The 1,153,334-nt window shown below is 49.1% G+C and overlaps 3 protein-coding genes across 5 annotated transcripts; 2 read left to right on the top strand and 1 right to left on the bottom strand.

Moving 5' to 3' along the window:
• The first annotated feature begins 2,878 nt into the window (after window positions 1-2,878).
• MEA1 (male-enhanced antigen 1) lies at window positions 2,879-47,645 on the top strand. The gene is made up of 4 exons (XM_069236431.1): window positions 2,879-2,977; window positions 6,320-6,692; window positions 20,507-20,609; window positions 46,922-47,645. The coding sequence occupies exons 2-4, from the start codon at window positions 6,336-6,338 to the stop codon at window positions 47,083-47,085; spliced, it is 624 nt and encodes a 207-aa protein (XP_069092532.1). The 5' UTR covers window positions 2,879-2,977; window positions 6,320-6,335; the 3' UTR covers window positions 47,086-47,645.
• Window positions 47,646-200,280: 152,635 nt separating this feature from the next.
• On the bottom strand, window positions 200,281-701,992 carry PPP2R5D (protein phosphatase 2 regulatory subunit B'delta). Of its 3 annotated transcripts, none has more exons than XM_069236432.1 (16): window positions 701,886-701,992; window positions 684,556-684,633; window positions 613,280-613,451; window positions 556,871-557,070; window positions 548,734-548,844; window positions 496,493-496,585; window positions 487,300-487,430; window positions 475,490-475,549; window positions 457,588-457,696; window positions 376,569-376,622; window positions 328,597-328,767; window positions 318,567-318,694; window positions 283,088-283,189; window positions 264,702-264,774; window positions 215,099-215,215; window positions 200,281-205,136 (listed from the first exon to the last, which is right to left on the bottom strand). In XM_069236432.1, the coding sequence occupies exons 1-16, from the start codon at window positions 701,910-701,912 to the stop codon at window positions 204,999-205,001; spliced, it is 1,764 nt and encodes a 587-aa protein (XP_069092533.1). In that variant the 5' UTR covers window positions 701,913-701,992; the 3' UTR covers window positions 200,281-204,998. The 3 variants fall into 3 exon arrangements, with proteins under 3 accessions (XP_069092533.1, XP_069092534.1, XP_069092535.1); XM_069236434.1 differs by lacking the exon at window positions 215,099-215,215 and adding an exon at window positions 262,608-262,682 and having other exon boundaries at window positions 205,033-205,136; XM_069236433.1 differs by lacking the exon at window positions 215,099-215,215 and having other exon boundaries at window positions 701,886-701,991.
• A 197,724-nt stretch (window positions 701,993-899,716) lies between these two features.
• PEX6 (peroxisomal biogenesis factor 6) lies at window positions 899,717-1,103,631 on the top strand. Its single transcript, XM_069236435.1, has 17 exons — window positions 899,717-901,075; window positions 936,793-936,962; window positions 939,981-940,064; window positions 940,179-940,281; window positions 945,075-945,211; window positions 953,706-953,817; window positions 985,548-985,756; window positions 1,005,630-1,005,825; window positions 1,017,258-1,017,334; window positions 1,037,722-1,037,854; window positions 1,056,718-1,056,923; window positions 1,070,086-1,070,147; window positions 1,071,266-1,071,374; window positions 1,085,657-1,085,773; window positions 1,100,662-1,100,739; window positions 1,102,641-1,102,780; window positions 1,103,359-1,103,631. The coding sequence occupies exons 1-17, from the start codon at window positions 899,717-899,719 to the stop codon at window positions 1,103,493-1,103,495; spliced, it is 3,429 nt and encodes a 1,142-aa protein (XP_069092536.1). The 3' UTR covers window positions 1,103,496-1,103,631.
• The last annotated feature ends 49,703 nt before the right edge of the window (window positions 1,103,632-1,153,334 follow it).

Below are 1,153,334 nucleotides of genomic sequence, written 5' to 3' on the forward strand. Positions count from 1 at the left end.
CTGGGTGTGCGCCCACAAACGTAAACAGCAGAGCTGAGGAAGAAGTAACTATCACCCCCTCGAAAACAAGGCTCACGGAACTGAGGAAAGCAGCCCTGTCTACATCCTCCTAATGTCATCATCTGGGGCTCTACCCTCCAGCCACAGCAATGAAGGCAATACACATCCACTGTCTCGGGAGCTATCCTCGCACCACCCTGTGCCACGCCATCCACGGGCAGCGAAGATGGATGCCACTTGGCTTTCGTAATTAATACTGTGAGCTAAAGGTTAAGGGTGTACACCAGGAGACAGAGGCTCCAGCATTATCAGAATCTCGTTTTCAGTGTTTCCGTTATTTATCTCGTATACTCTCTCACATTGTTGAGATCATGAGGTTACTGGTGGCTTTGAGCACACCCTTACCCTCTCTATATTTGCCTATATATGTGTCCAGCCGTTACCGCCAGCCATTCAGCTGATTAACTTTTCTTGCTAAAGCTGTGGTCTAGTGGTAGACTTTTAGGCGATAGGCTGTTTGCATGATTCTAACCCTTATGAAATGAACCTCATATAACACTATCCCACATGCAAATAACATTTCTTTCAACATCTCATAATTGCAAACAATCTCAAAAAAGCCTTGTCTGTATTTTATGAAAAATAACATTGATTTAAAACTTCTGATTATTGTGTCTTTTTTTTACTATAAAGTGAACCCCCCTTACTTTCCGTGCTCTGTGCGCCTGCTCTCTGAGCACATCCTACTCTAAGTCATATGTGTCTTTTCTTTAATCACTATTATTGTATTTCTGCAAATTGGGCACATTTCATCTCGAAGATTACAACCTCTTGTTTAAAAGTTATGCTCCTGCCACCTAACAATACCTAATGTCCTATAGCTCATTTATTAATACCACAAATCATTTGCATGTATTCAAATGTCCGTCCTGCTAAAATCACACTTAAGTCCTGTTAATTTAATCTACCACATAAAAACTGTAGTACATTCATGGAGCGGTTTCCTTATAAGAACAAGATTAATTCCAATAACCAAAAATAGCCACTGAAAAAACACTAACCTTGGGTTTCAGAGCAGCATGCTGCCTACCATAAAGTGCTTCAATACCTTATCAGTGGAAGCAAGCACTATATACATACAATATACATCCATCCTGGCCTACACTAGTACCAGTACTATAATACTTAGCTGTTAATTGCAGCTCATTCTGACTGCACAATAATTTCCTTACAGTGCTTGACGTTCTTACACTGACATAAGACTAAGCTGCTAAGGATCACATCCATCACCCAGTAGTGCACCAGTCCACAGCAATAAAGTACCTGTTACCAACTGAACCGAAATGGAAAAACTGAAGAGATCTGCCAGTGGAGATTTGTGTCTGGCCAGTGGAGGGCTTCAATTTAGACCACTGCCGCAGGTCCCAATAAGGTTCATGCTGAGTACTTCTTGGTCCCTGAGGATTGGAAATGGCATGATATCAAGGAAGCCCTTCCCAGCAGATCTGTGCACTGGGGTGGTCATTAGGAGTTTGATGGGCGGCGGAGGCTGCTCACCAAACTCTTCCCGACCCCAGACCGCCTGTGTGGCCTGAACCCTGACGGCCCTACTACGACTTCACCGCAGGGCCGGAGGGATGAAACAGTGTTTCCGCCCCCGGCCCTGCAGTGAACAGGGCCTGAACATTGACCCGGATTCCTAATGGAGCCGGCGTCAATGTGGCGGTGCAGCGGGTGCAGCAGCACCCGTCCTGCATTGCACTGCTCGTAATTAAGGCAGGGGAATGCACAATGGGGCTGTGCATGGGGGGCCCAGCACTGCCCATGCCAAGTCATTGCCCATGCCAAGTGCATGGGCAGTGCACGAGCCCCGAGTGCCCCATTCTGCCTGGCGGATGGGGATTCCTAATCCCCAGGACGGCGCTGCAATGCCCTGGAGGATGTGAAACCACTGGGACCGCCAGGCTGCCGGCTTGCGGCAGCCAGGCGTTGTCGGTGGTCCGACCTTGGCGGCCCCACCGCGGTCATAATGTGGCGGTCCCACACTGCGAGTCTGGCGATCATGCGGCCGCCAGACTTGTAATGACCGCCTATATGTGTCCCAAGCTACGCCTGCCCAGGACCATGAACTTTACACAAAGTATCTCAGAATGGGCTGCACACGGGGAGCCCCTGCTGGGTGGTCCATGGGTATAAGAAGCACCAGGAAGGGACGCGCAGAGGTGCTGAAAGCTGGCAGGTTACTGGAAAGCATGAAGGGCGCGTGTCTGACACTTCTGCGCCCGTCGCGCTGTGAAGCGCGGCCTCCCATGGTGTGTGCGCGGGTGTGCACACGCCAGCACACCTGCTTCAGGCCTGATGTATTAAGGCGGAAATGTTTTGATTCCCCCTCGCGGGCTCCTGAGTCGCCGCTTCCCCGAGGGGCGTCAGTGGGGGAGACGCAGGTCCCCCGGGGTCTGGAGTCTACGCGTTGTTAGCGTGTCGGAGGCGGCTACACAGAACATGGATCAGACACGCACACAACCACCCACACACCCGGCGCCAGCACAGCGCCTCAGCGCCGCACGCAGGCGTGTAGGCGCTACATGAGCTCACAGAGTGAAATCTGTTCGCACTTTGTTCACAGACATGCATGTCTGGAGTGAACCTGGGTATGAACCCTGACCTCTGACCCCGACCCCGCCCTCGCCCTCCCCTGTGCGTCACGCGCCCGGAAGACCCGCGCTTCACAGCCTCGGCGCACTGCGCATGCTCCCTCCAGGGACGGACCCGCCCCTTCAATCCTCCTGCCCGATTGGTCCAGTCCGCGCATGCCCGGACGGAGGCTGGGCGCCAACCCGTTCCAGTACTCGCTCCCTATTGGTCAGTCTCGCGCACGCGCACTCCCAGCGCCCGATAGCCTTTCACGTGTCAGGTGACCGGATGCAGTGGGGCGGGGCCAGGGAGGACCCGGAAGTGAGCGGAGGAGCCGGGACAGGTAAGGGACCGGAGAGAGCCTCTAAGTGCAGCCCCCGGGGGGGTGGGGGGGGGGGTGTGGACGAGCGCGCGAGACTGAAGCCCCAGCCCCCCCCCCCGGCCCATGGGCAGCACCGGCCCCTGACTGAAGGTGCATTCTGGGACTCGTAGTCCTTTGTAGTAATACAGCAACCAGGACTACAAGTCCCAGAATTCAATATAGGGTGGGGTGTAGAGTGTGGGACAGGGTGGGGTGCAGAGGACAGGGAGGGGTGTAGAGTACAGGAAGGGGTGCAGAGGGCGGGACAGGGAGGGGTGCAGAGGGCGGGACAGGGAGGGGTGCAGAGGGCGGGGCAGGAAGGGGTGCAGAGGGCGGGACAGGGTGGGGTGCAGAGGGCGGGGCAGGAAGGGGTGCAGAGGGCGGGACAGGGAGGGGTGCAGAGGGCGGGGCAGGAAGGGGTGCAGAGGGCGGGGCAGGAAGGGGTGCAGAGGGCGGGACAGGGTGGGGTGCAGAGGACAGGGTGGGGTGCAGAGGACAGGGTGGGGTGCAGAGGACAGGGAGGGGTGCAGAGGGCGGGGCAGGAAGGGGTGTAGAGGGCGGGGCAGGGTGGGGTGCAGAGGGCGGGACAGGGAGGGGTGTAGAATGTGGGACAGGGAGGGGTGTATAGTACAGGGTGGGTGCAGAGGACAGGGAGGGGTGCAGAGGGCGGGGCAGGAAGGGGTGCAGAGGGCGGGACAGGGTGGGGTGTAGAGGGCGGGGCAGGAAGGGGTGCAGAGGACAGGGTGGGGTGTAGAGTACAGGGTGGGTGCAGAGGGCGGGACAGGGTGGGGTGCAAGGGACAGGGAGGGGTGCAGAGGGCGGGGCAGGAAGGGGTGCAGAGGGCGGGACAGGGAGGGGTGTAGAGGGCGGGGCAGGGTGGGGTGCAGAGGGCGGGACAGGGAGGGGTGTAGAATGTGGGACAGGGAGGGGTGTATAGTACAGGGAGGGGTGCAGAGGGCGGGACAGGGTGGGGTGTAGAGGGCGGGGCAGGAAGGGGTGCAGAGGGCGGGGCAGGGAGGGGTGCAGAGGGCGGGACAGGGTGGGGTGCAGAGGGCGGGACAGGGAGGGGTGCAGAGGGCGGGGCAGGGAGGGGTGCAGAGGGCGGGACAGGGAGGGGTGCAGAGGGCGGGACAGGGAGGGGTGCAGAGGGCGGGGCAGGGAGGGGTGCAGAGGGCGGGACAGGGAGGGGTGCAGAGGGCGGGGCAGGGAGGGGTGCAGAGGGCGGGACAGGGAGGGGTGCAGAGGGCGGGGCAGGAAGGGGTGCAGAGGGCGGGGCAGGGAGGGGTGCAGAGGGCGGGACAGGAAGGGGTGCAGAGGGCGGGGCAGGGAGGGGTGCAGAGGGCGGGGCAGGGAGGGGTGTAGAGGGCGGGGCAGGGAGGGGTGCAGAGGGCGGGGCAGGGAGGGGTGCAGAGGGCGGGACAGTGTGGGGTGCAGAGGGCGGGACAGGGAGGGGTTTAGAGGGCGGGGCAGGGAGGGGTGCAGAGGGCGGGGCAGGGAGGGGTGCAGAGGGCGGGACAGGGAGGGGTGCAGAGGGCGGGGCAGGGAGGGGTGCAGAGGGCGGGACAGGGAGGGGTGCAGAGGGCGGGGCAGGGAGGGGTGCAGAGGGCGGGGCAGGGAGGGGTGCAGAGGGCGGGGCAGGGTGGGGTGTAGAAGGGTGTAGAATGTGGGACAGGGTGAGGTGTAGAATGTGGGACAGGGTGGGGTGTAGAGGGCGGGACAGGGAGGGGTGTAGAATGTGGGACAGGGTGGGGTGTAGAGGACAGGGAGGGGTGCAGAGGGCGGGACAGGGAGGGGTGCAGAGGGCGGGACAGGGAGGGGTGTAGAGGACAGGGAAGGGTGTAGAGGACAGGATAGGAAAGCATTGATTGGCTGATATAAATAACAGCACGATGGAGGGAGAGGTAGTGAGGATTGACCAGAGATTTGTAGATCCACAGATGTGTTTTGAATAGGTAAGTCTTCATGTTTTTCTAAAGTGAGTAGGGATGTGTTTGATCTTATATCTTCAGGAAGACTGAACTCTAGGAGTCAAACATGAAAATGCTCGGTTCAGTGTATCTATCCTTACTTTAAGGCTATCTAGTGTTACCGAAGGTTTGTTCCTGTTTGTTTCCTCCAGTGCTTAATTTGTAACCAAGTATATGCTGGGGCTCAAAGTTCTTCCCCGTGAATGTCTGCGTTACCAAGGCTGTGTGCCGCTGTTGACTCCCGGCCTCTCTAATCCACCACAATTCAGTCCCCACCCTCCTATCGCACTATTGATGGTTGTTTTGGATTCCTCCTTTCTCTCGTCCCATTTTCCTATGTTTCTTTTCCTCCTTCCCTGCTTTGTCTCTCATATTCTGGGTCAGAGTTTGATGATATAAAATATATCCCCATCGCAGAAGGTGACTGAGAGTGGGCCCCACCGGCTCAAATTAAACACTGGTCCTTTCCTCTTTGAATATTAGCTCTCTTTAGTGGCCAAGTTCTTGTAGATATACTAAGCAGGTTATTTTGCAGTGGATGTTGGCGTTCGTCAGGAGACCGTGGAGGTCTTCTAAGGTGGCTGTGAAGTAGTCTGATCTCTTTGGCCATCTAACAGGCCATGCAGCTGAACATAAGATGGCTGTAAATGGGGCCGGAGCATTTTTAGTAACCCCGCGAGTAGGCGTCTTCCTTCTCTGGGTGTGAGATCACCACTGCCTTTGTATGTTTGATCTGTAATGTTCAAGTACCAGGGATAGTTTGAGTTCTCCTAGAAGGCTGAGTAAGTTTGTGCTGGTTTTCCTAGTTTGACAATGTGTTCGGACCTGGATACATTTGGAGCTATTGTGAAATCTTCAGATTTTGCCATGCAGACCAAAGTTGGGTTGAATCCTGCATGTTTTAGGCTGTGAACCTGTTGTGTACAGGTGTGTTAAAATGGGTCCCCAGGGTTAGCCGTAGATTTAAAATGAACTCACACACTGGTCATTTATGGGAGTTGATGACACAAGTTCTGAGAGCTGGTCACTCGTCCTCACCCCATCAAGCACTTTGCTCAGCAGACAGGAAGGGAACTCGGGAAAAGTGCTGAAGACCTGACTCTTTTCAGCTTAGCGTCTTGTTTGTGTTTCCTTAAGTTGTCACACATTGCCACGAAGGCTTCAGCTATGTCTGTGTGCACTTTACAAGATAAACCAGTGCGCTCTTTGGCACCTTACAACAGGCCTCAGATTGGCCACTGTTCCTCTTGCACAGCTCACCAGGTGCAGCCTCCCTATCTTTCACCTGTTTTTATGTCCCAGAAGCCTGTTCAGCTCTGAATACTTACAAACCAATTCACCTCTTGCTTTCCTTTAGACTCCTGGATCCTTGCATGGAAGTCGTGACACTGAGGGGGGATAACATGGGCCCTGAACGCATCTTCCCAAACTCAAGTGAGGATCTGGGAGACCAGCGACCACCGGAGGGCCTCCAGGAAAACATGGGTGACTGGAGTGGAGACGACCCCGAGGAGGAGGAAGAGGAACAGCAGAACGAGGAAGAGGATGATAATGTGAATGAAGGAGGTTACTTCTACCAGCCTTTGAACCAGGACCCTGAGTCTGGTGCATTTGGACATCAAAGCCATCCAGGCCAGGAAGGAGGGGGGGATTACAGCCACCTTGAGCAGACAGACGAGGGACTGGGACTTCCGGAGGAGGCGGCGAGCAGCATTCATGAGCGCTTACAGGTATCTAGGGTGTGATACGCCTTCGTGCATTGGTGCGCTTGCAGGTATCCAGGGTGTGATATGCCTTCATGCAGTGGTGCGCTTGCGGGTATCCACGGTGTAATCTGCCTTCATGCATTGGTGCGCTTGCAGGTATCCAGGGTGTGATATGCCTTCATGCAGTGGTGCGCTTGCGGGTATCCACGGTGTGATCTGCCTTCATGCATTGGTGCGCTTGCAGGTATGCAAGGTGTGAGCCGCCTTCATGCATTGCTGTGCTTGCAGGTATCGAGGGTGTGATACGCCTTCATGCATTGGTGCGCTTGCAGGTATCGAGGGTGTGATACGCCTTCATGCATTGGTGCGCTTGCAGGTATCCAGGGTGTGATACGCCTTCATGCATTGGTACGCTTGCAGGTATCCAGGGTGTGATCTGCCTTCATGCAATGGTGCGCTTGCAGGTATGCAAGGTGTGAGCCGCCTTCCTGCATTGGTGCGCTTGCAGGTATCCACGGTGTGATCCGCCTTCTTGCATTGGTGCGCTTGCAGGTATTCATGGTGCGATATGCCTTCATGCGGTGGTGCACTTGCAGGTATGCAGGGTGTGATCCACCTTCATGCAGTGGTGCGCTTGCAGGTATCCAGGGTAACCCTGCCTTCATGCATTGGTGCGCTTGCAGGTATCCAGGGTGTGATCTTCCTTCATTCATTGGTGCGCTTGCAGGTGTCCAGGGTGTGACCTGCCTTCATGCATTGGTGTGCTTGCAGGTATTCACGGTGTGATCCGCCTTCATGCAGTGGTGCACTTGCAGGTATCCAGGGTGTGATCCACATTCATGCATTGGTGCGCTTGCGGGTATCCAGGGTGTGATCCGCCTTCATGCATTGATGCGCTTGCAGGTATCCAGGGTGTGATCTTCCTTCATGCACTGGTGCGCTTGCAGGTATCCAGGGTGTGATATGCCTTCATGCAGTGGTGCGCTTGCAGGGTATCCAGGGTGTGATCCGCCTTCATGCATTGATGCGCTTGCAGGTATCCAGGGTGTGATCTTCCTTCATGCATTGGTGCGCTTGCAGGTATCCAGGGTGTGATCTTCCTTCATGCATTGGTGCGCTTGCAGGTGTCCAGGGTGTGACCTGCAGTCATGCATTGGTGCGCTTGCAGGTGTCCAGGGTGTGACCGCATTGGTGCGCTTGCAGGTGTCCAGGGTGTGAGCTGCCTTTCTGCATTGGTGCGCTTGCAGGTATGCAAGGTGTGAGCCGCCTTCCTGCATTGGTGCTCTTGCAGGTATCCACGGTGTGATCCGCCTTCATGCATTGGTGCGCTTGCAGGTATTCATGGTGCAATACGCCGTCATGCAGTGGTGCACTTGCAGGTATGCAGGGTGTGATCCGCCTTCATTCAGTGGTGCGCTTGCAGGTATCCAGGATAACCCTGCCTTCATGCATTGGTGCGCTTGCAGGTATCCAGGGTGTGATCTTCCTTCATGCATTGGTGCGCTTGCAGGTATTCACGGTGTGATCCGCCGCCATGCAGTGGTGCACTTGCAGGTATCCAGGGTGTGATCCGCCTTCATGCATTGATGCGCTTGCAGGTATCCAGGGTGTGACCTGCAGTCATGCATTGGTGCGCTTGCAGGTGTCCAGGGTGTGACCTGCATTAATGCATTGGTGCGCTTGCAGGTATCCAGGGTGTGATCCGCCTTCATGCATTGATGCGCTTGCAGGTATCCTGGGTGTGATCTTCCTTCATGCTTTGGTGCGCTTGCAGGTATCCAGGGTGTGATCCACCTTCATGCATTGGTGCGCTTGCAGGTATCCAGGGTGTGATCCACATTCATGCATTGGTACGCTTGCAGGTATCCAGGGTGTGATCTTCCTTCATGCATTGGTGCGGTTGCAGGTATCCAGGGTGTGACCTGCAGTCATGCATTGGTGCGCTTACAGGGTATCCAGGGTGTGATCCGCCTTCATGCATTGATGCGCTTGCAGGTATCCAGGGTGTGACCTGCAGTCATGCATTGATGCGCTTGCAGGTGTCCAGGGTGTGACCTGCATTAATGCATTGGTACGCTTGCAGGTGTCCAGGGTGTGATCCACATTCATGCATTGGTGCGCTTGCAGGTGTCCAGGGTGTGACCTGCAGTCATGCATTGGTGCATTTGCAGGTATCCAGGGTGTGATCTTCCTTCATGCATTGTTGCGCTTGCAGGTGTCCAGGGTGTGATCCGCCTTCATGCTTTGGTGCGCTTGCAGGTATCCAGGGTGTGATCCACCTTCATGCTTTGGTGCGCTTGCAGGTGTCCAGGGTGTGATCCGCCTTCATGCTTTGGTGCGCTTGCAGGTGTCCAGGGTGTGATCCGCCTTCATGCTTTGGTGCGCTTGCAGGTATCCAGGGTGTGATCCACCTTCATGCATTGGTGCGCTTGCAGGTGTCCAGGGTGTGATCCACCTTCATGCTTTGGTGCGCTTGCAGGTGTCCAGGGTGTGATCCGCCTTCATGCATTGATGCGCTTGCAGGTATCCAGGGTGTGACCTGCAGTCATGCATTGATGCGCTTGCAGGTGTCCAGGGTGTGACCTGCATTAATGCATTGGTACGCTTGCAGGTGTCCAGGGTGTGATCCACATTCATGCATTGGTGCGCTTGTAGGTGTCCAGGGTGTGACCTGCAGTCATGCATTGGTGCGCTTGCAGGTATCCAGGGTGTGATCTTCCTTCATGCATTGTTGCGCTTGCAGGTGTCCAGGGTGTGATCCGCCTTCATGCTTTGGTGCGCTTGCAGGTATCCAGGGTGTGATCTTCCTTCATGCATTGTTGCGCTTGCAGGTGTCCAGGGTGTGACCTGCAGTCATGCATTGGTGCGCTTGCAGGTGTCCAGGGTGTGATCCGCCTTCATGCTTTGGTGCGCTTGCAGGTATCCAGGGTGTGATCCACCTTCATGCATTGGTGCGCTTGCAGGTGTCCAGGGTGTGATCCGCCTTCATGCTTTGGTGTGCGTATAGAAATGTTTGAGGATGTAGACAGTGACAGCTGTGATTTCAAATTGTTAGGCCAAATGACCGTCAGACATTAAACGTACATTGAAACACATGATTAATACGAAAGACAATTCAAAATAACAAGATACTGTTAAAGAGGCCCTGCTAATATTTGAGTATTGCACATGCTTTGTACAAGTATGCCTGAGAGCTCAAACCCGTTTTGTCAAGCTTAGTGTAGCAAGCTGTCTGTTTATATAGAATGCCAAAAAGAGGTATGTCGTGCAGAGTCCAGGTATCTCTTATGCGTGGACAGTGGTTACTCTAGCAATCCCAAGGTGCTCTTTTAGAGGGTAGTGTGGTCGAGCAGGCATAGTCTGCATGCACACAGTCATTAAATGGTACCCACGACTCAATAAGGAGATCCACACCAATTTATGAAAACGACACTTATCTTTATAAAATTTTAGGCACCAAAATCACAATCAGGAAAGTACATTTTGAGTTAGATATTCTTACAGGGTTAAAAGTAGTTGGTCATCTTCTCCTGGGGCCAGGGTGGCCGAATGCTGAGGTGTCCAGAGGTGTCGGGTCACTGGAGGCAGACGCAGGAGAAGGGGCCTGCACAAAGAGGCTGCAGGCATCAGCAAGTCCATAGCTGGTGTTCCCAAGGCCAAGGTGAGCGTTGTCTCTGGAGGGCCTGGGGACCACACTGGCACCTTTGACCCACTTCAATTTGGCTAGGGGCACGGGTGCAGCAGTGCTTTCTGGTGTCTGGTTTTTGACAGCCTGGAGTCCTCGCAGTTTGTCTTGAGATGCCTGCAAGATGCAGGGGAGCATCTCTGCTCTTCCACGGGAGGTTCTGGGTCTTGGGTGAAGGCTAGCAGTCCTCCCAGGCTTTTGAAGTCACAGGCAGCTGCAGGATGAGTTGTCTTTTGCGCAGTTGTCGAGGACAGGCAGACTGGCAGGGTTGGCGTCAAGTCCGTTGCTGGTCTTCTGTTCTTGCCTTTGCATCTCTTCATTGTCCATCTCCTTCTTTCAGGTCGGCAGGATCTGATTTTCTGGTGCCAGGGGCTCCCCTAAATACTGGATTTAGGGGAGTGTAGAATAGTAGCCAACGGGCTGCTTACCCCTGGGGTCACTATGCTCCCTTTATGATTGCTTCCTGTGGGAAGTAGGCATAACCTTGTCCCAGAGTTCCTAGTTCTGCCATCACCATGATGGCAGACTTTCAGAAGTTGTGTCCACATCAGGCAGCTCACCTTAGGGGTGTAACTGACCTGAAGGTGGACACACCTTTATGACTACTAATTTTCCCACCTGTCCCGCACCAAATGGGCCCTGGTCAGTGGGGTTGGCATCCCTTCACCTCTGAGGGAAGTCAGATTCACAAACCAAACAGTGTCCCACGGGAGGGTCTTGTGCTGTTGTCTCCCAAAGGAGGTGCCAGCTATTGAGCGGTCCTGCCGGATACTGATGGCTGGGGGCTCCACCCTAGGGACTTACAGGGGGGCCAAAGGCGTTGCCAGTTGGAGACAATGGTGCAGTATTAGGGAAAGAGTTCTGGCACTGAGGACCTGAGCATCAGGGACCGCATGGACCTTTTGGTCATATTTGCCTCCGGTACCAGGCAAAAAGTGGGGGTGACTATGTCAAAAAGGGACACCATCTCGTGCACCTTCTCCCCCCCCCCCTCCCAATGCGGGCGGCAGTACTCGTTTGGTTGAACAATGTGAGCAGTGGTGTTCACGCTGCAGCTTTTTGGTTCTCAGCTTTGTTAAAAAGTGTGGCCACTGGGCTCTGTTCTACGGGATGAAGTAAGTCACTTTGGGATTATTGGCCCCAAGACTGAGTGGCCGCCAAATGGGCAGGTAATTGTTAGTAGTAGCGTTTGTGACAGCATGCATGACTCATGGGTCATATCACTCATCTGTTTGCTATTTCATTAAGATTGTGTGTGATCACTACCCCTGAGGAAAGGGTTATGGGTCCCGAAATGCATTGGGTTTGAATGTATTCCACAAATCGAATGGAACACAAGTATTTTCCATAACGTATTTTTGGAATCTACATCATTGAACATAAACTTCATTGTCTGAATTCTTATTGTTTCATTTTGCCTTCTGGGCCTTTATAAATTGTGTTTGAGAGTATAAACATAAGCGGTCATTTGTAAAAAGGAGTGAATTTGTTTCAGGTTGTGCACATCAGTTCTGAGCCACTTTAGTGGTTCGTGTATCTCTGTATTATATTTTTGGCTATTGGCAGCGCTCGTTCCAGTGTAGCGCACCACAGTCTGTTTATTGTGTTCAATACAGGTAGCAAAAAAGGTTTACTTTGGGTAATCTTGGAGAGCATCATACATCGATTTACTAAAAAGTGGTGGTGATCATGTCAGAAAGGGGCATTTTCCTACACTTAGGAGAACTTTAAAGGCTTCTGCTCTATTCAGAATCCCCTTCCGCGGGAGCTGTTGGCATAAAGTTTGACTTCAGATTTTCAGTTGGAGGTTCATGTGGGAAGAATGCACCCTAAGTTGTAATTAGCTGGTGTCACAAAAAATGAAGTGCCCCTCATTTACACACTTCCAGCCAGTACAAGTCCTTATGGATCAAGCCAATCACTTAATCTTAATAGCTCCGATCCAGTGCTGGATTTGTATTCACCTGTAAACTAAACTGATCTATTCCTGTCCTGATTTCAGTAAGGTCCTGCATGCGGTATAAAAAAGTATTTGCACAATAAACTACTTTAAATGTTTCATTCAAGTACGTCTTCAGTCCACACAGTTGCAGCTGGTGATGGAGGTCAGCGATCTTACATTCCTTTCCAAATGTTTGTGTAGAGTTTAGATTTTTGCTTCAACTTGTAGTCATTTCAAGAAATAATACGATGTCATCATTTGGTCCGGTTTCATTTTGTAACTTCAAGCCAGCAACCTATTTTTTGTTGAACATCTATAGATGCAGTAGGCAGTTCCACCCTTGTGGCTTGGATACTAGAAGATTGTGCAAGATCAAGTAGGAACTTTTAAGCACATCCCCTCAAATTTGGCACAACAAAGCCAACCGCCAAGTGCCCCTAGTTCTGCCACATAAAATGCTAGAGTTTATGCTAGCCTTTATACGTGTATATCATGGCTCTGATGGGGCACCCACCACACTGGTACTTGAATCTTCCTAACCATTGAGCCACAGAAACCGCTCTGAGGGGAACAAGTACATATTGGTGTTTCACACACTGTAGTGAATCTATGAATATGTTTCCAGCTTCCTTTCTCACAGCCACCAATACAACAGTTTTTGTGTTACAGAAAAGTAAGATTTTAGTGACCCCCACATTTATTCATGTAAATGTGAGACTCCAGCATCGCTCTGTTCACTAGTTCTTAACTTTTTGACTTCTTTCGAGCCCAATGAACCATCATTGGAAGCCGGGGATTCGATCTTAAGGAATTTGGATAAATTGAACCTCAAAACAATACACAAAAATACAGAAACAGGCACTCATCAACAAATACGCAAATTATGTAATCTGTTATTGAATTCTCAAACATCTGTTTTAAGAAACAAAATATGTATTTTAATGGAAAGGTTGAGGCTTTTCAAAATCCAGCTGAGGGCACCATCCTTCATACTATATTCGGTTTGGTTCATTTGCACGGCTCCAACGAATCAACCTGAAGCGCCAAATACATTTTTAACTTCTAACTGCAAATTCTTTCGTATTTTCTTAACATTAATTTTTTTTTCAGTTTTATGCAGTGCTTCTTTATTTACATACACTTCATTTGGTTAATATTATTTAATTTTAAATGCAGCTGCGGACTCCTGAATAAGCATTACCTTTAGTATCATGTAGTGCATTTCATTGTCTTTATAGGTCTATAGGGGCCTGAACTAATGTGACCAAGCCCTCTGCCCACCTCAGTGCTGGCAAACAAGCCAGAGAAAAACACAAAAGGGACAGGAGGCAAAATGCATCTTTTTAAACCACTCTATACCTGAACGCTGCAGGTTACCACTGAGTACTCCGTAGCATGAAGGACTGTCGCCATAAATGGGGGGTTAACGTGTGGTATATGATAGTTCCATAGAGGCAATGCAAGACCCACGTCGATCAGAAGCCAACATTCAGGAGGAACAAGAAAGTTATAGGCAGTGAGGGAGTCCAGGCACCGAATGAATGGAAAACCAATATCTCTTCTCAGGCAGATAAAACCTACAAACCAAAATTGCTATGAAGCAAACTCTTGCAGAGATCTGTCGTCTAAGGCAGAGCCACTTTTAAAGAATTGTGCTCTCTAAAGTTCCTTTGTCACTGGAATTTAGGCATCATGAGACTTGGAGTTTGTTCCCTTGTGAGAGGGGGAGGCCTGCACTGTCCTTGGTGGGCTTTCGAGTCAAGCATCCTCCAAGGAGCCAGCAAGGGTTGGTCAACGATCCTTAAACCCATTTGCCAAGTAAGAGCTCAGGCGTGCCGTCCAGCGCTCACCCGTGCACTGTTCACAAGGAAGAGGAGCCACTGGGCATAATGTTCATGGGTCCCATGAGGAGCTGAACCGGCTGGAGCTGGGAATTCCTGGGGAACTAGAATGTGCAGTCTCAGCCTTGGGGTTTCTAGAGCTTGTGGAGACCACAAGGGAAGGAAGAACTACCAGGGTCGCGACCCCGCTAGTGATGCTGGGGTGGTTGTAAAAGAGACCCCAAGAATAGGATGGGAGGCCGGTACCTTATAGTACTTTCTATGACCCCTTTCACATCATGTAAAGAGGCACATCGTGTACGCCTCGCAAAAAGGCATCCTGGAAGGGCTTGCATGGGAAACCGTCCACAGCACTCAGCACATGGTCCAGAGAAGGACATTGTACGACTCACCACCCTCTCCCGAGCAAACAGATTCTAATGCCTAATGTGGGACTCGCAACAACATGGGGGGGCACACTACTTAGCCCTGGAGACAACTGGGGAGCACCAAAATGCAGAAAAAGCAGCAGAAGGCAAGCACATAAGGCAGCTAGGCGCAATAGTAGTAACCTCTGCAGCCCAACAAGTACAGGCAGCAGCCAAGGGCCACAGGTCCAGCGGTCCAGATGGCGGCTCCTTCTTGGCAGTACTGCCGTCCTCAGGTGCAGCCCGTCCAGCCAGCAGCATCTGACAGCAAGTCCCACGCAGTGTCCTACAACATGAGGAACAACCCCTGCACCTATACTCATTTCGTTTTTTTTATATCAGGGGCACTTAAAAGAACTTCAGAAGTGCACAACACCACTTTTCAATCCCAGCCCTGGCTCCAGACATCAGTAGTGGGTAAACAAGCCCTTAGTGTGAGAGCATCAGACAGCCTATTTAAGTGTAAAGTGCGCCCCGCCTCCCTCTCTCCCAGCCCAGGAAGACCATTAGTATGCAGCTGTAACCCTGTCACACCTAACCCTCGCTGTATGATGGCTGTCTGCAGAGAATGCACAAAACTTTCTAACAGTGGCATTTATAAAATAGTAATATAAAATCCACCTACACCAGTAAGCAGGATTTTGCGCTACCATTCTAAACATACCAAACATATCCACGCTACTCCTTATAAATCGGAAATTACCACTTATATAAATTATATAAGTGAATTCCCAATGCAAACCTCTGAGAGAAGCAGCACTCACAGAAGTGAAACACAAACTGGGCTGTTTACCACAACTAGGACATGTAACACATATATGTCCTACCTTTTACATACAAAGCACTGTGCCCATAGGGCTATCTAGGGCCTACCTTAGGGATGACCTTGGTGTAGTAAAAAGGGAGTTTAGGCCTTGGCAAGTAGTTTGAATTGCCAAGTCAATGTGACAGTAAATGCGCACACAGTCACTGCCGCGGCAGGCCTGAAGCAAGTTTGAAAGGCTACTTCTTTGGGTGGCGCAATCAGCGCTGCAGGCCCACTAGTAGCATTTAATTTACAGACTCTGGGTATATGGTATACACCTTTACAAGGGACTTGCAGGTAAATTAATAAGCCACATAGGTGTAAGCCAATTATACCAAGTTTTAGGGGAGAGAGCACATGCACTTCAGCACTGATTAGCAGTGGTAAAGTGCCCAGAGTCCTAAAGCCAAGAAAAAGAGAGTCAGAAAAACAGGAGGAGAAAGGCAAACGTTTGGGAATGGCCCTGTAGAAAGGACCATTTCCAACATGAACCGTAGTCTGATCTAGACTCCACCAGTTCTCTCTACCTCTCAAAAAACAACAAAAGTCCTTATAAGTGCCATTAAGGTGGAGCGGAAGTGGTACATTCATTGATTGTATTGAATCCAATCAAGTGACCAACGTGTGCTCATGACACGTTCAGGTGACCTGAATTGTACTTTATATACGGTGTATATTATAAATAATGAAAACAGTAGATCCAAGGGTTGGATGTGTACATAGCATTTACAGTAAACAACAGCCATGCTCTGTGAAAATAGTGATCACACGTGCATGTGAGTGAAACAATAAACCTTCCTGGTAACCTGATTGATAACCAAGGTGATAAACACAAGGATGGACAAAAAAGGTAATAAATCAGTTGACTAATCAGAGCTTGCGTCAATTGATAGACTTGGAACTTAAGTAGTTAGAGCTCCTAGGTGGCCATCATGTTTTTTGTCTGAAGGTCACTCGCACATCCAGCCAATGGTGTGGTGACAAGAAGGACTATCTTTAAGGTCAAAAGTCTCCCGGGACAACTGTATCGCAGCTCCAAACGGGTGCACGTGAAGAATGTGAGGACCTGGACCAAGTCCCACTGGGACATCACAAAGGGTTTTGGTGAAAACAAATGTTGAAAACCTTTCAAAAACCTCATCAAGAGGTGTGGGGCCTCCTGGCAGGAGCTTGTATCCTAGACGTGACAAGGCATCGTGGACCGAGGAATAGTATGTATACTCTCAAATCTCAGGGTTCACACTTCTCTGGATGTCACTCAGTTTACATTTGATTAGTTTATATTGTTTCTCCTGTGTAATAATGGATGCAGTGTGTACGGATTGATGTTTTGATCAGTCTCTGTCTTTATGACTGAAGTCAGCTCCCAAAAATACCATACATGGTGTCATCTCGTTTTATGCCATAAAAAATGATGTGAAGAAATCCAGGTTATCTATATTTATTTAGGCAATAAACATTGACAAATGTAACCTATGCTCGTCCCAGGGTGCCTGATACTATTATGCATCTTCCATGATCATCTTTGGAATGGAACGCTCTTATATATTAGGATTTCCACCACCCCTCTGACATGCAAACTAGATGACAAGAAGTACCTTGCTCCCTCCCTACCCCCCAAGTGTGTAGATAAGCCTGACTAAAGGCACAATACCAATGGATCCGTCACAACTAAAACCCGCTGGAACAATGCCCTGGACCACACAGATAATGTTCCACTCCATCTGTGAAAATTGCCAGCGAGAATGTCAAAGGGCTAAATGCCCCAAACGAGCAGGCAATACTTTCCCTCCTGAAAGATCTAGAGGGGTGGGGGCATTACCTGCCTTCATGAAACTCATTTACTACACTATTGTCATAGGCTTTGATTGCGTTGGTTCCCACATCATTTTTTTGCCAGTGGGCCAGCAAAGAACCGGGGAGTGGCCTAAGTGAAGTTATCAGTTCAAATCAGATACGCAGGACAGGTGCCTGATGCTGAATCTCTGAGAAGGTTCACCCACCTTTCCACGGATGAACCTCTGTGCCTAACATGCGTCAAATCTCCTTTATTAATGAAAGAAGAAGCCCTTGGAGAGGAAAGAACGAGTATGATCGTGGGGTTGACCTAAATGCACTAATGATGGAATCTGGACAGGTCCTTGCTGAGATGAGAGGTCTCTGAAACCTTAAGGGCAGATGCACACACGTGGCTCACACCGATGAGCCTAACAAGTACATGTGAGGGCATCACCCGGGAGAACAGGATTTCACATTCCATTCCACCAGTGGGAGCCTTTATTATGTTTGAGCAGATGTTACACCGAGGCCTGGTGCATGTGCTTTCAAAGCCTTTTTGGAGTTGCTGGCTGCACTGTGCCTGTCTAGAGTTACTTAGGCTGTGGTTGGGTGGCTCCAAGTAACAGTGACCACCTCGGCGAAGTCTGCTCCGCAATATGTGAGAAAACGGTGCATGAACACCAGCTCCAGCAGCTGTAGATAACCCCAAACCTTCAGTTTGCTCCATTTTCACAACTAAATATCTCCGTTTGATCTTGAAAATATCACTGCACTGATTCAACAAAATCAATCCTACATTGGACTTTCTGTTTAGAAACTGCATCAGTCGATATTACCCAATTGTAGGACACAGTTTTGTTTTCACCAAAGTAATTTGAAAAGAAATGATTCAGAACTGCAGTGATTATGGAGAAAAAAACAGTAATTCTTGATGGTGTTGCTTTGTAATGGAGAGAGCAAAAACTTGAAAACACTTGTGAGAAACAGGAGGGGAGAGAGAAGGTACAATTAGCAAGAGAGGGCTCAGTAAAAGGGACTGGCCTGAGAAAGGCAAGTAAACAGGACCTGCGAGCGAGAGGAGAATCTGAAGGAGGGAAGGTAATGTGCGTTTGTGAGAGGTATGTGTGAGAAAGGGACAAGTGTATGCGGGACAGCAAGTGTGTGTGACGCCTCAAGGGGAGGGAGGAGGATAGCTAGATAGAGAGAGAGTACAGTATCCTAGGGTGGACAGAAATGAGCTCGAGAATGAAAAATGTGGGAAGTGTGAGAGGATGGTTTGTAAGATGGAGAAAGGGAGGGCTCAGGATCATGTAAGAAGAAGAGAAAGGATGAGTGAGAGAGTTCAGGAGAGTAGCTGTGAGAAGAGAAAACTGTGAAATAAATGGGAGGTGCAGGAACACTTTTTGGGTAGAGAACACTAGCCGGACGCCTCGGCTGCCACCTGCAGGGGTGCCTGTCACCAGTGGTTGCATACCCTGAGGATGCTGAGCAAGATTTTCAAACTGGTCCCACTCTGTATCCAGAAAAACGTCCTGCACCCCCCGGTCACAAGAAGGCTGGACTATGGGAACACCTTCTATGCCGAGACCAGTAAAAAAAAACTCACCAGAAGGCTGCGGACCATTCAGAACATTGGCGGCTGTGAGCACACTTAACCTCTCACGCCGCACTCACATCACACCACCCCGGAAGGAGCTCCACTGCCTCCCTGTTCACAAAAGAGCACATTCAAGCTCCTCACCCACACTTTCAGGGCACTACATAACATAGGCCCAGAATACGTTACCAATCGCATCTGCTTTCACTAACCTTCCATACACCTCTGCTCGTCCGGACTCCTAGTTGCACAAATCCCACACACATGCAAAACCAGATCCAGCAATCAAACGTCTCCAACATCGCTCCTAAAGCAAGGAACGAGCTGCTGCTGCTGCACATTGGAGACTCCTCCTCACTTCTTGAATTCTGTAAGAAGCTGAAGCCCTGGCTTTTCGAGTAGTCCCACTAGGCCCTACGTGTGTCTAGACTCTCACCTGCTCGGCACCCCGTGATAGTGCGCTCCCCAAATCTGCAGAACAAAACAAGATGCACAAGCTGTCCCTCACAGGCCTCCATCCTTGCATTCAAGTTTAAGCTGCTTCCTGCCTAATACATATTACTGAGGCAGGTGATTTGGAACTTCATGCAAAAGTGCAATTTTCATTGTGACAGATTAGTAGTTCTGTTCCCTCGCACAATACAGGTGCCAAACCAGCAGGTGTGCTGAAAAGTCAGGTTTGCATGTGCCCTAGAAGTGGTAACACAGCTAGTGAAGAAGTTAGACACCACAGCAAGAGAAAGCCAGGGACACAGTATAGGTTGTTGAGTACAAACTAAATGATGCTCTTAGGACAACTTGCCGCGGAGCCCATAGATGTACAGAGACGTTTTTATACAGATGACCTCGAAAATGAACTCTGCGCACTGCAGTGTGGCATTATGGAACCTGTCGTTTATCCCTTCCAGTGGAGCCCAAGCACATCACCTGGAAATCTGGAAGTGGGTGCACTGCCTGTGGCACGCATCCTTTGCCCGCTCTCCTCTTGGCAGTGTTTGGTGCCAGTAGGCGCTAGTACAGCAGCAGTCGCTATGAAGTGTGTTCTCTTGAACTACTCCCAAGCGGCACCAGCCACCAAGAGCCTCCATCCAGAGCAGAGCAGCGAGAGCCGCTTCACTCTGCAGAGGTGGTAGCCAGTCCAGGTTCAGTGTACGGTGTCCTGGCCTCGTGCTGCTGTGGAGTGGATACCGAGCGGAGGGGCTTGGGTTGCATTGAGGTAGAGCAGGGCAACTGCTGCTGATAAACGAGGGACCCACACGCTGTTGGGAAAAGCGAGACCCCACAAACTGCAGAGGTGCTTGGAGGGGGTGGGATTCAGTCTGATCGTTGTAGAAAAGAGTGAGACTTCATTGAACTACGTGTGATTGTGAAGTGTTACAACCTCAGTGACACCATTGATGCAGGTAAGAAGTGGGGCACCTAAGATTGTACAAACCGTCACATACAGCTCTGAGTTGTTTAGTTGTTGGTCACATCACACAGAGCGCTCCTGTCACTGAATTCCAAAAGTACACACATGACCACAGGAAGTTGTCAGATAGAGTAATCTGAGGAGCGCTGCAGTCTCGAAGTACACACGTGGAATCGTCCTAATGTACCTTGTCCCTGCTAATGTTGATGAGGACCTGTGGTTTCGCATCCATAGCGAGGGTTGTTCGGTGTCCTTCTGATTCTGTATTAAGTCTGTGGTAATATTCGATGACCAGCGACAGGCCTGTTCTGTTCCCCAGCTCCCTCTCGATTTCCGTCTGGTGTCTGACACTGTTGCATCTGTTTCTACAGGAGATGAGGCTGCACCTCCCGGATCCTCCTGTGGACAGTGATGACGAGGATGCAGTGGGAACCTCGACCACCGATACTCAGACCTCCATTCCCATGGACGCAGGTAAACCTCGGCCAGCGGTACTGTCGGAAAGGATCACAGTGTGCATTTCATGTCTGTGCTGCCTCCTGTGTCTGTACTCTCATCCAGATCCCTGGAGTAGACTGGACATGTGCTCAGCCACCTTACGGCTCTCCTGTACAGATTCTTGTGGGTCCGGCTCAGCCTCTTCGCATCCCTGGCCTGCTTTACTATATGCTCCAGTGTTCCGTAAGATAGCCCTCAGGCTCAGCCCAACCCGAAGACCTGCAAGTCAGTCATTTTAAAGAGTCTTTTTATATCCAAGCAGAGACCATTCATGTTTTTATACTTCCAGTGTCAATACTGAGCATATCTCTCCTCTGCTTAGGCGCCTCAAAGCAAGTCAGTTTGTGGTGTGCGCTAAAATCATAATCATGTTATCTCTATTATTGTTCCATGAACTGATGAAGAAATCCTCTGTACTAAGGCTGATAATGAGATCAGTGCCTAGAGGGGCTAGATTTGCAATGTTTGCTCTGAAATACAGTCTAAAAAAAAAAAAAGCTATATAGCCATGCGCTGTTGTGGTACAAATGTATACATTTAGAGACATACGGCCAGTGCCTCTATATGCTGGCATCAGGCGCTCACCATCGACCTTATCATGAATATGCTACAGGTTGTGGGGCAGGTCCTGAAAATCCCACTCGCCAGCGTGGTGACACAGCAAAGCTAGTGCATGACCTGCAGACCTACGTGGATCAAACACACTCTACCAGATGCTGCTCTGTATGTCCAAGCTGTAATCTCCTGCACAGATGTAGAATGGGGTCATTGTGCAGCCTGTAGTGTTACTGAGTTAGCACGAGCATCATTGCACAGGTGTAGAACAGGCTCATGGTGCAGCCCGTAGTGTTACTGAGTTAGCACGGGCGCCTGTTCACAGGTGTAGAAGGGGATCATGGTGTAGCCTGTAGTGTTAGTGAGTTAGCACGAGCGTCTGTGCACAGGTGTAAAAGGGGCTCATGGTGCAGCCCGTAGTGTTACTGAGTTAGCACGAGCATCGGTGCACAGGTTGGAACGGGGTCATGGTGTAGCCTGTAGAGTTAGTGAGTTAGCATGAGCGCCTGTGCACAGGTTTAGGAGGGGCTATGGTGCAGCCTGTAATATTACTGAGTTAGCACAAGCGCACGTGCACTGGTGTAGAACGGGGTCATAGCACAGCCTGTGGTGTTAGTGAGTTAGCACGAGCGCCTGTGCACAGGTGTAGAGGGGTCCTGGTGTAGCCTGTAGTGGTACTGAGGTAGCGCGTGTAGGAGGCTGGACTGGCTTGTAGTGAGTACCAAGGGTTACTTGCACCTTGCACCTTGCACCAGGCCCAGTTATCCCTTATTAGTGTATAGGGTGTCTAGCAGCATAGGCTGATAGATAATGGTAGCTTAGCAGAGCAGCTTAGGCTGAACTAGGAGACGAGTGAAGCTCCTACAGTACCACTAGTGTCACTTGCACAATATCATAAGAAAACACAATACACAGATATACTAAAAATAAAGGTACTTTATTTTTATGACAATATGCCAAAGTATCTCAGAGTGTACCCTCAGTATGAGGATAGCAAATATACACAAGATATATGTACACAATACCAAAATATGCAGTAATAGTATTAGAAAACAGTGCAAACAATGTATAGTTACAATAGGATGCAATGGGGACACATAGGGATAGGGGCAACACAAACCATATACTCCAAAAGTGGAATGCGAACCACGAATGGACCCCAAACCTATGTGACCTTGTAGAGGGTCGCTGGGACTATTAGAAAATAGTAAGGGTTAGACAAATAGCCCACCCCAAGACCCTGAAAAGTGAGTGCAAAGTGCACTAAAGTTCCCCAAAGGACATAGAAGTCGTGATAGGGGAATTCTGCAGGAAAGACACAAACCAACAATGCAACAACGATGGATTTCCAGTCGTGGGTACCTGTGGAACAAGGGGACCAAGTCCAAAAGTCACAAGCAAGTCGGAGATGGGCAGATGCCCAGGAAATGCCACCTGTGGGTGCAAAGAAGCTGCTACTGGACAGTAGAAGCGTAGGTTTCTGCAAGAACGACAAGGGCTAGAGACTTCCCCTTTGGAGGACGGATCCCTCACGCCGTGGAGAGTCGTGCAGAAGTGTTTTCCCGCCGAAAGACCGCCAACAAGCCTTGCTAGCTGCAAATCGTGCTGGAAGGGTTTTTGGATGCTGCTGTGGCCCAGGAGGGACCAGGATGTCGCCAATTGCGTCAGGGGACAGAGGGGGCGTCGAGCAAGACAAGGAGCCCTCTCAGCAGCAGGCAGCACCCGCAGAAGTGCCAGAAACAGGCACCACGAGGATGCGTGAAATGGTGCTCACCCGAAGTCGCACAAAGGAGTCCCACGTCGCCGGAGAACAACTTAGGAGGTCGTGCAATGCAGGTTAGAGTGCCGTGGACCCAGGCTGGACTGTGCACAAAGGATTTCCGCCGGAAGTGCACGGAGGCCGGAGTAGCTGCAAAAGTCGCGGTTCCCAGCAATGCAGTCTGGCGTGGGGAGGCAAGGACTTACCTCCACCAAACTTGGACTGAAGAGTCACTGGACTGTGGGAGTTACTTGGACAGAGTTGCTGGATTCAAGGGACCTCGCTCGTCGTGCTGAGAGGAGACCCAGGGGACCGGTGATGCAGTTCTTTGGTACCTGCGGTTGCAGGGGGACGATTCCGTCGACCCACGGGAGATTTCTTCGGAGCTTCTAGTGCAGAGAGGAGGCAGACTACCCCCACAGCATGCACCACCAGGAAAACAGTAGAGAAGGCGGCAGGATCAGCGTTACAGAGTTGCAGTAGTCGTCTTTGCTACTATGTTGCAGTTTTGCAGGCTTCCAGCGCGGTCAGCAGTCGATTCCTTGGCAGAAGGTGAAGAGAGAGATGCAGAGGAACTCGGATGAGCTCTTGCATTCGTTATCTAAGGAATCCCAAGAGACAGAGACCCTAAATAGCCAGAAAAGAGGGTTTGGCTACCTAGGAGAGAGGATAGGCTAGCAACACCTGAAGGAGCCTATCAGAAGGAGTCTCTGACGTCACCTGATGGCACTGGCCACTCAGAGCAGTCCAGTGTGCCAGCAGCACCTCTGTTTCCAAGATGGCAGAGGTCTGGAGCACACTGGAGGAGCTCTGGGCACCTCCCAGGGGAGGTACAGGTCAGGGGAGTGGTCACTCCCCTTTCCTTTGTCCAGTTTCGCGCCAGAGCAGGGCTAAGGGGTCCCCTCACCGGTGTAGACTGGCTTATGCAGAAATGGGCACCAAATGTGCCCATGAAAGCATTTCCAGAGGCTGGGGAGGCTACTCCTCCCCTGCCTTCACACCATTTTCCAAAGGGAGAGGGTGTAACACCCTCTCTCAGAGGAAGTCCTTTGTTCTGCCATCCTGGGCCAGGCCTGGCTGGACCCCAGGAGGGCAGAAGCCTGTCTGAGGGGTTGGCAGCAGCAGCAGCTGCAGTGAAACCCCAGGAAAGGCAGTTTGGCAGTACCAGGGTCTGTGCTACAGACGACTGGGATCATGGGATTGTGTCAACTATGCCAGGATGGCATAGAGGGGGCAATTCCATGATCATAGACATGTTACATGGCCATATTCGGAGTTACCATTGTGAAGCTACATATAGGTAGTGTAATGGTGTCCCCGCACTCACAAAGTCCAGGGAATTGGCCCTGAACAATGTGGGGGCACCTTGGCTAGTGCCAGGGTGCCCTCACACTAAGTAACTTTGCACCTAACCTTTACCAGGTAAAGGTTAGACATATAGGTGACTTATAAGTTACTTAAGTGCAGTGGTAAATGGCTGTGAAATAACGTGGACGTTATTTCACTCAGGCTGCAGTGGCAGGCCTGTGTAAGAATTGTCAGAGCTCCCTATGGGTGGCAAAAGAAATGCTGCAGCCCATAGGGATCTCCTGGAACCCCAATACCCTGGGTACCTCAGTACCATATACTAGGGAATTATAAGGGTGTTCCAGTAAGCCAATGTGAATTGGTAAAATTGGTCACTAGCCTGTTAGTGACAATTTGGAAAGAAATGAGAGAGCATAACCACTGAGGTTCTGGTTAGCAGAGCCTCAGTGAGACAGTTAGTCACTACACAGGTAACACATTCAGGCACATTTATGAGCACTGGGGCCCTGGCTGGCAGGGTCCCAGTGACACATACAACTAAAACAACATATATACAGTGAAAAATGGGGGTAACATGCCAGGCAAGATGGTACTTTCCTACACAACCTCCCCCCAAACGAAGGACAATAAGACTAGCCATGACCTGATGAGTCTTTATTGTCTAAGTGGAAATAACTGGAGAGTCCATCTGCATTGGAGTGGCTACTCCCAGGTCTATGTTCCACTGTATAGTCCATTCCCTGTAGGGATATGGACCACCTCAATAATTTAGGATTTTCACCTTTCATTTGTTTTAGCCAAAGTAGAGGTTAGTGGTCTGTCTGAACAATGAAGTGAGTGCCAAACAGGTATGGCCTCAACTTCTTCAGAGCCCAGACCACAGCAAAGGCCTCCCTCTCTATGGCAGACCAACGCTTTTCTCTAGGGGTCAACCTCCTACTAATAAAAGCAACAGGTTGATCCTGGCCCTCAGAATTAAGTTGTGATAGGACTGCCCCTACTCCTAATTCAGAAGCATCAGTTTGGACATAGAATTTTTTAGAGTAACAAGGGCTTTTCAGGACAGGTGCAGAGCACATGGCCCGCTTCAGCTCCTCAAAAGCTTTCTGACAGTTTGCTGTCCATAATACCTTTTTAGGCATCTTTTTGGATGTGAGGTCATTAAGAGGGGCTGCAATGGAGCCATAGTTCTTAATGAACCTCCTGTAATACCCAGTGAGGCCTAGGAAGGCTCTCACTTGAGTCTGAGTAGTAGGGGGAACCCAATCTATAATAGTTTGGATTTTCCCCTGAAGTGGTGCAATCTGTTCCCCACCAACAAGGTGTCCCAGATAAACCACCTTCCCCTGCCCTATCTGGCACTTTGAAGCCTTGATAGTGAGGCCTGCCTTTTGCAGGGCCTCCAAAACTTTCCATAGGTGGACCAGGTGATCATCCCAGCTGGAGCTAAAGACAGCTATATCGTTCAAATATGCTGCACTAAAAGCTTCCAGCCCTTGCAGGACTGTGTTCACCAACCTCTGAAAAGTGGCAGGTGCATTTTTCAATCCAAAAGGCATTACTGTGAACTGGTAATGTCCTCCAATGGTTGAAAATGCAGTTTTAGGTTTAGCATCTTCTGATAATTTGATCTGCCAATACCCTGCAGTCAAATCAAAAGTGCTTAGATACTTGGCAGATGCCAGTGTATCTATGAGCTCATCTGCCCTGGGTATAGGGTGAGTATCAGTTTTGGTTACCTGGTTGAGACCTCTATAATCTACACAAAACCGCATTTCCTTCTTTCCATCCTTGGAATGAGGTTTTGGTACAAGTACCACAGGAGAGGCCCATGGACTTTCAGAGTGCTCAACCACTCCCAGTTCTAACATTTTCTGCACCTCTTGCTTTATGCAGTCCCTGACATGGTCAGGCTGCCTATAGATCTTACTTTTGACAGGCAAGCTGTCTCCAGTATCTATAGTGTGCTCACACCAAGAAGTGGTACCTGGCACAGTAGAGAAGAGTTCAGAAAACTGACCCAGGAGATTTATGCAATGGTCTTTCTGCTCAGCAGTAAGACAATCAGCCAAAACTACACCTCCCACTAGAGCATCTTGTTCTGTGGAAGAGAAGAGATCAGGTAGAGGATCACTGTCTTCTTCCTGTCCCTCATCAGTTGCCATGAGCAGGGTGAGATCAGCCCTGTCATAGTAGGGTTTCAGGCGATTGACATGGAGCACCCTAAGGGGACTCCTGGCAGTGCCTAAGTCAACTAAATAGGTGACTTCACCCTTTTTCTCAACAATTGTGTGGGGTCCACTCCATTTATCTTGGAGTGCTCTTGGGGCCACAGGCTCCAAGACCCACACTTTCTGCCCTGGTTGGTACTGAACCAAAACAGCCTTCTGGTCATGCCATTGCTTCTGGAGCTCTTGGCTGGCCTGAAGATTTTTACTGGCCTTTTTCATATACTCAGCCATCCTTGATCTGAGGCCAAGCACATAATACACAATATCTTGTTTTGGAGCTTTTAAAGGTTGTTCCCAACCCTCCTTGACAAGTGTTAGTGGACCCCTAACAGGGTGTCCAAAGAGGAGTTCAAAGGGGCTGAAGCCCACTCCTTTCTGGGGTACCTCCCTGTAGGCAAAAAGGAGGCATGGTAACAGGATATCCCATCTCCTGCGGAGTTTTTCAGGGAGACCCATAATCATGCCTTTGAGAGTTTTGTTAAATCTCTCCACCAGTCCATTTGTTTGTGGATGATAGGGTGTAGTGAACTTGTAAGTCACACCACACTCCTTCCACATGGCCTTTAAGTATGCAGACATGAAATTGCTTCCCCTGTCTGATACTACTTCCTTTGGGAAGCCCACCCTAGAAAATATTCCCAGGAGGGCCTTTGCCACTGCAGGTGCTGTAGTGGTCCTTAAAGGAATTGCTTCAGGATATCTTGTGGCATGGTCCACTACCACCAAGATAAACCTATTGCCTGAAGCAGTAGGAGGGTCAAGGGGGCCAACTATGTCAACCCCTACCCTTTCAAAGGGAACCCCAACCACAGGCAGTGGAATAAGGGGTGCCTTTGGAGTGCCACCTGTCTTGCCACTGGCTTGACAGGTTTCACAGGAATTGCTTCAGGATATCTTGTGGCATGGTCCACTACCACCAAGATAAACCTATTGCCTGAAGCAGTAGGAGGGTCAAGGGGGCCAACTATGTCAACCCCTACCCTTTCAAAGGGAACCCCAACCACAGGCAGTGGAATAAGGGGTGCCTTTGGAGTGCCACCTGTCTTGCCACTGGCTTGACAGGTTTCACAGGACTTACAAAATTCCTTTGTGTCCTCAGACATCCTAGGCCAATGAAACAGGGGAACAAGCCTGTCCCAAGTTTTCATTTGTCCCAGATGTCCAGCTAGGGGAATGTCGTGGGCTAGAGTTAAGAGGAACTTTCTGTACTCTTGAGGAATCACTAACCTCCTGGCAGTTCCAGGTTTAGGATCCCTTGCTTCAGTGTACAAGAGGTTGTCCTCCCAGTAAACTCTGTGAGAGTCACTGACATCCCCATGAGCCTGTTTGACAGCTTGCTGTCTTAGACCCTCTAGTGTGGGACAGGTTTGCTGTGCCACACTCAGCTCCTCCCTGGCAGGCCCCCCTTCACCCAAAAGCTCAGCAGTGTCTGCTTCCAGCTCCTCTGGTGTAGGTTCTGCACAGGGTGGAAATTCTTCTTCCTCAGAATTAGAATCCACTGTGGAGGGAGGGATAGTAGGAAGTGCTTTACTTCTACTAGCCCTAGCTTTAGGGAGCACTTGGTCCATTGTTCCAGGATCCAAGCTTCCCTGTCCTTTTTGCTTTTTGGCCTCAGCCCTGGTTAAAGCAAAAATATGCCCTGGGATGCCCAGCATTGCTGCATGGGCCTCCAACTCCACATCTGATCAAGTTGATGTCTCCAAATCATTTCCTAGTAGACAGTCTACAGGTAAATCTGTGGCTACCACAACTTTCTTTGGACCAGTAACCCCCCCCAGTTGAGATTTACAACAGCCATGGGGTGGCTAAGTGTGTTGTTGTGAGCATCGGTTACTTGGTACTGGTGACCAAGTAGGTGTTGTTCAGGGTGGACCAGTTTCTCTATGACCATAGTCACACTGGCACCAGTGTCCCTGTAGGCCTGAACCTCAACACCATTTATTAGGGGTAGCTGCTTGTACTTATCCATATTAAGGGGACAAGCAACTAAGGTGGCTAAATCAATAGCCCCCTCAGAGACTAACACAGCCTCTGTGGTCTCCCTAACAAGACCAACCCCAACTAAGTTACCAAAAGTGAGCCCAGCTACTCCCTTGGATTGGCTATTAGTAGATTTACTCCCACCACCACTGCTATTAGTAGGGACACTAGGTGTAGCAGTAGGGGTTGTAGTGGTAGGAGGCTTGGTGCTTTTCTTTGGACAACTGGGATCTGTTGTCCAATGGCCTTTTATTTTACATAAATAGCACCATGGTTTCTTTTCCTTGTTTTGATTAGAAGAGGATTTGGGCCCACCACCCCCACCAGAGTGTTTTTGTGGGCCTGATGAAGACTCATTTTTAGATTTGTCCCCACCCTTGTCAGAAGACTTACCATCCTTCTTCTTGTTGCCATCTTTGTCACCCCCTGTATGAACTTTTCTGTTCACCCTTGTTCTGACCCATTTGTCTGCCTTCTTTCCCAATTCTTGGGGAGAGGTCAGATCAGAGTCCACCAAGTACTGGTGCAACAAATCAGACACACAATTATTAAGAATATGCTCTCTCAGGATCAAGTTATACAGGCTGTCATAATCAGTAACTTTACTGCCATGTAACCACCCCTCCAAGGCCTTCACTGAATGGTCAATGAAATCAACCCAGTCTTGTAAAGACTCCTTTTTGGTCTCTCTGAACTTTATCCTGTATTGTTCAGTGGTTAAGCCATAACCATCCAGGAGTGCATTCTTAAGAACTTTGTAATCATTGGCTTCATTTTCTTTCACAGTAAGGAGCCTATCCCTACCTTTTCCACTAAATGATAGCCATAGGATAGCAGCCCACTGCCTTTGAGGGACATCCTGTACAGCACAGGCCCTCTCAAGTGCAGCAAACCACTTGTTAATGTCATCCCCCTCCTTATAAGGGGGAACTATCTTGTGCAGATTCCTGCAATCATGCTCTTTTGCAGGATGACTATGGGGAATACTGCTGCTGTCACCATGGGTTTCTAAACCCAGTTTCTGTCTCTCCTTCTCTACTTCTAAAGTCTGTCTCTCCAAATCCAGCTGTTGCTTCTTGAGCTTCAGTCTGGTTTGTTCCACTCTCAATCTATTGAGCTCCCTTTCTAACAATCTGTCATCAGGGTGGGTGGGAGGGACATGTCTTGAAACAGAAGTATGATGAGAATGGACTGAAGGAGACCTGTCCCTTACAGAGGGCACCCTAACAGCTTGGTTAACAGAAACATCACTTCTACTATGGTGAGAATGAATGCTCTTGCTATGATGTGAGACAACACTATCTGTATGGTATGACTCTACATCAGTACCAACTATGCTAGACTGTCTAGTAATGGGCAGGCTCTGAAGTTTCTTTCCTGAATCTTTTCCTAGGGTTGTCCCTGGATCAGATTGGGAACCATTAGCTACTTTTTCAACAGATGGGGCCCTTTTGGCCTTATCTTGTTCTTTAAGCATGTTAAGTAACAATTCCAAGGAAGGATTCTTCCCTACACTCAAACCTCTCTCTATGCAGAGACTCCTTGCTCCTTTCCAGCTAAGGTGATCATATGCAAGTTTGGACAGATCAACATTTTGGCCTGTGCCAGACATTTTAGAAAGAGTTTAAGTGACAGAAAAAGTGAGAAAAAGTTTTTAGAGCTTTTAGAAAGACAGAAAAAAAACTTTTTAAACTTTTAAGAACTTTTTAGAAAGTTTAGAAGTACTTTTCAGCACTTAGAAAAGAGTGAAAAGAGGAAATGCAAAACTTTTTAGTTATGTGTACATACACTGAACTTGTTTTGTATATTTTTCTCTTATGAAAAGTACAATGACAAGAGTGGTAAGTAGTCTCAAAGCACTTATCCCACCGCTGCACAACAAATGTAGGAGGCTGGACTGGCTTGTAGTGAGTACCAAGGGGTACTTGCACCTTGCACCAGGCCCAGTTATCCCTTATTAGTGTATAGGGTGTCTAGCAGCATAGGCTGATAGATAATGGTAGCTTAGCAGAGCAGCTTAGGCTGAACTAGGAGACGAGTGAAGCTCCTACAGTACCACTAGTGTCACTTGCACAATATCATAAGAAAACACAATACACAGATATACTAAAAATAAAGGTACTTTATTTTTATGACAATATGCCAAAGTATCTCAGAGTGTACCCTCAGTATGAGGATAGCAAATATACACAAGATATATGTACACAATACCAAAATATGCAGTAATAGTATTAGAAAACAGTGCAAACAATGTATAGTTACAATAGGATGCAATGGGGACACATAGGGATAGGGGCAACACAAACCATATACTCCAAAAGTGGAATGCGAACCACGAATGGACCCCAAACCTATGTGACCTTGTAGAGGGTCGCTGGGACTATTAGAAAATAGTAAGGGTTAGACAAGTAGCCCACCCCAAGACCCTGAAAAGTGATTGCAAAGTGCACTAAAGTTCCCCAAAGGACATAGAAGTCCTGATAGGGGAATTCTGCAGGAAAGACACAAACCAACAATGTAACAACAATGGATTTCCAGTCGTGGGTACCTGTGGAACAAGGGGACCAAGTCCAAAAGTCACAAGCAAGTCGGAGATGGGCAGATGCCCAGGAAATGCCAGCTGTGGGTGCAAAGAAGCTGCTACTGGACAGTAGAAGCGTAGGTTTCTGCAAGAACGACAAGGGCTAGAGACTTCCCCTTTGGAGGACGGATCCCTCACGCCGTGGAGAGTCGTGCAGAAGTGTTTTCCCGCCGAAAGACCGCCAACAAGCCTTGCTAGCTGCAAATCGTGCGGTAAGGGTTTTTGGATGCTGCTGTGGCCCAGGAGGGACCAGGATGTCGCCAATTGCGTCAGGGGACAGAGGGGGCGTCGAGCAAGACAAGGAGCCCTCTCAGCAGCAGGCAGCACCCGCAGAAGTGCCAGAAACAGGCACTACGAGGATGCGTGAAATGGTGCTCACCCGAAGTCGCACAAAGGAGTCCCACGTCGCCGGAGAACAACTTAGGAGGTCGTGCAATGCAGGTTAGAGTACCGTGGACCTAGGCTGGACTGTGCACAAAGGATTTCCGCCGGAAGTGCACGGAGGCCGGAGTAGCTGCAAAAGTCGCGGTTCCCAGCAATGCAGTCTGGCGTGGGGAGGCAAGGACTTACCTCCACCAAACTTGGACTGAAGAGTCACTGGACTGTGGGAGTCACTTGGACAGAGTTGCTGGATTCAAGGGACCTCGCTCGTCGTGCTGAGAGGAGACCCAGGGGACCGGTGATGCAGTTCTTTGGTACCTGCGGTTGTAGGGGGACGATTCCGTCGACCCACAGGAGATTTCTTCGGAGCTTCTAGTGCAGAGAGGAGGCAGACTAGCCCCACAGCATGCACCACCAGGAAAACAGTCGAGAAGGCGGCAGGATCAGCGTTACAGAGTTGCAGTAGTCGTCTTTGCTACTATGTTGCAGTTTTGCAGGCTTCCAGCGCGGTCAGCAGTCGATTCCTTGGCAGAAGGTGAAGAGAGAGATGCAGAGGAACTCGGATGAGCTCTTGCATTCGTTATCTAAGGAATCTCAAGAGACAGAGACCCTAAATAGCCAGAAAAGAGGGTTTGGCTACCTAGGAGAGAGGATAGGCTAGCAACACCTGAAGGAGCCTATCAGAAGGAGTCTCTGACGTCACCTGATGGCACTGGCCACTCAGAGCAGTCCAGTGTGCCAGCAGCACCTCTGTTTCCAAGATGGCAGAGGTCTGGAGCACACTGGAGGAGCTCTGGGCACCTCCCAGGGGAGGTACAGGTCAGGGGAGTGGTCACTCCCCTTTCCTTTGTCCAGTTTCGTGCCAGAGCAGGGCTAAGGGGTCCCTGAACCGGTGTAGACTGGCTTATGCAGAAATGGGCACCAAGTGTGCCCATGAAAGCATTTCCAGAGGCTGGGGGAGGCTACTCCTCCCCTGCCTTCACACCATTTTCCAAAGTGAGAGGGTGTAACACCCTCTCTCAGAGGAAGTCCTTTGTTCTGCCATCCTGGGCCAGGCCTGGCTGGACCCCAGGAGGGCAGAAGCCTGTCTGAGGGGTTGGCAGCAGCAGCAGCTGCAGTGAAACCCCAGGAAAGGCAGTTTGGCAGTACCAGGGTCTGTGCTACAGACCACTGGGATCATGGGATTGTGTCAACTATGCCAGGATGGCATAGAGGGGGCAATTCCATGATCATAGACATATTACATGGCCATATTCGGAGTTACCATTGTGAAGCTACATATAGGTAGTGACCTATATGTAGTGCACACGTGTAATGGTGTCCCCGCACTCACAAAGTCCAGGGAATTGGCCCTGAACAATGTGGGGGCACCTTGGCTAGTGCCAGGGTGCCCTCACACTAAGTAACTTTGCACCTAACCTTTACCAGGTAAAGGTTAAACATATAGGTGACTTATAAGTTACTTAAGCGCAGTGTAAAATGGCTGTGAAATAACGTGGACGTTATTTCACTCAGGCTGCAGTGGCAGGCCTGTGTAAGAATTGTCAGAGCTCCCTATGGGTGGCAAAAGAAATGCTGCAGCCCATAGGGATCTCCTGGAACCCCAATACCCTGGGTACCTCAGTACCATATACTAGGGAATTATAAGGGTGTTCCAGTAAGCCAATGTGAATTGGTAAAATTGGTCACTAGCCTGTTAGTGACAATTTGGAAAGAAATGAGAGAGCATAACCACTGAGGTTCTGGTTAGCAGAGCCTCAGTGAGACAGTTAGTCACTACACAGGTAACACATTCAGGCACACTTACGAGCACTGGGGCCCTGGCTGGCAGGGTCCCAGTGACATACAACTAAAACAACATATATACAGTGAAAAATGGGGGTAACATGCCAGGCAAGATGGTACTTTCCTACAGCGCGAGTGCTTGTTCACAGGTGTAGAACGTAGTCATGGTGCAGCCTGTAGTGTTACTCAGCACAGGCAGCTGTGCACAGGTGTAGAACAGGTCATGGTGCAGCCCACAGTGTTACTGAGTTAGCACGAGAGCCTGTGCACAAGTGTAGAACATGATCATGGTGTAGACTTTGCTGTTAGTGACTTAGCATGAGTGTATGTGCACAGGTGTAGAACCGGGTCATGGTGTAGTCTGTAGTGTTACTGAGTTAGCACGGGCGCCTGTGCACAGGTGTAGAATAGGGTCAGGGTGTATCCTGTAGTGTTAATGAGTTAGCACGAGCGCCCGTGCAGAGGTGTAGAACGGCGTCATGGTGGACCCTGTAGTGTTACCGAGTTAGCACGAGCCCCTGTGCACAGGTGTAGAACGGGCTCATTATGTAGCCTCTAGAGTTAGTGAGTTAGCACGAGCGCCTGCGCACAGATGTAGAAGCATGAGCGCCTGTGCTCAGCTGTAGAACGGGGTCATGGTGCAGCCTGTTGTGTTAGTAAGTTAGCATGAGCGCCTGTGCACAGGTGTAGAATGGGGTCATGGTGTAGCTTGTTGTGTCACTGAATTATCACGAGCGCCTGTGTGCAGATGTAGAACGGGGTCATGGTGCAGCCTGTGGTGGTACTGAGTTAGCACAAGCGCCCGTGCACAGGTGTAGAACAGGCTCATGGTGCAACCCATAGTGTTACTGAGTTAGCACATGCACCTCCGCACAGTTGTAGGAGGGGTCATGATGTAGCACACAGTGTTACTGAGTTAGCATGAGCACCTGTGCACAGGTGTAGAATGGGGTCATGGTGCAGACTGTGGTGTTAATCAGCACAGGCGCCTGTGCACAGTTGTAGAGTGAGGTCATGGTGCAGCCTGTAGTGTTGCTGAGTTATCACTAGGGTCTGTGTGCAGGTGGGGAATGGGGTCATGGTGCAGCCCTTAGTATTACTGAGTGAACATAAACGCCCGTGCACAGGTGTGGAACGAAATCATGGTGCAGCCTGTAGTGTTACTGAGTTACCACGAGCGCCTGGTCACAGCTGTGGAACGGGGCCATGTTGTAGCCTTTAGTGGTAGTGAGTTAGCACGAGCGCCCGTGCACAGGTGTAGAACGGGGTCATTGTGCAGCCTGTTTTGTTGCTGAGTTAGCACAAGCGCTGTGCACAGGTGTAGAACGGGATCATGCTGCAGCCTGTAGTGTTACTGAGTTAGCACAAGCGCCTATGCACAGGTGTAGAACAGAGTCATTGCGCAGCCCGTAGTGTTAGTGAGTTAGCACAAGCCCCCGTGCACAGGTGTAGAAAAGGGTTATTGTGTAGCCTGTAGTGTTAGTGAGTTAGCACGAACGCCTGTGCACAGGTGTAGGAGGGGTCATGCTGCAAGCTGTTGTGTTACTGAATTAGCACGCACAAGCCCCTGCGCACAGGTGTAGAACAGGTTCATGCTGCAGCCTGCAGTGTTACTGAGTTAGCACAAACGCCTGAGCACAGGTGTAGAACGGGGTTATGGTCCAGCCTGTAGTGTTAGTGAGTTAACATCTGCGCCTGTGCACAGGTGTAGGAGGGGTCATGGTGTAGCCTGTAGTGTTAGTGAGTTAACATCTGCGCCTGTGCACAGGTGTAGGAGGGGTCATGGTGCAGCCCGTAGTGTTAGTGAGTTAGCACGGGTGCCTGTGCACAGGTCTAGAATGGGGTCATGGTGTACCCTTTAGTGTTACTGAGTTAGCACGAGCGCCCTTGTACGGATGTTGAACCGGGTTATGGTGTAGCCTGTAGTGTTACTGAGGTAGCACGGGTGCATGTGCACAGGTGTAGAATGGGGTTATGGTGTAGCCTGTGGTTTTACTGAGTTAGTACGAGCGCCTGTGAACAGGTGTAGAACAGGTCATAGTGCAGACCTTAGTGTTACTGTGTTAGCACGAGCATGGTGTAGAACGGGACCATGGTGCAGCCTGTAGTGTTACTGAGTTAGTACTAGTGCCTGTGCACAGGTTTAGGAGTGGTCATGGTGCAGCCTGTGTGGTGCTGAGTTAGTACAAGCACCCGTGCAAAGGTGTAGAATGGAGTCATTGTGCAGCCTATAGTGTTGCTGAGTTAGCATGTGTGCCTGTGCACAGGTGTAGGAGGGGTCATAGCGCAGCCCGTAGTGTTAGTGAGTTAGCACGAGTGCATGTGCACAGGTGTAGAATGGGGTCATGGTGCAGCCTGTAGTGTTGCTGAGTTAGTACGAGCGCCCGTGCAAAGGTGAAGAATGGAGTCATTGTGCAGCCTGTAGTGCTTCTGAGTTAGCACGTGTGCCTGTGCACAGGTGTAGGAGGGGTCATGGTGCAGCCCGTAGTGTTACTGAGTTACCACGAGCGCCCGTGCACAGGTGTAGAATGGGGTCATGGTGTACCCTTTAGTGTTAATGAGTTAGCATGAGCGCCCTTGCACGGATGTTGAACCAGGTCATGGTGTAGCCTGTAGTGTTACTGTGTTAGCATGAGCACCTGTGCACAGTTTTAGAACGGGGTCATGGTGCAGACCTTAGTGTTACTGTATTAGCTTGAGCACCTGTGCACAGGTGTAGAATAGGGTCATGGTGCAGCCCATAGGATTACTGAGTTAGCACGAGCGCCTGTGCACAGGTGTAGAACAGGTCATAGTGCAGACCTTAGTGTTACTGAGTTAGTACGAGCGCCTGTGCACAGGTCATGGTACAGCCTGTAGTGTTGCTGAGTTAGTACGAGCACCCGTGCAAAGGTGTAGAATGGAGTCATTGTGCAGCCTGTAGTGTTACTGAGTTAGTACGAGCGCCTGTGCACAGGTGTAGAACGGGGTCATAGCGCAGCCCGTAGTGTTAGTGAGTTAGCACGAGTGCATGTGCACAGGTGTGGAATGGGGTCATGGTGTAGCCTGCGGTTTTACTGAGTTAGTACGAGCGCCTGTGCACAGGTGTAGAACGGGTCATGGTGTAGTCTGTAGTGTTACTGAGTTAGCACGAGCGCCCGTGCACAGGTGTAGAACGGGGTTACTGCAGCTCGTAGTGTTACTGAGTTAGCACAAGCACCTGTGCACAGGCGTAGGAGGGGTCATGGGGTAGTCTGTAGTGTTACTGTTTTAGCATGAGCGCCGGTGCACAGGTGTAGAACGGGGTTAGTGCAGCTCGTAGTGTTACTGAGTTAGTACGAGCGCTTGTGCACAGGTGTAGAACGGGGTCAGTGCCGCTTGTAGTGTTACTGAATTAGCACAAGCACCTGTGCACAGGTGTAGGAGGGGTCATGGTGTAGTCTGTAATGTTACTGTTTTAGCATGAGCGCCCGTGCACAGGTGTAGGAGGGGTCATGGCGTAGTCTGTAGTGTTACTGAGTTAGTACGAGCGCTCGTGCACAGGTGTAGAACCGGGTCAGTGCAGCTCATAGTGTTACTGAGTTAGCACGAGCACCTGTGCTTAGGTGTAGGAGGGGTCATGGTGTAGTCTGTAGTGTTACTGTTTTAGCATGAACGCCTGTGCACAAGTGTAGGAGGGGTCATGGTGCAGCCCGTAGTGTTACTGAGTTAGCACAAGCACCTGTGCACAGGTTTAGGAGGGGTCATGGTGTAGTCTGTAGTGTTACTGCTTCAACATGAGCGCCCGTGCACAGGTGTAGAACGGGGTTAGTGCAGCTCGTAGTGTTACTGAGTTAGTACGATCGCTCATGCACAGATGTAGAACGGGATCAGTGCAGCTCGTAGTGTTACTGAGTTAGCACAAGCACATGTGCACAGGTGTAGGAGGGGTCATGGTGTAGTCTGTAGTGTTACTGTTTTAGCATGAGCGCCCGTGCACAGGTGTAGAACAGGGTTAGTGCAGCTCGTAGTGTTACTGAGTTAGTATAAGCACCTGTGCACTGGTGTAGTTGGGGTCATGGTGTAGTCTGTAGTGTTACTGTTTTGGCATGAGCGCCCATGCACAGGTGTAGAACAGGGTCACGGTGCAGCCTGTAGTGTTACTGAGTTAGTACGACCACTCGTACACAGGTGTAGAACGGGGTCAGTGCAGCTCATAGTGTTACTGAGTTAGTATGAGCGCTCGTGCACAGGTGTAAAACGGGGTCACCGTGCAGCCTGTAGTGTTACTGAGTTAGCACGAGCGCCCGTGCACAGGTGTAGAACGGGGTCACTGTGCAGCCTGTAGTGTTACTGAGTTAGCACAAGCACAGGTGTAGGAGGGGTCATGGTGTAGTCTGTAGTGTTACTGTTTTAGCATGAGCGCCCGTGCACAGGTGTAGAACGGGGTCAGTGCAGCTCGTAGTGTTACTGAGTTAGCACGAGCACCTGTGCTCAGGTGTAGAACGGGGTCAGTGCAGCTCGTAGTGTTACTGAGTTTGCACGAGCACATGTGCACAGGTGTGGGAGGGGTCATGGTGTAGTCTGTAGTGTTACTGTTTTAGCATGGGCGCCCGTGCACAGGTGTAGAACGGGGTCAGTGCAGCTCATAGTGTTACTGAGTTAGTACGAGCGCCCGTGCACAGCTGAAGAACAGGGTTAGTGCAGCTCGTAGTGTTACTGAGTTAGCACGAGCACCTGTGCTCAGGTGTAGAACGGGGTCAGTGCAGCTCGCAGTGTTACTGAGTTTGCACGAGCACCTGTGTACAGGTGTGGGAGGGGTCATGGTGTAGTCTGCAGTGTTACTGAGTTAGCATGAGCGCCCGTGCACAGGTGTAGAACGGGGTCAGTGCAGCTCGTAGTGTTACTGAGTTAGCATGAGCACCTGTGCACAGGTGTAGGAGGGGTCATGGTGTAGTCTGTAGTGTTACTGTTTTAGCATGAGCTCCCGTGCACAGGTGTAGGAGGGGTCATGGTGTAGTCTGTAGTGTTACTGTTTTAGCATGGGTGCCCGTGCACAGGTGTAGAACGGGGTCATGGTTTAGTCTGTAGTGTTACTGAGTTAGTACGAGCGCCCGTGCACAGGTGTAGAACAGGGTTAGTGCAGCTCGTAGTGTTACTGAGTTAGCATGAGCACCTGTGCTCAGGTGTAGAACGGGGTCAGTGCAGCTCGTAGTGTTACTGAGGTAGTAGGAGCGCTCATGCACTGGTGTAGAACGGGGTCACAGTGCAGCCTGTAGTGTTACTGAGTTAGCACGAGGGCCCGTGGACAGGTGTAGAACGGGGTCACTGTGCAGCCTGTAGTGTTACTGAGTTAGCATGAGGGCCCGTGGACAGGTGTAGAACGGGGTCACAGTGCAGCCTGTAGTGTTACTGAGTTAGCACGAGGGCCCGTGCACAGGTGTAGAACGGGGTAATTGTACAGCCTGTAGTATTACTGAGTTAGCACGAGCGCCTGTGCACAGGTTTAGGAGGGATTATGGTGCAGCCTATAGTGTTGGTGAGTTAGCACGAGCGCCTGTGCACAGGTGTAGTAAGGGGTCATAGCACAGCCTGTATTGTTAGTGAGTTAGCACAAGCGCCTGTGTACAGGTTTAGGAGTGGTCATGGTGCAGCCTGTAGTGTTACTGTTTTAGCATGAACGCCTGTGCACAGGTGTAGGAGGGGTCATGGCGTAGTCTGTAGTGTTACTGAGTTAGTACGAGCGCTCGTGCACAGGTGTAGAACCGGGTCAGTGCAGCTCATAGTGTTACTGAGTTAGCACGAGCACCTGTGCTTAGGTGTAGGAGGGATCATGGTGTAGTCTGTAGTGTTACTGTTTTAGCATGAACGCCTGTGCACAAGTGTAGGAGGGGTCATGGTGCAGCCCGTAGTGTTACTGAGTTAGCACAAGCACCTGTGCACAGGTTTAGGAGGGGTCATGGTGTAGTCTGTAGTGTTACTGCTTTAACATGAGCGCCCGTGCACAGGTGTAGAACGGGGTTAGTGCAGCTCGTAGTGTTACTGAGTTAGTACGATCGCTCATGCACAGATGTAGAACGGGATCAGTGCAGCTCGTAGTGTTACTGAGTTAGCACAAGCACATGTGCACAGGTGTAGGAGGGGTCATGGTGTAGTCTGTAGTGTTACTGTTTTAGCATGAGCGCCCGTGCACAGGTGTAGAACAGGGTTAGTGCAGCTCGTAGTGTTACTGAGTTAGTATAAGCACCTGTGCACTGGTGTAGTTGGGGTCATGGTGTAGTCTGTAGTGTTACTGTTTTGGCATGAGCGCCCATGCACAGGTGTAGAACAGGGTCACGGTGCAGTCTGTAGTGTTACTGAGTTAGTACGACCACTCGTGCACAGGTGTAGGACGGGGTCAGTGCAGCTCATAGTGTTACTGAGTTAGTATGAGCGCTCGTGCACAGGTGTAAAACGGGGTCACCGTGCAGCCTGTAGTGTTACTGAGTTAGCACGAGCGCCCGTGCACAGGTGTAGAACGGGGTCACTGTGCAGCCTGTAGTGTTACTGAGTTAGCACGAGCGCCCGTGCACAGGTGTAGAACGGGGTCACTGTGCAGCCTGTAGTGTTACTGAGTTAGCACAAGCACATGTGCACAGGTGTAGGAGGGGTCATGGTGTAGTCTGTAGTGTTACTGTTTTAGCATGAGCGCCCGTGCACAGGTGTAGAACGGGGTCAGTGCAGCTCGTAGTGTTACTGAGTTAGCACGAGCACCTGTGCTCAGGTGTAGAACGGGGTCAGTGCAGCTCGTAGTGTTACTGAGTTTGCACGAGCACATGTGCACAGGTGTGGGAGGGGTCATGGTGTAGTCTGTAGTGTTACTGTTTTAGCATGGGCGCCCGTGCACAGGTGTAGAACGGGGTCAGTGCAGCTCATAGTGTTACTGAGTTAGTACGAGCGCCCGTGCACAGCTGAAGAACAGGGTTAGTGCAGTTCGTAGTGTTACTGAGTTAGCACGAGCACCTGTGCTCAGGTGTAGAACGGGGTCAGTGCAGCTCGCAGTGTTACTGAGTTTGCACGAGCACCTGTGTACAGGTGTGGGAGGGGTCATGGTGTAGTCTGCAGTGTTACTGAGTTAGCATGAGCGCCCGTGCACAGGTGTAGAACGGGGTCAGTGCAGCTCGTAGTGTTACTGAGTTAGCATGAGCACCTGCGCACAGGTGTAGGAGGGGTCATGGTGTAGTCTGTAGTGTTACTGTTTTAGCATGAGCTCCCGTGCACAGGTGTAGGAGGGGTCATGGTGTAGTCTGTAGTGTTACTGTTTTAGCATGGGTGCCCGTGCACAGGTGTAGAACGGGGTCATGGTTTAGTCTGTAGTGTTACTGAGTTAGTACGAGCGCCCGTGCACAGGTGTAGAACAGGGTTAGTGCAGCTCGTAGTGTTACTGAGTTAGCATGAGCACCTGTGCTCAGGTGTAGAACGGGGTCAGTGCAGCTCGTAGTGTTACTGAGGTAGTAGGAGCGCTCATGCACTGGTGTAGAACGGGGTCACAGTGCAGCCTGTAGTGTTACTGAGTTAGCACGAGGGCCCGTGGACAGGTGTAGAACGGGGTCACGGTGCAGCCTGTAGTGTTACTGAGTTAGCACGAGGGCCCGTGGACAGGTGTAGAACGGGGTCACAGTGCAGCCTGTAGTGTTACTGAGTTAGCACGAGGGCCCGTGCACAGGTGTAGAACGGGGTAATTGTACAGCCTGTAGTATTACTGAGTTAGCACGAGCGCCTGTGCACAGGTTTAGGAGGGATTATGGTGCAGCCTATAGTGTTGGTGAGTTAGCACGAGCGCCTGTGCACAGGTGTAGTAAGGGGTCATAGCACAGCCTGTATTGTTAGTGAGTTAGCACAAGCGCCTGTGTACAGGTTTAGGAGTGGTCATGGTGCAGCCTGTAGTGTTGCTGAGTTAGTACGAGCGCCCGTGCAAAGGTGTAGAATGGAGTCATTGTGCAGCCTGTAGTGTTTCTGAGTTAGCACGTGTGCCTGTGCACAGGTGTAGGAGGGGTCATGGTGCAGCCCGTAGTGTTACTGAGTTAGCACGAGTGCCCGTGCACAGGTGTAGAATGGGGTCATGGTGTACCCTTTAGTGTTAATGAGTTAGCATGAGCGCCCTTGCACGGATGTTGAACCAGGTCATGGTGTAGCCTGTAGTGTTACTGAGTTACCACGAGCGCTGGTGCACAGGTGTAGAATGGGGTCAAGGTGCAGCCTGTAGTGTTACTGTGTTAGCATGAGCACCTGTGCACAGTTTTAGAACGGGGTCATGGTGCAGACCTTAGTGTTACTGTGTTAGCTTGAGCACCTGTGCACAGGTGTAGAATAGGGTCATGGTGCAGCCCATAGGATTACTGAGTTAGCACGAGCGCCTGTGCACAGGTGTAGAACAGGTCATAGTGCAGACCTTAGTGTTACTGTGTTAGCACGAGCACCTGTGCGCAGGTGTAGAATAGGGTCATGGTGCAGCCCATATGATTACTGAGTTAGCACGAGCGCCTGTGCACAGGTGTAGAACGGGACCATGGTGCAGCCTGTAGTGTTACTGAGTTAGTACGAGCGCCTGTGCACAGGTCATGGTACAGCCTGTAGTGTTGCTGAGTTAGTACGAGCACCCGTGCAAAGGTGTAGAATGGAGTCATTGTGCAGCCTGTAGTGTTACTGAGTTAGTACGAGTGCCTGTGCACAGGTGTAGAACGGGGTCATAGCGCAGCCCGTAGTGTTAGTGAGTTAGCACGAGTGCATGTGCACAGGTGTGGAATGGGGTCATGGTGTAGCCTGCGGTTTTACTGAGTTAGTACGAGCGCCTGTGCACAGGTGTAGAACGGGTCATGGTGTAGTCTGTAGTGTTACTGAGTTAGCACGAGCGCCCGTGCACAGGTGTAGAACGGGGTTACTGCAGCTCGTAGTGTTACTGAGTTAGCACAAGCACCTGTGCACAGGCGTAGGAGGGGTCATGGGGTAGTCTGTAGTGTTACTGTTTTAGCATGAGCGCCAGTGCACAGGTGTAGAACGGGGTTAGTGCAGCTCGTAGTGTTACTGAGTTAGTACGAGCGCTTGTGCACAGGTGTAGAACGGGGTCAGTGCCGCTTGTAGTGTTACTGAATTAGCACAAGCACCTGTGCACAGGTGTAGGAGGGGTCATGGTGTAGTCTGTAGTGTTACTGTTTTAGCATGAGCGCCCGTGCAGAGGTGTAAGAGGGGTCATGGCGTAGTCTGTAGTGTTACTGAGTTAGTACGAGCGCTCGTGCACAGGTGTAGAACCGGCTCAGTGCAGCTCATAGTGTTACTGAGTTAGCACGAGCACCTGTGCTTAGGTGTAGGAGGGGTCATGGTGTAGTCTGTAGTGTTACTGTTTTAGCATGAACGCCTGTGCACAAGTGTAGGAGGGGTCATGGTGCAGCCCGTAGTGTTACTGAGTTAGCACAAGCACCTGTGCACAGGTTTAGGAGGGGTCATGGTGTAGTCTGTAGTGTTACTGCTTTAACATGAGCGCCCGTGCACAGGTGTAGAACGGGGTTAGTGCAGCTCGCAGTGTTACTGAGTTAGTACGATCGCTCATGCACAGATGTAGAACGGGATCAGTGCAGCTCGTATTTTTACTGAGTTAGCACAAGCACATGTGCACAGGTGTAGAAGGGGTCATGGTGTAGTCTGTAGTGTTACTGTTTTAGCATGAGCGCCCGTGCACAGGTGTAGAACAGGGTTAGTGCAGCTCGTAGTGTTACTGAGTTAGTATAAGCACCTGTGCACTGGTGTAGTTGGGGTCATGGTGTAGTCTGTAGTGTTACTGTTTTGGCATGAGTGCCCATGCACAGGTGTAGAACAGGGTCACGGTGCAGCCTGTAGTGTTACTGAGTTAGTACGACCACTCGTGCACAGGTGTAGAACGGGGTCAGTGCAGCTCATAGTGTTACTGAGTTAGTATGAGCGCTCGTGCACAGGTGTAAAACGGGGTCACTGTGCAGCCTGTAGTGTTACTGAGTTAGCACGAGCGCCCGTGCACAGGTGTAGAACGGGGTCACTGTGCAGCCTGTAGTGTTACTGAGTTAGCACGAGCGCCCGTGCACAGGTGTAGAACGGGGTCACTGTGCAGCCTGTAGTGTTACTGAGTTAGCACAAGCACCTGTGCACAGGTGTAGGAGGGGTCATGGTGTAGTCTGTAGTGTTACTGTTTTAGCATGAGCTCCCGTGCACAGGTGTAGGAGGGGTCATGGTGTAGTCTGTAGTGTTACTGTTTTAGCATGGGTGCCCGTGCACAGGTGTAGAACGGGGTCAGTGCAGCTCATAGTGTTACTGAGTTAGTACGAGCGCCCGTGCACAGCTGAAGAACAGGGTTAGTGCAGCTCGTAGTGTTACTGAGTTAGCACGAGCACCTGTGCTCAGGTGTAGAACGGGGTCAGTGCAGCTCGCAGTGTTACTGAGTTTGCACGAGCACCTGTGTACAGGTGTGGGAGGGTTCATGGTGTAGTCTGCAGTGTTACTGAGTTAGCATGAGCGCCCATGCACAGGTGTAGAACGGGGTCAGTGCAGCTCGTAGTGTTACTGAGTTAGCATGAGCACCTGTGCACAGGTGTAGGAGGGGTCATGGTGTAGTCTGTAGTGTTACTGTTTTAGCATGAGCTCCCGTGCACAGGTGTAGGAGGGGTCATGGTGTAGTCTGTAGTGTTACTGTTTTAGCATGGGTGCCCGTGCACAGGTGTAAAACGGGGTTAGTGCAGCTCGTAGTGTTACTGAGTTAGCACAAGCACCTGTGCACAGGCGTAGGAGGGGTCATGGGGTAGTCTGTAGTGTTACTGTTTTAGCATGAGCGCCGGTGCACAGGTGTAGAACGGGGTTAGTGCAGCTCGTAGTGTTACTGAGTTAGTACGAGCGCTTGTGCACAGGTGTAGAACGGGGTTGGTGCCGCTTGTAGTGTTACTGAATTAGCACAAGCACCTGTGCTCAGGTGTAGAACGGGGTCAGTGCAGCTCGTAGTGTTACTGAGTTTGCACGAGCACCTGTGCACAGGTGTTGGAGGGGTCGTGGTGTAGTCTGTAGTGTTACTGTTTTAGCATGGGCGCCCGTGCACAGGTGTAGAACGGGGTCATGGTTTAGTCTGTAGTGTTACTGAGTTAGCACAAGGGCCCGTGGACAGGTGTAGAACGGGGTCACGGTGCAGCCTGTAGTGTTACTGAGTTAGTACGAGCGCTCGTGCACAGGTGTAGAACGGGGTCACAGTGCAGCCTGTAGGGTTACTGAATTAGCACGAGCGCTCGTGCACAGGTGTAGAACGGGGTCAGTGCAGCTCGTAGTGTTACTGAGTTAGCACGAGCACCTGTGCTCAGGTGTAGAACGGGGTCAGTGCAGCTCGTAGTGTTACTGAGTTTGCACGAGCACATGTGCACAGGTGTGGGAGGGGTCATGGTGTAGTCTGTAGTGTTACTGTTTTAGCATGGGCGCCCGTGCACAGGTGTAGAACGGGGACATGGTTTAGTCTGTAGTGTTACTGAGTTAGTACGAGCGCCCGTGCACAGGTGTAGAACAGGGTTAGTGCAGCTCGTAGTGTTACTGAGTTAGCACGAGCACCTGTGCTCAGGTGTAGAACGGGGTCAGTGCAGCTCGTAGTGTTACTGAGGTAGTAGGAGCGCTCATGCACTGGTGTAGAACGGGGTCACGGTGCAGCCTGTAGTGTTACTGAGTTAGTACGACCACTCGTGCACAGGTGTAGAACGGGGTCACAGTGCAGCCTGTAGTGTTACTGAGTTAGCACGAGGGCCCGTGGACAGGTGTAGAATGGGGTCACAGTGCAGCCTGTAGTGTTACTGAGTTAGCACGAGGGCCCGTGGACAGGTGTAGAACGGGGTCACGGTGCAGCCTGTAGTGTTACTGAGTTAGTACGAGCGCTCGTGCACAGGTGTAGAACGGGGTCACAGTGCAGCCTGTAGGGTTACTGAATTAGCACGAGCGCTCGTGCACAGGTGTAGAACGGGGTCAGTGCAGCTCGTAGTGTTACTGAGTTAGCACGAGCACCTGTGCTCAGGTGTAGAACGGGGTCAGTGCAGCTCGTAGTGTTACTGAGGTAGTAGGAGCGCTCATGCACTGGTGTAGAACGGGGTCACGGTGCAGTCTGTAGTGTTACTGAGTTAGTACGACCACTCATGCACAGGTGTAGAACGGGGTCACAGTGCCGCCTGTAGTGTTACTGAGTTAGCACGAGGGCCCGTGGACAGGTGTAGAACGGGGTCACAGTGCAGCCTGTAGTGTTACTGAGTTAGCACGAGGGCCCGTGGACAGGTGTAGAACGGGGTCACGGTGCAGCCTGTAGTGTTACTGAGTTAGTACGAGCGCTCGTGCACAGGTGTAGAACGGGGTCACAGTGCAGCCTGTAGGGTTACTGAATTAGCAAGAGCACCTGTGCTCAGGTGTAGAACAGGGTCAGTGCAGCTCGTAGTGTTACTGAGTTTGCACGAGCACATGTGCACAGGTGTGGGAGGGGTCATGGTGTAGTCTGTAGTGTTACTGTTTTAGCATGGGCGCCCGTGCACAGGTGTAGAACGGGGTCATGGTTTAGTCTGTAGTGTTACTGAGTTAGTACGAGCGCCCGGGCACAGGTGTAGAACAGGGTTAGTGCAGCTCGTAGTGTTACTGAGTTAGCACGAGCACCTGTGCTCAGGTTTAGAACGGGGTCACGGTGCAGCCTGTAGTGTTACTGAGGTAGTAGGAGCGCTCATGCACTGGTGTAGAACGGGGTCACGGTGCAGCCTGTAGTGTTACTGAGTTAGTACGACCACTCGTGCACAGGTGTAGAACGGGGTCACGGTGCAGCCTGTAGTGTTACTGAGTTAGCACGAGGGCCCGTGGACAGGTGTAGAACGGGGTCACGGTGCAGCCTGTAGTGTTACTGAGTTAGTACGAGCGCTCGTGCACAGGTGTAGAACGGGGTCACAGTGCAGCCTGTAGGGTTACTGAATTAGCACGAGCGCTCGTGCACAGGTGTAGAACGGGGTCAGTGCAGCTCGTAGTGTTACTGAGTTAGCACGAGGGCCCGTGGACAGGTGTAGAACGGGGTCACGGTGCAGCCTGTAGTGTTACTGAGTTAGTACGAGCGCTTGTGCACAGGTGTAGAACGGGGTCACAGTGCAGCCTGTAGGGTTACTGAATTAGCACGAGCGCTCGTGCACAGGTGTAGAACGGGGTCAGTGCAGCTCATAGTGTTACTGAGTACATAACCCTGACTAAGAGAAAAATCTTTGAATAAAAAGAGTAAAACAAGCTAGGGTAGAAGGTAACTACTGGACGGTATACAGCTTCACACTTAAGTATATCTGTATTTGTTACTGGATGTGACAGGTGCCGTGATGTGTTTCTTGCGTTGAGTGGCAGAGGGAAGGCCTGTGTGTGCCGTTGTCAAGCAGTGGCAGTTGGAGCTGTAAATGTGGACGGCGTGGATTCGGCCACACTGCTCCCTGCCTGCTAGTGGTCTTACACAGTTTTCCCTAGAATAGAATTATAACCAGTGCTTGTGATCTGGTTACCAATTCTGGGCTGCGTTCACATTCTGTAATGTCATAGTATGTTTTGTTGTAACTCTGCGCTAGCCTTGTTCGCGGTGATTCTCAACCTGTGGTAGAGAAGGGAAGGCAGCAGGAGGATCCATTTAGTTTTCCTAAAATAGGCGGTCTCCCGAGAAGGCCATTCAAGATTTGGGGAGCTCTTTGCTAATGTTGTGGTATTTCCATTGCAGCGCACGTGGAGCTGGTGAAGAAGACCATGGCAGGAATCAAGCTGCCCTCTCTGGGGGTCCCACCGTGGGCCATGCAGCTCTCGGACGAGCAGTGGAAGGATATGGTGCAGCTGACGCTGGAGTCCCGAGCCAGTGCTCCCGGCCCTGGGGCAGGGTGGAAGTGAACAGCCTGATGACCATGGACTCTGGGCCTAGCACCTCTGGTGTAAACTGTTGATTCTTGCGAAGTTCTTGCTTTGCTGTCATGTAATCCACATTCCTAACTCACTTAGTAAAGGTGGCCCATCTGCTGCCCTTTGGAAAGGGGAGGAGGTTCTTGTCCATTCTCCTGAGTTCATTGTATCTTTTGACCAGATGATGGATGGAGAGAGCTTCCGATGATGCACCGGGATTGTCAGATTAATACAGGGAGCCTGGATGGATTTGGGTCTTTAGATTGGCGGCACCAGTTGTGTGTTGTCTTGTTTAGGCGAAGGGTTCAAAACTCTCTTGAGGCTGCTGGTAGCGTTTATCAACCTCCGGAAGGAGCCCCTAAAGCAGGCATTGGACAAGGGGGTCAGAGTGTGCTAGTGATTGTGGCATACTTGATTCCCAGCCATATTTATGTTTTCAAGGCCCCTTGTATGTAGTTCTCTACGTATTTGAACGTCTTAGTTGACATGCTATGTAATAAGAAATAGAAATAAAATTCAATAAAATGTGTATGGATAACACCTGGAAACTATCAAGAGTTAGGGTGAGAAATGTATTTAGTTATTTATTTTAAATAATGTTGTTGTTACAGAAAAATAAGTAGTTGATCATAAACAGTATTATCAGGCCACAGTACTCGTCGTATCAGAGTGCCTTCAGAGTATTTTGTGAGTTCACAACTCTTTCACCATTGTTATGAGGTGTCTTTTTTTTGGTCAAATGTGCTTATCCAAGCAACAACAGCAGTAGCAAACCGGGTTCCTGCCCTGCGTCTGTTCCTGGAGGATTATGGACGTACCTTTATAATACTTTATCTGCAATATAGCATAGCGTCACGTGATCCCTTTAGTTGCTGCCCGTTACCTGCCTACCCCTCATGTTGTGCTCCTCCCACATTACAGTGCTCCAGTTGTCTATCTGTGTAATCGCCTGTAAATGCAGACACCACCTCGTCTCCTACATACACACAGTCCGGTTCATCTCTCGACCTTGAATTCCTTGTGTAGAAGAGTACTGTGCATCAGGCATTTTTACCACTTCTCTACTTGGACAAACTGGGGCCATCTCTTGCTTTCCAGCTCATTGACACCGAAAACAGAGGTAAAAAGCTTTGGCTTCACTTTAGATAATGAGCTTTCTGTATCTTCTCGGGCAGATAGGATTGCTGGTACCTGTTTTGGACTTTTGAAAGTGATTAGGAAAACCTTGAAATGGCTCCTGGTGGAGTCCTGAAGAGTTGTCATCCGGGGGCTCATACTTTCACACCTGGACTATGGTTTGGCAATTCAGTCTGTTTATGCAGCCCTTAGGTGGTGATGAGAAGGCGTCATATCATCTAGAATGCTGCAGTGCGGACTCTTCTGGGATTCCAAAAGTTGAGTCAGCAAGCGAAGCACTTGGAACGCTTCATTGGCTGCCTATGAGCAGCAGAGTCCAGTCTAAGGCCCTCTGCTGGGTTCATCGCACCAAACTTAAGCAGGGCCATAAAATCCTCCATCAGTTGATGAAACGTTACAACCCTAGCGGGGTCCTTAGCTCCCGCTCATTGGACCTTCTAGTCATACTCAGGATATAAATACCTACGGGTGGCGGTCGGTCATTTGCATATTTCGCTCCTGAGCTGTGGAACCTGCTTCCAGCTAAGCTTAGAAGTGAAAATAATTGGTTGCACTTCAGGAAGCAGTTAAAACGCATCTTTTTCCGTAAGGAAAGTTGCCTGCTGCTCACTGGTCCTCTTTAGCGCTGAGAAGCCCAGTTTTGGTTAGCCATGTGCTTTATACACTTGTTGTATTGTATTGTATCTGCTGTTGGCAGAAAAATAAGTGGGTGATGGTAGGAGTGCGTAAGGGGTATGGGTGTCGTACAGAGGAGTGTACTGATGAGAGGACAAATGAGGCGCAGGCTAGCGGAGAGTGAAGGTTCCATACTGCCTGGCTGGAAGCTGTGCCAGGAATAGACAACCTTTGCTTACAAAAGTTAGATATTAACTAAAGTGTTAAGTTTGTCAGTTAGCTACAACTTCGGAGGCAAAGAAATCAGTAGTTGCCAAAGCTCGACGCATCAGAGGTCTCCTCTCCCCCAGCCTCCCAGCTCTTTTGACTGTTGGGGGTTTTAACATTTTCTCCCCACTTGACCCACGTGGTCAGGTTTATAACCTCCTTTTGTAAAATACTCTGGAGTACCGCCAAAAACTGATTTATGTGTTAGCGGTAAGAGTTTTTAATCTAATTCTCGTCTCAATGGCAAATGCATTTGCCGCAGTGCTTGCGTAAACCTCCAATCACTGTCTGGGCAGCTGTGATATGATTTACTTGAGCTTCCTCGTGTTCTTTAGTAGTGTCACCAAACCCACGCTGCCATAATCTACTTCAGTACTAAAATAACTCAGCTCCATCTTGTGATTATCACAGAGATTTTAGCCCTTCTTAAAATTGTACAGTGATGATTGTTGACAAACCAAACGCGTTAATATGACACTGACTTGCTTGAGTCAAAATGGATCCTTAGTTTTCAAATCATTTGTGGAAAAGATGACGTTTATTGTTTAAGTTCTTTGAAGTTTGCATCACTGTTTAATAATAGAATCTCTATTTTGCCTAGGATTAGACTTAACCAGCGCCATCTCTTAATTTCTAGAACAATCTCTTGAAAATGGTTTTGATTTAGTTTGAAATCTTTAGTAAGGGGAAACACCCCCTGGGTGTCATCGGCCCACAATGGAAGGTAATGTCTTGTTTTAACAGAATGCAGTGTGAATCTTGTGGAAGATGGAACTTGAACTTCTGTGTGGCTAGTGGTAGCCTGACAGATGCGTGCCACAGCTCTTCCTTCATTAAGAAGGCACACAGACTCTGTTTCAGGCTCCATCCACTTGTTTCAATCCCTGCAACCCACCTGTGTGACCTAATGTGGCAGGCAGTGCTGCCCAGCACAAGGGCACGTTTATCTAGCATTCTAGCAAGAGTGTCGGTAATTCCAAAAGAGTATTCTCCGTAGTGTGATTGGGCCTACATCCAGATTGTAGGTTCTCTGGTGTACGGTTCCCTTTGAAATAGTGTTGCAGTTGAAAAGTTGAGTCCTTCTCCAGAGTCTACCTTAAGGATGGGCTATTCATCTCTAGCTATTTGATTCATGGCCCGTCAGTGGAGGTACCAGCCTCCGTCAGTTTGTTAGGGATATAATCCGATGGTAAACACTGATTTTCGAAGTCTCTACAGAAGGGAACAATTTCTTTTATTCACTTTTTCCAGCTTTGTTCGACAAGGAACCCCAGTGTATGTTGTGAGGTTCAATTCTCAGATCATGACAATCCGGTCTCCTACCGTGAGATGCCTTGAGTGAAAGTCGGTTTGTTATGCTTTTTTGGCATTTTTTAAAGTGAATTTTGGATTTTCTCTGTCTGTTGGAATCCAGTTTAGTGTTAATATGTGTGGTTTACGCTTTTCCTCAAAAGGGATTGTGACCGGGTGTTGCCGGCGAGGACAGCCACGGATGACGTATCGGATGGTGCCGATACGTCATTTCCGCGTCTTCCCGTTGCCGGGGAGACGCGGCGCGAGAGAGACCAGCGGGACGGCGTTACCGGGGCAACCGGGACGGTTTCCCGGGGTGGGGGCAGAAAAGGAGAGGACGCGCAGCGAGGAAGGAGAGAGACGGACACGGAGAAGGAGGCCGGAAGGAGAGAGGAACGCGAGGAGGAACAGAAGGACAGGAGGAGAGCGGAACGCGAGGAGGAGGAGAAAGAGGACGAAAGGAGAGATGAGCGACAGAGCCTGGAGAAAGGAGACCAACAGGAGGACCACTACAAAGCCAGCCACGACCCTGGAGGGTCGTGGCTAACCAAGGTACGGTCCTTGTGGACCCAGCAAAGGGGCACAAGTAAAAAAGGGACTGGGGAGGGGTTATAGAGGAGGGGTGGGAAGGGAGGCATAAAAGGGCACCACGACTAGCACATCAGTGTCACTTACTTCTCACTACCAAAAATAGATGTGATCACGTCATTCCCCAACTCCTCACTGGCACCAACCCCCCCTCCTTTTTGTGTTTACCTATTCCCCAGTCCAGAGAAAGAGAGAGAGAAAAAACCCGGTTCTAAACCCGATACTTACCTAAGTATTTTTCCCTTCTGTTTCCGGTATCTTCCTGGAGTCATACGAATAAACAAGGCTGGATTTTCACCTGTAAAGATAACAAGACCAACATAGAACCACCAATCTGGGAAAAGATAAAGAAGAAGAACAGAACGACGGGAAAAGCCAACCATCTTTTGTTTTTTATTAAAACATTTTATTTCACAACATAACTTAAAAATAAACCACTTACCACTAAGAAACAACGCCTCAGTGATCTTTATACTGTTCGACCTGCCACAGGGATCTTCAGCTTTTTCACAGGCTCAGTTGTATTCAAGTTTCTAAATTGTAGAGGCGGTTTTACAAATGTCCTGGGTTTGCTTACCAGCTTACTTAGTTCTGTTGCTAAATATTTCTAAGTATTTTTGTTTCATATTAGGATCTTAAATTTCTAGTCCCTCTTTCAAATTTAGCAATTGTTGTTTTTGTCTTGCCCATTCTAGCCTCCTAATTGTGGTCACTGTCGTACAATTCATCCAATTTTAGTTTGTTTTTTGTCTGTGTGCCTCTTTTTTTATTTTTATATAGAGTAACGTGTTAATAAATGTCACTAATGTGGAATAATATTTCCAAAATGCATTTTCCAGAGATTTATTTTATAGTAGCTGTTAGAAATGGGGTCTGTGGTTGGCAATCAGTTTCCACTCTGTCCAAGCAGGAACCCTCACTCTAGTCAGGATAAGGGAGATACCTAGCTCAGATAACCCCTGCTCACCCCCTTGGTAGTTTGGCACAAGCAGTCAGACTTATCTCAGAGGAAATTTGTAAAGCATTTGTACAAACACACAGAAACACCCTGAAAACACCACAAAACAACTCCACACCGGGTTAGAAAAATAGCCAATATTTATCTAAATCAAACAAAACCAAAACAACACAAATCCAACACAATCCAACATACACAAGTAAAGATATTAATTTTAAGGGATTCAATCCCAATGAAAACACTTAGAAACACAATAGCTCCAACTGGGGCTATCACAACGTCGTTGACGGAGTCGTTCCCAATAGTCCGACACCACTCGCGGGTATGGAAGCGTCAGTCACGGAGTCGCACGGACCCCCAGGTACAGTACCTTTGGTAACGAGGAAAACAAGCCGGTGCACGGAGTCATGGAGGTGAGGCATTGCTGGATCCACACCTCAGCTCTCTTTGAGTCACTGTCTAGAGGGAATTAACAAACAGCCCAACTGTCAATCTGACCCAGATGTGTATTCCGTAGCAAGGCAGAAACACAGAATGGTTATGCAAGAAAATGCCCTATTAGAAATGGGGTCTCTGGTTGGCAGTCGGTTTGAACCTTGTCCAAGTAGGGACCCTCACATGCAAAGCTAAAGATATGAATTTTGTAAGATTTATCTTAATACAGTTCCTTGAAGTCGATAGCTGGGAAGACAGTACCTTGGATTTGCAGCGTGTCGTGATCCTCGTGGTGAGGTCCGGAGAGCGGCGTCGCTGTGTTGGTTCCGGAGTCGGTGCAGGAGTTGTCAGGCCCTTGAGGTCACACGTGTTGCAAATCGAACTCCAGGCTGATGAAGTCAGGTGCGCCAGCGTGGATGGCGTCGGGGCTGCGGTGCGAAGCGGGACGATGTGACGTGCGGTGCCCGCAGGTCACGGTGCAGGCAGCGGCTCAGTGACGGGGTCCAGCGGCGTTGGTGAGACCAGGGCTGCAGTATGAAGCGGGGCGGTGCAACATGCGGTGTCCATAGGTCACGGTGCAGGCAGCAGCGTCGTCGTTGCGAAGCGCTGTCGTCGGTAGGCCCAAGCCAGTGGTGCAGGCGGGACAGTGCTTTGTGACCCTCACGAGCAGTGTCCATAGGCCACAGTGCAGGCAGGATGCCTGGTGACGACACAGGAGTCGATGGTGCTGGCGTCGGTGGACCGGGGCTGCGGTGCGGGATGGGGCGGTGCTTCGTGCTCCTCACGAGCAGTGTCCACAGGCCACGGTGCAGGCAGCGGCACCAGTGTCAGCAGGAGCGTCGTCGGGGAGGCCCAGGCTGCAGTGTGAGCAAGAGATGCCGGAGTGCGGGGCCCATAGGTCACGGTGCGAGCAGCGGCTCGGTGAAGACATCTGATGGCGGTGTCTGTGGGACCAGGGCACGGTGCGAAGCGGGACAGTGCGGCGTCGGCAGGTCACAGTGCAGGCCAGCGGCTTCGCTGGCGTCGTCGCTGTAGTTTGTCCTCTTGAACAGCACAAAACACACAGTTCCCAGTGCTGCAGGTGGAGGAAACTGAAGTCTTTGGTGTCCCTGAGACTTCCAACAGGAGGCAAGCTCTACTCCAAGCCCTTGGAGAACTTTATCAAGCAGGACACAAAGCAAGGTTTACCCTTTGCACTCTTTTCAGGCAGAAGCAGCACCTGCAGGCCAGTCCAGCAAAGCAGCAGTATTCCTCCTTCAGCTCTTCTCCTGCAGAGGTTCCTCTTGATTCCAGAAAGATGCTAAAAGTCTGGGGTTTTGGGTCTTCTTCTTATACCCCTTTCTGCCTTTGAAGTAGGCAAACATCAAAGCAAAGTCTCAAGTGTTTGCAAGATCCTTCCTTGTCCAGGCCAGGCCCCAGACGCACACCAGGGGGTTGGAGACGGCACTGTGTGAGGGCAGGCACAGTTCTTTCAGGTGTGAACGACCATTCCTCTCTTCCCTCTAACTCAGATGGCTCATCAGGATATGCGGGCTACACCCCCGCCGCCTTTGTGTCACTGTCTAGAGAGTTGCAAAACAGCCCAACTGTCAAACCGACCCAGACAGACAATCCACAAACAGGCAGTCACAGACTGGTTTAAGGAAGAAAATGCCTTCTTTCTAAAAGTGGCATTTTCAAACACACAATCTAAAAACAAACTTTGCTAAAAGATGTATTTTTACATTGTCAGTTCAGAGACCCTAAACTCCACATTTTTATCTGCTCTCAAAGGGAATCTACGCTTTATGGATATTTAAAGACAGCCCCCATGTTGATCTATGAGAGAGATAGGCCTTGCACAGTGAAAACCAAATTTGGTCGTATTTCACTGTTAGGACATGTAAAACACGCAAGTATATGTCCTACCTTAAATATACACGGCACCCTGCCCCTGGGGCTACCTAGGGCATACCTTAGGGGTGCCTGACATATAGTAAAAGGGAAGGTTTAGGCCTGGCAAGTGGGTACACCTGCTAAGTCGAATTGGCAGTTTAAAACTGCACACACAGACACTGCAGTGGCAGGGCTGAGCCATGTTTATAGGGGCTACTAATGCGGGTGGCACAACAAGTGCTGAAGGCCCACTAGTAGCATTTGATTTACAGGCCCTTGGCACCTCTAGTGCACTTTACTAGGGATTTACAAGTAAATCAAATATGCCAATCCCAGATAAACCAATCAACTGTACAATTTACACATAGAGGATATGCACTTTAGCACTGTTTTAGCACTTTAGCACTGTTTTAGCTGTGGTAAGATGCCCAGAGTCCTAAAGCCAACAAAAACGTGTCAGAAAAATTAGGTTGGAAGGAGGCAAAAAGACTGGAGATGAACCTGCAAAAAGGACCAGGTGCAACATGCCCACTTTCTAAAAGTGGCATTTTCAATCAGACAATCCAAAAAACAACTTTACCAAAAGATGCATTTTTAAATTGTCAGTTCAGAGACTCCCGAACTCCAAATCTCTATCTGCTCCCAATAGGAAACTGCACTTAAAGTATATTTAAAGGCAATCCCCATGTTAACCTATGGGAGAGAAAGGCCTTGCAATAATGAAAAACGAATTTGGCAGTATTTCACTGTCAGGACATGTAAAACACATCAGTACATTTCCTACCTTCTAAAAACACTTCACAGGCAGCCTTGGTCCTTCTTAAGGGGTGCCTTACCTGTACAAAAAGGGAAGGTTTATGCCTGGCAAGTGGGTACACTTGCCAAGTCGAATTGTCAGTTTAAAACTGCACAAACAGACACTGCAGTGGCAGGTCTACGACATATTTACAGGGTTTCTCATGTGGGTGGCACAACCAGTGCTGCAGGCCCACCAGTAGCATTTGATTTACAGGCCCTGGCACCTCTAGTGCAGTGTACTAGGAACTTACTAGTAAATCAAATATGCCAATCAGGGATAAACCAATCACCAATACAATTTACACAGAGAGCATATGCACTTTAGCACTGGTTAGCAGTGGTAAAGTGCCCAGAGTCAGAAAACCAACAAAACAGGTAGGTAAAAATAGGAGGAAGAAGGCAAACAATTTGGGGATAACCATGTAAAAAGGCCAAGTCCAACAGTAACATTTCAGCACCTCGATCTCATTTGCCTTTAAACCAAGGATTGAAATCTTCCACAACAAGGGTGTAAGAAGATTGTAGCACAGGAGGGAGAAGATTTCAGAGATTCTGATGTTCTGGAACAGTTCATTGGCTTGTAAGTTATTACATGGATCCTGTTTTGACTGAACCGTTTCTAATCTTGTATGTAGTCAATGACAGGAATGATCTCAAGGTTGTCTGACGGTGAAGAATCATAATGGCAGACAGATGCTTGAGTCCCTGTTGGAGGTTTTTTTCAGAACTTGATACACTAGTCCGATCTGAGAAATACTAAATTGCCAACTAAGTAGTGAGCTTGTTTTTAACCCAAACAAAAATAAATTAAAAAAAGGAAAGGGAAAAGGCAGAATATGTTTACGCTGGGAGACACACAGCTTTGAGGCAGGAAAATAATGTTCTCAGAGACAAAACCTGCTTTACTCCCCCCAGGCTACGAGCATGGTGGAAATGCTGCAGATTAAAAATACTGCAACTTTCGTCTTCTCATTCGACAGACTGCACAAGCCTGTGACCAGTGTTGAAGGGAGGGTCGGACTCTGGAACAGGTAGGGAGGGATGTCCGGGGTGGCTCAGCAGGAGTACAGGCTGTACAACAGATCTTAGACCCGCTCCCAACCGTGAGAAGAGCCTCAGAATAGTGGATGACTGCCAGCTCTCCATGACAAGCCAAGTGAACACAACCTTTGCCTCCTGCTTCCACACCTTGAAGTTGAAGTGGGCTCTCTCCGCATCCACAGAACCGTTACTCAGGCCCTGATCACCAACCAGCTGGATTACGGGAATGCACTTAATGTAGGAAACCACGCCTTACTGACGAGAAGACTTCAAACCACACAGAACTCCCCAGACAGACTCACTCAGACACTCGCCCCACTGCCACATTACCCGCACCTCAAAAAGCTTCAAGGGCTCGTGTCCTCAAACGGGATTTTTTCAAAACTCCTCTCACATACATACAAAGCCTGGCACAAAATCGGTCCCTCCTACCTCAACCATTGCGTAGACTTCCGCAAAGCTACCGGACACCTTTGCTCTGCTGGATTCGTGTTCACACGCATCCTCCACATGCGCAGAGCCAGATCTGGTGGTGGCTCCTGGAGCAGCGCGCCTCGACACATCAGAGCCACAGCCTCAGTTCTTGAATTTAGTAAGAACCTGTTGGCTCCTCACCTTCCTCTCGGCCCTGGGATAGGTCGATGCCAAGGCTGCTTCTAGCGCAGGATACCCTCCTGGGTGGGTTGTGCACTTTACAAATACACAGAACATAAAATGCAGTAGTTGTAGATCTGAAAGATCTCTTGTCACAGTGGCTCTATAGCGCTTTTGATCCCCCTTCTCGAGTCCATTGTGTGAGGGATGCAGACGACATCCTGAATGGTCCCCCAAACTGAACCAGGCCAGTAAGAGGAGAGGCCCCGAATCTTAGTCATCTTACGGGATGCAGGAAGAAGGAATGGAGGCAGCCCTACTCAGTGGTATCTTTTGATGCAAGAGGTTCATTGGCGTCTTCCTTGTCTCCGAGGTGAAATATGAAGAAAAACTGAATGGATACGGGCAGAAACCATGGTACCCTGAGTTTAGGCAAGAGCACCGTTTCCGGCTTAAGCTCTGTTTGCCACACATTCCATCAGGGGTGATGCGGATGAGCCTCATGCGTCAAACGCTTGCGGTTGAGCAAGGCTGATTTCATTACTTCATTATCTTTCTGTGTTGGTTGTTCTAAGGGACCGGTAACTCTTCTGCCTAGGAAGCGGTGGGCTCTGTTACTTTACGGATTCTGGCGACCGAAGAGAAGATGGCCAAACCTGGCCGAGTGCCGTGAACACTGACTGCTGCAAACACCAACTTTCACTCAATGCAAAGACACCAGGATTCACCCTGGACACTGATCTCTCCTCAAGGAACACACTGCCAAAAAACAAAGACAGCCTGGGACAGCTTTCTCTTTTAAAGAAAGTGAAACCTTTCCTTCCAGAAAATGACTTTAAAAGTGCTGTTTGAGCCCTTGTACTCTTGCATCTAAATTTTGGAGACATCCTGCTCCATGCCCCCACCCCCCAGAGTCCACACTAACATCCCTTCGGGGGCATCCTACATGCCACAGCGCATCTCAACTGAGGCAGGAAGGAATATGATCACAGCTCCCCCATCCTGGTGGAACTTCACTGGCTCCCCTTCCAGCCGCACCACTTTCAATACGATCTATTACATTTACCAAGGGATCACAACCAGCACCCCAGCTTATCTTGGACAAGCTCCCCATCTCTAGCCGTTCTTGGAAAAGCCAGGCCACCACCAGACTGAAGACTAAGAAGTGTAAAAAAGAAAAAAAACAAGACCACAAACCTTTTCCATATAGGATCTGGAGCAACATACCCATATCCATTAGAAGAGACCCAACTCTGCTCCAGTTCTCATAGGCACCAAGCCTGTGGCTCGGCAGCGCAGCAGATGACCTTGTTGCGCCGTGCCACAGCGAAAGGGCAGAAATGGGCAGTAGCTATAAGATGCAGTGCATTCCTGTCCTTTCCACCTGCGCTGGTGCACAGTGGGCTGTCTAGTGGTGCAAGGGGGCCTGTGTTTCATGCAGGGTGCCTGGGAGGCTCTTTCCTCTATGTGTGAATGCAGCACACACAGAGGAAAAAATCTAGGAGAAATATTTTTCACTCATCCGCAGGTTTACAGGGTTTTGTAACTCTGGGAAAGTGTCAAAACCTATTGGTGTTGCGTGGGAACACCCACCGCAATGCCCATGGAACGCCTCCCTGACGCAGAGCAAGGCAACGCAGCGATATGGGTCTGCACTATGCGCCGTCAGAGCGTAAAAAAAGTGACGCACCGACGGTGCAAGGGGCTTGTAAATATGCCTCCCAGTGTCTGTCGCCCCTAAGCTTTGACTGGAGTAGGATGCTAAAAAATAAATCACACAGTAACCGTGTACACAAGTAATCCCGCTGAGCGGGTTGGTGATTCTGACCAGGGCAGAGGACTCCTCACCAGCTGATGCTTCTGACAGTCACAGACAAGGGAGTGTTGGAAAAGACCGGTGTGACCTAGCTCCACTGCAAAGCCTGGAAACCATATAGACCCAAACGTGTACAGGTTACAAGTCATTTTCCGTTGGACATACTACCGCATTAGGTTCGTCATGTTTCGGGACTAGTCTCTGAAATTCTCCTTGGAGCAGTGTCTGTATGTTTATCTCCAGCTTCTATTTCAGCGAGCCATGTGTGATAACATTTCTCTTTGTAATGATGCTTGGTCACCAGAAGATCCACATTCATTATTTCTTGTCCTGACTCCATCGCTTGGGTCTTTGTTCTTCGTCATTCGATCTTCAAAGCCCTGTATCTCCAAACCATGCTTCAGATGTCCACAAGTCTGCAGTGTGCCATGATCTTACTGCCATGGCCCTGAGTCTAACAGGAAAGAGCGATATGTACTTTCATCCTAGATTTTTAGGATCATGAAAGCACTTCTTTTGATTCTGAACACATTATTTAAGTCAGGGGATAGAGCAGCCGTGTCCCCGCTGCCTGCAAAGGGTGTCTTTGCAACAACAACAATTGAGGAATCTGACGCCGGGGTGGAGCGGGTCTCTGCGCTCTCACCACTGAGAACGTGGCCGTCTCAGCCTTAGAAGAGACCTGACCCAGTCAACGCGGGGATCTTTGGCTTTCTCAAGGCAACAACAAAGTCTGCATCATTTCTGTTGGGTCACTTACGACCCGTTACAATAGAAACCACAAGTCCTGAGTCGGGCTTTCACTCATGGCTGAAGCTGTTTCACTTCACCTGTAATCTCCTGCATCCCCAATTCTTTCAGTGCCAGAGAAATCTGGGCCCATATTTATACTTTTTGACGCTAAACTGCGCTAACGCAGTTTAGCGTCAAAAAGTTTTGCGCCGTCTAACGCCATTCTGAAGCGCCATGCGGGCGCCGTATTTATGGAATGGCGTTAGACGGCGCAATCAGACCGGCGCTGCCTGGTTTGCGTGGGAAAAAACCACGTAGACCAGACAGCGCCGGCGTAGGGGGAAAATGGCGCATGGGCGTCTTAAAATGGGGCAAGTCAGGTTACGTCGAAAAAATCGTCTTAACCCGACTTGCGCCATTTTTTAACGACGCCCATCCCCCATCAACATGACTCCTATCATTGTAAAGATAGGAGTCATGCCCCCTTGCCCAATGGCCATGCCCAGGGGACTTCTGTCCCCTGGGCATGGTCATTGGGCATAGTGGCATGTAGGGGGGCACAAATAAGGCCCCCCTATGCCACCAAAACAAAATATAAAAAAAAAAAAATTATACTTACCTGAACTTACCTGAATGTCCCTGGGGTGGGTCCCTCCATCCTTGGGGGTCCTCCTGGGGTGGGCAAGGGTGGCAGGGGGGGTCCCTGGGGGCATGGGAGGGCACCTGTGGGCTCATTTTGAGCCCACAGGCCCCTTAACGCCTGCCCTGAGCAGGCGTTAAAAAGTGGCGCAAATGCGCCGTTTTTAGCCACGCCAACTCCCGGGCGTCTCTTTTGCCCGGGAGTATAAATACCACGTAAAGGCCTGGGAGTCATTTTTTAGACGGGAACGCCTCCCTTGCATATCATTAACGCAAGGAAGGGGTTCACGCTAAAAAATGACGCACATTCCGGGAACTTTGGCGCTATTCGCCTCTAACACCATAGTATAAATATGGCGTTAGTTGGCGTTAGTTTTGCGTCGAAATTGCGTCAAAAAAAACGACGCAATTTCGGCGCAAACGGAGTATAAATATGGCCCCTGGTCTGCAGATCTTGCCACAGCAACTGTGTCCATCAGTAAGAAGCAACATTGACGCATTCCACTGGCCGAGAATGTCTTTTTAAAAGTTATGTGGTTCCTGCTAGATCTGTGTGAACCCATCTTTTGCTGAACCGTATAATAGCTTTTTTAGGTCGAGCGTAAGCGTATGACCTCTTGTATACGTTTAAGTATACTTCTGTGGGCTTCCAGCTATTTCATTTGTTCGTTTCACTGTCATTTAACCCCTTTGCTGCCAGGCCTTTTCCCCCTCCTGTGCCAAGCCTTTTTTTGGTTATTTGGGGTAATCTGCGCTTAGGCCTTCATAACTTTTTGTCCACATAAGCTACCCACGCCAAATGTGTGCCATTTGTTTCCAACATCCAAGAGATTCTAAAGTTACCCAGAGTTTATGGGTTCCCCTGGAGGATACCAAGACATTAGCCAAAATACAGATATTTTATTTTTTTAAATGGTAAAAAAGGGTTGCAGAAGAAAGCTTGTGTTATTCTCCTGAAAATGGCATCAACAAATGGTTTGCTTTGCTAAACTCACCAACTTCCCAGCTTCAAGGAACAGTCAGGCTTGAATCAGAAAACCCAATTTTCAACACAATTTTAGCACTTTACTGTGACATACCCCATTTTTACTATTTTTTGTGCTTTCTGCCTCCTTCCAATTAGTGACAGAAATGGGTGTGAAACCAATGCTGGATCCCGGACAGCCAAACATTTCTGAAAAGTAGACACAATTCTGAATTCAACAAGGGGTCATTTGCGTAGATCCTTCAAGGTTTTCCTACAAAAAATAACAGTTAAAATAAAAAAAATATTGAAATTGAGGTGGAAAAAAGAGCCATTCTGTCCATGTTTTCTTCTATAACTTTTACCAGCGATGTCAGATTTTTCAAAGCAATATACTGTTTGTCTGCTGGACTCCTCTGGTTGCGGGGATATATAGGGCTTTTAGGTTCATGAAGAACCCTATGTACCCAGAGCCAATAAACCAGCTGCACCTTGCAATGGGTTTTCATTCTACACTGGGTATACAGCAATTCATTTGCTGAAATATAGAGAGTGAAAAATAGGTATCAAAGAAACCTTTGTTTTTCCAAAATGAGCACAAGATAAGGTGTTGAGAAGCAGTGGTTATTTGCACATCTCTGAATTCCGGGGTGACCATACTAGCATGTGAATTACAAGGCATTTCTCAAATAGATGTCTTTTTGACACACTGTCTTACATTTAGAAGGTGAAATTTTAGAGAAAGACAAGGGGCAATAACACTTGTTTTGCTATTCTGTGTTCCCCCCAAGTCTCCTGATAAAAATGGTACCTCACTTGTGTGTGTAGGCCTAGTGTCCGCGACAGGAAATGCCCCAAAACACTATGTGGACACATCAAAATGATCAAATACAAAACTACCTGTTTTTGCGGGGGCACCTGCGTTTTTGGTCCTGGGCTCAGCAGCCATTTTTAGTGTGTGTGGGAGAGCTGAAAGACTGTTACCCCCTTTAGTTGGGATGGGGGCATACCCATGCCCATACTGGTTGTTAGCCACCACCCCACTGTTTTTTTTTCTATATTCTCTGGCATCTAGTAGGCTTTCTGCCCCCTCATGGAGTGGATCAGGGATAATTGCCCCATCTGCCCACCGGTGGGCAGACCAACTTTGTCCCCATTTATTGAACCCCAGGGCTCTTCCCTCAATATCTACATGGCCCCCCTTGCACAAGTGGCCCACCAACACAACCTCAACATCAGCTCCTACGCCGACGACACCCAACTCATCCTCTCCCTAACCAAGGACCCGCACACCGCCAAAACCAACCTCCACGAGGTCGCCGACTGGATGAGAAGCAGCCGTCTGAAACTGAACTTGGACAAGACAGAGGTTCTCATCCTCGCCTCTGCCTGGGACGACTCATGGTGGCCAACCTCGCTGGGAACTACACCGACCAACCACACAAACAACCTTGGATTCGTCCTCAACTCCTCCTGTTGAAGTAAGCCTCAGCAAGGCCTACTAGTGCAAGGGGTTCACCCTTCTCTGTACAAAGTACTCAGACCATATAGGAAGAAGTTGGCACAGAAACTGAAATAAAAGACAAAGTTTATTAAACCTCATGAGGTGGTACTACAGTTCAAACAGCACCCTTCGGTAATGTTTGAAGTAGCACACTGAACTGAGAGAGCATGGTCCTTTTATACCCACGCAGGGGCTAAAAGGAGGTGGTACAATTATAGAAGCAAGACTTGCATACATGTAAGGTCATGTGGAAATGCACAGTCGACAGGTAGGAGGGGCTAACAGTTTCAAGGTGTAAGGAAATGCCTCCTTGGCATGGTTACCCCCTGACTTTTTGCCTTTGCTGATGCTATGTTTTGATTTGAAAGTGTGCTGAGGCCTGCTAACCAGGCCCCAGCACCACTGTTCTTTCCCTAACCTGTACTTTTGTTTTACACAATTGGCACACCCTGGCATCCAGGTAAGTCCCTTGTAACTGGTACCCCTGGTACCAAGGGCCCTGATGCCAGGGAAGGTCTCTAAGGGCTGCAGCATAGCTTATGCCACCCTGGGGACCCCTCACTCAGCACAGACACACTGCTTGCCAGCTTGTGTGTGCTGGTGAGGACAAAACGAGTAAGTCGACATGGCACTCCCCTCAGGGTGCCATGCCAACCTCACACTGCCTATGCAGTATAGATAAGTCACCCCTCTAGCAGGCCTTACAGCCCTAAGGCAGGGTGCACTATACCATAGGTGAGGGCACCAGTGCATGAGCACTGTGCCCCTACAGTGTCTAAGCCAAACCTTAGACATTGTAAGTGCAGGGTAGCCATAAGAGTATATGGTCTGGGAGTCTGTCAAACAAGAACTCCACAGCACCATAATGGCTACACTGAAAACTGGGAAGTTTGGTATCAAACTTCTCAGCACAATAAATGCACACTGATGCCAGTGTACATTTTATTTTAAAATACACCCCAGAGGGCACCTTAGAGGTGCCCCCTGAAACCTTAACCAACTACCTGTGTAGGCTGACTGGTTCTAGCAGCCTGCCACACTCGAGACATGTTGCTGGCCCCATGGGGAGAGTGCCTTTGTCACTCTGAGGCCAGTAACAAAGCCTGCACTGGGTGGAGATGCTAACACCTCCCCCAGGCAGGAGCTGTAACTCCTGGCGGTGAGCCTCAAAGGCTCACCCCCTTTGTTCCAGCACCGCAGGGCACTCCAGCTAGTGGAGTTGCCCGCCCCCTCCGGCCACGGCCCCACTTTTGGCGGCAAGGCCGGAGGAAATAATGAGAATAACAAGGAGGAGTCACTGGCCAGTCAGGACAGCCCCTAAGGTGTCCTGAGCTGAAGTGACTCTAACTTTTAGAAATCCTCCATAGGATTGTGACCCCCTCCCCTTGGGAGGAGGCACAAAGAGGGTGTACCCACCCTCAGGGCTAGTAGCCATTGGCTACTAACCCCCCAGACCTAAACACGCCCTTAAATTAAGTATTTAAGGGCTTCCCTGAACCTAAGAATTTAGATTCCTGCAACTTACAAGAAGAAGAGGACTGCTGAGCTGAAAACCCCTGCAGAAGAAGAAAGAAGACACCAACTGCTTTGGCCCCAGTCCTACCGGCCTGTCTCCTGCCTTCTAAAGAAACCTGCTCCAGCGACGCTTTCCCCAGGACCAGCGACCTCTGAATCCTCAGAGGACTGCCCTGCTTCAAGAAAGACTAGAAACTCCCGAGGACAGCGGCCCTGTTCCAAAAAGACTGCAACTTTGTTTCAGAGGAGCAGATTTAAAGACCCCTGCAATCCCCGCAAGAAGCGTGAGACTTGCAACACTGCACCCGGCGACCCCGACTCGACTGGTGGAGAACCAACACCTCAGGGAGGACCCTCCGGCGACTCTAAGACCGTGAGTAACCAAAGTTGTCCCCCCTGAGCCCCCACAGTGACGCCTGCAGAGGGAATCCCGAGGCTCCCCCTGACCGCGACTGCCTGACTCCCTGACTCTAACATCCCGACGGCTGGAAAAGACCCTGCACCCGCAGCCCCCAGCACCTGAAGGATCGGAACTCCAGTGCAGGAGTGACCCCCAGGAGGCCCTCTCCCTTGCCCAGGTGGTGGCTACCCCGAGGAGCCCCCCCCTTGCCTGCCTGCACCGCTAAAGAGACCCCTTGGTCTCTCATTGAAAACCATTGGAAACCCGACGCGTGTTTGCACACTGCACCCGGCCGCCCCGCCCTGCTGAGGGTGTACTTTTTGTGCTGACCTGTGTCCCCCCCCGGTGCCCTACAAAACCCCTCTCGTCTGCCCTCCGAAGACGCGGGTACTTACCTGCTGGCAGACCGGAACCGGGGCACCCCCTTCTCTCCATTGAAGCCTATGTGTTTTGGGCACCTCTTTGACCTCTGCACCTGACCGGCCCTGAGCTGCTGGTGTGGTAACTTTGGGGTTGCTCTGAACCCCCAACGGTGGGCTACCTTGGACCCAAAACTGAACCCTGTAGGTGGGTTACTTACCTGCAAGAACTAACACTACTTTACCTCCCCCAGGAACTGTGAAAATTGCACTGTGTCCACTTTTAAAACAGCTAAATGTGTTTTAAGTAAAAAGTATATATGCTACTGTGATTATTCAAAGTTCCTAAAGTACTTACCTGCAATACCTTTCAAATGAGATATTACATATAGAATTTGAACCTATGGTTCTTAAAATAAACTAAGAAAATATATTTTTCTATACAAAAACCTATTGGCTGGAATTGTCTCTGAGTGTGTGTTCCTCATTTATTGCCTGTGTGTATGTACAACAAATGCTTAACACTACTCCTTTGATAAGCCTACTGCTCGACCACACTACCACAAAATAGAGCATTAGTATTATCTCTTTTTGCCACTATCTTACCTCTAAGGGGAACCCTTGGACTCGGTGCATGCTATTCCTTACTTTGAAATAGCACATACAGAGCCAACTTCCTACAGACTAGTTGACACATTACTGTCTGTTACTGATTACTAACAGCTGCAGATCTTACTGGGCATGTGCAAAAGTGGGAGATGCTAAATATAACGTCACTAGGCAGATTTTCAAGAGTAGTTAACAGAAAGGTAGGACAGAGCACATGGTGAGCATGTGGCAGAGAAAATGGCTGCCATGAATACAAAATGGATTCCGCGAAATGTTCACAATAGTTGCTAAAAACAAGATGTCTTCTGCTAATGCTTAATCTAATCGCTGCTAAACTACAACAGACGACCCTTTCAGCATTAGCTGAAGACATTCGTCTTTCTGGGATAATCTTAATATTCATCTTGTATATTTATGCTCATCATTTCAGCTATTTCCTTATCTAACATGTTTTGTGCTTTCATTTCTGTAATATTTCTTTTGGTAGGCATAGAAGCAGTAATACACAGGGAGCAGAACATTGGACCACACTGAATACAGATACAGCATGTAAAAAATATTGCAATCATTACACACAGGATAGTCAGTAGTTTCCAGCCCCAAGCGGAAACAAGAGCCCAAAACCATCCAGAAAAAGTCGAAGTACCAGTCTCTGTGTGGATTTCTGCTGCAATTTTATGCAATTTAGATATTGCATCATATACTGAAGGTGAGTGATCTGGAATAAAAACACAGCAACTACTACTGATGATGCGACATGCACCACCTCGATCAGCTAATATCACATCTAGTACCATACGATTTTGGAGTGCTACAATCCTCACAATTTGGAGCTCCTCTGTAATATTCCCAAGTGCCAGAGCTGCCTGATTGGTAACAGCTTCCACAACCCTAGTCAATCGTCTCACTTTCCTACTGTTTAACGCAGCACCCACAAAGGAGAACAACCCTAAATTAAAATCAACATATTGTTGCAGGCTAGTATCCGTTTGGTCTACCTCATTTGTACTTATTGTCCTTTTATATCTATTTTTAATGATGTCATTGAACAGTTTAAAATCTAGGTGATATGATGCAGGGGCCAAAAACACAGTGGGTAATAGAAAAGATACATAACACACACCTGACTACCCAACAGGTAGTTGGTAATATCCATAGTTACCACAAACAAAATATGTATTTTGTGAAGCTGTAAAACTACTATTATTTACACCCTCAATAGTTAAAATCAAGGTACAATCGCTTATCCCTACTGGAATTCGCCCAATGCTACGTATACATAAATCTGCTTTAGTTTTTGTAACAGAAATCACGAATTGTTCTTTCTTGTCAGAGTCTCTTATATTTGTGAAGACATATGGGGGCATATTTATACTCCGTTTGCGCCGAATGTGCGTCAAAAATTTTGACGCACTTTCAGCGCAAACGTTGCCCCATATTTAAACCCTGACGCCCGATCCGGCGCACCAGGAAAATGGCGCTATGTGCGCCAGTTTTTGGAAGCGGCACCCCGCCCTGCGTTAATGACATGCAGGGTAGGCGTTCCCGTCCAAAAACAGACGCACATAGCGGTGCGTGGTATTAATGCTCCAGGGCAAAAATCACTCCCGCGCGGCAGGCGGCGCAAAAAAATGGCACAAAGCACGAATAGCGTGAAATTTTAACGCCTGGGTCAGGGCAGGCGTTAAAATGGGGCAAACACACCTGTACTTAATCAGAACACACAGAACAAACAACAGAGCAGCAGAGCAGCAGAGCAGCAACAGGGAGACATGGAGGTGCTTTTTCTTCAACGTGCACGTAGACGCAGAGCCCTGCAGCAACAACAGCAGGGACCCCAAAGACAGCGCAGAAGGCAGGAAAGGATATTCCGCCCACGAACAACCCTGCATGGCCTCAGGGAACGAGATATCATCCAGAGGTACCGGTTGAACTGGCAGGCCATTCAGCAGCTGCTGACAAATATTGAACAGCAATTGGCCCCCACTTTAGTGACTCCACGCACTATCCCAACCGAAACAAAGCTGCTTGCCGTACTTCACCTGCTGGCAAGTGGCTCGTTTCAGACAACTGGTGCCCTGGTTAGTGGAATCTCACAACCATCTTTCTCCGCATTCCTGCCTAAAGTACTGGATGCCATCATTGGACTGACACCCCGCCACATCTGCTTCCCTAACACAGTGCAGAAGCAGCAGGAAACAAAACAGGGGTTCTACGCCATCAGTGGCTTTCCGCACGTCCTTGGTGCAATCGACTGCACACACGTACGCCTTGTGCCACCTGCTGCGAGTGAACACCTCTACCGCAACAGGAAGCACACACATTCCATCAACGTGCAGGCCATAGTCGATCACCAAGGACTGATCAGCAACATTGTGGCTAAATATCCTGGGAGTGTACATGACGCATTCATCTTCCGTCACTGCACCATCAACCAACACTTCCAGGATGGACGGTATGGCAATGGACTACTTGTTGGTAAGGACAAAAATCTACTTATATACTCACTGCACAGAAACCCTCTAGGATAAACAACCCATACACCACAATAGCAACACCTAGACAGGAACACACTGAGGTACTCACATCACTAGCCATGTGTCACAAGTCACCATTGAACCTCTCACACATTTGAATTTACTCCACAGCTTAGTGTGAAGACATTCATGAGTGTGGTTGCCTAAATGTCACCTTGCAAATTGGAAGTCTCACAATAACCTGTACACTAATACAATGCATAACTTTTAAGGGATGGGATGGCCTGGCTATGTTCATATGAACGTTTCTAATACCCTTTCATGTTTCAACTCTGCATGGAACTATCATCACACCCCCAGTGAGGACACACGGACACCTGTGTCACAAGTCACAATGCAAGGGAGGGCACACTGTACTTGAGAAACCAATACATCCTGCTGACAAACAGTTAGACAACAAACACTTGCTCAGCCAAGGAAATAAAACAATGCCAAAGTTTCCACCAACAACCATAGGTTGTCACATTAGTACACAAAATAGTCACAGACAACACAACACAACTACTGCCATCAAAGATACGTACAACAGTGCCTCCTACATCTAATTGATACCATTCTGTGTTTCTCTTTCAGCTGATCAGGGGTATGGCATCCAGCCTTGGCTAATGACACCATATGGGAACCCAAATACTGCTGCTGAGCGGGCATACAATGACGCCCACAAGAGGACCCGCAGCATTGTGGAGAGGACCTTTGGGATCCTAAAGTCAAGGTTCCGCTGCCTTGACATCACTGGCGGAAGCCTACTATACTCCCCAGAGATGGTCTGCAAAATCATACTCACTTGTGCCATATTACACAATATTTGTGTACAAAGGAACATTCCCCTCCTTGAACCGGACCCAGACATGCCTGAGGATGATGATGAGGAGGATGCTGGCCTGCAACAGGAGGGGGAACAACCTAACACCGCAGCAGGAGTGCGTAGGCGCCAACAGCTTGTGAACAATTTTTTTACTTAAGTTATTATAATCACTTGTATTCCACACTTGTAAATAAACACAGATAACAAACACCACATCATGCTTTGGCCTATTCATTTCTGACCACCTTTAGTTTGAAATAGCTGAAGATGAATGTCGTCTCATTGATCAAGAATGCCATTAAAATTCATCACACCAAAAATAAACATCACAACTGTATGCACAGAGGGTAGGATGTGACATGTTACATTACCATACACAGAGCCCAACAAGAGTACAAATGTGACAATTACACATGCCGGATCCAAACAACTGAAACAGTCTCTCATCCAGCCCAAAATTTGAGATCATTTGAAAGTCACATCACACGTGTTCAGAGACAGGGTGGGACCATCCATGTGTACGTGAACATGTCATCAATGGCTTCTCTCAAGTGTATGATGTGAGCAATACACAATTGCAACAACATCAGCTGCCACTAACTCAGGAGGAGACCTTGAAGTTACAGTGACAACATACACACAGACAGGTCATACTGGATCCACATTCCCACACACATGTACACATATGTCATACAACCAACCTAATATTTGAAAGTAGACCATCACAGTTGTGTCCCAGTTTGAACCTAGCAGGAAGATTGTAACATGACACTAAACCAGTTTATGCAGAAAGGGACACAGACAAGCAAAACAATCTTCGCATTATCACATCGTGAACGCTGAGAGTCTTGCAAACTTAGGGGGTCATTCTGACCCTGGCGGTAATTACCGCCATGGCGGAGGTCGGCGGTAGCACCGCCAACAGGCTGGCGGTGCACCGATGGGCATTCTGACCGCGGCGGTTCAGCCGCGGCCAGAAACGGGAAGTCGGCGGTGTACCGCCGACTTCCCGCTGCCCTTGAGAATCCGCCATGGCGGCGGAGCACGCTCCGCCGCCATGGGGATTCTGACACCCCCTACCGCCATCCTGTTCCTGGCGGGTCTCCCGCCAGGAACAGGATGGCGGTAGGGGGTGCCCCGGGGCCCCTGGGGGCCCCTGCAGTGCCCATGCCAATGGCATGGGCACTGCAGGGGCCCCCGTAAGAGGGCCCCACAAAGAATTTCAGTGTCTGCTTTGCAGACACTGAAATTCGCGACGGGTGCAACTGCACCCGTCGCACCTTCCCACTCCGCCGGCTCCATTCTGAGCCGGCGTCCTCGTGGGAAGGGTGTTTCCCGCTGGGCTGGCGGGCGGACTTTTGGCGGTCGCCCGCCAGCCCAGTGGGAAAGCCAGAATGACCGCCGCCGTCTTTCGGCGGGAACCGCTTGGCGGGCGGCGACCGCCGACCGCCGCGGTCAGAATGACCCCCTTAGTCATATGAAAATGGTATGCAACTTAGCTCCAAATCATCATTACTGCAAACGTCAAATGGGCTAATGAGATGAATGAATGGTCAACAGTCATTCATACCATATGGCCTTACATTCGCCCGCTGCTGCAGGTTTGCCAGGATATGATAAAAATACTCCATGGATACAGTAGCTATTCTGGATGGTCAAATCCTAGGGTGCTGGGGGCCTAACTCCACCTCTACCACCCCCAAAACATACAAGAATCATGTACTTGTGAACTAAACACATGCATAAGGCACATGTGTGGCCTCCATGTCACAAGTCCTACACAAATATGAAACACAAAATCATAATGGGACCTGGTCAGCCCCATAAAAACTGAAAGTGACTCTCCCACTCCCTGTTAGGACTACAGATAAAAGCATCCCCATCATAAAGGTGGGGACATTTTGGAGACGGAATACATAATGGTATCAAAAACATCATTTCAAAATAGCCATCAGCAATTACACCAAATATGTTGTCAAATATGGTCAATACATTAGTTAACGTATCCCAAACATCACAGTGTGAAGGCCGTCTATACATAAAAGTACGGACATTTGTCATATACAAACACAAATGTGTCTCACATCGCACCGTTTTACCATGACAAATCACCTTTCCAAAGCTAAACACATGAAGACATTTGGATAAATTTGCTCCATATTCTACGCATACAGCATGGCCGTCATAATTTGTTCACGTACATGAGTGCACACAATGCAGAGTCAGATACAAATGTATCCAAAAGTGTCTTGATATTTCACCTTCAAATTATTATTTACATCCACAATATTTTTGACTCTGCATCATGTGCACTACTGTACGTGTAAAAAAAAACACGCCCATGATGTATGCGTCGTGAAATTGACGCTACATGGACAATATGTTGGTCATTTCATGTACAGTATTAATTATTAATATTCATATCATATTTTTTCACTCCGCATCATGTGCACCACTGTACGTGTAAAAAAAACGACGCCCATGATGTATGCGTGGTGAAATTGACGCTACATGCACAATATGTTGGTCATTTCATGTACAGTATTAATTATTAATATTCATATCATATTTTTTCACTCCGCATCATGTGCACCACTGTACGTGTAAAAAAAAAGACGCCCATGATGTATGCGTGGTGAAATTGACGCTAAATGCACAATATATTGGTCATTTCATGTACAGTATTAATTATTAATATTCATATCATATTTTTTCACTCCGCATCATGTGCACCACTGTACGTGTAAAAAAAAAAGACGCCCATGATGTATGCGTGGTGAAATTGACGCTACATGCACAATATATTGGTCATTTCATGAACAGTATTAATTATTAATATTCATATCATATTTTTTCACTCCGCATCATGTGCACCACTGTACGTGTAAAAAAACGACGCCCATGATGTATGCGTGGTGAAATTGACGCTACATGCACAATATATTGGTCATTTCATGTACAGTATTAATTATTAATATTCATATCATATTTTTTCACTCCGCATCATGTGCACCACTGTACGTGTAAAAAAAACGACGCCCATGATGTATGCGTGGTGAAATTGACGCTACATGCACAATATATTGGTCATTTCATGTACAGTATTAATTATTAATATTCATATCATACTTTTTCACTCCGCATCATGTGCACCACTGTACGTGTAAAAAAAACGACGCCCATGATGTATGCGTGGTGAAATTGACGCTACATGCACAATATATTGGTCATTTCATGTACAGTATTAATTATTAATATTCATATTTTTTCACTCCGCATCATGTGCACTGTAATGCGTCATAAAAAATTGACGCACAACTGTGTATGCGTGAAAATATGACGCATAACGGGAAAATAAAAACGGCGGCCATTTTATGCAGGAAGTGATGTAATAGGATATCCTGTTTACAAAATCTGTACTGGAAGGTAACTTTCACTTTCACTTTGCAGTCTCAGATTTCTCTAGACTGTGTGGTTGTGTGAAAGGTGTTGTCCTGTGTTTTACTGCTCTAGTGTCCTGTGTGCCTTGTATTTTGTCTTAGTGTCAATCTATTATTGTTGTATCACATTGTCTCAGTCTGTTTAGTGTTATTTTGTCTATACCTGTGATAGTTTGTATTGTCTGTGGGAGTCTGTTGTGGGTAGCATAGTTTGGGGGGTTAGTTGGGCTATTTTTCTACTTCTCCTTTTTCTTTCACACCTCTACCTTTCCCCATTTCCCCCTTTATATTTTGTTGGTACATTCTTATCCCTCTCAATATGTCAGGTAGGCCTCGCCTGTCCAGGATGGGGGAAGACGAATTGGGGGGGTTCATATGGCTCGTAAGCCATTTCCTCCCACTAATGCTGGAAGCTGGGGGCCGTGTGATACAGGGGTATCACACGGAGGCCAGGAAAATCCGGTGGGAGAAGGTGCGCCATCACCTGGTCCGGGTCTATGGGAGTCTCAGGAATGTACACCAACTCAAGCACCGCTGGGCAGATCTGATCACCAGGGAACAGGACCTGCTGGACCACCTGGGACTCCAGATTGGTGGCCATGTTGGTGAGTAAAAAACAATTACATGGGAATGACAGAAATCGGTGTGTGAACATGTGATGATTGTTAGCGAATCTGCAAAATAAGTAGCTGAGTGTGTGTAATGCCAGGGAAACCTAGGCCCATGGTTATACACATTAATCCCCATTCTTGCAACACATGTACACACAATGACAGCTTTATAAATTCAACATCTATTTGTATTATGCTAAGTCGCCCCCTCTCTGCGTCCCAAAATGTTTCAAATGCTGCGCTACAAAGGTATACATATGTGTCCTAATGTGTATTTGTTGCAGAATGTGTATGAAGACCTATGCTACCAGTCCGATGGATCATTTTTGCAACACATACCAGATGCCTGTAGCTGCATGTAATGTAGTGTTGCCTTTGTGTCAGAAATGCAACACGTGAACGGCTCCATTTGTACTCCACTGGTCATAATGGCCAGTGAGTACGTCATGTAGAAACAACATACCTACAGATGCAGACGCCATAGCTAGACAGAAAATTGGAAACACATGATGATGCTATACATGTGTGTTGCCGTCACGTCACATGAAGTTAGTCATGTTGTTCACACATATGTCACATGTGTGTCTGGTTGCTGTCTGTTGACCCTGTCCAAATAGCCTGTTTTATTGTGAGTGGTCATGCAGTCCTCATGGAACCAGTTTTGGAATGTCTCTCGGGGATGCACATGCTGAGATGTATGGATAACATTATTGTTGGGGCATACTAATGGAGGATTAACTTGGACGACACCTGACTGTCCTGACCACTGCATGAGTGTAGTAGGGTGTGACACTGGAGCAGGAGACTCATCCAATGTTAATGTTGAATACAAAGTGATCCATGCAGGATGAGCATGTGTGAAAGTCTATCATTACCATGTCATTTTCACACAGTGTCATTGTAACAGAAATCTTTTGTCCGTTCACCCAGTCTGAGTATAATCTTTGTTTCATGCTTTACAGGTGGACCAGCCCCGTACACCGTGGGAGAGTTGGCCCATTTTGACGACCCCGATACCTACAGTGAGTGTCGCCTGAGTGCTATTTACATTGTTTGGTAATGACGCATGATGGATTACTGTGTGTTCAAGAGAATTCATGATTTGATGTGCTGGCCGTTCATTTGCTTTGTTTTTTTAGTGTGATTTCAAATTAGAATTATGTTTCTGCCAAGCAATACGTAGTCATCTCTCAGATTGAGGGGCTGTAGCCCATTCAATTATGGCGGCAATTGGGAATGGTATGACTCATTTCGAATAGACTGGTCAATGTTAGATTTGGTCAGGGACTTGCCATGAACTGACTCTGCATATCAGACTGACAGTCTCCCAGATAGCTTAGGCACATGGCATTGATGACAAGTGCTTCTTCCTAGTTGAGGATGGACTGTGTACACTGTAGGTTGGATCTTCCATGGGCATGTACTTCCACAAGGTGAACTCGAAGTGTGTGTGACTTGAGTGCAATGCCCTAGGTGTTCAGTTGAATCATGTGAATGGGTGTACTACCTCCCCTGTGTGTGTTGTTAAACATGCCTCACTAATAGTATGTTATGTTGGGCTAAGTCATAACATTTTGACATGTGTGGACCTGGGATGTGACAAGGTTGGGCTGACTACAACGTGTTGCTAGCCCTTCATAGGTGTTGTGTGTGAAGGCACATAATTGTTGCACTTTCTGTACACTCCTGGGTGTGCATTGAACATGGGATTGTTGGTTGTTCTTCCCACACCACCCACAAAGACTGGGATGTTACTGTGAAACAGGGTACCTAGGACTGTAGCAACCAGTATGTTACACGTACTTAACACCTTTTGTGACTTGAGTTAGTACCTTGGGCCAGAGTGAGAAAAATGTCTACACGTTGCAAATGGCATAAATATCTGTGTGGGATTTGCAAACGTCTGTTTCCTAATCCAAAATGTCTTTGGTGGTCATGTACATATGAGTAAAATGCTTTTCAAAATTGATATAATGTAGGGTTTTACCAGACCTACTTGCAAATCACAGTGGTAGGCAATCCCATTTGCAACCGAGTACGTGGTTGCAAAGTGAGTAGCTGTTATCATCCACTTGAAGTGGATGGTAACCACCTTGCTGACTGGAAGGGGTCCTCATTGTAAAGCTTCAGCCTTTGTGAGTGGACTAAAAGAATCCTGCGCAAAAAAGCCAGTGGTCTAAGGGACCAATAATTACCGTGAAAATTTCCAAGTACAATTGTTGTGATTTAAAAATAATTGCTGCTCATTTTTCTTTCCGGTAAACGGCCTACACTTGGGGAGAAATAATTTGCTTAATTTAAAAACAGTCACGTCTATGGAGTTCTGCTGGTCCCAGCAGGCCACCATCCCCGTGAGTGCCCATGTTGCTAAGGTGGGGCAACTTGGAACCCACATCATTGATGTTCATCAGGTGGGTTTTATGGACCCCATAGCGACTCGCAGACGGTGTCAGAGACACCGTTCTGCTTTGCAATTTGCTAGTTGATTTTCCTAATTTCCTACATCTGACACCTAGTGTGGACACATGATTCTGGGCCAGGGGTTCAATCTTAGCACACAACTAATTAAAAATGCTATTGAGTGAGGAGTGTGAGTGTAATCACATAGAATGACATATGTACTGAAGTCAGTATGCGGAAGAGCTGGTGCCATAATGTCAAATGCCTTAGGTATGATTTGGATGAGTAGTTTAGGGTGATGTCATCCATCATGTAGAGACATGGATATGCTAGGTGTGATATGACCTTAGGGATGCATGATTCACATGTACTTCCTCTGAGCATTTCCGTGAACTATGTTGTAACAATTGCTGCATACAATATATTTCTAGTAATGGACAAATGAGCCATTGTGGGATTCAACCCACTGTAAATTCAATGCTCAATATTTCCCTTTTCTCTTCACAGCTGCAAACCTGAGTGCCGCAGAGCGCAACCATTTTGAGCACAGGGCAATGAGGTACAGGCACATCCTGCAGGTGCAGTGTGGGTATCGGAGGATGGCCCGCAGATACAATTCCGATCGGGCCTCCGGGGCGTGGTATGCCACACCACAGGCTCTACCAACGGTGCCACCTACAACCACCAGGTCTGCCCAAGGGGACCCAGCGATGGACCAGCCATCTTCCTCAAGACCTGGACCCAGCTGTGTGTTGGGAGCAGGGCTGTCCCGTGGCCACTCCACTCCAGCGACAATCTCCACCTCCACCGGCACGCAGACCAGCAGTGAACCTCCAATTGACCCTGCAGCCTTCCAGGCATTGTCTAGGAAACTGGACAGGTTAATTCAAAAGGTGGACAACCTGACGGAGGACATGGCGGAGGTTAAAAAGAAGGTGCGCTCCATCCGGCGCACACTTCAGAGGGCAAATCTTTAGTTCTTTTGCCCTCCTGAACTTTTACCCCTCCCCTCTCCCCTCTTTCCTCTTTTCATACTGTTAGTTGGGTTTGGGGGGTTAGTTATAGGATAAGTATAGGTAATTAGCTTAGCTAGTGTTAGGTAAGAGGGTGGGGGGTCCTTATACTTTCTATCTAATATTTTTGTGTGGGTGGGTGTGGGGCAATTTTGGGATTCCTGTTTAATAAAAAAAATAAAAAATATATAAAAAATAAAAAATACAAAAAAATATATGTTTGTTTAGGATAGTATAGTATGTGTGTAGGTTAGTAAGTGTTGTCCTGCATGTGTCTTGTCTCTTAATGGTGGGTGGGGGGTTGATGTTTAGATCGTTTCGTTACATGTGTAGAGTAAGTTTAGCTTAGGTTAGTTAGGGACAGTTGTGGGTTAGTAGTAGTCAGGTTAGATTAGTGTAGGTTTACCTTTCCCTTAGTTGCCTCTTTTATTACTACTTTTAAATAAAAAATGTGTTAACCCTTTACCTGATGCGTTAGGTGCTACCTTTTCATGGCCTTGACATCAGTGTAGCAGAAATGTTAAGTATGACATTTGTGTTCCATGCTCCCTATCCCCAGGCTTATGAGGTTTAACATGCCAGCTACCCGTGTGCTAACTTGGTAAGTATCCACCATGTTGGAGAGCCACCATTGGTAGTGTGCATTGATCATCAAGGTTTGGGGTTGGTATGTATCCTACTTCACAAAGAGTGCTTCCAGACTTGTTATTGTAGGTAAATAGATAGGTCGGACAGCATTGTGAAGTTCAGGGAGAGCTTTATAGATGATGATTTGTTCACACTCTTGTCTTGTTGCTATCATTGCTGACCTATATCATGTGTGTACTGATTCAGCATGACTTTCCTTCATGGAAGTATACGCCGTAAGGGTGATTGATGCAGTGTAATTTGTTTATCATTCCTTTCATTCTACAGCATAATTTCAAATTTTAGTATTGCATGGTGCCTACATTTCTCAGCCACCATTAGTTGTGTAGAATAGCTATAGATGGTGCATCTTTCTGTCCAACACAGCATGATTGTGTGTGCTTAGTCCCTTCATCAGTTATTTTCCTCAGTATAGTAAAGCTATGATGCAATCCTGGCCACTGCACAGATGATTCAGTATACATGTAATCAGGACAGTAGTATAGAGAATCGACATGGTTTCCACACAGCCACTTTGGAGTTATCTACTGCACAGTTGAATTTTGAAATGACACAGAGACACAATAGGTGTGCAAGTGATATTTATTTATAAGTGGTGTTGTGCAAAATGTCCATTCACCATGTTTGCTGACTCGTTTCTGGTGCATTATTACATGGTGATCCTACAGAAGGGGTGTGGATGATGCTCCTGACATGCTGGGGTGATGTCACAGACAGTGCAGAGGAACATGAAATGCCAAATGGTAGGAGAGAAACATTCACTGGCAAGGTGGACAAGTCAGACAGTGGATTGCCGAACAGTCATTGAGGTTAGTTGTAGTGAGACTGGCATGTGTCAAAACGTAGGACCTTGGTCAGAGTAGGGCATGGTGCAGGGACTAGGGCTTCCGGGTACTCTTGCGTGTGAATGTTATCTGTTCCATGTCTTCTTCTTCTGATGTGTGTGTTGCCTGGTGTGTCCTTGTTGTTGTTGGTTGTGAAGGGGCAACACACACCTCAGTGTTAGAAGACATGGAGGCAGACATCCCGGGGGCTGATCCCTGTTGAGTAAGGAAGGGCAGTACTGCAGCAAGGAGGGCCTGCTGGTTTTTCAGAATGGCAGCCACATCCCGATGGTAGGCAGCCAGGTCGGCCCTGAGGGGTTCTATGTTGCATTCGTGCACACGTTGAGTGGCTTGCAGTTTGAGTTGTTGTGTCAACTGGATGACAGCTGTGCCAATTTCCTTCAGTGTTTTTGAAATGTCCTCCAAGAGAAAATTTCTGGCTTGCATTGCAGCTGCCTGATCAGCAGTTGACAACATGCACGAACGCACCCCCTCAAGGCTGGTTGCCATATTTTGCATCCCCACCCGCACCTCCTTGGCCAGCTCCTGCTGGACCCCAACGACAGTTCTTTCGAAGCTGGTGCCAGTGTCGTCAGAGTCCTCAGCTGTGTTGGAGCTGGCAGGTCTTACAATTGGGGTGGCGGGTGGTTCTACTGTGGTGGCTGCTTCTTCTGTGCTCCTCCTTGTGACTGAAGGTGGGGTTTGGAGGCTTTCAAGGACCATGTCAATGGTCTCTTGTGGGAGGTTGATGGTGTCGTCATCCATGTCATCAGGGAACTCATGGACAGGCAGATCAGCAGGAGATCCGTGTTCCTCTGCAATGAAACAGGGTACAATTAGTGTGTCTGTGTTGTGACAATTTTGCAGTAAGATACAAGCCTTTGGATGCCTTAACATTGTACTCTGTGTTTGTCTAGGTATCTGCTGTCCGTCATAGGGCATTGTTGTAGGCCTATGGCCCACCTGTGTGTCACATGTTTGATATGGATCTTTCAGACATGTCTGCCAGGTCGCCTCTAGGTGTTGCTTTGTAATTATTTAGGAATAGGTGTTTTTTTCTCCAACTCCTCACTCGGTGTTTCACTATTGTTATGGAGGGACATTTTGTAGGGTGGGCTCTCATTATCCAACATGTGATTCTTGGCTTTCTAGGCAGCAGGATAGCTAATGGTGTGGGGGACTAAGTTTGACCCACTTGAAAATAACTCTGTCACCCAGATATTCAATTTAGCTAAGACTAACTAGCAGTGCCTCTGGTCTCCCACATCAAAGGAATGTTTAGACATCCGAGCGCATGACATCTTTGGAACTTCTCAGGGAAGTGGTGGTCACTCAGGTCCTACACATTTGTATCTTTTCCGGTAGGTTCCCATACACAAATGACATAGACAGTATTAGTTTGATATGAAGTTTCATTGTACAACTGACTTGTAGAAATTTAGGTGTGAGCCCAATTTACACAAACAATACACACTGTTAGAATTGAAATAGTCCGCAGGAGAGTAATACATTAGTACACAGCTTTCATGGTGCCTAACTGTTTCTACTCTCCCCCTGCATGTTCTATGTATAGCACAGCTTGTTAAGTTTGGAGGTTGCCTGTCAGAATCACAGGGGAGACATCATCCCTCATATCAGAGGAATGGGCTAGGATCTGGTTGTGCATCAGCAGCAAGGCAGGCAGCATCTAGTTGTTATTTTCTGTTTGGAAACTCCCCCATGCGTGTCTTGGGACAAGGGAGTGAATGTAAAAGACATATGTCATGGTAATGACAAAGTTTCCCTAAGCAGGAATGCCAAACCTTGACCCCTACCACATCTATCAGCAACGTACCGGACGGTATCCTTGACTGGGGCACAGAGTGAATATGTTCTGGCAAACTCCAGTGCAGAAGTAGGCAAAACAGTGTGATTTGACTAATTGACAACACCTTAGGACTGACTATTTGCTACATTAACTGATAGGAAGGGCAATGAGAATCATTTAGTGCAAAGTGCTCTGAGGCACTTAGATGTGAGCAAATGAGTATAAGTACATTCAGGGTAAGATGCACAAAGGCCTCCAGCCTGAGGCTAATGCGCAAAGTATACGTTTCACTTGCCACACTACACTTTGACTGACTGTGGGTGTTGTGACTGCCCTGCCAGCACACTTGCCTCTCAGGCCCTGCCCCATACACTTTTTATTCACATTGCATGATCTGTACATGTAACGTGGCATTACCTATGCATGTCAATGTTAGGATGTGGTATGGATGTAAACATTCTTGATGTTTTGAGATGGTGTTGGGTGATGTGTTTTGAATTGGATTGGCCTGTTTATCGTATGAAGGTCCTATTTGTTTGTCCGACTTTGCAGGTGTGTTTCAGTGACCAGTTGCCTGTGTCCCCTCCTCAATGTTGTTGTCTGAGCAGTATGACATTAGTGATGTAGCCTTGTTAGCCAGGCACGTGAGGGACCCTGACGTATGCAGCATGTGTGTATCGTTAGTGCTGTGTGGCTCCTATTGCTGTTTACTTAGGCTTATGTATGTGTCAGTTATGGACATTCGGCATTTGAGTGTACTGGTACCTTTGTCTTATTTCTAGGAGTAATTGCAGATGTCACCCTCACCCCCTAATTTAGGTATGTATGTTCCAGGGTGGGGTTTCTGCCATTTGGTACTATAGCTGCACAGAGATGAGAGGTGTTATTGTCAACTGTGTTTGCAGTTAAGTTACAGTTGTTGTATTTGCTACTGCATTACAGATAGGGACCTAGTTGATGTAGAATAGATTTTGCAATACAAGTGCCTGGATGTGGATTTGAGGTAGTGTCCTTCCCACCTGTCACTGCTTTCCCTTGGCTCTCTTGTTGTAATTACAGGATGTCCCCGTGGGACTGTTGTGGTTGCTGTATTTTGTCGTGCCCCAGCTTCGGTCAGTACTGGGCATGCCCCCCTGCCGTGCCCCTTTCCCCATGCCACTTCATATATGTGCTGACTTACATGCATTGTGTAGTAGGTATCCCCCCCCTGCTTACAGTCCCCATTATTGTATTAGGATTCCCCATGCGACTTACCCTGCATGTGCGTAGTGTCGTGGTAGTCTGCGCTGTGCAGTCCTTGAATCCCTGTGACGATCTCCTCTGGGATGACGGCTGCGACCATCTCCTCCATGTGGTCCAGGGCCTCCTGTTGTGCTGGACTCCCCCCTCCAGTCTGCATTGCTGCCTTCCTGTTCCTGGCCATTTTCTCTTTGGTCCTACGTTTGCAGTCATGCCAGCGTTTCTTACACTCGGTGACTGTCCGGCGTTCTTCAGCCACACTGTTAATCTTGTCCACAATTTGTTTCCAGATGGCCTCTCTCCTACTGAGTGGCAATTTTGAGGAGATGAAAAGTTGGTGCTGGTGTTCCATCACCTCTTTCACCAGGATTTCCTGCTCCTCTGCACTGAAGCGACACTTTCTTTTTTTAAAAAAAATGTTCTGGGTCCTGTATGCTTCCTCCTGGCTGGTTCCTGGTCTGCTCTCATCCTCCTGGGGTCTGTTGGGGCATCTAGGATCCATTTTGGGTCTCCTCTCCTGAAAGGGCAGTTTTCGCGCAAAAATGTGACGCTATTGCGTGAAAAAAAACGGCGTTTTCACGATTGCGCTGTCGTAAATCGACCCACAGTGATGTGCGTCGCATTTACGTTGGTTTCCTTTACGACAGACCGACGCTGTGTGCGTCACGAAATAATGACTCCCACCTGTTGGTTGCGCCGCCGTACGTCAAAGTATAAATTTGATGCCCGCATGGCGCATCCAAATGGCGTTAGACGGCGCAAATTTTTTTGACGCAAAATTGCGTTAGCGCAATTTTGCGTCAAAAAGTATAAATATGGCCCATGGTATTGAAACATTGTCCGGTTGATACTCTTCCCATTCCCATTTAGTTCCTTTGGCTTGGGGATACCCATCTTTGTCTAGGTAGCATACTTTATTAAGGCGAAAAAGAAGTCCGCCCTCTGTACGTTTTCCAGATGCAAACGAAAGCGTATACCAAGCTTGACAAGAAACATTGTGTGAAAAAGGAAGAGGAATGAAAGGTGTTCCTCCTTTCTTTTGATGCACAGGTATCATTCCACATACCCAACAGTTAGTAGTATTTGTAGCAACAACAAACCCAATAGTACTAATGATCAGTTTGTTATTCATTTTAGCAACAGTGATAATCGACCCTTTCAGAAATTAATTAAAAACAATCGTTGGAGCTCTTATCTCTGGGCAGCCGCTGATTTCTTCACCATGGGCCAATACGGGTGTCACTACTCTAATGCATGGCTGATTCACCCCCCCCTTGCCACATTGGCTCTCCGTTTCACTAACCCAGGGCGGTAGCTCAACCAGTTTAAACAAAAAAAAAATTCAGATTCTTTCCTCGGTCTCAAATTATATCGCGACACTCCAGAAGTCGTATGGTCCGGGAAGAACTCAGCAGATTCGTCAGGTGATATAGCACAGCCTTTCTCCGTAGTCAAAATCTCTCGATGATCGGTCAGCATAGCAGGTTCCACCAAGGTAGGTAGCACTCTCTTGCAGTGAGTACTATGGACCCAATTCTTTCGGTTCGTCACTCGAACTGCTGTCCTTGTTGCAAGGAGCACCTGTTCTGGGCCTCGCCACCTTGGTTCCAAGCTGCTTGATTTTTCAAAGGACTTAATCATCACCTGGTCACCAGGTCGGAGTTCATGGCCTTCACCTGTAGATCTGTCAGGAAGTGCTTCTCGAACCTGTTGATGAATAGAAACCAAATTGTCATTTAACTGTGCCAAATAATCGTTCATCAGGACACAAGGTACATCATATACAGAATTTGGCTTAGGAACTCCCCAAATGTTCATTGGCCTTCCAAATACCACTTCATAAGGACTAAGGCCGATTCGAGAGTGTGGCACTGACCTAATAGACAATAATGCCAACGGTAATGCATCCGGCCAAGTTAAGGATGTGGAAGCCTGTATCTTCGCTAACTTCAGCTTCAAAGTAGCATTATACCTTTCCACCAACCCTGCTGATTGTGGGTGGAAAACCGCATGGAACTTCTGTTTGATCCCTAATCCTTTCAGGACATACTTAATAACTTCCCCAACAAAATGAGGTCCGTTATCATTCCATAAAAGTCTGCAAACACCAAACCTAGGGAAAAATTATTTCAAAAGCAGCTTTGCTGTGGTAATGGCAGTATTATCCTTTGTGGGGTACGCCTCTATCCATTTGCTGAAGGCACATACCACCACCAAGACATACTTTAAATTGTTGCAGCGTTCAAGCTGAATATAATCCATTTGTAGAATTTCAAAAGGTGCAGTTGGTGTAGCAAACCCTCCCACAGGAGTACATGTCCCTTTTCCAGGATTGTATTGTAAACAGATCAAACAAGACTGTACTACTCTCTTAGCTGTACTGGAAATTTCTGGATGCTCCCAAACTTGCGTAAGCAACTTTGTTATTGTTGAAGCTCCAACATGTGCCAGCCCATATGCCATCTGAACCATAGGTTGCACAAAAGCTATAGGCAATTTCCATTTATCCATCTGCTTATTCCGCCAATAGCCATCATCATCCAATTCTCCTTCTTCAGACCATTGCTCACTTTCTTTCACAGAAGCAGATTTCTTTATATCTAATACGTCTTGTCTAGCATTATGCTAACGTTCAGCTTGTGACTTCACTACATACATAGAAGTAGTACTTCGCTGCATCGCAGTCTCACGTGCTACGCGGTCCGCAAGAGCATTACCTTGCCCTATCTTATCGGTCACTTTCTTATGTGCACTACATTTCACAATAGCTAGTTTCTTTGGATATGTCAATGCAGTCAAGAGGTTATGCACTAATTCTCTGTGTATTATCTGCATCCCGTGGGATGTGAGAAAGCCTCTCTCCTTCCAAAGCAAACCAAAATCATGAGCCACTCCAAAAGCATAGCAGCTGTCTGTATAAATGTTCACACATAAGTCAGTACTAAGCTCACATGCTCGTGTCAAAGCTATTAGTTCAGCTGCTTGAGCTGACTTCTGTGGTATACGAGCTGTCTCCACTACCGTGTGTATTCTGGTGTTTGCATATGCAGCTGAGGTCGTACCGTCTGGCAACTTCAAACAAGACCCATCAACCCACAATTCCCCGTCTACATCTGGAAGGGGCGTATCTTGTAAATCAATACGACCCTTTGTCTGTTCTTCGGTAAGGAATATACAATCATGTGTTTCTTGTGACTGAGGCTGAGTCACCGGATATGGCAACAAAGTGGCTGGATTAAATGTTGCACATCTCTTCAATGTAATGTGAGGAGCCAGCAATGTCAATTCATATCCTGTCGGGCAAGCGCTAGTTAAATGTTGCATCTTTGTTTGATTTAAAAGAGCATCAACTGCATGGGGTACTAACACCAACAGCTTATGTGACAAAACTATCCCTTCACTCTGATGTATTGACACAGCTGTTGCGGCAACTGAACGAAAACACCCAGGCAACGCTCGAGCGACAGGGTCAAGTACTGCTGAAAAATATGCACAGGGACGCTGCTTATCGCCATGTGTTTGTACTAAAACTGACAATGCACATCCATCTTTCTCATGTACGTAAAGTGCAAAAGGCTTCATGTAATCTGGAGTACCTAACACTGGTGCTGAACAAAGGGCTTGTCGTAGCTGCCGGAAAGCAGTCTCACATTCATCTGTCCATGGGAGGGGCATTGGAGTATCTTTAGTCAAAAGTGCTAGCAAAGGTTTGACAATGTGTGAAAACCCTAATATCCATTGCCTACAAAAAGAAGTAAGACCAAGGAATGCACGAACATCTTTCTGAGTAGAGGGTACTGGTGTGTCTAAAATTGCTTGAATACGATCTGATGTAAGTGCCCGGCCCTCCTTAGACAAAAGGTGACCTAAATAGGTTACCTTTGGTCTACAATATTGCAATTTCTTTTGTGACACTTTATGATGGTGTGAAGCAAGAAAAGAAAGTAAGGACAAAGTGCACTTTTCACATTGCTCAGGGGTATCAGCTGCCAACAAAATATCATCGACATATTGTATGAGAGCCACACCTTCAGGCAAAACAAAAGAATCAAGTTGTCGTTGTAACGCTTGACTATAAATACTTGGACTCTCAGTATAGCCATGAGGAACTCTGCAAAATCTATATGATCGTTTATTCAAAGTAAAACCAAACAAATATCGGCTGTCAGGATGAATAGGGATCGAAAAGAAAGTCTATCACAGAAAACGTAGTTGCTGTCGGGGGAACCAAAGTAAGAAGTGTCGTGATGTCAGATACCACAGGATATTGTGGTATCACAATCTTATTGACTTCTCGTAAATCAATAATGAATCAGTAAATCCTAGTATCAGTATCCTTTTTCAGAATAGGAAGAATCAGACTGTTACAAACATTATACAGAACTTCCTCAACAACTCCAACTGCAATAAGATGATGCACAATTCGTGTGAGTGCTTCTTCGCCCTCCTGTGAAATTTTGTATTGAGGCAAACGTGGCAATACAGCTCCCTCCTTGACAATAATATGTACCGGTGGAATAATCATTTGTCCCACATCAGTATCTGAAGTAGCCCACAAAGTCCTAGGGAGTGAAGCTAATGCAATATCCTCTTTAACAAGACAAACTCTTTCCATCACAGGATGATTATCATTTAAAATAACACGCACCCCTTCAGGAGAGCATCGTATTGTGGCCCTGAAATACTTGAGCATATCAAGACCCACAATATTGTCTGGTGTATTTTGAGAAAGCAAAAATGGACATGGAGCAGTAAATTTATCAACATGGAATGCAAGTGGTTGTGACAATGGGCTAGGGGAAGGTGTTCCATAGAAACCTATCAATGTAATGGTTAAGCCAGACAGGGGAGCCCTCGGAATCAATTGTTTAGACAAGGCGCTACGAGTAGCTCCTGTGTCAACCAGAAACTGATCAGTAAGACCCAAAACATGTGCTGTAACATAGGGACCCCTCTGATCTACTGGAACTTCAACTGATTCCTTACCCCATCCTAGGCAATCCTATGCATAAGCAGAATCATGGAAATCAGGCTGCACATAGTTAGACATTTGGTATTGGTTCTGTCTATCAAAAGTGTTAAACCCATCCTGCCCTCGTACATTAGCATCAACCCTAATATGATCACTCGTGCTTCTTCTAGACCCTGAATATCCTGAGCGATTTCTCATTTGTCCCCGACCACGTGAACACTGCTGAACACGTAGTGCTGGACAATCGGCAGCCCAATGCCCAAATTTCTTACAATACGCACACTGATCAACAGACAAATTCGAACAAGTGTAAGAAGAACCATAAGATCCACGTCTACCTCTATCACTACCTCTAAAAGGTAGACCATAAGCTTGAGCCAAGATAACCTTTGTCTTTAATTCTTTAATCTTTTTATCCTTGCTACCTTTTGCTTCTAATTCCTGACGTTCATAATACTGAGCCATAGTTAAAAGAGAAACCGGAGTAGAGGTAGTCCATGAACTTTCACTAGCTTTTAGACGACTAGCTATTCCTGCTAACAGATTTGCGACATATTTATCGACAAACAAATGTCTGCCCGTTTCATCTGACAATAACTGGCCGCTAAAATCATGAAATGCTTCTTCAAAGCGTGTAAAGAAATCAGAGACCGATTCATCTGCCTTTTGCTTACAAGACTCTAAAACAGTCCAATCCATCTTTTTAGGGGCAATAATCGTTTTTAACGTAACTAATATGGCTGCGGGAAGATCTAGAATCAACTGATATGGCTTTTTCGCAGGTTCCCTATCCCCGTCCATCTGTTCTAATTCTTTCCATGACGCCCCAAAAACTACACGATCATCAATTTTACGAACAGTTCTCCACATATCTGGTGGTAATATCAATCCGAAAAATAAATCAATGTCAGCCAAGGTCATAGTACAAGAACTAATTGCTCCCTCAACTTCCTTATAAAAGGCGGCTGGATTTTTCCGCGGGTCAGGTAATGCTGTTTTAAGTGCCATTACATCTGCCCTATTCCAAGGAGTATTTACCCAATTATAAATAAAATAACCCTTAACATCAACAGAAGTTTTATCATCACTTGTACCCAATCCTTTAGGAGGAACATACAAAGGCGCGGCCTCCCGCATTGGTTTCGTGTGAACTATCATAGTCTTATCTGTTCCGAAGATGGAAGCTTGCACCCCGCCGGTCTGAGATGTCCGTGCAACTACATCCACAGCCCTTTTCTCCTTTTGCAACCGGACTGCCACAACACATAATTTCACCAAACGCCTGATTGCATCAGCCACCTGGGAGAAAACAAAAAGACCATCATGCATTTGCTTATGATCAGCTGCTACATCATCGGGCTCTAACTCATCAGAATATTTCCGATATAGTTCAATAACTTCTGTGCCAAATGCCTCAGTAAAATATAGCTGCTCCTTTTTCGTCCACCCTTTCAAGTTGTCTAAAAGTTCAGAAGCAGAGACAACGCTACGAATTGTTTTACGAGCAATAGATCTAAGCTCAGACGCACGGTCAGCAGGCAACATATAGCGACTGTCTCATATCTTCCATTGCTCCGAACTGGAGATCTTAGCTAACTCATGAGGGGCAGACGGGACGACATACGGAGGTGGAGGGCGATCTAGTAACAAAAAATCATTGTGTGGTTTATTAAGGATAGGATAGAGAGGTTGCCTAACGGTGTATTGGCCAGTTACCTGTAATTTACATTCTTTCTCTTCTAGCTCCTTTAAGTCATTTATTTCTTTCTTTCTCATTTCCAATGCTTTCACATATACATTCTTCCGCTGCTCTTTCTCAAGCGAGGCTTGCTCACACTTCACTTGTCCACGCACTTCTTTCTTCCACATTCGTACAGAGTCAAACATATCTTGCCTAGACTTTCGCTTACACATACATTGTTCCACATACTCAATCTTTCGCAAATCAAATGACCCATGCATAGGCCAACGTAACTCAGGATCCGCACAAGTGTATTTATTCCATAATGTGCTGTACATTATAGAAGAAAGACCATGTTTAACATACATATCTCTATTGGGCGTCCCCTCTGGGGGTGCCGGTTGCGATTCTTCCAGTCTCAAATTGGTACCATTACAAAAGCAACACATCCTACGAAGTGCGCTAAAAACAAGCTTGCCAAAAATAGTGCAGAATATGCAATATTATAATCAAAGTAGCACTTAAGGTGCCGTTCAAATCAAAATTAAATTGGAGAAAATTCGCCTCATTACCTGCCTATATAAATTGCAATTTATATATCAATTCAAAGGACACAAATTGACTAGTCACCCAAAACACGAGAGCCACAGTAAGTAGTGCTAAACTTCATTACCAAACAAAGGCATCAAAACCCACAGCAAGTGCCGTAAAACGGCTCTTACCAATCACAGGGTGTCCAGGTTCCAACTGCCAAGTTCTAAAATCGACCAAATGGTCACTGCATGACGAATGAACAAAAAGGATCTCAGTCAAGGACCGGCGCCACCTGGATGGTCAAATCAGAAAGAAGGGGAAAAACGCCGTCGTTACCAAGACTCAGGTCTCCTCACGCATTGATTGTCCGCAGCGAGATCCCAATCCTTCGTCGCGACCAATCCGTTGGGCATCCGAGTCGCCGATGAGTCCCTGTTCGGGCACCAATTTGTTGAAGTAAGCCTCAGCAAGGCCTTCTAGTGCAAGGGGTTCACCCTTCTCTGCACAAAGTCCTCAGACCATATAGGAAGAAGTTGGCACAGAAACTGAAATAAAAGACAAAGTTTATTAAACCTCATGAGGTGGTACTACAGTTCAAACAGCACCCTTCGGTAATGTTTGAAGTAGCACACTGAACTGAGAGAGCATGGTCCTTTTATACCCACGCAGTGGCTAAAAGGAGGTGGTACAATTATAGAAGCAAGACTTGCAAACATGTAAGGTCATGTGGAAATGCACAGTCAACAGGTAGGAGGGACTAACAGTTTAAAGGACTAGTTGACACATTACTGTCTGTTACTGATTACTAACAGCTGCAGATCTTACTGGGCATGTTCGAAAGTGGGAGATGCTAAATATAACTTGTCACTAGGCAGATTTTTAAGAGTAGTTAGCAGAAAGGTAGGACAGAGCACATGGTGAGCACATTGCAGCATGTGGCAGAGAAAATGTCTGCTATGAATACAAAATGGATTCCGCGAAATGTTCACAATAGTTGCTAAATACAAGATGTCTTCTGCTAATGCTTAATCTAATCGCTGCTAAGCTACAACACTCCCCTTCCGTGTCTAAACAGGTCAACGCTATCTCCTGCTCCTGCTACAACACCCTCCGCATGCTCCGCAGGATCTACAAGTGGATCCTGACCGAAACAAGAAAAACAGTGACACAGGCCCTCGTTAGCAGCAGGCTAGACTACGGCAACACACTCTACGCAGGCATCCTGGCCAAGCACCTGCAACGCATCCAAAACGCCTCCGCCCGACTAATCCTCAACGTGCCCCTCTGCAGCCACATCACCCCCCCACCTGAGAGACCTTTACTGGCTCCCTGTCGACAAGAGGATGACCTTCAAGCTCCTCACCCACGCACACAAAGCACTCCACAACGCCGGACCAGCATACTTAACAACAGACTCAGCTTCTACACCCCCACCCGACAGCTCCGCTCCGCAAACCTCGCCCTCGTTCCCCGCATTCAACGTAACACCTCCGGTGGCAGATCCTTCTCCTACCTCGCCGCCAAGACCTGGAACACCCTCCCGACCAACCTACGTCAAACCCAAGACCTGTTCACCTTCAGAAGACGCTTCAAGACCTGGCTCTTCGAGCAATAGCAGCACCCCCCCCCCTCAGCGCCTTGAGACCCTCGCGGGTAAGTAGAGCGCTTTATAAATACAATGATTGATTGATTGATCTTTTTTTGGAAAATAAATCTTCCCTGGTGTCTGGTGGGTTTTCTTCCCCCCTTTGGGGGGCAGATGGGCCTTACAAAAATAGGCCGATCTACCCCCAAGGGGGGCAGAAATGGCCAACAATAATGTGCCCCCATGGGGAGCCACCCTTGCCCAAGGGGCTGCCCCCCCCAAACAAAGCACACACCAACCAATCAATCCCTGGTGCCTGCTTCCCCCCTGGGGGCCGATCGGCCTAATAGAAATATTCTCCTTCCATCCTTGCTCTGGGGGGGCGCTAGAACTTCCCCCGAGGGATGGTACCAGGACGTAATGGTTACGTCCATGACACCTGAATGCTGCGCCATGGGACGTAACCATTACGTCTGTGGCAGGGAAGTTACTTGTCGGGACCTGAAGTGTCAAAGGGGTTTTCCCATTCTGTGTCTCTGGGAAATGGGTCAGTACACACATGCCCTGGTTCTTTCGCTGCTTGTGTCTCTCACCATCTCTTTTTTTCTCTAATGTTCATTTTTCTCTTTCTTTTCACACTTCTTTCATTATTTTTTCCTCCTTATCTTTTGTTCACTAGCTTCCTTCCCTTTTTTCTTTTGTCTCACACGTTTGCTCTATTTCTTCTTAGTTGTGTTTTCATTTTCTCGTTCTTTCTTTTCTTTCTATTATTTCTTTGTGACCCCTTCTCTTTCTTCCTTTTGTCTGTTGTATTCCTTTCGCTTCTCTTTTTCTGCCTCATCCACTTTCTATCCTGAGGACGAGTTATCAATGGAGCAACAGGTGCAGTGGCACCGGGACCCAGAGACCTATGGACCTCACTCAACTCTAATTACTGCTGTATTTTCCTACTGGACTCCCTCTTTACTTTCACCCTCCAATCCGTCCCAAATTATATTTTTGTTATGGTGTTTTGAGCATTACACTTTAATGCCAAAAGTTTAGTTCTGATAAAGTTTTATATGATAATTGTATATGTTTTAAGATAGAGGAAGAAGGTAAATGGAAGTGCTTTAAATGCTGGGCCACTGAAATTATATGGCAGGAAACGATGAAATTATGAGGCAGGGTTGACCAATTTATGTGGCAACAACAGTCCAGTTATGAATTTACAATGCCAGTAACTCTAACTCATGAAAATGCGAGACCTATTGCATTGCAAATGCTTGTTTTCAAGTGTGTTGTGTAACCAAATAAGTTATCCAGCGAAGCCGGCCTTACCTGGTTATCTCTCAATGAGTCTGAAGCCAGACTTTAGTGCTTAGTAAATGTGTGAATAGACCTCCTGTTGGCTGCGTTGGCTTGTTTGAAATAGGGCCATTTTACAGCAGAACAGTGACAGCAGCTTTCCCCTTTATGGGGTAAGCATTTAGAGGCTTATTTGTAAGAGGCTTGCAGGACCGTAACTTGACTTTTAGTGGTACTCCAGCGGCGCAAACCTCTCAAACATATTTACGAGGCTGCACAAAGCCACCTTTGTGGCCTCATAGATATGGAGCAATGCTGGAGGGGCTAAAGGTTTATAGGTGACTGCGTGGAGCAGGCTACTGTTCATATAGGAGGCTCCCTGTAAAGAAATGGCTCCCTGTTGCAGTTACCCCCCACTTTTTGCCTGATACTGATGCTGACTTGACTGAGAAGTGTGCTGGGACCCTGCTAACCAGGCCCCAGCACCAGTGTTCCTTCACCTAAAATGTACCATTGTATCCACAATTGGCACACCCTGGCATTCAGATAAGTCCCTTGTAACTGGTACTTCTAGTACCAAGGGCCCTGATGCCAAGAAAGGTCTCTAAGGGCTGCAGCATGTCTTATGCCACCCTAGAGACCCCTCACTCAGCACAGACACACTGCTTACAAGCCTGTGTGTGCTAGTGAGAACAAAATGAGTAAGTCGACATGGCACTCCCCTCAGGGTGCCATGCCAGCCTCTCACTGCCTATGCAGTATAGGTAAGACACCCCTCTAGCAGGCCTTACAGCTCTAAGGCAGGGTGCACTATACCATAGGTGAGGGTACCAGTGCATGAGCACTGTGCCCCTACAGTGTCTAAACAAAACCTTAGACATTGTAAGTGCAGGGTAGCCATAAGAGTATATGGTCTGGGAGTCTGTTTTACACGAACTCCACAGCACCATAATGGCTACACTGAAAACTGGGAAGTTTGGTATCAAACTTCTCAGCACAATAAATGCACACTGATGCCAGTGTACATTTTATTGTAAAATACACCACAGAGGGCACCTTAGAGGTGCCCCCTGAAACTTAACCGACTATCTGTGTAGGCTGACTAGTTTTAGCAGCCTGCCACAAACCGAGACATGTTGCTGGCCCCATGGGGAGAGTGCCTTTGTCACTCTGAGGCCAGTAACAAAGCCTGCACTGGGTGGAGATGCTAACACCTCCCCCAGGCAGGAATTGTCACACCTGGCGGTGAGCCTCAAAGGCTCACCTCCTTTGTGCCAACCCAGCAGGCCACTCCAGCTAGTGGAGTTGCCCGCCCCCTCCGGCCAGGCCCCACTTTTGGCGGCAAGGTCGGAGAAAATAATGAGAAAAACAAGGAGGAGTCACTGGCCAGTCAGGACAGCCCCTAAGGTGTCCTGAGCTGAGGTGACTCTAACTTTTAGAAATCCTCCATCTTGCAGATGGAGGATTCCCCCAATAGGGTTAGGATTGTATCCCCCTCCCCTTGGGAGGAGGCACAAAGAGGGTGTACCTACCCTCAGGGCTAGTAGCCATTGGCTACTAACCCCCCAGACCTAAAACACGCCCTTAAATTTAGTATTTAAGGGCTACCCTGAACCCTAGAAAATTAGATTCCTGCAACTACAAGAAGAAGGACTGCCCAGCTGAAAACCCCTGCAGCGGAAGACCAGAAGACGACAACTGCCTTGGCTCCAGAAACTCACCGGCCTGTCTCCTGCCTTCCAAAGACCCTGCTCCAGCGACGCCTTCCAAAGGGACCAGCGACCTCGACATCCTCTGAGGACTGCCCCTGCTTCGAAAAGACAAGAAACTCCCGAGGACAGCGGACCTGCTCCAAGAAAAGCTGCAACTTTGTTTCCAGCAGCTTTAAAGAACCCTGCAAGCTCCCCGCAAGAAGCGTGAGACTTGCAACACTGCACCCGGCGACCCCGACTCGGCTGGTGGAGATCCAACACCTCAGGAGGGACCCCAGGACTACTCTGATACTGTGAGTACCAAAACCTGTCCCCCCTGAGCCCCCACAGCGCCGCCTGCAGAGGGAATCCCGAGGCTTCCCCTGACCGCGACTCTTTGAATCCAAAGTCCCGACGCCTGGGAGAGACCCTGCACCCGCAACCCCCAGGACCTGAAGGACCGGACTTTCACTGGAGAAGTGACCCCCAGGAGTCCCTCTCCCTTGCCCAAGTGGAGGTTTCCCCGAGGAATCCCCCCCTTGCCTGCCTGCAGCGCTGAAGAGATCCCGAGATCTCTCATAGACTAACATTGCGAACCCGACGCTTGTTTCTACACTGCACCCGGCCGCCCCCGCGCCGCTGAGGGTGAAATTTCTGTGTGGACTTGTGTCCCCCCCGGTGCCCTACAAAACCCCCCTGGTCTGCCCTCCGAAGACGCGGGTACTTACCTGCAAGCAGACCGGAACCGGGGCACCCCCTTCTCTCCATTCTAGCCTATGCGTTTTGGGCACCACTTTGAACTCTGCACCTGACCGGCCCTGAGCTGCTGGTGTGGTGACTTTGGGGTTGCTCTGAACCCCCAACGGTGGGCTACCTTGGACCAAGAACTAAGCCCTGTAAGTGTCTTACTTACCTGGTTAACCTAACAAATACTTACCTCCCCTAGGAACTGTGAAAATTGCACTGTGTCCACTTTTAAAACAGCTATTTGTGAATAACTTGAAAAGTATACATGCAATTTTGATGATTTGAAGTTCCTAAAGTACTTACCTGCAATACCTTTCGAATGAGATATTACATGTAAAATTTGAACCTGTGGTTCTTAAAATAAACTAAGAAAAGATATTTTTCTATACAAAAACCTATTGGCTGGATTTGTCTCTGAGTGTGGGTACCTCATTTATTGTCTATGTGTATGTACAACAAATGCTTAACACTACTCCTTGGATAAGCCTACTGCTCGACCACACTACCACAAAATAGAGCATTAGTATTATCTCTTTTTGCCACTATCTTACCTCTAAGGGGAACCCTTGGACTCTGTGCATGCTATTCCTTACTTTGAAATAGCACATACAGAGCCAACTTCCTACATTGGTGGATCAGCGGTGGGGTACAAGACTTTGCATTTGCTGGACTACTCAGCCAATACCTGATCACACGACAAATTCCAAAATTGTCATTAGAAATTCATTTTTGCAATTTGAAATTTTTCTAAATTCTTAAAAGTCCTGCTAGGGCCTTGTGTGTTAAGTCCCTGTTTAGCATTGTCTTTTAGAGTTTAAAAGTTTGTTAACAGTTTGAAATTAGATTCTAGAAACAGTTTTAGATTCTTTAAAAAGTCTTCCAACTCTTAGCAAAATAATGTCTGATACAGAGATGAATGTGGTGGAACTCGACACCACACCTTACCTCCATCTTAAGATGAGGGAGCTAAGGTCTCTCTGTAATATCAAAAAAATAACCATTGGCTCCAGACCTACCAAAATTCAGCTCCAGGAGCTGTTGGCAGAGTTTGAAAAAGCCAACCCCTCTGATGATGACATCACAGAGGAAGAAATTAGTGACTTGGAGGCCAATGTCCCTCCTCCAGTCCTAAATAGGGAGAACAGGACCCCTCAAGTCCTGTCTCCAACTGTGTTAGTCAGAAATAGTGAGTCCCTCACAGGAGGGTCCCACATTTCTGAAATCACTGAGGATGCTCTCAGTGAAGATGACCTCCTGTTAGCCAGGATGGCCAAAAGATTGGCTTTAGAGAGACAGCTCCTAGCCATAGAAAGGGAAAGAAAAGAGATGGGCCTAGGTCCCATCAATGGTGGCAGCAACTTAAATAGGGTCAGAGATTCTCCTGACATCCTAAAAATCCCCAAAGGGATTGTAACAAAATATGAAGATGGTGATGACATCACCAAATGGTTCACAGCTTTTGAGAGGGCTTGTGTAACCAGAAAAGTGAACAGATCTCACTGGGATGCTCTCCTTTGGGAAATGTTCACTGGAAAGTGTAGGGATAGACTCCTCACACTCTCTGGAAAAGATGCAGAATCTTATGACCTCATGAAGGGTACCCTGATTGAGGGCTTTGGATTCTCCACTGAGGAGTATAGAATTAGATTCAGGGGGGCTCAAAAATCCTCGAGCCAGACCTGGGTTGATTTTGTAGACTACTCAGTAAAAACACTGGATGGTTGGTTAACTGGAAATGAAGTGTGTGACTATGTTGGGCTTTATAATTTGTTTATGAAAGAACACATTTTAAGTAACTGCTTCAATGAAAAGTTGCATCAGTATCTGGTAGACCTAGGTCCAATTTCTCCCCAAGAATTGGGAAAGAAGGCAGACCACTGGGTCAAGACTAGGGTAACCAAAACTTCCACTGGGGGTGACCAAAAGAAAGGGGTTACAAAAACTCCCCAGGAGAAAGTGGGTGACACTAGAAACAAAGAAAAAGAGTCCTCTGTAGGCCCCCAAAAACCAGAACAGGTGGGTGGGCCCCAAGACACAACCCAAAACAAAGGTGGGTACCAGGGTAAGAACTGGGATGCCACTAAGGCATGGTGCCACAACTGTAAACAGTCTGGGCACCACACCAAGGACACTTCTTGTCCCAAAAACAAACCCCAGAACAAAATTCCAGGGGTAACCAGTGTAGCCATGGGAGATGACTCCTCAGATGAGGAGGTCTTCCTAGCCTTCAACTGGGAACAGGGCCCAACAGGTGAGTTGGAGATTCCAGAGGGAAGTAGACACTTCCACCACCTACTGGTGAATGGAATCCCAACCACTGCCCTGAGAGACACTTGTGCCAGTCACACTATTGTGCATGACAGGCTGGTGCTCTCAAACCAGTACATCCCAGGTGAGACTGCCAGGGTAAGAGTTAGCCTAGACAGGGTCACTAAGAGGCCTGTGGCTTTAGTGCCCATAGAAGTGGGTGGCACTCTTAGCTGGAGAAGGGTAGTAGTCAGTACAGACCTCCCCCTTGATTGTCTCCTTGGAAATGACTACCCAGAGGTTAGTCAGAGCCCAAGAGAGAAACTGGTTCAGTGCCAGTCCTCTCCCAAGGATTCTGGAAGTCCTGCCTCTGCAGTAAATGCAAGCAGGCCCCAGAAGAAGAAGAAAAGAAAACAGAGTAGGAAGGGTGGACAACCTTTAGCCAAGGTCACAGCAAGCCAAGGAGATTCTGCTCCAGTAGGGGAGAACTCCAAAAATGGCCCTGATAAAGTCCAACCTGACCCACAAGAAGTCCTGGCTAGTCAGGCAACTGTTAAACCTGAGTGGGTGGCTCCTCAGCTAACAGAAGAAAGAGTGGAAGAAGGGTGTTTACTACAAGATGTGGTAACCCCCCACTCCAATACAGCAGACAGGCAACCTGAACCCAAAGAAGCCTGTAACTTAGCCCCTTCCCTTTTAGGTGAAGAGCTAAAGGTGTGGTTCTGGGCACTGACAGCTGTCAGTGGCCTCTGCTGGGTGTTAGCCTTTATGGCTGCACTATCCTTAGCATGGTGGTCTGACCCCATGCCAAATAGCAAGTTAGGCCCCCTGACCCTATTGGTCATGGTGGGGTTACTCCAGCTCTGGGTAACCTCTCTGGGTAAGCTAGGGGTGACCCTGGCCAAGATAAGGTTAGCAGAGGTGGACACCTCTAAGACCAAAATAGAAAGAATGGGTGGAGACATTGAAGAGGCAGACAAGAGGCAATTCAGACTAGGTCCTATCACTGTGGAAGTGGGTCAGTTCCCCAAAGGGAATGACCTGAACAGAAGGATGTAAGGCAGAGTAGGCCCTGCAACTAACCAGCCTATTTCTCCTACTCTTCCTCGCCTGACAGACTAGGAAGACTCTCCCAGCTTGGGCTGAGTCTCCTGGCCTGTGGGCTGGGGGGGGCTTGTGTAAAGAAATGGCTCCCTGTTGCAGTTACCCCCCACTTTTTGCCTGATACTGATGCTGACTTGACTGAGAAGTGTGCTGGGACCCTGCTAACCAGGCCCCAGCACCAGTGTTCCTTCACCTAAAATGTACCATTGTATCCACAATTGGCACACCCTGGCATTCAGATAAGTCCCTTGTAACTGGTACTTCTAGTACCAAGGGCCCTGATGCCAAGAAAGGTCTCTAAGGGCTGCAGCATGTCTTATGCCACCCTAGAGACCCCTCACTCAGCACAGACACACTGCTTACAAGCCTGTGTGTGCTAGTGAGAACAAAATGAGTAAGTCGACATGGCACTCCCCTCAGGGTGCCATGCCAGCCTCTCACTGCCTATGCAGTATAGGTAAGACACCCCTCTAGCAGGCCTTACAGCCCTAAGGCAGGGTGCACTATACCATAGGTGAGGGTACCAGTGCATGAGCACTGTGCCCCTACAGTGTCTAAACAAAACCTTAGACATTGTAAGTGCAGGGTAGCCATAAGAGTATATGGTCTGGGAGTCTGTTTTACACGAACTCCACAGCACCATAATGGCTACACTGAAAACTGGGAAGTTTGGTATCAAACTTCTCAGCACAATAAATGCACACTGATGCCAGTGTACATTTTATTGTAAAATACACCACAGAGGGCACCTTAGAGGTGCCCCCTGAAACTTAACCGACTATCTGTGTAGGCTGACTAGTTTTAGCAGCCTGCCACAAACCGAGACATGTTGCTGGCCCCATGGGGAGAGTGCCTTTGTCACTCTGAGGCCAGTAACAAAGCCTGCACTGGGTGGAGATGCTAACACCTCCCCCAGGCAGGAATTGTCACACCTGGCGGTGAGCCTCAAAGGCTCACCTCCTTTGTGCCAACCCAGCAGGCCACTCCAGCTAGTGGAGTTGCCCGCCCCCTCCGGCCAGGCCCCACTTTTGGCGGCAAGGTCGGAGAAAATAATGAGAAAAACAAGGAGGAGTCACTGGCCAGTCAGGACAGCCCCTAAGGTGTCCTGAGCTGAGGTGACTCTAACTTTTAGAAATCCTCCATCTTGCAGATGGAGGATTCCCCCAATAGGGTTAGGATTGTGTCCCCCTCCCCTTGGGAGGAGGCACAAAGAGGGTGTACCCACCCTCAGGGCTAGTAGCCATTGGCTACTAACCCCCCAGACCTAAAACACGCCCTTAAATTTAGTATTTAAGGGCTACCCTGAACCCTAGAAAATTAGATTCCTGCAACTACAAGAAGAAGGACTGCCCAGCTGAAAACCCCTGCAGCGGAAGACCAGAAGACGACAACTGCCTTGGCTCCAGAAACTCACCGGCCTGTCTCCTGCCTTCCAAAGACCCTGCTCCAGCGACGCCTTCCAAAGGGACCAGCGACCTCGACATCCTCTGAGGACTGCCCCTGCTTCGAAAAGACAAGAAACTCCCGAGGACAGCGGACCTGCTCCAAGAAAAGCTGCAACTTTGTTTCCAGCAGCTTTAAAGAACCCTGCAAGCTCCCCGCAAGAAGCGTGAGACTTGCAACACTGCACCCGGCGACCCCGACTCGGCTGGTGGAGATCCAACACCTCAGGAGGGACCCCAGGACTACTCTGATACTGTGAGTACCAAAACCTGTCCCCCCTGAGCCCCCACAGCGCCGCCTGCAGAGGGAATCCCGAGGCTTCCCCTGACCGCGACTCTTTGAATCCAAAGTCCCGACGCCTGGGAGAGACCCTGCACCCGCAACCCCCAGGACCTGAAGGACCGGACTTTCACTGGAGAAGTGACCCCCAGGAGTCCCTCTCCCTTGCCCAAGTGGAGGTTTCCCCGAGGAATCCCCCCCTTGCCTGCCTGCAGCGCTGAAGAGATCCCGAGATCTCTCATAGACTAACATTGCGAACCCGACGCTTGTTTCTACACTGCACCCGGCCGCCCCCGCGCCGCTGAGGGTGAAATTTCTGTGTGGACTTGTGTCCCCCCCGGTGCCCTACAAAACCCCCCTGGTCTGCCCTCCGAAGACGCGGGTACTTACCTGCAAGCAGACCGGAACCGGGGCACCCCCTTCTCTCCATTCTAGCCTATGCGTTTTGGGCACCACTTTGAACTCTGCACCTGACCGGCCCTGAGCTGCTGGTGTGGTGACTTTGGGGTTGCTCTGAACCCCCAACGGTGGGCTACCTTGGACCAAGAACTAAGCCCTGTAAGTGTCTTACTTACCTGGTTAACCTAACAAATACTTACCTCCCCTAGGAACTGTGAAAATTGCACTAAGTGTCCACTTTTAAAACAGCTATTTGTGAATAACTTGAAAAGTATACATGCAATTTTGATGATTTGAAGTTCCTAAAGTACTTACCTGCAATACCTTTCGAATGAGATATTACATGTAAAATTTGAACCTGTGGTTCTTAAAATAAACTAAGAAAAGATATTTTTCTATACAAAAACCTATTGGCTGGATTTGTCTCTGAGTGTGTGTACCTCATTTATTGTCTATGTGTATGTACAACAAATGCTTAACACTACTCCTTGGATAAGCCTACTGCTCGACCACACTACCACAAAATAGAGCATTAGTATTATCTCTTTTTGCCACTATCTTACCTCTAAGGGGAACCCTTGGACTCTGTGCATGCTATTCCTTACTTTGAAATAGCACATACAGAGCCAACTTCCTACACTCCCTGTAGGGGGTATATATATATGTTCGATGGCATGTGTAGCTGCAGATACACATGCTATGCATAGTCTGCCATCTAGTGTTGGGTTTGGAGTGTTACAAGTTGTTTTTCTTTGAAGAAGTGTTTTCAAGTCACGGAATCGAGTGACTCCTCCTCTTCGGCTCCATTGCGCATGGGCATCGACTCCATGTTAGATTGTTTTCTTTCCGCCATTGGGTTTGGACGTGTTTCCTTTCGCTCCAATAGTTTGAGTGCGCAAAGGTTTAAAAACTCTCTAATTCTCGTCGGTATTGTTTCGATCGCGTACCATCCTCTATCGACACTTCGGTACCGTCGGGTTAAACATCTCTACTTGCCCTTCGGGGCACGCGCGCCCAACTCTGGCCTGGTCGGGCCGACCGCGTGCAAGCCTCATGGATTGGACCCCATTCCGCTTTTGTCCTCGGTGCCATGCTAAATTTCCCTACACAGACCAACATGTCGTCTGTAATCTCTGCCTTTCCCCAGACCATCGGGAAGAAAATTGCGAGGCCTGCAGATCCTTCCGCTACAAGAAAATGCTCTGAGATAGAAGAGCACGGAGACTCGAGATGGCATCCAAGAGCACCGAACGTCTCAATGTCGAAGAGGAGGAGATCATGCAGATGGCTCTCTCCGTTCGAGGGTCCAACTTTGACCAGAAATCTGAGGAGGACAGACCGGTCACGGCAGGACAGCACGTGAGTATGCCTGCCCCTGTCCCAGCCAAGCCCAAACATAAGGCCTTGGGGACGCCACTGCCAGAAGGCCATGGCTCGAACTGGAAAAAGATAATTGGTGACCAACCCACAACTTCGGCACTGAAAAAGGCCACGCCACCCAAGCCATCGGACTCGAGCCGAGGCTCTATCTCCGAGCCCACCAAACATCGAACCTTCGAGTCGAAATCCCAAAAATCGTTTTCGGAGCCAAGACCATCCTCGACCCCAACTTTTTCGATATCGAAAAACCCAGCTTCGGAGCCGAAAAAGCCAATTTACACGGAGGAACATGGACTTTAACAAGCACTCAAAGAAAGCCATAAAATTCTTGAGGAACACTCACAATTGAGACAATGGATGAAAGGTAAGCCAGGATTCACATCCAAAAAGAGACTGGCAGAATTTTAACAGCACTTCCTCTAAAGCCAAAGAGGAAATTAGCCTTTCAAGAAGAATTGGGCACTGCTCAGCCTCCAGCTAAAGTGCCAAGAACCAAAAAGAAACCTCCACTTCCTCAATTCTCTCCTCCTCAGTCTCCTCCTCACCCTCTCACCCTCCTCATTTACTAATTTCTCCCCCTACTAGTCCTACACCTATGCAATCACCAGCACACTCATTTGATTCGCAGCAGGACAATGTGGATCCATGGGATCTTTATGATCCAGACCCCATTCCAGACAACAACCTAGACTGCTATCCCTCTAAGCCATCACCACCAGAGGATAGTACAGGCTACACTCAGGTCATAGCTAGGGCAGCATCCTATCACAATGTCGCCATGCACACTGAGCCATTAGACGATGACTTCCTTTTTAATACACTCTCCTCTACACATGCAACTTATCAGTCGCTTCCCATGCTCCCCGGCATGTTAAAGCATGCTGACCAGATATTCAAGGAGCCAGTGAAAGCAAGAATAATTACTCCTAGGGTGGAGAAAAAATATAAGCCACCTCCTTCTGATCCTGTCTTTATCACCCAACGGTTACCAGCCAGAAAAAGAGCAAGCTCGCAGTCATCAGGTGATGCACCCCCACCAGACAAGGATAGTAGGAAGTTTGATGCTGCAGGGAAAAGGATGGCATCTCAGGCAGCCAACCAGTGGAGGATAGCCAACTCCCAGACATTGTTGGCTAGATACGACAGGGCCCACCGGGATGAGATAAATGACATAATTCAACATCTCCCCAAAGAACAGCAGAAGAGGGCACAGCAAATAGTAGAGGAAGGCCAAGCCATCACCAATAACCAGATCAGGTCAGCCCTAGACTCTGCAGACGCGGCAGCCAGAACCATCAACACTGCTGTAACCATAAGAAGACACGCATGGCTTAGGTCTTCAGGATTCAAGCCTGAAATACAACAGGCAGTGTTCAATATGCCGTTCAACCAAAAACAACTTTTCTGCCCAGAGGTGGACACGGCGATTGAGAAAATGAAAAAAGATTTGGACACAGCTAAAGCCATGGGTGCTTTGTATACCACACAATACAGGGGATCCTCTTGTAAACCCCAATACAGAGGCGGATTTAGAACCCAAACAGCTGAGGCATCCACCTCACAAACAAAGTCGGCCTACCAACCTCAATATCAAAGAGATGGTTTCAAAAGTACTTACAGGGGCCAGTACCCCAGAGGCAGGGGAAAATATCAGACTGCAAAACAAGCCTCACAACCAACAAAGCAGTGACTTACTCCATCTCTTCCCAACTCACACCTCACCTGTGGGGGGAAGACTGCAAAGGTTCCACAACTATTGGCTAGGCATTACCACAGACAGCTGGGTATTATCAAGTATCCGCAATGGCTATTGCATAGAATTGACACAAACTCCACCAGATATTCCACCAAAACCACACAACCTCTCCACGCAACATACCGCCCTGTTGCAAGAGGAAGTAAAATCTCTATTACTCAAACAAGCAATAGAGCCAATGCCACAAAATCATATAGGAACAGGAGTTTACTCACTGTATTTCCTCATTCCCAAAAAGGATGGAGCATTAAGGCCAATATTAGATCTCAGAACCCTCAATCTTTACATCCTGTCAGAACACTTTCACATGGTAACACTACCGGGTGTCATCCCACTACTTCAACAGCACGATTTCATGGCACCATTAGACATCAAGGATGCGTATTTTCACATACCCATCCATCCAGCGCACAGAAAATATCTCAGGTTTGTGATTCAAGGAAAGCATTAGGAGTTCAAGGTGTTACCCTTCTGAATAGCAACAGCTCCCAGAGTATTCACAAGATGCCTGGCGGTAGTTGCAGCCTACCTAAGAAGGCAACACATTCATGTCTTTCCACATCTGGATGATTGGCTAATAAAATCCAACAGTCATGCACAGTGTCAAAACCATACGCATTATGTAATACAAACCCTACACACCCTAGGGTTCTCCATAAACTACCAGAAATCACACATACAACCTGCACAAATTCAACAGTATTTAGGGCCCACACTAAATACGCAAACAGCACGTGCAAGCCCAAGTCCACAAAGAATACAAGCACTTCGCAATGTATTGACACAAATACAGCAAGCCCAACAGCACACTGTCAAATTCGTCATGAAACTGTTGGGCATGGTGTCATCCTGTATCGCCATTGTCCCCCATGCAAGACTAAACATGTGGCCCTTATAACAGTGCCTTGCACAGCAATGGCCACAGGCAAAGGGTTAACTTCACAATCTAGTGTTGATAGACCGCCAAACACGCATATCACTTCAGTGGTGGAATTTCACAAACCTAAACAAAGGGCGGCCTATTCAAGACCCTGTGCCTCAGACCATACTTACGACAGATGCATCAATTATTGGATGGGGGGCACACCTCAACAATCACAACATTCAAGGACAGTGGGATGCCCAACACAAACAGTTACACATGAATTACTTAGAATTGCTAGCTGTATTCCTAGCACTCAAAAGCTTTTCAGCCTCTTCTCACTCACAAGAACATCCTTCAGCAGACAACATGACAACAATGTATTACCTAATCAAACAAGGAGGGACCCATTCATCCCAACTCTTCCTCCTAGCCCAAAAAATGTGGCAATGGGCAATCCAAAACAACATTCACCTGGTAACACAATACATTCCAGGGATACACTACCAATTGGCAGATGTTCTCAGCCGAGATCATCAACAGACACAGGAGTGGGAGATCCACCCTCAAGTGCATCAACTATACTTTCATCACTGGGGAACACCAGACATAGATCTATTCCCCACCAGCGAAAACGCAAAATGCCAAAGCTTCGCATCCAGATACCCACATCCCCTATTCAAGGGTAATGCTCTATGGATGAATTGGTCAGGGATATTTGCTTACGCTTTTCCCCCTCTCCCACTCATTCAATTTCTAGTCAACAAACTGCATCAAAACACGCTCAAACTAATACTCATAGCGCCAACGTGGGCACGTCAACCCTGGTACACAACACTATTAGACCTGTCAGTAGTACCACATATCAAACTCCCAAACAGACCAGATCTGTTAACATGAAACAAACAGCAGATCAGGCATCCAAATCCCAACATACTCAGTCAGCGATTTGGCTCCTGAGGTCATAGAATTTGAGTATCTACAACTACCAACTGAATGTATGGAAGTAATTAAACAAGCAAGAAAACCCACTACCGGGCAGTGCTATGCCAACAAATGGAAAAGATTTGTGCATTACTGTCAATCTAAACAAATTACCCCTCTTTGAGCATCAATACAAGACATTGTGGCCCTCATTCTAACCCCGGCGGTCTCAGACCGCCGGGGCCAGGGTCGGCAGGAGCACCGCCGACAGACCGGCGGTGCCCCGCAGGGCATTCTGACCGCGGCGGTTTGGCCGCGGTCAGAAAGGGTAAACCGGCGGTCTCCCGCCGGTTTACCGCTGCCCTTAGAATCCCAAGCTGCGCCGCCATGGGGGATTCTGACACCCCCTACCGCCATCCTGTTCCTGGCGGTTCGCCCGCCAGGAACAGGATGGCGGTAGGGGGTGCCGCGGGGCCCCTGGGGGCCCCTGCCGTGCCCATGCCAATGGCATGGGCACGGCAGGGGCCCCCGTAAGAGGGCCCCACAAAGTATTTCAGTGTCTGCCTAGCAGACACTGAAATACGCGACGGGTGCAACTGCACCCGTCGCACCTTCCCACTCCGTCGGCTCAATTCTGAGCCGGCATCTTAGTGGGAAGGTTGATTTGCCCTGGGCTGGCGGGCGGCCTTTTGGCGGCCGCCCGCCAGCCCAGGGCAAATCCCAAAATACCCTCAGCGGTCTTTCGACCGCGGAGCGGTATTTTGGTGGGGGAACTTCGGCGGGCGGCCTCCGCCGCCCGCCGAAGTTAGAATCACCCCATGTATGTTATTTGCTTAATTTGCAAAAAGCAAACTTAGCTTTTTCATCCATAAAAATACATCTCACTGCAATCTCTGCGTACTTGCAAAATATACAGCACAGGTCTTTATTTAGAGTTCCTGTTATCAAAGCCTTCATCGAAGGGTTAAAACGCATCATCCCACCTAGAACACCTCCAGTGCCTTCGTGGAATCTAAACATAGTGCTCACACGACTTTTGAACCTATGCACTCATGTCAGATTCAATACCTAACATGGAAAGTTGCCTTCCTAGTCGCAATTACTTTGTTGCGAAAAGTTAGTGATATCCAAGCTTTCACAATTCAAGAACTGTTCATACAAGTACACAAACATAAAGACGTACTTTGAACTAACCCTAAATTTCTCCCAAAGGTTGTATCACCGTTTCGTATCAATCAAACAGTGGAACTACCAGTCTTCTTCCCACAGCCAGATTGTGTCGCAGAAAGAGCCCTGCATACATTAGATATTAAAAGAGCCCTAATGTTTACATAGATAGAACCAAATCATTTAGAAAGACAATACAGTTATTTGTGGCGTTCCAAAAACCACATACTGGTAACCCCAATTCAAAACAAGGTTTAGCAAGGTGGATAGTAAAATGCATACAAACATGTTACCTTAAAGCTAAAAGGCAGCTCTTAGTTGCACCTAAAGCACATTCCACAAGGAAAAAAGGGGCTACAATGGCTTTCTTCGGAAATATACCAATGGCTGAAATTTGTAAAGCAGCTACTTGGTCAACACCACATACATTTACTAAACACTATTGTGTAGATGTTTTAGCAGCACAGCAAGCCACAGTGGGCCAAGCTGTACTAAGAACATTATTTCAAACAACTTCAACTCCTACAGGCTAACCACCGCTTATATGGAAGGAAAAACTGCTTTGTAGACTATGCATAGCATGTGTATCTGCAGCTACACATGCAATCAAACGGAAAATGTCACTTACCCAGTGTACATCTGTTTGTGGCATGTTCCGCAGCAGATTCACATGCACCCTCCCATCTCCCCGGGAGCCTGTAGCCGTTTAAGTTCAGCATTCACTTGTATATATATATATATATATATATATATATATTACATTTACATGGACATCTCTTTTCTTTATACTCTATCACTCCTACCTTACCTTCTGCGGGAAAACAATCTAAGATGGAGTTGATGCCCATGCGCAATGGAGCCGAAGAGGAGGAGTCACTCGATCCCGTGACTCGAAAACACTTCTTCGAAGAAAAACAACTTGTAACACTCCAAGCCCAACACTAGATGACAGACTATGCATAGCATGTGAATCTGCAGCGGAACATGCCATCGAACAGATGTACACTGGGTAAGTGACATTTTATATATATATATATATATATATATATATATATATATGTGTGTGTGTTCGATAACTGCAGATACACATGCTGTGCATATCCCGGGATCACGGGATCGAGTGACTCCTCCTCTCGGTGATAGTGCACATGGGCATCAACTTCTTTGTTAGATTGTTTTCTTTAAGCCGTCAGGTTCGGACGTGTTCCCTCTCGCTCCGAGACTTTCGATTCGGAAACGTTATATTCGCTTTCTTATACTGTCGGTATTGTTTTCGAATGCGTTTACATCTGCAATCGATCCGATTGTACCGTCGGAATCAAGAAAATGCCCTTTCGGGTGCTTGCGCCCATCTTGGGCCTGTTCAGGCCTACCGTGCCTTAGCCTGATGGATCGGACTCAATTCTGATTCTGTCCTCAATGCCACGCTAAATTCCCTTATACTGACCAGCACTTGGTATGTAATCAATGTTCCCTGTAAGGCGCGCGCGCACCTTTCCTTCCCCCATCGCGCAGGCCCCTTCGGCAAGCGCGCACATTAATAAATAAGCCTTTTAGAGCGATATATGTGCTCCCCTAAGGCAGATAATGCTCATATTTGAATCTGGATTGAAGTGAATGAAAACAGCATTTAAATGCCGCGGGGAGTGTTTTAAACATCATTAGGCGTACTTTAGCATACAAGCGAGCAAGTGATATTTATGTTGAAAATTAATGGTTAATGAGCTAGGAAATGCTTCAGAACAGTAGGAAATGTGCTGTTATCAACTTTTCCATCATTGTCATACTTCATAGTTGTTTATATGCATTATCACTTTCTCAGCTCAAATAAGCCTTTTAGAGCGATAGTCATGCTCCCTAAGGCAGATAATGCTCATATTTTAATCTGGATTTAAGTGAATGAAAACAGCGTTTAAATGCCGCGGGAGTGTTTTAAACATCATTAGGCGTACTTCAGCATATAAGCGAGCAAGTGATATTTATGTTGAAAATTAATGGTTAATGAGCTAGGAAATGCTTCAGAACAGTAGGAAATGTGCTGTTATCAACTTTTCCATCATTGTCATACTTCATAGTTGTTTATATGCATTATCACTTTCTCAGATCAAATAAGCCTTTTAGAGCGATAGTCGTGCTCCCCTAAGGCAGATAATGCTCATATTTGAATCGGAATTGAAGTCAATGAAAACAGCGTTTAAAGGCCGCGGGCAATGTTCCTCTGTTTTCTCTAACTGGGGTGTAGGTGGCACTTAACAGGTCATGTCCTTGGGGTGTGCAACCAGGACACAAAACTGCCTTGATGCCCTATTGCATGGAGCAATGATATCCCTTTTTTGCTTTAGTGGTATGGAGAGGCTAATGCCAAAGATCTTGGCTAATTATGCGCTGCGCGCACGTGAATGGTCAATTTCTTGGCGCACGTATCCTTGGCTGCAGCGCACAGAGACGCACACTGCCGCACACAGTGGAAAAAAATTAGAGGGAACATTGTATGTAATCTTTGCCTTTCTTCTGAACTTCGTGAGGAAGATTGGGAAGCTTGCCGTTCGTTTCGATCGAAAAAGACACTGCGTGATCGAAGGGCAAGAAGACTCGAGATGGCGTAGGAATATACAGAGTCCACCAACACCTTCGAGGAGGAGCAGGCACAGATGGCTGTTTCTATCCAAGATTCCAACTCCGAAAAAGGATCAGAAGATGACAGCTAGCAGATCACAGCGGCACAGAATGTGGATATACATGCCCCTACACCCACTTTCAAAACATCGAGTAAGGCCTTGGGTGCATCACTGCTGACAAGCCATGGTTCCACCCGAAAGAAAGTAATCGGCGACTGGTCTTTGGGTTCAGTGCCGAAAAAGGCCAAGACACCCCATCAACAGGCCACGCCTGTTTCGGTGCCGGAGTTGAGCAAGAAAATAGGAAGCTCAACCTCCGAACCGAGCCGACGCCTACAATCTTTGGATTCAAAATTACTGCGCCAGGCTTCGGAGCAGAAACCTTAGCTAATATCTTCGGGACCAAAAGAGCTTGGAACCGCTTCGGAGGCAAAAACATCCTTATATACAGAAGAGACAGGACGTTTGACCCGTTTGAAACATATGCTGAAAACATCCATTGAACAATCCTTTAAGGGCACAAAAACATCCTCTGAACATCAAATAGAGCAATCTGATATTCAACCAATTTTGGAGGTTATGGACAGTAAGCAGAGAAGAATACATATCCACAAAGGCTGGGAAAATTATTGCTTCTCCACCTCCACAGACTAATAGAAAGCTGGCATTCCAAGAGACTCTGGATACTGCTCCACCACCTGCAAAGATTTTCAAGCGAAAGGAAAAGCCGACACCTCTTCAGCTTTCTCCACCACATTCACCACAGCTTTCTTTCTCACCACCACCTATTACCCCACCACCTTCACCATCACACTCTCATACTTATTCACAGGAGACACAGTGGACCCAGGGGATGTATGATTCGGATCCTATAACGTCCAGTGATCCAGATCTCTACCCTACTAGACCATCCCCACCAGAGGATAGTACAGTTTATAACCAAGTTATATCTAGGGCAGCTGCATACCAGGGGGTCCAAATGCATGCAGAACCTTTAGAAGAGGATTTTCTTTTTAATACATTATCCTCTACCCATAAACACTACCAGTGCTTACCAGTGCTTTCTGGTATGCTTAGACAAGCAGGCGACATATTCAAAGAACCAGTTAAAGCTAGGTTTCTAATCCCAAGAAGTGACAAGAAATATAAGCCTGCACCAACAGACCCAGTCTGCACTACACAAAAACTGCCACCAGATTCTATTGTGGTCAGTGTAGCCAGGAAACAGGCTGATAGTCAGTCTTCAGGGGATACCCCACCCCCTGACAAAGAAAGTAGAAAATTCAGTGCTGCAGGGAAAAGGCTGGCAACACAGGCAGCTAACCAATGGCGTACTGCCAATTCCCAGGCCCTGCTGGCAAGATACGACAGGGCACACTGGGATGAGGTGCAAGAGTTCCTGCAACGCTTACCCAAGGAACACCAAATGTGGGCGTAGCAAATTGTGGAAGAGGGTCAGGCCATAACAAATAACCAGATTAGGTCTGCTGAAGATGCAGCGGACACTGAAGCTATGGGAATCAATACTAGCATCACAATTAGACGACATGCATGGTTGAGGTCCTCAGTTTTTAAACCTGAAATATAACAGGAGGTCCTTAATATGCCGTTTAACAAACAGCAACTCTTCGGACCTGAGGTGGACACAGCCATAGAGAAACTCAAGAAAGACTCTGAGACAGCAAAAGCCATGGGAGCCCTTTATACCACACCATTTTGGGGGTTCCTTTCAGAAAACAACAGTTTTGGGGAGGTTTTAAATCCCAAACTGCAGTGGCTTCCACCTCCCATCCAAAACAAACGCAGCAGTATTATTCAAGAGGGTCATTTAGAGGCTCTTACAGAGGTCAGAACTTCAGAGCCAGAGGAAAATTTACTGCCTCAAAGAGTGCTACCACACCCACAAAACAATGACTTCCCAAACATCCCACAATCCCACACGTCTCCTGTGGGAGGAAGACTGCAACAATTCCATGTTCACTGGCAAAACATCACCACAGATCAGTGGGTACTTTCAATTATCTACAATGGTTATTGCGTAGAACTCATCTCTACTCCACCAAATATTCCCGCTCGTTCTCACAGACTCTATCCAGAACACACTGTTCTACTAAAACAAGAGGTACAATCTTTATTACTAAAAGGGGCAAAAGAAATGATTTCCATCTTACAGCAAGGGACAGGAGTATATTCGCCATACTTCTGTTAGAAATGGGGTCTTTGGTTGGCAGTCAGGTTCCCCCCTGTCCAAGCAAGGACCCTCATTCTAGTCAGGGTAAAGGAGAATCACCCTCAGTTAACCCCCGCTCACCCCTTTGGTAGCTTGGCACGAGCAGGCAGGCTTAACTTCAGAGTGCTAGGTGTAAAGTATTTGTACCAACAAACACAGTAATTTAATGAAACACTACAAAATGACACAGCACAGGTTTAGAAAAATAGAACATATTTATCTAAACAAAACAAGACCAAAATGACAAAAATCCACAATACACAGGTCAAGTTATCAATTAAAAACCCAAAAGAGTCTTCATGTAATTTTAAACACAACGCTAACGCTGTTAGCTTGAAAATGTACCTGGGCGCATCAAAAATACCATGCACGGGCGAGTGTGCGTCAAAAAGGGCTCGTGATGCATCGATATCACTCACGAGCAAGATCTTGCGTTGTTTCTCCTTCAGTCGGGTTGGCGTGCGTCATTTCTTCACTCTGCAGGAGAGCGATGTGTCGAGCCGGTCAGTACTCTCGGGTCTGGGCAGGCCTTGCATCGTTTTTACACGCCCAGCGATGTTTGCACCAGAAATCCAGCCGCACGATGATCCGAAAACCACGCAGCGCTGGTTGTGATCTCACCGGTCTCAGTCAGCGATGCTGCGTGTCGTTTCTCCAGCCATGGGCGTCAGTCTTCCGGTGGCGTTGCAGGTGAGTGTTGATTTTTCAGCCGCAGATCGGAGTCGCATCTATCTTTTCCCCCCACAGCGGTCGATGTGTGGATTTCTCACTCTTGGGCTGCCAGCTTCTCCTTTCAGGGTCCCAGGAACTGGATGGGCACCAATTGGCAGAGTAGGAGTCTCAGCAGAGGCTCCAGGTGCAGGTAGAGAGAAGTCTTTGCTGTCCCTGAGACTTCAAACAACAGGAGGCAAGCTCTAAATCAAGCCCTTGGAGAGTTCTTCACAAGAAGGAAGGCAACACAAAGTCCAGTCTTTGTCCTCTAACACAGGCAGAAGGAGGAACAGCAGAATAGCTCCAGAAAGCACATTCATAGGCAGGGCAGCACTTCTTCCTCAGCTCTTCAGCTCTTCTCCAGGCAGAGGTTCCTCTTGGTCTTCAGAAGTGTTCTCTAGTCTGTGGTTTTGGGTGCCCTTCTTATACCCATTTTGCCCTTTGAAGTAGGCTTACTTCAAAGAAAAGTCTCTCTTGTTTGTGAAATCCTACCTTGCCCAGACAAGGCCTCAGACACACACCGGGGGGTTGCAGACTGCATTGTATGAGGGCAGGCACAGCCCTTTCAGGTGTGAGTGACCACTCCTCCCCTCCCCTCCAACAGAGATGGCTCATCAGGAAATGAGGACTACACCCCAGCTCCCTTTGTGTTACCGTCTAGTGAGGGGTGTCAAACTGACCTAGACAGGGAATCCACAAACAGGCAGAGTCACAGAAATGGTATAAGCAAGAAAATGCTCACTTTCGAAAAGTGGCATTTTCAAACACACAATCTTACAAGCAACTTTACTAAAAGATGTATTTTTAAATTGTGAGCTTAGAGACCCCAAATCCACATGTCTATCGGCTCCCAAAGAGAATCTACACTTTAATCATATTAAAAGGCAGCCCCCAGGTTAACCTATGAGAGGGACAGGCCTTGCAACAGTGACAAACGAACTTAGCAGTATTTCACTGTCAGGACATATAAAACACATTACTGTTTGTCCTACCTTAACCATACACTGCACCCTGCCCTTTGGGCCACCTAGGACCTCTCCCTAGAAAAGGGAAGGTTTAGGCCTGGCAAGTGGGTACACTTGCCAAGTCAAATTGGCAGTTTAAGACTGCGTACAAAGACACTACACTGGCAGGTCTGAGCCATGTTTACAGAGCTACTCATGTGGGTGGCACAACCAGTGCTGCAGGCCCACTAGGAGCATTTTATTTACAGGCCCTTGGCACCTCTAGTGCACTTTACTAGGGACTTAGTAGTAAATCAAGTATGCCAATCATGGATAAACCAATTACACACACATTGTGTACAGGAGCACTTGCACTTTAGCACTGGTCAGCAGTGGTAAAGTGACCAGAGTAACAAAAACAGCAAAATCAGAGTCCAGCACACATCAACAACCTGGGAAACAGAGGCAAAAAGTTAGGGGAAACCACACCAAGGATGAAAAGTCTAACAACTTCCTTATACCAAAAAGGATGGTAGTCTCAGACCCATTCTAGATCTCAGACCTCTAAATCTATTTATCCTGTCAGAACATTTTCACATGGTCACTCTACAGGACGTCATTCCCCTACTACAGAAACATGATTACATGACTGTGTTAGATCTAAAAGACGCCTACCTCAACATTCCCATACATCCAGCTCACCGCAAGTACTTAAGGTTCATAATATCAGGCAACCACTACCAATTCAAGGTGCTACCCTTCGGCATAACAAACGCTCCAAGAGTTTTCACAAAATGTCTAGCTGCTGTAGCAGCTCATCTCAGAAGACAACACATACATGTCTTCCCTTATCTAGACGATTGGTTAATAAAATACAGCACCATTCTAAACTGTCAACAGCACACACAATACACAATAGATACCCTACACACATTAGGGTTCACAATCAATTACCAGAAATCTCATCTTCAACCAGCACAGATTCAATCTTATCTAGGTGCAATTCTCAATACTCAAACAGCATTAGCCTGCCCAAATCCACAGAGGATGCAGGCTTCAATACCTCATATCACAAATCCAGGTCAATCAGACTTACACAGTAAGATTTATCATGAAACTGTTGGGAATTATGTCCTCCTATAGCAATAGTACCACATGCACGACTAAACGTGAGACCACTGCAACAGTGTCTCGCTACAATGGTCTCCGGCACAGGGTCGGCTGCAGGATCTAGTGTTGTTAGACCGCCAAACTTACAAATCTCTGCAATAGTGGAATCACAACTTCTTAACAAAATGGCGGCCATTTCAAGACCCGGTGCCTCAGACCATAATCACAACAGATGCGTCAATGACAGGTGGGGAGCCCATCTCGACAATCTAACCATGCAAGGGGAATGGGACTCAACACAATCAACTTACCACATAAACCACTTGGAATTATTAACTGTGTTCTTGGCCATCAAAGCATTCCAACCTCAGGTCATGCACAAGACAGTTTAAATAAGAACAGACAACATGACAATGATGTATTATCGGAAAAAACAAGGAGGGGCACATTCATCCTTATTGTCCCTTCTAGCTCATACAATATGGAAATGGGCAATTCACAATCAGATTCATTTATTAGCGGAATACATCCCAGGGATACACAACCAGCTAGCAGACCTTATAAGCAGGACGCAGCAACAAATACACGAGTGGGAGATTTACCCACAGGTACTTCAACTGTACTTTCAAATGTGGGGAACACCAAACATAGACCTTTTCGGAACAAGCGAAAATGCAATATGCCAAAACTTCACATCCAGACACCCACAACCTCTGTCCAAGGGCAATGCTCTATGGCTCAACTGGTCAGGGATATTTGGCCTTGAAGGTTTGAGATCTCTGTGCGGTAAACCATCAAACTTAAACAAGTCTCACACAGGTCTAGAGTCCAAGATCTGGGGTGGCAGGGTCGGCATGCTGAGGCAGTCGCAGGTGGCCACGGCTCCTGCTTCATGGTTCCCGCTGGTAAGTGTTGAAGCAGCTGTGCTCCTGGATTTAGCTTGTGCACTTGTACCAGAGTCCTTCTGACATGACAACTGCCCCAGAGGGCCCAGTGACTCCCCACCTGGTAAACTGGGTCACAGATATAGGCAACAGTCTCAATCAGGTCAGATCCTCCAGACGACACCCCAGTGGCCTTCCCCCCTGGCACCCAGGGCTGACAGTAAGGGGCGACAGTGCCCTGCTCTCTATCAAGATTGCCTCGTAAAGCCAGTTTGGTCAGTTCTGCTACCTCCCCAATATCGAACCCAGGCCCTACAGGCCAGTAACTCTTGCTAGAGTCAAAGAGCCCTTTAACGTGTTCAGCGGATGCTCTTCTCTTCCTTCAGTGTGTTCCCCACCCCAACCCTCAGGAATGTCAGCAATAAACATCTACTGTCTGGGGATACAGTTGGCCCTGAGGTCTCATAATGGCACCCACAGGCCTCCATGTTAAGTACCATCTACAGGCATGCAGGTGCAAGTGTCACTTGCTTTCCGGCACTACACGCAATCCATGCAGGCCAAGGGTGAGTTAAGTGCAGAGCCACAGAGGTTTACATGAGTAATCCCACACCAGCGATGGAAGTAATACAGTCTGTTCAGATTACTGATTCTTCTAAATACAAAACAGGTATTCTGACAACACCGCGCTCATCTCACTTAACTTCAGGTATCTTAAAAAGTGTAGCGATGATTCGCCCCTCTAGGTCTAAGCAGACGGTGAGACATCCATAGGTCATGGCACACATGCGTGATCCGTGTTTTCCCATGACCAACGATCAGAAGTAGGGACCCAAATATTGATGCATCTGGTGCACTCGGGGCAGGTGTGCCCGGCTGTTGCCACACAGGGTTTTCTAACCAACAGCTCTTGTTTTAGTTCTGTCCTGTAAGGAGATTGGTAGCTCCACCCCTATACCTGATCACACTTCATTAGCACTGGACCAGTCTGCCTCAAATTCACAATAGTGCAGAACTGCCCTGAACCAGTCACAGAGTTAATCTACTGGGGTTAGAAACTTCCAGTGAGCTTGACAAGGTTTCCGGACAAGAAGCCGTGGTCCCACACCAGTGGAGTCCGAGACAATGCTTTTAGCACCAGAGTTGGGGTAACAACTACTATCTTCCCTTAAAAGGTTTGAGACCACTGCCCAGGGCAATTCAACAAGTGTGCCAGGAGAGGCAACATGACCCTGCTTCGGGACAGAGCTGACCAACTGCTTAGAAGACGCAATAGAGGTGCCTTTGCATGAGGAGGACAGTGCTCTGAAGGCAAGGCAGGAGACAGAGCCTAGAAGATGTCTCTAGGCCACCACTGAAAGCGGGAAAGGCCTGCACTGCTGTGCCATGGTGAGGCTCAGAATCCCAATCATGTCTCCAGCAGAGATTGCCAGACCATCACCAAGGTTGGAAAGTGTCAGGAAAGAAACAGAGCGAACTCTGAAGAAGCCATCTCTGGTGCTGCAGAGTATTCTAGGTCTGGGAGAAACTGGCCGCTAAGAGACAACGTACAAGCATCACCACTGCCACCCAGGGTGGAGACCTAGTTTGGGTGGTAGGTTCTGAGTGAGCTCAAGGAAGAAACTCAGCTGCAAGATCAGCAGGGCCACGAGCACGACAGGTACAGTCTCACCCTCGCTGGTACGCCTACCTCCAATCCAGCAGAAGGTCCCGGCACACTCAGCCAGGAGCGTAAACATGTCGGTTTGGCAGGGGCCGCAAACCCAACATCACCACTCTGCAGCCTGTATTTGAACCCCCCGCTGGGGCAGGGTCCCCCTCTGACAGCAATGCCAGCAGACTCACTCTGCCCTAGTGAAGCCCTACAAGGGGATTACTTTCTACTAATGTTTAATTCAAAGTGCTGTGGAGCGCTTTAAAGTTTTTCTGTTTATTCTGCTAGAAATTCTATTGTATTTCACTACCAACCAGGGTGATTATTTAAGCTTCTTCTTTGATTTATGCTTACAAATTTAATTAATCATAAGGGGTTCCCTTATTTAAAAATTGGTTAACGTGGTCTGATTTATAAGCACATGTCCAGAATATGGCCATTAACCTCAACTAGAGTAGCTGTGAGCACCTGTTCTCAAGTATGACACCTTATGCCAAGCCTAGATTTGTGGCTAACAGCACTATACTTGCTGAAAATGTTGACTTCATGAGAACATTCTTACAATTGAACCTACAAGAACCAGAGTACAATTATCTGTTACCGCCCTATTTGTTGCAATGCTACATGGCGGTGGTGTTGTCCATGAGCACCTGAACCAGCTTCCCTTTTATAGACTGAAGGTAGGCTTTCAACACCAATCAGATGGCATCCGCTCCTGAAGCTGGATGTGGAGTCGGGACTCTGCCAGAGACCAGAGGCATCACCTCTCCCAAATGGCCCCTTCAACCAAGAAGCAATGAATCGGTCATCATTGTCCGTTCTGTGTGGGGTAGGGAGAGGGCGTTGCCGCTGACCCAACTGTGTGCAGAAACCACCGCTGCAGGTCTTTCGCAGTCCCCTCCAGGTCTTTACATGGTTGGAGAGGTCCGCTTGATGTTGGGCCCACTGGGACCTCAGCTCCCACTGCAGAGCCTGATATACGACACCTGGCGTACTCGACCAGCAGGATGCAGGAGGCCATCATCCCTAGGAGTCTCCGAGTCAACATTACTTAAAATCTAGAACTGAGGCAGAAAGATCAGGACTGTAGCCTGAATGTAGTAGACTCTCCTTCCCAGTGTGAAGCCATGAAACCAAACTGTGTCCAGGATGGCTTTGATGAAAGGGAGCGTCTGATCAGTCACGTGTGACTTCAGCACAATAGTAGTTAACCTCAGGGACGGCAGGTGGTTTGCTGTAGTCTGGAGGTGGTTGATGGTTGCCTGTGGACAGTCAGTCATGGAGGAGGTAGAATACTAACAGCCCGGATCTCTGAAGGTGAGCTGCTGCACCTCCTTCAGTTTTGCCAACACCAGAGGGCACTGGTGAGACCAAAGTGGAGCACAGCAAAATGGAAATGCTTCTGTCCCACTACAAACCGCAGGTAGAGTTGGTGGGCCGGCAGGTAGGGAATATGGAGATTGGCGTTCTACCGGTCCAATGGTACCATTCCGTCTCCAGGGTCAAGGGCAGATGAGACCTGGGCTAGGGTGAGCATTTAGAGTTTCTTTTTCTGAGGGAAGGCGTTGAGAGAGCATGTTTCTAAAATAGGCCGCAGGCCTCCATCTCTCTTTGGCACTGGCATCATAAAGTAGTGGGAATTAAAACCATATCCTACTTCTGCGGCTGGCTTCCTCTCGACAGCCCCTTTGGCCAAAAGGGCTTGCACTTCCTGTCGCAAAATGGAGAGATGGTCCTCCATCAGTCGCTTGGGGGATGGTAGAAGGTGTGATGGGGAAGAATGGAAGGGTAGGCGTATACCTTGCAAAAGATCGGTAGAACCCACCTGTCTGATGTTAGTGTCTGCCAACCTGGGAATGCTTAGTGGATTCTGCCTTCCACTAGGTGCTGTGCTCCTGCAAGGGTATACTAAAGAGGTTTGGTTGGATAGAAGGAAAGGGGTTGTCTGAGCAGCCCTTGACTTTGCCAGTGGAGGGCAGAGGGCACCATGGCCTCAACCACGGAACTGCTGGGTTCCTTGTGGAGGCTGGCGGTATGGGGCACCTTGGCCAAACCTGCAAAAGAAGCAGTAGAACTGTTGTTGTTGAGGTGCAGTAGACAGGTCCAGAGAGCACGCAGTAGCCCTGCTCTCTTTAAAACACTGCAGAGCAGAATCAGCCTTGTCCCCAAACAGGCATATCCTATTGAGGGGCAAGTCCAAAGGGGAGGACTTGACCTCACCTGAGAAAGCAGTCGATCGCAGCTACTCATGGCAGCAAATGGCAAAACTGGTGTCTATGGTCCACCAATGGAATCAGGGGTGTTCAAGCCCCAACAAATCCTGAACTGTCCCACATCACAACCATCTTGAATCACCTGAGCAGGAACAGATTGGAGATCTTCTGGCACACCAGGTAGGACGTGTGGCACCGAGTCCCAAAGGGTATGGTAATAGTGACCCAACAAGCAGCTGCTGTTAAGTGATCAAAGTCCCTGACTGGTGGAGGGAAATACTTGTTTCCCAAACATTTCCACCCACTTAAATTCCCTGTTTTGGGGGTAGGCAAGGTGTTGGGGTTAAACCTGCTTGTGGAGGCTTGCACCACTAGGCTTTTGGGTGAAGGGTGCTGCAACAAAAAAGCAGGGTGGCAGGAGTAGGGCCATGGCACCTGCCAATTTGTCTACTGCGGGCAGGGGCTGTGATCAAAACAAGGTTTAGCCCAAACCCCAAATAAGGTATATGTCAGTGCCTCATTAAATGGAAGAAGGGACTCAGAAAATGTTTGCCCCGGTTAGAGGACTTCTGTCAGTAAATTGGTCTTAACCTCGAAGCCGAAAGTAAAGTACTTTGGCGCCCCATGCATTACCATGCCGTAGGAAACTGATTCCTCTGTGGCTTTCCAAGGGGAGAGTAGGCCAGTTTCCAGGGAGGCATCGAGACCACTAAGACTCCTGTAAGTTATCATACCAATTACCATCATGGTGGGGATGAGCAAACCCATCACCTGAGTCATATTCGTTGTCTGATTCCATATCAAAAAGGGAATGCAGAATGTGTTCTCTCCCTTGTGGGGGCAGTAATTCAAGTGGGTGGAAGTGGTGCCTAAGGCGTGACCTCGATCAAGGTCCGACTGGTGTCGGAGAGAACTATCAGGACCTCTTCCTGTGCCATTGATGGAGTCGGCATCGGTGTCAAAGTGCCCAGGGAGAGCATAGTTCATGGTGCCGGACACTAAGGCCCTCATTTCGACCTCCGCCGTGCTGAAGACCGCCAGTGCAGGTGGTTTTCCGCACAGCGTATTATGACTGCTGGCAACCCTCCGTGCTTTTTCGGACGGAGAGCCGCCAGCAGCCATACTGGCGGTCGTCGGGGAAGTGGAGGCTGCTCCACCTCCACCGCCCCATCATCAGAACAACGTCCACCGAATCACGTCCCATGATTCGGTGTGGCGGTGTTCTGGTGACGGGGAGCTGGCGGCGGAGCAGCCCCCATGGATCCCGTCCCCTCCCGGAGGATCACCGGATCAGGTAAGGTGATCGTCCGTTAGGGGAGGGGGGTGGAGGGGGTGTTGTGTGTTGTGTGTGTGCATGGGGGTGTTCGTGTGAGTATGTAGAGGTGCGTGAGTGCGTGTATGCATGCAGGAGGTGTGTTGTGTGTATGGGAAATGTGTGCGGTTCAGTCTGTGTGCATGTCTGTTTGTATGTGTGCTGGTATGTGTTGTTGTAGTGTATGTGTGCGTGTAGGGGTGTGTGTATGTGCATGTTGTGGGTGGGGGTGGGGAGGGGGGTCCTGTCACCTTTCGGGGGTGGCAGGGGGGTGGAGGGTGTGGGGGGAGGACTCGGGTTGGGGGAGGGGGTTGGGGGAGACCACTATCAGTGCCAGGGAAGGAATTCCTTGGCACTGATAGTGCCTAACGACATGGATTTCGTGGTGGTTCCAAACCACCCGAAATCCATGGCGGTATGCAGGGTCCTGATACCGCCGGCGGTCTGGTGACGGCCGCTGGCCTGGAGACCGAAGTCTCCAGCCCAGCGTTCGTCACCTCCCTGGCTGTCGGAGTGGAGAAGTGGTGGATGACCATGGCGGTAGCCGCCATGGTCATAATTCCATTTTTTTTTCCGCCGGCCTTTTGGCGGTATAACCGCAACTTCTCCACCGTCCGCCAGGGTCGTAATGAGGCCCTAAGTCTGGACCAGAGCTGGAGGCAAGACAGCCTTGGAGGGTCCAACTAATGCCCAGGGCAAACCCACGAGCCTTGTTCTAGATGGAGGGTGCCTCTGCCTCTTGGGGCACAAAACCGTGCCAGAGGGAGTCAGTAGGGATCTGGAGAACCTTAGCATAGCTGCGCAGAACTCTTTCATATGATGTGGTATCGCTATTGCCCCCAGAATTTGGGTTGTGTTGGAAACAGCTGAGGGATCTGCTCCAAAGTTGGTTGACTTCGGACACAAGATCGAGAGTTGTGGTATCATCCCTGCGTGTGCTCAAGCGAAAGCGTAGTGCGAGGGGGCAGAATCCTGCTTTGATTTTTTGTACTTCTTTTTAGAGTAACCTGACCACGACGAAGGTCCTCTTCTAGCAGGGCTTCGCTGACTCCGGGAACAGGACCAAACTTTGGCCGCGGGCCTCCAAATTGGAGCAGTCCTGGCAAGGAGTCTTTTCATGCTTAGCAATGTAAAGCTTCACCTCTCGAATGCTGATGGCGTTAAGGTTCAGCGACGCGTACTCACTGCAGGCCTCAAAGTCATGGCCCGACCCCAGACACACCTGGTGGGGATCTCCCACAGACATTTGTTTGCCACAGTCCCTACAAGGTTTGAAACCTATTGTTTTTTGGGGCGACATCCCTTGCACACTTAAGAAAATTTTTGAGGTAACTGTCTCTGAGAGTCACAAAGAGAGCTCCGGATCTGCATCGTGATGGCACAGAAAAACAGGAAGTGACATAAGGCAGACGTGTTGTAATTTAGTAGTGATTAGATTAAGCATTAGCAGAAGACATCTTGTATTTAGCAATTATTGTGAACATTTCGCGGAATCAATTTTGTATTCATGGCAGCCATTTTCTCTGCCATGTGCTCGCCATGTGCTCTGTCCTACCTTTCTGTTAACTACTCTTGAAAATCTGTCTAGTGACAAGTTATATTTAGCATCTCCCACTTTGCACATGCCCAGTAAGATATGCATCTGTTAGTAATCAGTAACAGACAGTAATGTGTCAACTAGTCCTTGAAATTGTTAGCTCCTCCTACCTGTCGACTGTGCATTTCCATATGACCTTACATGTATGTAAGTCTTGCTTCTATAATTGTCCCACCTTCTTTTAGCCCCTGCTTGGGTATAAAAGGACCATGCTCTCTTAGTTCAGTGTGCTACTTCAAACATTACTGAAGGGTGCTGTTTGAACTGTAGTACCACCTCATGAGGTTTAATAAACTTTGGTGGTCATTCCAACCTCGGCGGTAAAAGGTGCAGAAGACCGCCATAACACCGCCGCGGCCGCAGTAAACCGCCACGGTCATTCTGACCCACAACAGGCAAACCGCCAAAATACAGACATCCACAAAAGTCCGCCACACCAAAGGCCAGCGAGAAACTGGCGATGGCCAAACCTCCACCGTCACGCCGACAGAAATACGCCCACACTATCACGACCCACGAATCCACGCGGCGGTCTTTCAACCGCGGTAATCCATTGGCGGTACACACCGCCGCGCTCAAAATACACACACTTGTACAAAACACAACCACATTGGACTATTTAAAATACACGCACCTGATACACATACAAACACCACTCCCACACACCCAACACAATATAAAATACACACCCACATCACCCACAAACCTCCACTCCGACAGATTCGTGAACACGCACCGAGAAAAGACAACCGAGCACCCAGACGCCCAATTCACTGTCACCCAGCAATATTTGCACGCACTTCACACAACACAACAATACACATCACCACACTTAGCACCACACAATCCACCCTACACATCACCCACACCACCCCATGGCACCCCAAAGACACCCCAGGTTCTCTGATGATGAACTCAGGGTCATGGTGGAGGAAATTGTACGAGTAGAGCCACAGCTGTTCGGGACACAGGTGCAGCACACCACCATTGCCAGGAAGATGGAGCTATGGAGCAGAATAGTGGACAGGGTCAACGCTGTGGGACAGCACCCAAGAAATTGGGACGACATCAGGAAGCGGTGGAACGACCTACGGGGGAAGGTGCGTTCCATGGTATCCAGGCACAACATTGCGGTGCAGCGGACTGGCGGCGGACCCCCACCTCCTCCCCCAGAATTTACAACATGGGAGGAGCAGGTCTTAAACATCCTGCATCCTGAGGACCTCGCAGGAGTATCTGGAGGAATGGACTCTGGTAAGTGAAATCTTCACTACTTCATCCTCCCCACCCCACCTGCATGCCAACTCATACCCCCACCCTCACCCCCACCCCCATCACACCTACTCCTTGCAAATGTCTCACCATCACAACCCACCCATCCCAACACCTAGCCCTGCATGCGTCCACAAAGCATGGACACCCATCACCAAAGCATGCCCACTGCACATACATATACAACCCCCCCCAAACCACCGTCACAACAGCCCCCACAAAGGAATGCCAGCACTGGGGTACACGGGCACCCACCCATTGCACGCTATGGCACACACAGATACAATAACCATACTTTTGTACCCCTGCAGGACCTGAACGCCAGGTCACCGCGCAGGAGGGTCCACAAATGTCCACTCCCCCCCCCGAAGAGGCCCACAGTGAGGACAGCAGCTCTGTCTCCCTGGATCTAGATGACCAGCCCGGTCCATCGGGGACCTCGGGACAGTCGGTTCCCCTCAGACAGCCACAGGCCACAGCAGACCTTCCCCCCTCTGGGTACACCAGCACAGCACCCACCCAGCGGGCCCATACCTCTGTCCCCAGGACACGTCAATCAGCGGTGTGTCCACCACAGGCCACAGCAGACCTTCCCCCCTCTGGGTACACCAGCACAGCACCCACCCAGCGGGCCCATACCTCTGTCCCCAGGACACGTCAATCAGCGGTGTGTCCACCACTACAGGGAACCCAGGCTAACCCACCACCCCAACAACAACAGGGACCTGGGGGCAGTGGTAGTGGGCACACGGTCCAGGGGACAGAGGCCCAGGGAAACCGGGGAACTGGGAGGGCTGCTGTGCGACAGGGGGGGACAGGCCCAGGGAACCCACTCTCCACGAGGCCCTCACCTCCATCATGGGAGCATACCACCACTCCCAGGAGACGATGGCGACTGTCCTGGCCAGGTTCCAGGAGATCCAGCTTCTGCAGGAGCAACAGTATATGGGGTTCAGGGAGGAACTAAGAAACATCAGTTCCGCCATGGGTACCATCGTAGTGGCCCTGAATCAGGTAGTCACCACATTGCGGGACACTGTGGCACCTCAAAGGGCCCCTGACACTAGCATGGACCAAGAACAGCCTACCACCTCCGCCGGCGCTAGTGGACAGGAGGCCCAGACACAAGACCAACAGGCCACCAGAACCCCACCCCCTGCAGAAGGAGAACCACCCCGCAAGCGGGCCCTGAGATCCAGGAAGAAGACAGAGTAAGATGTCAAGACCCCCACCAGCAAAGGTTACCGCCCTGATTGTCATCCCACTGTCCCACATTGTCACCCTGTCCAACCTTAAACTGCCCCTGCTCCACTTTCCACAGGCATTTGGACAATGCACCTGTGATACTGATAGTCTGGACTCTGCCATGGACAATCCTCCACCATCACCCCTCACCGATTTGCAACCACCCATCCAATTTAGAGCACTTGAATAAACACACTTATTTCACAAAAACAATCTGGAGTCTGGCTGTGATTTGGAAAAAATGTATTAGACATGACCGTGCCAAAATGTTCATTCACATTGTGATGCCAACAAACCGCTGTCACACAGCTGTAGTCCATGGGCAAGCAAAGCAGATGTCACGCAGTGGGGCACACATCTCTGAAAACGGAAGGGAAAGTCACAACACAGTTACCATACACTGGGGGAAAAAGTCAGACAGTAGAGAGGTAGGAGTCTTTAAGTAAATGTAATATGCCGGTGTGTACTCTTACCTGTGTGTCATTGAAAATACTGCTGTATTACTGTGTTCCTGTTCTCTAAGTCGTCCTCTTCGGCTTCCTCTTCTTCACTCTCCACAGGCTCCACAGCTGCTACAACACCACCATCTGGACCATCCTCCTGCAGAAAAGGCACCTGGCGTCGCAAAGCCAGGTTGTGAAGCATACAGCAGGCCACGATGATCTGGCACACCTTCTTTGGTGAGTACATTAGGGATCCACCTGTCATATGGATGCACCTGAACCTGGCCTTCAGGAGGCCAAAGGTTCGCTCGATCACCCTCCTAGTCCGCCCATGGGCCTCATTGTAGCGTTCCTCTGCCCTTGTCCTGGGATTCCTCACTGGGGTCAATAGCCAGGACAGGTTGGGGTAACCAGAGTCCCCTAATAGCCAAACCCGGTGCCTCTGGAGTTGACCCATCACATACGGGATGCTGCTATTCCACAGGATGTAGGCATCATGCACTGACCCAGGGAACTTGGCATTAACATGGGAGATGTACTGGTCTGCCAAACACACCACCTGTACATTCATCGAATGATAACGCTTCCTGTTCCTGTACACCTGTTCACTCCTGCTGGGGGGGACCAAAGCAACATGTGTCCCATCAATGGCACCAATGATGTTGGGAATATGTCCAAGGGCATAGAAATCACCCTTCACTGTAGGCAAATCCCCCACCTCAGGGAACATGATGTAGCTCCGCATGTGTTTGAGCAGGGTAGACAACACTCTGGACAACACCTTGGAAAACATGGGCTGGGACATCCCTGATGATATGGCCACTGTTGTTTGGCATGACCCACTTTCTAAGAAATGGAGTACAGACAGCACCTGCACTAGAGGGGGGATCCCTGTGGGTTGGCGGATTGGTGACATCAGGTCTGGCTCCAGCTGGGCACACAGTTCCTGTATAGTGGCTCGGTCAAGCCTGTATGTCAGTATGACATGTCGTTCCTCCATTGTCGACAGGTCCACCAGCGGTCTGTACACGGGAAGATTCCTCCATCTCCTCGCATGTCCCAGCGGACGGTGCCTATGAAGGACAACAGCGAGCACAGAGTCAATCAACCCACAGGTACGTAACCACAGCTTGCACATAACACGATTCCCAATGCATTGAAAGGTTTTTATGAGTGTCGATGCAAGGCCTAGGTATGTGTGACGCAGTAGAAATTAAGCCATGTGGGCCCTTGAAATGGCGCTGCCTGACCTGTGAAGTGCGACAGTGGGATGTGAGGTCAATGCGCTGGCGTGGCACACCGTGGCGGTAGGCGGTCAAAGACCGCGGCGCAAAGCCGCATTGGTTAACATTGAAACCTATGGGTTTCAGGAGCCAATGACGATGTGCGCCGGCGGTCACGGTACGCACCGCTGCGGGCGTGACCGCCATTTTCTATCTGCCTAATCACTCGATACCTGAACTTCCACAGGAGAGGACCTACGCTGCAAGTGCTGCTGTGACCTCGGTCTGGAAGAGACAATGGCTCATGCGACTGGGGAAAGGGCCCCTGCCTTCACTGCAGAGGAGTTGGAGAAACTTGTGGATGGGGTCCTCCCCCAGTATGCGCTACTCTACGGTCCTCCAGACCAACAGGTAAGTACACTGGGACCATGCTTAGTGGGCAATGCCTGTGTTGAGTTGGGTGGATGAAAGATGGTGGGGAGGGGAGCGATTGAGGCATGCATCAAACGACAGATGAGAGCATGTGCCACATGGCAAGGCTGGGGATGGGGGGCCACTCACATCGAGCATGCAGAAGGTGATGCCTATTTTTCTCTCCCTGTACATGTCACATAGGTCAGCGCCCACCAGAAAGTCGCTATTTGGCGTGCCATCGCCAAGGACGTCTGGACCCTGGGGGTCCACAACAGACGGGTCACCCACTGCCGGAAGAGGTGGGAGGACATCCGACGCTGGAGCAGGAAGACGGCGGAGGCTCAGCTGGGGATGGCCTCCCAACGTGGGAGGGGTGCCAGTCGTACTTTGACCCCCCTGATGTCCCGGATCCTGGCGGTGGCCTACCCCAAGTTGGATGGGCGCGTGAGGACATCACAGCAGACACAAGGGGGTGAGTACAAACACATTCTGCTGACTTTGCGCGCAGTGGAGGTGTCTGGGTGGGGGAGGAGGGCTGTGGGTATCCCTAGGCCAGGGCGATTTCTGTAGGCTAGGCCCCTCCGTAAGGCATGTCTCTGTGCCCCCACCCCCCACCTCTGTAGGGTGCCAAGTACAGGTATCCATGGCCCTGTGTCATCTATGTGTGCAGTTGTCGTCCATAGGCTCGTAGGCCATGTCCCACGGATTGCGTCGTGGACCCCAAGTTCGCGGCGTAGTGCAGGGGGCTTCTGTGTCTGTCCTCTCCGCCAACGGTGTCGCCAATGCATGCACTCAACATGTCTTCATTTCTCCCCCCCCCCCCCTTTTTTGTGGTCTTCCTGTTCATGTGTGCATTAGCATCATCAGGCGGAGGAGAAGTGGCATCGGAGCACGAAGGAGCTGCATCCCACATGGCCCTGGAGGGCGAGACTACGGAGTCCGAATACACCAGTGGGACGGAGGGCGAGGGGAGCTCCACAGCGGGGACTCGTGCTGTCAGTGACATCGACTCGTCCTCTGAAGGGAGCTCCCTTGTGGTGGCGGCAACATCCGCAACAACAGGTACAGCCGCCACCCAGCGCACCAGCACCGCCCTCCCAGCAGCCCCTCAGCGTTTGCCCCGTGCCCGCTCACCCAGGAAGGTGGGCATCTCCTTCGCCCCAGGCACCTCAGGCCCTGCCCCTGTCACCCCTGCTGCCCTCAGTGAGGAGGTCATTGACCTCCTGAGGACCATCATTGTTGGGCAGTCTACCCTTTTGAATGCCATCCATGGTGTAGAAAGGGAGGTGCACCGGAGTAATGCATACCTGGAGGGCATTCATTCTGGTCAGGCTGCCCATCAGCGATCGTTCAACGCTCTGGCCTCAGCACTGACGGCAGCCATTGTGCCTATCTCTAGTCTCCCCTCTCCAACTTCCTCCACCCAGACCCAATCCCCTGTACCTCTGCCTATCCCAGACACACCAACAGACCAGCCTGCACACACCTCAACACCCAAGGAAAGCTCAGACAAACAAAAGCACCACACATCACACAAGCATTCACACAAGCAACATCCACATGCAGACATACCAACACCCACTGCCTCCCCTGTGTCCCCCTCCTCCTCGTCTCCCTCCTCCCTCCCTGTGACGTCTCCACTCCCACTTGCATGCACAACATCTTCAGCCACTACGTCCATCACCAGCACACCCACCAGAACACTCCGCACACGTGCAGTCACCACCCCCACTACCATTTACACATCCCCTGTGTCCTCTCCCAGTGCGTCTGTCACCCCCTCTTCCAAGCTACACAAACGCAGGCAGCCACCCACCCAACAGCCATCCACCTCACGACAGCCTCCAGCCCAAGCACCTGCACCCAAAGACACCAGACTTCACACTCCTGCAACCACATCCTCCACTCCCATACCCACTACACATACCCGTCCCTCTCTTTCGAAATTGATTTTCCTTTCCAAACTTGACCTCTTTCCAACAAATCCCCCACCCCGTCCATCTCATAAGACTCCAATCAGCACCTCAGCCACCACAAAACCGGGACCTATAAAGACTGTTTGCCATGGACTGTGGAGTCCCCCACCCTCAAGGGCAGCCAGTTCAACTAGGAGCCAAGGCACGGCCAGCCCACCCCCGGAAAAGCATCCGAAGATTGCCAGTGCACGGCGCGAGCGGCCAAAGACACCAGGGACCAAAATCCCTACCCTGGCTCCAGCAGGAAGTGGGGTGCCACCGGGCACACCGCCAAAGGTGGGAAAGGGCCACAGGCGACCAGGGAAGGGTGGGAAGGGCAGCACGTCTGACAAGTCCGGCAGCAGGCTAGCTGGCCAGGAGGGGCCCACCAGCCCCATCCCAGGTGTGCAGGAGGACACCCACAGGCCCGGGACTGCAGCCCAGGAAGGCCCCGCAAGCCACCAGACAGATGGGCAGGAAGGCCCCGCCAGCCACATGTCAGGTGGCGAGTGACATCCATGCCATGGCCGGATCCGCAGACCTGGACACTCATCTCAAGCACCACTGACCTGGACACTCATCTCAAGCACCGCTGAACAGGGCACCGCCGTCTCAAGCACCGCTAAACTGGGCCCTTCATCTCAAGCACCGCTGAACAGGGCACCGCCGTCTCAAGCACCGCTGAACTGGGCCCTTCATCTCAAGCACCGCTGAACAGGGCACCGTCGTCTCAAGCACCGCTGAACAGGGCACCGCCGTCTCAAGCACCGCTGAACAGAGCACCGCCGTCTCAAGCACCGCTGAACTGGGCCCTTCATCTCAAGCACCGCTGAACTGGGCCCTTCATCTCAAGCACCGCTGAACTGGGCCCTTCATCTCAAGCACCGCTGAACAGGGCACTGCAGTCTCAAGCACCGCTGAACAGGACCCTTCATCTCAAGCACCGCTGAACAGGGCCCTTCATCTCAAGCACCGCTGCACTGGGCCCTTCATCTCAAGCACCGCTGAACTGGGCCCTTCATCTCAAGCACCGCTGAACAGGGCACCGCCGTCTCAAGCACCGCTGAACAGGGCACCGCCGTCTCAAGCACTGCTGAACAGGGCCCTTCATCTCAAGCACCGCTGCACTGGGCCCTTCATCTCAAGCACCGCTGAACTGGGCCCTTCATCTCAAGCACCGCTGAACAGGGCACCGCCGTCTCAAGCACCGCTGAACAGGGCACCGCCGTCTCAAGCACCGCTGAACTGGGCCCTTCATCTCAAGCACCGCTGAACAGGGCACCGTCGTCTCAAGCACCGCTGCACTGGGCCCTTCATCTCAAGCACTGCTGAACTGGGCCCTTCATCTCAAGCACCGCTGAACAGGGCACCGCCGTCTCAAGCACCGCTGAACAGGGCACCGCCGTCTCAAGCACCGCTGCACTGGGCCCTTCATCTCAAGCACTGCTGAACTGGGCCCTTCATCTCAAGCACCGCTGAACAGGGCACCGCCGTCTCAAGCACCGCTGAACAGGGCACCGCCGTCTCAAGCACCACTGAACAGGGCACCGCCGTCTCAAGCACCGCTGAACTGGGCCCTTCATCTCAAGCACCGCTGGCCCAATGGCAGAAGGGGCAGGCCCTCATCTGTGTCGGGCAGGGCTGCACGAAGCACTCTGGGCACCATGCCCCCTCCATAACCAGTGGAGACTGTCATCCACTTGTGAGACTGTGGCTTTGCACTCCCCAGGATGGCACAGTGGGCAAGCCACCCACTGTAGAGACTTGAGAGACTGTGGATTTGCACTCCCCAGGATGGCACAGTGGGCAACCCACCCACTGTAGAGACTTGAGAGACTGTGGCTTTGCACTCCCCAGGATGGCACAGTGGCCATGGAGGCCCCTTGTGGATCTGGTGTCGTGGACTCATCTGGCTGAGGTGCCCCCCTTTCCCTTCCCCCTGAGGTGCCTGTAGTTTTGCTATCTGATGCCCCTGCAGTGTTCTCTCCGTTGGTGTCAGGTATCCTGTGTGGGCTTTGCCCATGTGATTTGGGCCCAGTGGTCCACGGACAATGCCTGCAAAAATTATCGGACTTTTAATATTTATGTATATAATTATTTTGGATGTGTGATATATTTATAAGCCATTCATACAATATATTCGAGTGTTTATGATCATTTCCTTTTGTCTTTGCATTCTTCTGGGGGGTTTGGGGGGGGGGACTGTGACGTATTTCTATGCATTGATGTGTGTGTTGTAGTGGGTAAGGGTGGGGGTGGGTGTGTCGCGTATGTGTGTCCCCATAATTTTTTGCCTCCCTCCTCCCCTGTGTCGTAGGTGCAGTACTCACCGTTGTCTTCTGCGCCGGCGTTCGTGCTCCTGGTAGAGGAGCAGGAAGATAATAGCTGGGAGGATGTGGAGTTCGGGTTCCATGCTGTCCAGATTCCACGTGGGGTGTATGGAGGTGAGCGTTTTCCGTTTGAAATGGCTGTTTCCGCCGTGTTTTTATCAGCGGGGCTGATTGGTGGGTTGTGATAGGGTGGGCGGTACATTGTCTCCCGCTGTTTGTTTGTCCCGCCGTGGCGGTCGGAGTGTTGAAGTGGCGGGCTCTGTTGCAGGTTTCCGCCAGGGTCGGAATTCCATTTTTTTTACCGCCAGCCTGTTGGCGGGTTAGCCGCCGCTTTCACACCGACCGCCAGGGTTGGAATGACACCCTTTGTCTTTTATTTCAGTTTCTGTGCCAACTTCTTCCTATATGGTCTGAGGACTTTGTGCAGAGAAGGGTGGACCCCTTGCACTAGTAGGCCTTGCTGAGGCTTACTTCAACAGACGGGTGCAGCATCTATATCGGCTCCGCCCATCATTTCTAGGGCGGTGTTAGATTAGAGGCGCACGCCGCCACCTGATGTCGTGCCAAGGTTCTACTGAGAAGGTTCTGTGTCCAGTCTGACGCCTGGACAATATTCAAAAGGTGTGACTCTGTGGCTGGAAGTCTCTATCAGAAACCATTCACAGAAGCCATAGGGTCGGAGAGAAGCGCCAGATCGCAGCAATGCTTGAACCGTGTAATTTTAGGCGGTGGCATGTGAACTGGCTTATGGCTGAAGCAACTACAAAGTTTGGTGCAGTCAGATGGCACCATGAGGATGATAATGTCTTTATGTCTGGGGACTGGCGCGAAGCAGTGGCTGACGTTTCAAGTCATCACCTTGAGACACGGGACTGTTACTGACAGAGAACGGATCTTGGGTCTAGAGTCGAGGCAGGGATCCTCAAAAGCAGAGGAACAAGAAGCCCTATGCTGGGCCATTCATTCAGAAAATACCTCACCCGTTTGATTGGAAGGTTGTGTTTCTGAAGGTTCCTTCAGCAGTTTCTGTTAAGAAAATGCCTCGCAGGATACATTTCCTTCATGTCTTGTCCCAGGTACTCGCCTACTCTCACACAACTCTGGTCCTGGACATTGATGGCTCTTCCTTTCCTCCAAGCACTGTTTCCCACGCTGCGTGACCGGAGTCATTACCAGCCCAGTAAATCCTGGCCCTACGAGCACCCCAAAAGTTCTGACTGCATGCTGCATCCTAGTGGTGGACCACAGTGGAATTCGAGGACCTTCTGCATGATATGTGGTTCTACTGCAGGATTCAAGGATCTACTGCAAAATGGTACGCCCGACAAAGGTCCAGCTTTGTATGAATGGCTGCTTTTGTACTTGGTCCATGAGTACTGGTATCAAGTGTAAACAGTACCGGTTCTATAAAGTGACTGTTTAGGGCTTTGTAGTCTCTACAAGTCCAGCTCCTGGGGATCACAGTAGTAAAAGCCAGGCCCAAGGCATGGCAGGTACTTGCCTTTTCTTAACTGATGGGACGACACCTCTGCTCGGGCTCTGCTTTTCACCTGCATTCCTGACTCCCCGTGTGAGATCATTTCCAAGCCAGATGTCAAGATTGTCTTCAGTAAAGTTTTTTGTTTGCTGGGCTTCTTGAAAATCCTTCTGCAGCGTTGCCGCAAAGAATCTCCTTGCATCCTTGGATCTCCTCATCCTCTCTTCAGTGGCCTCGGGTTAGTGATAGCTAGGAAGAGTCAATATTACTTGTTTGGATTGCAGGACTCCAGTTGGGACCCTGTACTGTCCCCCGCACCTACGTACTGGGAGTCTGTCATGCATCATGTCACTGCTGAGATAAGTGTTGGTTGGTCCTCTCAGTGTTATATGCAGATCCAGTGTGAGCCTCTGTTTCTGATCAACATCTCAAGTCAGAGCATTAAGAACCGCTGCAGGACATCGAAACAAGACCCGTCTCATCACAGTTCTTGTGGCTCTAGCAAGAAGGTGTCAGAGTGCCACTGACACATTGAGGGGCATATTTATACTCCGTTTGCGCCGAATGTGCGTCAAAACATTTGACACACAATCAGCGCAAACGTTGCCCCATATTTAAACCCTGACGCCCGAGCCCGCAGACAGTAAAAATCCGCAGTGTGTGTCATTTTCTGGATGCGGCAACCCGCCCTGCGTTAATGATATGCAGGGTAGGCGTTCCCGTCCAAAAAACGACGCAAACGGCCGTGCGTCGTATTTATGCTTCCGGGCTAAAACGACTCTCGGCCGGGAGGCGGAGCAAAAAAATGACGCAAAGCCCGATGTGCGTCAAAATTTAACGCCTGGGTCAGGGCAGGCGTTAAAATGGAGCAACACACCTGTATTTAATCAGAACACACAGAACAAACAACAGAGCAGCAGAGCAGCAGAGCAGCAACAGGGAGACATGGAAGTGATTTTTATCCAGCGTGCACGCAGACGCAGAGCCCTGCAGCAACAACAGCAGCTACAACAACAACAGCAGGGACCCCAAAGACAGCGCAGAAGGCAGGAGAGGATATTCCGCCCAAGAACAACCCTGCATGGCCTCAGGGAACACGACATCATACAGAGGTACCGGTTGAACTGGCAGGCCATTCAGCAGCTGCTGAGAAACATTGAACAGCAGTTGGCCCCCACTTTAGTGACACCCCGCACCATCCGAACAGAAACAAAGCTGCTTGCCGTACTTCACCTGCTGGCAAGTGGCTCGTTTCAAACAACTGGTGCCCCGGTTGGTGGAATATCACAACCATCATTCTCTGCATTCCTGCCAAAAGTACTGGATGCCATCATTCGCCTGACACCCCTCCACATCTGCTTCCCTAACACACTGCAGAAGCAGCAGGAAACAAAACAGGGGTTCTACGCCATCAGTGGCTTCCCACACGTCCTTGGTGCAATCGACTGCACACACGTACGCCTTGTGCCACCTGCTGCAACAGAACACCTCTACCGCAACAGGAAGCACACACATTCAATCAATGTGCAGGCCATAGTCGATCACCAGAGATTGATCAGCAACATCGTGGCTAAATATCCTGGGAGTGTACATGACGCATTCATCTTCCGTCACAGCACCATCAACCAACACTTCCAGGATGGACGGTATGGCAATGGACTACTTGTTGGTAAGTACAGAAACCTACTTATATACACACTGCACAGCAACCCTCTAGGACACACAACACATACACCACAACAGCAACATCTAGACAGGAACACACTGAGGTCCTCACATCACCAGCCATGTTTCGTAACTCACCATTGAACCTGTCACACATTGGAATTTACTGTACAGCTTAATGTGAAGACATTAATGAGTGTGGTTGCCTAAATGTCACCTTGCAAATTGTAAGTGTCACAATAACCTGTACATTAATACATTGCATGAGTCTAAAGGTATGGGATGTCCAGGGTACTTTCATATGAACGTGTTAACAACACTTTCAATTTTAACTCTGCATGGAACTATCATGTCACCCCCAGTGAAGACACACGGACACCTGTATCATAAGTCACAATGCTAGGGAGGACACACTCTATTGCAATTCCCAAAACATACTGCTGACAAACGGTTAGCTGACAAACACTTGCTCAGCCAAGGAAAAAACACAATGCAAAAGTTATAGCCTACAAGTATAGGTTGTCACATTAGTACACAAAAGAGTCACAGACAACACAAGACAACTACTGCCATTAAAGGTCTTTACAAGAGTGCCTGCTACATCTACATGATCCCATTCTGTGTTTTTCTTTCAGCTGATCAGGGGTATGGCATCCAGCCGTGGCTAATGACACCATTTGGGAACCCGACTACTGCTGCAGAGCGGGCATACAATGACGCCCATAAGAGGACACGCAGCATTGTCAAGCGGACCTTTGGGATCCTAAAGTCAAAGTTCCGCTGCCTTGACATCACTGGCGGTAGCCTACTATATTCCCCAGAGATGGTCTGTAGGATCATACTCACTTGTGTCATATTGCACAACATTTGTGTAAAAAGGAACATTCCCCTCCTGGAACCAGACCCATACATGCCTGAGGACGACGAAGAGGAGGATGCTGGCCTGCAACAGGAGGGGGAACAACCAAACACGGCTGCTGGAGTGCGTAGGCGCCAACACATTGTAAATAATTTCTTTCATAATTTTTTCTATCACCACTTAATGCACAATTGTAAATAAACACAGATAACAAACACCACATCATGGTTTGGCCTATTCATTTCTGCCCACCTTTAGTTTGAAATTGCTGAAGAAGAATGTCGTCTCATTGAGCAATAATGACATTACACTCATCACACAAAAAATATACACCACAAATGTAATGGCCACCATACAATGGTCAAATACACACACCATGTAAATGACAGACATCCTGTACAGTTCACCTTTGAAGGGCAATAGCTGAGGACCACACATATGACTCACATACATGTAGGAAACATGGATCATCGCAGCAGATGGCACACAACTAAAACACCATCACTCAACTAGGGGAAAACAGGCCTCATACATCAGCCAGTTCACATGCTAATGCTTCAGGAACAGGAATATATTACCAGACTCTTGCCAACAGTAATTCCAACTACTTACTATCATTGCAATGACTATCTGTCACTAGAGTTACACATAAGCAGAACATACACAGCACAAGTGCTACACCTATGACAAGCATCCAGCACATCACATCCCTCATCAACACACACACACTCACAAGAGTCATCCAGTGTGCCACACCCTTTACTATGCTGACCATTGTCATACTAACAGCTCACTGCATGGAACCCAGCTCATATAATACACTGCCTTGGAGTTTCTAAGGCCTGGTATCACCTGTAGATTGATTCTTCTGTGAAAGGTACTGTAGGCTATTTATCAGCTAATCCCATCTGACAGGACTAGTGAGACACAGATGGAGGACACTCCTGTGATCCCCTCCATGCACACCACCCAAATGTACATGCCCTGTCCCTGCAGATGCCTCCTACTGCATACATGTTTGAATGTGAGCCATTACATCATGAAGCTTTGACACTAATGTTGCCGTGTAACACTTTATCAGGGTTCATGTGTCACCTTCAAAGCAACACAGGACATACACAGTGTGACATCTCAACTGTCTAATGCTCCCTCTGACCAGTCCTAGTCAGAACACGTGATCATATAATTACTGAAAGAGCGTGCACCTGATTGACCCAGCATCCTGTCAGCCTGACTGGCACCTGTCCGTGGGTCACTCTACAGATACCTGGGGTCCACCTATGGACCACACATGCTGTCCAATACCTTTTGTACCTCAGACAATAATTTGTCATTAGCCTCATCAATGTATACTCAAATACATAGTAGTGCATCATCTGACTGTCATTTGCATCAGATTAGTGACAGTGCCCATGAATAGGCAAATCTTGGCCCTTCCGTTGTCTGACCTTCATTATTGCCTAAACTTAAAAGTGTGACAGTGTACCTGGCCCATAGCGTTTGATGGTGTAAATGGCCTCCATCAAAGCCAGCAACCTCAGATAATGTCCATGAAAAGTCAACACATATGAGGACCATGACTGTTCAAAACGCTGAGTAACATTTGTTTTCAAATGCTAAAGATGAGTTGTGTGTTGAATACCAGCCATTTACGTCTGCACAGAGGCTATGATGTTGCCTGATACATTACCATCCACAGAGGCCAACAGGAGTACAAATGTGGCAATGACACATGCCTGATCCAGACACCTGAGACATTCTCTCACTCAGCACAAAAATGTAGCTCATTTGAAAGTCTCATTACACGTGTTCAGTGACAGGGTGGGACCATCCATGTGTAGGTGACCATGTCCTCAATGGCTTCTCTCCATTTTTGCTACAAACAATGCCCAATTGGAACAAGATTAGCTGCCACTAACACATGAGGAGACCTGGAAGTTACAGTGATAACATACACCCAGACAGTTGATAATGGATCTACATTGGACCACACATATAAACATGTGCCATCCAACCAACCAAATATTTGCAAGCAGCCGATCACAGTAGTGTCCCAGTTGGAACCTAGCAGGAAGAATAAAACATGCCACTAAACCAGGTAATGCATAAAGGGCCACATACATCAACAACCTATTTGTCATCAGCACATGAGGAACGCCGAGATTTAGCAAAAAATTTCAATGCAAAATGGTATGTCAGATTGCTCCAAATAATCAATAGGGCAAACGTCAAATGGGCAAATGGGATTATTGAATGGCAAACAGTGAATCATACCCTATGGCCTTCCATGAGCCTGCTGCTGCAGGTTTAGCATTACTGAATAAATGAAACCCTTGGATAAATTAGCAAATCTGGAAGGGCAAACCCTAGGGTGCTGGGGGCCTAAGTCCACCTCTACCGCCCCCCAAATATACATGAAATATGCACATGTGAAGTACACACATGCATAAGGCGCATGTGTGGCCTACATGTCAAAAGTAAAACACATATAAGATACACAAATTCATAATTAGGACATGGTTACCCCCATAAAAAGTGTAAGTGACAATTGCACTACCTGTTTGGACTATAGATAATTGGATTACCGTGATAAATGTGGACACATTGTTGCTAAGGAATACATCCTGGTATCCCATTCATCATTTGAAATTAGCCATCAGCAATTACCCAAAATATGTGTACAATTATGGGTCATAACCATTTTGAGCAATCATTACTATTACACTGTGAATGCCTTCTATACATCCTATAAGGGACATGTGTCATAGCTAACCCCAAATGTGTATCACTTAGCACCGTTTGGTCATGACAAAATTCCTTTCACAATTGGACAAAATAAAGACATATTTGTCAAAATGCGTCATATTTCCACGCATACAGCTTGGGCGTCATAAATTTGGACACACAGGAGTGCACATAATGCAGAGTCAAAAAATATAATTTTAAAATTAATATATTAATAACCAGCATTACATGGCCACCATATTTTCTATGATGCGTCATATTTCCACGCATAAAGCTTGGGCGTCATAATTTTTTGACGTACAGGAGTGCACATAATGCAGAGTCAAAAAATATCATTTTAAAATTAATATATTAATAACCAGCATTACATGGCCACCATATTTTCTATGATGCGTCATATTTCCACGCACACAGCTTGGGCGTCATAATTTTTTGACGTACAGGAGTGCACATAATGCAGAGTCAAAAAATATCATTTTAAAATTAATATATTAATAACCAGCATTACATGGCCACCATATTTTCTATGATGCGTCATATTGCCACGCATACAGCTTGGGTGTCATAATTTTTTGACGTACAGGAGTGCACATAATGCAGAGTCAAAATTAATTTTCAGATCTGGTCATCATATTTGCCAGCGGCTTAAATTTCAACTCTAGAACTTTAAAATAAGCCTCACACAAATATAAGGGAACAATGTCGAATTTTTTTTTGACTCTGCATTATGTGCACTGTTATGCGTCAAAAATATGACGCACAATCTGTATGCGTGAAAATATGACGCATAACGGAAAAATAAAAACGGCGGCCATTTTATGCAGGATGTGATGTAATAGGATATCCTGTTTACAGATTCTGTACTGTGGGTGTACTTTCACTTTCACTTTGCAGTCTCAGATTATTCTAGACTGTGTGGCTGTGTGGAAAGTGTTGTCCTGTGTTTTAGTGCTTTTGTGTCCAGTGTACCTTCTCTATTGTGCTTTTGTGATCATTGTCTTGTTGTTGAATAATGTCTGAGTCTTTTTTGTATACTTTTGTCAAGTCCAGTGTTTCTTTTATTGTCTGTGGGAGTCTGTTCTGGGTAGTGTAAATTTGGGGTTAGTTGGGCTCTTATTCTTAAGTTTTCTTTTTTTTTTTCACTACTCTACCTTTCCCCATTTCCCCCTTTTCCTTTTTGTCCAACTTTTTCACCTTTGTAAGTGCAGAGATGTCAGGTAGGCCACGGCTTGCCAGGATGGGTGAGGAGGAATTGGGGGGATTTATATGGCTTGTTTGCCATTTCCTCCCACTCCGGCTGGGTACATACATACAAGGCTATCACACGGAGGCACGTAAAGTCCGGTGGGGGAAGGTGCGCCATCACTTGGTCCGTGTCTACGGTAGCCTGAGGAATGACCATCAACTCAAGCACCGCTGGGCTGATCTGATATCCAGGGAGCAGGATCTGCTGGACCACCTGGGAATCAGGATTGGTGGCCATGTTGGTGAGTACAAATCACTTACATGTGAATAATTGAAAGCTGTATGGGGACATGTGATGATTGTTACCCAATCTGCTAGATAAGTAGCTGACTGTGTGTAATGCTAGGGAAACCTACTGGGTAATTGTTGCACAATGTGTAGGAAGACAAATGCTAGCAGTCAGATAGCTCATGTTTTCTACACATACCGGATGCCTGTAGCTGTATGTAATGTAGTGTTGCCTTTGTGTCAGACAAGCAACAAGTTAATGCCTCTATTTGAACTCTACAGGTCATAATAGCCAGTGAAAAATGGATGTTGAAACATCCTACCTACATATGTAGACGCCATAGCTAGACAGAAATTTGTAAACCCAATATGATGCTATAAATGAGTGGTGCCTTCACGTCAATAGAAGTTAGCTATGTTGTCCACACATATGTCACATGTGTGTCTGGTTGGTGTGTGTTGAAAATGACCACATAGGCTGTTTGAGTTTGAGGGGTCATGCAGTCCTCAAGTAACCAGCTTTTGGATGTCTCTCTGGGATGCACATGATAAGATGAATGCACCCCGATATTGTTGGGGCATACTAATGGAGGTGTATCTTTGACACCACATGACTGTCCTGGCCACTGCATGTGTGTAGTAGGGTGTGTAACTGTAGGAGGAGACTCATCCAATGTAAATGTTGATTAAGAATTCTTCCATGCAGTATGAGCATGTGTGAAAGTGTTTTATTACGCATGTCATATTCTCACATTGTCTTTGTAATTGCAATTGTTTGTCAGTGCACGGATTCTGAGTATATTCTACCTTCCATGCTTTACAGGTGGACCTGCACCGTACACTGTGGGAGAGGTGGCTCATTTTGAGGACCCCGACACCTACAGTGAGTGTTGCATGAGTGCTATTTTTATTGTTTGCTAGTGATGCATGATGGACCACTGTGTGTTCAACAGAATTCAAGGTTTGATGCGCTGCCCATTCATTGGTATTGTTGCATTAGTGGGATTTCAAATATCACTTTAGTTTCAGTAGATCAATGCTTATCCATCTCTCAGATTTAGGGGCTGTAGGTCATTCCAGTCGGCCCGCTATGGGGAATGGGATGAGTCATGTGGAATACACTGGTTAATGTAAGAGTTGCTCTGGGACTTGGCTTGGACTGAGTCTGCATTTCAGACTGACATTCTCCCAGATAGCTTCTGCAAAAGGCTTGTCTTAAATATGCAGCTTCCGAGTTGAGGATGGACTGAGTACACTGTAGGTTGGATCGTCCGGGGCATGTACTTCCACAAGTTGAACTAGAAGTGTGTGGGACTAGAGTGCAATGGCCTAGGTGTTCATTCTACTCATGATCATGGGTGTCTTGCTCCTCTGTGTGTGTGGTAAAATATGCCTCACTGGTAGTATGTGATGTTGGCCTAAGTCAGTGCATTTTGACATGTGTGGACCTTGGATAGGACAAGGTTTGGCTGACTCCAATTTGTTGCTAGCCCTTCACTGGTGTTGTGTGTGTGTGGAGGCAAAAACTTGTTTAGCTTTCTATACACTCCTGGGTGTGCATTGAATATGGGATTGTTGGAGGTTCTTCCCACCCCACCCTCAAAGACTGCCATGTGTTTGGGAATAGGGTACCTAGGACTGTAGCAACCAGTATGTTACACATACTTGTGACCTTTTGCAACTTTGTTTAGAACCTAGTGTACACATTCGGTTATGGCACATGGGTTCAATATTTGCAAAAAACATTTACAAATGGAATTGTTTGAGGGTTGTGATAGTTATCACATAGAGTGACATATGTAGTGAAGTCAGTAGGCGGAAGAGGTTCAGCCATAATGTCAGCTGCATTACCCATTATTTGGATGAGAAGTTTAGGCTGATGTCACCCATCATGTTGAGACATGGATATGCTAGGTGTGAGATGCCCTTTTGTATGCAGGCTTCCCATGTACTTCCTCTGAGACTTTCAATGATCTATGTTGTGAAAATTCGCTGTTACAAATACAGTACAAGTAATGTGCAATTGACCCATTGTGCAATTCCACCCAATGCATTTCCTATGGTAAATAGTTGCCATATCTCTTCACAGCTGCAAACATGAGTGCCGCAGAGAGACACCAGTTTGAACGGCGTGCAATGCGATACCGGCACATCCTGCAGGTGCAGTCGGGGTTCAGGAGGATGGCCCGAAAATACCAAGCCGATCGGGCCTCCGGGGCATGGTGGGCCTCACCACAGGGTGGCCCTACATTGCCCACAACAGCCACCACCACCACATCCACCAGGTCTTCCCAAGTGGCCCCAGCAACGGCGGGGACAGTTGACCCTGCCTCGTCAGCACGACCTGGACCCAGCAATTTCCAACACGCAGGACAGTCCAGTGGGCATACAGCTACTGCCACACCGTCCACCTCGGCCAGCACACAGACTGCAGCAGCCCCTCCTACTGACCCAGCGGCATTCCTGGCATTAAACCGGAAAATGGACAAATTTATTTCAAAGGTGGACAAGCTAAGCCAGGATGTGGCATATATTAAGAAAAGGGTTCGGTCCATCAGGCGAACCCTACGGAGGGCCAACCTCTAGGACTTTATTGCATTTTTTACATTTACCCCTCCCCTCTCTTCTCTTTCATTTTTGTACTGATAGTTGGGTTTTGGGGATTAGTGTTAGGTTAGTGTAGGTTGTTAGCTTAGTTAGTGTTAGGGAGGAGGGTGGGGGTCCTTATTCTTTCTATTTTTCATTTTTGTGTGGGTGGGAGGGGGTCAATGTTGGGATTCCTGTTTGTTTATAAAAAAAAAAAATTACAACAAAATATATGATTGTTTAGGATAGTATAGTATGTGTGTAGGTTAGTATGTGTTGTCCTGCATGTGTCCTGTCTCATAATGGTGGGTGGGGGGTTGATGTTTAGATCGATTCGTTATATGTGTAGAGTAAGTTTAGCTTAGGTTAGTTAGGGACAGTTGTGGGTTAGGAGTAGTCAGGTTAGATTAGTGTAGGTATGACTTTTCCCTTAGTTGCCTCTAGTGTGAATACTTAGTATTAAACATATAGTTAACCCTTTGCATTATGCGTTCACTGCTACTTGATCATGGCCTTGACATCAGTGTAGGTGAATGTTTTTCTATGACATTTGTGTCCTATGCTACACACCACAGAACATGGAGCTTTAACATGGCAGCTACCCGTGTGCTAACTTGGTAAGTATCCACCATTTGGTAGACCCACCATTGGTAGTTTACATGGATCACCAAGGATTTGTGTTGATGAGTAGGTATTCTACATCACAAAGTGTGCTTCCAGACTTGGTATTGTGGGTAATTTATTAGGTCGGACTGCAGTGTGATGTTCAGGGAGATCTTTGTATATGAGGTGTTGTTAACACTCTTGTCTTGTTGCCTTCATTGCTGACATAGATCATGTGTGTAAAAATTCTGCATGACTTCCCTTCATGGAAGTATACTCAGAAAGGGTGATTGATGCAGTGTTTAGTTGTGTTTGCTTAGATTATGCTGCATAATTTCATGTTTTAGTATTGCATGGTGCCTACATTTATCAGCCACCATTAGTTGACTTGGATTGCTATAGTAGGAGCATTATTCTGTCCAACACAGCATAATTGTGTGTGGTTTGTCCCTTCATCAGTTATTCTCCTCAGGATGGTCAGGCTATCATGCAATCCTGGCCACTGCACAGATGTATCAGACTACATGATGTCAGGACAGTTGTATTGACAAGCTACATGGTTGTCACACAGGCACTTTAGAGTTATCTACTGCACAGTTGATGTGTCAAATAACACAGAGACATATTAGGTGTGCAAGTGCTATTTATTGATAGGTGCTGTAGTGCAAAATGCACATTGTCCATGTTTGCTGAGTCCGTTCTGGTGCATCCTTACATGGTGATCCTACAGAAGGGGTGTGGATGATGCTCCTGACATGCTGGGGTGATGTAACAGACAGTGCAGAGGGACAGGATTTGCCGAATAGTAGGAGAGAGACATTCACTGGCAATGGTGACAAGTCATACAGTGGTTAGCAGAACAGTCATTGAGTATAGTTGTAGTGAGACTGGCATTTGACAAAACGTAGGACCTTGGTCAAAGTAGGCCATGGTGCAGGGACTAGTGCTTCCGGGTACTCTTCCTTGTGAATGTGATCTGTTCCATGTCTTCTTCTTCTGATGTGTGTGTTGCCTGGTTTGTCCTTGTTGTTGTTGGTTGTGAAGGGGCAACACACACCTCAGTGTTAGAAGACGTGGAGTCAGATATCCCGGGGGCTGCTCCCTGTGAAGTTCTTAAGGGCAGTACTGCTGCAAGGAGGGCCTGCTGGTTTTTGAGAATAGCAGCCACATCACGATGGTAGGCAGCCAGGTCGGCCCTGAGGGGTTCAATGTTGCATTCGTGCATGCGTTGACAGGATTGCAGTTGTAGGTGTTGGGTCAACTGTATTACAGCTGTGCTGATTTCCTTCTGTGTTTTCTGCAGTTCCTGCAAGATAGATGTTAGGGCTTGCATAGCAGCTGCCTGATCTGCAAATGACGTCATGCACGAACGCACCCCCTCAAGGATGGCTGCCATATTTTGCATCCCCACCGCACCTCCTTGGCCAGCTCCCGCTGTACACCAACTACAGTTCTTTCAAAGCTGGTGCCAGTGTCGTCAGAGTCCTCAGCTGTATTGGAGCTGGCAGGTCTTACAATTGGAGTGGTGGGTGAATCCTCTGTGATGGCTGCTTGTTCTGTGCTCCTCCTTGTGACTGAAGGTAGGGTCTGGAGGGTTTCAAGGACCTTTTGGATGGTCTCCTGGGGAATGTTTATGGGCTCGTCATCCATGTCATCAGGGAAATCAGGGACAGGCATATCGGAGGGAGATCCATGTTCCTCTGCAATGAAACAGGGTACAATTAGTGTGTCTGTGTTGTGACAATTTTTACGTAACATGCAAGCCTTTTGATGACTTTACTTTGTGATCTTGTTTGGTATTGGTATCTGCTGTCCTTCATATGGGCATTGTTATAGGCCTATGGCCCACCTGTGTGTCACATGTATGATATTGAGTTATCAGATTTGTCTGCCTAATCGCCTCTAGGTGTTGCTTTTTACCAATTAGGGAATAGCCAGCTTTTTGTCCTACTCGACCCTCCGTGTATATCTATTCTTATGGTGAGACCTTTCACTGGCTGTGGGTGTTCTGATGGCAGCACACTTGCCTCTCAGGACCTGCCCCAATCCCTGATTGTTCACATTGACTTCATTGTAATTGACATGTGGCATATCCTATGCATGGCAATGTTACGATGTGATATGGATGTAGACATTGTTAATGTGTCCTGCTGATGTTGGGTAATGTGTGTTACATTGGATTGCCCTGATTATCGTATCAATGTCCTATTTGGTCCTCTGACTGTGCAGGTGTATTTCAGTGACCAGTTCCATGTGTCCCCTCCTCAATGCTGTTGTCTGAGCAGTATGACATTTGTGATGTAGCCTTGTTTGCCAGGCACGGGAAGGACCCTGACATATGCAGCATGTGTGTGTCCTTAGTGCTGTGTGGCTCCTATTGCTGTTTACTTTGGCTGATGTATGTGACAACTATGGGCATTGACATATGAGTGCACTGGTGCCTTTGTCTTGTTTCAGGAGATTGTTGCAGATGTCATCCTCACCCCCTAATTTAGGTATGTATGTTCCATGGGGAGGTTACTGCCATTGGCTACTATAGCTGCACAGAGATCAGAGGTGGTAGTGTCAACTGTTGTTGCAGTTACATTGCAGTTGTTGTTTGGGCTACTGGATTACTGATAGGGACCTAGTTGATGTAGGATACATTTTGACAGACGAGTGCCTGGATGTGAGTTTGACGTAGTGGCCTTCCCACCTGTCGCGGCTTTCCCTTAGCTCCATTTTTGTCATGACAGGATGCCCCCATGGGACTGTTGTTACTGCTGTGTTTTGTCGTGCCCCAGCTTCAGTCTGTGCTGGGCATGCCCCCCTGCCGTGCCCCTTTACCCATGCCACTTCATATATATGCTGACTTACATGCATTGTGTAGTAGGTATTCCCCCCCCCGGTTGCAGTCAACATTATTGTATTTTAATTCCCCATGCGACTTACCCTGCATGTGCGTTGTCTCGTGGTAGTCTGCGCTGTCCTGTCCTTGAATCCCTGTGACGATCTCCTCAGGGATGACGGCTGCGACCATCTCCTCCATGTGGTCCAGGGCCTCCTGGTGTGCTGGACTCCCCCCTCCAGTTTGCAGTGCTGCCTTCCTGTTCCTGACCATTTTTTCCTTTGTCCTACGTTTGCAGTCATGCCAGCGTTTCTTACACTCGGTGACTGTCCTGCGTACTTCAGCCACACTGTTGATCTTGTCAACAATTTGTTGCCATATGGCCTCTCTCCTACTGATTGGCAACTTAGAGGTGATAAACAGTTGGTGCTGGTGTTCCGTCACCTCTTTAACCAGGATTTCCTGTTCCTCTGCACTGAAGCGACACTTTCTTTTTTTTCTATATATGTCCTGGTTCCTGTATGGATCATCCTGGCTGGTTCCTGGTCTGCTGTCATCTTCCTGGGGTCTGTAGTGGCATCTGGGATCCATTTTGGCTCTCCTCTGCTGAAAGGGCAGTGTTCGCGGGTAAATTTGACGCTATTGCGTCAAAAAAAACTGCGCTTTCCGGGTTGCGCTGTCATAAATCGACCCACAGTCATTTACGTCGCGTTAACGTTGTTTTCCTTTACGACTTGACGCCGCTCTGTGTGTAAAAAAAAAAAGACTCCCACCTGTTGGTTGCGCCGCCGTGCGTCAAAGTATAAATTTGACGCCCGCACGGCGCATCGAAATGGTGTTAGCCGGCGGTAAAATGTTTGGTGCAAAACTGCGCCGGCGCAGCTTTGCGTAAAAAAGTATAAATATGGCCCTGAATGTTATCATAGTCCAGGAGCTACCTGAGTAAATCTTGTGCATGTCCTGTTTCCTGTAGAACGGTTCTATTCATGGGAAAGCTATGTAAATAAAAAGAGTGTATTTTAAGTTGATGTAAAAGCAGAGAGTATGTATGTAGTATTTTCATAGTGCAAACCTAGCTGAACGAGAGCCGTACAGGCCCAAAGACAAATTTAAAGTCAACGAGTTAAAGGAGAGGGAGCCGGGTTGTGGATGTTGATACACTGTGATTTAGACTTCTCTGAACTGGAGCAGTGTCGGGGCTGCCCTGATGGATACAGTAATGTTGTTCCATATCCTAGACAGACAGATTGAAAAGTTCTACTGTCTTGTTTCTTTGTTTCTTTTTTTACAATTCTTAGTCTGCAGTCTGATGGTGTCCTGACTTCAGGTGTGCCAACAACCACTGGAGATAGTGGGTATTTCTGCAAGATGTGGGAGGGGAGAAGCTGGTTGGGATGGCTTTGTAAACAATGCAGATGGTTTTGAAGAGGATGTGGGCCGGCAACGGGAGCCAATTAGGGGGGTGTGATCATAGTTCTTCAGGCCCCGGATGAGACCTGCTACTGCACATACAATACCCCTAAGGCACGTCAGTGTGGAGAATGGGACACCTATGGAATGAGCCATTAATTGCCAAACATTTTGACTTTCTTTTGAACAAACAGCTGGTACCAGGTCTTTCTGGGTGTGCCTTCTCTACAGATGTGTGCGCCTTCTCTCATAGCCCTACAGATGTGTGTGCCTTCTCTCATAGCCCTACAGATGCGTGTGCCTTCTCACATAGCCCTACAGATGTGTGTGCCTTCTCTCACAACCCTATAGATGAGTGAGCCTTCTCTCATAACCCTACAGATGTGTGCGCCTTCTCTCAAAACCCTACAGATGTGTGCGTCTTCTCTTATAGCCCTACAGATGTGTCTTCTCTCATAACCCTACAGATGTGTGTCATTCTCTCATAGCCCCACAGATGGGTGCGCCTTCTTTACAAATGTGTGCCTTCTCTCATAACCCTACAGATGTGTGTCATTCTTTCATAGCCCTACAGATGGGTGCGCTTTCTTTACAAATGTGTGCCTTCTCTCATAACCCTACAGATGTGTGTGCCTTCTCTCATAGGCCAAAAGATGTGTGCGCCTTCTCACATAACCCTATAGATGTGTGTGCCTTCTCTCATAACCCTACAGATGAGTGCCGTCTCTCATAACCCAACAGATGTGTGTGCCTTCACTCTTAATCATAAAGAGGTGTGTGCCTTCTCACATAGCCCTACAGATGTGTGCCTTTTCTCATAGCCCTACAGATGTGTGTGCCTTCTCACATAGCCCTACAGATGTGTGCCTTCTCTCATAACCCTGACAGATGTGTGTGCCTTCTCTCAGAACCCTACAGATCTGTGTGCCTTCCCTCCTATCCCTACAGAAGTGTGCTTTCTCTCATAGCCCTAAAGATGTGTGTGCCTTCTCACATAGCCCTACAGATGTGTGTGCCTTCTCACATAGCCTTAGTATTTTTGTTTTTCAGTAATAGAAAGCGGTCACTGATGAGAACACCTCCGTCTGACAAGATGAGCTGTATAACTGCAACCAGATGGGTGTGCCTTCTCTACAGATGTGTGCGCCTTCTCTCATAACCGTACAGATGTGTGTGCCTTCTCTAATAACCCTACAGATGGGTCTGCCGTCTCTACAGATGTGTGCGCCTTCTATCATAGCCCTACAGATGTGTGTGCCTTCTCTAAAAACCCTACAGATCGGTGTGCCTTCTCTACAGATGTGTGTGCCTTCTCTTATAACCCTACAGATGTGTGTGCCTTCTCTCATAGCCCTACAGATGTGTGTCCCTTCTCACATAACCCAATAGATGTGTGCACCTTCTCACATAACCCTACAGATGTGGGTGCCTTCTCTCATAACCCTACAAATGAGAGCCTTCTCTCATAACCCTACAGATGTGTGTGCCTTTTCTACAGATGTGTGCGCCTTCTCTCATAGCCCTACAGATGTGTGTGCCTTCTCTCATAGCCCTACAGATGTGTGTGCCTTCTCACATAGCCCTACAGATGTGTGTGCCTTCTCTCACAACCCTATAGATGAGTGAGCCTTCTCTCATAACCCTACAGATGTGTGCGCCTTCTCTCAAAACCCTACAGATGTGTGCGCCTTCTCTTATAGCCCTACAGATGTGTCTTCTCTCATAACCCTACAGATGTGTCATTCTCTCATAGCCATACAGTACAGATGGGTGCGCCTTCGTTACAAATGTGTGCCTTCTCTCATAGGCCAAAACATGTGTGCGCCTTCTCACATAGCCCTATAGATGTGTGTGCCTTCTCTCATAACCCTACAGATGAGTGCCTTCTCTCATAACCCAACGGATTTGTGTGCCTTCACTCATAATCCTAAAGAGGTGTGCGCCTTCTCTCATAGCCCTACAGATGTGTGTGCCTTCTCCATAACCCTACAGATGGTTGTGTTTTCTCTACAGATATTTGCGCCTTCTCTCATAGTCCTACAGATGTGTGCAGCTTGTCACATAACCCTACTGATGTGTGTGCCTTCTCTCATAACCCTACATATGAGTGCTTTCTCTCATAACTCTACAGATGAGTGCCATCTCTCATAACCCTACAGATGTGTGCGCCTTCTCACATAGCCCTACAGATGTGTGTCTTCTCTCTTAGCCCTACATATGTGTGCACCTTCAAACATAGTCCTACAGATGTGTGCCTTCTCTCATAACCCTAACAGTTGTGTGTGCCTTCTCTCATAACCCTACAGATGTGTGCCTTCTCTCATAACCCTAACAGATATGTGTGCCTTCTCTCATAACCCTACAGATGTGTGTGCCTTCCCTCCTAGCCCTACAGAATTGTGCCTTCTCTCATAGCCCTACAGATGTGTGTGCCTTCTCGCATAGCCTTCTTATTTTTGTTTTTCAGTTATAGAAAGCGGTCACTGCTGAGAACACCTCCGTCTGATAAGATGAGCTGTATGACTGCAAACAGATGGGTGTGCCTTCTCTACAGATGTCTGTGCCTTCTCTCATAACCTTACAGATGTGTGGGCCTTCTCTAATAACCCTACAGATGGGTGTGCTTTCTCTACAGATGTTTGCACATTCTATCATAGCTCTGTAGATGTGTGTGCCTTCTCTAATAACCCTACAGATGGGTGTGCTTTCTCTACAGATGTGTGCACCTTCTATCATAGCTCTGCAGATGTGTGTGCCTTCTCTAATAACCCTACAGATGTGTGTACCTTCTCTCACAGCCCTACAGATGTGTGTGCCTTCTCTAATAACCCTTAAGATGGGTGTGCCTTCTCTACAGATGTGTGCACCTTCTCTAATAACCCTACAGATGTGTGTGCCTTCTCTTATAGCCCGACAGATGTGTGTGCCTTCTCTCAATGCCCTACAGATGTGTGTGCCTTCTCTAATAACCCTACAGATGTGTGTGCCTTCTCTACAGATGTGTGCACCTTCTCTCATAACCCTACAGATGTGTGTGCCTTCTCTCATAACCCTACAGATGTGTGCCTTCTCTCATAACCCTACAGATGTGTGTGCCTTCTCTACAAATGTTTGTGCCTTCTCTCATAGCCCTACAGACGTGTGCCTTCTGTCATAGCCCTACAGGTGTGTGTGCCTTCTCTCATAACCCTACAGATGTGTGCCTTCTCTCATTACCCTACAGATGTGTGCGCCTTCTCTCATAACCGTACAAGTGCATGCGCCTTCTCTCATAGCCCTATTAATGTGTGTGCCTTCTTTCATAGCTCTACAGATATGTGCGCCTTCTCTCATAACCCTACAGTTGTGTGCGCCTTCTCTCATAACCCTAGAGATGTGTGCGCCTTCTCACATAGCCCTGCAGATGTGTGTGCGCCTTCTCACATAGCCCTACAGATGTGTCTTCTCTAATAACCCTACAGATGTGTGCTTTCTTTCATAACACTACAGATGTTTGTGCCTCCTCTCATAGTCCTTAAGATGTGCACCTTCTCACATAGCCCTACAGATGTGTGCCTTCTCTCATGACCCTACAGATGTGTGTGCCTTCTCTCATATCTCTACAAAGGTGGGCGCCTTCTCTCATAACCCTACAGAGGTGTGCGCCTTCTTTCATAGCACTACAGCTGTGTGTGCCTTCTCTACAGATGTGTGCTTTCTCTCTTAACCCTACAGATGTGTGCACCTTCTCTCATAACCCTACAGATGCGTGAGTCTTCTCTCATAACCCTACAGATGTGTGCCTTCTCTCATAACCCTACAGATGTGTGTGCCTTCTCTACAAATGTTTGTGCCTTCTCTCATAGCCCTACAGACGTGTGCCTTCTGTCATAGCCCTACAGGTGTGTTTGCCTTCTCTCATAACCCTACAGATGTGTGTGCCTTCGCTCATTACCCTACAGATAGGTGCGCCTTCTCATTACCCTACAGATGTGTGTGCCATCGCTCATAGCCCTACAGATGTGTACCTTCTCTCATTACCCTACAGATGTGTGCCTTCTCTCATAACCCTACAGATGTGTGCCTTCTCTCATTACCCTACAGATGTGTGCGCCTTCTCTCATAACCGTACAAGTGCATGCGCCTTCTCTCATAGCCCTATTAATGTGTGTGCCTTCTTTCATAGCTCTACAGATATGTGTGCCTTCTCTCATAACCCTACAGTTGTGTGCGCCTTCTCTCATAACCCTACAGATGTGTGCGCCTTCTCACATAGCCCTGCAGATGTGTGTGCGCCTTCTCACATAGCCCTATAGATGTGTCTTCTCTAATAACCCTACAGATGTGTGCTTTCTTTCATAAAACTACAGATGTTTGTGCCTCCTCTCATAGTCCTACAGATGTGCACCTTCTCACATAGCCCTACAGATGTGTGCCTTCTCTCATGACCCTATGGATGTGTGTGCCTTCTCTCATAACTCTACAAAGGTGGGCGCCTTCTCTCATAACCCTACAGAGGTGTGCGCCTTCTTTCATAGCTCTACAGCTGTGTGTGCCTTCTCTACAGATGTGTGCTTTCTCTCTTAACCCTACAGATGTGTGCACCTTCTCTCATAACCCTACAGATGCGTGAGTCTTCTCTCATAACCCTAAAGATGAGTGCGCCTTCTCTTATAGCCCTACAGATGTGTCTTCTCTTATGACCCTACAAATGTGTGCCTTCTCTCATAACCCTACAAATGTGTGCCTTCTCTCATAACCCTACAGATGTGTGCCATTCTCTCATAGCCCTACAGATGTGTGTGCCTTGTCACATAGCCCTACAGATGTGTGCGCCTTCTCACATAGTCCTACAGATGTGTGTGCCTTCTCTCATAGCCCTACAGATGTGTGTGCCTTCTCTCATAGCCCTACAGATGTGCACCTTCTCACATAGCCCTACAAATGTGTACCTTCTCTCATAACCCTACAGATGAGTGCCTTCTTTCATAACCCTACAGATGTGTGTGCCTTCTCTCATAGCCCTACAGATATGTGCCTTCTCTCATAGCCCTACAGATGTGTGTGCCTTCTCTCATAACCCTACAGAGTTATGTGCATTCTCTCATAGCCCTATAGATGTGTGCGCCTTCTCACATAGCCCTACAGATGTGTGTGCCTTCTCTACCGATGTGTACTTTCTCTCATAACCCTACAGATGTGTGCCTTCTCTCATAACCCTACATATGAGTGCCTTCTCATAACTCTACAGATGGGTGGCTTCTCTCCTAACCCTACAGATATGTGTGGCTTCTCCACAGATGAGTATGCCTTCTCTCATAGCCCTACAGATGTGTGCGCCTTCTCACATAGCCCTACAGATGTGTGCCTTCCCTCATAACCCTATAGATGTGTGTGCCTTCTCTCATAACCCTAACAGAGGTGTGTGTCTTCTCTCATAACCCTACAGATGTGTTTGCCTTTTCTCCTAGCCCTACAGAAGTGTGCCTTCTCTCATAGCCCTACAGATGTGTGTGCCTTCTCTAGTAACCCTACAGATGAGTGTGCCTTCTCTACAGATGTGTGTGCCTTCTCTTACAACCCTCCAGATGTGTGTGCCTTCTCTCATAGCCCTACAGATGTGTGTGCCTTCTCTAATAACCCTTCAGATGGGTGTGCCTTCTCTACAGATGTGTGCACCTTCTCATATAGCCCTACAGATGTGTGCCTTCTCTTTTAACCCTACAGATGTGTGCACCTTCTCTTTTAACCCTACAGATGTGTGCACCTTCTCTAATAACCCTACAGGTGTGTGTGCCTTCTCTTATAGCCCGACAGATGTGTGTGCCTTCTCTCAATGCCCTACAGATGTGTGTGCCTTCTCTAATAACCCTACAGATGTGTGTGCCTTCTCTACAGATGTGTGCACCTTCTCTCATAACCCTACAGATGTGTGTGCCTTCTCTCATAACCCTACAGATGTGTGCCTTCTCTCATAACCCTACAGATGTGTGTGCCTTCTCTACAAATGTTTGTGCCTTCTCTCATAGCCCTACAGACGTGTGCCTTCTGTCATAGCCCTACAGGTGTGTGTGCCTTCTCTCATAACCCTACAGATGTGTGTGCCTTTGCTCATTACCCTACAGATAGGTGCGCCTTCTCATTACCCTACAGATGTGTGTGCCATCGCTCATAGCCCTACAGATGTGTGTGCCATCGCTCATAGCCCTACAGATGTGTGCCTTCTCTCATAACCCTACAGATGTGTGCCTTCTCTCATTACCCTACAGATGTGTGCGCCTTCTCTCATAACCGTACAAGTGCATGCGCCTTCTCTCATAGCCCTACAGATGTGTGTGCCATCGCTCATAGCCCTACAGATGTGTGCCTTCTCTCATAACCCTACAGATGTGTGCCTTCTCTCATTACCCTGCAGATGTGTGCGCCTTCTCTCATAACCCTAAAGATGAGTGCGCCTTCTCTTATAGCCCTACAGATGTGTCTTCTCTTATGACCCTACAAATGTGTGCCTTCTCTCATAACCCTACAAATGTGTGCCTTCTCTCATAACCCTACAGATGTGTGCCATTCTCTCATAGCCCTACAGATGTGTGTGCCTTCTCACATAGCCCTACAGATGTGTGCGCCTTCTCACATAGTCCTACAGATGTGTGTGCCTTCTCTCATAGCCCTACAGATGTGTGTGCCTTCTCTCATAGCCCTACAGATGTGCACCTTCTCACATAGCCCTACAAATGTGTGCCTTCTCTCATAACCCTACAGATGAGTGCCTTCTTTCATAACCCTACAGATGTGTGTGCCTTCTCTCATAGCCCTACAGATATGTGCCTTCTCTCATAGCCCTACAGATGTGTGTGCCTTCTCTCATAACCCTACAGAGTTATGTGCATTCTCTCATAGCCCTATAGATGTGTGCGCCTTCTCACATAGCCCTACAGATGTGTGTGCCTTCTCTACCGATGTGTACTTTCTCTCATAACCCTACAGATGTGTGCCTTCTCTCATAACCCTACATATGAGTGCCTTCTCATAACTCTACAGATGGGTGGCTTCTCTCCTAACCCTACAGATATGTGTGGCTTCTCCACAGATGAGTATGCCTTCTCTCATAGCCCTACAGATGTGTGCGCCTTCTCACATAGCCCTACAGATGTGTGCCTTCCCTCATAACCCTATAGATGTGTGTTCCTTCTCTCATAACCCTAACAGAGGTGTGTGTCTTCTCTCATAACCCTACAGATGTGGTTGCCTTTTCTCCTAGCCCTACAGAAGTGTGCCTTCTTTCATAGCCCTACAGATGTGTGTGCCTTCTCTAGTAACCCTACAGATGAGTGTGCCTTCTCTACAGATGTGTGTGCCTTCTCTTACAACCCTCCAGATGTGTGTGCCTTCTCTCATAGCCCTACAGATGTGTGTGCCTTCTCTAATAACCCTTCAGATGGGTGTGCCTTCTCTACAGATGTGTGCACCTTCTCATATAGCCCTACAGATGTGTGCCTTCTCTTTTAACCCTACAGATGTGTGTGCCTTCTCTTATAGCCCTACAGATGTGTGTGCCTTCTCTCATTACCCTACAGATATGTGCGCCTTCTCATTACCCTACAGATGTGTGTGCCATCTCTCATAGCCCTACAGATGTGTACCTTCTCTCATTACCCTACAGATGTGTGCCTTCTCTCATAACCCTACAGATGTGTGTGCACCTTCTCACGTAGCCCTACAGATGTGTCTTCTCTAATAACCCTACAGATGTGTGCTTTCTTTCATAGCCCTACAGATGTGCACCTTCTCACATAGCCCTACAGATGTGTGCCTTCTCTCATAACCCTACAGATGAGTGCCTTCTCTCATAACCCTACAGATGTGTGTGCTGTCTCTCATAACCCTATAGATGTGTGTGTGCTGTCTCTCATAACCCTATAAATGTGTGTGACTTCTCTCATAACCCTACAGATGTGTGCACCTTCTTTCATAACCCTATAGATGTGGGGGAAGTTAGTCCTAGGTGTTGTTGGACTACCTATGCTCGCTGCAAGCGGCAAGTTAATCTTTTTATCAATTTATTAATTCTTTTAATCGTTGAAATTAATAAATGTATTGAATCTGATGTTTTAATGCATGGAGGCACTTTTTGCACATTTTATGGTCTGCACGTGATCATTGTAAAACTGAAAACTGAAACGAAAAGGGTGCTTTAGAGATAATTTGTCCGTCCTTGAACCTACTTAGACGCAGGATTAGGGAATTACCGTCGCCATTTTAGCTCAGGGTTCCCCTCTGTGAGCGCCATTCTGGGAGTAAGCGCTCTAGCTTTTTACTGCTGTTGGGCTATTTTGTGCCCACATGACCGCGGCGCGCCAAAGGCAAGCCCGTCTGCGCCCGTCGCGTCAGACCGTGCCAAGAGCCAAGAGATTATGACTCAAATTCCACAGAGAAGGTAATGACTACCTACGCTAAGGACACACTTCTCTTGCTGAATAATAAATCTTATAATAGTTGTACGCAAAAGTTAGATCCTTGCACTAAAAATTACAGATGCTCCGCTTGTGCTTGGTCCCCTCAACTAGGATCGGATCTCCAAAAAGATAGGGAAGTTGATAAATTCTCGATTTTGCTAGTTAACTGTTGATCGCTAGGGGCCCATATAACGGATACCCACCTCTTGGTGGAACAAACAAAACCCCTGGCTCTGTTTCTCACCGAAACCTGGCTAGATGAGAGTTCTGGCCCAGATATTGCTATGACTCTTCCTACTGGATACAAATTTAGCAGAATGGACAGACCGAATCGAGGCGGTGGTATTGCAATTGTCTATAGAGACACATGTAGGACGACAACAGCCCCTACACTAATTAAAGGAGGTGAGAGCATGTTTTTTTCTATCAGTGTCAATCCGCATTATACAATCTCTGGTGTCTTGGTCTACCGCCCACCGGGTCCTATTGGAGATTTTATTACCTCACTGGCAGAGATTACCTCACAACTGGTTTGCACTAAATCTAACTTCTTACTGTTGGGAGATTTTAATTTACATGCGGAAATGGAAGAAAAAGCCTCGACCAAGATCAATCAATCAATCAATCATAACATTTATAGAGTGCTCTATGTACCCGTTAGGGTTTCAAGGCGCTGAGGGGGCAGCTGCTATTGGTCGAAGAGCCAGGTCTTGAGGAGTCTCCTGAAGGTGAGGAGGTCCTGGGTCTGGCGCAGGGGGGTCGGAAGGGAGTTCCAGGTCTTGGCGGTGAGGTAGGAGAAGGATCTGCCGCCGGAGGTCTTGCGTTGGATTCGGGGAACGATGGCGAGGGAGAGGTTGGCGGAGCGGAGTTGGCGGGAGGGGACGTAAAAGTTGAGTCTGTTGTTCAGGTAGGCGGGTCCGGCGTTGTGTAGTGCTTTATGCGCGTGGGTGAGTAGTTTAAAGATGAACCTCTTGTCCACGGGGAGCCAATGGAGGTCCTTCAGGTGGTGGGAGATGTGGCATCGGTGAGGTATGTCGAGGATCAGGCGGGCGGATGCGTTCTGGATGCGTTGGGGTCGTTGGATGTCTTTTGCTGGGATGCCTGTGTAGAGAGCATTGCCGTAGTCCAGTCTGCTACTGACGAGGGCCTGGGTCATCGTTTTTCTGGTTTCCGTCGGGATCCACTTGTAGATTCTACGGAGCATGCGAAGGGTGTTGAAGCAGGAGGAGGAGACTGCGTTGACCTGTTTGGACATGGTGAGGGCAGAGTCGAGGATGATGCAGAGGTTGCGTGCGTGGTTGGCTGGAGTAGGGGGGGGTCCCAGTGCGGTGGGCCACCAGGAGTCATCCCGGGCCGAGGGGGTGCGTCCGAGGATAAGGACTTCCGTCTTGTCGGAGTTTAATTTTAGGCGGCTGACTCTCATCCATTCGGCGATGGATTTCAATCCCTCATGGAGGTTGGCTTTGGCGGTGTGTGGGTCTTTGGTGAGGGAGAGGATGAGCTGGGTGTCGTCGGCATAGGAGAGGATGCTGAGGTTGTGTTTGTGTTGACGGGCCAGTTGTGCGAGGGGTGCCATGTAGACGTTAAACAGCGTCAGGCTTAGCGAGGAGCCCTGGGGGACGCCGCAGATGAGGTTGGTGGCTTCGGAGCGGAAGGGTGAGAGTCGGACTCTCTGGGTTCTGCCGGAGAGGAAAGATGAGATCCAGTTGAGGGCTTTGTCTTGTATTCCGGCTTCGTGGAGACGGGTTAGTAGGGTGTGGTGGCAGACTGTATCGAAGGCCGCGGAGAGGTCTAGAAGGATGAGGGCTGAAGTCTCGCCATTGTCCATTTGCTGTCTGATGTCATCTGTGGCGGCAAGGAGCGCAGTTTTGGTGCTATGATTTCGTCTGAAGCCGGATTGGGAGGGGTCTAGGATGGAGTTGTCTTCGAGGTAGTGGGTGAGCTGGGCGTTGACAATCTTCTCGATGACCTTCGCTGGGAAGGGGAGGAGGGAGATCGGGCGGAAGTTTTTGAGGTCGTTGAGGTCAGCCTTGGGTTTCTTGAGGAGGGCTTGGATGTCGGCGTGCTTCCAGCTGTCCGGGAAGGTCGCAGTATCGAAGGATAGGTTGATGATCTTACGAAGATGGGGGGCGATGGTGGAGTCGGCTTTGTTGTAGACGTGGTGTGGGCAGGGGTCTGAGGGGGATCCTGAGTGGATGGATTTCATGGTCTTTCGGGTTTCGGCGTCGTCTACGTGGGTCCATGAGGTGAGGTGGTTGGCGTTGGAGGAGTTGCCGGGGGTGGGTTCTGGCGGTTTGTGGTGTTGAGGCTGTCGTGGATGGCCGCAATTTTCTGGTAAAAGAAGGTGGAGAGTGCGTCGCAGAGTTGCTGGGATGGTGGGACGTCATTGACGTTGGGGCTGGGGTTGGAGAGCTCCTTCACGATGCAGAAGAGCTCCTTGCTGTTGTGTGCGCTGTTGTTTAGGCGTTCTGTGAAATGGGAGCGTTTGGCGAGTCGGGTGGCTTCCTTATGAGTTGCCAGGCTGTCGGGTGTGCGCTCGAGAAGCCATTTTTTCTTGAGTTTCGGGCAGGTGCTTTTGGAGGTGATCAGTTCGTCTGTGAACCAGGCTGCTTTTTTCTTTTCTTGTTTGGCGGTGGGTCTCTTGAGTGGGGCGAGGATGTTGGCGCTGTTGAGGATCCACTGTTGGAGGTTGATGGCTGCAGAGTCCGGGTCGGTAGGGTCGGTTGGCGGGTTCTTGGCGAGGGTGCTAGTTAGTTGGTCCTCGGTGACCTTGCCCCAGCGGCGGCGCTGTGGTAGTGGGGTGCGGTGGTGTTCGGTGTGTTTCTTGAATGTAAAGTGGACGCAGTGGTGGTCGGTCCAGTGGAGTTCGGTGGTGTGGCTGAAGGAGATGTGGTTGCTTGCAGTGAAGAGAGGGTCTAGAGTGTGACCGGTGATGTGGGTGGGTGTGTTGACCAGTTGTCTGAGTCCGGGGTAGGAGAGGTTGGTGGCCAGTGATGCGGTGTTGGTGTCGTTGTTGTTCTCCAGGTGGAAGTTGAGGTCTCCAAGGAGGATGTAGTCCGTTGAGGTGAGGGCGTGGGTGCTTGCGAGGTCGGAGATGGTGTCACTGAAGGGGGCTCTTGGTCCTGGTGGTCGGTATATGAGAGTTCCTCTGAGGGTGGTGTTGGGGTCCGTGTGGATCTGGAAGTGAAGGTGTTCAGCTGTCTTGAGGGTGTCCTCTCTCTACCATGAAAAAATTGCCTCGAAAGAAATCAGCCCCTTGGTTTACCATAAGCTTACTTGAGATGAAAAGAGAATGTAGGAAGCAAGAAAGAAAATGGAGGCATACCCTAGATGACTCTTTGAAAAAAGAATATAAGAACATGATCCGAGCATATCATTTAGAAATTAAAAATGTTCAGGCAACTTCCTACTCTAGCAAAATTGAAGCTGCAGCTAACTCTCCTAAGGAAATTTTTAATGCCTTAAAAGACCTTATTCATCCTAAAGAGGAGCCAGAAATTATAGAATCCCCGCAGCAACATGTGGAGGAGCTCGCAAGCTTTTTTCTAAATAAAATTCATGACATATATGTTTCTTTTCCTGACACCCAGAGTGGAGATCAGGTGGTGGCCAACCTGGAGGTCAGAAAGGAAATCGCTTTAACAAGTTTCATCCCGATTGGCCTGGACATAGTGACTAGATTAATGGGTTTAACTAAATCTCCACTCGATCCTGCTCCCCCACAGATTCTCCGTCTGGGAATTCCAGTGTTAGGTCCGGTAATCACAAATCTTATCAATACCTCATTAGCCTCTGGCATTGTACCCAATTCTTGGAAATTGGCTATTGTCAAGCCTCTCCTGAAAAAAACTAATTTGGATGCTAAGATTTTTTCGAATTATAGACCAATTTCCCTGTTACCTATAATGGCCAAAATAACAGAAAAGTACATACACACTCAGTTATCCATTTTTCTGGAAGAAAAAAAGCTTTTACATCCCACTCAGATGGGTTTTAGACCACGACATGGGACGGAAACCGCCTTGGTCGCGATCACAGAAGAAGCAAAAAAGAGGATGGATAAAGGAATGGAAACCGCCATCATCTTATTAGATTTGAGTGTGGCGTTCGACACGGTTGATCTGAATACTCTTAAAGATAGACTACAAGGATGTGGCATCTCGGGAGTCGCACTGGAGTAGATTAGATCATTTATTCATGGAAGATCCTTCCAGGTCCTAGATAGATCGTGTACTTCTAGACGTACCCTCAGCAGCTGTCGAGTTCCACAGGGGTCTGCACTGAGTCCACTACTTTTTAATGTCTATATGCGACCCCTGGCAGAAATCGTCAAATCATTTGGACTGAAGTTGGTGTCCTACGCAGATGACACTCAACTGATTGTCTCCTTTTCTAATGCTCTTCCAGACATGGGGACAGCATTGGGTCCCTGTCTGAAAGCAGTTGCGACATGGATGTCAGGAAGTAAATTGAAACTCAATGATGATAAGACAGAAGTCATGTTTTTTGGGCTACCAAAAGCTTCCTTCACCAATCCAAGTACATCAATTGGAGCTCTCACTCTCCCGCCCCTAAATGTCTCATTAAAAGCCTTGGGGTGTGGTTGGACCCTCAACTTTCAATGTCACAACACGCCAACAGAATAGCTGGAACCTCCTTTGCTCTGCTTAGAACTTTGAGGAAGGTTCTAATAATACTTCCACCTCTTGCCAGGAGACTGGTTATCCAGGCACTGATAGGTTCCCGTCTTGATTATGGCAACGCATTATTTGTGGGAGCACTAAGATATGTGATCCAGAGGCTGCAGAGGGTGCAAAATGCAGCAGCATGTTTACTTTTAAATACCCCCAAACATCACTCCATACGGACCGCAATTTCATCCCTACACTGGCTTCCAGTGGATAGAAGAATTCAGTTCAAGGTTTTATGTCACTTTCATAGAGCCATATTTAACCATGGCCCTGAAATGCTCAAAACCCTGGCATCTGTCTACAGCCCGACCAGATCACTGAGATCCTCCTCAGCTATGCTGGCCACAGTTCCGACAGTAAAAAAAAGCGAGATGGGGAGAAAGATCCTTATCCTATCAAGGGGCCATTCTATGAAATAACCTTCCTTTTAATATCAGATCAACATCACAAGAGATTCTGTTCAGGAAGGCCTTGAAAACCTGGCTATTTAAAGCTTAATCTCTATACAAATTTAGATGATGACACTGACCGTTTTGCAGCTAAAGCGGAACGAGGCCTCCGGGCAGTTTTAAGCGCTATATAAGTAATGATAACATAACATAACATAGATGTGCGAGCCTTCTCTCATAACCCTCTAGATGTGTGCGCCTTCTGACATAGCCCTACAGATGTGTGCCTTCTCTCATAACCCTACAGATGTGTGTGCCTTCACTCATAGCCCTACAGATATGAGCCTTCTCTCATAGCCCTACAAAGGTGGGCGCCTTCTCTCATGACCCTACAGAGGTGTGCGCCTTCTCTCATAGCCCTATAGATGCGTGCGCCTTCTCACATAGCCCTGCAGATGTGTGCGCCTTCTCTCATAGCCCGACAGATGTGTGCGCCTTCTCCCATAGCCCTACAGATGTGTGCACCTTCTTTCATAGCCCTACAGATTTGTGCGCCTTCCCACATAATCCTACAGATGTGTCTTCTGTCATAACCCTACAGATGTGTGCCTTCACTCATAACCCTACAGATGTTTGTGCCTTCTCATAACCCTACAGATGTGTGTATACCTTCTCTTATAACCCTACAGGTGTTGGTGAACCTTCTCTCATAACCCTACAGATGTGTCTTCTCTAATAACCCTACAGATCTGTGTGCCTTCTCTCATAGCCTACAGATCTGTGCGCCTTCTCACATAGCCCTTCAGATGTGTGTGCCTTCTCTTATAACCCTATAGATGTGTGCACTTTCTCACATAGCCCTACAGATGTGCACCTTCTCTCATAACCCTACAGATGTGCGCCTTCACACATAGTCCTCCAGATGAGTGCCTTCTGTCATAACCCTACAGATGTGTACGCCTTCTCTCATAACCCTACAGATGTGTCTTCTCTAATGACCCTACAGATGAGTGCCTTCTCTCATAACCCTGCAGATGTGTGTGCCTTCGCTCATAACCCTAAAGAGGTGTGCACCTTCTCTCATAGCCCTATAGATGGGTGTGCCTTCTCTCATAACCCTACAGATGGATGTGTTTTCTCTACAGATGTGTGCACCTTCTCTCATAGCCCTACAGATGTGTGCACCTTGTCACATAACCCTACCGATGTGTGCACCTTCTGACATAGCCCTACAGATGAGTGCCTTCTCTCATAACTCTACAGATGAGTGCCTTCTCTCATAGCCCTACAGATATGTGCCTTCTCTCATAGCCCTACAGATGTGTGTGCCTTCTCTCATTGCCCTACAGAGGTGGACGCCTTCTCTCATAACCCTACAGAGGTGGGCACCTTCTCTCATAGCGCTATAGATGCGTGTGCCTTCTCTACAGATGTGCACCTTCTCTCATAACCCTACAGATGTGTGTGCCTTCTCTCATAACCCTACAGATGTGTGCCTTCTCACATAGCCCTACATATGAATGCCTTCCCTTTTAACCCTATAGATGTGTGTGCCTTCTCTCATAGCCCTACAGATGTGTGCCTTCTCTCATAGCCCTATAGATGTGTGCGCCTTTTCTCATAACCGTACAGATGTGTGTGCCTTCTCTAATAACCCTACAGATGGGTGTGCCTTCTCTACAGATGTGTGCACCTTCTATCATAGCCCTACAGATATCTGTACCTTCTCTCATAACCCTACATATGTGTGTGCCTTCTGTAATAACCCTACAGAGGTGGGCGCCTTCTCTCATAACCCTACAGATGTGTGCACCTTCTCTCATAGCCCTACAGATGTGTGTGCCTTCTCTCATAACCCTACAGATGTGTGCCTTCTCACTCAGACCTACAGATGAGTGCCTTCTCTCATATCACTACAGATGTGTGTGAGCTCTCTACAGATGTTTGCGCCTTCTTTCATAGCCCTACAGATGTGTGCCTTCTCATAGACCTACAGATGTGTGCCTTCTGTCATAGCCCTACAGATGTGTGTGCCTTCTCTCATAACCCTACAGATGTGTGCCTTCTCTCATTACCCTACAGATGAGTGCCTTCTCTCATAGCCCTACAGATGAATGCCTTCTCTCATAGCCCTACAGATGTGTGTGCCTTCTCTCATAGCCCTACAGATGTGCCTTCTCTCAGTACCCTACAGATGTGTGTGCCATCTCTCATAACCCTACAGATGTGTGCACCTTCTCTCATAACCCTACTGATGTGTGTGCGCCTTCTCTCATAACCCTACATATGTGTGTGCCTTCTGTCATAACCCTACAGAGGTGGACGCCTTCTCTCATAACCCTACAGATGTGTACACCTTCTGTCATAGCCCTACAGATGTGTGTGTCTAATCTCATAACCCTATATAGGTCTGCCCTTTCTCTGATAGCCTTAGAGATGTGTGTGCCTTCTCTCATAGCCCTACAGATGTGTGTGCCTTCTCTGATAACCCTAGAGATGTGTGCGCCTTCTTGCATAGCCCTACAGGTGTGCGTGAACCTTCTCTCATAACCCTACAGATGTGTCTTCTCTAATGACCCTACAGATATGTGCGCCTTCTCTCATAGCCCTACAGATCTGTGCGCCTTCTCACATAGCCCTACAGATGTGTGTGCCTTCTCTTACAAACCTATAGATGTGTGCACCTTCTCAAATAGCCCTACAGATGTGTGCACCTTCTCTCATAACCCTACAGATGTGTGTGCCTTCTCTCATAACTCTATATATTTGCGCCTTCGCACATAGTCCTACAGATGTGTGCCTTCTCTTATAATCCTACAGATGAGTGCCTTCTGTCATAACCCTACAGATGTGTGCGCCTTCTCTCATAACCCTACAGATTTGTCTTCTCTGATGACCCTACAGATGAGTGCCTTCTCTCATGACCCTACAGATGTGTGTGCCTTCGCTCATAACCCTAAAGAGGTGTGCGCCTTCTCTCATAGCCCTATAGATGTGTGTGCCTTCTCTAATAACCCTACAGATGGATGTGTTTTCTCTACAGATGTGTGCGCCTTCTCTCATAGCCCTACAGATGTGTGCACCTTGTCACATAACCCCACCGATGTGTGCGCCTTCTGACATAGCCCTACAGATGAGTGCCTTCTCTCATAACTCTACAGATGAGTGCCTTCTCTCATAGCCCTACATATGTGTGTGCCTTCTCTAATAACCCTACAGAGGTGGGCGCCATCTCTCATAGCGCTATAGATGTGTGTGCCTTCTCTACAGATGTGTGCCTTCTCTCATAACCCTATAGATGTGTGTGCCTTCGCTCATAACCCTATATCGGTGTGCACCTTCTCTCATAGCCCTACAGATGTGTGTGCCTTCTCTCATAACCCTACAGGTGTGTGTGTGCGCCTTCTCACATAGCCCTACAGATGTGTGTGCCTTCTCTCATAACCTTACAGGTGTGAGTGTGTGCGTCTTCTCATATAGCCCTACAGATGTGTGCCTTCTCACATAGCCCGACAGATGAGTGCCTTGTCTCATAACCCTACAGATGTGTGCGCCTTCTCTCATAACCCTATAGATGTGTGCGCCTTTTCACATAACCCTACAGATGTGTGTGCCTTCTCACATAGCCCTACAGATGAGTGCCTTCTCTCATAACCCTACAGATGAGTGCACCTTCTCACTTCATCCTACAGATGTCTTCTCTCATAACCCTACAGATGTCTGGCCTTCTCTCATAACCCTACAGATGGTTGTGCCTTCTGTCATCACCCTACAGAAGTGTGTGTGCACCTTCTCTCATAACCCTACAGGTGTGTGTACACCTTCTCTCATAACCCTACAGATGTGTCTTCTCTAATAACCCTACAGATGTGTGCTTTCTCTCATAACCCTACAGATGTTTGTGCCTTCTCTCATAACCCTACAGATGTGTGTCTTCTCACATAGCCCTACAGATGAGTGCCTTCTCTTATAACCCTATAGATTTGTGTCCCTTCTCTTATAGCCCTACAGATGTGTGCCTTCTCTCATAGCCCTTTAGATGTGTGTGCTTTCTCTCATAGCCCTACAGATGTGTGTGCCTTCTCTCATAACCGTACAGATATGTGTGCCTTCTCTAATAACCCTACAGATGGGTGTGCCTTCTCTACAGATGTGTGCACCTTCTATCATAGCCCTAGAGATGTGTGTGCCTCCTCTCATAGCCTTACAGATGTGTGCACCTTGTCACATAACCCTACCGATGTGTGTGCATTCTCTCATAACCCTACATATGAGTGCCTTCTCTCATAACTCTACAGGTGAGTGGCTTCTCTCATAACCCTACAGATGTGTATGCCTTCTCTACAGATGTGTATGCCTTCTCTCATAGCCCTACAGATGTGTGCGCCTTCTCACATAGCCCTACAGATGTGTGCCTTCCCTCATAACCCTATAGATGTGTATGCCTTCTCTCATAACCCTAACAGAGGTGTGTGCCTTCTCTCATAACCCTACAGATGTGTGTGCCTTCTCACATAGCCCTACAGATGAGTGCCTTCTCTCATAACCCTACAGATGAGTGCACCTTCTCACTTCATCCTACAGATGTCTTCTCTCATAACCCTACAGATGTCTGGCCTTCTCTCATAACCCTACAGATGGTTGTGCCTTCTGTCATCACCCTACAGAAGTGTGTGTGCACCTTCTCTCATAACCCTACAGGTGTGTGTACACCTTCTCTCATAACCCTACAGATGTGTCTTCTCTAATAACCCTACAGATGTGTGCTTTCTCTCATAACCCTACAGATGTTTGTGCCTTCTCTCATAACCCTACAGATGTGTGCCTTCTCACATAGCCCTACATATGAATGCCTTCCCTTTTAACCCTATAGATGTGTGTGCCTTCTCTCATAGCCCTACAGATGTGTGCCTTCTCTCATAGCCCTATAGATGTGTGCGCCTTTTCTCATAACCGTACAGATGTGTGTGCCTTCTCTAATAACCCTACAGATGGGTGTGCCTTCTCTACAGATGTGTGCACCTTCTATCATAGCCCTACAGATATCTGTACCTTCTCTCATAACCCTACATATGTGTGTGCCTTCTGTAATAACCCTACAGAGGTGGGCGCCTTCTCTCATAACCCTACAGATGTGTGCACCTTCTCTCATAGCCCTACAGATGTGTGTGCCTTCTCTCATAACCCTACAGATGTGTGCCTTCTCACTCAGACCTACAGATGAGTGCCTTCTCTCATATCACTACAGATGTGTGTGAGCTCTCTACAGATGTTTGCGCCTTCTTTCATAGCCCTACAGATGTGTGCCTTCTCTCATAGACCTACAGATGTGTGTGCCTTCTCTCATAACCTTACAGGTGTGAGTGTGTGCGTCTTCTCATATAGCCCTACAGATGTGTGCCTTCTCACATAGCCCGACAGATGAGTGCCTTGTCTCATAACCCTACAGATGTGTGCGCCTTCTCTCATAACCCTATAGATGTGTGCGCCTTTTCACATAACCCTACAGATGTGTGTGCCTTCTCACATAGCCCTACAGATGAGTGCCTTCTCTCATAACCCTACAGATGAGTGCACCTTCTCACTTCATCCTACAGAGGTCTTCTCTCATAACCCTACAGATGTCTGGCCTTCTCTCATAACCCTACAGATGGTTGTGCCTTCTGTCATCACCCTACAGAAGTGTGTGTGCACCTTCTCTCATAACCCTACAGGTGTGTGTACACCTTCTCTCATAACCCTACAGATGTGTCTTCTCTAATAACCCTACAGATGTGTGCTTTCTCTCATAACCCTACAGATGTTTGTGCCTTCTCTCATAACCCTACAGATGTGTGTCTTCTCACATAGCCCTACAGATGAGTGCCTTCTCTTATAACCCTATAGATTTGTGTCCCTTCTCTTATAGCCCTACAGATGTGTGCCTTCTCTCATAGCCCTTTAGATGTGTGTGCTTTCTCTCATAGCCCTACAGATGTGTGTGCCTTCTCTCATAACCGTACAGATATGTGTGCCTTCTCTAATAACCCTACAGATGGGTGTGCCTTCTCTACAGATGTGTGCACCTTCTATCATAGCCCTAGAGATGTGTGTGCCTCCTCTCATAGCCTTACAGATGTGTGCACCTTGTCACATAACCCTACCGATGTGTGTGCATTCTCTCATAACCCTACATATGAGTGCCTTCTCTCATAACTCTACAGGTGAGTGGCTTCTCTCATAACCCTACAGATGTGTATGCCTTCTCTACAGATGTGTATGCCTTCTCTCATAGCCCTACAGATGTGTGCGCCTTCTCACATAGCCCTACAGATGTGTGCCTTCCCTCATAACCCTATAGATGTGTATGCCTTCTCTCATAACCCTAACAGAGGTGTGTGCCTTCTCTCATAACCCTACAGATGTGTGTGCCTTCTCACATAGCCCTACAGATGAGTGCCTTCTCTCATAACCCTACAGATGAGTGCACCTTCTCACTTCATCCTACAGATGTCTTCTCTCATAACCCTACAGATGTCTGGCCTTCTCTCATAACCCTACAGATGGTTGTGCCTTCTGTCATCACCCTACAGAAGTGTGTGTGCACCTTCTCTCATAACCCTACAGGTGTGTGTACACCTTCTCTCATAACCCTACAGATGTGTCTTCTCTAATAACCCTACAGATGTGTGCTTTCTCTCATAACCCTACAGATGTTTGTGCCTTCTCTCATAACCCTACAGATGTGTGCCTTCTCACATAGCCCTACATATGAATGCCTTCCCTTTTAACCCTATAGATGTGTGTGCCTTCTCTCATAGCCCTACAGATGTGTGCCTTCTCTCATAGCCCTATAGATGTGTGCGCCTTTTCTCATAACCGTACAGATGTGTGTGCCTTCTCTAATAACCCTACAGATGGGTGTGCCTTCTCTACAGATGTGTGCACCTTCTATCATAGCCCTACAGATATCTGTACCTTCTCTCATAACCCTACATATGTGTGTGCCTTCTGTAATAACCCTACAGAGGTGGGCGCCTTCTCTCATAACCCTACAGATGTGTGCACCTTCTCTCATAGCCCTACAGATGTGTGTGCCTTCTCTCATAACCCTACAGATGTGTGCCTTCTCACTCAGACCTACAGATGAGTGCCTTCTCTCATATCACTACAGATGTGTGTGAGCTCTCTACAGATGTTTGCGCCTTCTTTCATAGCCCTACAGATGTGTGCCTTCTCTCATAGACCTACAGATGTGTGCCTTCTGTCATAGCCCTACAGATGTGTGTGCCTTCTCTCATAACCCTACAGATGTGTGCCTTCTCTCATTACCCTACAGATGAGTGCCTTCTCTCATAGCCCTACAGATGAATGCCTTCTCTCATAGCCCTACAGATGTGTGTGCCTTCTCTCATAGCCCTACAGATGTGCCTTCTCTCAGTACCCTACAGATGTGTGTGCCATCTCTCATAACCCTACAGATGTGTGCACCTTCTCTCATAACCCTACTGATGTGTGTGCGCCTTCTCTCATAACCCTACATATGTGAGTGCCTTCTGTCATAACCCTACAGAGGTGGACGCCTTCTCTCATAACCCTACAGATGTGTACACCTTCTGTCATAGCCCTACAGATGTGTGTGTCTAATCTCATAACCCTATATAGGTCTGCCCTTTCTCTGATAGCCTTAGAGATGTGTGTGCCTTCTCTCATAGCCCTACAGATGTGTGTGCCTTCTCTGATAACCCTAGAGATGTGTGCGCCTTCTTGCATAGCCCTACAGGTGTGCGTGAACCTTCTCTCATAACCCTACAGATGTGTCTTCTCTAATGACCCTACAGATATGTGCGCCTTCTCTCATAGCCCTACAGATCTGTGCGCCTTCTCACATAGCCCTACAGATGTGTGTGCCTTCTCTTACAAACCTATAGATGTGTGCACCTTCTCAAATAGCCCTACAGATGTGTGCACCTTCTCTCATAACCCTACAGATGTGTGTGCCTTCTCTCATAACTCTATATATTTGCGCCTTCGCACATAGTCCTACAGATGTGTGCCTTCTCTTATAATCCTACAGATGAGTGCGCCTTCTCTCATAACCCTACAGATTTGTCTTCTCTGATGACCCTACCGATGAGTGCCTTCTCTCATGACCCTACAGATGTGTGTGCCTTCGCTCATAACCCTAAAGAGGTGTGCGCCTTCTCTCATAGCCCTATAGATGTGTGTGCCTTCTCTAATAACCCTACAGATGGATGTGTTTTCTCTACAGATGTGTGCGCCTTCTCTCATAGCCCTACAGATGTGTGCACCTTGTCACATAACCCCACCGATGTGTGTGCCTTCTGACATAGCCCTACAGATGAGTGCCTTCTCTCATAACTCTACAGATGAGTGCCTTCTCTCATAGCCCTACATATGTGTGTGCCTTCTCTAATAACCCTACAGAGGTGGGCGCCATCTCTCATAGCGCTATAGATGTGTGTGCCTTCTCTACAGATGTGTGCCTTCTCTCATAACCCTATAGATGTGTGTGCCTTCGCTCATAACCCTATATCGGTGTGCACCTTCTCTCATAGCCCTACAGATGTGTGTGCCTTCTCTCATAACCCTACAGGTGTGTGTGTGCGCCTTCTCACATAGCCCTACAGATGTGTGTGCCTTCTCTCATAACCTTACAGGTGTGAGTGTGTGCGTCTTCTCACATAGCCCTACAGATGTGTGCCTTCTCACATAGCCCGACAGATGAGTGCCTTGTCTCATAACCCTACAGATGTGTGCGCCTTCTCTCATAACCCTATAGATGTGTGCGCCTTCTCACATAGCCCTACAGATGAGTGCCTTCTCTCATAACCCTACAGATGAGTGCACCTTCTCACTTCATCCTACAGATGTCTTCTCTCATAACCGTACAGATGTCTGGCCTTCTCTCATAACCCTACAGATGGTTGTGCCTTCTATCATCACCCTACAGAAGTGTGTGTGCACCTTCTCTCATAACCCTGCAGGTGTGTGTACACCTTCTCTCATAACCCTACAGATGTGTCTTCTCTAATAACCCTACAGATGTGTGCTTTCTCTCATAACCCTACAGATGTTTGTGCCTTCTCTCATAACCCTACAGATGTGTGTCTTCTCACATAGCCCTACAGATGAGTGCCTTCTCTCATAGCCCTTTAGATGTGTGCGCTTTCTCTCATAGCCCTACAGATGTGTGTGCCTTCTCTCATAACCGTACAGATGTGTGCCTTCTCTAATAACCCTACAGATGGGTGTGCCTTCTCTACAGATGTGTGCACCTTCTATCATAGCCCTAGAGATGTGTGTGCCTCCTCTCATAGCCTTACAGATGTGTGCACCTTGTCACATAACCCTACCGATGTGTGTGCTTTCTCTCATAACCCTGCATATGAGTGCCTTCTCTCATAACTCTACAGGTGAGTGGCTTCTCTCATAACCCTACAGATGTGTATGCCTTCTCTCATAGCCCTACAGATGTGTGCGCCTTCTCACATAGCCCTACAGATGTGTGCCTTCCCTCATAACCCTATAGATGTGTATGCCTTCTCTCATAACCCTAACAGAGGTGTGTGCCTTCTCTCATAACCCTACAGATGTGTGTGCCTTCTCTCATAACCCTACAGATGTGTGTGCCTTCTCTCATAACCCTACAGATGAGTGTGCCGTCTTTACAGATGTGTGTGCCTTCTCTTACATCCATCCAGATGTGTGTGCCTTCTCTTATAGCCCTACAGATGTGTGTGCCTTCTCTAATAACCCGACAGATCGGTGTGCCTTCCCTACAGATGTGTGCACCTTCTCTCATAGCCCTACAGATGTGTGTGCCTTCTCTCATAACCCTACAGATGTGTGCCTTCTCACATAGCCCTACAGATGAGTGCCTTCTCTCATATCCCTACAGATGTGGGTGCCTTCTCTACAGATGTTTGTGCCTTCTCTCATAGCCCTACAGATGTGAGCCTTTTGTCATAGCCCTACAGATGTGTGTGCCTTCTCTCATAACCCTACAGATGTGTGTGCCTTCTCTCATAACCCTACAGATATGTGCGCCTTCTCATTACCCTACAGATGTGTGCCATCTCTCATAGCCCTACAGATGTGTACCTTCTCGCATCACCTTACAGATGTGTCTTGTCTAATAACCCTACAGATGTGTGCTTTCTTTCATAACCCTACAGATGTTCGTGCCTTCTCTCGTAGCCCTACAGATGTGCACCTTCTCACATAGCCCTACAGATGTGTGCCTTCTCTCATAACCCTACAGATGAGTGCCTTCTCTCATAACCCTATAGATGTGTGTGCTGTCTCTCATAACCCTACAGATGTGTGTGTGGCTTATCTCATAATCCTACGGATGTGTGTAACTTCTCTCATAACCCTACAGATGTGTGCACCTTCCTTCATAACCCTATAGATGTGTGAGCCTTCTCTCATAACCCTATAGATGTGTGCTCCTTCTGACATAGCCCTACAGATGTGTGCCTTCTCTCATAACCCTACAGATGAGTGCCTTCTCTCATAACCCTACAGATGTGTGTGCCTTCACTCATAGCCCTACAGATACGAGCCTTCTCTCATAGCCCTACAAAGGTGGGCGCCTTCTCTCATAACCCAACAGAGGTGTGCGCCTTCTCTCATAGCCCTATAGATGTGTGCGCCTTCTCACATAGCCCTACAGATGTGTGCCTTCTCTACAGATGTGTGCTTTCTCTCATAACCCTACAGATGTGTGTGCCTTCTCTCAGAACCCTACAGATGTGTGTGCCTTCTCTTATAGCCCTACAGATGTGTGCACCTAATCTCATAGCCCTACAGATGTGTGCCTTCTCTCATAGCCCTACAGGTGTGTGCCTTCTCTCATAGCCCTACAGATGTGTGCGCCTTCTCTCATAGCCCTACAGATGTGTGCACCTTCTCACATAATCCTACAGATGTGTCTTCTGTCATAACTCTACAGATGTGTGCCTTCACTCATAACCCTACAGATGTGTGTGCCTTCTCTCATAGCCCTACAGATGAATGCCTTCTCTCATAGCCCTACCGATGTGTGTGCCTTCTCTCATAATCCTACAGATGTGCCTCTCATTACCCTACAGATGAGTGCGTCATCTCTCATAACCCTACAGATGTGTGCACCTTCTCTCATAACCCTGATGTGTGTGCACCTTCTCTCATAATCCTACAGATGTGTGCATCTTCTCTCATAGCCCTACATATGTGTGTGTCTTATCTCATAACCCTATATAGGTGTGCGCCTTCTCTCATAGCACTAGAGATGTGTGTGCCTTCTCTCAAAGCCCTACAGATGTGTGTACCTTCTCTCATAGCCCTACAGATGTGTGTGCCTTCTCTCATAACCCTAAAGGTGTGTGTGCCTTCTCATAGCCCTACAGATGTGTGCACCTTCTCTCAAAGCCCTACAGATGTGGGCCTTCTCTCATAGCCCTACAGATGTGTCCGCCTTCTCTCATAGCCCTACAGATGTGTGCACCTTCTCTCATAGCCCTACAGATGTTTGTGCCTTCTCATAACCCTACAGATGTGTGTGCCTTCTCTTATAACCCTATAGATGTGTGCACTTTCTCACATAGCCCTGCAGATGTGCACCTTCTCTCATAACCCTACAGATGTGTCTTCTCTAATGACCCTACAGAGTGCCTTCTCTCATAACCCTACAGATGTGTGTATACCTTCTCTCATAACCCTACAGGTGTGTGTGTGTGAACCTTCTCTCATAACCCTACAGATGTGTCTTCTCTAATAACCCTACAGATGTGTGCGCCTTCTCTCTTAGCCCTACAGATCTGTGCGCCTTCTCACATAGCCCTACAGATGTGTGTGCCTTCTCTTATAACCCTATAGATGTGTGCACTTTCTCACATAGCCCTACAGATGTGCACCTTCTCTCATAACCCTAGAGATGTGCGCCTTCACACATAGTCCTACAGATGAGTGCCTTCTGTCATAACCCTACAGATGTGTGCGCCTTCTCTCATAACCCTACAGATGTGTGCGCCTTCTCACATAACCCTACAGATGTGTGTGCCTTCTCACATAACCCTACAGATGAGCACCTTCTCTCATAACCCTACAGATGTGTGCACCGTCTCACTTCATCCTACAGATGTCTTCTCTCATAACCCTACAAATGTGTGGCCTTCTCTCATAACCCTACAGATGGTTGCGCCTTCTGACATACTCCTACAGATGTGTGTCTTCTCTCATAACTCTACAGATGAGTGCCTTCTCTCATAGCCCTACAGATATGTGCCTTCTCTCATAGCCCTACAGATGTGTGTACCTTCTCTAATAACCCTACAGATGTGTGCCTTCTCTCATAGCCCTTTAGATGTGTGCACCTTCTATCATAGCCCTACAGATGTGTGCACCTTCTCTCATAACCCTACTGATGTGTGTGCGCCTTCTCTCAAAACCCTACAGTTGTGTGCATCTACTCTCATAGCCCTACATATGTGTGTGTCTTATCTCATAACCCTTTATAGGTGTGCGCCTTCTCTCATAGCACTAGAGATGTGTGTGCCTTCTCTCAAAGCCCTGCAGATGTGTGTGCCTTCTCTCAAAGCCCTACAGATGTGTTTGCCTTCTCTCATAACCCTACAGGTGTGTGTGCCTTCTCTCATAACCCTACAGATGTGTGCGCCTTCTCTCAAAGCCCTACAGATGTGTGCCTTCTCTCATAGCCCTACAGATGTGTGCACCTTCTCTCATAGCCCTACAGATGTGTGCGCCATCTCTCATAGCCCTACATATGTGTGCACCTTCTCTCATAGCCCTACAGATGTGTGCGCCTACTCTCATAGCCCTACAGATGTGTGCACCTTCTCTCATAGCCCTACAGATGTGTGCCTTCTCACATAATCCTACAGATGTGTCTTCTGTCATAACCCTACAGATGTGTGCCTTCACTCATAACCCTACAGATGTTTGTGCCTTCTCATAACCCTACAGATGTGTGTGAACCTTTTCTCATAACCCTACAGGTGTGTGTGAACCTTCTCTCATAACCCTACAGATGTGTCTTCTCTAATAACCCTACAGATGTGTGTGCCTTCTCATAGTCCTACAGATCTGTGCGCCTTCTCACATAGCCCTACAGATGTGTATGCTTTCTCTTATAACCCTATAGATGTGTGCACTTTCTCACATAGCCCTACAGATGTGCACCTTCTCTCATAACCCTACAGATGTGCGCCTTCACACAGTCCTACAGATCAGTGCCTTGTCATAACCCTACAGATGTGTGCACCTTCTCTCATAACCCTACAGATGTGTCTTCTCTAATGACCCTACAGATGAGTGCCTTCTCTCATAACCCTACAGATGTGTGTGCCTTCTCTCATAACCCTAAAGAGGTGTGCACCTTCTCTCATAGCCCTACCGATGTGTGCGCCTTCTGACATAGCCCTACGGATGTGTGCCTTCTCTTATAACTCTACAGATGAGTGCCTTCTTTCATAGCCCTACAGAGGTGGGGGGCGCCTTCTCTCATAACCCTACAGAGGTGGACGCCTTCTCTCATAGCGCTATAGATGTGTGTACCTTCTCTACAGATGTGTGCTTTCTCTCATAACCCTATAGATGTGTGTGCCTTCGCTCATAACCCTATAGATGTGTGCGCCTTCTCTCATAGCCCTACAGATGTGCGTGCCTTATCTCCTAACCCTATATCGGTGTGCACCTTCCCTCATAGACCGACAGATGTGTGTGCCTTCTCTCATAACCCTACAGGTGAGTGTACCTTCTCACATAGCCCTAAATATGTGTGTGCCTTCTCTCATAACCCTACAGGTGTGTGTGCGTCTTCTCACATAGCCCTACAGATGTGTGCCTTCTCACATAGCCCTACAGATGAGCGCCTTCTCTCATAACCCTACAGATGTGTGCACCTTCTCACTTCATCCTACAGATGTCTTCTCTCATAACCCTACAAATGTGTGGCCTTCTCTCATAACCCTACAGATGTGTGCACCTTCTCTCAAAGCCCTACAGATGTGTGCCTTCTCTCATAGCCCTACAGATGTGTGCACCTTCTCTCATAGCCCTACAGATGTGTGTGCCTTCTCACATAATCCTACAGATGTGTCTTCTGTCATAACCCTACAGATGTGTGCCTTCACTCATAACCCTATAGATGTTTTTGCCTTCTCATAACCCTACAGATGTGTGTATACCTTCTCTCATAACCCTGCAGGTGTGTGAACCTTCTCTCATAACCCTGCAGGTGTGTGTGAACCTTCTCTCATAACCGTACATATGTGTCTTCTCTAATAACCCTACAGATGTGTGCGCCTTCTCTCATAGCCCTACAGATGTGTGCGCCTTCTCTCATAGCCCTACAGATCTGTGCGCCTTCTCACATAATCCTGCAGATGTGTCTTCTGTCATAATCCTACAGATGTGTGCCTTCACTCATAGCCCTATAGATGTTTGTGCCTGCTCATAACCCTACATATGTGTGTATACCTTCTCTCATAACCCTACAGGTGTGTGTGAATCTTCTCTCATAACCCTACAGATGTGTCTTCTCTAATAACCCTACAGATGTGTGCGCCGTCTCATAGCCCTACAGATCTGTGCACCTTCTCACATAGCCCTATAGATGTGTGCACTTTCTCACATAGCCCTACATATGTGCACCTTCTCTCATAACCATACAGATGTGTGCCTTCACACAGTCCTACAGATGAGTGCCTTGTCATAACCCTACAGATGTGTGCACCTTCTCTCATAACCCTACAGATGTGTTTTCTCTAATGACCCTACAGATGAGTGCCTTCTCTCAAAACGCTACAGATGTGTGTGCCTTCGCTCATAACCCTAAAGAGGTGTGCACCTTCTCTCATAGCCCTATATATGTGTGTGCCTTCTCTCATAACCCTACAGATGGATGTTTTTTTCTGTTCAGATGTATGCACCTTCTCTCATAGCTCTACAGATGGTTGTGCCTTCTCTCATAACCCTACAGAAGTGTGTCTGCACCTTCTGTCATAACCCTACAGGTGTGTGTACACCTTCTCTCATAACCCTACATATGTGTCTTCTCTAATAACCTTACAGATGTGTGCTTTCCCTCATAACCCTACAGATGTTTGTGGCTTCTCTCATAACCCTACAGATTTGTGCCTTCTCATATAGCCCTGCAGATGAGTGCCTTCTCTTATAACCCTATAGATGTGTGCCTTCTCTTAGCCCTACAGATGTGTGCCTTCTCTCATAGCCCTTTAGATGTGTGCGCTTTCTCTCATAGCCCTACAGATGTGTGTGCCTTCTCTCATAACCGTACAGTTGTGTGCCTTCTCTAATAACCCTACAGATGGGTATGCCTTCTCTACAGATGTGTGCACCTTCTATCATAGCCCTACAGAGGTGTGTGTGCCTTCTCTAATAACCCTTCAGTTAGGTGTGCCTTCTCTACAGATATGTACACCTTCTAACATAGCCCTACAGATGTGTGCCTCCTCTCATAGCCCTACAGATGTGTGCACCTTCTCTCATAGCCCTACAGATGTGTGTGCCTTCTCACATAACCCTACAGATGTGTGCCTTCACTCATAACCCTACAGATGTTTGTGGCTTCTCATAACCCTACAGATGTGTGTATACCTTCTCTCATAACCCTGCAGGTGTGTGTGAACCTTCTCTCATAACCCTACAGATGTGTCTTCTCTAATAACCCTACAGATGTGTGCGCCTTCTCTCATAGCCCTACAGATGTGCGCCTTCTCTCATAGCCCTACAGATCTGTGCGCCTTCTCACATAATCCTACAGATGTGTCTTCTGTCATAACCCTACAGATGTGTGCCTTCACTCATAACCCTACAGATGTTTATGCCTTCTCATAACCCTACAGATGTGTGTATACCTTCTCTCATAACCCTACAGGTGTGTGTGAACCTTCTCTCATAACCCTACAGATGTGTCTTCTCAAATAACCCTACAGATGTGTGCGCCATCTCATAGCCCTACAGATCTGTGCGCCTTCTCACATAGACCTACAGATGAGTGCCTTCTCTCATAACACTACAGATGTGTATGCGTTCTCTACAGATGTTTGCGTCTTCTTTCATAGCCCTATAGATGTGTGCCTGCTCTCATAGCCCTACAGATGTGTGCCTTCTGTCATAGCCCTAGAAATGTGTGTGCCTTTTCTCATAACCCTACAGATGTGTGTGCCTTCTCTCATAGCCCTACAGATGAATGCCTTCTCTCATAGCCCTACAGATGTGTGCTTTCTCTCATAGCCCTACAGATGTGTGCCTTCTCTCATAATCCTACAGATGTGCCTTCTCTCATTACCCTACAGATGAGTGCATCATCTCTCATAACCCTACAGATGTGTGCACCTTCTCTCATAACCCTGATGTGTGTGCACCTTCTCTCATAATCCTACAGATGTGTGCATCTTCTCTCATAGCCCTACATATGTGTGTGTCTTATCTTATAACCCTATATAGGTGTGCGCCTTCTCTCATAGCACTAGAGATGTGTGTGCCTTCTCTCAAAGCCCTACAGATGTGTGTGCCTTCTCTCATAACCCTACAGGTGTGTGTGCCTTCTCTCATAACCCTAAAGGTGTGTGTGTGCCTTCTCATAGCCCTACAGATGTGTGTGCCTTCTCTCAAAGCCCTACAGATGTGTGCACCTTCTCTCATAGCCCTACAGATGTTTGTGCCTTCTCATAACCCTACAGATGTGTGTGCCTTCTCTCATAGCCCTACAGATGTGCACCTTCTCTCATAACCCTACAGAAGTACCCCTTCACACAGTCCTACAGATGAGTGCCTTGTCATAACCCTACAGATTGGTGCACCTTCTCTCATAACCCTACAGATGTGTCTTCTCTAATGACCCTACAGATGAGTGCCTTCTCTCATAACCCTACAGATGTGTGCACCTTCTCTCATAGCCCTACAGATGTGTGCCTTCTCACATAACCCTACAGATGTGTGCCTTCACTCATAACCCTACAGATGTTTGTGGCTTCTCATAACCCTACAGATGTGTGTATACCTTCTCTCATAACCGTGCAGGTGTGTGTGAACCTTCTCTCATAACCCTACAGATGTGTCTTCTCTAATAACCCTACAGATGTGTGCGCCTTCTCTCATAGCCCTACAGATGTGCGCCTTCTCTCATAGCCCTACAGATCTGTGCGCCTTCTCACATAATCCTACAGATGTGTCTTCTGTCATAACCCTACAGATGTGTGCCTTCACTCATAACCCTACAGATGTTTGTGCCTTCTCATAACCCTATAGATGTGTGTATACCTTCTCTCATAACCCTACAGGTGTGTGAACCTTCTCTCATAACCCTACAGATGTGTCTTCTCAAATAACCCTACAGATGTGTGCGCCGTCTCATAGCCCTACAGATCTGTGCGCCTTCTCACATAGACCTACAGATGAGTGCCTTCTCTCATAACACTACAGATGTGTATGCGTTCTCTACAGATGTTTGCGTCTTCTTTCATAGCCCTACAGATGTGTGCCTTCTGTCATAGCCCTAGAAATGTGTGTGCCTTTTCTCATAACCCTACAGATGTGTGCCTTCTCTCATAGCCCTACAGATGAGTGCCTTCTCTCATAGCCCTACAGATGTGTGCTTTCTCTCATAGCCCTACAGATGTGTGTGCCTTCTCTCATAATCCTACAGATGTGCCTTCTCTCATTACCCTACAGATGAGTGCATCATCTCTCATAACCCTACAGATGTGTGCACCTTCTCTCATAACCCTGATGTGTGTGCACCTTCTCTCATAATCCTACAGATGTGTGCATCTTCTCTCATAGCCCTACATATGTGTGTGTGTCTTATCTCATAACCCTATATAGGTGTGTGCCTTCTCTCATAGCACTAGAGATGTGTGTGCCTTCTCTCATAGCCCTACAGATGTGTGTGCCTTCTCTCATAACCCTAAAGGTGTGTGTGCCTTCTCATAGCCCTACAGATGTGTGCGCCTTCTCTCAAAGCCCTACAGATGTGTGTGCCTTCTCTCATAGCCCTACAGATGTTTGTGCCTTCTCATAACCCTACATATGTGTGTGCCTTCTCTTATAACCCTATAGATGTGTGCACTTTCTCACATAGCCCTACAGATGTGCACCTTCTCTCATAACCCTACAGATGTACCCCTTCACACAGTCCTACAGATGAGTGCCTTGTCATAACCCTACAGATGGGTGCACCTTCTCTCATAACCCTACAGATGTGTCTTCTCTAATGACCCTACAGATGAGTGCCTTCTCTCATAACCCTACAGATGTGTGTATACCTTCTCTCATAACCCTACAGGTGTGTGTGTGAACCTTCTCTCATAACCCTACAGATGTGTCTTCTCTAATAACCCTAAAGAGGTGTGTGCCTTCTCTCATAACCCTACAGATGGATGCGTTTTCTCTTCAGATGTGTGCACCTTCTCTCATAGCCCTACCGATGTGTGCACCTTGTCACATAACCCTACTGATGTGTGCGCCTTCTGACATAGCCCTACGGATGTGTGCCTTCTCTTATAACTCTACAGATGAGTGCCTTCTCTCATAGCCCTACAGATGGGTGTTCCTTCTCTCATAGCCCTACAGATGTGTGTGCCTTCTCTCATAGCCCTACAGAGGTGGGCGCCTTCACTCATAACCGTACAGAGGTGGGCGCCTTCTCTCATAGCACTATAGATATGTGTGCCTTCTCTACAGATGTGCGCCTTCTCTCATAACCCTATAGATGTGTGTGCCTTCTCTCATAGCCCTACAGATGTGCGTGCCTTATCTCCTAACCCTATATCGGTGTGCACCTTCTCTCATAGACCGACAGATGTGTGTGCCTTCTCTCATAACCCTACAGGTGAGTGTACCTTCTCACATAGCCCTAAAGATGTGTGTGCCTTCTCATAACCCTACAGGTGTGTGTGCGTCTTCTCACATAGCCCTACAGATGTGTGCCTTCTCTCATAGCCCTACAGATGAGTGCCTTGTCTCATAGCCGTTCAGATGTGTGTGCCTTTGCTCATAACCCTACAGATGTGTGCGCCTTCTCACAACCCTACAAATGTGTGGCCTTCTCTCATAACCCTACAGATGGTTGTGCCTTCTCTCATAATGCTACAGAGGTGTGTGCGCGCCTTCTCTCATAACCCTACAGGTGTGTGTACACCTCTCATAACCCTACAGATGTGTCTTCTCTAATAACCATACAGATGTGTGCTTTCTCTCATAACCCTACAGACGTTTGTGCCTTCTCTCATAACCCTACAGATGTGTGCCTTCTCACATAGCCCTACAGATGAGTGTCTTCTCTTTCAACCCTATAGATGTGTGTGCCTTCTCTCATAGCCCTATAGATGTGTGCCCTTTCTCTCATAACCCTGCAGATGTGTGTGTGCCTTCTCTCATAACCCTACAGGTGTATGTCTCTTCTCTCATAACCCTACAGATGCTTTGGTGCCTTCTCATAACTCTACAGATGTGTGTGCCTTCGCTCATAACCCTGCAGATGTGCGCCTTTGCGTATAGCCCTACAGATGTGTGCCTTTGCTCATAGCCCTACAGATGTGTGCCTTCTCTCAGAACCCTACATGTGTCTTCTCTCATCACCCTAAAGATGTGTCTGCCCCCTCCCACAACCCTACTGAGGTGTGCGCCTTCTCTCATAACCCTACAGGTAGGGGTGTGTGTGTGTGTGTGTGTGTGTGTGTGTGTGGTCTCATAACCCCACAGATGTGTCTGCCTTCTCTCATAACCGCAGATGGGTACATTCTTTCATAACCCAAAAATTGGTGTGCACCTTCTCACATAGCCCTACAGATGTGTGCACCTTCACTTATAACCCTATAGATGTGTGCCTTCTCTCATAACCCTGCAGATGAGTGCGCCTTCTCTCATAACCCTATAGATGTGAGTCTTCTCACATAGCCCTATAGATGTGTGCCTTCTCATAACCCTATAGTTGTGTGCCTTTTCTCATAGCCCTATAGATGTGTGCTCTCATAACCCTACAGATGGGTGTGCCTTCTCTCATAGCCCTATAGATGTGAGTCTTCTCACATAGCCCTATAGATGTGTGCCTTCTCATAACCCTATAGTTGTGTGCCTTCTCTCATAACCCTATAGATGTGTGTGCCTTCTCTCATAACCCTATAGACGTGTGTGCCTTCTCTGATAACCCTACAGGTGTGTGTGCACCTTCTCCCATAACCCTACAGATGTATGCGCCTTCTCTCATAACCCTACAGATGCGTGGGCGCCTTCTCAAAACCCTAAAGATGGGTGCTCTCTCATAACCGTACAGATGTGTCCGCCTTCTCATAACTTTACAGATGTGTGTGCCTTCGCTCAAGACCCTGCAGGTGTGTGCCTTCGCTCATAACCCCACAAATGTGTGCCTTCTCTCATTACCCTACAGATGTATGTGCTTTTTCTCATACCCCTACAGATGTGTGTCTCTTCTCTCATAACCCTACAGGTGGGTGTGTGCCTTCCCTCATAGGCCTACAGATGTGTGTGCCTTCCCTCATAACCCTACAGATGGGTGTGCCCCCTCGCACAACCCTATAGAGATTTGTGTGCCTTCTCTCATTACCATACAGATGTATGCCTTCTTTTATAACCCTACAGATGTGTGCACCTTCTCTCATTACCCTACAGATGTGTGTGTGTGCCTTCTCTCATAAATTTACAGGTATGTGTGCACCTTCTCTCACAACCCTACAGGTAGGTGTGTTTCTTCTCTCATAACCTTACAGGTAGGTGTGTTTCTCTCATAACCCTACAGATGTGCGTGTGCACCCTTTTACAAACCTACAGAGGTGTATGTGCCTTCTCTAATAACCCTACAGATGTGTGTGCCCTTTCTCATAACCCTACTGTTGTGTGTACCTTCTCTCATAAACCTACAGATGTGTGTGCGCCTTTTCTCATAACCCTAGAGGGGTGTGTACGCCTTCTCTTATAACCCTATAGGTGTGTGTGCGCGCACCTTCTCATAAATCTACAGGTGTGTGTGCCTTCTCTCACAACCCTACAGATGTGTGTGCCTTCTCTCATAACCCTACAGGTAGGTGTGTTTCTTCTCTCATAACCCTACAGGTAGGTATAACTTCTCTCATAACCCTACAGGTAGGTGTGCGCCTTCTCATAACCCTACAGATGTGTGTGCCCCCGCAACCCTACAGGTGTGTGCCTTCTCTCATAACCCTACAGATGCGTGCGCCTTCTCCAATAACCGTACATGTAGAGGTGTGCCCCTTCTCTCATAACCCTGCTGGCCTGGTGTGTGGTGGGTACCTATGGTACTTAGACTAGGTCCAGGTATCCCAGCGTGAAGTGTGGTCAGTGTCTAGAAGCCAGGCTCTCTAGAAGCAGCTGTGGATGAGCAGCCAAGGCTTAGCTAGGAGACATGCAAAGCTCATGCAGTACCACTACAGTCACACAGTACTAACACCCATGAAAGAACTACACTGTGTTAACAAAATAAAGGTACTTTATTATATTAACACAAATACTGTATAGGCAATACCACAACTGGAGGTAAGGAAACACACTCTTATATACGCATTAGTAAAGGGCATAGAAAGCAATGGGCATTGGCAAAATCAATAGAAAACAGTGAGGACCCTAGGGGAGGGCCAAACCACATACTAGGTATGTGAAATTTGAGATGTACTTCCCCAGCCAAGGATGTGGCATTGGTAGAGGGGAGCTGGGGAACTAGGAACCCCAAGAGGTGAGTACCAGAGTGACCACCAGCGACCAGGAGAGGAGAGTTAAGTACCTGGTTTTCCCCAAACCCAACAGGAGACTTCTGGAAAAAGGATTGGCAAGACCCAAACAGGAGAACCCAAAGGTGAATCCTGGCAGAAGAGGACCTGCAAAGGAAGGGACCAAGTTCAGTTCGTGATGGAGTGTCTGGCTGTGGCAGGAGCCACTACCCACCCTTCTATGGATGGAGGACAAGGTTGACGGTGGACGAAGAAAGGCAGCAGTGCAGCATTGGAGATTAAGAGAAGTCCCATGAGTGATGCAAGTGGTATCCCACATTACGGGTCAAGATGCAATCGGCTAGTGGTGTTGGAAAACCACTGTAAGGAAATAGCTCCCTGTTGCAGTTCCCCCCCACTTTTTGCCTGATACTGATGCTGACTTGACTGAGAAGTGTGCTGGGACCCTGCTAACCAGGCCCCAGCACCAGTGTTCTTTCACCTAAAAATGTTCCATTGTTTACACAATTGGCACACCCCTGGCACACAGAAAAGTCCCTTGTAAAAGGTACCAGTGGTACCAAGGGCCCTGTGACCAGGGAAGGTCCCTAAGGGCTGCAGCATATGTTGTGCCACCCTAAGGAACCCCTCACCTAACACATGCACACTACCATTGCATATTGTGTGTGTTGGTGGGGAGAAAAAGGCAAAGTCGACATGGCATCCCCATCAGGATGCCACGCACACAAAATACTGCCTGTGGCATAGGTAAGTCACCCCTCTAGCAGGCCTTATAGCCCTAAGGCAGGGTGCACTATACCACAGGTGAGGGCATAGGTGCATGAGCAATATGCCCCTACAGTGTCTAAGTCTATTCTTAGACATTGTAAGTACAGTGTGGCCATATTTAGTATATGGTCTGGGAGTTTGTCAAAAACGAACTCCACAGCTCCATAATGGCTACACTGAATACTGGGAAGTTTGGTATCAAACTTCTCAGAATAATAAACCCACACTGATGCCAGTGTTGGATTTATTAAAACAAATGCACACAGAGAGCATTTTAGAGATGCCCCTTGTATTTTACCCAATTGTTCAGTGCAGGACTGACTGGTCTGTGCCACCCTGCTGCTGAGAGACGAGTTTCTGATCCCATGTGGTGAGGGCCTTTGTGCTCTCTGAGGACAGAAACAAAAGCCTGCTCTGGGTGGAGGTGCTTCACACCTTCCCACTGCAGGAACTGTAACACCTAGCAGTGAGCCTCAAAGGCTCAGGCTTCATGTTACAATGCCCCAGGGCACTCCAGCTAGTGGAGATGCCCGCCCCCTGGACACAGCCCCAACTTTTGGCAGCAAGTCCAGGGGAGATAATGAGAAAAACAAGGAGGAGTCACCCACCAGTCAGGACAGCCCCTAAGGTGTCCTGAGGTGACCCCTACCTTTAGAAATCCTCCATCTTGATTTTGGAGGATTCCCCTAATAGGAATAGGGATGTGCCCCCCTCCCCTCAAGGAGGAGGCACAAAGAGGGTGTAGCCACCCTCAAGGACAGTAGCCATTGGCTACTGCCCTCCCAGACCTAAACACACCCCTAAATTCAGTATTTAGGGGCTCCCCAGAACCTAGGAAACTAGATTCCTGCAACCTAAGACGAAGAAGGACTGCTGAGCTGAAAAACCTGCGGAGAAGACGGAGACACCAACTGCTTTGGCCCCAGCTCTACCGGCCTGTCTCCCCACTTCAAAAGAACTGCTACAGCAACGCGTTCCCCAGGGTCCAGCGACCTCTGAAGCCTCAGAGGACTACCCTGCATATAAAAGGACCAAAAACTCCAGAGGACAGCAGCTCTGTTCCACAAAGACTCCAACTTTGCAACAAAGAAGCAATTTGAAAGAACACATGTTTCCCGCCGGAAGCGTGAGAATTTGCACTCTGCACCCGACGCCCCCAGCTCGACTTGTGGAGAACAAACACTACAGGGAGGACTCCCCATTGACTGCGAGCCTGTGAGTAGCCAGAGTTGACCCCCCTGAGCCCCCACAGCGACGCCTGCAGAGGGAATCCAGAGGCTCCCCCTGACCGCGACTGCCTGCTTCAAAGACCCGACACCTGGTAAGGACACTGCACCCGCAGCCCCCAGGACCTGAAGGATCTGACCTCCAGTGCAGGAGCGACCCCCAGGTGGCCCTCTCCCTTGCCCAGGTGGTGGCTATCCCGAGGAGCCCCCCCCCACCCCCTTGCCTGCATCGCTGAAGAGACCCCTAGGTCTCCCATTGGATTACATTGCAAACCCGATGCCTGTTTGCACACTGCACCTGGCCGCCCCCGGGCCGCTGAGGGTGTACTTTTTATGCTGACTTGTGTCCCCCCCAGTGCCCTACAAAACCCCCCTGGTCTGCCCTCCGAAGAGGCGGGTACTTACATGTTGGCAGACTGGAACCGGGGCACCCCCTTCTCCATTGAAGCCTATGCGTTTTGGGCACCACTTTGACCTCTGCACCTGACCGGCCCTGAGCTTCTGGTGTGGTAACGTTGGGGTTGCCCTGAACCCCCAACAGTGGGCTACCTTGGACCCAACTTTGAACCCTGTAGGTGGTTTACTTACCTGAAAATCTAACAAACACTTACCTCCCCCAGGAACTGTTGAAAATTGCACTGTGTCTAGTTTTAAAATAGCTTATTGCCATTGAAAACTGTATATGCTATTTCGCTAATTCAAAGTTCCTAAAGTTCCTAAGTGAAATACCTTTCATTTAAAGTATTGTTTGTAAATCTTGATTCTGTGGTTCTTAAAATAAACTAAGAAAATATATTTTTCTATATAAAAACCTATTGGCCTGGAATTGTCCCCGAGTGTGTGTTCCTCATTTATTGCTTGTGTGTGTACAACAAATGCTTAACACTACCCTCTGATAAGCCTACTGCTCGACCACACTACCACAAAATAGAGCATTAGAAATATCTCTTTTTGCCACTACCTTACCTCTAAGGGGAACCCTTGGACTCTGTGCATGCTATCTCTTACTTTGAAATAGTACATACAGAGCCAACTTCCTACAACCACCAACAAGCCTTGGCAAATGCAAGAGACTGAGAAGAAGTTTTGCAAAGCTGAAGAGGACCAGCAAGATCCAGGGGACTCAACCCAAGGAGGGGAGTCCGGGGTGACCTTCAGCAGACAGGAGAGTCACAAGAAGGGGATGCAGCCCCCACCGGCAACCCACTGGCAGCAAGCACAGCAAGATGCAGTGAGCCCCATGCACCACACCTGAAGAAGGGTCCCACGTCGCTGGAGCAGCAAAGAGGAGCTGGAAGAGGTGCTGGTGACCAGGGCTACACGGAACATGAAGATCCCTTGGAGCAGGAGTAAACAAGCCTTGGAAGCTGCAAGAGTCGTAGTGCATAAGGGTACCATCCTGCAAGGAAAGGGAAGGGCTTACCGTCAACCAAGTTGAACAGCTGGCAGAGAGGACCAAGGTGAACCACTCCAGACCACCACCTGTGATGCAGGATTCACACAGTTCCAGAGGAGTGCAGTTAGTACCTTCAGATGCAGGGCAGTGACTCATTCACTTCAAGGGAGATTCCTTCATACTTATTGTGCATGCTGAAGACTCGCCACCCTCAGGATGCACAGCTTTGGATATGTTGCAGTTGCTGGAGAAAAAATGTTGCACACCGGAGTTGTCGCTGAATTTGCAGATTGTTGGATCCTGAAGAGTCTAGTTGCGGTTCCAGTGGCCAGAAGATAAAATAAACGATGCAGAGGAGTCCTGGTGGAATCTTGCACGTCAAATCTGAGGACCGACCAAGGAGCAGACCCTAAGTAGCCCAGAAAGGTGGATTGGTCACCTAGCAGGTTGACCACCTATTAGGTGATGTCACAGCCCCCTACTATCTGACTTGCCCACTCAGATGCTCCCAGGGGCCTCTGCCCACCTTGGATTTAAGATGGCAGAATCAAGTGACCACCTAGGGGAGGTCTGGGCACCACACTAGGGGTGCTGATAGACAGGAGAGTGGTCACTCCTTTTTCCTTTGTTCATTTTCGTGACTGAGCAGGGTCTGGGGGTCCCTGGACTGGTGCATACCGGTTTATGAACAGAGTGCACCAAATGTGCCCTTCAAAGAAAACCGATGGCTTGGTGAGGCTACCCCTCCCAAGCCATGTAACACCTCTTTCCAAGGGAGAGGGTGTTACCTCCCTCTCCCACGGGAAATTCTTTGTTCTGCCTTCTTCTGCCTGAGCTGGTCAAGCAGAAGGAGAGCGGAACCCGGTCTGAGGGGTGTCAGCAGCGCAGGCTTCCCAGAAAACCCCAGAAGAATGGTAGAAGCAATGCTGGGGGTCCTCTAAGGAGCCCCCAGAGTGCATGGAACCATACAACCAATATTGGCAACAGTATTGGGGTATGATTCCAACATGTTTGATATCAAACATGCCCAGGTTCAGAGTTACCATTATGTAGCTAGACACAGGTTGTGCCCTGTATCCAGTACACGGGTAAAATGGCTTTCCTGCACTTACGAAGTCCACTGCAATGGAGCTGGAGTTCTTAGGGGCACATCCACTTGTGCAGGGGTGCCCTCACACACAAGGACCTCAACCCTGCCCTCTGGGCCAGGAGGGCCAACCATAGGGGTGACTTACAGTGACCTGGTGCAGTGACCTGTTGTGAAAGGGTGCATGGGCCTTTTCACGTAGGCTGCAAAGGCAAGCCTGCAGACATTTTGCAGGGGCTCCCATGGGTGGCACAATACATGCTGCAGCCCATAGGGCTCCCTTGGTGCCCCCAATGTCCTAGGTACATAAGTACCATATATAAGTGGGAACCAGTATGCGAATTGTGGAGTGTGCGAAGTCCTAGGCAACCAAATTCAGAGGGAGAGAGCACAATCACTGGGGTCCTGGTTAGCAGGATTCCAGTGAAAACAGTCAAAAAATACTGATAGCAGGCAAAACGTGGGGGGTAAACATGCCAAAAAAAGAGTGACTTTCCTACACTCACCAACCAGGTCCTAGTCAGTGATGTGGGTGGAGAAAAGTTATAGGCACCTCTTGTAAAAGGGTTACAGTCAGGCCTCCTTTGGTGGCTGTCTCTGGTCCTGGAGGCAGGGAGACTCCAACACGTCCTCACAGTCCAGAGGCAGGGAGACTCTGATGCTGCTGTGCTGGCCAGTCTTGGCTTCTCCAGCACGTCTTTAGCTGAGGCCAAAAGGGTTGCAGCTCCTGGTCTCTTGAGTGCCACAGCACACTGGGGCTTTGTGGTCCTGGCACCGGCGGGCCTCGCTACTTGGGGCCCGTGCTTCTGAAATGGACCCGTGGGCTCCGGCATAGCCTCAGGAAGATGGGGGCACCAAACTCACCTCAACGCAGTGGGGTTTCGCAGGCACTGCAGCACCACGTAGGTTAGCACGATCAGTGGCCCTGAGGAAGTTGAAACATGTTGAACCAATCCCCAAGTTCACTCGCACTGGACCTGGGAAGGGAAACGTGCTCTGGCAGCAGATGGAATATTGAGCGTGAATGGGCAGTTGAGGTCTTTGATGTCTCGGAGACCTCACAGCAGAACCGGGGGCAAGCCAGCAAGCACTTGGAGACTCTTGTGGCAGGGACAGAAAGGACTCCAGTCCTTCTACTGAAGGATAGGCGTAGCAGGCCTACACAATAGATCAACAGAAAGATGGCAGCCCCTCCTACAAGTCAGCACACACAGCAGCAGTAGGCCAACACAGCAGTGCAGAGTGCCAGTCCCTTCAAGCAGCACAGCAGTCCTCCCTGACAGGGGGTCCTTCTCCCAGCAGAGTTCTGATTTGGTGAGGTTTGAGGTCCAGTGGTTATACTTTGGTGCGGAGGTTCTTGACGGTTGGAGAATCTTCCAGACCTTCCTTTGAAGTCCCCAGGATCCCTTTCCTTTCCTGCCGTCCACCAGTCCAGATACTCAACAGGGGAGTAGGCAGTTCTTTGTGTGAGGAGGGGCAAAGCCCTATTCAGAAGTGTCAGCTCCTCCCTTCCACCTAGTCCAGGAAGAGCCATCAATATACAAAAGCCACAACCAAGCTCCCTTTGCGTGTCATCTACCCTAGACATGTATTAGGAGGCAGAGGATGGTTAAACTAAGAAAATGGCCACATTCTAAAACTGGCATTTTCAGACTTACAATATAAAAATCAGACTTTACCATAAGTTGTGATTTTGCATTGAGATGCCAAGGTCACCAAACTCCAGGTACCTATCTCTTCCCATTGGGAAATTGCACCTAACAGATGTTCAAGGGTAACCCCAATCCTATCCTATGGGATAGCCCTTGTGATAGTAAAAAAAACACAAAAGTAAGAGTTTTTTCACTATCTGTAAATGTTAAACTTAAGAGTGCATGTCCAACATTTTAAATATATTGCACCCTGCCCTTGGGGCTAACTAGGGCCTACCTCAGGGGTAACTTACATGCAAGAAAAAGCATTTGCAATGCAATCGATCTCACATTTGTGAAAGTTAGAGCTATTGGTGTTGAAAATAACATTTTTTTTAACTTTTCTTTTTTGTATGCAGTGGAGTGATGATATTTGCATAGCACTATTCCTATTCATATGACCGCGATGGAGAACCAGAAAATTGGAAATAGGTTGAGGGAGGGAGGACAAGAGTAATATGCTGGCTGGGGAAAATAAAAAGTAACAACATCCTGGAAAACGCACACACTCATAGGGAATGCAAGATTGAGTAAAGCATGTGAAACGTAAGAGGAACAATATGGCTACTCTTACACTTTTACACTTATTCAGAAACCAATGAGTGTTTTTGCCTGAAAAGTTAAAGACATGACTATGGGGCCCGGAAGGGACCGGTTTCATTGTCCACTGCATGTATCCTTACAAAATGTAAGCAGTATGGTTAAAAAAGACCACATCCCTGAGGCTGTATGATGGAAGCACGCATGCCAGAACAACACAGTCCTAAGAACGACCACATCTTTCCCACGCATGCCTTTACAACAAATTCTGTTGTAAAATCATGTATAGCAAAGGAAGATGCAAGGCTCACCCCCGCCTTTGGACCCAACACCCCAGCCCTTAAAACTGCCCCTTCGTCCCCTCTGCCTTGAGCCCAAGAGCCCCCCAGCCAAGCCCTAAAACAGATCCCACTCTGTCCCTGAATCTACCCCAACCCCTCTTACGCCTAAAACCTTGCCCCCTACTTAAAACGACCCTGGCCCCAGTTCCCCCAAAGCCTAAAACTGTCCCCAGCCCTGCAAACTACCCCTTCCACCAGCCCTGAACCCTAAAACCCTACCCCAACCCCCTAGCCCTGAGCCTTAAAACTTTGTCCCTGCCCTTACAACTACCCCGATCCCTGTCCTGAGGCCTAAAACCCTACCCCTTACCCAAAGAAACTAACCAGAACACCCTGTCCAAAAAAATATAACCCAGCCTCCTCCCATTCATGAGCCCTCAAACTGTGCCCCCACCCCTCAAAAGTGCCCCCCAAACCCAGGTCCCAGCCCCTAAAAACCTGCTACCTGCCTAAAAAAAAGTAACGCAAACCCCCAATAAAATAATAACCTGACCCTCCCCAGCCCTTATCTGAGCCCTAAAACTGCCCCTCACCCCTCAAAAGGACCCCTCTCAAAACTGGTCCCAGCCGTCAAAACCTGTTACCTGCCTAAAAATCGTAATGCACCTCCGCCACCCCACCCCGGTAAAAACTAAAAATAAATAACTAACCCGACATCCACACTCCCCAGCCCTAAAACCGCTCCCACTTCTCAAAACTATCCCCCACCCCAAACAAAAGCGTTCTACAATGCAGATGCCATCAGAAACATGACGTGCGGCGTCCATGCAGCAGACACCGTTATGCTACACGAGCCAAGGCAAACTTAAAAAAAAAAAAAATAGAGCACACAAAGGAACCTAAAGAAAAAAAGAAAAAAAAAAAAAGGGAAAGTCTTCTTGTAACAGGGGCTGTCCTCATGGTAGTTTGCAAAAGTGCAAAAGGAGGGAGTAGTAAGCATTTATAAAAGACAGTAAAACGACTCAATTAAAAAATAGGTAGTACTTAAAGGCCATATTCTAGATACATCATGTCTCGAGAGACACTGCATGATCTGCACAGGTGAGAAGGAAGGGTTGGGAAGGCAGTTTAAACCTGCACACACAGGCTCTGCAGTGGCAGGCCCGAGACATGCTTGAACATCTACTGTAGTGAGTGGCACAATCAGCTCTGCAAGACCACTTGTGGTATTTAATATACAGGGCCTGGGTCACATAGTGCTCCTTACTAGGTACAAGTAAATATGCCAGTTATGGCGATGCCAGTATAACAATGTTCTAGAGGACAATGCACCTGCACTTTAGTATTGGTCAGCAGTGGTAAAGTGCACCGATCACTAGAGGCAAGCAAAAATAGGTCAGAAACAAGGAAGGTCAGAGGGCAAAAAGTTAGGGGAGACCACACCGAGGAAGCCTGGTCTAACACTTAAGCATGCACTTAATTTGATTCCCGTGACAGCCGTGATGCTATGAGGACCACTTCTTATTCAGCTATCCTCAGAAACAAAATTTTAAGAATGAAGTTTACTTTCTATTTTGAAAAAACATGCACCATGACTAGGATACATTTCTGATAGCAAATTTGAGCTCAAACATCTATATAGCTCAGTAAGACTTCCAGATTTTGAGCTGTAAAGATTAAATTGTGTCCCATTCCAATGTTACCGACAAGCCAACATACAAGTCTATGACTGTACATATTATGAGCTTTAGATGCACATTTCTCCTTTGTTGTGTTGACTGATGCATGTGCTGCTGTCAGGCTGAGTCTAGGAGTGTTTGTAGCCGGATATTTGAGACAAAGAGTTCCAGTGATTGGACTAGGCATCAAATTCCTGCACATAGAGTACTGCTGGACGATGACACAAAACCTAAACACAGACTCATCACATTGGCGAATCTGCACCTCAGAACCCCAAATAAGACTGAATGAAGTTATTACCTGTAACTGTAGGTCTCCAGTATTGGAATCTTTCATAGATTCACATGCTTGATTCATTCCCCGTCGTTGAGATGGGAGTCCCAGAGTACCTTAGTAAAGCAACATAATGATAGGTATAGACTGGAAAGGCCCTAGGCCCTTCAGTTTAGTAACACATCAGTCATTTAAGAAAAAAAATGAAAAAAGACCAAGCTTAAGTGATAACCAGTCAGGTCCCACCACACTCTAGAACACTCCTGTGAGAAGCTCCAGTCCCTCTGGTTTTTAGAGCACAAGTGTAAATATGTAAACACCCACTGAGAGAAAGAAGGTGAGCTCCCCAGGGAAGGAGGGTCGATTGCATGTGAATATGAAAGATTCCAATATCGGAGAACTACAGTTACAGGTAAGTAACTTAGTTACTTACTGGAGTATTGGAACATTCATAGATTCACATGCTTGAGTCAGATTAACCTAAATGTTTCTACAAAATACCCATTATATTCACTGAGAAAAAGCAACATACTTATAAATACAAAGCAAAAAGTGCGTGACAGGTAAGAGGGTGGTGGGAACAAGGGGACTGCTCTCCTTTACTTGAAAATATGGTGTAACACAACTTGGTGCACTGCTGCATCACTGTGAACTGCGGACGCTAGCAGTAGTGCTGAGTAAAGGTGTGTATTATTCCAGGTCACTGCCAGCAAATGTCTAGGAGGAACACAATGGCAAACGCAGTCATAGAATTATACACAGTTCATGTAGAATGAGCATGCACTGTTATATGCAATGGTCTGTAAGCCTTCTGGTGATAGAATTGAATGGTGTTGGATATCCATCTAGAGGTGCTTTGCTTTGAGAGAAGATAGCATTTTCTTGGAGCTCTGAATGCTACAAATAGTTGATTGGATGTGCAAAAGTTCTTAGTTTTTTTCCAACTAGAATTTTAAGCATCTTTTTTTACATCTAGAGTGTACGCTCCTTCAGCTGGTGTGTTAGGGACCAGAAAAAAAGACTTGAGAACCACTGGTTTATTGAGGTGCAAGTCTGATGGTACATTACGAATGAATTCAGGGTTTGTGCGGAGACTAACCCTATTATCCCTGAATTGGAGGAAAGGCTCCTGGATGGTGAGAGCCTGTATTTCACTGACTGTTCTAGCTGGGGTTAAGGCCAGGAGGAGAGCCACCATACAGAGGAGAAATGTTAGATCTGCTTTGTGGATGGACTCAAAGGGATCCTTCATGAGTTGTAAGAGTACAGTGTTGAGCTGCCAAAGCAGAGGAGGTGGCCTCACCGGTGGGAATATCCTGAATAATAAACACTTAAAGAATTGCTTAATACGCCTGGTAGACCAGAGTGATGGTGATGTGGGGGATCCCCTGACGCAGAAAATGGCTGCTAAGTGGATTTTAATGGATGCAAAAGCCAGACCCGATTGAGCTCGATGTAAAAGATACAGGAGGATTTCTTCTGGTGAAAAGGATGTACTTTACCCGTTTGGCACCATATGCACAACCTTGTCCACTTGAGGCAATAGGTCTTATTAGCAGTCTCTGCACAGGTTCTGGCCAAAATGTCTCTGCAGTCTGGTGGAATGTTTAGATGTGCAAATTCATGGAATTCAGGAGCCAGTTTGACAAATGAAGTGACTTGGGGTCTGGATGCAGAACTTGCTCATTGTTATCAGAAAGGGAATGGCTTCAGCTGACCCTGTGAGAGGAGGAGTAACTCGGTGAACCACTGGTGGAGCTATGAGAATTATTTTGCATGGTTTGGCCTTCATTTTCACGAATTCAAGGTAGGCAAAAATTCCAGATCATGAGATTGAAAATCCATTCCCCACAAGACCATGGTTGAGGATGGCAGCTTGCGTAGAGCTGGCATTTCCAGTACTGTGGGGTTGTGAAGAGTGAAAGATTTGGTTTGCCCCACTGGAGAAAGACGTTGTCCAGGATCTCTTGACTGAGTTCCCACTCATGGCATTATGTCAGTCTGCTGAGAGTGTCCGCTATAGTTTTCTGCTTTCCGGGGACATGTTCTGCTCATAGAAGCACCTTGTATCAGATGGACCATTCCCAGATCTGTTGTTCTTCCTGGGATAGCAGGCGAGCTCTTGTTGATGTAGTGCATCAGGGGACTGTTGTCCGTGCAGATGAGCATTGCAGAGTTGCGTATTCTGGGAAGGAACGTCTGCAAGGCTAGATGCCCTGTCGAGTTCTAGCAGTCGGAAGTGTAGGTGAAGCTCAGAAGACTGCCATTTGCCACGGACTTGGAAATCCGCTGCCCACCCATCTCGGGAAGCATCGATGGTGATGACCAAAGGAGAAGTCTGAGGAAGGAAAGACATGCTGATTGAGAGATGTTCCTGCCGCATCCACCAGGATAGGGCACTGACCTTGCCTGGAGGGACCTGGATGAGGTCGTTGAAATTCTGTAGCCTGGATTCATTGCCTGTCTAAACTTCTTGTAGTCGATGCATACGCAGAATGGAACTAGAGGAATGCAAGATAACACCATCCCCAGTAGGGACTTGTAGAGGCGAACAGAATGAAACTTTTTTTCTTTACATGTATTTTGCTAGAGTAATTACAGAGTCTTCTGTAATGGGCAAAGAACTGACTTATTGCGTCTTAAGAGCGAGGCCCAGCTTGCTGAATAGGTTTAAGCAAGTTAGTTGTTGACTCTTGAGCGGCCTGACTGGAAGGTGCCTTGACCAAACACTCGTCTAGATAGGGGAACACCTGATGTTTGTGTTGTCTCAAAGGCCACTAATGATGCCAAGCATATTGTGAAGATCCGAGGGGCGGATTTTGGGCCAAAGGGAAGTACCTTGAACTGGTAATGGACAGCTACTGTGAATCTTAGAAATTTCCTGTGTTTTGCGTTAACTGGAACATGAAAATATGCATTTTTGAGACCGAGGGTTGTCATTTAGTCTTCTTGATAGAGAAGCTGGTGTATGTCCTGCAGCATTACTGCGTGGAAAGACTGCTTCCTGAGATAGGCGTTGAGGTTTCTCAGATCCAGAATTGGTTGCCATTCCTTTAACTTCTTGTGGACCAAGAAGAAAAGAGAATAGAAGCCTTTTCCTTTTTGTGCCCCAGGAACCCTTTCTATAGCTCCCTTTTTGAGAATGACTTTGACCTCCAACTTGAGGAGTTGCAGATACTTTGGGACAGAGGTTGTGTTTGGATGAATTCTAATGTATGGGCGAATTGATCAAGGTCCAAAACCCATTGGTCTGGTATTTCTTGCCAACGTTGAAGGTGGTTGGATATTTTTGCCATCTAGGCAAGATGGAGAAAGCAGGGGAGTAACTGGAACTTGCAGCTGGTCACGAACAGCAGCCAGTGTCCTTTCCTTGGCGTCCTAATTTTCCCCTTGGTGGGGGTCTATTATAGGCTGTGTGTGGTGGTGGTTGTTGCCGATACTGGGGATGAGATTGCTGAGAGGTTGAGGAATATGAGGGGTGAAGATACAGCTGGTAACCACCCCTGTGGGATGCTAGACCTTTTACCCGAAAGGGTACTTTCCTGTAATGGAGGGTCCCCGATGATTTTGCCATGTCGGTGTCTGCTTTTATGGTCTGGAGGGCATCATCGATGTTTGCCAAAGAGGGCTTTGCCATCATAAGACATATCAAGCATTTATTTTGGACCTCCGGTCTAAAGGAGGTGGCTTTAAGCCAGCCCTGCTTTCTTAACACTGCCGCTCCTGCAAGATGCCAGAAAGCAGTAGTAGCAATGTCCATGGCGTAATCAATGATTTCTGTTGATGCGCATTTACTCTCATGCAGGATCTTCTTAGCTTCTGCTTTAGCATCCTCAAGAAGCTTGTCCAGGAATGCTGCAATATCAGACTATCTGGTGATCTTATCACCCGAGAACCACCAAAGAGTTTGCCCCTCTCACTGTAAGCATGGACATGGACGAAAAACACTTGCAATAATGTCAAGGCGCCAACCCTCCTTGTCCGGACGTGCTGAAATTGAAGCTGAAGGATTTCTGGATCTGCTCTGTGCTGCCTGTATGATCACTAGATCTAGTTTAGGATGTTCAGCGACGCATGCAGGAGCATCCTCCAGGGCCTTATGTTTCTTATCTAGGCGTGGCAGGACCAAAGCAACCGTAGCTCGGTTCTTCACTTTTATGCCCTCGTCCCAGATATAACTGACAATGGGCATAGCCCTAATGCTTTTACGAAAGGGCTCTTTAAAATCATAATAAAAGCATCCATTCGCTTTGTTGGCATGGGTAGGCCAAACCTTCTTGCTGCTCTTTCAAGTAGGTTATGGAATCCCCCAATGTCTTTGGGAGGGGAATCCACAGAAGGTGGTGATAAAGGATGGCATCGGCAACAGACAGCCATTCCATTCCAACTGAGCATCCCGGAGTTCACCTTCCCTGTCATTATCAGATGTGGGATCTTGGAGGAGAGCTGTCTGAAGTGTACACTGTGGCAAAGCAGGTAGTAGTAACGGCCTTGAAGCCTGTGGGGTTGCCAGCTGAACAGATGGAGATTTCGTAAACAGAAAACTGCATGTAGTAGTAGGCGATACTGGTGGGAAACGCCTTCTGTAATCAGTCAACACGAACTGTAGGTCAGAAACCAATAAAGAGGGAAGACACACCACTTCTTGATACTGCTGATGGCATTGTTCCTGAGGGACGTAGTACTCTTAATAATCGCCCTTGTCGTAGTCATCCTCCTGACATTTGACGTGCAACTCAGATGGGCCTGGCAACATGCCGAAGGGGACCACCATCATCAGGGTCATCTTCATCTGAAATATGTGCAGGTAGTAATGGTAACACCTTGCTTGGAGAAGTTTGAGGAGGTGTATCTTTCTCCACTTTATTGAATAGCAGCCAAGAACAAACGATAACTACAACTCCCATGAAACTTGGGAAAATGGAGTACAGTCTCAACGAATAAAAAACCAGGCATTTAGTCCAATCAGGAATAGGCAGTCCATAACGTAGTCCTTCCTTGATATCTCGTCCTCCTCTTTCTTCGCTGCTCGCAGCCGAGTTAAGTCACCATTTTCTTGTTATCGATAGTTATTCACATTGTATTGTATGTTTTACTGTTATTCCTATTTTATTGTGTGTATATTTGTTTATTTTACACGCGGAGCGTTTTCACCCCTTCACGAGCATTTTCTGCTGTGCACTGTTGGGGAACTTCCCTTATCAACAGACGCGCTGAGGAAGACGCGTCTCACTTTTACCTCAGCGCAAAGTGAAGTTTCTCCTCAGCGCGTTCGTTTCTGTTGTTAGCTGTCCCTTTCTGGAGAGAGAAACACCCTTTCTTCTAGGGTCTGTATTGATATAATTTTGGAACTTAAAAGGCTCTGACGCCCCGTTGCTTCACCGGGGTCTGTATTTATTGATTCAATTTAATTGAATTTAACCCTTTGGGTTATTTTTATTGCCTTTTTCATGGGACACACTCCCAGGCAAGCAATAAATATTGCTGTTTTATGCCTCTAGATTATTAGTGTGCACTGGGGTTTAGTGTCTCTGGCTTTAGCCCTCTCTTACTTTGAGTGTATAACACTCTTCAATTTATAAGCTGACACCCAAGCTATACATTATTCCTTTAGTTCTTACTGCTCTAAATATTTTATAATTTTTTTTAATTTTTCCCATATTTCTAATATGGATCTTAATGGGGAGGAGGAATTCTTTGATGCTGGGGACGCGTCCATTTATAGGGCCGTTTCTGAAGCAACTGGTCCCCTTGAGGACAGATTATCTCAACAAATAGCGCGCGAATGCGCAAAGATCTCAACCACTACTGTTAGACCATCGGCCCCTCCTGCCTCCAGCGATATTTTCACAGACGCACCTCCTGCTAAGTGTCCTCGTGAATTGGGTATCAACTTAGATCTTTTTGATAAGGTCAGGAATTCCCTAATTTCCCCCTCTGACCTCCCTTTTCCTGTCACCCGTCCTCCCCAACAGTGATTGTTCTGGGGACCAGAAAATGGACGCCAGTCCATCCAGACCTTGGCTTCCTTCTGGGTCGCAGCCTGCTCCTGCAGAATCAGACATGTTGGACCCAGATTACATTATCCATCCCAGGTCGTCTGAATGGGCACCGTCTGACAAGGTGGCACCTTATGTAGCAGGACGCATCAGGAAACGGCTAGAAAAAGATTCTCATAATTGTCTACGAGCAGAATGTCCTCGACCTTCTTTAGCAGACAAGGTAGCCATCACTCTGGAGTTAGACCCCAGGATGTCTACTTTCCTTCAAAAATTTATAAAGGATCCTAAGAAAGGAATTGACAGGTCTTGGAGGGCATGTCAGGATAAACTTCTTGATGTCTTGGGCCCCTTGAAAAAGATCCTTGACATGGCTGAAGACGCTAAATCTTCTGGAACATTAATTTCTCCAGAGGTCCTGTCAGGCTGGGCATAGCATGCTATCATTTTTTTGGGAAACGCTAACTGTGCTCTTTCCACCGAACGCTGTTCTTTGTTAATTAAAGTGGACCCAAAGCTAGGAGATCTGGCAGATTCTGAAGCAGGTCCTGTAGCTCAAGGAGGTTTGTTTGGTGAACCCTTCATAAAAGAGTGAGGGAAGTTTGTGAATACTTTCACTTCCCTAGACAAAGCACACTCCTCAATGAAGATGGTTTTTCCCACTCTAATTTTCCATGGGGCCAGTCGAGGCAGGGGCCGCTCGTCCGGCTGTGTACAATCAACCAACTCCTTCAGAGGAAAAGGCTCCAGGCAGGCACAGTTCCAAGACCACAACCGCTTTGCCAACTTCTACCCAACCAGGGCCAGACGCTTCAGACATCGTGGTGGTAGAGAATCTACATCAACATCCTCTTATGGCAAGTGTTATCCCTTCTTCCCTTTTAAAAGTAGGGGTTCATCCGGCGAATTTTATCCACGAATGGAAGCAAATTACACAGGATGCATGGGTCTTACAGACAATACAAGGTTTCCGTATAGAATTTGTAGGAACCCCCAAAGCAGTTTTCCCTTCCACATCCCTTGCCGTTTTCCTCGCAAGACGCCGTTTTGGTGGACACAGAGATTACAGCTTTGTTGGACAAACAAGCTATCTGTCTGACAATCCCACATCCTCGAGGTTTCATAAGCAATATCTTCCTCGTGGACAAAACAGATGGCGATCGTCAACCGATCATCAATCGTTCAACGAGTAGCTTGTTTATCGCCACTTCAAAATGGAAGGGATCAACCTTCTTATGGATGTTTTGCGCCCTCTAGATTGGATGGCTTTTCTCGATTTAAAAGACGCCTAGCTCACCATTCCTAACTTTCCACCCCACAGGTGTTTTCTTCAATTTTTCTGGGCAAATCAAGCATTCGAGTTCACTACCCTTCCGTTCGGACTTTCCTCAGCTCCGTGGTGCTTCACCAAGGTTCTCAAACCGGTGGTGCAACACCTCAGAGCTCAGGGAATTTGACTAATTGTTTATCTCGACAACATTTTGCTACTAGCCCAATGTCCCAAGCAACTTTCTGTCCATCTACAGATGACAGTCATCTTGTTACAAGGCCTGGGGTTTATCATAAACTAAGCCAAGTCCCTTTTAACCCCTTCTCAAAGAGTGGTCTTATTAGGCTTCACTATCAATTTGGTGTCTGCCACTCTAAATCTTCCTTCCCGGAAGATGACGTAAATACGTCACGAATTACATTGCACTCTGTTTAAACAGAAAGTCTCCCTGCGTCAAATTGCCCGCCTCATAGGGCTTCTTTCTTCCTCCATTCAGGCAATATTCCCGGGCCCGCTGCATTACCGGGCTCTTCAACGTCTCAAAGCAGCTCATCTACGCAAAGGCCGAACGTATTCTCAAAAAGTGACCCTTTCACAGGAGGTGTTAGAGGAAATTCATTGGTGGCTTTCACATATGGAAGCCTGGAACGGCAGAGCTATTTTCGGTTCCGCTCCAGATTTGGTCAGACGCCAGCAGACTAGGCTGGGGTGCTCGATGCGGGGATTTCTCCACCGGGGAACCTGGTCCTTAGAGGAACAGAATTTGCATATAAATTGGCTCGAACTTCTAGCTGGTGCATTTGCAGTCAAATGCTGGACCAAGGACTATCTAATTGAGCATCCTCTTGAAGATGGACAATATGTCAGCGATCCGGTATATCAATCATCTAGGTGACACTCGTTCCAAAACACTTTCCAATCTGGCGTCCAGTTTTTGGCAGTACTGCCTGGGACACCGGGTTTCCGAGACAGCACAATACCTCCCGGGAAGCCAGAATCAAGTTGCAGACTTTCATACCCGACATCTCAAAGACTCCAGTCTATGGAAAATTCATCCAGAAGTGTTTTCTTATCTGTCCCAACTTTGGGGACGTTTTCGGTCGATCTTTTTGCCTCCAGACTGGACCATCAACTTCCCAGGTTTTTCAGTTGGAGACCAGACCCGCTGTCAACTGCCACTGATGCATTTCTACAGGACTGGAGTCAAGAGAAAGCTTACGCTTTCCCTCCCTTTGCGATGAATACTCGAACATCTGCCCAAGTGCGTCGCCAGTTGGCATCCATAGTACTGATAACTCCAATCTGGAGGTCTCAAGTGTGGTTTCCAGTTCTTCTGGAACTTTCTTGGGATTCTCCAATCCGACTTCCCCGGTTTCCCTCGCTTCTTCTCAGTCCAAACGGTACACCTCATCAAATGGTTCTAGAGGGTTCCTTGTCCTTGATGGCGTGGCGGATTTATGGGGACGATGGTCGTCCTGGGACTTTTGCAACAAGCTGAGGAGCTATTACCCAAAGCATGGGCCCCCAGCACCTGTAAACGTTATAAATTGACGTGGGGAAGGTGGACCCGTTGGCGTTTGACAAGGAGTTTTAATCCCGTGGAAATAGTTCATGTTCTTAATTTCCTTGCTGACCTTGCTCCAAAGGTCTCGCATATCGTTCTATTAATTCTTACTGATCTGCTATTTCAGCAGGACATGTTTTTGTGGATGGTTTTCCTGTGGGAGAACATAAACCGGTGTGTCGTCTTCTCCAGGGCATAAGACTTTTTTTTAACCTCCGGAACCCCGATACTCTTCCCTTTGGGATGTCAATCAAGTTTTGAATCTCTTCCTATCTTGGCAGCATAACCAGTATCTTTCCAGAAAAGAACTCTCAGCTAAGTTAATCATGCTGCTTTGTTTGGTATCTTGTGGAAGAGTTTCTGATGTCCGTGCTCTGTATATTTCTCACAGGTCCTTTTCTCCTTCAGGAGCCTTGTTTACGGTAAGTAGACGTACAAAGACAAATACCAGAATTATCTCTTAGCCGTCTTTCCCAGATGCCCCAACACTGTGCTTGGTACGATGCCTTAAAGCATATGAGGACATGTCCTCAGAACTCCGTTCTCCTGGTGAAAATCAACTCCTTATTGCATTGCGTAAACCTCACAGAGCTGTTTCCTCGCCTACCATTGCTCGCTGGGTTTGTTGGGTCATGCAAGAAGCGGACATTAATCGTTCCCTTTTTGGTGCGCATTCTGCTCGTGGAGCAATGGCCTCCAAAGCATTCAACTTAGGTGCTCGTTTGGAGGATATCATGAATGCAGCAGACTGGTCATCGGACTCTACCTTTAAGAGGTTCTATTTCAAACCAGTCTTGAATATTGCTCAATTGGTTGTAAACAAGCTTTAAACTAGCATAATCCTCGCCTTCCGGTCCTGATATAGAATGAAAAATGTCCTAGCTATCGTAACAGAAAGTTTCAATTCTATTAAGGACTCAGAGGCGAGGATTATCCCACCCTTTTCACCTTAGAATACTGCAATTTTAAGTGATCCCTCCCCGTACCTAGTAAGTAAATTTTGAGTCATGTTTTCTCACTTGTCATGTTTTATGAATATGTTGGGTTTAAATATATTTAAAAAAAAAAAAAAGCAAAGAGATCGTCAAAGCTAGTTCTCTTTTAATCTGTTTAATTCTTTCTAGGATCTGACACAACAAAACAGGATACTTCATGATGGTTCTTGATGGGCTCGCGCTTTGAAAGAGGAGGAGGATATATCAAGGAAGGACTACGTTATGGACTGCCTATTCCTGATTGAACTAAATGCTTGCTTTTTTATTCTTTGAGACTGTAATCCATTTTCCCAAGTTTCATGAGAGTTGTAGTTATCGTTTGTTCTTGGCTGCTGGTCAATAAAGTGGAGAAAGATCAGCATAATCCTTGCCTCCGAGTCCTTAAAAGAATTGAAACTTTCCGTTGCGATAGCTAGGAAAATTTTCATTGGTCTTGTTTCTGCAATTTTTCCGAAATGTTCCCTGTTGTCAACAAGTTCAATGAGTATGTGATCGTAGTTGGAAGCTTGAGCGACGACACTGAAGTTGGTGATGCCGTCGACAGAATAGCAGTCACCCTTGTCGGCAGGACTGCTGCAGTCAACGGGAGTGTCGTCATCCACAGGAGCGTCATCATCCACAGGAACGCCATCGATGTCGTAGACAAGGATGTTATCTTCAGCGTCGACGGTCCAGGTGATTGACCCATCAAGCGAGGTCGTCATCGAGAAGGAAGATGCTGTCGAGTGTGGAAATGGTACTGGTTGTGGTCATCGGAGACGCTGCAGTGAATGCCTGTCGCCGACTGTGGCAATGACAATTTTCTCTTCGACGGTAACTTGTTGACGATTTGTCTGTCGACAGAGCCGATGAAGGTTTTTTTTTTTTTTTCAAGTGTCTGGTCCGTGGTGGAGGTGTAGGAGGCCCATACACTGTTTTATGAGGCCTTTGTGAGGAGAAAGACTATTTTTTTCTCCTTTTGCTTTGAAGAAGCCTCCTCACCTTCATGTGGGGATATGGATGGGCTGCGTCCTCTGCAAGACCCTCAAGATGAGGATTTCTTAGGTGCATCCAGTGAAGATCAAATGTGGGTTGACACGTTGTTTTGGGACGTACTAGAGGAAGATGATGAATCCTCCCTGTCTAAACCAGGCTCTTTTCTGGTCTCAAGTTTTTTGAAGCCATAACAGCAATCTCCCTTCACGGTCCTTCAGTGTTTTGGTAGAGAAAATCCAACATATCTTCCCATCCTTTACTTTATGTGAGGGATGGAGGCAGTAAATGCATTCCTGATGAGGGTCAGAGCAACAGCTCTGTTTTACCACAGGTAGAACAGTCTCTGAATAGGTGCTTCTTTGCTTTCTCTGACATGATGAAGTCATAGTTTGAGCAAGATGAATACAGATATACAGGAATATGAAAACCTCTGCATATAAAGCTATAGCTTCCATATCTCCTGTGGACAAGCCTGGGACAGGTAAAACTGAGCATAGCTCAGTGGGGACTCTCTAGCACAACGTGTGGTAGCAAATCTGAGGTAATGGAGCTTCTCACAGGAGTGTTTTAGAGGGTGGTGCAACCTGATTAGCTAACACTGGAGTTTGGTCTTTTATTTTTACTTTTTACAAATGAATATGTTACTAAACTGAAGGGCATCGGGCCTTTCTAGTCTAAAGCCATCATTACATTGTTTTTCTAAGGTACTGTGGGACTCCCATCTCAATGAAGGAGAATGATACAAGCATGTGAATCTATGAAAGTTTCAATACTGGAGTAACTAAAGATGACCGGCTTAAATTTTACTAGGAAAAAACAACAAGGCAATTGGCCAACATAAGTGTCAAGTATATCACTCAAAAAAATCCCAGAGTTTTAATGAGACTTTTTATTTTATTCTGTACATACATGAACATCTGTACAAAATCTGACCTGTCATACTATGTAACGCTACCTAAAAATAAAGTAAAACATATGTACAGACAGGACCTGGAAGCAGCATAGTGTTAGTCAGGTCGGGAATGCTATTTCATTGGTCTGTTTAGTATTTCCCTTGTCATGACGCTATGAGACAGAGGACAACCCAAGGAGGTTCTAGAGTCCCATTTTCCGTCTTCTCACAGCTGAGAGGACACGAGCTGATCCAACCTTGCACTGGATGCAATACTGACAGCATAGGGACGGGAACGTGAGCGCGTTATCCAGGCAGGTAAGAAGAAGGTTCGTCAGAGGGCTCATCCCCAAAATAGCAGCGTCAGACATCAAATCCTTTAGCTTGTTAATAAAGTGCAATTCTGAAGTCTTTTTTTTGTCACATCACAGAATTAAGTACATTGGAGAAGCAACACTTAAAATGTTTATCCAGGCTTTGGGATAAAAGGAGACTCCAGCTTTCAGAAAGGATAGTGGTTATGAGGTATGGAAACAGGATTCTTGGGCGAAGGTATGAACCTTGTTAGGAATCAGCAGAATGACAGAAGCTCCAGTGATTGAGAGAACACAGCCAAGTGTGGCGCTGAGAAGCACGAGGTGTGCACTTATCCAGGATAACCTTTTTAACTTGAACAAACAGGTGTGCCTAAGAGACATAGCTTTTAAATGAAGTATATACAATGACCTTTGTGGCTTACTAGGTGTCTATGGGGATGCTTTTAAATTTGTGACATGTATTTGTGATCTTAGGTTAAGTGAAACATTTGCTGCAGGAACAAAATCCTCTTCTGAAAGGAACAAGGCCCATTTACAATCCATAAACAACCAACTAGTGAGTCTGGTAGGAAACTGGTGCGAAACAGGAGGGGTTGGTGTATATGTGGATAGGACACGGTGGTTATAAAATTTAGAAGTGCATGCCTGCGAGAGCAACCCACACCGGCACAGGTTTGATAAGAACTAACTTGCTTTTTGCTGCTGAGTGTAGGGAAGGGCACTGCGAAAGAAATGTGGACATATGTGTTTCTGCTGCTTCACCCTGCTCAGGGGCGAGGTTAGGTCTTACAGAAAAATGAATGTAATGAAAAACACAAAATACAGGGCGCTGCTATGAACTAATGGGGTTAGTGGTAGAGGAACAACCAGCAAAGTCTGGAATGTAGTGGTCGTCTTGAAGTTCAAGAGTTTTTGATGGGACCTAAGAGAGTTTTAGAAATACAACTGAAGATACTGGAGTAGGGCACTTGTTCATCTGTGCAGACAAATAGTTCTCATTTTTAGGCTCTAGAGGGAAGAGACAAGACTGAGCTGTGGAGATGAAGGCGAGGTGAGTGGGTGGGAGTTGCATGAGACGCGGTGACAGCAGGGGCAGGTAACACAGTGTTTACTTTCTACCTGCCCACTGCACATCTTGACTGAAGTAACTTCTGTCACTGAGGAGTTAAGCAGAAGGTTGGACAGGACTATGTGCTAGTCTTGTAGATCTATTAACTTCATGTGAATAACACGCCCAACAGTTTCACCCAGGGTCCTCCTATATATTCAGTGGTCACAGTCCAACCCTCAACACAAGTCTATCAGTACCCTAGTTTGTGGACTTCATAAGCAGCATCTTTATCCAACTCCAGCCCCACTCATCACCCTAGTGTCAATCACCCGTTATTAAAGAGAAGCGCCCATTGCATCTCTAGAATAAGGTGATCCTATGGATGCTCTTGCGTGACAAGGCTTTACATACGTATGTTTACGTTAAAGCTGTGTTTTCAGCTTTTCAGAGCTTGGTACTAAAACGTACCCATAAGACTCAGACAACTCGCACACAACATTCCTGGCTGAGAGGGCACCTGGGCAACCAAGGGAAGCCTGCTGAGGCCTACTGCTTTTAGCTGCTGGCAGCCACTGAGAGGACAGACTTCAACTGATATTTTGGAGGTTTTTATTTGACTTGAGAGATCACTGATAAGTCACCTAGGTATCAAGCTTAGGAGCTATGGCGTCTACTTACACACACTGACAGCAGCCCATCAGGCTACCAGGGAGGTCACTGAAGGTTAGGGACAAAAACTCTACTTAATGGAGTCCTCATTTAGAGGGACAGGAGGGCACCTACAGCTGGAATGTCCAACAAGACCAGCCTGACCTTCCTGATCTCACGCGAGTTGGTATCTTACCCTCTCACAAACATTCAGGCACAACCATGAATGCATACAGCTGTATCAGTAGATATTGTGAAGGACGAGAGATTTATTTGACCCTAAGAGTTAATTATGCCCCAGACTAGCACTGTTTTCGTTCCCTTACATAATACTTTGCCACCGTTGCACATTCTTGTGCCGATGTCAGCCCAGCCAGCCCAGGGTGACCTCGTGACAGTGCAGAGCTATTCCACTGAGCTCCCTAAGTGGTGTTTTATGCAGCCTTTCTGTTCCAAGACATTCCTTAAAACTCATTAAGAGCACTGCCTACCCACACTTCTTCAGCATTAATGTGTCTTTGCCATGATTACAGTAGTCCAGTAATATCTATTTTTGCCAGTTCCGGGGGCACACTGAAGTTTTTAAATAGGTGTTTTATGTTGAGATGAAGGCTGTTCCCATCTAAAATGCTCCTTGTATGGCCAGTTACCAATCTTATTTAGTGAGTTCCCAAGAGGGGTGAACTATTCCAAGGCAGCTCTACCGTAGGGAAGGTGGAGAGGGGCAGTGGATATATGTAAGATTTTCTGGACATCCACAGGTAGTTACATACAACAGATCAAGGGAACTCAATCCACAGCTGGTGCTACCCTCAGGACCTGGCGCGCCTCGTGCTTCTAGCCCTACCCAAGCCTGGACTAAGCCTCATTTTCTTCTGCCTATTTTTCTATTCTCTGACTTCATTTTCCAGTTCAGTGCTCAGCGTCACAGAAAAACCTTCAGGAAGTAGGTACCAATCTCCTCACACTAAATGACTGAAGAAGAAATCAAGCTCAGGAACCATCACTATGTATGGCGAAGGAGACCCAGGCATACCAGGAACATTCACATCTACAGGCCAACAGTGTGTACAACTGGGAAACCCCCCCAGGACTGACCACACAACACAAGCCTCAGCCCACACTGGCGCTGCCAGTAGAGTCATCCAGTAACAACTGCACACCCGCCTCCCTGAGGGCACCAATCACTGGTGTGTGCCTGAGTCAGAGCCACTGGAAAACTCCCCTTCTCCACAAGGGCTTCATCTCGGGACACACAAGAGCGTACAGCTAGCGAGATAAGCCGATGTGTAGAAAAAGGAGCTCCTACCTGGAGCAGGCATGTCACTGCAGAGTCAAGTGCCGCTGGCAAGGGTGGAGGTGTGACGGAGACACGGAGTGGAGGGGCGAGAGACACTGGGCGGAGGGGCGACAGATACACGGAGCAGAGGGGCGCGAGACACTGGGCGGAGGGGCGCGAGACACTGGGCGGAGGGGTGATAGACACACGGAGCAGAGGGGCGCGAGACACTGGGCGGAGGGGCGACAGATACACGGAGCAGAGGGGCGAGAGACACTGGGCGGAGGGGCGACAGATACACGGAGCAGAGGGGCGAGAGACACTGGGTGGAGGGAGGGACGACAGACACACTGGGGTGGAGGGAGGGACGACAGACACACTGGGGTGGAGGGAGGGACGACAGACACACTGGGGTGGAGGGAGGGACGACAGACACACTGGGGTGGAGGGAGGGACGACAGACACACTGGGGTGGAGGGAGGGACGACAGACACACTGGGGTGGAGGGAGGGACGACAGACACACTGGGGTGGAGGGAGGGACGACAGACACACTGGGGTGGAGGGAGGGACGACAGACACACTGGGGTGGAGGGAGGGACGACAGACACACTGGGGTGGAGGGAGGGACGACAGACACACTGGGGTGGAGGGAGGGACGACAGACACACTGGGGTGGAGGGAGGGACGACAGACACACTGGGTGGAGGGAGGGACGACAGACACTCCGGGTGGAGGGAGGGACGACAGACACTCCGGGTGGAGGGAGGGCCGACAGACACTCCGGGTGGAGGGAGGGCCGACAGACACTCCGGGTGGAGGGACGACAGATACATTGATCCTGCGAAGTACCAAGATCTGTCAGTGACTAGAGCAGAGGGAAGGAGGAAAGAGTAGGTCAACAATAGAACCAAGGCTGGTTCGGCACGCAAAGGAAAAGGACGGCGAGAGATGTCAGATTTGGCCAGGGATCGGCCCAGTACAACACACAGGAGGTGCTGTCCCACACTTACAAGTGCAAGTCCAGTGGTTCTACAAGGAAGGGATGAGCAGATCTCCCATTGCCGATACAGGGAGCCAGGATTCTTACCTTCGCCCTATACCGGTGTCAATACGAGCAAGGCAAGAATGCAGACATAAGACAGGACACAAAGCGAGAATAAACAAAAACAGAAGATGGATTCGACAGAGAAGCCCACTACAAGAGCAGACAAATGAAAGTCAATGGAGGACAGCGAGAAAGGCGAGAAAGGATGGCGAAGGACAGGAGAGGCTCATCACAATCACTGGCCAAGAGTTCATTGCCTAGGTTGACGGAAGGAGTGCACTGTGTGTATATTTTTTTTTGTCAATTTTGATAGCAGAGTGGGGTCTGCAATGCCCCTGGCTGTCTCGAAGGCACGTCAGAGCGTCTCCTGGCTAGCAGTGAGGAATTCTTCCGCTCGCTTATGAGATTCCAAAGCTTTAATAGTGTAGACATCCTGAGGCAGCTCAGACTTCCTGCGCATCAGCACTTTCTCCTTCTTGATATCCTTCAGCATCTAAAAGGCAAAGAGAATCAGTGAGTGGGACCAGAAAAGAAGCAACCAAGGCCATTTCCTGCCTGAACAGATATAGCATATGCTGAGCTCAGGAAACAGAGTAATACACAATCTGACTGCAGGCTCTATGCTGGGGATAGCTGTCATCTGACAGTCAGATAGAAGGGCAGCTGAGCAGGGATCCCAGGGGTTTCAAAAAAGCAAGGGGCCCACCCTGCTAACACTGAGGGATCATTTAAATGGGTTCCAGAATTGCGTTTAATCTATAGGGTAGCAAAGCTGCTAGACAAGGAGAGCAAAACACCAGTTCCAAGTGTCACTGTCTTTAAAACAAGAAAGTTTATCCAATTTTACAGAATTCATATGCATTAGACTCCACTTGTTTTAAAGGAGGTTTCGATCTGTTACTAAGATTACTCTAAGGCGCCAGGTTTAGAGGCCACCCTGTTTACTGTCTCAGGCATCTCATTAAGCACATCACTAAACTTTGGGACTTGTGGTCTTGGATGGGTTCACTTGCGTTCATCACACATGAGTACAATTCTTTCTACAAGAGAGATGCAAGAAGTGGGATGTATCGCTCTCCTGAACTGCAGTCACTTAGCAAGCCTACTATTTCTGAACAACCAACTCACGATCTCTTTGTACTAGTGTCGCGGACAGGAAATAGTCCACCCAGACTATTAATACGAAATATTGTTAAAATCAGGCAAGAAACAAAATTCAAGAACTCCAAGCATGCACCAAAGACTCACACTTGAATAGGTGCTGACCTACAAAGGTGGACATGTAAATGCCACTGTTCTACCCGGTGGACATCACAGGTTTACATAGGGATATTAAAGGCGTACAGTAACAGCGTCTGTCGGTGGCGACAGTCACCGGTGCTGTACTCTATTCATCATGTATATAGGAAGCTCTTCATGAGGACCAACTAGGAGATACATAGCTAACCCAAAACACTACGGCTCCTTTTCTTGGGCCAGTCTCTGCAAATCACATTGGAGTGCTGCGCTAACTTGACATCACTTGTACAACTGCTTTTAGGCAGAATTCATGCTGCACGATCCTTTCACTGCTAGAGCGCCGCAGAGGAGCAAGGCAAGAAAGCTTAGTTAATGCACAGAGGGGGTGGGGTGGCCAGAGTGCATTTACTAGCCTGTACCAGTGCTTCTTGTGCCTAGGACTTGTAGAGTCCTAAGCGGGACTCACCAACACCTTGAAGTTTACTAAGACCAGCTGTTTACACCCTGGGTCTTTCAGAGTTTCTCATACTGTCCAATCCAGCCCCATTTCTTTTCAGAGTATTAACAAGTGTGAGGACGGGCAGCAGTGGTGAACTTCCAAAGCTAATGACCAAGTTATACTCTGCAGGGACTGGGAGTAGTGAACTGGCACCTGCGCAGTGCGTGGGCACTTGTGGTGTAGAGACTGGAGGCTCATCCGCTGGACATAATATACATAACATACAACAAAAAGTGATATATAGGGGGATGTCAAACAAACTGTTGCATCAGTGAAAACAAAGTGATCACTGGTCAGGTCATAAAATTCCTTTAGACAAGAAATATTTTATTCTGTTAAACAGCAGAAAAACCCATCTCTCTATGTAATAGCATCTGAAATTTAAAGTACAAAACGACAAACATGCCAGACTCCTGGCTGAAGCAACAAATTGTGGCGAAAACAACCTAACTCCAAAGTTCCAATGCAGTTCATATAGTGTGGCTGTGTAGGAAAGTGCCCTCTTTCTAGCTTGGGTGCCTGCCTGTTGTAAGTGTGCTTGACTGTGTCTACTGGGATCCTGCTAACCAGGACCCCAGTAGTTTTGCTCTCCTGTAAATTGTACCTTTTCCTTCCCATTACTGACATATTGCCACCTCTCCCCCCCCCCCACAACCATGTAAGTCCCTGGTATATGGTACCTATGCCCCCAGGGCATTTGGGTTCCAGGGGATCCCTATGGGCTGCATCAGTTATTCTGCCGCCCATAGGGAGCCCATGCGACGGGTTCTGCAGGCCTGCCATTGCAGTCTCCGTAAACCATGTGCATGCACCCGTTTTCACTACAGGTCACTGCACCAGGTCACTATAAGTCACCCCGTATGGTAGGTCCTCTCAGTCCATAGGGCTGGGTGCAGGTACCTGTGAGTGAGGGCACCCCTGCACTAGCAGAGGTGCCCCCACAAACTCCAGATCCATTTTCCTGGACGGGGACGTCAATTTACATGTGTACTGGACATAGTTCACTACCTATGTCCAGCTACTTAATGGTAACTCCGAACCTGGGCATATTTGGTATCAAACATGTCAGAATCATACCCCAATACTGTTGCAAGTATTAGAAGTATGATTGCAGGCACTCTGGGGGTTCCTCAGAGGACCCCAAACATTGCTACCACCAGTCTAACAGGGTTTTCCGGGCAGCCCAGCTGCTGCTAGGTCTCAGACAGGTTTCTGCCCTCCTGCTACTTGATCCGATCAAGCCCAGGAAGGCAGAACAAAGGATTTCCTTTGGGAGAGGGAGGTAACACCCTCTCCCTTTGGAAATAGGTGTGACTGGCTTGGGAGGGCTAGCCTCCCCAAGCCACTGGTTTGCTTTGAAAGGCACATTTGGTGCCCTCCATACATAAACCAGTCCACACCGGTTCAGGGTCCTCCAGTCCCTGTTCTGGTGCGTCCACCCCCGGGGTGGTGCCCAGAGGGTCACTGGGTTCTGCTATCTTGATTCTCTGGGAACTCTGGGAGCATCTGAGTGGCCAGGTCAGGCAGGTGACGTCAGAGCTCCCCGATAGGTCACTAGGCTAGGTGACCAATTCCCCTTTTGGGGCTATATAGGGTCTCTCTCTTGGGTGGGTCCTCAGATTTGGCTTGAAAGACTCCAGCAGGATTCCTTTGCAACCTCCACTTCGACTTCTGGCCACTGGAACCACGACTGGACCCTCCAGGAACCGACAACGTTGCAATCAACAAAGACGACTCTTCTGCAACTTTGTTTCCACGACTCCTGCCAGCTTTGTAACATTTCCCCGGGCGTGCACAAGACAAGAATGAAGGGGTCACACTCCCCTGCAACCGCAGGCACATACAGCAAGCGACTGGCTGCGTGGATCCCGCATCACGGGTGGTGGTCCGGAGTAGTCCTCTTGGTCCTCTCTGCCAGCTGTCCAACTTTGGTGAAGGTAAGCCTTTGCCTTCCCAAGCAGGACATTACCCCGGTACACTGCGTTCTTTGCAGCTGCCATGGCTTTTTTGCATCTCCTCCAAGGGATCTTCTAGTGACGTGCAGCTCCAGTCCCCAGCACTCCTTCCTGCAAAGCACAGCCTCCTGCGTGGTTCTCCTATGGCGTGGGATCCTCTTTCGTGCTGCTGCGTGAGCTCCTTCTGCGACTCCTGTGTCCCCGTCCTGTGGGACTCCTGTCGGTGCTGTCTCTACTCCTGTGGACTCTCTGCGACGCTGAGGGTCTCCTGTGACTCCCCCTCCCTGGGCTGAGTCCTTCTGGGCATTGCTGGTCCCCAGCAACAGCACTTTTCCCCAAACCCTTGCCAAGGCTGGCCAAGGCTTGTTAGTGGAATTCCTGCACCAACACCAGTCTGCAAAACTTCACTCCAGCGTGGGACATCTGCATCCATCAGGAACTCGCCTCCGGCTCCAGGGCTGCAGTGCTGACCTGTCCTTCATCACCGTCGACGAACTCCTACAAGAACAGCTGAGTGGGTAGTAGCTCCTACACCTCACGGACTCGACTGACTCGTGGACTTGGTCCCCTCTCTCCCAGGTCTTCAGGAATCAACTGCTGGTTTCTTGCAGTCTTGTCTGAGTGTCTTCTTTTTCCTCCTTTTGGCTGGTTTGGGGAAATTCCAGTGATTTACTTCTGCTTTCCTGGTCGCTGGGGGTTACTATGTAACTTACCTCTGGTTTTCTAGTACTCCCCTCTACCTTTCCACTTACCTAGGTGGGGGACCTGTGTTCGCATTCCACTTTTTTAGTATATGGTTTGGGTTCACCCTAGGGTCACTATTGGTTATTGCTATTTGCGCTGTTTTCTAACCTTTTCTATGCCTATTTCTGATTGCCCTTCCAGTAATTTGTGGTATGTTCCAAACAAAAAGTATCTTTATTTTTTTTAACACTGAGCGATTTCATTCGTTTGTGTAAGTGCTGTGTGACTACAGTGGTTCTGCACGGTCTTTGCGTGTATCTGAGATAAGCCTTGGCTGCTCATCCACAGCTACCTCTAGAGAGCCTGGCTGCTAGATAATGGCTACACTTCACTGAGTGGATACCTGGACCTGGTATAAGGTGTAAGTACCTTGGGTACCCACCACACACCAGGCCAGCTTCCTACAGGCTGTTAGCCTCCTTTCACAGACAATCTAAGTAGGAGACAATTTATAGATGAGTTACACAACAAGGACACTCCCATCCTCTCTTATTCAGTGTGAGTACCAAAAATGAGTAAATACGTCTCTCATTCAAAGAACTCCTTCGATAAAGGTGTCAACACGTTTTGGCCCGTCATGTATGGGCCTCCTCAGGACAGTGGAAGAGTGAAGTGCCTATAAATGGTTAAAGACACCTTTCAGAAAGAGATAAAGACCCATATACCAAGAGGTCTTCATGCGCGGCGACTACACACTTAATGGGAAGCAGCACTAGCCTGTGTTCTACCACCTGCAGGAATTTTCAGCCGGAACAGGCAAAAGTCCCTGGAGCAAAGACAAATCAATGCTGTGGCCTTCACTGTGTGGATCAAGAAATTAAAGTCATTGCGACTTCTACAGGATCCCATCCAGATAAGGACTGAAGGGAACTCGACAAGTCTGATCCTGTGCCACCTCCAGATGGAGACGCCACTCCTGAGCGCCTAAGCACTGTTGGCTGAGGTTGTTTGTTCTGGTGCTCAGACAGCCTGCCAGATGTTGAAGCACCAAGGACATGCCCTGTTCTAGCCATGTCTAGAGGTGCAGAGCCTCCTGACAAAGGGTCCACGACCCTACCCCGCCCTACCCATTGCAGAGCCACACGGCAGTGGTGTTGTCTGAACACCTGCACTGCCTTTCTTTTGAGAGAGACGTAATACTAATCTGATCGCATGAATTTCGAGCAGGTTGATGTGGAGTCAGGACTCTGTCAGAGACCAGATGTCTCTGATCACCTTCCCAGATAGCCGCCCCATCCTTGATGTGACACATCGGTCACTACTGTCAGATCTAGTTGGGGAAGGGAAAGGGATCTGCAGATCTTGCACAGTTCTCTCTGAGATCTGGACCAAGTTGGGGAGATTTCCCTGAAGCTACGCCCACTGGACCTCCAATGGTCCTTCAGGTCCCACTGCAGAGCCCGCATATGCCACCTGACGTGTCACCAGCAGGAGGCCATGAGGCTCAGCAGCCTTAGGTTCATTTTCACCAATATCCAGGATTGAGACGGAAACAACTATCATAGCCTGAATATCCTGGAGTCGCTGCTAGGGAGGATAAGCCCGAAACTGCACTGTCCAGAACAGCTCAGATGAAAGGGAGCATCTGAGAGGGAGTCAGGTGTGACACTGGCACGTTGATAGTAAACCCCAGCAAATGCAGGGCGTCCACCGTAGTCTGTCGGTGGGAGACAGTCTTGGGTGAGCTCACCTTTAACAGCCAGTCAAGAATTGGGAAGGCTGAAAACCCTGATCTGCGCAGATGGACACTGGAAGAACAAAAGGGAGCACAGTAAACTGAAAGTGCTCGTGGCCTACTGTGAACCGCAAGTAATGTCTGTGGTCAGGTAGAACGGGAATATGGCAATAAGCGTCCTGCAAGTCCAACGCTACCATGCGGTCTCCTGGGTCCAAGGCAGATAGAACCTGAGCCAGAGCGAGCATTTTGAACTTCTCTTTCTTCAGGAAGAGATTAAGCGTCCAAAGGTCAAGGATAGGTCATAGGCTCTTGTCCTTTTTGGTTACCAGAAAGTAACAGGGTTAACAACCACAACCTACTTCTGGCATAGGGACCCTTTCTATGGGCTCCCTTGGCCAAGAGAGCAGTAACGTCCTGTCGGAGAAGCGCCAAGTGATCCTTTGTCATCCGACCATAGGATGGTGGCATGGATGGAGAAGCAGTCTTGAAAGGGAGGGAGTAGCCCCTTTTGACTATCTGCAAAACCTACCTGTCTGACGTGAAGGATTACCAACGGAGCAGGAGATGGTGAATCCTGCCTCCGAATGGTCTCTGGTGGGGAAGAGTCAGAATAGGTAGGTTTGAAGGCAGCTGGAGGAGAGGGAGGTAGTGGACTGGCCAGTCCGCTGGCCCTCTGATCCACAAGGGCGGTGGATCCCTTGTCCCCAGCCAAGCAGAGGCTAGGCAGCATGTGCTGTACGGGAGCTGGACGGGAATGGATACGGCTGGGTCAGGGATGTGGAATTCCTATAGCCCGACACCTAGGAAATATTGTTTGGGGTCAAGGACTACAAGTTTTGATGTTTATTTTGCCCTTAGGACAAGTAGGCCCAACCCCCTGAGGCACAAACCCTTTGGCTGTTAGGACAGCATAACATAATGGATATGGGAAGGGCACTGTCTCAATATTTGTGTCCCTATGTTAATGGTGTTTGAACTTGTATTCATGGTTCATTAATGCAAAGCCTTCATTATTAGGGTGAGTGCTATAAAGAAATGTTGTAAGCTTGGACTGCACTAATGACATTGGTTCCATTATAAAAATGTGCGGAGACGTTTGCAAAGTTTAACAATATGACACTATGTATGATGCTCCCAGAACACGCTCTGATCAGATGCAAATATTTGAAGAAGCTTGAAAGCAAGTCTGATTCTTAGCTTTCAAAATAAAACGTTCACAAAAATGCTACTAGGAAAAAATCGTTTTGCTAATCTGTGAAATTTTAGGTACCATTTCTTTGAAGCTTCCTTAAGTAAAATGTGTTGATATATGCTAAAAATATAATGGAAAATCAGTATAATCATATTTAACAAGATTATGGGAAACATGAAAATAAACAAGCATTGGCAAAGGCAACAGGTCTGACATTGGTAGTCAGCCTTTTGGTTTTGTCAATGCATGTCTTGTTTTGACAAGGTTTTGGTAAAAATGTATTGCCAAGCCAGGCCTGCATCTTTACAGCAAACATTGGCAAAAAGAAAAAATATTTTTTGGTCTCAAAAAGCACACACTGATCAGTAGTCCCCGGCACTGAACAAAACTACTGTGTGTGCAGATATACTCCTTGTGAAAAAGCAGAATGCTACCACTCACAGTGGAGCCAGCGATAGAGAGAATTTTAATAAAAACAAAAGGTGTTGGTTAACATCGGACCTAACTAGGGGCCCAATTCTTAAAGAAAGTCACAAAAGTGCATCTTTGGGATATGTCCTTACATTAGAGCAGATTTAAGAATTTTGTGAATTCACAAGAATTTACAGAAGTAGGATAGGGAATCGTACTCCTAGAAAATATTTGTGAACTGCATTGTAGCATGAGCAACTATGCATGTGAAGATTTGCTCACGTGAATATTTGTTGAGCGTTTACAAGTTCACTTTCCTCCAACCATTTTTGTTCTCAACCCTGTGAGAAGTTTTACTTCTGCCCTTGTCAGGAGTAAATTTCCAACCTTTCTCAGTATGGAAAAAGACCAAAGAAGAGCTGGTGAAAATCCGTGAAACATACAAGTTAGTAGGTTTCCACAGACTCATACGGGCATTCCATCTCTGGAACTATTGCTCACCGCTACTTCCGGCCCCAGTATCTGATCTGTGGAGAGGTGGCAAAAGGAAATTGCTAGTATTCAAACTGTACGATTGTATGAGCCCTGGCATAATCAGAGAGACTATTACCAGAGCTATTACATAATGGAAATTGGTGCCATAATTTTTCGCTGCACTAATCGGCACCAAAGGGACAGTGGATTTTTTACAGGACAAGTAGATTACGAACGCACCCTGTCCCATGGACATGTAGATATTTTGTTAAATTCCACAACCCTGTGGGTGCCACTTCTGTAGCCAGAAAAGGAGTGCTGCCTAAGAAAACTTGGGCGTGCCCGGGTTAGGGTGATGGCAGCGGGCAATTGTCCTGTTCACAGGAGCCCCTGTGCTGGGTTTGGACCAAGTACCCAGTAGGACATCTGTGAGGGCTTCGCTGAAGGGGAGCCAGGTGTGGAGGATGAAGCACCTCCATCAGGAGGGTAGTCCTGACCGCCACCAAAGGCAATTCAAGGTCCAGGACCTCAGCTGCTCTTCGCACCACCATAGAATATGACACTCCCTCCTCCGTAGCCACAGAAAGCATGCCAGCATCTGGGGAGGTATCCAATCCACTGGCTTTAACCAAGTCTGTATGTCAGTCCATAGGGTGCTGGATGTGGTATTCCAAAGGGTACAACAACTGCTCTCGTTCCTCATCGTAACCTGCACATAGGGAAAAGGCTCAGGATGCAACAGAGGAGGCCAGGCCTCTTCTGGCGCCAGAGTGTGTTGTACAACACCATCCAGGTCTGTGTCAGAGTCAGCAATGAGAATGGGGATGGTGGTGCCGCTTTGGGGGGGCGATGAGCAGTGCCAGGAGCGCCGACATCAAGACCGGCATCAGGGAAGGTCAAAGTGGTACGACAGACATGGTCCTGGACCCAAGCATGGATCCATGGGTGCTCCTCAGGTTCGAGGCTGAAGCCACCGGCGTGGAACCTGAAAGGGCCCCTCCCGACTCAGCAGGGCCCGAAGGTGCTCTAGCGGTGTCGGACTGCCCAAAAATGAGACGCATGGCCTCATAAAACTCTTAATTGGGCAGTGGTAGCTTCAGCTCCCGGAAACTTGGCAAGGCGCGAAGTCTGCCCAGATGCAGGCTTCACAGAGGGAGGCCTAGAGTGACATGCTCCCTCATTTCGACGGACGAAGGGAAGCAGAAATGTGAGTTGAAGAGCACTTAGCCTTCTTTGATTTCTTATGCTTGACTTACTCGATTGTCCGAGGACTTGGAGTGTAACAACGATGAAGGGGGATGCTGGGACCGATCCCAAGACCGTCCGTCTCACCTGAGACCAGAGCTTACGCGGAGCTGAGTGCTGGGCTGCCATGAGCTTCAGGGACCACTCCCCCAAAGCCTTCGGATGCTTGGCCTGACACTCTGAGCATGACTTCAGGTCGTGTTCGCGCTCCAGGCACCAAAGGCACACAAGGTGCAGATCCGTCACGGACACTGTGATGACAGCCCACGCAGGGCTTGAATCGGGTCTTCCTCTATGACATCCTCGATGCATCAGAAATGAATAACTCGAGAAAACTTGAACAAAGTCGAAAAAGGTCAGATCATTGCTGGCTGGTGCAGAAAGAAAAATAACTGACATCAGCGCGCCCTGGTGGTGACTATATAGGACCCTCAATGTCATTTCCAGGGCAAATGCCACTACCAATGGATGGGGAGCTGATCAACACTACCTAATGGCACAAAGGGGTACTGCTCAAGAAAAATCTCTGGATCCAGACTGATTCCTGGGGGAAATTCTAAGGTAAGGAATCTGCAACTAGATGTCTCTATCAGATACACAGGGACAGTACAAGTGAAATAACACTGCTTCTACTAGAGTGACAGAACAGGTGGGTATCAGTCATGACGCATCGATAAGACATAACATTCTTCCTGACAAACTAGGACAATACAGTGAAAAAACACTGTTAGTAATGCACTACGAGAGTATGTGCAGTAAGAACCCTTGAAGCACAATGACGACACAGTGGGAGATGCACCAGGCTAGCTTATGGAGGCATGATACAACACTGAGCGCCCCCTCCGAGGTACAGCGGGAGGCCGGAGCCAAAGGACAGGATAGGCACAGACTTGCACTAAGCGGATGGAAGGCAGGGTCCTGGGGGGCTGTACTGGGCCTTGCAGCTAGATGGCGACAGATGATGTGCAATGGAAGTGGCGGAAGCAAGAGGTTGTGAGAAAGGAGATCCTTTGCTGACCTGCACAGCCTCGGTCTCCATCGTCTTCTTCAGTAATTGGATGTCCTCTGCAGTTGGAGTGTCTGTCTCCATGGCGTAGATGAGAGGCAGCGGCGGGGGTGCGTGATACATAGGGTACTACAAGAGGCAAACCCAAAGAGGAAGGTTAGCTTGCAAGTCGTCTCAGCAGCCGCTGCAGAGGCAGCTGCACTTTTGTACGTGATTTCAGAGAAAAAAGGATTTCATGGAATACCATTACTGGGAAACCATTGCATCCAAGCGGCTTAATGGACATTTCCAGAATGAGTGACGTACAATTTCATAGAAACCACTTCATAGAATGTATTTTTGTTCAAAATTGGCTTTAGAATACTTATTTATTAAGGGGTAAATACAATGGTTTCATGTCTAACTTTCAGAGACAGTTTTGTGGGAGGAACCTCCTTCACTGCTCTGGTTCATGGGACCTCAGTACAGATTTTTATCATTTACATTCTCAAACAATTGCTTTGGATGCTTTTAATATCTTCACCCTCGCCACCGCTAAACACCATCCGTCCCTCCCCTTAAACACTCAGCACCCCCAAACCATACACCCCTGTCCCCTAAACACCCCTCACCATTTCTAAATTACACCCATCCCTGGATCCTAAAAGCCCTCTGTACCCCTACACTCCAGCCACCTCTGAACCCTAAAACCCCTCTGTACCCCTACACTCCAGCCACCTCTGAACCCTAAAACCCCTCTGTACCCCTGCACTCAGCCACCTCTGAACCCTAAAACCCCTCTGTACCCCTGCACTGCAGCCACCTCTGAACCCTAAAACCCCTCTGTACCCCTGCACTCCAGCCACCTCTGAACCCTAAAAGCCCTCTGTACCCCTACACTCCAGCCACCTCTGAACCCTAAATCCCCTCTGTACCCCTACACTCCAGCCATCTCTGAACCCTAAAAGCCATCTGTACCCCTACACTCCAGCCATCTCTGAACCCTAAAACCCCTCTGTACCCCTGCACTCAGCCACCTTTGAACCCTAAAACCCTCTGTACCCCTGCACTCAGCCACCTCTGAACCCTAAAACCCCTCTGTACCCCTGCACTCAGCCACCTCTGAACCCTAAAACCCCTCTGTACCCCTACACTGCAGCCACCTCTGAACCCTAAAACCCCTCTGTACCCCTACACTCCAGCCACCTCTGAACCCTAAAACCCCTCTGTACCCCCTGCACTGCAGCCACCTCTGAACCCTAAAACCCCTCTGTACCCCTACACTCCAGCCACCTCTGAACCCTAAAAGCCCTCTGTACCCCTACACTCCAGCCACCTCTGAACCCTAAAAGCCCTCTGTACCCCTACACTTCAGCCACCTCTGAACCCTAAAAGCCCTCTGTACCCCTACACTCCAGCCACCTCTGAACCCTAAAAGCCCTCTGTACCCCTACACTTCAGCCACCTCTGAACCCTAAAAGCCCTCTGTACCCCTACACTCCAGCCACCTCTGAACCCTAAAACCCCTCTGTACCCCTACACTCCAGCCACCTCTGAACCCTAAAACCCCTCTGTACCTCTACACTCCAGCCATCTCTGAACCCTAAAACCCCTCTGTACCCCTGCACTCAGCCACCTCTGAACCCTAAAACCCCTCTGTACCCCTATATTCCAGCCACCTCTGAACCCCCTGCACTCCAGCCACCTCTGAACCCTAAAGCCCTCTGTACTCCAGCCATCTCTGAACCCTAAAAGCCCTCTGTACCCCTACACTCCAGCTACCTCTGAAACCTAAAAGCCCTCTGTACCCCCTGCACTCCAGCCACCTATGAACCCTAAAAGCCGTCTGTACCCCCTGCACTCCAGCCACCTATGACCCCTAAAAGCCCGCTCTACCCCCTGCACTCCAGCTATCTCTGAACCCTAAAAACTCCTCTCGACCCCTACACTCCAGCCATCTCTGAACCCTAAAACCCCTCTGTACCCCTACACTCCAGCCACCTCTGAACCCTAAAACCCCCCTGTACCCCTACACTCCAGCCATCTCTGAACCCTAAAACCCCTCTGTACCCCTATATTCCAGCCACCTCTGAACCCCCTGCACTCCAGCCACCTCTGAACCCTTAAAGCCCTCTGTACCCCTGCACTCCAGCCATCTCTGAACCCTAAAAGCCCTCTGTACCCCTACACTCCAGCCACATCCGAACCCTAAAAGCCCTCTCTACCCCCTGCACTCCAGCCACCTCTGAACCCTAAAAGCCCTCTGTACCCCTACACTCCAGTCACCTCTGAACCCTAAAAGCCCTCTGTAACCGTACACTCCAGCCACCTCTGAACCCTAAAAGCCCTCTGTACCCCTACACGCCAGCCATCTCTAAACACTAGAACCCTTCACCACCCGAATACCCATTCTTGAACAAAAACCTTACCCGCCCCTGCCCCCTTGAAACCTCTCACCATCCCTAAACTCCACCCATTCCTGAACCCCATAAAACCCTCCCTGCCCTTAACCACCACCCATCCATGAATCCTTAAAAGCCTCAAGACCTTGAACTCTACCCTCACTAGTCCTAAACTGCACCTGCATGTGTAACATATTTTCCTTATGTTTCCTTTAAAATGTTTCCTTTTTCTATTAATTTGCATTTCCTTAAAATTGGTTTTCTATGATTTGGTTTCCTCCAATGTGGTTTTTCAGTTTTATTTTTTTCCGTTAATTCACATTCATCAAGCTCCCACACTCCAGGTCTGAGCTCTCCTGCAGACACTCAACTTAGCACCAACTAGCTTCAAGGTCTGCAGGCAGCAGAGGTCTGAGGTGCCAAACTGGAGTGGGAGACCAAGAAAAACGCCACCATCTGGGCCACTGTGCCAGTGAGCCAAGTATCTGTAACTCTTGCACAAAATATTAACAGTTGACGCTTTAGCTTGTGTCTGAAGTACATAAACTGACAGTGGTGGTAGCTGTGAATGCAGCTGAATGCTAACGGCTGAGCAGACCCCAGTACTGAGCAGATGGTAAAGACTCACCTGTAACAATGGGTCTTCAACTGCTGAAGATGCAACAGCGACACTCTGTACATTTGACAAGTCTATGTGCATCTCAAGCAGGAATGTAGCCCAGCACAAACAACTAGTGCGATAACACGCAGACTTCTTTTCTCTGCGCCCCCCCACCAAGCATGTGCTAAATACCTTTAAAGGATGACAGAGGCAGGTTTAAAAACTGCTGGGCTGAAATATTGATGGGATGACAAAAGGATGAGTAACTTTGTTTTGTTCATTATTTAATTGTGTGTGAAATGCTGAACGGATGAAGGTCTGAGAAACAAATAGTAGAAAAGGGAAACACTTATTGAAAGAACAGTCTTGAGGGATTTTCTGAAGCTCTGAGGATTGGGCCTTTCCCTGAAGTGAAGGGAGGTGCAGTCCATGCTTAAGTAGACTGCACCCCAAAAGAACAACCTGTAGAAATTCTCTCTTTTAATTGAAAATATTCAGTAGAAACAAAAAACTCATTTGTTTCTGAACCAAGTTGGCAGATGCATGATTAAGACAGTTCTGAAGAGATACCCGAAAAGGAGACGTGCACAGAACTCTGTCAGCTAAACTAAGTACGATCAACCTACTTCTGGACCCGCTGTGTCCTACACATCCGCCCTTCAGGATAATGAAAACGGTTACTTGATTACATTTCGTCAGGTGCCCCCCGTCGTAAGGAGGTATCAACGGAGCCCCTAGTGTTCACCCTCCTGTCCAGATACTTCTATAATCCTTCACCCCAGCACTGACCCTGCTTCCAAGCCCTCCCAACAGGGACAGTCTTGGCAGGTAAAGCACAGGAATAAAGATGCGGATGTTGGGATTACACCCCTGGCTCTAGACACACACATAGATGAAGATGTGGGATGCTGGGCTAACAACCCTTGGTTCTACAACCTGTAAGAGATGAAGATGTGGGATGTTCGGATTAAAACCATGGGTTCTGGACATGCACAGAGATGAAGACTCAGGATGTTGGGATTACAACTCTTGGTTCTAAAACATGCAGAGATAAAGACGTGGGATGTTGGGATTACAACCCTTAGTTCTAGACATGCACAGAGATGACATGGGATGTTGGGCTAATAACCCTTGGTTCTACGATCTACAAGAGATGAAGATGAAGCATGTTGAGATTACAACCCTTGGTTGTAGACAAGTACAGAGATGAAGATGTGGGATGTTGGGATTACAACTCTTGGTCCTAAAACATGCAGAGATGAAGACGTGGAATGTTGGGCTTAAAACCCTTGGTTGTAGACAAGCAAAGAGACGACGTGGGATGTTCTGCTTACAACCCCTGGTTCTAGACATGCACAGATGGCGTGGGACGTTGGCCTAACAATCCCTTGTTCTAGACATGCAGAGAGATGAAGATATGGGGTGCTGAGTAACATCCCTTGGTTCTAGACAAGGAGCAGAGAGAAGAGAAGATGTGGGATGTTGGGCTAACAACCCTGGGTTCTAGATATGCACAGAGATGACATGGGATGTAGGGAATACAACCCTTGCATCTAGACATGCACAGAGATGAATGTAGGAAGTTGGCTCTGTATATACTATTTCAAAGTAAGAAATAGTGTGCACAGTGTCCAAGGGTTCCCCTTAGAGGTAAGATAGTGGCACAAAGAGAATTCTAATGCTCTATTTTGTGGTAGTGTAGTCGGGCAGTAGGCTTATCAGAGGGTAGTGTTAAGCATTTGTTGTACACCCACAGGCAATAAATGAGGAACACACACTCAAAGACTTACTCCAGGCCAATAGGTTTTAATACAGAAAAATATATTTCCTTAGTTTATTTTAAGAACCACAGGTTCAAGATTTACAAGTAATACTTCAAATGAAAGATATTTCACTCAGGTATTCTAGGAACTTTGAATAATCACAATAGCATGTACAGTTTTAACAAAAATGTCAGTAAGCTATTTTAAAAGTGGACACAGTACAAAAATCAACAGTTCCTGGGGGAGGTCAGTATTTAAGTTCACAGGTAAGTAAAACACTTACAGGGTTCAATGTTGGGTCCAACGTAGCCCACTGTTGGGGGTTCAAGGCAACCCCAAAGTTACCACACCAGCAGCCCAGGGCCGGTCAGGTGCAGAGGTCAAAGTGGTGCCCAAAACACATAGGCTTCAATGGAAATAGGGGTGCCCCGGTTCCAATCTGCCAGCAGGTAAGTACCCGCGTCCTCGGAGGGCAGACCAGGGGGGTTTTGTAGGGCACCGTGGGGGACACAAGCAGGCACAGAAAGTACACCCTCAGCGGCACAGGGGCGGCCGGGTGCAGAGTGCAAACAGGCGTCAAGTTTCAGATAGGAATCAATGGGGAGACCCGGGGGTCTCTTTGCAGGCAGGCACGGGGGGGCTCCTCAGGGTAGCCACCACCTGGGCTAGGCAGAGGGTCGCCTGGGGGTCGCTCCTGCACTGGAGTTCGGTTCCTTTGAGTCCTGGGGGCTGCAGGTGCAGTGCTGGTTCCAGGCGTCGGGTTCCTTGTTACAGGCAGTTGTGGTCAGTGGGAGCCTCTGGATTTCCTCTGCAGGCGTCGCTGTGGGGGTTCAGGGGGGTCAACTCTGGCTACTCACAGGCTCGCAGTCGCCGAGGAGTCCTCCCTGTAGAATATTTCCGCAGGTCGAGCCGGGGGCGTCGGGTGCAGAGTGGAAAGTCTCACACTTCCGGCGGCAAACGTGCAGTCTTTAAAGTTGTTTCTTTGTTGCAGAAAGTTGCAGTTTCTTGAACAGGGCCGCTGTTCTCTGGAGTTTCTTGGTCCTTTTAGATGCAGGGTAGTCCTCAGAGGCTTCAGAGGTCGCTGGTCCCTGTTGGGTGCGTCGATGGGGCAGTTTTCGTCGAAGTAGGGAGACAGGCCAGTTGTCGTCTCCGTCTTCACTGCAGGGCTGCAGGTCAGCAGTCCTCCTTCTTTAGGTTGCAGGAATCTGAGTTCCCTCTTTGTGCCTCCTCCCTGTGGGGAGGGGGGCACATCCCTAATCCTATTGGGGGAATCCTCAAAAACCAAGATGAAGGATTTCTAAAGGCAGGGTTCACCTCAGCTCAGGGCACCTTAGGGGCTGTCGTGACTGGTGGGTGGTGACTCCTTGTTTTTCTCATTATCTCTCCTGGACTTGCCGCCAAAAGTGGGGGCTGTGTCTAGGGGGCGGGCATCTCCACTAGCTGGAGTGCCCTGGGGCATTGTAACACGAAGCCTGAGCCTTTGAGGCTCACTGCTAGGTGTTACAATTCCTGCAGGGGGGGGGGGGGGAGTATGAAGCACCTCCACCCAGAGCAGGCTTTTGTTTCTGTCCTCAGAGAGCACAAAGGCTCTCACCACATGGGGTCAGAAACTCGTCTCTCAGCAGCAGGCTGGCACAGACCAGTCAGTCCTGCACTGAAGGATTGGGTAAAATACAGGGGGCATCTCTAAGATGCCCTCTGTGTGCATTTTTTAATAAATCCAACACTGGCATCAGGGTGGGTTTATTATTCTGAGAAGTTTGATACCAAACTTCCCAGTATTCAGTGTAGCCATTATGGAGCTGTGGAGTTCATTTTTGACAAACTCCCAGACCATATACTTAATATGGCCACACTGTACTTACAATGTCTAAGAATAGACAGACACTGTAGGGGCATATTGTTCATGCAGCTATGCCCTCACCTGTGGTATAGTGCACCCTGCCTTAGGGCTGTAAGGCCGGCTAGAGGGGTGACTTACCTATGTCACAGACAGTATTTTGTGGGCATGGCATCCTGAGGGGGATGCCATGTCGACTTTGTCTTTTTCTCCCCACCAACACACACAATCTACAATGGCAGTGTGCATGTGTTAGGTGAGGGGTCCCTTACGGTGGCACAACATATGCTGCAGCCCTTAGGGATCTTCCCTGGTCACAGGGCCCTTGGTACCACTGGTACCTTTTACAAGGGACTTATCTGTGTGCCAGGGGTGTGCCAATTGTGGAAACAATGGTACATTTTAGGTGAAGGAACACTGGTGCTGGGGCCTGGTTAGCAGGGTCCCAGCACACTTCTCAGTCAAGTCAGCATCAGTATCAGGCAAAAAGTGGGGGGTAACTGCAACAGGGAGCCATTTCCTTACACTGGGTTAACAACCCTTGGTTCTAGACATGCACAGAGATGAAGATGTGGGATGTTGTGATTAAAACCCTTACCTTCATGACATGCACACAGAAGGCGATGTGGGATGTTGGGACTACAAGCCTTGGTTCTACACATGCACAGAGATGAAGGTGCGGGATAACAACCTTTGGCACTGGACTTGCAAAGGTGAAGGTATGGGATGTTACGGTAACAATCTTTGGTTCTAGACATGGATAGAGATGAAGATGTGGGATGTTGGGTTAACAACCCTTGGTTCTAGACATGCACAGAGATGAAGATGTGGGATGTTGGGACTACAAGACTTGGTACTACACATGCACAGAGATGAAGGTGTGGGATAGCAACCTTTGGTTCTAGACATGAGCAGAGGTGAAGATGAGGGACGTTGGGATAACAACCTTTGGTTCTAGACAGGCAGAGAGATGAAGGTGGGGACGTTGGGATAACAACCTTTGGTTCTAGACATGCACAGAGATGAAGATGTGGGATGTTGGGATAACAACCTTTGGTTCTAGACATGCACAGAGAGGAAGGTGTGAGATGGTTCTAAGACATGCAGAGATGAAGACTTGGGATGTTGGGATTAAAACCCTTGTTTCTAGACATGCACAGGGAAGGTGTGGGGTGTTGGGATAACCTTTGGCTCTACACATGGAGAGGTGAGGGTGTAGGATGTTGGGATAACAACATTTGGTTCTAGACATGCAGAGAGATGAAGATGTGGGATGAAAATTAGTTACTTACCTGTAACTGTAGTTCTCCAGTATTGGAATCTTTAAAAGATTGACATTCTTGAATTATTCCCCGTCGTCGAGATGGGAGTCCCCGGTGTATTATAATAGCAATGTTATGATACCTAAAGTGTATACAAGCTTAAAGCCCATCACATTAGTAGTCTATCCTTGTCTTTTTGAGGAAAAAAGACCCAAACCAGATTTCAGCCAGTCAGGCTGCCCTTCCTTCTCGAACACTCCTGTGAAAAGCTCCAGTGCCTCAGATTTTCCCACAGCACGAGTGCTGAAGTACGTGCGGTATATAACCTGTAACTGTGAGCTTCTCAGGGGAGGAGGGAGGGTCGCATGTGAATCTACAAAAGATTCCAATACTGGATAACTACAGTTACAGGTAACTAATTTTCTTACTCCAGTATTGGATCTTTCATAGATTCACATGCTTGAATCAGTATCAAGCAGTAGTGAAGCACAGTGTATGATGAACACTTTATATCAATTGATAGATGCAATTCCATGAATAGAAAAGAAAGCTTTAAATGATTATGGAAACAAAGGAATCATTACCCAGAGCTAAACAACCAGTGTATTGTGAAGGAAAGAACGCATCATTACCATACAGTATGATGATCATTATATTGGGTAGAAGGGTAAAGAGGAGAACAGTGCAGCTCACAGTTACTGGAACAGATGCCGCAGCACTGCCTGCCCCACTGCCACATCACCTTGCGACGATTCTTCCAGGCAATAGTGCTTGTGAAAGTGTGCGTACACCTACAGGTGGCCGCCCTGCAAATGTCCTGTATAGGCACGCCAGCGAAGAGCACAGCGGATGCTGCCACAGCCCTAGTGGAGTGTGCAGGTGATGTTCCGCGCAGGGGCTTCCCTGCAGCTTTGTGACAAAAGTCAATAGAACCAGATATCCATCTAGCAATCCTTTGTTTAGAAATCGGTTGCCCCTTCCTAGGGGCATTTAATGACACAAATTATTGATTTGATTTTCTAAAACTTCTCGTCCTGTCCAGATAAAACTTAAGACATCTTTTGACGTCCAGGGAATGAAGGGACCTTTCTGCTGACGTTGACGGATTTGGAAAATACGACTTTAGAATAACTGGCTGATTGATATGAACTTTGGGTTTACATTTTGGATTTGTTCGCAGAATTACTACTTTGTCTTTAAACTGCAAGAAAGGGCTTTGGATCATGAAAGCTTGAATTTCGCTAACTCTCCTAGCTGAGGTCATGGCAAGAGGAAGTGCAACCTTCCATGACAAGAAACTTAAGTCCGCCCTGTGAATGAGCTCAAATGGATGTTTCATCAATTGAGACAAAACTATATTGATGCCAGGATGGTGGTGGTGGTCTGACCGGCAGGAAAGAACGAAAAACTCCTTGATAATTCTTGTCAACCACAAGGATGTTGAGTTTCCTGATCGCCTATAACACCAAATAGCAGCTAAGTGGACCCTAACTGAAGAATCTGCCAAACCTTGTCTGGCTAAAAGGAGGAGATAAGGTAGCACTTGCTCTGGTGATGAGGAGAACGGGTGAACCTGATCTTGTTTACACCTTCTCCATTTAAGCCGATATGATTTAATGGTGCTATCAGCTGCCGCTCTGGCAAGAATGACTCTACAGTCGGAAGAAATGTTAAAATATTCAGGGGCAAGGCAGTCAAATGAAGCGATGCTGGATCCAGGTGAAGAACTTAACTGCGCTCATTGTTAACAGGCAAGGTATCACTGGCAGATGTATGCTGCGGCTCTCCGACAGGAGAAGTAAACAAATGCTGCTGAGGCAATGCTGGGGCTAACAGAAGAATCTTGCAGTTGTCGTTCTTGATTTTGTCCAGGACTCTCGGAATGAGGGGAATGGGAGGAAAATCATAAGTGTACATTCCTGACCATGCTATTGGAAACGCATTCCCCCCAAAAGCCCGGATGGTGATCCCAATTTGCATTCTGGGGAGTGGCAAAAAGATCGAGGTTTCGTTTGCCCCACTGAGAAATTATGCGGTCCAGCACATTTTGATTTAGCTTCCATTTGTGATTGGATGTTTTTTGCCTTCTGAGAGAATCCGCAATAACGTTCAGAGTCCCTGGTACGTGTTCTGCTCGAAGATGCACTCCCTGTAGGATGGACCAGTTCCAGATACGTTGAGATTCTCGAAATAAGAGCAGTGATCTGGTTCTCCCCTGTTAGTTGAAATAGTGCATCGTTGTGGTGTTGTCTGTACGTATGAGTACCGACCCATTTTTTTATCATTGGTAGAAAGGCTCGAAGGACTAAGTGAACTGCTTTCAGTTCAAGAAAATTGATACGGTAAATTTCTGATGAGAATCCCACTTGCCTTTGACTGTTAAATCCTGCAGGAAGGCTCCCCAACCTTCCAGGGATGCATCTGTTGTGATCACCTATGGTGGAAGAAAAGGAAGACCTACTGATAGGTGAGATGCTTGGGTCCACCAAGACAGATGTGATCTCATTGGTTTTGTAACTGATTACGTCGTCGAAAGATCCCTTGGACTGTGTCCACTGATTGTCCAGCTGCTCTTGAAGTGGGCTCATTATGAGGCGACAGAATGGTGCAAGTGGGATGCAGAAAATATCATTCCTAGTAGGGACTTGAGGAGGCGAACTGAAACAGAACTTTTGAGAACAAGACTGGCTAAAGAAATTAGTTTCTTCTGCCTTTCTTTTGTAGGAGCCGCCTTGCAGCTGGATGTGTGTAGAACTGCACCCAGGAAAGTCCTTATTTTCAGGGGTTGGAAAGCTGACTTGCTGTGATTGATAGTTAGGCCTACCTTCCCAAACAGGTCTATGCAGTGTGAGAAAGTAGCCTCTTTCTAGCCTTGTTACCCCCACTTTAGGCCTGTTTGTGAGTGTATGTCAGGGTGTTTTCACTGTCTCACTGGGATTCTGCCAGCCAGGGCCCAGTGCTCATAGTGAAAACCCTATGTTTTCAGTATGTTTGTTATGTGTCACTGGGACCCTGCTAGTCAGGACCCCAGTGCTCATAAGTTTGTGACCTATAGGTATGTGCTCCCTGTGTGATGCCTAACTGTCTCACTGAGGCTCTGCTAACCAGAACCTCAGTGGTTATGCTCTCTCTGTACAAATTGTCACTAACAGGCTAGTGACCAATTTTACCAATTTACATTGGCTTACTGGAACACCCTTATAATTCCCTAGTATATGGTACTGAGGTACCCAGGGTATTGGGGTTCCAGGAGATCCCTGTGGGCTGAAGCATTTCTTTTGCCACCCATAGGGAGCTCTGACAATTCTTACACAGGCCTGCCACTGCAGCCTGAGTGAAATAACGTCCACGTTATTTCACAGCCATTTTACACTGCACTTAAGTAACTTATAAGTCACCTATATGTCTAACCTTTACCTGGTAAAGGTTGGGTGCTAAGTTACTTAGTGTGAGGGCACCCTGGCACTAGCCAAGGTGCCCCCACATTGTTCAGGGCCAATTCCCCGGACTTTGTGAGTGCGGGGACACCATTACACGCGTGCACTACATATAGGTCACTACCTATATGTAGCTTCACAATGGTAACTCCAAATATGGCCATGTAACATGTCTATGATCATGGAATTGCCCCCTCTATGCCATCCTGGCATAGTTGGCACAATCCCATGATCCCAGTGGTCTGTAGCACAGACCCTGGTACTGCCAAACTGCCTTTTCAGGGGTTTCACTGCAGCTGCTGCCAACCCCTCAGACAGGTTTCTGCCCTCCTGGGGTCCAGCCAGGCTTGTCCCAGGATGGCAGAACAAAGGACTTCCTCTGAGAGAGGGTGTTACACCCTCTCCCTTTGGAAAATGGTGTGAAGGCAGGGGAGGAATAGCCTCCCCCAGCCTCTGGAAATGCTTTCATGGGCACATTTGGTGGCCATTTCTGCATAAGCCAGTCTACACCGGTTCAGGGACCCCTTAGCCCTGCTCTGGCGCGAAACTGGACAAAGGAAAGGGGAGTGACCACTCCCCTGACCTGCACCTCCCCTGGGAGGTGTCCAGAGCTCCAACAGTGTGCTCCAGACCTCTGCCATCTTGGAAACAGAGGTGCTGCTGGCACACTGGACTGCTCTGAGTGGCCAGTGCCACCAGGTGACGTCAGAGACTCCTTCTGATAGGCTCCTTCAGGTGTTGCTAGCCTATCCTCTCTCCTAGGTAGCCAAACCCTCTTTTCTGGCTATTTAGGGTCTCTGTCTCTGGGGAAACTTTAGATAACGAATGCAAGAGCTCATCCGAGTTCCTCTGCATCTCTCTCTTCACCTTCTGCCAAAGAATCGACTGCTGACCGCGCTGGAAGCCTGCAAAACTGCAACATAGTAGCAAAGACGACTACTGCAACTCTGTAACGCTGATCCTGCCGCCTTCTCGACTGCTTTCCTGGTGGTGCATGCTGTGGGGGTAGTCTGCCTCCTCTCTGCACTAGAAGCTCCGAAGAAATCTCCCGTGGGTCGACGGAATCTTCCCCCTGCAACCGCAGGCACCAAAAAGCTGCATTACCGGTCCCTTGGGTCTCCTCTCAGCACGACGAGCGAGGTCCCTCGAATCCAGCAACTCTGTCCAAGTGACCCCCACAGTCCAGTGACTCTTCAGTCCAAGTTTGGTGGAGGTAAGTCCTTGCCTCACCTCGCTAGACTGCATTGCTGGGAACTGCGACTTTTGCAGCTACTCCGGCCCCTGTGCACTTCCGGCGGAAATCCTTTGTGCACAGCCAAGCCTGGGTCCACGGCACTCTAACCTGCATTGCACGACTTTCTAAGTTGGTCTCCGGCGACGTGGGACTACTTTGTGTAACTTCGGGTGAGCACTGTTTCACGCATCCTCGTAGTGCCTGTTTCTGGCACTTCTCTGGGTGCTACCTGCTGCTAAGAGGGCTCCTTGTCTTGCTCGACGTCCCCTCTACCTCCTGGTCCAATTTGCGACCTCCTGGTCCCTCCTGGGCCACAGCAGCATCCAAAAACGCTAACCGCACGATTTGCAGCTAGCAAGGCTTGTTGGCGTTCTTTCGGCGGGAAAACACTTCTGCACGACTCTCCACGGCGAGAGGGATCCGTCCACCAAAGGGGAAGTCTCTAGCCCTTTTCGTTCCTGCAGAAACCTCAGCTTCTTCTGTCCAGTAGAAGCTTCTTTGCATCCACAGCTGGCATTTCCTGGGCATATGCCCATCTCCGACTTGCTTGTGACTTTTGGACTTGGTCCCCTTGTTCCACAGGTACCCTAGATTGGAAATCCATCGTTGTTGCATTGTTGGTTTGTGTCTTTCCTGCATTATTCCTCTAACACGACTTCTTTATCCTTAGGGGAACTTTAGTGCACTTTGCACTCACTTTTCAGGGTCTTGGGGAGGGTTATTTTTCTAACTCTCACTATTTTCTAATAGTCCCAGCGACCCTCTACAAGGTCACATAGGTTTGGGGTCCATTCGTGGTTCGCATTCCACTTTTGGAGTATATGGTTTGTGTTGCCCCTATCCCTATGTGTCCCCATTGCATCCTATTGTAACTATACATTGTTTGCACTGTTTTCTAAGACTATACTGCATATTTTTGCTATTGTGTATATATATCTTGTGTATATTTCCTATCCTCTCACTGAGGGTACACTCTAAGATACTTTGGCATATTGTCGTAAAAATAAAGTACCTTTATTTTTAGTATAACTGTGTATTGTGTTTTCTTATGATATTGTGCATATGACACTAAGTGGTACTGTAGTAGCTTCACACGTCTCCTAGTTCAGCCTAAGCTGCTCTGCTAAGCTACCATTATCTATCAACCTAAGCTGCTAGACACCCTATACACTAATAAGGGATAACTGGGCCTGGTGCAAGGTGCAAGTACCCCTTGGTACTCACTACAAGCCAGTCCAGCCTCCTACATGCAGGCCTTTGTCGCTCTTTGAATCTGCGATCTGGACCTTGCCTTGATGAGCCAGTTGTCCAGATATCGAAAGACATGAAGTTTGTGCCTTCTGAGGAAGGCCGGTACTGGAGCCAGGCACTTGGTGAAAATTCGGGGGGGCCGATTTGAGGCCGAACTGAACTGGAAATGCTCTCTGGCTACTACGAATCCTAGGAATCTTCTCTGGGATTGATGTATAGGAACATGCAAGTATGCGTACTGAAGATCTAGGGTTGACGTATAATCTCCTGGATTGAGAAGGGAAAGGATAACCTGTAACAATCGTACAGAATGGCTGCCGTTTGAGGTAAGCATTCAGGTCTCTGAGATCCAAGATTGGACGCCAATCTTTCCATTTCTTCTGGACAAGAAAGAAACAAGAATAAAATCCCTTGTTTCAGTCCCGAACAGGGACCCTTTCTATAGCTTTTTTTTTTTTTAGCCTCGTCCGGACCTCCTTTCTGAGAAGCCATAGGTGCTTCAGGGAGCGTGGAGGAGGGGGTCTCGGTGGCGGAATTTGCATGAACTCCAGTGTGTGGCCAAATTGAATACGGTTTAACAACCAATGGTCGGAGGAGATAATTTGCCAATTGTGCAGGTATTGGGAAATCCCTCCTCCCATTATAAGACTTGAAGAAGGATAAGCAGACAGAGTAAGGGAGAAGTCATTGCCTGCGTCCTGCTTCTCTGGTTTGCCGTCCTGCTCTTGTTCTATGTGTGATTCTAGCATGTGCTGCCTGTGGAGGATGCCTCTGCTGATACTGGGCTCAGAACCATTGAATATTGGAGACGGAAGAAGGATGTTTATACTGTTGGAACCCCCCTCTGTAGGATGGATATCCCCCTTCATCCGGCGCCCTGAAAGGGCTGCCTTTTGAACTGCAGGGTTCCAGGGGACTTTGATGTGTCCGTATCAGTTCTGATAGCCTGCAGGGCCTCATCAACATGTTTCGCAAATAGAGCTACCCCATCGAAAGGTAAGTCAAGAATTTTGCTCTGTACTTCTGGTCTAAAAGACGTTGCGCAAAGCCAGACCTGTCTCCTTAAAAAAGATGCGCCCGCCAGCTGACAAAAGGCCTTAATAGCAATATCCACTGCGCAGTCAATGACTTCCGCTGAAGCCCTTCCCCCTTCCTGTATTATCTTCATTGCTTCTGCTTTTGATTCCTCAGGAAGTTGGTTTATGTAAGGAGCTATGTCAGCCCATAGCTGCCTGTTATATCTCCCTATTACAGCTAATGAGTTTGACTTACTGTAAGAGGACATCACGGAGAAGCGCTTTCAAATATTATCAAGCCTTCTCCCTTCTTTATCAGGCGGAGCGGAGATTGGAACTGAAGGATTTCTAGACCTGCGCTGCCTAAGTGATAACACAGTCTGGCTTGGGATGTCCAGTCAGGCACGTGGGGGTGTCGACTGCGTCTTATATTTCTTATCTAAACGGGGCAAGACCGCTGTAACAGTGGTGGGATTTTTCATAACTTTAATACCCTCGCTCCATATGTAGTCTACTATGGGCATCGATCTTATAAGGACTCCTTAAAGTCATAGAGAAAGCAGTTCATCTGCTTTGTAGGCATAGGTAGTGCAAACCTCTTCGCTGCCCGTTCCAACAAACTGTGAGATCAACCAATGTCACCTGGTAGAGAGTCTACAGGGATCAGGGAGGGGAAGATGGTGATGGTATCTGATAGTCCTCCCATTCTGTAATATGATCTGTAAATTCCCCCTCTTCCCTGTATGGTCGGATGTTAACGGGTCTTGTGGTGCAACAGAAAGAGGTGTGTGTGGAGGCACATCTAATGGTAATACCGGTGGTCTAACGGGTGTGGAAGGAGGTGGTACTGGTGAAGGTATAATTGTCTGCCAGTCTTCAGATTCAACTGGGGGGATCTTTTCCTATACTCCGCTAACATTAATTGGAGGTCTGAAAAAAGTGACCCTGGCATAGGAAACATCTGTTCCTGACACGAATATTGATCATCAGCAGAATAAAAGGATTGAGGGTCATACTGGTTATCGTCTCCCAAAGCCTGACATTTTATATGTAACTCGGAGGGACTATGGGTCGCTCTAAATGGCCCTTCCTCACCAGCCCATCACCATCTAAAAGATGGACAGGAATTAAAGGTGAAACTTTACTAGGGGATATGTGCGACAGCGTCAGGGATTTTAACTTTCTTGTTTTCCTATAATATCCACCGTCAACGGTGTGATGATGATTGTGTGTCTCGACGACGGAGCAGTTGTTGACAGTAAGGATGCCATCGTCGACGATGGTCTCATCGTTGGAACCGTTGACGGAGATGAGGTAACCGATACCTTTAGCGTCGACGGCTGACAAAGGAGGCCGTCGACGACAGCGTTGTGGTCGTGTGGACATTGGAAGCAGAGGATACTGTATAAACCGTTGTCATCGTAGATGTCGACGATGCTGTGCAGACGGTTTTCATCGTTGTCATATTCGACGGTTTGACAGAGGGCTTTTTGAAAGAATGTTTAGACATGGGAGGTGGCAGAGGAGACTCAGAAGACACTTTTTTACTACGTTCTGAGAAGACAGAACGTTCTCTCCTTTCCCTGTTTGAGGAAACAGCACTTTTGTGAGGCGAACTTGAAGGGCTGGGTGCCTTTTAAGACCCATGTTTGGTCTTTTTAGCAGCTTTTTCAGGTTGGTCCTCCATATGACCAGTTTGAGCTGATCTGCCCCTTTTTTTTTTAGCCTGTCTGGAGGAAATAGAGGAGTCCTCATTGTCTGAAACAGAAACAGGATCCCTCCTTGTTTACAGTATCTGGACCCAAATAAGAAGCCTGCCCTCTCTGTCTTTAAGAGTCTTGTTAGAAAAAGGTTCTGCCTACCTCACAATCCTTAGCAGAATGTTGTGGATAAAGGCAATACATGCAGTCTTTGTGGGGGTCCTCAAAGTGAAGCTTCTTCTTTTCACAGGTCTTGCAGGCCCTGAAGAAACTCTTCCTCCCCCTGTCAGACATGCTAAAAAGTACAGACATTGAGTGTAAAGCAGTCTAGAGAAAAGACCTGGAAGTCTTTGACTAGAAACAGCAATTTCTTGAGGAGAAAAATACCAGAATAAATTCCAGAACGATGTGACTGAGCAGAGTTTAGTGGAGACTCCCAAGCACGACGTGCAGTAGAAAGTCTGAGGCACAGGAGCTTCTCACAGGAGTGTCCGAGAGGGAAGGGCAGCCTGACTGGCTGAAATGTGGTTTGGGTCTTTTTCCTCAAAAAGACAAGGATAGACTACTAATGTGATAGGCTTTTAGCCTGTATACTCTTTAGTTATCATAACATTGCTATTATAGTACACCGGGGACTCCCATCTCGACGGCGGGGAATGATTCAAGCAGGTGAATCTATGAAAGTTCCAATACTGGAGTACGTTGGGCTAACAACCTTTGGTTCTAGACATGCACAGAGATGAAGATGTGGGATGTTGAGCTAACAACCTTTGGTTATAGACATGCAGAGGTGAAGGTGTGGGATTTTGGGCTAACAACCTTTGGTGCTAGACATGCAGAGAGATGAAGATGTGGGATGTTGGGCTAACAACCTTTGGTGCTAAATATGCACAGAGATGAAGGTGTGGAATGTTGGGCTAACAACCTTTGGTTCTAGACATGCAGAGGTGAAGGTGTAGGATGTTGGGCTAACAACCTTTGGCTCTACACATGCAGAGGTGAAGGTGTGGAATGTTGGCTAACAACCATTGGTTCTAGACATGCAGAGAGATAAAGATGTGGGATGTTGGGATAACAACCTTTGGTGCTAGACATGCAGAAGTGAAGGTGTGAGATGTTGGGATAACAACCTTTGGTGCTAGACATGCACAGAGATGAAGGTGTGGGACGTTGGGTTAACAACAGTTGGTTCTAGACATGCAGATGTGGAGGTGTGGGGTGTTGGGATAACAACCTTTGGTTCTAGACATGCATAGAGGTGAAGGTGTGGGGTGTTGGAATAACAACCTTTGGTTCTAGACATGCACAGAGATGAAGGTTTGGGATGTTGGGATAACCTTTGGTTCTAGACATGCAGAGGTGAAGGTGTGGAATGTTGGGATAACAACATTTGGTTCTAGGCATGTAGAGGTGAAGGTATGGGATGTTGGGATAACAAACTTTGGTTCCAGACATGCACAGAGGTGTGTGATGTTAGGATAACAACCTTTGGTTCTAGACATGCAGAGAGATGAACATGTGGGATGTTGGGCTAACAACCTTTGGCTCTACACATGCAGAGGTGAAGGTGTGGGATGTTGGGCTAACAACCTTTGGTTCTAGACATGCAGAGAGATAAAGATGTGGGATAACAACCTTTGGTGCTAGACATGCAGAGGTGAAGGTTTGAGTTGTTGGGATAACAACCTTTGGTTCTAGACATGCAGAGATAAAGGTGTGGGATGTTGGGATAACAACAGTTGGTTCTAGATATGCAGAGGTGGAGGTGTGGGATGTTGGGATAACAAAAGTTGGTTCTAGACATGCACAGAGATGAAGGTGTGGGACGTTGGGATAAAAACCTTTGGTTCTAGACATGCACAAAGATGAAGGTGTGGGACGTTGGGATAACAACCTTTGGTTCTAAACATGCACAGAGGTGAAGGTGTGGGACGTTGGGATAACAACCTTTGGTTCTAGACATGCACAAAGATGAAGGTGTGGGACGTTGGGATAACAACCTTTGGTTCTAAACATGCACAGAGGTGAAGGTGTGGGACGTTGGGATAACAACCTTTGGTTCTAGACATGCACAGAGATGAAGGTGTGGGACGTTGGGATAACAACCTTTGGTTCTAGACATGCACAGAGATGAAGGTGTGGGATGTTGGGATAACAGCCTGTGGTTCTAGACATGCACAGAGATGAAGGTGTGGGATGTTGGGATAACAACCTTTGGTTCTAGACATGCAGAGGTGAAGGTGTGGGACGTTGGGATAACAACCTTTGGTTCTAGACATGCACAGAGGTGAAGGTCTGTGATGTTGGGATAATAACCTTTGGTTCTAGACATGCACAGAGATGAAGGTGTGCGATGTTGGGATAACAACCTTTGGTTATAGACATGCAGAGGTGAAGGTGTGGGACGTTGGGATAACCTTTGGTTCTAGACATGCACAGGGATGAAGGTGTGAGATGTTGGGATAACAACCTTTGGTTCTAGACATGCACAGGTGTGGGGTGTTGGGATAACAACCTTTGGTTCTAGACATGCAGAGAGATGAAGGTGTGGGATGTTGGGATAACAACCTTTGGTTCTAGACATGCAGAGGTGAAGGTGTGGGATGTTGGGATAACAACAGTTGGTTCTAGAAATGCAGAGGTGAAGGTGTGGGATGTTGGGATAACAACAGTTGGTTCTAGACATGCAGAGGTGAAGGTGTGGGATGTTGGGATAACAACAGTTGGTTCTAGACATGCAGTGCAAAGCACTCACAAACTGCTAACCCACTGTGTTGATGAACTGCCTCCTTTAAATTTCATGCAGGCAATTTCAATGAAGACATCTTTATAAAATAAACAATAAAATGCCTAACCCTGCACATAGGTTCCAGAGCTTAAAACAACATGCAAAATGTGATGTAAAAGTATTAAATACACATTTAAAAAAAAAAAAAAAAAGACTACAACATACATTTACAGAAGAAGAGAACAAAGTAATTTATGTCTCCACCGTTCTAACTTTCTCTTTTATGAATATATGCTTTACAAATCAGACTGCTTATGTAGGACTACATTTAGTGCATCAGGGAAGCCATTTCCAGAGAATGGGCAACCGTCGTCTTCCGGCCCTCCTTCACACGTCTTCCGGCCCTCCTTCACACGTCTTCCGGCCCTCCTTCACACGTCTTCCGGCCCTCCTTCACACGTCTTCCGGCCCTCCTTCACACGTCTTCCGGCCCTCCATTTGCCCACGAGCTCCTGCTGTAAGTTAACGTTACGCTCCTTGATTCAAGTCAAACAATGACGGCAAACCTCTTAAACCAATCTTGCCTTTTACTTGTGCCTTTAAGCAAATGGGACATAGGCTTCAGTTTTTAAAGCCTTTCACAGCGAGTCCAACCAGCACGCGAAAGGTCTTCGTTTTAGTTGTTGCTTCAGAAATGAGAGCACTACAGCTTAAAAGCGTCAGCCTTTTTCACGAGGTTAAGTTCACCAGACTTTGGAAGTTGCGACTCTCAGAGCTTTCTTCATTTCTGCACTGGTTCAATTCCAACTGAATAGCGTTCAATGAAATACTTCAAAGATCATCAAAATAAACTTTGATAATTTCCCCTCAAATGCTCTTACAATACAAAACTACGAGAAAGTATAGTAGAACACGTGGTGCATCCCTAACCCTAACTACTGGCATCGACCTGTGGAGCAGGGGTTCAGCTTTACTCATTCTGTCAGCGGATGCCTTTTGCTTAGACGCTTGGGTTTTCTAAGATGGATCACTTTGCAGAAATGAAACACAAATACTCATGTTTTTCTAGTTCAAAAGGCAAGACATTTACCCAACACATTTAACCAAAATCCATAGTTTACCTGAGTTGCCCTCTTGAAAAGACCACTATTACATTTCAACATATTGATTGTTTGAAAATCTGAAGCCAGGGAGCTTGGAAGTTTATTTTTCTCTGTATGCCAGTTTGGAGCTTGAGACTAAAACCAAAAGGTCGTCAGCGTCTACAAAACTAGATATCTCAATACTCCCATAATTAGGGAAAATGGAGCTACAAGCCAGCAGACAATATAATGGGTCTAAAATGTATGATGCTAATGATGGAGCAAACAGGTGTAGGACGCTGGCCTGGTGTGTGGTGGACACCTATGGTGTTGGCACCTTATACCAGGTCCAGGCGACCCCCATTAATGAATGAAGACAGTGTCTAGGAAGCCAGGGGTCTCCAGTGGTAGCTGTAACGAGCAGCCAAGACTTATCTAGGGGGAGTGTAAAGCACTTACAATACCACAGTAGTCACTCAGCACTTACACACCTGAAAGGAACCACACAGTGTTGCAAAAATAAAGGTACCTTATTATAGTAACACTGAACTAGATTACTTATAGGCAGTCCCCAAACTGGAGCTAAGTACTATATGGAAAATGTCACTTACCCAGTGTACTTCTGCTCGTGGCATGTAGTGCTGCAGATTCACATGCTATGCATAGCTCTTCCGACATCTAGTGCTGGGCTCGGAGTGTTACAAGTTGTTTTTCTTCGAAGAAGTCTTTTCAGAGTCACGGGATCGAGTGACTCCTCCTCTCGGTCATACTGTGCATGGTCAGTGACTCCATTGTTAGATTGTTTTCCCATAAACGAGTGTAGGAAGGAGTGATAGAGTGTAAGAATATAAATGCTCTATAAAATTAGTAAGTAAAAATAGATGTCCATGCAAATGTAAATGTATCTACATATGTACAAATAATAAAACTGAAAAGACTACAGGTTTCTGGGGAGGAGGGAGGGCGCATGTGAATCTGCAGCACTACATGCCACGAACAGATGTATACTAGGTAAGTGACATTTTCCATTAGACGGCATGTGTAGCTGCATATACACATGCTGTGCATAGACTACATAGCAGTTACTCTCCCCAAAATTGCGTTGGCTAGCCTGTAGGAGTTGAAGTTGTTTGAACTAATGTTCGTAAGACAGCTTGGCCTACAGTGGCCTGTTGCTTTGAAAACACATCCGCACAATAATGTTTTGTAAATGTATGAGGAGTAGGCCATGTGGCAGCTTTACATATGTATGCCATTGGTATGTTCCCTAAGAATGCCATAGACGCACCTTTCTTTCTAGTGAAATGTGCTCTAGGTGTGATCATAAATGGTCTTTTTGCCTTAATGTAACGTGTTTGTATACATTTAACAATCCATCTTGATAACCCTTGCTTAGAGATAGGATTCCCTTTATGTGGTTGTTGAAAGGCAACAAAAAGCTGTTTTGTTTTTCTGAATTCTGTGGTTCTGTCTACATAGTACTGTAAGGAAATGCCTCCTTGGCATGGTTACCCCCTAACTTTTTGCCTTTGCTGATGCCAAGTTATGATTTGAAATTGTGCTGGGACCCTGCTAACCAGGCCCCAGCACCAGTGTTCTTTCCCTAAACTGTACCTTTGTCTCCACAGTTGGCACAACCCTGGCATCCAGATAAGTCCCTTGTAACTGGTACCCCTGGTACCAAGGGCCCTGATGCCAGGGAAGGTCTCTAAGGGCTGCAGCATGTCTTATGCCACCCTAGGGACCCCTCACTCAGCACATACACACTGCTTGCCAGCTTGTGTGTGCTGGTGGGGAGAAAATGACTAAGTCGACATGGCACTCCCCTCAGAGTGCCATGCCAACCTCACACTGCCTATGGCATAGATAAGTCACCCCTCTAGCAGGCCTTAGAGCCCTAAGGCAGGGTGCACTATACCACAGGTGAGGGCATAGGTGCATGAGCCCTATGCCCCTACAGTGTCTAAGCAAAACCTTAGACATTGTAAGTGCAGGGTAGCTATAAGAGTATATGGTTTGGGAGTCTGTCAAACATGAACTCCACAGCACCATAATGGCTACACTGAAAACTGGGAAGTTTGGTATCAAACATCTCAGCACAATAAATGCACACTGATGCCAGTGTGCACTTTATTGTAAAAATACACCCAGAGGGCATCTTAGAGATGCCCCCTGAAAACATACCCGACTTCCAGTGTAGGCTGACTAGTTTTTACCAGCCTGCCACACACCAGACATGTTGCTGGCCACATGGGGAGAGTGCCTTTGTCACTCTGTGGCCAGGAACAAAGCCTGTACTGGGTGGAGGTGCTTCTCACCTCCCCTGCAGGAACTGTAACACCTGGCGGTGAGCCTCAAAGGCTCACCCCCTTTGTTACAGCGCAACAGGGAATCCCAGCTAGTGGAGATGCCCACCCCTACGGCCACTGCCCCCACTTTTGGTGGCAAGGCTGGAGGAGATAATGAGAAAAAGAAGGAGTCACCCCCCAGTCAGGACAGCCCCTAAGGTGTCCTGATCTGAGGTGACTCTTACTTTTAGAAATCCTCCATCTTGTGGAAGGAGGATTCCCCCAATAGGATTAGGGATGTGCCCCCCTCCCTACAGGGAGGAGGCACAGAGAGGGTGAGGCCACCCTCAGGCCCAGTAGCCATTGGCTACTGTCCTCCCAGACCTAAACACACCCCTAAATGGAGTATTTAGGGGCTCCCAGAACCGAGGAAGATAGATTCCTGCAACCTCAAGAAGAAGGACTGCTGACCTGAAGCCCAGCAGTGAAGACGGAGATGACAACTGATTTGGCTCCAGCCCCACCGGCCTGTCTCCCTACTTTGAAGAAAACTGCAACAGCGACGCATCCAACAGGGTCCAGCGACCTCTTAAGCCTCAGAGGACTACCCTGCATCTAAAGGACCAAGAAGCTCCAGAGAACAGCGGCCCTGTTCAAGAAACTGCAACTTTCTGCAACAAAGAAGAAACTTTTAAAGACCACAAGTTTCCCGCCAGAAGCATGAGACTTTCCACTCTGCACCCGACGCCCCCGGCTTGACCTGCGGTAAACCAACACTACAGGGAGGACTCCCCGGCGACTGCGAGCCCGTGAGTAGCCAGAGTTGGCCCCCCTGAGCCCCCACAGTGACACCTGCAGAGGAAATCCAGAGGCTCCCCCTGACCGCGACTGCCTGCTTCAAGGAACCCGACGCCTGGAAAACACACTGCACCCGCAGCCCCAAGGACCTGAAGGAACCGAACTCCATTGCAGGAGCGACCCCCAGGCGACCCTCTGCCTAGTCCAGGTGGTGGCTACCCCGAGGAGACCCCCCTGTGCCTGCCTGCATCGTTGAAGAGACCCCCGGGTCTCCCCATTGATTCCTATCAGAATCCCGACGCCTGTTTGCACTCTGCACCCGGCCGCCCCTGTGCCGCTGAGGGTGTACATTTTGTGCCTGCTTGTGTCCCCCCCCGGTGCCCTACAAACCCCCCTGGTCTGCCCTCCGAAGACGCGGGTACTTACCTGCTGGCAGACTGGAACCGGGGCACCCCTATTTCCATTGAAGCCTATGTGTTTTGGGTACCACTTTGATCTTTGCACCTGACCGGCCCTGAGCTGCTGGTGTGGTAACTTTCGGGTTGCCTTGAACCCCCAACGGTGGGCTACCTTGGACCCAACTTTGAACCCTGTAAGTGTTTTACTTACCTGTGAACTTAAATACTTACCTCTCTCAGGAACTGTTGATTTTTGCACTAAGTGTCCTCTTATAAAATAGCTTATTGCCATTTTTGTCAAAACTGTACATGCTATTGTGATTATTCAAAGTTCCTAGAATACCTGAGTGAAATACCTCTCATTTAAAGTATTACTTGTAAATATTGAACCTGTGGGTCTTAAAATAAACTAAGGAGAGATATTTTTCTGTATAAAAACCTATTGGCCTTGAGTAAGTCTTTGAGTGTGTGTTCCTCATTTATTGCCTGTGTGTGTACAACAAATGCTTAACACTACCCTCTGATAAGCCTACTGCTCGGCCACACTACCACAAAATAGAGCATTAGAATTATCTCTTTTTGCCACTATCTTACCAATAAGGGGAACCCTTGGACTCTGTGCACACTATTTCTTACTTTGAAATAGTATAACCAGAGCCAACTTCCTACATTGGTGGATCAGCGGTGGGGTCTAAGACTTTGCATTTGTTGGACTACTCAGCCAATAACAGATCACACGACTAAATGGCAACAAGTACATTGAGCTCTTTTAAGGTCAAGAGTATGAAGGGTTCTTTCTGCAATTGAGTCTGGCTGTGGAAAGAAGACTGGCAATTCCACTGTTTGGTTGATGTGAAAAGGAGATACTAGTTTTGGCAGAAATTTGGGATTTGTTCTAAGTACAACTTTATGTTTGCGCACTTGGAAAAAAGGTTCTTCAAGAGTATATGCTTGTATATCAATAACTCTTCGCAATGAAGAAATGGCTACAAGGAAGGCAACTTTCCATGTTAAGAATTGAATCTGACAAGAATGCATGGGTTCAAAAAGTAGGCCCATGAGTCTTGCGAGTACAATATTTAGATTCCAAGTAGGAACAGGTGGTGTTCTGGGGGAATAATATGTTTTAATCCTTCCATGAAGGCTTTAATAACAGGTACTCTGAATAGAGAAGTGTGATGAATATTCTGCAAGTATGCTGATATTGCAGTAAGATTAATTTCAATGGATGAGAAAGCTAGATTTGGTTTCTGCAAATGAAGTAGATAGCATACAATATCTTGTATTGATGCTGTAGGTGGATCAGTATTTTTAAGATTGACAGTAGTAAACAAATCTTTTCCATTTGTTAGCATAGTATTCCCTAATTGTAGGTTTACGTGCGTCTTTGAGAACTTCCATGCATGCTAATGGAAGTTTTAAGTATCCAAATTCTATGACTTCAGGAGCCAAATCGCTAAGTTGAGAGCATTTGGGTTTGGATGTCTGATTTGTCCCTTGTCTTGTGTTAACAAATCCGGTCTGTTTGGAAGTTTGGAGTGAGGTACTACTGACAGGTCTAGGAGTGTTGTATACCAATGTTGTCGTGCCCACGTTTGGCCTATGAGTATCATGGTCAGAGATGTCTGATATAGTTTGTTGACCAGGAAGGGAAGGAATGGGAGAGGGGAAAAATTTAAGCAAATATCCCTGACCTGTTGATCCATAGAGCATAGCTCTTGGATAGAGGATGCTGGGGTCTGGATGCAAAGTTTTGGTATTTTGCGTTTTCGCTTGTTGCAAATAGGTCTATTTCTGGTGTTCCCCACTTTTGAAAGTACTGTTGAAGTACCTGAAAGTGAATCTCCCATTCGTGTGTCTGTTGGTGCGTCCTGCTTAGGAGGTCCGCTAACTGATATTCCTGGAATGTAATCTGCTAACAGATGAATGCGATTGTGAATTGCCCATTTCCATATTGTCTGGGCTAGAAGGGACAGTTGAGATGAATGTGTCCGACCTTGCTTCTTCAGGCAATACATGGTCGTCATATTGTCTGTTTTTATAAGAACAATCTTGTGTTTGAGAAGGGGTTGAAACGCTTTTAGGGCAAAGAACACAGTGAAATTTTCACATAAACCATTAAGAATTATTAGCTGTTTTGAACCCCATTCCCGTCGAATGATCGGACTGTTGAGGTGAGCTCCCCAACCTATCATTGATGCATCTGTTATTGTGATCTGAGGCACAGGGTGTTGAAATGACCGCCCCTTCTGACTTGTGCGTTTGGCAGTCCAACAACCCTAGATCTTGCAATTGGCCCTGTGCTTGGGGCCATTGCTGTGAGAGGCACTGTTGTGTCTCATGTTTACTCTTGCATGCGGTGCTATTGCTATGCAGGATGCCATCATTCCTAATAGTTTCATGATACATCTTATAGTGTATTGTTGATTTGGCTGCATTGCTGGTATGAGATTTTGGAAAGTTTGTATCCTTTGTGCATTTGGACAGGCTAAGGCTCTTTGCGTATTTAAAATAGCACCTAAATAAGGTGGCACCTGTGCTGGCAGAAGATGGGATTTTTGGTAGTTGAGAATGAACCCTAGTGTATGTAGCGTCTCTATTACATATCGAGTGTGTTGTTGGCATTGTATAAAATTGCTTGATTTTATCAGCCAATCGACTAGATATGGAAAGACATGAATGTGTTGCCTTCTCAGGTAGGCGGCTACTACTGCTAGACACTTTGTGAATACCCTTGGAGCAGTTATGCCGAATGGCAGAACTCTGAACTGATGATGTTTTCCTGCTGTCACAAACCTTAGGTATTTTCTGTGAGCTGGATGGAAGGGTGTATGGAAATGCGCATCTTGGAGGTCTAATGTAATCTTGTTTTTGTAGTGGTGGAATGACTTCCTGCAGAGTTACCATGTGAAAGTGTTCTGATGGGATATATAGATTTAGGGATCTGAGGTCTAGGATTGGTCTTAGTGTCATCCTTTTAGAGAATGAGGAAGTACAGTGAGTATACTGTTCCTTGTTGAGAATGTGGGACCAGCTCTAATGCCTGTTTTAGTAGTAGCGATTGTACTTCTTGTAGTAGAACATTGTGTTCTGGGGAGCTTGTGATAACGTGGAGGAATGTTTGGAGGGGCAGAAATCAATTCTAGGCAATAGCCATTGCGGATAATCGACAACACCCAATGATCCGTGGTGATGTTTTGCCAATGGGAGTGGAATTGCTGCAGCCCCCCCCTGCCCCCCACAGGAGATGTGTGGGGTTGAGAGATGGTAAGTAAGTCACTGTTTGGATGGGCTTGTTTTGAGGCTGGGAACTTGCCTCAGTTTCTAAAATATTGGCCTCTGAAAGACCCTCTAAATCCCCCTCTCGTTTACTGCTGTTGCCCTTGTTTTGTCTGGGAGGCAGAAGCCTCAGTGGATTGTGGCTTGAATCCTCCTCTGAATTGTATGCGAAAGGAGTCTCTATACAGTGTTGTGTCTAATGCTCCCATTGCTTTGGCAGTGTCTGAGTCTTTCCTCAGTTTTTCTATGGCCATGTCAAACTTCAGGGCCAAACAAGTGCTTTTTGTTAAAAGGCATGTTCAGTACTGCCTGCTGGATTTCTGGTTTAAAACCAGAGGAACGGAGCCATGCGTGTCTACGTATAGTGATGGCAGCATTGACACTTCTGGCTGCTGTATCCGGAGCATCAAGGGCAGACGGTATCTGATTACTGCTTATGGCCTGACCCTCTACAATTTGTTGTGCCCTCTTTTGATGTTCCTTTGAGAGGCGCTGGAGGAGTTCCTGTATCTCGTACCAGTGAGCTCCATCATACCTTGCTAGCAAGGCTTGCAAGTTTGCAATTCGCCATTGGTTGGCCGCCTGTGTAGCTACCCTCTTGCCAGTAGCATCACATTTTCTACTCTCCTTGTCAGGAGGAGGAGCATCCCCGGAGGATTGGCTATTACCCCTCTTTCTAGCCGCACTCACTACCACCGAGTCTGGAGGAGCTTGGTGTGTGATATAATCAAGGTATGTAGGGCCAGGTTTATACTTTATCAATGCGTGGCGTTATTACTCTAGCTTTAACCGGCTCATGTTTAATCATTCCAGGTAACATAGGAAGGCACTGATATTGCGAGTGGGTGGAGGATAATGTGTTAAACAGAACATCCTCCTCTAGGGGTTCAGTGTGCATAAGCACCCCACGGTACACTGGTGTCCCGGTAATAACCTGCGTGTATGCAGTAGTGTCCTCTGGTGGAGAAGGCTTAGACTGGTATAAATCAGGGTCATTGTCCGTAACAGCATCTGGATCGTAAAGATCCCAAGGATCAACCATATCACCATAAGAATATTGGGAATGAGTTGGTGAAGGCAAAGGTGGTGGAGAAAAAAAGTAGTGGTGAATGAGGGGGAGAAGTATGGATAGGTAATGGCTTTTCCTTTAGTTTATACATTTTGGCTGGTAGAGGAGCAGTGTTTAAATGTTCCTGAAAGGCCAATTTCCTCCTGGTCTGTAGAGGAGGTGCAGTAATTATTCTGCCAGTCTCTTTATGGATGTGAATCCTTGATAGTCTTTCATCCATAATCTCATGGATAGGTTGGATCTCAGTGTCCTCAGTAGGTCTATCAGACTGTTCTTTCAGTGATTTTAAGCTCTGTTTAAGACGGCTCGAAAGTCCTTGCTCTTCTGTATAAGAAGAATTTTTTGTCTCAGAAGATGGTAGTTTTTTCCGGCTGGAAAATTCAGCCGGTTGTTTCAGCTCCGAAGCAGGGCGTTGAGGCTTCGACTCCGAGGAGTGAGGACGCTTGCTTGAGTCAGAAGTGGAACTGTTGACGGATTTAACGACTCCGATACCGACGGAGTGCCCTTTTTTGACGCCGAACCTGAAGGTCGGTCGACGAGAGTCTTTTTTTCGGGTCGAACCATGGCTCTCGGGCAGTGGTGTACCCAAGTCCTTTGAGGACTTTTCATAAGTGGGCGTAGGGGCAGACATACTTGCGTGCTGACCAGCAGTGATAGGTCTATCTTCGGATTCTTGTTCGGAGTCAGTGTCTCTGATGGAAACCACTGTCTGCGCCTGTTCTTCCTCCATGATGTCGAGATGTTCCGTACTCTTCTACGCCACTTCCAATCTTCTGGCTCTCCAGTCATGGAGGGTCTTCTTGGATCGAAACAATTGACAGGCCTCGCAATCTTCTTCTTTGTGATTGGGAGAAAGACACAGATTACAAACAAGGTGTTGGTCTGTGTAGGGAAATTTTGTGTAGCATCGAGGACAAAATTGAAATGGAGTCCGTTCCATCAGGCGAAATTTAATTTCCGATGGTACTATCGGTTGGAGGCTAGGTGGAAAATGCGATCGAAACAATACCGACAATTAAGGGAGTTTTCTAAAGTTTCCGATTCGAAATCTCGGAGCAAGAGGAAACACGTCCTACCCTGGCAGCAGAAAGAAAACTATCTTTTAATGGAGTCAATGACCATGCACAGTATGACCAAGAGGAGGAGTCACTCGATCCTGTGACTGAAAAGACTTCTTCGAAGAAAAACAATTTGTAACACTTTGAGCCCAACACCAGATGGCGGAATAATGCATAGCATGTGTATCTATAGCTACACATGCCACCGAACATATACATACACACACACACACAATAATAATTAGAAATTAGCATAGGAAAATCAAATCAAATCAAATCATTAACATTTATAAAGCGCGCTACTTACCCGTGCGGGTCTCAAGGCGCTAGGGGGGAAGGGGGAGTTACTGCTGCTCGAAAAGCCAGGTTTTGAGGAGTCTCCAGAATGCAGAGTGGTCCTGGGTGGCCCTGAGGCTGGTGGGGAGGGTGTTCCAGGTCTTGGCTCCCAGGAAGGAGAAGGACCTCCCACCTGCCGTGGAGCGGCGGATGCGAGGGACGGCAGCGAGCGCGAGGCCAGAGGAACAGAGGAGATGGGTGGGGGCGTAGAAGCCGAGGCGACGGTTGAGGTATTCCGGTCCCTTGTTGTGGAGGGCTTTGTGTGCGTGGGTGAGAAGTCGGAAGGTGATCCTTTTGCTGACTGGGAGCCAATGCAGGTGTCTCAGGTGTGCAGAGATGTGGCTGTTGCGGGGTACGTCGAGGATGAGGCGGGCCGAGGCGTTTTGAATACGTTGCAGGCGTTTTTGGAGTTTAGCGGTGGTCCCAGCATAGAGGGTGTTGCCGTAGTCCAGGCGGCTCGTGACGAGGGCGTGGGTCACGGTTTTTCTAGTGTCGGCAGGGATCCAGCGGAAGATCTTGCGGAGCATGCGGAGGGTGAGGAAGCAGGCGGAGGACACGGCATTGACTTGCTTGGTCATGGTGAGAAGAGGGTCCAATATGAAGCCGAGGTTGCGGGCGTGGTCTGAGGGGGTCGGTGCGGTGCCGAGGGCCGTGGGCCACCAGGAGTCATCCCAAGCGGACGGGGTGTTGCCGAGGATGAGGACTTCCGTTTTGTCCGAGTTCAGCTTTAGGCGGCTGAGCCTCATCTAATCTGCGACGCCCTTCATACCCTCTTGTAGGTTGGTCTTGGCGCTGGCGGGGTCCTTGGTGAGGGAGAGTATAAGTTGGGTGTCGTCGGCGTAGGAGGTGATGATGATGTCGTGCTTGCGTACGATGTCGGCGAGGGGGCTCATGTAGACATTGAAGAGTGTCGGGCTGAGCGATGAGCCTTGAGGTACGCCGCAGATGATCTCGGTGGGGTCTGAGCGAAACGGTGGGAGGTAAACTCTTTGAGATCGGTTTGAGAGGAAGGAGGCAATCCAGTCCAGGGCCTGGCCTTGGATCCCGGTGGAGCGGAGGCGGGTTATTAGGGTGCGGTGACAGACGGTGTCGAAGGCAGCCGAGAGGTCGAGGAGGATGAGGGCGACTGTTTCACTGTTGTCCATCAGGGTTCTGATGTCGTCTGTGACTGAGATGAGAGCGGTTTCAGTGCTGTGGTTGGTTCGGAATCCGGTTTGTGAAGGGTCGAGCAGGTTGTTGTCTTCCAGGAAGGTGGTAAGCTGTTTGTTGACGGTCTTCTCTATTACCTTGGCAGGGAAGGGGAGGAGCGAGATGGGGCGGAAGTTTTTCAGGTCGCTAGGGTCAGCCGTAGGTTTCTTTAGTAGGGCGTTGACTTCGGAGTGTTTCCAGCTTTCGGGGAAGGTAGCAGAAGAAAAAGAAGAGTTGGCAACAAGTAGGAAACAAGCATTGGCATAAATTGTAGAAAATAGCTAGGGCCCTCGGGGAGGGCCAAACCATATACTAAAATAGTGGAATGCGAAGTGAAGTCCCACACCCAAGGATATGGAGTAGTTAGAGGGGAGTTGGGAGAATACCCCAAGAGGTGAGTACCTTAGTGACCCCCGCCAACCAGGAGAGCAGAAAATGTCCTGCAGGAGTGATTGGGCAAAATGTCTATCCCTACGGTCCTGGCTGTCCAGGCAGTAGTGCTTTGTGCTCTAATACCCACACAGAGGCTTAGCCAATACCCTGGACAGGCAAGAGAAGCAGCATTGGCCTGAGTGGAATGAGCTTTCCACTCTTCAAGGTGTTGCTTCTAAGCTTGTGCTTAGCAGATTTCAAAGCAGGAGATGCACCAAGGAGAAATGGGTCTTTCCTGTGCTGCTTTTGTCCTTCCCCGGGAAACCACAATAACTAATCTTCCATCAGATGGTCTCTGGTACAATCAGCGCAAACCTGAGGGATCTTTTGAGATCTCTAGTTGATGCTGTCTCACCCTCTTTCAAGGGACGAGTAGAGGCAAAGAATACCAGTAGGTTGCCAGCCAGCCCACTAGGGCGCCACTACTTGTGGCAGGAATGCAGCTTGAGTTCTCAACACCAGCTGGTCTGGGTTAAAAAAAAAGGTCATGTGAGGCGGCTGGACAGAGTGCGCCTGCTCGCATGACAAGCTGATGGTATCAGGACCACACAGACTGTTTTCAAGATCAAGGGCAGCGCTGGACAAGAGTGCATTAGCTTAAAAGGGGTGCACTTAAGTGTAAACCAAATTCAAATCCAACTGTGACATCACGAACAGCTTTGGTGGGAATCTGTGTTGTAAACCTCAAACCCCAAAGAAATTGCATCACAACAGATCACTTGGCTAAATGAGGCTCATCAGGAAAACAAAAAAGTCTAAAGAGCTGATAAGTAGACTTTACCAGTGCAAGTCTTCGCTTGGCCAAAAATAAGACAAACAACATCTGACAGCATGGCCTGTAATGGTTCCACCTAAAGGTTGCTACACCGATCCACAAACTTGTTGCAACGACCCTTTTGTGGAAGGGTATCTAGCTTCCAAGATACCATCAGCAACCTCGGTAGGGAGGTGAAATCAAATGCTGCGTACAATGTGAAGGAAATGTAATGTCTTGCCACCCTGCATGAAGTGGTGCATCCTGCTTTCTACAGAATAGATGTACACCCAAAAAGACTCACTTTTGAATATGTGGTTGCTGCAGGGGGCAGGAGGCTGCGTTATGGTTTTCTCCCTGATGTCCTGAGCACTGCCTCTGTGAGCCCCAGCGTGACCTTAAGAGGGCTGAGACGTCTGTACTGGCAGCAGGGTCTGGCAGAGTCCAAATGCCAACTCCCTAGTGTAACCTCTGAAATGAAAGGAATTGCTGGAGAAACGGTGTGGAACGTGTAGGAAGTTGGCCTGGTGTGTGATGAGCACCTATGGTATTATCAACCTTATACCAGGTCCAGTTATCCCTTAGTGAAGTGTAGTCAGTGTCTAGAAGCCAGGCTCTCTAGAGGCAGCTGTGGATGAGCATCCAAGGCTTATCTAGGAGACATGCAAAGCTCACGCAAAACCATTTCAGTCACACAGTACTCACACAAAATGAAAATGTCACTTACCCAGTGTACATCTGTTCGTGGCATCAGTCGCTGAGATTCACATGTTCTGCAATAGCTCGCCATCTGGTGTTGGGTCGGAGTGTTACAAGTTGTTTTTCTTCGAAGAAGTGTTTTCGAGTCACGGGACCGAGTGACTCCTCCTTCTGTGCTCATTGCGCATGGGCGTCGACTCCATCTTCGATTGTTTTCCCCGCAGAGGGTGAGGTAGGAGTTGTACTATAGTAATAGTGCCCGCGCAATGAAATGTGTAAGTATGTACCTATTAAAGGTTTAAATAATATATATACAAATGTACAAAATTGAAGGTAACTTCTGAACTGCTACAGGCTTCCGGGGAGGTGGGTGGGCACATGTGAATCTCAGCGACTGATGCCACGAACAGATGTACACTGGGTAAGTGACATTTTCAGTTCGATGGCATCTGTCGCTGTAGATACGCATGTTCTGCATAGACTAGTAAGCAGTTATTTCCCCATAAGCGGTGGTTTAGCCTGTAGGAGTAGAAGTTGTCTGAAATAGAGTTCTTAATACAGCTTGACCTACTGTAGCTTGTTGTGCGGATAGCACATCTATACAGTAGTGTTTGGTGAATGTGTGAGGCGTAGACCATGTGGCTGCCTTACATATTTCATGCATTGGGATGTTTCCTAAAAAGGCCATTGAAGCACCTTTTTTCCTTGTTGAATGTGCCCTGGGAGTAATGGGCAGTTGTCTTTTTGCTTTAAGGTAGCAGATTTGGATGCATTTAACTATCCATCTGGCTATACCTTGTTTTGATATTGGGTTACCTGCATGAGGTTTTTGGAATGCAATAAATAGCTGTTTAGTCTTTCTGATGTTCTTTGTTCTGTCAATGTAGTACATTAATGCTCTTTTGACATCTAATGTATGTAGTGCTCTTTCAGCCACAGAATCTGGCTGTGGGAAAAAACTGGTAGTTCTACAGTTTGATTTAGATGGAACGGTGAAATAACTTTTGGTAAAAATTTAGGATTAGGTCGTAGGACGACCTTATTTTTATGTATTTGTATAAAAGGTTCTTGTGTTGTGAACGCTTGAATTTCACTTACTCTTCTTAGAGATGTAATGGCAATGAGAAAGGCAACTTTCCAGGTTAGGAATTGTATTCCGCAAGAGTGCATGGGTTCGAAAGGTGGGCCCATGAGTCTTGTTAGGACCACGTTTAGGTTCCATGAAGGAACAGGTGGTGTTCTTGGTGGTATAATTCTTTTAAGACCTTCTATGAATGCTTTGATGACTGGTATCCTATACAAGGAAGTTGAATAGGTAGTCTGCAGGTATGCAGATATTGCTGCAAGGTGTATTTTAATAGAAGAGAAGGCTAGCTTTGCTTTTTGTAAATGGAGCAAGTAATTTACTATATGTTTTGGAGTTGCGTGTAGTGGTTGTATCTGATTATGATGGCAGTAACAAACAAATCTTTTCCACTTACTTGCGTAGCAGTGTCTAGTGGATGGCCTTCTGGCCTGCTTTATGACTTCCATACACTCTTGGCTAAGTTGTAAGTGTCCGAATTCTAGGATTTCAGGAGCCAGATTGCTAGATTCAGCGATGCTGGATCTGGGTGTCTGATCTGTTGGTTGTGTTGCGTTGCGTTAACAGATCTGGTTTGTTGGGCAGTTTGATGTGGGGTACTACAGAGAGATCTAGCAGTGTTGTGTACCAGGGTTGTCTTGCCCACGTTGGTGCTATTAAAATGAGTTTGAGTTTGTTTTGACTCAATTTGTTTACTAGATAAGGAAGGAGAGGGAGAGGAGGAAAAGCGTAAGCAAATATTCCTGACCAGTTCATCCATAGGGCATTGCCTTGGGATTGCTTGTGTGGGTATCTGGACGCGAAGTTTTGGCATTTTGCGTTCTCTTTTGTTGCAAATAAGTCTATTTGAGGTGTTCCACAGAGTGTGAAGTAGGTGTTTAGAATTTGTGGGTGGATTTCCCATTCGTGGACTTGCTGGTGATCTCGAGAGAGATTGTCTGCCAGTTGATTCTGGATCCCTGGAATAAACTGTGCTATTAGACGAATTTGATGGTGGATTGCCCACTTCCATATGTTTTGAGCTAATAAGCTTAACTGCGTTGAATGTGTTCCTCCTTGTTTGTTTAGATAATACATCGTTGTCATGTTGTCTGTTTTGACAAGGATGTATTTGTGGATTATGATTGGTTGGAAAGCTTTTAGTGCTTGAAAAACTGCTAATAATTCTAGATGATTTATATGCAGTTTTGTTTGATGTATGTTCCATTGTCCTCTTATGTTGTGTTGATTGAGATGTGCTCCCCACCCTGTCATGGAAGCATCTGTTGTTATTACGTACTGTGGCACTGGGTCTTGGAAAGGCCGCCCTTTGTTTAAATTTATACTGTTCCACCATAGAAGCGAGAGGTAAGTTTGGCGGTCTATTAACACCAGATCTAGAAGGTGACCCTGTGCTTGAGACCACTGTGAGGCTAGGCACTGTTGTAAGGGCCTCATGTGCAGTCTTGCGTTTGGGACAATGGCTATGCATGAGGACATCATGCCTAGGAGCTGTAGTATTGTTCTTGCTTGTATTGTCTGATTTGGAGACATGTGTTGAATGACTCTGTTGAAATTGTGAATTCTTTGTGGAGTTGGCGTTGCTACTCCTTTTGTCGTGTCTATTATGGCTCCTAGATATTGCTGTACTTTGCTTGGCTGAATGTTGGATTTTGCAAAGTTGACGGTGAACCCTAGTTTGTAGAGGGTTTGTATGACTTGATTTGTGTGGTTTGAGCATTGTGTGAGCGAACTGGTTTTGATTAGCCAGTCGTCTAGATACGGGAATACATGTATTTGCTGCCTTCTGATGTGTGCAGCGACTACTGCTAGGCATTTTGTGAATACCCTTGGAGCGGTTGTTAAACCGAAAGGCAATACTTTGAATTGGTAATGTATTCCTTTGAATACAAACCTTAGATATTTTCTGTGTGATTGATGTATTGGTATATGGAAATATGCGTCTTTGAGGTCTAGGGTTGTCATGTAGTTGTGTTTTTTGAGCAATGGTAACACTTCTTGTAGTGTGACCATGTGAAAGTGTTCTGATTTGATGAATGTGTTTACTACTCTGAGGTCCAGAATTGGTCTCAGTGTTTTGTCCTTTTTTGGTATCAAGAAGTACAGTGAATAAACTCCTGTGTTTATTTGTGTGCTTGGTACTAATTCTATTGCATTTTTTTGCAGTAGTGCTTGGACTTCTATCTCTAGAAGCTGTGAATGGTGTTTTGATAAATTTTGTGATTTTGGTGGTATGTCTGGAGGGAATTGCAGGAATTCTATGCAATAACCATGTTGGATAATTGCTAGGACCCATGTGTCTGTAGTTATTTCTTCCCATGCTTCGTAATATTGACTTATCCTTCCCCCCACTGGTGTTGTGTGGGGGGGTGAGTGACGTGTGAGTCACTGCTTGTTGGTAGGGGTTTTGGGGCTTTGAAATCTTCCTCTATTCCTAGGGAATTGCCCTCCTCTATACTGGCCCCGAAAGCCTCCCCTGTACTGTCCCTGGTAGGTGGACGGTGCGGACTGTGAGGTACTGGCTTGTGTGGCCTGACCCCGAAACCCTCCTCTAAAAGGTGTTTTGCGGAAGGTGTTATAAGATCCTCTGCTCTGCGGGGAGTAGAGTGCGCCCATGGCCTTGGCAGTGTCAGTGTCCTTTTTGAGCTTTCTATGGCTGTGTCGACCTCCGGACCGAACAGAAGTTTTTCGTTTACTGGCATGTTAAGTACTGCCTGCTGAATTTCCGGCTTGAATCCAGACGTTCTGAGCCATGCGTGCCTACGGATGGTAACCAACGTATTAATGGTCCTTGCGGCTGTGTCTGCTGCATCCATAGAGGAGCGTATTTGATTGTTGGAAATGTTTTGACCCTCCTCAACAACCTGTTTTGCTCTTTTTTGTAGATCTTTTGGGAGATGTTCAATGAGATGCTGCATCTCATCCCAGTGGGCTCTGTCGTATCGCGCTAGCAGCGCTTGTGAGTTTGCGATGCGCCACTGGTTTGCTGCTTGGACAGCGACCCTCTTCCCGGCTGCATCGAACTTTCTGCTTTCTTTATCTGGGGGAGGTGCATCCCCAGAAGTGTGTGAATTTGCCCGTTTTCTGGCAGCCCCTACCACCACAGAGTCAGGTGGCAGCTGAGAGGTGATGAATACAGGGTCCGTAGGAGGCGCCTTATACTTTTTGTCCACTCTAGGCGTTACTGCCCTACTTTTAACTGGTTCCTTGAAGATCTCCTTTGCATGGCGTAGCATGCCTGGGAGCATAGGCAGGCTTTGGTGGGAGCTGTGGGTGGAGGAGAGGGTGTTAAATAAAAAGTCATCCTCTACTTGTTCAGAGTGTAGTTCCACATTATGGAACTGTGCTGCTCTAGCCACCACTTGTGAATAGGCTGTGCTGTCCTCAGGTGGTGATGGCCTAGTTGGGTATGTGTCTGGGCTGTTATCAGACACTGGTGCATCGTACAAGTCCCACGCGTCTTGATCTTGGTCATCGTGGCTCATGGCGGTGTGAGCTGGCGAATGTGACGGGGTGTAAGTTGGCGAAGCCGGAGTTACAGGTGGAGGCGAGGGAGGAGGTGTTACCTTCTTTGCTGTTTGTTGCTGAGGAGCCTCTAGTGCTATAAACTGAAGTGTTCTCTTTCTTTTGACAGGTGGAAGGGTACTGATCTTCCCTGTCCCCTGCTGAATAAAGATACGCTTTTGCGTGTGATCCACTTCAGTGGATTGCAGTTCCTGTTCGAATCTGTGTTTTTTCATTTGTGAAGACATAGAATGCTCTTCAGTATAGGAGCCTGAAACTGGGTCTGTTGGTGCTTTTTTCGGCTCCGAAAACCCTGTTGTTTGTCTTTTCGGCTCCGAGGTAACCTTCCTCTTCTTTTGTGCCAAAAAATCTTGGCCCCTATGGTCTTCGGCGCCACTGTCTTGGCGTCGATCCGTGTCGACACCGAACTCTCGGTGTCGATGCTTCTCTTTAGCACTCTCTCGGTCCCGAGGAGGCTGCGTGCCGGTGTCTCGACCGGAGTCGGACGATCTCGACACTGAATGGGCCTTTTTCGGTGCCGATTGTTGGTCACCGGTAATTTGGGTTGAGCCATGGCCGGTTGGCAGTGGCGTCCCCTGGGCCTTTTTGCCTTTTTTAAGTTCTGATCTCGACGTCTTACTCACAGTTTTTGTATTGTCGAGTTCGTCGGAGTCTGAATCCTGGATGGAAAAGGATTCCTCCTGTTCCTCTTCTGTCTCGAACTGTCGATGCTCCTTTGGCGTGGACGCCATCTGCAGTCTTCTCGCTCGACGGTCGCGCAGAGTTTTTCGGGACCGGAACGCCCGACAGGCCTCACAGGATTCTTCGCTGTGCTCGGGTGACAGGCACAGGTTACAGACCGAGTGTTGGTCCGTATAAGGATATTTGTTGTGGCATTCAGGGCAGAATCGAAACGGGGTCCGTTCCATCGGCGTTGTTCTCCACGCGGTCGGGCCGACTAGGCCCCGACGGTGTGCTGAAATCTACCCCGAAGGGCACCGAAGCGCTTCGATGTTCAATGCGTCGTCGTGTGTGTTTATCTCGAACCGGATCGCAACGATACCGTCGAAAATCTTCAGTTTTCAGCTATCTTTCCGTTCCGAAACTCGGAGCGACAGGAACACGTCCGAACCCGATGGCGGAAAGAAAACAATCGAAGATGGAGTCGACGCCCATGCGCAATGAGCACAGAAGGAGGAGTCACTCGGTCCCGTGACTCGAAAACACTTCTTCGAAGAAAAACAACTTGTAACACTCCGACCCAACACCAGATGGCGAGCTATTGCAGAACATGTGTATCTACAGCGACAGATGCCATCGAACTAAAGAAAATACTCAGTCGTACAAAAACAAAGGTTCTTTCTTATGGTAGCAGAAACGCTAGAATACTAATAGACAGTTTCTCCAACTGGAGGTAAGTAAACACAGTAATTACATACACAATTGCAATCAGTAAGGAGCATGAAAACAACAAGCATTGGCAAAAGTATTAGAAAATAGTGAGGGCCATTGGGGAGGCCAAACCATATACTAAGAAAGTGGAATGTGAGTTGCAGTCCCCAACCTAAGGAGGTGGAATCGCTAGAGGGGAGCTGGAGGAACTAGGGACCCCAAGAGGTGAGTACCAGAGTGACCCCCAGCGACCAGGAGACCAGAGGTAAATAGCTGGTTTTCCCCAAAGCTAACTGGAGGACTTAGAAAAAGGATTGTGCAGCGCCCAGACTAGACTTGAAGAACCCAAAGGTGGATTCTGGCAGAAGAGGACCTGCAAAGGAAGGGGACCAAGTCCAGTTCGTGATGGGTGTGGCCAGTTGTGGCAGGAGCCACTACCCACCCTTCTGCGGATGCAAGACCAGGTCGATGCGGGGAGAAGACCAGCTTTGCAGTGCAGGAGTTGAAGGAGTCCCTGAGGAGATGTATATGGTGTCCTACATCGGCTGTTGGGTTGCAGAGGGTCAGTGGTGCAGGAGAACCACCAACAAGCCTTGGCAAAAGGAAAAAAAAAGGAGAGTTGCAAGGCTGAAGAGGACCAGCAAGGTCCAGGGGACTTGACCCTTGGAGGGGAGTCTGAGGTGACCCTGAGCAGTCAGGAGAGCAAACGGAAGCAGTCTCACCCACCGCAGGCAACCCAAAAGCAGCAGGCACAGCAAGTCGCAGTGAGGCCTTGTCAGCACACCTGAAGAATCCCACGTCGTTGGAGCAGCAGACTGAGCTTTGCAGGAAGGAGAGCTGGAGACCAGGGCTACATGGAGCCTAAAAGATCCCTTGGAGCAGGAGCAAACAAGCCTTGGTAGCGGCAAGTGTTGCGGTGCACAGGTGTACTGTTCTGCAAGGAGAGGTGAGGCCTTACTGTCTCCCAAGTTGGGAGCTGGCAGAGAGGACCAAGGGGACCCCTCCAGACCACCATCCGTGATGCAGGATCCACGCAGCTCCGGAGGAGAGCAGTTTGTGGCTGCAGTCGGTGCCTGCCACTGCAGGGGAGTGACTCCTTCACTCCAAGGGAGATTCCTTTTAACTTCTTGGTGCACCTCGAGTCTCGCCGACCTCAGAGCATGCACAGCCGGGGAAACGTTGCAGTTGCTGGAAAAAGCTGGAGAAACAATGTTGCAATCGGAGTTGTTGCTGAAGTTGCAGATTGTTGGTTCCTGAAGAGTCTAGTTGCGGTTCCAGTGGCCAGAAGATAAAGTAAACGATGCAGAGGAGTCCTGGTGGAATCCTGTATGTCGAATCTGGGGACTCACCGTCAAGAGAGTCCCTAAATAGCCCTAAAAGGGGGGTTGGTCACCGAGCAAAGTGTCCACCTATCAGGAAGGGGCTGTGACGTCATCTGCCTGACCTGGCCACTCTGATGCTCCCAGGGGCCTCTGCACATCTTGGATTCAAGACAGCAGAATCAAGTGGCCACCTGGAAGAGCTCTGGGCACCACCCCTGGGGTGGTGCTGGTCACTACCCTTTCCTCTGTCCAGTTTCGTGTCAGAGCAGGGACTGAGGGTCCCTGGACTGGTGCAAACCGGTTTATGCAAGAAGGCCACCAAATGTGCCCTACGAAGCAAACCGGTGGCTTGGGGAGGCTACTCCTTTCAAGCCGTGTAACATTTCCAAGGGAGAGGATGTTACCCCACCCCTCACACAGGAAATCCTTTGTTCTGCCTGAGCTGGTCAAGCAGCAGGACAGAAACCTGTCTGAGAGGTGGCAGCAGCTTGGGCTGCCCGGAAAAATCCAGAAGACTGGTAGGAGCCATGCTGGGGGTCCTCTAAGAAGCCCCCATAGTCCATGGAATCATACAACTAATACTGACAACAGTATTGGGGTATGATTCTGACGTGTGATACCCAACATGCCCAGGTTCGGAGTTCTCATTATGTATATGGACACAGGTAGTGACCTATGTCCAGTACACAGGTAAAATGGCTTCCCCACACTTACCCAAGGCCTTGGTACCGAAGTACCATATACTAGGAACTTATGAGGGGGCATCAGTATGCCAATTGTGGAGTGTACAAAAAGTCCTAAAGAACCAAATTTAGAGGGAGAGCGCACAATCACTGGAGTCCTAGTTAGCAGGATCCCAGTAAAAACAGTCCAAGCATAGTGATAGCGGCAAAAAGTGGGGGTAACCATGCCAATAAGAGGGTACTTTCCTACAGAAAGACCCAATGAGCGAGCCGTGGCACAACTGTCTTTGGGCTGAGTCACCTGCACACTGACGTGGAGAGCCATTGAATGCCACAGCCATCAAGGAAGCCTGGCCAACAGAGTAACCCGTAGACCGCATCGAAGCATGACACTGAAGCGTCACATGTATGCCAATTGCCAGACTCAACCAATCTGTTGTGACCAGACTTAGTTGGTGCAGAGCCACACAACACCCCCTACTGGCACACAGGAATACTGCTTTAGAGTTTTTTCCAGATCCAGACTGACACCTGGGAAACATTCACAAGGTAAGGAATCTGCAGTAGGAGGTGTTTAACAGAAAGCATCCAGCGCTGGAGGGGAGCAGATTAACACTGACCACCTGTTGCGCCAGGTTGTAATAAAAAATTGCACAATTAATGGAGAAAGCTAAGAGAAGTGAAAAGAAGTAAGTTGTTATTAAAATGTAAAATATATACATATGTTCTGTATCTGACCCAGGAACTGGGCTCATAATGTGGTTATATACATACCATTTCAAGATCAGAACCAGGTGTGGTCTTTGACTGTCTTCCTATCAAGCTGCAGGGACTCAAGAGTTTAACGTGGGGCTCACACTATGCAGACCACCTGTAGCTCCACAGTTGCCTCTATGGTCTACAAGTGATCCACAGTGAGGAGGACAGCCATTACCTTCCTGGTGAGGAAACTTTATCCATATTAACTAAGAACTGGACGCATGATTTGCATGGGTCATCTAGAATCCACGACAGGCCAGGGTCCTGATTGTCAAGGCCAGGAAGGATGTTGTCTACTTCTTAGACTGTGCTCAGATGAGCTGTCCTGGCTGCGTCCCCTATGGATCCATCTCAGGTCTTCACTTTGCTCAGTGGCACACACAGCACATCAGCCCCGGTGAGCACGAGGATGTACATCCAGCCAAGACTCCGAAAGACTTTTCCATTGAGACTTGGTGCCGCACTAAGGATGAGGGCTTCTCTAGGAAGAGGATGGGGGGTAACGGCCTGAGCTGCAACTCTGAAGCTGGGGTTAGAGTCTCGGGGTTGGGGCAACATTCTTTGATTCTGGGCAAATCACTTAATCCCCGTTTCTACAATTCAGCACCTTGAGACCCTCACGGGTGATTTGCAGCGTTTTACAAATCCTGGATTTATTTATTTATTCTACTGTTGTAACCCCAACAGCTCATCACAATTTGGGCCACCCTTCTCACTGAGGAAGAGAGTCTCAAGCAGGCATGAGATTTGGAAGAACCCTTTCTCACGGCCTCAATTTCAGACCATGGCCATTAAGTATCAATGTCCTAAAGCCAGTCTCCTGCGTGTCTGGGACTTCCCCAGCTTTCCGGCTGGGAAAAAGTGCCTGTTGCAACATGTTCCAGACCTTGAGCCAGAAGTTCCAAAGGTAGCCGTCCGTGCTGGGCTTTAACATAGTGCTCCGAGTATCCTGGAAAAGGCTGACCTGACTTCTACCCAGCAGATTCGAGACAAGCTGGGCTAGAGTTAGCAAACCCTGATCTTGTGTGTCAGCCATAGAACCGCCCACAACTGCTGAGTCGAAGTTGTTAACCAGGCTGGAAGGACCAGATGGACTCCTGAGAGCACTTCCTGCTACTGTCGGACAGCTAGAGAACTTGGAAGGTTCACATCTTCCGAAGCCTGGGGTGGCTGGGGATGGACCTAATGGCGTGCCTCCCAGTGCACTATTGTAGGAAAGTACCATCTTGCCTGGCATGTTACCCCCATTTACCTGGTAAAGGTTAGGTGCAAAGTTACTTAGTGTGAGGGCACCCTGGCACTAGCCAAGGTGCCCCCACATTGTTCAGAGCCAATTCACTGAACTTTGTGAGTGCGGGGACACCATTACACGCGTGCACTACATATAGGTCACTACCTATATGTAGCTTCACCATGGTAACTCCGAATATGGCCATGTAACATGTCTATGATCATGGAATTGCCCCCTCTATGCCATCCTGGCATTGTTGGTACAATTCCATGATCCCAGTGGTCTGTAGCACAGACCCTGGTACTGCCATACTGCCCTTCCTGGGGTTTCTCTGCAGCTGCTGCTGCTGCCAACCCCTCAGACAGGCAGCTGCCCTCCTGGGGTCCAGCCAGGCCTGGCCCAGGATGGCAGAACAAAGAACTTCCTCTGAGAGAGGGTGTGACACCCTCTCCCTTTGGAAAATGGTGTGAAGGCAGGGGAGGAGTAGCCTCCCCCAGCCTCTGGAAATGCTTTGTTGGGCACAGATGTGCCCAATTCTGCATAAGCCAGTCTACACCGGTTCAGGGACCCCTTAGCCCCTGCTCTGGCGCGAAACTGGACAAAGGAAAGGGGAGTGACCACTCCCCTGACCTGCACCTCCCCTGGGAGGTGTCCAGAGCTCCTCCAGTGTGCTCCAGACCTCTGCCATCTTGGAAACAGAGGTGCTGCTGGCACACTGGACTGCTCTGAGTGGCCAGTGCCACCAGGTGACGTCAGAGACTCCTTGTGATAGGCTCCTTCAGGTGTTAGTAGCCTTTCCTCTCTCCTAGGTAGCCAAACCCTCTTTTCTGGCTATTTAGGGTCTCTGTCTCTGGGGAAACTTCAGATAACGAATGCACGAGCTCAGCCGAGTTCCTCTGCATCTCCCTCTTCACCTTCTGATAAGGAATCGACCGCTGACCGCGCTGGAAGCCTGCAAACCTGCAACATAGTAGCAAAGACGACTACTGCAACTCTGTAACGCTGATCCTGCCGCCTTCTCGACTGTTTTCCTGCTTGTGCATGCTGTGGGGGTAGTCTGCCTCCTCTCTGCACCAGAAGCTCCGAAGAAATCTCCCGTGGGTCGACGGAATCTTCCCCCTGCAACCGCAGGCACCAAAAAGCTGCATTACCGGTCCCTTGGGTCTCCTCTCAGCACGACGAGCGAGGTCCCTCGAATCCAGCGACACCGTCCAAGTGACCCCCACAGTCCAGTGACTCTTCAGCCCAAGTTTGGTGGAGGTAAGTCCTTGCCTCACCTCGCTGGGCTGCATTGCTGGGAACCGCGACTTTGCAAGCTTCTCCGGCCCCTGTGCACTTCCGGCGGAAATCCTGTGTGCACAGCCAAGCCTGGGTCCACGGCACTCTAACCTGCATTGCACGACTTTCTAAGTTGGTCTCCGGCGACGTGGGACTCCTTTGTGCAACTTCGGCGAGCACCGTTTCACGCATCCTCGTAGTGCCTGTTTCTGGCACTTCTCCGGGTGCTACCTGCTTCAGTGAGGGCTCTTTGTCTTGCTCGACGTCCCCTCTCTCTGCAGGTCCAATTTGCGACCTCCTGGTCCCTCCTGGGCCCCAGCAGCGTCCAAAAACGCCAAACGCACGATTTGCGTGTAGCAAGGCTTGTTGGCGTCCATCCGGCGGGAAAACACTTCTGCACGACTCTCCAAGGCGTGGGGGATCCATCCTCCAAAGGGGAAGTCTCTAGCCCTTGTCGTTCCTGCAGTATTCACAGTTCTTCAGCCTAGTAAGAGCTTCTTTGCACCAACCGCTGGCATTTCTTGGGCATCTGCCCATCTCCGAGCTGCTTGTGACTTTTGGACTTGGTCCCCTTGTTCCACAGGTACCCTCAGACAGGAATCCATCGTTGTTGCATTGCTGATTTGTGTTTTCCTTGCATTCTCCCTCTAACACGACTATTTTGTCCTTAGGGGAACTTTAGTGCACTTTGCACTCACTTTTCAGGGTCTTGGGGAGGGTTATTTTTCTAACTCTCACTATTTTCTAATAGTCCCAGCGACCCTCTACACGGTCACATAGGTTTGGGGTCCATTCGTGGTTCGCATTCCACTTCTGGAGTATATGGTTTGTGTTGCCCCTATCCCTATGTTTCCCCATTGCATCCTATTGTAACTATACATTGTTTGCACTGTTTTCTAAGACTATACTGCATATTTTTGCTATTGTGTATATATATCTTGTGTATATTTCCTATCCTCTCACTGAGGGTACACTCTAAGATACTTTGGCATATTGTCATAAAAATAAAGTACCTTTATTTTTAGTATAACTGTGTATTGTGTTTTCTTATGATATTGTGCATATGACACTAAGTGGTACTGTAGTAGCTTCACACGTCTCCTAGTTCAGCCTGAGCTGCTTTGCTAAGCTACCATTATCTATCAGCCTAAGCTGCTAGACACCCTATACACTAATAAGGGATAACTGGGCCTGGTGCAAGGTGCAAGTACCCCTTGGTACTCACTACAAGCCAGTCCAGCCTCCTACAACTATTAACTGCACGGATGCTTTGTGTTCACTGACTGGGCGATGATATACTTTTAAACTGACTTCTGCAGGGTGCAGGGGACAAGAAGAGTGTCAAGAAATGCAGTGAAACATGCACATGACGAGCCGGTTCCACGTGTGGCGCAAGCCTCTGGGAAGTGACAGCTGGTCCTGTGCCTCAACCTCCCTGTGAAACAGGCCCACAGCAATGCACCCCGACAGAATGTGGCTCAACTCAGGGGTTTGGAAGATCAGCATCCTGGCAAGGAGCAGGGACTGACCAGCCAGCGCCATGTAGGATAAGGATAGGGCTATCAACGGGCTCTGAGGTCCCAGGAGCTTCACCCCCTTTCCAGGGACCCAAAAGTAACGAGTGTCTGCAGCAGGTGATCTGGTACCGTGGACAAGTGGTCTTCCCCTGATTACTCGCATCTCATGCGAAGGCCACAGTGGAGGAAGTCTTACTACTTCATTGGCAGAAGGAGTAACTGGGAAAAATATCTAAAAAGAGCTAAGGATATCTGAGCAAGACTTGGATTATTAACTGACTGAGCACCACAAAGGCATGCTCTGATGCACAAAAAAAGTTAACAGGCTACGGTTGGCATATTTAGTGCACGACAAGCAGTGTGTGTAGCACAATCTCAACAGGTATAAAAGCAATTCCCAGGGCCTTCTCTGGTCTAAAAGTAGCACATCTTTTACAAGTTATCACAAGTGAAGTGCGCTCATCTGGCCGGGCCTAGAGCCAAGCCCCACAGAGAGCTCCAGCTCCAAGAGAGGTCACTGGCAGGACGCGTCCGGTTTTGCAGGGTTCTTCCCCTCTAGAGGAGCTTGCAGATTAAGGGGACCAAAGGGAGCATGAAGAGGATTTTCCAGTGCCGGATCCTCTCCCTGGAAGTCCTCATGTCACGACACCGGTAAAGGAGGGGGGCAGACTGGCGAAGATCGCTCACGATTGGAGCTGGATTACTTCAAACATTTGGGTCTTGCAAACCAAAAATGGGTTTCACATAGAGTTTAATGAGTTTCCAAGGAAAGACTGTTGGCCCCGTCTGATTTCCTTCTCCCAATCAGTGTCCAAGCTAATAGATGCAGAAGTCAAGACTCTGCACAAGAAAAGTGCAATCACACCCGCACATCTACACTCCGAAGTTTTGTCGGCAATGTGTCTGTGGAGGAGAAAACGAAACCTCAAGGAGTTTGCTGGGTGGCTGGTATACCGCCGCTTCAAGATGGCGGGATCTGCCTCCTCCAAGACATCCTAAGCCTGGGGGAAAGGATGAGACGTTTGGATCTGAAGGACAGTTCAACCACATTGAAGGTTCTCACAGTTCATATGGACACAAGTAGTCTGAGATCACAATGCTGTCGATCGGTTTCACCAGTGCCATGGTGGTTTACTAAGGCTTTAAAACTGGTCTCAGGACATTCGTCTTATCGTCTATTTAGATGATAACTTGTTGATGGACCAATCCCGCTCCAGACTGATGAAGCACCAGTCAATGACAATCTCTCCTCTCTGCAAGGGTTTGGGTTTGTTCAGAGAAACCCCTTCTGGTTCCTCAAGAGGAAATAGCCCTTTTGGGATTCAAAAGTTTTGGTAAAGTTGACTCAGTCTTCTGGCAAGGACATTGGCGAATCTACATCAGGACCTGAGATGACACTAGCCAAATCCACAACGTCTTTAAGGCAGATTGCTCGAATATTGGCTCACGTATCTTCCGATTAAGCGATCTTTCCAGTGTCGATCCACTACAGGGCTCTATATAGCGTGAAGGCGTCGCATCTGAGGAAAGGCCTATCATATGTAGAGATGGATTCCATCCTAGTGGAAGCCAGTGAGGAACTTCGCTGGGGGCTCCTCACGTGGAGGCCTGGGGCGTGCATAATCCTCATTTGCAGTCCTGGCAGAATAAAACATTTCCCAGCTACCATGGAAGAAGGTTTCTATTCTATTAAGGACTCAATAGGCGTGAATTTTCCCTCCCCTGGTTTAATGGGGTTATCTACCCACCGTCACAGGGTCTGAAAGCCAATTTACTTTGAAGTCAACAATACAGTTACGTACAGGAGTAAGTAATGAGGTCTCAACCTTTAACTGTTTACTACGAGTGTCGCACGGTTTTGTTGACCTGTCTTGATTAATTGGTCAAAGGTCAGATTTTGAGGTCTGCCTTGAATGGCTCTAACAAGAAATGGACAGAAAAGGGAGTGAAGATCTGGAGTTTAACAATATGGCCGTGGTCACAGGAAGGAAGAGGGGATGTGACTGCAGGGGAGCTTCACGGGGTTGATGGGACAATCACTGGTGGAACTGTTTTTTCTCCTTTTCACATTTTAGTTGGAAATGTAGTTTTTGTTTATGTCTGATGTGAATGCTGCTGCAGAATATAGAAAATGGAATAAATATGCATACCACTCACCTCAGTGTCCTAATAAAACTAAAGCGTTCCTTTACAGCAGCTCGGAGTTGTTTTGTCTACAGTCCAAGGGGATGTCTAGATGAGAGAATTAAGTTTAAGTTAAATAATCCACATTGCCAATATCTCTCAGCAACATTTTCTGATCACAAGAGATCTGGGTTTTGCTTATCCAGCCGAGTTTGATTGAGGTGCCAATCAAAGACGTCTGATTATGTATAGCTGTGCATGTCGCCCCCCTCGGATCGGATGTCTGGTAGCTGGTGCTGCCGCAAGATGCTGTGCTCTGCAGACAAGTTCTAGTGTCTGAACGTCTTTGGCGAGGACTGGGAATGTTTGTTCCATTTGTAACATGGAGGTCACATTGTCTGTCGCAAAGAGAACACAACTACTTTATTCTGGGAAAAGTACAGTCCTTTCCTGATGGCCATCAGGCCCAAGACATTGACGTCAGGTCTGTTCCCTCCCATGACCAGTGGCCTTTTGTGGACAGATCCTATAAATGGACCCGCGAGGCTCAACAGCAGAGCACATCACTTGCTGGTGGATTTAATGACCTACTGTGGACTTGCTCTACTGGTTTCACCAAGACGGGGTTGGCTTCATTTGGAGTTTTACAACTATTCATTCCTAAAGTGTGTCTAAGATCTGAATGATCTGAATGCAGTGCTAGTCTAGTAACCCCAGCAGTGGTTGTTTTCTAAACTGAAAGAAGGGGATGGAACGCATCAAACAATGTCAGAACCTTCTTGAGAAGGTCCAATGAGTTAAGAGTCCTCTTCTGAGGCTCGCACAGGGCGCGATAATTTGATTAGGAACCCCCCATAGTGGAGCATCTAAAATGTCTCCTTAAAATCAAATGCCCAGATGAGCGAGGCCTTGCTTACGTTGAGAGTAAGACCCAGGCTGTGAAACAGCTGTAGACAGGCTCACATGGACACACTGGCTGAGCACCTGAAAGTACTCTTTACAGCTGGCATCGAGGTTGAGAAAGACTTGATGACATTGTCTAAGCATAAAAATTGCAACGTGTACTGTGCATTTTGTGAGACTCCTGAAGGCAGACTTGAGGCCAGATGGAAGGACTCGGACATGGTGTTGGCGACTGGCCCCTTTATTATGAGTAAATTTGCAATGCCTGGAGTGAATGGGAAAACAAAAATATCCATTCTTCAATACTGAATATCACTACTCCTTCAAAACGTCGTTTAGAGAGGGAGGTGAACTACCCGCCTTTCAGGGTCTTGGTCGAGAATTTCCGGCATTTCTCCAATCGCTGGACTTACGCCTGGCGTACAAGCAGAATATACCGTCCCGAAGAAGGTCTTGTTCGTGTTAATCCACAAGCCCAGGCCACAAAGACAACTCACTGAAGGAGAGAAAGAGCTGCCAAATGGGTGACGAACACTTGGAAAGTCACAAATATTTATCCAAAAACAACGTACGAGGAAGAGCTTGCAGCCTTGGCAAGGGCTCCGTTCACAGGACATGCAGTCGAAAGGGGGTCTGGCGGCCTCTGGGAGAAGTGGCATTTAAAGCGATCCCGCCTTACCGAATGAAGCACTGAGGATTTTCAACCAACACAAGTGTCCTATTAAAGGGAGTGCTTGCAGCTATGCGAAAAGTTGTATACTACTTCTATACGTCAGCGTTACCACAGGAAACTATTTGAGCAGACGCGCCAATGACACATCCAGAGCTGGAGAAGCTGTGACCAGAGACTTTGGGTGAAGGGTGGGCACTGGGGAGAGAATGTTGTGTGAAGGGGTAACTGCACAGCGTTGGAATAGAAAGGAGAACTCAGCGGAGGGCAATGTAACAGGAGGAATGGAATAAGAATCTGAGCGCAAAGGAGGATGTGGGGAGCGCACAGAGAGGAGGTGTGCGGGGGGAGTCAAGGGAAGACTGCGCAGAAAGAGGACCCAGGGGGTGGAGGCAGAGTCAAGAGGCTGATGTGGGCATGAAGGGATGTTTTAATGAAAGACACGGGCTTTGTGAAGGGAGAGACGTCGCTTCAGCTGCAATGAACAGGATTTCAAGGCATCGCAGCGCTGAAAGGTGGAGTAAACGCCGGTCACAAACACCTCTGACATTTACCTGAGGGTTTAAGCGGGCGAGTTCTTCTATCTTGTGCCACATTTCTTCTCGCTCTTTTACTTTAAATTTTCCTCTGGAAAAGAAGAGATTGAGATATCACTCAGTGATGCTGAGAGGTGACTGTACAACTGTTTCGAAAACATGTGAATGAGATTATTCCGAGACATGGGCTTCTGTGCCAGTGCTGCGGTCTGCTGCCTGCAGAGGTCACAGCAGACTCCCCCCGATACCCCTACACCCAGAGGAGGCGTAAACCCTCCTGTCTGATACTCATACCTGCAGAGGAGGCGTAAACTCTCCTGTCTGATACTCATACCTGCAGGAGGCGTAGACCCTCCTGTATGATATTCCTACATCCAGAGGAGACGTAAGCCTCCTGTCTGATACTCCTACACCCAGAGGAGGCGTAAACCCTCCTGTCTGATACTCCTACATCCAGAGGAGGCGTAGACCCTCCTGTATGATACTCATACCTGCAGAGGAGGCGTAAACCCTCCTGTCCGATACTCCTACACCCAGAGGAGGCGTAAACCCTCCTGTCGGATACTCCTACATCCAGAGGAGGTGTAAACCCTTCTGTATGATACTCATACCTGCAGAGGAGGTGTAAACCCTCCTGTCTGATACTCATACACACAGAGGAGGCGTAAACCCTCCTGTCCGATACTCCTACACCCAGAGGAGGCGTAAACCCTCCTGTCTGATACTCCTACACACAGAGGAAGAGTAAACCCTCCTGTCTGATACTCATACACACAGAGGAAGAGTAAACCCTCCTGTCTGATACTCCTACACCCAGAGGAGGCGTAGACCCTCCTGTTAATGGGAACTCAGCAGCCACCACAACCCACCTCCTGGCTGCAGCCACGGCCACGACCAGCCCTTTAGAAGAGATACAAATTTATGGTCTGCAAGATCATGGCTACAGACGGGGAAGAAGAACGAATCACAAACTCTTCTGTTCCATGGCCATGAACATTCAGACTGAGACCTGCAATGCAATTCAACGCAACGGTAGACACCTTCCAGAGCAGGCCCTGCCGCAAGGACCAACTCTACAGGAAACCTGTGTAAGCAGCAGCAATGTTATCGTAAGGGCAAGGCCCAGCAAGTAAAGGGCACGTCCTCTACGCTGTCGGCCATCCTCAGTTATTCTTTTAAGTCTCAGTGTAGTGAATGACAATGTGAATGTAGTGAATGAAACTTAAGCAACGGATATTTGACTGGAAATGAAAGCTACGTGTAACAAGCCTGCACGTCGAGGGACACTTCCAGAAGCTGGCTCGTCCGCACGTCGAGTGACACTCCCAGAAGCTGGCTCGCCCGCACGTCGAGTGACACTCCCAGAAGCTGGCTCGCCCGCACGTCGAGTGACACTCCCAGAAGCTGGCTCGCCCGCACGTCGAGTGACACTCCCAGAAGCTGGCTCGCCCTCACGTCGAGTGACACTCCCAGAAGCTGGCTCGCCCGCACGTCGAGTGACACTCCCAGAAGCTGGCTCGCCCGCACGTCGAGTGACACTCCCAGAAGCTGGCTCGCCCGCACGTCGAGTGACACTCCCAGAAGCTGGCTCGCCCGCACGTCGAGTGACACTCCCAGAAGCTGGCTCGCCCGCACGTCGAGTGACACTCCCAGAAGCTGGCTCGCCCGCACGTCGAGTGACACTCCCAGAAGCTGGCTCGCCCGCACGTCGAGTGACACTCCCAGAAGCTGGCTCGCCCGCACGTCGAGGGACACTCCCAGAAGCTGGCTCGCCCGCACGTCGAGGGACACTCCCAGAAGCTGGCTCGTCCGCACGCCTGCAGAGCCAGAGGCGGCTTTGGAAGGAGAGCGAGAAAAAGAATCCACTCTTAAGGTACTCAAGATTTGATATTAATGAAAAACTAACGAGTACCATGTTTGAAGGCTTAAAACCAACACCAAAGGTTACACCCAACACTGGCAGAGGAGAAGGAAACTTAGGGGAAAATCTGGTAATAAAAATAAACTAGACACGCGGGCCTAACCCAGTGGGTTCTGGAATCGGATAGCACCTTTCCAACGCGCCTACTGATCTCCACGGAGCCTTGCACATGTCACTTTGAACAGTTGTAACTGCCTTCACACTGCAGCACAGTGCATGTGCTTACAAGAGGCCCTTAGACTTTGAGAGAAAGGTATTACAGCAATCGCTATCCATCCAGATAGGCTCAGTTATGAGGAAGCCGATCGAGTGATGAGAACAGAAGCTACAAAAATTCATCTGAAAGACAATGGTTCTCTAAATACCATCTTACAGTCCTCGAGGTGTAGAGGCTCCACTGACGCCGACTAGACGTATTCAAAAGGGAAGAGTGCATCAACACTGAGTGCAGCTAAGGGAACTTCTAGAGACTAAAACAGGAGATCATATGCGGTCGATTAAAGATAAGGAGTACCATCCCCGCTGCAGAGTTCATAGATTCAACTGTTTCTCAAGAACCTGCCCCAGCGAAGGTGCCGCAGGATTGCAGAAGGACACATCACATTGTTCGGGATCCTCAACAGGAATCTGCCTGCAAGGAAGTCTTCTGATTGGCTGGATAAGCAGGTTGCAGATCCCACCACTGGCAAGGTGAGCCTGTAGCAATGAAGAGGATGTTCATTGCGTATAGCTTGAGTCGAACAGTTACTTTAAAAGCTGAGGAAATTCCTCAACCACTTCATGAAAACAGTGTTCCTTTTGCAACTGTACTCCACTTACCTGGATGAACAATCTTGGCATTTGCGTTTGTTTCAAAGGCGATGAAGTTAATATCTGTTGAGGCCTAGTTTTAATTTGTTCAGAAAGACTTCTGTTCTTCCAAGGCGTGTCGGCTAAGCTTGCCTTCATTCCAGTTGGTAAATCCTAGCAGGTGGACTGCTGAAATGCTGATGACCTGATAGCGCCAAGTACTCTGCACTTTTCTGAAAAGACACTATTCCGTTCTTCCTCCTCAATAACTGGATATACTCTGGTGGTGACGTCAGCCAGCAGCAACAGAGTCGAAGGATGTCGCTGGGATAAAAGAATTAAGGGACACTTATATCGCCCCTTAGCTATTGCAAACTGATGTGATCATGAATCAATAGGTTAACTCTACAATGCACTTCATGACTGACTCGCATGCAGACGTTTTTGAAAAGACGCGCTGAGGACTGTCCTCCTCGGACCCCACTAGATCAGCGATTGGACGGCTGCCTTGTCATCAATGTCTTGTTCTTCCTATGTACGTTGTTTGAGAACAATGGCTCGGGATTCTCGTAAGAGTCTAAGCTATAATCTTGTGCTTGGAAATATTCCAGTACCTGGGACTAATAGTCTGAACAATCCGGTTTAGCAAAAACACACTGAAACTGTAAGAAAGGAATCCTAAACCTACGCTATGCAAATCTCTATTTTGGAAGGAACATGGCTGTAAACGTACCACCGATACCGAGAACGTGATGCAGCCCACGGTTCGGGGTAAAGCACATGGGTGGAGACGTGGAGCGGCATCGGCAGGATGTGGAAGAACACGAAGGTTCTTACTTGGAGGTGTAGTTTTGCAGCTTGACGATTTTCTGGGTTCACAAGCTAAGCATTATTCTGCCATCTAGTGTGGGGTCTGCATTTTCTACTATCCCCCCCCCACCTTTGTTTGTTGGTGGGAGTCAACGGAATCACCATTTGGTGTCGTGTTGTCACACTTCCTCTGGATGTCTCCACCCAACTTTGTCATCTTTAGATTCTTTTTTTTTTCTTTTTTCCACCTTCTTGGTGAGGTGGGTGTGTCGCAGGTGAATCCAGAAAATCTTCAAGCTGCAAAACTACACCTACAAAACTTTTTTGTTTTGCCACATGAATATTTTCTGGATTCCCATGCTGTGCATTGAATTTAAAGCCATTTTCCTTGATTGTGGCGGCTGAGTTGAAGAGAAGTACTGATTTGTAAATACTCTTTGTCCTACCTGGGCCTCCGTACTCCTTTGTCTGTCAGTGCAGTAGTGTTTTGTGAAGGGATGCACTGAAGCCCAAGTTGCTGCTGTGCAGGTTTCTTGTAAGGGTTACCGTTGCTCCCTCTTCCGTGGAGAGTGCGCTCCTGGAGCTCTCGGGGAGGCTTCTCCTGCATTGCAGCGACATCATTGAATTAACTGAGGGACCCGTCTTGAATAGTATTCTTTCTTTTACGCTGCTCTCCCCATAAAGTTCTTAGAAAGCAACAAGTTGCTGAGATTTCCTAAAATGTTTAGTTCTCTCCATGTAATACACGATGCAACATTTTATATCAAATGCATGCAGCTTGCTTTCCGCATGCGTTTTTGGATTTTGAAAGAAACATGGTATTTGAATAGATTGATTAATGTGAAACTGCGCGTCCACCTTTGGTAAGAAATGAGGGTCCGTTCTCATGATAATTCAATCTCTAAGTATTTGTCAATAGGGCTCTTGAATAGTGAACGCCTGTAACTCACTCACTCTACGTAAAGAAGTAACTGCCACTAAACAATCTGTCTTTAACATTACCATTCGCAAAGTTGCTTTGTGTAAGGGCTCAAATGGGTTACCCATGAGTTAAGTAAGAACCAGGTTCATGTTCCATAAAGAGCCAGGGACCCTCCTTGGTGCTGCGATCCGCTTAACTCCTTGCAGGGATTGTTTCACCACTAGAGATGTGAAAAACCTTCTTCCCATTTGACCTCTTGTGTAAGCAACTATCGCAGCTAAATGAACTCTTAAAGAAGCAGAAGTTCTTTTTCAATAACGGAGTTAAATATTTCAGAAAAGTTTTCTCCTTTAATATTTTTACTGAATTTGTTCCTTCTAAACCATAATGTAAATCTTTTCCATTTTGCCATTTAAAATGTTCTTGTTACAGATGTTCTGGCCTCTCTTAAAACTGTTGTGTCTTTTGGTAGTTTCAAGCGCCCACATTATCGGTCTTCAGGAGCCAAGCTGCTAATTTCAAATATTCTGGCTCATAATGTAGAACTTTCCCTTTTCCCTGGGACAGCAAGTCTTGCCTTTTTGGCAGGCACTGAATATCCTTCTGTGCTATCAGCTCTGAGTACCGTGTTTGTCTTGCCCATTGTGGCGCTATCAGAAATAGCGTCATGTAGCTCCTCTTGCATTTGTTGAATACTCTGGGCAGTGGGGGAATTGGTGGGAAAGCGTAAGCAAATGTTCCTGACAAGTCTATCGAAAGGGCATCTCCCTGAGATTGTGGGTACGGGAGTTTGGATGCAAAGTTTTGTCATTTCGCGTTCCACAGGGTCGCAAACTGGTCTATTGATGGTGTCCCCATGCTTTGAAAATAGTGAGAACCACCTGATTCCACTCCCATTCGTGTGAGCCGGGGCCAGACTGCTCAACCTGTCTGCCTCGGAACTTTCCTTACCCGGTAAGTGAAATGCTTGAATCTGTCTCTCTGTATCGCTCATTTCCAGACCTGCTGAGATAACCTTGAGGGGGATGATTGGGTCCCACCCTGTGTGTTGAAATAGAACAATGCAGTTGTGTTGTCCGTCGGAACTAGAACCGTCTTTCAGTGAATGTGTTTCTGAAACGCTTCCATGGCTAACCAAACCGTCTTTAGTTCCAGGTAATGTAAGTGTTGCAATGCATCCCGATCCTTCCATATCCCTCTTACCTTTAGAGAGCCCATAGGAGCTGCGCATCCCATAGGTGAGGCATCTGTAGTTATGGTCACTGTAGGAGGTGTTGCAGGAATAGTCTTCCCCAAGTAAACCACGCCATTTCCTCCTGAACCTTCTGCGTGAACCACTAGATCTTCCCAACACCCAGTCGCTTGAGACCATTGATTCTAAACCTATTCCTGGATGGGACTCCTGTGCTGTGTAGTCTCACGCATGGAAATAAAGGAATGCATGACATCTTTGTCGGAAGCTGGCTCTGTATAAACTGTATCAAAGTGAGAGAGTGCACAGAGTCCAGGGGTTCCCCCGGAGGCACAGAGTCCAGGGGTTCCCCCGGAGGCACAGAGTCCAGGGGTTCCCCCGGAGGCACAGAGTCCAGGGGTTCCCCCGGAGGCACAGAGTCCAGGGGTTCCCCCGGAGGCACAGAGTCCAGGGGTTCCCCCGGAGGCACAGAGTCCAGGGGTTCCCCAGAGGCTTAACAGAGGCCAAAGTAGATAATACTAATGCTCTTTTGTGGTAGTGTGGGCGAGCAGTTAGGTTTATCAGCAAAGCAAAGCATTTGTTGTACACACACAGAAATTAGAAGCAGCACATACTTAGTGACTAATGCCAGACCAATGGTTTATGCATTAAAAAATATAAACTTTCTTATTTGATTTTTAGAACTAAAAGTATTGTTGCTGCAGGAAAGTATAGTTTTAAGAATGTATGACTTTCAAGTATCAAATGCACTTTGTTTAGAATTCACAGGTAAAACAGTTTTCAGTTAAGTAACACTTTAATTTCAAAAGCAGACAGTGCAACTTCCTCATAGGAATCAATGTAGTCCTAGGGGAGGGAAAGTAACAACACAATTTGCAGGTAAGTCCTTGACTTACGATCCCAGTCTTCAGGGAGTTAAGTGTCCACAGGGCAAAGTTTGGGAAGACACCAAGGGTGTACCACCACCAGGACCGGGCGGCCGGGTGCAGAGGCCACTCTTGGTGTCGGGCGCCCAATGAAATCCTAGGGCGACTGGGGGCACTTAGAAAGAAACAGCTTGCAGGTAAATACCCGCGACTTCAGGGCACAAACCTGGGGGGGTTAGATCAGCAACGGGGATTGGGGGCTCTGGGCACAGGTTACCACCACACACAGCATCGGGCGTCCAGTGCTTTTCAATGAAGGAACCCCGGGTCACAAAGATGCTGCAGGCTGGGTCCAGACAGCCGAATGAAGAAAACCAACTGCTGGACAGGTAAGCAGAGAGCCCACTGGACGTTGCTGGACCATCCGTTGGGCTCCCCAAGGCCAGGGGGCTGCGGTTGCAGGGGAGCCCTTAGACATTGGGACATCTTCACCGGATCCGGTCGCAGTCATGGGGGTCCTCTGGATTTAGACTGCAGGTGTCGTCATTTTGGTCAGCAGGGGCCAACTCGAGGTATCATCACCTGAGGGCCTTCTCTGGAACACTGGCCATGGGTGTCGGGTGCAGAGTGGGTAGGACTCGTTGATCCTGTGCAGTTCTGGAGTCCTCTTAGAAGGTTTCTTCGTGGACAGGCACGCTGTCCTCAAGAGATCGTGATCATTTGGGCAGGCAGGGAGTCTTCTGGGAGTTTGTAGTGGTCTCTGGTCCTGCAGGACGAGTCTTCTTATAGCAGGAGTCTTGGAGCTGCAGACAAGCCAGTAGGGCTGGGACCAAGTCAGTTGTTGTCTGGAGTCTTCTCTGCTGGTGCAGCTCGTCAGTCTTCCTTGAGGTCACCAGGAATCTGAACAGTAAGGTTCACGGGTGTCCTTAAATACTAAATGTAGGAGTGTTACAGGGGTCAGAGGGCAGTAGACAATGGCTACTGTACCTCAGGATGGCTACACCCTTCCTGTGCCCACTCAACGGGGGCCCATCCCTAACCCTAGTGGCTGACATCCCCCAGAGCAAGATGGAACATGCGGCCAGGAGGGGTTCACCTCAGCTTTGGGCACCGTAGGGGTGGTCCCAGCTGGGGTGGGCACACCTCCTGGTGTTTACTAATTTTCCAGCCGGAACTGCCTCCAAAAGTGGGGGCTGTGTCCAGGGGGCGGGCATCTCCACTAGCTGAAGTGCCCTGGGGCAGTGTAACACGAAGCCTGAGCCTTTGAAGCTCACCGGCAGGTGCTGCAGTTCCTGCACATGCACACTGCAGCCTGTCAGCTGGTGGGGAGAGAATGGCAAATGCGACATGGCATCCCACCCTGAGTGCCATGCCCTCCCACCACTGCCTGTGGCATAGGTAAGTCACCTTAGCAGGCCTCACAACCCTTAGGCAGGGTGCACTATACCACAGGTGAGGGCATTGCTGCATGAGCCATACTAAGTACCTTGGCTGGGAGTCTGTCATTACGAACTCCACAGCTCCCTAGTGGCGACACTGAATATTAGGAAGTTTGGATTCAAACTTCTCAATAAACCCACACTGATGCCAGTCTGTGATTTATTGAAAAATGCACAGAGAGGGCATCTTAGAGATGCCCCCTGTATTTCACCCAACCTCCTAGTGTGAGGTGGCCCGGCCTGTGCCAGCCTGCCACAGACACCGCCCCTTTAATAGTTGCCAAAGCAACTTTGCACTTGCACTAGAGAGGCCACCCACTTCTAACCAATTCGGTTGAAAAGGAAGCAAAGGGGTCTCTCGGGATCCCACCGGTGAAGCCCCCCCTCTTCAGAGGGGGTGTGACAGGCTGCCCCACATGGAAAGGAGAAACCACTTATGGAACAGGGGAGGAGTCGCGGCTAGAGGGCGGGGTCTTCAGACCAGGGGCTGACCCCTAAGGTAGGAGGCAAGTTATTTATTTCATGTTAGACCCTTAGGCTACAACTGCAGGTAGATCCTGTCAGGGATCCAGCCCCCCCTCCACCTATCCCCCAGCTTCCAGTACAACCCAACATCCTATGACAACATTCACTCACATTCCAGTCTCCAGCTCAGACATACAGGCAACAGGGACACTGGGTTCTACACACATTCCAGTCTCCAGCTGAGACATACAGGGAACAGGAACACACAGGGTACTACACACATTCCAGTCTCCAGCTCAGACATACAGGGAACACAGGACACACAGGGTACTACACACATTCCAGACTCCAGCTCAGGCATACAGGGAACAGGGACACACAGGGTACTACACACATTCCAGACTCCAGCTCAGACATACAGGGAACAGGGACACACAGGGTACTACACACATCCCAGACTCCAGCTCAGACATACAGGCAACAGGGACACTGGGTTCTACACACATTCCAGACTCCAGCTCAGACATACAGGGAACAGGGATACAGGGTACTACGAACATTCCAGTCTCCAGCTGAGACATACAGGGAACAGGAACACACAGGGTACTACACACATTCCAGTCTCCAGCTCAGACATACAGGGAACACAGGACACACAGGGTACTACACACATTCCAGACTCCAGCTCAGGCATACAGGGAACAGGGACACATATCCAGACTCCAGCTCAGACATACAGGGAACAGGGACACACAGGGTACTACACACATCCCAGACTCCAGCTCAGACATACAGGCAACAGGGACACTGGGTTCTACACACATTCCAGTCTCCAGCTCAGACATACAGGGAACACAGGACACACAGGGTACTACACACATTCCAGACCCACGCTCAGACATATAGGGAACAGGGACACAGGGTACTACACACATCCAGACTCCAGCTCAGACATACAGGGAACAGAGGACACACAGGATACCACACACATTCCAGACTCCAGCTCAGACATACAGGCAACAGGGACACACAGGGTACTACACACATTCCAGACTCCAGCTCAGACATACAGGGAACAGGGACACTGGGTACTGCACATTCCAGAATCCATCTCAGACATACAGGGAACAGGGACACACAGGATACTACACACATTCCAGACTCCAGCTCAGACATACAGGGAACAGGGACACACAGGATACTACACACATTCCAGACTCCAGCTCAGACATACAGGGAACAGGGACACACAGGGTACTACACACATTCCAGACCCAAGCTCAGACATACAGGGAACAGGTACACAGGGTACTACACACATCCAGACTCCAGCTCAGACATACAGGCAACAGGGACACAGGGTACTACACACATTCCAGACTCCAGCTCAGACATCCAGGAAACAGGGACACAGGGTACTACACACATTCCAGACTCCAGCTCAGACATACAGGGACACAGGGTAGTACACACATTCCAGACTCCAGCTGAGACATACAGGGAACAGGAACACACAGGGTACTACACACATTCCAGTCTCCAGCTCAGACATACAGGGAACAAAGGACACACAGGGTACTACACACATTCCAGACCCAAGCTCAGACATACAGGGAACAAAGGACACACAGGGTACTACTCACATTCCAGAGTCCAGCTCAGACATACAGGGAACAGGGAAACACAGAGTACTACACACATTCCAGACTCCAGCTCAGACAGAGGAAACAGGGCCACACAGGACACTACACACATTCCAGACTCCAGCTCAGACATACAGGGAAGAGGGACACACAGGGTACTACACACATTTCAGATCCAGTTCAGACATACAGGAAACAGGGACACAGGGTACTACACACATTCCAGACTCCAGCTCAGACATACAGGGACACAGGATACCACACACATTCCAGACTCCAGCTCAGACCATAAAGGGAACAGGGACACACAGGGTACTACACACATTCCAGACTCCAGCTCAGACATACAGGAAACAGGAACACAAGGTACTACACCCATTCCAGACTCCAGCTCAGACATACAGGGAACAGGGACACACAGGGTACTACACACATTCCAGACTCCAGCTCAGACATACAGGGAACACAGGACACACAGGGTACTACACACATTCCAGACTCCAGCTCAGACATACAGGGAACACAGGACACACAGGGTACTACACACATTCCAGACTCCAGCTCAGACATACAGGCAACAGGGACACTGGGTTCTACACACATTCCAGACTCCAGCTGAGACATACAGGGAACAGGAACACACAGGGTACCACACACATTCCAGTACCCAGCTCAGACATACAGGGAACAGGGACACATAGGGTACTACACACATTCCAGACCCAAGCTCAGACATACAGGGAACAGGTACACAGGGTACTACACACATCCAGACTCCAGCTCAGACATACAGGCAACAGGGACACAGGGTACTACACACATTCCAGACTCCAGCTCAGACATACAGGAAACAGGGACACAGGGTACTACACACATTCCAGACTCCAGCTCAGACATACAGGGACACAGGGTAGTACACACATTCCAGACTCCAGCTGAGACATACAGGGAACAGGAACACACAGGGTACTACACACATTCCAGTCTCCAGCTCAGACATACAGGGAACAAAGGACACACAGGGTACTACACACATTCCAGACTCCAGCTCAGACATACAGGAAACAGGGACACAGGGTACTACACACATTCCAGACTCCAGCTCAGACATACAGGGACACAGGGTAGTACACACATTCCAGACTCCAGCTGAGACATACAGGGAACAGGAACACACAGGGAACTACACACATTCCAGTCTCCAGCTCAGACATACAGGGAACAAAGGACACACAGGGTACTACACACATTCCAGACCCAAGCTCAGACATACAGGGAACAAAGGACACACAGGGTACTACACACATCCAGACTCCAGCTCAGACATACAGGGAACAGGGACACACAGGGTACTACTCACATTCCAGAGTCCAGCTCAGACATACAGGGAACAGGGAAACACAGGGTACTACACACATTCCAGACTCCAGCTCAGACATAGAGGAAACAGGGCCACACAGGACACTACACACATTCCAGACTCCAGCTCAGACATACAGGGAAGAGGGACACACAGGGTACTACACACATTTCAGATCCAGTTCAGACATACAGGAAACAGGGACACAGGGTACTACACACATTCCAGACTCCAGCTCAGACATACAGGGAACAGGGAAACACAGGGTACTACACACATTCCAGACTCCAGCTCAGACATAGAGGAAACAGGGCCAAACAGGGCACTACACACATTCCAGACTCCAGCTCAGACATACAGGGAAGAGGGACACACAGGGTACTACACACATTCCAGACTCCAGCTCAGACATACAGGAAACAGGGACACAGGGTACTACACACATTCCAGACTCCAGCTCAGACATACAGGGACACAGGATACCACACACATTCCAGACTCCAGCTCAGACCATAAAGGGAACGGGGACACACAGGGTACTACACACATTCCAGACTCCAGCTCAGACATACAGGAAACAGGAACACAAGGTACTACACCCATTCCAGACTCCAGCTCAGACATACAGGGAACAGGGACACACAGGGTACTACACACATTCCAGACTCCAGCTCAGACATACAGGGAACACAGGACACACAGGGTACTACACACATTCCAGACTCCAGCTCAGACATACAGGGAACACAGGACACACAGGGTACTACACACATCCCAGACTCCAGCTCAGACATACAGGCAACAGGGACACTGGGTTCTACACACATTCCAGTCCCCAGCTCAGACATACAGGGAACACAGGACACACAGGGTACTACACACATTCCAGACCCAACCTCAGACATACAGGGAACAGGGACACAGGGTACTACACACATCCAGACTCCAGTTCAGACATACAGGGAACAGGGAAACACAGGGTACTACACACATTCCAGACTCCAGCTCATACATACAGGGAACAGGGATACACAGGGTACTACACACCTTCCAGATCCAGTTCAGACATACAGGAAACAGGGACACAGGGCACTACACACATTCCAGACTCCAGCTCAGACATACAGGGAACAGGGACACACAGGGTACTACACACATTCCAGACTCCAGTTCAGACATACAGGGACACACAGGATACCACACACATTCCAGACTCCAGCTCAGACATACAGGGAACAGAGGCACACAGGATACTATACACATTCCAGACTCCAGTTCAGACATACAAGGAACACAGGACACACAGGGTACTACACACATTCCAGACTCCAGCTCAGACATACAGGAAACAGGGTACTACACACATTCCAAACTCCAGCTCAGACATACAGGGGCACACAGGGTACTACACACATTCCAGACTCCAGCTCAGACATACAGGAAACAGGGTACTACACACATTCCAGACTCCAGCTCAGACATACAGGGACACACAGGGTACTACACACATTCCAGACTCCAGCTCAGACATACAGGAAACAGGGACACAGGGTACCACACACATTGCTGACTCCAGCTCAGATATACAGGGACACACAGGGTACTACACACATTCCTGACTCCAGCTCAGGCATACAGGAAAGAGGGACACATGGGGTACTACACACTTTCCAGACTCCAGCTCAGACATACAGTGAACAGGGACACAGGGCACTACACACATTCCAGACTCCAGCTCGGGCATACAGGAAAGAGGGACACAGGGTACTACGCACATTCCAGACTCCAGCTCAGACATACAGGGAACAGGGACACACAGGGTACTACACACCTTCCAGATCCAGTTCAGACATACAGGAAACAGGACCACAGGGTACTACACACATTCCAGACTCCAGCTCAGACATACAGGGAACAGAGGCACACAGGATACTATACACATTCCAGACTCCAGTTCAGACATACAGGGAACACAGGACACACAGGGTACTACACACATTCCAGACTCCAGCTCAGACATACAGGAAACAGGGTACTACACACATTGCAGACTCCAGCTCAGACATACAGGGGCACACAGGGTACTACACACATTCCAGACTCCAGCTCAGACATACAGGGACACACAGGGTACTACACACATTCCAGACTCCAGCTCAGACATCCAGGAAACAGGGACACAGGGTACTACACACATTCCAGACTCCAGCTCAGACATACAGGGACACACAGGATACCACACACATTCGAGACTCCAGCTCAGACATACAGGGAACAGGGACACAGGGTACTACACACATTCCAGACTCCAGTTCAGAAATACAGGGAACACAGGACACACAGGGTACTACACACATTCCAGACTCCAGCTCAGACATACAGAGAACAGGGGCACACAGGGTACTGCACACATTCCAGACTCCAGTTCAGACATACAGGGAACAGGGGCACACAGGGTACTGCACACATTCCAGACTCCTGCTCAGACATACAGGGAACAGGGATACAGGGTACTGCACACATTCCAAATTCCAGCTCAGACATACAGGGAACAGGGACACAGGGTACTACACACATTCCAGATTCCAGCTCAGACATACAGGAAACAGGGACACACAGGGCACGACACACATTCCAGACTCCAGCTCAGACATACAGGGACACACAGGATACCACACACATTCCAGACTCCAGCTCAGACATACAGGGACACACAGGATACCACACACATTCCAGAGTCCAGCTCAGACATACAGGCAACAGGGACACACAGGATACTACACACATCCAGACTCCAGCTCAGACATACAGGGACACACAGGGTACTACACACATCCAGACTCCAGCTCAGACATACAGGGAAAAGGGTACTACACACATTCCAGACACACAGGGCACTACGTACATCCCAGACATCGGCTCAGGCACACAGGGAACATTATCGCAGAGCTGGTCTTTTCTTGATCATCTTGTAACACTGGTCTGCCTTAGGACACAGGTGTGGCTTAGGATCCTGCATTTAAGGGTCGAGTGCTCTCTCATGTTTGTAAATCAACCCTGCTCGGGCAAATCTCCTGTTGGCTCTCTGTTTCTCAGTAGATGTCTACGTTAGGTGCCAGCAAGAAAATTCTTGAGTTCCATTGCTAAAAAGCACAGGCTAGCTGACCTGCCACAGGGCCCAGTCTCACGTTTGCTCACTCCAGAGCCTATTTTAAGTTTCTGCATGAAACTTTGTTTAGTGACTTCTCATTGTCCAAATTTAAGCCTGTGTTTTCAGATTTTGCTAATTAACACCTACTAGGTAGCATCGTTTGTTTCATGAATGTGGTGTGCCATTTACACAAAGGCCCAGACGTATCCATTTACCTCCCATCTAGGAGCCTGATTGGTAACCATCCACTTATCAGCAAAGAGTTGCCACAGATCTGTTCCAGCAGAGGTCGTCTCGTGACTCAGGTTTGATTGCACACCCGACTCCTACTCCAGCATCTACCAGCTGAGACCAGCCTCACATTCACTCACCTGCTAGCAGAACATTCTTATGTTTACTCCCTACATGCAAAGGTTTGATCACCGACAGTAAGACACTGTGGACCCCAAACCCTCCTCGCACAGCAGCTCCTAGATTGTATCCTGCACTCGGGGACCCCGCACCCTCCTCACCCAGCAGCTCCTAGCTCGTATCCTGCGCTCGTGGACACCCCACCCTCCTCACCCAGCAGCTCCTAGCTGGTATCCTGCACTCGGGGACCCCAAACCCTTCTCACCCAGCAGCTCCTAGCTGGTATCCTGCACTCGGGGACCCCACACCCTCCTCACCCAGCAGCTCCTAGCTGGTATCCTGCACTCGGGGACACCCCATCCTCGCCACCCAGCAGCTCCTAGCTGGTATCCTGCACTCGGGGACCCCACACCCTCCTCACCCAGCAGCTCCTAGCTGGTATCCTGCACTCGGGGACACCCCATCCTCGCCACCCAGCAGCTCCTAGCTGGTATCCTGCACTCGGGGACCCCACACCCTTCTCACCCAGCAGCTCCTAGCTGGTATCCTGCACTCGGGGACACCCCATCCTCGCCACCCAGCAGCTCCTAGCTGGTATCCTGCTCGTGTGGACACCCCATCCTCCCCACCCAGCAGCTCCTAGCTGGTATCCTGCACTCACGGACACCCCACCCTCCTCACCCAGCAGCTCCTAGCTGGTATCCTGCACTCGGGGACACCCCATCCTCGCCACCAAGTAGCTCCTAGCTGGTATCCTGCACTCGGGGACCCCACACCCTCCTCACCCAGCAGCTCCTAGCTGGTATCCTGCACTCGGGGACCCCACACCCTCCTCACCCAGCAGCTCCTAGCTGGTATCCTGCACTTGGGGACACCCCATCCTCGCCACCCAGTAGCTCCTAGCTGGTATCCTGCACTCGGGGACCCCACACCCTCCTCACCCAGCAGCTCCTAGCTGGTATCCTGCACTCGGGGACCCCACACCCTCCTCACCCAGCAGCTCCTAGCTGGTATCCTGCACTCGGGGACACCCCATCCTCGCCACCCAGCAGCTCCTAGCTGGTATCCTGCACTCGGGGACCCCACACCCTCCTCACCCAGCAGCTCCTAGCTGGTATCCTGCACTCGGGGACACCCCATCCTCGCCACCCAGCAGCTCCTAGCTGGTATCCTGCTCGTGTGGACACCCCATCCTCCCCACCCAGCAGCTCCTAGCTGGTATCCTGCACTCGCGGACACCCCACCCTCCTCACCCAGCAGCTCCTAGCTGGTATCCTGCACTCGCGGACACCCCACCCTCCTCACCCAGCAGCTCCTACCTGGTATCCTGCACTCGCGGACACCCCACCCTCCTCACCCAGCAGCTCCTAGCTGGTATCCTGCACTCGTGGACACCCCACCCTCCTCACCCAGCAGCTCCTAGCTGGTATTCTGCTCTCGTGGACACACCACCGTCCTCACCCAGCAGCTCCTAGATGGTATCCTGCACTGTGGACCCCCTCCCCCATCAGCTCCTAGCTGGTATCCTGCACTCGTGGACACCCCATCCTCTTCACCCAGCAGCTCCTAGCTGGTATCTTGCACTTGGGGACACCCCATCCTCCCCACCCAGCAGCTCCTAGCTGGTATCTTGCTCTCGTGGACACCCCACCCTCCTCACCAAGGAGCTCCTAGCTGGTATCCTGCACTCGTGGACCCCACACCCTCCTCACCCAGCAGCTCCTAGCTGGTATCCTGCTCTCGTGGACACCCCACCCTCCTCACCCAGCAGCTCCTAGCTGGTATCCTGCACTCGGGGACACCCCATCCTCGCCAGCCAGCAGCTCCTAACTGGTATCCTGCTCTCGTGGACACCCCACCCTCCTCACCCAGCAGCTCCTAGCTGGTATCCTGCACTCGTGGACCCCACACCCTCCTCACCCAACAGCTCCTAGCTGGTATCCTGCTCATACAGATTTGCCTGCCCCCCAACCCCCCCCAACATCCTCCTCGCCCAGCAGCTCCTAGCTGGTATGCTGCCCACATAGACCCCCCCACACCCTACTAGCCTAGCAGCTCGTAGCTGGTATCCTGCACTCGTGGACACCCTACCCTCCTCACCCAGCAGCTCCTAGCTCGTATCCTGCGCTCGTGGACACCCCACCCTCCTCACCCAGCAGCTCCTAGCTGGTATCCTGCTCATGAGGACACCCCACCCTCCTCACCCAGCAGCCCCTAGCTGGTATACTGCACTCGTGGACCCAACACCCTCCTCACCCAGCAGCTCCTAGCTGGTATCCTTCTCATACAGATTGCCTGCCCCCCCACCCCCTCAACACCCTCCTCGCCCAGCAGCTCCTAGCTGGTATGCTGCCCACATAGACCCCCACACCCTACTAGCCTAGCAGCTCCTAGCTCGTATCCTGCACTCGTGGACACCCTACCCTCCTCACCAGCAGCTCCTAGCTGGTATCCTGCACTCGTGGACACACCACCGTCCTCACCCAGCAGCTCCTAGCTGGTATCCTGCACTCGGGGACCCCACACCCTCCTCACCCAGCAGCTCCTAGCTGGTATCCTGCACTCGGAGACACCCCATCCTTGCCACCCAGCAGCTCCTAGCTGGTATCCTGCACTCTGGGACCCCACACCCTCCTCACCCAGCAGCTCCTAGCTGTTATCCTGCACTCGGGGACCCCACACCTTCCTCACCCAGCAGCTCCTAGCTGGTATCCTTCTCATACAGATTGCCTGCCCCCCCACCCCCTCAACACCCTCCTCGCCCAGCAGCTCCTAGCTGGTATGCTGCCCACATAGACCCCCCACACCCTACTAGCCTAGCAGCTCCTAGCTGGTATCCTGCACTCGTGGACACCCTTACCCTCCTCACCCAGCAGCTCCTAGCTCGTATCCTGCGCTCGTGGACACCCCACCGTCCTCACCCAGCAGCTCCTAGCTGGTATTCTGCTCTCATGGACACACCACCGCCCTCACCCAGCAGCTCCTAGCTGGTATGCTGCACTCTGGGACCCCACACTCTCCTCACCCAGCAGCTCCTAGCTGGTATCCTGTACTCGTGGACACCCTACCCTCCTCACCCAGAAGCTTCTAGCTCGTATCCTGCGCTCGTGGACACCCCACCACTCACCCAGCAGCTCCCAGCTGGTATCCTGCTCGTGTGGACACCCCACCCTCCTCACCCAGCAGCTCCTAGCTCGTATCCTGCGCTCGTGGACACCCCACCCTCCTCACCCAGCAGCCCCTAGCTGGTATCCTGCACTCGTGGACCACCACCCTCCTCACCCAGCAGCTCCTAGCTGGTATCCTGCACTCGTGGACCCCACACCCTCCTCACCCAGCAGCTCCTAGCTGGTATCCTGCGCTCGTGGACACCCCACCCTCCTCACCCAGCAGCTCCTAGCTGGTATGCTGCACTCGGGGACCCCACACCCTCCTCACCCAGCAGCTCCTAGCTGGTATCTTGCTTGCATGGATATGATAATTGTCAATACTCACTTCTGTTTCTCAGCCTTGTACTGCTGTGTACAGTCATCAAACAGCTTCTGGTTCATCTCCATGAAGAGCTTCAGCGCATTGTAGATGAGGCCATGGATAGTTCTGTAAGGGACACAAATGAGTGCGTGAAGCACCTATGCAGGGTGATGTATGTCCAGCGGCATCACGCCGTGAGGCATAAGGAAGAGGACGCAAAACACTTCTTAGCAACTCCTGACCACAAAAGCAGCAAGTCACATGTCTAACAACTGCAAAAGGAAGGCACAAGCCTCCTCCCAAACATATCAACTCTCTCCCAACTACTAATGACAAGAGTGAAGCCAGGCCAAGAAGCACACGCTGTGTCAAACTACCGTAAAACAAATGAAATAGCATTTCTTGTACAGCTAAGAATGCTCTCAGAAATTTAAAGTTGCACACGTTAATTTTAATAATTACCAAATGATTACAAAAACAAGTCACACTGGGTTAATACAAAAACTACTCTTGTGCTGAGTTGCTTCTTTTGCGATAGTGATAACATCTTAGTGGTGAACCGTGGAAGAGCACGTGCGTGTTTCACCCCTTGTTGGTGTGCAGGCCTGGAGCTTCTTCAAGCCTGTAGATGATCCTTTTTAACTTTTTAGAGCAGTCTGTTATTTCCAGCAAAATAGATCCTCGTGTGACCAAGGCGATGGCACTCAGTGGATCACTGCACTCGTGTACAAAACTTGACCTAGTGTATTGTGAATCACTCCTGAGTGATTGCGATGTCCCTCAGGAGACAAAGTATTTCATAGACCAAGTCCAATTAACGTTATTTTAAAAAGGTGTTAAAATGTACACGCGTGCATGATCTGGGAGTTGGGAATATTGTGAGGTATTCCTTCTTAATGTAGAACAGGAGCACGAGCACTCAAGATGGGTGCTCTGTGTACAAGTGGTGGGAATAGCGACAGCATGGAGTAAAAAACCCGTTACTTGTAACTGTGGCTCTCCAGTGTATGTATCTTTCATAGAGTCACACGCTTGAATCATTCCGCGTTGCTGAAGTGGGAGTTCCTCAGTAACATCTTATCAGTAGTATAAGGCAGTGATTCCTGAAAAGGGCATAAGCAGTGCCCCCTCGTTAGCACTAAGGGTACAAATGGAGGCCAATGAGGTTAGCGTGCTCTCTGCCTCACCCCTTCCAGCGGACTTCACACCTCTGATTTCTTAGTGCAAGAGTGGAAAATAAACTGTACATACAATGCCTGAGGTGAACCTATATTCGGGGAGCCGGGTGGGCCGCCTGTGAATCTATGACAGATACCAACGTTGGAGGACCGCAGTTACATGTAGCTTGTTTGTTCTCCAGTATTGGATCTTTAATAGAGTCACATGCTTGAATCAGAATAATAAGCAGTGTTAACATTACAATTTCTCTGGGACAGCAAGTGAGGATGGTGGGGTAGAATAGACAGACTCTGCTTATTTAAACAGATGACAGAACTGCCTGTCCAACCATATCTCTGCAACTGTTTCTAGGCAGTAGTATCTGGTGAAGTTGGGTCTGCCCCTCCCCGTTACCTCTCAGCAGATGTCTATGTCTGCTGAAGTTGGGTCTGCTCCTCCCCGTTACCTCTCAGAAGATGTCTATGTCTGCTGAAGTTGGGTCTGCTCCTCCCCGTTACCTCTCAGCAGATGTCTATGTCTGCTGAAGTTGGGTCTGCCCCTCCCCGTTACCTCTCAGTAGATGTCTATGTCTGCTGAAGTTGGGTCTGCTCCTCCCCGTTACCTCTCAGCAGATGTCTATGTCTGCTGAAGTTGGGTCTGCTCCTCCCCGTTACCTCTCAGCAGATGTCTATGTCTGCTGAAGTTGGGTCTGCTCCTCCCCGTTACCTCTCAGCAGATGTCTATGTCTGCTGAAGTTGGGTCGGCTCCTCCCCGTTACCTCACAGCAGATGTCTATGTCTGCTGAAGTTAATCGGTCCTCAGCGTTGCTGCTCCGAGGATGTCGATCAGCAGCACTCCTGCATGGAGCACTGATGAAGCGGCCAAGTCACTCCTGGAATGGGGTTGAACTGTGTGCTGGAGCTCTTCATACTTCTGTGGAACAGAAGGCTATTGTCAGATGTCAGACACCATCTCGATATTCGTGGTTTTGACAATGGGAAGCCCATATCTGGTGTATAGAAAGACACTAGAAGCGGACTAGATTTTCTTATTTGGTTAGCTCTATCTAGACAGAATCTGAGACATCTTTTCACATCCAATAAGTGCTGAACTCTTCCAGCTGGACTTGTGGGATTTTAAAAGTACGTTTTAAGGGTTATCGGATCAAGGAGGTGAAATTCCATTGGTACGTCAGGTTTGTCCTTGGCATGACCATGTCTTGGAAAACTGTAGGAAAGGCTCGGTGATGGTAAAGGCATAGATCTCCCTAACTCTTCTCACCAGGAGAGATGCAATTTTCCAGGTTAAGTAGTTTAGGTCTTTGACCTATGAAGTGGCTTAAATGGGTCGTTCACTAACTGCAAAAGCACAGTAATAATTTTCCAGGCTGTTGGTGTCGCTGCAGACTGTGGGAACACCCTGAAAAGATGCTTCAGAAACTCCTTCATAATTATGTGCGACCATAGAGATGGTACACCGGGTGTCCTTCGGAAGCATGAGATGGGTGCCAGGTGAATTCTGACTGAGGTACACTGGACTCCTGGCTTTACCAGTTCTAGAAAGTATGGGAGGATCTGATGGTCCCGAATTTGACAAGGATGCAATCCTCTAGTGGGACACCACACGCAAAGCCTCTTCCATTAACAACGTACTTTTTTTTTTTTAGTTGAAAGAACTCTGGCTTGTGCCGAGATATCTTTACAATCCTGCTGAATATTCTGACTTGCTAAACTCCTAGTGCTCACAAGTAAAGCTGCTAATCAGAGAGACTGAGATGGATGAAGAATCCGGCCCTGGCATCTGGATTGGAGATTTATTTAACTACTGCAAACTGGATGGTTGCTGCACTCGTGGTCGCAGATACGAGAACAAGTCCAGTCTCGGCCAAGAGAGGACTATGAGAATCAACCTGCAGTCTTCTTTTCATTCTGGGTCTTAGGTTGAGCAAGAGGTGAATTGGCAGAAAGGCGAAGGCAAACATTCTGTATCATCCTGTCAAAAGACTGCGAGAAAGTGGATTGTGGGTGACTGCTCGAGTAAGAATAGCATTTCTTTTTGTTCTTTGTAGCGAAGAAGTCTATTGTTTGTTTGCCACAGGTCTGGAATGGTTGATTTAGGACACCGGTATTTACTAAACAGACCTTCCCTGTTGAATGGCATGTCCTTGATTTTGGAGTACTGGGTTAATGAGGTAGGTATCAGCCATCATTACCTACGGGGAGTTGTCTGAATTCTAGATTTGATGCGTCCATTGCTGAGACAATCAGTGCAGCTTATGCCTTTCTCCCTCACGGCAGATGGTCTTCACTCAATGTTCCGGCACTAGGTGTAAAGTCGGGGCTATGTCAGGTCATTGCATGTCACATCTGCCTACGACCGCCTTGGCATTAGCAGCTCATACTGACGTTGCAGCCATAGAGGAAGGTTTTTCCTTGTCATGTCCATTCTATGGCCTTCCTAATCAGGCAATGCTGTATATGGTGCAATTGGGTTCCTGCGTCGGCAACTGTGCCTCATGCATGATGACGGAGTCTGCTTTAGAGTGACCTAGGAGACAGAGTTGAGTTCTCTGGTATTTTGTATTTTTGCTCTATTCGTCATACTACTGGCTGTTACCATAGCTGGTGTTTGCGTCAGTTTTATTCCCTCTTGCCAGGTGTGATCCCCTAGAGAATGAAAATGTCACTTACCCAGTGTACATCTGTTCGTGGCATTAGTCGTGGAGATTCACATGTTGTGCATAGCCCGCCATCTGGTGTTGGGTCGGAGTGTTACAAGTTGTTTTTCTTCGAAGAAGTCTTTCGAGTCACGAGACCGAGGGACTCCTCCTCTTTTGCTTCCATTGCGCATGGGCGTCGACTCCATCTTCGATTGTTTTCCCCGCAGAGGGTGAGGTAGGAGTTGTGTGTGTTAGTAATAGTGCCCATGCAATGGAGTGAATAAGTATGTACCTATTAAGGTTTAAGTAATATATTTACAAATGTACAAAGTTGAAGCTAACTTCCGAACTGCTACAGGCTCCCGGGGAGGCGGGTGGGCGCATGTGAATCTGCAGCGTCTCATGCCACGAACAGATGTACACTGGGTAAGTGACATTTTCCGTTCGATGGCTTGTGTAGCTGCAGATACACATGCTGTGCATAGACTAGTAAGCAGTTATCTCCCCAAAAGCGGTGGATCAGCCTGTAGGAGTGGAAGTAGTCTGAAATAAAGTTCTTAGTACGGCTTGACCTACTGTGGCTTGTTGTGCGGATAGCACGTCTACACAGTAGTGCTTAGTAAATGTGTGAGGCGTAGACCATGTGGCTGCCTTACATATCTCGTGCATTGGAATATTTCCTAGGAAGGCCATGCTAGCGCCTTTCTTTCGGGTTGAGTGTGCCCTTGGTGTAATGGGCAGCTCCCTTTTTGCTTTAAGGTAGCAGATTTGGATGCACTTAACTATCCATCTGGCTATACCCTGTTTTGATATTGGGTTTCCTGTATGAGGTTTTTGGAATGCAATAAACAGTTGTTTTGTTTTTCTGATTTCTTTTGTTCTGTCAATGTAGTACATTAGTGCTCTTCTGATGTCTAATGTATGTAGTGCCCTTTCAGCTACCGAGTCTGGATGTGGGAAGAACACTGGTAGTTCTACCGTTTGATTTAAGTGGAACAGTGAAATAACCTTTGGTAGAAATTTAGGATTGGTTCTTAGGACTACCTTATTTTTGTGTATTTGGATATAAGGTTCTTGTATTGTAAACGCCTGAATTTCACTTACTCTTCTTAGAGATGTGATGGCGATGAGAAATGCAACCTTCCAGGTTAGGAATTGTATTTCGCAAGAATGCATGGGTTCAAAAGGTGGACCCATGAGTCTTGTTAAGACGATGTTGAGGTTCCATGAAGGAACGGGTGGTGTCCTTGGTGGTATAATTCTTTTGAGGCCTTCCATAAACGCTTTAATGACAGGTATCCTAAATAGTGAAGTTGAATGGGTAATCTGCAGGTATGCAGATATTGCTGCGAGGTGTATTTTAATGGAAGAGAAGGCCAGGTTCGATTTTTGTAAGTGTAGTAAGTAACCCACTACATCCTTTGGAGATGCGTGTAATGGTTGAATTTGATTATTATGGCAGTAGCAAACAAACCTTTTCCATTTGCTTGCATAGCAGTGTCTAGTGGATGGTCTTCTAGCTTGCTTTATGACTTCCATACATTCTTGGGTGAGGTTTAAATGTCCGAATTCTAGGATCTCAGGAGCCAGATTGCTAGATTCAGCAATGCTGGGTTTGGATGCCTGATCTGTTGTTTGTGTTGTGTTAACAGATCTGGTCTGTTGGGCAACCTGACATGGGGTACTACTGACAGGTCTAGTAGTGTTGTGTACCAAGGTTGTCTTGCCCATGTTGGTGCTATCAGTATGAGTTTGAGTTTGTTTTGACTCAATTTGTTTACTAGATATGGAAGGAGAGGGAGAGGGGGAAAAGCGTACGCAAATATCCCTGACCAGTTCATCCATAGGGCATTGCCTTGAGACTGCCTGTGTGGGTATCTGGATGCGAAGGTTTGGCATTTTGCGTTCTCCTTTGTTGCAAATAAGTCTATTTGAGGTGTTCCCCAAATTTTGAAGTAAGTGTTTAGAATTTGGGGGTGAATTTCCCATTCGTGGACCTGTTGGTGATCTCGAGAGAGATTGTCTGCAAGTTGATTCTGTATCCCTGGAATAAACTGTGCTATTAGGCGAATGTGGTTGTGAATTGCCCATTGCCATATTTTTTGTGCCAGGAGGCACAGCTGTGTCGAGTGTGTCCCCCCCTGTTTGTTTAGATAATACATTGTTGTCATGTTGTCTGTTTTGACAAGAATGTACTTGTGGGTTATGATGGGTTGGAATGCTTTTAACGCTAGGAAAACTGCTAGCAGTTCGAGGTGATTTATATGCAGCTTTGTTTGATGTACGTTCCATTGTCCTTGTATGCTGTGTTGATCGAGGTGTGCTCCCCACCCTGTCATGGAAGCATCTGTTGTTATTACGTATTGTGGCACTGGGTCTTGGAAAGGCCGCCCTTTGTTTAAATTTATACTGTTCCACCATAGAAGCGAGATGTATGTTTGGCGGTCTATCAACACCAGATCTAGAAGGTGACCCTGTGCATGTGACCACTGTGATGCTAGGCACTGTTGTAAGGGCCTCATGTGCAGTCTTGCGTTTGGGACAATGGCTATGCATGAGGACATCATGCCTAGGAGTTGTAATACCATCTTTGCCTGTATTTTTTGTGTTGGATACATGGTTTGTATAACTTTTAGGAAATTTTTAACCCTTTGTGGACTTGGAGTGGCTATTCCCCTTGTTGTGTCTATTGTTGCTCCTAGGTATTGCTGTACTTTGCACGGCAGAATGTGTGATTTTGCATAGTTGACGGAGAAACCGAGTTTGTAGAGGGTTTGTATGACCTGATCTGTGTGGTGTGAACACTTTGTCAGTGAGTTGGTCTTGATTAGCCAATCGTCTAGATACGGGAATACGTGTATTTGCTGCCTTCTGCTGTGTGCAGCTACTACTGCTAGGCATTTTGTAAAGACTCTTGGTGCGGTTGTTATACCGGAAGGCAATACTTTGAATTGGTAATGTATTCCTTTGAATACGAATCTTAGGTATTTCCTGTGCGAGGGATGTACCGGTATGTGGAAGTACGCGTCTTTGAGATCTAAGGTTGTCATGTAGTCTTGTTGCTTTAGCAATGGTAACACTTCTTGTAGCGTGACCATGTGAAAGTGTTCTGATTTGATGTAGGTGTTTAGTGTTCTGAGATCTAGGATTGGTCTCAGTGTTTTGTCCTTTTTTGGTATTAGAAAGTACAGGGAGTAAACTCCTGTGTTTATTTGTGTACCTGGTACCAGTTCTATTGCGTTCTTTTGCAGTAATGCTTGAACTTCTATTTCTAGAAGGTCTGAATGCTGTTTTGATATATTCTGTGCTTTTGGTGGTATATTTGGAGGGATTTGGAGAAATTCTATGCAATAACCATGTTGGATAATTGCTAAGACCCAGGTGTCTGTTGTTATTTCCTCCCAAGATTGGTAATACTGACTTATTCTTCCCCCCACTGGTGTTGTGTGGAGGGGATGAGTGACCTGTGAGTCACTGTTTGGTTGCAGGTGTTTTTGGGCTTTGAAATTTTCCCCTATTTCTAGGGAATTGTCCTCCTCTGTACTGGCCCCGAAAGCCTCCCCTTTGGTAATGTCCCTGGTAGGTAGACGGTGTTGAATGTGAGGTACTGGCTTGTGTGGCTTGACCCCAAAACCCCCCTCTGAAGGTTGTTTTGCGGAAGGTGCCGAAAGTGCCTCTGCCCTGCAGGGAATAGAGTGCGCCCATGGCCTTGGCAGTGTCAGTGTCAGTGTCCTTTTTTAGCTTCTCAATTGCCGTGTCCACTTCGGGTCCGAACAATTGTTGCGCATTGAATGGCATATTGAGCACTGCTTGCTGTATCTCCGGTTTAAAGCCAGATGTTCGTAACCACGCGTGCCTTCTTATGGTTACTGCTGTGTTAATTGTTCTTGCAGCTGTGTCCGCTGCATCCATAGAGGAGCGTATTTGTTTATTGGAGATGTTTTGTCCCTCCTCAACCACCTGTTTCGCCCTCTTTTGTAAATCTTTGGGTAGATGCTCGATGAGGTGCTGCATCTCGTCCCAATGGGCTCTGTCATATCGCGCTAGGAGCGCTTGAGAGTTTGCGATGCGCCACTGGTTTGCAGCTTGTACTGCGACCCTTTTTCCGGCTGCGTCGAACTTGCAGCGTTCTTTATCCGGAGGTGGTGCATCGCCTGATGTGTGAGAGTTGGCTCTCTTGCGAGCTGCCCCCACTACAACTGAATCTGGTGGCAGTTGTGAGGTGATGAAAGCAGGGTCTGTGGGCGGTGCTTTATATTTCTTTTCCACCCTTGGTGTTATTGCTCTACTCTTGACAGGCTCTTTGAAGATTTGCTTTGCGTGCCTTAGCATTCCTGGGAGCATAGGCAGGCTGTGGTAGGTGCTATGGGTGGAGGAGAGGGTGTTGAAAAGGAAGTCATCCTCGACAGGTTCCGAGTGTAGCGACACGTTATGGAACTCTGCTGCCCTAGCTACCACCTGTGAATATGCTGTGCTGTCCTCTGGTGGTGAGGGCTTGGTAGGATACGCCTCCGGACTGTTGTCTGACACTGGGGCGTCGTATAGGTCCCAAGCGTCCTGGTCATCCTGGCTCATGGTGGTGTGAGCCGGTGAGTGTGACGGAGTCTGTGCCGGTGATATGTAAGTTACAGGTGGAGGAGAGGGTGGCGGAGTTACCTTCTTCACCACTTTTGTTTGTGGTGCTTGTTCCTGTGTTTGGAACTCAAGTCTCCTTTTTCTCCTAATAGGGGGAAGGGTGCTGATCTTCCCTGTTCCACTCTGTATGAAGATCCGCTTTTGAGTGTGGTCTACTCCAGTGGACTGTAACTCTTCCTCGAATCTATGTTTGCGCAATTGAGAGGACAGTGATTGCTCTTCTGAATATGAGCTTGTAGTTGGCTCGGTTGCCGGTCGTTTCGGCACCAAAACTATGTCCTTACTCGTTTTCGGCTCCGAGGCGACTTTCCGCTTTTCTGGAGTCTAAACTTCTCGGCGCCGATCTTCCTCGGTGCCGCTGTCTCTGCGTCGAGCAGCTTCGGCTCCGCTGTCTCGGCGTCGATCTTTGTCGGCAGCACTTTCTCGGTCCCGAGATTGCTGCGTGCCTGTGTCTCGACCCGAGTCGGACGATCTCGGCACTAGTTCGGCCTTTTTCGGTGCCGATGGGCGGTCACCGACTTTATGGGTTGAGCCATGGCCTGTTGGCAGTGGCGTCCCCTGGGCCGTGTCTGTTTTCTTGTGTGCTGGCTTCGACGTCTTACTCACTGTTTCGTGGACGTCGAATTACTCCGAGTCCAATTCATGGATAGAGAAGGCTTCCTCTTCTTCTCCTTGTTCCTCGAACTCTCGGTGTCCTGTCGGCGTGGACGCCATCTGTAATCTTCTGGCTCGCCAGTCACGGAGCGTTTTTCGGGATCGAAAAACACGACAGGCCTCACAAGTTTCTTCCTTGTGCTCGGGCGACAGGCACAGGTTACAGACCAAATGTTGGTCTGTATATGGGTATTTGTTGTGGCATTTAGGACAGAATCGGAACGGGGTCCGTTCCATCAGCCTCGATGTTACACGCGGTCAGGTCGACCAGGCCCCGACGGGGGATCGAAATTACCCCGAAGGGCTACCGGAGCTCTTCACGATTCGATGTCGATTCTATCTAACCCGATCCAGAACGCAACAATACCGACGCAATTTTCCGAATGTTAACTATCTTTCCGTTACGAAACCCGGAGCGAAAAGGAACACGTCCGAACCCGATGGCGGAAAGAAAACAATCGAAGATGGAGTCGACGCCCATGCGCAATGGAAGCAAAAGAGGAGGAGTCCCTCGGTCTCGTGACTCGAAAGACTTCTTCGAAGAAAAACAACTTGTAACACTCCGACCCAACACCAGATGGCGGGCTATGCACAACATGTGTATCTGCAGCTACACATGCCATCGAACACTGTCTTATTTGACTTTGTTGCTGACTCCTTGAAGTCTTACAAGCACAGTCAGTTTCATTTACCTTTGCATGCAAGCCGAACCTCCTCGCAGCCCCATCCACCGGAGAATGAAACTTGCCAATATCATGTGGAGGTGACCCCACAGGCTGGGGGAGTTGGTGGGTTTGTAACAGGTAGGGTATCACCACCATTCGTCGCTGCTTGGCGGGTGTGGTGGGGGCATTTCACCCTCTTCCAAGTCTGTGTATTGATCATTAGACGCGCCCACCCAGATTGGTGGTTAAGGTAACTTTAAAAATTGTGGCACAAGCGGATGCTGTTGGCATTCCTGTGATGTCCCTGTGGTGCAGGTGACGGAGAGGGTGGCGTCTGCTGTGGCAGCCAGGTGCAGGCATCTGCGGGGGTAAATCTTTAACAAGGTCCTCTGGCACCTCATCCCAGGTCTCTGGTATAGTCCTCACACTGATTCATAAGGATCATTGTGGCGGTCATAGTTTCTCTTTCCTCCTTTGGGAATATGCTTGCTCTTCCGTGTCCTGCTAGTTCATCTAGACTTGTCCTGGACTACACAACGCTCTGGAAAGATCCTATGGATCAGATTCCTCTTCCGGGATCGGAAACTTAGCTGGAGGCTGAGGTGGAATTCTACTTGGAGATGTATACTCAAGGAATAGTGGAGTCATAGCAGTGTCATCATCGGCGGCAAACTACACTTTAACAGGGTCGTCAACGGTGTTTGTACCGTTGATGGTTCAGACGATGAGTGAGTCACCAACTGTTCCACCACAGACGGGTCCGTAGTTCATCTTTTTGCTGATGTGACTTTTGTTAAAGTTGGTTTTGAAGTGGACTTTCTACCATGTGAACTAGCACTTTGTTTCCTCATCTTTAGAGGCGTAGACAAGGAATTGTCAACAACTGTCAATGCTGACTGTGTGACCACCGTCACTTTTTACAGATCAGAGGTAACGGTGGGTGCAGAGATGTTGGAGAATGCCTTTTTCTTCACTCTGTATCTTCGAGGGAAAGACATACTTGCTGGCTTTGTGTCTTTTTTCCTCGTGTTCTCCTGAAAACGATTTTTCAGGCCTTGATTTGGCCTTGAAGGATTCAGGAGTATAAGACTTTCTTTTATCTTACTTTTCCCCAGGTTTACAGGAACTAGGCTCAGATTCATCCCCTGACAGGTGCTTTATTTCTTTAAATCCATCTAAGAAGTCTCCCCTTAAAGTCACTGAGGGTCATAACAGAGAATGTTCTGCACAATTTGCAATCTTTGGCATTGCCATCTGAGTAGAGGCAGTAAATGCATCTCTTGTGAGGGTCATCAGAGCAAGAACACTTTTCCACAGGAATCGCAGCTTTAAAAATAGTTCTCTTAGATTTCACCATTTTTCAGGAACAGTATGACAGGAGTGCACATAAAGCCCAAGAAAAGGATTGAAAGTTCACTTAGATATAGTTGAAGCAAGAGCAAAGCTCTGCAACTCCTTTCAACACGATGTGCTGAAGGAGTCTGAGGTGTGAAGACCAGTGGGCGGCTGAGGCAGCGGGCACTCACTTCACTGGCCGAAGCTTGGGCCTTTAGGAGTGAGGTGGACGTGCTACGAAGTGGGCACTGCCCTTTGCTTTTTAAAGTTGCATAGGTACAGCCACTTCAATGACTGGGAATGAATCAGGCATGTGAATCTATGAAAGATCCACTACTGGAGAATGGAGGGTGATCTCACAGCAATTACAAAGTCTTATTAGGAGAATAGCAGCTGGTCTGCTGTGTGGGCGGTGGGGGCTGTTAAGGAGAGTCACAACCCATTGTGAGGGTTTGATGTGTCTTGAAATATAAACCAGATGTTTCAGTGCAGGTGCTTCTGTTATGGAGGTCAGAGTATATCCAGGAGCACCTCCATGTTGGTGGTTCAATGTGGTAGTTAGTGGGCATTGTCAACGGATAGAAAAGGAAAACATCGTGTGAACATCTGTTCGTAGCATGCAGTGCTGTAGATTCACAAGCTGCGCACACTCCCGCCATCTGCACTGGCCTGGACATGTGCACTTGTTCTTCAAAGAAGTCTTTCCGAGTCACAAGGTCTAGTGACTCCTCCTATTACTGGTAGAGTGCATTAGCTCCACTGTGAGACTGTTTTATCCGCACGAAGGGTGAGGATGTAGACAGAGCAGAGAGATAAAGGACAGATAACTATGCGAAGAAACAGTAGGAACTGAAGTTAAGAATCACCTGCAACCTAGGGGTGTCCGTGGTTTGTGGTTGCATGTGAATCTACATCACTACATGCCACAAACAGATACTTACGGGCAAGTAACATTTCCCGTTGGTGGCCTGTGTAGCTGCAGACACACATGCTCTGCACAGACTGTAAAGCAGTTCTCCAGAGGCAGTGGTAACCTCTGGGTGTTGCAGAGGACTGGGAGAGTGTGTGGAGGACAGCTGGCCAACGCTGGCCCGCTTGCAGGCTATTACATCCACACAGTATGTTTTGTAAATGTGTGGGGAGCAGACCATGTAGATGCCTTCCAGATGCCAGCCATAGGAATGTGACCCCAGAAAGCCATAGAAGCTCCTTTTTTACGTGTTGAGTGGGGCCTGGGAGGGCCTAGTCAGCCTTTGATGACAGCGTGCTATGCCTGCTCTAGAGAGAGCATGCCCTTCATGTGGTTTTGAGGAAGAGACCGAGAGCGGTTGTGTTTTATGGAAGGGCTTTGTCCTATCAATGCAATACGTAAGTGTTCTTTTCATGCGTAATGCACGAAGAGCTTGTCCTGCTAGTGATTCTGGATGAGGGAAGCACAGGAAGTTGGATTGGAAAATAAAGACCACCTTAGGCATGAATTTAGGGTGCGTATCTGGGAGTACCCCAGTATGATGTATAGAGCCTGTATCGCAGCAACACACCGGGGAGAAGCAATGGCTGCTAGGACGGCCACTTTCTATGAGACAGACTGTAAAGAACAGGAGTGAAGCGAGTCTAAACCAGGACCTATCAGTCTAGTGAGGACAGTGTTGAGGTTCACATGGGAGGCGGTAGCACCCGAGGGGGATACTCCTCTTGAACCCTTCCACAAAGGCTTTGATAAGAGGCACCTAAGAAGGGAAGTGTCTTCTCTGTTTTGGAGATAAGTAGCAGCAGCCCAGTGCAGACCGGCAGGTGCACAGACCTGACGTGTGCAAGTGAAGGAGATAATGTGTTGGACTGTTGCCTTGAGAGGATCAATGCGTTGCGGGAGTGAATTAATGAACAAACTCTTTCCACTAGTTGTAGGCCTGCGCGTCTCTAAGAATGGCCAGACATTCTGCAGGCAGATTAAGGGACCAGAACTCTAGGACCTCAGGAGCCAAACCACAAAATGATTGTCCCTTCTGCCACCAGCTACTGGCCATGTGTTTTATACTGATCTGGGAGGTCCTGGATCTGATCCTCCATTTCATCGCAGTGGGTACGGTTGCACCGAGAGCTGACCCACTGAACTGGCGATTCATCAATGCGTGGCAGGCTGGGCACCAACACGTTTGCCTACTGAATCAATCTGCTCCTCTGCTCGAGGCGGAGCATCTCCTGTGTCCAGGTACTTAGTATCTTTGCGTGCGGTATGTACGACCAATGAGTCAGGTGGTAATTGGCTCCTGATGTAAGGCAGGTCAGAGGGGGATGCTTTTTTTTTGTTATCCACCCTAGGGGTCATAACTAGAGATAAATACAAAAATGTTCTATGTCCGTCAGAGTGTCTTAGAGGGAAAGGATGGGTCGAACCTCCTTTCTACATGCGTCAGTCTGAAAGGGAAAGGAAAGTACCAACTACCTTCCTAGAGCCGTCAGAGTCTTAGAGGGAAAGGAAGGTACCAACCTCCTTTCTACATCCGTAAGAGTCTTGGAGGGAAAGGAAGGTACCAACCTCCTTCTTATATCCGTCAAAGTTCACCTCATTGGCTGAAGTTTGCATTGTTTTATTTGAGGTAAATGAGCTACTGAACAAAAACGTTTTTTGATTTCCCACTATTATAAAGTTACTGGAGAGTCCCGGCCTCAAGACGGGGAATGATTGAAGCATGTGAATGTATGAAAGATCTGATGCAGGGAAAAAGATGGAAAGAGCAAAGGTTCAGCTTCACATCATCAAGACAACTAGGTCTGTTTGTGTGTCCTCCCTACCAGACCTGGCTGCCCCTTATGCACTCGTGCTTGCACCACAGCATCAAGGAAACCCACCACTCGTGCCAGCACGTCTTAGCGGCTCTCAGACCCTCCGCTGGCTACTTTTTGTAAATGCATAACAGATCTTGATGACGAGGTCCATCCTCATGTGCATACTTCCATTGTTTCACCCCAGAAATTGCACAAATAGTTTACTGTCCGCTCCAGGGGCCTTGATACTATTAGCATAACTACTCAAAACTCTTATGGGGGCCAATGAATTAAAAACGATTCTCCTGGGGTGTGGTCTGGCCGTGCCCAGAGCTCCGAGAGGCGGCGTGCCCTGGACGGGGCAGGGGCATCTAGAGGGCCATGTGGCTCCTTCGTTGTGCCCCCGGAGTCGGGCACTCTTGGCACTGCAGCAGGGGCTCTGCGCACCCGGAGTACTTTAGGCGGGCCGCGGTATCAGAGATCTGCCGTCACTGCCGCTGCCAGCTCCCTCCATCTTTCACCAGGAGGCCTTTCCACCCTACACTCCTCTGCCACCGGCGGAGCCCCATCTGCGGCCTGCAACCACACGGGGAGGATTTGGCTGCGACGAGGGAACGACGCAGGCGTGAAGCTGCTATGTCACCCCCCCCCCCAACATCTGTGAAGGTGACTTATTAGTGCTTTTCCAGGGATACCTAGGGACAGCCTTCTCCTACCCCCCTTCAACCCTCCCCCCTTGGCCCTGGCTGCCCCACTTGACAATATGGAACACCACAAGGGGGGCACAGGCGGGGTGCGATCATTAGGCATCCACCTGGACCCCATCCCAATCAGCCCCCCCCCACCAAGCTTGGAGCTGTGGACAGTGAAGTGCCCTACTGCGACAGGCCTCGCCGTGCCTCACAGAGCAGCCTTCAGTGTTCTCCTGCCCATCCTTCTGAGGTCGCACACTCATTGCCTACACTACGTGGCCATTGCACCAAAGGACTATCCCTAGAACCCACTGTTCACTGGATATCTTCCTCCCCACACGATATCATCAGCGAGGCTCATTGATGGGCTGAGGACACCCTGACAGAGGGGATGTGAAGGGGGCGAAGCTCGTAGGTGGGGGCTCTCTGCGACTCAGGGTCTACGGATACCCAGCTATGACTGCGCACTCTCCCTCATCTATACTCTGCTTCCCCTACGACGACCAGTGTGGCCCTCTGCACCCTCCCTTCATCTTGACCAATCTCCTTTGGACGCCACACTAAGCACCCACGCCAGGGGGGCGCCCTTAGGGAGCAGATCCTACAGCACCAACAAGGGGAATCTGTCAAAGAGATGCTCAGTGGCAAAGCGGCAGCTAAATCCTCTGGCAAACCAGCGAGACAACTCTTCTCCGAAGCCCTCCACCATACACGCCCATATCCTCTGCCAAGGAACTGCAACCAACGGACCTGCCCCACGCCACAGCCAATCCAGTGCAGGAAGCAACAATGAACCGCAGACTTCAAGTAATTACAATGGTTGGGTGCAGACTTGAGGGCATGGACTCCGCTGTATCCTCGCTGGCCACGGAGACAAAATCCATACGATTGAAAATTGCAGGTTTCCAGACTAGAGTGTCAGGACTGGAACAGCGGGTAGCGACAGTGGAGAACCATCTTAACACCACTCCGGACCGTGACCAAGAACTTTTATATCTCCGCAGTAGGCTCATTAAGTTGGAGGACATGAGCTGCAGAGACAACATCCATTTTTTCAGATTCCCAGAACAAACAGAAGGGACTGATATCCAGACCTTCTTGCGGACAACCCTCCCCACACTGACGGGATTAACTTTCGACCCTCCATTGTAGTTTCAGAGGGCACACCATCTGGGCCCAAAACAACCGGATGGAGAATCCAGACCCCGTCCAATCATTGCCTGTCTCATGCGCCACAGGCAGGTCCGTCAAATGCTCCTCATGGCTCGATATCATGGACCTTTCCGAACAGGAGACTTCGAAATGTGCATCAAAGCGGAATTCTCGAAGGAGACCAACTACAGTCGAAAAGTATTCCTATCACTTAGACCCCGACTATGCCAACTGAATGTGAAATATTTTCTGTTCGACCCGGCGGTGATGTGGATCACCAAAGACAGAACTTCCAGGGACTTCTACGAACCAGAGGGCTTACAGCTCTTTCTGAACATCCTGTCTCCACAAGTAATGGATACGACTCCTATGACACTACTTTCAGGACAGACTGTTGGCGCTCAGGGATACGCCACCTCCTTCAGCCACCTTGGAAGTAGAACCCTGTCACAATAATGATCTTCACCTCAGAGGCAGGGATCCAGAGAGACTAGCGAGGGTATATGGTGAGAGATCAAATACTGCAGGTGGTGGCACACCATACTCAGCTATCGGACAGGGACAAATCTTGCTCCCCTTTGAAACAGTTTCCTGCCCCCACCTGACACCACAGGGATGGCACTGAGCGTTTACTGCCTGAGAGGCTTGATTGAGCTGCAGAACTCTCATCCCAGTATCGGCGGACAGATGAGTACCTTGCTGCATTGTGTTAATTGTTAATTACAGCAGGTACTTTTAGTCTACATCTTTAGCATTGTTTTTTCCTCAAGATTCTGACCTCTACGTCTTTTCTTCTCCCCACCTCCCTCTCTTCCCCTACCTGCTTTCTTATTGCCCCATTGGCATGGCAGGGTCCAGCGAGAACAATAGCAGGAACGTGTGATATGTTGAATGTAGCACATGGTATGCAAGACATAGGGTGCAGTGTAGAATCTTCCAGTTAAGCCGAATAAGGTTATTAATGGGGCCTAAGCCCACAATGTCTTGTTTAAAAAATGCCACGATGCATCTTTTATATATATTTTTTTATGTTTAAACTGATGTTGGAACTGGACCGCTTAGGCACTCTGGACTCTGCGATTGCAAACCGATATTATTTATCACCAGGCTCACCTCCGTATTGACGGACAGATGAGTATTTTGCTGCATTGTGTTAATTGTTAGTTACGAAATCCTAGCTGCGATGTACTTAGAATATAGTTCAGATTTACTAGTTAGTTGAGATACATCTAGCTTTGCATTCAGGTCTATAGGGTTGTTTCCTTCTCTCAGGATTCCGACCTCTACGTCCCTCTTTCTTTCCCCCCCTCCTTTTCTCCCTCTACTCGCTTTCTTACCGTCCCGTTGGCGTACCAGGGTCCAGCTAGAATACCTGCGGGAACATGTGATTTGTTAAATGTAACGCGCAGCATGTAAGATGCACTGTACACTTCTCTAGCCAAGCCGAATATGGTTATTAACGGGACCTAAGCCCATAATATCTTATTTCGGAAATTCCACGCTGTGCCTCCTATATTGCTCTTATACGACCAGGTTAGTACCATAGGTTTCATTACCCCATACCCAACGCTCTTCTGCATACAGTGCTATATCGTCCCTGTGCGCGTCCTGCCCCCAGAAGGGGCCCTCCCGGCCGACTGTGCAGGCGCCACAGGTCTAGAACCGCGGTCCACAGTTTCGGACCCTACCCATAACCGGTAGGCCCTCCTCCCTACCACTCTCTTGGTCTTTTTCTTCTCGCTCCCTCCTCTTCCTTCTTTTTCTCCTCTACCTTTCCTCTACCACTACTTCTTCCCCCTTGACTGGTTTCTATCTTTTGAGTACGACCGCAGATCCTTTCCCTGCCTTCCCCTTCCCAACCCCCACCTGTTTGTTTTTGTTTTTCTCCTTCTCATGTCCTTTGACACAGGAAGTCCGAGGCACACTCCCATGTTCTCTACATCCAGAAGGACCTCTTTCTACTCCTGCAGACCCATATGGCGACCCCTGGCAAAAGGACCACTCTGCCATTGACAACAGTATCATGGAATGTTCATGGTCTCACGCTGTAGGAAGTTGGCTCTGTATATACTATTTCAAAATGAGATATAGTGAGAACAGAATCCAGGGGTTCCCCGAGAGGCTTTGCAGAGGCAGTAATAGATAATACTAATGCTCTATTTGTGGTAGCGCGGTTGAGCAGTTAGGCTTATCAGAGGGTAGTGTTAAGCATTTGTTGTACATACACAAGCAATACAAGAAACACAAAGACTTAACTTAAGACCATTAGAACTTTATATAGAAAAATATATTTTTGTTAATTTATTACTAGAACCACAAGACTCAGTTCAGAAGTAAATACCGTTTCAGTTAAGTTCTTAGCATAGACATCAATGTAACTTTGTTTCACTTTAGTCAAGTAAACAGTTTTTAAGAAAACAGAGAATATCTATTTTAAAAGTGGACACTGCATTTTCAGAACAGTTAGTGGGAGAAGAAAATAAAGTACAGTTTTAGAGGCAAGTACAGAACTTACAGTTCCAGTCTCTGGGTTATAGGTAGTCCACTGATGGGGGTTCAAGTACCCCCAAACACCCACCACCAGCAACACGGGCCGGCCAGGTGCAGAGGTCAAAGTTGAGCAATTTTAACTTGGGCTCCGGCCTGCGTGCAGGTAAATACCTGCGTTGTCGGAGGGCAGACCAGAGGGGTTTGAAGGAGCACTGGAGGGGCCCCAAGTAGCCACAAAAACCAAAACCTCAGCAGAACAGGGGCGGCCGGGAGCAGTGTGCAAACAGTGTCTGGTTCCCAATGGAACTCTATGGAGAGACCCGGGGTCACTTATGCGCTGCAACAGGGAGCCACCGACTGGGCAGGGATGAGGGCCGCCTGCTGGTCGTTGCTGCACCAGTGGTCGGGATTCTCTAAGGCCAAGGGCTGCGGGTGCAGTGCTTCTCCAGGTGACAGATATCTTCGTCCTGGGCAGTCGTGTTCAGGGGGGTCCTCAGGCTTCCCTCTGCAGTGGTTGTCGTGGGGTTCTGGAGAGATCAGCTCAGGGTTGGAATCGCCTGGGGATCATCTCAGGTTAGTTGGTTCCTCTGGATACGGGCCGGGGGCGTTGGGTGCAGAGTAGTTGGACTCACGCTTCTGGAGTGAGGTGGGAGTCCCTTTAAAGATGGTTTCTTTGTCTTCTTGTTGGACAGATCCGCTGTCCAAGGGAGTTTCTTGGTCCTCAGTGAGGCAGGCAGTCCCCTGGAGGCTTTTCAGGGGTTGCTGGTCCTGCAGGACGCGTTGCTTTTTTTGCAGCTTTTTGAGCAAGAGACAGGCCAGTAGGGCTGGGGCCGAGTCAGTTGTTGTCTCCTTCTCTACTCTGCAGGATTGTCAGCTCAGCAGTCCTCCTTTCTTGAGGTCATCAGGAATCTGAAGAGCTGGGTTCAGGGTAGCCCCTAAAATAATAAATGTAGGGGTGCGTTGGGGTCAGGGGGCAGTAGCCAATGGCTACTGTCCCTGAGGGTGGCTACACCTTCCTTGTGCCCCCTCCCTCTCGGGAGGGGGGCACATACCTATCCCTATTGTTTCTAATCCTCCAAAGCAAGATGGAGGATTTCTCAAGGGGGGGAGGGGGAGGGGGAGGGGTCACTTCAGCTCTGGACACCTTAGGGGTGTTCCTAGCTGAAGGGGAGACTCCTTGTTTTTCCTCTTTATCCTTATGGACGTGCAGGCAAAAGTGGGGGCTTGTCCAGGCGGCAGGCATCTCCACTAGCTGGAGTGCCCTGGATCACTGTAACAGGAGGCCTTAGCCTTTGAGGCTCACCACCCAGTGTTACAGTTCTTGCAGGGGGAGGGTGTGAAGCACCTCCACCCAGGACAGGCTTTGTTTTTAGGCGCCTATGAAGAACAAGGGTGCTCCAGTTCCAGTCTGCCAGCAGGTAAGTACCTGCGTCCTCGGAGGACAGACCAGGGGGTTTTTGTAGAGCACTTGAGGGGGGACAAGTAGGCACACAAAACACACCCTCAGCAGCACAGGGGCAGCTGGGTGCAGTGTGCAAAGCAGGTGTCGGATTTTGTATAGGATTCAATGGAGGGACCCGGGGGTCACTCTAGCAGGGCACAGGGGGTGCTTCTCAGGCCAGCCACTGTCTGGGCTAGGCAGAGGTTCGTCTGGGGGTCACTACTGCACTGAGGTTTGGGTCCTTCAGGTCCTGGGGGCTGCAGGTGCAGTGCTTGGTTCCTTGCTATAGGCAGTCGGGGTCAGGGGGAGCTTCTGGATTTTCTTTGCATGCGTCGCTGTGGGAATCCAGGGGGGTTGTCTCGGGCTACTCACGAGGTCGCAGTCGCCTGGGAGTCCTCCCTGTAGTGTTGGTTCTCTGGAGCTCGAGCCGGGGGCGTCGGGTGCAGAGGGTGAAGTCTCACGCTTCCGGCAGGAAGAGTGAAGTCTTTAAAAGTTGCAAGAAAGTTGCTAAGTTGTTGCTGCTGTTGAGCAGAGCCACTGCTCATGGGAGTTTCTTGGTCCTTTGGTTCAGGGCAGTCCTCTGAGGCTTCAGAGGTCGCTGGCCCGTCGGATGCATCACTGTTGCAGTTTTCTTCGAGTCAGGAGACAGGCCGGTAGGGCTGGGGCCAAAGCAGTTGTCGTCTCAGCGGGGCTTTCAGGTCAGCAGTCCTTCTTGGTTCAGGTTGAAGGAATCTGATTTCCTGGGTTCTGGGTCGCCCCTAAATACTAAATTTAGGGGTGTGTTTAGGTCTGGGGGCAGTAGCCAATGGCTACTGTCCTGGAGGGTGGCTACACCCTCTTTGTGCCTCCTCCCTGAGGGGAGGGGGGCACATCCCTAATCCTTTTGGGGGAATCCTCCAATCCCAAGATGGAGGATTTCTAAAGGCAGGGGCCACATCAGATCAGGGCACCTTAGGGTGCCGCCAAAAGTGGGGGCTGTGTCCAGAGGGGCGGGCATCTCCACTAGCTGGGATGCCCTGTGGCGCTGTAACAAAAGGCATGAGCCTTTGAGGCTCACCGCTAGGTGTTACAGTTCCTGCAGGGGGAGGTGAGAAGCATTTTCACCCAGTGCAGGCTTTGTTTCTGTCCTCAGAGAGCACAAAAGCTCTCACCCCAGGGGGGCAGAAACTAATCTCAGTGGCAGGCTGGCACTGACCAGTCAGTCCTGCACTGAAAGATTGGGTAAATTGAAAGGGGCATCTTCTAAGATGCCCTCTGTGTGCATTTTGGAATAAATCCAACACTGGCATCAGTGTGGGTTTATTATTCTGAGAAGTTTGATACCAAACTTCCCAGTATTCAGTGTAGCCATTATGGAGCTGTGGAGCGGGTGCTCGAGAGGCAAGAATGACCTTTTACCTTTTCAACACACTACACGACTGGTACTGGACACCCCAGAAGGTTAGAGCGGCTGGACTATAGGTCCACGTGACTTGCTGGCGATGGCCCCACCCGTGTTGTGATTTATTGCATATACTATGTGACGTCCGAATACACAACCATACTGAGAGGCAGTAGGGGGGGGGGGCACACAGAGGGATTCTATCCTTGCCGCCCTCTCTCACATGCACTCTGCTTCTTTGGCATGACACTGGAGATATCCAAGGCAAGTCACGTATACAACTTTGCCTCTTGCATACAGCACTAACCGTGGCTAAACATTTGTATCCTTCGACACTGCTGCGCGGTCGTGTCCCCCCTCACGACGAATGACTGTCGGCAACGTTCAAACTGCTGCCCACGAACGTATCATATACACCCTACAGGACAAGACAGATATTCCTGCAAACATGGGCCCCCTTTCTCTGGCTGGCGAATAATTTCCCCCCCTCCTTCCTCTACATCCTCCTCCCATACCCCCCTTTTTCCCCTTTCCCTCCCCCCACCCTCTCTGCCGCTTGTACTCGCTTGCTCTCCCTTTCTTTCTCTCTCCTCCCTTCTCTCTCTTGCCTCCTCATCCAAACACTTCTTGTCTCTTTTCCTACTTTCTGGTTCTTCCTACTTCCCTTCCTCCTCTTCCCCTCTCTCTCCACCCCTTCTCTATACCTCTCCTCCTCTTCCATACTTACGCTCCCTCCCCCTTCTCTTTACCTCTTCCCTTCCCTCACCCATGCGCGATCATCCCCTCCGTCTCTAGGATACGATGTCAGCCCCCAGTGCGTCAGGATTAATATTTCTTCTGACACCTCCACCCTCTCTTTGCAGCTGCACCTGGCTGCGTTATACAAGTGCACGGAGCTCCGGAACGGGTATGGGTGCCCACCATCTTTCCCACCAGGTGGGCATACACATGATCCCTTGGGTATTAGTGCTGGCCCATCCCTGTGCCACTGACTATGGTCAGGTTTGGCACCTACTACAACCTGGTTCTCCCTGCAGCTGGCAAAAGCTGGAGACCCTACACATGCCCCTACAAATGCTGCTCATACCACTCAGTTCTTACGACATTACTACATTGTAGAATTTTACTGAGGTTATGATTACGGTTTACGATCTGGGCATACTGCTTTTGGGGGAGGATTATTGTTGTTCTGCTCCCTGGTTGTGTGCTTTATTATTATCCTTGGGTAATGTCAATTGTCATGCATAACTCTGTTTTCGTGTTTATCATGTTTAATAGAAAATTGCGGAAAAAAAAAAACCTATCCTTCTGTTTCGAGGGCGAGTAAACAACTCCAGTAGTAACTGACTGCCCAGCACGTAAGGGAGTCTCCTCCTTCGGTAAAAACTGAAACAGATTCTTCAGCACCGATTTGCCAGGAGTGTGGGTGGAGTAGGGCGAGTCTACAGTTCACACACGCAATGAGCAAACACAATCGCAATGTGGAAGACCGGTTGCAGGGTCAGAAGAGGCAGCGAGCAACTATGCATAAGGTTAAATGCTGTATACATTAGAAATGTCGAAACCAAGTTAAGATCCCATTGAGGATTCTCAAACTGAGAGGGAACGAGTATCAAACCATTAATAAACCGCATCCCAGCTGGAGATATAAACAAGGACACCTGGTCCTGCAACCGCAGAAAAGCCAGCACGGCTGGCAAAACCTTTTACAGTACCCACTACAAAGCCTTGCAGGAGAGAGAAAAAACAAACAAAACATCCGAAAGCTTGGCCTGTGAGGGATCAGTGTCTTGGGCAATCAATCAATCAATCAATTTATAAAGCGCACTACTCACCCGTTAGGGTCTCAAGGCGCTGGAGTGGGGTGGGGAGTTACTGGTCGTAAAGCCATGTCTTCTGGCGAAGGTGGAGTGGTAGGGAGTTCCAGGCCTTGGCAGCTGGGTAAGAGAAGGATCTTCCTCTGACGGTGGTGCGGCGGATGCGGGGGACGGAGGCGAGGGTGAGGCTGGAGGAACGAAGATCGCGGGTGGGGGTGTGGAAGGTGAGTGTTGTTGAGGTAGGCTGGACATGTGTTGTGGATGGCCTTGTGTGCGTGGATGAGGAGCTTGAAGGTGATCCTCTTTGGTACTGGTAGCCAGTGTAGGTCTCTGAGGTGGGGGGAGATGTGTTTGCGGCGCGGGACGTCAACAATGAGGTGGGCGGATACGTTCTGGATTCTTTGTTCCTGCATATAGGGGCATTTCCGTAGTCCAACCGGCTGCTGACCAGGGCGTGGGTGACGGTTTTCCTGGTTTTGACGGGGATCCACTTGAAGATCTTGCGGTCCAGGATGAATCCCAGGTTGCGTGTGTGGGTGGTGGGTGAGGGTGCGCATCCTCGGGAGGTTGGCCACCAGGAATCGTTCCATGTTGAGGGGTTGGTGCCAAAGATGAGGATTTCAGTTTTGTCTGTGTTTAACTTGCGGCGGCTTGATTCCATCCAGCTGGCGATAGCGTGAAGTCCGTTGTGGAGGTTGTTCTTTGCAGTTGTAGGGTCTTTTGTGAGGGAGAGGATGACCTGAGTGTCGTCTGCATAGGAAACTGTGTTGATGTGGTTGGTTCGTGCGATGTTGGCGAGTGGGGCCATGTAAACGTTGAAGAGCGTGGGGCTGAACGATGATCCTTGGGGGACTCCACAGATGATTCTGGAGGCTTCTGACAGGAACGGTGGGAGGCAGACTCTCTGGGTTCTGCCTGAGAGAAATGACAAGATCAAGTCGAGTGCCTTGTCGCGGATTCCAGCGTTGTGGAGGCGTGTGCAGAGTGTGTGATGGCATACTGTGTCGAAGGCTGCAGAGAGGTCCAGGAGGATGAGTGCTGCAGTTTCTCCTTCGTCGAGCATCGTCCTGATGTCGTCTTTGCCAGCAATGAGTGCGGTCTCGGTGCTGTGTTTTTTGCAGAATCCGGATTGGGAGGTGTCGAGTACCTTGCTGTCTTCCAGGAACCGGGATAGTTGGCTGTTCATGATTTTCTCGATGACCTTGGCTGGAAAGGGGAAGAGGGAGATCGGCCGGTAGTTCTTGGGGTCGTCTGGGTGTGCCTTTGGTTTCTTCAGCAGGGCGTTGATTTCTGCGTGCTTCCATCTTTCTGAGAAGGTGGCTGACTCGAAGGAGCTGTTGATAGTGTTGCAGAGGTGGGGAGCGATGATAATGTTTGGTTTATTGAAGATATTGTGTGGGCAGGGGTCCGATGGTGACCCGGAGTGGATGGAGTCCATGGTGTTGGCGGTGTCTTCTATGTTGACAGGGGTCCAGGTGTGGAGGAGGTGGGTGTTGCTTCGGGCATTGGGTTCGTGGGTGTTTGTAGTCAGCTGGTGGGTCTGGGGGTTGAAACTGTTGGGGATTTCTTCTATCTTTCTACAGAAGTGGGTTGCGAGTGAGTTGCAGAACTCCTGTGATGGCCAGGGTTAGTTGGAGCAGGTTCTGGGAGTGGAGAGCTCTTTGATGATGCCGAAGAGCTCTTTACTGTTGAGCGTTGGTGTCAATGCGGTTTTTGAAGTGGGACCTTTCAGTGATGTGGATCAGTTGGTGGTGTTTGCATATGGCATCCTTGAAAGTGATGTGGTTGGAGTTGGTAGGTTCAAGGTGCCAGGTTTTTTCCATTCTGCGACATAGCCGTTTGGATTCTTGTAGGTCTGGGGTGAACCAGCTGGCCTTGATTCTGTGGAGGGTGTTTTGGTTTTTTTTGTGCGGTGCGAGGGTGTTGGCACAGTCTTCTATCCAGCGATGCAGGTTGGTGGCAGCTGTGTTGGGGTCCGGGGTCCCAGTGGGTGGGGCCCGGGCGAGGGTGGAAATCAGTTGATCCATTGATATTTTGCTCCAGTTGCTCTTTTCTTTTGGCTATTTCCCGCCGCTGAGCCCTGCGGCCCCGGAAAATACACATCCTGCAAGTCCAGGGTCACCATCCAGTCTTGCAGTTCAGGGCAGACTGACTTTGTTTCTATGTCAGCATTTTGAATTTGTCCTTCCACAGGAAGGCATTCAGGGGCCAAACGTCTGGGAAGGAAAATGTCACTTACCCAGTGTACATCTGTTCGTGGCATTAGTTGCTGCAGATTCACATGCTGTGCATAGTCCGCCGTCTGGTGTTGGGCTCGGAGTGTTACAAGTTGTTTTTCTTCGAAGAAGTCTTTTCGAGTCACGAGACCGAGGGACTCCTCCCACTTCGGTTCCATTGCGCATGGGCGTCGACTCCATCTTAGATTGTTTTCCCCGGCGAGGGTGAGGTAGGAGTTGTGTATGCTAGTAATAGTGCCCATGCAATGGAATGAATACGTATGTACTAAATGAAGGTTAAAGTAATATATTTACAAATGTACAAATGTTGAAGATATACTTCCAAACTGCTACAGGCTCCCGGGGAGGCGGGTGGGCGCATGTGAATCTGCAGCGACTAATGCCACGAACAGATGTACACTGGGTAAGTGACATTTTCCGTTCGATGGCATGTGTAGCTGCAGATACACATGCTGTGCATAGACTAGTAAGCAGTTATCTCCCCAAAAGCGGTGGATCAGCCTGTAGGAGTGGAAGTAGTTTGAAATAAAGTTCTTAGTACGGCTTGACCTACTGTGGCCTGTTGTGCAGATAACACATCTACACAGTAGTGTTTAGTAAATGTATGAGGCGTAGACCATGTTGCTGCCTTACATATTTCGTTCATTGGAATATTTCCTAGAAAGGCCATGGTAGCACCTTTCTTTCTGGTTGAGTGTGTCTTTGGTGTAATAGGCAGCTCTCTCTTTGCTTTAAGATAGCAGGTTTGGATGCACCTAACTATCCATCTGGCAATACCTTGTTTTGAAATTGGATTTCCTGTATGAGGTTTTTGAAAGGCAATAAATAGTTGTTTTGTCTTTCTAATTACTTTTGTTCTGTCAATGTAGTACATTAGTGCTCTTTTGATGTCTAATGTATGTAGTGCTCTTTCAGCTATTGAATCTGGCTGTGGGAAGAACACTGGTAATTCTACTGTTTGATTTAAGTGGAACGGTGAGATAACCTTTGGTAAGAATTTTGGATTTGTTCTTAGAACTACTTTATTCTTGTGTATTTGAATAAATGGTTCTTGTATGGTAAACGCCTGTATTTCACTTACTCTTCTTAGAGATGTGATGGCAATTAGAACTGCAACTTTCCACGTTAAGTATTGCATTTCACAAGAATGCATGGGTTCGAAAGGTGGACCCATGAGCCTTGTTAAGACAATGTTGAGGTTCCATGAAGGAACAGGTGGTGTCCTTGGTGGTATAATTCTCTTTAGGCCTTCCATAAACGCTTTAATGACAGGTATTCTAAACAGGGAAGTTGAATGAGTAATCTGCAGGTAAGTAGATATTGCGGCGAGATGTATCTTTATGGAAGAGAAAGCTAGATTGGATTTTTGCAAATGTAGTAAATATCCTACTACATCTTTTGGAGACGCATGCAATGGATGAATTTGCTCATTATGGCAGTAATAAACAAATCTTTTCCATTTACTTGCATAGCAGTGTCTAGTGGAAGGTTTTCTAGCTTGTTTTATGACCTCCATACATTCTTGTGTGAGGTCTAAGTGTCCAAATTCTAGGATTTCAGGAGCCAAATTGCTAGATTCAGCGATGCTGGGTTTGGATGCCTGATCTGTTGTTTGTGTTGTGTTAACAGATCTGGTCTGTTGGGTAGTTTGACATGAGGTACTACTGACAGGTCTAATAGTGTCATATACCAAGGTTGTCTTGCCCATGTTGGTGCTATTAGTATGAGTTTGAGTTTGTTTTGACTCAATCTGTTTACTAGATATGGAAGGAGAGGGGGGGAAAGCGTACGCAAATATCCCTGACCAATTCATCCATAGAGCATTGCATTGGGAGTACCTGTGTGGGTACCTGGATGCCAAGTTTTGGCATTTTGCATTTTCTTTTGTTGCAAATAGATCTATTTGAGGTGTTCCCCAAATTTGAAAGTAAGTGTTCAGTATTTGGGGGAGAATTTCCCATTCGTGGATTTGTTGGTGATCCAGAGAGAGATTGTCTGCTAGTTGATTCTGGATCCCTGGAATAAATTGTGCTATTAGGCGAATATGGTTGTGAATTGCCCAATGCCATATTTTTTGTGTTAGGAGGCACAACTGTGTCGAGTGTGTCCCCCCGTTTGTTTAAATAATACATTGTCGTCATGTTGTCTGTTTTGACAAGAATGTATTTGTGGGTTATCATGGGTTGGAATGCTTTCAATGCTAGAAATACTGCTAACAGTTCTAAGTGATTTATGTGAAACTTTCTTTGATGTATGTCCCATTGTCCTTGGATGCTGTGTTGATTGAGGTGTGCTCCCCACCCTGTCATGGAAGCATCCGTTGTTATAACGTATGTTGGCACTGGGTCTTGGAAAGGCCGCCCTTTGTTTAAATTTGTACTGTTCCACCATAGAAGCGAGATGTATGTTTGGCGGTCTATCAACACCAGATCTAGAAGTTGACCCTGTGCCTGTGACCATTGTGATGCTAGGCACTGTTGTAAGGGCCGCATGTGCAACCTTGCGTATGGGACAATGGCTATGCATGAAGACATCATGCCTAGGAGTTTTAATACTATTTTTGCTTGTATCTTTTGTGTTGGATACATGGCCTGTATTAACTTGTGAAATGTTTGAACCCTTTGTGGACTTGGAGTGGCGGCTATCCCTTTTGTTGTGTTGATTGTCGCTCCTAAGTATTGCTGTGTTTGACACGGCAAAAGGTGTGACTTTGCATAGTTGATGGAGAAACCCAGCTTGTGAAGGATTTGTATAACATAATTTGTGTGATGTGAACACTTTGTTAGCGTGTTGGTCTTGATTAACCAATCGTCTAAGTTAGGGAACACGTGTATTTGCTGCCTTCTGATATGTGCAGCTACTACTGCTAGGCATTTTGTAAAGACTCTTGGCGCAGTTGTTATTCCGAATGGCAACACTTTGAATTGGTAATGTATTCCTTTGAATACGAACCTTAGGTATTTCCTGTGCGAGGGATGTATCGGTATATGGAAATACGCATCTTTTAGATCTAATGTTGTCATGTAGTCTTGCTGTTTGAGCAGTGGGATTACGTCTTGTAATGTGACCATGTGAAAGTGGTCTGATTTGATGTAGGTGTTTAGTGTTCTGAGATCTAGTATTGGTCTTAGAGTTTTGTCTTTTTTTGGTATTAGAAAGTACAGTGAGTAAACTCCTGTGTTCTTTTGATGACGTGGTACTAGTTCTATGGCGTCCTTTTGCAGCAATGCTTGAACTTCTAGTCCTAGAAGATCTATATGCTGTTTTGACATATTGTGTGTTTTCGGTGTGACGTTTGGAGGGAGTTGGAGAAATTCTATGCAATAACCATGTTGGATAATTGCTAAGACCCAAGTGTCTGTTGTTATTTCCTCCCAAGATTTGTAGAACTGGCTTAGTCTTCCCCCCACTGGTGTTGTGTGAAGGGGTTGTGTGACTTGTGAGTCACTGTTTATTTTGAGGGGTTTTGGGGCCTTGAAATTTTCCCCGGTTTCTTGGGAATTGGCCCCCTCTGTATTGTCCCCGAAAACCTCCCCTTTGATATTGCCCCTGGTAGGTAGGTGGTCTTGTTTGTGAGGTGCTGGTTTCTGTGGGTTGACCTCGAAACCCTCCCCTAAAAGTTGTTTTGCGAAATGTGCCACATGTGCCTCTGCCCTGCGGGGAGTAGAGTGCGCCCATGGCTTTGGCTGTATCGGTGTCCTTTTTTAATTTTTCAATTGCAGTGTCGACCTCCGGCCCAAACAATTGCTGTTCATTAAACGGCATATTGAGCACAGCCTGTTGTATTTCGGGTTTGAACCCAGATGTGCGCAGCCATGCGTGCCTCCTTATCGTGACTGCAGTATTTATTGTCCTTGCAGCTGTATCCGCTGCATCCATGGAAGACCGTATCTGATTGTTCGAGATACTTTGTCCCTCTTCCACCACCTGTTGCGCTCGTTTTTGGAACTCTTTGGGGAGGTGTTCGATGAGATGTTGCATCTCATCCCAATGAGCCCTGTCGTATCTCGCCAGGAGTGCTTGCGAGTTGGCGATGCGCCACTGATTTGCCGCTTGTGCTGCAACCCTTTTTCCCGCTGCATCAAATTTGCGGCTCTCCTTGTCCGGAGGTGGTGCGTCGCCTGATGTATGCGAGTTGGCTCTTTTACGAGCTGCCCCACAACTACTGAGTCTGGTGTCAGTTGTGATGTAATAAAAACAGGGTCTGTGGGCGGAGCCTTGTATTTTTTCTCCACCCTTGGAGTTATGGCTCTGCTTTTAACTGGCTCTTGAAATATTTGTTTTGAGTGCCTTAGCATTCCTGGAAGCATGGGAAGGCTTTGATAATGGCTATGGGTGGAGGACAGGGTGTTAAAGAGGAAGTCATCCTCAATAGGCTCCGAATGTAGCAAGACATTATGGAATTCGGCTGCCCTAGCTACCACCTGTGCATATGATGTACTGTCCTCAGGTGGTGACGGTTTAGTTGGGTACGACTCCGGGCTATTGTCCGATACTGGAGCGTCGTAGAGGTCCCATGCATCCTGATCATCCTGGCTCATTGTGGTATGAGCTGGTGAGTGTGTTAATGGTGGAGTTTGTGCCGGTGATGCATGAGTTGATGGTGGTGGAGAGGGTGGTGGAGTTACCTTCTTTACCACCTTCGCTTGTGGTTGCTTTTCTCCTTGCTGGAAGTCAAGTTTCCTTTTCCTTTTGATTGGGGGAAGAGTGCTAATCTTCCCTGTATCCTTTTGAATAAAGATCCGCTTTTGCGTGTGATCTGGCTCAATTGTTTGTAATTCCTCCTCAAATCTGTGTTTTTTAAGTTGAGAGGACAGTCCCTGTTCCTCTGAGTAGGAACCAGTTTTCGGTTCGGTTGCCGGGTGTTTCGGCACCGAAACCGTGTCTCTGGATTTTTTCGGCTCCGACAAGATCTTTTTTCTTTTCGGCGTCGTGCCCTCTCGGTGCCGACCAACTTCGGTGCCGCTGTGTCGGTGCCGAATTTTTTTTGCGTCACACTCTCGGTCCCGAGATTGCTGCGTGCCTGTATCTCGACCGGAGTCGGATGACTTCGACAGCAGCTCGCCCTTTTTCGGTGCCGATGGACGGTCACCTACTTTCCGGGTTAAGCCATGGCCTGTTGGCGGTGGCGTCCCCTGGGCTTTGTCAGTCTTTTCGTGTGATTTTTGTTTCGACGTCTTACTCACGGTTGGTTGTTCTTCGACGTCGAATTCTTCGGAATCCGACTCGTGGATGGAGAAAGTTTCTTCTTCCTCCTCCTCGAACCGCTGTTGTCCTGTCGGCGTGGACGCCATCTGCAACCTCCTGGCTCTTCGGTCTCTGAGCGTTTTTCTCGACCGAAACGCGCGACAGGCTTCGCACGTATCCTCCTTGTGCTCGGGGGACAGGCACAAGTTACAGACCAAATGTTGATCCGTATAAGGATATTTATTATGGCATTTAGGACAGAATCGGAACGGGGTCCGTTCCATCAGTCTCGATGTTGCACGCGGTCGGGCCGACCAGGCCCCGACGGATGATCGAAATTACCCCGAAGGGCTACCGGAGCTCTTCAAGATTCGGTGTCGATTTGTTCTAACTAACCCGATACCGAACGAAACAATACCGACAAATTTTTCCGAGATTCTGACTAACTTTCCGACCCGAAACACGGAGCGAAAAGGAACAAGTCCAAACCCGACGGTGGAAAGAAAACAATCTAAGATGGAGTCGATGCGCAATGGAACCGAAGTGGGAGGAGTCCCTCTGTCTCGTGACTCGAAAAGACTTCTTCGAAGAAAAACAACTTGTAACACTCCGAGCCCAACACCAGACGGCGGACTATGCACAGCATGTGTATCTGCAGCTACACATGCCACCGAACGATATGTTATGTAGATTTATAGAGTGCAATGGTTGGATGTGAGCTACTGAGGAAACTTGGAGCAACTTGGCGGTTTTTGCAGCAGGATATGAGGAGCTGGAGGACTGCTGCCCCTTCTGACATACATGGCCCAGAAGAGGTCGAGTGGTCTGCTGCATCAGTTGCTAAGAAGGCTGCCACTGTCTATTTGCAAACCCTTAGAACAGCCCTTATATGTGCAGAACTAATAGGGTCATCATTTAATAAGAGTCAATAACCACTAGGAATGCACCGTGGCCTGACAGTCTTTAAACCTTTCCAGCCCAGAGTTTACCTTCTCTTATAAGAGTTTGCCTGTCTGGATAACTTACTTTGCAGTGTCCTGCTCGTTAAGGATTATTTGAGCCAGAGAGGTCCCAAGGTTTTCTGGGACTGCTGAAAGATCCTGCTAGCCATGTCCCTTAAGGCATAAATGTAGCTGTATATTGTTATTAGTTCAGCAGTTTGGTACCTGTTTATGTGACTTTCCAAGGGTACATTTGTACCTGTACAGCTCGCTTTGTGGAGCTCACTGAGAACAGACTGGTCAGACTGTGATAAAGTGTATTTACTTTTCCCATTTAATTGAATAAAACTTGACGTCCATAAAGAAACAAGCATTTCCAATGCAATTGGTCTTGCATTTTCTTGAGTTAGAGCTATTGGCATTGTAAATTCATAACTGGACTTTTCTTGCCTTATAAATTAGTCAACCCTGCCTCATACTTTTGTCTTTTCTTACCATACAATTGAGGTGGTCCAGCATTTAACTAAAGCACTTCCATTTACCTTCTTCCTCCATCTTAAAACATATACAATTATCATAAAAACCTTTATCAGAATTAACTTTTGGCATTAAAGTGTAATGCTCTAAACATCATAACAAAAATATTATTTGGGACGGACTGGACGGTGAAAGGAAAGATGGAGCCCAGAGTAAAGATGGAGAGGACAAGCGGCGTAGTAACGTTGTCATGGGACCTGGAGGAAGAAAGGAGAATGCAATTTCGGTAAAAATACAGTAGTAATTAGAGTTGAGTGAGGTCCGTAGGTCTCTGGGCCCCGGTGCCACTGCACCTGTTGCTCCATTGATAACTTAGCCTCAGCTAAAGGAACACAACAGACAAAAGGAAGAAAGAGAAGGGGTCGCAAAGAAATAAAAGAGGGGAAAGAAAGAACGACAAATGAAAACACAACTAAGAAGAAATAAAGCAAACGTGTGAGACAAAAGAAAAGAGGAAAGGAAGCGAGTGAATGAAAGATAAAGAGAAAAAATAATGAAAGAAGTGTGAAAAGAAAGAGAAACAAGAACATCAGAGAAAAAAGAGAGATGGCGAGAGAAACAAGCAACAAACCAACCAGGGCATGTTTGTACTGACATTTCCCACAGAGACAGAATGGGAAAACCACTTTGGGACACCTGGGGTCCTGACAAGTAACTTGTGGCTTCCACCTACAGACAGGAAAAGAGGATTTATAGTAAAATGTGAATTGACAGATAAAGATAAGAAAAACACCAGAGAAGGGAAAAAAGAAAGATCTAAAAAAAACAAAAGTGAAAAGACGCACATCAAGTCACAGGAAAGAGCAAATAAAAAAAAAGAATGGAGGGAAGAAAAAATAGTGAAAGAATGAACGCCTGATGAAGAAAAAAAGAGGAACAAAACAAGGAAAGAAATAATGAAGTTTTCACGAGTTTGAAAGAGGAGGCAGCAAGAGGAAGAGGGGAACAAAGGGAGAGAAGTAGAAAAAACAGTTGAAAGAAAGAGCAAAACTTAACATGTGGATTTTAGGAGCTGGAAAGAGAAAAGGGGGAGAGAAAGAAAACATTGAGAGTAAACTGGGTAAAGGAAAGACCGGAGCGCGGTAGGTGAAACAGACCCTCCCTAATCAAGGTGAGGGATAAGAATAGATTTAATTGGCTCCCCCACGGCCTCAAACAGATGTCAGAGTGTGGAACAGCAGGGGGCGCTGCAGAACAGCAGGAGGTGCACTATCAGAATTGTATGCGAACCCTAATACGCAATATTGGGGCGCTTCAGAACAGGATTGGGGGTATAGACAGAGCTGTGTCCAGGCCCAGTGCTGGAATAACAGAAAGGCAGTGAGTGAGGAATGAGAAAGAGAGCACCGTGTAATTCCTGGTATTGGAATAAGGGGGCGCTGCAGGTTAGGGTTGGGGTGCACTGACAGAGTTGTATGTGGGCTGCAGTACTGGAATAGTAACGGGCACACAAAGCCAGAAGTGAGGTATGTTAATGGAGCTATGTGTGGAGACTAGTATTGACGTGCCAGTGTTGCTGAGTGTTAGCCTGGAGGTGCCCTGGTGAAGCTGCAAGTGGTGCCCACCACGGAAGTGGCATTGCCTCTGAACCACAGAAGGCAGGAGTCCTGAAGGGCGTGTGTGTGACCCTTAGTACTGAGAAGAAATGTGCACTGACTGTTAGACTTCAGGTGCACTGGCTGAGCTGTTTTTTGCTCTTTTGGGTCCAGTATTGGCTTGGCAGTGGGACTGAATATTAGAACTGAGATGCTATAATGAAAATGTATGCAGGTGGGGTCCCAGTATGGCAAAGAGTGACCTCGCCGGGGTAGAACTGAGGTGCACTGATGGAGCTGCGCCCAAGGTCCCAGTACTGGAACAGCAGAGTGTACTGACTGCAAGAAATGATCTGCTCTGGCAGACAGCGTGCGTGGAGTTCCTGGCACTGGAATGGCTGAGGGTTTGGAATGTGTGAACTGAGGTACACTGATGGAGCTGTACCCGTGGTCCCAGTACTGGAGCAGAAGAGTGTACTGACTGTAAGAACTGAGGTGCTCTGGCAGACAGCGTGTGTGGGGTTCCTGGCACTGGAATGGCTGAGGGCTTGGAGTGTGTGAACCTAGGTACACTGATGGAGCTGCACCCGAGGTCCCAGTACTGGAGCAGAAGAGTGTATTGACTGTAAGAACTGAGGTGCTCTGGCAGACAGCGTGTGTGGGGTTCTGGCACGGCTGAGGGCTTGGAGTGTGTGAACAGAGGCGCACTGATGGAGCTGTACCCGTGGTCCCAGTACTGGAGCAGAAGAGTGTACTGACTGTAAGAACTAAGGTGCTCTGGCAGACAGCGTGCGTGGGGTCCCTGGCACTGGAATGGCTGAGGGCTTGGAGTGTGTGAACGGAGGCGCACTGATGGAGCTGTGCCCAAGGTCCCAGTACTGGAACAGCAGAGTGTACTGACTGCAAGAAATGATCTGCTCTGGCAGACAGCGTGTGTGGGGTTCTTGGCACTGGCACGGCTGAGGGCTTGGAGTGTGTGAACAGATGCGCACTGATGGAGCTGCACCCGAGGTCCCAGTACTGGAGCAGCAAAGTGTACTGACTGTAAGAACTGAGGTGCTCTGGCAGACAGCTTGTGTGGGGTTCTGGCATTGGCACAGTTGAGTCCTTGGAGTGTGTGAACTGAGGTGCACTGATGGAGCTGCGAGTGAGAGCCCAGTATAGAGCATAGAGTGGGCACTGTCTCTAAGGACTGCGGTGCCCTGGTAGAGCTGGGTGCCCATGCTATAAGCAATTACAACAGATCCTCCGCCCTTGGTCTCAGCACACAGACAGGAACACTTGGTAAAGAACATCAAAGCTAGGGAAGGGCAAGAGGCAGACAGCTGAGAGAGGGCGCAGAGAACATACAAACACCAAATGTGACCAAGATAACAGTCTAATTTATAGCCTTGTTTACAGCTAAGCTCAGAACAAGAATGCTCTGCAAATGAAAAGGGAAGCTTCCCTGGACAGAAGCAGGAAACAAAGTAAAAGAAAATCCCCTACAGACCAGGTAAACAGGACTAAGCGTAATTATCCAGTAGTTGGTCCCTGCTCCCACACAGAAGGAGGGACAAAGAGACATGACTGACCACTAGTAAGAAAGGATTTTTAAATGACAGAAACTAACAAATGAATAGCTGGAAGCCCCCCACAGAAGTATACTTAAAAGTATACAAGAGGTTGTACGCTTACGCTCAACCTAAATAAAGAAAACACAAGGGACAATTCTGCACACAACCACTAGATGGTGGAATAATGCACAGCACGTGAATCGAGAAAAGGATTCACGCTGCACAACCTGGTCTACATGTTACGGAGGGATGCTGGTCCCAACTACAACAAGCTCTGAATTTGGCAGTATTCAGAAGTAGTGTCTGGCCCTGGCACTGGGAGCAAGGAAGGGTTGGGCTGAGCAAATGAGACCCCTACAATACTAGTACTTGTAATATTACAGAGGAGCTCACTTTGAGAATTAATATTACAAAAAGTTCAGTTTCCTCTACGGAGAAAGATGCAACATTACAAGGAAGCCACTTCTGCACGTAAAAACGAAATCACAAATGCAAGCAGACCACAGTGTGTTCTACACCGAAGCTGAGAGACACAAGAACTACAATTTCACTTTACTAAATTGTCCTTCAATGCAGGAAGGAGTGATGCGAGGACTGGGTGTGGGGGAGAGCGCTGGGGTCTGCTACCATGACCACAGCCAAAATGAAAGGAAGGTACATACTTGTTCCAGTGACTCTTGGAGTTCTTGTAGAGTGCAGGGAACATGATGGGCAGTATCCGGGCAGCGTTATCGCTGATCAGACTCATTATGTATTCGTTATTCCAGTAGTAGAGAGCCCGTTCTGCCACCTAATGAGAGAAAGCACCACAAAGCGTCAGTTTTACATAAAAGCAGGTGTGTCAGCCCAAATACAGGGCTCTAAAACACTAATAAAGCAGTCACATGAAGACTGGACATGACATTTTTACAGAGAAACAACTACTTTCTAAGCTTTAATATTTCCAGTTAATGCTCAGAACTGTGTCACTAACTATAGGAGCAAGAAGTGCTCTGCAGAAGTTCTAATGCCCCAATTCTTCATCAACAGCTCTTGCATGAACCTCATTAGATACCTGCAAGATGAAAAAGGCAGATGTTACCCAAATACCCTGAGCATCTGGACGGTCTCAAAATACACAGGATGTCCTTTCCTGGATGGACAGGAGCAGAATACAACTAATATCACCAAAGGCTGAAGCCCCAGCACTCACAAACATTTCCTGCCCCACTGTATCCTACGTTAGCCAACAGACAAGGCCACCTAAACTCCCTTTAACTCTAAGAAAAGGAGAGCACTGAACACAGACAGAGATGGACAGGTACAGGAAAGAATAAATAAGTGGCCAGTTCCAGAGGTGCACCGCCTCCTGGTGCAGAGCTCATGACCCCACCTTGCTTGTTGCAGTACCACATGGCGGTGGTGTCTGTGAGAACCGGTATCACCCTTCCCTTTATGGTGGGCAGCAAGACCTTCATCACAACCAAACCATCTGCATCTCCAGCAATCGGGAGTCATTTCACTGTATCCATGGCTGGGGGGGGACGGACCTTTTTCTTCTGTGTGTCATATTGGTATGTTGATCCCTCCCCCATGGCCTGTAACAGGCTCACACCCTGTCTAGGATAAAGATTTTCCACAAGTGGTTACAGCGGGTACATTTCCTCCTTGCGGGTCCCTCGCACAGTGAGGTGAAATGTGTCTGCGCTCAGAATATTGGCATCCGTGTGATAAACAGAAATAGTTGTGCATCACAACGCTTTCTTAATAGACGACCCAGAGAACAGAAAGGCTGGTGGAGCTCTGAATCAATAGTGTGTTTCGGTTCAGTTGAAGCACATGTCCAACAAACGGGCAGAATGAATAAGGGAAAAACTGCTGAACCTGCCGCTGAGTGGGGGGAGAGGCGGAGTGAAACAGAATATAGGTGCAGCGACCCGCAGTGCTGAGAGGCGCCTACTTGACACATTGTTTCACCTTCTGGGAGATGGTCGCGTGGGCCGCAGCAGCTTTTTTTGGTCTCACACGGTTTCTCCCCCGCTCGGCAGCGGGTTCAGCTATTGTTTGTGGTCTCCTGAATGCGTGTGCTTATACTGGTACACGCCATCGATGTCCTCTCAAGCTCATAGAGATAAGAAGTCCTGATGATGATCCAGTTACCAATATGGTTCGAAACAGTCTAATTAGGCAGTCCCAATCTAATTTGGATCTAAACCTGTTCTCTGGGTCGTCTATTAAGAAATCTGTTGTAAAGAAATGGCTCCCTGTTGCAGTTACCCCCCACTTTTTTGCCTGATACTGATGCTGACTTGACTGAGAAGTGTGCTGGGACCCTGCTAACCAGGCCCCAGCACCAGTGTTCCTTCACCTAAAATGTACCATTGTATCCACAATTGGCACACCCTGGCATTCAGATAAGTCCCTTGTAACTGGTACTTCTAGTACCAAGGGCCCTGATGCCAAGGAAGGTCTCTAAGGGCTGCAGCATGTCTTATGCCACCCTAGAGACCCCTCACTCAGCACAGACACACTGCTTACAAGCCTGTGTGTGCTAGTGAGAACAAAATGAGTAAGTCGACATGGCACTCCCCTCAGGGTGCCATGCCAGCCTCTCACTGCCTATGCAGTATAGGTAAGACACCCCTCTAGCAGGCCTTACAGCCCTAAGGCAGGGTGCACTATACCATAGGTGAGGGTACCAGTGCATGAGCACTGTGCCCCTACAGTGTCTAAACAAAACCTTAGACATTGTAAGTGCAGGGTAGCCATAAGAGTATATGGTCTGGGAGTCTGTTTTACACGAACTCCACAGCACCATAATGGCTACACTGAAAACTGGGAAGTTTGGTATCAAACTTCTCAGCACAATAAATGCACACTGATGCCAGTGTACATTTTATTGTAAAATACACCACAGAGGGCACCTTAGAGGTGCCCCCTGAAACTTAACCAACTATCTGTGTAGGCTGACTGGTTCCAGCAGCCTGCCACACTAGAGACATGTTGCTGGCCCCATGGGGAGAGTGCCTTTGTCACTCTGAGGCCAGTAACAAAGCCTGCACTGGGTGGAGATGCTAACACCTCCCCCAGGCAGGAGCTGTAACACCTGGCGGTGAGCCTCAAAGGCTCACCCCTTTGTCACAGCCCAGCAGGGCACTCCAGCTTAGTGGAGTTGCCCGCCCCCTCCGGCCACGGCCCCCACTTTTGGCGGCAAGGCTGGAGGGAACAAAGAAAGCAACAAGGAGGAGTCACTGGCCAGTCAGGACAGCCCCTAAGGTGTCCTGAGCTGAAGTGACTCTAACTTGTAGAAATCCTCCATCTTGCAGATGGAGGATTCCCCCAATAGGGTTAGGATTGTGACCCCCTCCCCTTGGGAGGAGGCACAAAGAGGGTGTACCCACCCTCAGGGCTAGTAGCCATTGGCTACTAACCCCCCAGACCTAAACACGCCCTTAAATTTAGTATTTAAGGGCTACCCTGAACCCTAGAAAATTAGATTCCTGCAACTACAAGAAGAAGGACTACCCAGCTGAAAACCCCTGCAGCGGAAGACCAGAAGACGACAACTGCCTTGGCTCCAGAAACTCACCGGCCTGTCTCCTGCCTTCCAAAGATCCTGCTCCAGCGACGCCTTCCAAAGGGACCAGCGACCTCGACATCCTCTGAGGACTGCCCCTACTTCGAAAAGACAAGAAACTCCCGAGGACAGCGGACCTGCTCCAAGAAAGGCTGCAACTTTGTTTCCAGCAGCTTTGAAAGAACCCTGCAAGCTCCCCGCAAGAAGCGTGAGACTTGCAACACTGCACCCGGCGACCCCGACTCGGCTGGTGGAGATCCAACACCTCAGGAGGGACCCCAGGACTACTCTGATACTGTGAGTACCAAAACCTGTCCCCCCTGAGCCCCCACAGCGCCGCCTGCAGAGGGAATCCCGAGGCTTCCCCTGACCGCGACTCTTTGAATCCAAAAGTCCCGACGCCTGGGAGAGACCCTGCACCCGCAGCCCCCAGGACCTGAAGGACCGGACTTTCACTGGAGAAGTGACCCCCAGGAGTCCCTCTCCCTTGCCCAAGTGGAGGTTTCCCCGAGGAACCCCCCCCTTGCCTGCCTGCAGCGCTGAAGAGATCCCGAGATCTCTCATAGACTAACATTGCGAACCCGACGCCTGTTCCTACACTGCACCCGGCCGCCCCCGCGCTGCTGAGGGTGAAATTTCTGTGTGGACTTGTCCCCCCCCCGGTGCCCTACAAAACCCCCCTGGTCTGCCCTCCGAAGACGCGGGTACTTACCTGCAAGCAGACCGGAACCGGGGCACCCCCTTCTCTCCATTCTAGCCTATGTGTTTTGGGCACCACTTTGAACTCTGCACCTGACCGGCCCTGAGCTGCTGGTGTGGTGACTTTGGGGTTGCTCTGAACCCCCAACGGTGGGCTACCTTGGACCAAGAACTGAACCCTGTAAGTGTCTTACTTACCTGGTAAAACTAACAAAAACTTACCTCCCCCAGGAACTGTGAAAATTGCACTAAGTGTCCACTTTTAAAACAGCTATTTGTCAATAACTTGTAAAGTATACATGCAATTTTTATGATTTGAAGTTCCTAAAGTACTTACCTGCAATACCTTTCGAATGAGATATTACATGTAGAATTTGAACCTGTGGTTCTTAAAAATAAACTAAGAAAATATATTTTTCTATATAAAAACCTATTGGCTGGATTTGTCTCTGAGTGTGTGTACCTCATTTATTGTCTATGTGTATGTACAACAAATGCTTAACACTACTCCTTGGATAAGCCTACTGCTCGACCACACTACCACAAAATAGAGCATTAATATTATCTATTTTTACCACTATTTTACCTCTAAGGGGAACCCTTGGACTCTGTGCATGCTATTCCTTACTTTGAAATAGCACATACAGAGCCAACTTCCTACATTGGTGGATCAGCGGTGGGGTACAAGACTTTGCATTTGCTGGACTACTCAGCCAATACCTGATCACACGACAAATTCCAAAATTGTCATTAGAAATTCATTTTTGCAATTTGAAATTTTTCTAAATTCTTAAAAGTCCTGCTAGGGCCTTGTGTGTTAAGTCCCTGTTTAGCATTGTCTTTTAGAGTTTAAAAGTTTGTTAAAAGTTTGAAATTAGATTCTAGAAACAGTTTTAGATTCTTTAAAAAGTCTTCCAACTCTTAGCAAAATAATGTCTGATACAGAGATAAATGTGGTGGAACTCGACACCACACCTTACCTCCATCTTAAGATGAGGGAGCTAAGGTCTCTCTGTAATATAAAGAAAATAACCATTGGCTCCAGACCTACCAAAATTCAGCTCCAGGAGCTGTTGGCAGAGTTTGAAAAAGCCAACCCCTCTGAGGATGACTTCACAGAGGAAGAAATTAGTGACTTGGAGGGCAATTCCCCCCTTCCAGTCCTAAATAGGGAGACCAGGGCCTCTCAAGCCCTGTCTCCAAAAATAATAGTCAGAGATGCTGGTTCCCTCACAGGAGAGACCAACACCTCTGAAATCACTGAGGATAACTCCAGTGAAGATGACCCCCTGTTAGCCAGGATGGTCAAAAGATTGGCTTTGGAAAAGCAGCTCCTAGCCATAGAAAGGGAAAGAAAAGAGATGGGCCTAGGTCCCATCGATGGTGGCAGCAACTTAAATAGGGTCAGAGATTCTCCTGACATCCTAAAAATCCCCAAAGGGATTGTAACAAAATATGAAGATGGTGATGACATCACCAAATGGTTCACAGCTTTTGAGAGGGCTTGTGTAACCAGAAAAGTAAACAGATCTCACTGGGGTGCTCTCCTTTGGGAAATGTTCACTGGAAAGTGTAGGGATAGACTCCTCACACTCTCTGGAAAAGATGCAGAATCTTATGACCTCATGAAGGGTACCCTGATTGAGGGCTTTGGATTCTCCACTGAGGAGTATAGAATTAGATTCAGGGGGGCTCAAAAATCCCCGAGCCAGACCTGGGTTGATTTTGTAGACTACTCAGTAAAAACACTAGATGGTTGGTTAACTGGAAATGAAGTGTATGACTATGTTGGGCTTTATAATTTGTTTATGAAAGAACACATTTTAAGTAACTGCTTCAATGAAAAGTTGCATCAGTATCTGGTAGACCTAGGTCCCATTTCTCCCCACGAATTGGGAAAGAAGGCAGACCACTGGGTCAAGACTAGGGTAACCAAAACTTCCACTGGGGGTGACCAAAAGAAAGGGGTTACAAAAACTCCCCAGGAGAAAGTGGGTGACACTAGAAACAAAGAAAAAGAGTCCTCTGTAGGCCCCCAAAAACCAGAACAGGTGGGTGGGCCCCAAGACACAACCCAAAACAAAGGTGGGTACCAGGGTAAGAACTGGGATGCCACTAAGGCATGGTGCCACAACTGTAAACAGTCTGGGCACCACACCAAGGACACTTCTTGTCCCAAAAACAAACCCCAGAACAAAATTCCTGGGGTAACCAGTGTAGCCATGGGAGATGACTCCTCAGATGAGGAGGTCTTCCTAGCCTTCAACTGGAAACAGGGCCCAACAGGTGAGTTGGAGATTCCAGAGGGAAGTAGACACTTCCACCACCTACTGGTGAATGGAATCCCAACCACTGCCCTGAGAGACACTTGTGCCAGTCACACTATTGTGCATGACAGGCTGGTGCTCTCAAACCAGTACATCCCAGGTGAGACTGCCAGGGTAAGAGTTAGCCTAGACCGGGTCACTAAGAGGCCTGTGGCTTTAGTGCCCATAGAAGTGGGTGGCACTCTTAGCTGGAGAAGGGTAGTAGTCAGTACAGACCTCCCCCTTGATTGTCTACTTGGAAATGACTACCCAGAGGTTAGTCAGAGCCCAAGAGAGGAACTGGTCCAGTGCCAGTCCTCTCCCCAGGATTCTGGAAGTCCTGCCTCTGCAGTAAATGCAAGCAGGCCCCAGAAGAAGAAGAAAAGAAAACCGAGTAGGAAGGGTGGACAACCTGTAGCCAAGGTTACAGCAAGCCAAGGAGATTCTGCTCCAGTAGGGGAGAACCCCAAAAATGGCCCTGATAAAGTCCAACCTGACCCACAAGAAGTCCTGGCTAGTCAGGCAACTGTTAAACCTGAGTGGGTGGCTCCTCAGCTAACAGAAGAAAGAGTGGAAGAAGGGTGTTTACTACAAGATGTGGTAACCCCCCACTCCAATACAGCAGACAGGCAACCTGAACCCAAAGAAGCCTGTAACTTAGCCCCTTCCCTTTTAGGTGAAGAGCTAAAGGTGTGGTTCTGGGCACTGACAGCTGTCAGTGGCCTCTGCTGGGTGTTAGCCTTTATGGCTGCACTATCCTTAGCATGGTGGTCTGACCCCATGCCAAATAGCAAGTTAGGCCCCCTGACCCTATTGGTCATGGTGGGGTTACTCCAGCTCTGGGTAACCTCTCTGGGTAAGCTAGGGGTAACCCTGGCCAAGATAAGATTAGCAGAGGTGGATACCTCTAAACCCAAAATAAAAAGAATGGGTGGAGACATTGAAGAGGCAGACAAGAGGCAATTCAGACTAGGTCCTATCACTGTGGAAGTGGGTCAGTTCCCCAAAGGGAATGACCTGAACAGAAGGATGTAAGGCAGAGTAGGCCCTGCAACTAACCAGCCTATTTCTCCTACTCTTCCTCGCCTGACAGACTAGGAAGACTCTCCCAGCTTGGGCTGAGTCTCCTGGCCTGTGGGGGGCTTGTGTAAAGAAATGGCTCCCTGTTGCAGTTACCCCCCACTTTTTTGCCTGATACTGATGCTGACTTGACTGAGAAGTGTGCTGGGACCCTGCTAACCAGGCCCCAGCACCAGTGTTCCTTCACCTAAAATGTACCATTGTATCCACAATTGGCACACCCTGGCATTCAGATAAGTCCCTTGTAACTGGTACTTCTAGTACCAAGGGCCCTGATGCCAAGGAAGGTCTCTAAGGGCTGCAGCATGTCTTATGCCACCCTAGAGACCCCTCACTCAGCACAGACACACTGCTTACAAGCCTGTGTGTGCTAGTGAGAACAAAATGAGTAAGTCGACATGGCACTCCCCTCAGGGTGCCATGCCAGCCTCTCACTGCCTATGCAGTATAGGTAAGACACCCCTCTAGCAGGCCTTACAGCCCTAAGGCAGGGTGCACTATACCATAGGTGAGGGTACCAGTGCATGAGCACTGTGCCCCTACAGTGTCTAAACAAAACCTTAGACATTGTAAGTGCAGGGTAGCCATAAGAGTATATGGTCTGGGAGTCTGTTTTACACGAACTCCACAGCACCATAATGGCTACACTGAAAACTGGGAAGTTTGGTATCAAACTTCTCAGCACAATAAATGCACACTGATGCCAGTGTACATTTTATTGTAAAATACACCACAGAGGGCACCTTAGAGGTGCCCCCTGAAACTTAACCAACTATCTGTGTAGGCTGACTGGTTCCAGCAGCCTGCCACACTAGAGACATGTTGCTGGCCCCATGGGGAGAGTGCCTTTGTCACTCTGAGGCCAGTAACAAAGCCTGCACTGGGTGGAGATGCTAACACCTCCCCCAGGCAGGAGCTGTAACACCTGGCGGTGAGCCTCAAAGGCTCACCCCTTTGTCACAGCCCAGCAGGGCACTCCAGCTTAGTGGAGTTGCCCGCCCCCTCCGGCCACGGCCCCCACTTTTGGCGGCAAGGCTGGAGGGAACAAAGAAAGCAACAAGGAGGAGTCACTGGCCAGTCAGGACAGCCCCTAAGGTGTCCTGAGCTGAAGTGACTCTAACTTGTAGAAATCCTCCATCTTGCAGATGGAGGATTCCCCCAATAGGGTTAGGATTGTGACCCCCTCCCCTTGGGAGGAGGCACAAAGAGGGTGTACCCACCCTCAGGGCTAGTAGCCATTGGCTACTAACCCCCCAGACCTAAACACGCCCTTAAATTTAGTATTTAAGGGCTACCCTGAACCCTAGAAAATTAGATTCCTGCAACTACAAGAAGAAGGACTGCCCAGCTGAAAACCCCTGCAGCGGAAGACCAGAAGACGACAACTGCCTTGGCTCCAGAAACTCACCGGCCTGTCTCCTGCCTTCCAAAGATCCTGCTCCAGCGACGCCTTCCAAAGGGACCAGCGACCTCGACATCCTCTGAGGACTGCCCCTACTTCGAAAAGACAAGAAACTCCCGAGGACAGCGGACCTGCTCCAAGAAAGGCTGCAACTTTGTTTCCAGCAGCTTTGAAAGAACCCTGCAAGCTCCCCGCAAGAAGCGTGAGACTTGCAACACTGCACCCGGCGACCCCGACTCGGCTGGTGGAGATCCAACACCTCAGGAGGGACCCCAGGACTACTCTGATACTGTGAGTACCAAAACCTGTCCCCCCTGAGCCCCCACAGCGCCGCCTGCAGAGGGAATCCCGAGGCTTCCCCTGACCGCGACTCTTTGAATCCAAAAGTCCCGACGCCTGGGAGAGACCCTGCACCCGCAGCCCCCAGGACCTGAAGGACCGGACTTTCACTGGAGAAGTGACCCCCAGGAGTCCCTCTCCCTTGCCCAAGTGGAGGTTTCCCCGAGGAACCCCCCCCTTGCCTGCCTGCAGCGCTGAAGAGATCCCGAGATCTCTCATAGACTAACATTGCGAACCCGACGCCTGTTCCTACACTGCACCCGGCCGCCCCCGCGCTGCTGAGGGTGAAATTTCTGTGTGGACTTGTCCCCCCCCCGGTGCCCTACAAAACCCCCCTGGTCTGCCCTCCGAAGACGCGGGTACTTACCTGCAAGCAGACCGGAACCGGGGCACCCCCTTCTCTCCATTCTAGCCTATGTGTTTTGGGCACCACTTTGAACTCTGCACCTGACCGGCCCTGAGCTGCTGGTGTGGTGACTTTGGGGTTGCTCTGAACCCCCAACGGTGGGCTACCTTGGACCAAGAACTGAACCCTGTAAGTGTCTTACTTACCTGGTAAAACTAACAAAAACTTACCTCCCCCAGGAACTGTGAAAATTGCACTAAGTGTCCACTTTTAAAACAGCTATTTGTCAATAACTTGTAAAGTATACATGCAATTTTTATGATTTGAAGTTCCTAAAGTACTTACCTGCAATACCTTTCGAATGAGATATTACATGTAGAATTTGAACCTGTGGTTCTTAAAAATAAACTAAGAAAAGATATTTTTCTATATAAAAACCTATTGGCTGGATTTGTCTCTGAGTGTGTGTACCTCATTTATTGTCTATGTGTATGTACAACAAATGCTTAACACTACTCCTTGGATAAGCCTACTGCTCGACCACACTACCACAAAATAGAGCATTAGTATTATCTATTTTTACCACTATTTTACCTCTAAGGGGAACCCTTGGACTCTGTGCATGCTATTCCTTACTTTGAAATAGCACATACAGAGCCAACTTCCTACATCTGTGATACACAACTTTCTGCACATCACGAGTGTGTCACACTTCTGAGCAAAGACACTTCCACCTCACTTTACATTCTGATTTACTCTTGGATCAAATTTGTAAATATAAATGATTATCTTATCATAAAAAACAATGACTATTTAACTTCGATGATGTTTTGTTGTTCGGCACCACTGTACTCTTCTTTAAAGGGTCTCCAGCAATCCAGGAGTTCCCTTGTGTTTTAGTACTAGATTTGTGTGAAGCGCGTGAACGTCTCGACTCCCACAAGGCTCGGCTGTCACAACGTACCTGGAAGTGAGGGCTGGAGACGCACTTGGCGAGCTGTCGAAAGAGAGGTTCCATGACTTTCACAAACTCGGAGGGCTCAATGACATCTAGGATCTCTTCCAACTCATTCAAGAACATCACCTCCTTGGGGCTGTGCGTCTTCGGCCAGAACTTTAGCAAGCCCACGATAACCTACGGAGGGAGGAGAGCAGCAGTCATACCAGGCACGGGTGTCAATAAAATAAGAGCTCCCTTACATTACTTCATTCACAATTTTACATCGCTAAACACAGCAGTAACACTTTCCAGGCTTCATTCCTGCTACGCACTTGGATTCTACAGTGGTTGAGCGCTCTACGCAAGTTTAAGATAAAGTGCACGCTCTAGGACACATCAGGGTAAACAAAGACAAACATCAAAACAAGAAGTGAGAAAAAGTGTAAGAGGCTGGTCTGGTGGACACTTATGGTGTTGACACCTTATACCAGGTCCAGGCAACCCCTATTAGTGAATGAAGGCAGTGTCTACGAAGCCCGGTGTCTCTAGAGGTAGCTGTGGTGAGCAGCCAAGACTTTACTAGGAGGAGTGTGAAGCACTTGCAATACCGCAGTAGTCACTCAGTAACTCATCACACATGAAACGAACCACACAGTCTTGAAAAAAATAAAGGTACTTTATTACATATACACAAAACTAGGCAATCACCCCTCTCTGGAGGCAAGTACACACAAAATATACACAGGTAAGTACTAGGAATTAGCTTAAAAACATTGGAAATAGCAAGGGCCCTATAGAGGGGCCAAACCATATACTAAAATAATGGAATACAAGAACGGGTCCCCCACCAGAGGATATGAAGTCATTAGCCAAGGGCTGGGGGCATATGGAACCCAAAGAGGTGAGTATTTAGATGACCCGCAGCGACCAGGAGAGCAGAGGTAAGTTAGCTAGTGTTCCATCGGTTGACATGGGGATTTAGGATTGGAGCAATGCAAGAACAGGACCAGACACATGCAAATGCAAGTTGGAGGTGAAGAAGATTTGCAGGACTGGAGAGGACCAGCAAGGTCCTGGGACTCGACCCTTGGAAGACAGACGAGCCAGCAGAAGCCTACAGAGCCCCCACGAGCAACCACTGGCAGCAGGCACAGGAGTCGCAGTGAGGCCCAGGCAGCACACCTGAAGAGGAGTCCCACATCGCTGGAGCAGCGGAGAGGAGACTGTCCCTGCAGAGGTAGAGTGCTGGAGGCCGTGGCTACACAGAGCCTGAAGAGCCCTTGAAGAGTCAACAAGCCTTGGTTGCTACAACAGTCGTGGTGCATAGGGATTCAGTCATGGAGGAAGAGGCAAGGGCTCACTATCTCCAAAGTTGGACAGAAGGTAGAGAGGACCCAGGGCACTCCTCAAAACCACCACTTGTTTTGGAGAAACTTCGCAGATCCAGAGAACAGCAGATCTCAGGAGCCGGACGTTGTTGCCTTAAGTACCTGCAGGTGCAGGGGAGTGACTCCTTCACTCCAAGGGTGGTTCCTGCCTGCTTCTTTGGTGTAGCTGAAGTCTTACCAACGCCAGAGGATGCACAGTGTGGAAACATTGCAAAGTGCTGACAGGAGCCACGGAAACAATGTTGCAGGGCGAGGTTGTCTATGTGTTGCAGTCTTGTTCAGTTCCTGTGAAGTCCAGCAGCGGCTACAGTGGCCACGGGCAAAAGAGGTTGTTGCAGAGGAGTCCTGGTGGAGTCTTGCACGTGGAATCTGGGGACCCACTCGCCAGGGAGTCCCTAAATAGCCTAAAAAGGGACTTGGTTATTTTGCAAGGTGATCACCTATTAAAGGTGGGTCACTGACGTCACCTGCATAACCAGACCACGCTGATGCTCCCAGGGGCCTTTGCCCATCTTGGTTTCAGGGTGGCAGAATCAAGTGGCTGCCTGGATGAACTCTGGGCACCACCCCTAGGGTGAGTATGGACAGGGAAGTGGTCACTCCCCTTTCCTTTGTGTAGTTTTGCATCACATCAGGGACCGGGGGTCCCTAGACTGGTGCAAACTGGATTATGCAAGGAGAGCACAAAATGTGCCCTTCAAAGCAAGCCGGTGACGTGGGGAGGCTACCCCTCCGCAGCCCTGTAACACCTATTTCCAAGGGAGAAGAGGATGCATGTAGGAAGTTGGCTCTGTATGTACTATTTCAAAGTAAGAAATACCGTGCACAGAGTCCAAGGCTTCCCCTTAGAGGTAAGATAGTGGCAAAAAGAGATAATTCTAATGCTCTATTTTGTGGTAGTTTGGTCGAGCAGTTGGCTTATCAGAGGGTAGTGTTAAGCATTTATTGTACACATACAGGCAATAAATGAGGAACACACACTCAAAGACAATTCCAGGCCAATAGGTTTTTATATAGAAAAATATATTTTCTTAGTTTATTTTAAGAACCACAGGTTCAAGATTTACAGGTAATACTTTAAATGAAAGGTATTTCACTCAGGTATTCTAGGAACTTTGAATAATTACAATAGCATGTACAGTTTTGACAAAAATGGCAATAAGCTATTTTAAAAGTGGACACAGTGCAAAGATCACAGTTCCTGGGGGAGGTAAGTATTTGTTAGGTTCACAGGTAAGTAAAGCACTTACAGGGTTCAAAGTTGGGTCCAAGTTAGCCCACCGTTGCGAGTTCAAGGCAACCCCAAAGTTACCACACCAGCTGCTCAGGGCCGGTCAGGTGCAGAGGTCAAAGTGGTGCCCAAAACTCATAGGCTTCAATGGAGATAGGGGTGCCCCAGTTCCAGTCTGCCAGTAGGTAAGTACCCACGTCCTCGGAGGGCAGAAAAGGGGGTTTTTATAGGGCACCGGTGGGGGGGCACAAGCAGGCACAGAAAGTACACCGTCAACGGCACAGGGGCGGCCAGGTGCAGAGTGCAAACAGGCGTTGGGTTTTCAATAGGAATCAATGGGGAGACCCGGGGGTCTCTTCAACGATGCAGGCAGGCACAGGGGGGGGCTCCTCGGGGTAGCCACCACCTGGGCTAGGCAGAGGGTTGCCTGGGGGTCGCTCCTGCAATGGAGTTTGGTTCCTTCAGGTCCTGGGGGCTGCGGGTGCAGTGTGGTTTCCAGGCGTCGGGTTCCTTGAAGCAGGCAGTCACGGTCAGGGGGAGCCTCGGGATTTCCTCTGCAGGCGTCGCTGTGGGGACTCGGGGGGGGAGTCAACTCTGGCTACTTACGGGCTCGCAGTCGGGGAGTCCTCCCTGTAGAGTTCATTTTCCGCAGGTCGAGCTGGGAGTGTCGAGTGCAGAGTGGACAGACTCACGCTTCCGACTGGAAACGTGTGGTCTTTAAAAGTTGCTACTTTGTTTCAAAAAGTTGCAGTTTCTTGAACAGGGCCGCTGTTCTTGGGAGTTTCTTGGTCCTTTAGATGCAGGCTAGTCCTCTGAGGTTTCAGAGGTCGCTGGACCCTGTTGGATGCGTCGCTGTTGCAGTTTTTCTTCAAAGTAGGGAGACAGGCCGGTAGGGCTGGGGCCAAATCAGTTGTCGTCCCCGTCTTCACTGCTGGGCTTCAGGTCAGCAGTCCTTCTTCTTCTTTAGGTTGCAGGAATCTGTCTTCCTCGGTTCTGGGAGCCCCTAAATGCTCCATTTAGGGGTGTGTTTAGGTCTGGGAGGACAGTAGCCAATGGCTACTGGCCCCAAGGGTGGCTACACTCTCTCTGTGCCTCCTCCCTGTGGGGAGGGGGGCACATCCTTAATCCTATTGGGGGGAATCCTCCTTCCACAAGATGGAGGATTTCTAAAAGTAAGTCAGCTCAGCTCAGGACATCTTAGGGGCTTGTCCTGACTGGGGGATGACTCCTCCTTGTTTTTCTCATTATCTCCTCCAGCCTTGCCACCAAAAGTGGGGGCAGAGGCCGGAGGGGTGGGCATCTCCACTGGCTGGGATGCCCTGTGGCGCTGTAACAAAGGGGGAGAGTCTTTGAGGCTCACCGCCAGGTGTTACAGTTCCTGCAGGGGGAGGTGAGAAGCACCTCCACCCAGTACAGGCTTTGTTCCTGGCCACAGAGTGAGAAAGGCACTCTCCCCATGTGGCCAGCAACATGTCTGGTGTGTGGCAGGCTGGTAAAAACTAGACAGCCTACACTGGAAGTTGGGTATGTTTTCAGGGGGCATCTCTAAGATGCCCTCTGGTTGTATTTTTACAATAAAGTGCACACTGGCATCAGTGTGCATTTATTGTGCTGAGAAGTTTGATACCAAACTTCCCAGTTTTCAGTGTAGCCATTATGGTGCTGTGGAGTTCGTGTTTGACAGACTCCCAGACCATATACTCTTATGGCTACCCTGCACTTACAATGTCTAAGGTTTTGTTTATAGACTGTGGGGGCAAAGTGCTCATGCACCTATGCTCTCACCTGTGGTATAGTGCACCCTGCCTTAGGGCTGTAAGGCCTGCTAGAGGGGTGACTTTTCTATGCCATAGGCAGTGTGAGGTTGGCATGGCACTCTGAGGGGAGTGCCATGTCGACTTAGTCATTTTCTCCCCACCAGCACAGACAAGCTGGCAAGCAGTGTGTATGTGCTGAGTGAGGGGTCCCCAGGGTGGCACAAGATATGCTGCAGCCCTTAGGGACCTTCCCTGGCATCAGGGCCCTTGGTACCAGGGGTACCAGTTACAAGGGACTTACCTGGATGCCAGGGGGTGCCAATTGTGGAAACAAAAGTACAGGTTAGGGAAAGAACACTGGTGCTGGGGCCTGGTTAGCAGGATCCCAGCACACTTTCAAATCATAACTTGGCATCAGCAAAGGCAAAAAGTCAGGGGGTAACCATGCCAAGGAGGCATTTCCTTACAATGCACCTCTCTCCCACAGGAAACCCTTTGTTCTGCCTTCCCCTGCGTAAGCTGCTCAAGCAGCAGGAGGGCAGAATCCTGTCTGAGGGGCTGCAGCAGCGTCGGCGGCTCGCAGACCTTGGAAGACTGGTAGGAGCAATGCTGGGGGATCCTCTAAGGAGTCTCCAGAGTGCATGGAATCATACAAACAATACTGGCAACATTATTAGGGTATCATTCCAACATGCTTGATATCAACATACCTAGGCTCGGAGTTACCATTATGTAGGTGGGCCATAGGTAGTGCCCTATGGCCAGTACATAACTAAAATGGCTTCCCCACACTAAAAGTCCAGGGACATCTAACTGGAGCTCGTAGGGGCACCTCCGCTCTTGTAGGGGTGCTCACACACACAGGGAGCTGCACCCTGCCCACTGGGCTAGAAGGGCCTACCATAGGGGTGACTTACAGTGACCTGGTGCAGTGACCAGCAGTGAAAGGGTGCATGCACCCTTTCACACAGGCTGCAATGGCAGGCCTGCACAGCCAGTTTGCATGGACTCCCATGGGTGGCATAATACATGCTGCAGCCCGTGGGGGACCCCTGGACTACCAATGCCCAGGGTACCTAAGTACCACACACCAGGGACTTATAGGGGTACATCAGTATGCCAATTGTGGGGTGTAAAGGGCACAAACCAAAGGAGAGCGCACAATTACTGGGGTCCTGGTTAGCAGGATCCTAGTGAAAACAGTCTAAGCATACTGATAACATGGAAAAAGTGGGGGTAACCATGCCAAAAAGAGTGACTTTCCTACAAAACGTACGTGAAATGAAGGACGATACAAATTACTTACCCATAAGTCTTTTACAAAAGCACGTGTGTTAAAAGATATTGTACAATGCCGCAGCTCAGTGGTTCGGTCCAGAACGGACATCAGTATTCTTTTTAAACTGAACAACAGGGTGGGTGTCTACTGAGGACATGTAAACAGAGACCACGTGGTGTCTTCTCCCAGATCCATGAAAGAGCCCCCAGAGTGGAGCCGCGGTAATAGTTATCTTTAGTTTGCGCCTTTTATTTAAAAAATTCTCTACATATCCTAAGGAGGCTTGGAGATCACCTAGTAGTCTATGAGAAAAAGGCTACGAACCTCATGGGGTGCAGCCATTTAGGGCAAAGCACTAGGGTAACCAAGAGGAAGTGCTTGCCAGAGTGAAACAAGACTTTGTGCCCACCCTACCTAGCTAGTAAGTGGCACAGAGAGATGAGCATGGCATGTGTGATCCTATGGAGCACAGACTATCACTACAAGGGCCACTATGATTCCTAAAGTTTACTCTTATGTACAAGACTTCCCCAGTCCACCAGCTTCTAGGGCAGATTTTAAAGCCCAAGACTTGAGTTGATGAAGACTGACAATAGATACACCAATTTTACTTCACAATTTCTGTGGACTTAGATACGGATGAGCAGTATCCCCTATAACTGCTCCACAGCTGACAGAATACAAAGCGAGACTTACAAGAGGTGGTTTTGGTCTTGCAGTTGTTACTAGCACGGGAAGCCTATGGCCAGTGACAGTGACATTTATTCTGTCTGAGGAGGTGCTTAGCAGTTCCATGCATGGTTTCCAGGTTACCGTTCTTGCTTCTGGACACCTCTAGAAAATAAAGTGACTGTCCATGCGACTGTTGGCAAGCGGTTCGCAGCAGGCCCCCCAGATGTCTTCAGAAACCTTGTCCCAATAGCCACATACCCACCGACTTCCCCAGGCGTACATGGGATAGAAGGCTGTAGCCGAGTGTCGCACATTGACATGGCTTCAAACGCTCATTCACACAGAGGCTTGTCAAACTGGAGGAAGCATCGAGAGGAAAGAACATTATGAAACCCACGTTCAACATGGGGCACTTCTCTGCAGAACCAAACTGCGAGAGAGACAGCTTTTAGGCTATGACAAAAACTCCTGGGAATGATGCCGGAGACCGAGGAAAGAGAAGTAACAACAAAAATGTATCTTGCAAGTCCCTCTTCGAATTCAGTGGTGGCCAAGCCTTCAAATGCACTGTGGACTAGATAACTAAGTGAACTTCTCAAATTTTCATATATAATGAGACTTTCCAACTAGGAGAACAAATAAATGCCTCAAAAAGTTTTCTATTGAACCAGTTTGTCATTAAAGTTAATATAGGTGGCAAAGACTACCAAAGATCCACAACCGTACATCCGGATGTAGCCTGTAGGATAACCACAAATGGTCACAGATTAGCTCGGGCGCTAACCTCAGTAACTGCGGGTCATTATGTGAACAAATCCTGCTGATGAGGCAGCCGATCCCCTGGATGTGCGGAAGATGGAAAAAGAAAACAAAGTAACTGGAAAGGAGCCAGGAATAATCCAACATTAAAAGGAACTGGGAGTTTGTGGCTGATGATGGGAGAAGCAGAAATATGAAATAATGAAATATGAAAATGAATCCAGAGCAACATATAGACTTTTCTCTATTTTTGTTTCCTGGCAGTCAGAAGAAGCCCTCTTTGCATTATGACACCTCAAGGGCTTGTCAGTTGAAGGTCGGTGGCATGATCGGGTAGCATCAGCGCCTTGAGTCCCTATGGGTGATGAGCCACGCTTTACAAATCCTTGATTGACTGACTGATTGATCGGGTGAGTTTTGAGGTTTGCTGATGAGGCCATGGGGTGGACAGCATTGGGAAGTCCAGCAGAAAGTTCATTACGTTGGAACAGGTCCATGACATAATTTGTCGTCGTTCCTGGGATTCGTCTTGTGTTGCCTGGGAGCAGCAGTACTCCTAGTGTGTGCTTGGTGCTGGGTAGGCGGGTCCTGATCCTTCCTGGTCTTTGTAGCTGAGCAGATGTGAGAAGTGGAAGTTCCTTGGCAGGGCAGTCTGCTTCAAGCACATCTAACCAGTCAAACTACACTGCTACCACTTTCCAATGCATGTCTGCGATGGACTTGTGTACGGCCTCCGTTCCTCAGGCTGGACACCTCCTTGCGCTGAGGAGAAACCGGAACCTAAACCAAAGCTCTCCACTTCTTGAGTCTTTAGCCACGCTTCCTTCGAATGGTCAGACTGGAGGGGGTTCGGCCATATATCTCCGCTGCATCCGATGGGAGAGCCAAAATATGTTATGTTCTTATGCTACAAAGTTTTCTAGAGCACACGTTCACCGATAGGTTTCTAGGTGCTAAGGTAAATAAAACGTAACATACAACAGATCCTTGTTCATATGCCAGCCTGAAAAGCCGTGTATTAATTTTCTGAAAGCCGTATCGCAAGAACAGAGTCTGATTAACAAATCAGCGTTAAGTTTTAATTGATTGTCATTCATCCAGTCGCGAATAAATAGTGTTGTTTTTGGAAGGAGATTGCACATTCAGGGGAGCTATCGATGGTAAAGATGAATTAGCAATCGTCAGCACAGGTGGATACCTTGACCCTCTTTTGATTCAGGGAATGCACCAGTGGGCACTGTATAAAGTAAAAAGATGAGATGGGGGGGACAGAGAACAAGCCTGAGGGACACAACAGAACAAACTGACTTAGATGAATAAAAGGAGGAGAGCTTGACCACCTGCGACCGGTCCTTCAAGCACTCGACCCAATCTCGATGCACGTCTGCTCTCAGATAAGAGTTGATGACTTACCTCCATAGGTCAGACTCTTCCATGCCATCCCACCTCCATACGTCAGACTCTTCCATACCGTCACATCTCAATAAATCAGGCTCCTCCATGCCATCTCCATAGGTCAGATTCTTCCATACAGTCTCATCTCCATAGGTCAGACTCTTCCATATCGTCCCATCTCCATAGGTCAGACTCTTCCATACCATCCCATATCCACATGTAAGATTCTTCCATACCCTCCCGTCTCCAAAGGTCAGACTCTTCCATACTGTCCCATATCCACAGGCCAGACTCTTTCATACTGTCACATCTTCATAGGTCATGCTTCCATACCATTTCCATAGGTCTTACATACTGTCCCACCTCCGTAGGTCAGACTCATCCATGCCGTACCATTTCCATAGTTCAAACTCTTCCATACCGTCCCATCTCCATAGGTCAGACTCTTCCATACCCTCCAATATCCATAGGCCAGACTCTTCCTTCCCATCTCCACAGGTCAGACACTTCAATCCCATCCCATCTCCATAGATCAGGCTCCTCCATACCATCTCCATAGGTCAGACTCTTCCATACCGTCCCCATCTCCACAGGCCAGACTCTTCCATCCCACCTCCATAGTTTAGACTCTTCCATGCCGTCCCACCTCCATACGGCAGACTCTTTCATACCGTCCCATTTCCACAGCTCAGCCTCTTCCATAACATCTCTATAGGTCAGACTTTTCCATACCGTCTCATCTCAATAAATCAGGATCCTCCATGCCATATCCATAGGTCAGACTCTTCCATACCATCCCACCTCCACAGGCCTGACTCTTCCATACGTCCCATCTCCATAGTTCAGACTCTTCCATACAGTCCCATCTCCATAGGCCAGACTCTTCCATACTGCCCCATCTCCATAGGCCAGACTCTTCCATACTGCCCCATCTCCATAGGCCAGACTCTTCCATACTGCCCCATCTCCATAGGCCAGACTCTTCCATACTGCCCCATCTCCATAGGCCAGAGTCTTCCATACTGCCCCATCTCCATATGTCAGATTATTCCATACCCTCCCATCTCCCTAGGTCAGACTCATCCATCCCACCTCCACAGGTCAGGCTCTTCCATCCCACCTCCACAGGTCAGGCTCTTCCATCCCACCTCCACAGGCCAGGCTCTTCCATCCCACCCCCACAGGCCAGGCTCTTCCATCCCACCCCCACAGGCCAGGCTCTTCCATCCCACCCCCACAGGCCAGGCTCTTCCATCCCACCCCCACAGGCCAGGCTCTTCCATCCCACCCCCACAGGCCAGACTCTTCCATCCCACCCCCACAGGCCAGACTCTTCCATCCCACCCCCACAGGCCAGACTCTTCCATCCCACCCCCACAGGCCAGACTCTTCCATCCCACCCCCACAGGCCAGACTCTTCCATCCCACCCCCACAGGCCAGACTCTTCCATCCCACCCCCACAGGCCAGACTCTTCCATCCCACCCCCACAGGCCAGACTCTTCCATCCCACCCCCACAGGCCAGACTCTTCCATCCCACCCCCACAGGCCAGACTCTTCCATCCCACCCCCACAGGCCAGACTCTTCCATCCCACCCCCACAGGCCAGACTCTTCCATCCCACCCCCACAGGCCAGACTCTTCCATCCCACCCCCACAGGCCAGACTCTTCCATCCCACCCCCACAGGCCAGACTCTTCCATCCCACCCCCACAGGCCAGACTCTTCCATCCCACCCCCACAGGCCAGACTCTTCCATCCCACCCCCACAGGCCAGACTCTTCCATCCCACCCCCACAGGCCAGACTCTTCCATCCCACCCCCACAGGCCAGACTCTTCCATCCCACCCCCACAGGCCAGACTCTTCCATCCCACCCCCACAGGCCAGACTCTTCCATCCCACCCCCACAGGCCAGACTCTTCCATCCCACCCCCACAGGCCAGACTCTTCCATCCCACCCCCACAGGCCAGACTCTTCCATCCCACCCCCACAGGCCAGACTCTTCCATCCCACCCCCACAGGCCAGACTCTTCCATCCCACCCCCACAGGCCAGACTCTTCCATCCCACCCCCACAGGCCAGACTCTTCCATCCCACCCCCACAGGCCAGACTCTTCCATCCCACCCCCACAGGCCAGACTCTTCCATCCCACCCCCACAGGCCAGACTCTTCCATCCCACCCCCACAGGCCAGACTCTTCCATCCCACCTCCACAGGCCAGACTCTTCCATCCCACCTCCACAGGCCAGACTCTTCCATCCCACCTCCACAGGCCAGACTCTTCCATCCCACCTCCACAGGCCAGACTCTTCCATCCCACCTCCACAGGCCAGACTCTTCCATCCCGCCTCCACAGGCCAGACTCTTCCATCCCGCCTCCACAGGCCAGACTCTTCCATCCCGCCTCCACAGGCCAGACTCTTCCATCCCGCCTCCACAGGCCAGACTCTTCCATCCCGCCTCCACAGGCCAGACTCTTCCATCCCGCCTCCACAGGCCAGACTCTTCCATCCCGCCTCCACAGGCCAGACTCTTCCATCCCGCCTCCACAGGCCAGACTCTTCCATCCCGCCTCCACAGGCCAGACTCTTCCATCCCGCCTCCACAGGCCAGACTCTTCCATCCCACCTCCACAGGCCAGACTCTTCCATCCCACCTCCACAGGCCAGACTCTTCCATCCCACCTCCACAGGCCAGACTCTTCCATCCCACCTCCACAGGCCAGACTCTTCCATCCCACCTCCACAGGCCAGACTCTTCCATCCCACCTCCACAGGCCAGACTCTTCCATCCCACCTCCACAGGCCAGACTCTTCCATCCCACCTCCACAGGCCAGACTCTTCCATCCCACCTCCACAGGCCAGACTCTTCCATCCCACCTCCACAGGCCAGACTCTTCCATCCCACCTCCACAGGCCAGACTCTTCCATCCCACCTCCACAGGCCAGACTCTTCCATCCCACCTCCACAGGCCAGACTCTTCCATCCCACCTCCACAGGCCAGACTCTTCCATCCCACCTCCACAGGCCAGACTCTTCCATCCCACCTCCACAGGCCAGACTCTTCCATCCCACCTCCACAGGCCAGACTCTTCCATCCCACCTCCACAGGCCAGACTCTTCCATCCCACCTCCACAGGCCAGACTCTTCCATCCCACCTCCACAGGCCAGACTCTTCCATCCCACCTCCACAGGCCAGACTCTTCCATCCCACCTCCACAGGCCAGACTCTTCCATCCCACCTCCACAGGCCAGACTCTTCCATCCCACCTCCACAGGCCAGACTCTTCCATCCCACCTCCACAGGCCAGACTCTTCCATCCCACCTCCACAGGCCAGACTCTTCCATCCCACCTCCACAGGCCAGACTCTTCCATCCCACCTCCACAGGCCAGACTCTTCCATCCCACCTCCACAGGCCAGACTCTTCCATCCCACCTCCACAGGCCAGACTCTTCCATCCCACCTCCACAGGCCAGACTCTTCCATCCCACCTCCACAGGCCAGACTCTTCCATCCCACCTCCACAGGCCAGACTCTTCCATCCCACCTCCACAGGCCAGACTCTTCCATCCCACCTCCACAGGCCAGACTCTTCCATCCCACCTCCACAGGCCAGACTCTTCCATCCCACCTCCACAGGCCAGACTCTTCCATCCCACCTCCACAGGCCAGACTCTTCCATCCCACCTCCACAGGCCAGACTCTTCCATCTCATCTCCACAGGTCAGATTCTTCCATACCATTTCCTTAGGTCAGACTCTTCCATCCTACATCCACAGGCCAGACTCTTCCATCCCACCTCCATAGGTCAGACTCTTCCATCCCACCTCCATAGGTCAGACTCTTCCATCCCACCTCCATAGGTCAGACTCTTCCATCCCACCTCCATAGGTCAGACTCTTCCATCCCACCTCCATAGGTCAGACTCTTCCATCCCACCTCCATAGGTCAGACTCTTCCATCCCACCTCCATAGGTCAGACTCTTCCATCCCACCTCCATAGGTCAGACTCTTCCATCCTACATCCACAGGCCAGACTCTTCCATCCCACCTCCACAGGCCAGACTCTTCCATCCCACCTCCATAGGTCAGACTCTTCCATCCCACCTCCATAGGTCAGACTCTTCCATCCCACCTCCATAGGTCAGACTCTTCCATCCCACCTCCATAGGTCAGACTCTTCCATCCCACCTCCATAGGTCAGACTCTTCCATCCCACCTCCATAGGTCAGACGCTTCCATCCCACCTCCATAGGTCAGACGCTTCCATCCCACCTCCATAGGTCAGACGCTTCCATCCCACCTCCATAGGTCAGACGCTTCCATCCCACCTCCATAGGTCAGACGCTTCCATCCCACCTCCATAGGTCAGACGCTTCCATCCCACCTCCATAGGTCAGACTCTTCCATCCCACCTCCATAGGTCAGACTCTTCCATCCCACCTCCATAGGTCAGACGCTTCCATCCCACCTCCATAGGTCAGACTCTTCCATCCCACCTCCATAGGTCAGACTCTTCCATCCCACCTCCATAGGTCAGACTCTTCCATCCCACCTCCATAGGTCAGACTCCTTCATCCCACCTCCATAGGTCAGACTCTTCCATCCCACCTCCACAGGTCAGACTCTTCCATCCCATCTCCACAGGTCAGACTCTTCCATCCCATCTCCACAGGTCAGACTCTTCCATCCCATCTCCACAGGTCAGACTCTTCCATCCCATCTCCACAGGTCAGACTCTTCCATCCCACCTTCATAGGGAAGACTGTTCCATACCTTCCCATCTCCATAGGTCAGACTCTTCCATACCATCTCCATTGGCCAGGCTCTTCCATACTGTCCCATCTATATAGGCCAGACTACTCTTCTATACTGTTCCATCTCCAAAGCTCAGATTCTTCCCTATCGTCCCATCTCTATAGGGCACTTTTCTACAATGTTTCATCTCCAAAGTTCAGATTCTTCCATACTGTCCCATCTCCATAGGTCAGACTCTTCTATACCGTCCCATCTCCAAAAGGTCAAATTCTTCTATACAGTTCTAACTCCATAAGTAGGCCAGACTTTTCCATACCATCTCATCTCCATAGGTCAGACTCTTCCATACACTACCATCTCAATAGGCCAGACTCTTCCATACCGTCCCATCTCCATAGGTTAAACTATTCCCTACCATCCCATGTCCATAGGTTAGACGCTTCCCTACCATCCCATCTCCATAGGTCATACTCTTCCATCCCACCTCCATATGTCAGACTCTTCTATACGGTCCCCCCCCCTCCGTTGCCCAGATTCTTCCATAGTGTACCATCTCCATATGTCAAATTCTTCCATACTGTCCCACTCCATAGGTCAGACTCTTGCATACTAGCCCATCTCCAAAGGTCAGACTTCTCTACCATCCTGCGGTGTAGCCATTTTAGTTCTAGCTTCATACACGTTATTTTAGCAAACTAGGCCTGCCGCTGTGCACTTTAACCTAGACATATGTTATTCAGCTTTGTTTTATTATTTTAACAATAGCTACATTTGCAGCCTTGTTTTATTTTCTCTATCTAGCTGTTCTTGCCTAGGCCAGCACTGCGTTCTTAAGACATTTCTTTCACTCTGGGCTTTTCTCAAGGATGCAGTAAAGATAGCTTGCTGGCAAAAGTGGTATGCTTTGTCTCCAATGTTCACAGAAAAATACACACTCTTACGTGGGTATCCTTTCTTGGAACATCAGCTGTTTTATTACAAAAACACTACTTTAACCTATGTACATTAGAGGGAGATTTCAGCCAGATGACCACGACTATGCAGATTGCTGACTGCTTCGCTGCAGCTTCTTATGTAGACTACAGGCCTCTTTGCTCAGGTATGAGGGGGGATGATGTCTTCCCAGGGGAACCTGTAGGGCAGAATTAGAGCTTAACATGCTGTGCTCCAACATACCCTAGGGTAGGAGCTATTCTCAACCATCTTAGTGACAATATAGTAGCGTTATTTCTATGTTTCACTATTCTTGTCACAAATTTAACCCTGTCATGCTTCATCGTCCTAGTTATTGCAATCCATGCTTTATTATCCAAGATGCAGTTACTTCTATAAAACCCCATTTAACTGTACTCTGCCTCCGATTGTCCTTGCATATGTGAGACTAATGTAACTGAGAGAAACTGATTGAGATCTGAGTGACCACGATTTCCCTGGAGTAATTTGTGTCATGAGCTCGGTTGCCCAATCATCCCTGCTCTTGGGTGGAGATGAGGCACTGTTAGTTAGCTGGAACAAAACCCAGATTAGGCTGACCAGTGTCACCTGTAGTGGGATCAGACTCAATCTCCCACAGTGCAAGTGATTCTGCCGCCCGAAACCTGTAGTCTCATTAGGATAATGAAAGCCTACGCGACATGGCACTGCCAACGTTTGGTCAGGCACTAATTTTCGGGTCCTCCTGAGTATCTCTGTCTCACTACATGCAAAAACACCTCAGTATTATATACAGAGACGTCCGTGGTATTGAGGATTTTCCTCCTCAGCTAAATAGAGAGTACCTAACTAACGCTGTAGCTTGTTCAAGCTGGAACTCTAAAAGGATAATCCCCATTTGGGGTGCTTATATCTGAACAAAAATTTACCATTCATCATGGGGAACCCGCAACAGTTAGCAATTGCAGTCAATATGCGACCACCCCTTAATGCACATTTATTGGCACATGGCCTAACTGCCCAGGGGGGTCCAGTTACATTTGTTGTAGAGGCTCATCCAGCCTAAAACAACAGACATTCTTTATTCTTGGGTCACATTTCTATCAGCTGATGAGAACACAAATACATTTCACCACTACACACCTGCAAACATACTTGCACAACATAGAGCATATGCAAATCTAGAAATACCTCTATCTTATCAAGAACATAATAATTGGCTTGATGGCGCCCTACTCCATACAATTCTACATGTTAGGTCCTCTAAGTAATGATGACCCTACTTGGCCTTTATTGGCCACATATACACCTCACCCTGCTGCACCAACCTTGACGGTAGCTGAAGTCCGTTGCTAATATGCTGAGCTTATGGCAATATACAATTACTACAGTTTGTAATGCAAACATTAAATACAAATCCAGCATGTGCTGCCCAGGTGCAATCACATGCAATAGTGCCAGGTAATCAATCCTGCGACTGTACATTCAATCATGGGTAAAGTACCTGTAAGGAAATGCCTCCTTGGCATGGTTACCCCCTGACTTTTTGCCTTTGCTGATGCTAAGTTATGATTTGAAAGTGTGCTGGGACCCTGCTAACCAGGCCCCAGCACCAGTGTTCTTTCCCTAACTTGTACTTTTGTTTCCACAATTGGCACACCCTGGCATCCAGGTAAGTCCCTTGTAACTGGTACCCCTGGTACCAAGGGCCCTGATGCCAGGGAAGATCTCTAAGGGCTGCAGCATATCTTATGCCACCCTGGGGACCCCTCACTCAGCACAGACACACTGCTTGCCAGCTTGTGTGTGCTAGTGGGGATAAAAAGATTAAGTCGACATGGCACTCCCCTCAGGGTGCCATGCAAACCTCACACTGCCTACAGGTATAGATAAGTCACCCCTCTAGCAGGCCTTACAACCCTAAGGCAGGGTGCACTATACCATAGGTGAGTGCATAACTGCATGTGCACTATGCCCCTACAGTGTCTAAGCAAACCCTTAGACATTGTAAGTGCAGGGTAGCCATAAGAGTATATGGTCTGGGAGTCTGTCATGCACAAACTCCACAGCACCATAATGGCTACACTGAAAAGTGTCAAGTTTGGTATCAAACTTCTCAGCACAATAAATGCACACTGATGCCAGTGTACATTTTACTGTAACATACACCCCAGAGGGAACCTTAGAGGTGCCCCCTGAAACCTTAACCAACTACCCGTGTAGGCTGACTGGTTTTAGCAGCCTCCCACACACCAGACATGTTGCTGGCCACATGGGGAGAGTGCCTTTGTCACTCTGTGGCTAGTAACAAAGCCTGTACTGGGTGGAGATGCTTATCACCTCCCCCTGCAGGAACTGTAACACCTGGCGGTGAGCCTCAAAGGCTCACCCCCTTTGTTACAGCACCCCAGGGCACTCCAGCTAGTGGAGTTGCCCGCCCCCTCCAGCCACGGCCCCACTTTTGGCGGCAAGGCCGGAGGAGATAATGAGAAAAACAAGGAGGAGTCACTGGCCAGTCAGGACAGCCCCTAAGGCATCCTGAGCTGAGGTGACTCTGACTTTTAGAAATCCTCCATCTTGCAGATGGAGGATTCCCTCACTAGGGATAGGAATGTGCCCCCCTCCCCTCAGGGAGGAGGCACAAAGAGGGTGTAGCCACCCTCAGGGCTAGTAGCCATTGGCTACTAACCCCCCAGACCTAAACACACCCCTAAATTCTGTATTTAGGGGCTCCCCAGAACCTAGGAACTCAGATTCCTGCAACCTAGGAAGAAGAGGACTGCTGAACTGAAAACCTGCCGAGAAGACGGAGACACAAACTGCTTCGGCCCCAGCTCTACCGGCCTGTCTCCCCACTTCTAAAGACACTGCTCCAGCGACGCGTTCCACAGGGACCAGCAACCTCTGAAACCTCAGAGGACTACCCTGCATCTAGAAGGACCAAGAACTCCCGAGGACAGCGGCTCTGTTCACCAAAGACTGCAACTTTGCAACAAAGAAGCAACTTTGAAACAACACACGTTTCCCGCCGGAAGCTTGAGACTTTGCACTCTGCACCCGACGCCCCCGGCTCGACCTGTGGAGAACAAACACCACAGGGAGGACTCCCCGGCGACTACGAGACCGTGAGTAGCCAGAGTTGACCCCCTGATCCCCCACAGCGACGCCTGCAGAGGGATTCCCGAGGCTCCCCCTGACCGAGACTGCCTGTTTCAAAGTCCAGACACCTGGTAAAGGCACTGCATCCGCAGCCCCCAGGACCTGAAGGATCCGACCTCCAGTGCAGGAGTGACCCCCAGGTGGCCCTCTCCCTTGCCCAGGTGGTGGCTACCCCGAGGAGCCCCCCCCTTGCCTGCCTCGCTGAAGAGACCCCTTGGTCTCCCATTGATTTCTATTGCGAACCCGACGCTTGTTTGCACACTGCACCCGGCCGCTGCCGTGCCGCTGAGGGTGTACTTTCTGTGTGCACTTGTGTCCCCCCCCCCCCGGTGCCCTACAAAACCCCTCCTGGTCTGCCCTCCGAAGACGCGGGTACTTACCTGCTGGCAGACTGGAACCGGTGCACCCCCTTCTCCATTGAAGCCTATGCGTTTTGGGCACCACTTTGACCTCTGCACCTGACCGGCCCTGAGCTGCTGGTGTGGTAACTTTGGGGTTGCTCTGAACCCCCAACGATGGGCTACCTTGGACCCAAACCTGAACCCCGTAGGTGGTTTACTTACCTGTAAAAACTAAAACACTTACCTCCCCAAGGAACTGTTGAAAATTGCACTAAGTGTCTAGTTTTAAAATAGCTATATGTCATTTATGTGAAAACTGTATATGCTATTTTGCTAATTCAAAGTTCCTAAGTGAAGTACCTTTCATTTAAAGTATTACTTGTAAATCTTGAACCTGTGGTTCTTAAAATAAACTAAGAAAATATATTTTTCTATATAAAAACCTATTGGCCCGGAATTGTCTGAGTGTGTGTTCCTCATTTATTGCCTGTGTGTATGTACAACAAATGCTTAACACTACCCTCTGATAAGCCTACTGCTCGACCACACTACCACAAAATAGAGCATTAGAATTATCTCTTTTTTGCCACTATCTTACCTCTAAGGGGAACCCTTGGACTCTGTGCATACTATTTCTTACTTTGAAATAGTACATACAGAGCCAACTTCCTACAGTACCCGCCAAACGAGAAGATATTCCGTTTTGGTTAGCTCAAAAAATAAATGCACTGGAAGCAGTATTTCCCCATACGGGACCTCGGGATAAGCACTGAATATTAACTATGTGCTTGACATTTGGGATGGTTCCCAAAACAGATAACTGCAATACTTGGGGCACGGTATTTGCTACGCTCTATACTACCGCACACAGTACACCGACACTTTCCAATCTACCAAAAGTGTTAAAACAGACTCAAGACAAATACAGGGCTGCCCTGGACTTGGGGATGCAACTCATGGGCAATTCTACCACAGCAGAGGTCACAATAGTTTGCCGGAATCTTCAAGAGCATCTGGGGGTCATAGCAACTGATGACTTATTACAAGTTGAAACTGTGGACCTGCGTGTCTCCACGCCTGATAGGGTGTACAAAGTAACGTTACAGTTAGTTTGGGACCGCGTCGTAAATATATATGATATTCTACTGACCGAAAGAAACTGGCCACCTGAATTTGTCCGTACTTGCCCATATGGGGAAAATGTTATCAAACCTTCTTTCTTGCCCCTTGTTCCCGGTGAGCTTGCGTAATCCTATGCCATCGATTGGGCATTGGCACAGGCACCTACGTTATATCGCAACCATGTAGGGTGCGCTAAAGATTCCCCCTATCATGTAATTTTGATTAAAAATCAACCACAACTTCAACCGCAGTATCCAATAAAACATGATGCGAAAGCACCCGTGAGGGAAATCCTCATACAATTGGAGTACCAGGGCGTAATCGAACCCTGTGTCTCACCAATGAATAATCTTTTATTCCCAGTAGCTAAACCGGACCAGTCATACATTATAATCTTAGACTATAGACATTTAAACAGTCATACACGCTCACACAGCACTTATGAACAACACAGTGAGCAAAAAATACAAAACACTGGATATTTCTAAAGGTTTCATCTTCTAAAATATAGCGCCTGAAAGTAGGGACCTAACAAGTTTCAGCGCACTAGGCTCCCAGAAATAATTTTGTTGTTTACCACAGGGGTATAAGAACAGTCTAGGACTGTTTGCAGCTCGTGTGACTTCAATATTGCACGACACGGACCCTGAAGCATTGTCCTATGTAGAAGATATCTATCTCACGGATGATGAATTACTGCAACATCGAAGACGAGTAGCCCACACTGTTGTTGGATTTGACGAATTTGGCTATAAATTAAACTTCAAAAAACAAAAATAGCCTTACTTAGCGTCCTGTTTTTGGGATACGAGCTATCAAGTGAAGGAAAGAGCCTAGCGCCACAATTCTTGGAAAAATACACACAGTTACAACTTCCAAATACTCTTTAAAAACTCCAGTCCCAATTGGGTGTCCTCAATTTAGGCAGAATTTACATTCCAGATTATGCATCACGCATAAAATCTTTATATGACTTAATATGTCCTGACTTTTCAAGTACATTTTGGACAGTCAAACACACACGTATTCTTAGAGCTTTGCAAACAGACATGCTTGCAGCACAACACTTACACACAAGGGACAATAAAAAAACACCTGGTCATCAGAGTAATTGCTGGTGCCATTGGTTTCACCTATGTAACATTCAATGAGGGTGATACAGTCCCGATTACCTACAAATCACATTTGTATTCAGCAGCAGAACAACGCTTTGCTCCCACTGAGAAAATTCTCACTGCTGTTCAGATGGCTGTCATTAAAGAAAGACCACTGGCCCACCTGGGAAACGCATTATTGTCGTATCTCCAATTCCAGCCCTAGAGGCTGTTAGCAAAGCAAGCGTACAAAACGCTAAAGCATTAAATCCACGTTGGATTCAATGGGGAACGTCTGACAGCCACTGATGTTGACTATATCTTCGACCCACAATTACAAACTCAAGAATTTTGGCAATATGATCTATAACACCCAGTTCCGGCAAATACATTCCCTATTGGTCAATATCAAAGAGTCATGTACACCGATGGCCCAGCATAACCTGCAATAGGCACAAAGCATCAATACCCTGCTGCTTGCGCAGTAGTAAGCAGCTATATGGAGGGTAATGCATTTTATCTACAACATACATTCATGCAAACCCTAGAGAATTGCACTGCACAACTGGCAGAGATAAAGTCTCTGGTGATGCCACTGGAACATACGGATCCTGCACAGCTAACACTGATTGTTTGTGATTCGTACTATTGTGTCCAGTCCTTCAATGAATATCTGTATTACTGGCGCCAGAATGGGTTCAGAGATTCTAAAGGTAACACCATTAAACACAGACTTCTGTGGGGGAAAGTAGCGGATCTGAAGGAAACGCTACAAAACGTCCATGTTGTACATACACTTGGACACCAGCGCATTGGAATACACGTTGCTGGGAATACATTGGCTGATAAAGCAGCCGAATCAGCAGTAGCTACGGCCACTGTTGCTGCAGTAACTGGTTCTGGAATGAAACCAGACAATGATAGATGGGCTGCCGTGAAAGCCACGGACAGAGGCACGCCTTTACCAAAAGCATTTCCTGCTAAATATTCCTACCGAATGGGAGGCTTCCTAGACGCAGAAGTAAAAATACCAGGTTTAGGGGTTCGGATAACACCCAATAAAGACCCAAGACCAGAGTTGATTAAAGCAGTGCATGAGGGGGTTGCATCTGCTCATGCTGGTGTGGCGGTTACAAATCATTATTGCAAGCACGTTAATGGTGGCCAGGTCTATACAAACAGACCAAGCAGTATGTCCTTTGTTGTGACATCTGCCAACAAATTAAGGGGTCCACCATCAAACACCCACGCCGAATTTCTAACAAACCATTACAATGTTTGTACTTGGACCATTGCAGTCCCCTAACAATGGACAGTGCATACAAATACATCTTAGTCACTTTTGACTCCTGCTCGCTTGGACTGTTATTAAAGATTTGCGAGTCTTTATCGGCACATATGCAGTTGCGGCTTTCGACTCGGACAGGGCCCTGCTTTCGTGTCAAGGGCATTCAGGGACGCCATGGCTTCGTTAGGGGTCCAACTGCATTACTTGTCTCCATTTCATCCTGAGGGAAAGAGTGTTGTGGAGCAACAAAACTGAGATTTGAAGCAATCCTTAACAGCCAGAGTCTTAGGTACGGGTCGTAGTTGGCTTAATGTATGGAGTCCAGAGAGCACTTAATCTGCCTAGAAGGTCCCTGGGGGGGTGGTACTCCATACAAGTGCCTATTTGGAATTCAAATGTATGTTCCAGATCTTGATGGTCCTGGCGTGAAGGTGGCAGAAAAACCTTTTGACGAAAATGAATGTGTCACTGTCTTGCAGGAATTACAACAGTTCCGTGACGAAAATGCTTCTGCCAGTGCTGCCTCCATAGGAATTAAGGATGTACCAATAACTCCTACCGGCTGGATTCCAAAGGTTGGGGATCTAATACGTGAAAAAGTTGCTGTGAAAAAGGAGTTTGGTCCTTCTTATCGTACACCGGTCCCAGTCCTGGAAATACTCAGTACCAGAACTGTCATTTAGAACTGTTGCCTGGTGCTAAAGAAAACTGCTTTATATCTATCTACAATATCAAGTTACACCACGTGGCCGATCCTGCACAGCAGGCCAAGAGGAGCAACCAGTAGTTCCCGAATCCCTCTCACTACTGATCAAGATGTCACTCTACAAGTTTTGAGCAGCAACGCTGACACCTCTCTGAGCTTGGGGAGGGTGGAAAATGGTCTTGCATTATTTCCCCTAGCATCTATTACAACAAACAACACAAACTGCTGATCAATTTGATTCAACTTCTACACAGACGATGGCGTAATTTACAGTGAACCACCACGGGAAACCCCTACCAGTTCTCCATCTTCAAATACGGCTCCAGTTTTTGCACAAACTGCTTCTGGATACTTTGCCGACATCAATGACACCTTTTCAGGCTCATTTGCCTCTTCTACATCTGAACTGCCAAAAACACGCAAGCTGATAAATTGGCTTAAAACAAATTGCTTTATTTTTCCATGGAACTATCTGTGGCGTACCTTGACTGTGTTAGTTTTCCTTCTTTGGATTGGCTTTGTTATTACTTTCTTTCTATTAATAAATGGTCATTACCTTCCTGAATGATCAACAGTTTAACTGGTTGATGAGGTCCTAAAACCCCATTGTTCTTCTCACAAGGTCCTCAGAGACTGGTCTTTCGTGAACATTTCCGCTATACCAATTCCTGATGGGATTGTTTTTAGAACAAGTAGGCCTGACCCTCGCTATGTGTTCTCTGAACATGCGGGTACAGTAACAACATACAGTGTAGGAAAACTATGCCAGCAATGGTTGAAGAGTTCCTCACTAGATGCAGTTAGAGAACAGCGCATTTAATGATTCACTTTGACGTGCTGGTGGGTGGTTATTGTGGCCAATTGACACCAATGGGTGTCGAACGTTTTATAAACTACACGGGCAGTTTTTAGAACAAGTAGGCCTGACCCTCGCTGTGTGTCCTCTGAACATGCGGGTACAGTAACAACATACAGTGTAGGAAAACTATGCCAGCAATGGTTGAAGAATTCCTCACTAGATGCAGTTAGAGAACACTTCAGTCTCCTGTCTAATAACACTGACTTACAGGATTTCCTGTTAGGCCCCAGAAAACAAAGCAGAAAGCGCTTCTTATACACAGTCTATAATGAAATTCGGAAGCTTTCCCAACAAGAAGCTGCTGCCAGGTTAAGGCAAATAGACTAGAAAGATTTACCGAAAGCATTAGTTGTTGTAGATAATGTGATCAATACCCTGTCCGACAGGATATATACCTTAAACAACATTGTTTCTTCTGCAATAGACATAATACAAAGTGACATGTCCTCTTTACACCATGGACAGAACCAGCTAACGTCCATTATGCAGTTAGGCTGGACACTACAAAAACTGAAGGCAGGTCGCGTTCCCTGTCAACATGTTAGCGCAAGGCACATGTTTTTCACATTTAACACGACAACAGCTAATGGCTGAGAAAGAAGCGACTTGTCATGTTAAATATTGAAAAATTAGAAAAGTTGCCATTTACTGTGGCTAAAATACCATATGCTGAGTGGTTAATAGACGGGGTCATTAATCCGCCTATTTCAACACTTCAATTCCCGCCTGCTTAAAGCACATTCCAGCAGGCAGATATGAAAGGCTAGGTGTGGGAGCTACCCTTCTCGTACAAATGTCTCAGTGGCATGAAAGAGGTCTTTCTTAACGGTAGTGAATGCCAGACTTCTGTCAGCCATTCTATGGTTTGTAAACAGCTGTTCTTGCACAGGGCATGTAACTCTTCGGCAGCGAACTTGGCCGGCTATATGAAGGGAGTCCCAGTCCCCTTGATTAGATCTGAGTTCCAGGTGCTTTTGAACGGCAGCTATGTTCTCCTCTATGCGGAAAACTGTTGTTGGATGCCGGAATAGTTTGTCTCGTTTTGGTCTAAGATTGTTACATGCTGCGGGAACGTACTTTTTCCTCCTACACGGCAGAGTGAAGTAGCTGAGATTTGGCCCCATATTGCTACTTCAACTGTGAATTTAGACAAGTTGAGAAGACTTCAGGCTTTATTGTTTCAAAAACATGTGTCGCTCACATCTGCATGCTAGACTTATGCGCTTCAGGTTGCAGGGTCATCAGCAGAGATACAGCCCCTTTTAAGTACCAAACTTTCCGAGACACTTTAGTGAGCTTGTGGGACGAATATTTAATGCGTCCAGTACTACTAGAATCGCACATTTCTTTAAATCTGGTTTCGTTCACACCTTCTCCTCTATATTCGGCATAATACCTTCAGCCATCCACTCAATTTTCTCCAGTATTTTGGGGGGGATTTCCGATAACTTTAGCTATAATATGTGGCATTTTGCTTTTGCTACTTTATCTGCGCAATGGCTGTCCCGTCACAACAAGGTGGACAAAGCGCTTCCACAAGCGCAGCTGTGTCTTGAGCACATGATGCAGTATTTTGGAGTAACACTCCTGGAGCAATTGGAATGTGACTGGTCTCTGTCATTCAGACCAGTTTTGCATTGTGTGCAGCCCGTATTTTGGTGCCTCTGGTGCTCGTTCGAACATGCACTGAAAAAGTTTGTCTTTCTACACAGTGCTTGCTTTCATTGGACGCTGATCTGTTGATGTTCTCGCTGAGGGCTCATTACCAGATATGCACGTTGAGGGTGCGTTTGCTACGGGAACCTGCTTATGAGTTGCCCTTTGTGGATTATGCAGCTCTAACTTCATTGTTTGGCACAACACGGAATGCTGTTGCCTTGGCTGGAGCTCAGGATTTGGAACACTAAGGCTCCTTGGTTTTCCTTGGCGATGAACTTCCTACTTATTCACCTTCCGAAGTGGAAGATTTCCTGTCTTCGAATATCCCAGATTCAATTGGCAACTTCCAAAATGACTCAGACTTTTGAAATTCGGCCTTTTTAATGCCACCATTAACATTTTAAATTGTCCTTCTTATACATATTCAAGTGTCTTTTTAACTTGTCATCATTGACATTCTGATATATATTCCTTAGGTTGAATTTTAGTAGCTTTTATAAATAATTAGGCTTTGAACCACCTTTCAACCAGCAAGGGGAGGGTGTTGTGTAGCCATTTTAGTTACAGCTTCATACACATTATTTTAACAAACTAGGCCTGCCGCTGTGCATTTTAACCTAGACATATTTTATCAGCTTTGTTTTATTATTTTAACAATACCTACGTTTGCAGTCTTGTTTTATTTTCTCTATCTAGCTGTTCTTTGCCTAGGCCAGCACTGCGTTCTTAAACAAGAACTTTCTTTCACTCTGTCCTTTTCTCAAGGCTGCAGTAAGATAAGTCTCTAATGTTCACAGAAACTTACACACTCTTACGTGGGGATCCTTTCTTGGAACATCAGCTGTTTTATTATAAAAACACTACTTTGATCCATGTACATTAGAGGGGAATTCCAGCCAGATGACCACAACTGTATGCTGATTGCTGAGTGCTTTGCTGCAGCTGCTTGCAGAATTAGAGCTTAACATGCTGTGTTCCAACATACCAACTGTAGGAGCTATTCTTAACGATCTTAGTGACAATATGGTAGCGTTATTTCTAGGTTTCACTATCCTTGTCACAATTTTAATCCTGTCATGCTTCATCTTCCTAGTTATTGCAATACATGCCTTATTATCCAAGATGCAGTTGCTTCAATAAAACCTTGAGCTATACTCTGCCTCTGATTGTCATTGCATATGTGAGACTAATGTAACTGAGAATGAGATCTGAGAGACCACGATCACCCTGAGAAGTCATTTGTGTCATGCGATTGGTTGCCCAATCATCCCTGCTCTTGGGTGGAGATGAGGCACTTCTAGTTAGCCGGAACAAAACCCAGATTAGGCCAACAGGTGTCACTTGTAGTGGGATGAGACTCAGTCCCCCACAGAGAAAGAGATTCTGCTGCCCAAATCCAGTAGTCTCATTAGGATGAGAGCCTACGCGACAATCCTATCTCCATAGGTCAGATTCTTCCATACTGTCCCATCTCCATAAGTCAAACTCTTCCATACCGTCCCACCTCCATAGGTTAGATTCTTCCTTAACATCTTCAACAACACTACAGGTTGGGCTGAAAGCTGGTGCCTCCCCTTTCATAAAACAGGTTTTACAACATTGTTTTTTTTTTCCCCCTGAGTTCTAAAAATGACAATCACAAAGGTTTTCTAGCTACACATTCAAGGTGTTTATGCAAAGTGGAAAACAGCCTATTTTCTCCCTCCTCTTGAAAAGGAAAAATGAAATGAGAAGCAGGGCCTGTTCAGCACAGAATAGACGCCCTGTGCGATGGATGTCAGCACTGCACAACCCTCCCGCATCTTGTTATCACACTGGTAGGGCTGTGCAGTACTGACATCAATCACACAGGGAGTCTAGATGCTGTTTTCAGTGGCGTCAAGGGAATTGTGCACTGCAGGACATCCATCGCACAGGGAGTCCAGGCGCTGTGCCTAATGATCTCAAGAGTGTTGTAACAGTGCAGACATCCATTGCACAGGGACTCTAGGCGCTGAACTCAGTGACCTCAAGAGAAGGTAGTGCAGTGCAGACATCCATTGCACAGAGAGTCTAGGCACTGTGTCTAGTGACTTCAAGAGAGGGTATTGGAGTGCAGAAATCCACTGCACAGGGACTCTAGGCGCTGAACCCAGTGACCTCAAGAGTGGGTAGTGCAAGGCAGACATCCATCGCACAGGGAGTCTAGGCGCTATGCCTAGTGACCTCAAGAGACGGTTGCACAGTGCAGACATTCATCTCACAGGGAGTCTAGGCACTGTGTCCAGTGACTTCACAGCACGGTTGTGCAGTGCAGACATTCATCGCAGTGGGTGTTTAGGCGCTGTGTCCAGTGACACGCAGGAGGGTACTGCACAGTGCAGATGTCCATCGCACAGGAAGTCTAGGCAAAGTGCCTAGTGACCGCACGGGAGGGTTGTGCAGAGCAGATGTTCATGGCAGGGAGAGTCTGCACATGATACCTGTAAAGAAATGGCTCCCTGTTGCAGTTACCCCCCACTTTTTGCCTGATACTGATGCTGACTTGACTGAGAAGAGTGCTGGGACCCTGCTAACCAGGCCCCAGCACCAGTGTTCCTTCACCTAAAATGTACCATTGTATCCACAATTGGCACACCCTGGCATTCAGATAAGTCACTTGTAACTGGTACTTCTAGTACCAAGGGCCCTGATGCCAAGGAAGGTCTCTAAGGGCTGCAGCATGTCTTATGCCACCCTAGAGACCCCTCACTCAGCACAGACACACTGCTTACAAGCCTGTGTGTGCTAGTGAGAACAAAATGAGTAAGTCGACATGGCACTCCCCTCAGGGTGCCATGCCAGCCTCTCACTGCCTATGCAGTATAGGTAAGACACCCCTCTAGCAGGCCTTACAGCCCTAAGGCAGGGTGCACTATACCATAGGTGAGGGTACCAGTGCATGAGCATGGTACCCCTACAGTGTCTAAACAAAACCTTAGACATTGTAAGTGCAGGGTAGCCATAAGAGTATATGGTCTGGGAGTCTGTCAAACACGAACTCCACAGCACCATAATGGCTACACTGAAAACTGGGAAGTTTGGTATCAAACTTCTCAGCACAATAAATGCACACTGATGCCAGTGTACATTTTATTGTAAAATACACCACAGAGGGCACCTTAGAGGTGCCCCCTGAAACTTAACCGACTGTCTGTGTAGGCTGACTAGTTTTAGCAGCCTGCCACAAACCGAGACATGTTGCTGGCCCCATGGGGAGAGTGCCTTTGTCACTCTGAGGCCAGTAACAAAGCCTGCACTGGGTGGAGATGCTAACACCTCCCCCAGGCAGGAATTGTCACACCTGGCGGTGAGCCTCAAAGGCTCACCTCCTTTGTGCCAACCCAGCAGGACACTCCAGCTAGTGGAGTTGCCCGCCCCCTCCGGCCAGGCCCCACTTTTGGCGGCAAGGCCGGAGAAGATAATGAGAAAAACAAGGAGGAGTCACTGGCCAGTCAGGACAGCCCCTAAGGTGTCCTGAGCTGAGGTGACTCTGACTTTTAGAAATCCTCCATCTTGCAGATGGAGGATTCCCCCAATAGGGTTAGGATTGTGACCCCCTCCCCTTGGGAGGAGGCACAAAGAGGGTGTACCCACCCTCAGGGCTAGTAGCCATTGGCTACTAACCCCCCAGACCTAAACACGCCCTTAAATTTAGTATTTAAGGGCTACCCTGAACCCTAGAAAATTAGATTCCTGCAACTACAAGAAGAAGGACTGCCTAGCTGAAAACCCCTGCAGAGGAAGACCAGAAGACGACAACTGCCTTGGCTCCAGAAACTCACCGGCCTGTCTCCTGCCTTCCAAAGATCCTGCTCCAGCGACGCCTTCCAAAGGGACCAGCGACCTCGACATCCTCTGAGGACTGCCCCTGCTTCGAAAAGACAAGAAACTCCCGAGGACAGCGGACCTGCTCCAAGAAAGGCTGCAACTTTGTTTCCAGCAGCTTTGAAAGAACCCTGCAAGCTCCCCGCAAGAAGCGTGAGACTTGCAACAATGCACCCGGCGACCCCGACTCGGCTGGTGGAGATCCAACACCTCAGGAGGGACCCCAGGACTACTCTAAGACTGTGAGTACCAAAACCTGTCCCCCCTGAGCCCCCACAGCGCCGCCTGCAGAGGGAATCCCGAGGCTTCCCCTGACCGCGACTCTTTGAATCCAAAGTCCCGACGCCTGGGAGAGACCCTGCACCCGCAGCCCCCAGGACCTGAAGGACCGGACTTTCACTGGAGAAGTGACCCCCAGGAGTCCCTCTCCCTTGCCCAAGTGGAGGTTTCCCCGAGGAATCCCCCCCTTGCCTGCCTGCAGCGCTGAAGAGATCCCGAGATCTCTCATTGACTTCCATTACAAACCCGACGCTTGTTTCTACACTGCACCCGGCCGCCCCCGCGCTGCTGAGGGTGAAATTTCTGTGTGAGCTTGTGTCCCCCCCGGTGCCCTACAAAACCCCCCTGGTCTGCCCTCCGAAGACGCGGGTACTTACCTGCAAGCAGACCGAAACGGGGCACCCCCTTCTCTCCATTCTAGCCTATGCGTTTTGGGCACCACTTTGAACTCTGCACCTGACCGGCCCTGAGCTGCTGGTGTGGTGACTTTGGGGTTGCTCTGAACCCCCAACGGTGGGCTACCTTGGACCAAGAACTAAGCCCTGTAAGTGTCTTACTTACCTGGTTAACCTAACAAATACTTACCTCCCCTAGGAACTGTGAAAATTGCACTAAGTGTCCACTTTTAAAACAGCTATTTGTCAATAACTGGAAAAGTATACATGCAATTTTGATGATTTGAAGTTCCTAAAGTACTTACCTGCAATACCTTTCGAATGAGATATTACATGTAGAATTTGAACCTGTGGTTCTTAAAATAAACTAAGAAAAGATATTTTTCTATATAAAAACCTATTGGCTGGATTTGTTTCTGAGTGTGTGTACCTCATTTATTGTCTATGTGTATGTACAACAAATGCTTAACACTACTCCTTGGATAAGCCTATTGCTCGACCACACTACCACAAAATAGAGCATTAGTATTATCTCTTTTTGCCACTATCTTACCTCTAAGGGGAACCCTTGGACACTGTGCATACTATTCCTTACTTTGAAATAGTGCATACAGAGCCAACTTCCTACATTGGTGGATCAGCGGTGGGGTACAAGACTTTGCATTTGCTGGACTACTCAGCCAATACCTGATCACACGACAAATTCCAAAATTGTCATTAGAAATTGATTTTTGCAATTTGAAAAGTTTTCTAAATTCTTAAAAGACCTGCTAGGGCCTTGTGTTAGATCCTGTTTAGCATTTCTTTTAGAGTTTAAAAGTTTGTAAAAGTTTGAATTAGATTCTAGAACCAGTTGTAGATTCTTAAAAAGTATTCCAACTTTTAGAAGCAAAATGTCTAGCACAGATGTGACTGTGGTGGAACTCGACACCACACCTTACCTCCATCTTAAGATGAGGGAGCTAAGGTCACTCTGTAAAATAAAGAAAATAACAATGGGCCCCAAACCTACCAAAATACAGCTCCAGGAGCTTTTGGCAGAGTTTGAAAAGGCCAACCCCTCTGAGGGTGGCAACTCAGAGGAAGAGGATAGTGACTTGGAAGAAAATTCCCCCCTACCAGTCCTATCTAGGGAGAACAGGGTCCCTCAAACCCTGACTCCAAAAATAATAGTCAGAGATGCTGGTTCCCTCACAGGAGAGACCAACACCTCTGAAATCACTGAGGATAACTCCAGTGAAGATGACCCCCTGTTAGCCAGGATGGTCAAAAGATTGGCTTTGGAAAAGCAGCTCCTAGCCATAGAAAGGGAAAGAAAAGAGATGGGCCTAGGTCCCATCAATGGTGGCAGCAACTTAAATAGGGTCAGAGATTCTCCTGACATCCTAAAAATCCCCAAAGGGATTGTAACAAAATATGAAAATGGTGATGACATCACCAAATGGTTCACAGCTTTTGAGAGGGCTTGTGTAACCAGAAAAGTGAACAGATCTCACTGGGGTGCTCTCCTTTGGGAAATGTTCACTGGAAAGTGTAGGGATAGACTCCTCACACTCTCTGGAAAAGATGCAGAATCTTATGACCTCATGAAGGGTACCCTGATTGAGGGCTTTGGATTCTCCACTGAGGAGTATAGAATTAGATTCAGGGGGGCTCAAAAATCCTCGAGCCAGACCTGGGTTGATTTTGTAGACTACTCAGTAAAAACACTAGATGGTTGGTTAACTGGAAATGAAGTGTGTGACTATGTTGGGCTTTATAATTTGTTTATGAAAGAACACATTTTAAGTAACTGCTTCAATGAAAAGTTGCATCAGTATCTGGTAGACCTAGGTCCAATTTCTCCCCAAGAATTGGGAAAGAAGGCAGACCACTGGGTCAAGACTAGAGTAACCAAAACTTCCACTGGGGGTGACCAAAAGAAAGGGGTTACAAAAACTCCCCAGGAGAAAGTGGGTGACACTAGAAACAAAGAAAAAGAGTCCTCTGTAGGCCCCCAAAAACCAGAACAGGTGGGTGGGCCCCAAGACACAACCCAAAACAAAGGTGGGTACCAGGGTAAGAACTGGGATGCCACTAAGGCATGGTGCCACAACTGTAAACAGTCTGGGCACCACACCAAGGACACTTCTTGTCCCAAAAACAAACCCCAGAACAAAATTCCAGGGGTAACCAGTGTAGCCATGGGAGATGACTCCTCAGATGAGGAGGTCTTCATAGCCTTCAACTGGAAACAGGGCCCAACAGGTGAGTTGGAGATTCCAGAGGGAAGTAGACACTTCCACCACCTACTGGTGAATGGAATCCCAACCACTGCCCTGAGAGACACTTGTGCCAGTCACACTATTGTGCATGACAGGCTGGTGCTCTCAAACCAGTACATCCCAGGTGAGACTGCCAGGGTAAGAGTTAGCCTAGACAGGGTCACTAAGAGGCCTGTGGCTTTAGTACCCATAGAAGTGGGTGGCACTCTTAGCTGGAGAAGGGTAGTAGTCAGTACAGACCTCCCCCTTGATTGTCTCCTTGGAAATGACTACCCAGAGGTTAGTCAGAGCCCAAGAGAGGAACTGGTCCAGTGCCAGTCCTCTCCCAAGGATTCTGGAAGTCCTGCCGCTGCAGTAAATGCAAGCAGGCCCCAGAAGAAGAAGAAAAGAAAACAGAGTAGGAAGGGTGGACAACCTTTAGCCAAGGTTACAGCAAGCCAAGGAGATTCTGCTCCAGTAGGGGAGAACTCCAAAAATGGCCCTGATAAAGTCCAACCTGACCCACAAGAAGTCCTGGCTAGTCAGGCAACTGTTAAACCTGAGTGGGTGGCTCCTCAGCTAACAGAAGAAAGAGTGGAAGAAGGGTGTTTACTACAAGATGTGGTAACCCCCCACTCTAATACAGCAGACAGGCAACCTGAACCCAAAGAGGCCTGTAACTTAGCCCCTTCCCTTTTAGGTGAAGAGCTAAAGGTGTGGTTCTGGGCACTGACAGCTGTCAGTGGCCTCTGCTGGGTGTTAGCCTTTATGGCTGCACTATCCTTAGCATGGTGGTCTGACCCCATGCCAAATAGCAAGTTAGGCCCCCTGACCCTATTGGTCATGGTGGGGTTACTCCAGCTATGGGTAACCTCTCTGGGTAAGCTAGGGGTAACCCTGGCCAAGATAAGGTTAGGAGAGGTGGATACCTCTAAGACCAAAATAGAAAGAATGGGTGGAGACATTGAAGAGGCAGACAAGAGGCAATTCAGACTAGGTCCTATCACTGTGGAAGTAGGTCAGTTCCCCAAAGGGAATGACCTGAACAGAAGGATGTAAGGCAGAGTAGGCCCTGCAACTAACCAGCCTATTTCTCCTACTCTTCCTCGCCTGACAGACTAGGAAGACTCTCCCAGCTTGGGCTGAGTCTCCTGGCCTGTGGGCTGGGGGGGGCTTGTGTAAAGAAATGGCTCCCTGTTGCAGTTACCCCCCACTTTTTGCCTGATACTGATGCTGACTTGACTGAGAAGAGTGCTGGGACCCTGCTAACCAGGCCCCAGCACCAGTGTTCCTTCACCTAAAATGTACCATTGTATCCACAATTGGCACACCCTGGCATTCAGATAAGTCACTTGTAACTGGTACTTCTAGTACCAAGGGCCCTGATGCCAAGGAAGGTCTCTAAGGGCTGCAGCATGTCTTATGCCACCCTAGAGACCCCTCACTCAGCACAGACACACTGCTTACAAGCCTGTGTGTGCTAGTGAGAACAAAATGAGTAAGTCGACATGGCACTCCCCTCAGGGTGCCATGCCAGCCTCTCACTGCCTATGCAGTATAGGTAAGACACCCCTCTAGCAGGCCTTACAGCCCTAAGGCAGGGTGCACTATACCATAGGTGAGGGTACCAGTGCATGAGCATGGTACCCCTACAGTGTCTAAACAAAACCTTAGACATTGTAAGTGCAGGGTAGCCATAAGAGTATATGGTCTGGGAGTCTGTCAAACACGAACTCCACAGCACCATAATGGCTACACTGAAAACTGGGAAGTTTGGTATCAAACTTCTCAGCACAATAAATGCACACTGATGCCAGTGTACATTTTATTGTAAAATACACCACAGAGGGCACCTTAGAGGTGCCCCCTGAAACTTAACCGACTGTCTGTGTAGGCTGACTAGTTTTAGCAGCCTGCCACAAACCGAGACATGTTGCTGGCCCCATGGGGAGAGTGCCTTTGTCACTCTGAGGCCAGTAACAAAGCCTGCACTGGGTGGAGATGCTAACACCTCCCCCAGGCAGGAATTGTCACACCTGGCGGTGAGCCTCAAAGGCTCACCTCCTTTGTGCCAACCCAGCAGGACACTCCAGCTAGTGGAGTTGCCCGCCCCCTCCGGCCAGGCCCCACTTTTGGCGGCAAGGCCGGAGAAGATAATGAGAAAAACAAGGAGGAGTCACTGGCCAGTCAGGACAGCCCCTAAGGTGTCCTGAGCTGAGGTGACTCTGACTTTTAGAAATCCTCCATCTTGCAGATGGAGGATTCCCCCAATAGGGTTAGGATTGTGACCCCCTCCCCTTGGGAGGAGGCACAAAGAGGGTGTACCCACCCTCAGGGCTAGTAGCCATTGGCTACTAACCCCCCAGACCTAAACACGCCCTTAAATTTAGTATTTAAGGGCTACCCTGAACCCTAGAAAATTAGATTCCTGCAACTACAAGAAGAAGGACTGCCTAGCTGAAAACCCCTGCAGAGGAAGACCAGAAGACGACAACTGCCTTGGCTCCAGAAACTCACCGGCCTGTCTCCTGCCTTCCAAAGATCCTGCTCCAGCGACGCCTTCCAAAGGGACCAGCGACCTCGACATCCTCTGAGGACTGCCCCTGCTTCGAAAAGACAAGAAACTCCCGAGGACAGCGGACCTGCTCCAAGAAAGGCTGCAACTTTGTTTCCAGCAGCTTTGAAAGAACCCTGCAAGCTCCCCGCAAGAAGCGTGAGACTTGCAACAATGCACCCGGCGACCCCGACTCGGCTGGTGGAGATCCAACACCTCAGGAGGGACCCCAGGACTACTCTAAGAATGTGAGTACCAAAACCTGTCCCCCCTGAGCCCCCACAGCGCCGCCTGCAGAGGGAATCCCGAGGCTTCCCCTGACCGCGACTCTTTGAATCCAAAGTCCCGACGCCTGGGAGAGACCCTGCACCCGCAGCCCCCAGGACCTGAAGGACCGGACTTTCACTGGAGAAGTGACCCCCAGGAGTCCCTCTCCCTTGCCCAAGTGGAGGTTTCCCCGAGGAATCCCCCCCTTGCCTGCCTGCAGCGCTGAAGAGATCCCGAGATCTCTCATTGACTTCCATTACAAACCCGACGCTTGTTTCTACACTGCACCCGGCCGCCCCCGCGCTGCTGAGGGTGAAATTTCTGTGTGAGCTTGTGTCCCCCCCGGTGCCCTACAAAACCCCCCTGGTCTGCCCTCCGAAGACGCGGGTACTTACCTGCAAGCAGACCGGAACGGGGCACCCCCTTCTCTCCATTCTAGCCTATGCGTTTTGGGCACCACTTTGAACTCTGCACCTGACCGGCCCTGAGCTGCTGGTGTGGTGACTTTGGGGTTGCTCTGAACCCCCAACGGTGGGCTACCTTGGACCAAGAACTAAGCCCTGTAAGTGTCTTACTTACCTGGTTAACCTAACAAATACTTACCTCCCCTAGGAACTGTGAAAATTGCACTAAGTGTCCACTTTTAAAACAGCTATTTGTCAATAACTGGAAAAGTATACATGCAATTTTGATGATTTGAAGTTCCTAAAGTACTTACCTGCAATACCTTTCGAATGAGATATTACATGTAGAATTTGAACCTGTGGTTCTTAAAATAAACTAAGAAAAGATATTTTTCTATATAAAAACCTATTGGCTGGATTTGTTTCTGAGTGTGTGTACCTCATTTATTGTCTATGTGTATGTACAACAAATGCTTAACACTACTCCTTGGATAAGCCTATTGCTCGACCACACTACCACAAAATAGAGCATTAGTATTATCTCTTTTTACCACTATCTTACCTCTAAGGGGAACCCTTGGACTCTGTGCATGCTATTCCTTACTTTGAAATAGTGCATACAGAGCCAACTTCCTACATTGGTGGATCAGCGGTGGGGTACAAGACTTTGCATTTGCTGGACTACTCAGCCAATACCTGATCACACGACAAATTCCAAAATTGTCATTAGAAATTGATTTTTGCAATTTGAAAAGTTTTCTAAATTCTTAAAAGACCTGCTAGGGCCTTGTGTTAGATCCTGTTAAGCATTTCTTTTAGAGTTTAAAAGTTTGTAAAAGTTTGAATTAGATTCTAGAACCAGTTGTAGATTCTTAAAAAGTATTCCAACTTTTAGAAGCAAAATGTCTAGCACAGATGTGACTGTGGTGGAACTCGACACCACACCTTACCTCCATCTTAAGATGAGGGAGCTAAGGTCACTCTGTAAAATAAAGAAAATAACAATGGGCCCCAAACCTACCAAAATACAGCTCCAGGAGCTTTTGGCAGAGTTTGAAAAGGCCAACCCCTCTGAGGGTGGCAACTCAGAGGAAGAGGATAGTGACTTGGAAGAAAATTCCCCCCTACCAGTCCTATCTAGGGAGAACAGGGTCCCTCAAACCCTGACTCCAAAAATAATAGTCAGAGATGCTGGTTCCCTCACAGGAGAGACCAACACCTCTGAAATCACTGAGGATAACTCCAGTGAAGATGACCCCCTGTTAGCCAGGATGGTCAAAAGATTGGCTTTGGAAAAGCAGCTCCTAGCCATAGAAAGGGAAAGAAAAGAGATGGGCCTAGGTCCCATCAATGGTGGCAGCAACTTAAATAGGGTCAGAGATTCTCCTGACATCCTAAAAATCCCCAAAGGGATTGTAACAAAATATGAAAATGGTGATGACATCACCAAATGGTTCACAGCTTTTGAGAGGGCTTGTGTAACCAGAAAAGTGAACAGATCTCACTGGGGTGCTCTCCTTTGGGAAATGTTCACTGGAAAGTGTAGGGATAGACTCCTCACACTCTCTGGAAAAGATGCAGAATCTTATGACCTCATGAAGGGTACCCTGATTGAGGGCTTTGGATTCTCCACTGAGGAGTATAGAATTAGATTCAGGGGGGCTCAAAAATCCTCGAGCCAGACCTGGGTTGATTTTGTAGACTACTCAGTAAAAACACTAGATGGTTGGTTAACTGGAAATGAAGTGTGTGACTATGTTGGGCTTTATAATTTGTTTATGAAAGAACACATTTTAAGTAACTGCTTCAATGAAAAGTTGCATCAGTATCTGGTAGACCTAGGTCCAATTTCTCCCCAAGAATTGGGAAAGAAGGCAGACCACTGGGTCAAGACTAGGGTAACCAAAACTTCCACTGGGGGTGACCAAAAGAAAGGGGTTACAAAAACTCCCCAGGAGAAAGTGGGTGACACTAGAAACAAAGAAAAAGAGTCCTCTGTAGGCCCCCAAAAACCAGAACAGGTGGGTGGGCCCCAAGACACAACCCAAAACAAAGGTGGGTACCAGGGTAAGAACTGGGATGCCACTAAGGCATGGTGCCACAACTGTAAACAGTCTGGGCACCACACCAAGGACACTTCTTGTCCCAAAAACAAACCCCAGAACAAAATTCCAGGGGTAACCAGTGTAGCCATGGGAGATGACTCCTCAGATGAGGAGGTCTTCATAGCCTTCAACTGGAAACAGGGCCCAACAGGTGAGTTGGAGATTCCAGAGGGAAGTAGACACTTCCACCACCTACTGGTGAATGGAATCCCAACCACTGCCCTGAGAGACACTTGTGCCAGTCACACTATTGTGCATGACAGGCTGGTGCTCTCAAACCAGTACATCCCAGGTGAGACTGCCAGGGTAAGAGTTAGCCTAGACAGGGTCACTAAGAGGCCTGTGGCTTTAGTACCCATAGAAGTGGGTGGCACTCTTAGCTGGAGAAGGGTAGTAGTCAGTACAGACCTCCCCCTTGATTGTCTCCTTGGAAATGACTACCCAGAGGTTAGTCAGAGCCCAAGAGAGGAACTGGTCCAGTGCCAGTCCTCTCCCAAGGATTCTGGAAGTCCTGCCGCTGCAGTAAATGCAAGCAGGCCCCAGAAGAAGAAGAAAAGAAAACAGAGTAGGAAGGGTGGACAACCTTTAGCCAAGGTTACAGCAAGCCAAGGAGATTCTGCTCCAGTAGGGGAGAACTCCAAAAATGGCCCTGATAAAGTCCAACCTGACCCACAAGAAGTCCTGGCTAGTCAGGCAACTGTTAAACCTGAGTGGGTGGCTCCTCAGCTAACAGAAGAAAGAGTGGAAGAAGGGTGTTTACTACAAGATGTGGTAACCCCCCACTCTAATACAGCAGACAGGCAACCTGAACCCAAAGAGGCCTGTAACTTAGCCCCTTCCCTTTTAGGTGAAGAGCTAAAGGTGTGGTTCTGGGCACTGACAGCTGTCAGTGGCCTCTGCTGGGTGTTAGCCTTTATGGCTGCACTATCCTTAGCATGGTGGTCTGACCCCATGCCAAATAGCAAGTTAGGCCCCCTGACCCTATTGGTCATGGTGGGGTTACTCCAGCTATGGGTAACCTCTCTGGGTAAGCTAGGGGTAACCCTGGCCAAGATAAGGTTAGGAGAGGTGGATACCTCTAAGACCAAAATAGAAAGAATGGGTGGAGACATTGAAGAGGCAGACAAGAGGCAATTCAGACTAGGTCCTATCACTGTGGAAGTAGGTCAGTTCCCCAAAGGGAATGACCTGAACAGAAGGATGTAAGGCAGAGTAGGCCCTGCAACTAACCAGCCTATTTCTCCTACTCTTCCTCGCCTGACAGACTAGGAAGACTCTCCCAGCTTGGGCTGAGTCTCCTGGCCTGTGGGCTGGGGGGGGCTTGTGTAAAGAAATGGCTCCCTGTTGCAGTTACCCCCCACTTTTTGCCTGATACTGATGCTGACTTGACTGAGAAGAGTGCTGGGACCCTGCTAACCAGGCCCCAGCACCAGTGTTCCTTCACCTAAAATGTACCATTGTATCCACAATTGGCACACCCTGGCATTCAGATAAGTCACTTGTAACTGGTACTTCTAGTACCAAGGGCCCTGATGCCAAGGAAGGTCTCTAAGGGCTGCAGCATGTCTTATGCCACCCTAGAGACCCCTCACTCAGCACAGACACACTGCTTACAAGCCTGTGTGTGCTAGTGAGAACAAAATGAGTAAGTCGACATGGCACTCCCCTCAGGGTGCCATGCCAGCCTCTCACTGCCTATGCAGTATAGGTAAGACACCCCTCTAGCAGGCCTTACAGCCCTAAGGCAGGGTGCACTATACCATAGGTGAGGGTACCAGTGCATGAGCATGGTACCCCTACAGTGTCTAAACAAAACCTTAGACATTGTAAGTGCAGGGTAGCCATAAGAGTATATGGTCTGGGAGTCTGTCAAACACGAACTCCACAGCACCATAATGGCTACACTGAAAACTGGGAAGTTTGGTATCAAACTTCTCAGCACAATAAATGCACACTGATGCCAGTGTACATTTTATTGTAAAATACACCACAGAGGGCACCTTAGAGGTGCCCCCTGAAACTTAACCGACTGTCTGTGTAGGCTGACTAGTTTTAGCAGCCTGCCACAAACCGAGACATGTTGCTGGCCCCATGGGGAGAGTGCCTTTGTCACTCTGAGGCCAGTAACAAAGCCTGCACTGGGTGGAGATGCTAACACCTCCCCCAGGCAGGAATTGTCACACCTGGCGGTGAGCCTCAAAGGCTCACCTCCTTTGTGCCAACCCAGCAGGACACTCCAGCTAGTGGAGTTGCCCGCCCCCTCCGGCCAGGCCCCACTTTTGGCGGCAAGGCCGGAGAAGATAATGAGAAAAACAAGGAGGAGTCACTGGCCAGTCAGGACAGCCCCTAAGGTGTCCTGAGCTGAGGTGACTCTGACTTTTAGAAATCCTCCATCTTGCAGATGGAGGATTCCCCCAATAGGGTTAGGATTGTGACCCCCTCCCCTTGGGAGGAGGCACAAAGAGGGTGTACCCACCCTCAGGGCTAGTAGCCATTGGCTACTAACCCCCCAGACCTAAACACGCCCTTAAATTTAGTATTTAAGGGCTACCCTGAACCCTAGAAAATTAGATTCCTGCAACTACAAGAAGAAGGACTGCCTAGCTGAAAACCCCTGCAGAGGAAGACCAGAAGACGACAACTGCCTTGGCTCCAGAAACTCACCGGCCTGTCTCCTGCCTTCCAAAGATCCTGCTCCAGCGACGCCTTCCAAAGGGACCAGCGACCTCGACATCCTCTGAGGACTGCCCCTGCTTCGAAAAGACAAGAAACTCCCGAGGACAGCGGACCTGCTCCAAGAAAGGCTGCAACTTTGTTTCCAGCAGCTTTGAAAGAACCCTGCAAGCTCCCCGCAAGAAGCGTGAGACTTGCAACAATGCACCCGGCGACCCCGACTCGGCTGGTGGAGATCCAACACCTCAGGAGGGACCCCAGGACTACTCTAAGACTGTGAGTACCAAAACCTGTCCCCCCTGAGCCCCCACAGCGCCGCCTGCAGAGGGAATCCCGAGGCTTCCCCTGACCGCGACTCTTTGAATCCAAAGTCCCGACGCCTGGGAGAGACCCTGCACCCGCAGCCCCCAGGACCTGAAGGACCGGACTTTCACTGGAGAAGTGACCCCCAGGAGTCCCTCTCCCTTGCCCAAGTGGAGGTTTCCCCGAGGAATCCCCCCCTTGCCTGCCTGCAGCGCTGAAGAGATCCCGAGATCTCTCATTGACTTCCATTACAAACCCGACGCTTGTTTCTACACTGCACCCGGCCGCCCCCGCGCTGCTGAGGGTGAAATTTCTGTGTGAGCTTGTGTCCCCCCCGGTGCCCTACAAAACCCCCCTGGTCTGCCCTCCGAAGACGCGGGTACTTACCTGCAAGCAGACCGGAACGGGGCACCCCCTTCTCTCCATTCTAGCCTATGCGTTTTGGGCACCACTTTGAACTCTGCACCTGACCGGCCCTGAGCTGCTGGTGTGGTGACTTTGGGGTTGCTCTGAACCCCCAACGGTGGGCTACCTTGGACCAAGAACTAAGCCCTGTAAGTGTCTTACTTACCTGGTTAACCTAACAAATACTTACCTCCCCTAGGAACTGTGAAAATTGCACTAAGTGTCCACTTTTAAAACAGCTATTTGTCAATAACTGGAAAAGTATACATGCAATTTTGATGATTTGAAGTTCCTAAAGTACTTACCTGCAATACCTTTCGAATGAGATATTACATGTAGAATTTGAACCTGTGGTTCTTAAAATAAACTAAGAAAAGATATTTTTCTATATAAAAACCTATTGGCTGAATTTGTTTCTGAGTGTGTGTACCTCATTTATTGTCTATGTGTATGTACAACAAATGCTTAACACTACTCCTTGGATAAGCCTATTGCTCGACCACACTACCACAAAATAGAGCATTAGTATTATCTCTTTTTGCCACTATCTTACCTCTAAGGGGAACCCTTGGACACTGTGCATACTATTCCTTACTTTGAAATAGTGCATACAGAGCCAACTTCCTACAATACCCCAGTGTAACCAGTGCACTCGCAGCAGGTGCAGGTTCTGAAGCAGCTGTCACCAAAGGAGCTGCTGATGTTAGGGATGGTTGATGTCTAGAAGGCCGCAGTTCGTGGATCTCTACCTCTGGTAAAGACATACGCTCTAGATTACTCTGAATCGGCGACCAAGAGAAGTCTTTGAGCCCTAGGTTTCCCAATTCACTCTGCAAAAAGCTAAAGAGAAGAGCTTCAAATGTTGACCCAATGTTGATGAGTTCCTAGAGATCAAGGGGCCAACTTTTCTGAGCTTGAACGGCGTGTTGAAGGTAAACCTGCCCTCTTCAGCTAACACTGCAGCTGTACCAGCGTAGAACAGAAGCACTCCCATTTCTGGCGAGGAGATCTTGTTTAGGGAGCCTGTAGTGAATCCTAGTTTGTTTTAATGGGATATAGGAGTTAGCTTAGCCTGTGGCTTGCAGACTTGTGCCGCGTCACCTAGTGACTTTTACCCTACTTAGCTTGCTCTCTTTTAGCTCATGTATTTAATTCATTCTTTTGAGATGGCTGCCTTGTTTTGACTTAGGTCCATGTTTTAGTTGGCATTATCAGTGCCACTGCGCTAAGGCATCAAGATCAGGCGACAAAGACAAAAACTGTAGGTGTTCTCATTAGGTACTTTCCCTCTTCACGCTTTCGAGGGAATTGTTTATATCATTTACAGTCCCAAGCACGCCTTGTTATCTATTGTTTGGGAACAAAACCTATGTCAGGGGTCCAAGCAGATCTGTATAAATACTCCTCACTTTAGCAGATAGTCAGAGGGATTCCGACCAGATGCCATCACTGCTGCACGTCGCCTTGACGCTGACCCAGTCTTCGTGTTACTGCGGAGTCTGAGCTAGAGACCTCATCCAAGGTAACAAGGGTTGGGGGCTCTTCTCATGGACATGGCATTGGCAGATTAGGATTAACATACCTAGCTCTCTTCTGGGTTAGGCCTACATGCTAGGGTATTAGGACATATCATACACTTCATGATATCTGGTGATATTGCAAGATGGTGGGGGCCTTTGTAATAATGACTTGTCTTTACAATTCTGTTTCTTGCACTGTTCATTATCCTAATCATTGCAGCCCATGCGACTTATTGCAAAGTGCAATTTTACTAAAATAAAACCTATTGAAATTTTCTGCATCTCCTTCGTTGCCTGTGTTTGATTGAGACATGTTGTTAATGTGAGAAAAGGGTAATTTCCGTTTAACCCCGACACTCCCTGAGATGTCCCACTCAAGTCCATGCGTAAAGGCTGCCACAAGTCAAATTGAACTGTTCTGGGTTTTTGGTGAGGTGCTGCTTGTGAGCCGGAAGGGTTGGAACGACAGTTGCGTTGTGTTGTAGCACTGGCATAGTCACCTATAAACATTAGTACGGTCATCCTTAAACCAGCAGTCCTGCCCAGAGCAAGAGTCCACACTACAAGCCTCCCACAAAGCCTGATCTTTACGGGTCCTTCAGGGCCCCGTAGAGTTTGAAGCTGTGTGGTTAGTCTTCTGGGTGATGAGTACAGGAAAGGACACAACACCGAGGTCACATGGGTCCTTCTACGCCTTCATCCTGCCAGGGGAATTTACCAAAAGGAGGTGCCAATTTGTGAAACACAAACATTTGTCAGAATTCTCAGGAATAAAAATCACTTGAAGCATTAAACAACTTTGGAGAAAATGATTCAAAATACAGCCAAACAATTCAAGCAAAGTCCTCTAACAACCTGTTCACAGGAACCAGGAAAACCCTAAGCTACCGGCGACACAGAGGGCCTGATGGGATACCGCTGCTTTGCTTCCGTAGAGGGGCAGTGCCAGTGTTCACCCTCTAAGACTGTGTGGATGCAGCTACACTGGCCCGTTCTCCCTTTAAAAAGGTTTGAGATTGTTTTTTTCTAGTGACTTGTATGTACTATGTAGAGATAATTTAAATCAACACTGGCTTATTTTTAGTGAGTTGCGTTACGAAAAATGTAAGATGTGTAGGAAGCTGGCTCTGTATATACTACACCAGGGTGAGGTATATAGTGCACAGAGTCCAGGGGTTCCCCGGAGGCACGGAGTCCAGGGGTTCCCCGGAGGCACGGAGTCCAGGGGTTCCCCAGAGGCTTAACAGAGGCCAAAGTAGATAATACTAATGCTCTCTTCTGTGGTAGTGTGGTCAAGCAGTAGGCGTATCAGACGGTAGTGCAAAGCATTTGTTGTACACACACACAAGCAGCGCACACTCAATGACTTAACTCCAGACTGTAGGAGGCTGGCCTGGCTTGTAGTGGGTACCAAAGGTACTTACACCTTGTGCCAGGTCTGGTTATCCCTTATTAGTAGAATAGAGGTGTTTCTAGCAGCTTAGGCTGATAGAAGGTAGCTATGGCAAAGCAGTTTAGGCTGAACTAGGAGACATGCAAAGCTCCTACTATACCACTGGTGTCACATACACAAAATCATAAGAAAACACAATACACAGATATACTAAAAATAAAGGTACTTTATTTTTATGACAAAATGCCACAAGTATATCAGTGAGTACCCTCATGAAGAAGGTAAGTAATATACACAAGTCATATGTACACAAACCCAAAACAGGTAAGTAATAGAAAGAAAAGTAATGCAAACAGTGTAGAATTACAATAGGTTGCAATAGGCAAACATAGGTCTAGGGGCAACACAAACCATATACTCCAAAAGTGGAATGTGAATCACGAATGGACCCCAGACCTATGGGAGCTTGTAGAGGGTCGCTGAGACTGTAAGAAAACAGTCAGGGTGTCCAAGATACCCCACCCCAAGACCCTGAAAAGTAGGAATAAAGTGCACCTACTACCCCAAAAGGACACAATAGTCGTGATAGGGGGATTCTGCAAGAACAACAAACACCAGCAGTGCACTGACAACGGATTTCTGGACCTGAGGACCTGCAAGGCAAGGGGACCAAGTCCAATAGTCGCAACAGTGTCGGGGGGGCAGGAGCCCAGGAAACCCAGCACTAATTTAGCAAGGTGCAAGGAAGCTGCCTCCGGATGGAAGAAGCTTGGATTTCTGCAAGAAAGAAGAGGACTAGGAACTTCTCCTTTGGAAGACAGATGTCCCACGTCGCGATGAAGCTTGCAGAGGTGTTCCCACGCAGAGATACCGCAAACAAGCCTTGCTAGCTGCAAGGGTTGCAGTAGAGGTTTTTGGATGCTGCTGTGGCCCAGGAGGGACCAGGATGTCGCCTTTTGGAGGAGGAGACAGAGGGGGCGCTCAGCAACTCAGAGCCCTCTCAGAAGCAGGCAGCACCCGCAGAAGTACCCCAACAGGCACTTGGAAGAGGAGTGGACGGAGTCCATGCGAAGTTACAAAAGAGGGCCCCACGACGTCGGAGGCCAACTCAGAGGGTTGTGCACTGCGGGATGGAGTGCTGGGGACCCAGGCTTGGCTGTGCACGAAGAAAATCCTGGAAGAATGCACAGAAGCCGGAGCAGCAGCAAATCACGCGGTACCCAGCAATGCAGTCTAGCGTGGGGAGGCAAGGACTTAACTCCACCAAACTTGGACTGAAGAGTCATTGGACTGTGGGAATCACTTGGACAGAGTTGCTGTGTTCCAGGGACCACGCTCGTCAGGATGAGAGGGGACCCAGAGGACCAGTGATGCAGTCTTTTGGTGCCTGCGTTAGCAGGGGGAAGATTCCGTTGACCCACAGGAGATTTCTTCGGAGTTTCTGGTGCAGGGTGAAGGCAGGCTACCCCCAGAGCATGCACCACCAGGAAACAGTCGAGTAAGCCGGCAGGATTAGGCGCTACAATGTTGCTGGTAGTCGTCTTGCTACTTTGTTGCAGTTTTGCAGGCGTCCTGGAGCAGTCAGCGGTCGATCCTTGGTAGAAGGTGAAGTGGGAGATGCAGAGGAACTCTGGTGAGCTCTTGCATTCGTTATCTGAGGAATTCCCCAAAGCAGAGACACTAAATAGCCAGAAAGGAGGTTTGTCTACCAAGGAAGGAGGATTGGCTACCAAGAGAGGTAAGACCCTATCAGAAGGAGCCTCTGACGTCACCTGCTGGCACTGGCCACTCAGAGCAGTCCAGTGTGCCCCAAACACCTCTGTTTCCAAGATGACAGAGGTCTGGGACACACTGGAGGAGCTCTGGGCACCTCCCCTGGGAGGTACTGGTCAGGGGAGTGGTCACTCCCCTTTCCCTTGTCCAGTTTCGCGCCAGAGCAGGGCTGGGGGATCCGTGAACCGGTGTAGACTGGCTTATGCAGAGATGGGCACAATATGTGCTCAAAGCATTTCCTGAGGCTGGGAGAGGCTACTCCTCCCCAGCCCTTCACACCTATTTCCAAAGGGAGAGGGTATAACACCCTCTCTCAGAGGAAATCCTTTGTTCTGCCTTCCTGGGCCAGGGCTGCCTGGACCCCAGGAGGGCAGAAACCTGTCTGAGGGGTTGGCAGAAGCTGCAGTGGAGACCCCGGAAAGGCAGTTTGGCAGTACCCGGGTTCTGTGCTAGAGACCCAGAGGATCAGACAATTCCATGATCTTAGACATGTTACATGGCCATGTTTGGAGTTACCATTGTGACGCTATACATAGGTAGTGACCTATGTATAGTGCACGTGTGTAATGGTGTCCCCGCACTCACAAAGTCCGGGGAATTTGCCCTGAACTATGTGGGGCACCTTGGCTAGTGCCAGGGTGCCCACACACTAAGTAACTTGGCACCCAACCTTAACCAGGTGAAGGTAAGACATATAGGTGACTTATAAGTTACTTATGTGCAGTGGTAAATGGCTGTGAAATAACGTGGACGTTATTTCACACAGGCTGCAGTGGCAGGCCTGTGTAAGAATTGTCAGAGCTCCCTATGGGTGGCAAAAGAAATGCTGCAGCCCATAGGGATCTCCTGGAACCCCGATACCCTGGGTACCACAGGACCATATACAAGGGAATTATATGGGTGTACAAGGGAATTATATGGGTGTACCAGTATGCCAATGTGAATTGGTAAATTTAGTCACTAGCCTGTAGTGACAAATTTGGAAAGCAGAGAGAGCATAAACACTGAGGTTCTGGTTAGCAGAGCCTCAGTGATACAGTTAGGCACCACACAGGGAACACATACAGGGCACATACTATGAGCACTGGGGCCCTGCCTGGCTTGGTTCAGAGAGTTGGCTGAAGGAGACCAACGGCTGGACAGGTAAGTAGAGAGTCCACTGGACGTTGCTGGACCATCTGTTGGATTCCCCAAGGCCAGGGGGGCTGCGGGTGCAGGGGTACCTTTAGGTGTCGGGAATCTCCTCCAGAGCTGGTCGCGGTCAGGGAGGGTCCTTTAGATTTAGGCTGCTGGTGGTGGTGTGTTGGTCAGGAGGGGTCAACCCAGGGTGGACTCGACGTTGATATTACCTGGGGACCTTCTCTGGATCGGTGAGCCACCTGGACTAAGGCCGTGGGCATCGTGTGCAGAGTGGGCAGGACTTGTGGATCCATGAGGGTCCAGAGTCTTGCTTGGAGGGTTCTTTGTGGACAGGACCGCTGTTGTCAGGAGATCGTGGTCCTTGGGTAGGCAAGTAGTCTTCTGGTGGTTTGTAGAGGTCGCTGGTCCTGAAGGATGCATCGCCATTTTGCAGCATGAGTCTTGAAGCTTCAGACAGGCCAGTAGGGCTGGGGCCAAGTCAGTTGTCTGGAGTCTTCTCTGCTGGAGCAGCTCTTCAGTCCTTCTTTCAGGTCGCCAGGAATCTGAAGAGCAAGGTTCAGGGGTGCTCCTAAATACTAGATTTAGGGGTGTTACAGGGGTCGGAGGGCGGACGCCAATGGCTACTGTCCCTGAGGGTGGCTACACCCTTCCTGTGTCCAATCCCTTTGGGAGGGGGGCACATTCCTATCCCTATTGGCTATTACCCTCCAGGACAAGATGGAAAATTCTGCAACCAGGGGTTCACCTCAGCTCTGGCATCCTAGGGGTGGTCCCAGCTGGGGTGGACACTCATCCTGATGTTTATTAATTTTCCCACTGGACCTGCTGCTAAAATGTTGGGCTTGGTCCCTGAAAGGGGGGGTATCTCCACTATCTGGAGTGTCCTGGGGCAGAAGAACAAATGGCAGGAGGCTCATCGCCAAGTGCTGCAGTCCCTGCAGGGGGAGGTGAGAAGCACCTCCACCCTGCGCAGGCTTTGTCTCCGTCTCCCGAGAGCACAAAGGCTCTCATCCCTTGGGGTAAGAAACTTGTCAGTTAGTGGCAGACTGGCACAGAACAATCAGCCACACATTAGGGAGTTGGGGGAATTTCAGGGGGCATCTCTAAGATGCCCTCTGTGTGCATTTTACAATAAAATCCAACACTGGCATCAGTGTGGGTTTTTTGAGCTGTGAAGTTTGATACCAAACTTTCCAGCATTAAGTGAAGTCATCAGGGAGCTGTGGAGTTCGCATATACTCAGTACGGCCACAACTGTACTTACAATGCCTAAGAATAGACTTAGACACTGTAGGGGCATATTGCTCATGCAGCTCTGCCCTCACCTGTGGTATAGTGCACTGCCTTAGGGCTGTAAGGCCTGCTAGAGGGGTGACTTACCTATGCCACATGCAGTTTTTTGTGTGCATGGCATCCTGAGGGGGATGCCATGTCGACTTTGCCTTTTCTCCCCACCAACACACACAATCTGCAATGGCAGTGTGCATGTGTTAGGCGAGGGGTCCCTTAGGGTGGCACAACACATACTGCAGCCCTTAAGAGACTTTTCCTGGTCACAGGGCCCATGGTACCACTGGTAGCTTTTACAAGAGACTTGTCTGGGTGCCAGGGGTGTGCCAAATGTGGAAACAATGGTACATTTTTAGTGAAAACACTGGTGCTGGGGCCTGGTTAGCAGGGTCCCAGCACACTTCTCAGTCAAGTCAGCATCAATGTCAGGCAAAAAAGTGGTGGGTGACACTGACAAAAGGGGCACTTTCCGACACTATGAAGTGATCATTTTAAATTAACACTTGCTTATTTTTAGTGAACTGTCGTAAGCTGTATTTAAAAAAATTTAAGTGCTTTGGGATCGCAAGCACTGGTGAGATTATTCATAGCTTCTATTGACGGAGCTGCTCTTAGAGAAGAACTTATTCTGCACAGCTGAGTTCCAGGAACATTCCCTCAAGAGCACAGTCAAACCTACCCCACAGAGGGCTCCGAAGGTCAAAGGGGCGCTTGGCTCTGCGCTAAAGGAACTTTTTCTTGTGATTTAACATCTCCTGCAGATAGACATTCATTTCCCATCTATTACATCATCATCTCTTTGTTGAAAGGACATCACATGGCTGAGTGCGTCTCAGAAAGGTACCACAAATCAACAGATGCGAACAAACTTGTAACTCTATCCCGTTCCCGACGGTATCTTCATGATTGCAGAGAGAATAACATACTGAAGATGCAAGCCCACGGAACATACTTAAATCACAAAGTGTGTGAGATGGGGTTTCACGAATGCACTCACCGGCTCGGTCAGGCTACTGTCCTTCTCCAAGAACTGCACCACGCAATAGGCCAGCTAAACACAGAAAAGGAGGCGTTAACTCGCTAAATGTAACTTCAAGGCTGCCAACACCAATCAATGCAGCCTGCATAAAACAGATTATATTTTACAGAAATCCCTTTCTGAGCTCACTCCATTCATAAAAGCCCCTTCAACAATGGGAGACAAATCTACTCATCAACTTTAAGACCTTTAGTACATTGTTGCAGCTCCTACAAGGTTGTCAGAGCTGCAGGCAAACATCCAGAATAGAGGAGGAACAGTTTCTCACACACACATATATATCTATATACAGGTGTATTTATAGTTTCACAAGTTTCATTAATCAGCACTCACACAGTCACGCTGCAGTCGTTAAAGTTTGATACTTCAAGGACGGCTGTGCAAGGTGAGACAGATATAAACACAAACACGCTGCAAAGCAGGGTGAAGTGACAGTTATAAAATTACCTGGTTTCATCGCAAGTGTAGGACCAGGTTGTTAAAGGTGCGGAAGTTGGAAAAGGAATTTAGCAAAAGGTGTGATAAGGGAACTGAACAAAAGCTCTGTTTAGCCAAACAAAACTATAAAACATCCTGAGTACATGTAACATGGAGTACATAAATACGAATTGGCAACTTCTGTTAGATGTGATAGGAACTAACATTATTAGGAAGTTCCTGCAGTTGGTACGGGAGGGGAAGGCCCCCGGGGCTGTGCGCTGTTTACTAGGGGAAGATGATGAGAATAAGCCTTTACGCGTCTATATGGGCCGGGGATTGGATGCAGGGTTAGACCCAGAAACTAAAGTGGAGATAAGTGGTGACATAAGGTCGTACTTCTCCCTTCAGAAGAGAAAATAAATAATTGTGGCTCCTAAGTTCACTACAGCAGCTGGCCCAGATAACCTTCCAGCCGTTGTAATAAAAACCAATGTGGCTTGGAGGGCAAGAGTATACGTTACCTTCCAGAAAATCTTTGATTCAGCTGTGTTCCTGGGAGTTGGACAGGAGCAATAATTAGGCCACTTTACAAGAAGGACGATACAACACAACCAGAGAATTACTGCCTAATTAGTCTGCTGGATCTGGGTGAAAAAGTATTTGCTAAATTAGTGCTGGGTCTAATGAAGTCCTGGGTAGAATTTAATAATTTAATTGCAGTAGAGCAAGGTGGCTATAAGGAAACTCACTCGACAATAGACCACTGTTTTAGTCTCTGGCCATTGTACGAGGATGTCTATTTTGTTGTTTTGTTGCTTTGTCGATTTCCGTGCCGCCTTTGATCTGGTGGATCGCAGTTTGCTGTGGGATATGTTGAGGTAGCTCAGGATGGACTCAGCATTGCTCTCTTTTCCCCAGAGATTACATACGCAGAATTGGGCCCAAGTGATTTTAGATAGTCGTGGGACTTTATGAAAAAAGATCCCAGTAAAGAATGGGCTGCAACAAGGTTGTGTCTTGGCCCGCTGTTGTTTGCCATATTCCTGTCTGATTTGCCAAACATTAAAGGAGGCCGGGGGTTGAGGCCAAAACATGGATGGGAACCATGTCTCTTGTTTGATTTAATGATAGCTAACATGAAACAGTTGGGTTTGCAAAGAAAATTAGATGTCTTCCATAACTACTGTCAACACCACAATCTGCTGCACCATCACCGGTTTCGCATGAAGTATGGAGGCCCATCTCTCCGTCGCATACTCTCGGCCTTTAATTCCACGGTGCAGCCACAATCCCAATATGAGGTGGAAGTTTTAACGTTCGCTGAGAAGTTGAACTGGGACGCAGAAAGAGGTAAATGTATGAAACGGCTGCATGCACTTCCCTCTTCAAGCATGATCCAGGCTATAAGGGCTGAATGTCAAATGCCGGCGTCGAGTTACTTGAGAGTGCAAGCCACATTGACATTTTTGTTGAGACTGACTGAAGAAGGTATCCCCAAAATTGCGTGCCTCTGTCTAGGAAAATGGCTCCCTGTTGCAGTTACCCCCCACTTTTTGCCTGATACTGATGCTGACTTGACTGAGAAGTGTGCTGGGACCCTGCTAACCAGGCCCCAGCCCCAGTGTTCTTTCACCTAAAATGTACCATTGTTTCCACAATTGGCACACAGATAAGTCCCTTGTAAAAGGTACCAGTGGTACCAAGGGCCCTGTGACCAGGGAAGGTCCCTAAGGGCTGCAGCATATGTTGTGCCACCCTAAGGGACCCCTCACCTAACACATGCACACTGCAATTGCGGATTGTGTGTGTTGGTGGGGAGAAAAAGGCAAAGTCGACATGGCATCCCCCTCAGGATGCCATGCACACAAAATACTGCCTGTGGCATAGGTAGGTCACCCCTCTAGCAGGCCTTACAGCCCTAAGGCAGGGGTGCACTATACCACAGGTGAGGGCATAGCTGCATGAGCAATACGCCCCTACAGTGTCTGTCTATTCTTAGATATTGTAAGTACAGTGTGGCCATATTAAGTATATGGTCTGGGAGTTTGTCAAAATGAACTCCACAGCTCCATAATGGCTACACTGAAAACTGGGAAGTTTGGTATCAAACTTCTCAGAATAATAAACCCACACTGATGCCAGAGTTGGATTTATTAAAAAATGCACACAGAGGTCATCTTAGAGATGCCCCCTGCATTTTACCCAATCCTTCAGTGCAGGACTGACTGGTCTGTGCCAGCCTGCTGCTGAGAGACGAGTTTCTGACCGCATGTGGTGAGGGCCTTTGTGCTCTCTGAGGCCAGAAACAAAAGCCTGCTCTGGGCGGAGGTGCTTCATACTCCCCCCCCCCCCCCGCAGGAATTGTAACAACTAGCAGTGAGCCTCAAAGGCTCAGGCTTCGTGTTACAATGCCCCAGGGCACTCCAGCTAGTGGAGATGCCCGCCCATCTGGACACAGCCCCCACTTTTGGTGGCAAGTCCAGAAGAGATAATGAGAAAAACAAGGAGGAGTCACCCACCAGTCAGGACAGCCCCTAAGGTGCCCTGAGCTGAGGTGACCCCTGCCTTGAGAAATCCTCCATCTTGGTTTTGAAGGATTCCCCCAATAGGAATAGGGATGTGCCCCCCCTGCCCTCAGGGAGGAGGCACAAGGAGGGTGTAGCCACCCTCCAGGACAGTAGCCATTGGCTACTGCCTCCCTGACCTAAATTTAGTACTTAGGGGCGACCCTGAACCTAGGAAATCAGATTCCTGCAACCTGAAGAAAGAAGGACTGTTGACCTCAAAGCCCCGCAGAGACGACGGAGACACCAACTGACTTGGCCCCAGCCCTACCGGCCTGTCTCCAGACTCAAAGAACCTGCACAGCGATGCATCCGACGGGACCAGCGACCTCTGAGAACTCAGAGGACTGCCCTGAATCCGAAGGACCAAGAAACTCCAGAGAACAACTGCCCTGTTCAAAAACCGCAACAACTATGCAACTTTGAAACAACTGTTAAAGAGACTTTCACTTCCCGCTAGAAGTGCGAGTCTTCACATTCCGCACCCAACGCCCCCGGCTCGAGTTCAGGACAACTAACACCGCACAGAGGACTCCCAGGAGACTCCAACGACGTGGACACCCTGAGTCGACCCCCCTGCATTCCCACGGCGATGCTTGCAGAGAGGATCCACAGGCTCCCCCTGACCACGACTGCCTGGTAACAAAGGAACCCGACGCCTGGACCAAGCACTGCACCGGCAGTCCGCAGGACCGAGACGGACCAACCTACCAGTGCAGGAGTGACCAGCAGACGGCCCTCTGCCTAGCCCAGTTGGTGGCTGGCCCTAGAAGCCCCCCGGCCTGCATCGCCTAAGTGACCCCCAGGTCCCTCCATTGCTTTCTATAGCAAACCTGACGCCTACTTTTCCGTCTGAACACAGCCGCCCCTGTGCCGCTGAGGGTGTGTTTTGTGGGCTTGTGTGTGTCCCCCACCAGTGCTCTACAAAACCGCCCTGGTCTGCTCCCCGAGGACGCAGGTACTTACCTGTAAGCAGACTAGGACCGGAGCACCCCTGTTCTTCATAGGCGCCTATGTGTTTTGGGCCCCCTTTGACCTCTGCACCTGACCGGCCCAGAGTTGCTGGTGCAGTGACTTTGGGGTTGCCTTGAACCCCCAAAGGTGGGCTGCCTATGCCCAGTAGACTGACTGTGTAAGTACTTTACTTACCTGAGAAACTAACCATTACTTACCTCCCCCAGGAACTGTTGATTTTTGCACTGTGTCCACTTTTAAAATAGATTGACATTTTAACCAAAACTGTGTGTACTACTGTTTTAAATCACAGTTCTATACTTAGCTGTGTGAAGTACCTTGTTTTTTATGTACTTACCTCAAATCTTGAATCTTGTGGTTCTAAAATTAAGAAAATATATTTTTCTATATAAAACCTATTGGCCTGGAATTGTCTCTGAGTGTGTGTTCCTCATTTATTGCCTGTGTGTGTACAACAAATGCTTAACACTACCCTCTAAAAAGCCTACTGCTCGACCACACTACCACAAAATAGAGCATTAGAATTATCTCTTTTTGCCACTATCTTACTTCTAAGGGGAACCCTTGGACTCTGTGCATGCTATTTCTTACTTTGAAATAGTACATACAGTGCCAACTTCCTACACTCTGTAAAAAGGAAATAAGGAAAAGAGACTTAAATTGGGCTTCCCAAGTGAGCGGTAGGCTGGAGAAGGTTTGTGTTACTTTGCGTTTAGTAGCTGATCAGGGGAGCGGAGAACAACAGATCCCTAAGCAGGAGTTGCGTGCCATGGTAAACAAAGGTGCCAGAGAAGAGGATTCATCTTATCTGGAGGGTAAAATATCTACCCAGTTTATGGGGCATGGAAATGAGGATAGGTTTCCTTATATAGAGGCCCTGCCTAACCCCAAGTTAAGGAATGTGGAGTTAACATGTAGGGTTGGGCTAAGCCTGTGCTACATGGATATGAAAAAGAGACTATAATGAGGGACGAGGGGGCCTCTGTACTTGTAGCCTCAAAGGAAAACGCAGAAGCCAACATATTTGATTAGCGTTTGTGGAGTTTAGATGAAAGGAAAAATATTCTAAAGCCAATTTTCAGGGAATACAATGTTAGTAAGGGGGGTCAGGTTCTCAGCCTGTTGGATGATATGAGATTTTTATACGCGGTTCCTTAACTGGGCTTTCGGAAGCGTTGTAGGGGTGAGAGCCGGTAACTGATTTTTAACTAGGGGTTGTTTTTACAAGGATTAAATTGTTTTCAATTACTAATCGAGTAGTAAGGAACATGCAAGTGTTATTAATATGTATTTAGGATTAGTAATGCCTCACACCTCGAAGAGTTATATATATATATATATATATATATATATATGTATGTATGCATGAGGACATCATGCCAAGGAGTTTCATCACCATTTTGACTTGTATTTTTTGTTTTGGATACATGGCCTGTATTACATTGTGAAATGCCTGAACCCTTTGTGGGCTTGGAGTGGCAATCCCTTTTGCTGTGTTGATTGTCGCCCCTAAGTATTGCTGTGTTTGACACGGCAGAAGGTGTGACTTTGTGTAGTTGATTGAGAAACCTAGTTTGTGGAGGGTTTCTATGACATACTTTGTGTGTTGTGAACACCTTTCTAGCGTGTTGGTTTTGATTAACCAATCGTCTAGGTACGGGAACACGTGTATTTGCTGCCTTCTGATATGTGCAGCTACGACTGCGAGGCACTTTGTAAAAACTCTTGGCGCAGTTGTTATTCCGAATGGCAACACTTTGAATTGGTAATGTATCCCTTGGAATACAAACCTTAAGTACTTTCTGTGTGAAGGATGTATCGGTATATGGAAATATGCATCCTTTAGGTCTAGTGTTGTCATGTAGTCTTGTTGTTTGAGCAGTGGGATTATGTCTTGTAATGTCACCATGTGAAAGTGATCTGATTTGATGTAGGTATTTAATGTTCGGAGATCTAATATAGGTCTCAGACTCTTGTCTTTTTTGGGTATGAGAAAGTACAGAGAGTAAACTCCTGTTCCTTTCTGGTGTTTTGGTACTAATTCTATTGCTTCTTTTAGTAGCAATGCCTGAACTTCTAGTCCTAGAAGATCTGTATGTTGTTTTGACATATTGTGTGTTTTCGGTGGGACGTTTGGAGGGAATTTGAGAAATTCTATGCAATAACCATTCTGGATAATTGCCAGTACCCAAGTGTCTGTTGTTATTTCCTCCCAATGTTTGTAAAATTGGCTTAGTCTCCCCCCCACAGGTGTTATGTGTTGGGGATGTGTGACTTGGAAGTCACTGCTTGTTATGAGGGGTTTTGGGGCTTTAGAACTTCCCTCTATTTTTTTTGAATTGTGCCCCTCTATATTGCCCCCGAAAACTTCCCCGCTGATATTGGCTTTGATAAGTGGGCCTTGCTTGTGAGGTTGTGGCCTCTTTAGGTTGACATCGAAACCCTCCCCTAAATTGTGTTTTGCGAAATGTGCCTCTGCTTTGTGGGGAGTAGAGTGCGCCCATGGCTTTTGCGGTATCAGTATCTTTTTTGAGTTTTTCAATAGCAGTGTCGACTCCCGGCCCAAACAACTGCTGTTCATTAAAGGGCATATTTAGCACGGCTTGTTGTATTTCCGGCTTGAATCCTGACGTACGCAACCATGCGTGTCTCCTTATCGTTATTGCAGTATTTACTGTCCTTGCAGCCGTATCTGCTGCGTCCATTGATGACCGTATCTGATTATTGGAGATACTTTGTCCTTCTTCTACCACTTGTTGTGCCCTTTTCTGGAACTCTTTAGGTAAGTGTTCTATGAAATGCTGCATTTCGTCCCAATGAGCTCTATCGTATCTTGCCAAAAGTGCTTGTGAATTGGCAATACGCCATTGGTTTGCTGCTTGTGCTGCAATGAAAATGTCACTTACCCAGTGTACATCTGTTCGTGGCATCAGTCGCTGTAGATTCGCATGTTTTGCATAGCTCGCCATCTGGTGTTGGGTCGGAGTGTTACAAGTTGTTTTTCTTCGAAGAAGTCTTTCGAGTCACGGGACCGAGTGACTCCTCCTTTTGTCTCCATTGCGCATGGGCGTCGACTCCATCTTCGATTGTTTTTCCCCGCAGAGGGTGAGGTAGGAGTTGTACTGTAGTAATAGTGGCCATGCAATGGAGTGACTAAGTATGTACCTATTTAAGGTTAAAATAATATATATACAAATAGTTGAAGGTACCTTCCGAACTGCTACAGGCTCCCGGGGAGGCGGGTGGGCACATGTGAATCTCCAGCGACTGATGCCACGAACAGATGTACACTGGGTAAGTGACATTTTCAGTTCGATGGCATCTGTCGCTGTAGATACGCATGTTCTGCATAGACTAGTAAGCAGTTATCTCCCCAAAGCGGTGGCTCAGCCTGTAGGAGTGGGAGTAGTCTGAAACAATGTTCTTAATACGGCTTGACCTACTGTGGCTTGTTGTGCGGATAACACGTCTACACAGTAGTGCTTGGTGAATGTGCGAGGCGTAGACCATGTGGCTGCCTTACATATTTCTTGCATTGGGATGTTTCCTAGAAAGGCCATGGTAGCACCTTTCTTTCTGGTTGAGTGTGCCCTTGGTGTAATGGACAGTTGTCGTTTAGCTTTAAGGTAGCAGATTTGGATGCATTTAACTATCCATCTGGCTATACCTTGTTTTGATATTGGGTTTCCTGCATGAGGTTTTTGGAATGCAATAAATAGCTGTTTAGTTTTCCTGATGCTCTTTGTTCTGTCAATGTAATACATTAATGCTCTTTTGACATCTAAAGTATGTAGTGCCCTCTCAGCTACGGAATCTGGCTGTGGGAAGAACACTGGAAGTTCCACTGTTTGATTTAGATGGAACGGTGAAATAACTTTTGGTAGAAATTTAGGATTAGTCCTTAGGACGACCTTATTTTTGTGTAGTTGTATAAAAGGTTCCTGTATAGTAAACGCCTGAATCTCGCTTACTCTTCTCAGGGAAGTAATGGCGATGAGAAATGCCACCTTCCAGGTTAGGAACTGTATGTCGCAGGAGTGCATGGGTTCAAAAGGTGGACCCATAAGTCTAGTTAAGACAACATTTAGGTTACATGAAGGAACAGGTGGTGTTCTTGGTGGAATAATTCTTTTAAGGCCCTTCATGAATGCTTTAATGACTGGTATCCTATATAGGGAAGTTGAATAGGTAGGCTGCAGGTATGCAGATATTGCTGCAAGGTGTATTTTAATGGAAGAGAAAGCTAGGTTAGATTTTTGTAAGTGAAGCAAGTAACCCACTACATGTTTTGGGGTTGCGTGTAATGGTTGGATTTGATTAATATGGCAGTAGCAAACAAACCTCTTCCATTTACTGGCATAGCAGTGCCTGGTGGATGGCCTTCTGGCTTGCTTTATGACTTCCATACATTCTTGGGTAAGTTGTAAGTGTCCGAATTCTAGGATTTCAGGAGCCAGATTGCTAGATTCAGCGATGCTGGATCTGGCTGTCTGATCTTTTGGTTGTGTTGTGTTAACAGATCCGGCCTGTTGGGCAGTTTGATGTGGGGTACTACTGATAGGTCTAGCAGCGTTGTGTACCAGGGTTGCCTTGCCCAAGTTGGTGCTATTAATATGAGTTTGAGTTTGTTTTGACTGAGTTTGTTTACCAGGTAAGGAAGGAGAGGGAGAGGAGGAAAAGCGTAAGCAAATATCCCTGACCAGTTCATCCATAGGGCATTGCCTTGGGACTGCCTGTGTGGGTATCTGGATGCGAAGTTTTGGCATTTTGCGTTCTCTTTTGTCGCAAACAAGTCTATTTGAGGTGTTCCCCAGAGCGTGAAGTAAGTGTTCAGAATTTGGGGGTGAATTTCCCATTCGTGGACCTGTTGGTGATCTCGAGAGAGATTGTCTGCGAGTTGATTCTGAATCCCTGGGATAAATTGTGCTATTAGGCGAATTTTGTTGTGAATTGCCCAACGCCATATCTTTTGTGCCAGCAGGCTCAATTGCGTTGAGTGCGTTCCCCCTTGTTTGTTTAGATAATACATTGTTGTCATGTTGTCTGTTTTGACGAGAATGTATTTGTGAACTATTATTGGTTGAAAAGCCTTTAGTGCTTGAAAAACTGCTAGCAGTTCTAGGTGATTTATATGCAGTTTTGTTTGATGTACGTTCCATTGTCCTTGTATGCTGTGTTGATCGAGGTGTGCTCCCCACCCTGTCATGGAGGCATCTGTTGTTATTACGTATTGTGGCACTGGGTCTTGGAAAGGCCGCCCTTTGTTTAAATTTATATTGTTCCACCATAGAAGCGAGAGGTAAGTTTGGCGGTCTATCAACACCAGATCTATAAGGTGACCCTGTGCTTGTGACCACTGTGATGCAAGGCACTGTTGTAAGGGCCTCATGTGCAGTCTTGCGTTTGGGACAATGGCTATGCATGAAGACATCATGCCTAGGAGTTGTAATATCATCTTTGCTTGTATTCTTTGTGTTGGATACATGCGTTGTATGATGTTGTTGAAATTTTGAATTCTTTGTGGACTTGGAGTGGCTACTCCTATTGTTGTGTTTATTATGGCTCCTAGGTATTGTTGTACCTTGCATGGCAGAATGTTGGATTTTGCGAAGTTGACTGTGAACCCTAGTTTGTAGAGGGTTTGTATGATTTGATTTGTGTGGTGTGAGCACGTTATTAACGAATGGGTCTTGATTAGCCAGTCGTCTAGATACGGGAATACATGTATTTGCTGCCTTTTGATGTGTGCAGCGACTACTGCTAGACATTTGGTAAAGACTCTTGGTGCGGTTGTTAAACCGAAAGGCAGTACCTTGAATTGGTAATGTATTCCTTTGAATCCAAACCTTCGGTATTTCCTGTGCAATGGATGTATTGGTATATGGAAATACGCATCTTTGAGGTCTAATGTTGTCATGTAGTCGTGTAGTTTCAGCAATGGTAACACTTCTTGTAGTGTGACCATGTGAAAGTGGTCTGATTTGATGTATGTGTTTACTATTCTTAGGTCTAGGATTGGTCTTAGCGTTTTGTCCTTCTTTGGTATTAAGAAGTACAGTGAATAAACTCCTGTGTTTATTTGTGTGTTTGGTACTAACTCGATTGCATTCTTTTGCAATAGTGCTTGAACTTCTATCTCCAGGAGCTCGGAATGATGTTTTGATAAATTTTGTGCTCTCGGTGGTATGTTTGGAGGGAATTGTAGAAATTCTATGCAATAACCATTATGGATAATTGCTAGAACCCAAGTGTCTGTAGTGATTTCCTCCCATGCTTTGTAATAATGACTTATTCTTCCCCCCACTGGTGTTGTGTGGAGGGGGTGAGTGACATGTGAGTCACTGCTTAGTAGTAGGGGTTTTGGGGCTTTGAAATTTTCCTCTATTCCTAGGGAATTGCCCTCCTCTATATTGGCCCCGAAAGCCTCCCCTGTACTGTCGCTGGTAACTGGATGTTGTTGCCTGTGAGGTACTGGCTTGTGTGGCCTGACCCCGAAACCCCCCTCTAAAGGGTGTTTTGCGGAAGGTGCTGTAATTTCCTCTGCTCTGCGGGGAGTAGAGTGCGCCCATGGCTTTAGCAGTGTCCGTGTCTTTTTTAAGTTTCTCAATCGAAGTGTCCACTTCTGGACCGAACAGTTCTTTTTCGTTAAAAGGCATATTGAGAACTGCCTGCTGAATCTCTGGTTTAAACCCAGACGTTCGTAGCCATGCATGCCTTCTGATGGTCACAGATGTATTTATTGTTCTTGCAGCTGTGTCTGCTGCATCCATGGAGGAACGTATCTGGTTGTTTGAAATGTTCTGTCCTTCCTCAACCACTTGCTTTGCCCTCTTTTGTAGGTCTTTGGGTAGATGGTCAATGAGATGTTGCATCTCATCCCAATGGGCTCTGTCATAGCGCGCAAGTAGTGCCTGAGAGTTAGCGATGCGCCACTGGTTTGCAGCTTGTGCTGCGACTCTCTTTCCAGCTGCATCGAACTTGCGGCTTTCTTTATCTGGGGGTGGTGCATCCCCAGATGTGTGGGAGTTGGCCCTTTTCCTAGCTGCTCCTACAACGACAGAATCTGGTGGCAGCTGTGTAGTGATGAAAATAGGGTCTGTAGGAGGCGCTTTATACTTTTTTCCACCCTTGGTGTGATTGCCCTACTTTTGACCGGCTCCTTAAAGATGTCTTTTGCGTGCCGGAGCATACCAGGGAGCATAGGCAGGCTTTGGTAGGAGCTGTGGGTGGCGGAGAGGGTGTTGAATAGAAAGTCATCCTCGACTTGTTCTGAGTGGAGGCTTACGTTGTGAAATTGTGCTGCTCTAGCCACCACCTGAGAATATGCAGTACTGTCTTCTGGTGGTGATGGCTTTGTAGGGTATGCCTCCGGACTGTTATCTGACACAGGGGCGTCGTATAAGTCCCATGCGTCCTGATCCTGGTCACCTTGGCTCATGGTGGTGTGAGCCGGGGAATGTGATGGAGTTTGTGCTGGTGAGACGTGAATTATAGGTGGAGGAGAGGGTGGCGGAGTAACCTTTTTCACCATTTTTGTTTGTGGTGTTTGGTCAGTTTGAAATTCCAGTCTTCTCTTTCTCCTAATAGGGGGAAGGGTGCTTATCTTTCCTGTCCCCTGCTGTATAATGAAAATGTCACTTACCCAGTGTACATCTGTTCGTGGCATCAGTCGCAGTAGATTCGCATGTTTTGCAATAGCTCGCCATCTGGTGTTGGGCCGGAGTGTTACAAGTTGTTTTTCTTCGAAGAAGTCTTTCGAGTCACGGGACCGAGTGACTCCTCCTTTTGTCTCCATTGCGCATGGGCGTCGACTCCATCTTCGATTGTTTTTCCCCGCAGAGGGTGAGGTAGGAGTTGAATTGTAGTAATAGTGCCCATGCAATGGAGTGACTAAGTATGCACCTATTTAAGGTTGAGATGATACATATATAAATAATTGAAGGTAACTTCCAAACTGCTACAGGCTCCCGGGGAGGCGGGTGGGCACATGCGAATCTACTGCGACTGATGCCACGAACAGATGTACACTGGGTAAGTGACATTTTCAGTTCGATGGCATCTGTCGCTGTAGATACGCATGTTCTGCATAGACTAGTAAGCAGTTATCTCCCCAAAAGCGGTGGCTCAGCCTGTAGGAGTGGAAGTAGTCTGAAATAATGTTCTTAATACGGCTTGACCTACTGTGGCTTGTTGTGCGGATAACACGTCTACACAGTAGTGCTTGGTGAATGTGTGAGGCGTAGACCATGTGGCTGCCTTACATATTTCTTGCATTGGGATGTTTCCTAGAAAGGCCATGGTAGCACCTTTCTTTCTGGTTGAGTGTGCCCTTGGTGTAATGGGCAGCTGTCGTTTAGCTTTAAGGTAGCAGATTTGGATGCATTTAACTATCCATCTGGCTATACCTTGTTTGGATATTGGGTTTCCTGCATGAGGTTTTTGAAATGCAATAAATAGTTGTTTAGTCTTTCTGATGTTTTTTGTTCTGTCAATGTAATACATCAATGCTCTTTTGACATCTAATGTATGTAGTGCCCTCTCAGCTACGGTATCTGGCTGTGGAAAGAACACTGGAAGTTCCACTGTTTGATTTAGATGGAACGGTGAAATAACCTTTGGCAAAAATTTAGGATTGGTCCTTAGGACGACCTTATTCTTGTGTAGTTGTATAAAAGGTTCTTGTATTGTAAACGCCTGAATCTCGCTTACTCTTCTTAGGGAAGTAATGGCAATGAGAAATGCCACCTTCCAGGTTAGGAACTGTATGTCGCAGGAGTGCATGGGTTCAAAAGGTGGACCCATAAGTCTAGTTAGGACAACATTTAGGTTCCATGAAGGAACAGGTGGTGTTCTTGGTGGTATAATTCTCCTAAGGCCCTCCATGAATGCTTTAATGACTGGTATCTTATATAGGGAAGTTGAATAGGTAGTCTGCAGGTATGCAGATATTGCTGCAAGGTGTATTTTAATGGAAGAGAAAGCCAGGTTAGATTTTTGTAAGTGAAGCAAGTAGCCCACTACATGTTCAGGAGTTGTGTGTAATGGATGTATTTGATTAATATGGCAGTAGCAAACAAACCTCTTCCATTTACTTGCATAGCAGTGCCTGGTGGATGGCCTTCTGGCTTGTTTTATGACTTCCATACATTCTTGGGTAAGTTGTAAGTGCCCGAATTCTAGGATTTCAGGAGCCAGATTGCTAGATTCAGCGATGCTGGATCTGGGTGTCTGATCTTTTGGTTGTGCTGTGTCAACAGATCTGGCCTGTTGGGCAATTTGATGCAGGGTACTACTGATAGGTCTAGCAGCGTTGTGTACCAGGGTTGCCTTGCCCAAGTTGGTGCTATTAATATGAGTTTGAGTTTGTTTTGACTGAGTTTGTTTACCAGGTAAGGAAGGAGAGGGAGAGGAGGAAAAGCGTAAGCAAATATCCCTGACCAGTTCATCCATAGGGCATTGCCTTGGGACTGTTTGTGTGGGTATCTGGATGCGAAGTTTTGGCATTTTGCGTTCTCCTTTGTCGCAAACAAGTCTATCTGAGGTGTTCCCCAGAGTTTGAAATAAGTGTTCAGAATTTGGGGGTGAATTTCCCATTCGTGGACCTGTTGGTGATCTCGAGAGAGATTGTCTGCGAGTTGATTTTGGATCCCTGGTATAAATTGAGCTATTAGGCGAATTTGGTTGTGAATTGCCCAACGCCAAATCTTTTGTGCTAGCAGGCTTAACTGCGTGGAGTGCGTCCCCCCTTGCTTGTTTAGATAATACATAGTTGTAGGAAGTTGGCTCTGTATGTGCTATTTCAAAGTAAGGAATAGCATGCACAGAGTCCAAGGGTTCCCCTTAGAGGTAAAATAGTGGTAAAAATAGATAATACTAATGCTCTATTTTGTGGTAGTGTGGTCGAGCAGTAGGCTTATCCAAGGAGTAGTGTTAAGCATTTGTTGTACATACACATAGACAATAAATGAGGTACACACACTCAGAGACAAATCCAGCCAATAGGTTTTTATATAGAAAAATATCTTTTCTTAGTTTATTTTAAGAACCACAGGTTCAAATTCTACATGTAATATCTCATTCGAAAGGTATTGCAGGTAAGTACTTTAGGAACTTCAAATCATAAAAATTGCATGTATACTTTTCAAGTTATTGACAAATAGCTGTTTTAAAAGTGGACACTTAGTGCAATTTTCACAGTTCCTAGGGGAGGTAAGTATTTGTTAGGTTAACCAGGTAAGTAAGACACTTACAGGGCTTAGTTCTTGGTCCAAGGTAGCCCACCGTTGGGGGTTCAGAGCAACCCCAAAGTTACCACACCAGCAGCTCAGGGCCGGTCAGGTGCAGAGTTCAAAGTGGTGCCCAAAAACGCATAGGCTAGAATGGAGAGAAGGGGGTGCCCCGGTTCCGGTCTGCTTACAGGTAAGTACCCGCGTCTTCGGAGGGCAGACCAGGGGGGTTTTGTAGGGCACCGGGGGGGACACAAGTCCACACAGAAATTTCACCCTCAGCAGCGCGGGGGCGGCCGGGTGCAGTGTAGGAACAGGCGTCGGGTTCGCAATGTTAGTCTATGAGAGATCTCGGGATCTCTTCAGCGCTGCAGGCAGGCAAGGGGGGGGATTCCTCGGGGAAACCTCCACTTGGGCAAGGGAGAGGGACTCCTGGGGGTCACTTCTCCAGTGAAAGTCCGGTCCTTCAGGTCCTGGGGGCTGCGGGTGCAGGGTCTCTCCCAGGCGTCGGGACTTTAGGTTCAAAGAGTCGCGGTCAGGGGAAGCCTCGGGATTCCCTCTGCAGGCGGCGCTGTGGGGGCTCAGGGGGGACAGGTTTTGGTACTCACAGTATCAGAGTAGTCCTGGGGTCCCTCCTGAGGTGTCGGATCTCCACCAGCCGAGTCGGGGTCGCCGGGTGCAGTGTTGCAAGTCTCACGCTTCTTGCGGGGAGCTTGCAGGATTCTTTAAAGCTGCTGGAAACAAAGTTGCAGCTTTTCTTGGAGCAGGTCCGCTGTCCTCGGGAGTTTCTTGTCTTTTCGAAGCAGGGGCAGTCCTCAGAGGATGTCGAGGTCGCTGGTCCCTTTGGAAGGCGTCGCTGGAGCAGGATCTTTGGAAGGCAGGAGACAGGCCGGTGAGTTTCTGGAGCCAAGGCAGTTGTCGTCTTCTGGTCTTCCTCTGCAGGGGTTTTTCAGCTAGGCAGTCCTTCTTCTTGTAGTTGCAGGAATCTAATTTTCTAGGGGTCAGGGTAGCCCTTAAATACTAAATTTAAGGGCGTGTTTAGGTCTGGGGGGTTAGTAGCCAATGGCTACTAGCCCTGAGGGTGGGTACACCCTCTTTGTGCCTCCTCCCAAGGGGAGGGGGTCACAATCCTAACCCTATTGGGGGAATCCTCCATCTGCAAGATGGAGGATTTCTAAAAGTTAGAGTCACTTCAGCTCAGGACACCTTAGGGGCTGTCCTGACTGGCCAGTGACTCCTCCTTGTTGCTTTCTTTGTTCCCTCCAGCCTTGCCGCCAAAAGTGGGGGCTGTGGCCGGAGGGGGCGGGCAACTCCACTAAGCTGGAGTGCCCTGCTGGGCTGTGACAAAGGGGTGAGCCTTTGAGGCTCACCGCCAGGTGTTACAGCTCCTGCCTGGGGGAGGTGTTAGCATCTCCACCCAGTGCAGGCTTTGTTACTGGCCTCAGAGTGACAAAGGCACTCTCCCCATGGGGCCAGCAACATGTCTCTAGTGTGGCAGGCTGCTGGAACTAGTCAGCCTACACAGATAGTCGGATAGGTTTCAGGGGGCACCTCTAAGGTGCCCTCTGTGGTGTATTTTACAATAAAATGTACACTGGCATCAGTGTGCATTTATTGTGCTGAGAAGTTTGATACCAAACTTCCCAGTTTTCAGTGTAGCCATTATGGTGCTGTGGAGTTCGTGTTTGACAGACTCCCAGACCATATACTCTTATGGCTACCCTGCACTTACAATGTCTAAGGTTTTGTTTAGACACTGTAGGGGTACCATGCTCATGCACTGGTACCCTCACCTATGGTATAGTGCACCCTGCCTTAGGGCTGTAAGGCCTGCTAGAGGGGTGTCTTACCTATACTGCATAGGCAGTGAGAGGCTGGCATGGCACCCTGAGGGGAGTGCCATGTCGACTTACTCGTTTTGTCCTCACTAGCACACACAAGCTGGCAAGCAGTGTGTCTGTGCTGAGTGAGAGGTCTCCAGGGTGGCATAAGACATGCTGCAGCCCTTAGAGACCTTCCTTGGCATCAGGGCCCTTGGTACTAGAAGTACCAGTTACAAGGGACTTATCTGGATGCCAGGGTCTGCCAATTGTGGATACAAAAGTACAGGTTAGGGAAAGAACACTGGTGCTGGGGCCTGGTTAGCAGGCCTCAGCACACTTTCAATTGTAAACATAGCATCAGCAAAGGCAAAAAGTCAGGGGGCAACCATGCCAAGGAGGCATTTCCTTACACAACCCCCCCCCAGACGAAAGAGGATGAGACTAACCTTTCCCAAGAGAGTCTTCATTTTCTAAGTGGAAGAACCTGGAAAGGCCATCTGCATTGGCATGGGCAGTCCCAGGTCTGTGTTCCACTATAAAGTCCATTCCCTGTAGGGAGATGGACCACCTCAACAGTTTAGGATTTTCACCTTTCATTTGCATCAGCCATTTGAGAGGTCTGTGGTCAGTTTGAACTAGGAAGTGAGTCCCAAAGAGGTATGGTCTCAGCTTCTTCAGGGACCAAACCACAGCAAAGGCCTCCCTCTCAATGGCACTCCAACGCTGCTCCCTGGGGAGTAACCTCCTGCTAATGAAAGCAACAGGCTGGTCAAGGCCATCATCATTTGTTTGGGACAAAACTGCCCCTATCCCATGTTCAGAGGCATCAGTCTGCACAATGAACTGCTTAGAATAATCTGGAGCTTTGAGAACTGGTGCTGAGCACATTGCCTGTTTCAGGGTGTCAAAGGCCTGTTGGCATTCCACAGTCCAGTTCACTTTCTTGGGCATTTTCTTGGAGGTGAGTTCAGTGAGGGCTGTCACAATGGATCCATATCCCTTCACAAACCTCCTGTAATACCCAGTCAAGCCAAGGAATGCCCTGACTTGAGTCTGGGTTTTTGGAGCTACCCAGTCCAGAATAGTCTGGATCTTGGGTTGGAGTGGCTGAACTTGGCCTCCACCTACAAGGTGGCCCAAGTAAACCACAGTTCCCTGCCCTATCTGGCATTTGGATGCCTTGATAGAGAGGCCTGCAGATTGCAGAGCCTTCAAAACCTTCTTCAGGTGGACCAGGTGATCCTGCCAGGTGGAGCTAAAGACAGCAATATCATCAAGATAAGCTGTGCTAAAGGACTCCAAGCCAGCAAGGACTTGATTCACCAACCTTTGGAAGGTGGCAGGGGCATTCTTTAAACCAAAGGGCATAACAGTAAACTGATAATGCCCATCAGGTGTGAAGAATGCTGTCTTTTCTTTTGCTCCAGGTGCCATTTTTATTTGCCAGTACCCTGCTGTCAAGTCAAAGGTACTTAGAAATTTGGCAGCACCTAGTTTATCAATGAGCTCATCAGCTCTTGGAATTGGATGGGCATCTGTCTTGGTGACAGAGTTGAGCCCTCTGTAGTCCACACAAAACCTCATCTCTTTCTTTCCATCTTTAGTGTGAGGTTTGGGGACTAAGACCACTGGGCTAGCCCAGGGGCTGTCAGAGCGCTCAATCACTCCCAATTCCAGCATCTTGTGGACTTCCACCTTGATGCTTTCCTTAACATGGTCAGACTGTCTGAAGATTTTGTTCTTGACAGGCATGCTGTCTCCTGTGTCCACATCATGGGTACACAGGTGTGTCTGACCAGGGGTTAGGGAGAAAAGCTCAGGAAACTGTTGTAGGACTCTCCTACAATCAGCTTGCTGTTGGCCAGAGAGGGTGTCTGAGTAGATCACTCCATCTACTGTACCATCTTTTGGGTCTGATGACAGAAGATCAGGGAGAGGTTCACTCTCTGCCTCCTGATCCTCATCTGTTACCATCAACAGATTGACATCAGCCCTGTCGTGGAAGAGCTTAAGGCGGTTTACATGGATCACCCTCTTGGGGCTCCTGCTTGTGCCCAGGTCCACCAGGTAGGTGACCTGACTCTTCCTCTCTAGTACTGGGTAAGGGCCACTCCATTTGTCCTGGAGTGCCCTGGGAGCCACAGGCTCCAGAACCCAGACTTTCTGCCCTGGTTGGAACTCAACCAGTGCAGCCTTTTGGTCATACCAAAACTTCTGGAGTTGTTGGCTGGCCTCAAGGTTTTTGGTTGCCTTTTCCATGTACTCTGCCATTCTAGAGCGAAGGCCAAGTACATAGTCCACTATGTCCTGTTTAGGCTCATGGAGAGGTCTCTCCCAGCCTTCTTTAACAAGGGCAAGTGGTCCCCTTACAGGATGACCAAACAGAAGTTCAAAGGGTGAGAACCCTACTCCCTTCTGTGGTACCTCCCTGTAAGCGAAAAGCAGACATGGCAGGAGGACATCCCATCTCCTTTTGAGTTTTTCTGGGAGCCCCATGATCATGCCCTTTAATGTCTTGTTGAATCTCTCAACTAAGCCATTAGTTTGTGGATGGTAAGGTGTAGTGAATTTATAAGTCACTCCACACTCATTCCACATGTGCTTTAGGTATGCTGACATGAAGTTGGTACCTCTGTCAGATACCACCTCCTTAGGGAAACCCACTCTGGTAAAGATACCAATGAGGGCCTTGGCTACTGCAGGGGCAGTAGTCGACCTAAGGGGAATAGCTTCAGGATACCTGGTAGCATGATCCACTACTACCAGGATATACATATTTCCTGAGGCTGTGGGAGGTTCCAGTGGACCAACTATGTCCACACCCACTCTTTCAAAGGGCACCCCCACCACTGGAAGTGGAATGAGGGGGGCCTTTGGATGCCCACCTGTCTTACCACTGGCTTGACAGGTGGGGCAGGAGAGGCAAAACTCCTTAACCATGTTGGACATATTGGGCCAGTAGAAGTGGTTGACTAACCTCTCCCACGTCTTGGTTTGTCCCAAATGTCCAGCAAGGGGAATGTCATGGGCCAATGTTAGGATGAACTCTCTGAACAGCTGAGGCACTACCACTCTCCTAGTGGCACCAGGTTTGGGGTCTCTGGCCTCAGTGTACAGGAGCCCATCTTCCCAATAGACCCTATGTGTTCCATTTTTCTTGCCTTTGGACTCTTCAGCAGCTTGCTGCCTAAGGCCTTCAAGAGAGGGACAGGTTTCTTGTCCCTTACACAGCTCTTCCCTTGAGGGTCCCCCTGGGCCTAAGAGCTCAACCTGATAAGGTTCAAGCTCCAAAGGCTCAGTTCCCTCAGAGGGCAGAACTTCTTCCTGAGAAGAGAGGTTCCCTTTCTTTTGCTGTGTTGCAGTTGGTTTCCCAACTGACTTTCCTGTTCTCTTGGTAGGCTGGGCCATTTTTCCAGACTCCAGCTCTACTTTTTCACCCTGTGCCTTGCATTGTGCTCTTGTTTTCACACACACCAGTTCAGGGATACCCAGCATTGCTGCATGGGTTTTTAGCTCTACCTCAGCCCATGCTGAGGACTCCAGGTCATTTCCAAGCAGACAGTCCACTGGGATATTTGAGGAGACCACCACCTGTTTCAGGCCATTGACCCCTCCCCATTCTAAAGTAACCATTGCCATGGGATGTACTTTTCTCTGATTGTCAGCGTTGGTGACTGTGTAAGTTTTTCCAGTCAGGTATTGGCCAGGGGAAACCAGTTTCTCTGTCACCATGGTGACACTGGCACCTGTATCCCTCAGGCCCTCTATTCTAGTCCCATTAATTAAGAGTTGCTGTCTGTATTTTTGCATGTTAGGCGGCCAGACAGCTAGTGTGGCTAAATCCACCCCACCCTCAGAAACTAGAGTAGCTTCAGTGTGGACCCGGATTTGCTCTGGGCACACTGTTGATCCCACTTGGAGACTAGCCATACCAGTGTTACCTGGATGGGAGTTTGGAGTGGAACCTTTCTTGGGACAGGCCTTGTCTCCAGTTTGGTGTCCATGCTGTTTACAGCTATGACACCAGGCCTTTTTGGGATCAAAGTTTTTACCCTTGTACCCATTGTTTTGTGAAGAGGCTCTGGGCCCACCCTCCTGTGCAGGTTTTTGGGGGCCTGTAGAAGACTCTTTACTATTTTTAGTTTTGGTTGTCTCATCACCCTTCTGCTGGGGAGTCTTTGTGACCCCTTTCTTTTGGTCACCCCCTGTTGAAGTCTTGGACACCCTTGTCTTGACCCAATGGTCCGCCTTCTTTCCCAATTCTTGGGGAGAAATTGGTCCTAGGTCTACCAGATGCTGATGCAGTTTATCATTGAAACAATTACTTAACAGGTGTTCTTTCACAAATAAATTGTACAGCCCATCATAATTACTTACACCACTGCCTTGAATCCAACCATCTAGTGTTTTCACTGAGTAGTCAACAAAGTCAACCCAGGTCTGGCTCGAGGATTTTTGAGCCCCCCTGAACCTAATCCTGTACTCCTCAGTGGAGAATCCAAAGCCCTCAATCAGGGTACCCTTCATGAGGTCATAAGATTCTGCATCTTGTCCAGAGAGTGTGAGGAGTCTATCCCTACACTTTCCTGTGAACATTTCCCAAAGGAGAGCACCCCAGTGAGATCTGTTCACTTTTCTGGTTACACAAGCCCTCTCAAAAGCTGTGAACCATTTGGTGATGTCATCACCATCTTCATATTTAGTTACAATCCCTTTGGGGATTTTCAACATGTCAGGAGAATCTCTGACCCTATTTATGTTGCTGCCACCATTGATGGGTCCTAGGCCCATCTCTTGTCTTTCCCTCTCTATGGCTAGGATCTGTCTTTCCAAAGCCAATCTTTTGGCCATCCTGGCTAACTGGATGTCCTCTTCACTGGAGTTATCCTCAGTGATTTCAGAGTTGTTGGTCCCTCCTGTGAGGGAACCAGCATCTCTGACTATTATTTGTGGAGTCAGGGCTTGAGAAGCCCTGCTCTCCCTAAGTAGGACTGGAGGGGGGGAATTTCCCTCCAAGTCACTATCTTCATCCTCTGAGTTGCCATCCTCAGAGGGGTTGGCCTTTTCAAACTCTGCCAAAAGCTCCTGGAGCTGTACTTTGGTAGGTTTGGGGCCCATTGCTATTTTCTTTAGTTTACAGAGTGACCTTAGCTCTCTCATCTGTAGATGGAGGTAAGGTGTGGTGTCGAGTTCCACCACATTCACATCTGTGCTAGACATTATGCTTCTAAAAGTTGGAATACTTTTTAAGAAACTAAAACTGGTTCTAGAATCTAATTCAAACTTTTAACAAACTTTTAAACTCTAAAAGAAATGCTAAACAGGATCTAACACAAGGCCCTAGCAGGTCTTTTAAGAATTTAGAAAACTTTTCAAATTGCAAAAATCAATTTCTAATGACAATTTTGGAATTTGTCGTGTGATCAGGTATTGGCTGAGTAGTCCAGCAAATGCAAAGTCTTGTACCCCACCGCTGATCCACCAATGTAGGAAGTTGGCTCTGTATGTGCTATTTCAAAGTAAGGAATAGCATGCACAGAGTCCAAGGGTTCCCCTTAGAGGTAAAATAGTGGTAAAAATAGATAATACTAATGCTCTATTTTGTGGTAGTGTGGTCGAGCAGTAGGCTTATCCAAGGAGTAGTGTTAAGCATTTGTTGTACATACACATAGACAATAAATGAGGTACACACACTCAGAGACAAATCCAGCCAATAGGTTTTTATATAGAAAAATATCTTTTCTTAGTTTATTTTAAGAACCACAGGTTCAAATTCTACATGTAATATCTCATTCGAAAGGTATTGCAGGTAAGTACTTTAGGAACTTCAAATCATAAAAATTGCATGTATACTTTTCAAGTTATTGACAAATAGCTGTTTTAAAAGTGGACACTTAGTGCAATTTTCACAGTTCCTAGGGGAGGTAAGTATTTGTTAGGTTAACCAGGTAAGTAAGACACTTACAGGGCTTAGTTCTTGGTCCAAGGTAGCCCACCGTTGGGGGTTCAGAGCAACCCCAAAGTTACCACACCAGCAGCTCAGGGCCGGTCAGGTGCAGAGTTCAAAGTGGTGCCCAAAAACGCATAGGCTAGAATGGAGAGAAGGGGGTGCCCCGGTTCCGGTCTGCTTACAGGTAAGTACCCGCGTCTTCGGAGGGCAGACCAGGGGGGTTTTGTAGGGCACCGGGGGGGACACAAGTCCACACAGAAATTTCACCCTCAGCAGCGCGGGGGCGGCCGGGTGCAGTGTAGGAACAGGCGTCGGGTTCGCAATGTTAGTCTATGAGAGATCTCAGGATCTCTTCAGCGCTGCAGGCAGGCAAGGGGGGGGATTCCTCGGGGAAACCTCCACTTGGGCAAGGGAGAGGGACTCCTGGGGGTCACTTCTCCAGTGAAAGTCCGGTCCTTCAGGTCCTGGGGGCTGCGGGTGCAGGGTCTCTCCCAGGCGTCGGGACTTTAGGTTCAAAGAGTCGCGGTCAGGGGAAGCCTCGGGATTCCCTCTGCAGGCGGCGCTGTGGGGGCTCAGGGGGGACAGGTTTTGGTACTCACAGTATCAGAGTAGTCCTGGGGTCCCTCCTGAGGTGTCGGATCTCCACCAGCCGAGTCGGGGTCGCCGGGTGCAGTGTTGCAAGTCTCACGCTTCTTGCGGGGAGCTTGCAGGATTCTTTAAAGCTGCTGGAAACAAAGTTGCAGCTTTTCTTGGAGCAGGTCCGCTGTCCTCGGGAGTTTCTTGTCTTTTCGAAGCAGGGGCAGTCCTCAGAGGATGTCGAGGTCGCTGGTCCCTTTGGAAGGCGTCGCTGGAGCAGGATCTTTGGAAGGCAGGAGACAGGCCGGTGAGTTTCTGGAGCCAAGGCAGTTGTCGTCTTCTGGTCTTCCTCTGCAGGGGTTTTTCAGCTAGGCAGTCCTTCTTCTTGTAGTTGCAGGAATCTAATTTTCTAGGGGTCAGGGTAGCCCTTAAATACTAAATTTAAGGGCGTGTTTAGGTCTGGGGGGTTAGTAGCCAATGGCTACTAGCCCTGAGGGTGGGTACACCCTCTTTGTGCCTCCTCCCAAGGGGAGGGGGTCACAATCCTAACCCTATTGGGGGAATCCTCCATCTGCAAGATGGAGGATTTCTAAAAGTTAGAGTCACTTCAGCTCAGGACACCTTAGGGGCTGTCCTGACTGGCCAGTGACTCCTCCTTGTTGCTTTCTTTGTTCCCTCCAGCCTTGCCGCCAAAAGTGGGGGCTGTGGCCGGAGGGGGCGGGCAACTCCACTAAGCTGGAGTGCCCTGCTGGGCTGTGACAAAGGGGTGAGCCTTTGAGGCTCACCGCCAGGTGTTACAGCTCCTGCCTGGGGGAGGTGTTAGCATCTCCACCCAGTGCAGGCTTTGTTACTGGCCTCAGAGTGACAAAGGCACTCTCCCCATGGGGCCAGCAACATGTCTCTAGTGTGGCAGGCTGCTGGAACTAGTCAGCCTACACAGATAGTCGGATAGGTTTCAGGGGGCACCTCTAAGGTGCCCTCTGTGGTGTATTTTACAATAAAATGTACACTGGCATCAGTGTGCATTTATTGTGCTGAGAAGTTTGATACCAAACTTCCCAGTTTTCAGTGTAGCCATTATGGTGCTGTGGAGTTCGTGTTTGACAGACTCCCAGACCATATACTCTTATGGCTACCCTGCACTTACAATGTCTAAGGTTTTGTTTAGACACTGTAGGGGTACCATGCTCATGCACTGGTACCCTCACCTATGGTATAGTGCACCCTGCCTTAGGGCTGTAAGGCCTGCTAGAGGGGTGTCTTACCTATACTGCATAGGCAGTGAGAGGCTGGCATGGCACCCTGAGGGGAGTGCCATGTCGACTTACTCGTTTTGTCCTCACTAGCACACACAAGCTGGCAAGCAGTGTGTCTGTGCTGAGTGAGAGGTCTCCAGGGTGGCATAAGACATGCTGCAGCCCTTAGAGACCTTCCTTGGCATCAGGGCCCTTGGTACTAGAAGTACCAGTTACAAGGGACTTATCTGGATGCCAGGGTCTGCCAATTGTGGATACAAAAGTACAGGTTAGGGAAAGAACACTGGTGCTGGGGCCTGGTTAGCAGGCCTCAGCACACTTTCAATTGTAAACATAGCATCAGCAAAGGCAAAAAGTCAGGGGGCAACCATGCCAAGGAGGCATTTCCTTACAATAGTTGTCATGTTGTCTGTTTTGACGAGAATGTATTTGTGAACTATTATTGGTTGGAAAGCTTTTAGTGCTTGAAAAACTGCTAGAAGTTCTAGGTGATTTATATGCAGTTTTGTTTGATGTACGTTCCATTGTCCTTGTATGCTGTGTTGATCGAGGTGTGCTCCCCACCCTGTCATGGAAGCATCTGTTGTTATTACGTATTGTGGCACTGGGTCTTGGAAAGGCCGCCCTTTGTGTAAATTTATGTTGTTCCACCACAGAAGCGAGAGGTAAGTTTGGCGGTCTATTAACACCAGATCTAGAAGATGACCCTGTGCTTGAGACCACTGTGATGCTAGGCACTGTTGTAAGGGCCTCATGTGCAGTCTTGCGTTTGGGACAATGGCTATGCATGAAGACATCATGCCTAGGAGTTGTAGTACCATCTTTGCTTGTATCCTTTGTGTTGGATACATGCGTTGTATGATGGTGTTGAAATTTTGAATTCTTTGTGGACTTGGAGTGGCTACTCCTTTTGATGTGTTTATTATGGCTCCCAGGTATTGTTGTACCTTGCGCGGCAGAATTTTGGATTTTGTGAAATTGACGGTGAACCCTAGTTTGAAGAGGGTTTGTATGATATGATTTGTGTGATTTGAGCACTCTATTAACGAATGGGCCTTGATTAGCCAGTCGTCTAGATATGGGAACACATGTATTTGCTGCCTTCTTATGTGTGCAGCGACTACCGCTAGACATTTGGTAAAGACTCTTGGTGCGGTTGTTAATCCGAAAAGCAGTACCTTGAATTGGTAATGTATTCCGTTGAATACAAACCTTAGGTATTTCCTGTGCGATGGGTGTATTGGTATATGGAAATAAGCATCCTTGAGGTCTAAAGTTGCCATGTAGTCGTGTAGTTTTAGCAATGGCAATACTTCTTGTAGTGTGACCATGTGAAAGTGGTCTGATTTGATGAAAGTGTTCACTACTCTGAGGTCTAGGATTGGTCTCAGCGTTTTGTCCTTCTTTGGTATCAGAAAGTACAGTGAGTAAACTCCTGTGTTTATTTGTGTGTTTGGCACTAATTCGATTGCATTCTTTTGCAATAGTGCCTGCACTTCTATCTCCAGGAGATTGGAATGGTGTGTTGTCAAATTTTGTGCTTTTGGTGGTATGTTTGGAGGGAATTGTAGAAATTCTATGCAATAACCATGTTGGATAATTGCTAGAACCCAAGTGTCTGTAGTGATTTCCTCCCATGCTTTGTAATAATGACTTATTCTTCCCCCCACTGGTGTTGTGTGGAGGGGGTGAGTGACATGTGAGTCACTGTTTAGTAGTAGGGGTTTTGGGGCTCTGAAATCTTCCTCTATTTCTAGGGAATTGCCCTCCTCTATATTGTCCCCGAAAACCTCCTCTATACTGTCCCTGGTAACTGGACGGTGTTGCTTGTGAGGTGCTGGCTTGTGTGCTCTGACCCCGAAACCCCCCTCGAAAGGGTGTTTTACGGAATGTGCTGTAATTCCCTCTGCTCTGCGGGGAGTAGAGTGCGCCCATGGCTTTGGCAGTGTCTGTATCTTTTTTGAGTTTCTCAATCGCTGTGTCCACTTCTGGACCGAACAGTTCTTTTTCGTTAAACGGCATATTGAGAACTGCTTGTTGGATCTCTGGTTTAAATCCAGACGTTCGGAGCCATGCATGCCTTCTGATAGTTACAGATGTATTAATTGTCCGTGCAGCTGTATCTGCAGCGTCCATGGAGGAGCGGATCTGGTTGTTGGAAATGGTCTGTCCCTCCTCAACCACTTGTTTTGCCCTATTTTGTAAGTCCTTGGGCAGATGTTCAATGAGATGTTGCATCTCGTCCCAGTGGGCTCTGTCATAGCGCGCAAGTAGTGCCTGGGAGTTCGCGATGCGCCACTGGTTTGCAGCTTGTGCTGCGACTCTCTTACCAGCTGCATCGAATTTGCGGCTTTCTTTATCTGGGGGTGGTGCATCTCCAGATGTGTGGGAGTTGGCCCTTTTCCTAGCTGCTCCTACAACGACAGAGTCTGGTGGCAGCTGTGTAGTGATGAAAACCGGGTCTGTAGGAGGCGCCTTGTACTTTTTTTCCACCCTTGGTGTGATTGCCCTACTTTTGACCGGCTCCTTAAAGATTTCTTTTGCGTGCCGGAGCATACCAGGGAGCATAGGCAGGCTTTGGTATGAGCTGTGGGTGGAGGAGAGTGTGTTGAATAAAAAATCATCCTCGACCTGTTCTGAGTGGAGGCTTACGTTGTGAAATTGTGCTGCTCTAGCCACCACTTGAGAATACGCGGTGCTGTCCTCTGGTGGAGATGGCTTCGTAGGGTATGCCTCCGGACTGTTATCTGACACTGGGGCGTCGTATAGGTCCCATGCGTCTTGATCTTGGTCACCCTGGCTTATGGTGGTGTGAGCTGGGGAGTGTGATGGAGTTTGTGCTGGTGAGACGTTAATCACGGGCGGAGGAGAGGGTGGTGGGGTAGCTCTTTTCACCACTTTTGGTTGTGGTGTCTGTTCAGTTTGGAACTCCAACCTTCTCTTTCTTCTAATGGGGGGGAAGGGTGCTTATTTTTCCTGTCCCCTGCTGTATGAAAATACGCTTTTGCGTATGGTCCACATCAGTTGATTGTAGCTCTTCCTCAAACCTATGCTTTTGCATTTGGGAGGTTAGCGAGTGCTCTTCTGTATAAGAGCCTGAAGCTGGGTCGCTTGCAGTTTGTTTCGGCACCGAAACCCTATCTGCGTGTTTTTTCGGCTCCGAGGTGACTTTTTTCTTTTTCGGGGCCGAAACCTCTCGGCGCCGATCTTCTTCGGTGCCGCTGTCTCGGCGTCGAGCCGTGTGCACACCGGCATCTCGGTGTCGAGGCTTGTCTCCAGCACTTTCTCGGTCCCGAGAAGGCTGCGTGCCGGTGTCTCGACCGGAGTCGGACGATCTCGGCACTGTTTGGGCCTTTTTCGGTGCCGACCGTCGGTCACCGAATTTATGGGTGGAGCCATGGCCTGATGGCAGTGGCGTCCCCATGGCCTTGTAAATCTTCCTCTGTGTGGTTTTCGACGTCTTACTCACGGTTTGTGTATCGTCGAATCCTTCGGAGTCCGATTCTTGGATCGAGAAGGTACCTTCCTCTTCCTCGAACTCTCGGTGGGCTGTCGGCGCGGACGCCATCTGAAGTCTTCTGGCTCGACGGTCTCGGAGTGTCTTTCGGGACCGGAACGCACGACAGGCCTCGCAGGTGTCTTCACTGTGCTCAGGTGACAGGCACAGGTTACAGACCAAGTGTTGGTCTGTATAGGGGTATTTATTGTGGCATTTGGGGCAGAAACGGAACGGGGTCCGTTCCATCGGCGTTCTTCAGCACGCGGTCGGGCCGACCAGGCCCCGACGGGGATCGAAAAACTACCCCGAAGGGCACCGGAGCTCTTCGATCTTCGATGCGGTGTTGAATCTAAGTACGCCGATCCCGAACGCAACAATACCGACGAAAATCTTCCGAAATTAGCTAACTTTCCGTTCCGAAACTCGGAGCGACAGGAACACGTCCGAACCCGATGGCGGAAAAAAAACAATCGAAGATGGAGTCGACGCCTGTAAAGAAATGGCTCCCTGTTGCAGTTACCCCCCACTTTTTGCCTGATACTGATGCTGACTTGACTGAGAAGTGTGCTGGGACCCTGCTAACCAGGCCCCAGCACCAGTGTTCTTTCACCTAAAATGTACCATTTTTTCCACAATTGGCACAACCCTGGCACCTAGGTAAGTCCCTTGTAACTGGTACCTCTGGTACCAAGGGCCCTGATGCCAGGGAAGATCTCTAAGGGCTGCAGCATGTCTTATGCCACCCTAGGGACCCCTCACTCAGCACAGACACACTGCTTGCCAGCTTGTGTGTGCTGATGGGAGAAAATGACTAAGTCGACATGGCACTCCCCTCAGGGTGCCATGCCAACCTCCCACTGCCTGTGGCATAGGTAAGTCACCCCTCTAGTAGGCCTTACAGCCCTAAGGCAGGGTGCACTATACCACAGGTGAGGGCATATGTGCATGAGCACTATGCCCCTACAGTGTCTAAGCAAAACCTTAGACATTGTAAGTGCAGGGTAGCCATAAGAGTATATGGGCTGGGAGTCTGTCAAAAACGAACTCCACAGCTCCATAATGGCTACACTGAATACTGGGAAGTTTAGTATCAAACTTCTCAGAATAATAAACCCACACTGATGCCAGTGTTGGATTTATTAAAAAATGCACACAGAGGGCATCTTAGAGATACACCCTGTATTTTACCCAATTGTTCAGTGCAGGACTGACTGGTCTGTGCCAGCCTGCTGCTGAGAGACGAGTGTCTGACCTCATGCGGTGAGAGCCTTTGTGCTCTCTGAGGACAGAAACAAAGCCTGCTCTGGGTGGAGCTGCTTCACACCTCCCCCCTGCAGGAACTGTAACACCTAGCAGTGAGCTTCAAAGGCTCAAGCTTCGTGTTACAATGCCCCAGGGCACTCCAGCTAGTGGAGATGCCCGCCCCCTGGACCCAGCCCCCACTTTTGGCGGCAAGTCCAGGAGAGATAATGAGAAAAACAAGGAGGAGTCACTGGCCAGTCAGGACAGCCCCTAAGGTGTCCTGAGCTGAGGTGACTCTGACTTTTAGAAATCCTCCATCTTGCAGATGGAGGATTCCCCCAATAGGATTAGGGATGTGACCCCCTCCCCTTGGGAGGAGGCACAAAGAGGGTGTACTCACCCTTAGGGCTAGTAGCCATTGGCTACTAACCCCCCAGACCTAAACACGCCCTTAAATTTAGTATTTAAGGGCTCTCCCTGAACCTAGAAACTAGATTCCTGCAACTACAAGAAGAAGGACTGCCTAGCTGAAAACCCCTGCAGCGGAAGACCAGAAGACGACAACTGCCTTGGCTCCAGAAACTCACCGGCCTGTCTCCTGCCTTCCAAAGATCCTGCTCCAGCGACGCCTTCCAAAGGGACCAGCGACCTCGACCTCCTCTGAGGACTGCCCCTGCTTCGAAAAGACAAGAAACTCCCGAGGACAGCGGACCTGCTCCAAGAAAAGCTGCAACTTTGTTTCCAGCAGCTTTAAAGAACCCTGCAAGCTCCCCGCAAGAAGCGTGAGACTTGCAACACTGCACCCGGCGACCCCGACTCGGCTGGTGGCGATCCAACACCTCAGGAGGGACCCCAGGACTACTCTGATACTGTGAGTACCAAAACCTGTCCCCCCTGAGCCCCCACAGCGCCGCCTGCAGAGGGAATCCCGAGGCTTCCCCTGACCGCGACTCTTTGAACCTAAAGTCCCGACGCCTGGGAGAGACCCTGCACCCGCAGCCCCCAGGACCTGAAGGACCGGACTTTCACTGGAGAAGTGACCCCCAGGAGTCCCTCTCCCTTGCCCAAGTGGAGGTTTCCCCGAGGAATCCCCCCCTTGCCGGCCTGCAGCGCTGAAGAGATCCCGAGATCTCTCATAGACTAACATTGAAAACCCGACGCTTGTTTCTACACTGCACCCGGCCGCCCCCGCGCTGCTGAGGGTGAAATTTCTGTGTGGACTTGTGTCCCCCCCGGTGCCCTACAAAACCCCCCTGGTCTGCCCTCCGAAGACGCGGGTACTTACCTGCAAACAGACCGGAACCGGGGCACCCCCTTCTCTCCATTCTAGCCTATGTGTTTTGGGCACCACTTTGAACTCTGCACCTGACCGGCCCTGAGCTGCTGGTGTGGTGACTTTGGGGTTGCTCTGAACCCCCAACGGTGGGCTACCTTGGACCAAGAACTAAGCCCTGTAAGTGTCTTACTTACCTGGTTAACCTAACAAATACTTACCTCCCCTAGGAACTGTGAAAATTGCACTGTGTCCACTTTTAAAACAGCTATTTGTGAATAACTTGAAAAGTATACATGCAATTTTGATGATTTGAAGTTCCTAAAGTACTTACCTGCAATACCTTTCGAATGAGATATTACATGTAGAAATTGAACCTGTGGTTCTTAAAATAAACTAAGGAAAGATATTTTTCTATATAAAAACCTATTGGCTGGATTTGTCTCTGAGTGTGTGTACCTCATTTATTGTCTATGTGTATGTACAACAAATGCTTAACACTACTCCTTGGATAAGCCTACTGCTCGACCACACTACCACAAAATAGAGCATTAGTATTATCTCTTTTTGCCACTATCTTACCTCTAAGGGGAACCCTTGGACTCTGTGCATACTATTCCTTACTTTGAAATAGTGCATACAGAGCCAACTTCCTACAACGCCCATGCGCAATGGAGACAAAAGGAGGAGTCAATCGGTCCTGTGACTCGAAAGACTTCTTCGAAGAAAAACAACTTGTAACACTCCGGCCCAACACCAGATGGCGAGCTATTGCAAAACATGCGTATCTACAGCGACAGATGCCATCGAACAAATACGTTTCTGCGTATGGTCTACATCGGTGGATTGCAGGTCTTCCTCCAACCTATGCTTTCGCATTTGGGAGGTCATTGATTGCTCTTCTGTATAAGAGCCTGAAACTGGGTCGGTTGCAGGTTGTTTTGGCACCGAAACCCTGTCTGCATCTTTTTTCGGCTCCGAGGTGACTTTTTTCTTTTTCGGAGTCGAAACATCTCGGCGTCGATCTTCGTCGGTGACGCTGTCTCGGCGTCGAGCTGTGTCTACACCGCTATCTCGGTGTCGATGTATGTCTCCAGCACTTTCTTGGTGCTGAGAAGGCTGCGTGCCGGTGTCTCGACCGGAGTCGGACGGTCTCGGCACTGTTTGGGCCTTTTTCGGTGCCGACGGTCGATCACCGAATTTATGGGTGGAGCCATGGCCTGGTGGCAGTGGCGTCCCCTGGGCCTTGACAATCTTCTTATGAGTGGTTTTCGACGTCTTACTCACGGTTCGTGGATCGTCGAATTCCTCGGAGTCCGATTCGTGTATCGAAAAGGTTTCTTCCTCTTCTTGTATCTCGAACTCTCGGTGGGCTGTCGGCGTGGACGCCATTTGAAGTCTTCTGGCCCGACGGTCTCGGAGTGTTTTTCGGGACCGGAACGCACGACAGGCCTCGCAAGTGTCTTCACTGTGCTCAGGTGACAGGCACAGGTTACAGACCAAGTGTTGGTCTGTATAGGGGTATTTGTTGTGGCATTTGGGACAGAAACGGAACGGGGTCCGTTCCATCGGCGTTCTTCTACACGCGGTCGGGCCGAGCAGGCCCCGACGGGGGATCTAAAACTACCCCGAAGGGCTCCGGAGCTCTTCGATCTTCGATGCGGTGTTGATTCTAACTACGCCGATCCCGAACGCAACAATACCGACGAAAATCTTCCGAAATTTAGCTGTTTTTCTGTTCCGAAACTCGGAGCGACAGGAACACGTCCAAACCCGATGGCGGAAAAAAAACAATCGAAGATGGAGTCGACGCCCATGCGCAATGGAGACAAAAGGAGGAGTCACTCGGTCCCGTGACTCGAAAGACTTCTTCGAAGAAAAACAACTTGTAACACTCCGACCCAACACCAGATGGCGAGCTATGCAGAACATGCGTATCTTCCGTTGACAGATGCCATCGAACCTCTTTTACCTGCAGCATCGAATTTGCGACTCTCCTTGTCTGGAGGTGGTGAATCTCCCGAGGTATGAGAGTTTGCTCTCTTGCGAGCTGCCCCAACAACCACAGAATCTGGTGTTAATTGCTGCGTAATATAAACAGGGTCTGTTGGTGGTGGCTTGTACTTCTTCTCCACCCTTGGAGTTATGGCTCTGCCTTTTACACGATCCTGAAATATTTGTTTGGAATTTTTTAGCATTCCCGGGAGCATAGGTAAGCTTTGGTATTGGCTATGAGTGGAAGAGAGTGTATTAAACAAAAAGTCATCCTCAATTGGTTCTGAATGCAAGGTGACGTTAGGAAACACAGCTGCCCTTGAGACCACCTGCGTGTAGGATGTACTGTCTTCAGGTGGCGACGGCCTCGCAGCGTAACAGTCTGGGCTGTTATCTGATACAGGAGCATCATAAAGGTCCCATGCATTAGGATCATCTTGACTCATTGCAGTATGAGTCGGGGATTGCATCAGTGGTGGAGTGGCTACCGGTGATGTGTGCATTGATGGTGGTGGAGATGGTGGTGGAGTTGTTTGTCTTGCCACCTTTGCCTGTGGCTGCTTGTCCTTTTCTTGAAAGGCAAGTCTTCTTTTCATTTTAATTGGGGGAAGAGTGCTTATCTTCCCTGTGTCTTTTTGAATGTGGAGCCTTCTTTGAGTGTAGTCTGGCTCAACAGATCCAAGTTTTTTGGCTCCGAGGAAACCTTCTTTATTTTCGGCATCGTGGTGTCTCGGTGCCGAACCGTTTCGGTGCCACTGTCTCGGGCCCGAGATTGTTGTGTGGCGGTATCTCGACCGGAGTCGGATGACTTCGCCACATGCATGCTCTTTTTCGGTGCCGATGATCGGTCACCTATTTTTCGGGTTGAGCCATGGCCTGTTGGCGGTGGCGTCCCCTGGGCTTTTGTTGTCTTCTCGTGAGTTTTATGTTTCGCCGTCTTACTCACGGTTTTTGGTGTTTCTTCGGGATCGAGCTCGTCCGAGTCCGATTCGTGGATGGAGAAGGTTTCTTCTTCCTCCTCGAAACGCCCTTGTCCTGTCGGCGCCGACGCCATCTACAGTCTTCTCGCTCTTCGGTCTCTTAATGTCTTCCTCGACCGAAACGCTCGACAGGCTTCACAGGTATCCTCCTTGTGCTCTGGAGACAGACACAAGTTACAGACCAGATGCTGATCTGTATATGGATACTTATGACATTTTGGGCAGAAGCGGAATGGGGTCCGTTCCATCAGCCTTGAAGAGACACGTGGCTGGGCCGACCAGGCCCCGACGGGGGGATCGAAAAAAAACCCGAAGGGCCACCGGAGCTCTTCAATAGTCAGTGTCGATCTGTTGTAACTAACCCGATACCGAACGCAAACAATACTGACGATTTTTCCGAGATTCTAACTAACTTTCCGACCCGAAACACGGAGCAAAAAGGAACACGTCGAACCCGATGGCGGGAAAAAAACAATCTAAGATGGAGTCGACGCCCATGCGCAATGGAGCCGAAATGGGAGGAGTCCCTCGATCTTGTGACTCGAAAAGACTTCTTCGAAGAAAAACAACTTGTAACACTCCGAGCCCAACACCAGATGGCGGGATGTGCACAGCATGTGTATCTGCAGCTACACATGCCATCGAACATATATATATATATATATATATAATTTATTATGTTGTGTATTGTGTGCTAAGTAAAGATCTAATTGTGATCTTAATCGATGTGTGTTATGTTTTAGGGCTATGGCCGAATAAATCTTGTTTTAAATTAACTTGATATTATAGTTAGGTATGGAAATAATAAAATACTCTGCAGTAAAATAAAAACCATCAGAAATTCACTGAAAAAACACAAAAGTTACCAAAATGTTACAGTTCACTGAAAAAGTCAGATTCAAGAGTTAGTTATATCAAGTAATTATACCTCGATCCCCCACTTTGCGCAGTGGTGTCATTAAGTGCGTCAATTTAGTTGTCATCAGTAATATGGCGAGGTGTAAGTTACTTCAAATAATTAATAGTGATTTTCAGAGTTTTTTCTTTTTAAAGGCAAAGTAAGATCTTTAACACACAGCAGTATTTTATTACTGTACAAAAGGTCAACCCCATCGCCACATAGCCTTCGGCAGGCCCTGTACCCAACCCTTGGTGGGCAGCCAACCCAAGGGATTACCTGAAAATCACGCAAGTGGTCAACTTAGTGGAAGTGTCCCAAGCCGAGTATATTTTACAGAGAGAGACTACAGAGTGCGTGTGACTCCCAGCGAGGCAACAGCCCATACTGAGTGAATGTTCACTGCTGAGTGGCAGCCACTGTGTCCTGTAGGAGGTACCTTAGATTCAAGGTGGATTCCGGGAGATGAGGCAAATGTAAAGGAAAGCAATTTATAGAGAGTGACGGTGACCTCACCGAGGGGCTCCCATGTAGGTGAAGATTTACTTCTGAAGTCTGGAACTGCAGAGGATGATCTACATGGAATGGAAACCAATGTATAAAGTGTGACAGTGACCTCACCGAGGTATCCTGAGTGCAGACCTGGGCCTACTTGTGAGGCTTGGTACTTTAGGAGATAAAATCATTCAACTTCTCAATCCGATAAATGTTCTGAGTGAGCAAGCATTTCATATCAATCTTACAGGAAGGTGTCAGATCCCAACAATACCTGGATTAGCCACCAGATCAACTGTGCTCAGTACTTAGAAATAAGGGTAAATTGCATATTTTAAAAGAAATCAAGACATTTACTGAAATAACCAAAAAATTAGGTGGGGTACTAATATCTTGAATTGTTCTGTGTGGCGGATGGACCTTTCTTGTACCAGAAGACGGCAGGAACGTATGCAGCCGCTCTGTCTCTGCTGAATGGTATACAAGGGATTACCCTGAACAAGACAGTCTAGGTAGAACAGTCTGCATTTTTGATGCTGAAATAGCTTGAGGGACTTCAAGTTCAAGGCGTAGATCTTTCGCTCTTTATTGAACACCATAAAGACCTTTGCTGAGCATTTCCTGAAAAGTCAGAGCTTTGTCCACTCGGAGACAATCAGCAAACCTGAGGCTGAGTGAACAGGGTCGACCCTACCTGCAGGAGAAAGGAGGAACTTGCTGCTGTCAGAGATGAGACCATTTATCTGGCCCCCAATTTCGGCCACCTTATCGCGAATAGTACCAGAAGAGATTTTAAAAATGTCTCTACTGAACACCCAGGGAGATCACAGATCCTTCTCCGTGTCCGTCCTTGGGAACAAATGATGCTGAGATGATTTGTACGTTTTAGTGAGCTGCAGTATGTCTACCTTTGTCCCAGACAGTGAAAGGAATAGTTCTATGACCAGGGAATGTGTGGTAAGGGCTTCTTTATCGCTACAAGGCTGCTGGACTAGGGGCGGCAGCACCTCTGCTTGTAGGCGACGGAGTCACTCCCACAACAGCTGCCACCTGTCTGCCCACCCTCCGGCTCTCTAGCAGCACCTCACGGAAAACATGACAGTAAAGGTGACTTCTTGCAGACAAGCGCATGGACTCGGAAATCCTCTCAGGGATTCGCGGAGCAGCAACACACGCACAAGTGAAGAAGATGCAGCAACGTTTTAATACATTTATTGAAAAGACTGCAATATACTATAAAATACACGAGCTGCAATGATTAGGATAATGTCAAGAGACAAAATCAGGATTGTGAAAGAAAGCGATGTGAATATGAACAACCTTAACATTTTGCAATAATCATGAATACCCAGACTCCTCCCTAAAAGCGTATTGTGTACCCTAAAGGGAGCAAGGGATGCTAAACCTACTCTGCCCAAGCCATGTCTCTGAGAAGCGCCCCCCGCCCCTGTTACCTTGGAACAAGGACAGGCTCCAGTCCCCAAATCAAGAGAAGTAGAGAAACAAAAGCTGAGGTCTGATGCAAAACAGCGCGCAGTGTAGCTGGGACTTCGTGGTGGAGCCCTCACTAATGACCGTGGTCTCACAGAGTGTTTATACAAGGCCCATGGCATTGTTTGCGCAGACATCCTGATGTGGGTATGTCCCTGAGCGTTAGACTGTGTAGGCAAACTTGGATCGTCAATACCATAACAAAAATGTCTGACGTTCGTTCATCTTCTGTGGAGCAGAGGGACATGATGAGAATCCAATATATACATCACTCAGAATGATGCTTTCATGGAATGGCAACTGATTATGCCATAAAAAACATTTTAAATAAAATGCGGGCACTGCAAATACTGTTGAAATTAATAAAAGATGAATAATAAAACGGAGCAAGCTTATCTAGGAAAAAAGGGCACATGCCTGCAAGCCGAGGCTAAGCTAAACAACATGGACCCGAGCAAACGAAAGTGGATCCACAACAACTGAAGGAAGGAGGGACTCCGGTGAAGCCCTGAGTAAAGACGGTTTGAAAGACATGGGACAGTTTGATTACATCTATAACAACAGCCTGTGAAAAGCTGCAAAATAAACTGTTTACCCTCGAGGAGGACTAAGCTGGTGACATTAGCAAATGGATCAGCTCAGATTTCATTAACATATAGTTTTCCCAGTCATGTGCTGCCTCAACCACCTGGACAAAAGGTGCAGTGAATGTTGCTGTGTTTTTTTCTAGCAGCTCTTTGTCGAGAAGATGGGGTTCTTCGAAGAGGTCTTGAGATACTTTGATTTCCTGTCAGCCCTTTGTCGGAAGGGTGCACCAAACTCTGAAGGTGTCACCACCATCTGCACTTACCTCTGGAATTGAAGAGACCTGAAAAAGGCCAGTCAGTGCAAGTTCACCTCAGTACCAAACTGTGACTCTGCAGAGAGCATCTGTGCTTCAGTTGCCTCGACATCTAGGGATTGAAGTACGCTTTACCACTGAACATGCCCCTGACACGTCACACCTCTCGGAGAGCCTCTCTCTAGGAACAGCAGGAATGCTGGTCATCCTCCTGCTTCTTTGATATTGTTAGTTGAGGGTTCGGGGTGAAGTAGAACACCACCTCTGGGCACAGACGAGTATGAAACGCTCCACATCATTCGCCACCACCCAGGGGATTGTGGGTGAGATGCATCATGTGTGAAGAGGCACCGGCACTTATGAACAGGGTGCATCGAGGACAATCAAACACGACCGCAACGGCAAGTGGAAAAACGAAATCTGGAACAACCAGTGATCAGAGGTTCAGAAGCTGAGATTAGCTCAAAAACCCAGAGATCTTCAACAGCCAATGCTGTGCAGGAGGTGGACTGGGGAGGTGCAGAATAAGACAGCACCAGCCTGCCCTTCAGTCAAGGATCTCACACAGGCCAGCTGGGCTCCTTCACTTTGACCTACAAACCAAACTCCCTAGGTCCCTACCTTTCTCCAGCTACACAATGGTAACTCCGAACCTAGCCAGGTTTTGTGTCAAACGTGTCGGAACCATACCCCAATACTGATGATTCCATGCACTCTGGGGGCTCCTTAGAGGACCCCCAGCATTGCTCCTACCAGCCTTCTGGGGTTTTCCGGGCAGCCCAAGCTGCTGCCACCCCTCAGACAGGTTTCTCCCCTCCTGCTGCTTGAACAGCTCAAACCCAAGAAGGCAGAACAAAGGATTTCCCTTTGGAAATAGGTGTTAGATGGCTTGAGAGGGGCAGCCTCCCCAAGCCACTGGTATGCTTTGAAGGGCACATCTGTGCATAAACCGGTCTATATTGGTTCAGGGACCTCCAGTCCCTGCTCTGGAGCAAAACTGGACAATGGAAAGGGAAGTGACCATTCCCAAGGGTGGTGCCCAGAGCTCCTCCAGAGGGTCCCTGGTTCTGCCATCTTGAATCCAATGTTGGCAAGGATCTCTGGGAGCATCTGAGTGGTCAGGTCAGGCAGGTGACATCAGAACCCCTTCCTTATAGGTGGTCACTTGGCTATGAGACCAATCCCCCTTTCAGAGCTATTTGGGGTCTCTCTCTTGGGTGGGTCCTCAGATTCGTCTTGCAAGATTCCAGCAGGACTCCTCTGCAACCTTATTTCAACTTCTAGCCACTGGAACCGCGACTGGACCCTCCAGGAACTAACAATCTGCATCCACGACAAAGACTGTGCTTGCAACATTGTTTCCAAGGCTCCTATAGGCTTCTGCAACTTCCCTGACTGTGCATCCTCTGAGGGCGCCGAGTCTTCAGTCTGCACGAGAAGGTAGAAGGAATCTCCCTTGGAGTGAAGGAGTCACTCCCCTGCATCTGCAGGCACCAACTGCAATGACAACCGGCTGGGTGGATCTCCGCTCAGCCTGAGCTGCGTGGATCTTGGTCCCCCCCTGCCAGCTGTCCAACTTTGGTGGCGGTAGGCCATTGCCTTCCCATGCAGGACAGTGCACCACGTCTCTTGCAGCTACCAAGGCTTGTTTGCATCTCCTCCATGGGATCTTCAGGCTTTGTGTAGTCCCGGCCCGATCACTCCTTCTTGCAAAGCACAGCAGTCTGCGTGCCTCTCCTGCGACGGTGGGATCCTTCTCCAGTCATGCGGTGTGGGCTCTCCTGCAACTTCTGCGTCCTCGTCCTGTGGGACTGCTGTGGGTGCTGACTGGGCTCCTGTGGGCTCTGAGTTACTGAGGGTCCTCTCTGACTCCTCCTCCTGGGCCTTGCTGGTCCCCGGCAGCTCCACTTTCTGCCAACTGCAAGATCTGCCTTTGCTAAGGCTTGTTGGTGGAATCCTTGCACCAGAACCAGACTGCAATTCTTCTTCCAGCGTGGGTCGTCGTCTGCATCCCTCAGGAACTCTTCACCAACTCCCTAGACTTGTGAGTAGGGGCTCCTGCCCCCAACTGGACTCTTCTGTGACTTCTGGACGTGGTCCACTTCTTCTAGAGGTCTTCCTCTTCTGGAATCCACCGCTGCTTTCTTGCAGTCTTGTCCGGATGTTGCATTTTCTTCTTTTCCTTCCTTTTGGGTGGTTTGGGGAAAATCCACTAACTTACTCCTTTCCTCCTGGTCGCTGGGGGGGGGGTGGGGGGGAGGGGGGGGGGGGGGGGGTAGTACTGTGGTATTTACCATTGGGGTTTCCAGCTCCCCTCTACAGGTTCCACTTACCTAGGTGGGGGGGACCTGTGTTCGCATTCCATTTTTTTAGTATATGGTTTGGGCTCCCCCTAGGGTCACTATTAGTTATTGCTATTTGCACTGTTTTCTAACCTTTTCTATGCCTAGTTCTGATTACTAGTGTATATTTTTAGTGTATTACTTACCTCCAATTGGAGGGTTGTCCTTATAATAATTTATGGGATTGTGTTAAAAAATAAAGTATCTTTATTTTTGTACAACTGAGTGTTTCTTTCATGTGTGTGAGTACTGTGTGACTACAGTGGTATTGCATGAGCTTTGCATGTCTCCTAGATAAGCCTTGACTGCTCATCCACAGCTACCTCTAGAGAGCCTGGCTTCTAAACACTGCCTACACTTCACTAATAGGGGATACCTGGAGTAAGTATCTTAGGTACCCACCAAACACCGGGTCAGCTTCCCACAAGGGGGGACAAACCATATACTAAAGTGGAATGCGAGAATGGGTCCCCCGTCAGAGGATATGGAGTTGTTAGCCAAGGGCTGGGAGAGAGTGGAACCCCAAGAGTTAAGTCTCTAGAAGACCCCCAGCAACCAGGAGAGAAGAGGTAAGTTACCTGGTTGATCCAATAGGATAACATAGGGACTCGTAAATAGAATATTGGAAAAACAGGACAGGCCGGTAGAACCCAACAGTGTATTCTGGAAGAAGATGGCCTGCAAAAGAAGGGAAAGGAGTCCAGTCCACGCAGGAGTGTCCAGGTGGGGCAGGAGGCAATGCTCACCCTTCTGGGGGTGAAGATCCGGGTTGACGGTAATGGATGAAGTTCAGCTGCGTGGTCCAGGAGCTGCATAGGAGTCCCCCTGAAGTCACCCAGGAGTTGTACCGTGACATTAGCGAGATTGCAGGCGGGTCAGTGGTCAGGAGGACCACCAACAAGCACAAGCAAATGCAACTAGAGCGGTTGCAGAGCTGAAGAGACCAGCAAGTTCCTGGGGACTCGAACCTTGGAGGGGAGTCCAGGCTGAACCTCAGTAGACAGGAGAGCCTGAAGAAGCAGTCTGAGCCCCCACAAGCAACCCACTGGCAGCAGGCACAGTAAGTCGCAGTGAGGCCCAGGCAGCACACCTGAGGAGTCCCATGTCGCAGGAGCAGCAGAGAGAAGACTCTCCTTGCAGAGGTGGAGTGCTGGGGGCTTGGGCTACATGGAGCTTGATGGTCCCTCAGAACAGGAGTAAAACAAGCCTTCGTTGCTGCAACAGCTGCTGTGCGCAAGGGTTCTGTTTTGGAGGAAGAGGCAAGGGCTCACCATCTCCAAAGTTTGATAAAGGGCAGAGAGGACCCAGAGGACCCCTCAGAACCACCACCTGTGATGGAGAATCTTTGCAGGTCCAGAGGACGGCAGATCTTAGCAGCCGGACTCCAAGGGAGATTCCTTCTTGCTTCTTTGGTGCAGCAGAAATCTTGCCGACCCCAGAGGATGCACAACCGTGCAAATGTTGCAAGTTGCTGATAGGAGCAGCAGAAAGTTTTTTGCAAGTGGAGGTTGTCTCAGTGTTGGAGTCTTGTTCGGTTCCTGTGAAGTCCAGCAGCGGTTCCGGGGGCCAAGAGCAGAAGAGGTCATTGCAGAGGCGTCCCGGTGGAGTCTTGCATGCCGAACCTGGGGACCCACCTTAAGGAAGCCGGCCTGCTCTGTGGGGGACAACTATGGTGTTTGCACCTTATACCAGGTCCAGACAACCCCTATTAGTTAGTGAGACAGTGTCTAGGAAGTCAGGGCTCTCTAGTGGTAGCTGTGGTGAGCAGCCAAGACTTATCCAGGAGGAGAGTAAACCACTTTCAATACCACAGCAGTCACAAAGCAACCTATCACACCTGAAAGGAACCACACAGTGTTACAAAAATAACAGTACTTTATTACAGTAACACTGAATTAGAATACTTAAAGGCAGTCCCCCAACTGGAGGAATTAGCATAGAAAAACAAAAAGCACTGGCAAGAGATAATAGCTAGTGCCCTATAAGGGGGAGCCAAACCATATACTAAAATAGTGAAATGTGAAGTTAGGTCCCCCACCCAAGGATGTGGAATAGTTAGAAGGGAGCTGGGAGAACTCGGGACCCCAAGAGGTGAGTACCTACATTATCCCCAGTGACAAGGAAAGCAGAGATAAGTTACCTGGCGTGAGGAAATGCCTTCCTTGGCATGGTTACCTACTAACATTTTGCCTTTTGTTGATGCCTGTAAGGCATGGAAGGTCTCTAAGGGCTGCAGCATGAATTATGCCACCCTGGGGACCCCTCACTCAGCACATGCACACTGCCTCACAGCTTGTGTGTGCTGGTGGGGAGAAAATGACTAAGTCGACATGGCCCTCCCCTCAGGGTGCCATGCCCACCTCTCACTGCCTGTGGCATAGGTAAGCCACCCCTCTAGCAGGACTTACAGCCCTAAGGCAGGGTGCACTATACCACAGGTGAGGGCATATGTGCATGAGCACTATGCCCCTACAGTATATAAGCAAAACCTTAGATATTGTAAGTGCAGGCTAGCCATAAGAGTATATGGCCTTGGAGTCTGTCAAACACGAACTCCACAGCACCATAATGGCTACACTGAAATCTGGGAAGTTTAGTGTAGGAAGTTGGCTCTGTATGTGCTATTTCAAAGTAAGGAATAGCATGCACAGAGTCCAAGGGTTCCCCTTAGAGGTAAGATAGTGGCAAAAAGAGATAATACTAATGCTCTATTTTGTGGTAGTGTGGTCGAGCAGTAGGCTTATCCAAGGAGTAGTGTTAAGCATTTGTTGTACATACACATAGACAATAAATGAGGAACACACACTCAGAGACAAATCCAGGCCAATAGGTTTTGTTATAGAAAAATATATTTTCTTAGTTTATTTTAAGAACCACAGGTTCAAATTCTACATGTAATATCTCATTTGAAAGGTATTGCAGGTAAGTACTTTAGGAACTTTGAATCATTACATTAGCATGTATACTTTTTACATAAAACACAATAAGCTGTTTTAAAAGTGGACACTTAGTGCAATTTTCACAGTTCCTGGGGGAGGTAAGTTTTTGTTAGTTTTGTCAGGTAAGTAAATCACTTACAAGTCTCAGGTTTGGGTCCAAGGTAGCCCACCGTTGGGGGTTCAGAGCAACCCCAAAGTTACCACACCAGCAGCTCCGGGCCGGTCAGGTGCAGAGGTCAAAGAGGTGCCCAAAACACATAGGCTTCAATGGAGAGAAGGGGGTGCCCCGGTTCCGGTCTGCCAGCAGGTAAGTACCCGCGTCTTCGGAGGGCAGACCAGGGGGGTTTTGTAGGGCACCGGGGGGGACACAAGTCAGCACAAAAAGTACACCCTCAGCAGCGCGGGGGCGGCCGGGTGCAAACACGCGTCGGGTTTTCAATGATGTTCAATGAGAGATCAAGGGATCTCTTCAGCATCGCAGGCAGGCAAGGGGGGGCTCCTCGGGGTAGCCACCACCTGGGCAAGGGAGAGGGCCTCCTGGGGGTCACTCCTGCACAGGAGTTCCGTTCCTTTAGGTGCTGGGGGCTGCGGGTGCAGGGTCTTTTCCAGCCGTCGGGAAATGGAGTCAGGCAGTCGCGGTCAGGGGGAGCCTCGGGATTCCCTCTGCAGGCGTCGCTGTGGGGGCTCAACTTTGGTTACTCACGGTCTCGGAGTCGCCTGAGGGTCCTCCCTGAGGTGTTGGTTCTCCACCAGTCGAGTCGGGGTCGCCGGGTGCAGTGTTGCAAGTCTCACGCTTCTTGCGGGGAGTTGCAGGGGTCTTTAAATCTGCTCCTTGAAACAAAGTTGCAGTTCTTTTGGAGCAGTGCCGCTGTCCTCGGGAGTTCCTTGTTTTTCTTGAAGCAGGGCAGTCCTCTGAGGATTCAGAGGTCGCTGGTCCCTTGGAAAGCGTCGCTGGAGCAGGTTTCTTTGGAAGGCAGGAGACAGGCCGGTAGGACTGGGGCCAAAGCAGTTGGTGTCTTCTGTTCTTCCTCTGCAGGGGTTTTTTCAGCTCAGCAGTCTTCTTCTTCTTGTAGGTTTCAGGAATCTATTTTCCTAGGTTCAGGGAAGCCCTTAAATACTAAATTTAAGGGCGTGTTTAGGTCTGGGGGGTTAGTAGCCAATGGCTACTAGCCCTGAGGGTGAGTACACCCTCTTTGTGCCTCCTCCCAAGGGGAGAGGGTCACATCCCTAATCCTATTGGGGGAGTCCTCCATCTGCAAGATGGAGGATTTCTAAAAGTAAGAGTCACTTCAGCTCAGGACGCCTTAGGGGCTGTCCTGACTGGCCAGTGACTCCTCCTTGTTATTCTCATTATTTTCTCCGGCCTTGCCGCCAAAAGTGGGGGCCGTGGCCGGAGGGGGCGGGCAACTCCACTAGCTGGAGTGTCATGCTGTGCTGGCACAAAGGGGTGAGCCTTTGAGGCTCACCGCCAGGTGTGACAGCTCCTGCCTGGGGGAGGTGTTAGCATCTCCACCCAGTGCAGGCTTTGTTACTGGCCTCAGAGTGACAAAGGCACTCTCCCCATGGGGCCAGCAACATGTCTCGGATGTGGCAGGCTGCTGGAACCAGTCAGCCTACACAGATAGTCGGTTAAGGTTTCAGGGGGCACCTCTAAGGTGCCCTCTGTGGTGTATTTTACAATAAAATGTACACTGGCATCAGTGTGCATTTATTGTGCTGAGAAGTTTGATACCAAACTTCCCAGTTTTCAGTGTAGCCATTATGGTGCTGTGGAGTTCGTGTAAAACAGACTCCCAGACCATATACTCTTATGGCTACCCTGCACTTACAATGTCTAAGGTATTGCTTAGACACTGTAGGGGCACAGTGCTCATGCACTGGTGCCCTCACCTATGGTATAGTGCACCCTGCCTTAGAGCTGTAAGGCCTACTAGAGGGGTGACTTATCTATACCTGCATAGGCAGTGAGAGGCTGGCATGGCACCCTGAGGGGAGTGCCATGTCGACTTACTCGTTTTGTTCTCACCAGCACACACAAGCTGGCAAGCAGTGTGTCGGTGCTGAGTGAGGGGTCTCCAGGGTGGCATAAGACATGCTGCAGCCCTTAGAGACCTTCCTTGGCATCAGGGCCCTTGGTACCAGGGGTACCACTTACACGGGACTTATCTGGATGCCAGGGTGTGCCAATTGTGGAATCAAAAGTACAGGTTAGGGAAAGAACACTGGTGCTGGGGCCTGGTTAGCAGGCCTCAGCACACTTTCAATTCAAAACATAGCAAAGGCAAAAAGTCAGGGGGTAACCATGCCAAGGAGGCATTTCCTTACACAACCCCGCCCCCCCCCCCAAACGAAAGAGGATGAGACTAACCTTTCCCAAGAGAGTCTTCATTTTCTAAGTGGAAGAACCTGGAAAGGCCATCTGCATTGGCATGGGCAGTCCCAGGTCTGTGTTCCACTATAAAGTCCATTCCCTGTAGGGAGATGGACCACCTCAACAGTTTTGGATTTTCACCTTTCATTTGCATCAGCCATCTGAGAGGTCTGTGGTCAGTTTGAACTAGGAAGTGAGTACCAAAGAGGTATGGTCTCAACTTCTTCAGGGACCAAACCACAGCAAAGGCCTCCCTCTCAATGGCACTCCAACGCTGCTCTCGGGGGAGTAACCTCCTGCTAATGAAAGCAACAGGCTGGTCAAGGCCATCATCATTTGTTTGGGACAAAACTGCCCCTATCCCATGTTCAGAGGCATCTGTTTGCACAATGAACTGCTTGGAGTAATCTGGAGCTTTCAGAACTGGTGCTGTGCACATAGCTTGCTTCAGGGTGTCAAAGGCCTGTGGCATTCTACAGTCCAGTTTACTTTCTTGGGCATTTTCTTGGAGGTGAGTTCTGTGAGGGCTGTCACAATGGATCCATATCCCTTCACAAACCTCCTATAGTACCCAGTCAAGCCAAGGAATGCCCTGACTTGAGTCTGGGTTTTTGGAGCTGCCCAGTCCAGAATAGTCTGGATGTTAGGCTGGAGTGGCTGAACTTGGCCTCCACCTACAAGGTGTCCCAAGTAAACCACAGTTCCCTGCCCTATCTGGCATTTGGATGCCTTGATAGAGAGGCCTGCTGATTGCAGAGCCTTCAAAACCTTCTTCAGGTGGACCAGGTGATCCTGCCAGGTGGAGCTGAAGACAGCAATATCATCAAGATAAGCTGCACTAAAGGATTCCAACCCAGCAAGGACTTGATTCACCAACCTTTGGAAGGTGGCAGGGGCATTCTTTAAACCAAAGGGCATAACAGTGAACTGATAATGCCCATCAGGTGTGGAGAATGCTGTCTTTTCTTTTGCTCCAGGGGCCATTTTGATTTGCCAGTACCCTGCTGTTAAGTCAAAGGTACTTAAGAATTTGGCAGCCCCTAATTTGTCTATCAGCTCATCAGCTCTAGGAATGGGATGGGCATCTGTCTTGGTGACAGAATTAAGACCTCTGTAGTCCACACAAAACCTCATCTCTCTCTTTCCTACTTTGGTGTGAGGTTTGGGGACTAAGACCACTGGGCTAGCCCAGGGGCTGTCAGAGTACTCAATTACTCCCAATTCCAGCATCTTGTGGACTTCCACCTTGATGCTTTCCTTAACTTGGTCAGACAGTCTGAATATTTTGTTTTGACAGGCATGCTGTCCCCTATGTCCACATCATGGGTACACAGGTGTGTCTGACCAGGGGTTAGGGAAAAGAGTTCAGCAAACTGCTGCAGGACCTTCCTACAGTCAGACTGCTGTTGGCTAGAGAGGGTGTCTGAATAGATCACTCCATCCACTGAGCCATCTTTAGGGTCTGATGAGAGGAGATCAGGGAGAGGCTCACTCTCAGCTTCCTGGTCCTCATCTGTTACCATCAACAGATTTACATCAGCCCTGTCATGGAAGAGCTTAAGGCGGTTCACATGGATCACCCTCTTGGGGCTCCTGCTTGTGCCCAGGTCCACCAGGTAGGTGACCTGACTCTTCCTCTCTAGTACTGGGTAAGGGCCACTCCATTTGTCCTGAAGTGCCCTGGGAGCCACAGGCTCCAGAAGCCAGACTTTCTGCCCTGGTTGAAATTCAACCAGTGCAGCCTTTTGGTCATACCACAACTTCTGGAGTTGTTGGCTGGCCTCAAGGTTTTTACTTGCCTTTTCCATGTACTCTGCCATCCTTGAGCGAAGGCCAAGTACATAGTCCACTATGTCTTGTTTAGGCTCATGAAGAGGTCTCTCCCAGCCTTCTTTAACAAGAGCAAGTGGTCCCCTTACAGGGTGGCCAAACAGAAGTTCAAAGGGTGAGAACCCTACTCCCTTCTGAGGCACCTCTCTGTAAGCGAAAAGCAGACATGGCAGGAGGACATCCCATCTCCTTTTGAGTTTTTCTGGGAGCCCCATGATCATGTCCTTTAATGTCTTGTTGAATCTCTCAACAAGGCCATTAGTTTGTGGATGATATGGTGTAGTGAACTTATAAGTCACTCCACACTCATTCCACATGTGTTTTAGGTATGCTGACATGAAGTTGGTACCTCTGTCAGACACCACCTCCTTAGGGAAACCCACTCTGGTAAAGATACCAATGAGGGCCTTGGCTACTGCAGGGGCAGTAGTCGACCTAAGGGGAATAGCTTCAGGATACCTAGTAGCATGATCCACTACTACTAGGATGTTGAAAATGTCACTTACCCAGTGTACATCTGTTCGTGGCATTAGTCGCTGCAGAGTCACATGTTGTGCATAGCCCGCCATCTGGTGTTGGGTCGGAGTGTTACAAGTTGTTTTTCTTCGAAGAAGTCTTTCGAGTCACGAGACCGAGGGATTCCTCCTCCTTTGCTTCCATTGCGCATGGGCGTCGACTCCATCTTCGATTGTTTTCCCCGCAGAGGGTGAGGTAGGAGTTGTGTGTGTTAGTAATAGTGCCCATGCAATGGAGTGAATAAGTATGTACCAGTTAAGGTTTAAGTAATATATTTACAAAATGTACAAAGTTGAAGATAACTTCCAAACGGCTACAGGCTCCCGGGGAGGCGGGTGGGCACATGTGAATCTGCAGCGACTAATGCCACGAACAGATGTACACTGGGTAAGTGACATTTTCAGTTCGATGGCATGTGTAGCTGCAGATACACATGTTGTGCATAGACTAGTAAGCAGTTATCTCCCCAAAAGCGGTGGCTCAGCCTGTAGGAGTGGAAGTAGTCTGAAATAGAGTTCTTAGTACGGCTTGACCTACTGTGGCTTGTTGTGCGGATAGCACGTCTACACAGTAGTGCTTAGTAAATGTGTGAGGCGTAGACACTGTGGCTGCCTTACATATCTCGTGCATTGGAATATTCCCTAGGAAAGCCATGCTAGCGCCTTTCTTTCGGGTTGAGTGTGCCCTTGGTGTAATGGGAAGCTCCCTTTTGGCTTTAAGGTAGCAGATTTGGATGCATTTAACTATCCATCTGGCTATACCCTGTTTTGATATTGGGTTTCCTGTATGAGGTTTTTGGAATGCAATAAACAGTTGTTTTGTTTTTCTGATTTGTTTTGTTCTGTCAATGTAGTACATTAGTGCTCTTCTGATGTCTAATGTATGTAGTGCCCTTTCAGCTACCGAGTCTGGCTGTGGGAAGAACACTGGTAGTTCTACCGTTTGATTTAAGTGGAACGGTGAAATAACCTTTGGTAGAAATTTTGGATTGGTTCTTAGGACTACCTTATTTTTGTGTATTTGGATATAAGGTTCTTGTATTGTAAACGCCTGAATTTCACTTACTCTTCTTAGAGATGTGATGGCGATGAGAAATGCAACTTTCCAGGTTAGGAATTGTATTTCGCAAGAATGCATGGATTCAAAAGGTGGACCCATGAGTCTCGTTAAGACGATGTTGAGGTTCCATGAAGGAACGGGTGGTGTCCTTGGTGGTATAATTCTTTTGAGGCCTTCCATAAACGCTTTAATGACAGGTATCCTAAATAGTGAAGTTGAATGGGTAATCTGCAGGTATGCAGATATTGCTGCGAGGTGTATTTTAATGGAAGAGAAGGCCAGGTTTGATATTTGTAAGTGTAGTAAGTAACCCACTACATCCTTTGGAGATGCGTGTAATGGTTGAATTTGATTATTATGGCAGTAGCAAACAAACCTTTTCCATTTGCTTGCATAGCAGTGTCTAGTGGATGGTCTTCTAGCTTGCTTTATGACTTCCATACATCCTTGGGTGAGGTTTAAGTGTCCGAATTCTAGGATTTCAGGAGCCAGATTGCTAGATTCAGCGATGCTGGGTTTGGATGCCTGATCTGTTGTTTGTGTTGTGTTAACAGATCTGGCCTGTTGGGTAACTTGACGTGGGGTACTACTGATAGGTCTAGCAGTGTTGTGTATCATGGTTGCCTCGCCCATGTTGGTGCTATCAGTATGAGTTTGAGTTTGTTTTGACTCAATTTGTTTACTAGATATGGAAGGAGAGGGAGAGGGGGAAAAGCGTACGCAAATATCCCTAACCAGTTCATCCATAGGGCATTGCCTTGGGACTGCCTGTGTGGGTATCTGGATGCAAAGTTTTGGCATTTTGCGTTCTCCTTTGTTGCAAACAAGTCTATTTGAGGTGTTCCCCAAATTTTGAAGTAAGTGTTTAGAATTTGGGGGTGAATTTCCCATTCGTGGACCTGTTGGTGATCTCGAGAGAGATTGTCTGCAAGTTGATTCTGGATCCCCGGAATAAACTGTGCTATTAGGCGAATGTGGTTGTGAATTGCCCATTGACATTTTTTGTGCCAGGAGGCACAGCTGTGTCGAGTGTGTCCCCCCCTGTTTGTTTAGATAATACATTGTTGTCATGTTGTCTGTTTTGACAAGAATGTACTTGTGGGTTTTGATGGGTTGGAATGCTTTTAACGCTAGGAAAACTGCTAGCAGCTCGAGGTGATTTATATGCAGCTTTGTTTGATGTACGTCCCATTGTCCTTGGATGCTGTGTTGATTGAGGTGTGCTCCCCACCCTGTCATGGAAGCATCTGTTGTTATCACGTATTGTGGCACTGGGTCTTGGAAAGGCCGCCCTTTGTTTAAATTTATACTGTTCCACCATAGAAGCGAGATGTATGTTTGGCGGTCTATCAACACCAGATCTAGAAGGTGACCCTGTGCTTGTGACCATTGTGATGCTAGGCACTGTTGTAAGGGCCTCATGTGCAGTCTTGCATTCGGGACAATGGCTATGCATGAGGACATCATGCCTAGGAGTTGTAATACCGTCTTTGCCTGTATTTTTTGTGTTGGATACATGGTTTGTATAACTTTTTGGAAATTTTGAACCCTTTGTGGACTTGGAGTGGCTATTCCCCTTGTTGTGTCTATTGTTGCTCCTAGGTATTGCTGTACTTTGCACGGCAGAACGCGTGATTTCGCATAGTTGACGGAGAAACCGAGTTTGTAGAGGGTTTGTATGACCTGATCTGTGTGGTGTGAACACTTTGTCAGTGAGTTGGTCTTGATTAGCCAATCGTCTAGATACGGGAATACGTGTATTTGCTGCCTTCTGATGTGTGCAGCTACTACTGCTAGGCATTTTGTAAAGACTCTGGGTGCGGTTGTTATACCGAACGGCAATACTTTGAATTGGTAATGTATTCCTTTGAATACGAACCTTAGGTATTTCCTGTGCGAGGGATGTACCGGTATGTGGAAATATGCGTCTTTGAGATCTAAGGTTGTCATGTAGTCTTGTTGCTTTAGCAATGGTAACACTTCTTGTAGCGTGACCATGTGAAAGTGTTCTGATTTGATGTAGGTGTTTAGTGTTCTGAGATCTAGGATTGGTCTCAGTGTTTTGTCCTTTTTTGGTATTAGAAAGTACAGTGAGTAAACTCCTGTGTTTATTTGTGTACCTGGTACCAGTTCTATTGCGTTCTTTTGCAGTAATGCTTGAACTTCTATTTCCAGAAGGTCTGAATGCTGTTTTGATATATTCTGTGTTTTTGGTGGTATATTTGGAGGGATTTGGAGAAATTCTATGCAATAACCATGTTGGATAATTGCTAAGACCCAAGTGTCTGTTGTTATTTCCTCCCAAGATTGGTAATACTGACTTATTCTTCCCCCCACTGGTGTTGTGTGGAGGGGATGAGTGACCTGTGAGTCACTGTTTGGTTGCAGGTGTTTTTGGGCTTTGAAATTTTCCCCTGTTTCTAGGGAATTGTCCTCCTCTGTACTGGCCCCGAAAGCCTCCCCTTTGGTACTGTCCCTGGTAGGTAGACGGTGTTGAGTGTGAGGTACTGGCTTGTGTGGCCTGACCCCGAAACCCCCCTCTGAAGGTTGTTTTGCAGAAGGTGCCGAAAGTGCCTCTGCCCTGCGGGGAATAGAGTGCGCCCATGGCCTTGGCAGTGTCAGTGTCCTTTTTTTAGCTTCTCAATTGCCGTGTCCACTTCAGGTCCAAACAATTGTTGCTCATTGAATGGCATATTGAGCACCGCTTGCTGTATCTCCGGTTTAAAGCCAGATGTTCGTAACCACGCGTGCCTTCTTATGGTTACTGCTGTGTTAATTGTTCTTGCAGCTGTGTCAGCTGCATCCATAGAGGAGTGTATTTGGTTATTGGAGATGTTTTGTCCCTCCTCAACCACCTGTTTCGCCCTTTTTTGTAAATCCTTGGGTAGATGCTCGATGAGGTGCTGCATCTCGTCCCAATGGGCTCTATCATATCGCGCTAGGAGCGCTTGAGAGTTAGCGATGCGCCACTGGTTTGCAGCTTGTACTGCGACCCTTTTTCCGGCTGCGTCGAACTTGTGGCTTTCTTTATCCGGAGGTGGTGCATCGCCTGACGTGTGAGAGTTGGCTCTCTTGCGAGCTGCCCCTACTACAACCGAATCTGGTGGGAGTTGTGAGGTGATGAAAGCAGGGTCTGTGGGCGGTGCTTTGTATTTCTTTTCCACCCTTGGTGTTATTGCTCTACTCTTGACAGGCTCTTTGAAGATTTGCTTTGCGTGCCTTAGCATTCCGGGGAGCATAGGCAGGCTCTGGTAGGTGCTATGGGTGGAGGAGAGGGTGTTGAAAAGGAAGTCATCCTCGACAGGTTCCGAGTGTAGCGACACGTTATGGAACTCTGCTGCCCTAGCTACCACCTGTGAATACGCTGTGCTGTCCTCTGGTGGTGAGGGCTTGGTAGGATACGCCTCCGGACTGTTGTCTGACACTGGGGCGTCGTATAGGTCCCAAGCGTCCTGGTCATCTTGGCTCATGGTGGTGTGAGCCGGTGAGTGTGACGGAGTCTGTGCCGGTGATATGCAAGTTACAGGTGGAGGAGAGGGTGGCGGAGTTACCTTCTTCACCACTTTTGTTTGTGGTGCTTGTTCCTGTATTTGGAACTCAAGTCTCCTTTTTCTCCTAATAGGGGGAAGGGTGCTGATCTTCCCTGTTCCACTCTGTATAAAGATCCGCTTTTGAGTGTGGTCTACTTCAGTGGACTGTAACTCTTCCTCGAATCTATGTTTGCGCAATTGAGAGGACAGTGATTGCTCCTCTGAATATGAGCTGGTTGTTGGCTCGGTTGCCGGTCGTTTCGGCACCGAAACTATGTCCTTACTCGTTTTCGGCTCCAAGGCGACTTTTCTCTTTTTTGGAGTCGAAACTTCTCGGCGTCGATCCTCCTCGGTGCCGCTGTCTCTGCGTCGAGCAGCTTCGGCTCCGATGTCTCGGCGTCGATCTTTGTCGGCAGCACTTTCTCGGTCCCGAGATTGCTGCGTGCCTGTGTCTCGACCCGAGTCAGACGATCTCGGCACTAGTTCGGCCTTTTTCGGTGCCGATGGGCGGTCACCGACTTTATGGGTTGAGCCATGGCCTGTTGGCAGTGGCGTCCCCTGGGCCTTGTCTCTTTTCTTGTGTGCTGGCTTCGACGTCTTACTCACTGTTTCGTGGACGTCGAATTCCTCCGAGTCCGATTCATGGATAGAGAAGGCTTCCTCTTCTTCTCCTTGTTCCTCGAACTCTCGGTGTCCTGTCGGCGTGGACGCCATCTGTAATCTTCTGGCTCGCCGGTCACGGAGCGTTTTTCGGGATCGAAACGCATGACAGGCCTCACAAGTTTCTTCCTTGTGCTCGGGCGACAGGCACAGGTTACAGACCAAATGTTGGTCTGTATATGGGTATTTGTTGTGGCATTTAGGGCAGAATCGGAACGGGGTCCGTTCCATGAGCCTCGAGGTTACACGTGGTCGGGCCGACCAGGCCCCGACGGGGGATCGAAATTACCCCGAAGGGCTACCGGAGCTCTTCACGATTCGATTCGGTGTCGATTCTATCTAATCCGATCCCGAACGCAACAATACCGATGTAATTTTCCGAATTTCTAACTATCTTTCCGTTCCGAACCCGGACCGAAAAGGAACACGTACGAACCCGATGGCGGAAAGAAAACAATCGAAGATGGAGTCAACGCCCATGCGCAATGGAAGCAAAGGAGGAGGAGTCCCTCGGTCTCGTGACTCGAAAGACTTCTTCGAAGAAAAACAACTTGTAACACTCCGACCCAACACCAGATGGCGGGCTATGCACAACATGTGTATCTGCAGCTACACATGCCATCGAACACACATTTCCTGAGGCTGTGGGAGGTTCCAGTGGACCAACTATGTCCACACCCACTCTTTCAAAGGGGACCCCCACCACTGGAAGTGGAATGAGGGGGGCCTTTGGATGCCCACCTGTCTTACCACTGGCTTGACAGGTGGGGCAGGAGAGGCAAAACTCCTTAACCTTCTGGGACATATTGGGCCAGTAGAAGTGGTTGACTAACTTCTCCCACGTCTTGGTTTGTCCCAAATGCCCAGCAAGGGGAATATCATGGGCTAAGGTCAGAATAAACTCTCTGAAACCCTGAGGCACTACCACTCTCCTAGTGGCACCAGGTTTGGGATCTCTTGCCTCAGTGTACAGGAGTCCATCTTCCCAATAGACCCTATGTGTTCCATTTTTCTTGCCTTTGGACTCTTCAGCAGCTTGCTGCCTAAGGCCTTCAAGAGAGGGACAGGTTTCTTGTCCCTTACACAACTCTTCCCTTGAGGATCCCCCTGGGCCTAAGAGCTCAACCTGATAAGGTTCCAGCTCCATAGGCTCAGTTCCCTCAGAGGGCAGAACTTCTTCCTGGGAAGAGAGGTTCTCTTTCTCTTGTTGTGTTGAAGCTGGTTCCCCAGTCTTCTTTCCTTTTCTCTTGGAGGGATGGGCTCTTGTTCCAGGCTCCCACACCACTTTTTCACCCTGAGCCTTGCACTGTGCCCTTGTCTTGACACACACCAGTTCAGGGATACCCAGCATGGCTGCATGGGTTTTCAGTTCTACCTCAGCCCATGCTGAGGACTCCAGGTCATTTCCAAGCAAACAGTCTACTGGGATATTTGAGGAGACCACCACCTGTTTCAGGCCATTGACCCCTCCCCACTCTAAAGTTACCATAGCCATGGGATGTACTTTAGTCTGATTGTCAGCGTTGGTGACTGGATAAGTTTGTCCAGTCAGGTATTGGCCAGGGGAAACCAGTTTCTCTGTCACCATGGTGACACTGGCACCTGTATCCCTCAGGCCCTCTACACTTGTCCCATTAATTAAGAGCTGCTGCCTGTATTTTTGCATGTTAGGCGGCCAGGCAGCCAGTGTGGCTAAATCCACCCCACCCTCAGAGACTAATGTAGCTTCAGTGTGACACCTGATTTGCTCTGGGCACACTGTTGATCCCACTTGGAGACTGGCCATTCCAGTGTTAGCTGGAGTAGAGTTAGAAGTGGTATCTTTCTTGGGACAGGCCTTGTCTCCAGTTTGGTGTCCAGACTGACTACAGCTACGACACCAGGCCTTTTTGGGATCAAAGTTTTTACGCTTGTACCCAGAATTGTTTTGTGAAGAGGCTCTGGACCCACCCTCCTGTGCAGGTTTTTGGGGGCCTGTAGAAGACTCTTTACTATTTTTGTTTTTGGCTGTCTCACCACCCTTCCCCTGGGGAGGTTTTGTGACCCCTTTCTTTTGGTCACCCCCTGTGGAAGTTTTGGACACCCTAGTCTTGACCCAATGGTCCGCCTTCTTTCCCAATTCTTGGGGAGAAATTGGTCCTAGGTCTACCAGATGCTGATGCAGTTTATCATTGAAACAATTACTTAACAGGTGTTCTTTCACAAATAAATTGTACAGCCCATCATAATTACTTACACCACTGCCTTGAATCCAACCATCTAGTGTTTTCACTGAGTAGTCTACAAAGTCAACCCAGGTCTGGCTCGAGGATTTCTGAGCCCCCCGAACCTAATCCTATACTCCTCAGTGGAGAATCCAAAGCCCTCAATCAGGGTAGCCTTCATGAGGTCATAGGATTCTGCATCTTTTCCAGAGAGTGTGAGGAGTCTATCCCTACACTTTCCAGTGAACATTTCCCAAAGGAGAGCACCCCAGTGAGATTTGTTCACTTTTCCGGTTACACAAGCCCTCTCAAAAGCTGTGAACCATTTGGTGATGTCATCACCATCTTCATATTTAGTTACAATCCCTTTAGGGATTTTCAACATGTCAGGAGAATCTCTGACCCTATTTATGTTGCTGCCACCATTGATGGGTCCTAGGCCCATCTCTTGTCTTTCCCTTTCTATGGCTAGGATCTGTCTTTCCAAAGCCAATCTTTTGGCCATCCTGGCTAACTGGATGTCCTCTTCACTGGAGTTATCCTCAGTGATTTCAGAGAGGTTGGTCCCTCCTGTGAGGGAACCTGCATCTCTGACTATGATTTGTGGAGTCAGGGCTTGAGAGGCCCTGTTCTCCCTAGATAGGACTGGTGGGGGGGAATCACCCTCCAAGTCACTATACTCATCCTCTGTGTTGCCATCCTCAGAGGGGTTGGCTCTTTCAAACTCTGCCAACAGCTCCTGGAGCTGTAGCTTGGAAGGTCTGGAGCCCATTGCTATTTTCTTTAGTTTACAGAGTGACCTTAGCTCTCTCATCTGTAGATGGAGGTAAGGTGTGGTGTCGAGTTCCACCACATTCACATCTGTATTAGACATTATGCTTCTAAAAGTCGGAATACTTTTTAAGAAACTAAAACTAGTTCTAGAATCTAATTCAAACTTTTACCAAACTTTTAAACTCTAAAAGAAATGCTAACAGGGACTAACACAAGGCCCTAGCAGGACTTTAAAGAATTTAGAAAAATTTCAAATTGCAAAAATCAATTTCTAATGACAATTTTTGGAATTTGTCGTGTGATCAGGTATTGGCTGAGTAGTCCAGCAAATGCAAAGTCTTGTACCCCACCGCTGATCCACCAATGTAGGAAGTTGGCTCTGTATGTGCTATTTCAAAGTAAGGAATAGCATGCACAGAGTCCAAGGGTTCCCCTTAGAGGTAAGATAGTGGCAAAAAGAGATAATACTAATGCTCTATTTTGTGGTAGTGTGGTCGAGCAGTAGGCTTATCCAAGGAGTAGTGTTAAGCATTTGTTGTACATACACACAGGCAATAAATGAGGAACACACACTCAGAGACAAATCCAGGCCAATAGGTTTTGCTATAGCAAAATATCTTTTCTTAGTTTATTTTAAGAACCACAGGTTCAAATTCTACATGTAATATCTCATTTGAAAGGTATTGCAGGTAAGTACTTTAGGAACTTTGAATCATTACATTAGCATGTATACTTTTTACATAAAACACAATAAGCTGTTTTAAAAGTGGACACAGTGCAATTTTCACAGTTCCTGGGGGAGGTAAGTTTTTGTTAGTTTTGTCATGTAAGTAAATCACTTACAAGTCTCAGGTTTGGGTCCAAGGTAGCCCACCGTTGGGGGTTCAGAGCAACCCCAAAGTTACCACACCAGCAGCTCCGGGCCGGTCAGGTGCAGAGGTCAAAGAGGTGCCCAAAACACATAGGCTTCAATGGAGAGAAGGGGGTGCCCCGGTTCCGGTCTGCCAGCAGGTAAGTACCCGCGTCTTCGGAGGGCAGACCAGGGGGGTTTTGTAGGGCACCGGGGGGGACACAAGTCAGCACAAAAAGTACACCCTCAGCAGCGCGGGGGTGGCCGGGTGCAGTGTGCAAACACGCGTCGGGTTTTCAATGATGTTCAATGAGAGATCAAGGGATCTCTTCAGCGTCGCAGGCAGGCAAGGGGGGGCTCCTCGGGGTAGCCACCACCTGGGCAAGGGAGAGGGCCTCCTGGGGGTCACTCCTGCACAGGAGTTCCGTTCCTTTAGGTGCTGGGGGCTGCGGGTGCAGGGTCTTTTCCAGCCGTCGGGAAATGGAGTCAGGCAGTCGCGGTCAGGGGGAGCCTCGGGATTCCCTCTGCAGGCGTCGCTGTGGGGGCTCAGGGGGGACAACTTTGGTTACTCACGGTCTCTGAGTCGCCGGAGGGTCCTCCCTGAGGTGTTGGTTCTCCACCAGTCGAGTCGGGGTCGCCGGGTGCAGTGTTGCAAGTCTCACGCTTCTTGCGGGGAGTTGCAGGGGTCTTTAAATCTGCTCCTTGAAACAAAGTTGCAGTTCTTTTGGAGCAGTGCCGCTGTCCTCGGGAGTTCCTTGTTTTTCTTGAAGCAGGGCAGTCCTCTGAGGATTCAGAGGTCGCTGGTCCCTTGGAAAGCGTCGCTGGAGCAGGTTTCTTTGGAAGGCAGGAGACAGGCCGGTAGGACTGGGGCCAAAGCAGTTGGTGTCTTCTGTTCTTCCTCTGCAGGGGTTTTTTCAGCTCAGCAGTCTTCTTCTTCTTGTAGGTTTCAGGAATCTATTTTCCTAGGTTCAGGGAAGCCCTTAAATACTAAATTTAAGGGCGTGTTTAGGTCTGGGGGGTTAGTAGCCAATGGCTACTAGCCCTGAGGGTGAGTACACCCTCTTTGTGCCTCCCCCCAAGGGGAGGGGGTCACATCCCTAATCCTATTGGGGGAGTCCTCCATCTGCAAGATGGAGGATTTCTAAAAGTTAGAGTCACTTCAGCTCAGGACGCCTTAGGGGCTGTCCTCACTGGCCAGTGACTCCTCCTTGTTATTCTCATTATTTTCTCCGCCTTGCCGCCAAAAGTGGGGGCCGTGGCCGGAGGGGGCGGGCAACTCCACTAGCTGGAGTGTCCTGCTGTCCTGGCACAAAGGGGTGAGCCTTTGAGGCTCACCGCCAGGTGTGACAGCTCCTGCCTGGGGGAGGTGTTAGCATCTCCACCCAGTGCAGGCTTTGTTACTGGCCTCAGAGTGACAAAGGCACTCTCCCCATGGGGCCAGCAACATGTCTCGAGTGTGGCAGGCTGCTGGAACCAGTCAGGCTACACAGATAGTCGGTTAAGGTTTCAGGGGGCACCTCTAAGGTGCCCTCTGTGGTGTATGTTACAATAAAATGTACACTGGCATCAGTGTGCATTTATTGTGCTGAGAAGTTTGATACCAAACTTCCCAGTTTTCAGTGTAGCCATTATGGTGCTGTGGAGTTCGTGTAAAACAGACTCCCAGACCATATACTCTTATGGCTACCCTGCACTTACAATGTCTAAGGTATTGCTTAGACACTGTAGGGGCACATTGCTCATGCACTGGTGCCCTCACCTATGGTATAGTGCACCCTGCCTTAGGGCTGTAAGGCCTACTAGAGGGGTGACTTATCTATACCTGCATAGGCAGTGAGAGGCTGGCATGGCACCCTGAGGGGAGTGCCATGTCGACTTACTCGTTTAGTTCTCACCAGCACACACAAGCTGGCAAGCAGTGTGTCTGTGCTGAGTGAGGGGTCTCCAGGGTGGCATAAGACATGCTGCAGCCCTTAGAGACCTTCCTTGGCATCAGGGCCCTTGGTACCAGGGGTACCACTTACACAGGACTTATCTGGATGCCAGGGTGTGCCAATTGTGGAATCAAAAGTACAGGTTAGGGAAAGAACACTGGTGCTGGGGCCTGGTTAGCAGGCCTCAGCACACTTTCAATTCAAAACATAGCATCAGCAAAGGCAAAAAGTCAGGGGGTAACCATGCCAAGGAGGCATTTCCTTACATTTAGTATCAAACTTCTCAGCACAATAAATGCACCCTGATGCCAGTGTTGGATTTATTGTAAAATAAACCCAGAGTGCATGTTAGAGATGCCCCCTGAATACCAGTCCAACCCCTAGTGCTAGGCTGACCAGTTTCTGCCAGCCTGCCACAACCAGATGAGTTTCTGGCCACATGGAGTGAGTGCCTTTGTCACTCTGTGGCCAGAAACAAAGCCTGTACTGGGTGGAGGTGCTTCTCACCTCCCCCTGCAGGAACTGTAACACCTGGTGGTGAGCCTCAGAGGCTCACCCCTTTAGTTACAGCACCACAGGGCATCCCAGCTAGTGGAGATGCCCGCCCCTCCGGCCACTGCCCCCACTTTTGGTGGCAAGGCAGGAGGAGATAATGAGAAAAACAAGGAGGAGTCACCTACCAGTCAGGACAGCCCCTAAGGTGTCCTGAGCTGAGGTGACCCCTGCCTTTAGAAATCCTCCATCTTGAGTTTGGAGGATTCCCCCAATAGGATTAGGGATGTGCCCCCCTCCCCACAGGGAGGAGGCACAAAGAGGGTGTAGCCACCCTCCGGGACAGTAGCTATTGGCTACTGCCCACCTGACCTAAACACACCCCTAAAGTGAGTATTTAGGGGTGACCATGAACCCAGGAAATCAGATTCCTACAACCTGAAGAAAGAAGGACTGCTGACCTGAAAGCCCAGCAGAGACGATGGAGACACTAACTGACTTCTCCCTCTTCCCTTTCCCCGCCAAGGTTGCCGAGAAACTAGTCAACGCCCACCTATCCCACTTCCTCGAAGCAAACAACACTCTTGACCCCTCACAATCTGGGTTCCGCAAGAACCACAGCATGGAAACCGCCCTGATCGCATGCACTGACGACATCAGGACCAAAGTCGACAAAGGCGAAACCGTTGCACTCATCCTCTTAGATCTCTCCGCAGCCTTTGACACCGTCTGCCACCACACACACCTACACAACATAGGAATTCGCCACAAAGCCTTAGACTGGCTCACCTCCTTCCTCACCGACCGGACCCAGAGAGTCCGCCTTCCACCTTTCCACTCCACCACTTCCAAGATCACCTGCGGAGTCCCCCAAGGGTCCTCCCTCAGCCCCACACTCTTCAACATCTACATGATCCCCCTAGCCAACATCCTCCGAGCACACGGAATCACTATCCTCACCTACGCAGAAGACACCAAACTCATCCTCTCCCTCACCCGCAACCCCACCACCAAAACCAACCTACACGCTGCTCTCCTCGACACCACCAACTGGATGACTACCAACCACCTCAAGCTTAACTCCAACAAAACCGAGATCATCATCTTCGGCCCCAACAAAACCACATGGGACGGACTCCTGGTGGCCCACCATCCTAGGCCCCGCACCCACCACCGCAAACCACGGCATCATCCTGGACCCCTCCCTCTCCATGGCACAGCAAATAAATGCCCTAACCTCCTCCTGCTTCCACACACTCCGCACTCTAAAAAAAAAAAAAAAAAATCCTTCAAATGGATTCCCCCAGAAACCAGTCACCCATGTATTCATCAGCAGCAGACTAGACTAGGGTAACGCCCTCTACGCCAGCACCACACTCAAACGCAAACTCCAGAGAATGCAGAACACAGTTGCACGCCTCGTCCTTGGCCTCCCCCGCCCTGAACGAATCTCACCACACCTCAAATCCCTTCACTGGCTCCCCATAGACAAGAGAATCACATTCAAGATCCTCATCCACGCACACAAATCCCTCCACAACACCGGCCCTACCTACCTCAACGAAAGAGTGAACTTCCACACGCAACCTCCGATCAGCCAACTTCGTCCTAGCCACAGTCCCCCGTATCCAACGCACCACTACAGGAGGCAGAACCTTCTCCTACCTCGCCCCCAAAACCTGGAACTCCCTCCCCACCAACCTTCGCAAAACCAAAGACCTCCTGCTCTTCAGAAAGAACCTCAAGACATGGTTGTTCGAACAGTGACCCTCCCTGCCATCCCCCCCCCCCCCCCAGCGCCTTGAGACCCTCATGGGTGAATAGCGCGCTCTATACATTTTTTTGATTGATTGATTGATTGATTGATTTGGCCCCAGCCCTACAGGCTGGTCTCCAGACTCAAAGAACCTGCACAGCGACGCATCAGACTGGACCGGTGACCTCTAAGGACTCCGAGGACTGCCCTACACCTGAAGGACCAAGAAACTCCAGAGAACAGCGGCACTGTTCAGAAACTGCAACAACTTTGCAACTTTTTTGCAACTTTAAAGAGACTCTCACTTCCCGCCGAAAGTGTGAGACTTCACACTCTGCACCCGATGCCCCCAGCTCTAGGTTGGAGAAGCCAACACCGCAGAGAGGACTCCGACAACTCCAACGACGTGGACACCCTGAGTCTACCTTCCTGCACCCACACAGCGACGCCTGCAGAGAGGACCCAGAGGCTCCCCCGACAGCGACTGCCTGGTAGCAAAGGAACCCGACGCCTGGACCAAGCACTGCACCTGCAGCCCCCAGGACCGAGACGAACCACCTACCTGTGCAGGAGTGACAAGCAGGCGGCCCTCATCCTAGCCCAGTCGGTGGCGGGCCCGAGAATCCTCCCTGGGCCCTGCTTGCATCGACTGAGTAAGCCTGGGTCCATCTATTGCTTTCAATAGCAAACCCGATGCCTACTTTGCCTACTGCACCTGGCCGCCCCTGTGCCGCTGATGGTGTGTTTTGAGGGCTTGTTTGTCCTCCCCCCCCCCCCCCCCCCCCCAGTGCTCTACAAAACCCCCCTGGTCTGCTCCCCGAGGATGCGGGTACTTACCTGCCAGCAGACCGGAACCGGAGCACCTCTGTTCTTCATAGGGGCCCATGTGTTTTGGGCCCTCCTTGGACCTCTGCACCTGACTGGCCCTGTGTTGCTGGTGCTGTGGGGTTGCCTTGAACCCCCAAAGGTGGGCTGCCTATGCCCAGGAGACTGACTGTGTAAGTGCTTTGCTTACCTGAGAAAGCAAACCAAACTTACCTCCCCTGGGAACTGTTAATTTTTGCACTGTGTACACTTAAAATAGCATATGGCCATTTTAACCTAAACTGTGTGTACTACTGTTTTGAATCAAAGTTCTATACTTACCTGTGTGAAGTACCTTGCATTTTATGTACTTACCTCAAATCTTGTGGTTCTAAAATAAGTTAAGAACAGATATTTTTCTATATAAAACCTATTGGCCAGGAGTTAAGTCTTTGAGTGTGTGTTCCTCGTTTATTGCCTGTGTGTGTACAACAAATGCTTAACACTACCCTCTGATAAGCCTACTGCTTGACCACACTACCACAAAATAGAGCATTAGAATGATCTCTTTTTGCCACTATCTTACTTCTAGGGGAACCCTTGGACTGTGCACACTATCTCTTACTTTGAAATAGTACATACAGAGCCAACTTCCTACACCTGATCTTCCGAAAGACTAACAAGGGGACTTGGAAAAGGAAGTTTGCAAGAACAGGACCAGCCCGTTGGAACCCAACGGTGGATTACGGAAGAAGAGGCCCTGCAAAAGAAGGGGACAGGGTCCAGTCAACGCAAGAGTGTCCAGGTGGGGCAGGAGCCACTGCCCACCCTTCTGTGGGTGAAGATCCAGGTCAACGGTGGAAGATGAAGATCAGCTGTGGAGCCCAGGAGCTGCAGAGGAGTCCTTGGAGTTGTGCAGATGATGTCTCATGTCGGTCCCCCGGTCGCAGTTGGTCAGTAATCAGGAGGATCACTAACAAGCCTTGGCAAATGCAAGTTGGAGCAAAAGAAGATTTGCAGGACTGAAGAGGACCAGCAAGCTCGAGGTGACTCGACCCTTTGAGGGAAGTCCGGGCTGACCCTCAGCAGTCGGGAGAGTCAGCAGAAGTAGTCGCAGCCCCCACAGGCAACCCACTAGAAGCAGGCACAGTATGTTGCAGTGAGGCCCAGTCAGCACACCTGGAGAGGAGTCCCACGTCGCTGGACCAGCAGAGAGGAGACTGTCCTTGCGAGGATGAAGTGCTGGAGACCGGGTGTAAGGAAATGCCTCCTTGGCATGGTTATCCCCTGACTTTTTGCCTTTGCTGATGCTATGTTTTGAATTGAAAGTGTGCTGAGGCCTGCTAACCAGGCCCCAGCACCAGTGTTCTTTCCCTAACCTGTACTTTTGATTCCACAATTGGCACACCCTGGCATCCAGATAAGTCCCTTGTAACTGGTACCTCTGGTACCAAGGGCCCTGATGCCAGGGAAGGTCTCTAAGGGCTGCAGCATGTATTATGCCACCCTGGAGATCCCTCACTCAGCACAGACACACTGCTTACCAGCTTGTGTGTGCTAGTGAGAACAAAATGAGTAAGTCGACATGGCACTCCCCTCAGGGTGCCATGCCAGCCTCTCACTGCCTATGCAGTATAGGTAAGACACCCCTCTAGCAGGCCTTACAGCCCTAAGGCAGGGTGCACTATACCATAGGTGAGGGTACCAGTGCATGAGCACTGTGCCCCTACAGTGTCTAAGCAAAACCTTAGACATTTTAAGTGCAGGGTAGCCATAAGAGTATATGGTCTGGGAGTCTGTTTTACACGAACTCCACAGCACCATAATGGCTACACTGAAAACTGGGAAGTTTGGTATCAAACTTCTTAGCACAATAAATGCACACTGATGCCAGTGTACATTTTATTGTAAAATACACCACAGAGGGCACCTTAGAGGTGCCCCCTGAAACTTAACCGACTATCTGTGTAGGCTGACTGGTTCCAGCAGCCTGCCACACTAGAGACATGTTGCTGGCCCCATGGGGAGAGTGCCTTTGTCACTCTGAGGCCAGTAACAAAGCCTGCACTGGGTGGAGATGCTAACACCTCCCCCAGGCAGGAGCTGTAACACCTGGCGGTGAGCCTCAAAGGCTCACCCCTTTGTCACAGCACCGCAGGACACTCCAGCTTAGTGGAGTTGCCCGCCCCCTCCGGCCACGGCCCCCACTTTTGGCGGCAAGGCTGAAGGAAACAAAGAAAGCAACAAGGAGGAGTCACTGGCCAGTCAGGACAGCCCCTAAGGTGTCCTGAGCTGAAGTGACTCTAACTTTTAGAAATCCTCCATCTTGCAGATGGAGGATTCCCCCAATAGGATTAGGGATGTGACCCCCTCCCCTTGGGAGGAGGCACAAAGAGGGTGTACTCACCCTCAGGGCTAGTAGCCATTGGCTACTAACCCCCCAGACCTAAACACGCCCTTAAATTTAGTATTTAAGGGCTCCCCTGAACCTAAGAATTTAGATTCCTGCAACTACAAGAAGAAGGACTGCTGAGCTGAAAGACCCCTGCAGAGGAAGACCAGAAGACACCAACTGCCTTGGCCCCAGACTTACCGGCCTGTCTCCTGCCTTCCAAAGAACCCTGCTCCAGCGACGCTTTCCAAGGGACCAGCGACCTCTGAATCCTCTGAGGACTGCCCTGCTTCGAAAAAGACAAGAAACTCCCGAGGACAGCGGCACTGCTCCAAAAGAACTGCAACTTTGTTACAAGGAGCAGATTTAAAGACCCCTGCAACTCCCCGCAAGAAGCGTGAGACTTGCAAAACTGCACCCGGCGACCCCGACGCGACTGGTGGAGAACAACCAACTCAGGGAGGACCCTCCGGCGACTCTACGACTGTGAGTAACCAAAGTTGTCCCCCCTGAGCCCCCACAGCGACGCCTGCAGAGGGAATCCCCAGGCTCCCCCTGACCGTGACTGTCTGAACTCCATTTCCAGACGGCTGGAAAAGACCCTGCACCCGCAGCCCCCAGCCCCTAAAGAAATGGAACTTCTGTGCAGGAGTGACCCCCAGGAGGCCCTCTCCCTTGCCCAGGTGGTGGCTACCCCGAGGAGCCCCCCCCCCTTGCCTGCCTGCGACGCTGAAGAGATCCCTTGATCTCTCATTGACTTCCATTGAAAACCCGACGCGTGTTTGCACACTGCACCCGGCCGCCCCCGCGCTGCTGAGGGTGTACTTTCTGTGCTGACTTGTGTCCCCCCCGGTGCCCTACAAAACCCCCCTGGTCTGCCCTCCGAAGACGCGGGTACTTACCTGCTGGCAGACTGGAACCGGGGCACCCCCTTCTCTCCATTGAAGCCTATGTGTTTTGGGCACCTCTTGGACCTTTGCAACTGACCGGCCCTGAGCTGCTGGTGTGATAACTTTGGGGTTGCTCTGAACCCCCAACGGTGGGCTACCTTGGACCAAAAACTGAAACCTGTAAGTGACTTACTTACCTGTGAAAACTAACAATAACTTACCTCCCCCAGGAGCTGTGAAAATTGCACTAAGTGTCCACTTTTAAAACAGCTTATTGTGTTTTATGTGAAAAGTATACATGCTAAACTAATGATTCAAAGTTCCTAGAGTACTTACCTGCAATACCTTTCAAATGAGCTATTACATGTAAAATTTGAACCTGTGGTTCTTAAAATAAATTAAGAAAATATATTTTTCTATAACAAAACCTATTGGCTGGATTTGTCTCTGAGTGTGTGTACCTCATTTATTGCCTATGTGTATGTACAACAAATGCTTAACACTACTCCTTGGATAAGCCTACTGCTCGACCACACTACCACAAAATAGAGCATTAGTATTATCTCTTTTTGCCACTATCTTACCTCTAAGGGGAACCCTTGGACTCTGTGCATGCTATTCCTTACTTTGAAATAGCACATACAGAGCCAACTTCCTACACCGGGGCTACTTGGTTCCTGAAGTTCTCTCAGAGCAGGAGTCAACAAGCCTTGGTTGCTGCAAGACTCACAGTGCACAAGGGTTCTGTTTAGGAGGAAGAGGCAAGGGCTCAGCATCTCCAAAGTTTGATAGAAGCCAAAGAGGACCCAGAGGACCCCTCAGAACCACTACCTGTTTTTGGAGAATCTTTGCAAGTCCACAGGACAGCAGATCTCAGCAGCCGGACATCGTTGCCGTGGGTGCCTGCAGATGCAGGGACGTGACTCCTTCACTCCAAGGGAGATTCCTTTTTGCTTCTTTGGTGCAGCTGAAGTCTTACCGACCCCAGAGGATGCAGAACTGTGGAAATGTTGCAACTGCTGGAAGAAGCAGGAGAAACAATGTTGCAAGGCAAGGTCATCTCAGGAGTTGCAGGCCTGTTTGGTTCCTGTGAAATCCAGCCTTGGTTCCGGTGGCCAGGAGCAGAAGAGATAGTTGCATAGGAGTCCTGCACGTCGAATCTGGGGACCCACCTGCAAGGGTGTCCCTAAATAGTCCTAACATGAGGCATGGGCACTGTGCAGGGTGACCACCTTTCAGAGGGGGTCACTGACATCAGTCATCTGTCCTGACCAATCGATCAGATGCTCCCAGGGGCCTCTGCACATGTTGTTGCCAGGATAGCAGAATCAAGTGACCACCTGGAGGAGCGCTGGGCACCACCCCTGAGGTGATGGTGGACAGGGGAGTGGTCACTCCCCTTTCATTTTTCCAGTTTCGCGCCAAAGCAGGGACCGGGGGTCCCCGAAATGGTGCAAACTGGATTATGCAAGGAGGGCACCAAAATGTGCCCCTCAAAGGAAGTCAGTGGCGTGGCTAAGGCTACCCCTCCGCAGCCTTGTAACACCTCTTTCCAAGGGAAAGGGTGTTACCCCCCCTCTCCCACAGGAAATGCTTTGTTCTGCCTTCCTGGGCTTGAGCTGGTCAGGCAGCAGGAGGGCAGAAACCTGTCTGATGGGTGGCAGCAGCTGGGCTGCCTGAAAAACCCCAGAAGACTGGTAGGAGCAATGCTGGGGATCCTCTAAGAAGCCCCCAGAGTGCATGGAATCCTACTTCCAATACTGGCTTTAGTATTGGAGTATGATTCCGACATGTTTGATACAAAACATGCCCAGGTTCGGAGTCACCATTATGTAGCTGGACCACAGGTGGTGGTGACCTGTGGCCAGTACATTTTTAAAATGGCTTCCCTGCACTTACAAAGTCCAGTGCATTGGAACTGGAGTTCGTGGGGCACTTCTGCTCATGTGCGGTTACCCTCAAATACAGGAACCTGCACCCTTCCCTTTGGGAAGAAAGGGCCTACCCGGGGGTGACTTACAGTGACCGTGTGCAGTGACCAGCAGGGAAAGGATACATGCATGGCAAGAAGACCTGCTAAAGTGGAGTAGGACTAGGTGGGTGTAAGGAAATGCCTCCTCAGCATGGTTACCCCCTGACTTTTTAACTTTGCTGATGCTAAGTTATGATTTGAAAGTGTGATGGGACCCTGCTAACCGGGCCCCAGCACCAGTGTTCTTTCCCTAAAACTGTACCTTTGTCTCCACAATTGGCACAACCCTGGCATTCAGGTAAGTCCCTTGTAACTGGTACCTCTGGTAACAAGGGCCCTGATGCCAGGGAAGGTCCCTAAGGGCTGCAGCACGTCTTATGCCACCCTGAGGACCCCTCACTCAGCACATGCACACTGCCTCACAGCTTGTGTGTGCTGGTGGGGAGAAAATGAATAAGTCGACATGGCACTCCCCTCAGAGTGCCATGCCCACCTCTCACTGCCTGTGGCATAGGTAAGGCACCCCTCTAGCAGGCTTTACAGCCCTAAGGCAGGGTGCACTATACCACAGGTGAGGGCATTTGTGCATGAGCACTATGCCCCTACAGTGTCTAAGCAAATCCTTAGACATTGTAAGTGCAGGGTAGCCATAAGAGTATTTGGTCTGGGAGTTTGTCAAACACGAACTCCACAGTTCTATAATGGCTACACTGAAAACTGGGAAGTTTGGTATCAAACTTCTCAGCACAATAAATGCACACTGATGCCAGTGTGCAATTTATTATAACATACACTCAGAGGGCACCTTAGAGGTGCCCCCTGAATACCAACCCAACTTCCAGTGTAGGCTGACTAGTTTCTGGCAGCCTGCCACACACCAGACATGTTGCTAGCCACATGGGGATAGTGCCTTTGTCACTCTGTGGCCGGGAACAAAGCCTGTACTGGGTGGAGGTGCTTCTCACCTCCCCCTGCAGGAACTGTAACACCTGGCGGTGAGCCTCAAAGGCTCACCACTTTTGTTACAGCACCACGGGGCATCCCAGCTAGTGGAGATGCCCACCCCTTCGGCCACCGCCCCCACTTTTGGCGACAAGGCTGGAGGAGATAATTAGAAAAACAAGGAGGAGTCACCCACCAGTCAGGACAGCCCCCTAAGGGGTCCTGAGCTGAGGTGACTCCTGCTTTTAGAAATCCGAGGATTCCCCCAATAGGATTAGGGATGTGCCCCCCTCCCCACAGGGAGGAGGCACAAAGAGGGTGTAGCCACCCTCCAGGACAGTAGCCATTGGCTACTGCCCTCCCAGGCCTAAACACACCCCTAAATTCAGTATTTAGGGGCTCCCCAGAACCTAGGAAACTAGATTCCTGCAACTTTAAAAAGAAGGACTGCTGACCTGAAGCCCTGCAGAGAAGACGGCGACGACAACTGCCTTGGCCCCAGCCCTACCAGCCTGTCTCCCAACTTCGAAGAAAACTGCAACAGCGACGCATCCAACAGGGACCAGCAACCTCTGAAGCCTCAGAGGACTGCCCTGCACCCAAGGACCAATAAACTCCAGTGAACAGCGGCCCTGTTCAAAAACCTGCAACTTCTTTGCAACAAAGAAGCAACTTTAAAGACTTCACGTTTCCCGCCGGAAGCGTGAGACTTCCCACTCTGCATCCGACACCCCCGGCTCGACCTGCAGAAAACCAACACCTCAGGGAGGTCTCTCCGGTGACTGCGCATCCGTGAGTAACCAGAGACGACCCCCCTGAGCCTCCACAGCGTCGCCTGCAGAGAGAATCCAGAGGCTCCCCCTGACCGCGACTGCCTGTAACAAGGGACCAGACGCCTGGAACCAGCACTGCACCCGCAGCCCCCAGGACCTGAAGGAACTGAACTTCAGTGCAAGAGCAACCACCAGGCGACCCTCTGCCTAGCCCAGGTGGTGGCTGCACCAAGGAGCCCACCCCTGTGCCCGCCTGCCTCGTTGAAGGGACCCCCGGGTCCCTCCATTACTTCCTATACAAAACCCGACGCCTGTTTGCACACTGCACCCGGCCGCCCCTGTGCCGCTGAGGGTGTACTCTCTGTGCCTTCTTGTGTATCCCCCCACCCCCCGGTGCCCTAGAAACCCCCCCTGGTCTGCCCCCCCGAGGACTCCGGTACTTACCTGCTGGCAGACTGGAACCGGGGCACCCCTGTTCTCCATAGAAGCCTATGTGTTTTGGGCACCTCTTTGACCTCTGCACCTGATCAGCCCTGAGCTGCTGGTGTGGTAACTTTGGGGTTGCCTTGAACCCCCAACGGTGGGCTACCTATGCTCCAACTTTCGGACTTGTAAGTGTTTTACTTACCTGCAAAACTAACCTTTATTTACTTCCCCAGGAACTGTTGATTTTTGCACTGTGTCCACTTTTGAAATAGCTTATTGCCATTTTTACAAAGACTGTATATGATATTGCTTTTATTCAAAGTTCCTAAAGTATCTAAGTGAAGTACCTTACATTTGAAGTATTATTTGTAAATCTTGAACCTGTGGTTCTTAAAATAAAGTAAGAAAATGAAAATGTCACTTACCCAGTGTACATCTGTTCGTGGCATCAGTCGCAGTAGATTCGCATGTTCTGCAATAGCTCGCCATCTGGTGTTGGGCCGGAGTGTTACAAGTTGTTTTTCTTCGAAGAAGTCTTTCGAGTCACGGGACCGAGTGACTCCTCCTTTTGTCTCCATTGCGCATGGGCGTCGACTCCATCTTCGATTGTTTTCCCCGCAGAGGGTGAGGTAGGAGTTGAATTGTAGTAATAGTGCCCATGCAATGGAGTGACTAAGTATGCACCTATTTAAGGTTGAGATGATACATATATAAATAATTGAAGGTAACTTCCAAACTGCTACAGGCTCCCGGGGAGGCGGGTGGGCACATGCGAATCTACTGCGACTGATGCCACGAACAGATGTACACTGGGTAAGTGACATTTTCAGTTCGATGGCATCTGTCGCTGTAGATACGCATGTTCTGCATAGACTAGTAAGCAGTTATTTCCCCAAAAGCGGTGGATCAGCCTGTAGGAGTGGAAGTAGTCTGAAATAATGTTCTTAATACAGCTTGACCTACTGTGGCTTGTTGTGCGGATAACACGTCTACACAGTAGTGCTTGGTGAATGTGTGAGGCGTAGACCATGTGGCTGCCTTACATATTTCTTGCATTGGGATGTTTCCTAGAAAGGCCATGGTAGCACCTTTCTTTCTGGTTGAGTGTGCCCTTGGTGTAATGGGCAGCTGTCGTTTAGCTTTAAGGTAGCAGATTTGGATGCATTTAACTATCCATCTGGCTATACCTTGTTTTGAAATTGGGTTTCCTGCATGAGGTTTTTGAAATGCAATAAAGAGTTGTTTAGTCTTTCTGATGTTTTTTGTTCTGTCAATGTAATACATTAATGCTCTTTTGACATCTAATGTATGTAGTGCCCTTTCAGCTACGGTATCTGGCTGTGGAAAGAACACTGGAAGTTCCACTGTTTGATTTAGATGGAACGGTGAAATAACCTTTGGCAAAAATTTAGGATTGGTCCTTAGGACGACTTTATTTTTGTGTAGTTGTATAAAAGGTTCTTGTATTGTAAACGCCTGAATCTCGCTTACTCTTCTTAGGGAAGTAATGGCGATGAGAAATGCCACCTTCCAGGTTAGGAACTGTATGTCGCAGGAGTGCATGGGTTCAAAAGGTGGACCCATAAGTCTAGTTAGGACAACATTTAGGTTCCATGAAGGAACAGGTAGTGTTCTTGGTGGTATAATTCTCCTAAGGCCCTCCATGAATGCTTTAATGACTGGTATCTTATATAGGGAAGTTGAATAGGTAGTCTGCAGGTATGCAGATATTGCTGCAAGGTGAATTTTAATGGAAGAGAAAGCTAGGTTAGATTTTTGTAAGTGAAGCAAGTAACCCACTACATGTTCTGGAGTTGTGTGTAATGGTTGTATTTGATTAATATGGCAGTAGCAAACAAACCTCTTCCATTTACTTGCATAGCAGTGCCTGGTGGATGGCCTTCTGGCTTGTTTTATGACTTCCATACATTCTTGGGTAAGTTGTAAGTGCCCGAATTCTAGGATTTCAGGAGCCAGATTGCTAGATTCAGCGATGCTGGATCTGGGTGTCTGATCTTTTGGTTGTGCTGTGTTAACAGATCTGGCCTGTTGGGCAATTTGATGCAGGGTACCACTGATAGGTCTAGCAGCGTTGTGTACCAGGGTTGCCTTGCCCAAGTTGGTGCTATCAATATGAGTTTGAGTTTGCTTTGACTGAGTTTGTTTACCAGGTAAGGAAGGAGAGGGAGAGGAGGAAAAGCGTAAGCAAATATCCCTGACCAGTTCATCCATAGGGCATTGCCTTGGGATTGTTTGTGTGGGTATCTGGATGCGAAGTTTTGGCATTTTGCGTTCTCCCTTGTTGCAAACAAGTCTATCTGAGGTGTTCCCCAGAGTTTGAAATAAGTGTTCAGAATTTGGGGGTGAATTTCCCATTCGTGGACCTGTTGGTGATCTCGAGAGAGATTGTCTGCGAGTTGATTTTGGATCCCTGGTATAAACTGTGCAATTAGGCGAATTTGGTTGTGAATTGCCCAATGCCAAATTTTTTGTGCTAGCAGGCTTAACTGCGTGGAGTGCGTCCCCCCCTGCTTGTTTAGATAATACATTGTTGTCATGTTGTCTGTTTTGACGAGAATGTATTTGTGAACTATTATTGGTTGGAAAGCTTTTAGTGTTTGAAAAACTGCTAGAAGTTCTAGGTGATTGATATGCAGTTTTGTTTGATGTACGTTCCATTGTCCTTGTATGCTGTGTTGATCGAGGTGTGCTCCCCACCCTGTCATGGAAGCATCTGTTGTTATTACGTATTGTGGCACTGGGTCTTGGAAAGGCCGCCCCTTGTTTAAATTTATGTTGTTCCACCACAGAAGCGAGAGGTAAGTTTGGCGGTCTATTAACACCAGATCTAGAAGGTGACCCTGTGCTTGAGACCACTGTGATGCTAGGCATTGTTGTAAGGGCCTCATGTGCAGTCTTGCGTTTGGGACAATGGCTATGCATGATGACATCATGCCTAGGAGTTGTAATACCATCTTTGCCTGTATCTTTTGTGTTGGATACATGCGTTGTATGATGGTGTTGAAATTTAGAATTCTTTGTGGACTTGGAGTGGCTACTCCCTTTGATGTGTCTATTATGGCTCCTAGGTATTGTTGTACCTTGCGCGGCAGAATGTTGGATTTTGTAAAGTTGACGGTGAACCCGAGTTTGAAGAGGGTTTGTATGATCTGATTTGTGTGATTTGAGCACTGTATGAACGAATGGGCCTTGATTAGCCAGTCGTCCAAATATGGGAACACATGTATTTGCTGCCTTCTTATGTGTGCAGCGACTACCGCTAGACATTTGGTAAAGACTCTTGGTGCGGTTGTTAATCCGAAAGGCAGTACCTTGAATTGGTAATGTATTCCTTTGAATACAAACCTTAGGTATTTCCTGTGCGATGGGTGTATTGGTATATGGAAATAAGCATCCTTGAGGTCTAAAGTTGCCATGTAGTCGTGTAGTTTTAGCAATGGCAATACTTCTTGTAGTGTGACCATGTGGAAGTGGTCTGATTTGATGAAAGTGTTCACTACTCTGAGGTCTAGGATTGGTCTCAGTGTTTTGTCCTTCTTTGGTATCAGAAAGTACAGTGAGTAAACTCCTGTGTTTATTTGTGTGTTTGGCACTAATTCGATTGCATTCTTTTGCAATAGTGCCTGCACTTCTATCTCCAGGAGATTGGAATGGTGTGTTGTTAAATTTTGTGCTTTTGGTGGTATGTTTGGAGGGAATTGTAGAAATTCTATGCAATAACCATGTTGGATAATTGCTAGAACCCAAGTGTCTGTAGTGATTTCCTCCCATGCTTTGTAATAATGACCTATTCTTCCCCCCACTGGTGTTGTGTGGAGGGGGTGAGTGACCTGTGAGTCACTGTTTAGTAGTAGGGGCTTTGGGGCTTTGAAATCTTCCTCTATTTCTAGGGAATTGCCCTCCTCTATATTGTCCCCGAAAACCTCCTCTATACTGTCCCTGGTAACTGGACGGTGTGGCTTGTGAGGTGCTGGCTTGTGTGCTTTGACCCCGAAACCCCCCTCGAAAGGGCGTTTTACGGAATGTGCTGTAATTCCCTCTGCTCTGCGGGGAGTAGAGTGCGCCCATGGCTTTGGCAGTGTCCGTATCTTTTTTGAGTTTCTCAATCGCTGTGTCCACTTCTGGACCGAACAGTTCTTTTTCGTTAAAAGGCATATTGAGAACTGCTTGTTGAATCTCTGGTTTAAATCCAGACGTTCGGAGCCATGCATGCCTTCTGATAGTTACAGATGTATTAATTGTCCGTGCAGCTGTATCTGCAGCGTCCATGGAGGAGCGGATCTGGTTGTTGGAAATGGCCTGTCCCTCCTCAACCACTTGTTTTGCCCTATTTTGTAAGTCCTTGGGCAGATGTTCAATGAGATGTTGCATCTCGTCCCAGTGGGCTCTGTCATAGCGCGCAAGTAGTGCCTGGGAGTTCGCGATGCGCCACTGGTTTGCAGCTTGTGCTGCGACTCTTTTACCAGCTGCATCGAACTTGCGGCTTTCTTTATCTGGGGGTGGTGCATCTCCAGATGTGTGAGAGTTGGCCCTTTTCCTAGCTGCTCCTACAACGACAGAGTCTGGTGGCAGCTGTGTAGTGATGAAAGCCGGGTCTGTAGGAGGCGCCTTATACTTTTTTTCCACCCTTGGTGTGATTGCCCTACTTTTGACCGGCTCCTTAAAGATGTCTTTTGCGTGCCGGAGCATACCAGGGAGCATAGGCAGGCTTTGGTATGAGCTGTGGGTGGAGGAGAGTGTGTTGAATAAGAAATCATCCTCGACCTGTTCTGAGTGGAGGCTTACGTTGTGAAATTGTGCTGCTCTAGCCACCACTTGAGAATACGCGGTGCTGTCTTCTGGTGGAGATGGCTTTGTAGGGTATGCCTCCGGACTGTTATCTGACACTGGGGCGTCGTATAGGTCCCATGCGTCCTGATCTTGGTCACCCTGGCTCATGGTGGTGTGAGCTGGGGAGTGTGATGGAGATTGTGCTGGTGAGACGTTAATCACGGGCGGAGGAGAGGGTGGTGGGGTAACTCTTTTCACCACTTTTGGTTGTGGTGTCTGTTCCGTCTGGAACTCCAACCTTCTCTTTCTCCTAATGAGGGGAAGGGTGCTTATTTTTCCTGTCCCCTGCTGTATGAAGATACGCTTTTGCGTATGGTCCACATCAGTTGCTTGTAGCTCTTCCTCAAACCTATGCTTCTGCATTTGGGAGGTTAGCGAGTGCTCTTCTGTATAAGAGCCTGAAGCTGGGTCGCTTGCAGTTTGTTTCGGCATCGAAACCCTGTCTGCGTGTTTTTTTGGCTCCGAGGTGACTTTTTTCTTTTTCGGGGCCGAAACCTCTCGGCGTCGATCTGTTTCGGTGCCGCTGTCTCGGCGTCGAGCCGTGTCCACACCGGCATCTCGGTGTCGAGGCTTGTCTCCAGCACTTTCTCGGTCCCGAGAAGGCTGCGTGCCGGTGTCTCGACCGGAGTCGGACGATCTCGGCACTGTTTGGGCCTTTTTCGGTGCCGACGGTCGGTCACCGAATTTATGGGTCGAGCCATGGCCTGGTGGCAGTGGCGTCCCCTGGGCCTTGTAAATGTTCTTCTGAGTGGATTTCGACGTCTTACTCACGGTTTGTGTATCGTCGAATCCTTCGGAGTCTGAGTCTTGGATCGAGAAGGTACCTTCCTCTTCCTGTTCCTCGAACTCCCGTTGGGCTGTCGGTGCGGACGCCATCTGAAGTCTTCTGGCTCGACGGTCTCGGAGTGTTTTTCGGGACCGGAACGCACGACAGGCCTCGCAGGTGTCTTCGCTGTGCTCAGGTGACAGGCACAGGTTGCAGACCAAGTGTTGGTCTGTGTAGGGGTATTTATTGTGGCATTTGGGGCAGAAACGGAACGGGGTCCGTTCCATCGGCGTTCTTCAGCACGCGGTCGGGCCGACCAGGCCCCGACGGAGGATCGAAAAACTACCCCGAAGGGCACCGGAGCTCTTCGATCTTCGATGCGGTGTGGAATCTAAGTACGCCGATCCCGAACGCAACAATACCGACGAAAATCTTCCGAAATTAGCTAATTTTCCGTTCCGAAACTCGGAGCGACAGGAACACGTCCGAACCCGATGGCGGAAAAAAAACAATCGAAGATGGAGTCGACGCCCATGCGCAATGGAGACAAAAGGAGGAGTCACTCGGTCCCGTGACTCGAAAGACTTCTTCGAAGAAAAACAACTTGTAACACTCCGGCCCAACACCAGATGGCGAGCTATTGCAGAACATGCGTATCTACAGCGACAGATGCCATCGAACTATATTTTTCAATATAAAAACCTAGTAGCCTGGAGTGATCTTTGAGTGTGTGTTCTTCATTTATTGCCTGTGTGTGTACAACAAATGCTTAACACTACCCTCTGATAAGCCTACTGCTCGACCACACTACCACAAAATAGAGCATTTGAATTATCTACTTTTGCCACTATCTTACCTATAAGGGGAACCCTTGGACTCTGTGCATGCTATTTCTCACTTTGAAATAGTATATACAGAGCCAGCTTCCTACAGTGGGATACCCAGTCTGGCAGGCAATGTCTAACCCTGCCACATACTGCCCATGCATGGTCCTGCAAGGGGAAGTCAAAGTAGCTTGGAAGCCATTGGGGCAGGTGAGGAGGAGGAGTCCTGCCCTTGGTGGTGTCCACAGCGCCATCCAACCTCATGTTCCTTGGAGCCACAAAAAAAAAAAGAGCTGTCTTCTGAACTGCTTTCAAGGGCTAGACCCCGTGAGCAGCCTGTATTAGTGCTGACACCGGCTGGCGGTGAAATCAAGTCTATGGAATGGGTTGCAATGAGGCTGGCGTTAAAATATTCTTCTGCTGAGCCACATTTCCCTTCAAATAGTCTGGATCCAAAGAATGCATGTCCATTAAGGACGCCTGAACAGCACAGGAAAACACACTGGCTTGCATCCAGGCAGGACAACTCAGCAAGGCACTATCACCCTTCGGAGAATCTTCGCAATCTGTTGTGTTGAGGCTGGCTATCTAGATATAATTCAGTGTTTGTACTGTAGGAAGTTGGCTCTGTATGCACTATTTCAAAGTAAGAAATAGCATGCACAGAGTCCAAGGGTTCCCCTTAGTGGTAAGATAGTGGCAAAAAGAGATAATTCTAATGCTCTATTTTGTGGTAGTGTGGTCGAGCAGTAGGCTTATCAGAGGGTAGTGTTAAGCAATTGTTGTACACACACAGGCAATAAATGAGGAACACACACTCAGGGACAATTCCAGGCCAATAGGTTTTTATATAGAAAAATATCTTTTCTTAGTTTATTTTAAGAACCACAGGTTCAAATTTTACATGTAATACTTCAAATGAAAGGTATTGCAGGTAAAATAAATAAATAGCATGTACACTTTTCAAATAAATCACATATAGCTATTTTAAAAGTAGACAGTGCAATTTTCAACAGTTCCTGGGGGGAGTAAGAGTTAGTTAGTTTTTGCAGGTAAGTAAACCACCTACGGGGTTCAAGTTTCGGTCCAAGGTAGCCCACCGTTGGGGGTTCGGAGCAACCCCAAAGTTACCACACCAGCAGCTCAGGGCCGGTCAGGTGCAGAGGTCAAAGTGGTGCCCAAAACGCATAGGCTTGAATGGAGAAGGGGGTGCCCCGGTTCCAGTCTGCCAGCAGGTAAGTACCCGCGTCTTCGGAGGGCAGACCAGGGGGGTTTTGTAGGGCACCGGGGGGGGGGGGGGAACACAAGTTAGCACAGAAAGTACACCTTCAGCAGCACGGGTGGCCGGGTGCAGTGTGCAAACACACGTCGGGTTTCCAATGGAAATCAATGGGAGACCAAGGGGTCTCGAGCGATGCAGGCAGGCAAAGGGGGGGGGGGGCTCCTCGGGGTACTCCTGCACTGGCGTTCCGATCTTTCAAATCCTGGGGGCTGCGGGTGCAGAGTCTTTACCAGGCGTCAGGATCTGGGAGTCAGGCAGTCGCGGTCAGGGGGAGCCTCGGGATTCCCTCTGCAGGCATCGCTGTGGGGGCTCGGGGGGGGGGGCAACTCTGGTTACTCACGGTCTCGCAGTCGCCGGGGAGTCCTCCCTGAAGTGTTGTTTCTCCACAAGTCGAGCCGGGGGCGTCGGGTGCAGAGTAGCAAGTCTCACGCTTCCGGCGGGAGATGCAGTTGTTTTAAAGTTGCTCCTTTGGAAACGAAGTTGCAGTCTTGGGCGAACAGGGCCGCTGTCCTCGGGAGTTTCTTGGTCCTTCTAGAGTAGGGCAGTCCTCTGAGGATTCAGAGGTCGCTGGTCCCTGGGGAAAGCGTCGCTGGAGCAGTGTCTTTTAGAAGGGAGGGAGACAGGCCGGTAGAGCTGGGGCCAAAGCAGTTGGTGTCTCTGTCTTCTCTGCAGGGTTTTTCAGCTTAGCAGTCCTCTTCTTCTTAGGTTGCAGGAATCTGAGTTCCTAGGTTCAGGGGAGCCCCTAAATACAGAATGTAGGGGTGTGTTTAGGTCAGGGAGGGCAGTAGCCAATGGCTACTAGCCCTGAGGATGGCTACACCCTCTTTGTGCCTCCTCCCAAGGGGAGGGGGTCACATTCCTATCCCTATTGAGGGATCCTCCATCTGCAAGATGGAGGATTCCTAAAAGTCAGAGTCACTTCAGCTCAGGTTGCCTTAGGGGCTGTCCTGACTGGCCAGTGACGACTCCTTGTTTTTCTCATTATCTCCTCCGGCCTTGCCGCCAAAAGTGGGGCCGTGGCCGGAGGGGGCGGGCAACTCAACTAGCTGGAATGCCCTGTGGTGCTGTAACAAAGGGGGTGAGCCTTTGAGGTGTTACAGTCCTGCAAGGGGGAGGTGATAAGCATCTCCACCCAGTACAGGCTTTGTTACTAGCCACAGAGTGACAAAGGCACTCTCCCCATGTGGCCAGCAACATGTCTGGTGTGTGGCAGGCTGCTAAAACTAGTCAGCCTACACGGGTAGTTGGTTAAGGTTTCAGGGGGCACCTCTGAGGTGCCCTCTGGGGTGTATGTTACAATAAAATGTACACTGGCATCAGTGTGCATTTATTGTGCTGAGAAGTTTGATACCAAACTTCCCAGTTTTCAGTGTAGCCATTATGGTGCTGTGGAGTTCGTGTTTGACAGACTCCCAGACCATATACTCTTATGGCTACCCTGCACTTACAATGTCTAAGGTTTTGCTTAGACACTGTAGGGGCACAGTGCTCATGCACTGGTGCCCTCACCTATGGTATAGTGCACCCTGCCTTAGGGCTGTAAGGCCTGCTAGAGGGGTGACTTATCTATACTGCATAGGCAGTGTGAGGTTGGCATGGCACCCTGAGGGGAGTGCCATGTCGACTTACTCGTTTTGTCCTCACCAGCACACACAAGCTGGCAAGCAGTGTGTCTGTGCTGAGTGAGGGGTCCCCAGGGTGGCATAAGATATGCTGCAGCCCTTAGAGACCTTCCCTGGCATCAGGGCCCTTGGTACCAGTTACAAGGGACTTACCTGGATGCCAGGGTGTGCCAATTGTATAAACAAAGGTACAGGTTAGGGAAAGAACACTGGTGCTGGGGCCTGGTTAGCAGGCCTCAGCACACTTTCAAATCATAACTTAGCATCAGCAAAGGCAAAAAGTCAGGGGGTAACCATGCCAAGGAGGCATTTCCTTACAGGGACATTCCAAAACTCCCCAGGAAAAGCCAGCAAAATCTTGATGGCCATGTCCCAAGCAGCCCGGAGACAGAGCGTTCAAAGATCTAAAGGCTAAGTGGCAGAAGTGAATATCTTTTTGCAGAATGCATCCATGCACGTTTACTCCCTGCGTGGCATCACAGAACGAAGCGCAACATTGGCTGACCTCACTAGCAGCAGCTTGCAATGCCAAGCAGTTGGCTTTGGGTGCAGAGTCCGAAAGGCCAGGTCAGCTGACTGTGGGAGCACAGCATAGCTTTGTCCAAGCAGCCATTCCAGCATGTGGCAGGGCCGCACTGAAAGGCAGCAAGGGCTCGGACTCTGCAGGCGTAGGCTGTAAGACTTCCACAAGTTTGCTTCTATTGAAACTGTGGGTAGTTGTGAATGAAGTACTTCAGCTGCCCTGCAGACAACCACGTGTAGTAGGCACTTTAATCTGAGGATGGACCTCGTACAGATTCAAATTCAGTCTTGGCAATAGTGTCAAAGTCCATGTACCGCCCAGCATCGTAATAGTGAAAGGGTGTACAAGGTGCACCTGTCCATCTTGAGGTATGTTCTAAAGCCCTTGAATTGCATCAGAGTGAAAAAAGGCCTCTAGTTTCCAATTGTACTGGCATGAAGGCAGAGGCTGAGTATCATTTAGTGTTGCAGGCTGTGCTTTGTTGGTTGCATCGCATGTTCAGGGGTCGGCATCTGGAACAGCACCCACTGGATTTGGTGCACTCACAGGTGCGGTCAAAACTAGGGTCTCTGGGGCCAGAGTGGAACGGTGGGCCTTCAATGAACAGGGAAGTGGGGTCAGTCGACGTCAGGAAGCAGAAGCTAGTAGAAATGTGACTGTTGGACCCAGAGGCTCTTTGCCCACTGACGATGCTCCACAGGGAGACAGTTTAGAATGAGAAGCTGTGCTGCATGGCCTCTTTAAAGGCTTATATCTGACGGGGGTTGATGAGGGCCTGGGGAACTTGGGGCATGCAGAGACCAGCTAGGGAAAGGGATTGGAGCTGGGTCCTTAGAAGGCCCAATGCTTGGCTTCTTGCCTGCTTTGGAGTGGCAGGAGGAGTACAAAATGCAGCTAAGGCTTCTTGTGCTTATGGTGTGGCTTGGACTGGGACATATATGAAGACCTGGATCAGGACTGGGACTTGGCGCAGAATCGTCAACTTGAGCACAATACATTTCTATGTTCCACGACACTGAGTTTTACGTTCTGCTTCCTGATCACCTTTGGGTGCAGCAGTCACATGACAATCAAGGTCAGCCTGAATCAAGGTAAACATAACGTGGCTATGCGCTACCACATCCAGGGCGGGCAAGGCCATCCTGGAGTCAGCCGTCACACCCATGGGCATGAGGGAGCAATTGCTGTTGACAATCCAGATGGAGTTTGGCACCTAGGAATATTCTAAAGGTGAGGAATCTGTGGTCAGAAGCGTCCATCAGAAGTGACTTCAGAGGGCTATGGGGCAAATGGGAGACAGTGGGGGGGAGAGATAAGCGTTAATAGTGGGGTGGGTTACCTGGGGAGAACGTGAGAAGGAATTAACAGATTTAGGCACAAACTGTACAGATTTGGGTGCAGAAACAGGAATTGAATGCAGGCAAGATGAGGTTACAAGGTGGTAGACAGGGTTAGTGGTGGAGTTGGAGGGTGGAAAGTTAAGATTTAAGAAAGGAGAATAAACTTCTAGAACAGAAGTAAACGGCATGGACGATGCAGGTTTGGCGGTGGATGGAAAGGGTGTGAGTTAAGAGCGGTGTGAGCTGTCCCTCGGAAGATTCAAGGCAGGTGTAGCTGTAGCTAGGGAAGAAAGGTTAGAAATGTTAACAGTCGTATGAAAAGGGGACAGGTCAGAAGGGTGAGTTTAGACTGTGCTGGCAGTTGCAGAGCCACAGACCGGACCGGCTGCAAGGACTGGGCTGTGGGGGGTGGCCTCGGAGGACAGCTAGGGTAGGGATCATGAAATATGAAGCAATGTTGACTGTTCAAGTTCTCATACTTGAACGTTCTGGTATCCGTCTTTTTATGTTTTGATATTTCTATTGTCGAGGGACATTGATACCACTGAGGTGCCTCCAATTCTTTTCTGGGCTCAGTCTCAAGAATGTGTCACGTTCCCACCTAGATGTTTATAACTTTATCCACCTGCCGCTGTCTAGTGAAGTATGACAAAGGTTAGAACACACACTCTTGGCATTCAAGTGCTCTCTGGGCTCAGGAAATTGATTTAGTCTCCAAACATTAGAATCCTTGGCTGCCCATGAGAAAATGTTGATGAAATCCTTGTGCCTCTCTGATGGCCATGCTTTTTAGCAACAACAAAAAAACACACAGGTTTATCAGGCAATCCATGGCCTATGCTCTGCTGCCACCCACCTTCTCTCCTCTCCCAGGTTCAAGCTTACCACTCACCAGATGGGGAGGGGCGGCCTTTAAAGTCTAAGTATCTGAACTCCGCTAACCTACTCCAAGCGTGCCCCCCATCTGAAAGTCAAAGAAATTCATCTATTGTTAGAGAGAAGTGACTGAATCCACACCTGCGCTGTTTGTGACCATACGCAGGTACATCTCATCTCCGACTTACTGTGGACTATCGCCTGCAGATTGAGTCTACGGCTGAGTCTCTAAAGTGTCACTGCACTGATGGTCTGTTTACTGTACTCTTAAAAAGAGCTCTGAGGCCTCCGGGCCATGTCCATCCCATATAAAATCAAAAAATACATAGGTAGGGTTTGGGCTGCTACGGTTAAATATGAAGGGAGGCATAAGAAACTCAAAATACCACTTCTCTGTCCCATGGCAATCAACACAAACTGGCACTTGAAGGCATTCACCTTCTGCCGTAACATTTAATGATAGTAGAACACGCTCTGTATTTATTTAAAGGTAGGCACCAAACCTGGGGCAACCCTTTGATGGGCACCATTTCTGCCTGCACTCCTCACAGACTTATGTGAGCAAACACCCTGGTCCTAAACATCCAACCTGCTTCAAAACGCCCACATCTTTAACCAGTCCTTAGGTCCACACGTTCACTGGATTCTAAAGCTCATAAACTAAAAAGTGTGGAGGGTGCAGTGCTGTAGAGTCTAATTTACAAAACTAAGTGTACAGATATAAAAAAATTAGAATAAGAGAGAACTTACTTCATAAATATAGAATTGAAAAATGAAATTCTAGACAACAGGCTAAAAATGGACGCACTGCTAATATGCAGTGAAAGGAACCAACAGTTAACATAAAACATGAAAGGGTCATTTAAGACACCTACCCCACACAATTCTCTACCTTCCCACAGGCACTGTGATCACTCAAAGGAAGGTACTGACCTGGGGGTGATAAACACTGAGCGACTTCACCTTGTGCAATGGCAACAAAACCCGAATAAGGAACATCTTGTGCTCTTCTTTCAGAGGCAATGCGAAGCCATTGATAATACTGGAGGGAGAAGAGAGTCAGAGTTACACTCGAGAGAAAGAAAAGGCGAGGACGACATCTTCAAGCAAGAAGATACGAGCTGAAATGACGGGAGGGGGTGGAGAGTGCAGAGAGAACTTGAGTGTATCAGGAACCAAAAGAGACAGGATAAGAAAAACACTTAACATAAATCAAGAAAAGACTCAGTGGAAAAGTGAGAATGAAATAGAAATGTAGAGAAAACAGGAGTGACAGATGTAAATAATCATCTTCATAGTCTTTTAAAACTTTCCGCTAACCCTCCTTCACAGCTGGTTGGGGGATTCTGCATTACAGGGAGGACTAGAAAAATACGGACCTCATTGGAAATGTTTCGAGAAAAGTACATGTCAACCTTATTTATCCTGTGAATCACACATAGAGCTCTACATATTCTTAACTAGGGGGCGAAGGTACTTTCTAGCTGTTAGGCACACCAAAATAACCACAAATGACATTTTTCATATTCAACCCTTGTTACTCTCCCCCTTTCCAAGAGTTTGGGGGAAAGGACACCAAAGTCTGAACAAACGGTAGGAGGAAGGAAGCCTAAGGTAGACTAGGCGTCAAAAGCAAAGAGGCTGCATCTGTGAGAGAAGTTTCACACGAGTAATGCTTAGAAAAGGTGCAGCATCGGCCACGCAGCTGTCAACAAACCCTTACATTTGCAAAGGTCTCTTGAAAGCCATAGATGCTGCCATGGGTCTATGTATGTAAGAGGCTTTTCAACAGCATAAACCTAGAACAAATGCAGTGGAGCACCGCACAGTCAAAAAAAAGCATAAAGTCAGCAAGTGATGAGTGCTTTGTAGACAGTAATGTAGGGTGTTCTTCAAAGAGGAGAGTTCGACTCTTTCCTAAACCGAAGCAATTTTGCAACAGTCCTGATGGACACAGGGATATTGTTCCAGATTCTAGCTGCATAGATGGAAACGCGCGCTCTCTTGTTTGGTCTTTTTTTCACTTCTAAGTCTGCAGCCTGAAGGAGTCCTGCCTTCAGGTGTGTGGAGAACCACTTGATAAGGTGAGCTTGTCTGCAGGGGCACTGGTCATCTTTGTAAATGAAGCCACAGGTCTTATAGATAGTGCGAGCCCTCGAGGGGACCCAACGGTTCCATCAAGATGGAGTGATGGGATCATATTTCTTTATGCCCAGGATAAGACGTGTTGCAGTGAGTAGGATGTCCTTAAGGGTGCCACAGTGGAGTTTGGGAGTCCATGTATAGGAAAGTGCCCCTTTTGGCATGGCCCTACTTTTTGCATGATGTTGATGCTGACTTGACTGAGACCCTGCTAACCAGGCCCCAACACCAGTGTTCCTTCCCTAAACTGTACCCTTGTTTCCACAGTTGGCACACACCTGGCACACAGATGAGTCTCTTGTAAAAGGTACCAGGGGTACTGTAGGAAGTTGGCTCTGTATGTGCTATTTCAAAGTAAGGAATAGCATGCACAGAGTCCAAGGGTTCCCCTTAGAGGTAAAATAGTGGTAAAAATAGATAATACTAATGCTCTATTTTGTGGTAGTGTGGTCGAGCAGTAGGCTTATCCAAGGAGTAGTGTTAAGCATTTGTTGTACATACACATAGACAATAAATGAGGTACACACACTCAGAGACAAATCCAGCCAATAGGTTTTTGTATAGAAAAATATCTTTTCTTAGTTTATTTTAAGAACCACAGGTTCAAATTCTACATGTAATATCTCATTCGAAAGGTATTGCAGGTAAGTACTTTAGGAACTTCAAATCATCAAAATTGCATGTATACTTTTCAAGTTATTCACAAATAGCTGTTTTAAAAGTGGACACTTAGTGCAATTTTCACAGTTCCTAGGGGAGGTAAGTATTTGTTAGGTTAACCAGGTAAGTAAGTCACTTACAGGGCTTAGTTCTTGGTCCAAGGTAGCCCACCGTTGGGGGTTCAGAGCAACCCCAAAGTCACCACACCAGCAGCTCAGGGCCGGTCAGGTGCAGAGTTCAAAGTGGTGCCCAAAACACATAGGCTAGAATGGAGAGAAGGGGGTGCCCCGGTTCCGGTCTGCTTGCAGGTAAGTACCCGCGTCTTCGGAGGGCAGACCAGAGGGGTTTTGTAGGGCACCGGGGGGACACAAGCCCACACAGAAATTTCACCCTCAGCAGCGCGGGGGCGGCCGGGTGCAGTGTAGAAACAAGCGTCGGGTTTGTAATGGAAGTCAATGGGAGATCTAGGGATCTCTTCAGCGCTGCAGGCAGGCAAGGGGGGGGTTCCTCGGGGAAACCTCCACTTGATCAAGGGAGAGGGACTCTTGGGGGTCACTCCTCCAGTGAAAGTCCGGTCCTTCAGGTCCTGGGGGCTGCGGGTGCAGGGTCTCTCCCAGGTGTCGGGACTTAGGATTCAAAGAGTCGCGGTCAGGGGAAGCCTCGGGATTCCCTCTGCAGGCGGCGCTGTGGGGGCTCAGGGGGGACAGGTTTTGGTACTCACAGTCGTAGAGTAGTCCGGGGGTCCTCCCTGAGGTGTTGGTTCTCCACCAGCCGAGTCGGGGTCGCCGGGTGCAGTGTTGCAAGTCTCACGCTTCTGGCGGGGAGATTGCAGGGTCTTTAAAGCTGCTCCTTGAAACAAAGTTGCAGTCTTTTTGGAGCAGGTCCGCTGTCCTCGGGAGTTTCTTGTCTTTTTCGAAGCAGGGCAGTCCTCAGAGGATTCAGAGGTCGCTGGTCCCTTGGAAGGCGTCGCTGGAGCAGAGTTCTTTGGAAGGCAGGAGACAGGCCGGTGAGTTTCTGGAGCCAAGGCAGTTGTCGTCTTCTGGTCTTCCTCTGCAGGGGTTTTCAGCTAGGCAGTCCTTCTTCTTGTAGTTTGCAGGAATCTAATTTTCTAGGGTTCAGGGTAGCCCTTAAATACTAAATTTAAGGGCGTGTTTAGGTCTGGGGGGTTAGTAGCCAATGGCTTCTAGCCCTGAGGGTGGGTACACCCTCTTTGTGCCTCCTCCCAAGGGGAGGGGGTCACAATCCTAACCCTATTGGGGGAATCCTCCATCTGCAAGATGGAGGATTTCTAAAAGTTAGAGTCACTTCAGCTCAGGACACCTTAGGGGCTGTCCTGACTGGCCAGTGACTCCTCCTTGTTTTTCTCATTATCTCTCCTGGACTTGCCGCCAAAAGTGGGGGCTGGGTCCAGGAGGCGGGCATCTCCACTAGCTGGAGTGCCCTGGGGCATTGTTACACGAAGCTTGAGCCTTTGAAGCTCACTGCTAGGTGTGACAGTTCCTGCAGGGGGGAGGTGTGAAGCACCTCCACCCAGAGCAGGCTTTGTTTCTGTCCTCAGAGAGCACAAAGGCTCTCACCGCATGAGGTCAGACACTCGTCTCTCAGCAGCAGGCTGGCACAGACCAGTCAGTCCTGCACTGAACAATTGGGTAAAATACAGGGGGTATCTCTAAGATGCCCTCTGTGTGCATTTTTTAATAAATCCAACACTGGCATCAGTGTGGGTTTATTATTCTGAGAAGTTTGATACTAAACTTCCCAGTATTCAGTGTAGCCATTATGGAGCTGTGGAGTTCGTTTTTGACAGACTCCCAGCCCATATACTCTTATGGCTACCCTGCACTTACAATGTCTAAGGTTTTGCTTAGACACTGTAGGGGCATAGTGCTCATGCACATATGCCCTCACCTGTGGTATAGTGCACCCCGCCTTAGGGCTGTAAGGCCTACTAGAGGGGTGACTTACCTATGCCACAGGCAGTGGGAGGTTGGCATGGCACCCTGAGGGGGTGCCATGTCGACTTAGTCATTTTCTCCCCATCAGCACACACAAGCTGGCAAGCAGTGTGTCTGTGCTGAGTGAGGGGTCCCTAGGGTGGCATAAGACATGCTGCAGCCCTTAGAGACCTTCCCTGGCATCAGGGCCCTTGGTACCAGGGGTACCAGTTACAAGGGACTTACCTAGGTGCCAGGGTTGTGCCAATTGTGGAAACAATGGTACATTTTAGGTGAAAGAACACTGGTGTTGGGGCCTGGTTAGCAGGGTCCCAGCACACTTCTCAGTCAAGTCAGCATCAGTATCAGGCAAAAAGTGGGGGGTAACTGCAACAGGGAGCCATTTCTTTACACAAGCCCCCCCCAGCCCACAGGCCAGGAGACTCAGCCAAAGCTGGGAGAGTCTTCCTAGTCTGTCAGGCGAGGAAGAGTAGAGGAAATAGGCTGGTTTGTTGCAGGGCCTACTCTGCCTTACATCCTCCTGTTCAGGTCATTCCCTCTGGGGAACTGACCCACTTCCACAGTGATAGGACCTAGTCTGAACTGCCTCTTGTCTGTGCTTTTTATGTCTTCACCCATTCTCTCTATTTTGGGGTTAGAGGTATCCACCTCTGCTAATCTTATCTTAGCCAGGGTCACCCCTAGCTTACCCAAAGAGGTTACCCAGAGCTGGAGTAACCCCACCATGACCAACAGGGTCAGGGGGCCTAATTTGTTATTTGGCATGGGGTCAGACCACCATGCCAAGGATAGTGCAGCCATAAAGGCTAACACCCAGCAGAGGCCACTGACAGCTGTCAGTGCCCAGAACCACACCTTTAGCTCTTCACCTACAAGGGAAGGGACTAAGTTACAGGCTTCTTTGGGTTCAGGGTGCCTGTCTGCTGTATTAGAGTGGGGGGTTACCACATCTTGTAGTAAACACCCTTCTTCCACTCTTTCTTCTGTTAGCTGAGGAGCCACCCACTCAGGCTTAACAGTTGCCTGACTAGCCAGGACTTCTTGTGGGTCAGGTTGGACTTTATCAGAGCCACTTTTGGAGTTCTCCCCTACTGGAGCAGAATCTCCTTGGCTTGCTGGAACCTTGGCTAAAGGTTGTCCACCTTTCCTACTCTGTTTCCTTTTCTTTTTCTTCTGGGGCCTACTTGCATTTACTGCAGAGGCAGGCACTCCAGAATCCTTGGGAGAGGACTGGCACTGGACCAGTTCCTCTCTTGGGCTCTGACTAACCTCTGGGTAGTCATTTCCAAGGAGACAATCAAGGGGGAGGTCTGTACTGACTACCACCCTTCTCCAGCTAAAAGTCCCACCCACTTCTATGGGCACAAAAGCCACAGGCCTATCAGTGACCCTGTCTGGGCTAACTCTTACTCTGGCCATCTCACCTGGGATGTACTGGTTTGAGAACACCAGCCGGTCATGCACAATAGTGTGACTGGCACAAGTGTCTCTCAGGGCAGTGGCTGGGATTCCATTCACCTGTAGGTGGTGGAAGTGTCTACTTCCCTCTGGAATCTCCAACTCACCTGTTGGGCCCTTTTTCCAGTTGAAGGCTATGAAGACCTCCTCATCTGAGGAGTCATCCCCAATGGCTACACTGGTCACCCCTGGGATTTTGCTAGGGGGTTTGTTTTTGGGACAAGAAGTGTCCTTGGTGTGGTGCCCTGTCTGTTTACAGTTATGGCACCATGCCTTAGTGGCATCCCAGCTCTTACCCTGGTACCCACCTTTGTTTTGGGTTGTGTCTCGGGGCCCACCCACCTGGTCTGGTTTTTGGGGGCCTACAGGGGACTCTTTTTCTTTGTTTCTAGTGTCACCCACTTTCTCCTGGGGAGTCTTTGTAACCCCTTTCTTTTGGTCACCCCCAGTGGAAGTTTTGGTTACCCTAGTCTTGACCCAGTGGTCTGCCTTCTTTCCCAATTCTTGGGGAGAAATTGGACCTAGGTCTACCAGATACTGATGCAACTTTTCATTGAAGCAGTTACTTAAAATGTGTTCTTTCATAAACAAATTATAAAGCCCAACATAGTCATACACTTCATTTCCAGTTACCCAACCATCCAGTGTTTTCACTGAGTAGTCAACATAATCAACCCAGGTCTGGCTCGAGGATTTTTGAGCCCCCCTGAATCTAATTCTATACTCCTCAGTGGAGAATCCAAAGCCCTCAATCAGGGTACCCTTCATGAGGTCATAAGATTCTGCATCTTTTCCAGAGAGTGTGAGGAGTCTATCCCTACACTTTCCTGTGAACATTTCCCAAAGGAGAGCACCCCAGTGAGATTTGTTCACTTTTCTGGTTACACAAGCCCTCTCAAAAGCTGTGAACCATTTGGTGATGTCATCACCATCTTCATATTTAGTTACAATCCCTTTGGGGATTTTCAACATGTCAGGAGAATCTCTGACCCTATTTATGTTGCTGCCACCATTGATGGGTCCTAGGCCCATCTCTTGTCTTTCCCTCTCTATGGCTAGGATCTTTCTTTCCAAAGCCAATCTTTTGGCCATCCTGGCTAACTGGATGTCCTCTTCACTGGAGTTATCCTCAGTGATTTCAGAGGTGTTGGTCTCTCCTGTGAGGGAACCAGCATCTCTGACTATTATTTTTGGAGTCAGGGTTTGAGGGACCCTGTTCTCCCTAGATAGGACTGGTAGGGGGGAATTTTCCTCCAAGTCACTATCCTCTTCCTCTGAGTTGCCACCCTCAGAGGGGTTGGCCTTTTCAAACTCTTCCAAAAGCTCCTGGAGCTGTATTTTGGTAGGTTTGGGGCCCATTGTTATTTTCTTTATTTTACAGAGTGACCTTAGCTCCCTCATCTTAAGATGGAGGTAAGGTGTGGTGTCGAGTTCCACCACAGTCACATCTGTGCTAGACATTTTGCTTCTAAAAGTTGGAATACTTTTTAAGAATCTACAACTGGTTCTAGAATCTAATTCAAACTTTTACAAACTTTTAAACTCTAAAAGAAATGCTAAACAGGATCTAACACAAGGCCCTAGCAGGACTTTTAAGAATTTAGAAAACTTTTCAAATTGCAAAAATCAATTTCTAATGACAATTTTGGAATTTGTCGTGTGATCAGGTATTGGCTGAGTAGTCCAGCAAATGCAAAGTCTTGTACCCCACCGCTGATCCACCAATGTAGGAAGTTGGCTCTGTATGTGCTATTTCAAAGTAAGGAATAGCATGCACAGAGTCCAAGGGTTCCCCTTAGAGGTAAAATAGTGGTAAAAATAGATAATACTAATGCTCTATTTTGTGGTAGTGTGGTCGAGCAGTAGGCTTATCCAAGGAGTAGTGTTAAGCATTTGTTGTACATACACATAGACAATAAATGAGGTACACACACTCAGAGACAAATCCAGCCAATAGGTTTTTGTATAGAAAAATATCTTTTCTTAGTTTATTTTAAGAACCACAGGTTCAAATTCTACATGTAATATCTCATTCGAAAGGTATTGCAGGTAAGTACTTTAGGAACTTCAAATCATCAAAATTGCATGTATACTTTTCAAGTTATTCACAAATAGCTGTTTTAAAAGTGGACACTTAGTGCAATTTTCACAGTTCCTAGGGGAGGTAAGTATTTGTTAGGTTAACCAGGTAAGTAAGTCACTTACAGGGCTTAGTTCTTGGTCCAAGGTAGCCCACCGTTGGGGGTTCAGAGCAACCCCAAAGTCACCACACCAGCAGCTCAGGGCCGGTCAGGTGCAGAGTTCAAAGTGGTGCCCAAAACACATAGGCTAGAATGGAGAGAAGGGGGTGCCCCGGTTCCGGTCTGCTTGCAGGTAAGTACCCGCGTCTTCGGAGGGCAGACCAGAGGGGTTTTGTAGGGCACCGGGGGGACACAAGCCCACACAGAAATTTCACCCTCAGCAGCGCGGGGGCGGCCGGGTGCAGTGTAGAAACAAGCGTTGGGTTTGTAATGGAAGTCAATGGGAGATCTAGGGATCTCTTCAGCGCTGCAGGCAGGCAAGGGGGGGGTTCCTCGGGGAAACCTCCACTTGATCAAGGGAGAGGGACTCTTGGGGGTCACTCCTCCAGTGAAAGTCCGGTCCTTCAGGTCCTGGGGGCTGCGGGTGCAGGGTCTCTCCCAGGTGTCGGGACTTAGGATTCAAAGAGTCGCGGTCAGGGGAAGCCTCGGGATTCCCTCTGCAGGCGGCGCTGTGGGGGCTCAGGGGGGACAGGTTTTGGTACTCACAGTCGTAGAGTAGTCCGGGGGTCCTCCCTGAGGTGTTGGTTCTCCACCAGCCGAGTCGGGGTCGCCGGGTGCAGTGTTGCAAGTCTCACGCTTCTGGCGGGGAGATTGCAGGGTCTTTAAAGCTGCTCCTTGAAACAAAGTTGCAGTCTTTTTGGAGCAGGTCCGCTGTCCTCAGGAGTTTCTTGTCTTTTTCGAAGCAGGGCAGTCCTCAGAGGATTCAGAGGTCGCTGGTCCCTTGGAAGGCGTCGCTGGAGCAGAGTTCTTTGGAAGGCAGGAGACAGGCCGGTGAGTTTCTGGAGCCAAGGCAGTTGTCGTCTTCTGGTCTTCCTCTGCAGGGGTTTTCAGCTAGGCAGTCCTTCTTCTTGTAGTTTGCAGGAATCTAATTTTCTAGGGTTCAGGGTAGCCCTTAAATACTAAATTTAAGGGCGTGTTTAGGTCTGGGGGGTTAGTAGCCAATGGCTTCTAGCCCTGAGGGTGGGTACACCCTCTTTGTGCCTCCTCCCAAGGGGAGGGGGTCACAATCCTAACCCTATTGGGGGAATCCTCCATCTGCAAGATGGAGGATTTCTAAAAGTTAGAGTCACTTCAGCTCAGGACACCTTAGGGGCTGTCCTGACTGGCCAGTGACGACTCCTTGTTTTTCTCATTATCTCTCCTGGACTTGCCGCCAAAAGTGGGGGCTGGGTCCAGGAGGCGGGCATCTCCACTAGCTGGAGTGCCCTGGGGCATTGTTACACGAAGCTTGAGCCTTTGAAGCTCACTGCTAGGTGTGACAGTTCCTGCAGGGGGGAGGTGTGAAGCACCTCCACCCAGAGCAGGCTTTGTTTCTGTCCTCAGAGAGCACAAAGGCTCTCACCGCATGAGGTCAGACACTCGTCTCTCAGCAGCAGGCTGGCACAGACCAGTCAGTCCTGCACTGAACAATTGGGTAAAATACAGGGGGTATCTCTAAGATGCCCTCTGTGTGCATTTTTTAATAAATCCAACACTGGCATCAGTGTGGGTTTATTATTCTGAGAAGTTTGATACTAAACTTCCCAGTATTCAGTGTAGCCATTATGGAGCTGTGGAGTTCGTTTTTGACAGACTCCCAGCCCATATACTCTTATGGCTACCCTGCACTTACAATGTCTAAGGTTTTGCTTAGACACTGTAGGGGCATAGTGCTCATGCACATATGCCCTCACCTGTGGTATAGTGCACCCCGCCTTAGGGCTGTAAGGCCTACTAGAGGGGTGACTTACCTATGCCACAGGCAGTGGGAGGTTGGCATGGCACCCTGAGGGGGTGCCATGTCGACTTAGTCATTTTCTCCCCATCAGCACACACAAGCTGGCAAGCAGTGTGTCTGTGCTGAGTGAGGGGTCCCTAGGGTGGCATAAGACATGCTGCAGCCCTTAGAGACCTTCCCTGGCATCAGGGCCCTTGGTACCAGGGGTACCAGTTACAAGGGACTTATCTGGATGCCAGGGTTGTGCCAATTGTGGAGACAATGGTACATTTTAGGTGAAAGAACACTGGTGCTGGGGCCTGGTTAGCAGGGTCCCAGCACACTTCTCAGTCAAGTCAGCATCAGTATCAGGCAAAAAGTGGGGGGTAACTGCAACAGGGAGCCATTTCTTTACAGGTACCAAGAGCTCTATGACAAGGGAGGGTCCCTAAAGGCTGCAGCATGTATTTTGCCACCCTAGGGGACCCCTCACCAAGCATATGGACACTGCCACTGCAGATTGTGTGTGCTGGTGGGGAGAAAAAGTCAAAGTCGACATGGCACCCCTCTCAGAGTGCCATGCCCACAAACCACTGACTGTAGCATAGGTAAGACACCCCTCTAGCAGGCCTTACAGCCCTAAGGCAGGGTGCACTATACCACAGTTGAGGGCATAGCTGCATGAGCAATATGCCCCTACAGTGTCTAAGTCCATTCCTTACAAACTCCACAGCTCCATAATGGCTTCACTGAATACCTGGGAAGTTTGGTATCAAACGTCTCATCACAAAAAACCCACATTGAGGCCAGTGTGGGATTTATTTTAAAGTGCACACAGAGGGCACCTTAGAGATGCCCCCTGTATTATACCCAACCCTTTAGTGCAGGGCTGGCTGGTCTGTGCCAGCCTGCCCCTAACAGACATGTTTCTGATCCCACAGGGTGAGTGCCTTTGTGCAATCTGTGGTTAGAAACAAAGCCTGCTCTGGTTGGAGGTGCTTCACACCTCCCCCTGCAGGAACTGTAACACCTGGCCTCATGGCACTCCAGATAGTGGAGGTGCACGCAACAGCCCCCCCCCCCCGACCCACTTTTGGCGGCAGGTCCAGCAAGAAAATTAGGTAAAACAGGGAGGAGTGACCACTGCAGCTGGTACCAACCCCAAGGTGTCCAGAGCGGAAGTGACCCCCAGTCCTCATAGGATTCCATTGAAAACCCGACTCCAACTTTGACCTGTGCACCCAGCTGGCCCCATGTTGCTGGGGGTGCACTTTTGGGGTCAGCCTAAGCTTTGACCTATTGTAGGAAGTTGGCTCTGTATGTGCTATTTCAAAGTAAGGAATAGTATGCACAGAGTCCAAGGGTTCCCCTTAGAGGTAAAATAGTGGTAAAAAGAGAATACTAATGCTCTATTTTGTGGTAGTGTGGTCGAGCAGTAGGCTTATCCAAGGAGTAGTGTTAAGCATTTGTTGTACATACACAGACAATAAATGAGGTACACACACTCAGAGACAAATCCAGCCAATAGGTTTTGTTATAGAAAAATATCTTTTCTTAGTTTATTTTAAGAACCACAGGTTCAAATTTAACATGTAATATCTTGTTTGAAAGGTATTGCAGGTAAGTACATTAGGAACTTTGAATCATTTCAATTGCATGTATACTTTTCAAGTTATTGACAAATAGCTATTTCAAAAGTGGACACTTAGTGCAATTTTCACAGTTCCTGGGGGAGGTAAGTTTTTGTTAGTTTTACCAGGTAAGTAAGACACTTACAGGGTTCAGTTCTTGGTCCAAGGTAGCCCACCGTTGGGGGTTCAGAGCAACCCCAAAGTCACCACACCAGCAGCTCAGGGCCGGTCAGGTGCAGAGTTCAAAGTGGTGCCCAAAACGCATAGGCTAGAATGGAGAGAAGGGGGTGCCCCGGTTCCGGTCTGCTTGCAGGTAAGTACCCGCGTCTTCGGAGGGCAGACCAGGGGGGTTTTGTAGGGCACCGGGGGGGACACAAGCCCACACAGAAATTTCACCCTCAGCAGCGCGGGGGCGGCCGGGTGCAGTGTAGAAACAAGCGTCGGGTTTGCAATGTTAGTCTATGAGAGATCAACGGATCTCTTCAGCGCTGCAGGCAGGCAAGGGGGGGCTTCCTCGGGGAAACCTCCACTTGGGCAAGGGAGAGGGACTCCTGGGGGTCACTTCTCCAGTGAAAGTCCGGTCCTTCAGGTCCTGGGGGCTGCGGGTGCAGGGTCTTTTCCAGGCGTCGGGACTTAGGTTTCAGAGAGTCGCGGTCAGGGGAAGCCTCGGGATTCCCTCTGCAGGCGGCGCTGTGGGGGCTCAGGGGGGACAGGTTTTGGTACTCACAGTCGTAGAGTAGTCCGGGGGTCCTCCCTGAGGTGTTGGTTCTCCACCAGCCGAGTCGGGGTCGCCGGGTGCAGTGTTGCAAGTCTCACGCTTCTTGCGGGGAGTTGCAGGGTTCTTTAAAGCAGCTTCTTGAGACAAAGTTGCAGTCTTTTTGGAGCAGGTCCGCTGTCCTCGGGAGTTTCTTGTTGTCATCGAAGCAGGGCAGTCCTCAGAGGATTCAGAAGTCGCTGGTCCCTTTGGAAGGCGTCGCTGGAGCAGAGTTCCTTGGAAGGCAGGAGACAGGCCGGTGAGTTTCTGGAGCCAAGGCAGTTGTTGTCTTCTGGTCTTCCTCTGCAGGGGTTTTCAGCTGGGCAGTCCTTCTTGTTGTTGCAGGAATCTAATTTTCTAGGGTTCAGGGTAGCCCTTAAATACTAAATTTAAGGGCGTGTTTAGGTCTGGGGGGTTAGTAGCCAATGGCTACTAGCCCTGAGGGTGGGTACACCCTCTTTGTGCCTCCTCCCAAGGGGAGGGGGTCACAATCCTAACCCTATTGGGGGAATCCTCCATCTGCAAGATGGAGGATTTCTAAAAGTTAGAGTCACCTCAGCTCAGGACACCTTAGGGGCTGTCCTGACTGGCCAGTGACTCCTCCTTGTTGCTTTCTTTGTTCCCTCCAACCTTGCCGCCAAAAGTGGGGGCCGTGGCCGGAGGGGGCGGGCAACTCCACTAAGCTGGAGTGCCCTGCTGGGCTGTGACAAAGGGGTGAGCCTTTGAGGCTCACCGCCAGGTGTTACAGCTCCTGCCTGGGGGAGGTGTTAGCATCTCCACCCAGTGCAGGCTTTGTTACTGGCCTCAGAGTGACAAAGGCACTCTCCCCATGGGGCCAGCAACATGTCTCTAGTGTGGCAGGCTGCTGGAACTAGTCAGCCTACACAGACAGTCGGTTAAGTTTCAGGGGGCACCTCTAAGGTGCCCTCTGGGGTGTATTTTGCAATAAAATGTACACTGGCATCAGTGTGCATTTATTGTGCTGAGAAGTTTGATACCAAACTTCCCAGTTTTCAGTGTAGCCATTATGGTGCTGTGGAGTTCGTGTTTGACAGACTCCCAGACCATATACTCTTATGGCTACCCTGCACTTACAATGTCTAAGGTTTTGTTTAGACACTGTAGGGGTACCATGTTCATGCACTGGTACCCTCACCTATGGTATAGTGCACCCTGCCTTAGGGCTGTAAGGCCTGCTAGAGGGGTGTCTTACCTATACTGCATAGGCAGTGAGAGGCTGGCATGGCACCCTGAGGGGAGTGCCATGTCGACTTACTCGTTTTGTCCTCACTAGCACACACAAGCTGGCAAGCAGTGTGTCTGTGCTGAGTGAGAGGTCTCCAGGGTGGCATAAGACATGCTGCAGCCCTTAGAGACCTTCCTTGGCATCAGGGCCCTTGGTACTAGAAGTACCAGTTACAAGGGACTTATCTGGATGCCAGGGTCTGCCAATTGTGGATACAAAAGTACAGGTTAGGGAAAGAACACTGGTGCTGGGGCCTGGTTAGCAGGCCTCAGCACACTTTCAATTGTAAACATAGCATCAGCAAAGGCAAAAAGTCAGGGGGCAACCATGCCAAGGAGGCATTTCCTTACACCTATGGACATCTTAACCCCTGAAGACTGGAATCCTAAGTTGTGTTACTTACTTGTAGACTGTTTTAGTTGCAAAAACCAAACAATGTAAATTTGATACATATGCTTGATACCTATTTACAACTGTACTTACCTGCAACAAAAATCTTCTGGTTCTAGTAATAAAGACAATATATATTTTTACAATATAAAATCCATTGGTCTGGAGTTAAGTCATTGAGTATGTGCTTCTTTTATTGTCTGTGTGCGTACAACAAATGCTTTGCACTCCCCTCTGATAAGCCTACTGCTCGACAACACTACCACAAAAGAGAGCCTTAGTATTATCTATTATTGCCTCTGTTAAGCCTCTGGTGAACCCCTGGACTCTGTGCCTCCGGGGAACCCCTGGACCCCTCGACTCTGTGCCTCCGGGGAACCCCTGGACTCTGTGCCTCCGGGGAACCCCTGGACTCTGTGCCTCCCGGGAACCCCTGGACTCTGTGCCTCCCGGGAACCCCTGGACTCTGTGCCTCCCGGGAACCCCTGGACTCTGTGCCTCCCGGGAACCCCTGGACTCTGTGCCTCCCGGGAACCCCTGGACTCTGTGCCTCCCGGGAACCCCTGGACTCTGTGCCTCCCGGGAACCCCTGGACTCTGTGCCTCCCGGGAACCCCTGGACTCTGTGCCTCCCGGGAACCCCTGGACTCTGTGCCTCCCGGGAACCCCTGGACTCTGTGCCTCCCGGGAACCCCTGGACTCTGTGCACACTATATCTCATTTTGGTATAGTATATACAGAGCCAGCTTCCTACACCCTGGAGGAAGAAGTTACCTCCATTAACATGAAAGAGTAACAGGGCTTAAACAGCAATTCAGAAGTCACTTTCTGGAAGAAACAGTTTCACTTTCTTTAGAAGAGAGACCTTTATGGCAATGTGTTGCTTGAGTGAGAGGTTGGTAAATCCAAGTTACTTGGTGCTGCAAATGGCCCTTTCTGCGGGGTTCTTCTCTTCCTATTTCTCGGACCCTCTTTCTTGGCTTTAGGACTCCGGGCATTCAATGCTAAAGTGCACGTGTTCTTACCCCTTAAAATAGGTATTATTGGCCTACACCTGTTTGGCTTATTTAATTCACCTGTAAGTCCCTTGTAAAGTGGTATACCATAACCAGACCAGGCCAGACTAGACAAAGTTTCAGGTTTTTGTCTAGAATGAACCCTAAAGACTTGAAGTTTTTCACAATGGACAGATGTGAAGTAGAATTTCGTGGGTAGAGGGACAGCCGTAATCGTAAAGAGCTCCATTTCCTATGGGTTCAGTTTGATAGTTGGATTGACATATTTACTATGTCCTCAGATGAGTAAACCTTCATTCACAGGTGAGGGTCAGCAGCACAGGTGACAGATGTCAGAAACCCTCGGGTGAGAACCAATGGACTCCAGGTATAAACTGAACAGTAGGCGTAATGGGCACCAGAGAGAATTTTATTCAAAGAGACTGTCGAGTTGAGATAAGAACCATGTGAGTACTGTACGACTTATCCAGTCTTCCAGGTTGACGTGAGCTGAGGCATGACGACAGCATCAAACCCTGCTGAAAGCTCAAAAAGGAGACATGATTCACCTTCGCATACCTTGCACAACTCGTTGTCTATCACTTATAACACAGCGGTCTCTGCGCTGCATTCAGACATGAAGCTTGGCTCGAAACAAGAGCCGCTCTCTTCAATGAATAATATTAGCTGCTTTGTAGGAACGTTCTAGAGATTTACCTATAAAGGGGAAATTGGTAAACGGGTGAAGATTGTTCCAGGTCTTCAGGATCTGCAGGTTAAGTGAAGGTAGAACTTGCCATGTCGTCAGGTAGTCTGACTGGTGCTTCTTCAGCCAGGTGTCCATTACAGTCAATCAAGGAGCGGGGGGGTTGTCCTTTACAACACTGAATGCAACAGGATCATATTACTGCGAGGAGGACCTGAGCTCCAGTATAGACTCAGTCAGACCAATCTTGCTATCTCCTGAAAGGTGCAGAGGGTTAGGTTCGACTTCTAGGTTATTTATGCAGACATATGGTAGACAGGATGAAGAAAATCTACAGAATATAAACCATCTGGAAAAAGCAGGGGGTGGAATAGGAGGTTATATTTGGGGTGTCATGAAGAACACTACATATGAAGAGGAAAGAGGTGAAAAAACAGCCGTTCTCACTGTGTGAAGTAATTATCAACCTCTGATCTTAACCTATCAAAACTCTTAAGAAACTATCTGAATTCTTATAAGATCACGCCATTCCTGATCTCATGCAATCAGGATCCCAAACGCCTTATAGCATACGACTGCTTCGGTACCATCATAGATTAGCCACCTTGTTCCCAAGCCATAGTTCTGAGTGCTGCACTGGTTTACCTGGGACTGTCTGCAGAACCTGGCCAGCACCCATGATCTTCTGCTAGAAGGACTGAGTCATACAGGTGCTTGTGGTAAGGCTCCTGCCACACCTCTCAGATCCATCCCAGGCAGTTCAGCAGCCTCCTTTTCAATCAAAATGTCTTCCAGTGGCAGAGGGACCCTGGGCACTCCTCACTGAGCCCAATGCGGGCCAAGCTATCCAAATCCTTTGGTCTAACATCGGTGACTTATGATATCCAGATCACCATTAGGTTAAACAAGAATTGATCTTTGGATGAGCTACGGTAAGATGGATGAACATCATCACAATCTCAACAGGGACAAGATGAAAGTACAGTAGCAGGATTCTGAGTCATCCGTGGAATGGTGGCTGGCTGATCTCGGCCCACTCCAGCTGCCCCCTCCAATCGGCGTGCATCCTATAGTCCATTTTTATCAACAATTATCTCTTATAACAATATCTCAGTCATGTAGAATATACCCCCTCTATCTCTGCTTTACAATCCAAGGTACAGACGTTTGAGAAACAGCTATATGATGTATGGTACACACATGCGGCACACTCAGAAGCCTCACTCTATCAGGCCTCGAAGACCAGGTACAACTGAAGGTCCATGTTCTGGGGAAAAGTTAAAAGCTGAGGCCCTCAAAGATACCAGGGAGACGGTAAACGTCTCAGAAATGTATCTTTATCAGATGGGAACCTCGAACTGAGATAAGGCTAATAAAACTCTGACCAAGCGTCTGTGAATGCCCGTTAATAATGCGAGGGACCAGAAACTATTTGGAGATGAGGTTGTTACAATACGAACTCAGTAACGGCGTTAAATGTTTCAAACTAACTGATGGACCCTTTTACAAGACTAATCACAAAAACAAAATACCCACTTGAGGCTGATAGAATAAGTGAGGACATTATATTGTACGTATCAGAAAAAAATCTGAAATATTAAACAAGGTAGAAGTCAATTACAGTGCACCATGCTCGGTTACTGTGCTGCACTCTGGAACAAGCCCGCAGTCTGCAAGGTCCTCCCTGGAACAACTTCAGTTCATTTCCGACTTTTTTTTTATGGATCAGTTAAAAATATGATTTAACCAAGTTACTGTTTTACTATGCATTTTAAGTTTATTTGCTTAACTAGGCAAGGAAACCGGGCTGTGTTAGGTAACCATGTTGTTTCCAGCAGTTTCCTCTTTGAAGTATGTGTTGATGGGTGGAGGTTTGATACTCTAGAATATTGATGAAGACAACATTGCGAAAAAAGGCACCAAATCTTCCCTTGGATCATAAAGGTGACACTTCGGAAAGCACGCCCAGATACGCGCTTTCATAGGCTGCAGCTCGAGAGCCGCACTTCGTTTGACATTCTTGGTAGCAGACGGTGTTTCATCGCTCGGCACACGCCAGGGCCCTCTGTAAGAGTCATTTGATAGCTGGATGTGTGACTGCTCCTCTCTCGCTCGACAACACTCACGATTATGAGCTGCTGGAGCCACGTACAACACTCTGAACCACGTTCACGCAGCGCACCCATCCCCCCCCCCCCCCCCCACACCGGTCAATGCACAATCACACTTAAGGGCGCAGATCACGCGCTCAGGAGCGAGGCAGACAAATTACACACGGGTCTAGAGACTCACTAGGGAGGAGAGAACGTGCTTTAGATCCTGCAAGGGGTATTGAAAGCGTGGTATCAACTGCAACACAAAACATTTTTCATCATTACATTTCATATTAATATGGGAGATATCTCGGAGCATTACATTCCTCTAAGCAAGAATAATGTTTAAGGACCTGCTATTGTGACTCACTCTGAGCCGCTCCATACGAGTCACGACTATCAGTAAATACTATCTACGGAGACCTGAGCCCCTCGCGTCCGTGCACCTCATACAGCTTTCTTAGACTCGCAACTGCACTCGAGAACATGAGCGTATAATATCTACTGCTGCAGCATCCACCAGGAAGAATCCTGTACTGTTTGATGCCACCTGCGGTCTCCACTTCCACACGAGCCGCCCAGCACAAGCACTTACAAGGAATGTAAATGTTGCAAAGACAAAAAAACTTGGCAGCATCACTTAACTCTTCACCATGTTCGTCACTGCTCCAAATCTTCCAACACTTCGATCGAGTGGTACAGTCACTGGAAGAACTGCCAACCTCTAACCTACTGCTCGCTCCTTCCAACGCAGACACAGTGCACAAGCTTAAAGAAGGAGCGTGCCAGAATTACTGCAAAGACACTCACCTGCCAAGGATCTCCAGAAGTTCAGCAATCCCGTTGTGATGCTCGGTTTCATAAATAAACCTGTGGAAGACAAGAAAAGCTCAGTTCAAAAACATCTTATGGACCAACAACATGTCGGAGTCTGGGTGACAGAGACCATTGACCTCCATGTTAGACGCAATATGAAGTAGGGTAAAGCCAGGTGTAGGAGGCGGCCTGGAGTGTGGTGGGCACCCAAGGTACTTACACCTTATACCAGCTCCAGGTATCCCCTCATAGTGAAGTGTAGGCCGTGTCTAGAAGCCAGGGCTCTCTAGAGGGAGCTGTGGATGAGCAGCCAAGGCTTATCTAAGAGACATGCAAAGCTCATGCGATACCAAAGTAGTCACACAGCACTTACACACATGAAAGAAAATACTCAGTGTTACAAAAATAAAGGCACTTTATTTTTCGCAAAGATTATCACAAAGCACTAGATAGGTGTCCCACACTTAGGAGATAAGTAATACACTAAATATATACAGTAGCAAACAGGAATAGGCATAGAAAAGATTAGAAAACAGTGCAACTAGCAATAACGATAAGTTACTTACCTGTAAATCCTAGTTCTCTTCCAGGGGTATCCTCATCAAAGTCATAAACATTGAATATTCCCGCCCCCGTGCAGGGACCCCGGAGCATATACAAAAACACACATGTATAAGTATGAAATATATATGAAAAATATAGCATTTTTTAGTAGACAATTTTCATACCAGATTCATGTATACATGTGTATAACAGCAATGCAGACTATGTTGATCAACAGGCTAAAATGCTTTATTTCTATGGATTTTTTTTTTTTTTAAACGCTTTCCTTTGTAATTACAAGAAAAAAACTTTCCAAAGCCCCATAGCCGGGCACAAAAAAGAAGTACCAGCAACACATGTGAAAAAAGAGAAAAAAACTACATTGAAAACAATAAAGCATTATTAGCCAATAGGCTGCATGCAGGTTAATACAGCAGAACCACATAATTTGGCACCGTGCCTTTAAGACCCTGAGCACCTCCAGTATCCCACCATGCCTCAGGTGTGAAGGAGAGGTGACAGTTGGTTCACAGTTAGGTCAGTACTTTTTTTTACAGTGACAAAGAATCCAACAGATTAGGTAGATGGTCTGTACTGCACTTCTATGAGACTTGCGTCCGGTGAGGAGGGTGGGTTGTTTATGACTTTGATGAGGATACCCCTGGAAGAGAACTAGGATTTACAGGTAATTAACTTATCCTTCTCTTCCAGGGGATCCTCATCAATAGTCATAAACATTGAATAGATTAGCAAGCCCATCCCTTATCTCTGCGGACTGCCTAATAGAGGTGCAGGAAAAAGACATACACTATGCAAACACATTTCTCAGAGAGGCCTGACCAACTTGAGCGTCCGCTCTGGCATTTGAGTCCAAACAGTAATGTCTAGTAAATGTATGTACAGACTTCCATGTAGCAGCCTTACAGATCTCAGATATTGGAACATTGTTAAGGAGGGCAGCAGTAGCCGCTTTTCCTCTTGTCAAATGAGCCTTAGGCCTAGCCAATAACTGTTTGTTAGCCAACTGATATGCAGTAACAATACATGAAACTATACATCTAGATATGGTTCATTTTGAGGCTGCATCACCCTTTCTCATATGCCTGTAATTTACAAACGGGTGGTGAGATCGTCTAATCAATTTGGTCTTATCCAGGTAAAATTTTAGCACTCCTTTCAAATCCAGGGAGTGCAATGCTTTCTCCGCTGGAGTATCCGGATTGGGGAAAAAAGTTGGTAGTGATATAGTCTGATTGATGTGAAAATCCGACACCACCTTTGGTAAGAATGACGGATGAGTTCTTAGAACAACTCTATTTTCATGGAAAACCGTGTACGGTTCCTTGGAGGACAAGGCCTGAATCTCACTGACCCTCCTCACCGAAGTAATGGCTACGAGAAAAGCTGTCTTCCACGTAAGGTGTTGCAAAGAAGGTTTGTGGATAGGTTCGAAAGGAGGGCCTATAAATCTAGATAATACTATGTTCAGTTCCCATGGAGGCAAGGGTTTTCGAATGGGTGGAAAAACCTTCTTTAAACCTTCTAAGAAATCCTTGACTACTGGCATTGTAAAGAAGGATTCCTGAGAAGGTGACTTACTATAAGCAGTAATGGCAGATAAATGTACCTTAATGGATGATACTTGCAGACCTGATTTCGCCAGATGGAGCAGGTAAGACAATATGACCTCCTCCTGAGCCAGAATAGGGTTCTGACCCTGCTGACGACACCATATGTAGAATCTCTTCCACTTGAACGCGTAAGAGCGCTGCGTGGAAGGCCTTCTGGACTCCTTTAAGATGTTCATGCATTCCTGCGAGAGCCCTAGATGCCCATACTGTAGGAATTCAGGAGCCATGCCGTCAAGCTCAGAGAGGGAAGGTTGGGGTGACAAATTTTGCCTCCCAGCCTGCAAAGGAGATTCGGTCTGCACGGCAGCCTCTTGTGTGGTTGTTCTGACAGGTTGAGGAGATCCGTGTACCAGAACTGACGAGGACATTGCGGGGCTATGAGAATCATTCTGGTGGTGGATCTGTAGAGTTTGTTTATCACCGCTGGTATCAGGGGAATCGGTGGAAAAGCGTAGAGAAATATCCCTGACCAGTCGATCAACAGGGCATTCCCTCGAGACCCCGGACGGTAGAACCTGGACGCGAAGTCTGGACATTTTTGTTTACCTCGTATGCAAACAGATCTAACTGAGGTTGACCCCATTGAATGTGAAGAACCCAGTCGTGGGCGTCCTCAAGGGTTCTGCTTAGGAAGTCCGCCTCCACGTTTTGCTGTCCTGGGTGGTGAATTGCTGTAAGAGACATTCCCCTCGCTATTAGCCAATTCCAAATGGTTTGAAACTCCAGAGACAGGGGCCGGGATCTCGTCCCTCCTTGCTTGTTCAGATAATACATTGTGGTCGTATTGTCCGTCTGCACCAGGAGAGACTTTCACTGAATCGATGGAGCAAATGATTTGAGAGCCAGATGGACCGCTCTGAGCTCCAGCAGGTTGATATGGTACGACTTCTCTTTGCTGGACCACAAGCCCTGAGCTTGAAGGGAACCCAGATGAGCTCCCCAGCCCTGAAGCGATGCATCCGTTACCAGAGTGTCGGAAGGGATTGGATGGTGAAAAGGAACTCCTACTGACAGGTGATGTCTGCGCATCCACCATTGTAATGATTGTCGCGCTCCTACTGGAAGAAGCATTCTATCCTCCCAGTGGCCTGTGTGTTGATTCCAGTTTTCCTCTAAAGCCTCTTGAAGAGGTCTCATATGCAATCTGGCGTTCGGGACAATGAAAATGCAAGAGGCCATGGAGCCCAACAGAGATGTCACCTGACGGGCCGTGGGCGCGGGGGAACCAAGAAGATCGCAACACTTCTCCCTTATTGATAACAGTCGTTCCTCCGAAGGATACACTTTCGAGCTCTGTATCCAGTATCGCTCCAAGGATCTCCTGAAAGACCTGCCTGTCCTCTCTAGGCAGCTTTTCCGCAAATCTGGTCAGCGAGTCCAAGAGGGATCGATCATATCTGCCTAGGAGTGCTGTGGCGCTGGAGACCTTCATCATCGACGACGCTGTGCCACACATCTTCCTCCCCGGAGAGTCCAGATGTCTACTCTCCTTGTCCGGTGGAACCGTAGAGGATGACGCCACTGAATGCGTCTTGCGGGCTGCGGCTAATATGACTGAGTCGGGTGGTGGATCAGCCCTGAGAAACAAAGGATCCTGATCAGGGGCCTTGTATTTTTTCAAGATCCTAGCGGGAGCTGATCGGAGGTTTGCTGGTATTAAAAAGGTCTCCATGGTTGGCTGGAGAAGACCAGGCACGAGTGGTAACAACTTCTTTGAAACCGTTCTGTGTTGCAGGGTTTCAAAGATTACTGACAAGGAGGTTGAAGGTTCCGGGACATCAATATTAAGCTTTTGTGCTCCCCTGAGCAGCACCTCATTGAAAGTTGTGATGTCATCCACCGTGGAAACTCTAGCTGGTGGAGAATCCATCAGAGTCGGGGAGTAACCTCCTATGGAAGACCTCGACGAAGTGGACCAAGAAGGAGACCTTCTGTGATGGCGCGACCTTGACCTAGACCTCCTCTGGGAGCGTGACCTGCTCCTAGACCTTGTTGTAGTGCGCCGAGGCCTAGTGGCAGACTGGCAAGACGTATAACGAATCCGTTCTGTATGCGCCGTTGGCGATGGTGTCCTCTGAAGCGACGCTGATAGTGAATATAATCCGCGAGTATTGAGAGTCTGGAGAAGCAGGCGCCTTGTTAAGACTCTCCAACCACCTTGGCGATAGGTTTATGGGCGAGATGTGCCCTGACGATGCGGCCCTTGACAGTCTAGACGATCCACTCCTTATGGAGAACACTGGACTTGGTGGAGTGACATTCTTGTCAGCCGGTGGTTGCCGACGCTCTTCCCCTTGAGAGATAGGCAGTACCTGTCTCGACGTCGAAAGGTGTACCGACGTCGAAGGAAGTACCGTGGACTGCTCAGGTCTCGACGTCGAGTGCCTCGACGGCAACCGGTGGTCTCTTGAATGTGTGCGGCTCAACGTCGTATGCTTCGTCGTCGAGTGATGGACCGCTGACGACAGAAGCCTCTGCTCTCCCCGTTGAGGCGATCTCGACGTCGTCTTCCGTGCCGTCGAGGGGTGTGAGGTCTTCGACGGCGTACGAGCACGGCGGTGCTGGCTCGACGTCGATCGGCGGGTTGCCGTTGATGGAGCTCTGTCCCGATGATGGCTGTGCGCCTTTGACGTCGGTCGGGTCGCCGTTGACGGCGATATGCGATGATGCGACGGTGACAGCGATTGGGAACAGACAGGCACCTTCTTACCAGCTGACGTCGATCTAGCCGGTCTCTCCTGAGAATGGCTTGTTGACTGCCTGGGAAGCAAAGAGGACGATGTTTTCTGCCTCTCATGAAGACCATGAAGTCTGATTTTCTCTCTGTCCTTCAGAGTCCTTTTGGACATGTTTTTACAGTGCCTGCATGTGTCAGGGCAGTGGCTCTGAGGCAAACACACAATACAGAGAGAGTGTGGATCAGACTGGGCCTTCTTCTTCCCACAGGAAGGGCACTTCACAAAAAGAGAAGGCATTTTCCAGTCAGGAAAAAATCCCCTCACTCAGCAAAAGGTGAAAAACGTCGAGTGAAGGTAGAAAAAAACAATGTTTTTGAATATTTTTCTGTGAGCTCAATGCTCCAGGATCCTCTCAGAAGAAGCTGGAAAAAAGAACTGACCTAACTGTGAACTAACTGTCACCTCTCCTTCACCCCTGAGGCATGGTGGGATACTGGAGGTGCTCAGGGTCTTAAGGGCACGGTGCCAAATTTTGTGGTTCTGCTGTATTAACCTGCATGCAGCCTATTGGCTAATAATGCTCCATTGTTTTCAATGTAGTTTTTTATCTTTTTTCACATGTGTTGCTGGTACTTCTTTTTCTGTGCCCGGCTATGGGGCTTTGGAAAGTTTTTTCTTGTAATTATAAAGGAGAGTGTTTAAAAAAAAAAAACTCCATAGAAATAAAGCATTTTAGCCTGTTTATCAATATAGTCTGCATTGCTGTTATACACATGTATACATGAATCTGGTATGAAAATTGTCTACAAAAAAATGCTATATTTTTCATATATATGTCATACTTATACATGTGTGTTTTTGTATATGCTCCGGGGTCCCCGCACGGGTGCGGGAATATTCAATGTTTATGACTATTGATGAGGATCCCCTGGAAGAGAACCAATACTGACCCTAGGGGGAGCACAAACCATATACTAAAAAAGTGGAATGTGAACACAAGAGCCCAACCAGGTAAGTAAAATGTGTAGAGGGGAGCTGGGGATATTAGAGAACCACAAAGGTAAGTAACACAGTACCCCACAGCGACAAGAACTGCAGGAATTAAACAAAGGATTTTCCCCAAACCACCCAAAAGGAGGTAAAAGAAGAAAATAATACACCCAGAGAGGCCTGCAAGAAACCAGCGGTGGATTCCTGAAGAAGAGCACCTGTGGAGAGAGGGGACCAAGTCCAAGAGTCACAGTGGAGTCCAGGAGGAGTAGGAGCTACTACCCACCCAGATGTGGGTGCAGGAGTTGGTCGAAGGTGATGAAGGACTGGTCAGCACTGCAGCCCTGGAGCAGGTGAAGAGTTACTGATGGATGCAGAAGATGTCCCACGCTGGAGAGAAGATTTCAGATGGGTGCCGGTTCAGGAGTTCCAGCAATAAGCCTTGGCAAAGGTTAATGGAAAAGTGGTGCTGCTGGGGACCAGCAAGGCCGAGGAGGACTCAACCCAGGAGCGGGAGTCAGAGGGGACCCTCAGCCTTGCAGAGAGTCCCACAGGACAGGGCCCCAGAAGTCACAGAAGGAGCCCACGAGGAACTACAGAAAAGGATCCCACGCCGCAGGAGAACCACACAGAGGGCTGTGCTTTGCAGAAAGGAGTGCAGGGGACTGGAGCTACATGTCGCCTGAAGATCCCTTGGAGGACAAGCCTTGGAGACGCGGTGCAAGGGGGGGGGATTGTACTGTCCTGCGTGGGAAGGCAAGGGCTTACCTCCCCCAAAGTTGCACAGCTGGCAGAGAGGACCAAGAGGATTACTCCGGACCACCACCCGTGATGCAGGATCCACGCAACTCAGGATGAGAGGAGATCCACGCAGCCGGTCATCATTGCAGCAAGTGTCTGCGGATGCAGGGGAGTGTCTCCTTCACTCCAAGGGAGATTCCTTCTTCTTCTTGTGCTGGCTGAAGAGTTGCTGTCTTCCGAGGATTAACGGCTAGGGAAATGTTGCAAAGCTGGCAGCAGCCATGGAAACAAAGTTGCAAAAGACTCTTCTTCGTCGATTGCAGTGTTGTTGGTTTCTGGAGGGTCCAGTTGTGGTTCCAGTGGCCAGAAGTCGAGGTGGAGGTGGCAGAGGAATCCTGCTGGAGTCTTGCAAGCCGAATCTGAGGACCCACCCAAGAGAGAGACCCTAAATAGGGGGTTTTGTCACCTAGCTAGGTAAGCACCTATCAGGAGGGGGATCTGACATTACCTGCCTGGCCTAGTCACTCAGATGCTCCCAGAGTTCCCTGTCAACCTTGGAAACAAGATGGCAGAACCCAGGGACCCTATGGAGGAGCTCTGAGCACCACCCCTAGGGTGGTGATGGACAGGTTGCTGGTCACTTCCCTTTCCATTGTCTAGTTTTGTGCCAGAGCAGGGACTGGGGGTCCCTGAACCGCTGTGGACTGGTTTATGCAAGGAGGGCACCAAATGTGCCCTTCAAGGCATACCAGTGGATTGGCGAGGCTACCCCTCAAAGCCAGTCATACCGATGTCCAAAGGGAAAGGGTGTGTCCTCCCTCTCCCAAAGGAAACCCTTTGTTCTGCCTTCTTGGGCTTGGTCAGATCAAGCAGGAGGGCAGAAACCTGTCTGAGGGGTGGCAGCAGCTTGGGCTGTCTGGAAAGCCCTTTAAGACTGATGGTAGCAATGCTGGGGGTCCTCTAAGGAGCCCCCGGAGTGCATGGAATCATACTTCGAATACTTGCAACAGTATTGGGGTATTATTCTGACATGTTTGATACCAAACATGCCTATGTTCGGAGTTACCATTATGCAGCTGGACATAGGTAGTGACCTATGTCCAGTACACATATAAAATGGAGTCCCACATTCACTAAGTCCAGGAAAAGGGACCTGGAGTTTGTGGGGGCACGTCTGCTACTGCAGGGGTGCTCTCAACACAGGTACCTGCACCTTGTCCTCTGGGCTGAAAGGGTCTACCATAGGGGTGACTTACAGTGACCTGATAGTGAAAGGGTGCGTGCATCCGTTTCACGCAGACTGCAATGGCATGCCTGCTGAATCCTTTGCATGGGCTCCCTATTGGTGGCAGAATAACTGCTGCAGCCCATAGGGATCCCCTGGAACTCCAATGCCCTGGGTACCCAAGTACTATTTACAAGAGGCTTACATGGGTGTACCAGTATGTCAATTGTGGGGAGAAAAGGGTACAGTTATCAAGTTAGAAGGGAGACAGCATAACCACTGGTGTCCTGGTTAGCAGGATCCCAGTGACACAGTCGAACACACTGACAACAGGCAGAAAATGGGAGTAACCATGCCAAGAAAAGGGTACTTTCCTACACTAGTCAAGTCTACTTGCTGCATGAAAGACAACAGAAGAGTGGCTAGACAGGTTGCTGAGCACATAAACATAAATCCAGCAGACAAAATACCGATTTACAAACAACACGCACACGTAACATTACAAAGAGAAACATGGCTGAGTGTCAAAACTGGAAATCTTTAAAATGCAGGAATACTCTGCAAATTACAGCAATCAGTTCAGTTTGAAGTTTAGTGCTAGACACCAATCATCTATCTGACAAAATGAAAGGTGGGCTTTTCGTGGTGTCCCAGATAAGTCCAAGGTACTAACAGTAGTAATTAATGTAATGTACTGACTGATGTCATGTGGCCAGAAAGCTTTCTTTTTAGCACTTGACTTTCTCACGGTAGTGAGGTCAAGCAGTCCAGACTGATCCAATAAGGTGAACTGAGGTTAGACACTCACAAGCCGTAGGATATGAAATAACAGGTTGTAAGGAAATGCCTCCTTGGCATGGTTGCCCCCTGACTTTTTGCCTTTGCTGATGCTATGTTTACAATTGAAAGTGTGCTGAGGCCTGCTAACCAGGCCCCAGCACCAGTGTTCTTTCCCTAACCTGTACTTTTGTATCCACAATTGGCAGACCCTGGCATCCAGATAAGTCCCTTGTAACTGGTACTTCTAGTACCAAGGGCCCTGATGCCAAGGAAGGTCTCTAAGGGCTGCAGCATGTCTTATGCCACCCTGGAGACCTCTCACTCAGCACAGACACACTGCTTGCCAGCTTGTGTGTGCTAGTGAGGACAAAACGAGTAAGTCGACATGGCACTCCCCTCAGGGTGCCATGCCAGCCTCTCACTGCCTATGCAGTATAGGTAAGACACCCCTCTAGCAGGCCTTACAGCCCTAAGGCAGGGTGCACTATACCATAGGTGAGGGTACCAGTGCATGAGCATGGTACCCCTACAGTGTCTAAACAAAACCTTAGACATTGTAAGTGCTCACCCCTTTGTCACAGCACCGCAGGACACTCCAGCTAGTGGAGTTGCCCGCCCCCTCCGGCCCGGCCCCCACTTTTGGCGGCAAGGCCGGAGAAAATAATGAGAATAACAAGGAGGAGTCACTGGCCAGTCAGGACAGCCCCTAAGGTGTCCTGAGCTGAGGTGACTCTAACTTTTAGAAATCCTCCATCTTGCAGATGGAGGATTCCCCCAATAGGGTTAGGATTGTGACCCCCTCCCCTTGGGAGGAGACACAAAGAGGGTGTACCCACCCTCAGGGCTAGTAGCCATTGGCTACTAACCCCCCAGACCTAAACACGCCCTTAAATTTAGTATTTAAGGGCTACCCTGAACCCTAGAAAATTAGATTCCTGCGACAACAAGAAGAAGGACTGCCCAGCTGAAAACCCCTGCAGAGGAAGACCAGAAGACAACAACTGCCTTGGCTCCAGAAACTCACCGGCCTGTCTCCTGCCTTCCAACGAACTCTGCTCCAGCGACGCCTTCCAAGGGACCAGCGACCTCTGAATCCTCTGAGGACTGCCCCTGCTTCGAAAAAGACAAGAAACTCCCGAGGACAGCGGACCTGCTCCAAAAAGACTGCAACTTTGTTTCCAGAAGCAGCTTTAAAGAACCCTGCAACTCCCCGCAAGAAGCGTGAGACTTGCAACACTGCACCCGGCGACCCCGACTCGGCTGGTGGAGAACCAACACCTCAGGGAGGACCCCCGGACTACTCTACGACTGAGTACCAAAACCTGTCCCCCCTGAGCCCCCACAGCGCCGCCTGCAGAGGGAATCCCGAGGCTTCCCCTGACCGCGACTCTCTGAAACCTAAGTCCCGACGCCTGGAAAAGACCCTGCACCCGCAGCCCCCAGGACCTGAAGGACCGGACTTTCACTGGAGAAGTGACCCCCAGGAGTCCCTCTCCCTTGCCCAAGTGGAGGTTTCCCCGAGGAAGCCCCCCCCTTGCCTGCCTGCAGCGCTGAAGAGATCCGTTGATCTCTCATAGACTAACATTGCGAACCCGACGCTTGTTTCTACACTGCACCCGGCCGCCCCCGCGCTGCTGAGGGTGAAATTTCTGTGTGGGCTTGTGTCCCCCCCGGTGCCCTACAAAACCCCCCTGGTCTGCCCTCCGAAGACGCGGGTACTTACCTGCAAGCAGACCGGAACCGGGGCACCCCCTTCTCTCCATTCTAGCCTATGCGTTTTGGGCACCACGTTGAACTCTGCACCTGACCGGCCCTGAGCTGCTGGTGTGGTGACTTTGGGGTTGCTCTGAACCCCCAACGGTGGGCTACCTTGGACCAAGAACTGAACCCTGTAAGTGTCTTACTTACCTGGTAAAACTAACAAAAACTTACCTCCCCCAGGAACTGTGAAAATTGCACTAAGTGTCCACTTTTAAAGTAGCTATTTGTCAATAACTTGAAAAGTATACATGCAATTGAAATGATTCAAAGTTCCTAATGTACTTACCTGCAATACCTTTCAAACAAGATATTACATGTTAAATTTGAACCTGTGGTTCTTAAAATAAACTAAGAAAAGATATTTTTCAATAACAAAACCTATTGGCTGGATTTGTCTCTGAGTGTGTGTACCTCATTTATTGTCTATGTGTATGTACAACAAATGCTTAACACTACTCCTTGGATAAGCCTACTGCTCGACCACACTACCACAAAATAGAGCATTAGTATTATCTCTTTTTACCACTATTTTACCTCTAAGGGGAACCCTTGGACTCTGTGCATGCTATTCCTTACTTTGAAATAGCACATACAGAGCCAACTTCCTACACAGGTCATTTCAATTTCCAGCAAGTCCTCAAAGTTAGAATGAAAAGGGCCTTATTGACAGCTAGTAAAAAGTTCAACAATAAGTCAGAGAAGTGTCCAACATCTGGAATGTTAACTTATGTGAAGTGTTGCTGCATCACACCAGGCCAGAGGCAGTTTTTCTAGCAATCATTATCGGATAAGGGTCCCAATATCGACAGCTACACTTTGTCCTCCTTTTCTTCAAATGCTCTAGAATGTTTGTGATTCTGAAATGAGTTCTAACTCTGGCCCCTTGAGGACATGCATGTTATGTTACAATTGGCAAGTTCCCAATTGTCAGTATTCACTTTCAGCTGAATGTTTATGCATCACCTCTAACGAAATGTGGTGAGAGCGAAGGAATGAACAGCAGAAGGCACGGAAACGTCACATTTGCAGTCCCTAGAAAACAAGGTATCCGCAACAAAAAGAACAAGCAGCTGCTTAAACAGTGGATGGAGCACAGGAGCAGCGAGGATCCACAAAAGTGCACTCAGCACCAGCACTTGCATCAAAACAGAACAAGCACTGGCAAAGCCACGACTTTAGGCTTTGGCAACCGAGCCAGTGCTGATTTCCTCTGACTGATTTTAGTAAAGATGCCCGCATACATATGGATGGGTGCACAGACTGCCATTTTGTAATGTTTTTTGTAATACTTGACTAGAAAACACACCAAGATGGCTGTGAATGCGATGGTAGCCGTCTTAGAGTGTTTCCATTACAAAGGGATGGTATATTTCAAAGCTTTATAACTTGGTCAAACTTCAGCATAAACCTTGGCCAGAATAGCCATCTGCTGAGTGAAGCACCCTGGAAACGTACCTGTAAAATATATTATTGATCTGCCGCCTGATGTACGCTCGAAGGCCCAGGAACTTCCCATAGATCCGATGTAAAATGGTCTTTAGAAAATCCCTCTCCCGTGGGTCTTCACTGTCGAACAGATCCAGCAGCTGCATCAGACAACAAAAGACGAACGCAGTCTAAGTAAAGCGAAGAAACAGAAAAACCACAGAACAAGAGCAACCTTCATCTTTCATAACGCACAAATTCTAGCAGAAACTATCCTGGTCTACCGAAGCACAAGATACCAGACAACTAGGTCCTCGGACAATCCTCCTAAAACACAGGGGGCACCGCTCGACGGTAAGGGACTGGGTTCAGTACCGCATCTGTGAAAGAGTCCAGTACGTGATACTCTCCTATGACAAGGAGGTATTATCAACTACCATAGGTAGTTATGGACATTTCTATTTTGAGACACCCACCAGGGCATTATAACCAGTAGGTTATAGCAGCTAGGCGTGATGAAGAGGTCACTGATGTGCCTATAATTCAGCTCTTTAGTACAGTATATTCATATATCCCTGCTTGTTTCCAAAGTAATAGATTTGTTCTGTATTTCTCGTGACACATGGCAGAGCCCACGGATGCCAGGTGGTCCTGTGACGTTGAGTGCTACGTGTCACCTGTTCACAGCGAGCGGGAGATGCTGTGCCCGAGGTGTCGGAGCAGATTTATAATCCCCCCTCTCACCCTACTGGAGAAATCCTGCTTCACACGTGTGTTAACTTGCTTCTAGGGCTCATCTCTCGGCAGGGCTGTGTCCTCGTCTTTAATTCTGGGAGGTCTACATTTCACTGCTCCAAGGCGGGCCAACAGTACTCACGATCCAATCTCACTGAATTTCATCAACAGGTTGAGTAGAGGGAGTGATCAAGATATTTTAGGTCAGAGACCTGGTTTCAAGAGTGAAAGACCACTAGGAGCCATTTAGGCGGTCGGTCAGACAAGGCTACGTAAGAAAATCAAAAAGGCCTTAATCTATATGCCAAGGTAAATGAAAATAGTCTTCAGAAAGTAACTTAAAACTGCACATGTGGTGCATCGAAGCGGCAGGGGTCATGGGACTTGGCAGGAATGACATGGATGGCAGGAGGTGGCTGAACCATAATATATCTATCCTACTGCACAGAAAGTTCACTCTCGCCCCACTACACCTCGAAAGCTGAAAGGCTGAATAATCGGACTGGTTGCAGGAAGACACCATAAGGTAGAATGTTAACAGAGGAGGTTCACTTTGAGTGCGCCTGGAGGTTTAGTGAAGCTGGTGAAGAAACATGTCATCCTGAGAAGGACCGTCCACATCAGTGGTCACTGCAACGCTCATAGAAAGCAGCTTTGAGCAATGACAACTGAAGAGAACCACTATAGGTTGTTGATAGATCAGAACTTCTCAAAACCAAATTTAAAGCATATTTTGACTGCAAATTAGAATTAACTCTTCATTCCTACTGGAAGATGTATGTTTATAGGACATGCCTCATAATAGCAAGAGGGTTCCAGAAACAGACGAGTGACCCTCTTCTTTCAGTTTCATAGAGCTCTTGGACATGGAACTAGAAAGTGGACATAGCAGGGTCACAAACTTCCCAACAATCCGAGCTGTATCATTCTCCAGTCATGGAACACTCACAAGCAGAGCAGGCACTAAGGAAGGCAGGGCAACATTGCTACCAGGGACTGGTACTGCCTTACAGAGTATGCAACTTGTAGGACACTGTAGGAAGGTGCCACTGTTGGCATGGCTACCCTCCACTTTCTGTCTAGTGTTGGTGACAACTTTGAAAGTGTGCTGGGACCCTCCTACCCAGGCTTTTGCACCGGTGTTCTTTCCCTAAAACTGTACCTTTGTTTCCACAATTGGCACAGCCCTGGCACACAGTTAAGTCCCTTGTAAAAGGTACCCCTGGTACTAAGGGCCCTGAGGCCAGGGAAGGTCCCCAAGGGCTGTAGTGTGTATTATGCAAGCCTATGGGACCCCTCACACAGCACATGCACACGGCTTGTGTGTGCTGGTGGGCAGAAAAAGAAAGTCGACACAGCACCCCTCTCAGGGTGCCATGCTCACAAACCACTGCCTGTGACATAGTCAACCCTCTAGCAGGCCTTACAGCCCTAAGGCAGGGTGCACTATACCACAGGTGAGGGCACAGCTGCATGAGCAATATGCCCCTAAAGTGTCTAAGTCCATTCTTAGATATTGTAAGCGCAGTGTGGCCATTTCGAGTACATGGGCTGGGAGTTTGACATTACTAACTCTACAGCTCCATAATGGCTTCACTAAATACTGGGAAGTTTGGTATCAAACTTCTCAGCACAATAAACCCACACTGATGCCACTGTGGGATTTATTGAAAAATGCACACAGAAGGCACCTTAGACATGCCCCCCGTATGTTAGCCCAACTGCTAGTGTAGGACTGACCGGTCTGTGCCAGCCTGCTACTTACAGACAAGTTTCTGACCACAAGGGGTGAGTGTGTTTGTGCACTCTCTGGTCAGAAGCAAAGCCTGTCCTTGGTGGAGGTGCTTCACATCTCCCCCTGCAGGAACTCTGGTGGTGAGCCTCGAAGGCTCAAGCCTTGGGTTACACTGCCCCAGGGCACTCCAGCTAGTGGAGATGCCCATCCCCAGGGACCAACCCCACTTTTGGTGGAAAGTCCGGTGGGAAAATTAGGGAACACAGGGAGGAGTGACCACCCCAGCCAGGACCAACCCTAAGGTGTCCAGAGCCGTTCCCTGCAGAATCCTCCATCTCTGTTTGGAGGACAGGGACCAATAGGGATAGGAATGTGCCCCACTCTCAAAGGGAGTGGGCACAAGGAGGGTGTTGCCACCCTCATGGACAGTAGCCATTGGCTACTGCCCTCTGACCCAACACGCCCCTAAATATAGGATTTAAGGGCCTAATTGAACCCAGCTCACCAGATTCCTGGTGACCTATAAGAAGAAGAAGGACTGCTAAGCTGAAAACCTGGCAGAGAAGAAGGAAGACAACAACTGCTTCGGCCCCGCCCTATCAGCCTGTCTCCTGCTTCAAAGAGCGTGCAAAAAGACCAACGACGCGTCTAGCGGGCCCAGCGACCTCTGCCAACTCCAGAAGACTGCCTTGCACCCAAAAGGATCAAGAACTCCCAAGGACAGAGGCTCTGTCTGAAGAAACCTACAACTACGGACTCCCACCTCACTCCAGATGCGTGAGTCTTGACCCCTGTGCATCCGGCGCCCACGGCCTGTGTCCACCCAGCAAGAGAGGGTCCCCAGGCGATTGCGAGCAAGTGCTCACCCTGGGTTGACCTCTCCACACCTCCACAACGCCTGCAGAGGGAATCCAGAGGACCCCCCTGACCGCGAAGCTCTGGACAAAGATATCCGACACCTAAAGGACACACTGCACCCGCAGCCCCTAGGCCTTGGAGAAGTCAACCCCTTGTGTCTCACCATTCAGCAGGCGGCCGTCCTCCCTGTTCGACTGGTGGTGCACCTGAGACACCCCCCCTGCAGCCTCTGAGTGACCCCCCGGGGCCTCCTCATAGACCAGCACTAGAAACTCAACAACTTGTTTGCACCCTGCACCCGGCTGCCCCTGTGTCGCTGAGGGTGGGTCTTTGATGCCTACTTGTGGCCCCTCCAGTGCTCTGCTAATCCCCCCTGGTCTGCCCTCTGAGTCGCGGGTACTTACCTGCAAGCAGACCTGATTCAGAGTACCCCCTGTCTCCATAGGAACCCACGTTTAATTTGCTCTACTTTGACCTCTGCACCCAGCCGGCCCCATGTTGCTGGTGGTGAGTGTTTGGGGTTAACTTGAACCCCAACCAGTGGACTTCCTAAAACCCAGAGACTAAGACTGTAGGTGTTGTACTTACCTGTAAACAGAGCTAACTTTTCTTCCCTCCCCCCCCCCAGGAACTGTTTGAAAATTGCACTGTGTCCATTTTTAAAATAGCTTTTTGCCAATAATTCAAAAACTGTATTACTTATCTGTAAGGAAATGGCTTCCTGTTGCAGTTACCCCCCACTTTTTGCCTGATACTGACTTGACTGAGAAGTGTGCTGGGACCCTGCTAACCAGGCCCCAGCACCAGTGTTCTTTCACCTAAAATGTACCATTGTCTCCACAATTGGCACAACCCTGGCACCCAGGTAAGTCCCTTGTAACTGGTACCCCAGGTACCAAGGGCCCTGATATCAGGGAAGGTCTCTAAGGGCTGCAGCATGTCTTATGCCACCCTAGGGACCCCTCACTCATCACAGACACTGCTTGCCAGCTTGTGTGTGCTGGTGGGGAGAAAATGACTAAGTCGACATGGCACTCCCCTCAGGGTGCCATGCCAACCTCACACTGCCTATTGCATAGGTAAGTCACCCCTCTAACAGGCCTTACAGCCCTAAGGCAGGGTGCACTATACCACAGGTGAGGGCATAGGTGCATGAGCACTATGCCCCTACAGTGTCTAAGCAAAACCTTAGACATTGTAAGTACAGGGTAGCCATAAGAGTATATGGTCTGGGAGTCTGTCAAAAACGAACTCCACAGCTCCATAATGGCTACACTGAATACTGGGAAGTTTGGTATCAAACTTCTCAGAATAATAAACCCACACTGATGCCAGTGTTGGATTTATTAAAAAAATGCACACAAAGGGCGTCTTAGAGATGCCCCCTGTATTTTACCCAATTGTTCAGTGCAGGACTGACTGGTCTGTGCCAGCCTGCTGCTGAGAGACGAGTTTCTGACCCCATGCGGTGAGAGCCTTTGTGCTCTCTGAGGACAGAAACAAAAGCCTGCTCTGGGTGGAGGTGCTTCACACCTCCCCCTGCAGGAACTGTAACACCTAGCAGTGAGCCTCAAGCTTCGAGTTACAATGCCCCAGGGCACTCCAGCTAGTGGAGATGCCCGCCCCCTGGACACAGCCCCCACTTTTGGCGGCAAGTCCAGGAGAGAGAATGAGAAAAACAAGGAGGAGTCACTGGCCAGTCAGGACAGCCCCTAAGGTGTCCTGAGCTGAGGTGACTGACTTTTAGAAATCCTCCATCTTGCAGATGGAGGATTCCCCCAATAGGATTAGGGATGTGCCGCCCTCCACTCGGGGAGGAGGCAGAAAGAGGGTGTAGCCACCCTCAAGGACAGTAGCCGTTGGCTACTGCCCTCCCAGACCTAAAAACACCCCTAAATTCAGTATTTAGGGGCTCCCCAGAACCTAGGAAATTAGATTCCTGCAACCTAAGACGAAGAAGGACTGCTGACCTGAAGCCCTGCAGAGAAGACGGAGACACCAACTGCTTTGGCCCCAGCTCTACCGGCCTGTCTCCCCACTTCTAAAGACAATGCTCCAGCGACGCGTTCCGCAGGGTCCAGCGACCTCTGAAGCCTCAGAGGACTGCCCTGCTTCTAGAAGGACCAAGAACTCCCAAGGACAGCGGCTCTGTTCCACAAAGACTGCAACTTTGCAACAAAGAAGCAACTTTGAAACAACACACGTGTCCCGCAGGAAGCGTGAGACTTTGCACTCTGCACCCGACGCCCCCGGCTCGACTTGTGGAGAACAAACACCACAGGGAGGACTCCCCGGCGACTGCGAGACCGTGAGTAGCCAGAGTTGATCCCCCTGAGCCCCCACAGCGACGCCTGCAGAGGGAATCCCGAGGCTCCCCCTGACCGCGACTGCTTGCTTCAAAGACCCAACACCTGGTAAAGACACTGCACCCACAGCCCCCAGGACCTGAAGGATCCGACCTCCAGTGCAGGAGCGACCCCCAGGTGGCCCTCTCCCTTGCCCAGGTGGTGGCTACCCAAGGAGCCCCCCCCCCTTACCTGCATCGCTGAAGAGACCCCTTGGTCTCCCATTGAAACCTATTGCGAACCCGACGCTTGTTTGCACACTGCACCCGGCCGCCCCCGTGCCGCTGAGGGTGTACCTTCTGTGCTGACTTGTGTCCCCCTCCGGTGCCCTACAAAACCCCCTGGTCTGCCTTCCGAAGTCGTGGGTACTTACCTGCTGGTAGACTGGAACCGGGGCACCCCCTTCTCCATTGAAGCCTATGCGTTTTGGGCAAAACTTTGACCTCTGCACCTGACCGGCCCTGAGCTGCTGGTGTGTTAACTTTGGGGTTGCCCCGAACCCCCAACGGTGGGCAACCTTGGACCCAACTTTGAACCCCGTAGGTGGTTTACTTACCTGCAAAACTAACAAACACTTACCTCCCCCAGGAACTGTTGAAAATTGCACTGTCTAGTTTTAAAATACCTATATGTCATTTGTGTGAAAACTGTATATGCTATTTTGCTCATTCAAAGTTCCTAAAGTTCCTACATGAAATACCTTTCATTTGAAGTATTACTTGTAAATCGTGAACCTGTGGTTCTTAAAATAAACTAAGAAAATATATTTTTCCTATACAAAAACCTATTGGCCTGGAATTGTCTTTGTGTGTGTTCCTCATTTATTGCCTGTGTGTGTACAACAAATGCTTAACACTACTCCTCTGATAAGCTTACTGCTCGACCACACTACCACAAAATAGAGCATTAGAATGATCTCTTTTTGCCACTATCTTACCTCTAAGTGGAACCCTTGGACTCTGTGCATACTATCTCTTACTTTGAAATAGTACATACAGAGCCAACTTCCTACACTTGTGGTTCTAAAAATAAAAGAAAATATATTTTTACAATATAAAAACCATTGGTTTGGAGTTAGGTCATTGCGTGAGTGCTTCCTCTATTGCCTGTGTGTGTACAACAAATGTTTTGCACTCCCCTCTGATAAGCCTACTGTTCGACCACACTACCACAAAAGAGAGCCTTAGTATTATCTATTATTGCCTCTGTTAAGCCTCTGGTGAACCCCTGGACCCCGTGCCTCCGGGGGAACCCCTGGACCCCGTGCCTCCGGGGGAACCCCTGGACCCCGTGCCTCCGGGGGAACCCCTGGACTCTGCACACCATATCTCACTTTGATACAGTACATAAAGAGACGGCTTCCTACAGACACTACTGTATCTTCCCCAGCACACAAACGCTGAAGCGAAGCTGAATATGGAGGGAAGACAAGGGACGTCTGTGTTTAGCTACAAGTACAGTGATGACGGCGCCCTTTTCTGTCACCTATGTGAGCAACAGGTGTAAAATCTCTTCTTCCGGCGCAGTGCCCTCTAATGAATAGCCGTGATGAACGAAGCGCATCATAAAAACGGCAGCAGCTGTTCCTAAGATGGAGCAGCCTGCCTGAGGCCGGAGCAACCACAGGCAGAGTACTTACATTCCTTCTCCAACACCAACTTCCATAGTTTATTCATAAAAAGGCGCTCTGATGCCACGGTATAGGGGCCCTAACAATACACCTTAGCAGCTCCCTGGCCTAGGTCCTCATGACAAGTGGCTTGGATAATTGTGACCCATGGACAAACCCGTTTGAACTGCAGTCGGATTCATCAGTAGTGCGCACTTTCTAGAATTTGAAGCACAAAGGCTCAATCCTTACCTTAATATGAGAATTTGGTGGGCAAACACCAAAATCTGCTTTTATGTCTCATTCTGTGGGCAAAACCTGTAATGTGTTATTTGTCGCACCCTCCACAGAGCACTCGTCGAGGGATGGTTCTGAGGAACCCTCGGTGCTTTATGTGGCTATGGAGAGAAACAGCTTTCACCCAAGACATTGGGGCAAACTACGATCCAGTCTCCTCTGAAAACTGTTTGTAGTTCTATTTCTAGTGGTTTGTGCTTTTGAAGTTTCATGGTGGAAAGTAAGTGGGAAGGGGCATCGGTGGGAGAGCACCACTTACTGGGTCTTTAAACTAAGAGTGATCCTTTACCATGATCATCAAAGTCCTGGTAGAGAACAAGTCTCATTTCATAGGAATGTGACATTAGTAAATTATTCTCCACCAATCGATTACCTGTAAAGTCTGCTTTTTTCCCTAGAAATGGATTTCCTGATCTTACCCAGAATCTTCGTCATGGTGGGAAAAAACACAGAAACGACCCACAAATGGCAAACTCCAAGAAGAGATCTCCATAGACTTAGGCCAAGAGAGAGCTAGTGAGCGCTTGATCGTTAGGGTGACAGGTAATATCTACAAAGAAGCCCTCTGGAATCTGCCGGTGAATACAATCTGTAAATGTTGCAGTCTTTCCAAAGTGGTTTCTTTAAGGAGGCCAGCGCTCCAGGACTCTTCGATCCATGACATGCGTGGTTGAATATCTGAACTACTGCAGCCTATAGGGCAGTGAATGCCATTGACTCTGCACCGGACTGGGTAGTTACATCGGGCATAAAAAGAGATAAGATATAGATATAGCAGGAGGCATAGCTACATTCTTCATGTCGCTAATCATTTAATATTTTCACCAAGAATCCACAAGTCTGATGAGAAGAACTAACTTAAACATGTGACTCTATGAAAGATGCAATGCTGGTGAACTAATGTAAACGGCAATAAACTTAATACCGCCAGAGGCAGGGGCCACAAGTGGGCGAGAGACATTCAAGGAGAGACACAGGCACATTCATCCTTATGTCTTCCAGCAGTTAGTCCGTCTATGCTCTTTGCAAGGTCAATTATTCAAGCATCCAATATACAAGTCCATCCAGTAGGGAATGCCAAGGTACACGAGAAGCAGGGAAATCATGCATCCTTGCTTAAAGGGACTCTCTGGAACTATTTATTTAGTGGGTAAAGAATGTGCTACTTGTCCATACGCATCACACAACAGATTATCTTTCGCCTGTTGTTCCCTTTACACATGCTGGGCATAGACCGAACCTGCTGCCTTAGGGGTCATGGGACTGAACAGGTGCAAACACTTTTGGCACCACAGGACTCTTATTCCGTAGTGACGTTTGAGGCAGAGACACTGTTCTACCATTTAGTCCAATAAAAGGCACAAATAACTGGAGTGTTTGAATTTGAACAGTGACATTGCTTTGTTTTGGCTGCTGGGTGACAGCGGGAGGAAACCACTGACGGAAATACAGAAGTTGTACAGCAAACTGTATCCACTTAAAACACTTTCACACTACAGACCAAAGCACTTTTCAACTTGACAATCTCAATATAACAACATTACACCTGAACGTTAGCAGGCAGAAATGCAGCACCTAAGATATGAGAAAAATTTGACATCACACAACCAAGAAAACCACTGAACATTCTCAAATCCATCTTACCGACATCACAAACTTCTGGTCAATGTATTTCTTGGCGACGTTCGGCTGAAAATCAGGAGACTCAAGAAACCGCAGGAAAAATTCATACACCAACTGCAGCAAAGAAAGGGTCAGAAGGTGCAGTTAATTCACATTAGTCTACAGTGAAAACAGGGCTGTAGCACACCCCCACCACATCACACCACACCCCTATCTCAGACGTGGGCTAAAAAGAGAAGTGATATGGCATGGACGGAGCACCCTATCCTTCACTATGGGGTCCAAAGTCCTAAAGAAGGGGCTACAACCTGCAGATCTGCAGACATTACCCCTGGGAACCACAGGTCAGGTTATACACTGCCGTTCATGTGTACTCGCTTGTAGAATGTGGTGCACGTGTATCAGCCTGAACACGGAGGCTGATAAGAGCTGTGGTGGATGTATGTCAGCATGTACAGAACAGCGCAAATGTGCTGTTCAGTGTTGGAACTGGGAATGTCTGCTGGCGTGTGTACTGTGGTGGTGCAACTGTGGGGCATTTGCATTTGTTTTCAGACTATGGTATGACGTCAGCGTGTAGATAGCAGCTTGTAGACTGAGGTACCCCTGTGTCGTGGCCTAGGGTCACGTCTGCACAGGCACATCTGGAAGTACGAACTTTCAAAAAATCACTGTAAGGCCAGTGGTGTTGGCTGAAAGGTCTCAACTGGCCGATGATGCCCCATGTGACGTGGGCTCAACTCAGTGAAGGAGCTGGGACTCTGCAGTAACTGTAACTTCCAGGCATAAATACATCTACAGTCTTACGACTGCTGCTGCTCTTGTTTACCTTATAATTATCCAGAGATATCTGTGCACAACGCCCACATTCACAAACCACGCTGGGGTGTCGTCGTTCATATAGCAGAGGTACGTTATTGACGCTTATTTCAGATTGTTTGGTTTACATCCACTATATCAAAATAAACCTATTTTGCAAACAATTGACTTTAATCAAACGGATGCTTCATCTTCATCCATATTATTTCCTTTCTCAAACTGAGCAGCTCTTCCTTCCTCTAGCAGCCCTTCTGCTGCTAGGTGACACGAGCTAACAAGGGCGGATGAGCTCCGCAGTCCTGCCCCCGGCTCTGCACCTCACACTATCATTTTCCTGTTAGTGAGGACAAACATCTGTTACCTATAGCTTCATCATTTACACAACGTCTCTCTTTCAAAAAAACAGAAATACATTTTACACATTTCTAACTTTCCAAGACCCCCCTCACATTAACACTACAGTCCACGCAGACACTTCTCGCTCACTCTGGGAGGGGAGGGGCTGAGGGTGAGTTTTCTTGGCGACAGGGGTGGGTGGGGGGGGGGGGGGGGAATTCCAGGCGACAGGGGTGGGAGTATTCCAGGTGACTGAGGGAGAGTGTAGGAAAATGCCACTGTTGGCATGGTTACCCCCTCACTTTTTGCCCAGTGTTGATGCCAACTTTGACTGAAAGTGTGCTGGGATCCTGCTAACCAGGCAACAGCACCAGTGTTTTTTCCCTAAAACTGTACCTTTGTTTCCACAATTGGCACAGCCCTGGCACACAGTTAAGTCCCTTGTAAAAGGTACCTCTGGTACCAAGGGCCCTGTGACCAGGGAAGGTCTCTAAGGGATGCAGCATGTATTATTAATTAATTAATTATTAATTATTAACCCAGATCTATGACTGGGGGTGAGTGTTTGACAATGTTCAGCATTCCGTCCATCACTTGTTGTTTTTGCTTTGTCACCCTAAGTGGGAAGGGTATGCCCAGACGTGGGTCCCGTGCTTCCCATGCCACTGGATTCAAGCTAGCCTGGCTGATGAGGGGTGAAACCCCGAAACCGGTCCCAGGATGCTTGTTTCTGGTCCAGTGAGGACCTGGCTTGGCAGTTCGGGCTGGACTGTTCCCATGAGGAACAGGGTCAAGACTGATTTGCATATGGCTGGGTCCAAACTGGGGTGGCATGGTAAGCAAAAGAACGATGGATTAAACCCAGATCTATGACTGGGGGTGAGTGTTTGACAATGTTCAGCATTCCGTCCATCACTTGTTGTTTTTGCTTTGCAGCATGTATTATGCCACCCTGGAGACCCCTCACTCAGCACATGCACAGTGTTTCACAGCTTGTGTGTGCTGGTGGGGAGAAAATGACCAAGTCCACATGGCACTCCCCTCAGAGTGCCATGCCAATCTCACACTGCCTGTGGCATAGGTAAGTCACCCCTCTAGCAGGCCTTACAGACCTAAGGCAGGGTGCACTATACCACAGGTGAGGGCATATGCCCCTACAGTGTCTAAGTCCATTCTTAGACGTTGTAAGTGCCGTGTAGCCATACTGACTACATGGTCTGAGAGTTTGTCATTACGAACTTCACACCACCATAATAGCTTCACTGAATACTGAGAAATTTGGTATCAAACCTCTCAGCACAATAAACCCACACCAAGGCCAGTGTGAGATTTATTGACAAATGCACACAGAAGGCATCTTAGAGCTGCCCCCCTGTATGTTAGCCAAACTGCTAGTGTAGGACTGACCGGTCTCTGCCAGGCTGCCACTTTCAGACAAGTTTCTGACCACATGGGGTGAATGCCTTTGTGCACTGTGATCAGAAACCAAGCCTCTCCTGGGCAAGGTGCTTCACACCTCTCCCTGCAGGAACTGTAACACCTGGCGTTGAGCCTCTGTAGGAGGCTGGCCTGGCTTATAGTGGGTACCTTGTGGTACTTACACTCTGTGCCAGGTCCAGTTATCCCTTATTAGTAGAACAGAGGTGTTTCTAGCAGCTTAGGCTGATAGAAGGTAGCTATAGCAGAGCAGCTTAGGTTGAACTAGGAGACACGCAAAGCTCCTACCATACCACTTATATTATATTATATAGCACAATATCATAAGAAAACACAATACACAGAGTTACTAAAAATAAAGGTACTTTATTTTTATGACAATATGCCACAAGTATCTCAGTGAGTACCCTTAGTAAGAAGGTAAGTAATATACACAAGTTATATGTACACAAACCCAAAACAGGTAAGTAAGAGTAAGAAAAGTAATGCAAACAGTGTAGAATTACAATAGGATGCAATAGGTGAACATAGGTTGAGGGGCACCACAAACCATATACTCCAAAAGTGGAATGCGAATCACAAATGGACCCCAGACCTATGGAAGCTTGTAGAGGGTTGCTGGGACTGTAAGAAAGCAGTCAGGGTGTCCAAGATACCCCACCACAAGACCCTGAAAAGTAGGAGTAACGTACACCTACTACCCCAAAAGGACACAATAGTCGTGACAGGGGGATTCTGCAAGAACCACAAACCCCAGCAAAGCACTGAAGACGGATTCCTGGACCTGAGGGCCTGCAAGGCAAGGGGACCAAGTCCAAGAGTCGCGATAGTGTCCAGGGGGGGCAGGAGCCCAGGAAACCCCTGATGAAGGTGCAAGGAAGCTGCCTCTGGATGGAAGAAGCTTAGGATTCTGCAACAACGAAGGGAGCTAGGAACTTCTCCTTTGGATGGAAGATGTCCCACGGCGTGCTGAAGGTTGCAGAGGTGTTCCCACGCAGAAATACCGCAAACAAGCCTTGCTAGCTGCAAGGGTCACGGTAGAGGTTTTTGTGTGCTGCTGGGGACCAGGAAGGACCAGGATGTCGCCCCCTTGGAGGAGGAGACAGAGGGGGTGCTCAGCAACTCAGGGAGCCCCCACAGAAGCAGGCAGCACCTGCAGAAGCACCGGAACAGGCACTTAGAAGATTTGTGAACCGGAACTGGCTCAGAGTCGCAAAGGAGGGTCCCACGACGTCGGAGTCCAACTCAGAGGGTTGAGCACTGCAGGATGGAGTGCTGGGGACCCAGGTTAGGCTGTGCACAAAGGAATCCTTGGAGGAGTGCACAGAAGCCGGAGCAGCTGCAAATCACGCAGTACACACGTTTGCAGTCTAGCATGGGGAGGCAAGGACTTACCCTGTGTTCCAGGGACCACGCTCGTCGGGATGAGAGGGGACCCAGAGGACCGGTGATGCAGTCTTTTGGTGCCTGCGTTAGCAGGGGAAGATTCCGTCGACCCACGGGAGATTTCTTCTTGGCTTCCAGTGCAGGGTGAAGGCAGGTGACCCCCAGAGCATGCACCACCAGGAAACAGTCGAGAAAGCTGGCAGTATTAGGCCCTACAATGTTGCTGGTAGTCGTCTTGCTACTTTGTTGCGGTTTTGCAGGCATCCTGGAGCAGTCAGCGCTCGAACCTTGGCAGAAGTCGAAGAGGGAAGTGCAGAGGAACTCTGTTGAGCTCTTGCATTCGTTATCTCAAGAATACCCCAGAGGAGAGACCCTAAATAGCCAGAAAAGGAGGTTTGGCTACCAAGAAAGGAGGATTGGCTACCAAGAAAGGTAAGAGCCTATCAGAGGGGGTCTCTGACATCACGTGCTGGCACTGGCCACTCAGAGCAGTCCAGTGTGCCCCCAACACCTCTGTTTCCAAGATGGCAGAGGTCTGGGACACACTGGAGGAGCTCTGGGCACCTCCCCTGGGAGGTACTGGTCAGGGGAGTGGTCACTCCCCTTTCCTTTGTCCAGTTTCGCGCCAGAGCAGGGCTGAGAGATCCCTGAACCGGTGTAGACTGGCTTATGCAGAGATGGGCACCATCTGTGCCCTTTAAAGCATTTCCAGAGGCTGGGGGAGGCTACTCCTCCCCAGCTCTTCTCATCTATGTCCAAAGGGAGAGGGTGTAACACCCTCTCTCAGAGGAAATCCTGTGTTTTGCCTTCCTGGGCCGGGCTGCCCAGACCCCAGGAGGGCAGGATCCTGTCTGAGGGGTTGGCAGCAGCAGCAGCTGCAGTGGAAACCCCGGAAAGGCAGTTTGGCAGTACCCGGGTTCTGTGCTAGAGACCCAGGGGATCATGTTACATGGCCATGTTCGAAGTTACCATTGTGACACTATACATAGGTAGTGACCTATGTATAGTGCACGCGTGTAATGGTGTCCCCGCACTCACAAAGTACGAGGAATTTGCCCTGAACGATGTGGGGGCACCTTGGCTAGTGCCAGGGTGCCCACACACTAAGTAACTTGGCACCCAACCTTCACCAAGTAAGGGTTAGACAAATAGGTGACTTATAAGTTACTTAAGTGCAGTGTAAAATGGCTGTGAAATAACGTGGACGTTATTTCACTCAGGCTGCAGTGGCAGGCCTGTATAAGAATTGTCTGAGCTCCCTATGGGTGGCAAAAGAAATGCTGCAGCCCACAGGGATCTCCTGGAACCCCAATACCCTGGGTACCTAAGTACCATATACAAGGGAATTATATGGGTGTACCAGTGTGCGAATGAGAATTGGTAATTTTAGTCAGTGCCCCAGGGCGCTCCAGCTATTGGAGATGCCCCCTTGGACAAAGCCCCACTTTTGGCAGCAAGTCTGGCGGGAAAATTAGGGAAACAGGGAGAAGTGACCACCCCAGGCAGGACCACCCCTAAAGTGTCCAGAGCTGAGGTGACCCCCCTCCGTGCAGAATCCTCCATCCTGGTTTGGAGTCTAGGGACCAACAGGATTAGGTTTGTGCCCCCCTACCCAAAGGGAGTGGGCACAAGGAGGGTGTACCCACCCTCAGGGACAGTAGCCATTGGCTACTGCCCTCTGAGCCCTAACACGCCCCTAAATCTAGGATTTAAGGGCCTCCCTGAACCCAGCTCATCAGTTTCCTGGCGACCTACAAGAAGAAGGACTGCTGAGAACCCGGCAGAGAAGAAGGAAGATGACAACTCCTTTGGACCCAGCCCTACTGGCTTGTCTCCTGCTTCAAAGAACCTGCCAAAGACCAGTGACGCATCCAGCGGGACCAGTGACCTCTGTCCAACTCCAGAGGACTGCCATGCACCCAAAAGGACCAAGAACCTTCCGGGGACAGCGGCTCTGTCTAAGAAAAACCAACAACCATGGACTCCCACCTCACTACGGATGCATGAGTCCTGACCCCTATGCACCCCACGCCCACTGGCCTGTGTCCGTGTCCAGGACTTCTGCTCCCAAAGCCAGCAGTAGCTACATGCACTGCCTTATGTATGGATACGACCTAGTAATAATGGATTGCACCCCGACAGTGTCACAACAAAAACTCCATACCTTGCATTCCTACTGTGAGGAAAATAGTTTACTCGTCAATGTAGAAAAAAACTAAGACTCTAATTTTTTTTTGAAGTAAAGGGCACCATTAGGTACGTTAATCATAGGGCACTGTATGGGGCCGAGCTTGCTGCGAGTGATCAGCATAGGGACAGGGATTCCCCGGAGAGCCTCTGAAAGCTTTCCTAGGTCTCTAAAGGAACACAATGATCCCCCACAACTAGGCTCGAGGTGGGGCTGGATAAGTGGATCTGTAAGGAAATGCCTCCTTGGCATGGTTGCCCCCTGACTTTTTGCCTTTGCTGATGCTATGTTTACAATTGAAAGTGTGCTGAGGCCTGCTAACCAGGCCCCAGCACCAGTGTTCTTTCCCTAACCTGTACTTTTGTATCCACAATTGGCAGACCCTGGCATCCAGATAAGTCCCTTGTAACTGGTACTTCTAGTACCAAGGGCCCTGATGCCAAGGAAGGTCTCTAAGGGATGCAGCATGTCTTATGCCACCCTGGAGACCTCTCACTCAGTACAGACACGCTGCTTGCCAGCTTGTGTGTGCTAGTGAGGACAAAACGAGTAAGTCGACATGGCACTCCCCTCAGGGTGCCATGCCAGCCTCTCACTGCCTATGCAGTATAGGTAAGACACCCCTCTAGCAGGCCTTACAGCCCTAAGGCAGGGTGCACTATACCATAGGTGAGGGTACCAGTGCATGAGCATGGTACCCCTACAGTGTCTAAACAAAACCTTAGACATTGTAAGTGCAGGGTAGCCATAAGAGTATATGGTCTGGGAGTCTGTCAAACACGAACTCCACAGCACCATAATGGCTACACTGAAAACTGGGAAGTTTGGTATCAAACTTCTCAGCACAATAAATGCACACTGATGCCAGTGTACATTTTATTGTAAAATACACCACAGAGGGCACCTTAGAGGTGCCCCCTGAAACTTAACCGACTATCTGTGTAGGCTGACTAGTTCTAGCAGCCTGCCACAAACCGAGACATGTTGCTGGCCCCATGGGGAGAGTGCCTTTGTCACTCTGAGGCCAGTAACAAAGCCTGCACTGGGTGGAGATGCTAACACCTCTCCCAGGCAGGAATTGTCACACCTGGCGGTGAGCCTCAAAGGCTCACCTCCTTTGTGCCAACCCAGCAGGACACTCCAGCTAGTGGAGTTGCCCGCCCCCTCCGGCCAGGCCCCACTTTTGGCGGCAAGGCCGGAGAAAATAATGAGAAAAACAAGGAGGAGTCACTGGCCAGTCAGGACAGCCCCTAAGGTGTCCTGAGCTGAGGTGACTCTAACTTTTAGAAATCCTCCATCTTGCAGATGGAGGATTCCCCCAATAGGGTTAGGATTGTGACCCCCTCCCCTTGGGAGGAGGCACAAAGAGGGTGTACCCACCCTCAGGGCTAGTAGCCATTGGCTACTAACCCCCCAGACCTAAACACGCCCTTAAATTTAGTATTTAAGGGCTACCCTGAACCCTAGAAAACTAGATTCCTGCAACAAGAAGAAGGACTGCCCAGCTGAAAACCCCTGCAGCGGAAGACCAGAAGACGACAACTGCCTTGGCTCCAGAAACTCACCGGCCTGTCTCCTGCCTTCCAAAGATCCTGCTCCAGCGACGCCTTCCGAAGGGACCAGCGACCTCGACATCCTCTGAGGACTGCCCCTGCTTCGAAAAGACAAGAAACTCCCGAGGACAGCGGACCTGCTCCAAGAAAAGCTGCAACTTTGTTTCCCGCAGCTTTAAAGAACCCTGCAAGCTCCCCGCAAGAAGCGTGAGACTTGCAACACTGCACCCGGCGACCCCGACTCGGCTGGTGGCGATCCAACACCTCAGGAGGGACCCCAGGACTACTCTGATACTGTGAGTACCAAAACCTGTCCCCCCTGAGCCCCCACAGCGCCGCCTGCAGAGGGAATCCCGAGGCTTCCCCTGACCGCGACTCTTTGAACCTAAAGTCCCGACGCCTGGGAGAGACCCTGCACCCGCAGCCCCCAGGACCTGAAGGACCGGACTTTCACTGGAGAAGTGACCCCCAGGAGTCCCTCTCCCTTGCCCAAGTGGAGGTTTCCCCGAGGAACCCCCCCCTTGCCTGCCTGCAGCGCTGAAGAGATCCCGAGATCTCTCATAGACTAACATTGCGAACCCGACGCTTGTTTCTACACTGCACCCGGCCGCCCCCGCGCCGCTGAGGGTGAAATTTCTGTGTGGACTTGTGTCCCCCCCGGTGCCCTACAAAACCCCCCTGGTCTGCCCTCCGAAGACGCGGGTACTTACCTGCAAGCAGACCGGAACCAGGGCACCCCCTTCTCTCCATTCTAGCCTATGTGTTTTGGGCACCACTTTGAACTCTGCACCTGACCGGCCCTGAGCTGCTGGTGTGGTGACTTTGGGGTTGCTCTGAACCCCCAACGGTGGGCTACCTTGGACCAAGAACTGAACCCTGTAAGTGTCTTACTTACCTGGTAAAACTAACAAATACTTACCTCCCCTAGGAACTGTGAAAATTGCACTAAGTGTCCACTTTTAAAACAGCTATTTGTGAATAACTTGAAAAGTATACATGCAATTTTGATGATTTGAAGTTCCTAAAGTACTTACCTGCAATACCTTTCGAATGAGATATTACATGTGGAATTTGAACCTGTGGTTCTTAAAATAAACTAAGAAAAGATATTTTTCTATACAAAAACCTATTGGCTGGATTTGTCTCTGAGTGTGTGTACCTCATTTATTGTCTATGTGTATGTACAACAAATGCTTAACACTACTCCTTGGATAAGCCTACTGCTCGACCACACTACCACAAAATAGAGCATTAGTATTATCTATTTTTACCACTATTTTACCTCTAAGGGGAACCCTTGGACTCTGTGCATGCTATTCCTTACTTTGAAATAGCACATACAGAGCCAACTTCCTACATTGGTGGATCAGCGGTGGGGTACAAGACTTTGCATTTGCTGGACTACTCAGCCAATACCTGATCACACGACAAATTCCAAAATTGTCATTAGAAATTGATTTTTGCAATTTGAAAAGTTTTCTAAATTCTTAAAAGACCTGCTAGGGCCTTGTGTTAGATCCTGTTTAGCATTTCTTTTAGAGTTTAAAAATTTGTAAAAGTTTGAATTAGATTCTAGAACCAGTTTTAGTTTCTTAAAAAGTATTCCAACTTTTAGAAGCATAATGTCTAGCACAGATGTGAATGTGGTGGAACTCGACACCACACCTTACCTCCATCTACAGATGAGAGAGCTAAGGTCACTCTGTAAACTAAAGAAAATAGCAATGGGCCCCAAACCTACCAAAGTACAGCTCCAGGAGCTTTTGGCAGAGTTTGAAAAGGCCAACCCCTCTGAGGATGGCAACTCAGAGGATGAAGATAGTGACTTGGAGGGAAATTCCCCCCCTCCAGTCCTACTTAGGGAGAGCAGGGCTTCTCAAGCCCTGACTCCACAAATAATAGTCAGAGATGCTGGTTCCCTCACAGGAGGGACCAACAACTCTGAAATCACTGAGGATAACTCCAGTGAAGAGGACATCCAGTTAGCCAGGATGGCCAAAAGATTGGCTTTGGAAAGACAGATCCTAGCCATAGAGAGGGAAAGACAAGAGATGGGCCTAGGACCCATCAATGGTGGCAGCAACATAAATAGGGTCAGAGATTCTCCTGACATGTTGAAAATCCCCAAAGGGATTGTAACTAAATATGAAGATGGTGATGACATCACCAAATGGTTCACAGCTTTTGAGAGGGCTTGTGTAACCAGAAAAGTGAACAGATCTCACTGGGGTGCTCTCCTTTGGGAAATGTTCACAGGAAAGTGTAGGGATAGACTCCTCACACTCTCTGGACAAGATGCAGAATCTTATGACCTCATGAAGGGTACCCTGATTGAGGGCTTTGGATTCTCCACTGAGGAGTACAGGATTAGGTTCAGGGGGGCTCAAAAATCCTCGAGCCAGACCTGGGTTGACTTTGTTGACTACTCAGTGAAAACACTAGATGGTTGGATTCAAGGCAGTGGTGTAAGTAATTATGATGGGCTGTACAATTTATTTGTGAAAGAACACCTGTTAAGTAATTGTTTCAATGATAAACTGCATCAGCATCTGGTAGACCTAGGACCAATTTCTCCCCAAGAATTGGGAAAGAAGGCGGACCATTGGGTCAAGACAAGGGTGTCCAAGACTTCAACAGGGGGTGACCAAAAGAAAGGGGTCCCAAAGACTCCCCAGCAGAAGGGTGATGAGACAACCAAAACTAAAAATAGTAAAGAGTCTTCTACAGGCCCCCAAAAACCTGCACAGGAGGGTGGGCCCAGAGCCTCTTCACAAAACAATGGGTACAAGGGTAAAAACTTTGATCCCAAAAAGGCCTGGTGTCATAGCTGTAAACAGCATGGACACCAAACTGGAGACAAGGCCTGTCCCAAGAAAGGTTCCACTCCAAACTCCCATCCAGGTAACACTGGTATGGCTAGTCTCCAAGTGGGATCAACAGTGTGCCCAGAGCAAATCAGGGTCCACACTGAAGCTACTCTAGTTTCTGAGGGTGGGGTGGATTTAGCCACACTAGCTGTCTGGCCGCCTAACATGCAAAAATACAGACAGCAACTCTTAATTAATGGGACTAGAATAGAGGGCCTGAGGGATACAGGTGCCAGTGTCACCATGGTGACAGAGAAACTGGTTTCCCCTGGCCAATACCTGACTGGAAAAACTTACACAGTCACCAACGCTGACAATCAGAGAAAAGTACATCCCATGGCAATGGTTACTTTAGAATGGGGAGGGGTCAATGGCCTGAAACAGGTGGTGGTCTCCTCAAATATCCCAGTGGACTGTCTGCTTGGAAATGACCTGGAGTCCTCAGCATGGGCTGAGGTAGAGCTAAAAACCCATGCAGCAATGCTGGGTATCCCTGAACTGGTGTGTGTGAAAACAAGAGCACAATGCAAGGCACAGGGTGAAAAAGTAGAGCTGGAGTCTGGAAAAATGGCCCAGCCTACCAAGAGAACAGGAAAGTCAGTTGGGAAACCAACTGCAACACAGCAAAAGAAAGGGAACCTCTCTTCTCAGGAAGAAGTTCTGCCCTCTGAGGGAACTGAGCCTTTGGAGCTTGAACCTTATCAGGTTGAGCTCTTAGGCCCAGGGGGACCCTCAAGGGAAGAGCTGTGTAAGGGACAAGAAACCTGTCCCTCTCTTGAAGGCCTTAGGCAGCAAGCTGCTGAAGAGTCCAAAGGCAAGAAAAATGGAACCCATAGGGTCTATTGGGAAGCTGGGCTCCTGTACACTGAGGCCAGAGACCCCAAACCTGGTGCCACTAGGAGAGTGGTAGTGCCTCAGCTGTTCAGAGAGTTCATCCTAACATTGGCCCATGACATTCCCCTTGCTGGACATTTGGGACAAACCAAGACGTGGGAGAGGTTAGTCAACCACTTCTACTGGCCCAATATGTCCAGCATGGTTAAGGAGTTTTGCCTCTCCTGCCCCACCTGTCAAGCCAGTGGTAAGACAGGTGGGCATCCAAAGGCCCCCCTCATTCCACTTCCAGTGGTGGGGGTGCCCTTTGAAAGAGTGGGTGTGGACATAGTTGGTCCACTGGAACCTCCCACAGCCTCAGGAAATATGTATATCCTGGTAGTAGTGGATCATGCTACCAGGTATCCTGAAGCTATTCCCCTTAGGTCGACTACTGCCCCTGCAGTAGCCAAGGCCCTCATTGGTATCTTTACCAGAGTGGGTTTCCCTAAGGAGGTGGTGTCTGACAGAGGTACCAACTTCATGTCAGCAAACCTAAAGCACATGTGGAATGAGTGTGGAGTGACTTATAAATTCACTACACCATACCATCCACAAACTAATGGCTTAGTTGAGAGATTCAACAAGACATTAAAAGGCATGATCATGGGGCTCCCAGAAAAACTCAAAAGGAGATGGGATGTCCTCCTGCCATGTCTGCTTTTCGCTTACAGGGAGGTACCACAGAAGGGAGTAGGGTTCTCACCCTTTGAACTTCTGTTTGGTCATCCTGTAAGGGGACCACTTGCCCTTGTTAAAGAAGGCTGGGAGAGACCTCTCCATGAGCCTAAACAGGACATAGTGGACTATGTACTTGGCCTTCGCTCTAGAATGGCAGAGTACATGGAAAAGGCAACCAAAAACCTTGAGGCCAGCCAACAGCTCCAGAAGTTTTGGTATGACCAAAAGGCTGCACTGGTTGAGTTCCAACCAGGGCAGAAAGTCTGGGTTCTGGAGCCTGTGGCTCCCAGGGCACTCCAGGACAAATGGAGTGGCCCTTACCCAGTACTAGAGAGGAAGAGTCAGGTCACCTACTTGGTGGACCTGGGCACAAGCAGGAGCCCCAAAAGGGTGATCCATGTAAACCGCCTTAAGCTCTTCCACGACAGGGCTGATGTCAATCTGTTGATGGTAACAGATGAGGATCAGGAGGCAGAGAGTGAACCTCTCCCTGATCTTCTGTCATCAGACCCAAAAGATGGTACAGTAGATGGAGTGATCTACTCAGACACCCTCTCTGGCCAACAGCAAGCTGATTGTAGGAGAGTCCTACAACAGTTCCCTGAACTCTTCTCCTTAACCCCTGGTCAGACACACCTGTGTACCCATGATGTGGACACAGGAGACAGCATGCCTGTCAAGAACAAAATCTTTAGACAGTCTGACCATGTTAAGGAAAGCATCAAGGTGGAAGTCCACAAGATGCTGGAATTGGGAGTCATTGAGCGCTCTGACAGCCCCTGGGCTAGCCCAGTGGTCTTAGTCCCCAAACCTCACACCACAGATGGAAAGAAAGAGATGAGGTTTTGTGTGGACTACAGAGGGCTCAATTCTGTCACCAAGACAGATGCTCATCCAATTCCAAGAGCTGATGAGCTCATTGATAAATTAGGTGCTGCCAAATTTCTAAGTACCTTTGACTTGACAGCAGGGTACTGGCAAATAAAAATGGCACCTGGAGCAAAAGAAAAGACAGCATTCTCCACACCTGATGGGCATTATCAGTTTACTGTTATGCCCTTTGGTTTAAAGAATGCCCCTGCCACCTTCCAAAGGTTGGTGAATCAAGTCCTTGCTGGCTTGGAGTCCTTTAGCACAGCTTATCTTGATGATATTGCTGTCTTTAGCTCCACCTGGCAGGATCACCTGGTCCACCTGAGGAAGGTTTTGAAGGCTCTGCAATCTGCAGGCCTCTCTATCAAGGCATCCAAATGCCAGATAGGGCAGGGAACTGTGGTTTACTTGGGACACCTTGTAGGTGGAGGCCAAGTTCAGCCACTCCAACCCAAGATCCAGACTATTCTGGACTGGGTAGCTCCAAAAACCCAGACTCAAGTCAGGGCATTCCTTGGCTTGACTGGGTACTACAGGAGGTTTGTGAAGGGATATGGATCCATTGTGACAGCCCTCACTGAGCTCACCTCCAAGAAAATGCCCAAGAAAGTGAACTGGACTGTGGACTGCCAACAGGCCTTTGACACCCTGAAACAGGCAATGTGCTCAGCACCAGTTCTCAAAGCTCCAGATTATTCTAAGCAGTTCATTGTGCAGACTGATGCCTCTGAACATGGGATAGGGGCAGTTTTGTCCCAAACAAATGATGATGGCCTTGACCAGCCTGTTGCTTTCATTAGCAGGAGGTTACTCCCCAGGGAGCAGCGTTGGAGTGCCATTGAGAGGGAGGCCTTTGCTGTGGTTTGGTCCCTGAAGAAGCTGAGACCATACCTCTTTGGGACTCACTTCCTAGTTCAAACCGACCACAGACCTCTCAAATGGCTGATGCAAATGAAAGGTGAAAATCCTAAACTGTTGAGGTGGTCCATCTCCCTACAGGGAATGGACTTTATAGTGGAACACAGACCTGGGACTGCCCATGCCAATGCAGATGGCCTTTCCAGGTTCTTCCACTTAGAAAATGAAGACTCTCTTGGGAAAGGTTAGTCTCATCCTCTTTCGTTTGGGGGGGGGTTGTGTAAGGAAATGCCTCCTTGGCATGGTTGCCCCCTGACTTTTTGCCTTTGCTGATGCTATGTTTACAATTGAAAGTGTGCTGAGGCCTGCTAACCAGGCCCCAGCACCAGTGTTCTTTCCCTAACCTGTACTTTTGTATCCACAATTGGCAGACCCTGGCATCCAGATAAGTCCCTTGTAACTGGTACTTCTAGTACCAAGGGCCCTGATGCCAAGGAAGGTCTCTAAGGGATGCAGCATGTCTTATGCCACCCTGGAGACCTCTCACTCAGTACAGACACGCTGCTTGCCAGCTTGTGTGTGCTAGTGAGGACAAAACGAGTAAGTCGACATGGCACTCCCCTCAGGGTGCCATGCCAGCCTCTCACTGCCTATGCAGTATAGGTAAGACACCCCTCTAGCAGGCCTTACAGCCCTAAGGCAGGGTGCACTATACCATAGGTGAGGGTACCAGTGCATGAGCATGGTACCCCTACAGTGTCTAAACAAAACCTTAGACATTGTAAGTGCAGGGTAGCCATAAGAGTATATGGTCTGGGAGTCTGTCAAACACGAACTCCACAGCACCATAATGGCTACACTGAAAACTGGGAAGTTTGGTATCAAACTTCTCAGCACAATAAATGCACACTGATGCCAGTGTACATTTTATTGTAAAATACACCACAGAGGGCACCTTAGAGGTGCCCCCTGAAACTTAACCGACTATCTGTGTAGGCTGACTAGTTCTAGCAGCCTGCCACAAACCGAGACATGTTGCTGGCCCCATGGGGAGAGTGCCTTTGTCACTCTGAGGCCAGTAACAAAGCCTGCACTGGGTGGAGATGCTAACACCTCTCCCAGGCAGGAATTGTCACACCTGGCGGTGAGCCTCAAAGGCTCACCTCCTTTGTGCCAACCCAGCAGGACACTCCAGCTAGTGGAGTTGCCCGCCCCCTCCGGCCAGGCCCCACTTTTGGCGGCAAGGCCGGAGAAAATAATGAGAAAAACAAGGAGGAGTCACTGGCCAGTCAGGACAGCCCCTAAGGTGTCCTGAGCTGAGGTGACTCTAACTTTTAGAAATCCTCCATCTTGCAGATGGAGGATTCCCCCAATAGGGTTAGGATTGTGACCCCCTCCCCTTGGGAGGAGGCACAAAGAGGGTGTACCCACCCTCAGGGCTAGTAGCCATTGGCTACTAACCCCCCAGACCTAAACACGCCCTTAAATTTAGTATTTAAGGGCTACCCTGAACCCTAGAAAACTAGATTCCTGCAACAAGAAGAAGGACTGCCCAGCTGAAAACCCCTGCAGCGGAAGACCAGAAGACGACAACTGCCTTGGCTCCAGAAACTCACCGGCCTGTCTCCTGCCTTCCAAAGATCCTGCTCCAGCGACGCCTTCCGAAGGGACCAGCGACCTCGACATCCTCTGAGGACTGCCCCTGCTTCGAAAAGACAAGAAACTCCCGAGGACAGCGGACCTGCTCCAAGAAAAGCTGCAACTTTGTTTCCCGCAGCTTTAAAGAACCCTGCAAGCTCCCCGCAAGAAGCGTGAGACTTGCAACACTGCACCCGGCGACCCCGACTCGGCTGGTGGCGATCCAACACCTCAGGAGGGACCCCAGGACTACTCTGATACTGTGAGTACCAAAACCTGTCCCCCCTGAGCCCCCACAGCGCCGCCTGCAGAGGGAATCCCGAGGCTTCCCCTGACCGCGACTCTTTGAACCTAAAGTCCCGACGCCTGGGAGAGACCCTGCACCCGCAGCCCCCAGGACCTGAAGGACCGGACTTTCACTGGAGAAGTGACCCCCAGGAGTCCCTCTCCCTTGCCCAAGTGGAGGTTTCCCCGAGGAACCCCCCCCTTGCCTGCCTGCAGCGCTGAAGAGATCCCGAGATCTCTCATAGACTAACATTGCGAACCCGACGCTTGTTTCTACACTGCACCCGGCCGCCCCCGCGCCGCTGAGGGTGAAATTTCTGTGTGGACTTGTGTCCCCCCCGGTGCCCTACAAAACCCCCCTGGTCTGCCCTCCGAAGACGCGGGTACTTACCTGCAAGCAGACCGGAACCAGGGCACCCCCTTCTCTCCATTCTAGCCTATGTGTTTTGGGCACCACTTTGAACTCTGCACCTGACCGGCCCTGAGCTGCTGGTGTGGTGACTTTGGGGTTGCTCTGAACCCCCAACGGTGGGCTACCTTGGACCAAGAACTGAACCCTGTAAGTGTCTTACTTACCTGGTAAAACTAACAAATACTTACCTCCCCTAGGAACTGTGAAAATTGCACTAAGTGTCCACTTTTAAAACAGCTATTTGTGAATAACTTGAAAAGTATACATGCAATTTTGATGATTTGAAGTTCCTAAAGTACTTACCTGCAATACCTTTCGAATGAGATATTACATGTGGAATTTGAACCTGTGGTTCTTAAAATAAACTAAGAAAAGATATTTTTCTATACAAAAACCTATTGGCTGGATTTGTCTCTGAGTGTGTGTACCTCATTTATTGTCTATGTGTATGTACAACAAATGCTTAACACTACTCCTTGGATAAGCCTACTGCTCGACCACACTACCACAAAATAGAGCATTAGTATTATCTATTTTTACCACTATTTTACCTCTAAGGGGAACCCTTGGACTCTGTGCATGCTATTCCTTACTTTGAAATAGCACATACAGAGCCAACTTCCTACATTGGTGGATCAGCGGTGGGGTACAAGACTTTGCATTTGCTGGACTACTCAGCCAATACCTGATCACACGACAAATTCCAAAATTGTCATTAGAAATTGATTTTTGCAATTTGAAAAGTTTTCTAAATTCTTAAAAGACCTGCTAGGGCCTTGTGTTAGATCCTGTTTAGCATTTCTTTTAGAGTTTAAAAATTTGTAAAAGTTTGAATTAGATTCTAGAACCAGTTTTAGTTTCTTAAAAAGTATTCCAACTTTTAGAAGCATAATGTCTAGCACAGATGTGAATGTGGTGGAACTCGACACCACACCTTACCTCCATCTACAGATGAGAGAGCTAAGGTCACTCTGTAAACTAAAGAAAATAGCAATGGGCCCCAAACCTACCAAAGTACAGCTCCAGGAGCTTTTGGCAGAGTTTGAAAAGGCCAACCCCTCTGAGGATGGCAACTCAGAGGATGAAGATAGTGACTTGGAGGGAAATTCCCCCCCTCCAGTCCTACTTAGGGAGAGCAGGGCTTCTCAAGCCCTGACTCCACAAATAATAGTCAGAGATGCTGGTTCCCTCACAGGAGGGACCAACAACTCTGAAATCACTGAGGATAACTCCAGTGAAGAGGACATCCAGTTAGCCAGGATGGCCAAAAGATTGGCTTTGGAAAGACAGATCCTAGCCATAGAGAGGGAAAGACAAGAGATGGGCCTAGGACCCATCAATGGTGGCAGCAACATAAATAGGGTCAGAGATTCTCCTGACATGTTGAAAATCCCCAAAGGGATTGTAACTAAATATGAAGATGGTGATGACATCACCAAATGGTTCACAGCTTTTGAGAGGGCTTGTGTAACCAGAAAAGTGAACAGATCTCACTGGGGTGCTCTCCTTTGGGAAATGTTCACAGGAAAGTGTAGGGATAGACTCCTCACACTCTCTGGACAAGATGCAGAATCTTATGACCTCATGAAGGGTACCCTGATTGAGGGCTTTGGATTCTCCACTGAGGAGTACAGGATTAGGTTCAGGGGGGCTCAAAAATCCTCGAGCCAGACCTGGGTTGACTTTGTTGACTACTCAGTGAAAACACTAGATGGTTGGATTCAAGGCAGTGGTGTAAGTAATTATGATGGGCTGTACAATTTATTTGTGAAAGAACACCTGTTAAGTAATTGTTTCAATGATAAACTGCATCAGCATCTGGTAGACCTAGGACCAATTTCTCCCCAAGAATTGGGAAAGAAGGCGGACCATTGGGTCAAGACAAGGGTGTCCAAGACTTCAACAGGGGGTGACCAAAAGAAAGGGGTCCCAAAGACTCCCCAGCAGAAGGGTGATGAGACAACCAAAACTAAAAATAGTAAAGAGTCTTCTACAGGCCCCCAAAAACCTGCACAGGAGGGTGGGCCCAGAGCCTCTTCACAAAACAATGGGTACAAGGGTAAAAACTTTGATCCCAAAAAGGCCTGGTGTCATAGCTGTAAACAGCATGGACACCAAACTGGAGACAAGGCCTGTCCCAAGAAAGGTTCCACTCCAAACTCCCATCCAGGTAACACTGGTATGGCTAGTCTCCAAGTGGGATCAACAGTGTGCCCAGAGCAAATCAGGGTCCACACTGAAGCTACTCTAGTTTCTGAGGGTGGGGTGGATTTAGCCACACTAGCTGTCTGGCCGCCTAACATGCAAAAATACAGACAGCAACTCTTAATTAATGGGACTAGAATAGAGGGCCTGAGGGATACAGGTGCCAGTGTCACCATGGTGACAGAGAAACTGGTTTCCCCTGGCCAATACCTGACTGGAAAAACTTACACAGTCACCAACGCTGACAATCAGAGAAAAGTACATCCCATGGCAATGGTTACTTTAGAATGGGGAGGGGTCAATGGCCTGAAACAGGTGGTGGTCTCCTCAAATATCCCAGTGGACTGTCTGCTTGGAAATGACCTGGAGTCCTCAGCATGGGCTGAGGTAGAGCTAAAAACCCATGCAGCAATGCTGGGTATCCCTGAACTGGTGTGTGTGAAAACAAGAGCACAATGCAAGGCACAGGGTGAAAAAGTAGAGCTGGAGTCTGGAAAAATGGCCCAGCCTACCAAGAGAACAGGAAAGTCAGTTGGGAAACCAACTGCAACACAGCAAAAGAAAGGGAACCTCTCTTCTCAGGAAGAAGTTCTGCCCTCTGAGGGAACTGAGCCTTTGGAGCTTGAACCTTATCAGGTTGAGCTCTTAGGCCCAGGGGGACCCTCAAGGGAAGAGCTGTGTAAGGGACAAGAAACCTGTCCCTCTCTTGAAGGCCTTAGGCAGCAAGCTGCTGAAGAGTCCAAAGGCAAGAAAAATGGAACCCATAGGGTCTATTGGGAAGCTGGGCTCCTGTACACTGAGGCCAGAGACCCCAAACCTGGTGCCACTAGGAGAGTGGTAGTGCCTCAGCTGTTCAGAGAGTTCATCCTAACATTGGCCCATGACATTCCCCTTGCTGGACATTTGGGACAAACCAAGACGTGGGAGAGGTTAGTCAACCACTTCTACTGGCCCAATATGTCCAGCATGGTTAAGGAGTTTTGCCTCTCCTGCCCCACCTGTCAAGCCAGTGGTAAGACAGGTGGGCATCCAAAGGCCCCCCTCATTCCACTTCCAGTGGTGGGGGTGCCCTTTGAAAGAGTGGGTGTGGACATAGTTGGTCCACTGGAACCTCCCACAGCCTCAGGAAATATGTATATCCTGGTAGTAGTGGATCATGCTACCAGGTATCCTGAAGCTATTCCCCTTAGGTCGACTACTGCCCCTGCAGTAGCCAAGGCCCTCATTGGTATCTTTACCAGAGTGGGTTTCCCTAAGGAGGTGGTGTCTGACAGAGGTACCAACTTCATGTCAGCATACCTAAAGCACATGTGGAATGAGTGTGGAGTGACTTATAAATTCACTACACCATACCATCCACAAACTAATGGCTTAGTTGAGAGATTCAACAAGACATTAAAAGGCATGATCATGGGGCTCCCAGAAAAACTCAAAAGGAGATGGGATGTCCTCCTGCCATGTCTGCTTTTCGCTTACAGGGAGGTACCACAGAAGGGAGTAGGGTTCTCACCCTTTGAACTTCTGTTTGGTCATCCTGTAAGGGGACCACTTGCCCTTGTTAAAGAAGGCTGGGAGAGACCTCTCCATGAGCCTAAACAGGACATAGTGGACTATGTACTTGGCCTTCGCTCTAGAATGGCAGAGTACATGGAAAAGGCAACCAAAAACCTTGAGGCCAGCCAACAGCTCCAGAAGTTTTGGTATGACCAAAAGGCTGCACTGGTTGAGTTCCAACCAGGGCAGAAAGTCTGGGTTCTGGAGCCTGTGGCTCCCAGGGCACTCCAGGACAAATGGAGTGGCCCTTACCCAGTACTAGAGAGGAAGAGTCAGGTCACCTACTTGGTGGACCTGGGCACAAGCAGGAGCCCCAAAAGGGTGATCCATGTAAACCGCCTTAAGCTCTTCCACGACAGGGCTGATGTCAATCTGTTGATGGTAACAGATGAGGATCAGGAGGCAGAGAGTGAACCTCTCCCTGATCTTCTGTCATCAGACCCAAAAGATGGTACAGTAGATGGAGTGATCTACTCAGACACCCTCTCTGGCCAACAGCAAGCTGATTGTAGGAGAGTCCTACAACAGTTCCCTGAACTCTTCTCCTTAACCCCTGGTCAGACACACCTGTGTACCCATGATGTGGACACAGGAGACAGCATGCCTGTCAAGAACAAAATCTTTAGACAGTCTGACCATGTTAAGGAAAGCATCAAGGTGGAAGTCCACAAGATGCTGGAATTGGGAGTCATTGAGCGCTCTGACAGCCCCTGGGCTAGCCCAGTGGTCTTAGTCCCCAAACCTCACACCACAGATGGAAAGAAATGAAAATGTCACTTACCCAGTGTACATCTGTTCGTGGCATCAGTCGCTGAGATTCACATGGTATGCATGAGCTCGCCATCTGGTGTTGGGTCGGAGTGTTACAAGTTGTTTTTCTTCGAAGAAGTGTTTTCGAGTCACGGGACCGAGTGACTCCACCTTCTGTGCTCATTGCGCATGGGCGTCGACTCCATCTTCGATTGTTTTCCCCGCAGAGGGTGAGGTAGGAGTTGTACTATAGTAATAGTGCCCGCGCAATGAAAAATGTAAGTATGTACCTATTAAAGGATTAAGTAATATATACAAATGTACAAAATTGAAGGTAACTTCTGAACTGCTACAGGCTTCCGGGGAGGTGGGTGGGTCCATGTGAATCTCAGCGACTGATGCCACGAACAGATGTACACTGGGTAAGTGACATTTTCAGTTCGATGGCATCTGTCGCTGTAGATACACATGGTATGCATAGACTAGTAAGCAGTTAGTTCCCCATAAGCGGTGGTTTAGCCTGTAGGAGTAGAAGTTGTCTGAAATAGAGTTCTTAATACAGCTTGACCTACTGTAGCTTGTTGTGCGGATAGCACATCTATACAGTAGTGTTTGGTGAATGTGTGAGGCGTAGACCAAGTGGCTGCCTTACATATTTCCTGCATTGGGATGTTTCCTAAAAAGGCCATTGAAGCACCTTTTTTCCTTGTTGAATGTGCCCTGGGAGTAATGGGCAGTTGTCTTTTTGCTTTAAGGTAGCAGATTTGGATGCATTTAACTATCCATCTGGCTATACCTTGTTTTGATATTGGGTTACCTGCATGAGGTTTTTGGAATGCAATAAATAGCTGTTTAGTTTTTCTGATGTTCTTTGTTCTGTCAATGTAGTACATTAATGCTCTTTTGACATCTAATGTATGTAGTGCTCTTTCAGCCACAGAATCTGGCTGTGGGAAAAATACTGGTAGTTCTACCGTTTGATTTAGATGGAATGGTGAAATAACTTTTGGTAAAAATTTTGGATTAGGTCGTAGGACGACCTTATTTTTATGTATTTGTATAAAAGGCTCTTGTGTTGTGAACGCTTGAATTTCACTTACTCTTCTTAGAGATGTAATGGCGATGAGAAAGGCAACTTTCCAGGTTAGGAATTGTATTCCGCAAGAGTGCATGGGTTCGAAAGGTGGGCCCATGAGTCTTGTTAGAACCACGTTTAGGTTCCATGAAGGAACAGGTGGTGTTCTTGGTGGTATAATTCTTTTAAGCCCTTCTATAAATGCTTTGATAACTGGTATCCTATACAAGGAAGTTGAATAGGTAGTTTGCAGGTATGCAGATATTGCTGCAAGGTGTATTTTAATAGAAGAGAAGGCTAGCTTTGCTTTTTGTAAATGGAGCAAGTAATTTACTATATGTTTTGGAGTTGCATCTAGCGGTTGTATCTGATTATGATGGCAGTACCAAACAAATCTTTTCCACTTACTTGCGTAGCAGTGTCTAGTGGATGGCCTTCTGGCCTGCTTTATGACTTCCATACACTCTTGGCTAAGTTGTAAGTGTCCGAATTCTAGGATTTCAGGAGCCAGATTGCTAGATTCAGCGATGCTGGGTCCGGGTGTCTGATCTGTTGGTTGTGTTGCGTTAACAGATCTGGTTTGTTGGGCAGTTTGATGTGTGGTACTACAGACAGATCTAGCAGTGTTGTGTACCAGGGTTGTCTTGCCCAAGTTGGTGCTATTAAAATGAGTTTGAGTTTGTTTTGACTCAATTTGTTTACTAGGTAAGGAAGGAGAGGGAGAGGAGGAAAAGCGTAAGCAAATATTCCTGACCAGTTCATCCATAGGGCATTGCCTTGGGATTGCTTGTGTGGGTATCTGGACGCGAAGTTTTGGCATTTTGCGTTCTCTTTTGTTGCAAATAAGTCTATTTGTGGTGTTCCCCAGAGTGTGAAGTAGGTGTACAGAATCTGTGGGTGGATTTCCCATTCGTGGACTTGCTGGTGATCTCGAGAGAGATTGTCTGCCAGCTGATTCTGGATCCCCGGAATAAACTGTGCTATTAGACCAATCTGATGGTGGATTGCCCACTTCCATATTTTTTGAGCTAACAAGCTTAACTGCGTTGAATGTGTTCCTCCTTGTTTGTTTAGATAATACATCGTTGTCATGTTGTCTGTTTTGACAAGGATGTATTTGTGGGTTATGATTGGTTGGAAAGCTTTTAGTGCTTGAAAAACTGCTAATAATTCTAGATGATTTATATGCAGTTTTGTTTGATGTATGTTCCATTGTCCTCTTATGTTGTGTTGATTGAGATGTGCTCCCCACCCTGTCATGGAAGCATCTGTTGTTATTACGTACTGTGGCACTGGGTCTTGGAAAGGCCGCCCTATGTTTAAATTTATACTGTTCCACCATAGAAGCGAGAGGTAAGTTTGGCGGTCTAGCAACACCAGATCTAGAAGGTGACCCTGTGCTTGAGACCACTGTGAGGCTAGGCACTGTTGTAAGGGCCTCATGTGCAGTCTTGCGTTTGGGACAATGGCTATGCATGAGGACATCATGCCTAGGAGCTGTAGTATTGTTCTTGCTTGTATTGTTTTGTTTGGAGACATGTGTTGAATGACCCTGTTGAAATTGTGGATCCTTTGTGGAGTTGGCGTTGCTACTCCTTTTGTCGTGTCTATTATGGCTCCTAGATATTGCTGTACTTTGTTTGGCAGAATGTTTGATTTTGCAAAGTTGACGGTGAACCCTAGTTTGTAGAGGGTTTGTATGACTTGATTTGTGTGGTTTGAGCATTGTGTGAGCGAACTGGTTTTGATTAGCCAGTCGTCTAGATACGGGAACACATGTATTTGCTGCCTTCTGATGTGTGCAGCGACTACTGCTAGGCATTTTGTGAATACTCTTGGAGCGGTTGTTAAACCAAAAGGCAATACTTTGAATTGGTAATGTATTCCTTTGAATACAAACCTTAGATATTTCCTGTGTGATTGATGTATTGGTATATGGAAATATGCGTCCTTGAGGTCTAGGGTTGTCATGTAGTCGTGTTTTTTGAGCAATGGTAACACTTCTTGTAGTGTGACCATGTGAAAGTGGTCTGATTTGATGAATGTGTTTACTACTCTGAGGTCTAGAATTGGTCTCAGTGTTTCGTCCTTTTTTGGTATCAAGAAGTACAGTGAATAAACTCCTGTGTTTATTTGTGTGCTTGGTACTAATTCTATTGCATTTTTTTGCAGTAGTGCTTGAACTTCTATCTCTAGAAGCTGTGAATGGTATTTTGTTAAATTTTGTGATTTTGGTGGTATGTCTGGAGGGAATTGCAGGAATTCTATGCAATAACCATGCTGGATAATTGCTAGGACCCATGTGTCTGTAGTTATTTTGTCCCATGCTTCGTAATATTGACGTATCCTCCCCCCCACTGGTGTTGTGTGGGAGGGGTGTGTGACATGTGAGTCACTGCTTGTTGGTAGTGGTTTTGGGGCTTTGAAATCTTCCCCTATTCCTAGGGAATTGCCCCCCTCTATACTGGCCCCGAAAACCTCCCCTGTACTGTCCCTGGTAGGTGGGCGGTGCGGACTGTGAGGTGCTAGCTTGTGTGGCCTGACCCCGAAACCCTCCTCTAAAAGGTGTTTTGCGGAAGGTGTTATAAGATCCTCTGCTCTGCGGGGAGTAGAGTGCGCCCATGGCCTTGGCAGTGTCAGTGTCCTTCTTGAGCTTTTCTATAGCTGTGTCGACCTCCGGACCGAACAGAAGTTTCTCGTTTACTGGCATGTTAAGCACTGCCAGTTGAATTTCTGGCTTGAATCCAGACGTTCTGAGCCATGCGTGCCTACGGATGGTAACCGACGTATTAATGGTTCTTGCGGCCGTGTCTGCTGCATCCATGGAGGAGCGTATTTGATTGTTGGAAATGTTTTGACCCTCCTCAACAACCTGTTTTGCTCTTTTTTGCAGATCTTTTGGGAGATGTTCAATGAGATGCTGCATCTCATCCCAGTGGGCTCTGTCGTATCGCGCTAGCAGCGCTTGTGAATTTGCGATGCGCCACTGGTTTGCTGCTTGGACAGCAACCCTCTTCCCGGCTGCATCGAACTTCCTACTTTCTTTATCTGGGGGAGGTGCATCCCCAGAAGTGTGTGAGTTTGCCCGTTTCCTGGCAGCCCCTACCACCACAGAGTCTGGTGGCAGCTGAGAGGTGATGAAGACAGGGTCCGTAGGAGGCGCCTTATACTTTTTGTCCACCCTAGGCGTCACTGCCCTACTTTTAACTGGCTCCTTGAAAATGTCCTTTGCATGGCGTAGCATGCCTGGGAGCATCGGCAGGCTTTGGTAGGAGCTGTGGGTTGAGGAGAGGGTGTTAAATAAAAAATCATCCTCTACTTGTTCCGAGTGTAGTTCCACATTATGGAATAGAGCTGCTCTAGCCACCACTTGCGAGTAGGCTGTGCTGTCTTCCGGTGGTGATGGCCTAGTTGGGTATGTGTCTGGGCTGTTATCAGACACTGGTGCGTCGTACAAGTCCCACGCATCCTGATCTTGGTCGTCGTGGCTCATGGCGGTGTGAGCTGGCGAATGTGACGGGGTGTAAGTTGGCGAAGCCGGAGTTACAGGTGGAGGCGAGGGAGGAGGTGTTACCTTTTGTGTTGTTTGTTGTTGAGGAGTAAACTGAAGCGTTCTCTTTCGTTTGACAGGTGGGAGGGTACTGATCTTCCCAGTCCCCTGCTGAATAAAGATACGCTTTTGCGTGTGATCCACGTCAGTGGATTGCAGTTCTTGTTCAAATCTATGTTTCTTCATTTGAGAAGACATAGAATGCTCTTCGGTATAGGAGCCAGAAACAGGGTCTGAAGTCGCTTTTTTCGGCTCCGAAAGCCCTGTCGATTGTTTTTTTCGGCTCCGAGGTAACCTTCCTCTTTTTCTGTGCCGAAAATTCTTGGCCTCTATGTTCTTCGGCGCCACTGTCTCGGCGTCGATCGGTGTCGACACCGAACTCTCGGTGTCGATGCTTCTGTTTAGCACTCTCTCGGTCCCGAGGAGGCTGCGTGCCGGTGTCTCGACCGAAGTCGGACGATCTCGACACTGAATGGGCCTTTTTCGGTGCCGATTGTTGGTCACCGAGAATTTGGGTGGAGCCATGGCCGGTTGGCAGTGGCGTCCCCTGGGCCTTCTTTCCTTTTTTAAGGTTTGATCTCGACGTCTTACTCACAGTTCTTGTAGAGTGTAGCTCGTCGGAGTCTGAATCCTGGATGGAAAAGGATTCCTCCTGTTCCTCTTCTGTCTCGAACTGTGGACGCTCTTTTGGCGTGGACGCCATCTGGAGTCTTCTCGCTCGACGGTCGCGCAGAGTTTTTCGGGACCGGAACGCCCGACAGGCCTCACAGGATTCTTCGCTGTGCTCGGGTGACAGGCACAGATTACAGACCGAGTGTAGGTCCGTATAAGGATATTTGTTGTGGCATTCGGGGCAGAATCGAAACGGGGTCCGATCCATCGGCGTTGTCCTCCACGCGGTCGGGCCGACTAGGCCCCGACGGGGTGCCGAAATCTACCCCGAAGGGCACCGAGGCGCTTCGATGTTGAACGCGTCGTCGTATGTGTCTATCTCTAACCGGATCGCAACGATACCGTCGAAAATCTTCCGTCTTCAGCTAACTTTCCGTTCCGAAACTCGGAGCGACAGGAACACGTCCGAACCCGATGGCGGAAAGAAAACAATCGAAGATGGAGTCGACGCCCATGCGCAATGAGCACAGAAGGTGGAGTCACTCGGTCCCGTGACTCGAAAACACTTCTTCGAAGAAAAACAACTTGTAACACTCCGACCCAACACCAGATGGCGAGCTCATGCATACCATGTGTATCTACAGCGACAGATGCCATCGAACGAGATGAGGTTTTGTGTGGACTACAGAGGGCTCAATTCTGTCACCAAGACAGATGCTCATCCAATTCCAAGAGCTGATGAGCTCATTGATAAATTAGGTGCTGCCAAATTTCTAAGTACCTTTGACTTGACAGCAGGGTACTGGCAAATAAAAATGGCACCTGGAGCAAAAGAAAAGACAGCATTCTCCACACCTGATGGGCATTATCAGTTTACTGTTATGCCCTTTGGTTTAAAGAATGCCCCTGCCACCTTCCAAAGGTTGGTGAATCAAGTCCTTGCTGGCTTGGAGTCCTTTAGCACAGCTTATCTTGATGATATTGCTGTCTTTAGCTCCACCTGGCAGGATCACCTGGTCCACCTGAGGAAGGTTTTGAAGGCTCTGCAATCTGCAGGCCTCTCTATCAAGGCATCCAAATGCCAGATAGGGCAGGGAACTGTGGTTTACTTGGGACACCTTGTAGGTGGAGGCCAAGTTCAGCCACTCCAACCCAAGATCCAGACTATTCTGGACTGGGTAGCTCCAAAAACCCAGACTCGAGTCAGGGCATTCCTTGGCTTGACTGGGTACTACAGGAGGTTTGTGAAGGGATATGGATCCATTGTGACAGCCCTCACTGAGCTCACCTCCAAGAAAATGCCCAAGAAAGTGAACTGGACTGTGGACTGCCAACAGGCCTTTGACACCCTGAAACAGGCAATGTGCTCAGCACCAGTTCTCAAAGCTCCAGATTATTCTAAGCAGTTCATTGTGCAGACTGATGCCTCTGAACATGGGATAGGGGCAGTTTTGTCCCAAACAAATGATGATGGCCTTGACCAGCCTGTTGCTTTCATTAGCAGGAGGTTACTCCCCAGGGAGCAGCGTTGGAGTGCCATTGAGAGGGAGGCCTTTGCTGTGGTTTGGTCCCTGAAGAAGCTGAGACCATACCTCTTTGGGACTCACTTCCTAGTTCAAACCGACCACAGACCTCTCAAATGGCTGATGCAAATGAAAGGTGAAAATCCTAAACTGTTGAGGTGGTCCATCTCCCTACAGGGAATGGACTTTATAGTGGAACACAGACCTGGGACTGCCCATGCCAATGCAGATGGCCTTTCCAGGTTCTTCCACTTAGAAAATGAAGACTCTCTTGGGAAAGGTTAGTCTCATCCTCTTTCGTTTGGGGGGGGGGTTGTGTAAGGAAATGCCTCCTTGGCATGGTTGCCCCCTGACTTTTTGCCTTTGCTGATGCTATGTTTACAATTGAAAGTGTGCTGAGGCCTGCTAACCAGGCCCCAGCACCAGTGTTCTTTCCCTAACCTGTACTTTTGTATCCACAATTGGCAGACCCTGGCATCCAGATAAGTCCCTTGTAACTGGTACTTCTAGTACCAAGGGCCCTGATGCCAAGGAAGGTCTCTAAGGGATGCAGCATGTCTTATGCCACCCTGGAGACCTCTCACTCAGTACAGACACGCTGCTTGCCAGCTTGTGTGTGCTAGTGAGGACAAAACGAGTAAGTCGACATGGCACTCCCCTCAGGGTGCCATGCCAGCCTCTCACTGCCTATGCAGTATAGGTAAGACACCCCTCTAGCAGGCCTTACAGCCCTAAGGCAGGGTGCACTATACCATAGGTGAGGGTACCAGTGCATGAGCATGGTACCCCTACAGTGTCTAAACAAAACCTTAGACATTGTAAGTGCAGGGTAGCCATAAGAGTATATGGTCTGGGAGTCTGTCAAACACGAACTCCACAGCACCATAATGGCTACACTGAAAACTGGGAAGTTTGGTATCAAACTTCTCAGCACAATAAATGCACACTGATGCCAGTGTACATTTTATTGTAAAATACACCACAGAGGGCACCTTAGAGGTGCCCCCTGAAACTTAACCGACTATCTGTGTAGGCTGACTAGTTCTAGCAGCCTGCCACAAACCGAGACATGTTGCTGGCCCCATGGGGAGAGTGCCTTTGTCACTCTGAGGCCAGTAACAAAGCCTGCACTGGGTGGAGATGCTAACACCTCTCCCAGGCAGGAATTGTCACACCTGGCGGTGAGCCTCAAAGGCTCACCTCCTTTGTGCCAACCCAGCAGGACACTCCAGCTAGTGGAGTTGCCCGCCCCCTCCGGCCAGGCCCCACTTTTGGCGGCAAGGCCGGAGAAAATAATGAGAAAAACAAGGAGGAGTCACTGGCCAGTCAGGACAGCCCCTAAGGTGTCCTGAGCTGAGGTGACTCTAACTTTTAGAAATCCTCCATCTTGCAGATGGAGGATTCCCCCAATAGGGTTAGGATTGTGACCCCCTCCCCTTGGGAGGAGGCACAAAGAGGGTGTACCCACCCTCAGGGCTAGTAGCCATTGGCTACTAACCCCCCAGACCTAAACACGCCCTTAAATTTAGTATTTAAGGGCTACCCTGAACCCTAGAAAACTAGATTCCTGCAACAAGAAGAAGGACTGCCCAGCTGAAAACCCCTGCAGCGGAAGACCAGAAGACGACAACTGCCTTGGCTCCAGAAACTCACCGGCCTGTCTCCTGCCTTCCAAAGATCCTGCTCCAGCGACGCCTTCCGAAGGGACCAGCGACCTCGACATCCTCTGAGGACTGCCCCTGCTTCGAAAAGACAAGAAACTCCCGAGGACAGCGGACCTGCTCCAAGAAAAGCTGCAACTTTGTTTCCCGCAGCTTTAAAGAACCCTGCAAGCTCCCCGCAAGAAGCGTGAGACTTGCAACACTGCACCCGGCGACCCCGACTCGGCTGGTGGCGATCCAACACCTCAGGAGGGACCCCAGGACTACTCTGATACTGTGAGTACCAAAACCTGTCCCCCCTGACCCCCCACAGCGCCGCCTGCAGAGGGAATCCCGAGGCTTCCCCTGACCGCGACTCTTTGAACCTAAAGTCCCGACGCCTGGGAGAGACCCTGCACCCGCAGCCCCCAGGACCTGAAGGACCGGACTTTCACTGGAGAAGTGACCCCCAGGAGTCCCTCTCCCTTGCCCAAGTGGAGGTTTCCCCGAGGAACCCCCCCCTTGCCTGCCTGCAGCGCTGAAGAGATCCCGAGATCTCTCATAGACTAACATTGCGAACCCGACGCTTGTTTCTACACTGCACCCGGCCGCCCCCGCGCCGCTGAGGGTGAAATTTCTGTGTGGACTTGTGTCCCCCCCGGTGCCCTACAAAACCCCCCTGGTCTGCCCTCCGAAGACGCGGGTACTTACCTGCAAGCAGACCGGAACCAGGGCACCCCCTTCTCTCCATTCTAGCCTATGTGTTTTGGGCACCACTTTGAACTCTGCACCTGACCGGCCCTGAGCTGCTGGTGTGGTGACTTTGGGGTTGCTCTGAACCCCCAACGGTGGGCTACCTTGGACCAAGAACTGAACCCTGTAAGTGTCTTACTTACCTGGTAAAACTAACAAATACTTACCTCCCCTAGGAACTGTGAAAATTGCACTAAGTGTCCACTTTTAAAACAGCTATTTGTGAATAACTTGAAAAGTATACATGCAATTTTGATGATTTGAAGTTCCTAAAGTACTTACCTGCAATACCTTTCGAATGAGATATTACATGTGGAATTTGAACCTGTGGTTCTTAAAATAAACTAAGAAAAGATATTTTTCTATACAAAAACCTATTGGCTGGATTTGTCTCTGAGTGTGTGTACCTCATTTATTGTCTATGTGTATGTACAACAAATGCTTAACACTACTCCTTGGATAAGTGTAGGAAGTTGGCTCTGTATGTGCTATTTCAAAGTAAGGAATAGCATGCACAGAGTCCAAGGGTTCCCCTTAGAGGTAAAATAGTGGTAAAAATAGATAATACTAATGCTCTATTTTGTGGTAGTGTGGTCGAGCAGTAGGCTTATCCAAGGAGTAGTGTTAAGCATTTGTTGTACATACACATAGACAATAAATGAGGTACACACACTCGGAGACAAATCCAGCCAATAGGTTTTTATGTAGAAAAATATCTTTCCTTAGTTTATTTTAAGAACCACAGGTTCAAATTCTACATGTAATATCTCATTCGAAAGGTATTGCAGGTAAGTACTTTAGGAACTTCAAATCATCAAAATTGCATGTATACTTTTCAAGTTATTCGCAAATAGCTGTTTTAAAAGTGGACACTTAGTGCAATTTTCACAGTTCCTAGGGGAGGTAAGTTTTGGTTAGTTTTACCAGGTAAGTAGGACACTTACAGGGTTCAGTTCTTGGTCCAAGGTAGCCCACCGTTGGGGGTTCAGAGCAACCCCAAAGTCACCACACCAGCAGCTCAGGGCCGGTCAGGTGCAGAGTTCAAAGTGGTGCCCAAAACACATAGGCTAGAATGGAGAGAAGGGGGTGCCCCGGTTCCGGTCTGCTTGCAGGTAAGTACCCGCGTCTTCGGAGGGCAGACCAGGGGGGTTTTGTAGGGCACCGGGGGGGACACCAGTCCACACAGAAATTTCACCCTCAGCGGCGCGGGGGCGGCCGGGTGCAGTGTAGAAACAAGCGTCGGGTTCGCAATGTTAGTCTATGAGAGATCTCGGGATCTCTTCAGCGCTGCAGGCAGGCAAGGGGGGGATTCCTCGGGGAAACCTCCACTTGGGCAAGGGAGAGGGACTCCTGGGGGTCACTTCTCCAGTGAAAGTCCGGTCCTTCAGGTCCTGGGGGCTGCGGGTGCAGGGTCTCTCCCAGGCGTCGGGACTTTAGGTTCAAAGAGTCGTGGTCAGGGGAAGCCTCGGGATTCCCTCTGCAGGCGGCGCTGTGGGGGCTCAGGGGGGACAGGTTTTGGTACTCACAGTATCAGAGTAGTCCTGGGGTCCCTCCTGAGGTGTTGGATCGCCACCAGCCGAGTCGGGGTCGCCGGGTGCAGTGTTGCAAGTCTCACGCTTCTTGCGGGGAGCTTGCAGGGTTCTTTAAAGCTGCTGGAAACAAAGTTGCAGCTTTTCTTGGAGCAGGTCCGCTGTCCTCGGGAGTTTCTTGTCTTTTCGAAGCAGGGGCAGTCCTCAGAGGATGTCGAGGTCGCTGGTCCCTTTGGAAGGCGTCGCTGGAGCAGGATCTTTGGAAGGCAGGAGACAGGCCGGTGAGTTTCTGGAGCCAAGGCAGTTGTCGTCTTCTGGTCTTCCTCTGCAGGGGTTTTCAGCTAGGCAGTCCTTCTTCTTGTAGTTGCAGGAATCTAATTTTCTAGGGTTCAGGGTAGCCCTTAAATACTAAATTTAAGGGCGTGTTTAGGTCTGGGGGGTTAGTAGCCAATGGCTACTAGCCCTGAGGGTGGGTACACCCTCTTTGTGCCTCCTCCCAAGGGGAGGGGGACACAATCATAACCCTATTGGGGGAATCCTCCATCTGCAAGATGGAGGATTTCTAAAAGTTAGAGTCACCTCAGCTCAGGACACCTTAGGGGCTGTCCTGACTGGCCAGTGACTCCTCCTTGTTGCTTTCTTGGTTCCCTCCAGCCTTGCCGCCAAAAGTGGGGGCCGTGGCCGGAGGGGGCGGGCAACTCCACTAAGCTGGAGTGCCCTGCTGGGCTGTGACAAAGGGGTGAGCCTTTGAGGCTCACCGCCAGGTGTTACAGCTCCTGCCTGGGGGAGGTGTTAGCATCTCCACCCAGAGCAGGCTTTGTTACTGGCCTCAGAGTGACAAAGGCACTCTCCCCATGGGGCCAGCAACATGTCTCTAGTGTGGCAGGCTGCTGGAACCAGTCAGCCTACACAGATAGTCGGATAGGTTTCAGGGGGCACCTCTAAGGTGCCCTCTGGGGTGTATTTTGCAATAAAATGTACACTGGCATCAGTGTGCATTTATTGTGCTGGGAAGTTTGATACCAAACTTCCCAGTTTTCAGTGTAGCCATTATGGTGCTGTGGAGTTCGTGTTTGACAAACTCCCAGACCATATACTCTTATGGCTACCCTGCACTTACAATGTCTAAGGTTTTGTTTAGACACTGTAGGGGTACCATGCTCATGCACTGGTACCCTCACCTATGGTATAGTGCACCCTGCCTTAGGGCTGTAAGGCCTGCTAGAGGGGTGTCTTACCCATACTGCATAGGCAGTGAGAGGCTGGCATGGCACCCTGAGGGGAGTGCCATGTCGACTTACTCGTTTTGTCCTCACTAGCACACACAAGCTGGCAAGCAGTGTGTCTGTGCTGAGTGAGAGGTCTCCAGGGTGGCATAAGACATGCTGCAGCCCTTAGAGACCTTCCTTGGCATCAGGGCCCTTGGTACTAGTAGTACCAGTTACAAGGGACTTATCTGAAGGCCAGGGTGTGCCAATTGTGGATACAATGGTACATTTTAGGTGAAGGAACACTGGTGCTGGGGCCTGGTTAGCAGGGTCCCAGCACACTTCTCAGTCAAGTCAGCATCAGTATCAGGCAAAAAGTGGGGGGTAACTGCAACAGGGAGCCATTTCTTTACACAAGCCCCCCCCAGCCCACAGGCCAGGAGACTCAGCCCAAGCTGGGAGAGTCTTCCTAGTCTGTCAGGCGAGGAAGAGTAGGAGAAATAGGCTGGTTAGTTGCAGGGCCTACTCTGCCTTACATCCTTCTGTTCAGGTCATTCCCTTTGGGGAACTGACCCACTTCCACAGTGATAGGACCTAGTCTGAATTGCCTCTTGTCTGCATCTTCAATGTCTCCACCCATTCTTTCTATTCTGGTTTTAGAGGTATCCACCTCTGCTAACCTTATCTTGGCCAGGGTTACCCCTAGCTTACCCAAAGAGGTTACCCAGAGCTGGAGTAACCCCACCATGACCAATAGGGTCAGGGGGCCTAACTTGCTATTTGGCATGGGGTCAGACCACCATGCTAAGGATAGTGCAGCCATAAAGGCTAACACCCAGCAGAGGCCACTGACAGCTGTCAGTGCCCAGAACCACACCTTTAGCTCTTCACCTAAAAGGGAAGGGGCTAAGGTACAGGCTTCTTTGGGTTCAGGTTGCCTGTCTGCTGTATTAGAGTGGGGGGTTACTACATCTGGTAGTAAACACCCTTCTTCCACCCTTTCTTCTGTTAGCTGAGGAGCCACCCACTCAGGTTTAACAGTTGCCTGACTAGCCAGGACTTCTTGTGGGTCAGGTTGGACTTTATCAGGGCCATTTTTGGAGTTCTCCCCTACTGGAGCAGAATCTCCTTGGCTTGCTGTAACCTTGGCTAAAGGTTGTCCACCCTTCCTACTCTGTTTTCTTTTCTTCTTCTTCTGGGGCCTGCTTGCATTTACTGCAGAGGCAGTACTTCCAGAATCCTTGGGAGAGGACTGGCACTGGACCAGTTCCTCTCTTGGGCTCTGACTAACCTCTGGGTAGTCATTTCCAAGGAGACAATCAAGGGGGAGGTCTGTACTGACTACTACCCTTCTCCAGCTAAGAGTGCCACCCACTTCTATGGGCACTAAAGCCACAGGCCTCTTAGTGACCCTGTCTAGGCTAACTCTTACCCTGGCAGTCTCACCTGGGATGTACTGGTTTGAGAGCACCAGCATGTCATGCACAATAGTGTGACTGGCACAAGTGTCTCTCAGGGCAGTGGTTGGGATTCCATTCACCAGTAGGTGGTGGAAGTGTCTACTTCCCTCTGGAATCTCCAACTCACCTGTTGGGCCCTGTTTCCAGTTGAAGGCTAGGAAGACCTCCTCATCTGAGGAGTCATCTCCCATGGCTACACTGGTTACCCCTGGAATTTTGTTCTGGGGTTTGTTTTTGGGACAAGAAGTGTCCTTGGTGTGGTGCCCAGACTGTTTACAGTTGTGGCACCATGCCTTAGTGGCATCCCAGTTCTTACCCTGGTACCCACCTTTGTTTTGGGTTGTGTCTTGGGGCCCACCCACCTGTTCTGGTTTTTGGGGGCCTACAGAGGACTCTTTTTCTTTGTTTCTAGTGTCACCCACTTTCTCCTGGGGAGTTTTTGTAACCCCTTTCTTTTGGTCACCCCCAGTGGAAGTTTTGGTTACCCTAGTCTTGACCCAGTGGTCTGCCTTCTTTCCCAATTCGTGGGGAGAAATGGGACCTAGGTCTACCAGATACTGATGCAACTTTTCATTGAAGCAGTTACTTAAAATGTGTTCTTTCATAAACAAATTATAAAGCCCAACATAGTCACACACTTCATTTCCAGTTAACCAACCATCTAGTGTTTTTACTGAGTAGTCTACAAAATCAACCCAGGTCTGGCTCGAGGATTTTTGAGCCCCCCTGAACCTAATTCTATACTCCTCAGTGGAGAATCCAAAGCCCTCAATCAGGGTACCCTTCATGAGGTCATAAGATTCTGCATCTTTTCCAGAGAGTGTGAGGAGTCTATCCCTACACTTTCCAGTGAACATTTCCCAAAGGAGAGCACCCCAGTGAGATCTGTTCACTTTTCTGGTTACACAAGCCCTCTCAAAAGCTGTGAACCATTTGGTGATGTCATCACCATCTTCATATTTTGTTACAATCCCTTTGGGGATTTTTAGGATGTCAGGAGAATCTCTGACCCTATTTAAGTTGCTGCCACCATTGATGGGACCTAGGCCCATCTCTTTTCTTTCCCTTTCTATGGCTAGGAGCTGCTTTTCCAAAGCCAATCTTTTGGCCATCCTGGCTAACTGGATGTCCTCTTCACTGGGGTTATCCTCAGTGATTTCAGAGGTGTTGGTCTCTCCTGTGAGGGAACCAGCATCTCTGACTATTATTTTTGGAGTCAGGGTTTGAGGGACCCTGTTCTCCCTAGATAGGACTGGTAGGGGGGAATTGTCCTCCAAGTCACTATCCTCTTCCTCTGAGTTGCCACCCTCAGAGGGGTTGGCCTTTTCAAACTCTGCCAAAAGCTCCTGGAGCTGTATTTTGGTAGGTTTGGGGCCCATTGTTATTTTCTTTATTTTACAGAGTGACCTTAGCTCCCTCATCTTAAGATGGAGGTAAGGTGTGGTGTCGAGTTCCACCACAGTCACATCTGTGCTAGACATTTTGCTTCTAAAAGTTGGAATACTTTTTAAGAATCTAAAACTGGTTCTAGAATCTAATTCAAACTTTTACAAACTTTTAAACTCTAAAAGAAATGCTAAACAGGATCTAACACAAGGCCCTAGCAGGTCTTTTAAGAATTTAGAAAACTTTTCAAATTGCAAAAAGGAATTTCTAATGACAATTTTGGAATTTGTCGTGTGATCAGGTATTGGCTGAGTAGTCCAGCAAATGCAAAGTCTTGTACCCCACCGCTGATCCACCAATGTAGGAAGTTGGCTCTGTATGTGCTATTTCAAAGTAAGGAATAGCATGCACAGAGTCCAAGGGTTCCCCTTAGAGGTAAAATAGTGGTAAAAATAGATAATACTAATGCTCTATTTTGTGGTAGTGTGGTCGAGCAGTAGGCTTATCCAAGGAGTAGTGTTAAGCATTTGTTGTACATACACATAGACAATAAATGAGGTACACACACTCGGAGACAAATCCAGCCAATAGGTTTTTATGTAGAAAAATATCTTTCCTTAGTTTATTTTAAGAACCACAGGTTCAAATTCTACATGTAATATCTCATTCGAAAGGTATTGCAGGTAAGTACTTTAGGAACTTCAAATCATCAAAATTGCATGTATACTTTTCAAGTTATTCGCAAATAGCTGTTTTAAAAGTGGACACTTAGTGCAATTTTCACAGTTCCTAGGGGAGGTAAGTTTTGGTTAGTTTTACCAGGTAAGTAGGACACTTACAGGGTTCAGTTCTTGGTCCAAGGTAGCCCACCGTTGGGGGTTCAGAGCAACCCCAAAGTCACCACACCAGCAGCTCAGGGCCGGTCAGGTGCAGAGTTCAAAGTGGTGCCCAAAACACATAGGCTAGAATGGAGAGAAGGGGGTGCCCCGGTTCCGGTCTGCTTGCAGGTAAGTACCCGCGTCTTCGGAGGGCAGACCAGGGGGGTTTTGTAGGGCACCGGGGGGGACACCAGTCCACACAGAAATTTCACCCTCAGCGGCGCGGGGGCGGCCGGGTGCAGTGTAGAAACAAGCGTCGGGTTCGCAATGTTAGTCTATGAGAGATCTCGGGATCTCTTCAGCGCTGCAGGCAGGCAAGGGGGGGATTCCTCGGGGAAACCTCCACTTGGGCAAGGGAGAGGGACTCCTGGGGGTCACTTCTCCAGTGAAAGTCCGGTCCTTCAGGTCCTGGGGGCTGCGGGTGCAGGGTCTCTCCCAGGCGTCGGGACTTTAGGTTCAAAGAGTCGTGGTCAGGGGAAGCCTCGGGATTCCCTCTGCAGGCGGCGCTGTGGGGGCTCAGGGGGGACAGGTTTTGGTACTCACAGTATCAGAGTAGTCCTGGGGTCCCTCCTGAGGTGTTGGATCGCCACCAGCCGAGTCGGGGTCGCCGGGTGCAGTGTTGCAAGTCTCACGCTTCTTGCGGGGAGCTTGCAGGGTTCTTTAAAGCTGCTGGAAACAAAGTTGCAGCTTTTCTTGGAGCAGGTCCGCTGTCCTCGGGAGTTTCTTGTCTTTTCGAAGCAGGGGCAGTCCTCAGAGGATGTCGAGGTCGCTGGTCCCTTTGGAAGGCGTCGCTGGAGCAGGATCTTTGGAAGGCAGGAGACAGGCCGGTGAGTTTCTGGAGCCAAGGCAGTTGTCGTCTTCTGGTCTTCCTCTGCAGGGGTTTTCAGCTAGGCAGTCCTTCTTCTTGTAGTTGCAGGAATCTAATTTTCTAGGGTTCAGGGTAGCCCTTAAATACTAAATTTAAGGGCGTGTTTAGGTCTGGGGGGTTAGTAGCCAATGGCTACTAGCCCTGAGGGTGGGTACACCCTCTTTGTGCCTCCTCCCAAGGGGAGGGGGACACAATCCTAACCCTATTGGGGGAATCCTCCATCTGCAAGATGGAGGATTTCTAAAAGTTAGAGTCACCTCAGCTCAGGACACCTTAGGGGCTGTCCTGACTGGCCAGTGACTCCTCCTTGTTGCTTTCTTGGTTCCCTCCAGCCTTGCCGCCAAAAGTGGGGGCCGTGGCCGGAGGGGGCGGGCAACTCCACTAAGCTGGAGTGCCCTGCTGGGCTGTGACAAAGGGGTGAGCCTTTGAGGCTCACCGCCAGGTGTTACAGCTCCTGCCTGGGGGAGGTGTTAGCATCTCCACCCAGAGCAGGCTTTGTTACTGGCCTCAGAGTGACAAAGGCACTCTCCCCATGGGGCCAGCAACATGTCTCTAGTGTGGCAGGCTGCTGGAACCAGTCAGCCTACACAGATAGTCGGATAGGTTTCAGGGGGCACCTCTAAGGTGCCCTCTGGGGTGTATTTTGCAATAAAATGTACACTGGCATCAGTGTGCATTTATTGTGCTGGGAAGTTTGATACCAAACTTCCCAGTTTTCAGTGTAGCCATTATGGTGCTGTGGAGTTCGTGTTTGACAAACTCCCAGACCATATACTCTTATGGCTACCCTGCACTTACAATGTCTAAGGTTTTGTTTAGACACTGTAGGGGTACCATGCTCATGCACTGGTACCCTCACCTATGGTATAGTGCACCCTGCCTTAGGGCTGTAAGGCCTGCTAGAGGGGTGTCTTACCCATACTGCATAGGCAGTGAGAGGCTGGCATGGCACCCTGAGGGGAGTGCCATGTCGACTTACTCGTTTTGTCCTCACTAGCACACACAAGCTGGCAAGCAGTGTGTCTGTGCTGAGTGAGAGGTCTCCAGGGTGGCATAAGACATGCTGCAGCCCTTAGAGACCTTCCTTGGCATCAGGGCCCTTGGTACTAGTAGTACCAGTTACAAGGGACTTATCTGAAGGCCAGGGTGTGCCAATTGTGGATACAATGGTACATTTTAGGTGAAGGAACACTGGTGCTGGGGCCTGGTTAGCAGGGTCCCAGCACACTTCTCAGTCAAGTCAGCATCAGTATCAGGCAAAAAGTGGGGGGTAACTGCAACAGGGAGCCATTTCTTTACAATAAGCCTACTGCTCGACCACACTACCACAAAATAGAGCATTAGTATTATCTATTTTTACCACTATTTTACCTCTAAGGGGAACCCTTGGACTCTGTGCATGCTATTCCTTACTTTGAAATAGCACATACAGAGCCAACTTCCTACAGGATCCTTCTAGCTAAAGCTTGCATATTAATGTTCTTAAGCAGCATCAAATGATGTAACAGAGAGATAAATCTCTTCTCGGATCCTGCAGGACATTAAGTCTCATTCAGATGAATTCTCGCACAAATGAATGTTGATGCTGCTAAAAGTATTCCTCTGGAAAACTGTGTTTTTACTGTAGATGATTTCATAACTTTTAATCTGGTAAAGGATGTTCTTCGAGACTGTTTAAGGGAGGCTGAATAGCTACAGACAGAGTACCTCGAGAAGAGCTTCGTCGACCATTTTATTGGTAATCTGCGTAAGGCAGAGATCTTTCCATATTTGTACCAGGTCTCTTACAAAAGATTACGGATTACAATCATTCTATTGCAGTTAGGAATGGATCCTAGATGAAGAATTCTTGGTTTTAGAAAAAGAATCTTGAAGAATAATAGGAACTGTTTTTGCGATCTAAAAATGAAGTATTCCTTAATTCGTCTACTTTTAGACTGTTCTCTTTTTCTATGTGAAAGGAAAAGGATTCTCCGTCCAATCTTTACGAGGTATGGATTCTCCGTTCAATCTTTACGAGGTATGGATTCTCCGTTCAATCTTTACGAGGTATGGATTCTCCGTCCAATCTTTACGAGGTATGGATTCTCCGTCCAATCTTTACGAGGTATGGATTCTCCGGCCAATCTTTAGAAGGTATGGATTCTCCGGCCAATCATTAGAAGGTATGGATTCTCTGGCCAATCTTTAGGAGGTATGGATTCTCTGGCCAATCTTTAGGAGGTATGGATTCTCCGGCCAATCTTTAGGTTTAGGAGGTATGGATGTACATCACATAGCGATGCACGAGCCACTTTACTCTTAATGATGTCTCTAAATGTATTAATTTCAAGATACATCCTGCTACTACAAAAGAGACAGTTTTAATGATGTTCAAGAGCTTAAGCGGCTCTATGTGATTAATATTGGCCAATTTGTACAATAATATGATTATTAATCTACAAATTATGGATTAATAAACATTAGACCCAAGTGGAAGCTTTTAAAAATAAAAAGGTTTGAGGGGATATCAACTGTTTTAACTTGTTTATTTTAACTGGTACAATTAGTAAATTGTGTACTATGTATGTGCTGAACTAATGACTTGTTTTAAATTTGTATTTCTATAAAATAAATCTTGAAAACAAAGATTATATCTTATATTAAACAGTTCATCAATGCAAATAGGGAGATATGTTCTCTACAATCTGGTTTTAGAGCAGAATACAGGAACAAAATGGCCATTTTGCAAGTCACTGATCCGCGAAACATTCTGGACAAGAGCTATTTGCTTACTTTATTGGCGACCGTTGAACAGTCTAATGACATTCTAATCCACACATTAATGGATCTGATGGGGCTGAAGACAAGCTGCCGGAATGGCTCACATCCTATCTTGCTAACCTTTCACAACTAACGAAAATAGGCACTTTCTTCTTGTACTCGAGTGCTATACGTCAAGGAGTTCCAGAAAGGATCCTCTTTGGCTCTTGCATGATGTTGTCAAACAGTATGGCGCATTATAACACCAATAAGCAGAAGACCCCCAACTTTCATTGAATGTTTACTTCCTTTCAAACATTTCCTTAGTAACCTCAACCCTAGATCATCTTGGATAACCACCTGTCACTTTAAATGCAAACCAAATAAGACCATCATCAGACAAAACTAATGCAGGAGCTTAGAGGAACAAGACCTAAAGAAATGTTGTCCAACGTCCAGGAAACCAACGGCCTCTCGTAGCTGTCCCAGGTGGGGTTGGCCCTGGCACAGCACCAAAGTCATAATAGTTTTAGTGCTAGAATATCGGAGGTTAGTTTTCCAGCTGCCCTGATTCTTTTAGATTTGACATCATAAGCAACTTCATTCTACTCTTCAGATTTGGAGACTTAGGAATTACAGATCAAGACTTAGCAAAGCTCTCAGATTTCTTTTCGAATAGATCTGCTTGAATTTTCTGTCCACCTTTTGAGTCCATAGTTAGATCATGCAATTGCAGAGTCAGTCAGTGTTCAGTCTTATCGCCTTTATTGTCAATTTATACATGATCTTGCTGGCTTTTGTTATAAAACCATTTGGGTTTCATTTTTAATATGCTGATGACACAAATTATTGTGAAATTCGAAGGAAATCCCCTGTCTGAAGCCTCGTAACTAAAGGATTGCCTGTCTGATGTCCACTCTTGGATGACTACTAATTACCTGCATCCTATGGCAGTAAGAGTGCAGTTCAGTGTTTCTTCACGTCTTCTGAATTCAGGAATCTCTATTTTTGGCTCAATATTCTAGGAAACCACATACCTAATCCCATCAATGTGGAAGGATCTCAGAGTAAAAACCGATTCAGCAATTACTTAAGCTGTAGTGATTATCTCTGTACTAAGTCTGGTCTGTTCCAAAGGCAAACCTCAAAGCGAGTTCAACTCCTGAATAGGTTTGTTTCTGTCCACTTGGCCTATTTAATGTGATATATCCGAACCTACCAACATTTCTGATACAGAAACTTGAACTTATTCAAGATTATAACTTAAGAGCAGTGCATGGTGTGCACCAGAGGTCACACAAGCCTATTTTGGTTTCGCTTTAGAGGACGGTAGTCGTCTTTGTCTAATGCATAAGAGCGTACAATCCTCAGAAGACACCATTATGTTCTAGATTTAAATGGTCCATTCCTTTCCACTAGATGATCTAGGATGGTTCCCAAGTGTCGGCCAGGAGTCTGAGAGGGACGATATCGCTCCGCTGGAGTTGCATCAAGGCGGAACGTGCTGCCTCAGCATCTCGATACTGAACTGATTCTTTTGAAGTTCAGAAAACCATCCAAGAGTTGGCTGTTCCCCGTCCAGAATGAGTTCGCCCTTCCGAGTTTGCTGCGTTTTGTGCTTGTGTTAGGTTCAAGGTTTGCTCTAGCTCCAGGGTACTGTAGCAATGGTGTTTGCTTACATAAATGCCAAACACACAAGCGGCGATCCTCCCCATGGAGGAGAAGCCTCTCTGGGACTGCAGTTACTGGTGGGATCGTCTTCGTGACCGAGTTGCTGCCATTCTGTATTTTAATTTAGTGCCACAACAGCACAGCGGTTTTAACCTTGTTATTAATTTTACTGCTCGCATTTTCTTACAGTTTGACTAACTAGCGATGTATTTTACTTTCATCCTGCCTAGATCATAATTTTTAAACGGACCTTCGGCCAAATATTATCTTGCTGAGTGATCTGCATATGGGATGACCATTCCCTGTGTGTAAAAGGCGGCCAAATTGTAGTAGTGAACAGCAAGATACACGAAGCAGCGCGCTCGAACATGTGCGCAGCCCCTGACCGCCATCTCAATCTAACAGTAGCGCGTCCTGTAGGACGCTGGCCTGGTGTGTGGCGAGTACCCAAGGTACTTACACCTTACAAAAGTCCAAGTATCCCATCTTAGTGAGGAGCAGGCAGTGCCTAGAAGTCAAGCTGTCCAGGGGTAGCTGTGGATGAGCAGCCAAGGCTGAACTAGGAGACATGCAAAGCTCATGCAATACCACTGTAGTCACACACTACTCACATACGTGAAGGAAAACACTCAGTTGTACAAAAATAAAGGTACTTTATTTTTGGAAGACAGTACCACAAATCACTAGACAGGTGTCCCACACTTAAGAGGTAATACACTAAATATATACACTAGCAAACAGAAATAGGCATAGAAAAGATTAGAAAACAGTGCAAATAGCAATACCCAATAGTGGCCCTAGGGTGAGCACAAACCATATAATAAAAAATGGAATGCAAACACAGGACCCCCACGTAGGTAAGGGGAACATAAAGAGGGGAGCTGGGGGACTAGACAACCACAGAGGAAAGTAACACAAGACCCCCAGTCCCCAACGACCATGTAATGCAGGAGTAAAACACTGGATTTTCCCAAAACCATCCCAAAGGATGAAAAGGAAGTAAAAGAAGACACCCAGAGAAGCCTGCAAGAAATCAGCGGTGGATTCTTGAGGAAAGAAGACCCGTGGAGAGAGGAGACCAAGTCTAAGAGTCACAGTGGAGTCCAGGAGGAGTAGGAGCTACTACCCACCCAGCTGTGGATGCAGGAGTTGGTCGACGGTGAGGAACAGGTCCTCCCTGGAGCCAGAGAAGAGTTTCTGATGGATGCAGGAGATGTCCCAGACGGTTGTCGGTGCAGGAACTCCATCAACAAGCCTTGGCAAAGGCAAACTCGAAGTTAGTGGAAAAGAGGTGCTGCCGGGGACCAGCAAGGCTCAGGAGGGGGAGTCACAGGGGACCCTCAGCATCATAGAGAGCCCACAGGAGCAGAGGCAGCACCCACAGGAGTCCCACAGGACGGGGGCAAAAGTCACATAAGACGCCCACGCTGCACTTTAAAAGTGGATCCCACACCACACGAGAACCACGCAGGAGGCTGGGATTTGCAGAAAGAAGTGCAGGGGACTGGAGCTACATGTCGCCTGAAGATCCCTTGGAGGACAAGCCTTGGCAGCTGCAAGAGACACAGTGCATGGGGTTCCTGGCCTGCGTGGGAAGGCAAAGGCTTGCCTCCAACAAAGTTGGACAGCTGGCAGAGAGGACCAAGAGGACTACTCCGGACCACCACCCGTGATGCAGGATCCAGGCAGCTCAAGATGAGGGGAGATTCACGCAGCTGGTCATCGCTTGTTGTATGTGCCTGCGGTTGCAGGAGAGTGACTCCTTTCCTCCAAGGGAGATTCCTCCTTCTTGTGCAGGCTGAAGAGTTGCAATCTTCTGAGGATGCCCGGCGAGAAAACTGTTGCAAAGCTGGCAGGAACTCTGGATACAATGTTGCAGAAGAGTCTTTCTTGTGGATCTGCAGCTTGTAGGCTTCTGGAGGGTCCATTCGCAGTTCCGGAGGCCTGAAGTCGAAGTAAAGGTTGCAGAGGAATCCTGCTGGAATCTTGCAAACCGAATCTGAGGACTCACCCCAGAGAGGGACCCTAAATAGCCCTGAAAGGGGGGATTGGTCCCCTAGCCAAGTGACCTATCAGGAGGGGGCTTGTACGTCACCTGCCTGGCCACTCAGATGCTCCCAGAGTTCCCTGCCAACCTTGGAATCAAGATAGCAGAACCCAGGGACCCTCTGGAGGAGCTCTGGGCACCACCCCTGCGGTGGTGATGGACAGGGGAGTGCTCACTCGCCTTTACATTGTCCAGTTTCACGCCAGAGCAGGGACTGGGGGTCCCTGAACCGGTGTGGACTGTTTTATGCACGAAGGGCACCAAATGTGACCTCCTTCAAAGCAAAACCAGTGGCTTGGGAAGGCTACCCCTTCCACACCAGTCACACCTATTTCCAAAGGGAGAGTGTGTTTCCTCCCTCTCCCAAAGGAAATCCTTTGTTTTGCAGAAACCTGCCTGAAGGGTGGCCATAGCTGGTCTGCCCGAGAAACCCTGTAGGACTGGTGGTAGCAACGCTGGGGTCCTCTAAGGACCCCCCAGAGTGCATGGAATCATACTTCCAATGCGTGCAACAGTTTTGGGGTGTGATTCCGACATGTTTGATACCAAACATGCCCAGGTTCGGAGCTACCATTATGTAGCTGGACATAGGTAGTGAGGTAGTGACATATATCCAGTACATACATAAAATGTCGTCCCCGCACTCAAAGTCCAGGAAAATGGGGCTGGAATTTGTGGGGGGACCACTGCTAGTGCAGGGGTGCCCTTACACACAGGTACCTGCACCCTGCCCTCTGGGCAGAGGGAGCCTACCATAGGGGTGACTTGCAGTGAGCTGGTGCAGTGACCTGTAGTGAAACCGGGTGCATGCACCCGTTTCACGCAGGCTGCAATGGCCGGGCTGCAGAACGCTTTGCATTGGCTCCCTATTGGTGGGAAAATAACTGCTGCAGCCCATAGGGATCCCCTGGAGCCCCAATGCCCTGGGTACCTACGTACCGTATACTGGGGACTTACATATGGGGACCAGTATGCCAATTGAAGGGGGGGGGGGGGGGGGTACAATTTGGAGAGAGCAAAGTTATTGTGAACCTGGTTAGCAGGAACCCAGTAGACACAGTCAAACACACTGACAACAGGCAGAAAATGGGGGTAACCATGCCAAGAAAGAGGGCACTTTCCTACCCGTCCAGACAGCAGGGACACTAGTGGCACATTTAATGCGAGCCGGTCTATGCCAGTCCGACACCAGAGGCGACCCGCTATGATGGGTTCAGGTGCTATTCCTCCAAGCAGCTACTGGCCTTACAACTTCTTGCCTCCTTAACCCTGAACGGTTTAACACTGAGATTAGGAAAAGTGGGCACATTTGTAGAGCAGATTGATGAAACAAAGCATACACCAGGTACGTTATTAAGCACCTCGTCGAGCCCCAAGATCTCCGTTGCTTACCTAATTCCTCGATCTACATTAAAGTACAAAAGTGAATTGTGTGATCCACTAACACAACTGTTGTTCTGCTGTCGAGTGAAACACAGCCCACATGTTACAGATGGTTTGTGAGGGTTATCAGACCCTTTTAAAAAAACAGATCAGACAATAAAATGGGAGGCATGGTAGCCATGATTGTGAGAGATGGCGTTACTTCAAAGACGACCAGTGTGTGCCTTTAAACGCACCGAACTGCCTTTAATTATACTGCAGCAGGACTTATTTACTCCGTCAATTTTACTCACTGTAGGAAGTTGGCTCTGTATGTGCTATTTCAAAGTAAGGAATAGCATGCACAGAGTCCAAGGGTTCCCCTTAGAGGTAAAATAGTGGTAAAAATAGATAATACTAATGCTCTATTTTGTGGTAGTGTGGTCGAGCAGTAGGCTTATCCAAGGAGTAGTGTTAAGCATTTGTTGTACATACACATAGACAATAAATGAGGTACACACACTCAGAGACAAATCCAGCCAATAGGTTTTTATATAGAAAAATATCTTTTCTTAGTTTATTTTAAGAACCACAGGTTCAAATTCTACATGTAATAGCTCATTCGAAAGGTATTGCAGGTAAGTACTTTAGGAACTTCAAATCATAAAAATTGCATGTATACTTTTCAAGTTATTCACAAATAGCTGTTTTAAAAGTGGACACTTAGTGCAATTTTCACAGTTCCTAGGGGAGGTAAGTATTTGTTAGTTTTACCAGGTAAGTAAGACACTTACAGGGTTCAGTTCTTGGTCCAAGGTAGCCCACCGTTGGGGGTTCAGAGCAACCCCAAAGTCACCACACCAGCAGCTCAGGGCCGGTCAGGTGCAGAGTTCAAAGTGGTGCCCAAAACACATAGGCTAGAATGGAGAGAAGGGGGTGCCCCGGTTCCGGTCTGCTTGCAGGTAAGTACCCACGTCTTCGGAGGGCAGACCAGGGGGGTTTTGTAGGGCACCGGGGGGGGACACAAGCCCACAGAGAAATTTCACCCTCAGCAGCGCGGGGGCGGCCGGGTGCAGTGTAGAAACAAGCGTCGGGTTTGTAATGGAAGTCAATGGGAGATCTAGGGATCTCTTCAGCGCTGCAGGCAGGCAAGGGGGGGGTTCCTCGGGGAAACCTCCACTTGGTCAAGGGAGAGGGACTCCTGGGGGTCACTCCTCCAGTGAAAGTCCGGTCCTTCGGGTCCTGGGGGCTGCGGTTGCAGGGTCTCTCCCAGGTGTCGGGACTTAGGATTCAAAGAGTCGCGGTCAGGGGAAGCCTCGGGATTCCCTCTGCAGGCGGCGCTGTGGGGGCTCAGGGGGGACAGGTTTTTGTACTCACAGTCTTAGAGTAGTCCTGGGGTCCCTCCTGAGGTGTTGGATCGCCACCAGCCGAGTCGGGGTCGCCGGGTGCAGTGTTGCAAGTCTCACGCCTTTTGCGGGGAGCTTGCAGGGTTCTTTAAAGCTGCTGGAAACAAAGTTGCAGCTTTTCTTTGGAGCAGGTCCGCTGTCCTCGGGAGTTTCTTGTCTTTTCGAAGCAGGGGCAGTCCTCAGAGGATGTCGAGGTCGCTGGTCCCTTTGGAAGGCGTCGCTGGAGCAGGATCTTTGGAAGGCAGGAGACAGGCTGGTGAGTTTCTGGAGCCAAGGCAGTTGTCGTCTTCTGGTCTTCCTCTGCAGGGGTTTTTCAGCTAGGCAGTCCTTCTTCTTGTAGTTGCAGGAATCTAATTTTCTAGGGTTCAGGGTAGCCCTTAAATACTAAATTTAAGGGCGTGTTTAGGTCTGGGGGGTTAGTAGCCAATGGCCACTAGCCCTGAGGGTGGGTACACCCTCTTTGTGCCTCCTCCCAAGGGGAGGGGGGCACAATCCTAACCCTATTGGGGGAATCCTCCATCTGCAAGATGGAGGATTTCTAAAAGTCAGAGTCACCTCAGCTCAGGACACCTTAGGGGCTGTCCTGACTGGCCAGTGACTCCTCCTTGTTGCTTGCTTTGTTCCCTCCAGCCTTGCCGCCAAAAGTGGGGGCCGTGGCCGGAGGGGGCGGGCAACTCCACTAAGCTGGAGTGCCCTGCTGGGCTGTGACAAAGGGGTGAGCCTTTGAGGCTCACCGCCAGGTGTCACAGCTCCTGCCTGGGGGAGGTGTTAGCATCTCCACCCAGTGCAGGCTTTGTTACTGGCCTCAGAGTGACAAAGGCACTCTCCCCATGGGGCCAGCAACATGTCTCTGGTGTGGCAGGCTGCTGGAACTAGTCAGCCTACACAGACAGTCGGTTAAGTTTCAGGGGGCACCTCTAAGGTGCCCTCTGTGGTGTATTTTACAATAAAATGTACACTGGCATCAGTGTGCATTTATTGTGCTGAGAAGTTTGATACCAAACTTCCCAGTTTTCAGTGTAGCCATTATGGTGCTGTGGAGTTCGTGTAAAACAGACTCCCAGACCATATACTCTTATGGCTACCCTGCACTTACAATGTCTAAGGTTTTGCTTAGACACTGTAGGGGCACAGTGCTCATGCACTGGTACCCTCACCTATGGTATAGTGCACCCTGCCTTAGGGCTGTAAGGCCTGCTAGAGGGGTGTCTTACCTATACTGCATAGGCAGTGAGAGGCTGGCATGGCACCCTGAGGGGAGTGCCATGTCGACTTACTCATTTTGTTCTCACTAGCACACACAGGCTTGTAAGCAGTGTGTCTGTGCTGAGTGAGGGGTCTCTAGGGTGGCATAAGACATGCTGCAGCCCTTAGAGACCTTTCTTGGCATCAGGGCCCTTGGTACTAGAAGTACCAGTTACAAGGGACTTATCTGAATGCCAGGGTGTGCCAATTGTGGATACAATGGTACATTTTAGGTGAAGGAACACTGGTGCTGGGGCCTGGTTAGCAGGGTCCCAGCACACTTCTCAGTCAAGTCAGCATCAGTATCAGGCAAAAAGTGGGGGGTAACTGCAACAGGGAGCCATTTCTTTACACTCACGTATTGCTCCCCACTTGACTTGTGGTTGTTAATCACTAATTGTGAACACCTGCTGGTAGCACAGGACTTTCTTCTGGGATGGACAATACTCTGGCGAGAAGTAAAGATGTGAAGGCTTTGAGGTGATTTCCTCATTAAATACAACTCGAGATATTCATGAACCCACATATCAAAGGATAGAACCAGACCACGTTTGCTTCTATAATTTATCCAGATGTTCGCCATCCGTACTTTCATGCCCATGTTCTGATCATCATAATATTAATTTCTGCACATCAATACCAGCGGCAAAGGTGGCATGTAACAGAAACAGGGTCTTTTCCATGAATGAAATAAAGTTAGTGGAACTGCGAGCAAATTTACTCAGAGATCAGCTTCCCTTGGCAGACTTCAGTGGAAATCATGGCTTTTTCCAAGTAGCTATCGGAGGCTGCTGGTAATCAGGTCCTACTCGTCTCTGAATGTGCTACTAAATGCCTCAAACCCTGCCCCAGGAAATATCCAAGATTAAGCTCCCACCAAAATGAACCAGTCAAATCTAAGTTCAGAAATGGACTAACTAATAAAAATAAAAAAAGTTTTTTTGCAAACAAAAATACTATTCTAGAAAAAGTTTCTTGAAATAAGCAGGCCACTTTAGCAACTGTTGAGGAGCTTCTTGGCATTTCCAAAATAATGTCAGGTATGACATGCACAAAATCCTTTCACAATCATCAAAATGAATATTACGGAGGCAAGATTACAAAATTCAGGATTGGATATTGATAAGGGATTTTTCCTTCCTGTCACCCTAGACTTAGGCCCTCATTAGGAGTTTGTCGACAGAAGACCACCAAATCGGTCTTCCGCCCACCGGCCCTGTTAGAGGGTTCCCAGTAGAGCCAGCAGGTGGAAACAGCATTTTCGCCCACCGGCCCATTGGGGAGCAGGGCCATAAGATTGACGCCGGCTCAATGTGTCGGGTGTGACATCACCCGTTGCGCTTTTCACTGCCCATAATTCAGTCAGTGAAAAGCGCGACTGGGCTATCCATGGGGGCCCTTGCACTGCCCATGCCAAATGCATGGGCAGTGCAAGGGCCCCCACGACTCCCTTTCCGCCAACCTTTGCATGGCGGGGCTAACGCCATGCAAAGGCAGGTGAAAAGGGGACTCGTAATCCCCAGGGCAGCAATGCAAGCAAGCAGCGCTGCCCTGGCGGATTGACGGTCAGACCGTGGCAGCTCTGCCAGGCTCGTAATATGGAGGCGAGACTGGGGCTTTGGCGGAGGTGCGACCTCTACCGCGGCTCTGGTGGTCTCATGACCGCCAGGGTCATAATGAGGCCCTTAGTAACTACTCCCTTAACTTTGACATCTTTAGGCCAGATGCCAAGAGAAGATTTATGGTCTGCCATTGCCTTGATAAAATCATGAACTCACTGGGCCCTCCCTACATCAATTGACAGTCAACTCCACAGATCTACTGACATGCCATTTCAGTCTGCAACACACACCACCACATTCCATCCCACCTACATGCTTCCTACACACAACAAGGACTTCTTTGATGAATTCTTAGTTCTCCTCATCCACCCATAACCCGCCACACCAACCTCTTAGGAGACTTCAACGCTCCCAGACAATACAAGATTTAAAAAAACAAAAAACAAGAGACACCCCTCCACCTTTAACGTGGTACAGCATGTTGCCCAGCCAATACACTCCAAAGGCCACATCGTCAACCAGTCGTGAGAGGACAGCCCACCTCACCGTATCCATTTCCCTGTGCAGCTTTTCACCAACAAACCAAGCTCGACCCAAAAGAGAGTCAAACCTGCAGATCCTTCTAAGACTTCTCTACTGACAACTTAATGCATGAACTCAACCATCGCTCTACCAGCTCCATTTCTGATAACACCCTTCTAAAAAGAAAAAAAAACGTTCTGCACACTCGTACTCTTAATACTTGACAAACGCTGCATCCCCATAAGTCAAAACCTCCATCCCCAGACAGAAAAGAAAGTACAAGGAGAACTGAAATCCAGATGAATTCATGTTACTCAAGTCCCTTCGTGCAACATGCAGACGGCTCATCACATCAGCACAAGCACAGAACAAGACGAACACCATCAATGAAGCAGAACACTGTTTAAGATACTCAAGCATTCCAACAACACCCTGCCTGACATTCCTACCCCACACTCCATCGACAAGTGCAACGCCATTATCCACTTCCTTGTGGAAAAAAATAAAGCAGATCTGACAGCGCATGGAGAACCCCAAGCTTGCGCCCCCCACTTATGCCAACCTTTGATGACCATGGATTTATACGGTGCACAGATGCTCAGAAGAGTGCCTGGCGCTCGTACTCACGAGCAAGAAGTTATGTCTGATGACAGGGCCAAATGTTCAGCTTCTTCCTAAAACTCTATTCACACCTTACAAGGCACAAATCAAGGGGAAGTTTATTCCAGGAAGAGGGACCCAGAAAGGAGAAGAAGCGGCCACCCTTACAGGAGCCCATTCATAGGGAATCCCAAAATGATCACCCTTCAAAGCCTCGTCTGGCACTGATCTCGATGTAAAACTCACTCCCATCAAAGCCATTCTCTATGAATATGATGTCTTACCTGGTCCCTTACTCTCAGGGGAAGCTCTCACCCATTTTCACCATAGCCAACATCTCCCTCAGTCATGCCATATTACGAAAGGTTCTCAAGACAGACCAGATCCATCCACTCCTAAAGAAATGTATCCTAAAACCTGCTGATCTTGCCAGCTAACGGCCCATCTCTCTCCTACTATTCATCGGGAAGATCAGCGAAAAAGCAGTCTGGGCTCAACATCAAGATCACATCAATGCTAACCATGTCCTGCACGACTAAATCTGTCTTCAGATCAGGCTGCGGCACAAGGACACCTACACCCTCCTGATCTCAGATGAAGATGACCTCTAGCTTTTGATAATGCTGAACCTTCTAGTCACAGAAGAGTGCTGTGGTGATATCCAGGTGAATCATTCCTGCCGTGGAGTGCACCACTGACAGGCATCAACTAGTTTATGTGAAGGAACAAACCGGACTTATCCCAGAAGGACTGATTTAAAGTTACCCACAATGCATCATTGACTGGTAGTATCTGTAAACAGACATAGGAAGGCATCCACTAAGATGTATTTTAATTTATTGTGGTAAGGCAGAACGCGGGATCCGGGGCCTAAAAGGCAGGGCTGGATTGGCCATTTATGCCATTAAGCTTTCCCTCTAAGAGCAGGAGCCGATGGAAGATGGTTGTACAATGGCAAGAACCACTGCTGGGCCGCCTGTCACTTTCACCAGCTCCCAGGGAAAAGAGCTTTAGGAGAGAGCAACGGATAGATCGCAAAAGGAGAAGAGAAAGAGAGAGACAGAAGGGACAAAAATAGAAAGAGGAGCATAACGGAGCAGGGCTGGCTTTCAGATTTTTCCAGACCGGCTTTTGGTTTCCAGTCTGACCTTGATAAAAGGATATGTTAAAATCCTGAAAGATGCACCTAAAATATGAACCTTGGATTAAAACTGTTCTAAAAACCAAAGCGAGCAGAAACAAAGCATCACATCAAGGGAAGAGTCACGGAGGGAAGCAGTCTACGACTGAGGAAGACTGAACAGGTAAGTTCTGAAAGCGCTACTGAATTCTTCCAACGAAGAGCCGATTCTGAAGGGCAAAATTGGTTGGCCCAGCAACATAGGATGGCAAGCACGGCTCTGTAATCTAGAAACAGTAAGATCATATTTTCTAAACAGGCATATCCTTGTCTATAACATTATTTCCAATTTTGTTGTGTAGAGTAGTTTAGAAAATTATGCCCCCTCAGCAACATATAACTTATAATACTAGCCGTCCAATTGGATTCTTTACAATTCCTACTATACGCACTTTCATGAAAAGTTTAGTTTGGGTTCCTGACCATGGAAACAGATAAACTGTTTATAAATATGAAAGAAATCACATGCTCGAAAAAGATCAATATTTTTATCCTTGTGACCCCAATCCATGCAGCCCAGCCCACACTGTGTCATCGCATGAAAGTAAGGGTGTCATCGTGGCACCACCAGCTCAGCTAGAGTGACGCCCAGAAGGGAAGGACCATCCACACCCTGCCCAATCATTGCTGGTTCATGCTCCAGGACAAGGTCCCCTGAGCAGGCTGAAGGGTACCCCACCTCCTGCTTCCACTACAAGTGAGCAGGCCCGGCCCGGCGCTCTGCTTACCTGCAGGTGAGGCCAAGCTGCTTCTAAAGTAGGCTCGTCTTCTTCAGGGTCAAACTCTGCTCCTGTCGGGTTTGATGAGGGCGGCAGCGTGCGGAACAAGTTCACTGAAAACTAAGACAACCTTGGACATGTCAGAAAGAGAAAGTTCAAAAGTCTAACAACAATCTTAGCTTGTTACACTCAGCTTTCACAGTCCCCAGATGTTTGCTGACAGCGCGGAGAGTCTTAACGTATCCACAGGTCCCCAAACAATGACTTCAACAGCCTGGCACAAAACATCTACTTCAACAGATGCTTTTAGCACGAATGTCCACTCACATCATGGTTTCACTTTCTACGGGGAGAAACTGCAGTTGGGAATTCGACTTCAGGACCTCTGGAAAAATCATTCACATCGACAGGAGCCCCACTGTATTAATACTAAGGCTAGAGACTGGCACTTTAATAACCTCAATGCACTTTCTACTGTACACCATACTTACATACTCCAGCAAACAGCAAATCAGGAACGTACAAGCTGAACGACACCCTTTCAAATACACGTCAATGTGCACAATATTTTATCATCATCAAATGTATTTCTTCTTTCATAGTTAGTTTAAATGCCTGTCCAAATACTTACTGCTGTAATCGCATCCCAAGCCCTCATTTTTCATCAACACCCCTCAATAGGGAAAAAACTCTTCGCTTAATGACATTATTTTGGTACAGTGCATGACCAGCACGCACATAACCAAGGATGAATTTTGTGACTACAGGGTAAGGGCTCACCAGAGTGATGATGAAGTGATTGTTTCCTAATGAGCCTTGGCTTGTTCCGAGGAGGACCACTTCATTGTTGTCCAAAGCACTATCTGTAATTATCCATCTCTGTACTCTACAGTCACTTGGAAGGATGTCACACAACCTCGGTAGGAGTGAATTAAGGATCTAGAATGCACTCTAAGAAGGGACCCATGTCACTTAGGATTTCTCGCAACCTCGGTATGAGTGAAATAAGGATCTAGAATGCACTCTAAAAGGAATGAAGTCACTTGGAAGGATGTCACGCAACCATGGTAAGAGTGATTTAAGAATCTAGAATGTACTCTAAAAGAGACAGTCACTTGGAAGGCTGTCACACAACCTCAGTAGGAGCGATTTAAGAATCTAGAATGCACTCTAAAAGGGACCTGTCACTTGGAAGGATGTCACACACCCTCAGAGGGAGTGATTTAAAAATCTAGAATGCACTCTAAAAAGGAACCTGTGTCACTTAGGATGTCACGCAACCTCTGAGGGAGTGATTTACTAACTAAGGTGTAGAAGTCTCCAGGAGCAGGAGTGCTTTACTTCTCTAGAATGTAGTCACTCCGTGAAGCACTTTTTATCATCAATCATACTGCCAGATATCTTTCAGGTTAACAGAAGCCCAAGGATAAAGTTTCAACTCTTCAGCATTAAGAGTTCAACGTATATTCCCTGTGACATCCACAAATAAAAATGAAAACAAAGGAAGTTAGAAAGGAAAATGTCACTTCCCCAGTGTACATCTGTTCGTGGCATTAGTCGCTGCAGATTCACATGCTGTGCATAGTCCGCCGTCTGGTGTTGGGTCGGAGTGTTACAAGTTGTTTTTCTTCGAAGAAGTCTTTTCGAGTCACAAGACCGAGGGACTCCTCCTACTTTGGTTCCATTGCGCATGGGCGTCGACTCCATCTTAGATTGTTTTCCCCGGCGAGGGTGAGGTAGGAGTTGTGTGTGTTAGTAATAGTGCCCATGCAATGGAATGAATAAGTATGTACAAAATGAAGGTTAAAGTAATCTATTTACAAATGTACAAATGTTGAAGATTACTTCCAAACGGCTACAGGCTCCCGGGGAGGCGGGTGGGCGCATGTGAATCTGCAGCGACTAATGCCACGAACAGATGTACACTGGGTAAGTGACATTTTCAGTTCGATGGCATCTGTAGCTGCAGATACACATGCTATGCATAGACTAGTAAGCAGTTATCTCCCCAAAAGCGGTGGTTCAGCATGTAGGAGTGGAAGTAGTTTGAAATAAAGTTCTTAGTACAGCTTGACCTACTGTGGCTTGTTGTGCAGATAGCACGTCTACACAGTAGTGCTTAGTAAATGTGTGAGGCGTAGACCATGTGGCTGCCTTACATATTTCGTTCATTGGAATATTTCCTAGAAAGGCCATGGTAGCACCTTTCTTTCTGGTTGAGTGTGCCTTTGGTGTAATAGGCAGCTGTCTCTTTGCTTTAAGATAGCAGGTTTGGATGCACCTAACTATCCATCTAGCAATGCCTTGTTTTGATATTGGATTGCCTGTATGAGGTTTTTGAAATGCAATAAATAGTTGTTTTGTTTTCCTAATTAGTTTTGTTCTGTCAATGTAGTACATTAGTGCTCTTTTGATGTCTAATGTATGTAGTGCTCTTTCAGCTATTGAGTCTGGCTGTGGAAAGAACACTGGCAATTCTACTGTTTGATTTAAGTGGAACGGTGAGATGACCTTTGGTAAGAATTTTGGGTTGGTTCTTAGAAGTACCTTATTTTTGTGTATTTGAATAAATGGTTCTTGTATAGTAAATGCCTGAATTTCACTTACTCTTCTTAGAGATGTAATGGCAATGAGAAATGCAACTTTCCACATTAAGTATTGCATTTCACAAGAATGCATGGGTTCGAAAGGTGGACCCATGAGCCTTGTCAAGACAATGTTGAGGTTCCATGAAGGAACAGGTGGTGTCCTTGGTGGTATTATTATCTTTAGGCCCTCCATAAACGCTTTAATGACAGGCATTCTAAATAGGGAAGTTGAATGAGTAATCTGCAGGTAAGCAGATATTGCTGCGAGATGTATTTTTATGGAATTGAAAGCTAGATTTGATTTTTGTAGATGTAGTAAATATCCTACTACATCTTTTGGAGATGCATGCAATGGTTGGACTTGATTATTATGGCAGTAACAAACAAATCTTTTCCATTTACTTGCATAGCAGTGTCTAGTGGATGGCCTTCTAGCTTGTTTTATGACCTCCATACATTCTTGTGTGAGGTTCAAGTGTCCAAATTCTAGGATTTCAGGAGCCAAATTGCTAGATTCCGCGATGCTGGGTTTGGATGCCTGATCTGTTGTTTGTGTTGTGTTAACAGATCTGGCCTGTTGGGTAGTTTGACATGAGGTACTACTGACAGGTCTAGTAGTGTGGTATACTAAGGTTGTCTTGCCCATGTTGGTGCTATTAGTATGAGTTTGAGTTTGTTTTGACTCAATCTGTTTACTAGATATGGAAGGAGAGGGAGAGGGGGAAAAGCGTACGCAAATATCCCTGACCAATTCATCCATAGAGCATTGCCTTGAGATTGCCGGTGTGGGTACCTGGATGCGAAGTTTTGGCATTTTGCGTTTTCTTTTGTTGCAAATAGATCTATTTGAGGTGTTCCCCAAACTTGGAAGTAAGTGTTCAGGATTTGGGGGTGAATTTCCCATTCGTGGACCTGTTGGTGATCCCGAGAGAGATTGTCTGCTAGCTGGTTCTGGATCCCTGGAATAAACTGTGCTATTAGGCGAATGTGGTTGTGAATTGCCCAATGCCATATTTTTTGTGTGAGGAGACACAACTGTGTCGAGTGTGTTCCCCCCCTGTTTGTTTAAATAATACATTGTCGTCATGTTGTCTGTTTTGACAAGAATGTATTTGTGGGTTATCATTGGTTGGAATGCTTTCAACGCTAGAAATACTGCTAACAATTCTAGATGATTTATATGAAACTTTCTTTGATGTACGTCCCATTGTCCTTGGATGCTGTGTTGATTGAGGTGTGCTCCCCACCCTGTCATGGAAGCATCTGTTGTTATCACGTATTGTGGCACTGGGTCTTGCAAAGGCCGCCCTTTGTTTAAATTTGTACTGTTCCACCATAGAAGCGAGATGTATGTTTGGCGGTCTATCAACACCAGATCTAGAAGGTGACCCTGTGCATGTGACCATTGTGATGCTAGGCACTGTTGTAAGGGCCGCATGTGCAATCTTGCGTTTGGGACAATGGCTATGCATGAGGACATCATGCCTAGGAGTTTTAAGACCATCTTTTTATGTATCTTTTGTGTTGGATACATAGCTTGTATCACCTTGTGAAAATGTTGAACCCTTTGTGGACTTGGAGTGGCTATCCCTTTTGTTGTGTTGATTGTTGCTCCTAAGTATTGCTGTGTTTCGCACGGCAAAAGGTGTGACTTTGCATAGTTGATGGAGAAACCCAGTTTGTAAAGGGTTTGTATAACATAATCTGTGTGGTGTAAACACTTTGTTAGCGAGTTGGTTTTGATTAACCAATCGTCTAGGTACGGGAACACGTGTATTTGCTGTCTCCTGATATGTGCAGCTACTACTGCTAGACATTTTGTAAAGACTCTTGGTGCTGTCGTTATTCCGAATGGCAACACTTTGAATTGGTAATGTATTCCTTCGAATACGAACCTTAGGTATTTCCTGTGCGAGGGATGTATCGGTATATGGAAATACGCGTCTTTTAGATCTAACGTTGTCATGTAGTCTTGCTGTTTCAGTAGAGGTATTACGTCTTGTAACGTGACCATGTGAAAGTGGTCTGATTTGATGTAGGTGTTTAGTGTTCTGAGATCCAATATTGGTCTCAGACTTTTGTCCTTTTTCGGTATTAGAAAGTACAGTGAGTAAACTCCTGTGTTCTTTTGTGTTTTTGGTACTAATTCTATTGCAGTTTTTTGCAGTAATGCTTGAACTTCTAGTCCTAGAAGGTCTATATGCTGTTTGGACATCTTGTGTTTTTTCGGTGGGACGTTTGGAGGGAGTTGGAGAAATTCTATGCAATAACCATGTTGGATAATTGCTAAGACCCAGGTGTCTGTTGTTATCTCCTCCCAAGATTTGTAGAACTGGCTTAGTCTTCCCCCCACTGGTGTTGTGTGAAGGGGTTGAGTGACTTGTGAGTCACTGCTAGTTTTGAGGGGTTTTGGGCCCTTGAAATTTTCCCCGGTTTCTTGGGAATTGGCCCCCTCTGTATTGGCCCCGAAAGCCTCCCCTTTGATACTGTCCCCGGTAGGTAGACGGTGTTGTTTGTGAGGTGCTGGCTTGTGTGGCTTGACCTCGAAACCCTCCTCTGAAAGTAGTTTTGCGAAATGTGCCAAATGTGCCTCTGCCCTGCGGGGAATAGAGTGCGCCCATGGCTTTAGCTGTGTCAGTGTCTTTCTTTAATTTTTCAATTGCAGTGTCCACTTCTGGTCCAAACAATTGTTGTTCATTGAACGGCATATTGAGCACTGCCTGTTGTATCTCAGGTTTGAAGCCGGATGTGCGCAGCCATGCGTGCCTCCTTATCGTTACAGCAGTATTTATAGTTCTTGCAGCTGTATTTGCTGCATCCATAGAAGAACGGATTTGGTTGTTGGATATGTTTTGTCCCTCTTCAACCACTTGTTTTGCCCATTTTTGGAATTCTTTGTGGAGGTGCCCGATGAGATGCTGCATCTCGTCCCAATGGGCTCTGTCATATCGCGCTAGGAGTGCCTGCGAGTTGGCGATGCGCCACTGATTTGCAGCTTGTACTGCAACCCTTTTCCCGGCTGCATCAAACTTTCGGCTCTCCTTGTCTGGAGGTGGTGCGTCGCCTGATGTGTGCGAGTTGGCTCTTTTACGAGCTGCTCCTACGACAACTGAATCTGGTGTCAGTTGTGATGTAATAAAAGCAGGGTCTGTGGGTGGTGCCTTGTATTTCTTCTCCACCCTTGGGGTTATTGCTCTGCTTTTAACTGGCTCCTTAAAGATTTGTTTAGCGTGCCTTAGCATTCCAGGGAGCATAGGAAGGCTTTGATAATTGCTATGGGTGGAGGACAGGGTGTTAAAAAGGAAGTCATCCTCGATAGGCTCTGAATGTAGCGATACGTTATGAAACTCTGCTGCCCTAGCTACCACCTGAGCATACGCTGTACTGTCCTCAGGTGGTGAGGGCTTAGTGGGGTACGACTCAGGGCTATTGTCCGATACTGGGGCGTCAGAGAGATCCCATGCGTCCTGGTCATCTTGGCTCATGGTGGTATGAGCTGCTGATTGTGACGGAGTCTGTGCCGGTGATATATGAACTGCCAGTGGTGGAGAGGGTGGTGGAGTTACCTTCTTTACCACTTTTGCTTGTGGTGTTTTTTCTTGCTGTTGGAAATCTAGTTTCCTTTTTCTTCTGATTGGGGGAAGGGTGCTGATCTTCCCTGTACCACTTTGTATAAAGATCCGCTTTTGCGTGTGATCTACAGCTGTTGTTTGTAATTCCTCCTCAAATCTGTGTTTTTGAAGTTGGGAGGACAGTGATTGTTCCTCTGAGAAGGAACTGGCTTTCGGTTCGGTTGCTGGGCGTTTTGGCACCGAAACCGTGTCTTTTGTTGTTTTCGGCTCCGAAGAGATTTTCCTCTTTTTCGGTGTCGTACCTTCTTGGCGTCGACCATCTTCGGTGCCGCTATCTCTGTGCCGAGCAGCTTCGGTGCCGCTGTCTCGGTGTCGACCCTTTTCTGCGGCAGTTTCTCGGTCCCGAGATTGCTGCATGCCTGTGTCTCGACCTGAGTCGGACGATCTCGGCACCAGCTCGCCCTTTTTCGGTGCCGATTGACGGTCACCTACTTTATGGGTTGAGCCATGGCCTGTCGGCAGTGGCGTCCCCTGGGCTTTGTCTGTTTTTCTGTGTGATGCTTGTTTCGACGTCTTACTCACGGTTTCTTCGACGTCGAATTCTTCGGAATCCGATTCGTGGATGGAGAATGTTTCTTCTTCTCCCTCTTCCTCGAACCGTTGTTGTCCTGTCGGCGTGGACGCCATCTGAAACCTTCTGGCTCTTCCGTCTCGGAGCGTTTTTCTCGACCGAAACGCTCGACAGGCTTCACACGTTTCTTCTTTGTGCTCGGGTGACAGGCACAAGTTACAGACCAAATGTTGGTCTGTATAGGGATATTTACTGTGGCATTTAGGACAGAATCGGAACGGGGTCCGTTCCATCAGTCTCGATGTTACACGCGGTCGGGCCGACCAGGCCCCGACGGGGGATCGAAATTACCCCAAAGGGCTACCGGAGCTCTTCAAGATTCGGTGTCGATTCTAATCTAACCCGATACCGAACGAAACAATACCGACAAATTTTCCGTTGATTCTGACTAACTTTCCGACCCGAAACACGGAGCGAAAAGGAACACGTCCGAACCCGATGGCGGAAAAAAAAACAATCTAACATGGAGTCGACGCCCATGCGCAATGGAACCAAAGTAGGAGGAGTCCCTCGGTCTCGTGACTCGAAAAGACTTCTTCGAAGAAAAACAACTTGTAACACTCCGACCCAACACCAGACGGCGGACTATGCACAGCATGTGTATCTGCAGCTACACATGCCACCGAACGTTCACATTACAACTTCTTCCAGCACTGAGGTCAGAGTATGGGAAGATGGCAACGTATAGTTCTCTTTGAATTTGCTTGCAACTGCCGAGCATGACAGAGCTTCCCCACAAAGACCAATACTCAGTCAAAACAATGCTTGCTCTTTAGGCTCCTCAGACACCAAGATTCCCATACGAGAGCCCTAGTACCCAGCCCTAAACCGTAACGTCCAAACCTACCGAACACCCAACACAGCCCTTGCCCCTAAAAACCCAGGAAACCCTAGCCACTCCAGCCCTAACACCTTCAAATCCCACAACCCTAAAGCCCTTACACTAAACCCCGCTCCCAGCCATCCATTAACCCTAAAACCACAACAGTCCTAAAGCACACCCCTAGCAAAACAAATCTCATATGGCGCCAAATGCCACTCGTGCTATGTCCACTTGCGACTGCGAACGGCCATTCGCACTATTTTCCTATGTTTTTGTGCTCTCTAGCCCTAATACCTGTCCCATCTACATGAACCCTCAGCCTACATGTCATTCCCCTATTGCCAGCCATAACCCTGCATCCCAACCCTGTAACACCAGCCAATCCCAATCATGAATCCTAAAATCCCATCCAAACTTATACCAACCCTCTCTCAACCCACAGCCGTCGAACACAGTAACCCTATCCACTCCACTCCTGTTCTCTCCTCCTTCTCTGGTCCACAGCCCTAAACACAGCAGCACCAGCTCTTACCATGAGGACAGCTTCTGGGTAGATGGACTCTGTGACCACATCGCGGTTGTGCGTGATGTACTCCACCATCTCATTCAGCCCTGCTCGCTTCACCTCCTTGAATTTCAGGTCGCTCAGTGGGTCAGACACAAAGTCGAACAGTACGCAACATTGTCGTAGTTTCTGGATGAAAAGCTCTTCTCGATCAAGCGTTGGAGAATCTGGAAGGGACAAGAACGCAGAGTTCAAAATCAGAGAAGACAACATATGAGATATAAACACCTCTTATCTGTGAAATGATTGGAAACACAAAGAGATGACAAAGAACAACTATTAGACGATGTAGGAGGCTGGCCTGGTTTGTAGTGGTACCAAGGGGTATTTACACTCTGCACCAGGTCCAGTTATCCCTTATTAGTGTAGAAAAGGTGTCTAGCAGCTTAGGCTGATAGAAAATGGTAGCTTAGCAGAGCAGCTTAGGCTGAACTAGGAGACGAGTGAAGCTCCTACAGTACCACTAGTGTCATATGCACAATATCATAAGAAAACACAATACACAGATATACTAAAAATAAAGGTACTTTATTTTTATGACAATATGCCAAAGTATCTCAGTGAGTACCCTCAGTATGAGGATAGCAAATATACACAAGATATATGTACACAATACCAAAATATGCATTAATAGCAATAGAAAACAGTGCAAACAATGTATAGTAACAATAGAATGCAATGGGAGCACATAGGGATAGGGGCAACACAAACCATATACTCTAGAAGTGGAATGCGAACCACGAATGGACCGACCCCAAACCTATGTGACCTTGTAGAGGGTCGCTGGGACTGTAAGAAAACAGTGAGGGTTAGAAAAATAGCCCACCCCAAGACCCTGAAAAGTGGGTGCAAAGTGCACCTAAGTTCCCCAGAGAGCACAGAAGTCGTGATAGGGGAATTCTGCAAGAAAGACCAACACCAGCAATGCAACAACAATGGATTTCCAGACGAGAGTACAAGGGGACCAAGTCCAAGAGTCACGATCAAGTCGGGAGTGGGCAGATGCCCAGGAAATGCCAGCTGTGGGTGCAAAGAAGCTGCCACCGGATGGTAGAAGCTGTGGATTCTGCAAGAACGAAGAGGGCTAGAAACTTCCCCTTTGGAGGATGGATGTCCCACGTCGTGAAGAAGCTTGCAGAGGTGTTTTCGTGCAGAAACAAGCCTTGCTAGCTGCAAGGGTCGCGGTTAGGGTTTTTGGATGCTGCTGTGGCCCAGGAGGGACCAGGATGTTGCCAATTGCGTGAGGAAACAGAGGGGGCGTCCAGCAAGACAAAGAGCCCACTCAGAAGCAAGCAGCACCCGCAGAAGTGCCGGAACAGGCACTACGAAGAAGAGTGAACCGGAGCTCACCCGAAGTCACAAAAGAAGGTCCCACGGCGCCAGAGGACAACTCAGGAGGTCGTGCACTGCAGGTTAGAGTGCCGGGGACCCAGGCTTGGCTATGCACAAAGGAAATCCTGGAAGAGTGCACAGGAGCCGGAGCAGCTGCAAATCACGCGGTTCCCAGCAATACAGTCTAGCGTGGGGAGGCAAGGACTTACCTCCACCAAACTTGGACTGAAGAGTCACTGGACTGTGGGAGTCACTTGGACAGAGTTGCTGAGTTCAAGGGACCTTGCTCGTCGTGCTGAGAGGAGACCCAGAGGACCGGTGAAGCAGTTCTTTGGTGCCTGCGGTTGCAGGGGGAAGATTCCGTCGACCCACGGGAGATTTCTTCGGAGCTTCTAGTGCAGAGAGGAGGCAGACTACCCCACAGCATGCACCACCAGGAAAACAGTCGAGAAGGCGGCAGGATCAGCGTTACAGAGTCGCAGTAGTCGTCTTTGCTACTTTGTTGCAGTTTTGCAGGCTTCCAGCGCAGTCAGCAGTCGATTCCTTGGCAGAAGGTGAAGAGAGAGATGCAGAGGAACTCTGATGAGCTCTTGCATTCGTTATCTAAAGAATTCCCCAAAGCAGAGACCCTAAATAGCCAGAAAAGGAGGTTTGGCTACTTAGGAGAGAGGAAAGGCTAGCAACACCTGGAGGAGCCTATCAGAAGGAGTCTCTGACGTCACCTGCTGGCCCTGGCCACTCAGAGCAGTCCAGTGTGCCAGCAGCACCTCTGTTTCCAAGATGGCAGAGGTCTGGAGCACACTGGAGGAGCTCTGGGCACCTCCCAGAGGAGGTGCAGGTCAGGGGAGTGGTCACTCCCCTTTCCTTTGTCCAGTTTCGCCCCAGAGCAGGGCTGGGGGATCCCTGAACCGGTGTAGACTGGCTTATGCAGAAATGGGCACCATCTGTGCCCATGAAAGCATTTCCAGAGGCTGGGGGAGGCTACTCCTCCCCAGCCCTAACACCTTTTTCCAAAGGGAGAGGGTGTAACACCCTCTCTCTGAGGAAGTCCTTTGTTCTGCCTTCCTGGGCCAAGCCTGGCTGGACCCCAGGAGGGCAGAAACCTGTCTGAGGGGTTGGCAGCAGCTGCAGTGAAACCCCAGGAAAGGCAGTTTGGCAGTACCCGGGTCTGTGCTAGAGACCCGGGGAATCATGGGATTGTCTCCCCAATACCAGGATGGCATTGGGGGTGCAATTCCATGATCCTAGACATGTTACATGGCCATGTTCGGAGTTACCATTGTGAAGCTACACATAGGTAGTGACCTATGTGTAGTGCACGCGTGTAATGGTGTCCCCGCACTCACAAAGTCCAGGGAATTTGCCCTGAACATTGTGGGGGCACCTTGGCTAGGGCCAGGGTGTCCACACACTAAGTAACTTAGCACCCAACCTTTACCAGGTAAAGGTTAGACATATAGGTGACTTAAGAATTGTCAGAGCTCCCTATGGGTGGCAAAAGAGTTGCTGCAGCCCATAGGGATCTCCTGGAACCCCAATAACCTGGGTACCTCAGTACCATATACTAGGGAATTATAAGGGTGTTCCAGTATGCCAATGTAACTTGGTAAAATTGGTCACTAGCCTGTTAGTGACAATTTGGAAAGAAATGAGAGAGCATAACCACTAAGGTTCTGATTAGCAGAGCCTCAGTGAGAGAGTTAGTCATAACACAGGTAACACATACAGGGCACACTTATGAGCACTGGGGCCCTGGCTGGCAGGGTCCCAGTGACACATACAACTAAAACAACATATATACAGTGAAATATGGGGGTAACATGCCAGGCAATATGGGGGTAACATTCCTGCAGACGAAAGCAATGAAGACAAACAAAGCAGCAGCAGCAGGCGAAAAGCAACACAAAAGTGCCAGACAGGCTAAACAAGGGAACTAACGACACAAAGAAGAACGCCTGATAGGCACACAAAGAGGAACGCCCGCTACCAACACACAAAGAGGAACGCCCGCTACCAACACACAAAGAGGAACGCCCGCTACCAACACACAAAGAGGAACGCCCGCTACCAACACACAAAGAGGAACGCCCGCTACCAACACACAAAGAGGAACGCCCGCTACCAACACACAAAGAGGAACGCCCGCTACCAACACACAAAGAGGAACGCCCGCTACCAACACACAAAGAGGAACGCCCGCTACCAACACACAAAGAGGAACGCCCCCTAGAGTCACAAAGAGGAACGCCCCCTAGAGTCACAAAGAGGAACGCCCCCTAGAGTCACAAAGAGGAACGCCCCCTAGAGTCACAAAGAGGAACGCCCCCTAGAGTCACAAAGAGGAACGCCCCCTAGAGTCACAAAGAGGAACGCCCCCTAGAGTCACAAAAAGGAACGCCCACTAGAGTCACAAAGAGGAACGCCCACTAGGCACCCAGAGAGGAACGCCCACTAGGCACCCAGAGAGGAACGCCCACTAGGCACCCAGAGAGGAACGCCCACTAGGCACCCAGAGAGGAACGCCCACTAGGCACCCAGAGAGGAACGCCCACTAGGCACCCAGAGAGGAACGCCCACTAGGCACCCAGAGAGGAACGCCCACTAGGCACCCAGAGAGGAACGCCCACTAGGCACCCAAAGAGGAACGCCCACTAGGCACCCAAAGAGGAACGCCCACTAGGCACCCAAAGAGGAACGCCCACTAGGCACCCAAAGAGGAATGCCCACTAGGCACCCAAAGAGGAATGCCCACTAGGCACCCAAAGAGGAACGCCCGCTAGAGATACAAAGATGAATGTCCTGTAGGAAGCTGGCCTGTTGTGTGGACAAATATGGTGTTTGCACCTTATACCAGGTCCAGACAACCCCTATTAGTTAGTGAGAAAGTGTCTTGGAAGCCAGGGCTCTCTAGAGGTAGCTGTGCTAAGCAGCCAAGACTTATCTAGGAGGAGTGTAAAGCTCTTGCAATACTGCAGTAGTGACACAGTAACTTATCACACATGAAAGGAACCACAAAGTGTTACAAAAATAAAGGTACTTTATTACAGTAACACTGAACTAGATTACACATAGGCAGTCCCCCAACTGGAGGTAAGCACACTATATATATACGCAGCATGTATTAGGAATTAGCATAGAAAAACAACAAGCAATGGCAAGAAATAGCAGAAAATAGGTGGGTCCCAATAGGAGGGTCAAAACCACATACTAAAATAGTGGAATGTGAAGTTAGGTCCCCGACCCAAGAATGTGGTTTAGTTGGAAGGGAGCTGGGAGAACTAGGGACCCCAAGAGGTGAGTACCTAAGTGACCCCCAACAACCAGGAGAGCAGTGGTAAGTTACCTGGTCTTCCCAAGTGCTAACAAAGGTACTTGGAAAAGGAACTTTGCAAGAACAGAACCAGTCCAGTGGAACTCATCGGTAGATTCCAGAAGAAGAGGACCAGCAAAAGAAGGGGTATTGCTCCCTTCTCCCACACAAAATCCTTTGTTCTGCCTTCCCCTGCATCAGGTGGTCAAGGAGCAGGAGGGCAGAAACCTGTGAGGGGTGGAAGCAGGGTGGGCTGCCCTCTATGGAGCCCCCAGAGTGCATGGAATCATGCCACCAATACTGGCAACAGTATTGGGGTGAGTTCGACATGTTTGATACCAAACATGTCTAGGTTCGGAGTTACCATTATGTACCTAGACCACAAGTAGTGTGACCTGTGGCCAGTACACGGGTAAAACGGATTCCCTGCACTTACGATATCCATGAAAATGGAGCTGAGTTTGTGGGGGCACCTCTGCTCATGCAGGGGTGCCCTCACACACACACAGGAACCTGCACCCTGCCCCCTGAACTAGGAGGGCCTACCATAGGGGTGACTTACAGTGACTGGTGCAGTGACCAGCAGTGAAAGGGTGCATGCATCTTTCACGCAGGCCTGCAGACAGGGTTTGCATGGGCTCCCATAGGTGGCATAATACATGCTGTAGCCAATGGGGGATTCTTGGTGTACCAATGCTCTGGCTACCGAAGTACCATATACTGGGGACTTACAGAGGTACACCAGTATGCCAACTGGGTGTAAAGGGTACAAAAGCAACCAAATTTGGAGGAAGAGAGCACAATCACTGGGGTCCTGGTTAGCAGGATCCCAGTGAAAACAGTCAAAACACACAGACAGGCAAAAAGTGGAGGTAAGCATGCCAAAAACTGACTTTCCTACACAACACCCCCACAAACGAAGGACAATAAGACTAACCTTGCCTAGCTGAGTCCTCATTGTCTAAGTGGAAAGATCTGGGGAGTCCATCTGCAATGGGGTGGTTACTCCCAGGTCTATGTTCCACTGTATAGTCGATTCCATGTAGGGAAATGGACAGCTTCAACAGTTTGAGATTGACACCTTTTATCTTTTTGAGCCATAGGAGGGGCTTGCAGTCCGTCTGAAAAAAGGAAGTGAGTGCCAAACAGATATGCCCTCACTTCTTCCAGGACGAGATCACAGCAAAAGCCTCTGTAAAGAAATGGCTCCCTGTTGCAGTTACCCCCCACTTTTTGCCTGATACTGATGCTGACTTGACTGAGAAGAGTGCTGGGACCCTGCTAACCAGGCCCCAGCACCAGTGTTCTTTCACCTAAAATGTACCATTGATCCCACAATTGGCACACCCTGGCATTCAGATAAGTCCCTTGTAACTGGTACTTCTAGTACCAAGGGCCCTGATGCCAAGGAAGGTCTCTAAGGGCTGCAGCATGTCTTATGCCACCCTAGAGACCCCTCACTCAGCACAGACACACTGCTTACAAGCCTGTGTGTGCTAGTGAGAACAAAATGAGTAAGTCGACATGGCACTCCCCTCAGGGTGCCATGCCAGCCTCTCACTGCCTATGCAGTATAGGTAAGACACCCCTCTAGCAGGCCTTACAGCCCTAAGGCAGGGTGCACTATACCATAGGTGAGGGTACCAGTGCATGAGCATGGTACCCCTACTTCCTACAGCCTCCCTCTCAATGGCTGACCAACACTTCTTTTTTTTTGGGGGGGGGGGGGGGGGGGTCAACCTTCAATTGATAAAAGCAAGAGGTTGATCCTGCCCCTCTTCATTTAGCTGAGAAAGAACTGCCCCAACCCCTACCTCAAAAGCATCAGTTTGTACAATGAATTGCTTTGAATAGTCACAGCTTCTTAGAATGGAAGCAGAGCACATGGCCTGTTTCAGGTCATCAAAGGCCTTCTGGCAGCTAGCTGTCGACAATACTTTCTTTGGCATCCTTTTGGATGCGAGGTCCTTAAAGGGTGCTACAATGGAGCTGAGCCATACCCTTTAATGAACCTCCTGTAGTACCCAGTCAGCCCTAAGAAGGCTCTGACTTGGGTTTGAATAGTAGGGTCAACCCAACCAATGACTGGATTTTGCCCTGGAGTGGCTAAATCTGGCCTCCACCTACCAGGTAAACCAAATAAACCACTTTGCCCTGCCCTATCTGGCATTTTGATACCTTGGTAGTGAGGCCTGCCTATTTCAGGCTCTCAAGTACATTGCCACAGTGGACCAGGTGATCCTCCCAGGTAGAGCCAAAGACAGCTATATCATCTAGATATGCTGCACTAAAGCCTTCCAGGCCTTTGAGAACTCTGTTCACCAACCTTTGGAATGTTCCAGGGGCATTCCTCAACCCAAAGGGCATCACTGTGAAGTGATAATGCCCAATGCTTTTTAAAGTTTAGCATCCTCTGATAATTCGATCTGCCAGTATCCAGCAGTCAAATCAAATGTACTGAGATACTTGGCAGCAACCAGTGTATGTATCAGCTCATCTGCCATAGGAATTGGATGAGCATCAATCAAGGTGAATGTATTGAGGTCTCTGTAGTCAACACAGAACCTCACCCCTCTCTTACCATTCTGAGAGTGAGGCTTTGGTACTAAGACTATAGGACTAGCTCAAGGGCTGTCTGAAGGCTCAATGACTAAGTCGAGCATCGTTTGTACTTCTGCTTTGATGCATTCTCTGACATGATCAGGCTGCCTATGTATTTTTCTCTTTACAGGCAGACTGTCACCTGTGTCAATGGTGTGTTCACACCATGCGGTGTGACCAAGAGATTTCTACAGTCATGCGTTTGCTGGTCAGAGAGGCAGTCAGTAAGAACTACTCCCTCTACTGAGCCATGTACTGGGTTATGGGAGAAGAGGTCAGGGACGGTGTCACTCGCTTTTTCCTGACCTTCATCAGTGGCCATGAATAAAGTCATGTCAGCCCTGTCGTAACAAGGCTTCTGGAGAGTCACATGAAGCACCCTGTGGGGGGTGTCAGGAAGGGCCTAGGTCCACCAAGTAGGTGACCTCACCTGTCTTTTCTACAATAGTGACCCACACTTTCTGTCGTGGACGGTAAACAGTCAGCACAGCCTTTTAGTTATGCCACTGCTTCTGTAGGTCTTGGCTGACCACCAGGTTTTTAGACGCCCTCATGTACTCAGCCATTCTGGATATCAGGCCTAGCACAATCTACTATGTCCTGTATCGGAGGCTTGAGAAGTTGTTCCCAACCTTCCCTCACAAGTGCACCCCTAACTGGGTGTCCAAACAAAAACTCTAAGGGTCTGTAGCCCACTCCCTTTTGTGGAACGTACCTATAGGCGAAGAGGAGGCAAAGCAATAGGACATCCCATCTCCTCCTGAGTTTCTCTGATGATCCCATGATCATGCCTTTGGGGGTTTTGCTGAATCTCTCAACTAACCCATTTGTGGGTGATAAGGGATAGTGAATTTATATCTTACACCACACTCCTTAGGAAAACCCAACCTGAAGTTAGCACCTCTGTATGACACCACCTCCTTAGGAAAACCCAACCTGGAAAGGTTTACCAGGAGGGTCTAGTCACTGCAGGAGCTGTAGTGGTCCTAAGGGGGATTGCTTCTGGGTACTTGGTGGCAGGGTCCACCACCACCAGTATAAACCTGTTCTCAGAGGCACTTGGATCATCCAGAAGGCCAACAAAGTCCACCCCTCCCAAAAGGTACCCAGCCACTGGTGGGGGACTTAGAGGGGTCTTTGGAGTGCCACCTGTCTTGCCACTGGCTTGACAGATTACACAGGAGCGACAAAACTCCTTTTTATCTTTAGACACGTGGGGACAGTGAAAGTGAAGAACAAGTCTGCCCCAAGACTTGCTTTGTCCAAAATGGCCTGCAAGGGGAATGTCATGTGCCAAGGTCAATATAAATTCTCTAAATTTCTGAGGAATGACCAACCTCCTGGTGGCACCAAGTCTGGGGTCTCTTGCCTCGGAATAAAGGAGGTTATTGTACTAGTGGACCCTATGGGTACCACTGAAACCCACTGCTTCCTGAGCTGCAGCTTGCTGCCTCAGGCTTTCGAGAGTAGGACTGGACTTCTGCTCTAGACTAAGGTCTTCCCTGGTTGTCCCCCTGCAACTAAGAGCTCAACTGTATCAGCTTTTAGCCCCTATGGAATAGGTTCCACTCAAGGAGCAGGTTCCTCTTCCTCAGGAGTGGGATCCTTATTGGAAGTCTGAAGAGGGGGTAACTTTTTACTCTGCTTGTCTGTCTTTTTGAGAGCTTCCTTGGCCATTATTGCAGGCGACAGTGCTCCTTGCTCTCGCTGCTTCATGACCTGTGCTCTTGTTAAAGTAAATATGTGCCCAGGGATGCCCAAGCTTTGCTGCATGGGCTTCCAACTCCACTTCAGCCCAAGCTGAAGTCTCCCAATCATTACCTAACAGACACTCTACAGGTAGATCAGTGGATGCCACAACTTTCTTTGGGCCAGTAACCCCTCCCCTCGCTCCCCCGTTCCCTAACCTAAGGTCAACAGCAGCTATGGGGTGGCACCAAGTGTTTTGGCGAAGTAGGTGTTGATCAGGTGACACCAGTTTCTCAGTCACCCTTGTGACACTGGCACCTGTGTCACTGTAGGACTCAGCCTGGACGCCATTGATAATAGGATGTTACCTGTACTTACCCACATTAAGGGGACAAGCAGCAAGAACCATACCACCCTCAGGACCAAAACTGCCTCAGTGCTCTCTGACTAACCCAGAGCTCACTACAGTTCCCATGGGGAGCCCAGCTACACTCTTAGACTACTACCACCATTGTTACTGCTACTGTAGGGGCTCTACTGGTAGACGTGGCAGTGGTAGTAGCAGGCTTGGTGCTCTTTTTAGGGCAGATGCTGTCACCTGCTTTGTGGCCTTTTTGTCTACAGATGTAGCACAAAAGTTTTTTGTGGGAAGAGGAAGAGGACTTAGACCCACTCCCAGAAGAGTTTTGTGGGCCTGATGAAGGCTCTTTCTTGTTTGATTTGTCCCCACCTTTGTCCTGATTCCTCAAAGAATCCTTCTTGTGGTCACTCCCTGTGGAAGTTTTCCTACCCGCCCTGCTGCAAACCCATTTGTCTGCCTTCTTACCCAATTCTTAGGGAGAGGTCAGATCTGAGTCCACAAGATACTGCTGCAGTCTATTAGATGTGCGAGAATGTGCTTTCTCACAAGAAGATTGTACAAGCCCTGATAGTCATGGACTTTACTGCCATGTAACCAGCCTTCCAGGTACTTGACAGATCAGTCCACAAAATTAACCCAATCATGGGAGCACTCCTTCCTGGTCTACCTGAATTTGATTCTCTATTCTTCTGTGGTTAAGCCAAATCCACCAAGGAATGCATTGTTAAGTGCCTCGTAGTTGTCTGTATTATCTTCTTACAGTGAGGTGTTTGCCACTGCCTTTGTCAGAAAAGGAAAGCCACAAAATAGCTGTTCACTGTCTTTGAGGGACCCTCTGAACTTTACAGGCCCTCTCCAAGGCAGTGAACTACTTGTGGATATCATGCTCAACCTTGAAAGGTAGGAAAGTTTTTCTTAGGTTCCTGGAGTCATAGGAGCCCTCCCTGACCCTGGTGTGCCTAACATTGTTGCTGCCACCATTGGGTGTTTGCCCCAAATTCTTCCTCTCCTTTTCTACTGCCAGGGCCTCCCTATCAAGGGCTAACTGATGCTGCTGCAGCCTCAGTCTGGCCCCTCTAGCCTCAGTTTACTGAACTCCCTATCTAAGGACTCTCCCTCTGAGCTAGCTAGAGTAGTTAGTCTCATCAGATATTGCTGAGGTATGGATGCTGGCAGATGAGGAGGACCTACCCCTCCTCCTGGAGACACTCTGCACTAACCCAGTGGGAGCAAAAGTGGGCCTACTGTTGTGTCCCCCCTTTTCACTGCCATGAGTGCTCCCTCCAGGACTTGTGTGTTCCCCAGTTTCTTCCTGACCCTCTCTAGTGAGATCTACGTCTACCCTACATAAGACTGGAGTGTCAGTCTCTACCTCCTGCTTTTCCTGGCCTGCAGTGATCTGGCTGTCAGCCTGGAGGAGCAATCCTAGGAGGTGAGATTTGTTGCTATTTCGTCCTGTCTTTAGCTTCCTAGAAGCACAAATCACCCTCAATTCTAGAAAAGTAAGACTCTCATACTCAGATTCTGGGGCCTGAGTTGTGTTTTTTACTGGAAACATTTCTCTAGAGTAGTGGGGGTGCTCTAAGTAACTAGAATTGTTAAAGAGTTTAGAGAGACGGCTATGCCAGACCCCCAACTTACATAAATTAGAGGTCTAGTGATCCTCACTACTAAGTGTAGTGTACTCTATAGACTTGTGGTGGACTTTCGTGAATGGTAAGGCAACTGCAAGTGTCTAATTCCGCTGCTGCACCACCAATGTAGGAAGCTGACCCAGTGTGTGGTGGACACCTATGGTGTTTGCACCTTATACCAGGTCCAGACAAACCCTATTAGTTAGTGAGACAGCGTCTCGGAAGCCAGGGCTCTCTACTTGCAATACCACAGCAGTCACACAGCAACTTATCACACATAAAAGGAACCACACTGTGTTACAAAAATAAAGGTACTTTATTACAGTAACACTGAACTGGATCACTTATAGGCAGTCCCCCAACTGGAGGCAACTATGCACTATTTATACACGTTAAGTACTAGGAATTAGCATACGAATCAACAAGCATTGGCAAAAAATAGCAGAAAATAGCTAAGGCCCTATAGGGGAGCCAATCCATATACTAAAATAGTGGAATGTGAAGTGAGGTCTCCGACCCAAGGATGTGGACTAGTTAGAAGGGAGCTGAAAGAACTCAGGACCCCAAGAGGGGAGTACCTAGGTGACACGCAACAACCAGGAGAGCAGAGGTAAGTTACCCCGTCTTCCCAAGGACTAACAAGGGGACTTGGAAAAGGAACTTTGCAAGAACAGGGTCAGCCCGGTGGAACCCAGCTGGGGATTCCGGAAGAAGAGCACCTGCAAGAGACCCTTCCTAAGATGGGGATCCAGGTCGATGAGGGAAGATGAAGATCTGCTGTGGAGCCCACGAGCTGAAGGAAGGTCCTTGGAGCCATGCAGGTGATGTCCCATGCAGGTCGCCGGGTCGCAGATTGTCAGTGGGACCACCAACAAGCCTTGGCAAATGCAAATCCGTGCAGAAAAGAATTTGCAGAGAAGAAGAGGATCAGCAAGGTTCAGGGGACTCGACCATTGGAGGGGAGTCCAGGCTGACCCGTAGCAGTCGGGAGAGCCAGCAGAAGCAGTTGCAACCCCCACAGGCAAACCACCGGCAGCAGGCACGGTAAGTTGCAGTGAGGCCCATTCAGCACACCTGGAGAGGACTCCCACGTCGCTGGAGCAGCAGAGGAGAAACGGTCCTTCAAAGGATGAACTCCTGGAGGCTGGGGCTACTTGGAGCCCGAAGGTCTCTTGGAGCAGAAGTGAACAAGCCTTGGTTGCTGCAAGAGTCGCTGTGCACAGGGGTACTGTTCTGCAAGGTGAGGCAAGGTCTCACCATCTCCCAAGATGGAGAGAGGGTAGAGAGGACCAATAGCACCACTCAGAGCCACCACGTGTGCTGGAGGATCCGCGCACTTCCTGTGGACAGCAGATCCCAGCAGTCGGACATCGTTGCCTTAGGTGCTTGCGGATTCAGAGGAGTGACTTCACTCCCAGGGAGATTTCTTTTTGCTTCTTTGGTGCAGCTGAAGTTTTGCCGACCCCAGATGATGTACAGCCGTGGAAATGTTGCAATTACTGGAAGGAGCCGAAGAAACAATGTTGCAAAAGTAGGTCGTCTCAGGAGTTGCAATCTTGTTTGGTTCCTGTGAAGTCAAGCCGCGGTTCCGGTGGCCAGGAGCAGAGGAGGTGATTGCAGAGGAGCCCTAACAGGGACTGTCACTCTGCAGGTTGACCACGTATCAAAGGGGATCACTGACGTCAGACATCTCTCTTGCCCAACTAGATGCTCCCATGGGCCTCTGCACATCTTTCCAAGATAGCAGAATCAAGTGGCTACCTGGAGGAGCTCTGGGTACCATGCCTGCGGTGGTGATGGACAGGGGAGTGGTCACTCCCCTTTCCTTTATGTGGTTTCATGCCAGAGCAGGAACCGGGGTCCCTGGACTGGTGCAAGCCGGATTATGCAAGGAGGGCACCAAATGTGCCCTTCAGAGCAACCCAGAGGTGTGAGGAGGCTACCTTCCCCAGCCATGTAACACCTATTTCCAATGAAGATGGTGTTGCCCCCCTCTCCCACAGGAAATCCTTTGTACTGCCTTCACCTTATTGAGGTGGCTACAGGCACAAAGAGGATCGACAGCTAGTGACACGCCCGCTAGACACCCACAGAGGGACGCCCGCCAGACACCCACAGAGGGACGCCCGCCAGACACCCACAGAGGGACGCCCGCCAGACACCCACAGAGGGACGCCCGCCAGACACCCACAGAGGGACGCCCGCCAGACACCCACAGAGGGACGCCCGCCAGACACCCACAGAGGGACGCCCGCCAGACACCCACAGAGGGACGCCCGCCAGACACCCACAGAGGGACGCCCGCCAGACACCCACAGAGGGACGCCCGCCAGACACCCAAAGAGGGACGCCCGCCAGACACCCAAAGAGGGACGCCCGCCAGACACCCAAAGAGGGACGCCCGCCAGACACCCAAAGAGGGACGCCCGCCAGACACCCAAAGAGGGACGCCCGCCAGACACCCAAAGAGGGACGCCCGCCAGACACCCAAAGAGGAACGCCCGCTAGACACCCAAAGAGGAACGCCCGCTAGACACCCAAAGAGGAACGCCCGCTAGACACCCAAAGAGGAACGCCCGCTAGACACCCAAAGAGGAACAACTGCTACCGACACAAAGAGGAACGGCCGCTAGACAAAGAGGAACGCCCGCCACTGACACAGAGGAACATGGCAGTGTAGAGTTGTAGACGGTGAAAACAAAGCCCATACGAGTAGACAGAAGAGATAATTATTACTAAACAATACCAGTTACCCTAAAACGAAAAATACTTTTAGACACACATTCTAAGTCAGACAAGAGGGCAATAATTGTTATACAAAGCCAGTAGCCTGTAAACCAATCCTACTCCTGCTTTCTTTAAATAAGCAGCTCAAGAATGATAATTTAGTATCCTGGGGAAGAGTGCAGAAAGGAATAACTCTGGAGTAACAATCTGCTTTTATGCAGTCCTCTGACAACCCCTGGCTTCAGTCCGTATTATAGGACTTTCAAAGGGGCAGCTAGTTAGCACAATCTACCACTCATGCGAATGCTATAGATTTATCGATAGAGTAAACACATAGTCATAACTCGTGTGGAATTCCCCCACCATATTAGGTGAGACAATGGCAGGCAGAACCAAGTCAATGAAAAACAAACTTTCAGGGTCCTCATGTCCCCTTTCTTGCTTTTAAGCAAACAGAGAATAGGTGTAAGGAAATGCCTCCTTGGCATGGTTGCCCCCTGACTTTTTGCCTTTGCTGATGCTATGTTTACAATTGAAAGTGTGCTGAGGCCTGCTAACCAGGCCCCAGCACCAGTGTTCTTTCCCTAACCTGTACTTTTGTTTCCACAATTGGCAGACCCTGGCATCCAGATAAGTCCCTTGTAACTGGTACTTCTAGTACCAAGGGCCCTGATGCCAAGGAAGGTCTCTAAGGGCTGCAGCATGTCTTATGCCACCCTGGAGACCTCTCACTCAGCACAGACACACTGCTTGCCAGCTTGTGTGTGCTAGTGAGGACAAAACGAGTAAGTCGACATGGCACTCCCCTCAGGGTGCCATGCCAGCCTCTCACTGCCTATGCAGTATAGGTAAGACGCCCCTCTAGCAGGCCTTACAGGCCTAAGGCAGGGTGCACTATACCATAGGTGAGGGTACCAGTGCATGAGCATGGTACCCCTACAGTGTCTAAACAAAACCTTAGACATTGTAAGTGCAGGGTAGCCATAAGAGTATATGGTCTGGGAGTTTGTCAAACACGAACTCCACAGCACCATAATGGCTACACTGAAAACTGGGAAGTTTGGTATCAAACTTCTCAGCACAATAAATGCACACTGATGCCAGTGTACATTTTATTGCAAAATACACCCCAGAGGGCACCTTAGAGGTGCCCCCTGAAACTTAACCGACTATCTGTGTAGGCTGACTAGTTCCAGCAGCCTGCCACACTAGAGACATGTTGCTGGCCCCATGGGGAGAGTGCCTTTGTCACTCTGAGGCCAGTAACAAAGCCTGCACTGGGTGGAGATGCTAACACCTCCCCCAGGCAGGAGCTGTAACACCTGGCGGTGAGCCTCAAAGGCTCACCCCTTTGTCACAGCACCGCAGGACACTCCAGCTAGTGGAGTTGCCCGCCCCCTCCGGCCCGGCCCCCACTTTTGGCGGCAAGGCCGGAGAAAATAATGAGAATAACAAGGAGGAGTCACTGGCCAGTCAGGACAGCCCCTAAGGTGTCCTGAGCTGAGGTGACTCTAACTTTTAGAAATCCTCCATCTTGCAGATGGAGGATTCCCCCAATAGGGTTAGGATTGTGACCCCCTCCCCTTGGGAGGAGGCACAAAGAGGGTGTACCCACCCTCAGGGCTAGTAGCCATTGGCTACTAACCCCCCAGACCTAAACACGCCCTTAAATTTAGTATTTAAGGGCTACCCTGAACCCTAGAAAATTAGATTCCTGCAACAACAATAAGAAGGACTGCCCAGCTGAAAACCCCTGCAGAGGAAGACCAGAAGACGACAACTGCCTTGGCTCCAGAAACTCACCGGCCTGTCTCCTGCCTTCCAAAGAACTCTGCTCCAGCGACGCCTTCCAAAGGGACCAGCGACCTCTGAATCCTCTGAGGACTGCCCTGCTTCGACGACGACCAGAAACTCCCGAGGACAGCGGACCTGCTCCAAAAAGACTGCAACTTTGTTTCAAGGAGCAGCTTTAAAGACCCTGCAATCTCCCCGCAAGAAGCGTGAGACTTGCAACACTGCACCCGGCGACCCCGACTCGGCTGGTGGAGAACCAACACCTCAGGGAGGACCCCCGTACTACTCTACGACTGTGAGTACCAAAACCTGTCCCCCCTGAGCCCCCACAGCGCCGCCTGCAGAGGGAATCCCGAGGCTTCCCCTGACCGCGACTCTCTGAAACCTAAGTCCCGACGCCTGGAAAAGACCCTGCACCCGCAGCCCCCAGGACCTGAAGGACCGGACTTTCACTGGAGAAGTGACCCCCAGGAGTCCCTCTCCATTGCCCAAGTGGAGGTTTCCCCGAGGAAGCCCCCCCTTGCCTGCCTGCAGCGCTGAAGAGATCCGTTGATCTCTCATAGACTAACATTGCGAACCCGACGCTTGTTTCTACACTGCACCCGGCCACCCCCGCGCTGCTGAGGATGAAATTTCTGTGTGGGCTTGTGTCCCCCCCGGTGCCCTACAAAACCCCCCTGGTCTGCCGTCCGAAGACGCGGGTACTTACCTGCAAGCAGACCGGAACCGGGGCACCCCGTTCTCTCCATTCTAGCCTATGTGTTTTTGGGCACCACTTTGAACTCTGCACCTGACCGTCCCTGAGCTGCTGGTGTGGTGACTTTGGGGTTGCTCTGAACCCCCAACGGTGGGCTACCTTGGACCAAGAACTGAACCCTGTAAGTGTCTTACTTACCTGGTAAAACTAACAAAAACTTACCTCCCCCAGGAACTGTGAAAATTGCACTAAGTGTCCACTTTTGAAATAGCTATTTGTCAATAACTTGAAAAGTATACATGCAATTGAAATGATTCAAAGTTCCTAATGTACTTACCTGCAATACCTTTCAAACAAGATATTACATGTTAAATTTGAACCTGTGGTTCTTAAAATAAACTAAGAAAAGATATTTTTCTATACAAAACCTATTGGCTGGATTTGTCTCTGAGTGTGTGTACCTCATTTATTGTCTATGTGTATGTACAACAAATGCTTAACACTACTCCTTGGATAAGCCTACTGCTCGACCACACTACCACAAAATAGAGCATTAGTATTATCTCTTTTTACCACTATTTTACCTCTAAGGGGAACCCTTGGACTCTGTGCATGCTATTCCTTACTTTGAAATAGCACATACAGAGCCAACTTCCTACAATAGGTGTCAAAGAATGTATTCCTAACACTCCACAATTTGAGTTTCCAACCCTGTTAGGTAACAAAATAAATGATTTGTCAGTCTAAAACAGCAACCAGAACCGTAAACATCAAATGCCTAAGTTAGGAAAGTAACAACAGCCAAAACCTCCAATACCAGTGTACGGTGATCCCGACTGCAAGAAAGATCAGTGTAGTCTGCACTGACATGCTCTTACCTTATTTCTTTTTAAGAATGTGACTAAAGCTGGCACACTGATGCTCATAGGTAATGTTAGAAATTCCAGTCTCAGATAAGATATTGTATAAAAAGGCCTGAGAATCAACCACTTGTCAGGAGAGTTCCTTTGCTCCAGATTATCACACACGATACTGCCAGCAGATTTTCAGACTGTCGCAATGCTGTTGCAGCTTGTTCTGCACTGAAAGCTGAGATCCAGCCAAGTCCAGAAAGAGAAGAACTGATGTGTTTTCCTTTCAAGGGAACACTTGCTCCCGACTGCTGATAACTAGTATTTTTCTGTAACCAGGTATGCACTGATTCTCCCTAAAAACAAAAAAAACTCTAGCTAAGTTACACTTCTCCATGCTCTCCCGGTACTGCATACACAAGTAGATTTTAGGATGTTAGGTTGCTAGATGACATTTGTAGGAAGTTGGCTCTGTATGCACTATTTCAAAGTAAGGAATAGCATGCACAGAGTCCAAGGGTTCCCCTTAGAGGTAAGATAGTGGCAAAAAGAGATAATTCTAATGCTCTATTTTGTGGTAGTGTGGTCGAGCAGTAGGCTTATCAGAGGAGTAGTGTTAAGCATTTGTTGTACATACACAGGCAATAAATGAGGAACACACACTCGGAGACAATTCCAGGCCAATAGGTTTTTGTATAGAAAAATATATTCTCTTAGTTTATTTTAAGAACCACAGGTTCAAGATTTACATGTAATACTTCAAATGAAAGGTATTGCAGGTAGGTACTTTAGGAACTTTGAATTAGCAAAATAGCATATACAGTTTTCACATAAATGACATATAGCTATTTTAAAACTAGACACTTAGTGCAATTTTCAACAGTTCCTGGGGGGAGTAAGAGTTTGTTGGTTTTTGCAGGTAAGTAAACCACCTACGGGGTTCAAGTTTGGGTCCAAGGTAGCCCACCGTTGGGGGTTCAGAGCAACCCCAAAGTTACCACACCAGCAGCTCAGGGCCGGTCAGGTGCAGACGTCAAAGTGGTGCCCAAAACGCATAGGCTTCAATGGAGAAGGGGGTGCCCAGGTTCCAGTCTGCTAGCAGGTAAGTACCCGCGTCTTCAGAGGGCAGACCAGGGGGGTTTTGTAGGGCACCGGGGGGGGACACAAGTCCACACAGAAGGTACACCCTCAGCGGCACGGGGGCGGCCGGGTGCAGTGTGCAAACAAGCGTCGGGTTTGTAATAGAAAGCAATGGGAGACCAAGGGGTCTCTTCAGCGATGCAGGCAGGCAAGGGGGGGGGCTCCTCGGGGTAGCCTCCACCTGGGCAAGGGAGAGGGCCACCTGGGGGTCGCTCCTGCACTGGAGGTCGGATCCTTCAGGTCCTGGGGGCTGCGGGTGCAGTGTCCCTACCAGGCGTCGGGTTCTTGGAAGCAGGCAGTCGCGGTCAGGGGGAGCCTCGGGATTCCCTCTGCAGGCGTCGCTGTGGGGGCTCAGGGGGGGGGGGAAACTTTGGCTACTCACGGTCTCGCAGTCGCCGGGGAGTCCTCCCTGAAGTGTTTGTTCTCCACAAGTCGAGCCGGGGGCGTCGGGTGCAGAGTGCCAAGTCTCACGCTTCCGGCGGGAAACACGAGTTGTTTCAAAGTTGCTTCTTTGTTGCAAAGTTGCAGTCTTTGGTGAACAGAGCCGCTGTCCTCGGGAGTTCTTGATCCTTCTAGATGCAGGGCAGTCCTCTGAGGCTTCAGAGGTCGCTGGTCCCTGTGGAAAGTGTCGCTGGAGCAGTGTCTTTAGAAGGGGGGGAGACAGGCCGGTAGAGCTGGGGCCAAAGCAGTTGGTGTCTCAGTCTTCTCTGCAGGGTTTTTCAGCTTAGCAGTCCTCTTCTTCTTAGGTTGCAGGAATCTGAGTTCCTAGGTTCTGGGGAGCCCTTAAATACAAAATTTAAGGGTGTGTTTAGGTCTGGGGGGTTAGTAGCCAATGGCTACTAGCCCTGAGGGTGGGTACACCCTCTTTGTGCCTCCTCCCTGAGGGGAGGGGGGCACATCCCTAATCCTATTGGGGGAATCCTCCATCTGCAAGATGGAGGATTTCTAAAAGTTAGAGTCACCTCAGCGCAGGACACCTTAGGGGCTGTCCTGACTGGCCAGTGACTCCTCCTTGTTTTTCTCATTATCTCCTCTGGCCTTGCCGCCAAAAGTGGGGCCGTGGCCGGAGGGGGCGGGACACTCCACTAGCTGGAGTGCCCTGGGGTGCTGTAACAAAGGGGGTGAGTCTTTGAGGCTCACCGCCAGGTGTTACAGTTCCTGCAGGGGGAGGTGATAAGCATCTCCACCCAGTACAGGCTTTGTTACTAGCCACAGAGTGACAAAGGCGCTCTCCCCATGTGGCCAGCAACATGTCTGGTGTGTGGCAGGCTGCTAAAACTAGTCAGCCTACACAGGTAGTCGGTTAAGGTTTCAGGGGGCACCTCTAAGGTGCCCTCTGGGGTGTATGTTACAATAAAATGTACAGTGGCATCAGTGTGCATTTATTGTGCTGAGAAGTTTGATACCAAACTTCACAGCTTTCAGTGTAGCCATTATGGTGCTGTGGAGTTCGTGCATGACAGACTCCCAGACCATATACTCTTATGGCTATCCTGCACTTACAATGTCTAAGGTTTTGCTTAGACACTGTAGGGGCATAGTGCTCATGCACTTATGCCCTCACCTATGGTATAGTGCACCCTGCCTTAGGGCTGTAAGGCCTGCTAGAAGGGTGAATTATCTATACTACATAGGCAGTGTGAGGTTGGCATGGCACCCTGAGGGGAGTGCCATGTCGACTTAGTCTTTTTATCCCCACTAGCACACACAAGCTGGCAAGTAGTGTGTCTGTGCTGAGTGAGGGGTCTCCAGGGTGGCATAAGACATGCTGCAGCCCTTAGAGACCTTCCCTGGCATCAGGGCCCTTGGTACCAGTTACAAGGGACATACCTGGATGCCAGGGTGTGCCAATTGTGGAAACAAAAGTACAGGTTAGGGAAAGAACACTGGTGCTGGGGCCTGGCTAGCAGGCCTCAGCACACTTTCAAATCAAAACTTAGCATCAGCAAAGGCAAAAAGTCAGGGGGTAACCATGCCAATGAGGTATTTCCTTATACACCCCTCCCCCCCCAAACGAAAGAGGATGAGACTAACCTTTCCCAAGAGAGTCTTCGTTTTCTAAGTGGAAGAACCTGGAAAGGCTATCTGCATTGGCATGGGCAGTCCCAGGTCTGTGTTCCACTATAAAGTCCATTCCCTGTAGGGAGATGGACCACCTCAACAGTTTTGGATTTTCACCTTTCATTTGCATCAGCCATCTGAGAGGTCTGTGGTCAGTTTGAACTACAAAGTGAGTACCAAAGAGGTATGGTCTCAGCTTCTTCAGGGACCAAACCACAGCAAAGGTCTCCCTCTCAATGGCACGCCAACGCTGCTCCCTGGGGAGTAACCTCCTGCTAATGAAAGCAACAGGCTGGTCAAGGCCATCATCATTTGTTTGGGACAAAACTGCCCCTATCCCATGTTCAGAGGCATCTGTCTGCACAATGAACTGCTTGGAGTAATCTGGAGCTTTAAGAACTGGTGCTGTGCACATTGCTTGTTTCAGGGTGTCAAAGGCCTGTTGGCATTCTACAGTCCAGTTTACTTTCTTGGGCATTTTCTTGGAGGTAAGTTCTGTGAGGGCTGTCACTATGGATCCATATCCCTTCACAAACCTCCTGTAATACCCAGTCAAGCCAAGGAATGCCCTGACTGGAGTCTGGGTTTTTGGAGCTGCCCAGTCCAGAATAGTCTGGATCTTAGGCTGGAGTGGCTGAACTTGGCCTCCACCTACAAGGTGATAATGCCCATCAGGTGTGGAGAATGCGGTCTTTTCTTTTGCTCCTGGTGCCATTTTGATTTGCAAAGTACCCTGCTGTTAAGTCAAAGGTACTTAAGAATTTGGCAGCACCCAATTTGTCAATGAGTTCATCAGCCCTTGGAATGGGATGGGCATCTGTCTTGGTGACAGAATGAAGTCCTCTTTAGTCCACACAAAACCTCATCTCTCTCTTTCCATCTTTGGTGTGAGGTTTGGGGACTAAGACCACTGGGCTAGCCCAGGGGCTGTCAGAGTGCTCAACGACTCCCAATTCCAGCATCTTGTGGACTTCCACTTTGATGCTTTCCTTAACTTGATCAGACTGTCTGAATATTTTGTTTTTGACAGGCATGCTGTCTCCTGTGTCCACATCATCGGTACACAGGTGTGTCTGACCAGGGGTTAGGGAAAAGAGCTCAGCAAACTGTTGCAGGACCTTCCTACAGTCAGATTGCTGTTGGCCAGAGAGGGTGTCTGAATAGATCACTCCATCTACTGAGCCATCTTTAGGGTCTGTGGAGAGGAGATCAGGGAGAGGCTCACTCTCAGCTTCCTGGTCCTCATCTGTTACCATCAACAGATTCACATCAGCCCTGTCATGGAAGAGCTTAAGGCGGTTCACAAGGATCACCCTCTTGGGGGTCCTGCTAGTGCCTAGGTCCACCAGGTAGGTGACCTGACTCTTCTAGTACTGGGTAAGGGCCACTCCATCTGACCTGACTCTTCTAGTACTGGGTAATGGCCACTACATCTGTCCTGAAGTGCCCTGGGAGCCACAGGCTCCAAAACCCAGACTTTCTGCCCTGGTTGAAATTCAACCATTGCAGCCTTTTGGTCATACCAAAACTTCTGGAGCTGTTGGCTGGCCTCAAGGTTTTTACTTATTTTTTCCATGTACTCTGCCATCCTTGAACGTAAGCCTAGTACTTAGTCCACTATATCTTGCTTAGGCTCATGAAGAGGTCTCTCCCAGCCTTCTTTCACAAGAGCTTGTGGTCCCCTTACAGGGTGGCCAAACAGAAGTTCAAAGGGGGAAAACCCTACTCCCTTCTGAGGCACCTCTCTGTAAGCGAAAAGCAGACATGGCAAGAGGACAGCCCATCTCCTTTTGAGTTTTTCAGGGAGCCCCATGATCATGCCTTTCAATGTCTTGTTGAATCTCTCAACAAGGCCATTGGTTTGTGGATGGTATGGTGTGGTGAATTTGTAAGTCACCCCACATTCATTCCACATGTGTTTCAGGTATGCGGACATAAAGTTGGTACCTCTGTCAGACACCACCTCCTTAGGAAAACCCACTCTGGTAAAAATACCAATGAGTGCTTTGGCAACTGCAGGGGCAGTAGTCAACCTAAGGGGAATTGCTTCAGGGTATCTAGTAGCATGATCCACTACTACTAGTATGTATAGGTTCCCTGAGGCTGTGGGAGGTTCAAGTGGACCCACTATGTCCACACCCACTCTTTCAAAGGGGACCCCCACCACTGGAAGTGGAATGAGGGGGGCCTTTGGGTGTCCACCTGTCTTACCACTGGCTTGACAGGTGGCACAGGAGACTCAAAACTCCTTGACTTTCTGGGACATGTTGGGCCAATAGAAGTGGTTGACTAGTCTCTCCCACGTCTTGGTCTGTCCCAAATGCCCAGCAAGAGGAATATCATGGGCTAAGGTCAGAATGAACTCCCTAAGCTGCTGAGGCACTACCACTCTCCTAGTGGCACCAGGTTTGGGATCTCTTGCCTCAGTGTAAAGGAGTCCATCTTCCCAATAGACCCTATGTGTTCCTGTTTTCTTTCCATTGGACTCTTCAGCAGCTTGCTGCCTAAGGCCTTCAAGAGAGGGACAGGTTTCTTGTCCCTTACACAACTGCTCCCTTGAGGGTCCCCCTGGGCCTAAGAGCTCAACCTGATAAGGTTCTAACTCCATAGGCTCAGTTCCCTCAGAGGGCAGTACTTCTTCCTGAGAAGAGGGGTTCTCTTTTTCTTGTTGTGTTGCAACTGGTTCCCCAGTTGTCTTTCCTTTTCTCTTGGTAAGTTGGGCCCTTTTTCCAGGCTCCAACACCACTTTTTCATCCTGAGCCTTGCACTGTGCCCTTGTCTTGACACACACCAGTTCAGGGATACCCAGCATGGCTGCATGGGTTTTCAGTTCTACCTCAGCCCATGCTGAGGACTCCAGGTCATTTCCAAGCAAACAGTCTACAGGGATATTTGAGGAGACCACCACCTGTTTCAGGCAATTGACCCCTCCCCACTCTAAAGTTACCATAGCCATGGGATGTACTTTAGTCTGATTGTCAGCGTTGGTGACTGGATACGTTTGTCCAGCCAGGTATTGACCAGGGGAAACTAGTTTCTCTGTCACCATGGTGACACTGGCACCTGTATCCCTCAGGCCTTCTACACTTGTCCCATTAAAGAGTTGCTGCCTGTATTTTTGCATGTTAGGGGGCCAGGCAGCCAGTGTGGCTAAATCCACCCCACCCTCAGAGACTAATGTAGCTTCAGTGTGACACCTGATTTGCTCTGGGCACACTGTTGATCCCACTTGGAGACTAGCCATTCCAGTGTTAGCTGGAGTAGAGTTAGCAGTGGAACCTTTCTTGGGACAGGCCTTGTCTCCAGTTTGGTGTCCAGGCTGATTACAGCTACGACACCAGGCCTTTTTGGGATCAACGTTTTTACCCTTGTACCCAAAATTGGATTGTGAAGAGGCTCTGGGCCCACCCTCCTGTGCAGGTTTTTGGGGGCCTGTAGAAGACTCTTTACTATTTTTCCCTTTGGATGTCTCAACACTCTTCCCCTGGGGAGGCTTTGTGACCCCTTTCTTTTGGTCACCCCCTGTGGAAGTCTTGGTCACCCTAGTCTTGACCCAATGGTCCGCCTTCTTTACAATTTTTGGGGAGAAATTGGTCCTAGGTCTACCAGATGCTGATGCAGTTTATCATTTGAACAATTACTTAATAGGTGTTCTTTCACAAATAAATTGTACAGCCCATCAATCATTTACACCACTGCCTTGAATCCAACCATCCAGTGTTTTCACTGAGTAGTCCACAAAATCAACCCAGTACTGGCTCGAGGATTTTTGAGCCCCCCTGAACCTAATTCTATACTCCTCAGTGGAGAATCCAAAGACCTCAATCAGGGTAGCCTTCATGAGGTCATAGGATTCTGCATCTTTTCCAGAGAGTGTGAGGAGTCTATCCCTACACTTTCCAGTGAACATTTCCCAAAGGAGAGCACCCCAGTGAGATCTGTTCACTTTTCTGGTTGCACAAGCCCTCTCAAAAGCTGTGAACCATTTGGTGATGTCATCACCTTCTTCATATTTAGTTACAATCCCTTTAGGGATTTTCAACATGTCAGGAGAATCTCTGACCCTATTTATGTTGCTGCCACCATGGATGGGACCAAAACCCATCTCTTGTCTTTCCCTTTCTATGGCTAGGAGCTGTCTCTCTAAAGCCAATCTTTTGGCCATCCTGGCTAGCAGGAGGTCATCTTCACTGAGGCTATCCTCAGTGACTCCAGAGGTGCTGGACCCTCCTGTGAGGGAAACAGCATCTCCGACTATCACAGTTGGACACAGGGCTTGAGGGGCCCTGATCTCCCTAATTAGGACTGGAGGGGGGGAATTATCCTCCAAATCACTAGCTTCCTCCTCTGGGTTGGCTTTGGCAAACTCTGCCAACAACTCCTGGAGTTGTAGTTTGGTAGGGTTTATGCCAGCTTTTATATTTTTTATATTTTTTAATTTGCAGAGAGACCTTAGCTCTCTCATCCTAAGATGGAGGTAAGGTGTGAGGTCGAGTTCCATCACACTATCTTCTGCATTAGAATGAAAATGTCACTTACCCAGTGTACATCTGTTCGTGGCATCAGTCGCAGTAGATTCGCATGTTCTGCAATAGCTCGCCATCTGGTGTTGGGCCGGAGTGTTACAAGTTGTTTTTGTTCGAAGAAGTCTTTCGAGTCACGGGACCGAGTGACTCCTCCTTTTGTCTCCATTGCGCATGGGCGTCGACTCCATCTTCGATTGTTTTTCCCCGCAGAGGGTGAGGTAGGAGTTGAATTGTAGTAATAGTGCCCATGCAATGGAGTGACTAAGTATGCACCTATTTAAGGTTGAGATGATACATATATAAATAATTGAAGGTAACTTCCAAACTGCTACAGGCTCCCGGGGAGGCGGGTGGGCACATGCGAATCTACTGCGACTGATGCCACGAACAGATGTACACTGGGTAAGTGACATTTTCAGTTCGATGGCATCTGTCGCTGTAGATACGCATGTTCTGCATAGACTAGTAAGCAGTTATTTCCCCAAAAGCGGTGGATCAGCCTGTAGGAGTGGAAGTAGTCTGAAATAATGTTCTTAATATGGCTTGACCTACTGTGGCTTGTTGTGCGGATAACACGTCTACACAGTAGTGCTTGGTGAATGTGTGAGGCGTAGACCATGTGGCTGCCTTACATATTTCTTGCATTGGGATGTTTCCTAGAAAGGCCATGGTAGCACCTTTCTTTCTGGTTGAGTGTGCCCTTGGTGTAATGGGCAGCTGTCGTTTAGCTTTAAGGTAGCAGATTTGGATGCATTTAACTATCCATCTGGCTATACCTTGTTTTGATATTGGGTTTCCTGCATGAGGTTTTTGAAATGCAATAAATAGTTGTTTAGTCTTTCTGATGTTTTTTGTTCTGTCAATGTAATACATCAATGCTCTTTTGACATCTAATGTATGTAGTGCCCTTTCAGCTACGGTATCTGGCTGTGGAAAGAACACTGGAAGTTCCACTGTTTGATTTAGATGGAACGGTGAAATAACCTTTGGCAAAAATTTAGGATTGGTCCTTAGGACGACTTTATTTTTGTGTAGTTGTATAAAAGGTTCCTGTATTGTAAACGCCTGAATCTCGCTTACTCTTCTTAGGGAAGTAATGGCGATGAGAAATGCCACCTTCCAGGTTAGGAACTGTATGTCGCAGGAGTGCATGGGTTCAAAAGGTGGACCCATAAGTCTAGTTAGGACAACATTTAGGTTCCATGAAGGAACAGGTGGTGTTCTTGGTGGTATAATTCTCCTAAGGCCCTCCATGAATGCTTTAATGACTGGTATCTTATATAGGGAAGTTGAATAGGTAGTCTGCAGGTATGCAGATATTGCTGCAAGGTGTATTTTAATGGAAGAGAAAGCTAGGTTAGATTTTTGTAAGTGAAGCAAGTAACCCACTACATGTTCTGGAGTTGTGTGTAATGGTTGTATTTGATTAATATGGCAGTAGCAAACAAACCTCTTCCATTTACTTGCATAGCAGTGCCTGGTGGATGGCCTTCTGGCTTGTTTTATGACTTCCATACATTCTTGGGTAAGTTGTAAGTGCCCGAATTCTAGGATTTCAGGAGCCAGATTGCTAGATTCAGCGATGCTGGATCTGGGTGTCTGATCTTTTGGTTGTGCTGTGTCAACAGATCTGGCCTGTTGGGCAATTTGATGCAGGGTACCACTGATAGGTCTAGCAGCGTTGTGTACCAGGGTTGCCTTGCCCAAGTTGGTGCTATCAATATGAGTTTGAGTTTGCTTTGACTGAGTTTGTTTACCAGGTAAGGAAGGAGAGGGAGAGGAGGAAAAGCGTAAGCAAATATCCCTGACCAGTTCATCCATAGGGCATTGCCTTGGGATTGTTCGTGTGGGTATCTGGATGCGAAGTTTTGGCATTTTGCGTTCTCCCTTGTCGCAAACAAGTCTATCTGAGGTGTTCCCCAGAGTTTGAAATAAGTGTTCAGAATTTGGGGGTGAATTTCCCATTCGTGGACCTGTTGGTGATCTCGAGAGAGATTGTCTGCGAGTTGATTTTGGATCCCTGGTATAAATTGTGCTATTAGGCGAATTTGGTTGTGAATTGCCCAACGCCAAATCTTTTGTGCTAGCAGGCTTAACTGCGTGGAGTGCGTCCCCCCCCTGCTTGTTTAGATAATACATTGTTGTCATGTTGTCTGTTTTGACGAGAATGTATTTGTGAACTATTATTGGTTGGAAAGCTTTTAGTGCTTGAAAAACTGCTAGAAGTTCTAGGTGATTGATATGCAGTTTTGTTTGATGTACGTTCCATTGTCCTTGTATGCTGTGTTGATCGAGGTGTGCTCCCCACCCTGTCATGGAAGCATCTGTTGTTATTACGTATTGTGGCACTGGGTCTTGGAAAGGCCGCCCCTTGTTTAAATTTATGTTGTTCCACCACAGAAGCGAGAGGTAAGTTTGGCGGTCTATTAACACCAGATCTAGAAGGTGACCCTGTGCTTGAGACCACTGTGATGCTAGGCATTGTTGTAAGGGCCTCATGTGCAGTCTTGCGTTTGGGACAATGGCTATGCATGAAGACATCATGCCTAGGAGTTGTAATACCATCTTTGCTTGTATCTTTTGTGTTGGATACATGCGTTGTATGATGGTGTTGAAATTTAGAATTCTTTGTGGACTTGGAGTGGCTACTCCCTTTGATGTGTCTATTATGGCTCCTAGGTATTGTTGTACCTTGCGCGGCAGAATGTTGGATTTTGTAAAGTTGACGGTGAACCCGAGTTTGAAGAGGGTTTGTATGATCTGATTTGTGTGATTTGAGCACTCTATGAACGAATGGGCCTTGATTAGCCAGTCGTCCAAATATGGGAACACATGTATTTGCTGCCTTCTTATGTGTGCAGCGACTACCGCTAGACATTTGGTAAAGACTCTTGGTGCGGTTGTTAATCCGAAAGGCAGTACCTTGAATTGGTAATGTATTCCTTTGAATACAAACCTTAGGTATTTCCTGTGCGATGGGTGTATTGGTATATGGAAATAAGCATCCTTGAGGTCTAAAGTTGCCATGTAGTCGTGTAGTTTTAGCAATGGCAATACTTCTTGTAGTGTGACCATGTGGAAGTGGTCTGATTTGATGAAAGTGTTCACTACTCTGAGGTCTAGGATTGGTCTCAGCGTTTTGTCCTTCTTTGGTATCAGAAAGTACAGTGAGTAAACTCCTGTGTTTATTTGTGTGTTTGGCACTAATTCGATTGCATTCTTTTGCAATAGTGCCTGCACTTCTATCTCCAGGAGATTGGAATGGTGTGTTGTTAAATTTTGTGCTTTTGGTGGTATGTTTGGAGGGAATTGTAGAAATTCTATGCAATAACCATGTTGGATAATTGCTAGAACCCAAGTGTCTGTAGTGATTTCCTCCCATGCTTTGTAATAATGACCTATTCTTCCCCCCACTGGTGTTGTGTGGAGGGGGTGAGTGACATGTGAGTCACTGTTTAGTAGTAGGGGTTTTGGGGCTCTGAAATCTTCCTCTATTTCTAGGGAATTGCCCTCCTCTATATTGTCCCCGAAAACCTCCTCTATACTGTCCCTGGTAACTGGACGGTGTTGCTTGTGAGGTGCTGGCTTGTGTGCTTTGACCCCGAAACCCCCCTCGAAAGGGCGTTTTGCGGAATGTGCTGTAATTCCCTCTGCTCTGCAGGGAGTAGAGTGCGCCCATGGCTTTGGCAGTGTCCGTATCTTTTTTGAGTTTCTCAATCGCTGTGTCCACTTCTGGACCGAACAGTTCTTTTTCATTAAAAGGCATATTGAGAACTGCTTGTTGAATCTCTGGTTTAAATCCAGACGTTCGGAGCCATGCATGCCTTCTGATAGTTACAGATGTATTAATTGTCCGTGCAGCTGTATCTGCAGCGTCCATGGAGGAGCGGATCTGGTTGTTGGAAATGGTCTGTCCCTCCTCAACCACTTGTTTTGCCCTATTTTGTAAGTCCTTGGGCAGATGTTCAATGAGATGTTGCATCTCGTCCCAGTGGGCTCTGTCATAGCGCGCAAGTAGTGCCTGGGAGTTTGCGATGCGCCACTGGTTTGCAGCTTATGCTGCGACTCTTTTACCAGCTGCATCGAACTTGCGGCTTTCTTTATCTGGGGGTGGTGCATCTCCAGATGTGTGAGAGTTGGCCCTTTTCCTAGCTGCTCCTACAACGACAGAGTCTGGTGGCAGCTGTGTAGTGATGAAAACCGGGTCTGTAGGAGGCGCCTTATACTTTTTTTCCACCCTTGGTGTGATTGCCCTACTTTTGACCGGCTCCTTAAAGATGTCTTTTGCGTGCCGGAGCATACCAGGGAGCATAGGCAGGCTTTGGTATGAGCTGTGGGTGGAGGAGAGTGTGTTGAATAAAAAATCATCCTCGACCTGTTCTGAGTGGAGGCTTACGTCGTGAAATTGTGCTGCTTTAGCCACCACTTGAGAATACGCGGTGCTGTCTTCTGGTGGAGATGGCTTCGTAGGGTATGCCTCCGGACTGTTATCTGACACTGGGGCGTCGTATAGGTCCCATGCGTCCTGATCTTGGTCACCCTGGCTCATGGTGGTGTGAGCTGGGGAGTGGTGGGGTAACTCTTTTCACCACTTTTGGTTGTGGTGTCTGTTCAGTCTGGAACTCCAACCTTCTCTTTCTCCTAATGGGGGGAAGGGTGCTTATTTTTCCTGTCCCCTGCTGTATGAAGATACGCTTTTGCGTATGGTCCACATCAGTTGCTTGTAGCTCTTCCTCAAACCTATGCTTTTGCATTTGGGAGGTTAGCGAGTGCTCTTCTGTATAAGAGCCTGAAGCTGGGTCGCTTGCAGTTTGTTTCGGCATCGAAACCCTGTCTGCGTGTTTTTTCGGCTCCGAGGTGACTTTTTTCTTTTTCGGGGCCGAAACCTCTCGGCGTCGATCTGCTTCGGTGCCGCTGTCTCGGCGTCGAGCCGTGTCCACACCGGCATCTCGGTGTCGAGGCTTGTCTCCAGCACTTTCTCGGTCCCGAGAAGGCTGCGTGCCGGTGTCTCGACCGGAGTCGGACGACCTCGGCACTGTTTGGGCCTTTTTCGGTGCCGACGGTCGGTCACCGAATTTATGGGTGGAGCCATGGCCGGATGGCAGTGGCGTCCCCTGGGCCTTGTAAATGTTTCTCTGTGTGGTTTTCGACGTCTTACTCACGGTTTGTGTATCGTCGAATCCTTCGGAGTCTGAGTCTTGGATCGAGAAGGTACCTTCCTCTTCCTGTTCCTCGAACTCCCGTTGGGCTGTCGGTGCGGACGCCATCTGAAGTCTTCTGGCTCGACGGTCTCGGAGTGTTTTGCGGGACCGGAACGCACGACAGGCCTCGCAGGTGTCTTCGCTGTGCTCAGGTGACAGGCACAGGTTGCAGACCAAGTGTTGGTCTGTGTAGGGGTATTTATTGTGGCATTTGGGGCAGAAACGGAACGGGGTCCGTTCCATCGGCGTTCTTCAGCACGCGGTCGGGCCGACCAGGCCCCGACGGGGGATCGAAAAACTACCCCGAAGGGCACCGGAGCTCTTCGATCTTCGATGCGGTGTGGAATCTAAGTACGCCGATCCCGAACGCAACAATACCGACGAAAATCTTCCGAAATTAGCTAATTTTCCGTTCCGAAACTCGGAGCGACAGGAACACGTCCGAACCCGATGGCGGAAAAAAAACAATCGAAGATGGAGTCGACGCCCATGCGCAATGGAGACAAAAGGAGGAGTCACTCGGTCCCGTGACTCGAAAGACTTCTTCGAACAAAAACAACTTGTAACACTCCGGCCCAACACCAGATGGCGAGCTATTGCAGAACATGCGTATCTACAGCGACAGATGCCATCGAACATTATGTTTCTAAATGTTGGAACACTTTTTAAGAATCTAAAACTATATCTAGAACTTAATTCAAACTTTCACAAAACTTTTAAACTGTAAAAGAAATGCTAACAGGGACTAACACAAGGCCCTAGCAGGACTTTAAAAAATTTAGAAAAATCGCTCAAATTTCAAAAATCAGTTTCTAATGACAATTTTTGGAATTTAGTCATGTTATCAGGTATTGGCTGAGTAGTCCAGCAAATGCAAAGTCTTGTACCCCACCGCTGATCCACCAAAGTAAGGAATAGTACGCACAGAGTCCAAGGGTTCCCCTTAGAGGTAGGATAGTGGCAAAAAGAGATAATTCTAATGCTCTATTTTGTGGTAGTGTGGTCGAGCAGTAGGCTTATCAGAGGGTAGTGTTAAGCATTTGTTGTACATACACAAGCAATAAATGAGGAACACACACTCGGAGACAATTCCAGGCCAATAGGTTTTTGTATAGAAAAATATATTTTCTTAGTTTATTTTAAGAACCACAGGTTCAAGATTTACATGTAATACTTCAAATGAAAGGTATTGCAGGTAGGAACTTTGAATTAGCAAAATAGCATATACAGTTTTCACATAAATGACATATAGCTATTTTAAAACTAAACACTTAGTGCAATTTTCAACAGTTCCTGGGGGGAGTAAGAGTTTGTTAGTTTTTGCAGGTAAGTAAACCACCTACGGGGTTCAAGTTTGGGTCCAAGGTAGCCCACCGTTGGGGGTTCAGAGCAACCCCAAAGTTACCACACCAGCAGCTCAGGGCCGGTCAGGTGCAGAGGTCAAAGTGGTGCCCAAAACGCATAGGCTTCAATGGAGAAGGGGGTGCCCCGGTTCCAGTCTGCCAGCAGGTAAGTACCCGCGTCTTCGGATGGCAGACCAGGGGGGTTTTGTAGGGCACCGGGGGGGACACAAGTCCACACAGAAGGTACACCCTCAGCGGTACGGGGGCAGCCGGGTGCAGTGTGCAAACAAGCGTCGGGTTTGTAATAGAAAGCAATGGGAGATCAAGGGGTCTCTTCAGTGATGCAGGCAGGCAAGGGGGGAGGGGGGGCTCCTCGGGGTAGCCACCACCTGGGCAAGGGAGAGGGCCACCTTGGGGGGGTCGCTCCTGCACTGGAGGTCGGATCCTTCAGGTCCTGGGGGCTGCGGGTGCAGTGTCCCTACCAGGCGTCGGGTTTTTGGAAGCAGGCAGTCGCGGTCAGGGGGAGCCTCGGGATTCCCTCTGCAGGCGTCGCTGTGGGGGCAACTCTGTTTGTTCTCCACAAGTCAAGCCGGGGGCGTCGGGTGCAGAGTGCCAAGTCTCACGCTTCCGGCGGGAAACACGAGTTTTTTCAAAGTTGCTTCTTTGTTGAAAAGTTGCAGTCTTTGGTGAACAGAGCCGCTGTCCTCGGGAGTTCTTGGTCCTTCTAGATGCAGGGCAGTCCTCTGAGGCTTCAGAGGTCGCTGGTCCCTGTGGAAAGCGTCGCTGGAGCAGTGTCTTTAGAAGGGGGGGAGACAGGCCGGTAGAGCTGGGGCCAAAGCAGTTGGTGTCTCCGTCTTCTCTGCAGGGTTTTTCAGCTTAGCAGTCCTCTTCTTCTTAGGTTGCAGGAATCTGAGTTCCTAGGTTCTGGGGAGCCCTTAAATATTAAATTTAAGGGTGTGTTTAGGTCTGGGGGGTTAGTAGCCAATGGCTACTAGCCCTGAGGGTGGGTACACCCTCTTTGTGCCTCCTCCCTGAGGGGAGGGGGCACATTCCTAATCCTATTGGGGGAATCCTCCATCTGCAAGATGAGGATTTCTAAAAGTTAGTCACCTCAGCTCAGGACACCTTAGGGGCTGTCCTGACTGGCCAGTGACTCCTCCTGGTTTTTCTCATTATCTCCTCCGGCCTTTCGGCCAAAAGTGGGGCCGTGGTCGGAGGGGGCGGGCAACTCCACTAGCTGGAGTGCACTGGGGTGCTGTAACAAAGGGGGTGAGAGCCTTTGAGGCTCACCGCCAGGTGTTACAGTTCCTGCAGGGGGAGGTGATAAGCATCTCCACCCAGTACAGGCTTTGTTACTAGCCACAGAGTGACAAAGGCACTCTCCCCATGTGGCCAGCAACAAGTCTGGTGTGTGGCAGGCTGCTAAAACCAGTCAGCCTACACGGGTAGTCGGTTAAGGTTTCAGGGGGCACCTCTAAGGTGCCCTCTGGGGTGTATGTTACAATAAAATGTACACTGGCATCAGTGTGCATTTATTGTGCTGAGAAGTTTGATACCAAACTTCACAGTTTTCAGTGTAGCCATTATGGTACTGTGGAGTTCGTGCATGACAGACTCCCAGACCATATACTCTTATGGCTACCCTGCACTTACAATGTCTAAGGTTTTGCTTAGACACTGTAGGGGGCATAGTGCTCATGCACTTATGCCCTCACATATGGTATAGTGCACCCTGCCTTAGGGCTGCAAGGCCTGCTAGAGGGGTGACTTATCTATACTACATAGGCAGTGTGAGGTTGGCATGGCACCCTGAGGGGAGTGCCATGTCGACTTAGTCTTTTTATCCACACTAGCACACACAAGCTGGCAAGTAGTGTGTCTGTGCTGCGTGAGGGGTCCCCAGGGTGGCATAAGACATGCTGCAGCCCTTGGAGACCTTCCCTGGCATCAGGGCCCTTGGTACCAGGGGTACCAGTTACAAGGGACTTACCTGGATGCCAGGGTGTGCCAATTGTGGAAACAAAAGTACAGGCTAGGGAAAGAACACTGGTGCTGGGGCCTCGTTAGCAGGCCTCAGCACACTTTCAAATCAAAACTTAGCATCAGCAAAGGCAAAAGTCAGGGGGTAACCATGCCAAGGAGGCATTTCCTTACAAACATTTAAGTATGGTATAAGTGTTCATTTTATTCTCATTGTTTCCAACCTGCACTTGTGCTGTTTCAATATTGAGGGTATTATTGTAGATATACCAAGCAATTAAATGAAACTGTCAAATAAACACTTTTTAATTAAAGTCTTTTTTCTTAGGGCAGTTGTGAGATAGTAAAGAACTAAACAGGGCTTTTAAATTACCACTGCGCTTGCCTGGTCCTTCAACCTCGACTGCTCATGCTACCGCTGAAGTGGTAAGCGTGTCGCGCAGCCGAGCCGCACTTAGGGCGGCCCTGGAGTGGTGTCGGTAAAGCTGCCTGCTGTCATGGAACGTAAGGGGCAGCTTTTGGCATCACAAAACGGAGAAGGCCCCACACCTGCCTGCTGAGACTACACGCTGCTGGAGACTCAAGGGCCCCCCCCCGGAACCTTACTGGCTGGGGTGCATCCGGCGATACAGCGAAGTTGCCTTCCTGGGTACAAGCGACAGCCCTGTTTCCAGAGTTCAATTGCTTGTGCTATCACAGGAAGGTGTCAAGCGGGTTGAATGGTTGCAACACACCCTCTTTGCTGGTGACGTAACCACCATGGATAGAGAAAAGGCATGCCGCTCCTCGACAGCTCAAACTCGCATGGCCCAACACACCACTGGCTCACCTGCGGTCCCCACGGGGGTGGGTGGGGGCTGAATACAGAACGGCGAATCAACCATCTGGGGATCTCGCCATGATTCTCCAGGCGATCCAATCCGCACAAGAGGCCATCGAAACAAAGGCTGGAGAGGTCAGGGTAGATGTAGTGCTAGTGCCCCAGGACTTCCATAATGCATTGCCCAGGATTACCAAAGAAGAAACCAGTCTGACTGACGTGGAAGATGAGGTGAAGAACCTCAAATCCTAAGTTTCAACTCTCCTGGCACGTACTTTGGGAATACACCGCCATGTGGAAGATGACAAAAACCGCTCATGGTGCAATAATGTATGCATAATTGGCATTCCTGAAGGTGTGGAGACCCAACACATGGCGGACTTTCTTGAGAACCGGTACAAAAGCTGGATTCTGTCCACTCATCTGTTACCCTGCTTCACAATTGGCAGCCCAGAGCCTCGACAGTGAAGCCCCCAACGGGTGCATCTCCCCGGCCAGTGATCGTCTATTTCAACTGCCGCGACAGAGATGCAGTTTTACAGGAGGCCTGCGCCCATCTCTAATGTGGGGATGCCAGGGTCCTGTTCTTTCCGGACTACACCAAAGAGGTCCAACAATAGCACAGGTCCTACCTTGAAGTTAAACAGAAGCTCAGGTTGATGGGGCTACCGTATCAACTCCTTTTTCCTGCTTGGCTCAAGGTGGTTTATGACAGCAAAAGATGGTTCTTTGATATGCCGGCAACTGCCTGGACATAGCTCACAGAGGAAAATCCACTGGCCCAACCTGGGCGGAGCCCTCCTACTGCTTCTGCCACCACTGAATTGCATCTGACCCCAGACCCAAAGTAAACGCTCTCAGAGATGTAAGTCATCCCGGCGGGTTGTGTTCACTCACCGTTGCCCCGGCTTCGCGAAGACTCACGATTGGGGACAGCTATGAGCTGGACTACTGTCGGTACTGCTCAGAGATCCGCGCCGGAACTCCGACGGAGAGGCTCTCACCGGACAGGGTGAACTGAAGCACAGACACCAATCTATTCCACAGTCCCACAATTTAATGCTCCTCTTCTGCTCAGATTCTAGGACTTGAGAATCGTGGGTTTTAAATGTATCCACTTTTAGGGTGCTCTGTCAAACAACTGGAATTCTGTGTCATGGAGGGGTCAGCCTGGAGAGGCCAGCTACTGTCCATTATTTTGGTATTATGAGGTCTAAAGAATGTTTGCTACATATGGGCGACAGATGCTTCTGGGGGGAATTATGGGGAGGGGCAGGAGTTTGGGTGGGGGAGCGCAAATGTGAGTTGGATGGTAAGTTTATGTTTTTGCTGGTTTGGGTATATTTTCAATACCTCTCTTTTGCACCTTTCACAGATATAGGCACATACACACCCATCAAGGACAAACGTGATCTCATTGAGATTTGTAACACCAGAGGACCACACAGGCTAGATGCACAGCGACAGGGAGGGACTAGAGGGTTGGTTCCCATCCCACCCCCTCTCCCCACATTATATCACACAAGTCAAGTTGTAGGCCCTCACCAAGCTCTATCATGGAACATTAATGGTCTCCTAGCTAAAGTAAATCATACAACAGTACTTACTTTTGCCCAGTGACACTTCTGCTCCAAGAAACTCACCTTTCAGGGGAGTGCTGTTGCTTCTTGGCCCGCCGAGACTATGATAGACTTTATCATGCAGGGTTTCCTCTAAGATCTAGGCAGGTGGCTATTTCCTAAGGAGCAACTTCCCTACGGTGGTGGATAGGGTGGTGGGGGATCGGCAAGGGCGGTTTGTGGCACGAACGGGTACGCTGGAGGGGAGTGCGGTCAATGTAGTGAGTGCATACACCCTCCCAGTGGCCTTGCAAGATTTTTAGGGAGAGCTCTCTAAAGTTATACTGGAGTTACCCAGTGGACTGACACTGATAGGCAGTCATTTCAACGTGGTCCCAGACCCTGTAAAGGATACATCAAACCCCTCCAACCCCGACCTCCACACGCAGTACTGCATGCCACATATCGGACTGGCTGGCATCTCAAGGGCTCTGTGACGTGTGGAGGGCGTGCCACCTGAGAAGCCGGCAATTCTCACACACATCAGCAGCACAACATACACAATCCAGAATATATCTTATTCTTATACCCGCCACTGACTGCGGTACCCTTACTCACATTCAAATTCTTCCCAGAGGCGTATCTGACCATGCCCCACTTCTCCTAAGTATTGGGTCTGCTGGGCAGGGATCTGCCTCTTGTGGGGCATCAATGCCTGGCATCTACAAAACAAATCCGGCATTCAGCACTTGCAGACAGAACTTCAGGTGTACTTTGACATCAATTTTTGACTCTGTTTTTTATGGCCAGGAATCCTCTGGGCTGTCTGTTTTAAGGCGGTGATAAGAGACCTTGGGTAGGAAAGTGTCCTCTTTCTTGGCATGGTTACCCCTGTTTTCTGCCTGCTGTCAGTATTTATGACTGTGTTTGACTGTTTCTACTGGGTTCCTGCTAAGCAGGACCCCAGTAGTTTTGCTCTTTGTACCTTTTCTTCCCACAATTGCAGGCCTGCCACTGCACTCTACGTGAACCGGGTGCACACACCCGGTTTCACTACACGTCATTGCACCAGGTCACTGTAGGTCACCATAATAGTAGGCCCTCTCTGCCAAAGGGCAGGGCTGCAGGTACCTATGTGTCAGGGCACCCCTGCTCTAGAAGAAGTGCCCCCATGAACTCCAGCCCCATTTTATTGAACTTCATGAGTTTGGGGATGCCATTTTATACATGTACTGGACATACGTCACTACCTATGTCCAGCTACATTATGGTAACTCCAAACCTGGGCATGTTTGGTATCAAACATGTCAGAATCATATACCAATATTGGTGCAAGTATTGGAAGAATTATTCAATGCATTCTGGGCTCCTCCTTAGAGGACCCCCAGCATTGCTACCACCAGTCTTACAGGGATTTTCTGGGCAGCCCGCTGCTGCCCCCCCTCCAGACAGGTTTCTGCCCTCCTGCTACTTGATCTGATCAAGCGCAAGAAGGCAGAACAAGGGATTTTCTTTGGGAGAGGGAGGCGACACCCTCTCCCTTTGGAAATAGGTGTGACTGTCTTGAGAGGGGTAGCCTCCCCAAGCCACTGGTTTGCTTTGAAGGGCACATTTGGTGCCCTCCGTGCATAAACCAGTCCACAACGGTTCAGGGACCCCTGTTCCCGCTATGGCGCGAAACTGAACATGGAAACGGGGGTGACCACTCCCCTGTCCATCACCACCCCAGGGGTGGTGCCCAGAGCTCCTCCAGAGGGTCCCTGGGTTCTGCCATCATGATTCAAAGGTTGGCAGAGAACTCAGGTAGCATCTGAGTGACCAGGCCGGTGATGTCAGAGCCCCCTCCTGATAGGTGCTGGTTAGGTGACCAATCCCCCTTTTAGGGTTATTTAAGGTCTCTCTCTTGGGTGGGTCCTCAGATTTGGCTTACAAGATTCCAGCAGGACTCCTCTGCTTCGACTTCTGGCCTCCAGAATCGCAGCTGGACCCTCCAGGAACCTACAAACTGTAGATCCATCAGGAAGACTCTTCTGCAACATTGTATCCAGAATTCCTTCCAGCTTTGCAACTTTTCCCCGGCCGTGCATCCTCAGAAGACTGCAACTCTCCAGCCTGCATAAGAAGAAGAAGGAATCTCCCTTGGGGTGAAAGCATCACTCCCCTGTAACTACAGGTACCTGGTTGCAACGACGACTAACTGCGTGGATCTCCCCTCATCCTGAGTGGCGTGGGTCCTGCATCACAGGTGGTGGTCCGGAGAGTCTCCCTTGGTCCTCTGTACCAGCTGTCTCACTTTGGTGGTCCTTTCCATTCCACGCAAGACAGCACCCCTGTGCACTGTGTCCCTTGGAGCTGCCAAGGCTTGTTTGCTTCACCTCCAAGAAGAACTTCAGGCAACGTGTAGCTCCAGCCCCCAGCACTCCCTCCTGCAACTCCTGGACCTCTGCGTGGTCCTCCGGCAACGTGCGAGCAACATTTTGTGGTGCTGCGTGGGCTGCTTCTGCGACTTCTGTCCCCCGGCCCTGTGGGACTCCTGTGGGTGCTGCCTCTGTTCCTGTGGGCCTTCTGCAATGCGGAGGGTGCCCTGTGACTCCCCTTCCTGCGTACAGTCCTCCTGGACCTTTCTGGCCCCTGGCAGCACTTTTCCTCCAACCACGAGTTTGCCTTTGCCAAGACATGTTGGTGGAAATCCTTCACTGACCCCAATCCAGCTTCCAGCGTGGGACACCTTTTGCACACATCAGGAACTCTTCTCCAGCTTCTGGGCTGCACTGCTGACGGGTTTTCCTTCTTCGTCGACCAACTTCAAAAGGTACCTCTGGGTGGGTAGTGTCTCCTACTCCCCCTGGACTCCACAGACACTTCTGGACTTGGTCCCCTCTCTCCACAGGTCTCCATCTTCAGTATTCCACCACTGATTTCTTGCAGTCCTCTCTGGGTGTCTTCTTTTCTTCTTTTGGGTGGTCTGGGGAAAATCCAGTGTTTTGCTCCTGCATTCCTTGTCACGGGGGTCCTGTGTTACTTCCCTTTGTGGTTCTCTAACACTCCCAGCTCCCCTCTACACATTCTACTTACCTAGTTGGCGGTACCTTGTTCGCATTCCATGTTTTAGTATATGGTTTGTGCTCCCCCTAGGGTCCCTATTGGTTATTGCTATTTGCGCTGTTTCTAACCTTTTCTATGCCTGTTTCTGGTTACTAGTGTATATATTTAGTGTATTATTTACCTCCTAAGGGTGGGTCACCTATTTAGTATTTTGTGATTATTTTTGTACAACTGACTGTTTTCTTTCATGTGTGTGAGTGCTGTGTGACTACTGTGGTATCGCATAAGCTTTGCATGTCTCCTAGATAAGCCTTTGGCTGCTCATCCACAGCTACCTCTAGAGAGCCTGGCTTCTAGACAATGCCTACAATTCACTAAGAGGGGATACCTGGACCTGGTTTAAGGTGTAACTACCATAGGTACCCACCACACACAAGGCCAGCTTCCTACACCTCGCCAAAAGTTTTATACTCTCCCAAGAGCAGGCATGCATGACAAAAATTAGCAACTAGAGACATAGGCTCTCCGACTTGAATCAACCTCTGCAACGCATCCCTGAGAAATGGTCTCTCGTCAGTTGACGTTACTGGAGGAAATACGTAATCAACCAAGGTAGGCAGTCAGATATCTATGGTGAGCTTCTACAGCCCTAGCCTATGGCTGAGGGTTTTGTTTGGTTGGGGGGGTGGGGGGTGTCAAGAATGGAAAACTTTGTTACTTGCTGGTCTCTCATCATCAATTGTCCAGAATTGAGCCAGAAGAACGAGTTACTTACCTTCGGTAACGACTTTTCTGGTGGATACATTAGCTACCTGTGGATTCCTCACCTAATGAAGACTCCCATGGCGCCAGCATTCGACGGAAATCTTCTTCCTAGCTTCTGCACGTCGACGAGGACGTCACATTTGCCCACGCGGCGCCGTCTGACGTCATATAGGCAATAAGAAGTCCTCGCCGACGCCAGTACCAATATTTTTTACGTGCCTTTGAACAATAATCTAATGTGATGAAAGACAATAGCAACATCTCATAACATTGTAAACCACACATCATTGCAAGAAGATGGCTATAAATTTAATATATGAATTTTTCTTTAAAATAAATAAATATGTACAGTAAGGAAAATGTCACTTACCCAGTGTACATCTGTTCGTGGCATTAGTCGCTGCAGATTCACATGCTGTGCACATCCCGCCATCTGGTGTTGGGCTCGGAGTGTTACAAGTTGTTTTTCTTCGAAGAAGTCTTTTCGAGTCACGAGACCGAGGGACTCCTCCCATTTCGACTCCATTGTGCATGGGCGTCGACTCCATCTTAGATTGTTTTCCCCGCAGAGGGTGAGGTAGGAGTTGTGTATGCTAGTAATAGTGCCCATGCAATGGAGTGAATGCGTATGTACATAATGAAGTTTCAAGTAATATATTTACAAATGTACAAATGTTTAAGATCTACTTCTAAACGGCTACAGGCTCCCGGGGAGGTGGGTGGGCGCATGTGAATCTGCAGCGACTAATGCCACGAACAGATGTACACTGGGTAAGTGACATTTTCCGTTCGATGGCTGCTGTGCATAGACTAGTAAGCAGTTATCTCCCCAAAAGCGGTGGTTCAGCCTGTAGGAGTTGAAGTAGTTTGAAATAATGTTCTTAGTACAGCTTGACCTACTGCTGCTTGTTGTGCAGTTAGCACATCTACACAGTAGTGCTTGGTAAATGTATGAGGCGTAGACCATGTTGCTGCCTTACATATTTCGTTCATTGGAATATTTCCTAGAAAGGCCATGGTAGCGCCTTTCTTTCTGGTTGAGTGTGCCTTTGGCGTAATAGGCAGTTCTCTTTTAGCTTTAAGATAGCAGGTTTGAATGCACCTAACTATCCATCTGGCAATACCTTGTTTTGAAATTGGATTTCCTGTATGAGGTTTTTGAAAGTCGATAAATAGTTGTTTTGTCTTTCGAATTAGTTTTGTTCTGTCAATGTAGTACATTAGTGCTCTTTTGATGTCTAATGTATGTAGTGCTCTTTCAGCTACAGAATCTGGCTGTGGGAAGAACACTGGTAATTCTACCGTTTGATTCAAGTGGAACGGTGAGATTACTTTTGGTAAAAATTTAGGATTGGTCCGTAGAACAACTTTATTTTTGTGTATTTGAATAAATGGTTCTTGAATGGTAAATGCTTGAATTTCACTCACTCTTCTTAGAGATGTGATGGCAATTAAAAATGCAACTTTCCACGTTAAGTATTGCATTTCACAAGAGTGCATGGGCTCAAAAGGTGGACCCATGAGTCGTGTTAAGACAATGTTGAGGTTCCATGAAGGAACTGGTGGTGTTCTTGGTGGTATAATTCTCTTTAGGCCTTCCATAAACGCTTTTATGACTGGTATCCTAAACAATGAAGTTGAGTGCGTAATTTGCAGGTAAGCTGAAATTGCCGTAAGATGTATTTTAATGGAAGAGAAAGCTAGTTTAGATTTTTGCAAATGTAGTAAGTATCCTACTATCTCTTTTGCAGATGCGTGTAAAGGTTGAATTTGATTATTATGGCAGTAATAAACAAATCTTTTCCACTTATTTGCATAGCAGTGTCTAGTGGTAGGTTTTCTAGCTTGTTTTATGACCTCCATACATTCCTGTGTGAGGTCTAAGTGCCCGAATTCTAGGATTTCAGGAGCCAAATTGCTAGATTCAGCGATGCTGGATTTGGATGTCTGATCTGTTGTTTGTGTTGTGTTAACAGATCTGGTCTGTTTGGCAGTTTGACATGAGGTACTACTGAAAGGTCTAGTAGTGTTGTGTACCAAGGTTGCCTTGCCCATGTTGGTGCTATTAGTATGAGTTTGAGTTTGTTTTGACTCAACTTGTTTACTAGATATGGAAGAAGTGGGAGAGGGGGAAAAGCGTACGCAAATATCCCTGACCAGTTCATCCATAGTGCATTGACCTGAGACTGATGTTGTGGGTACCTGGATGCGAAGTTTTGGCATTTTGAGTTTTCTTTTGTTGCAAATAGATCTATTTGTGGCGTTCCCCACATTCTGAAGTAAGTGTTCAGTATTTGGGGGTGAATTTCCCATTCGTGGATCTCTTGGTGATACCGAGAGAGATTGTCTGCTAACTGATTCTGAATCCCTGGAATAAATTGTGCTATTAGGCGAATGTGGTTGTGAATCGCCCAATGCCATATTTTTGGTGTTAGGAGACACAACTGTGTTGAGTGTGTTCCTCCCTGTTTGTTTAGGTAATACATTGTTGTCATGTTGTCTGTTTTGACAAGAGTGTATTTGTGGGTTATTATGGGTTGAAATGCTTTCAGCGCTAGAAACACAGCTAACAGTTCTAAGTGGTTTATATGAAACTGTCTTTGCTGAATGTCCCATTGTCCTTGGATGCTGTGCTGATTGAGGTGTGCTCCCCACCCGGTCATTGATGCATCTGTCGTTATTACGTATTGTGGCACTGGGTCTTGAAAAGGCCGCCCTTGGTTTAAATTTATACTGTTCCAACATTGAAGCGAGATGTATGTTTGGCGGTCTATCAACACCAGATCTAGAAGTTGACCCTGTGCCTGTGACCACTGTGATGCTAGGCACTGTTGTAAGGGCCGCATGTGCAACCTTGCGTTTGGGACAATGGCTATGCATGAGGACATCATGCCTAGTAGTTTCATTACTAATTTGACCTGTATCTTTTGGTTTGGATACATGGCTTGTATTACATTGTGGAATGTTTGGACTCTTTGTGGACTTGGAGTGGCAATTCCTTTTACTGTGTTGATTGTAGCTCCTAGGTATTGCTGTGTTTGACACGGCAGAAGGTGTGACTTTGAGTAATTGATTGAGAAACCTAGTTTGTGTAGGGTTTCTATGACATAATTTATGTGTTGTGAACACTGTATTTGCATGTTGGTTTTGATTAACCAATCGTCTAGGTAAGGGAACACATGTATTTGCTGCCTTCAGATATGTGCAGCTACTACTGCTAGACATTTTGTAAAAACTCTTGGCGCAGTCGTTATTCCGAATGGCAACACTTTGAATTGGTAATGTATCCCTTGGAATACAAACCTTAGGTACTTTCTGTGTGAAGGATGTATTGGTATAAGGAAATATGCATCCTTTAGATCCAGTGTTGTCATGTAGTCTTGTTGTTTGAGCAGAGGGATTACTTCTTGTAATGTAACCATGTGAAAGTGGTCTGATTTGAAGTATGTATTTAATATTCTGAGATCTAGTATAGGTCTTAGAGTTTTGTCTTTTTTGGGTATCAGAAAGTACAGTGAGTAAACTCCTGTGTTTAGTTCTTGTTTTGGTACTAATTCTATTGCCTATTTTTGGAGCAATGCTTGAACTTCTAATCCTAGAAGATTTATATGTTGTTTTGACATACTGTGTGTTTTCGGTGGGACTGTTGGAGGGAATTCGAGAAATTCTATGCAATAACCATGCTGGATAATTGCTAGTACCCAAGTATCTGTTGTTATCTCCTCCCAATGTTTGTAAAATTGCCTTAGTCTTCCCCCCACAGGTGTTATGTGATGGGGATGTGTGACTTGTAAGTCACTGCTTATTTTGAGGACTTTTGGGGCTTTGGAATTTTCCTCTATTTTTTTGGAATTGTCCCCCTCTATATTGCCCCCGAAAACTTCCCCGCTGATATTGGCTTTGGTAAGTGGGCCTTGTTTGTGATGTTGTGGTTTCTGTAGGTTGTCCTCGAAACCCTCCCCTAAAAGGTGTTTTGCGAAATGTGCCTCTGCTCTGCGGGGAGTAGAGCGCGCCCATGGCTTTTGCTGTATCAGTGTCTTTCTTGAGTTTATCAATAGCAGTGTCGACTTCTGGCCCAAACAACTGCTGTTCATTAAATGGCATATTTAGCACGGCTTGTTGAATTTCCGGCTTGAAACCGGACGTGCGCAGCCATGCGTGCCTTCTTATTATTATTGCAGTATTTACTGTCCTTGCAGCCATATCTGCTGCATCCATTGAAGACCGTATCTGATTATTAGAGATACTTTGTCCTTCTTCCACCACTTGTTGTGCTCTTTTTTGGAACTCCTTGGGTAAGTGTTCTATCAAATGTTGCATCTCATCCCAGTGAGCTCTATCATATCTTGCCAAAAGTGCTTGTGAATTGGCAATGCGCCATTGGTTTGCTGCTTGTGCTGAAACCCTTTTGCCCGCAGCATCAAATTTGCGACTCTCTTTGTCTGGAGGTGGTGCGTTCCCCGAGGTATGAGAGTTCGCTCTCTTACAAGCTGCCCCGACAACTACTGAGTCTGGTGTTAACTGGGTTGTAATATAAACAGGATCTGTTGGCGGTGGCTTGTACTTTTTCTCCACCCTTGGAGTTATGGCTCGGCCTTTAACAGGATCCTGAAAGATTTGTTTTGAATCCAGCATTCCTGGGAGCATAGGTAGTCTTTGGTATTGGCTATGAGTGGAGGATAGCGTGTTAAACAAAAAGTCATACTCAATTGGTTTGGAATGCAAGGTGACGTTATGGAAAGCAGCTGCCCTTGCGATCACCTGTGTGTAAGATGTACTGTCCTCAGGAGGGGACGGCCTGGCAGGGTACGAGTCTGGGCTGTTGTCCGATACTGGAGCATCGTAAAGGTCCCATGCATCGGGATCATCTTGACTCATGGCAGTATGAGTCGGGGAGTGCATCAGTGGAGGAGTTGCTACAGGTGATGTGTGCACTGATGGTGGTGGAGACGGTGGTGGAGTTGTTTTCTTTGCCACCTTTGCCTGTGGCTCCTTGTCCTTTTTTTGAAAGGCAAGTTTTCTTTTTATTTTAATTGGGGGAAGAGTGGTTATCTTCCCTGTGTCTTGATGAATGTGGAGCCTCCTTTGAGTATAGTCTGGCTCTACAGCTTGAAGTTCCTCTCCAAATCTATGTTTTTGCATTTGGGAGGACAATCCTTGTTCCTCTGTATAGGAACCTGTTTTCGGCTCCGAGGCTGGATGTTTCGGAACCAAACATTTTTCGGACGTCTTTTTAGGCTCCGAAGAAACCTTTGTAATTTTCGGCGTGGTGGTTTCTCGGTGCCGAATTTGTTCGGTGCCGCTGTCACGGTGCCAAAATTTCTCTGAGCCGATGTCTCGGGTCCGAGATTGCTGTGTGGCGGTATCTCGACCGGAGTCGGATGACTTCGACACCAGCGTGCCCTTTTTCGGTGCCTTGGCTCGGTCACCTATTTTTTGGGTTAAGCCATGGCCTGTTGGCGGTGGCGTCCCCTGGGCTTTTGTTGACTTCTCGTGAGTCTTATGTTTCGACGTCTTACTCACGGTTTTCGGCATTTCTTCGGCCTCGAGCTCTTCCGAGTCCGACTCGTGGATAGAGAAAGCTTCCTCCTCGAAAAGCTCTTGTCCTGTCGGCATCGACGCCATCTGCAATCTTCTGGCTCTTCGGTCTCTTAACGTCTTTCTGGACCGAAACACTCGACAGGCCTCACAAGTATCTTCCTTGTGCTCTGGGGACAAGCACAAGTTACAGACCAGATGCTGATCCGTATACGGATACTTGTTATGGCATTTTGGACAGAAGCGGAATGGGGTCCGTTCCATCAGCCTTGAAGTCACACGTGGCCGGGCCGACCAGGCCCCGACGGGGGATCGAAAAAACCCAAAGGGCCACCGGAGCTCTTCAAAATTCGGTGTCGATCTGTTGTAACTAACCCGATACCGAACGCAAACAATACTGACGTCTTTTCCGAGATTCTAACTAACTTTCCGACCAGAAACACGGAGCGAAAAGGAACACGTCCGAACCCGATGGCGGAAAAAAAACAATCTAAGATGGAGTCGACGCCCATGCGCAATGGAGTCGAAATGGGAGGAGTCCCTCGGTCTCGTGACTCGAAAAGACTTCTTCGAAGAAAAACAACTTGTAACACTCCGAGCCCAACACCAGATGGCGGGATGTGCACAGCATGTGTATCTGCAGCTACACATGCCATCGAACATATATATATATATATATATATATATATATATATACAAATATATATATATATATATATATATATATATAAATATATACACATATAAACATATACATATACCCATATATACATAATCTATTGTAGCCCTCAGGACCAAAAGGAGCACACTCAAGAATTACTTGGTGAGACCAGAGAGGCAACGGGGAGGGGGGTGGGACCGTGAGGAATCCACAGGTAGCTAATGTATCCACCAGAAAAGTCGTTACCGAAGGTAAGTAACTCGTTCTTCTGATGGATACAACTACCTGTGGATTCCTCACCTAATGAATAGAGTCCCAAAGCAGTACCGCTCTCAGTGGTGGGTGCCTATATGGTCAAACCAAGAAATCCTGCAGCACAGACCGTGCAAAATGGCCGTCCCTTCTGACATCTGAGTCCAAGCAGTAATGCCTTGCAAAAGTGTGAAGGGACGACCAAGTTGCGGCCTTGCAGATGTCAACCACAGGAACACCTCTGGCCAAGGCCGAAGTGGCCGACTTAGCCCTGGTGGAATGAGCTCTAATACCATCAGGAGGATCCTTCTTTGCTAAAGAGTAACACATTTTAATGCAAAGAACAACCCACCTGGAGAGTGTTCTCTTGTGGACTGCCTTTCCTCTCCTCTTGCCCACGTATCCGATGAAAAGCTGATCCTCCAGCCTGAAATCCTTCGTTCTGTCTATGTAGAAGCTTAACGCCCTCTTTGGGTCCAAGCGATGTAGTCTCTCTTCTTCCTTTGAAGGATGAGGCGGAGGATAGAACGTGGACAGAGTAATTGTCTGGACCAAATGAAAGGGTGAAACAACCTTCGGAAGGAAAGCAGCCTTGGTCCTCAACACCACCTTATCCCTGTAAAAAGTTGTATAAGGGGGTTTCACTGACCAAGCCTGCAACTCACTCACTCTCCTTGCAGATGTTATAGCAACCAGGAAGACTGTCTTAAGAACTAACAATCTTAAGGGGCAAGAATGCATAGGTTCAAAAGGAGACCCCATAAGGAAAGTTAAGACCAAGGACAAATCCCATTGAGGCATAACGAAAGGATTTGGAGGATATTTATTCATAAGGCCCTTTAAGAATCTAAGTACTATAGGAGCTTTAAATAACGAAGGTTGGTCTGGAAGACAAATCAAGGCAGACAAGTAACCTTTAATAGTAGCCACTGCACAACCCCTCTGTGCTAAAGACAAAGCAAATGATAAAACATATGACAAATGAGCATGTAAGGGATCAATCTGTCTCTCTCCACACCATACCACAAATTTAGACCACCTATTAGCGTAGACAGATTTAGTGGAGTGTCGCCTGGCCGCTAAGATAACATCCACTACATCAGGCGGGAGAGAGAAGGAACTCAGGTTGCCCCGCTCAATCTCCAGGCATGTAGGTGCAGACTCTGGAGGTTGGGGTGTAAAACCTGCCCCTGCGACTGCGAGAGGAGGTCTGCCCTGAGAGGGAGACGGAGCGGAGGGCACAGTGAGAGTTGTAGAAGGTCGGAGTACCACACCCTCCTTGGCCAATCCTGAGCTATTAAGATTACTTGGGCCCAGTCTTGGCGAATTTTCCTCAACACTCGAGGAATCAAGGGTATGGGGGGAAACGTGTAAAGCAACTGGTCGCACCAGGTTCTCTGAAACGCGTCCCCCAAAGCTCCCTGCACCGGATACTGGAGGCTGCAGAATAACGGACAGTGCGAGTTCTCCCGGGTGGCAAACAGATCTATCCGAGGAAACCCCCACAACTGGAAGATTAGACGGACTTGATCTGGATGGAGACGCCACTCTTGGTCGGCCGAGAAATGGCGACTGAGACTGTCCGCACGTACATTCAAGACCCCGGCCAGATGATTTGCTACCAAGCAAATCTGATGGTCCATTGCCCAGGACCATAGTCGAAGAGCTTCTCTGCAGAGAAGGTACGACCCCACTCCTCCCTGCTTGTTTATATACCACATTGCGGTAGTATTGTCCGTCAGGACCTGAACCGACGGACCGCGAAGGGATGGGAGGAAGGCCTTGAGAGCCAGACGTACAGCCCGTAACTCTAACAGATTGATATGAAACATCTGTTCCTCTGGAGACCAAAGCCCTTTGATCTCCAGGTCCCCCAGATGAGCTCCCCACCCTAGAGTGGAAGCATCCGTTATGACCGTGGTCACTGGTGGAGGCTGCGTGAACGGCCTTCCCCGGGAAAGATTGCCGTCCGCAATCCACCACTTCAAATCTGTGGCAGCATCCCTGGAGATCCTGACAGAACCTTTGAGATCCCCTCTGTGTTGAGACCACTGCCTTCGGAGGCACCACTGAAGAGCCCTCATGTGCCAGCAAGCATGCGTGACCAACAGTATGCAGGAGGCAAACAGACCGAGCAGACGAAGGACCTTGTGGACTGCAATGACCGCTCCACTTCGAAACATTGGAACCAACTCCTGAATATCTTGAATCCGCTGTGGCGGAGGAAAGGCTCAATCCAATGTTGTATCCAGTACTGCCCCTATGAACAGGAGGCGTTGAGAGGGCTCTAGGTGAGATTTGGGCACGTTCACCGAAAAGCCCAGGTCGAACAACAACTGAGTCGTCGACTGCAGATGATGCAGCGCAAGCTCCGGAGTCTTGGCTTTTATCAACCAGTCGTCCAAGTAAGGGAATACTGCTATCCCCTTCGTTCTGAGCTCTGCCGCAACCACCGACATCACCTTTGTGAAGACTCGAGGTGCTGAAGTAAGACCAAACGGGAGGACCGCAAACTGATAGTGCTGCGACCCCACCACAAACCGGAGATACTTCCTGTGCGACTTGAGAATCGGGATATGAAAATAAGCATCCTGCAAGTCGACCGACACCATCCAGTCTCCCTTGTTCAACGCCAAAAGCACCTGAGCTAGGGTCAGCATCTTGAACTTTTCCTGTTTGAGGAACCAATTCAAAATCCTCAGGTCCAGGATTGGTCTCAACTGACCATCCTTTTTGGGAATCAGGAAGTACCTGGAATAACAACCTTGACCCTTCTCCTGCTCTGGAACCAACTCCGCCGCGCCCTTTGAAAGGAGGGCTTGAACCTCCTGTTCTAACAACAGGAGGTGTTCTTCTGAACAATAAGATGGGCGGGGCGGGATGGGGGGAGGAAACTCCCGAAAGGGAAGGGTGTAGCCTTTTCCCACAATGCTGGTAACCCAGGTGTCTGATGTGATGACCCCCCCACTTGTGAAGAAAATGCAGTAACCGTCCCCCTACAGGAGAGGAGTGAGTGGGAATTGGTGGAAGCCTAAGGCTGCTTCCCCTGCTGCACCCCTCCAGAGGACGAGGAAGAGGCAGAGTGCTGCTGAGAGGCTGCTCTGGTACGGACCCTACCCCTCCCTCTAAATGATCTAAAGGTGAGAGAGGAGGTAGGTTGTTGGAATCTCCCCCGAAAGGAAGGAGGATGATGAGCCACGACCAAATCCTCGAAACCTCCTAAAAAACCTGGAGGAGGCAGAAGAAGTGGCTTGCAGTCCTAACGACTTGGCCGTGGCCCTACTCTCTTTAAACCTCTCCAAGGCCGAATCTGCTTTGGCACCAAAAAGTTTGTCCCCATCAAACGGGAGGTCCAACAGGGTCGACTGCACATCCGAAGAGAACCCTGAGTTGCGAAGCCAAGCCTGTCTACTCGCAACCACCGCCGTGCCCATCGCTCTAGCCACCGAGTCAGTTGTATCCAACCCAGATTGGATAACCTGGGTTGCAGCAGCCTGAGCATCAGACACGAGATTTAAGAGTCCTTGAGGAAGCTCTGTATGCGATGATGTTATCTCGTCCATAAGAGCATAGATGTACCGCCCCAAGATACATGTAGCGTTGGTGGACTTTAACGCCATGCTACAGGACGAAAACACTTTCTTCGACTGTGAGTCCAACTTTTTGGAGTCTCTGTCCCCCGGCACTGTTGGAAAAGATCCAGGCGCAGATCTAGCAGAACAGGAAGCCTGGACCACCAAGCTCTCCGGCGTAGGGTGCTCAGTATACTCCCCTGGAGATGACAAGTCCCACTCAGGGGAAGAATCAAGGCCACTAGCTGCATCTGGTCCATGAAGACCCTTGCTAGAATCTTCAATTTCCCCTTCCTCCAGAACTCGTTGATATTCCTGTTCCTCCAAGAGGCGGAGAGCACGTCTCCTCGAATGTAACCTCTCCTCAATACGCGGCGTCGACATGGCGCAGAAAAAACACACTGTAACCGAAAGGCAACAGTAGCTCCCTCGAAGATAACCGTTTCGAATGGCACGGAAAAAAGGGAACTGACGTCGGCGAGGACTTCTTATTGCCTATATGACGTCAGACGGCATCGCGTGGGCAAATGTGACGTCCTCGTCGACGTGCAGAAGCTAGGAAGAAGATTTCCGTCGAATGCTGGCGCCATGGGAGTATTCAATAGGTGAGGAATCCACAGGTAGTTGTATCCATCAGAAATCGTAGATATAGAGGCTAATAATGTAACCACACTCCCGGGGTGGCCGGAGCGTATGCTGGATTCTACCAGTCACTCTATCTATACTGCATCTCCAGCTGTCGACACCAGCTATTCAGCCTAATTTCTTGAGGAGGTACCCCTCTCCCCAGGCTACCTCTATCACAGCAAGATTTACTGGACAAACCTATAATGAGTGCCAAAATAACCTCAGCGATATCCTCTTGCTTCCAGGAAAACTCCTAGTCCCAACAGCTTCCCTGCCGAATACTATGTGGCATGTCGAGTGATCTCAACACCCAAACTATTCCCCCTCTATGGTGAAGCTGATTGCACTGGCACCTTCCCGCCCGCCTTGGACACAGCTACCATAGTGGTTATCCCAAAGACCCATCCCTCCTCCCGGGCCTGCACGATTGTCGCCCCATATAGCACAGTAACAGAGATGTCAAGATTTATGCCACAATGTTGGCAACCTGTCTTAAATGAGTGTTGTCCCTTCTAATCCTTTTCACACAGGTATCAACATTGCTTTGTTTGAAATAGTTAAGTAATACAGTTTTTAAATTATTGGCAATAATCGGTTTAAAAAATGGACACAGAAATTTTCAGAAACAGTTCCTGGGGGGGAAAGAAATGTAAGGTCGTTTTACAGGTAAGTACAACACTTATAGTTTCAGCCTCTGGGTTTTAGGAAGTCTACCGGTTGAGGTTCAAGTTAACCCCAAACACCCACCACCAGCAACACGGGGCTGGCCGGGTGCAGAGGTCAAAGATGAGCAATATTAACGTGGGCACCTATGGAGACAGGGGGTACTCTGAATCAGGCCTGCCTGCAGGTAAGTACCCGGGGCTTGGAGGGCAGACCAGGGGGGATTAGAATAGCACTGAAGGGGCCACAAGCAGGCAGCAAACACACACCCTTAGCGGCACAGGGTCAGACGGGTGCAGGGTGCAAACAGGACGTCGGGTTTTCAATGCTGGTCTATGAGGAGATCCCGGGGGTCACTCAGAGGCTGCAGGCGAGTTCCATGGGGGCGTCTCGGGCACACCACCGGTCGGACAGTGAGGAGGTCTGCCTGCTGAATGTAGATGAACTGGATGTCAGTTTCTCCAAGGACTGGGGGCTGCGGTGCAGTGTGTTTTTAGGCGTCTGTTATCTTCGTCCGGAGCTTCACCGTCCGTGGGGTCCTCGGGATTCCCTCTGCAGGTGTCGTTGTGGAGGGGTGGAGAGGTCAACCCAGGGTGGGCACTTGCTCGCAATCGCCTGGAGACCCTCTGTGTGCCACTGGTGTGGCAATTGTGGAAACCATGGTACATTTTTAGTGAAAGAACACTGGTGCTGGGGCCTGGTTAGCAGGGTCCCAGCACATTTTCAGTCAAGTCAGCATCACTATCAGGCAAAAAAAGTGTGTGTGTGTGTGTGTCGACCACACTACCACAAAAGAGAGCATTAGTATTATCTACTTTAGCCTCTGTTAAGCCTCTTGGAGAACCCCTGGACTCTGTGCACACTATATCTCATTTTGATAAAGTATATACAGAGCCAGATTCCTACACTCCTTGATCCCTAGTAATATGGCTCAGGGGATCGAGATGCTCTTCACAGCGTGGAGGGTGCCCTGTGACACACTCAGTGGATGAACACTGACCCAACAGATTCCCCTTTTGGGGGGGGGGGGGCGGGACTGGCCACACGAATCGGCAGCGCTAAAAGGTTTTGACAAACAGGATTTGCTGAGCATTTCTCAACTTGGGGATGTGTGGAAGGGAACACACGCATTCCTTGCAAGACCTGCAAACTACTTACCAGCTTTCCCACACAGCATTCTACAAATATCGCCAACTCCGCCATGCTTTGCACGCACACATCAGGCACAGATCCAATACCAGAGCATAGCCCTCTGGAGGTCAAACTGGTTATGGGGGAGTCAAGGAAAGGGGGGAGTATCCCAAATATGCAAAATGTTGATCAGCAATGTCTTAGGAGATATGAATCATAACAGAAGCAGGAGAGAACGGTATTTGGGACCGCTTGAGGATGAGGATTGGCGTGTCGCCTTAATGGGGCCCAGAGATATAACTATGTCCTCCCGACTAAGGATAATACAAACATACTACCTGTGTGGGGCCTAGCTTTCTCCTGCCAGATTGCACCGGGCGAGGTTCCTCCCCCGAACCTACTAGCCCCAGGTGCACGGCCACTCCTGCCGACTTCTACCATATGACATGGATGTGCCCTCCCGTTCAACACTATTGCACTAAAGTGGACAATGAGATCACCAAGTCTGTGGGTTGGGAGGTCCAGCTGTCCCCCAGGGTGGTGCTGCTGGGTGTGTTGTGGGGTGTAGGGTGGTACGAGAGGGGACAGCACCTTCTTGGGAACTGCATTACTGATGGTCAAGAGAGAAACTGCAGCTGACTAGAAAGCACCTATGCCTCCGACCCTATCGAGATGGAGACATGGGGTAGATTGTTGTGCAGGGCAGGAGAAGCCGGTTAATGTTGCGCAGGGCTGCACCCAGCAAACAAGCTAGAGTATGGGGGAAATGGCTGGGCCAAATGTCCTGACAGGTCATTGGGGTCATGAGCCGCTGCTGCCTTGTTTATTTATTGTAGGTATTTGGTCGAACATTACTGTGGATCGCCTGCATGCTGGTGACAATGTACCGGGCCCTGTGGCTTGATGTACCATCTTAATTTTTGTTTTTGCCTTTAAAAATTCAATAAAAGTTGTTTATAAAAAAATAAGTTACCACTGCATCCTTGGATCTCCGTTTAGGGACTGTTAATAACCTAAAAAACACAGACATGTCTTCAACTATGTATTGGGTGGGGTTTGTGGGGCTACAACAACCTCTTTTTTACCACATTCAATCGCTCTTGAATAGAAAAGAGAGGGAGAGAAGATAAACCAGACTCAGTTTATGCAGCAGCACAATTGAGCAGTCAATGGTCCTTTTTTTTTCTTCTTTTCACTCCTGCGAACCTAGCAAACAGCTGATTGTCCACTCAGTGCTCTCTGGCTCGATTGATCTAAAAGCTTTGCACCCTTTTGGGGTCTAGACGACGGAGTCTTTCCAAATTCTCAAATAGGTGAGGCAGAGCATAGAACGCTGGTAAGGTGATGGTATGACCGGCATGGAACGGAGCCACTACTTTCGGAAGAAAGGATGCTGTAGTCTACAGAACCAGCTTGTCTGGGAAGAAAGTGGTTTATGATGGGTTGACAGAGTTTGGAGCCCACTCACTGGACGATATGGCTCTATGAGAAACATTTGTGAGGGTGAGAAGTCACAAAGGACAGCTGTGTAAAAACTCAGAGTACACATCAAATATGCAAAGACCAGGTAATGATCCCACTGCAGCATAACAAAGGGAGAAGGAAGAAATCTGGAGTGTCCTTTGTTGCCTTAGACCACAAATTGTTCTCAATGACAGGCATACATAGTTTTTGTCAAGTGACGTCTGGCTACAAAGATGACATTAACCACCTCTGGGGAAAAGTCAAAAGTGTTCAGCAGTTGCCACTTAATCACCAAGCATGAAGGTGGAATTGCGGAGGGCCAGGATTAACAGCCTGCACTGTTGCTGTAACAGCACATCCTCCCGGAGGGGCAGCCTGATGGGAGGGCGGATGCCCATGTCCAGGAACTCTGGATTCTATACTCTCCGTGCCCAATAAGGTGCAACTAGGATGACCTGCGCCCAGTCGTTCAAGATCTTCATGAAAACTCTCGGCAGGATGTGTATTGGCGGGAAGGCATACAGCAGTCACAAGTCCCAACGTAGGTGGGACATTCAGTGCCAGGATACCCTCACACGGCGATAGTGCACATTACAAATATATACACAACACTATGCGCTCTCTATGACAGTGAAGAGATCGAGCCAAGGGTCTTCCCAATGCATGGAAGAGGCTTTGTATCACCTGCAGGTGTAACTGCCACTAATGATCCGCTAGGCACTGACGCCTGAATTCGTCCATTCTGGTGTTCAAAGATCTGGCCATGTGATTCACCATCAAGAAGATTCCTTGATGGTCCAGTCATTTCAGAGGTGCATAGCCATCTGGCACAGAGTCCACAACCCAACTCCCCCCTATTTGCTGCTATACCACATGGCGATGGAGAAGTCTGGCAGCACACGCCCAGCCTTTCCTTGATGGAGGGAAGATTTAGAAGGCCAGGTGAATGGCTGTTAGGCCTAGAAGGCTGATATAGAGTCGCTCCACAGCCAGAGACCAAAGGCCTCGGACCTCCACCTCTCCCACGTGGCCATCCCACCCTAGAAGCAATGCATCGGTTACCCCTGCCAGCTCTGGGTAATGTAGGGAGATGGGCCTGCACTGACAAAACTGGGGTGTTTTGTAGTCTCCTCAGAGAGATCCCCCTAATGTTAGGCCCAGGGATAGAGCTGCAGAGCCACCCATCTCACCTGGCATGCATAACCAGCAGGATGCAGGAGACCATCAGTCCCAGCATCCTCAGTGATGACCTCACTGAAATCCAGGGCAAAGGCTGAAAGATCGAGCTCATAATCAATGTCCTGGACTCTCCTTTCCAGGGAAAACACACGAAACAGCAGTTCAGGATTATGAATGCAGGTCCAATGGTACCACCTACTCGCCAGGGTGTAGGGCACACAGAACCTGGGCCAGAGTGAGCATTTTGAAATTGACCTTCTGAAGGAACCATTGAGAGGACAGGCCTAAAAATAGGACTAAAGCCTCCATCGTCCTTTGGCACCAGAAAGTAGCAGGAGTAACAATCACAACCCACTTCAGATGCGGGGACCCTGGCTGTGCTTCACTAACATTAAAGGGGTCTTGCAGGTGGGGCTACATGGGGGACCCGTAGACTGACTGTTACTATGTCCCTGACAGTGGGATTGTGAGTGCGACAGCCACGAAAGGGTGGGTCCCTGCTGAGGCTCAAGCGGTAGCAGAGCTGCAGAACGGTGATAAAGGCTGTTGTGGCTGCTGGGCAAGGCAGACGAGCTAATAAGCACGCTGTGGCCCTGCCTTCTTGGAAACGCATCAGGACAGAGTACGCTTTGTCCCCAAAAAGGAAAGTCCTGTCAAAAGGCATGGCCATAAGGGATGACTGTATATCTCAACGAGGCGTGCAATAGATAGCGACGCAAGTGTTAGTGTCTCGACCAATGGAATCAGTGGTTGGAAAGGTGAGACAAATAGACAGGAAAGATTAGCCACTTGGAAGCAAGGATTTTTAAAGGTCACTGAAACAGATTAAAAGCAGCGGATGGGCTGTAAGCTCACAGAGTGAGTGAGTGAGAGAGAGAGAGAGAGTGTGTGTGTGTGTGTGTGTGTGTGTGTGTGTACACGTCTCGAAGACAGCGCAAACGCTGTCTAGACTCGACTTAGAAACTAGTTGTCTTAGAATGCGACTTTTCTTACACACTGCTTTTGTTTAGAATTTCTTGAGGTAAGTGTGTCTCAAGGAGTTGATAGGTAGGTATGTCCAGATATGGGTCTGGTGGCACGGAACGAAGGGAAACAGTGACAGCACGCAGAAGTGTTGTCTATATTGGCTTTACACATTTTCAGAATGGAATCGCATCAGTGCGGAGACAGTGGTACTGCTCAAACGTTTCTGGATCAAGCCTGATGTCTGAGGAATATTCAAAAGGTGAGGTATCTGTGGTTAGAAGACACTACCAGAAACTCACTTTAATAAGTACTTCACAAGGCAGAGATATAATCCTGATTTACTAAAGTGAAAAGCTTCCGGCTGTTAGAGAAATACACTTTCTTGAATTTTTAAGAGACATTATCATAGCCTATCATGATACCTGATGCATAATCTACATGTCAAATATTTTCAGGCCTGTGCACTGGCTTATAGAGCCAGTCGCCCCTAGCATCGGCACTCCATTAATGAGTTGACATATCCACCTGTAGTGTATATCTCACGTTTCCACTAGGACAGGCTAACGAGAGCGGCCAGCAGGCAGAAATCGAATGGGTAGTGGCTGGGCTGCTGTCTAAGTGGGTCAGCTTTTCAACAACGATACTTTGCATATTGATACCGCACTGAATGACACCTTCTAAAGTGAGGCAAGAGGAACCTTGGGCAAGTATTCAGCACACCTCTGGCGCATCATCAGACATGAGTGGGTAGATCGGTGCATGGCAGAAGAGCGCGGGATGGACCCCGGGCCACCGCCAGTGACAGTGCATCAAAGGCTGGGTGATGTTCCTCATGCAGATGTCAAGTTCCCGGCTTATACTCCAGGGCACAAACTCTAAATCCTTACCTTTGAGGGCAGGTAGCTTCTGTAGCTCCCGGTTTTTGCTGATGTTAAATCGGGATGAACTTTGCCGCCTCTCTTTCTTTACGATCTGTGGCCCCCCAGAATATTTTATTTTATTGAGCTGCGTAGGTGGAGGGACGCTGTTGCTCGGTCGCTTGTTTGATGTCTGCTGCACCTGGCAAAAAATTAAAGGTGACACGTTAATCAAAAATCACTTAACAAGCACTTTTTAATTAAAATTTTATAAAAGAAGCCACATAATAGCTCTCTCTTCCAAACGTATGTTGTGTAGTCATTTTAGTTATAACTCCATATAAGTTATTTTAGCAAACTAGGCCTGCTGCTGTGCACACTAACCTAGATATATTTTATTCAGCTTTGTTTATTATTTTAACAATAGCCACATTTGTGGCCTCATTTTGTTTCTCTCTATCTAGCTGTTCTTTGACTAGGCTGGCACTGCGTTCTTAAACAAGACATTTCTTTCACTCTGGCCTTTCTCAAGGCTGCAGTAAGATAGGTTGCCGGTAAATGTGGTAACGCTTTGTCTCTGGCATTCAGAGATATACACATCCTTACATAAGGACATTTTCTCAGAACATCAGCTGTTTTATTATAAAAACACTTCCCTGTCCCATATACATTAGAGGGAGATTCCAGCCAGAGGACCACGACTGTATGCTGATTGTCGAACACTTTGCTACAGCTGCTCATGCAGACTTCAGGCCTTTGCTCAGGTATGGGGGATGATGTCTTTCCAGGAGAACCTGAAGCGCAGAACTAGAGCTTAACACGCTGGGCTCTAATATAGCCTAGGTAGGAATTAGTCTATTGACTCTAGTGACATTACAATAGTGTTATTTCTATGCTTCACTCTCCTTGTCACAGTTTTAATCCGATCATGTTTAATCGTCCTGGTTATTGCAGTACACGCTTTATTATCTAAGATGCAGTTGCTTCATTACAACCTGATTGAGCTATACTCTGGTTGCTTGTCCTTGTATATGTGAGACTAATGTAACTGAGAAATGGATGAGATCTGATTGACCGTGATTTCCCTGAGGAGTCAAGCGCTCAGCTGCCCAGTCATCCCGGCTCTTGGGTGGAGATGAGGCACTGCTAGTTAGCCGGAGCAAAACCCGGATTAGGGCGACAGGTGTCACCTGTATTGGGTCAGACTCAGTCTCCCACACCTCAGGTGATTCTGCCGCTTAAATCCAGTAGTCTCATTAGAATAAGGAGAGCCTACGCGACACCTTGACATCTCAGATGTTCTGCAAGAGACTGCATTACAATGTCATTAAAACACAAGCCCTGCAGCACGGCTCTACGAATGTACTTTATGTCTAAAAACTGCATCCACTTTACACCCAACACCATATAGGAGTCAATCAGAAGCTCATATATGATCCCCATTTATGTTCCATCAGGGTTTAGACTGGAACTTTAGTCACCAACAGTAAAGCACTGGAGAACACTGCACACCAGCAGAAATCCTGGCCTTTCAGTGCTGCTAGTAGGAGTGTGCAAATAAGGACATTTTATTTCTCTGCACTCTGCCTCATTTATCAACTTGTGATATGCAACAGGCAGGGCCGGCTTGAGTGCTGGTGACGCCTGGTGCAACTTTCTTTTTTCGTGCCCACATGACCTCCTCCACAAATTCCCTCACTACTACTCTCCAACAGTGCCCTCATCTGGCACATTAACCCTCTGCGCTACCTTATGAGTCAAAACTGCCACTAGACCAAATTCAGATCTCTCACCAGCAGAACATTTATCAAGAGTTATCTTCACATTTTTCTTGCTGCCTGAACAGAGATGGACGCACATGAAAGTGCACCTGCTTTTAAACCCATAAGTTATTTTTAAATACACACCCGCAAAAAAGTGAGGACTAGGTGCGGCTGCACCGCTTGCACCACCCTAAATCGGTTCTGGAAATAGGAGTAGTTTCTGCACCGAACCATGTACGCAAGAACACATGGATGTATCAATGAAAGTGTCCTCTATGAGGAGGACGCAAGCAGGAGTGAAAGGGGAAGACTGGGGGCCACCAGCTGATAGGGGCAGTAAGCTGGAGAAAGGGGTGACATCAGCTGATAGGGGCAGTAAGCTGGAGAAAGGGGTGCCATCAGCTGCTAGAGGCGGTCAGCTGGACGAAGGGGTGCCATCAGCTGCTAGGGGCAGTAAGCTGGACGAAGGGGTGCCATCAGCTGCTAGGGGCAGTAAGCTGGAGAAAGGGGTGCCATCAGCTGCTAGGGGCAGTAAGCTGGACGAAGGGGTGCCATCAGCTGCTAGGGGCAGTAAGCTGGACGAAGGGGTGCCATCAGCTGCTAGGGGCAGTAAGCTGGACGAAGGGGTGCCATCAGCTGCTAGGGGCAGTAAGCTGGACGAAGGGGTGCCATCAGCTGCTAGGGGCAGTAAGCTGGACGAAGGGGTGCCATCAGCTGCTAGGGGCAGTAAGCTGGATGAAAGGGTGCCATCAGCTGTCAGGGGCAGTAAGCTGGAGAAAGGGGTGCCATCAGCTGCTAGAGGCGGTCAGCTGAACGAAGGGGTGCCATCAGCTGTCAGGGGCAGTAAGCTGGATGAAAGGGTGCCATCAGCTGCTAGGGGCAGTAAACTGGACGAAGGGGTGCCATCAGCTGCTAGAGGCAGTAAGCTGGACGAAGGGGTGCCATCAGCTGTCAGGGGCAGTAAGCTGGATGAAGGGGTGCCATCAGCTGCTAGAGGTGGTCAGCTGGACGAAGGGGTGCCATCAGCTGTCAGGGGCAGTAAGCTGGACGAAGGGGTGCCATCAGCTGCTAGGGGCAGTAAACTGGACAAAGGGGTGCCATCAACTTCTGGGGGAGTAAGCTGGACAAAGGGGTATCAACTGCTGGGGGAGTAAGCTGGATGAAGGGGTGCCATCAGCTGCTAGGGGCAGTAAGATGGACAAAGAGGTGCCATCAGCTGCTAGGGGATTAAGCTACATGGAGTGCCATCAGCTGCTTGGGCAGTAACCTGGGTAGAGGGGTGTCATCATCCGCTGGGGGTAGTAAGTTGGCCGGGCTCATGGCAACAGTGACTGGAGGATGCAGGATGAGAGGAGATTTGAACTCTTTTCTTCAAGGAGGAACCGCAGCTGCCAAACTCCCACATGGGTGAAGAGTGCCTTTAAAGAAATAAATCTAATAACGTACAGATAGGTTAAAAAAGTGTCTGTGTACCAGTTCCTACGACTCTCCTGTGAGCGGCCTTTGAGAGCAGTTTTACAGCTCCTAGACACGCTTGGATGAATTCTGATGTTCTAACCTGATTAGCACTGTACATCCCTTGGGTGGATTATGTTACGCAACCGAAAGACAACTGAAAGGCAGTGCTTCATAATTGCTAAAAGTGATCCAGTGGTTTCAGAAGGGGGTTCTTTGTAACCAGCTGCACACCCCAGCATGTTTCATTAAAAAGACTGTGGGGTAAAAATCAACCTTATGACAGCAATGGCGTTTACCTGGAACTAGACAGAAACCACAAAGTAGCAGGTGCCTAGAGCCCTGTGCATAGGACTGAAATGTGGCCGTGTCCTCTGAAGTCACAGAACAGATGGATACCTCTATACAACTGATCCCACACACCTAGAGATACCTTAACTGTGGAGGGCCCCAGCGACAGGTGAATTTTACCTGCAAAACAACAGCAGAAATGGAAATGTCAAAGAATAAGAGTGGAACAGTAAGTGTAGTAAAGTACCATTTTTCTGGCATGGTTACCCCCACCTTTTGCCTTCTATCAGTGTGGTTTAGACTGATTTCACTGGGATCCTGCTAACCAGGACACCAGTGATTGAGCTCTCTCCCTCCAAATTGTGTCAGGGGTGCTCATGCAAAATGTGTCTGCAGGCCTGCAATGGCATCCTTTCACTGCTGGTCACTACACCAGGTCACTGCAAGTCAGCCCTGTGGCAGGCCCTTCCAGCCCAAAGGGCAGCACATAGGTTCCTGCAGGTTCCTGTATGTGAGGGCACCCCTGCATGAGCAGAGGTGCCCCTACGAACTCCAGTTCCCATGCACTGGACTTCATAAGTGTGGGGAAGCCATTTTACCTGTGTACTGGCCCACAGGACCTGTGGTCCAGCTACATGATGGTAACTCTGAACCTGAGAATGTTTTGTTTCAACATGTCGGAATCATACCCCATTACTAATGCCAGTATTGGTGGTATGATTCCATGCACTCTGAGGGATCCTTAGAGGACCCCCCAGTATTGCTCCTACAAATCTTTCAGGGTTTAAAGCAGCCAACGCTGCTGCCACCGCACAGACAGATTTCTGTCCTCCTGCTGCTTGACCAGCCCAGGCAGGGGAAGGCAGAACAAAGGATTTCCTGTGGAAGATGGAGGGAACACCCTCTCCCTTGGGAAATAGGTGCTACAAGGCTGGGGAGGGGTAGCCTCCCCAAGCCAAAGGTTTGCTTTGAGTGTCACACTTGGTGCCCTCCTTGCATAAACTGATTTACCCCCAGTCCCTGCTCCGGCACAAAACTGGACAAAGGAAAGGGGAGTAACCACTCCCCTGTCCATCACCACCCTAAGGGTGGTGACCAGAGCTCCTCCAGGTGGCCACTTGATTCTTCCATCTTGAAAATAAGATGTGCAGAGGCTTGTGGGAGCGTATGAGTGGCCAGGTCAGGCAGGTGACGTCAGTGGCCCCCTCTGATAGGTGGCACCGTACAAAGTGACCAAGCTCTCTGTTGGGGCTATTTAGGGACTTCCTTGTGGGTGGGTCCCCAGATTCAGCATGCACGACTCCACCAGGACTCCTCTGCATTGACCTCTTCTGCTTCTAGCCACCGGAACCGCAACTGGACACTTCAGGAACCGACAAGACTGCAACTCCCGAGACAACCTCACCTCGCAACATTGTTTCTCCGGCTGCAACACTTCCACAGCTGTGCACCCTCTGGGGTCGGCGAAACTTCAGCTGCACCAAAAAGCAAGAAGGAATCTCCCTTGGAGTGCAGGAGTCACGTTCCTGCATCTGCAGGCACCTAAGGCAACGACGACTGGCTGCATGAATCTGCTCTCCTCTGGAACTGCGTTGTATCCTGCATCACAGGTGGCGGTCCGGAGTGGTCCTCTCAGCCCTCTGTCCATTTTGGGAGATGGCGACCCCTTGCCCCTCTATGCAGGACAGTGCCCCTGTGCACCACGACTCTTGCAGCAACCAAGGCTTGTTTTCTCCTGCTCCAAGGGGTCTTCAGGCTCCAAGTAGCCCCGGCCTTCAGCACTTCATCCTTGCAAGAACAGTCTCCCCTCTGCTGCTCCAGCGACGTGGGACTCCTCTCCAGGTGTGCTGACTGGGCCTCACTTGCAACCTACTGTGTCTGTTGCCAGTGGATTGCCTGTGGAGGCTGCCACTGCTTCTGCTGGCTCTTCTGACTGCTGAGGGTCAGCCCGGACTTCCCTCCAAGTTCCTAGGACCTCGCTGGTCCTCTTCAGCCTTGCAACTCTTCTTCTGCCCTGTTTTGCATTTGTCAAGGTTTGTTGGTGGTCCTCCTGACTGCTGACCCTCCTGCAACCCGACGACCAGCGTGAGACATCATCTGCACGACTCCAGGCACTCCTGTTCGGCTCTTCATCCCCCTGATCAACACATCTCTTCAGCCAAAGAGTGGGCAGTGACTCCTGCCCCAGCTGCACACGCCATTGTGGACTGAACCCGGTCCCCTTCTTTTACAGGTCCTCTTCTTCAAGAATCCACCTTTGGGTTCCTCTGATCTGGTCCTTTTCTTGCAAAGTTCCATGTCTAAGTCCCCTTGTTAGCCTATTGAAAAACCAGGTAACTTACCTCTGCTGTCACGGTCGCTGGGGGTCATCTAAGTACTCACCTCTTGGAGTTCCGAGATCTCCCAGCTCCCGACTAACTACTCCACATCCTTGGGTGGGGACCTCACTTCGCATTCCACTATTTTAGTGTATGGTTTGGCCCTCCCCTAGGGCCCTAGCTATTCTCTATAGTTTCTTGCCAATTCCTAATTATTACTATATATATGCCTACACGTATTCTAGGTCAGCGTTACTGTAATAAAGTACCTTTATTTTTGCAACACTGTGTGGTTCCTTTCATGTGTGTAAGTTGCTGTGTGACTACTGTGGTATTGCAAGGGCTTTACACTCCTCCTAGATAAGCCTTGGCTGCTCATCCACAGCTACCACTGGAGACCCCTGGCTTCCTGGACGCTGTCTCACTACCTAATAGGGGAACCCTGGATCTGGTATAAGGTGCCAAACCCATAGGCATCTAGCACACACCAGGCCAGCTTCCTATAGGAAGGACCCCCTTCCGCCTGCGAATAAAGGTAAGATGCTGTTCAGGATCCAACTTCGACTTCAAGAGCTGTCAGAGCCACTGTGGACGACGCGTCCAGGCCACTGGGGCAGATATCTTTTAAGTATGGACTTATATTTTACTGTGCCATAAATCACCTCTTCCATACAAGCAGCAAGTATGACATGAAGGAAGCATGGCATTCGGTCCCCCAAGCAACATTAATCCCCTCTCCCTCCAAGTTAAGCCACTGTTACTGCGAAGAAGGGGGAGAAAGCAAAGGGCATCATAAGGCCATACAGTACTACACATGTTTAACTGCGGGAAAAGACTGACAAGCAAACAAGTCACACAAAACAAAACCTTCAGTGTGAAAGTATTAAAGAAATTATAAAACTGTTAATTGCACACGCTGCTTGCAAATTTGATAAACTGGCAGAAAAGGGGTGCACATATCTTCTGTTGAAAGTGTGCAGCAGTCAGCAAGCTGAAGAGGAGTGGTCTGGAGCAGCCTGTTAGAAGGGTAAAGATAACAAGACCTCCTCTCAGATGGAATCTAATCAATGGAAACCCTCCATCTAAGACATCCAGCTAGAGGGTGACAGGACAGGCCTTGGGCCAGAGGCCATCTCTACAAACCCATACATGCAGGTAAGGCCTTAGTCAGGACTAACCTCTCCTGTGCCTTACCCCAACTCCACCAGCTCCAATGAGCACATACAGACGCCTCCGAAATTAAGGGCTTCTTCTCCCAGGTACAGTCCTGGCTATTACTCAACACCAGCTTCTCCGGGTGGGTACAGCTGCTCCTGGACGCCATGGACCCACCAGCGGCTTCACTGGGATTATATCACTCATACGTAATACTGAGTACCAGCTTCTCCGGGTAGGTACAGCTGCTCCTGGACTTCAGGGCTCATCACTCCTCGGTATTAACCACCAGCAGCTTCACTGGGATTATATCACTCATACGTAATACTGAGTACCAGCTTCTCTGGGTGGATAAAGCGAGTCCTGGACTTCAGGACTATCACTCCTAAATATTAACCACCAGCAGCTTCACTGGGATTATATCACTCACAAGTAATACTGAGTACCAGCTTATCTGGGTACGTACCGTTGCTCCTGGACTCCATGGCTTATCACTCCTCGGTATTACCCACCAGCGGCTCCAATGGAATTATATCACTCTAGGTTCATATTTGGTTATTTTGTTTCTGATAAAAAGTGGTCCTGTTCCATGTATAGCTTTGTAGGTGACACAAAGCAGCTTGAAGGTGCATCTTCGGGCAATGGGTAACCAGTGTAGTGCTCTCAAGGCAGGGGAGATGTGGGCTTGTGTCTTTACATGTAATAGTAGCCTGGCTGTGGAGTTCTGAATACGTTGTAATTTTTTCATAATAGATAGAGATGATCCATGGTAGAGGCCATTGGCATAATCCAGTTTGGATAGTACAAGAGAGATAGTAGCTTGCACCTCGGGTGGAAATCCGAGGTGGGGGAAGATGCGTCGCAGTCTTCAAGGTGATGAAGCTTGTTCGTGCTAATTTGTCCACTTGGGCATTCATTGTTAACTTGGAGTCCATGGTAATTCCAAGATTTTACATATCTTATATACATTTTACAGCCTGCATGGTCCTTGCAATTTAGTTGTAAATGAGATCCTTCTGGAATATACATGAACTACAAGTTAAGCATGACCGCGTCCTCCTATCAGCTGTTGCTGTTCAAACACAGACCTATATCATATTTTTAAATGCCTGAAGTGAATAGACTAAATTACCCTTTTTGTTGTTCTATAGAACAGAATCTATCCCACAAAGCAGTGAAACGCTATGAACAAACGGTGTCATAACGAGACCACTAACAGCATGACAACTGGGATATTATGTGTAGCGCTATTACTGATAGTGTGGAATATTCCACTAACTCATAGCATCTGCAGAGTACTACAGTCCCAGGTATGAGAACTGCTCAGCCCCTGGATGCCCTCACAGGTGTCAAGTCTCGCTCTACCAATACTGTTTAGTGATTGATTATAAAGAGCGCGAACAGCAGGACCCTTAGGTTTACTTTACAGTAACAGTGGGCCCCACAGATCAGTGTGCTGCCCACCTGAATGCGCTTCAGAATCTCGTCAGGGGTCTATAGTTACGATCACCTTAGCAGTAGATCCTCTGTCCTGGGAGTACCGGTTAACCTCATCTTCTCACAAGGAAGGTATGCAAGAAATAGACAGATGTCTTGTGCTCAGCTTACCTCGTAGGCACCGTCCACTTGTTTACAGTCTCAGCCTTCTGCTCAAGCTCTTTCACAGATTTCTACTTTGACTCTAATCTCCGATGTGGTTTTGTGTGACTTTTGTTTCCCAATTGCCAGCTCCTTTACCATCTCAAGGTCTCCTAATCTCAGTTCTCCTGCCTGGTGTCCTACGTCACACGAAGCCTTCCGCATTCATAGCTGGCCACCTTCTGATCTATGGTAATTCTTCTGTACGATCGGTCAACACACTCGCCCTGATGGCCTCCTAACTACTATACTACCACAAGATGGAGTTTTCTACTCCGACCTTTTGCCTGTCCTCACGAGTTCACATCTCCAGCGCTGCACTGTGCTTTCCCAGCACTAGAGGCGCAAGGTTTGAAATGTTTTCTATCAGAAAGGGCCCTTTGTCGAAGTGGGAATGAGAAGGATCCACTACTTGGGCCACCGTTTGCACCCGGCCACATTTCCACTCGGAGACGAAGACTGGAATTCCAAACACACAAAGAAGCACAGCTCAATGTCTGAAACCAAGTTTTGAACATACATGGGGATGGATTTGTGGCGAGATTCCTAGATATACAGAACAAGATGTCTTACCACATACAACACCAAGTCAGATGCAGTATCATGTGTATTGCAGAACCAACTGCAGTTGTCCATAATTTACTAGTGTTGATAGTTTTCCGCTCTCTCCTAGCACACCAAAATTCTGTCATAATTACATAATCCCTGGTATCTGGTATTTTTCATAGATTTGTGCAACTACTTGCAGTTCGATACATTCTGACCTTTTGGCTTGCAACGTTATGTACTCCAAGCACCCTTGCCCCGTCTTCTGAAAAGAAGGAATACCTTGATCAGAACGCAATGACTAGTGGTGAACCAGCACCTTAGCTTCTCTCAAGATGTTACTGTAATTTGGGTGAAACTGGAATTCTGCAACTACTGCCCGTAGCTAGCAAAGCATTCTGAATGCTATTTTCACATTAACAATCACTACAATAGCCCCATTCTACGTTAGTATCATGGAAAAAAATAAGATCACCAGCATCCATCCGGGCACAAAGTCGCAAGGTTAAAGTTCACTCAAGAAAGCATTCACTTCCATGTTCAGCAGCAATGAGTCAGCAAATGTCAGATAGGTAGAAGAATGAGCTATGGGTAGCCAATATACTGACTGGACAGATACAAGACTACGCTGACATAATAAAAACTTCTCACACCACTACCAACAAGCAGAGACAGGACTGCGCTGCCTCCATCCACACATCTCCTCATAGATACGCACCCTTTCCACTACCTACACCTTGTCTCATTCTCATCAAGCAGCATTCTACCTCCCTCACTACAGAGGTCTCATCTCATCCTTACCCGCAAGCTTTCCCAGCTCTGCATCAGGTTCTCACAGCTCCTTGTACATTTCCATCCACCTCCCATAGCATCCATCTTTGGTAATTCACCGCCATCACTTTACGCCCATGAGCAGCGCTCTTCCATCTCAATTCCTTGACTTTATACACAAGCCTCATACGCAATACGATGCACCAGACACAAATGTATTCACAGAGCAGCTTGTGCAACGGCTGAATTATATTTCAGATCTCAGATTAACACATTGTTAATACCTCTGTTAGCAGGTGAAAAGGACACAGACTCCACCCCGTACGTGTGCATTGAGAGGTTTGGTCTGGAAGTCAAAGAGGTGGTGCAATCTGAACTGTATGCGCAGTCCTATCAGCTGCCTTCTATATGGCTTGCTCCCATCCATTTACTGCAGCAATTAGGTTGTAAAACAGTACACACACAATTATGTCCCAAACACTGGAGATGCAGAGGTGCTGAGCTTCAAACCCATCTATCCTTTCCCCACCCTTCGTTGAATCATCATGTTTCATGCATTTAATCTTTTCTTCTTCTTAACATTGTCTCCAAATATGCGCAGTGGATAGGAGATTCACCCTACTGTCCATCCACCGCTGATGGCTCTCAAGCGCAACACATCTACGATACACTTATCCAAGACGCAGGGCATCCCAGTGAAGAGCTTAGCTCCTTCTGGTCTTTTTGCTAAGCCGCTGCAGGATTGGATGAGAGATTGCAGGATTGTTCTCTCCTCTGACAAGCTGTTCATTTGCATGTAGTATCCAAGGTCTGCTCGCTAATATAGAGCACGGCTAAGAGTGCTACAAATCCTGCCACAGCACACAGAGCAATCACTGGGGATAGTGATATGGGCCACATGGACATCTGCCAAACCACTCATGGCCTCTGCATCTCCTACACCCTCCCTTACACAGATAAAAGGATCAGGAGCTTCAATAACACATGAATATCGCGGCCTGTGGCACATGACGTGTGCAGCCGTGCAGGCCTCAGTTTATGTAGTGCTGCAGAATGCAAGGTCACTTTAGAGCCATAACAGCTACAGAAGGGATGCTTTACCTGATCACATGAAGCAGACGTCAGCCCTGAGTGATCCAAGAGCCAGTCCCACAGAGATCATCAGGGGACCTAATGATACACCCCAGAGAGCCAGTCCCACTGAGGTCATCAGGGGATCTAATGCTAGATCCCAAAGACCCAGACCCACTGAAGTCATCAGGGGATCTAATGATACACCCCAAAGACCCAGTTCCACTGGTGTCATCAGGGATCAAATAGTACCCAAGAGCAAGTACCACAGAGGCCATCAGGGATCAAATAGTACCCAAGAGAGCCAGTCCCACTGAAGTAATCAGGGGATCTAATGATACACCCAAGACCCAGTCCCACTGATGTCATCAGGGATCTGATGGTACCCGAGAGAACCAGTCCAACGGAGGTCATCAGGGATCAAATAGTACCCCAGAGAGCCAGTCCCACGGAGGCCATCAGAGATCTCATGGTACTAGAGAGCCAGTCCTACAGAGGTCATCAGGGGATGGGAGGATCTGATGGTACACCCCAGATCTTACACCCTCAATTCTCACATCCTCTGCCCTACACCAGCTACCCCTAGTCCTGCCATGAACTTCTCTTTTAGCTTTTCTCAACATGCCCTCCACATCCTTTTCCGACACCAGACTTCCTACACACTCCCTTTCTTCTTTCCCCCGTACACATACTCATTCTCTAGGCCTCGCGCTCTTGCTGCAGCTCTGACTCCCATGACACCGCTACGCTCAAGGGCTTCTGACATCAGAAGACACCAATTATATTATTTTGGGCAGAATCTGACATCAGACAGCCATTATGTGGTAAGACAAGCAACAGTACTCAACTGTCAGTGGAAAATTGCAGACAGCTTTTTATAGAAAAGCAGCAGGACATGTGGGATTATGAAGCACTTATATCACACTACGTTCCTGGATAGGAACGACGAAGTGGCAGAGCCGTGAGCTTTAGAATCAGAGGCTACAGGTACTGGCCAAGTCAGGCACAGAGCACCACAACCACACACCCACACAGTGTGCCCATCTCTGAAGAGCTCAGTCTGTGCTTCTCTTCTCCTTGTACCAGTATTCAACAAAGCCACGGCTCGTCCAGCCCACCATCGCCCAGCGTTAAGTGCACAACCACCCCCAACCTGAAATCTGTGCAGAGGAGGAAAGGTGGCCAAGGTCTCACATGACGATGAACCTACATCTCAGAGATCGGAGGCGCTCTCCATCCTGATGCAGAGCCTTATAACAGTGTCGGCTTTGGCCAGTGTGGACATCTGCCATACATTACTTGTAAATCCTGGTTCCTTACAGTAGTGAGTCGAGCGATCTCTACCACCACAGTAATCCTAGCAACATTCTTTTAACATGCCACTAAGTTTTTTAAAAACCCACAAATCTGTAAACATGCAGCACCGAAACTAAGAAGTGCCTTTTATTTGTAAGTCCCAAACTTATTGAAACTTTTCTTTGAAGCTATCAGGATAGGTAGCTCTTAAATTCCCGCGAGGAAACTGAAAACTGTTTACAAAGTTTTAGGACTCAGTTAACCCTAATCTAGAGTTTGGTGGAGGCAGTGGGAAATTGTAATTTTATTTATTATTAGTGTGCAATTGTCCTTTAGTAGCAGAGCCACAAAGAAATTATCCTGATAGACCACAAACTGTAGAAAGTCTATAACACTCAATGAAGTTATTTCACAGACTAAGCCGAAAGAATGCTTTAACCACCTCCTTGGTTGACCTTTGATATCCTACACACCAAGTTTCAGACTCTGGAACGCTCTCTAGTCCCGTTTTCATCAGAGGCAGGCTCGGGGAACATGTAGGAAAGCGGGGTTGCTTGATCTGAGATTGCCAGCAGGGAGGTATCTGGACAGTAGGCTGGTGTTGCTTTACTGATGCATATACACGCCACACTGCCAGTTTCAACGTGATGTGCTTGGTCATGGGAGCCAATCGACCGCTCAGCCTTCTGAGAGATGCTCAAGTTTCCGTAGGTTTAAGGGCAGAACATCTGGGAGATAACTGACTGGGATATCAGTTTCCATCCCAATGAAACTAATACACTGAATACCATTAACTGAGTCCAAGAAAAAAAAACTTATTTACATCTCTTAGAAACCAGAGGAGTGATATGAAGCGCCACATTAACAAGTTATGTACTAATTTGAAATATTACCATATTTTCCGTTAACTTTGTCATAACATGTCTGCTAATGAAAATGTCACTTACCCAGTGTACATCTGTTCGTGGCATCAGTCGCAGTAGATTCGCATGTTCTGCAATAGCTCGCCATCTGGTGTTGGGCCGGAGTGTTACAAGTTGTTTTTGTTCGAAGAAGTCTTTCGAGTCACGGGACCGAGTGACTCCTCCTTTTGTCTCCATTGCGCATGGGCGTCGACTCCATCTTCGATTGTTTTTCCCCGCAGAGGGTGAGGTAGGAGTTGAATTGTAGTAATAGTGCCCATGCAATGGAGTGACTAAGTATGCACCTATTTAAGGTTGAGATGATACATATATAAATAATTGAAGGTAACTTCCAAACTGCTACAGGCTCCCGGGGAGGCGGGTGGGCACATGCGAATCTACTGCGACTGATGCCACGAACAGATGTACACTGGGTAAGTGACATTTTCAGTTCGATGGCATCTGTCGCTGTAGATACGCATGTTCTGCATAGACTAGTAAGCAGTTATTTCCCCAAAAGCGGTGGATCAGCCTGTAGGAGTGGAAGTAGTCTGAAATAATGTTCTTAATATGGCTTGGCCTACTGTGGCTTGTTGTGCGGATAACACGTCTACACAGTAGTGCTTGGTGAATGTGTGAGGCGTAGACCATGTGGCTGCCTTACATATTTCTTGCATTGGGATGTTTCCTAGAAAGGCCATGGTAGCACCTTTCTTTCTGGTTGAGTGTGCCCTTGGTGTAATGGGCAGCTGTCGTTTAGCTTTAAGGTAGCAGATTTGGATGCATTTAACTATCCATCTGGCTATACCTTGTTTTGATATTGGGTTTCCTGCATGAGGTTTTTGAAATGCAATAAATAGTTGTTTAGTCTTTCTGATGTTTTTTGTTCTGTCAATGTAATACATCAATGCTCTTTTGACATCTAATGTATGTAGTGCCCTTTCAGCTACGGTATCTGGCTGTGGAAAAAACACTGGAAGTTCCACTGTTTGATTTAGATGGAACGGTGAAATAACCTTTGGCAAAAATTTAGGATTGGTCCTTAGGACGACTTTATTTTTGTGTAGTTGTATAAAAGGTTCCTGTATTGTAAACGCCTGAATCTCGCTTACTCTTCTTAGGGAAGTAATGGCGATGAGAAATGCCACCTTCCAGGTTAGGAACTGTATGTCGCAGGAGTGCATGGGTTCAAAAGGTGGACCCATAAGTCTAGTTAGGACAACATTTAGGTTCCATGAAGGAACAGGTGGTGTTCTTGGTGGTATAATTCTCCTAAGGCCCTCCATGAATGCTTTAATGACTGGTATCTTATATAGGGAAGTTGAATAGGTAGTCTGCAGGTATGCAGATATTGCTGCAAGGTGTATTTTAATGGAAGAGAAAGCTAGGTTAGATTTTTGTAAGTGAAGCAAGTAACCCACTACATGTTCTGGAGTTGTGTGTAATGGTTGTATTTGATTAATATGGCAGTAGCAAACAAATCTCTTCCATTTACTTGCATAGCAGTGCCTGGTGGATGGCCTTCTGGCTTGTTTTATGACTTCCATACATTCTTGGGTAAGTTGTAAGTGCCCGAATTCTAGGATTTCAGGAGCCAGATTGCTAGATTCAGCGATGCTGGATCTGGGTGTCTGATCTTTTGGTTGTGCTGTGTCAACAGATCTGGCCTGTTGGGCAATTTGATGCAGGGTACCACTGATAGGTCTAGCAGCGTTGTGTACCAGGGTTGCCTTGCCCAAGTTGGTGCTATCAATATGAGTTTGAGTTTGCTTTGACTGAGTTTGTTTACCAGGTAAGGAAGGAGAGGGAGAGGAGGAAAAGCGTAAGCAAATATCCCTGACCAGTTCATCCATAGGGCATTGCCTTGGGATTGTTCTTGTGGGTATCTGGATGCGAAGTTTTGGCATTTTGCGTTCTCCCTTGTCGCAAACAAGTCTATCTGAGGTGTTCCCCAGAGTTTGAAATAAGTGTTCAGAATTTGGGGGTGAATTTCCCATTCGTGGACCTGTTGGTGATCTCGAGAGAGATTGTCTGCGAGTTGATTTTGGATCCCTGGTATAAATTGTGCTATTAGGCGAATTTGGTTGTGAATTGCCCAACGCCAAATCTTTTGTGCTAGCAGGCTTAACTGCGTGGAGTGCGTCCCCCCCTGCTTGTTTAGATAATACATTGTTGTCATGTTGTCTGTTTTGACGAGAATGTATTTGTGAACTATTATTGGTTGGAAAGCTTTTAGTGCTTGAAAAACTGCTAGAAGTTCTAGGGGATTGATATGCAGTTTTGTTTGATGTACGTTCCATTGTCCTTGTATGCTGTGTTGATCGAGGTGTGCTCCCCACCCTGTCATGGAAGCATCTGTTGTTATTACGTATTGTGGCACTGGGTCTTGGAAAGGCCGCCCCTTGTTTAAATTTATGTTGTTCCACCACAGAAGCGAGAGGTAAGTTTGGCGGTCTATTAACACCAGATCTAGAAGGTGACCCTGTGCTTGAGACCACTGTGATGCTAGGCATTGTTGTAAGGGCCTCATGTGCAGTCTTGCGTTTGGGACAATGGCTATGCATGAAGACATCATGCCTAGGAGTTGTAATACCATCTTTGCTTGTATCTTTTGTGTTGGATACATGCGTTGTATGATGGTGTTGAAATTTAGAATTCTTTGTGGACTTGGAGTGGCTACTCCCTTTGATGTGTCTATTATGGCTCCTAGGTATTGTTGTACCTTGCGCGGCAGAATGTTGGATTTTGTAAAGTTGACGGTGAACCCGAGTTTGAAGAGGGTTTGTATGATCTGATTTGTGTGATTTGAGCACTCTATGAACGAATGGGCCTTGATTAGCCAGTCGTCCAAATATGGGAACACATGTATTTGCTGCCTTCTTATGTGTGCAGCGACTACCGCTAGACATTTGGTAAAGACTCTTGGTGCGGTTGTTAATCCGAAAGGCAGTACCTTGAATTGGTAATGTATTCCTTTGAATACAAACCTTAGGTATTTCCTGTGCGATGGGTGTATTGGTATATGGAAATAAGCATCCTTGAGGTCTAAAGTTGCCATGTAGTCGTGTAGTTTTAGCAATGGCAATACTTCTTGTAGTGTGACCATGTGGAAGTGGTCTGATTTGATGAAAGTGTCCACTACTCTGAGGTCTAGGATTGGTCTCAGCGTTTTGTCCTTCTTTGGTATCAGAAAGTACAGTGAGTAAACTCCTGTGTTTATTTGTGTGTTTGGCACTAATTCGATTGCATTCTTTTGCAATAGTGCCTGCACTTCTATCTCCAGGAGATTGGAATGGTGTGTTGTTAAATTTTGTGCTTTTGGTGGTATGTTTGGAGGGAATTGTAGAAATTCTATGCAATAACCATGTTGGATAATTGCTAGAACCCAAGTGTCTGTAGTGATTTCCTCCCATGCTTTGTAATAATGACCTATTCTTCCCCCCACTGGTGTTGTGTGGAGGGGGTGAGTGACATGTGAGTCACTGTTTAGTAGTAGGGGTTTTGGGGCTCTGAAATCTTCCTCTATTTCTAGGGAATTGCCCTCCTCTATATTGTCCCCGAAAACCTCCTCTATACTGTCCCTGGTAACTGGACGGTGTTGCTTGTGAGGTGCTGGCTTGTGTGCTTTGACCCCGAAACCCCCCTCGAAAGGGCGTTTTACGGAATGTGCTGTAATTCCCTCTGCTCTTCGGGGAGTAGAGTGCGCCCATGGCTTTGGCAGTGTCCGTATCTTTTTTGAGTTTCTCAATCGCTGTGTCCACTTCTGGACCGAACAGTTCTTTTTCATTAAAAGGCATATTGAGAACTGCTTGTTGAATCTCTGGTTTAAATCCAGACGTTCGGAGCCATGCATGCCTTCTGATAGTTACAGATGTATTAATTGTCCGTGCAGCTGTATCTGCAGCGTCCATGGAGGAGCGGATCTGGTTGTTGGAAATGGTCTGTCCCTCCTCAACCACTTGTTTTGCCCTATTTTGTAAGTCCTTGGGCAGATGTTCAATGAGATGTTGTATCTCGTCCCAGTGGGCTCTGTCATAGCGCGCAAGTAGTGCCTGGGAGTTCGCGATGCGCCACTGGTTTGCAGCTTGTGCTGCGACTCTTTTACCAGCTGCATCGAACTTGCGGCTTTCTTTATCTGGGGGTGGTGCATCTCCAGATGTGTGAGAGTTGGCCCTTTTCCTAGCTGCTCCTACAACGACAGAGTCTGGTGGCAGCTGTGTAGTGATGAAAACCGGGTCTGTAGGAGGCGCCTTATACTTTTTTTCCACCCTTGGTGTGATTGCCCTACTTTTGACCGGCTCCTTAAAGATGTCTTTTGCGTGCCGGAGCATACCAGGGAGCATAGGCAGGCTTTGGTATGAGCTGTGGGTGGAGGAGAGTGTGTTGAATAAAAAATCATCCTCGACCTGTTCTGAGTGGAGGCTTACGTTGTGAAATTGTGCTGCTCTAGCCACCACTTGAGAATACGCGGTGCTGTCTTCTGGTGGAGATGGCTTCGTAGGGTATGCCTCCGGACTGTTATCTGACACTGGGGCGTCGTATAGGTCCCATGCGTCCTGATCTTGGTCACCCTGGCTCATGGTGGTGTGAGCTGGGGAGTGTGATGGAGTTTGTGCTGGTGAGACGTTAATCACGGGCGGAGGAGAGGGTGGTGGGGTAACTCTTTTCACCACTTTTGGTTGTGGTGTCTGTTCCGTCTGGAACTCCAACCTTCTCTTTCTCCTAATGGGGGGAAGGGTGCTTATTTTTCCTGTCCCCTGCTGTATGAAGATACGCTTTTGCGTATGGTCCACATCAGTTGCTTGTAGCTCTTCCTCAAACCTATGCTTTTGCATTTGGGAGGTTAGCGAGTGCTCTTCTGTATAAGAGCCTGAAGCTGGGTCGCTTGCAGTTTGTTTCGGCATCGAAACCCTGTCTGCGTGTTTTTTCGGCTCCGAGGTGTCTTTTTTTCTTTTTCGGGGCCGAAACCTCTCGGCGGCGATCTGCTTCGGTGCCGCTGTCTCGGCGTCGAGCCGTGTCCACACCGGCATCTCGGTGTCGAGGCTTGTCTCCAGCACTTTCTCGGTCCCGAGAAGGCTGCGTGCCGGTGTCTCGACCGGAGTCGGACGACCTCGGCACTGTTTGGGCCTTTTTCGGTGCCGACGGTCGGTCACCGAATTTATGGGTGGAGCCATGGCCGGATGGCAGTGGCGTCCCCTGGGCCTTGTAAATGTTTCTCTGTGTGGTTTTCGACGTCTTACTCACGGTTTGTGTATCGTCGAATCCTTCGGAGTCTGAGTCTTGGATCGAGAAGGTACCTTCCTCTTCCTGTTCCTCGAACTCCCGTTGGGCTGTCGGTGCGGACGCCATCTGAAGTCTTCTGGCTCGACGGTCTCGGAGTGTTTTTCGGGACCGGAACGCACGACAGGCCTCGCAGGTGTCTTCGCTGTGCTCAGGTGACAGGCACAGGTTGCAGACCAAGTGTTGGTCTGTGTAGGGGTATTTATTGTGGCATTTGGGGCAGAAACGGAACGGGGTCCGTTCCATCGGCGTTCTTCAGCACGCGGTCGGGCCGACCAGGCCCCGACGGGGGATCGAAAAACTACCCCGAAGGGCACCGGAGCTCTTCGATCTTCGATGCGGTGTGGAATCTAAGTACGCCGATCCCGAACGCAACAATACCGACGAAAATCTTCCGAAATTAGCTAATTTTCCGTTCCGAAACTCGGAGCGACAGGAACACGTCCGAACCCGATGGCGGAAAAAAAACAATTGAAGATGGAGTCGACGCTCATGCGCAATGGAGACAAAAGGAGGAGTCACTCGGTCCCGTGACTCGAAAGACTTCTTCGAACAAAAACAACTTGTAACACTCCGGCCCAACACCAGATGGCGAGCTATTGCAGAACATGCGTATCTACAGCGACAGATGCCATCGAACATATTTGTTTCAGTACCAATTTCACTATGTTGCAATCTCTAGTGTTAAAAATGTGTCAACTCCGCAAGATCTCAGACACCCCGAAGATCCTTCTAAAGCGTTCCACTAGCTTTATCCACACGAATATGCTTTACATAACCCTTATGCCAGATCAGAAAACATCACAGCATCTTCACATCCACAGCAATCAACTGAAGGAATGACCAATTACAGAGATGTATTCGAAACTCTGCAGGTCATGACTATCGTCGGATCCTCTGAGGCAACAGTCAGACTTGAGAGATCCCATTTTATAGGCTTCAATGAAGGGTTCAGATGCTGCTTTGCCGTAAGTGGCAGAGAGCCTCATCAGCTCCACTTCTGTCATGTTGGGAACATGTCACGACCTCCACTTTGGTATACTTGTTCCCTTTTAAAAACCTAAATACATGCATTTGTCCACTATCCCTGCAATCCAAAGTCTGGTGGACCTGGCCCGTTCCAGAAGAAACACAGCTGCAGTTTCAGTTTGTATTTACTTGTCGTTTAACACCTACGCCCAACATAGCACCAGACTGCATTTCTTTCAGTAGCTTTATCATTACAGCTCCAGGTCAGCCTGTGTCACAAAGCTGGTGCTTTCCTACACTTCGACCGAACAAATGTGTCTCAATATTGACAAATGCAGAAAACAACTACCTGAGGCCTGCTTGACAAGAGGTGCTTCAAGCGCCAGCCCATCAGGGGTATTTTTGTCTCTCCCCGGGGCAGTTCTGCTCCAACGTAGTCCCCTCTGGTGAACATGGGACGTGCTTCAACAGTGCTTGGTTACGTTCTCTTAACCCCAGGGCTCCCGTGGACACTTCTATTTCAAACGCTTCTATAGCTTCACCTTCAGGTTTTACTGCCATTGCCAGCTTTAGGAACACTGAGTGACTTCACTCTTGCACCCAGAATAAAGACTTGAAACTTCAAAAACTATTGGAAGACATCCAGATTCAAACACATTGACTATTACTGAAAGACTAGCGCTCGGAGGAAGGTCAAATTGAACATTACCGATCAGAACAACCAAAGATTTAGGATTTTTATATTCAACATACTAACCAGATTTATCAGAGCCTTCCCCTTCTTTCGTCAAAAGGCTGCACACAACAAAACTTTTTATTTACATAGGTCTAATGGCTACTTTTCGTGCACGCATAATACACTTCCTTAACCAAAGCACCCAACTTGTCTGATGTCCAGTCGGCAGCGCTGCAGGGGTCGCAGGCAATATAGACTTCATCTTAAATTTTTTTTTTTTTTAAATAAAAAAAATCAGAGTCATCATCCGGATCTTTGGAATGAAAGAAACCCTAAACTCACCTTGTTCGACAATACAGCAGGCTCTCGCACGATAATGCTTTCATCATCACCTTCCTCAGAAGCTATGCTTTTTGGGTGGGGAGGTGGATTATCCCAATACAATATTCTACCAGTTACTTACTCAAGGCATTTCTCCTTTTCTTTTCGGTGGAAGCTCAGACTCGGAAAAAACAGAGGTCTTTAACAGATAGGACTTGGTAGGACCTGCTCTTGCAGCCACCCTGCTTGTGCTTAGAAGGGGGCACCCAAGGGGGCTTCTCAATCTTCCCTCACACTGACATATGTGGGTATCACAAGAGAATCAGACAACACATTCAGAGATCCGAGCAGACTTCACCACTGTAACACAGCAACAGCTCCAGTGTGCAGACAGCTCCATCACTCCCTCATCTAGAATCAGGGAAAAACCTAAAAGCAAACCCCAGGAAACCTAAAAGCAGGTGCCAGGTCCACCACATGGAGAACTATTACCATGTCAATCAAGATGGCGTCCATCTGAGTCATTTCAGAGATTATTGCAAAGCTTAAAAACACCTGTAATCATCAGAGACTTTTCTTGTCACTAGAGTAAGGAACCCACGATGGTATGATGAGGACGACAGACCCATCTATGGAAAATGTCACTTACCTAGTGTACATCTGTTCGTGGCATGTAGTGCTGCAGATTCACAAGCTAGGCATAGCTCTTCCAACATCTAGTGTTGGGCTCGGAGTGTTACAAGTTGTTTTTCTTCAAAGAAGTCTTTTCGGAGTCACAGGATTGAGTGACTCCTCCTCTCGGTCATACTGCGCATGGGCATCGACTCCTTTGTTAGATTGTTTTCCCGCAGAGGGTGAAAGAAGGAGTGATAGAGTATAGAAATACAAAGAGATGTCCATGCAAATGTGTATACATAGGTACAAATGTAAAAAAAAGCGACTACAGAATTCCAGGGAGGATGCATGTGAATCTGCAGCACTACATACCACGAACAGATGTACACTGGGTAAGTGACATTTTCCGTCCGATGGCATGTGTAGCTGCAGATACACATGCTATGCATAGACTACAAAGCAGTTAGTCCTCCCAAAAAATAGCAGTGGCTAGCCTGTAAGAGTTGGAGTTGTTTGAAACAGTGTTCTTAAGACAGCCTGGCCTACAGTGGCTTGTTGCTTTGAAAATACATCTACACAATAATGCTTTGTAAATGTATGAGGAGTTGACTATGTGGCAGCTTTACATAAATCAGCCATTGGTATGTTCCCTAAGAATGCCATAGACGCACCTTTCTTCCTTGTAGAGTATGCTCTAGGAGTGATGAAAAGTTGCCTTTTTGCTTTGATGTAGCATGTTTGTATACATCTAACAATCCATCTTGCTAAGCCTTGTTTATAGGATTGCCTTTATGTGGTTGCTGGAAGGCAACAAAAAGTTGTTTTGTTTTCTTAAAATCTTTAGTTCTATCTATATAGTACATAAGAGCTCTTTTGAGATCCGAAGTATGAAGGGCTCTTTCTGCAACTGAGTCTGGCTGTGGAAAGAAGACTGGCTATTTCACTGTTTGGTTGATGTGAAAGGAGATACTACTTTTGGTAGAAATTTTGGATTTGTTCTAAGCACAAATTTATGTTTGTGTACTTGGAAAAAAGATTCTTCAAGAGTGAATTCTTATATCTCACTAACTCTTCGTAAAGAAGTAATATCTACAAGGAAGGCGACCTTCCATGTTAAAAACTGAATTTGACAAGAGTGCATCGGTTCAAACGTTGGGCCCATGAGTCTGGTAAGTACGATATTTAGATTCCAAGTAGGAACAGGTGGTGTTCTGGGGGAATAATACGTTTTAATCCTTCCATGAAGGCTTTAATAACAGGCACTCTGAATAGAGAAGTGTGTTGAACAGTTTGTAAATACACAGATATTGCAGTAAGGTGGATTTTGATGGATGAGAAAGCCAAATTAGATTTTTGCAAAATAAGTAAAGTAGCATGCAATATCTTGTATAGATGCTGTAAGCGGACCAGTGTTTTTGGATTGACAGTAGTAGACAAATAATTTCCATTTGTTAGCATAACATTGTCTAGTAGTAGGTTTACGTGCCTGCTTAATCACTTCCATACACTCCGATGGAAGTTTTAGGTAACCAAATTCTATGACTTCAAGAGCCTAATCGCTAGATTGAGAGCACTGGGGTTTGGATGCCTGATTTGACCTTTGTTTTGTGTTAACAAGTCTGGTCTGTTTGGGAGTTTGGAATGAGGTACTACAGACAGGTCTAGGAGTGTTGTGTACCAATGCTGACGTGCCCATGTTGGTGCTATGAGTATCATGGTCAGAGATGTCTAATGTAGTTTGCTGACTAGAAAGGGAAGGAGTGGGAGAGGGGCATAAGCGTACGCAAATATCCCTGACCAATTGATTCACAGAGCATTGCCCTTGGATAGAGGATGTGGGTGTCTGGATGCGAAGTTTAGGCATTTTGTGTTTTCGGTTGTTGCGCATAGGTCTATTTCTGGTGTTCCCCACTTTTGAAAGTACTTTTGAAGTACTTGGGAGTGAATCTCCCATTCGTGAGTTTGTTGGTGATTCCTGCTTAGGAGATCTGACAACTGATTGTCTATCCCTGGAATGTATTCTGCTAATAGATGAATGTGATTGTGAATTGCCCATTTCCATATTGTCTGGGCTAGAAGGGATAGTTGAGACAAATGTGTCCCGCCCTGTTTGTTGAGGTAATACATGGTTGTCATGTTGTCTGTTTTTATCAGAACACTCTTCTGTTTGAGAAGGGGTTGAAACACTTTTAGGGCAAGAAACCGACAATAATTCCAGGTGGTTTATGTGAATTTGTTTCTGTTTGGAATCCCATGCCCCTTGAATGGTCGGATTGTTGAGATGAGCTCCCCAACCGATCATTGATGCGTCTGTTGTTATTGTGGTCTGAGGCACAGGGTCTGGAAATGACCGCCCCTTCATTAGAGTGCTGAGATTCCACCATTGAAGGGACACGTGTTTGGCGGTCCATCAACACTAGATCTTGAAGTTGACCATATGCCTGTGAGCATTGTTGTGAAAGGCACTGCTGTAAGGCCTCATGTTTATTCTTGCATGTGGAACTATGGCTATGCAAGATGTCAGCATCCCTAGAATTTGCATGATAAATCTTACAGTGTATTGTTGATTTGGTTGTATATGTGGGATGAGATTTTGAAAAGCTTGTATCCTTTGTGTATTTGGATATGCCACGGTTTCTTGAGTATTTAGAATAGCACCTAGGTAAGCTTGTACCAGTGCAGGCTGAAGGTGTGAATTCTGATAACTTAGAGTGAACCCTATTGTATGCAGGGTTTCTATTACATACCGAGTGTGTTGTTGGCATTGAGTAAAATTGCTTGATTTTATTAGCCAATCGTCTAGATATGGAAAGACGTGAATGCGTTGTCTTCTTAAGTAGGCTGCTACTACTGCTAGACATTTTGTGAAGACTCTTGAAGCTGTTGTTATGCCGAACAGCAAAACTTTTAACTGGCAATGTTTTCCTGCTATGACGAACCAGAGGTATTTTCTGTGAGCTGGATGGATGGGTGTAAGGAAATGCATCCTTGCATGGTTACCCCCTAATTTTTTGCCTTTGCTGGTGCTAAGTTATGATTTGAAAGTGTGCTGGGGCCCTGCTAACCAGGCCCCAGCACCAGTGTTCTTTCCCTAAACTGTACCTTTGTCTCCACAACTGGCACAACCCTGGCACTCAGGTAAGTCCCTTGTAACTGGTACCACTGGTACCAAGGGCCCTGATGCCAGGGAAGGTCTCTAAGGGCTGCAGCATGTCTTATGCCACCCTGGGGACCCCTCACTCAGCTCATGCACACTGCCTCACAGCTTGTGTGTGCTGGTGGGGAGAAAATGACGTAAGTCGACATGGCACTCTCCTCAGAGTGCCATGCCAACCTCACACTGCCTGTGGCATAGGTAAGTCACCCCTCTCGCAGGCCTTACAGCCCTAAGGAAGGGTGCACTATACCACAGGTGAGGGTGAATGTGCATGAGCACTATGCTCCTACAGTGTCTAAGCAAAACCTTAGACACTGTAAGTGCAGGGTAGCCATAAGAGTATATGGTCTGGGAGTTTGTCAAACACGAACTCCGCAGTTCCATAATGGCTACACTGAAATCTGGGTAGTTTGGTATCAAACTTCTCAGCACAATAAATGCACACTGATGCCAGAGTGCAATTTATTGTAACATACACCCATAGGGCATCTTAGAGATGCCCCCTGAATACCAATCCGACTTCTAGTGTAGGCTGACCAGATTCTGCCAGCCTGCCACACACCAGACATGTTTTTTTGTCCTCATTCAACCCCGCATTCTGAGCCACCTCTTGATCCTTACACCCTTCTCACCCTCTAGATAAGAGGGACCCTAACCAGGCGGGACATCATTATCTCTCCTGGTTCGCCTAAACAAACCAGCAGGAGTGGCAAGCGGTGAATAATCATTGGACGGAAAACAACAAACCAATTTCAAATATTTTCAAAGCAGTAAATTGTCAAATAATTCATAAAACTCCCCCACAATATGACAAAGGCAACCAAAGTTCTGCATTTCTCCAGTACCCCGCGTATTCAAGTCCATGTTCGAGGTGCGGAGCACTGCATTGAGCCAGTCCATATAACTCGGAGGGTGATCCTTCATCCAATTTTTGCAAATTTCATTCCTACCCAACAAAATTACATAAAACAGAAATTTACGGTTAACATTATTCACCCTACTCCCTATACCCTCTTCCTGTAGCAGCCCAAATATAATCAACGGGAGTGATACAGTAATTTCCCAACCTAACATAGATCACACTGCACCAAAAACTTCCTCCCAAAACAAACGAATAGCGGGGCAATCCCAAAACATATGAAGATCCGTTGCTCCTACACCACCGCATTTCAAACATTTACCCACTTCTCCATTCTTAAACTTAGAAAGTTTTGCCAGCGAGATATAAGCTCTGTGTAAAGTATAAAGATGATTTTTCCTTAATGGGGCTGGCTTCACTACTTCATAAAGAATCGACAACGACTTCTTCCACCATACAACAACATTATCGCCAGGCACAGCATTACACCACAGATCGATCAGTAGTGTAAAACTCCCATCAAATGTTTCCAACATTTCCCAGTACCAAACCACCAACTTCTTTACAGGGGCAGAGACCGAGAACTCTAAAAAAGAATCCTCCAATGAACTTACCACCCCCAGACCCTTCTTAATTCCTTTTTCCCACTCTCTTATCTGCAGATATGTAAGGAAATGCCTCCTTGGCATGGTTGCCCCCTGACTTTTTGCCTTTGCTGATGCTATGTTTACAATTGAAAGTGTGCCGAGGCCTGCTAACCAGGCCCCAGCACCAGTGTTCTTTCCCTAACCTGTACTTTTGTATCCACAATTGGCAGACCCTGGCATCCAGATAAGTCCCTTGTAACTGGTACTTCTAGTACCAAGGGCCCTGATGCCAAGGAAGGTCTCTAAGGGCTGCAGCATGTCTTATGCCACCCTGGAGACCTCTCACTCAGCACAGACACACTGCTTGCCAGCTTGTGTGTGCTAGTGAGGACAAAACGAGTAAGTCGACATGGCACTCCCCTCAGGGTGCCATGCCAGCCTCTCACTGCCTATGCAGTATAGGTAAGACACCCCTCTAGCAGGCCTTACAGCCCTAAGGCAGGGTGCACTATACCATAGGTGAGGGTACCAGTGCATGAGCACTGTACCCCTACAGTGTCTAAGCAAAACCTTAGACATTGTAAGTGCAGGGTAGCCATAAGAGTATATGGTCTGGGAGTCTGTTTTACACGAACTCCACAGCATCATAATGGCTACACTGAAAACTGGGAAGTTTGGTATCAAACTTCTCAGCACAATAAATGCACACTGATGCCAGTGTACATTTTATTGCAAAATACACCCCAGAGGGCACCTTAGAGGTGCCCCCTGAAACTTAACCGACTGTCTGTGTAGGCTGACTAGTTCCAGCAGCCTGCCACACTAGAGACATGTTGCTGGCCCCATGGGGAGAGTGCCTTTGTCACTCTGAGGCCAGTAACAAAGCCTGCACTGGGTGGAGATGCTAACACCTCCCCCAGGCAGGAGCTGTGACACCTGGTGGTGAGCCTCAAAGGCTCACCCCTTTGTCACAGCACCGCAGGACACTCCAGCTAGTGGAGTTGCCCGCCCCCTCCGGCCCCGGCCCCCACTTTTGGCGGCAAGGCCGGAGAAAATAATGAGAATAACAAGGAGGAGTCACTGGCCAGTCAGGACAGCCCCTAAGGTGTCCTGAGCTGAGGTGACTAACTTCTAGAAATCCTCCATCTTGCAGATGGAGGATTCCCCCAATAGGGTTAGGATTGTGACCCCCTCCCCTTGGGAGGAGGCACAAAGAGGGTGTACCCACCCTCAGGGCTAGTAGCCATTGGCTACTAACCCCCCAGACCTAAACACGCCCTTAAATTTAGTATTTAAGGGCTACCCTGAACCCTAGAAAATTAGATTCCTGCAACAACAAGAAGAAGGACTGCCCAGCTGAAAACCCCTGCAGAGGAAGACCAGAAGACAACAACTGCCTTGGCTCCAGAAACTCACCGGCCTGTCTCCTGCCTTCCAAAGAACTCTGCTCCAGCGACGCCTTCCAAAGGGACCAGCGACCTCTGAATCCTCTGAGGACTGCCCTGCTTCGACGACGACAAGAAACTCCCGAGGACAGCGGACCTGCTCCAAAAAGACTGCAACTTTGTTTCAAGAAGCAGCTTTAAAGAACCCTGCAACTCCCCGCAAGAAGCGTGAGACTTGCAACACTGCACCCGGCGACCCCGACTCGGCTGGTGGAGAACCAACACCTCAGGGAGGACCCCCGGACTACTCTACGACTGTGAGTACCAAAACCTGTCCCCCCTGAGCCCCCACAGCGCCGCCTGCAGAGGGAATCCCGAGGCTTCCCCTGACCGCGACTCTCTGAAACCTAAGTCTCGACGCCTGGAAAAGACCCTGCACCCGCAGCCCCCAGGACCGGAAGGACCGGACTTTCACTGCAGAAGTGACCCCCAGGAGTCCCTCTCCCTTGCCCAAGTGGAGGTTTCCCCGAGGAAGCCCCCCCTTGCCTGCCTGCAGAGCTGAAGAGATCCCTCGATCTCTCATTGACTTACATTGCGAACCAGACGCTTGTTCTAACACTGCACCCGGCCGCCCCCGCGCCGCTGAGGGTGAAATTTCTGTGTGGGCTTGTGTCCCCCCCCCGGTGCCCTACAAAACCCCCCTGGTCTGCCCTCCGAAGACGCGGGTACTTACCTGCAAGCAGACCGGAACCGGGGCACCCCCTTCTCTCCATTCTAGCCTATGCGTTTTGGGCACCACTTTGAACTCTGCACCTGACCGGCCCTGAGCTGCTGGTGTGGTAACTTTGGGGTTGCTCTGAACCCCCAACGGTGGGCTACCTTGGACTAAGAACTGAACCCTGTAAGTATCTTACTTACCTGGTAAAACTAACAAAAACTTACCTCCCCCAGGAACTGTGAAAATTGCACTAAGTGTCCACTTTTAAAATAGCTATTTGTGAATAACTTGAAAAGTATACATGCAATTGAAATGATTCAAAGTCCCTAATGTACTTACCTGCAATACCTTTCAAACAAGATATTACATGTTAAATTTGAACCTGTGGTTCTTAAAATAAACTAAGAAAAGATATTTTTCTATAACAAAACCTATTGGCTAGATTTGTCTCTGAGTGTGTGTACCTCATTTATTGTCTATGTGTATGTACAACAAATGCTTAACACTACTCCTTGGATAAGCCTACTGCTCGACCACACTACCACAAAATAGAGCATTAGTATTATCTATTTTTACCACTATTTTACCTCTAAGGGGAACCCTTGGACTCTGTGCATGCTATTCCTTACTTTGAAATAGCACATACAGAGCCAACTTCCTACATTGGTGGATCAGCGGTGGGGTACAAGACTTTGCATTTGCTGGACTACTCAGCCAATACCTGATCACACGACAAATTCCAAAATTGTCATTAGAAATTGATTTTTGCAATTTGAAAAGTTTTCTAAATTCTTAAAAGGCCAGCTAGGGCCTTGTGTTAGATCCTGTTGAGCATTTCTTTTAGAGTTTAAAAGTTTGTAAAAGTTTGAATTAGATTCTAGAACCAGTTTTAGATTCTTAAAAAGTATTCCAACTTTTAGAAGCAAAATGTCTAGCACAGATGTGACTGTGGTGGAACTCGACACCACACCTTACCTCCATCTACAGATGAGAGAGCTAAGGTCACTCTGTAAACTAAAGAAAATAGCAATGGGCCCCAGACCTTCCAAACTACAGCTCCAGGAGCTGTTGGCAGAGTTTGAAAAGGCCAACCCCTCTGAGGATGGCAACACAGAGGATGATGATAGTGACTTGGAGGGTGATTCCCCCCCACCAGTCCTTTCTAGGGAGAACAGGGCTTCTCAAGCCCTGACTCCACAAATAATAGTCAGAGATGCTGGTTCCCTCACAGGAGGGACCAACAACTCTGAAATCACTGAGGATAACTCCAGTGAAGAGGACATCCAGTTAGCCAGGATGGCCAAAAGATTGGCTTTGGAAAGACAGATCCTAGCCATAGAAAGGGAAAGACAAGAGATGGGCCTAGGACCCATCAATGGTGGCAGCAACATAAATAGGGTCAGAGATTCTCCTGACATGTTGAAAATCCCTAAAGGGATTGTAACTAAATATGAAGATGGTGATGACATCACCAAATGGTTCACAGCTTTTGAGAGGGCTTGTGTAACCAGAAAAGTGAACAAATCTCACTGGGGTGCTCTCCTTTGGGAAATGTTCACAGGAAAGTGTAGGGATAGACTCCTCACACTCTCTGGAAAAGATGCAGAATCTTATGACCTCATGAAGGGTACCCTGATTGAGGGCTTTGGATTCTCCACTGAGGAGTATAGGATTAGATTCAGGGGGGCTAAAAAAACCTCGAGCCAGACCTGGGTTGACTTTGTAGACTACTCAGTAAAAACACTAGATGGTTGGATTCAAGGCAGTGGTGTAAGTAATTATGATGGGCTGTACAATTTATTTGTGAAAGAACACCTGTTAAGTAATTGTTTCAATGATAAACTGCATCAGCATCTGGTAGACCTAGGACCAATTTCTCCCCAAAAATTGGGAAAGAAGGCGGACCATTGGGTCAAGACTAGGGTGTCCAAAACTTCCACAGGGGATGACCAAAAGAAAGGGGTCACAAAACCTCCCCAGGGGAAAGGTGGTGAGACAGCCAAAAATAAAAATAGTAAAGAGTCTTCTACAGGCCCCCAAAAACCTGCACAGGAGGGTGGGCCCAGAGCCTCTTCACAAAACAATCCTGGGTACAAGGGTAAAAACTTTGATCCCAAAAAGGCCTGGTGTTGAAACTGTAGTCAGTCTGGACACCAAACTGGAGACAAGGCCTGTCCCAAGAAAGGTTCCACTCCAAACTCCAATCCAGGTAACACTGGAATGGCTAGTCTCCAAGTGGGATCAACAGTGTGCCCAGAGCAAATCAGGGTCCACACTGAAGCTACTCTAGTCTCTGAGGGTGGGGTGGATTTAGCCACACTAGCTGCCTGGCCTCCTAACATGCAAAAATACAGGCAGCAGCTCTTTATTAATGGGACAAGTGTAGAGGGCCTGAGGGATACAGGTGCCAGTGTCACCATGGTGACAGAGAAACTGGTTTCCCCTGGCCAATACCTGACTGGAAAAACTTAGACAGTCACCAACGCTGACAATCAGACTAAAGCACATCCCATGGCAATGGTAACTTTAGAATGGGGAGGGGTCAATGGCCTGAAACAGGTGGTGGTCTCCTCAAACATCCCAGTAGACTGTCTGCTTGGAAATGACCTGGAGTCCTTAGCATGGGCTGAGGTAGAACTAAAAACCCATGCAGCCATGCTGGGTATCCCTGAACTGGTGTGTGTAAAAACAAGAGCACAATGCAAGGCACAGGGTGAGAAAGTAGAGCTGGAGTCTGGAAAAATGGCCCAGCCTACCAAGAGAAAAGGAAAGTCAGTTGGGAAACCAACTGCAACACAGTCAGAAAAAGAGAACCTCTCTTCTCAGGAAGAAGTTCTGCCCTCTGAGGGAACTGAGCCTTGGGAGCTTGAACCTTATCAGGTTGAGCTCTTAGGCCCAGGGGGACCCTCAAGGGAGGAGCTGTGTAAGGGACAAGAAACCTGTCCCTCTCTTGAAGGCCTTAGGCAGCAAGCTGCTGAAGAGTCCAAGGGCAAGAAAAATGGAACACATAGGGTCTATTGGGAAGATGGACTCCTGTACACTGAAGCCAGAGACCCCAAACCTGGTGCCACTAGGAGAGTGGTAGTGCCTCAGTCGTTCAGAGAGTTTATTCTGACCTTAGCCCATGATATTCCCCTTGCTGGGCATTTGGGACAAACCAAGACGTGGGAGAGGTTAGTCAACCACTTCTACTGGCCCAATATGTCCCAGAAGGTTAAGGAGTTTTGCCTCTCCTGCCCCACCTGTCAATCCAGTGGTAAGACAGGTGGGCACCCGAAGGCCCCCCTCATTCCACTTCCAGTGGTGGGGGTCCCCTTTGAAAGAGTGGGTGTGGACATAGTTGGTCCACTGGAACCTCCCACAGCCTCAGGAAATATGTACATCCTAGTAGTAGTGGATCATGCTACTAGGTATCCTGAAGCTATTCCCCTTAGGTCGACTACTGCCCCTGCAGTAGCCAAGGCCCTCATAGGTATCTTTACCAGAGTGGGTTTCCCTAAGGAGGTGGTGTCTGACAGAGGTACCAACTTCATGTCAGCATACCTAAAACACATGTGGAATGAGTGTGGAGTGACTTACAAATTCACTACACCATACCATCCAAAAACTAATGGCTTAGTTGAGAGATTCAACAAGACATTAAAAGGCATGATCATGGGGCTCCCAGAAAAACTCAAAAGGAGATGGGATGTCCTCTTGCCATGTCTGCTTTTTGCTTACAGAGAGGTGCCACAGAAGGGAGTAGGATTCTCACCCTTTGAACTTCTGTTTGGTCACCCTGTAAGGGGACCACTTGCTCTTGTTAAAGAAGGCTGGGAGAGACCTCTTCATGAGCCTAAACAAGACATAGTGGACTATGTACTTGGCCTTCGCTCTAGAATGGCAGAGTACATGGAAAAGGCAACCAAAAACCTTGAGGCCAGCCAACAGCTCCAGAAGTTTTGGTATGACCAAAAGGCTGCACTGGTTGAGTTCCAACCAGGGCAGAAAGTCTGGGTTCTGGAGCCTGTGGCTCCCAGGGCACTCCAGGACAAATGGAGTGGCCCTTACCCAGTGCTAGAAAGGAAGAGTCAGGTCACCTACCTGGTGCACCTGGACACAAGCAGGAGCCCCAAGAGGGTGATCCATGTGAACCGCCTTAAGCTCTTCCATGACAGGGCTGATGTAAATCTGTTGATGGTAACAGATGAGGATCAGGAGGCAGAGAGTGAACCTCTCCCTGATCTTCTATCATCAGACCCAAAAGATGGCTCAGTAGATGGAGTGATCTACTCAGACACCCTCTCTGGCCAACAGCAAGCTGATTGTAGGAGAGTCCTACAACAGTTTCCTGAACTCTTCTCCTTAACCCCTGGTCAGACACACCTGTGTACCCATGATGTGGACACAGGAGACAGCATGCCTGTCAAAAACAAAATCTTTAGACAGTCTGACCATGTTAAGGAAAGCATCAAGGTGGAAGTCCACAAGATGCTGGAATTGGGAGTAATTGAGCGCTCTGACAGCCCCTGGGCTAGCCCAGTGGTCTTAGTCCCCAAACCTCACACCAAAGATGGAAAGAAAGAGATGAGGTTTTGTGTGGACTACAGAGGGCTCAACTCTGTCACCAAGACAGATGCTCATCCAATTCCTAGAGCTGATGAGCTCATAGACAAATTAGGTGCTGCCAAATTCTTAAGTACCTTTGACTTGACAGCAGGGTACTGGCAAATAAAAATGGCACCTGGAGCAAAAGAGAAAACAGCATTCTCCACACCTGATGGGCATTATCAGTTTACTGTTATGCCCTTTGGTTTAAAGAATGCCCCTGCCACCTTCCAAAGGTTGGTGAATCAAGTCCTTGCTGGCTTGGAGTCCTTTAGCACAGCTTATCTTGATGATATTGCTGTCTTTAGCTCCACCTGGCAGGATCACCTGGTCCACCTGAAGAAGGTTTTGAAGGCTCTGCAATCTGCAGGCCTCTCTATCAAGGCATCCAAATGCCAGATAGGGCAGGGAACTGTGGTTTACTTGGGACACCTTGTAGGTGGAGGCCAAGTTCAGCCACTCCAACCCAAGATCCAGACTATTCTGGACTGGGTAGCTCCAAAAACCCAGACTCAAGTCAGGGCATTCCTTGGCTTGACTGGGTATTACAGGAGGTTTGTGAAGGGATATGGATCCATTGTGACAGCCCTCACTGAACTCACCTCCAAGAAAATGCCCAAGAAAGTGAACTGGACTGTGGAATGCCAACAGGCCTTTGACACCCTGAAACAAGCAATGTGCTCAGCACCAGTTCTAAAAGCTCCAGATTATTCTAAGCAGTTCATTGTGCAGACAGATGCCTCTGAACATGGGATAGGGGCAGTTTTGTCCCAAACAAATGATGATGGCCTTGACCAGCCTGTTGCTTTCATTAGCAGGAGGTTACTCCCCAGGGAGCAGCGTTGGAGTGCCATTGAGAGGGAGGCCTTTGCTGTGGTTTGGTCCCTGAAGAAGCTGAGACCATACCTCTTTGGGACTCACTTCCTAGTTCAAACTGACCACAGACCTCTCAAATGGCTGATGCAAATGAAAGGTGAAAATCCTAAACTGTTGAGGTGGTCCATCTCCCTACAGGGAATGGACTTTATAGTGGAACACAGACCTGGGACTGCCCATGCCAATGCAGATGGCCTTTCCAGGTTCTTCCACTTAGAAAATGAAGCCTCTCTTGGGAAAGGTTAGTCTCATCCTCTTTCGTTGGGGGGGGGGGGGAGGGGGTTGTGTAAGGAAATGCCTCCTTGGCATGGTTGCCCCCTGACTTTTTGCCTTTGCTGATGCTATGTTTACAATTGAAAGTGTGCTGAGGCCTGCTAACCAGGCCCCAGAACCAGTGTTCTTTCCCTAACCTGTACTTTTGTATCCACAATTGGCAGACCCTGGCATCCAGATAAGTCCCTTGTAACTGGTACTTCTAGTACCAAGGGCCCTGATGCCAAGGAAGGTCTCTAAGGGCTGCAGCATGTCTTATGCCACCCTGGAGACCTCTCACTCAGCACAGACACACTGCTTGCCAGCTTGTGTGTGCTAGTGAGGACAAAACGAGTAAGTCGACATGGCACTCCCCTCAGGGTGCCATGCCAGCCTCTCACTGCCTATGCAGTATAGGTAAGACACCCCTCTAGCAGGCCTTACAGCCCTAAGGCAGGGTGCACTATACCATAGGTGAGGGTACCAGTGCATGAGCACTGTACCCCTACAGTGTCTAAGCAAAACCTTAGACATTGTAAGTGCAGGGTAGCCATAAGAGTATATGGTCTGGGAGTATGTTTTACACGAACTCCACAGCACCATAATGGCTACACTGAAAACTGGGAAGTTTGGTATCAAACTTCTCAGCACAATAAATGCACACTGATGCCAGTGTACATTTTATTGCAAAATACACCCCAGAGGGCACCTTAGAGGTGCCCCCTGAAACTTAACCGACTGTCTGTGTAGGCTGACTAGTTCCAGCAGCCTGCCACACTAGAGACATGTTGCTGGCCCCATGGGGAGAGTGCCTTTGTCACTCTGAGGCCAGTAACAAAGCCTGCACTGGGTGGAGATGCTAACACCTCCCCCAGGCAGGAGCTGTGACACCTGGCGGTGAGCCTCAAAGGCTCACCCCTTTGTCACAGCACCGCAGGACACTCCAGCTAGTGGAGTTGCCCGCCCCCTCCGGCCCCGGCCCCCACTTTTGGCGGCAAGGCCGGAGAAAATAATGAGAATAACAAGGAGGAGTCACTGGCCAGTCAGGACAGCCCCTAAGGTGTCCTGAGCTGAGGTGACTCTAACTTCTAGAAATCCTCCATCTTGCAGATGGAGGATTCCCCCAATAGGGTTAGGATTGTGACCCCCTCACCTTGGGAGGAGGCACAAAGAGGGTGTACCCACCCTCAGGGCTAGTAGCCATTGGCTACTAACCCCCCAGACCTAAACACGCCCTTAAATTTAGTATTTAAGGGCTACCCTGAACCCTAGAAAATTAGATTCCTGCAACAACAAGAAGAAGGACTGCCCAGCTGAAAACCCCTGCAGAGGAAGACCAGAAGACAACAACTGCCTTGGCTCCAGAAACTCACCGGCCTGTCTCCTGCCTTCCAAAGAACTCTGCTCCAGCGACGCCTTCCAAAGGGACCAGCGACCTCTGAATCCTCTGAGGACTGCCCTGCTTCGACGACGACAAGAAACTCCCGAGGACAGCGGACCTGCTCCAAAAAGACTGCAACTTTGTTTCAAGAAGCAGCTTTAAAGAACCCTGCAACTCCCCGCAAGAAGCGTGAGACTTGCAACACTGCACCCGGCGACCCCGACTCGGCTGGTGGAGAACCAACACCTCAGGGAGGACCCCCGGACTACTCTAAGACTGTGAGTACCAAAACCTGTCCCCCCTGAGCCCCCACAGCGCCGCCTGCAGAGGGAATCCCGAGGCTTCCCCTGACCGCGACTCTCTGAAACCTAAGTCCCGACGCCTGGAAAAGACCCTGCACCCGCAGCCCCCAGGACCGGAAGGACCGGACTTTCACTGCAGAAGTGACCCCCAGGAGTCCCTCTCCCTTGCCCAAGTGGAGGTTTCCCCGAGGAAGCCCCCCCTTGCCTGCCTGCAGCGCTGAAGAGATCCCTCGATCTCTCATTGACTTACATTGCGAACCCGACGCTTGTTCTAACACTGCACCCGGCCGCCCCCGCGCCGCTGAGGGTGAAATTTCTGTGTGGGCTTGTGTCCCCCCCGGTGCCCTACAAAACCCCCCTGGTCTGCCCTCCGAAGACGCGGGTACTTACCTGCAAGCAGACCGGAACCGGGGAACCCCCTTCTCTCCATTCTAGCCTATGCGTTTTGGGCACCACTTTGAACTCTGCACCTGACCGGCCCTGAGCTGCTGGTGTGGTAACTTTGGGGTTGCTCTGAACCCCCAACGGTGGGCTACCTTGGACTAAGAACTGAACCCTGTAAGTATCTTACTTACCTGGTAAAACTAACAAAAACTTACCTCCCCCAGGAACTGTGAAAATTGCACTAAGTGTCCACTTTTAAAATAGCTATTTGTGAATAACTTGAAAAGTATACATGCAATTGAAATGATTCAACGTCCCTAATGTACTTACCTGCAATACCTTTCAAACAAGATATTACATGTTAAATTTGAACCTGTGGTTCTTAAAATAAACTAAGAAAAGATATTTTTCTATAACAAAACCTATTGGCTGGATTTGTCTCTGAGTGTGTGTACCTCATTTATTGTCTATGTGTATGTACAACAAATGCTTAACACTACTCCTTGGATAAGCCTACTGCTCGACCACACTACCACAAAATAGAGCATTAGTATTATCTATTGTTACCACTATTTTACCTCTAAGGGGAACCCTTGGACTCTGTGCATGCTATTCCTTACTATGAAATAGCACATACAGAGCCAACTTCCTACAAGATACTTCAACCTAGACAGGGATCAACTCGTTATCCCTACCAACTCTTCCCATGAAAGTAAAGTACCCTCTCGAGAGAGAGATCACCCCAGCTTTCCACCCCTGCCTTTTTGAGTGGTAGTGCTAAAATATCTTTACAGCACTCTGGGGTGCCCGAGGAGTCCCAGATAGGCGCACGATAGCTATAATAATGAAAACCAAGTCGTCGTCTCAGCTGATACCAACTCCTTGCCAGTCCTTGCAATACTTTCAATTACATTTTATTGAAAAATTTAGGATCGCCAAATTTAAAAAGGAAATGCCTTGAGGCCCCTTTTACAGTTGAAACCATTGCCTTATACACTCCGCCCATGGCTGAAACATCTGGGCATACAAACAACATCCTTGAGTTCTTGAATAAGAAGGCCCAAGCATAATATGCCAGATCTGGTAAAGCCAATCCTCCCTTTTCCCTTCTTCTGCGTAATTTCTTCCAGGATATCCTTGGCCCCTTTGAACTCCAAATAAAACTATTTATCGCCTGCTGCATTTTATCCAAATATCCTTTATGCATTGCCAGAGCGATTGCTGCAAACACGAAATTCCATTTAGGCAAAATAAACATCTTGATTAAATTTACTCTCTCGAGTATCGTCAAAGGGAGATGTGCCCATTTTTGTAACATACCTTTACACTCAGCTAACAGTTTTCGTGCATTCCTCTCCACTAGATCCTTAAGATCATGAGTCACTAAGATGCCTAAATACCGTACTTCCTGCTTACTCGGTATCGACCCTGCCTCCACATTCCATTGCATAGTTTCCATTTTTCCCACATTAACCCGATATCCTGATATGCTTCCAAATTGCTCAGCCAATTCTTTAACTGTATTAAAGGCCACTGGTAAATTATTACTGTATATCAGAAGATCATCTGCATATAAAGACATTTTTTTTTCCCAACCATTGCAGCAGAAAGGAGGGATGAGGCTATTTTGCCTAACTTTTCTAGCGAATGGTTCAATATACAGGTTAAACAAAACCGGGGACAGGGGACAACCCTGCCTAGTACCTCTAGAAATTGTGATAGGTCCTGTAAGCTTCCCATTAACCAACACCTTAGCAAAAGGTGCTTTATAAATCTGACCGATAACCCCACAAAACTTTGTTCCCAAGTTGGCCCGCCTTAAAATTGTTTTAAAAAAAATCCAATTTACTTGATCAAAGGCTTTCATTGCGTCTAAAATAATAATTGCCAACGGTGCCCCAAAAGTTGTAGCCATATCTGTATATCTACCTTTAGAAAAGCCTTTTTGGTCTGGGTGCACCAAATTATTAACTATCTTGCTATTCAAAATTCTCCTAATTTCCTCCGGGCATTCAGGGCTTCCTTCTCCTGCAATGATATACATAAAGATATATCAGACCCCACCCAATCCGTTACCATACCTTCTCCCACCTCTAACTCCTCCGAGTACAATTGTGTAAAGAAGTTTTGAAAAGCAGATTCTATTGCCGCATCATCTGTTCTTCTTTCTCCCGACTGCTCCATTTCAATCTCCTTGATATAGTTCCTTACTCGATCTGCTTTACCTTTCCAGGCTAACAACTTCCCAGCATTTTCCCCATACTCAAAATGAGCCAATTTGCTTGCCTCCCATTTCCTTTGAATTCTTCCCTGTAATACATTCTCCAACTGTCTTCTCAACCCATCAAAGCTAACCCTCAAAGCCTCTGTCTCACCTGATTCTATCATTTCAACTTTATACTTCCGCATTTCCTGCTCTATCAAATTAATCTCACTTCTAAACACTTTACGCTTCTGAATAGAGATGTTCGTAATCTCCCCCCTAATAACCGCTTTAAACGTATCCCAAACTACTGATATTGGGGCAGACCCTATATTTACACTAAAAAAGAATTCTGATTCCTTACGTAACTACGTCACCACCTCCTGATCCAGTAACAGAGAACGGTCAATCATCGAACGATTACTAAGTATTCTCTGCGGGAAACTCATATCAAGAACAACCACGGAATGGTCTGATAAGTGAGAGGGCAGATACACTATATTTTTCACATCCTCTCTCAAGCGTAAATCTAATAGAAAGTAATCAATTCAGGAGGCATGCCTGTATTTCTTATTAAAAAAAGAAAAATACCTACTATTCCCCACCCTTTGTCTCCAAATATCGCACAAACCAAATTCTTTCATCATCTTCCTTAAATATTGTTGCGATTTCGGCGTGCCTCGCGACTTACAATTATGCCTATCCAGCTCATTATCTACCACGACATTAAAATCACCCATCAAAATGACTGGGTCTGAGAATTCAAGAAGCTGAGAAAAAAGGCGCCTTACAGGTTCTATATCATCGCAATTAGGGCCGTAGAACCCTACTAAAACAAAATTACGACCATCAAATTGTACTTTAACTACCACCCACCGCCCCGCTGTGTCCGATCTTACCTCCAGAATTACTACCTTTCCCTGTCGTGACTGTTTAAACAGAATAGCCACACCTTTAGTATGATAATTGTGCTCTGTACATGCAAACGCTTGAACCCACCTCAGCTTTTCTATTACGCTACTACACTCCACCTTTGTTAAATGTGTTTCCTGCAAGACTAAGATTTGAGCAGTTGAATCATGCAAATACTGTAATATTCGATCCTTTCTCCCTCTCGTCCTCAGACCATTAACATTCCAAGAAAGTATTTGCAGTGATGTGCTCCTTGTCTCGCCCTGCTAGCTATCTCTCAAATCTTACAGAACAAGTAACCAGGTTGAACAAGGCACTTTTTTTCTTTTAAACTCTCTCCCCCCAGCCCCGCCACTCACCTACCCCCAATAGCCCACCTTTGGAGAACCCCCCCCCCCGACTAAGGACCATGTTGGTCCAAAATTTTAGAATGCCCCCGCGTTCCTGGGTAATTTAACTTAGAAATCCACTAAAACAACACTATTTTGCGGTCTGCCCACCTTTAACTACTTCCAATAATTCATCCGCATCAATTGTATCTCTAATATTGTACATTTTGTTGTTGTACATGACCCGGAGAAAGGCTGGAAATTTCAACTGAGCTGAGACCCCCAGAGACTTAAAGATCTCAAAACGCTTCCCGAGCTCCCACTGCCTGTCCATAGTAGACCTAGATAAATCAGACCTAATCTCAAAGACAACATCATTCACTTTTAAAGATTTCTGTTTCAACGCTCTACATAAGATCTTTTCTTTCATCTGATATGTCAAAAAATCTATCAAAATTCTTCGAGGTTTACTACTATTCATCCGCATCTTAAAAGGGTCCCGATGTACTCTCTGGATATCCTTTCCAATTTCCTCCTCATTCTCCTCTAGTCCCACTGCCGATTTAATTAGCGAAACCACAAAGGCCTTGAGATTGTTGCCTTCTATACCTTCTGGCACTTTTAAAAGTTTTAAGTTATTTCTTCTTGAGTAATTTTCCAATTGCTCAATCCTATTTTTTAATACCTGCTCACTTCCCTTCAATGCATCAATCTCAACCTTATGTTGAGCCAATTCCTCCTTCATACCCCCCCATAGTTTCTTCAAGGGCCTGCGTTCTCTCCATTAAGCCATCAATCTTTCTTTCTAACACTGCACAAACCTCTCTTATCTCCCCTTGGTTTACTTCTGAGTTCGCAAAGCCTTTCTTTACATCCTCAGTAATGGACAAAATCAGTGCCTCCAGCGAGGAGCTCTGGGAAAGAGAAGGGGAAGGAACGGCTTGAGAGGATTCTTCCACAACCACCCTAGGAAAAGGGTCTTGTAACTCTGAGGCCACTATGTTTGAATTCTGATCTTGAGGGGTGGCCAACTGCTCCTTACCCGACAATGGCGGGAAAAGAGTCTTCTCCATCCCTGCTCCTTCTTTGATTCCACCAATTGCTTGGGACAACGCAACCGTACTATTGTCCACCAGCCCCCTATCCTCACCAAAGGCATCCGCCAACTGAAAGGTGGTAACCTCCATTACCGCTCTAACCTGACCGCGGTTAAGCTTAACTACTTCTGGTCTCACCTTAAAAAAAGACCTCAAGGAGGGAGTCAACTTCTCTCTCCCCTTAAGCTTACTTTCCCCCTCCTTCCTCGCGACAGTCCTTCCTCCTTCACAGATTTGGTTGTAGACCTTTTCTTGCTTAAGCCCTCCTTATCACCCGGTATCAAATTGAAATTGTCCACCTGAGGCTGGCCAGTCCCCTCCACACTCGCTGAAAAAAAAGGGGGAGGGGGGCTTCACCATCCCCCCCCCCCACTTTACCTCACCGTTCTTTGCCTGGTACCCTTTTCAAATATACCGTTGGGTTGTGCTCCTTGCCTCGCCTTCCTTATGGCCTCGCTGGTGGAGCCGCTGGTGTAGCTGCTGCCGCTATTCCCCCGAAGGGGAATACGCGCCGCTCCGCTTCGTGCTCGGCGCAACACCAGCGCGGCACGGCACCACAAAGCAGCCCCCGCTGCTCTCCAGCCTTCCTCCGGTCTGAATAACCGTGGTGCGCACATCCATGTGCCTGTCACCGCCTTAGTTCGATTGGCAGCACCGTCACGCCACGCCCCCCAGGAACCAGAACCGGAAGCGTCCTAGCGCGCTGCTAGTACGACGCAGCCCGCCGTGTTCTCCTCTGGCACTCTCCCCATGTGGCCAGCAACATGTCTGGTGTGTTGCTGCACACACCAGACATGTTACTGGCCACATGGGGAGAGTGCCTTTGTCACTCTGTGGCCAGGAACAAACCTTGTACTGGGTGGAGGTGCTTCTCTCCTCCCCCTGCAGGAACTGTAACACCTAGCGGTGAGCCTCAAAGACTCACCCCTTTTGTTACAGCGCCCCATGGCATCCCAGCTAGTGGAGATGCCCGCCCCTCCGGCCACTGCCCCCACTTTTGGCAGCAAGGCTGGGGGAGGTAATGAGAAAAACGAGGAGTCACCCGCCAGTCAGGACAGCCCCTAAGGTGTCCTGAGCTGAAGGGACCCCTACCTTTAGAAATCCTCCATCTTGAGTTTGGAGGATTCCCCCAATAGGATTAGGGATGTGCCCCCCTCCCCACAGGGAGGAGGCACAAAGAGGGTGTAGCCACCCTCAAGGACAGTAGCCATTGGCTACTGCCCTCCCAGACCTAAACACACCCCTAAATTCAGTACTTAGGGACTCCCCAGATCCCAGGAAATCAGATTCCTGCAACCTGAAGAAACAAGGACTGCTGACCTACAAGCCTGCAGAGAAGGAGGAAGACGACAACTGCTTTGGTCCCAGCCCTACCGGCCTGTCTCCAACTTCTAAAACCTGCAACCAGCGACGCATCGGACAGGGACCAGCGACCTCTGAAGCCTCAGAGGACTGCCCTGGACTAAAGGACCAAGAAACTCCTGTGAACAGCGGCCCTGTTCAAAACCAGCTACTTCTTTGCAACAAAGAACCAACTTTCAAAGACTGCACGTTTCCCGCCGGAAGCATGACTTCACACTCTGCACCGGACGCCCCCGGCTCGAGATTCAGGGAACCAACACCTCAGGGAGGACTCCCCGGCGACTGCGAGCCCGTGATTAACCAGAGACAAGCCCCCTGGGCCCCCACAGGGATGGCTCAGAGAGAATCCAGAGGCTCCCCCTGACCGCGACTGCCTGTAACAAGGGACCCGACGCCTGGAACCAACACTGCACCCGCAGCCCCAGGACCTGAAGGAACCGAACTTCGACGCAGGAGTGACCCCCAGGCAACCCTCTGCCTAGCCCAGGTGGTGCTGCGCCAAGGAGCCCCACCTGTGCCTGCCTGCACCGCTAGAGTGACCCCCGGGTCCCTCCATTGTCTCCTACCTAAAACCCGATGCCTGCTTTGCACACTGCACCCGGCCACCCCTGTGCCGCTGAGGGTGTGTTGTGTGCCTACTTGTGTCCCCCCAGTGCTCTACAAAACCACCCTAGTCTGCCCCCGAGGACACAGGTACTCACCTGCTGGCAGACTGGAACCAGAGCACCCCTGTTCTCCATAGGCGCCTATGTGTTTTGGGCATCTCTTTGACCTCTGCACCTGACCGGCCCGAGCTGCTTGTGTGGTAACTTTGGGGTTGCCTTGAACCCGAACGGTGGGCTGCCTATGTCCCAGGACTGAGACTTGTAAGTGTTTTACTTACCTCCAAAACTAACCTTTACTTACCTCCCCCAGGAACTGTTGATTTTTGCACTAAGTGTCCACTTTGAAAATAGATTATTGCCTTTTTTACAAAGACTGTATATGATATTGCTTTCATTCAAAGTTCCTAAAGTATCTAAGTGAAGTACCTTGCATTTAAAGTGTTTAATGTAAATCTTGAACCTGTGGTTCTTAAAATAAACTAAGAAAATATATATTTCAATTTTCAAGTGTGTGTTCCTTATTTATTTCCTCTGTGTGTACAACAAGTGCTTAACACTACCCTCTGATAAGCCTACTGCTCGACCACACTACCACAAAATAGAGCATTAGAATTATTTACTTTTGCCACTGTCTTACCTCTAAGGGGAACCCTTGGACTCTGTGCACACTATTTCTTACTTTTAAATAGTATATACAGAGCCAACGTCCTACAATGGGTATGTGGAAATACGCATCTTTGAGGTCTAAAGCAGTCATGTAATCTTGTTTCTGTAGTAGTGGAATGACATCCAGCAGAGTTACCATGTGAAAATGTTCTGACAAGATGTATTGATTGAGAGGCCTGAGGTCTAGGATAGGCCTTAAAGTGCCATCTTTTTGGGGAATGAGGAGGCATAGTGAGTATACTCCTGTTCTTTGCTGAGAATGTGGGACCAATTATATTGCTTGTTTTATTAGTAGGGATTGTACGTCCTGTTGTAACAGAACGTTATGTTCTGGGGACAGTTTGTGGTAACTTGGGGGAATGTTTGGAGGGGTGGAGATTAATTCTAGGCAAGCACTTGCGGATAATTGATAACACCCAATTGTCAGTGGTGACATTTTGCCAATGAGAGTGGAATTGCTGTAGTCTTCCCCCACAGGAGATGTGTGGGGTGGAGGGGTGGGAAAGAAGTCACTGTTTGGATGGTGTAGTGGCTTGTTTTGAGGCTTGGAACTCCTCTATACGACCCTCTAAGGCCCCCTCTTTGACATTGTTGCTGCTGTTGTCCCTGCTTTACCTGGGAGGTAGAAGCTTCAGAGGATTGTGGTTTGAATCCTCCTCTAAACTGTGACCTGCGAAAGGAGCCTCTATATGGTGTGGTATATAATGCTCCCATAGCTTTGGCAGTATCAGAGTATTTTCAATGGTGGTATCCACTTCAGGCCCAAATAAGAGTTTATCAAAAAGCATGTTAAGGACTGCCTGTTGAATTTCTGGATTAAAACCAGACGAGCGTAACCGTGCATGCCTTCTTAATGTAAGGGCTGTATTTACACTCCTTGCGGCTGTATCAGCAGCATCGAGGGAAGACCTTATCTGGTTGTTACTTATGGCCTGACCCTCTTCTACAACCTGTTGTGCTCTCTTCTGATGCTCTTTTGGGAGGTGCTGTATGAATTATTTCATCTCATCCCAGTGGGTTCTACCATACCCGCCAAGAAGTGCTTGCAAATTTGCAATAGCCCACTGGTTGGCCGCTTGTGTGGCCACTCTCTTCCCAGCAGCATCAAACTTCCTACTGTCCTTACCAGGTGGAGGAGCATCCCCGGATGACTGTCTGTTAGCTCTTTTCCTAGCACACTCACCTGAGTCTGGAGGAACTTGATGTGTGATGTAGACTGGGTCTGTAGGAGCAGGTTTGTATTTTGTTTTTGTCAGTCCTGGGAGTAATTACTCTAGCTTTCACAGGCTCACTAAAAATTTGGACGGCATGTTTGGCCATTCCAGGTAACATGGGAAGGCCCTGGTATCTAGAGTGAGTGGAAGACAGAGTGTTGAACAAGAGGTCCTCCTCTAGGGGCTCAGTGTGCATAAGCACCCCATGATAAGCAGCTGCCCTAGAAATGACTTGAGTGAAGGCAGTAGTGTCCTCTGGTGGAGAAGGCTTGGAGGGGTATAGGGCAGGATCATTAACCGGAATAGGGTTTGGGTCGTATAGATCCCAAGGATCCACTGTATCTCCATGAGAGTATTGTGAGTGTGTTGGAGAAGGCAACGGTGGTGGACTATTGTGTGGAGGTGAAAAAGAAAGCTGTGGAGAATGAGGAGAAGTAGGGGCAGGTGCTGGTTTCCCTTTTCAATTTTGAACTTTTGCTGGTAGTTGAGCAGAGTCTAATTCCTCTTGAAAAGCCAGCTTTCTGCGTCTACATCTAACACTGTACAGTGAGGTAGTGCTGGCTGCGTCTACATCTAAGTGTACAGTAACGCAGTGCCGGCTGCGTCTACATTTAACACTGTACAGTGAGGTAGTGCCGGCTGCGTCTACATCTAACACTGTACAGTAAGGCCGTGCAGGCTGCGTCTACATCTAACACTGTACAGTGAGGCAGTGCTCGCTGCGTCTCCATCTAACACTGTACAGTGAGGCAGTGCCGGCTGCGTCTACATCTAACACTGTACAGTAAGGCAGTGCAGGCTGCGTCTACATCTAACACTGTACAGTAAGGCAGTGCAGGCTGCGTCTACATCTAACACTGTACAGTGAGGCAGTGCCGGCTGCGTCTACATCTAACACTGTACAGTAAGGCAGTGCCGGCTGCGTCTACATCTAACACTGTACAGTAAGGCAGTGCTCGCTGCGTCTACATCTAACACTGTACAAGTAAGGCAGTGCAGGCTGCGTCTACATCTAACAGTGTACAGTAAGGCAGTGCTCGCTGCGTCTACATCTAACACTGTACAGTAACGCAGTGCTCGCTGCGTCTACATCTAACACTGTACAAGTAAGGCAGTGCTCGCTGCATCTACATCTAACAGTGTACAGTAAGGCAGTGCTCGCTGCGTCTACATCTAACACTGTACAGTAAGGCCGTGCAGGCTGCGTCTACATCTAACACTGTATAGTAAGGCAGTGCAGGCTGCGTCTACATCTAACACTGTATAGTAAGGCAGTGCCGGCTGCGTCTACATCTAACAGTGTACAGTAACGCAGTGCCAGCCTGTGTCTACATCTAACACTGTACAGTAACGCAGTGCTCGCTTCGTCTACATTTAACAGTGTACAGAGCCTGCTGTCTCTACATCCCACAGTGCACACGCGGGCAAGAAGGCAGTGCACACGAGGGCAGTGAGGCAGTGCACACGAGGGCAGTGAGGCAGTGCACACGAGGGCAGTGAGGCAGTGCACACGAGGGCAGTGAGGCAGTGCACACGAGGGCAGTGAGGCAGTGCACACGAGGGCAGTGAGGCAGTGCACACGAGGGCAGTGAGGCAGTGCACACGAGGGCAGTGAGGCAGTGCACACGAGGGCAGTGAGGCAGTGCACACGAGGGGCAGTGAGGCAGTGCACACGAGGGGCAATAAGCCAGTGCACAGAGGGGCAATAAGCCAGTGCACAGAGGGGCAATAAGCCAGTGCACAGAGGGGCAATAAGCCAGTGCACAGAGGGGCAATAAGCCAGTGCACAGAGGGGCAATAAGCCAGTGCACAGAGGGGCAATAAGCCAGTGCACAGAGGGGCAATAAGCCAGTGCACAGAGGGGCAATAAGCCAGTGCACAGAGGGGCAATAAGCCAGTGCACAGAGGGGCAATAAGCCAGTGCACAGAGGGGCAATAAGCCAGTGCACAGAGGGGCAATAAGCCAGTGCACAGAGGGGCAATAAGCCAGTGCACAGAGGGGCAATAAGCCAGTGCACAGAGGGGCAATAAGCCAGTGTACAGGAGGGGCAATAAGCCAGTGTACAGGAGGGGCAATAAGCCAGTGTACAGGAGGGGCAATAAGCCAGAGTACAGGAGGGGCAATAAGCCAGAGTACAGGAGGGCAATAAGCCAGTGTACAGGAGGGCAATAAGGCAGAGTACAGGAGGGCAATAAGGCAGTGTACAGGAGGGCAGTGTACATGAGGGCAGTAAGGCAGTGTTGGTTTGCGCCTACAACTCTAACAGCGTTTTGGGGCTGTATAAAGGCAACGTCCACAGAGAAACAAAGCAAGTTTCAAACAAGATCCAGTCAGACACATGGTTGTTTATCTTGAGACAAATTAACCCCCACCCTGGGTTTGCGGTATACTGCTCCAGGAGTTGGACACACCCACAGTCAGAGTCTAGAGCCAGAAGCATCTACACAAGCAGGGGTTGGCCACACCTGCAGCCCGTCTCCATCTGGGTGCTGCGGATTTAATGGTTTGATGTACTCAGACTTCATCTTGCAGCCGAGTTCTCAACAGCCAGATACACATAGAGACTGAATCTTGAGTGGCATAGGAGAAGGCGAGAGAGGGAAGGTTACCAGTCCGGAACCCAGTGAACCAAAGTCTGTTCCCCCTGGTGTCAGACTCGGCACTGAGACGAGGAGGGACAATTCCCTGTCCTCAGTGCCAGGGCACCTAATAGCACTACCTGCAGTGCCGGGCTGGCACAGGACTGCGTCGCTGGGGTTTACAGCTCGGAGCCTGTCAGGCAGAGAGAGTGTTCTCGCTTGGACAGGACATCACTTACGAGCCACACAAAACCTATCCAAGTGTGAGAATGCAGCCTGCAAAGAGGGGGAGGCTGACTGCAAAGGAGTTCTGCTCTAAAAATACTTCCTACAGAAGCGCCAGGAGGAGGTGGAAGCACACTGAGTGAGGATAGGAATGAGATATGGCCCTGTCTGGAGACCTCTTGCTGCAGACTAACAAGTACCACAATGGAGGTGGCCTCAAAATGAACTACAGTAACTGAAAGGATGTATACATTAGAAAACAATGGCAAACAGCCTTGTTTCACATGTTACAGAATAAGGCCTTTGAAAGCAGTATGAAGGGTGCGGGTCATCTGGGAGACTGCACTCACCTCCTCAGAGTCGCAGACTCGTAACACTCGACCTTGAGGACAACTTGTCTACATGATATACTCAACAATTCAAAGCGTTATGGTGGCCAACCTGCCACAAACCTCTTGAGCTAACATCTCTTTGCCATCTTTTTTATAAAGTGCTCCCATACCAAACGCTGCATAATAAGCAAATAAAAAAAATGAAACAGCAGACCAGAAGAACCACACGCACAATGCAGTCAGCTTCCTGCAGTCTTCACGCTACCCCTCAATGAATATTTACTGCATGCATTCCGCGCAGTCTTCATGCTACCCCCCACTTACTGAATATTTACTGCTTGCATCCCGCGCAGTCTTCACGCTACCCCTCACTTACTGAATATTTACTGCTTGCATCCCAGTCTTCACGCTACCCCTCACTTACTGAATATTTACTGCTTGCATCCCAGTCTTCACGCTACCCCTTACTTACTGAATATTTACTGCATGCATCCCGCGCAGTCTTCACGCTACCCCTCACTTACTGAATATTTACTGCTTGCATCCCAGTCTTCACGCTACCCCTTACTTACTGAATATTTACTGCATGCATTCCGCGCAGTCTTCATGCTACCCCTCAATGAATATTTACTGCATGCATTCCGCGCAGTCTTCATGCTACCCCCCACTTACTGAATATTTACTGCTTGCATCCCGCGCAGTCTTCACGCTACCCCTCACTTACTGAATATTTACTGCTTGCATCCCAGTCTTCACGCTACCCCTTACTTACTGAGTATTTACTGCATGCATCCCGCGCAGTCTTCACGCTACCCCTCACTGAATATTTACTGCTTGCATCCCAGTCTTCACGCTACCCCTCACTTACTGAATATTTACTGCATGCATCCCGCGCAGTCTTCACGCTACCCCTCACTGAATATTTACTGCATGCATTCAGCGCAGTCTTCATGCTACCCCTCACTTACTGAATATTTACTGCTTGCATCCCACGCAGTCTTCATGCTACCCCTCACTTACTGAATATTTACTGCTTGCATCCCTCGCAGTCTTCACGTTACCACTCACTTACTGAATATTTACTGCTTGCATCCCACGCAGTCTTCACGCTACCCCTCACTTACTGAATACTTACTGCTTGCATCCCGCGCAGTCTTCATGCTGCCCCTCACTTACTGAATATTTACTGCTTGCATCCCGCGCAGTCTTCACGCTACCCCTCACTTACTGAATATTTACTGCTTGCATCCCACGCAGTCTTCACGCTACCCCTCACTTACTGATTTACTGCTTGCATCCCGCGCAGTCTTCACGCTACCCCTCACTTACTGAATATTTACTGCTTGCATCACGCGCAGTCTTCACGCTACCCCTCACTTACTGAATATTTACTGCTTGCATCCCACGCAGTCTTCATGCTACCCTTCACTTACTGAATATTTACTGCTTTCATCCCATGCAGTCTTCATGCTACCCCTCACTTACTGAATATTTACTGCTTGCATCCTGCGCAGTCTTCATGCTACCCCTCACTGAATACTTACTGCTTGCATTCCACGCAGTCTTCACGCTACCCCTCACTTACTGAATATTTACTGCTTGCACCCCGCACAGTCTTCACGCTACCCCTCACTTACTGAATATTTACTGCTTGCATCCGTCTTCACGCTACCCCTCACTTACTGAATATTTACTGCTTGCATCCCAGTCTTCACGCTACCCCTCACTTACTGAATATTTACCGCTTGCATCCAGCGCAGTCTTCACACTACCCCTCACTTACTGAATATTTACCGCTTGCATCCAGCGCAGTCTTCACACTACCCCTCACTTACTGAATATTTACTGCTTGCATCCCGCGCAGGCTTCACGCTACCCCTCACTTACTGAATATTTACTGCTTGCATCGAACAGTCTTCACGCTACCCCTCGCTTACTGAATATTTACTGCTTGCATCCCGCGCAGTCTTCACGCTACCCCTCACTTACTGAATATTTACTGCTTGCATCACGCGCAGTCTTCACGCTACCCCTCACTTACTGAATATTTACTGCTTGCATCCCGCGCAGTCTTCATGCTACCCTTCACTTACTGAATATTTACTGCTTGCATCCCACGCAGTCTTCATGCTACCCCTCACTTACTGAATATTTACTGCTTGCATCCTGCGCAGTCTTCATGCTACCCCTCACTGAATACTTACTGCTTGCATTCCACGCAGTCTTCACGCTACCCCTCACTTACTGAATATTTACTGCTTGCATCCGTCTTCACGCTACCCCTCACTTACTGAATATTTACTGCTTGCATCCCAGTCTTCACGCTACCCCTCACTTACTGAATATTTACCGCTTGCATCCAGCGCAGTCTTCACACTACCCCTCACTTACTGAATATTTACCGCTTGCATCCAGCGCAGTCGTCACACTACCCCTCACTTACTGAATATTTACTGCTTGCATCCCGTGCAGTCTTCACGCTACCCCTCACTTACTGAATATTTACTGCTTGCATCCCGCGCAGTCCTCACACTAGCCCTCACTTTCTGAATATTTAGTGATTGCATCCCACGTAGTCTTCATGCTACCCCCTCAGTTACTGAATATTTACTGCTTGCATCCCACGTAGTCTTCACGCTACCCCCTCAGTTACTGAATATTTACTGCTTGCATTCCGCGCAGGCTTCATGCTACCCCTCACTTACTGAATATTTACTGCTTGCATCCCACGCAGTCTTCACGCTACCCCTCACTGAATACTTACTGCTTGCATTCCACGCAGTCTTCACGCTACCCCTCACTTACTGAATATTTACTGCTTGCACCCCGCACAGTCTTCACGCTACCCCTCACTTACTGAATATTTACTGCTTGCACCCCGCACAGTCTTCACGCTACCCCGCACTGAATATTTAATGCTTGCATTCCACGCAGTCTTCATGCTACCCTTCACTTACTGAATATTTACTCATGCATCTTGCAGTCTTCACGCTACCCCTCACTGAATATTTGCTGCTTGCATTCCATGTAGTCTTCACGCTACCCCTAACTTACTGAATATTTACTCATGCATCCTGTGCAGTCTTCACGCTACCCCTCACCTAATGAATATATACTCCTGCATTCGGCGCAGTCTTCACGCTACCCCTCACTTATTGAATATTTATTGATGCACAGTTTTCTCATCAATAATTTTACCACAAATATTACGGTGATATCATTAATGCCACAGAAGCGGTCATGAGTGGTGTAGTATCTGGGGTAATTAGCAGTGCATGGTGAGTGTAGGAGGCTGGCCTGGCTTGTAGTGGGTACCCTGTGGTACTTGTGCCAGGTCCAGTTATCCCTTATTAGTAGATTCGAGGTGTTCTAGCAGCTTAGGCTGATAGAAGGTAGCTATGGCAAAGCAGCTTAGGCTGAACTAGGAGACATGCAAAGATCCTACCATACCACTTATATCATATAGCACTATATCATAAAAAAACACAATGAACGAGTTACTTACCTTCGGTAACGACTTTTCTGGTGGATACATTAGCTACCTGTGGATTCCTCACCTAATGAATACTCCCATGGCGCCAGCATTCGACGGAAATCTTCCTAGTCTCTGCACGTCGACGAGGACGTCACTCTAGCCCACGCGACGCCGTCTGACGTCATACAGGCAATAAGAGGTCTTCGACGACGTGCCGACGTCAGTACCAACATTTTTTACGTGCATGAGAACAACAACCCAATGCAATGAAAGAGCAAGGCAACATCCCATAACATTGTAAAATACACAACATTGCAATAAAATGGTTGTAGATTTAATATAACTTTTTTTTTTTTTTAAACCAACAAATATATGTAAATCATGTATATACACAAAAATATATACATATATATATACATATAAATATATACAAGTATCCATATATACATCATCTATTGCAATCCTGAAGACCAAGAGGAGCGCACTCAAGGATTACTTGGTAAGACCAGAAAGGCAACGGGGAGGCGGGTGGGACCGTGAGGAATCCACAGGTAGCTAATGTATCCACCAGAAAAGTCGTTACCGAAGGTAAGTAACTCGATCTTCTGATGGATACAACTACTTGTGGATTCCTCACCTAATGAATAGAGTCCCAAAGCAGTACCACTCCCGGTGGTGGGTGCCGAAATGGTCAAACCAAGAAATCCTGCAGCACTGACCTTGCAAAATGGCCGTCCCTTCTGACCTCAGAGTCCAAACAGTAATGTTTCGCAAAAGTGTGAAGGGACGACCAAGTTGCGGCCTTGCAGATGTCGACCACAGGAACACCTCTGGCCAAGGCCGAAGTGGCCGACTTAGCTCTCGTGGAATGAGCTCTAATGCCATCAGGAGGATCCTTCTTTGCCAAAGAGTAACAGATTTTAATGCAAAGAACAACCCACCTGGAGAGTGTTCTCTTGTGGACTGCCTTTCCTCTCCCCTTGCCCACGTATCCGATGAACAGCTGATCCTCCAGCCTGAAATCCTTCGTTCTATCAATGAAGAAGCTTAACGCCCTCTTTGGGTCCAAGCGATGTAGTCTCTCTTCCTCCTTTGAAGGATGAGGCGGAGGATAGAACGTGGATAAAGTAATTGTCTGGGCCAAATGGAAGGGTGAAACAACCTTCGGGAGGAAAGCAGCCTTGGTCCTCAACACCACCTTATCCCCATAAAAAGTTGTATAAGGGGGTTTTACCGATAAGGCCTGCAACTCACTCACTCTCCTTGCAGATGTTATAGCCACCAGGAAGACTGTTTTAATAACCAAATACCTTAAGGGGCAAGAATGCATAGGCTCAAAAGGGGACCCCATAAGGAAAGTGAGGACCAAGGACAAATCCCATTGAGGCATAACGAATGGTTTTGGAGGATATTTATTTAGAAGACCTTTCAAGCATCTGAGAACAATAGGGGATTTAAATAACGATGGTTGATCTGGAAGACAAATGAAGGCTGACAAAGCCGACAAATAACCCTTAATGGTAGCCACTGCACAACCCTTCTGCGCTAGAGACAGAGCAAAAGACAAGACGTCCGACAGATGAGCATGTAAGGGATCAATCTGTCTCTCCCCACACCACGTAACAAATTTAGACCACCTATTAGCGTAGATAGATTTAGTGGAGTGTCGCCTGGCCGCTAATATAACATCCACTACATCAGGCGGGAGAGAGAAGGAACTCAGGTTGCCCCGTTCAATCTCCAGGCATGTAGGTGTAGACTCTGGAGGTTGGGGTGTAAAACCTGCCCCTGCGACTGCGAGAGGAGGTCTGCCCTGAGAGGGAGACGGAGCGGAGGGCACAGTGAGAGTTGGAGAAGGTCAGAGTACCACACCCTCCTTGGCCAATCCGGAGCTATTAAGATGACTTGGGCCCGGTCTTGGCGAATCTTCCTCAACACTCGAGGAATCAAGGGTATGGGGGGAAACGCGTAAAGCAACTGGTCGCACCAGGTTATCAGAAACGCGTCCCCCAATGCTCCCTGCACCGGATACTGGAGGCTGCAGAATAACGGACAATGCGCGTTCTCCTGAGTGGCAAACAGATCTATCCGAGGAAACCCCCACATCTGGAAGATTAAACGGACTTGATCTGGATGGAGACGCCACTCGTGGTCGGCCGAGAATTGGCGACTGAGACTGTCCGCACGTACATTCAAGACCCCAGCCAAATGATTTGCTACCAAGCAAATCTGATGGTCCTTTGCCCAGGACCATAGTCGAAGAGCTTCTCTGCAGAGAAGGTATGACCCTACTCCTCCCTGTTTGTTTATGTACCACATCGTGGTAGTATTGTCCGTCAGGACCTGTACCGACTGACCACGAAGGGATGGGAGGAAGGCCTTGAGAGTTACGGGCTGTACGTCTGGCTCTAACAGATTGATATGAAACATCTGTTCCTCTGGAGACCAAAGTCCTTTGATCTCCAGATCCCCCAGATGAGCTCCCCACCCTAGAGTGGAAGCATCCGTTATGACCGTGGCCACTGGTGGCGACTGCGCGAACGGCTTTCCTTGTGAAAGATTGTTGCTCGCAATCCACCACTTCAAGTCCACAGCAGCATCTCTGGAGATCTTGACCGCACCCTCTAGATCTCCCTTGTGTTGAGACCACTGCCTTCGGAGGCACCACTGAAGAGCCCTCATGTGCCAGCAAGCATGCGTGACCAACAGTATGCAGGAGGCAAACAGACCGAGCAAACGAAGAACCTTGAGGACTGGAACTACCGCTCCATTTTGAAACATTGGAACCAATTCCTGAATATCTTGAACCCGCTGAGGCGGAGGAAAGGCTCGATTCAATGTTGTATCCAGTACTGCCCCTATGAACAGGAGGTGCTGAGAGGGCTCCAGGTGAGATTTGGGCACGTTCACCGAAAAGCCCAGGTCGAACAACAACTGGGTTGTTGACTGCAGATGATACGACACAAGCTCCGGGGACTTGGCTTTGATCAACCAGTCGTCCAAGTAAGGGAATACTGCTATCCCCTTCCTTCTGAGCTCTGCCGCAACCACCGACATCACCTTCGTGAAGACTCGAGGTGCTGAAGTAAGACCAAACGGGAGGACCGCAAACTGATAGTGCTGCGACCCTACCACAAACCGGAGATACTTCCTGTGCGACTTGAGTATCGGGATATGAAAGTATCAGGATATGAAGTCGACAGACACCATCCAATCTTCTTTGTTCAACGCCAAAAGCACCTGTGCTAGGGTCAGCATCTTGAACTTTTCCTGATTGAGGAACCAATTCAAGATCCTCAGATCCAGGATCGGTCTCAACCGACCATCTTTCTTGGGAATCAGGAAGTACCTTGAGTAACAACCTTGACCCCTTTCCTGCTCTGGAACCAACTCCACCACGCCCTTTGAAAGGAGGACTTGAACCTCCTGTTCTAGCAACAGGAGGTGTTCTTCTGAACAATAAGATGGGCGGGGCGGGAGGGGGGGCGGAAACTCCCGAAAGGGAAGGGTGTAGCCTTTCTCCACAATACTGATAACCCAAGTGTCCGTTGTAATAGTCTCCCACTTGTGGAGAAAATGCCGTAATCTTCCCCCTACAGGAGAGGAGTGAGTGGGAAATGGTGGAAGCCTAAGGCTGCTTTCCCTGCTGCAACCCTCCAGAGGACGAGGAAGAGGCAGAGTGCTGTTGAGAGGCTCCTCTGGTGCGGGCCCTACCTCTCCCTCTAAATGATCTATAGGGGTGAGAAGAGGCGGGTTGCTGGAACCTCCCCCGAAAGGAAGAGGAGGAAGAGCCACGCCCAAATCCACGAAACCTCCTGAAAAACCTGGAAGAGGCAGAGGAAGAAGGAGCTTGCAGCCCTAACGATTTGGCTGTGGCCCTGCTCTCTTTAAATCGCTCCAAGGCCGAATCTGCCTTTGCTCCAAACAGTTTGTCCCCATCAAACGGGAGGTCTAATAGGATCGACTGTACATCCGCAGAAAACCCTGAATTACGGAGCCAGGCCTGTCTCCTTGCCACCACAGTCGTGCCCATCGCCCTAGCCACCGAGTCGGTCGTGTCCAGCCCAGACTGGATAATCTGGGTTGCGGCAGCCTGGGCGTCTGAGACAACATCCAAGAGTCCCTGGGGAAGCTCCGTAAAAGAAGATGAAATATCATCCATAAGAGCATGGATATATCTCCCCAGAATGCAAGTTGCGTTGGTGGCCTTCAACGCCAAACTGCAAGAAGAAAATATTTTCTTGGATTGCGCATCCAGTTTTTTGGAGTCCCTGTCTCCTGGTACCGTCGGGAAAGATCCAGGCGCTGATTTTGATGAACAGGAGGCTTGCACCACCAAGCTCTCCGGCGTAGGGTGTCTTGAAAGAAAGCCAGGGTCAGATGGTGCAGTCCGATATCTCCTGGCCACAGCCCTATGAACTGCCGTGGAAGATACAGGCTTCTTCCACACCTCCAACACCAGATCAAGCAAAGCCTCATTAAACGGCAAGAGAGGCTCCGCTGCAGCAGAGGCCAGATGCAGCACCTCCGTCAATAAATTCTGCTTCGCCTCTGCCACCGGCAAAGGCAGGTCCAGAAAGTTAGCTGCCTTCCTCACCACCGCGTGAAAGGTAGCAGCCTCCTCCGTATACTCCCCTGGAAATGAAAGGTCCCACTCAGGGGAAGTATCCAGCCCACTGGCCGTATCCAGACCATGCACTCCATCACCAGAGTCCTCAACCTCTCCTTCCTCCAGGACTCGCTGGTACTCCTGCTCTTCCAACAGACGGAGAGCACGCCTCCTAGAATGTAGTCTCTGCTCAATACGCGGAGTCGACATGGCCTCTGCCGAAGTCGAAGATCGGCGCCGATCTCCAGAAGCATCCGACGCCACATCCGGCGCCACAGGCAGCTTCGGCGCCGATGAAGGAGCAGGACAAAGAGATCTTGGAGCCGATGGACCCACCGGAGTCACAGGACGAAATCCCGACGTCGACGGGATGGAAACATCCGGAGCCAATCCCTCTGAAGCCACCGGCGCCGAGCCCACATTCCCAAAAGGGAGAAAGGGCATAAAGGGTGCCGGCCGAAGAGGCGCAGGATCACCCAATGAAAAGGCCAAAGGCCCCGAAGGACCAGCCGGAGCACCTCCTGGAGCCATCTGCTGAAAGATGGTATACATCGCATTCAGAAATGCTGTACTATCGGCTCCAGGGGCTGGAAAAGCCGGATACTGAGGTGCCTGGATCGAAGGCGACCCCAACGCCGGCCTCGACGTCCGCGACGCCGGAGACATCACAAGAGGCTGCATCACCTCAACCACAGACGCTTGTCCAGGCGAAGTCGGTGACGCCGGAGAGGGCAACGGCGTCAATGGATGCGGCGTGACCGTTGGACTGACCTCCCAAGTCCTCCGACGCCGAGCCGAAGGCGACCTCGAACGAGTCTCCTTGCTTGAATGACGCCGTGAATCTCTACGGCGCTGGGAGTCTCGATGACACCGATGAGACCTTGGCGAGGAAGACTTTTTGTGATGTTTTTCCTTTCTCTTCGACTTCGCCAGGAATAGTTTAGCCTCACGTTCCTTGAGGGCCTTCGGATTCATGTGCTGACATGAATCGCAAGTCACAACGTCGTGATCGGAGCTCAAACACCAGAGACAGTCGGAGTGAGGATCTGTAACGGACATCTTGCCCCCACACTCTCGACAGGGCTTGAAACCCGACTGTAAGGAAATGCCTCCTTGGCATGGTTGCCCCCTGACTTTTTGCCTTTGCTGATGCTATGTTTACAATTGAAAGTGTGCTGAGGCCTGCTAACCAGGCCCCAGCACCAGTGTTCTTTCCCTAACCTGTACTTTTGTACCCACAATTAGCAGACCCTGGCATCCAGATAAGTCCCTTGTAACTGGTACTTCTAGTACCAAGGGCCCTGATGCCAAGGAAGGTCTCTAAGGGCTGCAGCATGTCTTATGCCACCCTGGAGACCTCTCACTCAGCACAGACACTCTGCTTGCCAGCTTGTGTGTGCTAGTGAGGACAAAAAGAGTAAGTCGACATGGCACTCCCCTCAGGGTGCCATGCCAGCCTCTCACTGCCTATGCAGTATAGGTAAGACACCCCTCTAGCAGGCCTTACAGCCCTAAGGCAGGGTGCACTATACCATAGGTGAGGGTACCAGTGCATGAGCATGGTACCCCTACAGTGTCTAAACAAAACCTTAGACATTGTAAGTGCAGGGTAGCCATAAGAGTATATGGTCTGGGAGTCTGTCAAACACGAACTCCACAGCACCATAATGGCTACACTGAAAACTGGGAAGTTTGGTATCAAACTTCTCAGCACAATAAATGCACACTGATGCCAGTGTACATTTTATTGCAAAATACACCCCAGAGGGCACCTTAGAGGTGCCCCCTGAAACTTAACCGACTGTCTGTGTAGGCTGACTAGTTCCAGCAGCCTGCCACACTAGAGACATGTTGCTGGCCCCATGGGTAGAGTGCCTTTGTCACTCTGAGGCCAGTAACAAAGCCTGCACTGGGTGGAGATGCTAACACCTCCCCCAGGCAGGAGCTGTAACACCTGGCGGTGAGCCTCAAAGGCTCACCCCTTTGTCACAGCCCAGCAGGGCACTCCAGCTTAGTGGAGTTGCCCGCCCCCTCCGGCCACGGCCCCCACTTTTGGCGGCAAGGCTGGAGGGAACAAAGAAAGCAACAAGGAGGAGTCACTGGCCAGTCAGGACAGCCCCTAAGGTGTCCTGAGCTGAAGTGACTCTAACTTTTAGAAATCCTCCATCTTGCAGATGGAGGATTCCCCCAATAGGGTTAGGATTGTGTCCCCCTCCCCTTGGGAGGAGGCACAAAGAGGGTGTACCCACCCTCAGGGCTAGTAGCCACTGGCTACTAACCCCCCAGACCTAAACACGCCCTTAAATTTAGTATTTAAGGGCTACCCTGAACCCTAGAAAATTAGATTCCTGCAAACTACAAGAAGAAGGACTGCCTAGCTGAAAACCCCTGCAGAGGAAGACCAGAAGACGACAACTGCCTTGGCTCCAGAAACTCACCGGCCTGTCTCCTGCCTTCCAAAGAACTCTGCTCCAGCGATGCCTTCCAAGGGACCAGCGACCTCTGAATCCTCTGAGGACTGCCCTGCTTCGAAAAAGACAAGAAACTCCCGAGGACAGCGGACCTGCTCCAAAAAGACTGCAACTTTGTTTCGAGGAGCAGCTTTAAAGACCCTGCAATCTCCCCGCAAGAAGCGTGAGACTTGCAACACTGCACCCGGCGACCCCGACTCGGCTGGTGGAGAACCAACACCTCAGGGAGGACCCCCGGACTACTCTCCGACTGTGAGTACCAAAACCTGTCCCCCCTGAGCCCCCACAGCGCCGCCTGCAGAGGGAATCCCGAGGCTTCCCCTGACCGCGACTCTCTGAAACCTAAGTCCCGACGCCTGGAAAGGACCCTGCACCCGCAGCCCCCAGGACCTGAAGGACCGGACTTTCACTGGAGAAGTGACCCCCAGGAGTCCCTCTCCCTTGCCCAAGTGGAGGTTTCCCCGATGAAGCCCCCCCTTGCCTGCCTGCAGAGCTGAAGAGATCCGTTGATCTCTCATAGACTAACATTGCGAACCCGACGCTTGTTTCTACACTGCACCCGGCCGCCCCCGCGCTGCTGAGGGTGAAATTTCTGTGTGGGCTTGTGTCCCCCCCGGTGCCCTACAAAACCCCCCTGGTCTGCCCTCCGAAGACGCGGGTACTTACCTGCAAGCAGACCGGAACCGGGGCACCCCCTTCTCTCCATTCTAGCCTATGCGTTTTGGGCACCACTTTGAACTCTGCACCTGACCGGCCCTGAGCTGCTGGTGTGGTGACTTTGGGGTTGCTCTGAACCCCCAACGGTGGGCTACCTTGGACCAAGAACTGAACCCTGTAAGTGTCTTACTTACCTGGTAAAACTAACAAAAACTTACCTCCCCCAGGAACTGTGAAAATTGCACTGTGTCCACTTTTAAAGTAGCTATTTGTCAATAACTTGAAAAGTATACATGCAATTGAAATGATTCAAAGCTCCTAATGTACTTACCTGCAATACCTTTCAAACAAGATATTACATGTTAAATTTGAACCTGTGGTTCTTAAAATAAACTAAGAAAATATATTTTTCTATACAAAAACCTATTGGCTGGATTTGTCTCTGAGTGTGTGTACCTCATTTATTGTCTATGTGTATGTACAACAAATGCTTAACACTACTCCTTGGATAAGCCTACTGCTCGACCACACTACCACAAAATAGAGCATTAGTATTATCTATTTTTACCACTATTTTACCTCTAAGGGGAACCCTTGGACTCTGTGCATGCTATTCCTTACTTTGAAATAGCACATACAGAGCCAACTTCCTACACCGACTTTCTCTGAGACATTGTTACCGCAGAGAAGAACTACGCAGCAGAAAACACACTGTAACCACTAAAGTAACAGTAGCTCCCTCGAAGATAACCGTTTCGAATGCACGGAAAAAAGGGAACTGATGTCGGCACGTTGTCGAGGACCTCTTATTGCCTGTATGACGTCAGACGGCATCGCGTGGGCTAGAGTGACGTCCTCGTCGACGTGCAGAGACTAGGAAGAAGATTTCCGTTGAATGCTGGCGCCATGGGAGTATTCATTAGGTGAGGAATCCACAGGTAGTTGTATCCATCAGAAACTCAAGAGTTACTAAAAATAAAGGTACTTTATTTTAGTGACAATATGCCAAAAGTATCTCAGAGGATAGACTCCCTTAGGAGGTAAGTAATATACACAAAATATACACACACAAACCAAAATCAGGTAAGTAACAGTTAGCAAAGTAGTGCAAACACTGTAGAACACAATTAAATGCAATAGGGAGAAATAGGTTTAGGGGCAACACAAACCATATACTCCAAAAGTGGAATGCGAACCACAAATGGACCCCAGGCCTAGTGTAGTGTGTAGAGGGTCGCTGGAGTGTAAGAAAACACTAAGGGTGTCCAAGATACCCCACCCCAAGACTCTGAAAAGTAGGAGTAAAGTTACCCTACTACCCCAGAAACACAGTAAAGTCGAGATAGGGGATTCTGCAAGGACAACAACTGACTGCAAAACACTGAAGACGGATTCCTGGACCTGAGGACCTGTAAAGGAAGAGGACCAAGTCCAAGAGTCACGCAATTGTCCAGGGGGGGCAGGAGCCCACTAAACCCCGGATGAAGGTGCAAAAGGGCTGCCTGCGGGTGGAAGAAGCCGAAAATTCTGCAACAACGGAAGGTGCCAGGAACTTCTCCTTTGGTCAGAAGATGTCCCACGGCGTGCTGGAGGATGCAGAGTTGTTTCCATGCAGAAAGACCGCAAACAAGCCTTGCTAGCTGCAAGAGTCGCGGTTGAGGATTTTGGGTGCTGCTAGGGCCCAGGAAGGACCAGGAGGTCGCCCCTTGGAAGAGGAGACAGAGGGGGCACTCAGCAACACAGAGAGCCCACGCATAAGCAGGCCGCACCCGCAGAAGCACCTGAATAGGCACTTAGAAGATCTGAGGACGACGGTCGACTCAGAGCAACAAAGGAGGGTCCCACGATGTCCGAGTCTAACTCAGCGAGTTGGGCAATGCAGGACTGAGTGCTGGGGACCTGGGCTAGGCTGTGCACAAAGGAAGTCTTGCAAAAGTACACAGAAGCCCGAGCATCTGCAGTTCTAGCAGTACACAGGATTACTGTCTGGCGGGGGGGCAAGGACTTACCTCCACCAAATTTGTACAGAAGGGCCACTGGACTGTTGAAGACACTTGGACCCAGCTCCTGTGTTCCAGGGACCACGCTAGTCAGGATGAGAGGGGACCCAGAGGACCAGTGATGCAGAAGTTTGGGGCCTGCATTAGCAGGGGGAAGATTCAGTCGACCCACGGGAGATTTCTTCTTGGCCTCCAGTGTAGGGTGAAGGCAGACAGCCCTCAGAGCATGCACCACCAGGAAACAGTCGGGAAACCCGGCAGGAAGAGGCGCTACAATGTTGCTGGTAGTCTTCTTGCTACTTTGTTGCAGATATGCAGGCGTCCTGGAGCAGTCAGCGGTTGATACTTGTCAGAAGTCGAAGAGGGAAGTGCAGAGGAACTCTGGTGAGCTCTTGCATTCGTTATCTGGTGAGATGCCCACAGGAGAGACCCTTAATAGCCCTCAGAGGAGGATTGGCTACAGAGAAAGGTAAGCACCTATCAGGGGGGTCTCGGACGTCACCTGCTGGCACTGGCCACTCAGAGCATTCCATTGTGCCCTCACACCTCTGCAACCAAGATGGCAGAGGTCTGGGATACACTGGAGGAGCTCTGGGCACCTCCCCTGGGAGGTGCTCGTCAGGGGAGTGGTCACTCCCCTTTCCTTTGTCCAGTTTCGTGCCAGAGCAGGGCTGGGGGGATCCCTGAATGGGTGCAGACTGGCTTATGCAAGGGGGGCACCATCTGTGCCCTTCAAAGAATTTCCAGAGGCTGGGGGAGGCTGCTCTCGCCAGCCCTTCACACCTATTTCCCAAGGGAGAGGGTGTAACACCCTCTCTCAGAGGAAATCCTTTGTTCTGCCTTCCTGGGACTGGGCTGCCCAGGCCCTAGGGGGGCAGAAACCTGTCTGAGGGGTTGGCAGCAGCGGTAGCTGCAGAGGAGACCCCGGAAAGTTAGTTTGGCAGTACCCGGGCTCTATGCTGGAGACCCGGGGATGCATGGAATTGTTACCCCAATACCAGAATGGTATTGGGGGGACAATTCCATGATCCTTGACATGTTACATACATGGCCATGTTCGGAGTTACCATGGTGACGCTACATAAAGGTATTGACCTATATGTAGTGCACGTGTGTAATGTGTCCCCGCACTCACAAAGTCCGGGGAATTTGCCCTGAACAATGTGGGAGCACCTTGGCTACTGCCAGGGTGCCCACACATTAAGTAACTTTGCACCTAACCTTCACCAAGTGAGGGTTAGACATATAGGTGACCTATAAGTTACTTAAGTGCAGTGTAAAATGGCTGTGAAATAACATGGACGTTATTTCACACAGGCTGCAGTGGCAGGCCTGTGTAAGAATTGTCAGAGCTCCCTATGGGTGGCAAAAGAAATGCTGCAGCCCATAGGGATCTCCTGGAACCTAATACCCTGGGTACCTAGGTACCATATACTAGGGACTAATAAGGGGGGTCCAGTATGCCAACTGAAATTGTTAAATGAAGTCACTAGCCTATAGTTACAATTTTAAAGGCAGAGAGAGCATAAGCACTGAGGTTCTGATTAGCAGAGCCCCAATGATACAGTTAAGCACTATACAGACATGCACATTAAGCCATAAGCTTTGAGCACTGGGGTCCTGGCTAGCAGGATCCCAGTGACACAGCAAAAACACACTGACACACACTCACAAAGAGGCCACAAGTGGGGGTAACAATGCTAGAAAGAGGCTACCTTCTCACAGCACTCTTTCTGGACCAAGAGCTACCTTCCTGCCAAATGTGGTGTAATTCTGTCCAGCAGTTCAGGCTGTAGTCATGTCTACATTTTGTATGGGAATTAAAATTAAAAACACATTTTGTTTGACTGACTCAATTTTCTCGGCCCCGCTTAACAGACCACCCCAAAACTTTACATGCACAACAAAACACTTTTTTGGAAAATTTCATGAAGATTCGTCAAACGGCACCAAAGATAAAAGTAAATTTTAAAAAACGCTTTTGTTTAGGAGAGGGTAATGGTAGAGGGTGGTGAAGGTAATTTGAAAAGAGGGAGTTGGAGTTCCCCTCTGAAATAAGAAATTAATTTAGTTATATTATTACATATATACGTACACACACATCTATGTTTTACCTACCGCGAACTTACAATGCATGATAAAGGCATGCGTGGTAAAACCATCTGTGTGGTTAAGCCATCTTCGTGATAAAGGCGTGAGCGGTAAAAACATCTGTGTGATGAAGGCGTGAGTGGTAAAAGCATCTGTGTGATGAAGGCGTGAGTGGTAAAAGCATCTGTGTGATGAAGGCGTGAGTGGTAAAAGCATCTGTGTGATGAAGGCGTGAGTGGTAAAAGCATCTGTGTGATGAAGGCGTGAGTGGTAAAAGCATCTGTGTGATGAAGGCGTGAGTGGTAAAAGCATCTGTGTGATGAAGGCGTGAGTGGTAAAAGCATCTGTGTGATGAAGGCGTGAGTGGTAAAAACATCTTCGTGATGAAGGCGTGAGTGGTAAAAACATCTTCGTGATGAAGGCGTGAGTGGTAAAAGCATCTGTGTGATGAAGGCGTGAGTGGTAAAAGCATCTGTGTGATGAAGGCGTGAGTGGTAAAAGCATCTGTGTGATGAAGGCGTGAGTGGTAAAAGCATCTGTGTGATGAAGGCGTGAGTGGTAAAAGCATCTGTGTGATGAAGGCGTGAGTGGTAAAAGCATCTGTGTGATGAAGGCGTGAGTGGTAAAAGCATCTGTGTGATGAAGGCGTGAGTGGTAAAAGCATCTGTGTGATGAAGGCGTGAGTGGTAAAAGCATCTGTGTGATGAAGGCGTGAGTGGTAAAAGCATCTGTGTGATGAAGGTGTGAGTGGTAAAAGCATCTGTGTGATGAAGGCGTGAGTGGTAAAAGCATCTGTGTGATGAAGGCGTGAGTGGTAAAAGCATCTGTGTGATGAAGGCGTGAGTGGTAAAAGCATCTGTGTGATGAAGGCGTGAGTGGTAAAAGCATCTGTGTGATGAAGGCGTGAGTGGTAAAAGCATCTGTGTGATGAAGGCGTGAGTGGTAAAAGCATCTTCGTGATGAAGGCGTGAACGGTAAGAGCATCTGCGTGAGTGGTAAAACCACCTGCGTGAACGCATGTGTGGTAAAACCATCTGCATGGTATTGTCAAACAGCTCGAGTCCAGTAAGCCAGCAGTAACAACACAGCATCCTGGCTATCTACTGTAAGTTAACATCAGTGGTGCAGTTGGTTAATTTGTTTCCCTAAAGCCTTTGATCCTACAAGTTCTTTATTTCTACTGGTACAGTCTACTTTTAGCCTTCTTTCAAAAAGATAGAACTTTTCTGATCTCAGTAGTGAAGGCCCTCATTATGTCAAGATCACCGCCCTCTGTAAGTTCTCCTCTCGTGGCCTTCCCAAATCCATTACAGGTTGATGTTGGTGCACAAACTTCCAAACACATTTCATCCTTTTTGGTTAGAAAGTGCTGCTGACAAAGGATTCACTATAAGCACTACTATAGACCCTTTGACTTCCCCAACCCCGATCAACCAGTGTATCGGTCAGCAACCCTCCAGGTGGTCGATGGTTTATTGACTACCAAGTTTATGAACAAACTCTGCCTCAAAATGTAATCCTCCAGCATGCCATGATACGAAATAAAGCTTCTCCACACAGTATGCGTCCCTTAATGCTTTTCAAAAAGTCATTCTCTCAACCAGTTTCCCTTGTGTGTAACTTCAAAGGAACTTTTTCAATGCCAAATATTATCTCTGTACTTTTGGTTCTATCGTCTACATTTCATTAGAACTCTTAAGGGTTGACCCAACTTGTAAGTATTTCCATTCCTAATTCACAGTACTGAACCTGGCCTTGATCAGAGATGGTTGTGTACAAAGCAGCACTCTGATTTAGGAATACAATAATACAAATCGAACATAAGCAGACCCTCACCTGAAGGCGGGGACTCTCCTCAAACGGACGTTGTGGAATTTTTGCTCAAAGCGAAGGCAACGACTTACAACACGGCTGCTTTTATCTTTTCATTGGAGGACAGTCTGGTTGCTTCAAGAGCCACTAGATTTCTACCCAGTTTTAGATATCCCAAATCAAGGCTGGAACCTCTGCAGTCTGTTTCCTTTTATCTTCCCATGATATTCCGTTACCGATTGGGCCTCAGCCCGAGATGCTGCCTCCAATTTCTGTATGTCGGCCTCTCCTTTTTGGCCCTTCTTTTTTTGCTTTTCAGGTCTCCTGGCCTAGTCCCTTTCATTGATTAAATAAAAGGAGGCGGACTCATTGTCTAGGCCTTAACCAGTTTGACCTTCTATCCTGATTTTCTGTGGGACTCTACAACACCTTTCAATGAAGGAATGCCACTCTTGTGACCTGACGGCTGGTATTGTCCTCCCATCAAGTACAGGAGCTGCTGTCTGAGAACACAAGGAGTTAGAAACGGCTTATTGTTGAGCATCTCAACTCTACAGAGAAGGAGACGGTACCAAGTATCCCAAAACATACTCTTAATTAAACTTTAAGAAGTAGGTAAAGCATCAGATTGCTTTCATGTGAACAGTCTTGCTCCGTTTCAGGGCTTGGGCCTTCTACCTGCCAGTTCAGAAAGAGGAACATAGGAGGAGGTTTCGAGACTAATCCATCAGAATCCAAGCTCAGAAAGGCCCCTGGGACGGTGCTGGTTTAGAGCTTTACCAATCCACTGCATCCTCCCTTTTTAAAGTTACAAATACCCAGAAATGTATTTGGACCCGAGCACCAAACGCAGCAGCGGCCAGTAAGACCGCACAAATTGGTGGCAATCAAGAATCAATATGGTTACCACGGCTGCTTGGGAAACTTGGACATACAGGGATCCCAAACATCACTTACCCAGAAACGTTCCAGCTTTCTTAAGTTAACAAAGTCTAGCACCTTTCCATGTGGGGATTTCTTTCGCTGCCTCATGTTCTCTACAGCTAAATTTGCAGGGGCGGTGGTGTAGGGACTTTGTGATGCTCTGCTTGTTTCAATACGCCTGGCTTCCTGACCAGATCTTCATTGGTCCGTGGACCCAGAGCTCCATCTGCCTACAGTAGTTGATTTCAGGTGTTAAACAGATGTTTCAGCTTCCTCAGACAGCACAGTGGCTACAGGTGTGTGATCTCTCCAACAACTGCAGCTCCCCCAGCATCTTACATCATAATAGGTAGGCAGCAGACCTCACCGGTGTCCACAGCCTCAAGTCACTTTGGTCAACATACCTGCTGGGTGCCTCCATCCTCAAAGCTGTGTTTTCTGGCCCTTTGAAAGACACCATCCTCACACCTCTCACCACCCTCACAACATCCTCATACCTCTATTAAAGAAACCAACGGCTATGCCGAAGATCTTAGCTACCTACCCAGTTTCAAACCCTCTGGTTAGTAGCAAGACCAGTTCAACATTTCTGTACTGCAGGACCATCAAGGCCAGCGAGGAGCAAGAAATCAGCTCCATATAATATCAGAGAACTAATACTCTCCTAGGTGGAGAAGAAGAAAGATACCCCATTCTCCTTGACCTCTGCAGCATGCAGAAAATGGCCCTCAGCACACTGCCTGAGAAGCTCAAGGAGTGAGCGGCGGTTGCAGTGTTGCCGAGCTCCTGCAGAACTCCTGTTCTGAGACGGGACTCGGCAGTCCAGAGCAGGAAATGGCTAGGCCAATGGGGGCAGGGGGCAAGAACTTGGAACTCTGGTTCTTCCTTGGCAGCTCATACAGACCCCGAACATGCTAAAAGAAAATCTATACCCAACAGAGCAGTGTAACATCAGCAACCCAACATGGGCACATGGCCTATTGGCACTCTGAACATTTACACTAACAGAACATAAGATGGCAGACGTTTGATGGGCACAAAAAAGAAAAAAAACGAACTTGCTAGCATTCATTTCCTTGCAATACAAATTATGCAGCATCCAAATCACCAATCCATGGACTTGTAACTAAATGCCTGAACTACACAATATCTATATTGGAAACCAAATGCTTCTAGAGGTGCAAGGGCTCACATGTACCTCTCCAGCCTCGAAAATATCGACATTTGGAACTTGAAGATGACAAAACTGATATTTGCAACTAAAGACTCTGCAAACATATGGAGTCTGAGGAAGGGTATCGATTGCAAGAGCACCTAAAATCGTCTTTGCACCACCTATATGCAATCCATGTTCTGTTGTCCACAGACTGCTGTCGTGCAGGCGTTTCATTCCCCTCTTCTTGCCCAGGAGTGAACAGCTCGATGCTCATCAGGTATACTGTCCACGTCCTGAGGCAGTGCTCAGGTGAGTAAGCCTGGCACAGCTAACGTACCGAAGTCGCAGGCCCTACTGCAATACTCAAAAGGTGCCAAAGCCTCCAATTGTGGTTGTGACTGCTCCTGAACCCAAGTCAAGCTGTCAAGGACTTATTCAGAAGGCAGTTGTAGGTTACAGTAGAAGATAACACAATCAAATAATACTCTATAAAAGATCAACACTTAAAGAAACAGAGATCTTTGTATTCAATACGAACAAATAGAAGAGTACATGATTAAAAGAACAAAGGTCCAAGCGCCTTTTGGGGCAGAGATACAACTCCATGTCATTACAGTGCTACTGCCTGTCACTGCAGACTGTAGGTAATATTCTATTCTGCGTGATGTCCCATGAGAACACTAGTGCTTTCCAGTTCACTAAAATAGTCTTCAACTAGCAGCAGTTGACTCGCAAAGAAGTCTCCACCTCCATGCAAGCGACTTAACAGATCAGGGTTCCTCTTTATTGTCAGATCCTAAGGGCACCGCGAAAACAACATTGATGCAGCTGGGAAGGGGATTTAGGACAAACGTAATCTCAAGTCAGAAGATGAGGATGGTGTAATGCTCTAAACCCAACGTTAACCACCTTCCAGCTGGCCGTGGTTTCAGTCTTTGGGCCTGAGATCCACCACGTGTCTCCCTACTGCCTCTGGGAAGTTGGCACTGACAGCAGTGATGCCACATTGTCCCACGGAATTATCTGCAGAGTTTAGCATTCACACAGCTGTTGCATCACGGCTTCCATGCAGGCTGTTACGCTGAACTGACAGCCAGAGTCCCAACACATGAAGTTTAGGGCACAAAAATCCGGCACCAAGAATCCTGCAACTATGGCCTCCCTTTTGTGTTAGAAAACCTTCGATGCTTTATGTCACAAGGCACTCCAAGATCCACATCAACACTTCATCTAAGCTTTCTCCTGGAACAAAAGAGAGCGGGAACACATTGCAGTGCTTACTACCGCCCTGGAGCTCACTGGCTAAAGTCCACATCGTCATACATGTCACAACCCACACACCTGCAATGCAGATATGTAGGCGCCAAGAGATATTACAGGCATTATTATAATACTTAATACCGCAGTTCAGGAAAGCATCCACTCGATGACCTAGTACGCAAGGTCTTTAAGGACAACTCTCCCAATATAACAATGTGAAGACTGAAGCAGTGATGACATTTACATATTTTAAAAGGTATTATAGCGTACATGTCATAGGAGAACCACTGAAGAAGACGCCAGGAAAAATGCCACAACTTGTATTTTAAGGGAAGAAACATGTCAACGACTTTCTGTGCAAAGGTTAGGTTCACTTTGTTTAAAAAGTGAAGGTTGACTCAAGTTGTGTAAATTATTTCTGTATTGATCTCATTAAGACGCGGCATAGTCAGGCTTGGTTCTGTAGCAGACGCACCATCACCAGACCCTGTAGCGACAAATACTTGCAGCCAGAAAGAAAAGAGTGAGCCTCTTGGCTTCCACTTCAAACCCATCCATACAGAAATGGATAAAGTAACCAACATATTGCATAAACCATGCAAACAGATGACCTACAGTTAATATAAGGGCGCTGTTAGAAATGGGGTTTCTGGTTGGCTAGGGTATGCACCCAAGCCAGGCATAACCAACCCACTCTAGTCAGGGTGAGGGAGGTACACACCCGAGATAACCCCTGCTCACCCCCTTGGTAGCTTGGCACGAGCAGTCAGGCCTAACCCGGAGGCAATGTGTAAAGCGTTTGCACAACACGTGATGCACTATCCCCACCACAAAAGAAAAAAAACACCAAGTTATATGAAAATATTCTGTATTGTACACAACACCATTATTAGACCAAACACCGCATGTCAATAATATCCTGCTACCCAGGCAGCTGTCAGAATGTTAAACAATAGTTACTCTGCAGGACCATCAGTAGTCACACAACGCGCAGGTTAATTATTCTGCAACATAAGCAGTAGTCAGGAATCACATCACTACACAAATGCACTTGTCATAGAACTATTATTCATGCCCATATCAGGAACATTATAAAATATATGGCAAATCGGGAAAACACATTAGCATGTTATGTCCATAAAAGGAACATTAGCGCCTATATGTAGCACATCATCAGAAGTCCAGGAAAACATATCAATGTCCTAGCAGGAACATTTTGGGAGTATATGGTTATGCCTAGCACCTGTAGTCCTGATGAAAACAGCACTCCATGTGCCAAGAAGATCCCTAAAAGGAGGGACCCCGTCGCTCCAATGCATGAAAACTGGGGCCACATATTGATCCTGGGAGAGGGGGAGCAGCACACACCCCCTCTGGTTTTCATAACGGGCCCCTCTCGGGGCCCTCGATCTCTGGGCACCCCCCCACCCCCGAGGCCTCCACTGGCCCTCGAACAAGGGGGGGCCTAAACCAGCAGAAACACGATGGGGCCACAGGTGGAGACCTGCGGCGCAGGGGGCATCTGGTGAGGCTTCCGCCCCACCCACGGTGTTTCAAAATGCACCAAGGGCTCTAGAAGGGGCCCGACCTCTCCCGACTTTCCCAGGGGGCCAGACCACAACAAAGGGGGACTATGCAGGACGAGGAGCCTCTGGTGAGGCTTCCACCCTGCCCGGGTCCTCCAGGGAACAACTTCGGGCTCCGTTGGGGCAGGGGAGCCTCCGATGAGGCTTCCTTCCCCGCCCATCATCCAACGAAGCCAAAAAGCCCGCCTGGGCTGCATCAGTGAAACGGGCAGCAATAGGAGCCTGAGAGTGCCCTGGTGGCGCTCTTCAGAGCGTGCTCCGCTCCGGAGACACCGACAGGAGCACTCTCGCTCCTTTCTTTGCCTGGTGGTACCCTGGGGGCACTGGGAGCACTGCACTTCAGTCACGCTCACGGCTTTGATCCGATAAGCCAGCCGGGCCGCAGTGGTGATCCCTGGCAATAGCAACACGCTTACGAGCGCTGGGGCAGACTTCCAGAGCCTGAGTCGCGACGGTGATCCCCAGAAGTGGTAGAACGCTTACGGGGCACCTACCAGAACAGCAAAGAAAGCACTCTAAGAGCGCTAGGTCAGTACTACACAGGGTGCCCTCCTGACGCTAGATCAGGGGAGGAGAAGCGCTCCTCCTGTACTTCAGGTCGTTGCAGGGGTCGGGGGCCATGGCACCTTGCCCCTGAGGGACAATGGTCAAGAAAAAGGAGCACCAGTGGCAGGGCTCAGCACAAGGCCAGAGCAAGGGGTATGCAGGCAGAGGGCCGTCTCTCCTAGTGACCCAGTAGGTCACAGGGCAGCCCAGCAGCAGCAGTCCATGGTGGTTCCTTATAAATTCCTTCCACCATTCCGTGTCCACTTTCAAGTAAGATCCAAAATGTCACCAAGTTGTGGGGCAAACTCCCCTGTACTTATACTCAGTTTTACAGTGTGTTAAAAAAGAAATGGGGGGAGGAGGTTCCAACCAGTTACAACTGGTTCTGGGAGTGGCCCTTATCTCCTCCAGCACAGGATCCAAACATCAGTTGGGGACAAACGGGGGCCCTATTGTGTGAGGCCAGGGCACAGCCTTTACAAACGCAAGTGTGCCCCACCACTCCCATTTCTCAGCCCAGGAAGACTATTCAGTATGTAGATGCACCTCTGTGACACCTCCACCTTCACAGTGTGCAGGCGGTCTGAAAAGTATGCACAAAGTGGAGCTGTCACTCTGCCCAGACGTGGGTTGGAGTCAAGCTGCAAAACACCAGAGTCATAAGCACAGATAAATGCGCACTTTCTAGAAGTGGCATTCCTATAATAGTAATGAAAAATCCCCCTACACCAGTGAGCAACATTTCCCACTACCATTACAACCATACCAAACACGCCTACGCTACCCCTCATAAATCAGACAATACCCCTTACACATAAAGCAGGGCATTTCTAATGCAATCCTATGAGAAGGCAGCACTCACAGCAGTGAGACACCAAGTTAGGCTGTTTGTCACTACCAGGACAGGCCACGCAACATGGCATATGTCCTGCCTTCTACATACATGGCACCCTGCCCATAGGGCTTGCTAGGCCCTCCCTTAGGGGTGACTTACATGTAGTAAAAGGGGACTTCCAGGCCTGGCAAGTAAATGTAGATGCCAGGTCCCAGTGGCAGAAAACTGCGTATGCAGGCCCTGTGCTAGCAGGTCTGAGACAGGTTTGAAAGGCTACTTCAGTAGATGGCACAAGCTGCAGGCTCACCAGTAGCATTTAACTTACAGGCCCTGGGTACATAGATACCACTGTACAAGGGACTTACAGGTAAATTAAATATGCCAAATAGGTATAAGCCAATCACACCAACTTTAGAAGGGAGAACACATGCACTTTAGCACTGATCAGCAGTGATAAAGTGCTCAGAGTCCTAGAGCCAACAGCGAGAGGTCAGACAAAATAGGAGGAAGGAGGCAAAAAGTCAGGGGATGAACGTGCCACAACAGTCAGGTCCAAAAGGCGCCTGAAGGATCCTCCCAGAGGTGTCTGCTAAAACTAACAGCTGAGTATCTACTTCCTGGTCTGGGCGACGAATAGGACACCAGGGAAAAGATCCTTTAAAGGCAGTCAGAAGCAGAGAGTAAACTTTCAGCTGACCTGCACATTACATGCATGATTTTATTATAGAATTTAGACATGCAGGGATCAGTCATTGCCCCTTGGAAGCACCTAACTCGATGCTTGGAATAAAGGTTAGCTCTCACCTCTTCGGAAGCTTCCACGGCACCATCCTTTCCACTGCTGCTGTTCTTGGGGCTGCTTTTCACGGTTTTGGGGGGCTCCTGTAACAGATGATTATTCTGATCATTATCCCTTCACTGCTCAATTATCATATATTAATCACCCATTACAGATAAAATAATTTGTCCAAATAAAATGATTATATTTAAAACAAGACAACATAATTTCAACATATCTCAGAGTTACAAACATCAAAAGGAAGGTTGAAACGTGAATGAATTTAGGGCAATAATTTCTAGATGATTCTTCACTATAGTGACACGCACATCAAATCACATGTGCTATGGAGGCGGGGCCTGGACAGAATCAAGACGACCAGCTCCAGCTCCAGCTGCTGCCCTCTAGTCCCAAAGTGCCCCTTGTGGTTTTCCAGATTTTTCTTTCAACTCAGAATCATGAAACGCTGTGGGGGGCGCATGCGCCTCATACCAGCTTAAACATAATGCAAAATGCAGTACAGGGGAGACAGGAATATGCAACCAGGCCGGAAGCAGACCATGGACGACCAGAGGGGCGAGAGTCAGCAAAGCGGGCTTGTACAGGAAGCTAGTACAGGAAGCTGTGCCACTGGTACCCCATCTGGCTCAGGTGAGAGAACCGGACAACTCACCTGCCAGTACAGGAAGCTGTGCCACTGGGAGACACTACCCCACCCAGCCAAACAGGAGGGGGAACATAACGCAACTCGCCCGCTAGTAGAGGAAGCTTTGCCACTGGGAGGGACTACTCCACCTGGCCAAACAGGAGGGGGAACGTAACACAACTTGCCCACTAGTAGAGGAAGCTGTGCCACTGGGAGGGGCTACTCCACCTGGCCAAACAGAAGGGGGAACGTAACACAACTTGCCCGCTAGTAGAGGAAGCTGTGCCACTGGGAGGGGCTACTCCACCTGGCCAAACAGAAGGGGGAACATAACAACTCGCTTGCTAGTAGAGGATGCTATGCGGCTGGGAGAAACTATCCCACCTTGCTCAGGAGGAAGAATGTGATGCAACTCGTCTGCTAGTACAGGAAGTTATGCCACTGGCAGAAACTACCCCACTTGGGTGAACAAGAGGGAGTAAGCGAAAACTCACCTGCTAGTAGAGGAAGCTATACCACTAGGAGAAACTACCTTGCCTGGCTCATAAGAGAGAACGAGGTGCAACTCACCTGCTAGTAGAGGAATCTACAGCACTGGGAGAGACTACCCCACCGGGCCAACCAGGAGGGAGAACGTGATGCACTGAAGCAGCGCCGAACTGGATCATAACTGGACAGCTGAACAGGAACATGGGAGACCTGCACTTCCCCAGATGGACTGGCTGCAGGAAGTGAGCTAATCTCTTCATAAAATGGAGACTGCCACTCAGTGTTACATGGGTATGATCAGCCAGCAGGGCCAATTCCTTAACGGGGAGTACAGCCAAGGACTGGGCTTCTGTTAGTGCACAGTGGCACCAGTGAATAATCTTTGCAACCCAATGCAGCTACCGATGGGCCACAGTTGTACAAATACAAGACCAGGAAAGAACACTTATGTGACTTTTCTATACACCCTGGAACTCGCTGAATTGAATTAAACAATCAACCTTGAATTTATGCACTAATTAAATTAACAAGAACTAGTGGTATCTCCTAGCATAGCGAATGTATTCTAGGTCAGTGTCACGATCTTAAGGAACATTAGCCTTGTCAAGCCCTTTCTGCCAAGAACAGTGATTGGCGGAACAACATTCACCAGGAAACACAAATCTAAGTCAAACTGAGCACCTCAAAATAAAATAACTAATGTACATTAACAACACTAAAGACTACAAAAACGCAAATCCCAGTACTGAAAAGAGACCCAAGCCCACATGAAAGGCCCACAATGGCTGCAACACAATACTGTCAAACATCTCAAAGGTCAAAACCTACACCAGGCTGTCAGTCAGTTCCTTATTTCTGAGATAGTCTCAGAGAAGCCGAAAACATCACCTGCCAAATTGACATCACTTTGGAAACTCTCATGAGAGACAACCATAGATCAGTCTGAAAAGACACAATGGAAACTACAACAAAGTCTGAATTACTGAGAACCAACCTGGCCTCTTATCAATTCTGATTAGACTCGACAAACAGATCATCAGATGGACTACCCTCGCTTGGCACAGGAGCTACGACCCCTGCAGAAGAAAGCCCTGATTACAAGGACCGAGTCACCGAAAAACTGTCCGGTTCTATGGTAGCCTGGAAGGAACGGAATCAGAAACAAAAGTTCACTTTCTTATCAATTTACATCAGAAATCAGTAAGCAGCCGTTTGATTCTCCCTTAGAAGGTCACTAAGCACACAGACTATGCAACAAAATCTACTACATCAAGACAATAAATAGTTTGCTTCCTGTGTCACCAACAAGCCTGACAAGTGATACGAGCAGCAGGAATCAGAATGGCCGAATTATTTACAGAAAACGCCAGATCTGTGTCGCAGCATAGTTTTCCCAAGAGATTAACGTGAACTTTCTAGCTGTGCACGCCCTTAGTTTAATTTGGGATGTTGTGTAAGTCCTATTGGAACCGGCATGGATGTTAATTACCACGCACAGTAGAAATTTGGAATTTCATGAACCAGAACAATTAGAAATGTTCCTGGAATTACTGGAGACATTAGCCTGGGACAGCTGATAAGCACACAGCATTACCATAGAGACAAACCCTCCCCTTGTAGAAGGCCTTCTGAAACTAACACTTTGGAGTCACAAGGAGAAGGCAACCGATAAAAGTTGGGAAGACACTACCTTAGAGACAGGGACAAATTCGATCACCTCTGGAAGTGTAAGAAAACCTCTCCGATCCCAAAAGCCCAGCTAGTAGTAGATATTATTCAGCACAAGAATAAACAGTAAATACACAAGTGTGACCCACATCAATGGATTAAGGACCTGATTTGTTCAGTACATCAGCACCACTCACAGTGCCCTGGGGACACACGGTTCTACTCCGCTTCCATAATTCTAAAATGAGGCATTTCACTTTGGATTAACCTCAATACCTAGTTTTAAATGTATGCATAAGCAATGCATGAGACGTTCCTATCACTATCAATGGCCATAATGAACAGCGTACTCGTCTCCTCAGGAAAGTGTTCTTGCTTTCTGAAGAGACGAGCAGAGTGATTGATCTTCAGAGTTTAGATTGCTTGTGTTTCTTACCATATGCTATGTTGCTTTCTTAGCATTCAGTAACCGATTATTTTGTCTAATTATTTGGATTTCTGTTCAGAAAAAAACACCAGAATGTACAATTCAAAAGTTCTGGAGAGTCCAGATGATGAGGTGCATTTGTCAAGATTGACCCACTAAGCTCACAGCTCACTTTAAAGTCTTTTACTCTAATAAGACCAGCAAAGCTGACTTCCAGTCATCAACCTCTTGGGTCCTTAAAAGTTTAGTTCCACAAAGGTAGTCATCGGAGGGGGCTAAAATCACACAATACATCCATTAAGGGATCAATCTGGTCCCAACGATAAAATTAATACTATCAATGACAGGGCACTGCGATGTTGGAGTACCATGGTCAGGAGACCGACCCTTCCGGGATAGAAAGAGTTCACCTCTGTATCCTGTGTACACAGCACTTCTTCTAGGATTGACTGGTTCTTTACTTCAAATTCAGTTTAGTGTTGCAGGAGGCTTCTTCACTCTAGGAGGGACGGCGCATCACTCCCCGGTGTCGTTAGTATCAGAGTTATACCACATAATCCCATCACCCAGAAGACAGATAATGAGTGTATCCACACACAAAAAGCCAAGCCTCTTTAAAGGAATATCTGTGGCTGTATAATTAGCATGAAACAGAGATTGTGTGATGCCAGCCTAAACCCACCGGGCTAAAGGAAATCCAACTGTATAAGGTTACAAGAGATGAGAGTGGGCCTTAGCAAAAAGCAAATTCAATACAGATCAGAGCCCTCAACTTTCATGACTTCCCACCAGAACTACTGAGAACACCGGAGCAGAAAAAAATGCTCTATTTACATAGTCTGCGGTGGCGTCATTTAGAAGAGAATAAAAAAGGCGTGTTGTATGCCAACAGCTCAACTTAAACTCAGGCTATGTCAAGCAGCATCCCCACCACTTTTGAGGCGTCTCAAAATCTAAGACAATCTGCAGAAAATACCAAAATATTTTCAAACTATTTTGGCCACCCGTAGCTATGATCATGAAGACACAGCTCCGCCGAAAAAAAAAAAAAAAACGTTTGTCAGGAATACTACTGTCCAGATTATCTGGCGAAGTGAGAAACCAAGTGGAGGAAGAAATTACTATAGATGTGAAGTCATAGCTGACTTACTATATAATAAAGGCTCTGAAAAGATGGCCTGCCAGCTGAATTCTACACTTGAAGCCTCTATGGAACCTGTACTTTAGGGCGTGTTTACAGAGCCACAAAACACAGACTTTGTAGTACATTCAGTAACATGATAACAACCCTTATACACAAGCCAGGTAAAGACCCTTCCATTAAACTGGCTATGGACAGATATGTTTAATTGACGCCAACAAACATTTTGGCAGGGGTGTTGGCAAACCATCTAAAAAAAGTCATCCTTGGTCTCATAAATGACTCTCAAGTGGGATCTGGCAACCTTATAATACACTTGAGATTAGTAACCAATACAATATATCAGGTAAAAAAATTTTTTTTCAAAAAGTAGCAGTTCATTAGATGCAGAACAAAATCTTCAACTGCAACGAACGGGGATATTTCCTAGGACCTTAGAAAGGTCCACCACAGGCCCCAATTTTATGGACAAAGCGAAATGACTATGCGATGAACCCTCAGCCCAAATCGATTGTGGGTTGTTCCCTCAAACATTCCTTGCTCGCAGGTGCAGGAGACGGGGATTCCCGCTTTGCCTCCTCCTATTATTATTGCCACAGGAACCCCTTGCAGCTGCCACTGGGCAAACCAATTCCATCACAGATTATAAAAAAGGCTGTCGTTTGCAAGGCCCTGCTGTATGCAGATGACACCCTCACATTAAGGGAGCCCAGAGCTTCGCTACCAACCTTGCTCTCCTTGATTAAAACCTTCCTGCCTTTTTCACAATATAAGGTTATCTTGGGAATGAGTGGAATTCCACCAGAAACAACAGTGGTGGTAGCAGATTAGGAATGCACCTGGTGGTCCTCCATACTGAAATACCCGAGGGTTCTGATCAACGGATATTTGATAGGTATGAACCCAGACTATTTATTTGCCCAGATACAATTATTTGCCCAGATACAATTATTTGCTCGCGATATTATCCATCCCCATTTCTAATTGCATACTAAAAACATGCACAAGTGCATCAAAGACTTTATCTGGGCAGGCAGGAAGCTGATGCTTAAAATCCACCTTATTACAAGTTCTGCTTGAATCAAGAGGCCTACACACCTACCAAATATGAGTATCACCCACATACTAACATTCACAACCGCTATCATGACACATGATTGCACAGACCCCATGCCCAACACGCGCTGACTATTAGAGAACAGGCTCACCTAAGAAATCATCTGGCTGAGTGTCCGGGAAACTGACATGCTCAAGTTTTCACATACTGGTTTTCGGGCCAGTTGCTCGACTCTAGATAATATTATGGCACTAAACCTGATTGCTACACTCTCTTTGACTAATCCTAGTAACAAGCTCTTCGTCTGATTTGTTGATAAATTTGACAAAGTGGACAGAAATCCTCTCTGGTGCAAAATAAAACTTGGGACACAGAATGTAGTTCATTGCACTTTTTAATTGCATCACATTCAGACAACCGATTGCAAGTTAGGCTATCACATGACAGGGCCTTTCCACCAAAATACTGTTTACTGCCCTGGGTATGAAACAAGGGCATATCTAGGCACCGCTCTCGATTTCTTTATTTATGGCGAATTTTCCAGATTATTTGGACCATCTATTGTTACTTAAATTGGGAAAGCCTAGGAGTCTCTTTTAGCTTACATGGGCGACACGATTCTATTATCTATAGGCTTACAGCGTCACCTCTATGGACTGAAGACAATAAAATGAAAAGCAAAAAAATAAATATCTAAAACTAGCATTCTTCTGGTTGTCTAAAACCTTCCTTTACTTGAACCTTTGATCTCAATATAATCAAACATGCCCCTGGCAACTCAAATCTGGATGTACAAATAATAAACTGAACTGGAACCCTCATGTGGTGAAGCTTATGTCTGGGACCAAGACCATCAAGAATCTTGTTACTTAACAAAGGAGGGCGTGCCATTGGTCCTGCCATCAGCGTAACAAGAACGAACTTCTATAAATTTAGCACTGTACAATGAATTATGTTTACATTTACCTACCAATCTACTGGCATAAATGTTTCTATTGCAAGGGATTTCCACAAGACAACCCGTATTTGAGTCCTGCTCACAGAAACCAACTATGCAGATACACTACGGCGGGGCTCCTCTAAGGCACAACGCATGTTTAATAATGGGAGAGGCCATATTTAAACGGCAACTTTGGTCATATTTGGGCTTTTTCAAAATAAACAGTTCCAAAATGGCTCCATGAAATCTTTTGGAGATCTATATTACGAATTTCACCAACCAACTTCACAAGAGCACAGTTACCCGGGAAACGTGGCCTGACAAGATGGGAGCCTAGACGTGTTTCTGGGAAGCTCACCAGTCTGGGCATAACATTCCTGCTATTTCTTACCATACAAGAAGCACCTAATTGCCCCAATTACATGGAGTTAGCCTCAATGATGTGGAGTGTCCTTTTTATGGTCGAGCCTGCGTTGCATGCGCTCGCGCATGCGTATCGCAGCGAGACGCTTTAGTGTTTAGAGAAGGGCTCGGAGCCCTGTCAACATCACGTCAGTGTTTTTTATTGGTTCGTGGGCTTGCCTAATAAAATCTGCTTGCTTTCATTAGTCGAAGGCACGCATAGGTCATGCCTTTTCCGGTAGCTAGCCCTCCTCGAGCGCAGCGACCAAGTACAGAAAACATGCGAGGCTCGCTGTTTTCCATCGGGCTCATGGACTTCTTTTTCTCTAATTTACGAGCACGATCTCGCTTGGCAGAAGTCGAACGCTTTACATAGTTAATTTCACTTTTTCGGGTTATGTACATAAATGCACTTTTGCCCGATAGGTGAAAAGTCAGGTTAGGAGTTTAAAACACGATCAGCTCTAACATGAGCAAACGCGAGACCTGTTGCATTGGAAATGCTTGTTTAAATTGGGATGTGGTCAGGGACCAAGCAAAACCGACAAGTATAGCCCTAGGGGAACAGCTGCAGCTGTGCCCGAGGTGCCAAAGAACCCGCCAGAGGCACCCGGGGATGACGGCGCATCGTCTGCCAAGAAGGAGTGAAAGGAGCAGCGGACACTGGCTGACGACCGCCAAACAACCGCAACCTCAATACCTGTGAGGGAGCTGTGCAGAGAAAACGTCAGCGGAGCGCACCAGCCTGGTAGAACGCACATCTCTGTGAATCGCGGACCCAAGGCCTGCAACGTGCCCTGAACTGGACTTAAGGAGGGCAGGGGAGGGCCCCAGAGTCTAAAACTACAATGGGCTGGGCAGTGGGGGGGGAAACATTTCTAGAAGAGTCGGCCTGCCTGGCAGAACGCGTTTCTGTGGGTCACAGACCACAGACCTGAACCGAGCATCGGACTGGATGTACAGAAGCAGGGAAGAGTCCCTGAATCTCACTTGAGTCCCGGCAGGCACTAATAAGAAAAGCCAGCACGCTGCAATCGGGTTAGCTGGCCGGTGCTCAGCACGCATCCTCGCTGCGATGAGGTTCTTGAGCAGAGGGTGCTTCGGTGGAGCGGGACTGCCTAGCGGAATGCGCAGTAGATGAAGAGCAACCCCAAGACCTACTCTGAGTGCAGGCCATAAACTGGAGGAGAGGCGCCTGACACTCCCTAGTAGCCCTCAACAGACCCAGTGGGGGGATCACCAGAAAACCCGAACTGCTCTGACCTCCAGATAAGTAAGATATACTGCTTCAGAGAAAGCGGTTGATAATCGTGATACGAGCAATAAAGTCACAAATGGGGGGAATTAAATGACAATGCATAGCACAGATTGGAGAGACGCCACAGCTGCCTGGAGTTAACGAGGGACTAGTCGATTGTAACCAACTCCCAACCCTCCCCCCTCCCAATACCACCCTGTAATCTGTTTTTGCTACAAAAGAGGGGTGATTGTGAGGCCTATGGCAGGGGAACGCAAAAGGGGCAGTATACTATACAATAAGATCATAAAAGAGATCTAGAACCAGAGGTGACGACCCCCCGTTTGTTTCCCTGCAATAATGGTGAAAGATAAGTCCCAAAAGGGGGTGCAATCCAATAAAATTGTGAACTATACTATGCCTGCCCAGGAGGCCTCCGAGGCTGATCATGGCGCCCCACCTTAGAGCACAGTGAACCAGAGCAGGGCACGGCTGAGATACTGGTCACTATTAGGGGTACCGGGCGGTGCTGGAAACAAGGAATATATTCCATGACTTTCAACACTAATCAACTGTGGCAGGACCTCTGTAACGTGGTGGAGAAGGCCACACCCACAGAGGAAGAAATAGTCACCCTGCACACTACAGTTCAGGACCTACAGACCACAGCTGCAGAACTTAAACGCAAAGCCACCCAACTCAATCTCTGCAGGATGCTGAAGGCAGGCCCCGGCGGAATAATTTTCTCTATTTTTCTGAATGAGCAGAGGTGCCGTCAGTGGGCATATTTCTGGGGGACTGGATCACCACTGCCCTCAAACCAATCAAGTTATCCAAATTTTTCACAAGTGAACGAGCGCACCAAGGCTTGGGGCCTCAGCCAAGACAATCACCTTGAGCAATCACAGTCTGATTGTTCAAATGTAGAGATAGAAACATAATACTGCAACATCTGAGTCCATGGCCCCCGCAACACAGAGATGCCCTGATTCAAATTTATTAAAACTATGCCAGGAAAGTTCAGGAACTCCATAAGAACTCTATGGGTGTCAAAAAACGGCTGGGAGAAATTGACATTAAATACAGTTTGATATTCCCTGCACGGCTCTGAATCCAGCACAAGGGCAAAGTGTCCTTTTGGGACTCACCTCAGGAGGCTCATGATTGGAGGGACTCAATGGGCACCCTACTGAAAGACCAAACTCTTCAGTGGGGAGAAGATAGGCGCACAGGAGAGAGGTGCGCCAAACGTCAGAGGGAGACTGCATTGAAGAAGAGAGTTACACTCCTCAAATCTTCCAGGGGAACATATCTTGTTCAACTCTGATGGTACACTGCGGGTAGAACCTGAGCCGCACATAACGCAGCATTCATACTCGCCCGTGGACACAGTCCAAGAGACAACGTGATGATGCATCCACAAGATGATTGGTTGAAATGGCTAGCTAGTCCATTATGGGGACAGGGACTGTGAAATACATTGGGGTCTAGAAATTGCAGGTCTATGATCTTAAATAATACTTATTCCTACCACTTGAGGGTTGTGGTATATAGGGAGACATATCCAGATCACCATCATGAGAAATAGAGGATGTGGCTGGTAAACTTCCAGGATGGGGAGGTCTGGGGCCCAGGCCACAGTGCACGGCTGAGCTCCAGGTTGGGGCTTGAGACGTGCACCAGATCGGGATCCCAGTCAGTGAATACATACATTGATTTTGCCTAAGATTCACAAGGGTCACTAAGGGACTGGGAGGGTGTCTGGGGCAGGGTTTATGTCGCTCATGACCGCAGGTTGTGCCCAGGGTGGGGGGGGGGGGGGGCATGTTGATGTTGTTTGTCGTCTTATTTTACATAAAAAGAGGAGTGTTCAACTTGGCATCTTTGGCGTGGTCTCCCTTAACTTTTTGCCTCCGTTTCCCACGTTGATGTGTGCTGGACTCTGTTTTTGCTGTTTTTGTTACTCTGGGCACCTTACCACTGCTATCCACTGCTAAAGTGCAAGTGTTCCTATGTAAAATGACCAGCAAGGCCCAGGAGTACTAAACCCAGGAGGGAGAGTCACAGTGGACCCTCAGTGTCACAGAGTCCAAAAGAGCAGAAGCAGCACCCATCAGAGTCCCACAGGACGGGGACACAGAAGTTGCAGAAGGAGCCCACGCAGCACTACAGGAAAGGGTTGCACGCTGCAGGAGAACCACGCAGAGATGAGCGTCACAGGAAGGAGTGCTGGGGGCTGGAGCTACACGTCGCCTGAAGATCCCTTGGAGGAGATGCAAACAAGCCTTGGCATCTGCAAGAGAAGCAGTGCACGGGGTACTGTCCTGCGTGGGAAGGCAAGGGCTTACCTTCACCAAAGTTGGACAGCTGGCAGAGAGGACTACTCCAGACCACCACCTGTGATGCAGGATTCACGCAGCTCAAGATGAGGGGAGATTCACACAGTCAAAGTGGAAGTTGCAGAGGAATCCTACTGGAATCTTGCAAGCCGATTCTGAGGACCCACCCAAGAGAGAGAGACCCTAAATAGCCCTGAAAGGAATCCCCATCAGCAGAGGGCTCTGACATCACCTACTTGGCATGGCCACTCAGATCTCCCCGAGTTCCCTGCCAACCTTGGAAACAAAATGTCAGAACCAAGGGACCTTCTCGAGGAGCTCTGAGCACCAACCCTGAGGTGGTGATAGAAAGGGGAGTGCTCACTCCCCTTTCCATTGTCCAGTTGCATTGTCCAGTTTCACGCCAGAGCTACCCCTCCCAAGCCAGTCACATCTATTTCCAAAGGGAGAGAGTGTTACATCCATCTTCCAAAAGGAAATCATTTGTTCTGCCTTCCTGGGCTTGATAAGATCAAGCAGGAGGGCAGAAACCTGTCTGAGGGGCGGCAGCAGCTGGGCTGCCTGGAAAGCCCTCAAAGACTGGTGGTAGCAATGCTGGGGGTCCTCTAAGGAGCCACCAGAATGTATGGAATCATACTTTCAATACTTGCAACAGCATTGGGGTATGATTCCAACATGTTTGATACCAAACATGCCCAGGTTTGGAGTTACCATTATGTAGCTGGACATAGGTAGTGACCTATGTCCAGTACACATGTAAAATGGCCCCAATGCTCTGGGTACCTAGGTACCATATACTATGGACTTACATGGGTGCACCAGTAAGCCAATAGTGGGAAGAAAAAGGTACAGCTACCAATTTAGAAGGGAAAGAGCATAACCACTGAGGTCCTGGTTTGCAGGATCCCAGTGGACACAGTCAAACACACTGACAACGTGCAGAAAATGGGAGTAACCATGCCAAGAAAGAGGGCACTTTCCTACATCCACCAACGACGTTTCCTGATATAGTCCATGAGTCATATCCCCATGACTTATAACAAGAGCTATCACTTGGAGTGCTCACTGAGTTACTTTATACGAGATTTGGTTACTTCTGGATCAGTGTTTCGTACAAAGGTCTGTTTGGGCAGAGTTCTCCATCATAGAAACCAGCTCTCGTTCCTCAGGCGATTTACTGGAATGAGCAACATCCCACCCACCACTAACAATATCCATCTACACATGGATGTCTCTCCGACTACAAGCACTGCCAACCCCTCCCCCCCCACATCAACCGCACACATCCCCCACTCACCTCGCTCTACTCGCCAATCCAACAGGACTGAAGAGACCACTTGTCATCTATCATACTTCTTTCAACCACCAGTGTGAAAATAAGCAAACCAGGCAACAGTTAAGGAATTTACCCATCACACTTGGTCACCCTGGAATACAACAATTCACAAAACATTCAAGCTCCTTCCCACATTAAATATAACAATTCTGCTTCACTAAAGCAGAGGTCCATTAACGCCCATGCCCACCCCCAAGTTTCACAAGAAATTACTAACAGAAAAATCAATCTACAAAAAAAACGATGGATCCCCAGTCAACCCCAAGATGACCTCCCGAGTCTGGCCCTGCACCACAAAGAAAATTGTAAATGACATAACCAACGCTGCCAACTACAAGTCAACTACTGAAGAAGCCTCCAAAAGATCTCACAGGTGTCCAAAGCCGTCAACTCACTTGCAAGTACCCACAACAGATGAAGTTAAGTCAGCATTCCAAGTAAGACACCAACATTTGGTCTCCCAAGCACATACCTCAAAAACATTACCACCACCCTCTAGAACCCATATATGAAAAGGACCTATTCCTACTCAAACAACCACCATGGAGAAGAACTGAAAACCTCATATTAGTCACCACCAGTCTTACTGGCAGTTTCTTCAAAACACTTTTAAAACAGAGCAGCTCCCCTCTCTACTGATGCAACAAGTCTCAGGCCCCCACCAACCCGTGACCCAGCACATAAATACCACTCCTACAGGAGACAATCAAGAAAACATATAACTGCAAAAACGAATTAACAATAGTCTACAAGAAAAATATCATAATGGATTCTAACCTCAATGCAGCACCTACACGGCTACCATTCCTGATTGGACACAAATCACAGACAACACTGATTCCTGACTCATTCAACATACTCTACTACCAAAACCTAATGTTTTATCAACCTGGATGTGAATCAACAGTAAAATATAATAATAGGTTCCTGCCATTATCTCTATTGATGTGGCCAAATGGCTACTTTCAGATTGCAGCCTCAAAACAATGACTTGATAAATACTTCAAGGGTGTGTTCACTCCCATGTGATCGTTAACCTGGACACGGAACCACGCTGAGAACCCCTCACCAAACAGAATAAAAATACACAGGTGATGCACAGTACCGGGAAGTCTCCAAAAACAAGGCCATTTATCAACTCATGACTGCCTCGCCCACATGCAGGACTGCAGACCAGAAGCCAATGTCAAGCTAAAAAGACGGACTAAATGTATCCTCTATGGCCAATCACACTCTAAACAACCTCTGATCCAGCATGGACTTTCTGACATTAAGATGTAGCACCACACCTACACACAACTCCTTCTCCAAAGGACCACACAGGAGTCACAGCGTGTGTGCCCTAAGGAACCACCTGGACATGATGCAACAGAAGGTAGCACAGGAAATCAGCAATCTGTGCCTTACAAGCAGCTGCTGCATTAAACGAAACAGAACTTGCTCTCTGGAGGTAAAGTACAGACGCACTGCAGCAAATTACTAGCCAGGAAGCACACACTATGTACCCCACAAGTACTGAAGTTCTTTTAAAATCCATGGTGCCCATACAACCAAACCCCAGAGTTTGTTCGGCAAAAAGAACAAAAGACTGTAGGTCTGGGCACCTATTGCTTGAACTAAGAAAGTAGAATGCAATCTTCAAGCTGCAGAGTACACAAGACTTTCCATGATACGTCAGCCTATAGGACTTTCTTGAGAAGACCGCAGGAGTTTCTAGTGTCTTGTCCATCCTAACTTTGTGAGACAGGCAGCCCATGGTTAAGTCAATACTCACTACACAGTACCCAAGTTTGTTTAGGAGTCCCCATGATATCTCCAGGGATATGGAATTCCCATCGCCCGATGTCCCTGACACACTGTTTTCATGTTTACTTTGTCCACTGGACAAGCAGACTGAAACCTTTGCAGTACAAACAATTTCCCTGCCAGGTTGCAATGTGCAATATGGTTGGGGTAAGACAATCGCCTGCTGCTAGTGCTAGCTATGTATTCACTTATGTAGGATGTTGCAAACCGCTTACATTCGTCTTTATTGCAAAGCCTTCACTGGCAGGGCCGGCGCTCTATGGGAATACAGTGAGCAGTAAGCTCAGCTTGCACGAGAGACCGACTCCAGAGAAGGAGCCTGTTCACAAAATGTAACTTCATTTACAAGGCTTCCAGAATGCTGCCTGATCATATGTAGAGAAGAATGACTAAGATCGGAAGTTGTTCTCCATGTGAATTAAAGCCAAATAATATTGGCAACTAAAATACAGGCCATTCAAAGAGAGACGTTTGCTAAGATATTGCACAATTTTAACTGTCAAATTAAAATATGTTTTCTCTAGACACCAATTATTAAAACGTGTTAAATGCATGGCATCATTTCAAAAAACAAAAACGGATATTCTGTGTAAAACCATTAGGTGCAACATGTTAAAAACGGTGATACCACTCAAAGAAAATCACAAAAGCGCCAGTGGAAGGACCTTTCACTGGTGCAGATTTACAACTTTTGGGCATTCACAAGAGTTACAGAAGTGGACCTGGAAGAAATGTTCCTAGCAAACTTTTGTTTGTATTTTCAACTTGACACAGGTGAATATTCACGTGGTCATCTGGTAATGCAAAATCTTGAAGAAAAAAAGTAAATTGACACGTGAATACTGTTTTCCTTAATTTCTACAGCAGGAAAATGTTGTTCCCCCTTTCTCCACACCCAGGATTTTATTTTTTTTAATGGATTGCTGCTTTAAAAAAATATACTGCTTCCCTTATCAGAAGTACATTTGCAAAACTTTCTCATGGAGGAAATGGATTGGAGAGGAGTCTACGACTGACCACGTACACGTTTGGGTGAAGATAAATTCTCTGGTTATTCCAGCCACGGAACCACAAGTTCTCATCAGCTTCCAGACCATGTCAGCAGCTTTTTCACAAGAACAGTTTGTTGCACACAGATTGTTTTAAGGAGTGCAAAACCAACTTATGAAAGTTTGACTACTGGGTACTTGGGGAAATGACTTGGAGAGCCAAGCCTAAATATTCTGAGTGACAAGATGCTGCAGAGTTCATCCAAAACATGAGCCAGTCATTAGTCTGATGCTTGGTAGATGCTCAAAATGATGGCAGAGTGAGATGACGTGATGTTCCCAAGAATTATAAAATGTGCTGAAGCGGAGAAAGTTGGACTGAGTGGACTTCCTGATCCTGCAGTGGGAGCCCAACACTAGATCACAAATATAATATGAGTTCTGTTTTTAGTGAAACCTTCTGAAATGAAACGAATGCTTTAAAGCAGTGGTTCCCAACCTTTTGACTTCTCTGGACCCCCACTTTTATCATTACTGGATCCCAGGGATCCCCACTGAATCATTATTGGAATCCAGAGACCCCACCCCTCACCGAGTCAGTACTGAAAGCTGGGGACCTAATCTGTTAATATTATTTAATTTTCTAAGCAGTGGCCGACCCAAACTCCCCCTCCCCCTTGAAGAGGCTTTGCAGGACCCCAGGGGTCCCTGGACCACAGGTTGGGAACCAGTGCTTTAAAGTAAACCTGCTTTAGCATCTCACAAGGCATTTCCTCAGATACTAAAGTACAAAAGAAAGCAACGGTACAGTTAGATGAATGGGTCAGGATGATACTGATGCAGTTAGGTGCAGGAAGTGATGGTTCTCTGGACAGGTGGGTGCAGGAAGTGATTGGACAGGTGGGTGCAGGAAGTGGTGGTTCTGTGGACAGATGGGAGCAGGAAGTGATTGGACAGGTGGGTGCAGGAAGTGGTGGTTCTCTGGACAGGTGGGTGCAGGAAGTGGTGGTTCTCTGGACAGGTGGGTGCAGGAAGTGGTGGTTCTCTGGACAGGTGGGTGCAGGAAGTGGTGGTTCTCTGGACAGGTGGGTGCAGGAAGTGGTGGTTCTCTGGACAGGTGGGTGCAGGAAGTGGTGGTTCTCTGGACAGGTGGGTGCAGGAAGTGGTGGTTCACTGGACAGATGGGTGCAGAAGTGGTGGTTCACTGGACAGATGGGTGCAGAAGTGGTGGTTCACTGGACAGATGGGTGCAGAAGTGGTGGTTCACTGGACAGATGGGTGCAGAAGTGGTGGTTCACTGGACAGATGGGTGCAGAAGTGGTGGTTCACTGGACAGATGGGTGCAGAAGTGGTGGTTCACTGGACAGGTGATGGTTCTCTGGACAGGTGGGCGCAGGAAGTGATGGGACAAGTGGGTGCAGGGAGTGATGGGGCAGGGGGGCGCAGGAAGTGATGGTTCCCTGGACAGGTGATGGTTCTCTGGACAGGTGGGCACAGGAAGTGATGGGAGGGTGCAGGGAGTGATGGGACAGGTGGGTGCAGGAAGTGATGGGACAGGGGGGTGCAGGAAGTGATGGGACAGGTGTGGTAATGGTTCCCTGGACAGGGGGGTGCAGGAAGTGATGGGACAGGGGGGTGCAGGAAGTGATGGGACAGGGGGGGGCGGTGATGGGACAGGGGGGGGGTGATGGGACAGGGGGGTGGTGATGGGACAGGGGGGTGGTGATGGGACAGGGGGGGCGGTGATGGGACAGGGGGGGCGGTGATGGGACAGGGGGGGGTGGTGATGGGACAGGAGGGGTGGTGATGGGACAGGGGGGGCGGTGATGGGACAGGAGGGGTGGTGATGGGACAGGGGGGGGTGGTGATGGGACAGGGGGGGTGGTGATGGGACAGGGGGGGGTGGTGATGGGACAGGGGGGGGTGGTGATGGGACAGGGGGGGGGTGGTGATGGGACAGGGGGGGGTGGTGATGGGACAGGGGGGGGTGGTGATGGGACAGGGAGGGGTGGTGATGGGACAGGGGGGGGTGGTGATGGGACAGGGGGGGGTGGTGATGGGACAGGGGGGGGTGGTGATGGGACAGGGGGGGTGGTGATGGGACAGGGGGGGTGGTGATGGGACAGGGGGGTGGTGATGGGACAGGGGGGGCGGTGATGGGACAGGGGGGGCGGTGATGGGACAGGGGGGGTGGTGATGGGACAGGGGGGGTGGTGATGGGACAGGGGGGGCGGTGATGGGACAGGGGGGGCGGTGATGGGACAGGGGGGGTGGTGATGGGACAGGGGGGGTGGTGATGGGACAGGGGGGGTGGTGATGGGACAGGGGGGTGGTGATGGGACAGGGGGGGTGGTGATGGGACAGGGGGGGCGGTGATGGGACAGGGGGGGTGGTGATGGGACAGGGGGGGTGGTGATGGGACAGGGGGGGTGGTGGTGGGACAGGGGGGGTGGGACAGGGGGGGTGGGACAGGGGGGGTGGGACAGGGGGGGTGGTGATGGTTCCCTGGACAGGTGGGCATTTAATAAAACTCCAACCCCTGGTGGGGTTTGCAGGAGCTGCAGAGATGGGGGGGCTGGGGAGGGGGGGGGTGAGTCCACGGCTTTGCCCTCTGGCCGGGGGGGGGGGTCACATCTCAGGGTCTCTCGCCCCTTTCGAGGAGGGGCCATGCAGATGCCCCCCCGGAGCTCCCCCCATCGAGAGCCCCCCCCCAGGGACCCAGTGGCAGAACCCCTTGATACCCGCCCCCCCACGCCATGGCAGGGGACCCCCCGGGGGAGAGGCCGGGGGTGTCAGGATCCCCCCCAGCTCCGGCGGGGGGGTTCGGCGCCCCGAGGGGGGTAGGCCCGCCCCCTCCCGCGGCCCCCCCGGACCCCCACCTTGTCCTTCTTGGTTTTGTTCGGCATCGCTCCCTCCGCCCGCTCCGGGTCTCGCGCACGCTCCGTCTGTCTCGGGCTCGGCCGCGCACGCGCACTGGGCCCGACCCGCGCCCCTCCTCGCCGCGGCTGCGTGCGCGCCCCCGACAGCACGCCGCGCCCTCGCGCACGCGCGCCCCTGAAGGACGGGGGCGAGGGAAGAGCACAGCGCAGTAACCGCAGCCTGCCTAGCAACAAGCCCCGCCTCCCTCCCCACCCGGGCCTGGCGAAGACAGCTCATTGGCGGCTGGCACCGGAAGCGGTGTGTGATTTGTCGGCGGGCCTGTCAGCTGGCCCGATTAGTGCAGTGATTGGTCGCGGGGCGGGGCGTGCTGTCAGTGACGGTTGGAGGGACGGTTGAGTTTGAAGGTGCTCGAGGTTCCGTCGCTCGAGGCTGCTCCAGCCCCGCGCCCCCTCACGCTGGACCGTAGGTTCCTCGCGGAGCCCGTCGAGCCGTGGTCGGCGGCAGAACCGCGTGTGGTGACGTAGAACCACAAGACTCCATTCCACAGACTGCGGTGGGAAAGTTACCTCTTCGGCCTCGTTACACTCGCTACTCTCGAGGTAACGCCACCACCAGCAGACGAGCAGACCCTGGCAATGCCTGCCCGCCCTCCTGAAGGCCCACAGTACTGCTGTTTCAGGCAGGACACCAGTCCTAAAAAAAGAAGTGGAAGGACTAACCGAGTTAGGCAGCATGCAGGTGACATCACGGCGTGTGACGTCACAGGAGGAGGCATCACAGCCCCTGACCTAGCAGCAAATGACATCACACCTGGCGTCCCAGCCAATGACCTCACAGGAAGTGACATCACAAGAAGTGACATATCTTAAGACCGCACACATTCGTTATCCGCTCTATCATGAGTACATTTCACCGCATTACAATATTTAACACATAGTTTTACGTCTGGATTTGCCAAAAATGGACGCAACCCCACTGCAAAATCAAGGCTCAACTTACAGATTCATTTTTCAACTGTGCCGCATTGGCATCAGGGATGCGCATGGCAGTAAATCTGTTATACTTTGTTGGTTGCAGAGTCTGCATTGTAAAATACCTTCTGGGAATAAGGCACCTGCTACAGAGATTTGTGGGTGCCCATTAAATCATCTGTGATGTAAAGTGACCTGACACCCTGCATTTGGTTGAGTAGCGCTATAAAAGAAAATAGTGGCATCTAAATTATTTGTGTAAATACAGGGACAAACCAACACATCGGACGTTCTTACAGTGTGCCCTTATAAAGAGAGACTGAGCGGTGTCAAAAGAGTGCCTCTCTTAAGTACCTGTGAAGAGACCAGCTCTGTGCCTTTGTTTCCCCTCCATTGTATGTAGGTGTGAGGCTACACATAGCTCCCAGCCAGGATACTCCAAAGAATGCTATCCTAATGTCTTCTTTGTTATGAGCCCTGCTGGAATCTGGTAAGCCTCTCCCACCCTCAAATGTTACACTAGGACAAGTTTAGCATATTTTTATGGAACCCAATTTCTTGGCAGGGTCTGTGGGGGAAAAAAAAGTGGGTAGATGCAGTCTACCCTCAGCTCATGCCCTGGTTTTAAGTGTACAGGGCTAGGGAACAGCAGACTGAGGAGGGTCTCCTGGAGGGCAACAGATCAGCATCAAGGATCACTTCCTTGCGTGCTTGGCTTATGAGAAAACATCCTTGCTTTTAGGGTACATCTACTACCTTCATTGGATGCTGCTCCAAAATGGCTTACACCCTCAAATAGCAGAAGATGCAGACTTTGCGCACATCACCGGGAAGACTTCCTACACATCCTTTGTATATGCCCTGCTCTGTTACCTTCACAGAAGTTGTACCTTAAAAATATATTCAATTCCATTGGTATCAGATCGCGCCGGCATGCACCTTTGTTTAGTCTCAAAGGGTTGACTCAGCAATACATGGCTTGGTTGGCTAAATGTATTTTAAAAACTGAACACCCCTTAAAAAATGCAACAAAAAAAACAAGACTGTTGACCAAGCCACCAGCTCGTAACAGAAACGAACACTGTCAGCCCCAGTCACAAGAGCAATGGTCACCGCATTTCTTCCAACTGAACTTTTATAATCAGTCGTTGGACTGAACAAATTACATTTTAATAGCCCTAAAATCCTTTACGAATAATTAACCCAGCAACATTTTCTGATGTTTCTTTGTCACCTAGTGCCTCTTTGTAGGAGGCTGGCCTGGCTTGTAGTGGGTACCAGAGGTACTTACACCTTGCACCAGGTCCAGCTACCCCTTATTAGTGTAGAAGAGGTGTTTCTAGCAGCTTAGGCTGATAGAAGGTAGCTATGGCAAAGCAGCTTAGGCTGAACTAGGAGACACGTAAAGCTCCTACTATACCACTGGTGTCATACGCACAATATCATAAGAAAACACAATACACAGAAGTACTAAAAATAAAGGTACTTTATTTTTATGACAATATGCCAAAAGTATCTCAGTGAGTACCCTCAGTATGAGGATAAGTTATATACACAAGATATATGTACACAAACCAAACTTAGGTAAGTAATAGCAAGAAAAGTAATGCAAACAGTGTAGAATTACAATAGATTGCAATAGGAGCACATAGGTACAGGGGCAACACAAACCATATACTCCAAAAGGGGAATGCGAACCACAAATGGACCCCAAACCTATGTGAGCTTGTAGAGGGTCGCTGGGACTGTAAGAAAACAGTGAAGGTTAGAAAAATAGCCCACCCCAAGACCCTGAAAGGTAGGTGTAAAGTGCGCCTACTACCCCCAGAGAGCACAGAAGTCGTGATAGGGGGATTCTGCAGGAAGAACAACCACCAGCAATGCAACAACAGTGGATTTCTGGACCTGAGTATCTGTAAGACAAGGGGACCAAGGCCAATAGTCACGACAGTGTCGAGAGTGGGTAGGAGCCTAGGAAATGCCAGCTGAGGGTGCAAGGAAGCTGCCACCGGATGGAAGAAGCTTGGAGTTCTGCAAGAAACAAGAGAGCTAGGGACTTCTCCTTTGGAAGACGGATGTTCCATGTCGCGATGAAGCTTGCAGAGGTGTTCCCACGCAGAAAGACCGCAAACAAGCCTTGCTAGCTGCAAGGGTCGCAGTAGAGGTTTTTGGGTGCTGCTGTGGCCCAGGAGGGACCAGGGTGTTGCCACTTGGAGGAGGAGACAGAGGGGGCGCCCAGCAACTCAGGGTGCCCTCACAGAAGCAGGCAGCACACGCAAAAGTACCTGAACAGGCACTTGGAAGGAAAGTGAACCGGAGTCCTCGCAAAGTCACAAAAGGGAGTCCCACGACGCCGGAGGACAACTCAGAAGGTTGTGCACTGCAGGAAGGAGTGTCGGGGACCCAAGCTTGGCTGTGCACGAAGGAAATCCTGGAAGAGTGCACAGGAGCCAGAGCAGCTGCAAAACACGCGGTACCCAGCAATGCAGTATAGCGTGGGGAGGCAAGGACTTACCTCCACCAAACTTGGACTGAAGAGTCACTGGACTGTGGGAGTCACTTGGACAGAGTTGCTGAGTTCCAGGGACCACGCTAGTCAGGATGAGAGGGGACCCAGAGTACCAGTGTTGCAGTCTTTTGGTCCTGCGTTAGCAGGGGGAAGATTCCGTCAACCCACAGGAGATTTCTTCTTGGCTTCCAGTGCAGGGTGAAGGCAGGTGACCCCCAGAGCATGCACCACCAGGAAACAGTCGAGAAAGCCGGCAGGATTAGGCTCTACAATGTTACTGGTAGTCATCTAGCTACTTTGTTGCATTTTTGCAGGCGTCCTGGAGCAGTCAGTGGTCGATCCTTGGCAGAAGTCGAAGAGGGAAGTGCAGAGGAACTCTGTTGAGCTCTTGCATTCGTTATCTCAAGAATACCACAGAGGAGAGACCCTCCTAAATAGCTAGAAAAGGAGGTTTAGCTACCAAGAAAGGAGGATTGGCTACCAAGAAAGGTAAGAGCCTATCAGAGGGGGTCTCTGACGTCACCTGCTGGCACTGGCCACTCGGAGCATTCCAGTGTGCCCCCAACACCTCTGTTTCCAAGATGGCAGAGGTCTGGGACACAGTGGAGGAGCTCTGGGCACCTCCCCTGGGAGGTGCAGGGCAGAGGAGTGGTCACTTCCCTTTCCTTTGTCCAGTTTCACGCCAGAGCAGGGCTGGGGGATCCCTAAACTGGTGTAGACTGGCTTATGCAGAGATGGGCACCATCTGTGCCCATCAAAGCATTTCCAGAGGCTGGTGGAGGCTACTCCTCCCTAGCCTTCACACTTATTTCCAAAGGGAGAGGGTGTAACACCCTCTCTCAGAGGAAATCCTTTGTTCTGCCTTCCTGGGCCAGGGCTGCCTGGACCCCAGGAGGGCAGAAACCTGCCTGAGGGGTTGGCGGCAGCAGCTGCTTTGGAGACCCCGGAAAGGCAGTTTGGCAGTACCCGGGTGCTGTGCTAGAGACCCGGGGGATCATGTTACATGGCCATGTGCGGAGTTACCATTGTGATGCTACACATAGGTAGTGACCTATGTGTAGTGCATGCGTGTAATGGTGTCCACGCACTCACAAAGTCTGGGGAATTTGCCCTGAGCGATGTGGGGGCACCTTGGCTAGTGCCAGGGTGCCCACACACTACGTAACTTTGCACCCAACCTTCACCAGGTGAAGGTTAGACATATAGGTGACTTATAAGTTACTTAAGTGCAGTGGTAAATGGCTGTGAAATAACGTGGACGTTATTTCACGCAGGCTGCAATGGCAGGCCTGTGTAAGAATTGTCAGAACTCCTTATGGGTGGCAAAAGAAATGCTGCAGCCCATAGGGATCTCCTGGAACCCCAATACCCTGGGTACCTCAGTACCATATACTAGGGAATTATATGGTGTACCAGTATGCCAATGTAAATATTTTAAATTTTAGGCACTAGCCTGTTATTGACAAATTTGGAAGTAAAGAGAGCATAACCACTGAGGTTCTGATTAGCAGAGCCTCAGTGAGACAGTTAGGCATCACACATGGAACACATATAGGCCACAAACTTATGAGCACTGGGGTCCTGGCTAGCAGGGTCCCATTGACACATAACAAACATACTGACAACATAGGGTTTTCACTATGAGCACTGGGCCCTGGCTAGCAGGATCCCAGTGAGACAGTGAAAACACCCTGACATATACTCACAAACAGGCCAAAAGTGGGGGTAACAAGGCTAGAAAGAGGCTACTTTCTCACACCCTTGAGCTGGTATAATACATCGGTCAGTGGCTCAATGTTGACTGGTATGTATGACTGTATGCCACTAGGTGTTCAACACGTCAGTATGGTTTATGTTGTCCATTAATAGTAAAAGAGAATATTAATGTACTGAACGTTTTATGGCGCTCTAACGCTTTTCTATGTGGTGATTTGTCAAGAAATCCTCGGTTTCTCCAGCAACCCTTTCTCCAGGTTTTGGGGGTTCTTCGAAGTTGGTGGCACCCGCGTAATCTGCAGACTTCGTTATGGAGAGTTTCCTGGAAGTGGAGGGCTCTGAAAATGGCGGCCACTGAGAGTCAAGGTTGCCACTCTAGTGTTGCGGCTGGAGGAGTTCTTGTAGACAGCTGTGTGATGTAAAGTGCACGTGCAGCCTCTGAAGCGCCACACTTCACTGAGGAGATTTTTAGAGACAGAAGCCTTTCTGGAGAAGCCCTGCATTTGTTTTCCTGAGTCACTTGTTGCAGTCATACAAGTATTCTGAGAGAGAGACAATGAATTCTTAGGAGTTCCGGTTTCAAGCCGTAGAAACCTTTACTTTCTTGAACATTCGTTTTAGTCATGAGAAAATAGTAAAGAGCAGTTATGCCTAGAGCATTCATTTTAGTCCAGAGAAAACAGTACAGAGCGGGAAGAAAAGTTATTTCAAGAACACTTGTTTTCTGTCATATGCAAAAGATGAAGAGCAGTAATTCCTAGAACATTCGTTTTAGCCATGAGAAAAGTGTAAAGAGCAGTATTTTCAAGAACATTCGCTTTAGTCATGAAGAAACTGAGAAGAGCAGTTATTTTAAGAACATTTGTTTTCTGTCATGTGAAAATTGTGAAGAACAGGTTTTCTTTTACACTGCTCGTTTTCAATCAAATCCAGTGTGCTGAAGAAGAGGAAAATAATATGAAAACAGAACTTGTATAATCTCATACCAAAAAATTGCACAAGTAAAATTTCATTGCAATTTTTACCATTAATTGCAAACACAGAAGAGAGGCTAATGCCTTTCTACACTGGGGTAGGTCACACTAAAAGTTACCTTTTATAAAGAAAATATTAATCCTAGTTAAAAGGAATAGAGAAGGTAGGACTTAGTGAGAGAGAGTATTAATATTTTGCTTTATCTTACAGCTCGAGTGATATAACCACAGAGTCCTCAAAAACAGCAGGCAAAGTGATAGACGAGCTCAGAGTAGAAGACAAGGCAGTCTCTCCTTTCATCACCAACCCCTCTCCCCTCAAAGAGTTTTTTAGTCTCCATATAAGAATATAGTTGGGGACTGAGAACTTTAGAGAGGCATTGGGTTCAAGGCATCATTCTGCTTGTGTGAAGATTTGCAATAGATATTGCTCGTGACATGATTGCAATAATTTTTTATCAATTGTGCAATAAAGAGTAAAGTAAAGGATACATCTAGTAATCTATGCTGGGTGACTTAAACTCTCTGTTCTCTTTTGGACTTGCCTCACTGAGTGGCAGTGCATTTGCAGGCAGGGTCTCTCCGTTTCGTCCCTCCTTCGCACCTCTAATGTGGCACAAAATTCTGCAGGTTTGCATGTGAGAGCTGGAGGTTCAGTGCATGTGTGGACTTTAATTTTCCATTGATAGAGGACACATGCTTTTTCGGGCACTATTTAAGATTACTGGAGAGTAGGTAAGAGGAAATATTGGTGAAAAACAGTATTTTGGATTACTGATTGTTTCTTTTTGGAAATGTTGTTGCGTATCAGCAATGATGGGATAGCATTCACTGAAGAAGAGACATATCTCTCCCTCTTCTGTCTTTCCTCAAATTTCTGACATATGTTTTCATTCTACCACTAAAGGAGGGGCAGAGAGGATGATGATGATGAGAGAATTAAAAGAATTGTCTTGGAGGCTTTTAACATCTTTCAAAAATGACACTCTTAAACCAGATGGAACCAGGAAATCTCATGGAGAAGTACTATCACCTTCTGATGTTTCTTCCCGTAGTGAAGATTCCTTTCCTGTTCCAGAGCAAAAGAAGAACTACATTTCCAAGGATATATTGCAGGATGAATTGTCCCATGTAAGGAAGTACATGGGTTTTATGACCGTTGAGAAAGCAGCTACCTATCTCCAGGCAGTTTGGGACCTCCAAATTCAAGCCAACCGTTTCATCAGTTTGTGTTGGCAGTGATTACGCAGGAATGGAGAGATCCTGAGAATATTGCTCGCCTGATAATTATGTTTAAGCTTTGTTTTTGGTTGATATTGATTCTGTGTTGCCTGATAAAATATACATGAACTCCATGGTTGCTAACCATGTGAGCAGAATTTTAGTGACCAATGCCATTCCTGATCAGCACATAGATTCCTCCTGCAAAGTCTTTTTAACATCCCATGTCACTATGAAAGGTGGTGTATGTGGGGCTTATTCATACCAATCTGATTCCAAAATTCAACTTCCTTTTTTAAGATCATGCATGGTACCGATTGTTAACTGTAGGAAAGTGTGAAAAATGTCAGCCCTAATACAGCAAAGAGCGATATCTCCAATCCCAAATGTGGGAGGTCTGGAAAGCTATTCCTTTGTGTTCCTTGTCCAGAAAATGACAGGCTCATTTCACCTGGTGATAGGCAAGAAGGGAGTGAACATTAGTGTTCAGAACATAGAGTTCAAGAGGGAGACCCTTCAGATAATTATTCCTTTCATCCCATTAAATCATTTGATTGCGCTAGACCTTATGGATGCATACCTACATAGTCCAATTACAAAGGTCATTGGAAGTAACACATTATATGTGGGGAAATAATACTTTTAGTTTATATTTCTGCTTTTTGGACTGAAATCTGATCTGTGAGTCTTTACATGGGTGATAGCCCCAGTGATTCCTCCCCTCAGTCTCCAGGCAATACCACTTTACCCCTACCTAGATGACTGGTTAGTTCATGCTCTTTCCAGGGAACTTACTTCCCACATTTTAGGCAAACAAAGGCTGTAATCAGCCTTGTGGAGTTACTACTCAGTTTGCCCAAGTGTCAACTTCAACCTTAGAGAGACCTCTTATATATTGGAGCAATGTTCTGAATCTTTGGGGCAGGTCTTTTTTTACAGAGAGCAGATTCTTTGATTTTAAGAGCTAATCAAGAAGGCACTGAGCAAGAAGGAAACACTATCCAAATCCTGGGTCGAGATCCAGGGTCACATGATAGTCTTTGTATTCACGTTTCAAGGGGCCAGACTACATCTCTGTCAATTGTGGCTGCAGCACAAGCTCAGTTGTCTAACATCTCAATAATTGGAGACAATAGTTTCCCACTCCCTGTAGGTCATTCAGGAGGTTGAGCTGGGGGTTGGATACAGAAAACTTATCCACAGGGGTAATTATGCACCCTTACCAACATTTGATCTTAATAATGTTTGCCTGTCAACTAGATCGGGGAGCCACTCACTCAAAATACTACAGTTCAAATGGTCAACAATAGGCAGGGTCAGCGAACGGGAGAGGATTGATTGCAATCTACAGTGCTCCTCAGAAGTTTAAGACAACTGTGTTGTCTGCACTGTTCTCAGTACAGACAACACAGTTTCAGTAGCCTACCTCAACCATCAGAGGAGCACTTGATTCAAGGTAATGAAACAAGTGGCATATTTCCTAGGCTTGTTGGTGGAAAAGAATCTGGCAAGCCTGTCAGCATTCCATATCTGTGGGAAAAATAATTTGCAAGAGGAACTGATGAGCATACGCTTACCGTCATCCACAAACCTATCTTCAACAAAGACTACATTTGGAAGATACGCACAAGGCTTGGGACTCCCTTTTTGGATTTCTTTGCATCAAGAAACAATACCCTTCTACACAGGTTGTTGTCTAGGTTTGAGGAGAAAGGAGCAATGGGAGTGAATGCACAACTATTGAAGTGGGCCGGGAGTTACCCTATGTCTACATTTTATTCAATCTTATTGTGAAGGTTCTTTTCAAGTTTCAGCCAAAGAAAGCAAAAGTAATCTTGGGGTTGCCCATTGGTGACGTTGATCCTAGTTGCCTGTACTGAAAGCTTCTTACCCTTCTTGTGTACTGACTTTCTTCCCCCATCTCAAACCATAATGTCTTCCTCTTACTCTCATACTAAATCTACCCATTTGGAAGTCGAAAGGTTGAGATTATTAAACAGATTTTCCAGTACAGTTGGTTGAAACTATTCAAAACTCAGAGAAATTTTGAAAGCATATCACTAAATACTAGGACAGATTTACAAGGCCATAGCGCCACTGTAGCGTCACAAAGTGACACCAATCACTGCACCATATGTACAAGGAACTCGTTGAGCCACTTTTTGTGGCTTAACGGATCTTTGTAAATATGGACCCCTCCGCAGTTTTCTGCGGAAATGGGACGTGCAATGGGTGTTGCTGTGGGCATTTCCATGCACACACATGGCTTTTGACACTACCCCAGATTTATGAGAAATCGTAAATCGCGAAGGTGTCCTTCCTGCACATAAACAATCATTAAATAACGACGGTTTGGTACTTCTATATGTGCTGCATTCTGCAGGACACATAGAAAGAGCAAAAGGCCAAGAATGATTGTTTATGTGCAGGATTTCAGTCCTTGTTCTACCAGGTTCACCTTTCATGAGCCCAGGGACTAGATATGGCACCATGTGTTAGGGCAGGAGTCTCAGCAGAGAGTCCAGGTGCTGGCAGAGGAAGTCTTTGATTGCCCTGAGAATTCAAAACAGGAGGCAAGCTCAGTCCACTATCTTGGAGATTCTACACAAGCAGGAATATACCAGAATATACCAGAAAGTCCAGTCTTTGTCTTCTTTCAGGCAGAGGAAGCAACTGCAGGCCAACCCAGCAAAGCACAGTCACAGGCAAATGGGCAGTACTCCTCTTCCAGAGGTTCACCTTGGTTCCAGAAGTAATCTGTAGCTGAGCAGCCAAGGCTGAACTAGAAGACATGCAAAGCTCTTGCAATACCACTGTAGTCACACAGTACTCAGACACATGAAAGAAAATACTGTGTCACAAATATAAAGGTACTTTATTCTTAGTGACACAATGCCAAAAATACCTTAGAGACTAATATACACAATATATACACTAGTAGCCAAAAACAGGTTAGTAAACAGTTAGAAAACAGTGCAAATAGTGAAAATCCCAATAGGTTGCAATGGGATTAGGGGGAACACAAACCATATTCTAAAATAGTGGAATGCGAAAGTCGGTCTCCCACCTTGGCAAGTGTAGTGTGCAGAGGGGCTAGGAGTGTAAGAAAACACCAAAGGTAAGTAATAGAACCCACCCCAGAGACCAGGAAAACAGGAGTAAATAACAGTAAGTTTCCTGAAACACACAAGAAGTCATGATAGAAGATTATGCAAGAACCAAAAGAGTGCAAGACACCAACAATGGATTCCTGAACCTGAATAGCTGTGGAAGACGGAGACCTAGACCAAGAAGCACTGAAGAGTCCAGGGAGAACAGGAGCCCCTGCTAACCTGGATGAAGGTGCAAAGGAAGAACCAAGTCAGTTATGCATCCAAGAAGACCGATGCGGGTTCCTGGTTGGTGCAGAAAATGTCCCATGCCGGATGGATGATTGCAGTCTGGTTTGCATCTCTGGATTCCGCCAACAATCCTTGGCACACGCAAAGTTCACAGTTAGTGGAAAATGGCGGTGCCCAGGACCAGGAGGGACCTGTGGCCTCTACCCAAGAGGGGGCTCTCAGCAACTCAGAGAGCCCTCAGAAGACCAGGCAGCGCACACTTGAGTCCCACAGCACGGGGACAAAGAAGGTGCAAACAGAGGCCCACGCAGCACGACACCAAGCTGCAGGAGAACCACTCAGGAAGCTGTGTGTCGCAGGATGGAGTGCTGGGGGCCCAAGCTGTGCTGTGCATAAAGAACTTCTTGGAAGGTCACACACAAGCCATGGCAACTGCAAGTCACACGGTGCACAGGAGTACTGTCTTGCGCGGGGAGGCAAGCTCTTACCTCCACCAAAGTTGGACAGCTTGATGTTGGTTCTGTCGGGGTCACTTTAGTCCACCACCAGTGTTGCTGGATCCACGCTCATCATCTGGAGAGGGCACACACGCCACCAGTCATCACTGCAGAGAGGCTCCTGCTGAAGCAGGGAAGTGACTCCCTCACTCCACAGGAGATTCCTTTGGTTCTTCTGCAGGCTGAAGACAGGCAGTCCTTGGAGGATGCACAACCTGGAAACTGTTGCAGTTGCTGGCAGGAGCTGAAGTTACAATGTTGCAGAAGTCTTCTTTGCTGCTTTTTTGTAGTTTGTAGAGTTCCTGGAGGGTTCAGCTGCGGTCCCTTGACCCAAGGGTAGGTCGCTCCCCCTGCCGCTGCAGCTCCTCCAGGTTCCTGAGTTCCTGAGACCCACCTCACAGTAAGTACCCCCCCACCTCCCAGCCCCTCGCCCTGCCCCGCGCTACTCACCCTCTCTCCTGCTCCTGCTTCTTTACCTCCTCTCTGTCTCTTCCTCCTCTGCAATCTTCTTCTGTACTCTTCTTTTCCCCGTCTTCTCTCTTCTTCTGTGTGCTCCTCAGCCTCTCCTGTCGCCTCTCTTCTTCCTCATCTTGTTCTGTGGTCTTCTGCCTTCTGCTTTTCGTCTTCTGTATCTTCTTTGGTGATCTCCTGTTCGTCTGCTCTTCTGCTTCTTCGTCCCCTGCATCTTCCTCTGTGTTCTTCGGTTCTTCTGTGTTCTTCTCTTCTGTTCTTCTGTGTTCTTCTGGTCTTCTGTGTTCTTCTGTTCTTCGGTTTTTCTCCGACTTCTGTCTCTTCCCGCCCCTGTCTCTGCCCTCCTGCTCCTGCCTCACCCCCCTCCCTCACTCGCCTCCCCCTCACTATCACCCCTATCTACCCTTTCGCTACCTGCCTCCCTCACTCCTCTACCTATCCCTCCATCTAACTCCCTCACTCACCCCCTCCTCCTATCTACCTATTTTTCTATCTCTCCTCCTGTTTCTCCATCTATCTATTTCCCTATCTCTCCCCCGTCCCGACACCCCCTCTGTTACCTATATTCCTATCCTCTCACTCTACCTCTCACCCTCACCCACCTCTACCACCCCCCCTCCCCTATCTTCTCAACCCTACTCCTATCTATCTCCCTATTCGCCTAAAACTCTAACACTCACCCCCCTCCACCCTTAAGCCCCCCTCCCCCAGCTCTTCTCACTCTACCTGTCCCCCCCTCCCTCGCGCTTTCCCGCCGCGACCTCCTGCAGGCCCCAGCCCCCCAGCTCCCATTCGCCCCCAGCTGACCCCTCCCCCCCCTCCTCCCTCTTATGGCAGCCGCTGCGCGACCGTGCCGCTGGCGTGCCAGAGGCAAGCCCGTCTGCGCCCGTCTGCGCCTGGCCCGCACCCAGCGCCACGACCCGTGGTCCCCAGCTCTCCCGTACCCCGCTGACCCGCTACGACCACACCACCCTCCACGCCCTCAACCCCGGGCGCTCCAACACCTGCTTCCAAGCCCACCCCAAACGCACCCATGGACCCTTCGCCTGTAACTCCTGCAAACGCATCTTCCACCACGCAACTACCACGACCACCAGCCCACGCGCCATCAACCACCTCAAATGCATCATGGTCAACGCTCGCTCTGTCCACAAACACGCCGTTGTACTCTGGGACCTCCTGGACTCCACAGCTCCGGACGTCGCCTTCATCACTGAAACCTGGATGAACGCCTCATCAGCTCCAGACATCGCCACTGCCATCCCCGAAGGCTACAAGATCTCCAGAAAAGACCGCACCAACCAAGTAGGAGGAGGTATCGCCATCGTCTTCAAAGACTCCATCAGCGTCACCACCTCCACCGAAGACACCCCTCTTGCCGCTGAACATCTGCATTTTCAGATTCGCACCAACCCCAGGACCACCCTCAGAGGATCCCTCGTCTACCGTCCCCCCGGACCGCGCGCCCCTTTCAGCGACGCCATCGCCGACTTCATCTCCCCGCACGCCCTCGCCTCGCCGGATTACATCCTCCTAGTCGACCTCAACTTCCATCTGGAACAGAACAACGACCCCAACACCACCGCCCTGCTCGCCAACCTCGGCCTCAAGCAACTGGTGAACACCGCCACCCACATCGCCGGACACACGCTTGACCCTATCTTCTCCGCCAGCAAACACATCTTTTTCAGCCACACCTCCGCTCTACACTGGACCGACCACAGCTGTGTCCACTTCACATTCCGACGCGAGACCCGCCACCTCCGCACTCAACCCATCCCTCGTCGACAGTGGAACAAGATCCCCGAAGAGCAACTCTTCTCCGCACTCGCCGCCAACCAACCCACCCTCACCACCGACCCCAACGACGCAGCCCTCAGCCTCACGAACTGGATCTCCAACTGCGCAGACAACCTTGCTCCCCTCAAACGCACGCATCGACAGGCCAACACCAAAAAAACCTCTCTGGTTCTCTGACACCCTCAAAGAATCAAAGAAAACTTGTTGCGCCCTCGAGAAGGCCTGGTGCAAGGACCACACCGCTGACAACATGACCGCCCTCAAGAACGCTACCCGCTAACATCACCACCTGATCCGCGCTGCCAAAAGGAACTTTTTCACCGACAGACTGGACAAAAACAGCCACAACAGCAGAGAATTTTTTAGCATCGTCAAGGAGTTCTCCAACGCCAACGCCGTCACGCCCTCACAGGATTTGTGCGAATCCCTCGCCACCTTCTTCCATCGCAAGATCAGCGTCCTCCACGACAGCTTCGGTCACCAGACCCAACCAAGCATCACCGAACCCGCACCCCCGGCCATCACCCTCAACGACAGGACCCACATCAACACTGAAGAAACCAAATCCATCATGAACTCTATCCACTCCGGCGCCCCTTCGGACCCCTGCCCTCACTTCATCTTTAATAAAGCCGACGACATCATCGCCCCGCACCTCCAGGCAGTCATCAACTCTTCTTTTTCTTCTGCTACCTTCCCCGAATGCTGGAAACACGCCGAAGTCAACGCCCTACTAAAGAAACCTACGGCTGACCCGAGCAACCTGAAAAACTTCCGCCCCATCTCTCTCCTGCCCTTCCCAGCCAAGGTAATAGAGAAGACCGTCAACAAACAGCTGACCACCTTCCTGGAAAACAACAACCTGCTCGACCCTTCACAAACCGGATTCCGAACCAACCACAGCACGGAAACCGCCCTCATCTCAGTCACAGACGACATCAGAACCCTGATGGACAACGGTGAAACAGTCGCCCTCATCCTCCTCGACCTCTCGGCTGCCTTCGACACCGTCTGTCACCGCACCCTAATCACCCGCCTCCGCTCCACCAGGATCCAAGGCCAGGCTCTGGACTGGATCGCCTCCTTCCTCTCAAACCGTTCCCAAAGAGTTTACCTCTCACCGTTTCGCTCAGACCCCACCGAGATCATCTGCGGCGTACCTCAAGGCTCATCGCTCAGCCCGACACTCTTCAATGTCTACATGAGCCCCCTCGCCGACATCGTACGCAAGCACGACATCATCATCACCTCCTACGCTGACGACACCCAACTTATACTCTCCCTCACCAAGGACGCCGCCAGCGCCAAGACCAACCTACAAGAGGGTATGAAGGACGTCGCAGACTGGATGAGGCTCAGCCACCTAAAGCTGAACTCTGACAAAACGGAAGTCCTCATCCTCGGCAACACCCCATCCGCTTGGGACGACTCCTGGTGGCCCTCGACACCGCACCGACCCCCGCAGACCACGCCCGCAACCTCGGCTTCATCTTGGACCCTCTTCTCACCATGACCAAGCAAATCAACGCCGTGTCCTCCGCCTGCTTCCTCACCCTCCGCATGCTCTGCAAGATCTTCCGCTGGATCCCTGCAGACACTTAGAAAAACCGTGACCCACGCCCTCGTCACGAGCCGCCTGGACTACAGCAACATCCTCTACGCTGGGACCACCGCCAAACTCCAAAAACGCCTGCAACGCATTCAAAACGCCTCGGCCCGCCTCATCCTCGACGTACCCCGCAACAGCCACATCTCCGCACACCTGAGACACCTGCATTGGCTCCCAGTCAGCAAAAGGATCACCTTTCGACTTCTCACCCACGCACACAAAGCCCTCCACAACAAGGGACCGGAATACCTCAACCGATGCCTCAGCTTCTACGTCCCCACCGCCTCCTCCGTTCCTCTGGCCTCGCGCTCGCTGCCGTCCCTCGCATCCGCCGCTCCACGGCGGGTGGGAGGTCTTTCTCCTTCCTGGCAGCCAAGACCTGGAACTCCCTCCCCACCAGCCTCAGGACCACCCAGGACCACTCCGCATTCCGGAGACTCCTAAAAACCTGGCTTTTCAAACAGCAGTAACCACCCCCCTTTCCCCTAGCGTCTTGAGACCCGCACGGGTGAGTAGCGCGCTTTATAAATGTTAATGATTGATTGATTGATTCCGTCAGTAGAAGATGAAGTAAAGGATGCAGAGGATTCCTGCTGGAGTCTTGCAATCCGAATCTGAAGAAACACCCAGAGGAGAGACCCTACCTAGCCCTGAAAGGGGGATTTGTCACCTAACCAGGTAAGCACATATCAGGGGAGGGCTCTGATGTCACCTCCTGGCACTGGCCACTCAGATGCTCCCAGAATGCCCCACCACCTTGGAATCCAAGATGGCAAAACCCAGGAACACTCTGGAGGAGCTCTGGGAACCACCCCTGGGGTGGTGATGGATAGGGGAGTGGTCACTCCCCTTTTCTTTGTCCAGTTTTGCGCCAGAGCAGGCACTGGGGGTCCCTGGATCGGCGTAGACTGGATTGTGCACGGAGAGCACCATCTGTGCCCTTCAAAACATTTCCAGAGGCTCTGGGAAGCTACCCCTCCCCTGCCTGTAACACCTATTTCCAAAGGTAGAGGCTTTATTCTGCCTTCCTGGGCTTGAACCGCTCAAGCAACAGGAGGGCAGAAACCTGTCTGTGAGGTGGCAGCAGCTGGGACTGCCTGGAAAACCTCAGAAGGCTGGTATGGCAGTTCTAGGGGTCCACTATGGAGCCCCCAGAGTGCATGGGATTGTGCAACGAATACTGGAATCAGTATTGGGGTACAATACTCAGTTGTTAGACACCTTACATGGCCATATTCGGAGATACCATTGTGCAGCTGGACATAGGTACTTACCTATGTCCAGTGGAAGCATAAAATGGGGTCCCCGCACTCACGAAGTCTGGGAAAATGGTCCTGGACGACGTGGGGTCACCTCTGCTAGTGCAGGGGTGCCCTCACACACAGGTACTTTGCACCTAGCCTTCAGGGTTGGAAGGCCAGACATATAGGTGACTTATAAGTGACCTGGTGCAGTAAAGATGGCTGTGAAAGGGTGCATGCACCATTTCACACAGGCTGCAATGGCAGTGCTGCAGAAGCCTTTGCATGGGTTTCCTATTGGTGGCAAAAGTAATGCTGCAGCCCATAGGGATCCACTGGAACTCCAATGCCCTGGGTACCTAAGTACCGTATAGTAGGGACTTATAAGGGGTGACCAGTATGCCAATTTGGAGTTAAATACTGGGTTACCAGTATGTAGTGATCAATTTGGAAACAGAGAGCATAAGCACTGGGGTCCTGGTTAGCAGGACTCCAGTGACACAGTCAAGCATACTTTATAAGAAACAGTGAAACATACTGACAAGCAGGCCAAAAACCATTAGCAGTGGGGTCCTGGCTAGTGGGATCCCATTGACACAGTCAAAACACACTGACATTAGGCAGAAATTGGGAGTAACATGCCAAAACGCAATAACTTTCCTACAACCTCCCCCCCTTAAAACGAGGGACAATAAGGCTAATCTTCCCCAGATGAGTCTTCATTGTCTAAGTGGAAATATCTGGAGAGTCCATCTGCATTGGAGTGGGTACTCCCAGGTCTATGTTCCACTCTATAGTCCATTCCCTGTAGGGATATGGACCACCTCAACAATTTAGGGTTTTCACCTTTCATTTGTTTTAACCATAAGTCCCAAATAAGGAGGGTCTTTGCTTCTTCAGGGCCCAGACCACAGCAAAGGCCTCTATCTCTATGGCTGACCAACACGTTTCTCTAAGGGTCAACCTTCTAATAAAAGCAACAGGTTGATCCTGGCCCTCTGAATTTAGTTGTGATAACACTTCTCCAACCCTTACCTAAGAAGCATCTGTCTGGAAAATAAACTTCTTAGAATAGTTTGAGCTTTCCATGACAAGTGCAGTACACATAGCCTGCTTAAGCTCCTCAAAAGCTTTTTGACAGCTGGCTGTCCATAATACTTTCTTGGGCATTTTCTCGGAAATGAGGTCATTAAGAGGGGCAACAATGGAGCCATAATTCTTAACGAACCTCCTATAATACCCAGTGAGACCAAGAAAGGCTCTGACCTGGGTCTGAGTAGTAGGAGGAGACCAGTCTAAAATAGTCTGGATCTTCCCCTGTAGTGGTTCAATCTGTTCCCCACCAACTAGATGTCCCAGATAAACCACCTTCCCCTGCCCTATCTGGTACTTTGGAGCCTTGATAGTGAGGCCTGCCTTCTGGAGGGGCTCCAAAACTTTCCACAGGTGGTCATCCCAAGTGGAGCTGAATACAGCAATATCATCTAGATATGCTGCACTGAAAGCTTCCAGACCTTGGAGAACTCTATTCACCAGCCTTTGGAAAGTGTATTCTTCAAACCAAAGGACATAACTGTAAATTGATAATGCCTTCCAATGGTAGGGAATGCAGTTTTAGGTTTTGCATCTTCTGATAGCTTGATCTGCCAATACCCTGCAGTCAAGTCAAAAGTGCTTAGATACTTGGTAGATGCCAGTGTATCTATCAGCTTATCCGCCCTGGGTATAGGGTGAGCATTAGTCTTGGTGACTGTATTGAGCCCTCGGTAGTCTACAAAAAAACCTCATCTCCCTTTTCCCATTTTGAGAATGAGACTTTGGTACTATCACCACTGGGCTGGCCCTGGGACTATCTGAGTGCCTAATCACCTTTAAGTCCAACCTCTTCTGAACTTCTGGTTTTATGCAGTCCCTGACATGGCCAGGCCCTCTGTAAATCTTACTTTTGACAGGTACACTGTCTCCAGTATCTATGGTGTGTTCACACCAAGTGGTCTAACCAGGTGTCAGAGAAAATACCTCAGAAAATTTACCTAGGAGGTTCCTACAGTCCTCCTTTTGCTCTTCTGTAAGGTAGTCTGCAAGGACAACTTATTCCACTGAGCCATCAGCTGCAGTGTTGGAGAAGAGGTCAGGGAGAGGTTCACTCTCTTCCTCCTGTCCCTCATCAGTGGCCATGAGTAGGGTTAAGTCTACCCTATCATAGTAGGGTTTCATGCGGTTCACGTGAAGTCCTCTTAGAGGAATTCTGGGAGTGCCTAGGTTCACTAAATAAGTGACCTCACCCTTCTTTTCCACTATCAGATGTGGACCACTCCATTTGTCTTGGTGTGCTCTTGGTGCCACAGACTCCAATACCCACACCTTCTGTCCTGGGTGGTACTCTGTCAGGACAGCCTTCTGGTCATGCCATTGTTTCTGTAACTCTTGGCTTGCCTGAAGGGTTTTGGTTGCCTTTTTCATGTACTCAGCCATTCTTGATCTTAGGCCTAGTATATAATCCACAATGTCTTGTTTGAGGGCTTCAAGGGTTGCTACCACCCCTCCTTCACAAGTGCAAGTGGACCGCTAATAGGGTGACCGAAAAGAGGTTCAAATGGGCTGTAGCCACCTCCCTTCTGGGGTACCTTCCTGTAGGCAAAAAGGAGGCATGGCAATAGGACATCTCATCCCTTTTTGAGCTTTTCAGAGAGTCACAAAATCATACCTTTGAGAGTTTTATTAAACGTCTCAACCAATCCATTTGTCTGAGGGTGGTAGGGTGTGGTGAATTTATAGGTTACACCACACACTTTCTACACTGCCTTCAAGTATGCAGACATGAAGTTATTACCCCTGTCTGATACTACCTCTTTAGGGAAGCCCACACTGGAAAATATTCTCAGTAGGGCCTTTGCTACTGAAAGAGCTGTAGTGGTCCTTAGAGGGATAGCTTCTGGATATCTAGTGGCATGGTCTACTACCACCACAATGACTCTATTGCCAGAAGCAGTAGGAGGGCCAAGGGGGCCAACTATGTCAACCCCAACCCTCTCAAAAGGGCACCCCAACCACAGGCAGTGGGATCAAGAGGGCCTTTGGAGTGCCACCAGTCTTTCCACTGGCTTGGCAAGTGACACAAGAGCAACAAAACTCTTTTTTGTCATCTGACAAATTAGGCCAGTAAAAGTGAGAGACCAGTCTGTCCCAGGTTTTGCTTTGCTCCAAATGTCCAGCAAGGGGAATGTCATGTGCCAGTGTTAAGAGAAATTCCCTATACTGCAAGGGAATGACCAGTCTCCTGGTAGCACCAGGTTGTGGGTCCCATGCCTCTGTATAAAGGAGATTGTTCCCCAGTAAACCCTGCGAGAGTCACTGACATCCCCTGTTTCTTGTTTGACAGCTTGCTGTCTCAAACCCTCTAGTGTGCGACAGGTCTGCTGTGCCACACTCAATTCCTCCCTGGCAGGACCCCTGCACCCAAAAGCTCAGCTGTGTCAGCCTGGACCTCTTCTGGTGTAGGTTCTGCACAGGGAGTAGACTCCTCCTCTGCCAAAGGGGAATCTTCCGGAGAGGGAGGGATAGTGGACAAGGGTTTGCCCTTTCTACCCCTAGTTTTTGGGAGCACTTGGTCCATTGTTCCAGGATTCAAGTTTCCCTGTAATCTTTGCTTCTTGGCCTGAGCCCTGGTAAGAGCAAAGATGTGCCCTGGAATGCCCAGCATTGCTGCATGAGCCTCCAATTCCACTTCAGCCCAAGCTGAAGTCTCCAAATCATTGCTCAGTAGACATTCTACAGGTAGGTCAATGGATACCACAACTTTCTTTGGGCTAGTAGCCGCCCCCCCCTCCCCCCCCCAGTCGAGATTCACAACAGCCATGGGGTGGCTAACAGTGTTATTATGGGCGTCAGTCACTTGGTACTGATGACCAAGTAGATGTTGCTCAGGGGATACCTGTTTCTCCATCAGCATGGTGACACTGGTAACTGTGTCCCTGTAAGCCTCAACCTGAACACCATTGATTAGGGGTTGTTGCTTGTACTTATCCATATTAAGGGGACAAGCAACAAAGGTGGCAAGGTCAATGCCACCATCTGAGACTAAGACAGCCTCAGTGGTTTCCCTGAGTAAACCAACCCCCACTACATTACCCAAAGTGAGCCCTGCTACATCCTTGGACTTGTTATATGTAGTGTTTTCCCACCACCATTGCTATTACTATGGACACTAGTAGAAGCAGTGGGGGGTTGTGGTGGTGGGAGCTTTGGTGTTTGTCTTGGGACACGTGGGTTCACTTGCCCAATGGTCTTTGTTTTTACACATGTAACACCAAGACCTTTTCTGTTGGTTGGAAGAGGATTTGTGCCCTCCCCAGAGGCTGTTTGTGGGCCTGCTGAAGACTCAGACTTTTTATCTTTATCCCCACCCTTATCATGTGACTTACCATCCTTCTTCTTGTCCTTGTCACCCCTGTATGAGCTTTTCTGCTCACCCTTGTTCTGACCCATTTGTCTGCCTTCTTTCCCAATTCTTAGGGAGAGGTCAGATCTGAGTCTACCAAGTACCGGTGCAACAAGTCAGACACATAATTGTTAAGAATATGCTCTCTCAAAATTAGATTATAAAGACCCGCATAGTCAGTCACTTTGCTGCCATATAACCAACCTTCTAAAGCCTTCATTGAACAGTCCACAAAGTCTATCCAATCTTGTGAAGACTCTTTTCTGGTTTCTCTGAACTTAATTCTGTATTGTTCAGTGGTTAAGCCAAATCCATCCAAGAGTGTTGTCTTCAAAACATTGTAGTTATCTGAATCGCCCTCCCTGACAGTGAGAAGTCTATCTCTCCCTTTGCCAGAAAAGGACAACCACTGAATAGCAGCCCACTGCATCTTAGGGACCCTCTGTACTATACTGGCTCTCACAAGTAGAACAAATCACTTGTAGATATCATCCCTCTCCTTGTAATGGGGAACAATTTTGTGCAAGTTCCTAGAATCAAAGGTATTCTCCCTAACACCATAACTCTTGAAACTGCTGTTGCCACCATGGGGAACTAACCATAACCCCTGCCTTTCCCTTTCCACAGCTAAAGCTTCTCTATCTAGGGCCAGCTGTTGCTGTTGCTTCCTCAGTCTAGCCTCCTCCAATCTCAGCTTTCTGAGTTCCCTGACTAGGGAGTCAGCCCCTGGATTGTATGTATGGTACCCCTCAGTGACTAAGGATACATGAGAACGTGCAGAGGCAGATCTTTCCCTAGCTTTGGTAACCCTAGTGACCTGACCTCTAGGTGTGAAGGGAGCTCTATGTGTATGTGAACCCCTCCCACTGCCAGCTACACTAGAAGGTTTGCTAGGGGTAAGATTTTGTGAAGGACCCTCCACTGAATCCTCAGGCTGTTCCCCTGATTTTAAAGGTTTAGAATCTCCTTACCAGACTTCTCCTGGTCATCGTTGAGAAGGAGGCTTAAAAGGACATTCTTGTTAGGGTTCTTCCCTACTTCTAGGCTTCTCTCTGAGCAAAGCCCCTTTAAGACTTTTAAAGTCAGGTTCTCATAGGGAGTTCCCATGACTCCAGGGGTGGCCTCAGAGGAAGACATAGGCCCTCATTATGACATTGGCGGTAAAACCCACTTACTGCCACGCTAACGGCCGCCAACTTACCGCCGCCGCTGCGGATATCCGTTCACCATATTATGACACGCACACACCAATCTGTTAGTATTCAGCCACACACACAAATCCGCCACACCAAAGGCCAGTTATTAACTGGCAGTATCAAAACCCATACCGTTACGCCAACAGAACTACGCCCACCACATTATGACCCCAAAATCACCACGGCGGACATTCAACGGCTGTAAACCATTGGCTATACAGCCCGCCGCGCTCAGAATGAACACCCACATACAAAACAACACCGCATTGGACTATTCAAACAACAAACACCTGACACCCATACACACACCACACAGCTATAAAACATACACCCACATTACCACAACCCTTTACAAACAACAATTACTGGCTGGAGATTGACACCAAGACCACTGACACAATTAGAGGCACACACTATTCACACCTATATACCACTCACGCACTACACATCACATACCCCAACACATTACCCAACACACCCTCACCAACACACCTCACAGAACACCCATGGCACGACAAAGACACCCCCGATTCACAGAGGAGGAGCTAAGAGTCATTGTGGAGGAAACGGTCAGGGTAGAGCCACAGCTATTTGGAGCACAGGTGCAGCAGATATCTATAGCTAGGAAGATGGAGCTATGGCAGAGAATCGTGGGCAGGGTCAACGCCGTGGGACAGCACCCAAGAACTAGGGATGACATCAGGAAGAGGTGGAATGACCTACGAGGGATGGTATGTTCCATTGCAGCAAGACACCAGCTCGCAATCCAGAGGACTGGCGGTGGATCCCCACCTCCTCCCCCACAATTCACAGCATGGGAGAGGAGCAAGGCTTGGCAATACTGCATCCTGAGGGCCAGGCCGGAGTCGGAGGAGGACTGGACTCGGGTAAGTAACTCCCTACTATTATCACCCATCTACCTGTATGCCATCACATACACTCACTCCCATCACTCCATCACTTCCCACACACCCCACCATCACATCTCACTCATCCCAATGCCAAGTCCTGCATGCTGTACCAATGCATGGACACCACTCACAGCCCTGCATGGGCACTCATCACTAAAGCATGCACACTATAGAGAACTAACTATCCCACCATACACTAACATACACAAATGAAAGCTGCCAGGGCAAATCCAACCATTGAGGGGAAGCCACTGATGTACAATATGTCAGACACAAAAACCATAACACGTTTACATCCCCACAGGTACCCCAGCCAATGTCAGCGGAGAGGAGGTGCCAGCAATATCCCCCAAAGTCCCCCAACTGAAGAGACCCACAGTGATGACAGCAACTCTGGTCTTCAGGATCTGGATGACCTACCTGGCCCATCAGGGACCAATGGACAGATGGTTACCCAGGCCCAGTCACACATCACCACAGAGCCTCCCCCATCAGGAAACACCACCGTAGCACCCACCCAGCGTACCCATACCTCTCTCCCCAGGACTCAGCAGTGTGTCCACCTCTACAGGGACCCCAGGCCACACCTCGTCCCCAAGACAATCAGGGACCTGGGGTCAGTAGCAGTGGGCACACGGTTCAGGGGACAGAGGCCCAGGCCAACAGGGAAACTGGGAGGACTGCTGTGAGCCAGGGGGAGGACAGGCCCAGGGAACCGACTCTCCAGGAGGCACTCACAGAGATCCTGGGAGCTTATCAACATTCCCAGGACACGATGGGCCAGATCCTGGACAATGTGCAGTAGAACAGGTGGCTGCAGGAGGGACAGTACCAGGGGATCAGGGAGGACTTGCAGGCCATCAACAACACCCTAATCTCCATTGCAGGGGTGCTGTCAGACATGGCCAACCTTATGAGGGAGGCAGTCTCACACCAGTGGGCCCCTGCCACTAGCCAGACATCTGAACAGCCTTCCACTTCCACTGCCGCTAGTGGCCAGGAGGCCCCACCACAGGACTCACAGGCCACCAGCACCCCTCCCCCTGCAGAAGGTGAACCACCCTGCAAACGTTCCCCATGATCCAGACAGACGCCAGAGACACTTGCCAAGACCCCCGCCAGGAAATGAGACTCTACTGATTGTCACCCTTGTGTCCCACTCTGTCACCCTGTCCACCTTGAACTGCCATTGCTCCCCTTCCTATGTCCCCATGGACAATGCACCTATGCTACAAACAGACTGGAACAATACCCTGGACTTTCCTCCATCATCACCCCATCCCATTGCACTTGCCGCTCCATATATTAGCACTTCAATAAACAGCCTTTGGAAAAAAAACAATTTTGGAGTATGTCATGTATATCAAATATGTATTCATTGTAACAGGTACAAACATTGAAAATCAACTGTACAGAAAATGAGCATAGATTAATGACCTGTAGCTGGTTGTAATGGTCACACCAGGAGTATATGTCAGGTCACCAACATCTGCAAAATGAATTGCCAGAGGGAACATTAAGTGTGCATAGAAGTTGAAAATATCAGCATGCTTTTCCACACAAATGTCATTGAAATGTAAAGTAACACTGTCCTACCTGTGTGTCATTGGAAGTATTGTCAGATCACATATGTTCCGTTTTCCTCATCCTCATCCCCTGTCTCCTCATCCTCACTGTCCACATGGTCTACTGCTGCCACACAGGCATCTCCAGCCTCCTCCTGCAGAAAAGGCACATGGCGTCTGAATGCCAAGTTATGCAACATGCAGTATGCCCCCACTATCTGGCAGACCTTCTTTGGTGAGTAACACAGGGATCCACCTGTTAGATGGAGGCACCGGAACCTGGCCTTCAGGAGGCCAAAGGTCCTTTCAATTATCCTTCTGGTTCTCCCATGTGCCTCATTATAACATTCTTCTGCCCTTGTCCTGGCATTCCCCACAGGGGTTACCAGCCATGATAGGTTTGGGTAACCAGAGTCACCTGCAAGTATTGAGGGACAATATTTAGCCACACCCTATCCTATATGGCCCACACCATGCCCATACACCAACATACACTGGGTGGGAACCAGAGCTCACATATTAGCCACATCCAGTGCCTCTATAGTTGTCCCTGACATGTGGGATGCTGCTATTCCTTAGGACAAAGGCATCATGCACCGACCCAGGATACTTAGCATTGACGTGGGAGATGTACTGGTCTGCCAAGCACACCATCTGCACATTCATAGAGTGGAAACTCTTCCGATTTCTGAACACCTGTTCATTCTGATGGGGGGGGGGGGGGCGACAAATGCAATATGTGTTCCATCAATTGCCCCAATTATGTTGGGGATATGTCCCATTGCATAGAAGTCAGCCTTCACTGTGGCCAAATCTTCAACCTGGGGGAAAACATGTAGCTGCACATGTGTTTTATCAGGGCAGACAACACTCTTGTCAGCACTATTGAGAACATTGGCTTTGACATTCCTGCTGCCAAGCCCACTCTCACTTGGAAAGAACCAGTTGCCAGGAAATGGAGTACAGATAGCACTTGCACAAGAGGGGGGATCCTAGTTGGGTGACGGAGAGCAGATATCAGGTCGGGCTCCAACTGGGCACACAGGTCTGTGATTGTGGCCCTGTTAAGTCTATAGGTGAGGATAATGTGCCCGTCCTCCAATGTTGCCAAGTCCACCAGTTGTCTGTACACGGAGGTATGTCTCCATCTCCTATTCATCCACAATGGTAGGAATCTAAGGGACACAAGAGTGAAGATCCGGTCACAAACTGAACAATGGAGCTACAACATACATTTGCATCCCGTTAACATGTAATGGGTCATTGTGATTTGTCCAGTTTGTGCTAATATCTCCTGTGATGCAGCATTATTCCAGGGCCTGCCCCCCCCCCCTGAAATGGCGTCCGCCTGTCCTGTGTGGAGGGACAGAGGAAGTGAGGTAATTCCGCTGACATGCGCCGTTGCAGGAGGCGGTCAGGAACCGCTGTGCAACTCCTCATTGGCTAACATTGGGCCTTATGGGTTACAGTGGCCAATGGTGATCTACGCCGGCGGTGACGGTATGCACCGCCGCGGATGTGACCACCATTTTCTAGCTGACTCCTCACTTGTTACCTGACCTTCCATAGGAGAGGACCTACACTGTATGTGCTGCTGTGACCTGTATCTTGAACCTACCTTGGCCCGTGTGACCGGGGAACGGGCCCCAGCTTTCACTTCAGAGGAGTTGGAGAGACTGGTGGATGGGGTCCTACCCCAGTACGGACTGCTGTATGGGCATCCAGATCAACAGGTGAGTACACGATCTATGTGGCATGATTGCATGGAGTTGTGTGTGTGAAGGCCTCGTGCGAGGGAGGTGGGTGGATGTCCTCTTGACGGCATACAGGTTGTGTGCTGGGCCATGTGTGTGTAAATGGTGATGTGAAGGGGTATGGTGGGTCATATGTATAACAGGCAGGACTGTTTGTCTAATTCTATTTTCCTGTATGTATCGCCTCTGCAGGTCAGCGCCTATCAAAAGAAGGGTGTATGGCGTGCCATCGCCAGGGAGGTGCGGACCGTGGGGGTCTATGGCAGGCGAAGCACCCACTGTTGCAAACGGTGGGAGAACCTGAGACGCTGGGCACGGAAGACAGCGGAGGCCCAGCTGGGGATTGCCTCCCAACAAGGAAGGGGTGCCCGTCGAACCCTGACCCCCCTGATGGCCCGCATACTGGCGGTGCCCTATCCTGGGCTGGATGGGCGCTTGAGGACATCACAGCAGCCACAAGGGGGTGAGTACAGTGCCCATCATTACAACTTACGCATGGTAGGGTGGTATCTGGGTGGGGGGTGTATGTCAGTGGGTGCCAGGCCTGACATTGCAGCATAGGTCCCCTGTTGGCTAGGGTTCAGAAGGGAAAATCTTGCTACCTAGCTCGTAGGCATCCAATACTGGTCAGGGCTGTGTGGGTCCCAGGTGTGCTGCATTTGGCAGTGTGTGCCCCTCCCCATGCCTTGGTGGCTAACTATTTCTCTAGTAGTGCAATGCATATTGCGGTGGCCTGTTCCTTGTGTGTGAGGGTGCTGTGTATGCCAACGGTGGTGTTGGTGTGTCCTTTGTCTCTTTGCCCCCCTTTTTTGTTTTGTCGTCCTGTCCTTATGTGCATTAGTATCATCTGGCGGAGGCACAGAGGCACCGGCGACAGAGGGAGCTGCATCCCACAGGACCTAGGAGGCAGAGTCCACCGACGATGAGGGCACCAGTGGGATGGAGGGCGAGGGGAGCACCATGGTGGAGACTGGAGGGGACAGTTTGACAGAGATACCACCTCCGATGGAAGCTTCCTGGTGGTGGTGGACACTTCTGTGACCACCCCAGCTACAGGTACAGCCGCTAACCCCCCGGACCGGCACCGCCCTCCCAGCAGCCCCTCAGCGAGTTGCCTGTGCCCGCTCACCCAGGAGGGTGGGCATCTCCTTCGCCCCAGGCACCTCAGGCCCTGCCCCAGTTAGCCCTGCTGCCCTGAGTGAGGAAGCTATTGACCTCCTGAGATCCATCTCTGTAGGGCAGTCAACCATTGTGAATGCCATACCGGGGCTGGCAGCCCAGATGCAACAATCTAATGCATTCCTGGAGGGCATTCACACTGGATTGGCGGCCCAACAGATCGATTTAGGCTCTGGCCTCCTCTCTGATGGCAGCCATTGTCCCTGTTTCTACCGTCCCCCCTCCAACTTCCACTGCCCAGTCCCATTCCAATCAACCACAACCTATCCCAAGCACACATACAGATGAGCATGCACACAAGACAACACCCAAAAGTGTCACAGGCAAACACAAGCACCACACGTCATCCCACAGGCACTCACACAAACACCATCCAGTTGCAGACATAACAACATCCACTATTTCCACTGTCTCCCCCTCCTCCCCTTCCACCACCTCCCTCCCAGCCACGTCTACACTCACACCTGCATGCACTACATCATCATCCACTACCAGTATCATCACCACACCAGGGAGAACACACACCTCACTGGCAGACACCTCCAACAACAGCCATGCACACGTCCCCTGTGTCCTCTCCCACTGTGTCTGTTCATCCCCCCCCAAGGTACACAAACGCAAGCACTCAGACACCCAACAGCCATTGACCTCACAACAGCATACAGCCCATGCACCTACACCCGAAAGCAGCAGACACCTCCAACAACCACTCCCTCATCCTCCATTCCCATTCCTTCTCCCTCTTCCCGCCCGAATGTCCCTAAAAAACTGTTCCTATCAAACCATTGACCTCTTCCCTCCCATCCACCACCCCTGTCCGCCATGTATGGGCAGGGTATCACAAACGCAGACAAGCACCTCAGCCACACAGTCCACGGGCCTAGTCCTAACCACACCCACTCGTGGTGGAAAGGGATCCAGGCCACATGTACTGAAGGAGAAGGAGCCTGCACCAGCCAGCCTAAAGGGGAGGGAGACTGCCACAGCAGGCAAGAAGGGCAAGGAGCCTGCACCTGCCACCGAAAGGCCGAGGAGCCTGCACCAGCAGGCAGGAGGAGCAAGGAGTCTGCCCCAGCAGGCAGGAAGAGCAAGGAGCCTGCACCAGCAGGAAGGAAGAGCAAGGAGCCTGCACCAGCGGGCAGGAAGAGCAAGGAGTCTGCACCAGCAGGCAGGAAGGGCAAGGAGCCTGGACCAGGAACTGTGACAGAACCCCCACCAACAACCATGGTTGTGGATCCGTCCAAGGGTGCAAGGGATGGGCAGGAGCCTCCCCCCACCAGCAGCACCACCACTGTGCAGCCGTCACCGCCGGCGGACGGTATGTAATCCTGCCTCAATGGGCTGCTGTGCGGCCTGTCCACTCCATAACCAGTGGGGAAGACACCCACTCGAGAAACTGTGACCTTGCACTTCCCAGGATCAACTACAGGGCATGTTGCCTCCTCCAGAACCAGTGGGTAAGACACCCACATGAGAGACTGTGGCCCATCACTCCCCAGGATCAAGCACAGGGCACGTTGCCCCCTCCAGAACCAGTGGTCTTGTTACATCTCCCAGCTGAGGTGCCCCCCCTTCCCGCTGAGGTGCCTGCCTATTTACCAACTGATGCCCCTGCAGTGTTCTCTCCGTGTTGAAGCAGGTGACGTGTGGTCTTGGACTTTGGCCTGTGGCCATGTGGCCCACACAAATTGAGGACTGGGCTGTGTCCCTTTTTTCTGTAAATATGTATATATCTATTATCTTGCCTAACTTATTATTTCTACTGTGTTGAGCTTAGTACAAACACTTTGATGAAATCATTTTGTCCTTGCATTATTCAGCTGAGTTACGGGGTCAAATTGTTTTTTTAATGCATATGGTTGTGTGTGTGGGGTGTGTGCTGTGCGTGCGTGTGTGTGTCACTCTCTTTTTCCTCCCCCCCTCCCTTGTGTGCTAGGCGGCTGTACTCACCGTCACCGTCTTCGCTGGCGTTGGTGTTCGTGGTGGAGCAGAACGTGGAATATCATCTGAAAAACATGCAGTTCTGGTTCCATGGCGGCGATGTTCTTCCCTGTGTCTCCACTGGTGAGTCCTTTGACTTCTGAGCTCAGTTTCCGCAGGCTTTTGATGCCGTTGGTACCGCTCCAGAAAAGGTGGCGGTTTGCAGGGTCTTAATATGGTGGGCAGAACATTGACTTTCGCCTGGCTGTAGGTGGCTACCGCTGTGATGGCTGTTGTTTCCGCCCTGGCGGTCAGTGTGGTACATTGGCTGTCTTTTGGAGATCTTTCTGCCATGGTTGTAATTTGGTGGTCATTACCGCCGGCCTGTTGGCGGTATTACCGCCACTTTATCACCGACCGCCAGGGTCGTACTGAGGGTCATAGTGTAGTGAATTAGAATAAAGTGAAAGGAAAGTAAAAAAACTACTTTACCTAACTTTTAGTCTTTTATAAAGCAAGTGAAAAAACTAGTTATACTTTTGTATGGCTCTAGGTATAGAGTACACTTTCCTGTAGAAAGCACCAGGTGACAGAGTGATAACGCAATTGCAAGTACTTATCCCACTGCTGCACCACCAATGTAGGAGGCTGGCCTGGCTTGTAGTGGGTACCAAGGGGTACTTACACCTTATACCAGGTACAGTTATACCTTATTAGTGAAATGTAGTCAGTGTCTAGAAAGAAAATACTCAGTGTTACAAATATAAAGGTACTTTATTCTTAGTGACACAATGCCAAAAAAAACTTAGAGACTATACTCCCTTAGGAGGTAAGTAATATACACAGTATATACACTAGAATCCAAGAACAGGTAAGTAAAAAGTTAGAAAACAGTGCAAATAATGAAAATCACAATAGGTTGCCATGGGCCTAGTGGGAACACAAACCATATACTAAAATAGTGGAATGAGAAAGTCTGTCTCCCACCTAGGCAAGTGTAGTGTGTAGAGGGGCGCTGAGAGTGTGAGAAAACACCAAAGGTAAGTTTAGGAGGCTGGCCTGGCTTGTAGTGGGTACCGAGGGGTACTTACACTCTGTACCATATCCAGTTATCCCTTATTAGTGTAGAAGAGGTGTTTCTAGCAGCTTAGGCTGATAGAAGGTAGCTATAGCAGAGCAGCTTAGGCTGAACTAGGAGACATGCAAAGCTCCTACTATACCACTGGTGTCATATGCACAATATCATAAGAAAACACAATACACAGATATACTAAAAATAAAGGTACTTTATTTTTATAACAATATGCCAAAAGTATCTCAGTGAGTACCCTCAGTATGAGGATGCCAAATATACACAAGATATATGTACACAATACCAAAAATATGCAGTAATAGCAAAAGGAAGTAATGCAAGCAATATAAAGTTACAGTAGATTGCAATAGGAGCAAATAGGTATAGGGGCAACACAAACCATATACTCCAAAAGTGGAATGCGAACCATGAATGGACCCCAAACCTATGTGAGCTTGTAGGGGGTCGCTGGGACTGTAAGAAAACAGTGAGGGTTAGAAAAATAGCCCACCCCAAGACCCTGAAAAGTAGGTGTAAAGTGCACCTATATTCCCCAGAGAGCACAGAAGTCGTGATAGGGGGTTTCTGCAAGGAAGACCAACACCAGCAAAGCAACAACAGTGGATTTCAGGACCTAAGTACCTGTGAAACAAGGAGACCAAGTCCAAGAGTCGCGACAATGTCGAGAGTGGGCAGATGCCCAGGAAATGCCAGCTGAGGGTGCAAAGAAGCTGCCACTGGATGGAAGAAGCTTTGGTTTCTGCAAGAACGAAGAGGACTAGGAACTTCCCCTTTGGAGGATGGATGTCCCACGTCGTGAAGAAGCTTGCAGAGGTGTTCCCACGCAGAAAGACCGCAAACAAGCCTTGCTAGCTGCAAGGGTCGCGGTTAGAGTTTTTGGATGCTGCTGTGGCCCAGGAGGGACCCGGATGTCGCCACTTGGATGAGGTGACAGCGGGGGCGTCCAGCAAGTCAGTGAGCCCTCACAGAAGCAGGCAGCACCCGCAGAAGTACCGGACCAGGCACTTAGAAGAGGAGTGAACCGGAGTCCACCCGAAGACACAAAAGGGAGTCCCACGACGCCGGAGGACATCTCAGAAGGTTGTGCACTGCAGGTTAGAGTGTCGGGGACCCAGGCTTGGCTGTGCACGAAGGAAATCCTGGAAGAGTGCACAGGAGCCGGAGCAGCTGCAAAGCACGCAGTACCCAGCAATGCAGTCTAGCGTGGAGAGGCAAGGACTTACCTCCACCAAACTTGGACTGAAGGGTCACTGGACTGTGGGAGTCACTTGGACAGAGTTGCTGAGTTCCAGGGACCACTCTCGTCGTGCTGAGAGGGGACCCAGAGGACCGGCGATGCAGTCTTTTGTTGCCTGCGGTTGCAGGGGGAAGATTCCGTCGACCCACAGGAGATTTCTTCAGAGCTCCTGGTGCAAGAAGGAGGCAGGCTACCCCCAGAGCATGCACCACCAGGAAACAGTCGAGAAGACGGCAGGATAAGCGATACAAGGTTGCAGTAGTTGTCTTTGCTACTTTGTTGCGGTTTTGCAGGCGTCCTGAGCAGTCAGCGGTCGATCCTTTGGCAGAAGGTGAAGAGAGAAGTGCAGAGGAACTCTGGTGAGCTCTTGCATTCGGTATCTGAAGAATTCCCCAAAGCAGAGACCCTAAATAGCCAGAAAAGGAGGTTTGGCTACCTAGGAAGGAGGATAGGCTAGTAACACAGGTAAGAGCCTACCAGAAGGAGTCTCTGACGTCACCTGCTGGCCCTGGCCACTCAGAGCAGTCCAGTGTGCCAGCAACACCTCTGTTTCCAAGATGGCAGAGGTCTGGAGCACACTGGAGGAGCTCTGGGCACCTCCCCTGGGAGGTGCAGGTCAGGGGAGTGGTCACTCCCCTTTCCTTTGTCCAGTTTCGCGCCAGAGCAGGGCTGGGGGATCCCTGAACCGGTGTAGACTGGCTTATGCAGAGATGGGCACCATCTGTGCCCATCAAAGCATTTCCAGAGGCTGGGGGAGGCTACTCCTACCCAGCCCTGACACCTTTTTCCAAAGGGAGAGGGTGTAACGCCCTCTCTCTGAGGAAGTCCTTTGTCCTGCCTTCCTGGGCCAAGCCTGGCTGGACCCCAGGAGGGCAGAAACCTGTCTGAGGGGTTGGCAGCAGCTGCAGTGAAACCCCGGGAAAGGTAGTTTGGCAGTACCTGGGTTCTGTGCTAGAGACCCGCGGGATCATGGAATTGTCTCCCCAATGCCAGAATGGCATTGGGGAGACAATTCCATGATCTTAGACATGTTACATGGCCATGTTCGGAGTTACCATTGTGACGCCACACATAGGTAGTGACCTATGTATAGTGCACGCGTGTAATGGTGTCCCCGCACTCACAAAGTCCTGGGAATTTGCCCTGAACGATGTGGGGGCACCTTGGCTAGTGTCAGGGTGCCCACACACTAAGTAACTTAGCACCCAACCTTCACCAGGTGAAGGTTAGCCATATAGGTGACTTATAAGTTACTCAAGTGCAGTGGTAAATGGCTGTGAAATAACGTGGACGTTATTTCACTCAGGCTGCACTGGCAGGCCTGTGTAAGAATTGTCAGATCTCCCTATGGGTGGCAAAAGAAATGCTGCAGCCCATAGGGATCTCCTGGAACCCCAATACCCTGGGTACCTCAGTACCATATACTAGGGAATTATAAGGGTGTTCCAGTATGCCAATGTGAATTGGTAAAATTGGTCACTAGCCTGTTAGTGACAATTTGTAAAGCAGAGAGCGCATAACCACTGAGGTTCTGGTTAGCAGAGCCTCAGTGAGACAGTTAGTCATCACACAGGGAACACATATATATAGGCCACAAACTTATGAGCACTGGGGTCCTGGCTAGCAGGGTCCCAGTGACACATAACAAACATACTGAAAACATAGGGTTTTCACTATGAGCACTGGGCTCTGGCTAGCAGGATCCCAGTGAGACAGTGAAAACACCCTGACAGATACTCACAAACAGGCCAAAAGTGGGGGTAACAAGGCTAGAAAGAGGCTACTTTCTCACAGTAAGTAATATAACCCACCCCAGAGACCTGGAAAACAGGAAAGTATCACAATAAGTTTACTGAAAACACACAAGAAGTCGTGATAGAAGACTATGCAAGAACCAGAAGAGACTGCAAGACACCAACGATGGATTCCTGGACCTAAAGACCTGTGGAAGGAGGGGACCAAGTCCAAGAAGCACTGAAGAGTCCCGGGAGAACAGGAGTCCCTGCTAACCCGGATGAAGGTGCAAAAGAAGAACCACCGGTGAGAAGACAAAGTCAGTTATGCACCCAAGAAGACAGATGTGGGTTCCTGGTCGGTGCAGAAGATGTTCCACACCGGATGGAGTATTGCAGTCTTAGTTTGCGTTGCTGGATTCCGCCAACAATCCTTGGCACATGCAAAGCTCGCGCTTAGCGGAAAATGATGCTGCCCGGGACCAGGAGGGACCTGGTGGCCTCTACCCAGGAGGGGAAGACAGAGGGGGCTCTTAGCAACTCAGAAAGAGTGCGCAGGAGTCACTCAGTACGGGGACAAAGAAGGTGCAAACGGAGGCCCATGCAGCACAACACAAAGGGATCCCGCGCCGCTGGACAACCACTCAGGAAGCTGTGCGTCGCAGGATGGAGTGCTGGGGGCCTAAGCTGTGCTGTGCACAAAGAACTTCTTGGAAGGTCGCACACAAGCCTTGGCATCTGCAAATAACACGGTGCACAGGGGTACTGTCTTGCTTGAGGAGGCAAGCTCTTACCTCCACTAAAGTTGGACAGCTGGACATTGGGACTGCCAGGGTCACTTTATTCCACCACCTGTGTCGCTGGATCCACACTTGTCGTGTAGAGAGGGGACTCACGCTACTGGTTGTTGCTGCATAGAGGTGCCTACTGAAGCAGGGAAGTGACTCCATCACTTCACTGGAGATTCCTTCAGTTCTTCTGGTGCAGGCTGAAGATGAGCAGTCCTCAGGGGATGCACAACCTGGAAACTGTTTCAGTTTCTGGCAGGAGCTGAAGTTACAATGTTGCACAAGTTGTCTTTACTTCTTAGTTGCAGTTTGTAGAGTTCCTGGAGGGTTCAGTAGAAGATGAAGTAAAGGACGCAGGTGATTCCTGCTTGAGTCTTGCAATCCGAATCTGAAGAAACACCCAGAGGTGAGACCCTAAATAGCCCTTAAAGGGGGATTGTTCACCTAACCAGGTAAACACCTATCAGGGGAGGGCTCTGACGTTACCTGCTGGCACTGGCCACTTAGATGCCCCCAGAGTGCCCCACCACCTTGGAATCCAAGATGGCAAAACGCAGGGACACTCTGGAGGAGCTCTGGGCACCACCCCTGGGGTGGTGATGGACAGGGGAGTGGTCACTCCCCTTTCCTTTGTCCAGTTTTGCACCAGAGCAGGGACTGGGGGTCCATGAACCGGTGTAGACTGGATTATGCAACGAGGGCCCCATCTGCGCCCTTCGAAGCATTTCCAGAGGCTCTGGGAGGCTACCCCTTCCATGCCTTTAACACCTATTTCCAAAGGGAGAAGGTGTAACACCCCTCTCTTAAAGGAAATCCTTTGTTCTACCTTCCTAGGCATGAGCTGCTCAATCAACATGAGGGCAGAAACCTGTCTGTGAGGTGGCAGCAGCTGGGGCTGCCTGGAAATCCTCAGAAGGCTGGTATGGAGGTACTAGGGGTCCACTGTGGAGCTCCCAGAGTGCATTGGATTGTGCAACCAATACTGGAATCAGTATTGGGGTACAATTCCCAGTTGTTGGACACCTTACATGGCCATATTCTGAGTTACCATTGAGCAGCTGGACATAGGTATTGACCTATGTCCAGTGCACGTGTGGAATGGCGTCCTCGCACTCACGAAGTCCGGTAAAATGATCCTGGACGATGTGAGGGCACCTCTGCTAGTGCAGGGGTGCCCTCACGCACAGGTACTTTGCACCTAGCCTTCAGGGTTGGAAGGCCAGACATATAGGTGACTTATAAGTGACCTGGTGCAGTGAAAATGGCTGTGAAAGGGTGGATGCACCATTTCACGCTGGCTGCAATGGCAGTGCTGCAGAAGCCTTTGCATGGGCTCCCTATGGGTGGCAAAAGTAATGCTGCAGCCCACAGGGATCCCCTGGAGCCCCAATGCCCTGGGTACCTACGTACCATATAGCAGGGACTTATAAGGGGTGACCAGTATGCCAATTTGGAGTTAAATACTGGGTTACCAGTATGTAGTGATCAATTTGGAAACAGAGAGAGCAGAAGCACTGGGGTCCTGGTTAACAGGACTCCAGTGAAACAGTCAAGCATACTTTCACAAACAGTGAAACATACTAACAAGCAGGCCAAAAACCATAAGCAGTGGCTTGCGGGCTAGCAGGATCCCAGTGTAACAGTGAAAACACACTTACATCAGGCAGAAATTGGGGGTAACATGCCAAAAAGAGGGTACTTTCCTACAACTACTTCTACCCCTTTCTGCCTTTGAAATAGGAAAACTTCAAAGGAAAGACTCTGTTGTTCACAAGATCCTGCCTTGCCCAGGCCTGGCTACAGACTCACACCAGGGGGTTGGAGACTGCATTGTGTGAGAGCAGGCACAGCCCATTCAGGTGTAAGTGACCACTCCTCCCTCCACTCCAGCCCTGATGGCCCATCAGGATATGCAGGCTACACCCCAGCTCCCTTTGTGTCATTGTCTAGCGGGGATTCACAAACAGCCTAACTGTCAGTCTGACCCAGACAGAGAAAACACAAGCAGGTAAAGTCACAGAATGGTTTAAGCAAGAAAATGCCCACTTTCAAAATGTGGCATTTTCAAACTGGCAATTTAAAAACTAACTTTACCAAAAGATGTATTTTTAAATTGTGACTTCAGAGACACAAAAACTCCATATTTGCATCTGCTCCCAAAGGGAAACTGCACTAAAATGATATTAAAAGGCAGCCCCCATGTTAACCTATGAGAGAGATAGGCCTTGCAACAGTGAAAACCAAATTTGGCGGTATTTCACTGTTAGGACATGTAAAATACATCAGTACATGTCCCACCTTTAGCATATACTGCACCCTGTCCATGGGGCTACCTAGGGCCTACCTTAGGGTTGTCCTACATGTATAAAAAGGGAAGGTTTGGGCCTGGCAAATGGGTACACTTGCCAGGTCGAATTGGCAGTTTAAAACTGCACACACAGACACTGCAGTGGCAGGTCTGTTCTATGTTTACAGGTCTACTCATGTGGGTGGCACAATCAGTGCTGCAGGCCCACTAGTAGCATTTTATTTACAGGCCCTGGGAACCTCTAGTTCGCATTACTAGGGACTTACTAGTAAATCAAATGTGCCGATCATGGAAAAACCAATTACTCATACAATTTCCACAGGGAACATTTGCACTTTAGCAGTGGTCAACAGTGGTAAAGTGCCCAGGGTACCAAAAACAGAGTCCAGCACACAGTCAAAACAAGGGAAGTAGATGCAAAAAAAAGACCAGGGAGACCACGCCAAGGATGCCAGGTCTACCAAGGTTGTTTATGTGCAGGAAGGGGCACCTTACTGCACATAAACAATTACTTCCCTCAACGCAGACACCCTTGCAACTATGGTGCAAGGATGCCTGCATTGGTGCTGGCATCTAGCGCTGGAGCAGGGGGAAACACAGGGGTGCACCGTATTTTTGTAAATACGGCGCATCCCTGCATTTCAAAAGTGGCGCAGCACTGCAAATTGTGTTACTGCGACACTTTTTTGTAACTTTGAGCCATTGTCATTTGATTGTTGATGTTCTTCTCATGATCTGTCTTCTCGTTTTGTCCATTTTCTTTTGTTTTGAAAAATTTCTAAGAAGGTTTCCACGTAAATCTTTCAATTTCATGAGGTATCAAAAGTTTTTCAATCACAAAACCTTTTTCTAAGGCTTCTTATCTCTGGGATTTTCCTTCAGTGTTGAGGTCTTGAAATGGGCCCACCTTTGTGCTAATGGAGACAGTGAATCTTAGCTTCCTTTCCTAAAAGTTTTCTTTTTAAGTTGTCTTGCTGAATATGGGTGTTTTCATTTATGGGGTCTCTAACTGCAACCTGATCTTTGGACAACACATTTGTAAAACATTACCGATTGAACAATGTCATTGACACTGATGCTAACTTTGGTATTGGGGTTCTGAAATCAGTTATGCCCTGAATGTTGGAATTTAGGCCTCAGTACTGATATTTGTTGGCTATCACTTTATTTTAGTCATTAGTGTGCACTACTTAATACATGAGTTGCATACTTGCAGTGTGTGGTAATTATTAAAGGCTTCTTGTCAAAGGCCTTATTTCCTTTGGAATACCTCTAAAGTGGGGACGAGGGACGTAGATGTAATGCTCTGATTACTCACCCGTACTGTTCTTTATTGTTAGTCCAACCCTTCCTCTTCACAGTCCATACACATCCTTGGCCTTTGGCATAGCTTAGAAATGTAAAGTATGATTCTGAGAATACCAGGCCCTTTTGTGGCATGCATGATGTTTCTAAACAGAGCAGTGAGCTCCTCAAAGTGATATAGATTAGGAATATCTGTTTTATTTTAGTGGACAAAAGGAAAAACTGGACTTAAAATTGTCTGGAAATAGAGATACCAAATGTGTAACACACTTGTTAGTACTTGCAACCAGTCTCTGTACAGCCTCATAATTGAGCCAAATTAGCTAAACAATGACATGCATCACAATGTGTATATTGACACTGAGAATAGACAACTGCTGGGCCGTGGGTATGGGGTCCAGTGGAGAGTCTGAACATTAATTCCCATCCAACTAAACACTATCTACAATCCTCATGGTTACACATTGTCAGCTAATGTCTTGATTACTCACTGGTAATAATTACTCTGAGGTCTACTTTTACAGTTCCTTTTATGTGAGGGGTGCCCACCCCCAGAGATAGGAACCCGAAAGCCCTGCAAGAAGCTTACACCCCCCCATAAAACCTGTAAAATAGTAACCCAAAGAAAACCATGTCCAGTACCCCTATGTAGGATGGGGACAAGGAAGAGTAGTACTCATTGTAATGAATATTACTGGTAAGTAATTAAGACATTCCCACTTCATCCCTTTGCTTTTCTGTGAGGAAATAGCAAGCAGTAATAAGGGCATGCAAATGAAATAGAGACAAAAAGAGTGTTGCAACAAGTCACAAATTTAGTACAGGCATTACTTTACACCTTAAGGGAATTCCAGGTGAAGATCATTTGGCTGCAGGGCAAGTATACAAAGGTGAAACATCTCTGCCCAAGAAGCCTTAATGCCACTGATGGAGAGGCTCTGTGTAGAGGAAGGTAAAGTGACCCCAGCTGGGTAATAAGCCATGGATATAGAAGATGAAAGCTACCTGATAAGGGTAGAAGTAGAAGGTTTTTGACTTTGGTGATCAAGCTGAAAGTAGAGTATATTGGAAACTTGAGGATGTATGATCAGGGTAACTGATTTTGTGGCGGCTGGCTCCTCTTCTGAGGCTGCAGTATCAACACGGATGCTTTCTGATTGGGCTTGTACTGGCAATGTTGGTTCCTTGGAGTTTGCCCTTCAGGCCTCTGAGGATCTGTTGTCTGCGGACCCCAATGACATGAGAAGCCGCTTCTGATAATTTAATCAGTGGTGTTTCATTAAATTATCGAAAGCAGCTTATCATGGTGGGATATAGTTGGACTCGAATTGGAGATATTTTGTGTGGTGTTAAGGCTACATGGATTCTGTAATGGGACATTGTAGGAAAGTAACATCTTGCCTGGCATGTTACCCCCATTTTTCACTGTATATATGTTGTTTTAGTTGTACGTGTCACTGGGACCCTGCCAGCCAGGGCCCCAGTGCTCATAAGTGTGCCTGAATGTGTTACCTGTGTAGTGACTAACTGTCTCACTGAGGCTCTGCTATCCAGAACCTCAGTGGTTATGCTCTCTCATTTCTTTCAAATTGTCACTAACAGGCTAGTGACCAATTGTACCAATTTACATTGGCATACTGGAACACCCTTATAATTCCCTAGTATATGGTACTGAGGTACCCAGGGTATTGGGGTTCCAGGAGATCCCTATGGGCTGCAGCATTTCTTTTGCCACCCATAGGGAGCTCTGACAATGCTTACACAGGCCTGCCACTGCAGCCTGAGTGAAATAACGTCCACGTTATTTCACAGCCATTTTACACTGCACTTAAGTAACTTATAAGTCACTTATATGTCTAACCTTTACCTGGTAAAGGTTGGGTGCTAAGTTACTTAGTGTGTGGGCACCCTGGCACTAGCCAAGGTGCCCCCACATTGTTCAGGGCCAATTCCCCGGATTTTGTGAGTGCGGGGACACCATTACACGCGTGCACTACATATAGGTCACTACCTATGTGTAGCTTCACAATGGTAACTCCGAATATGGCCATGTAACATGTCTAAGATCATGGAATTGCCCCCTCTATGCCATCCTGGCATTGTTGGTGCAATCCCATGATCCCACAGGTCTCTAGCACAGACCCTGGCACTGCCAAACTGCCTTTCCCGGGGTTTCACTGCAGCTGCTGCCAACCCCTCAGACAGGTTTCTGCCCTCCTGGGGTCCAGCCAGGCCTGGCCCAGGAAGTCAGAACAAAGGACTTCCTCAGAGAGAGGGTGTTACACCCTCTCCCTTTGGAAAATGGTGTTAGGGCTGGGGAGGAGTAGCCTCCCCCAGCCTCTGGAAATGCTTTCATGGGCACAGATGGTGCCCATTTCTGCATAAGCCAGTCTACACCGGTTCAGAGACCCCTCAGCCCTGCTCTGGCGCGAAACTGGACAAAGGAAAGGGGAGTGACCACTCCCCTGACCTGCACCTCCCGTGGGAGGTGCCCAGAGCTCCTCCAGTGTGCTCCAGACCTCTGCCATCTTGGAAACAGAGGTGCTGCTGGCACACTGGACTGCTCTGAGTGGCCAGTGCCAGCAGGTGACGTCAGAGACTCCTTCTGATAGGCTCCTTCAGGTGTTGCTAACCTATCCTCTCTCCTAAGTAGCCAAACCCTCTTTTCTGGCTATTTAGGGTCTCTGTCTTTGGGGATTCCTTAGATAACGAATGCAAGAGCTCATCTGAGTTCCTCTGCATCTCTCTCTTCACCTTCTGCCAAGGAATCGACTGCTGACTGTGCTGGAAGCCTGCAAAACTGCAACAAAGTAGCAAAGACGACTACCGCAACTCTGTAACGCTGATCCAGCTGCCTTCTCGACTGCTTTCCTGGTGGTGCATGCTGTGGGGGTGGTCTGCCTCCTCTCTGCACTAGAAGCTCCGAAGAAATCTCCCGTGGGTCGACGGAATCGTCCCCCTGCAACCGCAGGCACCAAAGAACTGCATCACCGGTACCCTGGGTCTCCTCTCAGCATGACGAGCGAGGTCCCTTGAATCCAGCAACTCTATCCAAGTGACTCCCACAGTCCCGTGACCCTTCAGTCCAAGTTTGGTGGAGGTAAGTCCTTGCCTCCCCACGCCAGACTGCATTGCTGGGAACCGCGACTTTTGCAGCTACTCCGGCCTCCGTGCACTTCCGGTGGAAATCCTTTGTGCACAGTCCAGCCTGGGTCCACAGCACTCTAACCTGCATTGCACGACCTCCTAAGTTGTCCTCCGGCGGCGTGGGGCTCCTTTGTGCAACTTTGGGTGAGCACCGTTTCACTCTACTTCGTAGTGCCTGTTCCGGCACTTCTGCGGGTGCTGCCTGCTTCTGAGGGGGTTCCTTGTCTTGCTCGATGCCCCCTCTGTCCCCAGACGCAATTGGCGACATCCTGGTCCCTCCTGGGCCACAGCAGCAGCCGAAAACCCTAACTGCATGATTTGCAGCTAGCAAGGCTTGTTGGCGGTCTTTCTTCAGGAAAACACTTCTGCATGACTCTCCACAGCGTGGGGGATCCATCCTCCAAAGTGGAAGTCTCTAGCCATTGTCGTTCTTGCAGAACCTTCAGCTTCTACTTTCCAGTAGCAGCTTCTTTGCATCCACAGCTGGCATTTCCTGGGCATCTGCCCATCTCGGACTTGCTTGTGACTTTTGGACTTGGTCCCCTTGTTCCATAGGTACCCTCGACTGGAAATCCATTGTTGTTGCATTGCTGGTTTGTGTCTTTCCTGCAGAATTCCCCTATCACGACTTCTATGTCCTTTGGGGAACTTTAGTGCACTTTGCACTCACTTTTCAGGGTCTTGGGGTGGGCTATTTTTCTAACCCTCACTGTTTCCTTACAGTCCCAGTGACCCTCTACAAGGTCACATAGGTTTGGGGTCCATTTGTGGTTCGCATTCCACTTTTGGAGTATATGGTTTGTGTTGCCCCTATCCCTATGTGTCCCCATTGCATCCTATTGTAACTATACATTGTTTGCACTGTTTTCTAATACTATACTGCATATTTTTGGTATTGTGTACATATATCTTGTGTATATTTGCTATCCTCATACTGAGGGTACTCACTGAGATACTTTTGGCATATTGTCATAAAAATAAAGTACCTTTATTTTTAGTATATCTGTGTATTGTGTTTTCTTATGATATTGTGCATATGACACTAGTGGTACTGTAGGAGCTTCACTTGTCTCCTAGTTCAGCCTAAGCTGCTCTGCTAAGCTACCATTATCTATCAGCCTAAGCTGCTAGACACCCTATACACTAATAAGGGATAACTGGGCCTGGTGCAAGGTGTAAGTACCCCTTGGTACTCACTACAAGCCAGTCCAGCCTCCTACATTGGTTGTGCAGCGGTGGGATAAGTCCTTTGCAACTACTTACCACTTTTGTCATTGTACTTTTCATAAGAGAAAAATATACAAAACAAGTTCAGTGTATGTACACCTAACCAAAAAGTTTTGCATTTCTTTTCTCACTTCTTTTCTAAAGTGCTGAAAAGTACTTCTAAACTTTCAAAAAGTTCTTAAAAAGTTTTAAAAGTTTTTTTTCCTGTCTTTCTAAAAGTTCTGACAAACTTCTTTTCCTTTTTCTGTCACTAAAACACTTTCTAAAATGTCTGGCACAGGCCAAACTGTTGATCTGTCCAAACTTGCTTATGATCACCTTAGCTGGAAAGGAGCAAGGAGTCTCTGCATAGAAATAGGTTTAAGTGTAGGGAAGAATCCCCCCATAGAACTATTGGTTAACATGCTTATAGAACAGGATAAGGCTAGAGGTGCCCCATCTGTTGAAAAAGTAGCTAATGGTTCACAATCTGATCCAGGGACACCCCTAGAAAAAGAGTCAGAAAAGAAACTTCCTAGCCTGCCCATTACAAGACAGCCTTGCATAGTTGGTACTGATGTAGAGTCACACCATACTGATAGTGTTGTCTCACATCATAGCAAGAGTATTCCTTCACATCATAGTAGAAGTGATGTTTCTGTTAACCAAGCTGTTAGGATGCCCTCTGTAAGGGATGGTTCTCCTTCTGTACATTCTCACCATACTTCTCTTTCAAGGAATGTCCCACCCACCCACCCTGATGACAGATTGTTAGAAAGGGAGCTCAATAAATTGAGAGTGGAACAAACCAGACTGAAGCTCAAGAAGTAACAGCTGGATTTGGATAGACAGTCCTTTGAACTAGAAAAAGAAAGACAGAAGTTGGGTTTGGAAACCCATGGTGGCAGCAGCAGTATTCCCAATAGTCATCCTGCAAAAGAGCATGATTCTAGGAATCTGCACAAGATAGTTCCCCCTTATAAGGAGGGGGATGACATTAACAAGTGGTTTGCTGCACTTGAGAGGGCCTGTGTTGTACAGGATGTCCCTCAAAGGCAGTGGGCTGCTATCCTATGGCTATCATTTAGTGGAAAGGGTAGACATAGGCTCCTTACTGTGAAAGAAAGTGATGCCAATAATTTTGCAGTTCTTAAGAATGCACTCCTAGATGGTTATGGCTTAACCACTGAACAGTACAGGATGAAGTTCAGAGAGACCAAAAAGGAGTCTTCACAAGACTGGGTTGATTTTGTTGACCATTCAGTGAAGGCCTTGGAGGGGTGGTTACATGGCAGTAAAGTTACTGATTATGAAAGCCTGTATAACTTGATCCTGAGAGAGCATATACTTAATAACTGTGTGTCTGATTTGTTGCACCAGTACCTGGTGGACTCTGATCTGACCTCTCCCCAAGAACTGGGAAAGAAAGCAGACAAATGGGTCAGAACAAGGGTGAACAGAAAAGTTCATACAGGGGGTGACAAAGATGGCAACAAGAAGAAGGATGGTAAGTCTTCTGACAAGGGTGGGGACAAATCTAAAAATGAGTCTTCATCAGGCCCACAAAAACACTCTGGTGGGGGTGGTGGACCCAAATCCTCTTCTAATCAAAACAAAGAAAAGAAACCATGGTGCTATTTATGTAAAATAAAAGGCCATTGGACAACAGATCCCAGTTGTCCAAAGAAAAGCACCAGGCCTCCTACCACTACAACCCCTACTGCCACACCTAGTGTCCCTACTAATAGCAGTGGTGGTGGGAGCAAACCTACTAATAGCCAATCCAAGGGAGTAGCTGGGCTCACTTTTGGTAACTTAGTTGGGGTTGGTGTTGTTAGGGAGACCATAGAGGCTGTGTTAGTCTCTGAGGGGACTATTGATTTAGCCACCTTAGTTGCTTGTCCCCTTAACATGGATAAGTACAAGCAACTACCCCTAATAAATGGTGTTGAGGTTCAGGCCTACAGGGACACTGGTGCCAGTGTTACAATGGTAATAGAGAAACTGGTCCACCCTGAACAACACCTACTTGGTCACCAGTACCAAGTAACCGATGCTCACAACAACACACTTAGCCACCCCATGGCTGTTGTAAATCTCAACTGGGGGGGGTTACTGGTCCAAAGAAAGTTGTGGTAGCCTCAGATTTACCTGTAGACTGTCTACTAGGAAATGATTTGGAGACATCAGCTTGGTCAGATGTGGAGTTGGAGGCCCATGCAGCAATGCTGGGCATCCCAGGGCATATTTTTGCTTTAACCAGGGCTCAGGCCAAAAAGCAAAAAGGACAGGGTGACTTGGATCCTGGAACAATGGACCAAGTGCTCCCTAAAGCTAGGGCTAATAGAAGTAAAGCACTACCTACTATCCCTCCCTCTACAGTGGATTCTACTTCTGAGGAAGAAGAATTTCCACCCTGTGCAGAACCTACACCAGAGGAGCTGGAAGCAGACACTGCTGAGCTTTTGGGTGAAGGGGGGCCTGCCAGGGAGGAGCTGAGTGTGGCACAGCAAACCTGTCCCACACTAGAGGGTCTAAGACAGCAAGCTGTCAAACAAGCTAATGGGGATGTCAGTGACTCTCACAGAGTTTACTGGGAGGACAATCTCTTGTACACTGAAGCAAGGGATCCTAAACCTGGAACTGCCAGGAGGTTAGTGAGTCCTCAGGAGTACAGAAAGTTCCTCCTAACTCTAGCCCACGACATTCCCCTAGCTGGACATTTGGGACAAATGAAAACTTGGGACAGACTTGTTCCCTTGTTTCATTGGCCTAGAATGTCAGAGGACACAAAAGAATTTTGCAAGTCCTGTGAAACCTGTCAAGCCAGTGGCAAGACAGGTGGCACTCCAAAGACACCCCTTATTCCACTACCTGTGGATGGGGTTCCCTTTGAAAGGGTAGGGGTTGACATAGTTGGCCCCCTTGACCCTCCTACTGCTTCAGGCAATAGGTTTATCTTGGTGGTAGTGGACCATGCCACAAGATATCCTGAAGCTATTCCTCTAAGGACCACTACAGCACCTGCAGTGGCAAAGGCCCTCCCGGGAATATTTTCCAAGGTGGGCTTCCCAAAAGAGGTGGTATCAGACAGGGGAAGCAATTTCATGTCTGCTTACTGAAAGGCCATGTGGAAGGAGTGTGGTGTGACTTACAAGTTCACTACACCCTATCATCCACAAACAAATGGACTGGTGGAGAGATTTAACAAAACTCTCAAAGGCATGATTATGGGACTCCCTGAAAAACTCCGCAGGAGATGGGATATCCTTTTACCATGCCTCCTTTTTGCCTACAGGGAGGTACCCCAGAAAGGAGTGGGCTTCAGCCCCTTTGAACTCCTCTTTGGACACCCTGTGAGGGGTCCACTAACACTTGTCAAGGGGGATTGGGAACAACCTTTAAAAGCTCCAAAGCAAGATATAGCGGATTATGTACTTGGCCTCAGATCAAGGATGGCTGAGTACATGAAAAAGGCCAGTAAAAACCTTCAGGCCAGCCAAGAGCTCCAAATGCAATGGCATGACCAGAAGGCTGTTTTGGTTCAGTACCAACCAGGGCAGAAAGTGTGGGTCTTGGAGCCTGTGGCCCCAAGAGCACTCCAAGATAAATGGAGTGGACCCCACACAATTGTTGAAATAAAGGGTGAAGTCACCTACTTAGTTGACTTAGGCACTGCCAGGAGTCCCCTTAGGGTGCTCCATGTCAATCGCCTGAAACCCTACTATGACAGGGCTGATCTCACCCTGCTCATGGCAACTGATGAGGGACAGGAAGAAGAGAGTGACCCTCTCCCTGATCTCTTCTCTTCCACAGAACAAGATGCTCTAGTGGAAGGTGTAGTTTTAGCTGATTGTCTTACTGCTGAGCAGAAAGACCATTGCATAAATCTCCTGGGTGAGTTTTCTGAACTCTTCTCTACTGTGCCAGGTACCACTTCTTGGTGTGAGCACACTATAGATACTGGAGACAGCTTGCCTGTCAAAAGTAAGATCTATAGGCAGCCTGACCATGTCAGAGACTGCATAAAGCAAGAGGTGCAGAAAATGTTAGAACTGGGAGTGGTTGAGCACTCTGAAAGTCCATGGGCTTCTCCTGTGGTACTTGTACCAAAACCTCATTCCAAAGATGGAAAGAAGGAAATGCGGTTTTGTGTTGACTACAGTGGTCTCAACCAGGTAACCAAAACTGATGCTCACCCTATACCCAGGGCAGATGAGCTCATAGATACACTGGCATCTGCCAAGTATCTAAGCACTTTTGACTGGACTGCAGGGTATTGGCAAATCAAATTATCAGAAGATGCAAAAGCAAAAACTGCATTTTCAACCATTGGAGGCCATTACCAATTCACAGTAATGCCTTTTGGATTGAAAAATGCACCTGCCACTTTTCAGAGGTTGGTGAACACAGTCCTGCAAGGGCTGGAAGCTTTTAGTGCAGCATATCTGGACGATATAGCTGTCTTTAGCTCCAGCTGGGATGATCACCTGGTCCACCTATGGAAAGTTTTGGAGGCCCTGCAAAAGGCATGCCTCACTATCAAGGCTTCAAAGTGCCAGATAGGGCAGGGGAAAGTGGTTTATCTGGGACACCTTGTTGGTGGGGAACAGATTGCACCACTTCAGGGGAAAATCCAAACTATTATAGATTGGGTTCCCCCTACTACTCAGACTCAGGTGAGAGCCTTTTTAGGCCTCACTGGGTATTACAGGAGGTTCATTAAGAACTATGGCTCCATTGCAGCCCCTCTTAATGACCTCACATCCAAGAAAATGCCTAAAAAGGTATTATGGACAGCAAACTGTCAGAAAGCTTTTGAGGAGCTGAAGCAGGCCATGTGCTCTGCACCTGTCCTAAAAGCCCTTGTTACTCTAAAACTTCTATGTCCAAACTGATGCATCTGAATTAGGAGTAGGGGCAGTCCGATCACAACTTAATTCTGAGGGCCAGGATCAACCTGTTGCTTTTATTAGTAGGAGGTTGACCCCTAGAGAAAAGCGTTGGTCTGCCATAGAGAGGGAGGCCTTTGCTGTGGTCTGGGCACTGAAGAAGTTGAGGCCATACCTGTTTGGCACTCACTTCATTGTTCAGACAGACCACAAACCTCTACTTTGGCTAAAACAAATGAAAGGTGAAAATCCTAAATTATTGAGGTGGTCCATATCCCTACAGGGAATGGACTATACAGTGGAACATAGACCTGGGAGTAGCCACTCCAATGCAGATGGACTCTCCAGATATTTCCGCTTAGACAATGAAGACTCATCAGGTCATGGCTAGTCTTATTGTCCTTCGTTTGGGGGGGGTTGTGTAGGAAAGTACCATCTTGCCTGGCATGTTACCCCCATTTTTCACTGTATATATGTTGTTTTAGTTGTATGTGTCACTGGGACCCTGCCAGCCAGGGCCCCAGTGCTCATAAGTGTGCCTGAATGTGTTACCTGTGTTATGACTAACTGTCTCACTGAGGCTCTGCTAATCAGAACCTCAGTGGTTATGCTCTCTCATTTCTTTCAAATTGTCACTAACAGGCTAGTGACCAATTTTACCAATTTACATTGGCATACTGGAACACCCTTATAATTCCCTAGTATATGGTACTGAGGTACCCAGGGTATTGGGGTTCCAGGAGATCCCTATGGGCTGCAGCATTTCTTTTGCCACCCATAGGGAGCTCTGACAATTCTTACACAGGCCTGCCACTGCAGCCTGAGTGAAATAACGTCCACGTTATTTCACAGCCATTTTACACTGCACTTAAGTAACTTATAAGTCACCTATATGTCTAACCTTTACCTGGTAAAGGTTGGGTGCTAAGTTACTTAGTGTGTGGGCACCCTGGCACTAGCCAAGGTGCCCCCACATTGTTCAGGGCCAATTCCCCGGACTTTGTGAGTGCGGGGACACCATTACACACGTGCACTACATATAGGTCACTACCTATGTGTAGCTTCACAATGGTAATTCCGAATATGGCCATGTAACATGTCTAAGATCATGGAATTGCCCCCTCTATGCCATCCTGGCATTGTTGGTGCAATCCCATGATCCCACGGGTCTCTAGCACAGACCCTGGCACTGCCAAACTGCCTTTCCCGGGGTTTCACTGCAGCTGCTGCTGCTGCCAACCCCTCAGACAGGTTTCTGCCCTCCTGGGGTCCAGCCAGGCCTGGCCCAGGAAGGCAGAACAAAGGACTTCCTCAGAGAGAGGGTGTTACACCCTCTCCCTTTGGAAAATGGTGTTAGGGCTGGGGAGGAGTAGCCTCCCCCAGCCTCTGGAAATGCTTTCATGGGCACAGATGGTGCCCATTTCTGCATAAGCCAGTCTACACCGGTTCAGGGACCCCTCAGCCCTGCTCTGGCGCAAAACTGGACAAAGGAAAGGGGAGTGACCACTCCCCTGACCTGCACCTCCCCTGGGAGGTGCCCAGAGCTCCTCCAGTGTGCTCCAGACCTCTGCCATCTTGGAAACAGAGGTGCTGCTGGCACACTGGACTGCTCTGAGTGGCCAGTGCCAGCAGGTGACGTCAGATAGGCTCAGATAGGCTCCTTCAGGTGTTGCTAGCCTATCCTCTCTCCTAAGTAGTCAAACCCTCTTTTCTGGCTATTTAGGGTCTCTGTCTTTGGGGATTCCTTAGATAACGAATGCAAGAGCTCATCCGAGTTCCTCTGCATCTCTCTCTTCACCTTCTGCCAAGGAATCGACTGCTGACCGCGCTGGAAGCCTGCAAAACTGCAACAAAGTAGCAAAGACGACTACCGCAACTCTGTAACGCTGATCCAGCCGCCTTCTCGACTGCTTTCCTGGTGGTGCATGCTGTGGAGGTAGTCTGCCTCCTCTCTGCACTAGAAGCTCTGAAGAAATCTCCCGTGGGTCGACGGAATCGTCCCCCTGCAACCGCAGGCACCAAAGAACTGCATCACCGGTACCCTGGGTCTCCTCTCAGCACGACGAGCGAGGTCCCTTGAATCCAGCAACTCTGTCCAGGTGACTCCCACAGTCCAGTGACTCTTCAGTCCAAGTTTGGTGGAGGTAAGTCCTTGCCTCCCCACGCCAGACTGCATTGCTGGGAACCGCGACTTTTGCAGCTACTCCGGCCTCCGTGCACTTCCGGCGGAAATCCTTTGTGCATAGTCCAGCCCGGGTCCACGGCACTCTAACCTGCATTGCACGACCTCCTAAGTTGTCCTCCGGCGGCGTGGGACTCCTTTGTGCAACTTCGGGTGAGCACCATTTCACTCTACTTTGTAGTGCCTGTTCCAGCACTTCTGTGGGTGCTGCCTGCTGCTGAGAGGGTTCCTTGTCTTGCTCGATGCCCCCTCTGTCCACAGACGCAATTGGCGACATCCTGGTCCCTCCTGGGCCACAGCAGCATCCGAAAACCCTAACCGCACGATTTGCAGCTAGCAAGGCTTGTTGGCAGCCTTTCTTCAGGAAACCACTTCTGCACGACTCTCCACGGCGTGGGGGATCTATCCTCCAAAGGGGAAGTCTCTAGCCCTTGTCGTTCCTGCAGAACCTTCAGCTTCTACTGTCCAGTAGCAGCTTCTTTGCATCCACAGCTGGCATTTCCTGGGCATCTGCCCATCTCCGACTTGCTTGTGACTTTTGGACTTGGTCCCCTTGTTCCACAGGTACCCTGACTGGAAATCCATTGTTGTTGCATTGCTGGTTTGTGTCTTTCCTGCAGAATTCCCCTATCACGACTTCTATGTCCTTTGGGGAACTTTAGTGCACTTTGCACTCACTTTTCAGGGTCTTGGGGTGGGCTATTTTTCTAACCCTTACTATTTTCTAATAGTCCCAGCGACCCTCTACAAGGTCACATAGGTTTGGGGTCCATTTGTGGTTCGCATTCCACTTTTGGAGTATATGGTTTGTGTTGCCCCTATCCCTATGTGTCCCCATTGCATCCTATTGTAACTATACATTGTTTGCACTGTTTTCTAATACTATACTGCATATTTTTGGTATTGTGTACATATATCTTGTGTATATTTGCTATCCTCATACTGAGGGTACTCACTGAGATACTTTTGGCATATTGTCATAAAAATAAAGTACCTTTATTTTTAGTATATCTGTGTATTGTGTTTTCTTATGATATTGTGCATATGACACTAGTGGTACTGTAGGAGCTTCACTCGTCTCCTAGTTCAGCCTAAGCTGCTCTGCTAAGCTACCATTATCTATCAGCCTAAACTGCTAGACACCCTATACACTAATAAGGGATAACTGGGCCTGGTGCAAGGTGTAAGTACCCCTTCGTACTCACTACAAGCCAGTCCAGCCTCCTACAGACATGCCCCTTATAATTTACAGAGCTAGCTACTCTTGATGACCTCAGCTTTCCCTAATAGGTAAAATATTAGTGCCCTGAGGAAGTTCACATGTGGTGGACGAAACACGTTGGCTGTTTCCTTTTATAAAAGTGGAAGAAAATAAAGAACATATTGGAGCAACTTGATTGGACATGTGAAGTTATTCCAGGATTTATCGGAGCTCCTTCAGCAGTATTTTATGACTTGGGACCCCTTTGGGTTGCACCTTGGGAGCAGCAGGCGGTTTAGTTGTGAGCACGATGCCATCACATAATTTGGACAAGGGGCAGGCACGGTTGGAGGATTGGGCCGGTTGCTCCACTGTGATGGTTTAATTACTGATTATATATGTAGACTAGGGGGGGTTATTACAACTTTGGAGGAGGTGTTAATCCGTCCCAAAAGTGACGGTAAAGTGATGGATATACCACCAGCCGTATTACGAGTCCATTATATCCTATGGAACTCGTAATACGGCTGGTGGTATATCCATCACATTTGGGACGGATGAACACCTCCTCCAAAGTTGTAATAACCCCCAGGTCTTTATATTGTGAAGTTATTGTTGTTATATGCCCAGTCCTACTAACCTCCTACAAACCGTATAACAGAAGCCTTACCAGAAGAAATTCAGACAGCAAGAGCTGAAAGGGCAGGAGTGCTCCTTTTCCAAGTACATATTCGGAGACTCCTTTTCTTCCCTCTCCACAAGTGGGGAGGCAAGAGGCATGGTCCATTGTGGCCACTATATGGTTGACTTCTATTAATGTTGTACCTTCAAGATCAAGGACTAGAATTACTCCCGGTTTAGCGATCACCACCTCTGAGAAATTTACTGAGGACCCAAAGGCCTTTGCAGCCTTCTTGCCTCAGTAACAGCTTCACCTTCTCAGTTGTCATCAGCAAGTCTCCCAAGATGTGGATTATGTCTCTTTTAATGAAGAATGTCTTCATGTGGTCTACTTTCCTTCTTTTACAGCAAAGTCCTTTGTTATATCAATTTGAAGCCTCCATTTGATATACCTTGGCAGTTTTTAAAAAGAAGTACATAAGGCAGGAGGCCCATGGAGGACAAGGCTTTTGATACTTCTTCAAGACAATTAAGCGTTGTAGTTTTTTATATTACCCATTTTCAACATCTTCAAGCTGAAGCTGCTGGGACAGATGAGTCCGCAGCTGCTGCATTTTCATGTGGGAGGACCTTAAAGGCGCTATTTCCATGGGAATCAAAAGTCCAACTACCACAATCCCGATTGATTCAGCACAGCAAATTAAAAAGCATTTAATCATAGAAGGGCAAGGAAAAATACAAGTGCAACGGAGATGGAGATATCTAACTCTTGGAAGATCTGAAACTAGTCTTGGGTGACTAGTGTTGCTAAATCATGTGTGCCAAGCTTGAGAAATGTGCATTTGAACAAAATTCAGTTTCTTTCCTTGGTTATCAAATCTCCTCTTTTTGGCATTAGCATTGACCAAGACAAAGTTAGGGCTGTGTCACAGTAGACTACACCCAAACCCATAAAAGATATGCAATGATCCAATGGCTTTACAAATTTCTATAGACAATGTATTCCTTCCTTTTTTGCATTAATTGTTCCTGTGACTAAATTAACCAGAAAATGTGTCAAATTCCATTGGCAAAAAGAACAAGTAAAAGGCTTTCAAAAATTAAAGTTGGCATTTACTACTGTCTGAATACTTCATAAACCAAATGTCACTCAAGCTTTTATTGTGGAGACAAATGGATCTGCTGTACCTCAATCTCAGGGCCCTCTATCCTTTCAGACACTATTTCAGAAATTAGACAGAGACTCTCTATACTATTTAGGACAGAGATCTCCTAGCAATTAAATATGCCTTTCAACACTGGAAATATTACATGGATTAAATCACAATATTGTCTCAATCAAGCCTGGGGTTTTTAAAATCAATTGACTGTGAGAATAATTGGCATGCTAGGTGGATGTTGTTCTTCTCCAAGTTCAATTTTTCCATCAATTATCAATCCAGTAACAGCCATGATAAGGCTTGTACATTGTCCAGAATCCATGAAAACACAAAACTATTTCAACCAGCCCCTTATGTATTTCCTAGGGTGGCAGTCATGCTTTCTTCTGTGGACAAATTCCTCAGCTGAGTTCAGGAAGCCTGAAGGAAAGTTTACAGCGCTGATGGATTAAAGAAGATCCAGGTAGACAAGAACTTATCCAAGGATTAATGTATAAGGACAAGAGACAATGGCCCTCATTATGACCCTGGAGGACGGCGGTATTTTGGAGAAAAGTTCTGCCAACAGGCTGGCAGTACTCTTCCCCAAAATATGACATTGACGGTTTGGCTTGAGCAAAACTGCCAATGTACCACTCCGTCCGCCAGGGCAGTAACAGCCTCTGGGCTGGAGACTTCAGTCTCCAGCCAGGCGGCCATCGCTGTCCCACCTGCGGGATTATGACCCCGCCTACCACCATGGTTTTCATGGCTTCCTTACCACCACAAAAACCTTGGCAGTAGGCACTATCAGTGACAGGGAATTCCTTCCCTGTCACTGATGGGGTCTCCCCCACCCCCTCCCACTCCCGAGAGTCCTCCTCCACCCTCCCCCTCCAGACCCCGCGACATACACGCACATTCACACACCAACATACACACGCATACACACACTCATACCCACATTCACACCCACATTCACCCATGCATGCAGACATCCATTCACACACACATCCACACCCACTGACATACATACAAGCACCCACGCATTCATACAACACAACATACACGCACTCACACATTCATACATGCACACACAGACAACACGCATCACACACCCGCATTCACGCAGTGAACCTTAATCCTAAAGACGCACACACAAACATTCACACACACCCCACACACACACACATACAACACCCCTCTCCCCTGTCTGGGCACCCGACTTACCTGCTTGCATGGGGTTCTCTGGCAGGAGACGGGACGGGCGCTGCCGCCAGCAGCAGCGTCCGCCAGCAGAACACTGCCAGGCCGTATCATGGGTCATGATACGGTCTGTGGCGGTCTACTGGCATGGCGCTGCTGCTGGCAGGAGCGCCACCTTACCGCCGTCCGCCCCCATGGCCGCAGCCAGTGTTCCGCCATCCTTCTGGCGGAATTCCGGCTACGGTCATAATATGGCAGACGGTAGGTAGCCGCAGCGACGGTGTTTTGGTGGCCGTCGCCACAGCGGTAGGCGGTCATTACAGCCAATGTCATAATGAGGGCCAATATGTATAACTACTAAATGAAACAACATGTTTTAGTTTAGTGCCATGAAATGCCAGCAGCAGGATGTTCAGGTCAATGATCAACGGAGAAATGAGTTACAAATTATGATGGTCTATCCTGAAAATAGATGCTTAAGTCTATGTTATTACATATATTTGTGTGTGCAAGCCCAATCATTGCATACTATGCTAATGAGTCTGTTACAACTTTGCCTACCCCATATGTCCCATGGTCTACAATCCCCATGGATTTTATTGTGAACCTACCTTCGTTTTCCTCATATAATATAATCCTGGCATTGATAGACTCCTTTACTAAATTGGGACACTTTCTACCTTTAAAGAAAGTGTCATCTGCTCCAGAACCAGCAGGTCATTTTGTGAAAGGAGTTCTACCACTGCATGGACTTCCTTCAGTGATTACTACTGATGAAGAACCCCAGTTTACAGTACACTTCAGTTCTTCCTCATTAAATATCTTTGATATTTCAGAAATTAAATCAAGCAGCTACCATCCCCAATCAGATAGCTAGACTGAACATGTCAATCAGACAGCTGAACAATACCTTTACTGTTTTTTACTGAATATCAAGAATGCTGGGTATGATGGATTCCAACTGCAGAATTCATCAACAATAATTAATTACATAGCTCTTTAGAAAGTTCACTCTTTTATTGACCCTATTGATTTAAATCACTCATGTTTCCAGTGAATCTGCCATCCTGCTGAGTACCAGCACTGTACACTGTAGCACAAACATTACTACAAAATCATTGAGGAATTAACAAACATTTAAGAGCAGCTAAACAACATATAAAAATGTGCAAACAGGCAATTTTCAACGATCCTCAATACCAGGAGTAGAACTATGGGTTTCTGCATAATACCATTCACAGCCAGGGTATCATTCTAAGTTCAGATCAAGATTTATTGGACTTTTGTTATAAAAAAGGTTATCAAGCAAGTAGGCATACATTTCACTTCATGCTCTTGTTGGTGCATTTACCTAGCCTTCACCTCTCCAAGCCCAAAACCTCACCTTCTCATCCACTTAGGTTTTTTTCACCTCCAGCCTGATCATGACAGGAGATGCACAAGTATATGTGGCCTGCTACAGTGAAGGGTGGTGATAGGCATATTTCTAAAGCTACAGTTTGAGGAGCTAAAAGTACAAAACTATTTTATGTTTGCAAGTGGGCTGATTCACAGACATAGGTCAGTTTGCAAAATCATACTAGACTTTTTAGACAAGTCAAATTTCACTTGTCTTGGTGACTTCAATTTCCATCTTGAAGATCTGACATACAAGAACGTCAGCTCACTGTTTGACACCATGGCCAGCTTTGGTCCTTTCCAAATTGTGAGGTCTCCCACCCATTGTGCTGGCAACACTTTGGATGGATTGTTACCAATAATCCGCATTTAGTATTTAAGGAAGTGCTCCCTTTAAGCTAACCCGACCATTGGGCAGTAGGCTTCTAATTTTTAAAAGTCCCTGTTGACTATTCCAGGAAACCATGTTTTGCAAAACAAAATATGACTAGAAAAATATGTCTGATGCCTCTTTCACAAGAGCTCTAATTGAGACTCCCATTACTGTCAATCAAGATGCTGACCGGCCGCCAAGGCATATCCTGGATAGCTTAAAACTGCCTTAGGTCGGGTAGCACCTTTGAGGATCTCTAACTGCTTTCAAGAAAGCCCCCTGGTATTCGGATAGAGTCAGGTCTTTGAAGCAAACCTGTTGTAGACAAGAGCGTAGGTGGTGTGGAGAATATGAACCATGGGAGAAAGTTAAATATAGAGCGTTGAGTGGGGAGTGCAAGAAAGCTATTTTTGAGGAAAAGATCTTGAAATCTATTCTAAATTTCCTACTTCTAAGGATCAGGAGAAACTTGACAATTCTAGATGGTTAGCAATGCAGGACTGGATAGACACTGTTATTGGGGATGATATGTTAGACAACTTGGTGTCTTTAACCTTCTTCCTGCCTGTCTCTAGTGAACCGGTTGAGAAGCTTCTTCTGAAAATAAGTCAGGATCGTTGTTGGGCCCTGTCCACCCAAAATCCTCTACCACAATTTTAGTTTAGTGACTGAGCACGTGGCCACCGCAATGAATTCAGTTATACCTTCTGACTGTTTTCCTAAGTCATGGAAAGAAGCTGAAGTTAGGTCTTTGTTGAAAAAAAATCGAACCTTAATCCTAAAGACTTAAAAAACTACCACTCAATTTCTTTGCTACCTACACCTGCCACAATTATGAAACAATACCTGAGTTGTCAGCTCATGACATTTATTGGGGAGCGTGAGCTGTTGGATACTTTGCAATCAGGCTGTATCATTCAGCACAGTACAGAATCTGCATTGGTAACTGCGGTTAGATTACTCCCCCTCTTAGCGAGCATTATATCATTAGTAGATAGGGCAAGCTGCAGCACTAATTATGTCAGATCTGTCTTCAGCCTTTGATACGGTTTCCCTGCTACTCCTTATGTCTTGCCTGTCTGAGTTTGGGGTGACTCTCTTAAAATCTTTCCTGTAAGACAGATCACATATAGTAATTTGTGGACAGTTTATGTCTAAATCATTTTCTCTTCTGTGTAGGGTTCCTCAGAGATCCTCGTTAAGTCCTACCGTGTTCAATCTGCATGTTTCCTCTTTGGCCAAGTTGATTCAGTGTTTTGGCTTCCAGGTATTTTCCTATGCAGATGACACACAGATCATTGTGACCAATATGGAGGATGCGCATTCTGTAGCCATGAATTTTAACAACTGCACAGGGGCTATCTCTAGGTGGGTGAAGAAGAATTGTCACAAATGAAATGCAGAAAAGTCAGAGGTTATCAGGTTTTGGCTGTCGCCCCTTGGTAAGGAGCAGCAGTTGGTGGCCTGATGTTTTGGGGGCTCCACCTTCCCCTAGTAAATCGTATTAAAATCTTGGGGTGATCTTTGATCAGCAAAAATTCTTCGATCCACAGGTGAGTCTCACGGTATCCTCATGCTTTAATACTATCAGATCTTTAAGGAGAAAAAAAACTATATTCTGATAACAGCATGAAACAGGGTTCTTGCCATGAAATCATCTAGGATTGACTCTAATTCTCTTTATCAGAGCATTAACAAAGTTTATTTGAAAAAACTTCAAACTGTCCAAAATGCAGCAGCCTGATTTATTTTAGATATTCCCAAATACGTCGGTCTCTGATAAAAACCTATAAACGTGTTTTTCGGCTACCTGGGCGTGCATCGCCAGCCCAAGTCAGACTGGAATTCATGCTGGTCAAACAGTCGTTAGCCCGACCGGCGGCATACATTAAATGCTGCTACAAATTGAGCCGCGCTTCAAAGGGGTCTTTAGCCAATCTAGTCTGGCAGGAAATTATCCTAGAAAGAGGGAACTCCAACTACATAAAATTCCTAGAAGAGAGTAAGAGTCTTCTGAAATTAGATGAGATATGGAACAGGGCCTTACCCATCCCCATTTTCAATAAAGTAGTGAATAAAGCGAGTAAATTACAGAGCCGGCTAGAAGACAAGACCTCATTGTCCCAAAGGGGACATAGTTGGTTGATCCTTAACTCCTACAAAACATTTAAAGAATCACCACTTATGGCGGGCCCGTACTCATGGAAAATCAAGCAATCCTTTCTCAGACTTAGGCTGGGTGAGGTCCCTACCTTAGACCTCATGCCAAAATGGATGAAGGAGCGGCAAGCAGACTCCCAGGAGTGCCGTCTCTGCCATCTAGCAGATGAAAACCTGATGCATGTGGTCTGCATTTGTCCAGCCCTGGCGGCCGAAAGGAGACTCTTGCTGAAAAAAGAATTTAACGTCTTAAGAATTAGATCCTGCAGACAAGCACTAATTGCAGCCTTTAACCCTCAAAATACTATATTGAACATTAGGCTGGTTCAATTTCTGGAAATTTTCACTCATAAAACCACGTCCTCGCGAAATGTCCAGGTAGAGGGAGGGCGGAAACGATAGCGAAATTCATATAATCTGCTTCGTATATCCTAAAGAAGGGAAGGCTCCTATGTAGTTCACAGAGTTGCTTAGCTCGTGTCATAATAAAGTCTGGCTTCAACAATCAGACGTAAGTAGGGGTAGATAAAATTGATGGAAGGCCTCCCCCCACTTTGTCTTATTTTTACCAATGTCTCAGTTGTCTGCCACTGTTTTCGTTAAATATCTCGGGGGAACGATATCTCATATAGCTTTTCATTTTAAACATAGGATTTTATCCGGCGTTGTATTCATTTTACATTAAAAAAAAAAAAAGATTGTTCTGTTGTCTCATTATTAATAGTCATAGCACCAGTATGTTCCTTTCTTAAAATCTGTATATAGAAGAAAAACTCACTAACCACTTCACCTAAAGCTAAAGAACTGTAATTGCCTTTTTGCACTAAAATTGTCTGTTAAATGTTTATGTGGAAGGAAAGTTTTATGGTTTTAATTAACTAATAAACTTGTGTTTTACTAAGTTAAGTCTCTGGTGAACTGGATTCCGGTGAGGAAAATAATAATTTTTAAGTTCCTTTGTATTGCTCACAAAGATCTATACAGTCATTTAATATATAAAACATTAAAGGATGCTTATTCTTCGATCAACGTTCAATATTAAACAGCTGTTTAAATTTTTTTAAATTTGAAGCCATCTATAAAAAATATGTAGATGCATCATAAACTTGATGCTGAAGTGTATTTACTTGGCCGAAGAAAATGTAAATGTAGAAGGAGCTAAAGGAAACAAATCATAAAAGAATGTAAAAAATTTGAAAGAATATATATTGTTAATCTCTCTTAAATTGTATACAGGTGATTACAAAAAAGCTCTATTCCTAGGTTTATCAGATCCAAGATTGACTCTACTATCTCCAGCCAGGCTGCTTCGTTCAGCCAAAATGTAACCTTGTGCTGGTTCCAAGAATCCTCAGGCCAGCAGATGGGGTGCAGATCTTTTTCAGTGGCGACAGCTAAATTGTGGAACATGTTGCCCCTCCACTTATCAGGGGCAATATTATACAAAGTGCCCAACTTGGCACGCCCCGGGCACTTTGGTATTAAACAAATTACTGCAGACGCTTGAGCTACACTTTCTGTAACACAGCACTGGTGCACATATAGCGCCAGCGGTATCACCCGAGGGTGTTCCCTCATTTGCATGGGGACGTGGCCCCATGCAAAAGAGGTAATCCCTTTGCCTTTTTGCCTGCTCCTTATTATAGATGCAGGCACAGAGGCAAAGAAGCTGTAAGGAGGTGCACTAAAAGGTGGGGTACTGTCAGTGCGCCCCCTGATGGCAGCTTTCTGGAGGGGCGAAAGTGGGTTCTGTGGACCCGGTGGGCATTCCCTTGCAGGATGGTTGCGGTCACTCACTGCATCCGCCTGCAAGGGGATCACTAATCCCCCTTAAAAGTGCAGGCCAGTTGCTGCCAGCAAACTGAAACACAAAGCGACTGCTTCAAAGCTGCTCAGTCGGTTCACTTTAGTGCCCCCGGGGCATCGCGAGTTCGCGGCTCTGTTGCAGGCTTCGCATTCGGTGTAAGAGGGCGCACTTTCTCTGTTTGTGCCCGGTGCACCTTATTTTAAGCTGTGCCATGGTGTAAACAGATAAAGTGCGCCCGGTGTGTAATATGCTCCAGAAATAGATCATTTGGCTCTTAGGAAAGGTCTCAAAACCTGGTTCTTGGCTTTGAAGGACACAGGCTTCTTGGGGTGTGGCCACTCTCTTCCCCTGGACTTTGTGGTTTAGTGCCTTGGCACCTTGTTGGTATATGACGCTCTATCAGTTTTTCATTTCATTTCTTTGCATTTGCAAAAGGTTGGTGCACAATTTGCGTTGCTTTTTTTGTGAATCCAGTCTTAGTAGATTTGGCCCATAGTTTGTGTTCCGATCTGTGACGTGTGTAGGACCAGCTGGTGAACAACAGTGCCTCAGAGTCACTGCCATTGGCAGCTCATGCCTTGTGAGTTGTACCATTGGCAGAGATTCGTGAGCCCTGGAAGGAGGGGACAAGCTGGAGGAGCTCCTCTGCTTGAGGTCAGATTACCTTTGTCTGTTGGATTCAATGAAACGCCAGTGGCTGTTCGGAATAAGACAGATTGAAGCTGTTTTGGCCTTTGGTTTGAAAAAACAACATTTCTTACAGCAAAGCTTTTGGACAATCACCAGTTTCATGTAACCAAGGAGACAGATTCTTTCTCAGATGGTCTCCAGTCATGTGCAAATTATGGAGCCTGTATCCCAGGAGCTGCTGCATTTGTGGTCATGGAAAAGGATCCTGAACAGAGGCAGCTTCTGTGGTGCTATCTTCCTTATAGAAGGTTAATGATCCCACACACCTGATCACATCTGTGATTAAGCCAAGGCTCCAATTAAGATCATTGGTATCTCAGACTATCAGTGCTCTCTGCCTGAAACATTCTGGGCATCTTGGAGTGCGTCCATTGTGTTTCAGTCACATTTGCAGCTTCAGGGCACCTTCAGACTCCTAGACATATCTATGAAGTAATCCTTCTGCTCAGTGGACCAGACCTAACATACTTATCCTGAGTTCACAACCTTTTTTCCTGTAAAAGTCTATGGGGGTCATTCAGACCCCGGTGGGCGGCGGGAGCCGCCCGCCTGGAGGGAACCGCCATATGGCCGCTCCGCGGTCGAAAGACCGCGGAGGCCAATCTGGCTTTCCCGCTGGGCTGGCGGGCGACCCCCAGAAGGCCGCCCGCCAGCCCAGCGGGAAACCCCTTCCCACGAGGAAGCCGGCTCCGAATGGAGCCGGCGGAGTGGGAAGGTGCGACGGGTGCAGTTGCACCCGTCGCGAATTCCAGTGTCTGCTGAGCAGACACTGGAATTCAAAGTGGGGCCCTCTTACGGGGGCCCCTGCAGTGCCCATGCCATTGGCATGGGCACTGCAGGGGCCCCAGGGGCCCCACGACACCCCTCACCGCCATCCTGTTCCTGGCGGTCGGAACCGCCAGGAACAGGATGGCGGTGAGGGGGTCGGAATCCCCCATGGCGGCGCGGCAGTGGAAAACCGGCGGGAGACCGCCGGTTTTCCTGGTCTGACCGCGGCCAAACCGCCGCGGTCAGAATACCCTGCGGGCACCGCCAGCCTGTTGGCGGTGCTCCCGCATCCCCGGCCCCGGCGGTCCTTGACCGCCGGGGTCAGAATGACCCCCTATATTTCTTTTTTTACCCTGATAAAGGTATTCTAGGACCAACGGACACAACCAGAACGTATTACCATATGATACATTGTTAATTTTTTGTAGTTCACTGTAGTTTCTTAGCGGTGTGGAATAAAAATACTTCACTCTGTACACAAATAGAATAAAGGAAAAACAATAAAAGAATCCGCCAGCACCCAGTTAACAATTTAAAGGCAGGTTCGTTATTTTGGAGGCGAGGAAGACACATAGCTCCAATAGAAAGTTATTCTAGGTCACTGTTGGAAATGGCCGGGTTATTCCCAAATGTTTTGCCTTTCCCCTCCTATTTTTCTGACCCTCTTTTTGTTGTCCTTAGGACTCTGGGCTCTAAAGTGCATGTGCTCTCACCCCTAAAACTTGGTATAATTGGCTTGCACCTGTGTGGCTTATTTAATTTACCTGTAAGTCCCTTGTAAAATTGTATACCATATACGCAGGGCCTGTAAGTTGAATGCTACTAGTGGGCCTGCAGTGCTGATTGCGCCACCCCCCCACAGAAGTAGCCTTTCAAACTTGTCTCAGGTCTGCCACTGCAGTACCTGCATGCACAGTTTACTGCCACGTTGACTTGGCAAGTCAAACTAGTTGCCAAGGCCTGAACTCCCTTTTTACTACACCTAAGTCACCCCTAAGGTAGACCCTAGATAGCTGTATGAACAGGGTGCTGTATATGTAAATAGTAGGACATATATTTTTATGTGTTACATGTCCTGACAGTGACAAACAGCCTATTTCATTTTTTACTGATGTAAGTGCTGCTACTCTGGTAGGTTTGCAATGGGAATTCCCTTATATATGTCTAAGTGGTAATTTCTGATCCGTGAGGAGTAGTATGGGCATGTTTGGAATGGTAGTGAGAAATCCTGCTTACTGGTGTGAGTGGATTTTACACTACTATTTTAGAACTGACACTTTTAGAAAGTGGGTATTTCTCTTTGCTTATAACTCTGGTGCTTTGCAGCATGACTCAAATCCACACCTGGGGCAGGGTGACAGCTCCACATTGTGCATACTCCCCAGACAGCCATCTATCAGGGAGGGTTAGGTGTGACAGGGTTACATCTGCATACTGATGTTCTTCCTGACCTGGGAGAGAGGAAGGTGGGACTCTATGTTTTCATGATGAAACATGTTATTACAATGCTAACATCCACGTGATAAGGTATATGGTTGTTCCTAGACTGTCCCATGTTTTTCTGCCTTGATATTATGTTATGTGATGCCTTGTGTTGCCTTATCAGAATACTGAGCCATATTGTAGGAACTGCATTCTAGGTGCAACATTTATCCGTTATGTCTCTAATCTAACTGCTGCATTGTATGACTTGAATGTTTTGGTGACAACCGATGCTTGATGTGCCTTCCTGGTCGCATTCAGACTCCCTGCCCTGATTGTGTGGTGAACGCTGTTTTTTTAAACCTATGTCAGGATAATGAGGGTGCCCTCAGGGTTGGCTTCATGTGCACAGCCATGATTGATTTATACCATTTGGGGCTGTACGGAGGTACAGTGACAACTTGCGAAGTGTAGATTGTACTGATGTCGTTTTTTACTATGACATATGTACAGGGTTGGGATCTTATGCACCATGTTTATGAGCAGTGCTGTTGTTGGTCTTTAAGCTCTATATTTACAATAAAATAAATATTTATATATACTTATGTGGGGAGTCTCTGTTTGTGATGTATTTAATGTGTCACTGGGTTGTGTGTGTTGTGCAAGCACTGTACACATTTCCTCTGGGGATAAGCCTGACTGCTCTGTGTCAAGCTACCAGGGGGTGAGTACAGGTCATCTTTGGTGTGTATCTTACTTGCCCTGGCTAGAGTGGTGGGTCCTGCTTCGCTGTGGTGCCCACCCTACCCAACCAGAAACCCCATTTCTAACAGAAACCAAAGCCCTATTGCCTGAAGTTAGTGTCTTGGTTGTATGGGTTCAAGCCACTCAATAGTTGTAGATTGCATGATGCACTGTGACCAAAAAAGCGAATTGATTGATGGATTGCTCAGGCCACGATAATAAGTGACTCAAACATGCCACGCCTCAGACAATAAGCCAGTTCAAAGAATACAGAATTGTAGTTGTGAGAGCTTTTTTCCTGCTCTGAGCTTCGCTGCCACATTCTGAACCATCTGCAGTTTTCTTACCAGTTTGTCTGGGAGACCAAGGTAGATAAAAGACCCTTGATGTTACAAATCAACAAAAGGTGGAATGTTTTTAAGCAGACTAACCTGCCAGAAGCAGGTGCAAGACACTTTTGCTGCCTCTGTGGAGAATGTCAAAGCTGTAAAGGGCTTTTGATTGGCTTGGCAGAAGGTCCCAGGATTCCAAGCTAGACCTCTAGATTCCATTTACTGTGGTTATTCCTGGCTAGGAGTAGTTAATAGATTAAACTTCAGTGAGCTTGATGTCGTCAACCGCAGGATAGTGGCCAAGGCATTTGTGAGTTCTGTCTGATATTATGGAGCTGATGTCTTAGGAGACTTACGCCCTCATTATGACACTGGCGGTAACAATCACCTACCACCACGGCGACGGCCGACAAAAAAAGTCGCTGCAGCTACCAGCCATCTGCCATATTAAGACCACAGCCGGATTTCAGCCAGAAGGATGGCAGAAATCCAGCTGTGGCCATGCGGGTGGATGGCGGTAAGGTGGCGCTGCTGTCAGCAGTACCTCAGCAGTAGTCCGCCGCCAGCCGTATTATGTGAATTAATACCGCTTTGCGGTGTTCTGCTGGTGGACGGTGCTGCTGGCAGCAGCACCCCGTCCCGTCTCCTGCCGGAGGACCCTCTACACAAAGGTAAGTGGGTGCTCTGACAGGGGAGGTGGGTGGGGGGTGTTGTGTGTGTAGAGGTGTGTGTGTATGTCTGTATGTGCGTGCTTCCATCTATGTATGTATGTAAGTTTGTGCGGATGTGTGTGTGAATGGATGTAGGCATGCGTGGATGACTGTGGGAATGGGTGTGTGTATGCAGGTGTGAAAGGAGGGGTGTGTATGAAGGAGAGGTCTGGAGGGGAAGGGGAAGAGGGAGTCTGGAGGGGAAGGGGGTGGGGGGGACCTGTGGAGGGTGAAGTGGGGTGGGGGGAACCTGTGGAGGGAGAAGGGGGTGGGGAAGACCCCTATCAGTGACATGGCTGTAGGCAGGGTCATAATCCCGCAGCCGGTCAAGTGATGGCCACCGGGCTGGAGATTGATGTCTCCAGCCCGGCGGCTGTTACCGCCGTGGCAGTCAGTGTGGTACTTTGGCGGTTTGGTTTCAGCCAAACCGCCAATGTCATAATATGGAGGAAAGTACCGCCAGCCTGTTGGCAGTACTTTCCTCCATATTACCGCCGACCACTGGGGTCGTAATGACTCCCTTAATAAGGGTAAGTCTGAAGATCAGATGGCTGCCATCAGCTTACATATAGTATCGAATGCCGAATGTAAAATGTGCCAGTGACAAGATGTATATGTTAAATCTCGTGTCTAGTGCAACTTCCTAAGGAAATCTGGAAAGGCACCCAATGAATCTGTTGTTGTATTCAATGCTCTATACAACTGCAAGAATTCACCCAGCAGAACACCAAAATGCTCTTGTCCTGTAACTAACATCATACATTGATTGCACTGTTATAGGCATGCCCATCACTCTTCGGTTGAGTCAAGATGATTCCTTGGACTGTCTATGCAAAGTGCTCTCAAACCAAGTGGTGTTTTGTCGTAGTTTCATAGATCTCCATTTCCAGACTCTCTTACTCCCCTCACTGCCTGGGATACACGCACCACTTTACTCTTGTGGTTGAAAAGCGATTTTTAAGTGGCCCAGGGAGCGGTTACTTTCCATATCACGTTGTGAGAGGCCCTTCTTTAGTCATCAGGAGGGAAAGTGTAACTGGGTCTCCCTAAAATACTTCTCTAAACCTGAAACACCCAGTTCTTCCTTATTGCAAAGGAGTCTGGGTACCTTATTATTTGCCCTGTTTTGAGAAGTGATCTATGTCAATCTAAGGATTTCTTTATATAAGTAAAGGGAAAAACCTGCTGTGATGTGTATGAAATCCCCAAGAAGGCCTAGACCGGTCTAGAAAGCATCAATATTCGTAATTCCCATCGCTAACAGGCAGAGTGTTATCTAACATTTCACCTAATTGAATGTTGGTTGAGAGGAGACCTTTACTTGGCCCAAGAGCTGATTCAATTACTGTGGAGAGCTTAAGGAGACAAACGTGTCAAACACTTGTAGGAGGCTGGACTGGCTTGTAGTGAGTACCAAGGGGTACTTACACCTTGCACCAGGCCCAGGTATCCCTTATTAGTGTAGAGGGTGTCTAGCAGCTTAGGCTGATAGATAATGGTAGCTTAGCAGAGCAGCTTAGGCTGAACTAGGAGACGTGTGAAGCTACTACAGTACCACTTAGTGTCATATGCACAATATCATAAGAAAACACAATACACAGTTATACTAAAAATAAAGGTACTTTATTTTTATGACAATATGCCAAAGTATCTTAGAGTGTACCCTCAGTGAGAGGATAGGAAATATACACAAGATATATATACACAATAGCAAAAATATGCAGTATAGTCTTAGAAAACAGTGCAAACAATGTATAGTTACAATAGGATGCAATGGGGAAACATAGGGATAGGGGCAACACAAACCATATACTCCAGAAGTGGAATGCGAACCACGAATGGACCCCAAACCTATGTGACCTTGTAGAGGGTCGCTGGGACTATTAGAAAATAGTGAGAGTTAGAAAAATAACCCTCCCCAAGACCCTGAAAAGTGAGTGCAAAGTGCACTAAAGTTCCCCTAAGGACAAAATAGTCGTGTTAGAGGGAAAATGCAAGGAAAACACAAATCAGCAATGCAACAACGATGGATTCCTGACTGAGGGTACCTGTGGAACAAGGGGACCAAGTCCAAAAGTCACAAGCAACTCGGAGATGGGCAGATGCCCAAGAAATGCCAGCGGTTGGTGCAAAGAAGCTCTTACTAGGCTGAAGAACTGTGAATACTGCAGGAACGACAAGGGCTAGAGACTTCCCCTTTGGAGGATGGATCCCCCACGCCTTGGAGAGTCGTGCAGAAGTGTTTTCCCGCCGGATGGACGCCAACAAGCCTTGCTACACGCAAATCGTGCGTTTGGAGTTTTTGGACGCTGCCGGGGCCCAGGAGAGACCAGGAGGTCGCAAATTGGACCTGAAGAGAGAGGGGACGTCGAGCAAGACAAAGAGCCCTCACTGAAGCAGGTAGCACCCGGAGAAGTGCCAGAAACAGGCACTACGAGGATGCGTGAAACGGTGCTCGCCGAAGTTGCACAAAGGAGTCCCACGTCGCCGGAGACCAACTTAGAAAGTCGTGCAATGCAGGTTAGAGTGCCGTGGACCCAGGCTTGGCTGTGCACGAAGGATTTCCGCCGGAAGTGCACAGGGGCCGGGGTAGCTTGCAAAGTCGCGGTTCCCAGCAATGCAGCCCAGCGAGGTGAGGCAAGGACTTACCTCCACCAAACTTGGGCTGAAGAGTCACTGGACTGTGGGGGTCACTTGGACGGTGTCGCTGGATTCGAGGGACCTCGCTCGTCGTGCTGAGAGGAGACCCAAGGGACCGGTAATGCAGCTTTGTGGTGCCTGCGGTTGCAGGGGGAAGATTCCGTCGACCCACGGGAGATTTCTTCGGAGCTTCTGGTGCAGAGAGGAGGCAGACTACCCCCACAGCATGCACAAGCAGGAAAACAGTCGAGAAGGCGGCAGGATCAGCGTTACAGAGTTGCAGTAGTCGTCTTTGCTACTATGTTGCAGGTTTGCAGGCTTCCAGCGCGGTCAGCGGTCGATTCCTTATCAGAAGGTGAAGAGGGAGATGCAGAGGAACTCGGCTGAGCTCATGCATTCGTTATCTAAAGTTTCCCCAGAGACAGAGACCCTAAATAGCCAGAAAAGAGGGTTTGGCTACCTAGGAGAGAGGAAAGGCTACTAACACCTGAAGGAGCCTATCAGCAGGAGTCTCTGACGTCACCTGGTGGCACTGGCCACTCAGAGCAGTCCAGTGTGCCAGCAGCACCTCTGTTTCCAAGATGGCAGAGGTCTGGAGCACACTGGAGGAGCTCTGGACACCTCCCAGGGGAGGTGCAGGTCAGGGGAGTGGTCACTCCCCTTTCCTTTGTCCAGTTTCGCGCCAGAGCAGGGGCTAAGGGGTCCCTGAACCGGTGTAGACTGGCTTGTGCAGAATTGGGCACATCTGTGCCCAACAAAGCATTTCCAGAGGCTGGGGGAGGCTACTCCTCCCCTGCCTTCACACCATTTTCCAAAGGGAGAGGGTGTCACACCCTCTCTCAGAGGAAGTTCTTTGTTCTGCCATCCTGGGCCAGGCCTGGCTGGACCCAAGGAGGGCAGCTGCCTGTCTGAGGGGTTGGCAGCAGCAGCAGCTGCAGAGAAACCCCAGGAAGGGCAGTCTGGCAGTACCAGGGTCTGTGCTACAGACCACTGGGATCATGGAATTGTACCAACAATGCCAGGATGGCATAGAGGGGGCAATTCCATGATCATAGACATGTTACATGGCCATATTCGGAGTTACCATGGTGAAGCTACATATAGGTAGTGACCTATATGTAGTGCACGCGTGTAATGGTGTCCCGCACTCACAAAGTTCAGTGAATTGGCTCTGAACAATGTGGGGGCACCTTGGCTAGTGCCAGGGTGCCCTCACACTAAGTAACTTTGCACCCAACCTTTACCAGGTAAAGGTTAGACATATAGGTGACTTATAAGTTACTTAAGTGCAGTGTAAAATGGCTGTGAAATAACGTGGACGTTATTTCACTCAGGCTGCAGTGGCAGGCCTGTGTAAGAATTGTCAGAGCTCCCTATGGGTGGCAAAAGAAATGCTGCAGCCCATAGGGATCTCCTGGAACCCCAATACCCTGGGTACCTCAGTACCATATACTAGGGAATTATAAGGGTGTTCCAGTAAGCCAATCTAAATTGGTAAAAATGGTCACTGGCCTGTCAGTGACAATTTGAAAGTAATGAGAGAGCATAACCACTGAGGTTCTGGTTAGCAGAGCCTCAGTGAGACAGTTAGGCACCACACAGGGAACATATACATGCACACTTATGAGCACTGGGGCCCTGTGTGACAGGATCCCAGTGACACATACATATAGGCCACAAACCTATGAGCACTGGGGTCCTGACTAGCAGGATCACAGTGACACATAACAACCATACTGAAAACATGGTGTTTTCACTATGAGCACTGAGGCCTGGCCATCAGGATCCCAGTGAGACAGTGAAAACAGTGACAAACACCCTGACATACACTCACAAACAGGCCAAAAGTGGGGGGTAACAAGGCTAGAAAGAGGCTACCTTCTCACACAACCCCCCCCAAACGAAGGACAATAAGGCTAACCTTGGCCAGTTGAGACTTTATTGTCTAAGTGGTGATAAGTAGAGAGTAGCTCTGCAATAGACTGGTTACTCCCTTTATCATCCACTATATGGTTACTTCCCTGTGGGGATGTAAACCACCCTGTTTGAAGTTTTTTAGCTAAGCAACAATGTGAAGATGTATTTTCAGAGTTTCTATCAGTAAGTTTTAGTTTAGAGCAGTGGGAATTGTCCACTGAACCTATTTGTAGTGATGGAAATGCCAGACAGGGATGCTGTCTCAGAAAAGCCATAGCTGGGCAAAAACTTTGTCCATCTGGCTGGAAGAGAGAACAGGGATGCTGTTTCTCTTGAGTTGGAGCAGGGCAGGGATGCTGTCCTATGTGCTCCACACTAGGGCAGGGATGCTGTCCTAAGTGTTGTGAGGTAGTGCAGGGTTTCTGCACTAAAGTTTCTCTGGGAGGGTTGGAGGGATGCTCCATGTTAACTAAAATGGTGCTGTTTTTCTCACCAATGTTAGTTATCCCACAGAGAGGTACTTCCACCTCAGGGAGTCCAGCTTTGCCAGCTGATGATTCCCTTGGAACAGGTGCCACCCCAGGAGAGGTTTCTCCCACCACAGGAATTGTATCCTGAATGGTAGGGTGGTTAGGGGATACTGTGATACCCTTTTTACCTGTTGATGGAGAGGGATCCTGAGTTTTCAGGCCTTCTCTCCTTTGCTTTTTCATTTCACTTGAAATGAGAGGGAACAATTCCTCAGGGATGCCCAGCATGGCTGCATGGGCATAAAACTCTACATCAGCCCAACCTGAGGCCTCTAGGTCATTACCTAAGAGACAGTCTACAGGTAAGCTAGGTGATACCACCACCTGCTTAGGGCCAGTAACTCCACCCCAACTAAACTGAATTATAGCTAAGGGAAGAAACTTAGTGGAGTTATGGACATCAATAATCTTATACTGTTGTCCAATGATGTGTTGTTCAGGAGGCACTAGGTTTTCAGTCACCAAAGTGAAACTGGCACCTGTGTCCCTGTAGGCCAAGGCCTCAACACCATTTATTGAAACTGTCTGCCTGTACTTATCCATTGTAAGGGGACAAGCAGCCAGTGTGGCAAGGCCAATGCCACTAGGTGTGACAGAAACTGTCTTGGGACTGATGACATCAGTTTTCACTATGGACCCATAAGTGAACCCAACTACACCCTTTGCTTGACTGTTGCCAGCAGTCCCACCACTAGTACCACTACTGCTAGGGGCACTAGAGCTTGATGTATTAGTGGTGGTAGGCTCAGGGGGTTTACCTGGACAGGACTTATCCCCTGGCCTATGGCCTCTGTTTTTACACACAAAGCACCAAGGCTTTTTAATGTGTGCAGGTTGGGAAGAAGAGGAAGAATTTGTTTTATCCCCACCCTCTGAAGAGTGTTTAAGATTTGAAGTGGGATCTTTGGTTTTACCCTTATCCCCATGCTTATCTTGAGATTTTTCACCATCTTTCTTCTTATTGCCATCTTTGTCACCCCCTGTATGAACTTTTCTGTTCACCCTTGTTCTGACCCATTTGTCTGCCTTCTTTCCCAATTCTTGGGGAGAGGTCAGATCAGAGTCTACCAGGTACTGGTGCAACAAATCAGACACACAATTATTAAGTATATGCTCTCTCAGGATTGTGTTATACAGGCTTTCATAATCAGTAACTTTACTGCCATGTAACCACCCCTCCAAGGCCTTCACTGCCTGGTCAATGAAATCAACCCAGTCTTGTGAAGACTCCTTTTTGGTCTCTCTGAACTTTATCCTGTACTGTTCAGTGGTTAAGCCATAACCATCCCAGAGTGCATTCTTAAGAACTGTAAAATTATTGGCATCATTTTCTTTCACAGTAAGGAGCCTATCCCTACCTTTTCCACTAAATGATAGCCATAGGATAGCAGCCCACTGCTTTTGAGGGACATCCTGTACAGCACAGGCCCTCTCAAGTGCAGCAAACCACTTGTTAATGTCATCCCCCTCCTTATAAGGGGGAACTATCTTGTGCAGATTCCTGGAATCATGCTCTTTTGCAGGATGACTATGGGGAATACTGCTGCTGCCACCATGGGTATCTAAACCCAACTTCTGTCTTTCCTTCTCTAATTCTAAAGACTGTCTATCCAAATCCAGCTTTTGCTTCTTGAGCTTCAGTCTGGTTTGTTCCACTCTCAATCTATTGAGCTCCCTTTCTAACAATCTGTCATCAGGGTGGGTGGGAGGGACATTTCTAGATACAGAGGTATGATGGGAATGAACAGAAGGAGACCTGTCCCTTACAGAGGGCACCCTAACAGCTTGGCTAACAGCATAATGTGAGAGCACATCATCAGTATGATGTGATTCAACCTCTGTACCAACTATGCTAGACTGTCTAGTAATGGGCAGGCTGAGAAGTTTCTTTCCTGAATCTTTTCCTGGGGGAGTCCCTGGATCAGATTGAGAACCATTAGCTACTTTTTCACCAGATTGGGCACTTATGGCCTTATCCTGTACTCTAAGCATGTTAATTAACAGTTCTAAGGAAGGATTCTTCCCTACACTCAAACCTCTCTCTATGCAGAGACTCCTTGCTCCTTTCCAGCTAAGGTGATCATATGCAAGTTTGGACAGTTCATTATTTTGGCCTGTGCCAGACATTTTTAGAGAGCGTTAAAGTGATAGAAAAAAAAAGAAAAAAGTTTTCAGAACTTTTTGGAAAGACAGAAAAAACTTTTTAAACTTTTAAGAACTTTTTGAAAGTTTAGAAGTACTTTTCAGCACTTAGAAAAGAGTGAAAAGAGGAAATGCAAAACTTTTTGGCTATGAGTATATACACTGACCTTGTTTTGTATATTTTTCTCTTATTAAAAGTACAATGACAAGAGTGGTAAGTAGTCTCAAGCACTTATCCCACCACTGCACAACCAATGTAGGAGGCTGGACTGGCTTGTAGTGAGTACCAAGGGGTACTTACACCTTGCACCAGGCCCAGGTATCCCTTATTAGTGTAGAGGGTGTCTAGCAGCTTAGGCTGATAGATAATGGTAGCTTAGCAGAGCAGCTTAGGCTGAACTAGGAGACGTGTGAAGCTACTACAGTACCAATTAGTGTCATATGCACAATATCATAAGAAAACACAATACACAGTTATACTAAAAATAAAGGTACTTTATTTTTATGACAATATGCCAAAGTATCTTAGAGTGTACCCTCAGTGAGAGGATAGGAAATATACACAAGATATATATACACAATAGCAAAAATATGCAGTATAGTCTTAGAAAACAGTGCAAACAATGTATAGTTACAATAGGATGCAATGGGGAAACATAGGGATAGGGGCAACACAAACCATATACTCCAGAAGTGGAATGCGAACCACGAATGGACCCCAAACCTATGTGACCTTGTAGAGGGTCGCTGGGACTATTAGAAAATAGTGAGAGTTAGCAAAATAACCCTCCCCAAGACCCTGAAAAGTGAGTGCAAAGTGCACTAAAGTTCCCCTAAGGACAAAATAGTCGTGTTAGAGGGAAAATGCAAGGAAAACACAAATCAGCAATGCAACAACGATGGATTCCTGACTGAGGGTACCTGTGGAACAAGGGGACCAAGTCCAAAAGTCACAAGCAACTCGGAGATGGGCAGATGCCCAAGAAATGCCAGCGGTTGGTGTAAAGAAGCTCTTACTAGGCTGAAGAACTGTGAATACTGCAGGAACGACAAGGGCTAGAGACTTCCCCTTTGGAGGATGGATCTCCCACGCCTTGGAGAGTCGTGCAGAAGTGTTTTCCCGCCGGATGGACGCCAACAAGCCTTGCTACATGCAAATCGTGCGTTTGGCGTTTTTGGACGCTGCCGGGGCCCAGGAGGGACCAGGAGGTCGCAAATTGGACCTGAAGAGAGAGGGGACGTCGAGCAAGACAAAGAGCCCTCACTGAAGCAGGTAGCACCCGGAGAAGTGCCAGAAACAGGCACTACGAGGATGCGTGAAACGGTGCTCGCCGAAGTTGCACAAAGGAGTCCCACGTCGCCGGAGACCAACTTAGAAAGTCGTGCAATGCAGGTTAGAGTGCCGTGGACCCAGGCTTGGCTGTGCACGAAGGATTTCCGCCGGAAGTGCACAGGGGCCGGGGTAGCTTGCAAAGTCGCGGTTCCCAGCAATGCAGCCCAGCGAGGTGAGGCAAGGACTTACCTCCACCAAACTTGGGCTGAAGAGTCACTGGACTGTGGGGGTCACTTGGACGGTGTCGCTGGATTCGAGGGACCTCGCTCGTCGTGCTGAGAGGAGACCCAAGGGACCGGTAATGCAGCTTTGTGGTGCCTGCGGTTGCAGGGGGAAGATTCCGTCGACCCACGGGAGATTTCTTCGGAGCTTCTGGTGCAGAGAGGAGGCAGACTACCCCCACAGCATGCACAAGCAGGAAAACAGTCGAGAAGGCGGCAGGATCAGCGTTACAGAGTTGCAGTAGTCGTCTTTGCTACTATGTTGCAGGTTTGCAGGCTTCCAGCGCGGTCAGCGGTCGATTCCTTATCAGAAGGTGAAGAGGGAGATGCAGAGGAACTCGGCTGAGCTCATGCATTCGTTATCTAAAGTTTCCCCAGAGACAGAGACCCTAAATAGCCAGAAAAGAGGGTTTGGCTACCTAGGAGAGAGGAAAGGCTACTAACACCTGAAGGAGCCTATCAGCAGGAGTCTCTGACGTCACCTGGTGGCACTGGCCACTCAGAGCAGTCCAGTGTGCCAGCAGCACCTCTGTTTCCAAGATGGCAGAGGTCTGGAGCACACTGGAGGAGCTCTGGACACCTCCCAGGGGAGGTGCAGGTCAGGGGAGTGGTCACTCCCCTTTCCTTTGTCCAGTTTCGCGCCAGAGCAGGGGCTAAGGGGTCCCTGAACCGGTGTAGACTGGCTTATGCAGAATTGGGCACATCTGTGCCCAACAAAGCATTTCCAGAGGCTGGGGGAGGCTACTCCTGCCCTGCCTTCACACCATTTTCCAAAGGGAGAGGGTGTCACACCCTCTCTCAGAGGAAGTTCTTTGTTCTGCCATCCTGGGCCAGGCCTGGCTGGACCCCAGGAGGGCAGCTGCCTGTCTGAGGGGTTGGCAGCAGCAGCAGCTGCAGAGAAACCCCAGGAAGGGCAGTCTGGCAGTACCAGGGTCTGTGCTACAGACCACTGGGATCATGGAATTGTACCAACAATGCCAGGATGGCATAGAGGGGGCAATTCCATGATCATAGACATGTTACATGGCCATATTCGGAGTTACCATGGTGAAGCTACATATAGGTAGTGACCTATATGTAGTGCACGCGTGTAATGGTGTCCCCGCACTCAAAAAGTTCAGTGAATTGGCTCTGAACAATGTGGGGGCACCTTGGCTAGTGCCAGGGTGCCCTCACACTAAGTAACTTTGCACCCAACCTTTACCAGGTAAAGGTTAGACATATAGGTGACTTATAAGTTACTTAAGTGCAGTGTAAAATGGCTGTGAAATAACGTGGACGTTATTTCACTCAGGCTGCAGTGGCAGGCCTGTGTAAGAATTGTCAGAGCTCCCTATGGGTGGCAAAAGAAATGCTGCAGCCCATAGGGATCTCCTGGAACCCCAATACCCTGGGTACCTCAGTACCATATACTAGGGAATTATAAGGGTGTTCCAGTAAGCCAATCTAAATTGGTAAAAATGGTCACTGGCCTGTCAGTGACAATTTGAAAGTAATGAGAGAGCATAACCACTGAGGTTCTGGTTAGCAGAGCCTCAGTGAGACAGTTAGGCACCACACAGGGAACATATACATGCACACTTATGAGCACTGGGGCCCTGTGTGACAGGATCCCAGTGACACATACATATAGGCCACAAACCTATGAGCACTGGGGTCCTGACTAGCAGGATCACAGTGACACATAACAACCATACTGAAAACATGGTGTTTTCACTATGAGCACTGAGGCCTGGCCATCAGGATCCCAGTGAGACAGTGAAAACAGTGACAAACACCCTGACATACACTCACAAACAGGCCAAAAGTGGGGGTAACAAGGCTAGAAAGAGGCTACCTTCTCACACAACCCCCCCCAAACGAAGGACAATAAGGCTAACCTTGGCCAGTTGAGACTTTATTGTCTAAGTGGTGATAAGTAGAGAGTAGCTCTGCAATAGACTGGTTACTCCCTTTATCATCCACTATATGGTTACTTCCCTGTGGGGATGTAAACCACCCTGTTTGAAGTTTTTTAGCTAAGCAACAATGTGAAGATGTATTTTCAGAGTTTCTATCAGTAAGTTTTAGTTTAGAGCAGTGGGAATTGTCCACTGAACCTATTTGTAGTGATGGAAATGCCAGACAGGGATGCTGTCTCAGAAAAGCCATAGCTGGGCAAAAACTTTGTCCATCTGGCTGGAAGAGAGAACAGGGATGCTGTTTCTCTTGAGTTGGAGCAGGGCAGGGATGCTGTCCTATGAGCTCCACACTAGGGCAGGGATGCTGTCCTAAGTGTTGTGAGGTAGTGCAGGGTTTCTGCACTAAAGTTTCTCTGGGAGGGTTGGAGGGATGCTCCATGTTAACTAAAATGGTGCTGTTTTTCTCACCAATGTTAGTTATCCCACAGAGAGGTACTTCCACCTCAGGGAGTCCAGCTTTGCCAGCTGATGATTCCCTTGGAACAGGTGCCACCCCAGGAGAGGTTTCTCCCACCACAGGAATTGTATCCTGAATGGTAGGGTGGTTAGGGGATACTGTGATACCCTTTTTACCTGTTGATGGAGAGGGATCCTGAGTTTTCAGGCCTTCTCTCCTTTGCTTTTTCATTTCACTTGAAATGAGAGGGAACAATTCCTCAGGGATGCCCAGCATGGCTGCATGGGCATAAAACTCTACATCAGCCCAACCTGAGGCCTCTAGGTCATTACCTAAGAGACAGTCTACAGGTAAGCTAGGTGATACCACCACCTGCTTAGGGCCAGTAACTCCACCCCAACTAAACTGAATTATAGCTAAGGGAAGAAACTTAGTGGAGTTATGGACATCAATAATCTTATACTGTTGTCCAATGATGTGTTGTTCAGGAGGCACTAGGTTTTCAGTCACCAAAGTGAAACTGGCACCTGTGTCCCTGTAGGCCAAGGCCTCAACACCATTTATTGAAACTGTCTGCCTGTACTTATCCATTGTAAGGGGACAAGCAGCCAGTGTGGCAAGGCCAATGCCACTAGGTGTGACAGAAACTGTCTTGGGACTGATTACATCAGTTTTCACTATGGACCCATAAGTGAACCCAACTACACCCTTTGCTTGACTGTTGCCAGCAGTCCCACCACTAGTACCACTACTGCTAGGGGCACTAGAGCTTGATGTATTAGTGGTGGTAGGCTCAGGGGGTTTACCTGGACAGGACTTATCCCCTGGCCTATGGCCTCTGTTTTTACACACAAAGCACCAAGGCTTTTTAATGTGTGCAGGTTGGGAAGAAGAGGAAGAATTTGTTTTATCCCCACCCTCTGAAGAGTGTTTAAGATTTGAAGTGGGATCTTTGGTTTTACCCTTATCCCCATGCTTATCTTGAGATTTTTCACCATCTTTCTTCTTATTGCCATCTTTGTCACCCCCTGTATGAACTTTTCTGTTCACCCTTGTTCTGACCCATTTGTCTGCCTTCTTTCCCAATTCTTGGGGAGAGGTCAGATCAGAGTCTACCAGGTACTGGTGCAACAAATCAGACACACAATTATTAAGTATATGCTCTCTCAGGATTGTGTTATACAGGCTTTCATAATCAGTAACTTTACTGCCATGTAACCACCCCTCCAAGGCCTTCACTGCCTGGTCAATGAAATCAACCCAGTCTTGTGAAGACTCCTTTTTGGTCTCTCTGAACTTTATCCTGTACTGTTCAGTGGTTAAGCCATAACCATCCCGGAGTGCATTCTTAAGAACTGTAAAATTATTGGCATCATTTTCTTTCACAGTAAGGAGCCTATCCCTACCTTTTCCACTAAATGATAGCCATAGGATAGCAGCCCACTGCTTTTGAGGGACATCCTGTACAGCACAGGCCCTCTCAAGTGCAGCAAACCACTTGTTAATGTCATCCCCCTCCTTATAAGGGGGAACTATCTTGTGCAGATTCCTGGAATCATGCTCTTTTGCAGGATGACTATGGGGAATACTGCTGCTGCCACCATGGGTATCTAAACCCAACTTCTGTCTTTCCTTCTCTAATTCTAAAGACTGTCTATCCAAATCCAGCTGTTGCTTCTTGAGCTTCAGTCTGGTTTGTTCCACTCTCAATCTATTGAGCTCCCTTTCTAACAATCTGTCATCAGGGTGGGTGGGAGGGACATTTCTAGATACAGAGGTATGATGGGAATGAACAGAAGGAGACCTGTCCCTTACAGAGGGCACCCTAACAGCTTGGCTAACAGCATAATGTGAGAGCACATCATCAGTATGATGTGATTCAACCTCTGTACCAACTATGCTAGACTGTCTAGTAATGGGCAGGCTGAGAAGTTTCTTTCCTGAATCTTTTCCTGGGGGAGTCCCTGGATCAGATTGAGAACCATTAGCTACTTTTTCACCAGATTGGGCACTTATGGCCTTATCCTGTACTCTAAGCATGTTAATTAACAGTTCTAAGGAAGGATTCTTCCCTACACTCAAACCTCTCTCTATGCAGAGACTCCTTGCTCCTTTCCAGCTAAGGTGATCATATGCAAGTTTGGACAGTTCATTATTTTGGCCTGTGCCAGACATTTTTAGAGAGCGTTAAAGTGATAGAAAAAAAAAGAAAAAAGTTTTCAGAACTTTTTGGAAAGACAGAAAAAACTTTTTAAACTTTTAAGAACTTTTTGAAAGTTTAGAAGTACTTTTCAGCACTTAGAAAAGAGTGAAAAGAGGAAATGCAAAACTTTTTGGCTATGTGTATATACACTGACCTTGTTTTGTATATTTTTCTCTTATTAAAAGTACAATGACAAGAGTGGTAAGTAGTCTCAAGCACTTATCCCACCACTGCACAACCAATGTAGGAGGCTGGACTGGCTTGTAGTGAGTACCAAGGGGTACTTACACCTTGCACCAGGCCCAGGTATCCCTTATTAGTGTAGAGGGTGTCTAGCAGCTTAGGCTGATAGATAATGGTAGCTTAGCAGAGCAGCTTAGGCTGAACTAGGAGACGTGTGAAGCTACTACAGTACCACTTAGTGTCATATGCACAATATCATAAGAAAACACAATACACAGTTATACTAAAAATAAAGGTACTTTATTTTTATGACAATATGCCAAAGTATCTTAGAGTGTACCCTCAGTGAGAGGATAGGAAATATACACAAGATATATATACACAATAGCAAAAATATGCAGTATAGTCTTAGAAAACAGTGCAAACAATGTATAGTTACAATAGGATGCAATGGGGAAACATAGGGATAGGGGCAACACAAACCATATACTCCAGAAGTGGAATGCGAACCACGAATGGACCCCAAACCTATGTGACCTTGTAGAGGGTCGCTGGGACTATTAGAAAATAGTGAGAGTTAGAAAAATAACCCTCCCCAAGACCCTGAAAAGTGAGTGCAAAGTGCACTAAAGTTCCCCTAAGGACAAAATAGTCGTGTTAGAGGGAAAATGCAAGGAAAACACAAATCAGCAATGCAACAACGATGGATTCCTGACTGAGGGTACCTGTGGAACAAGGGGACCAAGTCCAAAAGTCACAAGCAACTCGGAGATGGGCAGATGCCCAAGAAATGCCAGCGGTTGGTGTAAAGAAGCTCTTACTAGGCTGAAGAACTGTGAATACTGCAGGAACGACAAGGGCTAGAGACTTCCCCTTTGGAGGATGGGTCCCCCACGCCTTGGAGAGTCGTGCAGAAGTGTTTTCCCGCCGGATGGACGCCAACAAGCCTTGCTACACGCAAATCATGCGTTTGGCGTTTTTGGACGCTGCCGGGGCCCAGGAGGGACCAGGAGGTCGCAAATTGGACCTGAAGAGAGAGGGGACGTCGAGCAAGACAAAGAGCCCTCACTGAAGCAGGTAACACCCGGAGAAGTGCCAGAAACAGGCACTACGAGGATGCGTGAAACGGTGCTCGCCGAAGTTGCACAAAGGAGTCCCACGTCGCCGGAGACCAACTTAGAAAGTCGTGCAATGCAGGTTAGAGTGCCGTGGACCCAGGCTTGGCTGTGCACGAAGGATTTCCGCCGGAAGTGCACAGGGGCCGGGGTAGCTTGCAAAGTCGCGGTTCCCAGCAATGCAGCCCAGCGAGGTGAGGCAAGGACTTACCTCCACCAAACTTGGGCTGAAGAGTCACTGGACTGTGGGGGTCACTTGGACGGTGTCGCTGGATTCGAGGGACCTCGCTCGTCGTGCTGAGAGGAGACCCAAGGGACCGGTAATGCAGCTTTGTGGTGCCTGCGGTTGCAGGGGGAAGATTCCGTCGACCCACGGGAGATTTCTTCGGAGCTTCTGGTGCAGAGAGGAGGCAGACTACCCCCACAGCATGCACAAGCAGGAAAACAGTCGAGAAGGCGGCAGGATCAGCGTTACAGAGTTGCAGTAGTCGTCTTTGCTACTATGTTGCAGGTTTGCAGGCTTCCAGCGCGGTCAGCGGTCGATTCCTTATCAGAAGGTGAAGAGGGAGATGCAGAGGAACTCGGCTGAGCTCATGCATTCGTTATCTAAAGTTTCCCCAGAGACAGAGACCCTAAATAGCCAGAAAAGAGGGTTTGGCTACCTAGGAGAGAGGAAAGGCTACTAACACCTGAAGGAGCCTATCAGCAGGAGTCTCTGACGTCACCTGGTGGCACTGGCCACTCAGAGCAGTCCAGTGTGCCAGCAGCACCTCTGTTTCCAAGATGGCAGAGGTCTGGAGCACACTGGAGGAGCTCTGGACACCTCCCAGGGGAGGTGCAGGTCAGGGGAGTGGTCACTCCCCTTTCCTTTGTCCAGTTTCGCGCCAGAGCAGGGGCTAAGGGGTCCCTGAACCGGTGTAGACTGGCTTATGCAGAATTGGGCACATCTGTGCCCAACAAAGCATTTCCAGAGGCTGGGGGAGGCTACTCCTCCCCTGCCTTCACACCATTTTCCAAAGGGAGAGGGTGTCACACCCTCTCTCAGAGGAAGTTCTTTGTTCTGCCATCCTGGGCCAGGCCTGGCTGGACCCCAGGAGGGCAGCTGCCTGTCTGAGGGGTTGGCAGCAGCAGCAGCTGCAGAGAAACCCCAGGAAGGGCAGTCTGGCAGTACCAGGGTCTGTGCTACAGACCACTGGGATCATGGAATTGTACCAACAATGCCAGGATGGCATAGAGGGGGCAATTCCATGATCATAGGCATGTTACATGGCCATATTCGGAGTTACCATGGTGAAGCTACATATAGGTAGTGACCTATATGTAGTGCACGCGTGTAATGGTGTCCCCGCACTCAAAAAGTTCAGTGAATTGGCTCTGAACAATGTGGGGGCACCTTGGCTAGTGCCAGGGTGCCCTCACACTAAGTAACTTTGCACCCAACCTTTACCAGGTAAAGGTTAGACATATAGGTGACTTATAAGTTACTTAAGTGCAGTGTAAAATGGCTGTGAAATAACGTGGACGTTATTTCACTCAGGCTGCAGTGGCAGGCCTGTGTAAGAATTGTCAGAGCTCCCTATGGGTGGCAAAAGAAATGCTGCAGCCCATAGGGATCTCCTGGAACCCCAATACCCTGGGTACCTCAGTACCATATACTAGGGAATTATAAGGGTTTTCCAGTAAGCCAATGTAAATTGGTAAAAATGGTCACTAGCCTGTCAGTGACAATTTGAAAGTAATGAGAGAGCATAACCACTGAGGTTCTGGTTAGCAGAGCCTCAGTGAGACAGTTAGGCACCACACAGGGAACATATACATGCACACTTATGAGCACTGGGGCCCTGTGTGACAGGGTCCCAGTGACACATACATATAGGCCACAAACCTATGAGCACTGGGGTCCTGACTAGCAGGATCCCAGTGACACATAACAACCATACTGAAAACATGGTGTTTTCACTATGAGCACTGAGGCCTGGCCATCAGGATCCCAGTGAGACAGTGAAAACAGTGACAAACACCCTGACATACACTCACAAACAGGCCAAAAGTGGGGGTAACAAGGCTAGAAAGAGGCTACCTTCTCACAACACTGAGTTGCCCATGGAATCTGTTTCCTTAGGAACTTCTTTAGTATCTGAAATTTTCTTTGCCAATGGGAGTTCACACGTCTCCATTCAGCTTGCAAGCCTGGAGCAAATTGCAGGTAATTGTGCTACCATTCTTCCAGGTAATGGACAAAGACCCACTGATGTCTTTTACTATATGTGGGTGTAGGAGGCTGGCCTGGCTTGTAGTGGGTACCTATGGTACTTATACCTTATACCAGGTCCAGTTATCCCTTAATAATGACATGTAGTCAGTGTCTAGAAGCCAGGCTGTCTAGATGGACCTGTAGATGAGCAGCCAAGGCTTATCCAGGAGACATGAAAGCACATGCAATACCACTGTAGTCACACAGCGCTTACACACATGAGAGAAAACACTAAGGCGGTCATTACTACCCTGGCGGTCCAAGACCGCCAGGGCTGTTTTGGCGGAAGCACCGCCAACAGGCTGGCGGTGCTTACAAGCTCATTACGACCGCGGCGGTTTCCCACCACATTTGCCCCGGCGGTGATAATCCGCCAGGGCAGCGCTGCCCAGGGGATTACGAGTCCCCGACTGCAGGCCTTTTCTTGGTGGTTTGAACCGCCAGGAAAAGGCTGGTGGTACAGGGAGTCCACTGGCATGGGCAGTGCAGGGGCCCCCTGACAGGGCCCGTGCAGCTTTTCACTGTCTGCATAGCGCATAACTGCACCCGTCGCACGGCTGCAACACCGCCAGCTCCATTTGGAGGCGGCTCCTGTGCTGCAGCCGAGATCCCCGCTCGGCGGGCGGGCGGAAACCAGGTTTCCGCCCGCCGGCCTAGTGGGGATCTCAAAATGACTGCGGCGGGAGGGCGGCCGCCCGGCGGTCAGATCTTGGCAGGTGGCTGAAGCCGCCCGCCAAGGTCATAATGAGGGCCTCAGTGTTACAAAAATAAAAGTACTTTATTTTGGTGACACAAATACCAAAAATAATTTAAAGACTATACTCCCTTAGGAGGTAAGTAATAACACAAATTATATACACTGGAATGCAGAAATAGCTGTAAAAACAGTTGGAAAACAGAGCAATTAGTGAAAATCACGATAGTTAGAAATGGGCCTGGGGGAATACAAACCATATACTAAGAAAGTGGAATGCGAAAGTCGGTTTCCCACTTAGGCAAGTGTAGTGTGTAGAGTGGCGCTGGGAGTATTAAAAACCCCAAAGGTAAGTACCAGAACCCACCCCAGTGCCCAGGAAAGCAGGAGTAAAACAAAGTAATTTTCCCAGAACACACACAGAAACGACAAGAAGGATTATGCAAAACCCAGAAGAGATTGCAGGACACCAATGGTGGATTCCTGGACAAGAAGACCTGTGGAAGAAGGGGACCAAGTCCAAGAAGCACAGAAGAGTCCAGGAAGAGCCCCTGCTAACCTGGATGAAGGTGCAAAAGGAGAACCACTGGTGAAGAAGAAAAGTCAGCACTGCACCCAAGAAGGCAAAGCCGGGTTCCTGGAGGATGCAAGTGATATCCCACGTTGGATGTAGGATTGCCGTCGGGTTTGCATCGTCGAAGTCTGCCAACAAGCCTTGGCACACACAAAGCGCGCAGTTAGCAGTAAATGTCGCTGCCCAGGACCAGGAAGGATGAGGTGGAATGTACCCAGGAGGGTGAGTCAGAGGGGGTGCTCAGCAACTCAGAGAGTCCACAGAAGACCAGGCAGCAAACACAGGAGTCCCACAGCACGGAGACAAGGAAGTTGCAGAAGAGGCCCATGCAGCACTACGACAAAGGCTCCCACGCCGCTGGAGAACCACTCAGGAAGCTGTGCGTCGCAGGATAGAGTGCTGGGGGCTGGAGCTACAAGATGCAAGAAGGACTTGGAGGAAGGATGCCAACAAGCCTTGGCAGCTGCACAACACACAGTGCATGACGGTACTGTCTTACATGGGAGGCAAGCTGTTACTTCCATCAAAGTTGGACAGTTGGACGAGAGAACCATCGGGACCACTTCAGTCCACCACCTGTGATGCAGGATCCACGCAGCTCAGCAGTTGAGGGGATCCAGGAAGCCAGTCGTTGTTGCAATAGGTTCCTGCAGAAGCAGGGGAGTGACTCCTTCACCCCAAGGGAGATTCCTTCTCTCTTCTGATGCAGGCTGAAGACAGGCTGTCCTCAGGGGATGCACGACCGGGAAACAGTTGCGGTTGCTGGAAGGAGCCAGAGATACAATGTTGCAGAAGGCATCTTGCTTCCTAGTTGCAGCTTGTAGAGTTCCTGGAGGGTCCAGATGCAGTTTCTTCAGTGATAAGTCAAAGTGGAGGATACAGCGGATTCCTGCTGGAGTCTTGCAATCCAAATCTGAAGAACCACCCAAAGGAGAAACCCTAATTAACCCTGAAAGAGGGATTGGTCACCTAACCAGGTAAGTACCATTCAGGGGAGGGCTCTGACGTCACCTGCTGGCACTGGCCACTCAGATGCTCCCAGAGTTCCCTGCCAACCTTGAATCCAAAATGGCAAAACCCAGGGGCCCTCTGAGGAGCTCTGAGCCCTGAACGGGTGTAGACTGGTTTATTTAAGGAGGCCACCAAATGTGCCCTTCAAAGCATTTCCAGTGGCTTGGGGAGGCTACCCCTCCCAAGCATGTAACACCTATTTCCAAAGGAAGAGGGTGTAACACCGTCTCCCAAAGGAAATCCTTCATTCTGCCTTCCTGAGCTCCAGCTTTTCAAGCAACAGGAGGGCAGAAACCTGTCTGTGAGGTGGCAGCAGCTGGGGCTGCCTGGAAAACCTCAGAAGGCTGGATTAGCAATACTGGGGGTCCTCTAAGGAGCCCCCAGAGTGCATGGAATCATACAACCAATGCTTGCAAAATTCTTGGGGTATGATTCCAACATGTGTGATACCAAACATGCCTATGTTCGGAGTTACCATTATGTAGCTGGGCATAGCTAGTGACCTATGTCCAGTACACATGTAAAATGGCATCCCCGCACTCACAAAGTCTGGGAAAATGGTCCTGGAGGTCGTGGGGGCTGGAGGGCCTGCTATAGGGGTGACTTACAAGTGACCTGGTGCAGTGTAAATGGCAGTGAAAGGGTGCATGCACCCTGCCAAGAAAGAGGGTACTTTCCTCCAGTGGGTGAGGAGCAAAAGAGGAGACGTCTTTGTGTAATCGTTTGTGTGATTGCTTTAAAAGGACCAGTAGGTGATCTCTATGATGTATTACTGAGTGTCTCAATCAATCAATCAATCAAACAAATTTCTTAAGCGCACTACTCACCTGGTAGGGTCTCAAGGTGCGGGGGGTTTGGGTTACTGCTCAAAAAGCCATGTTTTAAGGTGCTTTCTGAAGGTTAGGAGGTCCTGGGTCTTGCGTAGGTTGGTGGGGAGGGAGTTCCAGGTTTTTGCGGCGAGGTGGGAGAAGGATCTGCCGCCGGAGGTGGTGCATTTGATGCTGGGGACTGTAGCGAGGGCGAGGTCGGCGGAGGTGTCGAGTTGGTTTGTGGAAGTTGATTCATTCGTTGAGGTAGGCCGGTCCGGTGTCGTGGAGGGCTTTGTGAGCGTGGACAAGGATTTTGAAAATTATCTTTTTGTTGATGGGCAGCCAGTGTAGGGATCTGAGGTGGGCGGAGATGTGTTCGTGGTGAGGGAGGTTGAGGATGAGACATGCGGCTGCGTTCTGGATGCGCTGGAGTTTTCTCTGGGGCTTGGCTGTGGTCCCTGCGTAGAGGGCGTTGCCGTAGTCCAGTCTGCTGCTTTTGAGGGCGTGGGTGACAGTTATTCTTGTTTCTAAAGAAATCCATTGGAAAGTCTTGCGTAGCATGCAAAGGGTATTGAAGCAGGAGGATGATATGGCGTTGATTTGCTGAGTCATTGAGAGCGAGGAGTCCAGTATGATGCCGAGATTGCATGCGTGGGTGGTGGGTGTTGGGGGTGGTCCAAGGGTGGTGGGCCACCAAGAGTCGTTTCATGCTGTCTTGTTGGAACCGAAGATGATGATCTCGTTTTTTTCTGAGTTCAATTTGAGTTATTCTTGGCGGTAGATGGGTTCCTCGTGAGGGAGATGATGAGCTGGGTGTCATCAGCGTATGAAATGATGGTGAGGCCGTGGGGTCTGATGATGTTGGTGAGTGGAGCCATGTAGATATTGAAAAGGGTGGGGCTGAGGGAGGAACCTTGGGGGACCCCACAGATGGTCTTGGTGGCTGTAGACCGGAAAGGAGGGAGGCAAACTCTTTGGGTTCTTTCGGAGAGGAAGGAGGTGAGCCAGTCCAGGGCTTTGTGGCGAATTCCGGCGTCGAAGAGGTGTGTGTGAAGGGTTTGGTGGCATACGGTGTCAAAAGCTGCGGAGAGGTCTTGGAGGATGAGGGCGACGGTTTTGCCCTTGTCCAATCTGGTTCTGATGTCTGTACAGGCAGGCGATGAGGGCAGTCTCGGTGCTGTGGTTTTTGCGGAATCCAGACTGGGAGACGTGGAGTATGTTGTTGTCTTCTAGGAAGCGAAACAGTTGTAGGTTTACTATCTTCTCTATAACCTTTGCGAGGAAAGGGACTAGAGAGATGGGTCGGTAGTTTGTGAGGTCTTCAGGGTCTGATTTGGGTTTTTTGAGCGTTGACTTCGGCGTGTTTCCAAATATCTGGGAAGGTTGCGGTCTCGAAGGAACTGTTGATGACGACCCAGAGCTGGGGAGCGATGATTTGGATGGCCTTGTTGAAGATGTGGTGGGGGCAAGGGTCTGTTGGGGAGCCTGAGTGGATGGAGCTCATGGTTTTGCCAATTTCTTCATCGTTGGTGGGGGTCCAGGTGATCAGTAGGTTGGTGCGGCAGGGTGCTGTGGTGTTGCCTGTGTCGGTGGATGTGATGGTGGGTGATGACGATGTGAAGCTGTCGTGTATGTTTGCAATCTTGTGGTGGAAGTAGTTGGAGAGGGAGTTTCAGAGGTCTTGGGAGTGTGGAGGGTCGATGGTGCAGGATTTGGGTTTGGTGAGTTCTTTGATGATGGCAAAAAGTTCCTTGCTGTTGTGTGTGTTGTCGTCTATGCGTTCTTTGTAGAAGGATCGTTTGGTGGTCTGGATGAGATGTTTGCGCATGGCTGATTTGAGGGCGGAGAAGTTGCTCACTGAGGGTTCTTGGCGCCAGGCTTTCTCAATTTTTCGGCATTCTCGTTTGGAAGACTGAAGTTCTGCGGTGAACCGGGGGCGGTCTTGTTGGTGTGATTGTTGTTGGTTATTTTGAGTAGGGCGAGGGAGTCTGCGCATGTTTCTAGCCATCATGTGAGGTTGAGGGCGGCGGCGTTGGGGTCATTGGTACTGGGAGGTGGAGTTTGAGCGAGGTTGGAGATCAGTTATTCTTTGGAGATCTTGTTCCACTTGGGGTAGTGGGTGGGATGTTGGTGGTGGGTGGTTGGCTTCAGGAAGGAGAAATGGATGCAGTGGTGGTCAGTCCAGTGGAGTTCAGTGGTGTGAGTGAAGGCGATGTGGCTGCTGGAGGTGAAGATGACGTCTAGCGTGTGTCCGGCTGAGTGGGTGGGTGGGTGAGGTGACTAGATGCTTCAGTCCGAGGTTTACGAGGTTGTTCAGCAGGGTCATTGAGTTGCAGTCGTGGGTGTTTTCCAGGTGAAAGTTAAGGTCACCAAGGAGTAGGTAGTCCGTGGAGGTGAGGGCGTGGGAGCTGATAGTGTCAGCAATGGTGTCACAGAATGGGGGGCGGGTCCTGGTGGTCTGTAGATGAAGGTACCTCTTAAGGTGGTGTTGGCGTTGATGTGTACCTGAAAGTGTAGGTGCTCTGCGGTGTCTAGGGTGTCGTTTGTGTTGGTGGAAATCTTGATGGAATTTCTGTGTATTATGGCGATTCCTCCTCCTGGTTTGTTGATACGGTCTCTATGGGTGATTTTGTATCCTTCTGAGATAGCTATGGCGATGTCGGGTTCAGATGAGGGGTTCATCCATGTTTCAGTGAGGAAGGCGATGTCGTGAGTAGGTCCCAAAGCTTGATGGCGTGCTTGTGGACGGAGCGGGTATTAAGGAGGATGCAGTTGAGGTGATTGGGGTGTTTGGTGTTGTTGTGGTGCTTGTTGGTGTTGTTGGCGTTGGTGTGAGTGCAGGAGAAGTGGCATGAGTGGCATGTGAAAGGTCCGTGTGTGTGTCTGGGGTTGGCCTGGGAACAGGCGGTGTGCCGGCCGGGGTTGAGAGCACGGAGCTCTGTGGAGGGGTAGTGGCACTTGGGGGGGGGCCGGAGGAGCATGGACCAGGGGGGCGGGTGCTGGGTGCGGTCCAGGGGCGGACAGGCGCAGACGGGCTTGCCTCTGGCGCGCAGCGGCCACCATTAGAAGGGGAGGTGGGAGGGAGGAGCAGCTGGGAGGCGGGAGGGAATGGCCAATGGGGGCGCGAGGGGGCAGGGCCGCAGGGGACGCAGCGGCGGGGTCGGAATAACCAGCAAGAGCCGGAAATGAAAACGGGCACAATGTCTGGTGAATTTCCTCTGGTCCGCATAGCCCTTCATCTTGCTCACCTTCCAACCATAATGCTGGCATACTCCCTCTAAACTGTGCAGTTCAGGATTAGCACTAAGATGTGCATTCAGAGTTTCCAACAATGGCTCAGCTGGAGACCCCTAGGGTGTCTTTGGTGGTATATCACAATTTTCCCTCAGGTTCGGACACCACACGTCTAAGATGATCTTAGACACTGTAAGGACATGCCTCCTTGGCATGGTTACCCCCTGACTTTTTGCCTTTTGCTGATGCCAGTTATGATTGAAAGTGTGCTAGGACCCTGCTAACCAGGTCCCAGCACCAGTGTTCTTTCCCTAAACTGTACCTTTGTTCCCACAATTGGCACAGCCTTGGCACACAGATAAGTCCCTTGTAAATGGTACCCTGGTACCAAGGGCCCTGATGACAGGGAAGGTCTCTAAGGGCTGCAGCATGTCTTATGCCACCCTGGGGACCCCTCACTCAGCACATGCACACTGCCTCACAGCTTGTGTGTGCTGGTGGGGAGAAAAAGACTAAGTCGACATGGCACTCCCCTCAGAGTGCCATGCCCACCTCACACTGCCTGTGGCATAGGTAACTCACCCCTCTAGCAGGCCTTACAGCCCTAAGGCAGGGTGCACTATACCACAGGTGAGGGCATATGTGCAAGAGCACTATGCCCCCATAGTGTCTAAGCAAAACCTTAGACATTGTAATACAGGGTAGGCATAAAGAGTATATGGTCTGGGAGTTTGTCAAACACGAACTCCACAGTTCTATAATGGCTACACTGAAATCTGTGAAGTTTTGTATCAAACTTCTCAGCACAATAAATGCACACTGATGCCAGTGTGGGATTTATGGTAACATGCACCCAGAGGGCATCTTAGAGATGCCCCCTGAATACCAGTCTGACTCCTAGTGCTAGGCTGACCAGTTTCTGCCAGCCTACCACAACCAGACGAGTTTCTGGCCACATGGGGACAGTGCCTTTGTCACTCTGTGGCCAGGAACAAAGCCTGTACTGTGTGGAGGTGCTTCTCACCTACCCCTACAGGAACTGTAACACCTGGCGGTGAGCCTCAAAGGCTCATGCCTTTTGTTACAGCACCCCAGGGCATCCCAGCTAGTGGAGATGCCCGCCCCTCCGGCCACTGTTCCCACTTTTGGCGGCAAGGCTGGAGGAGATAATGAGAAAAACAAGGAGGAGTCACCCACCAGTCAGGACAGCCCCTAAGGTGTCCTGTGCTGAGGTGACCCCTGCCTTTGGAAATCCTCCATCTTGAGATTGGAGGATTCCCCCAATAGGATTAGGGATGTGCCCCCCTCCCCTCATGGAGGAGGCACAAAGAGGGTGCCCTCCTGACCTAAACACACCCCTAAATTCAGTATTGAGGGGCACCCCAGAACCCAGGAAATCAGATTCCTGCAACCTACAACAATAAGAAGGACTGCTGACCTGAAAGCCCTGCAGACGACTGAGACGACAACTGCTTTGGCCCCAGCCCTACCAGCCTGTCTCCATAATCAAAGAAACCTGCACAGCAATGCAACCGACAGGGACCAGCGACCTCTGAAGCCTCTGAGGACTGCCCTGAACCCGAAGGACCAAGAAACTCCTGTGAACAGCGGCACTGTTCAAAAACAGCAACAACTTTGCAACTTTCTTGCAACTTTTAAAGACTTCATTCTTCCCGCCGGAAGCATGAGACTTCACCCTCTGCACCCGACGCCCCCGGCTCAAGCTCCAGAGAACCAACACTACAGGGAGGACTCCCAGGCGACTGTGACCTTGTGAGTAACCGAGATGACCCCCCTGGACACCCACAGCGACGCATGGAGAGAGAATCCAGAGGCTCCCCCTGACCGCGACTGCCTGAAACAAGGAACCCGATGCCTGGACCAAGCACTGCACCCGCAGCCCCAGAACCAGAAGGAACTGAACTCCAGTGCAGGAGTGACCATCAGGTGACCATCTGCCTAGCCCAGTCAGTGGCTGGCCCAAGAAGCCCCCCTGTGCCCTGCCTGCATCGCTAGAGTGACCCCCGGACCCCTCCATTGATTCCTATTGACAACCCGATTCCTGCTTTGCACACTGCACCCGGCTGCCCCTGTGCTGCTGAGGGTGTGTTTTGTGTGCCTACTTGTCCCCCCCCCCCCAGTGCTCTACAAAACCCCCTTGGTCTGCCCTCCGAAGACGCAGGTACTTACCTGTTGGCAGACTGGGACCGGAGCACCACTGTTCTTCATAGGCACCTATGTGTTTTGGGCCCTCCTTTGAACTCTGCACCTGACCGGCCCTGTGTTGCTGGTGTGGTGATTTTGGGGTTACCTTGAACCCCCAACAGTGGGCTGCCTATGCCCAGGATCTTGAACTTGTAAGTGCCTTACTTACCTTAAAAACTAACCAATACTTACCTCCCACAGGAACTGTTGATTTTTGCAGTGTCTACTTTTAAACTTTTGCCATTTTAACTAAAACTGTGTATGTTACTGCTCTAATTCAAAGTTCCTTACTTATCTGTGTGGAGTACCTTGCATCTTATGTGTTTACTTCAAATCTTGAATCTTGTGGTTCTAAAATAAATTAAGAAAATATATTTTTCTATTTAAAAAGTATTGGCCTGGAGTTTAGTCTTTGAGTGTGTGTTCCTCATTTATTGCCTGTGTGTGCACAACAAATGCTTAACACTACCCTCTGATAAGCCTACTGCTCGACCACACTACCACAAAATAGATCATTAGAATTATCTACTTTTGCCACTATCAACCTCTAAGGGGAACCCTTGGACTCTGTGCACACTATCTCTTACTTTGAGATAGTATATACAGGGCCAACTTCCTACAGACACTTTCTTCAGCATGACAATGAAATGTTTGATGAATATGTTGCCCTTCTGTGATGATGAAATCCCATGTATTTTGTAAATCCTCTAAACCCTCTAAACCCTCTAGCATTGAACAGTAGTCCATTGCCAGTCTTCATAAACGAAGGGATGCCAAAAGATAAGAATATCTTGTTTAAGGTAGGAGCACCCATATCAGCAGATGTGCTTTCAGTAGCAATAACCTCAGGGATTCTGGAAAACTAAGCAATCACCACAAGGAGTTATTGGTCTCTGGCCATGAGGCCAGTGACAACAAGGTCAACTTCTTTACAGATGTTCACAGGTGGGTGAGACATTGCCTGTCCAGAGCTTGATAGACGTGATAGTTGCCAAGCATCTAATGCACTAATTTATCTAGGAATGGGAATCATACCTTCGATCTCATTAGTGCTTGGGTTACCACCTCTCCCCAGTGTTCTTTGTGAGCCAGTTTAACTATGTACTGTCTAACTGCTTGGGGGAATGAAAGGATGCGTTCCCCTACAAACCGGGCCTTTCCCGTGAACTGCAGTTCACCTTGCACGTGCCAGAATGCAGTGAGTCAATAAGTCTTGTCATTTGAAGCCCCACCTCTAGATGCAAAGGAAATCAGGGCCTTGGAGAGACCAAATATCAGTTACCACTGACGCCGTTCCACATTCAAGCAAGCGGAAGTGTTCACAAGCCAATACAACAGCTAAACTTTCCATCTCTGTTGCGAGACATTTCTTCTCAGGGCTTGTTGGGGTCTTGCTCTTTAGAATGTCACCAAGGCCAATGTGAGCTGCATCAACAACTAGTTGTATCTGGAAGGCAGAGTGAAGACAGGTGATGCCGTCTGCTCTTGTGGTATGAGATCTAAGAATTGTAAATGCAGCGTGAAAGCATTTGAGATGACCTGTAAGGTTACTCTTTCTTGGCGAGGTCTTGTAGGGGGCACTTTTTAAGGTAATGCCTTGAATGTTCTTGGTCAGAACTAGCCATCTGATGCCAGACACCCTGTCGGAGACTAACACTGGAGTGAGGGCCAGTAAAGATCAGAACTTATATCAATCATAGAGTCAGTGTGTCCATAAAACATAAGTGAGTATGTTCAGGTCACTGTGGGCCAGTTGCACATAGGGAGTGGTTTGCCATTAGCAAAGAGTGAATTTGTGCAATTCTCTATTTGGTAATCGCAAACACAAATGTACTAAGGTTTGTTTCACACTTTTTGTGATTCCCAGTGACTTGCAAACAGACCTAGCTCATTAATATTCATGAGGTAGGTCTTGGTTTGTGGCCCATTGGGAATGGCAAAAATCACAGGGACGGTGGCCTGCTGGGGTCAGGAGACCACCATGTTTGTGATTGCTTTTAATTAAAGCAAGAGTTATGTTTTCGAATGCAGCCCTTTTTCCTGAGGAAAACAGGATGTGCCTCAAAAAGAAAAATTACAAGTTTTCATTTTTCATGGGTAGTTTTACAACCATTCTCAAAGGCGAAGGCCTGCCTGCCTGCCACAGGGCCCCCTTCCCATTTACGAGTGGGTTGCCACCAACTTGAAGTTGGTGATAAAATGGCAATATTTTGAGACCGGATTTTGGTCGCGAAACATTCACACTTACCACTGCAATTCCATATTAGGAAGGGACGCCTTGAACGTGCGCCTTCCTAATATCTAATCACAAACCCAATCTGCTATTCTGTAATAGACTACCAAACCACCAGTAGGGAGTGGTACATGCCAACAGGCATTTTTCTGGTCGCAAACGGCCCAATTTTGTGAATCAGGACATTTGAGATCAGAAACTCCTTTCGTACATCTGGCCCTACGTGTGTTATTTAATGTGAGGTTCACTTCATGGAAGGCCCTGTGGACTAGCGCAAAGATACTGGGATGCTTTTGATTTTGCTTTCCAAAGACCATCATGTCATCACTGTAATTTCGGCAATTTGAGGTGCACATGATTATTCTCTTGATTTCTCCCTGGAAAATATCTGTCGCTGAGAAAACCCTAAAGCAAAGGCATTTACATTATTTAATGGGCTCCTGTGAGGAGCAAACGCAGTGACATAAAGCGAGGATGCCTCCATCTCCAGATTTGCTTCAAAAGTTACTAAAAATGCAGCAACGTGTTGCAGCGCAGTGTAAGGACCTTTGCAAAGCTGAACTAGTCAGGTTTCTGTTGCTTACCACTATAATCTGGTGTTTAACTGGTACCGATAAAGTGCCGACAATGCCCAGAAAGTGTTACCAAGTTTAAAAATGATGAAGTAATGAAGTAATACTATTACAAAATGTGCTGCATTATGCCACATCATTTGCCTTTTTGTGCCACATAATATACTCAACCGTCACATAATTTGGCCCTCTCTTGCCACATAATTTCAGTGGCCCTGACTCAGCTTCCGGACGGATCCATATCTCTTGTGCATACCGGATATGCAAACTGATGTATGTAGAAGGCAATTCCTTCTAAGTGTCCAGCAGAAACCATCTTTGCCTGAAATGCGTCATGAAATAGGTAGCATAAGGTTCTCTGCGATCATAGGGTGCAGCTCTCCTCCCTGGACCCTGAGACAAGTCCTGGCGCTGATCAAGCACGACCGCAAGATCGCAAGGCATCTCTTGAAGTACAGGAAGCCATGCCTGTGTCCTCCAAACTGGAGTCATAAGAATCACTTACGCTAGCTCCTCCTGGTCTGAGCTACCACGCTGGTGATCATTCTGAAAGGAGGGAAGGCACAGACCAGGCCCTCGCTCCATTCCTTCGGGAAAGTATGCCCTTGTATGCAGTCTTGTGTCCATAACCAGGCACCCGCCCATAACTAGGCACCCGCCAGCTTGAGGCACTTTGAAGAGCACCAAGAGGAAGCAGAGAGGCCGAACGGAAACACCTTGAGTCTTGAATATTCATAGATCACTCAATACCCAAAGCAGCTTCAGAAATTGTGGGTGGGGTGAAAAATGTGGGCCTGTAGGCAGACGTCCTTCAGTGTGAGGCTGATCATCCAATCCTCCTGTAGACGAGATCCCTTAAAAGATGGATCCCTCCAGATTGAAGTGTCTGTAGAGCAGCCGCCCATTGAATTGTCGCAAGTTGATGATGGGTCTCACCCACAAAAGGTTAATCAGGAATCTGCTCAGATGCAGAAAGTATCTATCACCCCTTTACCTCTAGGCATAGAATATCCTGGTCTATCATGGTCTCTGTGAAGGCACTAGCCATCGGTCGCCCAGTGTCAAGGACCCACGTGTTTGAGGAGGTCTCTTACTCTGTCATAGATTCAAAGGCATGTACACTTAAGCTAGCTCTTCGCAGTGAGCACACCCATCCAGCCCATCAAAAAGTCTCATACAGGACACTTGACAAGGCTGGACATGCATCTCAATCAAGTCACAAACAAGAGAAACTTGGCAGCCGGGAAGAGTTCATCAGAATGATCTTCTTCTTCCAAATGCATCAAGGCAATCACAAAAAAGTTCTGTTTCTGGAAGGTAGCCTCGTGATGATTATTCTGAGGAAGATGGACTGAAGTAGCTGGTGCTTGACAATAACGCTGAGCTTGTCAAGAAACGTCTTGGTGGACTCGTGCACCTCTAGCCATGAAATTACACGCCTACTAGAGAGCAACTCACCAAGAAATGAATTTATGCATACACATTCATGGCACTTATTTCAAGTGAATAATGACACATAAAAACATTGTTCTGCGGTAAAACTGTATGTTATTTACTTAAGAGACTGTTGATAGCGGCTATCTAATGAGGTCCAGGTCCTCTTTAATGCTAGGCCTACTTAGGGCCATATGTTGACTTATTTCCTGAGTGATGTCTTCAGAGCAGAATTATGCTGTAAAGCTGTTTATAAACCTCTTTAGTTGACTTGGCAACGTGAAGACTCAGATTAGTTTGCACACTGGTGAATTGTTATAGCCCGTGGCTCAACACTTCAGAGTGGTCCTTCTCTTAACATCCGTCAGACAGCAAGCAGCGCCTGAGATAAAAAATCTGCTGGAGGAGGACATTATTGAGCCTGTGAAAGGACCAGAGCTGTAGGTCGTCCCACTGTTCATGTGCCCACAAGGCAATCTTGTCGACAGATTGGCAAATGGTGGCTACGTGCCAGCCATGTTGATGTCATGGGGGCCAACAAATTTCCTTTCTGAACTTGCTCAGGTAGCTAGAGCGTACTTCATGGTTAAATCCTTCAGAAAACCCGATAGGTTCACATCCCTCAGTCTATAAGGTCACACAGAGCATCAGACTGAGTAGACGAACGACACTTAAATACACTAGGGCTGGCCTCTTGCAAGGTGGAGTCTGAGTGAAAGGATGACCTGTTTGGAGAGACCTTTCTGAAGGACCTACTGAAATTCTTTCAGGCATCTGCGGGTCTGGATAAGGGACATGAACAAGGATCTACATCTCTTTGGTTACTGGCCAGAAAATAGTGACCTTCCAGGAAGCAGCTGTTGGCCTCACTGAGGATTTTGTTGTGCCTCATGTACTACAGGAGGGGCTCGGATGTATGAGTGTTGGATTCGTCAGGGCGATCTTCTACTAATGATCCATAGAGTCCACTAGACTGCGTTTCCTGACCACCCATTGTGTGTGGTGACTTGCCTTCAGGAATATGAATGCGTCTCGCTGGACATCAGAGCCAAGGAAGTTCATCATCTACTGACCTCAGTCAAGCAGCCGTTTAAAGCAGTGTCGTTACGCACACGGCTGTGCTTGGTCCGATGGGTGACGCTGGAATGGGGATTGATGAGTCATTGTCTGGTCCTCATTTCTTCATAGTGGCAGGGCATTGAAGGCTTCTCTACTGCGGGTAGGTTAGGAGATATTCTCGGGCCTAAAGACTGATCGTCTGACTTTACCCTTGAGAAGTTTTAGTTTAAACCAATCTGAGGAGTGGCAGTGCTGGTGGTGAGTAAGTTTGAAGAAGCATAATCTGAGCCTCTGGTCCTACTGTAGGATGGAAAATGTCCTAGTTATCCTGAAGGAGAATTCCAATTCTTTTTAGGGCCGGAGGCAAGGATTATACTGTTCAAAAATATCGGATTTCAAACCCTCCCTTCTCTTAGCATACAATGGCCCTGATTGCGAGTTGGGCTGAATGAAGGCGCTGCTTCTCACAGTTGATAAATACCAACACCCCGGGACACGTTATTTATTGGGTTCGGAAAAATCACCATTTATGAGTTTTTGGGAATAACGTGCAGATTTACATCCTTACCGTCCCAAAATCTACGTTATACAGTAAATAAATACTGCACGTTTCTCCTGATAAATTACGGCTGGCCTGACCTGCCTAGTTTTAACAAGCACTGAGATATTTAATTCATCCGGTAACTACCAGCTGTGGTAACTACCAGCCAGCGCGGAATGCTGACCCCTGCAGGGGTTTACGCAGAGGTCAGAGCATTCTAGTAATCAGGGCCTTTGTGTTTAAAGTGTTCATTATATATGTTATGCATATGTATGTTATGTCATGCTCCGAGCAGATAGTGTGATGTATGTTTTGTTGGTGATTTGAAAATGATTTGATGGCTCTTTGCTGGTGAAGAACGCCAGTTATCTATTTTAATTCTGTTTGTGGAGGACATAAGCGCCCCCAGGACTGGATCTGAAGCGAGTTTGAAACACGTTCATCATTTTTAGACGCTAATGAATGCGATGCACGTGAAATAAAGTACAAAGGGCCGTATTTATACTCTGGTTGCGCCGAATTTGCGTCGTTTTTTTCGACGCAAATTCGACGCTAAACTAACGCCAACTAACGCCATATTTATACTATGGCGTTAGAGGCGAATAGCGCCAAAGTTCCCGGAATGTGCGTCATTTTTTAGCGTGAACCCCTTCCTTGCGTTAATGATATGCAAGGGAGGCGTTCCCGTCTAAAAAATGACTCCCAGGCCTTTACGTGGTATTTATACTCCCGGGCAAAAGAGACGCCCGGGAGTGGGCGTGGCTAAAAACGGCGCATTTGCGCCGCTTTTTAACGCCTGGGTCAGGCATGGCGTTAAGGGACAAGTGGGCTCAAAATGAGCCCAGAGTGCCCTCCCCTGCCCCCAGGGACCCCCCCTGCCACCCTTGCCCACCCCAGGAGGACACCCAAGGCTGGAGGGACCCACCCCAGGGACATTCAGGTAAGTATTTTTTTTTTTTTTTTTAATAATTTTTTTTGGCATAGGGGGGCCTGATTTGTGCCCCCCTACATGCCACTATGCCCAATGACCATGCCCAGGGGACATAAGTCCCCTGGGCATGGCCATTGGGCAAGGGGGCATGACTCCTATCTTTACAATGATAGGAGTCATGTTGATGGGGGATGGGCGTCGAAAATAAATGGCGCAAGTCGGGTTACGACGATTTTTTCGACGTAACCTGACTTGCCCCATTTTAAGACACCCATGCGCCATTTTCCCCCTACGCCGGCGCTGCCTGGTGTACGTGGTTTTTCTCGCGCACACCAGGCAGCGCCGGTCTGCTTGCGCCGGCTAACGCCATTCAATAAATACGGCGCCCGCATGGCGCTTCAGAATGGCGTTAGCCGGCGCAAAACTTTTTGACGCTAAACTGCGTTAGCGCAGTTTAGCGTCAAAAAGTATAAATATGGGCCAAAGAGTATTGATGGGGGGCGTGGCCCCCCAAGATGGCTGGCCAGACGTCTTCACTGCGCCTCCCGCCGTGAAGGAATTTACCCTCAACCATCCTCCATGATCAGTGCCGAGGCGGTCGGACTCCTTGCTGCCACTGGTGCCCCTAAACTGAGGGGTTGCAAAGGAGCCCATGAACACCCGCAGTTGTACGAAGAAGGGCAAGCCTGGTGCCAGGCACAATAAGCGAACAGGAGCGCGTGATCAGTTCCCATATGTGGGGTGCCCCAAAAACGCAGTGGCCTTGTTCAGCGAGTCAGGCAGGGTGGAGGAAGCCCCCCAATAATTCCTTAGGCTGAGTAGGGCCGTACAAGATTCACCCCTGAGATGGCAGCCACTGAGTTGAGGCCCAGCACAGAGAGATAGCCCCTGGGTCTCCCAAGGTACCCCACAGTGTGAGAATAGTGGACGCCCAGGAGAAGGGAGAGTGGAGGTGGGGAGATGCCTGGTGTGGTGGACCCCAGGAGAGTGGATGTGGGGAGATGCCTGGTGTGGTGGACCACCGGAGAGTGGAGGTGGGGAGACGCCTGGTGTGGTGGACCATCGGAGAGTGGATGTAGGGAGATGCCTGGTGTGGTGGACCACCGGAGAGTGGAGGTAGGGAGATGCCTGGTGTGGTGGACCACCGGAGAGTGGAGGTGGGGAGATGCCTCGTGTGGTGGACCACCAATGAGTCCCCAGGCTGCTTGAACAGAGGAACACTTTGAGGCCTTGCTGGTGGAAACAAGGAGGTGGCTGGGGGTACTGGGCCGCCCTTGAGATCCACGGGGATTAAGATGAATGCAGCTACAGAGCGGACCGGCAGCCTGCGCTTCAGCTGAGCTGGCCAGCAGACGTGATGGCTGGCTGGATTATTGAGGAGACCTGAGCACTGGAATTCAGTGATGAGGAATGAGAAACCTCCTGTCCCACAGCAATGGGAGGGATGTTAGTCGCTGTGGGAGGCAAGTGGCTGGCATTGATTGTTGGGTTAACAGAGGGAGGCCTGGCTGCCCTGGATCGGCGCAGAAGCTGAGAGAGACAATGAACAGACCCAGTGAGAGGTCCCCCTACTTCACTCAGTGGGAAGGCCTGCAGCGGGTTCAGCTCTTCTGGATCTCTAGCTACCTGCTACAGCTACAACTGACGCTTACCTGAAGTGTTGTGGGATCGCTGTGGGAACTGACCTGAAAGTAAAGGAGAGCCACAGTAGTCCCGTAGACTAGACTGAGCAACAGCGATGCCCCCACATGTATTATTGTGTCTACTGCTGCAGATCTGGACTTTCTGGGGGACGCAGCCACGGTCTGGATGGGGTGTCTGCCCCTGCCAGGTGGCACATAAGACGGGATGGGTACAGCGAGTGCGGTGGCAACTTGCGGGTGGAGGAGGAGGGAACTGTCATCCTGAGCGGCCGTGCCATAACGCCTCGATTGGTCCTTGTTAGAAAAGGGGCCTCTGGTTGGCAGTCAGTTTGCACTCTGTCCAAGCAGGGCCTTCACTCTATTCAGGGTAAGGGAGTTACATTTCTAAGACAACCCCTGCTCACCCCCTTGGCATCTTGGCGCAAGCAGTCAGGCTTATCTCAGAGGCAATGTGTAGAGTATTTGTACCAACACACACAGTAACACAGTGAAAACACTACAAAAGGGACACATCACCAATTTAGAAAAATAGCCAATATTTATCTCAATCAAACAAGACCAAAACGACGAACATCCAACATACGCAAGCAAAGATATTAATTTTTAAAGTTAAAAGAGTCTCACTCCATGGGAAACAATGGAAATGTTGTTGTCACACAAAGTAAATGATTTGCGTCAAAAATAAAGCTGCACAGAAAGCATGCATTGTAAAAGTCAGCGATGCGCGATTCCTTACTCGCAAGTGAGGCCGTTCATTGTTTCTTCTCCAGTCGGGTATGCGATGCACCGCTTTTCTCTCCCACAAGCAAACAATGTATCGATTTCCAGATGAGCCCCCTCAGATCCGCGCAGGTTCACGTGGATTTTAATGCCTAGCGACGATGCATGAGATGATGGAAAACCGCGCTGCATGAGGTGTGCGTCGTTTTCAGCAGCCGCAAGCAGATATTGCATTGTTTCTCCAGCTGCAATGCATGTGATGTGTCGAAATCAGCCGTAAAGCAGGTAGCGCGTTGTTTTTAGAGCCATGTTGCAAGTGGTGCGTCAAAACGTTCCCCCTGTGCATGGATTTCAGTCCTTGTTCTACCAGCTTTCCCTTTCAAGGGCCCAGGGACTTGATAGGGCACCACTTGGCAGAGCAAGAGTCTCGGCAGAGAGGCCATGTGCTGGCAGAGCAAGTCTTTAATTTTAATGGTCCTGAGACTTCAAAACAGGAGGCTAGCTCAGTAAAGTCCCTTGGAGATTCTTCACAAGCAGGAATGTACCACAAAGTCCAGTCTTTGTCCTCTTTCAGGCTGAAGCAGCAACTGCAGGTCAACCCAGCAGAGCACAGTCACAGGCAAAGGGGCAGTGCTCCTCCTCCAGCCCTTCGCCTTGGCAGAGGTTCTTCCTGGTTCCAGAAGTAATCTGAAAATCTGGGGTTTTGGGTCCCTTTCTACCTTTGAAGTACGCAAACTTCAAAGGAAAGTCTCTCTTGTTTGTAAGATCCTGCCTTGTCCAGGCCAGGCCCCAGACACACAACAGGGGGTTGGAGACTGCATTGTATGAGGGCAGGCACAGCCCTTTCAGGTGTGAGTGACCACTCCTCCTCTCTCTTCTAGCGCAGATGACTCATCAGGATGTGCAGGCCACACCCCAGCTCCCTCTGTGTCACTGTCTACAGGAAAGGTGCACACAGTCCAATTGTCAAACTGACCCAGACAGGGAATCCACAAACAGGCAGAGTCACAGAATGGTTTAAGCAAGAAAATGCCCGTATTCTAAAAGTGGCATTTTCAAAGTAACAATCTAAAAACCAACTTCACTAAAATATGTTTTTTAAAATTGTGCATTCAGCGACCCCCAAACTCCACATGTCTATCTGCTCCCAAAGGGAGTCTGTGCTTTAACCATGTTTAAAGGCAGCTCCCATGTTAACCTATGAGAGAGACAGGCCTTGCAACAGTGAAAACTGAATTTGGCAGTATTTCACTGTGAGGACATGTAAAACACACTGATACATGTCCCACCATTAACATACACTGCACCCTGCCCCTGGGGCTACCTAGGGCCTACCTTAGGGGTGTCTTACATGTAGTAAAAGGGAAGGTTTAGGCCTAAAGAATCCAGCACACATCAACAACCTGGGAAACAGAGGCACAAAGTTAGGGGAGACCACGGCAAGGATGCCAAGTTGAACAGGTACTACTCCGGCATATGACACATGTTTTTTGGAGGTATGATGATGAGCGTTTTGCCTATCAATGCCTGGTCTAGTTCCATTTCTTGACATGGTCAGAGTATGCATGTTTGTTTCACAGGTACAATTATGTTTGGACCAAAGAGAACAGGTGACAGGTTTGTACATGGGCACCTTCTTACTTTCACTTTTTTCTTGTTTCTATTCTATGGAGTTTGGGCGCAGCTAGTAAGTTATTTTCTTCCTCCTCGAGATAGGAATGGTGCATGATGGGACACATAGGCCCTCATTAAGACCTTGGCGACTATGGCTGTAGAACCAGCGGTAATGACCGCAAAATACTAACCTTGGCGGTGTTCCCTCCCATAGACATCCAATGTACCACACCAACTGCCAGCGCGGTACGACCACTGAACACGGCGGTAGCCACCTAAAGGCAGGCGGAAGACAAGGATCCACCCACCATATTATGACATAGCACACTGCCATGATTTCTGGGGTGGTAGCAACGCCACCAAAAGCCTGGCAGAAACACATCATATAAAAGGAGACACTCACCTCCAGGGATACAGAGGAGCCCACGGCCACCATGGAACCAGAACTGGAAGTCTTCCTGATGCTGGACCACGCCGTGGCCGTCCTGGAGCACCAACGCCGATGAAGAGGACGCCTAGCACACAAAGGAGGGAGGGAGGGGTGAGTGACACACACACGCACAATACACACCATACACACACACCACACACCCAGAACCAGCTGCAGAGTAAATCGACAGCAACAGAACCCAGGAACAAAGAAAGCAAGGACACATACCTCTGTTCCAACCACTGCAATCATGTTGGCTAATTAGTCTAAATATAAATAATGTCAAAGTACATATTTACAAGCAGGCCATTGGCCAGTCCAAAGTACACAAATGGCCACAGGCAATGTTTAAGGGCCCAACCTGACTCCTGACAACATTGGCACTCCACTGGGCAGGGGCATCATGGGGCTGGCAGGCAGGCACCCCAGGGGGCAGAGGGCATTGAGGGAGTGACTGGGCTACACATTGGGAGGGGGCTCCTTGGCCTCTGGTCCTGGAGGGGGCTCCTTGCCCTCTGGCTCTGGAGGGGGCTTCTTGGCCTCTGGTTCTGGAGGGGGCTCTATGGCCTCTGGTTCTGGAGGGGGCTCCTTGGCCTCTGGTCCTGGAGGGGGCTCCTTGCCCTCTGGCTCTGGAGGGGGCTTTTAGTCCTCTGGTTCTGGAGGGGGCTGTATGGCCTCTGGTTCTGGAGGGGGCTCCTTGCACTCTGGTTCTGGAGGGGGCACCTTGTCCTCTGGTTCTGGAGGGGGCTCTTTGGCCTTAGTTTTGGGAGGGGTCTCCATGCCCCAGTAGCGGCCCGTAATTTTAGGAGGGAGGGGGGGCGGGCGGGAAGCACACTCACACTTATTCATTCACACATGCACACACGCACATCCATTCACAACACTCATCAACATTCAAACATACATGCACATTCCAAATATTCATTTAAAAAACACACACACACACACTTACCTTCAACTCGGAGGTCCGAGGAGGGTTGGGTCTATCCCAACTTCGTCACAGAGTGGGATGGGGTCAGTGAGACTTCTGACCCCTCCTCACTCTGTGACGAGGTGTCACTGATTGACACTAGCCCTAGGCGCTTCAGGGCTTAAACTTGAAGCACCCAGGTCGAAGTTAATCGGTGACGCTTCCCCTCGTCACCGAGGGGAAGGGCCTAGGCACCTTTGCTGAGCTGAGGAAGTCACGCCCATAGGAGCTGTGACCTCTTCAGCCGAGCAAAGTTCAGCTCAGACAGCCAGGAGTTTGCGCAAAATGTGCATGTCTCGCTCCTGGCTGCCTGATTTGAACATGAAGAGTGTCTGACAGACACTCTTCATGAGAGGCAAAAGTTGGAGGGGGAGCCTCCGCCCTAAAGGGCGGGCTGCGGCTGCCTTGGCGTTTGTTTTTGGAGGCGTCTCCTTGTCCTTCATTTTGGGAGGGGTCTCCTTGGCCTTCGTTTTGGGAGGGGTCTCCTTGGCCTTTGTTTTGGGAGGGGTCTCCTTGGCCGTTTTTTTGGGAGGGGTCACCTTGGCCTTTGTTTTGGGAGGGGTCTCCTTGGCCCTCGTTTTGTGAGGGGCCTCCTTGGCCATTGTTTTGGAAGGGGTCCCCATTGGCCTTTGTCTTGGGAGGGGTCCCCTTGGCCTTTGTTTTGGGAGGGGTCTCCTTGTCCTTTGGTTTTGGAGGTGGCTCCATGGTTTTGGTTGTTTGTTTGGGAGGGGGGCGGCACTTTATCCCTCCGTTTTGGGGGGGAGAAGTGTCCATGGGGCGGTGGGCCGGCGTCGCACTCATGTACCCCTTAGTGGGAGCTGGAGATTTCGGGGGTGGAGCTGTGTCAGACTGGGTGCTTGAGGTACTGGGCTGGGGGGTGGGACCTTCTTCTTACAGGCAGGACGGGGGGAGGAGAAGGGAAGAGGTCAAGGCGGGAAAGGAAAAGCTTCTCAAGGCCAAAGGGGCGGGATGTGGCAGGAGGGATGGGAGTGGAGGTAGAGGGAGTGGTTGTAGGAGGAGGAGGTGTGCTGGACTTGGGTGCAGGTGCATGGACAGTGTGCTTGTGTGAGTTAGATGGCTGTTGGGGGTCTGAGTACAAGCGTTTATGAGGGGGTGCAGACAAGGTGGGGGAGGTCAAACAGGACGTGTGGATGGATGTTCTGGTGGTGTCTGCAAGTGAGGTGGGTGTGCTGTATGAGGTGGTGATGGTGGAGGTGGTGACTGCTCCTGTGGTGTGTGGAGTTCAGGTCTGCGGGTCTGCTGTTGTGGTGACTGTGGGCAAGGCTGTGCAGGTTGCAGGTTCAGGGACTGTTGTTGCAGTGCATGTAGGTGTGAGTGCGGATGTGACTGTGAGGAAGGAGGAGGAGGGGGAGACAGTGGAGGCAGTGGATGATGTTGTGTGTGTTGGCTGTGTGAATGCTTGTGGACTGAAGTGTGCTGCCTGTGTTTGTCTGTGTGAGTCTTGTGTGATGTTTTGTGTGCATGCTTGTCAGAAGGTGTGCGTGGGATGGGTTGGGGTAAGAAGACTGGGAATGGGAAGTGGTAGTTGGAGGGGGGACGGAAGAAACAGGGACACTGGCTACCACCAGTGAAGGGGCCAGCACCTGAAACGATCTCTGTAGGGCCACCAAGCCTCCGTAAATGCCCTTCAGGTAGGCATTGCATTGCCGCATCTGGGATGCCGGCCCCTGGATGGCATTCACTATGGGCGACTGCCCTACAGAAATAGATCTCAGGAGGTCAATAGCCTCCTCTCTGAGGACAGCCGGGCTGACTTTGGCAAGGCCTGAGGTGCCTGGGGGAAGGAGACGCCCACCGTTCTGGGTGAGCGGGCACAGACAACTCGGTGGGGGCGACTGGGAGGGCGGTGCTGGAACAGTGGGTGGTGGTAGAAACTGTAGTGGTGGTGGTCCCAGAGGGGTCCACCACCAATAGGGAGCTCACATTGGAGGAGGAATCAGAGTCAGTGGTATCAGCTCCTGTCAGCGCCGTTGTGCTCCCCTCGCCCTCCGTCCCACTGGTCCCCTCGGCGTCAGTGTACTCTCCCTCACTCGCCGGTGCCCCTGCTCCTCCACCAGATGATGCTAATTCACTCCTGTCACACGCTGAGACTGAGAATGGGCAGTATGGACCACACTGGCATACCTTCGGCCAAGTACCACAGCAGGTAGGAGCCAAACACTACCATCGGCACCCCATCTAAGCCCTGTCTGCCATGGAAATCCAGCTACCTAGCTATCAAAAGCATGCATTTCACCCAATTAACCTAAGCTGGACCAAGCAGCAATATGTAAACTGGTATATTGGGGCAACCACTGACTAGTACCCTACACCCAAATCCCATGCCAGGCAACAGAGATGGTTGTCAAACACACTGTACTCACCTCCTTGTGGCTGCTGTGATGCCCTCAAGCGTCCATTCAGCTCTGGATAGGCCACTGCCAGTATGCGGGCCATCAGGGGAGTCAGGCTCCGAATGGCACCGCTCCCTTGCTGGGAGGCCATCCCCAGCTGGACCTCCGCAGTCTTCCGGGCCCAGCGCCTCAGGCCCTCCCACCATTTCCTGCAGTGTGTTCTCCACCTGCTATAGACCCCCAGGGTCCGCAAGTCCTTGGCGATGGCACACCACATCCCCTTCTTCTGATGGGCGCTGACCTGCAGAGGAAACACAAACATAGGGACACCATGAACCAGACATTCCAGCCTGTCACACATATGGCCTACAAAGTGCATTTGCCCCTCATCAGGCACACACATGACCCATACCTCTGCATTAAGACTGCCACCAGCCACACCCCCCCAAATGACACAGTGCCAGCACACACACACATCTCCATGCAACCATGCCGCATGCAACGTACCCATGGTGTACTCACCTGTTGGTCTGGAGGCCCATACAAATGCCCATACAGGGGTAGGACCCAATCCACGAGCCTCTCCAACTCCTCCGACGTGAAGACTGGGGCCCTTTCCCATGTTGCACAGGCCATGGCAGGTTCCAGACACAGGTCACAGCAGCACACACAGTGGAGATGTCGTCCTGTGGAAAGTCAGGAATCAAGTGAAATGGTAGAAAGAAAATGGCGTTGATCATCATTGGTTCCCATACTCCATAGAGGGCCATGTTAGCCAATGAGGAATTGCACAACGGTGCAGACTGACTCGCACCATGACGCGAACGCCGGTGGAGTGAGGTCACTTCCACCTGTCCCTGCATATAGTACAGGCGGTTGCCATTTTCTAATGCTGGTACACATGTACAGATTTAAAAGTGCGTCATTGTAGCCGAATGTACACACCTAGACAATTCCAGTGTCCAACATACAAGCATGCTCTGTGTACACTGCTGTAGTGTGTTCATGGTTCCTGTTGTTACTTCCTTCTTACTTTTGGGTCCCTTAGGTACCAACCAATAGGAGGAAGAAGCAAACACCTGTGTACAGACCCCTTGTAGAGTTGGCTACATTGGAGGTCCGGAACATCATACTCACCTATCGTCTCAAAAGGGCCACAATCACAGAGCTGTATGCACAATTCGAACCTGATCTGCTACCTGCTATCCGTTGCACCACAGTAATACCCCCTCTTGTGCAGGTACTCTCAGTGCTCCATTTCCTGGCAACTGGTTCTTTCCAGGTGGCAGTGGGCTTGGCTGCAGGAATGTCACAGCCAATGTTCTCTATTGTGCTTGCAAGGGTTTTGGCAGCCTTGCACAAACACATGTGCAGCTACATCGCATTCAGCTAGGTAGATGAACTACCCACTGTGAAGGCTGGATTCTATGCAATGGGACATATACCATATGCTATTGGGGCCATTGATGGGACCCATATTGCCTTAGTCCCCCTCAGGGCCAATGAACAAGTGTACAGGAACACAAAGAGTTTCCACTAACTCAATGTCCAAATGGTGTGCCTGGCTGACCAGTACATCTCCCACGTCACTGCCAAGTATCCTGGGTCGGCGCATGATGCCTTTGTCCTGAGGAATAGCAGCGTCCCACAGGTGATGGCACAACTACAGAGGCACAGAGTGTGGCTTATAGGTAAGCCTGAGTCCCCACACAATGTATGTGAGTGTATGTCTTCAGGGGTCATACCCCATGCCATTGTGAAGGGCTAATGTGTGTCCCTCACTTTTTGCAGGTGATTCCGGCTTCCTGAACCTGTCCTGGCTCCTGACCTATGTTAGGAATCCGAGAACAGGGGCTGAGAATAGGTACAGTGATGCTCATGGGCGTACCAGGAGGATTGTTGAAAGGACCTTCGGTCTCCTGAAGGCCAGGTTCAGATCCCTCCATCTGACAGGTAGATCCCTATACTACTCCCCTGAGAAGGTCTGCAGAATCGTTGTTGTGTTCTGTATGTTACACAACTCGGCCCTCGAATGCCATGTGCTCTTGTTGAAGTAAGCCTCAGCAAGGCCTACTAGTGCAAGGGGTTCACCTTGCTCTGCACAAAGTCCTCAGACCATGTAGGAAGAAGTTGGCACAGAAACTGAAATAAAAGACAAAAGTTTATTAACCTCATGAGGTGGTACTACAGTTCAAACAGCACCCTTTGGTAATGTTTGAAGTAGCACACTGAACTGAGAGAGCATGGTCCTTTTATACCCACGCAGGGGCTAAAAGGAGGTGGTACAATTATAGAAGCAAGACTTGCATACATGTAAGGTCATGTGGAAATGCACAGTCGACAGGTAGGAGGAGCTAACAGTTTTCAAGGACTAACAGCTGCAGACCTTACTGAGCATGTGCGAAAGTGGGAGATGCTAAATATAACTTGTCACTAGGCAGATTTTCAAGAGTAGTTAACAGAAAGGTAGGACAGAGCACATGGTGAGCACATGGCAGCATGTGGCAGAGAAATTGGCTGCCATGAATACAAAATGGATTCCGCGAAATGTTCACAATAGTTACTAAATACAAGATGTCTTCTGCTAATGCTTAATCTAATCGCTGCTAAACCACAACACTCTATCTGCAGGAGAAGGGGTGACAATGCAGCTGTGGCACCAGTGGACACTGAGGACAGTGAGGAGGAGGATGTGGACAACAGGACACATATCATTCAGCAGTACTTCCAATGACACTCAGGTAAGACTCTAAACATTTCTCCATTTCAGTGTTGTGCTGTGTGGCTGTAGTATGATGCCAGTCATTACCTTTGCATCCCACCTGACTGTCACCTATGCCATCCCTTATTGCAGATGTTGGTGTTGTTCCAACAGTGTAATGCTGTGATGTGTACAGACTGCTGACACACATTTGTAGGATGGATCAACATGTAACTGGACATTAACACAGGATCATGCAGTTCATTACAGTTCAATACATTTGACATTCCCTCTAGTTAAAGCACTATTGCTCAAGTTGTGTCCAAGGGTGTTTAAAAAAAAATGGGTATACAATGCAAAGTACAATAGAGTGGGGTGATGGTTGGGAAAAGTCCAGTGTATTGGTTGCACAGGTCCAGTGTCAAAGGGCCCATTGGAAGGGGAGCAATGGCAGTTCTAAGTGGACAAGGTAACAAAGTGTTACACAAGGGAGACAATCAGGAGGGGTTCATTTCCTGGCGGTGGTCTTGGCAACTGTCTCTGGTGTCTGTCTGGGTTGCAGGGACCGTTTACGGGGTGGTTCACCTCCTGCAGGGGGAGAGGTGCTGGTGGCCTGAGGATCCTGTGGCAAGGCCTCCTGTCTACTAGCTGCAGCAGATGTGGAGGGCTGTTCAGTACACTGGCTAGTGGAAGGGGCCCGCTGATGTGCTGTGTAGTCCCTCGTGATATTGGCCATGTCACCCAGCACCCCTGCAATGGAGACCATGGTGGCATCAGGACCTGCAATTCTTCCTTGATCTCCTGGTGGTGTTCATGCTGCAGCAGCTGGTTCTCCTGCATGATGTTTAGCACCTGACCCATCTTGTCCTGGGATTGTTGGCAAGCCCAGGACATTAGTGAGTGCCTCCTGGGCAGTCAGTTCCCTGGGTTGGGTCTCCCCTTGGTGCACAGCTGTCCTCCGACCTTCTCTGGCCCCCTGTGCCTGTGTCCCCTGAACGGTGCACACACTCCCACTGACCCCAGGACCCTCATTGTCTTGCCTGTGAGGTGTGGACTGGGGTCCGTGTACAGGTGGGCACACTGCTGATTGACGTGTCGTGGGGACAGAGGTGTGGGGATGTTGGGTAGGTGCTGTGGTGATGGATACTGGTGGGGGAGGCTCTGTGGTGGACTGGGTGTGGGCTGGGGTGGCCGACTGACCAGTGGTCCCTGATGGGCCAGGGAGTTCATCCAGATCCAGAGCTCCAGAGTTGCTGTCATCACTGGGGGCATCTTCTGGTGGGGGCTGGGTAGCCGTGGCACCCCCTCGCCGCTGAGATTGGCTGGGGCACCAGTGGGGATGTATGTGGTGCATTGTGCTACATGTTTGTGACATATTCTGCATCACTAGCTTCCCCTATATTATTGTTGTTGCCCTGCCACCTTTGGTTGTGTATTGAGATGGATTGTGGGATTGTTAGTTCTCCATGCTGTGCATGCATTGGTGTTAGGTGTACATGCAGGGCTGGAAGGGATGTGCCTGCAGTAGGAATGCATGCAGGGCTTGACATTTCATTTTGGTAATTGAATGTCTGCTGTGGTGATTCGTGGGTCATTATTTGGAGGGCGTTGTATTGGTGGCGTAACGGTATGTGTGGTAGTACCGACAGTTTATCACGTTCAGTGGGTCTGCCGGATTTGTGGTTGTGGCTGTTTTCTGTCAGCTTTGTATGTATGTGTCATAATCTGGTGGACGGATGTCCGCCTCTGCGGTGCTATGCTGGAGGCAGTCAGCGTGGCAGTATTCGATATTTACCACCAAGGTCATAATGAGGGCCAAAGTCACTTTGCCTTTTGGACTGGGCCTACAGGCAGAGTTTTTGCCTCACTTGGGTCATGTTAGTTTCAGGTAGGTGTTACAAGCGCTCTTTTTGCTCTTGTTTCGATTGGCCCGTACATGGAGGGGAACACAAAGGTGTGGTTGCTTGTTCACTGATACTGACGGGAGGTCACAGTCACGACTTCTTGAGCTTGTTTCTTCACATCATACAAGGCACTTAACATTGCACATGTTCTTTCCCTTATGTATTCAACTGGATCCACACTAATACTGGTCTCACTCAGCGGCATGGATACTAAACATTGCCTTACAGAAGATGTTTTGCGGAGGTACTTACACCATCTCACTGAAGATGTTTTTTTCTTTGTATAAGAAGGAGAGTTGGTCACCATAGAGTGTTCTGTCTCCTTAGGTTGAGATTTGTGTTATTAACCCCTATATGAACCAGCGATGAAGACACCAACCATAAGTACACCCGCCTAGCACACACTGGAGGGAAGGCCATTAGTACACACTGTTAAAATGAAGATATAAATATCCAAAAGGTATGAATTTGGGTCCTTTATTGGAGCATCCCATCCACAGCACAACCACAGCTCTCCTTCTCTCAGCTCTGCTCAAACCTCCTTAACATTCCATATTCTACATGATGTCAGACCATGACATCAGACCAAAAGCAGAGCAAAGAGAACATTCTACTCTGGTCTTACAATAAACTACATACCACACACCTCCCCCCCTTTTTTTTTTTTTTTTTAAATAGAAAAGAATGCTTCCAGGAAACTATATACAAGATTTGAAAAACTATTAAATAATAAACATAAGAGAAGCACAGGGCACATGCAAGCATCATAATATTTAACAATTCCCTATAAACTTAACAATTTTATTAAGATTCCATATTCTACCATCTTTTATCTTTACAGCATTTCTAAAAAGTTTAACAACTTCAAAAGGTCCTTGAAATTTACTTTTGTCTTTACTCAATGTTGGTTTTTTAACCAAGATCTGGTCTCCAATCTTTATATCATAATCATGTACGCCCTTCTTATGGTCATAGTACATTTTCCTCTTTTGTGCATTTACACTCTCATTTTCATTTTTCTCATCTACTTTGTCTTGTTCCATTACATTCTTCCTCCAACCTACCCACGCAGGTGCAAGTGATGTGTTAGCCTTCCGACCTCGGAAAAGATCAAAAGGAACTTTTCCTGTTGTGGAATGAGGAGTCACCCTGTATGCATAAAGAATTTTTTTTAAACCATCCTTCCAGTCCCTATTCGAAGCCTTTTCTAGTTGTATACACTCTTTCACACACCTGTTGAATCTTTCAACTATCCCATTTCCTTCGGGATGGTAAAGAGAACACCTTTTGTGCCTTATACCAAATTTCCCAAAAAACTCACACATTTCTCTTGAAACAAACTGCGGTCCATTATCCGTGACAACAGTATTAGGGAAACCTTCACGCCCAAAAATGTCTTTGAGAAACTCAATTATTTTTTTAGTCTCCATACTGTTACATATACCAATTTCAGCCCATCTAGAAAAATGATCAATGAGTACTAACAAATAATTGGCACCACCCCTACCATGTACTGGAACCACAATGTCAACCGCTACTTCTTGCCATGGTTTTAGTGGCATGTCTCTCATACACATCGGAGGAACTCTTGTTTTATACACCTTGTCGCTATTGCAACAATCAACACATTCTCTCACTACCCTCTCCACTCTCAAATCCATTCCCGGCCACCAATAATCCAGACGAATTCTAGCCTTTGTCCTGCTCATACCTTGATGACCATCATGTCTAAGACTAATAATACTGTCTCTCAAAACCACCGGGACTACCAGTCTAAGTCCTCGTAACAGTAAACCATCCTGAACAGACAGTTCATCCTTCACCTTCCAATAGCCACACAAGTCTACATCCTTCTTAGTATCATGTGTCCATCCACATCTGATCTTCTCACACACTCGTTGCAAAACATCGTCCTCCGCTAAAGCTTTCTTCCATTCCTCCTGTTCTACAATTCCACTAGTCACACTGCACACAGAAACATCCTTCAAACCATGGATACTCGAACTTTCCTCAACAGTAGAACTCAATCTAGAGAGACAATCAGCAACTCTATTATACTAACCTGGAAGATAATGCATAGTGTAGTCATACTCTTGTAAACTAATCACCCACTTAGTCACTCTTCCAGAAATAAAGTCTAGTCCTTTTCTCATAAAAACTTCCACCAAAGGTTTGTGATCTGTGAAAACTTCAAATTTCCTACCCCACACAAAATTCCTAAGTTTGTTCACTGCCCAATGTACACTTAAGGCTTCTTTTTCAATCGTCGAGTAATTGAACTCTGGTCCACGTAGCGTTCTAGAGCAAAACACTATGGGCTTGCGAACCAAATCATCACCCTCTTGTAACAACACAGCTCCCAAACCCTTCTCACTTGCATCCGTCATAATTAAAAAAAAATTCTTGGGATCAAAAGATTCCAAACATCCAATGGACGATAAAAGAACTTTGATACTCTCAAATTCTCTTAAACACGCCTCATTCCATACAAATTCGACATTTTTCTTTAAAAGCTGACGCATGCACACTGTCTTGGAAGCAAGATCTGGTAAAAACTTTGCGTGAAATTCAACCATTCCCAAGAAAGACATCAACTCATCTTTTTTCCCAGGTGCACGGAGATGTAAAATACTTTCTACTAATTCTTTCTTAGGATGCAAACCTGTTGCAGTAATTTTATGACCCAAATAATCCACCTCAGTTTTCCTGAACAGACATTTCTTCAATTTGAGTGTCAGTCCATGATCTCTAAGAACAGTAAGAACTTTCCTGACTCTTGCATCATGCTCAACCATTGTGCTTCCATGTATTAAAATGTCATCTTGAAAACACTTGACACCAGTCATAGAACCAAACAATTTATACATCAGTCTTTGGAAACTGCAGCCGCAGTAACTAACCCAAAGGGCATTCTTAAGAACCTATATGTACCAAATGGAGTGATAAAAGTAGTATAATCACGTGAATCAGGATGTAGCATAATTTGGTGATATGCTGACGTCAGGTCAAATTTCGTGTAGAACCTAGATCCAGATAACATGGTGACCATCTCAGTGATGTTAGGTAGGGGAAACTGGTCACTGATGACACATCTATTAAGATTCCTCAAGTCCACACATAACCTCAGTCCTCCGGATTGTTTTCTCGTCACCACAATGGGTGAAATCCACTCAGATGACTCCACAGGCTCAATGATACCTTCTTTACACAGTCTTTTAATTTCCTTTTCCACATCTTCCTTCAACGAGATAGGAATAGGTCGCACTTTAGTCGTAACAGGAACAGATCCTTCTCTTAATTTTATTTGATGAGCATATCTCTTCAAACAACACAACTTCGAACTGAACACTTCTTTGAACTCATCAGTAAATTCCTGTAAAGATTCCTCTCTTCCAGTACTTATTTCATATACACGACCAAAAGTTTTTACATATTCATCTTTAACCATCACCGGAGAAGGAGAATTAGGATCCAAGATGACTCTCAACCCTTCCTGATGAGTCCAACTTAACACACTATCTCCCTTGACTGGAACGTAAATTTTCCCATAAATTGTGTTGGATTTATACGTAATCTCCGCTTCAAAATATCCCATCAGATCAATAATCTGTCCACCATACCCACCAGGAACAAGATCAGGACTTTCCAGTCTAACCTTGTGACTTAAATTTTTGTCAAAAAACTCATTAGAAATTAAAGTTAACCACGCCCCAGAGTCAAACAACATCTCAGTAGAAATTCCCAGAATGGTTACAAAATCCTTAGGATGTTTCTTCCTTCCCGTAGTCAGAGAAACAGACAGAATGCAGTCTTCAATTTTCTTTACTGGTGTTTGACTCTTTGAGGATTTACAACACTTAGCAAAATGTCCTTTTTTATTGCAGATCCCACAGGTAGAATTCACAGCTGGACATTTTTTATAAGTAGCAAAATGCCCCAAATTTCCACAACGGAAACACCTGGCATTTATATACCGATTTTCTGTAGTTTGATCATTTTTTTCACTCTCACGCTGAGATATATTACATTTGGCAGATTCTCCTTTCATCACAATCTTGCTCACCTCTACCTTCCTTTGTTTTTCTAACTCCTTGATACAAGCCAATATATGTTCAACACTTTTGGCCAAGATGATTACTTCATGTAACGTGGGATCATCTTTACTCCATAATTCCTGCCTAATCTTATCATTCGCACATCTTAACATGAATTGATCTCTAATTCTTTCTTCTATTGTACTACCAAATTTGCATGTTGACGCAAGCTTTCTAAGAGCTGTAATATATTCTTCAATACTCTCACCTTGTCTCTGTTCCCTCATCCCAAAGTGATAGCGTTCCAGTATAGTGCTCACTTTGGGTAAATAATGTAAATCTAATTTTTTAAGGCAGAGTTCAAACTCATTGAAATCTGTAGCTTCTTCCCCTGGATCCGGAAGACTCTCAAATATTTCTTGACCCTCACACCCAAGACAGTGCATGAGCAGTGCAGTTTTACGTTCATTTGTCAAATTAGATCCACAAACCCTGGCATAGTGCAAAAAAGTTTTCTTCCATTTCGACCACTTAATCACAGGTTCACCAGGTGTTGTTAAAAAGAAAGGTGGTGGAGTAACACTTTGAATAATGCCAACAGTAACAATATTAAAAGATACAATAGAATGCAATACTATTACAGTGCCACAAAAACTAAAAAAAAAAATTAAAAAAAAATCCTATAACATATGTAAACTAGTAAGAAAATCAACTTCGTTTAGTAACTTGTAACAAATAGTCAAAATTCTTAAGGAAATAGAGCTTGTTTCCCCACACTAATACAACCTAGAAGATCCTGAAGGAAATGTCCTGGTGAGTCTCTTCCGAACTAATTAAAATTTCAGTAATACCTATACTTTCCCACCAATCTTACTATGTACTTTGCTCAAAAAAAAAAAAATGCTCTTTCCTTCCGTAGACGCGCGCTCTACCCTTCAGTAGACACGCTGAAATAACGAATACTACGCGTTGAATGTTATGAACAAATAGCAGAAGCGCAGTTCCTCCTCGGGCTAAATTCACTTCTAACAACTTAAAATTATTGCGCTCAAAAACATCAATAACACAGTAGTTCAAAAGATATTCACACTCTTCCTTCTTTAAATATTGCTCGCACTTCCTCGAGCGCAGTTCAACTGTAAAAGAAACGTTTCCGTTAAATCAACACATTATGCTCTCCTGAGCATAATAACACAAAAGCGATCAATAAGTCTTCACACTCTCCTGAGCATGAACGTAAACCGAAGTGTACAGGGAACAAGCCTAAAGTCATGTCACGCTCTCTTGAGCATGGAAGCAAATTGAAACATACACGGAACAAGCCTAAAAAATGTCCGTTCGCTCTTCTGAATATAAACAGATCAATAAATCTTCACGCTCTCCTGAACGTGAATGTAAAATAAAGTAAAAGCATGTCTTGTTCATGAAATCTTGTTCGTACACTTCTGCGCGCAGTTAAACCGTAATAAACATTCTCGTGAAACCAAAACACTTCGCTCTCCTGAACAAAAAAAAAAATCAATAAATCTTCACGCTCTCCTGAACGTGAATGTAAAATGAAACACAGAATTATTTGTGTAGTCCAATTCACACACAAGGAAAATACACACGCTCTCCTGAGCGCGTTAAGCTGTAGTCAGTGCGAAAGAAGTAGCTGAAAGTCAGTTAGCTGATCACTTGTCAGGATTAAGGTAAAACATATAATTTACCTTTCAATTTTCGCAAATCAAAGTCTCCAGTCCAAAAATACTCTGAAAATTGACGAATGGTCAACAAAAAAAATAATAATAATAATATCCAAATAGCACAGATCAGTACGAAGTAGCCACAAAGAAATGTTGAGATGCTCCAAAACCTCCTCGTCGCCAGTGTTAAAATGAAGACATAAATATCCAAAAGGTATGAATTTGGGTCCTTTATTGGAGCATCCCATCCACAGCACAACCACAGCTCTCCTTCTCTCAGCTCTGCTCAAACCTCCTTAACATTCCATATTCTACATGATGTCAGACCATGACATCAGACCAAAAGCAGAGCAAAGAGAACATTCTACTCTGGTCTTACAATAAACTACATACCACACACACTCATACAACACACACATCTGGCACGGCTAGTGGCTGCCACGCACACATGCTAACAAACACCTGTACCAACACACACACACACATACACATACACACACTCACACACAAACCACACACAACAAATCTCACATGTGCTACACATACATGTGAAAGGAAAGCCAGGACAAGTATGTTCCCCTCGATACCAAGGGGTCCCTGGTGCAAATATATTAAAGAGCAATGGAAACATATAAAAATAACTATTTACAACAGAAGCCTACTGACCAATCCAACTGTAATGGGTGCCCCAGGCACACGGGGCAATGCCCATGGCCCCAACTTGACTCCTCTGGATTGACTGGAGGGTGAGGTGGGGGTTTGGATTTTGAGGGGGGTCCTTTTGTTTGGTTTGGGGGGGTTAGGTTTTGACTTTGATTTTGGGGGAGGGGGCTTGGGTTTGGCTTTGGGAGGGGTAACCTTGGTGTTTGTAGGGGTAGAAGTCTTAGGTGGGGGAGGTGCATGGTTTGTACCAGGGGACCATGGGATGACTGGGAGGTGGAAGGCAGGGGTTTTAGGAGGGTTACAGGGTGCTTTGGGGGAACACGGACTGGGTCAGTGGGAGGTAACAGTGAAAATTCTTGAAGGAACCGTTTTTTAGAGGCACTAGGTTGGTCATGGGATAAACATTTGGGAGAGGTAGTGGTTGTGAGGTGTGTATGGTGAGATGTCTTGGGTGCAGGTGCAAGTGTGGATGCCATGTGCGTGCTGTGTGACTGCTGGGTGGGTGAGTGTGGGTGTTCAGGTGTAGTGGGAGGAGGAGGGAAGGAAATGCAGGGAGATGGTAGGATGGATGTGTGAATGTATATTGTGGTGGTGTCTGCAGCTAGGCTGGATGTGCTGCATGCGGGGGTGTTTGCAGTTGTGCTGAGTGCGCATGTGGTGTATGGGGTTCTGCTATTGTGGTGACGGTAGGAATGAGGGCACTTGTGGCAGGATCTGGGAGTGATGATGTGGTGACTGCAGGTGTGAGTGGTGTAGTGTCTGTGAGGGGCAGGTGGTGGGGGAGTCCATATAGGGAATGGATGATATTGTGTCTGCCTGTGTCTGTTGTGTGTGTGCATGGTGGTGGTGTCTTTTGTGGTGCTTGTGTTTGTCCTTGCGAACCGTGTCTGTTGATATGGATGCATGTTGGTATGAATGTGTGCCTTATATGGGGGAGGGGAGAGGGCTGTGGGATTGGGAACAGGTAGTTGGATGGGGGATGGAAGAAGAAGGGACACTGACTGCCATCAATGAGGAGGCCGGAGCCTGAAAGGATCTCTGCAGGGTGGCCAGGGCACCGTGAATGCCTTCCAGGTAGGCACTGGATTGCTGCATCTGTGATGCCAGTCCCTGGATGGCATTCATGATGGTTGACTGCCCCACAGAGGTGGACCTCAGGAGGTCAATAGCCTCCTCATTGAGGGCAGCAGGGCTGACTGGGGCAGAGGCAGAGGTGCCAGCGACGAAGGAGATGCCCACCCTCCTGGGTGAGTGGGCACAGGCAACTGGTTGGGGAGCTACAGGGAAGGCGGTGCTGATAAGTGGGGTGGCAGACAAGGATTGTGCTGGGATGGTCCCAGATGTGTCTGCCACGGCAAGGGGGCGTCCATCAGAGGAAGAATCGGAAGATGTTGTCGCTGATCCTGTCTCCCCGTGGCACTCCCCTCACCCTCCGTCCCACTGACCCCCTCGACTCCGCTGGTATCAGCCTCCTGGGTCCTGTAGGCTGCAGCTTCCCCACTCGTCGGTGCCCTTTCTCCTTCCCCTGATGATTCTGATACACACAAAGACAGAGGAGGATAGGGAGGGAGGGAGGCAGAGAAGGACAGGGTGCAATGGGTCAATACCAACCCAACATTCACACAGTGTAACAACATCATGATCTGCTGCTATGCCATGGCAGGCCATGCCGTCACCTATACATGCTACAACGGTGGGACACCATGGAGTAACCTACAGAAATGATGAAGTAAACTGCTGATGGTGGAACAGTGGCAGTCATGTACTTGATGAGGGTCACGCTAGTCACACTTGCACAGTGCATGGCAGATTCTCATGGTCGTGTATTCCTTACTCAACAGAATCCTGCATGGATAGGTAGCATGCCTACTAATTCATTGCCAAATAGCACAGTGACATCTGGGCCCACTGGGCCTATCTACACATACAGTACATGGCAGCTGACTGGTGACTCACTAATTACCTCGCTCACAATGGTAGGCTGATACTGACGGCAATGCCCTGACACCTCAGGTGTACTGATGCTGATGGTAGGAGCTGGGCTCTTGAACTTGTTGAGGGTGATCACACAAATCCCAACTTGGAAGTACATGTCCTCAGAAGTCACTGTCTGCATGGTATGGACACACATCTATGAATCCAATCCTTCCATGGAGGCTGATACCCATAGTAGGCGTGCAACTACCAATGACCTAAGCTACATCTTCCCACCAGTAGTGAACCCAAAGCCATACAAGCATAACATTATCGAGGTGTGAGTGTGTACTTACCCCCTTGTGGCAGCTGTGCTGCCCTCAAACACCCATCCACCTCAGGGTAGGCCACCTCCAAAATGCGGGCCATTAGGGGGGTCAGAGTCTGATGAGCAACCCTCCCTTGTTGGGAGTACGTCCCCAGCTGAGCCTCTGCAGTTTTACGTGCCCAGCATTTCAGGCCCTCCCACCGCTTTCTGCAGTAGGAGCTCCGCCGGCTATGGACCCGCAGGGTCCGCACTTGCTTGGCGATTGCATGCCAAATCCCCTCCTTCTGATGGGCGCTGACCTGAATGGGTGACACAGACAGAAGGACAAAGTTATGTAGAGTGGCATTACAGGGTCAGCAATGGACACCACACTTCAGACACATTTCATGAGCACACTCACATGTCATCTCGCCACTAACGCTCAGACTCCTCACCCTTCTCCATGCGTCCATTCCTTCTACCTCGTCCCAATGCCTTTCAACCTCACACACATCACTATCAGCCAGGACAGTGACATAACACTCACCTGCTGCTCTGGTGCCCCATGCAACTATCCATACCGGGGTAGGACCCCATCCACAAGCTTGTCTAGCTCCTGCTGGGTGAAGGCTGGGGCCCTACCTCCTGCAGTATGTGGCATACTGACTTCCAGAGTCAGATCACAGCAGCACAAGCAGTGGAGGTCTTGATTACACGAGTGTCAGGAGTCAAGTGAGCTATGCCACAGTAAATGGCTGTCAGGCCTGCCGCGTGCAAGACCATCACTGTCAGCGGTGATAACCATTGGCCCCAGTCTCCCATAGACAACAATGTTGTCCAATGAGGAGTTGCACGGTGGGTGATACCGCCATGACGTCTAACACCGGCGGAATGAGATCACTTCCACCTGTCCTGTGCATGCAGGACAGGTGGCTGCCATGTTACATGCAAGTGATTAGTAGATGAATTTTAGGTACGTCATGGATGAAATATAGTGACTACTGCATAGATTGACAATGTCCACGCAATGAATACATCAACTTTTGAATTCTACTCCCTTCTATACCCATATACGGTGCAATGGTGATGATGAGACATGCCCCTGTGTACTGGCCCCTGGTTGACCTTGCTACTCTGGAAGAGAGACACGTCATACAAATGTATTGTCTGAACCATCAGACCATCATGGAGCTGTGTACCCAGTTGGAGCCGGATCCGTTGCCCACCAGACGACATCCCTATGCCATCCCTCCCTCAGTACAGGTGTTGTCAGTTCTCCACTTCCTTGCCTCAGGGTCGTTTCAGATTACAGTGGGCTTGGCAGCAGGGATGTCACAGCAGATGTTCAGTCTTGTGTTGAAGGATGTACTGTGTGCTCTGCTCAAACATCTGCCCTGCTACATCAGGTTCCACCAACATGCAGATTTGGCCACTGTTAAAGATGACCTCTATGATTTGGCACATATCCCTCATGTGATAGGGGCCATAGATGGAACCCACATTGCCTTGGTTCCACCCAGGAGAAATGAGCAAGTGTACAGAAACTGGAAAAACTTTTAGTCCATAAATGTCCAGGTGGTGTGTCTCGCTGACCAATATATCTCACAGGTTACGGTCAAGTTCCCTGGTTCTGTGCATGACTCCTACATTCTGTGGAACAGCAATGTCCCACACATGATGGCACAACTGCAGAGGGACTGGGCCTGGCTTATCCGTATGTATCCAATAGTATCTGTGCCCCTGTAATCTCACCTCTCGTCACAATCTGCCCTGTGTCTCCACCGGTATTGAGATGGGTCCAACCTTTGTGCACACAGGTGACTCTGGCTACCCTAACCTTCCCTGGCTGCTGGCACCTGTGAGATATCCAACTACAGACTGTGAAAAGGCTCAAAGGAGGATGAGGCATGTCATCGAGAGGACCTCTGGGCTACTGAAGGCCAGATTCAGGGTGCCCTACTCTACACACCACTTAAAGTCTGCCAGATCGTTGTTGCCTGCTGCATGCTACACAATCTGGCCCTGAGATGTCACACCCCGTTGCTAGATGAAGAGGAGGTGGCAGCTGGACCAGTGGCTGATGAAGAGGACATGGTGAGTGATGAGGAGGAAGACGATGAGGATGCAGCTGAGTCTAGAGCAGAGTTAATTCAACAATACTTCCCGTGAGAAACAGGTGGGTCACTCCAGTCTGCCTTGTGACACAGCTCCTTTGGTGTCTGCCATTAGTGGAGGTGTTGAGTGCAGCTCTCCCTCTGGCTGGGTTTGGGGAGGGGCATATTGCCCATCAGAGGAGGTGTTACTGTTCAAATGTCAGTGCTATTTTCACTCTGCTATTGTGTTGCATCACTTATTCATTTTATTCCCCATGTTCTATGTTCCCTGTACTGCTTTGTCAAATACAATTGTAGTGCCAAACATAGTGGTGTCATCAGTATTTCTACTTATCCTCACAGTCCACCATGGGGGAATGTGTTACCTAACCGTTACTGACTGTGGAACATGAGTTTTGTCAGCTGCGAGGGAATGACCATTGGGCATGGATGTCTACGAAAGGTGGATCTGACATGGGCATATGGTTTATGATTCCACCTGCCAAATCACACTATGGATTAAGACATTGTACTGTATGTGTGCTGAGTGGCTGTCTTATCCATGTGACTGATTGACACCTGATCTGTTCGATATAAGTCAATAAGGACGCTCAATGAAGGACCATTCACCAATAATGTTCACAACTCAGCTTTAATAGAATTTCAGGTAAATGAATGCATTTGGCACATCAACGAAGTAGAATGAAAAATAGCAATAAAGAGCATCTATTTATATATAAGCACACGAAAAAGAGCATCCATTCATATATGAGCAGAGAGTTCATTGACATCTATTTATATATAAACAAAGGATTCATTGACAGATATTAGCTTTGATTAACTGTATACGAAACGCGTATTTCAATTACTGCAGCAAGCTCACACTAAGATGTTCAGGAAGCGAGGGGGCGTGGCTAGAGGCCGATGGAGCAGCATGCGTAAAGCAGAGCTCCCGGCAGCCACCGACCAACGCACAATAATCCTGATGCCCCGGGCCCTGCAGCCGCCCAAAACAAACTAGGGAGATGGAGGGGAGCCTCCGGAGCTCCGAATAAACGAAAGTCTGAGGCGATGAGACCGTCCTTGGAGGAGTTCCAGAACCCGAAGTTGAACTGGCCAGCAAAACAAAATGGCAGCCCCCACGAGGAAGCGATAACGTTCCCTGAGTACGAGCAGCGAGCAAAGGAGAAAACAAGCCCGGCGGCTGGGAAGGAAATACGTGGAGCGAAGCAGAAGTGCGGAGCCAGGACCGACCCCTGGACTCAAAAACAAGTATGCGGCGAGGGGGCGGGTGCGCCGGGACTGATATGCAAGCAGGGGAGGCACATTGAGATTCAACAACATAGTCTGGGCCCTCCGCGCGAGAACCGGGAGAGGAGGTGAACTAGAGATACCTGAAAGGAAATACATACCAAGGCCAGAGGACGCTCTCGACCGTGGGAGAGGCGGCTGGTCGCTTTCCTCCCCCGGGGGCGCGGGGCCGAGCTGACCGCGGCGCGAGGCACTGAGCGAGAGCTGAGGGAGTCAATTGGAGTGCCTGAGCCGGACCCTCGCGCCAGCAGAAAAACTCAGAAGAGCAGAAATGATGCCGGAAATAAAAGGGTGGACATCACAGAAAATCGAAGACGAAGGGGGGCACCCCTCGGCCGACCAAATACTAAGCAGCTATAGGGAAGATCAACAAACAAAGGCACGACAAAAGCAGAAAAGGCTGGCACTGAGTAGAACAAACAAGGGGAAAAAAAAAGGAAAAAAAAGGGTACCAAACTCTGAGAGAGGAGAGGAGGAGGAAAGTAATAAAACAAATAGCAAAAGGAAGAAGGGGAAACAATAAAAGGAGACGGAACTGGGGAACAGGGATAACAACTAACTAATCACAAGCAACTCCATGACAATGGGCAAGCCAAAAAAAAGAGAAAGCCCAGGAGATGAGGCAGGCCCACAAAGAGAAGACACACACAGAGAAACAGAAGGGAGCACTATATTAGACACCCTGTTACAAGCGATCCAGGCATCCAGAGAAGCCCTAGAGAACAAAATTGACACACTGTCTTCTGACCTAACCCTCCTCAGAGACGACCACAGAAAATTAGCCAACAGAGTGACAGTAAACGAGAAAACAATAACACAACTCACACCTGAAAACAAAACTCTTACTAAAAAAGTGACTTTACTGGCATCCAGGATACAACTACTCAAAACATGAGCTGAGGATGCCGAAAACATGGCACGGAGAAGCAATCTAAGGTTGGTGGGCGTCCTGGAGAGAGCCGAACAGGAAGCACCAGACATGGAATCCTATATGGAGCAATGGATACGCAAAGAAATAGCACCAGAGGGCCTATTGCAATATTTCGCAATTGAGAGAGACTACAGAGTACCAGCGAGACCTCCTCCCCCAGGCGCTAGACCACGCCCGATAGTAGCAAAACTCCTACATTTTAAAGACCGAGATTTTATTCTATTGCAAGCACGACAAAAGGGAGAAATTGTCATGGGGGACAAAAAATAATGATCTTTCCGGATTTCACCAGGGACACCCAAAGACTGAGAGCCACCTTCCTTGAGGTCAAACGCCGCCTGAGAGAAAAAGGCATCAAATACGCCATGCAAAACTAAAGATTTTCACAGATAACAACACACTCTTTTTTACAACACCACAACAAGTGCAAGAATTGATAGAGGACTTAGGCCCAGCAGAGAAACACGGCAAAATGGAAAACATCAGAAAAAGACGAGGGCCAACAAGGAAGAAAGAGAGATACGCTGCACACATAGCCCCGCCGCCTTCGCAGACACTTAAAGAAAAACAAGATGCTGTGAGAGCTGTGCCGTCCCTGGGACTTGGGGGGGCTACGGCTGCATCCCCACAGCAGTCTGAAACCTTCTCAGAGCAGGAACAAGATTCGGGACCAGATGAAATATCCTGCTCCTCGCAAGACACAACTGAAGGCCTCCCGAGGGTCACCCCAAGATCATCGGACGAGATCATCTGAGGGCTCGGAGCAGCTGGACAAAAAACCACATGAAGAACAGGCGAGAAGCGAGCAGAGGGTAAGCAATAACAGAAGTCTAGACATAAGGGACATGGACAAGGTAGCCCAGACCAGGGAAATGAAGCAACGGCAAGGCTCCATGGTTGAACGATCAACCCACAAGCAAATAGCAACAAAAATAAACGAGGCTTAGGAGCTTAAAGGGCTTTATTACATAACAAGGCAGACATGCGATGGCATGGAGCATAAGGGCTTGGCACACGGTACTAGACCAGTCCCCCGCATACAGGAAGATTGTTAAATTGGGGAAAGTTTGGACGGGGCAGTTGGGAAACCGGTCCTGGGGACAGTGGTTTGTTTAATAGATAAGTTATTAAGTTAAAAATATGGGGCAGCAGCCAAGGGGAATAGACCCACGTAACAGGCAAATTAGATAGGACTCCGTGGCGCAGTCACTCGGGAAGTGGAGAGATAGGCGCAAAAACAGCAGAGACCTATACATGAAGGATGGCCACAGACAGATCACCGGATCGCAGGATACTTACCTGGAATGTTAGGGGTCTAAATAGCCCAGGGAAAAGATATAAAGTGTACAATCAGATTAAACGGCGAGGAGTGCAAATAGCGATTCTACAGGAGACCCACCTGATAGGGAAAGAGGTAATAGCACTGTCAAAAAGATGGAGAGGACAAATATATGCCACAGAATACTCAGCATACGCAAGAGGGGTCCTGATTTGGATACACCCAGGCACCCCCTTCCAAAAAACAGATGCGCAGATAGATGGAGATGGGCGCTTTGTGATGGTGAGGGGGCATCTGGATGGAAGGGACATCACACTGATGGGTATCTATGCCCCAAATCAGGATCAAAACACATTCCTACAGGGGATGTCCCGAAAATGGGAAACTTACCTCACCCAAACAATACTAATAGGAGGTGACTTCAATTGTATAGCAAACACGGCACTAGACAGATCACACCCACCGCTAGAAACCTCCCCTATTCAAGGGACAGCCAGAAGCTTTGCAGACTGGCAGTTGAATTGGGGCCTGATAGACTCCTGAAGACACCTCCCCCCGACGGAAAGAGATTACTCTTTCTATTCACCAGTACATGATTTACATGTCCGACTGGACGCAATCCTGACTTCCCCAGACATAAATTGTACAGTACGCAGAGCAGAATATTTATCCCGCACAATATCAGACCACAACCCGCTGTTACTTACACAAGACTGGCGAAGGGACCACCCTCCCATACCGGACTGGCGATTAAATGTAGAGGCATTGGGGGACAGTGCATACCGACACACAATCCGAGAAGCAATTAAGGAATACTTTACGCACAATGCAGGCTCAACCCCCTTTCGGGAACAAGAATGGGAGGCTTTCAAGGTTACAATCAGGGGTCAGTGTATGAAAGGAACATACGGGGTTAAGAAATTGATAGAAGGGGAACTGGAAAAGCAAGAAAAAGCCCTAAGATTAATGGAACGTAATAGACCAGATAACCCAGACTTGGCTCCTAGTATAACTAAGACTAAAAATGAAATAGCGAATACCCTTGAAAGACTCAGGAAGTTTGATTATAAAAAATACACCAACAGGCAACATAGGGAGGGGGGCAAGGCGGGGGCATTGTTGGCTTGGCTGGCTTCCCCACCTAGACAACAGTCGCTAGTGATGGAGATAGTGAACCAGGAAGGTGGGAGACTGTATGGTCAGAAGGAGATTAACTCCAGCTTTGCCGATTACTACAAAGAGCTATACGCCCCCCACTACACCCCTGGAGCCAGACCGGCTGGTAGGCTTGGAGAATATCTGGACTAAATCACTGGGAGAAGAAGAACAACAAACACTAGGGGGAGGAATAACAGCACAGGAGGTGACGGTGGCAGTGGAGGCAATGGCTACAGGAAAGGTCCCGGAGGCAGATGGGCTTCCGGCAGAATTTTATAAAGAATATGCAGACATATTGGTGCCAAAGCTCAGTGAAATGTACAAGGAGGCATTTGAGAGGGGTACTCTACCTAGAACCACGACCGACGCCATAGTAATTCCACTGCCGAAGTCAAATCGCCTGCCCACTGACGTGCTATCATACCGCCCGCTCTCCATGCTGAACATGGATTATAAAATATTGAGTAGTATCCTTGCAACTAGGTTGATGCCACATATGGAAAAATTTATTCACCCCGATCAGACAGGCTTCATCTCAAACCGTAATACAGCCATAAACATCAGAAGACTGATAGGAATAATACACTCGGGCGTACCAGACCTTGCCACATCGGCGGTACTGGTGGTGGACGTGGAGAAGGCGTTTGATAGTCTCAGATGGGATTACCTGCAAGTGGCAATGAAAAGGATGGGACTGGGCCCGGAATTCATGAGAGGGGCTAATCGGTTATACGCTTCTCCCACGGCAAGGATACGTACAGGGCGAACTATCTCAAACTCCTACAACATAGGAAGAGGCACCAGGCAGGGATGCTCGCTATCCCCACAGCTATTTGCCATTGCAGTAGAACCACTAGCACAGATGGCCAGAATAGGTGAACACTACGAAGGGATAAATATAAGAGGCACATTACACCAAATAGCACTATACGCAGATGACATGATACTATTCCTAAAAAATTCCCATAAAGATCTCCCCGGAGTCATAGCCCTGCTGGACTGGTTCAGAGACATATCAGGCCTCCGTATCAGCTGGCAGAAATCATTATTATTCCCGCTACAGAAGGCGACACCCCAGATTACAACAGTCCAGAATCTGGGATGGTCGCCGACAATGTCACGATACCTGGGGGTCAATATTTACCATGAACTAAAAGACCTATTAGATGGAAATGTTCACTATGCCACATGCCAACTAAAAGCAACGACTCAATTCTGGCAAACACTGCCGTTGTTGGTGGCCAGCGAGTAGCCCTAATTAAAATGGTGGCATTGCCAAGGTTATTATATAGTTTCTCTAACCTGACGGTACTGGTACCCCGGTCGACTTTCAAAGAGATTAACTCCAACCTCACTAGTTTTATCTGGGGGGCGGGACGTCATAGATTGGCACTGCATAAACTCCAACGTCCCACAAGAGAGGGGGGTCTGGCAGCTCCAGACATGGAACTATACTACCTGGCAGGCCAGTTACAATGGCTGGCTAAAGAATGGCATGACGTAACAACCACAGAAATCGGGAACCCTGAGAAAGAAAGAGTAGCAACAACCCTCGCAGAGATATTATTAGCACAGGGAGGAAGGAAAAAAGCTAGGACACACGAACATCAGGTCATGGAAGCATGCTGGAAGCGTACCTTACAGCGCACCCTGACTAGAACCCCATACAGTCCGGAGCTCCCCCTAAAATACCTGACCCTGCTCCCAGGTGGGAACCATATAAAAGGGATTCAAAAACTAGAAACCTATGGGATCACAATGATAGGAGAGCTCTTTAAGAATGGAGAGCTCATGACATACACAGACTTAATAACAACATACGGAGCACCCCCGGGTTGTTCCTCACACACAGATCCCTGATAGCACTAATACAGAGACACTGGAAGCAGGGCTCACGAGAGCCACCCACACATACCGGATGGCACACTATTTGCACGATAGGCGGAGATAAAAAAGTGGTTTCAAAGATATACTGAATGTTGCAAACAGATGCGCTCCAGCCGCTACAGACCCTTAGAACCCTGTGGCAAACTGACATTGGGGAAAACATAGATGACGAGCGATGGGGAAACATCACAGCCCGGATATACAAGGTGTCCGGGAATGCAAGGTTTAAATTGATAAACATCTACATATACCACAGAGCTTATCTTAGCCCTGCGAAAATAGCATCACTATACAATAACACAAACAGTGCATGCCCTAGATGTGCGGAAATTGGGGCTGATTTGCTACACATGCTATGGACTTGCAGTGAATTGAAACAATACTGGGAAAATGTAAGAGAGGACGCCAAGAAAATCACAGGCAGAAAGCTGGCAGCCACACCGGAAGTTGCATTGTTGGGAAACTTTATCAGACCACATTCCAAAAAAATGTCCAGTAAATTCATAGGTTTAGCATTAATCCTTGCAAAGAGAGAAATTACGATGCGATGGAAGGACCCTGGGGTCCAAGAGTGCCTATCTGGAAGGACGCATTGACCAAATGGGCCGAGGCAGAGAGAGAAGCACTATGCCAAGAGCTGGCCAAGGGAATGGGGAGTGAGGAAGGGATACAGCAATGGGACACATTACTTGACCGCCTGAAATACCCAACCACAGGATCCCAGGAACAAGCGGTAACAGAGGACGAAATTAACCCAGAAGACCATGATAATGCGAGCAATTACAGTGAATAGAGCCAAGCTAGACACTTAGCAATGAGCGACCGCTCCCCGAGTGGCAAGCCCCGAGTTAAAAAGAAGAAACGGGGAGAGGGAGGGGGGAGGGAAACAGTTAAATGTTTTCAAGTTTGAAATGAAACTAATAAAAATATATTTAAACAAAAAAAAAAAGATGTTCAAAGCAAAATATAAACGAGCTGAATACTTCAGATTATAAACATAGTGCAGGCATAATAATCAATCATAGTAATAGAGCAGAGAAACAAAGGCCTTTCATACCTGGGTGGAACTTAACTTAGTCCACAAAATGCTGGGAAGCCCTCTACCGCCCGCTTGGACCTCTCTCCCCCTCGAGCGTCACGGTCTCTGAACAGCAAAACAGGGAGGCAGCACTGTGGGCCTGGCGATGGCAGCTTTCACAACCCCATCTGCGAGCTTCAATTCCCTCACCTGCACTTCAGTGCTTAAATAACCTGAAGCTTGGATTCTATCCATTTCTCGCAATTTCTAGCTATGTTATCAGCACGTGTCCCTAGGCTTCTCTGCTGTTCCCTAGCCATTGTTTTAATTCCATCTTCTTCCTGTACCCCCGTTCTCAAGGTTGAGACAACCTCCGTCTTTCTCTCCTACACATCCTGTTTCTTACACATGCAGCTGTGAATAATTTTATCTATGGAATGTTGGAAAACAAACTTGAAAACGACCTCGTGGGCTTTTCCACGTTGTTCAGGTTTCAGCAGGCATCACGCTCATCTACACTGTTAAAGCTAATTATCCCTTTGCGTCACAATGTCTTCCGCACCTTTCCCTATACTGATCAGTGGCCAACATTGACTCATATTGTGATAGCTGTCCGTGTCTTGGTCTATTTGCAGGGCATTTGTATGGTGCAACTCTGGTTCCTGCCTCGCCTGGTGGTTCCCTAACACATCTACCCAAAATATGTCTCCTTTACCATCAACCTTGCTGCATATTGCTCCCCCTTCTGTCTATCTCACAGACTTTTGCAGACAATGGGTTGACTGTAATGACATGTTATGTAACAGAAAATCGTACTTATTACAATAAAGACACGTAGGCAGTAGCTGTGCTCAAAGGTATTTATTTTTATTGACAAGTACAATGGGTGATGAGTGGGGTCATGGTGGGTGAAATCATCAGAGTAGTTGTCCCAGCTGTAGGTAGTCTAGGTCCAGTATCCAAGGGGCCATGGGAAAATGGAAACATGTCAGTGGACAGGCAACAGGGTGTGTCAGTGGACAGGCAACAGGGAGAATGTTCAGGAGAGGGTCACTTACTGGCAGTGGTCTTGGTCTAGGCATCAGGTCCTGCAAGATGTCTGGATGGACGTCCTCACTTGAGTGGGGGTTCCTCAGCTACAGGGGAGGGGTACTGGTGGTCTGCAGGTCCTCTGGCAGGGCCTCCATTCCACTAGCTGCCACAGAAGTGAAGAGCTCTGTTTGAATGTGGCTAGTGGAAGGGGCCTGCTGGTGGGTGGAGGACACATGCAGGATGGTAGTCAGCTGTTGCGTCAAGAATTTTCAATTCTATTAAGGACACGGAGGCGAGGATTATGCTTCTTTTTCTATGCTTTTATTTTCTCAGCAGCCAATAAAAAGACTTTAGTTAAAAAACTGCATTTCCCAGTAAAATATACTGATCACATAACCAACCATAGAGGATCCCCCCTATATAACCTGGTGACATCAAATCTCATCCTCTTTCTTTCTTTGCAAACTGGATACTCAACAATGCCTCTGAACATGAGTCAGCCATAGCACGAAAAAACACAGCCAGTGGTTGGAACCAGGTCCTCCAAGACCACATCGAAAACCCATGGGATAATCCAACTTCGAACAAGAGGAAGGCGAGAAGATGAAGAGCTCCCCGATAAGGATGATTCAGCAGAGCTTCAAGTTTGCTACTGTTCGTTCCCTAGGAATAAAGAAGGAAAGCCATAAAAACTATTCCCCAAGAAATCCTAAACACTGATGTCATACGGGTGTTACGACTCGGTCGTCCCATTTCCAGGGGGCGCTGTAAGGGGACTATCAGAAGCCTGGGAATCACCTTGAACACCTATCTAGAGTCCCTTGCTGACCCCTGTTTGTTTCTCTTTTCTCTATGGTACACTTGTATAGTACTACATTTGCTTCTTGGGACTGCAAATCCCATAATGCACAGCTTGGTAGTCAGGAAAACCCGGATTCTGTTTCCCATTGTCTTCTATGGGAGAAGTCCAGTTGCTCCTTTTCACTGGATCCTCTCCTCCAGGACTTGCAAGTGTCCGAAACCACACACACCTGAAACCTCTCCTGTGCAGCCCAGCTTGGAGCTGCTTATAAGCAGCCATTTCCTCAAGATCCTTGTCGTGCATCGGACTTCAATTCCTTTGTGTTACATACCCCTTGTCGGATGGTGTTCCAGTTTTGTTCCTGTTCTGTTCCAGCCTGATCCTTTTTCCTGTTTCTCTGCCCTGCTCCTGATTTTTCCAGCCAGAGTCTGCTCCCTATTTCTTAGCCTTGTACCTGTTTGTTTCTTCCAAAGCCTGCTCCCTGTTTCTCTGCCCTGCTCCTGCCTTGTTTCAGCCTGAACCTTCTCTCTGTTTCCCAGTCCTGTTTACTGCTCATTTCCTACTCCCTGTATTCCAGTCCTGTCCTTGCCTGTTCCAGCCAGAGCCTGTTCTCAGTTTCCCAGTCCTGTCTCTGTCTGTCCCAGACAGAAGTTTGCGCCCTGTTTTCAAGTCCTAGTCCCGCCTTTGCTTCAGCCTGAGCCTGTTCCTAGTTCTTGCCTCTGCCTCTTTGTTTGTTCCCTTCTGTTTCTGTTTCTTCTTGGTTCTTTGTGTCTGGTAAGTGTTCTATCAGTCTTCACCAGTGTATACGTGTCCTCCTGTGTACTGGGGTTGGCTCCTGGTTTCCAGGAGGCAATTCCAGCCCCCATCCTTGTCCAGTGTTATACGTTGTATTTCGTGCCTAACAGTGACAGTGTGCTATTGCTGTTTTCTCAGGAATCGCCACTGTGTTTCGAGCTGGACCCACAAGAGCGTGTCCTGTGTATGTAAGTACTATCCTTGTTTGTGCTCTAGGGTCCAGAGACAGAATCACTTCTGCTGCCTCCTTTCTATGGGGCTGGCAGGGTGACTATCTGTAAGAGCAAACTGCACAGAGGCATTGAGATTCCCTGTCACTGTGGGAGGTTCTGCGCCTTACTCTGTGTACAACCCCAGCGTGTTTGTCCACTGGTAATCTGTTTCCTGTTTGTTCGCACAAGGGTTGCTCTGCTTTTACTTTCCTGTTTCCTGTGCCTATCCATAGCTGTCCTTTCCGTGTATGCCTTTAGCTGCTCCTCTGCCCCAGTGTACTACCTCTTTAGGATATTCGGTGACCTCAAGGGGTGTCCCAACCAAAGTCCTGATCAGCCCCGTCCGAAACCGTGACAACGGGAGGGAATTTCAGCTCAGTACATTCCATGTATTTGAAATGATATACTTATACCTTGCAATGTATATTTAACATCTCCTCAGGGTGGGATAATCCTCGCCTCTGTGTCCTTCATCTTGACGCGACAACTAGAAAATTTTATTTTCTATGTCAGGACCGGAGGCTCCAATTATACTTGTTCAAAGCTGTGCAACCACCACTGACCCTATATTCACAATTGGTTTGTCATAAAAAGACTTAAAAGTAGACTCAGAGGACCAGTCTGATGCTTTCATGATTTAATCTAACCTTATACCTAGAGAGAAAGATTTTGACGCCAAAGCACCTCTAGCAGAATGAGCGCCAAACACTGAAACATCAACACCAGCTCCAGAGAGTAGCCAATGCATCCATCGAGCCAGAGTGGCAGAGGAAACCGCTTGAATGGCTTTTGAAAGGTGATAAGCAACTAACCCATTAGGATCCAAATGGAACTCACTGGTAGCTGCCTCACAAGCCTTACCGCACCACACAGAGTTTACAATCCGGGGGAAAAGAGGGATAAGAAATCAACCTGGTATTAGTCTTGGTTCTCCCAGAAATAGAAAAACATACTCCCTCTGGAGAAAATTTTCTACCTTTGATATCCAAGGCTTTCAGATCTGAAGACCTGTATACCTAGACCATAGTGGATTTTTAGAGCCTGGTACCACCCCGATGAGGCCCTACCACTAGTTTTTGGAGGGTAAGCATTGTGGAACTTTTTTCGTTGCCGAGTTGGTTTTCACACATATTAATAATGATATCATCATAACTTTTTTCGTCACATGGCACTTTTGGGATCCCTCACCTACATATGGGGTTTCACAACATAGGATATCGTGAACACATTGTTCTTGAGAATTATGCAATGCTTTAATCTTGGTTTCTTTCTTCCCTACTTTTTTAGGTTTTGATTTCCTTATTTTTGGGATTTTCCATTGTTTAAAGGATTAGGTATGTACTTAGGTCCTGATGAATCGCATAAGATCATTTTTTGACGAGAAAAAAGCGAGAAACATGTTGACCAACAATATAGAGTGACACAGGGGATCCTGTGTTTACCGTCTCTTTCTTACTAATCTCTATTACGAGATATAGTAACTATACCTACCTGTTTTTTATGGGGAGTGTAGACATTATTCCACTATTTCCCCATATACTGGTTTTAATCATGTCAGAGGTATCAGCATTAGAATAAAAACTTTTACTAGTTACCTCTAGTCATTTTTAATATTTTCCCTTATACCAATCCTTCACTATATTTTTCTTGACCGGCTGTACATCATTCTTAAAAGATCTCCGGCAAAGAGCCCCCTTGTGGGGCCCGTCAGGCATTGCAGAGCCGGCCTGACGAGGAGCTATGCCCTATGATGAAGCATGTCACGGGAAGGTAAGTGAGGGCACTTGCATCGAAAATTTTGGTTTCCATTTATTGATTGAACCACCCTCTTGAAAGAAACCCTCTTCCTTTTTTGGAACCGTGTGTAACCTTTTTTGATTTATTGACTATTGGGAACTTTACACACGGGACCAGGAGTTTGTTCTCTGAATATCCCATTCTCGCCCCTCTTTTTGTTGTTTTTTTGATGACCCAGGAAGATTGCCTGGATGGAAGAGGCCAAAAGTCCCACTATCTGAGCAACTGATCTCAACGATATTGTCTGGACTCGCAAGGCAGACCTCAATTCCCTCTTGATGTTCTGAATCTTTTGATGAGGGAGGATCAATTGGGAGAACACCAAATCTATGTGGAATCCCAAAAAAATCCATCCCTTGGGAAGGAACCAGACAGGACTTCGGTTGATTGATGACAAACCCCAGATCCTGTAAAAGTTGAATTGTCCTTGACAGGTGCTGAGTGACAGTCCAAGGGTCCTGAGCCATCAGAATTAAGTCGTCGAGATAGAATATTAACATGGTGCTTTTAGCGTGAAGAGCCTCCACCACTAGTCTCATCAACTTGGTGAAGGATCATGGGGCAAACGAAAGGCCGAAGGGAAGAACCTTGTATTCGGAACATTGACCTTGCCAGAAGAACTGCAGAAAACTCCTGTGGGGGCAAAAATGGGTACTGACAGATAAGCGTCCTTCAGATCCAAATGGACCATCCAGTGTCCCTCTTGAAGCAGATCTCTCAGGAGATGGATTCCCTCCATCTTGAAGTCCCTGTAAAATTTCCAAGAATTTAAATTCTTGAGATTGAGCAACAAATGAGATCCCCCGCTCCGTTTGCTGACCAAGAAAATGGAACTGACGAAGCCCTTTGGATGGGAACTGGACAGACAGATTGCATCCTTCTGGAGCAACTCTTGAATTTCCTCTGTTATGAGATTTTGATTGTGTAGGGAAAAATATATCTCTTGTGGAGGAGAAGTCTGAAACGGGGAACTGTAGAACTCCAGCTTGTACCCCTGAACAGATTCCAGAACCCAGGGATCCTGAATCAGAATCACCCAATTGTGTACAAAATACTGAATCCTTCCCCCAATACCACTCTGTAAAAGGTAAAATGCTCACCTGAATATCCTGACTCTTGGGAACCTCTCTGTTGGCCTCTGCCGTGGCCATTGTGGAATGTTTGATGCTCTCCGTGAGGGCGGGAGGGGTAGAAGGTCTGGTTGGAGGACTGATCCTGCCAGTTTCCGGGAGAGCAGCTAACGTTCTCACAAGGGGGACCCTGGAAGTAACCTCAGCCTGACGAACGGCCCCTAAATTGTCCAGCCCTCCCAATAAGGGTGTTTCACGAAAGACCTCTTTTAGATACAGGTGTGCCTTGTCCAAAGTATTATAGGTTGCAGCAAATTCGCTATGTCTTTAACAAAAGGACCTCCGAATAGGAGACCTTGCGCCACAGGCCCAGACTCGGAAGCTGCTAAATCATTCAGCTTAGGGTCAATGCGCATTAGGATAGAGCTCTGTGTTTCTGTCGATACTGCCCCATTGGTGTTGCTCACATGACAGACTGCATGTTGCGCCCAACCAATCAGGATGTCCAGGTCGAAAGCAATACCTGATTCCTTGGCCTGATAACCACGTTTTAGAATTTTTGTAAGTGGCCCTGAATTGTCCAATTCCTTAGCCTGACAAGAACGCCAGGCTCTTTCGAGACCCTTCTTGGGATCTCTGGCCCACTTCTTCATGAAGTTTACCATTGTCGGATCAACCTCGGGAATATCAGAAACCTTTCCAGCCAGATCTGGTCTGGGACATTCGGAGCGAAGTCTCACCCTGACCTCTTTGTGGAAACCTTGCCGAAGGTGAGATTTAACGTATTTAGCAACCTCCACAGAGGAGTCCAATTGGTACACCAGGGATGCAAAATCTCTGCGGGATCGAATGTGAGAACCTAAGGGGGTCTTGGACCGAGATCCGCTCTGCGATCATGATGCTTTTTCCTCCTGGGGCCCGGAATGTTATCTTGATCGCTGTCCGAAGAATGATTGGAAGAATCAGACCTAACTGGGTCGGGTACCTTGGGAAACTCATCAGATGTTAAAGCTTGGTGGTGGGAATTGCTGTACCCATGCTCCTCCATGATAGAGGCTGAAAACTGCTCGAAAACATCAGAATGCCAACGCTTCCCCTTAGGTTTCCCTTTTGCCCTGCCCGCAGGTTGGGATATGGGCTCAGTTGAGACAGGGAGAGAGGGGAGCCAGCCCTGTTGGCGAGCAAATCCCTTAAGATGCGAGGTCAGGGGGCCTAAGGCCTTAGCCATGGCCTTGTTGACTGACATCTGCACATTATTGTCTAGGGCTTCCACGAGGTTGTCCTCAAACGAAGGACCAAAATCCTGATATTCACCTCTATCCACCTCATAGGGATCATATTGGGCCATAGTGAGAGGCCAGCAGTAAATACAACACCAGAAAATGCACCAAAATAGCTGAAAGCTATCAGTAAGGGGGAGTGTGGCCCCTACAGGCGAAAGTCAGAATAAGAAGTGGAGGGAGACGCCTGCTCAACACTGTAGGAAGAGCCTATGCCAATTTTACAACCATTGACACTCTCTGATGTCCCAGGGTGTTAGGAACCAAAAATATGCAGAGGAGGTAACAGAAACACTAGGGGGAGAAAAGACTAGTTGTTAAGCAGTGAAGCGCACCGCCCAATGCTGCCCCAAGCCTCCTCGCCGCTACAATACACTTGCGGCATTAGCGCCGTGCGCGCAAGCGTCAGTGAAGTACCGAAGGACTAGCACGTGGGATCGCAGCCGTGGTTGGTGCCTGGGGAGTGCTGTTGACCTACCAGAGTAGAGTCCTCCAATGATTCCAGTTAGGCCCTCAGGATGCATGATGTCCAAGACCTTCTCAGGGGGAGGAGGTGGGGCCCACTGTCAGCCTTGTTGATGGCAATCTGGTGATGTGATGCCATGAAACTTACCTTTTCCCCGTAGGTCATTCCACCTCTTTCTGATGTCCTCCTTTGTGTGTGGATGGTTCTGCCGTGCAATGACCGCTATTCTGATTTGTGGGTCGTAATATGGAGGGCGGGGTATTGTCTGCGCGGCGTTGCTGGTGGTGGGACCATCTCTCTCCCGCCATCGGTCGGCCTGGCGGTTTGTGATTTGTGGCTGTATTTGAGCGGTCTTCGGCTTATGACTCGTAATACGCTGGTCACTGTCCTGCCATCACTGGCAGTCTTTTGATGGCTGCCAGCGCAGCGGTCTTACCAAAATACCACCAAACTAGTAATGAGGGCCAGAGTCTTTTAAAGGCCCCCAATAAACCTGATCAGGTGGAAGGGCCCCGAGACAAGACACAGACCAGGGGTAGGTACCAGGGAAAGAACTGGGACCCTTAGAAGGCCTGGTGCTTTAATTGCAAAGCCAATGGGCACTGACCTGGAGACCCTACGTGTCCCAAACAGAATCCCACTAGTACACTTGCAGCTCCTGCTGCAGTGGTAAGTCTCCAGATGGGATTCCAGATCAGCCCTGATCATGTCAGAGAACTCTCAGAAGCATCTTTTGTCTCTGAGGGTGGGGTGGTTATAGCTGCCCTGGTTGTTTGGCCCAGTAATCTGGGGAAGTACAGACAACAGCCTCATATTAATGGGATCAGAGCTAAAGCACTGAGGGATACAGGTGCAAGTGTCACCATGGTGACTGAAAAACCGATACCCCCAGAACAGTATCCGACTGGTGAAACTTTCACAGTCATCAATACTGACAACCAAGCTAAGGTCCATCCCATGGCAATGGTGTCCTTAGAGTGGGGAGGGGTTACTAACCAGAAGAAGGTGGTGGCAGCCTCTGCAATTCCTGTAGCTTGTCTGCTAGGAACTGATCTGGAGTCCTCAGCATGGGCTGAGGTCGAAAGAAAGACCCATGCAGCTATGCTTGGTATTCCTTCACGGGTATGTGTGAAAACCAGAACACAATGCGTAGCCCAGAGTAAAAGAGGTGTTGGAGCCTGGAATAATGTCCCCGCCGTCCAAGAGAAAATGCAAGAAGTCTGGTAAGCCAGCTTCTGAGTAGCCCTAAGCTCAGGTCTCCTGTCCTCAGGAGAATACCTGTCAGCTGTTGAGGGATCTGAGGAACATGGGCCTTACACAGCAGAGCTGTTAGGGCCGGGGGACTTTCCAGGGAAGAGCTGTGCTAGGGAGAGAGGACCTGCCCCACATAGCAAGCTGCTGACCAGAAAAAAGGGAGATGTCAGTGGCTCCCACAGAATCTATTGAGAGGAGGGACTTGTATACTGAGGCCATAGACCCAAACCTGATGCCACTAGGAGATTGGTAGTGCCCTATATGTATAGAGAGTTGCTACTCACTTTGGCTCATGACATCCCCCTTAGATGGGCATCCTGGCCAGACCAAAACTTGGAGTAGATTTGTACCTCACTTCTACTGGCCAGGTATGTTCCAGAAGGAGTTTTAGGAGTTTTGTAACTCATGTGTCACATGTCAAGCCAGTGGCAAAACAGGTGTCCACCCAAAGGCCCCCATAATTCCATATTCAGTGGTTGGGGGTTCCCTTTGAAATGGTAGGGGTTGATGTTGTTGGCCACCTAAACCCTCCAAAAGCATCAGGGAACAGATTCATACTGGTGGTAGTGAATCATGCCACCTGGTACCCTCAATCAATCACACAATCAGGATTTATAAAGCACGGTTAATCACCCGAAAGGGTATTTAGGCGATTGCAGGTATTCAAACAGCCGGGTCTACAGGGCCATTCAGAATTCCGGAAGTGAGGTGATGGTCCGGAGGTGCGTGTGGAGGCTGTCCCAGGTTCTTGCTGCGAGGTAAGAGGAGTGTCCTCCACTTTTGGTTTGGTAGATGCGAGGAGTATGAGCAAGTGAAAGGGAGACAGAGGGTAGTCTTCTTGACGATTGGTGGAAGTTCAGTTGGTGGTTAATCTATGCGGGTCATTGGTTGTGTATAGCCTTGTGTGACTGGGTCAGGAGCTTGAATTGGTATCTCTTCTGTACGGGGAGACAGTGGAGTTGCCTGAAGTGGGGTGTAATGTGGGTTTGTTGAGGAAGGCTGAGGATGAGTTTGGCTTTGGTGTTCTGTATAATGTGAAGTCTCTGTAGGAGGTGTGTAGTGATTCCTACATAGAGGGCGTTGCTGTAGTTCAGTTGGCTGGTGATGAGGGCCTGTGTGTAGGGGTAGCCACTTGAAGATCTTACGTAGCATGGGCAAAGTGAGGAAGCAGGTGGAGGAGACCGCGTTGATCTGTGATTTCAATAATGATTCTGAGGTTGTAGGAGGCTAGCCTAGCTTATAGTGGGTACCTTGTGGAACTTACACCTTGTGCCAGGTCCAGTTATCCCTTATTGGTAGATTAGAGGTGTTCTAGCAGCTTAGGCTGATAGAGGTAGCTATAGCAGAGCAGCTTAGGCTGAACTAGGAGACATGCAAAGCTCCTACTATACCACTTATATCACTTATCACTATATCACAAGAAAACACAATACTCAGAGTTACTAAAAATAAAGGTACTTTATTTTAGTGACAATATGCCAAAAGTATCTCAGAGGATATACTCCCTTAGGAGGTAAGTAAAATACGCAAAATATACACACACAAACCAAAATCAGGTAAGTAAAACACTTAGAAAAAGTAGTGCAAACACTGTAGGACACAATAGAATGCAATAGGAGACAATAGGCCTAGGGGCAACACAAACCATATACTCCAAAAGTGGAATGTGAAACACGAATGGACCCCAGGCCTAGTGTAGTGTGTATAGGGTCACTGGGAGTGTAAGAAAACACTAAGGGTGTCCAAGATACCCCACCCCAAGACCCTGAAAAGTAGGAGTACAGTTACCCTACTACCCCAGAAAGACAGTAAAGTCGAGATAGGGGATTCTGCAAGGACAACAACTGACTGCAAAGCACTGAAGATAGATTCCTGGACCTGAGGACCTGTAAAGGAAGGGGACCAAGTCCAAGAGTCACGCAAGTGTCCAGGGGGGGCAGGAGCCCACTAAACCCCGGATGAAGGTGCATAAGGGCAGCCTCCGGGTGGAAGAAGCCGAAGATTCTGCAACAACGGAAGGTGCCAGGAACTTCTCCTTTGGTACGAAGATGTCCCACGGCGTGCTGGAGGATGCAGAGTTGTTTCCACGCAGAAAGACCGCAAACAAGCCTTGCTAGCTGCAAGAGTCGCTGGTTTTGGTTGAAGGTTTTGGGTGCTGCCAGGGCCCAGGAAGGACCAGGAGGTCGCCCCTTGGAGGAGGAGACAGAGGGGGTGCTCAGCAACACAGAGAGCCCACGCAGAAGTAGGCAGCACCCGCAGAAGTACTGGAACAGGCACTTAGAAGATCTAAGGACAGCGGTCGACTCAGAGTCACAAAGGAGGGTCCCACGACGATGGAGTCCAACTCAGCGAGTTGGGCAATGCAGGGCAGAGTGCTGGGGACCTGGGCTAGGCTGTGCACAAAGGAAGTCTTGCAAAAGTTCACAGAAGCCCGAGCAGCTGCAGTTCACGCAGTACACAGGATTACTGTCTGGCGTGGGGAGGCAAGGACTTACCTCCACCAAATTTGGACAGAATGGCCACTGGATTGTGGAAGACACTTGGACCCAGCTCCTGTGTTCCAGAGACCACGTTCGTCAGGATGAGAGGGGACCCAGAGGACCGGTGATGCAGAAGTTTGGTGCCTGCGTTAGCAGGGGGAAGAAATCCATCTCCCCACAGGAGATTTCTTCTTGGCTTCCAGTGCAGGGTGAAGGCAGACAGCCCTCAGAGCATGCACCACCAGGAAACAGTTGAGAAAGCCGGCAGGATGAGGCGCTACTATGTTGCTGGTAGTCTTCTTGCTACTTTGTTGTGGTTTTGCAGGCGTCCTGGAGCAGTCAGCGGTTGATCCTTGGCAGAAGTCGAAGAGGGAAGTGCAGAGGAACTCTGGTGAGCTCTTGCATTCGTTATCTGGTGAGATACCCATAGGATAGACCCTAGGTAGCCCTCAGAGAAGGATTGGCTACAGAGAAAGGTAAGCACCTATCAGGCGGGGTCTCTGACATCACCTGCTGCCACTGGCCACTCAGAGGTGTCCATTGTGCCCTCACACCTACGCATCCAAGATGGCAGAGGTCTGGGACACACTGGAGGAGCTCTGGGCACCTCCCCTGGGAGGTGCTGGTCAGGGGAGTGGTCACTCCCCTTTCCTTTATCCAGTTTCGCACCAGAGCAGGGCTGGGGGGATCCCTGAACCGGTGTAGACTGGCTTATGCAAGGAGGGCACCGTCTGTGCCCTTCAAAGCATTTCCAGAGGCCAGGAGAGGCTAGGCCCTTCACACCTATTTCCAAAGGGAGAGGGTGTAACACCCTCTCTCAGAGGAAATCCTTTGTTCTGCCTTCCTGGGACTGGGCTGCCCAGGCCCCAGCGGGCAGAAACCTGTCTGAGGGTTGGCAGCAGCGGTAGCTGCAGAGAAAACCCCGGAAAGTTAGTTTGGTAGTACCCAGGCTCTATGCTGGAGCCCCGGGGATGCATGGAATTGTCACCCCAATACCAGAATGGTATTGGGGTGACAGTTCCATGATCCTAGACATGTTACATGGCCATGTTCGGAGTTACCATGGTGACGCTACATGTAGGTATTGACCTATATGTAGTGCACCCGTGTAATTGTGTCCCCGCACTCACAAAGTCTGGGTAAATTGCCCTGAACATTGTGGGGGCACCTTGGCTAGTGCCAGGGTGCCCTCACACTAAGTAACTTAGCACCTAACCTTCACTAAGTGAAGGTTAGACATATAAGTGACTTATAAGTTACTTAAGTGCAGTGTAAAATGGCTGTGCAATAACGTGGACGTTATTTCACTCAGGCTGCAGTGGCAGTCCTGTGTAAGAATTGTCTGAGCTCCCTATGGGTGGCAAAAGAAATGCTGCAGCCCATAGGGATCTCCTGGAACCCCAATACCCTGGGTACCTAGTGTAGGAGGCTGGACTGGCTTGTAGTGAGTACCAAGGGGTACTTGCACCTTGCACCAGGCCCAGTTATCCCTTATTAGTGTATAGGGTGTCTAGCAGCTTAGGCTGATAGATAATGGTAGCTTAGCAAAGCAGCTCAGGCTGAACTAGGAGACGTGTGAAGCTACTACAGTACCACTGAGTGTCATATGCACAATATCATAAGAAAACACAATACACAGTTATACTAAAAATAAAGGTACTTTATTTTTATGACAATATGCCAAAGTATCTTAGAGTGTACCCTCAGTGAGAGGATAGGAAATATACACAAGATATATATACACAATAGCAAAAATATGCAGTATAGTCTTAGAAAACAGTGCAAACAATGTATAGTTACAATAGGATGCAATGGGGAAACATAGGGATAGGGGCAACACAAACCATATACTCCAGAAGTGGAATGCGAACCACGAATGGACCCCAAACCTATGTGACCTTGTAGAGGGTCGCTGGGACTATTAGAAAATAGTGAGAGTTAGCAAAATAACCCTCCCCAAGACCCTGAAAAGTGAGTGCAAAGTGCACCAAAGTTCCCCTAAGGACAAAATAGTCGTGTTAGAGGGAAAATGCAAGGAAAACACAAATCAGCAATGCAACAACGATGGATTCCTGACTGAGGGTACCTGTGGAACAAGGGGACCAAGTCCAAAAGTCACAAGCAACTCGGAGATGGGCAGATGCCCAAGAAATGCCAGCGGTTGGTGCAAAGAAGCTCTTACTAGGCTGAAGAACTGTGAATACTGCAGGAACGACAAGGGCTAGAGACTTCCCCTTTGGAGGATGGATCCCCCACGCCTTGGAGAGTCGTGCAGAAGTGTTTTTCCGCCGGATGGACGCCAACAAGCCTTGCTACACGCAAATCGTGCGTTTGGCGTTTTTGGACGCTGCTGGGGCCCAGGAGGGACCAGGAGGTCGCAAATTGGACCTGAAGAGAGAGGGGACGTCGAGCAAGACAAAGAGCCCTCACTGAAGCAGGTAGCACCCGGAGAAGTGCCAGAAATAGGCACTACGAGGATGCGTGAAACGGTGCTCGCCGAAGTTGCACAAAGGAGTCCCACGTCGCCGGAGACCAACTTAGAAAGTCGTGCAATGCAGGTTAGAGTGCCGTGGACCCAGGCTTGGCTGTGCACGAAGGATTTCCGCCGGAAGTGCACAGGGGCCGGAGTAGCTTGCAAAGTCGCGGTTCCCAGCAATGCAGCCCAGCGAGGTGAGGCAAGGACTTACCTCCACCAAATTTGGGCTGAAGAGTCACTGGACTGTGGGGGTCACTTGGACGGTGTCGCTGGATTCGAGGGACCTCGCTCGTCGTGCTGAGAGGAGACCCAAGGGACCGGAAATGCAGCTTTTTGGTGCCTGCGGTTGCAGGGGGAAGATTCCGTCGACCCACGGGAGATTTCTTCGGAGCTTCTGGTGCAGAGAGGAGGCAGACTACCCCCACAGCATGCACAAGCAGGAAAACAGTCGAGAAGGCGGCAGGATCAGCGTTACAGAGTTGCAGTAGTCATCTTTGCTACTATGTTGCAGGTTTGCAGGCTTCCAGCGCGGTCAGCGGTCGATTCCTTATCAGAAGGTGAAGAGGGAGATGCAGAGGAACTCGGCTGAGCTCATGCATTCGTTATCTAAAGTTTCCCCAGAGACAGAGACCCTAAATAGCCAGAAAAGAGGGTTTGGCTACTTAGGAGAGAGGATAGGCTACTAACACCTGAAGGAGCCTATCAGCAGGAGTCTCTGACGTCACCTGGTGGCACTGGCCACTCAGAGCAGTCCAGTGTGCCAGCAGCACCTCTGTTTCCAAGATGGCAGAGGTCTGGAGCACACTGGAGGAGCTCTGGACACCTCCCAGGGGAGGTGCAGGTCAGGGGAGTGGTCACTCCCCTTTCCTTTGTCCAGTTTCGCGCCAGAGCAGGGGCTAAGGGGTCCCTGAACCGGTGTAGACTGGCTTATGCAGAATTGGGCACCTCTGTGCCCAACAAAGCATTTCCAGAGGCTGGGGGAGGCTACTCCTCCCCTGCCTTCACACCATTTTCCAAAGGGAGAGGGTGTCACACCCTCTCTCAGAGGAAGTTCTTTGTTCTGCCATCCTGGGCCAGGCCTGGCTGGACCCCAGGAGGGCAGATGCCTGTCTGAGGGGTTGGCAGCAGCAGCAGCTGCAGTGAAACCCCAGGAAGGGCAGTTTGGCAGTACCAGGGTCTGTGCTACAGACCACTGGGATCATGGGATTGTGCCAACTATGCTAGGATGGCATAGAGGGGGCAATTCCATGATCATAGACATGTTACATGGCCATATTCGGAGTTACCATTGTGAAGCTACATATAGGTAGTGACCTATATGTAGTGCACGCGTGTAATGGTGTCCCCGCACTCACAAAGTTCAGTGAATTGGCTCTGAACAATGTGGGGGCACCTTGGCTAGTGCCAGGGTGCCCTCACACTAAGTAACTTTGCACCTAACCTTTACCAGGTAAAGGTTAGACATATAGGTGACTTATAAGTTACTTAAGTGCAGTGTAAAATGGCTGTGAAATAACGTGGACGTTATTTCACTCAGGCTGCAGTGGCAGGCCTGTGTAAGAATTGTCAGAGCTCCCTATGGGTGGCAAAAGAAATGCTGCAGCCCATAGGGATCTCCTGGAACCCCAATACCCTGGGTACCTCAGTACCATATACTAGGGAATTATAAGGGTGTTCCAGTAAGCCAATGTAAATTGGTAAAAATGGTCACTAGCCTGTTAGTGACAATTTGAAAGTAATGAGAGAGCATCACCACTGAGGTTCTGGTTAGCAGAGCCTCAGTGAGACAGTTAGGCACCACACAGGGAACATGTACATGCACACCTATGAGCACTGGGGCCCTGTGTGACAGGGTCCCAGTGACACATACATATAGGCCACAAACCTATGAGCACTGGGGTCCTGACTAGCAGGATCCCAGTGACACATAACAACCATACTGAAAACATGGTGTTTTCACTATGAGCACTGAGGCCTGGCTATCAGGTTCCCAGTGAGACAGTGAAAACAGTGACAAAACACCCTGACATACACTCACAAACAGGCCAAAAGTGGGGGTAACAAGGCTAGAAAGAGGCTACCTTCTCACACAACCCCCCCCCAAACGAAGGACAATAAGGCTAACTTTGGCCAGTTGAGACTTTATTGTCTAAGTGGTGATAAGTAGAGAGTAGCTCTGCAATAGACTGGTTACTCCCTTTATCATCCACTATATGGTTACTTCCCTGTGGGGATGTAAACCACCCTGTTTGAAGTTTTTTAGCTAAGCAACAATGTGAAGATATATTTTCAGAGTTTCTATCAGTAAGTTTTAGTTTAGAGCAGTGGGAATTGTCCACTGAACCTATTTGTAGTGATGGAAATGCCAGACAGGGATGCTGTCTCAGAAAAGCCATAGCTGGGCAAAAACTTTGTCCATCTGGCTGGAAGAGAGAACAGGGATGCTGTTTCTCTTGAGTTGGAGCAGGGCAGGGATGCTGTCCTATGAGCTCCACACTAGGGCAGGGATGCTGTCCTAAGTGTTGTGAGGTAGTGCAGGGTTTCTGCACTAAAGTTTCTCTGGGAGGGTTGGAGGGATGCTCCATGTTAACTAAAATGGTGCTGTTTTTCTCACCAATGTTAGTTATCCCACAGAGAGGTACTTCCACCTCAGGGAGTCCAGCTTTGCCAGCTGATGATTCCCTTGGAACAGGTGCCACCCCAGGAGAGGTTTCTCCCACCACAGGAATGGTATCCTGAATGGTAGGGTGGTTAGGGGATACTGTGATACCCTCTTTACCTGTTGATGGAGAGGGATCCTGAGTTTTCAGGCCTTCTCTCCTTTGCTTTTTCATTTCACTTGAAATGAGAGGGAACAATTCCTCAGGGATGCCCAGCATGGCTGCATGGGCATAAAACTCTACATCAGCCCAACCTGAGGCCTCTAGGTCATTACCTAAGAGACAGTCTACAGGTAAGCTAGGTGATACCACCACCTGCTTAGGGCCAGTAACTCCACCCCAACTAAACTGAATTATAGCTAAGGGAAGAAACTTAGTGGAGTTATGGACATCAATAATCTTATACTGTTGTCCAATGATGTGTTGTTCAGGAGGCACTAGGTTTTCAGTCACCAAAGTGAAACTGGCACCTGTGTCCCTGTAGGCCAAGGCCTCAACACCATTTATTGAAACTGTCTGCCTGTACTTATCCATTGTAAGGGGACAAGCAGCCAGTGTGGCAAGGCCAATGCCACTAGGTGTGACAGAAACTGTCTTGGGACTGATTACATCAGTTTCCACTATGGACCCATAAGTGAACCCAACTACACCCTTTGCTTGACTGTTGCCAGCAGTCCCACCACTAGTACCACTACTGCTAGGGGCACTAGAGCTTGATGTATTAGTGGTGGTAGGCTCAGGGGGTTTACCTGGACAGGACTTATCCCCTGGCCTATGGCCTCTGTTTTTACACACAAAGCACCAAGGCTTTTTAATGTGTGCAGGTTGAGAAGAAGAGGAAGAATTAGTTTTATCCCCACCCTCTGAAGAGTGTTTAAGATTTGAAGTGGGATCTTTGGTTTTACCCTTATCCCCATGCTTATCTTGAGATTTTTCACCATCTTTCTTCTTATTGCCATCTTTGTCACCCCCTGTATGAACTTTTCTGTTCACCCTTGTTCTGACCCATTTGTCTGCCTTCTTTCCCAATTCTTGGGGAGAGGTCAGATCAGAGTCTACCAGGTACTGGTGCAACAAATCAGACACACAATTATTAAGTATATGCTCTCTCAGGATTGTGTTATACAGGCTTTCATAATCAGTAACTTTACTGCCATGTAACCACCCCTCCAAGGCCTTCACTGAATGGTCAATGAAATCAACCCAGTCTTGTGAAGACTCCTTTTTGGTCTCTCTGAACTTTATCCTGTACTGTTCAGTGGTTAAGCCATAACCATCCAGGAGTGCATTCTTAAGAACTTGGAAATTATTGGCATCATTTTCTTTCACAGTAAGGAGCCTATCCCTACCTTTTCCACTAAATGATAGCCATAGGATAGCAGCCCACTGCCTTTGAGGGACATCCTGTACAACACAGGCCCTCTCAAGTGCAGCAAACCACTTGTTAATGTCATCCCCCTCCTTATAAGGGGGAACTATCTTGTGCAGATTCCTGGAATCATGCTCTTTTGCAGGATGACTATGGGGAATACTGCTGCTGCCACCATGGGTATCTAAACCCAACTTCTGTCTTTCCCTCTCTATTTCTAAAGACTGTCTATCCAAATCCAGCTGTTGCTTCTTGAGCTTCAGTCTGGTTTGTTCCACTCTCAATCTATTGAGCTCCCTTTCTAACAATCTGTCATCAGGGTGGGTGGGAGGGACATTTCTAGATACAGAGGTATGATGGGAATGAACAGAAGGAGACCTGTCCCTTACCAAGGGCACCCTAACAGCTTGGCTACCAGCATAATGTGAGAGCACATCATCAGTATGATGTGATTCAACCTCTGTACCAACTATGCTAGACTGTCTAGTAATGGGCAGGCTGAGAAGTTTCTTTCCTGAACCTTTTCCTGGGGGAGTCCCTGGATCAGATTGAGAACCATTAGCTACTTTTTCTACAGATTGGGCACTTATGGCCTTATCCTGTACTCTAAGCATATTAATTAACAGTTCTAAGGAAGGATTCTTCCCTACACTCAAACCTCTCTCTATGCAGAGACTCCTTGCTCCTTTCCAGCTAAGGTGATCATATGCAAGTTTGGACAGTTCAACATTTTTTCCTGTGCCAGACATTTTTAGAGAGAGTTAAAGTGATAGACAAAGAGAAAAAAGTTTTCAGAACTTTTTGGAAAGACAGAAAAATCTTTTTAAACTTTTAAGAACTTTTTGAAAGTTTAGAAGTACTTTTCAGCACTTAGAAAAGAGTGAAAAGAGGAAATGCAAAACTTTTTGGCTATGTGTATATACACTGACCTTGTTTTGTATATTTTTCTCTTATGAAAAGTACAATGACAAGAGTGGTAAGTAGTCTCAAAGCACTTATCCCACCACTGCACAACCAATGTAGGAGGCTGGACTGGCTTGTAGTGAGTACCAAGGGGTACTTGCACCTTGCACCAGGCCCAGTTATCCCTTATTAGTGTATAGGGTGTCTAGCAGCTTAGGCTGATAGATAATGGTAGCTTAGCAAAGCAGCTCAGGCTGAACTAGGAGACGTGTGAAGCTACTACAGTACCACTGAGTGTCATATGCACAATATCATAAGAAAACACAATACACAGTTATACTAAAAATAAAGGTACTTTATTTTTATGACAATATGCCAAAGTATCTTAGAGTGTACCCTCAGTGAGAGGATAGGAAATATACACAAGATATATATACACAATAGCAAAAATATGCAGTATAGTCTTAGAAAACAGTGCAAACAATGTATAGTTACAATAGGATGCAATGGGGAAACATAGGGATAGGGGCAACACAAACCATATACTCCAGAAGTGGAATGCGAACCACGAATGGACCCCAAACCTATGTGACCTTGTAGAGGGTCGCTGGGACTATTAGAAAATAGTGAGAGTTAGCAAAATAACCCTCCCCAAGACCCTGAAAAGTGAGTGCAAAGTGCACCAAAGTTCCCCTAAGGACAAAATAGTCGTGTTAGAGGGAAAATGCAAGGAAAACACAAATCAGCAATGCAACAACGATGGATTCCTGACTGAGGGTACCTGTGGAACAAGGGGACCAAGTCCAAAAGTCACAAGCAACTCGGAGATGGGCAGATGCCCAAGAAATGCCAGCGGTTGGTGCAAAGAAGCTCTTACTAGGCTGAAGAACTGTGAATACTGCAGGAACGACAAGGGCTAGAGACTTCCCCTTTGGAGGATGGATCCCCCACGCCTTGGAGAGTCGTGCAGAAGTGTTTTTCCGCCGGATGGACGCCAACAAGCCTTGCTACACGCAAATCGTGCGTTTGGCGTTTTTGGACGCTGCTGGGGCCCAGGAGGGACCAGGAGGTCGCAAATTGGACCTGAAGAGAGAGGGGACGTCGAGCAAGACAAAGAGCCCTCACTGAAGCAGGTAGCACCCGGAGAAGTGCCAGAAATAGGCACTACGAGGATGCGTGAAACGGTGCTCGCCGAAGTTGCACAAAGGAGTCCCACGTCGCCGGAGACCAACTTAGAAAGTCGTGCAATGCAGGTTAGAGTGCCGTGGACCCAGGCTTGGCTGTGCACGAAGGATTTCCGCCGGAAGTGCACAGGGGCCGGAGTAGCTTGCAAAGTCGCGGTTCCCAGCAATGCAGCCCAGCGAGGTGAGGCAAGGACTTACCTCCACCAAATTTGGGCTGAAGAGTCACTGGACTGTGGGGGTCACTTGGACGGTGTCGCTGGATTCGAGGGACCTCGCTCGTCGTGCTGAGAGGAGACCCAAGGGACCGGAAATGCAGCTTTTTGGTGCCTGCGGTTGCAGGGGGAAGATTCCGTCGACCCACGGGAGATTTCTTCGGAGCTTCTGGTGCAGAGAGGAGGCAGACTACCCCCACAGCATGCACAAGCAGGAAAACAGTCGAGAAGGCGGCAGGATCAGCGTTACAGAGTTGCAGTAGTCATCTTTGCTACTATGTTGCAGGTTTGCAGGCTTCCAGCGCGGTCAGCGGTCGATTCCTTATCAGAAGGTGAAGAGGGAGATGCAGAGGAACTCGGCTGAGCTCATGCATTCGTTATCTAAAGTTTCCCCAGAGACAGAGACCCTAAATAGCCAGAAAAGAGGGTTTGGCTACTTAGGAGAGAGGATAGGCTACTAACACCTGAAGGAGCCTATCAGCAGGAGTCTCTGACGTCACCTGGTGGCACTGGCCACTCAGAGCAGTCCAGTGTGCCAGCAGCACCTCTGTTTCCAAGATGGCAGAGGTCTGGAGCACACTGGAGGAGCTCTGGACACCTCCCAGGGGAGGTGCAGGTCAGGGGAGTGGTCACTCCCCTTTCCTTTGTCCAGTTTCGCGCCAGAGCAGGGGCTAAGGGGTCCCTGAACCGGTGTAGACTGGCTTATGCAGAATTGGGCACCTCTGTGCCCAACAAAGCATTTCCAGAGGCTGGGGGAGGCTACTCCTCCCCTGCCTTCACACCATTTTCCAAAGGGAGAGGGTGTCACACCCTCTCTCAGAGGAAGTTCTTTGTTCTGCCATCCTGGGCCAGGCCTGGCTGGACCCCAGGAGGGCAGATGCCTGTCTGAGGGGTTGGCAGCAGCAGCAGCTGCAGTGAAACCCCAGGAAGGGCAGTTTGGCAGTACCAGGGTCTGTGCTACAGACCACTGGGATCATGGGATTGTGCCAACTATGCTAGGATGGCATAGAGGGGGCAATTCCATGATCATAGACATGTTACATGGCCATATTCGGAGTTACCATTGTGAAGCTACATATAGGTAGTGACCTATATGTAGTGCACGCGTGTAATGGTGTCCCCGCACTCACAAAGTTCAGTGAATTGGCTCTGAACAATGTGGGGGCACCTTGGCTAGTGCCAGGGTGCCCTCACACTAAGTAACTTTGCACCTAACCTTTACCAGGTAAAGGTTAGACATATAGGTGACTTATAAGTTACTTAAGTGCAGTGTAAAATGGCTGTGAAATAACGTGGACGTTATTTCACTCAGGCTGCAGTGGCAGGCCTGTGTAAGAATTGTCAGAGCTCCCTATGGGTGGCAAAAGAAATGCTGCAGCCCATAGGGATCTCCTGGAACCCCAATACCCTGGGTACCTCAGTACCATATACTAGGGAATTATAAGGGTGTTCCAGTAAGCCAATGTAAATTGGTAAAAATGGTCACTAGCCTGTTAGTGACAATTTGAAAGTAATGAGAGAGCATCACCACTGAGGTTCTGGTTAGCAGAGCCTCAGTGAGACAGTTAGGCACCACACAGGGAACATATACATGCACACCTATGAGCACTGGGGCCCTGTGTGACAGGGTCCCAGTGACACATACATATAGGCCACAAACCTATGAGCACTGGGGTCCTGACTAGCAGGATCCCAGTGACACATAACAACCATACTGAAAACATGGTGTTTTCACTATGAGCACTGAGGCCTGGCTATCAGGTTCCCAGTGAGACAGTGAAAACAGTGACAAAACACCCTGACATACACTCACAAACAGGCCAAAAGTGGGGGTAACAAGGCTAGAAAGAGGCTACCTTCTCACACCTAGGTACCATATACTAGGGAATTATAAAGGTGTCCCAGTGTGCAAATCAGAATTGGTAAAAATTAGTCACTTGCCTGCAGTGACAATTTTAAAAGTAGAGAGAGTATAAACACTGAGGTTCTGGTTAGCATATAAAGGTTTTATGCGCGATGCATAATCTCTGAAATGTAAATTCTGCCAAAATTTAGGAAACCCAATAGAGATTGGAGTTTTTTAATCGTGTTTGGAGGTTGCAACTGTGCGCATTTTTTCAAGAATTGTGGCGCTAGGCTCTTTCCTTCACTTGATAGCTTATATCCCAGAAACAGGACGCTAAGGAAGGCTATTTTTGTTTTTTTTAAATTGAATTTGTAGCTGAACTCAGCAAATCCCACAACAATGCGGGCTACCTGTCTTAAGTGTTGCACTAATTCATCATCCGTGAGATAGATATAATCTACACCGGACAATGCTTCAGGGTCAATGTCGTGCAATATTGAAGTCACATGAGCTGCGAACAGTCCTGGACTGTTCTTGTGCCCCTGTGGTAAACGACATAATTTTCTGTGAGCCTAGTGCACTGAAACTTGTTAAGACTCTACTCTCAGGCGCTATATTTTGGCAGAAAAAACCATTGGCAATGTCCAGTGTTGTTTTGTATTTTTTGTGCACTATGTTGTTCATGAGCGCTGTGCTATGTGAAGTTTATATAGCGTATGTGCGAGTATGACTGTTCAAATGTCTGTAGTCTAAGATTATTCTCTACAAATGGTCCAGTTTAGCTACTGGGAATAATGGATTATTCATTGGTGAGACACAGGATTCGACTATGCCCTGGTACTCCAATTGTATGAGGATTTCTCTCACGGGTGCTTTAGCATTATGTTTGATTGGCTACTGGGGTTGAGGTTGGGGTTGATTTTTAATAGGAATTACATGACTTATAAGTCACCTATATGTCTAACCCTCACTTGGTGAAGGTTGGGTGCCAAGTTACTTAGTGTGTAGGCACCCTGGCACTAGCCAAGGTACCCCCACATCGTTCAGGGCAACTTCCCTAAACTTTGTGAGTGCGGGGACACCATTACACGCATGCACTATACATAAGTCACTACCTATGTATAGCGTCACAATGGTAACTCCGAACATGGCCATGTAACATGTCTAAAATCATGGAATTGTCACCCCAATAACATTCTGGTATTGGGGGGACAATTCCATGATCCCCCGGGTTTCTAGCACAGAACCCGGGTGCTGCCAAACTGCCTTTCCGGGGTTTCCACTGCAGCTGCTGCCATCCCCTCAGACAGGATTCTGCCCTCCTGGGGTCTGGGCAGCCCCAGCCCAGAAAGGCAGAACAAAGGATTTCCTCTGAGAGAGGGTGTTACACCCTCTCCCTTTGGAAATAGGTGTGAAGGGCTGGGGAGGAGTAGCCTCCCCCAGCCTCTGGAAATGCTTTGACAGATGGTGCCCATCTCTGCATAAGCCAGTTCAGGGATCTCCAAGCCCTGCTCTGGCGCACAACTGGACAAAGGAAAGGGGAGTGACCACTCCCCTGACCAGCACCTCCCAGGGGAGTTGCCCAGAGCTCCTCCAGTGTGTCCCAGTCCTCTGCCATCTTGGATTCAGAGGTGTTGGGGGCACACTGGACTGCACTGAGTGGCCAGTGCCAGCAGGTGACGTCAGAGACCCCCTCTGATAGGCTCTTACCTTTCTTCGTAGCCAATCCTCCTTTCTTGGTAGCCAAACCTCCTTTTCTGGCTATTTAGGGTCTCTCCTCTGGGGTATTCTTCAGATAACGAATAAAAGAGCTCACCAGAGTTCCTCTGCACTTCCCTCTTCGACTTCTGCCAAGGATCGACCACTGACTGCTCCAGGACACCTGCAAAACCGCAACAAAGTAGCAAGACGAATACCAGCAACATTGTAGCGCCTCATCCTGCCGGCTTTCTCGACTGTTTCCTGGTGGTGCATGCTCTGAGGGCTGTCTGCCTTCACCTAACACTGGAAGCCAAGAAGAAATCTCCAGTGGGTCGACGGAATCTTCCCCCTGCTAACGCAGGCACCAAAAGACTGCATCACCGGTCCTCTGGGTCCCCTCTCATCCTGACGAGCATGGTCCCTGGAACACAGGAGCTATATCCAAGTGACCCTCACAGTCCAGTGATCCTTCAGTCCAAGTTTGGTGGAGGTAAGTCCTTGCCTCCCCACGCTAAACTGCAAACCTGTGTACTGCGTGATTTGCAGCTGCTCCGGCTTCTGTGCACTTCTCCAAGGATTCCTTTGTGCACAGCCTAGCCTGGGTCCCCAGCACTCTGTCCTGCAGTGCTCAACCCTCTGAGTTAGACTCTGACGTCGTGGGACCCTCCTTTGTGACTCTTAGTCATCTCTGGTTCATAAATCTTCTGAGTGCCTGCTACGGTACTTCTGCGGGTGCTGCCTGCTTCTGTGGGGGCTCTTTGAGTTGCTGAGCGCCCCCTCTGTCTCCTCCTCCAATGGGCGACATCCTGGTTCATCCTGGTCCTTCCTGGTCCCCAGCAGCACCCAAAAACCTCTGCAGTGACCCTTGCAGCTAGCAAGGCTTGTTTGCGGTACTTCTGCGTGGAAACACTTCTGCAACCTCCAGCATGCTGTGGGACATCTTCCATCCAAAGGAGAAGTTCCTAGCTCTCTTCGTTGTTGCAGAATCCTAGGCTTCTTCCATCCGGAGGCAGCCTTCTTGCACCTTCATCCGGGGTTTCCTGGGCTCCTGCCCCCCCTCGACACTATCGCAACTCTTGGACTTGGTCCCCTTGCCTTGCGGGTCCTCAGGTCCAGGAATCCGTCTTCAGTGCTTTGCTGGTGTTTGTGGTTCTTGCAGAATCCCCCTATCACGACTATTGTGTCCTTTTGGGGTAGTAGGGGTACTTTACTCCTACTTTTAGGGGTCTTGGGGTGGGGTATCTTGGACACCCTGACTGTTTTCTTACAGTCCCAGCGACCCTCTACAAGCTCCCATAGGGCTAGGGTCCATTTGTGATTCGCATTCCACTTTGGAATATATGGTTTGTGTTGCACCATAACCTATGTTCACCTATTGCATCCTATTTTAATTCTACACTGTTAGCATTACTTCTCTTACTATTACTTACCTGTTTTGGGTTTGTGTACATATAACTTGTGTATATTACTTACTTTCTAACTGAGGGTACTCACTGAGATACTTCTGGCATATTGTCATAAAAATAAAGTACCTTTATTTTTAGTAACTCTGAGTATTGTGTTTTCTTATGATATTGTGCTATATGATATAAGTGGTATAGTAGGAGCTTTGCATGTCTCCTAGTTCAGCCTAAGCTGCTTTGCCATAGCTACCTTCTATCAGCCTAAGCTGCTAGAAACACCTCTATTCTACTAATAAGGGATAACTGGACCTGGCACAGGGTGTAAGTACCACAAGGTACCCACTATAAGCCAGGCCAGCCTCCTACACTGCTGTTCAGATGGCCGTAATTAAAGAAAGATCACTAGCCCAGGGGAAACGCATTATTGTTGTGTCTCCAGTTCCAGCCCTTGCGCCTGTTACCAAAGCCAGCATTCCGAACGCTAAAGCATTACATCCCCGTTGGATTCAATGGGCAACGTCTTTGACAGCCACTGATAATGATTACATTTTTTACCCAAAATTAGAAACTCAAGAATTTTTGCAATATGAACTAGAGTATCCAGTTCTAGCAAATACACTGCCTATTGATCAATATCAAAGAGTCATGTACACCGATGGCTCAGCACAACCTGCAACTGGCACAAAACATCAATACTCTGCTGCTTGTGCAGTTGTAAGTGGCTACAATCAATCAATCAAGGAGGTAGGTGGAACCTGTGTTGTGGAGGGCCTTGTGTGCGTGGATGAGGATTTTGAAGGTGATCCTCTTTGATTCTGGTAGGCAGTGTAGGTCTCTGAGATGGGGTGAGATGTGGTCGCAGCGTGTAATGTCCAGAATGAGGTGTGCGGATGCGTTCTGGATTCTTTGCAGTTTTGTTTGGAGTTTGTTTGTTATTCCTGCATATAAGGCGTTTCCGTAGTCCAATCGGCTACTGACCAATGCGTGGGTGATGGTTTTCCTGGTTTCGATGGGAATCCATTTGAAGATTCTGCGGAGCAGGCGGAGGGTGTTGTGGCAGGAAGAGGAGATGGCATTGACCTGCTGAGTCATGCTGAGTGTGGAATCCAAGATGAAGCCCAGGTTGCGTGCGTGGGTGGTGGGTGAGGGTGCGGATCCTAGGGAGGTGGGCGACCAGGAATCGTTCCAGGCTGAGGGGTTGGTGCAGAAGATGAGTAATTCTGTCTTGTCTGTGTTTAGCCTGAGGTGGCTTGATTCCATCCAGCTGGCTATGGCGTGGAGTCCGTTGTGGAGGTTGTCCTTTGCAGTGGTGGGATCTTTTGTGAGGGAGATGATGAGCTGAGTGTCGTCGGTGTAGGAGACTATGTTGATGTGGTGTGTTCGTGCGATGTTGCACAGGGAGGCCATGCATACGTTGAACAGTGTGGGGCAGAGTGAAGATCCTTGAGGGGCGCCACAGGTGATATTGGAGGCTTCAGATAGGAACGGCGGGAGGTGAACTCTTTGGGTCCTGTCCGTGAGAAATGACGAGATCCAGTCCAGGGCTTTGTCGCGGATTCCAGCGTTGTGGATGCGTGTGCGGAGAGTGTAATGGCATACCGTGTCGAAAGCTGCGGAGAGGTCCAGGAGAATGAGTGCTGCTGTTTCTCCTTTGTATAGCATGGTCCTGATGTCATCTGTTGCAGCAATGAGTGCGGTCTTGGTGCTGTGTTTTTTGCGGAATCCGGATTGGGAGGTGTTGAGTGCCTTGTTGTCTTCCAGGAACCGGGATAGTTGATTGTTCATGATTTTTTCGATGACCTTGGCTGGGTAGGGGAGGAGGGAGATCGGTCGGTAGTTCTTGGGGTCGTCAGGGTCTGCCTTAGGTTTCTTTAGCAAGGCGTTGATTTCTGCGTGCTTCCATCTCTCTGGGAAGGTGGCTGATTCGAAGGAACTGTTGATGGTGTGGCAGAGATGGGGGGCGATGATGGTGTTGGCTTTGTTGAAGATATGGTGTGGACAGGGGTCCAATGGAGATCCGGAGTGGATGGTGGCCATGGTGTTTGCGGTGTCTTCTGTGTTCACCGGGGTCCAGGGTGGAGGAGGTGGGTGTTTCTTGGAGTGTAGGGTTTGAGGGTGTTCGTAGTTAGCTGGTAGGATTTGGAATTGAAGCTGTTGTGGATTTTTTCTATCTTTCGACGGAAGTGGGATGCGAGTGAGTTGCAGAGCTCCTGTGATGGCGGGGGTTCGTTGGAGCATGCCTTCGGGGTGGTTAGATCTTGTATGATGATGAAGAGTTCTTTGGTGTTGTGAGCGTTGGTGTCGATGCGGTTTTTGAAGTGGGTCCTTTTGGCACTGCGTATCAATTGGTGATGTCTGCGTAGGGCCTCCTTGAAGGTGAAGCGATTGGAGGTGGTGGGGGTACGGCGCCAGTTTTTTTCCATTCTGCGGCAACGTTGTTTGGATTCCTGTAAATCTGGGGTGAACCAGCTGGCCTTGATTCTGTGCGAGGTGTTTGGGTGTTTTTTGAGCGGTGCGAGGGTGTTGGCACAGTCTTCTAACTAGTGGTGAAGGTTGGTGGCAGCTGTGTTGGGGTCTGAGGTCCCAGAGGGGGATCTGGGCGAGGGTGGAGCCCTATTTGGTCTGTGGATATTTTGCTCCAGTTGCGTCGGGGCGGCTGTGTGCGGTGGTGGTGAGTGACTGGTTTTTGGTAGGAAAAATGGATGCATCAGTGGTCTGTCCAGTAGAGTTCGGTGGTGTGGCTGAAGGCGACGTGGTTGCTGGTTGTGAAGATGGGATCGAGTGTGTGGCCTGCAGAGTGGGTCGGTGAGGTGACAAGTTGCTTGAGGCCGAGGTTGTCGATTAGGTTGGTGGTGTTAGTATCGTTGTTAATTTCCAGGTGGAAGTTCAGGTCGCCTAGGAGGATGTAGTCTGTTGATGCGAGGGCTTGGGAGCTGATGGTGTTGACGATATCGTCACAGAACTGTGGTCTCGGGCCAGGGGGTCTGTAGACCAGTGTTCCTCTGAGTGTGTTTGTGGCGTTTACGTAGATTGTGAAGTGGAGGTGCTCGGCGGACTTGATGATGTCGTCGGAGTTGGTGGAGATTCTTATGGTGTTTTTATGGACTATGGCGATTCCTCCTCCTGGTTTGTTGTTGTGGTCTCTTCTGGTGATTTTGTAATTATCTGGTATAGCTATTGCTGTGTCTGGTTCCGAGGCAAGGTTCATCCATGTTTCGGTGAGGAATGCGATGTCCGGCGAGTGAGTGGTAAGTAAAGTCCCAGAGTTCAATTGTGTGTTTGTGGACGGAGTGGGTGTTCAGCAGGATGCATTTTAGGTGTCAGTCTGTTGGTATGGTGTACAGGGGTTGGCTTGCAGGTGAAGTTGCAGGCACTGCAAGAGAAGGGTCCTCTGGTGCGCGTTGGTGTAGACTGGCAGCAAGTGGAGGAACGACCTGGGTTTAGGGCGTGGAGTTCGTCAGCGGTGTAATGTTGAAAGGTAGTGCGGGCGTGTTGGCCAGGGGGTCTGGCGCTAGACGCGGTCTTGGCGTGGACGGGCGCAGACGGGCTTTCCTTTGGAGCGCCCTCTGCGCGTGTCCACGCTGCAGCTGGCATAAGGGGGGAGGAGGGAGGGTGTGTCAGCTGGGAGGAGGGGTGGCAGGAACCAATGGCAGGGCGGGGGGCGGGCCAGCAGAGGAGCAAGTGCGGGAAGGCAAGGATACGAGGAGGGAGGGGGCGAGGCCGCGGGGACGAAGCGGCTACGGGATGTGGAGAGAAACCAAGAAAAGGAAAATACCGGGAATCTAGGCGGCTGGCAGCAGTGAGGAGCGAAGGAAGCGACCTACCTGTTCAGAGCAGGGTCGAAGGTACATGGAGGATAATACGTTTTTCCCCCTATATAAATTCACGCAAAGGAAGCGACCTACCTGCTCAGAGCAGGGTCGAAGGTACATGGAGGATAATACATTTTTCCCCCAACATACATTCACGTAAACCCTATTGCACTGCTCAACTAGCAGAGCTAAAGGCTCTGGGGATGGCACTGGAACATACGGATCCTGCACAGTTAACACTGATTGTTTGTGATTCGTACTACTGTGTCCAGTCCTACAAAGAATACCTGCATTACTGGCGCAAGAATGGGTTCAGAGATTCTAAAGGCAACACCATCAAACACACACTTCTGTGGGGGAAAGTAGCGGATCTGAAGGAAACACTACCAAACATCCATGTTGTACATACACTTGGACACCAGCGCGTTGGAATACATGTTACTGGAAATACACTGGCTGATGAAGCCGCTAAATCAGCAGTAGCTACGGCTGCTGTTGCTGTTGCTGCAGTAACCTGTTTGGGAACGAAACCGGACAATGACATCTGGGCTGCTGTGAAAGCCACAGCTGAAGGCACACCCTATTCAAAAGCATTTCCTGCTAAATATTCCTTATGGGAGGCTGCCTTGAAGCCGAAGTAAAAATACCATGCTTGGGGGTTCGAGTAATTCCCAACAAAGATATAAGCTCAGAGTTGATTGAAGCAGCGCATGAGGGGGTTGCATCTGCCCATGCTGGTGTGGCAGCTACAATATCATTGTTGCAAGCACGTTATTGGTGGCCAGGCCTATACAAGGAGGCCAAGCAGTATGTCCTTTGTTGTGACAAATGCCAACAAATTAAGGGTTCCACCGATAAACGCCCACCGCAGACACCCCTTCTAATTTCCAACAAACCATTACAATGTGTGTACTTGGACCATTGTGGTCCCCTAGCACCGGACAGTGCATACAAATATATTTTAGTCGCTGTTGACTCCTGCTCCAGATTTCTATGGGTGTGGCCACAATGCTTGGCTGACGCTCGGACCATTATTAAAGATTTGAGAGTCTTTATTGGTACATGTGCAGTTGTGGCTTTCCACTCGGTCCAGGGCTCTGCTTTCGACTCAAGGGCATTCAGGGACGACATACCTTTGTTAGGTGTCCAACTCCATTACTCGTCTCCATTCCATGCCGAGTGAAACAGTGTCATGGAGCGATGAAACCGTAAGCAGTCCTTAACAGTCAGAGTTTAGTTACGGGTCGTTGTTGGCTAAACCACCTGTACGGAGTCCAGAGAGCACTTAATAATCTGCCTAGAAGGTCCCTGGGGGGTCATACTTCATATGAGTGCCTGTTTGGAACTCAAATGTATGTTCCAGATCTTGATGGTCCTGGCGTGGGGGTGGCAGAAACACCTTTTGACATAAATGAATGTGTCACTGTCTTGCAGGAATTACAACAGTTCTGTGACTACAAAGCTTCTGCCAGTGCTGCCTCCACAGGAATTAGGGATGTACCAATAACACCTACTGGCTCGATTCCAAAAGTTGGGGATCTAGTGCGTGAAAAAGTTGCTGTGAAAAAAGAGTGTGGTCCTTTTTATCATGCACCCGTCCCAGTCTTGGGAATACAAGGCACCAGAACTGTCATTCTACCACCGTTGGCTGGTGCTAAAGAAAACTGCTTTGTATCCATCGACAACGTCAAGTTACACCATGTGGCCATCCTGCACAGCAGACCAAGAGGAACAGCTAGTAGTTCCCGAACCCCTCTCACTATTGGTCAAGAGGTCCCTCTACAAGTTTTGAGCAGCAATGCTGATACCTCTCCGAGCTTGGGGAAGGTGGAGAATGATTTTGCATTAGTTCCACTAACATCTGTTACAACAAACAATCCTGAATGTACTGATCGATTTGACAGAACTTCAACACAAACGGGTGGCATAATTTACTGTGAACCACTGCGGGAGACCCCTATCAATTCTTCTCCTTCAAATACGGCCCCAGCTTTTGCACGAAGTGCTTCTGGATACTTTGCCTACGTCAACAACACTTTTTCGGACTCATTTGCCTCTTCTACATCTGAACTGCTAAAAATACATAAGCTGATAAACTGGCTTAAAACACATTAGTTTATTTTCCCATGGAACTATCTGTGGCTTTCCCTGACTGTACTAGCTTTCCTCCTTTGGATTGGCTTTTTCATAACATTCTTTCTATTAATACATAATAATTTTCTTCCTAACAGTTGAACTGGTGGATGAGGTCCTAAAACCCCATTTTTCTTCTCACAAGGTCCACAGAGGCTTGTCTTTCGTGAACATTTCCACTATACCAGTTCCTGATGGGATTGTTTGGGACAAAGTCACATTATTATATATATATAATAATAATATATATATGGCCACACGGAGGTCATTCAAATACCATATGTGTTTAAACTTTCAATGAACGATGGAATAGTACCCTGAGATGTTTCTGATGACTGGGATGTGAAAACAGTTGATTCTATGATGACTGATTTGCAGCATTTCACTGTATTCGAAAATGAGGATGTTTATCAATCTAAAGAGAATTATGGTGATATGTTTTGCTATAATTATTACGGGCACCATTTCATTCACAGAGCAAGTACCCCAAAGACTATCTTTAACCCCTTCGTTGCCAGGCCTTTTCCCCCTCCTGTGCCGAGCCTTTTTTTGGCTATTTGGAGCAGTTTGCGCTTAGGCCCTCATAACTTTTTGTTCACGTAAGCTACCCACGCCAAATTTGCGTCCTTTTTTTCCAACATCCTAGGGATTCTAGAGGTACCCAGACTTTGTGGGTTCCCCAGAAGGAGGCCAAGAAATTAGCCAAAAAACAGTGAAAATTTCATTTTTTTTAAAAAAATTGGAAAAATGGGCTGCAGAAGAAGGCTTGTGGTTTTTTCCCTGAAAAGGGCATCAACAAAGGGTTTGCGGTGATAAAATCACCAGCTTCCCAGCTTTCAGGAACAGGCAGACTTGAATCAGAAAACCCAATTTTTCAACCCAATTTTGGAATTTTACTGGGACATACCCCATTTTTACGATTTTTTGTGCTTTCAGCCTCCTTCCAGTCAGTGACAGAAATGGGCATGAAACCAACGCTGGATCCCATAAACCGCAACATTTCTGAAAAGTAGACAAAATTCTGAATTCAGCAAGGGGTAATTTGTGTAGATCCTACAAGGGTTTCCTACAGAAAATAACAACTGAAAAAGAAAAATATTGAAATTGAGGTGAAAAAAACATCAATTTTTCTCTAAGTTTTACTCTGTAACTTTTTCCTGCAATGTCAGATTTTCGAAAGCAATATACCGTTACGTCTGCTGGACTTTTCTGGTTGCGGGGATATATAGGGCTTGTAGGTTCATCAAGAACTCTAGGTACCCAGAGCCAATAAATGACCTGCACCCTGCAGTGGGTTTTCATTCTATGCCGGGTATACAGCAATTCATTTGCTGAAATATAAAGAGTAAAAAATAGCTATCAAGAAAACATTTGTATTTCCAAAATGGGCACAAGATAAGGTGTTGAGAAGCAGTGGTTATTTGCACATCTCTGAATTCCGGGGTGCCCATACTAGCATGTGAATTACAGGGCATTTCTCAAATAGACGTCTTTTTTACACACTGTCTTACATTTGGAAGGGAAAAATGTAGAAAAAGACAAGGGGCAATAACACTTGTTTTGCTATTCTATGTTCCCCCAAGTCTCCCGATAAAAATGATACCTCACTTGTGTGGGTAGGCCTAGCGCCCGCGACAGGAAACGCCCCAAAGCGCAACGTGGACACATCACAGAAAACAGACCTGTTTTTAGCAAAGTGCCTACCTGTAGATTTTGGCCTCTAGCTCAGCCGCCACCTAGGGAAACCTACCAAACCTGTGCATTTCTGAAAACTAGAGACCTAGGGGAATCCAAGATGGGGTGATTTGTGTGGCTCGGACCAGGTTCTGTTACCCAGAATCCTTTGCAAACCTCAAAATTTGACTAAAAAAACACATGTTCCTCACATTTCTGTGGCAGAAAGTTCTGGAATCTGAGAGGAGCCACAAATTTCCTTCCACCCAGCGTTCCCCCACGTCTCCCGATAAAAATGATACCTCACTTGTGTGGGTAGGCCTAGCGCCCGCGACAGGAAACACCCCAAAGCGCAATGTGGACACATCACAGAAAACAGACCTGTTTTTAGCAAAGTGCCTACCTGAAGATTTTGGCCTCTAGCTCAGCCGCCACCTAGGGAAACCTACCAAACCTGTGCATTTCTGAAAACTAGAGACCTAGGGGAATCCAAGATGGGGTGATTTGTGTGGCTCGGACCAGGTTCTGTTACCCAGAATCCTTTGCAAACCTCAAAATTTGGCTAAAAAAACACATGTTCCTCACATTTCTGTGGCAGAAAGTTCTGGAATCTGAGAGGAGCCACAAATTTCCTTCCACCCAGCGTTCCCCCACGTCTCCCGATAAAAATGATACCTCACTTGTGTGGGTAGGCCTAGCGCCCGCGACAGGAAACACCCCAAAGCGCAATGTGGACACATCACAGAAAACAGACCTGTTTTTAGCAAAGTGCCTACCTGTAGATTTTGGCCTCTAGCTCAGCCGCCACCTAGGGAAACCTACCAAACCTGTGCATTTCTGAAAACTAGAGACCTAGGGGGATCCAAGGAGGGGTGACTTGCGGGGCTCGGACCAGGTTCTGTTACCCAGAATCCTTTGCAAACCTCAAAATTTGGCTAAAAAACACATGTTCCTCACATTTCTGTGGCAGAAAGTTCTGGAATCTGAGAGGAGCCACAAATGTCCTTCCACCCAGCGTTCCCCCACGTCTCCCGATAAAAATGATACCTCACTTGTGTGGGTAGGCCTAGCGCCCGCGACAGGAAACGCCCCAAAGCGCAACGTGGACACATCACAGAAAACAGACCTGTTTTTAGCAAAGTGCCTACCTGTAGATTTTGGCCTCTAGCTCAGCCGCCACCTAGGGAAACCTACCAAACCTGTGCATTTCTGAAAACTAGAGACCTAGGGGAATCCAAGGAGGGGTGACTGGCGGGGCTCGGACCAGGTTCTGTTACCCAGAATCCTTTGCAAAGCTCAAAAATTGGCTAAAAAAAACACATGTTCCTCACATTTCTGTGGCAGAAAGTTCTGGAATCTGGGAGGAGCCACAAATTTCCTTCCACCCAGCGTTCCCCCAAGTCTCCCGATAAAAATGATACCTCACTTGCGTGGGTAGGCCTAGCGCCCGCGACAGGAAACGCCCCAAAGCGCAACGTGGACACCACCAAAATTTTGGAAGAAAACAGAGGTGTTTTTTGCGAAGTGACTACCTGTAGATTTTGGCCTCTAGCTCAGCCGGCACCTAGGGAAACCTACCAAACCTGTACATTTCTGAAAACTAGAGACCTAGGGGAATCCAAGGAGGGGTGACTGGCGGGGCTCGGACCAGGTTCTGTTACCCAGAATCCTTTGCAAAGCTCAAAAATTGGCTAAAAAAACACATGTTCCTCACATTTCTGTGGCAGAAAGTTCTGGAATCTGAGAGGAGCCACAAATTTCCATCCACCCAGCGTTCCCCCACATCTCCCGATAAAAATGATACCTCACTTGTGTGGGTAGGCCTAGCGCCCGCGACAGGAAACGCCCCAAAGCGCAACGTGGACACATCACAGAAAACAGACCTGTTTTTAGCAAAGTGCCTACCTGTAGATTTTGGCCTCTAGCTCAGCCGCCACCTAGGGAAACCTACCAAACCTGTGCATTTCTGAAAACTAGAGACCTAGGGGAATCCAAGGAGGGGTGACTGGCGGGGCTCGGACCAGGTTCTGTTACCCAGAATCCTTTGCAAAGCTCAAAAATTGGCTAAAAAAAACACATGTTCCTCACATTTCTGTGGCAGAAAGTTCTGGAATCTGGGAGGAGCCACCAATTTGCTTCCACCCAGCGTTCCCCCAAGTCTCCCGATAAAAATGATACCTCACTTGCGTGGGTAGGCCTAGCGCCCGCGACAGGAAACGCCCCAAAGCGCAACGTGGACACCACCAAAATTTTGGAAGAAAACAGAGGTGTTTTTTGCGAAGTGACTACCTGTAGATTTTGGCCTCTAGCTCAGCCGGCACCTAGGGAAACCTACCAAACCTGTACATTTCTGAAAACTAGAGACCTAGGGGAATCCAAGGAGGGGTGACTGGCGGGGCTCGGACCAGGTTCTGTTACCCAGAATCCTTTGCAAAGCTCAAAATTTGGCTAAAAAAACACATGTTCCTCACATTTCTGTGGCAGAAAGTGCTGGAATCTGAGAGGAGCCACAAATGTCCTTCCACCCAGCGTTCCCCCACGTCTCCCGATAAAAATGATACCTCACTTGTGTGGGTAGGCCTAGCGCCCGCGACAGGAAACGCCCCAAAGCGCAACGTGGACACATCACAGAAAACAGACCTGTTTTTAGCAAAGTGCCTACCTGTAGATTTTGGCCTCTAGCTCAGCCGCCACCTAGGGAAACCTACTAAACCTGTGCATTTCTGAAAACTAGAGACCTAGGGGAATCCAAGGAGGGGTGACTGGCGGGGCTCGGACCAGGTTCTGTTACCCAGAATCCTTTGGAAAGCTCAAAAATTGGCTAAAAAAAACACATGTTCCTCACATTTCTGTGGCAGAAAGTGCTGGAATCTGGGAGGAGCCACAAATTTCCTTGCACCCAGCGTTCCCCCAAGTCTCCCGATAAAAATGATACCTCACTTGCGTGGGTAGGCCTAGCGCCCGCGACAGGAAACGCCCCAAAGCGCAACGTGGACACCACCAAAATTTTGGAAGAAAACAGAGGTGTTTTTTGCGAAGTGACTACCTGTAGATTTTGGCCTCTAGCTCAGCCGGCACCTAGGGAAACCTACCAAACCTGTACATTTCTGAAAACTAGAGACCTAGGGGAATCCAAGGAGGGGTGACTGGCGGGGCTCGGACCAGGTTCTGTTACCCAGAATCCTTTGCAAAGCTCAAAATTTGGCTAAAAAAACACATGTTCCTCACATTTCTGTGGCAGAAAGTGCTGGAATCTGAGAGGAGCCACAAATGTCCTTCCACCCAGCGTTCCCCCACGTCTCCCGATAAAAATGATACCTCACTTGTGTGGGTAGGCCTAGCGCCCGCGACAGGAAACGCCCCAAAGCGCAACGTGGACACATCACAGAAAACAGACCTGTTTTTAGCAAAGTGCCTACCTGTAGATTTTGGCCTCTAGCTCAGCCGCCACCTAGAGAAACCTACCAAACCTGTGCATTTCTGAAAACTAGAGACCTAGAGGAATCCAAGGAGGGGTGACTGGCGGGGCTCGGACCAGGTTCTGTTACCCAGAATCCTTTGCAAAGCTCAAAAATTGGCTAAAAAAAACACATGTTCCTCACATTTCTGTGGCAGAAAGTTCTGGAATCTGGGAGGAGCCACAAATTTCCTTCCACCCAGCGTTCCCCCAAGTCTCCCGATAAAAATGATACCTCACTTGCGTGGGTAGGCCTAGCGCCCGCGACAGGAAACGCCCCAAAGCGCAACGTGGACACCACCAAAATTTTGGAAGAAAACAGAGGTGTTTTTTGCGAAGTGACTACCTGTAGATTTTGGCCTCTAGCTCAGCCGGCACCTAGGGAAACCTACCAAACCTGTACATTTCTGAAAACTAGAGACCTAGGGGAATCCAAGGAGGGGTGACTGGCGGGGCTCGGACCAGGTTCTGTTACCCAGAATCCTTTGCAAAGCTCAAAAATTGGCTAAAAAAACACATGTTCCTCACATTTCTGTGGCAGAAAGTTCTGGAATCTGAGAGGAGCCACAAATTTCCTTCCACCCAGCGTTCCCCCACGTCTCCCGATAAAAATGATACCTCACTTGTGTGGGTAGGCCTAGCGCCCGCGACAGGAAACGCCCCAAAGCGCAACGTGGACACATCACAGAAAACAGACCTGTTTTTAGCAAAGTGCCTACCTGTAGATTTTGGCCTCTAGCTCAGCCGCCACCTAGGGAAACCTACCAAACCTGTGCATTTCTGAAAACTAGAGACCTAGGGGAATCCAAGGAGGGGTGACTGGCGGGGCTCGGACCAGGTTCTGTTACCCAGAATCCTTTGCAAAGCTCAAAAATTGGCTAAAAAAAACACATGTTCCTCACATTTCTGTGGCAGAAAGTTCTGGAATCTGGGAGGAGCCACAAATTTCCTTCCACCCAGCGTTCCCCCAAGTCTCCCGATAAAAATGATACCTCACTTGCGTGGGTAGGCCTAGCGCCCGCGACAGGAAACGCCCCAAAGCGCAACGTGGACACCACCAAAATTTTGGATGAAAACAGAGGTGTTTTTTGCGAAGTGACTACCTGTAGATTTTGGCCTCTAGCTCAGCCGGCACCTAGGGAAACTTACCAAACCTGTACATTTCTGAAAACTAGAGACCTAGGGGAATCCAAGGAGGGGTGACTGGCGGGGCTCGGACCAGGTTCTGTTACCCAGAATCCTTTGCAAAGCTCAAAAATTGGCTAAAAAAACACATGTTCCTCACATTTCTGTGGCAGAAAGTTCTGGAATCTGAGAGGAGCCACAAATTTCCTTCCACCCAGCGTTCCCCCACGTCTCCCGATAAAAATGATACCTCACTTGTGTGGGTAGGCCTAGCGCCCGTGACAGGAAACGCCCCAAAGCGCAACGTGGACACATCACAGAAAACAGACCTGTTTTTAGCAAAGTGCCTACCTGTAGATTTTGGCCTCTAGCTCAGCCGCCACCTAGGGAAACCTACCAAACCTGTGCATTTTTGAAAACTAGAGACCTAGGGGAATCCAAGGAGGGGTGACTGGCGGGGCTCGGACCAGGTTCTGTTACCCAGAATCCTTTGCAAAGCTCAAAAATTGGCAAAAAAAACACATGTTCCTCACATTTCTGTGGCAGAAAGTTCTGGAATCTGGGAGGAGCCACCAATTTGCTTCCACCCAGCGTTCCCCCAAGTCTCCCGATAAAAATGATACCTCACTTGCGTGGGTAGGCCTAGCGCCCGCGACAGGAAACGCCCCAAAGCGCAACGTGGACACCACCAAAATTTTGGAAGAAAACAGAGGTGTTTTTTGCGAAGTGACTACCTGTAGATTTTGGCCTCTAGCTCAGCCGGCACCTAGGGAAACCTACCAAACCTGTACATTTCTGAAAACTAGAGACCTAGGGGAATCCAAGGAGGGGTGACTGGCGGGGCTCGGACCAGGTTCTGTTACCCAGAATCCTTTGCAAAGCTCAAAATTTGGCTAAAAAAACACATGTTCCTCACATTTCTGTGGCAGAAAGTGCTGGAATCTGAGAGGAGCCACAAATGTCCTTCCACCCAGCGTTCCCCCACGTCTCCCAATAAAAATGATACCTCACTTGTGTGGGTAGGCCTAGCGCCCGCGACAGGAAACGCCCCAAAGCGCAACGTGGACACATCACAGAAAACAGACCTGTTTTTAGCAAAGTGCCTACCTGTAGATTTTGGCCTCTAGCTCAGCCGCCAACTAGGGAAACCTACCAAACCTGTGCATTTCTGAAAACTAGAGACCTAGGGGAATCCAAGGAGGGGTGACTGGCGGGGCTCGGACCAGGTTCTGTTACCCAGAATCCTTTGCAAAGCTCAAAAATTGGCTAAAAAAAACACATGTTCCTCACATTTCTGTGGCAGAAAGTGCTGGAATCTGGGAGGAGCCACAAATTTCCTTGCACCCAGCGTTCCCTCAAGTCTCCCGATAAAAATGATACCTCACTTGCGTGGGTAGGCCTAGCGCCCGCGACAGGAAACGCCCCAAAGAGCAACGTGGACACCACCAAAATTTGGGAAGAAAACAGAGGTGTTTTTTGCGAAGTGACTACCTGTAGATTTTGGCCTCTAGCTCAGCCGACACCTAGGGAAACTTACCAAACCTGTACATTTCTGAAAACTAGAGACCTAGGGGAATCCAAGGAGGGGTGACTGGCGGGGCTCGGACCAGGTTCTGTTACCCAGAATCCTTTGCAAAGCTCAAAAATTGGCTAAAAAAACACATGTTCCTCACATTTCTGTGGCAGAAAGTTCTGGAATCTGAGAGGAGCCACAAATTTCCTTCCACCCAGCGTTCCCCCACGTCTCCCGATAAAAATGATACCTCACTTGTGTGGGTAGGCCTAGCGCCCGTGACAGGAAACGCCCCAAAGCGCAACGTGGACACATCACAGAAAACAGACCTGTTTTTAGCAAAGTGCCTACCTGTAGATTTTGGCCTCTAGCTCAGCCGCCACCTAGGGAAACCTACCAAACCTGTGCATTTCTGAAAACTAGATACCTAGGGGAATCCAAGGAGGGGTGACTGGCGGGGCTCGGACCAGGTTCTGTTACCCAGAATCCTTTGCAAAGCTCAAAAATTGGCTAAAAAAAACACATGTTCCTCACATTTCTGTGGCAGAAAGTTCTGGAATCTGGGAGGAGCCACCAATTTGCTTCCACCCAGCGTTCCCCCAAGTCTCCCGATAAAAATGATACCTCACTTGCGTGGGTAGGCCTAGCGCCCGCGACAGGAAACGCCCCAAAGCGCAACGTGGACACCACCAAAATTTTGGAAGAAAACAGAGGTGTTTTTTGCGAAGTGACTACCTGTAGATTTTGGCCTCTAGCTCAGCCGGCACCTAGGGAAACCTACCAAACCTGTACATTTCTGAAAACTAGAGACCTAGGGGAATCCAAGGAGGGGTGACTGGCGGGGCTCGGACCAGGTTCTGTTACCCAGAATCCTTTGCAAAGCTCAAAATTTGGCTAAAAAAACACATGTTCCTCACATTTCTGTGGCAGAAAGTGCTGGAATCTGAGAGGAGCCACAAATGTCCTTCCACCCAGCGTTCCCCCACGTCTCCCAATAAAAATGATACCTCACTTGTGTGGGTAGGCCTAGCGCCCGCGACAGGAAACGCCCCAAAGCGCAACGTGGACACATCACAGAAAACAGACCTGTTTTTAGCAAAGTGCCTACCTGTAGATTTTGGCCTCTAGCTCAGCCGCCACCTAGGGAAACCTACCAAACCTGTGCATTTCTGAAAACTAGAGACCTAGGGGAATCCAAGGAGGGGTGACTGGCGGGGCTCGGACCAGGTTCTGTTACCCAGAATCCTTTGCAAAGCTCAAAAATTGGCTAAAAAAAACACATGTTCCTCACATTTCTGTGGCAGAAAGTGCTGGAATCTGGGAGGAGCCACAAATTTCCTTGCACCCAGCGTTCCCTCAAGTCTCCCGATAAAAATGATACCTCACTTGCGTGGGTAGGCCTAGCGCCCGCGACAGGAAACGCCCCAAAGAGCAACGTGGACACCACCAAAATTTGGGAAGAAAACAGAGGTGTTTTTTGCGAAGTGACTACCTGTAGATTTTGGCCTCTAGCTCAGCCGGCACCTAGGGAAACTTACCAAACCTGTACATTTCTGAAAACTAGAGACCTAGGGGAATCCAAGGAGGGGTGACTGGCGGGGCTCGGACCAGGTTCTGTTACCCAGAATCCTTTGCAAAGCTCAAAAATTGGCTAAAAAAACACATGTTCCTCACATTTCTGTGGCAGAAAGTTCTGGAATCTGAGAGGAGCCACAAATTTCCTTCCACCCAGCGTTCCCCCACGTCTCCCGATAAAAATGATACCTCACTTGTGTGGGTAGGCCTAGCGCCCGTGACAGGAAATGCCCCAAAGCGCAACGTGGACACATCACAGAAAACAGACCTGTTTTTAGCAAAGTGCCTACCTGTAGATTTTGGCCTCTAGCTCAGCCGCCACCTAGGGAAACCTACCAAACCTGTGCATTTCTGAAAACTAGAGACCTAGGGGAATCCAAGGAGGGGTGACTGGCGGGGCTCGGACCAGGTTCTGTTACCCAGAATCCTTTGCAAAGCTGAAAAATTGGCTAAAAAAAACACATGTTCCTCACATTTCTGTGGCAGAAAGTTCTGGAATCTGGGAGGAGCCACCAATTTGCTTCCACCCAGCGTTCCCCCAAGTCTCCCGATAAAAATGATACCTCACTTGCGTGGGTAGGCCTAGCGCCCGCGACAGGAAACGCCCCAAAGCGCAACGTGGACACCACCAAAATTTTGGAAGAAAACAGAGGTGTTTTTTGCGAAGTGACTACCTGTAGATTTTGGCCTCTAGCTCAGCCGGCACCTAGGGAAACCTACCAAACCTGTACATTTCTGAAAACTAGAGACCTAGGGGAATCCAAGGAGGGGTGACTGGCGGGGCTCGGACCAGGTTCTGTTACCCAGAATCCTTTGCAAAGCTCAAAATTTGGCTAAAAAAACACATGTTCCTCACATTTCTGTGGCAGAAAGTGCTGGAATCTGAGAGGAGCCACAAATGTCCTTCCACCCAGCGTTCCCCCACGTCTCCCGATAAAAATGATACCTCACTTGTGTGGGTAGGCCTAGCGCCCGCGACAGGAAACGCCCCAAAGCGCAACGTGGACACATCACAGAAAACTGACCTGTTTTTAGCAAAGTGCCTACCTGTAGATTTTGGCCTCTAGCTCAGCCGCCACCTAGGGAAACCTACCAAACCTGTGCATTTCTGAAAACTAGAGACCTAGGGGAATCCAAGGAGGGGTGACTGGCGGGGCTCGGACCAGGTTCTGTTACCCAGAATCCTTTGCAAAGCTCAAAAATTGGCTAAAAAAAACACATGTTCCTCACATTTCTGTGGCAGAAAGTGCTGGAATCTGGGAGGAGCCACAAATTTCCTTGCACCCAGCGTTCCCCCAAGTCTCCCGATAAAAATGATACCTCACTTGCGTGGGTAGGCCTAGCGCCCGCGACAGGAAACGCCCCAAAGAGCAACGTGGACACCACCAAAATTTTGGAAGAAAACAGAGGTGTTTTTTGCGAAGTGACTACCTGTAGATTTTGGCCTCTAGCTCAGCCGGCACCTAGGGAAACCTACCAAACCTGTACATTTCTGAAAACTAGAGACCTAGGGGAATCCAAGGAGGGGTGACTGGCGGGGCTCGGACCAGGTTCTGTTACCCAGAATCCTTTGCAAAGCTCAAAAATTGGCTAAAAAAAACACATGTTCCTCACATTTCTGTGGCAGAAAGTTCTGGAATCTGGGAGGAGCCACAAATTTCCTTCCACCCAGCGTTCCCCCAAGTCTCCCGATAAAAATGATACCTCACTTGCGTGGGTAGGCCTAGCGCCCGCGACAGGAAACGCCCCAAAGCGCAACGTGGACACCACCAAAATTTTGGATGAAAACAGAGGTGTTTTTTGCGAAGTGACTACCTGTAGATTTTGGCCTCTAGCTCAGCCGGCACCTAGGGAAACCTACCAAACCTGTACATTTCTGAAAACTAGAGACCTAGGGGAATCCAAGGAGGGGTGACTGGCGGGGCTCGGACCATGTTCTGTTACCCAGAATCCTTTGCAAAGCTCAAAAATTGGCTAAAAAAACACATGTTCCTCACATTTCTGTGGCAGAAAGTTCTGGAATCTGAGAGGAGCCACAAATTTCCTTCCACCCAGCGTTCCCCCACGTCTCCCGATAAAAATGATACCTCACTTGTGTGGGTAGGCCTAGCGCCCGTGACAGGAAACGCCCCAAAGCGCAACGTGGACACATCACAGAAAACAGACCTGTTTTTAGCAAAGTGCCTACCTGTAGATTTTGGCCTCTAGCTCAGCCGCCACCTAGGGAAACCTACCAAACCTGTGCATTTCTGAAAACTAGAGACCTAGGGGAATCCAAGGAGGGGTGACTGGCGGGGCTCGGACCAGGTTCTGTTACCCAGAATCCTTTGCAAAGCTCAAAAATTGGCTAAAAAAAACACATGTTCCTCACATTTCTGTGGCAGAAAGTTCTGGAATCTGGGAGGAGCCACCAATTTGCTTCCACCCAGCGTTCCCCCAAGTCTCCCGATAAAAATGATACCTCACTTGCGTGGGTAGGCCTAGCGCCCGCGACAGGAAACGCCCCAAAGCGCAACGTGGACACCACCAAAATTTTGGAAGAAAACAGAGGTGTTTTTTGCGAAGTGACTACCTGTAGATTTTGGCCTCTAGCTCAGCCGGCACCTAGGGAAACCTACCAAACCTGTACATTTCTGAAAACTAGAGACCTAGGGGAATCCAAGGAGGGGTGACTGGCGGGGCTCGGACCAGGTTCTGTTACCCAGAATCCTTTGCAAAGCTCAAAATTTGGCTAAAAAAACACATGTTCCTCACATTTCTGTGGCAGAAAGTGCTGGAATCTGAGAGGAGCCACAAATGTCCTTCCACCCAGCGTTCCCCCACGTCTCCCGATAAAAATGATACCTCACTTGTGTGGGTAGGCCTAGCGCCCGCGACAGGAAACGCCCCAAAGCGCAACGTGGACACATCACAGAAAACAGACCTGTTTTTAGCAAAGTGCCTACCTGTAGATTTTGGCCTCTAGCTCAGCCGCCACCTAGGGAAACCTACCAAACCTGTGCATTTCTGAAAACTAGAGACCTAGGGGAATCCAAGGAGGGGTGACTGGCGGGGCTCGGACCAGGTTCTGTTACCCAGAATCCTTTGCAAAGCTCAAAAATTGGCTAAAAAAAACACATGTTCCTCACATTTCTGTGGCAGAAAGTGCTGGAATCTGGGAGGAGCCACAAATTTCCTTGCACCCAGCGTTCCCCCAAGTCTCCCGATAAAAATGATACCTCACTTGCGTGGGTAGGCCTAGCGCCCGCGACAGGAAACGCCCCAAAGAGCAACGTGGACACCACCAAAATTTTGGAAGAAAACAGAGGTGTTTTTTGCGAAGTGACTACCTGTAGATTTTGGCCTCTAGCTCAGCCGGCACCTAGGGAAACCTACCAAACCTGTACATTTCTGAAAACTAGAGACCTAGGGGAATCCAAGGAGGGGTGACTGGCGGGGCTCGGACCAGGTTCTGTTACCCAGAATCCTTTGCAAAGCTCAAAAATTGGCTAAAAAAACACATGTTCCTCACATTTCTGTGGCAGAAAGTGCTGGAATCTGAGAGGAGCCACAAATGTCCTTCCACCCAGCGTTCCCCCACGTCTCCCGATAAAAATGATACCTCACTTGTGTGGGTAGGCCTAGCGCCCGTGACAGGAAACGCCCCAAAGCGCAACGTGGACACATCACAGAAAACAGACCTGTTTTTAGCAAAGTGCCTACCTGTAGATTTTGGCCTCTAGCTCAGCCGCCACCTAGGGAAACCTACCAAACCTGTGCATTTCTGAAAACTAGAGACCTAGGGGAATCCAAGGAGGGGTGACTGGCGGGGCTCGGACCAGGTTCTGTTACCCAGAATCCTTTGCAAAGCTCAAAAATTGGCTAAAAAAAACACATGTTCCTCACATTTCTGTGGCAGAAAGTTCTGGAATCTGGGAGGAGCCACCAATTTGCTTCCACCCAGCGTTCCCCCAAGTCTCCCGATAAAAATGATACCTCACTTGCGTGGGTAGGCCTAGCGCCCGCGACAGGAAACGCCCCAAAGCGCAACGTGGACACCACCAAAATTTTGGAAGAAAACAGAGGTGTTTTTTGCGAAGTGACTACCTGTAGATTTTGGCCTCTAGCTCAGCCGGCACCTAGGGAAACCTACCAAACCTGTACATTTCTGAAAACTAGAGACCTAGGGGAATCCAAGGAGGGGTGACTGGCGGGGCTCGGACCAGGTTCTGTTACCCAGAATCCTTTGCAAAGCTCAAAATTTGGCTAAAAAAACACATGTTCCTCACATTTCTGTGGCAGAAAGTGCTGGAATCTGAGAGGAGCCACAAATGTCCTTCCACCCAGCGTTCCCCCACGTCTCCCGATAAAAATGATACCTCACTTGTGTGGGTAGGCCTAGCGCCCGCGACAGGAAACGCCCCAAAGCGCAACGTGGACACATCACAGAAAACAGACCTGTTTTTAGCAAAGTGCCTACCTGTAGATTTTGGCCTCTAGCTCAGCCGCCACCTAGGGAAACCTACCAAACCTGTGCATTTCTGAAAACTAGAGACCTAGGGGAATCCAAGGAGGGGTGACTGGCGGGGCTCGGACCAGGTTCTGTTACCCAGAATCCTTTGCAAAGCTCAAAAATTGGCTAAAAAAAACACATGTTCCTCACATTTCTGTGGCAGAAAGTGCTGGAATCTGGGAGGAGCCACAAATTTCCTTGCACCCAGCGTTCCCCCAAGTCTCCCGATAAAAATGATACCTCACTTGCGTGGGTAGGCCTAGCGCCCGCGACAGGAAACGCCCCAAAGAGCAACGTGGACACCACCAAAATTTTGGAAGAAAACAGAGGTGTTTTTTGCGAAGTGACTACCTGTAGATTTTGGCCTCTAGCTCAGCCGGCACCTAGGGAAACCTACCAAACCTGTACATTTCTGAAAACTAGAGACCTAGGGGAATCCAAGGAGGGGTGACTGGCGGGGCTCGGACCAGGTTCTGTTACCCAGAATCCTTTGCAAAGCTCAAAAATTGGCTAAAAAAACACATGTTCCTCACATTTCTGTGGCAGAAAGTGCTGGAATCTGAGAGGAGCCACAAATGTCCTTCCACCCAGCGTTCCCCCACGTCTCCCGATAAAAATGATACCTCACTTGTGTGGGTAGGCCTAGCGCCCGCGACAGGAAACGCCCCAAAGCGCAACGTGGACACATCACAGAAAACAGACCTGTTTTTAGCAAAGTGCCTACCTGTAGATTTTGGCCTCTAGCTCAGCCGCCACCTAGAGAAACCTACCAAACCTGTGCATTTCTGAAAACTAGAGACCTAGGGGAATCCAAGGAGGGGTGACTGGCGGGGCTCGGACCAGGTTCTGTTACCCAGAATCCTTTGCAAAGCTCAAAAATTGGCTAAAAAAAACACATGTTCCTCACATTTCTGTGGCAGAAAGTGCTGGAATCTGGGAGGAGCCACAAATTTCCTTGCACCCAGCGTTCCCCCAAGTCTCCCGATAAAAATGATACCTCACTTGCGTGGGTAGGCCTAGCGCCCGCGACAGGAAACGCCCCAAAGCGCAACGTGGACACCACCAAAATTTTGGAAGAAAACAGAGGTGTTTTTTGCGAAGTGACTACCTGTAGATTTTGGCCTCTAGCTCAGCCGGCACCTAGGGAAACCTACCAAACCTGTACATTTCTGAAAACTAGAGACCTAGGGGAATCCAAGGAGGGGTGACTGGCGGGGCTCGGACCAGGTTCTGTTACCCAGAATCCTTTGCAAAGCTCAAAATTTGGCTAAAAAAACACATGTTCCTCACATTTCTGTGGCAGAAAGTGCTGGAATCTGAGAGGAGCCACAAATGTCCTTCCACCCAGCGTTCCCCCACGTCTCCCGATAAAAATGATACCTCACTTGTGTGGGTAGGCCTAGCGCCCGCGACAGGAAACGCCCCAAAGCGCAACGTGGACACATCACAGAAAACAGACCTGTTTTTAGCAAAGTGCCTACCTGTAGATTTTGGCCTCTAGCTCAGCCGCCACCTAGGGAAACCTACCAAACCTGTGCATTTCTGAAAACTAGAGACCTAGGGGAATCCAAGGAGGGGTGACTGGCGGGGCTCGGACCAGGTTCTGTTACCCAGAATCCTTTGCAAAGCTCAAAAATTGGCTAAAAAAAACACATGTTCCTCACATTTCTGTGGCAGAAAGTGCTGGAATCTGGGAGGAGCCACAAATTTCCTTGCACCCAGCGTTCCCCCAAGTCTCCCGATAAAAATGATACCTCACTTGCGTGGGTAGGCCTAGCGCCCGCGACAGGAAACGCCCCAAAGAGCAACGTGGACACCACCAAAATTTTGGAAGAAAACAGAGGTGTTTTTTGCGAAGTGACTACCTGTAGATTTTGGCCTCTAGCTCAGCCGGGACCTAGGGAAACCTACCAAACCTGTACATTTCTGAAAACTAGAGACCTAGGGGAATCCAAGGAGGGGTGACTGGCGGGGCTCGGACCAGGTTCTGTTACCCAGAATCCTTTGCAAAGCTCAAAAATTGGCTAAAAAAACACATGTTCCTCACATTTCTGTGCAGAAAGTGCTGGAATCTGAGAGGAGCCACAAATGTCCTTCCACCCAGCGTTCCCCCACGTCTCCCGATAAAAATGATACCTCACTTGTGTGGGTAGGCCTAGCGCCCGCGACAGGAAACGCCCCAAAGCGCAACGTGGACACATCACAGAAAACAGACCTGTTTTTAGCAAAGTGCCTACCTGTAGATTTTGGCCTCTAGCTCAGCCGCCACCTAGAGAAACCTACCAAACCTGTGCATTTCTGAAAACTAGAGACCTAGGGGAATCCAAGGAGGGGTGACTGGCGGGGCTCGGACCAGGTTCTGTTACCCAGAATCCTTTGCAAAGCTCAAAAATTGGCTAAAAAAAACACATGTTCCTCACATTTCTGTGGCAGAAAGTGCTGGAATCTGGGAGGAGCCACAAATTTCCTTGCACCCAGCGTTCCCCCAAGTCTCCCGATAAAAATGATACCTCACTTGCGTGGGTAGGCCTAGCGCCCGCGACAGGAAACGCCCCAAAGCGCAACGTGGACACCACCAAAATTTTGGAAGAAAACAGAGGTGTTTTTTGCGTAGTGACTACCTGTAGATTTTGGCCTCTAGCTCAGCCGGCACCTAGGGAAACCTACCAAACCTGTACATTTCTGAAAACTAGAGACCTAGGGGAATCCAAGGAGGGGTGACTGGCGGGGCTCGGACCAGGTTCTGTTACCCAGAATCCTTTGCAAAGCTCAAAATTTGGCTAAAAAAACACATGTTCCTCACATTTCTGTGGCAGAAAGTGCTGGAATCTGAGAGGAGCCACAAATGTCCTTCCACCCAGCGTTCCCCCACGTCTCCCGATAAAAATGATACCTCACTTGTGTGGGTAGGCCTAGCGCCCGCGACAGGAAACGCCCCAAAGCGCAACGTGGACACATCACAGAAAACAGACCTGTTTTTAGCAAAGTGCCTACCTGTAGATTTTGGCCTCTAGCTCAGCCGCCACCTAGGGAAACCTACCAAACCTGTGCATTTCTGAAAACTAGAGACCTAGGGGAATCCAAGGAGGGGTGACTGGCGGGGCTCGGACCAGGTTCTGTTACCCAGAATCCTTTGCAAAGCTCAAAAATTGGCTAAAAAAAACACATGTTCCTCACATTTCTGTGGCAGAAAGTGCTGGAATCTGGGAGGAGCCACAAATTTCCTTGCACCCAGCGTTCCCCCAAGTCTCCCGATAAAAATGATACCTCACTTGCGTGGGTAGGCCTAGCGCCCGCGACAGGAAACGCCCCAAAGCGCAACGTGGACACCACCAAAATTTTGGAAGAAAACAGAGGTGTTTTTTGCGAAGTGACTACCTGTAGATTTTGGCCTCTAGCTCAGCCGGCACCTAGGGAAACCTACCAAACCTGTACATTTCTGAAAACTAAAGACCTAGGGGAATCTAAGGAGGGGTGACTGGCGGGCTCGGACCAGGTTCTGTTACCCAGAATCCTTTGCAAAGCTCAAAATTTGGCTAAAAAAACACATGTTCCTCACATTTCTGTGGCAGAAAGTTCTGGAATCTGAGAGGAGCCACAAATTTCCTTCCACCCAGCGTTCCCCCACGTCTCCCGATAAAAATGATACCTCACTTGTGTGGGTAGGCCTAGCGCCCGCCACAGGAAACGCCCCAAAGCGCAACGTGGACACATCACAGAAAACAGACCTGTTTTTAGCAAAGTGCCTACCTGTAGATTTTGGCCTCTAGCTCAGCCGCCACCTAGGGAAACCTACCAAACCTGTGCATTTCTGAAAACTAGAGACCTAGGGGAATCCAAGATGGGGTGATTTGTGTGGCTCGGACCAGGTTCTGTTACCCAGAATCCTTTGCAAACCTCAAAATTTGGCTAAAAAAACACATGTTCCTCACATTTCTGTGGCAGAAAGTTCTGGAATCTGAGAGGGGCCACAAATTTCCTTCCACCCAGCGTTCCCCCACGTCTCCCGATAAAAATGATACCTCACTTGTGTGGGTAGGCCTAGCGCCCGCGACAGGAAACGCCCCAAAGCGCAGCGTGGACACATCACATTTTTTCATTGAAAACAGTGCCTACCTGTAGTTTTTGGCCTGTAGCTCAGCCAGCACCTAGGGAAACCTACCAAACCTGTGCATTTCTGAAAACTAGAGACCTAGGGGAATCCAAGATGGGGTGACTTGAGGGGCTCTGACCAGGTTCTGTTACCCAGAATCCTTTCCAAACCTCAAATTTTGGCTAAAAAAACGCATTTTTCACACATTTCGGTGACAGAAAGTTCTGGAATCTGAGTGGAGCCACAAATTTCCTTCCACCAAGTGTTCCCCCAAGTCTCCCGATAAAAATGATACCTCAGTTGTGTGGGTGGGCCAGGTGCCTCCAACAGAATAAGGCCCAAAACTTGTAGAGATACAGGGGATAGTACTGCGAGTTTATAAGGACATATTCTTTTATACATCTTTAGACTGACTCTGCTTTGGGGACCCACATACGTGAGGTGTCATTTTATTTGGGAGACTGAGGGGAACACTGGGGAGTAGGAATTTTGTGCTGGAGTGGTGATCGTACGAAGAAAAGTCAGGAAAATATGCTTTTTTTAAGCACATTTTGAGGTTTACAGAGGAGTCTGGGTAAGAAAATGTTGGGGGATCCACGCAAGCCACTCCTCCCTGGACTCCTTGGGGTGTCTAGTTTTAAAAAATGTCTGGGTTTGGTAGGTTTCCCTAGATGAAGGCCGCACACAGGACCAAAAACATAGGTGCCCTCTCCCCCCCCCAAACACAGGTAGTTTTGTAATATATCGTTTTGATGTGCCCACATACGTCCGTGATGTGCCAAACACTAAAATTTTGAAAAGAAACACACTTAGGTTATGTGAAAAAGACCCCTCACCCACCAACCAAGTTGGTGGCATGCTTCATCATCGGGGTCCCACCTGAGGCACCTAGCGTGTCATAGGTGTGCTGCGACGCCTGATTACAGCGGAGCAGGTTTGGCCATTTTTACCACACATACTGGTTGGATTTGGCACGAGGGTGAGTGATGGTTCAGTGGATCAAATTTTACTAACAAGAGCTTTCACAAAAATGAAAAGCACTGTTAGTAACTGAAAGGCAAAAAACTGAACCAATGACTCACAGCTCGTGAGCTGTAAAGCCGCGACAAGGCACCAACCGCTTTACAGTCCATTCACACAACTTTCATACATGACACACACAAGGCCATTCACACCGCCAGCCACGGGCCCAGCACATTACAACACTCACATCGACAGACAGCGCCACTCAAGGGCCCATCACTTACATACGCCCACATGCCTGATACAACAATCACACCAGCTGATGGGAGTGTGTGGACTGGTGTTTGGCTGGCAGTGTGTTGCAGTAGCCAACATCAAGTCAATATGTACAGTCTCAGCCAAGCCCCACTCCACACACAATGGCATCATATATATTTTTTTTTTTAAACAGAGGAACCCCTAACTAAGTAGAAAGAATTACAAAACAACAAACACAAAAGCTCTAACTAAGAACATGACAGAAATGCTAACCATGAAACTAAACACATGAAAATACAAAACAGACATGAGTTTACACTCATGGTTGTTCCCAGAAATTCTTCTGGGTGTGGTAATTCTTAAAACAAGCACCGACACACAGCCCAGGCTTTGAAGGACAATCTGGGCAGTACAATCGAGACTCCCTCCGGATACCTCTTCGAAAACACACTCTACATTTCTTAGCTGGAAAGTCTTTTTTGGGTGTGGGAGGAATGTGCTCAGCAAAGTGGCGATCTTTCAATCTAGCCACATCCTCCACCACTGCTTCTCTAGGAACTCTGGCCTGTTCCACCACAATAAGGCTCTCTATCACTGACTCCTGAAATTTCACAAATGTCATCTTTGAGTCTGGAGACCTATCCCTAAACACAATAAAAGCATTGAAGGTTGCTAAGTGGAAGAGGTGAAGTGCTAACTTCTTATACCAAACATAAGACTTACGAATAGCAGTATAAGGTTCCAACCTCTGGTCAACTCTATCTACACCTCCCATGTGCTTATTATAATCTAAAATGCACACAGGTTTGCGCACTTCAGCAACCTGGCCCCAAACAGTCACAGGGGAAGTACTCTCATCATGGATGGTACTTAGCATGTAGACATCCCTCTTGTCTGAAAATTTCAAAGCTAGCAGCTCCTCGTTCCGCAAGGCACAGCACTGTCCCCTCTCAAGTTTTTTACAGACAAGCTCCCTTGGATAGCCTTTCCGGTTAGAACGGATTGTGCCACAAGCAACTGTGTCCACTCTAAACAATTCCTTGAACAACTGCACACCAGTGTAGAAGTTATCTACATACAAATGGTGACCTTTGTTGAACAGTCGTCTACCAAGATCCCACACTATTTTCTCAGTAACTCCAAAAGTGGGAGGACAACCAGGGGGGTCAATATTGGAATCCCTACCAGTGTACACACGGAAACTATACACATATCCTGTCCTACTTTCAGACAGCATATACAATTTAATTCCATATCGTGCCCTTTTGCTAGGAATGTACTGCCTAAAAACCAAACGACCCTTGAAGAGGACCAAAGACTCGTCCACACTTATCTCTTTGCCTGGAACATAGACCTCCGAAAACCGATCTACAAAATGATCAAGGACAGGCCTAATCTTAAAAAGACGGTCAGAATCTGGGTGATCTCGTGGCAAGGCTAATGCATTGTCAACAAAATGCAGCATTCTAAGAAGAAGCAAATACCGATTACGACTCATGGTAGCTGGAAATATAGCTGTTGCCATCAAGGGACTAGTAGACCAATAAGAAGCCAGTGACGGCTTCCTTATCAACCCCATCAAAAAAGTCAAACCCAAAAACTTTTTTATCTCCTCCAAATTTGTGGGAATCCACTGGGCAGCTCTAGAGTGTGGCCTAAGTCTAGCAGCGTTGTCCCTCAAATGCTGCTCCGCATACAAATTAGTCTGCTCAACAATCTCTTCCAAAAACACATCATCCATGAATAACTCAAAGAAATTGATAGGCATAAAGTTCTCTGTATTGGCGTTACACCCCGGGAGACCAGTAAAGGCAGGCAACTCTGGCTGCTCCATGTTTGGGGCAACCCAGACATCAGGTCTTCTAACGGGAAACCTTTCAGCCCCAGGTTGCTGCACTATTGGCACATCAATGTCCTCCTCTAAAACAGAACCTTCATCTGCACTGAGTGTGGCTTCATCATCAGAAGATTCCCCTCCAACAGAAACATCACTGCCAGAATCTCTGACTTCCTCCTCTGCCTCAGATGCAGAGTCCGTCTCATAGTCATGATCAGACTGTGACTCAAAAAGCATACCAACCACCTGCTGAGCGGTCATCCTGCGGCTAGCCATGATCTCTCCTGCTAAAATTAACTGGACAAATTCACCACCAACAACCAGCACTGTGTAAGACAAGTAACAAAGTGTAGCTTTGTTAGTAAGAGTTACAAACTCAAAAACTATACCGCTCACTTGCCTGAAAAAGCTTGATTCACCAGCAACTACACAGCAATCACCAATGATATCCCACTAAAAAGAAAGAAAGAAAGGCAAATTAGAAATAAGACAAAACAAATATCATTGTGCACAAACCTAAGGACAATTTCACACACAATCCTGCATTTAGTACACCCCCTACAAACATGTCATTCATGCATGGCAACAATACTCCTTTGGAGTAAATTGTTTTTACTTACCTAAAACATGCAACTGTGCAAACTGCAGGTCAACCACCGCCAAAACCGCAAGGAGCCACAGCAAATAAAGCAAAAGCTTTGAACTAGAACAAAAAGGAGGAAAACATTTTTTATCACAAATGCAAAGACTTCTTCAGTTGACAAATACCGCACCATCAAACATTTTAGAAATTGGTGCCTAAGTGGATTCTGCCATAGGGGCAGATGGGCCTACTAAAAAAATAGGCCTGTCTGCCCCAAGGAAGCCAAAAAATACCTTTAGTACTGTGTCCCCATGGAGAGCGACCCTTGCCAAAGGGGACAGCCCTCAAACAAAAAAAAACACACACAACACTATCCCTGGTGCCTAAGTGGCTTCTGCCCCCTTGGGGGCAGGTGGGCCTAAGAAAATAGGCCCATCTGCCCCCAGGGGGTGTAGAAATGGCCAACAGGTCAATGCCCCCCTTGGGGGGGCGCCCCGTGACCAAGGGGACGCCCCCCCCACAAAAATAAACAAATTTTAAAAAATCCCTGGCGTTCTAGTGGTTTCTTCCCCCCTTGGGGGCAGATCAGCCTAAAAATAATAGGCTGATCTGTCTCCAAGGGGTGCAGAAATGGCCTGGGTACATGTGCCCCCAAAGTGGGGGGTGACCCTTGCCCAAGCCCCCCCCCCCATCCACTAACACACACACACACACTATCCCTGGTGTCTACGTGGCTTCTGCCCCCCTTGGGGGCAGGTGGGTCTAGAAAAATAGGCCCATCTGCCCCCAGGGGGGGCAGAAATGGCCAACAGGTCAATGCCCCCCTTGGGAGGGCGCCCCGTGCCCAAGGGGACGCCCCCCCACAAAAATAAACACATAAAAAAAATTCCCTGGCGTTCTAGTGGTTTCTGCCCCCTTGGGGGCAGATCAGCCTAAAAATAATAGGCTGATCTGTCTCCAAGGGGTGCAGAAATGGCCTGGGTACATGTGCCCCCAAAGTGGGGGGCGACCCTTGCCCAAGCCCCCCCCATCCACTAACACACACACACACACACACTATCCCTGGTGTCTACGTGGCTTCTGCCCCCCTTGGGGGCAGGTGGGTCTAGAAAAATAGGCCCATCTGCCCCCAGGGGGGGCAGAAATGGCCAACAGGTCAATGCCCCCCTTGGGGGGGCGCCCGTGCCCAAGGGGACGCCCCCACACAAAAATAAACACATAAAAAAAATTCCCTGGCGTTCTAGTGGTTTCTGCCCCCTTGGGGGCAGATCAGCCTAAAAATAATAGGCTGATCTGTCTCCAAGGGGTGCAGAAATGGCCTGGGTACATGTGCCCCCAAAGTGGGGGGCGACCCTTGCCCAAGCCCCCCCCCATCCACTAACACACACACACACACACACACACTATCCCTGGTGTCTACGTGGCTTCTGCCCCCCTTGGGGGCAGGTGGGTCTAGAAAAATAGGCCCATCTGCCCCCAGGGGGGGCAGAAATGGCCAACAGGTCAATGCCCCCCTTGGGGGGGCGCCCGTGCCCAAGGGGACGCCCCCACACAAAAATAAACACATAAAAAAAATTCCCTGGCGTTCTAGTGGTTTCTGCCCCCCTTGGGGGCAGATCAGCCTAAAAATAATAGGCTGATCTGTCTCCAAGGGGTGCAGAAATGGCCTGGGTACATGTGCCCCCAAAGTGGGGGGCGACCCTTGCCCAAGCCCCCCCCCATCCACTAACACACACACACACACACACACTATCCCTGGTGTCTACGTGGCTTCTGCCCCCCTTGGGGGCAGGTGGGTCTAGAAAAATAGGCCCATCTGCCCCCAGGGGGGGGGCAGAAATGGCCAACAGGTCAATGCCCCCCTTGGGGGGGCGCCCCGTGCCCAAGGGGACGCCCCCCCACAAAAATAAACACATAAAAAAACATCCCTGGCGTTCTAGTGGTTTCTGCCCCACTTGGGGGCAGATCAGCCTAAAAATAATAGGCTGATCTGCCCTCAAGTGGGGCAGAAATGGCCCTAAAGGACATGCCCCCCACAGGGGAGCGACCCTTGCCCAAGGGGGCGCCCCCCCATTCACTACACACACAATCCCTGGTGCCTAAGTGCTTCTGCCCCCCTTGGGGGCAGATGGACCTAAAAAAAATAGGCCGATCTGCCCCCAAGGGGGGCAGAAAAGGCCAACAGTTCTCTGCCCCCTTGGGGGGGGCGCCCCTTGCCCAAGGGGGCACCCCCCCAACATAAATGCACAGAAAATAAAAATCCCTGGTGATCCAGTGGTTTCTGCCCCCCTTGGGGGCAGATCCGCCTAAAAAGTAGGCCAATCTGCCCCCAAGGGGGGCAGAAATGGCCATAACACACATGCCCCCCAAAGGGGAGCGACCCTTGCTCAAGGGGCCGCTCCCCGACACAGAAACAAGAAAGTGAAACAAAAAAAAGAAAATCCCTGGCGTCTAGTGGGCATTCCTGCTGCCCGATCGCAATGCGATCGGGCAGCAGGAATGCTCAAAGAGACACCGGGGGAAAGGAAAAGCCTTTCCTTTCCCCCGGTGCCTCTTTAGCCCAAACCCCCAAACCCCCCACCCACCGGGAAGAGGAACTCACCTCTTCTCCGTTCGCCGCACAGGAAGCAAATGGCTTCCTGTGCGGCGAAATCCCCATAATGAAGTCAGCGCGCGATCGCGCGCTGACGTCATTATGGGGGGGTGGGGGGGGTCGGGGGTGGAAGGGGAAGGGCTTCCCCTTCCATCCCTGACTTTGGGGGGTGGGGGGAAGCACACAGAGGGAGCGAGAGCGCTCCCTCTGGGCTGTGTGCCGAGGACGTAGTGGTTACGTCCTCGGCACAGCAGCACTGTGCCGCAGGACGTAACCACTACGTCTGCGGCACAGAAGGGGTTAATTACACACAATGGGAACATTGTCCAACTCCACCACAAAGGAGTTCTAAAACATATTCTGAAAAGTTTGCATATTTTTCTGGGCACAATGTTAAAAATGCTGAGTCATATTATTTTAAATTGCCATCAATGGAAAATGTACATATATTATTGACAGATACGAAATTCATTTTTTCGGATTCCTTTGTTTCCTGGTTGGCTATAGAAGGCCCTGAATATTGGCTGAAGTCGATTGACTTAAAAAGTGTGTGGGGAACTAGAAATTGGCAAATAAGGGGGAAGGAAGCTTTATTCAGAGCATGCCTGATACCTCTTCAAATTATTATATTTTTTAATGAAACTGTACAACAAACAAGTTATTTAGGCTTAGCAAAATTAAGGATTTGAATGCGCCCAGTATTCCTGCCCCTGCAACATTTTACAAATGGCAAAAGTATATAAATGTAATAGAAGATCAGCTCGATGAACAGGTCCAGAATGGCATGTTTAATGCTTCACTATCATGTCCTGGCGGGTGGTTATTGTGGCCAATAGATACCAATGGGTATCATAAAAGTTTTTTAAACTCCACTGGGGTTTTAGCACAAGTAGGCCGGACCCTCGCTAAGTGACATCCGAACATGCGGGTATAGTAACACCATATTGTTTATGGAAACTATGCCAGCAATGGTTGAAGAGTTCCTCACGAGATGCTGTCAGAGAACACCTCAGTCTCCTGTCTAGTAAGTCTGACTTACAGGACTTCCTGTTAGGCCCCAGAAAACAATGCAGAAAGTGCTTCTCATACCCAGTATACAATGAAATTTGGAAGCTTTTCCAACAAAAAGCTGCTGCCCGGTTAAGGCAAATAGACCAGGAAAACTTACAGAAGGCATTAGCTTTTGTAGATAATGGGATGAATACCCTGTCCAACTGGATATACACCTTAAACAACATCGTCTCTTCTGCAATAGACATAATACAAAGTAATATGTCTTCTTTACACCATGGACAGAGTCAAATAAGGTCCATTATGCAGTTGGTTTGGACACTTCAAATACTGAAGGCAGGTTGCATTCCCTGGCAACACGTTAGCGCAAGGGGCATATCTTCCACATTTAATTTAACGTGACAACAACTACTACTGGCTAAGAAAGAAGTGACCTATGTCATGTTAAACATCGAAAAGTTAGAAAAGTTGCCTTTTACTGTGGCTGGAATACCATCTGCTGAGTGGTTAATACACTGGGTCATTAATCTGCCTATTTCAACAATCCAATTCACTTGTTGCTTAAAACACATTCCAGTAGGCAGATATGAAAGGCTAGGAGATAGTTACATCTATGAGGTGTGAGAGCTGCCCTTCTCGTACAAATGTCTCAGTGGCATGAAAGAGGTCTTTCTTAGCAGTAGTAAATGCGAGACTTCTGTCAGCCATTCGATGGTTTGTAAACAGCTGTCATTGCACAGGCGTGTAACGCTTCGGCAGCGAACTTGGCTTGTTATCTGAAGGGAGTTCCAGTCCCCTTGATTAGACTTGTGTTCCAGGTGCTTTCAAATGGCAGCTATGTTCTCCTCAATAGTGAAAACTGTTGTAGGATGTGAGCCGGAATAGTATATGTTGTTTCCGTTTCCAAGACTGTTACATGTTGCAGGAACATACTTTTTCCTCCTACATGACAGAGGGAAGTAGCTGATATTTGCCCCCATATTGCTACTTCAAATGTGAATTTTGACAAGTTGAGCAGACTCAAGGCTTTATTTTTCCAAAAACATGTGGCCGCTCACATCTGCATGCAAGACCTATGCACTTCAGGTGGCAAGGTCATCAGCAGAGATGCAGTCCCTTTTAAGTACCAACTTACCAAGACACTTTGGTGAGCTTGTGGTACGAATTAATATTATTTATCCATCCAGTACTACTGGAATTTCAAATTTCTCTAAGGCTGTTGGTTCTGGTTTCGTTCACACCTTCTCCTCTATATTCGGTTTAATACCATCAGCCAACCACTCAATATTCTCCAGCATTTTCGGGGTATTTCCAATAACGTTGGCTATAATAGGTGGCATTTTGCTATTGTTACTTTTTCTGCGCAATGGCTATCCTGCCGCAACAAGGAGGACTGAAAGCGCTCCCACCAGCGCAACTGTGTCATGAACGCATGATGCAGTACTTCGGAGCAACACTCCTTGTGCCATATGTACAAACACATTTTCCCATTGACACAGAAAGGAAAAACCCTTTGCTACATCTGGCCCCTGGAGCAATTGGAGTGTGACTGGTCTCTGTCATTCAGACCGGTTTTGCATTGTGTGCAGCCCGTATTTCGGTGCTTCTGGTGCTTATTCGAACATGCACTGAAAGTTTGTCTTTCTACGCAGAGCTTGCTTTCATTGGATGCTGATCTGTTGATGTTCTTGCTGAGGGCTCATTACCAGCCATGCGCTTTGAGGGTGCGTTTGCTATGGGAAGCTGCTTATGAGTTGCCCTTCATGGAATGTGCAGCTCTGAACTCATTATTGGGAACATCACGGAATGCTGCTGCCTTGCCTGGAGCTCAGGCTTTGGAACACGAATGCTCCTTGATTCTTTGCGATGAGTTTCTTACTTTACCACCTGCCGAAGTGGAAGATTTCCTGTCTTCAATTATACTGGATTGGATTGGCAACTTCCAAAATGACTTTGGCTCTTGAAATTCTGCTTTTTTTACGCCACAAGTGAATATTCTTAAATTGTCCTTTTATATATGCTCAAGTGTCTTTTTGAATTGTCATTATTGACCTTCTTATATATCTTAGGTTGAATTTTAGTAGCTTTTTTATATAATTAGGCTTTGAACCGCCACGGGGAGGGTGCTGTGTAGTCATTTTAGCTATAGCTCTATGCACGCTGTTTTAGCAAACTAGGCCTGCTGCTGTGCACTGTAACCTAGATATATTTTATTCCGCTTAGTTTATTATTTTAGCAATTGCCATATTTGCGGTCTTCTTTTTTTTCTCTATCCAGCTGTTCTTTGCCTAGGCCCGCACTGCGTTCTTAAACATGACATTTCTTTCACTCTGTGCTTTCTTAAGGCTGCAGTAAGATAGGTTGCCGGTAAACGTGGTAAAGCTTTGTCTCTGGTATTCATGGAAACATACATATCCTTACGTAGGGATATTTTCTCAGAACACCAGCTGTGTTATTATAAAAACACTTCCCTGTCCCTTACACGTTAGAAAAAGATTCCAGCCAGAGAACCACGACTGTATGCTGATTGCTTCGTGATCAGTGTAGGGAAAGGTGCGGAAGATATTGTGACGCAAAGGGTTAATTAGTCTGAGCAGTGATGCCTACAGAAACCTGAAACGTGGAAAAGTCCACGATGTCGCTTTCAAGCTTGTTTTCCAACATTCCATTGATAAAATGATCTGCAGCTGCATGTGCAAGAAGCAGGAAGTGTGGGAGTGGGACGCGAAGTTCGTACTAACCCTGAGAAAGGGAGTCCAGGAAAAGGGCGGAAAAATAATGGCTAGTGAACAACAGAGCAGCCAAGGGACATGTGCTGATAACATAGCTAGAAGATGCGAGAAAGGGATAGAGTCCAAGCTTCAGGTTATATAAGCCCCGACGCGCAGGTGAGGGGATTGAAGCTCACAGATGGAGTTGTGCAAGCTGCCATTGCCCACATTGCTGCCTCCCTGGCTGTGCTGTTCTTAGACCGTGATGCTTGAGTGGTTCGAGCAGGCGGGAGAGGGCTTCCCAGCATTGTGGATAAAGTTAAGTTCCACCCAGGGATGAAAGGCCTTTGTTTCTCTGCTTTATTCTGATTGATCAATATATTTGCGCTATAGTTATAGCCTGCTCATTTATAATTGCTTTGTCCTTGAACGTCTTAATGTGAATATGATGCAGTAGATGAAATATGAATTTCGTAGATATTCAACCAATGCAGTGTTCCTATTGGTGAACTCTTTGCTCACATATAAATAGATGCTCTTTATTGCTATTTTTCATTCTACTTTGTTGATGTGCCAAACACATATATTTACTGAAAATTCTATTAACGCTGAGTTGTGAACATTGGTGAATGGCCCTTCATTGAGCGTCCTTATTGACTTATATTGATCAGATCAGGTGTCAAACAATCACCTGGATAAGACAGTTCACTACAGCTGCTTCTGCAGACTTCAGACCTCTTGCTCAGGTATGAGGGATGACGTCTTCCCAGGGGAACCTGAAGGGCAGAATTAGAGCTTAACATGCTGTGCTCTAAATTAGCCTAGGTAGGAATTATTTTACTGATTCTAGTGCCAGCATGGTAGCGTTATTCTTATGCTTTACTCTCCTTGTTACAATTTTAATCCTGTCATGCTTTATCGTACTGGTTACTGCAGTACATGCTTTATTATCTAAGATGCAGTTGCTTCATTAAAACCTTATTGAAACGTGTACTGCCTCTGTTTGTCCTTGTATATGTGAGACTAATGTAACTGAGAGAAACAGATGTGATCTGAGTGACCACGATTTCCCTGAGGAGTCAACTGTGTCACGCGCTCGGCTGACCAATCATCCCTGTTCTTGGATAGAGATGAGGCACTGCTAGTTAGCTCTAGAAAAACCCAGATTAGGCCGACAGATATCACCTGTAGTGGGTTAGACTCAGTCCCCCACACCGCAGGCGATTCTGCCGCTCAAATCCAGTAGTCTCATTAGTATAATGAGAGCCTACGCGACAGGATCATATATGTGTTGAAGAGCGTGGGGCTGGAGGATGAGCCCTGAGGGAAACCACAGGTGATCTCCTTGGGTTCAGAGTTGAAAGGTGCGAGGTGGATCCTCTGGGTTCTGTGTGAGGAAGGAGGTGATCCATCTGAGCGCGTCCCTTGGATGCTGATGTGGTGGAGTCTTGTGATCAACATGTGGTGGGATACGGTGTCGAAGGATGCTGAGAGGTCAAGGAGGATCAAAGCAGCTGTTTCTGAATGGTTGAAGACGGTTCAGATGTCATTGGTGGCTGCAATCAAGGCAATTTCAGTGATGTGATTGCTGCCATAGCTGGATTGGGAGGCTTCAGGTAGCTGGTTCTGCTCCAGGTATGCCATGATTTGCTTGTTGATGATCTTTTCCAGTACCTTTGCTGGGAATGGGAGCAGGGGACGATTTGCTGGGGGTCAGCAGAGGTTTTTGTGAGTAGTGGTCTGACTTTGGCATGTTGTGATGGTGATAGAGGTGTTGAGCAGATTGATGAGTTCCTGTTGATCCATTTGTTCCCAAGGGTGAAGATGTGGTGCTGGCATGGGTTTGTGGGAGCTCCGAAGTGGATGAATTTCATGGTGGAGGTGATGTCCTGGGTAGAGAGGATATTCCAGGTGGTCATTGTGTGGTTCATGTCGGTTACAGTGGTGGTGTATCTGTTGAGGAAGTATAAAGGTGTCTGCTGGACCCTGAGGCTATACACCTTAGGACTTCCACTGCTCTTGCAGTTGCTAGGGCCCTACTCTGTATTTTTACCCAACTGGACTTCCCTAAGAAGGTGGTATAAGACAGAGTAGTAACTTCATGTCTGCATACCTCAAGGCCATGTGGAATTAATATTGAGTGACTACCCCATATTAACCAGAAGGAAATGGTTTAGTTGAAAGATTCAACAAAACCATGGACGACATGATTGCAGGACTCCCTGAAAAACTCAAAAGAAGATCGGATATCCTGTTACCATGCTTGCTTTTCGCCTGCAGAGAAGTGCCACAGAAGGGAGTAGGTCTTTCCTCCTTTGAACATCTGTTTGGTCATCCCGTAAGGGGACCACTGAGTCAAGAGAGAGAAGGCTGTGAGAGACCTCTCAAAGAGCCTAAACAAGACATTGAAGACTATGGCCTATATTTCACGATGACTGAGTACATGAAAAAAAAATCCCAAAACTTTGAGGTGAGCCAAGAGCTCGAGAAGGTCTGGTATGACCAAAAGGCAGCCATGGTAGTGTTCCAGGCAGGGCAGAAGATGTGGGTACTGAAGACTGTGGCTCCCAAGGCACTCCGAGAGAAATGGAGTGGCCCCTACCCTTTAAAGGAAGAGTGAGGTCACCTATCTGGTTAACCTAGGCACTTCCAGGAACCCTCACAAGGTCATCCATGTGAACAGCCTAAAACCCTTCCATGACAGGGCTGATGTGGCCATGCTGATATTCACTAATGAGGATCAGTAAGAAGAGAGTGAGCCTCTCCCTGATCTCCTCTCCCACAGCCCATCTGAGTGGTCTTTTCAGACACCCTTACTGTCCAACAGCAAACTGACTGCATGCAAATCCTACAGCATTATGCTGAGCTCTTGTATTTCGCCCCTGTTCAGACTAACTGGTGTGTCCACGATGTGGACACTGGTGACCATATGCATGTCAAAAGCAAAATATACAGTTTGGCCAAGTGAATGAAAGCATTCAAGCTGAAGTCAGCAAGATGCTGAATTTAGGGATAATTGAGCCCACTGATAGTCCCTGGGCCAGCCCAGTGGTCTTAATCCCCAAACTTTCTAAAAGGGAAATAAACCAGGCCTGAGGTTTTGTGTGGTCTATAGAGGTCTACGTGCTGTCACTAAGACACACGCACACCCTATTCCAAGAGTAAACAAACTGATTGACAGGTTTGGGGCAGTCAAATTTCTCAGTACTTTTGATTTGACATTAGGGTACTGGCAGATTGGAGAAATCAGCATTCTCCACCCCAAGTGGGCATTTTCAGTTTACTGTTATGCCATTTGGTTTGAAGAATGCCCTTGCCACCTTCCCACGGATGGTGAGCAAAGTACTTGCTGGGTTGGAAGCCTTTAGTGCAGCTTATCTGGATGATATTGTTCTCTTTAGCTCCACCTGGCAGGATCCCCTGTTCCTCCTTGGTAAGGTTTTTGAAGCTCTACAAAGTGAAGGCTTTACTATCAAGGCAAGCAAGTACCAGATAGGGCAGGGCACGGTTGTATACTTGGGTCACCTGGAAGGTGGAGGCTAAGTTTAATCACTACAACCCAAGATCCAGATAATTCTAGTTTGGGAAGCTCCAACCACCTAGACTGAAGTCAGGCATTCCTTGGCTTGACTGGGTACTACAGGAGGTTTGTGAAGGGATATGGTACCACTATGGCACACCTCAGAGAACTGTGCTCCAAATGCCAAAGAAAGTAAACTGGACAGTGAGCTGTTGAAAGGCTTTTGGCACTCTGAAGGAAACAGTGTGTTTGGCACCTGTTCTGAAGGCTCCAGATTATTCTAGGCAGTTCAATGTGCAGACAGAGGCCTCTGAACATGGGATTGGAGCGTTCCTATCCCAAATCAATGAAGATGGCCATGACCAACCTGTGGCTTTCATTAGCAGGAGGTTACTCCCCAGAGAGCAGCGCTGGAGTGCCATCAAGAGGGAGGCCTTTGCTGTGGTCTGGTCCCTGTAGAAATTGAGGCCATACCTGCTTAGCTCTCACTTCCTTGTTCAAACTGACCACAGGCCTCTCAGATGGCTGATGCAAATAAAAGGTGAAAACCCCAAACTGTTAAGGTGGTCCTTCTCCCTACAGGGAATGGATTTTACAACGGAACACAGACCTGGGACTGACCATGGCAGATGGCCTTTCCAGGTTCTTCCACCTTGTTGGAAATAGGGTTGGAATATTGTATAGTAATTAAAATTACTTTATGTTAAAAGAAACATAGGAATTCACTGAAAACACACACACATATATATATATATATATATATATATATGAGACCTGACAGCCTTAGGGTGGTCATCCCCCAACATTTTGCCTGCCTCCCTCCACTGCACTTTATCACTGCTAATCAAGTGTGCATATGCTCTCTCCCTAAAAACATGGTAACATTGGTTCATACCCAATTGGCTTATTTAATTTACTTGTAAGTCCCTAGTAAAGTGTACTACATGTGCCCAGGGCCTGTAAACTAAATGCTACTAGTGGGCTGCAGCACTGATTGTGCCACCCACATAAGTTGCCCCTTAACCATGTTTCAGGCCTGTCGTTGCAAGGTCTGTGTGTGCAGTTTCACTGCCACTTCGAATTGGCATTTAAAAGTACTTGCCAAGCCTTAAACTCCCCTTTTTCTACATGTAAGTCACCCCTAAGGTAGGCCCTAGGTAACCCATAGGGCATGGTGCTATGTAGATAAATGGCAGGACATGTACATGTGTGTTTTATATGTCCTGGTAGTAGATCATTTTGATCTTAATTTAATCAGATAAATGTCTTGTATTTTTCTAAACCTGTGTGCTGTACTTTTCTGGTCTTTTCACTGTGTTATTGCATGATGCATTGCACAAATACTTTACACATTACCTTCTAAGTTAAGCGTGAATGTACAGTGCAAGCTACCGGAGGGTGGGCCCAGGATTATTTGGATTGTGTGTGATTTACCCTGACTAGGATTGTAGTCCCTACTTGGACAAGGGTGAATACTTCTGCTAACTAGAGACCATATAAATAAATATATATATAACACCTAGTGGTGGTCGCCACTAGGTAGTTATAGGTAGGATCATGGTTCTCTATAAAAAGCATTTTTTACTTGCCTATATCTGGCACCGCTTGACGAATCTTCATGAAACTTTCCAAGAGAATTTTTTCGTCAGCTGCTGCCTGGAAAGTTTTGGGATGATCTGTCCAGGGCGGGCCGAGAAAAAAGGGGGGTCCCAAAACATGTTTTCCCTATTTATTTTTCCATAGGGTTTTTGATCATCAATAGCGCAAAAACTACTGGACGGAATTTCAACAAATTTGGCAGAAAGGTAGGTGCTGGTTCAGAAAGAGTGCTTTTTTTGTTTTGGTGTAATTCCGTTCAATAGGTTTTGATAAATTAAGGTGAAAACAAATTTGTATATCTAGGAACACGAGGGATTCGCGACCCCTAACGATCTTGTGCTGAGATCTGATTGGCTGATAACACTTCAACAACAGAAGCTGTTGAAGTGTTGTCAGTCATTTTGGGACTCGGCTGAAGCCGAATCCCAAATTTCAAAAAAACCAAAAGAGGCTGGGGTACGAACACCCTGACCCCTTAGCTCTGGTTGTGGGGCCCCTAAGGGACCTCCCCCCATGGCTAAAAAGCATTTTTGGTTTATTTTACAAGCGGAGATGCGGTGGATCCGCAAATCCGCTTGTAAAATAAAAAAATAAAAAGCAAAGCACAGGCTCCTGTGCTTTGTTAGTCTAATGCCCCTGGGTGGGCCAAGTCCTGGAGGCTTTAATAAAAAAAAGCAGGGGGCTCTTGGCCCCCTCCCACTGCCCAGAGGACCACCACCCCCTGGGGCAAAAGTTTTAAAAAATAAAGGGAGGCCCTTTGGGACCCCCATTCCCCGGGGACTACCACCCCCCGGGGCTACGTTCTCACTGGAGGGGGGACCACCCGACCCACTCATGGAACCACAGAGGGCCCTGGGGACCGTATCCACCCCCCCCAGGGCCGGCTCCTGCTATATCCCTGGGATGCATATGTATATATGTATAGTTAGAACTTTTAAAAAAACAGTAATGTACAGTTTTTCATAAAATGACAATAAGCTATTTTAAAAGTGGACACTGTGCAAAATTCAACAGTTCCTGGGGGAGGTAAGTACAGTTTGGTTAATACAGTAAGTAAACCACTTACAAGTTCAGTCTCTGGGGCATAGGTAGCCCACCGTTGGGGGTTCAAGTCAACCTCACACACCCAGCACCAGCAACACAGGGCTGGTCAGGTGCAGAGGTCAAAGAGGAGCCAAAATAACATGGGCGCCTAGGGAGACAGGGGTGCTCCGGTTCCAGTCTGCTGGCAGGTAAGTACCCGCTGTAGGAGGCTGGACTGGCTTGTAGTGAGTACCCAAGGGTACTGGCACCTTGCACCAGGCCCAGTTATCCCTTTTAGTGTATAGGGTGTCTAGCAGCTTAGGCTGATAGATAATGGTAGCTTAGCAGAGCAGCTTAGGCTGAACTAGGAGACGAGTGAAGCTCCTACAGTACCACTAGTGTCATATGCACAATATCATAAGAAAACACAATACACAGATATACTAAAAATAAAGGTACTTTATTTTTATGACAATATGCCAAAAGTATCTCAGTGAGTACCCTCAGTATGAGGATAGCAAATATACACAAGATATATGTACACAATACCAAAATATGCAGTAATAGTATTAGAAAACAGTGCAAACAATGTATAGTTACAATAGGATGCAATGGGGACACATAGGGGTAGGGGCAACACAAACCATATACTCCAAAAGTGGAATGCGAACCACGAATGGACCCCAAACCTATGTGACCTTGTAGAGGGTCGCTGGGACTATTAGAAAATAGTAAGGGTTAGAAAAATAGCCCACCCCAAGACCCTGAAAAGTGAGTGCAAAGTGCACTAAAGTTCCCCAAAGGACATAGAAGTCGTGATAGGGGAATTCTGCAGGAAAGACACAAACCAGCAATGCAACAACAATGGATTTCCAGTCGAGGATACCTGTGGAACAAGGGGACCAAGTCCAAAAGTCACAAGCAAGTCGGAGATGGGCAGATGCCCAGGAAATGCCAGCTGTGGGTGCAAAGAAGCTGCTACTGGACAGTAGAAGCTGAGGTTTCTGCAGGAACTACAAGGGCTAGAGACTTCCCCTTTGGAGGATGGATCCCCCACGCCGTGGAGAGTTGTGCAGAAGTGTTTTCCTGAAGAAAGACCGCCAACAAGCCTTGCTAGCTGCAAATCGTGCGGTTAGGGTTTTTGGATGCTGCTGTGGCCCAGGAGGGACCAGGATGTCGCCAATTGCGTCTGGGGACAGAGGGGGCGTCGAGCAAGACAAGGAGCCCTCTCAGAAGCAGGCAGCACCCGCAGAAGTGCCGGAACAGGCACTACGAAGAGGAGTGAAACGGTGCTCACCCGAAGTCGCACAAAGGAGTCCCACGTCGCCGGAGGACAACTTAGAAAGTCGTGCAATGCAGGTTAGTGTGCCGTGGACCCAGGCTTGGCTGTGCACAAAGGATTTCCGCCGGAAGTGCACAGAGGCCGGAGTAGCAGCAAAAGTTGCGGTTCCCAGCAATGCAGTCTGGCGTGGGGAGGCAAGGACTTACCTCCACCAAACTTGGACTGAAGAGTCACTGGACTGTGGGAGTCACTTGGACAGAGTTGCTGGATTCAAGGGACCTCGCTCGTCGTTCTGAGAGGAGACCCAGGGTACAGGTGATGCAGTTCTTTGGTGCCTGCGGTAGCAGGGGGACGATTCCGTCGACCCACGGGAGATTTCTTCGGAGCTTCTAGTGCAGAGAGGAGGCAGACTACCCCCACAGCATGCACCACCAGGAAAGCAGTTGAGAAGGCGGCAGGATCAGCGTTACAGAGTTGCAGTAGTCGTCTTCGCTACTTTGTTGCAGTTTTGCAGGCTTCCAGCGCGGTCAGCAGTCAATTCCTTGGCAGAAGGTGAAGAGAGAGATGCAGAGGAACTCGGATGAGCTCTTGCATTCGTTATCTAAGGAAATCCCCAAAGCAGAGACCCTAAATAGCCAGAAAAGAGGGTTTGGCTACTTAGGAGAGAAGATAGGCTAGCAACATCTGAAGGAGCCTATCAGAAGGAGTCTCAGACGTCACCTGCTGGCCCTGGCCACTCAGAGAAGTCCAGTGTGCCAGCAGCACCTCTGTTTCCAAGATGGCAGAGGTCTGGAGCACACTGGAGGAGCTCTGGGCACCTCCCAGGGGAGGTGCAGGTCAGGGGAGTGGTCACTCCCCTTCCCTTTGTCCAGTTTCGCGCCAGAGCAGGGCTGAGGGGTCCCTGAACCGGTGTAGACTGGCTTATGCAGAAATGGGCACCATGTGTGCCCATGAAAGCATTTCCAGAGGCTGGGGGAGGCTACTCCTCCCCTGCCTTCACACCATTTTCCAAAGGGAGAGGGTGTAACACCCTCTCTCAGAGGAAGTCCTTTGTTCTGCCATCCTGGGCCAGGCCTGGCTTGACCCCAGGAGGGCAGAAGCCTGTCTGAGGGGTTGGCAGCAGCAGCAGCTGCAGTGAAACCCCGGGAAAGGCAGTTTGGCAGTGCCAGGGTCTGTGCTAGAGACCCGTGGGATCATGGGATTGCACCAACAATGCCAGGATGGCATAGAGGGGGCAATTCCATGATCTTAGACATGTTACATGGCCATATTCGGAGTTACCATTGTGAAGCTACACATAGGTAGTGACCTATATGTAGTGCACGCGTGTAATGGTGTCCCCGCACTCACAAAGTCCGGGGAATTGGCCCTGATCAATGTGGGGGCACCTTGGCTAGTGCCAGGGTGCTCACACACCAAGTAACTTAGCACCCAACCTTTACCAGGTAAAGGTTAGACATATAGGTGACTTATAAGTTACTTAAGTGCAGTGTAAAATGGCTGTGAAATAACGTGGTCGTTATTTCACTCAGGCTGCAGTGGCAGGCCTGTGTAAGAATTGTCAGAGCTCCCTATGGGTGGCAAAAGAAATGCTGCAGCCCATAGGGATCTCCTGGAACCCCAATACCCTGGGTACCTCAGTACCATATACTAGGGAATTATAAGGGTGTTCCAGTATGCCAATGTAAATTGGTAAAATTGGTCACTAGCCTGTTAGTGACAATTTGGAAAGAAATGAGAGAGCATAACCACTGAGGTTCTGGTTAGCAGAGCCTCAGTGAGACAGTTAGGCATCACACAGGGAACACATACCTATAGGTCACAAACTTATGAGCACTGGGGTCCTGACTAGCAGGGTCCCAGTGACACATAACAAACATACTGAAAACATAGGGTTTTCACTATGAGCACTGGGCCCTGGCTAGCAGGATCCCAGTGAGACAGTAAAAACACCCTGACATACACTCACAAACAGGCCAAAAGTGGGGGTAACAAGGCTAGAAAGAGGCTACTTTCTCACACCCGCGTCCTCGGGGAGGAGACCAGGGGGGTTTAGTAGAGCACTGGGGAGGGGAGCCTAAGTATTCACACAAAACACACCCTCAGCTGTACAGGGGTGGCTGGGTGCAGTGGGCAAACAGGGCGTCGGGTTTTCAATAGGATTCAATGGAGGGACCCGGGGGGGTCACTCAGATGTTGCAGGCAGGGCATAGGGGGGCTTCTCAGGCAGGCCACGACTAGGCAAGGGTCACTGCTGCACCGGTGGTCGGTTTCTCACGGGCCTGGGGCTGCGGGTGCAGTGCTTCTCCAGGTGTCGGGTACCTTCGTCCCTGGCAGTCATGGTCAGGGTGGCCCTCGGGATTCCCTCTGCAGGCGTCATCGTGGGTGTGCAGAGAGGTCAGCCCAGGGTAGACACGTCGACAGAGTCGTCTGGGGGTCCTCTTGCGGTCATTGGTTTCTCTGGACACAGGCCAGGTGGGTCGGGTGCAGAGTGGGGGTGACTCACACTTCTGGAGTGAGGTGAGAGTCCCTTTAAAGATGGTTTCTTCTTTCTTTGGTTGGACAGGTCCGCTGTCCACAGGAGTTCTTGATCCTTTGTAGTTGCAGGTCAGTCCTCTGAGTCGGCAGAGGTCGCTGGGCCCGCAGGATTCGTCGCTGGTGCACGTTTCCTGAAGTTTGAGACAGGCCAATAGGGCTGGGGCCAAAGCCGTTGTCGTCTTCCTTCTTCTCTGCAGGGTTTTTCAGCTAAGCATTCCTTCTTCTTTGTAGGTCGCCAGGAATCTGAAATCCTGGGTTCAGGGTCGCCCCTAAATACTGAATTAAGGGGTGTGTTAGGATCACAGGGCAGTAGCCAATGGCTACTGTCCTTGAGGGTGGCCACACCCTCCTTGTACTCCCTCCCTTTGGGGAGGGGAGCACATCCCTATCCCTATTGGGCTAAATCCTCCAAACCAAGATGGATGATTTTCCAAGGAGGGGGTCACTTCAGCTCTGGTCACCTTAGAGGTGGACCTGGCTGAGGAGGTGACTCCTCCTTGTTTTGTTTCATTATTTTCCCGGACCTACCGCCAAAAGTGGGGACTGTGTCCGGGAGGTGGGCATCTCCACTAGCTGGAGTGCCCAGGGGTGCTGTAACACCAGGCTTGAGCCTTTGAGGCTCACCACCAGGTGTTACAGTTCCTGCTGGGGGAGGTGTGAAGCACCTCCACCCAGGACAGGCTTTGTTTCTGACCACAGTTTGCATAAAGGCACTCATCCCATGTGGTCAGAAACAGTGGAGGTGGCATCTCTAACATGCCCTATGTGTGCATTTCTCAATAAATCCCACACTGGCATCAGTGTGGGTTTATTGTGCTGAGATGTTTAATACCAAACTTCTCAGTATTCAGTGCAGCCATTATTGAACCTTGGAGCTTGTTTTTGACAGAGTCCCAGACCATATACTCAGTACGGCTACCCTGCACTTACAATGTCTAAGAATTGACTTAGACACTGTAGGGGCATAGTGCTGATGCTGCTTTGCCCTCACCTGTGGGATAGTGCACCCTGCCTTAGGGCTGTAAGGCCTGCTAGAGGGGTGAGTTACCTATGCCAAAGGCAGTGGGTTGTGGGCATGGCACCCTGAGGGGAGTGCCATGTCGACTTAGTCTTTTTCTTCCCACCAGCACACACAAGCTGTGAGGCAGTGTGCATGTGCTGAGTGAGGGGTCTCTGGGGTGGCACAGTCCTTAGAGACCTTCCCTGGACACAGGGCTTTGGTACCAGGGGTACCAGTAACAAGGGACTTACCCGAGTGCGAGGGTTGTGGCAATTGTGGAGAGAAAGGTAGAGTTTTAGGGAAAGAACACTGGTGTGGGGCCTGGTTAGCACCGTCCCAGCAGACGTTCAAAGCTGGCATTAACAAAAGGCAAAATGTTAGTGGGGCAACTATTGCAACAGTGGCAATTTGCTACAGAGGCGACGCGATGAAGGGATCCATCTGCAAGCTCTCCGGGCGTTGCTTCCTCCTGGCAGGGATTGTCAGCACTTGCGCACTCTTACAGAAGGTGCTGCTAGAGGCGCTGCTCGCAGCCCCGAGTCCTGGAAGATGCCCATCTATTCATCGGTCTGCGCTGCCGCCTGCGCAAGGAGTTTGTCGCCCCAGCAGGTAACGGCATCGAGGGGCGCGTTCCTCAGCCACCGAAGAAGGTGGTAGGAGCGGTCCTCAAAGCGCTGCGTCGGAAGGAGCCCTTCCTCAGGGAGGGTCCTCTGCAGGGGAGCCCCAGACTTCGCCCCTTGTGCGCTCCGCGATGTAACTGCTGCTGTGCTTCCGCGCCGGGGACAGTTTAGTGGCCTGACCTGCGCCCCCGGGAGTGCGGGACCCGCGGCCGCTGAGGAGGAGCAGGACTGCGCGCAGGCGGCCACCGAGGGCACCGCGGCCTCCCTCGCCTCCGCCTCCACAGAAGTCGACACTTCCCCTCAGCGGACGCGCAGGCTCAGGTAACGGGCGCTCAGTGACCCGGAGAGCGCTCTCTCCGCGGGCGGGCGGGCGGGCGGGCGCATGTCTAGTAGCAATCTCAACACTTCACAGCCACGTCACCCGCAACTTCCGCCTGTCCCGCGCTTCCGCCTGACCCTCTCTTAGCTTTTCTTTCACACACGCTTCGGTGCTGCCTGGCTATCTGTCATCTTCTTTATGGCCGCTGCTTCCGGAGCTGCCTGACCCTTTGTCACCTTCTCTATGGCCGGAGCTTCCGGTGCTGTCTAACTGTTACAGCTTCTCTATGGCCGCAGCTTCTGCTCTTTCACCCTCTCTGTAGCCACAGCTTCCGGTGCTTTCTAGCTCTTTCCCCCTCTCTATGGCCGCAGCTTCCGGTTACAGCTGGCTCTTTCACCCTCTCTGTAGCCACAGCTTCCGGTGCTTTCTAGCTGTTTCCCCCTCTCTACGGCCGCAGCTTCCGGTTACAGCTGGCTCTTTCACCCTCTCTGTAGCCACAGCTTCCGGTGCTTTCTAGCTCTTTCCCCCTCTCTATGGCCGCAGCTTCCGGTGCACTCGGCCCTCGGTAAGATGGCGGCGGTGCCGGTGCAGTTGAGGCCGCTGGAGCCCGTCCCCTCCGACCCGCAGTGCTCGCTGCTGGGCCCGGGGCGGCTGGCCGAGCTCCTGGGGTCGGGCGGCGGGGTGCTGGCGCTGCGGGGCCGGGGCGGCGGAGGGCGGGAGCTGCTGCTGCGGGCGGTGCCCTGGGAGGGGGAGGCCCCGGGGGAGGAGGCCGGCCGGGCGGTGCTGCTCGTCCCCCGCCCCCTTCTCCGCCGTCTCCCGCCGCCCCCGGTGCGGGCGCGCCCCGTGCCGCGGCCCCCGGCGCTCTCCTGGGCGCTGCTGGGGGCCCGGCGGGGCGGGGCCCGGGTGCTGGGCCCGGGGCTGGTGCGGCGGGGGGAGCCGGGCCCCGGGGAGCAGCTGCTGGTGCTGGAGACGCGGCCGGCGCTGCAGGGGCTGCTGGGGCCCCGGACCCGCCTGGCTCTCACCGAGCTGGGGCCCCCGGGGGGGCTGGGGCCCCCGGGGGGCCCGGCCCCGCAGCCGCAGCCCCCGCTGGTCTCCGCCTTCGCCGCCCCCGCCGGGGCCCGGGGCTCGCTCCGCACGGTGCCGGGGTCCCCGGGGGCCCTGCTGCGGGCCGGGAGGCTGCGGGAGGCGGGGGCGCTCCGGGGGGGGCCCGGGCCGGACAGGGAGGCGGCGCTCTGGGTGAGCAGGAGCAGCCTGGGGGGGCTCGGCCTCTTCCACGGGGAGTGGGTCTGGGTGTGGGGGGCTGGGGGTCAGGAGTCCATGCGAGGCCCCCAGGGGCCCCCTCCGGGTGAGAGGGACAAGGCCTTTCTGAGAGGGGATCGGGGGCCCCCGGGTGAGGGGTCGGTCGGAAGTGACCACGGGCCGCAGGGTCCGGCATCAGTGGACCCCGTGCAGTGGCCTCGGGGCGAGAGGGCAGCTCGGGAGGCTCTGGCCCTGCTGCAGGGGGAGCTGGCAGACCCCCGAGACCCCACACTCCTGCAGGGGGAGTCTGCACCCCCAGGACCCCAGGAGGGGACACAGAGCACGGCAGAGCCGCATGGACCCCCCGCACTGGGGCCTCACGAGCACCAGGACGAAGAAGGGGCATGGCACTCGGGAACCCGGGTCCACCCTGAGGGGCCCGAGGAGAGCTCGGGGTCACCCATGCTGGCGGATTCCAGCCTCAAACACTTGGCGGTGGTTCTGGCCGCCGACCTCTGCCTGGATTATCCAAACAACCAAGCTAACTTTGGGAATGTTTGGGGGGATTTAGCAGATGAGACTGATCTGGAGCCCGGCCTCTCCCTCCCGGATGGGATGGCGCTGATCTCTCCTGCACTCTGCTTAAATGTGTCTGCAGACCCCGCATCTGGCAGTGAGCTCCTGATCCAGGTGAGTGTCCCGCAGAGTCACACCCGGGGAGGGACTCAACTTTGTGACTTTATGGCTTGGTGATCAGAGCCCGAGTGGTGGCTGTGGAAATGTACATGAAAAAATCATGTTGATGTTGCCTAAAATAATTTTCAATTATTTAAGGACACGGGGCGAAGATTTTGCTCTCGTTTTATACTATTCCCCGCTGAAGCAAAATAAACACGCATGAGTCAAACTACAAATCCCATGACATTTAGTAACAAGGAATGCAGTGGACACAATCAATTGTCACCCCTCTCGTCTGCATGTGCCTGGAATCTTTGGAAGCCCTGAGAAGATGCACAACCTCACCTGCTCCCGCCAAAAAAGGCCAGGGTTCAAGACTTACTTGAAGGAAGAGTGGATATTAGCCAGCAGCATGACTGTATTCACATATTTTCCCACAGGATCCCCCCAAGGCAAGATCATAGGACCAGCTTTAAAGGTTGGAAGTTGGTCTAACTTGTATTCGGTTACTAGTAAAATAGGACACTATCTTTTGGAAGTTAAAAGCCAAGTTTTTAAGGCGTTCCTAAAGGCAGCATGCGGTTAGATGATGACGAAAGTCCAGATCTTGGTAACTTATAAAGGAAAGGCTCTGTCTCCCCACCTCTTCCTCCGAATTTTGGGGATGAAGACTAGATTGTGGGCTGCCGATCGGAGAAATCTACAGGGAGAGTACCATTGGAACATTGTTTTGGTTCCCCCGGGCTAGCACCGTACAGTACTTTATGAGCGATATACATGGTTTTAAAGGCGACCGGTATAGGAAGCTGAAGTTCACGCAATCCTTGTGAGATTGACATATGTTTCGGAATATTTTACTTCAGTTTTGCTGCCGCGTTTTTTGCCCCAGTTGCAGTTGGCTAGAGTTGTCTTGTTGATGTCCACAAAGAGTGCATTGCATTAGTGAATCCTGAATGAGATTAGAACTAAGACCACCTTTTCAATGCAGAGACGAAATAAACAAAGATCTTTTACAAGGTTCCAGTGATCCCAAATCAAGTCACCACCGTGCGGTTGACCTGGAGATCAGAAGATGGGGCCTTGTCCACGGTAACGCCAAGGTTTTTTTTGCTGAGTTTCCCGTGAGGGAACCATGTGACTGTGTCTCCCCCGAGACTGAAATGAAGTTTCACCAAGGGGCATGTCTGTTGTGGGAAAGGATTCTGTCTTGTAAAATCATCCCTCTTATGGGTTGCTACAGACCCTTGAGCCTGGTTTGCAGATCCTCTTCAGTGGCCCTTTTACCAGGATGTATTCTCAGAATGTGCACCTCCTGCAGACTGTCCCAGGGCTCTGTGCAAATGATCTGCTAGAAACCCAGACTTCAGCCTTTGAGAGGGTGCCCAGAGGAGGCCTTTGCTTGACCTTTTCACGGTTGTCCCGATCCTTCTGGAGGAAGTGCCAGTGAGTATAATTATTTCAACACCAGTTGGCAATACTTCTGACTTCGTTGTCGAGAGAAAGGCAGATATACTGCTATTCATTTTGAAATTATCTCCAAACTAAGTTCCCAGAATCATCATGGCAGGCTGACGATGTGCTGGTAGGCTGAGTATCAGTGGCACGAGACAGCTGGGTCTACTGCACGCCTGGCAGCTGGTTCAACCCCTGGTAGAGCCGAGGTAACTGGGAGATGGCACACTGCGCCACGTACGGCCGGATGGGACACAGAAGGGGAATATGTTAGTGAGGGAGCGTTGCTCCTTCAGTGCTGTGCCTGATACTCGGCTGAACCTGACGAGACGTCTCCCCTGCAGAAAAGGGGGAATCAATAACCAGTAGGGTAAAAAAAAACACGCAATTACAGCTAATATCAAAGATATCACAATGACAGTAACACTGAAATGCATAAAGGTAAATGGTGACACTTACATTGACTGCGAGGCAGTCAAGCTGGTGTTGTCTCTATTTGACCTGATGGTGGGAGTTGTAGCTCTTACTAATGTCTGTTTATTTTGCTGCAGTGGTGAATAGTAAAGAAAGTATAAACTGACTCTCCATTCCTGTCACAGGTTATACAAAATCTGTAGCTGGTCTTTGACCCCTAAATTGTACTAACTTTTGTGGTAAATAAATCATTGTAGTTAGACGCTGTTTGGTGCTGTTGATATACCATGGTCTTGTTAATGGTATCGGCGTGGTAAGAGGCATGGTGGGGAGATTTGTACGTAAGTGAGCTGTTTTGTAAATCCTCTTTGTAAAATATTGCCAAGCATGGTCTATGCAGAAACCTGTCAGGCAGTGGAAGGAAAATAATCAGTACAGCTTGGGCTTCCCTAGCGCAGTCTGGAGTCGGTGCTTGTTTTCTTCCGTTGCTGCTTGAAACTATTTCTCTGAAAAGGAGGTGTCTTCAGGATAAGTTTTAGGTACCTTGGTGCTCACTGGTGGCTGTTCTACAATGGGCAGACAGCGTTAGGAAACCGACGCAGAGTAGCGTATTGCTGGTATCTGTCTTCCGGGGATGGCACCTCTGCCAAGGTCACCATCTCAAATACCATTCGCATAATTTCTTTTGTGGCCAAACTTCTGGATCACATAGCCTGATCTGCGAGCTGCTTAAGTGGATAGGACTTGATTGCTGAGGATGGCTTCCATTTTACAGGGGTGACATAAATATGTTTTTTATCAAGGCAGGTAGCTTTCACTTATTGAGGCGTATGCTGTCATGATCAGTGCTTAGTCAGTAGAGCGTTTGTGGGTAGAGTCCATTAATGACGTGATGGTGAGTACAGGGGTAGTGAAGATTTTAGACAATGGCTTGAGGGACCTATTTAGTTGCCTAGGAAGCCACTGCAGCGATTTCTGTGCTGAAGTTGTATGATCTTGCCTCTGACACAGTAAGAAAACACTCACAACTGTTATTTGAAGTAGCTGTAGCTTAGCCACAAGGGGGCTGCTTACTCATAAATTATGTGCTGCTTGCCAAAATCAGGCAAGTCGTTTAAAGCGATCAGCTATGTTTGAACTTTTTGTGAAAAACTTAGATTCCTAACAAACTGTTTCAGTACATGTCAACTAAAAAATGGTGATCCATAGCAATAAGATGTGCAACTCGTCAGTTTGGATGGGAATGTCCACTGTGCGGTGTACGGTCCTGTGTCCCTTTCCTGACTGCGTGATGGTGCAGGACTCTGGTGTGCTGTTTAGTTTTTGGCCTCAGCCACCCACTAGTCTCGTGTACGCACACGCTTTTTTTCTTGACACAAGTGAGGTCCTGGCCCTCTCCTGTGACAAGCTTGCCTTTATTGTGCAGTCCGTAGACTATCAGTGTCATGTGTTTATCACATAAAGCAGTGCTGGTGGCATGCCATGACTTCATAGTTGTGACCCTAGAGTGAAGGCCTACTAGCCTAGTTTTACGCGTCTCCAAATCCTAGCGCTAACGTTCAAAGTGTAGCTTGTGCATGTTTGTGTGCAGCTGGCATGGTATAGATGTTGTGTATGTGGGTGCACCAGTCATTAGGCTTGCTCAATCAAACTAAGATGGGCCTGGCCATTTGCAGAATATGGAGGTGAGGTTGTTTTCCCAGACAGTGGAAGTGTATTACAGACATTCCTGAAGCTGGTGGGAGGAATAAAGTGAGGGGAAAGACGGCAACCCTATTTTGGAAACTTGATTAGCCTCTTGCTGAGCAGGGAATGTCTGATTACCCTTCCAGGAGTACTGCCATTGGTAGGTGGTGGGACTGCAGGCCTTGTTGTGCCAGATGAAGGGGCCCATTGGGTGAGGCCCAACCTTGTGTGTCCCTGAACATTTCTTCAGTTTGTTTGATGACAGCTGGGTGCAGAAATCTGACACTTTGTGTTTGTTTTGTGTACTGCGCATTGGAGACAGTTCTGTTGGGAGATGCACGTCTACACAAAGCCTGTGTCTGGAGAGCAGCTTGATAAGGACACTTGAAAGGAGACCCCCTTGAATCCAGTTGTGGAAGTGCACTGGATACCCATCTCATTTCTGCATTGACTGTATTAAAGTAGAGTCCACTTTCCATTTCTTGCTTCATTACCACCAAGGAAGGGAGTGCTCTGCTGAGTCCTTGAAGGACTACTGTGCAGCCAGAGCTGGGGTCTGCCTCGTAAATGGCTTCCCAGAGGTGAGGGGACGTCACCCGAGTTACTTCTCTTGCTGAAGAGCTGTTCACTTACCCTGTAGCAACTAGAAGTCCGTTTACCTGCTGAGAGAATGAAGGGGCCTTCCAACCCTGCAGGAGGTGTGACTGTCCAGGAAGACAGAGGTGCTTTGTGACCCCGGTGCAACTGGTTTGCAGAAGAGGAATACTGATGAGTGATTTGCCTGCCCTGGTATCCGCAGACCCCAGACTCTGTAATGCGATTCCTGGCAGTAATCTTGAAGAATCAATGTTAACTGAGCTGCTGTGTCCAAATCATGAAGATGCAATGGGACCTGAGCTGCTGTGCTCAAATCACGAAGCTGCAGTTTTATTTGAATCTCTATATAACCTGAGCAGTGTTTCCCCCCCATCCAGCCAGAGGGACCAGTGCAAGGCCTCAACACACTGCTTGAGTCCAGCATGTGTATAATTGCACTGATCAGCTCAAGCTGGTCTGCACCGAGCACCCACTGGACCAGCTTTGATGTGAAGCTGTCCCCGACAGTGGAGTTCTCACCCCAATAACAAAACAACGAGCACACGTGTAGTGGGGAAATGTGCACCTGAGCCTGATCATGCTGGGTATTGGCTCGAGGAAGGAACTGCTTGGACCGTAAGGACGACTAATAGGGCCAGCAGCAGGAAGAAGCCCAGCCACAACTCTGCACCAGGGAACTAAATTGCTTCATGTACAGTTTCATGCATGTAGTATTTAGTTCTAGTGTGTTCAAGTACCTTTTCTTCTTGAAAGTGAAGCACATGTTTAACACTCATTTATTATTGAAATATGTTTGTTATAAGTTTGAGCACCCCTACTTAACTGCCTCAAGAAACCTGAGTGCTGTACATCACCACTACTGAGTCAACTTTAGGAGGGGTTGTACTCAGCCTAGTGTGCAGCCAGAGTATGACTGACTCCATGGCATCAGAAGTAAGCCCCAACTGCCACAGTTCAGGCTCAGTAGCCCTCGCTTGCCCCATTAGCCCTGATTGGAATCTGACAGTGGTCTGTCCGAATTTTAAGGTTTTTAGCCTTTCCACCGGGTGTGGGACTAGAGCTGAACTTTTTCCTACACAATCATTTATGGTATATGGTCTTTCCTAAAGTGGGTTAAGTGTTGTGACATGGGTTCAGTCATCTGGCTCGGCGAGTTTTGGACTTTATGCTATTGGGCAACAGAGGATGAGAGGCTCTTCTGCCTAACACAGTGTCTGATAGAGACTCCTGGTTGCAGATCTCACCTTTTGAATACTTCCCAGACACCAGACTTGATCCGCATATTTTTCAGTAGTATTGGTGCTCAGACTGGTGGCACAGTGGAGCTCCGCACTCATGCCTTTTTGCTCCAGAAATGACGTGCAAAGAAAATTTAGGCACCACCCCTGCGCCCTGACATCAGTTCCTTTCTTTCCGTGCTACCAGACACAAATCTGGAGCTCCCTTTGTCTTCTAGACAGTTTCTTCAAACGTCTTGAAGCCTGCAAGGGATGTCGCCCCAAAAACATGTCTTAAACCCTGTAGTGACTGTCACAAACAAATGTCGGTGACATATCCCCGCCAGGTGTAGCTGTAGTGTCTGGGGTCGAGTCGGTTCCCAGGGCTGCTGTGACAATGCACTGATTAACCTGAAGACCATCCGGGATTGCGTAGCTTTACATCACTAAGCACAGGAAGACTTCTAGCTGGAACCGCTTCAAGTCTCCGGTCGCGTCACAAGTTTATCCCTTGTCCTGCTCGCAGAGTTGACGTAGCTGTTCGAGAGGCCAGTCTTTGTTCCAGTCAAAAACGTCTGGTAAAGTGATGCTGCCTGTTAGGACCATATTTCCACATCCTTTGGGTCTCGGTGGCAGAAGTCCTCTGTGGTGCTTCCAGAGATCTTCGGCCAGCGCTCAATCCAAGATGGATATGACGCCGCCAAGTTCATGATTCTTATTGCCTTGGACACCTCTGATTTTATTGAGTGAGCTAGTGGCTCCAGTGTTGTTGTGCTTAGCTACAGTTGACTGGGTTCTCCGGCAATTTCTAATCTTTACTGATTGACATGCCTTTGAGACTCACCTGTTTGGGGACAAAGCGGACTCTGTTGTAAAGTGAGCCAAGTGCCTCCCACTCTCTGGGTCTGTCTACCTGTTCTGCTTTCCCTCTTATCTCATATCCGAGCTTACAGTACCTCTCTGGAATGCACTTCTGAGTTTAAAGAAGACATTTATTGTTATTAATTCCCCACCCACAAGTTCCTGAGAGACGAAATTAGTAGATTGGAAGTACACGTTTAAAAGTAGTCGCAGCAGTGAAAGCAAAATATATCAAAGTACTTCTCAGTTGCAATGTACACAGCAAATATAGGTGAAGACATTTATAGCATAACTTCAAAGCAAAGCATAAAAGTCCAAATTCATCACCGTATGGGCAAGTAGGGCCTATATTCAGCTTCGTCTTTCTGGGGTCTGCAAGTTGATGACTCCGGTCAACTGCGAGAAAGAGATTTTCTACCCAAATGGGAGACTGCCAACTGACGTCTAGTTCCAGTCTGAAGTCAAGCAGATTCAAATCTAACTCACTGTAGCCCAGAGTCATCCTTAAAAGCAAACTCAGTGTGAGAGCCAAAGAACCTTGGAGAGCGGCCAATTCTCCTGAGCTCACTCGCTCTCAGGCTGGATTGCGAGGTAACACAAAATCTACGTGCTCTTATCAGCTAAGGTCTGGTGTGAAGAAAACAGCTCGGTCCATCTTGTGGAAAAACACAGACATCTCTGCAATGTCTCAACTGCAATGTCTAACCCTACATAATAGGCAGCTAACCTAAATACCAAATGTAATGCAATGTCAAAGCCAATAGGCGGCTAAACTGAATACAGAATGTAATGGCTAACTCCATGTTAAAGCCAATAGGCAGCTAAACTGAACAAAAACATATAATGTGCTACTGGTTAACATTGAGCAACTAATATGCGCAGTGGTGAAACACAAAGTCATTGGCCAAACACAATTAATAGCATCACACTACCCCTGCCTGACAACTGCACCAGTTCAACCATTCCTTTTGGTAGATGTGTCCATTACCTCCAGCCTGTCCAGATTCTGCAAGGAACCCAGCAGTTTCATGGTCGAGGCCATCCATGTCTGAGGTAATTGGGTAGCTCAGTCTACCTGTTGCCCCTGCAGCCCTAACTGCTTAACCTATGTAGTGTCCCTTACAGAAGCAGAGCCACTGGGTGGGAAGCAGAATCCACAGACTTTTTTTTCCCCTTCTCCCTTGGTTGAGGGGTAATAACGTCATACTTGTGTATTCTGCAGATTGTACGCAGAGGATATGCCTTACCTTTACTCACTTTGCCACCGCACCTTCCACCTTTCCCGCCCCCAGCAATAGATGAGGACCATCTCTCCTTTTTGCAGCAGGTAGTGCTAGACCTGTGGGCCAAAGGGGCCATCAAGATGATGCCAGCAGCAGAAGTAGAACATGGTTGTTTTCCTGCTACTTTCTGGTGCCCAAGGACAGAGGCCTCCTCCAATTTTTAGACCTGTCCCGTCTCAATACCTTGCTCCAAAAGGAGAAATTCAGAATGCTCACCCTGACTCATGTCTTGTCTGCCCTCGACCCTGGCGACTGGATGGTGGCGTTGGACCTGCAGGATATCTATTTCCATGTACCCGTCCTGCTGGCCTATCGGTACTACTTGCGGTTCGTGGAGGACAGGGACATTTTCAGTTTTGAGCTCCCCTTTAGTCTCATTGGTACAACTCAGGTGTTTATGGAAGTGATGACTGTGGTGCCAGCTTATCTTTGAAGGTTGGGGTCCCACTCTTCCCCCCACTCGATGATTTTTGAAAGTGGGCCTGTCCCATGTAGTTGGCAGCCACCACTGGACTACGGCACACCTGTCTTTTTCTGGGGCTCACTGTTAACAGGCCAAAGTCACACCTGTGCTCCCTTTCATTAGAGCCATTCTGGACACAATTCGGTTTCATGCCTTCACCCTGGAAAAAGAGTCCAGTTCTTTCAGGCAATAATATTCTTTTAGCCTCAGTCCCGGATTTCAGTGAGGTCAACTTTGAGGCTTCTGGGACTGATGACCTCTTGCATCCTGCTGGTCAGGCATACCAGGTGGCATATGTGGGCTGTGAAGTTCCAGTGGGCCCAAAATTAAGGGGCCCTCTCCACCCATATTCAGTTTTTGGAGCAGACAGCTGGCGGTTACTGCACTGCGATTGTTTCAGTGACTGACCCCCTCTCTCTTTCCCACCTAGAAAAGGACAGTGTTGACAATGTATTGCTTCTGGGTTGGGAAGACCATCTGCGAAAGTTGGAGATCGGAGACCTCTGTTTCCGGCAGTCTTGACTCAACATCAGCCTTCTGGACCTGAGGACCATCTGCTTGACGCTGAAAGCCCCCTTCCTATCCATCAACGGGAGGCTGGTTCAAGTGCTCATGGACAACACATGGTGGAACTAATTGGATGGGGTCGGGTCCTAGATTCTGCCAGGAGACACAGCGTCTTTGGAAATAGCCTAACTACCAAGTCATTTTCCTGACGGTGAACCTCCTGGTGGGCTCTTTGAATGCCAGAGCAGACAAACTCAGCTGTCGGCGCTTAGTGGATCATGAGTGGCATTACATCTGGAGGTGGAGTAAGGAATCATCCGCGAATGGAGAGAACCTAGGCTCTATTTATTCGTCACTGCGGAGAACATGCTGTGATGGTGCTTGTGTGCGTTCGAATTCACAACAAAAACTGGGCTGAAGTCATCTTAGTGGTAACAGAAATGATGGTATCCAGAACTTCTGGAATTGAGCATGTGACCTCCAGTCAGGCTCCCATTCAGGAGGACCTGCTGTTGCAGGAACAAGGCAGAGTTCTGCTGCCCAGTCTTCGCAATCTCCACCTTCATGCTTGGAGATAGTTCAGCTGTTGCTGTTCAACCACCTTCGGAGGAGGGTTGAAGATGATGTCATCCTGGCAGCCAGTCACCCCTTGACATAAATTGTATACACCTGTTGTTGGGACAGATTTGTGGTCACACATCAGATTGGCCCTTTCCAGACCAATTTATCAGACTTTTTGTTTTTGCTTGTTTTTTGCCTGGCAAGGCTCTGCTCTGGGCACTGTTTTGGCTTTCTTACAGTTGCCAGATCAGCTCCCTTTCTATGAGGCACTGGTTGTGATGTAATTTTTTAAAAAGTGTTATAACCTATGTTTCTCTCTTTGTATTGCCGCAGTGGGATCTTAATCTGGTCCTTACTTATCTGATGTGCACACCTTTTGAGACACTTCACACCTGTCCCCTTACCATTAAGACTGTGTTCCTCATTGCCATCTCCTTGGCACGGTGAGTGAGCTTCGAACTCTGTGTTAATCCACCATACACTACTCTCTTCCCAGACAAACTTGTTCTGCGGATGCTAGCTTCATTTCTACCAAAAGATGTGACTCCATTCCATGTTAGTCAAACCATCCCACTACCAGCGTTCACTCCTCTGAAGAGAGGCTCCATCACTGGGATCACAAAACATCACTCAGCTTTTACTTAATAGCAAAGAACACTGTGAAACCGATTTGTGGATTTTTCTGGAGCGAAAAAGCCAAGGTAGTGCAAAGAACCATCTCCTGCTGGATTGTGCTCTACATTAGGATCTGCTACACGTTAACCAAAAAAAAGTAGTCTCCAGAAGGACTATGTGCTCGTTCTACCACAGCCAAAGCTGCTACTATCGCATTAGCATGCAAAGTCCTTGTCCTCAACATATGCCAGGCACCTGCGTGGGCGTAGTGCCATACGTCCACAAATATTGTCTAGACAGGTTCCCTGAGAGGATATTTTACTCGTTCGGACCTGCAGGACATTTTGGCTTGAGTCTATTCACAGACCCACATTCAAAAAGGTACTACTTTGGTATCTATTCAAAAGCTTGAGAAATTTGCAGCTAGAAGTCTTAGAAGAACAAGTTACTTACCTTCAGTAATGCTCTTTCTGGTACAGGGCCTGTCTAGCTGCCGGGTCTTACACATTTATTTGGGGGATGTTTGAGTGCTCGATGGATGAATTCTGTAATGCCTCATAGTGATGAGTAAGTGGACGACTGAAGTGGTGAGAAATTAATATTTGCGAGCTTTAAAACTCTGCAATGCTTTACCTCTGGCTGACTTTTTTTTTTCTCACTGACTTCTTTAAAACAAATTCTTTGTATTTATTTATTTTTCTCCTGCACACCCGTTAAAGTTTGAAATCATGGAACACAAGCTCATGAAGACAGATTTGCTATAGTAATCCCTTGTCACGTGGTTGACTCGTGTAAGCTTAGTTATTGGCAGGGTCAGTGGTCACTCAGTGTGACCAGTAGCAGAACGATGCTATCCTAGCTGCACATCTGTCCATATGATTGCCGTTGGAGGCATTCAGCTCACCCCAAAGAGTCCAAGCTTGTTTTCTATGCTCCAGCACATGGCAAACACTATCATATGTGCCGTAGGAGAGGCAAATGCCTGCATATTTTCTTTTGCCTCTCCTGTCCCAAACATCTGAGGTCATGTTTTGTGGATGGATGTCATACTCGTGCATATGTCTTGCGGTGGGCACTTTTGCCAACTAAGAAAATATGTAAACAGTTGGGTACGACCTTCCTGATTCTCCCTCTAATTACACAGCTCCTGATGTCCCTACCCTTCTGCCTACACTGCCACAAATTGAAGGAAACCTGTAAACCTCATAAATATAAGGGCCTACTGTCCTGACCTAGCTGGGGCTTTTCTGGCCGGTTGCGATAGCATTCAGTTTATTGAAAGATCACCTACACTGAATGGACTGTAATGGCCTGGTTTAGACTCATTGTATCCAGTTGTGACAATAGTATTCAGTGTATTGGAGGCCATCGTCCCTGTATGGACAGTGCCTTGATATGAATAGTCCACTCCTGCCCAGTTGTCTGGATTATTGTATGGAGTATACCAGTGGTTCATCATCCCTGAGCCGATCATCTCCAGGCCTTTAAAAATCTACTCTCCTTATCGATATGACGAATCGTATTTTATCAGGTCGAGCTATTTTTAGGACCTACTCGCCCCTTCTGGCGAGAAGACAAAGAACAGTGAAGGAGCAATGAAGACACCTTTAAATCTTATCACATTTCCTCTGTGTTCAAAGATGGAAATCAAAAGTCAGTTTGTCTTGCAATTACTTTCCCTCCTGGCTGCAGAGTTCCAGGATTTTGTAAGGTGGACTGTCTGACCTGCTGTACAAAGTATGTGAAATGATAGGCTGTAGGGTGTCAGGTTTTTCCTAGCAAAACATTTATATAACTAAGTCAAATGTACAAGTATTTCAAAATATATTTCAGTAGTTGTGAAAGCCCTTAGTTTGTACTTCTGTGTGATAAAAGTATCAGTTGAAAACAAATCCAAACACTTACTGTTGTGCAAAGGATAAACATGTTTTCTGAAACCCAGTTTTCACAGATTATTGTTAATACACTATATAGTTGTATTAGTGGGAAGGTTTTTTTGACATTTCTTGGTCATTTACTGTCTGTAAATGACCGCAGTGTGCTACCACAAATTTATTAAAAGTGATTGTTTAAACATGAACTGAGAAATACTCCTGCCCTGATGGCAATGCTGCTAATAATTTAAGAGGCAAGTCATGGATCTTGTGTATCCTATGTGTGAGCTAGCGTCTTATTCTACGTAGAGCAAGTGTTTAGTCTATTAAATCATCCAAATAGTTTTTTTTTTTCGTGCAGCCGAGATGCTGACCGTATATATTTGAAGGTGCACTCGTGAGAATAAAAAAAAGCAATTATGTAAAATAAAATATGTGCCTAGTATTGCACATTTTGAGACCCCTTTACGGGTCAAGTACATTACGTTTAGGTTGAGTAGATTATTCAAGTGACTTGGCCTTCCGGTCTTGTAACATTTGTGTGATTTTATTTTTTCGAGACCTGGTCTCAGAACTGACTGTATCATGAGATGAAGGAGTACAATATTGCCCAGTTGAAGCAACTATTCATCATATTAAAAGGGCATTGTCCCTGAATGGACTGTTGTGACATAAATAAGATTGTGCTACTCAATTATTGTGATTGTGTTCAGTGTCTTGAAAGCTCAGGACGGTGTCATAACATGACTAGTCTTAATGCTGTCCACTTGTTGCAACTGCATTCAACATCTTGAATGTTCACCTGGGCTGACTGGATTGTGCCATGACATGCATGGATCTAATACTGCCCTACAGAGTGAAGGAATGCACAGCCTTCTGCGCTCCTTGAAGAATTAGTAGCTCAAGTAATGGCAAGATCTTGACATAAAGTAGGGCAGGGTTGAAAACACTCTAAAGCTTTCTTGTGTGTGTGTGTGTGTGTGTGTGTGTGTGTATATATATATATATATATGTGTGTGTTTTTTTTCTTTTTTCCAGCAGATGAGCAGTGTTGATCACACGACATTCAATCCCAGGTATTTACTAGAGTTTACATGTTAGTCCTACAATTGCAAGTCAGCAAAACAACTGATCCTGTGAGTGTTGTGTGGTATTCGTGTAGCACACCCCTAACCGACGGGCCGCAGAGCTCTTTAGAGTCTGAGGCAAGGACACAGGTGGAGACAATTCTTTTTACCATTTCAATAACGCTTCCAGTTGCCGCCACCAACACAATGTTAAACGGAGAGTGCGAAGCCCGTACTGGTGGCAGTGCTTCTGGCCCGCCATCCACCCAGGAAACAACCCAAACATTTCTTAATTCTGAAGGAAGATGCAAAGGAGAATTGCATGTTTCTATCCGCTTTACAGCCAAGCGTTGCTGTCTCTGGTGTTTGTCAGGCCCAGTGTGTCCAGTGAGGTGGGATACTCCTACTGAAGACCTAGTGCCACCTTTTTTTTTTTTTTATCAAGCACATATTTATTGCGAGTTTCAAATACGCTAATTTGACCAGGGAACATTGCCGGAGCATATCTAAATGCAGTAGAGGGTGCAGAAATAAAATGTCCTTTGCATAGCTGGCTTAAGGCTTATAACACCATGAGAGTAAGAGTTGGCACCATGTGTCAGTTTGTGTATGTGCACAAGTTCAACCTATAATGTACGTTTCACATATTTCAAAGGGGCCGTAATAATGAAAGGAACCTCTTTTATGCATACCCACAGCTGCAACTATGATCAGATTTTGGATCCTAGGCCCTAATGCCTTTGCACCATCTCCTGAAGCCTTACTTGTATGATGGGGAGACAGGACTAAACCTTCCCACCCCCCCTTTTTTTTTTCTTTTCTTTTTTTCTTTTAGGTCGAGTGTAGCAGTACGCAAGCCCTACTTTTCGATGTGCTAGCTATCTATATGTGGGCTTTAACCACGCCCATCACTTTCATTCATTCTTGGTCCTGCCTTGCAAAAATTCCTTTATGTCATCGGTGATTGCTTTACGTTTGTCCCGCCATGGGTGGTTTTGTTACCACCTTGCAGAACGCCCCTGTTACATGGATAATTGCACCATTGCCGATGTACTTCAATGTGGGCAAACGTCTTTGTTATTTTGTCTTTCTCTGTGATACGGTCTCACTTGGGCTTTCTCTGGATGCATCACCGATGTTGGGAGTCGTAAGCCGCAAGTCTGGCACTGGAGCGGTCTCCCTCGTTCCACATCTTGGTGGGGTTCCTGAGGCTACGGTTTGCAGGTCGCAGAGCATGCTCCAGTGCCGCCAAGGTTGCGACCGAGTCCGGAGTAGAGGAGGCTGCAGCACCGTTCAAAGAGAAGCGGTATTTGGATTAAAAGCCTTGTGCATGATAATGCAGAGGCATGTTGGGAATTTGGAGTGGGCCCGAAAGAGTGCCCTGGGAAAGCCACAGTCTTCCTCTCCCTTATTACTAAAGCAGGCCTTTGTAACCACAACACCCCCTGTGAGATGTCTGTTCTGTCTAGATTCCTAGATCCTGTTGGAAGCCTTTTACTCCTCTTTATGGACCTGGAATGGGTGCTCTCAAGGCCAGGCACAGCAGTTAGTAACTTAACGTAACCATGGCTGCCTTCGCTATCAGAGTCCGGTCTTTCTGGTTTTCATATAAAAGGCCTCCTATGACAAGATTTGTAACCTCTGAGGCCCAGTGCAAGCACCTAGCACCTCAGTGTTAGACTTCCCCAGAGGGTCACCCCTTCAGTAGCAGGCAGTGCCTTAATACAAACTATTATTGTGTGTTTTCTCCTGTCCTGCAAAACAAACGCACTCCGGCCAGCTTCAGTGAATGTTGTACCTTGTGCCTACGATAACGTAGTTGGGTGGACTTCATGGCTCCCAGTAAGCGTGCTGAAGATGTTTTCTTATTCCTCCACTGCTCCTCAGAAACGCTCTTTCCTATCCTCCTAGATTGTGAGTCTGGAGCGTGTAAGTCCTTTGCTTCCGCCTCCAGGTAAAGGTTCCTCTGGCCTTCCCTTGGCCTCTCACGCAGCAGCTTGCAATATCCATTAGGGTATTTGTACCATCTATTAAGGCTTCATACACCCCAGCTTTATTATTGATGATTCTTCATCCCTCTCTCAAGGATCCTCGCAACAGTAAAACACGGTCACGGAGGACCACAGGTTTGTGAGGATAGTCCATGGAACCAATCCATTGTTTACACTGTTTCAATAACTATACCTGTGAGAGACCATTTGCACACATTCTTAATAAAATTCCATGAAGCTCTTGCCCCAGTTTCATATTTTCTAAGCATTCCAATTGTAAAAATCTTGCAGTGAGACCTTGTGGTTGCCGTTAAGCAGCAGCCCACATTTACTCTGTGTGTTTTTTTAAACTGTTCGCTTGTGCAGCTTGGCGAAGGGCCCATTTGATTTCTGCAAATGACAGAAGATCTTTGCCTCAGTCTCTTCTCGCACTCCTCCAGGTCTGCTGTTGCCAAGATCAGATAAACCGTTCAGGGCTGATACTGAACTTTCCCAACGATGTGAAGGTTGCATGCCCTTGAAAATGTTTGGTGACATTGCAGACTGGGACTCGGAGTTGTTTTGAACTGAGACCAACTAACATAAGATCTTGCATCGATGAGGCACTTTTGCTAGGCCACTAATGTCTAAACAAGGTCTTAGATCCTTTTAAAGCGTTTGTTCCCGTGACAGTGTTGGTTGGCAAAGGATCTACCCAAAGCCACTGACCTCGCAAAAACCTTCAGAAGCCTACCATTATATCTGTGCACGTGTACCGGTTCTAACCTTTCAGTCAAGGAAAGCACAAGCAGCTTTTGCACTTCTCACAATTTTTTACTTCGAAACTAAAAAGAGTTGATTTTGGATAGCCAGTGATTGTCTAGTTTGTGGACATTATTTTCTTTACTGTATTCCCACGTTGAATGTTTTTCTGTTAAACCAGCATATTAGATGTAAGAACAAGTTTATACACATCAGTTAGAGACCGTTTACCATCCCATTGCTTATTTTGATCTTTATTATCACTTCCTCCTTCGAGTGTGCGTGCCTCATCTTCCCTCCGTGGCTCTTTTGAGGGTCGTTCTCTTCTCTATCACTTATAACAGCTGGGGAAGCTTTTAATGGTTGTTTTATTTTTTTATTTTTTATTTTTAGTTCCAGCACAATCCCCAAATCCTGTTGATCACTTCAAGTTTATCATTTAATGTGTAATTCACCCTCTTGCATGACACAATCCTGTGTGTTTCCATCAACCATTCATTGCCGGTCGGTGTAGTACTCCACCACCAGTGATAGTCTATACAACTTAGCTGCTGCCACCTGTGTGTTCATGGATATCCAGTAGGTAATGTACATTAGATCATGGAAAAGACCTAAGTGAGAAGAAGGGCAGGGGTCTCCAAACTTTTCTATAGTAAAAGCTTCAATGAAAATCATCTAGAGCTACTCATATTAAATCTTTAATACTGACCACATTAGACAAGTTTACATGTTTGTTTTAAATATACACTTTTCAGTTTTTCTAGGCTGGGCTACACACAGGAGAGCTACTCGTTGGAGACACCTGTGATAAAGCTCATTATACATAGAGATTCTCAGATCTCATTCTAGTGGGATGCAGTGATGAACAGGCCCAAAGGATATGATAGCGGCCAAAGTTATCTGTCATTCACCTCCAACAACTATCCTGGACTAATGGTCTGGCTCTTCAGTTTCATGGGGACCAGTGCCAATGGTCCACGATTTTAAGTACAGAATTGTCAACTTAGATTTGCAAAGTATTCTGTTGTGATTGTGTATCAAAGTGGTTCATTCTTTCTGGGGTACATTCCTGTCTTAACAGCTTCTGCCATGTGAGTCTTGTTGAGCAAAGGGCAAGGCCCGACTAGTAATTTGATTATGGTCCCATATAAACCAGAAACCACCCCTTTAAACTGACTCCAGATATGTAAGTATTATAGCACCAGTGAAAATACCAAGTCAAGTGGAGGCATCCTGAGGTTCTTACATACAGCGTGTACTAACTAGTCAGTACCTCCATTATTTGGAGTCTGATCTCTGCAGAATATGGGAAGACTTTGACTGTCCTTATACACTTGATCGATGCGGGATAAGCCATGTCGATGCGAGGGTGAACAAAAAAAAAAAAAAAAAAAAAAAATACGTTTACCTGTGATCTAAACTGCAGCATGGTGTCAACAGTACGCCTGTGAAAGGGTGAGGGAAATTCAACAATCTATGTATTGATTGTCATGAGGTAGCATTTATGCCCAGTACTGGGTTCCTGGTCATCTTGTTGGTAGTGCCAAATAAACTGGTAATGATAGATTTACCTATCCTAGCAGAGAGATCTAAGGCTACTGTGAGAAAGTGGGTTGTTGGTTGACTGGGGTGTTAGCGCTGGTCAAGCAACAGCCACAAACCCTTGCAAGGTGAAACACAAAGTCACAAAATTAACCTGAGTTTAACCCCGGGTAGCTTGGCGCACAAAGCAGTCAAGCTAAACTTAGAGGGAATGTGTTAAATATTTAAGCAGCAAATACACAGCGATAAAGTGTAAACAAATCTCAAAAATCAATTTAGAGAAATTGAGTAAATGTTTTTAAATTATTTGACTCCAGTAGAACTGGAGTTATGATATATATTTTTTTTAAGTTTAATGTGCAAAATGGCACCAAAAAGATAAAGGTGCCAATCACGGACATCTGGTCGTGCTAGACCGAGGCAAAGTCAAAAGTTAAGGCTGACTGCGATAGAGTGTGGTTCGGATGCAAGAAGTGGATTGGGCCTGCCAGCACTTACCTTCGGACTTAAAACATTTTTGAAGAGAAAATGTGTGAGAAGGTAGAGATTCAGTAGGGCAGGCTGCAGAAGTGTCTTAGGAGGAAGTGTCGTCGTTGAATGGTTGCGGAGCCATGGTAAAGGCTTTTACTATGGGACTTAGCCGCTGAAATAGAAGTTGAAAATCTCCAGCAGGATGAAGCAGAAAGCTGTAGCCAAAGATAGTTCCACGAGGCTGGCTACCCCTTTGGCGAACGACGCTGACATGGATCTGATACTACAGAGAAGAATGTAGCTGAGGAAGCCACAAAGTCCGTCTGACCCGTGATGCACCTCTGGTGGATAGTCTAGCAGGTTGATTCTAGTCTTCTCCTGGTTCTCAGAGCACTTCTTGGCCAATTTCTTTTCTAAGTTCTCCGTTTTTGGAAAATGACCATCTGTGCACCTCTAGCACCATAACCAAGGGTCAAGGAGTAGATGGGGACATCTTGGGGCTCAGGACTCACTGAGGCTAGGTCCAGGTACATGTTCAAGGTGGTGGGGACCTGTTATTTCCCTGTGGCTGAACAGGGGGCCAGAAAACTAGTCCTTGGAGTCACTTCTGGCAATCCTGGGTGCAGGTGGTGATGCAGGCTGTAGGAGGCTGGCCTGGCCTGGCTTATAGTGGGTACCTTGTGGTACTTACACCCTGTGCCAGGTCCAGTTATCCCTTATTAATAGAATAGAGGTGTTTCTAGCAGCTTAGGCTGATAGAAGGTAGCTATGGCAAAGCAGCTTAGGCTGAACTAGGAGACATGCAAAGCTCCTACTATACCACCTATATCATATACCACAATATCATAAGAAAACACAATACTCAGAGTTACAAAAAATAAAGGTACTTTATTTTTGACAATTTGCCAAAAGTATCTCAGAGGATACCCTCAGTTAGAAGGTAAGTAATATACACAAGTTATATGTACACAAACCCAAAACAGGTAAGTAATAGTAAGACAAGTAATGCAAACAGTGTAGAATTACAATAGGATGCAATAGGTGAACATAGGTCTAGGGGCAACACAAACCATATACTCCAAAAGTGGAATGCAAATCACGAATGAACCCCAGACCTATGGGGGCTTGAAGAGGGATGCTGGGACTGTAAGAAAACAGTCAGGGTGTCCAAGATACCCCACCCCAAGACCCTGAAAAGTAGGAGTAAAATCCCCCTACTACCCCAATAGGGGACAACATTTGTGATAGGGAGATTCTGCAAGAACCACAAACACCAGTAAAGCACTGAAGACTGATTCCTGGACCTGTGGACCTGCAAGGCAAGGGGACCAAGTCCAAGAGTCGCTATAGTGTCCGGGGGGGGGGGGGGGGGGGCAGGGGGCAGGGGGGCAGAAGGAGCCCAGGAAACCCCGGTTGAAGGTGCAAGAAGGCTGCCTCCGGGTGGAAGAAGCCAAGGATTCTGCAACAACAAAAAGGGTTAGGAACTTCTCCTTTGGATGGAAGATGTCCCACGGCATGCTGGATATTGCAGAAGTGTTTCCATGCAGAAATACCGCAAACAAGCCTTGATAGCTGCAATGGTCGCAGTTGAGGTTTTTGGGTGCTGCTGGGGTTCAGGAAGGACCAGGATGTCGCCCCTTGGAGGAGGAGACAGAGGGGGCGCTCAGCAACTCAGAGAGCCCTCACAGAAACAGGCAGCACCCGCAGAAGTACCAGAGCAGGTACTTAGAAGATTTGTGAACCGGAGTCCACTCGGAGTCACAAAGGAGGGTCCCACGGCGTTGGAGTCCAACTCAGAGCGTTGAGCACTGCAGGACGGCATGCTGGGGACCCAGGCTAGGCTGTGCACAAAGGAATCCTTGGAGAAGTGCACAGAAGCCGGAGCAGCTGCAAATCACACAGTACACAGGTTTGCAGTCTAGCGTGGGGTGGCAAGGACTTACCTCCACCAAACTTGGACTGAAGGATCACTGGACTGAGGGGGTCACTTGGATATAGCGCCTGTGTTCCAGGGACCACGCTCGTCGATATGAGGGGGGACCCAAAGGACTGGTTATGCAGAAGTTTGGTTCCTGCGTTAGCAGGGGGAAGAGACTGTCAACCTATAGGAGATTTCTTCGGCATTTCCAGTGCAGGGTGAATGCAGGCAGCCCTCAGAGCATGCACCACCAGGAAGCAGTCGAGAAAGCGGGCAGGATTTGGCGCTACAATGTTGCTGGTAGTCGCCTTGCTACTTTGTTGCGGTTTTGCAGGCGTCCTGCAGCAGTCAGCGGTCGATCCTTGGCAGGTGTCAAAGAGGTAAGTGCAGAGGAACTTTGGTGAGCTCTTGCTTTCGTTATCTGAAGAATACCCCCAGAGGAGAGACCCTAAATAGCCAGGAGAGGAGGTTTGGCTACCAAGAAAGGAGAATTGGCTACCGAGAGAGGTAAGAGCCTATCAGAGGGGGTCTCTGACGTCACCTGCTGGCACTGGCCACTCAGAGCAGTCCAGTGTGCCCCCAACACCTCTGTTTCCAAGATGGCAGAGGTCTGGGACACACGGGAGGAGCTCTGGACACCTCCCCTGGGAGGTCCTGGTCAGGGGAGTGGCTGCTCCCCTTTCCTTTGTCCAGTTTCGTGCCAGAGCAGGGCTGGGGGATCCCTGAACTGGTGTAGACTGGCTTATGCAGAGATGGGCACCATCTGTGCCCATCAAAGCATTTCCAGAGGCTGGGGGAAGGCTACTCCTCCCCAGCCCTTCACACCTATTTCGAAAGGGAGAGGGTGTAACACCTTCTCTCAGAGGAAATCCTTTGTTCTGCCTTCCTGGGCTGGGGCTGCCCAGACCCCAGGAGGGCAGAATCCTGTGTGAGGGTTTGGCAGCAGCAGCTGCAGTGGAAACCCCGGAAAGGCAGTTTGGCAGTAGCCGGGTTCTGTGCTAGAGACCCGGGGATCATGGAATTGTCCCTCCAATACCAGTATGGTATTGGGGTGACAATGCCATGATCTTAGACATCTTACATGGCCATGTTCGGAGTTACCATTGTGACGCTATACATAGGTAGTGACCTATGTATAGTGCACGCATGTAATGGTGTCCCCGCACTCACAAAGTGCGGGAAATTTGCCCTGAACGATGTGGGGGCACCTTGGCTAGTGCCAGGGTGCCCACACACTAAGTAACTTGGCACCCAACCTTCACTAAGTGAGGGTTAGACATATAGGTGACTTATAAGTTACTTATGTGCAGTGAAAAATGGCTGTGAAATAACATGGACGTTATTTCACTCAGGCTGCAGTGGCAGGCCTGTGTAAGAATTGCCTGCGCTCCCTGTGGGTGGCAAAAGAAATGCAGCCCATAGGGATCTCCTGGAACCCCAATACCCTGGGTACCAAAGTACCATATACAAGGGGATTAAATGGGTGTACCAGTGTGCCAATGAGAATTGGTAAATTTAGTCACTAGCCTGCAGTGACAAATTTAGAAAGCAGAGAGAGCATAACCACTGAGGTTCTGATTAGCAGAGCCCCAGTAATACAGTTAGGCACCACACAGGGAACACATACAGGGCATACATTATGAGCACCGGGGTCCTGCCTAGCAGGATCCCAGTGACAAAAGGGCAAAAACAAACGAACATACAGTGAAAATGGGGGTAACATGCCAGGCAAGGTGGTACTTTCCTCCACAGGCCTCTACAGCAAGGCTGGCCTCTGAAGGGCCCAAGCAGCCAAGCAGTCTGGCAGAATGCATAAGGCCACAGCAGCAGGCAGTCCTCTGAGAGTCCTTCAGGTCCAGTAGTGAATTGAAGAATGGGTCTGAGGGCCCTATTTTTATACCCCAGTGCCCTTCTCCTAAAAGTTTTTTGAAGTTCTTCAAATTTCCTGCCTCCCTTGCCCTGGCTCCAAGCTAGCTGCAGTGACAACAGGGTAGTTGAGCCTATTGTGAGAAGACAGGACACAACCTAATCAGGTGCAAGTGGGGCTGTGCTCAGCTCTGTCCCCCCACCATCCTGCCAATTAATGACCGATTGAGGCTCAGCTAATCCCACTATTGTGTCTGGGGAATTCACAAAGTCTGTCAGCTTCACCCAGCTGTGAGACCCAAGGAAGGCTGCAGACAGAAAGGCTTGGGGATTTATCATTACAATTCCATGGGTATCAAACATGATACTTCCACCTCCTCACTTAGGAATTACAGCTTATTAAATGTAATATGTAATCCCCAATAATATCCCATGGGAAGGTCAGGCCCCTCAGTTTTCTGCTACCAAGAAATTTGAAACTTTTTGCACCCTGCCCTATGGGATACCTAGAGTCTGCCTTAGGGGAAACGTATATGTAATAAAAGGGGAGTTTAAGGTTTGGCAAGGAGCTCTAAATGCCAAATCAACATAGCAGTGGAACACTGCATTCAGGTTACATTGGCAGGCCTAGGACATGTTTTCAAGTGATATTTGAGTGGCTGACAAAATAGATACCACAGGCCCACTAGTAGCATTTAATTTACTGGCCCTGGGTATATGGTATACCCCTCTACAAGGAACCTATAAGTAAGGTAAATATGCCAATCAGTTTTATGCCAACCAAACCATGTTTAGGGGAGTGAGCATAAGCACTTTAACCCGGGTCAGCAGTGGTAAAGTGCACACAGTCCTGCGCCAACAGAAGAAAAAATCCAGAAAAGATAGAGGCAAGCAAGCAAAAAGTTTGGGGAAGAGAACCCTAAGGCCGACGTGCCTAACAGCTACATTGTGTATAGTTATTTCTCCGTGACAAGTGGAAGGCCAAACTATACAATAGCATATGTGGTAAGCAAAGTCCTGCAGCTGTTCTGACTACACGTAATTTGGTGGCTTTCAGTAGGCCCGTGACCGGTCCAGATATACAAGAGGATACCAGTTTTGATCTGGGTGATCCGATATTTGGACGCTCAGGGCAATATATCAAAAAGATGGTGAAACCTGGGTACGATTTTAATTTTGATTTTCTTGATCATAACTCATAAGGAGATGTGTCTTGTTCAGTGCGGGCCATCCATCAGCAGTGAGTGAGTGTCATCTACCGGTCATGTTGCCTCTGTTAATATGGACTCTCAAGTAACAAGGCCTTTTAGGGGCTGATTTCATATTGAGGATCTGCAGACTAGTACTAGTGGGGAGTATTGGCCTACGAAGAGCCTCGCACTTGCTCCAGTTGATCATGTAGCCAATCCTCGATGATCTGTCTAACTGCAAGTTTGCACATTTTGGGGTTAACTAACTTGATTATATAGTCTGTAGGTTTTAATCTCTCCCACAAAAAGTAGTGACACCCAGAACCTCACCAGAGTGCTGGATAGATGCTGACAGAGGCTATCAGGAAAAGGAGTGAAGATAAAGGACCCACTTCACAAGTACTGTGTCCGATCTGGAATGTACCGGTCAGAAAGCCTCTGCGATTGCTGTCTGCCGTAGAAGAATTGAATAGAAGACACTCCTTTCCCCGACATTCTCTCCTGGCAGATTCTGGTGAGGGGGTAGAAACATTACCTGCACTGTGCCTTGTTAAACACCTGTTCCATATCCAGTGAAAGGGTTAATGCCTCATCCCAGTATTTTGTCATTCACAAGAGATTTGTGTTTGTGGGATGAACAGATCGGTACAAAACTGTCTTGAGTTTCAGCGCCTGAGACCCTCACCGGTGAGTAGCGCGCTATATAAGTCTCTTTGATTGATTGATTGATTGAGTTGCGGATACGTGGGGGGGTTACTTTGCATAGATTGTTTACTAGGATTTTGGGCAGGATCCTGAGATTTGTTGACAAAGGATGTAGCTACAGGATTCCAAGGGCTCTTTATTGTCTCTGCGTTAGAAAGTAATTGTGCCCTTTTTGGAGATACCCAAGTGTGCCAGAGGATTCTGCTTTCCTGAACGGTCAGTGCAGTAAAGATACCAACAATAGCTTATAAACTCCCCAGGGAATCCGTCCTTTCCCGGTGACCTTCATGTAGATAACGTGGGGATAACCTCAGCTATTCCCTTTTCAGTGATTTTCTCTTTACGGAGGGTTTGTCCTTCATTCTACTGTTCAGGGTGGTGCAAAGGTTCCTGGAATGCAATGATAGGTTTGTCAGAGTACATTCGGAGGTATACAAGGCAGAATAGTAAGAGACAAGACAATTTACTATCTCTAAAAGGTACATTCTGAGCTGTCCATCCCCACCTCATATGGCTGCTTGGGACCTGACCCACACACTGGCCTCCACGTAATTGTGTCACCAGTAGGCTACCACCCTCCTCCTCCCGGTCACAATCTAAGAGCTAACTCTCCAAAGGTGTTCAGTCGGAGCTTGTTTACGCTTAGCTCTTTCCTCAGAGATAGTCGGTGTAGGAAAGTGCCCTTTTTGTTTAGTCACCCCAACTCTTTTTCCTCCAGTGCTGATGGTCATGACTCTGAAAGTGCACTGGAGTCTGCTAACCAGCCCTCTGTGCCAGTGCTTTCTTCCTGAAACAAGGTATGTGTGAATTGGTAACTCCAGTTGGCAAGGACTTTAACCCCACCCCCCAAGTCCCTGGTAAGTGGTACCCAGGGCATGGGAGTTAAATGGATCACCAGAGCCTGAAGCACTGATTGTGCCACCCTGAGTGACCCAAGTAAAACAATGGCAGCAGTCCTGCCATTGCAGTAGCAGTGCAAGCTACTCAAACGTGACTTTGCCCCCACCATGAGTGGCAAGGTCACAGCACTATTATTTAAATATGTCAGTCACCCCTGCGGTAGGCCCCCCGAGCCATTACATTTGTGAACATATAAGGGCAAGCTTATATGTCCCTATAGTAGCCTCTTTCCGTTAAGGTCCACTGAAAGTGTTCAGGTGGCCAGAAGATCATTTGGGCTGGCACATGGGCAACCCAAGGTTGCCAGCTGCATTATGGTCCCATGCAAACTGTCATGTTTGGTATCAAACAGTTTGTCTCATCAAACCACACTTGTTCCCCAAGTTGGATTTAATGTGGCTTGCACCCTGTTGGCTACCTCAGAGTTTGCCTCAGTCTTTCCTGTGCCCTGGTTGACAGTGTAGAAGCTGCTGCCACCAAAACAGGAATCGGACCCCCTGCCAGGAGGTGTGAACACTCCCAGGGGTCAGAAACAAAGGCCTGCGGGGCGAGAGGTGTCACCTCCCTTCCTGACAGGATGGCTAGTGAAGTGGAATATCAGAGCGGTGAGCTTCAAAAGCTTTGATATGCAAGTAGGCTGTCTCCCAGAGGAGAACGAAGCTACCCCTTGTCTCAGGCACATTTTCAACCTGGGCAGGTAGCCTAGAAAGCTGGCCACACCCCTAGGGTGGGCTGTCTGGCCTGTACAGTCGAACATGGGCATGGGTTCTGCTTTTTTTATTTTTTATTATTATTATTATTTTTTTTTTAAAGACACAAAGGAGGCTTCTTGGTAGAAATGGTAATATACTCTTCTGACAATGTTCACCTCAGGGGCGGATTAGCGGCACAGGCTAGTAGCCCATTGGCTAATTGCACCCACACCTCTAACGCCCCTAAATTTAGGGTTTAAGGGGTCCCTGGCAACAAAGAAAAAAGAAGGCACCCGAGTCTATGACTTCAGGACCTTCACAAAGCAAATGCGCAATAAACTACACCTGGCGCAACCACGTCTGTGACTTGTCCTAGACCAGAGACCAGTTCCAAAGGAAAGAGTATCTCCTCTGCAATTCAAAGGCAACTCCAGAACTCCCTTGGTCTAGTGGTACTATTCCCTTGCAGCTCGCAGGCAAATCGCATTCCTGGAACCAAAAGAAATCACTGGTCCTGCCCAAAAGTAAATGGTCTAGTGTATTGTGGGAAACGTAGTCCTGACCTCCAGCAAGTTTCAGGTAGCTTACTGTTTTGTCCCCAGACTCCAAGTTGTTGGAAGTAACCAAAGGCAGGCCTTGCTTTGAACAAGGATTGTTGGTGGCCAGCTGGGCTACTGCTACTTTTATTCAGTGTTGTGCCTTGAGGGAACCCTGCAGCATCTTCAACCCGACACCCCAGTGGGCCCATTACTGAGCTTTTGCACCCACTTCCTCACCAGCTTCGTCTAAGCAGCAAAACCAGCACCTGTGGCTCCCATGTTCAGCACCAGGGACAGCCAGGACTACTCTGTACCCGAGCCCTAGGAGCCAGGTGACAATCAGCTGACTGTCGGAGCCTGTCCCTGGGACCTGAACCATCTTTACCTTCAATGGGTTCTTCTGGACTCGACCTGCAAGTGACCGATTGTCACTAGCACATTTCCCTGTTGACCTCAATGTTATCATTTTGGAAGAGTGAAACGCACTGATTTATTTTTCCTTTAAAAATCCATAACTCTAGTTATACTCATGAAATTGCATTCATTTTGGTGTCTAAAAATTATATAAAAAATCAGCTTTATTTTTATATATTGGTGTTGGATTTCTTTTAGTTCGTGTAATTTAGACTCTTAGCTCTTAGACCTAGGGTCTCACGTAGCCATCATCCTGCTTGACCTAAGCGCAGCGTTCGACACTGTCGATCATGATCTTCTCTGTTGGAGACTATCGGATATAGGAGTAGGAGGTTCTGCCCTCTCTTGGTTTTCCTCCTTCCTTAAAGATAGATCTTTCCAAGTTTTGGACCGTACCTTTTTTTCTGGTCTCTTCCCTTTGGCATGTGGAGTCCCCCAGGGCTCGTCTCTCAGCCCTACTCTCTTTAACGTGTACTTGTCACCTTTAGCAAGAGTAATTGCCCCTTACAATCTGTCTCTGGTAACCTATGCAGATGACACCCAGTTAGTGGTGTCTCTCTCCAGCGCTGGAGATTCGCCAGTGACTAATCTCTCTCGCTGCATGAGTGACATTGCCAATTGGATGACCGAGTCCAAACTCAAGTTTAACGATGGAAAATCGGAAGTCCTGGTCCTTGGTAACGGTCCCCCCGCTCATCCTCTGCCCTCTCTCTCAGACGCCTTCAGGTCTCTTCCTCCCCCTAAATCCCAGGTTAAAACTCTAGGTGTGATGCTTGACCCCCGGCTTACTATGGATTCCCAAGCCAGTAAAACCTCCTCTACCTGTTTTGGTCTCTTGCACATGTTTAGAAAGATTCTCACCCTTCTCCCTCCTACAGCCAGAAGAATTCTCATTCAAGCCTTAATTCTTTCTCGTTTGGACTACGGAAACTCTTTGTTCCTTAGTTCCCCTCTTTATGTGATAAATAAGCTGCAGAGAGTACAAAATGCAGCTGCCAGGCTTCTTACTCACTCCTCAAAATACGCATCCGCCTAACTGGCTATCTCCACCCTCCACTGGCTCCCCATCAAAGAAAGGATTCAGTTTAAATCTCTCTGTATTGTCCATAGGGCCCTACATGGCAAAGGTCCAATTTCTCTGAGGAAACGTATTTTCCTGCACACTCCTTCTAGGAGCCTCCGCTCCTCCTCTCTTAGGTATGCACACATCTCCCGCTTTAAGAGAGCCTGGGGCAACAACTCCTTTTCCAGTAAGGCCTCCCACCTTTGGAACACCCTTCCTATGGAGCTCCGTTTTGAATCCTCCGAGCGCCTCTTTAGGAAAAAGCTTAAAACTTTTTTATTCTGTAACTAATATTGACTCTCCCTCCTACTCGTGTTTCGTTGCTTTTAGCGCTGGGATGCCTTCGGGTCGCCATGCGCTCTATAAGTTCTAAAAACTAAACTAAGCTAAACTTATTATCTGTGTTTGTACTCTGCGATGCTTAACACACGTTCCTGTATTAAAGCCTGACTGCTCCGTGCCACACTAGCAGGACTGAGCTGGGGATTTATTGGTGTGACACCAACTGACTTATTGGGGGTAACTGGAAAGTATTGCAAAGGGAAGCCTCGCCAGACTCACTGCAGAATCCCCCGCTGTCCTACAGTTAGTCACATAATAAGTCAGATTTTTCTCTGCCAGTATTTGTCTGTGCGATGTATTGTGCATTAGTTTCCCTCTCACTGACGTTTTACAGCATCCCAGAGCACCCTCGTAGATGTAATAGATCCTTCATTATCATTCTGAAGTGTTGTCTGAGCGGGTCTTTGGCCTGTGGATACCAATAGGCCATGGATGGCCTTCATAGGTACTCTGGCAGTTGGGGGGGTGTTATGGTGGCCTTCATAAGTCCTCTAGCAGTTGGGGGGGTGCTATAAATCTGGTGTTCAGCGCATTGGGACGTGAAAGTGAGGCCACCCTAAAGGATATCGCACTGTTGAGTATCCGTCAATAGTCGTCTTTGTCGTAAGTAGTAGTCCTTTCTGGAATGAGTGCCATGCAGGCAAGAATAGGGTAAGCCGCCTTTTTTTTTTTTTTTAAGGATGCCACAAACACCAAACATGGAGCAGCGCACAATCATTCAACAGATTCTGAAATAGATTCCTATTTGTTCTATTATGGAGACCAGAATGTCCCAATCTGTCCACAATTTGGTCTGGTGCAAAGTTCCAGTTCTGGCATTTCCCCTAAGTCAACTGTCCACCTGGTAAACTGCACCACACAATATAACTTAATCCGTGTTATACACGTATATCAACCAAGGATAATTGTTCTATCCATGATTCTGAGTTTGGCAAAAAACTGGCACTTCTCTGGCCATTCCGGGGTTTGAGGATCTTATGGAGGGAATCGAGGCCAGAAGCAGGGAGAACAGTGTAAGCTGACTGGATATAAGTCGATCTGTGCAATAAAAAAAAAGGCAATCACAGAAAGAAATCCAATACAGAGTATGTGGAAAATAATAGATCTATAACTTGACTGAGGGGGTCAACAAAGAGTAATGTACAGCGGTGTGGCATTAGGGAGTGTTGAGTCTATGGTCTACGCGTAACCCATGTACCAGGGAGTCAGCGGTGGAGGGAGAGGGGGAAGAGAGTAAATGTGCAATATGTAGATATCTGGCAAACCTTTAATGTGGCAACAGTTCTCTCCACTGTATATGATTGCATTAGCCAAGCACTGGGGGCCTAGGTGTTCGACCATGCTTGGAAAGCTACCAGACTAAACAGATGTACCAGCAAAAGGGGAATCAGTGGAGTATTCACCATAATTAACCCTTAGGAAGAAGAACTTCACATCATCAAGATCCTCCATCAGTAGTCCTGGCTCTAGTTCCTGGCTTCAGTGGTGGACAGGGTTTGTCTCCGCGACTTGGTCTACGTTAGCACCATCTGTTTTGCATCTGGATGAGCCAGTCCCCTTTGAATGCTTCGAAGGAAGTCTGTGGTGTGCCCACTTAGGTTCATCTCTGCTCTGTGGACGAAGTTTGTACGACCATTGTGTCTACTGTTGATTCATCTAAGTCACCTAGGAAAGACTTCAGTTCAACCGGCTCAAATAATTCTCTTGTGTTTCCATCCATTGTTAATCAGTATTTGTAAAGCGCGGATACTCACCCGTGAGGGTCTCAAGGCACTGGAGGGAGGGGAGGGGCCTCATCCGAAGAGTCATGTCTTGAGGTTCTTCCTGCAGATGGTGAGCGTTATTGTTAGTACCATGTATGCTAGGGCGAGTGAGATTTAATTTGTTATGGTATCTTCTGAATAATCTGCTCAGAAGGATACGTAATGTCCCTTGTAATGCATAAAGCCCCTTTCTCCGTTTGGCTGCCAGGCGGATTGTCCTCCCAGTCTGGTGGTGTAAAACACACGTGATAATGGAAAGTGGCTTCACTCCTTGGGGCTTTGCATGTGACCAAACCAGGTGTGCCGCTTGAAATTCCAGTGGGTGTGTGAATGGGATTTGAAGAAGTTTGGCTATTGGGGTTGCTAAGAATCTCCTCTTCCCCTGTCGTAGCTTGCAAAACTGTCCAAATTCAAAAGTCATGTTGTGCCCTGTCTTCCAGGTCAGTAACCTGATGGATCAGTCATTCAATGTCTCGCTCCCAATTTCACTGTTTCACATAGGTGGACTCCTCCTTGTCTAGCCTCTGACATATGGAATCTACACAGCTGAAATACAGAGATGTCTTGGGGCATTTATTTTACCTTTGACGTCAAGGAAGACATTTTATCGACCATAGTAGTCAGTTTGATACTTGTTGTAGCAATGGTATGCATCATAGGGTCTGAGGATGTTGTACTGTCCACTTTTGGAGTCGTTTTTGGTTGCTTTATTGCCTCTGAAAACAGGAGCTGACGAGCTGAATTCTTATTGGCAGTTGTCATTTAGTTGAATGTCCAACAGGCAAGGTACAGATAAATCAGGAATGTTTAAGATGCGCCCATCCGCCCACGATAATATGAACTCTCGGGTACCACAATATAAGATAGAGACCAGTATGGCAACCCTAGCTTTACAGTCTAAAATAATTAGCTAGTATAAAGTCACGATAAAAGGGCAGATCAGAATTCAAGGCTAATGAGAAACAGTTCCATGTGTCCTGGGTGGTGTGGGTATTATTGTCAATTGAGATGCAAATGGTCCCTTTGTACCCTTTTGAGCTGTTGATGTTGCTTCCACTGTTAGTGGGTGGCAAAAGCTTCATGCTAGCCTGACTTTGGCTGTTCCTGTGCAGGTGGCAAGTCTGGGTCCTGGTTTCAGGGGGTTCACAGGTGCTGTTACCACAGGCTCTTAATAGGTGCAGATACATGCACAGGTCACACCGAAACAGCTCGCCTGTGCTCTTGTTTTGAGTCCATTGGACCACACATCATACTGGAATGGCAGTGCTGCTGCACCACTTTGTTGTCTGAGGTCCTGTCTGCAGGAGCACACCTCTGACAGGTGACAGAAATGTCTGCTTGGGTGACACCCCTATGGACCTATCCTCAGTCATATATAAGCCTCCAGCATGTAATTACAGGGCGAGGAGGTCAGGGTCCTCGATGAAGCCCTATTCCCTCTATGTGACTGTCTGGGAGGAATATACAAAAGCCACCTTCCAGTCATGTTACCCAGGAACAAGCTGCAGGCACCAAATGGCTAGGGATGGAAAATGCCAACTTTCTAAAAGTGGCATTTTCTCAATTGTGACTTAGAATCTGAATTTACCATTAAAGAGGATTTTAAATTACAACTTATCAGATGCCAAACGTGATTTTCCAACCTGCTACCAATCAAAAGTTATCACTTGTTAAAAGTAGTAAGGTAACTAAATGTTATAGTGGAAAGGTAGGCCTCATAGTAGTGAAAAATAATTTGCATTTTTCACTACTAGGGAATATAAAACATAAACATCCAGCTTTTTAATTGCACTGCACTCTGCCTTATGGGCTGTCTGGGCATGACATATTATAAAAGTGGAGTGTAAGGCTTGACAAGGGTTTTTTAATGCCAAGTAATGAGGGAGGTTAAAACTGCCAACAGGCTGGAATGGCAGGCTTCAAACATGTATTAAGAGTGTACTTAACTGGGTGGCACAATCGTGCTGCAGACTCACTAGTAGCATTTATATTGCCACCATGCGTATATGGTATATCACTTTACTAGGGACTTATAAGTAAGTTAAATATGCCAAACAGGAGTAGGCCAATTTTACTAGCTTTTAGGAAGTGAGCATAAGCACTTTAGCACTGGTTACCAGTTATAAAGTGCACTGCCCTAAAGCCAACAAAAAAGGAATCCCCAAAAATAGGAGAGGTGAAGGCAAAAATGTTTAGGGGAGACTTCCCCAAGCCCTACAGGTCTAGTGGTGATACGTTGCAGTGGCTGGTCACTACACAGCGAAAGGACCATGAACCCCAGTGTTCAGCATGTAATATATACTTTTATATGACATCAACTCGCTGACGGCGTCTCAAAAATCACAATCCAGGAAGACAGCAGTGTTTATAGTGATCCTGCGAACTTCAGTCTTTTTATAGCTGCCAGTGTGAGCTCAGTGGTCCTCACAGCCATCTAGTATGTTTGCAGAGTGTGATAGGCTCATGGCCTCGCACTGCATGTTGCTGTATGTCAGCAGGAGTTGGTCAGACCTCAAGTCTCTGAGAGAGACTTCCGTTCACCTGACTGTAGACTGAATTATATCTTTAGAATGTCCCCACACACCCTGTGCTGTCGGGGCATGTGGGACCCCAGATACCCTGTACTGTCAGGGCCTCAAACCCTGTGCTGTCAGTGCCTGCAGGGCCCCCAAACACCCTGTGCTGTCAGGGCCTATGGAGGGGGGGGGGAGCACACTGTGCTGTCAGGGCCTATGGGGCCCACACACACCCTGTGCTGTCTGGGCCTGTGGGACCCCACATACCCTGTACTGTCATGGCAGCCAGGGCCACCAATACCCTGTGCTGTCAGGGCCTGAAGGGGCCTCAAACCCTGTGCCGTCAGTGCCTGCAGGACCCCCAAACACCCTGTGCTGTCATGGCCTATGGAGGGGGGGGAGCACACAGTGCTGTGAGGCCCCCACACACCCTATGCTGTCAGGGCCTGCGGTTGCCTCACACACTGTGCTCTGAGGGCAGATGGGACTCTCCATAGATACAATTCAGTATAAAGTCTCCATCGTCCTGCATCAGGCTCAACAATGCTGTTTGACACCTTTGGGGCCTTCAGCCCAAGATACCTGTAGTGACGCGGCTCTCCAAGCCTGAGTGAATGTCCTTCCTTATGTTTGTGAAGCTGAAACATACGTAGTAATTTAGTGCAGATGTGGGGAGTTGTGTGGAAATCTGTATGTTCACCGTGGTCCGGCAGAGTGTGATCTCACTGAGTCTATCATGAGAACAGTAAGAGGTCAACCCTGGAAGAAGGAGTCCCAGTGATGGTCTATGTCAGATGTGCACCAGTTGCAGACACTGCAGCCCTCCTCGTCAGACACTGCGTCCTACCTCGACACTGCGCCCCTCCTCTGCAGATGCTGCACCCCTCCTCTGCAGATGCTGCACCCCTCCTCTGCAGATGCTGCGCCCCTCCTCTGCAGATGCTGCGCCCCTCCTCTGCAGACACTGCGCCCCTCCTCTGCAGACGCCGCACCCCTCCTCTGCTGACACTGCACCCCCTCCTCTGCAGACACTGCACCCCCTCCTCTGCAGACACTGCACCCCCTCCTCTGCAGACACTGCACCCCCTCCTCGGCAGACACCGCGCCCCGCCTCTGCAGACACTGCGTCCCACCTCGACACTACGCCCCTCCTCTGCAGATGCTGCGCACCTCCTCTGCAGATGCTGCGCCCCTCCTCTGCAGATGCTGCGCCCCTCCTCTGCAGATGCTGCGCCCCTCCTCTGCAGATGCTGCGCCCCTCCTCTGCAGATGCTGCACCCCTCCTCTGCAGACACCGCACCCCTCCTCTGCTGACACCGCACCCCCTCCTCTGCAGACACCGCACCCCCTCCTCTGCAGACACCGCGCCCCCTCCTCTGCAGACACTGCGCCCCCTCCTCTGCAGACACTGCGCCCCCTCCTCTGCAGACACCGCGCCCCGCCTCTGCAGACACCGCGCCCCGCCTCTGCAGACACCGCGCCCCGCCTCTGCAGACACCGCGCCCCGCCTCTGCAGACACCGCGCCCCGCCTCTGCAGACACTGCACCTGTTTGCACCCTTCCTCTGCAGACACTGCACCCCTCCTCTTCAGTCACTGCAGCCCTCCTCTTCAGTCACTGCAGCCCTCCTCTTCAGTCACTGCAGCCCTCCTCTTCATACATTGCAGTCCTCCACTTCAGACACCGCCCACTCCTCTGCAGACACTTCACCCCTCCTTTCCAGACACTTCACCTATCCTCTTCAGACACCGCCCCTCTCCTCTTCAGACACCGCACCCCTCCTCTTCAGACTCTGCACCCCTCGGCAGGCATCGCGCCACTCCTTGGCAGACACCATGCCACTCCTCGGCAGACACCCCACCACCCCTCGGCAGACACTGCACTCCTTCTCCCACATCACCGGCTGCAAGAACACTCAGACCCTTTGTGTTCTTCACAGCTTTATACATAGTTGCCTGTGAGTTCTACCAGTGCAGTCTACACCAGCGTCCGGTACAGCAGCAGTCACACCACCATTCCTTAGATCGAAGTGAATTTTAGGGTAGAAGCGGGCTTCTCCATTAAGTCGCTCGTTAGCTATGTAGCTGTCCCGCTGCCTGTCAGTAGCTTGTGCCGACCAGCCTACGAAAGTAGAAGCTTTTGACTCATTGAGTTGACGTATGTATCCCAGAATTGAAAAACATGTATTTGAGAAGAAAATGTGTGTATTGTCAGAATTCAGAGGCTTAGTTAATGTTTGAGGACCATTATCTGAATTTCCAATTATATTTGAAGTTGATATTTGCAGGATAAATCACAAGGCACTGCCATGGTGACTAACCACACGCCCATGGTGGCAGGGGCATTGCAGCTGTGGCTGTCATGCGTTAACCTGGGAGGCAGATTCCAAATGAATAAAGCCATTTTCACCTTACTGTTGGCCACCTTGCCTAATGCACAGAGTCAGCCACTGCTGGTAATCTTGTATGTGTGGCCTCTAATGTAACCTTGTCTGACATATTCACTATGACCACACAAATTATATTAGCAGCTCAGTTTGATTTTCATTGAACAGAAGTAGCTCTTGTTACAGAAAAGATTGGCGACTCCTGCGTGAATATCCACCCCACCTTCCAACAAATCTTTCAAGTGACTGAACCATCCACAGAGCTCAAATCTGACTACAGGCTTACTCACAGGATATGCAGTTACATGATGTCTGTACGTGATGTTGTAGGATTCAAGTCTTGTAAAGAAGATGGGAGCCCCACAGCCCCTCCCCCCAGCTCTTTTATTCTAAATACCACTCTTGTCATCCATTCAGGATAGAATTTAATGCCAGGCGTTCTATCCCTCCCCCCCCCCCTGCAATCCTGTTAACGTGGAGCAGTCACTGCATATCTGGAGTCTCCTTGCCTCCATGTGGATATCACCAGTGCATAAAATGCAGAAATGTTCCCATGCCCCTCATGTTGCGTGGCTTGAACCTAGGACTGAATGGCAATCCTCCGCTACCTCTGAGAGTGCAAGCTTCCAGCAGATCTTCACCTGACCCCTTCTTGATTCCCTTCTCTACCACAAGTTTACCTCCGAGTTACCAGCTCCGGCCTTGTTCGACTCAACCACAAGTTACCTTAGAGTTACCATCTCCTGCCTTGTTAGGCTCAATCACAAGCCTACCATAAAGTTACCAGCTCCTGCCTTGGTAGGCTCAACCACAAGTTTACCATAGAGTTACCATCTCCTGCCTTGTTAGGCTCAATCACAAGTTTACCTTAGAGTTACCATCTCCTGCCTTGTTAGGCTCAGCCACAAGTTTACCTTAAAGTTACCAGCTCCTGCCTTGTTAGGCTCAATCACAAGTTTACCTTAGAGTTACCAGCTCCTGCCTTGTTAGACTCCGTCACTAGTTTACCTTAGAGTTACCATCTCCTGCCTTGTTAGGCTCAATCACAAGTTTACCTTAGAGTTACCATCTCCTGCCTTGTTAGGCTCAATCACAAGTTTACCTTAGAGTGACCAGCTCCTGCCTTGTTAGACTCAGTCACAAGTTTACTTAGAGTTACCATCTCCTGCCTTGTTAGGCTCAATCACAAGTTACCTTAGAGTTACCAGCTTCTGCCTTGTTAGGCTCAGCCACAAGTTTACCATAGAGTGACCAGCTTCTGCCTTGTTAGGCTCAATCACAAGTTACCTTAGAGTGACCAGCTTCTGCCTTGTTAGGCTCAATCACAAGTTACCATAGAGTGACCAGCTTGCTTCTGCCTTGTTAGGCGCAATCACAAGTTACCATAGAGTGACCAGCTTCTGCCTTGTTAGGCTCAATCACAAGTTACCTTAGAGTGACCAGCTTCTGCCTTGTTAGGCTCAATCACAAGTTACCTTAGAGTGACCAGCTCCTGCCTTGTTAGGCTCAATCACAAGTTACCTTAGAGTGACCAGCTCCTGCCTTGTTACTCAGTCACAAATTTACTTAGAGTTACCAGCTCCTGCCTTGTTAGATTCACTGGTCATTTGTGAAAGTGCTCTTGCTTTCATGGTTGTATTCTATGTGCACTGTGTATAGTGCTCTGTTGCATCGGGCCTAGATTTGTGCTTTTATAAATATTTATATTGGGTGTTGTGCACAAAAGATTCTCTTCTGATGTCTCCGGGTTGTCGTGCTATCGACATTAACAACAGTAGATTATGTCCACCTGATGGAATCGGCTGACACTGGCTGGGCAGTAGACTTTGCGTGAATGTGCTGGGATTTAAGACTGGGATTGACTGGATGGTGAGGGATCTGCCAGTAGCTCATTTGGTGCTGGTAAATTCCACATGTTGTTAGCCTAGCAGTTCTTTATCGATTCGAGTTCATAGCTTGGAAATGTTTGGGTCTGGTGTGTTTTGCTGTTGAGAGGGAGTGCGCCTTGGGACCTCTTACTCCATGAAACATAGATTCTTAGGGATCATGATGCGAGGTCTGCCTTCTGAATGGATTTCCTCTTTCACTCACAGAGGTTCTCTGGTGATCGCCCATCCGTGGACCAGGGGGCGAAGAGAAGTCAGTCCTTTCTGTCTGCGCCACCATTCGCCAAGGAGCTGGTGATTGAGATTGTCACCTCGCCCACATACAGCATCAAGGGAGCGTATGAAGCCCTCCTGTACCAGCACTTCCAGACCCCCAGGTGAGCATCATACGTTGATGCCATTTTATTCTTGTGTGAACTTTATAGCTGGAGGAGTGTGAACGAGAGAATTGAAGTCTGTGGTCCTCTCCTTTCTTTAATTATTTGCAAGTCCAGAGACCGCGTCACATGGCTGGTAACAGCACAGGCCCTTCCACACTGCTCTGGATTGTGCTTCATGTGTCTTGGGTGGGGAGACCAGGCAAGCAGAAGGGTAATTCCTACTCAGTGTACTTTGAGAGCTGCTGATAATGTGCTGGTGGCTTTTATGTGGGGTTGTCTTGAGCACAGAATCTCGTTTTTTGGAACAAGAGTTCTATGAAGTTATTTAGTCACAACGTCCTACAGTAACCAAGCCCTTTCTTCTTGGAGGAAGAGGAAGCAGGAGCCAGTGTGGTGTGTATTGAGGCTCAGAGAGTGTATCTCACCTGCCAGACAGTCTTACACCCCTTAATGACCTTCCCTGAGTGTCTGTGATTAAAAAGAATAACTGAAGTGCAGGACCCTCAAACACCATTATCCTTCAAAGAATGACACCAGCTAACTTGTTCCCTGAATTCCAGTAAGTGCAGAACCCTCTCAGGCCCTCATCGCTTTCCCTGGCGCCAGATGGGTCACTAACATTTCAAACTGCTGACAGTTGGACACTAAACTCTCCCTTGGTTATTCAAGGTCAGGTACTTCTACAAGGGAGGTGAAACCGCGGGAATGTCAAGGGTGGAGGGTGTGAACGAGGAAAGGTATCTTAAGTGGGTCAGGCTGGACACTCAGGCCCTCATTCTGACCCTGGCGGTTTCTAACCGCCAGGGCAGAGGGCAGAGGAAGCACCGCCAACAGGCTGGCGGTGCTTCCGGGGCAATTCTGACAGCGGCGTTAAAGCCACGGTCAGAAAAGGGGAACCGGCGGTTTCCCGCCGGTTTTCCCCTGCCCCAGGGAATCCTCCATGGCGGCGCTGCAAGCAGCGCCGCCATGGGGATTCCGACCCCCTTCCCGCCAGCCTGTTCCTGGTGCTTTACACCGCCAGGAAGAGGCTGGCGGGAACGGGTGTCGTGGGGCCCCTGGGGGCCCCTGCAGTGCCCATGCCACTGGCATGGGCACTGCAGGGGCCCCCTAACAGGGCCCCATTAAGATTTTCAGTGTCTGCTTGGCAGACACTGAAAATCGCGACGGGTGCAACTGCACCCGTCGCACCCCAGCAAATCCGCTGGCTCCATTCGGAGCCGGTTTAATCTTTGCTGGGGCTTTCCCGCTGGGCCAGCGGGCGATCTTTTGAAGATCGCCCGCCGGCCCAGCGGGAAAGTTGGAATGCTCCCCGCGGTCATTTGACCGCAGGGCGGTGTTTGGGTGGTTTTCGCCCGGCGGGCAGTGCCCGCCGGGGTCGGAATGACCCCCTGAGTGTACAGAGTGTGTGCATTCAAATCTGTTTCTTCGAACCCTCATTACAACCTTTTACCAGTGTGCCAGAATGATGCAAGGGGTGGCTGCTGGTGGGCTGGGGCAAGATCATGCAGACATGTGTTTAGCAAAGCTATTAACCCTTGTGCTTCAGAGTTTGTCACTGGTACTATTGTTTGCAAACATTCTTCGAGCAGAGAAACAACCAATGAAGCACTGTTTAAATCATTTCATGCTTTATCAGTAATATTGGTCGTGAGGTTTCGGTTGCACCACGTAGCACTGTTGTACTCATACAATCTTTGTGGTGAAGCACCTGATCCCGATGAAAGAATCTTGAAATCCTCTGTGTCTGACAAGCCTGCAGGACCACTCTGTTTCCTAAGTTGTGTTTACATCTCCTCCATTAATAAGCCAGATCAAGGAATCTGCTGTTGCATTTGGTATTTAATTGCCTCTGAGGGATTCTTTCAGGAGAAGAGTAAATTCATGCTTAAGGAGGTGGAAATCTTTCTACACACCCTTGAGGTGGAGTGGATCAGACCAGAATGTAGTCCTGATCAACCAAGATGGAAGGTTCTGAAGATCATTTATGTGAAGGTGGAAATACTCCGCAGGTGGGCGTCGCGTCCTGAAATGTTGAATGATTCGCGGCCCAGCCTCAGTGCTGTGGGCTTGAGGCCTTCCTCAGGGTAGAACACTGCCTGTGAGGCGAAGTTTGGAGCAGATGATGGAGTCCGTGGGGTCCTTTGGACACAGTTACCCTGAAGGTGCTGTGGTCACCTCTGGGCTGCGGTTCTGGTACAAGGGCACGCGCCTAACAGATCCGCAGCTCTGAATTTAAACCACAGCAAATACTCCTCCCTCCAGTTTAAATAATGATCCCTCCCTCTCAGCTGTCAGTCTCACCAGAAGCCTTGTGTTAAGGACGCTGGGCCTACACGGATATGTGGCCCTGTTTGGGGCCAGGGTCTCTCCTATGCAGAGAGCCCCTCAGATGGCAGTCTGAGGAGCTTCTGGAGCAAATAGGCTTTCCTCCTCTTCCATTCCTAGGAGAAGTCCTTGAGTAGGCTTGCACCCCTGTAGCCACCAGGTCTTCAGTTCAGAAAAGAGCCCAAGAAATGCCTCTTTAAAGAACACTGGTTCTTATCTCTGTAGAAAGTCCCATCCCCTCTCTAAACTCAGCACTTGTGGTTACAGATGTGGCCTACTAGGAAGGGCAAGAGAATATATGTAAAAAAGTTGGTGTTTATGTAGAGCGAGCCTTGGGCACAGGATAGTGGCCCTCTCACCCCCTCCTATGCTCTCAGTGTAGCACTCTGTTACCCCAGGCTTTACATAAATGTCTATGTACATAGGTAAATTACCTCCCCGTTCCTGGTACTCCACTGCTGTGGGAACAAGGTTTCTGAACCCGCTCGGGCTTTTTATACGGCTTTGATGTTTGAGCTTAGCCCTGTCCCCTTGTATGACTGTGGAAACGCGTGTGTTTCAGAGATGGCGTTAGCATCCTTCTGGACAGAGCCTTCGATTTGCTAAAGTGGAGTGTGACTAGGAAAGGTGTGAGTGTGCGCCTTCTTTTATTCAAATGACTGGCATTGACTGCTAACCTTCCTGTTTCAGGGCAGTACAGGTGGGGGATGTTCTGTGTGTGTCAACCCGTGACAAGCCGGCTTTTCTAGAGGTGAATCCAGCAGTTGATTCCAGGTAGGTGGGATGTGTGAGCCAGTGCTGAGTAGAAAGAGATGCCTGACCATGTCTAGCATCCAGCCACGAGAGCAGAGGATCCTCCTGGATTCAGAGGCTTATCTTCTCTTTCAGATACCCAGATATCTACTTTAAAGTGAAGAAGATTGTTGGCCGAGAGGGCGAAAAACCATGTGTTGGGTACCTGGCTGATACAAACAACACAACGCTGTACCAGGTGAGACAGCATCTCTGCCTGGTGAGACAAGGCTGCTCTGAGACAGCTCTATCCTGTGCAGGGGGAGACGAGGCTGCTCTGTGCTGCGTGAGACAGCTCTATCCTGTGCAGGGCGAGACGAGGCTGCTCTGTGCCGGGTGAGGGAGCTCTATCCTGTGCAGGGCGAGATGAGGCTGCTCTGTGCCGGGTGAGACAGCTCTATCCTGTGCAGGGCGAGATGAGGCTGCTCTGTGCCGGGTGAGACAGCTCTATCCTGTGCAGGGCGAGATGAGGCTGCTCTGTGCCGGGTGAGACAGCTCTATCCTGTGCAGGACGAGACCAGGCTGCTCTGTGTTGAGTGAGACAGCTCTATCCTGTGCAGGGTGAGACAAGGCTGCTCTGTGCCGGGTGAGACAGCTCTATCCTGTGCAGGGTGAGACAAGGCTGCTCTGTGCTGGGTGAGACAGCTCTATCCTGTGCAGGGCGAGATGAGGCTGCTCTGTGCCGGGTGAGGCAGCTCTATCCTGTGCAGGACGAGGCTGCTCTGTGCCAGGGAGACAGCTCTGTCCTGTGCAGGGCGAGACGAGGCTGCTCTGTGCCTGGTGAGACAGCTCTATCCTGTGCAGGGTGAGACAAGGCTGTTCTGTGCCACGTGAGAGAGCTCTATCCTGTGCAGGGCGAGACGAGGCTGCTCTGTGCCTGGTGAGACAGCTCTATCCTGTGCAGGACGAGACAAGGCTGTTCTGTGCCAGGTGAGAGAGCTCTATCCTGTGCAGGGCGAGACGAGGCTGCTCTGTGCCTGGTGAGACAGCTCTATCCTGTGCAGGGTGAGACAAGGCTGCTCTGTGGCTGGTGAGAGAGCTCTAGCCTGTGCAGGGCGAGACGAGGCTGCTCTGTGCTGGGTGGACAACTCTATTATGTGCAGGATGAGACGAGGCTGTTCTGTGCCAGGTGAGACAGCTCTTTCCTGTGCAGGGGGAGGGGAGACGAGGCTGCTTTGTGTTGGATGAGACAGGTCTGTCCTGTGCAGGGTGAGACAGGGCTGCTCTGTGCTGGGTGAGACCACTCTATTCCGTCTGAGGAGACAATACTACTATGTCATGTGAGACAAGACTACCCTGTGCTTGGTTAAATAGCCCTACCCAGTGGTTGGTAAGCCAGTTGTGCCTCGTGTCAGGTGAGACAGTGCTGTTGTATGCCAGGAGAAGGAGCGGTACCCTGTGCCTGGTGAGGCACAGCTACTGTGCGCAGGGTGAGCTTTACCAGGTGAAACCGCTCCCCTTATGAGATAATACAGTCCTATACCAGGTGAAACAGCTCCCCTGATGAGATAATACAGTCCTATACCAGGTGAAACAGCTCCCCTGATGAGATAATACAGTCCTACACCAGGTGAAACAGCTCCCCTGATAAGATAATACAGTCCTATACCAGGTGAAACAGCTCCCCTGTTGAGATAATATAGTCCTATACCAGGTGAAACAGCTCCCCTGATGAGATAATACAGTCCTATACCAGGTGAAACAGCTCCCCTGATGAGATAATACAGTCCTATACCAGGTGAAACAGCTCCCCTGATGAGATAATACAGTCCTTTACCCGGTGAAACAGCTCGCCTGATGAGATAATACAGTTCTATACCAGGTGAAACAGCTCCCCTGTTGAGATAATACAGTCCTATACCAGGTGAAACAGCTCCCCTGATGAGATAATACAGTCCTATACCAGGTGAAACAGCTCCCCTCATGAGATAATACAGTCCTTTACCCGGTGAAACAGCTCGCCTGATGAGATAATACAGTCCTATAACCAGTGAAACAGCTCCCCTGATGAGATAATACAGTCCTATACCAGGTGAAACAGCTCCCCTGATGACATAATACAGTCCTATACCAGGTGAAACAGCTTTTTCTGTGGCAGTAGATAGACCTAGAATTCATTCTGAAGGGTAGGGGGTGTTGGATACAAGGTTAGAGTGACGTCTCACTTCCCCAACACCTCACAGATAGCCCCAGTTTTCATTTATTGTCAAGGGCGTGGGGGTGTGACATATAAGGTTAGAGTGACGTCTCATCCCTACCCCAGTAGGTAGACCTAGTATCCATTCATTCTCAAGAGTGAGGGGCGATAGGCACAAGGGTAGAGGGATGCCTCCTTCCTACCCCATCAGATAGACCCACAGTTCATTCATTCTGAAGGGTGGGCTATGGGAGTTTGGTAACATTTGTCATTGAGACCTGGAGACATCTGTATTTATGTAAAACAGACTCTGACCGAGAATGCTGATCTTTACTCAACAACATTGATTCTGACCTTCTTGCTTCTGTTTGCATCTCCCCTAGGTAGGTCAATGTTGACACCCAGCCCCCACCCCCATATTTCCATCTCGTCTAGGCAGGCTGATTCTGTCCCCCTCAGCCTGTGCTCTTGTTTCATCCCCTCTAGGCAGGTTGATTCTGTCCCCCTCACCCTGTGCTCTTGTTTCATCTCCTCTAGGCAGGTTGATTCTGTCCCCCTCACCCTGTGCTCTTGTTTCATCTCCTCTAGGCAGGTTGATTCTGTCCTCCTCACCCTTTGCCCTTGTTTCATCTCCTCTAGTCAGGTTGATTCTGTCCCCCCTCACCCTGGGCTCTTGTTTCATCTCCTCTGGGCAGGTTGACTCTGTCCCCCTCAGCCTGGGCTCTTGTTTCATCTCCTCTGGGCAGGTTGATTCTGTCCCCCCTCATCCTGTGCTCTTGTTTCATCTCCTCTAGGCAGGTTGATTCTGTCCCCCAACAACCTGGGCTCTTGTTTCATCTCCTCTGGGCAGGTTGTCTCTGTCCTCTCCCTCACTCTGTGCTCTTGTTTCATCTCCTCTAGGCAGGTTGATTCTGTCCCCCTCACCCTGTGCTCTTGTTTCATCTCCTCTGGGCAGGTTGATTCTGTCCCCCCTCACCCTGTGCTCTTGTTTCATTTCCTCTAGGCAGGTTGATTCTGTCCCCCTCACCCTGTGCTCTTGTTTCATCTCCTCTAGGCAGGTTGATTCTGTCCCCCTCACCCTGTGCTCTTGTTTCATCGCCTCTAGGCAGGTTGATTCTGTCCCCCAACACCCTGTGCCCTGGTTTCATCTCCTCTAGGCCGGTTGATTCTGTCCCCCCTCACCCTGGGCTCTTGTTTCATCTCCTCTGGGCAGGTTGATTCTGTCCCCCCTCACCCTGGGCTCTTGTTTCATGTCCTCTCGGAAGGTTGATTCTGTCCCCCTCAGCCTGGGCTCTTGTTTCATCTCCTCTAGGCAGGTTGATTCTGTCCCCCAACACCCTGTGTTCTTGTTCCATCTCCTCTAGGCAGGTTGATTCTGTCCCCCTCACCCTGTGCTCTTGTTTCATCTCCTCTAGGCAGGTTGACTCTGTCCCCCCCTCACCGTGGGCTCTTGTTTCATCGCCTCTAGGCAGGTTGATTCTGTCCCCCTCAACCTGTGCTCTTGTTTCATCTCCTCTGGGCAGGTTGATTCTGTCCCCCTCACCCTGTGCTCTTGTTTAATCTCCTCTGGGCAGGTTGATTCTGTCCCCCTCACCCTGTGCTCTTGTTTCATCTCCTCTAGGCAGGTTGATTTTGTCCCCCTAACCCTGTGCTCTTGTATCATCTCCTTTGGGTAGGTTGATTCTGTCCCCCTCATCCCGTGCTCTTGTTTAATCTCCTCTAGGCAGGTTGATTCTGTCCCCCCTCACCCTGGGCTCTTGTTTCATCTCCTCTAGGCAGGTTGACTCTGTCCCCCCCTCACCCTGGGCTCTTGTTTCATCGCCTCTAGGCAGGTTGATTCTGTCCCCCTCATCCTGTGCTCTTGTTTCATCTCCTCTGGGCAGGTTGATTCTGTCCCCCTCACCCTGTGCTCTTGTTTCATCTCCTCTAGGCAGGTTGATTCTGTCCCCCTAACCCTGTGCTCTTGTTTCATCTCCTCTGGGTAGGTTGATTCTGTCCCCCTCATCCCGTGCTCTTGTTTCATCTCCTCTAGGCAGGTTGATTCTGTCCCCCTCACCCTGGGCTCTTGTTTCATCTCCTCTAGACAGGTTGATTCTGTCCCCCCTCACCCTGTGCTCTTGTTTCATCTCCTCTGGGCAGGGTTGATTCTGTCCCCCTCACCCTGGGCTCTTGTTTCATCTCCTCTAGACAGGTTGATTCTGTCCCCCCTCACCCTGTGCTCTTGTTTCATCTCCTCTGGGCAGGGTTGATTCTGTCCCCCTCACCCTGGGCTCTTGTTTCATCGTCTCTAGGCAGGTTGATTCTGTCCCCCATCACCCTGTGCTCTTGTTTCATCTCCTCTAGGCAGGTTGATTCTGTCCCCCTCACCCTGGGCTCTTGTTTCATCTCCTCTGGGCAGGTTGATTCTGTCCCCCATCACCCTGTGCTCTTGTTTCATCTCCTCTGGGCTGGTTGATTCTGTCCCCCTCACCCTGTGCTCTTGTTTCATCTCCTCTAGGCAGGTTGATTCTGTCCCCCTCACCCTGTGCTCTTGTTTCATCTCCTCTGGGCAGGTTGATTCTGTCCATCCTTACCCTGTGCTGTTGTTTCATCTCCTCTAGGCAGGTTGATTCTGTCCCCCTCACCCTGGGCTCTTGTTTCATCTCCTCTGGGCAGGTTGATTCTGTCCCCCTCACCCTGTGCTCTTGTTTCATCTCCTCTGGGCAGGTTGATTCTGTCCCCCTCACCCTGTGCTCTTGTTTCATCTCCTCTAGGCAGGTTGATTCTGTTCTCCTCACCCTGTGCTCTTGTTTCATCTCCTCTAGGCAGGTTGATTCTGTCCCCCTCACCCTGTGCTCTTGTTTCATCTCCCGTAGGCAGGCCCCACACACAGCTTTGTGCCATCTGTTCCCTCCGATGAAGGCCACGTGTTCTGGAGCAGCCTGTCTCCTGCTGGTCTCTCGCATGTCGTGGATGAGATCTGCAGTATTCTTCAGCCGCACCTCAGGAACAGGTATGTCTAGCCGTAGTTTTTGCTTTTTCTTCTCACAGTTAAGAAGTAAAGGACTCTTGCTTCTCTGTTGATGCCTCTGCTTATTGTCTAGGCTTATCTAAACCTGCTGAGCGTAATGGACAAGTCAGGTGTACTTCTGTTGGCATGGCTGAGCAGGTCCCTGAGTGTTGGAAATGGCTTGAGAAGTTTCTTGCACTCTGAGGTCTGGCCATGTCTCTTTCTGGTATGTGTGGTGCCAGGTGTCAGTGGTAACCTGTCTGTATTTAGTGATTGTCTATTTGTGGGATCAGTGAGGTGCTCTCTTTACTGGTTGTCTCTCTCCAAGTGTTTGTCAGGGGTAGAGCTGTCTCGCTCTGTGGTGACTGCTGGATAATTCCTGAATGAGATGTACAGTCTGGGCCACTTTACAACTGGCCAGTGAATACTGATTTGATTAGAAATAGGAGTCTGCGCCCAAATTGGCATCATGTGGCATGCTGCATTACTGGGGACGCATCCGCCAGGTCTAAAGTGAAGGAATTTTTCAAAACAAACAAGATTGGCATTAGGGGATAAAATGGTAAAGTTGACGCAGTAACACTGATTTCTGCATGTTGCTTCCCTTTCCATGATGCTCTCTGAGTGATTGTTTATAATTCTGAGCCTCAGAATTACTGATAGCTGTTTTATGAGTACTACTGGGTCTGGTGTTCCCACACCCAGTTATCTCCGTGTCTGTAAGGAAGGCCTCTGTCTGCACTCTCTCCTCTGTGCCGGTTGCTGTTGTCTGGCACTGTGATGTCTAGCCGTACTAGGAATGTAGCGCAGGGCTGGGCAAAATGAAGACAACTGGGCAGGCGATGAGCTGCAGGGCTGGTTCACCTTGCTGACCGAGTGCCCTCTGCTGCTCTCCCACACACTGATGGACAGCCTTGCCTGTTCTCTCCTGTGAGCCCAACAATTCTGTGAGCCCACGGCACCTGCTCCCTTAGTTTAAGATTTTGTTGACATCAGAGCTATCTTCAAAAGTCAGAGGGAGACCCAAAGTGTCCACCTCTTTCTGAGTGGCATCTCAAAGTACAGTGCGATTGTAGTGCAGGACACAGCACAGGGTTTTCAAATTAGTGCCCCTGTAGGGAAACCTCTTAAAAGCTTTCCCCTTTAAGCAGTTTATTCAGTCCTCATATCTGGGGAAATTTGTCTTCATCATGTCTTGGAAATGTATGAACATATGGCAACTATATCCATGTAAATATGTATCTTGTGAATGGACTCGTGAGTGTTGGTGCTCACGTGTGTCCATGTGAATGTATGATTTGTGAATGGACCGTGAGTGTTGGTGCTCACGTGTGTCCATGTGAATGTGTGATTTGTGAATGGACTTGTGAATGTTGGTGCTCACGTGTGTCCGTGTGAATGTATGATTTGTGAATGGACTTGAGTTTTGGTGCTCACGTGTTTCCATGTGAATGTTTGATTTGTGAATGTTCTTGTGAGTGTTGGTGCTCAAGTGTGTCCATGTGAATGTATGATTTGTGAGTGGACCGTGAGTGTTGGTGCTCATGTGTGTCCATGTAAATGTGTGATTTGTGAATGAACTCATGAATGTTGGTGCTCACGTGTGTTCGTGTGAATGTATGATTTGTGAATGGACTTGAGTTTTGGTGCTCACGTGTTTCCATGTGAATGTTTGATTTGTGAATGGACTCGTGGGTGTTGGTGCTCACGTTTGTCCATGTGAATTTGTGAATGGACCCGTGAGTTTGGTGCTCATGTGTGTCCATGTGAATGTGTGATTTGTGAATGGACTTGTGAGTGTTGGTGCCACCTATGTCCACGTTAATGTGTGATTTGTGAATGGACTCGTGAGTGTTGGTGCTCACGTGTTTCCATGTGAATGTGTGATTTGTGAATGGACTCGTGAGTGTTGGTGTTCACGTGTGTCCATGTGAATGTGTGATTTGTGAATGGACTCGTGAGTGTTGGTGCTCACATGTGTCCACGTGAATGTGTGATTTATGAATGGACTCGTGTTTGTTGGAGCTCACATGTTTCCATGTGAATGTGTGATTTGTGAATGGACTCGTGAGTGTTGGTGCTCACGTGTGTCCATGTGAATGTGTGATTTGTGAATGGACTTGTGAGTGTTGGTGCTCACTTGTGTCCATGTGAATGTGTGATTTGTGAATGGACTCGTGAGTGTTGGTGCTCACGTGTCTCCATGTGAATGTGTCATTTGTGGATGGACTTGAGTGTTGGTGCTCACGTATGTCCATGTGAATGTGTGATTTGTGAATGGATCGTGAGTGTTGGTGCTCACGTGTGTCCATGTGAATATGTGATTTGTGAATGGACTCGTGAGTGTTGGTGCTCACGTGTCTCCATGTGAATGTGTGATTTGTGAATGGACTTGAGTGTTGGTGCTCACGTATGTCCATGTGAATGTTTAATTTGTGAATGGACTTGAGTGTTGGTGCTCAAGTTTGTCCATGTGAGTGTCTGATTTGTGAATGGACTCGTGAATGTTGGTGCTCACGTGTGTCCATGTGAATGTGTGATTTATGAATGGACTCTTGAGTGTTGGTTCTCACATGTGTCCATGTGAATGTGTGATTTATGAATGGACTCGTGAGTGTTGGTGCTCATGTATGTCCAGGTGAATGTGTGATTTGTGAATGGACTCGTGAGTGTTGGTGCCACCTATGTCCATGTGAATGTGTAATTTGTGAATGGACTTGTGAGTGTTGGTGCTCACGTGTGTCCATGTAAATGTGTGATTTGTGAATGGATATTGAGTGTTGGTGCTCACGTATGATTTGTGAATGGACTCGTGAGTGTTGGTGCTCATGTGTGTCTATATGAATGTATGATTTGTGAATGGACTCGTGAGTGTTGGTGCTCACGTGTGTCCATGTGAATGTGTGACTTGACCATGAGTGTTGGTACTCATGTGTGTCCATGTGAATGTGTGATTTGTGAATGGACTCGTGAGTGTTGGTGCCAACTATGTCCATGTGAGTGTGTGATTTGTTAATGGACTCGTGAGTGTTGGTGCTCACGTGTTTCCATGTGAATGTGTGATTTGTGAATGGACTCGTGAGTGTTTGTGCTCACGTGTGTCCATGTGAATGTGTGATTTGTGAATGGACTCGTGAGTGTTGGTGCTCACGTGTGTCCACATGAATGTGTGATTTATGAATGGACTTGTGTTTGTTGGAGCTCATGTGTATCCATGTGAATGTGTGGTTTGTGAATGGACTCGTGAGTGTTGGTTCTCGTGTGTATCCATGTGAATGTATGATTTGTGAGTGGACCGTGAGTGTTGGTGCTCATGTGTGTCCATGTAAATGTGTGATTTGTGAATGGACTCATGAATGTTGGTGCTCACGTGTGTTCGTGTGAATGTATGATTTGTGAATGGACTTGAGTTTTGGTGCTCACGTGTTTCCATGGGAATGTTTGATTTGTGAATGGACTCGTGGGTGTTGGTGCTCACGTTTGTCCATGTGAATTTGTGAATGGACCAGTGAGTTTGGTGCTCATGTGTATCCATGTGAATGTGTGATTTGTGAATGGACTTGTGAGTGTTGGTGCCACCTATGTCCACGTGAATGTGTGATTTGTGAATGGACTCGTGAGTGTTGGTGCTCACGTGTTTCCATGTGAATGTGTGATTTGTGAATGGACTCGTGAGTGTTGGTGCTCACGTGTGTCCATGTGAATGTGTGATTTGTGAATGGACTCGTGAGTGTTGATGCTCACGTGTGTCCACGTGAATGTGTGATTTATGAATGGACTCGTGTTTGTTGGAGCTCACATGTTTCCATGTGAATGTGTGATTTGTGAATGGACTCGTGAGTGTTGGTGCTCACGTGTGTCCATGTGAATGTGTGATTTGTGAATGGACTTGTGAGTGTTGGTGCTCACGTGTGTCCATGTGAATGTGTGATTTGTGAATGGACTCGTGAGTGTTGGTGCTCACGTGTCTCCATGTGAATGTGTCATTTGTGGATGGACTTGAGTGTTGGTGCTCACGTATGTCCATGTGAATGTGTGATTTGTGAATGGATCGTGAGTGTTGGTGCTCACGTGTGTCCATGTGAATATGTGATTTGTGAATGGACTCGTGAGTGTTGGTGCTCACGTGTCTCCATGTGAATGTGTGATTTGTGAATGGACTTGAGTGTTGGTGCTCACGTATGTCCATGTGAATGTTTAATTTCTGAATGGACTTGAGTGTTGGTGCTCAAGTTTGTCCATGTGAGTGTCTGATTTGTGAATGGACTCGTGAATGTTGGTGCTCACGTGTGTCCATGTGAATATGTGATTTGTGAATGGACTCGTGAGTGTTGGTGTTCACGTGTCTCCATGTGAATGTGTGATTTGTGAATGGACTTGAGTGTTGGTGCTCACGTATGTCCATGTGAATGTTTAATTTCTGAATGGACTTGAGTGTTGGTGCTCAAGTTTGTCCATGTGAGTGTCTGATTTGTGAATGGACTCGTGAATGTTAGTGCTCACGTGTGTCCATGTGAATGTGTGATTTATGAATGGACTCTTGAGTGTTGGTTCTCACATGTGTCCATGTGAATGTGTGATTTATGAATGGACTCGTGAGTGTTGGTGCTCATGTATGTCCAGGTGAATGTGTGATTTGTGAATGGACTCGTGAGTGTTGGTGCCACCTATGTCCATGTGAATGTGTAATTTGTGAATGGACTTGTGAGTGTTGGTGCTCATGTGTGTCCATGTAAATGTGTGATTTGTGAATGGATATTGAGTGTTGGTGCTCACGTGTGTCCATGTGAATGTGTGACTTGACCATGAGTGTTGCTACTCATGTGTGTCCATGTGAATGTGTGATTTGTGAATGGACTCGTGAGTGTTGGTGCCAACTATGTCCATGTGAGTGTGTGATTTGTGAATGGACTCGTGAGTGTTGGTGCTCACGTGTTTCCATGTGAATGTGTGATTTGTGAATGGACTCGTGAGTGTTTGTGCTCACGTGTGTCCATGTGAATGTGTGATTTGTGAATGGACTCATGAGTGTTGGTGCTCACGTGTGTCCACGTGAATGTGTGAATTTGTTGGAGCTCACGTGTATCCATGTGAATGTGTGGTTTGTGAATGGACTCGTGAGTGTTGGTTCTCGTGTGTATCCATGTGAATGTGTGATTTGTGAATGGACTTGTGAGTGTTGGTGCTCATGTGTGTCCATGTAAATGTGTGATTTGTGAATGGATAGTGAGTGTTGGTGCTCACGTATGATTTGTGAATGGACTCGTGGGTGTTGGTGCTCATGTGTGTCCATGTGAATGTATGATTTGTGAATGGACTCGTGAGTGTTGGTGCTCACGTGTGTCCATGTGAATGTGTGATTTGTGAATGGACTCGTGAGTGTTGATGCTCACGTGTGTCCAAGTGAATCTGTGATTTATGAATGGACTCGTGTTTGTTGGAGCTCACATGTTTCCATGTGAATGTGTGATTTGTGAATGGACTCGTGAGTGTTGGTGCTCACGTGTCTCCATGTGAATGTGTCATTTGTGGATGGACTTGAGTGTTGGTGCTCACGTATGTCCATGTGAATGTGTGATTTGTGAATGGATCGTGAGTGTTGGTGCTCACGTGTGTCCATGTGAATATGTGATTTGTGAATGGACTCGTGAGTGTTGGTGCTCACGTGTCTCCATGTGAATGTGTGATTTGTGAATGGACTTGAGTGTTGGTGCTCACGTATGTCCATGTGAATGTTTAATTTCTGAATGGACTTGAGTGTTGGTGCTCAAGTTTGTCCATGTGAGTGTCTGATTTGTGAATGGACTCGTGAATGTTGGTGCTCACGTGTGTCCATGTGAATGTGTGATTTATGAATGGACTCTTGAGTGTTGGTTCTCACATGTGTCCATGTGAATGTGTGATTTATGAATGGACTCGTGAGTGTTGGTGCTCATGTATGTCCAGGTGAATGTGTGATTTGTGAATGGACTCGTGAGTGTTGGTGCCAGCTATGTCCATGTGAATGTGTAATTTGTGAATGGACTTGTGAGTGTTGGTGCTCATGTGTGCCCATGTAAATGTGTGATTTGTGAATGGATATTGAGTGTTGGTGCTCACGTGTGTCCATGTGAATGTGTGACTTGACCATGAGTGTTGGTACTCATGTGTGTCCATGTGAATGTGTGATTTGTGAATGGACTCGTGAGTGTTGGTGCCAACTATGTCCATGTGAGTGTGTGATTTGTGAATGGACTCGTGAGTGTTGGTGCTCACGTGTTTCCATGTGAATGTGTGATTTGTGAATGGACTCGTGAGTGTTTGTGCTCACGTGTGTCCATGTGAATGTGTGATTTGTGAATGGACTCATGAGTGTTGGTGCTCACGTGTGTCCACGTGAATGTGTGAATTTGTTGGAGCTCACGTGTATCCATGTGAATGTGTGGTTTGTGAATGGACTCGTGAGTGTTGGTTCTCGTGTGTATCCATGTGAATGTGTGATTTGTGAATGGACTTGTGAGTGTTGGTGCTCACGTGTGTCCATGTAAATGTGTGATTTGTGAATGGATAGTGAGTGTTGGTGCTCACGTATGATTTGTGAATGGACTCGTGGGTGTTGGTGCTCATGTGTGTCCATGTGAATGTATGATTTGTGAATGGACTCGTGAGTGTTGGTGCTCACGTGTGTCCATGTGAATGTGTGACTTGACCATGAGTGTTGGTACTCATGTGTGTCCATGTGAATGTGTGATTTGTAAATGGACTTGTGAGTGTTGGTGCCACCTATGTCCATGTGAGTGTGTGACTTGTGAATGGACCCAGGAGTGTTTGGGCTCACGTGTATCCATGTGAATGTGTGATTTGTGAATGGACTCGTGAATGTTGGTTCTCGTGTGTATCCATTTGAATGTGTGATTTGTGAATGGACTCGTGAGTGTTGGTGTTCAAGTGTGTCCATGTCAATGTATAATTTGTGAATGGAATCATGAGTTGGTGCTCACGTGTGTCCATGTGAATGTGTGATTTGTGAATGGACTGTGAATGTTGGTGCTCACGTATGATTTGTGAATGGACTCGTGACTGTTGGTGCTCATGTGTGTCCATGTGAATGTGTGATTTGTGAATGGACTCGTGAGTGTTGGTGCTCACGTGTGTTCATGTGAATGTGTGATTTGTGAATGGACTTGTGAGTGTTGGTGCTCACGTGTGTTTATGTGAATGTGTGATTTGTGAATGGACCCTTGAGTGTTGGTGCTCACGTGTCCACGTGAATGTGTGATTTGTAAATGGACTCGTTAGTGTTGGTGCTCATGTGTCTCCGTGGAGTAGTATGGCTCTGGTATGAGACTTGTGGACTGGTTTGGCACTGGTATGAGACGTGTGGACTGGTATGGCACTTGTATGAGATGTGTGGACTAGTTTAGCACTGGTATGAGATGTATGCGAACTAGTTTGGCACTGGTATGAGATGTGTGGACTGGTATGGCACTGGTATGAGACGTGTGGACTGGTATGGCACTGGTATGAGACGTGTGGACTGGTTTGGCACTGGTATGAGACGTGTGGACTAGTTTGGCACTGGTATGAGACGTGTGGACTAGTTTGGCACTGGTATGAGATGTGTGGACTAGTTTGGCACTGGTATGAGACGTGTGGACTAGTTTGGCACTGGTACGAGACATGTGGGCACTAGTTTGCCACTGGTATGAGACGTGTGGACTAGTTTGGCACTGGTATGAGATGTATGGGCACTAGTATGGCACTGGTATGAGACGTGTGGACTGGTATGGCACTGGTATGAGACGTGTGGACTAGTTTGGCACTGGTATGAGATGTATGGGGACTAGTATGGCACTGGTATGAGATGTGTGGACTAGTTTGGCACTGGTATGAGATGTGTGGACTAGTTTGGCACTGGTATGAGATGTATGGGGACTAGTATGGCACTGGTATGAGACGTGTGGACTGGTATGGCACTGGTATGAGATGTGTGGACTAGTGTAGCACTGGTATGAGATGTATGGGGACTAGTTTGGCACTGGTATAAGATGTGTGGACTGGTATGGCACTGGTATGAGATGTGTGGACTGGTATGGCACTGGTATGAGACGTGTGGACTGGTATGGCACTGGTATGAGACGTGTGGACTGGTTTAGCACTGGTATGAGATGTGTGGACTGGTTTGGCACTGGTATGAGACGTGTGGACTGGTTTGGCACTGGTATGAGACGTGTGGACTAGTTTGGCACTGGTATGAGACGTGTGGACTAGTTTGGCACTGGTATGAGACGTATGGACTAGTTTGGCACTGGTATGAGATGTATGGGTACTAGTTTGGCACTGGTACGAGATGTGTGGACTGGTTTGGCATTAGTATGAGACATATGGACTGGTATGGCACTGGTATGAGTTGCACAGGTGCCTTTCAGCCTGATGGGTAGGTTTGAGTGACAGCCTTGGACCAAGCTTCCCATGTTCTGAGTAGTTTTGGTGATAGATGTGTAACTTGTCTTCACAGTGTGTCAGACCTGCATGGAGGGGGAAGGATCCTCTTCTCTGGACCTAGCGGCAGTGGCAAGACGACAGCTGTGCGCGCTGCCTGCAGCCGGCTGAGCCTCCATTTGTACCAGGTGAGTGTCAGAGGAGCTGTCAGTTGACTGGGGGTACCTGGGACAAGTACTCCTTCCTTTGGCAGTCCTCCTGCACCCCCAGATGTACCCTGACCAGGCTCTTGTCCAAGGAGTCACAACCCCTCCGCTCGGTGCAGCCTGCGTCAGTCCTCGCAGCCTGGATAGAGACATTGGGAGTCACTTTCTCAATGAGGGGTACACTGCGGTACCCCTCGGTTTCAGAGATCAGCTCTGCTGTCTCACAGCGTTAAACAGGAGACCTCCACAACTTCATAGAGCACGGGGAGTGCCCTTGTCCCTGTAACAGGAGTTTCATCTTTATAGGATCAGTGGTGTTAAAACATTCAGCCTCCTGAGTGATGAAGGACTCTTTTCTGTGTTCAGGAAATCTCATTTACTTTATTTTAGAAGTGAGTAAAACTAAAACTAATGTGCTAGATATCACAGTGTCCAACTAATAAGAACAGTTTGTAGCATGTAAAAACCAGCAATCACTCTGTGGAAACGTTCTATGTTCTCAATCGAAGCCTCACCAAATATATTTTAAACTAAATTTATGTTCATTTAAAAACCTCTGTCCATTACTGGCTTGCATTTTGGCAACAGACACCACCCAAATCCTGGTTATAGAATGCAAAGTTCTAAATACTTCATCCGGGTCCCAAAACTTCTTTAATAGAATTGAAATCTAACAGTTTTTGGTAACATTATTTTTTTGTTTTTTATTCATGCAGAGCTCTCCCTACTTTCGAAGTGAGTCCTACAAACAGCTGAGACTTGCAGCTTCGGTCACGTTAGGGCCGTTTCTGAGATCTGTAATGTTTGTTACTAGCTTTTGTAACGCACCGTAGGCCATTGGCTTGATGCCGCTGAAGGTCCTTACCGTAGGACACTTCTAGTTACAAACCTATGTGACTGTTTATGGCATTACTGTGCCTGGTCCTCCTATACCATACATGCTTCATGTTGGCGAACGGATTGTGCTCAACCTGCCACCAAAGTGGGTTCCATTTCACCCCTCCGTCACTTACTGTGTACACCAGATGCCACTTCTTACAGTGTACTACCTTTCACCAAGTCTTCCCTCACAGTCCTAAACCATATTCCCTTTTGTTTAGATTTGCACACAGCCTGCCGTCCCCTAGCCGTGAGCCTCTATGTGTTCATACAAGCCATCCCCTAGCCGTGAGCCTCCATATGTGTTGATACAAGCCGTCCCCTGACTGTGAGCCTCTGTGTTCATACAAGCTGTCCCCTAGCCTGAGCCTCTGTGTTCATACAAGTCGTCCCGTAGCTGTGAGCCTCTATATGTATTCATACAAGCCGTCCCCTAGCCGTGAGCCTCCATATGTGTTCATACAAGCCGTCCCCTAGCCTGGGCCTCTGTGTTCATACAAGTCGTTCCGTATCCGTGAACCTCTATATGTATTCATACAAGCCGTCCCCTAGCCGTGAGCCTCTATGTTCATACAAGCCGTCCCCTAGCCGTGAGCCTCCATATGTGTTCATACAAGCCGTCCCCTAGCCGTGAGCCTCTGTGTTCATACAAGCCGTCCCCTAGCGTGAGCCTCTGTGTTCATAGAAGTCGTCCCGTAGCCTTGAACCTCTATATGTGTTCATACAAGCCGTTCCCTAGCCGTGAGCCTCCATATGTGTTCATACAAGCCGCCCCCTAGCCGTGAGCCTCCATATGTGTTCATACAAGCCGTCCCCTAGCCGTGAGCCTCTATATGTGTTCATACAAGCCGTCTCCTACCCGTGAGCCTCTATATGTATGCATTGGAGTCGTCCCCTAGCCGTGGGCCTCTGTGTGTATTGTAGCCATCCCCTAGCTGTAAACCTGTGTTTGTGTGTGCATTGGAGTCATCCCCTAGCTGCAAGCCTCTGTATGCGTTCATACAAGCTGTCCCCTAGCCGTGAGCCCCTAAATGTATTCACACAAGCCGTCCCCTAGCCGTGAGCTTCTGTGTGTTCATACAAGCCGTCCCCTAGCCGTGAGCCTCTGTGTTCATACAAGCCGTCCTAGCCGTGAGTCTCTGTGTTCATACAAGCTGTCCCCTACCCGTGAGCCTCTGTATCCGTTCATACAAGCCGTCCCCTAGCCGTGAGCCTCTGTGTTCATACAAGCCGTCCCCTAGCCGTGAGCCTCTATGTGTTCATACAAGCTGTCCCCAACCCGTGAGCCTCTGTATGCGTTCATACAAGCCATCCCCTAGCCTCTATATGTATTCACACAAGCCATCCCCTAGCCGTGAGCCTCTGTGTGTTCATACAAGCCGTCCCCTAGCCGCGAGCCTCTGTGTTCATACAAGCCGTCCCCTAGCCGTGAGCCTCCAAATGTGTTCATACAAGCTGTCCCCTGTCTGTGAGCCTCTGTGTTGATACAAGCTGTCCCCTAGCCTGAGCCTCTGTGTTCATACAAGTCGTCCTGTAGCCGTGAGCCTCTATATGTATTCATACAAGCCGTCCCCTAGCCGTGAGCCTCCATATGTGTTCATACAAGCCGTCCCCTAGCCGTGAGCCTCTGTGTTCATACAAGCCGTCCCCTAGCCGTGAGCCTCTATATGTACACATTGGAGCCGTCTCCTAGCCGTGAGCCTCTGTGTTCATACAAGTCGCCCCGTAGCCGTGAGCCTCTATGTGTGTTCATACAAGTCGTCCCCTAGCCGTGAGCCTCCATACGTGTTCATACAAGCCGTCCCCTGACTGTGAGCCTCTGTGTTCATACAAGCTGTCCCCTAGCCTGAGCATCTGTGTTCATACAAGTCGTCCCGTAGCCGTGAGCCTCTGTGTTCATACAAGCCATCCCCTAGCCGTGAGCCCCTATATGTGTTCATACAAGCCATCCCCTAGCCGTGAGCCCCTATATGTGTTCATACAAGCCATCCCCTATCCGTGAGCCTCTATGTGTTCATACAATCCGTCCCCTAGCCTTGAGCTTCTCTGTGTTCATGCATGCCGTCCACTAGCTGTGAGCCTCTGTGTGTTCATACAAGCCGTCCCCTATCCTTGTGCCCCTATATGTGTTCATACAAGCCGTCCCCTAGCCGTGAGCCTCCATATGTGTTCATACAAGCCGTCCCCTGACTGTGAGCCTCTGTGTTCATTAAAGCTGTCCCCTAGCCTGAGCCTCTGTGTTCATACAAGTCGTCCCGTAGCCGTGAGCCTCTATATGTATTCATAAAAGCCGTCCCCTAGCCGTGAGCCTCCATATGCGTTCATACAAGCTGTCCCCTATCTGTGAGCCTCTGTGTTCATACAAGCCGTCCCCTAGCTATGAGCCTCTGTGTTCATACAAGTCGTCCCGTAGCCGTGAACCTCTGTATGTGTTCATACAAGCCGTCCCCTAGCTGTGAGCCTCTGTGTGTTCATACAAGCTGTCTGTAGGAAGTTGGCTCTGTATTTGCTATTTCAAAGTAAGGAATAGCATGCACAGAGTCCAAGGGTTCCCCTTAGAGGTAAAATAGTGGTAAAAAGAGATAATACTAATGCTCTATTTTGTGGTAGTGTGGTCGAGCAGTAGGCTTATCCAAGGAGTAGTGTTAAGCATTTGTTGTACATACACATAGACAATAAATGAGGTACACACACTCAGAGACAAATCCAGCCAATAGGTTTTGTTATAGAAAAATATCTTTTCTCAGTTTATTTTAAGAACCACAGGTTCAAATTTCACATGTAATAGCTTGTTTGAAAGGTATTGCAGGTAAGTACTCTAGGAACTTTGAATCATTACATTAGTGTAAGGAAATGCCTCCTTGGCATGGTTGCCCCCTGACTTTTTGCCTTTGCTGATGCTATGTTTACAATTGAAAGTGTGCTGAGGCCTGCTAACCAGGCCCCAGCACCAGTGTTCTTTCCCTAACCTGTACTTTTGTATCCACAATTGGCAGACCCTGGCATCCAGATAAGTCCCTTGTAACTGGTACTCCTAGTACCAAGGGCCCTGATGCCAAGGAAGGTCTCTAAGGGCTGCAGCATGTCTTATGCCACCCTGGAGACCTCTCACTCAGCACAGACACACTGCTTGCCAGCTTGTGTGTGCTAGTGAGAACAAAACGAGTAAGTCGACATGGCACTCCCCTCAGGGTGCCATGCCAGCCTCTCACTGCCTATGCAAGTATAGGTCAGTCACCCCTCTAGCAGGCCTTACAGCCCTAAGGCAGGGTGCACTATACCATAGGTGAGGGTACCAATGCATGAGCATGGTACCCCTACAGTGTCTAAACAAAACCTTAGACATTGTAAGTGCAGGGTAGCCATAAGAGTATATGGTCTGGGAGTTTGTCAAACACGAACTCCACAGCACCATAATGGCTACACTGAAAACTGGGAAGTTTGGTATCAAACTTCTCAGCACAATAAATGCACACTGATGCCAGTGTACATTTTATTGCAAAATACACCCCAGAGGGCACCTTAGAGGTGCCCCCTGAAACTTAACCGACTATCTGTGTAGGCTGACTAGTTCCAGCAGCCTGCCACACTAGAGACATGTTGCTGGCCCCATGGGGAGAGTGCCTTTGTCACTCTGAGGCCAGTAACAAAGCCTGCACTGGGTGGAGATGCTAACACCTCCCCCAGGCAGGAGCTGTAACACCTGGCGGTGAGCCTCAAAGGCTCACCCCTTTGTCACAGCACCGCAGGACACTCCAGCTAGTGGAGTTGCCCGCCCCCTCCGGCCCCGGCCTCCAACTTTTGGCGGCAAGGCCGGAGAAAATAATGAGAATAACAAGGAGGAGTCACTGGCCAGTCAGGACAGCCCCTAAGGTGTCCTGAGCTGAGGTGACTCTAACTTTTAGAAATCCTCCATCTTGCAGATGGAGGATTCCCCCAATAGGGTTAGGATTGTGACCCCCTCCCCTTGGGAGGAGGCACAAAGAGGGTGTACCCACCCTCAGGGCTAGTAGCCATTGGCTACTAACCCCCCAGACCTAAACACGCCCTTAAATTTAGTATTTAAGGGCTACCCTGAACCCTAGAAAATTAGATTCCTGCAACAACAAGAAGAAGGACTGCCCAGCTGAAAACCCCTGCAGAGGAAGACCAGAAGACAACAACTGCCTTGGCTCCAGAAACTCACCGGCCTGTCTCCTGCCTTCCAAAGAACTCTGCTCCAGCGACGCCTTCCAAAGGGACCAGCGACCTCTGCATCCTCTGAGGACTTCCCTGCTTCGACGACGACAAGAAACTCCCGAGGACAGCGGACCTGCTCCAAAAAGACTGCAACTTTGTTTCAAGAAGCAGCTTTAAAGAACCCTGCAACTCCCCGCAAGAAGCGTGAGACTTGCAACACTGCACCCGGCGACCCCGACTCGGCTGGTGGAGAACCAACACCTCAGGGAGGACCCCCGGACTACTCTACGACTGTGAGTACCAAAACCTGTCCCCCCTGAGCCCCCACAGCGCCGCCTGCAGAGGGAATCCCGAGGCTTCCCCTGACCGCGACTCTCTGAAACCTAAGTCCCGATGCCTGGAAAAGACCCTGCACCCGCAGCCCCCAGGACCTGAAGGACCGGACTTTCACTGCAGAAGTGACCCCCAGGAGTCCCTCTCCCTTGCCCAAGTGGAGGTTTCCCCGAGGAAGCCCCCCCTTGCCTGCCTGCAGCGCTGAAGAGATCCCTTGATCTCTCATTGACTAACATTGCGAACCCGACGCTTGTTCTAACACTGCACCCGGCCGCCCCCGCGCCGCTGAGGGTGAAATTTCTGTGTGGGCTTGTGTCCCCCCCGGTGCCCTACAAAACCCCCCTGGTCTGCCCTCCGAAGACGCGGGTACTTACCTGCAAGCAGACCGGAACCGGGGCACCCCCTTCTCTCCATTCTAGCCTATGCGTTTTGGGCACCACTTTGGACTCTGCACCTGACCGGCCCTGAGCTGCTGGTGTGGTGACTTTGGGGTTGCTCTGAACCCCCAACGGTGGGCTACCTTGGACCAAGAACTGAACCCTGTAAGTGTCTTACTTACCTGGTAAAACTAACAAAAACTTACCTCCCCCAGGAACTGTGAAAATTGCACTGTGTCCACTTTTAAAACAGCTATTTGTGAATAACTTGAAAAGTATACATGCAATTGAAATGATTCAAAGTTCCTAATGTACTTACCTACAATACCTTTCAAACAAGATATTACATGTTAAATTTGAACCTGTGGTTCTTAAAATAAACTAAGAAAAGATATTTTTCTATAACAAAACCTATTGGCTGGATTTGTCTCTGAGTGTGTGTACCTCATTTATTGTCTATGTGTATGTACAACAAATGCTTAACACTACTCCTTGGATAAGCCTACTGCTCGACCACACTACCACAAAATAGAGCATTAGTATTATCTATTTTTACCACTATTTTACCTCTAAGGGGAACCCTTGGACTCTGTGCATGCTATTCCTTACTTTGAAATAGCACATACAGAGCCAACTTCCTACATTGGTGGATCAGCGGTGGGGTACAAGACTTTGCATTTGCTGGACTACTCAGCCAATACCTGATCACACGACAAATTCCAAAATTGTCATTAGAAATTGATTTTTGCAATTTGAAAAGTTTTCTAAATTCTTAAAAGTCCTGCTAGGGCCTTGTGTTAGTCCCTGTTAGCATTTCTTTTAGAGTTTAAAAGTTTGTTAAAAGTTTGAATTAGATTCTAGAACCAGTTTTAGATTCTTAAAAAGTATTCCAACTTTTAGAAGCAAAATGTCTAGCACAGATGTGACTGTGGTGGAATTCGACACCACACCTTACCTCCATCTACAGATGAGAGAGCTAAGGTCACTCTGTAAACTAAAGAAAATAACAATGGGCCCCAAACCTACCAAAATACAGCTCCAGGAGCTTTTGGCAGAGTTTGAAAAGGCCAACCCCTCTGAGGGTGGCAACTCAGAGGATGAAGATAGTGACTTGGAGGGAAATTCCCCCCCTCCAGTCCTACTTAGGGAGAGCAGGGCTTCTCAAGCCCTGACTCCACAAATAATAGTCAGAGATGCTGGTTCCCTCACAGGAGGGACCAACAACTCTGAAATCACTGAGGATAACCCCAGTGAAGAGGACATCCAGTTAGCCAGGATGGCCAAAAGATTGGCTTTGGAAAGACAGATCCTAGCCATAGAGAGGGAAAGACAAGAGATGGGCCTAGGACCCATCAATGGTGGCAGCAACATAAATAGGGTCAGAGATTCTCCTGACATGTTGAAAATCCCTAAAGGGATTGTAACTAAATATGAAGATGGTGATGACATCACCAAATGGTTCACAGCTTTTGAGAGGGCTTGTGTAACCAGAAAAGTGAACAGATCTCACTGGGGTGCTCTCCTTTGGGAAATGTTCACAGGAAAGTGTAGGGATAGACTCCTCACACTCTCTGGAAAAGATGCAGAATCTTATGACCTCATGAAGGGTACCCTGATTGAGGGCTTTGGATTCTCCACTGAGGAGTATAGGATTAGATTCAGGGGGGCTCAAAAATCCTCGAGCCAGACCTGGGTTGACTTTGTAGACTACTCAGTAAAAACACTAGATGGTTGGATTCAAGGCAGTGGTGTAAGTAATTATGATGGGCTGTACAATTTATTTGTGAAAGAACACCTGTTAAGTAATTGTTTCAATGACAAACTGCATCAGCATCTGGTAGACCTAGGACCAATTTCTCCCCAAGAATTGGGAAAGAAGGCGGACCATTGGGTCAAGACTAGGGTGTCCAAAACTTCCACAGGGGGTGACCAAAAGAAAGGGGTCACAAAACCTCCCCAGGGGAAAGGTGGTGAGACAACCAAAACTAAAAATAGTAAAGAGTCTTCTACAGGCCCCCAAAAACCTGCACAGGAGGGTGGGCCCAGAGCCTCTTCACAAAACAATCCTGGGTACAAGGGTAAAAACTTTGATCCCAAAAAGGCCTGGTGTCGAAACTGTAGTCAGTCTGGACACCAAACTGGAGACAAGGCCTGTCCCAAGAAAAGTTCCACTCCAAACTCCAATCCAGGTAACACTGGAATGGCTAGTCTCCAAGTGGGATCAACAGTGTGCCCAGAGCAAATCAGGGTCCACACTGAAGCTACTCTAGTCTCTGAGGGTGGGGTGGATTTAGCCACACTAGCTGCCTGGCCGCCTAACATGCAAAAATACAGGCAGCAGCTCTTTATTAATGGGACAAGTGTAGAGGGCCTGAGGGATACAGGTGCCAGTGTCACCATGGTGACAGAGAAACTGGTTTCCCCTGGCCAATACCTGACTGGAAAAACTTATACAGTCACCAATGCTGACAATCAAACTAAAGCACATCCCATGGCAATGGTAACTTTAGAATGGGGAGGGGTCAATGGCCTGAAACAGGTGGTGGTCTCCTCAAACATCCCAGTAGACTGTCTGCTTGGAAATGACCTGGAGTCCTCAGCATGGGCTGAGGTAGAACTAAACACCCATGCAGCCATGCTGGGTATCCCTGAACTGGTGTGTGTAAAAACAAGAGCACAGTGCAAGGCACAGGGTGAAAAAGTAGAGCTGGAGTCTGGAAAAATGGCCCAGCCTACCAAGAGAAAAGGAAAGTCAGTTGGGAAACCAACTGCAACACAGTCAGAAAAAGGGAACCTCTCTTCTCAGAAAGAAGTTCTGCCCTCTGAGGGAACTGAGCCTTTGGAGCTTGAACCTTATCAGGTTGAGCTCTTAGGCCCAGGGGGACCCTCAAGGGAGGAGCTGTGTAAGGGACAAGAAACCTGTCCCTCTCTTGAAGGCCTTAGGCAGCAAGCTGCTGAAGAGTCCAAGGGCAAGAAAAATGGAACACATAGGGTCTATTGGGAAGATGGACTCCTGTACACTGAGGCCAGAGACCCCAAACCTGGTACCACTAGGAGAGTGGTAGTGCCTCAGTCGTTCAGAGAGTTTATTCTGACCTTAGCCCATGATATTCCCCTTGCTGGGCATTTGGGACAAACCAAGACGTGGGAGAGGTTAGTCAACCACTTCTACTGGCCCAATATGTCCCAGAAGGTTAAGGAGTTTTGCCTCTCCTGCCCCACCTGTCAATCCAGTGGTAAGACAGGTGGGCACCCAAAGGCCCCCCTCATTCCACTTCCAGTGGTGGGGGTCCCCTTTGAAAGAGTGGGTGTGGACATAGTTGGTCCACTGGAACCTCCCACAGCCTCAGGAAATATGTACATCCTAGTAGTAGTGGATCATGCTACTAGGTATCCTGAAGCTATTCCCCTTAGGTCGACTACTGCCCCTGCAGTAGCCAAGGCCCTCATTGGTATCTTTACCAGAGTGGGTTTCCCTAAGGAGGTGGTGTCTGACAGAGGTACCAACTTCATGTCAGCATACCTAAAACACATGTGGAATGAGTGTGGAGTGACTTACAAATTCACTACACCATACCATCCACAAACTAATGGCTTAGTTGAGAGATTCAACAAGACATTAAAAGGCATGATCATGGGGCTCCCAGAAAAACTCAAAAGGAGATGGGATGTCCTCTTGCCATGTCTGCTTTTTGCTTACAGAGAGGTGCCACAGAAGGGAGTAGGATTCTCACCCTTTGAACTTCTGTTTGGTCACCCTGTAAGGGGACCACTTGCTCTTGTTAAAGAAGGCTGGGAGAGACCTCTTCATGAGCCTAAACAAGACATAGTGGACTATTTACTTGGCCTTCGCTCTAGAATGGCAGAGTACATGGAAAAGGCAACCAAAAACCTTGAGGCCAGCCAACAGCTCCAGAAGTTTTGGTATGACCAAAAGGCTGCACTGGTTGAGTTCCAACCAGGGCAGAAAGTCTGGGTTCTGGAGCCTGTGGCTCCCAGGGCACTCCAGGACAAATGGAGTGGCCCTTACCCAGTGCTAGAAAGGAAGAGTCAGGTCACCTACCTGGTGGACCTGGGCACAAACAGGAGCCCCAAGAGGGTGATCCATGTGAACCGCCTTAAGCTCTTCCACGACAGGGCTGATGTAAATCTGTTGATGGTAACAGATGAGGATCAGGAGGCAGAGAGTGAACCTCTCCCTGATCTTCTATCATCAGACCCAAAAGATGGCTCAGTAGATGGAGTGATCTACTCAGACACCCTCTCTGGCCAACAGCAAGCTGATTGTAGGAGAGTCCTACAACAGTTTCCTGAACTCTTCTCCTTAACCCCTGGTCAGACACACCTGTGTACCCATGATGTGGACACAGGAGACAGCATGCCTGTCAAAAACAAAATCTTTAGACAGTCTGACCATGTTAAGGAAAGCATCAAGGTGGAAGTCCACAAGATGCTGGAATTGGGAGTAATTGAGCGCTCTGACAGCCCCTGGGCTAGCCCAGTGGTCTTAGTCCCCAAACCTCACACCAAAGATGGAAAGAAAGAGATGAGGTTTTGTGTGGACTACAGAGGGCTCAATTCTGTCACCAAGACAGATGCTCATCCAATCCCTAGAGCTGATGAGCTCATAGATAAATTAGGTGCTGCCAAATTCTTAAGTACCTTTGACTTGACAGCAGGGTACTGGCAAATAAAAATGGCACCTGGAGCAAAAGAGAAAACAGCATTCTCCACACCTGATGGGCATTACCAGTTTACTGTTATGCCCTTTGGTTTAAAGAATGCCCCTGCCACCTTCCAAAGGTTGGTGAATCAAGTCCTTGCTGGCTTGGAGTCCTTTAGCACAGCTTATCTTGATGATATTGCTGTCTTTAGCTCCACCTGGCAGGATCACCTGGTCCACCTGAAGAAGGTTTTGAAGGCTCTGTAATCTGCAGGCCTCTCTATCAAGGCATCCAAATGCCAGATAGGGCAGGGAACTGTGGTTTACTTGGGCCACCTTGTAGGTGGAGGCCAAGTTCAGCCACTCCAACCCAAGATCCAGACTATTCTGGACTGGGTAGCTCCAAAAACCCAGACTCAAGTCAGGGCATTCATTGGCTTGACTGGGTATTACAGGAGGTTTGTGAAGGGATATGGATCCATTGTGACAGCCCTCACTGAACTCACCTCCAAGAAAATGCCCAAGAAAGTGAACTGGACTGTGGAATGCCAACAGGCCTTTGACACCCTGAAACAAGCAATGTGCTCAGCACCAGTTCTAAAAGCTCCAGATTATTCTAAGCAGTTCATTGTGCAGACAGATGCCTCTGAACATGGGATAGGGGCAGTTTTGTCCCAAACAAATGATGATGGCCTTGACCAGCCTGTTGCTTTCATTAGCAGGAGGTTACTCCCCAGGGAGCAGCGTTGGAGTGCCATTGAGAGGGAGGCCTTTGCTGTGGTTTGGTCCCTGAAGAAGCTGAGACCATACCTCTTTGGGACTCACTTCCTAGTTCAAACTGACCACAGACCTCTCAAATGGCTGATGCAAATGAAAGGTGAAAATCCGAAACTGTTGAGGTGGTCCATCTCCCTACAGGGAATGGACTTTATAGTGGAACACAGACCTGGGACTGCCCATGCCAATGCAGATGGCCTTTCCAGGTTCTTCCACTTAGAAAATGAAGACTCTCTTGGGAAAGGTTAGTCTCATCCTCTTTCGTTTGGGGGGGGTTTGTGTAAGGAAATGCCTCCTTGGCATGGTTGCCCCCTGACTTTTTGCCTTTGCTGATGCTATGTTTACAATTGAAAGTGTGCTGAGGCCTGCTAACCAGGCCCCAGCACCAGTGTTCTTTCCCTAACCTGTACTTTTGTATCCACAATTGGCAGACCCTGGCATCCAGATAAGTCCCTTGTAACTGGTACTCCTAGTACCAAGGGCCCTGATGCCAAGGAAGGTCTCTAAGGGCTGCAGCATGTCTTATGCCACCCTGGAGACCTCTCACTCAGCACAGACACACTGCTTGCCAGCTTGTGTGTGCTAGTGAGAACAAAACGAGTAAGTCGACATGGCACTCCCCTCAGGGTGCCATGCCAGCCTCTCACTGCCTATGCAAGTATAGGTCAGTCACCCCTCTAGCAGGCCTTACAGCCCTAAGGCAGGGTGCACTATACCATAGGTGAGGGTACCAATGCATGAGCATGGTACCCCTACAGTGTCTAAACAAAACCTTAGACATTGTAAGTGCAGGGTAGCCATAAGAGTATATGGTCTGGGAGTTTGTCAAACACGAACTCCACAGCACCATAATGGCTACACTGAAAACTGGGAAGTTTGGTATCAAACTTCTCCGCACAATAAATGCACACTGATGCCAGTGTACATTTTATTGCAAAATACACCCCAGAGGGCACCTTAGAGGTGCCCCCTGAAACTTAACCGACTATCTGTGTAGGCTGACTAGTTCCAGCAGCCTGCCACACTAGAGACATGTTGCTGGCCCCATGGGGAGAGTGCCTTTGTCACTCTGAGGCCAGTAACAAAGCCTGCACTGAGTGGAGATGCTAACACCTCCCCCAGGCAGGAGCTGTAACACCTGGCGGTGAGCCTCAAAGGCTCACCCCTTTGTCACAGCACCGCAGGACACTCCAGCTAGTGGAGTTGCCCGCCCCCTCCGGCCCCGGCCTCCAACTTTTGGCGGCAAGGCCGGAGAAAATAATGAGAATAACAAGGAGGAGTCACTGGCCAGTCAGGACAGCCCCTAAGGTGTCCTGAGCTGAGGTGACTCTAACTTTTAGAAATCCTCCATCTTGCAGATGGAGGATTCCCCCAATAGGGTTATGATTGTGACCCCCTCCCCTTGGGAGGAGGCACAAAGAGGGTGTACCCACCCTCAGGGCTAGTAGCCATTGGCTACTAACCCCCCAGACCTAAACACGCCCTTAAATTTAGTATTTAAGGGCTACCCTGAACCCTAGAAAATTAGATTCCTGCAACAACAAGAAGAAGGACTGCCCAGCTGAAAACCCCTGCAGAGGAAGACCAGAAGACAACAACTGCCTTGGCTCCAGAAACTCACCGGCCTGTCTCCTGCCTTCCAAAGAACTCTGCTCCAGCGACGCCTTCCAAAGGGACCAGCGACCTCTGCATCCTCTGAGGACTGCCCTGCTTCGACGACGACAAGAAACTCCCGAGGACAGCGGACCTGCTCCAAAAAGACTGCAACTTTGTTTCAAGAAGCAGCTTTAAAGAACCCTGCAACTCCCCGCAAGAAGCGTGAGACTTGCAACACTGCACCCGGCGACCCCGACTCGGCTGGTGGAGAACCAACACCTCAGGGAGGACCCCCGGACTACTCTACGACTGTGAGTACCAAAACCTGTCCCCCCTGAGCCCCCACAGCGCCGCCTGCAGAGGGAATCCCGAGGCTTCCCCTGACCGCGACTCTCTGAAACCTAAGTCCCGACGCCTGGAAAAGACCCTGCACCCGCAGCCCCCAGGACCTGAAGGACCGGACTTTCACTGCAGAAGTGACCCCCAGGAGTCCCTCTCCCTTGCCCAAGTGGAGGTTTCCCCGAGGAAGCCCCCCCTTGCCTGCCTGCAGCGCTGAAGAGATCCCTTGATCTCTCATTGACTAACATTGCGAACCCGACGCTTGTTCTAACACTGCACCCGGCCGCCCCCGCGCCGCTGAGGGTGAAATTTCTGTGTGGGCTTGTGTCCCCCCCGGTGCCCTACAAAACCCCCCTGGTCTGCCCTCCGAAGACGCGGGTACTTACCTGCAAGCAGACCGGAACCGGGGCACCCCCTTCTCTCCATTCTAGCCTATGCGTTTTGGGCACCACTTTGGACTCTGCACCTGACCGGCCCTGAGCTGCTGGTGTGGTGACTTTGGGGTTGCTCTGAACCCCCAACGGTGGGCTACCTTGGACCAAGAACTGAACCCTGTAAGTGTCTTACTTACCTGGTAAAACTAACAAAAACTTACCTCCCCCAGGAACTGTGAAAATTGCACTGTGTCCACTTTTAAAACAGCTATTTGTGAATAACTTGAAAAGTATACATGCAATTGAAATGATTCAAAGTTCCTAATGTACTTACCTACAATACCTTTCAAACAAGATATTACATGTTAAATTTGAACCTGTGGTTCTTAAAATAAACTAAGAAAATATATTTTTCTATAACAAAACCTATTGGCTGGATTTGTCTCTGAGTGTGTGTACCTCATTTATTGTCTATGTGTATGTACAACAAATGCTTAACACTACTCCTTGGATAAGCCTACTGCTCGACCACACTACCACAAAATAGAGCATTAGTATTATCTATTTTTACCACTATTTTACCTCTAAGGGGAACCCTTGGACTCTGTGCATGCTATTCCTTACTTTGAAATAGCACATACAGAGCCAACTTCCTACAATTAGCATGAATACTTTTGTCATAAAACACAATAAGCTGTTTTAAAAGTGGACACTTAGTGCAATTTTCAGAGTTCCTGGGGGAGGTAAGTTATTGTTAGTTTTCACAGGTAAGTAACTCACTTACAGTTCTCAGTTTTTGGTCCAAGGTAGCCCACCGTTGGAGGTTCAGAGCCACCCCAAAGTTATCACACCAGCAGCTTAGGGCCGGTCAGGTGCAAAGGTCAAAGAGGTGCCCAAAACACATAGGCTTCAATGGAGAGAAGGGGGTGCCCCGGTTCCGGTCTGCTTGCAGGTAAGTACCCGCGTCTTCGGAGGGCAGACCAGGGGGGTTTTGTAGGGCACCGGGGGGACACAAAGTAGCACAGAAAGTACACCCTCAGCAGCGCGGGGGCGGCCGGGTGCAGTGTGCAAACACGCGTCGGGTTTCCTTCAGGTTTCAATGGGAGACCAAGAGGTCTCTTCAGCGGTGCAGGCTGTCAAGGGGGGGCTTCCTCGGGGTAGCCACCACCTAGGCAAGGGAGAGGGCCTCTTGGGGGTCACTCCTGCACAAAGGTTCCGTTTCTTTAGGCGCTGGGGGCTGCGGGTGCAGGGTCTTTTCCAGTTGTCGGGAAATGGAGTCTAAGACAGTCGCGGTCAGGGGGAGCCTGGGGATTCCCTCTGCAGGCGTCGCTGTGGGGGCTCAGGGGGGGCAACTTTGGTTACTCACAGTCGTAGAGTCGCCGGAGGGTCCTCCCTGAGCTGTTTGTTCTCCACCAGTCGAGTCGGGGTCGCCGGGTGCAGTGTTGCAAGTCTCACGCTTCTTGCGGGGAGTTGCAGGGGTCTTTAAATCTGCTCCTTGTAACAAAGTTGCAGTTCTTTTGGAGCAGTGCCGCTGTCCTCGGGAGTTTCTTGTCTTCTTCGAAGCGGGGCAGTCCTCAGAGGATTCAGAGGTCGCTGGTCCCTTGGAAAGCGTCGCTGGAGCAGGGTTCTTTGGAAGGCAGGAGACAGGCCGGTGAGTTCTGGGGCCAAGGCAGTTGGTGTCTTCTGGTCTTCCTCTGCAGGGGTTTTCAGCTTTGCAGTCCTTCTTCTTGTAGTTGCAGGAATCTAAATCTTTAGGTTCAGGGAAGCCCTTAAATACTAAATTTAAGGGCGTGTTTAGGTCTGGGGGGTTAGTAGCCAATGGCTACTAGCCCTGAGGGTGGGTACACCCTCTTTGTGCCTCCTCCCAAGGGGAGGGGGGTCACATCCCTAATCCTATTGGGGGAATCCTCCATCTGCAAGATGGAGGATTTCTAAAAGTTAGAGTCACCTCAGCTCAGGACACCTTAGGGGCTGTCCTGACTGGCCAGGGACTCCTCCTTGTTATTCTCATTATTTTCTCTGGCCTTGCCGCCAAAAAGTGGGGGCCGGGGCCGGAGGGGGCGGGCAACTCCACTAGCTGGAGTGTCCTGCGGTGCTGTGACAAAGGGGTGAGCCTTTGAGGCTCACCGCCAGGTGTTACAGCTCCTGCCTGGGGGAGGTGTTAGCATCTCCACCCAGTGCAGGCTTTGTTACTGGCCTCAGAGTGACAAAGGCACTCTCCCCATGGGGCCAGCAACATGTCTCTAGTGTGGCAGGCTGCTGGAACCAGTCAGCCTACACAGATAGTCGGTTAAGTTTCAGGGGGCACCTCTAAGGTGCCTTCTGTGGTGTATTTTACAATAAAATGTACACTGGCATCAGTGTGCATTTATTGTGCTGAGAAGTTTGATACCAAACTTTCCAGTCTTCAGTGTAGCCATTATGGTGCTGTGGCGTTCGTGTAAAACAGACTCCCAGACCATATACTCTTATGGCTACCCTGCACTTACAATGTCCAAGGTTTTGCTTAGACACTGTAGGGGCACAGTGCTCATGCACTGGTACCCTCACCTATGGTATAGTGCACCCTGCCTTAGGGCTGTAAGGCCTGCTAGAGGGGTGTCTTACCTATACTTCATAGGCAGTGAGAGGCTGGCATGGCACCCTGAGGGGAGTGCCATGTCGACTTACTCATTTTGTTTTCACTAGCACACACACGCTGGTAAGCAGTGTGTCTGTGCTGAGTGAGGGGTCTCTTAGGGTGGCATAATACATGCTGCAGCTCTTAGAGACCTTACCTGGCATCAGGGCCCTTGGTACCAGAGGTACCAGTTACAAGGGACTTATCTGGATGCCAGGGTGTGCCAATTGGGGAATCAAAAGTACAGGTTAGGGAAAGAACACTGGTGCTGGGGCCTGGTTAGCAGGCCTCAGCACACTTTCAATTCAAAACATAGCATCAGCAAAGGCAAAAAGTCAGGGGGCAACCATGCCAAGGAGGCATTTCCTTACAGACGGCTTGAAAAAAAACACATAGAAGCTCACGGCTAGGGGACAGCTTGAATGAACACATATAAAGGCTCACGGGTTGGGGACAGCTTATATGAGCACATATAGAGGCTCACGGGTAGGGGACGGCTTGTATGAACACATATGGAGGGACACAGCAAGGGGACGGCTTGTATGAACACATATGGAGGAACACGACTAGGGGACGGCTTGTAAGAACACACAGAGGCTCACGGCTGGGGGACGGCTTGTATGACTACATATAGAGACTCAGAGCTAGAGGACAACTCAAATGCAAACACAGGTTCACGGCTAGGGGGTGGCTACAATGGACACAGAGGCCCACGGCTAAGGGACGACTCCAATGCATACTTCTTGAGGCTCAAGGCTAGGGGACGACTCCAATGCATACATATAGGGGCTCACGGCTAGGGGACGGCTTGAATGAACACATACAGAAGCTCACAGCTAGGGGATGGCTTGTATAAACAGATACAGAAGCTCAAAGCTAGGGGACGGCTTGTATGAACACATATAACCCGTATTGATGCCAGTGTACATTTTATTGCAAAATACACCCCAGAGGGCACCTTAGAGGTGCCCCCTGAAACTTAACCGACTGTCTGTGTAGGCTGACTAGTTCCAGCAGCCTGCCACACTAGAGACATGTTGCTGGCCCCATGGGGAGAGTGCCTTTGTCACTCTGAGGCCAGTAACAAAGCCTGCACTGGGTGGAGATGCTAACACCTCCCCCAGGCAGGAGCTGTGACACCTGGCGGTGAGCCTCAAAGGCTCACCCCTTTGTCACAGCCCAGCAGGGCACTCCAGCTTAGTGGAGTTGCCCGCCCCCTCCGGCCCCGGCCCCCACTTTTGGCGGCAAGGCTGGAGGGAACAAAGAAAGCAACAAGGAGGAGTCACTGGCCAGTCAGGACAGCCCCTAAGGTGTCCTGAGCTGAAGTGACTCTAACTTTTAGAAATCCTCCATCTTGCAGATGGAGGATTCCCCCAATAGGGTTAGGATTGTGACCCCCTCCCCTTGGGAGGAGGCACAAAGAGGGTGTACCCACCCTCAGGGCTAGTAGCCATTGGCTACTAACCCCCCAGACCTAAACACGCCCTTAAATTTAGTATTTAAGGGCTACCCTGAACCCTAGAAAATTAGATTCCTGCAACAACAAGAAGAAGGACTGCCTAGCTGAAAACCCCTGCAGAGGAAGACCAGAAGACAACCACTGCCTTGGCTCCAGAAACTCACCGGCCTGTCTCCTGCCTTCCAAAGAACTCTGCTCCAGCGACGCCTTCCAAAGGGACCAGCGACCTCTGCATCCTCTGAGGACTGCCCTGCTTCGACGACGACAAGAAACTCCCGAGGACAGCGGACCTGCTCCAAAAAGACTGCAACTTTATCCAAAGGAGCAGCTTTAAAGACCCTGCAATCTCCCCGCAAGAAGCGTGAGACTTGCAACACTGCACCCGGCGACCCCGACTCGGCTGGTGGAGAACCAACACCTCAGGGAGGACCCCTGGACTACTCTACGACTGTGAGTACCAAAACCTGTCCCCCCTGAACCCCCACAGCGCCGCCTGCAGAGGGAATCCCGAGGCTTCCCCTGACCGCGACTCTCTGAAACCTAAGTCCCGACGCCTGGAAAAGACCCTGCACCCGCAGCCCCCAGGACCTGAAGGACCGGACTTTCACTGCAGAAGTGACCCCCAGGAGTCCCTCTCCCTTGCCCAAGTGGAGGTTTCCCCGAGGAAGCCCCCCCTTGCCTGCCTGCAGCGCTGAAGAGATCCCTTGATCTCTCATTGACTTACATTGCGAACCCGACGCTTGTTCTAACACTGAACCCGGCCGCCCCCGCGCCGCTGAGGGTGAAATTTCTGTGTGGGCTTGTGTCCCCCCCAGTGCCCTACAAAACCCCCCTGGTCTGCCCTCCGAAGACGCGGGTACTTACCTGCAAGCAGACCGGAACCGGGGCACCCCCTTCTCTCCATTGAAGCCTATGCGTTTTGGGCACCACGTTGAACTCTGCACCTGACCGGCCCTGAGCTGCTGGTGTGGTAACTTTGGGGTTGCTCTGAACCCCCAACGGTGGGCTACCTTGGACCAAGAACTGAACCCTGTAAGTGTCTTACTTACCTGGTAAAACTAACAAAAACTTACCTCCCCCAGGAACTGTGAAAATTGCACTAAGTGTCCACTTTTAAAGTAGCTATTTGTGAATAACTTGAAAAGTATACATGCAATTGAAATGATTCAAAGTTCCTAATGTACTTACCTGCAATACCTTTCAAACAAGATATTACATGTTAAATTTGAACCTGTGGTTCTTAAAATAAACTAAGAAAAGATATTTTTCTATAACAAAACCTATTGGATGGATTTGTCTCTGAGTGTGTGTACCTCATTTATTGTCTATGTGTATGTACAACAAATGCTTAACACTACTCCTTGGATAAGCCTACTGCTCGACCACACTACCACAAAATAGAGCATTAGTATTATCTCTTTTTACCACTATTTTACCTCTAAGGGGAACCCTTGGACTCTGTGCATGCTATTCCTTACTTTGAAATAGCACATACAGAGCCAACCTCCTACACCGTCCCCTACCCGTGAGCTTCGATATGTATGCATTGGAGTCGTCCCCTAGCCTTGAGCCTCAAGATGTATGCATTGGAGTCGTCCCTTAGCCGCGGGCCTCTGTGTCCACTGTAGCCATCCCTTAGCCATGAGTCTCTATATGTGTTCATACATGCAGTCTCTTAGCTGTGAGTCTCTATTTGTGTTCCTACAAGCCGTCCCCTAGCCGTGAGCCTCTGTGTGTTCATACAAGCCGTCCCCTAGCTGTGAGCCTCTGTGTGTTCATAGCTGTGAGCCTCTGTGTGTTCATTCAAGCCGTCCCCTAGCCACAAGCCTCTGTTTTTTTTCATGCAAGCCGTCCCCTAGCCGTGAGCCTCTATGTTCATACAAGCCGTCCCCTAACCGCGAGCCTCTGTGTTCATACAAGCCATCCCCTAGCCGTGAGCCTCTGTGTGTTCATACAAGCCGTCTCCTAGCCATGAGCCTGTATATGTGTTCATACAAGCCGTCCCCTAGCCGGGATCCTCTGTGTTCATACAAGCCGTCCCCTAGCCGTGAGACTCTATATGTGTTCATACAAGCCATCCCCTAGCCGTGAGACTCCATATGTGTTCATACAAGCTGTCCCCTAGCCGTGATCCTCTGTGTTCATACAAGCCGTCCCCTATTCGTGAGACTGTGTTCATACATGCCGTCCCCTTGCCATGAGCCTCTGTGTTCATACAAGCCGTCCCCTAGCCGTGAGCCCCTATATGTGTTCATACAAGCCGTCCCCTAGCCATGAGACTCTTATGTGTTCATACAAGCCGTCCCCTAGCCGTGAGCCTCTGTGTTCATACAAGCCGTCCCCTAGCTGTGAGCCTCTATCTGTTCATACAAGCCGTCCCCTACCCGTTATCCTCTATGTGTTCATACAAGCCGTCCCCTAGCTGTGAGCCTCTGTGTTCATACAAGCTGTCCCCTAGCCGTGAGCCTCTATGTGTTCATACAAGCCATCCCCTAGCCATGAGCCTCTGTGTGTTCATACAAGCCGTCCCCTAGCTGTGAGCCTCAGTATGTTCATACAAGCCGTCCTCTAGCTGTGAGCCTCTGTGTTCATACAAGCCGTCCCCTAGCCGTGAGCCTGTGTGTGTTCATACAAGCCGCCCCCTAGTCATGAGCCTGTATATGTGTTCATATAAGCCATCCCCTAGCCGCGAGCCTCTGTGTGTTCATACAAGCCGTCCCCTAGCCACGAGCCTCTGTGTGTTTTCATGCAAGGCGTCCCCTAGCCGTGAGACTCTGTGTTCATACAAGCTGTCCCCTAACCGTGAGACTCTATATGTGTTCATACAAGCCGTCTCCTAGCCGGGATCCTCTGTGTTCATACAAGCCGCCCCCTAGCCGTGAGACTCTATATGTGTTCATACAAGCTGTCCCCTAGCCGTGATCCTCTGTGTTCATACAAGCCGTCCCCTATGCGTGAGACTGTGTGTTCATACAAGCCGTCCCCTAGCCATGAGCCTCTGTGTTCATACAAGCCGTCCCCTAGCCGTTTGACTCTTATGTGTTCATACAAGCCGTCCCCTAGCCGTGAGCCTCTATGTGTTCATACAAGCCGTCCCCTAGCCATGAGCCTCTGTGTTCATACAAGCCGTCCCCTAGCCGTGAGCCTCTGTGTTCATACAAGCCGTCCCCTAGCCGTGAGCCTCTATGTGTTCATACAAGCCTTCCCGTAGCCGTGAGCCGCTATATGTGTTCATACAAGCCGTCCCCTAGCCGTGAGACTCTTATGTGTTCATACAAGCCGTCCCCTAGCCGTGAGCCCCTATATGTGTTCATACAAGCCGTCCCCTAGCCGTGAGCCTCTATGTGTTCATACAAGCCGTCCCCTAGCTGTTAACCCCTATATGTGTTCTTACAAGCCATCCCCTACCTGTGAGCCTCTATGTGTTCATACAATCCGTCCCCTAGCCTTGAGCTTCTCTATGTTCATGCATGCCGTTCCGTAGCCGTGAGCCTCTATTTGTTCATACAAGCCGTCCCCTAGACGTGAGCCCCTATATGTGTTCATACAAGCCGTCCCCTAGCTGTGAGCCTCTATAAGTTTGCACTCGACCCACCCCCTGGTCGTGAGCCTCTATACGTTTGCACTCCACCCATCCCCTAGCATTGGGCATTCAAGTCTTCTCTTTTGTGCTGTTTCTGATACAAGTCTGGGAAGTAGCAGGATTCTCTCTTCTTCGTAGGTCTGGGCACTCTCTCCATCTTAACTCTCTGAACTGATTTACCAGTTTCTGCCCTCGTCTTTTTTCCATCACATTTTCAGCCTATTAGACTTATCCACATAAATGAGGACTTTGAAAATCGCCAGACTGAGACCAGGCTCGAAGATTGAGGAACTGAATAAAATTATTGGGCTCTGAGGTCTCTCCTCAACCTTGGTTTTTCAGTAAAGAAGTAAAATGTGTTTTGAGGCAATTATTATTTCTGTTCCTGTGAGAGGAGGCCTCTCTTTGCATGGTTAGCCCCCACTTTTTGCCTGATGTTGATGTGGCCTACAAGTTGTAGTGCACAGGGCCCTGTTAACCAGGGTCCCTGGGCCAGAGCTCTTTCCCTAAATCTGTTGTGATGCATTGGCACGACTGGATATACCTTTAGCTATCACTATAAATCCCTAGTAAAAGGTACTTAGGTACCCAGAGCATGGGGTACTATGGGTAGGCCCCTGAGGGCTGCAGTACTGGTTGTTCCACCCTCAAGAGCTATGCATCCAGATGCACCCAGCACTGCTACAGCATGCTGAGTGTCCTGGTGCAAACCTAAAGTGCAAACTCGACATGGCACACTCCCTGTCAACTACACACTGCTTACAATCTAGGTAAGTCACCCCTTTGGCAGGCCATTCAGCCCTGAAGCAGGGGGCACCATATTATGTGTGAGGGCACCGCTGCAAGAGCAATATGCCCCCACTGTGTCCCTGCCAAACCGGGGAGATAGTGAGTGAACAGAGCAGCCATTTTAAGTACATGGGCTGGACACTGGTCAACACGAGTTTCCCAGCTACATGATGTCCACTCTGGTATCAAACAAATCAGAATAATAAAACCAAACTGGTACCAGTATTGGATTTATCCCTAAATGTATCCAGGGGTCACCTTAGAGGTGCCCCCTGCAAAATCCAACTCCCCTGGCATGGTTGCTGACTGGTCCTATCCAGCCTGCCACCTCCAGACACCCAATATACAAACCTTGGTTTGTTGAATAGTGCCCTACCTGGGTGGAGGAGCTACCACCCTCTCTCTCAGGAATGTGCACAGTCCTTGCAGTGAGCTTCAAAGGGCTTACCGCCCTTGAAACCCGACCCCCAGGCCTGCTGCTAGCAGCAGATAACCCCCATGCAAACCCCCTCTTTTGGCGAGGGCAATGGCGGAAAACTCAAACAAAGAGTAGGAGGATTGGCCCCACCTGGCATGCACCACCCCTAAGATGTTGCCTGCGAGGTGGGCACTCCATTTCATTTTCCTCCATCTTGGATGGCAGGAAAATAGCCAATCAGGGATAGGGAAGTGACCCTTCTCTCAGGGAGTGGTCACTTTAGTGGGTGTAGCCACCCAAAGGTAGTTAACCCATTGGACACTACCAGGTTCCCCTTAAAACGCCCACTAAATACAGTATATTAGAGGGAATCCCTAGACCAAGAAATTAGATTCTACGGACAAAGGAAGACCAGCACCAAGAAGATCCAAGGCACAAGAACTGTGGACCGGCTGCACAAAGAAAAGGCACCAAACCCTGCCTGCTGCACCCAGGACCCAACAAACGCCGCTGAGGAGCAGCTGGACAACTGGACTGACCTCAAGAACCCCAGAGGACCTTCAGCATACGAAAACCACTATAGAATTCCCTCCAGACTTGGGGTACCACTCTACAACAGCAGGAAACCAGCAAGCCAGTGAGGGTCACTTCACTAACCAGCTGCTAACTCCCGAACCAGAAGCCGCAGATGGACCAAACAACACATCGACGACTGTGAGGACAAACCCTACAAGTGTGCCAAGTGGCGGACTGCGCCCTCCAGTGGTCAAACCATACCAGTAGCCTGGGTATTGTTCAGCTAACGTCGGAGAGGCCTGGGTATTGGTCAGCTAACGTCGGAAAGCAAGAAAACCAGCCCGCCCTCAAACCAACTTATCTCCTGCTCCAGAGGGCATCCTTGCGCAGAGCTCCTGGCTCACCGATACGCTCTTCACCCATCCGCCCTGTACCCTGCACCAAAGAGCCTGCTGTGCCCTAAGGGTCCCCCACCCATTGCAACCTCGACACTCCAAGGGGACCCCAAAGAACCATCTTTAAACTTTTCCAAGTGGTCCCCTGCAGTGGCCCTGTACCAGCTCCAGAGGCCTTTCATCGCTGCTCCCGCTGGAACCGGGAGCAGCCCGAACTTCCCTAGCTGGCACAGCGTGCCCACCAATGACCTCGACCAACCTGCAAAAGAACTTGGTAAACCAACTGTACGATTTTATATGTATTTTTAAAGGTGATCTTCCATAGATTCCTATGGTGCGTAATTACTCACAAGAAGACTGTTTATTAAACTTCCAAAATTCATCTCTCAAAAAGTACTTACCCAATTTTGATGATCTTGGTCTGAAAAGTTACATAAAAATCTGAAGTGTTTTTTATAAATCGATCTTGTTATTCCTTTGAGTGTGTGAGTTGCAAGATTGATGCTGTGAGTACAACAAATGTTTTGCACTTCTCCAAGATTGGCCTAACTGCTCGATCAAGCTACCTTAAAAATTAGAGCATTAGGTGATCTAGTGTTACCCCTGTAAACCAATGTGTGGTTGCCTGGACCCCCTGCACAGTGCGCCTAACTTTGCACACTACATACAGGGCCAGCCTCCTACAATTTCAAATCATCTGAATGTCCGCATTCTTCAGATTATGTAAAGGAGCAGGGCTGGGGTGGAGTCAGCTATATGTGGGTCTGCCTGGCATGGGTCTGACTCTGTCCAACTCCACAGGCCTTCAAAGATGGACCTGGAGATAGCAGACTGTTCCAGGAGGCCCCTTGCTGCTTTCTGAGACTTGAATGACTCGTGAGTCTCTTCTCTGCATCCCTGCTGGTGTTTAGGGTTGATCTTGTGATGTCCGAAGTCTCTCCATCCCTGCTAGGGTTTAGGGTTGATCCTGTGATGTCATGAGTCTCTCCTCTGCATCCCTGCTAGGGTTTAGGGTTGATCTTGGATTGTCACAAGTCTGTCCTCTCTGTCCCTGCTAGGGTTAAGGGTTCATCCTGTGATGTCACAAGTCTCTCCTCTCCATGCCTGCTGGTGTTTAGGGTTGATCCTGTGATGTCACGAATCTCTCCTCTCTGTCCCTGAAAGGGTTAAGGGTTGATCCTGTGATGTCACGAGTCTCTCCATCCCTGCAAGGGTTTAGGGTTCATCCTGTGATGTCCGAAGTCTCTCCTCTCCATCTCTGCTGGGGTTTAGGGTTGATCTTGTGATGTCACAAGTCTCTCCTCACTGTCCCTGCTAGGGTTTAGGGTTGATCCTGTGATGTCACAAGTCTATCCATCCCTTTTAGGGTTGATCCTGTGATGTCATGAGTCTCTCCATCCCTGCTAGGGTTTAGGGTTGATCCTGTGATGTCACGAGTCTCTCCTCACTGTCCCTGCTAGGGTTTAGGGTTGATCCTGTGATGTCACGAGTCTATCCATCCCTTTTAGGGTTGATCCTGTGATGTCATGAGTCTCTCCATCCCTGCTAGGGTTTAGGGTTGATCCTGTGATGTCACAAGTCTCTCCTCTCCATCTCTGCTGGGGTTTAGGGTTGATCTTCTGATGTCACAAGTCTCTCCTCACTGTCCCTGCTAGGGTTTTGGGTTGATCCTGTGATGTCACGAGTCTATCCATCCCTTTTAGGGTTGATCCTGTGATGTCATGAGTCTCTCCATCCCTGCTAGGGTTTAGGGTTGATCCTGTGATGTCAAGAGTCTCTCCTCTGCATCCCTGTTAGGGTTTAGGGTTGATCTTGGATTGTCACAAATCTGTCCTCTCCATCCCTGCTGGGGTTTAGGGTTGATCCTGTGATGTCACAAGCCTCTCCATCTCTGCTGGGGTTTAGGGTTGATCTTGTGATGTCACAAGTCTCTCCTCACTGTCCCTGCTAGGGTTTAGGGTTGATCCTGTGATGTCACAAGTCTCTCCATCCCTGCTAGGGTTTAGGGTTGATCCTGTGATGTCACAAGTCTCTCCATCCCTGCTAGGGTTTAGGGTTGATCCTGTGATGTCACGAGTCTCTCCTCACTGTCCCTGCTGGGGTTTAGGGTTGATCCTGTGATGTCACGAGTCTATCCATCCCTTTTCGGGTTGATCCTGTGATGTCATGAGTCTCTCCATCCCTGCTAGGGTTTAGGGTTGATCCTGTGATGTCAAGAGTCTCTCCTCTGCATCCCTGTTAGGGTTTAGGGTTGATCTTGGATTGTCACAAATCTGTCCTCTCCATCCCTGCTGGGGTTTAGGGTTGATCCTGTGATGTCACGAGCCTCTCCACTCCATCCCTGCTAGGGTTTAGGGTTGATCCTGTGATGTCACAAGTCTCTCCATCCCTGCAAGGGTTTAGGGTTCATCCTGTGATGTCACGAGTCTCTCCTCTCCATCTCTGCTGGGGTTTAGGGTTGATCTTGTGATGTCACAAGTCTCTCCTCACTGTCCCTGCTAGGGTTTTGGGTTGATCCTGTGATGTCACGAGTCTATCCATCCCTTTTAGGGTTGATCCTGTGATGTCATGAGTCTCTCCATCCCTGCTAGGGTTTAGGGTTGATCTTGTGATGTCACGAGTCTCTCCTCTGCATCCCTGTTAGGGTTTAGGGATGATCTTGGATTGTCACATATCTGTCCTCTCCATCCCTGCTGGGGTTTAGGGTTGATCCTGTGATGTTACGAGCCTCTCCATCTCTGCTAGGGTTTAGGGTTGATCTTGGATTGTCACAAGTCTGTCCTCTGTCACTGCTAGGGTCAAGGGTTCATCCTGTGATGTCGCAAGTCTCTCCTGTCCATCTCTGCTAGGGTTTAGGGTTGGATTGTCACAAGTCTGTCCTCACTGTCCCTGCTAGGGTTAAGGGTTGATCTTGTGATGTCACGAGTCTCTCCTCTCCATCCCTTGTAGGGTTTAGGGTTCATCTTGTGATGTTGCGAGTCTCTCCTCTCCATCTCTGCTGGGACTTAAGGTTGATCTTGTGATGTCAGAAGTCTCTCTATCCCTGCTAGGGTTAGGGTTCATCCCATGATGTCACGAGTCTCTCCATCCCTGCAAGGGTTTAGGGTTGATCCCGTGATGTCACTTCAGTTAAGCCATCTTCAGCCGGGCAGTGGCCCCTTTTGGTTTTGTTCTTCTCTTTGAGCGCGAAGATCTCACATGGCAATTGGTGTTGGCGTTGAACCCGGAGCTGCAGTCATGGTTCCTCGTGGAAGCTGTGACATTGTTCCGCTGCCCTCCTAACCTTTCAAAGGCTCTATGGTGATGTGTGCAACATGTCCTTGAACAGGAATGCAGATGGCAGGACCAGTCAAGTTAAGACTTCATTAGTCCTAATGATGGGCCTGCGGGTTGGAATGTGTTGTGGCTCCCAACATGGGGTCATTGGCTTAGGTTTCACCGTTAACTTGGAGCTTTTACTCACCCCTCAAATGTCAGGGAATCATCTATCTTAAGGGTGTAAAAAGCCTCCCTCTTTCCATCCTGCGTATATTCATATCTGCTTATTCCTTCTCTGGTCGCGTCCCGCCCAGGTGTCCTGTTCACTCTATCGTTGGCTTCTTTCCTCTCAGTTAATCCGCCAGCTTCAGCTCATCCAGAGTTCACAGCCCGTCCCCTCCTGGGCTGCCCTACCATGGGAGGTAGCCGCCGTGACCTCCACCAGCCGTGGCCTCCTCTAGCCGTGGCCTCCTCTAGCCGTGGCCTCCTCTAGCCGTGGCCTCCTCTAGCCGTGGCCTCCACCTTCAGGAGCCCTTGTACCTGTCAGAGACCTCCAGGGCTCGGAGTGCATTGCTTGGTCCTTCTTGTCCCAGCCACTCCCCTGGTCTCCACCTCCAGGAGCCCTCGTGCCTGTCAGAGACCTCCAGAGCCAGGGCTCGGAGAGCATTGCTTGGTCCTTCTTGTCCCGGCCACTCCCCTGGTCTCCACCCCCTGGGTGCTTCTGAGACCCAGGAGCAGCTCCTCCCCTAAAGAACATCCGCCTGGAGGACTCCATGCACGGTGGGGCCTCAGGACATCTCACAAGCTTCTGCCCAGCCTCTGACCCAGGACTGTGAAACGTGATGTACACTTTGTGGCCAGCACACTCATTTCCAGATGGCAAAAACACTTCTGCACGGCCCTTCTCCACCTCGTCACATTTTTTAAAACATACATGTTGCTGAGGTTTCGCAATTTTCAAAGCCTCGATTTCAAATGTCACAAATGTTCAGGCCGTCTCTGCAGCTTTCTAAAACGCTTATGTCTCGGTTTCTGAGGAACATTTTCATTTGAAGCCAACGTTGGCGCAAATCTGTTCCTTTAGCTGTTGGCGCGAGTAAAGCTTCATGTGGGAGCTACAATGGAAATACCAGTTTTTAACCATTAACCTGCTCCCTCCTGCATGAAGCGCATGGAAGAGGACATGTTGGGCGCTAGCTGAGCACATCCGGAGGTCGCCGAAGTCCCCATGGAGTTGGGCTACAGGCAGATCAACAAGGCCTATTGAATGACAAGTGCAGCTGCCACTGTGTCTGTGTGTGTGTCTGTGTGTGTGTCTGTGTGTGTGTCTGTGTGTGTGTCTGTGTGTGTGTGTGTGTGTCTGTGTCTGTGTCTGTGTGTGTCTGTGTGTGTGTGAATGTGTGTCTGTCTGTGTGTGTGTGAATGTGTGTGTCTGTCTGTGTGTGTCTGTCTGTGTGTGTCTGTGTGTGTGTGTCTGTGTGTGTGTCTGTGTGTGTGTCTGTGTGAATGTGTGTGTCTGTGTGTGTGTGAATGTGTGTGTGAATATTAAAACTAAAAACAAAGGTTAACGTAGAGTTGTACGCAGGTCTTCTGATATTAGAAAAACTACAGTTTTAAAACAAAAAACACTGTAATTCATCATTTAACGTGGCCTTGTGCCAGACATCCTCGGGTGGATTCTCTTGTCACCGCGATGAAGGCCGAGCGCACCTGGTCTGAGGTAGGTTTGCAGGTTTCTTGAGGTTTAAAAACAAAGCCTGTGCCAAAGAATCCCTGAGGAGGCCCCGACCTGCCCTCAATAGATCCCCACCAATGTAACCTGCACAAGACAGGGATTAGGAGCCCATTCCACATCCGGCCACAAGGTGGCAGCAGCTCCCAGTGGTTGGTGGACATCAGCAGTCAGAGCTGCTCACACTCTGTTTTCTGCCTGCTCTTCTGTCTGCTGTGCTGAGTCCTCCGTCCCCTCCATGGCTCTGCCTCACTGTCCCATGCCTTGTCCTCCCTCCCCTCCATGCCTCTACCTCACTGTCCCATGCCTCTGCCTCACTGTCCCATGCCTCTGCCTCACTGTCCCAAGCCTTTGCCTCACTGTCCCATGCCTTGGCCTCTCTCTGTCCCATGCCTCGGCCTCTCTCTGTCCCATGCCTCGGCCTCTCTCTGTCCCATGCCTCGGCCTCTCTCTGTCCCATGCCTCGGCCTCTCTCTCTGTCCCATGCCTCGGCCTCTCTCTCTGTCCCATGCCTCGGCCTCTCTCTCTGTCCCATGCCTCGCCCTCTCTCTGTCCCATGACTCTGCCTCTCTCTGTCCCATGCCTCTGTCTCACTCTGTCCCATGCCTCGGCCCCTCTCTGTCTCACTCTGTCCCATGCCTCGGCCCCTCTCTGTCTCACTCTGTCCCATGCCTCGGCCCCTCTCTGTCCCATGCCTCGGCCCCTCTCTGTCCCATGCCTCGGCCCCTCTCTGTCCCATGCCTCGGCCCCTCTCTGTCCCATGCCTCGGCCCCTCTCTGTCCCATGCCTCGGCCCCTCTCTGTCCCATGCCTCGGCCCCTCTCTGTCCCATGCCTCTGCCTCTCTCTGTTCCATGCCTCTGCCTCTCTCTGTCCCATGCCTCGGCCTCTCTCTGTCCCATGCCTCGGCCTCTCTCTGTCCCATGCCTCGGCCTCTCTCTGTCCCATGCCTCGGCCTCTCTCTGTCCCATGCCTCGGCCTCTCTCTGTCCCATGCCTCGGCCTCTCTCTCTGTCCCATGCCTCGGCCCCTCTCTGTCCCATGCCTCGGCCTCTCTCTGTCCCATGCCTCGGCCTCTCTCTGTCCCATGCCTCGGCCTCTCTCTGTCCCATGCCTCGGCCCCTCTCTGTCCCATGCCTCGGCCCCTCTCTGTCCCATGCCTCGGCCTCTCTCTGTCCCATGCCTCTGCCTCTCTCTGTCCCATGCCTCTGCCTCTCTCTGTCCCATGCCTCTGCCTCTCTCTGTCCCATGCCTCGGCCTCTCTCTGTCCCATGCCTCGGCCTCTCTCTGTCCCATGCCTCGGCCTCCCTCTGTCGCATGCCTCGGCCTCCCTCTGTCGCATGCCTCGGCCTCCCTCTGTCGCATGCCTCGGCCTCCCTCTGTCGCATGCCTCGGCCTCCCTCTGTCGCATGCCTCGGCCTCCCTCTGTCGCATGCCTCGGCCTCTCACTGTCCCAAGCCTTTGCCTCTCTCTGTCCCATGCCTCGGCCTCTCTCTGTCCCATGCCTCGGCCCCTCTCTGTCCCATGCCTCGGCCTCTCTCGGCCCCATGCCTCGGCCTCTTTCGGCCCCATGCCTCGGCCTCTCTCTGCCCCATGCCTCGGCCTCTCTCTGCCCCATGCCTCGGCCTCTCTCTGCCCCATGCCTCGGCCTCTCGCTGTCCCATGCCTCGGCCTCTCGCTGTCCCATGCCTCGGCCTCTCGCTGTCCCATGCCTCGGCCTCTCGCTGTCCCATGCCTCAGCCTCTCTCTGTCCCATGCCTCTGCCTCACTCTGTTCCATGCCTCGACCCCTCTCTGTCTCACTCTGTCCCATGCCTCGGCCCCTCTCTGTCCCATGCCTCGGCCCCTCTCTGTCCCATTCCTGGGCCCCTCTCTGTCCCATGCCTCGGCCTCTCTCTGTCCCATGCCTTGGCCTCTCTCTGTCCCATGGCTCTGCCTCTCTCTGTCCCATGGCTCTGCCTCTCTCTGTCCCTTGCCTCGACCCCTCTCTGTCTCACTCTGTCCCATGCCTCGGCCCCTCTCTGTCCCATGCCTCGGCCCCTCTCTGTCCCATGCCTCGGCCCCTCTCTGTCCCATGCCTCGGCCTCTCTCTGTCCCATGCCTTGGCCTCTCTCTGTCCCATGGCTCTGCCTCTCTCTGTCCCATGGCTCTGCCTCTCTCTGTCCCTTGCCTCTGCCTCTCTCTGTCCCATGCCTCTGCCTCTCTCTGTCCCATGCCTCTGCCTCTCTCTGTCCCATGCCTCGGCCTCTCTCTCTGTCCCATGCCTCGGCCTCTCTCTCTGTCCCATGCCTCGGCCTCTCTCTCTGTCTCATGCCTCTGCCTCTCTCTGTCCCACGCCTCTGCCTCTCTCTGTCCCACGCCTCTGCCTCTCTCTGTCCCACGCCTCGGCCTCTCTCTGTCCCACGCCTCGGCCTCTCTCTGTCCCACGCCTCGGCCTCTCTCTGTCCCACGCCTCGGCCTCTCTGTCCTCCATGGCTCTGCCTCTCTCTCCTCCATGGCTCGACCTCTCTCTGTCCCACGCCTCGGCCTCTCTCTGTCCCACGCCTCTGCCTCTCTCTGTCCCACGCCTCTGCCTCTCTCAGTCCCACGCCTCTGCCTCTCTCTGTCCCACGCCTCGGCCTCTCTCTGTCCCACGCCTCGGCCTCTCTCTGTCCCACGCCTCGGCCTCTCTCTGTCCCACGCCTCGGCCTCTCTCTGTCCCACGCCTCGGCCTCTCTCTGTCCCACGCCTCTGCCTCTCTCAGTCCCACGCCTCTGCCTCTCTCTGTCCCACGCCTCGGCCTCTCTCTGTCCCACGCCTCGGCCTCTCTCTGTCCCACGCCTCGGCCTCTCTCTGTCCCACGCCTCGGCCTCTCTCTGTCCCACGCCTCGGCCTCTCTCTGTCCCACGCCTCTGCCTCTCTCAGTCCCACGCCTCTGCCTCTCTCTGTCCCACGCCTCGGCCTCTCTCTGTCCCACGCCTCGGCCTCTCTCTGTCCCACGCCTCGGCCTCTCTCTGTCCCACGCCTCGGCCTCTCTCTGTCCCACGCCTCGGCCTCTCTCTGTCCCACGCCTCGGCCTCTCTCTGTCCCACGCCTCTGCCTCTCTCAGTCCCACGCCTCTGCCTCTCTCTGTCCCACGCCTCGGCCTCTCTCTGTCCCACGCCTCGGCCTCTCTCTGTCCCACGCCTCGGCCTCTCTCTGTCCCACGCCTCGGCCTCTCTCTGTCCCACGCCTCGGCCTCTCTCTGTCCCACGCCTCGGCCTCTCTGTCCTCCATGGCTCTGCCTCTCTCTCCTCCATGGCTCTGCCTCTCTCTGTCCCATGGCTCGGCCTCTCTCTGCCACATGCCTCTGCCCCTCTCTGTAGCATGCCCCTGCCTCTCTTTCCTCCATCGCTCTACCTCACTGTCCCATTCATCTGCCTCACTGTCCCATATCCCTCTTCCCTGTAGGTGGACAGTGTGACCTTGTGCAGGGACACCAGCGGAGCTGCTGAGGCCAGGCTGCAGGCTGCCTTCTCTCATGCCACCCTGTACCGGCCGTGCCTGCTGCTGCTGAGAAACGTCCATCTGCTGGGACGAGAGCGGGATGGGGTGACCGAAGACTCAAGGACAGTGGCAGCCCTGCAGCGCCTCCTCCTGGAGACCATGAGCACCTCCAGGTATCTTTCACAATTGTAGCATCTCAAATAGAGGAAAGAAATTACCTTTTTTGGACCTCGCCTCCTGCTGGAATGATGTGTTGTACCCTGTGTTGGGACAGAGAACTCTGTATGGAGAGCCATGCTCCTCTGAGTGTCCTCCAGTAAGCTGGACAGTCTGTTACTCCATGGAGAGCCATGCTCCTCTGAGTGTCCTCCAGTAAGCAGGACAGTCTGTTACTCCATGGAGAGCAATGCTGCTCTGAGTCCTCTAGTGAGCTGGACAGTCTGTTACTCCATGGAGAGCCATGCTGCTCTGAGTCCTCTAGTGAACTGGACAGTCTGTTACTCCGTGGGGAGCCCTGCTGCTCTGAGTCCTCTAGTGAAGTGGACAGTCTGTTACTCCATGGAGAGCCATGCTGCTCTGTGTCCTCTAGTGAACTAGACAGTCTGTTACTCCATGGAGAGCAATGCTGCTCTGAGTCCTCTAGTGAGCTGGACAGTCTGTTACTCCATGGAGAGCTGTGCTGCTCTGAGTCCTCTAGTGAGCTGGACAGTCTGTTACTCCATGGGGAGCCATGCTGCTCTGTGTCCTCTAGTGAACTGGACAGTCTGTTACTCCATGGAGAGCAATGCTGCTCTGAGTCCTCTAGTGAAGTGGACAATCTGTTACTCCATGGAGAGCAATGCTGCTCTGTGTCCTCTAGTGAGCTGGACAGTCTGTTACTCCATGGAGAGCAATGCTGCTCTGAGTCCTCTAGTGAGCTGGACAGTCTGTTACTCCATGGAGAGCAATGCTGCTCTGTACTTCTAGTGAGCTGGACAGTCTGTTACTCCATGGAGAGCAATGCTGCTCTGTGTCCTCTAGTGAGCTGGACAGTCTGTTACTCCATGGAGAGCCGTGCTGCTCTGTGCTTCCTGTCGTGAACTGGACAGTCTGTTACTCCATGGGGAGCAATGCTGCTCTGTGTCCTCTAGTGAGCTGGACAGTCTGTTACTCCATGGAGAGCTATGCTGCTCTGTGTCCTCTAGTGAAGTGGACAGTCTGTTACTCCATGGAGAGCCTTGCTGCTCTGTGTGTCCTCCAGTGAACTGGACAGTCTGTTACTCCATGGAGAGCCTTGCTGCTCTGTGTCCTCTAGTGAGCTGGACAGTCTGTTACTCCATGGAGAGCTATGCTGCTCTGTGTCCTCTAGTGAAGTGGACAGTCTGTTACTCCATGGAGAGCCTTGCTGCTCTGTGTCCTCTAGTGAGCTGGACAGTCTGTTACTCCATGGAGAGCCGTGCTGCTCTGTGTCCTCTAGTGAGCTGGACAGTCTGTTACTCCATGGAGAGCTATGCTGCTCTGTGTCCTCCAGTAAGCTGGACAGTCTGTTACTGTGAGAAAGTAGCCTCTTTCTAGCCTTGTTACCCCCACTTTTGGCCTGTTTGTGAGTGTATGTCAGGGTGTTTTCACTGTCTCACTGGGATCCTGCCAGCCAGGGCCCACTGCTCATAGTGAAAACCCTATATTTTCAGTATGTTTGTTATGTGTCACTGGGACCCTGCTAGTGAGGACCCCAGTGCTCATAAGTTTGTGGCCTATATGTATGTGTTCCCTGTGTGGTGCCTAACTGTCTCACTGAGGCTCTGCTAACCAGAACCTCAGTGGTTATGCTCTCTCATTTCATTCAAATTGTCACTAACAGGCTAGTGACCATTTTTACCAATTTACATTGGCTTACTGGAACACCCTTATAATTCCCTAGTATATGGTACTGAGGTACCCAGGGTATTGGGGTTCCAGGAGATCCCTATGGGCTGCAGCATTTCTTTTGCCACCCATAGGGAGCTCTGACAATTCTTACACAGGCCTGCCACTGCAGCCTGAGTGAAATAACGTCCACATTATTTCACAGCCATTTTACACTGCACTTAAGTAACTTATAAGTCACCTATATGTCTAACCTTTACCTGGTAAAGGTTAGGTGCAAAGTTACTTAGTGTGTGGGCACCCTGGCACTAGCCAAGGTGCCCCCACATTGTTCAGAGCCAATTCCCTGAACTTTGTGAGTGCGGGGACACCATTACACGCGTGCACTACATATAGGTCACTACCTATATGTAGCTTCACAATGGTAACTCCGAATATGGCCATGTAACATGTCTATGATCATGGAATTGCCCCCTCTATGCCATCATGGCATAGTTGGCACAATCCCATGGTCCCAGTGGTCTGTAGCACAGACCCTGGTACTGCCAAACTGCCCTTCCTGGGGTTTCACTGCAGCTGCTGCTGCTGCCAACCCCTCAGACAGGCATCTGCCCTCCTGGGGTCCAGCCAGGCCTGGCCCAGGATGGCAGAACAAAGAACGTCCTCTGAGAGAGGGTGTGACACCCTCTCCCTTTGGAAAATGGTGTGAAGGCAGGGGAGGAGTAGCCTCCCCCAGCCTCTGGAAATGCTTTGTTGGGCACAGATGTGCCCAATTCTGCATAAGCCAGTCTACACCGGTTCAGGGGACCCCTTAGCCCTGCTCTGGCGCGAAACTGGACAAAGGAAAGGGGAGTGACCACTCCCCTGACCTGCACCTCCCCTGGGAGGTGTCCAGAGCTCCTCCAGTGTGCTCCAGACCTCTGCCATCTTGGAAACAGAGGTGCTGCTGGCACACTGGACTGCTCTGAGTGGCCAGTGCCACCAGGTGACGTCAGAGACTCCTTGTGATAGGCTCCTTCAGGTGTTAGTAGCCTATCCTCTCTCCTAGGTAGCCAAACCCTCTTTTCTGGCTATTTAGGGTCTCTGTCTCTGGGGAAACTTCAGATAACGAATGCAAGAGCTCATCCGAGTTCCTCTGCATCTCTCACTTCACCTTCTGATAAGGAATCGACTGCTGACCGCGCTGGAAGCCTGCAAACCTGCAACATAGTAGCAAAGACGACTACTGCAACTCTGTAACGCGGATCCTGCCGCCTTCTCGACTGTTTTCCTGCTTGTGCATGCTGTGGGGGTAGCCTGCCTCCTCTCTGCACCAGAAGCTCCGAAGAAATCTCCCGTGGGTCGACGGAATCTTCCCCCTGCAACCGCAGGCACCAAAAAGCTGCATTACCGGTCCCTTGGGTCTCCTCTCAGCACGACGAGCGAGGTCCCTCGAATCCAGCGACTCTGTCCAAGTGACCCCCACAGTCCAGTGACTCTTCAGTCCAAGTTTGGTGGAGGTAAGTCCTTGCCTCACCTCGCTGGGCTGCATTGCTGGGAACCGCGACTTTGCAGCTACTCCGGCCCCTGTGCACTTCCGGCGGAAATCCTTTGTGCACAGCCAAGCCTGGGTCCACGGCACTCTAACCTGCATTGCACGACTTTCTAAGTTGGTCTCCGGCGACGTGGGACTCCTTTGTGCAACTTCGGCGAGCACCGTTTCACGCATCCTCGTAGTGCCTGTTTCTGGCACTTCTCCGGGTGCTACCTGCTTCAGTGAGGGCTCTTTGTCTTGCTCGACGTCCCCTCTCTCTTCAGGTCCAATTTGCGACCTCCTGGTCCCTCCTGGGCCCCAGTAGCGTCCAAAAACGCCAAACGCACGATTTGCGACTAGCAAGGCTTGTTGGCGTCCTTTCGGCGGGAAAACACTTCTGCACGACTCTCCAAGGCGAGAGGGATCCGTCCACCAAAGGGGAAGTCTCTAGCCCTTTTCGTTCCTGCAGAAACCTCAGCTTCTTCTGTCCAGTAGAAGCTTCTTTGCACCCGCAGCTGGCATTTCCTGGGCATCTGCCCATCTCCGACTTGCTTGTGACTTTTGGACTTGGTCCCCTTGTTCCACAGGTACCCTAGATTGGAAGAGGGTACCCTCAGTGAGAGGATAGGAAATATACACAAGATATATACACAATAGCAAAAATATGCAGTATAGTCTTAGAAAACAGTGCAAACAATGTATAGTTACAATAGGATGCAATGGGGAAACATAGGGATAGGGGCAACACAAACCATATACTCCAAAAGTGGAATGCAAACCACGAATGGACCCCAAACCTATGTGTAAGAAGTTGGCTCTGTATGTGCTATTTCAAAGTAAGGAATAGCATGCACAGAGTCCAAGGGTTCCCCTTAGAGGTAAAATAGTGGTAAAAATAGATAATACTAATGCTCTATTTTGTGGTAGTGTGGTCGAGCAGTAGGCTTATCCAAGGAGTAGTGTTAAGCATTTGTTGTACATACACATAGACAATAAATGAGGTACACACACTCAGAGACAAATCCAGCCAATAGGTTTTGTTATAGAAAAATATCTTTTCTTAGTTTATTTTAAGAACCACAGGTTCAAATTTAACATGTAATATCTTGTTTGAAAGGTAATGCAGGTAAGTACATTAGGAACTTTGAATCATTTCAATTGCATGTATACTTTTCAAGTTATTGTCAAATAGCTACTTTAAAAGTGGACACTTAGTGCAATTTTCACAGTTCCTGGGGGAGGTAAGTTTTTGTTAGTTTTACCAGGTAAGTAAGACACTTACAGGGTTCAGTTCTTGGTCCAAGGTAGCCCACCGTTGGGGGTTCAGAGCAACCCCAAAGTCACCACACCAGCAGCTCAGGGCCGGTCAGGTGCAGAGTTCAAAGTGGTGCCCAAAAACACATAGGCTAGAATGGAGAGAAGGGGGTGCCCCGGTTCCGGTCTGCTTGCAGGTAAGTACCCGCGTCTTCGGAGGGCAGACCAGGGGGGTTTTGTAGGGCACCGGGGGGGACACAAGCCCACACAGAAATTTCACCCTCAGCAGCGCGGGGGCGGCCGGGTGCAGTGTAGGAACAGGCGTCGGGTTCGCAATGTTAGTCTGAGAGATCTCGGGATCTCTTCAGCGCTGCAGGCAGGCAAGGGGGGGATTCCTCGGGGAAACCTCCACTTGGGTAAGGGAGAGGGACTCCTGGGGGTCACTTCTCCAGTGAAAGTCCGGTCCTTCAGGTCCTGGGGGCTGCGGGTGCAGGGTCTCTCCCAGGCGTCGGGACTTTGGATTCAAAGAGTCGCGGTCAGGGGAAAGCCTCGGGATTCCCTCTGCAGGCGGCGCTGTGGGGGCTCAGGGGGGACAGGTTTTGGTACTCACAGTATCAGAGTAGTCCTGGGGTCCCTCCTGAGGTGTTGGATCTCCACCAGCCGAGTCGGGGTCGCCGGGTGCAGTGTTGCAAGTCTCACGCTTCTTGCGGGGAGCTTGCAGGGTTCTTTCAAAGCTGCTGGAAAGAAAGTTGCAGCCTTTCTTGGAGCAGGTCCGCTGTCCTCGGGAGTTTCTTGTCTTTTCGAAGCAGGGGCAGTCCTCAGAGGATGTCGAGGTCGTTGGTCCCTTTGGAAGGCGTCGCTGGAGCAGGATCTTTGGAAGGCAGGAGACAGGCCGGTGAGTTTCTGGAGCCAAGGCAGTTGTTGTCTTCTCGTCTTCCTCTGCAGTGGTTTTCAGCTAGGCAGTCCTTCTTCTTGTAGTTGCAGGAATCTAATTTTCTAGGGTTCAGGGTAGCCCTTAAATACTAAATTTAAGGGCGTGTTTAGGTCTGGGGGGTTAGTAGCCAATGGCTACTAGCCCTGAGGGTGGGTACACCCTCTTTGTGCCTCCTCCCAAGGGGAGGGGGTCACAATCCTAACCCTATTGGGGGAATCCTCCATCTGCAAGATGGAGGATTTCTAAAAGTCAGAGTCACCTCAGCTCAGGACACCTTAGGGGCTGTCCTGACTGGCCAGTGACTCCTCCTTGTTGCTTTCTTTGTTCCCTCCAGCCTTGCCGCCAAAAGTGGGGGCCGTGGCCGGAGGGGGCGGGCAACTCCACTAAGCTGGAGTGCCCTGCTGGGCTGTGACAAAGGGGTGAGCCTTTGAGGCTCACCGCCAGGTGTTACAGCTCCTGCCTGGGGGAGGTGTTAGCATCTCCACCCAGTGCAGGCTTTGTTACTGGCCTCAGAGTGACAAAGGCACTCTCCCCATGGGGCCAGCAACATGTCTCTGGTGTGGCAGGCTGCTGGAACTAGTCAGCCTACACAGACAGTCGGTTAAGTTTCAGGGGGCACCTCTAAGGTGCCCTCTGGGGTGTATTTTGCAATAAAATGTACACTGGCATCAATGTGCATTTATTGTGCTGAGAAGTTTGATACCAAACTTCCCAGTTTTCAGTGTAGCCATTATGGTGCTGTGGAGTTCGTGTTTGACAGACTCCCAGACCATATACTCTTATGGCTACCCTGCACTTACAATGTCTAAGGTTTTGTTTAGACACGGTAGGGGTACCATGCTCATGCACTGGTACCCTCACCTATGGTATAGTGCACCCTGCCTTAGGGCTGTAAGGCCTGCTAGAGGGGTGTCTTACCTATACTGCATAGGCAGTGAGAGGCTGGCATGGCACCCTGAGGGGAGTGCCATGTCGACTTACTCGTTTTGTCCTCACTAGCACACACAAGCTGGCAAGCAGTGTGTCTGTGCTGAGTGAGAGGTCTCCAGGGTGGCATAAGACATGCTGCAGCCCTTAGAGACCTTCCTTGGCATCAGGGCCCTTGGTACTAGAAGTACCAGTTACAAGGGACTTATCTGGATGCCAGGGTCTGCCAATTGTGGATACAAAAGTACAGGTTTAGGGAAAGAACACTGGTGCTGGGGCCTGGTTAGCAGGCCTCAGCACACTTTCAATTGTAAACATAGCATCAGCAAAGGCAAAAAGTCAGGGGGCAACCATGCCAAGGAGGCATTTCCTTACACAACCCCCCCCCCAAACGAAAGAGGATGAGACTAACCTTTCCCAAGAGAGTCTTCATTTTCTAAGTGGAAGAACCTGGAAAGGCCATCTGCATTGGCATGGGCAGTCCCAGGTCTGTGTTCCACTATAAAGTCCATTCCCTGTAGGGAGATGGACCACCTCAACAGTTTAGGATTTTCACCTTTCATTTGCATCAGCCATTTGAGAGGTCTGTGGTCAGTTTGAACTAGGAAGTGAGTCCCAAAGAGGTATGGTCTCAGCTTCTTCAGGGACCAAACCACAGCAAAGGCCTCCCTCTCAATGGCACTCCAACGCTGCTCCCTGGGGAGTAACCTCCTGCTAATGAAAGCAACAGGCTGGTCAAGGCCATCATCATTTGTTTGGGACAAAACTGCCCCTATCCCATGTTCAGAGGCATCAGTCTGCACAATGAACTGCTTAGAATAATCTGGAGCCTTTAGAACTGGTGCTGAGCACATTGCTTGTTTCAGGGTGTCAAAGGCCTGTTGGCATTCCACAGTCCAGTTCACTTTCTTGGGCATTTTCTTGGAGGTGAGTTCAGTGAGGGCTGTCACAATGGATCCATATCCCTTCACAAACCTCCTGTAATACCCAGTCAAGCCAAGGAATGCCCTGACTTGAGTCTGGGTTTTTGGAGCTACCCAGTCCAGAATAGTCTGGATCTTGGGTTGGAGTGGCTGAACTTGGCCTCCACCTACAAGGTGGCCCAAGTAAACCACAGTTCCCTGCCCTATCTGGCATTTGGATGCCTTGATAGAGAGGCCTGCAGATTGCAGAGCCTTCAAAACCTTCTTCAGGTGGACCAGGTGATCCTGCCAGGTGGAGCTAAAGACAGCAATATCATCAAGATAAGCTGTGCTAAAGGACTCCAAGCCAGCAAGGACTTGATTCACCAACCTTTGGAAGGTGGCAGGGGCATTCTTTAAACCAAAGGGCATAACAGTAAACTGATAATGCCCATCAGGTGTGGAGAATGCTGTTTTCTCTTTTGCTCCAGGTGCCATTTTTATTTGCCAGTACCCTGCTGTCAAGTCAAAGGTACTTAAGAATTTGGCAGCACCTAATTTGTCTATGAGCTCATCAGCTCTAGGAATTGGATGAGCATCTGTCTTGGTGACAGAATTGAGCCCTCTGTAGTCCACACAAAACCTCATCTCTTTCTTTCCATCTTTGGTGTGAGGTTTGTGGACTAAAACCACTGGGCTAGCCCAGGGGCTGTCAGAGCGCTCAATTACTCCCAATTCCAGCATCTTGTGGACTTCCACCTTGATGCTTTCCTTAACATGGTCAGACTGTCTAAAGATTTTGTTTTTGACAGGCATGCTGTCTCCTGTGTCCACATCATGGGTACACAGGTGTGTCTGACCAGGGGTTAAGGAGAAGAGTTCAGGAAACTGTTGTAGGACTCTCCTACAATCAGCTTGCTGTTGGCCAGAGAGGGTGTCTGAGTAGATCACTCCATCTACTGTGCCATCTTTTGGGTCTGATGACAGAAGATCAGGGAGAGGTTCACTCTCTGCCTCCTGATCCTCATCTGTTACCATCAACAGATTTACATCAGCCCTGTCATGGAAGAGCTTAAGGCGGTTCACATGGATCACCCTCTTGGGGCTCCTGCTTGTGCCCAGGTCCACCAGGTAGGTGACCTGACTCTTCCTTTCTAGCACTGGGTAAGGGCCACTCCATTTGTCCTGGAGTGCCCTGGGAGCCACAGGCTCCAGAACCCAGACTTTCTGCCCTGGTTGGAACTCAACCAGTGCAGCCTTTTGGTCATACCAAAACTTCTGGAGCTGTTGGCTGGCCTCAAGGTTTTTGGTTGCCTTTTCCATGTACTCTGCCATTCTAGAGCGAAGGCCAAGTACATAGTCCACTATGTCCTGTTTAGGCTCATGGAGAGGTCTCTCCCAGCCTTCTTTAACAAGGGCAAGTGGTCCCCTTACAGGATGACCAAACAGAAGTTCAAAGGGTGAGAACCCTACTCCCTTCTGTGGTACCTCCCTGTAAGCGAAAAGCAGACATGGCAGGAGGACATCCCATCTCCTTTTGAGTTTTTCTGGGAGCCCCATGATCATGCCCTTTAATGTCTTGTTGAATCTCTCAACTAAGCCATTAGTTTGTGGATGGTAAGGTGTAGTGAATTTATAAGTCACTCCACACTCATTCCACATATGTTTCAGGTATGCTGACATGAAGTTGGTACCTCTGTCAGACACCACCTCCTTAGGAAAACCCACTCTGGTAAAGATACCAATGAGGGCCTTGGCTACTGCAGGGGCAGTAGTCGACCTAAGGGGAATAGCTTCAGGATACCTGGTAGCATGATCCACTACTACCAGGATATACATATTTCCTGAGGCTGTGGGAGGTTCTAGTGGACCAACTATGTCCACACCCACTCTTTCAAAGGGAACCCCCACCACTGGAAGTGGAATGAGGGGGGCCTTTGGATGCCCACCTGTCTTACCACTGGCTTGACAGGTGGGGCAGGAGAGGCAAAACTCCTTAACCATGTTGGACATATTGGGCCAGTAGAAGTGGTTGACTAGCCTCTCCCACGTCTTGGTTTGTCCCAAATGTCCAGCAAGGGGAATGTCATGGGCCAATGTTAGGATGAACTCTCTGAACAGCTGAGGCACTACCACTCTCCTAGTGGCACCAGGTTTGGGGTCTCTGGCCTCAGTGTACAGGAGTCCATCTTCCCAATAGACCCTATGTGTTCCATTTTTCTTGCCCTTGGACTCTTCAGCAGCTTGCTGCCTAAGGCCTTCAAGAGAGGGACAGGTTTCTTGTCCCTTACACAGCTCCTCCCTTGAGGGTCCCCCTGGGCCTAAGAGCTCAACCTGATAAGGTTCAAGCTCCAAAGGCTCAGTTCCCTCAGAGGGCAGAACTTCTTCCTGAGAAGAGAGGTTCCCTTTCTTTTGCTGTGTTGCAGTTGGTTTCCCAACTGACTTTCCTGTTCTCTTGGTAGGCTGGGCCATTCTTCCAAACTCCAGCTCTACTTGTTCACCCTGTGCCTTGCACTGTGCTCTTGTTTTCACACACACCAGTTCAGGGATACCCAGCATTGCTGCATGGGTTTTTAGTTCTACCTCAGCCCATGCTGAGGACTCCAGGTCATTTCCAAGCAGACAGTCCACTGGGATATTTGAGGAGACCACCACCTGCTTCAGGCCATTGACCCCTCCCCATTCTAAAGTAACCATTGCCATGGGATGTACTTTTCTCTGATTGTCAGCGTTGGTGACTGTGTAAGTTTTTCCAGTCAGGTATTGGCCAGGGGAAACCAGTTTCTCTGTCACCATGGTGACACTGGCACCTGTATCCCTCAGGCCCTCTATTCTAGTCCCATTAATTAAGAGTTGCTGTCTGTATTTTTGCATGTTAGGCGGCCAGACAGCTAGTGTGGCTAAATCCACCCCACCCTCAGAAACTAGAGTAGCTTCAGTGTGGACCCTGATTTGCTCTGGGCACACTGGTGATCCCACTTGGAGACTAGCCATACCAGTGTTACCTGGATGGGAGTTTGGAGTGGAACCTTTCTTGGGACAGGCCTTGTCTCCAGTTTGGTGTCCATGCTGTTTACAGCTATGACACCAGGCCTTTTTGGGATCAAAGTTTTTACCCTTGTACCCATTGTTTTGTGAAGAGGCTCTGGGCCCACCCTCCTGTGCAGGTTTTTGGGGGCCTGTAGAAGACTCTTTACTATTTTTAGTTTTGGTTGTCTCATCACCCTTCCCCTGGGGAGTCTTTGTGACCCCTTTCTTTTGGTCACCCCCTGTTGAAGTCTTGGACACCCTTGTCTTGACCCAATGGTCCGCCTTCTTTCCCAATTCTTGGGGAGAAATTGGTCCTAGGTCTACCAGATGCTGATGCAGTTTATCATTGAAACAATTACTTAACAGGTGTTCTTTCACAAATAAATTGTACAGCCCATCATAATTACTTACACCACTGCCTTGAATCCAACCATCTAGTGTTTTCACTGAGTAGTCTACAAAGTCAACCCAGGTCTGGCTCGAGGATTTTTGAGCCCCCCTGAATCTAATCCTATACTCCTCAGTGGAGAATCCAAAGCCCTCAATCAGGGTACCCTTCATGAGGTCATAAGATTCTGCATCTTGTCCAGAGAGTGTGAGGAGTCTATCCCTACACTTTCCTGTGAACATTTCCCAAAGGAGAGCACCCCAGTGAGATCTGTTCACTTTTCTGGTTACACAAGCCCTCTCAAAAGCTGTGAACCATTTGGTGATGTCATCACCATCTTCATATTTAGTTACAATCCCTTTGGGGATTTTCAACATGTCAGGAGAATCTCTGACCCTATTTATGTTGCTGCCACCATTGATGGGTCCTAGGCCCATCTCTTGTCTTTCCCTCTCTATGGCTAGGATCTGTCTTTCCAAAGCCAATCTTTTGGCCATCCTGGCTAACTGGATGTCCTCTTCACTGGGGTTATCCTCAGTGATTTCAGAGGTGTTGGTCTCTCCTGTGAGGGAACCAGCATCTCTGACTATTATTTTTGGAGTCAGGGTTTGAGGGACCCTGTTCTCCCTAGATAGGACTGGTAGGGGGGAATTTTCCTCCTGGTCACTATCCTCTTCCTCTGAGTTGCCACCCTCAGAGGGGTTGGCCTTTTCAAACTCTGCCAAAAGCTCCTGGAGCTGTATTTTGGTAGGTTTGGGGCCCATTGTTATTTTCTTTATTTTACAGAGTGACCTTAGCTCCCTCATCTTAAGATGGAGGTAAGGTGTGGTGTCGAGTTCCACCACAGTCACATCTGTGCTAGACATTTTGCTTCTAAAAGTTGGAATACTTTTTAAGAATCTACAACTGGTTCTAGAATCTAATTCAAACTTTTACAAACTTTTAAACTCTAAAAGAAATGCTAAACAGGATCTAACACAAGGCCCTAGCAGGTCTTTTAAGAATTTAGAAAACTTTTCAAATTGCAAAAATCAATTTCTAATGACAATTTTGGAATTTGTCGTGTGATCAGGTATTGGCTGAGTAGTCCAGCAAATGCAAAGTCTTGTACCCCACCGCTGATCCACCAATGTAAGAAGTTGGCTCTGTATGTGCTATTTCAAAGTAAGGAATAGCATGCACAGAGTCCAAGGGTTCCCCTTAGAGGTAAAATAGTGGTAAAAATAGATAATACTAATGCTCTATTTTGTGGTAGTGTGGTCGAGCAGTAGGCTTATCCAAGGAGTAGTGTTAAGCATTTGTTGTACATACACATAGACAATAAATGAGGTACACACACTCAGAGACAAATCCAGCCAATAGGTTTTGTTATAGAAAAATATCTTTTCTTAGTTTATTTTAAGAACCACAGGTTCAAATTTAACATGTAATATCTTGTTTGAAAGGTATTGCAGGTAAGTACATTAGGAACTTTGAATCATTTCAATTGCATGTATACTTTTCAAGTTATTCACAAATAGCTACTTTAAAAGTGGACACTTAGTGCAATTTTCACAGTTCCTGGGGGAGGTAAGTTTTTGTTAGTTTTACCAGGTAAGTAAGACACTTACAGGGTTCAGTTCTTGGTCCAAGGTAGCCCACCGTTGGGGGTTCAGAGCAACCCCAAAGTCACCACACCAGCAGCTCAGGGCCGGTCAGGTGCAGAGTTCAAAGTGGTGCCCAAAAACACATAGGCTAGAATGGAGAGAAGGGGGTGCCCCGGTTCCGGTCTGCTTGCAGGTAAGTACCCGCGTCTTCGGAGGGCAGACCAGGGGGGTTTTGTAGGGCACCGGGGGGGACACAAGCCCACACAGAAATTTCACCCTCAGCAGCGCGGGGGCGGCCGGGTGCAGTGTAGGAACAGGCGTCGGGTTCGCAATGTTAGTCTATGAGAGATCTCGGGATCTCTTCACCGCTGCAGGCAGGCAAGGGGGGGATTCCTCGGGGAAACCTCCACTTGGGTAAGGGAGAGGGACTCCTGGGGGTCACTTCTCCAGTGAAAGTCCGGTCCTTCAGGTCCTGGGGGCTGCGGGTGCAGGGTCTCTCCCAGGCGTCGGGACTTTGGATTCAAAGAGTCGCGGTCAGGGGAAGCCTCGGGATTCCCTCTGCAGGCGGCGCTGTGGGGGCTCAGGGGGGACAGGTTTTGGTACTCACAGTATCAGAGTAGTCCTGGGGTCCCTCCTGAGGTGTTGGATCTCCACCAGCCGAGTCGGGTCGCCGGGTGCAGTGTTGCAAGTCTCACGCTTCTTGCGGGGAGCTTGCAGGGTTCTTTCAAAGCTGCTGGAAACAAAGTTGCAGCCTTTCTTGGAGCAGGTCCGCTGTCCTCGGGAGTTTCTTGTCTTTTCGAAGCAGGGGCAGTCCTCAGAGGATGTCGAGGTCGCTGGTCCCTTTGGAAGGCGTCGCTGGAGCAGGATCTTTGGAAGGCAGGAGACAGGCCGGTGAGTTTCTGGAGCCAAGGCAGTTGTCGTCTTCTGGTCTTCCTCTGCAGTGGTTTTCAGCTAGGCAGTCCTTCTTCTTGTAGTTGCAGGAATCTAATTTTCTAGGGTTCAGGGTAGCCCTTAAATACTAAATTTAAGGGCGTGTTTAGGTCTGGGGGGTTAGTAGCCAATGGCTACTAGCCCTGAGGGTGGGTACACCCTCTTTGTGCCTCCTCCCAAGGGGAGGGGGTCACAATCCTAACCCTATTGGGGGAATCCTCCATCTGCAAGATGGAGGATTTCTAAAAGTCAGAGTCACCTCAGCTCAGGACACCTTAGGGGCTGTCCTGACTGGCCAGTGACTCCTCCTTGTTGCTTTCTTTGTTCCCTCCAGCCTTGCCGCCAAAAGTGGGGGCCGTGGCCGGAGGGGGCGGGCAACTCCACTAAGCTGGAGTGCCCTGCTGGGCTGTGACAAAGGGGTGAGCCAGGTGTTACAGCTCCTGCCTGGGGGAGGTGTTAGCATCTCCACCCAGTGCAGGCTTTGTTACTGGCCTCAGAGTGACAAAGGCACTCTCCCCATGGGGCCAGCAACATGTCTCTGGTGTGGCAGGCTGCTGGAACTAGTCAGCCTACACAGACAGTCGGTTAAGTTTCAGGGGGCACCTCTAAGGTGCCCTCTGGGGTGTATTGTGCAATAAAATGTACACTGGCATCAGTGTGCATTTATTGTGCTGAGAAGTTTGATACCAAACTTCCCAGTTTTCAGTGTAGCCATTATGGTGCTGTGGAGTTCGTGTTTGACAGACTCCCAGACCATATACTCTTATGGCTACCCTGCACTTACAATGTCTAAGGTTTTGTTTAGACACGGTAGGGGTACCATGCTCATGCACTGGTACCCTCACCTATGGTATAGTGCACCCTGCCTTAGGGCTGTAAGGCCTGCTAGAGGGGTGTCTTACCTATACTGCATAGGCAGTGAGAGGCTGGCATGGCACCCTGAGGGGAGTGCCATGTCGACTTACTCGTTTTGTCCTCACTAGCACACACAAGCTGGCAAGCAGTGTGTCTGTGCTGAGTGAGAGGTCTCCAGGGTGGCATAAGACATGCTGCAGCCCTTAGAGACCTTCCTTGGCATCAGGGCCCTTGGTACTAGAAGTACCAGTTACAAGGGACTTATCTGGATGCCAGGGTCTGCCAATTGTGGATACAAAAGTACATTTTAGGTGAAGGAACACTGGTGCTGGGGCCTGGTTAGCAGGGTCCCAGCACTCTTCTCAGTCAAGTCAGCATCAGTATCAGGCAAAAAGTGGGGGGTAACTGCAACAGGGAGCCATTTCTTTACAGTACTGTAGTAGCTTCACCCGTCTCCTAGTTCAGCCTAAGCTGCTCTGCTAAGCTACCATTATCTATCAGCCTAAGCTGCTAGACACCCTATACACTAATAAGGGATAACTGGGCCTGGTGCAAGGTGCAAGTACCCCTTGGTACTCACTACAAGCCAGTCCAGCCTCCTACATTGGTTGTGCAGTGGTGGGATAAGTGCTTGAGACTGCTTACCACTCTTGTCATTGTACTTTTCATAAGAGAAAAATATACAAAACAAGGTCAGTGTATATACACATAGCCAAAAAGTTTTGCATTTCCTCTTTTCACTCTTTTCTAAGTGCTGAAAAGTACTTCTAAACTTTCAAAAAGTTCTTAAAAGTTTAAAAGGTTTTTTCTGTCTTTCCAAAAAGTTCTGAAAACTTTTTTCTCTTTTTCTATCACTTTAACTCTCTCTAAAAAATGTCTGGCACAGGAAAAAATGTTGAACTGTCCAAACTTGCATATGATCACCTTAGCTGGAAAGGAGCAAGGAGTCTCTGCATAGAGAGAGGTTTGAGTGTAGGGAAGAATCCTTCCTTAGAACTGTTAATTAATATGCTTAGAGTACAGGATAAGGCCATAAGTGCCCAATCTGTAGAAAAAGTAGCTAATGGTTCTCAATCTGATCCAGGGACTCCCCAGGAAAAGGTTCAGGAAAGAAACTTCTCAGCCTGCCCATTACTAGACAGTCTAGCATAGTTGGTACAGAGGTTGAATCACATCATACTAATGGTGTGCTCTCACATTATACTGGTAGCCAAGCTGTTAGGGTGCCCTCTGTAAGGGACAGGTCTCCTTCTGGTCATTCCCATCATACCTCTGTATCTAGAAATGTCCCTCCCACCCACCCTGATGACAGATTGTTAGAAAGGGAGCTCAATAGATTGAGAGTGGAACAAACCAGACTGAAGCTCAAGAAGCAACAGCTGGATTTGGATAGACAGTCTTTAGAAGTAGAGAGGGAAAGACAGAAGTTGGGTTTAGATACCCATGGTGGCAGCAGCAGTATTCCCCATAGTCATCCTGCAAAAGAGCATGATTCCAGGAATCTGCACAAGATAGTTCCCCCTTATAAGGAGGGGGATGACATTAACAAGTGGTTTGCTGCACTTGAGAGGGCCTGTGCTGTACAGGATGTCCCTCAAAAGCAGTGGGCTGCTATCCTATGGCTATCATTTAGTGGAAAAGGTAGGGATAGGCTCCTTACAGTGAAAGAAAATGATGCCTATAATTTCCAAGTTCTTAAGAATGCACTCCTGGATGGTTATGGCTTAACCACTGAACAGTACAGGATAAAGTTCAGAGAGACCAAAAAGGAGTCTTCACAAGACTGGGTTGATTTCATTGACCATTCAGTGAAGGCCTTGGAGGGGTGGTTACATGGCAGTAAAGTTACTGATTATGACAGCCTGTATAACTTAATCCTGAGAGAGCATATTCTTAATAATTGTGTGTCTGATTTGTTGCACCAGTACTTGGTGGACTCTGATCTGACCTTTCCCCAAGAATTGGGAAAGAAGGCAGAAAAATGGGTCAGAACAAGGGTAAACAGAAAAGTTCATACAGGGGGTGACAAAGATGGCAATAAGAAGAAAGATGGTGAAAAATCTCAAGATAAGCATGGGGATAAGGGTAAAACCAAAGATCCCACTTCAAATCTTAAACACTCTTCAGAGGGTGGGGATAAAACAAATTCTTCCTCTTCTTCCCAACCTGCACACATTAAAAAGCCTTGGTGCTTTGTGTGTAAAAACAGAGGCCATAGGCCAGGGGATAAGTCCTGTCCAGGTAAACCCCCTGAGCCTACCACCACTAATACATCAAGCTCTAGTGCCCCTAGCAGTAGTGGTACTAGTGGTGGGACTGCTGGCAACAGTCAAGTTAAGGGTGTAGTTGGGTTCACTTATGGGTCCATAGTGGAAACTGATGTAATCAGTCCCAAGACAGTTTCTGTCACACCTAGTGGCATTGGCCTTGCCACACTGGCTGCTTGTCCCCTTACAATGGATAAGTACAGGCAGACAGTTTCAATAAATGGTGTTGAGGCCTTGGCCTACAGGGACACAGGTGCCAGTTTCACTTTGGTGACTGAAAACCTAGTGCCTCCTGAACAACACATCATTGGACAACAGTATAAGATTATTGATGTCCATAACTCCACTAAGTTTCTTCCCTTAGCTATAATTCAGTTTAGTTGGGGTGGAGTTACTGGCCCTAAGCAGGTGGTGGTATCACCTAGCTTACCTGTAGACTGTCTCTTAGGTAATGACCTAGAGGCCTCAGGTTGGGCTGATGTAGAGTTTTATGCCCATGCAGCCATGCTGGGCATCCCTGAGGAATTGTTCCCTCTCATTTCAAGTGAAATGAAAAAGCAAAGGAGAGAAGGCCTGAAAACTCAGGATCCCTCTCCATCAACAGGTAAAAAGGGTATCACAGTATCCCCTAACCACCCTACCATTCAGGATACTATTCCTGTGGTGGGAGAAACCTCTCCTGGGGTGGCACCTGTTCCAAGGGAATCATCAGTTGGCAAAACTGTACTCCCTGAGGTGGAAGTACCTCTCTGTGGGATAACTAACATTGGTGAGAAAAAGAGCACCATTTTAGTTAAAATGGAGCATCCCTCCAACCCTCCCAGTCCAGCCTCCTACAGTTACTCCATGGAGAGCAATGCTGCTCTGTGTCCTCTAGTGAGCTGGACAGTCTGTTACTCCATGGAGAGCTATGCTGCTCTGTGTCCTCCAGTAAGCTGGACAGTCTGTTACTCCATGGAGAGCAGTGCTGCTCTGTGTCCTCTAGTGAAGTGGACAGTCTGTTACTCCATGGAGAGCAATGCTGCTCTGAGTCCTCTAGTGAGCTGGACAGTCTGTTACTCCATGGAGAGCAATGCTGCTCTGAGTCCTCTAGTGAGCTGGACAGTCTGTTACTCCATGGAGAGCTGTGCTGCTCTGAGTCCTCTAGTGAAGTGGACAGTCTGTTACTCCATGGGGAGCCCTGCTGCTCTGAGTCCTCTAGTGAAGTGGACAGTCTGTTACTCCATGGAGAGCCATGCTGCTCTGTGTCCTCCAGTAAGCTGGACAGTCTGTTACTCAATGGAGAGCAATGCTGCTCTGTGCTTCTAGTGAGCTGGACAGTCTGTTACTCCATGGAGAGCCCTGCTGCTCTGTGTCCTCTAGTGAAGTGGACAGTCTGTTACTCCATGGAGAGCAATGCTGCTCTGTGTCCTCTAGTGAAGTGGACAGTCTGTTACTCCATGGGGAGCCCTGCTGCTCTGTGTCCTCTAGTGAAGTGGACAGTCTGTTACTCCATGGAGAGCAATGCTGCTCTGTGTCCTCTAGTGAAGTGGACAGTCTGTTACTCCATGGGGAGCCGTGCTGCTCTGTGTCCTCTAGTGAGCTGGACAGTCTGTTACTCCATGGAGAGCAATGCTGCTCTGAGTCCTCTAGTGAAGTGGACAGTCTGTTACTCCATGGAGAGCTGTGCTGCTCTGTGTCCTCTAGTGAGCTGGACAGTCTGTTACTCCATGGAGAGCAATGCTGCTCTGCGCTTCATGTTGTGAACTGGACAGTCTGTTACTCCATGGAGAGCAATGCTGCTCTGTGTCCTCTAGTGAAGTGGACAGTCTGTTACTCCATGGAGAGCAATGCTGCTCTGTGTCCTCTAGTGAGCAGGACATTCTGTTACTCCATGTAGAGCCATGATGCTCTTTGCTTGGTTTAGTGAACTGGACAGTCTGTTACTCCATGGAGGGCCATGTTGCTATGTGTCCTCTAGTGAGCTGGACAGTCTCTTACTCCATGGAGAGACATGCTGCTCTGTGCTTCATCTAGTGAACTGGACAGTCTGTTACTCCATGGAGAGCTATGCTGCTCTGTGTCCTCTAATGAACTGGACAGTCTGTTACTCCATTGAAAGCCTTGCTGCTCTGCGCTTCATGTCGTGAACTGGACAGTCTGTTACTCTATGGAGAGACATGCTGCTCTGTGCTTCTAGTGAAGTGGGCAGTCTGTTACTCCATGGGGAGCCCTGCTGCTCTGTGCTTCCTGTCGTGAACTGGACAGTCTGTTACTCCATGGAGAGCCGTGCTGCTCTGTGCTTCCTGTCGTGAACTGGACAGTCTGTTACTCCATGGGGAGCCCTGCTGCTCTGTGTCCTCTAGTGAGCTGGACAGTCTGTTACTCCATGGGGAGCCGTGCTGCTCTGTGTCCTCTAGTGAAGTGGACAGTCTGTTACTCCATGGAGAGCCGTGCTGCTCTGCGTCCTCTAGTGAGCTGGACAGTCTGTTACTCCATGGGGAGCCATGCTGCTCTGTGTCCTCTAGTGAGCTGGACAGTCTGTTACTCCATGGGGAGCCGTGCTGCTCTGTGCTTCCTGTCGTGAACTGGACAGTCTGTTACTCCATGGGGAGCCCTGCTGCTCTGTGTCCTCTAGTGAGCTGGACAGTCTGTTACTCCATGGGGAGCCGTGCTGCTCTGTGTTTCCTGTCGTGAACTGGACAGTCTGTTACTCCATGGGGAGCCCTGCTGCTCTGTGTCCTCTAGTGAGCTGGACAGTCTGTTACTCCATGGGGAGCCGTGCTGCTCTGTGCTTCCTGTCGTGAACTGGACAGTCTGTTACTCCATGGGGAGCCCTGCTGCTCTGTGCTTCCTGTTGTGAACTGGACAGTCTGTTACTCCATGGGGAGCCCTGCTGCTCTGTGTTTCCTGTCGTGAACTGGACAGTCTGTTACTCCATGGGGAGCCTTGCTGCTCTGTGTTTCCTGTCGTGAACTGGACAGTCTGTTACTCCATGGGGAGCCCTGCTGCTCTGTGTTTCCTGTCGTGAACTGGACAGTCTGTTACTCCATGGGGAGCCCTGCTGCTCTGTGCTTCCTGTCGTGAACTGGACAGTCTGTTACTCCATGGGGAGCCCTGTTGCTCTGTGCGTCCTCTAGTGAACTGGACAGTCTGTTACTCCATGGGGAGCCCTGTTGCTCTGTGCGTCCTCTAGTGAACTGGACAGTCTGTTACTCCATGGGGAGCCCTGCTGCTCTGTGCTTCCTGTCGTGAACTGGACAGTCTGTTACTCCATGGGGAGCCGTGCTGCTCTGTGCTTCCTGTCGTGAACTGGACAGTCTGTTACTCCATGGGGAGCCGTGCTGCTCTGTGTGTCCTCTAGTGAAGTGGACAGTCTGTTACTCCATGGGGAGCCCTGTTGCTCTGTGCGTCCTCTAGTGAACTGGACTGTCTGTTACTCCATGGAGATCTGTGCTGCTTTGTTCTTGTTGTGAACTGGACAGTCCATAACTTTTTTTTTTTTTAAGTGTGACACACCTGGTCGCATGTTTAGGGAGAGCTATCTCTCCCTTTGGATTTGTGTGTCTTCATCCTTGTATGGATGGGCTGCAGTGTGTATCTTCAGGAAGCAATAACCCCGCCTCTCTTTGATAGTGACTTTCCTGTGCTGGTGATTGGTACGACCAACAAACCCCGGGATGTTGTCCTGGATGTGCAGACCACCTTTTTGCATGAAGTGAGACTAGAAGCCCCATCAGAGGAGCAGAGAAGGTCCATCCTGCAGGCACTAACTGCATCTCTTCCCCTCGGCAAAGATGTGAACCTCCCAAAGCTTACGAAGAGGACAGCTGTGAGTATGACCCCTCTTTCTTATTGTATCACAGATCACACGCTCCGGACTCTCCTAGTGCCTCTTCCCGAACTTCTTGTCTATGGCCAAATGTTTTGTATTTGTTTTTCAAAGTGTGTCCTAAATCCAGGGCTTCTCTGTTTGTATTTCTTCCTCCCAAGCTATCAAATGCACTGATGCTTAGATCTCTCTAGAGTCTGATTAGTACTTCGTGCTGCTGGTTACTTTAAAGACGTGGGATGGCAGGGGTGAGTGTAACAAGCGCCGGAGAGTGAGAGCTCAGGGTCAGGCAGTGGGGGCATTGCTTGCTCAACACTCTGACCCCTTATGTACATCAAGTTTCCACATGAAGGCTTCACAGCTTTGCTCTTCTCTGAATATTTTCTCTCCTTTGAATGACCCTCTTGCCTTCCCCATCAGTCATCTGTTTTCGCTGAACTGGCTTGAAGCGAGCGATGCTCTTTGTATCAGGCTTTACTTTAACGCAGATGCTGTGCTTGTCTTGTCAGTACTGGGTGCCCATGGCCTGGCTGCATCTTGGGTGACTCTGTCTTATGTGGATTCAGTGGTTGCGTTCTAGGCACTCCCAAGAGTACAGAGATACCCACATTGTCTACTTTGGTGGCAGAATCTCCAAGACATCTTCCAAGCACCCATCTTCAATTTCATCCTAGTCTCCTTGGTGCCCGGAGGTGACCGGATCCCCCATTCTTCTAATGGCTTGCACTGCGTTGATGCTCTGCTCTCTGTAGGACTGTGCAACCAGTGCCCTAGGTGTCGGCACAAGTACTTAGGTTCTGAGAAGCCTAGACCACGCAGTCGTCAGTGGTTTTCCGATATTTGCGCAGCTGACACCCATACTTCCCTGGCCACTTGCACCTGATGGTTCACTGAATGTCAAGCTGCCTGCAAGAGACTGCCAAGCCCCTCTTCATAGGTAGACATGACAACAATTGGATTAGTACGGCCTCTAGCTTAGTGTGGCCTCAGTCTTAGGAGATTTGTGGAGCCCCCTTGAGCTTTCATAGTTTCAATCTGGGCCCCAGTGAGAAAGCTTTTGATCAGTGTGACCCTCACACAAGAATGTGTGTTAAGTCCCTTTGAAACACTGGAGGGGGTTCCTTCCTTAGAAATGTGTACTTTTGGGGTGCGCGCACTTCCTTTTTGTACAGTCGCAAATTGATCCTCAACTTCTGGCTCAGGTCCTTCTAGTGTCCGTGAGACGATGTTGTCACTTAGCCCTCAAGTGCAGTTCGTATGGGAGATGTTGAAATGTGGAGGAGTAATGGGTCCCTCAGTCCAGTGAGTTTTCCCACCACTGAGTACATCAGATGCTGATTGATAGAAATCGGGTCACTGGTTGACTGGGGTGCGATGCTTGGTGGAGCAGCGACCACAATCCTGGTCAGGGTAAGACGCCAGCGAACCCCAAATTAACCTGGTCACCCCCTGGAAGCTTGGCACAGAGGAATCAGGCCTTCCTTAAAAGCAAGGTGTACAGTATTTGTGAAACACTTCAAACAGTGCAACAGTGAAAACACCACACAAAATGATCCCAAGGCAGGTTAGAAAAATAGAGCAAAATGTAATAAATAAAACAAGACCAAAAAGACAAAAGTCCAATGAGTTGAACCAGAGTTATGAATTTTTAAAGATTGCACTGTAAAATAGCACCTAAAAGCATAAAGTGCCAACCTGGGATATCTAGTCGAGCTTGGCCGGATCGGCGTCAGACGTTCAAGCCGACTGCGATGGAGCACCGGTCCAATTCAGCCCCAGATTAGTGCAGCTGAAGGTTTACCTTCTAAAGTTTTGTACCAAGAGTCCCGTTCTCGTGGAAGGAGAGTGGTTGTGGTGCCCGGCGTCGCAGATGGGCAGGCTGGTACTTTGCATTGGCAGTCCCCCACGCAAGTGATGGCTGCTGGTCAGAGAGGCGGGCTGGTGGCGTCTTGCACTGATTTTCTGTGCGAACTGGCCCATTTGCGGCTGTAAGTAGCCCAAAAGCTTGAATTTAAGAGATCAAGAGCCACTCCAAGGGTCCAGGACCTGAGGGGCACCTCTTGGGGGGTTAAGAACGCGCTGAAGGCAGGTCCAGGAGTTGTTGGGGAGTCTATGTCTCTGAGGCTCTGATCAGGAGGCCAGCAGACTAGCCCTTTGTGTCAGTCTGGGATCCTGGGTTCAAGATGGGTTCCAGGTCCAGTTCTTCCTCCCCATGAAAAAGAGCAGCAGGTCTACACAGCAAAGCAGGAGCTCCTTCAGAGTGGCAGTCCAGCAGAGCGATAGTCCTTTCAGCAGCACAGGAGTCCTTCTTCCTGGCCGAGTATCTGCAGGTCCGAATGTCTACTAAAGTGGTGGTGTCTGAGGTCCTTCTTTTATACACTGGTGCCCCACGTCTGGAAGGTGGGCAAAGCTTCTAGACAGTGTCTTTGAAGTGCACGCAATTCCCTACCTTTCCTGGCTTCAATCTTCAGTCATTAAGCCCTTTGTTTAACTGGACGCTGCCTATTCAGGTGTACGTGAGGCGGGGCTCATCTCCTCCCACACATCCTGTTAGTGATGGCCCATTCAGTCACACCTAAGCTCCCATTGTGTGTGGCTTTCTATGCAGAATACACAAAGCCCAATGCCAACTTCACCCAGTCATGTGACAAGAGAAAGGCTGCAGGCACCAAATGGCTATGGCAAAAAAAATACCAACTTTCTAAAAGTGGCATTTTCAGAATTGCATTTTAAAATCCGACTTCACCATAAATCAGGATTTTAAATTGTGATTCCAGAGACACCAAACTTGAGAGTGATATATTCCCATTTGGAAATTACACCTATAAACTGTAATAAGGTAACTCCTTTGTTATGTGGGAGAGAGAGGCATTGCAGTAGAATAAAAACGAATGTGAGGGTTTTTTACTACCAGGACATGCAAAACTTTTAAATACAGTGGGCCGTGCCCTCTGGTCTGACCACGGCCTACCTTAATGGTGACTTAAATGTAATAAACACAAAGGCCTGGGCCCGACGAAAGGGCTATTTTGCCAGGTCAAAGTGACAGTTTAAAACTGTGCACACACAGGCTCTGCGATGCCAGGCCTGAGACTTGCTTAAAGGGCTACTTAAGAGGGTGGCACAATCAGTGCTGCAGGCTCACGAGCAGCTTTTAATTTACAGGCTCTGGGCACACATAGTGCCCTTTACTAGGGACTTACAAGTATAATAAATATGCCTATTCCGTAAAGCCAATCTAGCATCTCTTAGGCAGAGAGCAGAAGCACTTTAACATTGCTTAGAGTCCTAAGGCCGACAAACCGAGTTCTGAAAAACAAAAATAGGAGAAATGAAGGCAAAACGTTTGGGGATGACCTTGCAGAGAGGGCCAGGTCCACCACTGATGCATCTGTTTTCACTGAAATCTTTAACAATCATTTGGGGCCCTAACTGGGATTGAAGTGTAACTGTGTCCTGTGTCTGAACATTGGTAACCGGCTTAGTTCTCTGAACCTGAGGGCAGTGCTTCACCATTGCTGATTATTGGGTTTCAGTTGCCTCTGTGGTCTTCTCATTCTCCCTTCCCTCAATTTGGGGTTTGCATATGTTAATATAATGCCTCCCATCTCCACCCTATGTCTGCACGAGCTACTTTCAATGTCCTTACCCAGACAATAATATGATTGTTGCAGTGGGGCCTCGAGTGCCTTCCCTGATGATCTGTGTCTCTCCGGTGTCTGATTCTTGCATTCCCTGATGATCTGTGTGTCTCCGGTGCCTGATTCTTGCATTCCCTGATGATCTGTGTGTCTCCGGTGTCTGATTCTTGCATTCCCTGATGATCTGTCTCTCTCCGGTGCCTGATTCTTGCATTCCCTGATGATCTGTGTGTCTCCGGTGTCTGATTCTTGCATTCCCTGATGATCTGTCTCTCTCCGGTGCCTGATTCTTGCATTCCCTGATGATCTGTGTGTCTCCGGTGTCTGATTCTTGCATTCCCTGATGATCTGTGTCTCTCCGGTGTCTGATTCTTGCATTCCCTGATGATCTGTCTCTCTCCGGTGCCTGATTCTTGCATTCCCTGATGATCTGTGTGTCTCCGGTGCCTGATTCTTGCATTCCCTGATGATCTGTGTGTCTCCGGTGTCTGATTCTTGCATTCCCTGATGATCTGTCTCTCTCCGGTGCCTGATTCTTGCATTCCCTGATGATCTGTGTGTCTCCGGTGTCTGATTCTTGCATTCCCTGATGATCTGTGTGTCTCCGGTGTCTGATTCTTGCATTCCCTGATGATCTGTCTCTCTCCGGTGCCTGATTCTTGCATTCCCTGATGATCTGTGTGTCTCCGGTGTCTGATTCTTGCATTCCCTGATGATCTGTGTGTCTCCGGTGTCTGATTCTTGCATTCCCTGATGATCTGTCTCTCTCCGGTGTCTGATTCTTGCATTCCCTGATGATCTGTGTCTCTCTGGTGCCTGATTCTTGCATTCCCTGATGATCTGTGTCTCTCCTGTGTCTGATTCTTGCATTCCCTGATGATCTGTGTCTCCGGTGCCTGATTCTTGCATTCCCTGATGATCTGTGTGTCTCCGGTGTCTGATTCTTGCATTCCCTGATGATCTCTGTCTCTCCGGTGTCTGATTCTTGCATAGCCTGATGATTTGTGTGTCTCCGGTATCTGATTCTTGCATTCCCTGATGATCTGTGTCTCTCCGGTGTCTGATTCTTGCATTCCCTGATGATCTGTCTCTCTCTAGTGTCTGATTCTTGCATAGCCTGATGATTTGTGTGTCTCCGGTATCTGATTCTTGCATTCCCTGATGATCTGTGTCTCTCCGGTGTCTGATTCTTGCATTCCCTGATGATCTGTGTGTCTCCGGTGTCTGATTCTTGCATTCCCTGATGATCTGTCTCTCTCCGGTGTCTGATTCTTTCTTTCCCTGATGATCTGTGTGTCTCCGGTGTCTGATTCTTGCATTCCCTGATGATCTGTCTCTCTCCGGTGCCTGATTCTTGCATTCCCTGATGATCTGTGTCTCTCCTGTGTCTGATTCTTGCATTCCCTGATGATCTGTGTCTCTCCGGTGCCTGAGTCTTGCATTCCCTGATGATCTGTGTGTCTCCGGTGTCTGATTCTTGCATTCCCTGATGATCTGTCTCTCTCCGGTGCCTGATTCTTGCATTCCCTGATGATCTGTGTCTCTCCTGTGTCTGATTCTTGCATTCCCTGATGATCTGTGTCTCTCCGGTGCCTGAGTCTTGCATTCCCTGATGATCTGTGTGTCTCCAGTGTCTTATTCTTGCATTCGTTATTATCGGCACCACAACCCCACACTTGGACCCTGCAAAGAACGCTGAGATGTCTGAGAAAGCTGCTGAAGTCCTGTTCTTTGGTATCTTGGAAGGATGAACGGTGGGGGTGAGACTGAAGGAAGGTGCCCCACCTCTAGTCAGTGCTAGTCGGGTAAATGCATCCTTCAGGCGAGCGCTCTGAAAGTTTCCTTACAGTGCTCAGTGGATAGATTGAAACTAAACAGAAACTGGAAGATCCTTTCAGTGAGGTGACCCATTGTCTGATGAAATAGTCTCTGACATGACTGTTCCAGACCAGAGGCTTTGAGGGGAATACATGAACAAAAAATAAAACAATACAAATTTGGATACCGGAAGTAAATAAAGGATAGAATTAACTTAAAATAAACTTTTATATAGGTGCCGAAAATCAAATTAGGCATTGACAGGTCCAATAGGCTTGGTATTGGCTCCCCGCCTTTTGGCTTTGCCATTTGTTGATTTTTATACATTATTGTTGGTGCTTTGACCATGCACTCGTCGATTTTATATAAAAACAAAACATAAAAAAACATATATTATTTTATGGCAAAAAGCAGACATTGTTGTAAAAGTCCCTTGGCACTCAGAAGAGCTCTTTTGTGTGCGAGTATGGTCCTTGTGAAAGAGCAGAGCGCTGTCACTCAGAGTGAAGTTAGCCAATGGCTGAAGTGGGCGGACCCACACATGCTGTAAGCTGTGATGAGCTGAAGGAACATGTACACAACACCAAAGATCAGTCGATGAAGAGGACTGGCAGAAAGCTCTAACTGTGTTTATAATTTTCCAAACTCAAAAGATCTGGGCTAATACCAGACTTAAAATGGTAGTTCGACCTAAAAAGGGGTAGTTCCGGGGTTTCAGTCCTGTAAATAAAAAGTAACTCAGTAGAGGGTGAAACACTGTTCCCAAATATAAAAAAAAAAAAAAAATTAATTTCAGATTGAAACAAAATTCTCAATTAAACGTAAACAAACAAGCAAATAGGCTCCTGAAATTATTCACTCAGACAATTATCTTCTGAAATTAATTTCAAAGCAATGAATGGATGTGTAAAAATTACACTGAACCGCAGACCTTGCATCCTCTGCTTGTTCACATTGGCCTCCAAGACTTGTCGACACTCACCGGCTGGGGTCTTGGTTTTGAGGAGCCTCTTAAGGGGCCGGTTGAGCTCCCTCAGTGAGCCTCGGTGTGTACATGGTCAGGTCCAAGGTGGCATCGTGATTTATCAGCACCATAATCTCTGAGTCCATCTGTAAGACAGACAGCTAGGCCCAATCATTGTGGCAAGGACACCCACTCACAAGCTGATGCTCATCGGGTTGGTCTCTCGTATATTATTACAAACCCATTATAGAACTGCACTTTTCAGTCTACCCCTGCGCCTGGAGGAGGGGCAGAGGCCTATCAGTAAGTCCACAGTGCTCTCAGTGGTGACTGGCACTGGTCGCTCCAAGTCCGCCTCCCAGCATGGACCGTCCCACGACCAATGTTTCCGCCTGCGGCCTTACATACAGAGAGAGAGCAGCGGACTGAGACGCTGCGAGGACTCAATGGTGCTCACGTCCAGTCCTTGGGCTTTCCCAGCGCTCGTAGCGGAGACGTCATTTCTGCAGCAGCATCATCTGGCACACAGATTCAAGGTGATCTACCCATGGTTTCTACAACCACTACTGTTCGAAAGCGTTTGTTGGCAAGCAGGACTGTACCTAGGCAGCTCTTCGGGTGCTGATTTATGGTATAGTTACGGCACGCCACTCCTGTTCCTTGGACTGGATGGGATCCATTCAGATCATGAAATGCAGGTGTCAGAGGTGTTCTATAGATGTAGCGGTTCATGCTGCTCCTCTTGAATCTGAAGTGCTTCAGTTTGAAATCCTTTCTAGATCCATAGCCGTAGAAGTATCTTCCCCACTGATAGTTGGTGTAGTTAGAGCCACGTGTATTCCTGCTACATGTAAACCGTAATCAGTTCCCAGTAGAAACCGGTTGGGTCCTAAAGTGGTTCCTGGACATCAGTGGCCAGGACTTGGCCTCTCGCTCCTCTGGTATCAGACCTGCACCAGTGACCTCATTAGAGGGGTCACCCTATTGAATGGATAGTGTCTTCCTTTGTGAAGAGTTGTCCAGTCTGGTATCCAAGGGCTTTGTCCAAAGTCCCTGCATCTGTATCTAGTCTGATGAAAGGGCCTTTTAACCACTACCCCTGTGGGGGGGAGGGGTGCTATCTACTCTTCTCTGTACCAGGTGGATTAAGAGCCCGTAACAAGTCACCAGTCCACTCCCTTACACCAAAGCTCCCCTGTCTGCACATACTCGCCCATCTCCTGTCTTCTCTGTGAGGGCCATCTCCTTACTCGACTGGAGAAGGATGTCCCTCCAGAGTGAATACACCGCACAGCTGAGAGAGGCTGGCATGGCCTCAGTGCTGATGATGGGTAGGAGCTAGGGAGCTGGCATCACCTTTGAGCAGTGTGCCACCCCTTCTCCATTCAGTGACACAGGAAAACCAATGGTCCACTTGTGCCCTCTCCTCCCGCTCGATGGACTAAAGGTTTAGTCGCCTTGGGTCATTTTTACGTCCTCGTGCATCGCATAGTCTACAAAACCCCTCCAGGGCATAGACTGGTGCAGTGAACTGAGTACTGCAGACTTTCCAGCAACAAGAAAAGAAACTGGAAAATTGGAAAGCAGAGAAAGGTACAAAAACTAGAAGAGAAAGAGACCCTGGTAGATGGATAGATCCAATGAGCCCAACTTGCACCAGTGGCCTCCCTGCTCGCCACAGACCACGCCCAAGGCTGCAGCCCAGCCAGACGTCGAGCGCTCTCTAGGCATGCTCAGGTAATTGCTTTGCGGTGACCCCTGTTCCATAGAAAGCTCTCCCAGATTCTGGAGGAATATTCCACAATTCACTTTGCATCCCATCATGGTTACTACACCAATATCATTTGGTGTCTAAGAGTTCAGGAATACTACAGTATTTACTGAGAAAGAGCATACATTTACAGAAACTGCAAAAGTGTCCCCCTGTACCTGACGTGTCAAGCTGTCATCGCATTCACCAGACCATATGCAATCACTGAGTTCTCTCTGTAAGGCCGGACCCTTTCAAAAACTGGTCCAATAGCGTTCTGCCTGCAGCGATTCCCATGTGAAACCTCCGCCCTGTTGTTGGGACCCCCAAAGTATCCCCACTATCCAACAGAAGGCAGCTTTTATCTACCCCAAGAATTCTGTCCAAGATCTCAGTGGTTGTGTAATTCCTACCACATCGGGAATGTCCCTCGTTCATTATAATCACGGGAGAAGAACCCTGATGACCTCCAGGGGTCCGAATATTTTCTTTGTAGGATCTTCGTACGTTTCCCCGGGTGACTTTCTGGTTTCCGAAGGCAGCGCACGTTGACAGCAGGTGGGATATCATTATCGAGTACTCAGCGAATAGTTGGTGGTTCTTTGTTTACAGAGCAGCGAGGAGGCCGAACACTCGTGGTAGGAAGAAAGGAAGGTAACCGACTCCATGCGCTGTTGCCATTGGCCCATCAGACTGCGGGCTGATGTAGATTTCAGCGGACTGGTTACCGTCCACGAAATATCCCATGATATCCTGTGGTATTTATATTTCAGCTGACGGGATATTCGTCACCGTTGTGACGGAGTAACCCGTCCACCAGTATCTAAATCAGGTCGTAAGTCTCTGATGGACCTGGAGGAGAGAGGAAAACCCGCCAAGCCTGCTGAGGTGCTGCTGCACCTGCCAGGTTCCTTCAGAAGCGCCGACTGACGGCAACAGTCTGTGCTCTTTGCGCATAAACCGCTCCGGAACCAAGCTGCCCTTGAGAAGCAAGAAGGACATTCGGCTCGCACAGATCGAGACGATGATTCTGCATCATCCATAACCAGTCCTTTATTCGTTGGTTGCCCATCTCACCTCTTTCCCTCAGACCTGGGGATAGTCGCTTTTCACATCTCTGATGAAGGCTCTAGCTGCACTGGCTGGGGAACGTGTTACGGAATTGAAATCCCTTTGAAGCATGTTTCAAGCCGCTATGGTTCTGGAGCTATTGCTCGTTGAAGCCACGGTCACTTTCATCTGAACTCACCTGTAGTTAGTGGCCCCTGGTGCCACCCTAGCCCACCTCATGAGTGCTCTACCTCTGTGAATAGTCTACCACAACCAGTAGATTTCAGATTTGAGGTGCCTGAACTTTCAAGGCATACTTTGGACTTTCACTGGCACCTGGTGCAATGTTTCCTTGTCTCAAATGTAAGTCAAATGCACATTTTGGGCTGTTAGGTCACCCTGGACTCCAGTGACCGAACTCTGACCCTTAATGGACACTAGTGACCAGACATCCATCCAAGTTTACTTTTCTCCAAGCATCGAAGTCTTTTTCGTAGGGGTAGAGGGTGTTAGGATTGCATTATATACGGACTCTCTTTGTGGTGCAAACTTTTATCCTTGACAATTCTTCAGTACTAATATGGCTACATCTAAGTATCCCAGTCTTTTAACTGTTGAGGCCTAATCGCTTCCAAACTTTACCACGTCCACTCAAAGCATCCCTCAGGGCTCAATATTAACTAGAAAATTGGTGCTTAGTTTGTGCCCAGAAGGTGCTAGGGCATTTTGTTTTTTAATTTTCATTTTATTTGTAAATGTGTTATTTTTTTTCTTCTCACTAAAGACCTCTTCTTGATATTAGGTAAAGCACTGACTAGACGATGATGTTACTCAGTGTTATTAAGCATGCCACACTGAATCGCAGTGCCAATGGCTAGGTGTCTAAACCCTCCCCCTGCTGGCTGGTCCCTTCGCTACCTGAAGCATGAAGCGCCTTAGTGGAGCCTGTTTGCTATCCGTTGGAGTACACCAGGACTGTGGCTCTGAAACCTGAGTGGTAAATGAGATTATCCACACAGGACACTGCCCAGTAACCCACTCGCTGCTGTGCCCGGTCTGAAGCCAGTGATCATGATACCCACAGGTAGACCGGGGTGAATCGAGGCCTCCTCAGCTGCTTAGTGGTCTTGAGCTGAGATATCCAGAGGTGGCAGCCCCAGTTCAATGCCGACCTTAAGCAAAGAAGCAGATGGCGTCTGGATTTGCTTGGTGATACGTACATACATGTATGTCATCACTCTGTACTGCCAAAGCGTCTTGATGCCTACACATGCATGCCTAATGACTCATGCACATGTACAGATCATTACATTTTTTTCCCAATTCTGTCAAGCATCGCCAGAAACCATTCCGAAGCATCTGCAAGAGGCACTGGCAGAGTCATTAGCTCTGCATTGGCAAACATGAGGCCAGGCTTGGCTTCCCCCTGCTTGTTCCACACAAGGGACAATCGAAGGTGGAAGTGCCATGTCCTCCCTGCTGGAGGCTTGTGTCACGATAGACAAGGGGTTAGAAGCCTGCTGGGAGGGTGGATGTCATCTGGGTTGGCAAGTTTCTTAGAGTCAAAATTCTGTTATGTGAACTCACTCTGTTCATCTCATCCTCCCGGTTAATCCAACGCCCTCAGCTTTCACCAAGTGCAGGAGCCACTTACCTTCTTGTAGTTTCAGATGGGTCCATGTTACTTCTGCTGTGTGAACTCTTCTGTTCAAGCCCACACGCAAGTCTTCATCCAATTAATGTCCATTGTGCATAAAGCGGTCTATGGTAAGACCCTTGGCTTTTAACCTCAGTATTCTCATAGCATACTCCGGGCAGAAACCTGCGCTCTGCAGATCTGTCCTTCTCTCGTTCAACGTGTGCTTGGTATGGGGATAGAAGCAGCCACCGTAGCAGCCAAGACATGAAATACGATGCAGCTCTTTCCAAGCCAACATCCTTTTTACAAAAAACAAAACAAAAAAACACTTAAAATTTGACTTTTGCACCACTGAACTGTGTTATGCAGTGTAGCGCCAAGAGTATGTGCAATGTGTCCACTCACTTAACGGTGACCCGCATCAGCCCTGACATGAAGAGCGTCTGTGTTCAGGGCACGTGTCCAGCAAATGTGTCAAGTTGTGTACGAGTGAGTTTCTGCTGTGGCTTGACGATGTTCTCTGTATGTGCAGAAGCTTGTGTCTCACTCTGGTCTTCTTTACATTCACAGGGGTTCGTCCTCGGGGATTTCTGCGCCCTTCTGGCCCACAGTGGACGAGCCGCTTGCCGCCGCATTCAGAACTCAAGGTGAGAAGCGGTTTGTCAAGTAGAGGACCTTGTTCCGCATTGGTCTCCTTCATCCTTCCTTTTACAAGACTCTCAGTAATGTTCCTGCCATGCGCCTGTTCTTTGTCCCTTCCCTGAGGACTGGGTTTATTTCGTTTTACTCTTGGTATGTTCCTGTCATTAACAGCATTTGCAGCAATAGCTGCGAAGTTGGTATGTTGTTTGGGCAAGTTTTGGGGGTGGTTGGATGTTCAGACTTTAGATTAAACCTCATGTACCTCAGGGTTTAGAGTTTCATATCCATTTTGAGGCAGTTGGGAACCACTTCTTCAGCTGACCTGTCCACAACCACACACCTGCAGCCGCGATTCCGCTGGTCCGGCCCAGAGTCAGTCTCCATCCAAGGGGGGAGTTTCCCCAAATAACACTGCCCAGGCCATCATGGCAGCTCTACACCCTTCCTTCATCCAACAAGTGACACTAGTGCAGAGTGTGTAAAACAAACAAATCAAGTGAAGGCTGTCAGGTGTTTGTATTTCGAACCTGCTCCATAAGGTTAACTTAGATGTAGCCTGCAGCTGACGTTAGCTTCAGTCGTGCCGGGGTTTGGGGTATGGCTGTAGACTTAGTTCGAGACTATTATTTTTCAATGTTATTTGTCACTTCTACAGTTTTCACGAGCTCTAGTTCCCCTTTCGCGTGGGATGCAACTTCCGAACGGTCTGCCACCTGCACAGTACATCGAAGTGCCCTTGTTCGGGCATCTTTCCCATCCTTCTGCAGCTCCCGTCTGTTGCTATGTTTTCTCCATTATCCATTAATTTAGATATAGAATAGTATCCCATGGAGAAGTCCCAGAGGCACTTCTCTAAAACAAAAAACATTTAGCAACATACATTATATTCAGGTTGTAGATATTGTTGCCTCAGATGGTGTATTGTATATATCATGACTGTCGGTGTTGTAGCGTCAGACTATGTCTCGGAGGAGTGGTGTATTGTAACGTGTCTTGTGTACATCGTAAGAGTGTTGTATTGTGGCCTCAGACGGTGTCTTGTGTACATCATAAGAGTGTTGTATTGTGGCCTCAGACGGTGTCTTAGGTACATCATGCAAGTGTTGTGTTGTGGCCTTGGATGGGTACATCATGCGAGTGTTCTATTGTGGCCTCAGACAGTGTCTTGTGTACATCATAAGAGTGTTGTATTGTGGCCTCAGACGGTGTCTTGTGTACATTATAAAAGTGTTGTATTGTGGCCTCGGAGGGTGTCTTGTGTACATCATAAGAGTTTTGTATTGTCGCCTCGGACAATGTCTTGTGTACATCATAAGAGTGTTGTATTGTGGCCTCGGACGGTGTCTTGTGTACATCATATGAGTGTTGTATTGTGGCCTCGGAAGGTGTCTTGTGTACATCATAAGAGTATTGTATTGTGGCCTCGGATGGTGTCTTGTATACATCATAAGAGTGTTGTATTGTGGCCTCGGACAGTGTCTTGTGTACATCATAAGAGTGTTGTATTGTGGCCTCAGACGGTATATTGTGTACATCATAAGAGTGTAGTATTGTGGCCTCGGATGATGATGTGTGTTCATCATAAGAGTATTGTATTGTAGCCTCGGATGGTGTCTTGTGTACATCATAAGAGTGTTGTATTGTGGCCTCAGACGATGTCTTGTATACATCATGAGTGTTGTATTGTGTCCTCGGATGGTGTCTTGTGTACATCGTAAGAGTGTTGTATTGTGGCCTCGGACGGGTACATCATAAGAGTGTTGTATTGTGGCCTCAGACGGTGTCTTGTGTACATCATAAGAGTGTTGTATTGTGGCCTCAGACGGTGTCTTGTATACATCATAACAGTGTTGTATTGTGGCCTCTGACGGTGTCTTGTGTACATCATAAGAGTGTTGTACTGTGGCCTCTGATGGTGTCTTGTGTACATCATAAGAGTGTTGTATTGTGGCCTTGGATGGTGTCTTGTGTACATCATAAGAGTGTTGTATTGTGGCCTCGGACGCTGTCTAGTGTACATCATGCGAGTTTTGTATTGTGGTCTCGGACGGTGTCTAGTGTACATCATGCGAGTGTTGTATTGTGGCCTCGGATGGTGTCTTGTGTACATCGTATGAGTGTTGTATTGTGGCCTTGGATGGGTACATCATAAGAGTGTTGTATTGTGGCCTCAGACGGTGTCTTGTGTACATCATAAGAGTGTTGCATTGTGGCCTCAGACGGTGTCTTGTGTACATCCTAAGAGTGTTGTATTGTGGCCTCAGACAGTGTCTTGTGTACATCCTAAGAGTGTTGTACTGTGGCCTCTGATGGTGTCTTATGTACATCGTAAGAGTGTTGTATTGTGGCCTCGGACGGGTACATCATGCGAGTGTTGTATTGTGGCCTCAGACAGTGTCTTGTGTACATCATAAGAGTGTAGTATTGTGGCCTCAGACGGTGTCTTGTATACATCATAAGAGTGTTGTATTGTGGCCTCAGACGGTGTCTTGTGTTGTATTGTGGCCTCGGACGGTGTCTTGTGTACATCATATGAGTGTTGTATTGTGGCCTCTGATGGTGTCTTGTGTACATCATAAGAGTGTTGCATTGTGGCCTTGGATGGTGTCTTGTATACATCATAAGAGTGTTGTATTGTGGCCTCGGACAGTGTCTTGTGTACATCATAAGAGTGTTGTATTGTGGCCTCGGACAGTGTCTTTACATTATAAGAGTTTGTATTGTGGCCTCGGACAGTGTCTAGTGTACATCATAAGAGTGTTGTATTGTGGCCTCGGATGGTGTCTTGTGTACATCGTAAGAGTGTTGTGGTGTGGCCTCAGACGATGTCTTGTGTACATCATTCGAGTGTTGTATTGTGGCCTCGGATGGTGTCTAGTTTACATCATGCGAGTGTTGTATTGTGGTCTCGGATGGTGTCTTGTGTACATCATTCGAGTGTTGTATTGTGGCCTCGGATGGTGTCTTGTGTACATCATGCGAGTGTTGTATTGTGGTCTCGGACGGTGTCTAGTGTACATCATGCGAGTGTTGTATTGTGGTCTCGGATGGTGTCTTGTGTATATCATTCGAGTGTTGTATTGTGGCCTCGGATGGTGTCTTGTGTACATCATACGAGTGTTGTATTGTGGCCTCAGACGGTGTCTAGTTTACATGGTGAGATGAGTGGTTTATTGATGCAACAGATGGTGTCTTGTGTACATTGCTAGGGAGAAGGCTTGTAGCCTACATGTATCAGGAGGGTGTGTGTTGCAGTCTGATGCACGTCATGCAGTTTTGATGTTGTAACCTCAGGTGAAGTCTTGACTTCTCTTGGCCCTAAACTGATTTTATAAATATTTCTTTGTTCCGTGGATGGCAGTCAACCCCTCTTCACTGCACAGACGTCACTGGAGCAGTACTGTTCGAAGATCTTATGGAGACCTTGATCTCTCTAGCATGAACCATTCGCAGTACTGAAGGTTTCAGTCTCAGAATGGCCAGTACTGCACCTGCCTTGCACACCCCTGATCTCAGTCCTACCTGCAGAGGTGGGGATCACAAGACAAGTCAAACTCTGTAGTGTGATGAATACACCACAGGCCGCTGCCCTGGGAAAGGTTCCCTACCTGACACCATCTTGAAGGTTTAAGTACACCAGATTTTGAGCCTCATTAGCCAAGACATAATTTATAGCCCCAGCATCTAATAAGGAGTTTCCTTTGCGTCCTTCAGTCACCTTCCCATGCCAGGAGCCATCTGCGAGGCCTTCTTTAGCTCGATTTGGAGGATCAGCCCTGGGGAGGATCTTCATGTCCACCCCCTTGGTTGGTCGTGCTTCACGCTCCTCACTGAGCGAGGTGGTGGACCGGTGGAAGCATGAAATACCGTCCCTCTTGAGCAGTGAATCTTGTGACATGAGGTTTCCCTCAGCGATTCATTAGAAACAGCTGCATAAATGAGCCTTTTAGCCCTTTAATGATAATGAGTCTTGGCTTCTGTAGGAGGCTGGACTGGCTTGTAGTGGGTACCAAGGGGTACTTGCACCTTGCACCAGGCCCAGTTATCCCTTATTAGTGTAGAGGGTGTCTAGCAGCTTAGGCTGATAGATAATGGTAGCTTAGCAGAGCAGCTTAGGCTGAACTAGGAGACGAGTGAAGCTCCTACAGTACCACTAGTGTCATATGCACAATATCATAAGAAAACACAATACACAGATATACTAAAAATAAAGGTACTTTATTTTTATGACAATATGCCAAAGTATCTCAGTGAGTACCCTCAGTATGAGGATAGCAAATATACACAAGATATATGTACACAATACCAAAATATGCAGTAATAGCAATAGAAAACAGTGCAAACAATGTATAGTCACAATAGAATGCAATGGGGGCACATAGGGATAGGGGCAACACAAACCATATACTCCAAAAGTGGAATGCGAACCACGAATGGACCCCAAACCTATGTGACCTTGTAGAGGGTCGCTGGGACTGTAAGAAAACAGTGAGAGTTAGAAAAATAGCCCACCCCAAGATCCTAAAAAGTGGGTGCAAAGTGCACCTAAGTTCCCCAAAGAGCACAGAAGTCGTGATAGGGGAATTCTGCAAGAAACAGCAACACCAGCAATGCAACAACGATGGATTTCCTGACAAGGGTACCTGTGGAACAAGGGGACCAAGTCCAAGAGTCACGATCCAGTCGGGAGTGGGCAGATGCCCAGGAAATGCCAGCTGTGGGTGCAAACAAGCTGCGACCGGATGGTAGAAGCTGTGGATTCTGCAAGAACGACAAGGGCTAGAAACTTCCCCTTTGGAGGATGGATGTCCCAAGTCGTGAAGAGTCGTGCAGAAGTGTTTCCGTGCAGAAAGACCTCAAACAAGCCTTGCTAGCTGCAAGGGTCGCGGTTAGGGTTTTTGGATGCTGCTGTGGCCCAGGAGGGACCAGGATGTCGCCAATTGCGTGAGGGGACAGAGGGGGCGCCCAGCAAGACAAGGAGCCCTCTCAGAAGCAAGCAGCACCCGCAGAAGTGCCGGAACAGGCACTACGAAGTGGAGTGAACCGGAGCTCACCCGAAATCTCGAAAGAGGGTCCCACGACGCCGGAGGACAACTCAGGAGGTCGTGCACTGCAGGTTAGAGTGCCGGGGACCCAGGCTTGGCTGTGCACAAAGGAAATCCTGTAAGAGTGCACAGGAGCCGGAGTAGCTGCAAAACACACGGTTCCCAGCAATGCAGTCTAGCGTGGGGAGGCAAGGGCTTACCTCCACCAAACTTGGACTGAAGAGTCACTGGACTGTGGGAGTCACTTGGACAGAGTTGCTGAGTTCAAGGGACCTCGCTCGTCGTGCTGAGAGGAGACCCAGAGGACTGGTGATGCAGTTCTTTGGTGCCTGCGGTTGCAGGGGGAAGATTCCGTCGACCCACGGGAGATTTCTTTGGAGCTTCTAGTGCAGAGAGGAGGCAGACTACCCCCACAGCATGCACCACCAGGAAAGCAGTCGAGAAGGCGGCAGGATCAGCGTTACAAGGTCGCAGTAGTCGTCTTTGCTACTTTGTTGCAGGCTTCCAGCGCGGTCAGCAGTCGATTCCTTGGCAGAAGGTGAAGAGAGAGATGCAGAGGAACTCTGATGAGCTCTTGCATTCATTATCTAAGGAATTCCCCAAAGCAGAGACCCTAAATAGCCAGAAAAGGAGGTTTGGCTACCTAGGAGAGCGGATAGGCTAGCAACACCTGAAGGAGCCTATCAGAAGGAGTCTCTGACGTCACCTGCTGGCCCTGGCCACTCAGAGCAGTCCAGTGTGCCAGCAGCACCTCTGTTTCCAAGATGGCAGAGGTCTGGAGCACACTGGAGGTGCTCTGGGCACCTCCCAGGGGAGGTGCAGGTCAGGGGAGTGGTCACTCCCCTTTCCTTTGTCCAGTTTCGCGCCAGAGCAGGGCTGAGGGATCCCTGAACCTGTGTAGACTGGCTTATGCAGAGATGGGCACCATCTGTGCCCATCAAAGCATTTCCAGAGGCTGGGGGAGGCTACTCCTCCCCAGCCCTGACCCCTTATTTCAAAGGGAGACGGTGTAACACCCTCTCTCTGAGGAAGTCCTTTGTTCTGCCTTCCTGGGCCAAGCCTGGCTGGACCCCAGGAGGGCAGAAACCTGTCTGAGGGGTTGGCAGCAGCAGCAGCTGCAGTGAAACCCCGGGAAAGGCAGTTTGGCAGTACCCGGGTCTGTGCTAGAGACCCGGGGGATCATGGGATTGTTACACCAATGCCAGGATGGCATTGGGGGGCAATTCCATGATCATAGACATGTTACATGGCCATATTCGGAGTTACCATTGTGAAGCTATACATAGGTAGTGACCTATGTATAGTGCACGCGTGTAATGGTGTCCCCGCACTCACAAAGTCCGGGGAATTGGCCCTGAACAATGTGGGGGCACCTTGGCTAGTGCCAGGGTGCCCACACACTAAGTAACTAAGCACCCAACCTTTACCAGGTAAAGGTTAGACATATAGGTGACTTATAAGTTACTTAAGTGCAGTGTAAAATGGCTGTGAAATAACGTGGACGTTATTTCACTCAGGCTGTAGTGGCAGGCCTGTGTAAGAATTGTCAGAGCTCCACATGGGTGGAAAAAGAAATGCTGCAGCCCATAGGGAACCCCAATACCCTGGGTACCTCAGTACCATATACTAGGGAATTATAAGGGTGTTCCAGTATGCCAATGTAAATTGGTAAAATTGGTCACTAGCCTGTTAGTGACAATTTGGAAAGAAAGAGAGAGCATAACCACTGAGGTTCTGATTAGCAGAGCCTCAGTGGGACAGTTAGTCATAACACAGGTAACACATACAGGGCACACTTATGAGCACTGGGGCCCTGGCTGGCAGGGTCCCAGTGACACATACAACTAAAACAACATATATACAGTGAAATATGGGGGTAACATGCCAGGCAAGATGGTACTTTCCTACACAACCCCCCCCCCCCGCCCCCCCCCCCCCAAACAAAGGACAATAAGACTAGCCATGACCTGATGAGTCTTCATTGTCTAAGTGGAAATATCTGGAGAGTCCATCTGCATTGGAGTGGGTACTCCCAGGTCTATGTTCCACTGTATAGTCCATCCCCTGTAGAGATATGGACCACCTCAATAATTTAGGGTTTTCACCTTTCATTTGTTTTAGCCAAAGTAGAGGTTTGTGGTCTGTCTGAACAATGAAGTGAGTGCCAAACAGGTATGGCCTCAACTTCTTCAGTGCCCAGACCACAGCAAAGGCCTCCCTCTCTATGGCAGACCAACGCTTTTCTCTAGGGGTCAACCTCCTGCTGATAAAAGCAACTGGTTGATCCTGGCCCTCAGAATTAAGTTGTGATAAGACTGCCCCTACCCCTAATTCAGATGCATCAGTTTGGACAATGAATTTGTTGGAGTAACAGGGGCTTTTCAGGACAGGTGCAGAGCACATGGCCTGCTTCAGCTCCTCAAAAGCTTTCTGACAGCTAGCTGTCCACAATACCTTTTTAGGCATTTTCTTAGATGTGAGGTCATTAAGAGGGGCTGCAATGGAGCCATAGTTCTTTATCAACCTCCTGTAATACCCAGTGAGGCCTAAGAAGGCTCTCACCTGGGTCTGAGTTGTAGGGGGAAACCCAATCTATAATCGTTTGGATTTTCCCCTGAAGTGGTGCAATCTGTTCACCACCTACCGGGTGTCCCAGATAAACCACTTTGCCCTGCCCTATCTGGCACTTTGAAGCCTTGATAGTGAGGCCTGCCTTTTGCAGGGCCTCCAAAACTTTCCTTAGGTGGACCAGGTGATCATCCCAGGTGGAGCTAAAGACAGCTATATCATCTAGATATGCTGCACTAAAAGCCTCCATCTCTTGCAGGACTGTATTCACCAACCTTTGAAACGTGGCAGGTGCATTTTTCAACCCAAAAAGGCATTACTGTGAATTGGTAGTGCCCTCCAATGGTTGAAAATGCAGTTTTTGCTTTTGCATCCTCTGCTAACTTGATCTGCCAATACCCTGCAGTCAAATCAAAGGTGCTTAGATACTTGGCAGATGCCAGTGTATCTATGAGCTCATCTGCCCTGGGTATAGGGTGAGCATCAGTTTTGGTTACTTGGTTGAGACCTCTATAGTCTACACAAAACCGCATTTCCTTCTTTCCATCTTTGGAATGAGGTTTTGGTACAAGTACCACAGGAGAGGCCCATGGACTTTCAGAGTGCTCAACCACTCCCAGTTCAAGCATTTTCTGCACTTCTTGTTTTATGCAGTCTCTGACATGGTCAGGCTGCCTATAGATCTTACTTTTGACAGGCAAGCTGTCTCCAGTATCTATAGTGTGCTCACACCAAGAAGTGGTGCCTGGCACAGTAGAAAAGAGTTCAGAAAACTGACCCAGGAGATTTATGCAGTGGTCTTTCTGCTCAGCAGTAAGACAGTCTGCAAGTACTACCCCTTCCACTAGAGCATCTTGTTCTGTGGAAGAGAAGAGATCAGGGAGAGGGTCACTCTCTTCTTCCTGTCCCTCATCTGTTGCCATGAGCAGTGTGAGATCAGCCCTGTCATAGTAGGGTTTCAGGCGATTGACATGGAGCACCCTAAGGGGACTCCTGGCAGTGCCTAAGTCAACTAAGTAGGTGACTTCACCCTTTTTCTCAGCAATAATGTGGGGTCCACTCCATTTGTCTTGGAGTGCTCTTGGGGCCACAGGCTCCAAGACCCACACTTTCTGCCCTGGTTGGTACTGAACCAAAACAGCCTTCTGGTCATGCCATTGCTTTTGGAGCTCTTGGCTGGCCTGAAGGTTTTTACTGGCCTTTCTCATGTACTCAGCCATTCTAGATCTTAGGCCAATTACATAGTCCACTATGTCTTGCTTAGGAGCTTATAAAGGTTGTTCCCAACCCTCCTTCACAAGTGTTAGAGGACCTCTCACAGGGTGTCCAAATAGGAGTTCAAAGGGGCTGAAGCCCACTCCTTTTTGGGGTACCTCCCTGTAAGCAAAAAGGAGGCAAGGTAACAGGATATCCCATCTCCTGCGGAGTTTTTCAGGGAGTCCCATTATCATTCCTTTGAGAGTTTTATTAAACCTCTCAACCAGTCCATTTGTTTGTGGATGATAGGGTGTGGTGAACTTGTATGTAACACCACATTCCTTCCACATGGCCTTCAAGTAAGCAGACATGAAATTGCTTCCCCTGTCTGATACCACCTCTTTTGGGAAGCCCACCCTGGAAAAGATTCCCAGGAGGGCCTTTGCCACTGCAGGAGCTGTAGTGGTCCTTAGAGGAATTGCTTCAGGGTATCTGGTAGCATGGTCCACTACCACCAAGATAAACCTATTGCCTGAAGCAGTAGGAGGGTCAAGGGGGCCAACTATGTCAACCCCTACCCTTTCAAAGGGAACCCCAACCACAGGTAGTGGAATAAGGGGTGCCTTTGGGGTGCCACCTGTTTTGTCACTGGCTTGACAGGTTTCACAAGACTTACACTGACATTCTAGGCCAATGAAACAAGGGGACAAGCCTGTCCCAAGTTTTAATTTGCCCCAAATGTCCAGCTAAGGGAATGTCGTGGCCTAGAGTTAGGAGGAACTTTCTATACTCCTGAGGAATCACCAATCTCCTGGCAGCTCCAGGTTTTGGATCCCTTGCTTCAGTATACAAAAGGTTATCCTCCCAGTAAACTCTGTGAGAGTCACTGACATCCCCATTTCTTGTTTGACAGCTTGCTGCCTTAGACCCTCTAGTGTGGGACAGGTATGCTGTGCCACACTCAGCTCCTCCCTGGCAGGCCCCCCTTCACCCAAAAGCTCAGCAGTGTCTGCTTCCAGCTCCTCTGGTGTAGGTTCTGCAAAGGGTGGAAATTCTTCTTCCTCAGAAGTAGAATCCACTGTAGAGGGAGGGATAGTAGGTAGTGTTTTACCTTTACTAACCCTAGCTTTAGGGAGCACTTGGTCCATTCTTCCAGGATCCAAGTCACCCTGTCCTTTTTGCTTTTTGGCCTGAGCCCTGGTTAAAGCAAAAATATGCCCTGGAATGCCCAGCATTGGTGCATGAGCCTTCAACTCCACATCTGACCAAGCTGATGTCTCTAAATCGTTCCCTAGTAGACAGTCTACAGGTAAATCTGAGGCAACCACAACTTTCTTTGGACCAGTAACCCCCCTCCCCCCCAGTTGAGATTTACAACAGCCATGGGGTGGCTAAGTGTGTTGTTATGAGCATCAGTCACTTGGTACTGGTGACCAAGTAGGTGTTGTTCAGGGTGGACCAGTTTCTCTATTACCATGGTAACACTGGCAGCTGTGTCCCTGTAGGCCTGAACCTCAACACCATTTATTAGGTGAAGTTGCTTGTACTTATCCATATTAAGGGGACAAGCAACCAAGGTGGCTAAATCAATAGCCCCCTTAGAGACTAACACAGCCTCTGTGGTCTCCCTAACAAGACCAACCCCAACTAAGTTACCAAAAGTGAGCCCAGCTACTCCCTTGGATTGGCTATTAGTAGGTTTGCTCCCACCACCACTGCTCTTACTAGGGGCACTAGGTGTAGCAGCAGGGGTTGTAGTGGTAGGAGGCTTGGTGCTTTTCTTTGGACAACTGGGATCTGTTGTCCAATGGCCTTTTATTTTGCATAAATAGCACCATGGTTTCTTTTCTTTGTTTTGATTTGAAGAGGATTTGGGCCCACCACCCCCACCAGAGTGTTTTTGTGGGCCTGATGAAGACTCATTTTTAGATTTGTCCCCACCCTTGTCAGAAGACTTACCATCCTTCTTCTTGCCATCCTTGTCACCCCCTGTATGAACTGTTCTGTTCACCCTTGTTCTGACCCATTTGTCTGCCTTCTTTCCCAATTCGTGGGGAGAGGTCAGATCAGAGTCTACCAGGTACTGGTGCAACAAACCAGACACACAATTATTAAGAATATGCTCTCTCAGGATTAAGTTATACAGGCTTTCATAGTCAGAAACTTTACTGCCATGTAACCACCCCTCCAAGGCCTTCACTGAATGGTCAACAAAGTCTACCCAGTCTTGTGAAGACTCCTTTTTGGTTTCTCTGAACTTGATCCTGTACTGTTCAGTGGTTAAGCCATAACCATCTAGGAGTGCATTCTTAAGAACTGTAAAATTATTGGTATCACTTTCCTTAACAGTAAGGAGCCTATCCCTACCCTTTCCACTGAAAGATAGCCATAGGATAGCAGCCCACTGCCTTTGAGGGACCTCCTGTACAACACAGGCCCTCTCAAGTGCAGCAAACCACTTGTTAATGTCATCCCCCTCCTTGTAAGGGTGAACTATCTTGTGCAGATTCCTAGAATCATGCTCTTTTGCAGGATGACTATTTGGAATACTGCTGCTGCCACCATGGGGTCCAAACCCCAACCTCTGCCTTTCTTTTTCTAAGTCAAATGCTTCCCTGTCTAGATCCAGCTGTTGCTTTTTAAGCTTCAGCCTGGACTCTTCCACTCTCAATCGATTGAGTTCCCTTTATAACAATCTGTCTTCAGGGAGGGTGGGTTGGGCATGCCTTGACACAGAAGAATGGTGTGAATGAACAGAGGGAGACCTGTCCCTAACAGATGGCACTCTAACAGCCTGGCCTACAGAAGTCACACTCCTACTGTGATGAGAAGTAACACTTTTACTCTGATGTGAAGTCACATTAGTACCAGCTATGCTAGGTGGCCTGCTAAAGGGCAGGTTGGGAAGGTATCCTTCTAACCCTTTTCCTAGGGGTGCCCCAGAATCAGAGTGGGAACCATCAGCTAATTTCTCACCAGAAGTGCCAACTAAGGTCTTATCTTGTTCAATGAGCATATTAACTAACAGTTGTCTTGAGGGATTCTTCCCTACCCCTAAACCTCTATCTAAGCAGAGACTCCTTGCTTCCTTCCAGCTAAGGTTGTCATAAGCTATGCTGGCCAGATCAAGAGTTTGGCCTGTACCAGACATGATAGAAAAGGTTTGAGGGACAGAAAAAGAGAGGAAAAAGTTTCAGAACTTTTTAAAGAACAGAAAAAAAACTTTTTAAACTTTTAAAGAACTTTTTGGAAAGTTTTAGAGGTACTTTTCATCACTTAGCAAAGAAGTGAGAGGAGAAAAGCAAGACTTTTTGGTTAGGTGTACATACACTGAACTTGTTTTGTATATTTTTCTCTTATGAAAAGTACAATATGACAAAGTGGTAAGTAGTTGCAAGTACTTATCCCACCGCTGCACAACCAATGTAGGAGGCTGGCCTGGCTTGTAGTGGGTACCAAGGGGTACTTACACCTTGAACCAGGTCCAGTTATCCCTTATTAGTGTAGAGGGGTGTCTAGCAGCTTAGGCTGATAGAAAAGGTAGCTTAGCAGAGCAGCTTAGGCTGAACTAGGAGACGAGTGAAGCTCCTACAGTACCACTAGTGTCATATGCACAATATCATAAGAAAACACAATACACAGATATACTAAAAATAAAGGTACTTTATGTTTATGACAATATGCCTAAGTATCTCAGTGAGTACCCTCAGTATGAGGATAGCAAATATACACAAGATATATGTACACAATACCAAAATATGCAGTAATAGCAATAGAAAACAGTGCAAACAATGTATAGCAGGGATGTGGAATTCCTATCGCCCGACGCCCGGGACATCTTGTTTGGGGTCAAGGGCAACAAGTTTTTATGTTTACTTTGTCCTTGGGACAAGTAGGCCCAACCCCCTGCAGCACAAACCCTTTGGCTGCCTGTTTACAGAGAGTGGAATTCTCTGCAGTTGAGGTAATGTGTTTCCAAAAGATAATGCTGTTCGAACTTTATTTGAAAGCCTTCATTATTAGGGTGAGTGCTGTAAATAAATGTTTTAAGGTCACACTTCACTACTGACGTTGGTTCCAGTACAAAAAAAAACGTGTACACACATGTTTGAAAAGTTTAGGCTAAGAGGCTAAGTATAATGCTCCCAGAATGCTCTCTGATTATATGCAAATGAAGTGTCATTTAGTAAAATGTGTTGATGCATGCTAGTATTTCCCAAAAATATTTCTAATGGAAAATCAGTGTAACCATTTTCAACACGATTATGGGAAGCATGAAAATAAACAAACACTGACAAAGCCAACTGATCTGACATATTTTTATAAGTCTTTTAGTTTCATCAATGCGTGTCTTGTTTTGACATGGCTTTTGTAACACTTTATTGTTGTGGGAGCTACCAGGCCCTCAACATTGTAACAAACATTGGCAAAACCCCCCCAAAAAGTTTTTGAACTCTTAAAGCACACGTTGCCACCAGCGGCATAACAAAGGCCCCGCAGCCGCCCTCCAGGGGGCCCCTCCAGCACAGCACCTGCCCTGAGTGAGTCTGGAGAGGGGGCTCCTCCATGTTCTTTGCAAAGGGGCACCCTCCAGTTTCGTTACGTCACTGATTGCCACTGTAGTTCCTGACACTGAACAAAACTACTTTGTGTGGCAATATGCTCCTTGTGGAAGAGCAGAATGCGATCACTCACAGTAAAGCCAGCCGAAAGAGAGAGAAATAGAAGTTTAATAAAAACAAAATGTCTTTGTTAACACCAGACCTAATTAGGGACCAAGACCCACTTGTAGGTAGCTTTTTGCATGTCGCAAACAGCGACTTTCGCTGTTTGCGACATGCAAAAAGCACATTGCGATGCACAAACCCAGTTTTGCGATTCAGTAACCTGGTTACCGAATCACAAAACGGGTTTGCGACTCGCAATTAGTAAGGGGTGTTCCCTTCCTAATTGCGACTCGCAGTGCAATGTAGGATTGTTTTGTGACCACGAACGCGGGCGCAAACCAATCGCAGTTTGCACCCATTTCAAATGGGTGCTAACACTTTCGCAAAAGGGAAGGGGTCCCTATGGGACCCCTTTCCCATTGTGAATGTCACTGTAAACATTTTTTCAGAGCAAGCAGTGGTCCTGTGGACCACTGCCTGCTCTAAAAAAAATGAAACGAAAACGTTTCATTTTATGTTTTTGTTATGCATCTCGTTTTCCTTTAAGGAAAACGGGCTGCATTACAAAAAAAACTGCTTTATTGAAAAGCAGTCACAGACATGGTGGTCTGCTGACTCCAGCAGGCCACCATTCGCGAGGGGGTCGCAAATTGCGACCCACCTCATGATTATTCATGAGGTGGGCATTTGCGAAGCCCTTGCGAATCACAGATGGTGTCAGGGACACCATCCTACATTCGGATTTGCGACTTGCAATTTGCAGGTCACAAATCTGAACCTACCTACATGTGGCCCCAAATTCTTAAAGAAAGTCACAAAAGTGCACCCATGGTATATGTCGTACCCCTATAAAATATTTGTGAACTGTATTTTAGCATGGGTAAATACAATGTGTAGATTTGCTCATGTGAAAATCTGTTGAGCATTTGCATGTTCATTTTCCCTCCAGCCACTTTCTTCCCAACCCTGGAAGAAGTTCTAATTCTGCCATTGTCAGGAGTAAATGTCCAACCTTTCTTATTATGGGAAAATATTAGAGAGAAGCTGGTAAAAATCTTTAAAACATGCAGGTTAGTAGGTTTGCAGACTCAAAGGCATTCCAGCCCTGAAACTATTGCTTACTGCTTCCTCCAGCCCCAGTATGCAGATCTGCAGAAAGGTGGCAAAATAAGGAAATTGCTACAGTAGGGATTGAAACTCCAAGTATTCAAGCCCTACTATGGTAGTAGCCCTGGCATAATCAGAGAGGCTATTAATTGCTGCCATAATTTTTCGCCACACTACATGGCACCAAAGGGACAAGTAGATCTTTTTACAGGACAAGTAGATTTGAGAAGCAACCTGTCCCCTGGACAAGTAGATATTTTAATAAATTCCACTCCCCTGTATAGTCACAATAGAATGCAATGGGGGCACATAGGGATAGGGGCAACACAAACCATATACTCTAGAAGTGGAATGCGGACCACGAATGGACCCCAAACCTATGTGACCTTGTAGAGGGTCGCTGGGACTGTAAGAAAACAGTGAGGGTTAGAAAAATAGCCCACCCCAAGGCCCTGAAAAGTGGGTGCAAAGTGCACCTAAGTTCCCCAAAGAGCACAGAAGTCGTGATAGGGGAATTCTGCAAGAAACAGCAACACCAGCAATGCAACAACAATGGATTTCCTGATGAGGGTACCTGTGGAACAAGGGGACCAAGTCCAAGAGTCACGATCAAGTCGGGAGTGGGCAGATGCCCAGGAAATGCCAGCTGTGGGTGCAAAGAAGCTGCCACCGGATGGTAGAAGCTGTGGATTCTGCAAGAACGACAAGGGCTAGAAACTTCCCCTTTGGAGGATGGATGTCCCAAGTCGTGAAGAGTCGTGCAGAAGTGTTTCTGTGCAGAAAGACTGCAAACAAGCCTTGCTAGCTGCAAGGGTCGCGGTTAGGGTTTTTGGATGCTGCTGTGGCCCAGGAGGGACCAGGATGTCGCCAATTGCGTGAGGGGACAGAGGGGGCGCCCAGCAAGACAAGGAGCCCTCTCAGAAGCAAGCAGCACCCGCAGAAGTGCCGGAACAGGCACTACGAAGTGGAGTGAACCGGAGCTCACCCGAAGTCACGAAAGAGGGTCCCACGACGCCGGAGGACAACTCAGGAGGTCGTGCCCTGCAGGTTAGAGTGCCGGGGACCCAGGCTTGGCTGTGCACAAAGGAAATCCTGTAAGAGTGCACAGGAGCCGGAGTAGCTGCAAAACACGCGGTTCCCAGCAATGCAGTCTAGCGTGGGGAGGCAAGGGCTTACCTCCACCAAAGTTGGACTGAAGAGTCACTGGACTGTGGGAGTCACTTATACAGAGTTGCTGAGTTCAAGGGACCTCGCTCGTCGTGCTGAGAGGAGACCCCGAGGACCGGTGATGCAGTTCTTTGGTGCCTGCGGTTACAGGGGGACGATTCCGTCGACCCACGGGAGATTTCTTCGGAGCGTCTCGTGCAGAGAGGAGGCAGACTACCCCCACAGCATGCACCACCAGGAAAACAGTCGAGAAGGCGGTAGGATCAGCGTTACAAGGTCGCAGTAGTCGTCTTTGCTACTTTGTTGCAGTGTTGCAGGCTTCCAGCGCGGTCAGCAGTCGATTCCTTGGCAGAAGGTGAAGAGAGAGATGCAGAGGAACTCTGATGAGCTCTTGCATTCCTTATCTAAGGAATTCCCCAAAGCAGAGACCCTAAATAGCCAGAAAAGGAGGTTTGGCTACCTAGGAGAGAGGATAGGCTAGCAACACCTGAAGGAGCCTATCAGAAGGAGTCTCTGACGTCACCTGCTGGCCCTGGCCACTCAGAGCAGTCCAGTGTGCCAGCAGCACCTCTGTTTCCAAGATGGCAGAGGTCTGGAGCACACTGGAGGAGCTCTGGGCACCTCCCAGGGGAGGTGCAGGTCAGGGGAGTGGTCACTCCCCTTTCCTTTGTCCAGTTTCGCGCCAGAGCAGGGCTGAGGGATCCCTGAACCGGTGTAGACTGGCTTATGCAGAGATGGGCACCATCTGTGCCCATCAAAGCATTTCCAGAGGCTGGGGGAGGCTACTCCTCCCCAGCCCTGACACCTTATTCCAAAGGGAGAGGGTGTAACACCCTCTCTCTGAGGAAGTCCTTTGTTCTGCCTTCCTGGGCCAAGCCTGGCTGGACCCCAGGAGGGCAGAAACCTGTCTTGAGGGGTTGGCAGCAGCAGCAGCTGCAGTGAAACCCCGGGAAAGGCAGTTTGGCAGTACCCGGGTCTGTGCTAGAGACCCGGGGGATCATGGGATTGTCACACCAATGCCAGGATGGCATTGGGGGGGCAATTCCATGATCATAGACATGTTACATGGCCATATTCGGAGTTACCATCGTGAATCTATACATAGATAGTGACCTATGTATAGTGCACACGTGTAATGGTGTCCCCGCACTCACAAAGTCCGGGGAATTGGCCCTGAACAATGTGGGGGCACCTTGGCTAGTGCCAGGGTGCCCACACACTAAGTAACTTAGCACCCAACCTTTACCAGGTAAAGGTTAGACATATAGGTGACTTATAAGTTACTTAGTGCAGTATAAAATGGCTGTGAAATAACGTGGACGTTATTTCACTCAGGCTGTAGTGGCAGGCCTGTGTAAGAATTGTTAGAGCTCCTCATGGGTGGCTAAAGAAATGCTGCAGCCCATAGGGATCTCCTGGAACCCCAATACCCTGGGTACCTCAGTACCATATACTAGGGAATTATAAGGGTGTTCCAGTATGCCAATGTAAATTGGTAAAATTGGTCACTAGCCTGTTAGTGACAATTTGGAAAGAAATGAGAGAGCATAACCACTGAGGTTCTGGTTAGCAGAGCCTCAGTGAGACAGTTAGTCATAACACAGGTAACACATACAGTGCACACTTATGAGCACTGGGGCCCTGGCTGGCAGGGTCCCAGTGACACATACAACTAAAACAACATATATACAGTGAAATATGGGGGTATGATGCCAGGCAAGATGGTACTTTCCTACAGCTCCCCCATGCTTAGCAATGGGCCCATAATTGAGTTGTCTACTGAAGCCCTTAATAGTCCTTTCCAGAACCTTTCATCCCCCCTTTTTTAAGTGACATCAAAATTATTTTAACAAAACTCTTGTGTGGTCAAGTCTGCATTGTAAAGTGCCTGAAACAGGCCTTTGTGGTACTTACCTGAGTGTTAAAGACTCAGGTTGTAACGTGCTGCATTGTAAAGACTGCGTAGTAAACATTACATACTGAGAAGCCCGGCCCCCTCTTGCTCGTTGTGCCATAGAGAGTTGTCTGGAACAACCTTGCCATGTATACCGCTGATGCTGTTTAGTTTGGCTCTCTGTGTGCATTTAGCTGCCAAGGGTTGGTTTTGTTGCTTTACATTTGTTGTGGGCACAGTGGATTGGCACAGTTTGGTTGAAAAAATACTCAGCTCTGCAGGGAGTGCCCTGATTGTAATTGTGCAGTGTCCTCCCTCCACACTGGGCATTAAAACATCTGCACCGGTTTACCAAATATCTGGCGGTGGTTGCGGGATTGGCTGCAGTCCACCTTTGCGAAGGTGCCATCAGTTGCATGTTTGGTGGGTGCTTCAGCTGACCACAGGTGAGTTCCTGGCCACATTGTTCTCTAAATCTTCGACTCCTCAGTAACATGGGCACTTTGTGAGGTGGATTCTGGACACTCTCCCTTTCACAAGAGAATTCCCAAGCATTTCTGAGGGAGATCTGGGGGCATCATGTAGTCAGCTTCTCTTTGGGCCCGATGATTTGTATATTCCTCATGCTCACCGCCACATGAAGCTGTCAAAGGAGCCCACCAACATGTGGGTGCAGACAGTTTTTATCCGTCTCTTACTCAGTGGGCAAGAATGAAAAATCAGAAGAACATAGTGTTGACTGCTTTCCTCAGAGGTTGGTGGGTGTCGGAGCTATTTGTTCATACTCAGTAGCTTACCTCATCGAGACAACCAGATGTCCTAGAATAAAAGCCGCCAGTTTGACTCTTGAACTGGTCTCTCAACTCCTTATTTGACAAGCATTTTGGTGTAAAAGGTCAGTACAACAAGCATGTAACCCATCGGGAAGCAAGGTGCAGTGAGATGGCCAGCGCTGTCTGGGGGATGCTCACACACAGTGGCATCGGGTGATGGGATACACGTGAGAGCTGTCACCTGCCGGAAATTACAGCAGACAGATGCCTCTGGAAAAGATCACAAATGGATCCTTCATTCGGCAGCTTTGTGATTTCTGGCTTGAACTGATGTTTAATGTGTTCAGAACAGAAGAAGTGATGTGAATGCTGCATGGTACATCTTTGTAGGCTTTTCTAAAGTTACCTCAGATATTATTAACGTAAGAATTTGAGATTTTGATTGAGGGGTTGAAAACCCTTCTCGAGCAGCAATCGAAATCCGGGTCAGGGTGAACCACAAGAGTCACTAAATTAGCCTGGGCGCAACCCCCTGGTAGCTCGGCACAAAAGAGTCAGGGTTAACTTGGAAGCAACGTGTAAAGTATTTATGCAGCACATAGACAGTAATAAAGTGAAAACACAGCACAATAAATAGCCCACACCAATTTAGATAAACAGAGTAAGATTTAATAAATAAAATGAGTCGGAAATGACAATTAGAACTGGAAAAATACAATTTTAAAAGTTTAAGTAAAAATATCACCAAAAAGCAGACCGCACACAGCTGTGGGTCTCTATTTACGCTAGACCCAGGCAAAGTCACAAGTTCAGGCCGACCGTGATAGTGCGGGTTGGATACAGGCACCAGGTTAGTTCTGCTGTAAGAGCTACCGTCTCAAAGTCCAGCGCGCAGAGTTCAAAACGTCAGGATTTCACAAGAGACTCTCATCTGATGCCAGCCAAGGATCCAGGACGTGGGGAAGCAGCTCATGGGGATCATAAACTCACTCCAGCATAGGCCCTCAGGGAGGTCCAGTTGCAGCAGGTCAGCTGGGCAGTTGCCAGAGGCCTCCAGAGCTTCTTGAGTTCCTCTAGCTCAGAACAGGCAGTCAGCCAGCTGACCACTGCAGTCACTCAGGTTAGCCTGGGATGAAGGGAGCAGGTCGAGTCTTCCGTCTCAGAGATCAGGGCAGGCCTCAAGCAGCCGGGCAGTCCTCTGGGGAACACGCAGGCCTCAAGCAGCAGGGCAGTCCTCTGGGGAACACGCAGGCCTCAAGCAGCAGGGCGGTCCTCTGGAAATCATGTCAGGCCTCAAGCAGCAGAGCAGACCTCTATGAAACAAGGCAGTCCTCAAGGGAACAAGCAGGCCTCAAGCAGCGGGGCAGTCCTCAGGGGAACAAGCAGGCCTCAAGCAGCGGGGCAGACCTCTGGGGAACAAGTCATTCCTTTTTCTGTAAAGTCCACAGGCCCAGGAGTGTACTGAACACTTTGTCTTAAGTCCATTTTTTATACTTGATGCCAGCCTCTGAAGTGGAGAAACCTCCAGGCCCTTCTACATCTGGTTTCTGAAACGATCTCCCTTCCCCTGCCCCGGCTCCAAGAGGTCTAGGGTGTCAAGTTCTTTGTGAGTGTGCTGGAAGCAGCTCCTTTGAAGTGTAATCGAGGCAGGTAAGAGCCCCCCCCCCCAAACACACATACTGGCAGGATGGCCCATCCTGCCAAAGCCTTGTCCCCCTTTATCTCACTCTCTGGGAGGTATACAGAACGGGCAACTGCCGTGCTAATCGCAGCCATGTGACGCAGGCTGATACTCACTTGCGCAGTGCATGCTGGTGCTCGTGTGAACTAACTCCCCTCGACTGATGCTTTCCTGGGAGTGTCTTGCTGCTTGTGTTTACCTTGTCCGTGTGCTGGTGTTCATTATGATGCTTGTGTGCCCCTCATGTCCTGGCGCTTGTGTGCATTAACTCCCTGTGTTGTATTTCTGCACAGTGCCTCCAGCCAGCTGAGTGAGGAAGAGGCGAGGGAGCTGTGTGCTGCTGGTTACCCCATCATTGCTGAAGACTTTAACCTCGCTCTGGATCATCTGCACGAAGCACATGCCCAGGCTGTGGGAGCACCCAAGGTACTTGCCGCTGTCCCCGAGCACCGGGCTGCTGATACAAAAGTGCTGTGGGAGCACCCAAGGTACTCGCTGCTGACCCAAGCAGCGGGCTGCTGATAGAAAGGGCTGTGGGAGCACCCAAGGTACTTGCCGCTGACCCGAGCAGCGGGCTGCTGATAGAAAGGGCCATGGGGCCACCCAAGGTACTCGCTGCTGACCCTATGCAGCGGACTGCTGATAGAAAGGGCCATGGGGCCACCCAAGGTACTCACTGCTGACCCAAGCAGCGGGCTGCTGATACAAAAGTGCTGTTGGAGCACCCAAGGTACTCGCTGCTGACCCAAGCAGCGGGCTGCTGATAGAAAGGGCTGTGGGAGCACACAAGGTACTCGCTGCTGACCCAAGCACCGGGCTGCTGATAGAAAGGGCCATGGGGCCACCCAAGGTACTCGCTGCTGACCCAAGCAGCGGGCTGCTGATACAAAAGTGCTGTTGGAGCACCCAAGGTACTTGCTGCTGACCCAAGCAGCGGGCTGCTGATAGAAAGGGCTGTGGGAGCACCCAAGGTACTCGCTGCTGACCCAAGCACCTGGCTGCTGATAGAAAGGGCCATGGGGCCACCCAAGGTACTCGCTGCTGACCCCGAGCAGCGGGCTGCTGATAGAAAGGGCCATGGAACCATCCAAGGTGCTTGCAGCTGATTCAGAGCAATGGGCTGATGATAGAAAGGGCCATGTGACCACCGAAGATACTCGCTGCTGACTGGGAGCAGGGAGCTGCCGATATAAAGGGCCGTGGGGCCACCCATGGTACTGACTGATGACTCAGAGCAGCAGGCTGCTGATAGAAAGGGTTGTGGGTCCACCCAAGGTACTCACCACTGACTCCGAGCACCGGGCTGCTGATACAAAAGTGCTGTTGGAGCACCCAAGGTACTCGCTGCTGACCCAAGCAGCGGGCTGCTGATACAAAAGTGCTTTTGGAGCACCCAGGGTACTCGCTGCTGACCCAAGCAGCGGGCTGCTGATAGAAAGGGCTGTGGGAGCACCCAAGGTACTCGCTGCTGACCCCGAGCAGCGGGCTGCTGATACAAAAGTGCTGTTGGAGCACCCAAGGTACTCGCTGCTGACCCAAGCAGCGGGCTGCTGATAGAAAGGGCCATGGGGCCACCCAAGGTACTCGCTGCTGACCCCGAGCAGCGGGCTGCTGATACAAAAGTGCTGTTGGAGCACCCAAGGTACTCGCTGCTGACCCAAGCAGCGGGCTGCTGCTAGAAAGGGCCATGGGGCCACCCAAGGTACTCGCTGCTGACCCCGAGCAGCGGGCTGCTGATAGAAAGGGCCATGGAACCATCCAAGGTGCTTGCAGCTGATTCAGAGCAATGGGCTGATGATAGAAAAGGCCATGTGACCACTGAAGATACTCGCTGCTGACTGGGAGCAGGGAGCTGCCGATATAAAGGGCCGTGGGGCCACCCATGGTACTCACTGATGACTCAGAGCAGCGGGCTGCTGATAGAAAGGGCCGTGGGGCACCCCAGGTGCTTGCCACTGACTCACAGCAGCCGGCTGCTGATAAAAAAGGCTCATGGGAGTACATTAGGTACTCACTGCAGACCGAGGGCAGTGGGCTGCTGATAGAAAGGGCCGTGGGACTACCCAAGGGACTCGCTGATGACTCAGAGCAGCGGGCTGCTGATAGAAAGGGCCGTGGGAGTACCTTAGGTACTCACCGCAGACTGAGGGCAGTGGGCTGCTGATAGAAAGGGCCGTGGGACTACCCAAGGGACTCGCTGATGACTCAGAGCAGCGGGCTGCTGATAGAAAGGGTGGTGGGAGCATCCAAGGTACTCACCGCTGGCTCAGAGCAGCCGGCTGCTGATAGAAAGGGTTTCATAGATACTCTCAGCCTGCCATTGGTGTATAAACTGTACTTTGTGCTAAAAGATGTCTGGGGCTACACTGAGTGAAGAGAGCTGATTGACGTTCAGATTCCCCATCTGAACTCAGTCTCTTGAGAGGATCCCTTGGAGAAAGTCCAGAGTCTTGACGTTTTAGCCATAGGGACCTGCGGGCCAGATGTACTGGGAATCACATCACAAAAAGCAGTTACACAATATGACCCCATTTTGTGTGGAACAGTTCTGATTTTGAGAACTGACCTTTGTATTAATAAGTCAGTTCTCAAACGTCCCTTTCGGAGTGCATTGCAATCTGACATACGTCATATGATTTAATGAGGTGGTTGCACACGGCTGCTCCCTCCAGTTGAAGCGCATTGAAGCGATAGTGGCTTGCTTGGGTCAGCAGACCACCAAGTCTCTCGTCGCCTCCAAGTAAAGTAATTTTATTAATGCAGCTCATTTTCTCAACAAAAAAAATCATTGCTGCGCTCAAAAAGAAAAGTTAAAAAAAGTTTGTATGAGAGTTGCAGTGGCTTAATCTTAACTTTCACGAAGAGGACAGAGGTCCCATAGCAGCCCCTTCCATTTTGCGAATGAGTTACCACCGCTTTGAGGTGTCAGTAACTCTTTAGGAGTTGCAGCCACCAAGCTTGGATACATCTGATCCCAAGCTGCAGTATGAAAGGAACACCCTAAACACGCCTCTTTCAAATTGCGCTTCGATGTCCATTTCTAATCTCGTTTTACGATTCAACAAGCCTTTAATGTATGACAAAATGGGTTTTGTGAATACAAAAATGCCTTTTTGCTTTGCAAACCCTCTCTCTTTTGAAATTGCAAGTTTTGTGAGGGCAAAATGGCGTAATACATCTGGTCCCTGCTTTCGCCCTTTAGTTCTGAGGTCAGGACAGTCAAGCAGTCAGAGCTTATTGAATGTGGTAGGAATTATAAAATCAGGTACAACATGACCGACTAAATAACGCTTAAGAACACTGTCCAGCCAATGCTACACCCTCCAAGAAGACTCTGGCTTTTATTGTCCTGCAGGTAAAAAGAAAAGTTAAAACCTTAATAAATCTTGAAAACTAGAAGATGTGAGCACATTTAGGGCTGAGATACAATCTCAAAGTTTTTGCATCAGTTTGTGTTTGTTTAGATAAATAGCTTGGCATCCTGTGTCCAGTGTCGCTCTGTTCAGTAATATTCATGAGCTCTCTGCTGTCTGTGAGACTCCGGTTGGGTGCACTGCAGAAACATGAAACGTTTGAGAGCAATGTTCTCCAGACTCTGTGTAGGAGTCTGGCCTGGCTTGTAGTGGGTACCAAGGGGTACTTACACTCTGTGCCAGGTCCAGTTATCCCTTATTAGTGTAGAAGAGGTGTTTCTAGCAGCTTAGGCTGATAGAAGGTAGCGATGGCAAAGCAGCTTAGGCTGAACTAGGAGACATGCAAAGCTCCTACTATACCACTGGTGTCATATGCACAATATCATAAGAAAACAAAACACAGAAGTACTAAAAATAAAGGTACTTTATTTTACTAAAAATGTGCCAAAAATATCTCAGAGGATATACTCCCTGAGAGGTAAGTAAAATACACAAAATACACACACAAACCAAAATCAGGTAAGTAAAACAGAAAAATATGCAAACACTGTAGAATACAATAGGATGCCATAGGCCTAGGAGCAACACAAACCATATACTAAGAAAGTGGAATGCAAACCACTTAGGGACCCCTGGCCTAGTGTAGTGTGTAGAGGGTCGCTGGGAGTGTAAGAAACACTAAGGGTGTCCAAGATACCCCACCCCAAGAACCTGAAAAGTAGGAGTAAATTTACTCTACTACCCCAGAAAGACAGTAAAGTCGAGATAGGGGATTCTGCAAAGACAACAACTGACTGCAAAGCACTGAAGACGGATTCCTGGACCTGAGGACCTGTAAAGGAAGGGGACCAAGTCCAAGAGTTACGCAAGTGTCCGGGGGGGGCAGGAGCCCACTAAACCCCGGATGAAGATGCAAAAGGGCTGAGTGGAAGAAGCTGAAGATTCTGCAACAATGGAAAATGCCAGGAATTTCTCCTTTGGTCAGAAGATGTCCCACGGCGTGCTGGGGGATGCAGAGTTGTTTCCACACAGAAAGACCGCAAACAAGCCGGGCTAGCTGCAAAGGTCACAAAGGTGGCAAAATAAATGCTGCAGCCCATAGGGATCTCCTGGATCCCCAATACCATGGGTACCTAGGTACCATATACAAGGGAATTATAAGGGTGTTCCAGTGTGCCAATGAGAACTGGTAAAAATGGTCACTAGCCTGTTAGTGACAATTTGAAAGACAGAGTGAGCATAAGCACTGAGATTCTGGTTAGCAGAGCCTCAGTGACACAGTTAGGCACCACACAGGGAACACATATAGGCCACAAACATATGCGCACTGGGGTCCTGGCTAGCAGGATCCCAGTGACACATATAAAACACACTGACAACATAGGGTTTTCACTATGAGAACTGGGCCCTGGCTAGCAGGATCCCAGGGAGACAGTAAAGACACCCTGACATACACTCACAAACAGGCCAAAAGTGGGGGTAACAAGGCTAGAAAGAGGCTACTTTCTCACACAACCCCCCCCCCCCAAACGAAGGACAATAAGGCTATCCTTGGCCAGTTGAGTCTTTATTGTCTAAGTGGTGATAAGTGGAGAGTAGCTCTGCAATAGATTGGTTACTCCCTTTGTCATCCACTATATGGTTACTTCCCTGTGGGGATGTAAACCACCCTGTTTGAAGTTTTTTAGCTAGCCAACAATGTGAAGTTATATTCTCAGAGTTCCTATTAGCATGTTTACGTTTAGAGCAGTGGGAATTGTCCACTGAACCTATTTCTAGTGATGAGAATGCCAGGCAGGGATGCTGTCTCAATAAAGCCATCGCTGGGCAAATACTTTGTCCATATGGCTGTAAGAGAGAACGGGGATGATGTTTCTCTTGTTTTGGAGCAGGGCAGGGATGCTGTCCTATGAGCTCCACACTAGGGCAGGGCTGCTGTCCTAAGTGTTGTGAGGCAGTGCAGGGTTTCTGCACCAAAGTTTCCTTGGAGGGTTGGAGGGATGCTCCATGTTCACTAAAATGGTGCTCTTTTTCTCACCAATGTTAGTTATCCCACAGAGAGGTACTTCCACCTCAGGGAGTACAGCTATGCCAGCTGATGATTCCCTTGGAACAGGTGCCACCCCAGGAGAGGTTTCTCCCACCACAGGAATGGTATCCTGAATGGCAGGGTGGGTAGGGGATACTGTGATGCCCTTTTCACCTGTTGTTGGAGAAGGATCCCGAGTTTTTAGGCCTTTGTCTCTCCTTTGCTTTTTCATTCTAGCTGAAATGAGAGGAAGCAATTCCTCAGGGATGCCCAGCATGGATGCATGGGTATTACACTCTACATCAGCCCAACCTGAGGCCTCTAGGTCATTACCTAAGAGACAGTCTACAGGTAAGCTAGGTGATACTACCACCTGCTTAGGGCCAGTAACTCCACCCCAACTAAACTGAACTATAGCTAAGGGAAGAAACTTAGTGGAGTTATGGACATCAATAATCTTATACTGTTGTCCAATGATGTGTTGATCAGGGTGCACTAGGTTTTCAGTCACCAAAGTGATACTGGCACCTGTGTACCTGTAGGCCTAAGCCTCAACACCATTTATTGAAACTGTCTGTCTGTACTTATCCAACTGTCTTGGGACTGACTACCCCATTTTCTATGATGGACCCAAAAGTGAACCCAACTACACCCTTATTTTTGACTGTTGCCAGCAGTCCCACCACTATTACCACTACTGCTAGGGCCACTAGAGTTTGATGTATTAGTGGTGGTAGGCTCAGGGGGTTTACCTGGGCAGGACTTATACTCTGGCCTATGGCCTTTATTTTTACACACAGAGCACCAAGGCTTTTTAGTGTGTGTGGGTTATGAAGAAGAGAAGGAAGATTTTTTATCCCCACCCCCTGAAGAGTGTTTAGGATTTGAAGAAGGATCTTTGGTTTTACCCTTATCCCCATGCTTATCCTGAGATTTCTCACCATCTTTCTTCTTGCCATCCTTGTCACCTCCTGTATGAACTTTTCTGTTCACTCTTGTTCCGACCCATTTATCTGCCTTCTTTCCCAATTCTTGGGGAAAGGTCAGATATGGGTCTTCCGAGTACTGGTGCAAAAAATCAGGCACACAATTGTTCAAAATATGCTCTCTCAGGATTAGATTATACAGGCTTTCATAGTCAGATACTTTACTGCCATGTAACCAACCCTCCAAGCCCTTCAATGAACAGTCCACAAAATCTGTCCAGTCTTGAGAGGACTCTTTTCAGGTGTCTCTGAACTTAATCCTGTATTGTTCAGTGGTTAAGCCAAATCCATCCAAGAGTGCATCCTTCAAAACGTTGTAATTAGTAACATCACTTTCTCTGACAGCAAGGAGCCTATCCCTACCCTTACAAGTGAAAGATAGTCACAAGATCGCAGCCCACTCCCTTTAAGGGACCAACTGTACCATACAGGCCCTCTCAAGTGCAGCAAACCACTTGTTAATGTCATCTCCCTTCTTGTAAGGGGGGGACAATCTTATGCAGGTTTCTGGAATCTTGTTCTCTTACAGGATTACTATCAAAAACACTGCTGCTGCCACCATGGGGAACTAACCCCAACCTCTGCCTTTCCCTCTCTACATCTAGAGATTCCCTGTGTAAGGCCAACTGCTGCTGTCTTAGCTTCAGCCTGGCCTCTTCCAACCTCAGCTTTCTGAGTTCCCTTTCCATAGTGTTATCCTCAGGGTGGGAGGCTTGGGAATTCTGAGACACAGAAGAAATGTGGGAATTGACAGAGAGAGACCTGTCTCTAACTGGCTGGACTCTCGTAACCTGGCCTTTTGGAGTGAAAGGTGCCCTACTAGTGTGTGACCCCCTCCCAATACCAGTGTCACTAGGAGGCCTGTTAGCTGGCAGGTCTTTGGATGAACCCTCCCCAGAGTCCTCAGGGCCCTCCCCTGATTCTTGCTGGGTACCCCCCTCATCTTCCTCCTGATCCTGGGATGGGCCATACTGGTTCAGGTCACTTTCTAGGAGAAGGCGAAGGAGATGATCATTGGTAGGGTTCTTACTAATGCTTAAACCTCTTTCAATGCAGAGACCCCTCAAACTTTTAAAGTTTAGATTCCCATATGTTGCCTGGACAACTGAGGGAGTAAGCTCTACTGCAGACATGACAGAAAAGGTTTAGGACAGAGCGAGAAAAAAGGTTTTAGAACTTTTAAAAGAACAGAGAAAAACTTGTGAAAACTTTTGAAAGTTTTCAGAAACTTTTCAGAAACTTTTTAGAAAGTTTTTAGAGAAGGAAAGTTAAACTGTTTAGGTTACTGTGTATATTCTGAAGTATTTGGTATATGTTTTTCTTATGAAAAGCACAAATGACAAAGTGGTAAAGCAGTTACAAGTACTTATCCCAGGCGTTCAGAAGATCTGAGCACGGCGGTCGTCTCAGCACAACAAAAGGGAGTCCCACGAAGTCGGAGTCCAACTCAGCGAGTTGGGCAATGCAGGACAGAGTGCTGGGGACCTGGTCTAGGCTGTGCACAAAGGAATTCTTGCAAAACTGCACAGAAGCCCTAGCAGCTGCAGTTCACGCAGTACACAGGATTACTGTCTGGTGTGGGGAGGCAAGGACTTACCTCCACCATATTTGGACAGAAGGGCCACTGGACTGTCTGGGACACTTGGATCCAGCTCCTGTGTTCCAGGGACCACGCTCGTCAAGATGAGAGGGGACCCAGAGGACCGGTGATGCAGAAGTTTGGTGCCTGCGTTGGCAGGGGGAAGATTCCGTCGACCCACAGGAGATTTCTTCTTGGCTTCCAGTGCAGGGTGAAGGCAGACAGCCCTCCGAGCATGCATCACCAGGAAACAGTCGAGAAAGCCGGCAGGATGAGGCGCTACAATGTTGCTGGTAGTCTTCTTGCTATTTTGTTGCAGGTTTGTAGGTGTCCTGGAGCAGTCAGCGGTCAATCTTTTGGCAGAAGGTGAAGAGGGAAGTGCAGAGGAACTCTGGTGAGCTCTTGCATTCCTTATCTGATGAGAAACCCACAGGAGAGACCCTAAATAGCCCTCAGAGGAGGATTGGCTACATAGAAAGGTAAGCACCTATCAGGAGGGGTCTCTGATGTCACCTGCTGGCACTGGCCACTCAGAGGTGTCCATTGTGCCCTCACACCTCCAACCAAGATGGCAGAGGTCTGGGACATACTGGAGGAGCTCTGGGCACCTCCCCTTGGGAGGTGCTGGTTAGGGGAGTGGTCACTCCCCTTTCCTTTGTCCAGTTTTGCGCCAGAGCAGGGCTGGGGGGATCCCTGAACCGGTGTAGACTGGCTTATGCAAGGAGGGCACCATCTGTGCCCTTCAAAGCATTTCCAGAGGCTGGGGGAGGCTACTCCTTCCCTGCCTTCACACCTATTTCCAAAGGGAGAGGATGTAACACCCTCTCTCAGAGGAAGTCCTTTGTTCTTCCTTCCTGGGACTGGGCTGCCCAGGCCCCAGAAGGGCAGAAACCTGTCTGAGGGTTGGCAGCAGCGGTAGCTGCAGAGAAAACCCCAGAGTTAGTTTGGCAGTACCCGGGCTCTATGCTGGAGCCCCGGGGATGCATGGAATTGTCCCCCCAGTACCAGAATGGTATTGGGGTGACAATTCCATTATCCTAGACATGTTACATGGACATGTTCGGAGTTACCATTGTGACGCTATACATAGGTAGTGACCTATGTATGGTGCACACGTGTAATGGTGTCCCCGCACTCACAAAGTCAGGGGAATTTGCCCTGAACGATGTGGGGGCACCTTGGCTAGTGCCAGGGTGCCCTCACACTAAGTAACTTTGCACCTAACCTTCACTAAGTGAGGGTTAGACATATAGGTGACTTATAAGTTACTTAAGTGCAGTGTAAAATGGCTGTGAAATAACGTGGACATTATTTCACTCAGACTGCTGTGGCAGGCCTGTGTAAGAATTGTCAGAGCTCCCTATGGGTGGCAAAATAAATGCTGCAGCCCATAGGGATCTCCTGGAACCCCAATACCCTGGGTACCTAGGTACCATATACTAGGGAATTATCAGGGTGTTCCAGTGTGCCAATCAGAATTGGTCAAATTAGTCACTAGCCTGCAGTGACAAATTTAAAAGCAGAGAGAGCATAACCACTGAGGTTCTGGTTAGCAGAGCCTCAGTGATACAGTTAGGCACCACACAGGGAACACATACAGGGCATACTTTATGAGCACTAGGGTCCTGGCTGGCAGGGTCCCAGTGACACAAGCAAAAACAACATACATACAGGTAAAAAATGGGGGTAACATGCCAGGCAAGATGGTACTTTCCTATAAAAACACACTGACAAATAGGGTTTTCACTATGAGCACTGGGCCCTGGCTAGCAGGATCCCAGTGAGACAGTAAGAACACCCTGACATATACTCACAAAAGGCCAAAAGTGGGGGTAACAAGGCTAGAAAGAGGCTACCTTCCTACACCTGGCACAAGCTCCCTCACATCCATCGGAAAGTAAGACCACATCTATAGACCGAACCAGAAGTCTAGACAAATAAACTAGGAATTGACCATACAATGCTCAACCACGCAAGGACTCTCGACTTCAAGAAAGGGATTCAATTGAAAAAAGTGTGTGATCCCTCTTGAAGATTGACCTAAAAAACGTTTTACTTCAAGAAGCTATGTCTCATACGATTCCCCATAATAATTATGCATCAGCACCAAGAATCCCCCCCAGACGAAGACATGTTGTAGGAAGTTGGCTCTGTATATACTATCTCAAAGTAAGAGATAGTTCCCCTTAGAGGTTGATAGTGGCAAAAAGAGATAATTCTACTGCTCTATTTTGTGGTAGTGTGGTCGAGCAGTAGGCTTATCAGAGGGTAGTGTTAAGCATTTGAGTACACACACAGGCAATAAATGAGAACACACACTCAAAGACAATTCCAGGCCAATAGGTTTTTATATAGAAAAATATTATTTTCCTAATTTATTTTAGAACCACAAGATGCAGAATTCAAGTAAGTACATACATTGTAAGGTACTTGGGATAGGTAAATATGGAACTTTGAATTAAAACAGTAATGTACACAGTTTTGGCAAAAATGGGAAATAGCTATTTTAAAAGTGGACACTGCTAAAATCAACAGTTACTGGGGGAGGTAAGTAATGGTTAGTTGTTCAGGTAAGTAAAGCACTTACAATTTCAGTCTCCGGAGCATAGGCAGCCCACCGTTGGGGGTTCAAGTCAACCCCAAACGCCCACCACCAGCAACACAGGGCCAGTCAGGTGCAGAGGTCAAAGCCGACTGGCCAGCATACCTACGCACAGGACTGCTCGCTTACAGCTGCCAGGCAGGTGAATGCAAGCATACCTACCCTCAGGACTGCTTGTACAGCTGCAATAGGCTCACATATTAGTGCTGATTGAGTGTGGAGGGAAAACTTGCTTGGTACAAAGATTGATGAAAGTCTAGAAGAAAGTAAAGAAGATGACAGACTTAGCTGGATCTGTGGCTGTGTTACAACTTTAACAGCTGTTTACTTTATCGCCGTAACTCTCAGGCCAAGTTCTAGCCCAATGAATACATAAAGTGATGGGAGGAATGCTTGAAATAATCTTAGCCACATATTTACTCGTGCTGCATCCTAGTCTGTTGTTCATGCAGTCAGTACGAGACGTGGTCCGGTGCTCTTTGTGGCAGCCCTATGGTTCAGTGATATGGCAGTGAGGCTTCTTGGTCTTCTGGCCTTATGTATCCTCCTCATCCCGACTGCCAGCTCACGCGTGCTGGTCCTGCAGTGGACCCTCAGGTCCCAATGGGCCCAGCATCAGGGCTGCTTGTCTGACTATACAGATCTTGAGGGAGATTGCATCGGATCTGTGATGGTGGCAACTGTTCTCTCCCTAACCAGTGCTTACAGCGGTGACAGGTGCCTCGCCGCTGCGTTTGGGAGGCCGCCAGTTCTTACAGCTGTGACAGGTGCCTCGCCGCTGGGTTCGGGAGGCCACCAGTGCTTACAGCAGTGACAGGTGCCTCGCCGCTGGGTTCGGGAGGCCACCAGTGCTTACAGCTGTGACAGGTGCCTCGCCGCCACTGGGTTCCGGAGGCCACCAGTGCTTACAGCTGTGAGAGGTACCTCGCCGCTGGGTTGGGGAGGCCACCAGTTCTTACAGCTGTGACAGGTGCCTCGCCGCCACTGGGTTTGGGAGGCCACCAGTGCTTACAGCTGTGACAGGTGCCTCGCCGCTGCGTTTGGGAGGCCACCAGTTCTTACAGCTGTGACAGGTGCCTCGCCGCCGGGTTGGGGAGGCCACCAGTTCTTACAGCTGTGACAGGTGCCTCGCCGCCACTGGGTTTGGGAGGCCACCAGCTCTTACAGCTGACAGGTGCCTCGCCGCCACTGGGTTTGGGAGGCCACCAGGGCTTACAGCTGTGACAGGTGCCTCACCTCTGGGTTTGGGAGGCCACCAGTGCTTACAGCAGTGACAGGTGCCTCGCCGCTGGGTTGGGGAGGCCACCAGTGCTTACAGCTGTGACAGGTGCCTCACCTCTGGGTTTGGGAGGCCACCAGTGCTTACAGCAGTGACAGGTGCCTCACCTCTGGGTTTGGGAGGCCACCAGGGCTTACAGCTGTGACAGGTGCCTCGCCGCTGGGTTCGGGAGGCCACCAGTGCTTACAGCAGTGACAGGTGCCTCACCTCTGGGTTGGGGAGCCACCAGTGCTTACAGCTGTGACAGGTGCCTCGTCGCTGTGCTCGGGAGGCCACCAGTGCTTACCGCTGTGACAGGTGCCTCGCCGCTGGGTTCGGGAGGCCACCAGTGCTTACAGCAGTGACAGGTGCCTCGCCGCTGGGTTCGGGAGGCCACCAGCGCTTACAGCTGTGACAGGTGCCTCACCGCTGGGTTCGGGAGGCCACCAGTGCTTACAGCTGTGACAGGTGCCTCGTCGCTGTGCTCGGGAGGCCACCAGTTCTTACAGCTGTGACAGGTGCCTCGCCGCCACTGGGTTCCGGAGGCCACCAGTGCTTACAGCGGTGACAGGTGCCTCGCCGCTAGGTTTGGGAGGCCACCAGCGCTTACAGCTGACAGGTGCCTCGCCGCTGGGTTCCGGAGGCCACCAGTGCTTACAGCTGTGACAGGTGCCTCGCCGCCACTGGGTTCCGGAGGCCACCAGTGCTTACAGCGGTGACAGGTGCCTCGCCGCCACTGGGTTCGGGAGGCCACCAGTGCTTACAGCTGACAGGTGCCTCGCCGCTGCGTTTGGGAGGCCGCCAGTTCTTACAGCTGTGACAGGTGCCTCGCCGCCACTGGGTTCCGGAGGCCACCAGTGCTTACAGCTGTGAGAGGTACCTCGCCGCTGGGTTGGGGAGGCCACCAGTGCTTACAGCAGTGACAGGTGCCTCGCCGCTGGGTTGGGGAGGCCACCAGTGCTTACAGCTGTGACAGGTGCCTCGCCGCCACTGGGTTCCGGAGGCCACCATTGCTTACAGCGGTGACAGGTGCCTCGCCGCTGGGTTGGGGAGGCCGCCAGTGCTTACAGCTGTGACCGGTGCCTCGCCGCCGCTGGGTTTGGGAGGCCACCAGTGCTTACAGCGGTGACAGGTGCCTCACCGCTGGGTTGGGGAGGCCACCAGTGCTTACAGCTGTGACAGGTGCCTCGCCGCTGGGTTTGGGAGGCCACCAGTGCTTACAGCTGTGACCGGTGCCTCGTCGCTGTGCTCGGGAGGCCACCAGTGCTTACAGCTGTGACAGGTGCCTCACCGCTGGGTTCCGGAGGCCACCAGTGCTTACAGCTGACAGGTGCCTCGCCGCTGGGTTTGGGAGGCCACCAGGGCTTACAGCTGTGACAGGTGCCTCGCCGCTGGGTTCGGGAGGCCACCAGTGCTTACAGCTGTGACAGGTGCCTCGCCGCTGGGTATGGGAGGCCACCAGTGCTTACAGCTGTGACAGGTGCCTCGCCGCTGGGTTGGGGAGGCTACCAGCGCTTACAGCTGTGACAGGTGCCTCGTCGCTGTGCTCGGGAGGCCACCAGCGCTTACAGCAGTGACAGGTGCCTCGTCGCTGTGCTCGGGAGGCCACCAGTGCTTACAGCTGTGACAGGTGCCTCGTCGCTGGGTTCGGGAGGCCACCAGTGCTTACAGCTGACAGGTGCCTCGCCGCTGGGTTGGGGAGGCCACCAGCGCTTACAGCTGTGACAGGTGCCTCGTCGCTGTGCTCGGGAGGCCACCAGCGCTTACAGCTGTGACAGGTGCCTCGCCGCCGGGTTCGGGAGGCCACCAGTGCTTACAGCAGTGACAGGTGCCTCGTCGCTGGGTATGGGAGGCCACCAGTTCTTACAGCTGTGACAGGTGCCTCGTCGCTGGGTATGGGAGGCCACCAGTGCTTACAGCTGTGACAGGTGCCTCGCCGCCACTGGGTTCCGGAGGCCACCAGTGCTTACAGCGGTGACAGGTGCCTCACCGCTGGGTTGGGGAGGCCACCAGTGCTTACAGCTGTGACAGGTGCCTCGCCGCCACTGGGTTCCGGAGGCCACCAGTGCTTACAGCGGTGACAGGTGCCTCACCGCTGGGTTGGGGAGGCCACCAGTGCTTACAGCGGTGACAGGTGCCTCGCCGCCGCTGGGTTCGGGAGGCCACCAGTGCTTACAGCTGTGACAGGTGCCTCGCCGCTGGGTATGGGAGGCCACCAGTGCTTACAGCTGTGACAGGTGCCTCGCCGCTGGGTTGGGGAGGCCACCAGCGCTTACAGCTGTGACAGGTGCCTCGTCGCTGTGCTCGGGAGGCCACCAGCGCTTACAGCTGTGACAGGTGCCTCGTCGCTGTGCTCGGGAGGCCACCAGTGCTTACAGCTGACAGGTGCCTCGTCGCTGGGTTCGGGAGGCCACCAGTGCTTACAGCTGACAGGTGCCTCGCCGCTGGGTTGGGGAGGCCACCAGCGCTTACAGCTGTGACAGGTGCCTCGTCGCTGTGCTCGGTAGGCCACCAGCGCTTACAGCTGTGACAGGTGCCTCGCCGCTGGGTTCGGGAGGCCACCAGTGCTTACAGCAGTGACAGGTGCCTCGCCGCTGGGTTCGGGAGGCCACCAGTGCTTACAGCTGTGACAGGTGCCTCGCCGCTGGGTTCGGGAGGCCACCAGTGCTTACAGCTGTGACAGGTGCCTCGTCGCTGTGCTCGGGAGGCCACCAGTGCTTACAGCTGTGAACGGTGCCTCGCCGCTGGGTTGGGGAGGCCGCCAGTGCTTACAGCTGTGACCGGTGCCTCGCCGCCGCTGGGTTTGGGAGGCCACCAGTGCTTACAGCTGTGACCGGTGCCTCGTCGCTGTGCTCGGGAGGCCACCAGTGATTACAGCTGTGACAGGTGCCTCACTGCCGGGTTCGGGAGGCCACCAGTGCTTACAGCAGTGACAGGTGCCTCGTCGCCGGGTATGGGAGGCCACCAGTGCTTACAGCTGTGACAGATGCCTCACCTCTGGGTTCGGGAGGCCACCAGTGCTTACAGCAGTGACAGGTGCCTCACCTCTGGGTTTGGGAGGCCACCAGCTCTTACAGCTGACAGGTGCCTCGCCGCTGGGTTCGGGAGGCCACCAGTGCTTACAGCTGTGAACGGTGCCTCGCCGCTGGGTTGGGGAGGCCGCCAGTGCTTACAGCTGTGACCGGTGCCTCGCCGCAGCTGGGTTTGGGAGGCCACCAGTGCTTACAGCTGTGACCGGTGCCTCGTCGCTGTGCTCGGGAGGCCACCAGTGCTTACAGCTGTGACAGGTGCCTCACTGCCGGGTTCGGGAGGCCACCAGTGCTTACAGCAGTGACAGGTGCCTCGTCGCTGGGTATGGGAGGCCACCAGTGCTTACAGCTGTGACAGGTGCCTCACCTCTGGGTTCGGGAGGCCACCAGTGCTTACAGCTGTGACAGGTGCCTCACCTCTGGGTTTGGGAGGCCACCAGCTGTTACAGCTGACAGGTGCCTCGCCGCTGGGTTCGGGAGGCCACCAGTGCTTACAGCTGTGACCGGTGCCTCGCCGCTGGGTTTGGGAGGCCACCAGTGCTTACAGCTGTGACAGGTGCCTCACCTCTGGGTTCCGGAGGCCACCAGCGCTTACAGCAGTGACAGGTGCCTCACCGCTGGGTTCGGGAGGCCACCAGCGCTTACAGCTGTGACAGGTGCCTCACCGCTGGGTTTGGGAGGCCACCAGTGCTTACAGCAGTGACAGGTGCCTCACCTCTGGGTTCCGGAGGCCACCAGCGCTTACAGCTGTGACAGGTGCCTCACCGCTGGGTTCGGGAGGCCACCAGTGCTTACCGCTGACAGGTGCCTCGTCGCTGTGCTCGGGAGGCCACCAGCACTTACACAAAATGCGGTATCCAATGCTCCTGAGCCTTAGTATTTGTCCTCCAATCAGGACTTGTCTCCGCAGCAAGGTGGGGGCCTGACTCAGAGTCCCAACAACACACACCTCCACATGTGGAAATAGAGCGGCTGCAGCTTAATGTGTTTTACCTGCACTCCAAAGTGGTTTGGCCGTCCTTGCTGGCAGATGCCCTTCCAGGAAGTTCATGCACGCTGTGCGCTAGAGCACGTTTGTCGCGTGGTGTGTGGTGCATGATAAACACACATGATATAATCTAAACTCTCTGATGTCCTTTTGTTTTCTCTTTCATTAGCCCTGCAAGGCTTTGCGGCAGGCATGGTGAAAGGTTATTTTTCGGGCCTTTCTCCGTTTACATGACCAGCAGTTACCGGTTGTGATACGTTTTTCCAAAATCATTTACCATGTCTCAAGGAGACCTAAATTTGTTCTTAACGTTTCTCATGTCTTTGCCATTTGAGCCGATTCTCAGCTGCTGCTTGAGGCTTTTGACACTGAAAACTGTCTTCCTGATTGCCATCATGTCAGCGATCCACGAGCGGACTGCAGACCCAGCTTCTCTGCGCCTTCTCCTCTTCAAACAAATTTGTGTTGAGAACACTGAAGGCATTTTTCCCGAAAGCCATGACGACCTTTTCACTTTAGCCAGTAGATCGCTCCTTGCTGCCCTCATCCCTCGAAGCTAGAAGAGAGGCTCTGTTGTCTTGAACCCTAAAAGTGCGCTTAGGTTTTACATTGAGCGCACTGAGGAATATCGGGCGGACAATCATCTCTTTCTCAGTTATTCTGGTGGAGAAAAAGACCAAACAATTCAAAAGAGACCTTGCCAAGGTGGATAGTTTTTTGCTTTGTCCTGATAAAGAAGCAGCCCCTGAAGGCTTACTGTCCTGTTCTGCCACAGCCGAGGCCACTACTGCGGCATTGACGAGAGGGGTTCCTGTTAAAGATGTTTGCCAGGCTGCAACAGGGACATCCGTGCATACGTTTATGAAGCACTACTGTCCGAATAGCCAGATCTGTGGGGAAGGCTGCTTTGCTTGCTTGATTCTGCAGGATGTTTTGGTCCAGTCCTCACACCCTCCACCTCGGGAAAGTGCTTCTGTGGTATCTCTTATAAAGATCAGCAATTTGCGGTTAGAAGTATCCATCAGAAGAACAAGGTACTTACCTTCAGTAAAGCTCTTTCTTGTGGATACTCGATCTTCTCACAAATTTCTCACTGCTGTGCCCCGCACCTCCCCATGGGGGCGCGGACGGAGATGGATATAAGAAAACAACATGAGTGTGCAGGGATGGTGCTTTATGGGACTCCGCTCGCTCATTTCCATGGTGGTACGGAGTCACCGAGGGGCCACACGCTCCACCGACCTGTGTGCAGGAGCATTGCTGAAGAATTCTTTGTATCAAGTGCGGTGCCTGGTGATATTCTAAACGTGAGTAATCCGCGGTTAGATGGAGTATTCACAAGAAAGAGCATTGCTGAAGGTAAAGAACGTATTCTTTAATCCATAAAGGCAAAGTAATTCTGTGCAATCACCCAGACTTCCTACCAAAGGAGGAGCCACCATTCTATATTAGTTAATGAATTAGCAATGTACCAATTCCAGAGACTTGCAAGGTGTTCACTGCAGATCTTGGATATCAGAAGGACTTTTATATTTTACCTTGAGCAGACTTTCACAATTTGAGAAACCAAAAAGTAATCAACTGTTTATTATTTTTTCCCCAGCTGAAAGGCAGATAATGACATTGGGATTGTTAAATGTATTCAAACTGGCTCTCCTACAGCAAAACCTACGCTTGGAGGTGTCCCTCATTCGAAAGAAGGGGCAACATGGTCCTCCGGCCACACATTCACACAGCGTCCCTGCGACGGTATACTTTACACTGCAGTGAAGCAGCCTACTGTCTACAAGTAAATGTCTCAGTCTGCAGCTTCTCCCTCTGTAGAGTCTTACCACAAACCCCATATTCCCTTGTCTTCCTGGGGTCTTTCCAGATGTGCGGCCACGGGTAGGTGTTCCAAAGCAGGGCCTGTCCGGCTGTTGGGATTGTAGTCCTTTGGTTAGCACTTGACCCATGATGCCCGTTCCCTAAATTGAGGAGGGTTTATGCGGATTGAGGCTTTCTTCTTCTTTACTTGTTTGCGTAGCTGTTCATGTAAGTTCTTGCTTAATGTGCTTTTTTGTTTTGTTTTTGGAAAAGAACTTAGTTTTTTTTGTGGTCCGGATGAAACGCCATTTGATCCTTCAGGACAGTTGAGGCGTGAAACATGTTGACCTTTTAGTGAGGGTGAGAGCCAATGTCCTCTTTATCCTATACGTTAATGGTCAGAGTTTAGGAACATTATTTTCCTGATACTCCCTGTGTTTTTAATCTTGCCCGAGGACCACCACCACTAATAAATCTGATTGTGGGTGGTTCTCAAGTCAATTTTATTTTTTGTTCTCTCTGCTCTACATAGTAGGTCTGATTTCACTCCTGCTTACTTTTGTAGCACGCTCATAATAAAAGATCTCCGGCACAGAGCCCTTTACTGGGGCCTGTCGGGCATTGCTGCGCCGGCCCGACGTGAGCAGACCCAGTGATGAAGCGTGACATCCAACGGATGTGTGAGGGTTCTAGCTTCTAAATTTAGAAGTGCCCGTGTGTCCGTTCGTTTCTCTTTTTAGGAACTTTGTGCCCCATTTGATTGCTGCTTATTGTCTAGGGAGACTGGACCTGTTCTAAATTCTCCCGGTCCCTCTCGTTTTTTGATAGATTTCTGAGGATACCCCTGATGCTACTTCTTCCCCCTGTGAGCATGCATCTCAGCCATCTCCTGGCTTTGGCAAGCAGATCCCCCAGGCCCATCGTTGTTCTGGATGCCAGAGGCCCCCCCGGCTCCTATGAAACCCAGGTTGTGAGTTGGGGTCCATATCAGGAGCTGCCAGGACTTTACCGGTATATGGGGCTGTTTATCGGGCATTCTGAGACCATGTGCAGCACTTCCCTCCCCCTTAACGGTGAACAAGCAAAATTGTATCCATCTGCCTTTCAAGAGAGTGGAAAGGAAACAAATAGGGGGGAATAAGGGCTCTTTATGCGGTCAGTGGTGCAGCCTCACACCTGTGTCCAGTGCAAAAAGCAGGTTGAACGCCAGTGATTTATGTTTGTCAGTGGATAGTCCTGGCTTGCTCATGAACATGAATACCATGCTCGCGATAATTAAGGAGAAACAGCGCCCTGAGCCATCATTGGTACCAGGGATTCTTCTGAGGTTCTATCAATTATGACAGGTAAATAACTTTTCAAAACATGTTAGCCAATAAATTTAAGTGAGCACTTAAAATGCACTTTTTATGGTTGATGAACTTTGAATGACGCTCATGCTGTCATCCTGTTTTTTCATCTTCGTACATGCCTTCTCCCTTCTGCACATGCCTGGTTTTACTTGTCTTTGTCAGTGTCTGTTGGATCTCATTCCCCATGGCATATGTTGCTTTGAATCCCTCTCCTTCATGGTCCCCTCCCTCTTGCCTCCTTCTGCAGGTCCCCTCCGTGCAGTGGCAGGATGTCGGTGGGCTGCAGGATGTCAAATGTGAAATCCTGGACACTGTTCAGCTGCCTCTGGAGCACCCAGAGCTTGTGTCTCTCGGCCTTCGGCGCTCTGGCCTCCTGCTCTATGGACCTCCTGGCACAGGCAAGACACTGCTGGCCAAAGCGGTGGCCACTGAGTGTGCCATGACCTTCCTCAGGTGAGCTGCACATCTGCGTTTATCACTTTTAAGCACAATACCAACCTCCCCTTGGTAAAGGAGGCTTTGGTGCAGGTGGGGATCTAGCGATCCTTCTGGCTGCACGGCACGCATGGCCACCAGCGGCCCAGGACACGTTCTTCAGTTGTCTGTCTGCTGGTGCTGTACTGTGGGCACCTGGCGTAAGTGAAGCAGTGACCCACGGAATGAGTGCTCTTCTTAAGGAATGAGTTACTCTAATGTTACTACACATTGAAACGAAGCGTGGATTCTTGGTACCCGTTCCTTGTTGGAGAGAGAAGTCAGGAGCTGAGTGTTAGCTGAGGACTCATGTAGGAGAAGCCATCAGGACTCCTGAGGGTGACAGGATGTGATGCCTGGTGTAGCAGCCGGTGCTTACTGGCAGCATTTGTGGTGGATTTGGCTACTAGCTCTCACTACAGTAAACATTGGAGACCCCTGATCTAGGGCCCAAGGGAGCCACAAGTTTGTAACCCGGGCCTAGCAGGTGCTATACCTTCTGGTCTTCAATGCCCATCTTACTTTTACACATGCTACTTGCTCTGAATATTTTAAAAAACTACAGTGTTGACTGAGACTGAAGTTAATGAATGTTATTTACTGGGTCTCTGAGCCCCTCCACCTGAAGTCAAACTTGACTCTCTTCTTTGCAGATATAATAAAGTGCCCAAAGGACGTCTCTAAGCATCTATCGAGGAGTTTCCAGTATTGTGGACCTGAGACACAAGCAGGGGTCTCTATTATCCACACAGAATGCTGCCAGTAACTATTGACTGTCCAGGGACCCAAAGAAAGACCTTGCGCTCTCCCTGACTAAAGATTTCTGTATGTGTTGTCATGTGTAGTTCATTGATACCTGAATGGTCGGCTTCATTTGCGTACTGCACAAGATGCTGGCTGAGACGGTGGCCTTTCTTTTGGGGGGCTGGTTTTACCGATGTTTGACATACTGAGTTGCTATAGGTATCCCATGCTTACAACTCAATACGCACTCATCAAACTTGATCTGCGACCCCCATTCAAATCTTGCTGGTCTATGGAAACTCAATGTTCGATGGCATCTGTCGCTGTAGATACGCATGTTCTGCAATAGCTCGCCATCTGGTGTTGGGCCGGAGTGTTACAAGTTGTTTTTCTTCGAAGAAGTCTTTCGAGTCACGGGACCGAGTGACTCCTCCTTTTGTCTCCATTGCGCATGGGCGTCGACTCCATCTTCGATTGTTTTTTTTCCGCCATCGGGTTCGGACGTGTTCCTGTCGCTCCGAGTTTCGGAACGGAAAATTAGCTAATTTCGGAAGATTTTCGTCGGTATTGTTGCGTTCGGGATCGGCGTACTTAGATTCCACACCGCATCGAAGATCGAAGAGCTCCGGTGCCCTTCGGGGTAGTTTTTCGATCCTCCGTCGGGGCCTGGTCGGCCCGACCGCGTGCTGAAGAACGCCGATGGAACGGACCCCGTTCCGTTTCTGCCCCAAATGCCACAATAAGTACCCTTACACAGACCAACACTTGGTCTGCAACCTGTGCCTGTCACCTGAGCACAGCGAAGACACCTGCGAGGCCTGTCGTGCGTTCCGGTCCCGAAAAACACTCCGAGACCGTCGAGCCAGAAGACTTCAGATGGCGTCCGCACCGACAGCCCAACGGGAGTTCGAGGAACAGGAAGAAGAAGGTACCTTCTCGATCCAAGACTCAGACTCCGAAGGATTCGACGATACACAAACCGTGAGTAAGACGTCGAAATCCACTCAGAAGAACATTTACAAGGCCCAGGGGACGCCACTGCCACCAGGCCATGGCTCCACCCATAAATTCGGTGACCGCCCGTCGGCACCGAAAAAGGCCCCAACAGTGCCGAGATCGTCCGACTCCGGTCGAGACACCGGCACGCAGCCTTCTCGGGACCGAGAAAGTGCTGGAGACAAGCCTCGACACCGAGATGCCGGTGCCGACACGGCTCGACGCCGAGACAGCGGCACCGAAACAGATCGACGCCGAGAGGTTTCGGCCCCGAAAAAGAAAAGAGTCACCTCGGAGCCGAAAAAACACGCAGACAGGGTTTCGATGCCGAAACAAACTGCAAGCGACCCAGCTTCAGGCTCTTATACAGAAGAGCACTCGCTAACCTCCCAAATGCAGAAGCATAGGTTTGAGGAAGAGCTGCAAGCAACTGATGTGGACCATACGCAAAAGCGTATCTTCATACAGCAGGGGACAGGAAAAATAAGCACCCTTCCCCCCATTAGGAGAAAGAGAAGGTTGGAGTTCCAGACGGAACAGACACCACAACCAAAAGTGGTGAAAAGAGTTACCCCACCACCCTCTCCTCCGCCTGTGATTAACGTCTCACCAGCACAAACTCCATCACACTCCCCAGCTCACACCACCATGAGCCAGGGTGACCAAGATCAGGACGCATGGGACCTATACGACGCCCCAGTGTCAGATAACAGTCCGGAGGCATACCCTACAAAGCCATCTCCACCAGAAGACAGCACCGCGTATTCTCAAGTGGTGGCTAGAGCAGCACAATTTCACAACGTAAGCCTCCACTCAGAACAGGTCGAGGATGATTTCTTATTCAACACCCTCTCCTCCACCCACAGCTCCTACCAAAGCCTGCCTATGCTCCCTGGTATGCTCCGGCACGCAAAAGACATCTTTAAGGAGCCGGTCAAAAGTAGGGCAATCACACCAAGGGTGGAAAAAAAGTATAAGGCGCCTCCTACAGACCCGGCTTTCATCACTACACAGCTGCCACCAGACTCTGTCGTTGTAGGAGCAGCTAGGAAAAGGGCCAACTCTCACACATCTGGAGATGCACCACCCCCAGATAAAGAAAGCCGCAAGTTCGATGCAGCTGGTAAAAGAGTCGCAGCACAAGCTGCAAACCAGTGGCGCATCGCGAACTCCCAGGCACTACTTGCGCGCTATGACAGAGCCCACTGGGACGAGATGCAACATCTCATTGAACATCTGCCCAAGGACTTACAAAATAGGGCAAAACAAGTGGTTGAGGAGGGACAGACCATTTCCAACAACCAGATCCGCTCCTCCATGGACGCTGCAGATACAGCTGCACGGACAATTAATACATCTGTAACTATCAGAAGGCATGCATGGCTCTGAACGTCTGGATTTAAACCAGAGATTCAACAAGCAGTTCTCAATATGCCTTTTAATGAAAGAGAACTGTTCGGTCCAGAAGTGGACACAGCGATTGAGAAACTCAAAAAAGATACGGACACTGCCAAAGCCATGGGCGCACTCTACTCCCCGCAAAGCAGAGGGAATTACAGCACATTCCGTAAAACGCCCTTTCGAGGGGGGTTTCGAGGTCAAAGCACACAAGCCAGCACCTCACAAGCCACACCGTCCAGTTACCAGGGACAGTATAGAGGAGGTTTTCGGGGACAATATAGAGGAGGGCAATTCCCTAGAAATAGAGGAAGATTTCAAAGCCCCAAAGCCCCTACTACTAAACAGTGACTCACAGGTCACTCACCCCCTCCACACAACACCAGTGGGGGGAAGAATAGGCCATTATTACAAAGCATGGGAGGAAATCACTACAGACACTTGGGTTCTAGCAATTATCCAACATGGTTATTGCATAGAATTTCTACAATTCCCTCCAAACCTACCACCAAAAGCACAAAATTTAACAACACACCATTCCAATCTCCTGGAGATAGAAGTGCAGGCACTATTGCAAAAGAATGCAATCGAATTAGTGCCAAACACACAAATAAACACAGGAGTTTACTCACTGTACTTTCTGATACCAAAGAAGGACAAAACACTGAGACCAATCCTAGACCTCAGAGTAGTGAACACTTTCATCAAATCAGACCACTTCCACATGGTCACACTACAGGAAGTATTGCCATTGCTAAAACTACACGACTACATGGCAACTTTAGACCTCAAGGATGCTTATTTCCATATACCAATACACCCATCGCACAGGAAATACCTAAGGTTTGTATTCAAAGGAATACATTACCAATTCAAGGTACTGCCTTTCGGATTAACAACCGCACCAAGAGTCTTTACCAAATGTCTAGCGGTAGTCGCTGCACACATAAGAAGGCAGCAAATACATGTGTTCCCATATTTGGACGACTGGCTAATCAAGGCCCATTCGTTCAAACAGTGCTCAAATCACACAAATCAGATCATACAAACCCTCTTCAAACTAGGGTTCACCGTCAATTTCACAAAATCCAAAATTCTGCCACGCAAGGTACAACAATACCTGGGAGCCATAATAGACACATCAAAAGGAGTAGCCACTCCAAGTCCACAAAGAATTCAAAATTTCAACACCATCATACAACGCATGTATCCAACACAAAAGATACAGGCAAAGATGATATTACAACTCCTAGGCATGATGTCATCATGCATAGCCATTGTCCCAAACGCAAGACTGCACATGAGGCCCTTACAACAATGCCTAGCATCACAGTGGTCTCAAGCACAGGGTCACCTTTTAGATCTGGTGTTAATAGACCGCCAAACTTACCTCTCGCTTCTGTGGTGGAACAACATAAATTTAAACAAGGGGCGGCCTTTCCAAGACCCAGTGCCACAATACGTAATAACAACAGATGCTTCCATGACAGGGTGGGGAGCACACCTCGATCAACACAGCATACAAGGACAATGGAACGTACATCAAACAAAACTGCATATCAATCACCTAGAACTTCTAGCAGTTTTTCAAGCACTAAAGGCTTTCCAACCAATAATAGTTCACAAATACATTCTCGTCAAAACAGACAACATGACAACAATGTATTATCTAAACAAGCAGGGGGGGACGCACTCCACGCAGTTAAGCCTACTAGCACAAAAAATTTGGCATTGGGCAATTCACAACCAAATTCGCCTAATTGCACAGTTTATACCAGGGATACAAAATCAACTCGCAGACAATCTCTCTCGAGATCACCAACAGGTCCACGAATGGGAAATTCACCCCCAAATTCTGAACACTTATTTCAAACTCTGGGGAACACCTCAGATAGACTTGTTTGCGACAAGGGAGAACGCAAAATGCCAAAACTTCGCATCCAGATACCCACACAAACAATCCCAAGGCAATGCCCTATGGATGAACTGGTCAGGGATATTTGCTTACGCTTTTCCTCCTCTCCCTCTCCTTCCTTACCTGGTAAACAAACTCAGTCAAAGCAAACTCAAACTCATATTGATAGCACCAACTTGGGCAAGGCAACCCTGGTACACAACGCTACTAGACCTATCAGTGGTACCCTGCATCAAATTGCCCAACAGGCCAGATCTGTTGACACAGCACAACCAAAAGATCAGACACCCAGATCCAGCATCGCTGAATCTAGCAATCTGGCTCCTGAAATCCTAGAATTCGGGCACTTACAACTTACCCAAGAATGTATGGAAGTCATAAAACAAGCAAGAAGGCCATCCACCAGGCACTGCTATGCAAGTAAATGGAAGAGGTTTGTTTGCTACTGCCATATTAATCAAATACAACCATTACACACAACTCCAGAACATGTAGTGGGTTACTTGCTTCACTTACAAAAATCTAACCTAGCTTTCTCTTCCATTAAGATTCACCTTGCAGCAATATCTGCATACCTGCAGACTACCTATTCAACTTCCCTATATAAAATACCAGTCATTAAAGCATTCATGGAGGGCCTTAGGAGAATTATACCACCAAGAACACTACCTGTTCCTTCATGGAACCTAAATGTTGTCCTAACTAGACTTATGGGTCCACCTTTTGAACCCATGCACTCCTGCGACATACAGTTCCTAACCTGGAAGGTGGCATTTCTCATCGCCATTACTTCCCTGAGAAGAGTAAGCGAGATTCAGGCGTTTACTATACAGGAACCTTTTATACAACTACACAAAAATAAAGTCGTCCTAAGGACCAATCCTAAATTTTTGCCAAAGGTTATTTCACCGTTCCATCTAAATCAAACAGTGGAACTTCCAGTGTTCTTTCCACAGCCAGATACCGTAGCTGAAAGGGCACTACATACATTAGATGTCAAAAGAGCATTGATGTATTACATTGACAGAACAAAAAACATCAGAAAGACTAAACAACTCTTTATTGCATTTCAAAAACCTCATGCAGGAAACCCAATTTCAAAACAAGGTATAGCCAGATGGATAGTTAAATGCATCCAAATCTGCTACCTTAAAGCTAAACGACAGCTGCCCATTACACCAAGGGCACACTCAACCAGAAAGAAAGGTGCTACCATGGCCTTTCTAGGAAACATCCCAATGCAAGAAATATGTAAGGCAGCCACATGGTCTACGCCTCACACATTCACCAAGCACTACTGTGTAGACGTGTTATCCGCACAACAAGCCACAGTAGGTCAAGCTGTATTAAGAACATTATTTCAGACAACTTCTACTCCTACAGGCTGATCCACCGCTTTTGGGGAAATAACTGCTTACTAGTCTATGCAGAACATGCGTATCTACAGCGACAGATGCCATCGAACTGAAAATGTCACTTACCCAGTGTACATCTGTTCGTGGCATCAGTCGCTGTAGATTCGCATGTGCCCACCCGCCTCCCCGGGAGCCTGTAGCAGTTTGGAAGTTACCTTCAATTATTTATATATGTATCATCTCAACCTTAAATAGGTGCATACTTAGTCACTCCATTGCATGGGCACTATTACTACAATTCAACTCCTACCTCACCCTCTGCGGGGAAAAACAATCGAAGATGGAGTCGACGCCCATGCGCAATGGAGACAAAAGGAGGAGTCACTCGGTCCCGTGACTCGAAAGACTTCTTCGAAGAAAAACAACTTGTAACACTCCGGCCCAACACCAGATGGCGAGCTATTGCAGAACATGCGAATCTACTGCGACTGATGCCACGAACAGATGTACACTGGGTAAGTGACATTTTCATTCTCTCTCATGCAAACTTCAATGAAAAGTGAAATCAGTTGCCTGAAATAGGGGGCTTTACAATTTAGTGCTGCAATAAACTAAACATGCTCTGGTGTGAATATAAAACAGGCTATCAAAGCACCTGTTGTGACTCTCCCAAAATGTGTGGCTTCTCAGCAGGTTGCATATCAGAGTAGCAAGGATGGCCTGAACTTAGACATGACTCCTCGCGTGCAGTCCAGTATGGGGCAGGACAGCAGTACAGAAGCTCTCCAAGCTGCTTAGGGCTGTCTGGGCCTGGCAGGCCTTAGAAGGGTATTGCTTGGCCTCACTTCAGCTGATCTGGACAAAATCTGAGCTGGAACTGTTACAGTCTCGATCACCCTCCCGCTCCTCTGCTCTGCTGCTGCATTTGCCCCTTTTTCGGCTCAAGGTCGCAAGGGCAGTGTCAGGGGTCGCAGCGACACCTGGCAACCCCCAAATGAGTGAAAGGCGAACACCAAAAAAACTGCATGATCCCAAAAATTCAGCACTCAGACAACATCACCAACCACATAACTCTTTAAACTCTCCGGGTGATATCATTGGAGAACCAGTGATTGGTTAGGAAGACTCTCGGGTTTACCAGAGTCTAAGGCGTAGGTCTCCAACCTTTACTGTAGTGAAAGCTACTTCTGATAAGTGTCGTAGCCTGCATATTGGGAAGTGGTGTGCATGTGCTAAGTTTTGGCCACGTTGGTCCACCATTGCTTAATGGACCTAATCTCACGGGTTGTTTTACATGTGGAAGGGCGTCATTGAACAGGTTTTGATGTTCTTGATAAAAGAGAGGTACCTGTAAGTATTGGTAAGCTCTGTACTGTTGTGGTATGTTTGCTATTCTGTATGCATGAAATGTATGTGTATTTTCGTCTATTTCAGTAAAGTTGATCCAGGAGTAGAATATTTCTGTCCTATATACGTTGTGGGCTTCCACGACGAATGTGACATCCCCACCATCTTCTGATAAGCCGTGGGCTAAAAGAAACTGCATGAGCGGTCTGCAATTATCCCTGATGTTTATAGTGTTTGCCATATTAAAGAATAGGTGTTAGGGTTGGGAACACCACAGAGAAAGTAAATCCTTTCATTGCTCAAGCATGAATAACCACAGCCCAGATAAGTACTCCCTCTTTGGCTGAGGAGGATTGTCCCTAAGACCACAGACTTCTCCGTGTAATGGTACTTAGGGTACCTTCAGTCTGTGTCAGACGGAGGTACTCAGGAGACTCATAAAATGCCGTAAGGACTCTCATACTCCTAGAGACTGCTGGATTTGGGGTAGCAGCATGTGTGCGTTGCAGGTGACTGAGCCACCCCCACAGCAGCTGGCAGTTTTCAGCCCAGCCCTCCCGGCTCACTAGCAGCCCCGCAGCATCAGGAAAGGTGATTTGTGGCATCCTTGCATGGAACTCTGAAAACCCCTCAGGGAAAATCGTGGTGAAACAAGCCTCACCCTTTTCTCTCTATATACAAGTCTCTCACACACAAATAGGCAAGAAAAAGTTACAGAACAGTTTGCAATATATTTATTGAAAATACTGCAGTCCATGAGCTTCAGTGTTTAGGATAATGAAGAACAACAAAATCAGGACTGTGAAAATTAGAGTTGTAAATATGAGCGACCCCAACATATTGTCAAGACTTGAATTTGACAGTTCCTGCACAACTCGTGTATGTTACCAGACGCCCTCAGGCTCCGCTTCATTGACTTTAAGCCTGATGTCCACACAGCCAGATACTAAGGCACTGACAGCGCTGCCGTGTGTGTCAGCGTGCTCTTTGGGGATGTATGAACATGTGTGGGTATGAATCGGACATATGTGTTTGGGTGCCTGAGAGCCAGGCTGTATGTACTGGCTGTCCGGTCAGTGAAGATGAACCAATTGTTGGTTGAGGGGGAAGTACTTGTAATCCTCTGGTGGCCAAGGTGGCCTGCTAGTTTTGAAAGGTCTAATTCTCTTCCAATCCAGAAGAAACATCCTCTGTAATTGCCAGATTTCAGGTTCCCTGTGCATTGTCCACACTGAGACCAGTTTGAGTTGGCTCTGGTGTAAAGTGGTGTGGTCTCAATTTGTTGACCAGTTGCTAGCACGATGGTCAACCTATAGGAAAACCTGTAGAAGTGAGTTTCACCCAGGCAGGAGAAACGTATATCAAAGGGAAATGGCTGGAGAAATCCCCCATCTACCAGGTTTTGGTGAGGGGGCAGAGTGTACAGGCTGGGATGTCTGAAACGGACATGACGCACCTAGCGCAGAGCAGACCATCATTTTATGCAGCACAGGTGACATCAGCAGACTCTATCGCTGCCCAGTCCATTCTGAACCTGCACGTTTCCAGACATACAACAGACGTCTTTAATACATCCCCCAGACAAGATGTAGGTGAAGAACCCAGTTATGAACACACCTTCTCCCAAAGGCCTGTCCCCCTGTCTAGAATCTCGCCCCACCACTGTCCATCATCACAGAGTCTGGGCGGAGAGGACAGTAGTGACTCATTCAGGATGTGGGTGACCATCAAGTGTGCCCTGATATTAAAGGCCGTCTCTGATGGTGACCAGAACATAAAATACAGGAAGCGCCTCTGTTGGGCTTGTCTGGTCTTTCTTTACGCCCAACTATGAGAGCACCATGGCTCCACCGAAGAGCCCGTAGGCAGGCTCCACACAGGCTTACTTGAAGAAAGGTGTGTGCCTTTGGGGGGTCGTCACCGCCATTTACTACATAGTGTGGGTGGGGGGCTGCTGTCACTCAGAAATGTGCTACGATTTGTGTGTCGTCCCATGTCAGCAAAGAGATAGAGACCATCAGTCTCTAGAAAAGCAGTCGTCGAGTCAGAATGACACAGGGCAGCGTGGCTCAGCTTGTTCAGGCTCTGCAGAGGGGTTTCTTCCCAGCAGCTTCAACTGTTGGAGGAGAGATGGGCGTCCTTGGATCTGTTTGGGTGGAGGGAGGAATCTGGAGATTTCTGGGTAAGAGGCTGTTTGGATTACTGCCGCGATCTTACAGTGCAGTAAGACTGTGTTGCTCCCCTGGCTGACAGAGGCATAGAGAATAAGCGCATTCTGGGTATGGCTGCTTGGTTGATTAAAAGAGACTTCTGTTTAGGACTGAAGATGGCCTCTTTAATACTGTCTTAGAACTGTTTGTCATGTGTGTGCCACGTCTGTTCACATAGTTTTATTTTAAAAGATTTCCATCCGTGAACCGCTGTAGGGTACTGGATTTACATTAGCAGAGCGTCTGAAACATTACAGTCCTGGAGAGGGAACGCTTCCTCCCAGGATCTGTCGTCCCCTCTGAGTGTCGGGAGAGTCCGGATGGATCTAGCGTGCCCCATGAGCTTGCCATGAAGCGAGGGGTAACTGACTCTCTAACTCTGGTCTGTCAGGCTCTCTATCCGAAGGAGGTCAGATACGATGTTGTGCTATGATGGTTGGGACAAGTGGTGTGTAGGGAGGTCCATAGACCTTCAGGGCACCCCAGATGCTGGGCTTTTTTCACAGCCTAATGGAATCCTGCACCTGTCCTTGCTAGAGTGGGCGTTCGGTCCTTACTAAGGCTGACGTTCTCCGGAGTGTTTAGTGTTGTAGGAAAGTGGTGTGTTCTGCAGTGAGGCTGGTTAGGTCTTGCTATCTAATACCTTCACGCTACCTCCAGGGAGTCCCTTGGATTCACACTAATAAATCCCGAGCTCAGTCCTGGTAGTGCAGTCAGGCTTTACTAGAGGAACATCTGTTAAGCATTTCAGAGCACCAACATGGACGATAGATAACTGACACGACTTTAAAGAAATCCAACACCAATTTATAAAAAGAAATGCGATTTTTATATCATTTTAGACACCAGATGAAGACAATCAGATGAATGTAACCAGAGTTATAGATTTTGAAACTAAAATCGGTACAGTTCACTTTTGCAAAACGATAACGTTGTGGTCTATGGGACCTAGTATTTGTAGGTCACTTGCAGGTCAAGGTCAGTGGAACCCGCTGAGGGTCAAGGAGAGGCGGGTCCCAGAACCAAGGTCCCCAGTCAGGGTATTTTCACCTGGCTCGCACAGCCCGGGGGCAGCGTAGTCCTGGCTCTCCCTGGTGCTGAACATGGGAGCTGCCGGTGCTTTCTGCTGCGGTGACGGTGCTGGTGAGGAAGGGGACGCAAAACCTCAACTGAGCCACTGCGAAACCGGATTGAAAATGTTTCGGGGTTCCCGTTAAGGCACAGCGTCAAACAAAGTTAGTAGTAGCCTGACTGGCTACCAACAAGCCTTGGTAGTAGCAAATGCAGCTTTTGGTTACTTTGACGTCCTAGAGTCTGTGGGGAAAACAGCTGCCTGAAACTTGCTGGAGATCAGGTCTTCAATTCCCACAATGCACTAGGCCATTTACTAGTGCATTGTGGGATGGCCAGTGATTCTTTGTTTCTAAGAGTGTGAGTTGCCTTGTACCTCTAGTGGAAGAGAGTTCTGGAGTTGCCTTTGACTTGCAGAGTGGTTGCTCTTTCCTTTTGGAGACCGTCTCTGGTCCAGGACACGTGTGGTGGTTGCCATAGGTGCAGGTTATTGCGCCTTTGCTTTGTGCAGGTCCTCAAGTCATGGTCATGGGTCTCTCCTTTCTCCGTTGTTGCAGGTTCATCAGATCTGAGGTTCTGGTGTTAGGGGAGCCCCTTAACTCCTAAATTTAGGGGTGTTAGAAGTGTGGTTGCTGGTAACCAATAGGCTACTAGCTCCAGTGAATAAACTGTCCCTCAGGTGCCCACTTGCAGAGGAGAGTGGCACCTTTTCAACCCAGAAGCCTCTATTCTGCCACTTTCCAAAATGACAGAACCCAACCTCGGCTGTGCAGACCAGGTACCCCATCCTAGGGGTGTGAATAGTCTTCTGGGGGGTGTATGCTCCCTGACTACCTAATTTTCCTGCCTTCGCCGGTTCCAATGTGCCTGTGGCAGGGGACTGGCTTTGTCCTCATATGGGAGACAGCCTACTTGCATTTCTGAGGCGGCTGGGCTTTGGAGCTTACCACCTTGATGTGCCATTTCACTAGCCATCCTATCTGGGAGGCAGGTGACACCTCCTACCTAGGCAGACCTTTGTTTCTGACCCCTGGGAGTGTTCACACCTCCTGCAGGGGCTAGGATTTCAGTTTTGGTGGCAGCAGCTGCAGACTTTAAGCCAGGGCACAGGAAAGGCTGGGGCGCCCAGCAGGGCTATCTGAGTGCAAGCCACATTAAATCCGACTGGGGGAACAAGTTGGGTTTGATTAGGCAAGTTGTTTTATACCAAATAAGATTCCTTTCAGTGTGTCCATAACAGGCCTGGCAACCTCGGAGTGCGTGGGCGCCAGACCATACTATCCTATGGCCCCCTGAACACTTATGGCCCCTTAATGGAAAGAGGCTACTAAATGGGCATATGAACCTGCACTTATATGTCCATACCTTTAATATAATGCACCCTGCTTCGGCTCAGGAGGCCTCCCTTAGGGTGACTGACATATATTAAAGATAGTGCTGTGACCTTGCACTCATGGTGAGGGCAAAGTCGAGTTTGAGTAGTTTGCGCTGCTCCTGCAGTCTGCAATGGCAGGACTGCTGTCATCTGTTTACTTAGGGCACCCAGGGCGGCACAGTCAGTGCTGCAGGCCCCGGTGACCCCTTTAACTCCCAGGCCCTGGGTACCACTGGTATCACTTCAAGGGACTTATAAGGGGGTTACAGTCCTTGCCAACTGGGGATACCAGTTCACATGTATCCAATTGTAAGGAGGAGCACAGACTGGGCCTGGGTTGCAGGTTCCAGTGCACTTTCAGAGTTGAAGATCAAGAGCTAGTAGTCCAAATAGGGGCAAAGGGGGTGGTGGACCTGCAGAGAGCCGGGTTCCTTGCAGTGGAGGCCGGCCTCCGAGGGAGCAATTGGTGGCACTGTTTTTCTAACGGTGTGAGTGTCAAGCTTTGTCCAGTACATGCACACGTTCATCTGCCTTCTGGCTGTGTGCAGCCGAGACCTGCCCGTAGCTGATCACTCTCTTCTCCAGCAGTGTATGTGGCTGTTAACTTTTATGTACAGAATTTCATGGTGGTTGTGAACTAGAGCAACCTTGTTCGTTCCTCAGTTCTGTTTCTTGTCTAATTTATGGCGCTGGTATTATTTCACTGCTTCTTTCTCCGTCCCCCTTGCAGTGTGAAGGGTCCAGAGCTGATAAATATGTACGTTGGGCAGAGCGAAGAGAATGTTCGTGACGGTAAGTGTTACTTGAAGGTGTCTAAACCTATTACAACTTGTTTCTCTGGCCATATGTAGGAGCACGGAGAGAGGTTGTCTGGTGTCCGTCCTCCCACAGCTCTGCAAACTGGGCCTCGTACAACCCTTTCCACTTTGGTCTGGAACAAAGTGGGGTGCTTTGGACCCCACTTTCCACACATTGTCTGGACACGGGTTGTGTGTCCACTGTCTCAGTGTTCAGAACTGGCCTGGGGTGCTTTGGACCCCACTTTCCACACATTGTCTGGACACAGGTTGTGGAGCCACTGTCTGTGTTCAGAACTGGTCTGGGGTGCTTTGGACCCCGTTTTCTACACATTGTCTAGACGCGGGTTTTGCAACAACTGTCTAAGTGTTCAGAACTGGTCTGTGGTGGTTCTCTTTAGGGTTTCACTTTCTGTCTGTTCCTCAGACTCGGATACCTCCTGGTCACATGCCAGTTTCTAGACCTCCCATAACTAATGACAGACCCAGGCCTATGGTCATACCTTAGATTAGCACTACTCCAAGTCCAACCAAAAGTCAGGGCACCTGTTTCACAGACACTCAGGGCAGGGGTGCCATCCAGGGGACATTCCTGTCCCATTAGCACCTCATCCATCAGAAAGAACTGTGCTCTGGTACGGGAACAAACACAAGTAAGAGAAGCAGCAAACAAGGGAGATTGACAAGAAAATCAATCAGGGGAGAGCAGTGGGATCCCCAAAGCCCCCTCTTCGCGTTGATTCCGTGCACAGTATTTCTTTTGACAGCAGACAGCTAAATCTGTTAGTCGTGGAGACCTAGAAAAGGCGCAGTACCGCTTTCCATGGAGCATTGGCTTTGAAAAGGCAGGGGATCACCTGCACTGTAGGCCTTGCATCCCTCAAACCCACCTCACCGTGGACGGCTCATGTCACTTTAGAGGACAGCACCCTCCGTACTTAGTTTTTAACTTCTTACATCTCACTGAGGGTCCTATCTGTACACACTTTTTACATTATTACACCCTCACTGAGGGGATTTAGACTTATTGCCTCCTCAGTGAAGGATCCCTGTTTTTCACCTGAGTGGTGTTTGTGTTAAACGTTGTGTCTAACCTGGTGTCTCTTTCTCTAGTTTTTGCCAGAGCTCGGCAGGCGGCTCCCTGTATTATTTTCTTTGATGAACTCGACTCTCTGGCTCCAAATCGTGGCCGCAGTGGAGACTCTGGTGGTGTCATGGACCGGTAAGTGGGTGTAGTCTACCTGTGTGTGGTGTAATGGTGGTAGGTGGGATTTAGGTCTCACCTCTTGTGTTTGTGAAAGTGGAGGTCCTTGTTCTTTGTGAATTGCTCAGTCATTTTATTAATTATGATAGAGTTGTTGCGTGATCACCTTTAGAATGCCCTTCTCGCTGTAATTCACGGGAAGGAGGTCCCAGATCTTGGACATGGTGTAGAGGACTGTATGTACTTTTCGTAGTCCGGAGCTCCTGTTAGTCTTAATGTGTTCTTTGTTAACAAGTAGATCAGTTGTTTGACAAGCGGGTGACAGTTCAGTTTGTCTGTAGTTCCCAGAGTCGAAATTATCTACTGAAGTCCAGCGAATGATCTCCAATACAGATGAGTAGATCATTTCTGTAGGAAAGTGCCCTCTTTTTGGCATGGTTACCATCACTTTTTGCCTGCTGTCAGTGTGTTTGACTGTGTTCACTGGGATCCTGCTAACCAGGACCCTAGTGACTATGCTCTCTCCCTTCTAACTTTGTAACTCTGTTACTTACACCCATATTTGGCATACCGTTGCCCCATGTAGGTCCCTAGTATTTGGTACTCAAGGTATTGGGGCACCACGGGTTCCCAATGGGCTGCAGCATATATTATGTCACCATTGGGAGCCCATGCAAAATGAGTCTGGAGGCCTGCCATTGCAGCCTGCGTGAAAAGGTGCATGCACCCTTTCACTACAGGTCACTGCCCAGGTCACTGTAAGTCACCCCTCTGGTAGGCCTCTCCTAGCCCAGAGCGCAAGGTGCAAGTACCTGTGTGTGAGGACACTCCCCTTTCCTTTGTCCAGTTTCACACCAGAGCAGGAATTCCGACATGTTTGATACCCAACATGCCTAGGTTCGGAGTTACCATTATGTAGCTGGACATAGGTAGTGACCTATGTCCAATACACGCATAAAATTGCATCCCCGCACTAGCGAAGTCCAGGAAAATGAAACTGGACTGCCATGGGGTGACTTAGTGAAAAGGGTGTATGCACCCTTTCACGCAGGCTCTAATGGCAGGCCTGCAGATACACTGTGAATGGGCTCCCCATGGGTGGCATAATACATGCTGCAGCCCATGGAGTTCTCCTGGTATCCCAATACCCTGGGTACCATACTAGGGACTTACATGGGGGGCACCAGTATACCAAATGTGGGGTGTAAGTAACCAAGTTAGAAGGGAGAGAGCATAATCACTGGGGTCCTGGTTAGTAGTATCCCAGTGGACAAAGTCAAACATACTGACAAACAGGCAAAAAGTGGGGGTAACCATGCTAAAAAGAGGCTAGTTTCCTACATTTGTCAAACAGTATCGTGAAATATTCCAACGCCATGAATTCTGGAACTCTCCCTTTCCCAACAAATAAGACTGACAATCTGTTAGTGGTGGTGTTGAGGAGTATCTGCTTAAAAGCTGATGAAATCAATTCAGTTTGCTTTTCTGGGCCCCCTGTCACTTCACTGCATGGCCACTCTCCACTACACCGCCACTCTCCACTACACCACTTTGTGCCTGTATGTGTCCACTGTCTCTCCCATGCGTGGCTGCCCTCTGCCACACCTGCCTCCTCCTGTATGTGTTACAAACACACCTGTACGTGGCTTCCCCCACCTTACCTGCCTGTTTGTGTCCACAGTCACACCTCTATGTGGCTGCCATAACCACAATCGCCTGTTCCTGTATGTGCCACAATCACACCTGTACGTGGTTTCCCCCGCCTTACCTGCCTGTGCCTTTGTGTCCACAGTCTGTCCCATGAATGGCTGCCCTCCGCCACACCTGCCTGTTCCTGTATGTGCCCCAGTTGCACCAGTACGTGGGTGTCCTCTTCCACACCCACCTGTTCCTGTATGTGCCACCATCACACCTGTACATGGCTTCCCCCGCCACACCCGCCTGTTCCTGTATGTGCCACAATCACACCTGTACATGGCTTCCCCTGCCACACCCGCCTGCTCCTGTATGTGCCACAGTTGCATCAGTACGTGGGTGTCCTCTGCCACACCTGCCTGTTCCTCTGTGTGCCACAGTCGCACCAGTACATGGCTGCCCTCACCATACCTAACCCTGGTCATATGTGTCTACAATTGCTACACTATGTGTCCACCACAACTGCCTGTTCCTGTATGTGTGAGTCACACCTGTACGTGGCTTCCCTCACATTACCTGCCTGTGCCTGTATGTGCCCACAGTCATACCTGTACATGGCTGCCATAACCACACCTGCCTGTTCCTGTGTGTACCTCAGTCACACCTGTACGTTTCTACTCTTACCACCTGCTTGTTCTTGTATGTACCCACAGTCGCACTCATGCTTGGCTGCTCTCAACACACCTGCGTGTTCTTGTATGTGCCCACAGTCGCTCTCATGCTTGGCTGCTCTCCCCATACCTGCGTGTTCTTGTATGTGCCCACAGTCGCTCTCATGCTTGGCTGCTCTCCCCATACCTGCGTGTTCTTGTATGTGCCCAAAGTCGTACTCGTGCTTGGCTGCTCTCACCACACCTGCGTGTTCTTGTATGTGCCCACAGTCGCACTCGTGCTTGGCTGCTCTCACCATACCTGCGTGTTCTTGTATGTGCCCACAGTCGCACTCGTGCTTGGCTGCTCTCACCATACCTGCGTGTTCTTGTATGTGCCCACAGTCGCACTCATGCTTGGCTGCTCTCACCATACCTGCGTGTTCTTGTATGTGCCCACAGTCGCACTCATGCTTGGCTGCTCTCACCATACCTGTGTGTTCTTGTATGTGCCCACAGTCGCACTCATGCTTGGCTGCTCTCACCATACCTGTGTGTTCTTGTATGTGCCCACAGTCGCACTCATGCTTGGCTGCTCTCACCACACCTGTTTGTTCTTGTATGTACCGAGAGTCGCACTCAAGCTTGGCTGCTCTCACCATACCTGCGTGTACTTGTATGTGCCCACAGTCGCACTCATGCTTGGCTGCTCTCACCATACCTGCGTGTTCTTGCATGCGCCCAGAGTCGCACCCATGCTTGGCTGCTCTCACCACACCTGCGTGTACTTGTATGTGCCCAGAGTCGCACTCATGCTTGGCTGCTCTCACCACACCTGCGTGTTCTTGTATGTACCGAGAGTCGCACTCATGCTTGGCTGCTCTCACCACACCTGCGTGTTCCTGCATGTGCCCAGAGTCGCACTCATGCTTGGCTGCTCTCACCATACCTGCGTGTTCTTGTATGTACCGAGAGTCGCACTCAAGCTTGGCTGCTCTCACCATACCTGCGTGTACTTGTATGTGCTCAGAGTTGCACTCATGCTTGGCTGCTCTCACCATACCTGCGTGCTCTTGTATGTGCCCAGAGTCGCACTCATGCTTGGCTGCTCTCACCATAACTGCATGCTCTTGTATGTGCCCACAGTCGCACTCATGCTTGGCTGCTCTCACCACACCTGCGTGTTCTTGTATGTACCGAGAGTCGCACTCATGCTTGGCTTATCTCACCATACCTGCGTGTTCTTGTATGTACAGAGAGTCACACTCAAGCTTGGCTGCTCTCACCAGACCTGCGTATTCTTGTATGTACAGAGAGTCGCACTCAAGCTTGGCTGCTCTCACCAGACCTGCGTGTTCTTGTATGTATCGAGAGTCGCACTCATGCTTGGCTGCTCTCACCAGACCTGTGTGTTTTTTTATGTGCCCACAGTTGCGCTCATGCTTGGCTGCTCTCACCACACCTGCGTGTTCTTGTATGTACCGAGAGTCGCACTCATGCTTGGCTGCTCTCACCACACCTGCGTGTTCTTGTATGTGCCCAGAGTCACACACATGCTTGGCTGCTCTCACCAGACCTGCGTGTTCTTGTATGTACCGAGAGTCGCACTCATGCTTGGCTGCTCTCACCATACCTGCGTGTTCTTGTATGTACCGAGAGTCGCACTCATGCTTGGCTGCTCTCACCACACCTGCGTGTTCTTGTATGTACCGAGAGTCGCACTCAAGCTTGGCTACTCTCACCAGACCTGCGTGTTCTTGTATGTACCGAGAGTCGCACCCATGCTTGGCTGCTCTCACCAGAACTGCGTGTTCTTTTATGTACCGAGAGTCGCACTCATGCTTGGCTGCTCTCACCATACCTGCGTGTTCTTGTATGTACCGAGAGTCGCACTCATGCTTGGCTACTCTCACCATAACTGCGTGTTCTTGTATGTACCGAGAGTCGCACCCATGCTTGGCTGCTCTCACCATACCTGCGTGTTCTTGTATGTACCGAGAGTCGCACTCATGCTTGGCTGCTCTCACCATACCTGCGTGTTCTTGTATGTACCGAGAGTCGCACTCATGCTTGACTGCTCTCACCATACCTGCGTGTTCTTGTATGTACCGAGAGTCGCACCCATGCTTGGCTGCTCTCACCAGAACTGCGTGTTCTTTTATGTACCGAGAGTCGCACTCATGCTTGGCTGCTCTCACCATACCTGCGTGTTCTTGTATGTACCGAGAGTCGCACTCATGCTTGGCTACTCTCACCATAACTGCGTGTTCTTGTATGTACCGAGAGTCGCACCCATGCTTGGCTGCTCTCACCATACCTGCGTGTTCTTGTATGTACCGAGAGTCGCACTCATGCTTGGCTGCTCTCAACACACCTGCGTGTTCTTGTATGTGCCCACAGTCGCTCTCATGCTTGGCTGCTCTCCCCATACCTGCGTGTTCTTGTATGTGCCCACAGTCGCTCTCATGCTTGGCTGCTCTCCCCATACCTGCGTGTTCTTGTATGTGCCCAAAGTCGTACTCGTGCTTGGCTGCTCTCACCACACCTGCGTGTTCTTGTATGTGCCCACAGTCGCACTCGTGCTTGGCTGCTCTCACCATACCTGCGTGTTCTTGTATGTGCCCACAGTCGCACTCGTGCTTGGCTGCTCTCACCATACCTGCGTGTTCTTGTATGTGCCCACAGTCGCACTCATGCTTGGCTGCTCTCACCATACCTGCGTGTTCTTGTATGTGCCCACAGTCGCACTCATGCTTGGCTGCTCTCACCATACCTGTGTGTTCTTGTATGTGCCCACAGTCGCACTCATGCTTGGCTGCTCTCACCATACCTGTGTGTTCTTGTATGTGCCCACAGTCGCACTCATGCTTGGCTGCTCTCACCACACCTGTTTGTTCTTGTATGTACCGAGAGTCGCACTCAAGCTTGGCTGCTCTCACCATACCTGCGTGTACTTGTATGTGCCCACAGTCGCACTCATGCTTGGCTGCTCTCACCATACCTGCGTGTTCTTGCATGCGCCCAGAGTCGCACCCATGCTTGGCTGCTCTCACCACACCTGCGTGTACTTGTATGTGCCCAGAGTCGCACTCATGCTTGGCTGCTCTCACCACACCTGCGTGTTCTTGTATGTACCGAGAGTCGCACTCATGCTTGGCTGCTCTCACCACACCTGCGTGTTCCTGCATGTGCCCAGAGTCGCACTCATGCTTGGCTGCTCTCACCATACCTGCGTGTTCTTGTATGTACCGAGAGTCGCACTCAAGCTTGGCTGCTCTCACCATACCTGCGTGTACTTGTATGTGCTCAGAGTTGCACTCATGCTTGGCTGCTCTCACCATACCTGCGTGCTCTTGTATGTGCCCAGAGTCGCACTCATGCTTGGCTGCTCTCACCATAACTGCATGCTCTTGTATGTGCCCACAGTCGCACTCATGCTTGGCTGCTCTCACCACACCTGCGTGTTCTTGTATGTACCGAGAGTCGCACTCATGCTTGGCTTATCTCACCATACCTGCGTGTTCTTGTATGTACAGAGAGTCACACTCAAGCTTGGCTGCTCTCACCAGACCTGCGTATTCTTGTATGTACAGAGAGTCGCACTCAAGCTTGGCTGCTCTCACCAGACCTGCGTGTTCTTGTATGTATCGAGAGTCGCACTCATGCTTGGCTGCTCTCACCAGACCTGTGTGTTTTTTTATGTGCCCACAGTTGCGCTCATGCTTGGCTGCTCTCACCACACCTGCGTGTTCTTGTATGTACCGAGAGTCGCACTCATGCTTGGCTGCTCTCACCACACCTGCGTGTTCTTGTATGTGCCCAGAGTCACACACATGCTTGGCTGCTCTCACCAGACCTGCGTGTTCTTGTATGTACCGAGAGTCGCACTCATGCTTGGCTGCTCTCACCATACCTGCGTGTTCTTGTATGTACCGAGAGTCGCACTCATGCTTGGCTGCTCTCACCACACCTGCGTGTTCTTGTATGTACCGAGAGTCGCACTCAAGCTTGGCTACTCTCACCAGACCTGCGTGTTCTTGTATGTACCGAGAGTCGCACCCATGCTTGGCTGCTCTCACCAGAACTGCGTGTTCTTTTATGTACCGAGAGTCGCACTCATGCTTGGCTGCTCTCACCATACCTGCGTGTTCTTGTATGTACCGAGAGTCGCACTCATGCTTGGCTACTCTCACCATAACTGCGTGTTCTTGTATGTACCGAGAGTCGCACCCATGCTTGGCTGCTCTCACCATACCTGCGTGTTCTTGTATGTACCGAGAGTCGCACTCATGCTTGGCTGCTCTCACCATACCTGCGTGTTCTTGTATGTACCGAGAGTCGCACTCATGCTTGACTGCTCTCACCATACCTGCGTGTTCTTGTATGTACCGAGAGTCGTACTCATGCTTGGCTGCTCTCACCACACCTGCGTGTTCTTGTATGTACCGAGAGTCGCACCCATGCTTGGCTGCACGCCACCACACCTGCGTGTTCTTGTATGTACTGAGAGTTGCACTCATGCTTGGCTGCTCTCACCAGAGCTGCGTGTTCTTGTATGTACCGAGAGTCGCACTCATGCTTGGCTGCGCTCCACCACACCTGCATGTTCTTGTATGTACTGAGAGTTGCACTCATGCTTGGCTGCTCTCACCAGAGCTGCGTGTTCTTGTATGTACCGAGAGTCACACTCATGCTTGGCTGCTCTCACCACACCTGCGTGTTCTTGTATGTACCGAGAGTCGCACCCATGCTTGGCTGCTCTCCCCATACCTGCGTGTTCTTGTATGTGCCCAAAGTCGCACTCGTGCTTGGCTGCTCTCACCACACCTGCGTGTTCTTGTATGTGCCCACAGTCGCACTCGTGCTTGGCTGCTCTCACCATACCTGCGTGTTCTTGTATGTGCCCACAGTCGCACTCGTGCTTGGCTGCTCTCACCATACCTGCGTGTTCTTGTATGTGCCCACAGTCGCACTCATGCTTGGCTGCTCTCACCATACCTGTGTGTTCTTGTATGTGCCCACAGTCGCACTCATGCTTGGCTGCTCTCACCACACCTGTTTGTTCTTGTATGTACCGAGAGTCGCACTCAAGCTTGGCTGCTCTCACCATACCTGCGTGTACTTGTATGTGCCCACAGTCGCACTCATGCTTGGCTGCTCTCACCATACCTGCGTGTTCTTGCATGCGCCCAGAGTCGCACCCATGCTTGGCTGCTCTCACCACACCTGCGTGTACTTGTATGTGCCCACAGTCGCACTCATGCTTGGCTGCTCTTACTACACCTGCGTGTTCTTGTATGTGCCCACAGTCGCACTCATGCTTGGCTGCTCTCACCACACCTGTTTGTTCTTGTATGTACCGAGAGTCGCACTCAAGCTTGGCTGCTCTCACCATACCTGCGTGTACTTGTATGTGCCCACAGTCGCACTCATGCTTGGCTGCTCTCACCATACCTGCGTGTTCTTGCATGCGCCCAGAGTCGCACCCATGCTTGGCTGCTCTCACCACACCTGCGTGTACTTGTATGTGCCCACAGTCGCACTCATGCTTGGCTGCTCTTACTACACCTGCGTGTTCTTGTATGTACCGAGAGTCGCACCCATGCTTGGCTGCACGTCACCACACCTGCGTGTTCTTGTATGTACTGAGAGTTGCACTCATGCTTGGCTGCTCTCACCAGAGCTGCGTGTTCTTGTATGTACCGAGAGTCGCACTCATGCTTGGCTGCGCTCCACCACACCTGCATGTTCTTGTATGTACTGAGAGTTGCACTCATGCTTGGCTGCTCTCACCAGAGCTGCGTGTTCTTGTATGTACCGAGAGTCACACTCATGCTTGGCTGCTCTCACCACACCTGCGTGTTCTTGTATGTACCGAGAGTCGCACCCATGCTTGGCTGCTCTCCCCATACCTGCGTGTTCTTGTATGTGCCCAAAGTCGCACTCGTGCTTGGCTGCTCTCACCACACCTGCGTGTTCTTGTATGTGCCCACAGTCGCACTCGTGCTTGGCTGCTCTCACCATACCTGCGTGTTCTTGTATGTGCCCACAGTCGCACTCGTGCTTGGCTGCTCTCACCATACCTGCGTGTTCTTGTATGTGCCCACAGTCGCACTCATGCTTGGCTGCTCTCACCATACCTGTGTGTTCTTGTATGTGCCCACAGTCGCACTCATGCTTGGCTGCTCTCACCACACCTGTTTGTTCTTGTATGTACCGAGAGTCGCACTCAAGCTTGGCTGCTCTCACCATACCTGCGTGTACTTGTATGTGCCCACAGTCGCACTCATGCTTGGCTGCTCTCACCATACCTGCGTGTTCTTGCATGCGCCCAGAGTCGCACCCATGCTTGGCTGCTCTCACCACACCTGCGTGTACTTGTATGTGCCCACAGTCGCACTCATGCTTGGCTGCTCTTACTACACCTGCGTGTTCTTGTATGTACCGAGAGTCGCACTCATGCTTGGCTGCTCTCACCACACCTGCGTGTTCCTGCATGTGCCCAGAGTCGCACTCATGCTTGGCTGCTCTCACCACACCTGCGTGTTCTTGTATGTACCGAGAGTCGCACTCATGCTTGGCTGCTCTCACCACACCTGCGTGTTCCTGCATGTGCCCAGAGTCGCACTCATGCTTGGCTGCTCTCACCATACCTGCGTGTTCTTGTATGTACCGAGAGTCGCACTCAAGCTTGGCTGCTCTCACCACACCTGCATGTTCTTGTATGTACTGAGAGTTGCACTCATGCTTGGCTGCTCTCACCAGAGCTGCGTGTTCTTGTATGTACCGAGAGTCACACTCATGCTTGGCTGCTCTCACCACACCTGCGTGTTCTTGTATGTACCGAGAGTCGCACCCATGCTTGGCTGCTCTCACCATACCTGCGTGTTCTTGTATGTGCCCACAGTCGCACTCGTGCTTGGCTGCTCTCACCATACCTGCGTGTTCTTGTATGTGCCCACAGTCGCACTCATGCTTGGCTGCTCTCACCACACCTGCGTGTACTTGTATGTACCGAGAGTCGCACTCATGCTTGGCTGCTCTCACCACACCTGCATGTTCTTGTATGTACTGAGAGTTGCACTCATGCTTGGCTGCTCTCACCATACCTGCGTGTTCTTGTATGTGCCCACAGTCACACCCATGCTTGGCTGCTCTCACCATACCTGCGTGTTCTTGTATGTACCGAGAGTCGCACCCATGCTTGGCTGCTCTCACCAGAACTGCGTGTTCTTTTATGTACCGAGAGTCGCACTCATGCTTGGCTGCTCTCACCATACCTGCGTGTTCTTGTATGTACCGAGAGTCGCACCCATGCTTGGCTGCTCTCACCATACCTGCGTGTTCTTGTATGTGCCCACAGTCGCTCTCATGCTTGGCTGCTCTCACCATACCTGCGTGTTCTTGTATGTGCCCACAGTCGCACTCGTGCTTGGCTGCTCTCACCATACCTGCGTGTTCTTGTATGTGCCCACAGTCGCACTCATGCTTGGTTGCTCTCACCACACCTGCATGTACTTGTATGTACCGAGAGTCGCACTCATGCTTGGCTGCTCTCACCACACCTGCATGTTCTTGTATGTACTGAGAGTTGCACTCATGCTTGGCTGCTCTCACCATACCTGCGTGTTCTTGTATGTACCGAGAGTCGTACTCATGCTTGGCTGCTCTCACCACACCTGCGTGTACTTGTATGTACCGAGAGTCGCACCCATGCTTGGCTGCACGCCACCACACCTGCGTGTTCTTGTATGTACCGAGAGTCGCACTCATGCTTGGCTGCTCTCACCACACCTGCGTGTTCTTGTATGTACCGAGAGTCGCACTCATGCATGGCTGCTCTCACCACACCTGCGTGTTCTTGTATGTACCGAGAGTCGCACTCATGCTTGGCTGCTCTCACCACACCTGCGTGTTCTTGTATGTGCCCAAAGTCGCATCCATGCTTGGCTGCTCTCACCACACCTGCGTGTTCTTGTATGTACTGAGAGTCGCACTCATGCTTGGCTGCTCTCACCACACCTGCGTGTTCTTGTATGTGCCCAAAGTCGCATCCATGCTTGGCTGCTCTCACCACACCTGCGTGTTCTTGTATGTACCGAGAGTCGCACTCATGCTTGGCTGCTCTCACCACACCTGCGTGTTCTTGTATGTGCCCACAGTCGCACTCATGCTTGGCTGCTCTCAACACACCTGCGTGTTCTTGTATGTACGTAAAGTCGCATCCATGCTTGGCTGCTCTCACCACACCTGCGTGTTCTTGTATGTACGTAAAGTCGCACCCATGCTTGGCTGCTCTCACCACACCTGCGTGTTCTTGTATGTGCCCAAAGTCGCATCCATGCTTGGCTGCTCTCACCACACCTGCATGTTCTTGTATGTACTGAGAGTTGCACTCATGCTTGGCTGCTCTCACCATACCTGCGTGTTCTTGTATGTGCCCACAGTCGCACCCATGCTTGGCTGCTCTCAATACACCTGCGTGTTCTTTTATGTACCGAGAGTCGCACTCATGCTTGGCTGCTCTCACCACACCTGCGTGTTCTTGTATGTGCCCAAAGTCGCATCCATGCTTGGCTGCTCTCACCATACCTGCGTGTTCTTGTATGTACGTAAAGTCGCATCCATGCTTGGCTGCTCTCACCAGACCTGCGTGTTCTTGTATTTACGTAAAGTCGCATCCATGCTTGGCTGCTCTCACCACACCTGCGTGTTCTTGTATGTACGTAAAGTCGCACCCATGCTTGGCTGCTCTCACCAGACCTGCGTGTTCTTGTATGTACGTAAAGTCGCATCCATTCTTGGCTGCTCTCACCAGACCTGCGTGTTCTTGTATGTACGTAAAGTCGCATCCATGCTTGGCTGCTCTCACCACACCTGCGTGTTCTTGTATGTACGTAAAGTCGCACCCATGCTTGGCTGCTCTCACCAGACCTGCGTGTTCTTGTATGTACGTAAAGTCGCATCCATGCTTGGCTGCTCTCACCAGACCTGCGTGTTCTTGTATGTACGTAAAGTCGCACCCATGCTTGGCTGCTCTCACCAGACCTGCGTGTACTTGTATGTACCGAGAGTCGCACTCATGCTTGGCTGCTCTCACCACACCTGCATGTTCTTGTATGTACTGAGAGTTGCACTCATGCTTGGCTGCTCTCACCACACCTGCATGTTCTTGTATGTACTGAGAGTTGCACTCATGCTTGGCTGCTCTCACCATACCTGCGTGTTCTTGTATGTGCCCACAGTCGCACTCATGCTTGGCTGCTCTCACCACACCTGCGTGTTCTTGTATGTACGTAAAGTCGCACCCATGCTTGGCTGCTCTCACCATAACTGCGTGTTCTTGTATGTACTGAGAGTTGCACTCATGCTTGGCTGCTCTCACCACACCTGCGTGTTCTTGTATGTACTGAGAGTTGCACTCATGCTTGGCTGCTCTCACCAGACCTGCGTGTTCTTGTATGTACTGAGAGTTGCACTCATGCTTGGCTGCTCTCACCACACCTGCGTGTTCTTGTATGTACCGAGAGTCGCACCCATGCTTGGCTGCTCTCACCAGAACTGCGTGTTCTTTTATGTACCGAGAGTCGCACTCATGCTTGGCTGCTCTCACCATACCTGCGTGTTCTTGTATGTGCCCAGAGTCGCACTCATGCTTGGCTGCTCTCACCACACCTGCGTGTTCTTGTATGTACGTAAAGTCGCACCCATGCTTGGCTGCTCTCACCACACCTGCATGTTCTTGTATGTACGTAAAGTCGCACCCATGCTTGGCTGCTCTCACCACACCTGCGTGTTCTTGTATGTACGTAAAGTCGCACCCATGCTTGGCTGCTCTCACCACACCTGCGTGTTCTTGTATGTACCGAGAGTCGCACTCAAGCTTGGCTGCTCTCACCACACCTGCGTGTTCTTGTATGTACAGAGTCTCGCACTCAAGCTTGGCTGCTCTCACCATACCTGCGTGTTCTTGTATGTACCGAGAGTCGCACTCATGCTTGGCTGCTCTCACCACACCTGCGTGTTCTTGTATGTACCGAGAGTCGCACTCATGCTTGGCTGCTCTCACCACACCTGCGTGTTCTTGTATGTACCGAGAGTCGCACTCATGCTTGGCTGCTCTCACCACACCTGCGTGTTCTTGTATGTGCCCACAGTCGCACTCATGCTTGGCTGCTCTCACCACACCTGCGTGTTCTTGTATGTACCGAGAGTCGCACTCATGCTTGGCTGCTCTCACCACACCTGCGTGTTCTTGTATGTGCCCAGAGTCACACACATGCTTGGCTGCTCTCACCAGACCTGCGTGTTCTTGTCCGTGCCCACAGTCACACTCATGCTTGGCTGCTCTCACCATACCTGCGTGTTCTTGTATGTATAGAGAGTTGCACCCATGCTTGGCTGCTCTCACCACACCTGCGTGTTCTTGTATGTGCCCAGAGTCACACACATGCTTGGCTGCTCTCACCAGACCTGCGTGTTCTTGTCCGTGCCCACAGTCACACTCATGCTTGGCTGCTCTCACCATACCTGCGTGTTCTTGTATGTATAGAGAGTCGCACTCATGCTTGGCTGCTCTCACCATACCTGCGTGTACTTGTATGTACCGAGAGTCGCACTCATGCTTGGCTGCTCTCACCACACCTGCGTGTTCTTGTATGTACAGAGAGTTGCACTCAAGCTTGGCTGCTCTCACCAGACCTGCGTGTTCTTGTATGTATCGAGAGTTGCACTCATGCTTGGCTGCTCTCACCAGAACTGCGTGTTCTTGTATGTACCGAGAGTCGCACCCATGCTTGGCTGCTCTCACCAGACCTGTGTGTTTTTTTATGTGCCCACAGTTGCGCTCATGCTTGGCTGCTCTCACCACACCTGCGTGTTCTTGTATGTGCCCACAGTCGCACCCATGCTTGGCTGCTCTCACCACACCTGCGTGTTCTTGTATGTACTGAGAGTTGCACTCATGCTTGGCTGCTCTCACCACACCTGCGTGTTCTTGTATGTACGTAAAGTCGCACCCATGCTTGGCTGCTCTCACCACACCTGCGTGTTCTTGTATGTACGTAAAGTCGCACCCATGCTTGGCTGCTCTCACCACACCTGCGTGTTCTTGTATGTGCCCACAGTCGCACTCATGCTTGGCTGCTCTCACCACACCTGCGTGTTCTTGTATGTACGTAAAGTCGCACCCATGCTTGGCTGCTCTCACCACACCTGCGTGTTCTTGTATGTACGTAAAGTCGCACCCATGCTTGGCTGCTCTCACCACACCTGCGTGTTCTTGTATGTGCCCACAGTCGCACTCATGCTTGGCTGCTCTCACCACACCTGCGTGTTCTTGTATGTACGTAAAGTCGCACCCATGCTTGGCTGCTCTCACCACACCTGCGTGTTCTTGTATGTACGTAAAGTCGCACCCATGCTTGGCTGCTCTCACCACACCTGCGTGTTCTTGTATGTGCCCACAGTCGCACTCATGCTTGGCTGCTCTCACCACACCTGCGTGTTCTTGTATGTACGTAAAGTCGCACCCATGCTTGGCTGCGCTCCACCACACCTGCGTGTTCTTGTATGTACGTAAAGTCGCACCCATGCTTGGCTGCTCTCCACCACACTTACCCGTACCTGTATTTGCCAATATTCACTCCACTGCTTGATTACCACCCACCACAGCTACTCACCTTTGCCTGTACTTGTCCACAGTTGCACCCATGAGTGGCTGTCCTCTGCACCCTGTGCTTGTATGTGCGCACAGTAGTACCTGCGGGTGGCTGCCCACCACCACACCACCTATGTGCCTGCCTACATTAATGTACCCGTCCTCGTTCTCTGTCCCCTTTGAAGGGACACAGCCGAGATAGCTGCAGCTTTCATGGGACTGAGATCAGTGTGTTATAGTCGGAGCGTCTAAGGGAGGGAATGCTGCTTTAAATCAATGCGATTATTTTACCAGGTTGTGGGTGGTAAGAAAGTTGCTGCCCTCTTTGAACACGTTGGTCTTCCCTCTTCTCACAGGGTGGTGTCTCAGCTTCTGGCTGAGCTGGACGGCCTTCATTCAACTACTGATGTCTTTGTCATTGGCGCCACCAACAGGCCAGACCTGCTGGACACGGCGCTACTGCGACCCGGAAGGTAGGTCTGCTCTAAGAGTAGGACACCTCCTCTACAGTGGAGTCTGAGGCACAGTATTGCGTCAATGTGAGAATTTGCCATAGTGGTTATTTTATGATTTTGTGCTAAACGTACCTCTCTTGTAACTAATCCCAAAATATTTTACATGTTGTGAGGAAATGCTGTTTAATGTACAGTGAGATTGTGAGACCTCACCGTGTTATAAACTCATGAACCCGTCTTGCGTCCAGTCGGGCTCGTTTGTAAAACCTTAGCTCACCCCTGGGTAGCAGGGGCTTCGAGCAGCAAGGCCTAAATAAAGGAACAAGTGCAAAGCATTGAGAAGTACCAAAGCAATAAGAACAACAGAAATCCTACACCAGTTTGTAGAACTAGATCGTATTTGTGTGATTTTTTTTACAAACCAAAACAATCCCCCAGAAGGATCCGGAGATATGCATTTCAAGTAAATAATAAACCACTGCTTTTCATTCAAATCGCAAACAAGCATTGGAAACTACCAAGGTTAGTGGTTACTTTGAAAACTTTTGTAAAGTTGTGTTTGGCTACTCCGGGCCATTTTGGGTGGCCAACTCCAGGTGGGAGGACATCCAGAGGAGCCCAGTAAGACTCCGCAGGAGAGTTACCTTGCAGTCTCCAGTCAATTTCCAGGCTCTGGGGGAAAATCACCAAAGGTATCAATGGAGTGGTCCTGATGCAAGCGATACAGGATGCTGAAGATGCTGTGGATGCTGATCCAGTGACAGGGGTCTTCCTGGTGCCACCCCTAGGCCCACAAACACAGTGGGGTGACTTTGATGTCGCTGTCCCTCAAAGTCCTTGTGAAGTCCAGCCAAAAAACAGTTGCTACTGGTCTCTGGTCACAGCAAAACCTGTGGTTCCCTTTCAACTGTGGCTAGTGTCCATCTTGGGTGACCAAAGTGCACTTTGACCACTCTTGCAGTCCAGCAGACTCGACTGCAACTTTTGAGTCTCAGGGTTCGGTCTCCCAGGCTGCTTTTCGGCAGTCAGCCGGGAGCAAGTGATTTTTGTTACCAATCCTTCCAAGGCAGCTTCTTCAGTGTTTGTGGCCCTGGAGGTGTAACAAGAAGTCAGCCAACCGACTCTTTGAGGTCACCTCTTCTGTCTGGGGCTTGGGGGTGACTAATTCTAGAGCAGGGCACTACAACCACAGCCCTCTCTTTGCTAGCCCAAGGAGCAGCAGATGCAGTCCAGTCTTGGTGCAGCCTCTCTTTGCCAGGCCCAAGGAGCAGCAGATGCAGTCCAGTCTTGGTGCAGCCTCTCTTTGCCACGTCCAGTGAGCAGCAGATGCAGTCCAGTCTTGGTGCAGCCTCTCGTTGCCAGGTCCAGGGAACAGCAGGTGCAGTCCAGTCTTGGTGCAGCCTCTCTTTGCCAGGTCCAGAGAGCAGCAGGTGCAGTCCAGTCTTGGTGCAGCCTCTCTTTGCCAGGTCCAGAGAGCAGCAGGTGCAGTCCAGTCTTGGTGCAGCCTCTCCTTGCCAGGTCCAGGGAGCAGCAAGGCAGTCCAGTCTTGGTGCACCCTCTCCTTGCCAGGTCCAGGGAGCAGCAGGTGCAGTCCAGTCTTGGTGCACCCTCTCCTTGCCAGGTCCAGGGAGCAGCAGATGCAGTCCAGTCTTGGTGCAGCCTCTCTTTGCCAGGCACAAGGAGCAGCAGATGCAGTCCAGTCTTGGTGCAGCCTCTCTTTGCCAGGTCCAGGGAGCAGCAGATACAGTCCAGTCTTGGTGCAGCCTCTCTTTGCCAGGCCCAAGGCGTAGCAGGTGCAGTCCAGTCTTGGTGCAACCTCTCGTTGCCAGGTCCAGAGAGCAGCAGATGCAGTCCAGTCTTGGTGCAGCGTCTCTTTGCCAGGCCCAAGGCGCAGCAGGTGCAGTCCAGTCTTGGTGCAGCCTCTTTGCCAGGTCAGGGAGCATCAAGGCAGTCCAGTCTTGGTGCAACCTCTCTTTGCCAGGTCCAGGGAGCAGCAGGTGCAGTCCAGTCTTGGTGCAGCCTCTCTTTGCCAGGTCCAAGGAGCAGCAGGTGCAGTCCAGTCTTAGTGCAGCCTCTCATTACCAGGTCCAGGGAGCAGCAAGGCAGTCCAGTCTTGGTGCAGCCTCTCTTTGCCAGGTCCAGGGAGCAGCAAGGCAGTCCAGTTTTGGTGCAGCCTCTCTTTGCCAGGTCCAGGAAGCAGCAGATACAGTCCAGTCTTGGTGCAGCCTCTCTTTGCCAGGCCCAAGGCGCAGCAGGTGCAGTCCAGTCTTAGTGCAGCCTCTCTTTGCCAGGTCCAGGGAGCAGCAGGTGCAGTCCAGTCTTGGTGCAGCCTCTCTTTGCCAGGTCCAGGGAGCAGCAGGTGCAGTCCAGTCTTGGTGCAGCCTCTCTTTGCCAGGTCCAGGGAGCAGCAGGTGCAGTCCAGTCTTGGTGCAGCCTCTCCTTGCCAGGTCCAGTGAGCAGCAGGTGCAGTCCAGTCTTGGTGCAGCCTCTCCTTGCCAGGTCCAGTGAGCAGCAGGTGCAGTCCAGTCTTGGTGCAGCCTCTCCTTGCCAGGTCCAGGGAGCAGCAGGTGCAGTCCAGTCTTGGTGCAGCCTCTCTTTGCCAGGTCCAGGGAGCAGCAGGTGCAGTCCAGTCTTGGTGGTGCAGCCTCTCTTTGCCAGGTCCAGAGAGCAGCAGGTGCAGTCCAGTCTTGGTGCAGCCTCTCTTTGCCAGGTCCAGGGAGCAGCAGATACAGTCCAGTCTTGGTGCAGCCTCTCTTTGCCAGGCCCAAGGCGTAGCAGGTGCAGTCCAGTCTTGGTGCAGCCTCTCTTTGCCAGGTCCAGGGAGCAGCAGGTGCAGTCCAGTCTTGGTGCAGCCTCTCTTTGCCAGGTCCAGAGAGCAGCAGGTGCAGTCCAGTCTTGGTGCAGCCTCTCATTACCAGGTCCAGGGAGCAGCAGGTGCAGTCCAGTCTTGGTGCAGCCTCTCTTTGCCAGGTCCAGGGAGCAGCAGATGCAGTCCAGTCTTGGTGCAGCCTCTCTTTGCCAGGTCCAGGGAGCAGCAGGTGCAGTCCAGTCTTGGTGCAGCCTCTCCTTGCCAGGTCCAGGGAGCAGCAGGTGCAGTCCAGTCTTGGTGCAGCCTCTCATTACCAGGTCCAGGGAGCAGCAGGTGCAGTCCAGTCTTGGTGCAGCCTCTCCTTGCCAGGTCCAGGGAGCAGCAGGTGCAGTCCAGTCTTTAGTGTGGCCTCTCTTTGCCAGGTCCAGGGAGCAGCAGGTGCAGTCCAGTCTTGGTGCAGCCTCTCTTTGCCAGGTCCAGGGAGCAGCAGGTGCAGTCCAGTCTTGGTGCAGCCTCTCTTTGCCAGGTCCAGGGAGCAGCAGGTGCAGTCCAGTCTTGGTGCAGCCTCTCTTTGCCAGGTCCAGGGAGCAGCAAGGCAGTCCAGTCTTGGTGCAGCCTCTGTTTGCCAGGTCCAGGGAGCAGCAGGTGCAGTCCAGTCTTTAGTGTGGCCTCTCTTTGCCAGGTCCAGGGAGCAGCTGGTGCAGTCCAGTCTTGGTTCAGCCTCTCTTTGCCAGGTCCAGAGAGCAGCAGATGCAGTCCTTCTTGAGTCCTGTCTATGGTACAAATGTGATCTGAGATCTGGGTGCCAGGTGTGCCACTTCTATGCCCACAACTTGCTCTAGGGTTGCGGTGACTACTTGCCAATGGACTACCAGACTCCCCTCCTCCTAATGACGAATTCCTGCAGTATGAGGCGTCTAGCTATTCCAGAGTGCAATATTCTGCCCACTTCCAAAATGGCAGAACCCGTCTCTTGTTGTGCGGAACGTGGTAACCCTCCCTAGAGGTGTGGCTACCTAGGGGGTACACGCCCATGCCAAAACCGGCTCAGCAACTGTTTTCCTCTCACTGTCCCTGAGGTAGGCCTGTCTACCAGAGCAAAAGCGCCCCCTTTCTCGTGTGTGTCCCCCATTTGCCCTCCTAAGGCAGCTTCCCGTTTGGAGCTCCCCTTTTGGGCTCCCACCTTGTGTGTCTTCCTGCCAGCGAGAGGTGACGCCTCTTCCATCGGTCGAACTGTGTTTCCTTTCCTGGGTGGAGTTCATGGCGCTCCCCAGAGTGGCGGAAGGGTGTCTTATGGCCAGCGTCTACGAAGGGCCGCTGGAAAGTGGCCAGCAGACTGACAACTTACTATGTTGCTTTTTACTCAACAGTTGCAATAAATTTAGCTTATATAACAATTCTTTTGATGCCTCGAAATGCCAGCGTTAGTTGCCCCATTCTGAGGTTAGCACAGCTGAGCCATCAGCGTGTGACTCTGTGCTCGCCAATGGGCCTTGTAGCTTTTCCACAGTAACAACGATAATTTATTTAAAATACATGAAGCATTTCCTTACACCAGTAAGTCCTACAATCATAAGAAAACCTGTAGAAAGTATAAAACTATTGTCTTTGTGGTTTTTGATCAGAATTCAAATTATAATTAATTTATATCCTGCTTATTAACTCAATTTGTTAAAAGCCGCATTCAGAGAGTACCTTCCTGTCAAGCCCTTAGAGGTGTAGAAGGGACCAGGCGCCTGCCTGGCGCTCTGGTTGTTGTGACGGGTGCGCAGTGTCGGTGCGAGCTGTGCCCTCAGGAACGTAGTAACGAGCACCGGTGATATCTGTCCGGATCTGGAGCACGGTACACACCAGATGGATTAAACAGCACAGACGCTTGGTTATTTACAGGGGCTTTAGGTCTGGCTAGAGACAAATTTCATATAATCACCAACAAGGGGCTTATGCTGTTAACCTGATTTGTTTCGACGGTCCCTTATAGTCCATTGCTAAACTCTTAAAAGAAACTGTGATCCTTGTGGGGTCGAAGGAACCTGTCAGGCGTTTCTTACCCATCCGCAGATGTATGCACTTGTGGGACAGCAGTGTTAGTACTTACACAAACCTGCCAGACAGTCTCTCATTTCTGAAGGTGAAATAGCAGAGCCCCACCTAACTCTCGGAATTACTACACATAGATATTGACATTTTATAATGTATTAGATTTTATTATGTGCTATTCTCATATGAATCAGGTAAATTGGAATTTTTATAAATCTAATAAACATCTCAGTGTTCAAAAATGAAATACAGATGAAAGCTGAACACACCCAAGCCCTGGTCACCATAGAGCCCCCAACTGTGGCACGTTTCTTCATCATTGGCCTCTCTTCATTGGTTAGTAGTACAACAAGGAGTCCAAGTCAGATTACTATGTCTGACCTACAAAACACTTTATTTAAACTGAAAGTGCCCTCTGGGTCAGAGATTCTCATGTTGTCAACCGAGTCGCAGGTTAGGATCGGCTGACAGAGGCTTGGTGCAAGTTCCACATTTTTCTTGTAAACCTTTGGAGTGTCCAGCGTTCTCCGTGGCTGCCGTGACACTGTGCAAAGCATTGCCACCGTCTGTCAGACTGCTCCCGTTTGTACTGCAGTTTAGAAAAACTTTAAAGACACTAAGGGGGTCATTCTGACCCTGGCGGTCACCGACCACCAGGGCCAACGACCGCGGAAGCACCGCCAACAGGCTGGCGGTGCTTCCTGGGCCATTCTGACCGCGGCGGTAAAGGCGCGGTCAGAAAAGGGGAACCGGTGGTTTACCGCCGGTTTACCCCTGGCCCAGGGAATCCTCCATGGCGGCGCTGCTTGCAGCGCCGCCATGGGGATTCCGACCCCCTTCCCGCCATCCTGTTCCTGGCGGTTTTTACCGCCAGAAACAGGATGGCGGGAACGGGTGTCGTGGGGCCCCTTGGCTTCTTACGATGGTGGCCAGTGGGGTCATGTAGAGGTTGAAGAGGGTGGAACTCGGCGACGATCCTTGGGGGACGCCGCAGCGGATCTTGGTGGCTTCCGAGAGGAAGGGGGGGAGGATTTGAATTCATCCAGTAAACAGTTCCCAATTAAAAACTAATAAGGCTGATAAAGGGGGCATCTGTGTCATGTGCCCATCCTGTTTAATTGTTTTGGGCTCAGAGGTGACTCTGTTAACCCGCACGCAGGCCTGAGGTGGAATGGGATGAGATAGCTGGTACCAACCATGTCCCAAACCTTATGATAAACCCTAAGGTGTGAATTCTATTCCTCGGAAACTTCCAGTCAACTTTGAACTCCTTTTCCACATTTAAGAGGAGTAACAGTGTGTTCGATGGCATCTGTCGCTGTAGATACACATGGTATGCATGAGCTCGCCATCTGGTGTTGGGTCGGAGTGTTACAAGTTGTTTTTCTTCGAAGAAGTGTTTTCGAGTCACGGGACCGAGTGACTCCACCTTCTGTGCTCATTGCGCATGGGCGTCGACTCCATCTTCGATTGTTTTCTTTCCGCCATCGGGTTCGGACGTGTTCCTGTCGCTCCGAGTTTCGGAACGGAAAGTTAGCTGAAGACGGAAGATTTTCGACGGTATCGTTGCGATCCGGTTAGAGATAGACACATACGACGACGCGTTCAACATCGAAGCGCCTCGGTGCCCTTCGGGGTAGATTTCGGCACCCCGTCGGGGCCTAGTCGGCCCGACCGCGTGGAGGACAACGCCGATGGATCGGACCCCGTTTCGATTCTGCCCCGAATGCCACAACAAATATCCTTATACGGACCTACACTCGGTCTGTAATCTGTGCCTGTCACCCGAGCACAGCGAAGAATCCTGTGAGGCCTGTCGGGCGTTCCGGTCCCGAAAAACTCTGCGCGACCGTCGAGCGAGAAGACTCCAGATGGCGTCCACGCCAAAAGAGCGTCCACAGTTCGAGACAGAAGAGGAACAGGAGGAATCCTTTTCCATCCAGGATTCAGACTCCGACGAGCTACACTCTACAAGAACTGTGAGTAAGACGTCGAGATCAAACCTTAAAAAAGGAAAGAAGGCCCAGGGGACGCCACTGCCAACCGGCCATGGCTCCACCCAAATTCTCGGTGACCAACAATCGGCACCGAAAAAGGCCCATTCAGTGTCGAGATCGTCCGACTTCGGTCGAGACACCGGCACGCAGCCTCCTCGGGACCGAGAGAGTGCTAAACAGAAGCATCGACACCGAGAGTTCGGTGTCGACACCGATCGACGCCGAGACAGTGGCGCCGAAGAACATAGAGGCCAAGAATTTTCGGCACAGAAAAAGAGGAAGGTTACCTCGGAGCCGAAAAAACAATCGACAGGGCTTTCGGAGCCGAAAAAAGCGACATCAGACCCTGTTTCTGGCTCCTATACCGAAGAGCATTCTATGTCTTCTCAAATGAAGAAACATAGATTTGAACAAGAACTGCAATCCACTGACGTGGATCACACGCAAAAGCGTATCTTTATTCAGCAGGGGACTGGGAAGATCAGTACCCTCCCACCTGTCAAACGAAAGAGAACGCTTCAGTTTACTCCTCAGCAACAAACAACACAAAAGGTAACACCTCCTCCCTCGCCTCCACCTGTAACTCCGGCTTCGCCAACTTACACCCCGTCACATTCGCCAGCTCACACCGCCATGAGCCACGACGACCAAGATCAGGATGCGTGGGACTTGTACGACGCACCAGTGTCTGATAACAGCCCAGACACATACCCAACTAGGCCATCACCACCGGAAGACAGCACAGCCTACTCGCAAGTGGTGGCTAGAGCAGCTCTATTCCATAATGTGGAACTACACTCGGAACAAGTAGAGGATGATTTTTTATTTAACACCCTCTCCTCAACCCACAGCTCCTACCAAAGCCTGCCGATGCTCCCAGGCATGCTACGCCATGCAAAGGACATTTTCAAGGAGCCAGTTAAAAGTAGGGCAGTGACGCCTAGGGTGGACAAAAAGTATAAGGCGCCTCCTACGGACCCTGTCTTCATCACCTCTCAGCTGCCACCAGACTCTGTGGTGGTAGGGGCTGCCAGGAAACGGGCAAACTCACACACTTCTGGGGATGCACCTCCCCCAGATAAAGAAAGTAGGAAGTTCGATGCAGCCGGGAAGAGGGTTGCTGTCCAAGCAGCAAACCAGTGGCGCATCGCAAATTCACAAGCGCTGCTAGCGCGATACGACAGAGCCCACTGGGATGAGATGCAGCATCTCATTGAACATCTCCCAAAAGATCTGCAAAAAAGAGCAAAACAGGTTGTTGAGGAGGGTCAAAACATTTCCAACAATCAAATACGCTCCTCCATGGATGCAGCAGACACGGCCGCAAGAACCATTAATACGTCGGTTACCATCCGTAGGCACGCATGGCTCAGAACGTCTGGATTCAAGCCAGAAATTCAACAGGCAGTGCTTAACATGCCAGTAAACGAGAAACTTCTGTTCGGTCCGGAGGTCGACACAGCTATAGAAAAGCTCAAGAAGGACACTGACACTGCCAAGGCCATGGGCGCACTCTACTCCCCGCAGAGCAGAGGATCTTATAACACCTTCCGCAAAACACCTTTTAGAGGAGGGTTTCGGGGTCAGGCCACACAAGCTAGCACCTCACAGTCCGCACCGCCCACCTACCAGGGACAGTACAGGGGAGGTTTTCGGGGCCAGTATAGAGGGGGGCAATTCCCTAGGAATAGGGGAAGATTTCAAAGCCCCAAAACCACTACCAACAAGCAGTGACTCACATGTCACACACCCCTCCCACACAACACCAGTGGGGGGGAGGATACGTCAATATTACGAAGCATGGGACAAAATAACTACAGACACATGGGTCCTAGCAATTATCCAGCATGGTTATTGCATAGAATTCCTGCAATTCCCTCCAGACATACCACCAAAATCACAAAATTTAACAAAATACCATTCACAGCTTCTAGAGATAGAAGTTCAAGCACTACTGCAAAAAAATGCAATAGAATTAGTACCAAGCACACAAATAAACACAGGAGTTTATTCACTGTACTTCTTGATACCAAAAAAGGACGAAACACTGAGACCAATTCTAGACCTCAGAGTAGTAAACACATTCATCAAATCAGACCACTTTCACATGGTCACACTACAAGAAGTGTTACCATTGCTCAAAAAACACGACTACATGACAACCCTAGACCTCAAGGACGCATATTTCCATATACCAATACATCAATCACACAGGAAATATCTAAGGTTTGTATTCAAAGGAATACATTACCAATTCAAAGTATTGCCTTTTGGTTTAACAACCGCTCCAAGAGTATTCACAAAATGCCTAGCAGTAGTCGCTGCACACATCAGAAGGCAGCAAATACATGTGTTCCCGTATCTAGACGACTGGCTAATCAAAACCAGTTCGCTCACACAATGCTCAAACCACACAAATCAAGTCATACAAACCCTCTACAAACTAGGGTTCACCGTCAACTTTGCAAAATCAAACATTCTGCCAAGCAAAGTACAGCAATATCTAGGAGCCATAATAGACACGACAAAAGGAGTAGCAACGCCAACTCCACAAAGGATCCACAATTTCAACAGGGTCATTCAACACATGTCTCCAAACAAAACAATACAAGCAAGAACAATACTACAGCTCCTAGGCATGATGTCCTCATGCATAGCCATTGTCCCAAACGCAAGACTGCACATGAGGCCCTTACAACAGTGCCTAGCCTCACAGTGGTCTCAAGCACAGGGTCACCTTCTAGATCTGGTGTTGCTAGACCGCCAAACTTACCTCTCGCTTCTATGGTGGAACAGTATAAATTTAAACATAGGGCGGCCTTTCCAAGACCCAGTGCCAGAGTACGTAATAACAACAGATGCTTCCATGACAGGGTGGGGAGCACATCTCAATCAACACAACATAAGAGGACAATGGAACATACATCAAACAAAACTGCATATAAATCATCTAGAATTATTAGCAGTTTTTCAAGCACTAAAAGCTTTCCAACCAATCATAACCCACAAATACATCCTTGTCAAAACAGACAACATGACAACGATGTATTATCTAAACAAACAAGGAGGAACACATTCAACGCAGTTAAGCTTGTTAGCTCAAAAAATATGGAAGTGGGCAATCCACCATCAGATTGGTCTAATAGCACAGTTTATTCCGGGGATCCAGAATCAGCTGGCAGACAATCTCTCTCGAGATCACCAGCAAGTCCACGAATGGGAAATCCACCCACAGATTCTGTACACCTACTTCACACTCTGGGGAACACCACAAATAGACTTATTTGCAACAAAAGAGAACGCAAAATGCCAAAACTTCGCGTCCAGATACCCACACAAGCAATCCCAAGGCAATGCCCTATGGATGAACTGGTCAGGAATATTTGCTTACGCTTTTCCTCCTCTCCCTCTCCTTCCTTACCTAGTAAACAAATTGAGTCAAAACAAACTCAAACTCATTTTAATAGCACCAACTTGGGCAAGACAACCCTGGTACACAACACTGCTAGATCTGTCTGTAGTACCACACATCAAACTGCCCAACAAACCAGATCTGTTAACGCAACACAACCAACAGATCAGACACCCGGACCCAGCATCGCTGAATCTAGCAATCTGACTCCTGAAATCCTAGAATTCGGACACTTACAACTTAGCCAAGAGTGTATGGAAGTCATAAAGCAGGCCAGAAGGCCATCCACTAGACACTGCTACGCAAGTAAGTGGAAAAGATTTGTTTGGTACTGCCATCATAATCAGATACAACCGCTAGATGCAACTCCAAAACATATAGTAAATTACTTGCTCCATTTACAAAAAGCAAAGCTAGCCTTCTCTTCTATTAAAATACACCTTGCAGCAATATCTGCATACCTGCAAACTACCTATTCAACTTCCTTGTATAGGATACCAGTTATCAAAGCATTTATAGAAGGGCTTAAAAGAATTATACCACCAAGAACACCACCTGTTCCTTCATGGAACCTAAACGTGGTTCTAACAAGACTCATGGGCCCACCTTTCGAACCCATGCACTCTTGCGGAATACAATTCCTAACCTGGAAAGTTGCCTTTCTCATCGCCATTACATCTCTAAGAAGAGTAAGTGAAATTCAAGCGTTCACAACACAAGAGCCTTTTATACAAATACATAAAAATAAGGTCGTCCTACGACCTAATCCAAAATTTTTACCAAAAGTTATTTCACCATTCCATCTAAATCAAACGGTAGAACTACCAGTATTTTTCCCACAGCCAGATTCTGTGGCTGAAAGAGCACTACATACATTAGATGTCAAAAGAGCATTAATGTACTACATTGACAGAACAAAGAACATCAGAAAAACTAAACAGCTATTTATTGCATTCCAAAAACCTCATGCAGGTAACCCAATATCAAAACAAGGTATAGCCAGATGGATAGTTAAATGCATCCAAATCTGCTACCTTAAAGCAAAAAGACAACTGCCCATTACTCCCAGGGCACATTCAACAAGGAAAAAAGGTGCTTCAATGGCCTTTTTAGGAAACATCCCAATGCAGGAAATATGTAAGGCAGCCACTTGGTCTACGCCTCACACATTCACCAAACACTACTGTATAGATGTGCTATCCGCACAACAAGCTACAGTAGGTCAAGCTGTATTAAGAACTCTATTTCAGACAACTTCTACTCCTACAGGCTAAACCACCGCTTATGGGGAACTAACTGCTTACTAGTCTATGCATACCATGTGTATCTACAGCGACAGATGCCATCGAACTGAAAATGTCACTTACCCAGTGTACATCTGTTCGTGGCATCAGTCGCTGAGATTCACATGGACCCACCCACCTCCCCGGAAGCCTGTAGCAGTTCAGAAGTTACCTTCAATTTTGTACATTTGTATATATTACTTAATCCTTTAATAGGTACATACTTACATTTTTCATTGCGCGGGCACTATTACTATAGTACAACTCCTACCTCACCCTCTGCGGGGAAAACAATCGAAGATGGAGTCGACGCCCATGCGCAATGAGCACAGAAGGTGGAGTCACTCGGTCCCGTGACTCGAAAACACTTCTTCGAAGAAAAACAACTTGTAACACTCCGACCCAACACCAGATGGCGAGCTCATGCATACCATGTGAATCTCAGCGACTGATGCCACGAACAGATGTACACTGGGTAAGTGACATTTTCATTTTACGAGAAAGCTGGCCTTTCTCTACGATCAGGCGGGTGTTTTGGTATTGTCACCACATTGGAGTTCTGCTATAAATCTTGACTGGTCCAGATTAAGCATGCAGGTAGCACCCAGCTCAGTCTGGCTGCTAGAATAACCATAAACAACTCAGCTTTTAGAATGAGGAGGGGTATTTACCTGGTTCCATTAGGATAGCATTACTAAGCAACCATAAATGGGGTATGCTACTGTTTCCCATTATTAATGATATACAGTTACACATTTAATGCGCTTTCTAATTTCTAAGTGCAATAAAATAATACCTTTTGTTATTCCAGTTTTTTTTAAAGGAGGCTTCTACTGGAATCGTGCATTCTTCTGGAAAGGACTCCAGAGAAGGAAATTCAGGAAGACAATGAGTTAGACACCATCAGCATCATTCTGGACATTCTTGACAGTCACAGGAGCACCAGTCGAGATTGTGACAACCCTCAAAACCGACATGTTCACCATCATCGAGGGACAATTCGACAGAGATGACTTTGAAGATACATCGACTGATGACGAAGTTACTGACATCAAGAACATCTCTGTTGGAGCAGTCACAGTCGAAATATTCCACATTGATGCATTAGAGGTTGCTGTCAAAGTTGATAGGGCACACGCCCTCAGGCACTCTTGTGACCCACTACTTTTGATCTCATTCTGGGCACTCGTCCTTTTCCGGCCTGGTATCACCATTGCCACCTAGAATGATCAACTCCGCCTCTGATCCACTCCAAGTACCTCAATCACCCTGGAATTACCAACGAGACCAGTGATGACGAAGAGAGGAGCACTTCCATGTCTCCGGTTCAAAAGATGCCAACATCTACTTGGCTGGTTGTTCCAGCTAATCGACCTGTCTCACCATTGGTGAGAGAAAGAGAGAGTCGCTAGAGGAGGAGTCCAGATACCGGTGCTCCATCATCTTCCAGACATTACTACACTGATTGCTTTTTTGAGGTGCGTCTGTATCATCTGCAGCTTCCCCACTGCGTTCTTCTCCGGTGGAGAACGTCACCAGTTGTCAGAAAGTACTTGCTAGAGGAGTTGATAAGATGACCATTCGGTTGGAGATTCCTCCAACAATAGTCTCCATGATTGTGGAGAAACTCCAGGTGAGGATAGCTCAGAGACCAACATTACCTTTTGGTTCCCAGATTTTCCAAGTTAGAAGAAGAAAAACCTTTGCCTCCAGCAACCATTAAAATGGCTACACACAGGCTACTCAACGTGCAAGCCGTCGGCACAACATCCTCCATACTTATGCTTGGAACTAAAACCTGATTCATTGATCATGTCGGCTGTATGGTAAAAACATACAGGTGTCCTATCACTTCTACCTTCGCCGACGGTTTACCGAGGAATTACAGGCCGGGCCTCCTAGAGACCATTCAGTAAGGATGGCAGACGTAATTGTAATTACATCTATATAGCACTTACTGCCCCTGGGGAGGTGTTGAGGTGCTTTACGCCGGACAGCACACTCCTCCGGAACCCATGGTTAGTCCAGTGTTATTGGGATTGGTCTTGTAATGCTCAAACGACCATTCCATACATTCAAATCATCTTCTCTGTGACAGAAAACATTAATAGAAGTTTGGTGTTTTCATCAGTTCGGGAGGTGCGTGAGTTTACGCAGCTGCTTGGTGGGTTAACAGATGGGCTACAGCAGATTAGGTGTTGTCAGGTTCTAGGTTTTCCAAAAAGGAAAGGTTGTGATCTGTGAAATGAGTTGCGCATGAATTGCAGAAATACGTTATTAGAGATTAAAGCAAACTTATGATAGACTTAGAGAAGCTTATATCCAGATAGAAAAGGCATGTGGAGGATGGGAGAGGGAGAGGGAGAAGAGGGTAATTTAAAAGAAAAAAAGTGGAGGTGTGAATCAGAAAGATTAAGTTAAGGTCAGTTTTTCATGCTGGACGGATTTTATGATTATAGAGGACGCTGTTTCAGACAACATGCCATTTGAGAATACAAAACTGTAGACTGAAGTAACTTTATTTGAAGTGAAGATTGTACTATAGTCAGTCCTTGTGGTAGGCGCTAGAATCAGTCAAACAGTCTGTCAGGTGCTAGGTTACCACCAGACCTCAGTTTCAGAAAAGGACAACTTATCACCTCAGGGGTTGGAAGCTGAAATAATGGCTCAGCTCAGAGCTAGAAAGGACGTTGTGCAACAGTAGAGCGGATGTCTCCTCGGGTTTGGCGCACTGTGGGATCCTTCTCGGACATCTCTGGTTGGACACTGGCTGTTACAACGACCCCAGACAGTGGACGTGCATTCCCCGTATTCCTGCGGCTGGCGGGTGGAGATCCAGACACTGAAAGGTAATGGGGCTATTGGTACCAAGGGGTGCGGGTTCGACTCCTGGATCGCTGCCCTTGTTCGGTGATCAGTGCGGCTCTGGCTTCCTCAGCTCTGGTTGCCTTCCAGCGCATCCATGGTGTCTCACTTCTGTCTCCGTCCTGCTGAGATTAACATCCTCGAACCCGAAGCACAGCTAAAGATCTTAGATTTCAATACTTTCTTTTGTAAAACAAGATATACAATATAATCGAAACAGAAAGGAATCCTTGCCGCTTTTAGACATTATGAGCAAACCCTCTTTGTGTGCTGCATACTTACTTTACACATTGCCTCTAAAATAAGCCGGACTGCCCTGCTCCAAGCTACCGGACGTCTGAGCACAGGATAATTCGGGGGTTGCTTGTGTGCTTGTGTTTAACCCTGACAAGAACTGTGCTTGCTGCTTGAGTAGGGATTCAGCCCCCTCAGCCAGGAAGGTGTTTGGATAATATGCTTTGTATCTCAGAACGTGCTATGATCCTTTCTGTTCCTTTCAGGTTCGAGAAGCTGCTCTATGTAGGGGTGAACGAGGACCGTGAATCGCAGCTGCGAGTGCTGAAGGCGATCACCAGAAAGTGAGTGCAGAGCCTAGTCATGCTGCCTTCTTGGCCTGGTCCATGTGAATTTCAGTGCAGTGTTGCCCACTTTCCCAGCCATATGATTATTTCTACCTTCTACGCCTATGTGTTCTTTCGTGCAGATGGAGCTGCTTACGTTCCCTGTTTGTTTCTTTTCTCGGGGACTCTATCCGTGCTCTTTCCTCAAAATGTTTTCCCCAACCCCTGATATGTCTCTGTGGAAAGTTCTTTACTCCCTGCTGTCATCTTTTAGCAGATAGGTCTCTCCACGCACTGTGAGCGTGAAGATGGTGCCGTCCTCCACCTAGTCCATGCATCGTTCTGCAGGTGGGCCTGCTCATTCTCTCTGTGCGCCTTTAGAACAGCTGGGACTCACCACGCAGTCCACATGTCCTGCGTACGGATGAGTTTAACCACCACCAAACTGCCTTCCATAGTGATGGTCCCTTCCCACTCCCTCAGTCCTCCATACAGATGGGGGTCCTGCCACCTAGTCCATGTGTCCTGCATGGAGATGAGTTTACCTCCCCACCTGCAATTTCCCTTCGATCATGATGGACCCCTCCTATTCCCTTAGTCCATGTGTCCTCCTTACAAACCGGGGCCCTACCACCCTCCCCGTGTGTCCTACATACAGCTGGGCCATACTGCCCTCTCCATGTGTCCTACGTACAGACGGGCCCTACCACAATCTCTGTGTGTCCTACGTACAGACGGGCCCTACCACAATCTCCGTGTGTCCTACGTACAGACGGGCCCTACCACAATCTCTGTGTGTCCTACGTACAGACGGGCCCTACCACAATCTCTGTGTGTCCTACGTACAGACGGGCCCTACCACAATCTCCATGTGTCCTACATACAGACGGGCACTACCACAATCTCTGTGTTTCCTACGTACAGACGGGCCATAATGCCCTCTCCATGTGTCTTGCATACAGAGGGGGCCCTACCACCCTCTCCATGTGCCGTCCATGCAGACCTGGCCCTGACTTCCTGTCCATGTGCCCTCCATGCAGACGGGGACGATGCACCTCTCTCGTTCTTCTCTTCTTTCTCCTTATCTCTCGCTGGCCCTCTCTTCACTCTCGCTGGCCCTCTCTTCACTCTCACTGGCCCTCTCTTCACTCTCGCTGGCCCTCTCTTCACTCTCACTGGCCCTCTCTTCACTCTCACTGGCCCTCTAGCCCGCTCTTCCCTCTTGCTGGCCCTCTCTTCACTCTCACTGGCCCTTTCGTCACTCTCGCTGGCCCTTTCGTCACTCTCACTGGCCCTTTCGTCACTCTCGCTGGCCCTCTCTTCCCTCTCGCTGGCCCTCTCTTCCCTCTCGCTGGCCCTCTCTTCCGTCTCGCTGGCCCGCTCTTCCCTCTCACTGGCCCTCTCATCACTCTCGCTGGCCCTGTCGTCAGTCTCGCTGGCCCTGTCGTCAGTCTCGCTGGCCCTGTCGTCAGTCTCGCTGGCCCTGTCGTCAGTCTCGCTGGCCCTGTCGTCAGTCTCGCTGGCCCTTTCTTCACTTTCGCTGGCCCTTTCTTCACTTTCGCTGGCCCTTTCTTCACTTTCGCTGGCCCTTTCTCACTTTCGCTGGCCCTTTCTTCACTTTCGCTGGCCCTTTCTCACTTTCGCTGGCCCTTTCTTCACTCTTGCTGGCCCTTTCTTCACTCTTGCTGGCCCTTTCGTCACTCTTGCTGGCCCTTTCGTCACTCTCGCTGGCCCTTTCGTCACTCTCGCTGGCCCTCTCTTCACTCTCGCTGGCCCTCTCGTCGCCCTCGCCGGCCCTCTCGTCGCCCTCGCCGGCCCTCTCGTCGCCCTCGCCGGCCCTCTCGTCGCCCTCACCGGCCCTCTTGTCACTCTCACTGGCCCTCCTCCTCTCAGATTGTGCTGCTCTGCTTTCTCTGCAGGTTTAAGCTGGACCCATCTGTAAACCTGTCTATGGCCCTTGAGAAGTGTCCTCCACAGGTGACTGGAGCAGATCTCTACGCACTCTGTTCGGACGCCATGATGTCTGCCATCAAGCGGAAGGTGGTGCAGCTGGAGGAAGGTATGAGCTAGGTGTTCATTGCTGGTGTGTTGCCTGCCTTACACCGGGTGTTAGCAGGTTTTGGTGTCTGCAGGTTTCATTGTCAGAAGGCCTCAGTGTTAGCTGGTTCCAGTGTCAGCAGGCCTCAGTGTCAGCAGGCCTCAGTGTCAGCAGGCCTCAGTGTCAGCAGGTCTCAGTGTTAGCTGACCTTAGTATCAGCTGGTTCCAGTGTCAGCTGGTCTCACTGTGGGTCTCATGACGGCAGACTTCCTACAATGCTCTTTGCCTTGTTGATGGAACATCACTTCAGTGATGGAGAAATGCTGGTGTTTGAGTACAGGTCCAAGCATGTACAAACTACTCTGACCAGTAACAGTTTCCTAGCTACCTGTGCTGTAACTCTGGCCATAGTTCCCATATCACAACATCCACTCAGGTCCCTGGGAAGTAGCTGTGAGATCCTTGTGACCCTGAGCATGATCCGCTGTTTCCTGCCTCTGCCTGACTTTGTTGCCTCACTGTCTCCATTGTTTCTGCACTTACACCATCATCATCATCAGATGAAGGCTAACGTCACCCTCTCCCTGCTTCTTCCCCAGGGTCGCATACTGAGAAGCTAGAGCTGGTTTTGACGATGGAGGATTTTGTGCAAGCAGCCGAACAGCTACAGCCGTCCGTGTCCGCACAGGAGCTGCTGCAGTACAGGCGCATCCAGCAGAAGTTTGCATCAGGGTAGCAGCTCAGGGCTGGAATGCTGGACTCTAATGTAGCCTTCAGAGGATGGACGCAGGGGCTGTAGGTATCTGCTCTCCTCCAGCTGTGTGGCTGGATCCAGCGTGAGCCAGGGCTGTGCCAGGATCACTGGTGCTGAGCTAGGAGCCCTCACACAGCCCTTCATGAGCAACTAGTTCCAACGTGCATTTGTGCATAGCTAGGGCCCCTACCACACCCCTTCTGTCCGCGACTGGTTACAAGATGCGCTGGTGCTGAGCTAGGGCCCCTGCCACACCCCCTCAGTCCGCGACTGGTTACAAGATGCACTGGTGCTGAGCTAGGGCACCTACCACACCCCCTCAGTCCACGAATGATTACAAGATGCGCTGGTGCTGAGCTAGGGCCCCTACCACACCCCCTCAGTCCACCCCTGGTTACAAGATGCGCTGGTGCTGAGCTAGGGCCCCTACCACACCCCCTCAGTCCACCCCTGGTTACAAGATGCGCTGGTGCTGAGCTAGGGCCCCTACCACACACCATCAGTCCACGACTGGTTACAAGATGCGCTGGTGCTGAGCTAGGGCCCCTGCCACACCCCCTCAGTCCACGAATGATTACAAGATGCACTGGTGCTGAGCTAGGGCCCCTACCACACCCCCTCAGTCCACGAATGATTACAAGATGCACTGGTGCTGAGCTAGGGCCCCTACCACACCCCCTCAGTCCACGAATGGTTACAAGATGCGCTGGTGCTGAGCTAGGGCCCCTACCACCCCCCCTCAGTCCACGACTGGTTACAAGATGCGCTGGTGCTGAGCTAGGGCCCCTACCACACCCCCTCAGTCCACGAATGATTACAAGATGCGCTGGTGCTGAGCTAGGGCCCCTACCACACCCCCTCAGTCCACGACTGGTTACAAGATGCGCTGGTGCTGAGCTAGGGCCCCTACCACACCCCCTCAGTCCACGAATGATTACAAGGTGCGCTGGTGCTGAGCTAGGGCCCCTGCCACACCCCCTCAGTCCGCGACTGGTTACAAGATGCACTGGTGCTGAGCTAGGGCCCCTACCACACCCCCTCAGTCCGCGACTGGTTACAGGATGCACTGGTGCTGAACCAGGGCCCCTGCCACACCCCCTCAGCCCACAACTGGTTACAGGATGCACTGGTGCTGAGCTAGGGCCCCTGCCACACCCCCTCAGGCAGCGACTGGTTACAAGATGCGCTGGTGCTGAGCTAGGGCCCCTGCCACACCCCCTCAGTCCACCCCTGGTTACAAGATGCACTGGTGCTGAGCTAGGGCCCCTACCACACCCCCTCAGTCCACGAATGATTACAAGATGCGCTGGTGCTGAGCTAGGGCCCCTACCACACCCCCTCAGTCCACGACTGGTTACAAGATGCACTGGTGCTGAGCTAGGGCCCCTACCACACCCCCTTAGCCCACGACTGGTTACAGGATGCACTATTGCTGAGCTAAGGCCCCTACCACAGCCCTCAGTCAGCGACCGATTATAACATGCACTGGTGCGTAGCTAGGACCCCTTGCCTCATAAGAGCTCATCACTGCTCCTAGTCTTCACTGGTAATGGCTGTGAGCCCTTCCCCTATCCACACGTAATGGCTGAAGGTAGCTTCTCTCTGCTTAGAGACAGATGCTACAGTACATTGGCAGCGTAACAAGTAGCTCGTCTCCTCTTAGAGCTCATTGACTGATTCCAGCCTCTATTGATGCTGTTCCTGGCAGCCCTCCCATCTGCGTTCATTGACCTTGTTCCTGTCTGCACTGGTGCTGTGCCAGTCACTGCCATGGCCAGGGACCTCTCCCATCTCTGTTAACCAGTGACTGATCTCAGTCTACATTGACTGAGTGCCAGCGAGCTCAACCAGCCCCTGTAATCTATTGACTGGTGCCCTGCTGTGCTAATGTGGTTCCCAGAATTCTTTGCTGCCGTCTAGTCTTAACTTGCATTTTTCCTGACTCAGAGACCGTACATTGCCTACTGCTGAAACCCAGCAGTCCGCCTTCCTGGTTTAATGATCCATTCGCACCCTCCGAGAAGTGAAAGCTTCACATAGTTACCACCAGATTCTTGATGAATCTTCACAGTACGTCTCCGGTTGTTCCAAAAACTGCCTGTGATCCTTCAGTCCAGAGACATCACTGCTCCAGTCTCTCAAACTGGCTGCATTGGTAGCTGTGAGACTACAAATGTCTGACACTGGAACTCTTTTGATCAAGCACTTTTGAGACAGTGAGGATGCCTGTCTGTTCAAATCTGTGAAACTATTTTGTGAAATAAAATTCTTTATTCTGTTTGTGTGATACCCCATTCTTTCATTCTTTGGACCAGCAGACACAGCCAGTACTTGTATTCTGGAAGGGGTTTGATGCTCTGATGCTCAGAGTAACTGTGCAGGTCCGGGCAGAGGAGGCAGTTTTGCCTCATGAATACTTGTCTGGATTCACAAGCTTTGTATTACTCCACAGTCTAGTGGTTAGGTCCATAATTGTCTTTTTCCTTCTTGTTTTTTTTGTGTGGATGTTGTTGATCACCATTTGGTGGTATGCCCGTCTCTTGTATGATGTCAGGCAGTACCACGGCTGTTCCTATGTGTAGTAGCCATCTTCAGATTTTTGCTTTGCGCCGTTGGGTCTAAGAACAGTGGAGGAGTTTTCCGAATGTTTTGTAATTTTTTCAAAAAAATCATCAACGTTGCCGAAGACTGGAAAGAGGATGGCGATAGAGAAGGAGATCCATCGCTACTGATTTTTTTTCCCCACGAGGGATCTCGCCAGAGCCAACCAGGTGGTCAGAGAATCAGGGCAGGTAGGGGACATGGAAAATACCCCTTTTATATTCTGTCCCAACAGCCCCCACAAGTTTGCGCAGAGACCCCCACGAGGTCTGTATTCTCTGTCTTCCAATGGACCATCCAGCCGAGGATTGTGAGGCATGTGCCGCATTCATGCCAAAGACCTTGAGGGCACGTCGTAGACAAAGGCTGCAACAACAAACCATGGCCATGGAGTGTGCTGTGTATACCCTGTGTGTGAACCAGCCCAGGCGCAGCCTTAATGATCCCATCTTAGTATATACTGTTCATGTTCGTATACCTGGAGTGTGCTGTGTAACTGTGTGTCAACCAGCCCCGGCGCAGCCTTAATGATCCCATCTTAGTATATACTGTTCATGTTCGTACACCTGGAGTCTGCTGTGTAATCTGTGTGTGAACCAGCCCAGGCGCAGCCTTAATGATCCCATCTCAGTATATGCGGTTCATGTTCATACACCTGGAGTCTGCTGTGTAACTCTGTGTGTGAACGAAACGTGACACAACCTTAATGATCCCATCTTTGCTTAACTGTTCATGTTCATACACCTGGAGTGTAACTCTGTGTGTGAACCAGCCCCGGTGCTGCCTTAATGACCCCATCTTAGTACATGCTGTTCATTTTCCTACACCTGGAGTGTGCTGTTTAATGCTGTGTGTGAACCGAACCTGACGCAACCTTAATGATCCCATCTTAGTTTAAACTGTTCACGTTTGTTCACCTGGAGTGTGCTGTGTAACTCTGTATGCCCCATTTCTTGCACATGCTGAATATTTTCTGTCCTTGTATATACCTTACTCCAGCATCTGATCTTTCAAATACTTTCCCATGCTCTGATTTTTCCCTGTCACCGATGATGGAGTCCTACAGTATCTGTAAAAAAGCAGTATGAATGCAAATTACGCTTGGAAGGTCTTAAAACATTATCACATTGGAAGCCTTGTCACCTCATTCCAAAAGAGCCCAAATATAGCCAGTGAGGTGAGAGTCCCATGGCTGTCACCCCTCCAAGAGCCCATCTCACCTCAGCTTCTGCTGCTTGTCATGTGAGAATAAAGCCTCAGAAAGATAAAGCTATGAAGTACCTTAGACATCATTCTCAAAGGCTTTTCCTTTGGTCCTTGTGTGTGTTGAACCACTACCTTCTGGTTAGGTGAGGAAGGCACTCTTGTCTCAAAACTGAAACCTCTTTAAAATGCAATCTTTTGGAAGTCTGTGAAGTGTGTGCAGAAGGAGTGTTTGTATTGGGGATCCTTGTTGTCAGGTCCGCTCACCTGAAAAGCAGGATTTCTGCAGCGACAATGAATAACCCCCTGTCCTCCCAGAACACCTCTCGATACTACTGGTCTGTCACAGGAGTCGCGGCAGGTGTACCGAAAGGGAAGGGAAGTGGGACGAGAGGGAAGAGAAAACACCGGAACGCCTTTGCTGCCTGGTCCAGCCCAGAATGTTTACTATTTCTGTTAAAAATCGCATTGACTAATAACAGGGGTGGCTCCTCCATAAGGGCGGAGGAGCGCCGCCTCCCTGCCAGCAGCGGTAGCTGCAAACCTTTTCCGAAAAAACTATAATAAACTGTATTATTAACGTTTTTTGGTGAAAGGGGCGGGCCACGGGGGCTGACGAGCATTAAGGGGAGTGCACAGCACTCCCCCCTCAGAGCGCATATGTGTTTGGCCGGCCGTCTTGGGCCGGCCAAACGCACATGCGCAGTCGGCTCTCTCCAGCCCAGCAACCGAGTTGCTGGGCTGCAGAGACCCTGCACAGGCCCCCAGTCTTCCTGGGCGCTGCAAGCCAATCCTAATGCTGATCGGAGCAGCGTCAGGATTGGCGCAGGGCAGGCTGGGAGCCCGCGCCCGCCTGCAGCGATGGAGGAGAGACCCCTGGCTGGGCGCTCCCTGCCAATCCTAATGCTGCTCTGAGCAGGGTCAGGATTGGCGCAGGGCAGGCTGGGAGCCGGCGCCCGCCTGCAGCGATGGAGGAGAGACCCCTGGCTGGGCGCTCCCGGCCAATCCTAATGCTGCTCTGAGCAGGGTCAGGATTGGCGCAGGGCAGGCTGGGAGCCGGTGCCCGCCTGCAGCGATGGAGGAGAGACCCCTGGCTGGGCGCTCCCTGCCAATCCTAATGCTGCTCTGAGCAGCGTCCGGATTGGCGCAGGGCAGGCTGGGAGCCGGCGCCCGCCTGCAGCGATGGAGGAGAGACCCTTGGCTGGGCGCTCCCGGACAATCCTAATGCTGCTCTGAGCAGCGTCGGGATTGGCGCAGGGCAGGCTGGGAGCCGGCGCCCGCCTGCAGCGATGGAGGAGAGACCCCTGGCTGGGCGCTCCCTGCCAATCCTAATGCTGCTCTGAGCAGGGTCAGGATTGGCGCAGGGCAGGCTGGGAGCCGGCGCCCGCCTGCAGCGATGGAGGAGAGACCCCTGGCTGGGCGCTCCCGGCCAATCCTAATGCTGCTCTGAGCAGGGTCAGGATTGGCGCAGGGCAGGCTGGGAGCCCGCGCTCGCCTGCAGCGATGGAGGAGAGACCCCTGGCTGGGCGCTCCCTGCCAATCCTAATGCTGCTCTGAGCATCGTCAGGATTGGCGCAGGGCAGGCTGGGAGCCGGCACCCGCCTGCAGCGATGGAGGAGAGACCCCTGGCTGGGCGCTCCCTGCCAATCCTAATGCTGCTCTGAGCAGGGTCAGGATTGGCGCAGGGCAGGCTGGGAGCCGGCGCCCGCCTGCAGCGATGGAGGAGAGACCCCTGGCTGGGCGCTCCCAGCCAATCCTAATGCTGCTCTGAGCAGGGTCAGGGTTGGTGCATAGAAGGCTGGGAGCCGGCGCCCGCCTGCAGCGATGGAGGAGAGACCCCTGGCTGGGCGCTCCCGGCCAATCCTAATGCTGCTCTGAGCAGGGTCAGGGTTGGTGCATAGAAGGCTGGGAGCCGGTGCCTGCCCTCAGCGACGGAAGAGAGAACCCTGGCTGGGCGCTGCCAGCCAATCCTAATGCTGCTCTGAGCAGCGTCAGGATTGGCGCAGGGCAGGCTGGGAGCCGGCGCCCGCCTGCAGCGATGGAGGAGAGACCCCTGGCTGGGCGCTCCCAGCCAATCCTAATGCTGCTCTGAGCAGGGTCAGGGTTGGTGCATAGAAGGCTGGGAGCCGGCGCCCGCCTGCAGCGATGGAGGAGAGACCCCTGGCTGGGCGCTCCCTGCCAATCCTAATGCTGCTCTGAGCAGGGTCAGGATTGGCGCAGGGCAGGCTGGGAGCCGGCGCCCGCCTGCAGCGATGGAGGAGAGACCCCTGGCTGGGCGCTCCCGGCCAATCCTAATGCTGCTCTGAGCAGGGTCAGGGTTGGTGCATAGAAGGCTGGGAGCCGGCGCCCGCCTGCAGCGATGGAGGAGAGACCCCTGGCTGGGCGCTCCCAGCCAATCCTAATGCTGCTCTGAGCAGGGTCAGGGTTGGTGCATAGAAGGCTGGGAGCCGGCGCCCGCCTGCAGCGATGGAGGAGAGACCCCTGGCTGGGCGCTCCCGGCCAATCCTAATGCTGCTCTGAGCAGGGTCAGGGTTGGTGCATAGAAGGCTGGGAGCCGGCGCCCGCCTGCAGCGATGGAGGAGAGACCCCTGGCTGGGTGCTCCCGGCCAATCCTAATGCTGCTCTGAGCAGCGTCAGGATTGGCGCAGGGCAGGCTGGGAGCCGGCGCCCGCCTGCAGCGATGGAGGAGAGACCCCTGGCTGGGCGCTCCCGGCCAATCCTAATGCTGCTCTGAGCATCGTCAGGATTGGCGCAGGGCAGGCTGGGAGCCGGCGCCCGCCTGCAGTGATGGAGGAGAGACCCCTGGCTGGGCGCTCCCGGCCAATCCTAATGCTGCTCTGAGCAGGGTCAGGATTGGCGCAGGGCAGGCTGGGAGCCGGCGCCCGCCTGCAGCGATGGAGGAGAGACCCCTGGCTGGGCGCTACCAGCCAATCCTAATGCTGCTCTGAGCAGGGTCAGGGTTGGTGCATAGAAGGCTGGGAGCCGGCGCCCGCCTGCAGCGATGGAGGAGAGACCCCTGGCTGGGCGCTCCCGGCCAATCCTAATGCTGCTCTGAGCAGGGTCAGGGTTGGTGCATAGAAGGCTGGGAGCCGGTGCCTGCCCTCAGCGACGGAAGAGAGAACCCTGGCTGGGCGCTGCCAGCCAATCCTAATGCTGCTCTGAGCAGCGTCAGGATTGGCGCAGGGCAGGCTGGGAGCCGGCGCCCGCCTGCAGCGATGGAGGAGAGACCCCTGGCTGGGCGCTCCCAGCCAATCCTAATGCTGCTCTGAGCAGGGTCAGGGTTGGTGCATAGAAGGCTGGGAGCCGGCGCCCACCTGCAGCGATGGAGGAGAGACCCCTGGCTGGGCGCTCCCTGCCAATCCTAATGCTGCTCTGAGCAGGGTCAGGATTGGCGCAGGGCAGGCTGGGAGCCGGCGCCCGCCTGCAGCGATGGAGGAGAGACCCCTGGCTGGGCGCTCCCGGCCAATCCTAATGCTGCTCTGAGCAGGGTCAGGGTTGGTGCATAGAAGGCTGGGAGCCGGTGCCTGCCCTCAGCGACGGAAGAGAGAACCCTGGCTGGGCGCTGCCAGCCAATCCTAATGCTGCTCTGAGCAGGGTCAGGGTTGGTGCATAGAAGGCTGGGAGCCGGCGCCCGCCTGCAGCGATGGGGGAGAGACCCCTGGCTGGGCGCTCCCGGCCAATCCTAATGCTGCTCTGAGCAGGGTCAGGGTTGGTGCATAGAAGGCTGGGAGCCGGTGCCTGCCCTCAGCGACGGAAGAGAGAACCCTGGCTGGGCGCTGCCAGCCAATCCTAATGCTGCTCTGAGCAGGGTCAGGGTTGGTGCATAGAAGGCTGGGAGCCGGCACCCGCCTGCAGCGATGGAGGAGAGACCCCTGGCTGGGCGCTCCCAGCCAATCCTAATGCTGCTCTGAGCAGGGTCAGGGTTGGCGCAGGGCAGGCTGGGAGCCGGCACCCGCCTGCAGCGATGGAGGAGAGACCCCTGGCTGGGCGCTCCCAGCCAATCCTAATGCTGCTCTGAGCAGGGTCAGGGTTGGCGCAGGGCAGGCTGGGAGCCGGCGCCTGCCTGCAGCGATGGAGGAGAGACCCCTGGCTGGGCGCTCCCAGCCAATCCTAATGCTGCTCTGAGCAGGGTCAGGGTTGGTGCATAGAAGGCTGGGAGCCGGCGCCTGCCTGCAGCGATGGAGGAGAGACCCCTGGCTGGGCGCTGCCAGCCAATCCTAATGCTGCTCTGAGCAGGGTCAGGGTTGGTGCATAGAAGGCTGGGAGCCGGCGCCCGCCTGCAGCGATGGAGGAGAGACCCCTGGCTGGGCGCTCCCGGCCAATCCTAATGCTGCTCTGAGCAGGGTCAGGGTTGGTGCATAGAAGGCTGGGAGCCGGTGCCTGCCCTCAGCGACGGAAGAGAGAACCCTGGCTGGGCGCTCCCAGCCAATCCTAATGCTGCTCTGAGCAGGGTCAGGGTTGGCGCAGGGCAGGCTGGGAGCCGGCACCCGCCTGCAGCGATGGAGGAGAGACCCCTGGCTGGGCGCTCCCAGCCAATCCTAATGCTGCTCTGAGCAGGGTCAGGGTTGGCGCAGGGCAGGCTGGGAGCCGGCTCCTGCCTGCAGCGATGGAGGAGAGACCCCTGGCTGGGCGCTCCCAGCCAATCCTAATGCTGCTCTGAGCAGGGTCAGGGTCAGGGTTGGTGCATAGAAGGCTGGGAGCCGGCGCCCGCCTGCAGCGATGGAGGAGAGACCCCTGGCTGGGCGCTCCCGGCCAATCCTAATGCTGCTCTGAGCAGGGTCAGGGTTGGCGCAGGGCAGGCTGGGAGCCGGCGCCTGCCTGCAGCGATGGAGGAGAGACCCCTGGCTGGGCGCTCCCAGCCAATCCTAATGCTGCTCTGAGCAGGGTCAGGGTTGGCGCAGGGCAGGCTGGGAGCCGGCGCCCGCCTGCAGCGATGGAGGAGAGACCCCTGGCTGGGCGCTCCCAGCCAATCCTAATGCTGCTCTGAGCAGGGTCAGGGTTGGTGCATAGAAGGCTGGGAGCCGGCGCCCGCCTGCAGCGATGGAGGAGAGACCCCTGGCTGGGCGCTCCCGGCCAATCCTAATGCTGCTCTGAGCAGGGTCAGGGTTGGCGCAGGGCAGGCTGGGAGCCGGCGCCTGCCTGCAGCGATGGAGGAGAGACCCCTGGCTGGGCGCTCCCGGCCAATCCTAATGCTGCTCTGAGCAGGGTCAGGGTTGGTGCATAGAAGGCTGGGAGCCGGTGCCTGCCCTCAGCGACGGAAGAGAGAACCCTGGCTGGGCGCTGCCAGCCAATCCTAATGCTGCTCTGAGCAGGGTCAGGGTTGGTGCATAGAAGGCTGGGAGCCGGCGCCCGCCTGCAGCGATGGAGGAGAGACCCCTGGCTGGGCGCTCCCGTGGCTGGGCGCTCCCGGCCAATCCTAATGCTGCTCTGAGCAGCGTCAGGATTGGCGCAGGGCAGGCTGGGAGCCGGCGCCCGTCTGCAGCGATGGAGGAGAGACCCCTGGCTGGGCGCTGCCAGCCAATCCTAATGCTGCTCTGAGCAGGGTCAGGGTTGGTGCATAGAAGGCTGGGAGCCGGCGCCCGCCTGCAGCGATGGAGAAGAGACCCCGGGCTGGGTGCTCCCGGCCAATCCTAATGCTGCTCTGAGCAGGGTCAGGGTTGGTGCATAGAAGGCTGGGAGCCGGCGCCCGCCTGCAGCGATGGAGGAGAGAACCCTGGCTGGGCGCTCCCAGACAATCCTAATGCTGCTCTGAGCAGGGTCAGGGTTGGCGCAGGGCAGGCTGGGAGCCGGCGCCTGCCTGCAGCGATGGAGGAGAGACCCCTGGCTGGGCGCTCCCGGCCAATCCTAATGCTGCTCTGAGCAGGGTCAGGGTTGGTGCATAGAAGGCTGGGAGCCGGTGCCTGCCCTCAGCGACGGAAGAGAGAACCCTGGCTGGGCGCTGCCAGCCAATCCTAATGCTGCTCTGAGCAGGGTCAGGGTTGGTGCATAGAAGGCTGGGAGCCGGCGCCCGCCTGCAGCGATGGAGGAGAGACCCCTGGCTGGGCGCTCCCGGCCAATCCTAATGCTGCTCTGAGCAGCGTCAGGATTGGCGCAGGGCAGGCTGGGAGCCGGCGCCCGCCTGCAGCGATGGAGGAGAGACCCCTGGCTGGGCGCTGCCAGCCAATCCTAATGCTGCTCTGAGCAGGGTCAGGGTTGGTGCATAGAAGGCTGGGAGCCGGCGCCCGCCTGCAGCGATGGAGGAGAGACCCCTGGCTGGGTGCTCACGGCCAATCCTAATGCTGCTCTGAGCAGGGTCAGGGTTGGTGCATAGAAGGCTGGGAGCCGGCGCCCGCCTGCAGCGATGGAGTAGAGAACCCTGGCTGGGCGCTCCCAGACAATCCTAATGCTGCTCTGAGCAGGGTCAGGGTTGGCGCAGGGCAGGCTGGGAGCCGGCACCTGCCTGCAGCGATGGAGGAGAGACCCCTGGCTGGGTGCTCCCGGCCAATCCTAATGCTGCTCTGAGCAGCGTCAGGATTGGCGCAGGGCAGGCTGGGAGCCGGCGCCCGCCTGCAGCGATGGAGGAGAGAACCCTGGCTGGGCGCTCCCTGCCAATCCTAATGCTGTTCTGAGCAGGGTCAGGGTTGGTGCATAGAAGGCTGGGAGCCGGCGCCCGCCTGCAGCGATGGAGGAGAGAACCCTGGCTGGGCGCTCCCAGCCAATCCTAATGCTGCTCTGAGCAGGGTCAGGGTTGGTGCATAGAAGGCTGGGAGCCGGCGCCCGCCTGCAGCGATGGAGGAGAGACCCCTGGCTGGGTGCTCCCGGCCAATCCTAATGCTGCTCTGAGCAGCGTCAGGATTGGCGCAGGGCAGGCTGGGAGCCGGCGCCCGCCTGCAGCGATGGAGGAGAGAACCCTGGCTGGGCGCTCCCGGCCAATCCTAATGCTGCTCTGAGCAGGGTCAGGGTTGGTGCATAGAAGGCTGGGAGCCGGCGCCCGCCTGCAGCGATGGAGGAGAGACCCCTGGCTGGGCGCTCCCAGCCAATCCTAATGCTGCTCTGAGCAGGGTCAGGGTTGGTGCATAGAAGGCTGGGAGCCTCCGCCTGCAGAGACGGAGGAGAGACCCCTGGCTGGGCGCTGCCAGCCAATCCTAATGCTGCTCTGAGCAGGGTCAGGGTTGGCGCAGGGCAGGCTGGGAGCCGGCGCCCGCCTGCAGCGATGGAGGAGAGACCCCTGGCTGGGCGCTCCCAGCCAATCGTAATGCTGCTCTGAGCAGGGTCAGGGTTGGTGCATAGAAGGCTGGGAGCCGGCGCCCGCCTGCAGCGATGGAGGAGAGACCCCTGGCTGGGTGCTCCCGGCCAATCCTAATGCTGCTCTGAGCAGCGTCAGGATTGGCGCAGGGCAGGCTGGGAGCCGGCGCCCGCCTGCAGCGATGGAGGAGAGAACCCTGGCTGGGCGCTCCCGGCCAATCCTAATGCTGCTCTGAGCAGGGTCAGGGTTGGTGCATAGAAGGCTGGGAGCCGGCGCCCGCCTGCAGCGATGGAGGAGAGACCCCTGGCTGGGAGCTCCCTGTCAATCCTAATGCTGCTCTGAGCATCGTCAGGATTGGCGCAGGGCAGGCTGGGAGCCGGCGGCCGCCTGCAGCGATGGAGGAGAGACCCCTGGCTGGGCGCTCCCTGCCAATCCTAATGCTGCTCTGAGCAGGGTCAGGATTGGCGCAGGGCAGGCTGGGAGCCGGCGCCCGCCTGCAGCGATGGAGGAGAGACCCCTGGCTGGGCGCTCCCAGCCAATCCTAATGCTGCTCTGAGCAGGGTCAGGGTTGGAGCATAGAAGGCTGGGAGCCGGCGCCCGCCTGCAGCGATGGAGGAGAGACCCCTGGCTGGGCGCTCCCGGCCAATCCTAATGCTGCTCTGAGCAGGGTCAGGGTTGGTGCATAGAAGGCTGGGAGCCGGTGCCTGCCCTCAGCGACGGAAGAGAGAACCCTGGCTGGGCGCTGCCAGCCAATCCTAATGCTGCTCTGAGCAGCGTCAGGATTGGCGCAGGGCAGGCTGGGAGCCGGCGCCCGCCTGCAGCGATGGAGGAGAGACCCCTGGCTGGGCGCTCCCAGCCAATCCTAATGCTGCTCTGAGCAGGGTCAGGGTTGGTGCATAGAAGGCTGGGAGCCGGCGCCCGCCTGCAGCGATGGAGGAGAGACCCCTGGCTGGGCGCTCCCTGCCAATCCTAATGCTGCTCTGAGCAGGGTCAGGATTGGCGCAGGGCAGGCTGGGAGCCGGCGCCCGCCTGCAGCGATGGAGGAGAGACCCCTGGCTGGGCGCTCCCGGCCAATCCTAATGCTGCTCTGAGCAGGGTCAGGGTTGGTGCATAGAAGGCTGGGAGCCGGCGCCCGCCTGCAGCGATGGAGGAGAGACCCCTGGCTGGGCGCTCCCAGCCAATCCTAATGCTGCTCTGAGCAGGGTCAGGGTTGGTGCATAGAAGGCTGGGAGCCGGCACCCGCCTGCAGCGATGGAGGAGAGACCCCTGGCTGGGCGCTCCCGGCCAATCCTAATGCTGCTCTGAGCAGGGTCAGGGTTGGTGCATAGAAGGCTGGGAGCCGGCGCCCGCCTGCAGCGATGGAGGAGAGACCCCTGGCTGGGCGCTCCCGGCCAATCCTAATGCTGCTCTGAGCAGCGTCAGGATTGGCGCAGGGCAGGCTGGGAGCCGGCGCCCGCCTGCAGCGATGGAGGAGAGACCCCTGGCTGGGCGCTCCCGGCCAATCCTAATGCTGCTCTGAGCAGGGTCAGGGTTGGTGCATAGAAGGCTGGGAGCCGGTGCCTGCCCTCAGCGACGGAAGAGAGAACCCTGGCTGGGCGCTCCCGGCCAATCCTAATGCTGCTCTGAGCAGGGTCAGGGTTGGTGCATAGAAGGCTGGGAGCCGGCGCCCGCCTGCAGCGATGGAGGAGAGACCCCTGGCTGGGCGCTCCCGGCCAATCCTAATGCTGCTCTGAGCAGGGTCAGGGTTGGCGCAGGGCAGGCTGGGAGCCGGCGCCTGCCTGCAGCGATGGAGGAGAGACCCCTGGCTGGGCGCTCCCGGCCAATCCTAATGCTGCTCTGAGCAGGGTCAGGGTTGGTGCATAGAAGGCTGGGAGCCGGTGCCTGCCTGCAGCAATGGAGGAGAGACCCCTGGCTGGGCGCTCCCGGCCAATCCTAATGCTGCTCTGAGCAGGGTCAGGGTTGGTGCATAGAAGGCTGGGAGCCGGCGCCCGCCTGCAGCGATGGAGGAGAGACCCCTGGCTGGGCGCTCCCGGCCAATCCTAATGCTGCTCTGAGCAGGGTCAGGGTTGGTGCATAGAAGGCTGGGAGCCTCCGCCTGCAGCGATGGAGGAGAGACCCCTGGCTGGGCGCTCCCGGCCAATCCTAATGCTGCTCTGAGCAGGGTCAGGGTTGGTGCATAGAAGGCTGGGAGCCGGCGCCTGCCTGCAGCGATGGAGGAGAGACCCCTGGCTGGGCGCTCCCGGCCAATCCTAATGCTGCTCTGAGCAGGGTCAGGGTTGGTGCATAGAAGGCTGGGAGCCGGCGCCTGCCTGCAGCGATGGAGGAGAGACCTCTGGCTGGGCGCTCCCGGCCAATCCTAATGCTGCTCTGAGCAGGGTCAGGGTTGGTGCATAGAAGGCTGGGAGCCGGCGCCCGCCTGCAGCGATGGAGGAGAGACCCCTGGCTGGGCGCTCCCAGCCAATCCTAATGCTGCTCTGAGCAGGGTCAGGGTTGGCGCAGGGCAGGCTGGGAGCCGGCGCCCGCCTGCAGCGATGGAGGAGAGACCCCTGGCTGGGCGCTCCCAGCCAATCCTAATGCTGCTCTGAGCAGGGTCAGGGTTGGTGCATAGAAGGCTGGGAGCCGGCGCCCCCCTGCAGCGATGGAGGAGAGACCCCTGGCTGGGCGCTCCCAGCCAATCCTAATGCTGCTCTGAGCAGGGTCAGGGTTGGTGCATAGAAGGCTGGGAGCCGGCGCCCGCCTGCAGCGATGGAGGAGAGACCCCTGGCTGGGCGCTCCCGGCCAATCCTAATGCTGCTCTGAGCAGGGTCAGGGTTGGCGCAGGGCAGGCTGGGAGCCGACGCCTGCCTGCAGCGATGGAGGAGAGACCCCTGGCTGGGCGCTCCCAGCCAATCCTAATGCTGCTCTGAGCAGGGTCAGGGTTGGCGCAGGGCAGGCTGGGAGCCGGCGCCCGCCTGCAGCGATGGAGGAGAGACCCCTGGCTGGGCGCTCCCAGCCAATCCTAATGCTGCTCTGAGCAGGGTCAGGGTTGGTGCATAGAAGGCTGGGAGCCGGCGCCCGCCTGCAGCGATGGAGGAGAGACCCCTGGCTGGGCGCTCCCGGCCAATCCTAATGCTGCTCTGAGCAGGGTCAGGGTTGGCGCAGGGCATGCTGGGAGCCGGCGCCTGCCTGCAGCGATGGAGGAGAGACCCCTGGCTGGGCGCTCCCGGCCAATCCTAATGCTGCTCTGAGCAGGGTCAGGGTTGGTGCATAGAAGGCTGGGAGCCGGTGCCTGCCCTCAGCGACGGAAGAGAGAACCCTGGCTGGGCGCTGCCAGCCAATCCTAATGCTTCTCTGAGCACGGTCAGGGTTGGTGCATAGAAGGCTGGAAGCCGGCGCCCGCCTGCAGCGATGGAGGAGAGACCCCTGGCTGGGCGCTCCCGGCCAATCCTAATGCTGCTCTGAGCAGCGTCAGGATTGGCGCAGGGCAGGCTGGGAGCCGGCGCCCGTCTGCAGCGATGGAGGAGAGACCCCTGGCTGGGCGCTGCCAGCCAATCCTAATGCTGCTCTGAGCAGGGTCAGGGTTGGTGCATAGAAGGCTGGGAGCCGGCGCCCGCCTGCAGCGATGGAGAAGAGACCCCGGGCTGGGTGCTCCCGGCCAATCCTAATGCTGCTCTGAGCAGGGTCAGGGTTGGTGCATAGAAGGCTGGGAGCCGGCGCCCGCCTGCAGCGATGGAGGAGAGAACCCTGGCTGGGTGCTCCCAGACAATCCTAATGCTGCTCTGAGCAGGGTCAGGGTTGGCGCAGGGCAGGCTGGGACCCGGCGCCTGCCTGCAGCGATGGAGGAGAGACCCCTGGCTGGGCGCTCCCGGCCAATCCTAATGCTGCTCTGAGCAGGGTCAGGGTTGGTGCATAGAAGGCTGGGAGCCGGTGCCTGCCCTCAGCGACGGAAGAGAGAACCCTGGCTGGGCGCTGCCAGCCAATCCTAATGCTGCTCTGAGCAGGGTCAGGGTTGGTGAATAGAAGGCTGGGAGCTGGCGCCCGCCTGCAGCGATGGAGGAGAGACCCCTGGCTGGGCGCTCCCGGCCAATCCTAATGCTGCTCTGAGCAGCGTCAGGATTGGCGCAGGGCAGGCTGGGAGCCGGCGCCCGCCTGCAGCGATGGAGGAGAGACCCCTGGCTGGGCGCTGCCAGCCAATCCTAATGCTGCTCTGAGCAGGGTCAGGGTTGGTGCATAGAAGGCTGGGAGCCGGCGCCCGCCTGCAGCGATGGAGGAGAGACCCCTGGCTGGGTGCTCCCTGCCAATCCTAATGCTGCTCTGAGCAGGGTCAGGGTTGGTGCATAGAAGGCTGGGAGCCGGCGCCCGCCTGCAGCGATGGAGTAGAGAACCCTGGCTGGGCGCTCCCAGACAATCCTAATGCTGCTCTGAGCAGGGTCAGGGTTGGTGCATAGAAGGCTGGGAGCCGGTGCCTGCCCTCAGCGATGGAAGAGAGAACCCTGGCTGGGCGCTGCCAGCCAATCCTAATGCTGCTTTGAGCAGGGTCAGGATTGGCGCAGGGCAGGCTGGGAGCCGGCGCCCGCCTGCAGCGATGGAGGAGAGACCCCTGGCTGGGCGCTCCCGGCCAATCCTAATGCTGCTCTGAGCATCGTCAGGATTGGCGCAGGGCAGGCTGGGAGCCGGCGCCCGCCTGCAGTGATGGAGGAGAGACCCCTGGCTGGGCGCTCCCTGCCAATCCTAATGCTGCTCTGAGCAGGGTCAGGGTTGGTGCATAGAAGGCTGGGAGCCGGCGCCCGCCTGCAGCGATGGAGGAGAGACCCCTGGCTGGGCGCTCCCGGCCAATCCTAATGCTGCTCTGAGCAGGGTCAGGGTTGGTGCATAGAAGGCTGGGAGCCGGTGCCTGCCCTCAGCGACGGAAGAGAGAACCCTGGCTGGGCGCTCCCAGCCAATCCTAATGCTGCTCTGAGCAGGGTCAGGGTTGGTGCATAGAAGGCTGGGAGCCGGCGCCCGCCTGCAGCGATGGAGGAGAGACCCCTGGCTGGGCGCTCCCGGCCAATCCTAATGCTGCTCCGAGCAGGGTCAGGGTTGGTGCATAGAAGGCTGGGAGCCGGCGCCCGCCTGCAGCGATGGAGGAGAGACCCCTGGCTGGGCGCTCCCAGCCAATCCTAATGCTGCTCTGAGCAGGGTCAGGGTTGGTGCATAGAAGGCTGGGAGCCGGCGCCCGCCTGCAGCGATGGAGGAGAGACCCCTGGCTGGGCGCTCCCAGCCAATCCTAATGCTGCTCTGAGCAGGGTCAGGGTTGGTGCATAGAAGGCTGGGAGCCGGCGCCCACCTGCAGCGATGGAGGAGAGACCCCTGGCTGGGCGCTCCCGGCCAATCCTAATGCTGCTCTGAGCAGGGTCAGGGTTGGTGCATAGAAGGCTGGGAGCCGGTGCCTGCCCTCAGCGTCGGAAGAGAGAACCCTGGCTGGGCGCTGCCAGCCAATCCTAATGCTGCTCTGAGCAGCGTCAGGATTGGCGCAGGGCAGGCTGGGAGCCGGCGCCCGCCTGCAGCGATGGAGGAGAGACCCCTGGCTGGGCGCTCCCAGCCAATCCTAATGCTGCTCTGAGCAGGGTCAGGGTTGGTGCATAGAAGGCTGGGAGCCGGCGCCCGCCTGCAGCGATGGAGGAGAGACCCCTGGCTGGGCGCTCCCTGCCAATCCTAATGCTGCTCTGAGCAGGGTCAGGATTGGCGCAGGGCAGGCTGGGAGCCGGCGCCCGCCTGCAGCGATGGAGGAGAGACCCCTGGCTGGGCGCTCCCGGCCAATCCTAATGCTGCTCTGAGCAGGGTCAGGGTTGGTGCATAGAAGGCTGGGAGCCGGTGCCTGCCCTCAGCGACGGAAGAGAGAACCCTGGCTGGGCGCTCCCAGCCAATCCTAATGCTGCTCTGAGCAGGGTCAGGGTTGGTGCATAGAAGGCTGGGAGCCGGCGCCCGCCTGCAGCGATGGAGGAGAGACCCCTGGCTGGGCGCTCCCGGCCAATCCTAATGCTGCTCCGAGCAGGGTCAGGGTTGGTGCATAGAAGGCTGGGAGCTGGCGCCCGCCTGCAGCGATGGAGGAGAGACCCCTGGCTGGGCGCTCCCAGCCAATCCTAATGCTGCTCTGAGCAGGGTCAGGGTTGGTGCATAGAAGGCTGGGAGCCGGCGCCCGCCTGCAGCGATGGAGGAGAGACCCCTGGCTGGGCGCTCCCAGCCAATCCTAATGCTGCTCTGAGCAGGGTCAGGGTTGGTGCATAGAAGGCTGGGAGCCGGCGCCCGCCTGCAGCGATGGAGGAGAGACCCCTGGCTGGGCGCTCCCGGCCAATCCTAATGCTGCTCTGAGCAGGGTCAGGGTTGGTGCATAGAAGGCTGGGAGCCGGCGCCCGCCTGCAGCGATGGAGGAGAGACCCCTGGCTGGGCGCTCCCGGCCAATCCTAATGCTGCTCTGAGCAGGGTCAGGGTTGGTGCATAGAAGGCTGGGAGCCGGCGCCCGCCTGCAGCGATGGAGGAGAGACCCCTGGCTGGGCGCTCCCGGCCAATCCTAATGCTGCTCCGAGCAGGGTCAGGGTTGGTGCATAGAAGGCTGGGAGCCGGCGCCCGCCTGCAGCGATGGAGGAGAGACCCCTGGCTGGGCGCTCCCAGCCAATCCTAATGCTGCTCTGAGCAGGGTCAGGGTTGGTGCATAGAAGGCTGGGAGCCGGCGCCCGCCTGCAGCGATGGAGGAGAGACCCCTGGCTGGGCGCTCCCAGCCAATCCTAATGCTGCTCTGAGCAGGGTCAGGGTCAGGGTTGGTGCATAGAAGGCTGGGAGCCGGCGCCCGCCTGCAGCGATGGAGGAGAGACCCCTGGCTGGGCGCTCCCGGCCAATCCTAATGCTGCTCTGAGCAGGGTCAGGGTTGGTGCATAGAAGGCTGGGAGCCGGCGCCCGCCTGCAGCGATGGAGGAGAGACCCCTGGCTGGGTGCTCCCGGCCAATCCTAATGCTGCTCTGAGCAGGGTCAGGGTTGGTGCATAGAAGGCTGGGAGCCGGCGCCCGCCTGCAGCGATGGAGGAGAGACCCCTGGCTGGGTGCTCCCGGCCAATCCTAATGCTGCTCTGAGCAGGGTCAGGATTGGCGCAGGGCAGGCTGGGAGCCGGCGCCCGCCTGCAGCGATGGAGGAGAGACCCCTGGCTGGGCGCTCCCAGCCAATCCTAATGCTGCTCTGAGCAGGGTCAGGGTTGGTGCATAGAAGGCTGGGAGCCGGCGCCCGCCTGCAGCGATGGAGGAGAGACCCCTGGCTGGGCGCTCCCAGCCAATCCTAATGCTGCTCTGAGCAGGGTCAGGGTTGGTGCATAGAAGGCTGGGAGCCGGCGCCCGCCTGCAGCGATGGAGGAGAGACCCCTGGCTGGGCGCTCCCGGCCAATCCTAATGCTGCTCTGAGCAGGGTCAGGGTTGGTGCATAGAAGGCTGGGAGCCGGTGCCTGCCCTCAGCGACGGAAGAGAGAACCCTGGCTGGGCGCTGCCAGCCAATCCTAATGCTGCTCTGAGCAGCGTCAGGATTGGCGCAGGGCAGGCTGGGAGCCGGCGCCCGCCTGCAGCGATGGAGGAGAGACCCCTGGCTGGGCGCTCCCAGCCAATCCTAATGCTGCTCTGAGCAGGGTCAGGGTTGGTGCATAGAAGGCTGGGAGCCGGCGCCTGCCTGCAGCGATGGAGGAGAGACCCCTGGCTGGGCGCTCCCAGCCAATCCTAATGCTGCTCTGAGCAGGGTCAGGGTTGGTGCATAGAAGGCTGGGAGCCGGCGCCCGCCTGCAGCGATGGAGGAGAGACCCCTGGCTGGGCGCTCCCGGCCAATCCTAATGCTGCTCTGAGCAGGGTCAGGATTGGCGCAGGGCAGGCTGGGAGCCGGCGCCCGCCTGCAGCGATGGAGGAGAGACCCCTGGCTGGGCGCTCCCAGCCAATCCTAATGCTGCTCTGAGCAGGGTCAGGGTTGGCGCAGGGCAGGCTGGGAGCCGGCACCCGCCTGCAGCGATGGAGGAGAGACCCCTGGCTGGGCGCTCCCAGCCAATCCTAATGCTGCTCTGAGCAGGGTCAGGGTTGGTGCATAGAAGGCTGGGAGCCGGCGCCCGCCTGCAGCGATGGAGTAGAGAACCCTGGCTGGGCGCTCCCAGACAATCCTAATGCTGCTCTGAGCAGGGTCAGGGTTGGTGCATAGAAGGCTGGGAGCCGGTGCCTGCCCTCAGCGATGGAAGAGAGAACCCTGGCTGGGCGCTGCCAGCCAATCCTAATGCTGCTCTGAGCAGGGTCAGGATTGGCGCAGGGCAGGCTGGGAGCCGGCGCCCGCCTGCAGCGATGGAGGAGAGACCCCTGGCTGGGCGCTCCCGGACAATCCTAATGCTGCTCTGAGCATCGTCAGGATTGGCGCTTGGCAGGCTGGGAGCCGGTGCCCGCCTGCAGTGATGGAGGAGAGACCCCTGGCTGGGCGCTCCCGGCCAATCCTAATGCTGCTCCGAGCAGGGTCAGGGTTGGTGCATAGAAGGCTGGGAGCCGGCGCCCGCCTGCAGTGATGGAGGAGAGACCCCTGGCTGGGCGCTCCCGGCCAATCCTAATGCTGCTCCGAGCAGGGTCAGGGTTGGTGCATAGAAGGCTGGGAGCCGGCGCCCGCCTGCAGCGATGGAGGAGAGACCCCTGGCTGGGCGCTCCCAGCCAATCCTAATGCTGCTCTGAGCAGGGTCAGGGTTGGTGCATAGAAGGCTGGGAGCCGGCGCCCGCCTGCAGCGATGGAGGAGAGACCCCTGGCTGGGCGCTCCCAGCCAATCCTAATGCTGCTCTGAGCAGGGTCAGGGTTGGTGCATAGAAGGCTGGGAGCCGGCGCCCGCCTGCAGCGATGGAGGAGAGACCCCTGGCTGGGCGCTCCCGGCCAATCCTAATGCTGCTCTGAGCAGGGTCAGGGTTGGTGCATAGAAGGCTGGGAGCCGGCGCCCGCCTGCAGCGATGGAGGAGAGACCCCTGGCTGGGCGCTCCCTGCCAATCCTAATGCTGCTCTGAGCAGGGTCAGGGTTGGTGCATAGAAGGCTGGGAGCCGGCGCCCGCCTGCAGCGATGGAGGAGAGACCCCTGGCTGGGCGCTCCCGGCCAATCCTAATGCTGCTCTGAGCAGGGTCAGGGTTGGTGCATAGAAGGCTGGGAGCCGGCGCCCGCCTGCAGCGATGGAGGAGAGACCCCTGGCTGGGCGCTGCCAGCCAATCCTAATGCTGCTCTGAGCAGGGTCAGGGTTGGTGCATAGAAGGCTGGGAGCCGGCGCCCGCCTGCAGCGATGGAGGAGAGACCCCTGGCTGGGCGCTCCCGGCCAATCCTAATGCTGCTCTGAGCAGGGTCAGGGTTGGTGCATAGAAGGCTGGGAGCCGGCGCCCGCCTGCAGCGATGGAGGAGAGACCCCTGGCTGGGCGCTCCCAGACAATCCTAATGCTGCTCTGAGCAGGGTCAGGGTTGGCGCAGGGCAGGCTGGGAGCCGGCTCCTGCCTGCAGCGATGGAGGAGAGACCCCTGGCTGGGCGCTCCCGGCCAATCCTAATGCTGCTCTGAGCAGGGTCAGGGTTGGTGCATAGAAGGCTGGGAGCCGGCGCCCGCCTGCAGCGATGGAGGAGAGACCCCTGGCTGGGTGCTCCCGGCCAATCCTAATGCTGCTCTGAGCAGGGTCAGGGTTGGTGCATAGAAGGCTGGGAGCCGGCGCCCGCCTGCAGCGATGGAGGAGAGACCCCTGGCTGGGCGCTGCCAGCCAATCCTAATGCTGCTCTGAGCAGGGTCAGGGTTGGTGCATAGAAGGCTGGGAGCCTCCGCCTGCAGAGACGGAGGATAGAAGCAGAGCTCCGCGCAGCAGTAAAGTAAGTGTTCATTTTTAATTGGCGCCCCTTCTGCTTCACGCAAGCCGCGACTGACTTATTAGTCAGGAAAACGGAAATAGCGGTAAGCGCAATGCAAAGTCAGACACAATAATCTCCCCGCAGGCGTCAAGGCGCTCGGCTGCTCCCCCTGCGGAATCCTCTGCAGGGTCGAAACACGAGCAGGAAAGAGCCAGCCGAGCCTAGAGTCGAGTGAAAGCAGCTGCTGTCATGGAGACGCGCTGGGATGCTCTGAAGATGCGCAGCCCCGGGGGTCTAGCACATGGCTTTGTGATTGCAGAGGAACGTGGCAGACAGGAAATACCTTCCTGCAATGTGTTGGGTGCAAGTGGAGGTGGCAAACAAACAAGCATTGGTAAGCAGTAGTTAGAAACCAACAAGCATTGTCAACAAAGCAACCAATATTAAAGGACGGTGCTCAACAAGTGAATAAACATTGTGAGGGAAGGCTTGTGAGATGGCTATAAAATTCAAAGGCAGTTGACACCCTCTTAGTTCAGGATAAATCTGTCCAGAGAGCACCCCCTCAAAATGAGAAGAAAGTGTGCAAACACCATCTGTATGCTGCTGAATTAGCAAAAAACCGTCTTCCTCAGAGGAAGTGGCCTCCACCTCCTATGACCCTGTGAACAACTCCTTAAAAACCCTCGAGTAATCTGGTAGTGCTGAGTCTCGTTACCCAAGTGTGAACTCCAGAGAAAGAGACATTTATCCACCTCTATGACAGCACAAGCTTCACCACAGCCCATTTAATCTGAGGGGGGAACGATTACAAGGAAATCTTTGTATGTTTGTAATTTTTTTGTTTTTGCCTCTCTAGAAACCAGATGATTAGGGGAAGATCCACGTTGGACGCCAGGAGTCACAATCCGCAGGGGTGGGATCTCTAACCACCAAGGACTTCGTTCAATGCACCAGCAATCTGCAATCTGGACACAACCCACTAAGTAAAACTGTGCGCTGGTGTTTACGCATCATGATTAGTCCTACTAGATGAGGGCAGTGGCACAGCGGAACTCCGAACCCTCTTTCCTTAATGAATAACACACTCAAAAAGCACCAAGAAACACAGGGTGAAACTTTAAAATTACTCCTAAATTATTCCTAAAACCCATGTCTAGTGCATGAACTATGAATGTTAACCGCATAGAATGTGAAAATAAACACAGCAATGTCTGGTACGGCCATCGCATACAATATGGACAGTCCTGACATAGTACATTCATAGCTTCTTAACAGCGGCATGCTGAAATTGAGCCGAAGCAAAGAAAAGGAAGCCTAAAAATAAAGTTTTGTTTGATTGATGACATAGCATACATTTATCCAAGGGAAATAGCTGTTTAGCTGTTCTTAAGGTAAGGATTTCGGTTTCAACTAATTTTGACGAGTTAAAACCCACCAGACAGAAATCTGCACTTTCAGTTGTAACCTAAAATTGCTGAATATTCGCCACTAGACGGCAGCAGTGCACTGTCCTCTAAGTGATTCCTTTCTGCAATTTCAACATGATGTAATTGCATGTATTCCTTTTTAAAACAGAAAGGGCTTGACAAGTTTGGGAATTATTTCTGTGTTCCGAGAAGTGTTAGGATTTTTATGGAATTGACCTGACTGCAGCGTGAAAGGGAAGAGTGTTGAGTAGGGATGTGGTCATTGGTGAATCGATCTGTTTGGTGGTAATTGATTAGCTTCATCAGCCCTGGAGGTTGAGAAGGAAGAGGATCCTGGTACTCAGATTGATGACAATATGTCCTGCTGTTAGGAAGTGTTTTGTTTTCTTGGTATATATCTGATGCATGTGAGTGAAATTTACCACTTGATCCACCTCCTCTTTCTGCACATTAAGCTGAACTTCTCTCAAATGACCTAAAATGTTTCCTCGAAATATTAATTTTGATCCAGACCAATGGCATTTGAAATGTGATTTGCAGTCCATCCTCTATGCTGTTGTCGATGGTACTGCCACGTACGTGTCATGGGAACCTTCAACATGCTCAGAACTAGTTATGAGTGTAGTGGAGCGGAGGGTGGGTGGTAACTTGTGCATGTTTGGGAGAGGGGATGGATTCACAGTGCCAGGGGGTTGTTCTTACTATGGAGACTCTCCCATGTAGTGTACCTGACTGGACCTGGTTCCATCTCAGATCAAGGGAGATTTTGCAAGAATGCATCCTTGCATGAATGATTGCTACCTGGTGGAGGGGGTAGCACGATTTTATAGCTGAATAAATACAGTGCAATGCAAGGTAAACAGCATTGTGGTTACTATTACCCTGGGGGTTTGGAAGGAGTTTAGGTTTACTCAGTAGGACATGTACTAAAACAGATGTTTTTGTAATGTAACTAAATGGTGAAGAGAGATAAAGGCATAGCTGATGTAGACGTAGGTGCATGCAAGAGAAATCTGGGCCCTTCTTCACTCCTCGCCATCTGCACAGGCTGCCTCCCTGGTAAAGAATGCCATGTCTCAAACTTTGGGTTGCAGCGGTCAGAAAGACCAGGGTGAGCTGAGCTAGGAAGCCTCCTAATCAGCCCTTTTCCTCATAGCGTGAAGAAATGCCCAGACATGATGTGGACATTTGGCTTTGGAGTAGATTCTCTGCAGGCCGTGTTTTATTTGGGTGGCCAAATGGTCAGATAAGAAATCCATTGCTTTCTCTTGTTGGTGGGAAACCCCAAGGATCAATGATCACACATCTCAGAAGTACACTCCCTCCACAACAACTGCACAAATGTATCTTATTAAAAACACCTATGTAAATTACCTCATGTTAGAGATGAACCTGCACCAATAAATATGTTATCTGATAATGTATTTTGGAAACACCAGAAAAAAGAGTATCTGGCAGATTTTTGTTGGACTGAAAGATATCAACCCTGATACCCGGTGCTTCTCATAAGTTTGGAAAACATTGAAAAATACCCACTGGATTTCTTGAAACATAAACACTGAAAACAGGATACAGTAGCTATTGTCTATCACAGCTTTTGCTGGGAATAATAATCAGTGCAGGGCTGAGTGCCACTTCTCTGCATCTGTCTGGGAGCCCCAGTGAAGGTTTGCAGCACATCAGCGTGGCGTCTGGCTTTATAGTTCTGTTGCAAAGTCTGTACAAAAGCAGGGGGTTTTATAGCATGTTTGCAGATTTCCATCCCTCATTTATAAGAATGGCACCCTTACAGTCCAAATAAGACAAAATAAGTATGCAATGAATGTGTCTTCTCAATTCATCTGTTGATGTTTTAGCCTCCACTGTATGCGTCCATCTTAAAACTGCAGTGACCATAATGTGAACAATGAAAGCATGTCAGCCTAGAGCGGAGGTAGACGTATTGCTAACACTTCTGCCCCTGTCTAAACTTTACACTCTGTTCAAAAGGGATAAGCGAGTTTGCAGGGAGACGTGCAATAAAAACAGAAGACGTTAAAATGGGCCCTGTCACTGTGTCCATCAGAAAGGCTTCTTCAACATGGACACCTTGATGGAAGGCTGGGCAGTCCATCTTCAGGAACCAAGAGCCCAATGCTTCTGCTAGTCTGCACAAGAAACTCAGTGTATATCAGTGTTAGCACTGAGCGCCCTCAGAAGCCCTCCTACCGCAAGCTCGCCGTTCACCAGTGTTCAATGGACAACACAACATTGATGTTTTATGTCAACAAAGAGGGAGGCACGAGATCTCAGGCGCCTCCGATAGTGTTTTCGTTTTTTCTGCTTTTTCAGTCTTGGTAATAGTGCAGCTAAAGGTTTACCAAAGATTTAGCATCACTTTGTGAGAGCAAGGTATTTCACACTCACCTGTGGTTTGGTGAATGAAGCGTCATTACTATACATAGAAATAATTGGGATCTGTCTTTGCGTTGATTTTCCAGCCCTGATGAAGTCAGTGGTCGCACACGTACTGTGACGAAACATTTGTTGGCCGGGCCAGTTTTGATGACTTGTAGCATAAACAAAATAAAGGAATGTATTAGATTATATATAGTTAGGGCTCCCAGTTTTGTGGTATTTATTTTGTTAACATTTCTGTCTGTATTTATATATATTTATTTTTTGGCCATCTTACCAGTATTTATCCATATTTATTTTGTGTTTTGTGAATAAGTGATAGGTAAAATCATATATTTCCACATGTATTTGGCTAATTAACGTGCAGGGATCTTACTTTGATGCATGTCGTGTTTAGCGAATCAAGAACTCCAATAGAACAAAAGAATACACCCACAGATAAATATTAGCATTATATTTGAGATATATGCTGACGTGTGGTATTATTTAAGGATATCTTGTCGTCTTTATGTACTCCTCATGCACCTGCTCAGCAGCCGGTTTGGATTCATAGTCAGTGACAAGGAGTCTCGTGTTCTGCCGTTTTCCACTTTTAAACTAAGTGCAGACAGGAAAGACTGTGGTATCTGGCATGGGCGGTGACCTGGGCAGCACCAGAATCGTTTTCTTGTAGAGAGTCTGAGGGATGCTGAGGTTTGAACCGAGTGACAGGTGGCTTCCCCTGAGGAGGAGTGCCAGGCTGTCGTTCCTGTAAGAAGATGCCGAATACAGCATCTGTCTCCAGTACTGGCTGCAACACTTCTTGACCAGTACTCCTCCGTAGCACTGGAACGGCCGGCTCAACATCTTCTACGTTCCACTTTATTACTTCATGGTGTGGCTCTACTTTCATGACCTGGGGAAGATACCCTACGATGCTGGTCTCATCGTCACTCTTTGCATCAGTTTGAAGGAACTGCTTACTCTTATTGGAAGTGTGCTGCTGCATGTGAAAGCCCCCAATCCTTCTAGATAGAAGCATAACGTACATTAACGTTGCTGGCGGTGTGCATAATAAGCTCTTCGGCAATTGTGCATGGTAGAATACAAAATCAATGTCACTCTTGTGACGACGTACGAGACACCATAGAGCATTTCTTTGTATGCGTGAGGCAGGCAGCATTGAGAGTTGCTTCAGGTTACATTGGCTGGGGTGAGGTGATCAAGCCCAACCTCCCTCGGAGAACTACGTCCACAGACGTCAAGGTGGCTGTTTTGCTCACCAGCATTGACTTGCATTGCAGCAGGGGTATTCATCACATCAGCTTCCATTCCAACAGCAGTGAGTTGCACATCAAGCTTCCATTCCAACAGCAGTGAGTTTTCACATCAAGCTTCCATTCCAAGAGCAGTGAGTTGCACATCAGCTTCCATTCCAACAGCAGTGAGTTGTCTCACGGCAATAGGCCTGTGATATTCTGTGCCTCATCTAGAAGTTGAATGGTGGCAGGCATGCCACGCGGTGTGTCTGGCCTGGGAATCGACTATTTTCATAGTGATACACACGCTGTAGTATTTTGTGAATGCAGTGTGCATTACACGGCGATAAGCTCACCCCAGAAATCTTGTGTGCCTGTACCTGTAATTACACGGCGATAGGCAAGCCACTGCCCTCCAGGCACATGATACTTAATATGGGGCTTAACTTACATTTCTCTCTTGATACAGAATACCCATATGCACATGCCGATAGGTACGCCTTGAGTGCGTACATTGCTCCTTTGAGGCAGAGTACTTGTGATTACACGGCGATAGGCACGCCCATTCCAAGATACATTGTGCTCAATATTTTGTTGGACCAATTTGACTTCACATAGGACTTTGACTCAAATGATGTGCTGAATTGTCTATAACATGATTTGTGTCCAATATTTTAATTAAAAGCTATGTATCGACAGATAAGGTACTTTAGAGTTGGGATCATAGATATTATTCACTAGACATGATGCATAATGTCACGGATCCTCTGTTTTTCTTGTCTAGTCCTGGAGATCCGCCCATCGAATGGGTAAATGGAAGAAAGAGTTGGTGCGTTACGCAAGGGTGCATGGCACTTCTTTGACTGCGGAGAGGAGGACCGCACTTCTGCTTCACGGTCTTGGAATAGAATGACAGGAGGTATTTTACCACCTTCCTGATGTGCCAGTCAGTGACTCCATAGAGCTGAATGAGTTCAAAACTTGCATATGTACACTAGATTTACATTATCTACCTAAAGTAAGTACCACCCTGGAACATTATTATGTTGCGAAAAGAGTGCAAAAAGAGGACGAGTGAATTGAAGACTATGTACTGAACCAAGATGCTTAGCTTCCTCCTGCAAGTTTGGGTCGATGTTGGACGAGAGGATCAGAGACCAGTTTATGGTGGGGTGTCACATGGAGAAAATACAAGAAAAACTGTGGTTTAGAGATGAGCCCACCCTTGATGAGGTGTTACTCATGGCTAAAAAGATTACGCATTCTATGAAAAGTGTGGAGCTTATGAAGAAAGACTACACTAAGGAGGTACATTGCTGGAGGGCTGGCCCTCTATGCAGTGTACAAAAACCAAGTACACTATGCTGAGGGTCCGAACAACCACATGTTAGTCTTCAGGTGTAAAAATCAGACCACCTAATGCTCCAATTTCTTAAGGTAGCTGGTCGAGCAGTTGGGCTTATTCTGGAGATGTGCTAAGCATTTGCTGTACTCCCAAATCCAATCATGCACCACACACACTCAACTCGAGACCAGAATTTATAAAAATGCTTCAGACTTTTATATACTGTTCAAGACCAAAATCTTTAGAATAGGTAAAGTACTTTTCATGTTATGACTTTTTAAAGTTGTAACAAACTTAGGCCTTCATTACAACCCTGGCGGTCGGTGGTAAATCGGCGGTAAAACCGCCAACTGGCCGGCGGAAAAAATTGAATCATGACCATGGCGGAAACCGCCAACACAGACAGCCACTTTAACACTCCGACCGCCACAGCGGTAGAAACAAACAGCATGGCGGTCACCGCCAACAGACAGGCGGAAGACAATGTACCGCCCACACTATTATGACAGGCCAATCCGCCACCTTTTCCGGGGCAGATTCAACACGAACAAAAACACGGCAGAAACAGGACTTGGAAGGGAAAACACTCACCTCTACACACCCCACGAGGAACCCGGACGCCATGGAGCCTGAACTCCAAATACTCCCTGCGATAGTCTTCCTGCTCCTCTACCAGGAGCATGACCGACGGCGGCGACGACCACGGTGAGTGCTGCACCTACAACACTGGGGAGGGGGAAGGGAAAAGAGAGTGACACACACACGCAACACCCCCACCCTCACCCACAACAACACACACACCAATACATGCTGAAACATTACATTTACACCCTCCAACCCCCCCTGGAAGATGGCAATGAAAAAAGGAAATGAGTTGAACGATTGAAATCATCTAAAATCCATTAGTCAAAACTTTAAATACACTATAAACAAATCTACACCAAGAATTCAAGTCCAGGTACTGCACCTATATAGTCCGTGGACCACTTGGCCCAAAATGCGATCTTGGTGCCCAGAGTGCTTCATCCTGCCAAGGACTGAGGTAGTGGATGGGATACTCCACTGGTTCTGGAGGGGGCCTCACTGACTGCGGTGCAGGTGGCTGGCTGGCTCACTGACTGCTGTGCTGGCGGCGGTGTCAGTAGCGGCGGTGCTGGTGGCGGGCTCACAGACTGCGGGGCTGCTGAAGGGCACAGTGTCTGCGGTGTTGGTGAAGGGTTCAGTATCTGGGGTGCTGGCGGCGGTGTCCGTGGCGGCGGTGCATGTGGCGGTGCCGGTGGCGGTCTTGTCCGCCGTGCAGGTTGGCGGCGACGTTGACTTGCCTTTCTTTTTCAGGCCCTTCCCCACCTTGGATGGTGGCGCAGTTGTCTTGCCTCTCCCAACTGTTGTCCTGGCTGAGCCCTTGGTGGCAGGTGTTTTGGCCTTCTCCCTCCGGGATGTGGGCAACTTCTTCTGTTTTGGAGGTGGGGGAATGTCCTTGGACTTGCTCCTTGGGACACTGGCAGCCCTGTTGCTTGGCGCACTCCAGACTCCGGATATTGCTGGCACCACTGTGCCCGGTGATGTGGTGGCTGAGGTGCTGGGTTGGGACCTGGAAAGGCGGGCCCTTGGGGACAGACTGGGGGGAGGTGTAGGGAAGAGGTCAACATTTGAGAGGAAAAGCTTTTTTGACACACTGGGACGGGTAGATGGAGGGGGTTTGGGAGTGGAAGAAGAGGTAGTGGTTGTAGGAGGTGTTCGTATGCTGACTTTGGGTGAAGGTGCATGGGCTGGAGACTGTTGTGAGGTGGATGGCTGTTGGGTGGGTGTGTGACTGCGTTTGTGTAGTTTGGGAGGAGGGCTCACAGACACACTGGGAGAGGACACGGGATGTGTGAATGGTAGTGGGGTGCACGTCAGCGGTGTGTGGTGATGGGCGTGCTGGTGTTGGAGGTAGTGACTGAAGATGTAGTGCATGCAGGTGTGAGTGGAGACGTGACAGGGAGGGAGGAGGGAGACGTGGCGGAGGGGGACATAGTGGAGGCAGTGGGACACAGTGGAGGCAGTGGATGTTGGTATGTGTGCATGGGTATGATGCTTGTGTGAGTGCTTGTGGGATGTGTGGTGCTTATGTTTTCCACAGCCACCCTTGTGTGTTGAGGTGTGTGCATGCTGGTCTGATGGTGTGCTTGGGATAGGCTGAGGTACTGGGGATTGGGTATCGGTGGAGGAAGTAGGACGGGGGAGGCTGGACACAGGGACAATGGCTGCCATCAGTGCAGAGGCCAGAGCCTGAAATGCTCGCTGTTGGGCTGCCTGGCCAGAATGACTGCCCTCCAGGTATGCATTTGTCTGTTGCAACTGCCTCTCTACACTCTGGATGGCATTCAGAATGGTAGACTGCCCAACAGTGAGGGATCTCAGGAGGTCAATAGCCTCCTCACTGAGGGCAGCAGGGCTGACTGGGGCAGGGCTTGAGGTGCCTGGGGCGAAGGAGATGCCCACCTTCCTGGGTGAGCAGCACGGGACACATGCTGAGGGGCTGCAGGGAGGGCGGTGCTGGTAGGGGGGGGTGGCGGCTGTACCTGTAGATGCGGTGGGCACAGAGGTGCCCGCCACCGCAAGGGATCTCCCATCAGAGGAGGAGTCAGTGTCGCTGGTCTCTGCTCCTGTCCCCTCCATGGAGCTCCCCTCGCCCTCCATCCAACTGGTGACTTCAGACTCTGTTGTCTCGCCTTCCAGGACCAAGTGGGATGCAGCTCCCTCCTGCTCCGGTGGCACAGCTCCTCTGCCTGATGATGCTAATGCACACAAGAACAGGGAGACCACAAAAAGGGGGGGGGGAGAAAGAAGAAAGACATGTTCAGTGCATGCAATACCGCTACCGTCGGCGGACACTACAGACACAGCAGCCCTCTGCACTATGCCATGCACTTAGAGTTCCCTAATTAATCACAGGGACATGGGGTACAAGGCCTATGCCCGATTGCTGCACACATGCAAGTCACAGGAGCCTGACTAGGTGTAGATGGCTCTTACCACTGGTGGGGTTGGGGTGCCACTTAGCCTGCCTCACAAAGGGTCCTTGCCTACAAAGCTTGCACTAGCCTAGGAGTACCCACAGCCCACCTCCCCCACCCAGACACCTCCAATGCACGCAGAGTCAGCTGAATGAGAGTTTACTCACCCCCTTGTGGCTGCTGTGATGCCCTCAAGCGCCCATCCAACTCCGGATACGCCACCGCCAGGATCCAGAACATCAGGGGGGTCATGGTGCGACGGGCACCCCTCCCACGTTGGAAGGCCATCCCCAGCTGGGCATCCGCCGTCTTCTTGCTCCAGCAGCGAAGGTCCTCCCATCTTTTAAGGCAGTGGGTGCTCCGTCTGTGGTGGACCCCCAGGGTCCGAATGTCTTTGGCGATGGCACGCCAAATATCCTTCTTCTGGTGGGCGCTGACTTAGAGGAATAGTACAGGAGAAAATGTAAAACTTTTACCGTCTGGACCGTCACAGTCATTGTCCCACGTTCCCACCCTTGCCCTGACGCACATACACTCACCGTCCAATCATGCAGGCCTCATCTCCCCCCCGTATCTTCAATCCACACCACTCAAAACAGGCATTGCCCATACAGCATGCTCACAGTGTTCTCACCTGTTTGTTTGGAGGACCGTAGAGTAGCGTGTACTGGGGGAGGACCCCATCCACTAGTTTCTCCAAATCCTCCGATGTGAAAGCAGGGGCCCTTTCCCCAAACACATGAGCCAACGTCGCTTCCAGACTGAGGTCACAGCAGCACTTGCAGTGTAGGTCCTCTCCTGTCGAAGATCAGGTATCAAGTGAGTGAACAGAGAGAAAATGGCGGTCACGTCCGCGGCGGTGCGTACCGTCATTGGCTCCTGGAACCCATAGAGCCCAATGTTAACCAATGCAGGATTGCGCCGCGGTCTTCGACCGCCTACCACGACTGTGTACAACGCCAGCGCAGTTACCTCATATCCCCTTGTCCCACATTACAGGTCAGGCAGCCGCCATTTCAGGGGGCCACATGGCATCAATTTTTAATGCGTCACACATATATAGGCCTTGCATATACACAGAGACAGGCACATAGCGTATTGACAAATGTGTGCAATAAAATTCTTTTTTTTACTACCTCAGTGTTGGCTGACTCTGTGCTCGCTGTTCTCGTCCATAGGGCACGTCTGCCGGGGCAGGTGAGGAGATGGCGGCATCCTCCGGTGTACAGACCGCTGGCGGACCTGTCGACAAGACTTGATCATGCCACTAATCCAGGAACTGTGTGCCCAGTTGGAGCCAGACCTGATGTCAGCTATCCGCCATCCCACAGGAATCCCCCCTCTAGTGCAAGTCCTGTCAGTACTCCATTTCCTGGCAAGTGGTTCCTTTCAAACAACAGTGGATATAGCATCAGGGATATCCCAGCCTATGTTCTCCAACGTTTTGTCCAGAGTGTTATCTGCGCTGCTGAAACACATGCGCAGCTGCATTGTGTTCCCTCAGGTGGAGGATTTGCCTACAGTGAAAGGTGACTTCTATGGCCTGGGACATATCCCCAACATCATAGGTGCCATTGATGGGACACATGTGGCCTTGGTCCCCCCCCGCAGGAGTGAACAGGTGTACAGAAACCGGAAGAGGTACCATTCAATGAATGTGCAGATGGTGTGTTTGGCCGACCAGTACATCTCCCATGTGAGCACCAAGCTTCCTGGCTCAGTGCATGACTCTTACATTCTGAGGAATAGCAGCATCCCTTACGTGATGGGGCAACTCCAGAGGCACCGTGTGGCTAATAGGTGAGGACAAGGACCCTATACACTGTGAATAATTGTCTGGGTCTGGGGTTGTCCCTAAGTGGTAGTGTGTATCTAACAGATTTCCCTCGACATTTGCAGGTGACTCTGGTTACCCCAACCTGTCATGGCTACTGACCCCAGTGACAAGTCCCAGGACAAGGGCAGAGGAACGCTACAATGAGGCACATGGGGGAACTAGGAGAGTGATAGAAAGGACCTTCGACCTCCTGAAGGCCAGGTTCCGGTGCCTCCATATGACAGGTGGTTCTCTCTACTACTCACTAAAGAAGGTGTGCCAGATCATCGTGGCGCTGCTGTATGCTGCACAACTTGGCTTTGCGACGACAGGTGCCTTTTCTGCAGGAGGATGGTCCAGAAGGAGGTCTTGTGGCAGCTGTGGAGCCTGTGGACAGTGAAGAAGAGGAGGCAGAAGAAGAGGATATCGACAACAGAAACGTTATCCAGCAATACTTCCAGTGAGACACAGGTAAGAAGACATCACTGCCTCCCACATCTCATACAATTGTTAGACCTATCATAAGTCTGTCACTTTCACCCAGTGTATGGACCCTGACTTGTCACTTTGCCTTTCCATTTCACAGATGTGGGTCCCACTGTGTGACCTCTGCTATATTATCTCAAGGACACGAGCTGTGTGACATCGGTATGTTGACAATACAATCGACATTGCTATTTTCCTTAGTTATTGCTAATACACATTTGTGGAAGCACAGACTGACTCCAGATTATATTGTGATTCAAGGGTGTTTATTTCAGTGATAAATAGTGGACGGGGTTGTAAAATGGTCAGGGGTGATGGTGGAGGAATGTCCATGGCAGAGCCCAGTTATTTGTCTCACAGGTGCATTGCCCAAAGAAGTATAGGAAGTGGAGCTAGGGCAGTTTAAGGATGGACAGGGTGACAAAGTGGGACAGAAGGAAGACATTCAGGGTGGTCTCATTTCCTGGCAGGGGTCTTGGCATTGTTCTCTGTCTTTGTCCTGGATCTCAGGGACCGTTTGCGGGGTGGTTCTCCATCTGCAGGGGGTGGGGTACTGGTGTTGTGGTCCTGTGGTGGTGCCTCCTGTGCACTAGCACCGGCGGAGGTGGTGGGCAGTTCATCGTCCAAGCTAGTGTCAGGGACCCCTTGTTGTGCCAACTTGGTACAGTTTGGGGGCACATTCGGACTGTCGTCTGTGTGTCGGGTCCGGCTGTAGCTTCCAGTCGCGGAGATATTGGCGATTCAGTAAAGTGTCCTTTACTGGTTTCTTGGTCTTTTGCACTTTACTTGCTTTTCTTGAGTGGTGCCTCCACTCAGGAGGGAGATCTGGGGTGATCCTTGAAGCCCGGAGGTTCCCTGGGTTTCTTGGGGTCATTCCAGTGTTTAGCTCCTCCGTAGTCGTGATTGTCGGGACTCTGGTGCAGCAAGCAGGGCTCTTGGCGCCTCTTCTGGTGCAGCAGGTCCTCAGTTCTCGTCCTGGTGGTTCCTCTGGTGCTGGTACTGGTTTTCTTGTCTTCTTGGAATCTTCTTCGAGTCCTTTTCAAATCTAAAAACTTGGTCTCGGGGAGCCCACTAAGTACTGAATTTAGTGGGCGTTTTAGGGGGAACCTCGTAGTGTCCAATGGGGCACTTACCCTTGGGTGGCTACACCCACTACAGTGACCACTTCCTGTGTTAAGGGTCACTTCCCTAAACCTCATTGGCTGTTCCTCTCCATTCCAAGATGGAGAAATCTGAATCAGAGGGTCCACTTCGCATGCAATCCCTTAGGGGTGGTGCAGGCTCAGTGAGGCCACTGCTCCTACCCTTAGTCTGGTTTCCCGCCTTTGCTCCAGCCAAAAGTGGGGGTTTATAAAAGGGGAAGCCCTCTGCTGCTAGCAGCAGGCCTGGGGCTCGAGTTTCAGGGGATGTAGCCCTTTGAAGCTCACTGCCAGGGTGTTGCACATTCCTGAGGGAGGGGGTGTTAGCTCCTCCACCCAGGAAGGGCATTGTCTTACAAACCAGAGAGCCATGGTACTCCCCCAGGTTTGTATATTGGCCGTCTGGAGTGGTAGCTGGATGGAACCAGCCAGCAACTCTGCCAGTTAGGGTTAGGTTTTGCAAGGGGCACCTCTAAGGTGGCCCCTGGGTACATTCAAGGTTAAATCCAATACTGGCATCAGTTTGGATTTAATATTCTGAGTTGTTTGATAGCAAACAACCCAGGGTACAGAATGGCCATTTTGTAGCTGGGGAACTCATGTTTGACCAGTGCCTAGTACATGCATTTAAAATGGCTGCTCTGTTCACTCACTATGTCCTAGGTTTAGCAAGGACACAGTGGGGGCATATTGCTCATGCAGCTATGCCCTCACATATATTATGGTGCACCCTGCCTTAGGGCTGGAAGGCCTTTTAGAGGGTGACTTAACCATAAAATATGCAGTGTATGGTGGACAGGGCACACAGGGAGTGTAGCCTGTCAAGTTTATCTTTTTTAGGGTTGCCCCAGTACACTCAGCCTGCAATGGCAATGCTGGGTGCAGGGCCCTTGGGGTGGCACAACCAGTGCTGCTGTCCCCAGGGGCCTACACTTAATATCTCTTGCCCTGGGTACTGGGGTACCCATTTACTAGGGACCTATAGCGATAATTAAGAGTGTATCCAATTGTGCCAAGCATCACAACAGATTTAGGGAAAGAGTTCTGGCCCTGGCCCAGGGAGCCTGGTTAGCAGGGGCCCTGGGAACTACAACTTGTAGGACACATCAACATCAGGCAAAAAGTGGGGGCTAATCATGCAAAAAGAGGCGTCCTCTCACATACGTGCAATTAGGTGTGAAAGTAGTAAAAAGGAGAATGTCAGGGATGACATAAAGAAGAAAAAAATATAAAGGCTGTAGTGTTACGACGAATCAATCTTAAGATGAGAAAGATGTTTCAGGTGTGATCAGACAGGACATCTTGCTAATGACAGAGCACATTTTGCCCTTGAAGCAGTTTGTCCTTTTTTGCTTACAATGCATGCATTTTGCTTGGGTCTACAGAAATTAAAACATAAAGTAAATGAAGTAGATGCAAGTGAAAGTGAGGGCAAAGATAGCTTGGATTTGGAATGCAGGCAAGTTGGAAGCAAGAGGGATAATAGCTCTTTAGATTACGTAGAAGTCGAAGGTAAAAGAATGAGTTTTGTTTGACTCTGGGGTTAAGATCTCCTTTGTAGCAACTTGGAAGAGATGATTACTGTATTGACGCCTGACAAACTGTGCACATATGGGGGATCCTATTGAATTACATGGCTATTTTGTTGGCTTAATCAAATATGAAGGGCGCTATACATCTGACAAGATATGTCTCTAAGAAGGGAGGTAGCATAATAAGCTGGATACATCAAAGGGATTTAGGTGTCATGCTGGATCTTAATAGCACCCCTCCCATAATGTTAAAGAAAACTCAGGATGTGAAAGACGTAGGTGAAGAGAAACTGTCTGAATCAGGATTACAAGGTACGTTAGAGAAAGAATTGTCATGTGTTTTTAGAGAAGATTTGGGCTGCATGAAAGGATATTGTCATAAAACTATACTGATTCCAGGATCACTGCCTAGTTGTAGAAAGGTGCATAGTGTTCCCATTACTGTAAGAGAAGAAATGTGGGCTGAGCTGGAGAAACTTAAAGCTCAAGGAATAATAGAAGAGGTTGAAGGAACAGCATGACTTGCTCCGGTTGTTGCAGACTGAAAGCTTAATGGTTGTCTGAGAGGTTATGTGTGGATCTCGGACAACTAAATAAATGTGTGCTGGTTGACGAATATCCCCTTCCCAATATTTCAGAGTTGTTGGTGATAAGAGGAGCAAGGGTCTTTAACACTATAGACCGCACTTTGGCCTATCATCAGGTACAGCTAGACAAGACGTCCAAAGACCTCACTGCATTTGTAACGCTATTAGGAACTTTCAGGAATGCCTGCTTGCCTTTTGGCCTAGTATCGGCAGCATCAGTGTTCCAACGGCAATGAAAAAATGTGGATGGGGTGGATGGTGTTTGTGTATACCAAGACGACATGCAGGTGTATGGAAAAGATGAGACAGAACGTAATGCTAGGGTCAGACAAGTTTTGGGTTGACTGATCATGATCTTACCATAAAATTGGAAAAACTAAGTTTGGTACTAAAACCATTGATTACCTGGGTCATACCATAACAGGTGAGGTGGTTATTCCCAAAGCGGAGCTTGTCAACACCATTTAGAACATGGCTGCTCCAACTACTAAGGAAGAGCTTATGTGCATTCTAGGGATGGCGGAATATTATAATAAGTTTGTTCAAACGTTTGCTGATGTCAGCTCCAACTTGAGAATTTATTAAAGAAAGCTGTTAACTTTGCATGGAATTCTGTCTGTTAGAGGGAATTTAATGATGTAAAAAGTAGACTGGCACAAGCACCCAAACTTAAAAGTTTTGATCCCAATATAGATTTGATTATCTCTGATGATGCCAGTCTCAAGGGACGAAGTACAGTTTTGCAACAAGGAGGGTTTGTCCCTGAAAATACTATTATGTTCATCTCGAGAAGTTTAAAAGGGGGAGAATATAGATAGTCATAGAAAGGGATGCTCTTGCTGTTCCTTGGGCAATCAAAAAATGAATTACATTTTTGTGGGGCAGAACATTTGTAGTGAGGACCAATCACAAGCTTTATGTGAAGTTTTCAAACCTAAAGGAATTGACACTATTTCTGCTAGAATCTCAAAATGGGTGATGACTTTACAAGAATACAATTTTTATATGAGATTTTTTTAGGGGCAGAAAATTTGATAGCGGATACCTTGTCCAGGTTACTGCCTGAGACCAGAATGGAACATGATGCTGATTTAACCACAAGTGATCCCACAGAATTTGTCTGTGAAGTTGAAATAACTTCTGAGGAAAGATGGCGTGAGGCAGTCCACTGGGAAGGGTCCTAGATCCATAAAACTCCAGCCGTGACGGTCTTGTGTTTCCTATGGAATGGCCAGCTTGATTACTATTCTGCACCTCAGTGCCTGTGGGTTTTCTGATTCTTACCTCTGGTAATTTCTTACTCCCCCAGCCCCTGGGGTTCTAACACACTTACCTTGGTTGCGCACCTCCATTCTTATGCCACTTTCTGAGTATGTATTTCTATGCTTTTCCTTCTTGTTGCTAAGTATGCATTTTGTATGTAGATATCTCCAGGTGGAGATATAACAAAGTTAGTATAGTCTTTAGTGTTGTAATAAAGAATACTTTATTTTAGTAACACCTGGTGTAGCTCTTTCTTGTGTGGGAATTATCGACTGACGGTTGTGGTATTGCAAGTGCTTTACAGTCCCCCTAGATAAAGTTTAGCTGCTCAGACAGGTACCCCTAGAGAGCGTCTGCTATCTGGACACCTAAACACTATCACTAAGGGTTGCCAGGACTCAGCATAGGGCGCCGCACCATAGGTGTACCCCATAAACGGAGCCAGCCTCCTACACTGGGGGTGCAGCAGTGGGATAAGACACATGCATTGCTTTACCACCTGGTCATCAGCAACTTTCCATAAGAAAGATCACTTCTGACTGCTGGGTACATACTGTACGTGTGACTTCTGGGACCCTCTAAACCTTTTGCTCGGGAAGTCATGGATCTAGCACAGCCCTTTCCCCAAACGTTCCAAAAGTTTAGAACTTTATAGTAGGTAGGTACACTACATACACTACTCTAACACCATGGCTGTAGTTGAGGGAGCTCACCAGACGTAGGAGTCTAGGTATGGGGCTCTTACATTCCAGGAGCTTAGGTTCCTATGTGCAGCTAGGAAAATTAAGACAAGTAGTAATCCTACCAAGCCTAGAGATATGCTCATCCAGGATAACATCCAGAACCCTAGTAGGGAGAGAGAGTTGGATGAGAAGGGTGAAGTACTGGAAAAGGAGGTACCAGGTACTTCCTGTGGCCACACTGGACAGTCCCATGAGGATTCTGGAGAGAACTTTGAACCTGCAGGGAGCAGTGCTGGTAGCACAAGAGAGGGTCGCAGTAATTGGCCCACTTTTTCTCCCCCTCCGGTGGTCGAAACGGTTTCCGGGAGGAATAGATCCTCCTCATCCTCTTCTCTTGCATCAGCATCATCTCCTGGGTCCATCCACTTCAGCTCAGAAGAGGGATCCTTAGATAGTGGGTTCAGCTTGCTGAAACTTGAGAAAGCCAAACTCAAGTTGAAAAAGCAGCAGCTGGCTCTAGAGAGAAGCCCTAGAGATGGAAAGAGAAAGAATTTGGGGTTTCATCCGAATGGTGGCAGCATAAGAGAGTCCAGGGTCAGGGACGACACCTTAGATTCCAGGAATCTCACCAGGATAGTCCCTCCTTAAGTCTGGGGATCAATCAATCAATCATTAAATTTATAAAGCACGCTATGTACCCGTTAGGGTTTCAAGGCGCTGGGGGGGGGCAGCTGCTATTGGTCGAAGAGCCAGGTCTTGAGGAGTCTCCTGAAGGTGAGGAGGTCCTGGGTCTGGCGCAGGGGGGTCGGGAGGGAGTTCCAGGTCTTGGCGGCAAGGTAGGAGAAGGATCTGCCGCCAGAGGTCTTGCGCTGGATTCGGGGGACCATGGCGAGGGCGAGGTTGGCAGAGCGGAGTTGACGTGTGGGGACGTAGAAGTTGAGTCTGGTGTTCAGGTAGGTGGGTCCGGTGTTGTGTAGTGCCTTGTGTGCGTGGGTGAGGAGTTTAAAGGTGATCCTCTTGTCCACGGGGAGCCAGTGGAGGTCCTTCAGGTGGTGGGAGATGTGGCATCGAGGGGGTATGTCGAGGATCAGGCAGGCGGATGCGTTCTGGATGCTTTGGAGTCGTTGGATGTCTTTTGCTGGGATGCCTGTGTAGAGGGCGTTGCCGTAGTCCAGTCTGCTACTGACGAGGGCGTGGGTCACGTTTTTCTGGTTTCCGTCGGGATCCACTTGTAGATTCTACGGAGCATGCGAAGGGTGTTGAAGCAGGAGGAGGAGACTGCGTTGACCTGTTTGGACATGGTGAGGGCGGAGTCGAGGATGAAGCCGAGGTTGCATGCGTGGTTGGCTGGAGTAGCGGGGGTCCCAGCACGGTGGGCCACCAGGAGTCCATGGGATCCATGAGTGGATCACTGCTTTGGAGAGGGGCTGCAAAGTCCAGAAGGTCCTTCAGAGGCAGTGGGAAGCTGTCCTGTGTCTCCTTTATAGACAAAGGCACACACAAACTTTTGGCAGTTCAAGTAGAGGGTGCAAACAACTACCAAGTCTTGAAAGAGGCTCTAATTGATGGGTTTGGGCTCACAACTGAAGACTATAGGATTAAATTCAGAGAAACTCAACAGTCCTCTCAAGGCTAGGTAGACTTTGTTGACTGTGCAGTCGAGGCTCTGGAAGGCTGGTTACATGGTAGTAATGTGCATGGCTATGAAGGGCTGTACAGTCTAATCATGCGAGAGCACATCCTTAATAAATGTGTGTCTGACAAACTGCACCAATACCTTGTGCACTCTGATCTGACCTCTCCCCAAGAATTGGTAGAGAAGGGAGACAAATGAGTTTGCACCGGGGTGGGTAAGAAAACCCATGCTGGGGGGGACCAGAAGAAAAAAAATGCTTTTAAGTCCCAGGAGAAGGATGGGGAAAAACCCAAAGATAAGACGAAAGAGTCTTCTACAGGTCCACAAAATTCTTCTGGGCGTGGGTCCAAGTCCTCCTCTTCTAACAAGAAACCCTTGTGCTGTTTGTGTAAGGAAAGAGGCCGTAAGACAGGTGATATCAACTGTCCTAAGAAAAGCACCAAGAATATTACTTCCCCCACTCCCCCTAGTGCCCTAGCAATAGCACAGGTGGTAGTACTTCAGCCAGGGGTGTACGAGGGTTCACCTTAGGTACTGCTGTGGACTCTGGCCTAGTCAGAGAAACCACTTTAGCTGTCCTGGTATCAGAGGGTGGCGCTCACCTTGCCACTCTGGCTGCCTGGCCTCCAAATATGAGGAAATACAGGCAGCACCTCCTTATAGATGGTACCGAGGCAGAAGCTTAGCTTACAGGGGCACAGGTGCCAGTGTCACCATTGTGACTGAAAAAATGGTGTAACCTGAGCAAATCTTACTCACTCACAATTACCAAATAACCAGTGCTGATAACATCACTAAGTGTCACCCCATGGCAGTTGTTAACTTTAGCTAGTGGGGGTGGGAGGGTTACTGGCCCTAAAAAAATGGTATCCTCTTTTATTCCTGAGTGTCTTATGGTCAATGATTTGGAGACCTCAGTCTGGGCTGAAGTGGAGCTGCAGACCCATGCAGCAATGCTGGGCATCCCTGTAAATGTCTTTGTGACAACAGGAGTACAGGCCAGGAAACATGGAGAAACAGGAGCACTGGAGCCTGAAACTATGGCCCAGCTCCCACAAAGAGAGGTAGGAAGCATCTGGTCAGTGTCTGTTCGCTCCTTCCTGCCCAGCTCCACCTGCTGCTGCTGCTGCGTCCGATCTCCTCAAGAGCCTGCCGGCCCTCAGATCGAGGCCCACCTCCACCCGCAGGCACACTCCTGCGCCTCATCCCAGGTGGCCTGGTGGCCATCTGCTTCTGCCTGTCTCTCTTTTCCTCTTTTTCACTCTTTTTGTCTGCTTGTCTGTTTTTTCCCCTCTCTTTTTTCCCGTGCTCCCTCCCTGCCGCTGCTGTCCCTGCGGCCATACCACCTCCATGCATAGTGCTTTCCCACCCTCCCGCCTCCCAGCTGACAAGTCCCCTCTACCCTCCTTAATGGTGGCCACTGCATGGTTGTGCAGGGGGCATGCACAGTGGTCATGTCACAGGCAGGCTCGTCTGTGCCTGGACCCTGCCCAGTGCCACAGAGCCTGGTTCCCACATCACCCGCTGGTACAACGCCGAAGCTCTGCACACCCTCAACCCTGGAAAATCCTCAGCTTGCCACCTAGCCGACCCGAAGAACACTCATGGACCATTCTCCTGCCGCTTTTGCTCCCGTACCTGCCTCCACCCGCCATACGACCCGCACCAAGCCCAGACAAACACCTTAAGTGCATACTCCTTAACACATGCTGTAAGGAAATGCCTCCTTGGCATGGTTACCCCCTGACTTTTTGCCTTTGCTGATGCCAAGTTATGATTTGAAAGTGTGCTGAGGACTGCTAACGAGGCCCCAGCACCAGTGTTCTTTCCCTAACCTGTACCTTTGTTTCCACACTTGGCACACCCTGGCATCCAGGTAAGTCCCTTGTAACTGGTACCTCTGGTACCAAGGGCCCTGATGCCAGGGAAGGTCTCTAAGGGCTGCAGCATGTCTTACACCACCCTGGGGATCCCTCACTCAGCACAGACACACTGCTTGCCAGCTTGTGTGCGCTGGTGGGGATAAAACAACTAAGTCGACATGGCACTCCCCTCAGGGTGCCATGCCAACCTCACACTGCCTACAGGTATAGGTAAGTCACCCCTTTAGCAGGGTGCACTATACCATAGGTGAGGGCATAAGTGCATGAGCACTATGCCGCTACAGTGCCTAAGCAAAACCTTAGACATTGTAAGTGCAGGGTAGCCATAAGAGTATATGGTCTGGGAGTCTGTCATGCACGAACTCCACAGCACCATAATGGCTACACTGAAAACTGTGAAGTTTGGTATCAAACTTCTCAGCACCATAAATGCACACTGATGCCAGTGTACATTTTATTGTAACATACACCCCAGAGGGCACCTTAGAGGTGCCCCCTGAAACCTTAACCGACTATCCGTGTAGGCTGACTAGTTCCAGCAGCCTGCCACACACCAGACATGTTGCTGGCCACATGGGGAGAGTGCCTTTGTCACTCTGTGGCTAGTAACAAAGCCTGTACTAGGCGGAGGTGCTTCTCACCTCCCCCTGCAGGAACGGTAACACCTGGCGGTGAGTCTCAAAGACTCACCCCCTTTGTTACAGCACCCCAGGGCACTCCAGCTAGTGGAGTTGCCCGCCCCCTCCGGCCACGGCCCCACTTTTGGCGGCAAGGCCAGAGGAAATAATGAGAAAAACAAGGAGGAGTCACTGGCCAGTCAGGACAGCCCCTAAGGTGTCCTGAGCTGAGGTGACTCTGACTTTTAGAAATCCTCCATCTTGCAGATGGAGGATTCCCCCAATAGGATTAGGGATGTGCCCCCCTCCCCTCAGGGAGGAGGCACAAAGAGGGTGTAGCCACCCTCAGGGCTAGTAGCCATTGGCTACTAACCCCCCAGACCTAAACACACCCCTAAATTCAGTATTTAGGGGCTCCCCAGAACCTAGGAAACTAGATTCCTGCAACCTAAAAAGGAGAGGACTGCTGAACTGAAAAACCTGCAGAGAAGACGGAGACACCAACTGCTTTGGTCCCAGCTCTACCGGCCTGTCTCCCCACTTCTAAAAGACACTGCTCCAGCGACGCGTTCCCAGGGTCCAGCAACCTCAGAAGCCTCAGAGGACTACCCTGCATCTAGAAGGACCAAGAACTCCCGAGGAAGTTCCCCAAAGACTGCAACTTTGCAACAAAGAAGCAACTTTGAAACAACACACGTTTCCCGCCGGAAGCGTGAGATTTTGCACTCTGCACCCAATGCCCCCGGCTTGACTTTTGGAGAACAAACACCACAGGGAGGACTCCCCGGCGACTACGAGACCGTGAGTAGCCAGAGTTGACCCCCCTGAACCTCCACAGCGACGCCTGCAGAGGGAATCCCGAGGCTCCCCCTGACCGCGACTGCCTGCTTCAAAGACCCGACGCCTGGTAAAGACACTGCACCCGCAGCCCCCAGGACCTGAAGGATCCGACCTCCAGTGCAGGAGCGACCCCCAGGTGGCCCTCTCCCTTGCCCAGGTGGTGGCTACCCTGAGGAGCCCCCCCCCTTGCCTGCCTGCATCGCTGAAGAGACCCCTTGGTCTCCCATTGAATCGTATTGCGAACCCGACGCCTGTTAGCACACTGCACCCGGCCGCCCCGTGCTGCTGAGGGTGTACTTTTTGTGTTGACTTGTGTCCCCCCCGGTGCCCTACAAAACCCCCCTGGTCTGCCCTCCGAAGACGCGGGTACTTACCTGCTGGCAGACTGGAACCGGGGCACCCCCTTCTCCATTGAAGCCTATGCGTTTTGGGCACCACTTTGACCTCTGCACCTGACCGGCTCTGAGCTGCTGGTGTGGTAACTTTGGGGTTGCTCTGAACCCCCAACGGTGGGCTACCTTGGACCCAAACTTGAACCCCGTAGGTGGTTTACTTACCTGCAAAACTAACAAACACTTACCTCCCCCAGGAACTGTGGAAAATTGTAGTGTGTCTAGTTTTAAAATAGCTATATGTCATTTATGTGGAAACTGTATATGCTATTTTGCTAAATCAAAGTTCCTAAAGTTCCTAAGTGAAATACCTTTCATTTGAATTATTACTTGTAAATCTTGAACCGGTGGATCTTAAAATAAACTAAGAAAATATATTTTCCTATACAAAAACCTATTGGCCTGGAATTGTCTCTGAGTGTGTGTTCCTCATTTATTGCCTGTGCGTGTACAACAAATGCTTAACACTACTCCTGTGATAAGCCTACTGCTCGACCACACTACCACAAAATAGAGCATTAGAATTATCTCTTTTTGCCACTGTCTTACCTCCAAGGGGAGCCCTTGGACTCTGTGCATGCTATTCCTTACTTTGAAATAGTACATACAGAGCCAACTTCCTACACATGCTCCCTCATCAAATATGCAGTAAACGTTTGGGACCTCCTTGACTCAATCGCCCCATGCGTCACCTTCCTCACTGTGACCTGGATCACACCCACCTCAGCCCTGGACATCACCACCACTATTCCTGACGGCTCCAAAATCATCCATAAAGACCCAGACAATCTACCAAGAGGAGGCATCACCATACCTTACAGGAACACCCTATGCCTGTCAACCACCATCAAGACAAAGAACCTTCCAACCACCCTAGAAGACCTACACTTCCAGACCGATCTGAACACCTCCCTCAGTAGGATGCTCACTTACACACTGCCCGGGTCCTGACCCAGTTCAGCAAAACCATCGCCATTTTCGTCACCCCCCCCACGCGCTCACCTCCACAGACTACATCCTACTCGGTGACACCAACTACCACCTTGACAACCAGAATGACTCAAACACCACAACCCTCTTGGACAATCTTGCAACCCTTGGTCTCAAGCAACTAGTCAACCTCCTCACCCATGCAGTAGGTCACACCCTCTACCCTGTTTTTTCAGCAGGAAACAACTTCACCATCTCTCATACCTCTGAACAACAGTGGACTGACCACTGATGCGTCCATTTCACCTTCACAGAGACCACTGCACGCTACCACGTCCTTCTCTCCCTGACAGAAGGTGGGGCAAAGTCACCTAACCTCTGTAGTGAATCCTAGTTTGTTTTAATGGGATAACAGGAGTTAGCTTAGCCTCTGGTTTGCAGACTCGTGCCCCCGTCACGTAGTGACTTTTAACCTACTTAGCTTGCTCTGTCTTAGCCCATTTAATTATTTAATTCATCTAAGATGGCGGCCTTGTTTATAGTTAGGCCACTTGTTATGTTTTGCATTATCAGTGCCACCGCATTAAGGCGTCAAGATCAAGTGACCAAGACAAACAAACTGTAGGTGTTCACATTTAGGGACTTTCCCTCTTCATGCTTTCGAGGGAATTGTTTATATTAATTACCGCGCCAAGCATGCCGTTATCTATTGTTTCGGAACACACCTATGTCAGGGGTCAAAGTAGATCTGTATAAATACATCACACTTTAGACAGATAATCAGAGGGATTCCGACCAGAGGGCATCGCCACCATCACTGATACCGATGCTGCAGTCGTCGTGACGCTGACCCAGTCTTCGTGTCCCTGCGGAGTCTGAGATAGAGACCTCATTCCAAGGTAACGAGGGTTGGGGGCTCCTCTCATGGACACGGCTTTGGCAGATTAGGTTTAGCAAACCGAGCTCTCCTTTAGGTATGAGGTTAGGCCTATCATGATAGGGTATAAGGACATATTATACGCTTCATGTCTTTTCATGATATTGCAAAATGGTGGGGGTCTTTGTAATAATGACTCTTGTCTTTACAATTCTGCTTTTTGCACTGTTCATTATCCTAATCATTGCAGCCCATGCAACATATAGCAAATTGCAGTTTTGTTAAATAAAAAATATTGAAACTTTACTGCATCTTTGTCATTGCCTGTGTTTGTATGAGACGTGATATATCTGTGAGAAAGGGGTAATCTCGGTTTAACCACGACACTCCCTGAGATGTCATACTCTCGAGTCCATGCGTAAAAACTGCCACAAATCACATTTTACTATTTGGGTTTTGGTGAGGTGCTGCTAGTGAGCCAGAAGGGTTGGGACAACAGCTGCGACTTGTTGTAGGATAGGCATAGTCGCCTACAAGCATAAGTACTTATCCTTAAACTAGCAGTCTTGCCCAGAGCAACAGCCCAAACTACGACAGTGCAGCTCACTGACGCATTCACCCACTCCGCCCCACTGGATTCTGCAAACGCGAATGACTCAGCACTCAAATTACACCGCTGGATCACAGAATGCTCCCACAGCATAACGCCCCTCAGAAAACCCACCAGAAACCAGCACAGCAAAAAACCAAGCTGGTTCATGATGAAACTCCAAGAGTCTAAACGCACCTGCAGAAGACTGGAACGAAAGTGGCGAAACAGCAAAACAACTGAAGACCATGCAGCCTACAAAATCGCAGTCACCACGCACCACCAACTCATCAGAACCTCCAAGAAAGCTGCCAGTCAAGAACGCATCAGCACCAACGCACAGAACAGCAAAGAGCTCTTCACCATAGTCAAGGAATTCACAAACCCCGGAACTGACACTTCAGACATCCTTCCCTCTCAAGATCTCTGCAACATCCTTGCCACCTTTTTTCACTGGAAGATCCAGGACATATATGAAGGATTCCAGAACCAAAACCCACCCCTCCGCACACTAGTGTAGGAAAGTACCCTCTTTTTGCCATGGTTACCCCCATTTTCTGCCTGATGTCAGTGTGTTTGACTGTGTTCACTGGGATCCTGCTAACCAGGACCCGAGTGATTATGCTCTCTCTTTTCTAAATTTTGTCACTGCATACTGGTAACCCAGTATTTCACCCAAAATTGGCACACTGGTGCCCCCCTATGAGTCCCTCATATATGGTTCCTAGGTACCCAGGGCACTGGCGTTCCAGGGGATCCCTATGGGCTGCAGCATTTCTTTTGTCACCCCTAGGGAGCCCATGCAAAGGCTTCTGCAGCACTGCCCTTGCAGCCTGCGTGAAATGGTGCATGCACCCTTTCACTGCCATTTACACTGCACCAGGTCACTTATAAGTCACCCCTACAGTAGGCTCTCCAGCTCTGAGGGCAGGGTGCAGAGTACCTGTGTGTGAGGGCACCCCTGCACTAGCAGAGGTGCCCCCACGACCTCCAGGACCATTTTCCCGGACTTCGTGAGCGCGGGGACGCCATTTTACCCGTGTCCTGGACATAGGTCACTATCAGCAACATAATAGTAACTCCGAACATAGGCATGTTTGGTATCCAACATGTTGGAATCATACCCAAGGCTTTTGCAAGCATTGGTTGTATGATTCCAGGCACTCTGGGGGCTCCTTAGACGACCCCCAGTATTGGTATGTCAGCCTTCTGAGGGTTTCCAGGCAGCCCCAGCTGCTGCCACCTCACCGACAGGTTTCTGCCCTCCTTTTACTCAAGCAGCGCGAGCCCAGGAAGGCAGAACAAAGCATTTCCTTCGGGAGAGGGTGTTACGCCGTCTCCCTTTGGACATAGGTGTTACAGGCTTGGGAGGAATAGCCTCCCCAAGCCACTTGAAATGTTTTGAAGGGCACATTTGGTTGCCCTCCTTGCATAATCCAGCCTACACCGGTTGAGGGACCCCCAGCCTCTGCTCTGGCACGAAACTGGAAAAAGGAAAGGGGAGTGACCACCCCCCTGTCCATCACCACCCCAGGGGTGGTGCCCAGAGCTCCTCCAGAGTGTCCCTGGGTTTTGCCATCTTGGATTCCAAGGTTGGCAGTGAACTCTGGGAGCACCTGAGTGGCCAGTGCCAGCAGGTGACGTCAGAGCCCTCCCCTGATAGGTGCTTACCTGTTTAGGGGACCAATCCCCCTTTCAGGGCTATTTAGGGTCTCTCTCTTGGGTTCTTCAGATTCGGATTGCAAGACTCCAGCAGGAATTCTCAGCATCTTTTACTTCACCTTCTACGGACAAAACTGCACCTGGACCCTCCAGGAACTCTACAAACTGCAACAAAGAAGCAAAGGTGACTTCTGCAACATTGTATCTTCAGGTCCTGCCAGCAACTGCAACTGTTACCCTGTCGTGCATCCTCAGAGGACTGCCTGTCTTCAGCCTGTACCAGAAGAAGGAAGGAATCTCCCTTGCAGTGAAAGAGTCACCCCCCTGCTCCCTCAGGGACCTCTCTGCAATGATGACCAGTTGTGTGGGACCCCTCTCCTGATGAGCTGCGTGGATCCTGCATCATGGGTGGTGGACTGAAGTGGTCCTGACGTCCAACTGTCCAACATTGGTGGAGGTAAGAGCTTGCCTCCCCACGCAAGACAGTACTCCCATGCACCATGTGTTTTGCAGTTGCCAAGGATTGTTGGCATCCTTCCATTAAGTTATTTGTGCACCATGCAGCTCCGGCCCCCAGCACTCCTTGCGGTGCACAGCTTCCTGCGTGGTTCTCTCTGGAGGCGTGGGATCCCTTTGTTGCAGTGCTGCGTGGGCTTCCTTTTGCACCTTCTTTGTCCCCCTGCTGTGGGACTCCTGTGTGTGCTGCCTGGTCTGCTTAGGGTTCTCCGAGTTGCTGAGCGCACCCTCTGTCACCCCCTCCTGGGTAGAGTCCACCTGGTCCTTCCTGGTCCCAGACAGCACCAATTTCCACTAACCACTTGCTTTGTATGTGCCAAGACCTGTTGGCAGTATCCAGTGACGCAAACCAGACTGCAATCATCCATCCGTCGTGGGACATCATGTGCACCAACCAGGAACCTGCATCTTTCTTCTTGGGTGCAGTACTGACTGTTGTTCTTCACCGGTGGTTCTTCATTTACACCTTCATCCGGGTCAGCAGGGGCTCCTGTTCTCCCTTGACTCTCCAGTGCTTCTTGGACTTGGTCCCCTTCTTCCACAGATCTTCAGGTCCAGGAATCCATTGTTGGTGTCTTGCAGCCTCTTCTGGTTCTTGCATAATCTTCTATCACTGCTTCTTGTGTGTTCCAGGAAAGTTACTGTGATTTCCTCCTGCTTTCCTGGGCTCTGGGGTAAGTTCTATTACTTACCTTTGGTGCTTTCTCATACTCTCAGCCCCCCTCTACACACTACACTTGCCAAGGTGGGAAACCGACTTTAGCATTCCACTTCCTTAGTATATGGTTTGTGTTCCCCCTAGGCCCGTTTCTATCTATTGTGATTTTCACTATTTGCACTGTTTTCTAACTGTTTTTACAGCTTTTTGTGCATACAAGTGTATATAATTTGTGTATTACTTACCTCCTAAGGGAGTATAGTCTCTAAAGTATTTTTGGCATTTGTGTAAAAATAAAAATAAAGTACCTTTATTTTTGTAACAGAGTGTTTTCTTTCATGTGTGTGAGTACTGCGTGAGTACAGTGGTATTGCAGGACCTTACGCCTTGGCTGCTCATCCACACTACCCCTAGAGAGCCTGGCTTCTAGCCACTGCCTACATTTTATTAATAAGGGATAACTGGACCTGGTATAAGGTGGAAGTACCTTAGGTACCCACTACAAACCAGGCCAACCTCCTACAACTAGCACCACCATTGACCCCACCCCACACCACACCTGACCCTGAACTATTGGGCCCCTATCTCCACAAAAGGCACCCGGAAACTCATGAAGTCTATCCACTCATGGGCACCCTCAGACTGATGCTCATATCTCAATTTCAATCTGGCTAGTGCCATCACCATGCCAGAGCTCTGCCGGACTATCAGCCACCTTCCCATCTGAGTGGAAGCAGCCACCTTCCCATCTGAGTGGAAGCACGCAGAGGTCAAACCACTCCTCAAGAAACCCTCAACAGACTCAAGGGATTTGAAGGATTACAGTCCCATGTTTCTGCTCCACTTTCCAGCCAAGGGTAGCTGAAAGGGTCATCAACAAGCAACTCATGGAGTTCCTTTAAGCAAACCAGGTCTAGATCCATCCCAGTCCAGATTCAAAGCAACCACAGCACCAAGAAAGCCCTCCTCGCTGCCAATGATGGCATCCGCACCTTACTGGACCAGGGAGGCATGGCCGCCCTCATCCTCCTCAACCTCTCCGCCGTGTTTGACAGAGTCTTCCACTCCACCCACTGCACCAAACTCCACAATGCTGGCATTTGTGGTAAAACTCTGGAATGGATTTGATCCTTCCTCACTGCTGCGGAGTATCCCAGGGATCCTCACTAAGCCTACTCTCTTCAATATCTTCATGGCCTTGCTCGCAAAAATAGTCAGACACTGTAGGAAGTTGGCTCTGTATGCACTATTTCAAAGTAAGAAATAGCATGCACAGAGTCCAAGGGTTCCCCTTAGAGGTAAGATAGTGGCAAAAAGAGATAATTCTAATGCTCTATTTTGTGGTAGTGTGGTCGAGCAGTAGGCTTATCAGAGGGTAGTGTTAAGCATTTGTTGTACACACACAGGCAATAAATGAGGAACACACACTCAAAGTTAATTCCAGGCCAATAGG

The sequence above is a fragment of the Pleurodeles waltl genome, chromosome 5, assembly GCF_031143425.1.
Source record: "Pleurodeles waltl isolate 20211129_DDA chromosome 5, aPleWal1.hap1.20221129, whole genome shotgun sequence".
NCBI classification, from domain to species: Eukaryota; Metazoa; Chordata; class Amphibia; order Caudata; family Salamandridae; genus Pleurodeles; species Pleurodeles waltl.

Excerpts from the sequence above, each read along its gene's own strand:
- MEA1 (XM_069236431.1), top strand. The coding sequence starts at position 6,336 with ATGGAAGTCGTGACACTGAGGGGGGATAACATGGGCCCTGAACGCATC. Across the intron at positions 6,693-20,506 it reads GCATTCATGAGCGCTTACAG|GAGATGAGGCTGCACCTCCC; the intron begins GTATCTAGGGTG and ends CTGTTTCTACAG. Across the intron at positions 20,610-46,921 it reads CTCCATTCCCATGGACGCAG|CGCACGTGGAGCTGGTGAAG; the intron begins GTAAACCTCGGC and ends TTTCCATTGCAG.
- PPP2R5D (XM_069236432.1), bottom strand. The coding sequence starts at position 701,912 with ATGCCGAACAAAACCAAGAAGGACAAG. Across the intron at positions 457,697-475,489 it reads CTTCTGGAGATCCTTGGCAG|TATTATCAATGGCTTCGCAT; the intron begins GTGAGTGTCTTT and ends TTCTCCCTCCAG. Across the intron at positions 283,190-318,566 it reads TCCAAGAGTCACTGGAACAA|AACTATCCATGGCCTCATCT; the intron begins GTATGTACCTTC and ends TGTCCCTTACAG.
- PEX6 (XM_069236435.1), top strand. The coding sequence starts at position 899,717 with ATGGCGGCGGTGCCGGTGCAGTTGAGGCCGCTGGAGCCCGTCCCCTCC. Across the intron at positions 940,065-940,178 it reads AATCCAGCAGTTGATTCCAG|ATACCCAGATATCTACTTTA; the intron begins GTAGGTGGGATG and ends CTTCTCTTTCAG. Across the intron at positions 1,070,148-1,071,265 it reads CGAAGAGAATGTTCGTGACG|TTTTTGCCAGAGCTCGGCAG; the intron begins GTAAGTGTTACT and ends CTCTTTCTCTAG.